The 1096213-nt window shown below is 45.1% G+C and overlaps 2 protein-coding genes and 1 long non-coding RNA gene across 4 annotated transcripts; 2 read left to right on the top strand and 1 right to left on the bottom strand.

The window, feature by feature from the left end:
• The first annotated feature begins 14330 nt into the window (after positions 1–14330).
• LOC144271426 (uncharacterized) lies at positions 14331–35202 on the top strand. The gene is made up of 3 exons (XR_013347348.1): positions 14331–14379; positions 17163–17238; positions 35149–35202. It is a non-coding gene; the product is annotated as an uncharacterized LOC144271426 (long non-coding RNA).
• Positions 35203–257892: 222690 nt separating this feature from the next.
• NEO1 (neogenin 1) lies at positions 257893–761833 on the top strand. The gene is made up of 29 exons (XM_077827907.1): positions 257893–258204; positions 471289–471606; positions 517756–518031; positions 535481–535634; positions 553193–553329; positions 616143–616297; positions 617229–617349; positions 657071–657290; positions 671972–672126; positions 685582–685730; positions 688146–688284; positions 690217–690266; positions 691145–691289; positions 693572–693682; positions 697286–697480; positions 698271–698366; positions 699608–699831; positions 705053–705191; positions 712432–712539; positions 715993–716187; positions 716884–716916; positions 730803–730871; positions 733011–733158; positions 736453–736691; positions 737426–737518; positions 754890–755048; positions 757830–758087; positions 759481–759617; positions 761113–761833. The coding sequence occupies exons 1-29, from the start codon at positions 258096–258098 to the stop codon at positions 761194–761196; spliced, it is 4416 nt and encodes a 1471-aa protein (XP_077684033.1). The 5' UTR covers positions 257893–258095; the 3' UTR covers positions 761197–761833.
• A 49775-nt stretch (positions 761834–811608) lies between these two features.
• On the bottom strand, positions 811609–974038 carry HCN4 (hyperpolarization activated cyclic nucleotide gated potassium channel 4). Of its 2 annotated transcripts, XM_077828630.1 has the most exons (9): positions 973404–974038; positions 931874–932297; positions 885678–885839; positions 871984–872202; positions 846931–847077; positions 844762–845002; positions 842212–842376; positions 812579–813161; positions 811609–812503 (listed from the first exon to the last, which is right to left on the bottom strand). In XM_077828630.1, the coding sequence occupies exons 1-9, from the start codon at positions 974036–974038 to the stop codon at positions 811609–811611; spliced, it is 3471 nt and encodes a 1156-aa protein (XP_077684756.1). The 2 variants fall into 2 exon arrangements, with proteins under 2 accessions (XP_077684756.1, XP_077684755.1); XM_077828629.1 differs by having other exon boundaries at positions 811609–813161.
• Positions 974039–1096213: the final 122175 nt, after the last annotated feature.

Genomic DNA, 1096213 nt, shown 5'->3' with positions numbered 1-1096213 from the left:
GTTAGTACATTTCAGTTATTTGTAAAATTAAAAAGTTTCTATAAGCTTAGAGAAAACGAATTTTTTTTATTTGCTTATATGTGGCATGACTAAATACAGATTTACAGATGCTAGCATGCAAATTTATCATCTTATATGACAGGGATAAATCACACATGCAAATCATGCATCAAAGTCGTGAAATGGGATACAAATGCAATAAAAAATAACGTACTCAAAGGTTTAACAAATGGCGAGGGGGTGCCAAAGACACTCCTCACCTGGTGCCATTTGGTCTAGGGCTAGTCTTGTGTGCTCTTTTGTAATGTCTCATGGGCATCAGGGCAGGCCACAATGCCTCAAACCACAGTGAACCCTTGCCCACCCCAAACCACTCATTCACATGATAACCAACTGCACACCTGCAAAGATCATGAGTCCAACCCCCCAAAGTCATGAGACTGGCTTAAAAATAGATTTAAGAATAATTTGTGTGTTTTTACCAAGAAGTGGCTGTTGTAACAAAGGGCAAAATTCACAAGTCATGTCAGAAATGATGGGAAATGTAAAAAACATGGACTAACTTGATACTTGTGATGACAAATTGCAAGTGGGTGACTGTCAGTGGCTGGCTAATGTGTGGAAGAGAGGAAGTTATACCTAGGCTTGGAAAGACTAGTTTTTTACTGGTAAATATAGGTGTAACCCTTCTGCCAGTCAGAGCTGGCAGCAACAAGGGCCAGGTTCAGTATCTAGCAGTTCCTCTTCAACAATACAACACAAAACCAGGTTGAGCCCCCACCCCTCTGGGACAATTACACACCACCCTCTGGGAGCCTCTAAGGCCTGGTCTACACGGAGGGGAGGGGAGGGGCGAGCTAAGTTGGTCCAAGTTACACAAATTCAGCTACAAAAATAGCATAGCTGAAGTCGACATACTTAGAGCTATTTACTGCAATGTCTTAACTGCAGTAGGTCAACTGCTGATGCTCCCCCGTCGACTCCCCCTACGCTTCTTGCTCCAGTGGAGTACTGGAGTCAACAGGAGAGCGCTCGGCTGTCGATTTATCGCATCTAATGAAGACGTGATAAATCGACCCGTGCTGGATCGATCGCTCCGGAGGTAAGTATAGACATGTCTTAAGAGGCAATACTTCCGCTCTTGCAAGCACAGAGTCTGAGTGTATTATTTAATAAAAGGAGGGAAGTAACCCAGCATTAATTTGGGGAAACACCGCAACCAGGGCTCATAAACATAAACCATGAGCAAAAGACCCACCCTTCAGGTTCTTAAGTCCTGCAACCCAAAAGTCACTTTAACATATCTGTCCCTTCTCTGCACCCCACTCACAGTTGTTGTCCTTGGACAGTGCAGACCCAGAGTTCAGAGGTGCATCTGCAAAGTTCACCTCCCACCTGGGTGGAGAGAGGAGTAAGGAGGCACCTTACATGCTCCGCTGCTTGGGCACTCGCTTGCTGCCACCCGTCTCTGCAGGACTCTGCTCTGTAGGGTGACCAGGTGTCCGGTTTTCGACCGGAACATCTGGTTGAAAATGGATCCTGGCAGCTGTGGTCAGCACCCCTGACCGGGCCATTGACTGTCCGGTTGGCGGCGCCACACAGCAAGGTTGGCAGCCTCCCTGCTAGCCTCTGCGCCCCATGGCTCCCAGGAAGCAACTGGCATGTCCCCCATCCGGGTCCTACGCATAGGGGTAGCCAGGGGGCTCCGCATGCAGCCCCTGCCCGAAGTGCCGCCCCCGCAACTCCCATAGGCCAGGAACCGTGGCCAATGGGAGATGCGGGAGTGGCGTTTGCAGATGGGGCAGCATGCAGAGCCGCCTGGCAGCCCTTCCATGTAGGTGCTGGAGGAGGGATATGCCAGCTGCCTCCAGGAGCTGCTTGAGGTAAGCGCCGCCCAGAGCCTGCACCCCTTATCCCCTCCCAGGCCCCATCCCCTGCCCCAGCCCTGATCCCTCTCCTGCCCTCTGAACCCCTCAATCCCAGCCTAGATTACCCTCCTGCACCCCAAACCCCTCATCCCCAGCCCTACCCCAGAGCCTGCACCGCCAGCCAGAGCCCTCACTCCCCCCACACCCCAACCCCATGCCCCAGCCCTGATCCCCCTTCCACCCACTGAACCCCTCAATCCCAGCCCAGAGCACCCACTTGAACCCCAAATCCTTCATTCCCAGACCCATCCCGGAGCCCGCACCCCCAGCCAGAGCCCTCACACACACCCCAACCCCCTGCCCTAGCCCAGAGCCCCCTCCTGCACCTGAAACCCCTCATCCCTGGCCCCACCCCAGAACCCGCACCTCCAGCCAGAGCCCTCACTCTCCTGCATCATGCCCCAGCCCCGTCACTCTGCCCCAGCCCTGATACCCCTTCCACACTCCAAACCTCTCAGTCCCAGCCTGGAGCACCCTCCTACACCCTCAAACCCCTCATCTCCAGCCCCACCCCATAGTCTGCACCCCCAGCCAGAGCCCTCACACACACACACCAACCCCCTGCCCTAGCCCAGAGCCCCCTCCTACACCTGAAACCCCTCATCCCTTGACCCACCCCAGAACCTGCACCCCCAGCCAGAGCCCTCACCCCCTCTTGCATCCCAACACACTCTCTCAGACTGGAGACCCCTCCTACACTCTGAACTCATTTCTGGCTCCAGCTGGAGCCCTCACCTCCTCACACACTCCAGCCCCCTGAGCCAGCCCAGTGAAAATGAGCGAGTGAGCGAGGGTGGGGAGGTAAGTGACAGAGGGAAGGGAGATGGAGGGAGCAGGGCCTCAGAGAAGGGGCGGGGCGGGGCAGGGCAGGGGGTGGCACCAGGGTGTTTAGTTTTGTGCAAGTAGAAAGTTGGCAACCCTACTGCTCTGGCCCTCTCCATCAGCTGCCCTGCTGTCCAATTGCCACACCCTCCACCAGTCACACTGCTGGCCACTCATTACACCTCTCTGCCAACCACCCTGCTGGCTGCTTACCAAATTGTCTTCAGGGCCCACCACTTAACACAGCTCTCAGTGATTTCAGCTGTTAGTGCAGGAGCCTCACTGCTGGTACACCCTGGGTAATCTCTTAAATAAGAGACACTACCCCAAAGCAGCATTAATACTTAGACCTAGGTATCATTGATTTCAGCTCTGTAGTATGTAACAAAACTCTCAATTAACTCTGTTATTATACAGCAGATAAAGAAAGGATTAAGTACTACCTACAGCCTTTAGAAAGCCTCCACATCACCAAACACATTAAAATACCTGTTTCTACTCACTGGGCTGTGGAACGCCTGTCCCCTGCCAAGTGAGTGCCATTTAGTTGAGGGTGAGTCCCTCAACTGGGAAATGCCAAGTACCGTTCTGCTGCCCTCAGTTCATTCAACAAGGATAACAACCCTACTCCTGCCCCAATAAGCAGGAGACTGGGGATCCCACACCAGCCAAAAGTGACCATTTGGGCAAGCAAGCCAATCATGCTGAGTGCCTAGGCAAGGTGGGTGTGCCTGTGCAAACGAGATCAGCTTCTTGAAGTCCTCCTCCAAAGCTCATCACTTGATGTCAGGGGAGAGCTCATTCAGACTCTGCTTACATAGGTAAATGCCAATTTCACTGTATACACACAAACCAATGAAAATATATTTCCATTGATGATCAAAATTTATAGATAGGCAAAGTAAGAAAAATGCTGCTTGAGATCTTAGAGTTTGATTTACGGATATTTCCTTTGTATGATTTGACATGATGCTAACAATTTGTATTTTAACAGTTATGAAGCTTTAATTTTTTGAATCTCAACGTCTATTGTCATTAAGTAATTATATGAACCCCCCATAATTTCCCACAATTGTGAAAATTTAAATGGATAAAAATCAAATAAAAATCCTTAAACCCCTTAATCTTACATGCTTCTTGTATAGCAGTAGCACATCTCCCCTCCCTCTCTCCTTCTTCTGCCCACATGTGACAATGTCAGCGAGGTTGGGGATGGAAGACATGAAGAGACATGAAATTTGAGAGTACAAGTTATTATAATTTACTGTTCACTGAAAGCCTGTGTAATTCGTAATGGGTGTAATTTGTAGAGTCATCTGTGTACAAAAGATGAAAATGGGGGCTCTTCTTTTCCATGTGCTGTGTTGTCATAAGCAGTGTTGCTGTTTTTACACATTCCCCATAGTTTGTGCATGAAGCTGGCCCCTGGCTGGCGGCACAACCATTGCATGACTGTTACTCCCACCTTCTCTGATCAGTGGTCACATTCCAAGTGCCACAAACACTTTGGACTCCAGCATTCCCACTGATGATTGAACCCTAGTCCTGTTCTAAACAAAAAAAGCCCGCAGCCATGCTTGTAGCTGTTTCCTTTGCTTCACACGGACTCAAGTTTGTCTCATTGCAGCATCTGGTCTTCAGAGCCAATCAGTTGCTGGTATCCATGTTCCCTCAGTGATAAGTGTACATTGTGAGGAGGCATCAGCATTACAGGAGTTCATATAAGGTGGGGAGGGTCCTTCAATTCAACCCGTTGTTCCCTGCTATGTGAGTATCACAGAAATACCTGCTAAAACCATTCAGTGCAATCACGTTTCAACCTGGGGAAGCATGTTTATTTATAGCCCTGCCATAGAACATCATAAGGAGACATGCCCATAAGACAGTTGCAACTCATTATATTGGTACAGTTCTGGGATTTCATTGTTAGCACTGTTTCACCTGAGACAGATTTCCTACATTATGACATTAGATGGGTGGTTAGCCAGAGTCCCAATTTGGGAAGATTATTTTTTAAATCTGGTGCTGCTGAAATGTGCTGGATTGTCAGCCGTGGAAACTAAAGTCTTCTCTTTCCCCACAGAACAAGTACCACACAGGCAGCTTTCAAACCATGTTCTTCGGGAATTACCTCTAGGGACAACTGGAGTTCAGTCTCTATGGCCCATTCCATCACTAATGATACTACCAGTTAGAGACAACTGAACAGTTAGTTTTATGATATTGACTCCTGCCTGCAAAAATACAAAACAAAAACAAAACTACAACACACTTGCCCCTGTAAAGTCATTTCACTTAAGGAGCCAAACTTCAAGCCAGTACAGGGCTGAGATTGATTCAAGCTACCAAATGAGAGGTGAAACAGTCAGTTTAGAAGTGAAAGTCTGTCCCTTATTCCCAACCCCCTGAGCCATCTGGCTTTCCATGTATTTTTGTATTGGGGTGGGGATGTATAAATGTGGGTTGGATTGATGAAGAGGTGTGGCTCAGGCCCAAGAAGAGATAAAATGTTAATAAAAACCTTGTTTACTTTACAAACATTACAAAGTTGGGATTCAACATTGTGTGACATGTTAGCAATAGCTTACCCCATTGTAAGAACCACCATTAGTAACCTTTTCTTAAACATGCAGAAAGAGGGCGGGGGTGGGAAAAGAGTTAATGCATGTGAAACTTAAAAAGTTAAATAAAAACTCCATTTTAACAATTTCCCCTAGTCCCTTCTGTGTAGTTATTCTTTTATATGAAACCCCTCTCATTGGCAGTTTTGATGGTATTAACTGTTCTCGTTGGGGGAGGAAATAAAAAAGAGAAAGCCAGTTTAGATGGTCTTGAGTTATTGAAGGCGGCTGAGCCTGTTCCGACAAGCTCACACAAAATGGGAGAAAAGAGTGTAGTAGGGAACAGACAAAAGATACATTTTCCTCTTTGCTTGCAAACTAGCTGTGGGAAATTACAGGCACAGCACATAGTTTTTAGCCACTCAGAGCTGGCACACTTTTACTGGTGTTGAGCGTTTAAAGGCCTTTCTCTGAGCTTGCCTTTCTGATCACAGGCTCACAGAAGGTTTGCAAAAGGTGGATTTGTCTTAGCCAGCTAAGCTAGATACATATTAGACAGCTGAGCAAGCCAGAGGAAAGAGAAAGAATAAGAGGAGGGGATGCAGCAAGGATGGGAAGATGGCAGAAATTTCAAACTTTCAGTGGAACCATAAAGACCCTAATCATGTTTTTTAGCTTGAATACATCCAGTTTGTACCAGTCTGTCTCAATTTTTGTTCATTTGCACAATTTTATGTAAGAGGCAAAACATGACCGGTTACCTTTTACACACTTTGGACAACTTAAAATACAGCCTTTTGCCCCACATGGGGAGGAAAGGAGATGTATGAAACCATTGAGTTGATTATTTTTGTTGTTAACCTCCATCACCTCAATCCTAAATCTCTGGGATTGAATCCTCCACTATACCCAGTAAGTACAGGCACAGCACACGGTTCTTAGCCACTCTGAGCTGGCATGCTTTTACCAGTGTTGAACATTTAAAGGCCTTACTTTGAGCTTGCCTTTCTGATCACAGGCTCACAGAAGGTGGCCAAGCAAGTACTGGGTGCAGCTAAGGGAACGAGGTGCTTTGGAAACGTTTGCAATTCCCTGATCCCAAAACTGTCCATGGTATAGAAGACCTCAGCTCTTCAGTCCTAGTACTGAAGTGGTATAAAGAGTGCAAAGGGGAGAGGTGAGCCCTGATCTCATTTCCACCTATTCCTCATTTTTCACCCTACATTCCTCTCACTTTACTGCTTCTTTTGTTTTATGGACACTTGGCTTCATGCCTTTTATCATGCTGGCCCCATCCACCTGAAGCTACATCTCACTTGTCTGCCTAACACCCTCTCTGCTCTAACAAACCAATCCCTTCACACCTACTTCCTACCTTCTCCTCTTCTCCAATAACATTTCTACAACCTTCACTTTGAGTCCATGCTTTGTTTAATTTGGGTTGTAAATGCTTTGGGGCAGGGATCATGTCTTGGTTCCTTTTTATGAAATGCTGTGTGAATTTCTGGCACTTTTTATGTGATGTTTCATAATAGCCAGTGGTTATGGAGTGGGATTTGTCTGTTAGCCAGTGGTATCTGTTCTAGATAATAGAACATGTCACAGGAGTAGGAGCTTTTGGGTAGGATGCTAACAAACATTCTGAAAGAAACAGTTTGTGTGGAACTGTGCAGAAGAACAGGTAAACACTGATTAAAACAGGAGCTTTGTGTTGTTCTCAGAAACTGGGCAAGGTTCCCCACCTTCGCTTTGCCAACGTACTTCAATCCTGAAGTGCAGCACCCCCTGCTAGTCTGCTCCATAAGACACACAGTGCTGCTAATGCATCTCACTTTTGATCTGCAGTACCTCCTGCTATTCCAATCCTACCAACAGTACTAAATTGTGCCAAGTTGTTTGGTTTTGGCCACAAAACTCATTTTCACTTGTCTCCTAACAAGACACCGAGTGACTTTCATCCAAGCACTGTCAGCAACAGAGAAAAGGAAGAACATGTGAACACCCAACCTCCTGCTAAATTCCCTAATTATATAGTGATGTGTTAATAACAAACACTTTCAAGTCTTGGCAATCACCAAATGCATGTCAGCACTGTAAGCTATCAAAAGCAGGATCACACAGGAAAGGTGTATGTCTGGTTTTAAATCACTTCATTAAGTATCTTAACAGTCTGGACCCAGAATTTAAATTCCGAATAGACATCTAATGTAAAGCCCTGAAATGTCAGTTGTTTAAATGTTCTACAGAATCTGGGATCATCATGTTAAATGCATGTGGTTTTGCAGAAGTGAACAACTCTGGGCAGATAGTTTCTCTCCCACACTCCCTTTAACTTTAAATGCTGTTGGTTTTAGAAGATGAATCATTTAAAATAGGGGCGTCATTTCAGAAAAATTCTTGGGCAAAGGGGTAATGTTGTGACAGCATATAGAATATCATATGGGATTATATTATGTCCTGCAAAGTCTGGGGTGGGGTCGGGAAGGGAGGCAAGAAGTAGAAAGAAAAGGAGTACTTGTGGCACCTTAGAGACTAACCAATTTATTTGAGCATAACCTTTCGTGAGCTACAGCTCACTTCATCGGATGCATACTGTGGAACGTGTAGAAGATCTTTTTATATACACACAAAGCACGAAAAAATACCTCCTCCCACCCCACTCTCCTGCTGGTAATAGCTTATCTAAAGTGATCACTCTCCTTACAATGTGTATGATAATCAAGTTGGGCCATTTCCAGCACAAATCCAGGTTTTCTCACCACCCCCCCCCCACAAACCCACTCTCCTGGGTTTGTGGTGGGGGGGAAGGTGGGGGGGGGTGAGAAAACCTGGATTTGTGCTGGAAATGGCCCAACTTGATTATCATACACATTGTAAGGAGAGTGATCACTTTAGATAAGCTATTACCAGCAGGAGAGTGGGGTGGGAGGAGGTATTTTTTCGTGCTTTGTGTGTATATAAAAAGATCTTCTACACGTTCCACAGTATGCATCCGATGAAGTGAGCTGTAGCTCACGAAAGCTTATGCTCAAATAAATTGGTTAGTCTCTAAGGTGCCACAAGTACTCCTTTTCTTTTTGCGAATACAGACTAACATGGCTGTTACTCTGAAAGAAGTAGAAAATATCACAGAGCACATGGACCTATGAAAAGTCTGAGGGGAGGTAACTGTCCCATAGCAAATTATGCTGCTAATTTAAGTCCTGTTCTTTTAAGAACTCTGCAGTGCTGGTGTGATGGCTGCCAGCATGGCTAAAATGCAGGACTGAACTGAGGACCTTTAGAGCTGAAAGCATGAGCAGCTACAGGTTAGCTAAAGAGCTGCACTCTGTAGGTGAGGCTGTAACAGACTCACACTCTCTGTGGATCAGGCAGCAAAGGGAACACAACACACACTGCAACTGAAGCGAGAATGAATTTGAGATGATGGCAAAAAACCCTTAGCAATCAGAATTAAAGCCAGTGACAGGACCTCACTTTACAGAGCAAAGGGTTAAGATCAACAAAGCTAAAAGAATTTAAAGTCTTATCAGAAGAGGGAGGTAAGAAAATTGCGTCAGTAATCTCGAGAAAGGTGTGGAGAAGCTTGGGAATAAAGGTCACTTGGCTCTGTTTCCAGTCCTGTCATATTTGGCTCCAAACTAGTGCAGACCCCATCAGATGGACTAGATGAAGGCGGCTGCTTCCCTTTCAAGCCATCTGAAAAAAACTCAGTGAAAAAGATTAGCAAGGCCCAGAGCCTCAAAGGCAATCAGACACCTAACTCCCTGTGACTCAAATGGGAGTTCTTCCTCCAAGGACCTGCGCCTGCCACTCGCTCCTCGCCCTCTCCCGCCCCCATCGCTCTCTGGATCGTCTCCACCTCCCTCTCCTATCCCCTCCTAGCTGGGCTCCCTCTGCTCCAGGGCTGGGATGGGAGCTGCTGCAGCCTGACAAGGAGCCTGTCTGCAGGTAGGAGGTGGCCCCGACTGAGCAGCGTCTGGCACAGGTTAATGACCCAGCGCCTACTCCTGCCCTGTGGTAACTGGACTTTTGGTGTCCAGTCAGTACATCTGACAGGACACTGCCTGGTCCCCTTTTCAAGCAGACTATCCAGTTGAAAACCAGGTACCTGCAATCCTAAATGGCACCTGGACATAGAAGCTAAAAAATGGACTGTCCAAATAATACCCTGACAGGTGGCAACCTTAAGTTAGATGCCTAAATATCTTTGAAGATCTTGGCCCAGAGCCCACAACCAACATGCTCCGGGGAAAATAAGTAGAAGGGAAAGAACAGAACAGGACAAGAGACAAGGAAAAGGAGGCAGAGACAAATGTGAGTAGTTAGGTAAAGACTCATTAGAAAGAGGGGAGGGGAAGGAAATGCCATTTGTGACAGAACATCAGCCGCAATTAAGGCGAAGAGGGTGGAATAAGCATGGGGGGGAGGGGGGATTTGGGAGCCCAACCAGAATATTGCTAAGAAGAGGACCCAGGTTACCTGCCCAGCTGACCCATATTTGAATGGTGTTGTGACTCCATGCACCAGGCCCCAAGGCCACTTGTTCAAATTTGTCATCCCAGCAGGGAAGGGGCTCTGCTGTTATTCCACCCAGCTCCAGTCAGGAGCCAAGGGGGGGGCCCTGCCCTCCCCCCCCATTGTGCCCCTACGAGTATGGAAAAGCTGGAGTGGGGGATGGACAGAGGATCTGAAGTACTTAGAGGAGAGGAAAGTGATCAGAAACAGTTAGCATGGATTCACCAAGGGCAAGTCATGCCTGATTAATCTAATTGCCTTCTATGACGAGATAACTGGCTCTGTGGATGCGGGGAAAGCAGTGGACGTGTTGTTCCTTGACTTTAGCAAAGCTTTTGACACGGTCTCCCACAGTATTCTAGCCAGTAAGTTAAAGAAGTATGGGCTGGATGAATGGACGATAAGGTGGATAGAAAGCTGGTTAGATTGTTGGGCTCAACGGGTAGTGATCAATGGCTCCATGTCTAGTTGGCAGCCGGTATCAAGTGGAGTGCCCCAAGGGTTGGTCCTCAGGCCGATTTTGTTCAATATCTTCATTAATGATCTGGAAGATGGTGAGGATTGCACCCTCAGCAAGTTTGCAGATGACACTAAACTGGGAGGAGAGGTAGATATGTTGGAGGGTAGGGATAGGATACAGAGGGCCCTAGACAAATTAGAGGATTGGGCCAAAAGAAATCTGATGAGGTCCAACAAGGACAAGTGCAGAGTCCTGCACTTAGGGCAGAAGAATCCCATGCACCGCTCCAGACTAGGGACCGAATGGCTCGGCAGCAGTTTTGCAGAAAAGGACCTAGGGGTTACAGTGGATGAGCAGCTGGATGTGACTCAACAGAGTGCCGTTGTTGCCAAGAAGGCCAATGGCATTTTGGGATGTATAAGTAGGGGCATTGCCAGCAGATCGAGGGACGTGATCGTTCCCCTCTATTGGACATTGGTGGGGCCTCATCTGGAGTACTGTGTCCAGTTTTGGTCCCCACACTACAAGAAGGATGTGGAAAAATTGGAAAGCGACCAGCGGAGGGCAACAAAAATGATTAGGGGACTGGAACACATGACTTATGAGGAGAGGCTGAGGGAACTGGGATTGTTTAGTCTGCGGAAGAGAAGAATGAGGGGGGATTTGATAGCTGCTTTCAACTACCTGAAAGGGGGCTCCAAGGGGGATGGATCTAGACTGTTCTCAGTGGTAGCAGATGACAGAAGAAGGACTAGTGGTCTCAAGTTGCAGTGGGGGAGGTTTAGGTTGGATATTAGGAAAAACTTTTTCACTAAGAGGGTGGTGAAGCACTGGAATGCGTTACCTAGGGAGGTGGTGCAATCTGCTTCCTTAGAAGTTTTTAAGGTCAGGCTTGACAAAGCCCTGGCTGGGATGATTTAGTTGGGGATTGGTCCTGCTTTGAGCAGGGGGTTGGACTAGATGACCTCCTGAGGTCCCTTCCAACCCTGATATTCTATGATTCTAATGATGTCCTGCTTTTCAGGTCTTTCCCCTTGCAGAGGGGAGGCTGCATAAGGGCCTGTTCAGGTTACTCATCCATTGTGCTTGTGTAGCCTTAATGGCCTTCTCACTGCACAACTGTTCAGTATATGGCTTGAACAATCAAGCTGGACACTAGCCCTAGGATTGGGGTGGGCAGTTCTGGCCTCCTGTCCTAGGCCAATTCCAGCGGCATATGGGAGCTGTCATGGGCAGGGAGAGAATTGCCCTGGTGGAGGAGCAACACAGGGCTACTGACATGAGCCCCATGCTGCTCTGCTCCTCTCAGATCCTGCAACAGAGGGCATTCCTGGGGTGTGCCCTTGCCCTGTGAGGAGTCCCACTGCCACCTTTGCCCCCTTCACTGCGCCTCTGAGGCAACTGAGCACAGAAACTGTGCCAGGGACTGAAACAACAGCAACGGGAAACAGTAACAATCAGGTTCCAGGGCCAGCTTCTAGCACACAGACAGGATCTTGTGACTGACATAATTTGACTTTTGCAATATTTTTCGTCAGGCACATTTCAACACCCTCCCTGAAAAACAAAATAGGATTTTGCCATGAGCCTATGCAGTGTTCAGCTGACAGACGGCTGGTTCAGAAACTTCGCTGGGGAGATCCCCAAAACTAGTGGTATGTTGCATAGTCCATATTACAAACTACTCACATCACGGTTAATATATATTAACTGACACTATTAAGAGAAACTGGTGCATAACAAAGATTTCTTCCTAATTTCTATTTACTGCAGATTGAATAGATTCATCTTTCTTTAGTACAGCATTCTCTGGCATTTGTCACCTAGATGAGCAACAGCACGTAGTGGCAGAGAATTTGGTAAAAGTATAAGGGGAACCAATGGCAGTAATTGTGGCTGCATGTGAAAACAGATCTTAATCTGTCAGTGAAAGGTGTCTCCAGACAGATGACTGCTTTCTCACACAAGTAACCTGCAAAGAACTAGATAGCTGCATTTCTCCTTGAGAAGAATAGAGAGTGATTCTGAAGAAAAAATATCAGAGAACTCCAAAACAGAGAGGAAGAAACCAAACGTAATCAGGCAATGGAGGAACTGAAAAATAAAGCAAAGGGAAAATACCTTCCTTATTCTCAGAGAGCAAAATTGACCCCAGTGTAAAGGACTAGCACAAAACTGATACATCAATGAAGTCCTTCTTAAGCACTATTTTGGATACTTCAGTGATGCATAGGCTTTATGCAGGTTCTCTGAACAGGGATGAATTTGAGTCTGCTTTTATTATTTCAAAATACCAGTAAAGTTTTCCACACACTTAATATTTTCCATTGTCTTTCCTTTGCTGAGGGCATGAGAAGGTGGTGTCCTGTATGCAATTCAAGTATCATGCATATTCCACACTACCTGAAGCAGCTGCACAGAATGAAAAAGCCGGAGCCCAGTAGCTGTCATCCAGACTAAAGTGGGTGAACCCATTCAGAGCTAAACGCTGCCAAAAAAGGTATCAACCTGTGGAAGGCAGCCACACAATTAAATCCTCTGACCAAAAATGAGACACACCAGAAGACGAACACTATGAGCAGCAGGAAGAGAGAACAGGAGGAATAGCTGCAAAAATACAAAGACTGACTCCAGACTGTATGAGGAGTAAGATGGGCAACACTGCTAGGCAGCATGTAGTCCAGGTTTGAAAAACATGGATGATAATTCACCCTAAATCAGCCCTCCCATTAACAGTGCAGCCTGTAGTTTGGAGGGCTTTGTTCCAGAAATGACAAGAGATAAAAGAAGCCTATTATTATTCTTGGCATCCCTGGGGTTCTGAGGGAATTTCGTTGCTTTCCTCTCCATTAAGAGATAATGCCCCAGTAAAGAGCTTGAGCTAAGAGACTACATGGAAGCAAACCTCCACTTCAAGTGGGAAGCCAGACCATGGGAAATACTATAGAAGGTTAATAACCATGAAACACTTACGTGTCTGTGGAACACTGGAAAACAGGCAAAGACAACCTGAGAGCTCTGGATAAGAGTGAAACATGAGCTGAAAAGCTCCACCAGAACACCAGCGACTTCCTAATGATGGAATTGGCTAGCAGGTGTCAAAGAATATGAAAGAATATACAAAGGGTGCCAAAAGAAGAGCCACATCTAATGCACCACCCTGTACACTCAGAGCAGAGAGACATAAAGCTGCCATGTGTGATCTGGCTGTGGTAACTGTGTCAATGAGGCTCTGCAAGTGCACTAAAGAATTCCAACCAGCCTGCCTATTGATGCACCCATACCAACTCTATATATTAGACAATTACTATGGCAACAGAGATACCTCCAGTAACCAGCCCCAGATTAGCTGTATCCAAAATTATCGATTCACTTTTCTCACGGTAAGTGTTGTGACAATAGTCAGTTTCCCCTTAACCATTAGAAACAGTCAGGCAGTGGCTGATGGCCCACTGCGGACAATCTAACCTCTCCTTTTACAGCCACATGGACAAACATCCCAAGAAGGGGGGCACATGACTTCCCCAGGAGGTCTATGTCACATGCATCTTACAAGCTCAGAGAGAGCGAAGGTGACGCTGCAGAGGTCTATGTCCTTATGCAAAATCTTCAGGCTAAGGCATTACGCACTCTGTTGAGTTACATTATTTAACATTATTAGTTTACATTATTTGATTTAGAGTGGTAGCTAAAGGTCCTGACAAGTTCAGGGCCACATTGTGCTAGGTGCTGTACAAACACAGAGTTAAAAACAGTCCCTGTTCTGAAGAGCTTACAATCAAAATAGAAAAGATGGATAATGAGTGGGAGGGGAAACAGAAGCCTGGAAAGATGACGAGATTTGCCCAAGGTCACATGGCAAGCCAGTGACAGGGTGGGAATAGACCCCAAGTTTCCTCATTCCCAGCCCAATGTCCTAATAACCAATGGAGCACATCCTTTTCATAATGGCGCTCTACACAGGTGCAGGGGTCCACTTGACAGATCCAACTGCAAAATCAGCACCTTTCAGTTTCCAGGACCTCTGTTTTTTCTTGAAGAGCCTGGGGAGGATGTGAATTCCAGTGTATCATTCAGTGCAATCTCGCACGTGAGTAAAACCTTTATTTTTAAATGTATTTTTATTGGATTTTAGGTATAGAGAAGAAATAATAGAAATAAAACCAATAATACAATAATATTAATACTAATACCAAGCTCTTATATAACTTTGTTTTAATCCAAAGATCTCAGAGCACTTTACAAAGGAGTTCAGTATCATTATCCCTATTTTTATAGAATAATAGTAACGTAGGACTGGAAAGGACCTCGAGAGGGCATCAAGTCTAGCCCCCTGGGCTTAGGCAGGACCAAGTAAACCTAGACCATCCCTGACAGGTGTTTGTCTAACCTGTTCTTTAATACCTCCAGTGATGGGGATTCCACAAACCCCTGTGGAAGATGGAGAAACTGAGGCACAGGAAGAAGAAGTGGCTTGCCAAAGGTCACCCAACAGGCCAGTGACAGAGCTAGGAATAGAACCCAGGTCTCCTGAGTTTCAGTCTAGTGCTCTACCCACTAGGCATGTGCTATAAAAAGAAAGCACTGTACAGCAAGGGAAAAAAAGAATACAGAAATCATGATACTCTATGTACCCTCCAAGCAATGACAGTACTTGTTAATCAAATTTAGACCCACAAGATTAAACAGAAATGTCAACATCATGGGCCTATTTTATAATGGAACCCTAGGAACACAACACAACAGGGCCTGAAAGTTGGATTGCAATAGCTTGGTAGTCATTTTCACTGCTGCGGAATAGACTATTTAAAAGTTATGGATGATTTAAAACTTACAAAGCCTGGATTAACAATAAAGAAAAAGAGCACACAACAATTGGCAACAATTCAGAATGGGTAGTGTGATGGGGTGTATACCCCACACTAGCAGAGAAACGGTTAACTGGAGCCAGGAGCAATTAGTGCACCCAGTTGCATTTGAAGGGTGAGCCAGGCCCAATTTAGAATAAGGCCCATGTGGGGTGGAGCTGGGTGACTGAGTCCCAGGTGAGAGGAGTGGGGGTGACTAATAAAGGACCTCAGGGCAGAAGAAAAGAGGCAGGAGTTCAAGGGGCAGAATAGGTCTTGGGATCTTCTCCTGAGAAGGGAGCTCTGGTAAAGGGGCCAGGAGAGAGAGAGAGAGAGAGAGAGAGAAAGAAAGAAAGAAAGAAAGAAAGAAAGAAAGAAAGAAAGAAAGAAAGAAAGACACGCAGAGAGCCTGGGGACAGGCAGACAAGAAGCTGAACCCCTGGAGATAAAGCTCTGGGAAGTGTTGCTCTATGCAAGATCAGGAAAGAATGCTACAGAGCCAGGGAAGAGGCAAGGGCCCGGATCCACAAATGTGAGTAGGCATTACAATACTGAGCACCACAACACCTGACTCTGAGGCCCCTCGAAAATCACTAATCAAACCCTAAGTCCTATACAATGCTTGGGGAGCAACAGGTGCCTGAGAGCAGGATCCAGAAAAGCCAGTATGCTAGATGGGGAGTCCCCTTAAACGTCCACTGGGTGATGCTGCTGAGAGCAGTGTGCGCCAAGCCCTACCTCTCTGACGGAGAGAGGTGCTGAAATCCAAGCTGCACCTATCTCTGCTTGCGATCCACAGCCAGGAGCCTTTCTCCAGGAATCACAGGGCCTAGACACCTGGCAAGAACGGCTTAGTTGTCTGCCTAACCCCACATAAAACAAGTTGCGAGGGAGGCAGAGGCCTCCCTTGTGACCTTTAGCCCAGTAATTAGGGGAGGGCCCTGTTCAAATCCCTTCTCATCAGGTGGAGGAGGAACTGAACTGGGGGGGAACTGAACCCACGTTCTGGGTAAGCACCCTACTGACTAAGCTAAAGGTTATAAGGGAGGCCTTGGCACCAGCTGTTTTATGTGATGTTAGGTGGACTGAGGATCATGCTGGGGATCAGCCCAGGATAGGTGTCCTGAGGCAGCCAGGCATGTGACCCTCACAGAGTCGGGATCTGAGGTACACCGGCAACTGTTACGCAGGTTGGCGTATGTTTTCACAATGCATGAATGAGTTTGGGTGCCTCAGTTCTTGGGTCCAACCTGAGGCACTTTAAAGGGAGCTGTATCTCAGAGCACACATATTCAGCCCTTTTTGAACAACAAGCCCCTTTGAGGCACCTCAAGTTGGGCTCTCCAAAACAGAGGCACAGAGAATCACTCCTCACAAATGAAACTTTAGGCGGGAGAGTCCTAACTATTTGCTACTTAAACTGACCTCTTCTGTGGTAACAATTTTCAGAAGATAAAGGAGAAGCATTTCCATAATCCAGGGCACAGGAACCAAATGCTCTGGAAAGCCCAGAATCTGGACACTTTGAGCCTCTTCCTTAGCTTTCCATCATTGCTGGTGAAGAACTATTTTTTACTGGAAATATTGCCAGTTTAGAGTCCCAGAGTTTTTTATGGTCTTAATCTCAGTCTTAACCTGGCTCAGTCTCTGCTCAGGACGGTAAGGCAAGCCCTAAAAGAGTAATAGATTTATATATTTTAAGGCTAGAAGAGACCATAGTGACTACCTAGTCTGACCTGGAGCCCGTTCCCCAGTGATTCCTGCATCCATCCTTAACTTCTGTTTGAGCTAGAGTGTGTCTTTTAGAAAGACAGCCAATCTCGATTTAAAAACTTCATGTGATAAAGAATCCACCACATCCCTCGTTAAGGTGTCCCAATAGTTAACTGCCCTCTCACTGTTAAAAGTTTACCCTATATTTCTGGTCTGAATTTGTCTAGTTTGAGCTTCCAAACATTGGATTTTTTATACCTTTTTCTGCTAGATTGAAGAGCTGTTGACTATCAGAAATCTCTTTCCCATGCAGATTGTGATCAAATCACCTCTCAGCCTCCTCTTGGATAAACTAAATAGACTAAATTTCTTTTGTCTCTCACTATAAGGTAGGTTTTTCCAGACCTTGAATTACATGTGTAGTTATTTTCTGAACCTATCCAATTTGTCAACAATTGGATAAGTCCCACATGGATTCCATCCTTCCTTCTGTAAAAGACACTGATTATTATAAAATATCCAATTTAACCTCTAGGGCAGCGATCAGTTCTTTGAGGGACTGGCCTTCCTCCTCTCCTGCACCTCCTAAGGCATACAATGGTGCCAATGCCCTCCACCCCAGGAGTTAGTGGACTGGAGAAGTTAGCCCAACCTCTCAGGGTTGGCCTTACTTTCCCCATTTCCTTTGTGATCTCTTACTGGTAGGACAGAGAGGAGATCTGACACCCTCAGAAGAAACAAGTTGAATTGTTTTTCCCACAGGGAACTGGGGAAAACATTGTTCCCCATTGCTGGAATCGCTCTGCTGTACAGCTGTGGCTGTTGGTGCCAGGCTCTGGCCTTCAGTGAAGCCTTGGGTAACACCATTTATGCTTCTCTGAATTGCTGCAACTATTGGTAGAAAGAGAGGGGACAGGACATGTTGCGGGAAATGAGGCCTGAGATTAGGAGGAGGGATTCAGCTGCCTGCAGGAGTTGAAAGGCCACTGGATTTGGCCCAGAGTTTTGGGATGTAGTGCTTGGGAGTCACCTGCTACCTTTTCCCTTCAATGGGAGCTGCAGGAGCTCAGCACCTCTGAAAGCAACTAAGCCAGGCTCTGTGGAGTAATGGGGGGAAATAGGGATGGATGGAATCTGACTTGTGATGTGGGGAAATAGGGATGGATGGAAATTGCAGATCTGGCAGATGAGGGAATTCTCATAGTCACAAACAAGCAGAACAGGCAGCACTGTGTGTGCGTGTGTGTGTGTGCATGCGTGTGCGTGCACATTAGTTGTGGATCTTGTATGTAGTAGTTGTGCCCTGTGGGCTGCTGAAGCTGGAGTGTGGCCAGAATGCACTAGAGGGCGCTGTGTGCTTTCCATTCTGTTCCCTCCCTGCATCACAGCATGGCAAATCCTATTTTTTCTACTAGTTTTATTGCAATAGTACATATTCCATGGCTTAGGGACAATATGCTGGATAAAACAGACAATAACAGGAAGAAAATAGGAGTTGAAGATTCACCTTGAAGCCCAGTGATTCCAGAATTTAGTGGGGAAAAAAAAAATACTAGAAACCTTAAATTTGTCCAGCCCAAAGGCAGAAAAACAATTTGGTTTCAAACCACGATTGTTAGTGAATTTCGTTACAATTCCATCTGCTAGTTATCTAGACACTGCCAGTCACAGTCACAGGCTGAACGGGAGAGGGGTCTAATGCCTCTGCAGTTTGTTCTCCGCCCATTTCCATGGAAACATCTTTTGGATCTTTAGGAAACGGGCTTTGGATACGTTATAAACCACCCTGGAGAAAGTGGCCCTGCAGCTCTTCTGGGGCCCTGCCTAGCTTCCCCATCCAGGAAGGGGTCCTGGGGACAACACATGTCACCAGAGTGCATTTTGGCATCACCAGAGTTGCGAGGTGCCTGGCTAGCCCCTAAGCAGTGCCTAATTTGTTAGTTATAAAAATAATAAAGAGATGAGATTTGTGATACCTCTTCCTACCCTGGTTTAACCCTCCCATCCCCACATCTTTCCCAGGGCCTGGGCCCATCCCACTGTGAACAAACTGTACACCACAGGGTAACATTTTTAATTTCCTGGGGGGAGCACATCTCATGCTAACTGACAGGCTTTTTTGTTCTGCATCAGGCCTTTTATTAACCCCCTGCTAGATTGTGCGCTCTCTCTCTGCCTATCTACACCCGCTGCGTTAGTGATGAGAGTCTTTGTAACAGCAGGCCTGCCTTGGGAGATTATGGAGTCCTGCGGGCAGGGAGCAGTGGGTTGGCCGGCCTGTGTGCACACAGATTGCTAGCTGGAGCTTTCGCTCCATCTGCCCTCTCTGCTGTGTGTGTGTGGAAGGGGGGGGGGGGCACCTTTCATTCTTTCTGCAGCTCCAGCAGTTTCATGTCAAATTCCCACCAGAGCTGCCCCAAATCTCCTCACTTGCAGATTTGGTGTCACACCTGTGAGGTTGGCTGGATCCTGGCAGAGGGATGGATGCTGAGAGGCATATGGGAGGTGATGTGTTGCTGAGGGATGACGAGAGGGTTAGCTAATGCAAGGACATCTGCCATTTTCCTAAGCACTCTGCTATCCTTCGCCTTCTAGTAACCGACATCATTTATCTTGCATCTCAAGCAAAACCTGAGCGTTTCCGATCAATAACCTCATCCATTTCCCCTCACATATTTAGGGCCACAGTTCCATAAAAACGTTTGTCTTACACAGAAACAAAGAATTTATGGGGAAGACCTAGGACTTCTGGGTAGTTGTTGAGGCTGGATTATTCAGACAAATGGATTTAGGACACACATGTGCACACACACACCTCCATGTTCCCCTCCCACAACATTGCAATTTCCAAATATCATCCTACCAAAACATTTAAGATACCTGCCCTGCAATAATTATCCTCCAGGCCAATACAGCACCTCTCAGTCTGAGATCAATACCATCATTTGACAGTCACGATTAATTAAACTAAATACCACATTCAGCACTTTGATTCATATCATCCTAGAACAGCCTTCTATGTAGTATAATCCATACATGGGTCTAATAATGCCTCAAGTGAAAGGGAGGGAAAGATTGACACATCAAAAACAACTTAATTAAAAATCTGAATGATATAGGAAATCTCAGTCTAAGACAAGTGGTAAACAGATGAGCCAGATCCTTCCCTACTGCTTATATGGTTCACACCATGAGCAAAATCCTACATCCAGTGAGTAAGAGTAGCAGAATTAGGCCTATGCTGATTATTCTGATCCCCAGCCAGTTGCTGAGGCTGTATTTTATCTCATATTTTGTTCTCATTTTTGCCAGTGAAGTTTTAAAATTGGAGATGGGCCTGAACCAGAATTTTGAATCCAAACCCTCTTCCCCTGAGCTATGGGGGAATTCACATGCAAATCTGAGTTTCCCAGCTCAGGGCTGTCTCTGTGACAGACTGAGACAAAACATCAAATAATAACAGCAAAGCTGTTTACTTTTAGAGGACTTTTAGCTGGGCACTTCAAAGTTCTTTGTAATAAGCTCTGATTTTACAGGTGGGGAAACTGAGGCCGCTAGTGCTGTTGTGCCGGCTGACACAGTGAGTCAGTGGCAAAGGCAGGAGTTGGATCCCCCCTCCATTCTGCTGCCTTCCTCAAACTGGGCAAAGTCTCAGATGTAGATCTGGGTCTGGATCCAAAAGCTGTGATCTGAGCCCAGCCCTAGTTTAACCTCAAAGCGGCCAGCCAGGTCTCCTCCTCACACACGCTGCTCATGTGTATGGTTAGAAAGAGCCTCTCTGAGAAACCCTGATTTCAAATTCTTTTTAGATTGTGCCCTCCACTCAGCCTCTCACAGCTGCTCCTCCTCAGATGTGACCCAGAGTCCTTTGCACTTGCTCCCATGGAATTTTAAATGACATGCCTGGGAACTGGGGTGCAGTGGTTTGTGGGAAGCTCCTGGTGTCCGTGTGGAGCCTGTGACTCAGCAAATCTACTTCAACAGAAGTGCTGGGAACCTCACTGTCTGTAACATGGCTACACTACAGAGACTATACCGGCATAGCAGGCATAAACCCATAGTATAGATCCCTTCCACGGGTGGTGTTGGTGTTTTTCTATCAGACTAGGAACACCACCTCCTGGTAGGCTTGCCTACACTACAGACCCTACAGTGGTCCAGCTACAGCATTGGCTGCTTTAGCACCGTAGTGTAGACACTTGCTACGGTGATGATGAGTTTTTCCATCGCTCCCACAGCTGCTGACTTTCTAATGTACCGGGGGTGCTTGACCCCAGCTCCGCCACAGGCCCTTCCCGCACTCCACCCCTTCCCCCAAGGCCCCGCCCCCACCCTGCCTCTTTCCACCCCTGCCTCTTCCCGCCCCGTTCCGCCCCCTTCCCCAGCGTGCCACGCCCTCGCCCTTCCCTCCCAAAGCCTCCTGCATGCCATGAAACGGCTGATCGCAGCAGGCGCGGGGAGGGAGTGGGAGGCGATGATCAGCAGGGCCGGTGGCTAGAGTGATTTTATAGGGACCTGATTTTATAGTCGGGGCTTTTTTTTATATACGTGCTTATTACTACCCCCCCCCTTACCCCCGGCCCAATTTTTCACACTTTCTATCTGGTCACCCTACCACTGGCGGGTGGGAGGCACGGGGAGGGAGCGGGAGGCACTGATCAGTGGGGCCTGCCGGCGGGCGGCAAACACTGATGGGGGTGGGGGGCAGCAGACAGAGGGGCTGCCAGTGGGTGCTCAGCACCCATTTTTTCCCCATGGGTGCTGCGCCTATGGTCACTCCAGTAGCTAGGTAAACAGAAGAATTCTTCCGTCAACTTAGGGGTGTTTACACTGGGGTTTAGGTTTGCTTATGTCTCCAGGTGTGTGAATTTCTCACATCCCTGAACAATATAGCCAGGTCAGCCTCAGTTTTGGGGTAGGCCAGGCTTCAGTGACAGTAGCTACATTAACGGACACATTTGTCTGTCAACATAGCTGCATCTATACTGCATCAGATGTCAGTCGAGGTGTGGGTTTTTGCATACCCCTCACAGATGTAGATAGATCGACCTAACTTTTAAGGGTAGACCTGGCATGAGAGTCCTGATCCACAAGACTGAGAATGGCATGCCTAAGCACTCTGATAGGTCTGACGTCTGATTTCTCCAGTGCAGCCATCTGGGAGATCCACAAAGCATGCAGCATCTTCCAAATGATACATGTGTTTCCTTTCTGCCCTTGTAGGACAAATCACCATGTATAGTCATTGAAGGGAAAAGCTCAAGCTTCTAGGTCGACTCCAGATCCATGTTTCCTCATTAGAAAGAGGCTATGCTATTCTAAAGAGCACACAAACAGGAACGTGCCCCTGACGCTGCCAAGGAATGACATGCTAGACTAGGGCTGGCTGATAATATTTACGCTACAGTGTCCATAATGGTTGGAGAAAACAACAGAGATGTGCCAGGGCTCAGAGCCTTATTCACAGTTATAACAGTTTCAGGGAGCTTCAAAACCTGAACTTAACAAAAAGAGGAAAAATGTGTGCATGTCCATTTGAATTTGAAAGTGCATTCCAATTCAACCCCATTAGTAGTGCTTTCAGGTTTGCTTTCTGCAGACATTCTAGCAATCAACCTCTACCAGTATGAATACTTGCAACAAGCAAAGGTGAAAGCTTGAATGTTTGTCAAAAGCGAATTTCATGTCACATATCTGATGACACATCTAATGAGGGAAGAGAAATGATAGCATGTGATGTATGTAAGTGACCTGGCGAGCATGAACATTCCCTGCTAGTAGAGAATTGTTCCTTGTAAAAATTTGCAAATTATTTTGTGCTCAGCTGAGAATTTTGCAAATCAACTGACAGAGAAGAAAAATGGTGAATTCTGCAAAATAAATTATTTATTGGGAATTCTCTTCTCTGCTCTATTTAAACCCCTACTTGCACCCTCATGTTGGAACACAGGATGGATCCCTTGCTGTTACTTGCACTTGTTATTAAGCATCAGTTCATAAATAACAAATCCCGTGTTTGCCATCAGGCTGATTCTCGGTACGAATGAGCCAAAAAAATACAGATCTCTATCCCTCCTTCCTGAGGAAACTGGGGTTGTGGATGGAGCAATACAACACAATGCGTTTCTAGATTAAAACTGCTAGCCTTAGGTTCATTGCACAACTGAGTAACAAAGGCCACGGTGCTTTTATCAGCCGCACAGTGCAATTCCCCCTCCCCCGACCACAGTGAAAGGCACTGCCAGTGAGGTTTTACTGCCAGTATAAAATGAAAATTATATACAAAATAAAGAGGAGAAAATTCTTATCTCTGCATTGTATGATTGTTCAGGGTATGACATCACTGGGAGCCAATCAGCAAGCACCTTTTGTGCCTGGACTTCTAATAAAACCCACTTCGTCAGAATAATTTACAGTAATAATTTATTCACCTTCCATGGAGTGATACTGCCTAGTCCTCACCCTGCCACAGAGAAAGCTGAGCACCTCACATTGGATGACTGTATTGCCAGGCTTGCATCCAACTAGAGATTTTATTATCAATAATAACTGTTTGTATTGCTGTAGCACTTAGAACCCCCAGTCAGGAACCATGACCTTGTTGTGTTAGGTGCTGTACAAACACAAAATAATGCTGATCCCTGTAGCAGCAGGAACTGGTATAGAGTGGTGGTATTGGAAAGGCAGCATAATAGAGCCAGCTGCTGAACTATGGGGTTCACTGCCACCCCAAAACTCAGTCAAGTATCATTGGGGTTTCAGAACCACTTGGTGAACCTGGGCTGTGGCAGGTGAACACCTCACTCTCCTTGGGCTTGGGAGAGGGGCAATTTTTTTTTTTTTTTTTGGTGGGAACCAGGAAAAATTCAACACTTTTGGCTGAGATTCATTTTGAATTTGGGGGGTTGTCTGAATGCAGAAAAAGCGTGCAAACTGCAGAGAGGCTCGGCAGCGCCTGCGACCCAGGTGTGTGCAGCTCGGCTTGCTGGGCTGCAGCTGCACAGAGAGCATACTAATGCACAAGGTAGTCCTGAGTATAGCCATGACTAGTCAGGTAGCTGGATTAGTCTCAGATCGTCCCCTTGGAGTCTCCTTCCAACCTGTAATGTTCTCCTGAACAATCCTGAGGCTGCTGGATGTGGCAACCAGTCTGCTCTTCCCAGCTAGGTGCAATAGCCCTGCAAGCAAACTTGCAGCCTTCTGTATCCACATGCTCAGGAAAAACGTGTAGGGGAAATTCAGGAGTAGGTAAAAGCGAGATGCAGAGTCCCGGGGTTTCCTCAATCTGCTACACCAAGAGCTTTTGCTTTGAGCTGCAGACATGGTTCCATGGTAATTTGGAGAGGAAAACTCACTGGAAGTGCAGTGGCAGCCCACACATTGCATTGCTCTAAAGACATTTGGGACTCCCATTCGATGTCTCTGCGAAGGAGCTTTGCCATCTCCAAATTCCTTGTCCTGGTGTGTGTGATTGGAAATTTTTGAGGCAATATTCAGTGGGCTTGAGTGTGCTTCAAGGCTCATTGCACCTGACAGACTGGCACCAAATACCTGAGTAACCAGATAGCATGTGTGAAAAGTTGGGCTGGGGTGGGGGTAATAGATGCCTATATAAGATAAAGCCCCAAATATCAGAACTGTGCCTATAAAATGGGGACATCTGGTCACCCTAGCTCCAAGCAGTGGCCAGGCTTTCCCTGCCCTTTTGGAGAGCAGCACTTAAGTAGGTCTTAAAAATCCAAATAATTCTTTATTGCAGCCAGCTCCCTCCAGCAGCAGGATTTGTCTCCCCTACAGCTCCCAGCAGTGCAACCCCCTGAAAAGAACACATGGTTGTTCTGTCCATTCCCCCTGCCTCTCTCCAGTCTGTAACCCAGCCAGTGTAGGAGTGGACGCCAGCTGCAATACTATACGCTCATACCACCTTCCAATACACTTGCCAGATGTTAATGACTTGACCCGCACAACCCCCTCCAGCAGGTATTACACCCATTCCACAGAGGGAAGAAGAAAACTGAGAAGTATAGGCTCAAATTTTCAGTGGCCTCTTATTTTGGGTGCCTTTAATTTTTGGGGCTAAGCTGAGATGGTTTGAGCCTGTTTTTTAGAGGTGCTGGTCTCCCATGGGCTTCATTTGGACTTGTGCTCTGCACCTCTGAAAGGCAACGGCAGACCCAGGAACAGAATCCCAAGGTCCTGAATTCCCACGCTGACTGCTAGAAAATAATTCCAGGTATTGTCACTGATCTGTTGAAAGTGCTCATGAATACATCTTTCTGGAACACAGTTGGGTTAAAAATGTTTGTTTTTAAGTGGAAGGAGTTTGGCACAGCGCAGACGGATGAGTCAGTTACGAGGGTAGCAAGCAATGAGAATGCAGGACTTGTATGTGTTCCAGTGACTGACACCAGTGTTAGTAGCAAGTCAGAATGCAGGGATTTGTATAATAGGGTACAGTTAGTGAAAACTGCAAAATTGTCATGTGTCTATAATTGGATAACATCCCTCCTCTCTGATTGGCCGAGACAATGCCATTTTAGCATAATGGGCCACCATAGGGACTAAATCACTTTTGTTCTTTTGAAATTCAAAACAAACAAACAAATTCAATCAGCTAAGTTAATTTGGTTTCAAAATCCTTTTTTAAACACAACCAGCCAGGCTTTCTACTGGATGTTTCTTAAGTAATTTTAGCCCCTCAACTTAATGTGCTGCATTGATCCCAGTGAGCAGAACAACCCCACAGGATAAATAATCTGTCTCTCAACAATTCCTTAATGAAGTGTTTAGCCAACAGTCCACAAAACTCCGAAGGAGTCTAGCGTAGCAGTCTGGTAGGAGCCCACCTGGGTTATAATCTTACTGCACTGAAAAATTATTCTTTTAGGACTGGATTCTGGCCTTCATACAAGTGCACAGAGGGGCAAGAGGAACGTGCACAAAGCTACCGTGAGACAGAATAGCAGCAAGAGCTTCCCTTAGGGTTACGTTGTTCATCCCACCCCTAACTATGGGCTGTGCCTGACCCCCTCCATGGGTTCTGCTCTGCATTATTACCTTCCATATGACAGGAACTGAAGGCCTGATTCTGACAGGTACTGAACACCCTAATTGCAAACAACTTCAGCAGGAGTGCCTGGTGCTCAGCACCTTTCAGGATCAGATTGTTGGGCTGAGCCCTGAGATCTCTGTTCAGTGTCTAGTCAATCCTTATCACTCAGGCAAACACCCTTGGGGCCATGTCAAATTTCAGGGTAACTAACTGTGCCTTGTCTCCCCTCCATGGTCCCTTGAGGGAACCCACAAAAGGTTTCAGGCTCCCAGCCATCACTTCTCTTGTGTGGAGGCCTGCATCTCTCCCTCCTGACCAGCTCCTTGCCTTACTCTGTCCCCAGCAAGCCAGCCTGCCTACAGGCGAGCACCTGTGGGTTACTTTCTCACCAATAGCTACAATCAGCATATGTCCAGAAGTTACTAGGTACCACCAGCTCTTTCTAAGCAAGCACCTTTCTTCTTAGGGTAAAAGCATTGTGGAGAAAACATAAAAAACAATACAAGTTATTATGTGCAGGCTAGAAGCTCACCAGAGCTCACCCCTCAGTCTTATGGGGCCCTTCTAGGCCAAAATCTTTCCAACCCTTCTGCAAGGGTTGGGGCCCCTGCTTAGGGAGAAGGTGCTGTCTGTTTGATTCAGGGCCTTCACTCTGATCCAGCAGTTTAAGGCCAGCCTTTTTATATCAAAAGCCCTTTCTTTGTCTGTTGGTCTCTGGAAAAAAACAGTCTGAACCATTCTATGGTAGGGGCATTGCCAGCAGATCGAGGGATGTGATTGTTCCCCTCTATTCGACATTGGTGAGGCCTCATCTGGAGTACTGTGTCCAGTTTTGGTCCCCACACTACAAGAAGGATGTGGAAAAATTGGAAAGAGTCCAGCAGAGGGCAACAAAAATGATTAGGGGACTGGAACACATGACTTATGAGGAGAGGCTGAGGGAACTGGGATTGTTTAGTCTGCGGAAGAGAAGAAAGAGGGGGGATTTGATAGCTGCTTTCAACTACTTGAAAGGGGGTTCCAAAGAGGATGGATCTAGACTGTTCTCAATGGTAGCAGATGACAGAACAAGGAGTAGTGGTCTCAAGTTGCAGTGGGGGAGGTTTAGGTTGGATATTAGGAAAAACTTTTTCACTAGGAGGGTGGTGAAACACTGGAATGCGTTACCTAGGGAGGTGGTGGAATCTCCTTCCTTAGATATTTTTAAGGTCAGGCTTGACAAAGCCCTGGCTGGTATGATTTAGTTGGGGATTGGTCCTGCTTTGAGCAGGGGGTTGGACAAGATGACCTCCTGAGGTCCCTTCCAACCCTGATATTCTATGATTCTATGCAAAGCCCCACCCCCCACACCCGGGGCGGGGGGGGAAGTGTACCTCTTTGGAGGTGTTTATAACCTAAGCAGTTCACCTTAATATCACACACACACACCTTTTGGTTCCTGGAGGAATGTGGTGACCCTCCCTGCCTTGGAGGTACATACACTCCCTGGCCCACAGTCAGACATGCATTTAATGCAATAAGGGCCCCAATGATATCACCTGGGATTGAAATATCTGTCACATCGCAAAGTCCTTGAGCTGCTTTTATTTAGTTCTTGCTCAGGCAAAAAAAAAAAAAACGTCTGTGAGAGTGTCATTGGGTGGCCACCTCCTGGTGGCATTAGGTCAGCTGTGTGAGCAGCTCCTGCCTCAGTTTCCCACTACAAGGCGCTTTTTCAATAACTCCCAAACTCTTTTGTCCATTCACAGCCTATTCAGGTTCTGGTTTATTAAATTAACAAAACAGTAAAAATAAAGTCCTCCAGTCCCCCCTCAAGCCCATCCATTTCTCTTCTCAGCAGGTCCCCCCCATGGCCTTTCCTGCCTGAATCTGCAAGTCCAAGGTTTCTCTGCTGGAGCCTACTCACTCCCTGAAGCCTCTCTCCTCCTCAAGAACTCTCTTCCTCTGCAGCTACCAGCTACCCTTTCTGGGGGAATCAGATGATCCCTGCTCAGGTGTGCCTCCTTCGTAATCAGGGTTGGGTGGCCCCAGGCCTCTAGTCCTTAAAGGACAAGCCACCCTGTTACAGGGAGTTTTGCCTGAGTGAGGACTGACCATGGCTGTCAGGCATCCAAGAGAGAGGTCTGCTTCCTCCTCAACACCCTCCATGTCTAGTTATGTTACTCTGACAGGTGCTAGGCTGGACTTTAAGTCATTAGTCACCCAGGGTAAAATCCTAGCTCTGTTGAAGTCAATGTGAATTTTGCCATTGAAACAGTTAAATGGAGTCAGGATTTCATGCCAGGCATTTCAGCCCAGACTCCTTAGCTTGTTGGACTATAGCTATGCCTGTAAGCAATATTCTGACGAAAGCAGTGCCCTGGGGTGCAAGAGGAAGACGCAAGAAATGAATGGGGCAGGAACTTGGGAGGGAGGATGACTGAGGCATTCCATCTCCCTTGTTACCTGCAGGACCCCTTTAAGAGTTGTGTATTGATTTACTTGAAACTATGTCCCTGGCTTCACATGAGCACAATCAGAGGAAATGGCAGGCCAGCTTTGAGGAGTTTATTGCACATTTTCCAAGAATTGCTTGCCATATTTGAAGATAAAATGAGAGGATAATCTACCCGCACACAGAGACTGAGGCTGAAGGCTGTTAGAGTACACAGAAATCAGTTTCAGAGCATGGGGGTGATCTGATGAAATCCTATAATAGGAATGAGGATAAAGCTGTGCTTGATAGACTTAATGCTCTTGTAAATGGAGCCGTGTTGAAAGTTTCAAAATTACTGGAGCAGTTAAGCAGGCAGAATCTGGAGACACTAGGCCAAATTATCCCTTTTGTCACTCCATTATTTACTGGCCAGTAGCTGTCAGGCGAACTTTGGAGCACTCAGCCCCGTGGAACCAATTCACTTTAGCTCTGTCTAGGGATGATGTGTCAGAATTAACTCCTTATACCCCAGGACAATATTGTGATGTGTGTGTCAGTTGATTAAGGAACAAAATCTTTATGTTGATGAGCTCTAGTGGCTGTACTGGAATTTTTCCAGATTGGTGGAGAGAAGGCAGCACTTAGGTATGGTTCAAAATTGACTCTAATCTCTCATCCTCCACTAGGGGCTGACACCTGAAGAGTAAGAGAAGATTACAGTTGTCACATTTGCATTTTTGAGGAATGAAAACAGGGTGGGGATCAAGGAAGTCTTGAGTTCTAATCTTGGCGCTAGCTCAGTAAACTCGTAAGCAGAGATAGAAAACACATGTATTTTTCAGTCACCCTGATGGCAAACTGAAGGTAGTTTTTCCTAGTTGAGTTTTTTGCATCAAGTACCTATCTGTGATGCTTAGGTTTCTGGATCATTCTCCCTCTGGAGTTCTGATGACAGGAAGAATCGGTCACTGGGCACTCTCTGCTGATTAGGGTAATTAGGCACATCTGTCTGAATTGCCGTTTCCGTTTGTGGTTCAACTGTAACAGCACTAGACACGTCCACATCCCTGGTAACTCAAGGGCCACATCCTCAGGACCAGGCATTTGGGGCCTCATTGAGCTCAAGCAGAGAGCCACTTTGTGGTCTCCTGTTCCTCGTATCTGTTCAGTCCTGAGGATCAACTCTGAGCTGCCTCAGGGCTGCTTTAAGCTGCTCCACCTGCAACAGCTCCCAAAACAGGTTCCAACAGCCAAGGATCTCTGGAGGTCACCAGGAATTGTTGGCATACACCAGTGCCCCAGACACACTCCTTCCTCCAGCCAGAGCCAGCAATGCTGACTCTATGCTGCAGCCTATAGGTGCAGGTATTTACTAGGTAAAGCGTGGGTATAAGCTAAGGCAGTAATTCTTATAAGACAATAGCTTAGCTAAACTAATCAAGGCATAAGGCCCCAAAAGCCTTAGCATAAGCAGCTAACCAGGAGTCACCCTAGACCCTAAGAGCTCACAAGACAGATTGCTCTAATGAATAAACTGCTGACAGTGACCACAAGATGCTAATTGATATCAGCTTTGGATATTTATAAGTTAGAAACATCCACAGATGTCTGACCACAGAGTACCATGGTAGCTAATTGACATCTGTGCTAATAAGTTTGAGGTAAACAGCCTTATAACCTATGGGAGAAAGACACCCCCATGTAGTAGGGTGAGGAAATTCAAATAAGGACAAGGGATGAAACCCCTACTGAATACGCATAGTGGCATCAGTGTAACACATTATAAAAGTTGTATCCCAGCCTGTGTGCCTTGGGAGATGTAACATTTGGGAGATGCCAGGAAGGTGATTCCTGGTGATGGTGATGAGGAAAATGATGATGACAAGGAAGACAATGACTGACACTTCAGATTGTTCTGTGAGGGTTAGTGTGAGTATATGGATGCTCAGACCTCATCCTGTATTATCTACCTTGCTAGCTTGGAGTGTTAGTAACTTTGCTGACTGTGTTCATAAAACTGTTCCAGACACAGAAGGTTTTTTCCTAAGTGTGAGTGTTGGCATCTCACATTGGCACTGTTGGCATTCCCACTGGACAGTCATTCTAACAGTACTGGGCCTGATCTTGGGACAAGAACCTACCAAATCTCAGAGTGTTAATGAGGATTTTTTAAATAATCAATCAATAGATCAGGCAACAATGCCATTAGGGATTCACCTACACTCGAGAAATTCCCCAAGAAGTCAGCTAAGCCAAATGTAAGGCTGGAGTGGCACAGAGCAGCCTTAGCAGGGGCTGAGTGCTAAGTGTGGAATGGTAAACAGTGAACTCATAGAATATCAGGATTGGAAGGGACCTCAGGAGGTCAATTAGTCCAATTCCCTGCTCAAAGCAGGACCAATCCCAAACTAAATCTACCCACTTCTTGGCTGTGTGAGGAATTGCAAACATCTCATTTGTCTTGAATGCACCTGTCTTGTAGGGCCAAGGAGTCAGTCATTGATCTTGCTCAATGGCAGAGGTCCAACCTTTCCCACTGTGATGCAGTGTATAAACTCTTGAATGTGCTGTGGCAGGAAGGGATTAAAATAGAACCAGAGGGAACCTGGGTACTCCAGCTGAACCCAAGTGCAGCTGAGGATATGAAAAGACCTGTCTCTCAGTAGTGGGGTGGTCTGGGTAGAGCAGGACACTTACACTGAGAAGCTGAGCAGCAGGGCTTGCTCCTGCATGGAGTGAAAGAACTTGTGTAACTTGTGTCTGAGCCAGAAAATGCTCCTGTACCCAGTGGAGAGAAGAAGCCTCCCGCGGGAATGGACTGAATGTATTAGGGGGTAGCTGGAGCAAGCAGTCACCTGAATGTGGCTGTGGGGCTGGGCTGTTAAAGTGGATGGTCTAACTCTTGCAATAATTAGAGAGCAAATGCAGGGAGTTACTGGGGTGTTATGAATCCAATTCAAGGATCATGTAGGGTTTAAAATAATCTCTAAACAGTTAGGCCTCTTAAAAGGTCAGTTCCATCTAAAGGGAGAGTTGGTGGTGTGACAGAACCACTCTCACTTCCCATCTAAGCTCTCTCTCTCTCTCTCTCTCTCCTCAACACCTGATTGCAACTCAGTAACACCCTTACAGCATTTTTTGGTCACATTGAAATGTTACGCACCCTTTGTCAGGTTGTTTGACCTGCTATAGATTTGACCATTAAGGACAAAGTTGGTCCTTTATCCTGGGAATGTATGCCCTCAGCTGTCTCCCCAACTCCAGCTGAACTGGGCTACTCTGTGAGCCATTTAGTGGAGTTGCTCAGAGCCTGACTAAGGCTAGAAAGAAACAGATCCTCTTTTTCAAAATTTGTTTGTACCCCTGAGCCTCGCCATTACTGCAGGGATAATACGGGCTAACTGTAACCTGGCAAAAAGTCATACATGACGGTAAATGACATGAATTCTTTCCTGACATATTGTGGGCCGGGGTCTGTGACAAGTTGATCTGGACTTATCTCCGCATGCAGACTCAGTCTCCAGGTGGTTTATGACACACCAGCTTGTAAGATCATGTAAATGGGGGATTTGAATATACACCTTCTGGACAGGCTGCTATCTAATCCACTGCCAACTGCTCCTTTTAGCACCACATTACTCCTGTCCCTGTAAATCACAAATGTTACCCCTCCTCTTTTCCACAGTCTGGCTGGCTGCTGAGTAACTGTTATGTTCAGTAGTCTTAGTTTCCTACCAAAACGCTCCTTTGGGTACAATCATTTGAACATCTTTGCTAATCCCCTAGCTATCACATAGGTATTTTATCTAACTCACTATTGCCAATGTTTTAAACTTCCCAACAAACTACTTCATGTATCTCAGGGTAAGTGTCCTGCTCTACCCAGACCACCCCACTACTGAGAGACAGGTCTTTTCATATCCTCATCTGCACTTGGGTTCAGCTGCAGTACCCAGCTTCCTTCTGGTTCTTATTCTCCCCACAAGGCAAAATCACCCCCTTTATTGCCTTTCCTTCATTACAGCCTTCTAGACTCGTGAGTTAGTGTCACGTACATGTCCTGTGCTGTTGAACTCTCAGTTGTTTCATGCTGTAATTTGTCTCTATTGCCTTCATGGGAAGAACTCAAGTTTCCATGCTGCAACATCTTGTCCTTTCATGGCTCTCTGATCCAGAAGCGGATTAGGGGTTTTGAGGCTGTGGGCCAGAGCAAGTGGGGGCCCCTCCCCACCCCTTCTGCCTGCAGTCCCCCCATCTCCCCATTGCACCTGCCAGAGAGTGGAGCAGGGCGCAGGGCAGGGCACGGGGACTTGCCCTGGTCCCCGGCAGGAGTGCCAGACAGGCAGGTCTGGGGAGCGGGGCAAGCCCCCATGCCCTGACCCCACTCTCAGGCAGGAGAACCAGGTGGGCAGAGCACATTGGGGCATGGGGGCGCCCATTTTTCCAGGGCTCCCCAATTGGCCGGGGCCACTGGGCACGGGGCCCAGTGGCTAATCTGTCACTGCTCTGATCACTGCTTGGCTTCTCTTACATTCAGAATTAAGGTTCACCTGTAAGATTTTCTCCAAAGTCAGATCTGACCCTAAGTGCTGTTTCTGGGAAAGTACTTTATCTAAGATTCTGATGACATGTTTGTTTCCTACAGCTCCCACTCAGCCTCCTCCCAGACTGACAATTAAGATGAACTCATAAATATTTCTTGTTTCTCTGGTAGTAATGTGCTCTCTCTCATGAATTAGGTATATCTAGAAATAAAAAATGTAGGCCATACTTTCAGGATGGGGGACTCTGTCCTTGGAAGCAGAGACTTTGAAAAAGAATTGGGGGTCAGAAAGGATAATAAGTTGATGAGCTCCCAGTATGATGCTGTGGCCAAAAACTCTAATGCGATTCATGGATACATAAACAGGGGATCTGAAGTAGGAGTAGAGAAATTATATTACCTCTGTGTTTGGCACTGGTGGAACTGCTGCTGGAAAACTGTGTCCAGTTCTGGTGTCCTCGATTCAAGTAGATTTGATAAATTGGAGAGGGTTCAAGAGAAGAGCCACAAGAATAATTAAAGGATTAGAAGACATGGTAGACTCAAGGAGCTTAACAAAGAGAAGGTTAAGGGGTGACTTGATTGCAGTCTATAAGCACCCACATGGGGAACAAATACTGGATAATGGGCTCTTCAGTTTAGCAGGCAAAGATATAACAGACTCCAATGGCTGGAAATTGAAGCTAGACAAAGTCAGACTGGAAATTTTTAACAGTGAGTGTAATTAAACGCTGGAACAACTGGCCAAGGGGTGTGGTGGATTCTCCATCACTGGCAAGTTTTTTGGTTGTTTTTCTAAAAGATCTGCTCTAGTTCAAACAGAAATTAATTCAGGGCAGTTCTATGGCCTGGGCTACACAAGAGGTCAGATAAGATGATCCCTCCAGCCTTAGAATGTGTGAAAACAGGTAGAATCCAACAACAGAGCTCCCGGCCCAGCCAGACGCTGAAGTGCCTTCAAGGAGCCTGCTGCAACCACAGCCTGCTTTTAGCAGTGTTCAAGCCTTAAAGAGACAGAGCATAGGAAATATAGCTCCGGCACGCCAGCAAGCTCTGAGGAAAACAAAAATATTATTCTGCTTCATCCCTCAACCCTCCCACCCCACAACGAGGCACCACTGCAATGTACAGTTACTGTCAAGTGCTGCACAATCAGACAAGCTTCAAAATTGTGTCCAGTCAGACCTTTGCAGTTTAATATTCCTCTCTTTTCTTAGTGCTAATGATGCAGTGTGTACTTCCTCTGCAATAGAAAACAAAAACAGGATATCTAAATTAGCTGCCAGCAACCAACCTATACTCATTCCCAACTCCTCCAGATCTGAGATGACATTACAGGCAATGCCCATATTGTGCTGGATGTTGAGCTGCTATGTACTAATCTAGACATACTGCTCTGTATGGGATGAATACTGAGGGTGACCTGGTGAAGGAGACAGTCACTGTATAGCTATACTGTGGTGTTGTGCTTTCCTCTATGAATGTATTGGTTTAGTTTATTAGGGGGCTCTTGGAAAAACAAACAGGAAGGCAACATAACAGCTCTAGATAAGCGGCCTCCCAAGTAACACTTGGGAACAATTCCAAGATCTTAGCAATGAAAATGTTACTTCCAGGCTCCAGTCCAGAGTTACACAGCTGCTTGCCAAGGCTGGGAGCCCAGAGATCAAAGGCACACTAAGCAGTTAAAAAGTCTCTGAGGAGAGACAGAAGAGGAATGGTCAGTGAGTATGGGGAGATGGACATTGACACAGACTGCCTTAGACTAGTCCTGTGTCTGAAGCAGTTGGAACCTTCTCTGGCTCCCTGCGGGATGGTGAAACTTAGGGGGAGACAGGCAGGCATGCAGGGAGATGGTTTGTTGTTTTAAGATCTCAGTAAATAATACTTTGCTTTAAGGAGGCTGCTTGATATCTGGATACCATGGTCATTTCTCCTGGAGGGAACAGAACAGCAGAGTCTGAGCCTAAGTTAGACCTTCTGTGGTGACCACGGTTAGCACCAGGGGAAGGGACTTCAGGCCAAGGCCCAGTCTGAGGTGAGAGAATCACATGATTCCATCCCGAGAGAGGTGATGGCCTGAGACCTGAGGTGCAGGTAGCGTGGGAACTCTGACAAACCCATCCTCACTAAAGGCCCCTCCTGTTTACAGATGACTGCTACTTAGTGGCACACAAGGCTGACATTTCAGGTTTATTCCCCTCACCACCACACACACTATAGTCAGAGCACTATCTGATGCCAGGGACTGAATGTTACATCTGCATTTTGTTACATGTCCATTCCAGTGTCTCTCTGGAAGAGAGGAAAAGCCCATGGGAATGAACATACAAAGATTACCCAGAAACCACTGGCCAACACAAGATCACTGTCTGAAACTGTCAAACTTGAATGAGGACAACCAAATCCAGCTCTTAGCCAATCATGTGAGCATGTATGTGATTTGAGCCTGCACCTATTAAAGTGCCCTTGTTGGAGAGCTGGGCGCACGATCCCAGGAGCTGTTCAGTTTTCAACTTTCCAGCACTTGAGATGGAGCTATGCTAAATCCTGCAATCAAGCGTGGCCTATACTTTGAAGGAATTAGGATCCAGTTGATCCGGATCTGTACTCCACATGCACAAACGAAACAACTTCCATTTTTCTGTTTTAATATCTACCCGTGTTGTAATAGCAATAATGACCTCCCAGTCAGACATTTCCGGACATTTAATGACAATCTACGATAAGGTTTCTTTGCTTCACCTCAGATCCTCCAACCGGTCATAAACTGCCAGGAAATGTCTGACCCCAAAATTATTACTGGTGAGCACAGAAGCACTGATGTTACCTGGGGTTTAGCAAGGTAAAGGCTTTCAGCATCATTCCTTTTACTGCCTGAATTCTGGGCTAACTGGGTTCACAAATATGTATTTATACAAGAAGAAAATGTCATTCTGTCCAATTATAATCACAAACTTAAAAAATTAATTGAAGCATGGTTTGAATAAGCAAGATATTGAATTGAGCAGGTTTTGCTTAAGTAAATATTTTCCATTTTGAAACCTAATCTATTCACTTGATAAACTAAAGCTCAGTTTTACTAATTTATCCTCCCCCCTCTTTTTTTTTTTTTTGGTTTGCAGAAAAAAGTTTATTCCATTAGGAACTGTCACTGGCTTAAGAGGATTTTACTCCACATTTTATAGTTTGACTCAAAGAAAATTTATTCTTGCAATAGGTTTTACAATTCTTAGCTAAAGTCATCTTTCCTGCTGCAATAAAAAAAAAAAAGCTTTGGCTTTTGTTAGACTTGCACATTCTTGGCTGCCAACAATGATTAATCTTTCCCCTCTTCAAGTTCAGCTCATTACTTTGGTTTGACTTAGGAGTGCCTATCCCCTCTAGAGCTTGAGTCAGGCTTTCTCGCAAGGCTCCACCAATATGCTGCAGGTGTGACCATGTGTCCCCGATTGTCCTCCCTTCTTTCCAGGCTGCCTTTGCACAATAACACCAATCTTCAACACCCTCCATTAGAAATGTCCAAAGCTAATTTGGATTAAGCTAATTTAAAAGAAAAGGCACTTTCTTTCCAGAATAAGAGTGTCCAGACATGGAATTACTCAGAAATGTATTCTGGTACAGCTGTCCTTGAATAGCTATTCTGGAATATTTTCATGTGTAGACAAACCCTAAAAGGCCTACGGCTCTTCTGGAGAGAGAAGCCTGGCCAGCAGGAAGGATAGTCCAGTCGTTATGGAAAGAGGAAGACTGTTGCAGAGAACACAGGTAGCCCAGTGGTTAGGATGCTAAGCTGCAATCAGGAAGATCTGGATTTAAGTCTTTGCTCTCCTACAGCCTGCCTGTGTGACTGTGAGCTAGGTACCCCAGCGCTGGTTTTGGCACCACTGTAATGCACAAAACTCTCCTGCGCTCTGTAAACACATAAAGCACTGAGGCTTTCAGGGTAAAAGCTCCCTCAAAGCCTACGTTCCTGCCTCTGAGCACATGCACAGCTGCCTCCCTGTAGGTGTTCAGGTGCCCATTTCCTGCTGAATCCCCAAAACAATTCTCAAAGCAGGGGAAGGTAAGTGTTCAGCCACCTAAGTCATATCTGGGGCCTGATCCAACAGGTGCGCTCAGAGGCCACCAGCAGAATGGGTCCTGTTCAAAGCAGGGGTGCCACTTACAACTTTTAGCCTAGTGCTTAGAAAACTCACCTGCGGGGGATCTGAACCAGGGTCTCCTACCTCTCCTATGAGTGCTTTGAAGGCTGAGCTAGGGGATACGTTGGTGGAGAGCAGGGACTTAGTCCCTTCTATTGGAGCTGTTCCACTGTGGATAACTAAGGAAAGCATGAACTGGAGTAGGGGGAGTGGACTTGGAGCTGCCCATCTCCCAGGTGGGTGCTCTAACTAGCAGATTACAGCAGTTCCCATTTATGGATAGCTAAAGAGAGACAGGCACCTCCTTGCACCTGAACTAAGGTGTCTACCTGTCATCGGTATCTCCCATTGGCTGCCTTTAATGAATCACATTAGAAGGCACTGATCTCTCCCCATTCATGGTATAGGGAGCCTGGGCACCTCACTCCAGCTTTGTGGATCATGGAGTTGTTCCTGTTATTTTCTAGCTGCCTAAAAGTTGGGCACTGTGATGCTCAGTGCTGCAAAGCAGAAGTCCCTTCATGGATGCCACCCTTAGTCTCTCTGTGCCTCAGTCCCCCATCTATAAAATGGGGATAACAGAGCTACCCTATCTCACAAGGGTGTTGTGCAGCACTCAGATGCTAAGGCAACAAGAGCTGGTCACAGGGAGGGAGGGAGGGTGAGTGAGTGAGTGAGTGGCTGGCCGGCTGGCCGGCCGGCCCCCCCATTTTAGGGGAGTCAAGGCCCAGTCCACCCAGGAAAGACTTATTTAAGGGGAACAAGCCCATCTGCAAGTAATTCAGTGCCTAGGTGGCTGGTTGGCAGCTAATTGACTAATGAGCACCTGGACCAGAAAAGGCTACCAGAGCTCAGCTGAAGGAGGAGATGCTAAGGAGAGGAGCTTCAAGGGAAACAGAGCAGGAGAAGTCCCAGGGAAATGAATGTAGGGTGGGGCCTCCCCAGGTAGTTGCAGGAGGCCCAGACTGCAAGGATCTGTGGACTGCCAGGATGCCTGAAGGGGACTCTACATCAGCCAGCATAAGGAGCTAGCACCTCCAAAGAGAAAGCACTATAAGGAGCTGCTCTGCGAAAGGGGCCTGTAAGTAGGAAATGGCCTAGGGAAACAGCAGCAAGTCTGAGGGCATAGGCCTTAGCTGCTTAGTGTGGGGCCCCTTGGCCGACACCCAGAGTAGAGGTGAGGGCTGGGTTTTCCTACTGACCTCAAAGGAAGGAGATGTAAAAGCCCCCTGAGGCAAAGTTGGACAAGGACTATCAAATGCAGGGTGGGGCTGAGATCATTAGACTTCTGCTTTGTTAGACTCTTTGTGTCCCTGGATAGGGTGAAGACAAGGAGTGGCTGGGCTGTAAAGCTGAGTCTGAGAAGGGGAAAATCACTGCAGGCTCAGAGGGGCTGTCAACAGGAGGCACCAGAGTTGAAAAGGTTGCTGCACCATGCCCAGCAAAGAGGGGGTGTGCTGACTGGTGTGTGACCTCCTCAACTTTAGCTAGACAGCATGTCAGTGCTTTACAGTGTGTGGATTTGTAGTGTGGCCAAATAGCTGTGACATGAAATCCTGTGTTAACAAAACTCGTATTTTAATTCATGGCCAATTCTGGTAAACAATTGCAGCCCTTTAATGACTTTTATAGATTAAAGAAAAAACATGGGAAGGAAACTGAGGTACTCCACCTGCTTCCCAAGAGAGATCTTTGGCATTATAAGGACACACTTTTTATGAGCACTTTGATTCACATTAGAAGTGAATTAGTTAGCTATGAATCTGCTACTCTCCCTCTCTCTCTCAACACCTGTATCCTTTCAGCTTGGAGGATTGTAAAACACTCTGCATAAAGAGATCATTTCACCCATGTCTGAAAAGTAGCCACCTCTGGGGTGGAACATGGCAGCTGTTTAGCAGTACCGCACAACACTTTGTAAGAAGGGAAGCGAAAGTGGAATAGAAAATGTACAAGACACCTGAGCTAGCAGCTATATGCTTTCAGAAAGGGTTTGTTAATGAGCATAAGGGGTCAGGACCATTGTTTTACATCTCCTCAGAGGCCTGCTCCATGCTAGAAAATATCCCTGTGCTGACAATGGCTGCCAGCAATAGGAGCTGCTAAGCCAATGCTAACACGGTTTAGCTCCAAGCACAGGGAAAGACAAGCTGCGTTCAGGGCCAGCTGAGAAAACAAAATTAAGTGCCAGGCTGGTCTGAGCAGGTTTTATAAGCAGCCCTAAAACAACAAGCCCGTGTGAGCACAAGGAGAAGGCACCAGGGCTTTTTGGAAGGGAAACGTGACGTTTCTAAGTGTTTATGATAAATCATAAATTCATTCTCACAAGAAACACTTTGGATGCCTAAGCCACCTCCAAGCGGCAGGTTCCTGTTCACAGATTGTAAAGCTTAGATAGGCACCTCCCTGCAGTCCAGACTTACCTACCTGGTTCTGGGAAAGGGGTGGGGCTTAGCACATACCCCTCTGCTCGGCACCTCGCACTGGCTAGTTTAGGTAGCTCCCTGCATTACCTGCTGGCTTTTGTAGCTTGTAGTCTAAGGTAGCATTCTCTTCCCATACCTTCTATGGGGAACCTAGGTGCCTAACTCGGCTTTGTGGATCACAGTGTTTGTTCCTGTGACTTTTCTAGATGCCTAAAAGCTGGGCGCCATGACGCTCAGTGTTGCAACACCTAGATCCCTTTCTGGATCTGCCTGGGTGTCCATGAGATAATGCACTTTGATAAGAGACATGCAGTGTGCGCTGGTGTCATAGGGTGGCTGGCACCTAGAAATGAAGCAGCTCCAATGTGCCTGAATAGATACTTCCAGACTGGCCAATTAAGATAGCAGGGCAGCTCCTGGGACCATGAAAAGTTAGGCTGTCAGTAAGGAAGGGGGAGATAGAGCAGCCAGGAATTCCCTTGGAGATGCTGCCAAGGGAGGCCATGGGAACCTACTGGTGAAAGCCCCCAGGCAGAAAGCCCTGGGTGGCAGTGCTCAGTTAAAAGAGCACGGAAGAATCATGAAGCTGGCTATGAAGCAGGCGGGAGTGAGAGAGGCTGTCATAAATATAAAGGGAAGGGTAACAACCTTTATGTATGTAGTAACATCAAATCCCTCCTGGCCAGAGGTACAGTATCACTTATCTCTAAGGGGTTAATCAGTTCAATTAACCTAGTTGGCAGCCAGACCAGAAGGACCAATGGGGAAAGAAGATATTTTCAAATCTGGGGAGGTTTTGTTTGTGCTCTTTTGTGTGTGTTCCCTCTTGAGACAAAGAGAAAGACCAAGCAGGTAATCCAGCTCCTACTGAAATGATACATCTAAAATTACAGAAATTGTAAGTAATAGCAAGGAAATGAGTTAATTATCTTTTGTTTTAGCTTGTTAATTTTCTCTAAGCTGTTTTGTAACTTTGAAGTTGAGCCGAGAGGGGAAATCCTCTGTGTTTTAAATCTTATTACCCTGTAAAATTACCTTCCATCCTGATTTTACAGAGGTGCTTCCTTTACTTTTTTTTTTATAATAAAGTTTTTCTTTTAAGAACCTGATTGGTTTTTAGTGTCCTAAAAACCCAAGGGTCTGGTCTGTGCTCACCTTGTTAACCTATTTGGTTGGTATATTATTCTCAAGCCTCCCCAGGAAAGGGGGTGAAGGGGCTTGGGGGGATATTTTGGGAGGGGAATAGGGCTCCAAGTGGCCCCTCCCTGAATGTTTGTTTAAATCACTTGGTGGTGGCAGCAATACTGTCCAAGGACAAGGAAAGGAATTTGTGTCTTGGGGAAGTTTTTAACCTAAGCTGTTGGAATATAAGCTTAGGGGGTCTTTTATGTGGGTCCCCACATTGGTACCCCAGAGTTCAGAGTGGGGAGGGAACCCTAACAGAGGCAAAGGGGCAAATCCCCTGGGAGCTGTAGCCCAGGGTGAGCTGAGTACCTGTCTGGAGTTTTTACTTATGTTTGGAAAATAAAACTGCCCAGAAAGAGAGACTGGATGTGGCAGCAGGTCCTTCATGGGCTGGGGACAAGCAAGTGCCTTACAACTGCTTTGTGCAATGGGTCATGGAAGGGCAAAATACAATGATGTAGCATGGATTCCACACACCGTACACGACTACTGTCAAACGAGGTTGGTTAGGGCTTAGCAGCCCTGACAGTGTCCCTTAAATCTCAGGAAAGTCTTGAATGTGAGCAGTGCCTTATTACCCATTGATGTCAGCAGGAGTTGGGAGTCAGGACAAATGTGGAGGGGAAGCATATAGTGTTCATGCCCATGCTGTCTATCTGTCTGATCCAATACACATCCCTCTTTTCATCCATCTAGCCCTCCTTTCTATAACTACTTAGCCCTCCCCACCGTAATCGCCTGGTGCCTCCCATTTCTTAAAGGGTGACTGTGTTTTCTCTCTCTTCCTTCTCCTTTTGTTTTTCTCATGAATGAATTAATGAGAATACTCTCCGGGAGAGGGTGCTCACAGGTGTATTTTATATATGGCTCTGAGAGTGGCAAGTTCAATGGCCAGTTTCATTTCCTCCAGCAACGAGTTCCATATTCTTGGTCTGGCTCCCATGGAAGTTCTGTCACCTGCAGTCATAAGCCTACTGGCCAATAGCATCATTGTGCCAGTGGAAGGCAGCTGTCAGGGGTGGTCCTGGTAGCCAAGACCAATTCCATTTGCCTGCTCTGGGGAAGTTTCCATGGCTGTCAATCTCTCACTGTTCTCTAGCACGGAATTGACTGACTGGTCCTGAAGACTCCTCTATGTACTTTCCTCATTCGTGCCCATTCCGAGTGCGTGTCAGCTTTACTCCCAGATGAGACCTGGGAAGAACATGGCCCCATCTATTGCTCCTCCATCGTTCCTCATCAGGCAAGTAAACAATTTACAAGGGGTTTATACACAGCCTGGTTTGTTTAGGATATCGTCTGCGTGTCAGCCTCAACAGATCCTCATCCTGCAGGGCAGCGGGAACTCTATACTGACATCTGCATGTCTGTGGCTGATCTAGTCGGAGGAGGCAAAGGGTGCAGCGAGGAACAGCTGGGACCTAGCAGCTTGTCACAGGAGTTGGGATCGCTTTGGTTGAGCCTTGGGCAGCACAATCGAGGTGTGTGTGGGGGGGGGGGGGGGCAGTGCATGTGGATAGCATGTGCCGAGCGGAAGTTTCTAGGAGAGGAAGGAGTTGTGTACACCCATGAATTAGCTGGGAGCCTGAGGGATTTAGAGGATCACGCTAGGGTCACACGCACACACCATGGATGGAGTGGAGCTTCTCTGTGTTGAGATGAAGAGGAAAGTTGGCTTGTTACGCTGCGCCCTTTGCTGGACATGGTTACATGGGAGAATGGAACAAATCCGAGTGGAAAGTCATGAGTTGTACACCACGTGGGTGCTACTAGAAGTAGTACAGGAACCTCCAACGTCTGGAGCTGCATTTGAGAGAAGCAATGACTACTTGGGCATTATCGGAACTTGTTCTGAATCTCTCTGCCCATATCCCATTCAGGAAAATAAGGCAGTTAAATCAAAAACTCCTGCATCCCAGGAGGTTACGGTTCTAAAATGCCCATTCTACATGCAGTCCATTCACAGCTACTAATTCAGTAACCAAGGGGCAATTTTCCACTGTGCCATGTCATCTCTTATTACACCTACTTGGCACAGGTATATGCCACCAAATCAGAATAACTTTACACCACTTTGCACCCCCCTGCACCGGTGTAAATGAGGCCCTGGTCACATGGCAATGGAGAATGACGTGGATAGGGTAGTTCTTCTCGATGAAGGATAGTTGCCGGGGCATGCCAGGTAGCAAAGCACATCCCAGGTAGCAAGGCGCCATGCTGAAGTGGGCAATCTCTAAAGCAGCAGCAGGACATCAGGAGGGGCTCTCAACAGAAAAACCCACAAAGGCACTTTGGGGTGCCCCTTACTGAGTGCATATGTGGCTAAGGAGGATTACAGTGCCCTGTCCTGATGTCAGTTGTGGGGCGAGGGGGATTCCTACCATGCCTGAAAAAAGAGCAAAGCGTGTTTGCCAGCTCCCCCAAGCTGTGTCTCCTCCATCTGAATAGGGACTTATGCCATGCACATCAGCAGGATCTTTGATCACTTTATAAACAAGCATCAAGGTGCAAGAGCAGGCTGGGTAAGAAGATGCATGCGCCTACCCCTCTTCCTAGCAGAACTGTACCCAGTACTGCCACAAGGAGCTTTTCACACTGGAGCAGCATTTATCTCTGGCCAGAGACTAAACTTCAAATGTAGAGACAACATTTTTAAAAAAAAAAAAACCCAGTGAAATCAACAGGGGCAGATTTCAGAGTCAGAGCATGGCCAGCAAACATGCAGTATGGAGCCCAATGATCATGTCACCTTAGGCTTTTTTAAGTATAAAAAGTTTAAAACAAAGCGCCACCCTAAATAAAAGTTGTGTCTCCCTGCCAAGATTGTGTATTTCCAATTATTGCAACCTTGCACCATGGGGACACTCTTCCTTGGCACATTGTTCTGTGGTGCTGTCCAGCTCCCACCTTGCAGTCTCATCTTTCTCAACTGCAAGGGGAGCAGGGTCGCTCCACCATGTCTGTGAGAGTGTCAAACACATGTAGCTTTTGACACATCTTCATGGGCTCATTGTGTGTTCAGCACTAACCATTCCATGGCTAGTGGTGAGAAACAGTCGAGACACAACATTTCCATTTTTGGTAAAACGTTATCAAGAGGACCTGACACTGTGAAATTCAAAAAAAGAACAGGAGTACTTGTGGCACCTTAGAGACTAACAAATTTATTAGAGCATAAGCTTTTGTGGGCTACAGCTCACTTCATTGGATGCATAGAATGGAACATGTAGTAAGAATATATATATGTGTGTGTGTGTATATATATATAAAAATATACACACATACAGAGAGGGTGGAAGTTGCCATACAAACTGTAAGAGGCTAATTCATTAAGATGAGCTATTATCAGCAGGAGAAAAAAAACTTTTGTAGTGATAATCAAGATGGCCCATTTATACAGTTGACAAGAAGGTGTGAGGATACTTAACATGGGGAAATAGATTCAATATGTGTAATGACCCAGCCACTCCCAGTCTCTAGTCAAACCCAAGTTAATGGTATCTAGTTTGCATATTAATTCATGCTCAGCAGTTTCTCGTTGGAGTCTGTTTTTGAAGCTTCTCTGCTGTAGAATTGCCACCCTTAAGTCTTGTACTGAGTGGCCAGAGAGGTTGAAGTGTTCTCCTACCAGTTTTTGAATGTTATGATTCCTGATGTCAGATTTGTGTCCATTTATTCTTTTGCATAGACACTGTCCGGTTTGACCAATGTACATGGCACAGGGGCATTTCTGGCACATAATGGCATATATCACATTGGTAGATGTGCAGGTGAACGAGCCCCTTATGGCGTGGCTAATGTGATTAGGACCTATGATGGTGTCACTTGAATAAATATGTGGACAGAGTTGGCATTGGGCTTTGTTGCAAGGATAGGTTCCTGGGTTAGTGTTTTTATTGTGTGGTGTGTGGTTGCTGGAGGGTATTTGCTTCAGGTTGGAGGGGCTGTCTGTAAGCGAGGACTGGTCTGTCTCCCAAGATCTGTGAGAGTGAGGGATCATTTTTCAGGATAGGTTGTAGATCTCTGATGATGCACTGGAGAGGTTTTAGTTGGGGGCTGAAGGTGACAGCTAGTGGCGTTCTTTCTTTTTGGGCCTGTCCTGTAGTAAGTGACTTCTGCGTACTCTTCTGGCTCTGTCAATCTGTTTCTTCACTTCAGCAGGTGGGTATTGTAGTTGTAAGAATGCTTGATAGAGATCTTGTAGGTGTTTGTCTCTTTCTGAGGGATTGGAGCAAATGTGGTTGTATCTTAGAGCTTGGCTGTAGGCAATGGATTGTGTAGTGTGTCCTGGATGGAAGCTGGAAGCATGTAGGTAAGTATAGCGGTCAGTAGGTTTCCGGTATAGGGTGGTGTTTATGTGACCATCGCTTATTAGCACAGTAGTGTCCAGGAAATGGACCGTTTGTGTGGATTGGTCTAGGCTGAGGTTGATGGTGGGATGGAAATTGTTGAAATCATGGTGGAGTTCCTCAAGGGCTTCTTTTCCATGGGTCCAGATGATTAAGATGTCATCAGTGTAGCGCAAGTAGAGTAGGGGTGTTAGGGGATGAGAGCTAAGGAAGCGTTGTTCTAAGTCAGCCATAAAAATGTTGGCATACTGTGGGGCCATGCGGGTACCCATAGCAGTGCTGCTGACTTGAAGGTATACATTGTCCCCAAATGTGAAATAGTTGTGGGTGAGGACAAAGTCGCAAAGGTCAGCCACCAGGTTTGCTGTGACATTATCGGGGATACTGTTCCTGATAGCTTGTAGTCTATCTTTGTGTGGAATGTTGGTGTAGCGGGTTTCTACATCCATAGTGGCCAGGATGGTGTGTTCTGGAAGATCACCGATGGATTGTAGTTTCCTCAGGAAGTCAGTGGTGTCTCGAAGGTAGCTGGGAGTGCTGGTAGCGTAGGGCCTGAGGAGAGAGTCCACATAGCCAGACAATCCTGCTGTTAGGGTGCCAACGCCTGAGATGATGGGGCGTCCAGGATTTCCAGGTTTATGGATCTTGGGTAGCAAACAGAATATCCCTGGTCGGGGTTCTAGGCACAGATGTGTTCCTGTGCTTTTTCAGGGAGTTTCTTGAGCAGATGGTGTAGTTTCTTTTTGTAATCCTCAGTGGGATCAGAGGATAATGGCCTGTAGAATGTGGAGTTAGAGAGCTGCCTAGCAGCCTCTTGTTCATATTGCAACATATTCATGATGACGACAGCTCCTCCTTTGTCAGTCTTTTTGATTATGATGTCAGAGTTGTTCCTGAGGTTGTTGTTGGCATTGTGTTCAGCAAGGCTGAGGTTATGGGGCAAGTGATGCTGCTTTTCCACAATTTCAGCCCTTGCATGTTGATGGAAGCAATCTATGTAGAAGTCCAGTCTGTTGTTTCAACCTTCAGGTAGCTCTGGACTCCAGGGGACAAATTGATCACCCTTATGTCTTTTGTAAAATAATACATCTTGAAAGACATAATCTCATGAACTGAGTCTAAAGGAAAAATATTCATATTTTCCCATACTAACAAAGCAAAATGGCTATTTGATCAACATGGCTAATATCCATGGTTGCATCTGCAATGGCAGTAAAAGCTTAGCTTTATGTGCAGCTATTAACTATGTGCCTCCTGGTTTCAGATGCTAAAAGACCCATAGTTCATCAGTAATTATCTTGCTCAAGTATTTGATTCTCTTGGTGTCACTGATCTGTTGGGCAAAAATTGGATTATGTCTGGCAAGTAGCTTAATGATGCTCAAGTAAATACCACAATTGTTTGTTGCTCTCTAACATTTCACGCTGATCATGAAAAAGGAGACCTAAATTAGCGAAAGCTTTTTGACTGTGTCAAGCAATATTTTTATTACTTCTTGCCTCTTCCTAATATTTTCAGATTCTTGTGTATCAAAACATGGACTGATACTATGGTCCTTTGTGAACTGTGACTGTATACGTTTTTTGCTCTTCCCATGAACAGACATTGACTTTAGCATATTCTTCCAATCTTTGAAACCCGTAACAAAATCTCAAAGATCAATGGGGGTATCTCCAAACAACCAACAAATGTGACAGCATGCATAATCTGAAAGATAGGAGTATGCTAGCCACTTGACATGCAAATTTTCATGCAGTGCATTTTTCATTCTGTAAAATGAAGATGGAAAAAGGAAACTGTTCATCTGGCATATCACTTTCAGTGGACTGGCAAGGCCCAATCTGTACAAGCATACACAATTGCTCTGGTGATAAAACAGAATCTTGAAAGCAGATGTTACCAGATGGGAACGTCAAACCTATTTCAGCAGGAAGACTGCTTTGACCGGCTTCTTTGTTGACCTACAGGGCCTTTGGCTTTGCTCGTTTCAAGTTCATCTCTAGGGTCTTTGAGTCTTTTGGTTTTAAGATAGTCTATTGGATTGTTGGTTTGTAGCTCATCTCAGGGTCTTCAGTTGTGCTGGTTTCAAGCAAATTTTTTTCAAGAAATATCATCAGTTACTATTATAGGTGCAACTTCAGTGCTACTGCATGAATTATTTTCCTGACTTAAACCTTGGCACGACCGATCCATGAATGCTGAATTGAGAGAGAGCCCTGGACTTTCTATTTTGTACTACGGGGTTGACCAGGAAGTTTACAAAACAATAGTTGCCGCTTGTTAGGGTTTTTGGAGGCGGTTCAGAAGAGCAAAATCTTTCTTCCCATTTTCTGAACTGGTATTTTATTGACGGTTTTCACTTTTAGAGAGTTATTCTCCGACTGGAACATAAGCTGGAACTATAGGCCTGAATAAAGTGTATTTTTGTGCTGCTTAATTTATCCTTCAGTTACGGGGATAAATCACAGGATTTATTTTCGACGCAGAGGCTCGCAGATTCTATCAGCAGACCTAGAGCGGAGCAGGGGTTGGGAGAGGCCGGAGAAGGCACACATACCTCCATGTCCCATGGCAAGAGGAGGATATGGAAAGAAATTGCATTCTCCAACTGCAGCCCCTTCAGCACTGCAGCATGGCCAGTGGCTGCAACCCCTGCAGGATGGGTAAGAAACTCCTCCTACTACTGGGCATGCTCAAGTGCTGTGGGATTTTGCAAAGGCATTGCAGGACAGGTGGGTGGGGTCCCCTGTGGCCCCTAGAAAAATGGGGCTGATGGCCAGGGATGGTAAGACACATACGACTCATACAATTGCATTAGCCCTGAAGCTGGGAGGGGGCCCCTTGGAAAGGTTACTGACTCAGCTACTTGTGAAGGTGGGGCCTCCGAATCAAGGGAGGCAGATGGCAGTGACAGATGAATAGCAGGTGCAGCTAGGGTTCCCAACTTTCTAATTGCGCAGAACCAAACACCCTTGCCCCACCCCTTCCCCAAGGCCCCTCCCCACACTCACTCCATCCCCCCTCCCTCTGTTGCTTGCTCTCCTCTATCCTTACTCTCATTCACTGGGCTGGAGCAGGGGGATGGGGTGTGAGAGAGGGCTCTGGCTGGGGATGAGGGGTTTGGGGTGCAGGAGGGGGCTCAGGGCTGGGGTAGGAGGTTGGGGTGCACAAGGGAGTGAGGGATGTGTGCTCTGGCAGGACAGCGCTTAACTCAGGTGGCTCCCAAAAGTGGCTGGCATCTATGGCTCCTAAGCAGATGGGCGGCCAGGGGGCTATGTGTACTGGCAGGCGCCATCCCCACTGCTCCCATTGGCCTCAGTTCCTGGCCAATGGGAGCTGTGGCGGAGCCCCCCTGGCTGCCCCTGTGCCTAGGAGCTGGACAGGTCAGATGCTTCCAGGAGCTGTGCAGAACCAGGGCAGGCAGGGAGCCTGCTTTAGCCCTGCTGCATTGCCGACCAGGGCTGACCAGAGCTGCCAGGGTCCCTTTTTGACCACCTGTTCCGGTCAAACACCAGGTGCCTGCAACCTTAAGTGCAGCTGCTGAGGGCCCCTGCACTTGGAGGAGCCCTGCAGGCTCAGGGCCGCTCAGCCGCACATACATGCCTGGTCCAAGCTGCTGCCAGTGTTTGCTGCCTGCTGGAACATCTTGGGAGTGCAATGCGCCAGTCCCCACTGCCATGTTTGAATTTGTGCCTTCAAAATGGTGGCTCTGCCATGAATTGTGATGAGTGGGGCTGCCAATGGCAGAGCTTTCAGCTTGGTCGGAGGCCCCTCCTCTCCTCCTACTGCCCAGGAAATTCAAATGGAGAGCAGGACCCAGCACACTGCTCTTCCCAGGGACTCTGACTCTAGCTCTGGTGGGAACAGCTGCTTTGGCTCCTGCAGCAGCAGTTCTGGCGGGAACAATGGTGATGGCTCTAGTGGTGCAGGGCCCGGGCCGGAGGGAGTGCATGGCATGGGGCTGGGCAGGGATGAGGATGGGGATGCAGAGGCAGGGATGAGTGTGGGAGGTGGGGGCAGTGAGAAGTTATTTAAATGTGGGACATGTGGTGGCGGGTGGGACCCCCAATAAAAACCTCTTGTTCCTCTGCCACTGGCAGATGGGGGGCTGGATCATGTGGGGCTTGTCAGCATTTGCTTACACTGTTAAATCTGCCATTGGAATTCAGCCTTCCCTCTGTAGGTAAAATAAGTTACTTTCCCATAGTGCTGCAGCCACAGGTAGGGTGCACTGTAGTATGCTTAGGTATAAAGTGATAGCTAGGAATTTATGTCTACACTGCAAGGTGTGATTGCAGCTCAGATAGCCATACCTGCACTAACTTTGATCTGCCGACCTAGCATAAGTAAAAATAGCAGCGGGCATGTGGTGGTGTGGGCTGCAGCCCAGGTAACAACCCAAATATGTACCCAGGGTCACTGGTGAGCTTCTACAGCCCACACTGAAGTTTGCGCCACTGCGTCTTCGCCGTTGGTTTTACCGTGCTAGCTAGATTAAAGCTAGCGCAGGTATACCAGCCCATGCTGCAATCATAACTCTGATTGCAGGGTAGACATCCCCTTAGAGAACACCGCTGTCAGAAAGTGCTTGATGGGAAAGGCCAGCATACGCTGAGGAAGAAATAAAGCCTGAATGTTGCACTGTCTTGGCTGCCTGGTTTTATGCTTGTACAATAGCCATTAAGCTCTCTGTTTCTCATCATTCTTAACACTCAGCTCTTCTGAGCATCGATATATCACAGGCCCCTCCACACCACAAAATGTGGATCTAAACTTCTCCCAAAACTCTGGGGCTGTGGGATTGCTTTGAGGCCCCACCCTATACGATGATGGCGATCTGTCTGAAACCAATCATGTATTATTATGCAATTCCTTTTCTCAGTGCCCCCGCAGCCAACAAATGGTTTGAAGTTTGAATCTAAAAATCCTGATTTAAAAAGGAAGAGATTCCAGAATTGCACTTCTAATCCATAGCTGAGTGATCTAGCTTCCAGAAGAAGCAAATAGATGGACAAAGCCAAACACCATTAGAAGCCAGATCCGACCACGTTTTCTATCTACAGTATCATGTTTTCCAAATATTTCATTCAGTGTGGTCACCAGCAGCGATTCCAGAGGTAATCCGGTGTCTCCTGTTACAATTTCCTCCATGACTGGGGCTCAGCACTACTGTGCCCTTATTCATTTGTTTCAACATCATCCTTAAAGAAAGGTCAGCTAATTCTTCCTCCCGCTTGTGTCTGCACTTCTCTCTTAATACATGGGATGGCCCAGGAGTGACCTGAGAAGAATTTTGGAGGGCTGCGGTCTGGACATTTCTGTGGATTTTTAAAATATTCAATTAAAAACATATTTTCCATTGAGGGAGAGTGGCTATTTGACTGCTGTCCAGCAGGAGTCCAGCTTTACACCAGGCTCTCACTGTAAATATTTAAACAAAAAATAACCTTGGCTAGCTAAATTAAATCTGGTTTAAGTCACATGCGGAAATGAATCTGTTAGTTTCAGCCTAGTCCCTTGTGGTTGTTTGGTTGCTACATCGCAGAAACCACCAAATAGTTTGTCACAGTTGGTAGTCTGTGCTCCAGCAAGAGCAGTAGGGGCTGCAAGTCAGGACTGAGGTGCATTGACTGAGCTGTAGGAGGCCCAGGAGTGCAATAGCAGGGTGGCTCCAGGCAACCATGGATGTGCATTGGCAGACTTGCATGGTGCTGAGGGCTGGCATATTGGGGGGAGCTGCATGTCAGGTACGGGGGCGCTGCCGGTTAGGAATGAAGTGCATCACCTGAGCAACATGGGCACCAGAGCTGAAATAGCAGGGGGACTGCAGGTCAGGAATGGGACTCTGGTGGAAAGTCACTCCGATATGGTGAGAAAAATGTATTTCAAACAATGACGTTTTTGCACCATCAATAATAATCTGTGATAGGCAGCTGCACTCACAGCGCTCCAGGTGTCTTGAAAAAGCCACTGTCATTTACGCACCCAAGTGAGTTGCCTGATTGGATTCCTTGAGTGGAATCTGGAAAGCCCAAATGTACCCTACAAAAGGAAACCACTTGAGAGGGTTAAACATAGCCACTGCCTCTGCCCTTCTGCAAATGGATTCAGTGATATAGCTGCTTTCCCAGAGCGGAATTAGGGTGACCAGGTGTCCCAATTTTATAGGGACAGTCCTGATATTTGGGGCTTTGTCTTATACAGGCGTCTATTACCTCCCACCCTGTCCCGATTTTTCACAAGGGCGATCTGGTCACCCTGGGTGGAGTAACCACTGCAAAGGAGCTGTTGTAGTCTAATGATGCAGCCAGTGGGGCAAAGTTTCAGTAACATTATGGGCAGTAAGGCCTGATTCTCTGCTTCCTTGCCCCTTGTGTTATCTGTCTCTGTGCAAAGTGAGAGTGAGATGCTACCACAGCAGAGTTGCACATTCCATGCCTACTTGGCACAGATAAATGACAATACAGGGGAGCAAGGAAATCGAGAATCAAGCCCAGTGTGAGGCCTTGTGTGGATTTTATCCAGAAGATGGCAGGGAATGAGTTAAACCTCTCTCCCTGCCTCCCTTCCTCTGTGGGGCTTGGCTAAAGTTAGCCACACATTTGACCTTTGCTGTAGACCTTGGCAGCATCCAGTGTGCCTCACCCTCTTACTCTGCACTTGGGCTGAGGGAAGCCCTGTTGTATGCGCATTTGGCCCTTAAAGAGGCAGGATATTCTTTCCAGCTATGTCTGTGTTGTACAGTAAAGCTCGTCACGCAGCTGTCCAAGCCCCTCCTAGGCCCACAGTGTCCTTTACTGCTGTAGCTGACCTTATGGCCTTATCTTGTATGTCACCACAGCAGGCAACTGGTGACTGCACCAGCCTGAGAAATCTAATAGTTCACTGAAGTTATCAGACTGCTGGTTAAGACATTGCCGGCAGCCTGAGATTTTTGAACGAACTCATCACACCGTCTGCTGTGAGAGGGAGGGGCAAAGGGGCAGTGATGGGAAGCTCAGTATGAGCTGGTGCAAGAAGCGAAGGAAAGTCAGAAGACACCCTCCACAATCAGTCTGCCTTCAGTGCCCTACGTGGAGACAGGTGGAAAGAGGATGAGCCAACATCTCAGTGACTGAGTCCCTTCCACCACAAAGAGGGACTTGGAGTTCAGCTCTCAGTCTGCCAGCACTTCCTTGACAGAGACGGTGCCCCTCGTGCCTGGAAAGCCCATAATCAGCATGCAGCCAGTGGGGAGGGCAGGCACAGGCCAAGGGGCAAAGCCCAGAAGGTGCATTAATAAAAACAACTGGGTTTGAAAAGTGATAGTAATAAAATGATGCTGTTGGGTCAAAGCACTGCCCTGGATTACAACAGGACCATCCCTGGCCTATGGTGTCAGGCAAGAGAGCCCCAGGGCAGAAGCAGTTCGGCCCTCTGACCATGTTTTACTGTTCTTGCCTTTCAGAGCTCAGCCAGTGTGTGTGTTATGGGGTCATAACTGAGATGGTAACCTATTGGTGGGGAGCAGTGTGGTGAGTGGTTGGAGCACACAACTGGGAGTCAAGCCCTTTCTTTTCCAGGCTCTGCAACCGCTTCCCAGCTAGGAATGATGAGTTAGCACTGGTAAAATGCCTGGAAGATGGAAAGCACAATGTAATTGATAGGGATGATGATTAATAACAATGTGGGTAGCAAAGGCTGATTAATGTTTTGCAAATCCACTTTAGGAGCCCGTAAGTTCCCTGAATCTTATGAATATACACTTACTGTATTGGGACTATTGTGTGCAAATTCTGTTCTCTCACAGACTGAGCCGTGTGTGTATATGTTTCAGCCCTGGCATGCTGGGCCTGGCTCCAGAGGTGTGTACTCTACATGCATACAAACTGCTTTGTGTTTGGATGCGTAAGAAGCTGTAATGATTCCCATTTGGGTTTGACCTTTTGCTCGATATTAAGCCTCACTGAGATGAACACTGCAGTGAGTGCAATTCCTCACGATGAAATATCTCTCCAGTGGGTAATTCCAGCCTCATCTGAGCTATGTTTTCTCCCACTGAATCATTTATTCCTGGTGTCAGGAAAGTGCAGAACGACTCTCCCCATCGGCTCTCTGTGCTCAGAGCCTCATTGATTCCTCAACTCCTACGCCTACAAATCTGCTACCTCAGCAGCCTCCTCCCACCTAGATTTTTTCCCAGGGGATACTGGGGCAAGGGGAGGATCCCAGAAAGAGGAAAGCTTCTCTAACAAGCCCATTCACAATCAAGGGGAGATGTGGTTTATTTAAGCTTCCTGATCCCCAGTCCATGTCTTTCTGTTTGGAAGCTTTTCACACTAGTCCTGATGCTGTGAAATACCTTCTCAGTACATTAGAGAGGCAACATGGGTGAGGCAATTTATTGGCCTAACTTCGGCTGGTGAAAGAGACAAGCTTTTGAGATTACACAAAGTTGTTCTCCAGGTCTTGGAAAGATACTCTGAGTGTCACAGCTAAATAAAAGGTGGAATAGACTGTTTAGCATAAGGAGTTAATGTTGTAAGAGACCATTCAAGCTGAAGTGGGCAGCTAACACCTCTGCAGTCATAGGACAATGGAGGGTTAGTGGGTTATAGATTGCTGTAATCGGCCATAAATCCAGCATCTTTTATGATTTTTGGTGTCTAAAAATTACGAATTTAAGCTTCTAGGCTTGTTTTATGAAGGTGTGGTGTAGATTTCCTTTGAGCATAAGGATTGAGAGATCAGATGTGGAGTGAGCATTTTGTGAAAAATGTTCACCCCCGGGTGATACGGTGTTTTTTCTGTGAGAGTTCATTTGAGAGTGTAGTGATTGTCTGTCTGGTTTCACCCACAAACATAGGTGCCAACTTCTGTTGGCGCCAATGGGTGCTTGACACCCATCTGCCCCTGGCCCCACCCTGACTCCACCCCCATTCCAGCCTCTTCCCCGCCTCCTCCCTGAGCGCGCTGCATTCCCGCTCCTCCCCCTCCCTTCCAGAGCTTGTTACACTGCGAAACAGCTGTTTTGTGGTGGCACGTGCTGGGAGGAGAAGCAGGGATGCAGCACACTCAGGGGAGGAGATGGAGGCAAGGTGGGGCAGGGGGGCAGAGCAGAGTGGGGAGAGAAGCTTGGCTGCTGGTGAGTGGAGACCACCCACCAATTTTTCAGCCGTGTGTTGATGCCTATGCCCATAAAGATGCTATTGGGACATTTAGGGCACTGGATGAGACACCTTTCACAGCATGTGTAGGACCCATGGTTCTTGAAAGGTGTGTTGAGGGGGGATATTGATCATTGTAGCAGTGGAGATATGTCTGCAGGTTTTGCATCTGTTGTTCTGGGGGGTCTGGTGTCGCTTTGAGTTGTGGGTCCTGGTCTGTGGGGAGCTTGCTTCTGAGGATGAGCTTGGTGAGGTTGGGGAGGTGGGGTTGAAGGCCAGAAGAGGGTCTTTCAGAATGTGGTCCTTATTGATTGTGGGTTGTCATTATTTAATGATACCCCCTACGGGTTCCAATGTGGGGTGGTAGGTGACAACAAAGAAAGTGACGTCAGAGGGTTTTTTCCATATTGAAGCAGGGTCTGTCGGGTATTTGGGTGGCCCATTCCATGATGCGATCTGCTTCTCTCATTGAATGATCTTGTTTGGTGAAGGCGGTTTTAAGTGTGTTAATGTGCATATCCCAGACTTTCTCCTCAGAGCATATTCTGTGGTATCTGAGTACCTGGCTGTAGATAACAGATTTCTTGGTGTGTTTGGGGTGGCCACTGGAGCTGTGAAGAGAAGTTTGGTGATCTGTGGGTTTCTTTGTATATAGCTGACTGTAGGGTTTCATTGGAGAAGTTGATTGTGGTGTCCAGGAAGCTGATGTTGGTGCAGGAGTGTTCCAGAGAGAGTTTGATGGATGGATGGTGGTTGTTGAAGTTGTGATGGAAGTCTGAGGGAGTTTAGGTTGCCCGTCCAGAGGATGAAAATGTCATAGATGTATCTGAGGTATACAGTTGGTTTTGTGCTGTATTTGTCCAGAAATTCTTCCTCAAGGTGGTCCATGAAGAGGTTGGTATTTTGAGGAACTATTTTGGTACCAGGCCTGTTCCCATGGTTTGCCCAAAGTGTTTTTTTTTTTAAATATAAAGTTGTTGCATATGAGGATGAAATAGATGAGTTTGGCAATGTGTTTTGGGTGGATCTCTGAGGGTTGGCCATTGTCTTGTAGATATTTGAGGCAGGCAGTGATGCTGTCTTCATGAGGAATGTTGGTATACAGGGAGATTACATGTATGGTGGCAAGGATGGTGTTCTGATGGAGGTTGTTAATCTTGTGGAGTTTCTGGAGGAAGTTGGTTGTGTCCTGGAGGAAACTGGCCCTCTGTATGGTGAGTGGTTTGAGGATGGCTTCTGTGAGTCCTGCTACCCCTTCATTAAAGAGTGCTGTGGCCAGATATGATGAGTCTGCCTTGGTTCCCTTATTTATGTATCTTGAGACACATGTGGAAGGTTCCTGGGATGGATTTGTGGGGGATGAGATTGTAGAGTTTCTCCGGCAGTTGTTTGGGGAAAGTTTTAATGATATCCTTAAATCTCTTTCAACATATAAACTCTTCTGCTAAACAATCTGTTCCACCTTGTGACACACACAGTTCCTTTCCCAGACCTGAAGAAGAGCTCTGTGTAAGCTTGAAAGCTTGTCTCTCTCACCAACAGAAGTTGGTCTGATAAGAGATTTCTTCACCCACCCTCCCTCTCTAATATTTTGGGACCAACACTGCAAACAGTGGAAGATACTGAATTTTCTCAGTACATGGCTCCCATTGTGGGCTTGAGACAGGGCTTGTCAGAGCTTCTGTGTAAAGCACGTTATGCTGGAAGGTCACATTTTCAGGAATATGAACCGTATTCCTCAGTCCCAGGCTAATAGGCCCAGTATTAGGTATCACGCAGAAACTGATACAGTTCAAGGAAGGCAGGGGCAATTACTCAGACATAAGTGGGTATAAATAGGCTGAGATGTATTAGCACAGTTAATCTGGTTCCCAGGCACAGGGTTACACAGAAGGCCAGATGTGTGTGTGTGTGTGTGGGGGGGGGGGGCACATTGCACTCCTCCCTCTGGAGCACTAAGCACTGAGGATCAGGCTGTGTGTGTGTGTATCACACACAATGGAATTCCTAGGATTGCAAAGAGCCCTGCAGGACCTTGGCCTTTCCTGGCTTGTAGTCTCATGCTTAACAGGCTAACTCCATTGCTCACAGCAGGGGTGAATCTGAGCTACTCTGCTCAGGGGCAGAGAGAGCAGCTCCTTTCTATGGTAGTGAGCAAATGCAATCATTCACACACCCTCCATGCAGGAATGAGAGCATGGGGACCTCTGGACCTGCCATGGTCAATCTGTTTTAGGCACTTTGTCTGGCCCCAATCACCATAGTACCTGAGCACCTCCCCCTCTTTAATGCATTTACCCTCCCAGTACCCCAGGTGGTAGGGGAGTGCTACTATCCCCATTGTACAAGTGCGGGAACTGAGACACAGAGACTAGATGACTTGTCAAAGGTCACACAGGGAGTCTCTGGTAGAGCAAGGAACTGAATTCAGGTCTCCTGAATCCCAGCCTAGTACCATATTCTCGGGACCATCCTTCCAACCTGTCAAGAGCCTGCATGGTGCTCTCAAGTAGGAGTGACATGACCCTGATACATTCTTTTGCTCCTCTGGAACCATAAGTTGTTCTTTTCTAATTCTCCACTGGACACTGGGACTCCACCGTCCTTCCCCCTCATGCTTTCATTTCACAGAATAATACACTTAAGTTAGTGAAATCCTCCTTGGCGTTGGTCAGTGGAGTGAAGTTCTAGAACAATTGCACAATGAGTCCTGTCTCCTAAACCCCAGTGCAACTTCCATGATACTTACCTCTCTGCACCCCGTGGGTGTCATTATCCAGTAAACTGCAGGAACTTGTCATTAGTTACGGGGTGTTTATTAGGGACGGGCAAAATTGTTTGGATAAAGTAAGAGCTGAACTGCCATCCAAACAGGAATCTGAACCCCAGAAGTTTCTGAAGTTCAGTGCAGCAGGGTTAAGTTTGCTTCTTATCACTCTGCCTTCCCTGGATGTCACTGTCCCCAGAGATGGGGCTGGGGAGGAGAAGGTGCTGGTGTGCTCTGGGGCCCAACTGGCAGCAGGAATCATCTCTTCTGCTGAGATTCCCAGCTGTGGTTTACAGGTACAGAGCCACTTGATTTACTCAGCACTAGATTTACTTTGTATTTAAAGAAGGCTTTCGTAATTTCCTGGGGATACCCCCTTTGGATTCCTGACTGGGATTTTGGAATAACCAGAGAAGATCTTGCCTCTGGAGAATCCAGCTATTCTCCTCTGTCTTGCACCTTGTCACTTACACATGCGTGATGTGAGAGTCCACCAGTCTTTGGGAGGTTAGTCAGGACTGTCTGGGTGCCCATGCAGTGCCGATATGATCACAGAAGGTCACAGTCAGGCACTTCACTACTGAGTCTCAGTGCTTTAATTAAAAAAGTTCCAAGCAGCCTGGCCCTGGACATAAAGACTGACTTGATTTCCGTGCCCAGGAACATTGTGTTCCCATTATTTCTGTTCTTAACCATACTTTTCCAGTTTATTATCTACAGCATGCCCATGATGTGACCCTGCTTTTTCCCAGCACCTCTTCTAACGTGGCTCAGCCCCTTCCACCCTTTTCCTGAGTGTCTGAAGATAAAAACCAAAGGGTGTGTGAAAAGGGCAATCTCCTTAACCGTCTCAGCTGCCCCCATGTTGTGGGATGTCCAAATGCACCAGTGCCTCACCATGACACAGGACATGGGCTCCACCTGTTCAAAGGCGGTTGTGCAATGCTGTAGACACCATAGTGTCATGGTACTCATTGGGTTAATGCAAGAACAATAGCAAATGCAGAAATGTACTGTCTAGTGATTGTGTGGGAGATGGGGCTAAAATTAGAAAGCTGATGCATATCAGAAGCTATGGAGGCTGCTCAGCTTTGGCAGATACTTAAGTCACTGTTTATTGCAGTGCTGCATGGGAACAGAAAAGATCAATATTTATTAGTCACAGAAAGCAGAATTTTGCATGAAAAGCATTGATTGACCTGCCAGCTGAAACAATGGCCTTATATCATAGAATACCAGGGTTGGAAGGGACCTCAGGAGATCATCTAGTCCAACCCCCTGTTCAAAGCAGGACCAATCCTCAATTTTTGCCCTGGATCCCTAAATGGCCCCCTCAAGGATTGAACTCACAACACTGGTTTAGCAGGTCAATGCGCAAACCACTGAGCTATCCTTTCCCCCTTCTCTGAATATCTTCTTTGTTATTTGGTCTGGATTCCCTTTAAGTTAGAGTACTGCCCTCTTGACAGAGAAAGACCAGAAAGGAAAGCAGGACTGGGGGAAACATACAGTGGGGGCTTGCTCTAGGGGGGACCAACAACCTGCCTGAATTTAGGGTGGCTGTATTGCTGTTGGCAATGGAAATTGGAAAAGGAGTCCTGGCAAGGAGCTGAGGTGGCACATTTATGACTCGCTCCAAGGTCTCGTCTTTGGAAATAGGGGGCAAAGTTCTGGGATCAGGTCAGGCATCCCAGCCTATAACAAGGAAGTGCACACTAGTGGTTAGTGCTGGAAACCTTGTCTCTCAGATTCCACTCCTGTCTCTGCTTCTAACTCACCTCTGCAGGTCACTTTCATAGCATATGCACGATGCTGGATTTGAACATAAATGAATCACCATTTTGGTCACCAGTACTCTTCGTATATTAAGTTTTCATTGTTGTAGGTCCAACAACAAAACAGAAAACCCACACTCCTCCTTGTGCCTGTGCAGAAGCAGTGAAACTGCCATTTCCAGAACCATGCTGGCATCACTAGAGACGCTGGTGCGCAAATAAAGGTGGTTTTACAGGAGGTTGAATCAGGACTTCTGGGTTCTATTCCCAGGCCTGCCACTGGCTCACTGTGACACTTGGAGCAAGCCATAAGGTAACCTTTGTGGGCTACACTTTCAAGAGGGCTCAGTACTGACAGTCAGGGCCAGATTCCAAAAGAGCCCCATTCCCATTTAGGCAACAAGCTGTGTCCTGCTTATCAAAAGAGCTGAGCGTGTTGTGTACCGAGATTTCTTGAAACCCCAGCCCTGACTGTGGGTGCTGAGCCCTTGGAAATCTGGCCCTAAATTTCTGATTTTTCTATCTGTGAAATGAGGATGATAATCCCCTCCTATCCAGCAGTGAGATTGAATAGATGTGTCTGGGAAGATCCCTAGATACAAGGTGCTATCACACAAAGTTGAGTGGTTCTGCCTGGTTATCCGAACGATGAATGTGGTGTCCTTTCATTCAAACAGGAGTGAAACACTCTGCACCGGTTATGAAACAAAATTTTTGAAATACACTCTTTCCTCGCCTTCATGGAACCGCCTGTTGTCACCTGAAACACTAAACGCACTCGAGGGAAGTCTGGCACACTTAGATTAGGAAAAATACCTGAGAGCCTCAGTATATTACAGCTTCCATCGTTGCTACCACCACAGCAGACCTAAAACAAACCTGAGACCCTAAAGCCAAAAACAAAGGGCGTAAAGAGGAGGAAAGTCACTCCCAGGCCAGATGAAACCCCAGCCCAGCCCAGCTCTGTGGCTCCCAGGAATCAGTCAGGCAAAGGAAATGTTCTGGTAACACTTCTCACTCCAGTGCAGTCTGAAGCAGACCATTTAGCAATAATCTGGTTTATGTATGGCTAATTCTTCCATGAGTCCTACATCAGCTGAGGGTGGCAGCACAGTTTAGGAGACTGAGACCAGCACAGGGATTTCAGGAGTTACTACTAACTTGCTCAGGGGAGGCAAGTTATATACACTCGTGGTGCCCAGGCTCCAGCAATATTCAGGGCCCGGGGGCCCGGCTCCACCAATCTTTGGGGCCGGGTCTCTCCCTGGCCCTGGAGCCTGCAGCTCACACTGACTTTGCTCTGCCAGCTCCCTGCATCAACTGCTGCCGCAGGGTCCAAGTGCCCCTTCACTAATGGCAGGGCAGGCTGGCCTCACCCTGCCCTTCCACCCTAGCCCTGAGCCTCTCCAATGCCCCAAACCCCTGAACTCCAGCCCCAGACAAAGCCCTCATCCCCCTGCACCCTAATCCTCTGTCCCAGCCCTGAGCCCCTCCCACACCCCAAACCTCTCATCCTCAGCCCCACAGCCCTCACCCCTGCATCCCCTCCTATCCCCAACCTCCCTCCCAGAGCCTGCACCCCCTCCCTCTTCCCACACACACCCCCCACCCCCAAACTCCGTCCCAGAGCCTGCACCCCTCACCCCCTCCTACACCCCCATCCCAGAGCCTGCACCCAAACACTGTCTCAGAGCCTGCACCCCTCATCCCCTCCTGCACTCCCACCCCCTGCCCCAGCCCGGAGTCTGCACCCAAACTCCATCCCAGAGCCTGCACCCCAGACCCCCTCCCCCACCCAAATTCCCTCCCAGAGCCTGCACCCTAATCCCCAGCCCAGGGCCTACATGCCAGACCTCCTCCCCCCACCCAAACTCCCTCCTAAAGCCTTAGGCAGGTGGGGGGCAGAGTTTGAGGGGGCAGGTTCTGGCTACCACCAAAATTTCTACAAACTTGCCACCCCTGAACTTGCTGGGTAACTTTTGGGCAAATCTCTTCTCCACTCTGCCTCAGTTTCCCCCTCTAGAAAAGGGGAAGAGTAACTGACCCACTCCATGGGCTGTTGTGAGGATTTTTTCATGTCTGTAAAGCATTTTGACACAATGTCATCCTGGCATTGCTGCTTCTGGCTGCTGTAGCCAACTCTTCTGCGTCATTCTCCAAACTCTTCCTAAGGAATGCAAGCGTTCAAGTCACTCCTTGTACGTTTTCCCTCAGAGACTGAAGCCAAAGGATATTTCAGGGTGGGCTGTCTAATTACACCACTGCCTGGCAAAGAGGTACAGCGAGATGTGAGGCGAACACACAACTTCGCTGCATGGAGTCTTGTTGAGAGAGCTATAAATTTTGAATTAGGATATAAAAACTGCCTGAGCTGAACAGACCAATATTCCATCTAGCTGGTATCCTGTCTCCAACAGCGGCCCATGCCGGATGCCTCAGAGGAAGGCATAAAACCCCCATAATGCACCTAATTGTGCAATACTAGCCTTTGGGGGGAGATTTTGAGCTGACCCCAGCTGATGAGCAGCTCTTGCCCTGAAGCAGAAGAATCAATAGCCGTTATGATATTCATCTTAGCTAGTGTCACTGTGGATGCTGTTCTTACTCACATAAATGTCCGATCCTGTTGAGAAACTTACTAATGCTATTTGTTCTATAGCTCTTTCAATAGCTTGCTGTGGAGCTGGTATTCTCATACTCAGGGACGCACTCAGGCTAAATCCTAGGTAAACTGCTTCTGTTTGCTGTTGGACCCAGAAAGGGGTTTAATCCCCACTCTCCTTTCTCTTGTTGATTAGCTATTAACCTCCCACATGTTCCCTCTATAGAGCACTCCTTAAAGAGATAGAAACAGGCGATCTGATTCCTTGTTGGCAGGCTGTAACCCCCTCACTCCCCAGACCTGCTTGGGGTCATGGCTTACATTTAGAAAGCATTTCCACTCTCTGGCAGCAGCCTTGTCTTGTTACCCCTTTGTTGACAGGTGTTCCAGCCAAACCCTGCTGTCTGCTGGGCTGCAGGGGAGAGACTCCTCAGCCCTTCAGCCAGCATCAGCAATCTGAAAGCAAAGGCCTCTTGTGACACATCTTGCCCCTGAGCGGGGCTGCCCATGCCAGGGCTGGACTCAGTAGCTGGTGATTTGATGGGTGGACTCATTGCACTGTCATGCAGGAGGCACGGGTGTGGTGGAAACCCCAAGGGACTTCTGCAAAGGGAACAGGTTTGATTCTGCAGTCAGGTGAAGGAAAGCGTCCTGTTCAAGGAGCCCTGTCAGCATCCCTTACAGAGGAGGCTGCTCTCGCTTATCCTCCCCCCCACACCGCCCTTCTGTTCCTGGGCACACACAGGCCTGAAAGGATTCAGTGAGGGCAGTGGATGGAAATTAGAGCTAAAAGTGGCTCGTCAGGGGTCCAGTCAGTGAAGGACTGCCAAGTGGGCAACCTGCTCTCTGCAGGGGTCTCTTGCTCTCCCTCGGGGAGTGCTGGGAGAGGGAACTCAGCCCCTGGATGAAGATGGGGGGTGCCTCAGAGTCCACCACCAGCAGGGAGCACTCAGGCCAATGTCGTGGTAAGGTGACGAACTTCAACAACAGCCTCATCTGCTCCTCAGGAGTCCTGAGTTGGGAGCAGCCTGGAGCATGGGACAGAGTAGAGAAAAGGGGAAGGACAGGAAACCGAAACCCAGGAGCGGTGGAGTTGTGCTTGCCTGCTAGCAAAAACAGCAGAGCAGAACTGAGGGAGGAGAGCATGTCTCAGCATGGGTACCAGGTAGGGAGCTGACTGAGTCCACACTAATTAGACCATTAAATCTGGAAAAGGCACAGACACTCACACAGCATGGCTCAGAGAAATGAGGGTCCGTTGGTAACAATAACTCCCCAATAATAAATGTCTCCAGGAATTGTTCTGTTCAGCCAGTACTGGGTATTGTTGGTTACGTTCCTGGCCAGATCCTCCTCTCACCTCCAGGCAAACCCCACTGATGCTTGCGGAGATGCACAGGTGTAACTGGCTCTGTAACTCAATTCACATGCCTCACATTCCTCCCACATGTTCCCACTGTTTTTTTCTCCTATTAAGGGCTTCATGCCTTCTGTTGTACAGCACTTCCATACACTCTTATGTACCATGGAATAGCTGACCCCTTCCCAGGAACCAGGTAACCTTCTCTCCTCCTTAAATCCCGTGCTTCCCATGAAGAATTCCAATATTGCATGTGACAGGCCTCAGAAAATCATGAGATTTGCTTAAAAATTATGAGAGTTTTAAAGATAATATTTTTAGGTTCCTTTTATTTGCCTTCTAGTTTGAGATTTAGAGGGTGTTACCTTCTCAGACCTTTCCCTGCAACCATGAGAACTAGCAACAAACTTTTTTATTAATGCAGGCTGAGAGTCTCAACTGACCACATGACTCCAGGAGCTAGGGCTTTAATAAGAATGCCAAGTATCACAAGACACAATAAAATGATAAGAGCTGGCAATATTCCAGGGGAGATCTGCCTGGGGGTGGCATCATTATAGATTCTCAGCATGAACTGTTACATTTGTCTGTCAGGGTTTGGTTGTTGCTTGAGTTGCAAACTTTGCATCCAGGTTTTGAACACCCCAAACTGCAGGGGTGTTCAGAGCTCAGGTTAGTTTCAGGCTGCTATAAAACTAGGGGCTTGGTCAGATGACAGATTCAGATCCAGATCTCTGGGTTCAGAGTGCAAACACCCACAAAGTCCAGTGGTGTTTCGATGCAGGCAGGTACTCTGGAGCTATCACTAGCTGGCAAGTCCCCAGGGCAGAGACTGTATCTGTCTGCATGTCTGTACAAGCACTAAATAGGCTACTCCTGGGGGGCATTCTGCACCAAAAAAATAAAAATTCTGCACACAATATTTTAAAATTCCCCAATATTCTGCAAATTGTATTTGTCAAAATAACACTACATAATCACATCAGTTTCAAATATTTTGGTAATTTATTTGAAAATACCTGTCAGCAAGCATGTCTGTAACAGTACAGACACACACAAAAATTCTCCCAGGAGTAGAGAGTTAAAGATACCTCTATGACAACCCAGTTCCTGTTTCTCTGCCCCCTTCCCACTCAGAGCCCAGCCGGGGGGCCAGATACCCACAACACCCCACCTCCCCCCAAGCCCAGCTGCGGTATCCCCCCCAAACCCTCTCCCCTTCCAGAGCCCAGTCATGGGGCCCCCATGGCCCAGATACCTGCACCCCCTTCCCCAAAAGCCCAGACACCCACTCCTCTCCCCCCCAGAGTCCAGCCATGGCCCCTCCCCAGCCCAAACAGCCACTCCCCTCCCCTCCCCAGCCCAGGGATCCAGGGGGAGAAATAACTTGATGCTTGGTCCCAGGCTTAAGTGGAGTTTCCTGCACGGCCACTGTCTCCTTCCCTCAGGGCATGCAGGGAACTGCAACTACTGGGAATCCTCTAGCTCCCTCCCTCCTTCACCCCCCTCCCCCCCCAGTGTCTTCTGTTTGTGAGCTCAGTCCAGCGGCCCCTAGTGGTGGCCAGCAGCACTGCAGCCCATTTCTGTGCGGGAAAGGAAATTCTGTGCACACAACATTAATTTCTACAAAATTCTGCATTGTGCAGTGGCACAGAATTCCCCTAGGAGTAATAGGCTTAGGGCATGTCTACACTGCATTTTAAAACCTGCGGTAGCAAGTCTCAGAGCCCAGATCTACAGACCTGAGCTTGCAGGACTTGCACTGCAGCACTAAAAAAGCTGTGTAGATGTTCAGGCTTGGGCTTTGAACCCAGGGGATGAGAGGTGGGCTTCAGAACCCAAGCTCCAGCCCAAGCTATAACCTCTACACAGCTGTTCTTAGTGCTGTAGTGTGAGCCCAAGTCTATAGATCTGGATTCTTGGACTTATTGCTGTGGCTTTTAAAATGCATTAGAGACATATCTTCAATGGGTGAGATTGTCACCCCTGCTCTGGGCCCTTTATGTTGGGCAAAGGGCCTGTAGTGCCATAAAGGGGCTTTAAAAGCCCTGGATCTGGCTCAGGGAGAACTCATGTAGCCCCCAGAGATTCTGACCTACCCTGCTGTAACATAGACAGCCTCCTAGTTGACTGGATTACATCAGAGTCACTTTGGACTTGGGAGCAGCCTAGAAGTGGGAGGGTGCAAGTGTGGCTTAACATAACCTTAGTCTCTGCTTCCCAGTGGGTGCAGCGTAGACTCTCACCCAGTAACTCCATAACCAAAGCATCGGAACACCACTGGTACTGAATTGCAGCAGCCAAGGAGAGTGACTTTTTTCCTAAGAACAAATATTCTTGTCTTTAGTGTTGCTAATTTCAAAGCATGCATTGCAATCCATGGCTGAAGCCGTCATACCTGGGAATACTCCAGTCTTCCTGAATTCTAATGAATGAGCCTGGTTTCTGAGAAAAGCTACCGTGTTTGCATGACCAGCTAGTCCTTTGTGAATGGCATTTACAATCATTTTTCAATGAAGAGCAATTTCTTTTTGTGTTTCTTTTCGAGCTGACATTTTGCCAGTCAGGTACTGCTTTAATTAGTGTGGCTTTCTCATTGAGGTACGTGCTCCCACTGGCAGCAACCAGCACGTCCTACAAATTGGAAAAATTAATGAATCAAAGAGCCACCACCAACTTGAAAAATCATATTTCTGCCTGAAAAACATGGTACCATTGCATCAAACTCCTAATGTGACTAATACTGAAAGAATTTGTAGATATTTTCTGTTTGTTTCCTCTTGTTCGTTGGACAGCATTTTGGATATAGTCTGTTTCACTGTTTCCCCTGTATAATTGGCTCGGCCGCAATCCTACAACCATTAACACAAGTGAGTAGTCATGTTGTGTAGATACCCAAGAGTGCATAGGCATTTGCGGGATCCAAGCCTTTGAGAGTCAGTTTTTTTCCCTTGCTAAAAGAAACCTTGTGAAAAATCAACAGGGGATTAGAAAAACCCTTACATTTTTGTAAAGCATTTTTATTTAAAATTTGGCTCCCAGGTGTAGAATCTTAAAAAAAATTAGTCGATTTAAAAAACATCAAGTTCAGTGTCCCTTTTTTTAGCCATATTAGCAAATATTGATCCTGCACTTTTTACTTGGGCAAAATTCTCCCTGGGATCCGGAATGCGAGGCTGGTAGAATGGCAAGGGGGTTGGGAGGCACTACAAGGTTTCAAAGTTTTGGGGACCAACTATCTAGGAACATCATGGTTTGGGGTATGTCTGGATGCAAGCCATGACCTAAGGGTGGCATGATGTCTTTATGGGGGGTGGGGAGGGGGAGGAGGGGGAAGGTTGAGGGTTGTAGGAGGGATTGTTTATTTGCCCACATGAATGACATCTCTTTCCAGAGTGAGTCGCTTCCTTCACATTCAGCTTCAGGTGTGATTTAAATCTAAATAAACTGGGCCTATTTAATTTGCTCTCTGAAAATATCAGAAACTCACAACCACCACCTACACCACCTATGATGTGGTGTAATTAGGGATTCCACTTTGAACAAATTGGCCATGTTGCATCATTGTCATGGTTACAAAGCTGGATGCACCTCCAACCCCCCTCTGAGTGCACCCGCATAGGAGACAGGCCTGGTGTTGTTAGCTCTCCTGGGGTGGAATTAGGTGACTCTCCATCACATACAGTGCTGGCTGTAAGACCATGGTCGCTTAGGTAATTTTGTAATAGAGAAGATTACAGGCTCAGCTGGAATCAATTCACCTGTTAGGTGAGGATTGTTGACACTTGTGGGCAATGACTGGGCTAATGAGGTAATTAGTTCAATAATGGAGCTATATGATTGGCAGGAACAGGAAGTAAGGGAGAGTGAGCTGGGTGTGGTAGAGAAAGCTTGGTAGAAGGTTCTTCCTGATGGGTCTGTGCTCTGCTCTGCAGTGTTTGGAATCTGATTAAAGGTGCACCAGGGGAAGGGAAATGTATTCTGTAGGTCATGAAGAAGAGACTATCTAAATGGGCTAGGTAGTACCTTGTGGCACTCCCACTCCTAGACTGGGATTGCAGTGTCCTGTGGGTTAACCATGCTTACCTCGCTGGTGTGACTGGGTTCAGTGTTTGCTGGCCTTCCTTTTGGGAGTCTGTGACCAGTGGAGAATAGAGTTGAGATGCTGGCAGACCAGGTATCAGCTTATGCCGAGATCCACATGTCTCACCTGAGCACTGACAAATATCCAGCTGGAATCGGTCTGGCTCAGCTGTGTGCTAGTGTTGTTAAAATAGGGATTGGAATGATAAGAATGTGTTTAGACTTTATTGAATGCTTGTGAGTTGCTGCAGCATTAATCTCATTACATCTGTATCCATATTGTAAGGTAACACTTGAGCGCTTGTATTGTCAGCCTCTATAAAACTGTGACTGTGTAAATCACAAGCCAGGAAGGAGAAGGGTTCTTGTAACACTGTCTGAAGTAACTTGAGCATGAATATCAACCTCAGGGAACATAATACAGTATTCATAATACAGTTAGGAGCCAGAGCACAAACTCCAAATTGGTTGTGCGTTCTCTACTTAGATGTCACCAACCAATTATCCATATGCTTGGTTAAAAGGTTAATCTGTACATTAGCAACAGAATGCTTAACCCTTCTTTAACTATGCCATGGCGGTTGGCTGTAACTAGAGCCATGAGCCAATGTAAATTGCTTCTGTCAATGTTTTATTGGACTGTGTCAAAGTAAAATCGATGAAGCGTTAACTAAAATAAACCAACTGATTTGCTAGACCAGACTAAGTCATAAACGGACTAGTGTGCTGTGGAGGGCTGGCTCCAGTATGCATATGTGAGCAAGTCTGGCTTCTAGGGTGACTTCCCTTCCATCAGGCTGATGGAGGTGAAGGAATTCATAAAAAGGTAATCAGTGAGTAGCTATAAGGGGATGTGGGTTCATAATGTCTCTAAATTTGCTATTGCCCTTGATGTCATAAGGTATCAATGATCTATCTACAGTTAACATAGAGGCAAACTAGCATACAATTATTGCATTGTAGGTTTGCTGGAACTTTAATTTGTCTGAATTTATTGTCAATTAATTTCTAAACTGTAGCTTATTTGCAATGGCTTTTTTGGGCATGCTTTACAGGTGCATGTGTGAAAGCGATTTTCTTCACCATCTTATAACAAAAAAGCTGAACTGGCTTTGTGCACTTTGCAAGAAAAACAGCTGCTCCCTGGCAGAGAAATTACACAGTGAGGTTTAGCCCCAAAATGAATTCAAATATCTGCAATATAAATCTCAGGGAAAAAATGGATTTATAATGGAAATCTTCTCTCATTTTAAATTACAGTGACACATGTGTGAACATGAAATTCATCCTGCAGTATCCAAGTAGCTCCCTACACTGGCCACATGTCCCCACAAATAAAGAGAATAGCACAGACTACCTGCAAAATGACCTTTCTTCTAACAGCTCCAATGCTTTTGTGCTGTAAGAACAGGATAAGATTGCTACTGACGGTGTAAGGCTACTTCAGCTGTATTTCTCTACAGCCACAAGGATATATCCAGGGGTTTGTTAGGAGAACAACAGTACCTACCAATAATCAGGTGGTCTAAGCCCTAGAGATAAGCTAATTATAATATATTTGCTATTTTTGTGAATTACTGTCTCTAAAATCAATAGATATACATGTGTATAAATGTGTAGGTAATGTATTTATGTGTATATACATCATAGGCAGGGTTGAAAGCACTGCCTTTATTAAGATTGTCCAACAATCCCCATTTTAAGACCTTTGCTCAGTTGCTTAACTTTGCCAAATCTTAACTGTTTGGGCTGAATTTTCCCATGCTAGGTGTCTGCCTCAGGCTGAAATTTTCCAGAAAGTTTCTGTGGAAATGGCTCAGATGTTTCTGAGGATAAGGATGGGGCAAACACATAGTTTTGCCATTTAAAAAAAAAAAATTTGTTAACTTGTTTTTTCTTTGCAAAGCTGTAGAATAGGGATTTGAAATTTGGCACAGCGGTGGCCTTTAAGTGAGGGTCGTGCATTTGGCTATTCCTGTGCAAATTTTGCTAACTTATAAGTCTAGAAAAATTTCAGTTCATACATGCTCAGTGGAGATGTCTTAGAGTAGCTAAGATCGCAAATGATTCAGCCCTCGCTGAACATGTGCCATCCCTTCACAGTTCCTATATGTGATTGGACAACACGTGTGCAATTGAGCACACTCATCTCCGTGCTGCTGCTCTGGGCTGGGGTGCAATCAGGCACTGGAGCGGAGAGCAGGTGGCCTCTCCTTCCTGTGCTCTCATAGACCCACCCTGCTGCACCCAGGCAGTGTGGTGGAAGAAGGCACCTGACTCAAATGCAAAGGGGGCAAGAGCTGGACAGAGGAAGGAATAAATCAGGTCAAGGAGCCTGATGAGACAGGGACGAAGAAAAGAGAAAATGGGACTAGGAGCTAGGGAGTTGGGGTGAGAGACTGATGCTTGTTGGGCAAGGAGACTGGGACTGGGAAACAGTAGGTAGGGAAAATGGGGTGGAGTTGATAGATCTGACAAGGAGCTGGGGTATGTGGGGAAGACTGGGACTGGAGTAAGGAACTGGAGTGGATGGGAAGAATGAGATTAGATGAGAACCCTGGAGAGGGAGCCTGTGGGGTGGGAAAGCACACCTGGAGACCAGAGGAATGGAAGAAACAGATTAGACAAAGAGTTGAAAGGGATGAGAAGTCTGAGGAATGGAGACTGGCATTGGGTAGGCAAAGAGAATGTGAGCAGGACAAGGAGCCAGGAATGGGGAAGAGACAGGACTGGGAAGGGAACAGTTGGCAGAGATGGGCAAGAAGGGAACAGTTGGCAGTCCTGTTTGTGGGCCATAGGCAGAAGAGTCTATACCCATTATAGCTCGCTCTGGACCAGAGCATGGAGTGGAACTCAAGGATCCTTAGTCTCCTCATTCCTCTGCCATGACCAAATATCCATGTATGTCTCATTCCAGCCTACAATTGTTATCAGCACCAGTGGCAGAGGTCTGTGCGGTGGATTTAAAGGTTCCAGCCCTGCTAATGAACCATGTGGGTGTCAATATAATGCCACATGATGGAATTTCAGATTATTTTTTGGTTTGCTTTTTAAAAAAGCCTAGGCAATTGCGTGCGTGTGCACACACCTGTGTTAAAAGAACATTCAGGTTGCAAAGTCTCGCTGCTAGAAGTGAGACCCACCAAACTCCTCTCACATAGGGGCCTCCAAAAATCCATTAGATGGGAAATATTTTCAATCTCTGCTGAGCTGAGCTATATTCAAACTGGCAACCTACTGATGAAAGGCTCCGTAATCTATTAGCAATGCCCTGAGACATCAAGTCCCCCAGTAGGTGCTAACTTAACAGGAAGGCCTGTATGAATGGGGATGAAGAGATAGGCATGATCTATCATACATTCAGTGTCTATGCATTTTATATGTAATATTAAAGGAGAATTAAAATTGCAAAAGTTAGAAAATCCAAATTAAGCTGAATGAGGCAACGTTAACTCTGCCCTCTTGCATAGGTGCAACTACAAAAAAGTGGGGGGATGGGGAAGCGATGAGTGGAGTAATTTCTTTAACCCAAAAGTTGCAGGGACAAGGTGCATACTTCACAGATGTGCTTGTCCGTCACCTCTCACCCCCAATGCCATAAGTGTGAATGTTCCAATGTCTGTGCACATGTGCAGGGCTCTGTGTCCCTCTGTCTTCTCTCTCTCTCTCTCTCCTGCCTCCCATGAGGAGGAAGTCCTGCTGTATCTGGGTTTCCTCCTCCCCTTGCATGCAGCGCTGCCTATAGTCACTTGGGATCCAACTGACATCACAGGAACGAGCCTAGGGTAGACTACAAACATTTATAGACTGGTACAAAAGCAGCGTGGAGTGTCCAGACCAGCTTGAACAAACGCGTTCACTTCCTTGAGTTAACTGGCAATCAATTAACTGGAGGTAAAAGTCTCTAGTGTAGACACAGCCTTAGTTAGCATTAGTAAAAGTTTATGTTTGGAGTAAAATTTTCAAGAAATGCCACTTTGAAGCCTCCATAATTGAAACGGTTTGGGCAATTGCCATCAAACTTCCAAAATCAAAACATTTCTAATGTGCACTGAACATAAATCACAGTCACACTTTCCCTGTGTAACATTGTAAGGGGGAATGATTACGGGGGTTATAATAGAGCCTGGGTTACATCCTAACAGTGGAGCTGTTGCTGAGCAGTTTATAGCCACTAATGGGTTTTTTTTAATGGGCTGTAACTCACAAACTGCTCAGCAATTTTCTCTAAACTTGAAAAAATAAATGTAAAAAATCCTTTGCCTTTAGAAAAGCCTGGGTATATTCAGACCAAATCAATTTTGCCAACCAAAATTTGGGGGCTGCTGGGTGCTAAATATTTGGCTTATAATGGAATCTGGCAGCAACCTTTACTACGGAGAGACTATTGTTTCTCCATAATAATTCAGCTTCCTATAAGGAAACCAACACACACAAACCTCCCTCTGTTGACATTTGCCACTGGAGAGATTTATTTCTGTAATAAGTTCTTTGCAGCAAGACTTAAACTTTCCCCTTTGTTTTTTATTATTAATTATATCTTTTACAGCTAATGAAACATAATATTCAACTGAAATAATTTCAGGCATCTACTGTGATAGCATGATCCATTTTCAAAAATAAATGGTTTGTGGTTTCCTCTGTTGGCCTGCTGGATCGATCTGTTATAATGACAAATCTGCCCCTTTCCCCATATTTTGGCTCAAAAAGAGATGAAACCTTCTCCTACTCTGGCCACAAAAAAGAGGCTGGAGCCAAACTGCTAACTTTTGAATACTCAAGAAGTCCCAAAGAAATCAGTGCTCTTTGTTTAATGTTCTGGTGAAATTGGTGCTCATGAAATACTGCACCAGTATCAGGGTGAGAGAGGGGAGGTAGGTGTGCTATTCACACACTGCTCTGCCTATGCACCACAGGCCTGGCCTAGGCCACCCCATACTGCCCCATCCCTGGCAACCCCAGCACCACTCTTCCAATGTACCCCTACAGCACCTCCTGCTATTGCAGCCCTGGAGCCTCTTCTAAGCAAGGAATGTTGGCTTGTACTGAAATACCATGCAGGAATGAAGCTCATCAAACTCACTTCAGCTTGCTTGCAAACCCCCTTCACCGGAGGTGACAGGTCAGTGCATTAGATGCCCCTGGAGTAACTAGCTAGTAACTGAAGTAGCTCATGTTCAGTATCTGATGTAAATGATGGATGTAAGCCATCTCTTACACTCTGACATTTGTTGCCCATGAGGGCCAGGAAGTTCCTCCTTTAATATTGCTCTGATACTTTGCTACATTGCTGCCTCCTTCCTGCCAGGATGGGGGCCTGTACATCGTATACTGGCCCTGCTGCTTGAGCCAAAAACAGAATCTGTTTGCAGTATAGGGCCTATGTCACACACTTGAGTAATTCTGTAAGTAAGTCAGCCTCACCTCAGTCCCTGGAAAAATCATGGAGCAGGTCCTCAAAGAATCAATCTTGAAGTACTTGCATGAAAGGAAAGTGATCAGGAACAGCCAGCATGGATTCACCAAGGGAAGGTCATGCCTGACTAATCTAATCGCCTTTTATCATGAGATTACTGGTTCTGTGGATGAAGGGAAAGCAGTGGATGTATTGTTTCTTGACTTTAGCAAAGCTTTTGACACGGTCTCCCACAGTATTCTTGTCAGCAAGTTAAGGAAGTATGGGCTGGATGAATGCACTATAGGGTGGGTAGAAAGCTGGCTAGATTGTCGGGCTCAACGGGTAGTGATCAATGGCTCCATGTCTAGTTGGCAGCCGGTGTCAAGTGGAGTGCCCCAGGGGTCGGTCCTGGGGCCGGTTTTGTTCAATATCTTCATAAATGATCTGGAGGATGGTGTGGATTGCACTCTCAGCAAATTTGCGGACGATACTAAACTGGGAGGAGTGGTAGATACGCTGGAGGGGAGGGATAGGATACAGAAGGACCTAGACAAATTGGAGGATTGGGCCAAAAGAAATCTGATGAGGTTCAATAAGGATAAGTGCAGGGTCCTGCACTTAGGACGGAAGAATCCAATGCACCGCTACAGACTAGGGACCGAATGGCTAGGCAGCAGTTCTGCGGAAAAGGACCTAGGGGTGACAGTGGACGAGAAGCTGGATATGAGTCAGCAGTGTGCCCTTGTTGCCAAGAAGGCCAATGGCATTTTGGGATGTATACGTAGGGGCATAGCGAGCAGATCGAGGGACGTGATCGTCCCCCTCTCTTCGACATTGGTGAGGCCTCATCTGGAGTACTGTGTCCAGTTTTGGGCCCCACACTACAAGAAGGATGTGGATAAATTGGAGAGAGTCCAGCGAAGGGCAACAAAAATGATTAGGGGTCTAGAACACATGACTTATGAGGAGAGGCTGAGGGAGCTGGGATTGTTTAGCCTGCAGAAGAGAAGAATGAGGGGGGATTTGATAGCTGCTTTCAACTACCTGAAAGGGGGTTCCAAAGAGGATGGCTCTAGACTGTTCTCGATGGTAGCAGATGACAGAACGAGGAGTAATGGCCTCAAGTTGCAGTGGGGGAGGTTTAGATTGGATATTAGGAAAAACTTTTTCACTAAGGGGGTGGTGAAACACTGGAATGCGTTGCCTAGGGAGGTGGTGGAATCTCCTTCCTTGGAAGTTTTTAAGGTCAGGCTTGACAAAGCCCTGGCTGGGATGATTTAACTGGGAATTGGTCCTGCTTCGAGCAGGGGGTTGGACTAGATGACCTTCAGGGGTCCCTTCCAACCCTGATATTCTATGATTCTATCCGCTTTGGGGCAGTTGCTTACAACGTACTGCACTGCCATAGTCCATTACACTTCACTTATCACTGAAGTGCAGCCACTTCTAGGGTAGAACATATTTTTAACATCATGCAACAAAGCTACAGAACACTTCAGGACAGGAAGTGAGGAAGAAATCTATATCAGACTTGTAACCACACAGATATTTTAATCACACAGAATTAACATATATCCCCGCTAAATGCAAATACACATCCTATGTGACATTCACTCTCATTTTTACTTTATAAACTATCAGTACAGTTGGTGGTTTTTCCCCAGGGGTTTCACTGCAGATAAACTGTGACAGGTGAAGTCATTAGCTCTAATGGCTATTCACATCTCAAGACAACAGTCCTTCATGCATAAGAGGTTGTTTGAAGCTTCTAAAAGAGGTGTTTATACAATGGCATGCCAAAGGGATTGGTGTTCAGTCTGATTTTATGTAATATCTTCATTAATGAGCTGGGCGAGGGAGTAAACAGCATATTAATGGCATTTTGCAGATGACACTATATTAGGAGGTGAAGACACAAATAATGCAAAGGTAGGTTAGAAACAGAAGCAGGCCTGGAAATAAGGAGATCTGGGTCCTATCTGCTGCTGGCTTTCTGATTGGGTCAACACCAGTCTTTATTCTGACAAAAAAGGGTGGAGCCTAATGCCGAACATGACCATTGGGCATATTAAAACATGGTGTATTTTTTTCAAGCTAGACGTACTCTTTGTGACCCTGACCATGAAAATGTGTAAGCGCACAAGTAAGTTTGCTCAGGTGAGTAATCCCAATAGAGTGTCCTTGTTCTGCCCCGTTGATGTGTCTGTAGCCATCTGCTGTCTCTTGTTTTACATGTAGATTGTAGTTCTTTGGGGCAGGGATGTCTTTTTGGGGGGGGTGTGTGTGTACAGCATCTAGCACACTGTGGTCCTGGTCCATGTCTGAGACTCCTAGGCTCTATGGTAATATTGCTGCTACTACAATAACAATGAGTTGTGATAGTCGTGGGAGCCAATGCTGGGGTGGCACAGAGGAGGAGATGACAGGGTGTTTGTCTTGCTCACCCCCCTCCCCAACTAGAATGCTTTCTAGAACCTCTTTTGTCAAAAGATCTCAAATCCAGCATTACTCAGATGAGCCTCCCAATCCCCCTGAGAGGCTGGGAACTGTTCTCAGCCTATCAGCTGTCGGGAGAGGGAGGGCTGAGCTATGTCCTGTTTTTGGATAGGATTTAGCTCATTGTACCTAGCACATATTTATTGCTATATGTATTTTTGGATCATCCCCATCTTAGAGGGGCAAGCAGAGGGCTAGTTAATCCTGTAAGTATGCGCTCACTCGTGTGAGTGAGGGCTCCATGTGCGAGCTTATCCTTCAAGGCTTGCTCAGCAGTAGGGGCCAGGGGCCCTCACCTCCTGCTTCAATCACTAGCAAACGCTTCTTCCCCCCTCCCCACCCCGGAAACCCCTCCGCAGAACCACCCGCGCAAGGATGGCTTTGCCCTTTGGCAGTGGAATGGGCACCGCTGGAGTGAATGGCCAGGTCCATTTTTGGGGCTGTGTGTTGACTGAAAACTTGGCTGTGCTAGGCCGAGGAAAACAAAGGGTTATTGTTCGGCCGCCAGGAACTGGCGTCTCACTGCCTGTCTGCGTACATAAATCTGTAGATTTAGGCTAGGCTGTGTGGAACAGCCGTGGGGCAGCAGCCTGTTTGTATTAGCAGCCGTGACTCCCCCCCATGATAAACGCATCCCTTGTTACCTGTCCATGCTGACTCTACCCTGGCTTCTCAGGCCCTGTGCAGTGACCTACTTGTCCAGGGTGCCGCTGGGCTCTTGCTATTGCTGAGGCATGTTTTTTAATAGCAACTCCTAAAGAACTGGCTCCTTCACAAGTGACTCACTCCTGGGACTGGTTGTCTCCTAGGAGACAGGTAGGGGTGAAAGTCTGGAGATCACAGTGGGGTAACTGGGGTGGGGCAGGGCTGTCTGGAGTAAGCCCCACCTCCAGCCCATCAGGAACGTTAATTGATTTCCAGCCTGCACCTTCTGTGTACCCCCCCCCTTTACCCCCCCGGGCAAAGTGCGTTCCTGCTCCCAGTCCTTCACCTGGCCCCAGGACCCAGCAAAGGGAGCCAAATGGGGCAAGAGTGCATATCCTAGGGGGAAGAATGGACCCGAGCTGGGAGGGGAGTTACCAGCGGGGGGAGCAGGAAAGGAATCTTCTTAGGGAGGGGGCTGCAGGTGGGGCGCTCAGCAGGAGGTTGCTGGAGAGACAAGTGGTGGCTGAGGCCTGGCTCTGTTGGGAGGAGAGAGAGAGGCCAGGAGATGGGGATGGGGGGGCGGGGCGGGGAAGATTAAGCATGTTTTATTCTTCAGAAATTTCAGCTCCTCGGTGTGGTGTGGGAAGAGCAGATTAGCTCCTCAGCATTGCAAGGTTTAACGAGACTGTTAGTTAATAAAAGCAGATGGGAGGCATTTCCAGTGTGTAACTGGCTGGCTGTCAACTGAGGGATCGGCTAATGGGATATTTTTTTTTAAGTCATACAGCCCAATCCGGAGTCCCAACCTGGGGCCGGGCACCACGGGCACCTGGCTGGCTCAGAGGGACGTGCTCCCCTAGCACTCTAGCCCAGCCAGAACAGGCATTTTGCTTCTTTAAAGTATCTGATTTTATTTGACCTCTGAAAATATCTCTGGGTTCTGCTGTGTCTGTGGACACGGGGCACTCAATGATCTGAGCAGAAGTCCATCAAATCGTTCTGTATCTCGGATCTGGAGAGTGAGAACTAGCCACTTGTCCTCCCACTGTTTTCATCTCTTTTTTTGGAGGGTTTAAACACATCAGAGGGATCTGATGGCTGAAGATGGAGGCCTGTCTCTTCCCCACCCGAGGAGGAGCGTGGAGCTGTGCTCTTCAGAGGGTTGCGTTTGAGATGTGCATTCCAGGGTAATTTCCCTTTAGGACATTGCCCCTTTTGCTAGGGAGGACTGTTGTCCAATGGAGTGTGCATCTGCACGGTGCCTTTGCCAGCAGTTTTCAGCACCATCAGTAGGGTTGCCAACTTTCTAATCACACAAAACTGACTCCATTGCCCCGCCCCTTCTCTGAGGCCCCACCCCCGCTCACTCCATCCTCCCCCTCCATCGCTTGCCCTCCCCCAGCCTCACTCACTTTCACTGGACAGGGGGTTGGGGTGTAGGAGGGGGTGAGGGCTCTGGCTGGGGTGTAGGCTCTGGGGTGGGCCATAAATGAGGGGCTCAGGGTGCAGGAGGGGGCTCAGGGCTGGGGCAGAGGTGTTCGAAGTGTGGGAGAGGGCTCAGGGCTGGGGTTGGGGTGTGGGAGGGGGTGCGGGCTCTGGCTGGGGGTATGGGCTCTGGGGTGGGGCTGGGGATGAGGTGTTTGGGGTGCAGGAAGGGTTTCAGGGGTGGGGGGTGGGGGGGTGCGGGCTCTAGGAGGGAGTTTAGGTGCAGGGCTCAGGGCTGGGTCAGGGGACTGGGAGATGGGAGGGAGTTTGGGTGCAGGAGGAGATTCCAACCTGCAGGAGGGGGTTTGGGGTGCAGAGTCCGGCTTGGCGGTGCTGACCTCAGGTGGCTCCCGGAAGTGGCCGGTGTGTCTGGCTCCTAGGCGGAGGGGTCAAGGTGCCCGCAAGCACCGCCCCCACAAGCTCCCATTGGCTGTGGTTTCTGGCCAATGGGAGCTGCGGAGCCGGCACTCCGCATGGGGGCAGTGCGTGGAGACCCCGTGGTTGCCCCTGTGCCTAGGCCGGACATGCTGGCCACTTCTGGGAGCCGCACAGAGCCAGGGCAGGCAGGAAGCCTGCCTTAGCCCCGCTGCACTGCCAACCGGACTTCTAGCAGCCCGGTCAGCTGTGCTGATCGGAGACCTCAGGGTCCCTTTTCGGCTGGGTGTTTTGGTCGAAAACCAGATGCCTGGCAACCCTAACCATCAGTGTTGTTCCTTTGGCCCTTTCCACAACCATAATTGTATGAAAAAATCCCTGGGGCAAGGTGGGGTCAAAATAAGTGTTTATAAATTTACCCAGCATGCAAGGCCTAGTTACACATACACACTACTGCTCTGGCTGGCTTCTAAAACTGAATACAGTGATCACCACTAATGGGCTCACTGATTTTCTAAAGGGGTATTACCCTGGTCCTGTACACTACATTCAGGGAATCAGGGCTGACAGGATACTTTGAATTGTTGTGTGTTGTGCATGGGAAAACAAGGGTGTGTCAGGAGCTGAACCCTTCTGTGCGTGCATCCACTTTGGAGAGGGAGGGTTTGTGCAGGTGTTGGGGAGAGAGAGGTCCCAGAGGGAGCCCTGCTACCCCTGAGGGGGAAAGTATTCCTGCAGAGGGGCCAGATCATGCCTGGGATGCCACTTCCCTTCCCTAATGACTACCAGGATTTGGAAGTTGTGCACCCTGCCTGCTCTGCAACACCCCAAACCCCTCCCCACTCAACGGATTATTTGGAGGAAACTTGGAGATGTTCCCTGGCCCTCTGTGTGTCCCTCCTCCTGTTTCACAGCAGGAGAGAAGGCTGTGGCTGGAGTGAGGACTTCAGGAGTGGAGCTCTGCAGAATCCAGGGGAGAGGAAACTCTTGTCCCAATTTAGTTAAGGGTCTTTGTTAGAGAGCTTATTCCTTCACTCTCCCACTTCCCTGGTCCTTCTCACATGAACGGAGAGCAACAATACCCGAAGTTCGAAGGTGCAAACAATTCGATGTTTATTGGGGTGAACTTCCAGCAAGCTTAAATACAAGTTCCTTTTTCCTTATTTTCGAATCCCAACTTACTTCCTGTTTGCCCCTAATTTATATAGTAATATTCTTAGCTATACCTTAACCAATCATTCTACTGAAATTTAACTAACCAATCCTAATATATTGTAACATGATTAGCTAACCAATTATATCCCACCACCTTAATTAGATTACACCCAGCGAAATTAACCACAGAACCAATCACAGAACCAGACAGAGATTATACAGACAAACAATAGCAAAGTGGGAACTATAATGACAAAACAATACAGAAGTGAGGATTTCACATCCCAGCTATTGATAAGTGAGTTCTTGCCAGAGAGGATGCTATCAAACTAAGTTTCCCTTTACATTTTCTAGGCACTTCCCTTTCTCTGGAGGTGATAGGAATACAATCCTGTCCTGATAGTGCCTGACAGCCCAACAGCACCTTATTTCAATGTGACTAGTTTGGAATGTGAGGATGTGACTGTTGGCTTCCCAGCTTATGGCTGCCTCTGCTGCTTAGCCAAAGGCCTTAGCCTAAGAACAGGGCCTCAAACGGTCACAGTAAGAGAAGGCCCTTACACCAGCAGACAGTGATTTTGATTCTTTCTTTTATACCTCTAGAACTAGCCAAGTGATAAGAATACCCCTAAATTCTTAAAGTACAGGCCTTTGCAGACAGGCCTGAATATCTATAGCCTAACAGTCTTTTCCTTTTAACCCTTTGGTGGAAGGTCCCTGTAAGAATTTGGAAGAGAGAATAGTGTGCAGTAAACGTTAAAAACAGATTGTTTATGTGTGCGTGCATTGGAAAAAATAATCCCAACTAGACATACAAAATGATGGGGTCTGAATTAGCTGCTACCACTCAAAAAGGAGACCTTAGAGTCATTGTTGCTAGTTCTATGAAAACCTGAGCTTTTTTGACTGCTGTTGTATATTCAGCAAACTGTCGGAGCCATTAGGAAAGGGATAGATATTAAGACAGAAAATATCATAATGCCACTCTATGAATCCATGAGATGCCCACACCTTGAATACTGTGTGCAGTTCTGGTCACCCCATCTCAATAAAGAAATATTAGAATTGGAAAAGGTACAAAGAAGGGCAATGAAAGTGAATGGGGTATGGAACAGCTGCCATATGAGGAGATCTTTAAACTACTTGACTGTTTAGTTTGGAAAGGAGATGATAGAGGTCTATAGATTTATAAAGGGTGTGGAGAAAGCAAATAGGGAAGTGTTATTTATCACCAAGAACCAAGGGGTCACCCGATGAAATTAATATGCAGCACATTTAGGAAGTATTTCTTCATACAACACACAGTCAACCTGTGAAATTTGTTGCCATGGGATGTTGTGAAGGCCAAAAGTATAATGGGGTTCAAAAAAAGAATTAGACAAGTTCATGGAGGAAAGATCCATCAATGGCCATTAGCCAAGACGATCAGGGACACAACCTCAAGCTCTGGGTGTCCCTAAACTTCTGACTGCCAGAAGCTAGAACTGGATGACAGGGGATGGATCACTCAAAATTGCCCAGTTCTGTTCATTCCCTCTGAGGTCTCTCTCACCGGCCACTGTCAGAAGACAGGATACTGGGCTAGAGGGAACATTGGTCTGAACCAGTATGGCCGTTCTTATATTCTTTTGTGGGTGGATGTGGTAGCTGACTGGAGAATTTGCTTGGACTCTTTCAAAAATCTGTGGTGCTTCCTTGAGTGAACCATTGGAGACTTCAACTTTGCATGTTTCCTTTTTTTGATACTGAGGATTACACAGTGTCTTTATAAAGACACCGTTTTCCCTAACGATTTTCAGACAAGGCTGTAAAAATTCTTCTTGTCATGTTAGAGGAGGCTAACCCGGAGGGGCATGCTTGTATGTAAAAGATTTTTCTCCTACTTGGAATATCTTTTTGTGGAAGACTACATGTTTCTTCTGCAGATACCACACCTTCGGCAAGACCCCCCCCCCCCCCATTGAGAATGTTACCATGATGCTCTCAAATCTGTGAGGTTCCTTTATAGCCAAATGTTGTTCTGACTGGATTTTTTATTTTAAAAGAAAAAAAATACAGTGAATGGTTGTTTTGTTTGATGACACTTCAGTTTACATGCATATTATATTTTCAGGAGTTTCCTCTCCCGATGGCTTGAAGACAGGCCGGCAGGAGTGATGTCAAATCATGTACACAAGGGGCAACATGTTGGCTGCATGGGTGAAATCCCGCTGGCCTCAGTAGGTAGCACTAGGATCCCTGGGATGGGCTCAGTGGTGTGATTAGCCACTGGCTGGAACATTTCAGTTTCTAACAGAGGGACGGATTCTCAGTTAAACTGATGTAAATCTGGAGTCAATTCAGTGGGGTTATTCTGGAATTAAACCAGTGTAACTGCAAACAGAGTCTCATCCAGAATTTTTGCCCCCTTTGTTGTGTCCTCCAATACTGCAGCTCAGAAAAACAGGGCCAACCAGAATTCCCTAAAACCAGCTGTGCATTCTTGTTTCTCTCATTTAATAACCTTATTTGATCAGCCTAGATGGGCAGAAGCAGGATTTTCTTAAAGATCCAGGTCCCATTTCCTGGTTTATCCCAACCTTCTCCATCAGTTGTAGTTCCTGTCCTAAAGAGGAAATGCCCCAGCTGCTCTCTACAGGTCTGCACCCTTATTGGGTGGGTGGGTGTGCTGTGGAGGGATATCTGAGCTGAAGAGCTTGGGACACCACAGATTTTCTGCATCCTACTCTAGCATCCTTGCTGTCTTTGTGTAGCGTAGCTTCAGCTATTTCTTGCTGCAATGAAATGTGGCGTGCAAAGCAGCTTTCTCACTGAGATAAAAGCTGCCAGGTTCCTGGTAGGAGACCAGCACTTCTGAAACTCTTCTGGCTTCCTTCTCTGGCAATGTCAAGTGTAAGAATTGCAGTGGTGCTCAGGCTCTCTTCCCACTATGCCTCCCACACTGTATCTTGGCCTGATGTTCTGGCTCCCCAGTTTCCCTGAGCACTGTCACAGATGGACCAACGCTACCTTTCCATAGCACATTCCCCCTGCTCCCCCTAATCCATTGATCCAGCTCCTCTCTCAGGGTGTACAAGATGTCTCACTCCTCTGTCCCCTTCAGTTTCACACACCTCGCTGCATGTCATGGAGGGCCCGCTGACTTCCAGGCCCGCATCTCTCCTGGTCCAAAAGTGCCTCATTTTCTGCAAGATGCCATCCCTGTCTATAATTTTGCTCCATCGATGCCCATCACCAGCCGCCTTCTCATCTCTCCTTTCATGCTTCCCTTGGGAATATCCCAGAATTCCTTGACGTTGTTTCTTGATGTCCTCCCTGATTTCCCTCCTGGGCTCTGGCAGATCATTGTGTTGAGCTCTCTCTCTCCTAGTGCCGCTGCCTCCCCTGGATCTTCTCTGCTTGCCCATCCTGACAGCTGATTTTCTTGCTCTCTCACTGGAGGCTTTGCTTACTGCCTCTGCTCCCTATTTTGATACCTTTCACCTTGCACTTCATATCTATGGGGAGGACATACTTTGGGTGTTTACCAGAAAAGCAACCCGTTTGGTAGCCAAAAAGCATGCACTGCGTCTACCCGAAGATCCAGACCTAATTCTCATTAACAATTAAAACTCCACAAAGCCGATCAGCACTGGGCTGAAGCTTGTTAGACAGAAGAATAAGATGAGGCACAGAGGCAAAGTGACTTGGCTAATATCATACAGTGAGACACTGGCAAAGCTAGGAGTAGAATCCAGTGTAAACCACACTCCCTCCACAGGGCCTGCGATAGACTGATAGTCCCACTTGCAAGACTTCATGAACATAAAATTCCTCACTGGAAACTGATATCCCTTCTGTTATGCAGTATGCAGGCTATTCCTGAGCATGGGCTTTCATTCAGGGAGCTGTCTGTAGCTCACCTCACATCTCCTTCACCAAATCTCAGCCCCCTCTTTATTTTGCCATCCCAGCATTACTCAGTACACTTGACAAGCCTTCCGTGAGCCAGGCCTTGCTGAATGGCTGGCCTTGCTGAGTTTCAGGGCATCTTAGGCCACAATCACCCAGGGATGGTAGGAATCTACTTTGGGTTTGGTTCTTGCTCTTACATTTTTAAGGCTAGAGTGCATTTCTCTTTGTCTGTCCTGGCTGCATTGTCTGGGTTGTGAGTTGTTCTAGCTGTGGAGACTTTTGCTCTCTACACAACACTAATAATGGGAAGAAAGTACCCAGGCACGGCTGGTTCCCAATAACTGTACACAAACATGGAAGGCTTAGCTACACACATCCAGCTACTCTTGTGTTTTAGAAACCCAAAAAAGATTGTGAGGGTCTCTGGTGGGGTCACAATGTATTTAAAGGGATACTGCTCTATTCCTATACACAGGGTACACTTCCTTTGTCAGAATAATCAAACACCTCTGCCTGCAAGGGCTGGGACCAATCATTCAGTGGTTCAGAAATGCATCACTTAGCCTTCTGGGGGAACCTAAAGCAAGGTTCCCTCAAAGTAAAAGCCAGTCACATTCCACCGAGGGCCAGAAAGGGAAACTGCTTTATTTCCATCAGATGCTTTGACAAAGAAAATTCTAGCATTCGGCTCCATGAGGAAGGGGCAGAGACCTGAGAGCTGTATGCAGCCCCCAGCTATGTCCCATGAGTTAATTATACAAGCCACCATTCCTTAATACACTCTGTCTGGTACGAGTGTATGTTCTGGCTCCCCTAGTGGTAGCTCTTTAGAGCAGCAGCCAAAGACCAGCTCCATTTCAATTATGATTTGTTAATGTTCCCTCTGGCTTTATTCCTAGCAGACATGTCTTGGCATTGTGAAGGGAAGCTGATATTGAACATATGGCTTACTGTAGAGCACTAATCTTCCCAGAACTTTTGCACTTTGAGGCAAAGCAGATTGTAGGATAGAAGTTGGCATGTCCGTCAAGTGTCTCTTTAAAGCATACTTGATAGTGTGGAAAGCCATTGCACCCATTTAGGAAAATTAAACCTTTGCATGTGAAGTGCACTTGAGGTTGTCAAGTTAGTCCTAGCTATAAAGCTGTGTAGCCCTTTAAGGGTTTCACACACCCCTTTTATAATCAGTAATGCTATGTTTTTGGGCCTCTCTTGTAGGGTTCAGTGACTGACAGATAAGCAGCCCCCCTTCCCTCTGGAGAATGGCTTCTAAGGATTAGAGGTATAGGGACACTGGTTGGGTCTTCTATATAAAGCTTCAGTTACGGATGCAGTGGGAAATGTGAGGGATTTGCTTGATGGTTAGGGTTAGTATGGTCTAGTTGATAGAGTGCTGGCCTGGAACTCGGGGGACATGGGTTCTAGTCCTGACTCTGCTGCTGGGTGAACTTGGGCAAGTCACGTCACCAGTCTGTGCCTCTTTTTCCCCAGCTGTAAAAGGGGGACAGTGATGGTGCTCTGTCTTGTAAAACATTCTGCATTGTGTGGATCAAAAATGCTATATAAGGTCCTCAAACTGAATTACATTGTCCCTATGATGGGTTGGACAACAGAAACTCCCTTAGGGCTGCCAACTGATGCGCCAAGACTACTTCTGCCCCTGCTTTCCCTGCCAGCTTGGGACTCCAGCACCCTGTCTTCCTGAGCCAGACATGCCAGGCTGCTCCAGCACAGACCCAGGGTCTCAACCACGTGCCCCAAAGCTGCAGACTTAACTGAAAGCAGTTTAAGAAATGTTCCTGTCTTTATCACTCAGATGCCCAACTCCCAATGGGGTCCAAACCCCAAATAAATCCATTTTACCCTGTATAAAGCTTATACAGGGTAAACTCATAAATTGTTCACCCTCTCTAACACTGATAGAGAGAAATGCACAGCTGTTTGCCCCCCCCCAGGTAGTCATACATACTCTGGGTTAATTAATAAGTAAAAAGTGATTTTATTCAATACAGAAAGTAGGATTTAAGTGGTTCCAGGTAATAACAGACAGAACAAAGTGAATTACCAAGTAAAATAAAACAAAACATGCCAGTCTAAGCCTAATACAGTAATAAAACTGAATACAGATAAAATCTCACCCTCAGATGTTTCAATAAGTTTTTCACAGACCGGATGCCTTCCTAGTCTGGGCACAATCCTTTCCCCTGGTACAGCCCTTGTTCCAGCTCAGGTGGTAGCTAGGGAATTTCTCATGATGGCTGCCTCCTTTGTTCTGTTCCACCCCCATATATATCTTTTGCATAAAGCAGGAATCCTTTGTCCCTCTGGGTTCCCACCCCTCCTTCTCAATGGAAAAACACCAGGTTAAAGATGGATTCCAGTTTAGGTGACATGATCACATGTCACTGTAAGACCCCATTACCCGCTTGCCAACACACACGTATATAAGAGGACTTACAAGTAAAACAGAGCCATCTACAGTCAGTTGTCCTGGTTAATGGGAGCCATTAAGATTCCAAACCACCATTAATGGCCCACACTTTGCATAACTACAATAGGACCTCAGAGTTATACTTCATATTTCTAGTTTCAGATGCAAGAGCGATACATTTACAAATAGGATGACCACACAGTAGATTATAAACTTTGTAATGATACCTTACAAGAGACCTTTTGCATGAAGCATATTCTAGTTACATTATATTCACACTCATCATATGATTTTATAAAAATATGTTAGAGTGCAACGTCATAGTCCCTAAATAAATGGTCAATATCTGACTTTATTACATGATTGAGCCCGCAGGGACACTGGAATTGTTTAGGAAGCCACAATACTTTTATTATACTCCTTCATACCTGCAGGCCCCACGCTGTTATGGGAATTTGAGATGCTCAGTGTATCTATTCTGATGGAAGAGACCATGTTTCTTACTGTTGTCTGTTTGCCATAGATCTATTCTATTTGTATCCAGGCCCTGCTGGTTTCTCCATAATGTTCTGTTAATGATTATGATCCCGTATATTGCACCTTTCCTCCAAGTAGACCGAAAAGCACTTCATAAACCATATATGCAGTGTGCTGGAATCACCTTGCCTGTCACTAAAGTGCAGCCATCTCTGGGGTGCGGCACAGCAGCTGTTTAACACCACAGAGGAAAACTACACAGCAGGTGAGGATAGGAAATGAAGATTACTGTGCCTGGTTGAAACTACAGGGGAATTCAGAAAAGCTGCATATGACTGACACTTCCTGGAGGTACCCAGGGCTGAGAGGCACCTTGCTACCACCTGCCCTTAGTTTGAGGAAGCAGTGTCTGTGCCAGCCAGGAGTCAGCTCCATGTATCCACTGGCCATGGGCAACATAAGCCCTCCCCTCTAGGCCTCACAGGTCCCGCTCTCTGTACAGGTTAGTGATAGGCCTACCCCAACCTCCGAGCACCTCCTTGGCATTTCCAGCCCCATGTTCACTGGGCATTCCCAGTATTCACGGAGTCGCTGCTTCCAAAGAAGCAGCATGTTCCAGCTAACCAGTTTGTCATGAGCAGGACACAGGTAGTTTGACTTAGTGATCAAAGCAGGAGTTGGGCATCAGGCCAGGTCACATATCAGGAAGTCAGAGTCCAAGAGGGCAAAGTCAGAGTTGAGCATCAGGAGGAAGGCAGGGTTAGGTTAGCAGGAGATCAGAGGCAGGAGACAAACTTGGGAGCAGAACCACAGATTGATAACTAGAGTTGGGGTGGGTCAGGATACCAGGAAGTCAAGCCAAAGGAACAGGAACCACAAGGCACATGGTCCAGTGCAGGGTGGATCTCAGTTGCATGGATATGTTCCTGTGCTGGGTTTGTATAGGAGCTGTGGACCCCCCAGCTTCCTGCCAATCAGGTTTCAGGACCGGAGTCCTCTGAGGTTTCAGCTTCTGCTTTAGCTACTGTTAGCAGTTTGCAGGTTGGAGTTTTCTAGCTCCTCAGTCCTGTGGACGCAGGTTCACCACCGTGCCATGTGACACACAGCACTTCGGTATGTTTGTGACATTGCACTCCATATGTTTATGGAAATATGCTTGAGTATAAATATAATGTAACTGGAATATGGTTTATGCGAAAGGTCCCTTGTAAGGTATCATTACAAAGCTTATAATCTACTGAGTGTGTTCATCCTATTTGTATAAATGTATCAGTCTTTTATCTGAAGCTAGAAATATGAAGTATTACTCTGAAGTCCTTTTGTAACTATGCAACTATGGTGGCTTGGAATCTTGATGGATCCCATTAACTAGGACAATTGGTTGTAAATGGCTCTGTTTACTTGTAAGCCTTCCTGTATATATGTGTGTGCCAGCCAGTAGGTAATGAAGTCTCACAGGACATGTGAACATGTCACATGATACTGGAATCCATCTTAAACCTGGTGCTTTTCCATTTAGAAGGAAGGGTGGGAACCCAGCGAGAGACAAAGGATTTCCGCATGTGCCAAAGCTCTAAAAGGGGGTGGAACAGAATAAAGGGGGCTGCAGTCATGAGAAAACCCCTAGTTACTGCCTGAGCTGGAACTAACAAGAGCTGTACCAGGGGAAAGGATTAGGCCCAGACTAAGAAGGAGTCTAGTGTCTGAAAGAAGCTTATTGGAACACCTCTGAGGGTGAGATTTACCTGTATTCAGTTTCTTAAATGTATTAGGCCTAGACTTGCATGTTTTTGTTTTATTTTGCTTGGTAACTTACTTTGTTCTGTCTGTCACTACTTGAAACTACTTAAATCCTACCTTTTATACTTAATAAAATCACTTTTGTTTATTAATTAACCTAGAGTAAGTGATTAATATCTGGGGGAGCAAACAGCTGTGCATATTTCTCTATCAGACAATTTGAGTTTGCCCTGTATAAGCTTTATTAAAATGGATTTATTTGGGGTTTGGATCCCATTAGGAGCTGGGTGTCTGGGTGCTGGAGATAAGTGACTTGCTGAGCAATTTTTGGTTAAAGTCTGCAGCTTTGGGAGCATGGACCAGACCTGGGTCTGTGGTGCAGCAGAATAGCATGTCTGGCTCAACAAGGCAGCTGGAGTCCCAAGCTGGCAGTGGAAAACGGGCTCAGAGGTGATTCCAGCACATCAGGTGACAGTCCCAAGGGGGTCTCTGTAACCGAACCCATCACAATATTTAGAGTGAAAACAAGAAAAAGTTTACTGAACAAAGCCCAGAGATTCATGTAATAACCAGTAGAAGTATTGTGACAAAATAGCTACATATAAAATCATGACCCACATTTCATGTCTTATAGAGCAATGCACACCCAAGGTCCTTCCAGTGTTTTACAGCCAGGCTGGGCTGTGACCTTCCATTCCTGGGACAAGTCACACTGTCAGCTTGCAAAGATGATGATGACCAGTGAGCTACTGGCTTTCAGTGGAGACCTCACATGCTGCCCTTTGGTGAACTATTCTGCATATGTCTAACTCAGGGGATTCCTCTTAGACTCTATGTACCCCCTCTGCCAGCTGGCACCTAGCCCCTTTATCTTAACAACTCTCAATGACTTGCCCAGGTCTTGGTGGGAAAAGTCTTTGAAGAGGATTCCCTACTGTCTCCCAAGAGCCTCTCCAGATGCTGAGGCTTCCATGCCAGGGCTGCTTGTTCCTGGGATTTACTTTCCTCCAGATCTTGAAGCCCACTCTCCTCTCTGGGCCTAGGTCTCTGGGCTAGTACATCTCTCCCTCTCTGTGGCATCTGCTTGAAACAAAGTAATTTCTGCTGTATTTTCTTTTATTTTGCAATGACCTAATTTAGTTAATTTTGCATAACAGCCTCTTTCAAAGTCAAAAAGAAAAGGAGTACTTGTGGCACCTTTGTCATCAAAGCTTCCCGACCCTTACACTGGGTGGAGGTGGATCATTAGCCTTTCTAAGGTCAAGGCTAGGGGAGATGTTTCCTTCACTTGAGGACTAGCAATTTAATCTTTGTGTCCAGCACCAATACAGTTAATTAATCTTTTGGACTCCCCATTCAAGATTAAAACCACAGGCAGCTGGGAGAGCATTAATGTAATGCTCATTCAAAGGGAAGAGTTTGTTCATTTTAAACAAGTACCATCCGTGCTCCTAATGCAACAAAGTGACTGGCATCGTCCTCCCCAGCAATCAGCCCCCTCCACTCTCGGCATGGACTGCAGCCAGTCCCATGCCAACTTGCAAGCTGGTGGGGTGGGACATGAAGTAAAGAGCCTTCTGGGCCCCTGTATTGGTGCTGGACACAATCAGGCTCCTGCACTCAGGAGAAAATGGAAAACGAAGTCCAGACTGTGCTCAGCCTCTATGCTGACACCCCTTGGACGGTCAGGACAGCGATGCCTGCCTCCTTCACGTGACCCATGCCCCAGCCCCTGTACTGGCCAGTGGAACCTAAAGGGCAAGGACCATATCCTGGTAAAGGGTGGAGCAGCAGCCATGTGTCTCCTGCACTCCCTGGCAACCCTGGGTCCAAGTCAGGCATATTGCCTCTGGGAGCTGCTGTTTGGAGCAGTGCACCTCTGCACCACCCACAAGACCAGGATCTACTTTGAAGGCTCTACATTCATCCCTAAAGGGTGACCTGTGTGAACAGGAGAGCACCAGGGAGGGTGGGGGATGACTATGACTGTTACTTCAGTAGCACCAAAGTGCTCACAGTTTAGGGACAAATCCTGCTTTCCTCTCACCCACCTTGAAAACAGAACCAGCTCTGAGGTGCAGCATGGCAGCTGTTTAACATACACATGGTAGAAGGAGGCTATAAAGGGAGGGTATTATATCACCCCTCCACCCCACCATTTCTCTCTGATGTCCAAAAAGAAAGGGCTGAGAAGAAAGTTGGGCCATCACTTTGGGGCGGTGGGCAAAATGCCATCACTGTGCCCTGTTGCTGCCAGGAGTGAGCACACAGCAAACATACAGCAAAGCAGAGCTTGTCCATTTGAAGCTGCAGAGGGAATTGAAGGATCAGAAGTAATTAACCAAGATGGAACTCAGCCAGAATACCGGGGCTAACCCTCTATCCTTGCTAAAGTGCCATGGGAGCTTTCAGGAGTGCAAGTGGCCAGGCCCTCAATTTTAGATCTCCTCTGAAGTCTGGCTAAAATAAGTCCATGTTTCAGTGTTGGTAGCACTATACACCCCCTTGAGCCTGTGTGCTTGTTTTCCTTAAGCTGACAGGATATGCCATTTTCCCCACTATATTATTCTTGTTTGGTGTTGACCAAGGCTCTGTCATGTGCCCAGAACAATCCTCTTCCAGCCAAGCTCCTAACGCATAGAAAGGAAAGAACATAAGAATGGCCAAGCTGGGTCAGACCAATGGTCCATCTAGCCCAGTGTCTTGTCTTCCTACAGTGGCCGGTGCCAGATGCCCCAGAGGGAATGAACAGAACAGGGCAATTTATTGAGTGATCCATCCCCTGTCATCCAGTCCCAGCTTCTGGCAGTCCGAGTTTTAGGGACACCCAGAGCATGGCATTGCAGACCTGGCCATCTTGGCTAATAGCTATTGATGAACCTATTCTCCAGGAACTCCAGGTATATTTTTGGCCTTCACAATGTCCCTTAGCATCCACAGGCTGACTTTGTGTTGTGTGTACTTCCTTATGTTTTTTAAAAACCTGCTACATATTAATTTCATCAGGTGACCCCTGGTTCTTGTTTATGTGAAATAACACTTTTTCTCCACACCGTTCATGGTTTTATAGACCTCTGTCATATTCCCCCCTGTGATGCTGGCAGACCAGGTGCCAGCTCATGCCAAAGGTCTAGGGCTTCACTGAACACTGACGAATGCATAGCTGGAAACCAGTCTGGCTCACCTGTGGGTTAGTATTGTTAAAATAGATATTAGTGTCATACGACTTTATGGAATACTTGTGGAATGCTGCATGTATTCATCCTACTTTATAATATCTGCATCCCATCCTATAAAGTTATATTGAGTGTTTGCATTGTAAACTTCTGCAACTAACTCACCAAACAGGAAAAGAAGCATTAATTAAGATGAAGTTCTTGGCCTGCACACATGATGGCCCATTCAAGGCAGATGAGGCATTGTGTAGCATCAAAGGGCAGAGACCTGGTTAATTGCATTCCTAATTCTCTCCAGGAAGGGGAAATCTGCACATGAACTCATCCCATCAGCTTGGATTCTGGGCTAAAGGGAATGATAATCCTCTACAAGAAGAAACAGGGATTGTTTGTGCTGTCTGGACTAAGAGGAGTAAAGATTCCTAAACATAAGCCAGAGATCCCCATGCTGCTTGGTGTGGGTCAGCTCTAAAGGATGTATAGATTTGTCCATTAGAGAAGCTTATATTACTTTTTTAAATCTAAGACTGTAGCTCATTTGTGTGTGTATGTTTCTTATTTTTAACCTTGTAAATAACTAAAAAGAAAGAGATAATACATCTTTAGTTAGTTTGTTACAGGATTGGCTACAGGTATTGTCTTTGCTTTGAGATCTGAGTACAATTGACCGGGGGTAAGTGACTGAACCTTTGGGACTGGGAGTACCCTGAATATTGTTGTGATTTTGTGTGTGTGAGACCATCTATCACATAGTCCAGCTTTCTTGGGTAGCAAGATAGACTGGAATGCCCAAGTGGACTGTCTGTGACTCCATGGTAAGACTGTTATAGGGGGGAGGGATAGCTCAGTGGTTTGAGCATTGGCCTGCTAAACCCAGGGTTGTGAGTTCAATCCTTGAGGAATTTAGGGATCTGGGGCAAAAATTGGGGACTGGTCCTGCTTTGACAGGGGGTTAGACTAGATGACCTCCTGAGGTCCCTTCCAACCCTGATATTCTATGATTCTATAGTGCTCTAGGAGTTTGCACTTGTTACTGGGTTGGTGAAATATAAATACAGCACATACAACCAGTTTGGAGTGTCTGCCCTGCTTTTTGACAATCTGGCCTGAGGTTGACTCTTTTCTAAGATGAACAGTCCAAGGCTTTTTAATCTGTCCTCATATGGAAGCAGTTCTATACCCCTAATCATTTTTGTTGCCCTTCTCTGAACTTTTCCCAGTTCTAATATATCTTTGAGATGGGGTGACCAGAACTACATACAGTATTCAAGGTGTGAGTGTACCATGGATTCATATAGTGGCATTATGATATTTTCAGTCTTCTTATCTATCCCTTTCTTAATGGCTCCTAACATTGTTAGCTTTTTTGACTGTTGCAGCACACTGAATACATGTTTTCAGAGAACTATCCACAGTTTCTCCAAGATCTTTCTTCATTGTTAACAACTAATTTAGACCCCCTCATTTTGTATGTATAGTTGAGATTGTTTTCCAATGTACATTACTTTGCATTTATCAACATGGAATTTCATCTGTCATTTTATTGACCAGTCACCCAGTTTTGTGAGATCCCTTTGTCACTCTTCACAGTCTGCTTTGGACTTAACTATCTTGAGTAACTTTATATTGTCTGGTTTCAGAGTAACAGCCGTGTTAGTCTGTATTCGCAAAAAGAAAAGGAGTACTTGTAGCACCTTAGAGACTAACCAATTTATTTGAGCATAAGCTTTCGTGAGCTACAGCTTATGCTCAAATAAATTGGTTAGTCTCTAAGGTGCCACAAGTACTCCTTTTCTTTTTATATTGTCTGCAAACTTTGCAACCTCACTGTTTACCCCCTTTTCCAGATCTTCTGTGAGTATGTTGAACAGCACTGGTCCCAGTACAGATCCTTGGGGGACCCTGCTATTTACCTCTCTTCAGTGTGAAAACTGACCATTCATTTCTATTCTTTGCTTCCTATCTTTTTAACCAACTACCAGTCCATGAGAGGATCTTCGCTCTTATCCCATGGCTGCCTACTTTGCTTAAGAGCCTTTGGTGTGGGACCTTGTCAAAGGGTTTCTGGAAGTCCACTGGGTTCCCCTTTGTCTCCATGCTTGTTGACACCTTCAAAAAATTCTAATAGACGGATGAGGCATGATTTCTCTCTTCAAAAGCTATGTTGACTCTTCCCCAAGAAATCATGTTCATCTATGTGTCTGATAATTCTGTTCTTCACTATAGTTTCAACCAATTTGCCTGAAGTTAGGCTTACAGGCCTGTAATTGCCAGGATCGCCTCAGGAGCCCTTTCTAAAAATCAGTGTTACATTACATATCTGCCAGTCATCTGGTACAGAGCTGATTTAAGCTATAGTTAGTAGCTCTGCAATTTCATATTTGAGTTCCCTTAGAACTCTTGGGTGAATACCATCTGGTCCTAGTGACTTATTACTGTTTAACTTAACAATTCGTTCAACTCTGCTACTTCAGACTTTCTCCCTCCTTGATGAAAGCACAGGTCAGATGACTCTAATGATGCTAGATGGCAAAGATCATTGATTTTAAAGAGGAATAAGTCTAAAAATCTGAGAATCATTCCAAAGCTTTGGACTATGTTCAGCTACTGACATCTGTGGGGTGTCGTCGTCCTCTTATGCAAGAGTTTTGCTGCCTCCCATGCTAACAAAATAGGTGTGTCTTTAAAATAACACCTCAGCGTGTCTCACTCCTTATGCAACATGCAAATGAAGAACAAGGCGGACAAATGCACTGAGACTAGGGCACCCCACAAATGCATGTATGTGCTATGGTTCCCTCTCCATTCCAGGGGTGCTGGGCTGTGCTCACTGGCATGTCAAAAGGGGACATGCCATGCTTTCTTGCTCTCACCTAATTACCAATGCTGGGTGCAGATTACACACAGCAAGACACAAGGCATGGTTAAATGCCAACAATGTCCAGACTGCACATCGGTAGCACCGGAACAGGGGTGTTCAGGGGGCCATACCCCTCCCACTTTTTGAAAGTGGAAAGGCCTGGCCCATCCATTTTTCACCACGGCAGACCCTGTCCTCTTCCCCACCCCACAGCCAGGCCAGCAGCTGGTGGAACCTAGCCAGTAGTGGAAGCTGCATGGACCCTCCACTTGCCCGCAGTGAAAGGGGGCTGAAAGGAGGTGGAGGGTCCACAACTCCACGCTGGCTCACCACAGCTGCCCATGTGGCTCTCCCCGACCTGGCTCTGGCTGGGGGTGGGGTCTCAGAGCTGTAGCCTGGCCATGATAAGAGCCGAACAGGCAGCTGTGGGGAGCTACAGACCCTCCACCTGTCCTGGGCATGGGGCCCAGGGTGTGGGGACGCGGGCCAGGGCTGCTCTTCTTGGCACCCTGCACCACAGCCAGGTGGAGGGTCCACTGCAGCTCCTGACAGCTTCCCATGTGGCTCTTATCATGGCCAGGCTGAGACTCCAAGGCCCCGTCCCCAGGCCAGAGAGAGTTGTGTGGGCAACTGTGGGGAGCCTGGGTCTCTCCATCTGCTCTGGGCAGCAACACAGGCAGGGGGCTGCTTTTGGCCCCTACCCTGAGCGGGTGCGGGGGGGGAAGGAGGAGGAGGGCTCCACGGCCTCTCTCCAGCTTCTGGCTTTACCGGAGGCGGGGTCTCTGGGGGAAGAGGAGGGGCAAAGCAGGGCCTTGGGGAGAGAAGGAGGGGCCTCAGGGGGTGGGGGTCCCCCACTTTTGGGAAGGCTCTGATGCCCTTGCTGCACATTCACACACACACACAGGTGCATACATCACGCCCCCTCCCCCACCCCACAGGCTGTATATAAAGTAAAGCAGCCTTGCATACCGGCACACAGATCAGCACGTGGCACTGTGACTGTGGGGAATGCAGGAGCGCAGGGTCCGAGAACAAGCAATAAGCAGTGTGTAGGATCACGCTCAATAAGGAGGACAAAAGGCAGGAATCTACAGTGATGGTGAAGGAGGTAAGACGAGTCCCAGGATTGCAGCAGGGGAAGCAAGAAAAGTGTGTGTTCTCACTGGACCGAATCCCCTTGGGCATCGGCAGGGACTTGGCCCACTCTGAGGAAGGAATGTGCTGCACCCTGGGCAGTATCACTGAGATATTAGCATAGGGCCTGTTAGCACAGCCACACTTGCTGGGGTAAAGGAGGGACTGAGATGCCATCTGCCCTATGGAGTCATCACCCCAACTCCTTGCAGTACGTGCACTCACTTGGACTGGCCCAGGCAGAAAATACAGGTTTCCTTAGGCAGTGTTATCTTGACTCTCACTGAGGGGTTGGCAACTGAACCACTGGAACAACTGTACTAACCATTAGATCATGGCCAAGGGCTGTCGGGAGTTCTCCATCACTGACCATCAAGCCTGGATGTTTTTCTAAGAGAGCTGCTCTAGGCATTATTTTGGAGAAGTGGTCTGTGTTACACAGGAGGTCAGACTAGATGGTCACAGTGGTCCCTTCGGGCCTTGGAAGCTATGAATGTAAAACCTCCATCACATGATATACGTGGTTGGTCCCCTCCCCATGTGCAGTTTTGCTGTTCTAGCTTTGTGGCAAACAGCCATATGCCTCCTTCAGCAACAGAGCCCCCCTCTTGCTTCCCCCCCCAACAGCTTTTTGTGCACTCCTCAGTGGGGCACCTCTGGGTGCCCAGTGTTTGTGGTTGGGCCTGGGCACCAGCTGGTACATTCATTCACTTAGCAGGTCTGTTTCTGCACTGCTTGAAAGAGAGTGGGCCCTCTGGAAGGGAAGAGGAATGATGGAAGAAGGAGAGAGGGCAAAAGAAAAGCAGAGAGAGAGAAGCAGTGATGGGGAATGGAGCAAAAGTGGGGAGGAATGGTGAATGGATGGGAGAAATAGAGATGGAGGGCGGAAAGGGCTGCCTTGTCTTGTGTATTTGCCATACTCAGGGGTGTCTCTGATTTACCACTGAGTTCTCCCTTCTGTCTGCTTGTTTCCTAATTGCTGGTCTTGTAAACTGTTTGATTTATGGCTCCGTTCATCGGTTCTGGCCCTTGGGTATTACATTTCTGTCTAGGTTGGGAAGTGAATAATGAATTAACAGCCTTGCCTTAGGTTCAATAAGGCGCTGAGCGTTTAGGGATCTTTATTGTTTTGCATGTGCCAAGTCTAACTGCTTAATTTTTACTTCCAATTCATTGAGTTTATGCAGCGGATCCTTCTGAGCAGCAGCCGCATCATGGATGCTGGATCATCAAGGCAGCCGTTGAAGTGTCCTGCTAGAGGAGCCTCCAAGGAACAGTGTCATTATTAGTTTGCACAGAGAACTCAATCTATTTCCTTGCAGAGGGTTGGAATCTAATGTTCTGTGTAATGCACATTTGTCTGGGGACAGTTGGGTCCCTTACCTCCTCCAACTGCAGAACAGGGGTGAATATCAATCTGCTGAGGAAAAATCGTCCTGACAAAAGCTGGAGGCAGAATTAGTAAAGTGTGAAGGTGCCACTGTGAGGAGCACGGTATCCATAACTAAGTCAGCACTTAACCCCTGGAACAGATTACCAAGGGCTGGGGTAGATTCTCCATGACTTGGGAGACCTTCAAACAAGAATATATCGGTTATTCTAAACGACACTCAAGTGCCACGGAAAGTCCAGTTGCAGGAATCGCTGAGTGAAATTCTCTGACCTATGCAGGAGGTCAGGTGAGATGGTCAGAAAGGTTCCTGTGACCTAAACCAATTACCTCAATGGGTCAGGAGCCAAATTAGTGACAACATTACCCAAAAGAGCTACAGTAGTGTGAATTCATGGTTTTAATTACTATATTTATATTATTCTCACAGAAAAATGACACAGTAAAAGCATCCTGATTGATTAATAACTTAGATTTGATTGTCAAGTATCTGGGGGTAGCCGTGTTAGTCTGTATCCATAAAAACAAGGAGTCCAGTGGCACCTTAAGGACTAACAGATTTATTTGGGCATAAGCTTTTGTGGATAAAAAATCACTTCTTCAGATGCATGGAGGGAAAATTACGGATGTAGGCATTATATACTGATACATGAAGAGAAGGGAGTTACCTCACAAGTAGAGAACCAGTGACCTACTGGTGAACTGCTGACTGCTATACTGACCGCTATCCTTACCTACGTGCCTCCAGCTTCCATCCAGGACACATCACACGATCCATTGTCTATAGCCAAGCCCTAAAATACAACAAAATTTGCTCTAATCCCTTGGACAGAGACAAACACCTACAAAATCTTTTTATCAAGCATTCTTGAAACTATACTACCCACCTGAGGAAGTGAGGAAATAGATTGACAGAATGAGATGGGTACCCAGAAGTCACCTACTACAGGACAGGCCCAACAAGGAAAATAACAGAATGCTACTGGCCATCACATACAGCCCCCAACTAAAACCTCTCCAGCACATTATCAATGATCTACAACTTATCCTGGAAAACTATCCCTCACTCTCCCAGACCTTGGGGGGCAGGCCAGTCTTTGCTTACAGACATCCCCCCCAACCTGAAGCAAATACTCACCAGCAACTACACACCACACCACAGAAACACTAACCCAGGAACCAATCCCTGTAACAAACCTCGTTGCCTACTCTGTCCCCAGATCTACTCTAGCGACACCATCAGAGGACCCAACCACATCAGCCACACCATCAGGGGCTCATTCACCTGCACGTCTACTAATGTTATGTATGCCATCGTGTGCCAGCAATGCCCCTCTGCCATGTACATTGGCCAAACTGGACAGTCCCTACATAAAAGAATAAATGGACACAAATCGGACATCAGGAATGGTAACCTACAAAAGCCAGTAGGAGAACACTTCAATCTTCCTGGACATTCTATAACAGATTTAAAAGTAGCTATACTTGAACAAAAAAACTTCATAAACAGACTTCAAAAAGAAACAGCAGAACAAAAATTCATTTGCAAATTTAACATCATTAATTTGGGCTTGAATAGGGACTGGGAGTTCCTGGCTCACTACAAAAACAGCTTTACCTCTCCTGGAATTGACACCTCCTCATCTATTATTGGGAGTGGACTATATCCACCCTGATCGAATTGGGCCCATCAACACTGGTTCTCCACTTGTGAGGTAACTCCCTTCTCTTCATGTATCAGTATATAATGCCTGCATCTGTAATTTTCACTCCATGCATCTGAAGAAGTGTTTTTTTACCCACGAAAGCTCACACCCAAATAAATCTGTTTGTTTTTAAGGTGACACCGGACTCCTTGTTGTTTTAGATTTTGATTATTAACCAATTACACAGTGTTTTAATATCGTGTGCTGCAAAGAGCCTCAGGAGACACATGAAAGAGCCACTTGGGGCTCATGAGCCTCAGTCTGAGTATTACTGACCTAAACACATCAAATTATTGGTTTGCAGGGGGAACTGATGGGCTGGAATTTCCAAAGGAGCTTTAGGGAATTAGGTGCAGGCTGAAATTCACTGGGCTCTAGGTGCCTAACTGCAGTTAGACTCTTCCAAAAATCCCTGCCTTGGATCTCACAAAGTTACATAGTGAGGGGGAGACTTCTGCTATACAGGTGAGCCCCTAATTTACTGTGGGACTGTATGCTGTGTGAATCCTTAAAAACAGAAGTGCTGGAACACAGTTCCGATACTCCCAGAACTATCCCTCATCATTCTGGAAGTAGCAGAATGTCCCCAAAAGTGCTGGAATGGCCTTCTGGAATCTCCTGGCATAACTTCAACCCTGGGAGGACAGGGTCTGAGCACATCACTGCGGGTTCTGTTAGCTGCAAACAAAGCTCTTCAAGGGCTTGGCCAGCTTCTTCTCTGCACCCCCAGCTCGGATGAAAAAATGTGTCTACCTCAGCCACCCAAGGGGGGAGGGAAGAAGGCCATGGTGGGGGGATGGTAGAAGAGTAAATAAAAGAGATATTGTGGGAATGAGGAGCATATCCTGCACAGTAGTGTAAGAGTAGCAATGGGGGAAAATCATGCCCTTGGGCCATTGACCTTTGGCACCCTAAATGACAGCGTGTGTGTGGGGTGGAATCCCTAAATCCTGGCCTGAGTGGATGATAAACGTCCAGTTGAGAAACAAGGTCCAGATCCCATAACACGTACCAACCATGAGAGGAAAGAGCATATTTATTCTTCTGAAGATGTACAAAGTACATTAGCTCTAAGGGAGCTGTTCAGCAGAAATGTTATTTTCAGAGGTCCTAGGTCCAGGCGTCCAGGGCTCTGGCAGCTGCTAGAGGATGGTGTCTCTAGGATGGTTTCAGCTTTCTTGACCACAGGACGCTGTTCCGGGAAGAAGGACTGCTACGCAGAGATGGGGTTCACCTATCAAGGAAGGGGATGAGCATATTTAGATACAGACTGGCTAACCTAGCGAGGAGGGCTTCAAATTAGGTTCAATGGGGGCAGGTGACAAAAGCCCACAGGTTAGTCCAAAACATGGAGACCTGGGAGAAGGGTCGAATCTGGAGGGAGCATGGGCCATTATAACAAAGATAAGGGAGAGGTAAGAGAGAACAAAGTGGGGAAATCAAATTAGTATCTTAGATGTCTGAATACTAATGTGAGAAGTATGGGGAATACGCAGGAAGAACTTGAAATGGTAGTTAATAAAAACAACTCTGACATAGCTGGCATCACAGAGACTTGGTGAGATAATACACATGACTGAAATATTGGTATAGAAGAATACAGCTTACTCAGGCAGGAAACAAAGGGAAGAGGTGTTGCTTTATCTATATTAAGAATGCATACACTTGGACCAAGGTTGAGATGGAAATAGGAGACAGACTTGTTGAAAGTCTCTGGGTAAGGATAAAAGGGGTAAAAAATAAGGATGATCACAGGTGCTGACTCCGGGGGTGCTCTGGAGCACCCATGGAAAAAAAAATAGTGGGTACTCAGCACCCACCAGGCATCTGCTGATCAGCTGTTCAGCCATGGGCAAGGGGCACTCAGGGAAGGATGCAGAACAGGGGCCGGGCCTCAAGGGAAGGGGTGGAGTGGGGTGGTAAGAGGAAGAATGAGGGTGGAGTTTTGAGGGGAGGGGTGGAGTGGGGGCCGGGCCTCAGTGCAGAGCAAAGGTGGAGTACCCACCCGGAAAAATTAAAGTCTGTGCCTGTGAGGGTGATGTCATGGTAGGGGTCTACTACAGAGCACCTAACCAGGAAGAAGAAGTAGATGAGGCCCTTTTAAAACTAACAAAATCATCCAAAGTACAGGACTTGGTGGTGATGGGGGACTTCAACTACTCAGACATCTGTTGAGAAAATAACACAGCAGGGCACAGATTATCCAGATTCTTGGAATGTATTGGAAACAATTTTTTATTTCAGAAGGCGGAGAAAGCTACTAGGGGAGAGACTGTTCTAGATTTCATGTTGATAAATAGGGAGGAACTCGTTGAGAATTTGAAGTGGAAGGCAGCTTAGGTGAAAGTGATCCTGAAGTGGTAGCGTTCCTGATTCTAAGGAATGGTAAGAGGGAAAACAGCACAATAAAGATAATGGATTTCAAGAAGGCAGACTTTAGCAAACTCAGGGAGTTGGTAGGTAAGAGCCCATGGGAAGCAAGCAGGACCAGATTTCCAATTAGGCACAGTAGACACATGCCCAGGGGCGCCGGCGTTCTAGGGGCACCTTACTTCTCTAAAACTGTGTGCAACACTGAGCTCAGCTATAGGCAGGGTGGGGCACTGAAGATGCTGTGCCTAGGGGTGCGTAAGGTGTAAATACAGCCCTGGATGCAAATCTAAGGGGAAAAACAGTTCAAGAGATTTGGCAGTTTTTCAAAGAGACATTAGTAAGGGCACAAGACCATATGATCCCACTGCATAGGAAGTATGGCAAGAGACCACCCTGGCTTAACTAGGATATCTTCAATGACCCGAAACTCAAAAAAAGAGTCCTGCAAAAAGTGGAAGCTAGGTTAAATTACAAAGGATGAATTGTTATCAGATGTGCCCGTTACTTTGGGGTATGCTCATTTATTAGAGTTATTCTTCTGAGATGGGGGTTTGTGTCCTGTAATTCTATTAATGTACTGCATATGTCACTTTTGTGTTCATATGGAGCTCTACTCCTTCCTTCTGCAAGTCCCCTCCCAATGGAGCTATCCTGCTGGACCTCGGTTCCCCAGGACTGGGTTCCTCCAGCCCTAGAACTAGATGAACGAACGAACGAACGAACGAACGCACGCACACACACACCCTCTCGCTCTCGCTCAACAGAGCAAGTCTGAGCAGACTGGGTCAATCAGCACCCTCAAGCTCATCCCCTTATATGTCCCTGTACTCAATGGTCTGGGTTAAGCAGCACTTTCAAGCTGTCACCCTCATGTGCCCCTGGTCTCAATAGGCTGGGCAGAACAGCACTTTCAGCTGCCTCCCCCTTACATACCACAGGTTTAACACATCCCTATCCCACTTTCATATCACAATTGTACTGGTAGTAACTCACTTGGTGAGCAAACCCCACAGTATTTTTGGGTGCTACAGGGATCTTTAACTTAGGTAAAAGAAGCATTGCTGCAGAGTAAATGGGGGAGGCTAAAAACACAAAAGAGTAAAGTTCAGAGAGAGAGAGAGAGAGAGCATGAGAGAGAGAGAAGCAACCAGCTTAACCATAAAAGTTATTTATTGAATAATAGTGATGATTACACAAAGAGAGCCTAAATCACTGTAACATACATTATTAAAGGTTAATACCTGAGGCAGAAAGGAAAACAGAGAGAGAGAGAAAAGGATCTCACCACTCCTTGAAGCATGAACTGGTCGGGGTTCCCAGGTGTTGGTGGTAGCTCAGGGTCCTAAGGGCAGAAGACAGGCAGAGCCCCCAGCACGATCAGTCAGGAGATGGAGTCCCAGTGGAACTGATGCAGAGTTTGGGTCTATGCATCAGAACACTAACTGGAGGGTGAGTAGGGATTTTTGTAGAGAAAATACAATGGTTCAAGGGAGAACACTAGATTTGTTTATGAGTAAATGAATAACTTAAGGGTTTTCTTTAGGCTAGACAATAGGAGCTGATCACTCTTGCTATGGGTGGTGTTTTCTTCCAGGGAGGTCACAATGCAACTAGGCTGCTTCAGTATTTTGGATATCAATCAAGGATTTATTACTAGAATTGGTCTGATAACTGCTGAACTGGGTGTGGGCAGACATAGGCTCATTAACATCTGGAGCAGAGATTCCCATGATACAGTGCTTCCCTGCTTTTCTGGTCCCAGAGTTCAGTGCAGTTCTGTTCTTCATTCTTTATGCTAATCCCTCTCCCATCTTTCATGCAGATGAGGCTAGGGGTGTTGTCTCTGTTCTTCATTCTGTATGCTAATGGAGATGTCTTAATCTTGTCATCCTTGTCAGGAGAGGTTTAGGTGTGTCTCCCAACGTCCTTCACTGCTCTCTGCAAGCCTTTTCTCTGATTGGTTTTGGATCAAGCAGAGATGGCAGGTGGGTCTTTCATGAGTCAGACAGTTAGATACTGCACCCTGGTTCCCCAAAAACACAGAGCTCACTGGTATCAGAATATAAACAAATAACACAAGTATGTAGGAACAAAATTAGAAAGGCCGATGCTTCAAACGAGATCAAACTAGCGAGAGACATAAAGGGTAATGAGAAAACATTCTATAGATACATTAGAAGCAAGAGGAAGACCAAGGACAGGGTAGGCCCATTACTCAATGGGGGGAGGAGGGAACAATAACAGAAAATGTGGAAATGGCAGAAGTGCTAAATGACTTTTTTGTTTCAGTTTTCACCAAAAAGGTGAGTAGCGATTGGGCATCTAACATAGTGAATGCCAATGCCAATGAGGTAGTATCAGAGACTAAATAGGTGTAACCCTTCTGCCAGGTGGAGCCATCAGCAACCAGGGCTGGGTTCAATATCAAGGGGTTCCTTTCCATTGATACAGCACAGAACCAGCTCGAGCGCCTACCCACTAACCTGGGAAATTTACACACCGCTCCTGGGCACCTCTGAGAGGCAATACTTCCCCACTCACAAGCACAGAGTCTGAGTGTAGAAAAGAAACTTTTAATAAAAGGAGGAAAGTAACTTGGTGTTAATTTGAGAAAACCCTCCAAACAGAGTTCATAAACATAAACCATGAGTAAGAGACCCACCCCCAAGTAAGTTTGGCAATGACCTTTTCCCCTCCGGTTCTTAAGTCCAGCAACCCCAAAGTCTGTTTTACGTGCCCGACCCTTCTCTGCACTCCACTCTCAGTTGCTGTCCTTGGTCAGTGCAGCCCCAGAGGTGCACCTACAGAATTTGCCCCCTGGGTGGGGTAAAGAGGTACCTTACTTGCTTGCTGCCCCTCTCTGCCAGCCCCCCTGCTGGCCGCTCTTGCTCACTGCTTCCACTGGCCACCCTGCTAGCTGCTCATTGCACCTCTCTGCCGCACCAGATGCTCATTCACCAGCTGCTTGTCAGTCACCTTCTGCTGCCATCTGCCTCCCTGCTGTGACCTTTGTACATCAATCTCTCAGTAATTTTCAGCTCTTTGCAGGCTGGGCAGAAAGGCTACCCCACCTCAAGTGACTTCAGCTCTCAGTAATTTTTAGTTCTTAGCTAGTAGGGCAGAAACACAGTCCTACCACAACTGAGTTCAGCTCTGATTAGGTATTTAACATAACAAAAAGGTTTCTAAGGAAGCCTATTTAGTTCTATTGTTTGAACAGTGGGGAGGAACAGGTTGAATCAGTCAAGGGAGGACCCTTAATGAAGATGTGCAACCTCCTGGTTTGGGATTCCTATCCCTCTTACTTTCATAAGGCTCTGGCATTTGAGTCCCTGGCTTAATGATGTCCTTTCAGCTGAAGGTGACCCCCCTCATTTGAGACAGGCTAAGCACAGTCCCACTACCCTGTATTCCCACAATAATTACAACATTTTGGTAATAACATTTCACTACACCTGTATTCAGTACTAAAGTGATTTGTATCCAACACCCCAGCCAAAATTGATTACTTTGACACTTCTCTATGTGCTGAATATCTAAGCAGAGCAGGAGCAAATGGTATTTACATAAACACACCCAAGTCTCTCTCCCTCCCAGCTGCACAAAGCTCCCCTGCCCTTAGCTAGAGGACTTCTCCATTGGGCTGCCACTGAGTGTGATGGCATGTCCCCATCTCACCCCCCAGCCATGAAAGGCTTTTCCTGTGGCTGCTGTGGGAAGGTCTGAGCTGAGCATGCTCTGAGCACCACGTGAAAGGGAACAAAGAGAATGAGTGAGTTTCTGCCTTGGGCCAGGATTTCTTCAAGGCAAACACATGCCTTGCTGATCAACACCAGTGGCATGACACACGTCTTACTGATGGTTTTAATAATGAAACTTTCCCTCTTAATATGTTTGAATGTGTTTGTTTATTCCCTATTTTTGCACTGTGAATAGAGTTGCCAGGCATCCGGTTTTTGACCAGAACACCCAGTCAAAAAGGGACCCTGGTGGCTCCATCCGACACCACCTACCAGGCTGTTAAAAGTCTGGTTGGTGGCGCAGCGGGGGCCCGGGGCTAAGGTGTGCTGCACGTTTCCCAGAAATGGCCGCCAGGTCCCAGCAGCCCCTAGACACATGGGTGGCCAAGGAGGCTCTGTGCACTGCCTCTGCCCTGAGGACCAGCTCTGCAGCTCCCGTTGGCCGGTAACCATGACCAATGGGAGCTGTGGAAGTGTCACCTGTGGGTGCGAGGGCAGCCCATGGAGCCTCCCTGGCTGCCCATTCGTCTAGGGGCTGCAGGGACCTGCTGGCCGTTTCCCAGGAGCCACCGTAAGTGCCGCTGGGACGCCACACTCCGAACCCGCTTCTGCACCCCAACTCCCTGCCCCAGCCCGGAGTCCCCTCCCATACCCAAACTCCCTCCTGGAGTCTGCACCCCCCAACACCCCAACCGCCTGCCCCAGGCCCCTCCTGAACCCCAAACCCCTCATTCCCAGCCCCACCTGAGAGCCCACACCCCCAGCCAGAGCCCTCTTGCACCCCAATCCCCTGTCCCAGCCTGGAGCCCCCTTCTGCACCCCAAACCCCTCAGCCCTGGACCCACCCCAAAGCCCATACCCACAGCCAGAGCCCGCACCTCCTCCCACACTCTGAACTCCTCATCTCCAGCCCAGACCCGCCTCCTGCGCTCCAAACCCCTCATCCCGGTCCCTCCTCAGAGCCCACACCCCAGCTGGAGCCCTCACCCCCAGAGGTAAAGTAAGCCGGTACACCCCAGTACGGCATACTGGCAAGAGCTGGTGCGCTGTACTGGGGTGGATCGGCTTCCCCAGGTGCAATTTAAAGGGCCTGCGGCTGGAGTCCTGCTGCCGGAGCCCTGGGGTAGCAGCGGTGGGGCTGGGGTGGCGATTTAAAGGGCTCGGGGTGGTAGTGGCGGCCGAGCCCTGGGCTCTTTAAATCATCCCCGGAGCCCCGCCACCACTTCCCCAGGGCTCCAGCACGCTTTGGGGATGATTTAAAGGGCCCGGGGTGGTAGTGGTGGCTGGAGCCCCGTCCCCAGAGCCCTGCTGCTAGAGCCCTGGGGAAGAGGTGGCGGGGCTCCGGGGATGATTTAAGGGCCCAGGGCTCCAGCCGCCACTACCGCCCAGGGCCCTTTACCACTGCCAGAGCCCCCAGCTGCCGCTGTTACCCTGGGGAGGGGGAAGGAGGCACTTGCTGGTACAGGGTGGGCTGGGGCTGGCTCTGACCTCCCCCAGCTCTGCCCCTTCCGCCAGAGGCCCCACCCCTTCCGGGGGCCAGAGCCAGCCCCAGCCCCAGTCCAGCCCCGTACTGGTAAGTCCCTAGACTTACTTTCACCTCTGCTCACCCCCCTCCCGCACCCCAACCCCCTGCCCCACCCTGGTGGCAGTGAGTGAGGGTGGGGAGAGTGAGCGCTGAAGGGAGGGGGGGAAATGGAGCGAGCAGGGGCAGGGCCTTGGAGAAGGGGCATGGCCTCAGGGAAGGGGGGCAGAGGCAGGGTAGAGGTGTTTGGTTTTGTGATATTAGAAAGTTAGCAACCATAACTGTACAGTGCCTATGTTATTTTTCCAGGAGATTGGTATTATATAAATGTTGCCATTGATAATGTCCAGGTTCTGAGAAGAGGCATTTCTGGGTTATGTACCATGCTTATCCTCAACCAGGCAGAGTTGAAACACCTAGGTACCATAGGCACCAACTTTCCCCAGTGCTGATGGGTGCTCCCACCCCTCCACCCCTGGCCCGCCCTGACTCCACCCTTTCCTGCCTCTGCCCCACCCCCATTCCAGCCCCTTCCCGAAAGTCCCCACCCAACTCCACCCCCTCCCTGCCCCTATTGGACCCCTTCCCTAAATCCCCACCCTGGTCCTCCCCCTCTTCCCTGAGTGCACTACGTTCCCCCTCCTCCTCCCCGCTCCCTCCCAGTGCTTGCTGCACGAAACAGCTGTTTCATGGCACAAGCGCTGGGAGCTAGAGGGGAAAAGCGGGAACATAGCATGCTCAGGGGAGGAGGCAGAGGTGAGCTGGGGTGGGGCAGGGAGATGCCGGTGGCTGCAGAGCACCCACCAATTTTTCCCTGTGGGTGCTCCAGAGTCTGTGGGAGCACCCACAGAGTTGGCACCTATGCTAGGTACGTGTTTGAGGAGTGTGCTTAACATATCCTAGGGCTGTCCATATAGGCCCTGCCTCTTGTCATGGTGGACCTGTCCTGAGCAGTGACTCTGTTAAATGCTCATGGATCAGGTGTCACCTTTCCTGAACCTCTCCCAGTGGCATGACATGGCCTGAGGCACAGTGTCTATGAGCCTTTGAGTGGGGTGAAGTCCAATGGAGTGAGGTAGCCAGGTAACATATCCAGCTGGGGTCACAATCTAGCCCTTAATGTCAGCACAGTGCTTTGAAATCTTGGAGGGAAGATGCAAAGTATTATGATTAAATAATAATGCAAAGAATTGCAAAATAATGCAAAGTATTATGATTAAATGAGCTGTCGGCATTCTCTCCTTCCAAATACCTTGATGAGCCTGCAACAGGATAACACCTCTCGAAATGCCAGGCACGTGCATTTGACTTCTGAGACCCTTGCAGCACGAGCAACAGTACTACATTAACATGCATTGGGCAACTTTTGTTGCATGCCAGCAGGGGCCGCACAGGCCAGTTAATGCGTAACACACTGGTGCTCATCAGAACTTACATCCTTCTGGAGTATATTTGCGCTTAGATATTTGGATCTAAATGCCTCATAGTCTGGGATGCAAAAGCGCAATGAAAGGCAATCAGAAGAGCACTCTGCACACATTCTGCCTTCCAGTTCATTAATTAGGAATTACTAAATGATTCTAAACACCCATACAAAGTTCAGGCATTATCACTTTTTAAGGGCAAAATGCTGTGGGGGGAGGGGGGATTGGAGCAGTAGCATCCATGCAGGGGTCTGTAATATTTCCTGAGGTGCATGGCATGCAGGATGGCTCAGAGAGAATGCACGCAGGGGGCTCAAGGGTTAAGACATACCTTGAAGCCGGCTGACCATGCCACCATTGGGCTGCTAGCAGGGCCCCATCAAAAGCTCAAGAGAGCAGTAGCTTGGAATCCTGACTGTGTATTTGGGGAGGGGGCAGAAGAAACTCCCTGCACCCTCTTCTCTCTCATCCCCATGCATCCACACTTGAGAGGGTGCCCAGTGATCACCGTCTCTAGTTCGTGCTGTGCTTTCCCCATCACAATGTTTGTACCACTTTGCTCAGCAATGGAGGTGTTTGTGGGAGCTGGCTGTTATAATTCCATCACCGAACTGAAGGGAGGGTTGGGGTAATTTATCTTCCTAGCACAGTCCCCCACCTCTCTGGCTACTGCTAAACCCTTACTGCCATGGACAGCTCCTCCCCGGGGATTACAACAAGGAGGAGAATTTAAATTGGAGCCAATGGTGAATATTAAAAAAAAATTAAATTTCACCCGGACTGATCCCCTTTGCACATGGCTCCCACCAAACTCTGCTCTCTCACTGCGAACATGGACCTAATCACCAGGTAATTGTACAGTCACAATTGTAAAAGTAAGCTCTGTCTCCCTCTGTCTGGAGGGAATCTTGAAGAGGCGGTGGTAGCACACTTAGCGATGAATCTATTTAACTGGATATGGTTGTCTGTGTATAGATATGTGAAGAGCTGTTGAGGGGAAGCGAAGAGTCACAGCAAGTGTTGCATGTAGTTCTGAGCACAGCACAGTCCCTCATTTCTTGCAGGAGTCAGCTTCACAGTGTAGATCCAGCTCTCATGAAGTTCTGTCTCCTGCCCTCAGTAGCTTCCATCTATTAACAGTTTCATTTTTCCAGTGGTCTGAAGTTGTCACAGGAGGTTGTGATCGCAGGAGGAGAGGTGATCTCGCTGGTAGCTGGGCTGTCCTCACAATAGAAATCTTGAGCTGGACTCTCTCTTGGTGGCAACCAGTGCAGAGGGCAGGGGGATGTGTTGCTCAGTAGAGAGGCTGCTGCATTTTTTTACCAGTTGGAGCTTTGGATGGATGAGTGGCTCTATTCCTAGGCGGCCCGGAGGATTTGACAAAAATCCCCCCCCCCATCACTTGAGAGCGAGCTGCACCTTATTACGGGAGCCATGGATGTCTTCTAGAAACTCCCACAGCTCTTCTCGCAGCCGATGGAGGGATGGGGTCACTGGCCCCCGGTCATCCTCCGGTGGGGCCCCTGGCCCAGCCCCATGGCCCACCGAGACAGGCAGGCAAGGGGCGGACCCTCGACGTGGCACCCGATGGACCGGCGCCACGTGGCCCACCTCAGACCCCGGCTCAATGGGAGGCGGCAGAGGGAAGATAGCAGCCCCTAGTGGGTTGGAACAGGGAAACACAAAGGCCAATCCCTGAGGGTCACCCTCCGGGAAAGAGAAGAAGATGGCCCCAGGGGCAGCAATGGCATCGTGGGAGGTGGAGGGGATAGGGGCGGGGTCAGGAGTAGGGTTGGGGAGAGGGACAGAGGCAGGATCCTGGGCCCCAGTAACTTGGCCACCAGGAAGTGGCTCCCCTTGGTCTGGCTCAGGGGTCTGAGGGACAGGGAGGGGGTCCCCAGTGGTGCCAGGCTCAGGCTCAAAGGCAGGTGTGATAGCCACGGCACCAGGAGGTGGACAAGTTTCAGTGGGGCTCTTGCCCGGGAAGGAAGTTGGTTGCCCCATGCCAACAGGGGATACCCCTGGTAACTTGGGTCCCAGCCGCGAGGCACTGGCCGTCGCCTCAGCAGGCTCAGCGGCCGTCAGCAGAGTGCCACCTGCGACTGGGCAGGTTGAAGAGTCCAGGGGACCCTCGGAGGCAGGAGCAGGAGCAGTGGTTATGGGGAGGGGGTACACAGAATATCAGGGTTGGAAGGGACCTCAGGAGGGCATCTAGTCCAACCCCCTGCTCAAAGCAGGGCCAATCCCCAATTAAATCATCCCAGCCAGGGCTTTGTCAAGCCTGACCTTAAAAACCTCTAAGGAAGGAGATTCTACCACCTCCCTAGGTAACGCATTCCAGTGTTTCACCACCCTCCTAGAGAACAAGTTTTTCCTAATATCCAACCTAAACCTCCCCCACTGCAACTTGAGACCATTACTCCTTGTCCTGTCCTCTTCTACCACTGAGAATAGTCTAGAACCATCCTCTCTGGAACCACCTCTCAGGTAGTTGAAAGCAGCTATCAAATCCCCCCTCATTCTTCTCTGCTGCAGACTAAACAATCCCAGTTCCCTCAGCGTCTCCTCATAAGTCATGTGTTCCAGACCCCTAATCATTTTTGTTGCCCTTCGCTGGACTCTCTTCAATTTATCCACATCCTTCTTGTAGAGTGGGGCCCAAAACTGGACACAGTACTCCAGATGAGGCCTCACCAATGTTGAATAGAGGGGGATGATCACGTCCCTCGATCTGCTCGCTATGCCCCTACTTATACATCCCAAAATGCCATTGGCCTTCTTGGCAACAAGGGCACACTGCTGACTCATATCCTGCTTCTCGTCCACTGTCACCCCTAGGTCCTTTTCCGCAGAACTGCTGCCTAGCCATTCGGTCCCTAGTTTGTAGCTGTGCATTGGGTTCTTCCGTCCTAAGTGCGGGACCCTGCACTTATCCTTATTGAACCTCATCAGATTTCTTTTGGCCCAATCCTCCAATTTGTCTAGGTCCCTCTGTATCCTATCCCTGCCCTCCAGTGTATCTACCACTCCTCCCAGTTTAGTATCATCCGCAAATTTGCGGAGAGTGCAATCCACACCATCCTCCAGATCATTTATGAAGATATTGAACAAAACCAGCCCCAGGACCGACCCTGGGGCACTCCACTTGGCTCCATGTCTAGCTGGCAGACGGTGTCATTGATCACTACCCGTTGAGCCCAACAATCTAGCCAACTTTCTACCCACCTTATAGTGCATTCATCCAGCCCATACTACTTTAACTTGCTGACAAGAATACCATGGGAGACCGTGTCAAAAGCTTTGCTAAAGTCAAGAAACAATACATCCACTGCTTTCCCTTCATCCACAGAACCAGTAAACTCATCATAGAAGGCGATTAGATTAGTCAGGCATGACCTTCCCTTGGTGAATCCATGCTGACTGTTCCTGATCACTTTCCTCTCATGTAAGTGCTTCAGGATTGATTCTTTGAGGACCTGCTCCATGATTTTTCCGGGGACTGAGGTGAGGCTGACTGGCCTGTAGTTCCCAGGATCCTCCTTCCCTTTTTTAAAGATTGGCACTACATTAGCCTTTTTCCAGTCATCCGGGACTTCCCCCGTTCGCCACAAGTTTTCAAAGATAATGGCCAACGGCTCTGCAATCACAGCCGCCAATTCCTTTAGCACTCTCGGATGCAACTCGTCCGGCCCCATGGACTTGTGCACGTCCAGCTTTTCTAAATAGTCCCTAACCACCTCTATCTCCACAGAGGGCTGGCCATCTATTCCCCATGTTGTGATGCCCAGCAGAGCAGTCTGGGAGCTGACCTTGTTAGTGAAGACAGAGGCAAAAAAAGCATTGAGTACATTAGCTTTTTCCACATCCTCCGTCACTAGGTTGCCTCCCTCATTCATTAAGGGGCCCACACTTTCCTTGGCTTTCTTCTTGTTGCCAACATACCTGAAAAAACCCTTCTTGTTACTCTTGACATCTCTCGCTAGCTGCAGCTCCAGGTGCGATTTGGCCCTCCTGATTTCATTCCTACATGCCCGAGCAATATTTTTAATACTCTTCCCTGGTCATATGTCCAACCTTCCACTTCTTGTAAGCTTCTTTTTTATGTTTAAGATCCGCTAGGATTTCACCGTTAAGCCAAGCTGGTCGCCTGCCATATTTACTATTCTTTTGACACATCGGGATGGTTTGTCCCTGTAACCTCAACAGGGATTCCTTGAAATACAGCCAGCTCTCCTGGACTCCTTTCCCCTTCATGTTAGTCCCCCAGCGGATCCTACCCATCCGTTCCCTGAGGGAGTCGAAGTCTGCTTTCCTGAAGTCCAGAGTCCGTATCCTGCTGCTTACCTTTCTTCCCTGTATCAGGATCCTGAACTCAACCAACTCATGGTCACTGCCTCCCAGATTCCCATCCACTTTAGCTTCCCCCACTAATTCTTCCCGGTTTGTGAGCAGCAGGTCAAGAAAAGCTCCCCCCCCCCAGTTGGCTCCTCTAGCACTTGCACCAGGAAATTGTCCCCTATGCTTTCCAAAAACTTCCTGGATTGTCTATGCACTGCTGTATTGCTCTCCCAGCAGATATCAGGAAAATTAAAGTCACCCATGAGAACCAGGGCATGTGATCTAGTAGCTTCTGCGAGCTGCCGGAAGAAAGCCTCATCCACCTCATCCCCCTGGTCCGGTGGTCTATAGCAGACTCCCACCACTACATCACTCTTGTTGCTCACACTTTTAAACTTAATCCAGAGACACTCAGGTTTTTCTGCAGTATCGTACCGGAGCTCTGAGCAGTCATACTGCTCCCTTACATACAGTGCTACTCCCCCACCTTTTCTGCCCTGCCTGTCCTTCCTGAACAGTTTATAACCATCCATGACAGTACTCCAGTCCTGTGAGTTATCCCACCAAGTCTCTGTTATTCCAATCACGTCATAATTCCTTGACATCACCAGGACCTCCAGTTCTCCCTGCCTGTTTCCAAGGCTTTGTGCATTCGTATATAAGCACTTGAGATAACCTGCTGATCGCCCCTCATTCTCAGTATGAGGCAGGAGCCCTCCCCTCACAGACATTCCTGCCTGTGCTTCCTCCCGGTATCCCGCTTTCCCACTTACCTCAGGGCTTTTTCAAGGAAGGGGGGGCCGGGGTGAGGTTGCTCAGGTTGAGGCCCGCTGGCAGAGGGTCATCCTCCCCCTGGGTGACTGGGGTCAGACCCAGGGCCTCGATCTCCTCATAGATGGAGGGGAGATCGCCTCCCATCACCGCAGGACCCTCCCCGCCATGCCCGGGGCGACGCTCGCTTCGGGGCTCACAGGGGTTTCAGATGTTAAGGGGGCAGGAGGGGCTCTATCGGAGGCCTCCATGGGAAGGAACCCCGACAGAGAGGTGGCACTCCTCTCTGGTGCTGTCATGTCTTCCGCAGCCGGCACTGGTGGATGGAATGCAGCCGTGGGCAGGGTAGAAGGCTCGGCAGCGGTGCCCCCCTTCCTGGTTTTCCAGGGGGCCTCCACATCAGGTGGTAGGAGCAGAGCTCGAGCCTTCCACTTGCCCAGCTTTCCCTGTACTAGGGTCCAGGCCCCAATGGCATCGTCTGCGGGCGGAGTAACAGGGGTTGGGTCTGGGGGCAGGGAGGATGACTCGGGGACCTGGGAAGGCAATGGTGGGGCAGCACAAGGGGAGACAGATTCCCCCTGGGGCGGGCCCTCTCTCATGCCCGGCGATACCCCCACCATACCCTCCTCTATGGGCCCCGCCAGAGTACATGGTACCCCTAGGGCCAGAGCAGGAGCAGTGGTGGGCTGGGAAAGAGGAGGGGCAGCGCTGGCGATGACGGGGACTGTGCCCTGCCAGGGCTCGGAGATCCCAGGTGCTCCTCCATGCCGGGCGAAGGGGCAGTCCCTCCGGACGTGCCCCATTGCCCAGTAGAGGTAGCACCAGGCCTCCCCCATGGAATAATGCACCCGGTAGTAGGCCCCCTGGTAGGGACCAGGAAAGACCCCTCGAGCGCCTCTCCGCCACTGGTGGGAGTTGAAACTGTACCTGCCGGCGGAACGAGAGGATGTGACTGAGGGCGGGGTCTTTGCAGCCCAGTGGGAGAGGGTTGATAATGGAGATTGGTTTCCCCAGGGTAGAGAGGGTGGGTAGCAGGACAGCATTGGGGAGGAAAGGAGGAACAGAGGTCAGGACTACACGGCTCCAAGTCTTCCAGCAGCTCCAGGGGGACTAACGCGCCCCCCATTGCCAGGCCGTTCTCCACCGCCTCCTGGATGGTGGCCTCCAAGGCAAGGAAGAAGACGACCTTGCCATACATTTTGGAGGCCGTCACGATGGCCATGGGCCCCACCACCCTTGCCAATGCCTACACATAGGTCTCCACATGGGGCGAGGCAGGCACCAGGAGGCAACAGATGCCATGCTTCCTGGTCAAGGTGGGGAAGGGGCCCCGGCTGCTAGGGATGGTAACAGCAGCGATGGCTGGGAGAGAGGACATAGTAGTTGGCAGGCGGGCCGCCACCACCTGGGCATACACTCTGGGGGCCGGGGGGGGGGGCGCCCGCGGTGCTGGTGGAGGGAACAGCAGGGAGGGACGCGGCAGTGGGGGCAGCCCCTGCTATGGAGAACCTACTCTTTTTGGTAAACTGGGCTTGCAAGGGGCTTAGTCAAAGAAGTTGGGGGGGGGGGGCAAGGGCTGTAATTGGAGGGGGGAAGCAGTCCAAAAAAAGGGGGGGGGGCACGTGTACCCAGGCGCGCTTGCAGAAAAGTCACTGTGTGGTTGGCTATTGCTGCAGGCCCAAATGGTGGAAACAGGCGTGGCAGGCCAGGCAAGCAGCTGAGTCCTAGAGGCAGGAGCTTGAGGCAGATGGTATGTGGCTGGTGGGGGTGGTGGAGGGGACAATGGTGGGGGTGGGGATTGGGGGGACACACAGATGGACCAGGGGCAGGCTCCATGCCACACCCCCTACATCCCCACAAACACAGTCAGGACTCCCACCACAAAAGTGCAGTTTGATAATCACTCAGTCCTTAATGGCCTCCTCCACAGTCTCCGTATGCTCCCCCAGCAGCTGATGGTCCTCTCAGTCCTCTTCTGCTCCAGGCTCCAGTAGCTCCCCAGGACAAATCCAGCAGCAGCAGCAGCTCTAGCAACCCTGGTGGCCAGGCAGGAAGGACCCTCACAGGTGGCAGTAGTGGGGTCCCAGCTTCTCCCTCCAGAGGTGGGGGGAAGGGGGGGGTCAGGCAGGCCTGTACACTCCCCTCCCCCACCAACAGCAGTGGCAGCAGCAATCCAGGGAAGGAGCCCTCCAACCAGCAACAGCCCAAGGGAGGGAGAAGGAGCTCCATCCAGCAGGACAGCCAGAGAGGAGGGAGGGCACCAGCCAGAAGCAACAGCCCAGGGCATCCAGAGAAGGGAGAGAGCTCCAACCAGCAGGGCAGCCCAAGCAGACTGACTTCTCCTTCCTGGAGTAGGGTAGCCACCTGCTACTACCCTGAAGGGCTTGAAATCAGCCCTGGGAGAAAGCTGTGGCTAGGACAAGCAGCTCCCAGGCTGATTGGGGAAAAAGGCACAGCTGGTGCCACGCCCCAATCAGGCCCCAGCTGACCCTTATAAGAGGGCAGTGGGCCAGAAGTACAGATACTCTTTCTCTACCTTTAGAGGGAGACAGGCCTGGCTGCTGGGGAGTATACCCAGGCACCTAAGGTGGTGCAGGGCTGGGGGAAGGCTAGAGGAGCTCTGGCCTGAAAACCCCCCAGGCTGCAAGCCTAGTGTAAGGCCAAAAAGGGTACTGGGGTTGCCAGGGGCAGCCTATGGGTAGGCAGAGGCAGCAGGTCCAACCCCCCCTTGCCTGTGATGAGTGGCTTATATACTGTAGTCTGCCAAAACGAATGGAGGCTAGATGGTGACTGGGCAGTAGCCATATACTGAAGCAAGATGGGAATAGGGGGTTGGGGGTTCCCCTGCGAGGGGCAGATCCAGAGACTGTGGGGGCACTGCCAGGGGCAGCATCCCAGGGAAAGGGGCACTGGGGTCCAGGGGGGACACGGGGGCCAGCAGCAAGTGGGACACTGGCCTGCAGAGGGCACTCTGGAGGCTGGAATGCTAATTCCCTGGACGACCAGCAGGAGGCGCCACAGGAGTGAGTCCCGCACTATGACAGGGAGGGAATCAACATAAGCAGTTAATATAGAGCGGTTCCTTACCGTGGTAACGGCAGTTCATTGAGAGCATCACCTCTGCAGATTCACTCTTGTGCAGAGCAGTCCAAATATCTGGTTTTTCTGGTTTGCTGATTTGTTCCAAAAAATTGGGGGGGGGGTTGTTTTGGGGTGTCCCAAAAGAAGTTTTTCCCAAATTTTTGGTAAATAAACAAAAAATCCTTTTGGGGCAAACAAAAACTTTTGTTTCATTTTAAGTCATTTAAAAACTTCTAGAAATGTGCATTAATTTTCTTTTTAAAAATTGTAAACAAAAAATTATTTCAAATTGAAAGATCTAAATTTCACTTTGAAAACACCAAAACAAAATGTTATAATTATTTGTTTTAGGCTTTTTTCCCAACTGAAATAATTCTGTGAAATCTACCTGAATTTGCAAAATGTTTTGATTGAGCTGAATCTGCATTTTTCAGCTGAAACATTTCTCTCAGCTCTCCTCCTGTGGTCTGCAGCCATTCAATCCCCACAGATGACCAAACAAGGAATATAGTTATGTATGTAGAAATTAATGCAAAAATATTTGTCTGTCTAAGGAGACCAGGAATGAACAAAGAACACAACCTTGCCAAGAGAGTAAATCAAGAACACACGGCCTCTTATTCCATGCACCCCAGCTCCAAGGGGTGAGTAAATGAGAATCCTACAAGGTCCTGACATGAGGTTAGCGATTATCCCCTCTCTATGGACACCCCACACCAGAATTCCAGCTCCTTGGAGCATGAGTAGCTTGAGAGACGTCCAATGGAAAATACAGCCATAACTGGAAAAGAGAGGGCCGAATGCCAACAAAGAACAAATCTGTGTGCATGGGAAGAACTGTTTCCCCTTCTCTAACTACAGCCATGTCACTTAGGCACTCTAGTGCAGAGATCTGAAGTCCTGTTAATAGCGGGTGGAGGGGGGTTGTTTTTTTCCCTCTGTTTCTTTGTTCAGTGTTTCGGTAGCTGGTGGCTGGAAGGATTGCCCGGCTGGCTACATTAAGGAAGCCCTCAGCTAAACAAAAGCTTAAGTGTTCTTTCAGGGAAGGAGGGATTTGTTTGCTTATGGGTTTTTTATGAATTGTGCAATTTATTTTAGTTAGCTCCTCTCTCTTTACGTAGGTCTCATTTAGCCAGAGAACAAAATTTTGAAAGGAGGATTTAAAGAGCGAGAGAGAAAAGAACACTCATTCGGGTTGGGGTTATAAATTTATTCACATTTTATCACCCAAGGGAAGGAAAAGAGAAGGATATGCCCAATACCAAGTTTAAGCTAAATGTGAGGGGTGCTTTTTACTGTTCTCTCCCTCTCTCTGGAATCTGAGTTCACCCTGGAGAATGAAATAAAATGAGGCAAGCTTTGGTTACTATAGCTCTGTCACTAATTCTACCACATCATGGGGTGAACAGAGTTTATAAAATCATCTAGTCAGGCGTTCATTGAGGATGCTCTTCAACTGGGTGTGGCTGGATCTATGAGCCTTTGAGGGCAAACAATGATGGAACTGATTTCTGGGGTTCAGATGTCTGCTAGGAGGAGGCAGGGACAGAATGACTGAGGTCTGACCAGGATAGGGGAATGCTTCTCAAGAGCCCCATATCCATCTCCAAACAAGAGGTCCAGTCTAGAGATAACCAACTCTGTTGGCCTGGTGATCAGCTGTGGGAGGCACATGATGGTGTCATTGACCAGCACATAGGTGGTCATGCTTAGACAGGAGTTGGTAACTAGGAATTGGAGACCAGGGTCAGAGGAGGAGTCAGGAGCCAGAAATTGGAGCCGAGGGTCAGAATTCGGTTACCTGGACTGAGGAAAGGCTGGGAGCTATTGCAGCTATGGGTGAATGCTTTGAGCAGTCACTGAACAGTCTGCTGACTCTTCCAAGCAATTGGGCACTGGGGCCAACCAGGCAACCTGTGTTCATTAGGCTGCCTACAGACCAGCTCTATTGCAGGCCCTGATTCATGACTGGAGGTTTCTTTGGGCCCTTGTGTGAGGTGTTCTCTGCAGGGATGTTGAAGTCTCTTAGTGCTGTGAGATCTGGGGACCACATCACTATGTCAATGAGCATCTCTATCTGCTCTCCTGAGAAGCCTTACTAACTTCCAGATAGTGGAGATTTCTAGGTTGGCTTGTCAGCTGCTTTGTAAATGAGAATTCTCTTCCTTCCACTCTTCTGCATTTGAGGCTGGACTGAGGTCGGATGGTTACTCTGCCCCCATCATTCTGGGGGTTTGGTGGATGGCATAGGTGACTGGGATGGGGTAGCTTGCAATCTGTCTTCTCACCAGATGCTGATAACGCAGACCAAAATGACGGAGCCCATCATCTCAGGTCATGATGGAGGAAGCCCTTGTGGACCATAGCTCTTGCTTTGAGACGCATGACTTTGAGTCCTGGGTTACAGCTGAGTGGTGCTCATCTGAGGGGCAGCTACAGGCCCAGCTTCCTGGGGTGGAGATAGGTTGTGGTGCCTTTCTGTTCAGATGTGGGCTGATTTCAGTCATTCATCTGTCCCATTAGCACTGGGGCGGGGCAGGGTAGTGAGCAGCCACCTTTGAACCAGATGCATTGGAGAACCAAAAACCAAAGAAGTGGCAAAACTGCCCCACACTATGGGCCCTTTGTACTAAGCTCTGGGAGGGGGTGGAGCCGGGGTAGTTGTGGCTCTGCTCCTGAGAGCCAAAGAGTGGGCTGAGGGGCAGGTGGCCTTTTCTTCCTCTTCCTTCTCCCTTTTCTCACTTCTGCCTTTTCCCACCAGCCTTCTTTCTCTCCACTCTCCCCTTCTCTCCTCAGCCTTTGGAGGAGAAAGTGCCTCTCTGCCTGTGCACAGACTCTGGTGGGGGATGCTCAGCTCCTGCAGCCTGGGAGCTGAGAGGAACAAGGAAGGTGGTGGGCTGGGGAATTGGGCCCTATAACATCCATCTCCCTGCTGGTATCAGGACCTTCTGCCCTCCAAGCTGGAAGGCGATTGGTGGCAGCAGCTGGGGAGCAGGGACAGGCAGCTGGGGAATAACCAGCTACAGATCAGGGTAGGGTTTGTCTATTGTATACGGGTGTGAGGAAAGAGCCTTCCTGGACAAAGAATTAAAAACCTCTCCATCAAAGCAGTGTAAAGCACACCTGGCTGCTCCAAGACCTCCAGTCCATATCTTAAGGCCAGCAGTGTTGCCTGCAGACTGTTGCCTCCTAGCTGAGCTCTGTGACTTCTGTTTCATCTATTCTTCCTCAGGGCACCTCCCTGCTGTCTGAGCGAGCTCCGGGTCACCCTCCCCATCCCCCACTTGAATTCTTTCTTCCTTCCAGCTCCTGAAACAACAAAGGTACTGAGGGAATTTATACCTGTGGACAAAGGAGTGTGAAACTGTCTGGGTTTTGTGAGGGCTTCATCAGCGTTTATTACTCTTCAGTCCTCAGGTTCCCAACCTTCCTTCGGCTTGTAAAAAGCACCCAAAAAAAGTTAGAATTTAAAAATTGATTAAAATCTTTCACCTGCCTTTGACTGGTATAAAAGTTTTATATGTTTGCAGTGTTGTAGCCGTGTTGCTCCCAGGATATGAGAGAGACAAGGTGGGTGAAGTAATACCTTTTATTGGCCCAACCTCTGTTAGTGAAAGAGATGAGCTTTTGAGTGACACAGAGCTCTTCTTCAGATCTGGGAAATATGCTCAAAGTGTCACAGCTAAATACAAGGTGGAACAATTTGTTTATCATAGTAGTTAACACATTTCAAGGAACCATTTAAGGCGAAGTGGCCTGTTCATACCCCTCCAATCACAGGGAGAAAGGAAGGGGTGGGGGGAAAGGTGGCGGTGGGGGAGGGACTTGTTAGTAGGTTATAGATAGTTGCAATAAACCATAAATCCATGTTCAGTCCACGATTTTTAGTGTTGCACGAAATTATGAATTTAAGCTCCAAGGCTCATGTTTTGAAGGTGGTGTGCAAGTTTCCTTTGAGAAAGAGGACAGAGGTCAGATGTGGAGTGATCATTTTGTGAAGTGTTCACCCGCAGGTGATATGGTGTTTTTGTTTTTTATTTATTTATTTATTTTTTTGTCAGAGTTCATTTGAGAGCATAGTGATTGTCTGGTTTCACTCACATAGTTGTAGCTGGGGTATTTAATGCGTTGGATGAGGTACATACGTTGTGGTAGGCCCATAGATCCATGTGTAGGACCCATGGATCTTGAAAGGTGTGTTGTGGAAACCAGTATTACTCATTATAACAGTGGAGATATGTCTGCAGTTTCTGGATCTGTTTGTTTTCTCTCCTCTGTTCCTCCTCCCCCCACCCCTGAGTATTAATGGGCCTCTTCACCTTGAATGGTCCCTTGAAATATGTAGTTTCAGAGTAGCAGCTGTGTTAGTCTGTATTCGCAAAAAGAAAAGGAGTACTTGTGGCACCTTAGAGACTAACAAATTTATTTGAGCATAAGCTTTCGTGAGCTACAGCTCACTTCGTCGGATGCCTCTGATGAAGTGAGCTATAGCTCACGAAAGCTTATGCTCAAATAAATTTGTTAGTCTCTAAGGTGCCACAAGTACTCCTTTTCTTTTTGAAATATGTGCTAACTAGTTATGCTAAACTATTTGTTCTACCTGGTATTTAGTTGTAACATGCTGAGTACATTTCCCAGACCTGAAGAAGTTTAAGCTTGAAAGGTTGTCTCTCACCAACAGAAGTTGGTCCATTAAAATATATTACCTCACCTACCTTCTCTCTAATATCCTGGGACAAATATGAGCTACAGCAACACTGCATGTCTCATTATTGTTATAGCTAATGCTAATTGATAACAGCCAGTTAGTAAATGCAGTGCATCCTTCAGAACAGAAGAGGGAGGCAGTAGGGGAGAAGAGCAAAGAACTACTACATGGTGGAGAGCTGGTAGAATCTGTGAATTACCTTAAAAATCCAGTGTGACCCACTCACTACTTAGCTGCTGTGAGAATGTGTGTACTGTTTCTTTAAATCCCTGGTGGGCCAAATCACATGCTGCCACACAGCAGCTCAGCTCAGCGGTATCTCGATCAGGCCTTTTAAAAATCCTTGCTTCAAGTGCTACCTTTTGGCCTCTCAGCTGCTTAAATCACAGAATTTAAATTACAAAACAGCTTCCTCAGCCTCAGTGGAACCAAGCATTAGAGAGAGGAAAAGCAAAGCTCAGCTGGCCAATAGAGTGGGAGCAGAGCAGAAAGGACAGTCAAGCTAGTAGAACCAAGCCCAGGCACCTGGCTGCCAGCATCACACCAAGAATGACCCTACACCTGACTACAGTGGAATCTGGTAAGTTTTCAGAAGTCAAAATGCTGCCAAGGAATGAAAAAAGGTGGAGATTTCAGCCTTGGAACAAAGGGTGACTACCTCTTCTGAATCACCTCAAACAACAATCTTGACTTGCCATTGCAGATAAAAACAGTGGTCCCACTTCCCATCCTCCTGTCTCCAACATGTCCCATACCAGATGCTTCAGATGAAGGTGTAAGATACCATAATTGTTCACTGAGGTTCTACCCATAGGGGAAGTTTCTTCCTAGCCCCTTTGTTCTGAGGTTGGCTTAAGCCTCATGTTTCTCAGCAATGTATCTCTTCTAAATGTTTGGTTGTGGTAGTGGGTTTTTTTTAATCCTAACTAATGTAACTGTTTTGTTCCTTGGGAAATAGTCACTTGCTTTTTATTTATTCATTTGTATTGCTGTAGCACCTAGGAGCCCTACTCGGAGGATAAAGCTGACAATATTGAGAACAGAGGAAGCTACCAACTCAGTGTATGACTCCTGGCTCTTCCAGTGGCAAATAGGGTTGCCAGCTTTCTAATGGCACAAAACTGAACAGCCCAGCCCTGCCCTTCCCTGAGGCCCTGCCCTGAGGCCCAGCCTCTGCCCTGACCCTTTTCCGAGGGCCCACCCCCACTTCCATCCCCGTTCTCTCCATCGCTTGTTGTGTCCTACCCTCACTCATTTCCCCCAGGCTGGGGTGGGGGTTGTGGTAAGGGAAGTGGGTGAGGGCTCTGGCTGGGGGTGCAGGCTCTGGGGTGGGGCCAGGGATGAGGGGTTTGGGGTGCAGGAGAGGGCTCCAGGCTGGGGCCAGAAATGAGGGGTTCAGGGTGCAGGAGGAGCTCTGGGCTGGGGCAGGGGGTTGCAGTGGCTGAGGGCTCCAGATGGGGGTGTGGGCTCTGGGGCCAGGGATGAGGGGTTTGGGGTGCAGGACGGGGCTGGGGTAGGGGGTTGTGGGGTGCAGGCTCTGGGAGGGAATTTGGGTGCAGGAAGGGACTTTGGGCTGGGACAAGAGGTTGGCGTGCGGGAGAGGATTTGGAGTGCAGGGTCCCAGCGGCACTTACCACAGCTCCCGGAAAGCAGCTTCCAGGTCCCTGCAGACCCTAGAAGCATGGGTGGCCAGGGAGGCTTCACATGGTGCATGCTGCCCTCACACACCTGCAGATCCCATTGGTCATGGTTCCTGGCCAATGGGAGCTGCAGAGCCGGCTGTCAGGGCAGGGGCAGCATGCGGAACCTTTCAGGCTGCCAATGGGTCTAGGGGCTTCAGGGACCTGGTGGCCACTTCTGGGAGCTGCATGGATCTAGAGCAGGTAGGGAGCCTGCCTTAGCCCCAGGGCCCCACTGTGCTGCCAACTGGACTTTTAATGGAGCCACCAGGGTCCCTTTTCAACTGAGCATTCTGGTTGAAAACTGGATGCCTGGCACCTGGAAAATCCTGATCTAATGAGGTTCTTCCACCCCCCCCCCCCATGGAATCCCAAAACTACTGGAATTAAAGGTAAAAGGGACAAAGTTGCAAATAGATACACTTAGTGCCTGATAAGCTCTGTCTGCAAGGGACAGCCACTGACATAAGTGTGAAGACGTGCAGGCTGCCATGGGAAAGTAAGATCTTACTCAAATGTGGAAAATGTCATTTTCCCAGGATTTTTCTTTCCATTCATAGCTGTAGAAAATTGCATTTAATCTAGCAAGAACCCTGATCTCTGAGCAGTTTATCTTGTATGTTACCTTATCCCTAGGGACTCTGCACATTTCAGAGCTTCCTCCAGCTTTTTAAACAAGAAGGCTTGTTCAAAGACTCAAGTGCAGAAAAACCTAATTTCAGAGAGAGTCTTAAGGCCCTTTTTATGCTAAACAAATACAGGTATGCAATCAAAAGGGGAATACTATTTGTTATATGAAAGATATATAAATCCATTTTTCTTATTAATTAGATGATAGGAGGTTAGCTTCAGTGGTGATCACATGTAACTAATAGGGAACAGTTTCTGTGATACTTTGATGGTGCTGATTGAGAGCAGGCTATGCTTTCCTTATAGTCTACAGATTAGGTACTAATTAAAGGGTCTGCCGTGAAACATTATGAATATTCTTTGCATGCAGATAGATGCTGAACATGCTCAATATCCTTTTACTTTCTATGGTTCTCAGACCTAACTAAGGCCCCCAATTCATTAAAGCACTTAAGTATGTGCTTAAACCCCTTTGAAGTCAATAGGACTTAAACATATGTTTCAAGTTACATTTTACAGGGCCATAGACCACTAGTCAGGAATAAGCTTAAACTCCTACTTTCAGTGAAGGATTCAAAGACATGATTAATGACTAACAAACCCCACTTACAGTGTTTCAATGACGCCACTCTGATTTTGCCACAGTTAAGTTTATTTAAATGTTAAACACAACAAGCAAACTTTGTAGTGCTTGAAAAGCTCTTTCTCCAAGAACTACAAAGAGAGGATAAACCCAGAAGAGAGAGAGCATTATCTGTTGCTACATTATGTTATCGATGCCAATCAGTGAGGAATCATTACAGGAGTATTTCTGTACAGTTGTAATAATACTGGTTCTGTGATAGCTTTAATGACTGGACCTTTGTTCTGTCTTCCAGCTGTGACTGTTGAATAACCAGTCTGCTCATTTTGCCCTCAGCAGGGTGTTTTATGGAGTTTAAGTGCATTTAAGAACATTGTTTAAAATTAGGTCATTTAAGTATTCATTTGGCAACAGATAACTTTCCAGTGGCACACCTATGGAGTGCACCCTAGGAAGCATCATTATACACAGAAGAGCCTATTTAGACAACAGTTCCTTTTATACAGACATTAAGCAAGCAGCAACCTCCCACTTCATCTCTTTTGCATTCTATAAAATTCTGTATGTGAAATATTAAGGTCATTAACCACCAGTAAAACTCTTCCAAAGATGGATATTGCCCTAAATCAGGAAACATCTCTGCATATCTCTGAACATAGTTCATTGAAAAAAGACCGGGTATGACAAGTATTTGTTGCATCCTACATTGCTCAGAGGAGTAGCTATACTAATATACCCTTTAGAATGATATTGATTAAGGCCTATATCAGGGTGGCTTGCTCCATGGACTGGAGAGCCTGGGGCTAAGGGCTTGTCTTACTACTACAGTGCCAGGAGAACTTCTCCTGTTGGTATAGTCAGTACCAGATTTATAATGGTGACAACTGCGCCAACACTCAGAAGGGGCCCCAGCACCCAGACCTTGGCCCCAGCTCCTGCGCTCCACCGTAAGGCCCCACCTCTTCTTGGCCTCTTCCCCTGCCCCTCCCCGCAGGCTCTGCTCCCCCACTCACTCCTCTCTGCCTCCTTGCCTGACCTGCCACTCACCTGCTCCTCTCCGCCCCCTCATCCCCTCACTCCTCTCCACACCCTCCCTGCACCCATCCACTCACATCTTGCTCCTCTCTGCCCCCTCCCCCCTACAAGAGCGGCGAGCTCAGCCTTGGGAGGAAGAGACCAAGCATGATGGAGTGGGGGGCAGGGCCTCAGGGGTTGGGCCACAGTCTGGGTGCCAGGGCCACAGGCAGATTAGGGGGTTGTGGGGCCCTAGGCCAACCGTCCACCCTTTCCACCTGTAGTTCCCCCCCACACCCTAGCAGAAGTGGTAGGTGGGTGGAGTGGGTCAGGGCGTGGGGGGTGCTCATTTTTACAGGGCTCCCCAGGCACAGGCCCCATTGCCCAGTGGCTAATGTGCCACTGGCCAGGGCCCACAAAAGGTTAATCCAGCCCTGGGCATAGTTAATCCTGCTCCCTGAGAAGCAGTCGCTACACTGGCAGGAGAAGCTCTCCTGTTGCCATAGCACTGTCTACACAGGGGGTTAGGTCAGTATAACTGCGTTGCTCAGTGGTGTGGATTTTTTACTCCCTTGACCCATGTAGTTATACCAATATAGGTCTGTAGTGTAGACCTTGCCTAAGCCAGCCCTGATTACATGATGACCCATGCATGGGTGAATCAGCTGATCCCAGTGTAAAAAGAGCAGGAAGTTTCAATATAGTGAGTGTGGCAAGGCACCTCTTCTCTCTTGCCAGACTTAACATTTCTCCCCCTCCGCCAGTGGTGGGCCTGGGGTAATCAGTCCCACTGAGGCAGGGTTTGCCTTCCCCCTTCAGTGCTCCCTTGATTGTGTCTTCAGGGTAGGCCTGAGGGTAAGCCTAAGGGGTGCTCCTTCTCCACTCAAAAAAGGAAATAGTCCCACAGACCCAAACAAAGGGTGATACCTTTCCCTGCCTCCTCACTGGGCCAGGGTGTCAGTCCTTCCCCTAGCCAGCACTTGGGCTTGTCTGCTTCCCCTATGGGAAGGGGTACAGCCTCTCCTCCTGGTGAAGCTACTTCCCTGATACTACTAGCCTAGTAACAGCTGATGTGTCTGTGTCCCTCTCACTAGAGGAAGGGTTTTAAAAGGTCTCAGGCAGCCCTTAATTGGATTCAGGTGTCTCTAATTAACCTGAAGTAACCCCTTTTCAATTTGTAGGAAAAAGGGCCTTTAACATTCTAGGGCTAATATCTGTGTTCTACAACACTCTCTTGTGGGTGTGGAGCTACTGCTAGGCCCAGAGCTCTTGCTGCTTCAGCTTCTCATCTTGGCCAGACCCCAGCCCTGGCTGGTGGGCTCCTAGGTTGCTGCTGCTTCTCCTTCAGGGCTGCTGGCCTGCTCCCTCAAGGGGGAGTGAGGGACCCCAACCCTGCTTCTGCTGCCACCACCTGAGGAGTCCCTCCTGCCTGGTGCTGCCTCTGCTGCTTGGAAGCCTGCTGGTGCCTTGAGGAGGAAGAAGGAGACCTCTGTTGCTGAGGGAGTGGGCAGGAACCCTGCAGGACACCATGGAGGGGGGCCACCTAAAGGACTGAGTAACTTTTTTTCAACTTTGCTCTTGTGGTGGGGATATCGACTGTTTCTGTGGGAAGATAGGGTGGGGTGTGGTGTGGAGCCTGGTCCATCTGTCCACCCTATCCCCACCACCATTGCCCCCTCCATCACCCCCACTTACCATCTGCCTCCACTCCTTACTCTGGGACTCGGCTGCCTGCGTCACCCCTTTTCCACCACCTGGGCCTGAAGCAGCACTTTGTTTGAACTGATTTACAAGTGCATGTGAGCGCACATGGGCCCCCCACTCCCCTTGGACTGCTTCCTCTCCCCTGCAGCCTTTGGCTGGTGGACTCTCCTACTCTCTGCCTTGCCCACCAGCCTTCCTGCTGCAGCCTGCTCCTTTTCCCATTACTACCTGCCCCTTGCTACCCTTCTCCCCTGCCCTTTTTGCCCTGGACCTTAATAGCTTCAGTTTGTTTGCTTGCCCCACCTTTCACCCTTGGGAGGTGTCATAAATGTAAAGGGAAGGGTAAACCCCTTTAAAATCCCTCCTGGCCAGAGGAAAAATCCTCTCACCTGTAAAGGGTTAAGAAGCTAAAGGTAACCTCGCTGGCACCTGACCAAAATGACCAATGAGGAGACAAAATGCTTTCAAAAGCTGGAAGGAGGGAGAGAAACAAAGGGTCTGTGTCTGTCTGTATGCTGCTTTTGCCGGGGATAGAACAGGAATGGAGTCTTAGAACTTTTAGTAAGTAATCTAGCTAGGTATGTGTTAGATTATGATTCCTTTAAATGGCTGAGAAAGGAACTGTGCTGAATAGAATGACTATTCCTGCCTGTGTGTCTTTTTTGTAACTTAAGGTTTTGCCTAGAGGGATTCTCTGTGTTTTGAATCTAATTACCCTGTAAGGTATCTACCATCCTGATTTTACAGAGGGGATTTCTTTACTTCTATTAAAAGTCTTCTTGTAAGAAAACTGAATGCTTTTTCACTGTTCTCAGATCCAAGGTTTGGGTCTGTGGTCACCTATGCAAATTGGTGAGGATTTTTACCAAACCTTTCCCAGGAAGTGGAGTGCAAGAGTTGGGAGGATTTTGGGGGGAAAGACTGGCCAAACTACGTTTCCCAGTAAACCCAGTTAGAGTTTGGTGGTGGCAGTGGAGATCCAGGGACAAAGGATAAAATCAGTTTGTACCTTGGGGAAGTTTTAACCTAAGCTGGTGAAAGTAAGCTTAGGAGGTTTTCATGCAGGTCCCCACATCTGTACCCTAGAGTTCAGAGTGGGGGAGGAACCTTGACAGGAGGTCTGTTTGTTTGCCTGCCCGACCCAGCCCCTGAAGCTAGTCCTTTTGGTTTGCTTGCCCTGTTCCCACTCTGCTTCCAGCCCATTTGTTTCTCCCCTCTCCCTCCACAGTGCCCCTGCCTTGCCCAGCCCCTCCTTCTGTGCTCCCACATCTCCTCCAAATGCGCTGAGCCCTGTTATTCACTACACCCCCCTATGATATAGTGCAGATGGAGAAGCCGTAAATCCCATCTTGGGTTGGTGCCTGCACCACTCCTTCCCTGCCTTGGTAGGTGCCACCGTACTCTTTTCCCCCTCCCCCTTCGGTGCCCTCTTCCTCTGCCCACAGCCTATCGGGAAGGAGTGGTTGACCTTCCCCTTCCTTTTTCTCTGGTGTTTGTTCCCTGTCCACACTGACTATGGCAGGGGAAAAGGTGGGTGGGTCCCCTTGGGTGGAACCCACTGCCCCTCCTCCACCTCTTTCCCTGTCCCTGTCCCCCCACCCCACCCCCGTGGCTACTGCCTTGACCGCCACTGCCAAACTGCCTGTCATTGCCCCCCGGGGCACTGGCATCCATAGTCGCCAGCCAACCACCTCTCCCACTCCTCCTCCTCCTTCCCAGCCTGCCACCGCTCCCTCTCAGGCTCCGAGGACAGCCCTCCAACATGCCCAGATGAGAGGTGGGCCACTCCTCCACTGCGTGCAGTCTGGCAGGATCCATGGGGGAGGGTGTGGTGGAGTTAGCCCCAGGCATAGAGGGCCTGTCCCAGGGGGAGCTTTCTCTTCCCCATGCTGCCTCCCCCCACTCCCAACACTCCATACCATCGCCCTCCATCCTCACCCCCTTGCCATCCATGCCTCCTGTCAGCACCGAGGTGAGTGTTGCCTCGGATACTGGCAGGGAGGCCCCTGGGGTAGTGGGTGGAGACTTCTCCATTTGAGGGGATCAAGGCCCTAGGTCTGACTCCAGTCACTCAGAGAGGACGACCCACCATCAGCGGGCCTCGATCTGGGCAGCTTCACACTGCCCTCCCTTTACCCCTCCCTCCCCTACCCCCCTGCCGACCAGTCACTGTTCCCACTCTCAGGGAGCTCCTGGACTCATCTCCTTGCTCAGTCGTGGCCAGCACCCCACTAGTGTCTGCCAAGCCCACTGCAGTGATGGGCAGTGCCATGCAGACAGGCCCTGAGCGGTCTGGTTGCCCCACTCCAACAGGGGGTGATCCTGATTTTCTTCCCAGGTGAGGGGCCCTTCTGTTGAACTTCCATGCCCTGATGCTGTGGCTGCGGGCACACAGCCTGCTATGGTGCCTGAGCCTGGCATCACTGAGGGCCCCCTCCTGCTCCTTTTCCCCTCACGCTTGAGCCCGGCTGGGAGGTGCCATATCCTGGTAGCTCAGCTGCCAGGGCCACTGATCCTGGGTCTGCTCCCCTCCCTGATCCCAGTCCCATCCCTGTTCCCATATTCCCCCCTAGCCCTACGTCCTATGCTGACACTGCCCCTGGAGTCATCTCATTCTCCTTCCTGTTGGACAACCCTCAGGGGGTGGCCTTTGTGTTCTGCTGTCCTGACCCCTTAGGGGCTGCTGTTTTGCCTCCGCCACCCTCTCCAGAGATGGGGTCTGAGACGGGCTGTGTGGCATCAGTACAACAGATTGCTGCGAGGCCCAAGGGTGGCCACAGGCGTCCCTGCCAGCAAGGATCCCCTCCAGCCCTCACTATAGAACCAAACTCCTTTGCCACATGACAGGTTTCAGAGTAGCAGCCGTGTTAGTCTATATCCACAGAAAGAAAAGGAGTACTTGTGGCACCTTAGAGACTAACAAATTTATTTGAGCATAAGCTTTCGTGAGCTACAGCTCACTTTGTCGGATGCATTCAGTGGAAAAATACTATTAATTTAGGCTTAAATAGAGACTGGGAGTGGCTAAGTCATTATGTAAGGTAGCCTATTTCCTCTTGTTTTTTCCAACCCCCCCCCCCCCCCCGATGTTCTGGTTTAACTTGGATTTAAACTTGGAGAGTGGTCAGTTTGGATGAGCTATTACCAGCAGGAGAGTGAGTTTGTGTGTGTATGGGGGTGGGTTTTTGGAGGGGGGTGAGGGAGTGAGAGAACCTGGATTTGTGCAGGAAATGGCCCAATTTGATTATCATGCACATTGTGTAAAGAGTTGTCACTTTGGATGGGCTATCACCAGCAGGAGAGTGAATTTGTGTGTGGGGGGGGTGGAGGGTGAGAGAACCTGGATTTGTGCTGGTAATGGCCTAACCTGATGATCACTTTAGATAAGCTATTACCAGCAGGACAGTGGGGTGGGAGGAGGTATTGTTTCATATTCTCTGTGTATATATAAAGTCTGCTGCAGTTTCCACGGTATGCATCCGATGAAGTGAGCTGTAGCTCACGAAAGCTCATGCTCAAATAAATTGGTTAGTCTCTAAGGTGCCACAAGTACTCCTTTTCTTTTTGCCACATTAAACACCCAGGGATGTAAGATGGGTCTCCACGGGTGCCAGGTGCTCTCCTTCCTTCAGGAGGGGCGGTACTCTGTTTTCTTCCAGTAGGAGACCCATACGGATCCAGCCACCGAAGCTAGCTGGTGGCTGGAGTGCAGGGACAGGGTCTATTTTAGCCATCTCACAGCTCGTACAGCTGGAGTGGCTACCCTGTTCTCCCTCGACCTACGGCCTGAGGTGCTGGGGGTCACCAAGGCTGTGTCAGGCTGTCTGCTGCACCTCCAGGTCTACGTGGAGGGGCTAGTGGTCAACCTCGTCAAAGTTTATGCCCTGACGTCGGGCCCAGAGCAGCTGTGCTTTTATCAGCAGGTGTCCACCTTCCTCGGATCCTCGCGAGTGCCTGGTCCTGGGCGGGAACTTTTACACCACCCTCAACGAGTGGGACCGCTCTCGGATCGAGCAATGCCCAGCTGCCATGGACGTCCTCCAGGAGATTTTCAACCATCACTCCCTGGTGGATGTCTGGTGTGCCCACCACCCGGACGACATCTCGACGTTCACCTTCGTCCAGGTGGAGGCCTAGCAGTCGCACCACTCCCGGTTGGACCGCATCTACCTGTCACGCTTCCATCTTTCACTGGCCCACTCCTCCAGCGCCCGGCTGGCCCCATTCTCGGATCACCATCTGGTGACCATGACTGCCTCTCTCAGTGCGGAGAGGCCAGGGCCGGCCTACTGGCATTTTTATAAGAGCTTGTTGGAGGATGTGGGCTTTGTGGCGTCCTTCTGGGAGTTCTGGCTAGCCTGGTGAGGGCAGAGGCATGCCTTTCCCTCAGTGTGGCAGTGGTGGGATGTGGGGAAGGTGCGCGCCCGGCTCTTCTGCCGCGACTACATCCGGGGCGCAAGCCGGCGGAGGGATGCGACTATAGAGCAGTTGGAATGGGAGGTCTTAGAGCTGGACAGGTTTCTGGCTGCCAGCCCCAAGGACCCATCCCTCTGTGGAGCGTGCTGGGAGAAGTGGGAGGAGCTCCGGGCCCTTGAGGACCATCGGGCCTGGGGTGCCTTTGTCGATCCCGCATCCGCCTCCTGCGGGAGATGGATTGCGGCTCCCACTTCTTCTACACCCTGGAGAAAGAGGGGGGCCAAGAAGCACATCACCTGCCTTCTGGCAGAGGACGGCACCCCCCTCACAGATACAGCAGAGATGTGTGGGAGGGCCAGAGCGGGGTCCTCCCCCTGTCATGCAGGTGAGCCATGCTCGCCTTCCTCCCAAAGAAGGGGATCCCCCCGTGACCTTCGGAATTGGCATCCCATCTCACTCCTCAGCATGGATTACAAAGTCGTATCAAAGGCCATCTCACTGCGGCTGCGGTCTGTGCTGGCGGACGTGGTCCACCCAGACCAGACCTACACCATTCCAGGCTGTACCATCTTTGATAACCTGTATCTGGTCCGGGATCTCCTGGAGCTTGGGTGTACGGATGGTCTGTCATTCGCCCTCCTGTCCCTGGATCAGGAGAAGGCGTTCGACAGGGTGGACCACAGGTATCTCCTGAGCACTCTGCAAGCATTTGGCTTCGGACCCCAGTTTGTGGGTTTTCTCCAGGTGCTGTATGCCTCTGCAGAGTGTCTGGTCAGGCTCAACTGGACCCTGACTAAACCGGTCAGCTTCGGGTGGGGAGTAGGGCAGGGAGTAGGGCATCTCGGGCCAGCTGTACGCTCTGGCAATCGAGCCCTTCCTCTGTCTCCTCCGTCGGAGGTTGACAGGGTTGTTGCTATGAGAGCTGGAGCTGCGGCTGGTCCCCTCAGCGTATGCTGACGACATGCGCTTCGTGGTTCAGGACCTGGGCGACTTGGCGTGGGTGGAGGCTTGCCAGGCCATCTACTCAGCAGCCTCCTCTGCCTGAGTCAACTGGGTCAAGAGCTCTGGCCTGGTGGTCGGGGATGGGTGGCAGCCTCCCACCCGCGCCTCAGGCTATCTGGTGGAGCAGTCTGCTGCTCTAACTCGGCGTTTACCTTTCTGCCATGCATCCATCTCCTCCAGAGAACTGGCACGGTTTAGAGGGCAGGGTGACAGAGAGGCTCCAGAAATGGACAGGACTACTCTGGTGCATCTCCCTTCGAGTGAGGGCACTGGTGCTCAGTCAACTAGTCCTGTCCATGCTCTGGTACTGGCTCAACACCCTGGTCCCGGCCCTGGGCTTCCTGGCCAACCTCCGGATGGCAATGCTGGAGTTCTTTCGGCCAGGAGTACGCTAGGTCTCTGCAGGGGTCTTCCACCTGCCACTGGAGGACGGAGGGCAGGGTCTGAAGAGCCTGCGCACTCAGGTCCATGTCTTCTGCCTCCAGGCCCTGCAGAGGCTCCCTTATGGTGCAGATAGTCCGGCGTGGAGAGCACTGGCGCATGCCTTCTTGTGCCACTTCCGAGGGCTCCAATATGACCAGCAGCTCCTTTATCTCCATCCGAGAGGTCTTCCGCGAGACCTCTCCAGGCTACTGGTCTTCTACCATGACCACCTCCGGTCCTGGAAACTGTTGTCAGCAACCAGGTCCGTGGTGGCCACTGAGGGGACACATCTCCTCGCGGAGCCCCTGCTACACAACTCCCAGCTCCGTGTGCAGGTGGCAGAGTCCCCCTCGGTGCGCCAGAGGTTGGTCCTGGCAGAAGTTACCAATGTCGGAGACCTTCTGGACTACGACCGGGGACACTGGCTGGATCCCTGACGCTCACTCAGCACATGGGACTTTCCAGGCCTCGTACTCCCTGGCGTGTATTTCAGGAGGTAAGGGCTGCTTTACCGCCTGCTGCTCAGGCCTACCTTGACCGGGTCCTACGAGAGGGCACGCCCCACCCACCCTCCACCTCAGGCCCTCTGGACCTTTTCTTTGGGCCCCTGCCCCAGGGATCCGACCAGCCTACCCCTTCACCGTGAGCCGGCTGCACATCCTCACCCTCACATCCTGCCCTGACACAAAGTGGCGGGCCAGCCTATATTCCACCCGAAGTCCGCCAGGGATATCAGTTGGCGGCTCCTTCATGGGGCCATGAGCATAGGCGTGTACTTGGCCCGGTTCATCCCCATCCCAGACACCTGATCCTTCTGCGGCATGAGGGAGACCCGGGTGCACATTTACCTGGAGTGCGCCAAGTTGCAGCCCCTATTCCGGCTCCTCTTAGACATCCTATTACATTTTTGGTTGCACTTTTCCCCTCACCTTCTTGTCTATGCGCTCCCTATCCGCGGCCCCACAAAGTCACAGGACCTCTTGGTCAACCTCCTCCTAACCCTGGCTAAAATGGCCAACTATAAAACCAGGGAGAGGGGGTTTGCCGATGGGGTCTCCTATGGCTGTGGGGCCTATTTCCGATCCTCCATCTGCTCACACAACCGGGCAGAATTCCTCTGGGCGGCGTCCGCTGGTTCCCTTGATGCCTTCAAGGAGAAGATGGCGCTGTCCAGGGTTCTCTGCTCAGTGTCCCCGTCAGGTTCCCTTCATTTGACCCTTTGACCTCACTCCTGTCCTTGTTACCTCATTAGTTGTCCCCCGGAATCATTTGGCTTCCAGGGCATGTGGATCCTCCCCTTAAGCTTGGGGGGAGGTCCCTTAGCAGTGGGCTGGCTTCTGCCCACCCACTTCCTGGATTCCAATAGGATCACTCACCTGTCGCCATCTGGCCTGGGCCTGACCCTGTCACAGTAACTTACTTTGTTTTGTCTGTTATTACTTGAAACCACTTAAATCCTACTTTTTATACTTTTGTTTATTAATTAACCCAGACCCAGGGGGAGCAAACAGCTGTGCATATCTCTCTGTCAACGTTATAGAGGGAAGACACTTTATGAGGTTTTATAAGCTTTTATACAGAGTAACACAGATTTATTGGGGGTTTGGATCCCATTGGGAGCTGGGTGTCTGGGTACTGGAGACAGGAGCACTTGCTAAGCCATTTTCAGTTAAGTTTGCATCTTTGGGTTGTGGTTCAGGCCTGGGTCTGTATTGCAGCAGTCTGGCTTAACAAGGCAGGGTTCTGGAGTCCCAAGCTAGCAGGGAAAATGGGCTCAGAGATAATTCCAGCACGTCAGGTGACAGTCCCAAGGAGGTCTCTGTGACCGAACCTGTCACAGGGAGTTCTAGGACTCAACTCTGAATTGTCTCCTCTGTCTGTAGTGAGGGGGCATAGCCTCCCTCCAAGACACCCGCACCCACCCCACCAAAAGCTGAGGGGTGGGACAGGAAGTATAAAAAGTGGGCCCACCAGTTCATTTATATTGGAGCCGCCGGAGGAGACAGACTCCAGCCTTTTGCTGGGGCTGGAGCCTGAAGAGGATCCCTGAAGTGCTGAGGACTTGCCAGAGCCATTGCCCAACCAGGTGCTGTCTACATCTCAATTAAATAGCCCCATGAGACTGAATCAGCTGGCATGGGCCAGCCCCGAGTGTCTAATTGCAGTGTAGATATACAGAATGTCCTTTGTAACTCCTATTCACTCTTGGCTCTGTCTCTACCCCCCTTTCCTTAAATTGAGGGGCTCTACCCTTCCTCATGGAGTCTAACTTTACCTCTGCAAGGCATCATAAACTTGAGGGCTCCTAGACACAGTATAGGCTTCTGGGTAGGATTTATATCCACATTTATCATAACCCACCCAAGACTCTGCTTTGTTCCATCACTCATGAGTATTGAAAAGTTTTAATGTACTGACACTGCCTGCTGGAGACTGGCTTACACAGAGGATAAGGGGACTATTACTACTGCCAGTTAAGGGAGATCTCCTTTAGCTCTGGTGATAGAAGTGTGTGCTTTCAGAGCAGAAGGACTAAGGTGTGACAGGGAACTGGTATGTAAGAGTGTTATGTATGCTGAGATATAAAGATTTTGTGGACACAGCAGCTGACTGGATCAGAGAAGAGAAGTTATTGTAGTGATCTAACTTATAGTGAGGGTAGTGGAATGTTTGTTATATGCCTATACTGCTTGAATTCAATGGGCTGTGTGCATGAAGGCTTCCCAGATAGGAACACCAAGTGCACACTTGAAAGACAATGGGGCAGACTGTTAGCTTCAAGAAGCCTGTGTCCTGCCTCCAACCAATTGCAAACCTTGTTTAGCCAATGCTGGGAGTTACCAGATCAAAGGGCTATAAACAGATAATAGTGGCTTGATCCCTGCAAAGGGGGTGAACTGCCAGGGGCTGTCTGTGAGCTCTGACAGGGAGACAAGTTGACAGAGAGAGAAGCTCTGTGGAATTGTCTCTAGGGAGCTAGTCCTGCCAGATCCCTGCATGAAAAATGGTTAAACTCCTGATGAACTAGATGTGCATGTAGGCTGGTTTGTGGTTTTGAAGAGCTGTTTTCTCTTAAATGCCTTTGTTCTAAATAAATGATACTTTGTTTTAAAGGGGGCTGTTCGGTCATTGATTCCCCTTGTCATTGCCTGGAGTCGGGCTCAGTTCTGCAGACTCAGACCTACTGGAGTAATCATAGTTAGCACCAGGGGACTGCAGCCTGGGGCCCAGTCTGAGAGTGGGAGATCTCTGTAATTCCACCTGGAGCCAGGTAACTGCCAGAGATATGAGACCTGGGAGGAGGATGCACTGGAAGAGAGCAGGACGGGTAAAAGGTGCAGATCATGTGGTCACTGTGATGCTGCATTCCAGTCCTGGCTGTGCAGGGGCATGGTGGGTGAGATTAATTTTCTGTAATTATCTCTTCTTTGCAACACACACACTTTTTCACAAGGTCATTACCACCTACTGACTTTATTTCTTGTGTCACGCTGCCCACTCCAGTATAGTCAGAGGGTGAGAGGATAAATTTCCGTTGCTGGTAGTTCAGCCTACAAGCCAGAAAGAGAAATGGGAACAGAGGTTGTAAGACGTGTCACAAAGCTACAGCAGGGCTCTTTCTGCCTCCCACGCTGTGACTGATCTCTGCTTATTTTGACTTGAATGCCAAGCCTGGAGTTGAAATAGGAATGTACTATTCTTTCATAAAGTTATTTCAGGAGGCAGCCCTGAAGGAGGAACCCAGAAAGCTGGAAGACAGGGTGGGAGAGATCAGAAGGAAATGCGGAGAACACAGGCTGCCACTGTTAGGATCCTGGGGGTGGGGTTTGATGAAGAGGGGACCCTGGGGTGGAGCTGGCATTGCTGTGTCGGGGAAAACACAGGCAAGGAGCTAATCTATCCAAACAGAAGGCCTTCCCTTGAAGAAAGTAAACATGCTGGGCCACTCTCTGTGCTGTTCTACTCCTTTAGCTCCAATGGGGCTTCACGGCTATAACTGGAGCAGAAAGCGTTCTGGCGTGGGCTCTCTCTATAGCTGGACTAGTGCAGATTGGCAAGGGGATAGGAGCAGCTGATAGCGGGATTATCAGCCCTGCAGGAGGGAATCTTTCCATGTTTCATTTGAGGAGGGAACGCCACAGTACTTACCGCAGTAAGGCTTAAGTGGTGACAGCATCATACAATGAATGCTTAACCTCCCACTCCAGATCAGGCACCAAAGAAAAGTTCTCCGTGTGCTTGTGTCCTTGATACGGCTTTTGAAATTCCTTCGGGCATTCAGAGAGTGATGGCGAAATCAAACACATCCAACTGGTCTTACCCAACACAAAAACAAAGACAAGCTCCACTCCAAACCATTACTTACACACCGTGTGCCCTGGATTTTTACATAAAATCTCTCCGTGTAGACAAAGCCCTGGGAGACAGCAGAAGCAGATGCCTGTAGTTTGCCAACATAGGCATCCTCTCCTGCTGTCTCCCAGGGCTTTGTCTACAAGGGGAGATTTTAGGCACAAATTCCCCCTTGTGTTCGGGTCTAAATTATAGGGTATTCAAAATTCCAGAAGTGGCCCCAGCTTTGTGTGCTCTAGGACTCTGACTGCTGCTACCAGCAGTGCAGTTAAAATAATGGTAGCACCGAGGAAACGTTTTTCTAAAATTCCCTAGTCCAAGCCTGACCCTAGAGTTTCCTGTCTCCCTTGCAGTGTAATGTTGTGGCATCATGGTGTGTGTGTGTGTGTGTGTTTGCTTTGAATGTCTGTACACATAAGTGGCAGCACTACATCTCCAAAATGATTCGGTCAGAGAGATGAAGGAATGAACATATAACACACTCAACTTCTAGAAAGGACTGCAACACAACTTACTGTTGTTAGCAAGTGTTTCTCCAAGATCTAACAGCTTTTACAGCCATTTAACCAGAAGAAATAAGACTGTAACATGACAGAACCATGTTACCCTGTGGAAGCTGATTGTCCTGCATTCTTCATCCCTCCTTCAATATCTTCCCCAGCACCTGTGGAAGCCAATCAGGAGTTATCCCTGGTTTGCTGGTGACTCAGTAGCACTCCTGAATTCTGTCACAGGATGTTGCTACATGTTTCAAACATTTCTATTGCTGTAGGGAGGCAGCTGGTGCCAGTTAATACACACACATATCCCCTGTTCCCCTTCCCCAAAATGGGAAACTTGCTAAATGACTTGAGGTTTTTAGTGTGGTGAGCTAGACCTGTTAGAGAGTAGCGTGTGGGGCTTTTACAATTTGCAGTGATGGTTTACAATTGTTTACACTTTTCCTTGCTTTTTGCATAATTTGAGGGCCCTTTATAGAGCTAAAATACAGTGAGGAGACAGCTCTTGTTTTTAGGTCCTGAACAGTAGAAGTACTATGAGCAGAGCAGATGTCTTATTTCAACCCTATAAATGGCTCCCTTAGGATGATAAAGACAGTAGAAATGTCAACACAAAGAATGAGATTTGAACCCCCATTACAGACCTTGTCCATTGCTGTGGTCCTTACGTTTTCCCACCATGGCTAGATAAGAATTCCTCTGGTGCAGGCAATGCATAAGACCGCTATCAGCTGCTCTGTAAGACTCTCCCACAAGCTCTGCTGTACGGGGAATGCCAAGAGCATAAGGGATCAGGTGCTACAATATTCTCAGCAGTGGTGCTGCCCTGGGCTTAGCTAAGTTAGGCCAGGCAATGTTTCAGCTTCCAGAGCAGTGGAGACTCAGGAGGGTGCAAAGATGGCATACAGCCACCTTTACCCTCCCTCCCTCCTCCAGTCCTGTGCAGTCTGTGCTGGCACAGACTCACCCAAATACCTACATACTGGGGTCATGAAAGCAGAGATTGACCATTAAATGGCTCACCTGGGCCTCTAAAATTAGACTTCAAACAGTCCACCAGCTTTGGGGGCTGCTGAGTGACTAGGAATGACTGCATTTCACGGAACAAACTGAAGAGCCAAGTGTGGCTGTCATGGGGGGGAGGGGGGACAAGCCTTCAGTAACGTGGAAGTTTTGGTTAAAGTAGAACAAAATAAGAGGATGGCTCAAAATCAGAGGGGATGTTTCTTGGTGGGTCTTGTGATAAGGAGGCTGTGAGGGGTTATCCAAACCCCATTCTGGCCAGGAAAGGGTTATTGAGCTGCTGAGGGCTCCATGAGCCTGCCCTGCTACACCTGCAAGAGGTGTCAGGCTGGGCAGGAGGAGCTAAAAGGGGAGAGCTCTGGATGGGAGGGAATATAGAGCTCCAGCTCTGACAGAGAGGCCTGGCAGGGGCCAGGAATGGGCTAGAGCCTGCTGGAGCCATTCAGGTGAAGGGATGCTGGACGTAGGGCTAGTGTTTGGATTTGCTACATGGGACTAGTTAGTGAACAATTGCTGCTGCTGAGTGAGACTGTTGTGGGTGGGACCCTGATGGGAGGGGCCAACAGCCCCATAAAACCCTTTGTCTTCTGCACCTGGCTGGGGCCCCAGCAGTGGCTTCTTATGAGCCCAGGAGCAGCCCTACCATGGAAGGGTAACACCAGCTTGCGGCAATGGGATGGGACAAGAGGAGAAATCTGAAAGGAGTTCTTGTCCCTAAGAAGGCCCTAACCAGCCCAACAAAAGTACATGTGTAAGAGCAAGGGCACAATAATAGGTGTTAGGTGCCTGAAGACCTTTGTGGATCTGGGCCAAGGCATGTGTGGAGGGGCTACGGTTGGGTGCTGTCATCCCCCGCCCCCCGCTTCTATAAATGGCGTTGTGCAGACTTGACTAGGATTCACAATCTAACATAAAACCGGAAGGGCCTCCCCAACTGACTTTCCTGCCATTTAGATAGCGTGGGAGAGAGATGCTGTGGAGGTGGGGAAGGAAGGAGATACTGTGTTAGATATGGGACCATTAATATCTAGTCAACTGGAACAGGACAGAGGCAAATTCTATTTCAATACTAGCAAATGTGCAGCAGAACCAGCAGGCACCAGAGCAGGTTCTCCGTACGATCTCTGAGCTCTCATGTCCATCTCCCACCTACTGCTGGATCTCTCAAGCCCCCGTCTCCTGCATGGTCACATCCCAGACATTGCTCTGGCCTGAATGTGGCACTTGTGGCTGAATTGTGGCACCTGACTTCCACAGACTTGTTATCTCTGTACTTCCTCTTGTCACCTGAGCTCTGCTTTCCTCTCCTAGGATCACAGCACTTCCTGCCTCCCCCTCTCTGACACACCCTTGTCCCTGTCATTTTTCACATTTCCCTGACTAACTTCCCCTCTCCATCTAAGTACCTGTGTCCCTGTCCTGCTCCTCTGCCATTCTCTCAATTTTCCACTTTCGTCCCCTCCTGTTCTTCCCATCTGGCACCACACAGTGACCGTTACCTCTCCTAAAGTTGCCCCCCACACATACGCTCTGCCAGCAGGGGGCAGGCAGCTGACAGGGCCATTTTGTTGCCTTGGGGAATTTTGTCCTTTGGAGTGGAGGAGGCATAGTGGGTGCTGATTCCTCTGATCTCCCTTGGAGCAGGCAGAGCAGTCTCCCTTCACCCCTTACCTCCTAGCTGGAAGGGGAGCTGGTAGGCAACAGAGTTTTATGTGGAAGAGGCAGATGGGGGGCCACTTCCTCTCCTCTTGTTGGGTGCCGCTGCTCCAGGGAGGCTGAGAATCCAGGACCCCTCACCCAGCCCCAGTTCCTCACACTGCTCCCATGTTGGAGAACCCTGCCTGGGGAGGGCCCTCACTTCACCAGCCCATGAGGAGAGAGAGCTCTGGAGGAACTGAGCTCCCGAAAGCCAGGGAGAAGGGTGAGAGCTCACCCTCTGCTTTCAGTTGGTTTCCCCCTGAAGGAGTAGCCAAGAGAGCCCTGCAGGGGCATTCACCTTTGTAAACTTGACCAATGTCAAGTTCCTGTGGCCTGGAAATAAAGAGCAGTTTCTTAGAAGCACTTCTTAGGGTCACACCTTTACCAAACTCCCCACCAGATTGAACTCTATGTCTGGCTCCAGGGCTGGGCATCAGTCACACTTCACCAGCCCTAAATCCACAAGAAAAAATAAAATACACAGTGAAGGGGTGGGCTGTGCCACTCTTACTCACTGATGCATGTGAGCAACTGCTCGCCAGCGTGAGCAGTGATGGCACAATCCACCCTTAATGTTGCTTCACAGACATTTCAGTGGCTTAATTAACTTTCCACTTGTGTTTTCTCCCTTCGCGTTCATGGCCATTTAAAACAAAGTAATGGAACATGGCAGCGTGATAACGGGCATTTAATTCTTTCTTAAACGGGCCTTCAGATTATCCGTCGCATCGAATGCAGCAGGGGGACAGTTTGCAGAAAGGCAGGCGGGAGCTTCCCACAGAGACAGAAGCTCACAAACCAGGGCCCCTGAGCATCTCTGGGGAGTTGTGCACATATGAGTTAACTTTAAATAACAACATATGTGTTAAAGACAGAAAAAGTCTAGTTCTTGGAATGTGTGTGTATACACACACACACACACACACACACACACACACACACATACCCCTTTGTGGATTTCCTATTCTAATTCTATATCTCACTGCTCTTGTTGCTCTTGCAATGTGAAATGGGGATGTAGATCAAGGTTAGGGATACATTTCATGCTCCTGCACAATCACAATGTGAGATAAAGAATTCATCCCCTTAGACATGGAGATGAGAGGGTATTTTCTCATCAGAAAGGAAACGCAGCCAGATACAAGCCTAACAATTTCTTATACTCTCCTGACTTCCCTAGGAAGTTCAAACAGGCCAATTCTTTTAAACAGGGAGAGGGAAATTTAAAAAAAAAAACCTCCGGGAGTTTATTTACATTCTCAGAATTGTTCTCTGAATCACTATCTTGGTGGGTGACCTTTTCTGCTCTCCTGTTTGATCAGATCTGTGCTGTGATGGTGGCAAAGAAGAATACTGTTTGTTTTATGTGTTGGTGAACAATTAATAATTGTACCACATTTCACTGGAGCTGCATGTAAAATGCACCCTGGGAGGGGTGAAAATAACAGCTAACCAGGCTGTTAAGCAGGTTGAAGCTTGTACTGTACTTTAGGAAAACAAAATGTGGGGGGTTCCCTCAGTCATCAACAGCAGTAAATAATTGACACTCACCTTGATCTCTCCTTCAGCTACTTCTTTATCTCCCCAGCCTCTGTGCTAGAAACAGAGAGGAAATATTTACTGTACTTTGGATGACAATGCATCCGATGAAGTGAGCTGGACCTCTAGAAAGCTTATGCTGAAATAAATTTGTTAGGCTCTAAGGTGCCACAAGTACTCCTTTTCTTTTTGTGGATACAGACTAACATGGCTGCTACTCCGAAACCAGTGTTTTTATAGCCATCTAATTCTTGCTTTTGTTTTCTAAGAAAGCCTTGATATAGCAGGCTTTGCCTTTCTGCCCCGAGCACATACACCCTCAAAAGACTCCAGTTTAGTTTTTTCCTGCCCGGGTGTTGAAAATTAAACCCAACTGTATCTGATGAAGTGGGTTTTAGCCCACGAAAGCTCATCCCCAAATAAATTTGTTAGTCTCTAAGGTGCCACAAGGACTCCTTGTTGTTTTTGCTGATACAGACTAACAAGGCTACCACTCTGAAACCTGTACAAAACCCATTTGTCTAAACCTATAATATCACACAATACAAGTGCATTGTGTATGCAGGTGGATATGTATGGGAAGAACATGTTCAATGGGTTAGTCATTTTATATGTTTATAATCTAATCTCTGCAGGTTACACGAGACACTGTTCTGTCCCTAGATTGCTTCTTGCACGTGCTGGTGAAAGATGCTGGATTGACAGCTCCAGAGACTGACATTCTCTACTTCATCACAATACAGATACTGCTTGGGTAGTGGCAGAGCAAGCATCCCCATGCTGTCTTCTGCCTTAGAATTACCCTTCAGGGTGGGGCCTCTAGCTGCAGGAGAAATTCAGTCTTCATGCCCAGTCAGCCATCATCAGTCTCTTACCAAGATAACCAACCCAGGTACCTACCTAATAGTTCCCAGGGACATGTGACCATCTCCAGTAGGTGCTATGGACTGGACTGAGAACTCCAGCTCACTTCACTCAGGCTATCAACAGCTGAAAGATTGTGATAAATGAAGGGGGGAGGGGAGTAGCTCCCTTTTATGGATACCCAGCCACCCAGTAGCTATAAAATCTCTCTTAGTAGCTGTTCTCTAATTGCTCTACCTGTAAAGGGTTAAAAAGTCTCACTGCTATGCATAGGTAAAAGGAAGTAAGTGGACACCTTGCCAAAAGAGCCAATGGTAAAGCTAGAATTTTTTTAAATGGAGAAAAGACTCTCCTTTTGTCAGTCTGTTGTTATTCTCCCAGGGAGAGGTGAACAGGGCAGAGTTATGCTGTAAGAAACTTGGGCCAGGTATGCAAAATCATCAGTATCATACCTAGAAACTACTCATTTAAAACCCCAGATATGTAATGTGACAGGGTCGGGTCAGATGGCTACAGGAGAGTAATAGAAGGCAGATATATTAGCCCCAGGTTAAGTAGGTCCCTTTTCCCTGGGTAAGGTAACAGGGAAGGTTCCAGAACAATCAGGAACCTTCTGGAGACAATTAAGACAGACAGGCTGATTAGAATACCTGCAGCCAATCAAGAAGCTGTTAGAATCAATTAAGGCAGGCTAATCAGGGCACCTGGGTTTAAAAAGGAGCTCACTTCAATTTGTGGTGCGCATGTGAGGAGCTGGGAGCAAGAGGCACTAGGAGCTGAGAGTGAGAACGTGGACTGTTGGAGGACTGAGGAGCACAAGCATTATCAGACACCAGGAGGAAGGTCCTATGGTGAGAATGAAGAAGGTGTTGGGAGGAGGCCATGGGGAAGTAGCCCAGGGAGTTGTAGCTGTCGCACAGCTGTTCCAGGAGGCACTCTAGACAGCTGCATTCCATAGGGCCCTGGGCTGGAACCTGCGGTAGAGGGCAGGCCTGGGTTCCCCCCAAACCTCCCAATTCCTGGTCAGACACAGGAGGAGTCGACCTGGACTGTGGGTTCAGAAAAATGGCCAAGCTGAGGGCTGCTGTGAAGCTCCAAGGTGAACAAATCCGCCAATAAGCACAAGACCCACCAAGGTAGAGGAGGAACTTTGTCACAACTGGTGTCAGAAGTGGGATTTGATGTTCACAGTACGGCGGAAGAAGGAGGGTGTTTGGGAAAAAAAAAAGGGGGAGAGGGTCTATTTTTATTTTTTTTCACCACAATGGAGGATGTAATGCGGGCACTGGTACAAGCCACGGCTGCCCAGAAAGAGTCTACCCGTGTCCAGGCAGCTGCCCAACAGGAGGCAGTGCAGCTGCAGCAAGAGACTAATCGCCTGCTGATGGACCAGGCTGCTCAAGACTGGGCTATGTTGTGGGAACTGGTAAACCAGGTAAAGGCCCTTACAGAGCTGAACCGCGGCCATGATGGGACGCAGATCATGCGGGCCAACAATTGGCTGCAGAAAATGACGCGGGAGGATGATGTAGAGGCATACCTCCTGGCCTTTGAGAGGACAGCCCTGTGGGAGGCTTGGCCCTGAGAACAGTGGTCTGGCATCCTCGCTCCATTCCTGTGTGGGGAGGCCCAGAAGGCCTACTATGATTTCCCTGAAGAGGCTGTGGCAGACTACCCCCAGCTGAAAGCAGAAACCCTGACTAGATCTGGGGTAATGACCGCAGTGTGGGCCCAGTGATATCATGAGTGGAGGTACCAGGAAAACAAAACCCCATGGTCCCAATTGTATGACCTCATCCATCTCACAAGAAAGTGGTTACGAACTGAGTCCCAGAGTCCGGAGGAAATATTAAAGGTTCTGGTCATCGACTGGTACGTGAGAGGACTACCGCCAGACCTTCCTGCCTGGGTAAGCCAGAATGAACCCTCCACCTACAACGAGGTTGTCGCACTGGTAGAAAGGCGAAGGACGGCGAGAGAGCTGACCTGACCAGTTAAGGAAGAAGCACCCCAGGCTAAACTAGCAGCACCAAGGCCTAGAGCTCGGGTGACTGGGCTGCAAGGAGAGCCCAGGTGGAAAAAGAGAGGGGCTGAAGGCCCACCAGAAGCCACAAAGAGTCGGAGCACTGAGGGGGAAGAGGATCGTGATGTTAGACTGCCCAAACCAAGAGACCGGGGAATGCCTAGGGCTCCACACAGATGTTATGCCTGCGGGGAGTGGGGACACATAGCTGCACAGTGTCCCAATGCCAAGGAGCCTATGCAGTGTAACCTGGGGAACTGGGCAGACCCATGCTCCCTAATCCACCTTGTGGGGGTCTCACTAACCCCATATATGTACACCAGACCAGTGAAGCTAAATGGGATAGAGACCACGGCACTGGTTGATCGGGGAGTGCTATCACGCTTGTCTTGGGGAAGTTCGTGAAGTGTAGTCAGCTGCTGTGGGCTAAGTGTACGGAGATAACATGCGTCCATGGGACAGTTGGTTATTACCCCACCATCCCAGTAAAAATCAAGATTCAGGGGAACACTACTGAAGTATCAGCAGGGGTAGTCCCTAAACTCCCATACCCGGTGCTCATAGGGAGGGACTTCCCAGGGTTTGGAGACTTACTCCGGGTAGGGGAATTGGAGAAAGGGGGAAGCCCTGAAGTTAGTGAGGCATCCACAGTAGACTGTCAACCCCCAATCTTCTCTGAAATATCCCCAGATTTGTTCTCCACTGCCAGACAGGGTAGAAAGACGAAAAGGGAAAGAAGGGCAGTTAAGGCCTTGGGAACCCGAATACTGGCCCAAAGCCAGAGGGTCGCTCTCATAGGTAGGCAGACCCAAGCAGCTGAAAAGGAGGGCACCCAGGAGGGAGAAGCACCCAAGTCTGACCCACACCCTAACGCCTCTGAACCAGTAGAAGCAACGGAGACTGGCCCCCTAGATCTCGGGCAGATCAGCCCCGGGAGAGGAAATTTTGGACGGGACCAGGCTGAAGACACAAGGTATGACAACATTAGGAAAGAGGTGATCGAAATAGATGGGGTCCCCGTGGAAGGGAAAACCCAGGGACCAGGACCCTACTTCATTATGAAGAAGAATCTCTTATACTCGGTTGCACCAGTACGGGGCAGAAGGTACAGCAGATCCTAGTACCTCAAAAACACCAGAATGCTGTATTAAGTCTGGCCCATAGTCATCTTTTTGGGGGGCATTTGGGGGTAGAGAAGACCCTGGCACGGATCTTGTGATGATTCTTCTGGCCCGGAGTACATGAAGAAGTGCGGAGGTACTGTGCGTCCTGCCCAGAGTGTCAGCCACACAGTCCCCGTCCCCACTTGAGGGCACCTTTAGTACCCCTTCCCATCATAGAGGTCCCCTTTTAGCGAATAGTCATGGACTTAGTGGGAGCCCTGAAGAAGACAACCTGGGGCCACCAATATATACTTGTCATTCTGGATTATGCTACTCGCTACCCAGAAGCCGTCACCCTGCGGAACACGGCCTTTAAAACAATAGCTAAAGAGTTGTTGGGGATCTTTGCCTGAGTGGGGCTACCAAAGGAGATATTAACAGACCAAGGTACCTCATTTATGTCAAAGCTAATGAAGGACCTGTATACACTGCTCCATATACGTACCCTGAGAACTTCAGTCTATCATCTGTAGACCGATGGGCCGGTAGAAAGGTTTAACCAAACCCTCAAGGCAATGATAAGGAAAGTGGTAAGTTGGGACGGGAAGGATTGGGACACCCTGCTACCCTACCTTATGTTTGCAATCTGGGAGGTACCTCAGGCCTCAACTGGGTTTTCCCCCTTTGAATTATTATACGAACGTCACCCCTGTGGCATACTAGATATCACAAAAGAAATCTGGGAAGAGGAACCCAATGAGGGGAGAAATATAATTGACAATGTGTTGCAGATGCGAGAACTGATAGCCCAGGTCACCCCTATTGTATGGGAACATTTGGAAAAGGTGCAGGAGGTCCATTACAATCGCCAGGCAAAAGTCCGACAGTTCCAACCAGGGATCGGGTGATGGTGTTGGTACCCACGGCAGAAAGCAAGCTTTTGGCCCAACGGCAGGGGCCCTATGAGGTGGTTGAACCCGTGGGGGAAGTAACCTACAAGGTGTGGCAGCCAGGATGCCGGAAACAAGAACAAATTTATCACATTAACCTCTTAAAGCCTTGGCACCAACGAGAGGCGTGTGTAGTGGCCCAAGAGACCCCGATCCAGGGAAATAACATGCAGGAGCAGATCAGGATATCCACTGATCTGAAACCAAACCAGAAGAAGGAGGTAACTGAGATGATCAATCGATACTAGGTCATGTTTTCAATCAACCAGGTCGGACCACAGAAGCATATCGCCACATTATCACAGACCCTGGGGCAAAGGTAACTTTAAGGCCCTATCGGGTCCCAGCAGCAAAAAGGGAGGAGATCAAGGCAGAGGTAAAAAGGATGTTGGAGCTGGGAGTCATCGAAGAGTCCCACAGTGTGGTTAAGCCCGATTGTGTTGGTGCCCAAACCCAATGGCACTACTAGGTTTTGTAATGACTTTCGCCGGCTGAATGAGATATCCAAATTCGATGCATACCCCATACCCTGAATGGATGAGTTAGTTGACCGCCTGGGAAATGCCCGATTTTTGACCACCCTTGATTTAACAAAAGGATACTGGCAGATTGCCCTTGCCAATGATGCGAAAGAAAAGACAGCATTCTCTACACCAGAGGGTCTGTTTCAATATACTGGTCTTCCTTTGAACTGCATGGGGCACCTGCCACCTTCCAGCATCTTATGGACAAGATCCAATGGCCCCATACCATAGGATGATGTGCAGCGGCATACCTGGATGATATGATTATTCACATCCTCGACTGGGAAACCCACTTAGAAAAGGTGAAAGCAGTTCTAGACACGCTAAGACTGGCAGGCCTCACAGCCAACCCAGCCAAGTGTGCTGTAGGGCTAACCGAGGCTAAATACCTTGGCTACATTGTAGGAAGGGGCATGGTCAAGCCCCAACTAGACAAACTAGAGGCTATCCAAAATTGGCCCCGGCCAAATTGGAAAAAGCAAGTCCGGGCATTCCTGGGTGTGGTGGGGTACTACTGAAGATTTATTCCCCATTTTGCTACCAGAGCGAGTCACCTGACAGACCTGACAAAAGCCTGGGGTCCAGACATGGTGAAGTGGACAGATGCTGTAGAGAAAGCATTCATGGATCTACGGACAGCCCTCTGCAGTAACCCCTTGCTTATAGCCCCAGACTTCAACAAAGAATTCATTTTACAAACAGATGCATCTGAAGTAGGATTGGGAGCTGTCCTATCACAGATGGTCAGAGATGAAGAACACCCAATCCTCTACCTCAGCAGGAAACTCCTCCCGAGGGAGCAGAAGTATTCTGTGGTTGAAAGAGAGTGCCTCGCTGTGAAATGGGCCATGGAAACACTACGTTATTACCTTCTGGGATGACGGTTTACCCTTGTGACTGACCATGCACCCCTCCCGTGGATGCAGCGAAATAAAGAGAAGAATGCAAGGGTGACCAGATGGTTCCTGTCCCTACAACCTTTCCAATTCACCATACAATACCGGGCTGGAAGCCACCATAGCAATGCAGATGGCTTGTCACGAGTACGCTGCCTGATGTCCCAAGTTGCCCAACCCCGTAGTGTTGAGCTGGGGGGGGGGGGGAATATGCGACAGGGTTGGGCCAGATGGCTACAGGAGAGTAATAGAAGGCAGATATATTAGCCCCAGGTTAAGTAGGTCCCTTTTCCCTGGGTAAGGTAACAAGGAAGGTTCCAGAACAATCAGGAATCTTCTGGAGACAATTAAGACAGACAGGCTGATTAGAATACCTGCAGCCAATCAAGAAGCTGTTAGAATCAATTAAGGCAGGCTAATCAGGGCACCTGGGTTTAAAAAGGAGCTCACTTCAATTTGTGGTGCACGTGTGAGGAGCTGGGAGCAAGAGGCACTAGGAGCTGAGAGTGAGAACGCGGACTGTTGGAGGACTGAGGAGCACAAGCATTATCAGACACCAGGAGGAAGGTCCTATGGTGAGAATAAAGAAGGTGTTGGGAGGAGGCCATGGGGAAGTAGCCCAGGGAGTTGTAGCTGTCGCACAGCTGTTCCAGGAGGCATTCTAGACAGCTGCATTCCATAGGGCCCTGGGCTGGAACCCGGAGTAGAGGGCGGGCCTGAGTTCCCCCCAAACCTCCCAACTCCTGGTCAGACACAGGAGGAGTCGACCTGGACTGTGGGTTCAGAAAAATGGCCAAGCTGAGGGCTGCTGTGAATCTCCGAGGCGAGCAAATCCGCCAATAAGCGCAAGACCCACCAAGGTAGAGAAGGAACTTTGTCACAGTAAGTAGATCAGGAAATGTCTAGGAAGACGTGATTAGGTTTATCCCTTTTATATCTTTATGGCTTGTGGATTCCTCTGTGCTAACCCCAGGTGCTTTTGTTTTGCTAGTAACCTTTAAGATGGACCTCAAGCCATTCTTGGTGCTTCATCCTTGTAGTTGATCTTTTTAAATCTAACGATAGCCTGAGTTCCCACATGTATTTTCTTTCTTTTTTTTTTATTAATAAAATTTACCTTTTTTAAGAACAGAATTGGATTTTTGTGTCTTAAGAGGTTTGTGCACGTTGTTTAATTAGCTGGTGGCAACAGCTAATTTCCCTTTTTTTTTTTCTTTCTCAGCTCTTCCCTGGGGGCGGGGGTGAAAGGGCTTGAGGGTACCCCACAAGAAGGAATTCTCAAATGTGCGTTCCTGGGCTCTCAAAGGGGTTCTGCACTTGGGTGATGAAAGCATCTACTAATCCAAGGTCAGAGGAATCTGTAACCTTGGGAGTTTAATACAAGCCTGGAGTGGCCAGTATTAATTTTTAGAATCCTTGTGGGCCACCACTTTCTGCACTCAAAGTGTCCAGAGTGGGGAATTAGCCTTAACAGAGATGGTAACAACTTTCAGTCCCTCTCTCCCTGGCTGAGTCCAGACCAGAGACTCAAGTTATGCCTATACCGCTATTGGATATGAGATTACAGCATGTGTAGATATGACTGGGCTAAATGTAGTGAAGCTGTGGCAGCATGAGCCCTGGTGGTGTGAGCAAGAACTGTAAGTACGTACCCAGGGCTCCAGCTGAGTTTGTACAGCCCCTTGTGAAGCCAGCACCACTGCATCTTCACGGCTATATTTAGCTGCTCTAGCTAGATTAATGCAACTTGGGTATGTCTACCTATATACACCCAAATGCAATGTATACATATCCTTAGAGGGAAAGAGTTCTATATTTCATTACTCCTCTCCAGAGCCAAGGTTTCTGTGGGGAACTGTACCTTTAAGAGGCTCTGGCAAGAGCCAGATGGTTATGTCATGCAGAGTCTCATGTTAAGCAGACCTCTGTCAGACTCTTTGGCTCTGAGTGGTTGCTGACCATTACGTATCCGTTGGTTTTTGCAGGGGGATTTGTTTCTTGTTTGGTGGCTATATGGTGGTGGCAGGATTCCTGGCCATCTGCTATCAATCATAGAATCATTGACTTTAAGGTGAGAAGGGACCATTATGATCGTCTAGTCTGACCTCCTGCACAACGCAGGCCACGGAATCTCACCCACCAACTCCTGTAACAAACCCCTAACTTATGTCTGAGCTGCTGAAATCCTCAAATCGTGGTTTAAAGACTCTTGGCATAGGTAGGAAGCTTTGCTTTGTGATTCTATGCAGAATGGGCATGGAGAGTCATGGAGGTATGGGCAAGACATGCCAATGCATGTTGATCAGTATGTAGTAAGTACAGCTATATACATGTAACTCCTAAAAGCTTGTGTCTAACCCACCTTTATGCAGTCTCCTGAATTAAACTGATCCAGGAAACTCCTTTTCAGACTGTCAGCGAAATGTGTTCATCTCTCCCCTGAATGTGTGCCAGATTATAAATGCTTCAGGCCAGGGACCATGTCTTTTTGCAATGTCTGCAAAGTTCTGTGTATGGTACTGGCACGGTACTTATAACAATTGTAGGAGTCATGTGAGTTGCTGTGTTCCTATAGACTAGAAATGACTGGATATTGGCAAAATTAATACATTGTTGCAATTAATATTCTAGCCGGCATTAGTGATTGATTAGCTTGGCAATATAGCTGTTCAGATCAGGTTGGCAATATAGCTGTTCAGCTCAGGTTGAGGGTCAATAGTGTGATATGCAAACTTTTTAACATGGTTAGACCGCTGTTCAGAGCTCCTTGGCATCTCTGTTCCCTGTTTAATTAGAGGTAACTGGTGTGGTATTGTTATGCACCCATAGGCCCACAAATAGTTGGTGTAGGATTTATATATATAGGTAAGTATTAAGATATTTGGTGCATGATTGTCAAATAAAACACAAATGAAGTCTTCATGTATTTTTGAAAGGACTAAGATGCTGAAAGAATGGGATGGGATGGAATTCCACATAAAACTCTTACCGTGAATAGGAGATATTGGGCCAGAGCCCAGTCTGACCCCCATGTAAATCTGGAGCAACTACACTAATGCAACCTCAGAATAGCTTTGTTGATTTCAGTGTAACTGTTTCTGGTAGGCCAGATTCTGATCTCATTGTACACCATGCACTAATGTTTTTGGGTGCACGGCGATACTGCACTAAGGTTTGTGAATAACAATGTTCTTACCTGTACCTAATACCATACTTAAATCTTACACAAACAGATATGCAAATATGCTTAGGAAACACACTGATCTTTGTTTGGCTTCTTTAAGAATTTATTTGAAGCAATTCCATAAAGTGAAAAGGATTCTGTTGAGGGTAACAGACACTCTCATTCTGGGCTATGAGCCAAGCAGATCTCTCACTAGCTAAGCACAGTCCTGCTTGCTCAGTAACAACCCTCCAATAAATACCTAGATGGTGCAGGAAATAGTGTAGAAAGAGGAAGGGATGATTTGGTGCTGAGGTCACTAGCTGAAGACTTGGGTTCAATTCCCTGTTCCGCCACAGACTTTCTGTATGACCTTAAGCAAGTCACTTAGCCTCTCTCTGCCCTCAATTCTCCATGTATAAAAATGGGGACCATAGCACTGCCCTACTTTACAGGGGTGCTGTGAGGATAAACATTAAAGGTTGCAAAGTGCTTTCAGCGGTACTGCTGAAAAATGCTTTGTAAAAGAACTAGGTATTGCTATTGGTAGTTTAGTAGGTCATTAATTCTCTTCCTTCTGCAGGGCATTGGCATAGTGCTGTGGGCCTGTGCAGGTGAAGGTGCAGTTTCTCACATGGGACATAAAGGGGAGGTCCTTTCACCCAGTTGTGCTGGTATTGGACTAACAAAGGTGCTGAAGGTCAGGATTAAGGTACATTGGCCAAAATGAAGTAAAGAATCTAGGACTGGAATAGACCGGATCACTGCAGGTTGGGATTGTAACTCAGTGACAGAATTGCCCATGCTGTGCCTAGCTCTCACCCGCCCCTCACTTGAGAACTCAAATCCACTGCAAACACATCAGTCCAAAATATATACATATATCTCCAAGGACACCTGTGCATGTGAGATGTCTGAATTCAGTGCACACAGAGGAGGCCCATCGGAAGCAGCAGGACTTTTCCAGGGACAGCGTTTCCCTGAATACAGCTCTGTGGTGCTGCATGAGAAGCTAACTGAGATCAATGCATAAATGCCATCAGTGTCTCAGTTAATTCTCCCTTTAAAAATAATGAGTGAGAGAGGAGGGAATGGGGTGGGGGGAGAGAAACAACCAATGCACGGTGGTAAGGATGCTAACTGGAGCAAGGAGAGTTTTCCACTGAAGTTCTGCCTAGTGGAAAAGTCATCTATAAAAAGGGCTCTAATGCCTTGCCTTGTAACATGAAGCTAGCAGAGCTGAAATCTCTATCATGTAGATCAGTCTCTTCCAGACTCTCTTCCCACGGTTGTTCCCCCCTCCCCCTTTCTCCTGAGCCCATCTCCCTGCTAGGAGCAAATGTGCTGCTTTTTGTTAGGGGTGACTTTGGCAGGTGAAGTGGAGGGCCGGTGCAATACAGGCTCCACCACCAGGCCCTGCTCCTTCTGCTAAGTTACCCCATAAAGGTTTGTTCTGACGGTTTTTCCATCACCCCCCAAGGGGGTTTCTCTCTCTCCTCCCTCTGCACACCGACCCCTCAGTTCCTTCTTTCCACTTGCAGCAGCTATTGACCAACTTGGATATCTGGGGCTCGGGCAGCCCCCCCCATCCCACCCCACCCCTGAATCTCTGACAAGACTGATTTGTCTGCTCAGCACATCACTGTGAGAGTGCATGCAAAGATGTACCTTGGCTGACTTAATTGTTCATATCTGTGACCCCAATGTCTTTGTAAATAAAATAGTTTAACCTCAAGGGGCTTGCCTGACGAAGAGAGTCGAATAAATAAATCAATATGTAAATAAATCCGTGAGAGGAAAGATGAACTAGGACTTTGCAAAGCTGTGATAAAGCATCTTAGGAGACTCACTGTTGCTGTATTTCTTGCCTAGTCTGACTAAGGGGACTGTAATGCCCTGGGCTGTGGGCAGGGGAAGGAGAGAGAGCGCGAGCTGTGACTGACATTCCCTTCTGGATTGATTTGATTTAAATATATTCCATGGCTGATCTAATTGCTAGTTCAGTCTCAGGCTTTGACTTATTTATTTATTTTTTCCCCCGTTGCCTTCTTGTTTCTGCTAGCTGCTTCCTTCCTGCATTTCAAACAGCCACATGGTAGGCAGCAGGCACAGCTCATCAGATCTTTTATCAGCTCCAAATAATAACAGCCCCTTTTCAAGTGCCTGAGCGAAACAGAGTGAGGACCTTAGGCTCTGGGACATGGGGAGTTTCACTTGCATAAGGGCATCAGTGTTTCTCAAAGTGCAAAAGTTTTCAGGACAAGTCCAGTCACTTGTTCAAAGTCAGGAGTTCAGCCAGCTCTGCCCAAATGAGGGGCCATGTTGGTGAATTGTGGGCTAGCAACCAAAGTAAGTACCGAGGGCCCTCACTGGGCTTGTATTCAGGTGGCTGCTGTACGGGCTTCAGCACCTTAATGCCTAAACTACTATTCGCAAAAAGAAAAGGAGTACTTGTTGCACCTTAGAGACTAACAAATTTATTTGAGCATAAGCTTTCATGAGCTACAGCTCACTTCATCGGATGCATGAACTGAAGGTACAAAATCCATTACAATCTACATACCACACAGACTATGCTGACAGCTTGTGCCACACGCTCTCAAAGAAATTGCAGTATGCTACTCTGTAAACTACTGTTGCTACCCATGGTAGCTAGACTAAAGCCACCCTTGCTACAATCATCCCTTTGCTTTGCAATGTAGACATATTCTACATAGCACAAAATGGAACAGAGTGGCATCCTTTTGTCTTTAATGCTCGGCCCCCAAGCTGGAGACCTGGCCACTTGGATCAAGATAGGGTACTGCACCTGAGACCCTGTCATGCCCCTGAGCGGTGCTTGTATGTCTCCAGATTAGACCCTCACAACCTGTTTCTAGGGACAATGGCTCTGATTTTCCACTGCTTTACCCCTTGTGTCATTACTCACACCTTGGCAATGCAAGGGTAAACACTGCTATTCTGATCTGGTAGCATTTTACTCCTGCTTTAGGCTGTAACTGACAACACAAGATGCAAAGCAGGGGAGGATCAGGCCTAATGTTCAACCCACAAGTCACACTTCGGCCCGCCGTGTTCCAGGCCATCCAGCCCTGGTCTGATGAAAGGGATCTTAGGCCTGGTCTACACTGGGGGGGCGGGATCAATCTAAGATATGTCGACTTCAGCTACGCTATTCTCGTAGGTGAAGTTGCGTATCTTAGATCGACTTAGAATCACTTACTTCGCGTCCCCGCAGCGCAGGATCGATGACCACCGCTCCCTCGTCGACTCCACTTCCGCCTCTCGCTGTGGCGGAGTTCCAGAGTCGACAGCAGACAGCAGATTTATCACGTCTATACTAGATGCGATAAATTGATACCCGATAGATCGATCACGACCCGCCGTTCCAATGTGGCCTTCATAGCCTGTCAGAAACCTCGTGAATTTCAGTGTTTTCTGTCCTGGCCACATGAAAAGGAGAGGAAGGTAAACCATCCCTTGCATTGTCTCATGTGATTCCTCCAGCTCTGAATTCCGACCCTTGTTTTGCAACATGCCATGTGGAATTTTATCACCTTCAACAATGAAATCTGTCACCTTCAAGCTGCTTTATTGTAGTCTGGGGACTTTAGCCCTGTCGGCTGTAACCCTGCTCTGGGCTGCTTCTGTACAGCGCTGCATTCCACACCGTGCCATCACCAGCATCTATTGATTAGCTCTTTACTGACACCAACAGTGGTAGCTTGAGGGGCCACATTTTGACTCTCCTCACAGGAATCAGATGGTTAATTGATCTTGCTCCCTTCTCTTTTTGCTTTTCTTCTGTTGCACCTGCATCCAAATTCTGTTGGTTTGTTGTTTTCCTGCTCTGGGGAATTTTAAAAAAAAAACACCAAAAAGCCAGACACTGCAACATATGCAGAGTTTAGAATATTTTCAAGCCTGATTTTGTTTAATTAAATGTAGGTTTTAAACTACCCAACCCTTGTTAGATATGTTATGAAAATACCTGCATGTTTCTTTGAATCAGCTTAAGTGTTAGATCTTATCTGTGGTAACCAAGCTAATAAACCTGTGAGTGATTCTTCTTCAGCAGATGTAGCAACTGTCCTCACAGCTCTTGAAGTGTCATGTTTTGTGATTTCCCTTGTTTATCTGCCGATGTGATACGCGGGGATCAGAGTGCTTTTCTTTGCTGTTTTTACTGCCGATGCTGCTTTTATTGCTGCACCATTAACTAGTGAGAGCAGTTAGGGCTAATATGGGGGGAGGGGGAGTTTCCAATTGAAATAATAGTTTGTAAAAAATAAATATGGGCTGGTTGAAAATTTTCTGTGGAAGCTTGCTTTCAACTGAATTTGATTTTTCAACTAAATGGGGTTTGTTTGTTTGTTTGTTTTATGGAAAGAGTTTGCTTACTGAAGAAAATTTTCACTTTTCATCTAGCCTCCTCTCACCCCCAAACTAAAAATATTGTGGCTGAACTTTTTGGCTTTTGTTTTTTGACAAAAAGTTCAATCTCCACATAAGATTACAACAATATTTTTTCATGTTCATTGAAATATTCCACATGGGAAATAAATTCCAACCAGTTCTTTAGATACATGCATACACATGAGCCTGGCATCTCAGGTTTTAATTTGCAACAGTTCCTAACAATCCTTCAGAACCCTGAAACAGAAATGTTTCCTTAACAAAACTGCAGCTTTTCTCCTTGCATTCACTGCGGGTTGCTTATGACAGCTGAACTATGCACATTGGCTTGGTATTACCGGGTTACTCACCTCATCTTAGCTTGATGGTACTGATTTTTTTTTTTCATAGAGTTGAAATATTTATTTGAAAAATATGTGTAAAGAATGACAGCAACATTACAGAAATGAAGGAAACCCAGCAGGAAGTCATATTTTCTGTTGTTTGCAGTGTTGTTGTAGCCATGTTGGTCCCAGACCTGAAGAAGAGCTCTGTGAAGCTTGTCTCTTCTTCCCCCCAGCAGAAGTTGGTCCAGTAAAAGATATTATCTCACTCACCTTGTCTCTCTCATGTTTTCTGCTTGGCATTTCTAGGCATCTATCTCTATAGCTTCTAGGCACCAACCCAGATATTAAGCTTGAATGTGTCCCTTTAATATTAAGATTGCAGTTAGTACTGGAGTTTACTTAATGTGTGCAGCTCTGATATCCTTCCCACCGTACATTGTCTCACCAGTAACCTTAGCTCTAGGCTGGAGGATAAAGTTTCCTTTCCCTGCTGGCTCCAACCCAAAGCCTCCTTTAATGCCATTAGTTAAGCCCATTGAGATTTTGAGGAAGTGGTGCTGGACTCTTGGGCCTACATTCTGAGCTGCTGCTTTCAGCACAGCTCAGAAAGGAGGCAGGAGCAAAGGTGTATCACCATTTCCCGCTGAATTCTGGGACTATCTGGAAACTGATCCTGCTTCCTATGGCTCCAAGAGGTTGTCTAGGGAGCTGGGAATAGTCAGAAGACAGAAACCCTCCAGCTATGCTTTCAGGCCCCCACCATGCCACCCAAAAATACCTCTTACACATAGGAAATTGGCAGAAAGCCACTTAAGCTGGTTTCCCCAGTGCTAACTTTCAGCATCTGCTATTTTATCCTTGGGTTCCCACAGAGCTCTGTGGATGCACCTCAATTCTGACTTGCTGCAGTCGCAGATATTCCAGCTCTGGGCCTCTCCTGGGGAGAGACCCCCTGCTAACATATCTCATTGGCTCATCCCAAAATCTCCACAGTGAAAAACCTCTCCTCAGGCACATGCAAATGAGGTTTGCAAAAGCAAAAAATAATCCATCAGCTAATGAAAACTCCACATACTTTTTGCTGCAGGTAGGACAGGAAAAATACTTTGTTCCACCAGTGGCCTCTTCCAAGACACCTGCTGGAAATATACTCTGTATGTTACTTGGTAGGTGGCTCACTCTTTTGATTCCTTTTGCCTTGCAAGTCTGTCTTTGGTGCGTGGAATAGGATTTTCTGACTGCCCCTCAGATCCATCCTTCCCAGAGCTTTTTTTTTCCAGCTTGTTTAACCTTTAATACACTTTTTTTAAAAATAACACTGATGAGCTGTGCTTTTGGAGTCTGCCTTTATGAGGGATTTGTGATTGGTGTCCGCCAGGTATGAGACCATTAACCTCATTTCGTTTCTGACTTCCCATCAGGATAAGGGCTTTACATCCCGCTTCCTTCTTGTTCACATCCATGTGAAAAAGGAAGGAAAGCAGATGGAATCAATCCAAGAGCTGTCATTCTGCTCTCCTATATTCCCCTCGCCAGAGTGCTAAAATTGTGACACCATTCCTATCTCAAGTCACGGATGGGCCTGTGTTGAGAGGACAGGGCAGAAAAGGTGGGGGAGTAGCACTGTACGTAAGGGAGCAGTATGACTGCTCAGAGCTCCGGTACGAAACTGTAGAAAAACCTGAGTGTCTCTGGATTAAGTTTAGAAGTGTGAGCAACAAGAGTGATGTAGTGGTGGGAGTCTGCTATAGACCACCGGACCAGGGGGATGAGGTAGATGAGGCTTTCTTCCGGCAGCTCACGGAAGCTACTAGATCGCATGCCCTGATTCTCATGGGTGACTTTAATTTTCCTGATATCTGCTGGGAGAGCAATACAGCGGTGCATAGACAATCCAGGAAGTTTTTGGAAAGTGTAGGGGACAATTTCCTGGCGCAAGTGCTAGAGGAGCCAACTAGGGGGGGCGCTTTTCTTGACCTGCTGCTCACAAACCGGGTAGAATTAGTGGGGGAAGCAAAAGTGGATGGGAATCTGGGAGGCAGTGACCATGAGTTGGTTGAGTTCAGGATCCTGACGCAGGGAAGAAAGGTAAGCAGCAGGATACGGACCCTGGACTTCAGGAAAGCAGACTTCGACTCCCTCAGGGAACGGATGGCCAGGATCCCCTGGGGGACTAACTTGAAGGGGAAAGGAGTCCAGGACAGCTGGCTGTATTTCAAGGAATCCCTGTTGAGGTTACAGGGACAAACCATCCCAATGAATCAAAAGAATAGTAAATATGGCAGGCGACCAGCTTGGCTTAATGGTGAAATCCTAGCAGATCTTAAACATAAAAAAGCAGCTTACAAGAAGTGGAAGGTTGGACATATGACCAGGGAAGAGTATAAAAATATTGCTCGGGCATGTAGGAATGAAATCAGGAGGGCCAAATCGCACCTGGAGCTGCAGCTAGCGAGAGATGTCAAGAGTAACAAGAAGGGTTTTTTCAGGTATGTTGGCAACAAGAAGAAAGCCAAGGAAAGTGTGGGCCCCTTAATGAATGAGGGAGGCAACCTAGTGACAGAGGATGTGGAAAAAGCTAATGTACTCAATGCTTTTTTTGCCTCTGTTTTCACTAACAAGGTCAGCTCCCAGACTGCTGCGCTGGGCATCACAAAATGGGGAAGAGATGGCCAGCCCTCTGTGGAGATAGAGGTGGTTAGGGACTATTTAGAAAAGCTGGACGTGCACAAGTTCATGGGGCCGGACGAGTTGCATCCGAGAGTGCTGAAGGAATTGGCGGCTGTGATTGCAGAGCCATTGGCCATTATCTTTGAAAACTCGTGGCGAACCGGGGAAGTCCCGGATGACTGGAAAAAGGCTAATGTAGTGCCAATCTTTAAAAAAGGGAAGAAGGAGGATCCTGGGAACTACAGGCCAGTCAGCCTCACCTCAGTCCCTGGAAAAATCATGGAGCAGGTCCTCAAAGAATCAATCCTGATGCACTTGCATGAGAGGAAAGTGATCAGGAACAGCCAGCATGGATTCACCAAGGGAAGGTCATGCCTGACTAATCTAATCGCCTTTTATGATGAGATTACTGGTTCTGTGGATGAAGGGAAAGCAGTGGATGTATTGTTTCTTGACTTTAGCAAAGCTTTTTACACGGTCTCCCACAGTATTCTTGTCAGTAAGTTAAGGAAGTATGGGCTGGATGAATGCACTATAAGGTGCGTAGAAAGCTGGCTAGATTGTCGGGCTCAACGGGTAGTGATCAATGGCTCCATGTCTAGTTGGCAGCCGGTATCAAGTGGAGTGCCCCAAGGGTCGGTCCTGGGGCCGGTTTTGTTCAATATCTTTATAAATGCTCTGGAGGATGGTGTGGATTGCACTCTCAGCAAATTTGCGGATGATACTAAACTGGGAGGAGTGGTAGATACGCTGGAGGGGAGGGATAGGATACAGAAGGACCTAGACAAATTGGAGGATTGGGCCAAAAGAAATCTGATGAGGTTCAATAAGGATAAGTGCAGGGTCCTGCACTTAGGATGGAAGAATCCAATGCACCGCTACAGACTAGGGACCGAATGGCTAGGCAGCAGTTCTGCGGAAAAGGACCTAGGGGTGACAGTGGACGAGAAGCTGGATATGAGTCAGCAGTGTGCCCTTGTTGCCAAGAAGGCCAATGGCATTTTGGGATGTATAAGTAGGGGCATAGCGAGCAGATCGAGGGACGTGATCGTTCCCCTCTCTTCGACATTGGTGAGGCCTCATCTGGAGTACTGTGTCCAGTTTTGGGCCCCACACTACAAGAAGGATGTGGATAAATTGGAGAGAGTCCAGCGAAGGGCAACAAAAATGATTAGGGGTCTAGAACACATGACTTATGAGGAGAGGCTGAGGGAGCTGGGATTGTTTAGCCTGCAGAAGAGAAGAATGAGGGGGGATTTGATAGCTGCTTTCAACTACCTGAAAGGGGGTTCCAAAGAGGATGGCTCTAGACGGTTCTCAATGGTAGCAGATGACAGAACGAGGAGTAATGGTCTCAAGTTGCAGTGGGGGAGGTTTAGATTGGATATTAGGAAAAACTTTTTCACTAAGAGGGTGGTGAAACACTGGAACGCGTTACCTAGGGAGGTGGTAGAATCTACTTCCTTAGAGGTTTTTAAGGTCAGGCTTGACAAAGCCCTGGCTGGGATGATTTAACTGGGAATTGGTCCTGCTTCGAGCAGGGGGTTGGACTAGATGACCTTCAGGGGTCCCTTCCAACCCTGATATTCTATGATTCTATGATTCTATGACACTGTCAATATACTCTTTTATAGTTTGTTTGGTTGGGTTTTTTTGTTTGTTTGTTTTTATTTCCGGTTACCTGCAATAGCCCCATGGATCTCTGAAAACACAGGGCCGGATCCTCAGCTGATATAAATCTCATGGCTCTGTTGACTTCATGTGAATTTACAACAGATGAGAGTGGGCCCAACATGTCTTTCCTAACCCATTTTTCCCCCCCTTTCCACTTAGCAAACATCAATTCCCCTTAGTCTCACCTATTGATTTATTTCCAACAATGCTGAAATTGACACAGCCCTTTTGGTTTACTTTCTTCAGATGCCAGTACAGCTACTAAACAGCCAGAGGGGGGAGCAGGTGTGCATGACCACATGCTTTATTTTGGTAGGACCCACAAAATTGAGACGTCTTACAAGACAATGTCTTGACAACAGAATTATTTATTGAGAATTCATCAAGAAAGTATCATTATCCCGGTAAATTAGAATCCAGATAATGCGACCCACCAAACTATGACACTATTCAGTTAGTCAAGTGTCATTTCCCCTTTAATACGGTCAATTATTTTTCCTTAGGGAAAAGATTTTGAAAGGCCATGTGTTCATGTGGGGTGGGATGGGTTTGTAACACTGCTTCACTTTTTTTTATGTTGTTAAAGAAGTTCTGAAAATTAGGTTTTGTTATTTCTTATCTAAATTCCCCTTCTTTTCACCTTTGAATGATCAGGAATAGAAAGTGTAGCCTCCCCTAGTTTGGCTGGAGAACTCCTTGAAGGACCGGACCTTTGAAATAGGAGCTCAGGTGTCTGTATTCTTCCTGGGAGTCCTCTTCTCCTTCTCCAGGGTCTGAAAAACAAAACAGTTGCCTGTGTAGTGGGAGAGTCCAACAAAACAAATTAACTGGGCCTACCGCTCATTCCCACTGCTGTTCTAATGCAGAGCAGGCAGGTGGTGGAGGGGGAGCACACCCACCCACCCATGTAGAGCCTCCTGCTCATTCCTTCTGCTGCTGTCACAAAAAGGCAGGCACATGGCAAAGGGAGGGTCCCATCATGCATGCACTCCTGCTTATTCCCTCTGTTGCAGGGCCAAGCAGGAGTGCAGGTGGTGATGGGGTGTTTCATCTTACAGGCCTCCTGCTCATTCCTTTGCCTCCGATTCACAGCTAGGCAGAGAGAATTGTGCCAACTGCCAGGCCCTATTTTTCCTGCTGCTCAGACACCCAGGCAGGTGGGTGGGCTGTGGGTCTCATCACAAACACACTGGAGGCCAGAAAGGGCCCTTTGAGGTTAACGCTGAACACCTGGGTGTCCGGTGTTGTGAATGGGGCTAACAGGCCACTATTAGATGTGGACGCCCTTGGCTTCCAGGTTGCAGTGCCCCTTCTTCTGGCAGGAGCTATCCGCCCCCAGGGTATGCAAGAGAGACACTTGGAGCGTTTGTAAAGAGATTTTTGTTCAGAAATTCCTATGTGTTTTTGCTGACCTAAGCACGCTGTAACTTTTCCAAATGCTTCTGACATTTCTCACAGAGTGATCCATTAATGTCACAGACAAGGATTCTGCTGACTTCAGTTTGGCTCCCATGTTTCCTCAGACAGACTCTTTCTTTATGGGGGAATGCCTCAAGCCAAATAGAAGAAAAAACAGCCCCTGAGCTAACTGAAAGCAGGCCCAAATGGAAGAGCTTTGCAGTCGCGCTGCCTCTTGCTGGCTGGCTTCTGTTCTGGGCTTGGGGATGTGCCAAACTTCAGTGCCTCTGTGCTTTTGATTCCTGTTTATCCCCAGCAACATGATTGTCTATAATTATATATAATCTCTCCCTTGTTTACTATTCTCTATTCAGGTCTGAACACGGCTTGTCGGCAGCTCCCTGCTAATGCTGTCAAGACTCCAGATCCAAAATGTTTCCTGGAGACCTCAATCTTCTCTTTCAAAAGTAACAGCAAAGTTTGATTCCCCTCCCCCCGCCCACCTCCACCAACCACATACTCTCACTCCCCTACGCCCCTCCACTCCACAACAAATGAACTATTCATACATAATGTGGAAACACATTGTTCACCTTGCCTGCAAATTAACCTAAAGTGTGATTGTAAGGAAACAAATTTGTTGTATTTAGTTACAGGACCAAAAGTGTGAGGCTTTTGCTGGTGTTTCCTCTGGCTTTTTTCCTTTTGCTGAACCACCATCCATTTAACCAGTATCAGGCCGGACCTGGCACAACCAGATATCTGTGTGGATTGGATTTGTTTACACTGATAACAGGTCATAAATCACTTGTAACCATCATCAAAGTCTATTGCTAAAGTTAATGCAATTTACCCCAATTGCTAAATATGCTCCCAGGAAAAATCTGGTAGTGGCCAGCACTGTGTCATGGAGCCCAGAATCACACTCAACTACCCCTGAACTTGAAGATGATGTAAAGTGGATGCTGTGGACGCATACAGACCAGTATCAGAAAAGAGACCACTCCAGCTACAAAAAGCAACCTCAACAGACACACAACTTCAGGACGTTCTAAGTTACATTAGGCCCAAGTATCTAAAGGAGACTAAGGAAGTGACAAGAAGCTATTTTAAGGCCTGTGGACAATTAAACAAGTCGAATGGACTCATGGTTAAAGGCTATTGCATTGTAATTCCAAACAAAATGAGAGGAGAAATCCTAAACCTCATCCATGAAGGACATCAAGGATTAACTAAATGCCATGAATGGGCCAAACAGTCAGTGTAGTGGCCAGGCATCAGCAAGGACATACTTTTTTTTTTTTTTATCTGCATGTGAACATTGGAGCACTAACAGACCAACACAACGCAAAGAACCTTTAATAACACCACCTTTACCAGACAGATTTTGGTAGAGACTAGCTGCAGATTTATGCAAATTCAAAGGACATCATCACCTGATTGTCGTGAACTATTTTTTTCCAGGAATATAGAAATAATGTACTTGAAAGATATGTTGGATTGTTACTGAGAAATTGAAGTGCACTTTTGCTCACTGTTGGTATTCCAGAACAACTAGTGAAAGACAACAGACCACAATTCCCAATGAAATATGACTTTGATCATGTTACTAGCAGCCCACATTACCCACAAGTAAATGAAGAGGATGAGAGAGCTCTACAGACAGTCAAGAAAATCCTACAGCAGGAAGATCCACATTCCTTGCTCTTCTGAATTACAGATCAACACCAATAGCAGCTACTGGATAGAGTCCAGCACAACTCATGATGGGAAGATGACTCGAATTTTTTTCCAAAGGTGGAACAATAGTTATCCCCAAAGTAGTCAGGCATGAAGAGAGTAGCCAAATCGGATACAATGGCTAAAAGAGCTTATGAACACTTTTACAACAGATGTCGCTCAATAAAAGAACTGCTGGAACTAGAACCTGGTGAGTCTATTCTTGTCAAATTAGATGGAGAAAAGGGATGGACAACTCCAGCTGTTGTAAAGAGAAAATAATTCAATGCCCAGATTATATGTGATTAAGACCAATGTTGGAGAGTGCAACAGAAACCATCGACATCTACAGTTTGATCCTCAGAGAGAACAATCAACGGAGCAGCTGGCAGATGCAGAACAAGAAGAAGACTCAAGGATTCTGGATCAACCACAGCCAGTCATTGCAACTAATGGACAGCCAGATGACCAAGCCGTTATGCATTTGGGTTGTTAGAAAACCAGAATGATTCAGAGACACTTAACAGACTGATCTGCACTGAACTGCAAAGACAGTGATAGTTTAAATATTGCAAATGGTAGGAATGTAGAACTTAAATGGGGAGATGTAATGGAATTCTGAACTGTCCAGCCACTAGGTGGAGTTGTGTAAAATACCTTATTTAAACTAACCTCAGCCACTTCTGGCAAAGCATTAAAGGATCTTATAATGATGAACACATATGGTGTGTATAAGCAAACTTTGTGAGCAGTCCATATCTGGTACAGAAGAACATGACAATGGGTCCATGAGCTATCTGATGCAGAGGATCCTGAACTAAATTAATTTCAACACACAGATGTGGGCAAAGAAGATAGAGTCTCATCTATCCAATTTAGCTGTCTGGAGCCTTAAAATGCAGAGATCAGGGGAAAGTGCTGTAGTTTAAGGAGAAACAGAATCTTTGTGTTTCTTCCAGTTCATTTTGATTCTAAATGCTCTGAAGCTCATAAAAATGTGGAAAAAAACACTGTACTTGGAAACTATTGTGACACTAAAATCCATCATCTGCTTTCTTAGAGTCCCCCCCTTTTTTTTATTTTAGAGATATTTGAATGAAAACAGAGTTTGTGTCTTTCTCTCCTAACTGCTCACTCCCTACCTGAAATTCTCATCTTTTATTTGCAGTTACCAAAGTAACTACAAGCAGTGTCCTGAACAGAGGATTCTAATAAACAGCAGGAGCAGATGAATTCCTAAGAAGCAAAGGTCTGGCTCTCGCACAAGCACAGAGCGACTTTCATTGTTTTCTGGGAGATGGCAGTGGCTCTTGAAAAGTAAATGATTGGGACAGAAAAAAATCAACTAGCTTTTGGCACAGTCAGCTATTTCCAGCAAATACTGTTCATGTTAAAACTTGTAGAAAACTGAAGTAGTGTAGAAAGTGGGTAATATGTTTCTACCAACCTTCTCTACACTAGTGTTTTTCTTTCAGTTTCCCCCGGTGCACTTCTACTAGCACTCTTACTGTCATTATCACTAACGCGAAAAGGCTGTTAGTGCTCGCTAGCATTTTAAACCACCATCTAGGCCTTCCTGAGCAGCATTAGACGGTGGTTAAAAATACTGGCAGCACATCCATGCTAGCCCTGCCACCATTGCTATCACTGGTGGAGTTGCCCCAACAACCATCATGATGGAAAATATAAGAAAAATTCTAGTGCAGACACAGCCTTTGAGAAACCTCTCTTGGTATAGAGCATTTTTCTGTATTATTTACACAGTGCCCCAAAATATGCTAGGTGCATAAGATCTGCAAATGGGACCTAGTTTCTGGGGGCTCTCCAAGTGTTTGTTTGCATGAGCAGCATCCATATTGTGTGGAGGTATTGCTATGGAGAGCTAGTCAAACTGTTCGATGAAAGTTTTTCTGTTGTAAAATGCCATTACATGGTGTGGCAGGGTGCACTCACCTCACACTGGATAGGGAATGGTTAATTCCTCACTGTGGGCTGAAGAAGTGACGCCCCCACATCTCTACTGGGATGCTCGATGCTACTGGGTAGCACCAGTATAAAAGGGAGCAGCCCAACTCAGTCTGGGCTAGCTGCCAGAGAGAAAGGATGCATGCTGCAGATTCTAGCCCAGGAGCTTCAGAAGCCCCAGACTGTGGGAGCCGCAGACACCAAGACTCAGGCAGATGCCCAGGTACCCGAGGACGCCACTCGGAGTTTGGTGCCTCTGGGATCAGCACAACCCAAGGCAGGGGTGGCTCTACCAATTTTGAGGCCCGAAGCAGTCGCCGCCAAATTGCCGCCGCCCCTGGAACAGCGGCAGAGCTGCCACCGAATTGCCACCGTGGGACACGGACTGCCGCCCCATTCTGAATGCCGCCCCAAGTACCTGCTTGGAAAGCTGGTGCCTGGAGCTGGCCCTGACCTGAGGAGAATAGAGATCCCAAATATGACTAGACCAGGACTGCAGGAGTCATGATAGGAAGTAGCCCAGGGAGGGATGAGCCATTGTCCCTACAGCAGTCAGCGTGTTTTGGGCGGACCCCCTCTGACTAAGTGGCGAGCCCATTTACCACTACTAGAGCCCTGAGCTGAGACCTGGTGCAGCAGGAAGGACGCCGGTCCCCCTACCCCAGCTGCTGCCCCCCTGTGAGGCGGCCCAACCCTATTGACTCTGGCCACTAAACCTAACCGCCCTGCAGACCAGGGCGAACCTATTGACTCTGGCCTCTAGGCCTCACTGCTCTGTGGGTCAGGTGTTGCTACTGACTCTGGCTGCTAGGCCTCGCTGCTCTTGGATCCAGAGTATTGTTATTATTGACTCTGGCCACTAGGCCTCATTGTCCTGGGAGTCAGGGTATTACCAGGTACTCTGGCCGCTAGGCCTTACAGCCCAGGGATTCAGGGGACTGCTATAGACTCTGATTCCTAGGCCGCACAGCCTACAGCAAAGAGCAAATTGCTGGACTTAAAACCTTAGACCTCACTGCCTAGATGCAGAGGTGTCTTGAGGGACGGAGTGCACTCACGCTGCACTGGGTGGGGACCCCCCACCCCAGCACACATGGAAACACTGGTTTCAACAACAACTTTGTCAGGACGGTTTCTCTGGAGAGAGGGATTCAGAGCCAACTTTTTTTTTTTTCCATCCTAGCTCAATCAGTGACTTGAACCAAGGTCTCCCACATCCCACAGCAGTGCCCTAAACACTAGGCCAGCGTTTCTCAAATGTGACCACCAAGGGATTTTTCAGTGGCCACAACAGCCTCTTGGATGGAGATGGGGCGGGGGGGGGGGGGGTCAGCAGCCCCTCCTTGCAGCATCCAGCTGTTGCTCCTGGCTGCCTTGGTGTTCCCTGGTACCACCGTCAGGGGATCAGCAGCCTGCACCACACAGCCTCCTGCGGGCTCCAGGCAGCACCTCTACAGACACATGAGGCCAGTGTGTGTGCTCCGTGGGCTTCGGGCTTTAGGCCCTGGGCTCCGGCTCTGGGCTTCAGCCTGGAGCAGCAGGGTCAGGTCTGGAAAAATTTTCAGAGCAGCCACCAGCAAGGATTGGTGACCACACTCTGAGGCTACCAAAAAAATTGTTCTGAGAACCCCTGCAGTAGGCTATAGAGGGTCAGTCTAGATGTCTCTCTCATATTTTGTGGTCTCCGTTTTGTTCCAAATGTTAATGAAACCAAATTTTGAAACCTCAAAAATGTTTCATGGAATGGAATTGTTGTTTGCAGCTGTAGTTCTATGCTTATGAAATCCAGTTTCACCCTGACTCCAAAATTAAATCTCTAGCTGTGTACATGTATGATCCTAATGATGTGAGCATGCGGGTAGCTACATAGCACAGTTACTTATGCATTTCAAACACTCTTTACTACCTCCTGTATTCCGTACAGCATCCAACATCCAAACACTACTGAAAAGAAGTGAAACATGGTAAGTCTCCAGATCTCTTGTGAACTACCAAAGGACATCCAGAGATGTGACTCCACTGAGTGGCAAGACTGTGTGATAGAGCCTAAATGTTAGAGCATGTTGCCACTGTGTACATACCCATAAAGACAATACCGTGAGTATTTCACTTTTCATTGGATTTATGAATGAATTTCATGAAATAAAGCTAAGTTAAAAGAACTGAGTCCCAACTCTAATGTATGTAAGTTCCCTTCTGAATCAGGGCCTCAGGGATCTACTTTGACCCCTGAATTATAGAATTGTAAGACTGGAAGGGACCTCGAAAAGTCATCTAGTCCAGTCCCCTGTACTCAAGGCAGGACTACATAATAACTAGACCATTCCTGACAGGTGTTTGTCTAACCTGCTCTCAAAAACCTCCAGTGACAGAGATTCCACAACCTCCCTAGGCAATTTGTTCCAGGCAATCATTAACTACTCTGATAGGAAGTTTTTCCTGATGTCCAACCTAAACCTCCTTTGCTGCAATTTAAGCCCATTGCTTCTGGTCCTATCCTCAGAGGTTAATGAGAACAATTTTTCTCCCTCCTCCTTATAACAACGTTTTATGTACTTAAAAACTGTTATCATGTTCCCCCTTGATCCTCTCTTCTCCAGGCTAAACAAACCCAATTTTTTCCATTTCCCCTCATAGGTTATGTTTTCTAGACCTTTAATCATTTTTGCTGCTCCTCTCTGGACTTTCTTCAATTTGTCCACATCTTTTCTGAAATGTAGTGCCCAGAACTGGACATAATACTCCAGTTGAGGCCTAAGCAGTGCGGAGTAGAGCAGAAGGATTATTTCTTGTGTCTTGATTACAACACTCCTGCAAAAACATCCCAGAATGATGTTTGCTCTTTTTTTTTGGAACAGTGTTACACTGTTGATTTAGCTTGTGATCCACTACAACCCCCAGTTCCCTTTCACAATACTCCTTCCTAGTCATTTCCCATTTTGTATGTGTGCAACTGATTGTTCCTTCCTAAGTGGAGTACTTTGCATTTGTCTTTATTCAATTTCATCCTATTAACTTCATACCATTTCTCCAGTTTGACCAGATCATTTTGAATTTTAATCCTATCCTCCAAAGCTCTTGCAACCCCTCCCAGTTTGGTAGCATCCACAAACTTTATAAATGTACTCTCTCTATGCAGGACCCATTCAATATGCCCTTCCAGCTTGACACTGAACCACTGATAACTACTCTCCGGGAACAGTTTTCCAACCAGTTGTGCACCTACCTTATAGCAGCTCCATCTAGGCTATATTTCTCTAGTTTGTTAATGAAAAGGTCATGCAAGACTGTATCAAAAGCCTTACTGAAGTCAAGATATACCACATCTACCACTTTGCCCCATCCACAAGGCTTGTCATTCCATGTTAAAAGGTAAGAGCCCTTCAAAGCCCTGCTTCGTTCATAAGTGCATTCAGGTATCTTATGGAAGTAGAGCCCTGCCTTCATTCTACACTCCCATTCACATTCTGTATGGAGAGATGCAGGATCCCTGACAACTCCTGCCTTGCTCCATCAAGAGTCTAGATCAGTGTTTCTCAAGGAAAGGTCCGTGGACTGGCGCCAGTCTCTGAGATCTCCCTGACACAGTTTAGGAAGGCAGTAGAATTTGGGGGGCTGGGGACAAAAGCAGGCAGAATCTCCCAGGATCCAGTTGTCAGCCAGAGTCTGGTACCCAGATTCAGTGTCATGGAAATGAAGTTCCCCGGGGGAAGACAAACTCCCTCCTTTCACCCACAAACACACCCATAGTAAATTGAAATGCTACTTAGCAGCTTGACTGTACAAGCCATGTTCTCATAGTTATTTGGGCCTGTACACTCTGTCCCTTGAGCTGGGAGCTCTGCAGGGCTGATTGCTTACAGGTACGTTTCCATATATCTTTTTCAGGCCTGATCATTGCATGGGTGTATGGTGATGTTGACACATCCCTTCACCTGTGAACCTTCACCTGTCTGCACACACAGATCAGGTCTTCACTCATCACAGACACCTTTCCTTGCTACCCCACTGTAGTATAGGCAGTATTTGCAGTTGTGATGTCCTACTGCAAGGCAGACTGCTCACTCTGGAACGATGCAGGTCCCTCGGTTGCTCAATCCCTGGCCTTCACTTGACTTCCACTGCAGAAGAAGCCTGTCAGGCCACCCACGGTAGTGGAGTGTGGGGTGGTCCCTTTGTGCAGACTCAGAGAGGCCAGCTCTTCTTTCTGCCTGCTGGGTTCAGCTGTTGTTTGCTGATGGGTAGTCCCAACCAGAGGTAATGTAAAGAGATTGGATTTTCAGAGAGCATTTTCTGAAAATCAGGCCTGTTTAAGGTGTTTCAAGTTGGGTACCTAAAACCCAGGTGCACACAATCACTACTCAAGGCTAGAAATCTTGGCCTTATTTATTTTCTTCTGTCCCAGTAAGTCAAGCTGTCCCTGCATCATTCCTGAGCTGGGAGTTACTCTTCCACTTGTTCTCCCCCACTTGTCTGGGTTGCACTCCCTTCCCTTCCCCCGAATCAATTCCTTTATTCACTGTTATTATTTGTGTTGTAGCACTAGCAGCTCCTGGAGTCTGAGAAATCTCACCTTAAAACTTTCCTTGTTGTGTTCACTTATGATCGACTCTCCCACTGAAGCATTTTGTACAAGTGTGTGTATGAATTACACCATATGACAGCTCTGACTCCCATTCGGCCCCCATTGCCAATGTATTTCTTTTATAAGAAACATTTTAAAATTCATTATGTGACTCTGTAATGGTGAAAGGGTGCTAGATTGGCAACCTAAGAGACTGATATTCTCTCTTAATCCATAAAAGACAAAGTGTGTAGTCTAGTGGCTAGTGTGGTCTAGTGGCTAGAACCCTGGCCTAGCACTCAGACATGGGTTCTGTTCCGAGCTCTGCTCTGACCTTGGGTAAATCTCTTTCCTCTCTTAACCCTTATCTGTTTGGTCTATTTCAATTGTGAGCTCTACAGGAGAGAGACCATCTCAGCACAGTACAGCCCCAGTCTCGGCTGGGGTCTTTGGTGTTGCCATAATAGAAGTCATAAAACGTACACAGAGACAGCAGGGCAAGCTTCCCACATGCATGGCCCTGAAACCTGGCTTAGAAGGAGCCTCTCAGTGAATGAGGTGGGAGCTGTCTGTACTCTCATTCAGTCCTCCGTGTCTCTGCAACTGCCAACAAAGGTGCTAACTAGTTCCAATTATAATGTGTTTTTTGTGAGTTGAACTTCTGGTCCTGGGACCTGGAGTGAAACCACCACACTCATTTCATGTAGGCCCTCAAGCAGACATATGATGGAAACAACCTTCAGCTACAACTACCACCTGACAGGAGTTGAACCAGCTGCCTAAAGAGGAAAGGCTCAACACCACTGTGCTAATCCCCAGAGCCATGTAATTCCTCTCAGAAAGTGTATTCCACTCCACCTAAATCACAGTCTTAGCCAGGTGCAGTTTGTCAGCAATGAAAAGAAATAAACGTTGTTTCCATTTCACCTGTTCATTGGCAGTTTCCTTACTCGAGTTTATATAATCCATTCCTCAGATTCCCTGTTCATTTCCTGTGCTCCATCCCAGCTTTTCTGTTCTTCCCTGGTTTGATACAGCATCTTGCTGGTCCTGCTTCACACTAAGAGAAGGGGTATTAGATGGATTCCCCATAGAGTATACATTGAATGGAGAGAAGTGGCTGGTTTCCCTGCAATACTTTATCTGATTAAAAAATAACCTCCTACTCCTTCCCCCCATCCTACACTCCCTCCAAAAACAACAACAACAACAACCAAAAAGCCTTGGCATCCAGGGTAGTATTTTGAACTGTTATTCAAATGCTTGGAAAGGGGATTTAGATGGAAAAATACTGTCAAAAGATAGGTCTCTGGAGAAATATCATTAGCTCTGAAATTTGGAACATGAGTTGTTATATGAAGAAGTGCAGAAAGAATAAATAATTCTGAGTCTAGTACTTGTGTGAGTTCTAACTCTGCCATAGCTTTGATTTTTTTTAATATAAAATATATAACAAGTGATTACGCAGTGACTCAGTAGTAAAGCAAGACTTTCCTGCTAACAGTCAACATTGCTCTGTCTCTGCTAAACTCACCTAACACAGCCCAACTGAAACCAAAATTCCACTTCATAAAATACACAGCTGCCACCTGTGCAGGTTCTGTTCATTCCTGATCAGTATTAGCCTCAATTAGCTATTTCTTTCCCTTTTAAAAACTTGCATTATTCACATAGGTAGCTGTAAGTCACCTCCCTCCACATAATAATAGCAACATAGCCTAGGTGATCTGGACTATACATTTCATGCCCCTCTGCAGTCAGCTGTCCCTCTTTGTTTTGAGGGCTGGATGTATATAGTCTATGTTTCATACTGCCACCACAGCAGGCAGTGATTTATAACAGCAGCTACCATAGTAATGTCAAGGGCAGAATTACTACAGACATTCAAGCTGCAAGAGAATATGAAAATTGGTTAGTTGGCTGTGGCATGGTCCACATATTGCGGGCTGTTAGCTTCCCTCCATTCCTCTGTGCCAAATTGGACCAGCTCTGTGTGATGGCTTCTGAGCCAGTGGGTGAAATGGTAACAGGCCAGCTCTAAGCTTGAGGTTTTGAACCTGAGAGTAATCTCAGCCTCTTCACCAGAGCTCAGGTTTCGGACAGGATCCCTGTTCAGCTGGAACCTCTCTCCTCTCCCTTGTGGGGATTTACATTGCCACAAGGCTTCATTTTTTCCAGATGTTTTACCTAATAAATCAGAGGGGCTGTTACTCCACAAGCTGTTACTATGACTCCTTAAGCACAGACTGGAATGGAAAGAAGCGGTGCAGACATTTTCTACAGCTCTGTTCACATAATGATGGTGAAAATGGTCATTCTAGACTTGAGTTCCAATGCCCAGTCTGTGGCTACCAAATCTCACACCAATTAAATCACCTGCATAACCTTGTTGTACTGATGCTGTGTTCCTTTAACCAGTTTTTGTTTAAAATGGTCCTGCTAATTCAATCTAAGGTTGTGTGGGCACAGAAAATGTATTTGGTTAACCCATGGAGGGCCTAATCCTTAGAGGTGATGAGCTCAAGCAACTACCAACTGAAGTCAAGGGAACTTATTCAGTGTCAGGTCCCCACCGCTTTTATCAGGTCACTTCCCCACTAGGTTTTCCCTCTCAATGCCAATGGAAGATTTTTCTCACTGAAAGATTCCATAGATTAGCTCATAGTTAAATGTTGGAAGCTGGATAAGGTTGTATAGTTGCAAAAGTGTGGTGGTGGTTATTATTAATTATTATTTTTATTGTTACTGATTTATTCTTTTATCATTAACTCATTTAGAAGGAATTCTCCAAAATAATAAACCTGTACTTTATGCAGTAAATATTTATCACATAATTTTCTCTTTCCACTGTATTCTTAGTGCTAACTTGGTTGTCCGGTACTGTGAGAGCAGGAGAACTCTGTTACACGTGTGTTTTTAATTGCTTGTAGCTGAGCGTACTTGCTTTTAGGTAAGTGTCAGCTGAATGTTGTGGAGAATGTTTGTGTGCAGCTAATGTGTATACCAGGGTCCTTAAAAGTAACCTGAAGGAAGGATGGCCCACTGGTTAGGGCACTAGCGTAGGAGTTGGAAGACCTGGGTTTAATTCCTTGTTCTGCTATAGACTTCCTTTGTGACCTTAGGCAAGTCACACAGACCTGAACGTACAAAAATAGTTAGGCACCTAAGTCCTAGTTTCAGGTCCACTGCGATGCACAAAACTCCTGCTGGAGATACCTAAACTCATTTATCACCTACATTTTTTGCCATAATGGGGCCCTCAGCACCTATATTTCTGCCTTTGAGTATGTGCACTGCTGCCTCCCCCTAGGTGCCCAGTTGTCTGTCTCCTGCCTCAGACCAAGAGCAAGTCACAAACCAGAGGAAGGTAGATGTTCAGCGGCCTAAATCACATGTGGGGCGCAATCTGGTAGGTGCTCTCTGAGTATGCCTACTGGATCAAGCACCTAAGGTGTGTTCACCCAAAGCAGCTGGGGGCAGAAAGGAGGCTTACCTCCCTCATCACTTTTAGCCCAGTGGTTAGGGTACTTGCCTAGGATATGGGAGACCCCTGGTTCAAGTCCCCCTCCTCCTGAGGGGAGGAAGGAATTTGAACAGGGATCTGCAACCTCTCAGGTGCATACTCTAACCATTGGGCTATTCTGACATAGAGGGACTGCCTCAATCTCTCCCACTGCTGATCCACTGTGAATAACCAGAGTCACTGGATGAGAAGGAGTGGATCCCGGGTAAGTGTTCTCACCACCAGGCTACAGAGTCATTCTCCTGTTTGTTTTCTTTCTCTGGTCCAATGTCTCCAAGTAGTTATCCATAATGGAATAGGTTCAACAGCGGAGTCTGAGGAGCCCAACATCAGAATACCCCCAGCCCAGTCATTAGGCACGCACCTGAGAGGTGCTAGATCCTTGTTCCACTCCCTTTGCACCCTCAGGTGGAAGAGGGACTTGAACTGTGGTCTGCACATCCCAGTCTAAAAGTTACAAGGGAGGTCCTCTTCCTCCCCTAGCTTCTCACTATAACACTGTAGGTGCCTAACTCCAGAAAACGGCTCATAGCTGGGCTTTGCTCGCCAAGAGAGGCACCTAGAGGGGTGAGGATTAGCACACAACCCAGTGGTTGGAGTCTCCCATTGGATAGTTTAGGTGCCTCCCTGCCTAAAGTGCTGGCTTTTGTGAATCACAGTCTGAGAGCCTGTTTCTCCCCCGTCATTGTATAGGAGCTTTGGCACCTAACTCAGCTTTGTGCATCACAGTGATTCTCCAGGCTCCTAAAAGTTAGGGACTGTGATGTGCAGTGTCACAATGTCTGACTCCTGTTAGCGCAGGCCCTAGTCTCTCTCTGCCTCAGTATAATGCGGCTAATCGTATGCCTATACCTCTCAGGTGTGTTGTGAAGGGATTGTGAGGCACCCATTAAGCCATATAAGTATTTATTTATTCTATAATTAGGCCATACTTTGAGAGCCCCAAGCAGCAGGAAATAAGGGTACTCAGCACAGAAATTACACTCTCCTCCTCGCTGTCATATATAACTGCCACTCTCTAGCTCCCCTGGCACTGGGATACCTCAGCATGCACCATTTTGGGATGTCAGAGAGAGGGAAGTGTTGGCACATTATGAGGATGGCCTCCGGGAGTAGAGGAAGCTTCAAGTAAGTAGCTTGTATATTATAATACTGTGCTCTGGAAAAAGATTTTTTTCCTAGGACATACATTCTTTACTAATAATAAAGTCTTATAAGTGTTGTTCAAATAATGTATTCACACCACATAATACAAATAACTGCTGTTTACCTTCCCTAACCCCACCCTCTAGGCCAGCTCCACGATCCATTATGACTGCCTCGGCTCTGTCACGTCCTAGAATGCTACACGCTGGGTCATCATGACAGAGTGGAAGCAGCACAGCATGACTTCAGGAGCCTAAAAATAGGTCCAATAATTTCTGAGCTGAAGGCTCCCCTCTGCCCCACCCAACCCTTGCTATTTGGCACATGCAGCACATCATTGTAGGGTTAACCATTTTAAAAAGATCATCTCCCTGAAGCGATCAGATTGTTTGTTTATTAGTGGGCATTGCCAGTTTGGCGGCAGGACATGTTCTGATATCGTATGCTGAAATAACTCCACATGACTCTCACGACACAATGGCTTACAAGTTTTCTATGGGCAATGGGTGTGGAAAAGAGTGTTGCTCATCTGCTGCCTTGCTATGTGGATAAGTATCAGATATGGTCAGAGGTGAGCTATAAAATGGGTAACTGAATTCTTGTGTGCATGGCTGCTCAAATACTTGAAGTCGCTATAAATTGAATGATGGAGTGGTGAATGTAGGATATTTTATTTTTCCTCTAGATCTTTTCTTTCCTTCATTCTGTGATTCTGGAAATCTCATTCATACTCCCACACCTCTTTTTTTTAAGTTTACTCATTGGAGTAAATGCTAGACTCAGTCTCTGCCAAATCCAAATAAGCTATATTTATAAAGGAGCCTGGCTTATTCTGTACTGGGTGAGGTTTGATTCATAAAGATAGTATTTTTTCGACAGGTTTGCTCCTTTGGTAGTGACCTGTTTAAATGAGTTCCACTTTACACTGCTCTCAAGGCCGTGCAAAGGAGGAGGGATTATATAAGGCCATATAAATCAAAGTTTGTTATAGGGATGTCAAAACCAGCAGCACAATGGTGTTAATAGTGAACAGACAACAAGTGTGGTAGCAAGTCAGAGCCAGTCAGCAGAAGCTATGAAACTGGACTGTCTGGTCCTCAGTGCTATTCACCTCACTTAGGGTTAGGGTTAGGGCAGCAAGAGGGGGATAGCATAGAAAACTTAAACTGAAGAGTCTGAAAAATATAGTGAATCATTTAGTCAGCACTTTAAATGTGAGGCCCTGAACTGCATTTCCTGTACACTGAATAGCATAGTTATCATATTCCTTGGAACCTTTTTATAGTAATATTTTTGCTAGACACAGCTGTTCGCTGTAGGCCCAAAACTGCACCCCTTCCTCAGTCAAGTCCTTGCTCCTGTTGAAGTTGATGCTTAGCTTGAAGAGGAACTGCAGAACTGGGTTCTAACTGGAATTGCGTGTAGGAGGCAATATTGGAATTCTATCGAACTCCTCTCTGGGCCAAATTTTTGTTGAGAATGCTCCCATGCATTTCAACATGAACCTTATGTGCATATCTAAGGGCATAACATGGCCCTGCAAGTGGAGCTTCATTATATCCAGGGTCATGATGGGCTAAATCCTGAGGCTGTTACTCAGGCATATTTCCACTGAAACCTTTGGAAATTTGTGAAATAAGAGCTGAGTAAGGATCTCTGGACACAATCTTAGAAGTGGGTGCAAATGTATGTGTTCCTCCTTGATCTGACACACAAAGGACCCATTGAGCTCTAGGAATCCCAAAAGTTCCCCTCATGTTCTCTTTACTTACCTCCTGCCCTCCAGCTTCATGGCTCTGGGTCTTATGACAGACCTCCAGCTGTGAAACACTACAGCTGGGTTTGTCTGGAGGCCCTCAAAGTGGTTCCTATAAAGCAACATGAGGCACTTTATCCTCCTGAGGACTAAGCGTGCTGTCTCTGCTGCTTTCCAAGTATCTGGCAGGCCAGGGAGAGAGGGGAGAGACTGAGTTCAAACCTCCTGCAAACTAAGTTGAGTTTAAACTTCAAAATAGAGACTTTAATGCTTCACAGTTGGTCATGGGCCTTCCTTCTTATGAAGGGAATTGAAGAGGATGGAATGCTTGTGGGATGGGATCCTGGATAACACCATGAATCCATTTTATTTACACACCACACACCCCTCCTCATCCCCTTCTGTGACTGTATGCATATTTTCAGTATCTCTCAGTATTTTTTTAATATTTGGCCTAAGGATTTTGACTGCTGATAATTCATAGATTCTAAGACCAGAAGGGACCATTGTGATCAAGTAGTCTGGCCTCCTGCATAACACAGGCCATAGAACTTACCCAAAGTAATTCCTAGAGTATATCTTTTAGAAAAACATCATCTTGTTTTAACAATGGTCAGTGATGGAGAATCTACCATAACCCTGTGTAAACTGTCCCAATGGTTAATTGCTCACAGTTAAAAATATATGCCTTATTTCCAGTCTGAATGTGTTTAGCTTTAACTTCCAGACAATTGGATCATGTTTCACATTTAGCCGCTAGATTGAAGAGCCCATTATTAAATATCTGTTCCCCATGTAGGTATTTATAGTCTGTAATCAAGTCACCCATTAACCTCCTCTTTTTTAAGCTAAATGGATAGACTCAAGGAGCTCAGTCAGTATAAAGCATGTTTTTTAATCCTTCAATCATTCGTTTCTCATGCTCTTCTCTGACCTCTCTCCAATTTATCAACATTCTTCTTGAATTGTGAGCACTGAAATGGACACAGTATTCCAGCAGAAGTTGCACCGGTACCAAATTATATAACCTCTATACTCCTACTCAAGATTTCCCAGTTTATGCATCCCAGGATTGCATTAGCTCTTTTGGCCACAGCATCATACTGCAAGCTCATGTTCAGCTCATTATCCACCACAAGCCCCAGATCTTTTGAGTCACTGCTTCCCAGGATAGAGTCCTGATTTTGTAAATATGGCCTACATTCTTTGTTCCCAGATGTATACATTTACATTTAGCTCTATTAAAATGCATATTTTTGCTTGTGCCCAGTTTACGAATCTAGATTGCTCTGAATCAGTGACCTGCCCTCTTCATTATTTATCACTCCCGCAATTTTTGTGTCATCTGTAAACGTTATCAGTGATGATTTTATGTTTTTATGTTTTCTTCCATGTCATTGATAAGGTTAAATAGCATAGGGCCAAGAACCAATCTTTGCAGGACCACACTAGAAACAGACACGCTCAATGACAATTCCCTATTTACAATTACATTTTGAGACCTATCAGTTAGCCACTTTTTAATCCATTTAATGTATGCCATATTAATTTTATATTATTCTAGTTTTTTAATCAAAATGTTGTGTGGTACCAACTGAAAGATCTTAGAGAAGGCTAAGTATATTACGTAAACCCTATTACCTTATCAAACTTGTAATTTCATCAAAAAAAAATCAAGTTAGTTTGACAGGATCTGTTTTCCATAAACTGATATTGATTTGTATTAATTACATTACCCACCTTTAGGCTTTTTTTATTACTGGTCTGGAATTTATTCTGCTTGCACATTATAAATGTGATCAAGTTATGATCACTTGAACCTAAGCTACCATTAACTTTTAGTTCTGTAATCAGTTCCTTTTTACCAGGTAGGGCAAGGTCTAATATAGAATTCCCCTGTGTTGGCTGCAACATTTTCTGAGTTAGAAAATTATCATTTATAATGTTTAGAAATTACAGGGATGTTTTAGTACTGGCAACATGAGACCTCTGGCATATATCACTCAAATTGAAATCTCCTGTGATCATACAGGTTGATTTTTTTCCCCCTACACATTCTAGATAGGTGCATAAGGAGGCGGTCATCCGGTTCCATAGTGTGATTTGGTGGTCTGTAGAAGACACCAACTAATGCCCGATCTTGTGCTTTATCTGTGAGGTCAATGATCCATAAGCATTCAAGATCATTTTCTTCTGAGTTATCAGTGATTCTAACATAGGTACTGCCATTTTTGATGTAGTGTGCTACTCCCTCTCCCCTTTTTTGCCCATTCAATCTTTCCTAAATGGGTTATAACCATGGATTTTTAACATTTCAATTGTTCAAATCATCCCACCAGGTTTCAGCAATGTCAGCTTTAGATTGAACTTGTGCTTATAAATGAGCAATTCCAGTTCCTCTTGTTTGTTACCCAGGCTCCTAGCATTAGGGTATAGGAAATTCAAGAATTTCTTCTCCATGTCCTTTGGGTTTTTTTTATTGATTTTGTTCTCAATTGTGTGCTGAGTGCTCATATCATCCGTCTGTCTACTCTCCCCTTTTGCTACTAGTTTAATCCCCTCCTGACTACTGTAGCCAGCCACGGAGAGTAGTCCCCCTTCTATTGAGATGGAGACCACCCAAACTGTACTCTTTATGCCACCTCCTGTTAGGATGATCAAAGCCAAGTTAGTATTTTTGGGCGGGTCTGCAAACCAATTCCCTTTTCCCTCACAACTCTTGTCTCTTGTGATCGCTTTAGTATGCACAGGCCAGCATAAAGGCTTTCAGGGTATGTTAGTGACATGGCACCTCCAGACATAACTGACTAATTTTTGCGGGGCTTCTGGTCACAACAAACCATTCAAGGTCTGCTGGTCACCCATGAAAATGAGTTTACCAGTCTCAGTTGAGTCCCTACTGTACATTTGTCTGTTTCACAATAAACCCTTTAAAACTTTCCAGTTTGGCAGGCAGTTCATGAGAGTCCAGAATTGGAACAGTAGGGTGCATGAAAGGTCAGGATTGTGGGGCGCTGACAGCTTGGCAGAAGTCAGTAACTGAAATAGCATGTGGGTGTTGCAGTTCAGAAGTGAGGTGCAGGGGCAAAACTGGATGAAACTCCAAGAATAGTACTACAGAGAGTACTGCAGGTCAGAAATGAGGTGCGTTTATCACTGTAAAAAGGTGCAGACTGAGGAGAGCCGATTAGAAATAAGGTGCATGGGTAGAGCTCAGGTACTATAGGGATGGTGGCCAGATGGTTAGAGTGAGCTGTCTAACGACCGGGATGGAAATAAGGGGGAATTGCAGAACAGGAAAGGCTAGGGTGCTCCTGCATGAGTGCTCCGGGCTCAGTGATGTTAGCTCCTCACTTTAACATTCATTCAAATAACTGAAAGAAACCTGTGATTGGATTCCTAATTCTTCCTCTAAAAGTCAGAAAGGTTAAGTATTTTAGATCCCTCCTGCTACCATCTGGCTCATGTTGGGGAACACAGACCATTCAAAGTATAGGGGAGAGGATGCACTTTGGGAAGAATAGTGTACAAATAGGTACCCTGTGGCTTTGATGCACAAAGCTGGATTTTGCTTTTATGAACATGTGCCAATTATAACATTTTGTGTGCCAACAGCAACTCTAACTTTCCATAATACCTTTCTGTGAGAATAAAACTTGTTCTTAGATGGTGCTTTTCATGCTTGAGGCAGTTCAAAGTGCTTCACTAAGCATGGTAATGAGTTAAAGCCTGATAGTGCAATGATTGTGTAGGCAAATACAATGATTATATGCTCTGCAATAATCCACAGTCTCCTATACTAGAAATTGTTTCATTCATCGAGGGAGGGAATGTTGGCCAGGGCTCTTGGTGTCCTCTGGAGGTTTTTAATGAACTTTAGCTTCCATCTAGACAGCCACCTAAGAAAGGATTGAGCCAAGAGCCCTCATTTAAGGCATGACACGTCTAACAATGGAACACTGCACCTCTCAAAACTGCACTGTTGTGGCAGGTGCCCAAGACACATTGCTGCACTTGAGCTCACAGTTGTCATGCCCAGAAGCATGTTGCATCCATCTGAGTCCTATTCAATCAGACTCAGTTATTCAGAGCTCTCGATTATTCAAAGCTTATTCAAAGCTGGTTTATTTTCCTTCCAGCTGAGGAACTCAGAGCTTTGCAGATGTTAATCCTCACAACACGTGAAGGGAAGGGTCTCGCTATTGGAGTGCTTCTTCATGGCCAGGTGTAGCATCGCAGCTCTCTCCCCTATCAATGGCTGCTCTGGTGATCTGCTTCTTCCTGTCAGTCACTCAGCAATGTGGCCAGGTGACAATTGATGTCCACCCCTTCTGGGGTAACACATTCCCAAAATAAAAGTCCAGAGTCCTTAGATCAGGTCTTTGGTCATGACTCTGAGCCCTATGATCCTTATGTCCCTGTCCTTAGGGCTCGGGGCCATCCTTTGGCATACGCAAAATACACAGCTGTGTAGGGCACCTGAAAATTTGGGGCACCACTAGGTCTTATTGTCCACCTGCCCGGCTTTCCTATCCCTGTTCTGACCCTTCCTGCAGGCTCCCACAGCTGGCGGGAGGGGATCTAGTAGTTAGAAGGCCTCCAGCCTGCCAGACCTATTAGCACAACGTTGAAACTGGTAAAGAGCCATTCAAGTGGTAATGACAGGTTTCAGAGTAACAGCCGTGTTAGTCTGTATTCACAAAAAGAAAAGGAGTACTTGTGGCACCTTAGAGACTAACCAATTTATTTGAGCATAAGCTTTCGTGAGCTACAGATCACTTCATCGGATGCATTCAGTGGAAAATACAGTGAGGAGATTTATATACACACAGAACATGAAAAAATGGGTGTTATCATACACACTGTAAGGAGAGTGATCACTTAAGATGAGCTATTACCAGCAGGAGAGCAGGGGCGGGGCGGGGGAGAAAACCTTTTGTAGTGATAATCAAGGTGGGCCATTTCCAGCAGTTAACAGGAATGTCCGAGGAGCAGTGTGTGTGTGGGGGGGGGGGGGGATAGTTTTACTTTGTGTAATGACACATCCACTCTCAGTCTCTATTCAAGCCTAAGTTAATTGTATCCAGTTTGCAAATTAATTCCAATTCAGCAGTCTCTTGTTGAAGTCTGTTTTTGAAGTCTTTTTGTTCTAATATTGCGACCTTTAGGTCTGAAATGGAGTGACCAGAGAGATTGAAGTGTTCTCCGTCTGGTTTATGAATGTTATAATTCTTGACATCTGATTTGTGTCCATTTATTCTTATACGTAGAGACTGTCCAGTTTGACCAATGTACATGGCAGAGGGGCATTGCTGGCACATGATGGCATATATCCCATTGGTAGATGTGCCAGTGAACGAGCCTCTGATAGTGTGGCTGATGTGATTAGGCCCTATGATGGTGTCCCCTGAATAGATATGTGGGCACAGTTGGCAACAGGCTTTGTTGCAAGGATAGGTTCCTGGGTTAGTGGTTCTGTTGTGTGGTCTGTGGTTGCTGGTGAGTATTTGCTTCAGGTTGGGGGGCTGTCTGTAGGCAAGGACTGGCCTGTCTCCCAAGATCTGTGAGAGCGATGGATCGTCCTTCAGGTTAGGTTGTAGATCCTTGATGATGCGTTGGAGAGGTTTTAGTTGGGGGCTAAAGGTGGTGGCTAGTGGCATTCTGTTATTACCTTTGTTGGGCCTGTCCTGTAGTAGGTGACTTCTGGGTAGTCTTCTGGCTCTGTAAATTTGTTTCTTCACTTCAGCAGGAGGGTATTGTAGTTGTAAGAATGCTTGATAGAGATCTTGTAGGTGTTTGTCTCTGTCTGAGGGGTTGGAGCAAATGCGGTTGTATCATAGAGCTTGGCTGTAAACTATGAATCGTGTGGTGTGGTCTGGGTGAAAGCTGGAGGCATGTAGGTAGGAATAGCGGTCAGTAGGTTTCTGGTATAGGGTGGTGTTTATATGACCATCGCTTATTAGCACCGTAGTGTCCAGGAAGTGGATCTCTTGTAGAAAATGTAAAACAGAGAAGAGCTGCATCATGTATTCCATAATATTTAATGTTGTATTCAGCAAGACAGCTGACTCACCCTTACTTCAAAGTTTTTTCCAAATAAATGTCTGACAAACTTCAGGACATATCAAAAAACCTGACTGACATTTTTTTATTCCCAAGTTTAGTACTTTTTAATTAGGTACCTTCTGCATGTCCATTCTGCATGAGGAAGAGGGTACAGGGTTCTCTGCAGGGAACTGTGACTCTCCACCACTGTGAGGCAGGCCGGGCGTCTCACTATCCTTTGCTGTCTCTTCCCCTCGCCGCTGGGCTGCGAGCCCGGGCTGCTGTTGGACATAGGGGCATCAGTTTAATAATACTGCGTAGGGCCCCATAAATCCTGTTAGGGCTCTTCATTATCCTTGTCCCCATCTCAGGCTTCATACCACTATACCAGTGGCTGAGAAGGGAACCTGGGCCTGCCCCTACACTGGGACCCTCTAATCAGCAGGGACCCTCTAATCAGCAGCCAAGGTCTGCTCAGTCCAGCTCCTTACTACTGCCTCCATGGGCTTCTTCCTACCACAACCTTTCTCAGGCCTTCTCCCTCACAACCTTTCTAGGTTCTCTGTTCTCTCAGGGTATGTCTACACAGCCTGTGGGAGTGAGCCCCACCCCTGATGAACAGATTTGGGCTAGCGGGACTTGCGCGAGGGCTCTACGAATAGCTAGTTGCAGCTCAGGATCTGAAGCCCAGACCCCTCCTTAGGCTCTTACTACTGCTTTTACAGCACAGTCCCTCTCTCAGCTCTGCTGACTGGCACCGGGAGGGGAAGCCATGACTTAACACCTCCTTTGCAGCTTGCTCATGAAGGGGGGAATTGGGTGCATAGCACAAGCTCTCTCCCATGCGATTCTGGAGCTGCAATGTGAAAAGATCTTCCACAGGAATACAGGTGAGTGCGTGAAGACCTTCCTCCTCCAGCTCTCCTTCACTGCCGCAGAGGACGACCAGGGGTAAAATCTAGCCCTCAAATGTAAATTACTGTTTTCCATTTCTAGAAAATGTTATATGAGCTCCGCCTGGTGCCTTCACATGAACTCTCGTGGTCAATGCACAAGGGCCTGCCAGCCCTCCCTAGTACTAGATAGCGATGGGTGTTGACAAACATACACCATCCACTTCTACGCTGGGATAACACTTCTCAAGAGGGAGCTAGCCTTTCTCTGCAGCTGTATGATTCCAGCAGCATATGTATAAGAGCAAATGTTATTTTAACAAGCGGTTGGCTCCCCATCAGGTACGTTGAGGAGACATCTCAGCAGACACCTCTTCAGTGCAGTGTTGGATAAACTGAGGGTTTGGCATCAGCATTGCTCTTAGCATACATTGGCTGCCAGTAGAAGCTCATCTGCACATCAAAGGATCTTCTGTTAACCCTTTTTTTTCCCACACTGCAACTCCACAGCCCACATATAGCAATGCCGGTAAATTAAATAAGAAGAGTTTCTCTGGTGTTTGCAATGCTTGGAAGGCAACCTCCGTTCAAGGGCCACTGTAAAACTCCTCCCTAAAAGCTGGTGTGTATGTTCCAGACTTGCTATACTTATTCCCTCCCCAGACCCCAAGCAACCCCAGGGAAAAGCCTCTCATCCCAAAGAGGCCTCATGTTCGTCAGCACATCCCCACTGCCCACTGATGTGTTTTAACTGTGAGTAATAATAGTTTAGCTCTCTGGAGTAGCTTTCATCTGAGGATTTCAAAGTGTTTTACAAACAGGGTAACCCCACAGAGCTGCACCAATGGGAATGAGTGCAGAATTCAGCCCGGTAACTAATTAAGCAGCTCATCACTCCAAAGGATATATACTATAATTCTTATATAGGCGTCCCTAGTGCACCACTAGAGTGAGACATCAGAGCAAAACTACACAGCAGTTTAGGATTGTAAATGAAGACAACTGGTGTCCCTAATATAAACTGTAAGGGTATGCCTACACTGCACACTAAGCGCAGGCCTGTGGGACCTAGGTTTGTGGACTTGGGGTTTCTAAACCCACGATGGATGTCTACACTGCATGGTAAACCTAGATTTCTAAGTGCTCCACCGGGTCTCGTGCATGGGCGACAGGTGGAGCCCCCTTCAGGGAGGCTAACCTCCAGCTCTGTTCATGCCCCCACCCCCTGTGGCCAGAGCCCCAAGCGCCCACCCCCCTTGGCTGAAGGAGCCTCCAGCCAGCCAAAGCCTCGAGGCCCTCCCCCACCTCCCCAGAGAAATCCTGGGCCAGCCACAGCTGTGCTATGCCTCCCCTCCCCAGACCCCAAGCCACCCCAGGGAAAAGTCTCTCATTCCAAAGAGACTTATGATATGCCCTGTGACACTATGCCCCCATCTTCTTCTTAGAAATATTGTTATAATATTTTTTTGGCATAACTAAGATGTGGTTTATGCAAAATGCGTCATGTGAGGTATCATTGGAAAGGTTATGATTTACTGAATATGATTATTCTATTTGTATGGATAACAGGGTCCACGACCCGGCCCTCTTCCTGGGGCCTGCTTACCCTCCCCAATAAGGCTCGGAGAGGCTTCAGGGTTGTGCAACACCCATGTCTTTATTTACTTATCGTTGTCCCACTATCAGTGTCCATCTACATAAAAGCTTTACAGGTTTGGTTACCTCCCTTACAGGCAGAGTCAGCCTTCAGCTAGATGACCTCTAGCTCCCTCCCTGACTTCTCCCTTGCCACGCCCTTCTTTCTGGCTCTCTCCCAGCCTTTATAGCCCTTGGCTTGTCAGGCCAGCAGGTGTTGCCAATCCTCAGGCTGGCATCAGGCCTTTTCCATCAGCCCCAATCTGCTTCTCTTGGAGCTGACTGGGGAGCGGCTAATTAGGTGCTTCTGCACCAGCACCCTCCTACATATCTCCCCACTTAAGCTGATGCCAGGCCTGATCTTGCTCAGCCCCGCTTTTCTCAGCCTGGGGTTTTACTTCAGGAATGGCCTCCCTGCCCATCTGGGTGGTCTCCGGGCTCAACCCTGTGGGGGTTTGGCATGCCCAACCCACAAAAGGTGCATTGGGTAGGGGGTAGGTCACCCCACAAGTCCACCTTCACCCAGAGGTTGTCGCACCAGTTGCAATGTTGGGCCGGTCTCCCCGGATGTTCTCTTTCCTTCCCCAGTGGGGAAAGACGGATCAGTGCCAACTGCCCCGAGGCTGACCTGTGTCTCCGGTTTAGGGCCTCTGCCTATTGGAGTTTGGGCCTCCCCCTTTTAGGGTTCTACTCTCTGAGCTTGCTTTAGCTTCTCTTCCTCTATCACGGGGATTCCCTCCCCTGGGTGGTCCCATCCTGGGATCTCCATTCCCTCATGAGTCACTTCCGTAGAGTCTCTATGCCGGCTGTGTTATCTAGGGTTCCTGTCTTTTTCCCCTTGAGGTTGTGGGGACTCCTCTTTCTCAGGGTCCACCCCCATAGGGGCCATGCCTCCTCCCTCCAGGTTCCTCCCTCTCGCTTTCTCTGTTGGTCTCCTCCCTGTGCCATCTTTCCCTTTTGGGGCAGGGTTCCAATCCAACCCCAGGATCACGGGGTAGGCCAACCCCTCCATTACCCTCACCCACTTCCAGGCAAACCTTCCCTGCACCTCCAGGGGTATCTGGGCCACAGGACAATACTCCCCATCTCCATGGATGTATTCCACCAGCATCCTTTCTCCAGGGATAAGCCAATGAGGCTTTACCAAGCACTGCTGTATGAGGGAACGGGCTGAGGCCATATCCTTTAGACCCCTCTGGGGCTTTCTCCCCCCCCCCACAAGGGGATGGTGGCTATTCCACGTCTCTTCTTCCACCCCCCAACCTTGGTCCAACCACAGAATTCGGCGGCCCCACAGTCCATCACCAGGCAGTCATGGCTCTTATGCCCCAGCTGTCCACAGTGCCAGAATACAAGCTGTCTCAGGCGGCTAGGGGTTCCCTTGAGCTCCTCCCATCGCTTGTCTACTGGCTTCCTGTGGGTTCACGGGGTTTCTTGCCTCCCTCTGTGTCTTGTAGGGTCCGACGCTCCCTCGGGGAGAAGTCTGCCTTGGCATATTCCTTCGTCCTTTTGACTGTGGCTTCTATGGTGCCAGAATGATTTTGCCGCACCCAGACCCACATGCTATTGGGGAGGCACTGCACAAACTGTCTGAGGATCACCTGATCCATAATCTGCCCCACTGTTTGGGCGTCAGGCCTCAACCACTGCGTCGCCCACTCTGTCAATTCCTGGGCCACTGGGCCCAGGTTGTCCTGTCACGTCCCGCGCCCAGGGCCACCCACTCAAAGGTGCCCAAAAAGGCATCAGGGTCATCCGCCGGGGCCATCTTACAGAGGCCGAGGCTTAGGGGGCGGGGCCATCTCCCCCTGCAGGACTCACCAGTTTCTGCAGGAGCTGCTGCTGCATGGGTGCCTGTTCTTTGATAAAGTCCTTCAAAGTCCCTTGTTGCTCAGCCTGCCAAGCCAGTAGAGCTGCCTCTCAGAGTTGGTGGGACTGCTGAAAGGCCTGCAGTGTCTTCTACATCTCCCTGTGTCGCTCCATGAGCCAGTGCAGAGAGTCCTCCATCTCTCGGTCACCAAACTGTGTCTTTGGCAAAGGATCCTGGACAAGCCCCCACGTGTAACAGGGTCCACGACCCGCCCCTCTTCCTGGGGCCCGCTTACCCTCCCCAATAAGGCTCGGAGAGGCTTCAGGGTTGTGCAACACCCATGTCTTTATTTACTTATCGTTGTCCCACCACCAGTGTCCATCTATATATAAGCTTTACAGGTTTGGTTACCTCCCTTACAGGCAGAGTCCACCTTCATCTAGGAGGCCTCTAGCTCCCTCCCTGACTGACTTCTCCCTTGCCGCACCCTTCTTTCTGGCTCCCTCCCAGCCTTTATAGCCTTTGTTTTATAATCCTCAGGCTGACATCAGGCCTTTTCCATCTGCCCCAATCTGTTTCCCTTGATTGGAGCTGATGGGGCAGGGGCTAATTAGGTGCATCTGCACCAGCACCCTGCTACAGTATGCATGTATCATTCTGTATCTGAAGTTAGGAATACTGACCATGTATCAGTTACAAAAGTGTTTGCATTTGGGGAATGCCCACCAGAGAAAACGCAGTCAGCCTGGCTGGTTAGTCAGTCAATGAACCATTAGGGAGAACAATAGGACTTTGAAGATGCTAATCTCCCAGCTTCCTGGGATGCTGGTGTGACACTGCAGGGTCATGTCATCATGTCACCTGGTACTTGACCCCATATTGGCCTACTAGTATTTTTCCACTAATAGGAGGTGAGGACCAAACTGGGAAACAAAGGATTCCCACCTTATGTAAATCCTATTTAAGGCAGGGAAGTGAGTTAATCTAGGTTAGTTCTTCACTGTATCCCCACCCAAGATGACGGCTGAAAACACCTAAGACTGATCTGGGGAAGAAAGATCTGGACCCAGGCGAGAAGGTGTCTGGGCTGTGAAAGGAATATCTGGAGTTCTAAGCTGCAAGCAAGAGTGGTTTGTCTACAAGAAACTCTGCAATCTGCTTAAAACAACATTTAGGATGAGAAATTACTACTTGTAGCCAGTTTTTTTAGTGTATTAAGTTTAGTTTGCTTATTTGCTCAGTAATCTGCTTTGTTCTGTTTGCTGTCCCTCATAATCACTTAACATCTATCCTTTGTAGTTAATAAACTTGTTTTTGTTTTCTATAAACCAGTTTGTAGAATTCATAAACAGGGGGCAAAAAGATGTGCATATCTTCCTCCACATTGAGGGAGGGGGTGATTTTCATGAGCTTACACTATACAGATTTCTGTGCTCTGCAAGACAATACAATTTTGGGTTTACACTCCTGAGGGGCTGTGCACTTGAGTGCTGGGCAATTCCCGAGCTGAGTCTTCCCATGCAGAGCAGATCTCAAAGTCTGTATCTTTCTGCAGCTAGGCATTTCTCTACCTGTGTGTGTTGTGGCAGAGCACCAGCTTTCCCTCGGGGGGTGGGGGAGGGTGGGTCCTGCACTTCTAGGCGGTTAGGGTTTGCCTCAGAGGTTTGCTGTAACCCTCAGTGTAGCATCTCTCCCCTCCTAGAAGCAAGGGTTACAGCTTACTGAGTCACTGTCATCATCCGTCAAACAATGGGTTTGGTGTAAGAACACTCTTTAGTCCCCGTCTTCCTTCTCAGGGAGAATTTGTGCAGAGTGGTGGAATCCGGGCCCACCCTCTTCTTCAGGTTCCAGCCCAGGGACCCTAATTGGCAGCAGAAACAGGTAGTTTTCCAATAAGACCAGAGCTATAGCCCTTCCCTGGAATACTTCCCCAAATGTACTTCCTACCACCCTCCTTGGTACCTGACCATGCTTGTTCTCCCAGGTCTTTTACTACATACCTTCTTTCTCCCAGTGTTCCCATAACACACCTTCCTCCTACCAGCTGGCCTCTTTGAAGGGGCTTCCTTTTAAACTAGTCCCAGTTGGTTCTAAATGAGCTTCAGGTGATCTGATTAGCCTGTTTCCTTTGATTGCTTCTAATCAGTTCTTAATTGGTTCCAGGTGTCTTATGGAGTCTGCCTGACTTGAATGCTTCTAGCACCTTCCTGACTGCTTTAGGGTAGCCCCTGCCATGATCACTCAGGGATCAGAAACCTCCACCTCTAGTAGCCAGTGTGGTTTCCTTTGACTGCACTCCTACCTCCCACACCACCCTCCTGTAGCCCTCTGGCCTGGAGGAGGCTGCTACTGCTAGGCCCTGGGCTTTCACTGCTACTGCTCCAGCTACTCTCTTGTCTGCACCAAGCCCCTCCCCCTTCTTCTATGGTACCTGGTTGCTTGTGCACCCCCCCCCAGTTCCTGCTGCTCCTACTGCAGCCCCTTATGTGGGGAGGGGGGGCTGCTGGTCTTTTCCCCAGAGGAGGGGAGTGAGGGATTTAGTTGGGGATTGGTCCTGCTTTGATTGGTCCACTCCACCACCTGTCTGGCCATCAGACTGCCTGCTAGAGCTGCTACTGCTGTGTTTGCTGCCTGGGAGCTACTGGAGCCTCAAGGAGGAAGAAGAGGATCGCTTGCTATCGGGGAGCGTGCAGCGACTCTGCAGACCACTGTGGAGGGGGCCTTCTAAGACTGAGTAACTTTAAAACTGTGCTCTTGTGGTGGGGGTCTTGACTGTGTCTGTAGGGACATAGAGGGTGTGGTGTGGAGCCTGGTCCATCTGTGTGTCCCCCACCACCACTGCTGCCCCCTCCACCATCCCCACTGGCCACTCACCATTTGCCTCAGCTCGTGCCTCAAGGACTCAGCTGCTTGCCTTGTTTGCCCACCCTGTTTCCACCACTTGGGCCTGAAGCAGCAGCCAATGCTGACTTTTGCAAGCACACGTGCCCTCCCCCTTGGACTGACAACCCCTTCCCCCTCACTGCAGCAGACCCACACCTTTTCCCTTACTACCTTCCCTGCCTGCCCGTTGCAGCCTTTTGCTCCCCCACTTTGCCCCAGCCCCTCAGCAGCTTCAGTTTGTTTGCCTGCCCCGCCCTTCTCCTTGCAGTTGTGTTTGTTCATCTGCCCCGCCCCAGCCCCTGAAGCTAGCCCCTTGGTTGCCCTGTCCTACCTCCAGCCTGTTTGTCCATCCCCCCATCATGGTACCCCTGCCCTGACTAGCTCCATGCACCTAGCCCCCCCTCCCATGCACTTGTGCCCCTCCCCTATGTCAATTGAACCCCTGTATCATTGCACCCCCCCAATACTGTTATAGCCATCCACCCCAGTGCAGCTAGAGGAGCCAGAATCCTATCTTCTGTTGGTGACTGAAACCCCTCCTCTCCTGTCCTTGCCTCTATAGACCCCCCCCATCCACCCCTCCCATTTTGGTGCCCTCCTCCTCTGCCTGCAGCCTAGCAGGGAGGAGTGGTCACCCCGTTCCCCCTTTCCCTACCCCCTCTGGTGTTTGTCCTCCATCCCTCAATGTTTATGCCCTGACATCGGGCCCAGAGTGGCTATGCTTTTTTCAATAGGTGTCTGCCTTCCTTGGCTCTTTGGATCCTCACGAGCAGTGTCCAGCTGCCACAGACGTCCTCTGGGACAGATGTCCAGGCCATTACTCCCTGGTGGATGTCTGGAGCGACCACCACCCGGACGATATGTCAGTGTTCACCTATGCCCTGGTGGAGGCCCATCGGTTGTGCCACTCCTGGTTAGACTGCATTTATTTATCATGCTGTCACCTTTCACAGGCCCACTCCTCCAGCATCCGGCCGGCCCTGTTCTCAGATCACCCTCTGGCAACCGTGACGGCCTCTCTCAGCGCGGAGAGGCCAGGGTCGGCCTATTGGCACTTTAATAACAGCTTGTTGGAGGATGTGGGCTTTGTGGCATCCTTCCGGGAGTTCTGAATGGCCTGGCTAGGGCAGAGGCATGCCTTTCCCTTGGCGTGGAGGTGGGGAAAGTGCGCGCCCGGCTCTTCTGCCGCGACTACACCCGGGGTGCCAGCCGGCAGAGGGGTGCGGCGATAGAGCAGTTGGAATGGGAGGTCTTAGAACTGGAGAGGCATCTGGTCGCCAGCCCTCAGGATTCATCCCTCTGTGGAGTACGCTGGGAGAAGCGGGAGGAGCTCCAGGCCCTCGAGGACCATCAGGCTCAGGGTACCTTTGTTCAATCCCGCATCCATCTCCTTCAGAAGATGGACCGTGGCTCCCTCTTCTTCTACACCCTGGAGAAAAGGAGTGGGGGGCAAAGAAGCACATCGCCTGCCTTCTGGTGGAGGACAGCACCCCCCTCAAGGATCAGGCGGAGATGCGCGGGAGGGCGAGAGCCTTCTATGTGAGTCTTTTCTCCCCAGATTTGACTGATCCCAACACTTGCAGAGTGCTCTGGGATGGACTCCTGATGGACAGCATGGATGACTGGGATTGGCTAGAGCTGCCAGAGCAGAGAGCAGAGATCTCTGGCTGAGATCTCGGAAGCCCTCCGCCGCATACCCACAAATAAATCCTCGGGCATGGACAGGGTGACTGTGGAGTTCTACCAGGTGTTCTGGGCCCGGACCTTGTCACCGTCTGGGCTGAGTTCTTGGAGAGTGGGGCCCTCTCCCTGTCATGCAGGCAGGCTGTGCTTGCATTGCTTCCAAAGAAGGGGGACCCCTGCAACCTTCGGAATTGGCATCCCGTCTTGCTTCTCAGCACGGACCATAAGGTCATAGCGAAGGCCATCTCGTGGCAGCTGGGGTCTGTGCTAGTGGACGTGGTCCACCTCGACCAGACCTACGCTGTTCTGGGCCACACCATCTTTGACAACCTGTATTTGGTCCGGGATCTCTTGGAGCTCAGGTGTAGGGATGGTCTGTCATTCGCCCTTCAGTCCCTGGATCAGGAGAAGGCATTCGACAGGGTAGACGATGGTATCTCCTGGGAATGCTGAGGGTATTCAGCTTTGGACCCCAGTTTGTGGGGTTTCTCCAGGTGCTATACACCTCCGTGGAGTGTCTGGTCAGGCTCAACTGGACCCTGACCGAGCCGGTCAGTTTCAGGCACGGGGTGCATAGGGGTGTCCGCTGTCAGGCCAACTGTACACTCTGGCAATCGAGCTCTTCCTCTGTCTCCTCCGTCAGAGGTTGAAAGGGTTGGTGCTCTGTGAGCCGGACCTGTGGCTGATCCTGTCGGCATATGCCAATGATGTGCTCCTTGTGGTCCAGGACCTGGGCAACCTGGTGCGAGTGGAGGCTTGCCAGGCCATCTGCTCCTCTGTCCAGATCAACTGGGTCAAGAGCTCTGGTCTGGTGGTCGGGGATGGGTGGCAGGTGAGCTCCCTCTCACAGGCGCTTCAGGCCATCCGGTAGAGCAGCTGACCCGCGCTCCATCTCAGCATTTACCTTTCTGCCACGCGTCCATCTCTGCCAGAGAAGTGGCAAGGTTTAGAGGGCAGGGTGTCAGAGCAGCTGCGGAGGTGGACGTGACTACTCCAGTGCCTCTCCTTCCGAGGGAGGGCACTTGTGCTCAATCAACTAGTCCTGTCCATGCTCTGGCACCAGCTCAACACCCTGGTCCCGGCCCCGGGTTTCCTGGCCCACCTCCAGACACTAGTTCTGGAGTTCTTTTGGCCGGGACTCCACTGGGTCTCTGCAGGGGTCCTCCACCTGCCCCTGGAGGAGGGAGGACAGGGCCTGAAGTGCCTGAGCACTCAAGTCCATGTCTTCTGCCTCCAGATCCTGCAGAGGCCCCCTTATGGTGCAGGAAGTCTGGCATGGAGCACACTGTGCACGCCTTCCTGTGCCGCTTCCAAGGGCTCTGATACAACAGGCAGTTCCTTTTTCTCCATCCGAGAGGTCTTCCGCGACACCTCTCTGGGCTGCCAGTCTTCTACCAGGACCTCCTCCAGACCTGGAAACTGGATTCGGTGACCAGGTCTGTGGCAGCCATCGAGGAGGTGGATCTCCTCGCGGAGCCCCTGCTACACAACGCCCAGCTCTGTGTGCAGGTGGCAGAGTCCCCCTCGGTGTGACAGAGGCTGTTCCTGGCAGAAGTTACCAGAATTGGAAACCTCCTGGACTATGACTGGAGAGACTGGCTGGATCCCCTGACGCTTGCTCAGTGCATGGGCCTCTCCAGCCCTCGTGCTCCCCGGCGTGTACTTCAGGAGATGAGGGCCGCTTTGCTGCTCTGGTCTACCTCGACCAGGTTCTGCAGGAGGGTGCCCCCGTCCACCCTACAGCCCTGGCCCTCCGGACCTTCTCATCGGAGCCCCTGCGCCGTGGCCCCACCTGTCCATCCCACCCCTTCACCATGAGCCAGCTGCACAAACTGCAGCCAGCTTGTTTCTGGACCATGCCTAGGAGACATCTGTACACGTTCATGCTCCACTCCCTTCACATCCTCACCCTCGCATTCCGCCATGGCACAAATTGGTGGGACCTCCTACCACCTCTGGAGGTTCAGGAACCCTGGTGGGCCAGCCTATATTCCACCCTGGTCCCGAAGCCTGCTGGGGATATTAGTTGGTGGCTCCTTCATGGAGCCATGACCACGGGTGTGTTCTTGCCACGGTTCACACCTGTTCCGGACACCTGCCCCTTCTGCGATGTGATGGAGACCCTGGTGTATGTGTATCTAGAGTGCACCAGTTTGCAGCCCCTATTCCAGCTCCTCTTAAATATCCTATTAAGTTTTTGGCTGCACTTTTCCCCTCACCTTCTTATCTATGCACTCCTTATCCATGGCCCACCAAGTCGCAGGACCTCCTTGTCAACCTCCTCCTAGCACTGGCCAAAATGGCCATCCATAAGACCAGAGAGAGGAGGTTGGCTGACAGGTTTTCCTTTGACTGTGGGGCCTATTTCTGATCCTCCCTCCGCTCACTCATCCGGGCGGAATTCCTCCAGGCGGCATCCGCTTGCTCCCTTGACACCTTCGAGGAACAGTGGGCACTGTCCGGGGTTCTTTGCTTGGTGTCCCCATCAGGTTCCCTTCGTCTAGCCCTGTGTTATAAAAATAAAATGAAGGGTAACCACTTTTCTGTATACAGTACTATAAAATACCTCCTGGCCAGAGGCAAAACCCTTTCACCTGTAAAGGGTTAAGAAGCTCAGATAACCTGTCTGGCACCTGACCCAAAATGACAAATGAGGGGACAAGATACTTTTCAAATCTGGAGGTGGGAGAAAAGGCTTTTGTCTGTCTGTTTGATACCTTTGCTGGGAACAGATCAAGGATGCAAGCCCTCCAACTCCTGTAAAATTAGTAAGTAATCTAGCTAGAAAATGCATTAGGTTTTCTTTGTTTTGGCTTGTGAAATTCGCTGTGCTGGAGGAAATGTGTATTCCTATTTTTGTGTCTTTTTGTAACTTAACTGTTTTACCTAGAGGGGTTCTCTATTTTTTGAATCTGACTGCCTGTAATTCTTCCATTCTGATCTTACAGAGTTGTGCTCATCTTTTTTTGTTCTTCTAATAAAGTTCTGTTTTTTTAAGAATCTGATTGGGTTTTTTGGGTCTTAAAAATCCAAGGCTGGTTTGTGCTCATCTTGTTTATTCTCAGGCCTCCCCAGGAAAGGGGGTGTAAGGGCTTAGGGGGATATTTTGGGGAAATAGGAACTTCAAGTGGTGCTTTCCCTATTCTTTGTCTAAATCACTTGGTGGTGGCAGCATACTGTTCAAAGACAAGGCAAAGTTTGTGCCTTGGGAAAGTTTTTAACCTAATCTGGTAAAAATAAGCTTAGGGGGTCTTTCATGTGGGTCCCCACATCTGTACTCTAGAGTTCAGAGTGGGGAAGGAACCCTGACACCCTGTGACCTCACTCCTGTCCCTGTTCTATCTTTAGTTGTCCCCCGAACTTAAATGAGATTCCAGACCTTGTGGATCCTCCCCTTAGGCTGGGGGAGGTCCTTTAGCAGTGGGCAGACTACCAGCCGCCCATTTCCAGGATTCCAACAGGACCAGACTCCTGCCTTCCATGCCACCCTCCTGTAGCCCTTTGGCCTGGAGGGCAGGAGGTAGGATGCTGGTACTGCTAGGCCCTGGGCTTTCGCTACTGCTGCTCCAGTTACTCCCTTGTCTGGACCAGCTTCCCTCCCCCCACCCCCCCCCACTTCTCTGCTACCTGGTTGCTGGCTAGCTGGTGGATCCCCCGGTTGCTACTGCTCCTACTGCAGCCCCTTGAGGGTTTGGGGGGACTGCTGGCCCACTCCCCAGAGAAGGGGAGGGAGGCACCCAGGGGTGAAAGTAACTCAGGACACTTACCGGTATGGGGCCGGGGCCCCAGACAGAAGGGGCAGGGCTGGGGGTCAGCATCCCACAGCCAGCCCTTCCAGGCTGCCTGGCCCACGCCTCCCAGGGCTCCCATGGTGATTTAAAGGGCCCGGGATGCTGCTGCTGTGGCAGTGGCATCCGGAGCCCCAGGCCCTTTTAAATTACCAGACCCGGGGCAGCTGCTCCCTTTTGCCCCTCCCCCCCACTTGTCAGTGGCCAAGTGGGGGGCAAGCGGCAGCGCTTTAACGTTGCTGCCCATTCCCCCCAAACCCCGTCAGTGACCCTGCCGGTACAGATCCTACCACCAGGGCTGCCAACGGAGGAGGCAAAAGGGGCAGGGACATTAAAGGGTTGAGTATGGGCCGGTGTGGGTTCTTACTGATACACTGTACCGGCCCATACCAGCTCACTTTCTCCCCTGGAGGGACCCCTGCCCCAGCCCTTCCACCACCGCCACTACCTACCTGGCCACCGGAGTGTCTGCTGGAGCTGCTGCTGCTGCGTTTGCTGCCTGGGGTGGGAGCCTTGAGAAGGAGGAAGAAGAGGATCGTCTGCCCCTGGGGAAGTGTGCACGAACTCTGCAGACCACTGTGGTGGGGGCTTTCTAAGAACGAGTAACTTTCCAACTGTGCTCTTGTGGTGGGGGTCTTGCCTGAGTCTGTGGGGACATAGGAGGTGTGGGCTGGAGCCTTCCCCCGGTCCACTGCTGCCCCCCCCCTCCACCACCGCTGCCCCTTCCACAATCCCCACTGGCTACTTACCATCTGCCTCAGCTCCTGCCTCCAGGACTCAGCTGCTTGCCATGCCCTCTTTGCGCCGCTTGGGCCTGAAGCAGCAGCCAGCACTAACACTGACTTCCTGCAAGCGCTTGTCATCATCCCCCCCACTCCTTGGACTGACTGCCCGGCAGCAGACACCCACCTTTTCCCCTTACTATCTGCCCTGCCTGCCCCTTACAGCCTTTTGCTCCCCCACTTTGCCCCAGTCCCTCAGCAGCTTCAGTTTGTTTGCTTGCCCCGCCCCATCCTTGCAGTCGTGTTTGTTCATCTGCCCCGTGCCAGCCCCTGAAGCTAGCCCCTTGGTTGCCCTGTCCTACCTGCAGCCTGTTTGTCCCCTACTCCCACCGCAGTACCCCTGCCCTGACTAGCCCGTGCGCCCCTTCCATGCACTTGTGCCCCTTCCCTGTTTCAGTTGAACCCCTGTATCACTGCACCCCTCCCCCCCAATGCTATTGTAGCCACTCTCCCCTACAGTGCAGCTAGAGGAGCCGGAATCCTATCTTGTGTTGATGACTGAAACCCCCCTGCCCCCAGTCCTTGCCTCTATAGACCTTCCCCCTCGCCCCCATCTGCCCCTCCCATTTTGGCGCCCTCCTCCTCTGCCTGCAGCCTAGTGTGGAGGAGTGGTCAACCTGTCCCCCCTTTCCCTACCCCCGCCCGTGTTTGTCCTCCATCCCCGCTCATTGTGGTGCGGGTCAAGGCAGGTGGGACCCCTCTGGAAGACCCCGCTGCCCTTCCTCTATCTGCCCCCCCATCATCCCCTGCAGCTCCCTCCTCAACGGCCACTGCCAAATCACCCGCTACCCCTCCCCACTGGGGCACCGGCAGCGGCAGACAAAGGGGTGGCCTCCACTGCTGCCACCACCCTTGCCCCCTCTGATTCTGCCCCGCTCCCTCCCCCCAAGCGGGTGGGAAAGGCCAGGGGAAAAAGAAGGGCAAGGACCGCGCCAAAAAGGCAAAGCCCTCCATGGTTGGGGCTGCCCCCTCTGCCGCAGCCCCGCCACTGGCTGTGGCGTCCCTCCCCGTTGCTCCCTCCACCAGCTCTGTGGGTGCCCTTCTACCAGCCCCCAGGGAAGTCCACAAAGTTCAGGATCTCAATTAATGATGGGTCACGGGGGTCCTCTGCATCCTCTTCTTGGGGTGGGCCCTCTCGCAAGCCCAGTGGCACCCCCACCGCAGCCTCCTTCACAGACCCTGCCAGACTGCATGCAATGGAGGTGGGGCTCTCCTGCTCATCTGGGCGCACTGCAGGGGGTGCCCCTAGCGCCTGAGCAGGACCAGTGGTGGACCAGGGAGGAGGAGGGGTGGCTCCGGCAGGACAGGGGATCAAGAGAACCTTTTTTCTTTTACTGGGGCAATGGTTTTCATAACCATGCATCCCCATAATGACTAGCATGGGTGGTGATACTGGGAAACTGGAGTGTCTAAGGAAATTACTTTTATGACTTATGGTTAGCCGGTGGGATAAAAACCAAAGTCCTCTCCGCCTGGCTGGTTTGGTGTGCCTTAAAAGTGGAGAAACCCCAGCCTTGGGCTGTAACTGCCCTGCTCTAAGCAATTTGTCCTGAATTGATATTCTCAGAAGAGTCCCATCAAAGCCAGCATCGTTATAGTGGCGTAGTCGTGCTAGGATCCACAGAACCAGGTCAATTAAGCTTTGGATCAGAACCCCACATTATCCAAATTTGAATTTTGGTATTGAGAGTTTTGTTGGTTAAAGATCAGCGACCATGAACCAGAAAGCATCAGCAGAAGTAATGAACCTGCGAGCCCTGAGAAAGAGCCTGCAGTTTGAACATAAACAAAAACTGGCAGAAATTCGAAGGCGAGAGAAGCAAGCCTTGGCCCAGCTGGAGAGAGAAGCTAAGGAAAGCAGTGCCGGATTTACCAAGGCACCACTGGCACCATGGCGCTTAGCCCAAGATCCAAAGGGGCCCCAGCCCGGCCTGCTCTTCTCCGCCCCCCCAGACCCTGTGGGGGCAGAAACTTGGTGCTGCCGGCTCCTGGGGCTCCTGCTGCAGCAGGACAGGCTCTGCCGGCAGCCAAGCTCCTCCCCTGCCTCTTCCCCCAGCTTGCTGTGTTCCCTCCCCTCCCCCTCTCCCTGCTGCCCATCAGCTGTTTGCCGGCAGGAGGGAATGGGAAGAGTGGACCCTCAGCGTGCTTGCTGCTCAGGGAAGGAGGAGGAGGAGGAGAAGGAGAGGGGATGGGGCCTTTGGGAAGGGGCTGGAATCGGGGCATACCCCCTCCAGCCCCCTTCCGTGAGCACCCCAGCGACCCCAGCCCACATCCCCAGCCCTCTGCCCACCCTGACCCCTGCACCCCCCTCGCACACCCCCAGACCCCTGCCCTGACCCCTGCACCCCCCCACATCCCCTCCAATCCTGAGCACCAAACAGGAGCTCTTGCACCCCCCCCATTCCCACCTGCACCCCTCGCACCAAACAGGAGCTGCCCTACGCAAGCGCTCTATACCCCAACCTCCTGCCCCAACCCTGAGCCCCCTCCCTCACCCTAGCTCCTGGCCAGACCCCACACCCCAAAGTTTTTTTACGATATTTGGAAAGATCATTAAGTGGTCCATCGAGACCCTCTGTGATTTTCAAGTGGTCTGTGGAAAAATAAGTTAGACTACAAGAACAATCAAGGTACCTCACTTTATTTTCATTTACTTGCTATTACTTATAGGAGGAGGATGAAGAAAAAAAGAATGAAAAACGGGGGGGGGGGAGGGGAGATAAGAGAGACTGTTCTTTTTCTTGGCTGGGTCCCAAGGAGGGGCCCCAAAAATGAAGCTGAGCACAGGGCCGGGGGGCCCCACTAACTCTAAATCCACCACTGGCTGTCATGTCACCTGGGCTGGGGATACTGTGTCAGCTGATCCCCACAGTTTCCAACCTACCCAGTGTCAGCTGGCACCTTGCAGGGGAGGGGTCCAAGCCATTAGTTGCCAGGAGACAGGATGTCAGCTATTCTCTGTGCAGGCAGCATCACACCTGCCGAGGGCTCTGCAACAATCACACACCATTATCCCACCACCTAGATATTTAAGAAATGCATAAAGGAAACTGAGGCACCCACACAGTATTCAGAGAAAACATTAAGAACATTCCCACTTTGTCACACTGGAGGAAGGGCAGCTCAGTGCAGAGAGAGATGAAGAGAATGGGCTAGAACCAGGGAGAAGGTAGGTACCCGCTCTATGTGGGCGGGGGGGGGATCCTGTTTACCCCCTCCCCAGCCCTGCTGTGCTTGCAGTTTACCCTGGCCCCTCCCTTGCTCCAGGGACCAACCCTAGCTCCTGTCCCACTGTGCTTTTGCCCCCGGCCCCTTTTACAATTATTCCCCGAGGGGGGCCAACAAATATGTTTGGTGCCGGGCAAACGAAAAGTTAATCCGGCCCTGAAGGAAAGAATAGCTGAAAGAGAGGAAAGGGCTCGTAGAAGTCAAATGGAATGACTGGCTGTTGAGGAGAGGGTTGCCAGACTTAGGTTCCAAGTTAAAAAAAGCAATGGAAGAACAGCAAAAAACCATATCCTCTTGAAAGTTCAGTTTGTAACAATGTTGGTATGTTGTATTACTCTGAGAAGTTTTCTGTGTTTAACCCATTATGCTATGACCAGGGGGAGGGGGACTCTAACCTGGTGGGAAATAGCTGTTTGTCTGAGGAAAAGAGCAGTTTGTCTGTAAATGAAGTTTCTGAATGTCTGTCTAATGTCTCAGAAGTGAATCTGGAATAAGATCAAGCACAGAAAGAACTCATTGGTCAGGAAAATGTTTCTCTGGAGCAGATTAAAGTGGCTGGTCAGGTTGAAGCCCTAGCTGAGGAAGGCAAGGAAAGTTTGGATGGGCCTAGGCAGCCTATATATTTTAGGTCTGAATATGGATAAAGGATACTAATTTCAGGCACCCAAATTTGCAAATGTTGGCTTAAGTATGTGGATTTATTCTCATTATATACGTGACAAAATAGGAAGTAGAATCAGTGTGTTCCTAGTCCCTGATCTAATCACTCAATGACAATGCCACACATCAGGCACACTGATACATGGGAAGACTAATGTGGCTAAAATGTTTGGACTTTCACTTTCATACCGATATATTCATATATGTGCACAAACTGGAATAAGCTCCGCCCACTGGGGCAGAGGGCGGGGAGGGAGAATTGGCAAAAGCAGAAGAAGAATTGCCATTCTATCACCACATTGTGAGGGAGTCTCCGGTAATGAGTCATTGATTTCAGATTGAACATATTACCAGGGCTGGCTGAAGAGGCGGCTGAGCAGGGCGATCATCCTGGGTTCCAACTTCCAGGAGCTGCCGAACTGGTGTGCCACTTAGCTTCCGCCTCCCCCCACCCCCAGTTCTTCTCCTGTCTCGCTTGGCCACTCAAGGGGAGAACTGCAAATGTTTTCCACCCTGGACAGCAAAATAGCTAGGGCCACTCCTGCCCATTACAGGCTTTTCTATTTAACTGTGCAAATAATGGATTTTTTTTGTTCATTGGCAATTCAAACAAAAACTCACTGGGAAAAAGATTGTTTCAGATTAACCAGAACATGAAATTTTTCAACATTTTCAGTGAATCAAAATGTAAAAACAAGCAGTTTTGGGTCAAATGAGCATTTTTTATGTTTAGTGCTTTTTAAAATAAAATTAAAGGAAATTTCTAAATGAAAAGTCCTTTCAAATTGAAACATTTTGTTTCAAAAACATCAGAAAAGTTTAAATTTTTTTCTGAAATTTTTTAGCTCTTTTTCTTTTAATCAAACAGTTCAGCAAAATCAACACAAATTCATGAAATGTTTGAGTCTCTGAATCTGCATTTTTTAACAAAGAATATTTCAGCTGAAAAATTTTGCTCAGTTCTATTTGTACCTTGCAGACCGACTGCACAACAAGCATAAAATGTTTGAAAATTCAACTATTTCTACCCCAGATCTGCAGATCTTTGTTTATATCAGAAGCTTTAATTTATTTTCAAACTGCATAGATCTAGCCATAATGCTGTATTTGCCTTGTACCTACACAACCAATGTGTCAAAGGATTGGCATCCTCATGCAACAAAGCAGCAGATCCAAGATCAAATCTAGATTAGGACTTCCACTCCCCAGGTCTGTAAGAGGTTTCTATTTAAAATGTGGCTGGAGTCTTTTGGGAAGGTGCAGGCTTTGTTGTTCCACAGGAACCTCCGCCAGGTAATTTGTGCCACAGCTGGGTAGCAGCACTTAGACAAAAGCAGCCCTGTGCCCACCAGGCAGGATGGAAGTGAGGTGCTACATTATAATTTCTCGAAGAGATGGGAGATTAGGAAATTAGAAGGAAAGATGCCAAATGCAGAGCTTCAAGGCTCTCTCCAGCATAAGCAGTGTGCCAGGGGAGTGCTGCTTAAGTAGAACAGATGGACAAAGAGCCTATCTAAGAAAAATGGGGATGGAGCATAAAATCAAAGTTCTAAAATAGCATCTTGATTCCAGTGGAGTGTTTGTTTCTCAGATTTTTGGGGGGAGTAACAATGGCAGCATTAAACGGATTCAGTGGGAATGTAAAGTTAGGGTTCAAACCTTTGCTTTTGTTATGTTTAGTTGGATGTATCAGTTTATATTCACAGGGAAAGGAGTAGAAACTGATGGTGAGCAAAGCTCAGAAGCTTCCAGAGGCTGAGTTGAGATAAGCATCCACATTTAAATGACTTTGTTGTTTTTACCCTCAGTTACTGAAGCTCTCTCCCTTTTCCTTCCTGCTTCACAATCCTCCAATAGGCTCCTTTCTATCACTCAATTAGGCTGTCACCACATTCCTTCCCCAGGGCACCACCTAGCCCCTGCTCTGTGAGATCTGGATACTCTACCACATCAGTCCAGCTGTCCCTGACAGTCCACTCCTTCTGGAGTTGTCAATTAACATGAAAAGAAATTAATGCAAATGAAGTGTCCCACAGATGTGGTAAGGCTCTTTCTTCAGAGAGCTTCTGTTAAACTCCAGCTAGGTTCACAGGCTACCATGGAAAAATAGTCCCATCAGAAGTGGATCAACATCAGGCCCACCTCCCTTCCTTCATCAGGCAGCTTTTGCTCCAGGAGCTGATGACTGGAGGTTTGCTCTCCTTGCTGGTTGGCCACAGCTGTGCTGTGTTCTCCCTTTGTAAACTCCTCCTTCCAAGTCTGACACCACTCATGGGTGTGGCAGAGCGGGGCAAACTGAGCCCACAATAGCTCACTAACCCTCTATTGTGCAGAATGGGGTATGTATACCCCATCACAAGCCTCAATGTGTCTTGGTCTCCTTCCTCATTATTTTACATCAGAGTAAAACAGGTGAAAGTGAGAACAGAATCCATCCCTGTGTCTCAGCAATAGCTCCATGTCCCTCTAAGACTTCCCAGGTCCCTTCTTCCTGACATTTGACCTCCAATATGTCTTGGTTCCCTACCTTCCCCCACCTACCCTTAACCTTCCTTTTGGCAACTATTGCCTCCTCCCCCATGAATCATAGAATATCAGGTTGGAAGGGACCTCAGGAGGTCATCTAGTCCAACCCCCTGCTCAAAGCAGGACCGATCCACAATTAAATCATCCCAGCTGGGGCTTTGTCAAGCCTGACCTTAAAAACTTCTAAGGAAGGAGATTCCACCACCTCCCTAGGTAACGCATTCCAGTGTTTCACCACCCTCCTTGTGAAAAAGTTTTTCCTAATATCCAACCTAAATCTCCCCCACTGCAACTTGAGACCATTACTCCCCCACTAGCACTGAGAATAGTCTAGATCCATCCTCTTTGGAACCACCTTTCAGGTAGTTGAAAGCAGCTATCAAATCCCCCCTCATTCTTCTCTTCTGTAGACTAAACAAACCCAGTCCCCTCAGTCTCTCCTCATAAGTCATGTGTTCCAGTCCCCTAATCATTTTTGTTGCCCTCCGCTGGACTGTCTCCAATTTTTCCACATCCTTCTTGTAGTGTGGGGCCCCAAACTGGACACAGTACTCCAGATGAGGCCTCACCAATGTCGAACAGAGGGGAACGATCACGTCCCTCGATCTGCTGGCAATGCCCCTTCTTATACACCCCAAAATGCCATTGGCCTTCTTGGCAACAAGGGCACACTGTTGACTCATATCCAGCTTCTCGTCCACTGTCACCCCTAGGTCCTTCTTTGCAGAACTGCTGCCTAGCCATTCGGTCCCTAGTCTGTAGCGGTGCATTGGATTCTTCCATCCTAAGTGCAGGACTCTGCACTTGTCCTTGTTGAACCTCATCAGATTTCTTTTGGCCCAATCCTCCAATTTGTCTAGGTCCCTCTGTATCCTATCCCTACCCTCCAGCGTATCTACCACTCCTCCCAGTTTAGTGTCGTCTGCAAACTTCCTGAGGGTGCAATCCACACCATCCTCCAGATCATTTATGAAGATATTAAACAAAACTGGCCCCAGGACCAACCCTTGGGGCACTCCGCTTGATACTGGCTGCCAACTAGACATGGAGCCATTGATCACTACCCATTGAGCCCGACAATCTAGCCAACTTTCTACCCACCTTATGGTACATTCATCCAGCCCATACTTCTTTAACTTGCTGACAAGAATACTGTGGGAGACAGTATCAAAAGCTTTGCTAAAGTCAAGGAACAACACGTCCACTGCTTTACCTTCATCCACAGAACCAGTTATCTCGTCATAGAAGGCAATTAAATTAGTCAGGCATGACTTGCCCTTGGTGAATCTATGCTGACTGTTCCTGATCACTTTCCTCTCATCTAAGTGCTTCAGAATTGATTCGTTGAGGACCTGCTCCATGACTTTTCTGGGGACTGAGGTGAGGCTGACTGGCCTGTAGTTCCCAGGATCCTCCTTCTTCCCTTTTTTAAAGATGGGCACTACATTAGCCTTTTTCCAGTCGTCCGGGACTTCCCCCGATCACCATGAGTTTTCAAAGATAATGGCCAATGGCTCTGCAATCACATCCGCCAACTCCTTTAGCACTCTCAGATGCAACGCATCTGGCTCCATGAACTTGTGCATGTCCAGCTTTTCTAAATAGTCCCGAACCTCTTCTTTCTCCACAGAGGGCTGGTCACCTCCTCCCCATGCTGTGCTGCCCAGTGCAGTAGTCAGGGAGGTGACCTTGTTCGTGAAGACAGAGGCAAAAAAAGTATTGAGTACATTAGCTTCTTCCACATCCTCTGTCCTAGGTTGCCTCCCTCATTCAGTAAGGGGCCCACACTTTCCTTCACTTTCTTCTTATTGCCAACATACCTGAAGAAACCCTTCTTGTTACTCTTAACATCTCTTGCTAGCTGCAACTCCAGATGTGATTTGGCCTTCCTGATTTCACTCCTGCATGCCTGAGCAATATTTTTATACTCCTCCCTGGTCATTTGTCTAATCTTCCACTTCTTGTAAGCTTCTTTTTTGTGTTTAAGATCAGCAAGGATTTCACTGTTAAGCCAAGCTGGTCACCTGCCATATTTACTATTCTTTCTACACATTGGGATGGTTTGTCCCTGTAACCTCAATAAGGATTCTTTAAAATAAAGCCAGCTCTCCTGGACTCCTTTCCCCCTCGTGTTATTCTCCCAGGGGATCTTGCCCATCAGTTCCCTGAGGGAGTCAAAGTCTGCTTTTCTGAAGTCCAGGGTCCATATTCTGCTGCTTTCCTTTCTTCCTTGTGTCAGGATCCTGAACTCGACCATCTCATGGTCACTGCCTCCCAGGTTCCCATCCACTTTAGCTTCCCCTACTAATTCTTCCCGGTTTGTGAGCGGCAGTCAAGCAGAGCTCTGCCCCTAGTTGGTTCCTCCAGCACTTGCACCAGGAAATTGTGCTGAGTGCTGAGAACGCAGCAGCTCTAGGAGAATGTTCTCAGCGGCCCACCTAGTGCTGAATTCTTCCTGCACACAGTTTACACCCTAGAGTAATCAATTTTCATCCATTGTCAGCCTAGCAGTCAGGCTATAGTAGCTGTGACCAATGACAAGATCTTCTAAGACATATGAAGCCACAGGGAATGATGTATGGATCTACAGTAGCATCATTATTCAGGGATTCCATTGCTAACTCTGGTCTAAATTCTGCAGTACTTACTTGAGCCAAACTTCCACTGACTTCGTTGGGAGTTTTGCTCATGTAGAGACTGCAGAATTTCTCTCTGTTTCCTCAAGGATGTATACCATGTCACTGTACCCACTAGAAATCCATGCCATGGAAAATCTATCTGCATTTCCCTGCAGAATCAGCTGTCTTTGAGAAATCTCAGAAGCTGGCTCAGGAAAAAAGTCAGCAATTTCTTTCTTTTCTCTCTGCAACACTGGAGAAGAGGCTGATTCTCCACACCCTTCCCACAAGAGGGGACCAATAGCTTCAGAAGGCACATCTCTGGGAGTGACTGCCAGTTATACGCATTGTAGGGTAGGCTATAAAAAGGGTCCCATGTGGTCCAACCTCTGTCCCAGAACAGTGTAGAATTTAAGCTTCTTTGATTTTTTTTTTAAATTTCTAGATCTTTGCTTGCAAAGAAATCGTGCCAAATGTGAATTGAGTCTAAACTCATGCAATGCTATCTTCCTGAGTCTGCAGATGACCTGAAAAAATATCTGAGATGAGTGCGAACTGTCCCATGTATAACCATGGGGTGTTCACCCTGAATCCTACTGATGACAATGTAAATATAAATATCAACTTTGTTGACTCTTTCTCACTGATAAGTTTAGTAGAAACATCCCCTCATCCCAAGTTTCCTTCTATGCCTTCCCAGATGCCAAAAGGTCTCAGCTGCTACCTTATCCAGCTGCTAAAACCTCTCCCTTGACAAACTGTATAATGCAATATTACACTCTCAATCTAAAAACTGAAAATTTAGGATAACAAAATATTGTGAATTCAATATCAAAATGAATGAAACCACAAATTCTGTATGTACTGTGCTAATCATGTTCATATTTTATTAAAACAACAATGTCCACTGTTGAAGTAACCTGAAGCTGCCAGGGAATATTCAGTCTGCTGTACTCTAGTGCCATAGAAACCAGGGGGCTATGTTGCAGAATTTATGTCCATACTTTAGTAGCACACACAGGGCCTTGGCTATGTATTTCTCAGAGGAATGCATAAAGCTATTTTTACTAGAAGATTACTGCTCCAATTCAGTCCTGTTTTCCTAAAAAGGGTTAACAAGCGCCTTCAGTTCCCCAATGTTTTCAGCTTGCAATCAGAAATAGGTTTTAGCCATATTTTGAGTTAATTTGATTTTTAAATCACCTGTGGACAGGTCTTGCAGATGTTTACTATCTATCCACAAAATTTTACGTAGAATTTACCAAAATTTCTCCCCAATTTTCAGTGACCCTACACATCATCCTCCATTTGAATCCACCTGAATCCTGTCACTCAGGTTATCAATCAGACAGGAATTTGGAGGAACAAGAGGGGATTTTAAAAAATTGGAGTGTATTTCATGCTGGGGAAATGTGCAAGCGTGACAGCTCTGGCAGATAATACTTGTATATCCATTGAACAGGTACAGTGCTCCCATCTCCAGGGCTGTCAGTCTGGCACTTTTCACACACATTAAATCCACTTTAAAACAAAACAAAACAAACAAACAAACAAAGCCCATCAGGGCAACTAGTTCTGGAAAAACCACCACAATGCCACCACTCCTTTGCATGCCTCTTCAGGGGCCAATGATCAAAAACAGGAAACCAAAGCATGCAACTCTGATAGGATGTGGAATGCAGGTGATCACGCCACAGATGTTTGCATCTTCCTGTCAGGTACACTGCATGTCAAGTGTGTCAAGATCTGTACAGATGCTGTCATAACGTGGTTTTACCCCCTTTTTATTTCCTTGGTACCTGATTGGCAGCTCTATAAATCAAATTACAGTCTGAGTGCTACAGGCACCAGCCCCCTGACTGAGTCTCTAAATCAGACTAATTGAAACAACAAATATGCCTGAATAATAGTTTCTTGAGAAAATGTAGCCCTTACAGCACACTGCTTTTACTTCTGACTTGACAGGATTTATTGACTTGTTGGTATTTCTGCACATTGATTCTGAGAAATACAGAATGAACTTCAAAAGGGTCAGAATATCACTCCATGTCCAAGTGAGAGACAAGGAGATTCAGAAACACCAACTGCAGTAAAGACAGTGGCAGAAAACCCAGAGTGGGTCATTAATTCACATCCAGTCCAGATCAGTAGTTTCTGAAAATGATCACTACCTGATGGCTGTTTGGTGTCTTACCTGAAAGTAGTTCAAATTTTAGTCTATTGTCTAATGGACAGACATCACTTTACAAGAAAATGCCCTTATGGCTGGACCCCCGCTAATTACCATCCCTTGGTGATATTCTTAATGGCGCCAAGGAATGAGACTACACAAGTCCTCCAGTTCAAGGTAGACTGGAAGGAAGCAGGGAAGATGTTTGCACTGACACTGCCCATAATGTGTCTGTTCCATGTAAAAAGAAAGAGGACTTCAGTCTGCAGAGCTATCAAGCTGTAGCTCAAGAAAGCTTATGCTCTAATAAATTTGTTAGTCTCTGAGGTGCCACAAGTACTCCTTTTCTTTTTATGGATACAGACTAACATGGCTGCTACTCTGAAACAAGCCAGTTATGTTCACTACTGAAAAAATAACTTAGAAACTTGGAATGACTTTGGACCTGGGAAAAATTGAAAAGAAAAAAAAAAGAATATTGCAGGATTTAGGATATCAGATCTGCAGGTCATATCTCATACACACACACACACACACACACAAAATAAAGAACCCATTTCTTTCCTCCCACACTCAAAAATACACAGTATGTTGAAGCGAGATTAAGATTTATTTCTACATCCTCCACAATGAACATTTACATTTTGTGAAGGAAGAAGATGGTATTTTTCAGAAGAAACCACAAGTATACGTGACAGAGACCCCCTTGGCAAAGCATCCCATATTCTTTCCAGACAACACTTACCTTAGCCCTGACAAACTCACTACACCAAACGTGTCTACAGGATGTTTATCTGTAAAGAGTAACATGTCAGGTATCTACAGGAATCTTGTAACTTGTCAAAATTCATAATAATTGTGGGATGTATGTATGGGTAATATTTAAGGAATAATGTATTTATATTAAACTTACGCCTTATGGACTTGGAGTAAAAATTAACCACCAGGGATAATGTGTCTCGGTGATGGCCTATTTGGGCAGTGGGAGTTGTCACCCTGCCCTGTTTTACTGGTGATGAAATGCAAGGCTCAATTGTTTAGCCTTGTGCTAAAGTCTTAATATGAAGAACATCAGAGGCAACCGCAACCAATTGAAACCACATGAAGGTTTAAAAAAAGGAACTTTACAAAAAGATAAGAGTTTGCTCTATCTGCAAATAGAAACCAAAGGCTGTGTTCAGCATAACACATAGAAGGGAGAAGCACTCTGTGTCCTTTCACTGAGGAAACCCCTTGTGGGGTGAGGGTATTTTCGTGAATGTTTAGATTCTGGTTCTTGTGAAATCAGGCAATTCTCCAACAGAATGAACTTGGGGGGATGGGGGAACCTACTTTAATAGATGTTAGCTATTAGCAAGTACAGAGCCAGGTTCATCTTTTGTGATTTTGTATTGTTACCATTTGTTTCTATCCCTTTCTCTCATTTCTAGTTAAATCTTCTAAAAGAGAGCAGTTTGTTTATGGTCCACACACCTGATGCAAATAGCACCCTTCCTCCTCTGAGGTATATTAAGTGGCTGCTACTCCTGTGGCTTCTTTCTTAATAAGCATTGAGCAGTGTCACAGCACATTCCCTCTCATTGTAAAGGGAGGGTGCCTGGCCTCCTTATCCTATAGCCAAACCACTTTGTGACATGACCCTCTCAAGAGGCACAAGGGATTGTGAGGGTCTGTATTTGCATGGGACACTACCAAGGAAAACCCAGGCTGTTTCAGGAACCTTCTTTCCTTTCAGTCCACACTGACCCAATGCCAGCTGTTAGGTGGTGCTGTGCTGCTGCTGGAGGGTGCCATTTTGGGAATGAAACAGAAAAGAAAGATCCTGAACATCTGTAATCATTAAGGGCCTGGATTTCCTTCTGAACTCCCTGAACACACAATGAAGTGAGTGGGCCAAATCCTGAGAGGTGGTGAGAACCTGAACCTGCTGCTGATTTAATTGTGGGCCAGGGGTTCACAGACCTCACAGGAGGCCTTCAGTAGGAGCAGGCTGTGACGATACCATGTCACCTTTGTACAAACAGAGGGATTAAACCTAATGCCCTTGCCAAATTACCTGAATGCCTCACAGGGTACGAAGGCTGACCTCTGATTCGGGTTTGAGCGCAAGCCCCCATTCCATCCACACACAGATGAATCTGACTCAAGTCCTAGGACCTTGCTGTGGGGTGAATCAGAGCCTGAGTCCTGCTGTGACTCAGGTCCAAGTCCTGTCATTTTGCAGTGTGGATACAGCTCAGAACCTGACTCAGGTGCTCTGCACTCTACAATTTGGACACATTAACATGACTTCATGAGCAGTGGGTATAATAGCCCAAAGGAGGCTCAGCCTCTCCTGGTGCTGCTGGACCCCCAGTTGTGAGGTTTGGCGGGGAAAGTTTTTGCTTTATTATGCTCCATGCAGGTTCCAGGGTGGTTGAGAAGGCAGTATGTGCTATTCAGCTTCCTGGGTTTCATCAGTAAGCTCCCTGGACTCCAGAGAGATTTCTGATGGACCTAGAAAGTTGAGTAGCAAATACCACCTCCTCAGCTGCCCCGGAACCTGCATGGGGCCTGTGACATGCAGGCCCCCTTCCCACGTGATGTACTGGGGTACCACTGAGCCTGCCTGCTCCATCAGCCTGGGCTCCCTCACCCTGTCCTGCTAAACAAGGCCCTCAAGCCTCCTCTAGCACACACATAGGTAGGGCTACGTCCAGCTGCAGAAAGGCACAGACACTGAAATCAGCTCTGTGTGGGAAGATTGAGCTCGAAATTGCCTAGCACTCAAGTGCACAACCCCTCTGGAGTGTAAATCCAAAACTGTATTGTCTTGCACTGCACAGAAATCTGTACACCGTAAACTCATGAAAATCGCCCCCTCCCTCAATGTGGAGGAAGATATGCACAGCTTTCCCCCCCTTCACTCCCCCCATTATGAATTGAACAAACTGGTTTATAGAAAACAAAAACAAGTTTATTAACAACAAAGAATAGATTTTAAGTGATTATAAGGGATAACAAACAGCTCAAAGCAGATTACTGAGCAAATAAAGCAAACATGCAAACTAAATTTAATACACGAAAGAAACTGGCTATAAGTAATAATTTCTCATCCTAAACGTTGTTTTAAGCAGATTGCAGAGTTTCTTGTAAACAAACCACTCTTGCTTGCAGCTTAGAACTCCAGATATGGCTTTCACAGGCTAGACACCTTCTAGCTCGGGTCCAATCCTTTCTTCCCCAGATCAGTCTTAGCTGTTGTCAGCTATCATCTTGGGTGGGGATTCAGTGAAGAACTGATCTAGATTAACTCACTTCCCTGCCTTAAATAGGATTTACATAAGGTAGGAATCCTTTGTTTCGCAGTTTGATCCCCACCCCCTATTAGTGGAAAAATACTAGTAGGCCGAGACGGGGTCCAGTACCAGGTGACATGATCACATGACCAGGAAGCTTCTCAGGAAGGTGGGAGATTAGCATCTTCAAAAGTCCTGTTGTTCTTCCTAATGGCCCATTGACTGATTGCATTTTGTCTGGTGGGAATTCCCCAGTGCAAACACTTTTGTAATTGATACATGGTCAGTATTCCTAACTTCAGATACAGAAATGATACAGGCATACAAGCAGGATAATCATATTCAGTAAATCATAACCTTTCCAATGATACCTCACATAACCCATTTTGCATAAACCACATCTTAGTTATGCCAAAATCATATTATAACAATATTTCTATGAAGAATATGGGGCTTAGTGTCACATATGCCACCTTCCACCCTGGTCTGCAGTGTAAGGGCCCAAGGAAAGAATGTGTAACCAGGGAAAAGGGGCCATGGCCAGAATGCCACTGGATTCTGGTGATCCTGGGCTGCCTGAACAACCTCTTGGGCCCATGGATGGCTAAGTGCAACTTAGAGTAGCACTGAGGCTGTTCTAAGTCACACCTGGAGCCAAACAGGCTCCATTATGGCCTCAGGTTGGAGAATCACAGAAGTCATTTAAAGCCATCTTTGCTCCCAACCCTGGGTCCTGCACCAAGCAGAGCTTGGGTGGATTGGAGGACCCAGTCCAATATGTTGGTAAAAAACCATTGTTAAATTGAAGTTAAGGTTTTAAATAACTATCAGTTACTTAAGGAAAAAACTCAAGAATATGATTTTCTCAAAAACTAGAAATATTATAAAACCTGTAAATTAAAGGTTAAGGCTACTGTGATACAGCATGGCCAGAGGGCAGCAGAAGCGTACTAGAAGGGAGCCTTATTCCCCACAGAGGGAAGAAAGTTTGCTATAGACTAATTAAAGCACCTGAAGCCAGTCACATGATAAAAAACCCCTACTTCAATCAGACTAGGAGGAGTTGGAGCAGAGAGCAGTTTGGAGAAGTGCCATGGCTGGCTAGAAGACCAAGACCCGAGGTGAAGAAACACCCGGCTTGTGCAGAGAGAGAGGGCAGGAAGCCCCACAAGCTGAAGAGCAGGAGAGGAAAGTAGCCCAGGGGAAGGAAGCACTAGTTCAAGTGGTTTACCACTATCCCTAGGGCCCTGGGCTGGGACCCGGAGTAGAGGACAGGCCTGGGTCCCTCCCTCTCCACTACCCTTCTCTGGGTTACGAGTGGGACAGTAGATACCCTGTAGATACCAGGGAAAATGTGCCCTGAACCTCCCCCAAAGAAGAGAAAGTGAGGGACCCATCATAATTGTACCGACAATTTGCCACACTATATTTAAACATATTAGAAAGTATGCAAATGCGTAATTAAGGTCACCCAACTTAACTCTGTCCCCTGTACACTGCCAAACTTCCATTGTGAACAATCATTGCATTTTGCTTGTAAATCACACACAATTTGAATGAGTAGCTTTTGATAAAGACTTTAAAAAGTTTGCAGTTTGTGGCTACCATCATCTAAAATCCACTTTTATTTTGACAAAAAGAAAAGGAGTACTAGTGGCACCTGAGAGACTAACCAATTTAGGCATCCGATGAAGTGAGCTGTAGCTCACGAAAGCTCATGCTCAAATAAATTAGTTAGTCTCTGAGGTGCCACTAGTACTCCTTTTCTTTTTGCGAATACAGACTAACACGGCTGCTACTCTGAAACCTTTTATTTTGACAGTTTGTCAGTGAAGTCAAGGAACGCTAGAGATTGTGGTTGTAGTGGAGTGGTCACCCCGCTCCAGCCCTGAAGGGGTTAAAACAGCCCAGGGAGAAGGCTGCCTGGGCCAGGCAATAGTAAAAGCAGCCCTGCAGAGGGCTGCGGCTGGGAACTGCTAGGCCGATTGGGGGAAGCAGCCACAGCTGGCCCTTATAAGAGGGCTGTGGGCTAGGAGCTGGAGAAGTCTCACTCTAGTCCTGGAATGGGAAGGGCTAGCTACCTGGGAGTGGAGCAGTGCTGGGAAAGGACAAGGGGAGCTCCAGCCTGGTAAATGATCACGCTGCAGGCCTTGGTAAAGGCCCAGAAAGGTACTGGGGCAGCCCGGGGATAGGCAAAGCAGCTGGTCCTAACCCCTTGCCAATGATGAGTGGCCATTACACTGCAGTCTGCCCCAGTGAGTGGGGGTTAGATGATGACTAGCAGTAGCCACTGATGCAAGGTGGGTTTAGAAGGTTGGGGTCTCCCCAGGAAGGGGAGACCCAGAGTGTGGGGGTATTGCTGGGGCAGAACCCCAGGGTAAAGGGCACCAGGGTCTGGGAGGGACACAGATGCCAGTGGCAGGTGAGACACCAGCCTGCAGAGGGCACTCTGAAGGCTGGAAAGAGCTAATTCCTGAGATGACCAGCAGGAGACGCCAAACCAGTGAGTCTCACCTCACTACAGTGGTTTTGGTTTTATACCGACACGCTCATTCAGGATGATGTTGAGCTGTGTACGGGTCTCATGGTTAAGGCAGCTGAATGGTGACATGGGGACCTGGATTCTATCCCTGCTTCTCCCTAGAGTTCCTGTGTGATGCTGGGGAACTCACTTAAACCAACCTTTTTACAGGTGGTCACTAACTGTGTTCCTCATTTCCTGGGTGCTTGGCTTGAGATGCTGGGGTCTGATTTGCTGAATACTCACACTGCACCTGGAGTCAATGGGAGCTGTGCTTTGGACATATTAAGTGCTATGTAAGATTATGTACTTTGAAAAATTGTGGCCCACGGGGTCTCATATTGGGCACCCAAAATTGTGTACTTTTCTCCTTAATCTCCCTGCGGCTCAGTTCTGCATGCATAAAATGGGGATAATACCACTACCTCATCTCTTGGGAAAATAAATTAATCAATGTTTGTTAAGCACTCATACTGTAGTTAAAAGTGCCACAGAAATGCCTACGAGGAAACTAATAGTTTGCAGTAAATAAGTCAGGGGTTACATATAGAGCAACGAGATGAAAACCAGATATTTAGTAGCTGCTCACTAAGGGATCACCAGCCATCCCATGGCTCTGAGGCAGGGGTCCCATGGAAAAAAATAAGCATTTCCTAACTTTTGAATACTAAGCTTGCAAAGTCAAGCAATGTTCTTTTAACGTACGTGTGTGTGATACTCTTCTCAGCTATTAGCGGCTGGAGATATTAGCACTACTACAACCAAAGTTTATGTGGCTGTCCGCCTTCTTGAGAGACATTAGTCCTACCTCCTAGTTAAGGTTTAAGCTATGCTCCTGTTATAATCCTGCATTTAACATTATACAGCTTTGCTAAAGCTATACCAAACATCCCAAAGTTTCACAGGCATGATCTTGTACCAGGGTAGAATTTTTCTGTAAAGTTTAAGGCAAATCGGCAAAGGTGTTGGGGAATAAGGAGGTGAAATCATTTCAGATACTTCCTTTTCTTTTTCTGGCCCACCATAACTCTTTACCACTTTGGCATAGGAAATCACATGGGGAAGCAGTCTAGGGCAGGGTGTCTGGATCTCACATAGATATTTAGTTACCGTAGCAAGGGCTCAGACCTTTTTAAGGGTCACACCAAAGCTTAGGCAGTTTACAGGCTGGACTGCAACTGTAACCCAGTGCGTTACACTGGGCAGCAATTAGCTGGTTCTACCTGGGAAGCTAATGCACAGACACTAAAACTCTGGGCTTGTCTCATGCTATTCTGTGACAGAGTATTGTTCCCTAGTGCAGCTCAAGTCTTCTTACACAGGACTGAAAGATACTCAGCTGAATTAAACCATGCATTTAATAACAGGTACTATGAGACCAACAAACCTGGCCTGGCTGCCAGTCCCTCCTAACATTAGGTGACAAGTTGCCTTGCAAAATCTGCTCCTTAAAACATGCCATGTCTATCCCTGTTTAAAGATATGTTTAATCCAGTGAGCCACTTGCTCAGCTCAAGTCACCCCGTTTGGACCATTCTCCAAAAGAACCTTCATATCATCTCCAAAGGGCATAGCCAGTAGCAATAACCAGCTTCAAACATAGCCAATTCTGGCCTTGCTACAAACCCAACATAGCACTGCTCCATCCCCATAGATAGTCCATCTTGTGCACTAAAGGAGACCAGGTTCTGTGGAAAAAAAAGTGTGCGCACTCATGCTGGTAACAACTGCATCCAGGGAGAGAACTGAAGTTGCACAGGAAGCTCGAATTCTGGTATTTCCTAAAGCTTGAGAGCTTCACTTTGCAACCTTAATAATGTTCTTTTCATATCGTCTTTTTGCATGTGTGTAGTTTGTTCAATTTTTTAAAAACATCATATTGACACCTACGTGGGTCATTGGCAGGTTTGGAACCTTTAGATCCATTGCATCTTCCACTGCCACTTGTGGTAGCTCACGAAAGCTTATGCTCAAATAAATTTGTTAGTCTCTAACGTGCCAGAAGTCCTGCTGTTCTTTTTGCGCTAACAGAGTAAATGATAGCATAAGAACATAGGAATGGCCATGCCAGCCAGACCAATGGTCCATCTAGCCCAGTATCCTGTCTCTAATAGTGACTGGAGCCAGATGCCTTAGAGGAAATAAACATAACAGAGCATTATCGAGTGATCCATCCCCTGTCATCCAGTGTCTAGCAGTTGGATGTTTAGGGACACCCAGAGCATGGGGTTGTGTCCCTGACCATCTTGGCTAATAGCCATTGATGGACCTATCCTCCATAAACATATCTAATTGTTTTTTGAACCCAGTTATAGTCTTGGCCTTCACAGCATTCTCAGCAATGAATTCCACAGGTTGGCTATGTATTGTGTGAAGAAATACTTCCCTTTGTTTGTTCGTTTGTTAAACCTTCTGCCTATTAATTTCACTGCGTAACCCCTGGTTCTTGTATTATGTGAAGGGGTAAATAACACTTCCCTGTGCACTTTCACCACACCATTCCTGATTTTATAGACCTCTATTGTATTCCCCCACTTAGTTGTCTTTTTTCTAAATTGAACAATCCCAGGCTTTTTAATCTGTCCTCATATGGAAGCTGTTCCATACCCCTAATCATTTTTGTTGCCCTTCTCTGCACCTTTTCCAGTGCTAACAGATTTTTGAGATTGAGTGACCAGAACTGCATGCAGTATTCAAGATGTAGGCATAGCATTGATTTATATAATGACATAATAAAACAGAATCTCATCATCTGTCCCTTTTCCTAATTGTTCCCAACATTCTGTTAGCTGTTTTGACTGCTGCTGCACATTGAGCCAATATTTTCAGAGAACTATCCACAATGACTCTGAGATCTTTCTTGCATTGTAACAGTTAATTTAGACCCAATCATTTTGTATGTATAGTTTTGATTATGTTTTCCATTACTTTTTGCATTTATCAACAGTGAATTTCACCTGCTATTTTGTTGCCCAGTCACCCAGTTTTGTAAAATCCTTTTGAAACTCTTTGCAGTCAGCTTTGGCCTTAACTATTTTGAGTAATTTTGTATCTTCTGCAAACTTTACCACCTAATTGTTCACCCTTCTTTTCCAGATCTTTTGTGAATATGTTGAACAGCCTGGTCCCAGTACAGATTCTTCAGGGGGAACCTTGTATTTTCCACAGTGTGAAAACTGACCATTTATTCCTGCCCTTTGTTTCCTATCTTTTAACCAATTACTGATCCATGAAAGGACCTTCCCTCTTATCCCATGACTGCTTACAAGCATTTGGTGAGGTACCTTGTCAAAGACTTTTTGAAAGTCCAAGTAAAATGTACCGACTGGGTCACCCTCTTCTTCATGCTTGTTGACAACCTCAAAGGATTCTAATAGATTGTTGAGACATGATTTCCTTTACAAAAGCTGTACTGACTCTTCCCCAAAAGATCGTGCTTATCTATGTATCTGATCATTCTGTTCTTTACTATAGTTTCACCTTGTTTGCCTGGTACTCAAGGTAGGCTTACCAGCCAGTAAATGCCAGGATCGGCTCTATTTCCTAGCAGTAGTAGGTTGTCCTCCTTTATGTGAGTCAGATTTACTGGAGGTTAAGGCACTTTTCCAAAGGGTTTCACAGATATTTGCTGACTGCAAAGGAATAATGAGACTTGGGAATAATCAGATTTTGGAAGGAAGCATGCTCTTGTGAGCACAGACTATTCTGCCAGTTTACCCCAAGCTTGATCCCCTTCTGCATCTTCTCCCCCAGTCCTGTCTCTTCTCCACTTCTGTCTTCCCACCCCACTCCCAATTTCCTTGCCTTGCCAGTCCTGGTCTCCCCCGCAGGACTCCCATCCCAGTCTCAGTGCCAAGCTGTTCTCCCCTCTATTCCCCCCGATTCATAGATTCCTAAGCCAGAAGGAACCACTGTGATCTTCCAGTCTGACCTGCTGTGTAACACAGGACATGGGTCTCTACTGAATTAATTCATATCTGGAAAAATATGCATCTTGATTTTAAAAATGGCCAGAGATGGAGAATCCACCATAACCCTTGGTAAATTATTTCATTGGTTAATCACCCTTACTGTTAAAAATGTGTGCCTTATATCAAGTCTGAATTTGTTTAAACTCAACTTCCAGATTTCTGCTGGGGCACCCATTTTTCTGGTGCCCCCCACCCCCAATTGGCCAGGGCCCCTGAGCACAGGCCCCTTTGGTCTATTGGCTAATCCACCACTGAGTAGTGGTAGCACCACTGCCATATACAGAGATCTTAAGAACATAAGAACGGCCATACTGAGTCAGACCAAAGATCCATCTAGCCCAGTATCCTGTCTTCTTAGAGCAGCCAATCCCAGGTGCCCCAGAGGGAATGAACAGAACAGGTAACCATCAAGTGATCCATCCCCTGTCCCTCATTCCCAGCTTCTGGCAGACAGAAGCTAGGGACACCATCCCTGTCCATCCTAACTAATAGCCATTGATGGACCTATCCTCCATGAACTTATCTAGTTCTTTTTTTGAACCCTGTTAGTCTTGGCCTTCACAACATCCTCTGGTAAAGAGTTCCACAGGTAGTCTGTGTACTGTGTGAAGAAATGCTTCCTTTTGTTTGTTTTAAACCTGCTGCCCATTAATGTCATTTAGTGACCTTGTAACGATGCTGGTTCTGGTGGGACCAACTGAGTGCCAATTCAGGACTAATTGCTTAAAGCAGGGCAGTTGCAGCCCATGGCTGGGGTTTCTATGCACACCAAGGCAAACCAAACCCGCCAGACAGAGAGGACTTTGGTCTCACCCCACTGGCTAACCACAAGTCACACAAGCAATACCCTTAGACACTCCAGTTTCCCAGTATCCCCACCAGTGCCACTCGTTATGGGGACAAATGGTTATGAAAACCAATACCCCAGGAAAAGAAAAAAGGTTCTCTCGATCCTAAAGGACCAAGCCCCAGACCCAGGTCAATATACAAATCAGATCTTACCCACAAATCACGCTGTTGCCAATCCTTTAGAATCTAAAATCTAAAGGTTTATTCATAAAAGGAAAAAGATACAGATGAGAGGTAGAATTGGTTAAATGGAATCAATTACACACAGTCATGGCAAAGTTCTTGGTTCAGGCTTGCAGCAGTGATAGAATAAACTGCAGGTTCAAATCAAATCTCTGGAGTACATCCACAGCTGGGATGGGTCATCAGTCCTTTGTTCAATGCTTCAGTTTAGCAAAGAGGTAAGAAGCAGGATTGAAGACCAGATGGAGGAGCTGCAGCAGCTTTTTATATTCTTTTGCCATGTGGTCTGTCTTTCTTTGTCCCAAAGGCAAGCTGTCCATCACATGGCCTGGAAACACCTCAGAGTTCTGGCCATAGGCATGTCCCTGCATACCTTGCTGAGTCGCAAGGCGTGTCTGCCTTCTCTCAATGGGTCAATTGTATAGCTGATGGTCTTTAGTGGGCCATCAAGCAGGCTAGGCAGAGCTGACACCAACTTGTCTAGGGTGTCACCCAGAAGCATAGCACAAGTTTGAACTACAGACAGTATAGAGCCAATATTCATAACTTCAACCACAAAAATGATACACAGACAGCATAATCATAATGAGCAAACCATAATCTTGTCTTAGACACCTCATTTGACCCCCTTTATATAAGATTTGGTGCCACTACAGGATCTTGGTTACAACAATGATCTATATGGTCCCAGATTATGTCAATAATGTCACAGCCCCTAGTTTTTATGTTATGAGGAGTAAATAGCACTTCCTTATTTACTTTCTCCACACCAGTCATGATTTTATAGACCTCAATCATATCCCCCTTAGTTGTCTTTTGCAAGCTGAAAAGTCCCAGTCTTATTATGCTCTCCTCATATGGCAGCTGTTCCAAACCCCTAATCATTTTTGTTGCTCTTTTCTGAACCTTTTTCAGTTCCAATATCTTTTTTGGGCTGGGGCATCCACATCTGCACGCGGTATTCAAGATGTGGGAGTACCATGGATTTCTATAGAAGCAATATGATATTATCTATCCCTTTCTTAATGATGCCCAACATTCTAGTCTCTCTTTTGACTGTTGCTGCACATTGAGTGAATGTTTTTTGGAGAACTATCCACAATAACTTCAAGATCTTTTTTTGAGTGATAACAGTTAATTTAGATCCCATCGTTTTATATGTAGGGTTGGGATTATGTTTTCCAATGTGCATTACTTTGCATTTATCAATATTGAATTTCATCTGCCATTTTGTTGCCCAGTCACCTAGTTTTGAAAGATCCTTTTTTAGCTCTTCACAGTGTCTGGGACATACCTATCTTGAGTAGTTGTGTATCATCTGCAAATTTTTTCCTCCTCACTGTTTACTCCTTTTTCCAGATCATTTATGAATATGTTGAATAGACCCCTGGGGGACACCACTGTTTACCTCTCTACATTCTGAAAACTGACCATTTACTCTTACCCTTTGTTTCCTGTCTTTTAACCAGTTACCAATCAATGAGAGGACCTTCCCTCTTAACCCATGGCTGCTTACTTTGCTTAAGCACCTTTGGTGAGGGACCTTGTCAAAGGTTTTATGAAAATCTAAGTATACTATATCCACTGGATCCCCTTGTCAACATGATTGTTGACTACCTCAAAGAATATTAGTAAATTGGTGAGATATAATTTCCCTTTACAGAAACCATGTTGACTCTTCACCAACAAAGTCTCTTCATCTATGTGTCTGACAGTTTTGTTCTTTACTATAGTTTCAACCAGTTTGCCTGGTGCTGAAGTCAGGCTTACCAGCCTGTAATTGCTGGGATCACCTCTGCAGCCCTTTTTTTAAAAATTGGCATCACATTAGCTGTCCTCCAGTCATTTGGTACCTTTAAATGATAGGTTACAGACTACAGTTAGTAGTTCTGCAATTTCACATTTGAGTTCCTTCAGAACTCTTGGGTGAATACCATCTGTGCTACATGAAGAGGAGGAGGGGGATTAAGAACAGGATTGGATTTTTGGTGTCCTAAAAGGTTTGTGCATGTTTGATTAGCTGGTAGCCACGGCTAATTTCCTTCGTTTTCTTTCTCAGATCTTCCCTGGATGGGGGGGGTGAAAGGGCTTGAGCGTACCCCACAGGGAGGAATTTCCAAGTGCTCCTTCCTGGATTCAAAGGTGTGGGTTGTGTGGTTTGTTTTTTTTTTTTTTTGGGGGGGGGGGGTTGCATTTGGGCAGCGGCAGCATTTACCAAGCCAAGGTCAGAGAAAAGCTGTAACCCGGGGAGTTTAATACAACCCTGGAGTGGCAAGTATTATTTTTTAAAATCTTTGTGGGGGCCCCCACTTCTACACTCAGAGTGACAGAGTGGGGATTCCACCTCGACATGGTGGTAGAGAGGTGAGATAGTTTTAAAATCCTGAGGTCTGTGCTTCTGGTTCAAAAGGACACTTTTCCTTTTGGCTGCTTGAAAGCCAGGGAGGCTCCCACCCATCCCTTTTCTTTACTTTGCTGCCTGGGGGGAGAGGGGGGAAGGCACACCAAAGAAGCCAGGGAGTCCAAGAAGCAGTTGGTTTTTTTTTTTCTTTTCTAGTTTCAGGGCAACAAAATAGTTACCCTAAGAGTAGGGCAGCCTGTGCATGAGGTTGAGGTCAGGCACGAAACCTTAGGAAAAACCAGTCTTCCCAAAGTGGCATGCCCTTGTCATAAATATAAAGGGAAGGGTAAACCCCTTTGAAATCCCTCCTGGCCAGGGGAAAGCTCCTCTCATTTGTAAAGGGTTAAGAAGCTAAAGGTAAATTCGCTGGCACCTGACCAAAATGACCAATGAGGAGACAAGATACTTTCAAAAGCTGGGAGGAGGGAGAGAAACAAAGGGTCTGTGTGTCTGTCTATATGCTGGTTTTTCTGCCAGGGATAGACCAGGAATGGAGTCTTAGAACTTTTAGTAAGTAATCTAGCTACGTATGTGTTAGATTATGATTTCTTTAAATGGCTGAGAAAAGAATTGTGCTGAATAGAATAACTATTTCTGTCTGTGTATCTTTTTTGTAACTTAAGGTTTTGCCTAGAGGGGTTCTCTATGTTTTTGAATCTAATTACCCTGTAAGATATCTACCATCCTGATTTTACAGGGGGGATTTCTTTATTTCTATTTACTTCTATTTTTATTAAAAGTCTTCTTGTAAGAAACTGAATGCTTTTTCATTGTTCTCAGATCCAAGGGTTTGGGTCTGTGGTCACCTATGCAAATTGGTGAGGCTTTTTATCCAACATTTCCCAGGAAAGGGGGGGGTGCAAGTGTTGGGAGGATTATTCATTGTTCTTAAGATCCAAGGGTCTGGGTCTGTAGTCACCTAGGCAAATTGGTGAGGCTTTTTACCTAACCTTGTCCAGGAAGTGGGGTGCAAGGTTTTGGTAAGTATTTTGGGGGGAAAGACGCATCCAAACAGCTCTTCCCCAGTAACCAGTATTAGTTTGGTGGTAACGGCCAATCCAAGGACAACGGGTGGAATATTTTGTACCTTGGGGAAGTTTTGACCTAAGCTGGTAAAGATAAGCTTAGGAGCTTTTTCATGCAGGTACCCACATCTGTACCCTAGAGTTCAGAGTGGGGGAGGAACCTTGACAGCCCTGGAGAAAACAGACCTAGATCAACCCCAGACATCCAGCTCCATGACTGAAATGAAAGGAGGGTATGAGGGACTGGGAATTTCCCAGGAGGGAAGGGTCAGCCCTCCCCTGACCAAGATCCAGGTGCCAAGCTGGAGAGCTGCCCTTAACCCAGACTGAGTTCTGACTGCGGAAGACAGGGATTTCTTCCTACAGATGATTCATTTGGAAATGGAGGACAAAAGATAGGTGAAGCACTTGGAGTTCAACATGGAGGAGAGGAGACAGGCAAAAGGCTTCAAGGCAGAAGCAGAGGAGAGAAGAAAGGTGAAGCACTTAGAGGCAGAGTTAGTGCTGAAGCACTTAGAGCTGGAAAGGGCTAAGCTGTGTCCAGCAGGCAATACCAACAGTCCTTCTCCAGGTACTGCTCCCCACATACAAGGTAGGCGATGATACGGAGGCCTTCTTACAAAATTTCAAAAGGGCCTGTCTGGGGTACAACACCCCTACAGACCAGTATATGGTGGAGCAGATGCCGCAGCTCAGTGGACCCTTAGTAGAGGTGTCAGCTGAAATGCCTAAAGAACACATGAATGAGTACAAGCTTTTTAAATAAAAGGCCAGAATTAGAATGGGGCTAACACCCAAACATGTCCGTTGGTGGTTCAGAGCCCTAAGGAGATATGGCATTTTCCCAACATGCCTACCACATTATAAAAAACTTGGGATGCCTGGATATCAGGAGCAAGTATTAAATCTCTGGAAGATCTGTCTCTGCTAATGCAAATGGAGCAGTTCTTAGAGGTTGTTCCTGATGAAATAGAAAGATACATCCTAGATGGGAAGCCCAAAACTGTAATTGAGGCGGGGGAGACTGGAACCAAATGAGTGGGGGTGGAGGAGAAGAAAGCTAGTAGCAGTGGAGTGGATATCAGCAGGGGTAACCCAAGACAACACCCCACCATCAGGGTCATCCTAAAGCCCCACCTGGCAAGGAGGAGCCCTCCACACAGCCAGGGAAGCCCAAGATGCCCTCTCATGTAGCTGTGCATATTCTGGGTCCTTTCCCTAAGAAGACACCAAGAGGAAAGCTGTACATCCTGACTTTCATGGATTTTGCCACCCCATGGCCGGAAGCAGTAGCTCTAAGCAACACCAAGGTTAAAAGAATGAGCCAGGCATTGATAGATATTTTTGCCAGGGTAGATTTGCCCTCCAATATCCTTACAGATTCAGGAACTAACTTCCTGGCAGGGACCATGAAACGTCTTCAGGAAGCTCATGGGATGAGCCACATGGTTGCCATCATCAAATGAATGGCCTCGTGGAGAATTTTAATGGGATCTTGGAGGCCATGACACGTAAATTCATGAATGAGCACTCCAATGATTGGGACCTAGTGTTGCAGCAGTTGCTGTTTGCCTGCAGGGCTGTACCACATCCCAGTTTGGGATTTTCACCCTTTGAACTCATTTATGGCCATGAAGTTAAGGGGCCATTACAGCTGGTAAAGCAGCAATGGGAGGGGGTTACATCTTCTCCAGGAATTAACATTTTGGACTTTTGTAACCAACCTGCAAAACACCCTCAAAGAGTCTCTAGCCCTTGCTTGAAAAAACCTACAGGATGCTCAACAGGAGCAAAAGGCCAGAGAGCATTCCTTCAAAGTAGGTGACCAAGTCATGGTCCTGAAAGCGGTCCAGGCCAATAAGATGGAAGCATTGTGGGAGGGCCGTTTATGGTCCAAGAGCGCCTGGGAGCTGTTAATTACCTCTTTGCATTCTCAGAACCTACTCTACAACATAAAGTATGCTATGTTAATTCTCTAAAGCTCTTTTATTCCAGAGAAATCAAGGTTCTCCAGTTTACAGCCCAGGAGAGAGACTATGCTGAGTGGCCAGAAGGAGTCTATGACGGAAAAAGCAACGCTGGCATGGAAGAGGTGAGCCTTGGGCGTAAGCAGTGACAGCAAATCCAGGAGCTGTGCACCAGCTTCATGCTAATGTTTTCAGCCACCCCAGGATGGACAGAATGGGCATTCCACTCCATTGACACAGGTGATGCTCACCCAATTAGAGCCCAGCCCTACCAGATGGCTCCTCAAGCCAAAACTGTGATAAAAAGGGAGATCAAGGACCTGTTACAGACTGATGTAATCTGCCCTCTGAGAGCACATGGGCCTTTCCAGTGGTTCTGGTTCCCAAACCAGATGGGGAAATTTGCTTTTGTGTGGACTACAGTAAGCTAAATGCTGTAACTCACCCAGAAAACTATCCAATGCCATGCACAGATGAGCTATTGGAGAAACTGGGACATGCCCAGTTCATCTCTACCTTAAACTTAATTAAGGTGTACTGGCAAGTGCCACTAGATGACCCAGCCAAGGAAAGGTCAGCCTTCATCACCCATGTATGAATTTAATGCGCTCCCTTTTGGACTGTGAAATGCATCCACCACCTTCCAGAGACTGGTAGATAACCCTCTGGTTGGAGTTGGGGAATTTGCAGTCGCCTACCTCACCAATGTGGCTTATTCTCAGATTCATGGGCAGAACACCTGGAACACCTCCAATCTGTCTTCCAGCACATAAGGGAGGCAGAATTAACCATTAAGACCAAAAGGTGTCAAATAGACCTAAGCAGGGTAACATACCTTGGACACCAGGTGGGTCAAGGTACTATCAACCCCTATAGGCTAAGGTAAATGCTATCCAAAATTGGCCTGTCACTAAATCAAAGAAGCAGGTCCAATCCTCCTTGGGCTTGGCCGGGTATTACTGACTATTTGTACCACACTACAGCCAAATTGTTACCCCACTGACAGACCTGACCAGAAAAAAAAAACCAAATGCAGTTCAGTGGACTGAAGTGTCAGAAAGCCTTTAACCAGCTTAAGGCAGCCCTTACGTCTGACCCTATACGGAGGGCCCCAGACTTCAACAAACTGTTCATCGTAACCACAGATGCGTCCAAGCGTGGTGTGGGAGCAGTTTTAATGCAGGAAGGACCAGATCAACAATTCCATCCTGTCACGTTCCTCAGCAAAAAACTTTCTGAGAGGGAAAGCCATTGGTCAGTCTCAGAAAAAGAATGTTACGCCCTTGTGTAAGCTCTGGAGAAGCTACACCCATACATTTGGGGACATCAGTCTGCAGGTGGAACCGCCCGTGCTGCACTGAAGTGACTTCACACAGTCAGAGAGACTAAGAAAAAACTTCTTTCGGTGGAGTTTAGCTCTTCAAAACTTTGATTTTAAGATACAATGCATTTCAGGAGCCTCTAACAAAGTAGCTGATGCACTCTCCTGGGAAGGTTTCCCAAAATCAGCCGGTTAAAAATGTCCCTACGTTCTAAGTCATTGTAATCCTTGAAATGTAAAAAGTACTGTTTAGTGCTTCATTTAATTATTAGTAAAATTAGAGGTGCATGTATTTTATTAACTCTGTTTCCTAAACCTCCAGGAAGAAATCCCAGCCAGTGTGGACCCGACCTGAACCAGGTTGGCCAGCACCGTCTCTGATTTGGGAGGTGTGTGATACATGGATGGGGGACAGGGAGGGGGGGTGAGTAGCTCCCTTTGATGGACACCCAGCCAGTCAGTTAGTTGTAAAATCCCTCTTGGTCTGTTCTCTGCTTGCTTTACCTGTAAAGGATTAACAAGCCCACAGGTAAAAGAAAAGGAGTGGGCACCTGACCAAAAGAGCCAATGGGAAGGTAGAACTTTTTAAAATTGGGGGAAAAAAATTTGCCCTTTGTCTGGTCTCTGGGCTTCAGGGACAGAGCAGCAATGCTGTGTAAAGCTTGAACCAGGTATGAAAATTCATCTTCCATAGCTAGAAGAAATTATTTGGATAGGGAATGTTTAGTTAGACACAATCAGGTTGTTTTTTTTATTTTGGCTCATGGATCTCATCTGTGCTGACCCCAGATGCTTTTGTTTGCTTGTAACCTTTAAGCTGAACCCCCCAAGAAAGCTATTTTGGGTGCTTGATTTTTGGAATTGCTCTTTTAAAATCTAGCAAGAGCCTAAGTTCCAGATGTAATTTTTTTCCTTTGTTTTTAACAAAATTTACCTTTTTTTAAGAACAGGATTGGATTTTTGGTGTCCTAAGAGGTTTGTACACGTTTGATTAGCTGGTAGCCACAGCTAATCATCATTTTCTTTCTCTACTCTTCCCCGGAGTGGGGGTGAAAGGGCTTGATGGTACCACACAGGGAAACTAGATTCCCCGGGGGAAGGAGACCAAAGCCCTGAGGTAAGTGGGGAAGTGGGATACCAGGAGGAAGCATGAGCGGGAGCGTGTGAGAGAGGGCGGCTCCTGCCTCATACTGAGAACAAGGGTTGATCAGCGGGTTCTCAAGTACCTATATACAAATGCACAAAGCCTGGGAAACAAGCAGGGAGAACTGGAAGTCCTGGCAAAGTCAGGGAATTATGATGTGATTGGAATAACAGAGACTTGGTGGGGTAACTCACATGACTGGAGTATTGTCATGGATGGGTATAAACTGTTCAGGAAGGACAGGCAGACCACAAATGGTGGGGGAGTTGCACTGTATGTAAGGGAGCAGCATGACTGCTCAGAGCTCAAGTATGAAACTGCAGAAAAACCTGAGAGTCTCTGGATTAAGTTTAGAAGCATGAGCAACAAGGGTGATGTCATGGTGGGAGTCTGCGATAGACCCCTGGACCAGGAGGATGTGGTGGATGAGGCTTTCTTCCAGCAACTCGCAGAAGCTACTAGATCGCACGCCCTGGTTCTCATGGGCGACTTCAATCACCCCGATATCTGCTGGGAGAGCAATGCAGCGGTGCACAGACAATCCAGGAAGTTTTTGGAGACTGTAGGGGACAACTTCCTGGTGCAAGTGCTGGAGGAACCAACTAGGGGCAGAGCTCTTCTTGACCTGCTGCTCACAAACCGGGAAGAATTAGTAGGGGAAGCTAAAGTGGATGGGAACCTGGGAGGCAGTGACCATGAGATGGTCTAGTTCAGGATCCTGACACAAAGAAGAAAGGAAAGCAGCAGAATATGGACCCTGGACTTCAGAAAAGCAAACTTTGACTCCCTCAGGGAACTGATGGGCAAGATCCCCTGGGAGAATAACATGAGGGGGAAAGGTGTCCAGGAAAGCTGGCTGTATTTTAAAAGAATCCTTATTGAGGTTACGGGGACAAACCATCCCGATGTGCAGAAAGAATAGTAAATATGGCAGGCGACCAGCTTGGCTTAACAGTGAAATCCTTGCTAATCTTAAACACAAAAAAGAGGCTTACAAGAAGTGGAAGATTGGACAAATGACAAGGGATGAGTATATAAATATTGGTCGGGCATGTAGGAATAAAATCAGGAAGGCTAAATCACACCTGGAGTTGCAGCTAGCGAGGGATGTTAAGAATAACAAGAAGGGTTTCTTCAGGTATGTTGGCAATAAGAAGAAAGCCAAGGGAAGTGTGGGTCCCTTACTGAATGAGGGAGGCAACCTAGTGACAGAGGATATGGAAAAGCTAATGTACTCGATGCTTTTTTTTTTTTTGCCTCTGTCTTCACAAACAAGGTCAGCTCCCAGACTACTGCACTGGGCAGCACAGCATGGGGAGGAGGTGGCCAGCCCTCTGAAGGAAGAAGTGGTTCTGGACTATTTAGAAAAATTGGACGTGCACAAGTTCATGGAGCCAGATGCGTTGCATCCAAGAGTGCTAAAGGAGTTGGCAGATGTGATTGCAGAGCCATTGGCCATTATCTTTGAAAACTCATGGCGATCAGGGGAAGTCCCAGAAGACTGGAAAAAGGCTAATGTAGTGCCTATCCTTAAAAAAGGGAAGAAGGAGGATCCTGGGAACTACAGGCCAGTCAGCCTCACCTCAGTCCCCAGAAAAGTCATGGAGCATGTCCTCAAGGAATCAATTCTGAAGCACTTAGAGGAGAGGAAAGTGATCAGGAACAGTCAGCATGGATTCACCAAGGGCAAGTCATGCCTGACTAATCTAATTGCCTTCTATGACGAGATAACTGGTTCTGTGGATGAAGGGAAAGCAGTGGACGTGTTGTTCCTCGACTTTAGCAAAGCTTTTGACACTGTCTCCCACAGTATTGTCAGCAAGATAAAGAAGAATGGGCTGGGTGCACTACAAGGTGGGTAGAAAGTTGGCTAGATTGTTGGGCTCAACCGGTAGTGATCAATGGCTCCATGTCTAGTTGGCAACTGATATCTAGCAGAGTGCCCCAAGGGTCAGTCCTGGGGCCAGTTTTGTTCAATATCTTTAACGATCTGGAGGATGGTGTGGATTGCACCCTCAGCAAGTTTGCGGACGACACTAAACTGGGAGGAGTGGTAGATACGCTGGAGGGCAGGGATAGGATACAGAGGGACCTAGACAAATTGGAGGATTGGGCCAAAAGAAATCTGATGAGGTTCAACAAGGACAAGTGCAGAGTCCTGCACTTAGGATGGAAGAATCCCATGCACTGCAACAGACTAGGGACCGAATGGCTAGGCAGCAGTTCAGCAGAAAAGGACCTAGGGGTGACAGCGGACGAGAAGCTGGATGAGAGTCAGTGTGCCCTTGTTGCCAAGAAGGCCAATGGCATTTTGGGATGTATACGTAGGGGCATTGCCAGCAGATCGAGGGACATGATTGTTCCCCTCTATTCGACATTGGTTTAGGCCTCATATGGAGTACTGTGTCCAGTTTTGGGCCCCACGCTACAAGAAGGGTGTGGATAAATTGGAGAGAGTCCAGCGAAGGGCAACAAAAATGATTAGGGGTCTAGAACACATGACTTCTGAGGAGAGGCTGAGGGAACTTGGATTGTTTAGTCTGCGGAGGAGAAGAATGAGGGGGGATTTGATAGCTGCTTTCAACTACCTGAAAGGTGGATCCAAAGAGGATGGATCTAGACTATTCTCAGTGATAGCAGATGACAGGACAAGGAGTAATGGTCTCAAGTTGCAGTGGGGGAGATTTAGGTTGGATATTAGGAAAAACTTTTTCACTAGGAGGGTGGTGAAACACTGGAATGCGTTACCTAGGGAGTTGGTGGAATCCCCTTCCTTAGAAGTTTTTAAGGTCAGGCTTGACAAAGCCCTGGCTGGGATGATTTAGTTGGGGTTGGACTAGATGGCCTCCAGAGGTCCCTTCCAACTCTGTTGTTCTAGGATTCTAGGGAGGAATTTCCAAGTGCTCCTTCCTGGATTCAAAGGTGTGGAGTTTTTTGCATTTGGGTGGTGGCAGCGTTTACCAAGCCAAGGTCAGAGACAAGCTGTAACGTTGGGAGTGTAATACAAGCCTGGAGTGGGCAGTATTAATTTTTAAAATCCTTGCAGGTGCCCAACTTCTGCACTCTAAGTGCCAGAGTGGGGATTCAGCCTGGACACCATCTGGTCCTGGTGACTTATTACTGTTTAGTTTATCAATTTGTTCCTAAACCTCCTCTAATGACACCTCAATCTGGGACAGTTCCTCAGATTTGTCACCTAAAAAAGAATGGCTGAGACTTGAGAATATTTCTCACATCTTCAGCTATGAAGAACGATGCAAAGAATTCATCTAGTTTCTCCTCTATGGCCTTATCGTCCTTGAGTGCTCCTTTAGCATCTCAATCGTCTGATGGCCACACTGGCTGTTTAGCAGGCTTTCTGCTTCTGATGTACTTAAGATTTCCTATTACTTTTTGAGTCTTTGGTTAGTTGTTGGCCAAATTATTTTTTGGCCTTCCTAAATATATTTTTACACTTCATTTGCCAGAGTTTATACTCCTTTATATTTTCCTCACTAGGATTTTAACTTCTACCTTTTAAAGGATACCATTTTTCCTCTCATTGCTTCTTTTACTTTGTTTAGCCACAGTGGCACTTTTTTGATTTTTTTTTTTTTTTTTTTTTTAATGTGGGGTATACATTTAAGTTGAGCCTCTATTATGGTGTCTTTAAAAAGTTTCCATGCAGCTAGCAGTTATTTCACTTTTGGCACGGTACCTTTTAAATTTGTTTAACTAACTTCCTCATTTTTGTGTAGTTCCTCTTTCTGAAATTAAATGCTACCATGTTGGGTTGCTGTGGTGTTTTTTCCCCATCACAAGGATGTTAAATCTAATTATATTATGGTCACTATTACCAAGCAGTTCAGCTATATTCACCTCTTGGACCAGATCCTAGGCTCCACTTAGGACTAAATCAAGAATTGCTTCTCCTTTTGTGGGTTCCAGGACTAGCTGCTCCAAGAAGCAGTAATTTAAGGTGTCAAGAAATTATCTCCGCATCCCATTCTGAAGTGACAGGTACCCAGTCAATATGGGGATAGTTGAAATTCCCATTATTATTGAGTGTTTAATTTTAATAGCTTCTCTAATCTCCCTGAGCATTTCACAGTCACTATCATCATCCTGGTGAAGTGGCTGGTAATATATCCCTACTACTATATTCTTATTATTCAAGCATGGAATTACTACCCATAGAGATCCTATGGTACAGTTTTTGGTTCATTTAAGATTTTTACTTCATTTGATCTGTCCTGTCCTTCTGATATATTTTTGTACCCTGGTATTACTGTGTCTCATTGATTATCCTCATTCCACCAAGTTTTCTGCGATGCTTGTTATATCAATATCTTCATTTAATACAAGGCACTCTAGTTCACCCATCTTATTATTTAGACTTCTAGCATTGATATATGAGCACTTTTAAAAACTTGTCACTTTTTAGCTGTCTGCCATCCCATAATGTAACTCAATGGGACTTCTTTTCATTTGACTGTTTCTCATCAGATTCTACCTGTATTTTATCATTTTCCATCCTCTCCTCCTTACTAGGACTTAGGGGAGGATCTATTAATGGAGATTCTCTAAGGGATGTCTCTGTCCAAACCACATGCTCCTCTGCACCTATCAGCTTTCCCCCAGCCCTTTTTTTAAAAACTGCTCAATGACCTTTTTAATTTTAAGTGCCAACAATCTCGTTCCATTTTGGTTTAGGTGGAGCCCGTCCTTCCTGTATAGGCTCCCCTTTTCCCAAAAGTTTCCCCAGTTCCTAATAAATTTAAACCTCTCCTCCCTACACCATCATCTCATCCATGCATTGAGACCCTGCAGTTCTGCCTGTCTAACTGGCCCTGCACATGGAACTGGAAGCGTTTCAGAGAATACTACCATGGAGGTCCTGGACTTCAATCTCTTACTTACCAGCCTAAATTTGGCCTCCAGGACCTCTCTCCTATCCTTCCCAATGTCGTTGGTACCTACATGTACTATGACCACCAGCTCCTCTCCAGCACTACACAAATCTATCTAGATGTCTTGAAAGATCTACAACCTTCATACCAGGCAGGTAAGTCACCATGCAGTTCTCCAAGTCATTGCAAACCCAGCTATCTATGTTTCTAGTGATTGAATTGCCTATTACTAATAACAGTCTCTTCTGAAAAACTGGAGTTTCCCTCCCCCAGACAGGTATCCTCAGTGCGAGAGGATACCACAACATTGTCTGGAAGGAGGGTTCCACCTATGGGATCATTTCCCTCTGCTCCAGTTGGATGTTCTCCTTCCCTGAGACTTTCATCCTACTCAGGAGCACAGAGACTGTCAGACCGGGGGTGGGACCATTCTACTGTATCCCAGAAAGTCTCAGCTGTGTTCCTCTGTCTCCCTTAATGCCTCCAGTTCAGCCACTCTGGTCTCTAAAGCCTGTACACTGTCTGAGGGCCAGGAGCTCCTTGCACCAAATGCACACACATGCCTCCATAGTGCAGGTAATTATACATGCAGCTTTGAACACAAACTGGATAGCCCCCTGTGATAAATGAAATGGGTTGGGTAGCTCCCTTTTAGTATCTGTTCCCTACTTGCTTTACCTATAAAGTGTTAGTCTGACTGCATGCATAGGTAAAAGGAAGTAAGTGGGCACCAGTTCAAAAGAGGCAATGAGAAGGCTAGAACATTTTAAAATTGAAACAGACTCCCCTTTTATCTGTCTGGTTGTCCTCCTGGAGAGGAGACAGAGAAGCAATGCTGTAAGAAGCTTTGAGCCAGATATGAAAAAATCAGAGCATACCTAGAAACTCCAGATATGTAAGTAGATCAGGAAATGTCTAGGAAGATGCAATTAGGTTTCTTTTAGGCTTGTGGACTCCTCCTGTACTAACCCCAGGTGCTTTTGTTTGGCTTGTAACCTTTAAACTGGACCTCAGTTATTTTGATGCTTAATCCTTAAGTGTTTTTTTAAATCTAGCAATAGTCTGAGGTTTTTAAGATGTATTTTCTTTAATACCTTTTTAAGAACAGGATTGGATGTGTCCTAAGGTTTATGCACATGTTTGTTTAGCTGGTGGCAACAGATGATTTTCTTCTTTCTCTGCTCTTCCCTGGAGAGGGGGGTGAAGGGGCTTCAGGGTACCTCACAGGAAGGAATTCCCAAGTGCTCCTTCCTGGGTTCTCAAATTAAGGGCCCTTGCATTTGGGTAATGGCAGCATCTACATCCTTGGAAGTTTTATACAAGCTTGGAGTGGCCAGTATTTTTTAGAATCCACAAGGGCCCCCACCTTCTGCACTCAAAGTACCAGAGTGGGGAATCAGCCTTAACACCCCCACTCTGTGGTTGGACTTCTGCCTGCATTCTCTTTTTACTCCTGAAGTTTGTTCCTTTACGGTTTTGTTTTTATCAGTGGGTGTTTTAGGCCTTACATTTTTAAGGAATGTAAAGTGTATCTAGCCTTCCCTCACACTGCCCCTGTAACCTCCCTCGCAAACCTCCTGTTAGCTGCTCCCGGTCACTTAGAGCAGGCTTTTTGAAGTCCTGGTCTTCCTGATTAGCCCTGCCCCCTGGTTAAGAGCTAATAAAACCTCCCTACTCCTACTCAAGAGTCCCCTGTCTATACATCCAAGGATCACATTAGCCCTTTTGGCCACAAAATTGCACTGAAATTTATTATCCACTATGACCCACCAGTCCATTTCAGGGTCACTGCTTCTAAATAGTCCCCCCTGCTGTAAATATGGCCAACATTATTTGTTCCTAGAGGTATAATATTACATTTGGATGTAGTAAAAAACATAGTGTGCTTATGCCCAGCTTTCCAAGTGATCCAGATCACTCTGTATCAATGACATGTCCTTTTCATTATTTGAATTACTTGATGATGATTACCTGTTCTGTTCATTCCCTCTGAGGCACCTGGCATTGACCATTGTTGGAAGACAAGATACTAGGCTAGATGGACCTCTGATCTGAACCAGTATGGCTGTTCTAATATACCACTCCCCCTGTCTGTGTCCACTGCAAAATTTATCAGTAATCACTTGGTTTTCTTCCAGGGCATTGATTAAAATTTCCAACAGAGGGCCATGAACTGATCCCTGGGGAAAACCACTAAACATACCCACTCAAGGATAATTCTCCATTTACAGTTACATTTTGAAATCTGGCCCCAGTCACCCCTGCTGGATCTTCATCTGATCTGTCTGCCTCCCCACCCACCTTCACCATCCCCTTGGCTCCCATTCCAAGTTTCCCCTCCCGGGGCTTCTTGTTCAGCCTCCCACCCAGATTCTTGTTGCATTCTCTTTGCCCAGCAAGTCCCAGTTCTGCCCCACACCTTAGCTCCTTGTCATGAGTCTCATTCCCCCTAAACCACTCTGTTCCATCTCCTCCCCAGCTTCTCACCTGACTCCCCATTCACTAGCTCCCAGTCCATCCCTGTTTCCTTCCTTACTCCCAGTCCCCTTGCCCAGCAAGGGGCAACCTCTCTTGCCTCTCCCCACTCACAATCTCCTTGCCTACCTAGCTACAGTCTCCCCCTCTCCAACTCCCAGTTTCCCTCTGTGACAGGTGGGTCATAAACCCCCTTGGGACTGCCACCTGATGTACTGAGACTACCTCTGAGTCAGTTTTCCCTGGCAGCTTGAGACTTCAGTACCCTGCCTTGTTGAGCCAGACACCCTAGCCTGCTGCAACCACAGACCCAGGTGTGAACCACATCCCCCAAAAGCTGCAGGCTTAACTGAAAACTGCTTAAGAAATGCTCCTGTCTCCAGCACCCAGTAGGGTCCAAACCCCAAATGAATCTGTTTTACTCTGTATAAAGCTTATACATGGTAAAATCATAACTTGTTTGCCCTCTAACATTGATAGAGATATGCACAGTTGTTTGCTTCCCCCAGGTATTAATACTTGCTCTGGGTTAATAAGTGACTTTATTAAATATAAAAAGTAGGATTTATGTGGTTCCAAGTAATAACAGATAGAACAAAATGAATGACCAAGCAAAATAAAACAAACACAGAAGTCTAGGCCTAATACAGTAGAAAACTAAATGCAGGTAAATCTCACCCTGGGAGATGTTCCAATAAGTTTCTTTCATAGACTAGACTCCTTCCTAGTCTGGGTCCAGCAATCAATCACACCCCTATAGTTACAGGGGGAGGAGGGATAGCTCAGTGGTTTGAGCATTGGCCTGCTAAACCCAGGGTTGTGAGTTCAATCATTTAGGGATTGGGGCAAAAATTGGGATTGGTCCTGCTTTGAGCAAGGGATTGGACTAGATGACCTCCTGAGGTCCCTTCCAACCCTGTTATTCCATTATTCTACTGTCCTTTGTTCCAGTTTTTCAGGCATCTCTTTGGGGATACCATCTTCTGAGCCAGCTGAAGACAAAATGGAGGGGCTTCCAGAACCTTCTATATTCTCTCTAGTGCCACATCAGCCACAAGATGGAGTCTCTAGGCACCTGGGCAAGTCACAGGTCTATGAATGATTCAGCTTTTTGCAGGCTGACACCATTGTTTACATGTTAGTTTGAACATTCCCAGGAAAGCTCAGATGCTGATTGGCATCTTAACAATGGACTCTGGGAGTACTCCCAATTACTTGAATAACCCCTTCACACTATGTTGACCAAACCTGCCTGATGTGCTTCCTACAGCAAACACTTTAAATACAAACAGAGCCAATGCTCATAACTTCAGATATAAAAATGATACATGCATACAAAATAGGATGAATATATTCAGTAGATCATAACCTTTGCAGAGATGTTACATGGCATATCTAGCATAAAATATTCTAGTTATGTCATATTTACACTCAATCATATTTCTATAAAGCATTATGGGGTGCAATGTCACACCATCCTCCTCTGCCAAGCTTTTTGTCCCAATTTATTGTCTCTCACCCAGTCCTGCATGTAATTCAGGCAGTTTATTGATCTATGCTGCCTAGGCATCAGTAAGTGGGACATTGAGGGCACAGAAGAGACTGGTTCCATGCTCTAAGATCCTGGGCCCAGATCCAGCACAGCTCAGAGCAGCCCAGAACTGTGATTGCAGGAAAAATCCTGCTCAGCCCCCTGCAGCTCTGCACTGGGGTGTGCTCAGAGGAGATGGAACTTTTGTGGAAAAGCTGCAAAGCTCTAGCAATTTACTGAGCATGTGAAAACTACAATCTTTCAAAGCTGTATAATTTGGCCAAATTTGGGTGGAGTTTCACAAGGATGATAAAAGGCAGATTCCTGACAAATGTTAAGTCCCTTCTCCAAAGTATGAGGACACTAGAGAGTCTTAATAAAATAGACACTGGATTTTTTAAACATGGGAACAATAACTTATTGTCCCCAGTTTCATTCTCAGAAACAGCTGAACCATTTTGGTTAAGTTTTCCAGAAAAAATTTGCCTGAAGGAGACAGCTGGCATGGAAAATTTCATCCCAAACAGTTAATTTGAAAAAGGTATGAGCAACTGAAAACAGGGTCTTAGTACAGGAAGTGTTGGTTAACCTTAATAGCAGGCAGTACTACAAATCCCACCTAGAATCTGTCTCCCCATGTTTAATATAATTCATTGTGGATGCCTCTAGAGGACCTAGGTGTCCACCTGGTCCTGACCTCTGTCCCTCCCTTTCTTCCCAGGGCCACCCTGTTACCCACCCTCTCTACCCTGGGGAAATCCATCTCCATTATCAGACCTCTCCCATTGGGCTGCAAAGACCCCACCCTCTGTCACGTCCTCTCGTTCCGACAGCAAGTGCAGCTTCAACTGCCGCTGGCGGCAAATGATGGAGAGGTGCTCAAGAGGTCATTCCTGGTCCCCTACCAGGAGGCCCATTAGCGGGTGCATTATTCCATGGGGGAGGCCTGGTGCTACCTCTGCTGGGCAATGGGCACATCTAGAGAGACTGCCCCCTGCCCAGCAAAGGGGGGCATCCAGGACACCCAAGCCCTGGCAGGGCACCAACCCTGTTATCGCTGGTGCCCCAGGCTTCCCAGTGCTGCCCCTCCTCCTCCTCAGTCCACCAGTGCTCCCACTAGGGCCCACAGGGTACTTCCCCCAGCACACCCAGGTGAGCAGAAGAGCCCTGCCTCTGCTGCCTGCAATCCAGCAGGGCCCCTAGAGGAGAGTTTGGCTGGGATACCACCAAGCATGGGAGAGGGCCTGCCCCAGGGGGGAATCGTCCCTCCCTCATGCCACCCCACCGCTGCCTCCCACAGTCCCTGAGACATCACCCTTGCCCCCCAACCCGGCCCTTGTTAGCCAGCTCCCAGAAGCCATGGAGGGCTGGGCCCTAGTCCAGGGGAAGCGAGGCAAGTGGAAGGCTTGAGCTCCGCTCCTCCCATCCAGTGCAGAAGCCCCCCAGAAGACCAGAAAGGGGGGCACCACTGCTGAGCCTTCTGCCTTGCCCGTGGGTGCGTTCCACCCACCAGTACCGGCTGGGGAAGGTGTGGCAGCATGGGAAAGCAGTACCACCCCTCCACTGGAGTCCCTCCCCTACATTGGAGCCCCTCCTGCCCCATTACCATCTGGAGCCCCTGTGAGCCCCGAGGCGAGTGTCGCTTCAGGCGCTGGCAGGGAGAACTCCAGGGCGGTGGAAGGAGAGCTCCCTCTCATCTACAAGGAGATTGAGGCCCTGGGTCTGACCCCAGTCACTCAGGGGAAGGACAACCCTCTGCCAGGGGACCTCGATCTGAGCAACTTCACCCCGGCCCCTCCCCCTTCTCCATGCGCCCTCCCCCTAACCGCTGCTTCTGCTCCCGCCTCTGAGGGTTCTCGGGCTCCTCCATCTGCCCAGCCACAGGTGGCACCCTGCTGATGGCCACGTGGCGCCAGCCCATTGGGCATTACATCAGGGGTCTGCCCCGTGCCTGCCCGTCTTGGTGGGCTATGGGGCTGTGTCAGGGGTCCCTCCAGAGGATAGCTGGGGGCTAGTGATCCCGGGCCACCATACGCTGCGAGAGGAGCGTCCCAGGTGCTCTCCTTCCTTCGGGAGGAGGGAGTACTCTGTGGTTTTCCTGCAGGAGACCCATACGGATCCAGCCGCTGAAGACAGCTGGCAGCTGGATTGAGGGGACAGGGTCTATTTTAGCTATCTCACAGTTTGTACGCCTGGAGTGGCGACCCTGTTCTCCCCCGGCCTATGGCCTGAGGTGCTGGGGGTCGCCGAGGCTGTGCCAGGCCACCTGCTGCGCCTCTGGGTCCATATGCAGGGGCTCGTGGTCAATCTTATTAATGTCTATGCAGGCCTGGAATGGCTGCGTTTCTTTCAGCAGGCGTCCGCCTTCCTCGGCGCCTTGGATCCTCACGAGTGCCTGGTTCTGGGCGGGGACTTTAATACTACCCTCAAGGAGCAGAACCGTTCGGGGACTTAGTGGTGCCCGGCCGAAGCGGATGTCCTCCAGGAGATAGACCATTGCTCCCTGGTGGACATCTGGCACGACCACCACCCGGACAACGTCTCAACGTTCACCTTTGTCCGCATGGAGGCCCATTGATTGTGCCACTCCCAGTTGGCCTGTATCTACTTATCACGTTTCCACCTTTCACTGGCCCACTCCTCCAGCATCCAGACAGCTCTGTTCTCCAATCATTCAGCCACCGTGACAGCCTCTCTCTGCGCAGAGAGGCTGGGGCCGGCCTATTGGCATTTTAACAACTTGTTGGAGGAGGTGGGCTTCGTGGCGTCCTTCCGGGAGTTCTGTCTGGCCTGGTGAGGGCAGCGGCCTGCCTTTCCCTTGGCGTGGCGGTGGTGGGACCTGGGGAAGGTGCGCACCTGGCTCTTCTGCCGTGACTAAACCTGGGGTGCCAGCCGACAGAGGGATGCGGCGATAGAGCAGTTGGAACGGGAGGTCTTAGAGCTGGAGAGGCATCTGGCTGCCAGCCCCAAGGATCTGCCCCTCTGCGGAGCGTGCCGGGAGAAGCGGCAGGAGCTTGGGGCCCTCAAGGACCATCAGGCCCAGGGTGCCTTTGTTCGATCCCGCATCCACCTCCTTCAGGAGATGGCTCCCGCTTCTTCTACGCCCTGAAGAAGAGGGGCCCCCCCCCCCCCAAGAAGGACATCACCTGCCACCTAGCAGAGGACAGCACCCCCCCAGACCCCCACAGATCCAGCAGAGATGTGCGAGAGGGCCAGGGCCTTCTACGCAGGCCTTTTCTCCCCAGATCCGACTGATCTTAATGCTCTGAGAGTGTTCTGGGATAAACTCCCAACAGTCAGCATGGGCGACCGGGACCAGCTAGAGCTGCCTCTCACTCTGGCCAAGTTCTCGGAAGCCCTCCGCTGCATGCCCACCAATAAATCTCCGGGCATGGACGGGCTGACTGAGGAGTTTTACCATGTGTTCTGGGACGTCCTCAGCCCAGGCCTAGTCACCGTCTGGGCTGAGTCTTTGTAGAGCGGGGTCCTCTTTCGTGCAGGCGAGCTGTGCTAGTTTTATTGCTGAAGAAGGGGGACCTCCACGATTTACAAAACTGGGGTCCCGTCTCACTCCTCAGCACGGATGACAAGGTCGTAGCGAGAGCCATCTCTCTGTGGCTAGGGTCTGTGCTGGCGGACGTGGTCCACCCAGACCAGAACTACACTGTCCCGGGCTGCACCATCTTCAACAGCCTGTGTCTGGTCTGGGACCTCTTGGAACTCGGGTGTAGGGACAGTCTGCCGTTCGCCCTCCTGTCCCTGGATCAGGAGAAAGCATTCGACAGGGTTGATCACGGTTATCTCCTGAGCACTCTGTGAGCATTTGGCTTTGGACCCCAGTTTGTGGGTTTTCTCTGGGTGCTGTATGCCTCCGCAGAGTGTCTGGTCAGGCTCAACTGGACCCTGACCGAACTGGTCAGCTTCGGGCGAGGAGTATGGTAAGGGTGCCCCCTCTTGGACCAGCTGTATGCTCTGGCGATAGAGCCCTTCTTCTGTCTCCTCTGCACGAGGTTGCCAGAGTTGGTGCTGCGGGAGCTGGAGCTGTGGCTGGTCCTGTTGGCGTACACTGACGATGTGCTCCTCGTGGTCTAGAGCCCGGGTGACTTGGCGCGGGTGGAGGCTTGCCAGGCCATCTACTTGGCAGCCTCCTCTGCCCAAGTCAACTGGGTCAAGAGCTCTGGCTTTGTGGTAAGGGACTGGTGGCAGGCAAGCTCCCTCCCACCCATGCTTCAGGCCATCTGGTAGAGCATGAGTCTGCTGCTCTATGTTGGTGTTTACCTTTCTGCCATGCATCCCTCTCCACTGGAGAACTGGCACGATTTACAGAGTGGGGTGATAGAGCGGCTCCAGAAATGGACAGGACTGCTCCAGTGCCTCTCCCTTTGAGGGAGAGCACTGGTGCTTAATTAACTAGTTCTGTCCATGCTCTGGTACTGGCTGAACACCCTGGTCCCAGCCCCAGGTTACCTGGCCAACCTCTGGACATCAATTGTGGAGTTCTTTTGGTCAGAACTGCACTGGGTCCCTGCAGGGGTTCTCCATGTACTCCTGGAGGAAGGAGGGCAGGTCTTTGGCCTCCAGGCCCTGCAGAGGCTCCTTTATGGTGCAGGTAGTCCTGCGTGGAGCATACTGGAGCACACCTTCCTGTGCCACTTCCGAGGGCTCCAATATGACCGGCAGCTCCTTTATCTCCATCCGAGAGGTCTTCCGTGAGACCTCTCTGGGTTGCTGGTCTTCTACCAGGACCTCCTCCGGACCTGGAAACTGCTTTCAACGACCAGGTCCGTGGTGGCCACCGAGGGGGCAGATCTCCTCGCGGAGCCCCTGCTACACAACCCCCAGCTTTGCCAGAGGTTGGTCCTGGCAGAAGTCAGAAGAGTCGGAGACCTCCTGGACTACGACCAGGGAGACTGGCTGGATCCCCTGACGCTCGCTCAGCGCATGGGGCTCTCCAAACCTTGTACTCCCTGGCGTGTACTTCAAGAGGTGAGGGGGCTTTGCCTCCCGCTGTTCAAGTTTACCTTGACAGGATCCTGCACAAGGGTGTACCCCGCCCAACTCCACCCCAGGCCCGCCGGACCTTTTCATTGGGCCCCTGACCCGTGGGCCCAACTGACCCCCTCACAGTGAGCCGGCTGCATGAGCTGCAGCCGGTCTGTTTCCAGACCGTGCCAAGGAAACATCTATACATGCTTGTGCTTCACACCCTCACCCTTGTGTCCCGCTCTGATACAAAATGACGAGACCTCCTGCCACCTTTGGAGAGTGAGGAGCCCTGGTGGGCCAGTCTATATTCCACCTTGGTCCTGAGGCCCACCGGGGATATCAGTTGGCGGCTTCTTCAGAGCCGTGAGCACGGGCATGTACTTGGTGCAGTTCACCCCTATCCTAGACACCTGCCCCTTTTGCGGCATGAGGGAAATCCTGGCACACATATTTGGAGTGTGCCAGGCTGCAGCCCCTATTCCGGCTCCTCAAATATTTTATTACACCTTTGGTTGCACTTTTCCCCTCACCTTATTTATACACTCCCTATCCACAGCCCCACAAAGTCACGGGATCTCCTGGTCAACCTCCTCCTGGCCCTAGCTAAAATGGCCATCTATAAAAGCAGAGTGAGGAGGTTGGCCGATGGAGTCTCCTGTGACTGTGGGGACTATTTCTGATCCTCCATCCGTTCACGTATCCGGGCAGAGTTCCTCTGGGCAGCATCCACTGACTCCCTTGATGCCTTTGAGGAGCAGTGGGCGCTGTCCGGTGTTCTCTGCTCAGTGTCCCCGTCCAGTTCCCTTTGTTTGACCCTTTGACCACACTCCTGTCCCTGTTATTTCATTAGTTGTCCCCCATATTTATTTGGTGTCCAGGTCCTGTGGATTTCCCTCTTAGGCTGGGGGGGGATCCTTTAGTAGTGGGCGGGCAAAGACCACAGATCCACTTCCCGGATCCCAATAGGATCACTCTCCTGTAACCCTCTGACCTGGAGGGAGAGGGCTGCTGCTCCCGCTGCTGGTACTGCTGCTGCTAGGCTCTGGGCTCTCCCTGTTGCTACTGCTGCTCCAGATGCTCCCCTGGCTGGGCCAGATACCATCCCCCTTCTCTGCTACCTGGTTGCTGGCCAGCTGCTGGACCCCCACCCTCGGCTGCTGCTATTGCTCCAACTGCAGCCACTTGGAGGGTTGGGGTGCAGGCCAGCAGGCTCCCTCCCCCCCCACCCCGACGGGGGAGTGACAGGCCCCAGCCATTGTTGCTGTGGACACCACCACCACCACCACCACCTGAGAGGGGTCCTTTCTGCCTGACTAGACCGCCATCTGGAGTTCCTGGAACTGCTGCTGCTGTGGAGCTTGCTGCCTGGAGCTGCTGCAGCCCCAAGGAGGAGAAGAAGAGGACCATCTCTTAGCGGGGGAGTACCTGAAGTCTTTGCAGACCACCATGGAGGGGGCCTTAAGACTGAGTAACTTTCAAACTGTGCTCTTGTGGTGGAGTCTTGACTATGTTTGTGGGGACATAAGGGTGTGGTGTGGAGCTGCCCCTCCATCCATCTGTGTCCACCCACCATTACAGTTGCCCCCTCCACCACCCCCACTGGCCATTTACCATCTGCCTCAGCTCCTGCCTCTGGACTCATCTGTTTGCTTGGCTTGCCACACCCTATTTCCACCATTTGCGCCAGAAGCAGCAGCCAGCCTAAACAGACTTTTTGTGCAAGTGGGAGCACATGCTTCCCCCGCTCTGGACTGCCCACCTCACAGCTTTACCCCTTGCTACCTGCCCCATTTGCCCCTTGCAGCCTTTTGCCCCCCCCTTTTGCCTCAGCCCCCCTTACTAGCTTCAGTTTGCCTGCCCCACCCATTTCCCTCTGCAGCCTTTGTTTGCCCTGCCCCGGCCTCTGAAGCTAGCCCCTTGGTTTACCTGTCCTACCTCCAGCCCGCTTAGCCCCTTGCTCTGTGAGCCCATGCCCCTTCCCATGCACTTGTGCCCCTCCCCATTTTAGTTTAAACCCTTTTAACTGAATCCTCAATGCTGTTGTATCCCACCCTCCTCTAGTGCAGCTAGAGACAGAATTTCACCCAGTGTTGGTTATTGCCTATGACAGGGTTAGGACTCACCACCGCTGGCGCCTCCTGCTGGTTGCTCCAGGAATTAGCTCTGTCCAGTCATGGAGCACCTTTTTCAGGTGGTGCCTTGCCCCTTATCTGCTCTGCTGCTTTGGGGTCCCTCATTGCTCCCCGCTCAGCAACATCCTCTTCAGGACACTGTCCTCCAGCAGTGCCCACTGCTCCAGTCTCACCCCCTTCTAGGGATTTGGTGTTATCAGCAGTCCACAATCTGCACCTGTTGTAGTAGCTAGTTGCAGCCTCTAAGTCTAGCCCCTTATCGCAGGGCCCAGCCACAGCCTGGATCAAGCCACGCTCCTCTTCAGCCTGGTGTAGCACAAGGGGAAGGGTGGGGGGACCCAGGCCCACCAGCTATTCTGGGTCCCAACCCAGGGACCCTCTAGCAACAGCCTCTCTGCCCTCCTTCTCTCCCCTTGCCCTGCTATTGGCCCTGTGCACCTGCCTGGGCTAGGCCAGCAGCCTGGGGTTTTCCTTGGTTAGAGCTCCCCAGCACTGTTCTGTCCAAGGTGCTACCTTCCAGCAGAGGAGCCAGTCCTCCTATCTTGACCACCAGGGAGAGACTGCCTACTCCCTTCCTGGGCAGCCTTTATGTATGGCTGAGTCTGGCTCTGATTGGCTGTCTCTAACTCAACCTCTGATTGGCTCCCTAGCAGGCCTTCTCTGATTGGCCACCCACCTGCACCGCCTCCCTGGCCTGCTGAAGCCACATCTAGGATAGGAGTGAGGCAGCCACCCCACTACATTGCCCCTAACCCCTGATTGCTGCCCCCCGTCCAGCCCACCCCCTTTGGTGTCTTCCTCCCCTGCCTGCAGCCTAGCGGGGAGGAGTGGTCGACCTGCCTTCCCTCTCTCCTCCTCCTCCTGGTGCCTCCCCTTCCCACCCTGGTCATGATGGTGGGGGATGAGACAGGTGGTGCTCCTCCAGAAAACCCCACCGCCCCTCCTCCACCTGCCACCCCATTGCCACCCCGTTGCCCCCCAGAGCCTCTACCTCCGCTGCCACAGCCGAAACACCTGCTACTGCCCCCACTGGGGCACTGGCAGCAGTGGACACCGGAACGATCTCCGCTGCTGCCACGTCCCATGCCCCCTCCGACTCTGGGAAAGCCCCCCCAGCCGGTGGGAAAGGCCAGGGTAAAAAGAAGGGTAAAGGCCCCACAAAAAAGACCAAGCCCTCCATGGCAGGGGCTGCCCCCACTGCCACGGCCCCGACATCAGTCGCGGCGTCCCTCCCTGCTGTTCCCTCCACCAGCTCTGTGGGTGTCCCTCCCCCGGCCCCCAGGGCATACGCCCAAGTGGCGGCAGCCCCCCCGCCTGCCGCTACCTCATCTCTCCCCCCCCACCACCTCTGCTATCATCTATAGCTGCCGGGGCCCCTTCCTGACCTTGACCAGGAAGTACAGCATTCGTTGCCTTCTGGTGCCTGCCTCGCCCCATATGGAGACCTACATGCGGGCATTGGCGAGGGTGGTGGGGCCCACGGCCATTGTGGCGGCCTCCAAAATGTACGGAAAGGTTGTCTTCTTTTTAGCATCGGAGGCTGCCACCCAGGAGGCGGTGGAGAAGGGCCTGGCGGTGGGGGGCGTGTTTGTCCCCCTTGAGCCGCTAGAGGACCTCGGCATCCGTCTGGTCCTGACCTCTGTCCTTCCTTTTCTTCCCAATGCTGCCCTGTTACCAGCTCTCTCCACCCTGGGGAAACCCATCTCTGTTGTCAGCCCTCTCCCAGTGGGCTGCAAAGACCCCACCCTCCGTCACATCTTCTCTTTCTGCCGGCAGGTGAAGCTTCAACTGCCACCGGCGGTGCATGGCGGAGAGGCACTCGAGGGGTCATTCTTGGTCCCCACCAGGGGGCCCATTACCAGGTGCACTACTCTATGGGGGAGGCCTGGTGCTACCTCTGCCGGGCGATGGGACACGTCCGGAGGCACTGCCCATTGGCCTGGCAAGTGGCATCCGGGACCCACGAGCCCCAGCAGGGCACCGGCCCCATCGGAGCGGCTAACAGAGGGAGTTTGCCTGGGATCTGCCTGAAAGGAGGTACACTAAGGGCTGCATTAAGGAGGCTGTGTTGTTGAGTATCTGAGTGTCTGCTCTGGGGACAGTTTGACTGTGTGCTTGATTGGTGGTTTGAAAAGTGTGAATTGGGAGTGCTTTGTTCCAGGTGAGCCTTGAGTGGGCCTGACTCTATAAAAAGCCAGTCAGCTGCGAACTAGCTGAGCGGCTAACAGAGGGAGTTTGCCTGGGAGTTCGCGTGGGGAATACCCACTGAGGCTTACAGCTTGCCGGCTTCTCTGAGTAGTTACTACAACTCCTGAGGAAGCTCTGGTCAGCTCTTGTGACCTGCACTGGATGTGCCATGTTTGTCTTTCTTCCACAGGACAGAAGCAACTTTGTCTGTACAAAGTGCAAGCTGGTCTCCGTATTGGAAGAGAAGGTTCAAGGTCTGGAGCAACAGGTATCGACCCTGCGTTGCATAAGAGAAACTGAAGATTTCCTGGACAGACGTCAGGATATGCTTCTATGGGCACAATGTTCTGATGATTCAGAGCAGGCTGCGCAGCGGGGACAGGAGGATGGGGAAGAAATTTGGCAGCATGTGACCTCCAGAAGAAGAAAGGGGAGCGTCCATGTACCAGCAACGCAGATATAGGTAAGTAACCGTTTTCATGTTCTCTCCACAGGTACTAATGTGGAGAGTGGACTAGATAATTCATCTTAGGGAAGGGAACAGAAGGAGACTCCGCCGATTGGAAGGCATGAGATGCACTGTCCTAGCGTTGGGGGTTCCGCAACGACCGCTCCCAAAAGAAGGAGGCGGGTGGTGGTGGTCGGGGACTCTCTCCTCCATGGGGGACTGAGTCATCTATCTGCCACCCCGACTGCGAAAACCGAGAATCTTGCCAGGAGCTAGATTCACGATGTGACAGAGAGACTGCTGAGACTAATCAAGCCCTTGGATCGCTACCCCTTCTTGCTTCTCCACGTGGGCACCAGTGATACTGCCAAGAATGACCTTGAGCAGATCACTGCGGACTACGTGGCTCTGGGAAGAAGGATAAAGGAGTTTGAGGCACAAGTGGTGTTCTCGTCCATCCTCCCAGTGGAAGGAAAAGGCCTGGGTAGAGACTGTCGAATCGTGGAAGTCAACGAATGGCTACGCAGGTGGTGTTGGAGAGAAAGCTTTGGATTCTTTGACCATGGGATGGTGTTCCAAGAAGGAGGAATGCTAGCCAGAGACGGGCTCCACCTAACGAAGAGAGGGAAGAGCATCTTCGCAAGCAGGCTGGCTAACCTAGTGAGGAGGGCTTTAAACTAGGTTCACCGGGGGAAAGAGACCAAAGCCCTGACGTAAGTAGGGAAGTGGGATACCGGGAGGAAGCATGAGCAGGAGCACGCGAGAGGGCACGGCTCCTGCCTCATACTGAGAAAGAGGGACAATCAGCAAGTTATCTCAAGTGTCTATACACAAATGCAAGAAGCCTGGGAAACAAGCAGGGAGAACTGGAAGTCCTGGCACAGTCAAGGAATTATGATGTGATTGGAATAACAGAGACTTGGTGGGATAACTCACATGACTGGAGTACTGTCATGGATGGATATAAACTGTTCAGGAAGGACAGGCAGGGCAGAAAAGGTGCGGGAATTGCACTGTATGTAAGGGAGCAGTATGACTGCTCAGAGCTCAAGTATGAAACTGCAGAAAAACCTGAGTGTCTCTGGATTAAGTTTAGAAGCATGAGCAACAAGGGTGATGTCGTGGTGGGAGTCTGCTATAGACCACCGGACCAGGGGGATGTGGTGGACGAGGCTTTCTTCCGGCAACTCACTGAAGTTATTAGATTGCAGGCCCTGGTTCTCATGGGAGACTTCAGTCACCCTGATATCTGCTGGGAGAGCAATACAGCGGTGCACAGACAATCCAGGAAGTTTTTGGAAAGTGTAGGGGACAATTTCCTGGTGAAAGTGCTGAAGGAACCAACTAGGGGCAGAGCTCTTCTTGACCTGCTGCTCACAAACCGGGAAGAATTAGTAGGGGAAGCTAAAGTGGATGGGAACCTGGGAGGCAGTGACCATGAGATGGTCAAGTTCAGGATCCTAACACAGGGAAGAAAGGAGAGCACCAGAATACGGACCCTGGACTTCAGAAAAGCAGACTTTGACTCCCTCAGGGAACTGATGGGCAGGATCCCCTGGGAGAATAACACGAGGGGGAAAGGAGTCCAGGAGAGCTGGCTTTATTTTAAAGAATCCTTATTGAGGTTACAGGGACAAACCATCCCAATGTGTAGAAAGAATAGTAAATATGGCAGGTGACCAGCTTGGCTTAACAGTGAAATCCTTGCTAATCTTAAACACAAAAAAGAAGCTTACAAGAAGTAGAAGAGTGGAGAAATGACCAGGGAAGAGTATAAAAATATTGCTCAGGCATGCAGGAGTGAAATCAGAAGGCCAAATCACACTTGGAGGTGCAGCTAGCAAGAGATGTTAAGAGTAACAAGAAGGGTTTTTTCAGGTATGTTAGCAACAAGAAGAAAGTCAAGGAAAGTGTGGGCCCCTTACTGAATGAGGGAGGCAACTTAGTGACAGAGGATTTGGAAAAAGCTAATGTACTCAGTGCTTTTTTTGCCTCTGTCTTCACGAACAAGGTCAGCTCCCAGACTACTGCACTGGGCAGCACAGCATGGGGAGGAGGTGACCAGCCCTCTGTGGAGAAAGAAGTGGTTCAGGACTATTTAGAAAAGCTGGACGAGCAGAAGTCCATGGGGCCGGATGCGCTGCATGTGAGAGTGCTAAAGGAGTTGGCAGATGTGATTGCAGAGCCATTGGCCATTATCTTTGAAAACTCATGGCGATCGGGGGAAGTCCTGGACAACTGGAAAAAGGCTCATGTAGTGCCCATCTTTAAAAAAGGGAAGAAGGAGGATCCTGGGAACTAAAGGCCAGTCAGCCTCATCTCAGTCCCTGGAAAAATCATGGAGCAGGTCATCAAGGAATCAATTCTGAAGCACTTAGAGGAGAGGAAAGTGATCAGGAACAGTCAGCATGGATTCACCAAGGGAAGTCATGCCTGACTAATCTAATTGCCTTCAATGACGAGATAGCTGGTTCTGTGGATGAAGGGAAAGCAGTGGACGTGTTGTTCATTGACTTTAGCAAAGCTTTTGACACAGTCTCCCACAGTATTCTTGCCAGCAAGTTAAAGGAGTATGGGCTGGATGAATGGACTATAAGGTGGATAGAAAGTTGGCTAGATTGTCGGGCTCAACGGGAAGTGATCAATGGCTCCATGTCTAGTTGGGAGCTGGTATCAAGTGCAGTACCCCAAGGGTCTGTCCTGGGGCCTGTTTTGTTCAATATCTTCATAAATGATCTGGAGGATGGTGTGGACTGCACCCTCAGCAAGTTTGCAGATGAGACTAAACTGGGAGGAGAGGTAGATACGCTGGAGAGTAGGGATAGGATTCAGAGGCCCCTAGACAAATTGGAGGTTTGGGCCAAAAGAAATCTGATGAGGTTCAACAAGGACAAGTGCAGAGTACTGTACTTAGGATGGAAGAATCCAATGCACCGCTACAGACTAGGGACCGAATGGCTAGGCAGCAGTTCGGCAGAAAAGGACCTAGGGGTTACAGTGGAAGAGAACCTGGATATGAATCAACAGTGTGCCCTTGTTGCCAAGAAGGCCAATGGCATTTTGGGATGTATACGTAGGGGCATTGCCAGCAGATCGAGGGACGTGATCATTCCCCTCTAGTCAACATTGGTGAAGCCTCATCTGGAGTACTTTTGTGTTCAGTTTTGGGCCCCACGCTACAAGAAGAATGTGGAAAAACTGGAAAGAGTCCAGCGGAGGGCAACAAAAATGATTAGGGGACTGGAACACATGACTTCTGAGGAGAGGCTGAGGGAACTGGGATTGTTTAGTCTGCAGACGAGAAGAATGAGGGGGGATTTGATAGCTGCTTTCAACTACCTGAAAGAGGGTTCCAAAGAGGATGGATCTAGACTGTTCTCAGTGATAGCTGATGACAGAACAAGGAGTAATTATCTCAAGTTGCAGTGGGGGAGGTTTAGGTTGGACATTAGGAAAAACTTTTTCACTAGGAGGGTGGTGAAACACTGGAATGCGTTACCTAGGGAGGTGGTGGAATCTCCTTCCTTAGATATTTTTAAGGTCAGGCTTGACAAAGCCCTGGCTGGGATGATTTAGTTAGGGATTGGTCCTGCTTTGAGCAGGGGGTTAGACTGGTTGACCTCCTGACGTCCCTTCCAACCCTGATATTCTATGATTCTATGACTCTATGATCGCCAGCGCCCCTGGCTGCCCGGCGCCCAAAGCCACACTTCCTCCTTCCTAGCTCAACACTGCTCTCACTCGGACCCAAGGGGCACCTCCCCCACTATGCCCAGATGAGCGGGAGAGCCCCGCCTCCACTGCTTGCAATCTGGCAGGGCCTGTGGAAGAGGGTGAGGCAGGGACACCGCCGGGCATGGGAGAGGGCCCGCCCCAGGGGGAATATTCCCTCCCTTGTGCTGCCCCACCGTTACCTCCCCGAGTCCCTGAGCCATTGCCCCTGCCCCCCGACCCGACCCCTGTTAGCTAGCCCTCAGATGATGCCACGGAGGGCTGGGTCCTAGTAAAGGGGAAGCAGGGCAAGGGGAAGGCTTGAGCTCCGCTCCTCCCATCTGATGCGGAGGCCCCCCGGAAAACCAGAAAGGGGGGCACAGATGCCAAGCCTTCCACTTTGCCCACAGGTGCGTTCCATCCACGAGAGCAGGCTGGGGAAGACGTGGCAGCACCAGAAGTTAATATCTCCCCTCCACAGGAGTCCCTCCCTTCCGATGCCCCTGAGGGAGCCCCTCCTGCCCTGGTACCATCTGAAGCCTCTGTGATCCCCAAGGCGACCATTGCGTCGGGTGCCGGTGGGGAGAACCCTGGGGTGGCGGAAAGCGATCTCCCCTCCATATACGAGGAGATCGAGGCCCTAGGTCTGACACGGTCACTGAGCGGGTGGACGACCCTTTGCCAACGGTCCTTGATCTGGACAACCTCACTCCAGCACCCCTTTCCCCATGCTCCCTCCCGCTAACTGTTGCTTCCGCTCCCACCTCTGAGGAGCCCCTGGACTCCTCCATCAACCCGGCGGCAGAAGGCACCCGCTGACGGCCGCTGAGCCTGTTCAGGCGACGGCCAGTGCCACGCGACCGGGACCCAAGCCACCAGGGGCACCCCTCTTTGGTGTGGATCAATCAACTTCCTTCCCGGGCGGGGGCCCTACAGAAGATAGTCCACCTCCTGATGCAGTGGCTGCCAAACCCACCATAGAGCCCAGTGGTTCTCAAACTTTTGTACTGGTAACTCCTTTCACATAGCAAGCCTCTGACTGCAATCCCCTTTATAAATTAAAAACACTTAAATATATTTACCACCATTATAAATGCTGGAGGCAAACCGGGATTTGGTGTGGAGGCTGACAGCTCACGACCCCCCATGTAATAACCTCGCAACCCCCTGAAGGGTCCCGACCCCCAGTTTGAGAACCCCTGCTCTAGCCACTATGGCTCCTGTTAACATTAAAGGGAGTTACATAGTGCAACAATGTAAAGAATAAACCTGTCAATTTTAATAGTTATAGTATGTATTAGGAATTAGGACCCTACAGTAACCATATGGTGGAATTCACTCTTGGGGCTCTGCTGCTGAGTCTGAACCAAATCTGGTTCTGCAGAGGCTAACCTCACAGAACCAATATGATAGGTTTTAATTGCTTGGATGGTTTCTGTGTTGAGGATAGCAGAACTAACATGCGCTATTGTTTGCCTGCTTCCTCCTAGCACAGAGCATTTATTTCTCAGGTGATCAGTGGAATTACACTGATAGCACCTTCTGGGCTCTTCTGCTTTTACAGAAGATTTGGGATAAGAGTTCCCAGTAGAGGAATCTTTTTGGAAAAGAGACTGTTTAGGCTCCCAGCCCCCTTCTCTCTTCCCACGGGCAAATGGGATCCTCCCTTCCCACCAGTTTTACACCCCTCTTTCTGTGGCCTGTCCTCAATAGACACCTGATTCTGTTCAAAGGCATCAGCTAAAAAAGTCATCTCATCCACAGACTTTACATCTTTGACCCATAGACACTGCTTTACATCAGACTTACACATGCTTAGGAAATGCTCTTGAGAAACAAGATCCAACATTCCCTCAAAACTTGCCACCTCTTTACCCCTCACCCATTTTCCCAACAAATCTTTCATTTTGTTTACATATTCCCCATTACTCATACCAATATCCCTCTTAAGATTCCTAAAGTTAATTCTATATGTTTCAGGGGTAATCTGAAAACTTCGCAAAATAGTATCTTTAAATTTACAATCATCTAAAGCATCTTCAATAGGCATTCCATTGAATATATTTCGAGCTTTACCAGTTAATTTTGCAATCAGGGTAGGAACTCTCTTATCAGGGATTTCATGTATTACACACAGCCTTTTGACGGTAGTCAGATATTCAGCAATATCATCATTCTCACTATATACAGGACATAAGTGTTCCCACTGGTGGATTTTTGGAGTGATGGGAGTTGTTGGGATTGGAGGGGAGGGTTCTGCTTCTGCTTCTCTAGCAAGTCCAGTTGGTGTTTCCACACTCTTTCTTTCTTTCTCTCTCCTTTTCTTCCATGGCCCTTCTGTTTGCAGCTTTCTCCCTGGCTGTCTCTTTTTCTTTTATCTCCAGTTCTTTCCGTTGTAGTAATCTCTGGTGCTCCCTCTCCTTTTCTGCAGACTGAAGCCTAAAAAGTTCCAACTTTGCAATCGCTTCACTGCTTTCACTCATTTTCCTGCTTTCCTGTTCTTATTTCCCTTTCTCAAAACTAAGCAACAGCAAATAACAAAATTGTGACCTCCTCCTGACTGTCCTTAGCCACTGAACTTAAGACTCACTTAAAATCACAAATATCAGTGCTTAAAGTGTGAACTTCACTTGGAGTAACAAGCTGTACATACACCCTGCTCACTCTGACGTTCCCCTCTGGTGTTGTCTGGACCAGTGATCTGCTAGGCCAGTGGTTCTCAAACTAGGGCCACCGCTTGTTCAGGGAAAGCCCCTGGTGGGCCGGGGTGGTTTGTTTATCTGCTGCGTCCGCAGGTTTGGCCGATTGTGTCTCCCACTGGCCATGGTTCGCCGTTCCAGGCCAATGGCGGCTGCGGGAAGGGCGGCCAGCACATCTCTCAGCCCATGTCACTTCCCGCAGCCCCCATTGGCCTGGAGCAGCAAACCGCAGCCAGTGGGAGCCGCAATTGGCCGAACTTGCGGACGAGGCAGGTAAACAAACCGGCCCGGCCCGCCAGGGGCTTTCCCTGAATAAGCGGCGGCCCTAGTTTGAGAACCACTGTGCTAGGCCACTCCAATCCTTGACTCTGGTAGCCAGCCTTACCCTGCTCTGCTGAGAGAACCCCCACTCCTGGGCTGTTCACACACATAACTATATACATGAAATAACCTTACTATAACATTACTGTAACAATTACTATAACATCACTATAACAATTATGCTCAGTGCATGATGAGCCTTCTGAAGACACCCAACATGACAAACTTTGCATTGGATACCACACAATCATTTTATAAAGATGAATGTGGGGGTGTAGGGTGTTCCTCCAAGATACGGAGCGTCACAGCCAGTTACAACAGTGCCATGTGAATGCCTGTTCTCATTTTCAGGTGACGCTGTAAACAAGAAGTGGGCAGCATTATCTCCTGCATATGTAACCAGACTTGTTTGTCTGAGCGATTGGCTGAAGTAGGACTGAGTGGACTTGTAGGCTCTAAAGTTTTACATTGTTTTATTTTTGAATGTAGTTTTTTGGTACATAATTCGACATTTGTAAATTCAACTTTCATGATAAAGAGATTGCACTACAGTACTTATATTAGGTGAATTGAAAATACTACTTCTTTTGCTTTTTACAGTGCAAATATTTGTAATAAAAATAAATATAAAGTGAGCACTGTACACTTTGTATTCTGTGTTGTAATTGAAATCAATATATTCCAAAATGTAGAAAACATCCAAAATATTTAAATAAATGGTATTCTATTATTGTTTAACAGTATGATTAATCACGCAATTAATCACAATTAATTCTTTTAATCACTTGACAGCCCTAGTAATTATTATTAGAAATACAAAACTACCCTTTTCTCACCATAACACTGAACAAAATATAAACACAGTGAACCAAGTTTCTTATATATCTTTACAGAACAGTATTTGTACCAATACATTTAGCTTTATTAATTGGTTACACCAGGGGTAGGCAACCTAGGGCATGCGTGCCAAAGGTGTTACGCGAGCTGATTTTCAGTGGCATTCACACTGCCCGGGTCCTGGCCACTGGTCTGGGTGGCTCTGCATTTTAATTTAATTTTAAATGAAGCTTCTTAAACATTTTAAAAACCTTATTTACTTTACATACAACAATAGTTTAGTTATATATTATAGACTTATAGAAAGGTTTCAGATTAGCAGCCGTGTTCGTCTGTATCCATAAAAAGAAAAGGAGTACTTGTGGCACCTTAGAGACTAACAAATTTATCTGAGCATAAGCTTTCATGAGCTATAGCTCACTTCATTGGATGCATGCAGTGGAAAATACAGTGGGGAGATTTTATATACCCAGAGAACATGAAACAATGGGTGTTACCATACACACTGTAACGAGAGTTATCAGGTAAGGTGAGCTATTACCAGCAAGGGAAAAAAAACCCAAAACAAAACAAAAAAACCTTTTGCAGTGATAATCAAGGTGGGCCATTTCCAGCAGTTGACAAGAACGTGTGAGGAACAGTAGGGGGCGGAAATAAACATGGGAAAATAGTTTTACTTTGTGTAATGCAGACTCCAACGAGAGACTGCTGAACTGGAATTAATTTGCAAACTGCACACCATTAACTTAGGCTTGAATAAAGACTGGGAATGGACGTGTCATTACACAAAGTAAAACTATTTCCCCATGTTTATTTCCACCCCCCCAACTGTTCCTCACATGTTCTTGTCAACTGCTGGAAATGGCCCACCTTGATTGTCACTACAAAAGGTGGGTTCCCCCCCTTGCTGGTAATAGCTCACCTTACCTGATCACTCTCATTACAGTGTGTATGGTAACACCCATTGTTTCATGTTCTCTATGTATATAAAATCTCCCCACTGTATTTTCCACTGCATGCATCCGATGAAGTGAACTGTAGCTCACGAAAGCTTATGCTCAAATAAATTTATTAGGCTTACAGAAAGAGATGTTCTAAAAACTTTAAAATCTATTATTGGCACACAAAACCTTAAATTAGAGTGAATAAATGAAGACTCGGCACACCACTTCTGAAAGGTTGACGCCCCTGGGTTATACCTTGTAACAATCCAACATTGTGATCACAGTGCTATATAGATACATTTTCTGGGTACTGTAAGATTTTCGTTCTTCAGTCTCTCAAAGTACAACTGAAAAAAAATCCAGGAATATTCTCATTTTAGTGTAACCCTTCTGCCCGTCAGAGTTGGCAGCAACAAGGGCCGGGTTCAATATCTAGGGGATCCATTCCAATAACACAATGCAAACCGGCTCGAGCCCCCACCCAGTGACCTGGGACAAATATATATCACCTCTGCTGGGCGCCTCCAAGAGGCAATACTTCCCCTCTCGCAAGCACATAGTCTGAGTGTAGCAAAAGCCTTTTAATAACAGAGAGAAACAATGTGGCATTATGTTGGGGAAACACCACCAACAGGATTCATAACACAACCCATGAGCAAAAAAAAAAAAAACCCCACCCCAGGCAAATTGGGGCATGCCCTTTTCCCTTTGGTTCTTGAGTCCAGCAACCGCAAATCACCCAAAGTCCCAAAAGTCCAATGCCCCAAAAGTCTCTGTCCCTGGTCAGGGCAGCCCCAGAGTTCGAAAGTTTATCTGCGGAGCTTTACCTCCCAACCTGGGTGGAAATGGGACAGGGGTAAGAGGCACCTTACATGATCTGAAGCTGACCGCCCCATAGCGGTGCTCCGCTCCGCCAGCCGCCCCACAAACTCCTTCGCTCAGCTGCACTCCACTCCGCCAGCCGCCCCACGAACTCCTTCGCTCTGCTCCGCTCCGCCAGCCGCCCCACGAACTCCTTCGCTCTGCTCCGCTCCGCTCCGCCAGCCACCCCACGAACTCCTTCGCTCAGCTCCACGGCCCACAAGCAGCTCCTGCCATCCACACGCTGCTCCGCGTCGAACTGCTTCACCAGCCGTCCGGCAAACTGCTCCACAATATATCTTCAGGCTCCCCCACTACTTAACACAACACTCAGTGATTTCAGCTCTTAGGTGAATTCAGCTTGTAGTAGGGGAGCCCCAGTGCTAGTGCACTGTCAGCCCAAAGTGAGCTCAGCAGCCTATAACTAGACTTCTAATGAAATCAAAATTAGCTCTGATATTCCACAGTGGAGAGAGGAGGAAGTGCAATTAGCATGTAAGGCCCTCACCAAGGGGCCCATGCCACTAAGTATTAATACTGTCCCCAGCCTCTCTCCATTCACACAGTTTTGGAACCCATGACCCTTGCCTAGCGAGTGCTACTTAGTTGATGGTGAATCCCTCCATCATAACAAAAGGCCACGTACAGTTCCAAGCACAGTTCCCATAATCAGGGTAATAACAATTTATTCTTCCTGTCCCAATAACAGAGACACTGGGGATCCCACAGCAGCCAAAGTGACCATTTGGGCAGCTATGGTCTCATTCTAGGCGTGGTGGGTGTGCCTATGCAAATGAGATCGGCCCCTGAAGTTCTTTTCCACAACTTGCCACACCTCACCACCAGATGTCAGGGTGGAGCTCATCCTGACACTGCTTACATCAGTATGAAGATGGCTAAATTGAGGAGAACATGCTGATTGACTGGCAAGTGTTATAAAGCAGATGATTCATCAAGGTGAACAATAAACTTTTCTAAACTATTGCTCAGTTCCACTAAATTGAGTGCTGCTATCTAGTTAAAAGTGCAAAAATACACATTTTGTCCCTAGCAAAATATTCTGAACTAGTTCTAAAGCAGGTTATAGTGCAATCACACAGCTGGGGGATGTACCCAGCCTAGCATGTTTCATGTCTTATAATGTCCTAGGGGCCTGGTTATCTCATGATTACCATGCCACCTTTTGAGTCTTAGTATAATATAATTTATGCACTGAAAGAGATGATTCAATTAGCCAATAATAAAATTAGAAACAAAGATAGCATATATATATATATATATATGAATAACATTCTGACCATATTATTTAAAGGAGACAAAGTGGAATGGAAAAATAAGAGCATATTTTGTGTGTTTAATGAAGGAGGAAAGCGTGTTCATAGCTCTTATTTTCCCCTTTGTAAAAATACAAGATTCAACAGTCAGAATTAAGCTGACTGATAATGATACAATATTAAAATTATTTTGATTTGAATGGCAAATATTGTATACAACTAAATACCATCAGAAGAACAAAAATACTTTTTCTTTTTTCAAAGTATATTTAGTATTTTCTTTAATTGTATTCTGCATTGCAGAATGTATTGTTTTATTATTATTTTATTTTGAAAGACAAGCGTCTCTTGTTTATCCTGTGGTTACTTGAGAAATGTTGCCCTGGTCGACACTGGGGCGGTGGGGGGGGGGGGGAATTGGTCTAAGTTACGCAACTTCAGCTACGTGAATAATGTAGCTGAAGTAGATGTACTTAGATCTACTCACCGCGATGTCTTCACTATGGTGAGTCGACTGCTGCCGCTCCCCCGTTGACTCTGCCTGTGCCTCTCGCGGTGGTGGAGTACAGGAGTTGACGGGAGAGCGCTCGGGGATCGATTTATCGCATCTAAACTAGACGCGAGAAATCGACCCCCGCTGGATCGATCGCTGCCCACTGATCTGGTGGGTAGTGTAGACATACCCTTAATTACCAGGAAAATCAACAGCCACTGTTTAGCAGCAAACCCTCACACCTCAAAGAAACAAGGTGCCACAAGCTAATATTTTTACAGCATTTGCTTAATTCCCTTTCAGTAGTTCTTAAAACAAAATTACATTCTCTCTTCAAGTTCACAGAGACATGTTGTCTAAATATTCCTTACTTTGCAGCTAGTCATCATAATAACCAAACTTTTAATGACTAATAGTTTTCCCTTTGTTAATCTTATTTTAAGAGTCTTTCTGTATTTACAAAAAGAAAAGGAGTACTTGTGGCACCTTAGAGACTAACCAATTTATTTGAGCATAAGCTTTCGTGAGCTATAGCTCACTTCATCGGATGCATACTGTGGAAAGTGTAGAAGATCTTTTTATATACACACAAAGCATGAAAAAATACCTCCTCCCACCCCACTGTCTTGCTGGTAATAGCTTATCTAAAGTGATCACTCTCCTTACAATGTGTATGATAATCAAGCTGGGCCATTTCCAGCACAAATCTAGGTTTTCTCACCCCGCCCCCCACCAACACACACACAAACCCACTCTCCTGCTGGTAATAGCTTATCTAAAGTGACCACTCTCCTTACAATGTGTATGATAATCAAGGTGGGCCATTTCCAGCACAAATCCAGGGTTTAACAAGAATGTCTGGGGGAGGGTAGGAAAAAACCAAGGGGAAATAGGTTACCTTGCATAATGACTTAGCCACTCCCAGTCTCTATTCAAGCCTAAGTTAATTGTATCCAATTTGCAAATGAATTCCAATTCAACAGTTTCTTGCTGGAGTCTGGATTTGAAGTTTTTTTGATATCACAACTTTCATGTCTGTAATCGCGTGCCCAGAGAGATTGAAGTGTTCTCTGACTGGTTTATGAATGTTATAATTCTTGACATCTGATTTGTGTCCATTTATTCTTTTACGTAGAGACTGTCCAGTTTGACCAATGTACATGGCAGAGGGGCATTGCTGGCACATGATGGCATATATCCCATTGGTGGATGTGCAGGTGAACGAGCCTCTGATAGTGTGGCTGATGTTATTAGGCCCTGTGTTGGTGTCCCCTGAATAGATATGTGGGCACAGTTGGCAACGGGCTTTGTTGCAAGGATAGGTTCCTGGGTTAGTGGTTCTGTTGTGTGGTCTGTGGTTGCTGGTGAGTATTTGCTTCAGGTTGGGGGGCTGTCTGTAGGCAAGGACTGGCCTGTCTCCCAAGATTTGTGAGAGTGTTGGGTCATCCTTCAGGATAGGTTGTAGATCCTTAATAATGCATTGGAGGGGTTTTAGTTGGGGGCTGAAGGTGACGGCTAGTGGTGTTCTGTTATTTTCTTTGTTAGGCCTGTCCTGTAGTAGGTGACTTCTGGGAACTCTTCTGGCTCTATCAATCTGTTTCTTCACTTCCGCAGGTGGGTATTGTAGTTGTAAGAATGCTTGATAGAGATCTTGTAGGTGTTTGTCTCTGTCTGAGGGGTTGGAGCAAATGCGGTTGTACACATAAACACCACCCTATACCGGAAACCTACTGACTGCTATTCCCACCCACATGCCTCCAGCTTTCACCCTGACCACACCACACGATCCATTGTCTACAGCCAAGCTCATGATACTTTCTGTATTTACTTTCTTTGGTAATATATATGGATTATGTGATGTTCTGCTTTTCCTAAGAAAGGTCCAGAAATCTTACTGCATAATTCCCAACAGGCTGAACCATCTGAAATGTTGGTTAGGGCGAGTGCTGCAAGCAAGCAACTGTATAAAAATCTGTGGCCATTCTTCATCTCAGCCTAGATCCTGACTTGGGCCATCTGTAATGCAGGTTACGGTGAGTCCCAGAGGTACCAAGCCAATGTAGTGCGCATTCCTGGAGATTTCTTCCCAGAACTTTTAAAAAATGTTTGATCAAACAAGAAATAGTTAAATATCAGGATAAAGGGACATGCACTATAGCTCAAAAATATGTAGGGAGCTATGGTTCATAATAACCCACCTTCTCTTTTCTGAAGAAATCCAGGCGTAGAAACTAGATTTAAAGGAGTCAATTTTTTTTAAGTGAAGTAAAACTTGTAATTTTTTTTCCTGCTTTGAAGCACATAGGGACAGAAGTTGAGCCGGCATCATGCCGCTTTTTTCCTGTAATGCCAACTTAACTGGATGGTATGTAAGATAATAACTTGTACTGTCAACATTTATTTTATCTTTCATAAAAATATCATAATTCTGCACTGTTTTAATGCTTGATCAAATGCAAACACTGGTCACACTAGAGCAGTGGTGACTTGAGACATTAATACTCTTACCGACAGTAAAGAAAGGGTAAATTAATAATTTAAACAGTTAACTTTGTAAAAGTATAAAAAACAATCAAAGGGCATTGGGCTTCTTGTCCCTCTAGCCCAGTGGTTCTCAAACTTTTGTACTGGTGACCCCTTTCACATAGCAAGCCTCTGAGTGCGACACCCCCTTAAAAATTAAAACCACTTTTTAATATATTTAAGACTATTATAAATGCTGGAGGCAAAGCAGGGTGTGGGGTGGAGGCTGACAGCTCGCGACCCCCCATGTAATAACCTCGCGACCCCCTGCAGGATCCTGACCCCCAGCTTGAGAACCCCTGCCCTAGAGGTACAGGGGCTGGGGGAGGGAGGGAGAAAAGATTAGTTGGGAAGCAAGCGTATTGGGATGTAGGGATAAGAATGGATAATGAGGGGTGTAGGAGGGAGAGCTTTGTTGGGATGGCACAGAAGAGAAGAGGGCAAGGGGTATAAGCAGGGGTGGGCAGGAATAAAAATGTGGCCACTTTTGGAGAGGCACTTTCTATGCCCCCCACAGTCAGAGGAGCTGCCTCTCCCCGCCCTCGGCCCCATCCTCCACAGCCCCTGGGCCGGTGTCCCTCTCCCTCAGCAGACAGAGAAGCTGGATTCTCTCCCCACCCCTGCCAACGGCTGAGCTTGCTCTCCCCACCCTGGCTCTGGAGGAGTTCTCTGCCCACACTGATTGGGGGGGCTGTGCTGATTATACTGATTGTAGGGGGTCAGAGGGGTGTAGGATGAGGGGGTGGGAGTTGGTGGGGTATGGAGGTCAGTGGGGTGTAGAATGAGGGGGAGTGGGGTCAATCGGGGTGCAGGGGGGTCAGAGGGGTGTAGGATGAAGGGATGTAGGGAGTCAGAGGGGTGTAGGATGAGGGGGAATGGGGTCAATGGGGGTGCAGGGGGTCAGAGGGGTGTAGGATGAGGGGGTGTGGGGTTGGTGGGGTGTATGGGGTCAGTGGGGTGTAGAATGAGAGGAAGTGGGGTTGATGCGGGTGCAGGGGGTCAGAGGGAGTTGGATGAGGGGATGTGGGGTTGGTGGGGTGTAGGGGGTCAGTGGGGTGTAGGATGAAGGGGTGTGGGGTTGGTGGGGTGTAGGGGTCAGTGGGGTGTAGGATGAAGGGGTGTGGGGTTGGTGGGGTGTAGGGGGTCAGTGGGGTGTAGGATGAGGGAGTGCGGGGTCAGTGGTGGGTAGGGAATCAGAGCGGTGTGGGGTCAGTGGGCATAGGCAGTCGGTGGGGTGTAGGATGAAGGGGTGGGAGGTAGGGGGACAGAGGGGTGTAGGATGAGGGGCTGGGGTCAGCAACATGTCTATACACGGACACAAGTGTCTGTGGTAAAAAATTTGAGATCTGTGGTAATTTTTCAAAAAATTGAATGACTGAATGACAGAATCCCCATCCCAAAGTCCGTCACTAAGTTCGATAATTTTGTTAAGTGTCCGTCACGCAACGTGGTGGTGCCCACCCCTGATGAGGGGGCGTGGGGGGTCAGAGGGAGTACAGAGGAGCAGGGGGGAGGGGTGTAGCGTGAGGGGAGGTAGGGGGTCAGTGTGGGTGTAGGCGCTGTTCCTGCACCAGCAGGGCCCCGTGACCCCCCACAGCCCTGCCCGGTGCCGGTGCCCAGCTAGGAGCGGCTCCCACAGGAGCCCACGACGCCATCCCCTCGAGAGTCCCGCTCCGGGTTTCCCTGCCGTCCCGCCCCGCGTTTTCTGTCTCTCCAGGAGCAGTATGGGATTCTCTGCGTGGGGGGGGAAGGTGCTGCTCCGCGCGCGCCCCCGACGGTTGGCCGTCAGAGGAGCGCGCTGCCTCCCGCTGGGAGGGGGACGGGAGAAGAGGCGTGCGTGTGGCGCATGCTCACGGGCGGCGGTGGTTGGGGGCGGAGCGCGGCGAGTGTCCCTCTCGCTGTGTGCTGGAGACGCGACGCCTGGCGCTGGGACCGGCCCGCGATGGAGTGACTCCCCACCCCGGCCTCTCTGCGCGGACGGCGCTCGCCGCCGGAGCCCGACCAGGGCAGCCCCTTCCTCAGGCCGCCGCAGCGGCAGCGCCCGGCCAAGGGCGAGCGGACCCAGTCCGGCCGGAGAAGCCCCCGGGGGAGGGGCAGCTGCTGCTGCTGGGTGCCCGGCTGCCGGGCTCGGGGCGCGGAGCGATGGCGGCGCGGGGAGCCAGGCGGCTCCTCGGCTCCCTCTGGATCGCCCTGTTCCTAGGGCAGCCGGACCCGGCCGCTGCCGCCAGGAGCAGCTCGCAGAGCCCTGCAGGTAAGGAGCCGGGCGAGCCCCCGTGGCAGCGCGCGAGGGCGGTGTGGCCAGGGAGCTGGCGGGCTGAGGGGCTCCGCGCCGCGCGGAGGTTGCGACCGCGGTCGCTGGAGGTGGCTGCAGTAGTGGCCTGGCGCGGCGCGCAGGGGCTGTCCGGGGTGACCGCTCCGCCGGCGCGCCGGGGGGAAGGGGCCGATGCCGCCCGCCGGGCTGGCGGGTCGCAGAGGGCGGGGAACAGTGGCCCCGCGGCTTGGGAAAGGTCAGGGCTGTTGCTTCGCGCTGGACATTTACAGGCGCCTTTCCCCAACGCTGGGCAGGTCCGTTCCACTTGTGAGAGCGGGGCAGCCTTGGGCACCTTTACATGCACCAGTAGAGGCCACTGCACACCTCCCTCAGTTGAGTTATCCCTGCCACTTCTCGGTGCAGGGAGAGGCACAGGAGGCACCTGGGTCCCATTTCCCTCGGCGTTCCCAGTACGCTTCACCAAGGACCTCCGTTTCCTGCTCTCATTGAAGTCTATGGGAAAACTACTATTGAAATCAGTGAGAGCAGAATCGGGCCCTGGCTGAGCTGCGAGACCAGACCTGCTTGCTGATTTCAGCAGGGACTGCTTTCCAGCCGAAAGATGACGACCTGCGGAGGGGGTGAGCCAGTTGGGTAAATGAGAGCCAATAAGTAATTTTTTATTTAAAAATTATAGAAAAAAAGTACCATATTTTTGTGTTGGGTGGGAAGAAATAGGGGTAGATTGTGTTGCTGCTTAAAGTGACCACTAATGATCTTCTGTGTTGCTCATGCCACTTTTGCCTTTTTAACACAGGGATTGGCAGGCATACAAGACTTTAAATTAATGGTTTTGCAGCATTTCAATTATTATAATAGTCACACTTGTCGAATTTTTACAGTTCATGATCTTAGTGTTTCCATTATGAATCCTGATTTTCAGGGGTTTAAAAAATTAAATCACATCCAGTTGAAATGTGATATATGAATTAGTGTTTTCTAAATCTTACAAAGAATGTCAAATCTGTTAAATATGTTATAGAATGATTATTAAGTCTTTAATAGTGTAAGCTGCTTAGTTTGCAAAGCTTTTGCTAAAAAAGAAAAAAAAAACTTTTGTCCCTTTTGTTGGCATTCGAATTCATGCTGAAAAAAATCTGGTTTCTAGTGCCAAGGAATAATTTTAAGTTTTGATTGGAAATATATTGTAGCTTTTGCATTTTTCACATTTTAAAGATAGTGGTTGTGTTTGAGGTTTTGTTTGAAAATTATTGATCAGGCAGTGGAGTTTCTTCATAGAATTGACTGAATAAGCTCTGTTATTACACGGTATAGTATGGCTGTTTCAAATCACATTGGGCAGGAACTTGGCATGGGGGTTGTCAGTGTGGGTCCTGCTATTGCTATAAAATATGTATGTCTGGTGGCTGATATTTACATGATAGGAGAGTGTTTGTCTTTACTAAATGCAAGTTTTGTAAGTTCTAAGTCCGAAGTATGGCCTGTACCTTATGAAAAGAATGTTAAAATGGGATATGGTAGCGAAAGATGTAGTGAAGTGGGAAGGGATCCACAAAGAGAGAGTACTAAAAATATGCTATATATGTTGGAACCAGAAGAAGATTCTCTGGAAGTTGGCTTGAGTCTGTGGCCTGGAGCCAATTAGGTGATTTTTTCCTTAAAAAATGATCTGGAAAAAGAAAGTACAATACTATCTTTTTGTCTTTGGATGGGAAGAAATAGGGCTAGAATTGTGTCACCACTCTGAAAATGACCGATTAGTGGTGATCTACAAAGATTGCTCATACCACTTTTACTTCTTAGCATGGCATATAAGATTGTTTTTGCAGTTATTACATGTCTTGGAATGATATTGGACAACTGCACTTGGAAAACAAATATTTTGTTCCTCTAGTATATAAAATATAATGTATGTGCTGGGTGCTGCAGGTGCCATTTGAAAAAAAAAAAGAACGAGAGAGAGCGAACACTGCAGCAGAGCCCCAAGAGTGAATTCCACCATATGGTTACTGTAGGGTCCTAATTCCTAATACATACTATAACTATTAAAATTGACAGGTTTATTCTTTACATTGTTGCACTATGTAACTCCCTTTAATGTTAACAGGAGCCATAGTGGCTAGAGCAGGGGTTCTCAAACTGGGGGTCGGGACCCTTCAGGGGGTTGCGAGGTTATTACATGGGGGGTCGTGAGCTGTCAGCCTCCACACCAAATCCCGGTTTGCCTCCAGCATTTATAATGGTGGTAAATATATTTAAGTGTTTTTAATTTATAAAGGGGATTGCAGTCAGAGGCTTGCTATGTGAAAGGAGTTACCAGTACAAAAGTTTGAGAACCCCTGGGCTAGAGGGACAAGAAGCCCCATGCCCTTTGATTGTTTTTTATACTTTTACAAAGTTAACTGTTTAAATTATTAATTTACCCTTTCTTTACTGTCGGTAAGAGTATTAATGTCTCGAGTCACCATTTTCAACATAATTCCTCTTGTCTTAACTATTTATGCAATCATTATTAAATTCCAAAAATATGTTGCTTGATTTAAGTCAAATATATCTAGGTCTCTGACCCAAAGAGGTTAGACATGAAATGGCAAGGGAAGACAAAAACAGAAACAGATAGGGGTGGGGAGGTCGACGTTTATTTATAGTTATAAGATCATGAGTTTGCTTGCGTGATTTTGTGCAAATCTCTTATTGTTTCATTAAGAATTTTTGTATATATTTAACTTGCAAAATAATTATAAACACAGGACACTACCAATGTCGTAGAGCAGGGATTGGCAACCTTTCAGAAGTGGTGTGCCAAATCTTCATTTATTCACTCTAATTTAAGGTTTTGCGTGCCCATAATATATTTTAACGTTTTTAGAAGGTCTCTTTCTATAAGTTTATAACTAAACTATTGTTGTAGGTAAAGTAAATAAGGTTTTTAAAATGTTTAAGGAACTTAATTTAAAATTAAATTAAAATGCAGAGGCCACCGGACCGGTGGCCAGGACCTGGGCAGTGTGAGTGCCACTGAAAATCAGCTTGCATGCTGCTTTCGTCATGTGTGCCATAGGTTGCCTACCTCTTTCATAGAGTTTAAGGCCAGAAGGGACCACCAGATCATCTAGTCAGACCTATGTATCACAATACATGCCAATGTATGCCAATACCACCTGCATAATAAATCTATTACTTGTCATGCATGTATATTGAATGTTCAGCGTATAATTTGACTTGATTGAAAATAACTCCTCCTAAGCTATATGCATGATGTTTTGTTTTGGCATTTGCATAAGTGCCCATAAATAGAATGCAGTGAAAGGCCACCTTGACGTTTTTTCTTTGTGAATAAAGAATGACCGCAATAGTCTCTCTATCTGGACTTTATGCAACAGGAATAAAACATAGTTACTAGCAGCTGGTTGGTTTAGTTTAGTCTTCTGTACTGTAAGTTTTTCTAACTCTTCAGCCATGGTTGAGCAAAGTGAATGGAGTCCGTTACAAGAGTATTATGTAGAATCTTTCTAGACAGTGCTTTATGTAAAGTTTGTAATTTTTTGTTATCTCGAGGGGAAGGCAGTACATTGCTACTTATCTAAGTTGTAAGTGGATGGTTTGTTTCTTTCAGTCTCACTTTTGCAGTGATATTATCTTGTTACTTCACATTTTAGCATTCTTAAATTTATTTTGTTGTTGTAAGTCCTGTTTCAATTAAATGGTTGTGGACTAATGACATTATTAAAGTAAACTAATGTATGAATTTACACAGATTTGATCAGTTTATACATATACCTACGTGTAGTATGCATTTTTCACAAACAGGAAGTATGCAGAAAATATTATCATTTTCATTTTAAAATAGCTTTCTTGGCTTCTTTGTGTCTGTCTCTCTCTCTCTCTCAGTAATATAGTACACACTTGGTTATTCTTGGCTATAAAGTATCCTGGTGGTTTTCAAGAGATCAAACCTTTGTCACTGTTCTATTTTAGGAGTGATTATTGCCAGGGCAGTGTAATATGGGGAAGTGGGGGAGAGATGCCACATTTTTGTTTGAACGTTTTATAAATGTTGGGTCTTTGAAAGTTGTTCAGAGGCTTGTATTGTTAGATCTGGTGGAGCTGAGTTCGTCTTGAGTGTAGGTGAGGAGGACAAAGGTGCATGATAAATATGACTTCTATGGCTATCATCACATATATCATTATGTATCTTAATGAGAAACCATTAATTTATCTACTTTGAAAGAGAAGATAAAATTATGCCAGTGTCCTCAGAGAAATCTAAACACAGCTCAGGCATCTCGTCCTTTTTTTAAAATAATATTCAGGTAGCTCAATTTTATATGGCTTTCTATCGGCATGAGATTTTCAAAAAATATTTAATGCATGCTTTCCTCTTAGTCAGCAATACAGCGAAAGGAAGCAATGAGGGTGCATGGAAATGGAACAAGATGGGTGTTTTCAAGAAAATTACATAAAGAACAGTATTAACATGTTCTTTTAGCAAATATATTTCTCATTTATGTAACAATACATAACTTCCAAATTGCAGCCTATAAGTCATTTTGGGACAGAAAACAGGAGTTGCAGTATAGACATCAATTTTAGCGTTTTAGAAATCCTCAACTTCGTGAAGGATATGCAGTTATGATCTTTTTTTCTAAAAATGTATAAGGATTTGTTTTCATTTTCACACTTTGTAATCCATGCGAGAGAGGGGAAAGAGTAATGAAATTATTGCCATTATCTAATAATTATATTAGTTTCTTGTGAGGAATCTGGGTTCTGGCTTAGAGAGGTTAATGAAATGAAAGTAGGCTTGATTGTGCTTCCACTGAAATTAATGGCCAACCTTCTCTTGATTTCAGTGGCTGCAAGATTAGAACTCAACTGGTTGCAGGATCAAGATCACTATTTCTTATGTGTCTAATTAAAAAATGTATCATTTTTGCAGCTAAATTGCTTTCTTTTCACAATCTCCCATCATTGCAATATCGGTGTTCTTTGATTTGTTATCTGTTTTCTCTAGACATTCATCTACTCTGCTAAATATTGGTTACCTTGCTCCTTAATGGCTTCACTTGTAAATAGTAACAAATATTTTCTTGCATATTTTCTTTCATAGTTGCCTCATGTTACCCTCACCCTCCTCCCTCCCCAGCAAGCCTAATGAGACTGATATATATATATATGGAGAAAAGGCACAAATCAATGATGTACTCTAGTAAAATGCAATAGTAGGCTTTTCTTTTGGTGGTGATGTACAGGAGAAATCCCAAAACTTATTTATTAGTGGTGTAATAACCAGATTGATTTGTTTGTCTATTTCTTAACTACAACAAACATTTAATGTGGTGCATGGTAATATGATAGTAATAAATCTAGTAGTTAAATGTGACATGTTAAAAGTAGGCTATGACATGCCCAAAGTATGATTAGAAAATACTGTCACTAAATATCAAACTGGTTGTTCTTACAATACAAATGTTAGAGATTAAATTTAAAATTAGTAGCCTGTGTTCACTAAATTTTTAATAACCTATGTGGGTTGTGAATGGGGAGATATACTGCCTGTCCATATCTTTTTATCATACTGAAATAGATCAATAAATATTATCTCACCTTCCTAGTGTCTCTCAAAAATGCCAAATAAAAGAGCCAAAAGAATTCTTAAAGCCATAGAATAAATATTACAGTGCTATGAGATAATTTGAGAAATCAACCATTCTACTGGTTATCTATTGATTGCTAGTGCTCCAATTAAGTCACTTAGTTGCCTATTGAAGATGGTAACCTGAATAATTCCATGTAGTTAAAAAAAATAAATTTGTGTGTATGTGCACATAGTTGCATTATAGGGTCCTTTGAACTTTTTACCAGTGTTATAAGTGCCCTTTAAGAAAGTGTGTTACTGCAATGCCATGATACCCTTAAATTCAAAGCGCCCTGCTGGAGAACAGATACTCAAATGCCTGTTAGCAATTCAGTGGGTAGAAATTAACATTAGCAATTTACACTAAATTCTTGCATGAAGGTACTTAAGCCCCTGGAGTACTGTATTTGGTAATTCCAACTACTATAAAATCCATGGATTATACATAGAATACTGTGACTATATTAAATATGTTTTGTAGTGTAAATTATTTGTAATGATTTCCTCATAAAAATCCAATTGGAAAATTAAATCACCATTGTTTCTAATACAAATTCACATGCTGCTGACAATTTTTTTTTATGATACAAAAGTGCTTTGTTGAATGGTTGCAAGTTGTGAAGCTGAGTGACACTTGGATTCATACAACGAATTACTCCTGAGGGCATTCTGTGTCAAAAAAATTAAAATTCTGCGCACAATATTTTAAAATTCTGTAAAATTCTGCTAATTTTATATGTCAAACAAATGTGGAGGTTCCAGTATGGAATTGGGGAGCACAGGCCACTGGCTGCATGGAGGTGGGAGATCACTGTGCAGCTCTCTCCCCATGGCACCTGAAACATCCTGCTGGGGTGGGTGGGTGGTTTGCATGACCGCTTTTGTGGCTTCCCTTTGATTCCCTATCAGAAAGTAATTTTTCTGTGGGGAAGCAAAGAAATCTGCAGTGGACATAAATTCTGGGCATGCTTCCCCCAGGAGTAAACAAATTCCTTTTTCATACATTCTCCAATGCTATTTTATTTATTTATTTTTTTTGTTTGGTGAGTATTCTTAGCATTGTTTAAGACCATTGCGGTGTTGTGATGTTCTGGCAGGAAGAAATCAGATTCATTAGAAATCCACACTATTTGGAGAACAGTATGAGACAAGACTTTTTAGGAAGATAACAGTGCCTCAAATTGGGGGAGAATCCTGGGTGTTATGGTTACGGTGGAGGTAACAACAGACTTTAGAAGTGGACATGTTACATTTTTATAGTTCTTGCTAATAGAAGTTGCATACTTATTCCTGAGGTTTTATTTGGAGATGCTTATTAATACCTGAAAAAATTAGCTTCTCAGATCAGTTGCTCTACACAATAGTCCCTTCAAGGGAAGGGAAAACATATGTAGCAGGTATCACCAAATAGGCATGGTGTCAATGTGAGAGCCTAAACATTATCATTTGTCGCAGTATAGTAAATCCATTCTGCGCAGTGAAATGTGACACGTTGTAATATTTGGAAAGTTATTCACGTGTTTTTTATTATCTGTGGTGGGGGGAAAAATCAGAGGCTGTCACTAACATCACAAATTTCCTCCATTTCTTTATAAACTGAAAAAAAAAAAAAGTGTGGCAGTTCTTGTTGTTGGATTTATTAAACCTTTTTTAAGGCCAACTTTGAGGCTTTCTCCTTGGCTTAAGATTGTTTCCACAGTTTGACTATGCTGCTGACTAGTTCATTGATTCCTCTTCCTGCAAATCTTTTCTAAGTGTGATCTACAAGCTATTATATAAATATTTTGTGCTTTTTGGGGTCTCTCTCTCTCTCTCACGTACACATCTATTTAAGACAAAGTACATTTCTTTTGTAAATACAATTTGTGAATGTAAGTCTTGGTGAAAAATTGTTGCACAATCAATTTACTGGTCATGATTCATGACCAATTGTATTAGTCTTTCTGCTGTAACTTGTTTTCCCATTTTACTTAAAGATAAATATAGATTTTTTTTTTTTTTTAAAACTCTGAGTGTTCTTAAAATGTCCAGCCACAAAACTGATATACTTCAGCAGTTTTGGTACACCAGTGTGGAACACAGAGGCTAGTCCAGTTACCAGAGTTACACTCAGCAGCACCAGGAATTGTGGCCAAAGTTTTAATGCTGAGGACTTTGTATTCCAGCCTCTCTCCTATTCTCTGATTCTTTTTTTTCTTTCTACAGTGAATTTCAGAATCCATACCTCTCCTTTGTGACCAAAATGGTTACGAAATATATTTACTCACTGTGTCAGAAGTGGTGCAAGGATGTGTCTTCTAGAATTTCTAAGCCTATGGCTACTGTGTCAAAGCTTTTAGATCCCTCAGACTCTGAACCATCAAAGAAGTGGTTTTCAGACACCTTTTATACTCGGATCTTCAACCGCTGTTAGTTGTGAAAAAACTATCTTTACAATGCAGAAGTGTGTGATGGAAGAAGTAGAAAAACCTTGTTTTTTCTGATTACTTAGAAGAAACCTTAACATTAGCAACCACCTTTCCTATCTGACGTTTTTTCTTTTGTAGGGCTTGTCTGCACTGAGTGGCAAGTCCATGTTTTTGCATTATGAGCAGATGAATAGAAGTGCCTGATCTGCCTTTTGTATACTATTTTTTGTATATGTCTCCTAACGTTGTTTACTTTTTTGACCACAACTGCACATTGAGTAGAGGTCTTCGTTGAGCTGTCCACAGAGATGCTCAGGTCTTTCTTCTGAGTTAGTAAGCTAATTTAGAACCCAGTAAGATATGGTTAGTGGTGTGGTTTTTTTTGTTTTTTTGTTTTTTCTCCTTCAGTGTGCGTTACTTTGTGTGTATCAACAGAGAATTTCCATCTGCTATCATATTGTCTGTGTTGCCCATTCAGGTAAGTTGGTTAGGTCCTTCTGTCTCTCAGTGTCCTCCAGTCTTGGCTAACCTAAATAATTTCGTAATCTGCAGATACTGCCATCTCAGTGCTCATTCCCTTTTTGAATTAATTAATAAATGGCACTAGGCCCAGTTTGTAACCTTGTGGCACTACACTTAACTTTGGCAAGACAAAAAATGACTACTTATTCCTACTGTTTTCTCTGTTTCTGATCCAGGACAGTACTTTGCCTTTCCCACCATGACTACTTAATTTCTTTAGTAGCCTCTTGTTCAGGAATTTTGTCAAAGGCTTCTTGTAAGTCCAGATAAATTTTCAGTGGGTTCTCCATTAACTACTACTTTACTGACCCATTGAAAAAACTAGAGTTATGAGTTAACTTTGTAAGTAGTGGAGTCAGATGCTATCATTGATGATATTTTTAATTATCATTTCATCCAGTTGACCCAGTACAGAAGTATGTATTGTTAATTTGTAATTCCCTGGATCATTCCTGTTGCCTTTTTTAGTATAGGTACAACATTTGCTACTCTTCCAGTCCTCTGATATAATAGCTGATTGCATATTTTTTGAGAGCAGCCCAGCCGTTTCTTTCTTAAATTCAATTGGAACTCTTGGGTATATCCTCTCTGGATCAAATGACTTATTTCTTTTTAATATACCAGTTTGTTTCTGCGTCCCTTCTTTTGAAACAGCAATTTCCAGTGGCACCTGTTTATTACCACAAAAGACTATCTGAGTAGGTATCCCCCTCACATCCTCTGTGGTGAAGACTGATATAAAGAAATCACTTAGCTTTTCAGCAATTTTCTTATCTATCTTAATTTCTAACTTTATACCATGGTGGTCCAGAAGCCTACTATTTCTTTTATCTTCCTGCTTCTGATATATTTCAAGAGTGTTTTTTTGTTCTTGATATCTTTTGATTTGGTCTTCAGATTCCTTCTTAGCCCTTCCCATTTCCTTTTTACATAATGCTGCTGTAATTTACTCTTTTTATTGGTTTCACTACGATTGGATTTCCATTTCCAGAAGGATATCTGCTTGGCTCGAATAACCTCTTTGAACCATGCTATTTAGTCGTACTAATTTACTTTTTGCTTTTTTTAATTCAAAAATATGCATGACTTTTAAAATTATTATAGTTTTTTCTTAAATAGCATCTATACCTAATTTTAAGATTTTAATTTCTTTGTTTTTACATTGGAGCTTTTTTGGCTTCTCTAAGCCATGTCACATTTTGATATTTGACTATTGAATTTTCCCATTATTATGATTTTATAAGACTTTGCATCTTTGATCTGTTTTGTGTACTCTGTCTTTTTTCCGTATATGGATGTTGGTTTTATAACTCTGCTTGCATATTTTTAATCTTATAATCTGAGATTTGTATCCGTATAGATTTAACTGCATGGTTCTCTCCATTCAGAGAATTTACTCTACCATATTTTGAGGAATCTTAGATATATACTACTCTTCCACATCTTCAACCTAATTTGCCCTTTTTATATAGTGTATAGTCAAGTATTACAGTATCCCACTTATTTTTTCCCACCGTGTTTCAGTGATATCTGTTATGTTAAGGACTGTCCATTTCCATACATTCAGGTTCATTTATTGTTGCTTTCAAACTTTACACTTGTATATACAGACATAACTTTTATTTTTGTATCTGGCTATTACTTTAATGTGACATCTTGTTGATTTAACAGCAGTTATCTGTGTGATCTTGACCTGTTCCTGCCCTGCCCCTGTTCAGCTGTAACGTCTGTTCTGTCCTTTACTTGATACAGAGATACCTTCGTGTTGCTGACATCTCTGACAGATGTCTTTGTTCAGCCTGAGTGATCCTTGGCAAATTTCAGTGTTTCCCCTAAATCCTGTGTTAAACAATTCCTAAAAACTTTATTAAAGTAATTTGGCAGGGTTTGGTTCCGCTTTCGTTAAGATGGAATCCGTCCCGTCTGCATAGGTTCTTCCTTCTTCAGAATGTACCCCAGAGTCCTCTTTATATCATCTTCTGATTCATTCTTTGAAACCCTGAATACCTGAAGAAGGTAGCTCCCAACTTCTGTAACACTACTACTACTACTACTAATGATTTGGTGAATTCTCTCAAGTAAGTGTAGCGGGTTACTAAAATGCATTTTAGATCAGTAGAACAGTTGCTGTAACTTCTTAAAAGAAAGCATATCGCTCAGGAGCACACCCTGGGGAAAAAGTACAGCATAATTTGCTTTCCAGGTTCTGATTTCAGATGTTGTTGTATTTTTAACCATGAATACTGTAGTCCTTATTTGAAAAGTGGGTGGGTCAAGAGTATCAAACATGGTGGGGAAGAAGGGCTAGATAGACATTAACAAGGAAATAAAATGTTTGACTGGTATTAACTTTTGGAAACATTATTTTGAAAATGAACCACAGAAAGAATTGCTTTATCCGTTGCTCCTTCACAAGATTGCTCATGTGAATTCAATGTGATGTAGTGAAGTTGAGATCAAAATGTTTTTACATTGGACAGTATTAGAGTGAACAGCATTTTACCTCAGCAAATTCCTTTATTTCTGTATCAATTTGAGATGATCTTGTATCCAGAAAAATGTAGTTTGGGCAAATGTAACATTACCAAATCAGTTTTGCAGAATACTCATGTGAGACGACAGAAAAGTCATTTTTTTTCCTTATGTAATCTTATTAAATTAGGCCTAAACATTCTAAGTAGGAATGATCCATTTTAAGCCACGCTAGTTTCATATGTGTAAACTAAAATTTGCTAAGTTAAATTGATGCAAATTCACATTTATTTCTAGCTGAATTTGCTGGTAATTACAATGTTTTTAAAAATTCAACTTTAAACTGATGATGAATTCTCAGTTTTAGCTTTAATTAGTTTTATAGGAAGGTTTCATTCATTTGACTGTTTCCTAATTGGGGACAAACTATAATCTTTCTGAAAGAGGTTTGGATCTAATTAGCACTAAGAGGAAATAAATGTAAAACCACTACATGGGTTACGCTTTTTTTTCCCTCCTCTGTGAGGCATGGCTGCTTAATATCCATGAAAATACTTTAGCCACTTACCTGTTTGAGAAATCCCAAGGAAACTTCATTTTAGGATCTTCACCTTGACTAGTATGAAATTTCATTTGTCGTCATTTGGAATTATTTAGCTGCATTACAGTGGAAGTGTGCAGTAATAGTATGGACTAGATGCTGTAACTTCAGCATGTTGAAACTGGGATTTAAAAACGTTTTTTCCTGTAGCATAACTGCCTAAATTAACTGGTGACTGCTTCTCGTATAAAGGACACATGAACTTGAAATCTAGTCAGTTCAAAAAAAGCATTAAAAATGGTTTTTAGATGCTAAATCTCTGCTGAGACTTTCTGTCAATTGTGATGGTTTTTCAATTAATTACATTTTTCTTGTTTTAAAAATGTTTCCCTTCCTTGTCCTGTTGCTGTATGAAAGAGTTAAACAAATATAAAATTGAGTTTACTGTGGCAGCGGTGATACTGATGATATGCAGTGTGATGGCAATTGCAATTTACCTTGTGCACAAGTAGAGAATTTTTAACTGAACCTTTCCTTTATAATGTATATTGGCGGTTTCTTATATCAATAATAGGATTAAAAATATTCAGACCAAAGTGTGGCTTAAGTTAATGATGTCCTTACTTACTAGAAACCAGAACAATAATGGTTTGCAGTGATACTGACAAGATTTGTGTAAATTTCACTCTGCCTGGGAAAGCAATGAGCAGTGCACTGGAGCTATTCATGAAAGAGGAGAATCCAAAAGTTGGAAGCTGGGTGCAGGGGTAAAGATGCAGTCAGGCTCTAAAATTTGTGGGGGAGAGAGTGCTGCAGTTCCCTTCCAGCAACATGGTCTTCACTAAGTTTTACTGGTATAACTTGGAAAAAACCCATACTTCTAACCTACTTTTAACCAAAATAATTATACTGATAAAAGCGCTAGTGTGGTTGCAGTTATACCAATATAACCAGACTAGATATTGATAGTCTTGAACATTCAAACAGTTTTCCAGAGATAATACTTGGTACAAATCCCAGCATTATTCTCTTTATTTTCAGTCATAACTGTCTTTGCAGAGCCATACCAAAAGAAATTGTGTGCTTTGCCTTGTGGGACACAGAATGTTTACTATCAGTAAGTACTTAGTATGTATACACGTAGAAACGTGGGGGCTGTAAGGGACCTCAAGAAGTCATTTAGTTCATGTCCCCCATGCTGAGGCCTATATACCTAGAACATCTCCAATAGATATCTATTTAACCTATTTTTAAAAACCTCCGATGTTGGGGATTCTACACATCCTTAGATAACCTGTTCCAGTGCTTAACTATCCTTATATTTAGAAAGTTTTTCCTAATATATAACATAATTTGCAGCAAAGGAGATTTAAGCTGATTATTTCTTGTCCTAACCTCAGTGGACAAGGAGAACAATTGACTGGTTTCCTTTCTATAATAACAGTTTATATATTTAAAGACTGTTATGTCCCCACTCAGCCTTCTCTTTTTTAGGCTAAATATGCCCATGTCTTTCAACTTTTCCTCAGAGGTTGTTTTTTAAACCTTTTAGCATTTGTGTTACTCTCCTTGGACTCTCTCCAATTTGTCCACATCTTTCTTAAAGTGTAGCAGCCAGAACTGGATATAGTGCTCAGCAATGCCGAATAGAATGGAACAATTATCTTCTGTGTTTTACATAAGATGCTAATACATTTATTCTTCTAGAAACTGAGTTTGAAAGGCCTCCCCCATAACTTTCCCACAGCTCCCTCTTTTCTGCAGACTGGACTGGCCATAGAAACTTCACATTCTATTTATGTTGCACAAAAACATTTGCTTGTTTTCTTTTTAGAGAATAAAGTATCTTATTAATTTAGGTTTTATTGTGTGGGTTGTTTGTGGCCAGTGTGTATATTTGATGGGTGACTTTTTGGGTCCTTTAGGTCCTTTTTTGCCTCTTTTTCTTTTGCAGTTTTGAGCTCTTTGTAGTCACTAACTTCTGGTTTTTGCCTGTAGTATTCTTTGACAAGTGGCCAAATTTCAAGAAATGAGACAAGTAATGGCAAATCCTCTGTGATTGATACCCATGGCCAGATATGTGAAGTGGCTGGTTGATGGGTATTTGTTTTAAGGTTGTGGTTTTTAGGCTGATGTTTTTTCAGATGCAGTTGGAAGGAAAGGCTCATATTGTTCTTAACTAAGAAGGCTTTGTGGCCACTTGTCCTGAGCTGTCTGTTTTGGTTCTACTGTTGAATGTAGATTCAGATTCTTCAGTCTGCCAGTGTGGTTCCTATGAGTCAACAAGAAGAGGGGGGTTTTTTTTTTTTTTTTCCCTTGTGGTGTGCCTGTGGGTGCTCCACTTTAGGTGCTCATCGTGATTGGAGATTTTTGGTAGCAGTCCCCATCCTATCTGCACAAGCACCCTACACAACCTAAAGCCCTGTACCAAGGCTATATGGGGCTACGCTGGAGAACCGCCCTCAGTTCCTTCTCGAGCACCTTTGGCCAGAGACTTGAGTCTAGCGTGTTCCGGTTTGCTGTGTACCTGTTTTCCTTTTTACTAGTGTTTTAGTTTTATAGTTGGTTCTTAGGTGTAGGTTTTTAGTACCTTATAGTTGGAAAGTTTGTTTTTCTTTTTCTTTTCACACACATGTGCTTTTTTCATTTTTTCTCTTGTTGAGGGGCTTGAACAACTATTTCTTCCCAGGAATGCTGGGCTCCCTGGGATTTAAAAGGTGCTGCTTTTGTCGAAAAGCAATCCCTGTTAATAACAGGCACTCCCACTGCATTCATTGCTTAGGAGACTCTCACTTTCCCAGCAAGTGTAAAATCTGTTCTTTGAAGGGAAGATCCTATAAAACCAGGGAAATGAAGTATTGTCTATTAACGATGGAGCAAGTCTTAAAACTGGCTTTGGCACTGGGTACAATGAACTCCCCATACTGGGTCCCTCCACGGCTGCTAATGCCCTGTCATCATCTAGACCAGTGCTTCTCAAGCTATCTGTTGTGGGGGACCGACTTTTTTTTTTTTTCCAATGTGCTTGCAGACCAGCAGCTGATGGCTCACGAATCGGCACTGGTCCACAGACCACCACTTTGAGTAGCACTGATCTAGACCACATTCACTGAGAGCTTCCAAGGGAAAAACAGCTCCAAAATCCTGGACTCCAGCACTTCTTGACTACGGTACCAATAACTGCACTGTCGGTTCCGAGAGCTTCCCACTGCAAGTATAAGGAAGGAGCAGCGCTTAATTTGTGCCAAGGCTTGCCATGGCTGAGCCCCAGCACCACTAGGCTTGGCAATTCATAACCCTGGCACCTCTGCGCTTGCTGCATACTGCCAGTTAATAAAGCCCTCATAGAGCCAACCAAGTCCATTTGGCAAACTCTGACAATTCCCCCATGACCCCCATGCAAGAGGGCTGATTTTTTTTTTAAAAAAAAAACATACTGCATCATGACCAGGGATTCTGAATTATTTTCTCATCCAACATCAAAATGTCTGGTCATGAATGTAGTCCATGAAAGAGGCTGCAGCATACCCCAAAGCCATCCCTTATAATAAAGGACCAAAAAAGTCTGGACCTGTTTGGTCATAAGAGCTCTTTGTCAACAACACTTTTTTAAGGTGAGGTTAGCTAGCCACAAGGCACTGATGTCAAAATATGGAAACCTGAATTACAAGACGTGTAATGCTTTTATTGACCATTTGCCACAGGAACATCGAGAACAGTTTAGTGCCATTATAAAGGAGGGTCACTTTTTGGCAAAAACTTCACCACAGTCTTTACTCTATGCAGTGGACGCTGCAGCCAGGTCTGTTTCCATTGTGGTAGTGATGAGATGGTCTTCCTGGCTTCAGTTGTCTGGGTTTCCACAGGAAGTACAGTTGACTCTGGAAGACTTGCCTTTTGATGGCCAGAAGCTTTTCACAGTTTCTATGGACAACTTGTTTCATATTCTACAGGATTCTAGGGCAACGTTGAGGTCATTAGAGATGTGCATACCTGCACATAAAATTAAGTTTAGTAAGTTTCAGTTGGTACAAAGATCCTGCCTTGCCCAATTTTCCACCTTCCTTAGGCCACCAGAGCCACTGGGTAAGAGGTTTTCAAAGAAAAAGCCTGCAGCTACCTCAGCTGCTTCATCCCAGCCTTCAACATTGTCCAAGTGCCAGTTTTGATGGTTTGGTCAAGAGTCCAGACCACCCAACGACCAGGTTTTATCAGTTACATGACACAACTGCCCTTTCCTCAATTTGCACACCACCTCTCATTCATCAAGCATGGGAGGCTATACCATCAGACAAATGGGTATTGCAGGCCATTATGTCAGGTTGTGCTATTCAACTTCCCTCCACCCTACCCTTCTAGCCTCCTTCCCCATCCCCTTTCAGACTTCTCCAACAAGCAATTGATGATACAGGAGATCTCATCATTCCTAAGTTTAGGAGCCATGGAGCCAGTCCTACTTAAACACAGGTAAAAAGGGGTCTATTCAAGATATCTTCCGATACCAAAGAAAAATAGGGGTTGTAGGCTGATACTAGATCTCAGACAATTGAACAAACATGTCAGACAACTGAAATTCAGAATGGTGTCCCTTGCTGCTCTAATTCCCTCCCTGGAATTAGGGGTGTGGTTTGCAACCCCTGACCTCAAGATGCTTACTTTCATATAGTGATTCATCCTTCTCATAGAAGATTTCTTTGTTTCACTTTGTTACCAGCACTGGGTCCTACATCCGCCCCTAGGATGTTCTCAAAAATCATGGCAGTCATAGCTGCTTACTTATATTGTCTAAGAATAACTATCCTTCCTTACCTTGATGACTGGCTCCTCAAGGGTTCATCATGTAAGGAGATATAGTTGGCAGTTCAAACAACAGCTTCACTAATCCTAAATCTAGGCTTACATATCTTTACTCGCTACACAATGAATTCTCTTTAAAAGAGCGCTTCTGGATTCAATAATGAGCAGATAAGTTTCTTGTGCTAAAGAACCTTATACAAAGAGTGCAGTGCAGTCCTCAACTTCCAGTAAGGACATGTCTGCAGCTGCTGGGAAACATGGGGAGCTACCAGGTTACATCTTTGATGTCTCCAGAGGAGTCTTGGGACTGCTTATGTACCCAACAAGCAGGTATCTGTACCCAGTCGGGTCCTATAGTCTCTCACCTGGTGAATGGATCTATCCAAAGTGTGTGCAGGAATCCTGTTCAACCAGAATCCTCCTACAGTCCTATTAACATTGGATGCTTCCCTCTTGGAATGGGGAGCACATCTGGGTCCTCTCACGGTCCAAGGCAAATGGTCATAACAGGAACAATGTTTGCACATCAATGTGTTGGAATTAAGGGTGGTCCAAAATGTTTGCCTCCACTTTCTTCCTCTACTCAAAAGCAAGTCTATCAAGATCATGGCAGATAACATAGCTTGCATGTATTATATTAATTGTCAGGTCAGCGCACATTCCCCTCACTCCGCACTGAAGTGATTGAAGCTTTGGAATTGATGCGTAATCAGTCAGATAGCCGTGCTGGTTTCTTGCCTCCTAGGTATAAAACACTGTGGCGGGCGACCTGAGCAGACAATGGTAGTTGAACTCTTGAGTCCTTGACAAAGTATTCCTACCTTGGGTATTTCCAGAGGCTGAACTTTTTCCAGGGCAGCCAACACAAAGTGCAGAAAATTCTGTTCTAGGGTGGGGCTCAATCCCCAATCTCTAGGAGATGCTTTCTTCATTACATGGACAAAGGGTCTTTTCTAGATATATCCTCCAACTCCATTGCTCTTAAAGGTCTTTATCAAGATCAGACAGGACCAAGCCATTCATTTTGATTGCACCATCTTGGCCAAGACAAGTTTGGTTCCCTTATCTCATCAGACTCACCTCTTGCCCTCTGTGATGGGTCCCGATCAAATGTCGACTGTTGTCTCAGGATGGGGGTTAGATGCTTTACCCTAATCTGAACATCCTGCAACTACAAGCTTTGTTCCTCAGTGGTTCTTGGGAATAGAGACCACATGTTCATCGGAAGTACAAAGATACTGTTAAATAGCAGAAAGGAATCTATTAGACATACTTACCTTCAAAAATGGAGAAGAGAGAGCCTTTTGAATTAGCGGTGCCATTTTTCTCCTGTCCGCTTGTCTTTCCTCAATCTTGGATTACTTGGTGGAATTAAAAATTTTCAGGCCTTTCTATGAGGTTTGTTCCTTCAAGGTTTGTTTAGTGGCAATAACAGCTTTCCTTGTGTTTTCCTTCCAATAGAAGGTTTCTCAGTACTTGTTCATCTGACCACAGTGAGATTTCTAGAAGGATTTATCAATCTTTTTCCTCAGAGTCCCTGCACTTTGGGATCTCAGTCTGTTTCTTGACCGTCTCATAAAATAACTCTGAGTCATTGATTATGTGTTCATTACATCTGTGAAGATAGCCTTGGTGCACATCACTTTGTTCGAAGGGTTGGGTAGATGGGGCTCTAATGACAAACCTTCCCTTCCCTTTTCTTTGGGAGAACAAAGAAATCTTTAAGATCTCATCAAAAATTCTTGTCCTCTGAATTTCATATCAACCAAACTGTTCACTTTCTTCTCTCTTCCCTCCCCCCCACCCCCACCCACGAAACCTCATCCATCTACACAAGAGTTGGCTTTTCATACACTAGATGTTAAGAGGGAATTAACCTTTTACTTGGACAGGATTTGGCCATTCAGGAAGACACCTAGATATTTTTTTTTTCTGTTACAGATAGACTCTCCCTTAGACTTGTCTCCACTCAGAGACTTTCTAAATGGATCTGTTCTTGCGTACTATGCTTTTGCTGAGGTTACACCTTTTCTAAGAGAGACTGCAATCTAATAGAGTATGCAGTCAGTCTGGAGCTCTACTCAGTGACATTCCAGTTGCTGAAAACTGCAGGGCTGCAACATGATCCTCCAGGGCACAAAGGTCAGAAAACATTTGCACAAATTCATGTTGCAAGATCAGATGTGGCATTAGGCAACACAGTTTTCTTCAGTGATGGACTCTCTTCTGGAACTCCCACCTCCTTTACGTGTTGTTGCTAGGGAATAACTTAAAAGTGGAGCACCCACAGGGACATATTACTTGAAGAGGTTATTTACCTTGTGCGATAACTGGAGTTCTTCAAGATGTGCCTCTCTGTAGATGTGCCTCTCTGTAGGTGCTCCACTACCTTCCTCCTCCCCTCTACTTCAGATTTGCCTTCGTGGTCTCTGTGGTAGAGAAGAAACTGAGGGCGGTTCACCCACAAAGCCTTAAGTAGCCTCGGTTCAGGGCACGAGGATGCACAGGTCGCATGTGTGGGCAGAACAGGCACTACAACCAAAAATCTCTGATCAAAGGTGCAGGGGCACACAGCCATCTAAAGTGGAGCACCCTGTGGGGGACACATCTCGAAGAACTCCAGTTGCTGCACAAGATGAGTAACCTCTACTCCTTCAAACAGAGCTCCTTGGATTTGAAATCTTGAGCTGTAGGTCCATCCTGGAGACACTGGATGTAAACAAGCTGGATCTGAAGTTGAAAAGGTTTTCACCCCAGGCTGTGAGTAGTTCATTTTTGGAAGCTTTGAAGATGCAAGCAAGAGCATTTTTTCATTCATCAAACACAGTGAAAGAATGATCTGATTGTATCCTGGCATCACTGGGATGCTTGAAAATCCTAGGTGGTTAGGGCTTGCTCTGATCCAAGTCAATGTGAATTATATAGTGCTGGTGGGAACTACAATATGAGTTCTAAAGATTGAAGTGCTGTTTTCCCAAAGTAGTGTGTTGCAGTTCTCCTTCTGAGACCAATCACTGCAGCCTAGGTTTAATTCAATGGAGATATTCATCTGTAAGAGAAGACCATTAATTAACTATAACTAAAGTTACCTGACCACGTTGCCTCCACATATGCAGTAATCTATCCTGTCTTTCCATTCTGTGAGACCCTTGTTATTCAGGCATTGGTCTCTTCTCCATAGTTAAGTCTGAGTTCAGATTTGCACTTTAAGCAGGGTATCAATGTCTTCAAAGATCAAAGAACACCATATATACTCTTCACTCTTAAATCACACTCTTTGAAAACAGAATTAACTTTCTGTCAATTTCCAAGTACTTCAGTTTCAGGTTTAAAAAGAAAACAAAAAAAATTAAAAGGGTGTTTAAGAAACAATACTTGCCAATCCTGTTTTGCCCCATCTTAATAATGGAATAACACATTATTCAAACTTTGTATATAGTTAACTAACTTAAATCCTGTGTGTAGGCTAGTTTTGAAGAAATTTTGTTGTAACTAAGGTATTCATGAATCCACAATTGGTACAATAAATATGAAAAAAAGTTTTAAAATGTAAAGGAGGGAGATCAAACAGATGTATAAGTAAAAAAGGGCTTAGATGAGTGGTGGGCAACCTGCGGCCTGTGGGCCGTACGTGACCCATCAGGATAATCTGCTGCCTGCAACTCCCAGTGGCCACGGTTCACCGTTCCCAGCCAATGGGTGCTGCGGGAAGTGGCGTGGGCCAGAGGGACGTGCTGGTTACTGCTTTCTGCAGCTCCCATTGGCCGGAAATGATGAGCTGCGGCCACTGAGAGCTGTGGGCGGCCGTGCAAATGTAAACTGTCTGGCTGCCCACCAGTGGGTTACCCTCACAGGCCGCAGGTTTCCTACCACTGGCTTAGATGGGCATCACACATTTTAGCTGTTCAGTAACCTCGGGGTCAGCAGTGTGGAGTCTGAAAAGTCCCCCTACTAGACTAGCATGAGAGGAGCAGCCATTCAGTAGGTGTGTAATGTCCTCAACCACATCATGGGTACATAGAGGTCTGCTCCTGAGTACCCAGGTGTGATCATTTGACACACTCCTCATCTCACACCTGAAATGGTTAAGTTTGCATGAGAGAGAGTGTGGCAGCTTGAAGCCAGGGAGTGTCTCATCAGGCTGAGTTATAAAGGAGGAGTTTCCAATGGGGAGCAGCTTCTTCCAGTTTGGCTTGGCACAATATGGCAGCATTTGCTGGAGAAATGGTGGAAAAATGTCCAGATTGGTTGTCAGCTGCTGAGTCAGTGGTGACACGCTTCACAAATCTTTTGAAAAGTTGCAGTTATTGCATCTCTTGCATTTCATCAAGGAGATTCTTTGTGTTAGAAGGTGGGATATTAGAGAGGACTGGTAGATACTTGGTGTTTGTTGGTCATATGATTCGATTCAGCTGTACATCCATGAACTTTGTATGGGAAGAATTTAACCACACAGGAGCACAGTATTCTCCAACTGAATAGCGGAGCACTAGCTCCAAGCTCTGCTGTGCTCTGTGTGTGTGCTTTAGCTTCTCAAGCTGAGTCTGGAAGCTTACTTAAGATTAAGAGCCGAAATGGCCTCCTATGAGTTGCTTTGGTGAGATGATAACCCACCAAGTTAGGTAAGCAGGGTGGATTTGATTTAAATCAAATTGATTTAAATCACTAGTCATTCATTTAAATCAAAAGTGCATTCTTGTTGGTTGTTATATTTCATACATATTCTTCACAACTCAGAGATAGATGTACGTTTCATTTTTAGAAAGTATACACTATACATTTTTAAGTGATTTATTTTTAAAACTTTTCAGACTGGTTTTACAGTTATATCAGAAAATGAAAGATTGTTTGGTTATTTCATTTACCAAAGGTGATTGAAGCAGATATTTATGAAGGCATTGGGAGGTAAACTATCTCCAATTCAACAGGTTGATCGTTAATATTTGGAGGATTTTCTTGCCATGCTGTATTAGGAGGAGATCACCACCAGACAGACATTTAAATGGTTTTATTTAACTAGAACAACGTTATGTATTCTGGATTTTTTTTCTTCAACATAATATTTGAACAAAACAAGCATCTGAATTTTTGAATTTAGTTAAACATTCAAGTTTTTTAAAATCAGGTTTGTTTTTGTTAAAATTGTTTGTTTTTAACTAAAATAGTTAAATGAAATATTAAAAAAAAAATTAAATCAACTGTTATCCAGATCAACATGAGAAACTTAAAATATTGGCTTCTGCAGCTAACTCAGTCATCTTCACCTTCATTTGTTCATAATCTAGAAAAGAAAAACAAGCTTTCCTGCTTTTTCAGGTCCCAAACGATTTCTCAATTTGGAATGAATTATTCCAAAGGAAGAAAATATTCTTTCTACACTGACAGAAGAAGCTACTGCTGGTAAAAGTGAGATTATCACTTCAACCGTCTCTAAATCCAAGTTCTTCCTCCAGTTCACTGGTGGGACTTTCTTTAAAACATCATCAGCAAACATATATTTTGTGAATGCTTCACCCTTAGCTCTGAAGTTTATTATAGTTGACATTATGGAGGGATGATTGCTGGATGTCCATGTCATAGCTAACTAACTCTTCTTCAGCAGTTAAAGTTTGACCCTGGTACCGAGTATTGATGATAGTGCTTGTCCATTCTTTTTTTTTATGCTTGTAATTTAACTCTGTCATTGCAAATTTCTCTTCTTAAGATCTCACTCAGTTCCTTCCAAATTTCAGCAGCATCAGCAATAAAACAGCTATTTCCCTGCATTTTGTTCAAGGCTACAGAAATAAGGCTTCAGGGTACTCAGCATGTGTTCAGCCTTTCTCTTTGTAGCTTTTACTGCTACTTCTTATAAGTATTCTGCTGTGTGTGCATTTCCTGATGTATCAATTGTTTCTGTAAGGAAGGCATTCCCTTCTGTTGTCACACGAGCACATACAACGGGATCACTGTTGACATTGCTCCACCTCTCCACATTGCTCGAGACTCAGGTTAATAATTTCACCCTCTTCACCTTTTGCACACTGCTCAATTTCTTTCATACACTTCCATAGCCAGCAATTTGCCTGCGACATCTGCTCTGTTGGGTGGACTGTATTCTGGTCTTAATCACTGAACCATGTGATTGAAGTGTGGGTTCTCAATCATACGGAAAGGAGAGTTTGTTGCATAAAAAAAACGGGGAATTTTTTCATCAATTACGTCTTTTTGTAATCTGCTGGTTCTTATCACAAACTTATCTATGGTTGTTTCTGGATGATGGAGTTTTATTCTTTTTGCTACAGGTGATACACTATGGCTATGTGACATACATGATGTGACTGAAACACTATCATTGGCAGATAATTCTGAAACCATAGAAATAACGGTGATCTTGAAGGTGGATAGTCTTCAGAATCCTTTATGTTGAGGATGGATTCTCCTAAACAAAATAAGTCAATGCAGTTATTTAATAATTCTTACCATACTGCTCATTTAGTATTACTCATTGCATTCACTGACACTCAGTACTACTTTAAAGGTGAAATTGTAAAAGGAAGATCTGCATATTTCAGCTATTTATTTTTTATCAAAACTGCATCTAAAATAAGTACCATAAACAACTATATTTTTTGCTCAAACATGAGAATTCAAGAATAGTCCAGAAGGAAGACAGGCAGTCCTTAAGAAAGAAGTATGAAATAAAAAAGTTTACTAACCTGAAGATCCTGCATGTTCAGATATATTCCTTTCATTATCTCATTCAGAAGGAATACTTCTCATGATGTTGTTTCGTTCTGGCAACCAGACCTTGCATTTCTTTGTTGCACTGTTTGCACTTTGCATGCATGCCTGTCTTACCCACAGGTAGAGGAACTTCATTAAAATATTCCCAAACTGGGTCTCTTTTACGGCCTGCTGCCATAATAGGTTTTCCCTTCTAGTGAGAGAATGGTATGGTAGATCTCAAATCAATGAAGGCTACCTCAAGGCTTCTGGAATATGCTGCTCAAAGTGTTTTACTTTTGTTTCTACTGCCTGTCCCTCCCTTCTCATATTGATCTCCAGACTTCTCCTTGTCCAAATCTATTTTGCCCCCAACAATCTTCTATTCATTGAACTTTTTGAAACTTTGCATGTTAGAGAGGGGTAAGGGATTGACTCTGTGTACACAAATTTGCAGAGGGACAATATGGTTGAGGTCTGTTGTTTCTCACCTCTATATATTTATTTTAAAACATTTTTGCTGTTAACAAGCAATGTTATCTCTGGAGAGACAAATCCACACTTTGAGAACTGGAAAACTAAGTATCTCTGGTATCTTCTAGACTGATCACTGAGTCCCATTGGGTAGATAGAAAGATTAACCTAAATCTATACAGAAGCCCCTGGAACCCCATAAGATTGGGTCCCCCCCTAATCCATGAACTCTTGGAACTCGCTTACAAAACTTTTCTTAAACATGACATGAATATATAGTCTCCTACTATAGAATTAGTTTTAATAGGGATTATAAATTCTATCTTTAGGCTGCTTTTTTTCCCTCAAAAAGCATTTTATCAAAAAAATCAGATTTAAATAAAAAACTGATTTTTATTCAACCTGTAGGTAAGTGTGCATGCTAGAGTTACTCTTAAATATCCTGGTTTTGTGTTATGTACCAGTTTTTCTCCATCCAAGATGTTGAGCTCTTGTAGAGCAGTGGGTGACTTAAGTAGGAGAATGATGACCCTGTCTTTGAGACACTACTTGGCTTAAGTCTCCACTTCTTGCAGTATCCACTACTGCCATATGTGTTCAGGTTGTCCTCAATCTTCTTGAAGTCTGTCATCTGCATACATGAATACCTTGAAATTGTTGCAGGCAGATAATTTGCAACTATGTTTAAAAAAAAATAAGTTGGAGTCAGAGCATACCCCTGAGGCAGTCTGTTCTTCTGGGTCAGCCATGTGCTCAGTTTATTCCCTAGCATTGCTTGCAATTCTCTATTTTGAATTTTTGTAACCATACGACCCATCAAGGTAACATCTTTGACATTGTGACCAGTAGGCCAGTATTCCAGATGCATCATATAAGGCTGTGAAGTCAAGAGAAACAGCTGCTGTCTGTTCCTGTTGAAAACCATTTTCTATATAGGTGGTAAGAGCAAAGATGTGATCGCAAGTGCTCCTAATAGGACTGAAGTCTGCCTGTCATTGCTCAGAGTGCTCTATTGTGGGTATGATTCTTTGCAGAATTAGTCTTCTCAAAAGTTTGTAAGCATAGCTCAGAAGTGAAGTCAGATGGTAGGTAGTTAGAAGAGAGTGGTCTTTTTCCTGTTTTTGATATAGCTGTCACCCTGGCTTTCCTCCATATTTCATGTGTCTTATTCTCTTGAATGACACAGGCTATGAAAATTTACAGTCCATTTTATGCTCTTCTTACCAAAATAAAGTATAGTAGTATTTCTGGTGACATCTCATGAAGGTCATCTGCTTTTTATGCTTTCATGCGATTCAGTGCTTCCTCCATTTTGTCGTTGAGGAAAGGCTGGAATATATCTTCCTCATTCAGAGGTGGAGCCAGTCTGTCTCTACACCATTCCCTATTTACTGATTCCTCAAAGGGCTAACTCTGGCTTTTGTCATGTTAATCAGGTGTGTGGCAATGCTGTTGGTGGATATTTTACACTGATGTATGGGTGGTAGATTCTCTTCTGCTCCAAGCTTCCTTATGAGTTAACACGTTTTCCTGCTAGACCTTCTCATGTCCATATTTGATGTAATTTAATCTCTGCATTCCCTGTGATGTGCAATCTGAGTCACTAGATTCTTCATACTGCTTCAAAAGTTATGCACATTCCTCATGTAGACAAGGTATGTAAGACTTTTGATAGCAATGTGGGATGGATTTGACTCTTTTGAAGATGAAAGTGAATATAAACATCTTCTACAGAGGCATTATGTGGTATTCATAGTATATACTCATTGGTCACCTCTGAGTATTTTTCCAGTCTGCTTTCCTATAGTTCCATTGAAATCCTAGGGATAGTGGTGGTTATGGGGATCATCACTCCTATTCAAGTGAGAATGGGACAGTGCTGGTTTTGAGGGAAGTTTCAAAAAACTCTGCAAGAGGCTGGTAATGGTTAGAACTGTGCTGAGGTGATCCAGCTGAGGTCAGAAGAATAGCCTTTCTTCCATCGTGTGAGGAGAAAAAAGGTGGCTGACTTCTTAAGGTTATGCAAGAGACGTAGATAATTTGTAGAAGCCTAGTCTGAGATGCAGTCAATTTTTTTTCTCAAATTCTTTGAAGCTCCATGAAGTGTGGGTGGCTACTAAAGTTCTCAGTGTGGATGGTTGTTGAAGTGTTGGTAAAAGTGGGGCCTTCTAGGTTTCATCAGGAAGTTTACTATCACTTGCAACTTTAAACTAACTGACTGTAACATCGTCACTGTGAGATGAAGTAGTTGGCAAGGCCTCTACATCTGTCACTGGGGTTCTCAACTTTTTTCTTTCTGAGGCCCTCCCAACATGCTATTAAAAACTCTAAGGCCCACCTGTGCCACAACAACTGTTTTTCTGCATATAAAAGCCAGGGCTGGCACTAGGGAGTAGCAAGCAGGGCAATTGCCCGGGGCCCCACGCCACAGGAGTCCTGCAAAGCTAAGTTGCTCAGGCTTTGGCTTCAGACCCGGATGCTTTCTGCCTTTGGCCCCAGTGAGTCTAGTGCTGGCCCTGCTTAGTGGACCCCCCCTGAAACCTGCTTGTGGCCCCCCCCAGGGGGACCCGGACTCCTTGTTGAGAACTGCTGATCTGTCAGATTTCACATAAACAGCTGTTATATTTTCCATGAAGATAGTAGCTAGCAATGTCATAATCTCTGATTGTTAGCCTACTTGTAAGAAAGGAATCTAGATGCATTTCTTGGAGACCAATAGTGTCAACCTCATGACAGGCCAGAAGATTCTCTATTACTAAGCACTTTGCAGCTGACAGCCCCTCAAGCTTGAGTTAAAGAATGGAAAACGAAGAACCAGTGAATACTGCTCCCATACACCTGTAACTGGTATCCAGAATATATAGATTCAGTTTGCTGCTTTTAGTTTCTCCAGAAGGGTACTCATGGGGTACACAATAACAATGTAGCAGCATTGCCCCCAGAGTTTAATGATTGTATATAATTGTTAAAGCGGCAAAGAGTACTGTGGCACCTTATAGACAACAGATGTACTGGAGCATAAGCTTTCGTGGGTGAATACCAACTTTGTCTGATGTATGTAGTTGTTGTTATAGATCAGGGTCTCTAAAACTTCATTGCATTGCAACCCCCTTCTGACAACAAAAATTACTACATGAGCCCAGGAGGGGGGATTGAAGCCTGACCTGCTCGAGCCCCACCACCCTGGGCAGGGTATGGGAAGCCCAAGCCCCATCGCGCAGCATCACCAAGGCTGCAGGGCTTGGGCTTCAAAGAATGAAATTAAGTAGATTTGTCTTGATTTATTCTTGGCAAATCCATGTTGGCTAGTCCCTATAATCCTATTATCCTTTAGATATTTACAGATTGATAACTTGTTCTAGTATCTTTCCAGGTATTCAAGTTAGGCTGACTCTAGTAATTTATGGGTTGAAAACATTACACTTTAAAAAAAAAAAATTTGCAACAATCATTATGAACCAAGGAAATTCAGAATTAAATTTTAACTCAATGTATTTTCAGATTGTAAAAGAAATCCAAACGCACACATAAGGCACCCAAGCAAACTTAACTCAATCCTCTAGGGACACTCAGCTCTCAAGTCATGCCAACATGGCCTGCTAAACCCGGGGTTGTGAGTTCAATTCTTGAGGGGACCATTTAGGGATCTGGGGCAAAAATTGGGGATTGGCCCTGGTTTGAGCAGGGGGTTGGACTAGATGACCTCCTGAGGTCCCTTCCAACCCTGCTATTCTATGAGAATGCTTGTGAATGCCATTACAGCAGTTTTTTTGGTGGGGGAGCCAGAATGGCATTCCGGTACTTCTGTCAATCCTGGGTCAGATGGCTCTTTCCTCTCCCCAGCTGCATAGCATCATCTGAGCCAGCAGGGGGTGCTTGGTGTTGGGTCAGCATGGAGGAAGCTGGTGTTGTGGTCAGGACAGCATGGGGGTGCGTAGTTGGGCTGTGTCTGGAGATGGGTAGCAGAGCTGCCTTGACAGTGGAGCCCTCCCTGCAGGGAGCAGGAGTCAGTCACGGGACAGTATGGGCTCTTCAGGGAGTCAACCCCTGCTCTTCTGGATCTCCCCTGGCTACCCTACTGCCCCTATCTTTCTCCCAGCTTCCCCTTTTATGCTGCTGCTCCCTCCTGATGCCTCTCACTCACTTGTGTTCCAGCACTTCTGTTTTGATGACTGGAGGCCTAGTGATGACCTAGTTGGGGAGTGTTAGAAAAACAAACAATCTCTTTAAAATTCAGTGCAGCTAATCTGAGACAGCATACACTAAAATACCTTAATCGTAATTGTATGGTTATTGCCTGGTGTCCTTATCCATTATCTCAGTTTTACAGTTGGGGAAATGAAGCAGAGGTCAAGTGACTTGCCCAAAATGTCACAGAGAAAGTGTGTCAGAGTTGGGTATAGAACCTGATTTCTAGTGGGTAGAGAACAAGATTGGACTGTGCTGCTACCTTTATGGCAAAGTATACAAGTGTGGTTCTGTGGAAATTGAAAGGAGCTGAGGAACGGTTAGGGTGGGTCTCTTACACCCTCTAGTTCCAGTGGCTTGAGGGAGATGACTTACCTCTCCTGATGTTTTTTTTAACCGCTACCAAAGGTACTGTGATGTGGTAGAGTGGCAATAACTGAAGAACCATTTCTATACTCTCACTGAATATATCAGAGAATGCCAATTAGCTTGCTTCTCTTGAAACAGATCAGACACTTGTTTTGGGAAGGGACCTTCTCCAGTCTTTCTTGTAGTGTTCTGCAGTTGTCATCCTGGGAATTGCTTTTGTTTGCTGGTTTCTTATACAGGTGATCTATACAGACAGTTTGCCTGACAGTCTGGAAGATTTCTTGCCTAGAACTAGGTTATCTGAATATTGTTGTCTCAGCAGATCCATGTTGAGGAATCCTTCCTTCAAAGCTTTTAAATATTCGGGTTGGTGCCTTTTATGACTATGTGGTGGTTGTGTTTGGATCAGAAACTGATATGCATAGAATGCAATCTTCTACACTGTTCTCGTAGGTGAACTTCCTGTATTGAAAAATACTTTGTCTACTAATTATATAAAAAGAATATTGAATATGCCTCTCTTGAATCTGTTTGAATTTACATATGGGCAGAATGAATTCCAGAAATTAGCAGTGTGGCTTTGACCTCAGGCACCTTACATTTGTGTTGTTTTTGCCTTGCCTATAGGGATCGTACAGAACATTACTTGAACAGAAACTACAGTGCAAGTGTATAAAACAGCAATGGATTTTTTTAAATTTCAATATATATACAGCATATAATGTACCAATCGGCATATGAACTTTTAATTAGCCAGAAAAATAAATTTCAATACTATGAATATATGGTAAGAGGACAAAACTTGTAATCAAGATGTTCTAAAAATATATTTTAACAAAAAATCCCAAATGTGGTGTGTGTTTAGGAGATAGCATTAACACCCATTGTGATGGGTTTGGTCACAGAGACCCTCTTGGGACTGTCACCTGACGTGCTGAAGTTACCACTGAGTCCATTTTCCCTGCCAGCTTGGGACTCCAGAGCCGTGTTTGTTGAGCCAGACATGCTAGCCTGCTGCAACACAGACCCAGGGTCTGGACCACACCCCCCAAGCGGCAGGCTTTAAGTGAAAACAGCTCAGCAGGTTATTTGCCTCCAGCACCCAGACGCCCAGCTCCCAATGGGATCCAAACCCCAAATAAATCAGTTTTACTCTGTATAAAGCTTGTACAGGGTAAACTGATAAATTGTCTGCCCTTTATAACATTGATAGGGAGAGAGGCACAGCTATTTGCTCCCCCAGGTATTAATCACTTACTCTGGGTTTACTAATAAACAGAAGTGATTTTATTAAGTATGAAAAGTAGGATTCAAGTGGTTTCAAGTAACAGACAGAACAAAGTAAGTTACCAAGCAAAAACACGCAAGTCTAAGCCTAAGACAGTAATAAACTGATTACAGATAATATCTCACCCTCAGAGATGTTCCAATAAACTTCTTTCACAGACTAGACTCCTTCCTAGTCTGGGCCCAATCCTTTCCCCTGGTACAGTCCTTGTTAGTTCCAGCAGACATCTTAGGTGGAAAGCGGGGGCTTTCTCATGACTGCAGCCTTCTTTGTTCTGTTCCACCCCGTTTTGTAGCTTTGGCGCAAGGGGGAAATCTTTTCTCTCTGGGTCCCCACCCCTCTTTCTAGATGGAAAAGTACCAGATTTAAGATGGATTCTAGTATCAAGTGACATGATCACATGTCCTGTGAGACCTCAGACTCCATTCTTCCTGAGCGGGCCCACACGTACACAGGAAGGCTTGCAGGTAAATAAACCATCTACAACCAGTTGCCCTAGTCAATGGGAGCCATCAAGATTCTAAAGCACCATTAATGGCCCACACTTTGCATAATTACCATAGGACCTCAGAGTTATATTTCATATTTCTAGCTTCAGATAGAAGAATGATACACACATACAAATAGGATGAACACACAGTAGATTATGAGCTTTGTAATGATACCTTATAAGAGACCTTTTGCATAAAGCATATTCATAAGCATATTTCCATAAAGCATATGCAATGCAACATCACACCCTTGTCAATGTATTTTGTGTAGTGTAGAACTCCAACCTATGAGACAGTAAAATAGCTACAAATAGGTCATAACTGAGTTATCAAAAGGTAGATTGGTAGATCCAATAAACTTGTATCATATATGCTGTATGATTATTTTTTTCCTGTGGCACTTGAATCTTGTTACCATCCTTTTTGGACTTCACAACCTTGTGATGCCATTTGAAGCACATTTTTGTAATAAAATAATAGAAAATGAAGACAAAAGAGTGTAATCATCTTGTCCATTCCTAGTCAATAGTGGGATGTTTGGTGATTCAAAATTCACATTGACTTCAAGGGACCAGGATTTTACTCAAAGAATCTGCTTACAAAGATTTACTGTATAGTAGCAGTTTTCAAGCAGTGGTATGTTAAGAGCTGCCTGGTCATATGTTAACGTTGTTTTAAGATGATCAATCAAATTAAGATACTTTCTCATGCTATTCATTTTAGCTGATAAGGGAAGTGAACAGTGATGGTAGCTGGCATGGATGCTCATGAAGAGGAGGCGGTGGTGATGTCTGTAAGACAGATTTAAGAGGTCAATGCTATGCACAGGTTTTAGGGGACTTGTGATCTAGAGTTTATATCTGATTATCAACTTGATATGTGTTATCAGATGTCACCGCTGTGGTGCTCTGCTCTGTTTTAATGATAACAGTCGGCTGTGTGTGTGTGTGCTCCCTCTGTGTGCTGCCCCCAGATAGCTGACAAAGCAGACCCCGAGAGAACCCCCAATGACCACAGACTCCGATAAGGTACGAAGGCACCCGGCCAGGTTTATTGTCAAACTAAGCACAGTACTAGTTTCCCGCAGACCCTACAGGACATACTCTGAATATGTGCCCCCTGACAATGGACCAGCTCAGTCAGTGGTGGGATTCTCCACTGCCCCAGAGGACAGACCAAGACAGCCCTCGGGTGCATTCTTATACATAGGTACAAACAAGCTACACATCACTTCTGATGTATTGAGGTACAACCCCTCTATGTGTTAGGGTGCTGCCTCTCACCTTGTACATGTTGGTTCGAACAAAACAATTCTAATCCATCATATTATCCTTTTGACCCTGTCTTTAGGATGGGTCAGCATGTTCCTTATTATCTATGTGGAATGTGTTAGTACCGGAATGTTCTGGTACTATCTTGGCACATATTTATCTTACTAGTGCTTAGTACCTTTTAGGTATGTGTATATGTGTAACATCAGCCGCCTTCTTGCCAGCTTCTGTGAGCAGGGCCTGCCTCTGGCTCACAGTTTAACTTTGGTTTATGTTAACAAAGTCTCGACCATTACTTTAGTTCAGGCCTTAGGTCTCATACCAGGCCTCTGATAACAAGGGCTTATGTTTCAGGGCCTCATCTTACTACAATATGCAAATATACTAATATTATGGAAGTCTCTTACTGGATGCGATGCATAAGGTATGAATGAAAAACAAACTCATTTCCCTTTTCTTTCTCTACTCTTCCCTAATATTAGATTAATTCTCTGTCCCAAGTGAAGACTAAACAATTGTTAGCATTTAGTTAAGCACTGGGGTTCAGGATATGCACAGTAATCTAGGGATTTTGAAAAGCTCCATAAAGATTTCTTACAAAGCATCTCAGTTACGTCACTTGACCAAGATTGTAAGATGTTGTGGCCAGGGAATCTGTCCTTTCCTTGGTCTGTGAAGTGCTATATACATCTGGAGTTGTGCAGATAATCATTTTCTCTATTACATTTAAAGACATTAGAATTGTGGGTTGTGGAGTGGAGGGAGGAATAGGTCACCTTTGGATAATTCCATTTATATCATGGCTGTAGTCAAATGTATGACCGGTTTTTTGTTGTTGTTTTTTTTTTTTCTGTAAACACAGAGCTGGATTTGCAGGGTTGGGTTAATTTTGTATTTCCATTTCCAAGTCCTTCTGGCCCTTTAAACGGTCTCTATTTTTTAAAAAAATAGTAGATAGGCCCTAATTTATGAGTAGAAACTAATCTAAAGCTTTCTCTTGGCATCACTATTTGACCCTGTTGGATTTAGTTTGTTAAAGAAAACAAGCAACCCTAGGTTGCATGGAGAACTTAAAGAACTGCTCTAGCCACTAGAACAATCATTTTAAATCAAGCTTTATGGTTCCTAAAGCAACAGGGTTGGAAACAAGGCTTATTCCGTAGATCATTCTAATATAATGAATAACCACACTTTCTGAAACTGTGTAATCAATCGTTTGTTAGAAATAAGTGTGTGTATTCATTAACCATACAAATTAAAATTGCTTCGTTTTTGAAATGTGAAAAATAATCCTTGTATTGAGTATCTTCAAGTTAAAATAAACAATTTTAAAATAAAAATGGGAAAACTGGTATTCTACTGGTGCATTTTAAATGCATGTCAGTATTTTTATCATAAACCTCTATTTTCAGACTGGTATCTCTAGTACCATTTATTACTTTTTGCATCTGTAGTAGTTACTAGTGATAAAAATTAATGTTTAACATTGAGAGATCTATCAATAAAATTTACCTTTTTTAAAGGTAGAAAGAAAAATAGTACACAAAATACATAATACTGACACAAAGCAAGGGAAGGCAGAAATGTATTTAAATAAGTACAATGTGCCATCATACCTGCATTTCTGGTCTTTGGCTTTTCATCATAGTTGTAATGTTTTTAAATATATTGGCACAGAAAAGTTCGTCTACACCTTGCCCTTATTAAGTGGTTAAATCACTTTCTAGCCATATGTAATATGTTTACTATGTATTGTGCACAAATATAAACATATTGATATATATTCTACAGAAGCAACATTTAGCCATATAAATCTACAGAAACATACATTTGATATCTTAAAGCCACAGTGCTGCAGCTGACTCTTCAGAGGCAGACTGCTGAGCTTGCTTGGACTTATTTGAAGGTGAGCTTCTGCACTGATCTTGATGTGGCCACCGTCAGGTTAGATGCAGGATCAGGACCTAAGTGCTAATATTCAGGTTTCCAAAGAGTTGATTTTTAAGAAAAATTAAAATATTTTTTAGGATAGAATTCTTACTATTTTCATTTTACAGTGATGGCAGTAACTAGCTTTTCAAGCATCCTTGAATTTTTTTTAAATCTAATAATTTTCATGTAATTATGAGAGAGCTGCAGCCACTGTCCTTGTCACCTACTTGTAGAAATGAACCCGCTTTAAATTGTGTTCTTATTTAAGATAATTGGCAAAAAAAAGAACTGATGCTCGGAGTGTCTGACTTGCCTGTTGTCTGAGAAAATATCCTAAAGTCTAGGCTGAAAGGTGTGATAGAATATGATTTGTAAAAGTATGCAGTGGTGGTTATTTGGCCATTCTAGTGGTTTTTACATTAGCCAAGTTGCCTAAGAAAAACGTCTGAATTTATTGTGTATTATAATACAAGGCCTGTTATCTGTTTTATTATTTTCCATCTTCTTCCCAAACATATTTTTTAATTTTAAGAGCTTACAGCTCCTCTCAAGTGTCTCTTGCCCCGCTATCCTGTTTTTTTTTTTAAATTAGATTTTTCATTTTCTGTGTGTGTAGGGGTGTGGTTTTTTTTTTTGTTTTTTTTTTTTGTAATGTTCCTGGATTTGAATGCTTCTGTTCAGCTCTTCTCCACTCCCTGGTATGAAGTTGAATAGGAGTAAGAGTGAATTGGTGGTTAGGGGTGTAATGAGATCAGAAATGGCAAGAAAAATCCTGGGTGTGGTTTTTTTTTTGTTTTGTTGTTTTTGTGCACTACTCTTTAGTCTCTTTCCCTAGTAAATATTAGCATAAAACCAGATACCCTTCATTTTGAGAGTACTCTTTTTCTATACCTTAGTTAATTTGGTCAGTGCCTTTTAATGTCCAATAAGGTATTTATAAACACATATTTTTCAGGTCTGCTTTTATTTTTGTTGGTTATTGAGTCTATTTATGGAAGTTAATTTTCAAACAGATTTGGATGACTGTAATTTGGAGTGACAGATAAATGTGGTGTACCTAAAAAAGCACCCAGGTTTTTTAACTTTTTTTTTTTTGGGGATGTTACTGAGCTAGTCTTTGCATAAGAGGGTTGCTCTAATCCTGTTGCTGATATTTTCATTGCCTGACAGAGCAGAGGAATGTTTGAGGCCCTCAGTAGGGGTCTGGTGAAAGCTGTTAGCCATCAATAGCAGTAAGGGTTGGATTGTGATTGGAGAAGAGCTGTAATAGTCCTGTGTATGTGAACAGAAGTGGTTGTAGCTGAGCAGATTTTTTTTTTTCCTTAGGATAAGAAGAAGTAATTTACACATGATACAGTGCACTGTTCTTGTGAAGTTCTAACAGACAGAAGCTAAATTTATGCAGTTTTATTTGCTCGAGAAATTGATTTTCTTTTGGTAGACCTGAACACTGAGGGTCTGAATTACAACAAATTACTGAATACCTGAAGTGATTTTCCTTCTCTTCTCCACCAGCCCCCCAATACCTTATAATATCAGTTTTTGGCTAATATTTGCATCTAAATTACTTGGTTATAACTATGTTCAGCTCTGAAAGGTTTAAATTTGGAAATGCATAAGAAATCAAACAATATTACTTCAAATGTGGCAGGATATCAAAGACAAAGCTACAAAAAATTCTGTCATAGCAGTGTTTCAAGGCTGCACATTTCTGCTTTTAATCAATATTTGAGCTACTGGAAATGTATTTCTAGGGGAGAAGCAGCTATGTAAATGTATACATTGATATAAACAGAGTTCTATTTCTTGAAAAACAGAACACATGCATTAGGAAGAGGAGAAATTCAGTTCCCCAGGGAGAGCAACAGAAGGGCGTTTGACAAATACGTCAGGCTGAGTGAAATTTAAACTAAAGCTACATGCATCAATCTGAAAATTCATTTTCTGTGATGTGTAATGCTAAATAGTTAAAATATTAGTCTGAAACATTTTAAAAATACTGCATGTTTCTGTGGAGCAGGCGGAGGAGCTATGCCTGCTTTTGTCTGTGTGTTGAGGCTATTGGCTTTTTCTCTGTGCCTTTCTCTTCAAAATGTTCTGGGTTCCATATGTTAAGTGCATTAGGTTAACATAGGCAATGTAAACATTAAATGCTTGTTGTGTGAATTGAGTATTTTAGGAAAATTAGACTATATCAACTGAGAATAAATTTGCTGAAATTGCAAATCATATTGTCTTCCATATTTTCCCCTGGATTACATAGGGTTGCCGGGTGTCCCTTTTTCGACCGGAATGCCTGGTTGAAAAGGGACAGCATCGCTGACAGGGCCATTAAAAGTCTGGTTGGTAGCACAGTGGGGCTAAGGCAAGCTCCCTGCGGCTCCAGGATGCAGCCGGCATGTCTGGCTCCTAGGTGCAGTGGCGTTCAAGGAAGCTCCACGTGCTGCCCCTACCCTGAGCATCAGCTCTGCAACTCCTATTGGCCAGGAGCTGTGTCTAATGAGAGCTTGTGGGTGTGGAGCTGGACATGCTGGCCGCTTCCAGGAGCTGTGCAGAGCCAGGGCAGGCAGGGAGCCTGCTTTATTCCCGCTGTGCCATCGAGCGGGAGCCACCTGAGGTAAGCGCTGCCCGGCTGGAGCCTGTACCCCCTCCCGCACCTCAACCCCTGGCCCCAGATCAGTATTCCCTCCTGGAGCCTGTACCCCCTCCTGCACCTCAACCCCCTGCTCTGAGCCCCCTCTTGCACCCCAAACCCCTCATCCTCTGCCCCACCCCCAGCAAGAGTCCACACCCCAACCCCCTGCCCTAGCCCTGAGCCCACTCCTGCATTCCAAACCCCGCCCCAGAGCCTGCACCCCCAGCTGGAGCTCTCACCCACTCCTGCCCCAGTCCGTAGGCCCCTTCTGCAACCCTCACTCCTTCCTGCACCCCAATCCTCTGCCACAGCCTAGTGAAAGTGAATGAGGGTGGGGGAGAGCAAGCGACAGAGGGAGGGGGAATGGAGTGGGTGGGCGGGACCTTGGGGTAGGGGATGGGGCAAGGATGTTCGGTTTTGGGCCAGTAGAAAGTGGGCAACCCTTGGATTTCACCAAGTGGGATGTTCCTCAACAAGGGAAGAATGGGTAGGAGAGTGCATTACCATGGCAACAAGGATCAATCTGGTGGAGTGTGAAGTGGAAGTGGGCACTTGACCAGGTGACTAGTCTTAAATTAATAAATATAATGCTTTAGAACGACTTGGTTATAGTAGAATAACTATAAGGATTATTTTGATATCATATACTGTACCTTTTAAATATATTAGTCAAACTATATAACTTTGAATATACAGAGTGACATCTGTATTATTCCTGTCAACGTCTGATACTCTTAGTGGCATTGTTTGAAGCTTGATTTTTCTAACCCTTTTATAATGTAAAATGTTTTAAATTCACTGCTGGCTTACTAACTCAGCATCACATGGATCTGAGAAGACTAATGCATTTCTTCTCTTTGCAAATTTGGAAGAAAATAAGAGGAATATGGTTTGACAAATTTTATAAGGAATAGTTGTCATGAAAACACTAATTAGAGCGAATAGCTTTATCACAAGTGTTTTGCAAGGTTAATAGTGCTTGCTGTAGTAGGAAGAAAGCCTAAAATATAAGCTCGTGTATTCCAGGGCTGGTATGAGTCCTGAGCTAAAGTAGTAGGCAAGCTTTGCTAGTATAAAGCAAAGTTAGCAAAAGTCAGGCTGTAAGCAAATGTCTGGCTCTGCCTGCTTGCAAGTTTACAGAATCTGGCAAAAACAGGGCTAATATTGCAAAAACACACATTCCTAAGAAGTACTAGCACAAAGTACTCACGCAAACACATTCCAGAACAGTGGTACCAAAACATCCCAATATCAAGGATGGTACAAAAACAGTCCCCAAGATAACAGGAATACACTGACCTCTCCTAAAAGATAGGGTCAGAATAACAATGTAATAAATGTTTTAATCAAACCAATATGTAGACGGAGATCGGTAATAACTAGCCACGTCAGGGGGACAGTACAGAACTTGTTTGTATCGGGGTATAAAGAGGTATCTATGACAAAGTGTCCTGGTCCATCCGAGCGGGGAATGGAAAGTCCTGCCATTCACTGAACTGCATCCATTGTCAAGAGCATACATGTCTTAGTATCCTTGTAAAGTCTGCCAAGTGCTATTATTGTGCTTTGTCAACAATAAACCTGGCCTGGTGTCTTCGTACCTTAACAGATCTTGTGGTCATTGTGTGGTTCGCTTGAGATCTGCTGTGCTGTCTGTCTGCACAGAGCTGGGGTGGCACACAGGGAGAACACACACCTACCCACCCCAGAACATCTAACCACACTTGCAATATCCATTAACTTTTAGGTTAGCTAAAATAGTGCAACACTGTTCATCTAAATTTCTAATATATAGAAACTCATGAATTAAAATAAGGAAATAACTCTGAATTACAATATGTAAAACCTTTGATTTAAAATGTCACACAAATTTCTGCAGATTTAGCTCAGAAAAAAATTTTTATATTGATTTTGAAGTTTAGCTGGGCTAATAGTATTGAAATGACTGAGCCTTGATTTGCTCCAGAACTAAGATCAGCAAAGATTAAGTGACTGAAATTTGAACTTGTTTGGTAGACTTTATGAATATATAATTGTGAAGATGACCGCAGCTAATCTTGATAGTTCGTAAAACATGGCAAGCAGCATTCTTAGGTTTGAAGCCATAAGATTTAAGTTACTGTATGGATTTAAGTTACTGTAAATACTAGACTTGTAATTAGAAAGCTAAGAGGTCAGAGGTAGAGAGGTGGTACAGTTGATATTTGTTCTTAATCCCTTTTCTTGGTGACTTATTGTATAGGTTTGTGGATGGAGTGCAAACATACTGGAAATAGCGATTGTACTGATTTTTCTCCTTTTAATTAGCATACATTTCTTTCTGTACTATGCAGCTAAAATATAAATGTAAATTAGGATGCTCTTATTACATGAGACAAACAAAAATGCAGTTTTTATTTTTCATCCTTTTATACAGATGCTTGTTCTTTTTATCTGGTGTTTTTCTCCGCCTAAGTGCTATTAAGGATTTCACTTCAGCGTTTCCTGTCTCATGGACATTATATAACCCACATGTACTGCTTCTCAGGAACCTAGCATGTGCAATCTTCCTCAGGTCCTACGAGAAAGTGTTTAATAATAGCACAGCAGCAAACCCAAAGCTGAACTGTTTTGGGGAAGAAAAGTTACAAAGCCCATTCCAGCTGTCCTTTCTCTTCCTCTTTCTGAATAACTTGTAAAATCACAACAAACTCTTGAATTATTGTTTTTGCATCCTTGAAAATTTCAGTTCTAGGTTTGTTTTACCACTGAGGAAGATCTATGTGCATATATAGTGTGCATAATATTTAATCCTTCCAACCTCTGGTTTTTAATTTAAATTAGAAAAAAATGCCAGATTCCAAAACTGAATGGTCTTGGTGACCCTAAAGTGTAATGTGACCTTTTTTGGCACTGATCCAATTTTAAGAATGTATTGCTTCTTTGAGCCAAACTTTCAAACAGGTATTACTTTACGATTTAATTGGCTACCTACATACATCTTGAAAAGGATATATACCAGTGTTTTTTTCCACTGTGGAGACATAAAGGTTTGTTTCACAGAAGAGAGCATAAACTAGCAGTTACAAGGAAGCTTGTGTGAACTGAGCTATACTGTATACTTTAGGAAAAAAGTTTGATCTTGGTTTGTAGCTTTTGGCAGCTTCAAACAAAACAGTCAGTGTTCTAGAGAAACTAAGGATTCTTTTTACGTTCTTGAAGATGCATTTAAAGACGCGCACGCTACTCCAAATGATTGTAAAACATCATCTGAAACAAACCTGCTTTCTTTAGTAGAAGGCTCCTTGCCTAGTTTCCTTTCGAAGAGTTCTACATGCACCACTAATAATGTCAGTGTGTGGTATATGTATTATACACAAGACAATTGCTTTAGAAACAAAGACCAGCTTGAAATGTAAAAATCAAGCTGGTTTGAAGTATAAAATCTTTTACTATTTTCGGCTCCCAGCAAACCAGTTCAAGTCATTCTGAAACCAACAGCGTTGTTTTCCCACTGACCCACATTTAGGCTCTTTTCATGAGATCCAATCCAGTTGGGAACTCAATATTGGTTACATAAGTAATAAGGAGCCTAAAAACTTATGCATCCGTCACAAAATATCTCCTCTTCTCTGACTGTATGGTTGATATGCCCTCTTGATAGGTAATCCAGACACTTGCCAGAAATTAAAGGCAGTCAACTTCATTTTCCGTTTGTAAACCTTGGTGCTCTGGTATCAGCATGTCTAGATTGTGACTAGATAGCTGCCTCTACAGAAGGAGCTGCAGTTGTTGTTTGCTCCTACTCTGCAAAGGACGTTTTATTGATTTCCCCTGACTATGGGGGCTACGTATTTCATCATTATCTCCTTGATTCTTCACTGTGGATCTCCTTTCCTTGGAGGGATTTTGTTCCCTAAGGACTTCTGCTGGATCTGAGGTAGCCTAAGGATTGTCATAAATGGGTTTCTAAATAGGACTAGGTGTCATCTAAGGGTACCATGAGGATTTGGTGTACCTTACGAGTAAAATTACTTCAAGAAGGACGTGTCCTCCTTAATTGCCATAAAAGTCCAAATGTCAGCATTGGAAGAGGAAAAAAATGAGATCTAAAAGAGGGGTTCTCGTCTCATATAAGTCTTATTGGTGCCCCCTGATGTCAAAAATGATTTGAGTATGAACAGATCTATTGTCCATGATTCACTTCAGGTCATGGACTTGGTATCTTCTCCTAGTTTAGCTGAGAATTTGGGCTGATATACCCATATGCTGAGTGGCAAAGCAAACCAATTTCTGGACAAGAGCGCTCCCCCCTAAAGGACCAGACCCATAGGTAAAAGAATAGAGACCCCACTCAGGATTCTGGATTCAGGCTTGAAATTTCTGTGCATGCAGTATACACCTCAAGGGTAGTTGTCAGGAACTCACACATTATTGAAAAGTTCATCTCTGGCTTCCAGAGACAATTCAGGTGAATGATGTAATCTTTTCTGGGTTCAGCACTGTTATTTTTGTGAAATGCCAGTTATGACATGACATTCACATCTAGAATTGAGGCAGCCTAGAGAGCAACTGAAAGGTCACTGAACAAGAGCAAGTCTGCATCTCATAAGAACAAGTTAAAGGCCCTGACCTCAAAAGCATAAACTTAAGTTTGACATGACCTAACCAATGGGGATCAAAAACAGGTAGAGAGAAGATGAGGATAAGAATATCTGATGATTATGTACGTTTTGATGATTATGTTGAATTTTTCTGTTTGCTTCTTGCGTTTCATCCCCTTCACTTCAATATCTTTGTCCAAACCTTCCAGATCTTTCTTTCTTAATTCACTCCACCCATCTCTCTGATCAACTTCCTCCTATTTCTCCCCTTACATTTTGTTTTTAATGCCCAAAGTGTGCGAATTGTACAGTCAATAAGGCATGGTCCCTGCCCTAAAGAGATTACTGTCTCAAAAGCAGACTAAAGGTGGGGGAAAGGAATACAATATACAAGTGAAATGAAGGGAGGGGAAAGGATACAACATATAAGTATATAATCATCAGGAAGATTGCCACTGATTTAAGGTTGTGTGTGGTTTTTTTTTTAAAATTTATGGCACTAATATCACCAACTGGCCCTCTGCTTAGTCATTATTAGTTTTATCATTCAACTTAGATAGGTTCCATTACTCTTTTTCACATTCTAGGCTTTGGACCTGGCATAGTCGTCTTTCTACAGAATGCTCCTTTTCTCATTAAAACCCACTTCTTCCAGGAATGCTTTCTCCCTTCTCATCCTTCTCAGTTTTCCAAGAACTTTCTCTTTTTGGAATATTGTTTGTCTGATTTCAGATTGTGAGCAATTTAGAGTAGTGTTAATGTCTTAATTTTTTTTCAAAAATTATTAATTTTGTGGCTCTTCCCCTGCCTGAAAATGTTCTGTAATTGTAAACAATGGAATATTCTATTGATGCATGCTACAGGTATAATATTTTAGGTAACTAATCCTTGATCTTCATATTCACTATGTTTTCCTTTGCATGAGTTCTCCTGGGAAATTGGTGGTGAAACTGCCATATTTGCATTACTTGAAAATTTAGGTTTGTATGATAGTTCTGTATCACTGTTAATAAGTTAATGTTGGTACAGTGCTTTGAAGATGTAAAGCTCTACAGAAATGCTAAGTGCTCTTCTTCCAGAGGCACTTATTAATTATCAGGCTGATGTATATAGAGAGAAGATAAGACTTTAGGTAAACTTTGTGGCAAAATCCTTGAAATTTGGACAAATGTTTGCAAGAAACTTAACTCTCCATTGTTTTGTCATGTTTAGTCTCTAAGGTCCACAAGTACTCCTTTTCTTTTTGCAGATACAGACTAACACGGCTGCTACTCTGAAACTAGTAGTAATAAGTTACCCAAATGATTAAAAGCCAGCTTTCCGCCCCCCCACTTCTTTAAACAGAGGGCAAAAGGTAAAGCTCTGGATATAAAACTGTCTTGATTTGTATTCCAATTAACAACTTTTGGTTCTTAATTTTTGCTTAATAATAAGTATGAATAATTTTCTTCTTCAAAATATTAAAAATGAATGAACGATTGATTTTATGTTTTCCTTTTTGTTTGACCAGCCATATAATGGCCACAAGCAATCCTAATTCTAGTCTAACTAGACATTTTTCTGACCCTGTAGATACCATGTCTTTTAATGTGCAATGGCAATACATATGTGGGTGACTAGTGTTAGCTGCCGTGGCCACACCTCTAATGTTAGGTGCTAGGTCAGGCAGAACCAATGCCAAATCTCCATAGAGAATAAGGCCAGCTGCTTTTGATAAGGAGCTTCCAGAATTTTAAACATTTAGATAAATTTACAAGTAAAAAGTATCAAAAGGAAATGCGATGGGCCAAAAGCATAACGCTCTGGTTCTGCTTGACCTAGCACCTAACATTAGTGGTGTGGCCACAGCAGTTCACTCTAGTCACCCACATATGCACTTGTCTGAGATCCTAGGTCAGGGGGGGTGGAATTTTTGGCCTGAGGGCCACATTGGGGTTGCAAAACTGTATGGAGGGCCCGGTAGGGAAGGCTCTGCCTCCCCAAACAGCCTGGCCCTGCCCCCTATCTCACCCCTCCCATTTCCCACCCACTGACTGCCCCCTTTAGAACTCCTGACCCATCCAACCCCCCTGTTCCTTGTTCCCTGACCGCCCCCTCCTGGGACCCACTGCCCCCTCCTGGGACCCCAACCCCCCCTGCTCCCTGTCCCCTAACTGCCCCAACCCCTATCCATACCCCTGCCCCGACAGGCCCCCCAGGACTCCCACACCTATCCAACTGCTCCCTGTCCCCTGACTGCCCCCCGGCCCCCTTACCATGCCGCTCAGAGTGGCATGTCTGGCTGCCATGATGCCCAGCTGGAGGCAGACACACTGCCATGCTGCCCTCCAGGAGCATGCAGTCCTGCTGCCCAGAGCGCTAGCAGTGTGGCGGTGGGGGAGGGAGTACAGCAGGGGAGAGGCTGGGGGCTCAAGGGCTGGGCAGGACGATCCCGCGGGCTGTAGTCTGCCTACCTCTGTCTTAGGTACTTATTCAGACTGCTGTCCCAAGCTGCTCCCCATGCTACTACAGCAACATGGTTAATTTTAGGTGATAGCCCACACAGAGTTGGCACATACATTCTATCTGAGCTGGGTATTATATCTCTGAGCTGCAGTGTAGATGTAACCTGACAGGCTTCTATGCAGAATGAGCCATTTATTAGGTAATTTTGTCTTAACTTGAGAAATTCCTTATATCACATACGTATTGTAGATTTGTTATAGAGGATAACAGATCTTTTTAAAATGGTATCCCAATTTTGTTTCTTCTCTTGATGGAGGCTGTATTGCAGTGTGACGAATTAGTAAAATTGAGTGAGACATTTGGCAGTACTAATAATGGGACATTTGACCAAATGAAAACCCTGTTGTTGCTGAGCCAGAAACAGGTCAATGTTTGAGTTTTAGGAATGTGCTTTTGATATTCTTGGACAGCTTATCTCTCAACAAGAATTGTTAGTATTGGAGCTGCACAGATTGAATAAACTTCCTGGGAGGAAACAATTGTAAAGTATTCAGGAAGTTATTAGGAAACAGGAGCAGAAGTTCACATTCATTGAGTGTTCAAAGGGCTCAGCCTTTTTTAAAAATAACTCAGTCTTCCCTAATATAGAGCTTGAAAAATGTTCTTGCTCTTGATTAGTAGGAGGGTCTTCCTGAGGGCTAGGGGTCCTAAATAAAATTTCTGTAGTATTTAAATTTGAGTTTTTAGAGAAGTTCCTAATGACCGTGAGGAAAATATATTGATACAGTACTGTTCTCTCCAAATATACAGCATTCCCAAGCAATTGCAGTGTGAACATGTTTTGACTTTCATTGTTTTCCCATTGCTGCGCATGGTATTCTGAATAGCAGCAGGATAACCAACAAGTCTCTTGTCAGTTTCTACTGCAGTTTGAGAACACTAAGCAGCAGCAGAAAAGAAAAGGATTCAGATTGGAGGCTGCAAAAAAGGAGATTTGGGGGAAAGTTAGAATAGTCAATATAAACTACAGTAAGGGGTAGGAGCATTGCATTTCTTCCCAAGGTGTTGTCCTGGACTTTGCTAGTGGATCCCATCTCTAGCCCCTAACTTTCATATTGTCTTTGAGCTAGTCAGTTAAGTTCTTGGTAATAGGTATTTGGTAGGTGTCCCAAAATTCCATACAATAGATGAGGAGATGGATGTTAAAGATGCCAAAATCTGCTGCTCTGAGAAACTTGTGTCTCCATTAGATTGACTTAAAAGGAACCAGTTTATCCTCTAATTAGGGAGAAAAAATAATTGTTTTTTCTTCTGGAGAACTTGGAAGAAAATATGAAAAGGAAAGTATAGTAAGGAAATATGGCAAGAAAAAGTAATTCTTTGCCTTAGGAGTTCACAGTTCTATTTCTGAACTAGAGGTAATGCAATTCCGTGTTCACTTTATCTATGTAAGTTAAATAATCATAACTATCATAATACAGGAATGTATTCCCACAAATGGAGTTATGATCTGCTAGTCACTTATGAAAGTATAATAAATAAACTGTACCCTGTAATGGTTCTTAAAATGCATAACTCCTCTCGAGTTCAGAATATGGTCAGTGGAGAGAATATTTTGAGACTTCAGGCTTAGTTAAGGAGTAAGCTTTAGAATTCAGATTTTATTTTTACTAAAACAAATGTTTATGTACATTAAAGTATTATTACTAGCAGTTTTTTCTACCGGCAAGAATTTATCTATGAGTTCTCCAAATCGTTAAAATTACACCCTGCCATCTTTTCTACACTTTTAATTGGCAAACTGTCAAAATAGACCTTATAATTTAGCATTTTTTCAGCTAAGTTTGTTGGTTTAAATACACATTTTGTCCCCTGCTTTTGCAATGTCCATTTTTATTACCAAAAGAAACTAGAAGAATGTTGTGAGAATAATTAAAAATTAATCTGCTTGGAGTTGCATGGTGATATGATAGGCTTGTTAAATTTGTAGTTTGTTTTATAGTTTTATACTGCTGCGCATCGTAGTATCTGAGCACTTTCCATATATATATATATATATTTTTTTAAATTTTTTAAAGGAAGAATGAAGTCTCTAGTGTACTTCATGGAGTCTCTGGTACTTCTCCCTTTTAGGGTCAAAATTCTGCTTGGGGCAGGGTTTATTTTTTGCATAGAGAGGAGTTGCCCGGGGTTTGGGAATAAAAGGGTATTCACATTGTGAGCATCACTCACGGTGGAAAGGCTTTCTCAAAGAGGAATGCCTTGCAACGTGCCCTAGAGATGGCTCTACTGTGTTTGCTAGATCTTTAGAAAATTGTTCCATAGCCAGATCTCTTTGACAGAATGCTCTGTCCCAGGTTCTCACATTCTTTGTCCTGGACTTCCCTGCACTGTTCCAGAGGAGTGCAGTTTTTCAGTGTTTTCCCTTTCTGACCAATCTCACTTTGTCTTGTCTTGGGTCAGTTTGAGACAGTGGCTCATTAACTGTGCTGTGTAAACTAAAAGGGGCTGGGGGGAGATAAACCAGATTAAAAAAAGCTAATTGGCTTTAAAAAGTAGCTTTTAATATTGTCAATTTATGGTTACTCTGTAGCAGAAATCATGGGGAGGAGAGAAGTCGCCTCATAATTCCATTTCAGTGATGTTGAGGTCAAGTGTAGAGGCCACTGTACTCGATGACCTGCTTTCTGTTTGCAGCTGTGCCACATGGCTTATCTTCACAGCAGAGTTAACTTCTGTTATAACAAAAAGAAAAGGAGTACTTGTGGCACTTTAGAGACTAACAAATTTATTTGAGCATAAGCTGTAGCTCACTACAGCTCACTTCATCAGATGCCTTCAGTGCATCCGATGAAGTGAGCTGTAGCTCACTACAGCTTATGCTCAAATAAATTTGTTAGTCTCTAAAGTTCCACAAGTACTCCTTTTCTTTTTGCGAATACAGACTAACACGGCTGATACTCTGAATTATGTTATAACTTGAGTTTAGAGGCAACGCTCAAGTCCCATCCATCCTCAAGAAAACTTAAGTATAGTGGATGCTTTAAATTAGAGTTGGCTGGTCTGTTGGGGGTATAGACTACAGCCTGTGTTAGTATGACTATTCAGCTGTGAACATAAGCACTCTGTGCAGCCTGGGTGTTTTGCTGTGGTACTATACTCACTTGAGTTACCTCTGCAGTGAAAACATACTCTTGCTCCTTGTGTTATTTTTGGCAAGTCATTTTACCTCTGGTTCCGTCCCTCCTTTTGTGTGCCTTGTCTATTTAGACTGTAAATTTTTCAAGATGTAAGAGATGTTTGTACAGCAAGAAGGACAATTGGGCTGCTGATCTCTGGCACCTTAAACCATTACTGGAATGAAAATAATAATAGAGAGTGACTCACATGTGAATGTGCCAGGTTAGTTAGCCTGAATATGTGCCATCTTTCTTACATGGGAATTGGAAAATAATTCAGTGAAGAAATAGAACCTTGAAGGACTGTTTTATTTTAGAAATGAATAACATGCAAAGCTGTGCTTGGAAATTGATCCAATATTTATAGATTTCCACTGTGAAAGATTTTCAGCAGTCTGCTCCCAGCACAGCTTATTAAATATCTGAATTTTAATCTTACTTTGGATGGTTTTAAAGAATTGCAGAGACCTCAAGGAAAGCTTTGAAAAACATATTTAGAGAGGAGTCTGCCTCTATTTTGTGTGCTTATACTGTATGGTTTTTTTTGTTATTACTAAGGATATTTGCATAAACACAAGATTTTTTTGTTTAGAATTTCCTCTGTTCCTGCTGTTTGTTTCTCACAGTAACTGATGTCACAAAACGGGCACGACTTCAGGTGGGAACTAACCTACTTGAAAGTTTCTCCAACTTCATCAATTCTCTGTTTTAAAGCACTGCTATGTTTCTTGAGTCTCCTGTCTGGCCTGGTCTCTGATCACAATTAAAATTTTTATTCATGTGTTACATGGAGTGGGCATCAGCCTCCTTTCAGTCAGAAGACTGTCAACATTGTATCTGACGTAAATACTGACTTGATACTTCAACAGGCTAATAGTAGGAAAATCTCAGCCTACCTTGTTGTCATTTTGCTTTTTGAAAAAAGGTTTTTATTTTTTGGAAGAACTGGTTCTGCTTTCTAACCCTCTTCGTTGTTGTTGTAGGTGCATATACCTCCGGTCTCATCGCATTTGGTGATTAGTTTGGTTTGTCTTGGAGTTCAGATACTGGACTGAACATGTTAGTTTGTATGGATTTCTGTTTCAGTCAAGGACTGACTAGTGTCTGAGGCCTGGTTTACACGTAAAACTTAGGTTGACCTAGCTTACAGTAGTCATGGCTGTGAAAAATTTCAGTCACTGTGTGATGGTCAGGTAGGTTGACCCCACCGCAGATGCAACTAGGTCAACTGAAGATTTCTTCCATCAACCTAGCTACCACCTCTAGAAGGGATGGATTTACTACATTGATGGAAAAAACCCTTCTGTTGCTATAGTACCTACACTTCAGTGGCACAGCTTCAGCGCAGACATACGAAGTCCACATTGACTGCTTGAAGACCTGCTTGTCAGGTGAACATAACATAAAAACGGCCATAGTGGGTCAGACCAAAGGTCCATCCAGCCCCGCATCCTGTCCTCCGACAATGGCCACTGCCGAGTGCCCCAGAAGGAATGAACAGAACAGGCAATCATCAAGTGATCCATCCACTGTCGTTCATTCCTAGCCTCTGTCAAACAGAAGCTAGGGACACCATCCCTGCACATCCTGGCTAATAGCCAACCTGGCTAATAGGTGGCAGGATCTTTCATAATTTATATGATAGTGAGGTAGAAATATTGTTGCCAGGCACTTTCCCTGTTCAGAGCTCCCTGAAATATGCTGCCGTGGAGACATTCCTGACATTTTACCTTCAAGAACAGGAATCTATTTTTCAAGAAATGTAAATGGCCTGTAATTCTTCTATGAAGAAATACCAGTAAGTTGTAATACATTGACATTTGCCCATTCACGTTCCCTGCATAATTGCAATTGCTTGTTGTATTAGTTAATGATCTCCTTTTTTTTTTTTTTTTGTATAAATGGAACTGACAGTTGAGGCCTATTGTTGGAAATAATTTTCCAAATACATTTATTATGGTTTACCATGACTCAGATTCCACACAAGCATTCCTTTATTAGTCCAAAGTCCACATGGTGTTGGTTACATCCAAAATACAAAAGCAAGCATCTACAAACTTGTATTTTATATCCAAATTAAAATGCAGTTACAAGCATTGGCCAAAATATTTATAACAGAATCAAGCCTGGGAAACACCTTCCCATCATGTCATCACTCCAGCTTATTTTGCTATATCTTTTCTTATCTACTGGTTTAGCATTTCTTTATAATAAACAAACCAATTATTCACTACACTTGGTACCCAATTAACAGTTTTCTCAACCTAAACCTTAAAAAAGGTAACTCTGGTATTTCATAGAATCATAGAATATCAGAGTTGGAAGGGACCTCTGCAGGTCATCTAGTCCAACCGCCTGCCCAGAGCAGGACCAATCCCCAACTAAATCATCCCAGCCAGGGCTTTGTCAAGCCTGACCTTAAAAACTTCTAAGGAAGGAGATTCCACCACCTCCCTAGGTAACACATTCCAGTGTTTCACCAGCCTCCTAGTGAAAAAGTTTTTTTCCTAATATCCAACCTAAATCTCCCCCACTGCAACTTGAGACCATTACTCCTTGTCCTGTCATCTGCAATCACTGAGAATAGTCTAGATCCATCCTCTTTGGATCCACCTTTCAGGTAGTTAAAAGCAGCTATCAAATCCCCCCTCATTCTTCTCTTCCGTAGACTAAACAATCCCAGTTCCCTAAGCCTCTTCTCATAGTCATGTGTTCCAGTCCACTAATCATTTTTGTTGCCCTTCGCTGGACTCTCTCTCCAATTCTTCCACATCCTTCTTGTAGTGTGGGGCCCAAAACTGGACACAGTACTACAGACGAGGCCTTGCCAATGTCGAATAGAGGGAAACGATCACGTCCCTCGATCTGCTGGCAGTGCCCCTACGTATACATCCCAAAATGCCATTGGCCTTCTTGGCAACAAGGGCACACTGTTGACTCATATCCAGCTTCTTGTCCACTGTAACCCCGAAGTTCTTTTCTGCAGAACTGCTGCTGACCCGTTCGGTCCCTAGTCTGTAGCGGTGCATGGGATTCTTCTGTCCTAAGTGCAGGACTCTGCACTTGTCCTTGTTGAACCTCATCAGATTTCTTTTGGCCCAATCCTCTAATTTGTCTAGGCCCCTCTGTATCCTATCCCTACCCTCCAGTGTATCTACCACTCTTCCCAGTTTAGTGTCATCCGCAAACTTGCTGAGGGTGCTATCCACACCATCCTCCAGATCATTAATGAAGATATTGAACAAAACCAGCCCCAGGACCGACCCTTGGGGCACTCCGCTAGATACCGGCTGCCAACTAGACATGGAGCCATTGATCACTACCCGTTGAGCCCGACAATCTAGCCAACTTTCAACCCACCTTGTAGTGCATCCATCCAGCTCATACTTCTTTAACTTGCTGACAAGAATACTGTGGGAAACCGTGTCAAAAGCTTTGCTAAAGTCAAGGAATAACACGTCCACTGCTTTCCCTTCATCCACAGAACCAGTTATCTCATCATAGAAGGCAATTAGATTAGTCAGGCATGATTTTCCCTTGGTGAATCCATGCTGACTGTTCCTGATCGCTTTCCTCTCGTCTAAGTGCTTCAGAATTGATTCCTTGAGGACCTGCTCCAATATTTTTCCAGGGACTGAGGTGAAGCTGACTGGCCTGTAGTTCTCAGGATCCTCCTTCTTCCCTTTTTTAAAGATTGGCACTACATTAGCCTTTTTCCAGTCTTCCGGGACTCCCCCTGATCGCCATGAGTTTTCAAAGATAATGGCCAATGGCTCTGCAATCACATCTGCCGATTCCTTTAGCACTCTGGGATGCAACGCATCCGGCCCCATGGACTTGTGCACATCCAGCTTTTCTAAATGGTCCCTAACCACTTCATTCTCCACAGAGGGCTGGTCACCTCCTCCCCATGCTGTGCTGCCCAGTGCAGTAGTCTGGGAGCTGACCTTGTTTGTGAAGACAGAGGCAAAAAAAGCATTTAATACATTAGCTTTTTCCACATCCTCTGTCATTAGGTTGCCTCCCTCATTCAGTAAGGGGCCCACACTATCCTTGGCTTTCTTCTTGTTGCCAACATACCTGAAAAACCCTTCTTGTTACTCTTAACATCTCTTGCTAGCTGCAACTCCAGGTGTGATTTGGCCTTCCTGATTTCACTCCTGCATGCCTGAGCAATATTTTTATACTCATCCCTGGTCATTTGTCCGATCTTCCACTTCTTGTAAGCCTCTTTTTTGTGTTTAAGATCAGCAAGGATTTCACTGTTAAGCCAAGCTGGTCGCCTGCCATATTTACTTTTCTTTCTACACATCGGGATGGTTTGTCCCTGTAACCACAATAAGGATTCTTTAAAATACAGCCAGCTCTCCTGGACTCCTTTCCCCCTCGTGTTATTCTCTCAGGGGATCCTGCCCATCAGTTCCCTGAGGGAGTCAAAGTCTGCTTTTCTGAAGTCCAGGGTCTGTATTCTGCTGCTTTCCTTTCTTCCCTGTGTCAGGATCCTGAACTTGACCATCTCATGGTCACTGCCTCCCAGGTTCCCATTCACTTTTGCTTCCCCTACTATTTCAAGAGTCACAACTAGTTTTCCCTCAAATTTGTCCCACGCATGCGCGGAATGAACTTTATGTGCACCAATATGGAGGTGATGTGTGACACATCACCTTCATATTGGTGCACATAACAAAATTCATGTGGTGGGGGTGGGGCAGACGGTTTGGAGTGTGATGCGGGGGGCTCAGGGCTGAGGCAGAGGATTGGTGTCTGGGGTGTGGGGGTGAGGGTTCTGGGGTGGGGCTGGGGATGAGGGGCTCAGGGCTGCGGTAGAGAGTTGTGGTGTGGGGGTGAGGGCTCCGGCTCGGGGTGCGGGCTCTGGGGTAGGGCTGGGGATGAAGGGTTTGGGGTGCAGGCTGCCCGGGGGCTATGGCAGGGAGAGAGGACTCCCTGCAGCAGCAGCACCTGGGCTGGGGTGGGAGAGGTGTCTCTTCTCTGGCTGCAGCAAGTCCGTGCCAGGACTGGGTTGGATCGGGGGGAGGGGTGCCTCTCCCCCCGTCGCGACAAGTCCAGGGCAGGTCCATGTGCGGGGAGAGGCATCTATCCCCACTGCAGCCCTGAGCCCCTGTGTGACGCTTAATAGGCAGCTGCGCGGCCATACAGCTTAGAGGGAATTTAGGTCACAACAAGTTTAACACAAACAATCCCTCTTTCTCATGATCTTACTCTTTTTGGTCACACACTTTGGGGCTATTGTCATGCCAATGTCCAATTTCAGTTTAAAACCATTGTTCACTTCGACCCAGTGCAGGTCTATATTCGTACTACTGTGGAACCCACTTAACAGGGATGCAATGTATCACTTGCTATAGTGGGGGTAGACCTCCAAAACAACTTAGTTCTGGATTTTCCCTCGGAGTGAGCCCAAACGCTGTGCAGCTGTTAATAATCTTTAGGGAGGAAGCTTTGCATCCGTCTTCACTGCAGAGGATGTGGGGGAGATACCCACATCAGAGCAATTCTTTTGGGAGACAGATGTGAAGTACTGTCCCACATTGATGTGTCAATAGAAGAGGTGGTTCTAGAACAAACTGATACATTAAATGTAATACGTCACCAGGACCAGATTGGATTCACCCAAGAGGAACTGAAATATGAAATCGCAGAGCTACTAGCTGTGGTATGTAACCTATTGCTAAAACAAGACACTCTCTGTCAGGTGACTGGAAGGTAACTAATGTAACATACTTTATTTTAAAAAAAAGAAGGGGAGGGTCAGAGGGTGGTGGTGGCGGCTCGAGAGGTGATTCTGGCAATTTACAAGCCAGCAAGCCTAACTTCAGTACTGGGCAAATTGGTAGAAACTATAGTAAAGAACAGAATTCACAGACCTAGCTGAACATGATATGTTGAGGAAGAGCCAACACAGCTTTTGTAAAGGGAAATCATGCCTCACCAATCTATCAGAATTCTTTGAGGGTATCAACAAGCATGTGGACAAAGGTAATCAAGTAGGTATAGTATACTTGAATTTTCAGAAAGCCTTTGACAAGGTCCCTCACCAAACTGTCTTAAGGAAACTAAGTAGCCATGGGATCATAGGGAAAGTTTTCTCATAGGATAGTAACTGCTTAAAAGATAGGAAACAAAGGGTAGGAATAAATGTTCAGTTTTCACAATGGAGAGAGGTAAACAGCAGGATCCCCTAAGGCTCTGTACTGGGATCTGTGCTATTCAATGTATTATTCATAAATGAACTGGAAACAAATGTGAACAGTCATGTGGCAGAGTTTGCAGATAATACACAATTATTCAAGATACTTAAGTTCAAAGTTGACTGTGAAGAGTTACAGGGAGATTTCACAAAACTTCGTGACTGGGCAACAAAATGGTAGATGGCATAGCAATGCACATTGGAAAAAATAACCCCAAATATACATATATAATGATGGGTTCAAAGTGAGCTGTTACCACTCAAGAAAAAAATCTGGAATCACTGTGGATAGTTCTCCAAAAACTTGAGTCAATGCGTAGCAACAGTCGAAAAGGCTATCAGGAAAGGGATAGATAATAAGATAGAAAATATCATAAGGCCACTATATAAATTCATGGTGCATCAGGCCTTGAATACTGTTCTATTCTGGTCACCCCATCTCAAAAAGCATATAGTGGAACTGGAAAAGGTTCAGAGACTGGCAACAAATATGATTAAGGGAATGGAATGGCTTCCATATGAGGAGAGACTAAAAAAAAATTAGCACTGTTCAGTTTAGCAGAGAGACAAGGAGATGACAGAGGTCTATAAAATCATGAATGGTTTGGAAAAAGTGAATAGAGAAGTGTTATTTACCCATCCCAAAATACAAAAATCAGGGGTCACCAAGGAAGCTAGTAGGCAGCTGGTTTAATACAAACAAGAGGAAGTATTTCTTCACACTATGCACAGTAAATCTGTGGAACTCATTACTATGGGATGTTTTGATGGCTAAAATTATAACTGGGTTAAAAAAAGAACTGGATAAGTTCATGGAGGATAGGTCCTACAATGACTATTAGCCACAGTGGTCAAGGATGCAATCCCATGCTCAGGGTGACCCAAAACCTCTGGCTGACAAAAGCCTGGAGTGGAAAACATGGGTAGATCACTCCATAATTGCCCTGTGTGTATTGGCCAGAGACAGGATACTATGCTAATTGACCATTGTTCTGGCCCAGTATGGAAGTTCTCATGTTCTTCAGAAGAATTGCACATAAGTAACTTCTGCTATCATCTGTGTTTCACTGATTTGAGCTAGCTCATGTTGGTAGTGACTGAAAGCTAAGAACTTGTATGGGATTGGTGTCCTTTATGAAATGAGTTGGACATCTTAGTTCAGTTTTAGTGAACAGATGTGCACATAATCACTACAGCAAAAATTGGCACTAATTGTGTCATGTGTTGGCATTCTTGGTAGAGGTCAAAGACCACGGAGAATAGCCCACACTGTCACTTCTAAGGGTAGTTCCTTTATATCAGGGTTATGCGTTGGCAGGAATGTTTCGCTTGCATTATTGCGGTCTGTGCTCTATTTGTTCTGTGGACAGGGCTTCATTCTCAATTGTTGTCAAATTAGTACTCTTTCATGAGTCCTAATTCACATTTGAAGAAATAGCTTAAAGTGGCATTTAAGCATAACGTATATAGGTACCATACAAAATATACAGTAAAAACAAAATGATTTGTTTCAAAGTTCTTCTAGCTCCCTTTTAAATACAAGTAAAACATTAACAATTGGGTAAACTAAACTAATCTCGATCTAGTATTTTAAGTGAAAAACAAAAACCATGATGGCTCTTAAAGTGGTGGTTTCCGTGAGCCCTTAATCTGGGGAAAATCTGATAGCATAGCATTTTCAGATTTCATAATTTAAATCATCCCTGGAGTTTTATTAACTTAAGTCTTCCTCCTGTGTGCATTAGGAAGATGACTTTGAAGTGAAAGTATGAATTTTGACATCCACCCTCTATTGCAGAGGTGGGCAAACTATGGCCCGCGAGCCACATCCGGCCCGTGGGACCGTCCTGCCTGGCCCCTGAGCTCCAGGCCGGGAAGGCTATCCCCCTGCCCCTCCCCTGCTATCCCGGGGGTGGGGGGTCCTGGGGGGCAGTCAGGGGACAGGGAGCAGGGGGCGATTGGATGGGGCGGCGGTCAGGGGGCGGGGAACGGGGGATTGGATTAGGCGTGGGAGTCCTGGAAGGCCTGTCAGGGGGTGGGGTGTGGATAGGGGTTGAGGCAGTCAGGGAGCGGGGGCGGGTGGATCGGGGGTGGGGTCCTGGGGGGGGCAGTCAAGGGACAGAGAGCAGTGAGGGTTGGATATGGGGTGAGGTCCTGGGAGGGGAGGTTAGGGGCGTGGGGGTCCCGGGAGGGGGCGGTCAGGGGACAAAGAGCAGGGGGGTTGGCTGTGTGGGAGGTTCTTAAGGGGACAGTCAGGGGGTGGGAAGTAGGAGGGGTGGATAGGGGGCAGGGCCAGGCTGTTTGGAGAGGCACAGCCTTCCCTACCTGGCCCTCCATACGGTTTTGCAACCCCGATGTGGCCCTCAGGCCAAAAAGTTTGTCCACCCCTGCTCTATTGCAAGTTTTCTGGGGTGTTTAAGCATTTTGTTATAATGGCATTCTGTTCACTGTGCTTTCCTTTTATCGCTGCATATGGAAATCACACTTTTTTATGTGCTAGAATGGAGAGTGTTATCAGCTTAAACATTATGGAATCTTGTAGACAAATAAGGGGTGATAAAATCCGGGGTTAGGATGAATTAGTGCATTAAACCCTGTGATGTGAACTGTTTTGCTTTAGTTTCCACAGATTAAATTATCTAGTTTATAACAAAAAGGGTTTAATATCTAATAAAATCCTTAAACTGAAGGCATGATGCATTGCCTTGCTGAATTTATTAACATATCTTGCATCAGGACTTTGACTTTTTGATGTGTTACAATAAAATTATTTTTAATAAGCAACCAAAGTTGTTTGCTTTAAGGCTGTGATTTTGACAAGAGCCGTGATAGTCAAACTAAGGCTCTGTTGTAGGGTATTAATGGAAACGGCCACCCTCCGCCCCCTGATCCTGTATTAATAGGATGTATTAGAGAGTAATAGAACACCCCAAGTGCTATCACTACAACTGAAATTTCACCATAAGGAGAAGGAAACTTTATCTCAAAAAATATTTTTTTGTTCTTTTAATGTTTCTTTAGTGACTGTCAGTGGCATTAGCCAGAATGTAACAAAAGCTTAATTCTTTGTGTTCCGTATGTAGGCTGAAAGGAGGGTGAAAAGTCCCCAAAAATGGGAATAATGTGCTACTGTCTTAATGGAAAAAGAAAATGGTCTAACACTTACTCTCCATTTAAACCCAAATGTAATTAAAGCTAAAATGTCTTGGTAATGACAGTTGAAAAATATGGAGGACTGTGCTAAATATTTACATTTAATATCCATATAAATCATTGTTTCAATAGCACAGCCTCAATTGTTGTGCAGGTTGGATGATGAATGAGTTAAGGTACCATTAGACTCCTGCCTCATTTACTGCAAAAGTTGAATGATGTGTAGTCAGGGCCGGATTAATTTTTTGTGGGCCCAGCTTCAGACGTATGTGGTGGCCCCCGTAGGGAACAATTGTGAAAGACAGGAGATTGACACAGGAGTTGTCTTTGGCACAGCACACTCGTGCACAGGTTTTATTTACGATATTTACAAGTTTAAGTTGCAGATGGAGGTGGCTGCCATTAGGGTACCAGCGATGGTAGCCCTAGGGCAAAAAGAATATACACAAGTGCACATAGAATACGTTCTAAAAGGAAAAAAACAAACAAAAACAAAAAAACACAATGGGTATGAGGTGATGGGGCTCTAGCTGTTCTGTGGCACCCAGGCCAAGGAGGCTTATCTAGAGCAAGGAGCACCCACTGGTCGGGGCGCCGACCCTCCAGGTGCCGGTGCTGCTGCCTGCCCAGCATGGTCTGGGACCCCCACACTCCCCGGCCTATGCATTAGAATAATGGTGGGGCCAGGGCAGGCGCACGGGGCAGGAGAGCTGCATGCGCCGCACCCTCTCGCTAGTACTGCCCCAGGCCCGGCGGGGGCCCGAGAGCCCAGGGAGGAGGCAGAGGCTGTGTGATCTGTGCGCAGGTGCCATGGGCTGGTCCAGCTGTCTGTGTGGCAGCCAGAAACCCCTGACCTGGGTCTGCGAACCGCTCCAGCTATGCCAAGTGGTATGAGCTGCTGCGGGGAGGCAGAGCCGGACACACCACCTTACCCTGCTTGCTGGCTGCCTCTGCCTGCTCTGCTCAGGGCAGACAGCTGTTGCCCTCATCTCCCCACCTAATCCAGGATTATGACCGCTTCCCATGTGTGGGCCTGGCATCATTATAAACACAGTACTGTGTGCAGCGAGTGAGACAAGTAGTCTGCACCCTCCCTTATTCATTGTGGGAATTGGATGGTGTGCAGTGAATGAAGGTGAGGACCAAACAGATAATGAATAAACATTGAACAGCTGCCTTGTTCACTGCACATCATCCAACCTCCACACTTCATGAGCCAGAAATTTTGTGAATAATTAGTATGTAAATGTGTGGTGAAAGAATCAGTGCATATGCACAAAGAAGAAGACTTACGTTTGTATGGACAACTTTAACTTTGGTATTTGTCTCCTTTTTAAATAGGGCTGGCTGAAAAACAAGAATTCTGTTTTGCCAGAAATATCAAGGCTTCAGTATTTGGTTTTGTTCCACATCTAGAGAAAAACTCGGGTGGATAAAAATCAAGATAGGTACCTCATCATGGAATAGGGATTATAAATTCTAATTCTATAGTATGAGACTATATATTCATGTAATGTTTAAGAAAAGTTTTGTAAATGAGTTCCAATAGTTCATGGATTAGGGACCCAATTTTATGGGGTTCCAGGGGCTTCTGTATAGATTATGTAGGTTAATCTTTCTATCTACCCAATGGGACTCAGTGCTCAGTCTAGAAGATACCATCAGAGATGCTTGGTTTTGCAGTTCTCAACTGTGGATTTGTCTCCAGAGATAACATGCTTGTAACAGCAAAAATGTTTTAAAATAAATAAATATATAGAGGTGAGAAATAACAGACCTCAATCCTATTGTCCCTCTGCAAATTTGTGTACACAGTCAATCCCTTACCCCTCTCTAAAAGTGCAAAGTTTCAAAAAGTTCAATGAATAGAAGATTGTTGGGGGCGGAATAGATCTGGACAAGGAGAAGAAGTCTGGAGATAAATGTGAGAAGGGAGGGACAGGCAGTAGAAACAAAAGTGAAACACTTTGAGCTGCATATTCCAGAAGTCTTGAGGTCTTTCTGAGTGTAGCCTTCATTGATTTGACATCTACCATACCAGTGTTTTCCCCAGGAATTGAAATGAGGGGGGGTGTTGGAATATTCAGGGGGGATGAGGGCTGACGAGGGTTGAGACTTTGAGGACGAAGGTGGGCTGTATGGGACCATAGTAAAAATGAAAAATATTTCCTGACCATTTTATTAGATTTAACTCACATTTTACAATCATCACAAAATTAAAGTTGGCTACTCAAGCCTACTATGAAGCAGTACCTCTACATCCTTCTTGGTTTCTTGCACTGTTTGGTGTCTTCTCATGTGTCCGTTACTTCCAGTCCTTCATGATAGGCTCATGCTTATGCTCAGGCAGAAGGCAACTTCTTTAAGATCACAAAATTCTATTCAGTGGGGAAGAAGAATGCTCAACTGTAGCTGTTGTGACTGGGAGTAGCAAGAGATGAATTCCTACTTCTTTCATCCCAGGAAACATAGCACAAAGATTGGGTTGAACCACTAGTAGTGATAAAGAAGTTGAAGTTAAATCTGCATTTGTTCCTCATCTGATATTCCACTTTGTGTTCAAAATTCTCTGTTCTGTCCTGATCACATGGCAGACCCATTGCTGGTAGTGTCTCACTCCACTCAACTGTTGGTGTGTTAGCTTTTACATGTGCCTGTTTCTATGTGGAGGTTGAGTAGAATCCAGAAATCGTTATTGTAGATTTGTAAGAATCAAGTCTGTGTACTTTTTCAGCTGGCTTAACAAACACTTCTTGTCCCCTTCACTTAAGGAGTCAATATAAGTACCTTAATTCGTCAACTTCTGGACTGAAGTCTTTGCTTCTTCCAGTACATTTTCAGTGGATAGCTCTCTGATTGCTCCAAGGGTAGCTTCTATTGCTGGACAAAGATCTACTACTGTTGTAGCTGATGTCTGGATGGTATTGTTTAATGACACAGTGGTTTCAACAGTAGACTTACAAGAGAGACAATGGTGCTAGTCTTCTCTGAACTTAGTAACAAAACTAGTCCACCAGCCTCACTACTCAGATTTGTCCTATCTTGTTGGATACTTTCCAAAGCCAGTAATAACGGTTGCAGTAGTTTTAAGACAGTAGCCAAGAATTGCTCATGAGAAAGCCAGCAGGCTTTCCCAGGTTGGACTAACTTGAACTTCAATCCCAGTGTATCTTCTATTTTTCCTAGATGTTCGGTCCTTTTGTATGTTGCTGAAAAAGAGTATAAAAAGCCATTAAATGTACAGCCTTTTGATGTCTTTTGAAGTTTCTGCAGCTTGTATGAGTGCTAGCTGGAGTAGATGGCCTCTGCAGTGGGTATAGGACAGATTAGGATTACATTTTTGCTATGAGCAAAGCTTGTACTCCAGTATGTTTTCCAGAGAAGTTTATAGCTCCATCAAATGCACAAGCAGCCATCTTTTTGGGGTTCAATTTATAAGCATTCAACTCTTCTAAGATGTCACAGATGCAGCTGATGTTTCTTCTGTAACCTAAACATCTTGAATGTATCTACTGGCTTACCACGGACATCAAGATAACGTATACATTGACTTAATACTCGATGCCTCTTTGCAGTGGTGCATTCATCAGCCATGTATGCACATATTTTGAATATGGTGAGAGAGTTCTTCACTTTTTCAACTGCTGAGTCTTTCACTGTTGCACCTCCTACTTCTAGAGAGTCAGCTGAGTTTTTTCAGAAAGACAGTGAGCATTTGCCAGTCCTGTTCGAAACCAGTGTCCAATTTCAGAATTAACAAGTGACAATGCACTTCACATTGGCCTCCAGTTTGTAGTGTGTGGTATCTCTTACTTAAATAGAAAGAGTGATGCAACAGCCATGTTGGTTCACATAAACTGAGTTGTGTCTCCAGCATTCTTAGCAGCCTCCTTAAGTTCCTCTAAAATTGGCTTTGACAGTGACGGGCTTATAAGGCTTTCTGCATGTTGATGCAGTCCAGAAGCATGGTGTTTTTCAGGCTTTTCATATACGTTGCCAGTATTGATTTAGCTGATAAGTCTGGCAAACCAAGCTCCTCTACTTTTACTATATACATCCATGATATGGCCCTTTTGTCCATCTTGAACACTGCATGCCGTTCTGGTCATCCCATCTCAAAAAAAGATATATTGGAAAAGGTACAGAGAAGAGGGGCAACAAAAATGATTAGGGGTATGGAACAAATTCCATATGAGGAGAGATTAAAAAGACTGGGAATTTTCAGCTTGGAAAAGAGGTGACTAAGAGGGGATATGGTAGAAGCTTATAAAAACTTGACTGGTGTGGAGAAAATGAACAAGGAAGTGTTCTTTACCCCTTCACTTAATACAAGAAACAGGGGTCACCCAATGAAATTGATAGGCAGCAAGTTTAAAAGAAACAAAAGGAAGTATTTTTTCACACAATGCACAGTCACCTGTGGAACTTTTTGCCAGGGATGTTGTGAAGGCCAAAATTATAACAGGGTTAAAAAAAGAACTAGATAAGTTCATGGAGGTTAGATCAATCAATGGCTATTAGCCAGGATGGGCAGGGATTGAACACCATGCTCTGAGCGTCCCTAGCCTCTGTTCGCCAGAAGCTGGGAGTGGATGACAGGGGATGGATCACTCCATGATTCCCTGTTCTGTTCATTCCCTCTGAAGCACTTGGAATAGTCACTGTCGGAAGACAGGATACTGGGATATTGGTCTGACCCAGTATGGCCATTCTTACATAAAAATTAATTATTATAATAAAGTTTAGTACAGAAAATCCCCAAGATAATGGTCTCTTGAGATAACCTTGGCAAATAATGCATTTAAAAAAGCTTAGCCTACTTGGAAACATATATTTATATAAGTTTCCCAGTCACAAATCGAGCATTCTGGAGTGAAGTCACTAAAACATAGTCCAGTGCTCTGGCCACTGTTGTCGGTCGTGCCACTGTTCACTCTACCGCTCTGTCCACAATGGCCGTGCACTGTCACCTTCTGCTGCCACTGTGACCTCTGCTAGTCTGTCTCCTTGAGGTTCCACCAGCTCTCAGTGCGGGAACCTCTCTGCTAGTGCAGGCTGGGCTGTCTCTTCCACAGAAACACTGTCCCACAGCAGGTCTAAGCATTTAGACCTGATTATCCGTGATTTCAGCTCTAGTGGTCACTTAACAAACCAAAAGACTCTCTATGAAGCCTAATCAGCTCTATCTCTAAACAGGAGAGAGGGGCAGGTCAACTCGTTCCTGTGACTGAGGCAGAGCCCACACCAACAAGCAAAACACCTGTGCCCCACCCTCTCTCTCTCTTTCTCCACTAGGATATGACATACAAACCTCCTGCTTAGGGAGTGAAGTTCAGTTGACGATGAACAGTGCTGAATTTGTAATGAAAGAGGTGCCAGAGCTCAAGCAAGTTTGCTTTCATAATTGATGTGACAAGCCCAGAGGTGCTGGAGCTCAGCCTGGCAAGCCCTAGCACAAATTGAGCACTGAGGGAGACCCCCTCATTCAGTCAGGCTAAGTACAGTTCTGCTGCCCTTTACTCATACAATAAGGATGATAACATTGCATGACCCCCACATTTAATGCTTAAGTGATTTGTAACCCAACACCAGCCAAACTTGATCACTTGGGCAGCACAGCTCTGTCTGCTTGATACCTAGGCAGAGTAGGTGTGTTCATGTAAATACAGTCTGGTCCTGAAGCCTTTCCACCCACCATTGGCTCATCACTAGCTGTCAGGGGAGAGCTCATTCAGAGCTTGCTTATAAATAATAATTTGAAATTAGTAGGTAGGTCAATATAGCTGAAACAAATACTCTGACATTGTCATAAATAACAGCTATATGAGGAAGCTGGTCTTTGTTCAGACTTTTCAAACCATTATGCTTTCTCTGGTACAAATATTTTCTCATATATTGTATATGCTTTTAAAGTGTGTATTAATGTTTCAGAAAGAAAAGGAGTACTTGTGGCACCTTAGAGACTAACCAATTTATTTGAGCATAAGCTTTCGTGAGCTACAGCTCACTTCATCGGATGCATACTGTGCAAAGTGTAGAAGATCTTTCTATATACACACAAAGCATGAAAAAATCATTAATGTTTCAGTTTCAATTCAAATGTCCAACCAAGACTAAATTGGCAACACTGCGTGTAACTGGGGAGAGGGAGGTGGAAGTTGGGGAAATTCGGGGGTGGGGTGGGCTCTAGGGAAACCCTGTACCATACCATTCTCTCACTAGAAGGGAAAACCTATTATGGCAGCAGGCCGTAAGAGACCCAGTTTGGGAATATTTTAATGAAGTTCCTCTACCTGTGGATAAGATAGGCATGCGTGCAAAGTGCAAACAGTGCAACAAAAGTGCAAGGTCTGGTCGCCCTAATGAAACAACATCATGAGAAGATTTGTTTCAGAGTAGCAGCCGTGTTAGTCTGTATTCACAAAAAGAAAAGTAGTAGTTATGACACCTTAGAGACTAACAAATTTATTTGAGCATAAGCTTTCGTGAGCTACAGCTCACTTCATCGGATGCCTACAGTATATTCATTCTTCATGTAAACAACTACTAAAAAAACTAATAGTTTGAGTGTATCCATGCTTGGGCTTGCCAATTCTGATTGGAGGTTTTCCTGGAGATTTCATTCTGTGACACAACCTTTTGTTCAAGATTCATCTTTAATTCCTGGAGACTCCAGGACAATCCTGGAGGGTTGGCAATCCTAATCCATGCCTTTACTCTCACTTAGGTATTCTGGGCACAACAAGACCAAAGATTATCTACTTTTCATTTTAAAGTAAAATTCCTCAAGGTGGCTTCCCTCTTTGAATGCTTACTCATGGGCCTCTTTTCCTCTGTGGATTTTAAATCATTAATTTGGCCTAACCAACGACTTCTTTTTTTGTGTGAACCTCTTCAGAAAATCACTTTCCTTTTTCTGGTCAAATAGCTTAGCTATCATCTCAGCAAGACAAATATCAGAATTTATATGCCTTTCCATAGAGACTCAAATTACAAATTCACATACATCAACTGGTTTTAAGGACTAATTTCACCTTCGTTGACTAAGTGCTTTTTATATTTTTTTTCCTCAAGACCACAGGAGTTGTTTCTTCAGAACTCACCCAAAAGAAACTCTGTAGCAAAACATAAATGACTGTAGGGTTGTAAAGATGTACACTAGCCAGACTGCAGAAATCTGAAGTTCTTTTCCTCTACAATCCAGTGGTCAGAGCTAAAAGATCTGTAAGTCTCCCATTGTCAGCTGACTCTGATAATTACAGAGGTTTACTCACAGAGTGTCCTTAAAAGCAAACTAGCTGAAATCAGCAGTAACTTTGTGGGCCCAAAACATTTAATGTCTCCTGCTCTGAGATGCCAGGTGGCTATCTTGCCTGGCCAGTGGTCTTCTTGTTTCCAAAATATGTAAGATTTTCAGATTTTTTTCAAATGCAGTATTCAGTGAGTGGCAGTGCACATCATGAGGCCTTGCTAATTCCTGGCTTCTTTCAATTTATACAGGAATCGGAGATGCCATAATAGTTTGTGAACACTGTATATGAATTGGTTCTTTAGTAGGGGGCTGTAAGCAAAAACAAGCAGGAAGGAAAGGAATGACTAAAATAATCCACTTCTCTGCAAGTACTTGAGGGTTGTTAAGAGACAATGCCAGTACAGGAAGAAGTATGCATGCACTGGTGATTAAAAGAACTGTGGCACATTTGAAAAGGAACACTTTTAAGAGAAGGGAGATTTGTTTCTGGGAATAAAGATTGAGAGAGACACTCTGCAGGTGTCTAAAGAATTTAGGCATTTCCAGGTTGCCATCAGGACATGTTTATGTAAGAGATATATGTAGACTGACTTTAAAATCCTCTTTCTATAAAGACTTTGTTCTATTATAAACCATGTTTTTATGTTTTTTTATGTATCTAAGTTTTAATTTGAGGAAGTGATCAGTTCAAAAACTCGTGAAGTTATAAGAATAACTTGCCCCGGAGAATTTAGAAACTAAAAGATGATAATTCTGAATCCAAAATTAACCATGTTTTAAATATTGCAAGTGTCACATAATTCTTTGACCACCTCTTTCTCAGCAAACAAAATATGGAAGAACTTCACATTGCACATGTGCACGTAGGTCTCTCAGCAGTTAGAGAGGACATTTTTCACAAATATGGCATCTTTTTAAAAATGGCTAGTGTTGAATCTTGTTGTGAACTGGGTCTCTGCAAATCTCTTCATAATTAAAGTTTGTAATTGCTTGATTAAGGTTTTAATTGCAAGCCTTAGCACTTAAACTGCATTTCAGCAGTGCTATGGATTGGGACAACAGTGGGGGGTAGGTCATAGATAAAAACTGAACAAGGTGGCTAGGACCGGGGAGGGAAAGGATCCAGGAAGACAGTGAGGCTGCAAGTTCTCATGCAAAGGCATTTTTGGCAGCTGGCAAACCTGTTGAGGCCTCAAGAACAGGGCTTTCTTCCTGATCACCTTAGCAGAAGGTACAGGTGGCACCAAGGAGAGGGGTTGTCTAGAAAATCTGGGGCTAGGGAGCCAGGACTTATACGGAGCTGGGGAGTGGAGCTACATCCAAGTAATGAGGATTGGCTGGGGACTGGAACTAGGCAGTGCAGACTAACTGAGGAACTAAGGCTGGAGGCTATCTGAAGAGCTAAATTGGTTGGGGAATGGGACTATGGAGTCCGTAAAATAACCTTAGCTGCTCTGGGAAAAAATTCATATACCAGAGAGAGCTTTAATCAACATTTAAGCTTTCCACAAATAGGGTACAGAACTTTTCACAAAAAACAATAGAGCCTGGAATTTTATTACATTAGAAACAAAAAACTAAGGCAATTTCAATTATTTTTTTAATTAAGGTTAATTGCCATTCAAGAATATGCAGTTACAAACTGTGCAAATTGCAAAATTTATTTACGTTGACACCAACCTTAATACCCAGTTTACTTAGACCATTAAACAAACATTTTCATTGTCCTCCAAACAACCTTAACCCTGTCCTGAATTAGAGCTCTCACAAGAATTACAGTTTTGCTCTTCACATAGATCTTTCTCAGATCCGTATGAAGATGGGAAAAACAAAAAACATCTTTAGTATAGTGTTTTTTCTTACAAAGGGTGGAAAATAAATAACTGCCTTTTAAATGTGACTTTATAGTCCACAAAATCAAAGATACTTAAATATTTCAAGACTACCTGGACTTCAGTCTAACCCTTTCAGTCTCTCAGGTTTCTACACAGTGCCTACATCCCTGGGTTTATAGAAGCATACCCAAATAACAATCTCTTCCTAATGAGAAAAATAATTTCTTGTACCATAGGAAAAACACTTGTGAAAACAAATACATGGACCAAACACAACTGCCTGGCACACTGAAAAAAATGTCCATTGTGTTAAAGCAAGAACTTCTTGTATTAATGAAGCACCAAATTTGATGCTGCAAATGAATACATACACATTGAATTATCTAAATTTCTTGGGCTTGAAGAGACATATGATGACCTGTTCCAAATTGTATTGAGGTCAAAAGAGAGACTACCATTTACATAAATAACACAAATGAAATGGCAAAGTTACTGTGATTTGGTCATTTAAGAATGTTTGCTTAATGATTCAGAAGAGTCTTAAGGTTGGTGTTAGGGATGTAAAATACTAAACAGATAATTAGGGCCCTACCAAATTCACGGTCCATTTTGGTCAATGTCATGGTCGTTGGATTTTAAAAATTGTAAATTTCATGATTTCAGTTATTTTACATCTGAAATTTCATGGTGGTGTAATTCTAGGGGTCCTGACCTAAGAAGGAGTCAGTGCAGAAGTAAGGGTGACATGGTATGGTATTGCCACCCTTACTTCTGCGCTGCTGCTGGCAGGGCGCTGCCTTCAGAGCTGGGCGCTTGCCCAACAGCCACTTCCTTCCAGCTGCCCAGCTCTGAAGGCAACGCAGAAATAACTGTTGCAATACTGTGACCCCCCCCGCCCCCCATAATCTTGTGCTCCCTCACCTCCCACTGCACCTCTCTTTTGGATCAGGGCCCCCAATTTGAGAAACACTTGTCTCCCCTGTGTAGTATAGAATAAAAGCGCACACAAGACCAGTTTTCACAGTGGGAGATCAGATTTCACAGACTGTGATGCGTTTTTCATGGCTGTGAATTTGGTAGGGCCCTACCGATAAGTATTCGTCTTACCATTAACCCTCCCTCGTTCATCCACTTCCTTCCACGTGATAATCAGCTGGTAGAAGTCCTTGCTGGGGTCTTGGGCCTGTGTGCAGGTCTCGAACAGGTTCTCCTGCAGCAGACACGCCATTTTGGGATGCTGACAAGCGGTGACTATGGCAACCAGGAAGGGGCAGGCATCACAAGAGGTCATGGGGGAGCCCAGCCCCCTCTTAAAGGGCTGGGTCGATATTTACACTTTAGCCCAGCGGGGTCTTCACCCCAGTGTCGAGGAGGGTCCTGTACACCCCCTTAGTTGCTAAAAACAGTCCCTCCAGCCCCACTATTCTGAGGGGAAATACTTACACGGACCCAGAGGAAAGAGAAGGCTACCGCTCGCTAGGCCAAGAAATGCCTGGCAGTGCAGGGAAGCAGGATGAGCAAACCGCCAGCCCGTGGGGTTTCGTGGGGGGCGGCCAGCTGCGGGGCAGGGGGGTAAGGGGCTGCAGGCCCCATTGGGGGGTAAAGTAGTCCCTGGCCTCCCCCTGCCCCACTGGAAGGGGTTTGGCTGCGGAGGTGGATGGCATGCTGGTCAGTGCTGTGGCTTCAGCTGATAATTGAAGGGAAGCTGCTGCTGGGTTGGCATGGACCACCGGTGGAGACTGCATTGGGACAAACTTGGTACCTGGGTCCCCTTTCCGTTTTCCTGGGCACTGAGAATGTGAGGGTGGTGCTGGCTTCCCTCAACCGCCCCAGGCTGTCCTGGCGTGGCCTGTTGTACCACCCCCGGTATGAGCTCAGCTGCCCCTCCCCATCTGTCTGGGGCAAGTGGGGAGAGACATGCCATTCTAGGCATTGTGAGGTCCGAATCAGTTACTTTAATAATTTAAGTGGGTACTTCTAAAAATAATATTTACTTTCCTAGTTGGTGTCAGAATTGTTTGACTGTCTTGATTTCTACAGTTTCTGATTTGCGTGGTGTTTTTTTTTTTTTAATGACTGGATGTGCTCCTTTGACTTGCTCTTAGCAAACTGGGCAGTTGTTTTATACTAAAAGAAAATGTATTAAGTATCTGCACTATGTGAATGAAATAATATAGTAACCTAAAGCAAACTAACATTAAGATGGAGGATAATCTAATGTTCTAACAATTTTTGGACCATCTGCTTTTAGTCTTACTTTAAAACAGACCACAATTTATCAGGTTTCTGTAATCTATGTTTGTGCCTCCTACAATTTGTGAACTGTGGCTTTCTGAATTTTCTTTTGGTACTGCCCTGCTCTGCTAATCAGCAAATTGATTTGTTGACCTCCAAGTCTCTTAATTTGTACCTTATTTAACACTTCTTGCATTTACGGTTGATTGTTTAGTAATTTTGTTTATTTTAAAAATGTTTTATGTACATCTTCAAAATTCAAAGGCTAATGTAAATACTGTAATTTGTGATTTTTATACAGTAATATAAAATCTGTGGCGATAGAGCAGAGATGGACAAACTATGGCTCGCGGGCCGAATGTGGGGGACTGTCCTGCCCGGCCCCTGAGTTCCCGGCCAGGGAGGCTAGCCCCAGCCCCTCCCCCTCTTTTCCCCCTCCCCTGCAGCCTCAGTCCAATGTGCTGCTAGTGCTCTGGCCCGTCGCTCCTGACAGGCAGCGCGGCTGGCTCTGCCCAGGCGGTGGGGCTTTGCTGCTCTGAGCAGCATGGTGGGGGGTGGAGGGGGTTGGATAAGGGGCAAGGGGTCCTGGGGGGCAGTTGGGACAGGGAACGGGGTTGGATAGGCGTGGGAGTCCCGGGAGCGCCTGTCTGGGGGCGGGGGTGTGGATAAGGGTCGGGGCAGTCAGGGGACAGGGAGAAGGGGGGGTCGGATAGGGGGTGGGGTCCTGGGCAGTGGTTAGGGGGTGGGGTCCTGGGAGGGGATGGTCGGGGACAAGGAGCTTTGGATGGGTCGGGGATTCTGAGGGGGGTGGGAAGTTGGAGGGGGTGGATAGGGGGCAGGGGCCGGGCTCTTTGGGGAGGCACAGCCTTCCCTACCCGGCCCTCCGTACAGTTTCGCAACTCCGATGTGGCCCTCGGGCCAAAAAGTTTGCCCACCCTGTGATAGAGCATTGACTGCTAGTTACACGTCAAGACACTAGCTATTATTGCTTCATCTGTTGTGCTTTAAGCTATCATGGTTCTTAAATTGATATATACAATATCACTGCTATTCTATTCATTCATTGCTTTTCTATTCATTATAGTAGGATCCTAAAACCCCTGTGATTTTAAACCTGATTCACTGACTAGGATTTCAAGATACTTCTTTGAGACCATGCCATAGACCAAAGAGACATGTTCCATCTGTTTAACAACACACTCCAATATACATGTATTGTTTTACTATTTATCCATGTATACAAACAATAAATTGAGCTAGAAACATTTATTTTTTAGAAAATGTTTTTGTAAATGGTGAGAGAAAATGACCTTCAAAAGTCATTACACATCAAGGGCTTCTGTAGAGTGCTTAATTTTATTTGTTGCCAGGTTTGTGTGTGTAACTATTGAGGGAGACCAGTAACTGGTGTTATGAGGGAAGATTTTTGGTTAATTCAGCTGGTTGCTGTGCTTTGCAGCATGGAGCTCTATTAATTATTGACAGGGCTAGCTCAATCCAAAGCTTCTGCACTGCTGTAGATCTATCTAATTTACCATCCAGCATAGTGCTGAGAGAACAGAAATTAATGATTTGATTCTTACTACCTGTGTGAATGATTTTATATGTGTGTGTACACGTGCGCGCGCACACACACACACACACACACACACACACACACACAAAACTGAAAACACTGCTTGGGAAAATGTAATTTAAGTAAGGTAAATGAGTCCAAAGAGGCTGACAGCATATGATGAAGTGTTGATTTCTTCTCCACTTTTAGTTACAAGTTGGATTTTAACCGGAGACTCTTATACGGGCAAGCAGGTAAAGCATTAAACCAGCTGGGGAGGGGGAGAGGGATAGCTCAGTGGATTGAGCATTGGCCTGCAAAACCGGGGCTTGTGAGTTCAATCCTTGATGGGGCCATTTAGGGATCTGGGGCAAAAATTGGGGATCGGTCCTGCTTTGAGCAGGGGGTTGGACTGGATGACCTCCTGAGGTCCCTTCCAACCCTGATATTCTATGATTCTATAGCCCCTTTTGGCTGTGTAAGTTCTCAGTTTCCTAACCTCTACTGCACAGAAGAGCTACTTCATAAATACTGAAAAGCAGCCAGCTCTGGAGTGGGATGTGACATCCATTTTGTATCAGATCAGGTTGAAAACTCTTGCAGGGTCTAAATCCAAAGCAGCCCATGGTGAAGAAGTAAAGATCCACTTCCTTAGCAAATTGAAATTATTAGGGGGGATTTTAGGCAAACTATAGTATGTAATTTATTCAGATATAACCAAGATACAAGAATTTGCATAGTCCAAGGACAGAAGAAACCATTGTGATCATCTGGTCTGACCTCCTGTATAACATAAGATAGAGAACTTCTCCCAAATAATACCTAAAATTATTTGAGTGTTTTTCTAAAAACACTCAATCTTTATTTAAAAATTGCCAGTGATGGAGAATCCACCACTACCCTTGGTAAATTGTCTCAGTGGTTAATTACTCTCATTGTTAAAAAGGTATGCCTTATTTCCAGTCTGAATTTGTCCACCTTAATCTTCCAGCCCTTGGGTCTTGTTATACCTGTCTTTGCTAGGTTCAGGAGCCTATTATTTGTTCCCCACGTAGGTACTTATAGACTATAATCAAGTCACCCCTTAACTTTCTCTTTTTTTGTTAAGCTAAATGGATTGAGCTCCTTTAGCCTTATCACTAAAGCATGTCTTCTAATCCTTTAATCATTCTTGTAGCTTTTCTCTGAATCCTCTCCAATTTGCAACATCATTCTTGAATTGTTCAGATGTTATATTTTCATGTGAGTAACCTGTGCCAACTTTCTATACTATACAAACTACGTATATTCCTTGTGCCTACATTTGTTACAGATTGGTCGTCAAGATTCAGTCTCTCAATCTCAGCTTGTTTTCGGCCTTAATTGAGATCTATCATAGTTGAGTTTTGAGCTCCATTTGTACCTACTATCCTCAAGTTTTGGTTTAACTGAACTTTTTTTTTAAATTGCAATAAAGTTTTACCAGAGTGGGTCACAAATCCTACTGTATAATCCTCCTCTTTTATCTGCGCTTGGGACTGGCATTGTTGCTAACAGTGGCAGAGTATGTCTTTGCAGTACAAATAGCCTGGGTGATGAAGCGGTCAACAAAAGACATTATGGACAGTGTAAAATGGGTTAGCAGAGATGAGTTACATGACCTTGACTTTGCCTATGACATCGCTTTCCTAAGTATGACATGGAATGAATGATTGACCTTACATTAGAGGTAGAACATTAGAGGTAGAGGAAGCAGCAAAAACTGGATTGAAAGTAAATGCAGAAAAAAACAAGATTATGAAGGTAGGTAACTGGACAACAAATGCAAAGATGTATGTGGATGGAAAAGAAATGGAACAGATAGAGTTTTGCTATTTAGGGGGTGTGATATTCGAAGGTAGCTGCAATAAAGATACATCTGGTCAAGTAGGGTATATCTATACAACCTGTGGCAGCAAGTTGCAGAACCTAGGTGGACAGACTTGGGCTCATGGGTCTTGTGCTACAGTACTAAAATTAGCTGTGTAGACATTGCTGCTCGGGCTCTGACTCCCACACCTCTCCCTAGGCTTCAGAGCATGAGCCGCAATATCTATATAGCTTTAACCTGGGCTCTGATACTCACTGACACTCACTCTGTAGATGTATCCACAGAGGACTCCACACCAAACAAAAGGTTGTTCATACCGTGTGGTTGTACTGAGCATGTTACTGCATAGAGCAGAGACTCGGCCAATCTCATACTGCCTAACAAAAACAGATTTGGAGGCTGTGCATCACAGATGGAAGTTGAGTGCTAAGCAAGTATTGAATTGGGTACCCGAGGGGCAAAAGTGAGGGAGATCAAGGAAGAACTGGCATAAGACAATGAGAGAAGATATTGAATGTGCTGACATCACCTAGGAAGAAGTACAACTAGCAAGCAATTGGAATCCGTGTAGGAGCTGAACTACCCAATGTGTCAGTTGCACAGGAGGAACTAAGGTGTAAGGTCCTTTTTGAATTGTGAATTCCAGAACTGGACACTGTATTCCAACAGTGGTTGTACCAGTGCCAAATACAGAGATAAAATAACCTCTCTACTCCTGCTCAACATTCCCTGCTTATGAATTTAAGGATCATGTTAGCCCTTTTGGCCACGTTGTCACATTGGGAGCCCATGTTTAGTTGATTATCTACCACAAAATCTTTGAGTCACTGCTTCCCAGGACAGAGTCCCCCATCCTGTAAGTATGGCCTACATTCTTTGTTCCTAAATGTATGGATTTATGTTTAGCCATATTAAAACACACATTTTCTGCTTGCGCCAAGCTTATGATTGTATCGGTGACCTGTGCTCTTTGTTGTTTTTCACTCCCCCAATTTTTGGGTCATCTGCAGACTCTGTCAGTGGTGATTTTGTTTTTTTTCTAGGTCATTGAGGAAAATTTTAAATAGCATAGGGTCAACAGATTCCTGTGGGACCCCCTAGAAGCACATCTGCTCAATGACAATTCCATGTTTACAGTTACGTTTTGAGACTTATTAGTTAGTCTGCTTTTAATCCATTTAGAGTGTGCCTGGTTAGCTTTATATAATTCTGGCTTTTTTAATAAAAATGTTGTGCGGTACCAAGTCAAATACTTTTCAGAAGTCTAAGTATATGACATCAATACTCTTACCTTTATCAACCAAACTTGATACCTTTTTTTGATGAGATTATAAGTTGGGTTGACAGGATCTATTTTCCATAAACCTGTGTTGATTGGCAATAATTATATTACTTTCCTTTAATTCTTCATTATTAGTCCTCTATCAGCTGCTCTGTTGTCGTACCTGGGATCAGTGTTAGGCCTATAATTATGCAAGTCATCTCATTTACATTTTTTAAACATTGGCATAACATTCATTTTCTTCCAGTCTTCTGGAACTTCCTCAGTGTTACAAAACTTATAGAAAATCAACATTAATGATCCAGCATGCTCATCAGCCAGCTCTTTTCAGACTCTTGGATGCAAGTTATCTGGACCTACCGATTTTTAAAAATGTCTCACTTTTGTAGCTGCTGTTTAACACCTTCCAGTGATACTAGTGGAATGGAAAAAGTGGTATACAATATAACTACATCATCTGTTTTTTCCCAAATACAGAACAGAAATATTTATTGTACACTTCTGCCTTTTCTGAAGTATTTTTTGAAAATTCTACTGTTCCCATCTAGTAATGGACCAATACTATTGTTAGGATTCTTTTTGTTCCTAATATACTTTAAAACTATTTATTGCCCTTAATTCAGCTGGCCATAGATTTCTCCTTGTGTTCCTTGGCATTCCTTATAAGTTTTCTTCAGCTCCTGACTTCTGATTTTTGTTGGTTACTGTCAGCTTCCCCTTTCTTCCATTTGTTATGTATTTGTCTTTAGTTTTTATAGCTACCTTCACTTCCCTTCTAAATCAGGCCAGTTTTTTAATCAATATAGCCTTCCTTGGTTGTGGCTTTTTGGGTATCCAGTAAGTGTACTCAAACAATTCCCAGATACCATTCACATTTTTCTGAGTAAATTTTTCTTTCCATCTGATTTGGCTCATAATTGTTTTCAGCTTTATGAAATTGGTACAGTTAAAGCACAAAGTATATTACTGGTGTGGACTTCATTCTGTTTGCACATTATAAATGGGACCAAGTCGTAGTCACTTGTGCCTAAGCTACCATTAACTTTAACTCTGATCAGTTCCTCTTTATTTGTCAAGATGAGGTGTAATATAGAATTCCCCTATGTTGGTTGGAACACTTTTTGAGTGAGGAAATTGTCATCTATAATATTTAGAAATTCCAAGGAAGTTTTAGTACTGGCAGTATGAGACTCCCAGTTTATGTCACTCAGGTTGGAATCCCCCATGATCACTCAGCTTTTTTTAGAGTAACAGCAGGAGAGTGAGTGTGTGTGTGTGTATGGGGGTGGGGGGGTGAGAAAACCTGGATTTGTGCTGGAAATGGCCCACCTTGATTATCATGCACATTGTAGGGAGAGTGGTCACTTTGGATGGGCTATTACCAGCAGGAGAGTGAGTTTGTGTGTGGGGGGGCGGAAGGTGAGAAAACCTGGATTTGTGCTGGAAATGGCCCAACTTGATGATCACTTTAGATAAGCTATTACCAGCAGGACAGTGGGGTGGGAGGAGGTATTGTTTCATGGTCTCTGTGTGTATATAATGTCTTCTGCAGTTTCCACGGTATGCATCCGATGAAGTGAGCTGTAGCTCGCAAAAGCTGTTGCTCAAATAAATTGGTTAGTCTCTAAGGTGCCACAAGTACTCCTTTTCTTTTTGCGAAGACAGACTAACACGGCTGTTACTCTGAAAAGAATAATGTTGCTTTCTCAAAAGACCCACAGGGCTGTTGATACTTGATTCTCTCTTCTCTCCCCCCAAGCCTCCCATGATATGCAGTCGTGCATTTTTAGGGAAGCTATTGACATGTCAAGATACAGGGTGGTGCATGATGCTCTTGGAATCTGTCCGTACATTTTCCTCCCTACACTTTTTTTCCCTACACCTCAGACTTAACATAAATTCTTCATCATAGTTGAGATATGTCTTTAAAAAAAATAGATGCCCTAGTGCGTAGCAATCACACTTCCTGGAACATCTGATGTTTTTTTGAAGTCACCCACCTAAATAAATAGCGAACAGACCACACCCTGCTTAGTTTGAGACTGAAATTCAAGGTGGTATGTCCTCATAGCAGGATATACTGGGAGTAGCTTGCTCTAAGCCACGTGACTCTCCATCTGAAATTATCTCTGGTTGCCTTTTGAGATAACTTAAAAATAACCAGATTCATCCATACAATTCAGCACAACCCACCACCAGTAAATCACTTAACTGAAAAACTCTAATTCTATATCTTTATAATTCCACCCCATTTTGAATGTCTGGAGGCAAAAAAATAGGAGAGTTGCAGACTGCCCTGTGGATTACCAGATTCAAGCTATTGTAGAACAAAAGGGGTGAGGGAGTGAATTTAAAAACCCTGGCAGGAGCTTCTTTATTCTATAAGATATATACTTAAAACTGATTTATTAAAATAGGTATTATCTGTAGTTAGTGAATTGATTGTTTCTACTCACCATGTCCTTCAAGATTTTAGAACTAGTAGATCTTATCCTCTCACACCTAGGTTTTGTTCATAGGTTGGAAGAGCTTTTTCAACTCCCAATCAGTTTCTTAACTTTGAATGAATTAGTCATTGAACAAAACTAGTTAAATAAACTGAAATGAAGAAAATATCCTCTTTGCACCTGAAGAAGAGGCTACTGCTGTTAAAAGCTGATTTAACTCTGCAACAAACTTTCTAGGTGCCTTAGCCAGTGACGTCTAGCAGTGACTTCATTGGTTCAACTTTCTTTAAAACTTTGTCAGAAAACATGTAACTGGTTAATATTTTATTTCATTTATATAAATGTAATAGATTATAGTAAACTTAAGCCTTAGGCTGTCATAATTTCATTTAATTTTAAACAGGCTTGTTTTATATAAAAGTATTTAAAATATGATTTAAATATATATTTTTTAAAAAATCCCCATTTTTAGCTACCATATAAGAAATTCAGTTCCATAATACATTCTGGAGCTTTATAAAATAGGCTCATAACTATACAGTTAAATCCATGCAAAATGACTTCTGTGAAAGCCAGAGGCATATAAAAAGAGACCTATAAATATGGAATGGTTTTACATAAGGTAATGCCTTCATGAATTATTTTTAAATGTACAAAGTAAAAATAAAAGTGGCAAAGAATGTAAATTTTTAATAAAGAAAAATATAACTGCATGCTTGCTTTTTTTTCCCTCTGCAAACATATATTGCCTTCCTGGCTTCCATGAACAATTTGAATCTGAAAAGAGAAGAATAATCTGAATCTTTGTTCCAACACCCAGAGTATTATTCTGGGACATGACGTTCTGGCTAAACTCAATTCATCTGAAATGTAGGTACTGACTTGATCTGTAATGCTGGCATACTGAGAAGCTAAGTGCCAGGTCTGTGCTTGCTCTTAAGGCAGCTGTCAAATATGCTTTTGTTAGATCCAGCGTAAGTAACTAGAGAGAGAGGATGGATGAACTAACAAGGTTTGTGATTTTTCATTGCCTACTACAAATGGGTGTTTTATGGATTTTGCTACTAGTCTCAAGATTTTCCCTATAAGGTATGAATTAGTCTGCCAGCTAATACTTCTTAATTTCTTTTACCCTCGCTAAGAATAACACCAGTAAAAGCCAGAATTTTGGGTCCTAATGAACTTCCTGCATTTGAGGTCCATGGAAATTACTTGTATTCTGCAGGGGAGAGTCAAATCCATGTTTTTTCCATTTAAAATATTCAGGTTGGAGAGAAACCCTATTGAATCTTAGACCTGCACTAGTGTAGAAACGAGACCTAAGATAGTAGAGTACTACTGGGTTTCTTTTTTTCTGCTGTCAGCTGGAGAGCTCTTCAGTTAGTCTCTGGATGGTTAAAATACTGGAATTCTTACTATCTGCCAGTTTTAAAATGTTCTACTTTGCAAACTGACTTAGTAAAAATAGAATTGTGGAGTTCCATATTCATGTCTCAGTGACTTCTATACTAAACATGCTGAGTTTACAAGTTAATGAATTCTTTTCTGCCACTAGCCCTATTTTAGGACATAAGAACAGCCATACTGGGTCAGACCAAAAGTCCATCTAGCCCAGTATCCTGTCTTCTGACAGTGGCCACTGTGAGGTGCTTCAGAGGGAATGGACAGAACAGGTAATCGTCAAGTGATCCATCCCGTCACCCATTCCCAACTTCTGGCAAACAGAGGCTAGCTGCTCGGGACACCATCCCTGTCCATCCTGGCTAATAGCCATTGATGGACCTATCTTCTGTGATTTTATCTAGTTCTTTTTTGAATCCTTATAGTTCCTGGCCAATGGGAGCTGCGGAGTTGGTGCTGGGGGTGGGGGCAGTGTGCGGAGGCCCGCGGACCCCCTCAGGGGCCTCAGAGACATGGTGGCCGCTTCCCGGAGCGGCGTGGGACCAGGGCAGGCTGGGAGCAGGTAGCCCCGCTGCGCCGCCGGACTTTTAGCAGCTTAAAATCTCCCAGTTTGGCTTCAGTAGCCTCTGGGAGATGGAGCCCAATTCCGGGAGACCCCTGCAAAATGGGGAGGGTTGGCAATAGGGATGTACATATCGTTTAAAAAGTTAACTGCTTAGGGTCGGTGGGGCTGGGGTTGGCAGGCTGGTGTTGCTGGGTCTGCTTCGGCCTGCCAAGGGCTGGGGGTTAACAGTTAGGTTGGGTTAACCGATAAGACTAATGCTTACCATTTAACTGTTTACGTTCCTTGTTGGCAACCCTAGCAGCAAGTGCGCCCGGCTCTTGAACTTCTGAAGATTATCGTATGCAGCTGGGAGGTTTATTAAGTTTGGCCTCCCCTGGTATATATAAAGGCCAAGGCACAAAACAAGATCAATCAACTAGAGACATAGAGGGTAACAAGAAAACATTCTACAAATACATTAGAAGCAAGAGGAAGACCAAGGACAGGGTAGGCCCATTACTCCTTGAGGAGGGAAAAATAATAACGGAGAATGCTTAATGACTTCTTTGTTTCAGTTTTCACCGAGAAGGTTTGGTGGTGATTGGACGTCTAACATAGTAAATGCCGGTGAAAATGAGGTAGGATCAGAGACGAAAATAGGAAAAGAACAAGTCAAAAATTACTTCGACAAATTAGATTTCTTGAAGTCAAGGAGCTGACTGAGGAGCTATCTAGCCATTAGCGATTATCTTTGAAAAGTCATGGAAGACGGGAGAGATTCCAGAAGACTGGAAAAGGGTAAATATAGTGCCCATCTATAAAAAGGGAAATAAAGACAACCCAGGGAATTACAGACCAATCAGCTTAACTTCTGTATCCGGAAAGATAATGGAGCAAATAATTAAGCAATCAATTTGCAAACATCTAGAAGATAATACGGTGATAAGTAATAGTCAGAATGGATCTGTCAAGAACAAATTGTGTCAAACCAATCTGAAAGCTTTCTTTGATAGGGTAACAAGCCTTGTGGATGGTGGGAAGCAGTAGATGTGGTATATCTTGACTTTAGTCAAGCTTTTGATTTTATCTCGCATGACCCTATCATGAACAAACCAGGGAAATGCAACCTAGATGGAGCTAGTATAAGGTGGGCGCAAAACTGGTGGAAAACTGTTCCCAGCATGTAGTTATCAGTGGTTCACAGTCATGCTGGAAGGGCATATTGAGTGGGTCCTGCATAGAGAGTACACTTATAAAGTTTGTGGATAATACCAAGCTGTGAGGGGTTGCAAGTGCTTTGACGGTTAGGATTAAAATTCAGAATGATCTGGACAAACTGGAGAAATGGTCGGAAGTAAATAGGATGAAATTCAGTAAGGACAAATGCAAAGTACTCCATTTAGGAAGAACAATCAGTTGCACACATACAAAATGGGAAATGACTGCTTAGGAAGGAGTACTGCGGAAAGGCATCTGCGGGTCATAGTGTACCAAAAGCTAAATATGAGTCAACAGCGTAACACTGTTGCACAGAAAATTAACGTCATCCTGGGATGTATTTGCAGGAACGTTGTAAGCAAGACACGAGAAGTAATTCTGCATCTGTATTCCATGCTGATTAGGCCTCAGCTGGAGTATTGGGTTAGTGCTGGAATAAATTGCCTAGGGAGGTTGTGGAATCTCCATCATTGGAGATTTTTAAGAGCAGGTTAGACAAATATCTGTTAGGAATGGTCTAGATAATACTTAGTCTTGCCATGAGTGCAGGGGACTGGACTCGTTGCACTCTGGTTTTTATGAAAATATGCTAATGAGTGTGAATATAATGTAACTGGAATATGCTTCATGCAAAAGGTCTCTTGTAAGGTATCATTACAAAGCTTATCTACTAAGTGTGGTCATCCTATTTGTATAAATGTATCACTCTTGTATCTGAAACTAGAAATATGAAATATACCTCTGAGGTCCTATTGTAGTTATGCAAAGTGTGGGCCATTAATGGTGATTTGAAATCTTGATGGCTCCCATCAACTAGGACAATTGACTGTAGATGGCTGTTTACTTGTAAGTCTTCCTGTATATGTGTGTGCTGGCAAGTGGGTAATGAAGTCTTACAGGTGATCAAGTCACCTGAATTGGAAACCATCTTTAACCTGGTGCTTTTCCATTTAGAAGGAGGGGTGGGAACCCAGAGAGGGACAAATGATTCCTGCCTAATGCAAAAGATATATAAGGAACAGAACAAAGGGGACTGCAGTCATGAGAAATCCCCTAGCTACCACCTGAGCTGGAACAAGGACTGTATGAGGGGAAAGGATTGTGCCCAGACTAGGAAAGCGTCCGGTCTGTGTCAGAAGCTTATTGAAACATCTCTGAGAGTGACATTTTATCTGTAGCTCACGAAAGCTCATGCTCAAATAAATTGGTTAGTCTCTAAGGTGCCACAAGTACTCCTTTTCTTTTTATTTTATCTGTATTCAGTTTTATTACTGTATTAGGCTTAGACTTGCGTGGTTTGTTTTTTTTTTAAATTTTTGCTTGGTAATTCACTTTGTTCTGTCTGTTAATACTTGGAAACACTTAAATCCTACTTTTTGTATTTAATAAAATGACTTTTTACTTATTAATTAACCGAGCGTATGTATTAATACGGGGGGGGGGGGGGGAGAACAGCTGTGCATATCTCTCTATCAATGTTATAGAGGGCGAACTATTTGAATTTACCCTGTATAAGCTGTATACAGGTAAAACTGATTTATTTGGGGTTTGGATCCCATTGGGAGCTGGGAATCTGAGTGCTGGAGACAGGAGCACTTCTTAAGCTGTTTTCAGTTAAGTGTGCAGCTTGTGGGGGACGTGGTTCAGACTTGGATTTCTGTTTGCAGCAGGCAAGCGTGTCTTCTAACAAGGCAAGATTCTGAAGTCCCAAGCTGCCAGGGAAAACAGGCTGAGAGGTAGTCTAGACACATCAGGTGGCAGTCCCAAAGGGGTTTCAGTGATCCAACCCATCACACCATCATTGGAGATTTTTAAGAGCAGGTTAGAAAAGATCTGTTAGGAATGGTCTAGATAATACTTCGTCCTGCCATGAGTGCAGGGACTCTTGAGGTCCCTTCCAGCCCCATGATTCTGTGTTATCCTTATAAAGTGCCCAGTTCCTACAATTAAGATTCTGTAAAAGCCCTTATGGGCATCTTAATAGAAGAGGTGTCAGCCACTGAAAAAATTCAAAAGAAGTGTTGGAGCTACTGAACTGATTTTTCCACCATATCATTCAGTTGAGAGCAGCCTGTTTTTTCTGCCTTAAGAAAGAATCTACAGCACTAGCTAGCCTTAATGGAGAATGCTTTCAAACGGTCATGTTTTGGTATGTAAAACATATTTTTGATGCTTGCTTGGCAAGAAAGATTGAGTTTTAGAGTATACTAGATTGTCTAATATACATGCTTTAAAGTGTAACTCGGAGCTTCTCTAGAAATTATGCCAAATCTGTCATATTTTGATTGCACAATAAAAGAATCACATCTTCCACGCCAAAAACAGACTTCATGGAAATTGGAATGTTAACACTTAATGTTTTTCCTTATTCTATCATATAGGTTGGAACAGAGTAAACTCAGAAATTGTCAGTCTTTCTGTACTTGGCTCTTGTCTCCCATGTTTCTCTCTGCTGTCAGGACGCTTTACTGTGACGTTGCACTGGGCTTCATGAAAATTTTACCCCCCTCAGCCATTGCATCTGTTGAGTTCGTATATATGATTACGGGTCAGGACTTGACAGAATGGCATGTGTGATGGGACTGGCTGTACTTAGGAGTATGAACTCACCACCTTCTCTCTCTCAAAACCCTTTATACGCCTCATCTAGCTTCAAGAAAATGGCCAATCTGGTGGTGGGAAACAGCCAGACTGACCAGTGTCCTAAGATTTAAAGTAGCATTCACAAATGGCTAATATGTACTTCTCTTCATGTTCCTATATAAGGCTAGTCATCCAAAAGAAGGAGGTATAATGTGAGGCTTTAAGTGTTGTTGTTCACATAAATAATTTGCCATTATAGAATTCTCAGTTGTCTTCATCAGATAGACCAGTACCACAGCCCTTAGCTGGTTCACAAGAACATGAGACAGAGAATATCTATTCTTAAGGAACCATTGAGTGAGTTTCTGTATGCAGCTGTGGATATAGCTGTAGTGTGCAGTATGTTGGCAGTCCAGGTGCAATGTTCCTGTACAGAATGCACTTTGGACTGCTTTTCATCGCTAAGAATGGAAGCCACTTACATTCATTCCTCTGCTGCTTTCCCATCACCAATTCCAGGTGGCTGGCAGATATTAGAGGGTTGCTCATGGCCCATAATAAGCTGGCATAAGCATAATTCGTCCCCTCAGTTCTCCAGCGAAGCACAACAGGAATAGGGCCTAGAAACTGGAGGAAGGATGATTGCTTCTCTTACTGAGTGTACTATAGAGGTAGTTGGCCAAGCACAAGGTGTTACTTTGTACCAAAGGCAGTGCGGTGTCCAGCTTTCTTTCCACAGGTAGGAAGAATGCAATGGAGTTTCTTCACTCTGCTTTTGAAACTCCTAAAACCCCTGTGTATGTAGAGCTGTGGTTCTCAACCAGGGCTACGTGTACCCCGGGAGTACTCAGAGGTCTTCCGGGGGTACATCAACTCATCTAGATATTTGCCTACCTAAAAAACAGGCTACATAAAAAGCACTAGAGAAGTCAGTACAAACTAAAATTTCATAGACTATTTGTTTTATACTGCTCTGTATACTATACACTGAAATGCAAGTACAATATTTATATTCCAATTTATTTATTCAATCATTATATGATAAAAATGAGAAAATAAGCATCTTTTCAGTAAATATGTGCTGTGACACTTTTGGATTTTTATGTCTGATTTTATAAGTTTTTAAGTGAGGTGAAACTTGGGGGTACACAGGACAAATCAGATTCTTCAAAGGGTTACAGTAGTCTGGAAAGGTTAAGAGCCACGGTGTAGGGGATGTCATCAGAGATCTTGTGTTCTGTCTCTCTCTGCTGGCAGGGAATAACTACATATCCCTCTAATATTTAGTCTTTTGTACATGAAAACCCAAACAAATGTTACAGACACTAAACTTCCCCTTTCCATACATCTGATAAGCTATTCTGTTTTGGGGTGGCAAAAAGAGGGAATATACATCCAGTTGGTTTTGAGGTTGATATATTAAAAGAATATTTTTAGACAGACAAACTGAAAACCAAAGCTTATCCAGGTGTGAGGTCTAGATAATTATCTTATTTTAGTGGGTTTTTGATCAAACATTAATTTGGAAACAGCGGGACAATATTACTTACATATTGTCTTTAACAAGTTAAAATGGAATTTTATTACAATTTTCTCACTTAAGTGGAATTACTCTGCTTCTAGCTTCTTAATTAACAGGTTCAGATATGATTATTAAATTTAATTGCTTCTTAATGGGACACTGACCAATCTTTCATTCTATTAGGATGACATTTCTGTGTCAACTTTTTGAATGAAAAAAGGAAATGTGATTATGCAAGTGTTTTGGTGGGTGGAGAATAGATATTATTACTGAACTGAGCAAATTATTTCTCTTTTAAAACTACCTTCCATCCAGTAGAACCAGAACTCTCTGCCTTTTAGTTTATTAAAACAAATATGAACTAGTTTCTGTTCAAGATCATTCATGTGGTTCTGATTATCTGACAATTAACCAAGCTGAAGTACCTTTTCAGCTCTGATAACTTCCACAGTATGACTTGCTAGTGGTCCAACAGGCAGATACAATTGAGTTTTGTTGTACTCTAAATCTACAGCTGCCCATGGCATTGGTGTGCCATGAATTACAGTAGAACATTGACTCTCTCTGCTGTTACATTATTGACTGGTGAGGAGATCTCTTTTTGCCATTATAAAATGTGCAATGTAGTAAACTTTGCATATTGAGACTTTTTTTTAACAAAATACACAGTACAGACTGTATCCTGCACTGCTACAGACTAGGGACCGAGTGGCTAGGCAGCAGTTCTGCAGAAAAGGACCTGGGGTTACAGTGGACGAGAAGCTGGATGAGAGTCAGCAGTGTGCCCTTGTTGCCAAGAAGGCTAACGGCATTTTAGGCTGTATAAATAGGAACATTGCCAGCAGATCGAGGGACGTGATCATTCCCCTCTATTTGGCATTGGTGAGGCCTCATCTGGAGTAGTGTGTCCAGTTTTGGGCCCCACAGTACGAGAAGGATGTGGAAAAATTGGAAAGCGTCCAGCACAGGGCAACAAAAATGATTAGGGGGCTGGAACACATGACTTATGAGGAGAGGCTGAGGGGACTGGGATTATTTAGTCTGCAGAAGAGAAGAATGAGGGGGGATTTGATAGCTGCTTTCAACTACCTGAAAGGGGGTTCCAAAGAGGATGGATCTAGACTGTTCTCAGTGGTAGCAGATGACAGATTAAGGAGTAATGGTCTCAAGTTGCAGTGGTGGTGGTTTAGGTTGGACATTAGGAAAACCTTTTTCACTAGGAGGGTGGTGAAGCACTAGAATGTGTTACCTAGGGAGGTGGTGGAATCTCTTTTAAGGTCAGGCTTGACAAAGCCCTGGCTGGGATGATTTAGTTGGGGCTTGGTCCTGCTTTGAGCAGGGGGTTGGACTAGATGACCTCCTGAGGTCCCTTCCAACCCTGATATTCTATGATTCTGTGAGGTATTATCAATAATAATTAGAGCTGAACTAGAACTGTTTAAAGTAATGCATTATCTTTGGTATTTTGTTTACTTGTTAATTTGTGGAGGGCCTCACTCTCATTGGGATGAATTATTAAGGTTCTTCTGTATTTCTTCAAGCAGTTCATTGTTTTTGTTCTACATATTGAATATTATATTTTTTTCCTGCAATTGATTGAATGAAGAAACAATAATGAGTTCAAGGATATGAATGAAAATCCACATGAGGGACAGGGCTCAGTTTGAATCTTCTGGACTTCTTGATCTTCTGTTGTCAGATGCAGGACTCTCCTAAACTCCTTGATGGAGTAGGTTTTATTGGCTTGATTTTTGCTGTTTGGTCATTCAACTCATCCCATCTCCTTCGGATTTGTAGATAGTCTGAGAACTCTTAGCATTGTGGAAGAGTGTTTCTCCTTTTGTCTATATTGTCAATGGAAATTCTCAGGGGTGATTATTTTTTAGATGAAGTCTTTCTTTAACTATGAACAAAACCCTTAATTCATCCTGAGACACTTGTTCAACACCAAAGAAATGGACAAAGCTTTTTGTGCATGACCATGTCATTGTCTCCATAAACTAAGTATTTTTTGACCCATTAGTAAAACTAAAACTGTTCATGTTGATCAGTTTCATATGTGTTGTCTGTGGTCTGTTTGCAGGGTTAAATGGTGAGATGAGATTCCCATCTAATTCCTTAATAGCTGTTGGATGTCTTGCATTCAAAGCATGCCCATTGATGCTCAGCTGCACTCGCTGAGCAGTTTGTTAATATGGCCAATTTGAGAGTACCCAAGGCCATATTCGATGGTCACGTAAAGCAAGGCAGTTGTTCTCATGATGGTCAATATAAACAATTTAAAGATTCACTGAAGTCAAACTAGAAAGCATGTCAGTGACCCTAGCAACTGAGAAGCAACAGCCTGCAACAGAACAAGTTGCCAGCAGATTTGCTATGTTGCCACTAACTGCTGTGAAGCAAGGCACATGAATGGCTTATGTGAAAAGCATGAACAGCACAAAGCAAGACTAAAACGGCCTGCAATGGTCATGGACAATCTTGCCTGTCACACATGTAACTGTGTTTGCTGTTCTCTCATTGGTCTGACCTCTCATGTTCAGGAGAGTCATGTGAGACTGTCAACGTAGAAAAGTTGGAGTACCTGCAGATATGATCATCTTTAATTACACACAATATTCTGAATCTGCTAAATTCACTCTGCTAAAGTATTTAAATGTTGGTGCTTTGAGCTTTTAGGTAACTGCTGCCCTATTCTCTAGAGTTCAACATATCTGTATGCAAACAGTTGAAAAATACAGTTTTGACTGCTTAGACTCTTTAGAAGTGGCAACAGTTGGGAGCAGACCAGGTTGAGGTTTAAAAAGTCATTTTAGTAACTTAGTAATTGTGAGCATAGAGACACTGACTATATATATCATGAATATCGGCCGTAAATGCACTCCATCCTTGAGTTCTTGCCTACTTTAGCATCCTGGGATTTTTCTCTTCTGATTGGATGCTTCCTATTTGAGTGAGCTGTCAGCTAAGAAGGATCACACGTAGTGTCTGCATTGCTCTTGTCCTTACCCGGACAATAATTGAAAGGAAGTTTTTACTTCTGAAAGATTCACTGAAAATGTGCTGTATTGTCAACTTCTGACTTGGGCTTTAAGTTTTTATTCCTGAAATATGTTGCTTGTTGAAAACACTTGTGGCCTGTATCCTAAACGTGCTATGTTTTTTGTCAGCTCCTGTTGACTTCAGCAGAATTCAGCACTCCTGAAAAATCAAGCCGCTAGTCTTTATTACAGAGTTAAGATAGAAATGTCATTTTTACTCAGATATTTTAGGCCCAACTCTAAAATTCAAGAAAATTCTTTATTTCACACTTTTCATCATAGTTGCTTGGGTGTTTTGACACTCTGGACTCAAGACATAAATGTTAGTCATGTTTTGAAAATTCTTATACTTTTTTTTGCCACCACTTACCAATAAACCAAAAAAGGTTGAATTCCTTATAGTGCAGTTTATTTGGAATACTTTCCTTAAATATTTTTGTATTGTGCCTTTAGGGTAAGTAAAATGTAATATTTTAGTTTTAAATATAAATTTGTTGTATGGCTCACTGAAGGTGTTTAGCTAGGAGAGGAATTAAATTGCAGTAAGTCCATGGTGATTAAAAATCTCATTTTCAACAGGAGAACTGTACATTTGACCTGTTAAGTCATCTTTTTTTTTTCTTGGAAGTTGAATTGCTTTTTTCTTTTAAACCAGTTTTAATTAAACATTCCAGATCTTCAGCATTTGTGCGTGCAACACAGTTCCTATCACCTGAATGGAAATCGGTTATCCTCTCCTTGTTGGCTTTTCCATTTAAATCCATTTCCTGAGAAATTGTAATTGGACTTTCTGTTTTCATCACTAGCCTCTCCCCTGTTCTTAACATCGTTTTCAGTTTTAAATGCAAATGTACCAAACAGTGCGTTGCCGACAATAAAATGATCATTGGTTCAAATTATCTTTATAGGAGAGGTGTTACAGTACTTATAGCTCTTTTCCATGTTGTCTTTGCCAGTAGCAGGCAGACTGTTTATTTGTAGTCCCTATCAGTATAATGTGGAGCAACGGAACTCACAGAAAGTTGTATATTTCTTCGCTTGTTAATGTTCAAGCCTAGTAAAAAGGAGTTTCTTTACAAAGACTGTTATGTGTAATGGAGTAAGCATATCTGTATATATTGCAATATAGTAGTTTTACTGAGGCCAGTATTTGAGTGTTGTTTTTTTTGTTCGTTTTTTTAGTTGGGAGAGCTTATGGAAGAGGACTTGTTGCTTTTATCAACTGATTTAAGACCATTAATTGATAAAATTACTCCTTTTATCTAAATCCTTGTAGAAGTACAGTACAGGGAGTCCTCGGACTTATGACACAATTTGTTCCTCAGAATTGCGTTGTAAGTCAAAACATTGCAAGTCGAAACCGCTATTCCCATAGGAATCAATGGTATGAAGTGGGGATTGGTTCCTGAACGAAGGCTTGATACGCTATTTGCACCACAATAACTCAGATTTTTGTACTAAATGAATTATAGATGACTAATGTTGCAACATCAATGTATTTACTGTATGCTGTATTTTATAAACAGCATTCAAATAAACATGAACTCGCATATTCTGCTCAGAATACTGGCAAAACAGGTTCAGAAAGCCAGGGAGAGTGGCACACATACTGAGTCTGACAATCACTGTTTAAGCTTTCTGATTGGCAGAGCCCGGGGCTGGGAGCCAATAAAAAACAAACGGCAACCCTACCTGGCAACAAGCTACTCTGCTACCTCAAAGCGAATTAGAAGTGACCCCTTCCAGCTCCGTACCAGTATAACACAACCAGGAAGTGATTTCAAACGAACTTTATGCAAATCAAGTGAAGGGTGAAATGGGCAGTCAATTAAAAAGCTTCGTAAGTGGTGTCTGAAGTAAGTCGGGCGTCTTAAGTCCGAGGACTCCCTGTATAGTGTAAATCTAGAAGAATGTGCATTGGACCTTGAAAATAGTGTTCTGGGTTGGCATTTGCAGCTGCACTATTTGATAGATAACTGCACCTGGATCTAGTTTTCTCCAGTTAGTTATACAAATAGAATAATGGCTTCACATTAAATATTTTTAATAATCCTCCCCACCAGTGATCTAATAAGTCGTTGAAGTTATAAATCTGTAATCCAGATTCTTGATATAATGTCACTGATGCTTCTGTTGGACTCCTAAAATCTGAATTTCTTCGTTGTTTGTATGTGTACCTCATCCATGGTAGGAAATAACCTAGATACAGTAAGTATCATTCTGTGAAAGTCTGATGTTAGTGTGCTATTCCTTTTTCCCATCTTTAACTTCTCAGTGTCCTAAGGGACTTCATAAATATCACTTCCTCGTGCAAAGCTGCTGACATGAAGCAAAAACCTTCAATAAATTATTCATTTGCTGTTCATTTTCTGTGTTTAGGAATTAATATGGCTTCAATTAGAAGTTCTTTTCCATGGCTGAAGTTGAGCAAAATTGGTAGAGCTAAACCTTCATACTGAGTAACACATTAATTTCCCTAGATTAGTTACATTTGTAACTAGTGGTCTAAGAAGCAATGAAAAAATAAGATTGCATTATTTTACTCTTTAATATTTTGAATAATGGTTTAAGGTGTGTGTCAGTGTGATTTTTTTCTCAATTAAAATGTAGCTTTTAAAAGAGCAACCAAAGTGTGGTGGTATTCTACCTAGAAGGTATAATTTGCAATATTTTGAGGTAAATGAATGGCACGATAGCTCAAAAAGTTAGTTTTTAATATAAAATGTGACTCTTTTATAAGGGGGGAGAGGGACAACCCAAAGCACTTGGTGTTGATTACTTTTATCACTTCAGTGTCATGTTGTTTTCAAGAATGCTTTCTTTTTGTAATTTGAACAGTGTGTGAAAATTACTACATTCTTTCTATCATTTAGCAATTATCTAGAAGTCAGAAACAAACTGTTAGTTTTGTTAAACCATTTAAAAACACAATACATACAACTGCAGAGGGTTTTTCTTACGTTGTCCTAGCATAAAAAGTGAACTAAGGCAAGTTTATGAATTATTCCTTTTTCACTGAGAATTGTGGCTTGTTCCCAAGATTGTGCAAATTTTGATTATACCCATGAAAGTGTCTGCCTTTATTTTCATGAACAGTTCGTTTCAGCCTTTGAAATAATAAGACTCACACAGTAAGTTTGAAAACATTGTGGCATTCACAGAAAGGAGCATTCATGTTCAAGTTACTGCCTTGGAAAGGTGAAAGGGATGTTCTGAGATATTGGTCCTTTTGTTAGTACAGCTGGAGAGAAGCATGTAGGATTCTCACTATATTTATGGAGGGATTAGTCGAAACTAAGTCTGTCAAGTGATTTAAAAAAATTAATCATGATTGCGAGATTAAACAATAATAGAATACCATTTATTTAATTTTTTTGGCTGTTTTCTACATTTTCAAATATATTGATTTCAATTACAACAAAAAATACAAAGTGTACAGTGCTCTCTTTATATATTTCATTACAAATATTTGCACTGTAAAAAACAAAAGAAATAGTATTTTCAATTCACCTAATATAAAGAAGTATGAAAGTTGAACTTACAAATGTCGAATTATGTACAAAAAAAAACTGCATTCAAAAATAAAACAATGTAAAACTTTAGAGCCTACAAGTCCACTCAGTCTTACTTCAGCCAGTCACTCAGACAAACAAGTTTGATTACATTTGCAGGAGATATGGCTGCCCGCTTCTTATTTACAATGTCACCTGAAAGTGAGAACAGGCGTTTGCATGGCACTGTTGTAACTGGCATCGCAAGATATTTACGTGCCAGATGTGCTTAAGATTCATATGTCTCTTCATGCTTCAATCGCCATTCCAGAGGATATGCATCCATGCTGATGACTGGTTCTGCTCAATAATGATCCAAAGCAGAGCGGATCGGTGCATTTTCATTTTCATCATCTGAGTCAGATGCCACCACCAAAAGGTTGATTTTCTTTTTTGGCGGTTTGAATTCTGTAATTTTCACATCTGAGTGTTGCTCTTTTAAGACTTCTGAAAGCATGGGCCCCATCTTGTCCCTCTCAGATTTTGGACAGCACTTGATATTCTTAAACCTTGGGTCGAGTGCTGTAGCTATTTATTTTTAGAAATCTCACATTGCCTTTTGTCAAATCTGCAGTGACAGTGTTTGTAAATCAAACAATGTGCTGGGTCATCATCTGAGACTGCTATAACACGAACTATATGGCAGAATGTGGGTAAAACAGAGCAGGGGACATACGATTCTCCCCCAGGGAGTTCAGTCACGTATTTAATTAACGCACTATTCTTTAACAAACATCATCATCATGGAAGCATGTCCTCCGGAATGGTGGCTGAAGCATGCCGGGGCATATGAATGTTTAGCATATCTGGCACATAAATACCTTGCAATCGTAGAATATCAGGGTTGGAAGGGACCTCAGGAGGTCATCTAGTCCAACCCCCTGCTCAAAGCAGGACCAATCCCCAACTAAATCATCCCAGCCAGGGCTTTGTCAAGCCTGACCTTAAAAATTCCTAAGGAAGGAGATTCCACCACCTCCCTAGGTAACGCATTCCAGTGTTTCACCATCAGGCTAGTGAAAAAGTTTTTCCTAATATCCAACCTAAACCTCCCCCACTGCAACTTGAGACCATTACTCTTTGTTCTGTCACCAGCTACCACGGAGAACAGTCTAGATCCATCCTCTTTGGAACCCCCTTTCAGGTAGTTGAAAGTAGCTATCAGATCCCCCCCTCATTCTTCTCTTCTGCAGACTAAACAATCCCAGTTCCCTCAGCCTCTCCTCATAAGTCATGTGTTCCAGACCCCTAATCATTTTTGTTGCCCTCCGTTGGACGCTTTCCAATGTTTCCACATCCTTCTTGTAGTGTGGGGCCCCAAACTGGACACAGTACTCCAGATGAGGCCTCACCAATGTCGACTAGAGGGGAATGATCACGTCCCTCGATTTGCTGGCAATGCCCCTACATATACATCCCAAAATGCCATTGGCCTTCTTGGCAACAAGGGGGCACTGTTGACTCATATCCAGCTTCTCGTCCACTATAACCCCAGGTCCTTTTCTGCAGAACTGCTGCCGAGCCATTTGGTCCCTAGTCTGTAGCGGTGCATTGGATTCTTCCATCCGAAGTGCAGGACTTTGCACTTGTCCTTGTTGAACCTCATCAGATTTCTTTTGGCCCAATCCTCTAATTTGTCTAGGTCCCTCTGTATCCTATCCCTGCCCTCCAGCATATCTACCTCTCCTCCCAGTTTAGTGTCATCTGCAAACTTGCTGAGGGTGCAATCCATACCATCCTCCAGATCATTTATGATGATATTGAACAAAACCGGCCCGAGGACTGACCCTTGGGGCACTCCACTTTATACCGGCTGCCAGCTAGACATGGAGCCATTGATCATAACCCGTTGAGCCCAACAATCTAGCCAACTTTCTATCCACCTTAGAGTCCATTCATCCAGCCCATACTTCTTTAACTTGCTGACAAGAATACTGTGGGAGACCATGTCAAAAGCTTTGCTAAAGTCAAGGAATCACCCGTCCACCACTTTCCCCTCATCCACAGAGCCAGTTATCTCGTCATAGAAGGCAACTAGTTTAGTCAGGCATGACTTTCCCTTGGTGAATCCATGCTACCTGTTCCTTATCACTTTCCTCTCCTCTGAGTGCTTTAGAATTGATTCCTTGAGGACCTGCTCCAATATTTTTCCAGGGACTGAGGTGAGGCTGACTGTCCTGTAGTTCCCAGGATCCTCCTCCTTCCCTTTTTTAAAGATGGCCTGCTACAAATGCCTACTACAAAAGTGCCATGTGAACACCAGTTCTCACTTTCAGATGACGTAAATAAGAAGCAGGCAGGAGTATCTCCCATAAATGTAAACAAACTTGTTTGTTTTTAGCGATTAGTTGAACAAGAAGTAGGACTGAGTGGACTTGTAGGCTCTAAAGTTTTACATTGTTTTGTTTTTGAGTGCATTTATGTAAACAAAAAAAATCTACATTTGTAAGTTGCACTTTCACGATAGAGATTGCACGACAGTACTTGTAGGAGGTGAATTGAAAAATGCTATTTCTTTTATCATTTTTACAGTGCAAATATTTGTAATAAAAAATAAATGTGAAGTGAGCACTGTACACTTTGTATTCTGTGTTCTAATAGAACTCAATATATTTGAAAATGTAGAAAAACATCAAATATTTAAGACATTTCAATTGGTATTGATAGTGCGATTAATCGCAGTGAATTTTTTTGAGTTAATCGCGTGAGTTAACTGTGATCAACAGCTGTAGTGGAAACATAGGTCAACGCTGGTTGCTTGTTAGTACTTCTGGATGGCTCAATCAGTATTCCTATATTTTTATTTTATTTTTCATTTGTTTTCATTGTCATTTTATGGTCTTTAAATTATATAAGAGAAAACAGCATCCATATTTCATGACTGGTAATAAAACATGGCTGTTATGATTTGACAGTATTATGTTAGTTTATCTCTTTTTGCCTTGGGAGCAATATGCAGTTTCCTCTAGAAAAAACATAGAAAAAAAGCTAAAGGATCAAAGGACAGGAAATATATACATATATATACACATAGTAGTGTTTGATCTACTGTATTCTTATATTAACCAAAGAGTAGGGAACTCTGGGAAAGAACCACATTTAAAAATTCATCTGGCAGCAGAATCTTGCATATTTACTCTAACACCCTCTTTTCTCTCCATGAAATTGCATCCATAGATCCCTGTTCTTGGAGTTGTATATCCTGCAAACTCTGGAACCGTTAAGATGTTACACTAACTATAGGATTCCTGCCTGGGTGCATATGCACCACCATATTGCTCCCAAATCATATCTATAAAGAAACACATTTGCCTTTTCTCCTCAGTTTCTGTTTTTTCTACCTGTTAATGAAAACTTGAGTCACTGATATTTTACCATGTTTGTAATCTCTTTGTAGCTAGTAGCTGTTAGTCATTAGTTAAAAATTTGAATTGATAATTGCTGGTAGAATTCTTTTTAATCAAAGTTGTACATTAATTTTTCTCGTTACTGTTCTAGAATCTACTTTTGGGACACACCTTGATTTGAGAGATTATGGGTTTAATTGGAAAAATGAGAGATACTTTAACAAAATGTCCTGTAGATTATTTGTAGATTCACAAATTAAGGTTAGAAGGAACTGTTATAATGGTCTAGTCTGACCTCCATAAACTAGGCCGTAGATTTCTGCATGACACAGGAAATTTCTTACATCTAGTCCAACAACTTGTGGCTGAACTAGATCATATATTTTAGGATAGGTCTTCCCTGCACAGTTAATCTGCGTGATTGGTACCAGTTAGTTGAGCTTGGGTCTGAGCCTTCCCACAGCAAAACCATGCCCATGTTACTGTACGCTCACTGTTTCTGTGCTAATCTGTAGGTGTTTGGGCCATATCCCTTGGTTCTGTGTGCTGACACACTTTAGGGTTTTTTCCCTGTCAGTTGCATCAATTGCGGGAGTACTTTCATAGAATCATAGAATATCAGAGTTGGAAGGGACCTCAGGAGGTCATCTAGTCCAACCCCCTGCTCAAAGCAGTACCAATCCCCAATTTTTGCCCCAGATCCCTAAATGGCCACCTCAAGCATTGAACTCCCAACCCTGGGTTTAGCAGGCCAATGCTCAAACCACTGAGCTATCCCTCCCCCTTTCCTGTCCTTTGGGGTGGGGATGGGGTGCAAAGCGAGTTGAGGGAGTGTGAGTAGCGGAGTTGGAGGCCCATCATCGCTGGAGTGATTTTTGCCTGTGACCTCACTGCCAAAGAGTGTGGGTACTAGCCTGAGTGAAAGCAGCACCAAAGCGCTAACCCATACCCCAGACTAATTTAAAGCACCTCCAAACCTAGGTCAGAGGGTTTGCTGTGTGGATAGTTGGGGACTTTAGGCTAAAACTTGGGTAAGAGCCTGTGTTAACACTATAGTGAAGAGAAAAGGAGTACTTGTGGCACCTTAGAGACTAACCAGTTTATTTAAGCATAAGCTTTCGTGAGCTACAGCTCACTTCATCGGATGCATACTTTGGCAGTTTCCACAGTATGCATCCGATGAAGTGAGCTGTAGCTCACGAAAGCTTATGCTTAAATAAATTGGTTAGTCTCTAAGGTGCCACAAGTACTCCTTTTCTTTTTGCAAATACAGACTAACACGGCTGTTACTCTGAAAACTGTAGTGAAGATGTACCCTTAGACATCCAAATGTCATTTAAAGATGCCAAATAATGGCTAATTTACCATATCTCCAATAATTCATTACTCTAGTTTAAATTTTTTTTTAAAAAGACATCTTATTTCCAGTTTGAACTTTGATGTTAAACTAGCAGGCAAGCATTGCAAGAGGCAGAAAAACCTTCTAGTATTCTTTCTTTTTTCTATGTAGGTAATTATAGACTGAGGTCTAGTTGCTTCATAACATTTTATTTGACAAAATAAACTGAGTAGGCTTCTTCTTAGGTATGTTGGCCAGACCACATATCATTTTTGTAGTTTCTTTTTGAACCTTCTCCAGTTTTTCAGACTTCCATTTGAAAGCATGGACACCAGAACTGGATGCACTATTCCAATATAGTCTCACCAATGTCTTATACAGAGATAATAACTGTACCACTTTCTTCTCCACTAACCTGTTGAGGGAGACATAGCACACATTTTCCAGTTGCTGGGGGCCTTAAAAACCTCTAAGGATGGAGATTCCACCACCTCCCTAGGTAACCCATTCCGGTGCTTCACCACCCTCCTAGTGAAATAGTGTTTCCTAATATCCAACCTAGACCTCCCCCACTGCAACTTGAGACCATTACTCCTTGTTCTGTCATCTGCCACTACTGGGAACAGCCGAGCTCCATCCTCTTTGGAACCCCCCTTCAGGTAGTGAAGGCTGCTATCAAATCCCCCCTCACTCTTCTGCAGACTAAACAAGCCCAGTTCCCTCAGTCTCTCCTTGTAAGTCATGTGCCCCAGCCCCCTAATCGTTTTAGTTGCCCTCCGCTGGACTCTCTCTCCAATTTGTCCACATCCTTTCTTTAGTGGGGGGGCCCAAAACTGGATGCAATACTCCAGATGTGGCCTCACCAGTGCCGAATAGAGGGGAATACTCACTTCCCTCGATCTGCTGGCAGTGCTCCTACTAATGCAGCCCAATATGCCATTAGCCTTCTTGGTAACAAGGGCACACTGACTCATATCCAGCTTCTCATCCACTGTAATCCCCAGGTCCTTTTCTGCAGAACTGCTGCTTAGCCAGTCGGTCCCCAGCCTCTAGTGGTGCATGGGATTCTTCTGTCCTAAGTGTAGGACTTTGCACTTGTCCTTGTTGAACCTCATCAGATTTCTTTTGGCAGCTGACGGAGACGGCACTCCAATGTTGGTCAGGATCGTGAGTTCCATTTTGTGCTATAGGAGCACGCTATAGTCTGGTGGTTAGAGACATCATAGCGAAGCACATAAACTTGACACGCTGCCTTTCATAAAAAAATATTCCAAGTGAATGAGACTTTGGTTTTCATGTTAAAGACTGGGTATTCCCAGTTTTTTTCGAAGTGTCTTTGTGCAATCTTAATTTGAAAAATGTGTGAAAAAGAGGTATTTCCCATAAAATAAGGCTTATGAGACTTTGGTTTGAAAGGTTGGAGTGCACCAAAATGTTAACAGTGATTGGAAGAGCTGGGATGAGAATTTGTGGTTTTCCGGCTTGCAGCCCAGTGCACATTCCCTTAGAGTACAGCTATTGTGTAGTGGGTTATGTTTTCACTCTCAATACTTTTCCCTGAGATATGGGTGGGCATGACAGACCTGTCAAATACATGTCGTCATCATAGGCGCTGACTTACTCAGGTCCTGGGGGGTGCTTGATCCCCCCACTCCTCCCCAGGCCCTGCCCCCATTCCACTCCTTTCTCCAAGCCCCTGCCTGTTTCTTCCTGCCCCTGCTCCATCCCAGGCCCTGCCCCACTCCACCCCTTCCCCCAACTTCCCACTCCCGCCCTGCCTCTTCCTGCCCCCACTCCTACCCCTCCCCACAGTGCCTCCTGCAGGTCTCTTAACAGCTGATCGTGGGGGGCGGAAGGTGCAGGAGCTGATCAGTATGGCTGCCGGTGGGTAGGAGGTGCTGGTCCGTGGGGATGCCAGTGGATGCTGGGTTTTTTTTCCATGGGTGCTCGGCACCTGTGTACATCATACAAAATGCATGACAATGGTCATGTCCATTTCAGGCTTGCCATTACTTCCTTTCTCCCACCCTTTGTCACTTATTTTTAAACTACCCTCTGTGAAGTAGGGATTATGTGTACCGTGTCTTCACAATGAGGCCTCAATCTCTGTTGGGGTCTCTCAATATTATAATAATGCTCTCTTGCAGTTATATAGGTCTTTTCATGAGTAGATCTTAAAGTGCTCTATAACAGAAATATTAAAGACAGTGGAGTTGGCGCAGAGCTCTTAAATATGGATTACCATTTAGAGTCTTGTTTTATAGAAGCACCTTTCATTTATTGTGTTAGCTATGCCAAATGCTTGAGAGAATAACCATATTAGGAGTAAAGTTACTGGGTGAAAATGTTTCAGCCTTACTAATTTGCAGCAGTTGACGCAAACTATTTCATTGAGAGGAGGAAAGCCCACCTAAACGTAAGGAATATCCATGATTTTATTTGTAAAGTATCATGAAATGTCTGCCATCAGAGAAGCAGAGGATAACTTCTTATCTTACTGGAATATCAATGCTTTATGGCTAACGTTTAAGTATAGTTAATTACGTGTCTGCCACTTTGAAGATAACCAAAGCCATAATCATTTATTATTTGTATTGCAGTAGCAGTTAGTCATGGAAAAGGGCCCCATTGGACTAGACGGCATACAAACGCATAAAAGAAAGTGGTCATCTGTCCCAAGGTGCTTACAGTCTAAGTAATACTGTAAAAGAGTGAGTGTAACAGCTAATGTGCAGGACTGTGTGTGGCAATCTAGGGTCTATTTACAATTTTTCCATAGACTTGCTTCTCTCTGTTTCTCAGATTTGTCATATGTAAAATAGGGTAAAGCTTTCCCTTGTCACTGCGTGTTGTGATGCCTTCATAGGAAGGCACAATGTGCTGCATTAATATTATTTGGAGGATATGAAATATGCCAGTCCCTTGCTTACCTAAAATAGAATTTTAAAAAATGACCCGGTACTGAACTTGAAGATGAACTGCAGTGTATATAGTCTCTTGCAAAAGAGGAGATACTAGATAGGATACCCTTTGCTGAAACTTTCTACTATTTTTACTTTACATATTAGAGAATAAATGGTAATGCTGTTTTTTTAATAAATGTGAAAAATTAGCTCTAGAAAGTGGGTAGGGAATTGTAAAGTAGCTAGGACACTAAGTTTTTGTTTAGAAAGATTTTTCTGTTGAAACAATATTGCAAGATCAAATTCCCTTTTTTTCTTAGAATACTCCTTGATAAATATTTCATTTCTATCTTCCAAGAGGTGCCCCTTACTATTGTGTAAAATGGTGCAGGTAATGTGTGTGTGGTTGTAAGCTGAAGAATGCCAGACGCAATATGAACCTTTCTTGGGATTTCTGCAATAGATGCCTGTTCAAAGAATAGATTTATTGAGAACAACTTGGATACACCAAAATATAAACATAGTGCAAAGTCCTTTTAAATTACATGAATGATAGTGAAATTAACGTCTAATGAACCAAGTATTCTAAAATGTCAAGAAATAGATTGATAGTAAATATTTTTCTTTGTACCAAATTAAAATATTTTAATGTAGTTGCAATCAATACCTATTTTGTTGCACCAAAATATAAATAATCTGCTTAACAGATTGCTACTGTACTTGTACTGTTTTGGGCATCAATCACTGTCGTATTCAGTAAGCTGTATGTGGTGTATTTGACTATATGATCACATTAACTTGAATATCTTGGATTTAGGCAAGACATTACCAAAATTTTGGGCTCATGGGAATCAAGATGATTTCCCAAAGGTATCATACCGAGTAAGAGGGAAAGGTGCTGACCTTTGTGCATGATGCATATATGTTAGACTATTCCTTTTACTCCTAGCCTGGATTACAATTTTAAATTGTTTAATGGTTTGATAAAAAAATTTTTTAGACATGTGAACTGAGAATTTTTAATACAGAAAAGCGAACTTCATTGGCCTGTCTATACTGCATATCACTATAGTAGGATTGCCTAAATAAAGAGCTTGCTACTAGGTGGGACCTCGCTAATTTTTTTTTTTAGGAGATATAAATAAAAACTGGGAAAACTTGATAACATTCTTGTGTTATCAAGTTAGTGAAATACACTTGCGCTAAAGAGGCAGTAAATAAAAGGGACTGAAACCAAATAGTATGTGATAAGGATACATGAACACAGAGTGGAATAATCAGAAATGTACCTGTTCGATCAATAATGCACGGACACATCTCAGTGCATACAAAGGTCCCACCGTTGTAGTTAAACAAGAACAGAAAAGTATATTTATGGTGATCTGGCTGGCTGGAGAGCAACCATTCTTGAAATGACTGTCGCATAATAGACTGTTAAAACAAGTTAAAAGAACATCAAAGGATGTGGAGAGATGATGTATAAACAATATTAACTCTAAATAGGACATTTTCAGCAGCCAGTACGTTGGAGAAACTGCATCTTGACCAAGCATAGCATGCAAACTTGGTAAGGGAATGTACCATAGAGGGGCCCACGCAAACCAGTTTAGGCCTGGTCTACACTATGGGGGTGGGGGGAATCGATCTAAGATACGCAACTTCAGCAATGAGAATAGCGTAGCTGAAGTCAACATATGTTAGATCGACTTAGAATCACTTACTTCGTGTCCTCACGGCGCAGGACCCACGGCCGCCGCCCCCCCCCCCGACTCCGCTTCTGCCTCTCGCCCTGGTGGAGTTCCAGAGTCGACAGCAGAGCGATCAGGGATCGATTTATCACATCTACACTAGACACGATAAATCGATCCCCAATAGATCGATCACTACCCACCGATCCGGCAGGTAGTGTAGACGTGGGCTTAAAGAAGTAAGTTGCTGACTGGAGTAAAGCAGCCAGTGTTCAGTATATGTCCCAGGATGCTTGTACCAACAGCTGTCGCCTAACTTGTCTTGCACAAGCTGGTATGACAAGATGATGTGCACAAAGGGGCTGGAATCGCAAGAACTCAAAGGGGATGACTCATTCTCTGATTTAATGGTAGACATTTTGGTTGGACATTTCAAATCTTCAGCTGAAGGTATGGGTAACCAACCATCTGACTGGTCTGTGCCAGCATCTCTAAGAAGAGGAACCAAGTTGGACCATTCTTCTTCGAGCAGTGTCCCTATGGGTTCTCCACTGTAGGTGTCCGTGTGCCCTTGCGCCTGTAATTGGAGATTTTTGGTAGCAGTGTCCTGTTGAGCCCATACATATGCCCTCCCTCCCTTCCTCCTGTTCTGCCTCGAGGCTATTTAGCACTGCATGGGCGAACCCCCCTCAAGACAGAATGAGCAGTCCTCCCTTCCTTATCTGTGTCATTAGCATAAGTAGTGTTTGTTTTGTTACCTTTGTTCTCCTTAATAGTAGTTAGCCTAGTGTTTTTTTATTTTATTTTATTCCTTGGGTTAAAAAAAAAAAGAGGAAAAGAACTTGTTTCCTTCCTTGTCTGGGGGCATTCCCCCCCCCCAATAATTTTTCCCAGCCCCAAAAGGCTCATAAAAAGAGCTCTTCCAAGCAACTGGCCAGCCAGAGGGGTTCGCCAGTGTGGCCATCTTGGCACCGATCCCAACACATGGGTTCAGGGTAGCTGGCCAGCCAGTGGGGCTCCCCAGAGTGGCCACCTTGGTAGGACGATGATACCAGCAGCTCTGAAACACGGCACTGAGAAGGGACCCCTACTGTGAGCTCTGTGACAGCACCATTGGCACCGCAGCTCTGAAGCAGGCACCTGAGAAGGGACCTCCTGCTGTGAGCTCTTCCCCAGGGCACCTTCCTGGGGCTTCTGCAGTCATGCTCTGAGGCAATGGTACTGCCCCTAAGGAGAGGGGACAATTACCGTACAATCTCTAAAAGAGCAGCACAGAGAAACCCTTTGGTACCAGGTGCAACAAAACTCCCATCGAGGAAGTGTTCTGCACCTTCCCAACCATTGATACTGACAACATATTACAGACACTCCTCTCTGGAGTAACATGGTACCACACGTGCTCTGATATTCTGGAGACTTGTGGCCTCAGTACCCAGGGAGAGACAATTACTGTACCATCTCTAAAATAGTGGCACCAACAAACTTTCTGTACTGGGCAACAAAACTTTCATTTAGGGTGTGCTCTGCCTAACTGTCGGTACTGATAACGTACCACGGACACTCCTCTGTATTACCAAATGAGCCCACGGTACTGCATGGTCTCCGGTACCCTGGAGACCTGATGGTTGGGGAACAACTGCAATCCCCATTACTTGGTACCAGAACCCCGATATCGAGCACATTCTGGCACCCAGAATTGCTCTTGGCACCGGGCTGTATGCTGCCAATACCACAGTCAGCACCACCTTTACCCACTGATGAATCTGACACTGGCCAGGAAGAGATCATTTCTGTGGCCCCTCATCGCGGTCCACTGTCACACTACAAGGATCCTCCCCAATTCTGTCAAGCCAACCTACAATTGCGGTATGGGCCTCCTGAGGTAAGCCCACCACCCATGCCGGCCTTTCTCCCTCTCCCCCCCAAGGCCATATTGTAACTCTTGGGCGATGTACACACACGTTACAACTATCCCCGGTGTGTCTCAGGAAGAGTCCACCAGATGGTTTGCTACAGCCTGGCTGTCCAGAGCACCTGAGCCAGGGCAGGAGAGAGCTTTTTCAGAACGTGAAGAAAGAACCTGAAGAGGAAGCTATCCCTCCAGCACACAACAAAAAACACAAAAAACCCGTACATCTCTACCCAAAGAGGCAGACTTTCTTTTCAACATCCGCAACCCAACTTCATCATAGTGGATGTGGTTAATGCATGAAGCAAGCAACATAATGCCAAGTCAACTCCATACGATTAGGCTTGGCAAGATGGTGTATTCATCGATAACATTACTGTTTAGAGTAATAAATTACCAAACTGTCATGGACAAATACAATTTTTTTAATTATGGGAAACCCAATGTGTTTCTGGAACATTTTACTGGAAACACAAACAACAGATTCAGATCATTCTTAGAGACAGTCAGTTAATAGCCAGACTGGTCCTAGAGACAGCATTGGATGTAGCTGTTAGAGCTGCCCGCTCAGTCTCCATGACAGTGGTACTGAGGCCGTTTGTGGATTATTTTTTTGTTGGCTACACCTCTCTAGATTTCCCAAAGAGCTATGGACATCCAATTTGAAGGGCCAAACTCTTTGCGGAGAAAACAGATTTTTCTCTCCCACATCCTGAAGGATCGGAGACCACGTTACACTCCTTAGGAATCTAAACTGTGGGACAGAAGAGAAGATATACCTCTTAACCGCACCGCAGGTTACAATTTTCTCAATACCCACCATCTCAGTGCTGTTATGCGCCACAGTGTAAGGGGACCAAGGCTCAAAAGTGGGAACAGTCTGCACCCCAGTCTGTGACCTCTCAAACTGCCTCTTATAAGCACTTTTGATGAGCTGGTTGAGGGCCTGAACAATGACACCTTGCAGCATCAGCTGCCATGTATACACCTGTCATGTCACTCAGAAGTCACCTTGCCCTACTTCACAGCAGTTGGGACCAGCTCTAGAGCAAGGAGATTGATTGATTTCCCTGAACCTACAGGGTGCCTACTTCCATAGCTCAATACAACCATCGTACAGGAGATTTCCTACTGCTTATCTTTGGGGCAGGATCATTATTAATACAGACTGCTCCACACAGGGTTCTCTTCATTGTAGCGGTATACTAATCCCAGTACAGTGACTGGACTTTGTCAGCACCAACCTTGATGCAGTACAAGCGAGAGCGTTCCTCTCGCTGCCCACATTCACCATGTTGGGACACGTCTCCCTAATACGCTGGGGAGCTCACCTACACAACCACAAGGTTCAGGACAAATGGCCTTCCACAGAAATGACCTTCCATGTCACTCTTTTGGGGCTAAGGGCTGTCAGGAGTGCCTGTGCACACTTTCTGCCTTTCATCAGAAACAATACACAAAGGTCGTGATGGACTTAATGTGACCTGTATGTTTTGTATAAACTGCCAAGGAGCTGCCAGATCTCCTTCCCTCTACAAGACAGCACTCAAACTTTGGAATTGATTCACCCATCACAATGTGCTCATCAAAGCTGTCTATCTACCAGGGATACAGAATGTGACAATGGACAGTCTCAGTTGGAATTTTCTCACAACAATGAGTGTGAACTGAATTCAGAGGTGCTTTAAGATATATCCGCCCTTTGAGGAACCCTGATTATGGATCTCTTCGCTACTTAACGGAACAAGAAAGGTCCTTGTTACTGCTCCAGGGCTGGCCTGCGGAAACATTCACTGGCAGTTGCCGTCATCTACCCATGGGACAGGGCTCACTTGTATATCTTTTCCCAGTTTTCTACTCTATCCAAGATTCTGTTGAAAATTTAACGAGACAAAGCGAGAGTTATTCTGATTGCCCCTCTTGACCATGACAAGTCTGGCTCCCTTACCTGACACAGATGACAGTATGCCCTCCTGTTTCTCTTCAGCCCATTCCTCTCCCACTTTCTCAAAACAATGGACTGATCCTTCACCCCAACCTGTGTGTCCTCTGACTCCAGGCTTGGCTCCTTCTTAGTTCCAAGGCTTAGAGGCAGAATGCTCTGACAAGCTGAAAGACATGTAGCAACACAACCAAAAGTTGAAAAAACAAGGAGTACTTGTGGCACGTTAGAGACTAACAAATTTATTTGAGCATAAGCTTTCACGGGCTAAAACCCACTTCATCAGATGCATGGAGTGAAAACTACAGTAAGCAGTGTGTGTATGTGTTCCTTCTCTACCACAGAGCCCTATAGAGAACTCCGAAGTGAGGGGGGTTCGCCCATGCAGTGCTAAATAGCCTCCAGGCAGACCACGAGGGAGGGAGGGCACATGCGTGGGCTCAACGGTACACTGCTACCAAAAATCTCTGATTAGAGGTGCAGGGCACAGACACCTACAGTGAAGTACCCATAGGGGGACACATCTCAAAGAACCATCCTTACTGCACAAGATGAGTAACTTCCTCTTCAGCAGAAATGGGAAAAAACTGCCGGTCTGCTTCAGCACATTGCTTCCTGAAAGCCAAAGATGGAGGTCTTGTGCTGGCCACCTGGGAGTCGTCCTGGTGATCTCAAGTACCGGCCTTGGATAGGGACCTTTAACTGTGTTTCTGTTTTCCAGCAATTCGGGTTGTCTGCTAGTGCACTGGGCAAAGACTATAGTTGTCTGTCCTCCATTCCACCTATGTTTGCAGTGTCATTTCTTTCTGTGAACAGTAACTGAGCTGATAGCTAAGCAAGGATTTGGTGACAACACAAATTTTCTCTTGGGTGATGACCCAAATCAGTCAATTGATTACTTCCTGAAACTGGGTACCTAATTAGGCAGAAAGTGAACATGCTGGTGCTTTAAAGATTGTCACAGAGTTAATGTATCCTTGTTTTTTAGCAGATTCCAATCAAGATTATTGTAAAGTAGCTTTGAAACTGAACAAGTTACTGTTGATAATTAAGTTTACAGAACACTGTATACATATCTGCCATAGCTAATGGTTTCATAATTCCTTTCAAGTTCTAGGTGTGCACAGACATAAAACAAGACCAAATGTGCAGACCTCATGAATGGCACTCAGTCTTATACAGTGTCCTAAAATGTAGGAATTCATGTTGGGTAGTTAGGAGTGTTACTCAGATCCTGAGGCTATTATTTGTGAGGAAATAGGTTAAAAAGGGTTGACTATTAGGGATCTATTTGGAGGGAGATCTTGATGAATTGGCAAGTAAGTAATTCACCAAGCTGTCTTATGCTTTACCTTTGGATTGTTTTATTTTATTTTCCTCTGTTATGTTAGCAACAACAAAGTTGATAACCAGTTGTTGCCCTATTTTGAGGGACTCTTAGTGTAAAGGTAAAAATGTAAAGGTCATCTTCCCAGGATAGTGGTTGAAAATAAGTAGTTTTTTTCTGTTGTGATTTTGTTATTTGATTCTGAACACCTAAATGATTAACATATTCACTGATTTTCTAGTTTGTTAGCAAAATCATAATCAATACTATTTTTACCTTGTATCTTATACTATTATTTGCTGTTCAGAATAGATAATAAAATTCTATAAAACCAAATATAACTGTCAAGCCCATTTATTTAATTAAGCAATTGAAATCCAAAGAACCCTAAGCAAGGTGGTTTGGGTAAGCAGTTTGCTTAATTAAGGATTGTTTTATACCCTGTCTTTCTTACAACAAGCTGTGTCCATTGTCACGGGCATACATGTTTTAGTAGCCTCATAGAATCTGCCAGGTAGTATTACTGTGCTTTGTCAACAATAAACCTGGCCTGGTGCCTTCGTACCTTAACGGATCTTGTCGTCATTGGGTGGTTTGCTCAAGGTCTGCTGTGGTGGCTGGCTGTGCAGAGCTGAGGCAGCACACAGAGAACACACACACGTGCAGCCGAACATCTAACAACACTTCTATTGCTGCCAGCAACTCAAAGCCGTTGCATTCAGTCAAGAAATGAGGGCAAAAGCTGGGGGAAAACAAATTTTGATCTAAAACATAATTAACACTTAATAATAATAATAATAAAAAAAAACAACCTGTGATTGTGGGTGTCATGATTACAGGACTTGCTGCACCTCTGATGCCTGTTCGTGATCTCCCTGAGTGCACCCACCTCAGGACTTTAACCTTCCTGTAGGTGGAACCACCTGATTTTCTCACTCTTAGACTAGGTCCTTGGCTTGTGTATTGACTGTGCTTAGCAGGCAAGTCTGACTGGGTTTGGGCTCTTGTGGTTCTTCCCTTTGGGACCCGGTGACCAATGGATTAGTGACCCAAAACAGCTTTCTTAAAGCAAAGTATTTTTTAATCTAGGACCAAAGCTTAATGTAAGAGAAAAAGATTTTTAAAACAACAAAAGATCTACATGCAGATTTCTTACCTACAGTCCTAGGCAGGCCTGTTTTACCCCAAACCCTTCATCTCTGGGGGGTAAGGCACTGTCCAAATACTCTTGAGTCTTTTGATCTCCCTCTTCACAAGGAAAGAGTCAGTCCTGGGAAAACCTGTCTGGCGGGTCCAGCGAGGGTGGAGCAGGGGCGAGAGGCAGGGGATGAAGGCAAGCTAGGGCTTCTAAGTGAATGGCTCTTGCATTCTCTCAAGGGTTTGTTGAGAAGTATATATCAGGATCTACTCTTTCTTCCTATGTGCATTTCCTTACAGCCCTGCTGTTGAATTAACTCAGTGCATTCAGACAGTAAACATCACAATGACTCAATCAAGATACAATATTCATAATTTACATGCCCCTCCAAATCCATCAGTGGGCTTATTTTAAAATTAAATGTAATCAACTGAAAAAAAAATCAGTGATACCAACTCCTGAATCATCCAGAAAACATAAGTAGCCCCACCCAAAGCTATGCCCTGTTGTATTATTGTAGGATCACCTGGTGCGGTGGAGGAGGGGAATATTCCAAAAGTTCTCATTTCAGTATCCTTGCACTCTTCCACAGATACTATGGATTTACCAGGATTTAAAATCTTTGTGAATTTAGTGAGAGCTCTTATAAAGAAGCACTTGCTAGATTTCATAACAGTATGTTACTGTTGGAACTGATGAGGTTCAACAAGGACAAGTGCAGAGTCCTGCACTTCGGACGGAAGAATCCCATGCACCGCTACAGACTAGGAACCGAATGGCTAGGCAGCAGTTCTGCAGAAAAGGACCTAGGGGTTATAGTGGGCGAGAAGCTGGATATGAGTCAACAGTGTGCCCTTGTTGCCAAGAAGGCTAACAGCATTTTGGGCTGTATAAGTGGGGGCATTGCCAGCAGATTGAGTGATGTGATCGTTCCCCTCTATTTGACATTGGTGAGGCCTCATCTGGGGTACTGTGTCCAGTCTTGTAATGTGGGGCCCAAAAATGATGTGGAAAAATTGGAAAGTGTCCAGCGGAAGGCAACAAAAATGATTTAGGAGGTTCCAAAGAGGATGAAAAGTGTCCAGGGGTCGGCAACCTTTCAGAAGTGGTGTGCCGAGTCTTCATTTATTTACTTTAAGGTTTCGCATGCCAGTAATGCATTTTAACATTTTTTAGAAGGTCTTGCTCTATAAGTCTATATATTATATAACTAAACTATTGTCATATGTAAAGTAAACAAGGTTTTCAAAATGTTTAAGAAGCTTCATTTAAAATTAAATTAAAATGCTGATCTTACGCTGCTGGCCCACTCAGCCTGCTGCCAGCCTGGGGTTCCGTTCACCTAGGCCAGCAGCAGGCTGAGCGGGGCTGATGGCTAGGACCCCAGACCGGCAGCGGGCTGAGCCGCTCAGCCCGCTGCCAGTCTGGGGTTCCGTCTGCCGGCTCCTGCCAGCCAGGGTCCCGGCTGCCTGGCCCCACTCAGCCTGCTGCCGGTCTGGGATCCTGGCCCTGCCCACATAGAGTGGGTACCTACCTTCTCCCTGGTTCTAGCCCATTCTTTTCCTCTCTCTCCCTCTCTCTCTCTTTCTCTCTCTCTGCACTGAGCTGAGGGTGGGAGTGCACTGAGCACAGGGCTGGGGGTGAAGGAGCAGGCTGGGGGTTGGGGTGTAGGGTCTGGCCAGGAGCTAGAATGAGGGAGGGGGATCAGGTTTGGGCATGGAGTGCTTAGCTGGGCAGCTCCCATTTGGTGCAAGGGGTGCAGGTGGGAATGTGTGGGGGTGCAGGAGCTCCCGTTTGATTCTCAGGGTGGGAATGTGGGGGGTGCAAGAGTCAGGGCATCGGGTGTGGGGGGGCTGAATATGTGTGGGGAGTGCTGGAGTCAGGGCTGAGATCGTGGGGGGGGGTGCAGGGGTCAGGGCAGAGGGCTGGGTGTGTGGGCTAGGGTCGTGGGGGGTGCTCCCAGCCCCCTGCCCAGAGCGGCTCATGGCAGGGGGCTGAAGGGTATATGCCCTGATTCCACCCCCTGTCCCCACTTCGTCTCCGCCTAGTCCCCGGAACAGCGGGTGTGCTGCGGCTTCGTTTCTCCCCCTCCCCCACAAGGGCCATCATCTGATCGGCGGCAGAGAGGGAGAGGAGGAGGGGCAGGAACCCAGCATGCTGGGGGAAGAGGTGGGGGAGGGGAGAAGCTTGCTTGCCCTGCAGCAGCAGCCGGCATGGCCAAGTTTCTTCACCCTGCCCCCGTGGGGGGTGGGGTGGGGTGGGGTGGAGAAGAATGGACTGGGGCTGGCAGGATTTTTAATGGCATGCTGCTGCCTGCCGGGGTCCTGGCCTGGGTTTGACAGCGGGCTGAGCGGGGCTGGCGGCTGGGACCTGGCAGGCAGCAGCGTGCCATTAAAAATCTGCTCACGTGCCGTCTTTGGCACGCATGCCGTAAGTTGCCGACCCCTGATCTAGACTGTTCTCAGTGGTGGCAGAACAAGGAGTAATGGGTCTCAAGTTGCAGTGGGGGAGGTTTAGAGTTGGATATTATGAAAAACTTTTTCACTAGGAGGGTGGTGGAGCACTGGAATGCGTTACCTAGGGAGGTGGTGGAATCTCCTTCCTTAGAGGTTTTTAAGGTCAGGCTTGACAAAGCCCTGGCTGGTATGATTTAGTTGGGGATTGGTCCTGCTTTGAGCAGCTGGTTGGACTAGATGACCTCCTGAGGTCCCTTCCAACCCTGATACTCTGATTCTTATTATCTAGAAACCACAGCCAATACAAGTTTGTCGTTTGGAAGCATTCCACTGTCAAGGTAGGATGGAACTTGTTTTAGTTTTTATATAATTCAGCTTGCCATGGCAGCTCCAGTTTAATGGAGTCTCAATACAGATACTAGTGTAGATAGACTTTTCTTAGACTCTTTAGGCTTGTCTATTAGTGCAAAAGTGCACTCTAGAGGAGTGTAGATTATAGAGTGCTCTAACTGCCCCATATAAACCCTGTTAGCTGAAACTAAAAGGTATGTAGTTCGCATTGACGCACACTGGGTGCTTTTTTAGTTTATGCTATCAAGGGTCTACACAGAGTGGTTAGAATGTTTCCTGTTTAAATTAACAGAAGCATAGATCTCCACTAATCATTTGGCTTCCTTTTCAATCTGTAGAGCCCAGTGTACCATTTTGATGGTGCTAATTTGCGACCAATATCTCTGTCCTGTGTATTAGATCTCAGCATAAGTTTGTTAGAACAAAATTTGTTTGAGGAAAGATGTTTCAAAATTGTATTAGAAGACATTTCAAAGCATGATTAAAGTTTATTTCTTGAGTAAATACCTTAAACATTTAATCACTTCATCTGTCATGGCCAGAGAAGCTATAACCTGGCTGATAATGGAAAGCAAATCTCAACCTTAACTATGAAGAGGTAACTGCCTCTCCATAATAGTGATGGCTTGATTTTTCAGAAGTGGTAAACAACCAGAAATTCCACTGAAATCAGTGGGAACTCTGGTTACTCAACTCTTCGGAAAATCAGGGAAGAAATCTCTTCCCTAAAAAGTCTACAATCTAGGGTTAAGACAGACAAGAAATAAGACACTGGTGGGGGTGAGGGAAGGGGGAGAATTAAGGGAGTTGACTTTAAATCTTATAACTAAAGTGTGTAATGTGCACATTTTGAGAACTTGATGCTTTTCTCAGTTTATTTGGAGAAATTGGGGTTCATTAAACCACTGTGACTGAAGCATGTTTGAATGCACTAAAATATTTAAAACCCACAGACTGAGGGTGAAGGAAGTTTTTTTTTTTTGATACTTCAAATTCATAGATTTCAAGGCCAGAGGGGACCATTGTGATCATCTAGTCTGATTTCCTGTATGACAGGCCATAGAACTTGCCCAAAATAATTCCTAGAGCATATCTTTCAGAAAAAAATTCCAATCTTGATATAAAAATTCAGTGATGGAGAATCCACCACAATCCTTGGTAAATTGTTCCTATGGTTAATTACTGTCCCTGTTAACAATGTATGCCTTTTTTGAGTCTGAGTTTGTCTAGCTTCAACTTTCAGCCATTGGATAGTATTATACCTTTTTTTCCTAGATTGAAGAACCAATTATTAAATATTTGTTCCCCTTGTAGATTACTTAGACTGTAATCAATTTACCCCTTTATCTTTTGTATTAGACTCAAGAAACTCAATCTATTTAGGTTATCACTATCAAGCGTGTTTTCTAATCCTTTAATCATTCCTGTGCCTCTTGTCTGAGCCCTCTCCAATTTACCAACATCCTTCTTGAATTGTGGACTCCAGAACTGGACACATCATGCAAGCAGAGGTCTCACCGGTGTCAAATGGAGGTAAAATAACCTCTCTACTTGCTACTCAAGTTTCCCTGACTTTTGCATCCAATGATCGCATTAGCTCTTTTGGTTGCAGCGTCACATTTTGAGTTTATGTTCAGCTTATTATTCACTATGACCCCAATATCTTTTTCAAGCTTCCAGATCTCTCTGAATCCGTAGCCTGTCGTCTTCATTATTTTCCACTCCACCAATTTTTGTGTCATCTGCAAACTTTTATCAATGATGATTTTGTGTTCTTCCAGGTCATTGATAAAAATGTTACATAGCCTTAGGGCAAAGAACCTATCTCTGCAGATCCCCACTAGAAACACATCCACTCTAAGATTCCCCATTTGCAATTACATTTTGAGACCTATCAGCCAGTTTTTAATTAACTTAAATGTGTGCCATATTAATTTTATATCATTCTAGTTTTTTAATCAAAATAAATCAGGCTATGTAATAGCAATAGAATTAAAGTAATTCTACAATATTTTTACTCTCCTGTTTTGAAGTACATGGGGAAGAAGGTTAAAATATATCAATATTCCTCTTTAAAACCCCCCTAATATTATACCGATAACAGAAACCCAGTGAAGCAGAATTTCCTATATTTTAATCAAAATTGAGTGTGCAAAACTCAGTTGTTTCAGAAGTTAAGTTTTGACTCTAATGAGATCAGTGATCACTTATAAATTGACCAAAAGTGTGCTGGGAGCTTTATAAACAACTTCTAATAGACTGTGCCCCAAAGATCTCACAGTTAAACACTGCACAACAAAAAAGGAAGAGAAATAGAAGTGATGGTGGTGGAAGTGAGAATGAAGGATACAGCCGAGAATAAAGCTTTTAGGTTTGTCTATCTAATTACGTAAACATTCCAAGTGATGTTTTTACATGTTAAGAACTACATCATTCCCCCTTCACTCTTCTGTGTCAGTTATTCCTTGTCAATTGATGACTGTACAGCAATACTTTCTGATGTCATCTGTTGCATCTGTTTCTTCATAGATCCCAGAGCTCAGCTGTTGTTCCTTAGCAGGTAGAGAACTGGCAGTCAGCTTTCAAAAACTGAAAACTCCAAACTACATTCAGCTTTGGCAGCAGGACAATGCCTTTGTGTGCGGGAGTACCTGCAGCATCTACATGATACATCAGTGACTGGCCCGGTACAGTGGGGGTCAAATATAGCTGACTCCCACAGGAACACCAAGGCACCTCCCAAGGAGTGGAAATAATACAGTTATAGCTGAGCACTAACACAAAATTCCAAAGTAGTTCCTCCCTTCTGTTTTAGTAGACAAGGTAAACTTGAAAACCTTTCCCTCTTGAAGTCTGTAAAATGCAAAGAACTATGGAAAAAACCACTCTATAAGAACTCTCAATTCCCAAGGAGTTTGGGGACCAGGCAGAACAGGACAGATGTTTTCCCCACAGAAGATCCATTCTCTCCTTCACCAGGGACTGCAGCACAGCCGCCTTCTAGGTTCTTTAGGCAGTATTCCCACTGAGATTCCAGCTATTACAGGGCCTCCATAGACTCTATAAGGGAACTCTATACCAGCTCTTCCTACAAATGGTTTCCTGTTATAGCCACGCTTCCTCTTATCCATGAAGCCATGACAGGTTGTTTTTGGTCCACTTACCTCAGTATATTTCCACACATGGAAGAAAAACATTTACCTCAGCCTAAATTACTTTTTAGGTGAAGCAAAACAGAGGTCATAAATGAAGACTCCATTTGAGAGTACACTCTGTCTTGCTCTGTTCTTAGCTGATGGTAAAAGAGAGCAAAATAGCTGATATGTGGAGAGGGGCAGCACACAAGCCTTAATATTAATTATAAGCCATGCCTGTGGTGGTCTTTTCCTTTTCAGCTACAGTAGAAGCCCCCAGACTGAAGCTCTGTTTTCCTCAAAATTGTAAAAACTGACGTTTAAACCAGGGACTATCATATGGCTTCCAGAGGAAATTTTGCCTTCCAATTTGTGGACCTGTGAAAGCATCCTTTTTACAACATTTAAGGAGGGGTTGGTCTGAGAGAGAATGAGTGCTTCCCCTCTTCCAGATCCCCTGAGATGAGGATAAGTCCTATTTGGAGACTGGCTACTGGGAATCCTATCAATAAATTCTGTTACAACAGTGAAACCCAAGGTGAAAAGGCTTCTCAGGGGAGGCAGAAACAAAAAGGTTTAGAGACTTCTTACTGCCACTGCCAGCAGGAGGCAGAGTGGACTGGGAAGTTTCCCAGAAGGGAGAGCCAAGTAGGGGGGAGGGATAGCTCAGTGGTTTGAGCATTGGCCTGCTAAACCCAGGGTTGTGAGTTCAGTCCTCGAGGGGGCCATTTAGGGATTTGGGGCAAAAATTGGGGCTTGGTCCTGCTTTGAGCAGGGGGTTGGACTAGATGACCTCCTGAGGTCCCTTCCAATCCTGATATTCTATGATTCTACTCCCCAGTCATTGATACTGAGTCCATAAGGTGCAGAGCAGAGAGAAATTCATTGTAAAAATTCTCTTTAGGAGAGAAATAGAAAATTCTTGTTCTGGGCGCAGTAGATCTCTTGTCTTATTCAATCATATTTCTGCAATGAGAGTGCACCAGCAAGATTTTAGTGGCTTTGTATGACCCAGCTCAATGCAGCTGGTTTGGCCCGGGGCAGGAATTGGAGCCTGGCTCACTTTGTCCTCAGCCCCTGCCAAGGCCACCTCTGCTGCTTCCTGTCCCATTGGTGGAGAGAATGGGGTGGCAATTAGGAGCCCCAACCAGGCTGGCACCACAGAGGCTCCTACAGGCCCAGGGGAGACATTACTGTGCTGGCTGGCGAGGATCCATTTCCATACCAGGATGGGGCCGCCTCCCTCATACCCCAGGTGGTTGTGATGCTGGCTATTGTGCTGACTATAGCAACCCGAACTGTCTGAACCTGACCGAGCCTGAGAATGTTGAGGAGTTTGCATACCCTAACCGAACCCAACACTTGTAGTTGGGTCCTGTTGGGTTGCAAGGCTCTAAATGGATCTTTTTATGCCCTTTTTGGGTCAAATTAAAGCTTTTGTTTATCAGAAATCTCTTCCCCATGATCAAGTCATCTCTTAACCGTCTTTAGGTTAAACTAAAAGAACTGAGCATTATAAGGTGTGTTTTGTAGACCTTAGTCATTCTTATAGCTCTCTTCTGAACCTTTTCCAAATTTTCAGTATCCTTTTTGAAGTGTGAATACCGGAACTGGACACAGTATTCCAGTAATGGACTCACAAATGCCATATATCCTTTCCCAATTCCTACTTGATATTCCACTGTTTATACATCCAAGGATTGTGTTCACCTTTAGCTACAGCATTGCACTGGGTACATATTCAACTATTATTTATCATCATGACTGCTAGTCCTTTTCAGTGTTGTTGGATTCCAGGATTCCTATCTTGTGCTGTGCCTTACGGAAGTCATCAAGTATATTTTGGCTTGGAAGGATTTTATCTGTAAAAGTCTGTTTCACTGTACACACACAGACTGATGAAGAAAATGTTTCAATCAATGATGATTGACATTTACAGATAGGCAAAGTAAGAAAAATATTGGTTGAGCACTTATTAGAGTTTCACTTAAGGATATTTATTTATTTTTGGCATGTGTTGCTGACAGTTTGCTTATTAATAGTTAAAGGTAAATGTGTCTACAAATTTGGTGGATATATTGGGTCATCTCATCATATAATATCAAGTTCACATGGCAAGACCTTTTCCATAAAATCATGTTGATTTGCACTAATTATTCTACTATCCTTCAATTCTTTGATTGTGTTCCATGTCAGCCTCTGTATGATTTCACCTGAGATGAATATTGATTACTTAGGTCATCCCATTTACCCTTCTAAAATATTGGGATTGCATTAGTTTTTCCCCAGTCCTCTGCAACGTCCCCAGTGTTCCAAGGTTTGTTAAAAATAACATTAATGGTTCAGAGAACTCCTTGGTCAATTCTTTTAATGCTCTTGGGTGCAAGTTATCTAGTCCTGCAGATTTAGAAATGTTTAACTTAAATATTTGCTGTATGGAATCTTCCATAGTTATTGATGAAATAGAAAGTAAGATATGAATGAATCCTCTTGATTCTTTCCAAATGCAGAACAGAAATATTTATTGAATACTTCTTTCTTTTCCATGTCATGATTGACAATTTTACTATCCTTACTTAGGATTTAATTCCCCCCCCCCCCCGATACATTAAGATAATTCCTTATTTTCCTTAACCCTTCTGTCTGTAGATTTTTCCTTGATACCTTTTTATCATCGTTTGTCTGCATTTCCTAACTGCTGATTTGTACTCACTGGTATTCGCTTCCCCACTTTTCCAGTGTTATAGCTCCCTTTATTAATCTGGGTGTTTTTTTAACCAAAGTTTTTTTTATTATTTAGTCTTTTAAGCAATAGCCATTTCCCATCCATATTTTTCTTAAAATTTTTCCTTTCAGTTTTGCTCATGATTGTTTTTAATGTTTGGAAATTGGCCTTTATAAAACACCATTTATAATAATATAATATAATAATATACAACACAACTGGTTTGCAGTATATTCTGTTTGCACATAACTTATGAAATTAGGTTGTGATCGCTTGCTGCACAATAGGGTTCACTTTTATCTTTCCTGACAGAAGACTAATAAGAGCACTCTTGAAACAGAAGGTAGAACAGGACAAAAGCTTATTTTACTCCCAGCCCCAGGATTCATGGTGAACTTTTAGAAAGTTGACATACCCCAAGCTCATAACCTCCAATACCTTGGAGTTGTGATAAATACTGAACTTCATGAGATATTTTAGATAAGAGATAGAGAGCTAAAACAAAGCAAAAAACAAAACAGTGCGACCTGTCTGCCCAGAACTGCTACCATCTTTCAAAACTTTTATTTTGCTATGTATAGATCTCCTGACCTAGGTGAGATTCTGCATTTGCATACATTATATTTCTGCTTTATCCCTCAACTGTTCATCTTCACCCGTTTTGCAAAGAGACCTCTCAGAGTAGTACAGTCTTGCCTAACCTTATGGCTTACTAGTAACTGTCCAGTTGGGACACCTGATTAAATATCCACACAAGAACATGACTAGGTTGGATGCCAGACTTTCTGGCTGGAGAAACGCTTTTCACATTATCTGGTGTGGGGTGATGGTTTTGGGAAGAGATGAAAAGGGATGTGAACTGAAAGAAGCCATTCATCTAGCACTACAAATACAAGTGACGCTCCAACATCTCCTAGCACTGATCAGTGTAAATAGGGGAACCATAATGTGTTCCTTGCACCAATAAAGTGCTTGTCATGCTTGGGCTGAGAACCGTACTTCATAAAGTTGGATCCTGGGTCAGGTGGTTGACTGAGTAGATGAGAATGGACATGGTAGGCATGGAAGACTGACAACTCTGACCTGTAGAGATGACCCCATCAGGTCAGGTTTATGTAGTGAGGCAATACAGGAAAGTTTTCACTGACTCTCTGCCTGTGCTGTTCCTCTTCTGTGAATAAGTGAAGTATTTCAATGTCTAGGCTGGATAGTTCCACATCTTTTACAGAACTAAACTAATTAAAAAAAAATCAGAACAAGCTTTGCTGCTTGAATTGTGATACATACTGTAACAGGGTCGGGCCAGATGGCTACAGGAGAGTAATAGAAGGCAGATATATTATCCCCAGGCTAAGTAGGTCCCTTTTCCCTGAGTAAGGTAATGGGGAAGGTTCCAGAACAATCAGGAACCTTCTGGAGACCATTAAAACAGGCTGATTAGAACACCTACAGCCAATCAAGAAGCTGCTAGAATCAATTAAGGCAGGCTAATCAGGGCACCTGGGTTTTAAAAAGGCGCTCACTTCAGTTTGGTGTGTGTGTGTGTGTGTGTGAGGAGCTGGGAGCAAGAGTCACTAGGAACTGAGAGTGAGAACGCGGACTGTTGGAGGACTGAGGTGTACAAGCATTACCAGGCACCAGGAGGAAGGTCCTATGGTGAGGATAAAGAAGGTGTTGGGAGGAGGCCATGGGGAAGTAGCCCAGGGAGTTGTAGCTGTCGCACAGCTGTTCCAGGAGGCATTCTAGACATCTGCATTCCACAGGGCCCTGGGCTGGAACCCGGAGTAGAGGGCAGGCCCAGGTTCCAAATGTTTGTGGATATAACTTAAATTGGTTTTCAGCTGGCTTATAGCTATTAAACTTTAAGCGAGGTGTAACCTAATTTAAGTGTGTCCACATAGAGGTTTGCAGTGCTCTAAATGATCAAGATAAGCTGGTGAATTTTGCATGTAGAGAAGACTAGCTAAACTGCTAGAGGCCTGTGGCTTTTGGGCCATCTATGCTGAAAAGTCTCTCCACAGGTAAGAAAATCTGACTGGTCTCAAAAAGATTAATACTTTAAAAAAAATGTTTCATGTAGTACAGCTATATTGCCTTTTATATCAAGAACCCTAGATTTCCATTTAAAATTCATATTCTGTTGTAGTGAATAACTCATTTCTATTTATAAGCATTTGGTTGATTACTTTGACCCCCCCCCCCCCCTCGGGCACCCCGGTAGTAGACACTTGACCAGATCTCTGTAAATCAATTTGTTCAGGATCTATAAGCATCTCATTAACATTTGTTTTCTCTAAACTGTGCTGCAGCTGTTCAACACCTCAAATCTCTGAAAGCTTTTAGAATTGTAAGCATACATTTTGACATTGTGCTTCAAGTGGAAGAACTGGGTGGGTTTTTTCTCTTCCTCATCTTTTTTCCCCATAGTAAAGAACTTCTTTTCAAATTGAATTTCAGGTCTGTGCATACCATTTTTGACTGAAAAAAGCTCAGTTGGAGAAATATTACTTGCTGTTTGAATGAATGACTGAAAGAATGTTCTTCTTTGTTTCATTTGAGCATAATTGTTCTTGATTTCTTCACTACTATCAGTTTTTAGCTGCAGTTTCTGAAACAATGGACACAAGGTATCTTAACTTCTTTCTGTGGTTAAAAAACCAAAACCCACATTGCAATATGTCATTGTGTGCTGCCTGTCCTAAACTGATGTGTTGCAGTCTGCAAGTCAAATGATATTTTATTTCAGCTTGACTAATACGCCTTGTAATGCACAGGGTGACCATGACTACTTGCAGCTTTAGATGATTGATTCTCAGTACAAATGTCATAACAGGTTATTTTAAAGAAGTGTAACAGAAAGGGATTGACGTCAATAATGCTCAGTATTCAAAAGGTAACTTGTAGCAAAAAAAATTAGTTTTTTTTTAAATATTTTTTTAAAAGCCTGTTAGGTTTGTCAATATGGAAATAAAAATGAATTTCATGGGGAGGGGGTGGTGGGAAAAAGAGAAATAGAGATTCCCCAGAAAGAGCAATTAAGTAATTTAAATATTTACATATTTTAAACGCACAGAATTTTGCTTGAATGACAAAGTAAATGCATGTCAGGTGCTCTTAATTTTTGTAGCATTTTTGCCCCCAAGAATTAGTGCTTAAAATGTATTTGTGTAAAGTAGTTAATATTACATTTGTTTTACAAAGTACAATTAAACATTTACACTGACTAACAAAATAATAGAGTTGATATTTGACACTTATTCTTAATATTTAAGAGGTGGGGGAAGTATGTTTTAATTATAAGTACCAGGTAACCCAAACTCAATTTTCCTTTTGGGGAGTGTAATTTAAAATCACAGTGAAGCTGATAAAGTTTTAATAATGCTCAAATTTAGGTTCAAAACTGATTTTACATTTACCTTATCTTAATATAGCATTATTTGCAAACCTTCCTATAGTCCGTCGGCACTGCCTTATAAGAATGACCATGGAGAATCGGTAGTCTGGTTATTGTAAAATGCTGCTTGCTCAACTAGTGTAACCATGGAAACGGGTGATTTGGGATTCCCACAGCGCCCCATCCCCCTCTTTGTATGATACAAATGTCGGAGTGGTGGGCTTTGTGATTAGTTGCATGTAGCTGTTACTACGTGAATGCCTGTGCAGGGCATTGTATATAGGGCTTGGGATTGTTCAAATGGAATTGTACCATTCGATTGAGTGGAATGTTTTGGACTAAGGCCATTGCGTTGGGCCTGGAAGTACAAGTGAAAAGTGAAAAGGCAATACACCATGTATTATACTAGACAAAACTATTCACAGTTCGTGCGGTGTGCTGTAAATGTCATGTTAGCCTTTCTTGCCTTTTCATGGTCTTTTAGGCAGTATTGCTTATCAAGTTGAAACTGTGCTGTCAGACTTAAGAAACATTCTCATAGGATAAAAAGTAATATTAAGAACAGGTTTTAAACCTTACTCTAATGAGAAAATGAGAGGAGTTGTTTTTAACACTGCAATAGTACCTGGAGGCCATGATCAGGGCCTCATTAATACAGGGCACTGTACACACAATAAAGACAGTCCCTGCTCCAAATAGGTGACAATCTAAACAGTTACTCAGATCCTATTCTAAAAGTTCTTCACAAAATGTAACTACCATACAACATATTTGAAGTTAAAATTTTGGAATCAGTTAACCTAGACTTGAAATCTACTCAAATGTCATCTTCCTGAAACCCTGATGCAACTAGATTGGTAGTACAGTCCAAAATTTATAAATGGATTCTCGTCCTCAGTCAATAATAGATCAATAGTCTAAGAGGGAAGGGGTGTTAAACCTTTGTTAAACTTTTGTTACAATTTTAAACTATTCCAGAATGTTCCCTACATAAAAGATACTCTTAACTACTCCTCCATAAAATTTTATATTCATGTTTTCATGGTGTCCTCTTGACTAATATAATTGACTTCTCCTTTGTTTTTATAGTGCTGTTGACATGCCAGACAAGTAACAGGTCTAAACAATAAGGGGATTACAATACAAAGATACAGAAATTAGTACTGTATAAAACACGGGAAGGTAATTGTTCATAGATGGTATACTTCTTGTGGGGGTCAGTCTGATGCCACATGATGGAATTTGTGTGTTTTCAGCTTGTTTTTTTTCAAAGTTATCAAGTTACATGCACAAAACTGTTCAAAGAATATTAACATTGCAAATTCAAGCGCTAAGAAGATAGGAAATGCCAGTATAAAGGTTGCCTGTGCAATATTAATTCGTCCCTCTTGTGCATATGTATTATAATAGTGTCTGTAATTACATGATCACATGCTGTTTTTTCCATAGGACCCTGCCCCATTCAGTGAGAGACTGAGGAGAGGAGAGATTGAGAAGGATGAGGACTGTTTAGGTTAGAAAGAAGAGGCACATAGGAGGTATACAAAATAATTACAGGGATAGGGAAGGTATGTTGGATATTCCTGTTCACTTTGTGTCATAGCACAAAAACAAGGGGATGTCGCATAAGGCTGATAGCCAACCAATGTGCAACTGATAAAAAGAAACATATTTTTACACCAGGCATGGTTAGCTGTGGAACTCACTGCCACAAGGTATCACTGAGGCCAAGGTTTAGGAGGATTCAAAAAAGGTTTAGACATTTTCCCCCCAGGGCAGATTGGCAGAGGCCCTGGGGGTTTTTGGCCTTCCTCTGCAGCATGGGGCACAGGTCACTTGCTGGAGGAGTCTCTGCACCTTGAAGTCTTTAAACCATGATTTGAGGACTTCAATAGCTCAGACATAAGTTAGGGGTTTGTTACAGGAGTTGATGGGTGAGATTCCGTGGTCTGTGTTGTGCAGGAGGTCAGACTAGATGATGGTCCCTTCTGACCTTAAAATCTATGATTCTATGACTAGGAGATTCTTGCAAAGTCACAGATTATCATCAGGGTTGGAAGGGACCTCAGCAGGTCATCTAGTCCAACCCCCTGCTCAAAGCAGGACCAATCCCTAATTTTTGCCCCCAGATCCCTAAATGGCCCCCTCCAGGATTGAACATTCAACCCTAGGTTTAGCAGGCAAATGCTCAAACCACTGAGCTACAGGTGGATGCATAGAATACATTAGACCCTCTTTAGAACAGTCTCCCATAGGACAGCATGCAGGAGAACACAAGTATCTAGAGTGGATGAAGGAATCAACAGAAGTGATTAGGAACATTGAGAGACCAAAGAGAATAGGAGTGAATATAAAGATGATGGCATTGATGTAAGCATAGGTGGAGTAATGGAAAGTTTCTGGTTCAGAATTAGTACTTTGAAATTATTTGGAAGACAAGAAAAGTGTAGATTTTACACATTTTTGTCATGAACCAGTGCCAATCTGTGAGAGATATGTACATGCCTTCAAATTGGCTATTTTGAACAATCTATATGTTGGACTAACTTTATAAAAACCTAGCAGAAGAGTCCTTGCTCTGCCTAGCCAGTCTTGCTCCACTTGCTGTGAAAGGGAGTGGTGGGGGCCTCTGAGTCTGATATGTTGCTTCCTTCCTTGTTTTGAACTTTGAGAGAGCTAGCAATCTGCACTCCCAAGAGGTTGTGTCTTACCCAGCCCACTTGCCTGTCTTCCTAGGAGCCATTCTGCTGTGCCTTCTCTTCATTCTTCACCGTTTGCTGTCTTGGTCATGTGGCAAAGAGCCTTGACCTTCTGTGCCTTACGAAGTTTTGGGTAGGGAGTGGTTTTCAGCCCTGCTTTTTAGTTGACAGCTCCCCTCATATGTGGTATATCTTCCAATGCTCCATATTTGTCTGAACAAAGTACGGAGGGTATTCTCAGTCCTCAGCCTGGAAATGAGAACATTTATTCTCAACTTCAGAAGTCTTAGTAATGCATTTTAGAGTCCACTCTGAAATCTCTATACTAATCTTTGAGGTCACACAGAATGGCTCCCTCAAGGATTGAACTCAAAACCCTGGGTTTAGCAGGCCAATGCTCAACCCACTAAGCTATCCCTCAAGTTGAAGCTAGCAAGAGATGTTAAGAGTAACAAGAAGGGTTTCCTTCAGGTATGTTAGCAACAAGAAGAAAGTCAAGGAAAGTGTGGGTCCCTTACTGAATGAGGGAGGCAACCTAGTGACAGAGGAAAAAGCCAGTGTACTCAATGCTTTTTTTTGCCTCTGTCTTCACGAGCAAGGTCAGCTCCCAGACTACTGCACTGGGCAGCACAGCATGGGGAGGAGGTGACCAGCCCTCTGTGAAGAAAGAAGTGGTTCGAGACTATTTAGAAAAGCTGGACAAGCACAAGTCCATGGGGCCAGATGCGCTGCATCCGAGAGTGCTAAAGCAGTTGGCGGATGTGATTGCAGAGCCATTGGCCATTTTCTTTGAAAACTCATGGCGCTTGGGGGAAGTCCCGGACAACTGGAAAAAGGCTAATGTAGTGCCCATCTTTAAAAAAAAAAAAAAAGGAAGGAAGAGGATCTGGGGAACGACAGGCCAGTCAGCCTCACCTCAGTCCCTGGAAAAATGTTGGAGCAGGTCCTCAAGGAATCAATTCTGAAGCACTTACAGGAGAGGAAAGCGATCAGGAACAGTCAGCATGGATTCACCAAGGGCAAGTCATGCCTGACTAATCTAATTGCCTTCTATGACGAGATAACTGGCTCTGTGGATGAGGGGAAAGTGGTGGACGTGTTGTTCCTTGAGTTTAGCAAAGCTTTTGACACGGTCTCCCACAGTATTCTTGCCAGCAAGTTATAGAAGAATGGGCTGGATGAATGGACTCTAAGGTGGATAGAAAGTTGGCTAGATTGTCGGTCTCAACAGGTAGTGATCAATGGCTCCATGTCTAGTTGGTAGCCAGTATCAAGTGGAGTGCCCCAAGGGTCGGTCCTGGGGCCGGTTTTGTTCAATATCTTCATTAATGATCTGGAGGATGGTGTGGATTGCACTCTCAGCAAGTTTGCAGATGAGACTAAACTGGGAGGAGAGGTAGATACGCTGGAAGGTAGGGATAAGATACAGAGGGCCCTAGATAAATTAGAGGATTGGGCCAAAAGAAGTCTGATGCGGTTCAACAAGGACAAGCGCAGAGTCCTGCACTTAGGATGGAAGAATCCCATGCACTGCTCCAGACTAGGGACCGAATGGCTCGGCAGCAGTTCTGCTAACTTAGGGATTACAGTGGATGAGAAGCTGGATATGAGTCAACAGTGTGCCCTTGTTGCCAAGAAGGCTAACGGCATTTTAGACTGTATAAGTAGGAACATTGCCAGCAGATCGAGGGACGTGATCATTCCCCTCTATTTGACATTGGTGAGGCCTCATCTGGAGTAGTGTGTCCAGTTTTGGGCCCCACAGTACGAGAAGGATGTGGAAAAATTGGAAAGAGTCCAGCGAAGGGCAACAAAAATGATTAGGAGACTGGAACACATGACTTCTGAGGAGAGGCTGAGGGGACTGGGATTGTTCATTCTACGGAAGAGAAGAATGAGGGGGGATTCTATGATGAGATTACTGGTTCTGTGGATGAAGGGAAAGCAGTGGATGTATTGTATCTTGACTTTAGCAAAGCTTTTGACACGGTCTCCCACAGTATTCTTGTCAGCAAGTTAAGGAAGTATGGGCTGGATGAATGCACTAAAGATGGGTAGAAAGTTGGCTAGATTGTCGGGCTCAACAGGTAGTGATCAATGGCTCCATGTCTAGTTGGCAGCCGGTGTCAAGTGGAGTGCCCCAGGGGTCGGTCCTGGGGCCGGTTTTGTTCAATATCTTCATAAATGATCTGGAGGATGGTGTGTATTGCACTCTCAGCAAATTTGCGGATGATACCAAACTGGGAGGAGTGGTAGATACGCTGTAGGGCAGGGATAGGTTACAGAGGGACCTAGACAGATTGGAGGATTGGGCCAAAAGAAATCTGATGAGGTTCAATAAGGATAAGTGCAGGGTCCTGCACTTAGGATGGAAGAACCCAATGCACAGCTACAGACTAGGGACCGAATGGCTAGGCAGCAGCTCTGCGGAAAAGGACCTAGGGGTGACAGTGGACGAGAATCTGGATATGAGCCAGCAGTGTGCCCTTGTTGCCAAGAAGGCCAATGGCATTTTGGGATGTATAAGTAGGGGCATAGCGAGCAGATCGAGGGACGTGATCGTCCCCCTCTATTCGACATTGGTGAGGCCTCATCTGGAGTACTGTGTCCAGTTTTGGGCCCCACAGTACGAGAAGGATGTGGATAAATTGGAGAGAGTCCAGCGAAGGGCAACAAAAATGATTAGGGGTCTGGAACACATGACTTCTGAGGAGAGGCTGAGGGAACTGGGATTGTTTAGTCTGCAGAAGAGAAGAATGAGGGGGGATTTGATAGCTGCTTTCAACTACCTGAGAGGTAGTTCCAGAGAGGACGGTTCTAGACTATTCTCAGTGGTGGAAGAGGACAGGACAAGGAGTAATGGTCTCAAGTTGCAGTGGGGGAGGTTTAGGTTGGATATTAGGAAAAGCTTTTTCACTAGACTGGTGGTGAAACACTGGAATGCGTTACCTAGGGAGGTGGTGGAATCTCCTTCCTTAGAAGTTTTTAAGGTCAGGCTTGACAAAGCCCTGGCTGGGATGATTTAATTGGGTATGGGTCCTGCTTTTGAGCAGGGGGTTGGACTAGATGACCTCCTGAGGTCCCTTCCAACCCTGATATTCTATGATTTGATAGCTGCTTTCAGCTACCTGAAAGAGGGTTCCAAAGAGGATGGATCTAAACTGTTCTCAGTGGTAGCTGATGACAGAACAAGGAGTAATTGTCTCAAGTTGCAGTGGGGGAGGTTTAGGTTGGATATTAGGAAAAACGTTTTCACTAGGAGGATGGTGAAACACTGGAATGCGTTACCTAGGGAGGTGGTGGAATCTCCTTCCTTAGATATTTTTAAGGTCAGGCTTGAGAAGGACCTGGCTGGGATGATTTAGTTGCTCCTTGTTTTGTCATCTGCCACCACTGAGAACAGCCTAGCTCCATCCTCTTTGGAATCCCCCTTCAGGTAGTTGAAGGCTGCTATCAAATCCCCCCTCACTCTGCTCTTCTGCAGACAAAAGAAGCCCATTTCCCTCAACCTCTCCTTGTAAGTCATGTGCCCCAGCCCCCTAATCATTTTCATTGCCCTCCGTTGGACTCTCCAATTTGTCCACATCCTTTCTGTAGTGAAGGGCCCAAAACTGGATGCAATACTCCAGATGTGGCCTCACCAGCGCCAAATAGAGGGGAATACTCACTTCCCTCGATCTGCTGGCCATGCTGCTACTAATGCTCCCCAATATGCAATAACTCAGAGCCATCTCCAGCATTTGGGGATTTGTGCTACTGGCCGTCAATGATGGGCCACATGCCATCTCCTCCATAAATGTATCCAGCTCAGTCTAGATTTTTTTTTGCCCCCACTGCTCCCCTTGGAAGGCTGTTCCAGAACTTCACTCCTATGATGGTTAGAAACCTTCATCTAATTTCAAGTCTAATTTGTTGATGGTCAATTTATAGCCTTTTGTTCTTGTGTCCACATTGGCGCTTAACTTAAATAACTCCTCTCCCTCTCCCTGGTATTTATCCCTCTGAGGTGTTTATAGAGAGCCTTCTTATTATATCTCCTCAGCCTTCTTTTCGTTAGGCTAGACAAGTCAAGCTCTTTGAGTCTCCTCTTATAAGTTGGGTTTTCTATTCATCAGATCATCCTAGTAGCTCTTCTCTGCACTACTTCCAGTTTGAATTAATCTTTCTTAAACATGGGAGACCAGAATTGCGCACACTATTCCAGATGAGGTCTCACCAGTGTCTTGTATAATGGTACTAACTCTTCCCTGTCTCTACTGGAAATAGCTCACCTGATGCATCCTAGGACTGCATTAGCCTTTTTCACAGCCGCATCACATGGACTGCTCATAGTCATCCTATGATCAACCAATACACCCAAGTCTTTCTCCTCCCTCTGTTGCTTCCAACAGATAAGTCCCTAGCTTATAGCAAAAATTCTTGTTGTTAGTCCCTAAATGCATGACCTTGCAATTTGCACTATTAAATTTTATCCCATTTCTATTACTTCAGTTTACAAGGTCATCCAGATCATCTTGTATGATATTCCGGTCCTCCTTCGAATTGTCAGTATCTTCCAACTTTGTGTCATCTGCAAATTTTATTAACACACTTTCACTTTTCGTGCCACGGTCAGTAATAAAAATGTTAAATAAGATTGGTCCCAAGTTCCCTTTCTTTATCTACCTACAGTAACCAACAGAGCCTTTTGTCAAAATATCACACCTAGTCTAAAACAACAAGGCCGTATTTGGTTTATTATACAGGAGGTCAGACTAGATGATCAAAATGGTCCCTTCTGAGCTTGGAATCTATAAATCTATTCTCTGCACCTCACCTTTCTATTTTCCTCTCTCCTTTTGTTCTCCTGTCCTCCATCTTGTCTCAATTCAGTAATTTGTCTGAAATTCGTATATTGTAGGATTTTTAATATTTTCAGATGACGCCTATGTTTATTAAATTACACATTTAATCTGTATTTGTATACACAGATGAGTTTTCTGTGAAATAAACATATTTTTATAAAAAAAGTAAATAAACAAACAATATTTAGTGTTTAGTGATTTACAACCAGAGCTTTATTTGGTATTAAAGCAGGGTTGGAATACACTTATTGTTTTTACAGTGATATCACAATGATGTAACTTTCCGCAAGGTGGTGATTACTTTGACTCAAAATAGCCAATTTTAACTTAATATAAGTGTTATTTTAAACGTGTAAAATGGCTTCTTTTGGAACCCTTCATAGTATAGGGTTCAGCAAAATAGGGTGCAGATTTTTGTTAAGGATAATATAGTTTGTGCTGTTTTTACATTGTTTGAAATGTAACTTGCAGTACGCTGACTTACCCTTTCCTGTTAAGCGTTTGAAAACTGCTGCACCAAAAATCTGGTTTCAGTTAGTACCTCTGCTCATTTTTACTACTCTTTTTAAATTGGGGATGGGGAGGAAGAACCTAGAATGAATACTATACAGAATTTTGTTTTAGTTTGTGGTTACTGAGGGTCTCTGACAGTTTTTAATATAAATTCTTAGTGAGCCACAGCACTGCGTTAACCTCAAATTACATAAAGGAGAAAGCTGTCATTTCCAATTCCAACAGAGGATGAAGATTCACTAAATCTGAATTAACTTTGTTCTGAGGTGACTGTTCTATAAATTGCACCAAAATATAATGTTTGTTCCATTTTATAGATGAAATACCACCTGTACTACACTTTAATGGTTTGTTTTGATCATGTGAATTTTTAAGTCCCCTGCATCCACCCCCTTCTCTCCCCCCCGCCCCCCAGTTTTAAACATTTCTTGACTGTTTTTCTAGCTGCTTCTTGGTCTTGTTGATTTTTATGTGACTCCTGGTAACATGTTGAAAACAAAGGAAACGGAACTACAGTATATGCTTTTAAGGAATAAAAATGCTAATTATATAAACATTTTTTTGAATGCAGAGGTAGTCTTTAGTTTAAAACTGGTAGTATTGTGCCATGGGAACAGTTAAGATGAGTGCTTATCGAATGTGTTAATCATATAACCCAAATATACAACTCAAATACACAACAGTGTAACTTCAGTGGTAAATTGACTATTAAAGCTAATTGTTGCAACTCTGATGAACTCCTCCTGCTGGACGCTCACCAGATCACTGTACTACCCAACCAGTGGATCCTGCATGCTCTTGGCATGCTGGGTCTCATCTTGGCAGAGTTTAGGGCCTCTAGGGACATGCTCCAGGTTCAGAGCCTGTGCTTAACAGTTCTCCTGCCAGTGGTGATCCTGTGGTCTAAGGGCAATCAGCACTAGCTTTCCCAAGCTTACCCAGTGCCTTCTGTATGTTTTTAGAGTCGCACCAAAACTCTGAACTTGCTGGGTGGCTGACTCCTAGAATTACCCTACCTAGAACCCCTTGACATATTACAGTGACCAATTTGATAGGGTACCTGCCTGGAAGAAACAGCAACAAGAACACTTGCAGCTACCTCAACAGTCACTGGCACTGCAAGATCGCTTGCTGGTACCATGTGTTCCCTCGATACCTGAGAAGACCCAAGAAGAGTGGGACCCACCAGAAAAAGAAGGGTTGCTCCCTTCTGTCAAGTCCTCCTCTTCTTTGTCCCCTGAGGAGGTGGTAATGCCTTCTCTTAGATTACTTTTAGGGCCTACCAGAGCTTAATGAAGTGTCTAGCAGAGTCTTTCCAGATTCCTTTAGAGAGGATCTGGGAGTCTCATCATTCCCTGGTGGGCATTTTGTATATCACTCCCCAGGGTAGGATCACCTTACCCATCAATGAAGCACTGTTATCAACTGTACATAGTCTATGGCAAACGCCTGCCACTGTTCCATTCACTTGCAAACAGGCAGATAAAAAATATGACATTCTGGCCAAGGGAATGGAGTACTACTTCAAGCCCACCGCCAACTCTCTTAACGTCTATATCTCCTGGGTGGGAAAAGCTATTTGTTGGCTGGTCTTCATTTTCTAGTTGCAAACTTCCAGGCCTTGAAATCAAAATACGATTTTAACAACTGCTCAAAGTATACTAATTTTATTGAACAGCTGCCACAAGATCATGGGGAATAATTTCAAGCCTTAATTTGGAGGGTCAGTGGATCATGAAAGCTTCCCTGCAGTCTGCCTTTGATGCTGACATGGCTTCATGGTCCTTAACCACCACAGTAGATGCGGAATGAGCGTTCTGACTCCAATCTTCTGGTCTCCTGAGGGAGGTCCACAGTATTTTGCAAGACCTCCTTTTTGAAGGGCCAGAGCTCTTTAGTGGTGAGCTGGACTTCTCCCTCCACTCCTTTAAAGACTCAAGGGCAACATTGTGATTGTTGGCAATATGTGTGCCTGAAACAGAGATGTTTCAGTAAGTCTCAAATGGCACAATGCTCCCGACTATTTCAGGTCTACGGAGTCCTAAGGAGATCCAGACCTCAGAAAAGAGGACCAGCATCCTGCAAAACTGCCCAATCACCATCTTCCTCCAAGCAACCATTTTGATAACTGGGTTGAGGGCCTCAAACAATCTCTTCCTCCAGATCTTCCAATACATGATTCCACCACCCTCCCTCCTTTCGGAGACCATCTGTCACTCTTACTACATGTTGGAAGCTCATCACCTCAGACAAGTGCATCCCAGATGTGGTAACCACGGGACATTCCACCCACCCTTAATCTCCTTTCCCGGGACACATCTCATGAGGATCTCCTAAAGCAGGAATGCCAGTTCCTTCTGCATCTGGGGCAATTGAGCCAGTTCCCCCTGAATTCATGGGAAGAGGCTTCTGTTCCAAATCTTTCCTGATTCCCAAAAGAGGCGGCAGCTGGAGGTAGATATTAGACCTCATGAACCTTAACACCTACATCCTATCCCAGCAGTTCAGAATGGTGATGTTAGCTACCATAGTCCCATCCCTAGATCTGGGGGACTGGTTTGTCACCCTTGACCTCCAAGTTTTCTACTTTCATCTTGCTATCCATTCCTCCCACAAGTGCTTCCTGCATTTCATCGTGGGCGCACAGTGTTACCAATACCATGTCCTCCCCTGTAGGTTCTCCATGGCCTTGAATATCTTTGCAAAGTGATAATGGCTCACCTATATCAATGGGGCATTGTGGTCTTTCCATATTTAGATGATTGGCTCCTCAAGACCAATCTGTGCAAAAGACCTAGTTAGCAACCACCAAGGCCCTAACCCTATTTCAGTCTCTGGGCCCCTATGTCAATCTATGTTAACAGCAGTTCAGTGAATAGACTTCATTGGAGCCATGCTATACTTTTTAATTGCTAGGGCTAACCTGCGCAAGGAGAGATTCTCCACTGATCTCTACATCACAGCCTTCAAACAATCACAAGGACCTGCCTACAACTCCTGGGCCACAGGTCTGTCTCCATGTTCATTATGCTGCATGTGAAATTGCACAGATGTCCTCAGGCATGATTAAAGACTACACCACAAACAGACACAATAATTCTGTACCGATCATTGTACCTGTGTGAGTACTGGACTCTCTCAGGTGGTGGAATGACCCACCAAAGGTCTGTTTGGGAACCCCATTCTCACAATCATCACCTTCTAAAATCCTCATGACCCACATGTCATGTTCTGGGATGCAATGCAGATCAGGGAAGGGATATGTCACTGCCTACCCTGTAATGCTGTGTGCCTCACCATGTGTTGCTGTTGTAGCTCCCAACCTGGGCTGCTCACAACCAGCCTACCATCATGCAGGTTACACCCTGAGTGTCTGTGTATAGCTGCAACCCTGGTCCAGCAGCTCTGATCTCAACAGCTTGCCAACAACACACCAGGCAGACTCTGCCTTCTACCAGCCTTGGTTCTTACGTGCAGGGTAACCCCAAAACGCTCCCAATCCTGGATTTTCCCAAAAATGTGTGTCTGCAATGTCTTTCCCTTTCTTGACAGTTCAGATATTAAGGTTCATTGCCCCTGTAAGGAGTCAACAGTTTGCTATGTTAACTGGAGTTTCCAAACAGTTCAGTTAAGTACAGCACTGGATTGATTTAGTTCAGTGGTTCTCAAACTTATTTGATTGGGACCCCCTTCTTTGTGTCTGTAGTCTTTTATGCGCCCCCCCCCCCCCCCAAATAAAATACATATACCGCCACTCAGCTCTGGAGGCAGAGTGGAGAGCAGTGGCTGCTGACTGGGCAACCGGCTCTGAAGGCAGCACTGTTCTAGTAGGAGCACAGAAGTAAAGGTGGTTAATGTGAAAAGTGATATTCCTCAATATCACTTTTCACATTAGACTTAGCACCCCATTGCTATCCTTACTTTTGTGTTGCTGCTGCTGCCCTGGGGTGACAGCCAGAGCCCCACAGCATTCAGATGAGGGATTGGGAGTGATGGAAGGGGAGCCCAAGTCCAGGTGGTGGGGCGTGCACGACCCTTCTGCATGAGCCCCAGCCACCTGAGGCTGACACCCAGAGCTCTTTAAAACAAAAAACCAAACAAACAAACAAAAAAAGGGGCACACAGCTCGCGCCTCCCTTGACACATTCCCCTGCCTGGTATAAGGTTAGAAATGGTTACCAGCAAATAAAAATGAAAACGCATCTAAAAATCTCAATCTTAATCTCGCAAGGTTTGGTTCAAGGCTTTGTTCAAGATGGTCTTTCTCACCCAGTCTTCCAGCAAGATGGCGATTGACCCCGTCCTCAGTCAGGATCTCTCCCAGAGGCCTAAAGGTGCTCGTGCCTTTGTCTTAGGTGCAAAAAAATCTCCTGGAGTTTTCTGCCTCTCTTTTATAGTCCAGTGTACCTTTAAAGAGGATTCTTGTGAAAGTTACCCTTCAAAGTAAAGTTTATCCAAGCAGTAAGGAAGGAAATATGGAGTCTGGTGGAGAAGGAGGCTCCATGCTCTTTCTTCCCATAGAGCATATTTCATACAAAGATAATTACAATGGTGTGTCTGGTGTGAATACAGGAGTGCTTTTGGTCACACCACCTCTCTGCTTGGGTTGTGGGGGAGAGAGGGTGTATCTGTGAGCTGCCACAGCACAGGGAAAATAGTTCTTACTGCGTTACATCAACAAACTGGAACCAAGGACAGTCTGCTATGCATGTGAGCACTTTCTCTATGACGTAGAGGGGTAATGTTAGACAACAGGGCAGCTACACTACAAAAACTGACAAGAAGGAGCAAGATCTGAATCCTTATGCGCAGAGTCATTGAAACTGAAGCTGATGCTGCTCTCATCACATAGCTATTTCTGCAATTTACCCTGAGCAGGATCTTCTATCTGAACTGCAAGTGACAACTCAACTACTCTGTTTTCCACAGCATCTGCCAAATGTGGGGCCTCCTGAAGGTGAGCCTCTTTGCAACTTCAACCAGTGCAAGGTGTTATCCCTTCTGCTCCCAAGAAGGATATGGCACTAATCCTTGGGCGATGCTCTAGTAGTACCCTGGCCCAAAGTCCTGCACTGCATTTACCTGCCTACACCTCTGATCCTCAGGACCTTGCTCAAACTGAGAGAGAAAGGGGTGAGGGCTATCCTGACTGTGCCCTCATTGCTGAGGCAGTTAAAGGTACTCGACTCTACTTCATCTTTCTGTGGCAGTGCTTCTCTGCCTTCCCATCACAAGACTCAGGCACCATAACCTAGCCCAACCTTTTGTCTCTGAACCTGAAGGCTTGGCTCCTGTTTGGTTCTCAGACATAGAGTTAAACTGCTTGGCCAGTGTTCAGTCAGTCCTTCTGTCTAGCAGGAAACTGACTTGTAAGACTTACCTGCAAATGTGGAAATGGTTCCATTCCTGGTGTTACCTCTGCTCTTTGCAAGCTTCAGAAGCTCCACTCAAGGATCCTAGATTACCTGTAGGACTTAAACACAAAGTCTGTCAGTGAACTTAGAGTACACCTGGCTGCCATTACACCCTTCTACATGCCTGAGTGGCCAAATTCCTTATGGAGTTGTACAACTTATTTCCCCTTCTCCAGAACCCTGCTCCTACATGGGACCTTAATCTGGTCCTCAATGCCTTGAGGGACCCCTCTCCCCATTTGAACTGATGGCCACCTGGTGCTCTTTCCCTGCTCTCCCGCAATAATTAATTTCTAATAGCTATCACCTAGGCCAGAAGGATGAGAGAACTTGGGGTGCTCATAACAGACCCCACCATACACTACCTTCTACTGGTTTCAGAGTAGCAGCCGTGTTAGTCTGTATCTGCAAAAAGAAAAGGAGTATTTGTGGCACCTTAGAGACTAACAAATTTATTTGAGCATAAGCTTTCGTGAGCTACAGCTCACTTCATTGGATGCATTCAGTGGAAAATACAGTGGGGAGATTTATATACACAGAGAACATGAAACAATGGGTGTTACCATACACACTGTAACGAGAGTGATCAGGTAAGGTGAGCTATTACCAGCAAAGGGATGGGGGGGAGACGACGACTTTTTGTAGTGATAATCAAGGGGGGCCTACTGTGACAGATCATGCTATGTCCCCATCTTTCTCCATAAAGTTCCATTGGAATTCCATTGGAATTTCATATCAACCAAGATATGAAATTTACCAGTATTTTATAGTTTACTTTATATAAAATATAAAGCCTGATCTTGAGAGAGGAAGCAACTCCCCACACACTAGATATGAGGTGGCCCCTCACCTATTACCTCAACAGGACTAATACCATTAGTTCCTCTTCCAGACTCTTCATCGGTTCAAGAAAGGATATAAAGGACCACTAGTTGCCACTCAGAGACTTTCTAAGTGGGTTTTGGGTTGTATCTTGACATGCTATGATGCAGCTGGGATAGGGTCATAGAGTGACAGCCCACTCCATGAGGACTCAGTCCACTTCTGTATCCTTAAGGATGTCCCCATAACAGAAATCTGCAGGGCTGCAACCTGGTCCTCAGTTCACACATTCTCCAAACTTTACAAAATCATACCAATGACCAGAGCTGACCCACTTTCGGCAATTCAGTCCTCTGAACTGTTCTGGATTTGTGCCTCAGCACCCACCTCTATGTTGAGATACTCATGGGAGTCTCATACAGTGGAGCACCCATTCAAGACATATACTTAAAGAAGGGGGAGAGGTTACTTTCCTTTTCAGTAATTTGAATTCTTCAAGATGTTTTGTCCCTATGGGTGCTTCACCTCCTGCTCTCCTTCTCTTCTGCTTCAAAGTCTTTCAGGTTTCATGGTTGAGAAGAACTGGGGGAGGCCTGGGACGGAAGTGATGAATGCGTCACTTCTGGGATGTTGTCACTTCAGAGACCCACTGTGCCGGCTCGCGGGGCCCCCCAAGGTGTGCCTAGGAGCCCTGTGGCCTGCTTGGGTGACTCTATTGCCCCCCCCCCCCCCCCGTCAGCAGGCCTGATTCTTGTTCCAAAGGTAAGTGCTGCAATTGCAGCTCTGAGAAAGAAAAGTTCTTGCTGCAGAGCTAGAAACATTTATTTTTTAGAAAATGTTTTTTTTTTTTTAAATGGCAAAAGAAGTGACCTTCAAAAGTCATTACACATCAAGGGCTTCTGTAGAGTGCTTAATTTTATTTGTTGCCAGGTTTGTGTGTGTAACTATTGAGGGAGACCAGTAACTGGTGTTATGAGGGAAGATTTTTGGTTAATTCAGCTGGTTGCTGTGCTTTGCAGCATGGAGCTCTATTAATTATTGACAGGGCTAGCTCAATCCAAAGCTTCTGCACTGCTGTAGATCTGTCTAATTTACCATCCAGCATAGTGCTGAGAGAACAGAAATTAATGATTTGATTCTTACTACCTGTGTGAATGATATATAAAGCTGGAAACACTGCTTGGGAAAATGTAATTTAAATAAGGTAAGCGAGTACAAAGAGGCTGACAGCATATGATGAAGTGTTGATTTCTTCTCCACTTTTAGTTACAAGTTTGGATTTTAACCAGAGACATTCATACTGGCAAGCTGGTAAAGCATTAAACCAGCTTCAGGGGGAGGGATAGCTCAGTGGTTTGAGCATTGGCCTGGGTTGTGAGGGGTTGGGGAGCGGGGTTTGGGGCTTGCCCGCTCCCCAGCTGGAATGCCGGGCGGACAGAGTAGGATAAGCCCCTGCACCCCAACCCTGCTCCCTAGGTGGAACGCCAGGTGGGTGGAACAGGGCAAGATCCCACTCCCCGGCTGGAATGTTGGGCGGGCGGAGCGGGGCAAGCCCCCGCGCCCCGACCCTGCTGCCTCGCAGGAGCGCTGGGCGGGCAGAATGGGGTAAGCCCCCGTACCCCAACCCTGCTCCCCGGCAGGAGCACTGGATGGGCAGGTGGAGCGGGGCGAGCCAAACAACTTTATCCTGGAACGTTGAGTGACTTCAAACGAGTATGTTCTCTAATAGATCAGCAACCTAATAGCGAAACAGTGTTAACCAGGATGACTTTAAGTGAGGAGTTTCAGAGTAGCAGCCGTGTTAGTCTGTATTCACAAAAAGAAAAGGAATATTTGTGGCACCTTGGAGACTAACAAATTTATTTGAGCATAAGCTTTCGTGAGCTTACGAAGTGAGCTGTAGCTCACGAAAGCTTATGCTCAAATAAATTTGTTAGTCTCTAAGGTGCCACAACTACTCCTTTTCTTTTTAAGTGAGGAATTACTGTATTGAAAAATTCTTACAGCCATTTAATTTAGAAGCTCTAGTACTTCCTGTCTTTGGAGCAGGGACTTTCAGCTTGGCAAGAGGGTGGCACTGGTATCGAAGTGTACATTTTGCTGTTTGTTTGTTTTTTGTTTTTTTTTAAAATACCTGCTCAAATTTGGCAAACTTATAAGCCTCTAAAGCATTTGTGGTAGTCACAAGATTGGCAGTGCTCGGGGACTGGGACAATGAGCCAGAAGGGTAGCTGTGAAACTGGGGTGGGGGATGAGATCAGGAAGAGATGGGTTGGGGTGGAAGGAGTCGGGCTTGGAGGAATGGGGCAGAAGGGTCTATTACCAGTGGAACACACTTCTCTTTAAAACCTGGAATAGAACACAGGATTTCTGTGACTCAGTATTCCTTGGCTATCAGTAAACGTATATGAAACAGACTGGCAAAATGTATTTTTCCTTTTAGTGGCTGGTCACATAGGCTGGCAACCCACTACTTTTACTTACCCTGTTAGCTGAAGGGGTAGAGGTCTGTGCTGTTAATATAAAGGTTCTAACCTTGCTGATGACCCATGTGGAGGTCAGTATGGTTCCATGTGATTTAATGTCTTTTTTTTTTCCAGTTTGCTTTTAAAAAAAACTTAAGGAATTACATACACAAAAATGTTAAAGGAACATTAAGGGTGCAAAGTCAAGAACTCAGAATTAGGAAATGCCACAGGTAAGGTTACCTGTGTAACCTAAACTTGACCCCCTTTGCTCGTATTCATAACGATACAGTCTTTAGTTTCGTGATCGCATAGTGTTTTTTCCACAGGGCCCTTGCCTCATTCAGTATAGAAGATGGATGGTGCTCAGGGAGTGAATCAGGATTGTGTAGTGAATGAGACTGTGTAATCTGCCTTCTTTGTTGCAGAAGTTGGAAGGTATGTAGTGCATGAGGCGGAGGATACTAGAAAGAGAAAGGATGATGGTCTGATGGTTACGGCAGTTAAATATCACCCTGGAGAACTCAATTGTATTCCTGCCTCTGCCACAGAGTTCTTTTGTGATGCTGGGCCAGTCACTGAAACCACACTTTTCAAAAAGGCCACTAATTGTGTGTCCCTCACTTTCTGGGTGCCTATCCAGAGCACTGGGGCCTAATTTGCTGAGCATTCAAAGCTGTAATTGAAGTCAGTGGGAGCTGTGCTCTGAACAAGTAAAGTGCTATAAAATATGAAGTACTCTGAAAAATCAGGCCCTAGGTGTCTCAAATTGTGCACCCAAGATTAGTGTATGCTTTTGACCATAACTTGTGTGCCTCAGTTCTCATTCTATAAAATACCTCCATCTTGCCTTAGAGGTATGTGATGAAGATGAATATTTTTAAACTATTCAGTTACTCTGGTGATTGGCACTGTAGAAAAACCCATGCGGAAATTAATAATTTTCTATTCAGAGCAAGGTTTGCATGCTGTGCAGTAAATAAGGCATGGGGACATATGCTATATGATGAGGATAACTTGAAATATTAAATAGGTATTCATTTAGTGAGCATCATCTGTCCCGAGTGGGGCAGGGTTCCTGTGGAAAAAGTATCATAATGCATATGTGCTAGTTGGCCAAATTACAGTTGCATGGGCAGCCTTAATTGTGGCATTTCTTAACTTTTGAGTACTTGAGTTTGAAACCTTAACATTTAAAAAATATTTTTATATTTAAGTATGTTGAAGAATCCATTAATTTCCTATTTACATAGTACAGAAGACTGTGGTCTCAATGTATTGACAATTGAATTTTAATACAAAACTTTTATTAAAATTGTAATGATATCCTTTCAGGTTCTAATGACCTATTGCAATATTACTGCAAGTCATATCTTCCTTAGTTTGTGATTTAAAATGGCATAATCTGTCTACGCACTAGCACCAACAGAGTTCAACTGCTGTCACTAAATGTAGTCATAGGTTTATGCAACAATATTGTCATGAATTTAAAAATCATTAGGTTTTATTTGGTGAAAATGTAGTATTGCTAATGTTTCTAGCAAACATACCTAGTACACAAGCTGATCTGTTTTGATTAATTCAGCCTTATATTTCTGTAAATGTTACTTGGGTGTTTTATTTTCACTGTTTTTGATAAAAAATAGCATCATCAAAATCATCATAAATACATCATCAAAACACATGCTAAGTACTGAAGAAAAAAGTGTTACAGCAGCTGAGTTAAGCTACAACATACAGCATATCTCACGTTTGTGCTCTGCATAACACCATAGGCATTGTGGAGTTTCAGCATTAGGTTGGGCATTCTTGGGCGACATTGAGATGTGCTCGGGGGGCCTTTGAATTTGTACCCCTACAACTTTGCTGCTTGTTCAACTGCAGCTTTATGCTTGTCTGAATTTTGTTTTTGTTTTAAAAAAACAAGACTTGAAAAGTTCGTGCCAGAGACTACATTTTGTGAATGCCACTCTTCAACTGTTTTGTAACTGTGGGTGGTTCCCTTTACATCCATTTGACAAGGTGCTTGAGTACCTCATTCATCAATTCTACCTTGGACTGCATGTCCATAATGAAATTTGCTAGTACATATGAATTTCTTGAACCAACAAAACACATTTTGTATTTCCTATATATCAAAGTGGAATTTCTAATAATTGTAAAAGTACATTTCATGTAGCTGGATGCGTCTTCAATGTAGTATAAATAATGGATGCAAACTACTTGAGCTTTTTAAGTCAATAGTGAAGATTTATTTATGGGATATAAAATATAATAGTACTATTGATCAAAGCTGAGGAATGGCTAGGACAAAATCTGGAAAAATTTGATCATCAGGAAAGCTTTAGAAAGGAAAATTTTATCAAGTTTTTTCCTTGTCTGTATTGCTCACCTTATTTGTATAAGACTTCAACATTTTTATTTGCAAGTTAGGTTAGAAATGCGCATAAGATGAATGTGTACTGGCGCCAAGAAGCATTAAAGCATCTTCTACCAGACATGGACATCGGGTTGCCAATGGACAACGATTTTGGCCTTTGATTCCTGCTGATTATTGTCAAATCAGTGATTAATAAAGTTACAACTGTTCATGATTTAATGAAAAATGAGACCTTACTTTGCACATATCAAAGACCTGGTGTGATGATACTGCAGGATCTCTTTTGTCATAGTTAATTCCATAGTTAATTATTTGGGACAGCATTAACTGAAGAGAGAACAACAAGGGAGTGGTGTGACTGTTTACACCCATCCTGAAACGTAGAAGGTATCCTGCCACAAAACTAAATAATCATATTAATACAGCCATCCAGTGGATGAAGATTGTGTATCCATGCTGCTGCTGCTCTGTCATCTGCCTTGTTACAGTTGATCACTAGTAAAGTTGCCTTGTCTGCAGACCACACCAGGAGTAGACAGAGCTGCTCAGGTGGCTCCTTTTTACCTTGCAGAGCATTCTCAAAGGATGTTGTCCCTGCTGAGAGTGCCCTCAGGAAGCACAAGTTCTGTAAAATCCATCTCGTCACATCTCCTGTTCAACTTGTATATTATATGGAACAGTTACAACAAGATAGAGGTTGAACTGCCTTCAGTGCGCTGATGACACCCAGCTCTATATTCAACTAGTCCAGTCAAAGTAGCTGCTTGTCTAGCCCAATGTGTGAATCAGATTGGGGCATGGATGAGAGCTAGCTGGTTATAACTCCATCCAGAGAAGGCAAAGGATGTGGTAGGTTTGGGGAAACGGCTGGAAGAAATGACTGAGATTGTCTCTGTAAATATTCGCCTACCATTTTTTGGGCAGTTCTGCAATCTAGGAGCCTGGTTGGACTTCAGCTGTTACTAGAACAGGTAGCAACCATAGTCAGATCAGCTTTTTCCATTTACATACTGCCAGGTTACTTTCCTTTCAGTTGCAGAACTTCAGCAACATCCGTGCCTTTTGTCCTAGTCAGATTAGACTTCTGCCGTGTGTTCTGCATTGGGCTACATCTTAAATCCATCTGGAAACTGAAGATAACATAGAATTCAGTGGCTTGCTTGTTACAGGGGGCATGTTTTCAGGAGTACATGACAGTAGAGCATCTGGATCTGCACTGACTATTTGATACCAAGTAGAATTTAAGGTATAAAGCCCTAAATGACTTAGGACCGTCTCTCCCTGTCTCATAAACCCACAATTACAGCAGTGGGGGAATGTCAAACTGAAGCCCGACTCATGTAAAGGGATGGCAGTGCATTCCCGCAGCTTTCCCATATCCTAGTTTGCTGATCTTCAGGGCCTGCTGCCAGACCCATTTATTTTTCCTTTGTTGGGAGGACTCTGGGAGATTTTAAAGATCTTACATATGTTTTCAGCTATGTGGTGATTGTCATTGGAAGAAGGGGATTACTTGGGATTACTTTAAAAATATACCAGAGAGCACTGAGGGTCAAGGATAGGTACTTCTCTTTATGAACAAATTTTATAAATCAAAATAAAAGGAATTATAGGCTCGAAAAAGCACGTGTAACTAACAGAGAAATGCAAACCCCCGGCATGTTGAACATACAGATCTTTGCAAAGACTTGTTAACAGGTGATGAAGTATTTGGTAGGAGCATTTGCTGTATTATAGTTTTTCAGTAAACTCAATTTAAAGGTTAAGGCAGAACTTGAGCTGTCACATATAACTGCTGGTAAGTCACCGTAGTGATAGATTAGTGGACTCTGAAACTTGTTTGTCTCAGTTTTTTCTCAGAAACAGCATGTTGACTAATCCGCTCTCACATTAATGTTTAGATCTTAGCAGTGATTGTCACTGCAAGATGATATATGTAAGTAAACTTATATAGGCAGTCTGTAGTGCGTGTTTTTATATTGAGGGAATACATGATGAGATAATGTGGTATAAAGTTTTTTTCATAGGCACTCACTTGGGATGGCTGCATTACTTGCAAATGGCAAAAGCCAAGGGCGAATTACCTTCTGGCACTTGAATTGAGGTACTAAAAGATACAGGTGTATTAATTGTGAGTTCTGTGGCATTTAGTATGTCACTTATTAAGTTCATTACATTATTCTACCTGGCAGCACTTTGTATTACTCCTGGGGGAATTCTGTGCCACTGCACAATGCAGAATTTGCACGGAATTAATGTTCCGTACAGAATTTCCTTTTCCCTCCACAGTATTGGCGCTGAAGAGCTGCTGGCCACCACTAGGGGCCACTGAATGCAGCAGAGCCCAGCTCATCAGCTTGCAAATAAAAGACACTGCTGGGGGGAGGAGCTGGAGGGTTCCTGGCAGCTGCAGTTCCTGGCACAGCTTGAAGGAAAGAGGTGATGCGCAGGAAATGCGGTACAAGCCTGGGACCCAGAATCAAGCTGTTTCTCCCTCTAGATCCCTGGGCTTGGGGGGGGGTGGAGGGAGATGCAAGTGTCTGAGCCAGGGGGGTGCCCCATGGCTGGGTTTTGGGCGGGGGAAGGGAGCAGAGAAACAGTAACTGGACTGTCATAGAGGTTTCTTTAACTCTCTTCTCCTGGGGGATTTTTTTTTGTCTGTATTGTTAGACATAGTTGCTGACAGGTATTTTATAATAAATTACCAAAATAATTGAAAGTGGTGTGTGTGTGTGTGTGTGTATATGTATGTATGTATATATACAGTGTTATTTTGACAAATACAATATGCAGTATTTTGCACAGAATTTTAAAATGTTAGTGTAGAATTCCCCCCGGGAGGGTTGTATATATTCAGTTAAGAACTCAAATAACCCTGCCACCTAATGAAACTCACATTCTACAGTCTTCTGCAGCCCATCCACACTTCTTCTCTCCCTCCTGAAAGCAGCGTAGAACTTGGCAGTCATCTGCAGCTCCTCTCACCATCCTAAGTGTCCTCCATTTGTCTTAAAATAATGCAGTTTTAGAAGTGGTGTGTGGTGGTGTTTCCAGTACTGAATAAAATTAACTTTCATAGGAAAAATAATTTACCAATTTGGTTAATTTAAAGATTTTTGTTAGGCTTTCCACAAGATGGTTTACATTTATCGTTTCCACAGAGCATAAAACAAGTGAGAAACAATCCTTTTAAAAATGTCCTCTAGCCGAAGTGGCTCTCTGTGATTTCTTGGGAGATGGGCGGGTATTGTGAGAATGTAAAATTTCTTTAGGTGGGAGGATGTATGACACACTAACCTGTCTGCTCCTCTTCTGCACTCCCCCACGTTGTGGCCATGTCTAACATGCATGTTAGAATTCTGGTGTAGACAACACTGTTGTACTTTAATACAGGTTGGTATGACTATGAGAATGATCTGCAGCAAGGAAGCAATCAGTACAATAATAGCAGAAATGGTAGGATGGCAACGCCTAGTCTTTCTAAATACTTGACTGATATTCAGTAACCCAGATTCCTCCTGGGGATCAAGCAGGGTATAGCATTGCATATTTAGAAGAAAAATAATTATAAGAGTGCTAAAAAAGCACCTATCTGTGTTTCAGGTGACCTTCACATAACTGAAAAAGACATCATTAGTCAACGTTTCTCAAATGCGGCTATTGGGCTTTTCTTGCAGCTACAGCCTTCTGCGCAGTGATATGTTGGGGGAAGGGGCAAGGCAAAGCAGTGGCCTCTCCCCAGGTGTTGGGCCCTGTCCCCCTATGGAGGCACAAATGGTAGAGCAGACTGAATGAGAGTTCACCTTCCTGGGGGAATTTTAGAATAAATTCTGGGGTGGTAGTTTAGTGAGCATGTGATCTAATCATAGGTATGTGATCAGTTGCACAGCTATGTAAAATGTATTTAACACCTGTGCAGTTTGTTACGTGGATATCACCTCCATGTATGTAATATTAAAAAAACCCTTTCTTTATTGTAGCTATCAAACTATGTAGATTTTTAATTATAATAATGGATATTAGAAGATTCATAGTGTATGCATGTGGAAGATTTTCTTTTAGAGTTTCAGAGCTTAAGAGATAGCTTTGACCGTCTCCAGAACTCTGCCATTAAAAGGACCCTTCCCTACACTCGTTACTGAACATGCTGTCTGAGTTTAATACATTTTTTGGTTTTATGTGCAGAAACACTCAACTGTGCTTGAGCTGGTGGCTTCCCCATCCAAGCATGAGTTCACATAGGTTGTAGTGTATCAAAATGTAACCTTTTCTTTCGTGAATAAAAGCAACCAAAAATTACACTCACAATCTAGCCCAATACTTGTTCCGTTTGGCTGTTCCAGGGTTCCTTCCTCAGCCCATGTCTTATGTCACCTCATTTCTCTAGAAAGCTATTCTCACTTCCCCTATCTCTGGATGGTGTAATCAACCACCTGTAAACAGAAGTCATCAAAATACATTTGCTAGGAGAATCATTACTTGATCCTAAATATGGTGGCCAGTTAAACCCTGACCATGTCGACGAGAAATACCAGCCAGACACCTGGCAAATAATTTACTGTAGTACCTCAGAGCCCTCCTCATCTAGTGTCCCATCACCAACTGTTGGGGATATTTGCTACTACCAGTCGCAGATTGTCTACATGCACTGTAGGGAGTCCCATCATACCGTCCCCCTCCATAAACTTATCAAGCTCAGTCTTGAAGCCAGTTAGGTTGGCCCCTCCCCACCCCCCCCACCAAAACAGAAATGCACTCTCCTGAAGGTACAGGTCTTTGTCCTCACAGTTGTCTCTGCTGAAACATTTACGCTTGATCAGATCCCATCTTTGCTGATCCGTAGTGACCGATATCTTAGGTTTGGCTCCAGTAAAGGAGGCACATACCTGCATCAGAACTTTTACAGGCTTTTTAACCCTTGTTAGGGTTGGAACTGAGACTGGTCAGCCAGTGCCCACGGATCCCTGTGTTTCAAAATAGTCAAGTTTAGCTGCTAATCCTTTCTGAAGTAGCACAGCTTGAAGGAGATTCTGACCCTACTTTCTGGCCCTGGAGATATTGTGCCATATGCAGCACCTTCAAGAAGGCAAATTACCTTCCCCGCAAGCAGGCCAAGCAGCTCACATTTGTACCCAAAACAGGATACACAGCAAGCAGGGCAAGAGAAACAACTCTAGAACCCTCGTTCTGTGTCTACAGTTCTGACATATTAGAACCAAAGACCCATGCCAGAGCATGACAATCCTTATGCACAAAAAAATAAAAATAAAGAACTGACTATATCCTAATTAAAACTGTGATGGTGGCAGCATGAGCGAAGAGCCTTTCCAATGAATCTGGGTCCAAAGACCTCACAAGATTCCTGGTCAACTGCTACTGTGGCTGGAAGGAACTGAGGCAGTTGATAGGTCACATACCCTTTTCATAACTACACCTCTGAATGCTGAAAACCTAGTGGGGAGGGAGGCATACAAGAGCACTTTAACAGATCCTTCTAATAGAAATGTCCACTGGTCCAAGCTGCACCATAGGTGCATTCTAAGAGTCGGAATTGCAAAGTCTACTCAAAAAGAACCTTAATTATGACCTTAGACTTCTTCCAAGAACATGCAACACCACCCATCTAACTTGTGCACATATGTCAACTATGACTATTTGGTGATGTCATAATTGCTGTTTTGCTTTACACTGTCATTGACAGTATGTGTGTGCTGATGCAGACATCAAGGTATGTTATTGGCATCTCCTTTGTCAAGTTTACTTTGTGGAGAAAGTCACATTTCAACAACTTTAATCCTTTCTAAATGAGGCTTTTGTTGACAGATTTATGTTAAATTATAAAACAAGGTGTATAAACTAAGCGCCATTTGGATGATAAGAGAACAAAACCAGCCTCTATAGAATTTTATGCTACAACAACCAATTTTGTCCCAGAGAGAGACGTCAAAAAAATTGTTTCTCTCTATTCACTACAACCCCCAAAAGAATCACGTTTCACCAAAGAGCAAAGCAAGAGAAATTTCAATCTAAAGGGTAATTTTTTTTAATATAAAGGTCTGAAAACTGGCTTTTATAATAGAACTGAAAAAAGAAAAGGAGTACTTGTGGCACCTTAGAGACTAACAAATTTATTTGAGCATAAGCTTTTGTGAGCTACAGCTCACTTTGCTGTAGCTCACAAAAGCTTATGCTCAAATAAATTTGTTAGTCTCTAAGGTGCCACAAGTACTCCTTTGCTGTAGCTCACAAAAGCTTATGCTCAAATAAATTTGTTAGTCTCTAAGGTGCCACAAGTACTCCTTTTCTTTTTGCGGATACAGACTAACACGGCTGCTACTCTGAAATCTGTCATAATAGAAGTGGTTCCTCAGCCACAATGCTGCAACATTATTTTTAAACCATTATCCAGTTTAATTATTTCAGCATTAATTTAAAAAAATGTAATGGTTAGAAAAACTGTAATTGCTCTTAGGTCAAACAACTTTCATGAGCTTCTCTCATTTGAGAATTTCTTTTAACTCAAGCATACCTTAGTCATAGTATAATCAAATAATTAGGTTCTAATCCCTGAGAAACCTACCATTAACAGCAGTTAATGCTGAAGGTAATGCTTAGGGAAACTAAAGTTCTTGTAAGCCTTTCTTTAAACTATGGTTACAATCAATTTGGAGTACATTATAAACTGTAACTTACTGCTTGTAACAAGCAATAATTTTCACTTCTTGAACAAAATGGCAAAGAAACTCAACCTTCTGGTTAATAGCTCTCATGAGTTTTTTTTTTTTTAAAAGCACAAGACAACACTACATTCGAAAAACAAAAGTAAAAACTACAATAATTGAGTTACATCTCTTTGGTCAAGTCTACATCAGAGAATTGGATCATTTCTAACTGATCTCATAAGAATGCACACTTCAAGCACAAACCATTGGCTTGTTTAGCCTAACCAATAGATGGTTATGGGCAGATATGATTGCTCTCTATAAATACATCACAGGGATAAACACCAGGGAGGGAGAGGAGTTATTTAAGTTAAGGGCCGAGGTTGGCACAAGAACAAATGGGTACAAACCAGCTATCAACAAGTTTTGCCTCTCAATTAGACAGAGGACTAACCCTCAGAGGAGTGAAGTTTAAATCAAATCCACCCTGCTGCAAGATCATTCTCCCTCACCAAGCTATTATGATAAGGAATTAGAGCTGGTAAGAACAGTTTTGCAAAAAGGAAATTTTGGTAAAATATGCTGTTTTTGTCAAAGCAGAAATATTTCACAGCGGTATTGCTTTCCATGGAGCTTTTTTTGGGCAGGTTTTCAGGTATAGGGAGGGGAATTGACTGTATACCGGAGTGATTAATATATTGTTCTGGGAGACTCAAATTCATGTCTCTGCTCTGCCTCATATGGAGTTTGTCTGTTCCCTGAATCAGGTAGAGCAGGGATCTGAACTCTGGTTTTCCACATCCCGGGTCAGTATCTTAACCACCAAGCAATAGAGTGTGATGCTTCTGTTCCAGTGCAGAAAGAAAACACCTTTTGAAATCTCAAAAGTTGATGCAAAATGGAATTGTCATTCTTTGGTCAGCTCTATATTGATTTCCCTATTGGATACTGGCAGGGTTAGGAGGAACCACCATGGGCACTATTTAAAAAGGCTGAAGAAAGGCAACTAAAAAGGGAACCTTCTCTCAGAAAATTCCAAGGGAATATCCCAAACCAGAACTATCTCATCTGGATCAGTTACTCTTTCTGGTACTGAGGGAACAGCTAAATCAGTGGGCAACATAAAGGTGGCTGGAACTCAGAATTAATACATGCAAGGAATACATTGTAAGGAATTACTGGAATTTCTTGTTCTGAGTTATAAATTATTTATGACCTCTTAGGAAAAAGACCTCTGCATTACTGGGGACAGCTCAGTGAAAATGTCTGTGTGCACAGACATTCAAAAAATCAAACAATATTAGGATGTATAGAAGATAATAGTGAATATATAATATATCAGTTGGTTTGCCCTCATCTTGAATATTGTATTAAGTTGTAATTACCCTGCCTGGAAAAAAGAGCAGAAATAGGAGGGAGTCTAGAAACAGGAGGAAAAAAATATTAGAGGCATGAAAAGGCTTCAGTATGAAGACCAAATTAAAAAAAAAAAGGTTAGTTTATAAAAATGACCAGTAAGAGTGTGATATGACACAAATATATATAATATAAGAACACTGGGACCATCCAACTTGCAAGCAACATATTCAAAACTGATAGAGGTCCCTTCTGGCCTTGGAGTCTACCTAATTTGTGAAATTCATTGCTACAAGGTAAAATGATTAGCTTACAAAGATGACCAATAAGAGTGGGACATAACACAAGGCTCTCTGCACCCTACCCCACCCCAGGCTTCCAAGCCTGATCTCTAGTCCAAGCTGCAACTTCAAAGAGCTGTCTACACAGCTATTTTTAGAGTGCTCGGGTGAGCTCTGGTAGCTTGATCTGTTGACCTGGGCTGGAAGGCTCACTGTCGTGGGCATGTCTGTACAGCCCATGAAGTCCAAGAGGTTAGTAGGATTTTAAAAAGAAAGTATAACACAGAAAACCCTTAGGTGCTTTTATGGATAATGGGAGCATCCACACTAGATTGGATAAAGAATCAAAGAGACAGAAGGAATATTAACACTTGTGCTTCAGGGCATAAGCCAGTCGCTAACTGACATGGGTTAGGAAATGTTACCTCTGAAGCATCTGGGACTGGTCACTGTTGGACAGGATACTAGACTTCTTGGCTCCTTGGAGCTAAGATCAAGTGTGATCTGGTATATCAAGTTCTATTTACAAATGTTTTTAGATGGTGAAATGCAATCTCTAGAATTTCTTTTGAAACAAATTTACCTACTCATTTTACATTAGAAAAATCGGGGTTATGAATGAATGCACAGATGAATCCATCATTTAGATTTTCCCCTACATCTCTATTTAACATATGTAAAGCTAATATTTTAAAAGATAAAATAAATGGAGGCATGACTGCATCCTGGCAAAAATAAATTGGGTGACTTAAAACCCCAGTGTTTCATTTTAGGAAGCTATGTGTATAAACATATTTGGTAAAAGATTTTACTTGTCTGCAGAACATGAAACAGTAAAGGTTTAAAATACTTGAAGAGGAGACAAGTATTTGTGTGAAGCTTTTAAAACTGGTTTTTCATTTAATTTTACCACACTTAGTCAATTGAGATGAAATAGGGAAAATTGATGGCAACTGGACAGAACCAATAAATCATAATAGGTAACTCAAGTTGATGTTTAAAAGGACACACACACACACACACACACACACACACCCCCACCCACCCCCCCCCAATCCCTCCTCCCCCGTCCCCTCCTTAGGCATATGCAGCCTGCTGCATAGGGCGCCTGAAAATTTGGGGCACCACTGGGTCTTAGTGTCTCCCAGCTCTTCCTGTTCTGACCCTTCCAGCAGGCTCCCACAGCTAGCTGCTGCAGCCTGGTGACTCTTACTCTGGAGGGGATCTAGTAACTTAAAAGTGAAAAAGCCTGCCATACCTATTAGCACAAAGTTGAAACTGTTAAAGAGCCATTCCAGCGGTAATGAAGCATTTAACAGGCAGGCATTTATCAACCTCTAGGTATATACTGTCAGTTTCTGAATTTACTGACAAAAACAGTTGTGCATTACTGTAATATTTACTCAGAACATGTTAGTCTACAGGACCTTAGTTTAAAATTTGCTTTAAAAATATTTCGTTGGTGAAGATTATAAAATCACGTCTCTTAAAAAATCATTGTGTAGATTTTTAGATGCACAATCATCTTTAGCCTTAAGTGCTTGGATCTTCAGACATATAGTTTTTTTAAATAAATCCTTCAAAAGACCACCCTTATCTAAAATACACATTTTAATTTTAATTACTATATTAAAAAAAACTTGTTTCTAAAGTCTTCCTGTCCTTTCTGTCCATCCCTTTCTCCACTCCCCCACCCCCAAGAGAGCACTTAAAGGGACAACAACCCCTTCCCTCCAGATAGCTGGACAAAGAGTTTCCCTTTCTTTACTTCTGACTATCAGATGAACTAGTTTTAAGAGAGCCCTCAGGCAAAACCAGTAGGGAGTAAGATGTAAAATCCTTTGTTATGCCTGATATCTTAGAAAACATTTTTAAAGTTGGTGACATTTCATAAACATGTCTATTGTTATGGAGATCACACAAAGTAAATTAGTGTTCCCTTTTTCTAAAAGCAATGAACATTGTTATGAGCACATTAAACCTCTGACTGATTAATTTAAAATAATGTCTTTGTTTCAGTGAGTTAAATATGTAATAATCTGGAATGATTACTTTATGAAGGCTTAAGAGTACATTTAAAATATAAAATCAACTTAGAAATACTGATTAATAAAATGTAAAACAGAAAAGAGCTGCATCATGTATTCCATAATATTTAATGTTGTATTCAGCAGGACAGCTGACTTGCTCTTACTACAAAGTTTTTGCAAATAAATCTCTGACAAACTTCAGGGCATATCAAAAAAAACCTGTGACTGACATTTTTTATTCCCAAATTTAGTGCTTTTAATTAGGTACCTTTTGCATGTCCAGTCTTCACCCATCTGGCATGCAGTGGAAAACAAGCTCCATTTTCTTTAGAAAGAAATTGCAGAAAAGAAATTTTAAACGATAACTACTCAGATGAGCACTTGACTCCTCCCTTTTCCTTAACAGACTGTAGAGATGTCAGTGCACCAACCACTTCTCTTTTGGGAGAATTCTCTACTGAATTAGTGTGAAAACTGTAGGTGTTCAGCCTCTGAGTGTATGTTCTTCAAGGGCATATTATGCTACTTTATACAAATTATTTCCTTCCTGCCCTGAAGAGATCACCAGCAGCTTAGTTTCTCTTCCTGAAAAAATACTGTCAACTGGATAAAGTAAAATCATTTTGGACCTGTAATAATGCATCGTACTGAATAGATTTTTGCGATAATTTGTTCTGAATGTAAATGTAGTTAATGCTATACAGTAGCCTTCCTAAAGTAGGTATATACTTAAAAAGTAAACTGTTTGTTAAATTTCCTTTTATATAACTAAACTTTATGCTTTGCTGCTTACACATGCACTATGCTTGAAGTTGTTAAATATTAAAAAGTAGTTGTAAGCATAGTTTGCATTGTGGAATTTCATGTTTCTTTCCATGATTCAAGTTCACAGCTAAATATTTTTTCTAACTGCCAACTTGGTAAACTCATTCTGAGATTTGAAAACTAAATTGAGGTCTTTCCCTCATTTCACACCATTATTAACCCTGATTTAGCTGAGCTGTGTAAGAGGTGTGGAGATTCCCAGGATCAGCTTGCAGGGCTGGCAGCTGAGAATAAACCATATTGTTTGTGAAATGGGTAAAATTTGATATGTTGTTGAGAGATGACACATGTGGAACACTGCAATGCCATATTCATTCATTGTTCAGCGGAGAAACGTGCATTTTAAGGACATGAACTCTGAAAGTGCCAGATGTTTAGGTATGAATGACTTGCATATTTTATTGCCAGAGTGGCAGCATTATGGTACTTGGTCTCTCCCCTGTCAGCTATCCTACCCATGGCTGAAATATTGAAGTACTTTTCCTTAATGTGGCAAAGAAGAAGCCAGATAATGCCGCCACATCTTCATGACTCAATAAGTTTTCTGTTTAGTACCTGAGTGGGTCTGGACGCTAGAATTTAAATGTTGCTTGGAAATGCTGGAAACTTTATTGGTGACCTTATCTTTCATTTCTATGTAGATGAAAGCCTATTAGATGTAGACTGGCCTGAAAATCAAGTAAAAGACATATAAAATGGTATTTATAATTATAATGCTGTTCAAAGTACTTATTTTATAAATAGTGTTATCAACTATACTAGTAAAACTTAGTTCAACAATATCTTCTTCGAATAGATTTGTAAAAATGTTGTTGATCTGTCACTGTTAGATTAAATGCACCTTTTGAAAAAAAAGTGGGCGTTTGAAAAGTGATATGCCCATGAAGGACATTGCTAAAGTATATGGTTGTTACAGAAGTAGCATAAGGAACACACATAGCCCTGGTCTACACTAGGAGTTGAGGTCGGATTTAGCAGCATTAAATCGATTTAACCCTGCACCCGTCCACACAACGAAGCCCTTTTTTCTGACTTAAAGGGCTCTTAAAATCGATTTCCTTACTCCACCCCTGACAAGGAGATTATCGCTGAAATCGGCCTTGCCGGGTCGAATTTGGGGTACTGTGGACGCAATTAACTGTATTGGCCTCCGGGAGCTATCCCAGAGTGCTCCATTGTGACTGCTCTGGATAGCAGTCTCAACTCAGGTGCACTGGCCAGGTGGACAGGAAAAGGCCCGCGAACTTTTGAATTTCAATTTCCTGTTTGGCCAGCGTGGCAAGTGCAGGTGACCATTTAGAGCTCATCAGCAGAGGTGACCATGATGGAGTCCCAGAATCGCAAAAGAGCTATAGCATGGACTGAACAGGAGGTACGGGATCTGATCACCGTATGGGGAGAGGAATCCGTGCTATCAGAACTCCGTTCCAGTTTTCGAAATGCCAGGGCATGAAGGACAGAGGCCATAACAGGGACCCAAAGCAGTGCCATGTGAAACTTAAGGAGCTGAGGCAAGCCTACCAGAAAACCAGAGAGGCAAACGGCCGCTGCGGGTCAGAGCCCCAAACATGCTGCTTCTGTGATGAGCTGTGTGCCATTTTAGGGGGTTCAGCCACCACTACCCCAGCCGTGTTGTTTGACTCCTTCAATGGAGATGGAGGCAACAAGGAAGCAGGTTTTGAGGACGAGGAAGATGATGATGATGATGAAGTTAGCTCACAGCAACCAAGCAGAGAAACCGGTTTTCCCATCAGCCAGGAACTGTTTCTCACCCTGGACCTGGAGCCAGTACCCCCCGAACCCACCCAAGGCTGCCTCCCGGACCCGTCAGGCGGAGAAGGGACCTTTGGTGAGTGTACCTTTTAAAATAGTTTACATGGTTTAAAAGCAAGCATGTTTAATGATTAATTTGCCCTGGCATTTGCGGCTCTCCTGGATGTACTCCCAAAGCCTTTGCAAAAGGTTTCTGGGGAGGACAGCCTTATTCCATCCACCATGGTAGGACACTTTACCACTCCAGGCCAGTAGAACGTACTCGGGAATCATTGCAGAACAAAGCATTGCAGTGTATGTTTGCTGGCATTCAAACAACATCCGTTCTTTATCTCTGTGTTATTCTCAGGAGAGTGATATCATTCATGGTCACTTGGTTGAAATAGGGTGCTTTTCTTAAGGGGACATTCAGAGGTGCCCGTTCCTGCTGGGCTGTTTGCTTGTGGCTGAACAGAAATGTTCCCCACGGTTAGCTACGGGGAGGGGGGAGGGTTGAGGAGCTAGTCATGGGGAGGCAAAATGCGACCTTGGAACGAAAGCACTTGTGCTATGTATGTAATGTTAACAGCAAGGTTTACCATGAAGGAGTGTACCCGTTCTATAAAATGTGTCTTTTTAAATACTACTGTCCCTTTTTTCTCCACCGGCTGCATGTGTTTCAAGGATCACAGGATCTTCTCCTTCCCAGAGGCTAGTGAAGATTAGAAGGCGAAAAAAATGCACTCGCGATGAAATGTTCTCTGAGCTCATGCGGTCCTCCCACATTGACAGAGCACAGACGAATGCGTGGAGGCAGACAATGTCAGAGTGCAGGAAAGCACAAAATGACTGAGAGGAGAGGTGGCTGGCTGAGGAGAGTAAGTGGTGGGCTGAAGAGCAGGCTGAAGCCGAAAGATGGTGCCAGCGTGATGATGCTGAGGCTGCTGGAGGATCAAACTAACATGCTGCAGCATATGGTTGAGCTGCAGGAAAGGCAGCTGGAGCACAGACTGCCGCTGCAGCCCCTGTGTAACCAACCACCCTCCTCCCCAAGTTCCACAGCCTCTTCACCCAGATGCCCAAGAACGTGGTGGGGGGGCCTCTGGCCACCCAGCCACTCCACCCCAGAGGATTGCCCAAAAAACAGAAGGCTGGCATTCAATAAGTTTTAAAGTTTTAAACTTTTAAAGTGCTGTGTGGCCTTGTCCTTCCCTCCTCCACCACCCCTCCCGGTGCTTCTCTCCTCCACCACCCCTCCTGGGCTACCTTGGCAGTTATCCCCCTATTTGTGTGATGAATTAATAAAGACTGCATGAATGTGAAGCAACAATAACTTTATTGCCTCTGCAAGCGGTGATCGAAGGGAGGAGGGGAGGGTGGTTAGCTTACAGGGAAGTAGAGTGAACCAAGGGGCGGGGGGTTTCATCAAGGAGAAACCAACAGAACTTTCATACCATAGCTTGGCCAGTCATGAAACTGTTTTTCAAAGCTTCTCTGATGCGCACTGCGCCTTCCTGTGCTCTTCTAACAGCCCTGGTGTCTGGCTGCGCATAACCAGCGGTCAGGCGATTTGCCTCAACCTCCCACCCCGCCATAAACGTCTCCCTCTTACTCTCACAGATATTGTGAAGCGCACAGCAAGCAGTAATAACAGTGGGAATATTGGTTTTGCTGAGGTCTAAGCGAGTCAGTAAACTGCGCCAGCGTGCTTTTAAACGTTCAAATGCACATTCTACCACCATTCTGTACTTGCTCAGCCTGTAGTTGAACAGCTCCTGACTACTGTCCAGGCTGCTTGTGTACGGCTTCATGAGCCATGGCATTAAGGGGTAGGCTGGGTCCCCAAGGATAACTATAGGCATTTCAACTTCCCCAACGGTTATTTTCTGGTCTGGGAATAAAGTCACTTCCTGCAGCTTTTGAAACAGACCAGAGTTCCTGAAGATGCGAGCGTCATGTACCTTTCCCGGCCATCCCACGTTGAAGTTGGTGAAACGTCCCTTGTGATCCACCAGTGCTTGCAGCACTATTGAAAAGTACCCCTTGCGGTTTATGTACTCGCCGGCTTGGTGCTCCGGTGCCAAGATGGGGATATGGGTTCCGTCTATGGCCCCACCACAGTTAGGGAATCCCATTGCAGCAAAGCTATCCACTATGACCTGTACATTTCCTAGGGTCACTACCCTTGATATCAGCAGATCTTTGATTGCGCTGGCTACTTGCATCACAGCAGCCCCCACAGTAGATTTGACCACTCCAAATTGATTCCCGACTAACCGGTAGCTGTCTGGTGTTGGAAGCTTCCACAGGGCTATTGCCACTCGCTTCTCAACTGTGAGGGCTGCTCTCATCTTGGTATTCATGCGCTTCAGGGCAGGGGAAAGCAAGTCATAAAGTTCCATGAAAGTGCCCTTACTCATGCAAAAGTTTCGCAGCCACTGGGAATCGTCCCAGACCCGCAACACTATGCGGTCCCACCAGTCTGTGCTTGTTTCCCGAGCCCAGAATCGGCGTTCCACCGCATGAACCTGCCCCATTAGCACCATGATGCCCGCATTGCCAGGGCCCGTGCTTTGAGAGAAGTTTATGTCCATGTTGTCATCACTCTCGTCACCATGCTGACGTCGCTTACTCGCCCGGTTTTGCTTTGCCAGGTTCTGGTGCTGCATATACTGCTGAATAATGTACATGGTATTTAATGTGCTCCTAATTGCCAAAGAAATCTGAGCGGGCTCCATGCTTGCCGTGGTATGACGTCTACACAGAAAAAAGGCGCGGAACGATTGTCTGCCATTGCTTTGACGGAGGGAGGGGTGACTGACAATATGGCTTACAGGGAATTAAAATCAACAAAGGGGGTGGCTTTATATCAAGGAGAAACAAAAACAACTGTCACACAGAATGGCCCCCTCAAGGATTGAATTCAGAACCCTGGGTTTAGCAGGCCAATGCTCAACCCACTAAGCTATCCTTCTCTCTGGTATTTCAGGGAGGACTGAATCTCCATTAAAGTTTTCAAGGTGCCCCTGACAGACCTCACCAAAACGATTGTCGGCTGTTGATTTCATGGAGGGAGGGAGGGGGAGCAAATGAATACAAAACAAATCTGGTCTATTTCTTGTTTTGATCCGCTCCATCTATCTTCTACATCTTTGGCTGGCAGCAGACGGTGCAGTAGGACTGTAAGCCATCCACATCTCCTGGCTGCTCGGCAGAAGATGGTACAATAGGACTGCCTGCAGGACTAAAGAGAATGACCTGGTGGAGTCACTCCTAATTTAGTCCCTGCACCCATATCTGCCCAGGCGCTCCTGACCGACCTTGCCGAGGTGGCCAGGAGCACCTTGGACACAATGAGGATGGTTTTCAGGCCTATTGCACCGTCTGCTGGCAAAAGGCAATGGGTTGCTGCTGCTGTGTAGGAATGCAGTACTGCGTCTGCCAGCACCCAGGAGACATACGGTGACAGTGAGCTGAGTGGGCTCCATGCTTGCCATGGTATGGTGTCTGCACAGTTAACTCAGGAAAAAAGGTGCAAAACGATTCTGCCATTGCTTTCATGGAGGGAGGGAGGGCCTGATGGCATGTACCCAGAACCACCCGCGACAATGTTTTTGCCCCATCAGGCATTGGGATCTCAACCTAGAATTCCAATGGGCAGCGGAGACTATGGGAACATAGCTACACACAGTGCAAATCTGTGGAAGTCGACGCTAGCCTCGGTACTGTGGAAGCACTCTGCCGAGTTAATGCACTTAATGCACTTAGAGCATTTTGTGCGGCGACACACACAATTGACTATATAAAACCGACTTCTATAAATTTGACCTAATTTCGTAGTGCAGACATACTGATAGAATAGGCTGCCATTAAAATGTCAACAAGATAGCTTAGCTAGCTTTGGGCATATGCTGACTTTTAAAAAGGAGAACACTAGTAATGTTATAGACTTTCAACTCTTTGAACCAAACTGATTATTTTGTTTTTCATTTGGCTAATTTTCATACCATTTGACATGTGTGCATGCATGCATGATAGTGCAGTTGTACCCCATGTTCATAAATGTTAAAAGCTGACATATCAACTCCCTAGTGAGAAGTGTTTTTAAAGTGCATGGATATTACATAAGAACATAAGATTGGCCATACTGGGTCAGACCAAAGGTCCATCTAGCCCAGTAACCTGTCTTCTGACAGTGGCCAATGCAAGGTGCCCCAGAGGGAATGAACAGAACATTTCCAGATTCTGGCAAACAGAGGCTAGTGACACCATCCCTGCCCATCTTTGCTAATAGGCATTGATGAACCTATCCTCCCTGGAAAGAGAACAGGAGTACTTGTGGCACCTTAGAGACTAACAAATTTATTAGAGCATAAGCTTTCTTGGACTACCCCCCACTTTGTTGGATGCATAGAACGGAACATACTGTGTGTGTGTGTATATACACACAGAGAGAGAAGGTGGAAGTTGCCATATAAACTGTAAGAAGCTAATTAAGATGAGCTATTATCAGCAGGAGAAAAAAACGTTTGTAGTGATAATCAAGATGGCCCATTTAGATAATTGACAAGAAGGTGTGAGGATACTTAATATGGGGAAATAGATTCAATATGTGTAATGAACCAGCCACTCCCAGTCTCTAGTCAAACCCAGGTTAATTTTATCTAGCTTGCGTATTAATTCAAGCTCAGCAGATTCTCGTTGGAGTCTGTTTTTGAAGCTTTTCTGTTGCAGAATTACCACCCTTAAGTCTTGTACTGAGTGGCCAGAGAGGTTGAAGTGTTCTCCTACCAGTTTTTGAATGTTATGATTCCTGATGTCAGATTTGTGTCCATTTATTCTTTTGCATAGAGACTGTTCTCCATGAATTTATCTAGTTCTTTTTTGAACCCTGCTATAGTCTTGGCCTTTACAACATCCTCTGGAAAAAGAGTTCCACAGGTTGACTGTGCGTTGAATGAAGAAATATTTCCTTTTGTTTGTTTTAAACCTGCTACCTAGTCATTTCATTTGGTGACCCCTAGTTCGTGTGTTATGAGAAGGAGTATATAACACTTCTTATTTACTTTCTCCATACCAGTCATGATTTTATAGACCTCAATCATCTTCCCGCTTAGTTGTCTCTTTTCCAAGCTGAAAAGTCCTAGTCTTATTAATCTCTCCTCATATGGCAGCTGATCCATACCCCTAATCATTTTTGTTTCCCTTTTTTGAACCTTTTCCAATTCCAATATATCTTTTTTTTGAGATGGGGCAACCACATCTGCACGCAGTGTTCAAGATGTACCATGGATTTATATACAGGGAATATGATATTTTCTGTTTTATCATCTGTCCCTTTCTTAAGGATTCCCAACATTCTGTTAGCTTTTTTGACTGCTGCTGCACATTGCGTGGATGGTTTCAGAGAACTATTCACAATTACTCCAAGATCTTTCTTGAGTGGTAACAGCTAATTTAGACCCCATCATTTTATATGCATAATTGGGATTATGTTTTCTAATGTGAATAACTTTGGATTTATCAAGATTGAATTTCATCTGCCATTTTGTTGCCCAATCACCAAGTTTTGTGAGATCCCTTTGTAACTCTTTGCAGTCTGCTTGGGACTTAACTCTCTTGAGTAGTTTTGTATCATCTGCAAATTTTTCCACCTCACTGTTTACCCCTTTTCCCAGATCTTTTATGAATATGTTGAATAGTGCTGGTCCCAGTACAGACCCATGGGGGACAACAATATTGACCTCTGTACATTCTGAAAACTGACTGTTTCTTCCTCTCCTTTGTTTCCTATCTTTTAACCAGTTACCAATCCATGAGAGGAACTTGTCTCTTATCCCATGACAGCTTACTTTGCTTAAGAGCCTTTGGTGAGGGACGTTGTCAAAGGCTTTCTGAGAATCTAAGTACACTATATCCACTGGATCCCCTTGTCCACATACTTAAAGAATTCTAATTGGTGAGGCATGATTTCCCTTTACAAAAACCATGTTCTCTCTTCTCCAACGAATTCTCTTTATATGTCTGACAGTAAATCACCAGAATCACCTCTGGAGCCTTTTTAAAAAAAATTGGCGTCACATTAGCTGTCCTCCAATCATCTGGTACAGAAGCTAATTTGAATGATAGGTTACATACTGCAGTTAGTAGTTTAGTAGTTTCACATTTGAATTCCTTCAGAACTCTTGGGTGAATACCATCTGGTCCTGGTGACTTATTACTGTTGAGTTTATCAATTTGTTCCAAAACCTCCTCTAATGAGACCTCACCTAAAAAGAATGGCTCGGGTTTGGGAGTCTCCCTCACATTTTGACCCTTGGAGACCGATGCAAAGAATTCATTTAGTTCGTCTGCAATGGCCCTATCATCCTTGAGTGCTCCTTTAGCATCTTGATCGTCCAGTGACCCCACTGGTTCTTTAGCAGGCTTCCTGCTTCTGATGTTCTTAAAAATTTTTTTGCTGTTACTTTTTGAGTATTTGTCTAGCTGTTCTTCAAATTCTTTTTTGGCCTTCCTAATTGTATTTTTATACTTTATTTGCCAGAGTTTATGCTCCTTTCTATTTTCCTCACTAGGATTTAACTTCCACTTTTTAAAGGATGCCTTTTTTGCATCTCACTGCATCTTTTACTTTGTTAAGCCACGGTGGCACTTTTTTGGTTCTCTTACTGTGTTTTTTAATGTGGGGTATACATTTAAGTTGAGCCTCTATTATGATGTCTTTAAAAAGTTTCCATGCAGCTAGCAGGTATTTCACTTTTGGCACTGTACCTTTTAATTTCTGTTTAACTAACTTCCTCATTTTTGTGTAGTTCCTCTTTCTGAAATTAATTGCTACCATGTTGGGCTGCTATGATGTTTTCTCCCTCCCAGGGATGTTAAATCTAATTATATTATGGTCACTATTACCAAGCAGTTCAGCTATATCACCTCTTGGACCAGATCCTTTGCTTCATTTAGGACTAAAACAAGAATTGTATCTCCCCTTGTTGTATTCAGGACTAGTTGCTCCAAGAAGCAGTCATTTACGGTGTCAAGAAACTGCCTCTGCATCCCGTCCTGAGGTGACATATACCCAGTCAATATGGGGATAGTCGAAATCCCCCATTATTATTGAGCTTTTTATTTTTATAGCCTCTCTAATCTCCCGAGCATTTCACAGTCACTATTACCATCCTGGTCAGGTGGTCAGTAGTATATCCCTACTGCTATATTATTATTATTCAAGCATGGAGTACTATCCATAGAAATTTTCTGGTACAGTTCAGTTGATTTAAGATTTTTACTTCATTTGACTCTGCAATTTCTTTCACATATAGTGCCACTCCCCACCAGCATGATCTGTTCTGTCCTTCCTATATGTTTTGTACCCTGATATTACTGTGTCCCATTGATTATTCTCATTCCACCAAGTTTCTGTTATGTGTATTATATCGTTCTCATTTAATACGAGGCACTCTAGTTCACCCATCTTATTATTTAGACTTTCAGTATTTATACATAAGCACTTAATTTTTTTTTCACTTTTCAGTTGTCTGCCATTTCGTGATGTAATTGAATGGGACTCTTTTTTTTTTTCATTTGACTGTTTCTCATCAGATCCTGCCCATATGTTATCATCTTCCATTCTCTCCTCTTCACTAGGACATAGAGAATCTCCATTAATAGATCCTCCCCTAAGGGATGTCTCTGTTGGAGCCACATGCTCCTCTGCACCTGTCAGCTTTCCCCTTAGTTTAAAAACTGCTCTATGACCATTTTTAACTTTAAGTGCCAGCAATCTGGTTCCATTTTGGTTTAGGTGGAGCCCATCCTTCCTGTATAGGCTCTACTTTCCTAAAAGGTTCCCCAGGTTCCTAATAAATCTGAATCCCTCCTCCATACAGCATTGTCTCATCCATGCATTGAGATCCTGCAGTTCTGCCTGTCTAACTGGCCATGCATGTGGAACTGGAAGCATTTCAGAGAATGCTACCATTGATCTCTTACCTAACAGCCTAAATTTGGCCACCAGGACCTCTTTTCTATCCTTCCCTATGTCATTGGTACTGACATGTACCACGGCCACTGGTTCCTCCCCAGGACTACACATAAGTTTATCTAGTTGACTTGAGAGATCCGCAATCTTCGCACCTGGCAGGCAAGTCACAATGCAGTTCTCCCAGTCATCGCAACCCAGCTGTCTATGTTTCTGATGATCAAATAGCCCATTACTATTCTCTTCCTAATAACTAGAGTTCCCTCCCCTGGTGAGGTTCCTCAGTGCGAGAGGATACCATGACATCATCTGTAAAGAGGGTCCCAACTATGGGATTGTTTCCCTCTGCTCCAGTTGGATGTTCTCCTTCCCTGAGACTTTCAGTCTCCTCAACAGCACAGAGGTGTCAGACCAGGGGTGGGACTGTTCTACTCTGTTCCGGAAAGTCTCATCTATGTACCTCTATCTCCCTTAGCTCCTACAGTTCAGCCACTCTGGTCTCCAAAGTCCGAACACAGTGTCTGAGGGTTAGGCACTCCTTGCATTGAATGCACTCATATGCTATCTGCCCATAGGGCAGGTAATCATACATGCTGCATTGGGTTCAATAAACTGGATAGCCGCCACTGTCTTGCTGGACTTCTACCTGCATTCTCTTTTTACTCCTGAAGCTTTTTCCCTTTTTGTTTTGTTTTTATCAGGGGGTGTTTATTGCCTTAAGTTTAAAGAACATTAAGTGTATCTTGTTTTAGCCTGTTCAGGAGCAGCTCAGCACTTCAGGTCTTAATTAATTTTTATTTCGAGCAAGGAAGGATAGTCATCTTGTAAAAGGATTGGTCTAGGGCTCAGGATATTGGCGTTCAATTCCTGGCTCTGCCCCAGTTTTTCTATTTCATGCCAGGCAAGTCGTTGAATTTGTGCCTTCTTTCCTCATTTATAAAATGGGGATACTGATTTTTTCTCATAATTTGTCCTGTCTGTTTAGATTGTAACATCTTTGGGGCAGGGGCTCTAGTACTAAATGCTGTGTGCTCACATAGTAAAACAGATTTTCTATCTCAGTTGGTGCCATTAGGCACTCTGGCAATACAAAAATAATAGAGCGGTAACATTGCTTAGAACGCCAGTCCTCCTTGCTTATTCAAAAAATGTTGCATGATCTTTTTATAATGTGGACAGCCAACCACAGGCATAAGGGGACTCCTGATTAACATTTCACTGAACAATAGCACTATAGAGGCATTCCCTCCTCCTCCCCCCTTTCTTTACTGCAATGTTGACGCTGGGTATGACCAGCTTTAGCTCTTCTTTGGTGTAGGATTCCTGGTCTGAAGTTGAGTGGTGTATTGGACATATTGACATGCCATTGTAATGTACTGTAGGATCGACATAATATATCTTGTTCACTAAATACTTCCTACCCCTAAGCATGCTTTTAATTCCTGATGAATTTAGGAGTTTATAATTTAAACATTTTTTCTAAACGGTCTAAAGCATGTAGCTATTTACGTATAATAAGTATTTGCTTTCCTTGCTGCCATTCTGTTAATGTTGGATGCATGAACATGCTCAGGTCCCTGCTAGATAAAGTAATTTTAATTCTAATTACTGCAGTTTTCCTCGATGACCGTCAAATGCTATGCCCCAAGGCATTTGTCTCCTTCAATTATTAAATATTGGCAGATTCTTCAGATTTGAACAGCATGACGTTCACTTTAATAGGAAGCATATAGAGGTGTGGATGGGGAGATGAGGTGTTGAGAACATAGATTATATAGAAAGGGTTTAATCTGGTGCATGGTTTTTCATAGCCTTTTTCAGTTGGTATTGAAACTCTGGTGCAGTAGTGAAAGTAATGAATGAATGGTCAGTGGAATATCAATATTAGACAACTCTATGCTTCAATAATTGGATTGAAAATGATTTTTTCCTTAGTTTCTATTTTTGTGTGTACAGTAGTCATTACTGCTTATGAAAAGAAATATTACTGGAAATGTAAGTTCTCTATGTGCCATTCAGGTACAAGAATTGGTGGTAACACTGCTAGTTTTCTCTTATCACCTCATTACATTGTAGCCCATTACATTGTACATGTTTTGGATGTGCTCTTTGAGGGCTTGGCTACACTACCGCTTAAGTCGATGTAACTTACGTTGCGATCTCGCTGACATAGTTTCCGTCAAGTTCAGTACTAACCTCTGTTAAGAGTTTTGAGTGTGAGGTTTTTTTTCTGTGATGTAGCCATCTGTTCATTAGGAACTGGATTGAGATCACCATTTCATAGACTTCGGAGCAGTACTAAATTGGTTTTAAATTTTGGGAATGACCCTGAGTTAAAGTAGGTAATTTTCATCAACAAGTAAAAAGCTTTTTATTCTAATATAAGTTCTTTTAGCTGCTTACTCCACTGGGGCTAAATCTTGGTGCTATTGAAGTCAATGGCTAAGCATCAGTGGGACCAAGATTTGGCTCTTGGGAATTTTATTAATAAACAATTCAATAATGAGATCATAATTTAGATTGTTTCTAGTATATTTTTAGGGGTGTGTGTGTGTGTGTGGTTTCTTTGCTCCCAATTTAATAAAATTACTTCAATGCCCTAAAACAAAGGGTGATAATGATTATATAAAACATAGACCTACAGGGTTCATTCATGGCTTTGCCACAATCCTAGGATAAGGAGCAGTTCATTGTTGCGCTGCTCAAGGAACTTCCCAGGAGGGAAATAGTGTCTGAGTCATAATCTCCAGCCTGTTTCCTCACTACTCTGAGGAGGGAGTAAACTCTGTGGGTCTATACCAGCACAACTATGCTGCTTTGTATGTTGCAGGGGGTAGGCAAGGTTCTGCCCATTCCCTACCTCTCCTGCCTGCTTGAGTTGGGGGTGGTGTAGTATAGTGGGTCTACAGAGTTTGTTTCCACTCCCATGTTGAGTGCTAAGAGGGACATATTGTGCTCCCTTACTCACGTGCATTGGTGCACAGAATGTGCCGTGATCAGACCAAGTAGCATGATAGCTGTTAGATTAGCAAACATAAAAGTAAAGCAATAATCAAAAAGTGTTTTAATGTATGCATTGAAATCTCTAATTTTACAAGTAGCATTATTAGATATTGTAATCAAATTTTAATGTTTTTGCTTTTTTGTTACTTTACTCAATATTTCAGTATATATTTAGTGCCCTAATATTCCACTGCATAAATTTTTCACCTTTCCTTTACATTTCAAACAGTGCATATGTAGAATTTATCACAATCATAATGTGTACATTTTCAAGTGCACTATGCTTTTGGTTTCCCAATTGTGCAGCTACTGTTTGTGTATTCAGTAGCAGCTTGTTGTTGGTGTTGTTTCTTAAAATATTAGCATGGTACTGATGCACTGTTCTCTCCCGTTCCAGCTACTTTTGTTGTTCAGCCACTGGGGTCACTTGCTCAGTAATATGCTTGTGTCTTGTGCATGCCTGATGTTTAGGCCCTGATCCTGCAGTGGTCTTCAGTGTAGATCCCCACTGGTATAGAGGTCCATTAGTGATTGTAGGATCAGGTGCTGACTGTGGAGGTGAAGAAGCATGTCAGGTTCCTCACCTTGTGCAGCTGCTGCCGCCACTGCCAGTCTTTTCCAGCCACTGCCCAGCTGGTTGTGCCTGGCTCTGGTCTAGCAGGAGAAGAAGGGCCTCACTGCCTGCATACATCAATCTCTAGCGGCTGAAAGGCTCAACTGCAGACAAATGCCAGCTGTCTTTTTACAGCTCAGCTGAATATATGAGCATCCATCTGAGATGTGGGACTGCGTGACAGGGCTGCAAAATGCATTTGTGTCACATGAGATTAATGACTTTTTGGTAGCCCTGTTTATCACTATTATGAACACACTTGTATTAAGTTAATGAGGAGGTAAATAAATTCTCTCTGTGTGGTGCCACTCTTATTTTGGAAATTAGCTAGTTTTTTTCTGACTTTGAATTCAAATTACACCTCTCCATTTAAATAGCAAATGTTCAAAATACAAAATCTATTGAAAAATACATTATTACTTTTTTGTACTTGACCTTTGAGCTGTCAGTTTTTTTACAAGTAAATTGGTTAGATACAGATTTAGTTCTGTGAAGGATTAAACTTCATCATAAATAATTTTTTTTCCATATGATGATGATTAACTTTCCAGATAGTAAGAATCAGTCTGAAGATTTAACATATACTTTGTCTTATGGGGATAAAAAGGCAAATGTAAATATGCCATTTTAAAAAAGTCCTTATCAATATTAAGGGGTTCAAGTACCTTTGTTTTTTCAAGACTTGGCTACTGTAATTGGCCAGACTTACTGAGTCACAGGTTAGGGTGTTATATTACAGACACAGGCCATGACAACATGCTGGTGCCCTGCCTTTGAATCCTGCTTTCTCTTAACGTCTCGGAAACCATCGCTCCCATGAATGCTAAATCAGTTTTCTCCCTCTGTGTCTGAAACACTCTTCCCACCATCTCCTCATCTGCATATGTTCAGTGAAGCCGACATATTCACCTTTGGTGCTTGTATATTGGTTACAGCAGTGGTGCCCAAACTTTACCTCTTGCACCTCCCCTTACCAGGAATAGAACGTGACTGTGCCTGTGTCCTGGATCCAGCACCCCTGCTTTTTTCCAACTGCATGTCTCCCTTCCTCCTTGCCTGGTCCTCAGCACAGTAGCTGGGGGGGATACCCTCCAGTTTATTTGTATCATCTCTTCCCCCTCCCTCCCCGTCCCTCTGCAGGGACCCTTCTCACGAGATTCTGCTCGTTCAGGCAGTGCAAAGTCTTCTGCGGATGGGAGCTGTGGAGGAAGTCCCTCTGCACTTGAGAGGGAAAGGGTTTTACACCTGCTATTTTTTTTATCCCAAAGGTCAACGAGGGTCTATACCCCATCCTCCACCTGCGGAGCCTCAACAAGTATCTCAGGAAGCTGAAGTTCTGCATGGTCTCCCTGGCCTCCATCATTCCTTCCCTGGATCTGGGGGACTGGTACGTCGCCCTCGACCCAAAAGATGCTTTCTTTCACATATTGATATTTCATGGACACAGATGGTTCCTAAATTTCGTGGTTGGAGCTGCCCACCAGCAATTCACAGTGCTCCCTTTTTGCCTAGCAATGACGCCAAGGGAGTTTACATGTGCATGTAAGTGGTGTACATGTGGTAACTGACAAGTGCATGTCAGTGGTGGTGGCCTACCTCAGATGTTGAGGTATCCAGACCTTGACAACTGGCTCATCAAGGACTGCTCCAGGGTCTGAGTCCAGGTCCAGCACAGCATCGAGATGATGTGAGCCACTTGTCAAGTTCTGGGCCTATTGATAAACTAACAAAAATCAGGCTTGATCTCTGTCCAAAGGATAGAATTTATCAGAGTGGTACTCGACTCTACCCGAGCCAGAGCATTCCTGCCAGAGGGTAGGGTCAGGGCAATATCAGATCTGATTACCAGCGTCACGGCCCATTCGCTTACCACTGCCCGGGTCTGTCTCAGACTATTGGGGCTCATGACAGCATGCACTTATGTTGTCTGACATGTGAAACACAGGCTGCGTCCCCTCCAGGTGTGGCTGGCATTGATCTACTCCTGGTCAGACATCACCTGGACAAGGTTATCGTGAACCTGCTGCGGATACTTACCTCCCTGAGGTGGTAGTCCAACCCAATTCGGCGTGCTGTCCACAAGCCTGCGACCCACGGTCTCTCTGATTTCAGATGCGTCCGACCTCGGTTGGGGAGCCCATCTTGGTACACTGCAGATTCAGGGGTTATGGTTTTGAGAGGAGCTTGCTTTACATATAAACATCAGGGAGCTCAGAGCCATCCATCTGGCTTGTGGTGTCTTCCTTCTTCAGCTGTCCAGTTGGGTAGTGCAGGTATTGATGGACAACACGGCCTCCATGTTCTTTGTCAACAGGCAGGGGGAGCTCATTCATCAGCTCTGCACCAGGAGGCCCTTCATCTGTGGGACTTCTGCATCCAGCATGCAATCCACCTGGAAACCTTGGACCTTCCTGGCATACGGAACATGCTGGCAGATTGCCTCAGCAGGTCCTTCCTTCACTCAGAGGTTTTCAGAATGCTCTTCCTGAAGTGGGGAGCTCCCTGAGTGCACCCGTTTGCCACCAGACAGAAAAAAGTGTCATCAGTTCTGCTCTCTGCAAGGCCTCAGTAGAGGCTCAATTTCCGATGCCTTTCTCCTGCCTTGGTCAGAAGACCTGATGTACGCCTTCCCGCCATTTCCGCTCATCAGCAAAGTACTCTCAAAAATCAGAGACACAAGGCACGGGTCATTATGATTGCCCCAGCATGGCCTCGCCAGCATTGGTTCAGCATGCTCATGGATCTGACTGTAGCAGCCTTGAGGCCACTTTCCACCCACTTGCAGGATCACAGAAGGCTCCTTCACCCAAATCTCGCCTCGCTTCACCTCACAGCTTGGATGCTGCATGGCTGAATACAAGAGGAACAATCCTTCTCTAGTCAGGTGCAGCAGGCTCTCTTGGAGAGCAGAAAGTCCTCATCCAGAGCAACTTACCTGGCAAAGTGGAAACGTTTCTCCTGCTGGGTGTCGGAGCAGAATATCTCCCTGACCCAGTCGTCTCTGCAGTCCATCCTGGATTACCTGCTTCACTTAAAGCACTAGGGCCTTGCCTTCTCTTTGATCAAGGTGCACCTGGCAGCCATATCGGCCTTCCATCCTTGCATCCATGGTAGATTGATATTCTCGCGTGAAATGTCGATCAATTTCCTGAAAGGCTTTGGAAGACTCCACCAATCTGGGACCTGGTTCCCCAATGGGACCTCAGCCTGGTCCTCTCCTGACTCACAGGTCCGCCCTTTGAGCCTGTGGCCCAAACCTGTCGTGGAAGGTTGCATTCCTTGTAGTTATTACCTTGGTGAGATGTGTCTCCGAGATTAAAGCCCTCACTTCAGAGCCCCCGTACACGGTATTCTACAAGGACAAGGTCCAGCTGCAATCCTATCCGGTCTTCCTGCTAAAGGTGGTGTTGCACTTTCATGTCAATCAGAATATCTTCCTCTGGGTGTTCTATCGAAAGCCTCACACGACCAGTGAGGAGAGGCGGTTGCACACTCTAGATATCAAGCATGCCGTGGTTTTCTACCTGGAGCGCACCAAGCCCTTCTGCAGATTGACCCAGCTCTTTATCACGATAGCTGACAGGATGAAGGGCCTTCCTGTGTCCTCTCAGAGGATTTCTAACTGGATCGCCACCTGCATCTGTACTTGTTACAAGTTGGTGCAGGCTGTGCCTCCATCGATAGTGAAGACTCACTCGCCTAGGGCTCAGGCATCTTCGGCTGCCTTCCTGGCGCATGTCCCTATCCAGGACACCTGCAGGGCTGCAACATGGTCTTCGGTACACATGTTCATGACGCATTACGCCATCACCCAGCAAGCCAGAGATGATGCTGGATTTGGTAGAGCTGTGTTGCAATCGACATGTCCATGAACTCCTACCCACCTCCAGTGATACTGCTTGGGAGTCACCTACAATGGAACGGACATGAGCAAGCACTCGAAGAATAAAAGACTGTTACCTTTCATAACTGTTGTTCTTTGAGATGTGTTACTCATGTCTATTCCATGACCCACCCTTCTTCCACTCTTTTGGAGTTCCAGCAAGAAGGAACTGAGGGAGGGGGGAGCTGGTGGCGCCCCTTATACCTTCACATATGTGGGACACTCTGGAGGGTGCCAGAGCCGGTCCACTATGGATACCATTGAGGGAAAAACTTCTGGCCCTGGTGCATGTGGTGAGCCTACACACCTACAATAGAATGGACATGAGTAACTAGCAGAGTGCGACAGGGCCCCCTGGCTCATGCCTCTGCTAGGTCCACAAAGTCAACTCTGAGACCCTGGGGTTAACAACAATTGGTGCAGTTGATTCACAGGCTTGTTTCCACCACCGTTTCACCATGTACAGTTGGCCTTTCACCATCTGCCCGCAGGAGGGAGGGAAGAGCTACCTTCCCGCTTCTGCTCCCTGCCTTTTCCCTTCTTTCAGCTCCCCCTTTTTGGCTTTCTTCCACTGAGGCTTTTATACAGGCCCAGGCTAATTAGGCAACAGCTGTTTCTGCTTCCCCAGTTAGAGCCAGGTTATCTCCAGCCAGCTCTAATTTATTCCCCTAAATGGGAGCTGGCATGACAGAGAGCTGAATCAGCAACCCTTTGTCCAGCACCTTGTCACAGCAACACATCTTGAAGACCAATAGTTACGAAACGTAACGGTCTTTTGCTAGGACTAGTAGGGTACAGGCTGGCCCAAATGCCTCAGTGCTGGGCTGTTGCATGATGTGGCCCACTTCAGAAACATTGATACAGGTACCCAGTTAACAGAATGTATCAACCCCACTTCGCAATCCTTTCATTGAAATTTGATACGGAATTTCCTAGGGAATCAGAATTTTATATCTGGAAGTTTTATTAGAGCTCTGAATTGTTGGGCCATTTGGTTTGTCCAAATTAACTGAAATCTTAGTGGGATGCCGTGGTAACTGTCATTTCTTGGCAGCCTCCATTCTGTTATGACAATTAAAGCTAAAGAAATATCTGTGATTTTTGTTGCATCATCTGCTGCTTTATCTAGTATTTTATTGTAAAATGATGTATGACATTCCTGTGAGCATAATGTAAAAATACATTTTGTTGTTCAAAATAGTTCAACCTACTGACGTTTAATACTTTTTGGAAATCTCTTCATTTTTGTTCTACTAAAAAGAGCTTAATTCTGACTGTCTGACATTTATCTTAACTTAATAAATGGAGTGGAAAGTTCATTAATTCCATTATTTGTTTTTTAATCTACTTCATATGCCTTATTGTCTGTCTCAACCACTTGTAGCATTATTCATGTATATGCCCAGAAAGTCTACCGCTTCTGCATAGCAATTTCAGAGAAGTGAAGGTCTGCATGAGAATACAGAGCTGAGGACTCTGTGAAATGCACTTTTGTGCAAAATTATCACAGTAGTTTTTAGCCAAATCTGTCTGACAGGTGGCTTTTAGTAGTAGGGGTGTGTTTGCCTCTTATGGAAAAGTGAAAATGCTAATTGAAAAGGAGGTGCCTTGTGGAAAGTTGCAAATAAAGAAAACTGTTTTGTTTTTGTGTTGGTGCTAGTGCTGTCATTTTCACCAACATGAAATCAAAGCTGTTTTATAGAATTTCTAAAGGAAAAAATAGTACGTAGCTCTTCAAAAGTATCTTTAAGACCTAGCGATGCAACAGAATCTGGAGACAAGGTAATTCCCATGATCACCACCAGTTTTATAGAATTCCTGCCCTTGAGTTGACCTGCTAACTTTTTGGACCAAATTTTTCATGTTATGTGTTTAGTCATTTCTGAAAACTAACAATAAACCCACTCAAACATGAGAAAAGCGAATACAAGCCTGACATGAGGGGTCAGTGGATGTACCTGGGAGCAATGAACTCCCTGCTGTTCATGCTTGTACAGCCTGATTTTAGAAGTGCAGGCCTATTCTGAAACTGTGTGCTGTGTCCATGGAGAGGTCTTTTGGGGGTTGGGTGCCTGTTTTCAGGGCTACTCCAGGCTTCAGGGGTTGGGTGCCTTCAGACTTCCATGGAATTTCTCCCACTTCCCCTGGCTCTGTGGAGATATCTTATGTGTGAACTTGCTTTCCCATTGTGACGTTCCCTCTGATGTTATCTGGACCAGTGATCTGCTCAGTCACTCCAATCCTTGACTCTGGGAGCCAGCCTTACCCTGCTCTGCTGTGAGAACCCCCACTCCTGGGCTGTTCTCACACAGCCTCTAGCATGTAAGCTACTCCTTGGATTTTGCAAGTGAATGACACTAGACAATATCTCCGGTCCCAGACACAACCCTAGGAACCTCCGTCTTGCAGTGTCCAGTTATGCCCGCTGGACACTGCAAGCTTATATGAGTTTGTCAATTTAATAAATAAATTGATACGCACTAGGCTTGTTATCCCAAGGGGAGTCTCTGACATGCTTCAAACCAAACACACTGCTTCAGGTAGAATAAACAAACAAATTTATTAACTATTTATTAATTAATTTATTAACTATTTATTAACAAATAAATTTATTATTTATTTATTATAGATTTTTTAAGTGATTATAAGTCAAAGCATAACAAGTCAGATCTGGTCAAGTGAAATAAAAGCAAAATGCATTCTAAGCTGATCTTAACACTTTCAATGCCCTTACAAACTTAGATGCTTCTCACCACAAGCTGGCTGGTGGCTCTCCCCTTTGATCAGTACTTCAGTCGCTTGGTGTGGTGCCTGTAGATGTAGATGGAAGAGAGAGGAAGAGCATGGCAAATGTCTCTCCCTTTTATCATGTGCCTTCTTCCGTCTTGGCTTGGCCCCCTCCCCCTTCACCTGGTCAGGTGAGCATTACCTCATCGCAGTCCCAAACTAGCCACAGGAAGGAGGGTGACTCACTGGAGAGTCCAAAAGATCCTTTTGTTGCTGCCTAGGCCAGCATCCTTTGTTCCTTTAAGGCTGGGCTAAGTGTGTCCTATGCCTGCCCTGATGAGGTGTGAACTGCCTCTCTGCTCTTGGAGAGTTTTTGCCTGGGTCTATTTTAAGCCATAAGGATACATTTTCAGCCTCATAACTACATACATGAAATTATAACCTATAACATTACTATAACAATGCTCAGTGCATCATGAGCCTTCTGAAGACACCGAACATGACAAACTTTGTGTGGTATCCAATGCAATCATTTTACAAGGATGAACATGGGGGTGCTGGGTGTTCCCCCGAAGTACAGAGCATCACACCCATGTGCTGTTTCCTGGGTCTTCCTCTCCCCTTCATAGTGAGGAGAGTTTGTGTGCACCTGTCCCCTCTCCCCTCTGTTGCTCTCTGTGTCCTACGATGGGTATGGTAGAGGGAATTACTCTCTTGATTCCCTATTTGCTCTCCCATATCAAGTGAGGGATTCTTAAGTGTGGAGAGATAGGGAACTCCACCTGCTTCTGATGCTTCCGGTCCACATGCAGGGATTCTGCGGAGTGAAGAACTCTGTTTTCTCTAGCTTGCTCCCATTACCTTTCATAGCTAGCTTTGTGGTTCCATGGAAAGAAGTCTAGGGAGTGACTATCTCTGCCTGACGACAACCCCCCCGCCCCCCCCACCTCCCCCCCGCATAGATGCACTTTCTTCCTGCATTCTGTCTCACTGGATAGGATTGGGGATAGAAGTCTCCTGCCTCTTTGGCCATATTGGCGGAAAGAACCTCCTATACCCTTTTCTACTTCCCTTGGCCTAGTAGTTAGAAAAAAGAGACCATCTACTGAAAATGATTTAGTTAGATGATTTAGTTAGGGATTGGTCCTGCTTTGAGCAGGGGGTTGGACTAGATGACCTCCTGAGGTCCCTTCCAACCCTGATATTCTGTGATTCTATGAAAAACAGAGGCCTCAGTATGTACTGCTTAAGCTTGGCTTGTGGAGATTTCTCTAGCCCCATGGTCATGTTCACAAGGAAGTCCTGCCCCACTGCACCCTGTTTCCCTATGCCTTGATTTCTTCCCTTGTTAAGGATTTGGAGCAAAAAAGAGCGTGCCTCATACCATTGTCCTTTGTGTCATTCTCCCAACAGAGCTTGGAGAAGTGCATTGAGGGAAAGAAACATTGCTACACAGCCAAGAGCATTTGGAATCTTCCTTAATGAGGGCTGTGGAAAAGGGATATTCACTTTGCCGGCGGCCTTCACTTACTGGTACCTACATGGGTCTTACAGGGATGCACATCCTTCCATCTGTTTCCTCCAGTATTTTACTAGGACCCAAACTCTTTTCATGATTCTCCTTGTATTTTAATATTTATATATTTTAAGTATTGCATTTGCTAAATGAGGTAACAGTCAAGCACATTCTGAATTAGGAACAGCGCTACTGTTGTGGTGCTAAGGGATGTTGGCCATACTAGTGCAGTAAAGTGGGAAGCTGAAGCTGACCATACTCATAGCCATGTCTAATGCACAAAGTCGAAGAAAGAATGTTATCCTTAATCTTTCATTATTAGAGAACTAAATCAGGGCTACTGAAAATGCAGTCTGCAAATACTTAACCCCCTCCCATACTGCTGAGGTTCACACAGGTGACAGTGGTAATTACCTTGCCTCTAGATTCTCTCTCTTTGCAGGACTGATTTATATCCCTATGTCTTTAAAGATGCTTCGAAAGAGCTACTTATTTTTTTTCCTTTAAAAATTCACTAAAATGCAGACCACCTTGAAAAAAGGCATATGGGGAAGATGATGCTGGACTCCCTAACAAGCTTCCAGTCCTCACCTTCATAGATTTCTAGCTTTTCTCTTGCTTAAATCTCTGCTTTCATTTCTTTCAACCTTGTCCTTTCCCACATCAAGCTTCCCACTGAACTAGGGCTCCTTTTTTGTTCCCTTCCTACTTTTTTCTCTCTACTTCCTTACTGCCTCTTATGCTTGGAACACTCTTGTTTGTGTAATGTGCTCCTTTGGCCCTTCAGATCTCTCATGCAAACACAATTCTGCAACCTTTTTTCATTGTTAATCGTCCAGAGGAGTAAAGCAAATAAATGGGGAGAGGGCAAAGTAAAGAAATCTGCACTGTTATTAATCTGAAACTAGTATTTAAATTGTATTTTATGTCTAACTTAGATGGCCAGTCCTTTGGTGCAGTTGCGCTGTCTTCCTCTACATACTGTGTGGGGCCACATAAACTGTTGTTTTTAATAAATTTAAAAATTTGCTGCAGAACTTTTAAGCACTACCAAAGAATGTTGAGTATTCCAAGTATTTATATGGATCTGTTTGAACAAACAAAAATTAACTTTTCTGTTTTATTGCATTCATGTTCGAAACTAGGGATTGGCAACCTTTGGCACGTGGCCCGCCTGGGTTAGCCCCCTTGTGGGCTGGGCTGGGCTGGTTTGTTTACCTGCAGTGTCCGCAGGTTTGGCCGATTGTGGCTCCCACTTGCTGTGGTTTGCCATCCCAGGCCAATGGGGGCTGCAGGAAGGGTGGCCAGCACATGCCTCAGCCCACGCCGCTTCCCATAGACCCCATTGGCCTGGAGTAGTGAACCGCGGCTAGTGGGAGCTGTAATCGGCTGAACCTGTGGACGTGGCAGGTAAACAAACCAGCCCAGCCCACCAGGGGGCTTACCCTGGCGGGCTGCATGCCAAAGATTGCCAATCCCTGTTCTAAACCTTGTTTACTGTGCCATTATGGCCAGAAAACTGAATGTCAGCTACTTACTCAACAGCTCTGCTCCCTGCTTCCTTTGGTGACTACAGTTGGTTTTTACTACCAGTTTACCTGTCAGCACTGTAGAGCCAACACTGCTATGAGAGTGGGAGAGACTGATTCTATTCTTGCTTCCACAGCAACAGAAGAATTATGGTTTTATAGTTAAGGATGCACTGAGTTTCTTATTTAAAGCAAAAAGAAAAGGAGTACTTGTGGCACCTTGGAGACTAACCAATTTATTTGAGCATAAGCTTTCATGAGCTACAGCTCACTTCATCGGATGCAACATGAGCTGTAGCTCATGAAAGCTTATGCTCAAATAAATTGGTTAGTCTCTAAGGTGCCACAAGTACTCCTTTTCTTTTTGCGAATACAGACTAACACGGCTGTTACTCTGAAACCTGTCATTATTTAAAGCAGTGATTCAACCACATGAAGAATGTATGAAGAATATGTGAATCTTCCCTAAAATTAAAGCTCCTAGTATGGAATTATTTTTCAGATAATTTATAAGCAAACTAGTTAGTTCAGATTAATTTGAAAAATGGGATAAGTTAGGGTTCAGCTTTAAATTAGCACCCAGTTTCTTTGTTCCACATGATTGTAATAGCAGAATAACACACTTCAATCTTTCCTGGGAGCGCTGTTCCCGCTTAGCTGTGCGTGTGTGTGTGTGTGTGCGCGCACACAGATCCTAAACCCTGCACACACGGCGAAACACCGCATGCACAAAAATTTGCACAGAAATTTTTTTTCCACATACGGCCTATCAAAAATTAGAGGGAACATTGCCTGGGAGTTAAAAAAAAAATAAAATAAAAAATTACTGATCTCTTGTGCATGGGCTACACTTAAAATCTTTTTTATGGGTTAATGGTTGTTATTTCTTATTTTTCTTAACTAGAAGGTTCTCCTTCTGCGAGTGCTGATGGTTGATGTTTTGCTATAGAGAATTCCACATAGACCTGCTCTCATTCAAAATGGTTGCCATCTCCCACTTGGATTGAGGCAACAGTGTGCCCTTCAATAATGATGGCTTCTGGCTTTTCTCTCACTAGAAACAGTAGAAAAAGTGGTGGTTGTTTCAAAATAGGGTGCCTTGACTGAGGGCATCTATGGCCTCATTTATACTGGGAACAATTAGAGATGACAGCTAGTTTGCAAGGAGGCAGTTCTTTGAGTCTCTCTGAGGAAAACTTTTATGCATCAACCTATGCTGACAGATAATCTGTCAGTTATTAAAGTTAATGACAGATGTGAGCCTCAATCCTAAATATTTACTTTGAAAAGTTATCTTTTGTACAAGATGTACTTAACGGAACAGGAAGAGGTGGAGATGGAGGGGTGTGCGGGGGGAGAGTGTGTGCATCATGTTTAGGAGTACATATGTAGGGGCTAATTTCCTCCTGGCAGAGCTATCAAGGAGGCCAGGGCTTTATAAAGCAGTGAGCAAGGGGGGCGGGGCTATGTACCCCTTTATAAAGCACCCAGGTCTCTTGCTCACTGCTTTATAAAGGGGTATATATCCTATGTACTCCTAAGATAGCCCTGGTCGTCCCGCCCCCTGACTAAGGCTCAGCCAATGAACAGAGGCTTCTAGATTTCAAACCTTGTTTTGAAGCTCAGAGCTTCCAACTGCCGGCCACAGCATGGTCCTTCAAATAAACAGACAGACAAACACAAGCTCAGCATACACTACAGACAGCCACTTACCCCAAGGGTCCCGTATTTGCTCCTCCTTCACCTGGAGAACTCCCTCTCGAAACTTCCTGTTAGCAGCCCCTATTCGCAAAGCTTTCAGTGTGCGAGAATGGATCCCCAACTGCTGAGGAATATGCTGATGGGTCTCATCAGAATGTCACGTTTGGCAGTCGAGTTACTCCTTAAGCCAGTGCTACTCAAAGTGGTGGCCCACGGACCGGTGCCGGTCCGTGAGCCATCGGCTGCTGGTATGCGCACACATTGGAAAAAAAATTTGCTGGTCCCCCACATCAGATAGCTTGAGAAGCACTGCCTTAAGCTACAACTGCACTAGATGTAATATGTTTTTTCTGTTACATATTTTATATTAATGACTGAATGGCTAAACTTTTTTGTTCTGTATACGTGCTGTTGAATGGTGAACCCTATAGTATTAGATCATTACTGATTAACATGAAGAAATATCTAGTCTTTTCACAAGTGCATGTTCCTTTATTACTACCTATAAAATAGTAGTAGGCTTAATATGAACAGTTTTCCTTATAAATGAAAGCTAAGCTCCTTGCCTAAAATGACAGCCTATATTTAAATTTCTTGGCATTAATTAAGGAAGGCACTTTTCAGTCACCCCTAGAGAATAATCTATTGAAAAACCATCATTTGTTAAGGAGAATGAGAGTATGTGCATGTTTATCATGGTATCCTAGGCAATTAGTACTCAATCAATGTCATCTGCTTGATCTGTATTATAAGAGGGTATCTACCCACAGAATCTATTATAATTTAAAAAGGAGAGTTTCCAGCTCTATGACTGTCAAAAAAAAAAAAAAAAAAAAAAAAACCAAAAAAAAAAACTTTCCCCATGCAAAACAAGACACTGGTGTTCATTCTGTAGCCAAACAGAATAAGCCAAAAGCATTAAGTATGAACTGTGGTCATCCATCTTAGTGGAATGTTCGTTTCAGAAGCTATTAATTAGCATTTAAATGAAGATACTATGCAGTAACTAGTGAAAACACACACACTGAGGTTTTCTAACTTAAATTCTGAAAGCAGTTGGGTCCCCCGTTTGTTTCTGATCTGGAGAATATACACACTGGAAAGGGCCTTAAACTAGGAATGGAGCTATATTCAAAAACTGTGTTGAAAGTTCTGCTGAACTGTTCTAACCCAATAGTACTGATGTGGATGGGGCTAACTAAGGGCATGGCTATATTTGCAGATGTAGAGCGCTTTGAGTTAAACCAGCCCTCGGAGACCACAGCAGCGAAAGCGCTGCAGTGTGTTCACACTGTCAGCTGCAAGTGCATTGGCGTGGCCACATTTGCAGCACTTGCATTGGGAGTGGTGCATTATGGGCAGCTATCCCACAGAGCACTCTTACCATTCTGGTGCTGTGGCTTTTGAGAAGGGGGCGTGGGGCATTCTGGTTCCTGTCCCCAATGCCCCGTGATACATCGCTTCGCATCCCAGCAATCCCTGTGCTTCCATCCACATTTGGTGCCGTCATTCAGCGTTTTTTGTACTGTGTGCTCTGTCTTTCCTTTTGGTCTGCGGGAATGGATCCTGAACTACTGAGGAATATGCTAATGAGTCTCGCCAGCATGTCATGTTTGGCAGTCGAGTTACTCCTTAAGCTACAAACTGACAGTAAGAAGTCCGTCAATGTTGACTCGCATAACGTATACAACATGAGATAGCTTGTAGCATTCATGGATATGCTCACCACAGTCGAACGCCGCTTTTGGGCTTGGGAAACAAGCCCTGAGTGGTGGGATCACATCGTCATGCAAGTCTGGGATGACACGCAGCGGCTGCAAAACTTTCGGATGAGAAAAGCCACTTTCACGGGACTGTGTGCTGAGCTTGCCCCCACCCCGCAGCACAAGGACATGAGATTGAAAGCTGTCCTGCTGGTGAAGAAGCTGGTGGCTATCATAGAACCATAGAATATCAAGGTTGGAAGGGACCTCAGGAGATCATCTAGTCCAACCCCCCGCTCAAAGCAGGACCAAGCCCCAATTTTTGCCCCAGATCCCTAAATGGCCCCTTCAAGGATTGAACTCACAACCATGGATTTAACAGGCCAATGCTCAAACCACTGAGCTATCCCTCCCCTCCCTATTATAGGCTATTGCAATCTGGAAGCTGGTAACTCCAGACAGCTACCAATCGGTCGCTAACTAGTTTGGAGTGGGAAAGTTGACGGTTGGAATTGTGTTGATGCAAGTTTGCAGGGCCATTAATCGCATCCTGCTCAGAAGAACCGTGACTCTGGGTAACGTGCATGACACTGTGGCTGGCTTTGCACAAATGGGTTTCCCTAACTGTGGAGGGGCGATAGATGGGACGCATTTTCCAATTCTGGCACCAGCCCACCGAGCCTCAGAGTACATAAATCTGAAGGGGTATTTCTCTATGGTTCTCCAGGCACTTGTGGATCACCGTGGGCTTTTCATTGACATAAACGCAGGCTGGTCCGGAAAGGTGCATGACGCACGCATCTTTTGGAACACTGGCCTGTTCAGGAAGCTGCAAGCTGGGACTTTCTTCCCAGACCAGAAAATCACCATAGGGGAAGTCTAAATGCCCGTTGTGATCCTTGGAGACCCCGCTTACCCTTTAATGCCATGGCTTATGAAACACTACATAGGGAGCCTTGACAGCAGCAAGGAGCGGTTCAACAAGAGGCTGAGTCAGTGCAGAATGACAATGGAGTGTGCTTTTGGCCGTTTAAAGGGCCCCTGGCGCTGTCTGTATGGGAAATTGGACCTTGCCGATGACAACATCCCCATGGTTATATCCATGTGCTGTACCCTCCATAACATTTGTGAAGGGAAGGGTGAAAGATTCACTCAGGCATGGAACTGAGTTCAACACCTGGAGACTAAATTTGAACAGCCAGAGAGCAGAGCTATTAGAGGGGCCCGGTGCGGGGCTGCAAGAATTAGGGATGCCTTGAAGGAGCAATTTGAGGCTGAAAGCCACCATAATGTTAGGTGCCCTGCATGGGAGTGAAGTGCAGTGGTTCCAACATTAGTTGAAATCTGTGTTTGCTACGTACGATGCACTAACATGCAGTGCCTGTTTCTTTCCTGGGCTATGGTGTGTTTTACTTAATGCAATATTTAAAGAATGTTTTCAAAGTCAAAATATTCATTTATTGAAAAGAAACACAACTGCTTGGGAAACAGAAAGGGCATGACACATCTGTGCTGTTTGGGATGAGAGAAGCAGGTGGGGTGGGGAACGGGACAATCAAAGATTTGCATATGTCCTGTTATCATACTCAGCCTTCCTGTCTGGAGTGCCGTGCAATGAGTGCTACACTTCAGGCTGGCAAAAATGCATGGTGATGGGGGGTTGAGTGCAGTGGGTAAGGGTCGTAGCTTGCAGGGCTGAGTGGTGAAGCTACAGGTGTTGGAGGCAGCTGGTGGTGAGAAGAACCCGGATGTTGTGGAAAGTGGCGGTGACATGGGGGCACAAGGGAAAGAGTTTTGGGACAAGGACTGCAGAGGGGGCCGGGCGCGGAAGTGCTCCGCCTTCATTGCTATGAGCGCCTGTGTCGAGTCCGCTTGGTGCTCCTTGATACTTAGCAGCTGCTCCGTGCTTTGGTGCCAGTGATCCACATTCTGCTGGTGGACCCTCCTTTTACTCTCCCGCCACTCCTGCACTTTTTGATTTTCATTAAGGGACTGCTGCATTACTTCATGCAGCATGTCCTCTTTGGTTCTACACAGCCACTTCCTGATTCTTTGGAGTCTTTCGCTGGTGATAACAAGGACAGCTGGGATCTCATGGTTGCATCTCTAAAGCCAAAATGCAACACTTAACAGAGGCAGCATTGTTCACACCAGACAGAGCAATGATTTGGCCATACTTAAAGACAAGCACAATGTACACAATAGCAGAAATTGCCCGTCCCAAAGTGAGTGCACATAACACAGAGGAGCCCCAAAATGGTGAGTAAGCACAGGGGCAAGGGGGACTGATTGTTTCATGGCCGTACTGTCTTCTGGGGTTCTGTGCCTTGGGGAGAGTCAACAGCTGCAAGGGGCCCCTAAACTGAACACTGTCTCCACATTTTCCACAGGATGAGTTTGTCCTGGAAGATATCTCGCTGCTGAGGATGACCTCAGAAGCAAGGGAGGGTCTTCTACTACAATGTGGCTTCTGCGCTTCCCTGTGTGCAGCAATGGTCCCCCCGTCTGTCACGGCACAGTGGCGCGGACGTGATAGCCTTATTGGGACAAGGAGCACAGTAGCTTCGGAGGAGGGATAGCTCAGTGGTTTAAGCATTGGCCTGCTAAACCCAAGGTTGTGAGTTCATAGAATCATAGAATATCAGGGTTGGAAGGGACCCCTGAAGATCATCTAGTCCAACCCCCTGCTTGAAGCAGGACCAATTCCCAGTTAAATCATCCCAGCCAGGGCTTTGTCAAGCCTGACCTTAAAAACTTCCAAGGAAGGAGATTCCACCACCTCCCTAGGCAACGCATTCCAGTGTTTCACCACCCTCTTAGTGAAAAAGTTTTTCCTAATATCCAATCTAAACCTCCCCCACTGCAACTTGAGACCATTACTCCTCATTCTGTCATCTGCTACCATTGAGAACAGTCTAGAGCCATCCTCTTTGGAACCCCCTTTCAGGTAGTTGAAAGCAGCTATCAAATCCCCCCTCATTCTTCTCTTCTGCAGACTAAACAATCCCAGCTCCCTCAGCCTCTCCTCATAAGTCATGTGTTCTAGACCCCTAATCATTTTTGTTGCCCTTCGCTGGACTCTCTCCAATTTATCCACATCCTTCTTGTAGTGTGGGGCCCAAAACTGGACACAGTACTCCAGATGAGGCCTCACCAATGTCGAATAGAGGGGGACGATCACGTCCCTCGATCTGCTCGCTATGCCCCTACTTATACATCCCAAAATGCCATTGGCCGCCTTGGCAACAAGGGCACACTGCTGGCTCATATCCAGCTTCTCGTCCACTGTCACCCCTAGGTCCTTTTCCGCAGAACTGCTGCCTAGCCTTTCGGTCCCTAGTCTGTAGCGGTGCATTGGATTCTTCCGTCCTAAGTGCAGGACCCTGCACTTATCCTTATTGAACCTCATCAGATTTCTTTTGGCCCAATCCTCTAATTTGTCTAGGGCCCTCTGTATCCTATCCCTCCCCTCCAGCGTATCTACCACTCCTCCCAGTTTAGTATCGTCCGCAAATTTGCTGAGAGTGCAATCCACACCATCCTCCAGATCATTTATGAAGATATTGAACAAAACCGGCCCCAGGACCGACCCCTGGGGCACTCCACTTGATACCGGCTGCCAACTAGACATGGAGCCATTGATCACTACCCGTTGAGCCCGACAATCTAGCCAGCTTTCTACCCACCTTATAGTGCATTCATCCAGCCCATACTTCCTTAACTTGCTGACAAGAATACTGTGGGAGACCGTGTCAAAAGCTTTTCTAAAGTCAAGAAACAATACATCCACTGCTTTCCCTTCATCCACAGAACCAGTAATCTCATCATAAAAGGCGATTAGATTAGTCAGGCATGACCTTCCCTTGGTGAATCCATGCTGGCTGTTCCTGATCACTTTCCTCTCATGCAAGTGCTTCAGGATTGATTCTTTGAGGACCTGCTCCAATATTTTTCCAGGGACTGAGGTGAGGCTGACTGGCCTGTAGTTCCCAGGATCCTCCTTCTTCCCTTTTTTAAAGATTGGCACTACATTAGCCTTTTTCCAGTCATCCGGGACTTCCCCCGTTCGCCACGAGTTTTGAAAGATAATGGCCAATGGCTCTGCAATCACAGCCGCCAATTCCTTCAGCACTCTCGGATGCAACTCGTCCGGCCCCATGGACTTGTGCACATCCAGCTTTTCTAAATAGTCCCTAACCACCTCTATCTCCACAGAGGGCTGGCCATCTCTTCCCCATTTTGTGATGCCCAGCGCAGCAGTCTGGGAGCTGACCTTGTTAGTGAAAACAGAGGCAAAAAAAGCATTGAGTACATTAGCTTTTTCCACATCCTCTGTCACTAGGTTGCCTGCCTCATTCAGTAAGGGGCCCACACTTACCTTGGCTTTCTTCTTGTTGCCAACATACCTGAAAAAACCCTTCTTGTTACTCTTGACATCTCTCGCTAGCTGCAGCTCCAGGTGCGATTTGGCCCTCCTGATTTCATTCCTGCATGCCCAGTTCAATCCTTGAGGGGGGCATTTAGGGATCTGGGGCAAAAACTGGGGACTGGTCCTGCTTTGAGCAGGGGGTTCGACTAGATGACCTCCTGAGGTCCCTTCCAACCCTAATATTCTATGAACCTGCACAAGCAGATTGCCCAGCTTCTGCATGAGACCTTTGAAGAGATTGCTGAGGCTGATTACCACGGTGTGAGAGAGCACATCAGTGCCCTATTCCACATCTAGGCATGCATGCAGCCCTAACCCTCCTCACCCCAAGAGCCCGCACCGAATAACTTCCTTCCCAAAATAAAAGCTGCTTACCGGGCACCTCCTCTCGTGTTTGTTCTTCCCCAAGCACCGTCAGCTGCGACTGGCTACCTGCCTCTTGGCTTGAAAACAGCACCTGGCTGCATGCATCTAGGGATGCCGGGCTGTCTCCCTTCTCATCAGCACCCTTGGTCTTCCTTTCCTCCTCCTCCTGCCTTGTTGAACTGGGCTCTGAAGAGTCCATGGTGGTCTTCGGAGTGGAGGTGGGGTCGCCCCCAAGTATTGTGTCCAGCTCTTTGTAGAAACGGCAGGTCACGGGGGTGGCACCTGAGCAACGGTTTGACTCGCGTGCTTTGCAGTAGGCATCCTGCAGCTCCTTCACCTTAACCCTGCACTGCAGTGCGTCCCGGTCATGGTCCCTCTCCATCATGTCCCTTGATATTTGCCCGAAGGTATCGTAATTCCTATGGCTGGAGGGCAGCTCAGAGTGGACGGCTTTCTCCCCCCAACAATGTCGAGGTCCAGCACCTCGCCATTGCTCCATACTGGGAATCGCCTGGTGTGTGGAGGCATGGTCCCCTGGAAAGATTCGCTGAGAGCACTCCATGCCTTGCTGAGCAAACAGGAAGGGGATTTTCAAAAATTCCCAGAGAATCTAAAGGGCAGGTCTGATGGTTGTTCACCAGAGGGCAGGGCAGTAGAGTTAGAAGTGATGACCAGAGTGGATAGAACAGGCATTGTGGGACACTTCTGGAGGCCAATCAGAGCACATTAATAGATCAGGGCATCCACACTGGCACCGCGGCGCTCCAGCCAGGTGCAGCAAGCGTTATGCTTCTTGTGGAGGTTGTTTACGAGGAGCACTCCAGCCGCGGAATCTGAGCACTCTACTTGCCTTGTCTTGCCAGTGTGGACACGTCATGAGTTAGGCCGCCTGCGGTTGCTTTAATGCGCTGTAACTCTCAAGTGTAGCCAAGCCCTTAGTTAAAGCTTAACTTAAAGCTTAAGTTTAAGCTTAGCTTAAAATAGTAGTAGGCTTAATATGAACAGTTTTCCTTATAAATGCAAGCTAAGCTCCTTGCCTAAAATGACAGCCTATATTTAAATTTCTTGGCATTAATTAAGGCAGGTGCTTTTCAGTCACCCATAGAGAATAATCTATTGAAAAAGCATCATTTGTTAAGAAGAATGAGAGTGTGTGCATGTTTATCATTAGCATGTCTTAACTCTGATACTGTTTGAGGTAGAGGAATGGCTAGCTTTGAACAGACAAGGCGGGCAAGGTAAAATGATTGGATTAGCTTGTGTTGGTGAGAGAGAGAGAAGCTTTTGAGTTTACACAGAGCTCTTTTTCTGGTCATTTTCAGCAGTGTTTAATATTGATGGCTCTCCCCACAGCTGTTCTAGTCTATCCTATAGTAAGTGGTTCATTAGGAGCTATAATAGAACAGTATTCAAAAACTGCAACCAAGCACAGCATTCTTTGTGTTTGTGTTTGAAGGAGTTAGTGAGAAAGCCTGCCCAACAGTTAGTCCTTCAAGTGTCCACTCATGGGGATATGCCAGCAGCTGCAGCTCAGATGGTGGAGCCTTCACTTAATAGTTTCTCTTAGAGTCCACGTGCCCTCCTGGCCGTCTCTTCTGTGCCTCTGAACATTCTATGGTGAACTCAAGCTGTAAAAGGGGGTGTAGCATCCTCTGCTGCCTCAGTTCCTTCCAGCCTCAGCAGAGACAGACATGAACCTCTCTGCTTCCATTGGACCTGGATCCTCTCAAGAAGAATTTTAATGCTCTAGTTTATTGTAGTTTTAGTGGTAAACTTAGTTTAAGGAAAAGTTTGTTTTTTGGATAGATAGTAAAGTCTTGTTCCTGCTACGGGTTCCATGGCAGATGGAAAAGTTGAGACCTGGCTTTTAAAGGTGTGGTCTTTCTGGTGTTTGATGCCCACATACAGTGTTTGGTGTGCCTTGGAGAGCATTACCCTCCTTCAGGGTATGTCTGCAGCATGTTTACCCCAAGGATGTGCAAGGAGTTCCAGAACTGGATGAAAGCCTTCTTTCTTCAGGAAGCTATGACTGTAAAGCCTCTCAGAACAGACGCATCTAAAGAATTGTGTTAAAAAGGCTAGTGTTGGTACCTGACGTCTCTAACTAAGAAGCAAAATCCTATGCACAAGGTTCCAATCTCTGTCACAGGATCAGGTTCTAGGACTGCAGTGCAGTCAGTTTCCAGTCTTGAAGCACTCAGAGATTCAGGGCATGTCTACACTTGCAAAGTTACAGCACTGCTCAGAGAGCGCTGAAGGGAAATGGCTGTTGTGTGTTCACACTGTCAGCTGCCTGCGCAATAGCATGTTCACAGCTGCAGCACTTACAGTGGTATTCGAAGCGGTGCACTCTGGGCAGCTATCCCACAAAGCATCTCTCTCTTCTTCTGCTAAGGCTTGTGGGAAGGCGGACGGGGTTGCGGGGCATCCTGGGTCCTGTCCCAGTGACCCGTGATGCATTGCTTCAGCTCCCAGCAATCCCTGTGCTTCTGTCTGCATTTGGTGCCATCTTTCAATGGTTTGTGTACTGCATGCCTTGCCTCTTTGGGCTGCAGGAATGGATTCCAAACTGTTGACCAGTATGCTGTTCGCTCTGACCAAAACGTCATGAGGGGCAGTGGAGTTATTCCTTAAACTACAAAGGCAACAGTAGGACCCTGGTTGCAACAATGATCTATACAGTCACAGTTTATATCGTCAACGTTACAAACATAATTATATGTAGCTTTGCAGGGCCCTTTTTGCTTTCAATTAATAGAATAAAGATTGCTTTCAAACCAACACAATTCTTTTATTAAAAGACAACAACCAGAGAAGAGTCAGACCAAAAAAAACCCCTATCAGCAGTGAGAGGGATGGGGGAAGGGAAGGTTCCAGGAGGAGGAGGGATCCCGGAACAGCTAAAGTTTTGTGTATGTCCAGGGATCATACCCAACCTTCTCCTTTTGAGTACAATACAGCGCATACTGTACTTCAGCAGTTCCAAACTGCATCCTCTGTAATAAGAGGTGTTGAGGGTAGTGGGAGTCTGCATTGCTGGACTTTGAGGGGGGAGGAGTGGAATGTCACGGGTATAGACTGGAGCCAGGTGGTTGATAAGAGTATGTTGGTGGTGTCTGGGGGGGAACATAGGAAAGAGTTTTGTCACTGCGGCTGCAGGGGAGGGCGGGTGCGGAGCTGCTTGGTTTGCAGAGCTAGTATCGCCTGGAGTATGTCTGCTTGCGCACTATAATCTTTAAGAGCCGCTCTGTGGCTTCATTCTGGTGTGCTGCGTTCTCCTTTCAGTCCCTCTTCTCGCTGTCCTGCCATTCCTTCAGTTCCGGTTTCTAGGCAGCAGAGTGCATTATAACATCACACAGAAAGTCCTCCTTAGTTCTTTTTGGCCGCTTTCTAATTCTGTGCAGCCATTCAGCCGCCAATAAGAGAGGGGGAGGCTGGGCTCCCAAGGCCATCTCTGTGAAGTTTAAATGCAACATTTTACTGAAGCAGTATTGTTTGCAACACAGACAACACTGATTCAGTGATTTAAAACAGAGCCATTACTCACACCTGTCACTAACTAGCTGACCCCAGGCAAGCACACATGAGCCCCAAGACTCCCAAAATGACAGGTAGCCTCAGGGGCAGGTAACTCACTCTTCCTGGACTCTGCTCTACACTGGGCACGTGGCTCTTGGGGATAGCCAGCACTGTAGAGGGGGTCTGATGATCATTCCTGTCCCCACACTTTCCACAGGATGTGATCATTATGGAAGATGTCTCGCTGCTGAGGGTGAGCAGGGAATCAAGGGAGGGTCTTCTCCAAGCCTGCGGATTCCGCTCTGGCGCCTATGCGGCTCACCTGTATGCAGCAATGGTTCACGCCCCCGCCCCCCGTGACAGCACAGTGGTGTGGGAAAGCTACCATTAATGGGGCAAGAAACAAAGCAGCTCTGCCTAAGAACCTGTGGCAGTGGATTGTTCAGTATCTCCACGAGAGTTTCTTGGAGATCTCTGAGGGAGATTCCCTTGAAGTGAGGGAGTCAAACAGCAGCCTGTTCCACCGCTCAGACTAGGCATGTGGTGGGAGACACGCCTGTTTTCTGAAACCCTCCTGCGCCCAACAGCTTGCTTCAGCGTTTCCCAAAATCAGATCCACTTACCAGGGGCCTCCTCCCCTCTTTGCGCTTCGCCAAGATCCGACTGCTGTGACTGGCTAGCCTTTTCTGGGGTAGAAAAGAGTTCCTGGCTGATGCATCTCTGACCTCCGAGTCATCCTGTGCCTCCTCGTCCAAGATTTCCTCCCCCTGGCTCGGTCCACTCTCGTCTGGTACATGAGCCACCGAAGTATCCACAGTGGTCTTTGCAGTTGAGGTGGGGTCGCCGCCGAGTATCGCGTCCAGCTCTTTGCAGAACCGGCAGCTCGTGGGCGCAGCACCGGAGCAGCGGTTTGCCTCCCACGCCTTGTGGTAGGTGTTCTGCAGCTCCTTCACTTGACCCTGCACTGCAGTGTGTCCCGGTCAGGGCCCCTTTCTGTCATGCATTGTGAAATCTGTCCGTATGTATCATAATTCCTGCTACTGGAGTGCAGCAGGGACTGGTCAGCCTTCTCTCTTCAAATGCTGATGAGGTCCAGCAACTCGGCATTGCACCAAGCAGGGGATCATGGAGCAGGCATGGCCACCTGGAAAGATGTGCTGAGACCACTGCACGCATCACCGAGGAAACAGGAAGTGGACTTCCAATATTCCAAAGGAATTTACAGGGTGGAGCTGACGGTTGGTCACCTGAGAGCAGGGCAGTAGAGGTCAATCTGATGACCAGAGAGGTGAGAACAGGCATAGTGGGACACCTCCCAGAGGCCAATCGCAGCGCTGTAATCACCACAGTGTCTACACTGGCACCGCAGCGCTTTAGCCCCAGGAGAGAAAGCTGTACGCCTCTCGTTGGGGTGTGTGGTTTTATTTATTTATTTATTTATTTTACAGCACTACAACTGCGCAGTTTCTGTGCACTAAGTGGCTTGGCAGTGTGTACACCTCGGGAGTTACTGCACAGAAACTTGCCAGTGTGGAGAAGGTCTCAGTTGGTGATAGCCTCTGTAATAAGAGCCAAACTGCAGGGGGAAATGCCTTTCGATCTTTCTTTGGTTCCAAGAACCTATGTGAAAAAAAATGTTTGGTGTTTTCCCCCATCCCCCTTCTTTTTTAGTGGTTGCTTATGTCCATTGCAGTGTGTGTGTGTGCATGTCCTGGACTCCAATTCTGGAGGGTTTTCATCAGAGCAGTCCTACCCACTTCCTAGCTCCTCCTGCTCTGAACAAGGGTGTAAAGAGCAGAGCTCACTCTGCCCCTCCTTCAGTTCTTTCTTGTCAGTGGTCAGAGAATCTGTTTCCCATGGACAAACTTAGTGCTGCTTGATTACTTACATGTTTCATCATTTGATGATTGATTTTTTCCTTTTATGTTTTCTTCTGTTTTTAAATTTCCTTGTAGTTCAAAATTTTCCAGCCAAATGAGCTTTTGGGCCTTGCCTAGTAGTGGGGGAGCTTATGTCAAGGTCCTTGTGTTAAAAACCTTGCTTGGGTTGTTGAAGCCTATGCCTGTCAATGACCTTCATTCATGTGGTCTCAAGTGCTGAGGCAAGGGCCACATTAGAGCCAGCTGCTCCATTTCTTGTGACTTCAAGTCCAGGATGAAAAAGCTGTGGGAAGTGGATCTTTGTCACAACCTGATGGGGGTGGTATTTAGACCAGTGTTGAAATGCCTTTCTCATCCAAGGGAAGCTCTTTCATGACTTCTTCCTGGAGTGCTCTCTCTGCTTTACTGGCAGATAAAAGATGCAGAAGATTCCTGTCACCCAGATTATCTTCGAGGTCAAAGACTTTGGAGCAATCCTGGCCTCAGAAACAAAAAAAGAAATTCTTTGGGTTCCTCAGAGATCAGGAACTGGGATTCCTCCACAGAGGGTGGGTCTGGTATCGATGGTAGGGTGCACCCTTTTGTCTTGCTGCTGCCTGGTACTGGCTCATAAAATAAATACCAGGTTCTGTCCAAGGGGTTTGCGCAGTTTGTACAAGGGTAGAACAATTATATGTGTTGTCCTCTTCCTTTGGGACATTCCAGTCCAGGCCTGTGAGCGTAACTCCCTTCCTGTTGCTGTGGTGAAGTACTTGTGTCCTGATCTTGACAGCTTCACTGTTTGCTCAAGCTAGCACTTACTTCAGTGAATGGTAGGGGCTATGGGATACTTACCAGTAGTGAGAAGGGTTATTTAAAATCATAGGCCAGTTTATGTTCTATAACTGCACTTAGGACGGAAGAATCCAATGCACCGCTACAGACTAGGGGCCAAATGGCTAGGTAGCAGTTCTGCGGAAAAGGACCTAGGGGTGACAGTGGATGAGAAGCTGGATATGAGTCAGCAGTGTGCCCTTGTTGCCAAGAAGGCCAATGGCATTTTGGGATGTATAAGTAGGGGCATAGCGAGCAGATCGAGCGACGTGATCGTCCCCCTCTATTCGACATTGGTGAGGCCTCATCTGGAGTACTGTGTCCAGTTTTGGGCCCCACACTACAAGAAGGATGTGGATAAATTGGAGAGAGTCCAGCGAAGGGCAACAAAAATGATTAGGGGTCTAGAACACATGACTTATGAGGAGAGGCTGAGGGAGCTGGGATTGTTTAGTCTGCAGAAGAGAAGAATGAGGGGGGATTTGATAGCTGCTTTCAACTACCTGAAAGGGGGTTCCAAAGAGGATGGCTCTAGACTGTTCTCAATGGTAGCAGATGACAGAACGAGGAGTAATGGTCTCAAGTTGCAGTGGGGGAGGTTTAGATTGGATATTAGGAAAAACTTTTTCACTATGAGGGTGGTGAAATACTGGAATGCATTACCTAGGGAGGTGGTAGAATCTCCTTCCTTAGAGGTTTTTAAGGTCAGACTTGACAAAGCCCTGGCTGGGATGATTTAACTGGGAATTGGTCCTGCTTCGAGCAGGGGTTGGACTAGATGACCTTCAGGGGTCCCTTCCAACCCTGATATTCTATGATTCTAACTATTATATTTGTGCTTAATACATACTAGTACATATGTGGTGTGGATAATACATATTGTGTGTATGTGTATGCTAGCCAGCATATATTAGTTAATAGTTGAGAAAAATCATTAACACTTCACTGTTCTGCCCTTTGGTCTTTCATCTGCCCCAAGGCTTTTAACCAAGTGGATTGCGGTGGTGGCGGCCCGCTTCTGCCAAAGAGGTATCCATATGTATTCTCTCCTGGATGACTGGTTCTGGGTCCTTCCAGACAGCAGGTACAGGCAGCTGTCCATTAAACTCTGTTTGTTCAGCTTCTTGGACCTGAAAATAAAGAAAAATCAATGTTATCTCTACAAAGAATGAAGTTCGTGGGGGCAATCCTGGACTTGACCTCTGCCAGTGTTTCTGCCTCTGTCTCCAGGTTCCAGTCCATATAGAACCTCTGTGCGTCCCTCAAGGGTCACCCATGAATCGTTTTGAGGAATTGCCTCAGGCTCCTGTGTCACATGGTTTCATGTATATATGTGACACCTCATGCCAGGCTGCCCTCAGAGCACTGCAGGCATGGCTCAAGTCAGCATATCACCCTCACATTAACTATCTGGACAAGCTTGTGTGCATCCTGGACAGTGTGGTGGTGTGTCTGACTTGGTGGTAGAATCAAGACAAGATTTGTAGGGGAGTTTCCTTTGCTCTTCCTCTCCCCAATACAACTATGGTAATGGATGCTTCAGCCATGGTTTGGAGAGCATAGCTTGGTGATCTTAAGGCTCAAGAATTGTGGACTGCCCACTAGGCCAGGTAACATAAATATTCTTGAGTTGCGAGCAATATTTCATGCATGTTCACAGTTTGTCTCACATTCAGGACAGAACGATCCAGGTGCTCACTGACAACATTGCAGCCATGTTTTACATGAACAAACAAGGAGCTGTCTGGTCAGACAGCCTCTGTCAGGAAGCAGTCAAAATTGTGGAATTTCTGCATTTGGAGCTTGATCACTTTTAAGGCATCTCACTTGCTGGGGGTTCAAAATGGCCTGGCAGATTGCCTAAGCAAATCCTTTAATTTAGACCCAAATGGTCTCTCAACACAGCCATTCTGGCTTCAATATCCCTCATAAGAGGTCTTCGGTTAGTCGATCTCTTTGCAACTTGGAAAAACAGAAAGTGTCCCTAGTTCTGTTTCAGGGTGGGCTACAGCTCCAGGTCAATCTGGGCTGCATTTGTGTTCCCATGGAAGAAGGATCAGCTATATGCATATTCGCCAGTTCTTCTTTGAGTGCTTGCTCGTGTCGATTCCATTCTAGGTGTGCACGCTCTGATGTGTGCTGCTGTCTGAGATTTTTGCTTAGCAATACCCATAGGGCCAGCTGTAGTGCCCACTACAGTGCCACACTCATGCTGCAGTATATCAGGCTCTACCAGCCCACACCCTCTCAGTTCCTTCTTACCGCCCGTGGTAGTCAGTCAGAGAGCCTCTCTTGCTTGTCAAGAGCTAGTGGTTTCTTCCATTGGACTTCAGGCCTTTGTTCGATTGTAGTTAGTGTTAGGTCTAGAGCACCTGTACCTGCACATCTGAGACCCGGTTCCCCCAGGGGACCTGAATCTGGTGCTCTCGAAGCTCCTGGGCCCTCCTTTTGAACCCCTAGCGTCCTGCTCCCTCCTGCTCCTTTGCAGGAAGGTGTTCTCCTTGGTCGCTATAATGTCGGCATGGCAGGTGTCCAAGATCAGGGCACTCACATCAGAGCCGCCCTATTTGGTCTTCTGCAAGGACGAGGTCCAGCTGCGCCCGCTTCCGGCTTTTCTGCCCAAGGTTGTTTCCCAGTTCCATGTGGGCCAGGGCACTTACTTACCCGTCCTCAGTTCGAAGCCTCACATATCTGATTAGGAGCGCAGGTTGCATGCCCTGGCCTTCTACATCGATAGAATACGGTAGTTCCCTAAGTCAACACAGTAGTTTGTTGCTTTCACAGACGGGATGAAGGGCTGTCTGGTGTCAGTCCAGAGAATTTCGTCTTGTATCACAGCATGCATCCACCACTGCTACGAGCTGGCGAAAGTACCCCTGCTAGCAATTGTGATGGCTGTGACGTTGCACTCCATATGTTTTAGGAAATATGCTTATAAGTGTGAATATGATGTAACTGGAATATGCTTTATGCAAAAGGTCTCTTGTAAGGTATCATTACAAAGCTTATAATCTACTGAATATATTCCTCCTATTTGTATATATCATTTTTGTATCTGAAGCTAGAAATATGAAGTATAATTCTGAGGTTCTATGGTAATTATGCAAAGTGTGGGCCATTAATAATGGTTTGGAAACTTCATGGCTCCCATTGACTAGGACAGTTGGCTGTAAATGGGCTGTTTACTTGCAAACCTTCCTGGGTGCATGTGGGCCAGCCCTGGAAGAATGGAGGCTGGGATCTCACAGGACATGTGACCATGTCACCTGGTAATGAAATCCATCTTAAATCTGGTACTTTTCCATTTAGAAAGAGGGGTGGGGACCCAGAGAGACAAAAGATTCCCGCCTTGTGCCAAAGCTATAAAAGGGGGTGGAACAGAAGAAAGGGGCAGCCAGTCATGAGCGAACACCTAGTTTCCACCTAAGATGTCTGCTGAAACTAACCAGGGGAAAGGATTGGGCCCAGACTAGGAAGGAGTCTAGTCTGTGAAAGAAGCTTATTGGAACATCTCTGAGGGTGAGATTTTATCTGTAATCAGTTTCTTAATGTATTAGGCTTAGACTTGCGTGTTTTTGCTTTATTTTGCTTGGTGACTTACTTTGTTCTGTCTGTTATTACTTGAAACCACTTAAATCCTACTTTTTATACTTAATAAAATCACTTGTTTATTAATTAACCCAGAGTAGGTGATTGATACCTGTGAGAGCAAACAGCTGTGCATATCTCTCTTAGTGTTATAGAGGACGGACAGTTTATGAGTTTACCCTGTATAAGCCTTATACACAGTAAAACGGATTTATTTGGGGGTTGGATTCCATTGGGAACTGGGTGTCTGGGTGCTGGAGATAGTTGACCTACCGAGCAGTTTTTGGTTAAAGTCTTCAGCTTTGGGGGCGTGGACCAGACCTGGGTCTGTGTTGCAGCAGGCTAGTGTGTCTGGGTCAACAAGACAGGGTTCTGGAGTCCCAAGCTGGCAGAGAAAACAGGATCAGAGGTAATTCAAGCACATCAGGGTACAGTCACAAGGGTGTCTCTGTGACCGAACCCGTTACAATGGCTCATTCCCCTAGAGCTCAGGTGTCTTCGGCTGCCTTCCTGGTGCAGGTGCTGATCCAAAATATCTGTTGGGCAGCCAGCTGGTTGTCTGTCCCTACTTTCGGGTCGCACTACGCACTGACCCAGCAGGTGCGAGACGATGCTGGCTTTGGCAGAGCTGTACTACAAGTTGTGTGATGATGATCTTCAAGCCTATCTGCATTGATACTGCTTGCGAGTCACCTAGAATGGAGTCGACACCGAAGCACTGAAAGAAAAAAAACAAACTGTTACCTGCCTTTCATATCTGTTGTTTTTCGAGATGTGTTGCTCATGTCCATTCCATTATCCGCCCTCCTGTCCCTCTGTCGGAGTTATCAGCAAGAAGGAACTGAGGGCGTGGGTCGGCAGCACCTGATATACCATGGCATGAGAGCGGCACCCTAGAGGGTGCTCCAGCCGGCCCTACGGGTACCGCTAAGGCAAAAATCTCCAATGGCCGCGCACGCACACCTAGAACAGAATGGACTTGAGCAACACATATTGAAGAATAACAGTTACAAAAGGTAGGTAACCGTTTTTTCTCCTGATTCGCAGGCAAGATCGAGGCAGAATACTTACTGCTCCAGCCTATCCAAGACAGCCATGTTGTTCCGACATTCGCTGGCTTTCCAGTTAAGAACCCCTGGCTACTGATAACTGGAGACCTCATTACTCAGAACCATGGTCAGATATTGCACTTGAATCCTCAGGTGCCACACTTCATGGCATGGTTCATCAGTGGTTAAATTACTGAAGGCTGTCTGCTCCACAACGGTTCAGAATGTCCTCCTTAATCTTAGGAAACAATCCACAAGAGATGCTTACCTGAGTAAGTGGAAACAGTTTTTCATCTGGGCAGCCTCACATGCGTCACCTACTCAGGCAAAAAATTCCCTCAATGCTAGGCTGCCTCTTTCGCCTTAAGAAGTCTGGTCTAGTCCCTAGCTCAATTAAAGTACATCTGGCTGCTGTCTAAGTGTGTCATCCTTGGATCAGTGATAAGATGGCTTTTCATCCTATCATGACCAGGCTCCTGAAAGGCCTAGATAGGCAGAAATTATCTATGACAGATCCAGCATCAATTTGGGATTTGAATTTAGTGTTGAAAAAAGTTGGCAACTTTTATATCACTTACCCTATGAGGGATTATCATTCTTACACATGTATCCTACCACCAACTTTTTGGCAGTGGCTTGGGGTGGTCCAGAGTTGCAGATATGGACAGTCATATTCCATAAGAGATAATGAAAAGATGGGTGCAGTCAGTAGAAAGGGGTTTTCATCTGCACTTTGCATATTTATACTCTCTGCCAAGGAGGTGGAGGGAACTGATGAGGCAGAGGGCATCACTCCCCCTTTCATAGTCTCCTGCTCTGAATGTTCAGGAGCACTGAGGGGAGGGGTAGCAGGATGTGTGAATCTTCTAATAGGAACTGCTTGGAGAAAGTTCCACCATCTGAGCTGCATCCACTGGTGCATCCCATGAACGAGAATGTATTATGTCTATCTTGAAGAACTCCAGTTATGGGTAAGTAATTTCTATTTACTGAAGACACATCTGAGAAAAAATTGGTAATATCCATAACTGAAAAATTCTTGTCAGTGTCATCTGTTTGAAGTTCCCAAGTTTAATTTTGTTTATTAGCTATTTCTAGATCATAAGCAGCAAAGCTGTCTTCCAGTTAAATGTTTTTCATTGTACTGTATTTTTTCCAATAGGATTTGAAGACAAATAAATGATGTACTAATGTTTTGTATAATTTTAGTGGTGACTGAAATACCATCAATAAAAATTCACCATTTAAACAGATATTTTTCATTGGAAAGGAAAAAAAACATCCTATTTAGAAGTACAGTTTCTCAAGAAATAATTATTTTCTTGCATTTTCTTAAATTGCATATTTTTGTGAAGTATTCTGCCTAGAGTATTCAACAGAACATGTTTGTATGTTTACAGCAGTCAAAGCCTCAGATGAATTTTAATACTACAGCCGTGATCTTGGGGAGAAAAAAGTCATCCTTTTTTACAAGTATTTTTGTGTATTTTGTGGTAGTCAGTCATAATATTAAACGCTCCAGAGAAAAAATTGCTCACGCTTACGGAGAGAGGAATCCTGAGAGTCTGGGAAAGCGTAGACTTGGAACACTATGAAACAAATTGTGTATTGTAATAAAGTAGTGTCAGAGTTATCATTTATTCTCTCCAGGGTCCTATTGTCAGCCTTGCATTGGAAATATTAAAATATCCACACATCCTTTCTGGATAACTTGCTGCAATATGGACTGTAAAACTATGTAGTGTCCCTATTTGTTGAGGTGAAGTGTAATTATGTCTGTGGAGGACAGTGTAAAATAGTAGCAATTTGGAGAATCTGGCCTTGGTTTTCAGAAGTGGTCAACATACATAGTGCTGACTGAAATGAATGGGTCTTGTGGGCACTTAGCATTCCAGAAAATCAGGCCCTTGATGTATTCATTCATCTCATGCCATTCAGTGTTATCTGTGACCCCACGTATTCTGCCATACAACTACAATATGATAATGAATATTGCCACTAAATCTGTTTCTTCACTGAAACATTTTCCCAACTGTTCTATATCAATTAAAATGTTAATAATTTGGCTGTGCAAAATGTTACCAGTGCTGTCCAGAAAAATGACACATGGATCTCGTAATATAACATTTTTATTCAGACTAATTCATGTACCAGTCTCTGTGTATAGATATGTCCCTTAATTATGTATTCTTCAACAAATCCACAAAATATAAGTTCAATGTAAACTCTTGTTGGCAGTTTGCAAGGATTATACTTGTGTAATGTCTTCAATGAAAACACAATTGTCTAATTCTTTAATGATCTAGGTTAGGAAGGGCACAACATGGTCTTTTTAGTACTACAAGGCCCAGTGGGAATGTTAATTAAATTCAGGCGAAAAGCCTTTTAAAAGTTAAGTCCTGTGGTGAGAGAGCTTGGATCTTTTGTCGCTGACCTGCAGAACACAAAAAAGGACATCTTAATAGGGACTGCCACTATAGTTAAAATTTCATCAGTGTTTCTGTGCTAAACCTAGGTTTCCAGGGGGTTCAATATCTATTTTTTTAAATTGTGTTGGACTCTTAATTTAACATGTACAATGTCACACCCAAGCTGATTGATATTTTTTTTCCTTGCAGCAATATGTAAATAACCTATTCTCCTGAGATCCTTGTATGACTAAGTGACACAATTGGAAAGTACTTATGTTCTGACATGTAAGGGTGCTTATGGCTGCCTTAATTTGTGGTTACAATTAGAAAAAGTGCCTGAACTAACAGCTCATGTTCCACATTAGTTTGGTGAAGCACGGGAATGTGTTACCTAGGGAAGTGGTGGAATCTCCTTCCTTTGAGGTTTTTAAAGTCAGGCTTGACAAAGCCCTGGCTGGGATGATTTAGTTGGGGATCGGTCCTACTTTGGGCAGAGGGTTGGACTAGATGACCTCCTGAGGTCCCTTCCAATCCTGATATTCTATGATTCCCCCTCTCTCAGGAACTTCCAATCAAATTTGCTCATTTTAAAAGTTAAAACACACTTTTATCTCAGTTACTTATATGAAAACCAGTATCAAACTATTCGACTTTGTACTTAGTTGCCAGCAATGAAGACTTTGGAATTGGTACTAAATTGGGAATTCTGTTGGAGACAGAGTAGATTATAACATGTTCTTCCACAGCTAACTTGGTTGAATCTACAGTGTTAATAGTAAAATCATGTTGTCAAACTAGTTGGGTAGAACCCAACAGCAGAACCATGCAGCCAGTGAGCCCTTTCTGTGGTCATTTTTTCTGACCATCCCCAGAATTTCTATGTCTGAAATATCTTAGTTTTAGGCACTTGAATCAGAACATAATATTTTAATATAGTTTTATTTTAATATCAGAGTTCAAGTCTTTCAGAAAACTATTTACAGATGTTGACAACTGGATAGTGAAGGAAAATCTTTTTTCAGTTTGGAAAGCCAGTTTTGGTTTACAAAGATAGCTTCTTGTGCAGCAGTTACTATGTTCAGACAGTTCTTGAAACATGCACACTTTTGTTTGCTCTAAAAATGCAAGAATTTTTAGTACAAAAATGCTTATATTTTGATTTTACAACATTAACATGATTTATTTGTAACTTAAAAACAAAATAACCCTCCCCAAATCTGTTGTGACAAAATAGCATTCTTACCAATAATTAACTAAACTTGTGCAATTCATGTAACCTAAGAAGGTAGAATATTTCCAGTCAGGGTACTTACACAACCAGCTGTAGTTAAGATAACTTTAAAAGTAGGTATTTTCAAAGATAATAAGTGTCTGTTCAAATTCAGTTACACTTAATATATTGAAGTTAGCCAAGGATGTTTGATTTCAGTGTTTAAGGTTCTTGGATACCACAGTAATACCTATATAGAAAGGAATTGATTTGGAAAACGAGAGTTTTTATTTTATGTAGCATCTTCATAAATTCTCAATATTTTCTGCATAATTACCATAATTGCATAGTTAAAAAGCTGTATAAAAAGTGTTATAGCAGAGCCAGGGCAGAGATGGAATAGATTTTCAAATTAAATTTGAAGAGCTCCAATTACAGACTGAGAAAAAGTAAGGCTGTTTCAGATAGGAGGCACTGCAGAAGGGAAGGCTTTTGCACTAATGCTGGGAAGATTGTTACTCAGAGGAAAGTGCTAGGGAACGAGTGGAAGAAGAGAATTTAAGTCTGGGAAGCAGACTAGATCATGATTATGATGTGATTGGAATAACAGACTTGGTGGGATAACTCACATAACTGGAGTACTGTCATGGATGGATATAAACTGTTCAGGAAGGACAGGCAGGGCAGAGAAGGCGGGGAAGTTGCATTGTATGTAAGAGAGCAGTATGACTGCTCAGAGCTCCGGTATGAAACTGCAGAAAAACCTGAGAGTCTCTGGATTAAGTTTAGAAGTGTGAGCAACAAAGGTGATGTCGTGGTGGGAGTCTGCTATAGACCACCAGAGCAGGGGGATGAGGTAGACGAGGCTTTCTTCCGGCAACTAACAGAAGTTTCTAGATTACAGGCCCTAGTTCTCACGGGGGACTTCAATCACCCCAATGTCTTCTGGGAGAGCAATACAGCAGTGCACAGATAATCCAGGAAGTTTTTGGAAAGTGTAGGGGACAATTTGCTGGTGCAAGTGCTGGAGGAACCAACTAGGGGCAGAGCTCTTCTTGAATTGCTGCTCACAAACCAGGAAGAATTAGTAGGGGAAGCAAAAGTGGATGGGAACCTGGGAGGCAGTGACCATGAGATGGTCGAGTTCAGGATCCTGACACAGGGAAGAAAGGAGAGCAGCAGAATACGGACCCTGGACTTCAGAAAAGCAGACTTTGACTCCCTCAGGGAACTGATGAGCAGGATCCCCTGGGAGAATAACATGAGGGGGAAAGGAGTCCAGGAGAGCTGGCTGTATTTTAAAGAATTCTTATTGAGGTTGCAGGAACAAACCATTCCGATGTGTAGAAAGAATAGTAAATATGGCAGGCGACCAGCTTGGCTTAACAGTGAAATCCTTGCTGATCTTAAACACAGAAAGGAGGCTTACAAGAAGTGGAAGATTGAACAAATGACCAGGGATGAGTATAAAATTATTGCTCATGCATGCAGGAGTGAAATCAGGAAGGCCAAATCACACTTGGAGTTGCAGCTAGCAAGAGATGTTAAGAGTAACAAGAAGGGTTTCTTCAGGTACGTTAGCAACAAGAAAAAGGTCAAGGAAAGTGGCCCCTTACTGAATGGGGGAGGCAACCTAATGACAGAGGATGTGGAAAAAGCTAATGTACTCAATGTTTTTTTTGCCTCTGTGTTCACGAACAAGGTCAGTTCCCGAACTGCTGCACTGGGCAGCACAGCATGGGGAGGAGGTGACCAGCCCCCTGTGGAGAAAGAAGTGGTTCCGGACTATTTAGAAAAGCAGGATGAGCACAAGTCCATGGGGCCGGATGCACTGCATCCGAGGGTGCTAAAGGAGTTGGCGGATGTGATTGCAGAGCCGTTGGCCATTATCTTTGAAAATTTATTGTGATCGAGGGAGGTCCCGGACCACTGGGAAAAGTCTAATGTAGTGCCCATCTTTAAAAAAGGGAAGAAGGATGATCCAGGGAACCACAGGCCAGTCAGCCTCACCTCAGTCCCTGGAAAAATCATGGAGCAGATGCTCAAGGAATCGATTCTGAAGCACTTGGAGGCGAGGAAATTGATCAGGAACAGTCAGCATGGGTTCACCAAGGACAAGTCATGTCTGACTAATCTAGTTGCCTTCTGTGACAAGATAACTGGCTCTGTGGATGAGGGGAAAGCAGTGGATGTTATTCCTTGACTTTAGCAAAGCTTTTGACACGGTCTCCCACAGTATTCTTGCCAGCAAGTTAAAGAAGAATGAGCTGGATGAATGGACTATAAGGTGGATAGAAAGCTGGCTAGATAGTCAGGCTTAACCGGTAGTGATCAATGGCTCCATGTCTAGGTGGCAGCAGGTATCAAGCGGAGTGCCCCAAGGGTCGGTCCTGGGCCCTGTTTTGTTCAATATCTTCATTAATGATCTGAAGGATGGCATGAACTGCACCCTCAGCAAGTTTTCAGACGACACTAAACTGGGAGGAGTGGTAGGTAGGCTGGAGGGTAGGGATAGGATACAGAGGGCCCTAGACAAATTGGAGGGTTGGGCCAAAAGAAATCTGATGAGGTTCAAGAAGGACAAGTGCAGAGTCCTGCACTTAGGAAGAAAGAATCCCATGCACTGCTACAGGCTAGGGACCGAGTGGCTAGGCAGCAGTTCTGCAGAAAAGGACCTAGGGGTGACAGTGGACGAGAATCTGGGTATGAGTCAACAATATGCCCTTGTTACCAAGAAGGCTAACAGCATTTTGGGCTCTATAAGTAGGGCACTGCCAGCAGATCAAGGGACGTGATCTTTCCCCTCTATTTGACATTGGTGAGGCCTCCTCTGGCGTACTGTGTCCAGTTTTGGGCCCCACACTACAAGAAAGATGTGGACAAACTGGAAAAAGTCCAGCAGAGGGCAACAAAAATGATTAGGGGCTGGAGCACATGATTTATGAGGAGAGGCTGAGGGAACTGGGATTGTTTAGTCTGCAGAAGAGAAGAATGAAGGGGGATTTGATAGCTGCTTTCAACTGTCTCAAGGGGGGTTCCAAAGAGGATGGATCTAGACTATTTTCAGTGGTACCAGATGACAGTACAAGGAGTAATGGTCTCAAGTTGCAGTGGTGGAGGTTTAGGTTGGATATTAGGAAAACCTTTTTCACTAGGAGGGTGGTGAAGCACTGGAATGCGTTACCTAGGGAAGTGGTAGAATCTCCTTCCTTCGAGGTTTTCAAGGTCAGGCTTGACAAAGTCCTGGCTGGGATGATTTAGTTGGGGATTGGTCCTGCTTTGAGCAGGGGGTTGGACTAGATGACCTACAGAGGTCCCCTGTAACCCTGATATTCTATGCTTCTGTGATCAAGGTTGTGGAGAATTAAGGGATGGGGTAATGCAGTTTTTAATCATATTTTAAAATGGATGGAGAATCCAGTGGATGTGTGTGAAGAAGTGATTTTATACTTAAAACAGGAATAAAGCGTCAATTTTTTTAAAAAAATTGTTTGCTTTCACTAAATTTTGCTCATTTGCTCTTCATAGGCTAAATGAATTTTCTAAGACCTATTTAGACAGTGTTGGGCAAATCAAAGTCCTATTTACTGGCATGAAATATGGGCAGGGAGGAGAACTTTGTGTGGGCACCAAAGTAAGTAGAAGAAATGTTTAAATGGTGGATAACAATTGAGAGGGAGATGGAGAAAACTGGCTCTGGCTTTTGTTGATGTTTTTGTCTTTGAGACATATTTGTAGGAAGTTGAGTCAAAAGCAGTCAGCATTATAGCTGCTATCCTTCTGGCTGAACATTGATTGGAGTAAGATTTTAAAACATTTAACTCTGCTTAGTCACCAAGAATGAGATGCTGTTGAGTGATGCAAGGTATTTGCATACCATTTCCCCCTACTATGACTGGATTTGCTAGCTCTGCAGTTTCTCTGGTGGCCAAAGTAGTAAGGGATTAGGTTCCATTTAAAAAAGGAAACATTGCTGTCCTTAAAATGCAGTTGCTTTTCTTTGAATACAAGTCCCATGTGTTTATGTTTTTAATTACTTATCAATTAACTTGAGATGATAATGCAGATTAACTCCAGGAGGTTTAAATTCCTCTAATGCCATAGTGCACACATTATTTTTCTAATTTAGTGCCATAAAGCAGAGGTGCTTACACTCTAGCTACATGTATTTTTGGGAAAAGTCGGTATTAACTCCTCGTATGTATAAATGCACTGGTCCCCTCTACTCCCAAGGTTTACCTCAACCATCTAACACACATTAGAACTACATGTGCCTTGTCCAAACTAAGATAGTTACCTACTAAACACACACTTTTTCCTAATGAAGTACAAGATCTCTGAGTCACAGAGGATTGTATTGGTAACTTACCATGGACCTTAGTTCTATGCCCAATTTCCACATATTTCTGCTCATTTTTGTCAATTAGTAGTCCACCTTTGCTGGAACTGAGGACCTAAGTGAAGCCTTTTACACCTATGAAAATAGAATGTTGAAAATATTTATTTTTAATTTCCTTTTTGCATTTCTTCACTGTCCTTTTTATTCCATACCACGTTTCCTTGTTTCAGTCTTTTGGCTTTTTAATATCACCTATTTTTGTTGATAAGAGGATATGGTTACTCTTCTTTCCTACTCTGTCTCCTGTTGTTCTCCTATTCTACTGTTGACCTTTTTATCATTGTTTTTCTCTCTTAGGATTTGTTTCTTGGCTTCTGTCCATGCCTACCCACCCCATCTAGCATAGGTTGCTTGTCATTTGTCTGGCTTGTCTATTCATAATGTTTGAAAAATGGTCAGAACAATGCCGAGCAGAAGATGGACTGTCCATATCTAAATTCTTGCAGGATATATGAGCTTTCTTGCAATTGGGTCACTGGTCGTAGAATTCATAATCTTGATGTAATATGTGGGGATCATGAACTGTGTTGCCAACAGTCGCTGATGTAAGGTTGCTTTTCTTATCTTGGTGAAACAGATTTCTTCAGATGCGTTTTCAATGAGGACAATGTGAGTGGAAGATATGACATTTGAAAGCAAGCCTGTCATATTTTATGCAAGCAATGGAAAATGTCTCAAACTGTATCCCTTTTGAAAAGTTATTTCCCCTTCCATATCTCAAATGCTAACTGATTTCGTTGAACGTTTCCAAAAATTTCACTTGGAGTTGAGTCAAATTTTGGGCCAAAAGGAAAACTTCTGAAAATCTTAGCGAGTGATCTATATTCTTATTTGTACTTTAGACCTCAGTTGAGTTGCAGAGATCTTGTGGATTTATGGAGTACACCCACCAGTGCCATTCTATAAAGACCACATAGAGGCCACAAAGAACTTCATTGCTACACACCGTTTGGCAGTGGATTGAGGTAGGGAGGAAGACTGTGTCTGAACAGAAGCTGTCCCCTCAGCACATTCCCAACTCATGGGATGTGCCAGCAGTGCGTCACCACTGGAGGAATATTTCATAGCAGCACCTGTTGGAAAACTCTCACACCCTTCCCTTACTGTTCCTGAGCATTCTGAGAGTGACACTATGAAAGGGGATGTGGAGCTCTATCCGCCTCACTTTCTTCTAGCCACAGCAGCAGATGGAGAGGAACCTCTCTTGATTAATCAGCCTGGATCCAACCTCTACAAAGACTCAGAACTTTGGTTAGATTTCTTAGTTAGGACTAGTGTTAGATGTTTTAGTTTTATTTTCTCTATAAAAGAATGTATTAGTTTTTATTAGTTCTTGCACCTTGGTGCAGGCTCACAGATCCAAAGGGAAATAGGATAGGATTTAAGAGGCATGCCTCTTGTACTACTAGTCTTCCCTGCTTTGGATGCCCATAAGAGGTATTTAGGTTGCTTGGGGGAAGGACACTGTCTGTCATGGTGCATAATCTGCTGTACCTTCACATCAAGAGCTTGCAGAGAACATCAAAACTGGCTCTCAACTTTACTACTTAAGGAATCAGTAGCAGCCAACTCCTCCAGTTCCATAACCGCCATTTTCATGTGCACTGAGAGGCCTGCATTGGTTCCTTACTCCCTTAGGCAATAAAAAAGCAGTCTAAGATCCTACTGAAGCTACCATCCTTCCTTCCATTCAACTGTTGATGGCTTGTTCAGTGCAAAGATGGATGAAGTCCTGAGAAGATGATCGACAGGTCGCTAGTGGTTCAGCTGTCCTCAAGGAGAAAATTTGGTCCTCTTGACTTCAAATATCAGACTAATAATCTTCATCCACATCTTTGTATTTCACACACAGACCCCCAACATCAGCACCAACAACTTTCTGCTCAACAGTAGCAGCAGGAGAGAGAGAGCGTTTCAAGACCCATATAAAGGCAGACAAACCTCCTTCTCATCTACTGTGCTAGGTCTTATACCACAGGTTTGGCATGAGGTTTGAGAACTGTTAATGAATCTGAAACTGCTCCCCTGCCCACCCCTTTGGGGATTGACTTTCTCATTCCTACAGCAATTGGAGTACCATCACCACAGACAAATGGATTCTAGAAATAGTAAAAAGGCATAATTCCATACAATTTGACACCTCCCCTCCCTATTCAGGGATACCTTCCAAGAACCTAGTGAGGACAAGGTCCGCTTGCACTTGGACGTAGGGGCCATCAAGGAAGTTCCGAAGTGATTCTATTCCAGCAGTGTTGCCAGAGGTGTTATCTTGGCAAGCTAAGTCAGAATCTTATTAAACAGAAGGCAAAAGAGCAGGGAGAGAGAGTGTGGAAACAGAAATAAGGTGGGGGAAAGAAGAGAACACATGAGGAGGGGTGAGAACAAGAACCTTTGTCTTACATTCCATGTGTTTGCTGCAAGATGCAGAGCTATAAGATACATATTGTTGATAGATATACCAGTCTATAGTGCCATATGACCCTGTCAGATCTAGAGAGGTCCTGTTCACTGGAAATGCAATGTCTCGATTAAATTAAAGGAACAATCCACTCTTAACTAAGACTAAGATTTAGTCATGGACATTTTCAGTAAAAGTTATGGACAGTTCAAGGGCAATATACACAAGTTTATGGCCCCGTGACCTGTCCATGACTTGTAGTATATACCCCTGACAAAATATTTGGTGTTCTGGTGGGCTTTAGGGGCACAGCTACTGCTCTGGAGGGGGGGCTCTGGGTCACCTGCTGCTGCTGGCGGGAGGGGAGGGGGGGTGAAGGAGGGGCATGGTCCGGTACCACCGGGTCATGACTTCCGCGACCTCCGTGACAGACTCACAGCCTTAGTCATAAGTGCTGTGAGCTCATGTGGAAAAGGTTTAGATTTTTGGCATCCAGTAACCACACAGAGTCATAGACTTTAAGGTCAGAAGGGACCATTATGATCATCTAGTCTGACTTACACAACACAGGCCACAGAATCTCACCCACCCTCTCCTGTAACAAACCTCTAACCTATAGTCTGAGCTACTGAAGTCCTCAAATCGTGGTTTAAAGACTTCAAGGTGCAGAGAATCCTCCAGCAAGTGACCTGTGCCCCACGCTGCAGAGGAAGGCACCCCCCCAGGGCCTCTGCCAATCTGCCCTGGAGGAAAATTCCTTCCCAACCCCAAATGTGGCGATCAGCTAAACCCTGAGCGTGTGGGCAAGACTCACCAGCCAGACACCCAGGAAAGAATTCTCTGTAGTAACTCAGATCCCACCCCATCTAACATCCCATCACAGGCCATTGGGCATATCTACCGCTAATAGGTGATCATTAATTGCCAAAATTAGGCTATTGTCCCTTCCATAAACTTATCAAGCTTAGTCTTGAAGCCAGATATGTCTTTTGCCCCCACTGCTTCCCTTGGAAAACTGTTCCAGAACTATACTCCTCTGATGATTAGAAACCTTCGTCTAATTTCAAGTCTAAACTTCCTGATAGCCAGTTTATATCCATTTGTTCTTGTGTCGACATTGGTACTGAGCCTAAATAATTCCTTTCCTTCCCTGATATTTATCTCTCTGATATATTTATAGAGAGCAATCATATCTCCCCTCAGCCTTCTTTTGGTTAGGCTAAACAAGCCAAGATCTTTGAATCTCCTTTCATAAGACAGGTTTTCCATTCCTTGGATCATCATAATAGCCCTTCTCTGTACCTGTTCCAGTTTGAATTCATCCTTCATAAACACGGGAAACCAGAACTGCACACAGTATTCCAGATGAGGTCTCACCAGTGCCTTGTATAACGGTACTAACATCTCCTTATCTCTACTGGAAATACCTCGCCTGATGCATCCCAAGACTGTTTTAGCTTTTTTCATGGCCATATCACATTGATGGCTCATAGTCATCCTGTGATCAACCAATATTCAGAGGTCCTTTTCCTCCTCTGTTACTTCTAAGTGATGCGTCCCCAGCTTTATAACAGAAATTCTTGTTGTTAATCCCTAAATGCATGACCTTGCTCTTTTTACTATTAAATTTCATCCTATTACTATTACTCCAGTTTACAAGGTCATCCAGATCTTCCTGTATGATATCCTGGTCCTTCTCTGGATTGGCAGTACCTCCCAGCATTGTGTCATATGCAGACTTCATTAGCACATTCCGACTTTTTGTGCCAAGGTCAGTAATAAAAAGATTAAATAAGGTTCTGACTTCAGCTTTGCTCTAGTCTGTACTTTCTCGCTTCTGGTTTCTCCCTGTAGTCTGTGATTGTGCATATTTCAGCTCACCTTATATTAAATGAGGTAGGACTGTATTTACTCATGACACAATGTGGCAACTGATTTCCAACTCAGCCAATCAATTAATATAACCTATGCTCATTCAGCAAAGCAAAACTCCACACCTTGGGTGCTAAACCAGCTTTAGTGTTTTACCTAAATAGAAGTAAAGAGTTTAGAAAGTTATCAGATCTTTTTATTTCTTATCCAAGCAGTTACTTCACACACACTCTTTCAGTGAGCTAGAGTGGGTAATATTGAAGAGAACTACAAATTAGCCCCGTTCCTCTCCCATTAGGGATTTGATCACATTCTACGAAGGCAAAGGTGGTCTCCTTGGCATGCCTTAAACATATTTTCATTGTAGAAATTTGAAGAACTGCTACATAGAACTCTAGTCACATATTTCTGGGGGAATTCTGTGCCACTGTGCGCTCAGAGAATTCATGTCTGGCACAGAATTTTTTTTCCTGCAGAAAATTACATTCCGCTGAAGAACTGATGCAGTTCTGCCTTTTGCCCATCAGAGACCGCTGTGGTGCTAGAACAGTCAGCAGCATGCCACAAGTCACTCTGGTGGGCAAGTGGTGGAACTGCAGCAGAACTCGGTGGAACTCGGGCAGAATGTATTTTCTGCACCGGGGAAAAATATTCTGAGCATGCACACTGGTGCAGAATTCTCCCAGGAGTAGAAGATCGTCAGAGCATCCTGCCCATGGAGTCAGGTTAGGACAGACCGAGTGGGGCACATGGGGATGCTGGGGGTCACAGACTGGGGTTCAGAATAACTAGTGGAGGAGACACTGGGGCACAGGCTCAGCAGCTAGTGGGGTGACAGCGTTGAGCCAGGGTCTGAATGGGAGTGGGGATGCAAGGCCACATGTGGACGGGAGCTGCAGGGACACATGGAGATGGACGAGGAGGCTGCAGAGGCCCATGGAAGGGCGTGGAGACAGCAGCAGATGTGCCTGACTGAATGGGAGAGGCTTGGGGTCAGTCAGTGTCTGCATGGGGGAGGCTCCCCTACTCCCTAACAATCCCTTCCTCCCTGCCACTGCCAAAAAAAGGCCTGTTCCATACTTCTCCCACCCATACCCATCAACCCTCCTGGTTCACTCCACGATTCTTCATTCTCCCTCAGATCCTCCATCACCTCTGACTCCCCCTAAGCCTTTGCACTGCTTTTTACGTGTGCAGGAAATACAGTTCTGTATTGTAATTTAAATAAATAACTCAAAGTTCTGTATTAATATGCCTAGTAAGGACTCTATTTATGAAAAAATATTACCAGAATATTTTTTTTTGTCTGTATTATTACAGACATACTAACTGACAGGTATTTTGAAATAAATTATCAATATAATTGAAACTGGCATGATTATATTGTTGTTTTCACAAATAAAATATGCAGAATTTTGCAGAATTTTAAAATATTGTGCATAGAATTTTTAATTTTTTGGTGCGGAATTCCCGCAGGAGTAGTCACATGTTTACACTACACCTAGTATATTGCACTAGACCTGGTTGGATGCTCAGTTTGGTAGAGCGGTACGTCTATCACTCTTTAATTTGGACTCTGTCCCACCTTCTTCAGATGACTGTACTGCTTATTAAACAGTCCCATGAGTGGGAGTGTGCAGAGCACTCAAAGGCAAATGTCTAGTTGGCAGCTGGTATAAAGCGGAGTGCCCCAGGGGTCGGTCCTGGGCCCGGTTTTGTTCAATATCTTCAATAATGAGCTAGAGGATGGCATGGACTGCACCCTCAGCAAGTTTGCAGATGACACTAAACTGGGAGGAGTGGTAGATACGCTGGAGGGTAGGGATAGGATACAGAGGGACCTAGACAAATTAGAGGATTGGGCCAAAAGAAATCTGATGAGGTTCAACAGGGACAAGTGCAGAGTCCTGCACTTAAGAATAAAGAATCCCATGCACTGCTACAGACTAGGGACCGAATGGCTAGGCAGCAGTTCTGCAGAAAAGGACCTAGGGGTTACAGTGGACGAGAAGCTGGATATGAGCCAACAGCGTGCTCTTGTTGCCAAGAAGGCTAACAGCATTTTGGGCTGTATAAGTGGGGCATTACCAGCAGATCGAGGGACGTGATCATTCCTCTCTATTCGACATTGGTGAGGCCTCATCTGGAGTACTATGTCCAGTTTTGGGCCCCACACTACAAGAAGGATGTGGAAAAATTGGAAAGAGTCCAGCAGAGGGCAACAAAAATGATTAGGGGGCTGGAACACATGATTTATGAGGAGAGGCTGAGGGAACTGAGATTATTTAGTCTGCAGAAGAGAAGAATGAATGGGAATTTGATAGCTGCTTTCAACTACCTGAAAGGGGGTTCCAAAGAGGATGGATCTAGACTGTTCTCAGTAGTACCAGATGACAGAACAAGGAGTAATGGTCTCAAGTTGCAGTGGTGGAGATTTAGGTTGGATATTAGGAAAACCTTTTTCACTAGGAGGGTGGTGAAGCACTGGAATGGGTTACCTAGGGAGGCGGCGGAATCTTTTTCCTTAGAAGTTTTCAAGGTCAGGCTTGACAAAGCCCAGGGTGGGATGATTTAATTGGGGATTGGTCCTGCTTTGAGCAGGGGGTTGGACTAGATGACCTCCTGAGGTCCCTTCCAACCCTGATATTCTATGAAATGAAGGTTACACACTTGTAACCGAAGTTCCTCAGGAGGGACACCTACCTTCCCCTCTTCCTCAGAGTTCTAGTTACAGTCTCAGACGAGATCAAGTGGTGGAAGGAGCTGCAGCCATCTCTGCATCTCCCCCTTACCCCTCCACTCCCCCAGTTTCATAGGCTTGCCTTCAGAATGTTTAGGAACAGTGAAAAAAGAGGTAAGAGGGGGAGCAGAGGATGGCTACAAAATGTTCCACTAACTAAGCTGCATCATTGGTGCATCACATGAGTGTGAAGGTGCAGGGTCCATGTCAGAGAACTCTGGTTACAGGTGAGTAACCGTTATTTTTCTGTCTTCTGCTCTGACCTGACTCCTGTGTTCACTGCCCCTTAAAGTACATAAAGCTTCACACGTTTAGTTCCTAATGTATGTGGCTCTTTGGTCTCTACTGCTCCCTAAGTCCCCAGTCAATCACAGTTGACTCATTCTCTGACCTGCAGACCTCCAAACATTTTTGGTTTGGGAGAGAAGATGTAGCTCTTGATTTCTTCTCTTTTCTGGAAAGTGGCAAGGAGACTTTTTTTCTTTTCTTTTTTTTCTTTTTGCAGGGGTTGGTGGGAAGTATTTGAGATTCTTATTTTCCCACAGGAGCAACCCTGGACATCAGCTAGCTCCCGAAGGCACCCTGCTGCAAAATTTGCTAATGCATGCAACCATAATGAGTAACCACATTAAGTTGCAAGGATTCTAAAAATAATAAAGCAAGAGAGCTAATAAAAGGGATATTTGAATTGTCAGGCTTCAAAGTTAACATCCCATTGATATGAATGGGGTTTTTCACACTTCTGTTGTTGCTAGATTCAGACAGACATTACTTTGTCAGTTTACATTTTGTTTCCTTTCTGAAAGTTATCTTTGCAACCATAATGATTACAGACTTAATTTTTAAGATGGAAGTTTTGAACAATTATGCAATGATTTCACTGTTAAAATAGGTAATTATGTGGCCATTTGCACAGCCACATAATTCCATTGTATAAAGGGCTGTGGTTTTGAAGGAATGAAATAGAGATTTACAAAAGAATTTGTATTACAACTTCATGGTGATTGTGATGCTGTAGCAAGGGAGGGAAACAGGAAGTCTTCAGCTCAGATTCCTTTGGATCTATGGAGAGCAATTATATTTTCAAAGAGCTTTGTTTTTCTTTTGGTATTTTTTAACAAAACCTTTGCCTGTAATCTTCAAAAAGATTTAACAGTATTTCAGTGTGTTCATTTACAATATTCAACTGTGAATTCTTCCTTTGTCAGCACAAACTTTTGATGCCCTTTCTCAGTACTACAGAATGTTCATTTTATTTTTTCATGAAGTCTCTATGGTACTTGTTTACAATGACTCATTAAAGAAATCATTAAAGTGGCGACAGATTTTGTAATGACATTCTTTTCATGTGATCTGATTTCTTTAAAATTTACTTAACTCATTTCATAGTTATGTAACTAAATTGTCTATTTTTAAAGCTTCTAACACACACAGCACTAACACACACAATGTTCAGTCAAGAGTGAGGGAAGATGAAGAAAGTTTGGAAGGCTCATCATTTGTATCCAAAATACAGTAAATTAGTTGCAGGCAATGTAATGTGGTGGTCGTCTTAATTGCACTGTTGTCAGGTTGGTGGGGTGGGAGAATCTCAGAGTTATGGTGGATTCTCCATCACTGACCATTTTTAAATCAAGAGTGAACATTTATTCTAAAAGATATGCTTTAGGAATTATCTTGGGGAAGTTCTATGACCTGTGTTTATACAGGAGGTCAGACTAGATAATCAAAATGATCCTTTCCGCTCTTGGACTCCGTGAATCTATGATAGACATAAAAGCCCTCATTGGGGTCTTGTCTTCCCAAGGCGAAGTGTTTATGCTAAAGTGTGGCTTAAACATGGATATGGATTTAAGCCCTAGTAGTTTAGGGTCAAACTTTGTTTTAAGTAGATTGAAATGTATTTTCAGCCAAGTAGACCATGTTTTTAATCAAGTTCCAGCCACGCTGGCAGGGAAACCCAGAATATGTTGAAACCATGCTTTAGTATGGCGGTTAAGGGTGGTTAGTTGTTCTGAGTAGACAAGAGCCTTTGTCTCTATTGAGCAACAACGATGGATGACCTATTAAAACCTGAGGTGGAATGCCTGATCTCTGCTGCACATGTAGCTGAACGTTTAACTTTGTAGCTCTCAACAAAAATCCTCGTGCCAAGTGACAGTTATCGTACTAAAATAATATTCACCTTATTTGTAAGCAAGGCGACTGTTTTCAATAGCAAAAGACTACTTATGGGGTGAAGGGGGGTGAGGTTTTAGTAGTAAACGTGTATGCTGAAATTGAAATACTTTTCTCACTGCTCATGCTTTACTTTCCACATCCCTTTGCTGCTAGTTGGAATTTTGGTGCTGCAACTCTCAGCAAACCAAGGACGGCAGTGCAACATCACATGCATGCAGAAAGACACAAAAACATGTTGAAAAATAGGGCTTTTCGGGTAAACAATTTTGCCAAGAATTTCTTCCAGGAGGGCCAGTTTATCATGAATTTGAGAGGATTTTCTTGCCATGCTGTATTAGGAGGAGAATATCACCAGACAGATATTTAAATTGTTTTATTTAACTAAAACAACAATGTTATGTATTCTGGATTTTTTTTCTTCAACAGCAAACATAATATTTTACCAAAATAAGCATATGAATTTTTGAATTTATGTAAACATTCAAATTTTTTTAAAATCATAGAATCATAGAATATCAGGGTTGGAAGGGACCTCAGGAGGTCATCTAGTCCAACCCCCTGCTCAAAGCAGAACCAATCCCCAAATTTTTGCTCCAATCCCTAAATGGCCCCCTCAAGGATTGAACTCACAACCCTGGGTTTAGCAGGCCAAGGCTCAAACCACTGAGCTATTCCCCCACCCCGATCGGGTTTGTTTGTTAAAATTGGTTTTAACTAAAATAGTTAAATGAAATATTAAAAAAAAAATTTAAATAGACTATGTCAGCCAGGTCAACATGAGAAACTTAAAATATTGGCTTCTGCTGCTAAGTTGTTTTCACCTTCATTTTCCTGTTCATAATCTGGAAAAGAAAAACAAGCTTTCCTGCTTTTTCAGGTCCCAAACAATTTCTCAATTTGGAACGAATTAGTCCAAAGGAAGAAAATATTCTTTCTACACTGGCCGAAGAAGCTACTGCTGTTAAAAGTGAGATTATCACTTCAACAGTCTCTGAAACCAAGTGCTTAAATGACTTCCACCCGTTCACTGGTGTGACTTTCTTTAAAACATCATCAGCAAACATATTTCTTGAATGAGTCACCCTTTAGCTCTGAAGTTTATTATAGTTGGCACTATTGGGGGATGATTGTTGGATTTCCATGTCATAGCCAACTCCTCTTCCTCAGCAGTTAAGGTTTGACCCTGGTATCAAGTATTGAGAATATTTGCAAGAAAATGAGCTGGAGATAGTTCTTGTCCCATCTGGTTTTTCTTAATGCTTGTAATTTAACTCTGTCATTGCATATTTCTCTTTTTAAGATCTCACTCAGTTCCTTCCAAATTTCAACAGCGTCAGCAATAAAACAGCTATTTCCCTGCGTTTTGTTCAAATTTGCAGAGGGACAATAGGGTTGCAGTCTGTTATATCTCAACTCTCGAAATTATTTATTTTAAAACATTTTTGCTGTTAATAAGCATGTTATCTCTGGAGACACAAATCACAGTTTGAGAACTGCAAAACTAAGCATCTCTGATGGTATCTTCTAGACCGGGGTGGGCAAACTTTTTGGCCCAAGGGCCACATCTGGGTGGGGAAATTGTATGCTGGGCCATGAATGTAGGGCTGGGGCAGGGGATTGGGTTGCGGGAGGGAGTGCGGTGTGTGAGAGGGGGTTTGGTGTGCAGGAAGGGGCTCAGGCCAAGGGTTTGGGGCGGAGGAGGGGTGCGGAGTGTACAAGGAGGCTCGTGGCAGGGGGTTGGGGTGCAGGAGGGGTGCGGCAGGTGGCTCAGGGGCTCAGCAGGGGGTTGAGGTGCAGGAGGGGTGTGGGGTATGGCAGGGGGCTCAGGGCAGGGAATTGGGGTGTGGGGTGGAGGAGAGGTGCGGGCTCTGGCCTGGTGCTACCACTTACCTGGAGTGGCTCTGGGGTGGCAGTGGTGTGCACTCGGGTCAGGACAGGCTCCCTGCCTGCTCTGGCCCTGCGCTGCTCCCGGAAGTGGCTGGCACCATGTCCCTGCGGCCCCTGTGGGAGGGAGGGAAGAGGGCTCCATGCACGGCCCTTGCCTCCAGGCACCATCTGCCACAACTCCCATTGGCCAGGAACGGGGAACTGTGGCCCCAGGAGCTTTGGGGGACATACCCACAGGCGAGGGCAACGCGCGGAGCCCTCTGCCCCCCCTCCCCCAGGGGCCACAGGGATGTAGTGCTGGCTGCTTCCGGGAGCGGCGCGGGGCCCATGGCGCCATGCCTGATGGGCCGGATCTGGCCTGTGGGCCATAGTTTGCCCACCCCTGTTCTAGACTAAGCACAGAGTCCCATTGGGCAGATAGACAGATTAAGCTAAATAATCTATAAAGTTGGGTCCCTAATCCATGAACTATTGGAACTAATTTACAAAACTTTTCTTAAACATTACATGAATATATTGTCTCATACTATAGAATTAGAATTTCTAATCCCTATTCCATGATAAGATATCTTTGAGCTATAATGTATCTTAATTAAAACTATCTTCAGACAGGTTTTTTCCTCAAAAACCATTTTATCGAAAAGTCTGATTTTTTCAATTAAAAAAAAATTGATTTTTATCCACCCTGCTATCCACAATATACATCCAGATAAGACTAAGGAAAGGCTGGTCTTATCAAAATGCCAGAAATCTGACCCAAAATACCACTTTTTAGTGGTGAAGCCAGTTTGGTTTCCATTCAGTCCTCGGTTTCTCTGGACTACCAATAAGGATCCTAGAGAGACAAGATCGGTGAAATAATCTCTCTTATTGGACCACTTCTGTTGGTGAGAGAGACAAGCTTTTGAGCCACACATAGCTCTTCTTCAGGTCTGGGAAATGAATTCCCAGCCTCACAGCTAATACAAGGTGGAACAGATTGTTCAGCATAAGTAGTTAACACATTCTAATGGACCATGCAAGCTGAAGTGGCCTGTTAGCACCCCTGCAGTCATAGGACAAAAAAGGATGGGGGAGTGGGTTACAGATTTTAATAATAAGCCATATATCCAGTGTCTTTATTATGACCATGATTTTTAGTGTCCATCAGAATTATGAATTTAAGCTCCCAGGCTTGTTTTTTGAAAGTGTTTTGCAGATTTCCTTTGAAGAGGACTAAGAAAAAAAAAGAGTACTTGTGGCACCTTAGAGACTAACAAATTTATTTGAGCATGAACTGCAGCTCACTTCATCGGATGCATGTAGTGGAAACCAATCATTTTTCTGTGAGAGTTCATTAGAGAGCGTAGTGATCGTCTGATTTTACCCACATAGTTATAATTGGGGGGCATTTAGTGCAGTAGATGAGGTATACCACATGTTGTGATAGGCTTGTGTGGGTCCCATAGATCTTTAAAGGTGTGTTGTAGGGCATTTTCATCATTGTAGAAATGGAGATACATCTGGAGGTTTTGCATCTGTTGTTATGGCAATCTGGTCATGGATCCTGGTTTGTATGGAAGTTGCTTCTGATGATGAGACTGGAGAATTGTTTGAAGGCTGGAAGAGGGGATTTAGGAAAAATTTCTTTCAGGATGTGGTCACTATCAAGTATGGGTTGTAATTATTTAATGATAACCTATATGGGTTCCTGTATGGATGGTAGGTGACAACTAGGGGCATGAAGTCAGAGGGTTTTTTTTCTTCCTGTTTTGAATCAAGTTCTCTTGAGGTATTTTGGTGGCCTTTCCAAGATGTGATCTGCTTTTTTGGTGGCGTGTCCTTGTTTGGTGAAGGTGGTTTTAAGTGTGTGAAGGTGTATATCCTGGACTTTCTTCTAGAGCATATTCTATGGTATCTGAGGGCCTGGCTATAGATAACAGATTTCTTGGTGTGTTTGGGGTGTTTACTGGATTTGTGAAGATAGGTGTGGTGATGCATAAAAACAACAAGGAGTCCTGTGGCACCTTAAAGATTAACAGATTTATTGGAGCATAAGCTTTCGTGGGTAAAAACCCCAGTTGTTCAGATGCATGGAGTGAAAATTACAGATGCAGACATAAATATACTGGCACATGAAGAGAAGGGAGTTACCTCACAAGTGGAGAACCAATGTTGACAGGGCCAATTCGATCAGGGTGGATGTAGTCCACTCCCAATAATAGATGAGGAGGTGTCAATAATTCCAGGAGAGGCAAAGCTGCTTTTGTAATGAGGCAACCAGTCCCATGGTGATGCATGTTTCTCTTGTATTTACTTGTCTGTAGGATTCGATTATTGAGCTGACTGTGGTGTCCAGGAAGTTGTGGAAATGTTCTAGAGAAAGTTTGATGGATGGATGGATGGTGGTTGTTGAAGTTTGGTGGAAATCTGTGAGGGAGTTTAGGTTATCTGTCCAGAGGATGAAAGTGTCATAGATGTAACTGAGGTATATTGTTGGTTTTGTGCTGTATTTGTCCAGAAATCCTTCCTCAAGGTGGCTCATGAAGAGGTTGGCATATTTGGGAGCTATCCTGGTAGTCATGGCTGTTCCCATGGTTTGGACAAAGTGATTGTTGTTGTATGTAAAGTTGTTATGGGTAAGGATGAAATAGGTGAGTTTAACAATGTTTGGGGTGGATCTCTGAGTGTTTTCCATCGTCTTGTAGATATTTGAGGTAGGAAGGCATGTGTCATTGTAAGGGATGTTGGTGTATAGGGAGGTGACATCGATGGTGGCAAGAACGGTGTTGTGAGGGAGGTAGTTAATGTTGCAGAGTTTCTGGAGGAAGTCAGTTGTGAAAAGACATTATGTGTGTGCCTTGTCTCAGTTTGGCATTGCTGTCTTGTCTTCAGCCGGCAGATGGATGCTCTTGGCTTCCTAGAAGCCTCTTGTCAGATTCCTCACTTTGTTCCCCAGCTAGGTATGGAAATAAACTTCAGTGTTCTGTGTTCGTGCTTCTGAACCAAGTTGCCACATTTTATATTATACCCTCTTATTTTGTGGTTAAAGGCTCTGGTGGTATTATTTTAAATTATATTAGCATGATACCAGCAGTGTGATTTATTATGTGTGACATATCCTGCTTCCAAATCCTAAGTGGAGGGGGAGAAGTGCTTTCATGGTCAAACAAATAGTTAGGCCACACTATTATTCTTTCCTATTAGCTGCTCTGAAAATCTTAAGACAACTCTTGCCACCAACCCAACATTATAATAACTGTTTTATTAAGAGATCTTGATTTGGTTGTCAGTTTCTGTCCCCCCAACCCCCCCACCCCACAAAATAATTTCTTGCTGTTTGATGAGTTTTCTCTGGTAGAAGCTATGATATGATGAAGTGGTGATGATGAAGCTATGATAAGAGAAAGTGATACTGAAACACAGTTCTCTCCATGTCGCTGACTACACTAGGAATATAGTAATTAAAACCCATACAATAGAATATGAATATTAATTATAGAAGTTTTTGAGAATAATTTAAAATGGAAAGGTAATCATGTTTACCCTTTAATTAATGTAGGAGTAAAAAACTGTACGATGGTACCACATTATATGTTAGACTCAGAATTGGATTACAAATAATTACCAAAAAAGCAGACTATCTTGTCCCTTGAAGTATAATTTCTTAATGTTTTTATTTCATACTATTGCAAATAAGACATCAGACTGCTCTCACTGGTATCCATATATCACAAAAGGCCAAGGAATAAAATAAATGTCCTGAAAGACAATACTATCCTGTTCCTATAAATATACTAAAGTAGCACTTAGCCATTAATGAAATATTTCATTCAGTTAGAGTGTGCATTTTTAAATGGTGTATGTCAGTTTGAATCTGGAAGATAATACTTTTGATAAATCTTGAAACTTATTATTTAGACCTTTTTATAGTAATGAAGTGATCAAAGTTGTAAAACACATTATTTATAATATTATAAATAAACTGGAATCTATATGACAAAAGTCATTTAATTCTGTTCTAAATTTTTTTTACATTCTACAGAATTAAAGTAAAATAAAATGTGTTAACTATTTAGAGTTGGCTGTGACACACATCTGGGCAAATTGTTACGCTGCCCACAACATTTAACTTAGAATTATTAGAGTAATTTATAACTCCAGTCCATCAGAGTTATAAAACCAAAACTTTCTAAAAGTTATTTTAGAGAGATATCAGCAATTAAATTCACATTGACTAAGATTTCTTTATCTTCAAAAGAGCAGATAAACTTTTATATTTGCAGCCAAATATAAACACTTTAAGTAGAAAGTGGTGCTACAAAATCTGAATTTAACTAGATTTCAGATTGACTGTCTCCCTTTAAGAAACAGTGTGAATTGTCAATAGAAAAGTGGGAAGTCAACCAAATAAGACTACTCAAATTGATTAAGAGTTTCAGCAAAAAGATAGGTTGGCAAAATGGTTAATTATAGCTAGAGAACTTAAAAGGAATAAGAGGTGTTTTAAGAGAAGAAAAAACTATGGACAAAAATAGCTTTATTAACGAAGGAGATAAAGTTAACAACTTCTTAAAAACAAGCCCCGGGCAAAAATTTTATCCTCACAACATCCCATGAGGTAAGAAGGAACTACTACCGCCTTTTATTTTCCTGCTTTGACTTATTGCCAATACAATACATTGAACTTTGTATAATGGCGCCAGTCATTGAACAACAATTAGTGTTCCAGTATATTATTGCAGTGAGAATGGGTTTGCCTTGGCATGCGGTACATCAAATCTTGTCACAAGTTTCTGATATAGTGTCCAAATTTTGTTGACTGTCCACAGGAAACTTGTGCCCTTGTTGCCAAGAAGGCAAATGGCATTTTGGGATGTATATGTAGGGGCATTGCCAGCAGATCGAGGGACGTGATCGTTCCCCTCTATTGGACATTGGTGAGGCCTCATCTGGAGTACTGTGTCCAGTTTTGGGCCCCACACTACAAGTTGGATGTGGAGAAATTGGAGAGAGTCCAGCGAAGGGCAACAAAAATGATTAGGGGACTGGAACACATGACTTCTGAGGAGAGGCTGAGGGAACTGGGATTGTTTAGTCTGCGGAAGAGAAGAATAAGGGGGGATTTGATAGCTGCTTTCAACTACCTGAAAGGGGGTTCCAAAGAGGATGGATCTAGACTGTTCTCAGTGGAAGCAGATGACAGAACAAGGAGTAATGGTCTCAAGTTACAGTGGGGGAGGGTTAGGTTGGATAGTAGGAAAACCCTTTTCACTAGGAGGGTGGTGAAACACTGGAATGGGTTACCTAGGGAGGTGGTGGAATCTTCTTCCTTAGAAGTTTTTAAGGTCAGACTTGACAAAGCTCAGGGTGGGATGATTTAGTTGGGGCTTGGTCCTGCTTTGAGCAGGGGGTTGGACTAGATGACCTCCTGAGGTCCCTTCCAACCCGATATTCTATGATTCTATGAAACGAAAGTAAACTTGGATTTAATAACAGCACTGCAGGGCATTAATAGGCCTTTGGTGCATATTTTGAGTGCTGAAAGGGTTAACCAATCAGTATGTATGTCGGGTGCCTGAACCGGGGTTGGGGCAGGGGATCCTTGGGGGGGAAGGGATGGCGCGGGGGGGGTGGGGCCATGGTTCGGTGCTGGTGGCTCCGCCACTGTTAGGAAGCTTCCACTGCCCCTGATGTATGTCTTGGCAGTTAAAAGGTTAACTTTTTAATCCTAAAGTTTCATAAAACTAAATTTGTCAAAAGTGGGATGATTGCTGGTCCAGTGGAATACTACCTCTTCCCCTATTAAAATAGTTATTGCGGGATTCTGGGAAGGATGAGGGCAAAAAAGCTTAATTTATAGGCCAAGCTTAGTTATTCTTATAGCATGTCAGTATGTTGAATTTTTTCCTGTTCTGTCATAGGGCTTAGTAGAAAGTAACTTGGACATATAGCTGTTCTTGATGGCCCTTCCTCTTTCTTTTTATCTTGATCCCAAGTTGGTCAGGCTAGCACTTTTGACTTTGTATCTTTTCTTTTGGGATTATCCTTGAACCTTTAATAAATATGGTTTTCCATAAAGTATTTCACTTGTCTCACAAAAATTTCAATGTTGCGTCTCAAATCCGTAACACAGTTGTCCACTCAGGATATCTCCTGTCAATAGAAAATACTGGAAACCTTGAATTTTCAACTTGCTAGAACGGAAGAATGACATTTCCAAACTATTAAGAAATATATTTACTACTGTAAGAGTTATGAGTAGTATGGCTCACTAGATATTCTAATATTTTTATGTTCCCCATAAGAAACGTTTCCTTATATTAATAACTATTGGAAGGGTAAACAAACATTTCCAGATTTTACTTATGTTTTGTAGGGTCCACCGTGAGAACCTTCACTCCATTTTATTTTCTGGTGGAGCCAGTGGACACGTTATCAGTTCGAGGGGCTTTTGTCATACTGAACTGTTCAGCTTACTGTGAGCCTTCTCCAAAAATTGAATGGAAGAAAGATGGGACTTTCCTAAATTTGGTGTCAGATGACCGGCGCCAGCTGCTGCCAGATGGATCTTTATTAATAAATGGTGTGGTACATTCCAAGCACAATAAACCTGACGAAGGATATTATCAATGTGTGGCAACTGTGGAAAGCCTTGGGACCATTGTAAGCAGAACAGCAAAGCTTACAGTAGCAGGTGAGTCCTGCAATTGACTGCATGATAATGTTGATGTGCATGTGATGGGATCCCCAGGGTGCAGCCTGGGACTGCGGTGCCTTCTTTACTCTCCAGCCTGAGCTGTCTCTCACAATCCTTTGCTAGTGACAAGCAGCAAAACCCTCCAGGCACTATTATCGCTCAGCACAACTGCATGTGGAGCCCCACACCCAGCTAGATTGTATGAGTGCTCCCAGAACCATTCATGAATCACAGAGAAAGGCACCAGCCGAATCCCCCCACCTCCCAGCCTTGTACCTCAGGAATATACCGTCTTGCACTGCTCAAGATGAGTAGTGCAAATTTATTAATAGGTTTACCACTTCATCAATAGAAAGTAGATATCTGCCAGCCTTTGTAAATGTGAGCAGATCTATCAAAAACTTTAGGCAAACTCACTGGTAAAGATAAACAGTAAAACAATTTATTGACTACAAAAGGTAGATTTTAAGTGATTATATAAGTCCCAGGTAGAAAGTCAGAGTGGTTACTAAAATAAAATAAAATATAAGCACGCAATCTAAATTCTCATCTCTGTTAGACTGGGCAACATCTAGATTAAGCAGTTTTTCTGACCCCACTAGATATTGAAGTTCATAGTACAAAGCTTTCATCCTTGAAACCTGGGCCAGTCTCCCCTGTTGGAGTCTTCCGTCTTTTGAGTGTCCTTGTTGCTTGCGGGATAGGTGGGGGGAGGAGAAATGGCCAAGCATAGGGACCCTTGTGTTCTGTTTTATACCCTCAGTCCCATGTGCTTGGAGAACACAAGTTCAGGCATGTCTGGTGGGCATTGCTGAGTCCCCAGGCAAGGTCGAGCAATTCCCTTGGTGTCACCTTGTGCATGTGAGTCACTGCATTGTAGCTCCCTTGCTGGACAATAGCTGTTCAATACCCGCCTGTGAGTTGGTTACTTTCCTTGCTGTTGTCTCCTAGAGAGCTAATATCTGGCCGATTCCCGAATTTATGTTTTAGTGGCAACCATACAACACAATCTCATAACTTCATGTGCACTAATTATATACATATTTAGATAGGTTATGATTTGCCAAAAGTCATTGTTCTTTCTCCTGAAACCTCACATGACCTTCTTTCTGGAATATCACAATTATATATAAATAAGGAATATGGGGGTTACAGGGCACTCCCCCAAGGTATAGAATGTCACAGTGCACTCTCTTCTATAGAAAAGGAGTACTTGTGGCACCTTAGAGACTAACCAGTTTATTTGAGCATAAGCTTTCGTGAGCTATAGCTCACTTCATCGGATGCATACTGTGGAAAGATGAAAGATGTGCATCCGATGAAGTGAGCTGTAGCTCACGAAAGCTTATGCTCAAATAAATTGGTTAGTCTCTAAGGTGCCACAAGTACCCCTTTTCTTTTTGCGAATACAGACTAACACGGCTGTTACTCTGAAACCTCTGTCCCTCTCTGGAGGGAGATGCTTTGGAAGAAAAGACCAAGTACTTTGTCACTTGCTAATTCAAGTACCTGGCTAACACAACTGAGAAGAAATATATATGTTAAAAGAATCAACATCCCTGTCCCTTCACTTAGGGGCTGAGAGAACTCTCACCCAAGTTTTTTAGTCTCTAAGGGGACCTCTAGCAAAACGAGGGAAATTGAAACTTGGTATTTCTGATATTTCAAAGATAATAAGCAGAAACAGAAGTGTTTGAAAGGAAATAATCTGCCAGATTTTTAGACCTTCTTTACAGATGCAAAGAAAACACAAAAAGCACAATCCCATTTATTTTCCTTTTGGTGGTCACCTTTAAGGTCATGTCTAATTGTCTTCAAAGTGTCTTTGGGACTAGAGAACAGAGATAAGGAACTTGTTGGGGAGGGTTTGTATTCTCTAAATATGTCATGTTCAGTTTATAGCTGGAGCCCTACCAAATTCATGGCTATGAAAAATGCATCATGGACCATGAAAACTGGTCTTTTGTGTGCTTTTACCCTAAACTATACAGATTTCACAGGGGAGACCAGATTTCTCAAATTGGTAGTCCTGTCCCAAAAGGAAGTTGTAGGGGATTGGCCGCAAGGTTATTTTAGGGGAGCCACGGTATTGCCACCCTTCTGCGCTGCCTTCAGAGCTGGGTGGCCAGAGAGTGGCGGCTGGTGGCCAGGCACCCAGCTCTGAAGGTGGCATCCCTCCAGCAGCAGCGCAGACATAAGGGTGGCAATACCATATCAGGCCACCCTTTCGTCTGTGCTGCTGCTTGCAGAGCTGGGCGGCCAGAGAGGGGCAGCTGCTGACTGAGGGCCAAGCTCTGCAGGCAGCAGCGCAGAAGGAAGGGTGGCAATACCACACCATGCCATCCTTCCTTCTGCGCTGCTGTTGGTGGCGGCTCTGCCTTCAGAGCTGGGCTCCTGGCCAGCAGCTGTCGCTCTCCAGCTGCCCAACTCTGAAGGCAGAGTCGCAGTAAGGGTAGTGGTACCGCAACAGCCCCCCCCCCCCCCCCCCGACCCCTATAATTACAACACACTGAAATTTTAGATTTTAATACCCAAAATCATGAAATTTATTATTTTTTAAATCCTATGACCGTGAAACTGACCACAATGGAACATGAATTTGGTCGGCTCCTATTTATAGCTGAGGCCTCAGGAATGTCTGATTCTATTATTTTTATGGACAATGTAGCTTTGTGCAAGCTATATACCCTACGTGAAAGAGGCTCATAATTACTTCACAACAGCAAATCAGACTTCAAAAACAAAAGCAAAAGAAGCTGAAGCAATTTAAGGAGAAAAAATTGGCCATGCAGCAATTTTCCTTCGTTTCTCTAATGATCTACTTGCCAGCTTTTCTGACAATTTTTTCTTCTCCGCACAAATGGCTCAGGGTAATGAATTCATCCTGACTGATGCTACAGCATCTCCCTTAGATGCTGTTTGTTGCCATTTACATTCAGACATTGTCTCTATTACATTATTATGTGGTATTGTGAAAGACCAGTAACAGTGGAAATAAACAACTGATTTTTCTCCATCTTACAGAGTATCCCTGAAATGGGAAGTATATTCCTATTTATTTATTTATTTATTTTATTTATTTGGAAATGACATTAAAAGCAATCCCAACAGTTTTATCTAAATAATTATAATCTAGCCTCTTCTCACCTAGTTGTGGTATTTGATTTTGCTGACTTCTACACCAGATCATTTACACTGTATGGCATGTCCGTTCATTTTCAGTGCAATGATTATGAATATGTAAAGTTAATAGAGTGAGAAACAGAGAATTCAAAACACCTTTTACAATGTCCAGGCCTTTTTTCATCCTTTGTACCGTTCTGAACATTCCCATGGTCTAGGGCTGGAGGTTCTGTGACACGATCACCTGTAATAAACTTAGAAATGCTGCTGCACAGGCAGATTTTTTTGTTTGTTTGCACTCCTAAAGCTACACTTGAAAAGAAGTTTGTAAGCACTGGCATGAACAAATCTGTCCACTCTGGATGAGGCCATTGTAATACAAACGTTTACCACACAAACCTTTTTGAACCCACACACCCACATTCATGTCTTAGAAGAATATTGATTGTGGGTGGAAACATTTGTTAGAAATGCATATGACAAAATATTACTTACACATTTTTTAGTGGTAAGTGAAATTGAGTCTGGAGCTGAGATCTTGCATAAGGCCCTAGCCTTTGAGAGAACAAGGATAGAAGTGGTGATGTTGAAGTATTGGCACTTGGACACAAAAGATTGGAGTTCAATTTCGACGCTGCCACAATTTCCTGTGACCTTGGGCAAGTTGCTTAATTTACCTGTACCTTAGTTCCCCATCTGTAAAATGGGAATAATACTTCCTTTCTCCCACATTTTGATTATATTGTTTATTTAGATTGTAAAGGCTCCCTACTCAAGTCTGTCCACTGTGGATGAGGCCATTGTAATACAAACGTTTACCACACAAACATGTAATACAAATAATTAAAGTTGGGTAGGTTGGTCTTATGTGATGTATAGGATCTTATGTTGCCATCTGTGCTGGGATGCATTTCATATGTTTAAAAAACAGTGAGGTGTAATATAAATTCTTTTATTGAAATGAGTTTGGAATAACTGTATTACTTACAGGTTTCAGAGTAGCAGACGTGTTAGTCTGTATTTGCAAAAAAGAAGAAGAGTACTTGTGACACCTTAGAGACTAACAAATTTGAGCAAATTTAAGCTTTCGTGTCAAGGTTCCTTCCCCACTCTGAACTCTAGGGTGCAGATGTGGGGACCTGCATGAAAAACAACCTAAGCTGGTAAGAATAAGCTTAGGGGAAAACTTCCCCAAGGTACAAACTATTTTACCTTTTGCCCCTGGACTTTATTGCTGCCACCACCAAGCGTCTAACAAATATGTAACAGGGAAAGAGCCCACTTGGAAACGTCTTTCCCCCCCTCGAATCCTCCCAAGCCCTACACCCCCTTTCCTGGGGAAAGCTTGATAAAAATCCTCACCAATTTGCATAGGTGAACACAGACCCAAACCCTTGGATCTTAAGAACAATGAAAAAGCAATCAGGTTCTTAAAAGAAGAATTTTAATTGAAGAAAAAATAAAAGAATCACCTCTGTAAAATCAGGATGGTAAACACCTTACAGGGCAATCAGATTCAAAACATAGAGAATCCCTCTAGGCAAAACCTTAAGTTACAAAAAGACACAAAAACAGGAATATACATTCCATTGAGCACAACTTATTTTATCAGCCATTTAAACAAAACAGAAACTAACGCATATCTAACTAGATATGCTTAAGCTTATGCTCAAATAAATTTGTTAGTCTCTAAGGTGCCACAAGTACTCCTTTTCTTTTTGTATTGCTTACAAATGGCAAAACTGCAAGTGAGTAATGCAGTGCAGTGATTGTCAATAAAACACTTATGCTACACTACATTGTGTGCCCCGTATATGACACATTCTACAGACACTATGCTTGAGTTTTTAACTTAAAAAGAAAATGGTATTTTTCAGAACCTTCTACATGTAAAGCCAGGCTGGCTATATGCTGTGAATATATAGGCTTTGAAAGGAATGGTAAAATGTAATTGATACTGTCAAGGCTGATTACCCACTCTGGCTCTTCAAGTGCAGAATCTGGGGGCCCGCAAGGATTCTAAAACTTAATTCTGGCCACTCCAGACTTGTATTAAACCTCCAAGGTTACAGATTCTCTCTGACCTTGGATGGGTAGATGCTGCCACCACCCAAATGCAAAAAACCCCTTTTGACAACTGAGAAAGGCACACTTGGGAATTCCTTCCTGTGGGGTACCCTCAAGCCAGGTCACCCTCCCTCTGGGGAAGAGCTGAGGAAAAAACAAAAACAAAGGAAATCAGCTGTTGCCACCGGCTAATTAAACAACATATGCACAAACCTCTGAGAATACAAAAACACAAAACAAAAACCCAATCCTGTTCTTAAAAAAGGTAAATTTTATTAAAAACAAAAGAAAGAAAATACATCTGGAACTTAGGCTTTTGCTAGATTTTAAAAAACCCACTTACAAAAATTAAACATCAAGAATAACCTTCTTGAGGTTCAGCTTAATGGTTACAAGCGAAACAAAAGCATTTGGGGGTTAGCACAGAGGAGTCCACAAGCCAATAAGAAATAAATAACCCTAATTGCATCTTCATAGACATTCCCTAATTTACTTATGTATCTGGGGTTTCAGATAAGCAATTCCTAGGTATGATTTGATGATTTTGCATACCTGGTTTAAAGCTTCCTACAGCATAGTTCAGCCCTGTTCCTGCTCAGTCTCTCCTCTCTCCGGAGAACAACAGACAGACAAAAGGGGAGTCTTGTTTCAATTTTAAAAAGTTCTAGCCTTCCCATTGCTTCTTTTGGTCAGGTGCCCACTCACTTCCTTTTACCTATGCATGCAGTCAGACTTTTTAACCCTTTACAGGTAAAGCAAATAGAGAACAGCCACCAAGAAGGATTTTATGGCTGGCTGGCTGGCTGGGTGTCCATAAAAGGAAGCTACCCTCCGACTTCATTTATCACAGATACATTTTATAAATATTATTAAATAATCTAAAAGTTTTCCCTACATCATAATGTCACACATTTAATGATATGCCAACATTAGAAACAGAGGCCTTATACCATCTATATAACATAGAAAATATCAATAACTAAAGTAAGGTGTTGCTGCTGATTCATGCTTTGCATGTATTAATATTATATGCAGTGCTGATAAGATCTATTTGCTTAGAAAAGCTTTGTAAAATATCATTTAATTCTCAGTTTCTGAGTTTTAAATTGCTTTGACTGTGACTGAATGTGTTATTTTAGGGAAATAGACTTTTGGTTGCTTGCTTCCTTTTTGGCACAGTGCGATAAACTTGTCATTGTGGCACTGAACAATTGATGATGTGGTGCCAGGAAAGGTTTGCAGTGGGTTTGACTGTGCGCTTTTAGAGAACCTGTTCCAGATATGAAAATAAATTTGGTGCTTAGTCTTTAATTCACTTTCAGGTGAACTTCAAGTATTTCTGTTTATTCTTTCTATGTAAGATTTAGGTAAGCCATCTGGTTACGCTGGGTCGCAAGTAGAGACAAAGCGAACAAGATGAGGTGCAGAAATGCAGTGTTGGGTTGCATAATTTAAAGATGCAAAAGCTAAGTTTCTTGCAATAACGTACTCAGCCACGCTGCACAGTCTGTATTTTTGTGGTGTCTTTCATGATATATATTTCTCTCAGTAGTACATTATTATACATTGAACATAGAAAATAGGAAAGTAAAATATACATGTGTGGAAAACAGCTAAGTTATTGTTGTACAAACTTTAAATTGTGCCTTTCCTGATTCTCTAACTTTAACTGTGCAACCTTCATTTTGCATGAATATAGTTTTTTAGGTTTTTGTAAAGGAGAGAGAAAACATGGGTACATTTTGAGGAGGTACTGGTATATTTCTTGCACAATAAGTGCATATTTCTTTAACTGAAATAAAAAAATCGTGTGCGCTTCAAAGTGTGTATACTTAAGAGGTACTGGTTTAATATATTGAAGAATCTCACTGACTTCTTTCAAATCATTCAGGAGCAGTTTAGCACTCCATCCCCTAATCTTGGATGTTTGGGCTGGAAGTCTGCACCAGGGCAAAAATAGAGGCCTATGCAGAACAGCTCTCTTGAAGTGTACTTTCAAGACTGAGAAAGTTTCATCGCTGCTAAAGCGCACACTTCCATTTTCATACTTTGATAACCTTGTTAAGTTGGAAAAAATCAGAAATTAACTAAGCATAAATAAAAAAAAAAGCTGAATTAATTTTGATTAGACCAAAAAAATTGAAAGTTTGCCATGGAGAGGGTCCTTCCAAAGGCCTGTGCTGTCAAACACCTCCTGGTGTGTATAGATTTGGTAATGAGTTAAAATCCAAAATGTGCAGTGTGATAGACCCAGGCCAGTTGGGTACAGCTGAGTAGTAGAAGGTAGATATACTGGCCACTGGATAAGCAGTTTTCTGTTCCCTGACTGACCAGAGCAGGGGCTGCTCCAGGCTAGGGTGAACACATGACTCCAGTTGGCCTGCAAAGAGTCAGTTGAAGCTGTTAGGCCAATGAGAACACCTGACTCCAATTAACCTGCAGAGTGTCAGGTGAGTCTGTTAAGCTAATGTGAACATCTGACTCTAATTAAGGCACCTCTGATACTATAAAAGGCTCACTCCAGTCAGGCCGAAGGGAGCCAAGGAGAGGAAGTGTGGCTGAAGGGCTGGGTAATGAAGACAGCCTCAAGTCACTGGAAAGGGAGCCCTAAGGTAAGGGTGAAGAAGGCATTGAGAGAGAGAAGCGGGAGAGCTGTGGGGAAGTGGCCCAGGGAAATGTAGCAATTCTGGTAGTGAAAGGTCGGCTGCCAACAGCTGCTGCATTTATGGTCCCTGGGCTGGAACCCGGAGTAGAGGGTGGGCCCGGGTTCCTGGCAACTCGCCACTACAGAAACACCTCCTGGGAGGGGAAGACAGGCCCTTGTCAGGACAGGAGGCTAAACTATTCTGGAATAAGCCTGTAGGGACAACAGAGATGGTGGGAGTTTGCTCACCAACCTCCTTGCTGAATTATGTTGAAAATGGCTCAGTAGGCTGTGACCCTTGCCTCTAGAGGGAGAAGGGCTATGGAGAGGGTCACAGTGAGCCTCTGAGGCTAGCGTAATCTGCCAGGAAGCACGGGACCCACTGAGACAAGGTCGGAGCTCTGCCACAGTGGGTAATGGCCCCTAGTTCTGAGACTTGATCCCCCCCACAGGGTAACAACGGTTCAGGCTTTTTTGGAAGACTGACGATAAACCTCCCCAAAGCTTCTTTACTGCCAGGTGAAGAAAAATGAGGCAGAGTCCCATGCACTAAACCAGTGGTCTCCAAACTGTGGGGCATGCCTCCCTAGGAGGGCGCAGAGGAATGTCGGGGGGGTGGGGAGGGAGTGCCACCCAGCTAAACTCTGCCCCCAGTTCTGCTCCGGCCTCTGTCCCAGCCGCCCGGACACTAAATATGGTAACACGCAATAACCAGTCTCGTCCATCACTGGGGGATGGGAAGTAGGGTTGCCAGGTGTCCAGTTTTTGACCGGAAAGTCCAGTAAGCAGTGCTGACCAGACACTAAAAGTCCGGTTACATGCAGTAACCGGCCTCTGCCACTGCAGGGTGGGAAGCACAGCAGCTGGAGCCTGGAGGAGCTGCTCTCTGCTCAGCTGCTTACAGAGAGAAGTGGCTGGCTGGTTCCTGGCCAGGTCAAGCCTCTTAGGCAGAGAGGTTGGTGTGTGTATCCTGTCCACCCCCCGTATGTCCCACTGTGACCCGATTTCCCCATCCTGACACCTTGCTCTGGGGACTGGCCCCTCCTGCCATGCCCCGATTGGGCGGGCAGGCAGGGGCTCCGCTTCCACTCTTCCCAGCCCAGCTCTGCAGGTGGCAAGTGAATCCTGGGACGTGAGGAGTGAGCAACAGGAGCAGGAGTGAGCAGTGGGTGGGGTCTGGGGAAGAGGCAGGACAAAGGGTTGGGCCTTGCGGAGCAGGGTGTCCAGTTTTCAACAGTTAGAAAGCTGGCGCCCCGAGTAGGAACAGCAGCAGCTGCTGCTCGCCTTGAGGAGCACTCAGGGACGGCTCTGGTGAGAGAGATACGAGTGGCTTCCCCGTCTTGCTCTGAGTGTGGCTCCCCCTCCCCCATCCTGCCCCATTCACACCTCCGCCCCCAGAACATGGCTTCGGGGGGGGGGAGTGAACCGGTTGTGGGGGCACAATTGAAAAAGATTGGGAACCACTGCACTAAGCAAACCATGTCCTGCAAATTATTCTGTACGTTCTGGTTTTGGAAACTTTTCCAAGTAGCAAGAAGAAAAGGAGTACTTGTGGCACCTTAGAGACTAACCAATTTATTTGAGCATGAGCTTTCGTGAGCTACAGCTCACTGCTTGGTGATACCATGCTGTTGAAGACCCAACCTCTCAAGTTGCATGCAGTCAGTTGGAGTGCTAAATGGGTACAGTTTTCTAGGTGGAAAAGATTCCAAATGATTTGTTACTTTAAATCTTCCATTCTAATGCTAAATATTTTTATTTACAAGATGTTGGACCAAGGTCTTCATGACCCGTATGAGTTGATTAGAAGTACTAAGATCTTTTCCTCCATGTTTTTTTTTTTTAAACTGGTTACTCATGCAATTTGCAAATATGGAGTGGAAGTTATCAGGTGGTATTATCATCAAGGGGAAGAAAAGGCACTTATGGGGTGGAGTGTTTACATAATTTAAATAACTTGACTTTTTTCCAATCATTGATTTATGTCAGGTTGAAGCTTTGTAAAACTAATGTGAAAATGTGTGCTGCTGCAGCTTCAGATAAAATTTAAAATGATCTAATCTAGAAATGCCATTCTTTATTTTTAAAATGCCACTATAACACTGTAATAGGCAGCAGACAAAATACTGACAATTAAGGCTCCTATCTCACTAGCGCTTAGCAGGTCACATGAAACGTCTCATTGACTTCAGTGGGGCTGTTTGTGCTTAAAGTTAAGCATGTCTGTAAGTTTTTGCAGCAGCAGGTGCTAAAAATTAACTTTTCTCTTAGTGGCATAAAATTTGTCACTTCAAAACTAAATTGCTTCCATATTCTAGGCACCTACAGTTACTTAGACTTTCAGTGTGTTAACAAATCTAGTGTGATCTAATTTATAAACAGCCAACATTTACAAAAATAGATATTTATATGGACGTGTGTCCATATTTAGGCACCTAATTGACTTAGGAGAACAAGCCCTGTTGACTTCAGAACTGCAAACCCTGAGAGATCAGTATAGTCTTGTTAAAACATTTTAGCTTCTTAACTTGTAGAAGTTCAGTATATTAATAGGTGGTGATGGTTGCAAATATAGCCTGGGCTATTTGCTTATTAATTTGTGTTGTTCAATTAAGGATGTTAATGAGACTCTAGAATTATTTTTTACTGTGCAGATGAACATTTTAAGTGTGCGACTTAGTAGAAAAAATCTCTATGTAAAACCTAAAAATTCTACCAACAATTAGGAAATGAAAACATCAAATACAAACTATCCACTTTAGCAATAAAATGGGAAGAAAACTAAGAGCCAGCAACATGTAAATATAAAATCAGTTTAAATAAAATAGATTTAAAAAAATTGATTTTTGTTACATTTTTAAAAAATCATTACATTTATGCCCTCCCTGTTTGGTCAAGCCCCGGGATGTTAAACAAGAGTTCAGAGAAAGTCCAGATGACAGTGCTCAGAACATAAGTGCATCCCTCATCTTCTTTACAGCTCCCATGGTTGTTATGGTGGATCTGAACTAGTGGCAGCAAGTGTGGGAAAGCCTAGGGAAAAGGCTAGTGTAGATAAAGGGCTTTCAATTCTTTATCACAATATCAGAAGATGTAGATGGAAAAAAGTTCTATTATAGTAGAGCTCTAGTTCTGCTATTGTTAAAGTTAAGAATGCCTTTGTGCTTAAAGGTTGATGTCTCCACGTGCTGTAAAATCCACATGTTTACACTGATTGCTTTGAAATTTGGTGTATCTCACGAAAGTAGGTTAGTGATCTAAATCTGGGGGTCATTTGATCCATGGGTTCCTGAGATACAGCCCCCACTGCATCCCAAAGAAACCCCCATCTTTTCTTAAGTTTGCTGGAGTCTATCAATATTTTTTGCACAGACCTAGGGATCGAACCATGGTTTTGATCATGCCCAAAATGGTCTCAATCTCTCAACATTTACCCCAGCTAATGCATGACATTCTCATTTGTCCTTTGGGGGAAAAACATTGAAAACATTATTTGAAAGAATTTAGCTCTAGATTGGCATGTGCCAAATGGATTTCACTGTGCATGTGCGGACAAAGTGCCCAAAAGGTTTGCTAGCCAGTCATGACTCATAGAAGCCGTGTGGCTCAAGGCGATGTATTATGGCTGTTGAACCTGAGCACACCTGGGCACTGTAAATTCAAATACAACCTTGTGTAGAAATTTGGGGGGGTATGGGAGTAGGCATATTGCCACCTCAGCGAGAGCAGGGGTTTAAAAAGACAGCTCCTAAGCTACCAGAGGAGCGAGCAACCAGGAGCAGCAAATGGGAGTTTTGTGAGGGAGTTTAGAGAGGGAACGTGAGAACCAGACACACACTTAACATTCTCTGAACTTACGGCAATAAATATCCCTCACCTCCCCCCAAAAGCAAGCAAACAAAAAAGGAACAAACATACATCCCTGAAAGAGTACAAATAATGCAGGCAGAAGTCCAGCAGTTTATTGCACTGGTTCTCAACTGGGGGTTTGCAGCCCGCCCTTGGATTAGATTTCAGGGGGTCTGCCAAGGATCGGCTTCAGCCCTGGGCGGGGGGGCTTGGGAAGGGAGTGCCTCCCGCCACACACCATCTCTGGTTGGAGGTCTGCAGGTTTGTGTATTTAAGTTTAGGGGTCCCTGGGTTAAAGAAAAGGTTGAGGACCAATGGTTTATAGCACTCAGTGCAGCATGCCTTGTGGATAGATGGCCTGTTTGTGCATTTGGTGCAAGCCTATCCCCATATTGACTGGGTTCTTGTCACCTCTGGACAGGATTCAGAGATAACATTTGTAGACACTATTAATGACTGCTTCTTGAAGCAGCTAGTCTTGGAACCCACAAGGTGAGAGGCAATTGCTAAATGGAACACAGGATCTGGTCCAAGAGGTGAGTGTAGCTGAGCCTTTTGGTAGTATTGATCATAATGTAATTCAATTTAACATCCTTTTGGGGGTGTGGGGGGGCAATACCAAAGAAGCCCACCACAGTAGCATTTAGCTTCAAAAAGGGGAACTGTACAAAAATGAGGAAGCTAGTTAAGTGGAAATTAAAAGGAACAGTCAGAAGTGTGATGTGTGCAAATTGCATGGAAAATTTAAAAACACCATAATAGAGGTTCAAATTAAATGTATACTCCTCCCTCCCTCAAAAAAAGTAAGAGGACCAAAAATATGCCACGTGCTTTCTGCTTGGAACTTGATTTCTCTCACTCCCTAGACCAGGACTAATCCCAGTGTCTATTGTATATTTGAGTATTTGTAAAACCAGTTTAAGAATAAATGCACGCTTTTAAAGACTGATAGGCTATTCTAATATAAAGGTATGTTTTGGTTTTGAAGTGAAATCAAATGGAAAATTTGCTGTGAATAATTCCTATACTACAGAGTACTGTACTAATGAAAATTGTCTGTATGAAATTTTAGTTTGAACTGACTTTTCTAGTGCTTTTATGTAGCCTGTTGTACAAATAGGCAAATATCTAGATGAGTTGATGTACCCACCGGAAGACCTCTGCGTACTTCCTACATGTACCCCTGGTTGACACTTCTTATCCTTCATAGCTTCAGTGGCATCTTAAATTTGGACACCAGGGACAATAACAGACCCTTTATATTTTTCAAAATGCATCAATGGATTGGTTCATCTAAGAAATCTGAATAATGCCATTGTAAAGGCCATCAGTTGCACTTGTTGTTGCTGATACTAAAATATCCTTTCATTTCATCCCACAACCTAACACACAGTTTAGTTAGGAATATGGGCAATATATTTGGACCATTTGTAATGCAGCCTATAAGAAATCATTTGCATCCGTTACAAAAAGATTTGTTCATGCTGACTTACAAATAGGAAAATCAGAAGACAGACACCCTTCTGGGTGAAAAGTCAACGCACTGAAAGCCAAAATAAATGTTTGTTTTATCCAATTGTTGTTATTTTTAACGGGTGTCAACATTCATGGAAGGAAGAGAGATTTTGAGAGTACCTCTCAACCACCATACCAAAATCCGAAACTACTTATTGACTACCTACAAACTCTACTATAACTCTGGAGGTTTTTTTTTTTAAATTTGGTATAAAATTACTTCTGTAAAATTTAAGGTGCCTCACAGAATACTGCTCTCACTTTTGCATTTCTGAACCAAATCATTCATTCCTGGAAAGGCCAAGGTATGAATTTATATTGCAAGGTGCTCTTTTATCAATATGCACTCAGAAGGCACATGCATTTCATAAAGTGCAGTTATGTAAATAAAGATAACTCTGCCCATTAGTCAATATCAACAAGGAGACTTTGCTAGCTAGTAAGCTGCTAATTACTGATAAAGGCCTACAATCTCTGCTAGATAGTAAATTTATATCCTTCTAAAGCAGAAACTAATCATTTTTCTAATGGAATGTAATTAGTTGCCTAATTTTAAAAATAAATAAATGGTCTCAATGGGTAACTATAATTTCTAAAGCTCTAGTGCTACTTAAGTGTATAGGATTAAAATGGCTAGAATGACCTTCATCTCATACAAAATATTCCACTCAAAAAGGGAGATTATTATTTACATGTAAATTAAGTATCTGCTACTGTCCATTTGAGAATCTATATCAAGCAGTTTTTTCCTACAGGTGTTACTCTCATAGGAAACAGAACCAAACGCTATATGTTCAAAGTTGTTTCCTCTTGAAAGGCTTTTCAGATTGGAATATTCCATAGCATTAAACACACACACAGAAGTGTATATTTTCTAGAGATTAAGATGACCTGTTATTGAAGTAAGTTTAATTATTGGTGAAATAGAAAATTGGCATGGGAGTGTAACAGATTCTCCTATGGAAGTAATTAACAGATGTAGGGAAAGAAGTCTTCCTATCTGTTCCTGTCCATTCTATAATTTACACCAACAAGCTTTAAATAGCAGTGCCCACAACCCTCACTCTGTCATGGGCAGGAATGTGCCTATAAGAGAATATGGTGGTATCAATCAAGTGATATTTAATATGGAGTAAGTTAGTATGTTAAAATTGAATTATGGAAGCTTATAAGCTACATTTTAAGATGTAGACAGAGGCTGACTATCTGAGGCTGACAGAGGTGAGAATCTGTCTGCGTGGTCAGTAAATTAACCATTTGAAATTAGGTTAATTAACAATCCTTACAGACCTTTTGCACAATAGATCTTGACCCTGGGCCTCGGAGGACTGATACAGTTGCAGACAAATTGTAGAGCTATCCACTAAGGACTGTGTGAGGAGTTGTCTGGTATGATAACAAACCAAAACAACTTTTGTAAGAGGTGCTAGGGATAATGATGAACTTTAGAAACACCCATGATAAATGGGCTGGAAATCTTGAAAAAACAGGTCCTGGAAGAATAAGAGAGAGAAATCTCAGACACAGAAAGGAGAGGGAAACTGAGGCTGCTCTTTCCAAAGAGGGTCAAAGGATAGACATTCATTTCAAGGAATGTAAGCGATTTCTTTTCTTTCTATTTTAACTTGTTATAGTGAGCCTATCCAGCTGAGCTTTGCTAAATTTTCAGATTAGGTATGTTATGCACAACTTATTTTAAACTCTCTCTCTATTTTTAACAGACTTTATTTCTAACAGTTTTTTTAATCATGGATTTTTACTCAGGTAATTTCCCATAAACCTTCCCAAAGAGGATAATACCTCACAAACTAAGGAAAGGTAGACCAGGGTAAAGAACAGATGGACCCTTAACATTCCAGTTATGTGTCATGGCCAAAAGGGCTCAGACAAAGATGTCCTTTCCTAAAAGGTGTGCCACAAGAGGCTGCAGTCAGGCAAATAAAAGAGAGAAGTATAACAACGAGGGAGGAAATAAATTGATGGCGTTACAGGTGATGATATATTTAAAAAGTAATGGCTTCCAGAATTCTGCTGCCTCTACTGAAGTTAGTACATCAAGGGTGAAATCCTGGCTCCATTAAAGTAAATGGCAAAACTCTCATTTTCAATAGGGTCAGGATTTTACCATATCTCTAATGTCCCATGAAAAAGATGCAGAGTGTCAGACAGCCACCCAAGAGGCACGGCACAAAAATCTTACCCATGGCATTGGCAGTGTGCATGAGGGCTCCACACTATCTCAAAATCAGGCCCCTTTAAGGTCTCTCAAGTTGGACACAACAAAATTGAGGCATCTAAAAATCACTATTCGCTTGAAAATCTTTGTCCTTGTCTCCAAACAAAGCTCCTGTGCAAGAGCGTGACAATATTTTAAAAAAGCATAAAAAGAAAATATGCCAAACTTCACAGAGAATTTTCATTTTGGCCCATGATTAAATATACAAGATTAGCTGTCCAAATTCGGGACTAAGTCAAAGTAGCAATGTGTTCTTGTTTGCCGTCTCACATGAAAAGAAGTAAATGCAGCTTGGGAGAATCTAGAATGATAGATGTGAACTAGAACATTTTTATTACCCTGAAATTGTCTAAATTGTTTCTCAGTTTCTACTGATGGCTTACAGAAATTGTATAAACTGCATTCCTAAAATCTACCCTGTTCAACCTTTCCAATCTTCCAATAGTAAAAAGTAATGTATCAAGAATGGGATGCATTTTTTACCTAAGATAATATTTGGTTAAGACATGAATGAAAAAACAGATACTTTATTTATCAGAATGTAATGTTGCAAAAAATATTTCACCAACATGCCATTTACTTTGAGGAGTTTAATACACATTAAGTACACCTCATCTAAGTGTCTAAAAGCCTAAGGGCTGGTCTACACTGGGAACTCACATAGGCACAGCTATGGATTGTTTAGTCTGCGGAAGAGAAGAATGAGGGGGGATTTGATAGCTACTTTCAACTACCTGAAAGGGGGTTCCAAAGAGGATGGATCTAGACTGTTCTCCGTGGTAGCTGATGACAGAACAAGGAGTAATGGTCTCAAGTTGCAGTGGGGGAGGTTTAGGTTGGATATTAGGAAAAACTTTTTCACTAAGAGGGTGGTGAAACACTGGAATGCGTTACCTAGGGAGGTGGTGGAATCTCCTTCCTTAGAAGTTTTTAAGGTCAGGCTTGACAAAGCCCTGGCTGGGATGATTTTGTTGGGGCTTGGTTCTGCTTTGAGCAGGGGGTTGGATTAGATGACGACCTGAGGTCCCTTCCAACCGTGATATTCTATGTCTCTCAGGGAGTGAAATATCCACACTCCTGAGAGATGTAACTATGCCAAACCAACTCCCAGTGTAGACAGTGCTAGGTTGAAGGAAGAATTCTTGGGAAGGTAGGTTACCTACGCCAACCGGAGAACCCCTCTATGCCCCTGTAGCACTTTAAGTGTAGACACATCCTCAGACTGTCATTTTAGAATTCAAAGGCAAAATCTAATCAGAAAGAGCAGGAAGTTCTTTGCAGCATTATAAAAAGCTCACTGAATAAAGAAAATAAGGAGAAGACTGTTAGACCCTTGGGGTAAAGTTTCCATGTAAAAGGCCTTATTGAAGTCTAGCTTAAACATACTTTAAATGAAATAAACTGGCTAGCTCTGATTTGCAGATATGAAGGTCAGGAGTCCTTTTTTATGCAACATATTTGCAAGTAAATATGAAAAACAAAATATTGCATTTCAGATTAAAGCTCCCTGTGCCTTTAAACTAGAGGGGGGAGAAGAGCTAATTTAATTACTTTAATTCTCTTGAGGTCATGAAAGTTTCAAGTTTCCTGATATCGTACTCGTGCTCTAGTATTCCATGGTGGGGTGGGGGGAGAAAAGGGAACAAAGTCATATTGCAGAGCTGGACCCTAGTCTCTGCCTGTCACTTCCAGTAAACTGAGATTACCCAGAAAGCTAACCCTTTTTGATTTCGGAAAAACAGGAATGCCAACATCTGGAGTGAGTGACCTGATACATTACAGACAAGCAGAAATGCCAGATTTATGAAATTCAACCTCCAGCTATACAACATCTGAGCTCACTCAACCAACATTGTATGTTTTCATTAGCACAGTACTCTGTAGTATAGGAATTATTCACAGCAAATTTTCCATTTGAGTTCACTTTAAAACCAAAACAACCTGTTTATTAGAACAGCCTATCGGTCTTTAAAAGTGTGCATTTATTCTTAAACTGGTTTCACAAATACTCAAAGATACAGTAAACACTGGGATTAGTCCTGGTCTAGGGAGTGAGAGAAATCCAGTTCCAAGCAGAAAGCATGTGGCATGTTTTTGGTCCTATTCCTTTTTTTTGAGGGTGTGGGGGAGGGAGGGATATACATTTAATTTGAGCCTGTATTTTGGTGTTTTTAAATTCATACAGAGAAACAGTTGTTTATACTGCTCTGTGTACTATACACTGAAATGTAAGTACAGTATTTATATTCCTGTTGATATATTTAATCATTATGTGGCAAAAATGAGAAAGTAATTTTTCAGTAATAGTATGCTGATTTTGTTAGCAAGTAGTTTTTAATTGGGGGTGAAACTTGGGGTACACAAGACAAATCAGACTCCTGAAAGGAGTGAAGTAGTCTGGAAAGGTTGAGAGCCACTGGTATAGCAAATGTAAATTGGGTACTCTGTTTACCCTTTCTCATAATAGGAACAAAACCAGACAATCAATGAAATTGAAAGGCAACAAATATGAAATGGGTAAAAAGAAATACATTTTAAGGCATGCATAATTAATATGTGGAATTTAGTGTTGCTAGATATCACTGAAGCCAAGAACCTAGTAAGAATCTTAAAAGGACATACCATTATGTTGTTCTCTTTACATAAAGAGAGCATAAAGAAGTACATTAGAATAAAAAATAAATATTTATGCTTCATCACAAAATCATCACCTAAATGCCAAGAATTAGGAAGAAACTTCCTAACAGGTTATTTGATAACTAGCCATTACTGGGCTTTTTTTGTACCTCCTTCTTAACAGCAGGTAAGTGACCACTGTTAGAAACAGTGTGCTGGACTAAATAGACCACTGATGGACCACTCATCTCAAGTGGCTATTCTTATGTTGAATGTGTTAAAAAGTATCCCAGTCTATTTATTAAATTTAGCTTTAATACATTAGGACTTGCAAAATAACTAATATACTTGAAAACATGTACGTTTGAAAAGTTGGTTTTAAGGGCTCTCTCTCAGTAGTTCTTCATTGTTATGCCTGTAGGTACAGCATGTTACATGATTAAATTCAGCTTTTGACTTGTCAGAACTCAGTCCACTAGAGTAATCTGTAGAATTGGCTCTGGTGCAGTACATTGAAAAAATCAAAGCTCAGAAGATCACTTAATTCAAACATGTAAGGGGGACTATGTTTAGGAAATGTGTTAACTTCTAACTTAAGTTTTTGGGAAGAGTACTGTATTATAGTGATCACTGGTAATAACTGCTCAATTAAGGCTGCAAAAGAGAGACCATTATAAGCCTACTTTCATATGCTGCTACTTTTATAGAACATTCACCTGGAACAAAAATTTCCCTGCCTGGTTTCTGCACAGTAACTCCTTGCTTAACATTATAGTTATGTTCCTGAAAAATGCTACTTTAAGGATTTTTATGTTAAGTGAATCCAATTTCCCCATAAGAATTAATGTAAATGGGGGGGAGGGAGGATTAGGGTCCAGGGAAATTTTTTCACCAGACAAAAGACATATATACATACACACATACACAGTATCAATTTTAAACACACAATTTAATACTGTACATAGTAATGATCATTGTGACGCTTGGTTGAAGTGGTGGAGTCATAAGGTGGGATGTTTCCCAGGGAATGTCTTGCTGCTAAATGATGAACTAGCACTCGGCTGAGCCCTCAAGGGTTAACACATTGTTGTTAATGTAGCCTCACGCTCTATAAGGCAGCACAAATGGAGGGAAGAGACACAGAGGCATAGCAGTGGTTGCAAACATTCCCTGTGGAAACTGAACGTGAGGAAGAACCCACGCTATCTCACTGATGCGCACCACTCCCTCCACTTTCCAAGGTACCAGGGGTGCGCGTGCGTGTGTGTATGTGAGAAAGAGACGTATTGCTCCTTTAAGTATGCTGGCCTCACTCTTAAGTACACTGCCTTTTTAAGTAGATCAGCAAGTTGAGACAGCAGCTGCTGCCAGCAAGCTCCCTCTGTCCTGAGCTCTGTAGTGGTCCGGTCCCACCCCACACTCTCTGGAGATGGGATACAGAAGCAGGAGGAGGGGGATATCCTGAAATCACCACCGCTCTTTCCCCTACACAGAAAGCAGGAGGCTCCTGGGAGCAGCTCCAAGGCAAAGGGCAGGAGCAGCACACGGCAGTGGGGGTAGGGACACCTGAACTGCCGCACACAGGGAACTTAGGGGAGCTCATGGAGGGGCTGCCGGCCCACCCTAGTTCCAAGCCCCCGCCAGCTAGTTCCAACAGGCTGCTCTTCCTGCAAACAGTGGACAAAGCAGGCGGCTGCCAAACAACGCTATAAAGGAGCATTGCATAACTTTAAACGAGCATGTCTTCTAATAGATCAGCAACGAAACAATGTTATCCAGGACGATGTTCACTGAAGAGTTACTGTATGTGAATGGGAATTGAGAAGAATCACTTCAGTTGTTTGAATAAGGGGAAAGTAGGGATGAATGACTGGGGGAAGCACAGCTTCTGGTGTAAAAATATTGAGCCTAATCTTCTATTGATTTCAATGGGAGTTAGGTGCCTAAATACCTTTAAAATCTGGCCCATTGTCCTTTAAATAGAAGAACTTGCTTAGCTTGGGAAGCGGAGGGCAGCGGTTAGACGGAATTAAAGAAATACTCCTGAGAATGTTGATTGAACATCTAGGATTTTTCTTTTTTTAAAAAAAATCTTGCCTCATTTTCTCATCCCATCACCTTCCCTCTGCTCTGCCCAACAGGCATAGGGACTGATTCTATTAGGCTATTGCTGAGACAATTTGGATGAAAAGGGTTGTAAAAATCACAGGACCAAATCCAGCAAAATATAGCTGGTCATCCAATATATGAAAGTATTAAGGGCATGAAAAAATGTGAATTATGCAAATTTATGGCATTTGCAGAAATTTTGAATGCTTTCTGCAAACCTTTTAATAAAAAACAAAAACCTGAAAACGCTTGTCTATTGTAAAACTACAGGCATCACCCCAAAAATTGGGTAACACACCCTGTGAACCCAAATCTAAAGGATCCTATGGGCAGCAAAACTCCAAAGTATTTTATAAAGATTTCAAATATATTTTAGTTCCTGTCATCTGATAACACCTTTAGATGGAGCTCTGGTAGGAAGTAATTGTTTAAAAAAATTGCTATCAGAAAATGTTTTTTGTCAACCTCTTCAGCAGAGAAAAAGTTGATTTTAATTTTATTTTCCAACTGGAAAATTTGGAATGAAAATCTTCATCAACATAATGAAACAAATATTTGTTTTGTTTTAGACTTAGTTGTGCATTGCTTGATTGCTTCTTCAGTGAAACAGAAATATTACTGGACCATATTTGCTTGAGTTTTCAGTATCAAAATATGGATTTTTTTAAAAAAAGATAAATTTTAAATCTAAAGTAGGTTGTATGCTGAGAGGTCAAATTTTGATTCTTAATTATCATGTCTATATAGTAGAAGGGAAGATTTGAAAAGTTTTCTTGCTGTGAAATTTTTTTTCAATAAAATTTGCTGTTGTGAGTTGGGGATAATTTAAGATTTACATTTCAATATCCTCTTGAAAATTAGTTGTTAGATAGTATTATGGGCTGATGACTGAAAGATAAAGTGATTGCTAGTTTGAAATAAGACTCCATATGCTGTGAGGTTAATTACACCTTAGGAACAAAGAAAGTAGTTCTGGTATTTCTGTTTCACGTGTCCTGTCAGTTTTGAATTACATGGTCTGTTTAAGGAATGCTGTCTTTTTTTTTTCTTCTTCCCTTAGAGGCATTGGCATTGAAATCAGTTTCTAGAGTTTTAACCATTTTGAATCAATTCCGCTTTTGTGTTTTGACTTAATGGTTCATAATTCTAATTAAATTTGGGAAACTGTGCATGTATATAATCTTTTTATACTGTTTCATATAATAAATATCTGGTCAATCCTATATCTTTCATTTTGTCACCTTTATTCTTATAATTTCCCCTCTTCCCCAAATCAATTAGTAAGTTGATCATTTTTTAATCAGCATTTGATAGTAGGAATAAACCAGCAATTATTGTAAATCTAATGACATCTGTAGACAAATGAGTTTATATTGCTTGGAAAAAGCATATATTAAATGCAATGTGTTAGGTACTGTGTGTGTGTGCAACCAGCATACCTGGTGAAAAGCAACATGATTATTCTGATCAGCAGAACATTAAATAAATTCGTATTTCTTTTGATTACATGACTGTAATGCATTTATATTACAGATAGCAAAAATGTGCCCAGTTCTGGCACTCAAACCCAAACGCTGTTGAGGTGCTGTTTTAGTTTACTACAAGGCAGCATTCTTAGTCATCTAAAACACACATTCAATTCCTGTCTGCTAGTGCTCCCAAATGTCTCAGGGCAGAGATCCCCAAACTGTGGCACACGCCCCCTAATTGGGCATAGAGGAATGTTTGGGGAATGAGGAGAGAGGGCCACCGAGCTCTGCCTGCAGCTCCACTCTGGCCCCATCCCCGGCTCCGTACCCGGTCATGGGCCTGGCTACCACCCCTATTGCAACCCAGCTGTGCCTCCACTCCCAGCCTGGCCCCTGGCCACAGCTCTGTTCCCAGCCCCGGCCCTGCTCCCAGCCCCAGCCCCACCCCCAGCTGTGGCCCCAGCCTTGGCCTTCTTACCCCTGTCTGTGTCCTGTCACCCTCTGCCCCAGGAGCCACGGCCCCGCTCCCCCCAGTCCCAGTTGGAAGGGTGGGGATGTGACCCTGACAAGTTTGGGGACCATTATCTTGGGGTATAAGTACACTGCAATAAAACAATCAAGTCAGTTGACTTGGGCTCATGGGGCTCAGGCGGCAGGGCTCTAAAATGGCAGTGTGGATGCTTGGGCTGGAGCCTGGGCTCTGGGACCCTCTCCCCCACATAAAGATGATGCTTCTTAATAACATACCTGTTCTTCAACTAGTGTCTTATCGCTTTACCAACAAAAACCAAGTTTTTGGTTCTCTTTTATACTGGCTTTGCAGCAGGCGCTACGGAAGAGACAACTGGCTTTTGTTGGGCCTCACATGCCATCAATAGTCAGCTAAGATACAGCAGTGCTTAGATATGGTGGTGGGGAGCACGATAGAAAGCACCAAGACAGGTGAGTTGCAGAGCTTTGTAATTAAATTAGAATGCAACTTGGTTTTTTTAGTGCCCTTGCTGAGTTTGCAGGAGTACAGCAATAGTACATTAGCAGTGGGACTGTTTCTTGTTTTTCCCACTGAGGAAGAAAATTGCTTAATGAGGTTGGTGGCCCTTTATACCCAGAAACTAGAAGATCTTGCTATTTATAGTCTGAACTCTAAGAACGATTAATATATAGCTATCCTGAGCTTTTGACACTGAAAATGAAAAATATTTACAAAATTTAGTTGGATTAACATCTATAGTCAAAACTCACCAGTCCATTCCCATTAACGTTCACCCCTTCCACAGACTTGATATTCTTCAAATGACACTATCCACCACGAATAAAATAACCCCCACCCATCCCTGAAGCAAACAAAAACTCCAAATCTTCAGGAAAGAACGGATTGCCTTGCTGTTGTCTTGCTTCGTATCCAGGCTCTGTCAGACCAGGTGGAAATGAGCTTGGGTCTAGGGCCCTTGTTAACGCCCCACTGCTTACATACTCTTGTTGAAACCTGGGACTGTTTGCTTAAGCACCTCAGCTGATCTCAGTTGCTGTGGTATTGCATGTGGGGAGAGGGGTGGTCTCCGATATAGGCAGGGTTCTACATCAGTTAGATCTTTACAGGTCAAACCAACACCTTAAATTTCACCTGGAAGCCAAACTTGAAGCCTATACAGATTACATAGCTACAAGTGTAATACGTTCTGAACATGAAATGCCATTTAAGCAGGCAACTACATTCTGCACTGGCTGAAGTGGGTGATATTAAGGTGTATCCCACAAAGAGCATCTTTTGGTAATGTAGTCTCTATGTGGAACACATTGATAATGATGGTGAGGTACACATGTGAAAGTAAAGGTTGCAACATTCTTGCTAACTGTTCCTTGCCAGTGGCTATCCAGAAGGAGCTATGATTTAACAGGACACTTGACTATGAACTTGAGTACGTAAGTGTGGTCAGTCCTCCTTCCAGTCATAGAATCATAGAATATCAGGGCTGGAAGGGACCTCAGGAGGTCATCTAGTCCAACTCCCTGCGCAAAGCAGGACCAGTCCCCAATTAAATCATGCCAGCCAGGGCTTTGTCAAGCCTGACTTTTAAAACCTCTAAGGAAGGAGATTCCACCAGCTCCCTAGGTAACTCATTCCAGTGCTTCACCACCCTCCTAGTGAAAAAGGTTTTCCTAATATCCAACCTAAACCTCCTGCACTGCAACTTGAGACCATTATTCCTTGTTCTGTCATCTGCTACCACTGAGAACACCTTCTTTGGAACCCCCTTTCAGGTAGTTGAAAGCAGCTATTAAATTCCCCCTCATTCTTCTCTTCTGCAGACTGACTAATCCCAGTCCCTCAGCCTCTCCTCATAAATCATGTGCTGCAGCCCCCTAATAATATTTATTGCCCTCCACTGGACACTTTCCAATTTTTCCAAATCCTTCTTGTAGTAGGGGTCCAAAACTGGACACAGTACTCCAGATGAGGCCTCACCAATGCCGAATAGAGAGGAATGATCATGTCCCTTGATCTGCTGGCAATGCTCCTACAGCCCAAAATGCCGTTAGCCTTCTTGGCAACGAGGGCACACTGTTGATTCATATCCAGCTTCTCTTCCACTGTAACCCCTAGGTCCTTTTCTGCTGAACTGCTGCCTAGCCACTCGGTCCCTAGTCTGTAGCAGTGCATAGGATTCTTACTTCCTAAGTACGGGACTCTGCACTTATACTTGTTGAACCTCATCAGATTTCTTTTGGTCCAATCCTCTAATTTGTCTAGGTCCCTCTGTATCCTATCCCTACCCTCCAGCGTATCTTCCACTCCTCGCAGTTTAGTGTCATCTGCAAACTCGCTGAGGGTGCAATCCATTAATGATCTGGAGGATGGCGTGAAGATATTGAACAAAACTGGCCCCCGGACCGACCCTTGTGGCACTCTGCTTGATACCGGCTGCCAACTAGACATCGAGCCATTGATTACTACCCATTGAGCCCGATGATCTAGCCAGCTTACTATGCACCTTATAGTCCATTCATCAAGCCCATACTTCTTTAACTTGCTGGCAAGAATACTGTGGGACACCGTGTCAAAAGCTTTGCTAAAGTCAAGGAATAACACGTCCACTGCTTTCCCTCATCCACAGAGCCAGCTATCTCATCATAGAAGGAAATGAGATTAGTCAGGCATGACTTGCCCTTGGTGAATCCATGCTGACTGTTCCTGATCATTTTCCTCTCCTTGAAGTGCTTCAGAATTGATTCCTTGATGACCTGCTCCATGATTTTTCCAGGGACTGAGGTGAAGCTGACTGGCCTGTAGTTCCCCGGATCCTCCTCCTTCCCTTTTTAAAAGATGGACACTACATTAGCCTTTTTCCAGTCCTCTGGGACCTCCCCTGATCGCTAGGAGTTTTCAAAGATAATGGCCAATGGCTCTGCAATCACATCCGCCAACCCTTTTAGCACCCTCAGATGCAGTGTATCCGGCCCCATGGACTTCTGCTCACCCAGCTTTTCTAAATAGTCCTGAACCACTTCTTTCTCCACGGAGGTCTGGTCACCCCCTCCCCATACTTTGCTGCCCAGTGCAGTAGTCTGGGAGCTGACCTTGTTTGTGAAGACAGAGGTAAAAAAAAAACATTGAGTACGTTAGCTTGTTCGACATCCTCTGTCACTAGGTTGCCTCCCCCATTCAGTAAGGGTCCCACACTTTCCTTGACTTTCTTCTTGTTGCTAACATATCTGAAGAAACCCTTCTTGTTACTCTTAACATCCCTTGCTAGCTGCAACTCTAAGTGAGATTTGGCCTTCTTGATTTCACTTCTGCATGCGTGAGCAATATTTTTATACTCCTCCCTGGTCTTTTGTCCAATCTTCCACTTCTTGTAAGCTTCTTTTTTTGTGTTTAAGATCAGCAAGGATTTCAGTGTTAAGTCAAGGTGGTCACCTGCCATATTTACTATTCTTTCTGCACATTGGGATGATTTGTTCCTGCAACCTCAATAAGGATTCTTTAAAATACAGCCAGCTCTCCTGGACTCCTTTCCCCCTCATGTTATTCTCCCAGGGGATCCTACCCATCCATTCCCTGCGGGAGTCATAGTCTGCTTTTCTGAAGTCCAGGGTCTGTATTCTGCTGCTCTCCTTTCTTCCCTGTGTCAGGATCCTGAACTCGACCATCTAATGATCACTGCCTCCCAGGTTCCCATCCACTTTTGCGTCCCCTACTAATTCTTCCCGGTTTGTGAGCAGCAGGTCAAGAAGAGCTCTGCCCCTAGTTGGTTCCTTCAGCACTTTCACCAGGAAATTGTCCCCTACACTTTCCAAAAACTTCCTGGATTATCTGTGCACTGCTGTATTGCTCTCCCAGAAGACATTGGGGTGATTGAAGTCCCCCGTGAGAACTAGGGCCTGTAATCTAGAAACTTCTGTTAGTTGCCGGAAGAAAGCCTCGTCCACCTCATCCCCCTGGTCTGGTGGTCTATTGTAGATTTCCACCACGACATCACCTTTGTTGCTCACACTTCTAAACTTAATCCAGAGACACTTAGATTTTTCTGCAATTTCATACTGGAGCTCTGAGCAGTCATACTGCTCTCTTATATACAATACAACTCCTCCACCTTTTCTGCCCTGCCTGACCTTCCTGAACAGTTTATATCCATCCATGACAGTACTCCAATCATGTGAGTTATCCCACCAAGTCTTTTATTCCAACCACATCAAAATTCCTTGACTGTGCCAGTACTTCCAGTTCTCCCTGCTTGTTTCCCAGGCTTCTTGCATTTGTGTATAGGCACTTAAGATAACTCGCTGATCGTCCTGCTTTTTCAGTATGAGGCAGGAGTCCTCCCGTCTTGCGCTCTCCTGCGCGTGCGTCTTCCTGGTATCCCACTTACCGCAGGGCTTTGGTTTCCTTCTCCCAGTGATCCTAGTTTAAAGCTCTCCTCACTAGGTAAGCCAGCCTGCTTCCGAAGATCATCTCTCTCTCTCTCTTCGTTAGGTGGAGCCTATCTCTGCCTAGCACTCCTCCTTCTTGGAACGCCATCCCATGGTCAAAGAATACAAAGCCTTCTCTCCGACATCACCTGTGTAGCCATTCGTTGACTTCCACGATTCGACGGTCTCTACCCGAGCCTTTTCCTTCCACAGGGAGGATGGACGAGAACACCACTTGCGCCTCAAACTCCTTTATTCTTCTTCCCAGAGCCAGGTCGTCTGCAGTGATCCACTCAAGGTCATTCTTGGCAATATCATTGGTGCCCATGTGGAGAGGCAGAAAGGGGTAGCAATCTGAGGGCTTGATGAGTCTTGGCAGCCTCTCCGTCATATTGTGAATCCTAGCTCCTGGCAAGCAGCACACTTTTCGGTTTTCCTGGTCAGGACAGCAGATAGATGACTCAGTCCCCTTTAGGAGGGAGTCCCTGACCACCACCACCCACCTCCTTTTCTTGGGAGTGGAGGCCTTGGATCCCCCATCCCTAGGACAGTGCATCTCATGCCTTCCAGTCGGCGGAGTTTCCTTCTGCTCCCTTCCGTCAATGCATCTGTTCCAGTGTGAATTCATCTTTCTTAAACTCCTATTTCAGTCTCTTGTGGTGTCAGATATCATATCTGACTAATCATCCAAGGACGTCTCCTCAAAAACGGGGGAAATAAAGATCTGAAATTTCTAAAGTGGAATAGAAACCGGGCTAAAACTCTTCATTAAGAAGGCCTGGAAAGTTTTCTCCAGAAATCATAAAGAAGAGAAAAGGCACAAACTCATGAAGATTTGAAGATAGAATCATAGAAGATTAGGGTTGGAAGAGACCTAAGGAAGTCATCTAGTCCAACCCCCTGCTCCAAGCAGGGCTAACACCAAGTAAATTGTCCCAGCTAGGGCTTTGTCAAGCTGAGCCTTAAAAACCTCTAAGGATGGAGATTCCACCACCTCCGTAGTGCTTCACCACCCTCCTAATGAAACAGTGTTTCCTAATACCAACCTAGACCTCCCACACTACAACTTGAGACCTTTGTTTCTTTTTCTGTTATCTGCCACCACTGAGAACAGCCGTGCTCCATCCTCTTTGGAACCCCCCCTTCAGGTAGTTGAAGGCTGCTATCAAATCCCCCCTTACTCTTCTATTCTGCAGACTAAAGAAGCCCAATTTCCTCAGCCTCTCCTTATAAGTCATGTGCCCCAGCCCATTGATCATTTTTGTTGCCCTCTGCTGGTCTCTCTCCAATTTGTCCACATCCTTTCTGTAGTAAGGGGCCCAAAACTGGATGCAGTACTCCAGGTGTGGCCTCACCAGTGCCAAATAGAGGGGAATATTCACTTCCCTCGATCTTCTGGCCATGCTCCTACTAATGCAGCCCAATATGCCGTTATCTTTCTTGGGAACAAGGGCACACTGCTGACTCATATCCAGCTTCTCGTCCACTGTAATCCCCAGGTCCTTTTCTGCAGAACTGCTGCTTAGCCAGTTGATCTGTAGCCTGTAGTGGTGCATGGGATTCTTCCGTCTAAGTGCAGGACTCTTCACTTGTCCTTGTCCATTGCGTCGCTGGCATCAACAGTTTTCTTCAACTGGTTCACCAAAAAAAAGTTTGAAAACCACTGACTTAGATAATAGAGTAGAGTGTGTGCTTGTAAAATCTGCAGATAACACCGAACTGGGAGGGGTTGCAAGAAATTTAGAGAACAGGATTAGAATTGAAAACAAAGTTGACAAATTGTAGAATTGATCTGAATTCAACATGATGAATTTCAATAACGATAAACTCAAAATATTGCACTTAGGAAGGAAAAATCAAATGTACAACTACAAAATGCGGAATAACTGGTTAGGTGGTAGTTGGCTGAAAAGCATTTAAGGGGGTATAGTTGATCACAACTTGCATATGAGCCAACAATGTGACGCAGTTGCAAAAAAAGGCTAATCTTCTGGGATGTGTTAACAGACGTGTTGTGTATAAAATGTGGGAGTTCACTGTTTCCCTGGGGAGGCCTCAGCTGGAACATTGTGTCAATTTTTGGGAGCCATACTCTAAGAAGGATATGGACAAATTGGAAAGTCCAAAGGAGAGCAACAAAAATGATAAAAGGTTAAAAGAAACTTGGGCCTGTTTAGCTGTGAGGGGAAAAAAAAAGACTAAGGAAGGGATAGGGATCAATTGTTCTCCATGTCCATTCAAATTAGGACAACAAATAATGAACTTAATCAGCAGCAAGGAAGATTTAGGTTAGCTATTAGGAAAAGCTTTCTAACCATATGGATAGCTAAATACTGGAATAGGCGTCCAAGGGAGATTGTGGAATCCCCATCACTGAAGGTTTTTAAGGAAAGATTGGACAAATCCCTGTCAGGGATTGTCTAGGTTTACTTGGTCCTCCCTTAATGCTTGGCTCTGGAATGGATGACCTCTCAAGGTGTCTTCCAGCCCTACATTTGTATGATTTACCCTGCAAATAAAATGACAGTGGTGAATCTACTGTTATCCAGAATACATTGATGCATGCACTGGCGCAAGAACAACTGAGAGATTTCCCTAAAATTTTCAGTATAAACAAAGAAGAGCTTAGACAGCAGACTGAGCACAATGCTACGTCTGGGCTGCTGGATTAATATGGGCAGAAGAAGCAAAATGGTAGAAATTTAATTATTTTTTGGGAAAAAAATTGTCCTCTAATAACTAAAAGGAAGTGAGGTTGTCAAGGTTCCTTCCCCACTCTGAAGTCTAGGGTACAGATATGGCAACCTGCATGAAAGACCCCCTAAGCTTATTCTTACCAGCTTAGGTTAAAAACTTCCCCAAGGTACAAACTTTGCCTTGTCCTTGAACAGTATGCTGCCACCACCAAGCGTTTTAAACAAAGATCAGGGAAAGAGTCCACTTGGAGACGTCTTCCCCCCAAATATTCCCCCAAGCCCTACACTCTCTTTCCTGAGGAAGGCTTGATAATAATCCTCACCAATTGGTACAGGTGAACACAGACCCAAACCCTTGGATCTTAAGAACAATGAAAAATCAATCAGGTTCTTAAAAGAAGAATTTTAATTAAAGAAAAGGTAAAAGAATCACCTCTGTAAAATGAGGATGGTAAGGATGAACCTTACAGGGTAATCAGATTCAAAACATAGAGAATCCCTCTAGGCAAAACCTTAAATTACAAAAAGACACAAAAACAGGAATATACATTCCCTCCAGCACAGCTTATTTTACCAGCCATTAAACAAAAGAAAATCTAACGCATTTGCTAGCTAGATTACTTACTACCTTAACAGAAGTTGGAAGGCTGCATTCCTGATCTGTTCCCGGCAAAAGCATCACACAGACAGACAAACCCTTTGTTTTCCCCCCCGCCCACCCTCCAGATTTGAAAATATCTTGTCCCCTCATTGGTCTTTTTGGGTCAGGTGCCAGTGAGGTTACCTTAGCTTCTTAACCCTTTACAGGTGAAAGGGTTTTACCTCTGACCAGGAGGGATTTTATAGCGCTCTATACAGAAAGGTGCTTTCCTTCCCTTTATATTTATGACAGAGGTGAGATCAGTGGGAGTCAGCAGAAGGTGTATAAGAAAGCAGAAAGGCTAAAAGGCTAGGGAAGGCAGAAGCCAAAGGTTATATCATGAGTCAGTCTCACTGCCTTCCAATAATACAAAAAAGATTGCTGGTCACAGTTGTACAAAATGTGAAGTTTTGCTTGGTTAACCCTATGAACACACAGGATTACTACCTCCTTAAGAAAAATGAAGGAAATTCACACCTCTGTGTTACTGCTTCAGTTACTGCAAACGTTAACAAGTCTAGACTTAACTGTATGTCATCAGTTCACAGTGTCAAGGCTGTTTGTGTTCAGCCGAGTGAGGAACTTTATAATTGATGTAGTGATACCAGTTCACTCCATAATTCTGTGAGTGTGGAGGATCATCATTGTCTGTGCTTATGCTCATCAGGGTTTAAGAACAGTTTCTAAACCAGATTACATGGATCTTGAGCCCTACATGCAACTGTTACATAAGGTGGCGTGGAACTTGTGAATAAATTCTCAGTAAATTCAGTAATTTGCCATTATTGATTTATTAACATAATTTCTTGGATTATTTCTGTTAATGATTTTCAACTGCTTTTAAGTTAACCTTGTTTGACATAGTCACTTTAAAAACTTATTTATGCTTATATCTCATTTTTATGATCAGTTATTGTGACTATCCAAGTCTCTCTTACTAATGAATCACTTGACTGTTGCTGAGTGTTCCCAGAGAATGCTGTTAGAGAGCACCTGCTATTCTGTTGAATTTAGGAGATGATTCTTGCTCTTTATGGACTACATTGGAATGTTAGTGGGCAGTTTAAATGGAGTAAGTGTCATGGTAAGTCTGAGCAGCACAAGGGTTAATGAGAAGCAGTCATCTTAAAAATAACTTCATTCTTAAGAATATTTACCTCCTGCTGTTACAAATAACATCTAAGCTCTTTATATGTAACTTAAAAGGATGAAAGAGAACAAATATTTCTTTTAAAATATACTTTGTGCATTTCATAGTACATTTTTGTACAGTCAGTTTCACTGATTCACCCTTAGGGGTTGTCTTTTCTAGGCTCTATAGCCCTTCTCTTTCCACATCAGCCTGTCCCTGGCTGCTGAATAGGGCCTTTGAAGAGGACTGCTGAGAGGAAGAAGCTATCAGCAGCTCACTGCTCCTCCTATGTGTATAATTAACAGTCATGCTTCTCATAGAGTTCTTCCTTTCCTCATTACTTATCAGCTACCACATCTTTCATAGAGTAAAAAAAAAAAAAAATTAAGTGTGATTTGGTGCTCTCTCTCTCGTCCTACAAGCGCCAGCAACAAGTGGATATTTCTGAATCTACTGGATTCTTCAGAAGAGCCAGAGTCCTTTCTAACAAGGGGAGTGCTCTCATGCTTGGTTCTTCTTTCCTCCATTCTGACCAGTCCAGGTAGTATTTTCTTGGAAGTCTAGTCCTGTTACTCCCTTACCTTAAATCTGCGTGGCACTAATGGGGAGACAAAACCTCCAAGACTTTTTAAAAGCCATAGCAAAGCATGAGTTTGGTTTCACAGTTCACAAGAATGTTAATGAAAATCATGAAAGAATCCTAAAATTGGTCAGATTTTAACCCCCCCCCCCCAAAAAAAAGACACCCCTACACAAACTCTTTAGATTGCCTCAAGACTGCTGTGACTCTTGGGGATCCTTTCTTTGAATAGATTCAGCAGTTAGATAGTAGTGGAAGGAAATCCACTTCAGATGTCCCTTAAGTGTTCCTGTGACAGGAAACTAGAATCACATGTTGAATTTTAGGTAGCTCAACTCCATCATCTGAGATATTGAAGAATAACTTTTCATCATGGCAGTAGATTGAGAGGAATTCTTGGTATCCTTTGATATGAAGGATGCCTCCCTCAATATCCGAAATGCTTTGGGGTGCCAGAAATTCCTCCAATTCATTTAGGATGGTGCACATCTGCTGTATACCACTCTCTCATTTGGTTTTACTTTGGCCTCTTGCAATTTCTGTAAGCATTTGGATATAGGGAAAACTGCCTTTCCCTAAAAGAAGATACCATGTTCGAAGGGTCAGTAAAGGTGTCACTTTGCAGATCACTCCAAGACTGGCTGAATCTCCTGTCCCAGCTAGTGTTTCCAATTAATTCTGAATGGAAAAGACTGAATGTGTTCCTTCACTCATCTACTAAAGCATCAGTGATCCCTCTTTGACCTACACTAGCAGGAATTTCCTATTGGATGAAGAGTCCTTCAGGTACTTTCCATACCTTGTTAAAACTAGTTGACCACATGATGGTCTTATTCAAAGAACCAGTTCCCTAGTAAGAAACGTTTCCGACCCTGGCTTCATTCTCTTCATCAGTGGGATTCTCCTTACAGCAGTTTCCTCTTTCACATTAACTCTGTTGGACTCTCTCACATTCTCTGACCTCATAAAAGACCCTGGAGAAATGTTTATAAGAATCTCAGTGATCACGGACACTGGGCACCAAGGCTGGAATGTCACTCTGCTCCATTGGTTAGCTCCAGTTTCCTGAACCGGCTAAGAAAGAGGTCCATATTTAAGCCATTTGAACTCAAAGCTATAAGAAATAATTGTTCTTCTAAGTAGAGCAATACAAAAAATTTCGGCTGAATTTTTTTTGGCCAAAATATTCTAAATTCATGTCAAAGTTGTTGAATTAATTTTATTATAAATATTCAGAGAAAACCGAAAAGTTTTGTTTTGACATTTTTGAAATTAGAATTTATTTTTTATTCTAAACGACTGTTTTGAAATTTACCTGAATTTCATTTCATTAAATTATTTAGTGTTTTAAAAAGCTCAAAAGCTAAATGTTTCATTTCAGGTTGAACAAAACATGTTATTCTTCAAGTGCTTGCTCATATTGATTCCAGTTATGTGTGCGCATGCTACGTGCATGGCCGTCGGAAAGTTTTTCCCCTAGCAGCATCTGCCGGGTCGGCTGTGGAACCCCCTGGAGAGTGGCTCCTGCATGGCACTCAATCTATGACTCTGCTGACCCGGCGTCCCCTCAGTTCCTTCTTACCATCCGTGATGGTCATTGGAACTGTGACATCTTTCTCTGCAAGTTCTCCACGTTTCCCTAGCTTTGGTAGAGTGGTGGTGTTTGTTTTTTGTTGGCAGTTCTTTGTTTTAGTTAGTGGCAGTCAGGTTGGGGTGTTAGCCTCCACCCAGACTATTTTTCTTCAGGGCTTCATTCCCAAATCCCCGGGATTCAAGCCCTGCAAGTCCTGCTCCAAGCCCATCTCAACGGGTGACCCCCATGACTCTTGTCTAAAGTCTGTGAGGGAGGCTCACCAAGCCGAAAAGTGCAGGATCTGCAAGGGATTTCATCCTCGGACGAAAAAAGAGCGGGACTTTCGCCTGAAGTAACTCCTTATGAACGTGGCACTTAGTCCCCAGCCTCCTTTGGCACAGCAGAACCTGGCACTGAGTTCTTTGGTGCACAGTGCCCCGGAGGCGGTAGTAGAGGCGACACCATGGTTGGACTCTGGCCGAGATCCGCGGCACCGCCACTCCCTGGCACTGAAACTGGCAACATCGACTCGGCACTGCTCCCACTCCCCGACACTGAAGCGGCACCGAAAGCCGGAGAAGGGTGGCTCTCCTTCTCAGAGACCCACTTCCCTGGAGCCAGCCACTGTGGCGTATCCCAGAAGGAAGTGCACGGCAGTGAAGGTCATGGACGCGGCACCGTCGACTTTGGCCCTGCTGGGGGAACCGTTGAGTCTGGTGCCATTAGACTCTCCAACCCACAGCATTGTGGAAATCCAGCTGCCTTCCACTCCGGACACCTTTGCCGCTGCGAGGGACCTCATCGCCATGATGGCATTGGGGTTTCCTCTGCTCCACACCAAGCCTCCTGTGCCCCAGTGGATGGCACTGTCTCGAGGCAAGCCGGCATTGATCTGACTGTTGGCTCTGGTGGTCAAGCCTTGGCACTGCTCCTGTTCCCAGCACTGCTTGGACTCCCGGCACTGCTCTCCATTGTGGCGCCGGTCATGCTCACGATGCCGGTGTACTCCTGGTATTGCTCCGGTTCACGTTGACGCTCCCGATCACGGTGTCGCTCCACCCGCCGGTCGCAGTCGCAGAGCAAGTCCCGGACCCGGCACCGATCCTGGTGCCATTCATCGTCTCAATGCAGCTTCAGGCCACGATACTGCTTTAGGTCCAGGTACCACTCCAGGTCCCACCACCACTCCCCAGCCTTGCAGCACTGCTCTCCTTCTTGACGCCGCTCACTGGCACAGATTCACTCGGCGCCACCCTGGCCCTCACTGTCCAGTTCCCATTCCTCGGGTTAGGAGATGGGATCGCGGTTTTTGGACCGGGACCGCCGCCAGTCAGGCTGTGGCCACTCTGATGCAGGGGCAGGACCATGGCAGGTACACGGGCAGGGACCCACCCAGTGGCCGTTCTGGACCCCGTGGGCGTACCACCAGGCCCAGGATGCACAGTCTAGTGCTTTCTGGTCGGCCACCTCTGAACCATGGGTTCCAGAAGCCTCCACCAGTCAGCCCACTCCTGGGGGTATGGAGAAGATGTTGTGCCCCCTTCCCATCTCAGGACCGCCTCTGACTTCAGTTCCCAAGCCTGGGTCTGCGGTCAGCGACCCTCTCCTCCCCCCCACCCCCATGGCCTCTTCGTCCTCCTCCCATGACAAGGCTGTGGCTCTATCTCTGGGCCTCCCCCATAGATATTCATGCTCATCAGGACCTCATGAGCCTGCAGGCCAAGGAGGTGGTGGAATCGGAGAACCCGGTGGTGGACATTTTGGCTCTGGAAGGTCCGTCGAGGGTGGTCGTGCCCCTCATCAAGACCATACAGACTAATGCCAAAACCATCTGACAGACCCTGGCCTCCATTTCCCCTATGGCCAAGGGGGTCAAATGTAAATACTTTGTCCACTTGAAGGGGTATGACTATTTGTTCACGTACCCGCAGCCCTGCTCGCTGGTGGTTGTGGCCGCGAATGAGAAGGAGAGGTACGGGCAGCCAGCCCCGGCACCCAAGTCAAAGGACACCAAGTGGCCGGACTTGTTTGGCCACAAGGTGTACTCCACGGGTGGGCTCCAGCTCTGGATTGCCAATCAGCAGGCACTCCTGAGCCACTACAACTTTAACTCTTGGAATTCCGTGCTGAAGTTCAAGGAGTTTGTGCCTCCTGAGTCGAGGGAGGAGTTTGTGGCCTTGTTGATGAGGGCAAGACGGTGGCACAGAGGTCTTTACAGGCCTCACTGGACGCTGCAGACTCGGCCGTATATACCTTGTCCTCTGGGATTGCCTTAACGTACACCTCCTGGCTGCAAGCCTCTGGCCTGCCCCCTGAGGTTCAGCAGACACTGCAGGACCTACCTTTTGTTGGGGAGGGCCTGTTCATGGAGCAGACTGACTCTTGGCTGCATAGCCTGACTGTTGTGTAGTGGTCTGAAAGTATTGTGTTTAAATATTACCTAATTTCCCTTTGTCTTCTCTCACACACTGATTTGGGTTTTGGGTGCTTCTAGGCCTAGTTAATTCACTGTAGATTTGGGTACACTGAGCAGAAAAGGAAATGTTAATAACCTGAAAATTGGAGTTCTTTAAAGAGCTGCCTCCGTCAAGAGACCTATCTTGTATGTTGTTCTGTTCTCATAGTTTGATACAGAATTATTGTTGGAGATAATGATTTTTAAACTAGTTATTCACTAGTTTTGCTAGGGAAGTTCTCATCTGGAGTGGCTTGATCGAAACCTAATGAGAGTTGGATGCCAGATCGTTTTCATGATCAGAAGAGCTACTTGAGGGCAAAAGACAATGGCCTAATCCAATAATTTGGGAACAATTTATAGAACTACAGTTTTCAAGTAATGAACCAAATTCTTATTTTTAGGAATCATATGGATACATTTTATATCATTTAATCATAAACTATATGAATGGTCTTTCTAAATTCCCAACATTTCGGCAATATAAGGTTTCCAAAGCCTCCTCGGAGCAAGTATCTTGCTTTACTGCTTTGTCAAGTACTTTGTTGTTCGACAAAAGTGAATGAAAATTCATAAAATGTCAAAATAACCTGTAACAAATGTTGGTGGGAAAAAGTACAGAAGGAAGTTAGTCTGAGATAGTCCAAACAAAAAGGTCGACTGATATTACTCAAGGACTGTGCTGAAATCAAGTCTGGTAAACAAAAGAAGTGTGGGACTGGAAATCAATGGACTAAAATTTGTGTGTCAGAAATTAAGCCTAACTGGCAATCAAAATAACGAGAAGATGGGCTATTCCAGGCATCACTCCCCGTTTGGGATTCTTAAAAAGAAAAAACTTTGGGAGACGTGAGCCCAAAAATTGCTGACGAAAAACATAAGTTGGCTGCCAACTAGGGTGACCAGGTGTCCAGTTTTTGACCGGAACACCTGGTCGAAAAGGGATCCTGGTGGCGCTGTGCTGTGGAGCTGGCAGACTCCCTGATAGCCTCCACATCATGTGGCTCCTGGAAGCAGCGGCATGTTCCCTTTCCAGCTCCTATGCACAGGGGTAGCCAGGGGGCTCTGCATGCTGCCCTTGCCCCAAGTGCTGCCCTCGCAGCTCCCAGTGGCCTGGAACGACAACCAGTGGGAGCTGCAGAGGCGAAGCCTGCAGATGGGGCAGTGCGCAGAGCTGCCTGTCCGTGCCTCATTATGGTGGGGGAGGGAGGGGGACACAACAGACATGCTGTTGCTTCTGGGAGTTGCTTGAGGTAAGTGTTGCCCAGAGCCTGCACACCTGATCCCCCCTCCTGCCCTCTGAACCCCTCGATCCCAGCCTGGAGCACTCTTCTGCACCCCAAACTCCTCATCCCCAGCCCCACCCCAGAGCCTGCACCCACAGCTGGAGCACTCACCCCCTCCACCCCCCGTGCCCCAACCCCCTGCCCAGCCCTGATTCTCCCCCCTCCCACCTTCTGAACCCCTCAGCCCCAGCCTGGAGCCCCCTCCTGCACCCCAAATCCCTCATCCCTGGCCCCACCCCGGAGCCCGAACCCCAGCCCCCTGAGCCAGCCCAGTGAAAATGAGCAAGTGAGTGAGGGTGGGGAGAGCAAGTAACAGAAGGCGGGGGTGTGTGTGTGGAGTGAGACGGGGTGGGGCCTCAGAAGGGGTGGGGTATGGGCAGAGCCTCGGAGGAGGGGTGGGGCAAGGGTGTTTGGTTTTGTGTGAGTAGAAAGTTGGCAACCCTGCCAGGAGAACAAGAAAAGTCAGAGTTTTACCATCATGGTTACCACCCCATAGTCTCCTGGGACATTCTGTAACACTGTTGGGCCTTTGTTGTTTTCATCCTGATAGATATCCTGACCAGACTGGGCCAGGGAGAAGAAACCCAGATGACATTGCCATCTTCACCATCTTTGACTAAATCCCAAACACCAACTGGGGTGTGAGGCTTTGTCTCCCCGCATGTGTCCTTTTCACTGCCCACATTATTTCTTACCTTTCCTGTCCCTCTCCTTTTCCCTTCTGTCTAATAAAAATCTGGCTTACCTGTCTAAGACTAACCAATTTATTTGAGCATAAGTGAGTTTGTGTGTGTGGTTTTTGGAAAAAAAAAGGGGGAGGGGTGAGAAAACCTGGATTTGTGCTGGAAATGGCCCACCTTGATTATCATACACATTGTAAAGAGAGTGGTCACTTTGGATGGGCTATTACCAGCAGGAGAGTGAGTTTGTGTGGGGGGGGGGGGGAGGGGGGGGCGGAGGGTGAGAGAACCTGGATTTGTGCTGGAAATGGCCCAACTTGATTATCATACACATTGTAAGGAGAGTGATCACTTTAGATAAGCTATTACCAGCAGGAGAGTGGGGTGGGAGGAGGTATTGTTTCATGGTCTCTGTGAGTATAATGTCTTCTGCAGTTTCCACAGTATGCATCCGATGAAGTGAGCTGTAGCTCACGAAAGCTGATGCTCAAATAAATTGGTTAGTCTCTAAGGTGCCACAAGTACTCCTTTTCTTTTTGCGAATACAGACTAACACGGCTGTTACTCTGAAACCTGTCTAAGACTGTGTTTTGTAACAGTGCTGTGAGTCTGTGAAGAGAGGCAGCAAAATGCAATATCCTAAACAGCCCAATGCTGCTACAAGCTTGCCAAGTCTTCAAGTGGCTTATAAGAGTGAGTCATAGAATATCAGGGTTGGAAGGGACCTCAGGAGGTCATCTAGTCTAACCCCCTGCTCAAAGCAGGACCAATCCCCAATTAAACCATGCCTGCATCTCTCCAGCAGCGAGGTTGCAAATGAGAGACAGCACCGGAAACAGAATTTGCCTTTTTTATCTTTGCCATTCTTTTCTCTCCTCTGTCGTGTCCATTGTCTTGTTTTGTCTTCTAGGAAATAGGATTGGACTTGAACAGCATCAGCAATAATAGCTTCAGCCCATCTCAACTAACTTCTCTTTTCTCTGCCAGTGGCCTTCATCTCCTCTTTCATTCAACCATGTGAATGAGCACGATCTGAGACTAAATCCACCTTATTCACAAAATGATTGGCAGAGAAGTAAGTTTGTCACAAGGTTCTCAGAAGCCAGATAGGATAAGTGGCACAGACATGGAAACAGCTATGATAGCCATAGTTACCATTACATAACCATTTCCATTCTAACCCAGTTTCTTGAGAAGCTCATAACTGTCTGAAGCTTTCACCTTTCAGGCTGAAATTATCCTTTTGGGTTAACGGGATTTTTTTCTTGAAGTTTGAGCAAAAATGGTTGAAGAGACTGAGTAAAATGGGAATGATAAAAAAATTTTCCGCACTATTTTATTACACAGCTCTGCAACCAAATAACTGAGTGTTGAAGGATGAAATTTTAGCATGGAAGTGACCCTCTTTGAGAAATGCCTTCACTTTTTCCGGGGAAAAAAGCTTTTATGTGACAGAGCTGAGAAACCTGAATAATTAATATGCACAGCCGTTTGCCAAGCTCATATAGTGAGTAGCTAAATAAGGATTTGTTTCACACACAGTATGTTTGTTGCTAACGCAGCTGGATAGCAAAAAGTCAAGAGGGCTCCTGCAGACTTTATAAGATCCTTATGAGATTGAGGGAAGGGCTCTGCAGGAACCCTGGCTCTCCTCCTGCAGCTCTAGTAAAATACTCAGAATCCCTTCCCTGTGAATTTTGAATGAAACTGTGAAGTGAGCAGGGAATGAGGGAAGGAGGCCTTGATACAGCATCCCTTTACATGTCTGTATTTTTCAATGTATTTTTGCTTTCAGGTAACAATTCTCACTTTGTTTTCCTTCTCTTTTAATTGAGGCAGCTTTTATTTGATGCTAGGGAAATATATAAAAACAGCTACTTTATTATGCCATTTTACTGAGCATGACTGTGATATGTGCACTTACCAGGGCTGTTGCTCCTATCATTTCAAACTATTTAGATTGACCTTGATAAGATCAGTTCTCTTAAGAATTCTTTGGCCAATCCACAGTTGAAAAGATCAGCTAAATACTTCACTTCTTGCTAAATTGTTAAAGTAATGTCTGACAGGATCAGTTGTATTAATTTAAATGGACTATATGGGCCCAAAGAGTCAAAGATGTTAACATGACCGTGAAAGGGACCAACATTAAATTATCTTAAATGAAGTTCATGGTTTGGTATACAGAGACCACAGCCTGCTTAGTGTCATGGAAAAACTCCATTACAAATCCATTTAAGCATTTTATTAATGATACAGAATAAGGAAAAACAGTTGAAGCATTTGAAATTTAAACTGTTAAGTAAGGGTTTCATTTTACAACATCCCTTTTCCTTTAGCTGCAGATTGTCCTGGGAAGGAAAAATCTCCTTGTTTGACAGTCCCTCAGGTGGTAATAACTGGTAAAAAGTGAAGGCATTTCTCAAAGAGGGTTATTTCTAAGCTAATATTTCATCCTTCAACACTCAGTTATTTTGATTGTAGAGCTGTGTAATAAAATATTGTGGAAACATATTTTTTATCATTCCCATTTTACTTGGGCCTGGTCCACACTATGGGGTTAGGTCGAATTTAGCCATGTTAGGTCGATTTAAAAATGACTGCGTCCACACAACCAACCCTGTTCTGTCGACCTAAAGGGCTCTTAAAATAGACTTCTGTACTCCTCCCTGAAGAGGGGAGTAGAGCTAAAATCGACCTTGCTGGGTCGAATTTGGGGTACTGTGGACACAAATCAACAGTATTGGCTGCAAGGAGCTATCCCAGAGTTCTCCATTGTGACTGCTCTGGACAACACTTTGAACTCCAATGCACTAGCCAGGTACACAGGAAAAGCCCCGTGAAATTTTGGATTTCATTTCCTGTTTGGTCAGCGTGGCAAACTCAGCAGCACAGGTGACCATGTAGTCCCCCCAGAATCGTAGAGCTTAGAATGTTTCTACGCTCCCCCTATCATCTCTATCCCTGTGGTTATCGCAGATTAGAAGGCGAAAAAAAGGTGCACATGCAGTCCTCCCGCAGTGATAGGGCACAGCTTAATGCATGGAGGCATTCAGTGGCAGAGGCCAGGAAAGAATTAAGTGAGCGCAAAGAGCGGAGGCAGGATGTGATGCTGAGGCTAATGGGGGAGCAAATGGACACGATGAAGCGTCTGGTGGGGGAGCAAATGGACACGATGAAGCGTCTGTTGGAGCTGCAGGAAAGCCAACAAGAGCACAGACTCCCACTGCATCCACTGTATAACCGCCTACCCTCCTCCCTATGTTCCATAGCCTCCTCACCCAGACGCCCAAGAACGCGGAGTGGGAGGCTCCGGGCACCCAGCCAGTCCACTCCAGAGGATGGCCCAAGTAACACAAGGCTGTCATTCAAACAGTTTGATTTTTATTGTGGCTACAATAAGCAATGTGGCCTTGACCTTCCCTACTTCCCCACCCCACCTGGGCTACCTTGTCCGTTATCTCATTTTTTTTTTTTTAATTAATAAAGAAAGAATGCATGGTTTCAAAACAATAGTTACTTTATTTTGAAGGGGGGAGGAGGGTTGGCTTACAGGGAATTAAAATCAACAAAGGGGGTGGGTTTGCATCAAGGAGAAACGCACACAACTGTCACACTGAAGCCTGGCCAGTCATGAAACTGGTTTTCAAAGCCTCTCTGATGTGCAGCATGCCTTGCTGTGCTCTTTTAATCGCCCTGGTATCTGGCTGCTCAAAATCGGACGTCAGGCGATTTGCCTCAACCTCCCACCCCGCCATAAATGTCTCCCCCTTACTCTCACAGATATTATGGAGCACACAGCAAGCAGCAATAAAAATGGGAATGTTGGTTGCGCTGAGGTCTGACCTAGTCAGCAGACAGCACCAGTGAGCTTTTAAACGTCCAAAGACACACTCTACCACCATTCTGCACTTGCTCAGCCTATAGTTGAACTGTTCCTTACTACTGTCCAGGCTTCATGAGCCATCAGAGCAAGGGGTAGACTGGGGCAGGTGCGACCGTGCAGTGCTGTCGGCTGGGAGAGCAGCCTGAGGCAGAAGCCTCCAGCTCGCATGATATTCCAGGCAGGACTGAATTTCCATGAGACGAAACTTAAAGAAGAGAATGACCTGGAGTCTCTGGCTCCCATTCGATGTTCTAAGAGGAGAATAGCCATGTCTGTCCTGGTGCCCCTGATCGACCTCACCGAGGTCTACCTCGGTGAGATGTAGAACGGCTATCAGTCCTACTGTCCCGTCTGCCGTGAAGGCAAGGAGCTGCTGCTGTGTAGCAATGCAGTACTGCGTCTGCCAGCAGCCCCCAGGAGATGTACGGTGAGCTGAGCGGGCTCCATGCTTGCTGTGATATGGCCTCTGCATGGGTAACCCAGGAAAAAAGGCATGAAACGATTGTCTGCGGTTGCTTTCAGGGAGGGAGGGAAGACTGATGACGTACCCAAAACCACCCGTGACAATGTTTTTGCCCCATCAGGCATTGGGAGCTTAACCCAGAATTAAAATGGACTGTGGGAACTGTGGGATAGCTACTCACAGTGCATCGCTCTGTAAGTCGATGCTAGCCATGGTAGTGAGGACGCACTCCGCTGACTTAATGTGCTTAGTGTGGACATACGCAATCGACTGTATAAAATCGGTTTCTAAAGATCGACTTCTATAAAATTGACCTAATTTCATAGTGTAGACATACCCTCAGTCTCTCTAATCATTTCCGCTCAAACTTCTAGAAAAAAATCCCGTTAACCCAAAAAGGGAGAATTTCAGCCTGAAAGGTGAAAGCTTCAGCCAGTTTTGAGCTTCTGAAGAGACTGGGTTAGAATGGAAATGGTTATGTAATGGTAACTATGGCTATCATAGCTGTTTCCATGTCTATACCACTCATCCTATCTGGCTTCTGAGAACCCCGTGATAAACTTACTTCTCTGCCAATCATTTCGTGACTAAAGTGGATTTAGTCTCAGATTGTGATAATTCATATGGTTGAATGAAAGAGGAGATGAAGGCCACTGATAGCAACATCATCAAAACCTAGCATAGTTAGCTGTTTTCCAGCTTCCTTTAAGCAAATGACCATGGTTGGTTTTCAGACATAATTAGTAAAGAGGGAAGGTGGCAGACTGATGGCAAGGTAGTTGAAAATAACACAAGAAATAATATATCTTAAGGTTGTAAATACCTTGAAATGTGAACATTTCACTTAGGTTTTTGGTTGGGAATACAGAAATTCAGTACACTATGCTGAACATTATTGTAGTTGAGACCGTCACAATTTAGACCCTTGCGTATCTTTTTGTTTTAGACTTTTCAACACTAATTCAAAAAGTTGGTTTAATATTTATGTCGAATTCTATTATACTGTGTTATAACAACTCTGCTGTAAGAACGTTTGCATACATTTTATTCTGGCTAGCAAATACTTGTACCCAATACTGTAGCTCACGAAAGCTTATGCTCTAATAAATTTGTTGGTCTCTGAGGTGCCACAAGTACTCCTTTTCTTTTTATGGATACAGGCTAACACGGCTGCTACTCTGAAACTTGTACCTAGTGATAATTGGCTTCACTGGGCCTACAGCTTTTATAGTCAAAATGCTTTGCTTGCTGCATATGTGAGGAAGTAAGCATGAGTGTGTCATTTGACTGATATTGTTGATCAGTTGACTTGTGGCTTGTTATAGAAGAGTCTTATGGTGATTTGTGAATTATGGTGCAAATCTGATCTAGCTGTGTAGTGAATTAAATTACTTTTCTGCCTTTAGATATGTACTAGTGTTCTCTTGATTTTATTTCCACTGAGATTTTTCAGATCATTCTGGAACTCATAGATATGCAGGGCTGATCGTGTACTTCATCTACTTTGGGAAAACTCAATTGTCTTTGCTTTTAGTAAGTTCATTAAAATACTTTGCAAAAAATGTTTTGGTAGTGTGACAGGGTCAGGCCAGATGGCTACAGGAGAGTAATAGAAGGCAGATATATTAGTCCCAGGTTAAGTAGGTCCCTTTTCCCTGGGTAAGGTAACCAGGAAGGTTCCAGACCAATCAGGAACCTTCTGGAGACAATTAAGACAGGCTGATTGGCTGCAGGTGTTCTAGTCAAAAAGCTGCTAGAATCAATTAAGGCAGGCTAATCAGGGCACCTGGGTTTAAAAAGGAGCTCACTTCAGTTTGTGGTGCACGTGTGAGGAGCTGGGAGCAAGAGGCACTAGGAGCTGAGAGTGAGAACGCGGACTGTTGGAGGACTGAGGAGTACAAGCATTATCAGACACCAGGGGGAAGGTCCTATGGTGAGGATAAAGAAGGTGTTGGGAGGGGGCCATGGGGAAGTAGCCCAGGGAATTGTAGCTGTCGCACAGCTGTTCCAGGAGGCATTCTAGACATCTGCATTCCACAGGGCCCTGGGCTGGAACCCGGAGTAGAGGGCAGGCTCGGGTTCCCCCCAAACCTCCCAACTCCTGGTCAGACACAGGAGGAGTCGATCTGGACTGTGGGTTCACGAAAACGGCCAAACTGAGGGCTGCCGTGAATCTCCGAGGCAAGCAACTCCGCCAATAAGCACAAGACCCACCAAGGTAGAGGAGGGACTTTGTCACGGTAGACAACTTTTCACTTGGCAGGGGTGAATGGAAAGTTGAAAATACTTTGTAACTTATTTGGAAAAAAAACCCCAAATGCTTGAAAGTCAGGAAATTATCAATTAAAATTCCCGACAGCAACCTTAGTTCTGCTCCTATACAGCCATTTGTTCTCTGCTTACTAGTTGGAAACACACGAGTTGCCACATGGAAGGAACAAATCTAGCTGTTGCATATATGAATTACAAGAATATGGTATTGAGTCATATGCTACAACCAATATTCACTCTTCTAGGTTATACTGTGTACAGAGTTTAGTCTTACCTTGTAAGGGTGGATGATTTATCATGTTGTCTAAACTGAATGAGTAGGATACATGGAGTACAATTTTATCACTAACCTCTATCTGGATTTCTGACCAATATTAGTAATATCAGCAAAGCCCCACCTGTTTTAGAAGATACAGTGTGAGCCCCAGCTCGTGTGGTGAACAGAGGGTAGGATTATTCTTTGTCACATTTGTAGAAAGTAAGATGATCTCATACTTGGAACATGGGTTTCTGGTCAGTATCCAGTGCGTGGGCTGGGTTTCCAAACTGGTATGTAATTTCCTCGGGGTTTGTGGTCTGTACTGGAAAATTTAGATTTGGGTGGGGGTTGGAGAAGAGACACAGAATAAATTGGTGTTGGAACTTGAAATAAATTTCCTGATTTATGAGAATTTAGAGTTTTTAAACTTTAACATTGTTAGTTTGTTAAAGGGAAATAATCTCATCCTTTTCCTGAACTAACTTTTGTCGAGGCATTTTGTTAGGCCTTTTAAACAAATTTTGAAGACTGCAGAGCAATCCATTTTTATTATAATGTTTCAGCTAGATTTGTTGGTTTATCTAGAAAGTGATATAGTTTAAAGCCAGTAGTGTGCAAAATACAACTGTTATGCCATAGTACTGCATCCAGGAATAATTTTTTTTGTAAGGCAAAGAAATTAAATACACAAAAATACATAAATGCAAAGTTAACGCTGAAAATATAAACACTTGCATATGAAGAAATTCCAAATGCTACATTAGTCATGTTGCTCATGTGCACCAGTACAGTGGTATTTTAAGTTTAGTGTGTACAAAGGGGCCTAAGGGAGTTATGCACTACATTCCTACTGTGTTTTATTTAGATTGAATGACTAAATGACTGTGAAGTTAATGTATATCTTTGTCGTTTGTGTAGTGAACACTGATAATGTTGCCATTGTGGGGTGGGGGGCACACTTCAAAATTTCCTGACTTTTGAATTTAAATTCTTAACTTAAACCTCTCATCAACAGATAATTGTATTTAATAGGCCCTCTCGGAGAATGTAGGATCTGGGAAGGGAGGAGCATTCCAGGAGCCTCCTCTCCTTCCCCAGGGCATGTGTTATGTTTTGTGATAATTTCAGACCTTATTTTCAGCCCTGGGGTGCATGGCACTCAAAAAAAATGCTGAGAGGAAGTGGGGCCATGTGCAGTCCCTCTCTGAGTTCCTGATATAATTCTACAGCACAACTTACTTGGACCAGTGGCTAAATGCCATAATTTGGCCCAAAGCATATATAGCCTGATGTCCAAGAGGGGACTGGTCTAGGCTTCACCATTTTTTCTGGAGTACCGTTTGCTTCCTAAGGACACAGAGAGGGAGCACACGGGGAAGTGGGTGAGTTTTCTTTGCAGGTGGTCTCCTTCTCCCATAAAGGTTTTCACAATTTGGCCCTCAGTGTTTCTTTCCCCTATTAAAACATATTTAATCTGATGTCCCACAAATATTTAATCTGTGTTGTATTCACTTGTTGTTCAAATAAGCAATTTTTTTTTCTTGTTCTCATCCATATCTGCTGATTTTAGAAAGTTGGAGTGCAACTTTTGTCAGGCTTACAGTCAGATTGCTGGTTTGACCTTCAGAATTGTGATAGTTTGGCATAATTTTGATTTTTCCATTCTCTCTTCACCTTCCTCTCCAGGACTTCCAAGGTTCGCTAGCCAGCCAGAATCAACATCTGTCTATAGAGGAAACAGCGTAATTCTGAACTGCGAGGTCAATGCTGATCTGGTACCATTTGTGAGGTGGGAGCAGGATCGTCAGCCATTCTTTTTGGATGACCGTGTATTCACATTACCAAGTGGAGCTCTAATCATTAGCAATGTTACAGATGGGGATGGAGGACTCTATCGCTGTGTCATTGAAAGTGGTGGGTCCCCCAAATACAGTGATGAAGCAGAGCTTAAAGTTCTTCCAGGTACTAATCTATTTTTTAAAAGATTTTTCCCCATCAGTCTATCCATTTGCATACTTGTGTGTCATCTCCTTTAATGATAAGATGAAAGGAAAACATAATAGGAACGCTTACCAGATAGAAGGAAAGGAGATCTGGCAAGCAGCAGTATGCTGCCAAATGGCAGCTGGGACTTTAAATGTGACAGAGGTAATGACAGCCCTAAAGCAATCAAGAAAAGTGTGCTGGGAAAGAGTTCCTATAAAAGGTTCCCTACACTAAAAGCCCTAAAGAAGAGCTTTGTTTGTGAGGAGGCAATTGTAAAGAAAGGGGCTGGTCACTCTTTTCAGGCAAGATGTATAGATAGGCATCTTCAGGTTTTCCAGAACGGAACCTGGTGTTTGAAATACCTATGCCGAAGATTTTCAAAAGTGATTGGTATTTGTGATTGCCTCAATTTTGCGGTACCCAACTTGAGGCATTTTTAGAGAGACCTAATTTTTAGAAAATACTGAGCATTCAGCTGCTGAAAATAAGGCCCATTTAAGATGTCTCCAGTTGAGCACCCAGAAACAAGGAGACACAAAATCACTAGTCACTTCTGAAAAATCTTGACCATGTTTATCTTTTTCACAGATTACCTTTCTATAACAAAACTAAGGAGTAACTATGACATCAACTATTTGCAGTTTAGTGTATTTAGTGTAATACAGGACAACTGAACAGCTGTATGACTAGATGTTCTAACAGGAACACAGCTATAAAAACGGATCAGAAATAAGACATTAAGTTGGGTACCAGGTCCAACCCCTAGCTCTTCTGACCAGTATGAGAGCTTGTTTTACATGGACTTTCCCATTGATTGTGCAGAAGTTTTGACTCTTTCTTTCTAACTTTTTTTGATGGTTTAGAGCTCTGATTCCACTTCCACTGTTTGAATACCTGCTCCAATTAGGTCACTTTCAATCTAGTTAAACTGCCATAGAAAACATAAAATCCCTGTGAATTACAGCTGCTTTTGACGCCTGTTAAAAACCAGGGTTTGTCAAAACCACACTCTGGTTTTAACAGGCATCAAAAGCTGCTGTAATTCACAGGGTTTCTATATTTTCCTTGGCAGGTTAACTAAACTGAAAGTACTTAGAAATCAGGTTTCTAAGCAGGTTTAGTTTTAGTAGTCATAAAAATCTTCAGGTTGCCTTGTTGCAGTGACTGGTAGTCTTTTTTTCTGTCCCGGGGATAGAGTTTGTCTCTCTCTCTTTTTTTTTTTTTTTTTTTTTAATAGTCTTCAAACCATGATTGAATTCTTGTTTTAAACTTGCTACACCTTGCTTTTAAAATATTTCTGAGTATTTGCAGGGCCTTTCAGATAAGCTCTAGAGATTTCCAGGTTTGTGGTAATTATAAGGATTCTTTGGAATTTCTATCATGCTATGTAGCCTCCTGGTTTAGATTATATTATTGCACAAGATACCCACATTAGGGACTACGCTTAATGACTTCTCTTTCCTTGTGAAAATGTTGAAAATGAAATTGCATGTCTATAGAGAAGGAATTTCAGTCTTCTCCTGATTTTAGTGTCTGTCTTTTTGAATGGAAATTAAATTGTCCCATAGAATGTTCTGTGTTTCTATATCTTGGCTGGACAGGTAATTGATTGCTCAGTTTGAGATTCACTTGAAAGAAAGACCTATCTCTAATGCTCTTTAGTCCATTCTGCCCTAAATTGTAAAATCAATGCCTATCACCTGGTCTACATTAGAAAAATTTAACTGGTTAAAGCTCCTAGAATATTTGTAAAACACCTAGAATATATTGCATTTACTGAGTCAGGAATTGTGGGATAGAGTGCAGAGTCCTGCACTTAGGGAGAATCCCATGCACCGCTACAGGCTGAGGACCGACTGTCTAAGCAGCAGTTCTGCAGAAAAGGACCTGGGGATTACAGTGGATGAGAAGCTGGATATGAGTCAGCAGTGTGCCCTTGTTGCCAAGAAGGCCAACAGCATATTGGGCTCTATTAGTAGGAGCATGGCCAGCAGATTAAAGGAAGTGATTATTCCCCTCTATTCGGCACTGGTGAGACCACACCTGGAGTATTGTGTCCAGTTTTGGTCCCCGCACTACAGGACGGATGTGGACAAATTGGAGAGAGTCCAGCGGAGGGCAACGAAAATGATTAGGGGGCTGGGCCACATGTCTTATGAGGAGAGGCTGAGGGAACTGGGGTTATTTAGTCTGCAGAAGAGAAGAGTGAGGGGGGATTTGATAGCAGCCTTCAGCTGCCTGAAGGGGGGTTCCAAAGAGGATGGAGCACGGCTGTTCTCAGTGGTGGCAGATAACAGAATAAGAAACAAAGGTCTCAAGTTGTAGTGTGGGAGGTCTAGGTTGGTATTAGGAAACACTATTTCACGAGGAGGGTGGTGAAGCATTGGAATGGGTTACCTAGGGAGGTGGTGGAATCTCCATCGTTAGAGGTTTTTAAGGCCCGGCTTGACAAAGCTTTGGCTGGGATGATTTAGTAGTTTTGGTCCTGCTTTCAGCAGGGGATTGGACTAGATGACCTCCTGAGGTCTCTTCCAACCCTAACATTCTGTGATTCTATGATTGGCACAATGACAGTTAGACTTAGTCAATGGAGTTTAAGAACACCCTTTATCGAGGTTCCTTTCTGAATAGGGATGTGTTGAAGCATGTGCTTACATACTTTTCTGAGTCTGGGCCTCAAATTCAAGTTAATTTTTTTAGGTTTAAACATTCTTTACTTCGGCTCCATCAGTATATGTAAACTTACTGAAAATTTAATTTGTTGTTTTTCCTTCTTAAATTAGTGGGATAAAAAACAACACAAATAGTGAGTTTGACTGATTAATCAGTCAGCTTAGTAAATAACTAAAATGTTTTTGTAAAACCCTAAACAAGAGATACCAGTGTTTAGTTAGAAATAATTATTTCATTTAATTTGAAGAGAGTAACTTTTATTGAGAGTAACTTTTAGGTCCATCAATAGCTATTAGCCAGGATGGACAGGGATGGTGTCCCTAGCCTTTGTCAGTCAGAAGCTGGGAATGGGTGACGGGATGAATCATTTGATGATTACCTGTTCTGTTCATTCCCTCTGGGGCATCTGGCATTGGCTATTATTGGAAGACAGGATACTGGGCTAGATGGACCTTTGGTCTCACCCAGTGTGTCCGTTCTTATGTTCTTATTGAAAGAGATATCAGTTGTCCATCATACTATTCTGAGCAAGAACTAGCCATCAGTCTCATAATTCTGAGTCAATATAGTTTAAAGGAGAATGTTAGTTTCTAATCAACCAACACAAATTTCATCAACATTTTTTATTTTAACATTTTAAACAGTTCATTTCAGTTTTGTGTCATATTAATAGCAGAAGCAGGTTTCTTCATAATTTTAATTTCATATAAATGACTAGACATTAGCAGCAAATGCATTTCAGCACCATTTACACACAGAAAATAGATCTCTGCAATTGTATGCGCTAGGAAAGGAGTAAAAAGCAAGAAAATACTTTTTCCTTGAATTAAAACTCCTTCACAAACCTCTTACGTACCTCGGATATATTACTTATGATCAATACCACTGACCACCTGTCCATCCATGGTAAACCCTCCGTAACTTTTATCTGGTTTATAAAACAGTTAACAATAAAACAAACCAAACTAACATGTAGTGTCTGCATAAATACATTTTGGTGTAAGCTGTGCATGTAGAAACTCCTATATTTCATGACTAGCTAGACATGTCCTCCTTATAGTGAATGGAAAAGCTAAAACATATTGACAATTAGTGCAAAATATAATTTATATCAGTATTTCAACCTACCATTTTGAGATCCAAAAGTTGCAAACTCATGTTTTTGTAGCAAAGAATTTTGTAACTGGCAAAAAACACCAGATGAGAGTAAACTATATAATTCAATATATCTGCTTTATTCTCAGCTGTAGTTATTTTTATTAATTTTGTGTGTGCGCCATGGGGGTGTGGGTTATGGGAGGGAGTTAGGATGCGGGAGGGGGTTCCGACCTTGGGCAAGGAGTTCTGGGGAGGCTCTGGGAAGGGCTTGGGATGCAGGAGGGGACTCAGGGCTCAGGCCGGGGGTTGGGGTGCAGGAGGAGGTGAGGGGTGCGGGTTCCGGTGAGCAAGCAGGGCTCACCAGGTGAAATGATAAATATGATGAGCAATGGTCTTAGTACACTAGCTGCCTAGCCATTGTTGAGTGTGTCTTTTGGCATCATGACATGACAAAGGTGAATTCTGAGGAGGGATTTGAAGGAAGACAACATAGTGGCTCTGCAGATTTTTACAGGGAATTCCTCTCATAATGGACGACATAAGAAAAATGCAAAGATGTTTGAGGGAAAATTGGAGTGATGGGTGATAAATGTTGGCATTGTTCGCAGAGTAGAGATGGGAGTTGATGGCTCAGAAGTATATAAGAGACGATGGGTAAGGTGAGGTGAAACCTTGAACGCCTTTAACGGTGAAGACAAGTAGTTTTTATATGATGCAGTGGAGCATTGGGTGTGAAAGGAGGAATTAGAAGGGTGGTTCTTGGTGTGATCAGAGTGATGAACGCAGGAATATGATCTTTGCATAGCATTTTGAATAGATTTGAGGGTTTGTCCAATTTTAGAGATTGTCTGTCAACTAACTTCCTCCTTTGTAGTGGATGAGAGACAAATGCACACGCAGACTACTAGGTATTGATCTTATGGTGGTGAGTGTAACATATATACTCTCAAAAGGCTCTGCCTGAAGTCCTGGCGCTTGAAAGGCTGGTATTCGCAGGAGAAGACTATTAATTAAAGTGGTAGAAATGGTGTGTTATTGTCTAGGAAATCAGTTACTTCCAAGGGATATTATAGGTTCTGTGTTAAAATTACGTACTGTGGTAGGGACAAGGGATACAAACCAAAGTCCTGTTCCATCCTGACCAGGATAGGGTCAAAAGGGGACCCTCAGTGGGTAAGCTTGAGCTTTGGGTAATAGCAGCATATATTTTCTAGGGTTGCATAGTAGGTCACTGAGGATACATCTACACAGTGAAAAAAGACCTGTGGCAGTGAGTCTTGGTGCCCGGATCAACTGACTCGAGCTCGCAGGGCTCATGTTGCGGAACTCAAAATAACAATGGAGACGTTTGGCTGGAGCACGGGCTCTGAAACCTGGAGAGGTGGAGGAGTCTCTGAGCTTGGGCACCCAGCCTGAGCGTCTGCACTACTATTTTTAGCCCCTCAGCGCAAGCCCTGCAAGCCTGACCTAGGTACCCGGACTCTGAGACTTGCTGCCATGTTTTTTTGTTTGTTTGTTTTGCTATGTACATGTACCCTGAGTTTTTCAATGTGGGAAGAAAAAATGTACATTTGTCTCAAGAGAGTTTTTCATTTCTGGGACTCTGATTTAGTGCAGATTAGACTGTTGCGCAGTATTCAAGCCAGTGGATGCCCTGTTTCTCAATTCTGTCTGTCAGTGTAGGGTGGCCTTTTCTGATAACCATCACCTATGCTAGAAAAATGTGCGTAAATTGGCAGTCTGCTTGTTTTACCTTTCTTTCTAGATTGGCTGGTCCTGGGAAACTGTCTCATTTTCAGACTCAAAATAAAGTCAGAGTGCCATATGGACAAGGACTTTCACCTCCTAACCTTTCCCCTAATTCTAAATATCCAAAAGCACAGCAGTATTTTAATGTCCTTACCACATTTATCCACTGAAATAAGTAGCCTTAGGCCCTTGGATGCTCTTAGTTTTTACAAGTGGCCTGAGTAAGGAAAAAGCTGTCTCCTTTTGTGTAGCATAAGGCTTGTATTACTAAAGCATACAAATCAGTCAGTTTGACTTCTTTCTCTCAGCTCAGGGTTGACTCTGCCACAGGGATTTCATTTTCCCAGACAGAAAGAGAGTTGGTATATAGACTTGGCAGCTTGGTTTGTAGGCTTGGCAGGATTCCGTTTTAATGGATAGATGTAGGTCAACGTCTATTTCAGCTGACACACTGAAAATGACGAAAAATGTGTCTGTCAGTAACAATCGGCATGAGTGTACCCTTCCCTGCTTGCACCTGTGGCCCTGCGGCAGTGCAGGGAGCCCTCTGCAGCCCTAATGTCATGGCCCCCCTCATGTTTCATCCAGAGGGCTTCCTGCACTGCCACAGGACCAGTGACATCCAATCTCTACAGGCGCAAGGTGTGGTGGGGATAGGGTGACCAGATGTCCTGATTTTATAGGGACAGTCCCGATTTTTGGGTCTTTTTCTTATGTAGGCTCCTATTACCCCCCACTCCATGTCCCGAGATTTCACACTCACTGTCTGGTCACCCTAGGTGGGGAGGCTGCATTCCTGGTGCAACAGAGCAGGCATCCCTAACTAGACCCGCAAAGAGGACTATGAATCCTCTGCCACAGAGGAGGCCACCCTTCTGCTGAATGGCTCTGTCTTGAACAGGAGTCATTCAACAGTGGGTGGCCTCCCCCATGGCAGGGGACATGTAATTCTTCTTGCAGTTCTGGCTGAGAGGTCTCTGCTTTGCTCTGCCTAGCCAGCCCCACAGCCTTCCACTCACCTTGCACCTGCAGGGACTGGGTGTCACTGGTCCTGTTGGCTCTTTAGGGAGTCATCTGCAGCAACTTTGTCACAACCCTGCTCTCTCACTCATCAACCACAAGTGTCAGAGCCATCCTTGGGCAGATACTGTTCAGCAGCAACCTGTGGCTGGGGACCTGTTCTCCTCCTAGCAATCCTGGCCTAGGGTCTCTGGTGTGCTAGGTCAGGACCTCAGCTTCCTCCACACTTTGTGCCTTGGGCCCCTTGGCCTCCTTTGTCAGCGCTGTGCCACCCCTAACCCCAACCCATTTTCATTCTCCGCAACTGTAAAAATAAAAACAGTTACAAATAGAAAAAATATTAAAAATAAAAATAGATAAAAATAAAATATATTCTTAAAAATAGAAAAAATATTAATCATCTAAATTAGCAAAAATAAAAATTGAATTCTGTCAATCCTAAGTGTTTGACAGGTAGCCACCTGAAAGCATTCTGTACACATCTTTCCAAAGTGCTACAAAATAATTGCTACTGAATCTTCAATGCTGCCAGTAAAGACTGTGTCTCAGGTTTAGTGGAGTGGGAAAGATGAATTAATTCAAGTGAGACATCGTGAACCCACCTTGCAGTTTTAAAATTGTTTCACAGAGCCTGTTAGTCCCATCCTCGGGGAACCTTGAGCAGAAAGAGTAATTTCTTTTTTGTTATTGGAGTTTCCACCAATACAGGTCCTGTAGTTTGTTGTGAAGTTTGGACCAGTCAGCTACTCCTATAGTGTTTAGTTCTTCTTCAAGTGATGGTCCCTATTGTATTCCACTGAGGGTTTACGTATATGCACCATGCATCCGGAGTCGGAGATTCTGAAAGTAGTTGTGTCCATTGGTCCACGCGTGCGCCCTTGGCTTGCCTCATTGTTTCGCCCGAGGTGATAAAGGGCAGGGCGGACCAACCATGTATCCAGTTCCTTCTCACCACCACATGGTCTGAGTCAGAACTATTAGTGTCCTCTCACATGTGACGCACTTTAAAAAAGTTAAAGAGTTGTATGTACTCTAAAGCTAACTATTTTACTGTTTTTACTGTTATATATAGTAGTTTTGGTAGTTTACTAGTTTTTGTTTCAGTGCGTGGATACTGGACTATGCCAAAGACTCCAGGCTTTAAAATTTGCACGTCCTGCCCGTGACAAACATCAGCGCTGCCTCTACTGCTTGGGAGAAGGCCATATTTCATCCAGGTGCCGTATCTGCCAGTCCTCCTCCAGCTGTACCCGAGAAGGCCAGGCTCTCTGCCTCCAGAAGCACCTCTTGGAAGTTGCCATGAAACCTTATTTGGACCCAGGTTTGGTGCCCCCCCCGCCCGTCATCCCCCTCTATACATTGGCGTGAGGCAGCCAGGAGTGCACCTCCAGCTACAGAGTGTGAGTCTGGCACCAGTGGTACAACCACTATGAACCCTGTGCCGGGGCCTATTTTGGAGGCAAGGAAGCATTCACATAAGCATGGCAGTAAGTCTTCCTCCATCCCTAAGAAAAGAGGCTCCTTCCATGAGTTCCAGTCACGGGGAGGTAGCGCACACTAAACCACACAAGAACAAAAAGAGACCACTGAAACTAACGGATCTGTCAGTACTGGGTACCAACCTGCACACACCACCAACACTGGCATTCCTCTGAGCTCAAGAACCATCCACTCCATGGAGGACCATTGTTCCTGTACTGGATTGGGACAGAGAGAGGTCCCTTGACTCCAGGAAGTTTGGGTAAAGCACCAGAGCCCCAGGAAGTGTTTGCTCTGGGAAAGCTGAGGTCTCCACACCATCTGGGACCCTCTACTTCTAGGGAGACTTTATCTCCCATGCAGGGCATGTCGCTGCTGAATCACTCCTCACTCCCTGCTCTGGTGGTGAACACATTTCCACTGGCTCCACCAATACCGCTGATGGAACTGGCCTTTGAATTTTCATCTTCAGAGAAATTGAATGAAGAATGAGCTCTGTCCATCCCTTCCTGCCACTATGAGTACCAGTGGAGGCCTTCTACATCCTGGCAGTAACCGCCACTTCAGCCACCAAGGAGTCACTGGTTTCCTGCACTGTGGAGCCCACCACAACACCCTCTGGATCTGTCATATTGGCCCTACTGGGGATCGTGGTCCTAATACACATCCTTGGAACCTGTCTATTCTGTGAGAGAAACATTGCCTATTTCGCTGTCTTGGGCACCTTTGAGTAGATGCTCGGAACTGATCGTGGAAGAAGAGCTACTCAGTCCGGTTCCACTGGTACTGCTGGAACAGGAGAGATTCCCATCATCCTCACCTGAAGCAGCAGTGGCTTTGGTATCTCCCCCATCTCCTGATGACTACTGCCAATTCCAGGATCTTCTGCGCAGGGTGGCAGGAGAGCTGCACATTCCTCTGGAGGAGATCCAAGACACTCCTCATAAGCTGCTGGACACACTTCACTCATTGGTGATGAGTAGAGTTGCTCTGCCAATTGATGCCATCCCCAAGCCAGCTAGAATGGTTTGGCATATGCAAGCCACATGTATGCCTACCACCAACAGGGCAGATAAATGCTACTTTGTGAGAGCCAAGGGGTATGAGTTTTTCTCACACCTTCCCCACCCGCAATTCACTTGTGGTCCGGGGAGTGATGGAACGAGCTCAACAACAGCATCCATGCTCCAGCACATCTAACAGGGAAGGCAAGCAGCTGGACCTTTTGGGCTGCAAGGTCTTCTCCCCTCAGTCAGCCTTCCATTCAGGATCTCGAATTATCAGGCATTACTTGGCAAATACGATTTCCTTCATTACAGCAAATTGGAGGATTTTGCTGAAAAACTGTCACAAGACTAGGCTGACTTCCAAGCAATAATGGAGGGGAAACTAGTAGCAAGAAAATCAACTACACCTTCCCTACTCTTCCACTGCTGCCACTAGCACTCCACAGGATCAGATGGGACAGAGTAACAGTCATCCTGAGAGAGAGAGAGTGAGTTCTAGTTTCCCACCCTCCTCTGCATGTCTGCCCATCCTCCAATTCCCATCCCCATTTTCTTCGAGCTACTGACACAGCACAACAGCAGGATCAGACATCCCAATCCACAGACACTTCACCTCAGAGTGTGGTATTTGGATGGCATCTTCTCTAGAACAGGTGTGTTCATCAGAAAGCAGCAGGAAAGAGCCAACTAGGTGTTCCTACCAGGTCAAGTGGAACCGTTTCACCTCCTGGGCCCAATAGAAGGGCTTTCCCCAGAAGCTGTGGAGATTCCCCTCCTTTTAGACTCCCTTCTGTCCTTGAAAGCATTGGGTCTCTCCCTCCACTCTCTCAAGGTAAACCTAGCAGCAGTTAGCACCTTCCCCCCACCCCTCACTGGAAGGACATTCTATCTTTATACACCCGCTGATTGCTAAGTTTTGGAAAGGTCTCATCAGAATCTTCTGACCCGTACAATCCATCTCTCTCCTGTGGGACTTCAAATTCGTTCTCTCGGCACTAAAGGAACTGCCATTTGAGCCACTGTCTTCGTGGCCTGTGTCACTCCTTTCCATGAATGTCATTTTCCTTGTTGGCTATCACTTCTTCGAGAAGGGTAGGTGAACTTTGGGGCCATGATTGCAGACCCTCCCTTCACCACTTTACATAAAGACAGTCTCTCTGCGCCTGCATCCGAAGTTGCTTCCAAAGATAGTTTCCCACTTTCATCTCAATCAACGTATTCAGGGACCTGCTTTCTTTCCAAAGCATCATGCTTTGGAGGAGGAACTATGACTCCACTTTCTTGATGTCCGTTGCGTCTTCGCTTTCTACCTGCAGAGGACAAGACCAATCAGGAAATCTCCTAGACTCTGTGTTGCAATAGCTGGAAGAGTTAAAGGTCAGACAATTTCCACACAGAGAATCTTCATATGGATTTTGGGGTGCATCATGCTTTGCTGTCAGTTATTGGAACTGCCTCTAGTTTCTGGGTTGAGGGCACATTCCACAAGAGCCCAGGCTTTAACCATAGCCTCATTCCATGATGTGCCACTCTGGGACATACGTTGAGCAGCCATGTGGCATTATATCTTGGTGCAGGAATTGGTGGCAGATGCCTCCTTTGGCGCAGCTGTCCTCTGCTCAACCATTCCATTTTTATCCTTGCACCCTCCTCCAACTTAGGTACTGCTCGTTAATTACCCTCAGTAGAATACAATGGGGACCATCACTCGAAGAAGAAGAAGAGGCTCTTCTTAGAGTGCTTGCTCATATCAATTCCAATTAGGTGTGTGCGTGCCGCATGTACGATCATTGGATAATTTTTTACCCTAGCAACACCCGGTGGGTCAGCCGTGGAGCCCCCTGGAGTGGCGTCTTCATGGCACTGGATATATACCCCAGCCAACCCAGCGCCCCCTCAGTTCCTTCTTACCGCCCATGACGGTCATTGGAACTGTGGAGCGCGGTTTTGCTGTTCTCCACTTTCCCTAGCGTTCTCTCTTTTCCACAGTTTGTATAGTTCTATAGTTAGTGTAGTGTAGTTGTGTATATGTAAAGTTAGGGTAGTGGGTTGGAAGGGGTCTTTCCCTCTCCTCCCCACTTGCCGCTTGGGCTCATGCCCAAGGCTCCGGGCTTTAAGCCTTGTTCAGCCTGTTCCAAGCCTATGCCAGCTGGCATCCCCCACGACTCCTGTCTGAAGTGTCTGGGGGAGTCCCACCAGGTGGACAAGTGCAAAATTTGCAAAGCATTCCGGCCCCAGACCAAGAAGGAGCGGAACTTTAGGTTGAAGCAGCTCCTAATGGAGGCGGCCCTTAGCCCAGATCCTCCAGCGGCGTGCCATGACCCAGCGCCAGGCGCTTCGGTGCGCAGCACCCCAGCGACAGCAGCAGGTACTGCACCACAGGTGGACTCTAGCAGAGACCGGCGGCACCATACTTCCCCGACACCGCAACCGGCGCAACTGGTCCGGCGCCAGTCTCATTCACCTGGCTGGAAGTGGCACCGCAGGCCAGAATCAACTGATCCACCTCAGCAGTCGCCGGCACCCCTGAGGTCGCCATCGGAGTCGTGTCGGGTTACAGAGCAACTGAGAGTGCAAGCGCCGACGTCGACACCATTGACTCCGGCACTGAGAGAAGAGCCGTTGAGTCCAGTACGCACAGGCTGCCCGACATGTAGCGTGGTTGAGCTCTGGCTCCCATCAACACTGGAAACCTTCGCGGTGGCGCGAGATCTCATCACCCTGATGGAGTCGGACTCACTGCAAACCACGGCTCCGGCTCGTGCAGTACTGTCCCGGGGCAAGCCAGCCCTGATCCGGCCGATAACTCCTCTGGTGGAACCATGGCCGGTCATGGTTGCGGATTCAATCTCGCTCCTGACACCGTGCGCAGTACCGACGATGCTCGCAGTCCCAACGACACTCCCCCTCGTTTCGCCGGTCGTACTCACGGCACCGATCCAGCTCACGGCATCGCTCCAGCTCATGGGACCGCTGGGACTCCCGGCACCACTCGGCGCACCGATCTCCATCCCTGAGGAGATCTCGGCGCCGCTCCCGCAGACAGTCATCGTCGAGGTCTGGATCCCGGTACCAACCCAGACCTCGGCACCAGTCTCGGTCCCGGCACCACACCCCAGTGTCTTGATGGCACCAGTCGCCCGTGGCCTGGTACTGATCTGCACTGCGTCCTGGAGACTCGACGCAATCACGTTCGGCACCGCCTTGGCTCTCACTATCTGCCTCCCATTTGTCTCAGTCCAATGGTGGCTCACGCCCGGAATACTCAGCTCCTGGCCACAGTGAGGGTCATGCCAGACACTGGCAGGAGGAAGGCCATGATCCTAGCCAGGGGCCTACACAATGGCCCTTTTGGACCCTGAGGGCTTACCACAAGTCCAGGGAGTCCTGTCAGGGGCCTCCCGCTCAGCCCACTCAGAACCTCGGGTGCCAGAGGCCACCGTAAGCTGTCCCACTGCGGAGGGCATGGAAACTGCAGCCCCGACCCCTGGGCAAGCCCCAGACCCCGGCGTCATGGACCACGGAGAACAGGAACCATCCCAGCAGGAGTCACCACTGGACCCTCTAGCCCCAATGGCAGCGTCTTTGTCTTCTCCAGATGAGGCAGTGGCTGGGACAACAATCTCGGGTCCCCCTCCAATAGACCTTCATGCCCACCAAGGCCTCCTGCATAGGGTGGCACGTAATATGAACCTCCAAGCGGAGGAGGTAATAGAATTGGAAGACCCGGTGGTGGACATCTTATCAGCGGAGGCCCCGTCCCGAGTAGCTCTGCCAATCATATGTACCATCCAACCACTGCTAAGACAATCTAGCAGATGCCTGCTTCCCTCCTTCCGATGGCTAAAGGAGTGGAGAGGAAATACTTTTTCCCTCCAAGGAGTATGAGTACCTGTACACTCACAGTCAGCCGTGTTCAGTTGTGGTAGCCTCGGTGAATGAGAGGGAGCGACATGGATAACAGGCTCTGGCACCCAAATCAAAGGACGCCAAGTGTCTCGATTTATTCGGGCGCAAGATTTACTCCTCCGGAGGGCTGCAGCTCAGGGTAGCGAACCAGCAGGCGCTCCTGAGCTGCTATGACTATAATTCATGGAACTCCATGTTAAAATTTAAGGAGCTAGTGCCTCAGGAGTCCAGAGACGAGTTTGGGGCCCTGGTAGAGGAAGGCAAAAAGGTGGTCAGGACATCCTTACAGGCTTCCTTGGATGCTGCAGACTCTGCTGCCAGGACCCTTGCATCGGGCATAGCCATGCGCCACATATCGTGACTTCAGGTGTCTGGCCTACCGCCAGAACTGCAGCAAATCCTACAGGACCTTCCATTTGAGGGGCAGGGCCTGTTCTCTGACAAAACTGACTCTAGGCTCCAAAGCCTCAAAGATTCCAGGGCCATAATGCGCTCGCTAGGAATGCACACACCGGTCACGCGGTGTAGACCCTTTAAGCTGCAGCCTCCACGATCCTATCCCTTTCCTCGGCCGAGGCTGGACTTTTATAGGAGGTGGGGGCAAGGTGGCAGGAGAAAACCCACCAGTCCGGATAGAGCCAAGGCCCGTCCAAGCCACTGGCAGGACCCAAACAAAACTTTTGAAGGTGCGCCCGAGGACAGTGTACCAGTCACCAACCAAGATCCTTCCCCTCCATTCTGGGATCGTCTTTCCTGTTTCCACCGTGCGTGGTCTCTCATAACTACAGATCGTTGGGTTCTTCGCACAATGGAAAGGGGATATTCTCTCCAATTTTCTTTCTCCCCTCCCTCCCATCCACCCTCCCTATCCCTCTTCAGGGACCCCTCTCACGAGCAACTCCTTGTACAGGAGGTCCAAATGCTTCTGACCATGGGGGCGATCGAGGAGGTTCCAAGAGAGCTCAGGGGCAGGGGATTTTACTCCCATTACTTCCTAATCCTCAAGGCAAAGGGTGGGCTTCAGCCTATCCTGGACCTATGCAGACTCAACAAATTCATGGTAAAGTTGAAGTTCTGTATGGTGTCACTGGAGACCATTATTCCTTCCCTGGATCCTGGAGACTGGTACGCCCCCTTCGACATGAAGGACACGTACTTCCACATAGCAATTCATCCAGTGCACAGACACTTCCTTGCTTTGTGGTCAACCGTGAACACTATCAGTTCACGGTTCTTCCTTTCAGCCTTTCTATGGCCCCCAAAGTATTCTCCAAATGTATAGCTGTCGTGGCAGCCTACCTCCGTCAGAAGCGGATCCAAGTGTTTCCGTATCTCGACGATTGGCTTATCCAAGGCAGTGCCAAGGAACAGGTGCAGTCCCACGTTCAAGTTACCATAGCCATGTGTCATCAGTTGGGCCTTCTACTCAATGTGGAAAAGTCAACTCTGGAACCAACCCAGAAAATAGACTTCATTAGGGCAATCTTAGATTCCAGACTTGCCTGAGCTCTCCTACCAGATAACTGATTTCAGTCTCTGACAAACCTTATCCACAACCTTCAAAGTTTTCCAACCTCAATGGTGAAAATGTGTCTGAGCCTTCTGGGGCACATGGCCTCCTGCACTTACGTGACCAGGCATGCCAGACTGTGGCTCCGCCCACTTCAGGCATGGCTGACAACAGTCTATCGTCCAGGTTGGGACAGCTTAAGCATGGTGGTCACCGTCCCAGAATCGGTCCTAAGCTCTCTGTTGGTGGCTAGATCCCAGAATGGTATGCAAAGGGGTCCCATTTCACACTCCTCAGCCCTCCTCGTTACAGATGCCTCATCCCTGGGTTGGGGTGCCCATGTTGGGGACGTCCAGACACAGGGTCTATGGTCTGTCGCCGAGCTATCTCTGCACATCAATGTACGAGAACTAATGGCAGTGCGCCTGGTGTGTCAGGCATTCCGGGAGCGACTACATGGCCATTGTGTGGCAGTCCTCACAGACAACGCCACGGCCATGTTTTACATCAACAAACAAGGGGGAGCCCGTTCATCCCCCCTCTGTCGGGAGGCCATTCACATGTGGGAGTTCTGTATAGCCCACTCTATCCATCTGGTGGTGTCTTTTCTCCCAGGGGTCCAGAACACACTGGCAGATCGCCTCAGCAGGTCCTTCCAGTCTCACAAGTGGTCGATTCGTCCCAATGTCATCCACTCCATCTTCCTGAGGTGGGGGTTTCCCCAGGTCAACCTGTTTGCCTCACACAGCAATCGGAAGTGCCAAACATTCTGCTCTCTCCAGGGGCTCTCCCCGGGCTCTCTATCAGATGCCTTCCTCCTCCCGTGGAAGGGACAACTGTTCTACGCCTTCCCTCCATTCCCATTAGTCCACAAGGTCCTGCTCAAGTTGCGCAGGGACAGAGCACGGCTGATTCTGGTCACCCCAGCGTGGCCCAGGCAACACTGGTACACCACGCTACTGGAGTTATCAGTAGACACGCCGATTCTACTCCCACTTTGGCCAGACCTGATCTCACAAGACCACGGCCGTCTCTGTCACCCTGACCTGCAATCCCTCCATCTCACGGCATGGATGCTGCGTGGCTAACTCGGTCAGAGCTCCTCTGCTCCCACTTGGTGCAGTAGGTACTGCTAGGTAGCAGAAAACCCTCGCTCGGTCTTCTCGGTAGATTTCATAAAGGTCTGGACCGTCTCTACCCTCATGAGATCTTAACCTGGTCCTTTCTAGACTTATGGGGGTCCCGTTCGAGCTGATGGCCCCATGCTCACTTCTCTACCTCTCTTGGAAGACAGCCTTCCTTGTGGCTATCACTTAGGCGAGGTGTGCGTCTGAGATCGGAGGTCTCACTTCAGAACCACCGTACATGGTCTTCCACAAAGACAAGGTGCAACTACGCCCTCACCCTGTCTTCCTTCCCAAGGTGGTTTCAACTTTCCACGTCAACCAGGACATTTTCCTCCCAGTCTCCTACCTGAAGCTACATGCTACTTGGCAAGAGCAATGGCTACACTCCCTCGACATTCGTAGGACCCTCGCCTTCTATACTGAGCGTACGAATCCGTTCAGAAAGACGACCCAGCTCTTTGTTGCAGTGGCAGACTGGATGAAAGGCCTCCCGGTCTCCTCACAGCGCGTCTCCTCTTGAATCACTTCCTATATCCGTGCTTGGTATGACTTGGCCAGTGTTCCGGCCAAGCCCCTCAATGCCCATTCTACAAGGGCTCAAGCCTCATCAGCCACTTTCCTGGCACAGGTTCTGATATAAGAGATCTGTAGAGCAGCTACTTGGTCTTCAGCGCATACTTTTGGTTCTCACTATGCAATAGTCCAGCAGTCCAGAGACGATGCTGCATTTGGTTCAGCAGTGCTACATTCAGCAACATCTCACACCGACCCCACCGTCTAGGTAAGGCTTGGGAGTCACCTAATTGGAATCGATATGAGCAAGCACTCGAAGAAGAAAAGCCGGTTACTCACTTTTGTAACTGTTGTTCTTCGAGATGTGTTGCTCATATACATTCCAAACCCGCCCTCCTTTCCCTGTGTCGGAGTAGCTGGCAAAAAGGAACTGAGGGGACGCTGGGTCAACTGGGGTATATATCCAGCACCATGAAGGCGCCAGTCCAGGGGGCTCCACAGCCGACCCACCAGGTGTTGCTAGGGTAAAAAATTCTCCGATGTTCGTACACGCGGCACGTGCACACCTAATTGGAATGGATATGAGCAACACATCTCGAAGAACAACAGTTACAAAGGTGAGTAACCGTCTTTTCCTTACATGAAACTAGAGGTTCTTTGAGATGTCGTCCCTATCTGTATTCCACTTCTCACCCTCTACTGTGGATCTGTTGGATTTGCAGTGAAGAAAGAACTAGACATGCGGATGGTCTGCCCTGCCTTTATCACCTCAGATGGAACCATGAGGTGAACCAAGGGTCGGTGCGTAGACCAACAGACACTACTACTTTCAAAATCTCCAGATCCAGATGCATGGTGCAGTGTAACTCAGATAGGCACCACACATCTCGAAGCTCCTCCAGTTACAGGTAAGTAACCTCCACTTAGTGAGTGGCTGTTTCCACGTTTTGTAGGTATAGCTAGTTGCTCAGGTTGTTTCCTGGGGAATTTGGAGCAGACTGCTCTTGAGAAACCAGAACTCCAACAGCAGAACGGTCAATTTGCATGTCTGGAGCAGGAAGTCAGATGCAGCCAGTTAATCCTAGATTAGCCCTTTGCAGAAACTCAATTTATAGGTAAAACAAATTAGTGTTCTGTAGAAATGCCTTCTTGGCTTTATAGTTTTGTGTTTATTGTAGCTTCACCAAAAAGAGGTAGAGAAGAAACTAGCTGCTTCATTGTTTTGAGCACTGTGTTTACTACTGAAGGGAAGCAATATACTGGGGTTAACTTGATAGTCTCATTGTCTTTATTCAGTGTTTGATAACTTCATTGTCATTTTATTTACAAAATATTTGCAGATCCAGAGGTTCCATTAAACCTGGTGTTTCTGAGGCAACCTTCTCCACTTACCAAAGTTACTGGACAAAGTGCAGTTTTCCCATGTGTCACTGCAGGATTTCCAACTCCAGTTATCAAGTGGATGAGAAATGAAGAAGAACTTACCATAGAAGAGTAAGTAATGGCTTGTAAATTGAAATTGACTTTCCCGTTACCTAAACTTAGTAATATAGGAATTATTATGCCAAGTCAGACTTAGGGTTTTAGACCCTAAGTCCACGCAGCTTCTGCTTAATTTTGAAGTGACACAGTAGGTTCTGCTGTTCTAATGTGGGGGTCTTCAGGTTGAGGGTTGTGACAAGCCTTGTGCCATGTAGGGTGGGCAGACCGACTCAGTCAATCCAGAACAACAGTGGATCTAAACCACAGGAGTGTCAGTATGATGCCACATGATTGCATGTGTTTATTTGTTTGTTATTTAAAAACAGGAAATTGCACACAAAACTGTTAAAAGAATGTTGAGGTTGCAAAGTCAAACATTCGAAAATACGGAAATTCCAGAATTAAGGTTACCTTTGCAACCTAATTGGGCTCCCTTCTTCATATGCATTATGATATTCTTTAATTACATGATCAAATGCTATGTTTTCCACAGAATCCTTGCCTCATTCAGTGCACAGAAAGGACAGTACTCAATCAATGAGCACCTATTGAGAATTTTTTTTTCCTCATTGTTCACTGTATGCTCCCATGCCTTATTTACTCCATACTATTCAAACCCTGCTTTGAAGACATTTATTAATTTCCTCATGGGCTTTTTTTGTGGTGCTTATCTCTAGAGTATCTGAGTGGTTCACAAATATTAATTTATTTTCACAATACATTTGTGAGATTAGGTGGTAATATGCCCATTTTACAGATGAGAAATTGAGGCACAGAAATCAAGGTTGAAAGTATCCAATAATTTTGGTGTCCAGTATGAGATGCCTCGGACTTGATTTTTCAGTGTACGTAGCATTATATAGCACTTTATATATTCAAAACCCAGCTCCCACTGACTTCAGTTGCAGCTCTAAGTGTTCAGCCCTTCATCAGTTCAGATCCGAGGGCCCCAATTTGAGCACCCAGAAACATAGGAGCATACAATTAGTGACCACACATGAGTTTGGTTTAAGCGCTTGCTAGGAGTCACACAGGGACTCTGTGACAGAGACAGGGATAGAATCCAGTTCTCCATGGTAGAATTCAACTGCCTTGCTCATGAGATCATCCTTTCTCTTCCTGTAATCTCCTGCGTGAATCACTATATATTTTACAACCTCTGCAACAGATGAGGCTGAGATCCTACAGACAAGTCTCCTTCATTGTACAACCTTGATTAATTGATTTAGGACTGAGTATTGCACGTCTTTTTCTAGATTTAAAGGTCAGTTGTCTAGAATGTAAGTGGGCGTGTGGGTCTTTTCAGGCCAGCCTCACAGGGTATGTCTACACTGCAATAAAACCTGCGGCTGGCCCATGTCAGCTGTCTCGAGCTCACAGAACTCAGGCTGTGGGACACTACAATTGCAGTGGAGACCTCCAGGCTTGGGCTGGAGCCTGGGCTCCGGGACCCCATGGAGGACATGCAGGTGTGTCGGTCTCATAACCCAGGCACCAGACATCTACACTGCAGTTTTATACCTCTGCAGCCCAAGTCAGCTTACATGGGAGAGCTGCGGGTGTTTCATTGCAGTGTAGGCATAGCCCCTGATGACTCCATACACTTGTATGAGCTAATGGTTACTACATCAGTGGACATCTAGTCTCTGAGAAAGATAGTTAAGAGGAATATTTCTTTTTCCTTTAAAGCTCAAAATAAATGTTCACCTCTACAAAAGAGGGAATAAATAAGGGGTTGGACCCTAAAAGCCTTTTTTTACATATTATGCTACAAAGTCTCTTTGGTCAGCTAGGGGACGAGAGAGGTATTTGGCTGTTGCTGGCTAAAGTTGATTCCATTTGTGTTATGGCACTTTCCTTAGAGAAGTGTATTTGTTGACATAAAGTTTATTTTGATGGTAATAAAGAAGAAAATTTGATTTGCCTCACTCTGCAGAAAATGAGTTCTTAATTCGTTTTTCATAGAACATAGTTCTCCTTTGAGTGACGGTCCCTATGTGTCTTCCAGTGAGTGCATGTACACTTCATGTGCATGAGACCAGAAGATTTTTTACTAGCAGTATCTGTTGGTTCGTGCCTGTGCCCACTGCCTCCTTGTGCTCTGAATCAAGGACATGAGGGGTGACATTTATAGCCTGCTTCTCCAGTTCCTTTTTGCTGCTTATGATTTGAGATGGAACCCCTGCAGTTTTGCTAGCTGTCCCTGTTCGAGTCTAGCTTTTTTCTGGAAATAGCTTACTGTTGGATCATTGTGTTTTACGAATTTAGGAGTTCATTAGTGTAGGTAGTGTTTCAGGGTGTAGGGGTTCCCTGTCCATCTCTCACCATGCACTATTTGGGATTCTTAATATGCCTAAGATCTCCAGTTTCAAATCCTGCATGGCCTGCACCCGGGTCTTCCTGGGGAGTGAGTCTCATGACTTGTGCTTATTTTGCATTAGAGAATCAGCAATCCTGTGAGTTCTGGTTCCAAACACACCTAATGAAGTAGACAATGAGGCCTCAGTCTGCCCCCACAAGACACCCCCTGGCTCTGGTCCGGCAGACACCATGCCTAAGGACCCTAGCAAGTGATGGGAGAAGGGTAAGGACAAATACCCCCATAAGAAACAGGAAAAATCCCCTCCCTGCACCTTCCCAAACAAATGAGATTCCACACCTCAGAATGGGTGGGTCAGGAGCTTGTGAGGTGTGTGGGTCTGAACTGCTGGTACCAAAGGCCAAGAGCAGCCTGAAACAGCCAGCCACAGGAGGGGCAGGAATGACCCCAGTGCTAGCAAGAGAGACAAGGGAACAATTGTTGGCTGCACCGACACAGCACAGCGGGAAGAAGGACTTGGCAATGCTGACATTGACTGAAATAAGCACGGTTGGCTCTACCAAAAGGTAGAAGCCCATTCTGTTCCCCACCTGTGCGACCCAGATACACTATCGTGGAAGACTTGGTCTTTATTTCAAACCAGAGTCGCTAATACTTGTGGAACCAGTTGTTTCGAAAGTGATACCCATACCATTGGTGCACCATTCGCTGGTACTGTCCACCAGCCAAGGTATCACAAAATACATGGTACCATTGTCTCTGCCAGTGGAATCTGAAAAGTCCTACTCAGGTGAGCTGGAGGCTGAGACAGTAGTTCCTCTGCCTGCTCTGAGGTATGACATTAACTGACAGGGCTTCAGAGTCTCTAGGCACCCTCGGAGAGCACACTACAAGGTTCAGGACCAGTGGTACCCTCACCCTTACGATTCCACTCACTGGCTCTTTTTGGGTTCTTGGGATTCTTATTTCAGCTGTCCCAATTTCAAAGGATCTGAGGTGGGAGTGCAAAGGTTGCTGCTTAGGGAGGAACTGCAGCCCACTCCTGAGAATTATGAGGAGGATGATCAACCCAAAAAGACAAACCCAGTTAATCTTCCTGCAGCGCTTTCATCCTCATCACCTGATGAGGTGATGTCATTGGGCTTGCCATTGTCACCCAACAACTATAAACAGTTTAAGAACCTCCTGAAGAGTATTGTGGAGTCACTCCAGATTCCCCTGGAGGAAGTCCAGGGCCCCACTCACAAGTTGTTGAACCTCCTTCAGACTGCTGGGCCTAGCAAGGTGGTGCTTCTGATCAAGAAAACTATATTGGAGCCAACCAAGGTAGTCTGGCATACTCTGGCCACCTGTGCCCTCTCCCCCAAAGGATCAATAAAAAGTACTTTGTACCATCTAAAGGGGAAAAATATTTGTTTTCTCACCCCACGTCTGATCAATCACCAGATGAAACAGACTGCACCAGCCTGGGTCTACTCCTTTAGACAAACATGCCAAAAGATTAGATCTCTTTGCAAAGAGGAGTTCCTCCTCCACTAGTGTACAATTTCGCATTACAAATTGTCAGGCGTTAATTTCTAAATGTGATTTTATTAATTATAACAAACTGAGTTGACAAATAAACTTCTACAACAACTCAGACTTACCTGAAGACAGAGTCCATGCGATGAGGGACCTCAGCTTCAGATGAGTTCTCAGATTACAATTTGATCTTGTCAGGTCCTTCTAGACCACATGGCCACCTTCACCTATGTGGCAGTCTTCACAAAGCTTCATCTCCAGTGCCTCCAGGCATCTTTATGGACAGTCTATTTTCTGGTTTCAGAGTAACAGCCGTGTTAGTCTGTATTCGCAAAAAGAAAAGGAGTCCTTGTGGCACCTTAGAGACTAACCAATTTATTTGAGCATGAGCTTTCGTGAGCTACAGCTCACTTCATCAGATGCATACCGTGGAAACTGCAGCAGACTTTATATATACACAGAGAATATGAAACAATATCTCCTCCCACCCCACTGTCCTGCTGGTAATAGCTTATCTAAAGTGAGCAACAGGTTAGGCCATTTCCAGCACAAATCCAGGTTTTCTCACCCTCCACCCCCCACACAAATTCACTCTCCTGCTGGTGATAGCCCATCCAAAGTGACAACTCTTTACACAATGTGCATGATAATGAAGTTAGGCCATTTCCTGCACAAATCCAGGTTCTCTCACTCCCTCACCCCCCTCCAAAAACCCACCCCCATACACACACAGACTCACTCTCTTGCTGGTAATAGCTCATCCAGACTGACCACTCTCCAAGTTTAAAACCAAGTTAAACCAGAACATCTGGGGGGGGGGGTAGGAAAAAACAAGAGGAAATAGGCTACCTTGCATAATGACTTAGCCACTCCCAGTCTCTATTTAAGCCTAAATTAATAGTATCCAATTTGCAAATGAATTCCAATTCAGCAGTTTCTCGCTGGAGTCTGGATTTGAAGTTTCTTTGTTTTAAGATAGCGACCTTCATGTCTGTGATTGCGTGACCAGAGAGATTGAAGTGTTCTCCGACTGGTTTATGAATGTTATAATTCTTGACATCTGATTTGTGTCCATTTATTCTTTTACGTAGAGACTGTCCAGTTTGACCAATGTACATGGCAGAGGGGCACTGCTGGCACATGATGGCATAAATCACATTGGTGGATGTGCAGGTGAACGAGCCTCTGATAGTGTGGCTGATGTTATTAGGCCCTGTGATGGTGTCCCCTGAATAGATATGTGGGCACAACTGGCAACGGGCTTTGTTGCAAGGATAAGTTCCTGGGTTAGTGGTTCTGTTGTGTGGTATGTGGTTGTTGGTGAGTATTTGCTTCAGGTTGCGGGGCTGTCTGTAGGCAAGGACTGGCCTGTCTCCCAAGATTTCTGAGAGTGTTGGGTCATCCTTTAGGATAGGTTGTAGGAGGGTTTAGGAGGAGGGTGAGAAAACCTGGATTTGTGCTGGAAATGGCCTAACCTGTTGCTCACTTTAGATAAGCTATTACCAGCAGGACAGTGGGGTGGGAGGAGGTATTGTTTCATATTCTCTGTGTATATATAAAGTCTGCTGCAGTTTCCACGGTATGCATCTGATGAAGTGAGCTGTAGCTCACGAAAGCTCATGCTCAAATAAATTGGTTAGTCTCTAAGGTGCCACAAGGACTCCTTTTCTTTTAGTCTATTTTCTGAGCAAAGACAACCTGAACAAACAACTCTCAATTCTCAACAGTGTTCTAACATCATTCTCCTGGTGGGAGAACAAAGACACAGGGATCACACGTCTCGCAGAACTCTAGTTATGGTTAGTGTAAGTAACATTTCTTTTCTGTAGAATTTGATGAGTTCTTTTAAGACTGCTGCACGTGTGATACAACATTTGAAAGGACAGATGATTTTCTGTAGAAACCAAACAGCTTTCCAGCTCCCTCAGCTCACGAAAGCTTATGCTCAAATAAATTTTTTAGTCTCTAAGGTGCCACAAGTACTCCTTCTCTTTTTGCGAATACAGACTAACACGACTGCTACTCTGAGCTCTGTCTCACTATTCACTATAGTATTGTTTGAGCAGATTTAGTGAAAATTGGTGTTCTTCTCTAACGTGCAGTAAATCCTGCTGTGTGATCAAATGGCTACCATTCTGAAACCGAAGCTTCCATGGATGATTTACTATGCTAGTTAGTATCTTGTTTTCCCTTGACGTAAATTTTGGTTATAAATTCCACTTTAAAAACGTTAATCTATTCTGCACAATTACACACCACTGCTTATCTTCTTATGCAAAGTCTAGTAGAGAATACCCTTTTCTCATTGCAGTATTTTTCATAGCCTTCTGTTTCCCAGCCAAGTTGTAAAAATACCTAGTATCCATATACAAGACACCTGAACACTCATTCTATTTTTCTTTCCTGTTTCATTCCAGCACACAATCAAACATGTTGAGGTCTCTCCCAACCCTAATCTTCTATGATTCTATGTTAGAGTAGCAATTCCGATTCAAAATTCAAAATTTTTTTGAAGTATTTTTGTCCTTTGTATAAAGCAGGGTGAATTGGTTTAAATCAAAGTGATCTAATTCTTTGATTTTTTTAAATGATGATTTTAATCAGCAAGCAGGAAATCTTGACTTAAATCATCTATTTTAATCTTGTTTTGCAATTGTACTTTTTAGTTATTTTCCTGAAGAAAGATTCTCATTAGTTGGTAACTATCAAAATTTGGTACTTCTTTTTGCTACCCAGGAGGATATGCTTAACTGAAGCAATTACATAGCTTAACATAATTTTTTTCAGATTCTTTATTTTTATTTTGTTAGAAAATGGTTAGTGATGCATTTCTATTTACTAGTTGATGCTTAATTTTATATTTGATTTGTGTTAAGCTGCATTTGGATGGAAATTTGAATTCAATTAAAAATGCACAAAACCAGCATTTTAAAATAGCTTTACATTAGTTAAATTTAAAAAAAAAAAAAAAACCTTAAATGTGCTGGATACATAAAAACAAAATAAGTTTATCAAAATATGTTTTGCATTTAAAACTCTTATTTATTAAACAAAGAAAGTATGATCTGTAGTTAATATATTCAACTGATTGTTTCTAGTCACCAGGTCCTTCAAGTTTTAGAAGCAGTAGATCTCATCCTCATACTTCATTTTTATTCATCAGTTGGTAAAGGAAAATAAGCTTTCCTTTTTCGACTCCTTATCGATTTCTCAACTCTGAATGAGCCAGTCAGTGAACTGAACTAACTCAATAAGCTAAAATGAAGTAAATATTCTCTATATCTGCAGACTGTCAAAAGGTGGTGTACCATCTCAGCAAATTCTGGTTCCAAGTGCTCAGATAGTGACTTCACCAGTTCAGTGGTTTGACTTTCCTTAAAACTTTGGCAGCGTACATGTACTGCTTGAATATTGTTTAATTTAAATTATTGTAATACATTATACTAAGTGTAGGCCTTAATATAGTGTGTCATAACTTCAAATTTAATCTTAAATAGATTTATTTTTGAAGAAAAATATATTTAAAATTAAAAAAATCGAGTTTAAATAAAATCTAATTTAAAAAAAATCTATTACTCTGAGCTATTGGTAAATTCTGAAATAGCTTCTTTTTGCTAACTATAATACTTCTCCCTTATGACCATTCTCACAAACATAAACTTGCTAATTAAGGTCTGGACAGATTTTTTTTATGTACACTGAGACTTCATTAAAAAAAGAAGTTAAAGTTCATGTTAAAAAAAAAAATGAGCAAAGGGTGGGATCTAGTCCCCAAAGAGTGGACATGAAGTATTTGGGAGAGGGGATCTCCTTTCTGTGAACCCTGTAAGGTGAATGGAATACTGGGGGTGTCTGATTGGTTTGATTTCCAGTAAAAGACCTGATAGTTTCAGGAATGAAAATCAGGAAAGTGGAGCTGAAGACAAGAGGAAATATTAAAGGCGGAAAATAAAGCTGTTTTTCTTTAATCATGCTGTAGCGTTAGCTTTAACAGTACCCTTTTCTTACCACTAGACTCATTACTTTATTTGATAACATAACCATTTTACATTCTGTTTTTTAACTGTGGCAAATCACCCTTTATAGAATTAAAGAAATTGTCCTCTCAAGCTATGTGTTCAATTAGAATCTATAATTCTAAGAAAGCTTATTCTTAGCAATTCAGCGGACTGCACCTTCTGGAAAGAATATTTATAATGTGAGCCAGATGCAGTGGATATATTTGGTTTGATGGAATGTTTGTCAAAGATTTCAACAGGATTTAAAGTAAAGAAATATTTCATATTCCAGCATGAGTGAATTTTAATGGTGTCAGTCTTTGCAAGATTAAACAATTTCATGGAATTATTATTTGAAGCAAAGCTATGGGAGGCACATAGTAAATTTTGAAATTAGCTCCCCATGATAAAATATTTGCCAAACTAATTCCTTTCAAAACCTCCACTGAAATATTATTTTAAAAATCCTGGCTAACTCATACAAGGGTAAGACTCTAAGCACGTTTGTTACCCCAACATGTAGTGACATTGCCATGAGATTTACCAGTCACTGACTGCAAGAAATGACGTGTAACACTGCCTCATAGGTTCAGCAATGAGTGATGCAAGTCATGCTTTTAGAAGACAAGCCCTCCTCCCCCAGTCTGTGGGGGCAGAGGATAAAAGGGGTGGAGGGGATTTGGAGTTCTGGGGGGAGAAGTTGAGGGACAGAAGAGGCTGGGTTCTTGTGGGGGAAGATCTGGGGGCTAGAGGCCTGCATGGGCTGTGTGACAGAACGGGAGTTGCCTGGCTGTGGGGGAGAGGTACATTACGGGGTCTAGGCTGGAAGGCAAGATAGGGTATGGAAGATGGGATGTTGGGCAGCTGTGAGGGTGGGGGAGTATATCGGGGAGCAGTACTTACAGGAGAACATGACACAGCCCACTCCCTCTTGGCTTCTGTCTTGGGGGGGCTGATTGGGCTCAGCTTCCCGCTTTGAGCATTTTGATTTCCGGGGTAATCGTTTTTGAGTGACATTGCAACCTGGTGCATGGGGTCACAGTGCTACTCACTCAGATTTGACCCACCCAGCCGCCTGTCGTCATGATGTAGGGATCGCTGTGCCAAATCTGAGCACCACTGTGACCCCATGCTCCAGGTTGCAGCTCCTGGGTTGAGGAGCTGAGCCCAGACAACCCTGACACATTCTGGTGAGCTAATTTTCGGTCATGAACCATAGGTTGAGAGACCCTATTTTAAAGCTTGTACTCTTATGTTTAGGTACGTGATCTGTCATAGCTAGAGAGAGGTAGGAGGAAGCATTGGTGCTTTGTGTGTGAAATAGATTAAAAGAAATGCAATACTGTAAATTATAGTTAACTGAAAGCTTCCCTTTCAAGAGTAAGTGGTTAATTAAACAGATCTTTTAAAGAAATGTAACTGATTAACCATCTCACATGCCAAAAAGGCAATGAATAATCCCTTGTAAATGATTATCTAGCAAAATATTAGCTTCTTAGAAAGATTATAGCCAAACTGTTCAGCACACTGAAGTTACAGAGGAGTCTTTCTCAGTTGTCAAAAGGATGGACTATTCGTTTTGTGCACCATGCCAAAATGCATTTTTTAAAAACAATAATGGCCTCTTAAATCCAGTTGCCCATAGAAAATTAATTCTGCCTCCTTGTATGTCCAGCCTGTTCATGAGGCAGAGGTCCTGAGGAAAAATAGAACATGGTCTTGTAATTAAAAACTGTTTTTTTCTGTGTATACACAATCTAGTTTTTCCTAACTTCCAGGTGTTTGACTTTGCAATCTAAACCTTAAATGACCTTTTAAACATTTGTATATGTAATTTTCTAGAGATTTTTAAAAGAAAAATGGTAAAGACAAATTATATTATACAACTGTAATGCCTTTTTTCAAATAAATAAGCAGCAGCATCAGGGTTTTGAGTCCTGGAACTTCAAGTACTTGCATCATAGGCCTTTACCTCTTGAACTACAGGACTAACTGTATTAGCTGGCAACAGGAGGAGCTTTTTATGCTAAGGTGTTTCTGGTGCTCTATGCTAGGTCCAGGGTTGAGTATTTCTTTCAGATCTCTCCCCCTTAACCGCTACTGCAGCTGCTCTAGCAGTGCCCACATGTTTCCAGCATAGTGTTTGGTGGTGGCTGCATGGGTCCCAGCAATCAAGAATATTCACATTCCGTTACGTTGGCATGCTGCCAAAATTCTCTTGAGGCACACAAGTGGCAATTTTTAACAATTTATAACTTAGCTAAACCCAAATGGAATTTCAGGGGACAAAGAAAAGATACTTTTCTACCCTGTGGGCTTTCTCTCTGCAGGATTTCAAAGTCCTGTTGCAAATCATATAGCTGTTTGAGCTTCTGCAGAAAAGATTACAAGCATACTTTATAGTGGAAAGTGTTGGGCTAACTAAATGTAAGGTTTGCTACCAGCTTTTCCTATGTTTGTTCATCTATGGAAATATGATATTTAAATTCAGCACCCAGAAAATGCATTCTTCTAGCAAGGTTCTATTCAATAAAAACATGATATTGTGTGTCATGAACTGGGGTAATTTTTTCTATTTTTTTTAAAAACATTTTTTGGTCCCTTTCCATCAGTGTGAGTTTGAGTTTCAGAATGGCAACAACATATATAACTGTGAGCAGTCTTGCTGCTTAATGTGGTAATGTACCTTTTGGCATATCTCCGAACCAAACCAGTATTTGCTTTGTATTTAATATTTTAATCTCTCAGAAAGCTAACTCGAGCAAAAGCAGTTTCAGTAAAGAAAATAAGAGAAATGAGACATTGAGGAAAAGAAGAGGGTACTTTTCACAGGAAGGGTATTTTTGTGTTGAGCACACACCACCTACCCAAAAAGATCTATTAATTGGGAATTTAAATGATTCATGATGAAATGCCTATTTCAAAAGTCAGAATAAAAAAAGGTGTGCTGCTGCAGCACAGAACTGCTGTTCAAATGTAGCTGGTTGAAAAGGCTTCCCTATATAATCTTTTTGTGGTGTTTTGATCTAAGTATATAACTTGTTTTTCAGACTTTAATTTATTCTTTCAGCCAAACACAGTATGCAGTAAGAGGTCCAGCTAGAAAAGTGAATCAATATTATTGGCAGGAATGGTAGTACCTACTACATTTAAGCAGTGATACTACTTGACAGCATTCTGAAAGTTCTGCTTGTAAGGCTGAAATTTTCATTTGTGGCCTCTGCCCAAAGATGTATTTTATTGGAAAGTATGAGCAAAACCAGTTAATCTGTTTTTGAATACAAGGAGAGTAGGAGCACAATACTTATTATGAAATATAATAATGCTCTCGACCATTTTTAACAGCTCTACAGTCAAAATGGGTGTAGATAGAAAGGTGAATAGGGCATCATATAGCTCTCACTGAGAAGTGCCTTTGATTGTTTTGATATAAAATGGTTTTGAGTTTACTGAATTCTGAGCTGTTGATAGCAGTGTTGCCAACTCTCATGATTTTATCACAAGTCTCGTTGAGTTTGGGTTTTTTGTATACCTGTGCACCCCCCCCCTCCAAAATTCGGTTAACAAGTGTGTTCTTTGAATGCTTGCATATGTCCGTTCCACTGTAGGTATGTGTACACCCTGTGCATAGCTGTTGGAGAACTTCTTCCCTCATCAGTAGCTGTCAGGGCAGCCCAAACACCCACAGCTATCATGCAGGTATAAGAAAGCAGAGCCACCCCGACCTCCCTCAGTCCCTTCTTACTACCAGTGGCAGTTCTTGGAGCAATTTCAGACTTGTTGTGACAAGTGCTTCCCTCACTTCTCACTCTCTTTTCCCTTTTACTGTTAGAAGTTAGTTAGTTAGTTTAGCTAGTTTTTAGCGGAAGGTTTTAGTTTTAGGTCTTTTTTGACTAACTTTTATCTTTCAGTGTGAGGAATGGTACAGGAATGGTGCCTCACTCACTGAGGTTTAAGGTCTGCCAGACTTGCAGGAAGCCTACGCCAGTCAGCAGCCCACACCCAGCATGTCTGAAATGTTTGGGAGAATCCCACATGGGTGACAAGTGTCAAATTTGTAAAGGACTTAAGCCCTGCTCAAAGAAAGATAGAGTAGTGAGGCTCAAGTGTTTACTTATGGAGGCAACACTTTGCTGTCCATTGGAGTTGTCACATATGGAAAATGCCCCAAACACATCAGCGTCAGTATGGAACACCCCACGGGAGATGTCTGTGGCTCTTGGTTCCTTTCACTGGTGCCAAAGAAAAGGCATAGTCCCTCCTTAGGTTTAGTAGCATGCTCAGGAGTGTGTGAGGTTCTGTGGCCTGCAATATGCTAGATGATCACGATGGTCCCTTCTGACCTTAAAGTCTATGAGTCTGAATCTAAATTTGTCATACTGAAGCTGGGTAGAGGCAGAGACTCTGCAAGACGTTTGAGGGACAGATGGTCCCTAGAGAAGTCATTCCCTAAGAAGTATATTAGGAAAAACTTTTTCACTGGGAGGGTGGTGAAGCACTGGAATGGGTTACCTAGGGAGGTGGTGGAATCTCCTTCCTTAGAGGTTTTTGTGGTTTTTAAGGTTTTTAGTTGGGGTTGGTCCTGCTTTGAGCAGGAGGTTGGACTGGATGACCTCCTGAGGTCCCTTCCAACCCTGATATTCTATGATTCCATGATTATAAGAAGGGATTGCCCTCTGGAACCTGTGCCAGGTCCCTTGAGGCTGTCCACTGAAAGATCCTTGTATCAGGGTCATCAGTCATTGCCACTCTCAACCATCCCAGAGGCATGTGCAGCTGCAAGGCACCTGCTTAGTCTCTCGGTGGCAATATCCCTGGTAGTAATGGAAGGCTTACAGTAGGTACCTATGCCTGTGGCTCCTACCTCACCATGTCAGGAACCTGGGGTACCTTTACCTCCCAAACTTCCACAAAAGCCAGTGCAGTTAAGAGGCAAGTCTCCAATGATATCTCCATTACCACTGTCCCCGGGCTCAGGCTTCCTATCCCCAGATCCAACTAGTTTTGCTCTTCCATTGTCAGAGGCTTCAGGCTCGGAGGTATATTTATCTGTGTCCCAGTCAAGAGGGAAAGTCTATGCTTCATCAGAGACTTGGGCACCATGGCTCATGCAGCAATCACAGCACTGGGTTCCTCCAAAAGGGCAATGGCCAGGACAAGGATGGGTCCCATGCCCATATCAGTGGACATTCTGGACTCTGTGGGACATCCCTTCTCCCTCAACTCTCATTCACTGTCCTCAAGGTCACTCCTGTGTGGCACTACAACTGTGACGTTACTCTCCAGTTCCTAATACCAAGATTGGTATTGAGCAGCCAGAAGTCACTCTGATGGCTTCTCCAATACACCACAACCTCAGAATCCTGTTGCGTCATCGTCTTCATCACCAGGTGAAGCTGTTGAGGTAGCAAACGATTCGCCACCACCAGAGGGCCACAGGGCTCATCAAGATCTATTAAGAAAGGTGTCCTCTGTTCTGGGATATTCAGTCAGAGGAGCTGCATTGAAAGGTCTCACAAGTTGGTGGATGTTCTGGTATCGGCAGCCCCTGCAAGAGTGATTCTGCTGATTAGCAAAGCCATTATGGAGGCAGTTAAGGCATCCTGGCAGACACACTCCTCCTTGCCTCCTGAAGCAAAATAAGCTGAGAGAGGAGGTATTATATCCCTCTAAGGGATATGAACAATTGTTTTCTCATCCTGCCCCAGGCTCCTTTGTAGTGGCAGCTACTAATGAGCAAGAGAGACAAAGACATGAAGCATCAACACCAAAAAGCAAAGATTCTCATCTTTGTGCAGATCATAGACTCGTAGAAGATTAGGGTTGGAAAAGACCTCAGGAGGTCATCTAGTCCAACCCCCTACTCTAAGCAAGACCAGCCCCAACTAAATCATCCCAGCCAGGGCTTTGTCAAACTGGGCCTGAAAAACCGCTAAGGATGGAGATTCCACCACCTCCCTAGGTAACCCATTCCAGTGCTTCACAACCTCCTAGTGAAATATAGTTTTTTCCTAATATCTAACCTAGACCTCCCCCACTGCATCTTGAGACCATTGCTCCAGATAACACAAAGCTGGCGGGGAGGGAGATGCAAACACTTTGGAGGCTAAAGCTAAAATTTAGAGCAGAGATGGGCAAACTACGGCCCATGGGTCACATCCGGACCGCAGGACTGTCCTGCCTGGCCCCTGAGCTCCCGCCTGGGGAGGCTAGCCCCAGCCCATCCCCTGCTCTTTCTCCTCCCTCCCAGCTATGCCACCACATGGCCAGCACGGCTTGTGCCCGACCACCTCCCAGGCTTTCCAATAAGCCAGTCCTGCCACTCTGAGTGGCATGGTAAGGGGGCGGGGAGCGGTGGGAGGAGGGGGTTGGATAAGGGGCAGGAGGTCCCGGGGGGGCAGTCAGGGAGTGGTTGGATGGGGTGCAGGTTCTGGGGGGGGGGCCGGCCGGCCAGGGGACGAGAAGCTGGGGGGGTTAAATAGGGGGTGAGGTCCCAGGGGGGCGGTTAGGGGCAGGGGGTCCCAGGCGGTCAGGGGACAAGGAGCGGGGGGGTTGGATAGCGGGTGGCGTCCTGGAGAGGGCGGTCAGGGGACAAGGAGCGGAGGGGGTTGGATAGCGGGTGGGGTCCTGGGAGAGGGCGGTCAGGGGGCAGGAAGTGGGAGGGGTGGATAGGGGGCGGGGGCAGGCTGTTTCAGGAGGCACAGCCTTCCCTACCTGGCCCTCCATACCATTTCACAACCCCAGTGTGGCCCTCGGGCCAAAACGTTTGCCCACTCCTGATTCAGAGGGATCTTCATAAGTTGGAGAACTGGGCTATAGACAACAAAATGAAATTCAACAAAGATAAAAGTAAGGTGCTACACTTAGGGAAGAAAAATCAAATGCACAAATACAGAATGGGGGATAACTGTTCATCTTCAGCCATGTCCCTTCACATTCAGGTGGACTTTTGGAGGACCATGTTTCATTGCTGCAGACTATGCAACAACATCGACCCACTCTTTGCCTCCAAATCTTCTGTCCTTGATTTATTTTATTTTATTTTTTGAGAGAGAGAGAGAGAAAGATTACAAGAAAGGACTTGCAGGTAACAGTTTCTGCTGTCTTCCTCTCAGCTAGTGTAGAACCAGCCAGCTGTGCTGTTCACCTGCACAAGCACCATTGCTTAAGGCAGTCATGATACTAGGACTCCCAGTATGGCCTTCCTGGAACATGGACTCTCAACCTAATTCCCTAAGCTCTTTTTAAAAAACAAACAAAACCTTTTTAACCTCTCTGAAGTGTTGTTTTCCCTTGTATATCATCTCCATAATTACTTTTACCTCATTTTTTTGGGTCATCCAACTGGAATTGTCCATAGAAGAGCCTTGTCTCTAAGTCTTCCTGGACATTTGTTCTCAGTCTGTTTCCTAATTTGTATCCACACGGAACTATTCCTTTTACATAATTTGAAGGAAATTCTTTATTTTTAATTTTTTTTAAACCAGCACGTCCAACAGAAAAGTTGGTTCACAAATTGGAGTACAGACCTGTAAATTATCTGGATAGAACAGTCTTGGGAAAAATTAAATGTCCTTCTGTTCTTTGTGGTGGACATAAAATAGAAGAACGCTCCAAATGCCTCTCTCTAATAACAAATAACCCTTGCAATTATGTTAGCATACCTCTTCCAATGATAGAATCCTAATTTAAAATGTTTTAACAGAGGAAGCACATAGGTTGAGTATTGTATTTTGTCCACTTGCCTTTTAATAAAATTATAAAGGAAAAAAGTAATTATACTGGCCAGAACTTACACAAAAGTATTTTTAGTTTTGGACCTTCCACTTGGTCAAACTCAGAAAGATTGGATTGCTCTAATTAATTACTAATTAATAACTATAGACCAGTGAACCCTAGATTTTACTATATTAATCTATGTCAAAGACTACTTTAGGAGAAAAATCTGGCTCTGCAGTTCCAGAAGAGGCAGCTGCTCTTCTTCTATTTCCCACTTTTATTGGAGGATTTGGATGATTTGGAATTTATCCAGTCAACCAGGCTTTTGTTGTTTGTTTCTCAGTTTTGCTTTTTGTTAGTGACATGTGTGTACTTGTATTGTGTACAGTTGTTTAAAATTAAATTTTACAAGAACTCATAGAATCATAGAATATCAGATTTGGAGGGGACCTCAGGAGGTCATCTAGTCCAACCCCTTGCTCAAAGCAGGACGAATCCCCAACTAAATCATCCCAGCCAGGGCTTTGTCAAGCCTGACCTTGAAAACCTCTAAGGAAGGAGATGCCATCACCTCCCTAGGTAACCCATTCCAGTGCTTCACCACCCTCCTAGTGAAATTTTTTTTTCCTAATATCCAACCTAAACCTCCCCCACTGCAACCTGAGACCATTACTCCTTGTTCTGTCATCTGCTACCACTGAGAACAGTCTAGATCCATCCTCTTTGGAACCCCCTTTCAGGTAGTTGAAAGCAGCTATCAAATCCCCCCTCATTCTTCTCTTCTGCAGACTAAACAATCCCAGTTCCCTCAACCTCTCCTCAGAAGTCATGTGCTCCAACCCCCTAATAATTTTTGTTGCCCTCTGCTGGACGCTTTCCAATTTTTCCACATTCTTCTTGTAGTGTGGGGCCCAAAACTGGACACAGTACTCCAGATGAGGCCTCACCATTGTTGACTAGAGGGGAACAATCACGTCCCTCGATCTGCTGGCAATGCCCCTACTTATATAGCCCAAAATGCCATTAGCCTTCTTGGCAACAAGGGCACACTGTTGACTCATATCCAGCTTCTCATCCATTGTAACCCCTAGGTCCTTTTCTGCAGAACTGCTGCCTACCCATTCGGACCCTAGTCTGTAGCAGTGCATGGGAGTGAGGAGTGTTGAAAGATTCTTCTAAATATAAGGAACAGCACATAAGAAAGCTGGATATAATGGGAGGATACCTAAGGAGGGAGGCTAGAAGTATTGTTGTTTGTTGGTTTGGTTCATGAAAAAGCACTCACATGGCTTACATAATAAAATCTGAAGATAGGTATTTTTTTCCAAAGAAGACAAAAGTCAGCCCTGAATGTTTATATGGGGGAGAGTTTGAAAGTTTAGTCTTCCCACAATGTTTTAGATCTGTAAGTTTAGTTTTCCCACTGTCTTCCCACTGTTTTAGTGTAGGAAGCCCTTGTAGAACAGGTTTTATTTTGGAGCTCTTGTATACAACTCAAATGGCTGCCTTCTTTACAAAAATGCAATTATGCAGAGTATTTACAGTCATTTATTTCTGAGGTTGCATAGATGCTAAGCTTGGCTTTTGATATACTTGACTTAACCACTTTCCAGCTATGGCTGGAGTGGTTTTAGTGCTGGGAAAATTATTCTTTGAAGGCAGTGATTGAATACTTACATCTTTCATGAATTTTAATTACAGTATTTTAAAATCACTTGAGTTGCATATAACTCATAAGATTTGAAGCTTGAAATTGCAAAAAATGCATTAATATTGTGTGGGATGTATACTGTTGAATTTAAACCTATATTTAAATAACCAGTCTAGTTAAAAACACACCATTCCTCTATGTTAATATACCATTAAAGAATCCAACCTCAGAAGTGATGTAATCAGCTATTTTTTCAGTGTATTTAGAAGTTTAATTTGGATACCTTCCATATTTCCTTCGATCAGTACTCCATACATATTAGTTTGTTTGCTACATTACCTATATGTCCTGTCTTGCACAGCTCTGAAAAATTTCTGTTGCTGGCGGGAGGGAGCCTGGAGATCAGTGATATCACAGAAGATGATGCTGGGACATATGCCTGCATTGTGTATAATGGGAATGAGACAATTGAAGCTCAAGCAGATCTTACAGTTCAAGGTATGTAGAATGTTTAGTTTTGAGAAAGAACTGATCTCCACGTATGTATATATTCAGGGGTTTGTTCTTACACGTTCATTGATTTCAAAAGGGATTCAGATTTTTGTTCTTTCTACAATAAAACCAAAACCAACAACCTGAGTTGGTTTCCTAGAAATGTCACATGATTATACTCATGCTGTTTTTGTACTCTTTGTATTGTTAATGATTTCATAAACACTCTAATGAGGAATTAAATTTTTATACATACATATTAACCACATTGAAGACAGTTGCACACATCAGATGAGTACGACAATATTACAAGTTTGGCACCATAAACTTTCCTAAAGGGAACAGTCTCTAGGTTATTAGGACTGCAAGATGACCTGCCTTTATAATTACCTTCTAGGTCTTACCTGAAAAGGACACTGTCACAGGTATTTTTCATAATCTGTAAAGATGTTACTGTCTTAGAGTAACCCACTGGAAAAATATAAAACTGAAATCAGTTTATTCACCTCATTTCCTCTTCTGTTGTGTGCATACCATTTACGTGTAAGGTTGCTCCTGAATGCTATTTTTTTTAATAGAAATAACATCGAGACATATATTTAAAGACACTGTTTCAGTTATGTAAACTTTGCAAAGAAGTATACAAATAAGGTAAGTTCTCTAGAGGGCACAGAAAGTTAGGTGAAATGTTGGCACCTCTTAATCCTTGCCATGCCCCGCGAGGGATCTCAGGTATGAATTTTTAATTGGAACTTTGTTCTACTACAAGATATAGAAATGCCCCCGAATGCCTGATTGGTGCATATATGATGCATCTTGTCATAGAGCATGACTGATTGGTTTACAGTGGGTTGCACAGTAATGACGGCTGCTTTTATAAAAATAATTTTTAAAAAAACCCACAACGTTGTTTTGCAGAGATTGCATTTCATTATGTTTTAATGGTAGAATTAGCCAATCTTATAATAGTAACTATGTCATAATTTTAGAGCTCTTCATGTTTCATAATAAATGGAGAACAGTAGTCCTGTTTTAAGGGCCAATTCCTTTCTATAGATAACATTTGTCTCTAATAGGATTACCTTTTATTAGTTTGTCCTCCTAAGAAAGGAAAGTGACTCTGCAACAGAGTGTTTTGCCTTACAAAATAAAACAAAGCTAATTCTGCATAGTTGGAATCTGGACTAATAACTTTTTTCCCTTTAGGAAATCAATAAATTTACAATTCATTTTACTGTTTGCAGGTGCTAAGATTTTTTATCCCATTCATTAGTGCTGACATAATTAAGACTGGAAATAGACACAAGTACACTTTAAATTGTCTAGAAGGAGGGAAATACTGAAGCTGAAACTAAATATACATATACACAAAACCAAGCACACAGATTCAGTATACTGTTTAGGAAATCCAGAGTAATAAACACAACTTCCTGTGACAGAAGTGTCCCTCAAAATGTATATTAATTGAACTCTGTCTTAAATTATCATAAAGTAGCAAGGTGAGTGAGGTAATATCTTTTATTGGACCAACTTCTGTTGGTGAAAGTTCCAAGCTTTTGAGCTACACAGTACGCTTCTTCTATTTCATGGAAGTCGCTCTCTTCAGATGAGGTCATTTACATGTGGAGAGGTGCCTTCCAGGCTACTTCGAACCTTCTATGCTGGTTCAGGTTCCCTCTATTCAGATTAGTGCAGTCATGTATTTATGGTAGTTAAAATCTAGTTCAGGGTTCAAGGCATACTTATCTATGGTTGTTAGGAATCTTTAGGAGTCTCAGCTGAACCACCAGCAAGTCCCAGAGTCTGATATTACCAAAAAATCTTTGTATGCTGTCTCCATTTGCTGGCAGGGTGGAACTATACCCAAGTGTGTTGTCCTGGCATAGCAGATCTGGAGAAGGAAAATGAACAGATGGGAAAAATTTCCTATTGGCTAGTGGTCTATTTTTAACCACTGAGTTTATATAGATATATTTTTAAAAAACAACAACAAACGCAACCAAGCAAGCCATGATATACTGTTAAATGGTTCAGAAAGTCACCTTTCAAGAGTGACTACTGTGCTTACCTCTGGGATATTGGGTTATAAAATACAGCTTAAAAGCCTCCTCACAAAATTTACATAATTTGTGAAATACTAGGTCACGGGATATCAGATTTCATATTGTCTATTTCCCCCCTGTAATCTTAATGTTAAATTAACAAAGGAAAATTGCTCACCTGAAGATTGTTACCGGAGAATATTCTTTATGGGATTGCATATTAAGAAGGTGCAAGAATTTGGCTGCCTACTGGTTGGAGGGAGTATTCTACTGGGAGCAAATTACCTGTGCTCAATCTGCACTAGTTGCTTGTTAGTTTCTAGATGGAATAAAAGATATTGGTAATGACCTGTGAAGTCCTAACTGGTCTGGGAACTTCCTGTCTGAGAGCATGCCTCTTGCCTCATAAAATGCTGTTATGGTAGTTATCAGGCACTTTCGGTGGAGCCTGCTTGGTTTAAAAGTAAAGGGGTTTGTTGAGAAATTATTCTTTTTGAGAGCTGCTTCACTTTGGAATTACTTCCACTTGGATCCAAAATAATGAGAATCTGTTGACCTTCAGAGTATGCTGCAAGTGCCATCTATTGATCTTGGCTCCAGGGCAGGGAGAAGAAACTTGGGGAGACTGGTGTGCCTTTTTTCTGTGTATTTATATGCAGGTTGATACATATCTGTGCAAGGTGGGGTTATGTAAGACCCTGTGTGTTTTGTGTGTTTAGATGGTTAAGAAGCTGATTATGTATTTTACAGAATCAAAAAGGGGACTCAAACTTTTTTATGTAGAAGTGGAAATAAAATCAAAGCTGTGAGACAAACTAAAGAAAGCAAAGAAATTAAAAGTTAAGATTGACGCTGCATCCTTAACTTGTCCCATTGTGTCTGGCCATTTGGGTATTAAAAGGATCTGAGATCAGTGTTAATTTGTGACACTGAAACAATCAAGCATAATCAGACAGATCTACAATGATGTTGGCTTTACTTCTGGCTTTCATTTGTTTGGTTGTGACAAAACTTTAATATTTTTTTGAAAGTTAGTCCTTTTATGTCAATCAGTTGTTATAGAATTAGCAACAAGAACATCTGACTTCTAGTATCAAGGCATTAGAGAAAAATTATTTTTCTTCAAGTGATGGTCCCTATATGGATTCCAAACATGGGTGCACTTGCGTGCCATGTGCTGGAGCCAAAAGGTTTTCATAGCAGTGCCCGTTGACCCTCAGATGCGCCATGCGTCTCCCTTGTGCTTGCAGCTGAGGCTATAATAGGCTGTGTGGGTTGATGCTGCTCCAGTTCCCTCTTACCACCACATGGCTGGAGTCGGAACCCCTTTGTCCCTCCATGCTCTTGTTTCTGCTAAAGGAGTGATTTTTCTAGTGCCTTTCTGTATATAATTATCTGAATAGATGTTCCTAGTGTTCATTCAGTAAGTTCAGTTAGAATAGGTTTCCCTCCAGTTTGGAGGTTGACATTCTTTGTCCAACAGCAGTGCAAACAACAGTTTTGATGTGTTGGTCAGGAACTGTTCCTACTCCTTCCTGCAGTACCCCATTCATCTTTAGGGGGCATCTTTCTCCATTCGCCCACAATTGGGGCAAGATCGCCATGGACAATTGAGTACTGGAGATCATCCATCATGGGTACTCCATAGAGTTCCCCCCTTATTGCCCACTCTGGTCCCTCCATGGGGACTCCTCTCATCAATCCCTCCTGCAATAGGAAGCTGGTGCTCTTCTCCTCAATGGTGTCATAGAGCCTGTCCTGCTTCACTACTGGGATGGGGGCTTTTACTCCCCATACTTCCTCATCCCAAAGAAGGTCAGGGCACTGCAACCCATTCTGGACCTTTGAGTACTCAACAGATTTATCCAGAAATCCAAGTTCCACACGGTGACGTTAGCATTGATTATTCCCTCCTTCTCCCATGGAGCCTGGTTTGCCGCTCTTGACATGAAGGATGCCTATTTCCAAGTTCCTCCAGTTCACTACTAATTCCAAGTCCTCCTCTTCAGTATCGTGACAGCTCCCCATGTCTTCACCAAAGTCTTTGTCATTGTCACCACCCACATACAACTCGTCTGCTTCTCCATGTTTCCTTACCTGGATGACTGGCTCTTCATGGTGCTCTCCCAACGAGTCTTAATCACTGCCATGATAGATCCTTGCTCACCTTTTTGGGCATTTGTATCAGTGAGGAGAAGTTGGTCCTCATACCTAACCAGCAAAAAGAAAACGAGTACTTGTGGCACCTTAGAGACTAACCAATTTATTTGAGCATAAGCTTTCGTGAGCTACAGCTCACTTCATCAGACTAACATGGCTGTTACTCTGATACCTAACCAGGTCATCCACTTTATCGGCACCTGATTGGATTCCGTCACTGCACGAGCCTTCCTCCCGGCAGATTGCTTCGCCATGCTCACTTCTACAATTGCGCACTTATGCCGCAACCCCCGCACCACCATCTGCCACTGTCTCTTCCTCCATGGACGTATGGTGGCCTGCACCTCTCTCATGCCCCACGCTTGCCTCCACATGTGTTGCCGTCAGCTGTGACTCCTCTCCATCTACAGACCACACAGAGATCATATAGGCCAGAATCCTCCTTTCCTGGATGGTCCTGGCCTCCTTCATGTGGTGGGCCAACCTTTCCAAGGGTGTACGCCCTTTACACCTCCTTACCCCACAAGCCACCATCACTTGGACCACCACACAGCCCAAGGGGTCTGGACACCATGGGAAGCCAGGCTGCATATGAACGTCCTGGAGTTGAGAGCAGTCCATTTCATGTGCCGAACCTTCCTTCCCCTCATTTGGTCCCACCACATTCAGCTGCTCTCCAACAACATTGCAGCAATGGTTTATATCAACAAGCAAGTTGGCTCCTACTCTCCTTCCCTCTTTACAAAATCCATCTGATTGTGGAACTGGTGCCTCAAACACCACGTTACACTCCAGGCCCATGTATTTCCCAGGCACCCAGAACTCACTGGCAGACACACTCAGCAGGTCTTTCCACATGAACCACAAGTGGAAACTGCACAACACCATTCTCCTTTACCTCTTCCGCAGGTGGGGCACCCCTCCCCCCCTTTTGGGAACCCTTTGCAACCAGTGAGAACCACAAACTGCCCCTTTATTGCTCCAGAGGGACCATGGGACACAACTCTCAGGGGGATGCCTTACTCCCCCCACCCCCGAAGGGGCGATCTGCTCTATGCCTTTTCCCCCCTTCCCCTCCTCCCACAAGTCCTCCATAAGATTTGCAGAGACTGAACTATGGTGATACTGACAGCCCCATTCTACCCCTGTCAGTATTGGTTCACAGACTTCCACCTCTCTGCTCACACTCTGATCTTCCTCTGTGCCAGCCCGGATCTCCTCACACAAGACCAGGTCCAGCTTTGACATCCCAATCCTGGTTCTGTCCACCTCACAGCTTGGTTTTTGGCTGTCACTCAGGAATAGCCATGAAAGTACTCTTCTTGGTGGCCGTTACCTTGGTGCAACAAGTCAGCGAACTGGTGGCCGTGATGGCTGACCCCCCCGTTACATGATCTTCCACAGAGATAAAATTTCCTTGCGCCTGCATCTGAAATTCCTACCAAAGGTGGTGTCAGAATTCCACCTGAATCAGTGCATTCGCCTCTTGGCCTTGTATCCCAAACTCCACACCTCTCACCCTGACAGGGCTTTCCATTCCCTCAACCTCCACTGTGCAGTTGCCTTCTACCTCCAACGCACGCGTGCCTTTCGGATTTCTCTGAGATGCTTTATCACCATTGTCAACCGATGCAAGAGGCTTGCCCTCTCCTCGCAGAGGATCTCCAGCTGGATTTCTGGATTCACCTATGACATTCTGTACCTCAAAGAAACACCTTGGAACCCACATATTCACCACTACTATATTATTTTTTCTATGTTTTGTACAAAGTATGCCTTGTGAGATATCATTTAAGAAGTCTTAATCTATTGAACATTAATATCCTGTTGAATTGTACATAATATCATTGTTTCCAAAGTTATGAAGTTTTCCTAAGAGTGTGTAACTGAAATATGTTGAGTTTTGGAAACACCCACAGCCAGGCTTTCAGTGGCAACAAAGGAGCAACTAACACTAACTAGGCAGGCATCGCTGGCCCATCAAGAAGAATCCACTCTCCCAGAGACGACTTAGAGAGGGTATGTACGCAGTGGGGTTCTGCCTGATCCCCATGTCACAGCAAGGACCTTTCTAGCAGCTGGAACAAAGTATAAAAAAGGGACAGTGACATCATCACTTGACCTCTCTCCTCCCCCATCTCTACACCTAGAAGATTGTCTGGAAGACAAAGATGTTGAACTGTGGAGACTGGTCCCCAGTTTGGGAAAGGGAATTCAGCCTGTGTATTGAGAACTGTGAGCTGCCTGTAACATGTATTAGGATGAGAGACTGCTTGATTCAAATCCTGCTTAGTTTGTAGATTTTAGCTGTGAATTTATTTTTTTTTCTTTTGTAACCAACTTTGATCTCTATGCCTGCTACTTATAATCACTTAAAATCTGCCTTTCTCTAGTTAATAAATCTGTTTTATATTTTACCTAAAACAGTGTGTTTTTTGTTGAAGTGCTTTGGGAATCTCAGCTCAGATTACAAACCCTGGTTCATGTCCACTTTCCTTTGACAAAGTGGTGAACTAATTAAGCACTTGCACTGTAAGACAGTGTATATTTCTGGGGTGCAAGGCTGGAGGCTGTGGTGATTGGCTGGTGCCTCTCTCTGTATGATTCATGAGTGACTTAGAGAGCATTCATACAATTTCGCTGTCTATGAGTCTCCACATACTGATGGCTGAGTGATCACAGCACCTGGAGGGGTTTTGTTGTTTGTCATTGTCATAGCACTGAGACAGCCATCCCAGGTTGGAGACTTAAGGGGGCACAGCAGTCCCACAGTTCCAGGTTGTACCCTGGAGATCCCATCATAGCATCCATGAATGTTACACCTCTGTTGCTGTCACAGCATGCACTATACGAGCACTTACGGTCACATCCGCATGCCTCAAACACATACCATGGCAGAATATCTCTCATGCCGCCACATGGCGTTCCATTCCGACCTTCACAGTTCATTACACCATTGCACTGGTGACAGCAATGGTCGCAGCCGTGAACCACGCTGTACTCCAGACAGTGCTCCCTCACAAGTCCTCGCACTCACCTGCTCACTACTCACACCCATGTTTGGAATCCATATAGGGTCTATCACTCGAAGAAGAAGAGTTGTTTACTTACCTGTAACTGGAGGTTCTTCAAGATGTATGGACCCTATTTGGATTCCAACATTCACCTTCCATCACCTCTGCTGTGGACTGGACTTCTCAGTGGTAAGAGGGATACTGAAGTGGTGTCAGCCCGCATGGCTTATTATAGCCTTGGCTGCAAGCATGAGGGGTATATACAGTGTTCATGCAGGTCAGCGAGCACTGCTACAAAAACCTTCCGGCTCTATCATATGGCACACATGCACACCCACTTTTGGAATCCAAATAGGGACCACGCATCTCAAAGGAGCTCGTTACAAGTAAGTAACCTCCTCTTATGCACAAGAAATCCTATGCTGTTGGCATGTTTGTCCTCTCCACTGTACCTGGCCTTATTCTGTTAATACCTGTCCAAAGTTCTTCCATATGACCTCAGAGATTCCTAGGAGGTGCCAGGTGTATTGTTCCATTTTGTACTTGAGTTGTTTCAACCTCCCTATTTGTCTCAATGTCCTTACATTCCATGTGGTTATGGTGATGTTATTTCTTCCACAGATCCTCTTTGTTGAGGTCGCACCAGTAGTATACTTTTCGCATCTGCCTTGGTGGGAGACGTATGGCACAGTCATTATTAACCCAGGCTGCGATCAATCCAGTATGGACATCGTTGCCTTGCTCCTCATATGGTGTGTCTTGGACAAATTTCTAACCTGGCGGAGCCCATCCCTCTCCAGGCAGCCCCCTTTTAGTTGTCTCTTATGACATTCAGGAGGCGCAATGGGCCTATTCTGTCCCTGGACCCACAGGGGAAAGGCGTAGGTTTTTTGGTGCATAAAGATATCAAGAATTCAGTATTAGGATGGCGCCCAATGTCCAGCAGGCTTATTTCCATCTGTCTAAAGGCAGTACTATTTAATATCACAGTGGTACAAGTCTACGTCTCTACAACAGACTATGATGATGAGCAAATTGAAAATTTGTACAATGAGCTCCAAGACAACATCGATAAGGTACACAAGAAACATATCCTGATTGTACAAGGAGATTGGAATGCTAAAATGGGTGCTGGCTCACAGGCATATTGGTGAGATTATTGTGGAACTTTCTGTAATGAGGTAACCAATGAGAGAGGATTGAGATTTTTGGAGTTAGCCAGCTATAACAATCTGGTTCTTGCAAACACATTAGGAGCACATAAAGCATCCAGACGATCAATATGGCACACATCTAATGCTCTACATCACAGCCAGATGGACTACATCATGGTGCAAAACCAATTTCATTCTGGGATTAACAGAGGTAAAACAAGAAGCTTCTCCGGTGCTGATGTTGGAAGTGATCACGACCTTGTGATGCTGAATTTTTGACTGCGGCTAAGGAAAATCATCAGGCCAAAGTTAACCAGAACCAAGTTTGACTTAATATGACTCTGACATGAAACATTGCAGTGTCATTCCAAGCAATGATCAGTGGAAAATTTGCCCCCTTGCTTGCTCTAGAGGAAGACGTAGAAACAATGACCAACAATTTCAACGCTGTAATGAACGAGGCAGCAATGGACATCCTTGGCAAACATTGTAAGAAGACAAAACCATGGGTCACAAACGAAATATTATAAATATGTGATATTAGAATAGAACTTGAGAGACAAGAACAGCACTGAAGGAGCTGATAAATACAGAGCGATTGGCAGAAAGATTAAGAAAGGAATGAAGGTGGCCAAGGAGATATGGATTGAAAAACAATGCTCTAAAATTGAAGAGTGTATCAATAATAAAAATAGCAAATGAGCCTTCCAGGTTGTAAAAGATTTGATGGAGGAAAGATGAACCAAAGCTAATGCAATTCAAGACAAAGAAGGGAACAGTCTTACAGAAGAAAGGGACATCATCAATAGGTGGATAAACTACTGCTCTAATCTATGCAACCACCAGACAAATGAAGATCATCATGTCGTAGACAGCTCAGATTGAACAGAGGAGGATGACTTTCCAATACTATTTGAAGAAGTGGAGACAGCTGTGAAATCACTCAAGAATGGAAAGGCTACAAGTATTGACAACATCCCAGCTGAACTGATGAAATTCAGAGGAGAAATAGTAATAGATGTACTCACCAAGAACTGCAACAAGTGAGTGGCCCTCCATGTGGACACAGTCATTAATCATCACTTTGCCAAAGAAAGGCAACCTGCAATTGTGTCAAAATTACCGGACCATAAGCTTAATTAGCCATCCCAGCAAAGTGATGTTGAAAGTCATATTGAACAAGATTGAAGCCACAAGGAGAGAATATCATTGCTGAAGAACAGACTGGCTTTTGTGCTGGAAGAAGTACCACAGAATAGATTTTCAACCTTCATGTTCTATGTGAGAAGTACTTAAAACACCAGCAGGACAGCTATCACGTCTTTGTTGACTTCAAGAAGGCATTTGACAGAGTATGGCATGAAGCTCTCTGGGCAACCATGAAGAAGTACAATGTTGGTCATAAGCTTTATTCTTACCATTAAACAACTGTATGCCAAGGCCAGCAGTGCAGTTCTCGTCAATGGCACAATAGGAGAGTGGTTTCGCACCACTGTTGGAATCCAGCAAGGCTGTCGTCTTTTGCCCACACTGTTCAACATCTACTTGGAGTGTATAATGACTGATGCCCTAGAAGATCACATATGCACAGTCAGTACTGGGGGGTGAACAATCTCAAATCTTCACTTTGCTGATGACATTGATGGCCTGGCAGGCAGAGAAGATGAACTTGCAAATCTTGTGAAACAATTGGATGAAACCTTTAAAATATGGCATGGAAATCAGTGCAGAGAAAACCAAGCTGATGACAAACAAACGTGATGGGATCAGCTCACATATCACTGTCAGTGGACAAGAGCTGGAGACAGTGAAACAGTTCAAGTATTTGGGGTTAATCATCACTGATGAAGGATCCAAGGCAGAAATCTGGGCAAGATTTCTTTCACAAACAGCAGCAGTGTGGCAAAGCTAAAGCCAATTTGGAGGAATAAGAACATCTCCCTGAAATCGAAACTGAAACTGCTGCATGCATTGGTCATCTCCATTTTTCTCTATGCGTGCGAGACGTGGAACCTTACTGCAGAACTTGAATGGAAAATACAGGTAGTAGAGAAGAGATACTTCCGTAAAATTCTGGGCATCTCCTACTTCGACCACATCACTAATAAAGAGGTCCTCAACATCATCACCCAATGCACTGGGTCATATGAAGACCTCCTGACGACCATGAAGAAGCGCAAGCTGAAGTGGTATGGCCAGGTAACAAGATCATCTGGCCTATCCAAGATCATCCTCCAAGGGACAGTACTGGGGAAGAGAAGAAGAGGTAGACAGAAGAAGAGATGGACTGACAACATTAAAGAGTGGACAGGAATGGACTTCACAGAGACTCAAGCACTGACACACAATCATCAGGGGTGGAGACAATTGGTTGATCATCAGTGATGGTGCCCCAATGACAATGTGGTCATGGGAGTGATGATGATGAATCTCCTCTTATGGGAGATACTGAATAATTTAGGAAAGTTTTGTGGTTTTTTGTTGGCTCTAAACCTCTGTCCCTTACATGTACTTCCCTCCATCTTAAAAAGTCACTGTATGGAGAGTAATTGCATTTCTCTATTATTGTAATTTGGCAAAGAACTGTTGATTGGTTGGAGTGACTGTAATTTGATTATTGTATCATTATCCTCTAGAAAAATTCTCAGCTTTTCCCACTTAATGATCCTCTGATCCCATGTAATCAACCCTCTTATGTCATTATTCTTCTTAGAGAATTAAATCAATAGAGATTTATATAGGAAATAGAGTTTTGGGTACTTAATTCCCCTGTGCTTCATCTGAACTTCCTTTCCTGGACAAACCAGTTTCTTTCTATTGTTATTTTACTGTTTCTATTATTATTGAAATCTTTAACTACAGACTGTACAAATTAAAACATGCTTTCAGTTTTTTCCATTAACATGTCATGCTGATATTTCACTGACTTATTGTAGACCTGCACTTACTAGGTTTGGGTAAAAAGGCATTGTTTCACAATGTTAGGGCAATTGAAGGGGATGGCTCTTCTCAGAGATTCTTAACTGAGAGCTCCCCCAAAGTACAGTGGCAGTAGGTGCAGCCTCATAGGAATTTTGAGGCAGTTGCTGGTAAGTTACCAAAGCCAGTAGGTTGAACCTGTTAAATTGTGGGTGTAAAATCAAGAGATTTATTAAAGCTATAAAATAATATTGCTTAATCAAGTTCTACTCATGACCATTTATTTGTTAAGCACTGTCAATATCTTACACTGTACAGGACACAAAATGAAGGCAGGCCTACCCTGAAAATCCTGCACTCTTTTAGAAATACAAAAGTCTTGAGGGAAGAACGCTGAGGAGAGTTTTTCTTTAATGTTTGGTTTGGTTAACATGGATATTGCAGAAGAAGTTAATCTTTTTTTGAAGGGAATTGAAAAGCTGGGAAAGTGGTGGTTTGGGAAGTAGGGATCAGGAGAACATTCCACAAGTAGCAGGTGGTGTGGTTAAGGCATGAGGACAGGAATGAGAGGAGCCAAAACTGTGCATTGATAATTGAGTGGAGGGGATGGAGGGTGTGAAAACAGACTAGATCATAGATATAGCCAGGAGTTAGGGCCATAAAGGCAAAATAAAGAATTTTAAGCTTCATGCAGTGGACAGTAGGGAACCAATAGAAAGATTAAAAAAGGAGCATGATTTGATATGATAAGCAAGGAAGATAATTCCAGCATCTTCATTTTGCATATGCTCAAGGTAGGCAGTGTAGGCAGTGGGATGCCAGAAAAGAGAGTTGCAGTAATGGATTATGGTACTGACAAGTGTTTGCCAGAGAATGTTCAGATTTTAGATGTGTGTTTGTGGAACAAACAGCGAGCTGTTTATATATTCTGGATGTATGAGAAGAAAACCAGGAGAGGTAATAGGGTTTTCAGTTAGGCCACATTTACAGTTTTGTCGGCATAGCTATGTAGGTCCCGGATGGCAAGAAACCACACCCCTTAGCCAACATAAGCATGCTGGCAAAAAAAAAAAATCCATTGTGACACAGATATTTTAATAAAAGAGTGCTTTTGTTGGCATAGCTAATGTCATTGAGGGAAGTGGTGGTGATATACCATCAAAAAAAACTTCTATTGGTATCAGCAGCATCCATACTAAGGGACTCTGCTTGTATAGCTATGCCAGCAAAGCATTTGTAGTGTAGACAAGACCTTAGTAACATTATTTGTAACTGTTGCATTGGATTAAGTCTACCTCAACGTACATACTGCATTCTTTTAAATATTTATATGTTTCAAGATGGTAATACCTGGTCATTAAACAGGAAGGACCATATGTAATATTAACCAAAACAATGAATTTAACATCAATGGCATGTTTTAGGTGGAAATCTTTAAGCAAGAGGAAATACCAATGCCAGAAGGAAGAAAATAAAACCTTAAGAGAAACTAGAAAATCATTCAGCAGCAAATGCACACAGATTCAGCTACACATTTTAGGTTTCACACACCCCCAAAGCCATGTTTATGCACAAATTCTTGATTCACGCATGTCTTTGGTATTTTCTATGTGGTAGCGAGCATAAGAAGATCCCAGGAAAAGTATAAATCTGAACTCTTCTTCAGCTACACAGCTGAGTCTTACAGTGGACTCCATTGAACTTTCTCTGTGTTCTTAAAATAAAGTACCGTGGAAATGTGTGTCCCTGCTCATGTTGCACTGGGACAATGTTTGATACAAATGATTGTACAAGAGAACAATGCAAGCAAGCAGATTCTGAAGTTGAGGAGCTTGAAGAGTGCATTTATCAAGGTGGATTAGCTCCCGGTGAAGGAGAATATATAGTTCAGTGTTTGAAAGGATTTGGTACAAAGTCAGATTTCTGTTAGCTACATGGATGTTGTTTTTTCCCTTTCCTGTCAGCAGGAGGAGTGGTGCTATGTATTAGATTTATTTTAGCAACATTATAGTAGGTTGTGGGTACTGGGAAAACTGTTTTGATCTCAACCAGCAAAGGAAAGTATCTGTCCAATTTCCACTCGGTAAAAGGTGGTGGTGGTGAAAGAAATGCTGGGGAAACAAGTTCTAAATGTATTTCAAATTCAGTCTGCTGACTTCTGTTCAATTTATAAACTTACATCAGAAAGAGCCATGGTGGCAATTAGACGCTGAAAAGGTTACAAGTTCATTCTTCATCTGGGAATCATTTTAAATTTATTGCTGTATCTGGATCCCCTAGGATTTCTGCAAATACTGTGACGCGAGTTAGACTGCTGCTAGAGCTTCCTGTGTCTGCCTTGGTACTTATGGTGTAGATAATGAGTTTAAAGGGAGTTTCTCCTTTCTATTGAAATATTTACTGCAGCTTATACTGAGCCACAAATAATAAAACAATTTTTTCCATTTTCATTTCCCTAGAGTAAATTATAGAATTGTATAGCTTGCATTAGAAGTCCTTTCACTTAAACAATGAAATACTGTAGATTTCATATTTATGTGGCAAGTGTTAAGATTGCTACTTTCACAGTATTGTCTTATTTTTCATATCTTTTCCCATAGATTTCTTGTGTTACAGGAAATGAATTTCTAGGAAAGCATTCAGTATTGATATTCTATATTAAAACCGGAAAAACAGTTTAAAGGGAACATTTTATTTAAGGTGTCTCTTAAGGGTGATAGAGTTGAGATACTACGTGGCAGTAATTAGATCACCTGGCATATTCTATCAGAATAAATAGTATAGAAAAATCAAGCAGTCTCAGGAAAGATATATTTGGGGGGAATTGGTGTGCTCTGAAGGGAGAAATCTAGAATATTTTTAGTGTACCTTCCCCATACTTACAATAATCAGTACCTCTAAGAAGAAGGTATTCCTGTAGATTTTTCCTGGTGTGTAAAGCAGAGGAAAATCATATTTTTGCACTTTCTGTGCATTTTATGATCTGAATTACTAATCGATAAGAGATCTAGATAAAGGCAATATATTATCTAGCCAATATATGTATATATTACATTGGATATCACAACACTCAAATCAAGTTTGAAAAAGATCTCTACCATATTATTGCTATATTGCAGAAATGTGCCTGATTAGTAATCGGTTGTCTTGATGACTGGAACTTTATTTTTTGTAAAAACAACGAGGAGTCCTTGTGTCTTCTTAGACACTAACAAATTTATTTGGGCATAAGCTTTCGTGGGCTAGAACCCATTTCATCAGATGCCCAGACCTGATCACTCTACTGTCACACTCAAAACAGTCTAAGATGGAGAAACTAATAGTGGTCCCAGTGTTCCTGGGAGCTAGTGGAGCTGAATGACAAAATGAAAGGAAATTTGTAATGTTGACATATTTGTTAAAGCAGGTATTAGAGAGCTTATTTTCTAAGAAATGCTCCATAAACTTCAGAGCCAGTCGACTTTATTTTTAATTTAGCTAGTTTTTACTGGTGGAATAATAAGTGTGATCTCCACTGGGCAAAAATTTTAGGTGGTTAAGCTATAGATATAAATTTATTAACCAAACTATTATACAAGAACAAAACTGTTCCTTTGCCCCATCAAAGACGGGGGCTCTAGTAGATTGGGCACTGGACTGGGACCTGACTTGTGTTCTTGGCTCTCAAATCACTGAACTCTGTGTGACTGTGGTCACTTCACTTCTGAGTCACTTCACTTCTCTGTGACCCCTGGCATCCAAAGTCATTGATTACACTGTTAAGATTCTACTTGTATTAATATTTATAGTATTTTTCCGTTTGAAATTATAGATTTAATTTCTACTATTTTTCTAAAGAAAAGAAAAATATGATCCAAGTACTTCACAAGATTTGACAAAATAGTCTGAAAAACAGTTTAGTCATATAATATTGTTAGCTAGAAGCAGGGCTTGGAACAAACAGCTCTCCTAATAAGTAGAAACTTGACCTGGGAAGCAAGATGAATGGGAGGCTGTGACTCCTTCCCATAGCTCTGTTCTTGATGCTGATGAGACAGACCAGTGCTTGAAAAAATCCCTTTAGCATATCTCTTGACTCTGTATTGTATTGTATTGTATTGTTTGTTTTTTTAAGTCCTCTTAATGCTAATGTTGGGGAAAGTGGAAGTTTTAAAATTTTCAGCTAATTTTTGAGCTGCCTGTTTAATTTTTTGCTGTTTGTACTTAATGCCGTGTTGTAGAGGCTTCAAAATAATCTACTTGCTAGGAGTTGTATAAATGAACTATAATCACACCAGTCTCAGGTTTGTAGTAACTTATTTAACTTTACAAGTGTGATGCTTTTGAGAGTCATAAGGAAACATCAGAGTCCAGTTTGAGCAGCCATATTTTGCCTCATTTGAGTATTCTTATAATACATTGGGCTGAATGCTAATACTAGCATACTTTATATTTCTGATTTTCCTTCAGTAATTCAAAATACTATTTTTGAGGTGTTTGAAGATACATAGCATATTGAGAAATACATAGTTTCTAATCTTATTGTACCTAACACCGATGGATTCCCTTGTAGCCTCATCATTACTGGTCTCCTTTTGCCTTACATGCTGACCATGTGGCAGATGGTGTCTCCCATCTATTCCATTTCTTTGTCTTCCACAACCAATTTTGTCATGTGCCTATGACTTACAAGCTCATTTTGATTCATTTCTCTTCTAAGCTGGGCTTCATAGTATTCTTGTAACAGTTAAGCGTTAGATGATAAAACCAATCACTTAGAAAGTGCATTTGACCACTCTAAATCTCTGGTAGGTATATCGATAAGAGATAATGTCTACTTCACAGGAAACTAGAGATATTTGAAAACCAAATTAAATCCTGTAACATCAGAATAATAGGTCTGCCTGTAGATTTAGATGGCATGGATTTTTGTATTAAGCTTTCACTATTGTTGGAAACTATGCTAGGGAAGAAATTTGAGCCACCATTGCAAATTGCTAAAGCCTTTCTCATACTGTCTAGGTCTTCTATATTGATTGCTGTTTCTAACTGAGCTGTATGTAGAGCCCTGGTGATAATCTTTACTTCAATAACAGATACAGAAAATAATGCAGTAGGTATGAAATAGTAACGGTAATCTCTCATATTTAGGAGAAAGTATTCTGCTTTCCTAGATATCACCAGGGTTTCATAGGATCTCAGGAAAAAAAGGTACTGTTAAAATAAAACTTATCTAGCAACCTGGATAGATGAATCCTTTCTTCTGAAAAATTTAAGGAAATCACAGAAGGAAGTTACTGTTTTTGATTACAGTGATGTAAAAATGTTTCTACTTCGAGTGCTTGTTCACGTCGATTCCAATCAGGTGTGCACGCACCACGTGCATGGTCCTCAGAAACTTTTTCCCTTAGCAGCTCCCGTTGGATGGGCATGGTGCTCAATATACGACCCTGCTGTCCCAACACCCCTTCAATTCTTTCTTACCATCTGTGACGGCCATTGGAACTGTGACTCACTTGCTTTGCAAGTGCTCCCTTAGTGTAGTTACCTACTCTAGTTCTTCTTGTTGTTTTCTTGTTTTGTAGTTAGTTATTAGTACGGTTATAGTTATAATTAATATAGGTGTTTGTGAGCGGGATCTTTCCCTATTCCCTCACCCCTCCTTGGGCTCTGGGGCATGCTGCGAACCCAAGGCTTTAAGTCTTGCAGCGCATGCCACAAGCCCATGTCAAATAGTGACCCCCACCACTCTTGCTTGAGGTGTCTGGGGAAGGCGCATCAGACCAAGCGCTGCAAAATGTGCAGGGCTTTTAAACCTAGGAGTGGGATTTCTGTTTGAAGCAGCTGCTCATGGACTCCGCACTTTGTCCAATGGCTTCAGGACACCAAGGCTCGGGCCCAAGCCCATCGGTGCAGAGCACTCTGGAATCAGTTCGCGACTCAGGGCCAAGGAAGAACTCTAGTACGAGAGACCCTCGGCACCGGCAATCCCCGGCACCACAACAGGGAGCAGCGGACCGGCACCACTCTACTTCCCTGATGCCCCACAAGTGACATAAAAGCACTGAGAGAGGCTGCTCTCTTCAGAGAGCTGCAGGACTGCCAGAGGATGCTTTGCTGCAGCCAAGGAAGGACCCAGCTCTCAGACAGCAAGAATCAGTGCCATCGACTCTGGCGCCCCATAAGGCACGGTGCCAGGTGGAGGTGTTGGAGCCACCCTCCACCCCGGACACTTTTGAAGCCTCAAGAAATTTCATAGAGATGACTGCGGCTCAGCACCCGGTTATTGGGGACAAGCCTCTGGTACCGTCAAGACTGGTACTGTTCAGAGGCAAACTCACCAGGATGTGGTGCTCCCAGTCCCCGGACTCGCACCGTGCCCGGCAATGTTCCCGATCCCTGTCGCTGCGACATCATTCCCCGGCACCGAATCCAGCAGGAACACTCCTGGCACCGGGGGCATGGTGATGTATCTCTACGACACCAAGGATGGATCGGCACCGGTCCACAGCACCCTTGCAGGACCGGCAGTGACAAGCAGCACCGGAGCCCAGCAGCCAATCACCAACACCGACCCATGGCACCGTTCCCTGTCACCAGACCGCCGACACTGATCCTTGGTGAGATTGTAAACCTCAGCACCGGTCCCCTGCCTCTTCCACACGACAGTTGTGGCCTGGACATGGGGCTTCAGCTCCGCCATGGTCATAGCTTTCAGGCTCTTCAGACTTGGTGTTCCGAAGCTCTTCTTGACTTGCTGCTCGCAAACAGGGAAGAATTAGTAGGGGAAGCAAAAGTGGATGGGAACCTGGGAGGCAGTGATGGTCGAGTTCAGGATCCTGACACAAGGGAAAAAGGAGAGCAGCAGAATACGGACCCTGGACTTCAGAAAAGCAGACTTTGACTCCTTCAGGGAACGGATGGGCAGGATCCCCTGGGAGAATAGCATGAGGGGGAAAGGAGTCCAGGAGAGCTGGCTGTATTTTAAAGAATTCTTATTGAGGTTGCAGGAACAAATCATTCCGATGTGTAGAAAGAAAAGTAAATAAGGCAGGCGACCAGCTTGGCTTAATAGTGAAATCCTTGCTGATCTTAAACACAAAAAAGAGGCTTACAAGAAGTAGAAGATTGGACAAATGACCAGGGATGAGTATAAAAATATTGCTCAGGCATGCAGGAGTGAAATCAGGAAGGCCAAATCACACCTGGAGTTGCAGCTAGCAAGAGATGTTAAGAGTAACAAGAAGGGTTTCTTCAGGTATGTTAGCAACAAGAAGAAAGCCAAGGAAAGTGTTGGCCCCTTACTGAATGAGGGAGGCAACCTAATGACAGAGGATGTGGAAAAAGCTAATGTACTCAATGCTTTTTTTGCCTCTGTCCTCACAAACAAGGTCAGCTCCCAGACTACTGCACTGGGCAGCACAGCATGGGAAGGAGGTGGCCAGCCCTCTGTGGAGAAAGAAGTGGTTCGGGACTATTTAGAAAAGCTGGACGAGCACAAGTCCATGGGGCCGGATGCGCTGCATCCGAGAGTGCTAAAGGAGTTGGCAGATGTGATTGCAGAGCCATTGGCCATTACCTTTGAAAACTCATGGTGATCGGGGAAGGTCCCCGATGACTGGAAAAAGGCTAATGTAGTGCCCATCTTTGAAAAAGGAAAGAAGGAGGATGATCGGGGAACTACAGGCCAGTCAGCTTCACCTCAGTCCCTGGAAAAATCATGGAGCAGGTCCTCAAGGAATCAATTCTGAAGCACTTAGAGGAGAGGAAAGTGATCAGGAACAGTCAGCATGGATTCACCAAGGACAAATCATGCCTGCCTAATCTAGTTGCCTTCTATGACAAGATAACTGGCTCTGTGGATGAGGGGAAAGCAGTGGATGTGTTATTCCTTGACTTTAGCAAAGCTTTTGACATGGTCTCCCACAGTATTCTTGCCAGCAAGTTAAAGAAGTATGGGCTGGATGAATGGACTATAAGGTGGATAGAAAGCTGGCTAGATTATCGGGCTCAACGGGTAGTGATCAATGGCTCCATGTCTAGTTGACAGCCGGTATCAAGCGGAGTTCCCCAAGGGTCGGTCCTGGGGCCGGTTTTGTTCAATATCTTTGTTAATGATCTGGAGGATGGTGTGGATTGCACTCTCAGCAGGTTTGCAGATGACACTAAACTGGGAGAAGAGGTAGATACGCTGGAAGGTAGGGATAGGATACAGAGGGACCTAGATAAATTAGAGGATTGGGCCAAAAGAAATCTGATGAGGTTCAACAAGGAGAAACTTTTTCACTATGAGGGTGGTGAAACACTGGAATGCGTTACCTAGGGAGGTGGTAGAATCTCCTTCCTTAGAGGTTTTTAAGGTCAGGCTTGACAAAGCCCTGGCTGGGATGATTTAACTGGGAATTGGTCCTGCTTCGAGCAGGGGGTTGGACTAGATCACCTTCTGGGGTCCCTTCCAACCCTGATATTCTATGATTCTAAGTGCAGAGTCCTGCACTTAGGACGGAAGAATCCCATGTACTGCTACAGACTAGGGACCGAATGACTCGGCAGCAGTTCTGCACAGAAGGACCTAAGGGTGACAGTGGATGAGAAGCTGGATATGAGTCAGCAGTGTGCCATTGTTGCCAAGAAGGCTAATGGCATTTTGGGATGTATAAGTAGGGGCATTGCCAGCAGGTCGAGGGACGTGATCGTTCCCCTCTATTCGACATTGATGAGGCCTCATCTGGAGTACTGTGTCCAGTTTGGGCCCCACGCTACAAGAAGAATGTGGAAAAATTGGAGAGAGTCCAGCGAAGGGCAACAAAAATGATTAGGGGTCTGGAACACATGACTTATGAGGAGAGGCTGAGGGAACTGGGATTTAGTCTGCAGCAGAGAAGAATGAGGGGGGATTTGATAGCTGCTTTCAACTACCTCAAAGGGGGTTCCAAAGAGGATGGTTCTAGACTGTTCTCAGTGGTAGCAGATGACAGAACGAGGACTAAGGGTCTCAAGTTGCAGTGGGGGAGGTTTAGATTGGATATTAGGAAAAACTTTTTCACTAGGAGGGTGGTGAAGCACTAGAATGCGTTACCTAGGGAGGTGGTGAAATCTCCTTCCTTTGAGGTTTTTAAGATCAGACTTGACAAAGCGCTGGCTGGGATGATTTAGATGGGGATTGGTCCTGCTTTGAGCAGGGGGTTGGACTAGATGACCTCCTGAGGTCCCTTCTAACCCTGATATTCTATGATTCTTCAGAGTCTGATGCCAATTCGTACAATTCGAAGTGCAGTCAGCACAGGTCGGGCAGGCGCCGAAAGGATGCGCGTGCGGCTTGGCAGCCACAGTGACAATCCCCCACGCAATGGCCCTTTTGGAATCCCTGGGCTTACCATCAGGCCCAGGGTACCCCTTCCGGAGGCTCTAGGTTTGTGACCTTGGGCCTCCGCCCTTCCCAGTCACATAGAGATAGACCTGCCCCTCAGGGAGCTGGCCATAACCAGCTCAGGACTTGCCGCTAGTTCATGAGACACCCACCCCGCTGAGCCAGTGGCGGAGCCTGGTACAGTCCAGGAGCGACCCAAGGGCCAGGGGGACCCTGTACCACCACTAGCCACCTCATCTTCCTCACCCAATGAGGCGGTATCAGGGGCGTCAGCTTCAGGGCCCCTGCCCACTGATCACAGGGTACAGCAAGACCTGCTCCATCACATTGCCCAGAACATGGGCCTGCAGGCGGAGGAAGTAGTCGAGGCAGAGGACCCTATGGTAGACATTCTTTCCACAGAAGGTCCTTCTGGGTGGCACTACTGCTAATAAAGACCATTCAAAACACTATTAAGACCCTGTTGCAGACTCTAGCCTCCATTCCGCCCACTGCCAGGGGCATAGAGAGGAAGTACTTTGTCCTTTCCAAGGGCTACAAGTACTTCTTCTTGCACCCATATCTTTGCTCCATGGTGGTCTCGGCGATAAATGAAAAGGAGTGTCAGGGGCAACAGGCACCGGCCCCAAGTCTAAGGAAGCTAAACGAATGGACCTCTTGGACAGGAAGAACCATGCCACAGGAGGCCTCCAGTTGAGGATACCCAACCACCAGGCTATCCTCAGCAGGCACAACTTTAATTCTTGGACTTCTGTATCTGAGAGTCAAGGGCAGAATTCTCCGGCATAGTTGAGGAGGGGAAGGCAGTAGCGAAGACCGCCTTACAGGCCTCTTTTGACTCGGCTGATTCAGTTGCCCATACCCTCTCCTTGGGGGTGGTGATGAGAAGAACTTTCTAGCTCCAAGTGTCCGGGTTACCTCTTGCAGGACCTTCCCTTCGAGAGCGCAGGGCTGTTCTCGGACCAGACCAACTCAAAGCTACACAGCCTGAAGTTGCTGGAGATGCACATGCCGGCTACCCAGCGCAAGCATTTCAAGCCCCAGCCGCAGCACCAGTGGCAATACCAACACCGCCAAAGCAGGACTTCTACGGCTGTAGGGGCAGAAATAACAGGCGCAAGCCTTAAAACCCACCTTCAGGGCAAGGATAGGGCCTGACCAAGCCATCATCGGGCTCCAAACAAGGCTTTTGAAGGGATGCCTGAGGACGGCGTACCCGCTGCTATTCATGAATCCTTCCCTGTGCTTCATGTATCATCTGTTCCACTTCCGCCATGCTTGGTCGCTCGGGTGCTCTGCATGACAGATGTGGGATATTCTCTCCAGTTCTGCTCCTCCCCACCCTCCCACTCCACTTCCCCGTCCCTCTTCAGGGACACTTCTCACGAGCAACTCCTTATCCAGGAGATGCAATTACTCCTTGCCATAGGGGCAGTGGAGGAGGTTCCGCAGGAGCTAAGGGGCAAGGGTTTCTACTCCCAATACTTCCTTATCCCCAAGGCAAAGGGGGGTCTCAGACCCATTCTAGACCTGCGAGGACTCAACAAGTTTGTGGTGAAGTTGAAGTTCCGCATGGTCTCCCTGAGCACGATCATACCTTCCCTGGATCCAGGGGACTGGTATGCCGCCCTCGACATGAAAGATGCGTACTTTCACATAGCCATTCGTCTAGCTCACAGATGTTTCCTGAGGTTTGTGGTCGACCACAAACACTATCAGTTCACGGTGCTCCCATTCGGTCTATCGACAGTCCCCCAAGCATTCACCAAGTGCATGTCGGTGGTTGCAGCCTTTCTCCGCAAGAGGCAGGTACAGGTGTATCCCTACCTCGATGACTGGCTGCTGCAGGGGCGCTTCAGAGAGCAGGTGGAGTCTCAAGTCTAGTCTGTCAGAGCTACCTTTGAGAGACTAGGACTCCTCCTCAATGTGAACTAATCAACGCTGTCACCGACCCAAAGAATAAAACTCATCGGGACGGTGCTGGACTCGGTACAAGTGAGAGTAGTCCTGCTGGAGTCCCAATTCCAAGCAATGACAGACATCATCCAGACTCTCAGGCGATACCCGACCACAACTGCAAGGGGATGCCTGAGTCTCCTCAGCCACATGGCAGCCTGCACCTACATGGTCAGACATGCCAGGTTGAGGTTCAGACCACTCCAGGTGTGATTCACGTCAACCTATCACCCAGGATGAGACAGCTTGTATCATAGAATCATAGAATATCAGAGTTGGAAGGGACCTCTGGAAGTAATCTAGTCCAACCCCATCCCCAGAGCAGGACCAATCCCCAACTAAATCATCCCAGCCAGGGCTTTGTCAAGCCTGACCTTAAAAGGGGATTCCACCACCTCGCTAGGTAACACATTCCAGTGTTTCACCACCCTCCTAGTGAAAAAGTTTTTCCTAATATCCAACCTAAATCTCCCCCACTGCAACTTGAGACCATTACTCCTTGTCCTGTCATCTGCTATCACTGAGAATAGTCTAGATCCATCCTCTTTGGATCCACCTTTCAGGTAGTTAAAAGCAGCTGTCAAATCCCCTCTCATTCTTCTCTTCCGTAGACTAAACAATCCCAGTTCCCTCAGCCTCTCCTCATAAGTCATGTGTTCCAGATCCCTAATCATTTTTGTTGCCCTTCGCTGGACTCTCCCCAATTTCTCCACATCCTTCTTGTAGTGTGGGGCCCAAAACTGGACACGGTACTCTAGATGAGGCCTCACCAATGTCGAATAGAGGGGAATGATCACGTCCCTCGACCTGCTGGCAATGCCCCTACTTATACACCCCAAAATGCCATTGGCCTTCTTGGCAACAATGGGCACACTGTTGACTCATATCCAGCTTCTCGTCCACTGTCACCCCTAGGTCCTTCTGTGCAGAACTGCTGCCTAGCCATTCGGTCCCTAGTCTGTAGCGGTGCATTGGATTCTTCCATCTTAAGTGCAGGACTCTGCACTTGTCCTTGTTGAACCTCATCAGATTTCTTTTGGCCCAATCCTCCAATTTGTCTAGGTCCCTCTGTATTCCTATCCCTACCTTCCAGCGTATCTACCACTCCTCCCAGTTTAGTGTCATCTGCAAACTTGCTGAGGGTGCAATCCACACCATCCTCCAGATCATTAATGAAGATATTGAACAAAACCAGCCCCAGGACCGACCCTTGGGGCACTCCGCTAGATACCGGCTGCCAACTAGACATGGAGCCATTGATCACTACCCGTTGAGCCCGACAATCTAGCCAACTTTCTACCCACCTTGTAGTGCATCCATCCAGCCCATACTTCTTTAACTTGCTGACAAGAATATTGTGGGAGACCGTGTCAAAAGCTTTGCTAAAGTCAAGGAATAACACGTTCACTGCTTTCCCTTCGTCCACAGAACCAGTTATCTCATCATAGAAGGCAGTTAGATTAGGCAGGCATGACTTGTCCTTGGTGAATCCATGCTGACTGTTCCTGATCACTTTCCTCTCCTCTAAGTGCTTCAGAATTGATTCCTTGAGGACCTGCTCCATGATTTTTCTGGGGACTGAGGTGAGGCTGACTGGCCTGTAGTTCCCAGGATCCTCCTTCTTTCCTTTTTTAAAGATTGGCACTACATTAGCCTTTTTCCAGTCTTCCGGGACTTCCCCCAATCGCCATGAGTTTTCAAAGATAATGGTCAATGGCTTTGCAATCACATCCACCAATTCCTTTAGCACTCTTGGATGCCACATCAGGAGTACAGAATGAGCTTGCAGACCACCTCAGCAGGTTGTTTTGCAGCCATGAGTGGTCCATCTGTCCAGATGTCATACATTCCATCTTCCAAGAATGGGGGTTTCCCCAGATAGATCTGTTTCCCACCAGGAGCAACAGGAAGTGACCAACATTCTGCTGGCTCCATCTCTGACACGTTCATGCTACTCTGGGGAGACCACCTCATGTATGTCTTCCCGCCAGTCCCATTCGTCTATAAGGTGCTGCTCAAGATCCACAGAGACAAAGCGGAGGCAATTCTGCTGGCCCCAGTGTGACCACGCCAACATTGGTACACCACACTTCTGGAGTTTCAGTGGACACCCTGATCGCACTGCCGCTCTACCCCGATCAGATCACACAGGTCCACAGTTGCCTCCTTCACCCAGGCCTCCAGTCCCTCTATCTCATGGCTCGGAAGCTTCATGATTAAACTCAACGGAGCTCCAATGCTCAGAATCAGTGAGGGAGGTGCTGCTTGGTAGCAAGAAACCTTTCACCAGGGCCACTTATCTAGAGAAGTGGAAAAGGTTCTCGTGCTGGTGTGAGCAGCATCACACAACTCCACTTCAGGCATCTATACCGCTCATCCTGGAGTATCTATTGCATCTAAAGCAGCAGGGATTGGCAGGATCATCCATCAGGGTACACCTTGGTGCCATCTCGACGTTCCACCCAGGAGAGTTGGGGCACTCTGTATTTTCCAACCCCATGGTAGGGTGTTTCTTGAAGGGCATGGAAAGGCTATATCCACATTTGCGACCACCTCTACCTGCTTGGGATCTCAATCTGGCCCTCTCCAGACTAATGGGGCCCCCATTCGAACCACTGGCGACATGCTACCTTCTGTATCTCTCGTGGAAGGTGGCATTCCTGGTTGCCATCACATCAGCCAGAAGGGTGTCCAAGTTAAAAGTGCTAACCTCCAACCTCCCCTACACGGTCTTCCATCAGGACAAAGTACAACTCAGGCCTCACCCAGCCTTCCTGCCCAAGGTGGTGTCTCAATTCCACATTGGCCAAGACATCTTTCTGCTAGTCTTCTATCCCAAGCCTCATGCTAGTGTGCAGGAGCAGAGCCTTCACTCCCTGGATGTCTGGTGTGCACTAACATTCTATATCAAGCCCACAAAACCTTTCAGGAAATCGAACCAACTGTTTGTGGCGGTGGCAGATCAGATGAAAGTGCTTCCGGTCTCTTCACGATGCATTTCTTCCTGTATCACGGACTGCATCCGTGCCTGCTACGAGCTGGCCAAGGTCCCAGCCACAGCTATTATGGCCCACTCAACAAGAGCACAAGCCTCGTCAGCCGCCTTCCAGGTGCCTCTCCAGGAGATCTTGAGAGCGGCAACCTGGTCTTCCATGCACACATTTACCACTCACTATGACATCACCCGACATGCCAGAGAGGATGCAGCTTTCGGCAGAGCAGTTCTCTGATCAGCGATTCCTTAACTTTGACCCCACGTCCGGGGAAGCACTTGGGAGTCACCTGATTGGAATGGATGTGAACAAGCATTCGAAGAAGAAAAAATGGTTACTCACCTTCTCGTAACTCTTGTTCTTCAAGATGTGTGGTTCATGTCCATTCCAATACCTACCCTCCTTCTCCTCCGTCGGAGTATCTGGCAAGTAGGAACTGAAGGGGGGACGGGTCGGCAGGGTCATATATTGAGCGCCATTCCAGAGGGCTCCCCAGCCGCCCTGACAGGAGCTGCTAAGGGGAAAAGTTTCCAACGATCGTGCACACGGCTCAAGCTCACCTGATTGAAATGGATGTGAGCAACACATCCTGAAGAACAACAGTTACGAGAAGGAGAGTAACTGTTTTTTCTTGTCTTACATTCATAGAGAACAAGTTTGTCATGTAAATAGGAAAGGTATATGAAAGAGTCCTACTGTAGTATCTAGCTAAGCCATAGTGTTCATTTTTATATTAACCAAAGAGGTTTTTTTAAACTGCGATTTGCTGTGCTGTGTTTTTCTTTTTTCTAATATCTTAATCTATGTTGTCCTACAAATTGCCCAAAATGGACCTGACTAAACACAATATATCTTAGCAATGTAAACTGATTTTTTCTTTATGAATACAAACATTTTTATTTACGTTTGTCAATTTCATCAATAGTGACATCACTGATCTGTGAATTTGAAAAGTATAAACTTGTAAAAATATATACACAAAAACATCATTGTTGCATATTTCAAAACCAGATTTAACTTTGTTTATAATCACCTAGGCTCAATGTATAGACTAGAAACCCTTTAATTTCCACCCACATCTGATATCTATTTCTAATATTGGCTACAGACTGTCACACATGGCTCACAGATCCAAGTACAGAGCATCTTCTAATTCTCCTACCTGTTGTGAAAAATATAAAAATATCTTTCCTTTTACCCTTTGTTCGGGTTCCTTCCACATTCTGAACTCTGGGATACAGATGTGGGGACCCGCATGAAAGACCGCCTACGCTTATTCTTACCAGCTTAGGTTAAAACTTCCCCAAGGCACAGATTCTTTTCTTGCCTTGGGTTTGCTGCCACCACCAAGTGATTTAACAAACAATCAGGGAAAGGACCACTTGGAGTCCTATTCCCCCCAAATATTCCCCCAAGCCTACAGCCCCTTTCCTGGGAAAGGCTTGAGTATATATCCTCACCAATTGGTTACAAAGGGACTACAGACCCAAACCCCCTGGGTCTTAGAACAATGGAAAAATCAGTCAGGTTCTTAAAAAGAAGGATTTTATTTAAAGAGAAAAAGGTAAAACATTCATCTCTGTAAACTTAGGCTGGTAGTTAACCTTACAGAGTAGCAGAAAATTCAAAGAGCACAGAGGAACCCCCTCTAGCCTTAGTTTCAAAGTTACAACAAAACAGGGACAAACCTCCCTCTAGCAAAGGGAAAATTCACAAGTTGAGAAAACAAAGATAAACTAATACACCTTGCCTGGCTGTTAGTTACAAGTTTGAAATAAGAGAGACTTGTTTAGAAAGATTTGGAGAACATGGATTGATGTCTGGTCCCTATTAGTCCCAAGAGCGAACGGCCACAGAAAACAAGGAACCCAAAACAAAACCTCTCCCCCCTCACCAGATTTGAAAGCATATTTTGTCCCCATTGGTCAGGTGCCAACCAGGTTACTTGAGCTTCTTAACCCCTTACAGGTAAGGAGGAATTTAGGCTACCCCTATGGTTATGACACCCTCCTTTTACAACCCTTCCCCCTCTTAACTACTCTGTGGTCAGGGGATCATAGCATATAACGTCTTATTCTTCATCTGTTGTTTCACCATGAGGGAGATCACCCAATCTACTTTATGTATGTCCTCAACTACTTTCTCCTTCAAAATTTTTTCCAAGACCTTGCATACTACAGATGTCAAACTAACAGGCCTGTAGTTACCTGGATCACTTTTTTTCCCTTTCTTAAGCAATTCTCCAGTCATGCAGTACAACCCCTGAGTTTACAGATTCATTAAAAATTCTTGCTAATGGGCTTTTCATTTCGTATGCCAGTTCCTTTAATATTCTTGGATGAGGATTATCTGGGGCCCCCGATTTAGTTGCATTAAGCTGTTAGAGTTTGGCTTCTACCTCGGATGTGGTAATATCTACCTCCATATCCTCATCCTCATTCCCATTTGTGATCCTACCATTATCCCTAATCTCCTCATTAGCCTCATTAAAGACTGAGGCAAAGTATTTGTTTAGATATTGGGCCATGCCTAAATTATCCTTAACCTCCACTCCATCCTCAGTGTTTAGCGGTCCCACTTCTTCTTTCTTTGTTTTCTTATTATTTATATGGCTATTGAACCTTTTACTGTTGGTTTTAATTCCCTTCGCAAGGTCCAACTCTACATGGCTTTTGGCCTTTCTCACTTTATCCGTACATGTTCTGCCTTCAATAACTTCCTAAATGTTAGCATGGTTAAACACTGGAATAAATAAATTGCCCAAGGAGGTTGTGGAATCTCCGTCACTGGAGATTTTTAAGAGCAGGTTACACAAACACCTGTCAGGGGTGGTCTAGATAATACTTAGTCCTGCCTTGTATGCAGGGGACGGGACTAGATGACCTCTCAAGGTCCCTTCCAGTCCTACGATTCTATGAATGTCTTTGATCAGGCAATCATTGTATGTCTATGCATGCCTCATTAAACTGAGAGTAACAAGTCACTTTATATCAGCACAAATAGCTCTGCAGAGTAGGAGGATCTATTCAATTCTGATGATTGGCTTGATGCCTTTTGTCCATGATCACATCAATGTCAGCAAGTGGATGACAAATTTGTATATGAATGAGTAGAGGCAACTGAGCACTGGAACTTTAGATCAAGGGGATCCATTGTAAAACCATCCATGACCCTCAGGGAAGGCTGTCGTTGATTCATGACTGAATATTTGTCTGCCTAGAAGCCCATTAGAGCATATTGTGCCTCATAGCTCTTATTTAAAGAGAAGCCTATTAGCTCCATCCGTAATTCTTTCTTACAAGGTGTCATAACCATAGGGGTAGCCTAAATTCCTCCTTACCTGTAAGGGGTTAAGAAGCTCAAGTAACCTGGTTGGCACCTGACCAATGGGGACAAAAGATGCTTTCAAATCTGGTGAGGGGGGAGAGGTTTTGTTTTGGGTTCCTTGTTTTCTGTGGCCGTTCGCTCTTGGGACTAATAGGGACCAGACATCAATCCATGTTCTCCAAATCTTTCTAAACAAGTCTCTCTTATTTCAAACTTGTAACTAACAGCCAGGCAAGGTGTATTAGTTTATCTTTGTTTTCTCAACTTGTGAATTTTCCCTTTGCTAGAGGGAGGTTTATCCCTGTTTTGTTGTAACTTTGAAACTAAGGCTAGAGGGGGTTCCTCTGTGCTCTTTGAATTTTCTGCTACTCTGTAAGGTTAACTACCAGCCTAAGTTTACCTTTTTCTCTTTAAATAAAATCCTTCTTTTTAAGAACCTGACTGATTTTTCCATTGTTCTAAGACCCAGGGGGTTTGGGTCTGTAGTCCCTTTGTAACCAATTGGTGAGGATATATACTCAAGCCTTTCCCAGGAAAGGGGCTGTAGGCTTGGGGGAATATTTGGGGGGAATAGGACTCCAAGTGGTCCTTTCCCTGATTGTTTGTTAAATCACTTGGTGGTGGCAGCAAACCCAAGGCAAGAAAGGAATCTGTGCCTTGGGGAAGTTTTAACCTAAGCTGGTAAGAATAAGCGTAGGCGGTCTTTCATGCTGGTCCCCACATCTGTACCCCAGAGTTCAAAGTGGGGAAGGAACCCTGACACAAGGTTATAAAAAATGAGCCAAGCTGTGATAAGGGAGGGGTGTATGTATTGGAGGTGGGAAGAGGATAGATGTAGTGCTGCAAGAATGCAGAATGGGAAGCACACAGTTGCTTTTGTCAGAAGACATGCTGAAAATAATCATCTAAATCCATCTCCAGATTTTTTTTGTTTTTACATTTTAATTTATTTGATTATTTAGGTTTTTATTATGCATGAGCGGAAGTGAAGGAATTGCCTGTGGGGAGGTTATCACCTCTATTTAACATAAGCAGGTCTTGTAGACATTTTGTAATTAAATTACACTAGGAATACCCTGACCCTGCACCATTGATTTTTTCCTGCAGAAGAAAACTGACCCGCAACAAGGCTCTGAAATCTACTACTTCTCAGCAAAGGGGACAACCACGTCAATTCATATAGATATAGAAAGTAGTCCATATTAAAGAAATTATCTAATACTAAGTCAGAGATCCAGTAACCTGCCCAAGGCCCAGTCCCAGGCTTTATCTGTTAGTGCACTGTAGCTGTGCTGAAGTGCTGAGCGCAGGCACCTCATATGCCAGACACAGGCATTGAAGTCCAGGCCCTCAGATGCACCAGACTAACACAGTGAAGCCCAGGGCCCTAGCACAAACGCCACTAGGAACCGTGAGAGACCCTGACACAAGTGATGGAAAGAGTTTGCACTTGAATGGTGGATGTCTTGCAAATGTCACTGGGTTACAGCCATAGCAGCGTGGCAGGGAAGGGGGAAAGCGTGGAAGCTCACCAACCAGCTTGTGAAGCAGGCTGAACACCACCGCTTCTGCCTTGTGGGCTTTGGGAAATGCAGCTGCTCGGAGGAGCCACAGCTGCACGGGAAGAGACCAGCTCAAAGAGTGCTCAGTATGTGGGGGCTACCAAGCCCAGAGGGGATGGGAGAAGGAAGGAGCTTGGTCACACAGAGGAGCCATAGCTAAGTTCTTCTTGTCAGCAGCAGCCACCAATGGGGGAGGAGGGAAAATAAGATTATTTTCCTCCCCAGATTAAGTGGGGGTACCAGAGGTTTGCACCAAGGCCTGAAATTCAGAACAGCAGTGGCATACAACAGGAGCAGCAGTGGAGGACAGATCAAGAAGAGGCCTGTTTCTGTCAGCGCTTGAAAAAAGTGCTGGGAAAGAACTGATATCAGCCTGCTTCACAAAGATTTATTGACCTGCTGCCACTGTGGCCTGCCCACCAGTGTGGACTCCATTCTTCTAGTCCTCACACCATAACTCATATATTTCACTTCTTAAGTTATCGCAGTCTTGTCTAAGAATGGGAGCGATTTGGATACCTTTATTTTTATTGTGTAGAAGTTACAAAATACCATTAAGAAACCTGAAACCAAATTATCAATAACACATGCAGTTATCACAAAATGGTTCTGCTTGTAATTGTTCTTGAAAAATGCTGAGACACACAGAAAATGTTGCTAAATTAGGCATTAAATCTTAAATATCTGCAATGCAGAAATTGATACTGAACTAAGGGAATTTGAAGGAACTGGTTTCTCCTTTACTTCAGCTAAAATTTCTTACAAATTAAGGTCATTAATGGAGTTTTAAAACAGCTACTGTTTCATGAGAGAGGCAACTAAACACTCTTGTAGAATGGATTATTTTTAAGCAAACCACAAGATTATTAGCAAGAATTTTGTTGGTCTACATAATCAAGTCTTAGCTACACTATAAATCTCAGCAGTGTTGTACCTGGGTCTCAAGACAACTGTGTTTTAACATGGTTATATGAATGGGGTCTCTGGCTAGATGCATGAGTAGCATGGCAATTCTGCTGTTTAATTTCTTTCAAAACTTAGTTCCATGATTTAAAAATGAAAACTGGAAAACGTTGCAAATTGAAAGTTCTGTCTCAACAGCAGCATCCCATTTGTCTTTCAGCATCCCAGAATAATGCAATCTATTCCTGGTTCCTTTTCTTCCTCTTACTCTCCCCTAGCTTCATTAAACCCTCTTAATTACTACTTCCTTTTGAAATGTTACTAAAAAGTCTGTTCAGATGAATGGTTTGTTGCTGGAGTGGCATTTTTGTTTTAGAGAAAACATTTAGTAAAGCAAATTTCTGATGTCTCTTTGAACCCAGTTTGCTGTAACACTGACATTTCTTTTACGTTGTTTTGCACGCTTCATATTTCCTCTTGGTTTATTATTTACCAAAATACTAATTTGTATTTTAGAAAAAGTTTGACTATGTCGGCTTAATCAATTTGATTATCAACTTGAGTTTGTGCATAAAAACTCAGTAGTATATTTTCCTTTTAGATTTCTTGGAATAAATTGTCTCTTACAATATAACATATGGAACACAATATGAGACTTTCCAAGACTTACATAGCAAGAACAATTAATATTGAGCATTGTTCTATATTACAACAGGGCACTGGCTGTCACAGTTGGACATGCTATTGCAAATTATATACCTTTTTCATAAAGAAATAGATGTTAGACCAGTCAGGTGATGGCACTAATAGAAACTTCCAGGGTGCTTTTTAATGTGTGTTAAGTGCTGAAGGAGACAGTAGATGTGATCACAAGATGGAGATACACTGTAGACTTTATTACTTGCCTGTCAAGAAGAGATATGACAATTGAATTTCAATTAAAAGTAAAAGCCCAAATCAAAGATTCAGTATTAATTTTTAAAATGCATATGCTGAAGACTCACAAGAAATAATGTGTGAATTGTGAAGCTCATTAAAATGCCTTCCTTTTAGGTGAGAAGTCCCTTTATAGGAATGGCATCTTAATTGGCAAGTATTGCTGTCTGTGATACCAGGGTGATCCTTGTCATCTTTTATTGGTTAAATCAAGTTTTTGTGTTTAATTCACAACTTTATACCGTCTTACTCTCAGTTGCTGTTGTACATCTTGTCAGTTCCAGCAGTGATATGGTTCTGCAATACTCTTAAATTTCCAGTTATTGCTGATAAAGTTTATGTGGATGAAGTTTAAAATAAATGGAAATGGTAAGTAACAAAATGGACACTAATCAAATGAGTCTCAGGAGAGTGGGGTAAGGTGTGTGTATATTGTGAATATCAGGATACGTTTTTGATGATAGTTAAGATGAGAATGGTTGATGTGTTATATAGGAAGGGAATATTTTATTTCTCTGGTGGGAAGGGGAGAGTATTGCAATTAGTGGAAGTCCAATTATGAAGCAGTACTCCTTGGGAGAAAGGAAGCTTATCCAGTTATGGAAAATGAAACAATTCAGTAATTTTATTTCAAGGGGCCAGGCCTATTATCTATGGTGACTTACCCCCTAAGCATTTTTGTGGTAGATCAGCTAATTAATTTCTCTTTATAAGGAGAATAGTTTAAAGGAAAAACACCCATAGAGTTTGATTCCTTAAATAAAACTGAGTTTACTTAGTTAGAACATCAATTTAAATTAAATTTATTATTTTGTAGTAGTCACAAAGGACTTGAAGGCATGCATGTATAATGTAATTACTTGCATTTTTTTGCATGTTTTTCAGAGCCATTTTTGAGGATGTGCTTCCTCTTCAGAAATGAGTGAAAGGGAAAGCCTGGAGAAAACATAATGGGAACCAAAATACTGGGTGGAAGGGAAATGTAAATCTTCAGCAGTCACCTGCTAAATGGCTATTTTAGGGCAGCAGCTTTTAGCATATTCATGATGTTGCCAAACTGTTCAGATTTCTCACACTTCTACCAATCTCTCATACATTTAATTTGGGCACAGGAGAGGTTGAGATTGTGGTATTGAACATTAAACCATTGATGGTTTCTTGTGGCTTTTCCTTTTTGTCACCATTCCTAAGGAGGGAGCCACATTTTTAAGATACTGTTATGCAAAATATTTTTAGAGAGGGAAAGATTTCCAGAGGAATGGAGGTCTACATGTTCAACATCTCTTCCTACACTTATTGAAAGCATTGCACTACTCTGAAAAACAACTATAGAAATGGCATCACAGGGTTTAATATTTGTGTCTTGGTGATTTTCACATCAAATGTACGCAGTTTACAAGTAAAAATATATTTTTATCTGCAAACGCAACTTAGGATATAAGAATGAGGTTTTTTCCTCCTTGTTCATCAACTGTAATAAAGTTTCTGAATGCCAAATTTATACCCTCAGTGATAGCTGGGCAACCTTGTCTTCTGTGAGTTCGTACAAGTATAATTGATTGGAACTTAGTAAATGTTTTCTATCGATGCACAAGAAGGAACAGAACTGAGTTCATGCTTTCTTCGTTGTGTTCACTCTGTGGTACTAACAGGTTTCTAAGTAGTAAGGAACTAGCTTTCTAAATACGTAGTGGGAGTAGATCAGCGGAGTAAGATCTCATTTTTGCGTAGTCACTTTTGGCATAGAACTGTACTGGAAGGGATATGAAAGTTTTTCAGGCTGGGAAAATCATCATTCTACATGCTCTCTAATTTCTACAGCACAATTATATCTTAGGATTTTAATATCAAATTAATTCTAATTATTCTAAAAGAATATCTTGATGAATTGGATATTATTTAGTGAGTCAGTATACCATCATGCGAGAGCCTTCAGGCTGCCTGTATATATAAAAAAGCAAAAAGGGTAGACAGAAGCCTAATTTTAAAAAAATCATTTGTCAGCCCTCTAATGAAAATATTCCTAGTAAGATAGTTTGTAGTATGAGTTCAGTCAAGTTCCATTTTTTGTACTATTAAATGTTTTGTTTTCTCCAGAGTGTGTAAGAGGCAGTCTGAGAAGTTTAAAAAAGGAAAAAATATCAGTTTTGTCCTTTTCTTTTTGACAAATTATTTTTTCCATGACTTGTCAATGCAGCTGTAATTAATATGACTACATTCCTGTTGTGGATAGCTTTGCTTGTTTACAGGCTGTCATGGAGTGTGGAAGAGTCAGGGCCCTGCATCCCCCACTTCCTACAATTCACCATGACTCTCAGCCAGCCAGTAAAAGAGAAGGTTTATTAGGAACACAGTCCAAAACAGAGCTTGTAGGTACAGAAAACAGGACCCCTCAGTGAGGTCCATCTTAGGGGATAGAGAGCCCAGACCCTGATTCTGGGCCTCCCTCCATTTCCCCAGCCAGCTCCAAACTGAAAAGCCCTCCAGCCCCTCCTCTGGCCTTTGTCTCTTTTCTGGGCAAGGAGACCACCTGATCTCTTTGTTCTCCAACACCTTCAGATGGCACCTTGCAGGGAAGGGGCCCAGGCCATCAGTTGCCAGGAGACAGGGTGTCAGCCATTCTCTGTGCAGACACCATCACTAGGGCTCTGCATCATGTAGGGCTCTGCAACAATTACACACCTTTATCCCACCACCTAGATACTTAAGAAATGCATAGGGGAAACTGAGGCACCCAAACAGTATTCAGAGAAAACATTAAGAACATTCCCACTTCGTCACACAGGCATTCTGAACAATAACAAAGCTATGAATACAAGGTTTATGTTTTGCTTCCCCTTTTGGCTAGCTCTGTTATAGTACAGCATGAACTATCACATGTACTTCATAGACTGAAGCTTACTAAAAAAATAAAAACTCAGCAATCCTAGAGAAAAAGACATTGAGAATGTGTGAGGACTTGTGCACCAGATTCTAACAGTTTTGGTGTCAGGGAAAATTAGGGCCTAAATTATGGTACTTGAAATTGTTCCTTTAATTTGTGCCTTTGGGCAGTGATTCCTAAATTTAATCAAAAATTCAAGAACATGTATGGCTCTTAATTATTAAGATCTCCATAATCAGAGGTGATGAAAATGACACTTCAATAGTAAAGGTGTTTTAACAGAAGAGGAGTGACCCAATGAACACTTGTAGAGGTTAACGTTTGCAATAAAAAAAAGTAACTGCTGTATTTGCTAAATTAAAACTTGAATCATCCAGACTTTGTAAATGTTGTTGTTCTCTCTTGGTGACTTCTGTTTTTGCTAGTTATTAGCAGTTGCTGATTTTTTGGTGTGGGAGGGAGGGTATCAGTATTATAGATTCTTTACACTCTGCTATCCATATGCATTGAGAAACATATTTTTCCAAAATATTGCAAACACTTGGCATTTCTATCTTTTTTTAAATTTGAAATTGATTCTTTATTCAGAATATATCCTCCATTGATTTCTTCTGGGGAAAAACACTTTAAATACTGGACACTTTACGGTCCTCATCTCCAATATGTTCATGCCTGAATTCCAATTGCTTTCATTGTACTAAAGTAACTGAGAGAATAGAATAGAATTTGTTCTAGAGAATTTTTCAAGAGACCAACCAAAATCTAAAGTTATTAACTCCTTATTTGGGAAGTATGGAACTAGGCTTTGAGGAGATAAAATTTGTTAGCTTAACTGCTTCATTTTTAGATGCTGCTTAAACTAATCCATGAATTTAAGTATTTAATAGTAAATTTCAACAGATTTAAAGATGTTGTTAATAGTAGATTAACTGATATCCTTTGGGTTGAACTCTCCAGACTGCAAACTTAATAATGCTGGAAATCTAAAACAATTAGTACATGAGCTCTTGTGCTGTTGAACATTCAGTTTGGATTAGAGACTCTTCAGATTGCCTTGTTTTTTTTACCAGTTTTGTTTGTTTACTTGCTTGAATTTGTAAAATATAGAACTTGTTGTAGGAAAGTATAGAAGCCTGAAAAGGCAAATGTTGTGGTACAGCACCATTGTCATATGACAGCGTGCTGCTACTCAGAGCCATGCAAAAGGTTAGACTTGAATTACAGAACTACTCCAAATCTTGAGCTGTATTTGCATGTATGAAAGTGCAGTGGGGTGAGATTGAAAACATCTTTTAAAAAGTGGTTACATAAAGATGGGTGCATAACTATACAAAGTTGCCATGTAATATTGTAACTCTTGTCCTTTGTATACGTACATACCCACACATCCTCGTTGCTTGTCATCATTCGTTATATTCTGCCTAAATCTAATGCACGATCCTGTAAGATTCTGGGTGCAGTCCTGCAATTCCTATTGACTTTGAGAGAAGAAGTCTTGTTGGATTAAAGATATCTAAATGAAAGAAGTAGGTGGGTTTCCCAGCTGTTTGTGGGGTGCAGAGTAACTTTGAACAGACTCACTCAGGGCCAGGTTCCCTGGGAGGCCTCAATTTTCAATGAGCTAAAAGCAAAATTACAGGGATTGGTTTACTTCCAGATGGAAGGCAGACCTCTGCACAGTTCATTTTCTGAGCATCTTTGTGAGCCAAATCCTGCATGATATATACAGTTCTAGTTTGCACAACTATAACAGGAAGAAAAATAATCCTCCCAGTGCATGACTACTATAGAGATGTCTCTTGTTCCCAGGGCAGCATGTAAGAGGTTACAAAACAGTATTTCAGTAAAGATGACAAAAGGGCTTCTGAAGCACAGGACATCGAGTCAGTTATTTTAGTGCATGCAGTTTCTTTTTTTTTTTTTTAAGGCAAAACAATACTGAGTTTAGGAAATCTGTATCCAGAGAACAATTTTAATAAAAGTATCTTTAAAATATTGCAGACCTTTTGACTTTTGCCGAGTTTTTATACCAACATACACAGACTGTGTTACAAGAACATTAAGGTTGCAAAGTGAAGCTCTCGAAATTTAGGAAATATCAGAATTAAGGTTGCCCGTGCAACCTTAATTTGGCCCACTTGTGCATATGCCTTGATATAGTTTTTAATTAAATGACAACATACTATTTTTTTTCCAGAGAGCCCCTGCCTCATTCAGTGCACAGAATGGATGAGGCTCATTTAATGAGTAGCAATTTAGTATTTTGTTTTCCCCTCATGTTCAATGTGTGGCCCCAGACCTCATTTACTGCACATTATTGAAATCCTTCTCTGAAGACAGAATTATTTATTTTTTCATGGGCTTTCTTATGGAGCTCATCATTATAGTATCTGAGTGCTTCACAAACATTAATTTATTTTCACAACACACCTGTGAGATTAGGTGGTATTATTATCATTTTATAGATGGGGGACCGAGGCATAGAGAGATTATGTTCAAAAGTATCCACTAATTTTTGAGACACCAGGCACCTAATTTTTCAAAGTACACAACTTCTTCTGACATCAGTGGCAGCTGTGAACGCTCAGCACTTCTGCAGCTCAGTGTCCATGGCACACAGAAAGTGGGGAACACAATTAGAAACCTCCTCTGAAAAGTTTGGTTTAAGCAACTGATCTCGCATTACATAGGAACTCTGTGGCAGAGGCAAGGATAGAATCCAGTTCCATAGGGCATTTTTAAATTTCCTTAACCCGAAGACCATCCGTATTATTCACTACTCACCTTCCAACTTCTACAACAAATGAAGCAGGAGTCCTATAGATAAGACACCTTCACTACACAATCTTGATTCAATCTCAGAGCATGTCCCCCCATGCATTGAATGAGGCAGCGGTCCAATGCAAGGAAAAGTATATGACACATAATTGACGACTACCATAATACAGATGCATAGGGGGCTGAATTAAGGTTTCATAGGCAATCTTAATTCTGGCATTTCCTAAAGTTTGAAGTCTTGATTGTGCAATGTTAATAGTGTTCTTTTAACATAGTCTTTTGTGTGTAATTTCTTCGTTTTTAAACAAAAAATAAACCGAATAAACAGAAATTGAATCATGTGCATATTGACACCAACATGGGTCATCAGCCGAATAGGAAGCTTTACATCCCCTGCACTGTCTGCTGCCTCTTTAGCTAACAGAGTAAATGATAGCAGTTGTAGGTTGTGCTCATTTACATGGACTGCTACTAGATGGGGATGGGACCCTTTTCCAGTAGGTATCACAGCTACTTGTGAACAGCCTAATGGTGAGACTTGGGAATTGTGGATTCTGTGCCAGGCTCTGGAAGTGGGGTATGCTATAGTGGACACAGATTCATCTGTGCATTCCCTCTAAGTGTCCAGTCCTAGTCTCACCCCTCCAGACTTGCAGTCCCAGTACACCATTCCCTACTCATCATCGAGTCTGTGTGTCTCCCGCACCCTGACTTCCAGTTGCCTCACCGTGCCCATTTTTCCTATCCATACTCTGTCCCATTCTTCCTTCGTGGGCTCCCTCAAATCTCAGTCCCCCCCTGTTATTGTGCTAGTCTTTTTTCCTATCCTGTCCCAATTCTCTCACCACATTCCATAAGATCTCTCCCCCCCGCCCTTCTTCTCCCTGCCCCACTGATTCTCTGTCCCTGTATCCTTGCCCAGCCAGTTGCAACCCTCTACCCTCTCTACCCTTCTGGTCCCAGTCTCTTACCTGCACCCTAAGTGCCAGTCCCAGTTTCCCTCTCCCTTTTCCTGTCAGCTTCCAGCCTCTTTCTGCTTCCCAACCCTCAGACTTCCTGTCCCAATTTACTATTTCTTTCCCCTGCTCCTCCTTGTGTCCAGCTCTTGTCCCCTCTACATTTGAATCAGGTAGCTTCCTTCTCACACTGCCTACTCCTGGCCTGGAGGTCAAGAGCACAGGAAAGACAGGCTTTTTGCTCTCAGTTCAGATTCCTTGACCCTGTACAGCCCACAGCAGCCCAGAGCTGCATTGCAGGGAAAGTTCTGCTCGGCCCCTGCTGAAGCGGGTCCAGTGCAGTAGGAATTTTCAGGGGATTCAGCTCTTAAAGTCTAAGAAGTCTCTACTGAACATGTATGAACTACAGTTTTTCAAAGTCTTTATAACTTGACCAAGCATGGGTGAATTTTACAAAGGTCAACTCCTTGCCAAATTTCAAGTCCCTTCTTGAAAGCATTGAGGTGTTAGAGGTTTTGAAGAAAAGGTTACCAGATTTTTTTAACATAGGCAAGATCAGGTATTTTCCCCTAGTCTTATTCTCAGGAATGGCTGATCTGTATTGGCTGAAATTTTCCAAACACATTCAGTCTGAGGCAACACCCAGTGTGTAAAACTTCAGCTGAAATAGTTAAAGTGTGGCAAAGTTCTAAGCAACTGAAGAAGAGGTTCTTATAATGGGAAGTTTCTGGCAACCACAATAGTAATAGATGGCACTACCTGCGCCTACTATTTCTGAAAGTCTGGTTTATAGTCTGGTGGAACGATTGGTCTTTAATGGCAATAGATTGATAGGTTGTCATAGCAGTTGCTCCACCAGTGATGCAGGGACCTCTCTGCAATTATAAATGTTTTAATATGCATAATAATCATCTGTGGGAAAAGAGCTGTTATTTTATTAAATGAATAATCTGTGAGAGCATTAACATTTTACTTTGGACTGTAAGTTATTGTTAAATATCAAATGAAGTGTATATTAGCACACACCAGCCAGCCTGACTGTCCCTTCAAACCCTTTATTTTTTACTCTTCAAGAAAACAATCACCATATCCAAAATAATATCCATAAATGCCAAGAGTAAAGTTCGCTATTTTCAATGTTGTTGAAGGAGTGCTGCAAATCCTTTCACTAAATAATCTGAATACAAATAGATGCGGCATTCTAGATTTTTAAACTGTGGTGTTTAGCAGGGAGGAAAAAATCTAAGCAAAATAATCTCCCAAGAGCAGAATCTACCTAGAGCCACCAGTCTGGCTTCCCTTGCAGCTCTGTGTTTATTAGAGGTGGCAAGTCAGTAAATTAAAACAGAAACTCTGGAGATTTATGATATAAAGTAGTTTTGTGCTACGAATTTGGAACAAGGGCCCAAAGGCAACAGGCCTCCATCTTGTACAGGGTGCTGTGTCTGATGCCTCCTCACCATTTGTTCTTCATTTAGAAAATTAGGGATCTGGAATCCAATAAAAATTTCATTGGTTTTGGCACTGCTGTAAGAGAGTTAAATTTTGATGAGAGTTCTTGTTGTTCAGATGTTTCCCTGGTACGTAGGGTGGATTCAGGGTCAAATAAGCTTTTATTTGTCCTGGAAGAGCTGGAGTAGGAGGACTTGTTAAAACTTAAATATTAAAACAAGAGGGAACACAGTGAACATAAGAATTTCACCTTATCAATACCTTAATTATTTATAAGCTATCTGTTTCTAAAACAAATATAGAAGCATCCAAGAAGTACTTTAGGAGATTAACTTTGTACTTTGATTGTCGTATAATTAATGAATATTTAGTTAAGTAGTACCCATTTATGTTCACATTATATATATATTTTAATGTTTAATATTATGATTACGTTGGTAATCATTAATGTATAAAATAAACTCCAGAAGTCAAAAGTGACTTGTAGAGGGGAAATATAAAAGCTTGGCTTGTGCAGTTTTTGGTTCTTTATGATCTATAAAGTAATCCTGTTTTTTCTAATATTCACACCCTCCACCCCCCACTCCCTACACACTCTCTCTTTCTCCCCTCCCCCCCTTTTCCTTTGGTGACTGGAGAGCTAGTGAAATTATGACATCACAAGAGACTCAAACCTAAACATCCAAGAGGGGAAAAGGACTTTTAGGCCTGCTCTAAACACAGATTTTATACCAATTTTATCTGTTTCAGTTAGTGGTGTGATTTTATACCAAAACAGTACAACCCATGAATTTACAGAATAAGATACCGATATAAGCAGCTTTACACTAGTATAAATGTGCTCACAGTTGGAGGGTTATACTCCTTTAACTATATTGGTTTCTGAACTGTGTGTAGATAAGCTCTTAGTTGGTTTAAAACTGTTTAGCTTTTGTTTGTTATGCTTAATACAGTACCTGCCTAACACCACTGACTAATCTACATTTTTAATTAGTGAAATCTCGGTTAAAGATTCAGCAGCACTGTCCCGTTAATTAAGGTTTGAAATCTCACAATGCACATCCTCCAAAACATGCCAAGAGGGCCTCTAGTGAAATCAGGGAAGATCAGAATTGACATTCCTGATACTTAAAATCTCTAATAATAGACAACCTGAAAGGTATTAATAACCCATTATCAAGCAAAGAAGGACAAATTAGTATTTTGAATATTTTTCACAAGTCACCTTTAAAAGTTGGACTAAAATGCCAAGTTGTCCACATAGCATGTAAATGATAATACTTAGCAATTACATAGCGCTTTCCATCAGTAGAGCACAAAATGATTTACAAATAGAGGTGGTGGCCTCATTTTATGGATATGGAAACTGAGGCGCAAAGAGGTTAAGTGACGTGATTAAAGTCACAGAGCTGGGAATTTGACAACAGGAAAGGTTTCATCCTAACATGCAACTTGGCTTAGAGAAGTCTTAACTTTTGGACTTTCTGATTTGATTATGCTTCCTTAACGCTGAATTAATGCTAGCTTTTGTTTTAAAGAAAAGAGGAAAAATCCAGACTTGCTCAGTTTACAAATTCTGTACACTTTGGCAGTAGAGCTAATAAACTCCTTGCTCTAAGGACCATTCTCAAGCTACAATTACGGTATTGTAAGGTCCTCAGGCCAGAGCCAAACAGATTGCAGGTCTTACAAGCTCTTCCACTCTACTATAAAAGGGAATAGATCCCATCTAATTAGAGACTGGTCTTGGCGTTTCAGACATTATCCAATCTATTTTACTTTTACATGGTATTTCTCTGATGGACAAGGATGTTTCCAATATCCACCATTATTTGATCTATGGATAGTTTTATTAATAATCACTTTTTTCTGTGCTGCTTCAGAGACATTTCTCTTGTGAATGGCCCATGGATAGTGTTTTGTACTTTGCAGTTTCTGGGAAAGTTTTTTCACTTGGAGCATGAGCAAGATGCCTTTGTTTTTCTAACTAATTTCATTCCAACCAGGGTTCTTCCCTCTCACTTTGAAAGTATTTCTCTTTATACTAAATGCTTTGGCATTTGTGTGGAGGAAGCTATCAGCCTCTAGACAACCTGTGTCAGTGCTCAAAATTCTGCTATCTCATTGGTCATTTGTGCCTTTACAACTGCAATAGGTGCAAAATCCCATCTGAGAGATACTGTTTTGCAGGTAATAAAAATTGTCAGTCCCTATATGCTTTACATGGAAGGAGGGCTATAGAAGAATCCCAGTGACCTGTTGACATAGTAAACCATTCCCAGAGTTCAGAATTACACATCTAAATGTGTATGTATATTTAATTTTCCCAGTATCTAAAACTGTTGATCATTTGCTTGTTAAAAACAGACATGAAATTTTTATTCTCTGAGATAAGAATAAAGGTACATTATGTTGCTACCGCAAGAGCTTTCATCCTATTAGGACAGTTGCAGTTCATATATTGGAAATTGGGGCTTTTGTATATTAAAAAATGTTGTGCATATACTAGTTTACAATTTTATAATCTTTCTTGGTACACTGCCTTTTTTATGCATTTGACAGTTTTCAATTCTGTGGATATTTCTCTAAGTAGATTCCATTTTGTCAGCTTTTGTTTGCTATGCAAATTTTCCAGTTACATATTAAATGTGTTTTTCAAAAGATGACAGCCCTACTCAGAGGCTTGGAAGACTTTTGACTTTCTTTAGCAATAGCTTTTTGGGGGAGTTTCTTTTAATCTATTTCATAAACAAGCCTCTCCCTCCCTCCACCATTGCCATTAGGGAAGAGAGCATTTTCACTACACAAGCCCCTATAATGAAGTAATTTCCTGTTGCTGCTGTTCACTTTAAGAAAACCAGTTACTCTATGTGGATATACCTTATATTTAAATACCAAACATCAATTTGTATACATTATCTGTCTTTTTTGGAGGGAAGATGTTGTCAGGTATGCCATTTTAGAGCAGAGATTAATTTTGTGTCTTATTCTGTTACGGACTTTCTGCTTTGAAAAGTATTCATTAAAAAAAGTCCACAAACCAATCAAGCTAAAATAAGTGGCTTTTGCTTACATTTTAAGTTACCTTGAGACAGATATTACATTGTTTGACTTGTACTTGAGCTAAATGATAACTGAGACTTCCTGGGGATTAGCACGCTCCTTTTAATTTTTTAAAATTATAATTTAATCAAAATTGTCATTAATTTCATTTTTAGTCCTTTGACCCAGTACCTGATTGATGTAGAGGGGTTTGTAAAATTTTTGTTACTGTCCGTACTGTATATGCCATTGCCAAATAGCTAACAGGAATCAGTTACGGTCATCTTACTGACCAAAGAAATTGCTTTTAAATTTAAATGAAATACACACCATTTAGAATACAGTACTCTCTACTGTGAGAGTAAAGTCAACTTGGCATAGCCAAGCTATCGCAAGCAATAAAATGGTGACCTATGCTGTAAATCAGATTGGAACAATCCATCAACACATTTTCTAGTTTGGTAAATGTATGGAAAGACCCAAGTGTTTTTAATCTTGGCAAGTACAGAAAGATATAGTTAGAATGATATTTGCAGAATCATGAGCCATGTTTGCTACAAAGTGAACAGATTAAAAGAAAAGCAAACACATTGCAGCAATAGTAGCGAGGGTGTGAAAATAGATGAAAGATGTGACTGAGTGGATTAGCTGGCGTGATCGCCATACTTTAGAACTGTTTCCTTACTTTCTTTATAAACAACATTTTGGGGTGGAATAAAGTTTCATTTTTAAGGGTGGTTCTGATTAGGGCTATCAATCGCAGTTAACTCATGTGATTACCTCAAAAATATTAATCATATTTAAAAAAATTAATTGTGATTAAACAGTTTTAATGACACTTTGAATAATAGAATCAAATTGCAATTTATTAAATATTTTGGATGCTTTTCTACATTTTCAAATATAGTGATTTCAATTACAGCACAATATAAAATGTACAGTGCTCACTTTATATTTTTATTACAAATATTTGCACTGTGAAAATGATAAAAGAAACAGTATTTTTCAATTCATCTCATACAAGTACTGCAGTGCAGTTGCTTTATCAGGAAAGTGCAACTTACAAACGTAGATTTTTTTTTTTGTTACGTAACTGCACTCAAAAACAAAACAATGTAAAACTTTAGCGCCTACAAGTCCATTCAGTCCTACTTCTTGTTCAGCCAATTGCTAAGACAAACAAGTCTGTTTACATTTACAGGAGTTAATGCTGCCCGCTTCTTATTTACAATGTCACAGGAAAGTGAAAACAGGCATCTCATGGCACTTTTGTAGCTGACGTTACGAAGTATTTACGTGCCAAATATGCTAAACATTCATATGCCCTTTCATGCTTCGGCCTCCATTCCAGAGGAATGATTCTGTGCTGATGACACTCATTAAATTTGTCACTGAACTCCTTGGGGGAGAATTGTTATGTCTCCTGCTCTGTCTTTTACCTGCATTCTGCCATATATTTCATGTTATAGCGGTCTCTGATGATGACCTAGCATATGTTGTTCGTTTTAAGAACACTTTCACTGCAGATTTGACAAAATGCAAAGAATGTACCATTATGAGATTTCTAAAGATGGCTACAGTACTTGACCCAAGGTTGAAGAATTTGAAGTGCTGTTCTAAATCTGAGAGGGATGAGGTGTGGAACATTCTTTCAGTAGTCTTAAAAGAGCAACACTCCAATGCGGAAACTACAGAACCCAAATCATCAAAAAAGAAAATCAGCTTTCTGCTTGTGGTATCTGACTCAGATGATGAAAATGAACATCCGTCGGTCCACACTGCTTTGCATCGTTATCGAGCAGAACCCAGCATGGACCCATGTCCTCTGGAATGGTCAAAGCATGAAGGGATATATGAATCTTTAGTGCATCTGGCACGTAATTACTTTGCAACGCTGGCTACAACAGTGCCATGCTATCATCTGTTCTCACTTTCAGTGGCATTGTAAACAAGAACTGGGCAGCATTATCTCCCACAAATGTAAACAAACTTGCTTGTTTAAGCAACTGTCTGAACAAAAAGAAAAGGAGTACTTGTGGCACCTTAGAGACTAACCAATTTATTTGAGCATAAGCTTTCGTGAGCTACAGCTCACTTCATCAGATGCATGTGTAAATAAATTGGTTAGTCTCTAAGGTGCCACAAGTACTCCTTTTCTTTTTGTGAATACAGACTAACACGGCTGTTACTCTGAAACCTGTCTGAACAAAAGTAGGACTGAGTGGACTTTTGTAGGCTCTAAAGTTTTACATAATTCTACATTTGAAAGTTCAACTTTCATGATAGAGATTGCACTACAGTACTTGTATTAGGTGAACTGAAATACTATTTTGTTTCCTTTTTACAATGAAAATATTTGTAATAAAAATAAATATAAAGTAAGCACTGTACACTTCGTATTCTGTGTTGTAATTAAAATCAATATATTTGAAAATGTAGAAAACATCCAAAAATATTTAAATGGTATTCTGTTGTTTAATGGCAACATTAAGCGCAATCAATTTTTTTAATTGCGCTATTAATCATGATACTTTTTTTAATCGCTTGACAGCCCTAGTTCTAATATGATACAACACACTTGGAAGCCATGTCACACCCTGTTGGAACGTATCTAGTTCCACCACGAGGAAAATGAAATTCTTCACCTGCCATTCAGGAATCCCATACCTTCCACAATGGTATGAGATAGTCTCATATCAAAATAAGAGGGCTTTAGAACAACTGGGAATTGTGAATACTGATTGGTAGGCAAGATGAGCTGATAATGACTACAGGTAGCTGCTTCATTCTACACTTGAAGACCCTTGTTTGTGTGCTCAGATGTCTCCCTTTGATTACCTTGGCCTATTGAAAAGGGTAGAACAATGCTGGGGGAGTCGGGCTACAGGATGGTGATGAGTTATGAGGGCTCAAGTGTGACACTGAGATGGCAAAGTGTGAAAACACAGTAAGGATGAGGTGTAATATTGGGTCGAGATGTTTAGTCTCAAAAACATTGGTATTGCCTCTTTCAGAAGAGGCTACACTATGAGTGAGAAGGATCCTGGCCTTTTGTTCATGTTGGTTGTTGCAAGGTCAGCAGTTAGTAGAACTTCTTTTATCTATGACCAAATTAAAGATGAAGTCCCCGCTTTGCATTTATCTAGGGGTGCAAGAAGGCAGGACAGGAAGCCGCAAGGGTTGGGGAAGCATGTGTAGCGTGTTTATTGAAGTGTGGAGTAACAGCTTGTTGTGTCTCATTCGTAGCCGTATGCACTGGTGGTGGCGAGGTGGCATTGCTCCTATTTTTGGCATCTTGGCGATCATAGTGGAATCGCATATATAATACTCATAAACCCCGTATTGCCACTGACCGGGGAAAGGCATAGGTGGTGCCATCCATGGGTTTGTATACCAGGGAGGGAGGTCTTTGATGAACGAAGACCTAGATTTTCTGTGACCAATGCTGATTTGGGAGAACTGGTACGGTGAAAAGTCTCCCTGCACTATGGCTTCCTTATCACTAGAAAAGTGAGATACAGCCAGAGACAGATGTCTGGACCTCATGTGAATGTCCAGAGAAAAATAGGTGTCAGGTAGAGATAACTGTAGGTAAGGTGACACCTGTAGGTCCGGTAAATGTATGAACTGCGGTGCCAGAGAGCCTGTGTGAGAGAAACCCTCTGTTAGGAGTGCCTGCGGCATTCGAGGGTCGTTCGGCACCAACGTTCTCTGCACCATAGCACTCAATGCATGTGCTGAGGTCAGTGGTGCTGGGAAGGTAAGCGCAGCCCGGGTCTCTTCCAACAAGGTCCTCTGTGCTGGCACCGTTTCCATTGCAGTGCCAGACGGTGCCATGAGAGAGGCAGGCAACCTGAAGCCTCGGCACCGGGAACTTGCGCTGTCACCGCAGCCAGAGGAGGTCTTGAAATTTTAAGAAATCATCCGACAGTATTGGTGGGGAGGCAGTATAGCCTCATCCTGTTACTAAGTGATTCCTTAAAGGACCCCAAATCCTATACCCATACATCAAACCGCCTAATCCATCTTGGGACCTCCCCTTAGTCTTAACATGCCTAACCCAAAACCATTTGAACCATTAGCCACATGTTCCCTCCTACATCTCTCTATGAAAACTGAGTTTCTGGTAACGATTGCCTGTGTGAGACGCACAGGAGTAATTGCAGCACTCATGGCAGATCCGCCATGCACCATATTTTTAAGGACAAAGTCACCCTATGCTTACTCCCCGAAATTCCCCAAAGGTGCACTCTTCTTTCCATGTCAATGAGCCTATCCATCTCCCTACCTTTTCCAAAACCACGTGCAAATTCCTTTGAATCTACGATGCCCACTTTGGACGTGTGCAGAGCTTTGTCCTTCTACTTCGACAGGACTAAAACCTTTAGGCGTTCCAACAAGCTATTCGTCCCCATTGCAGAATGCTCTAAGGGCTCATTTATCTCTAACCACTGACTTTCCAACTGGATCTTGAGTTGCATTTGTCTCTGTTATCAACTACAGAACGTGACTCCTCCTACCTTTATCAGGACTCACTCCACCAGATCCATGGCGGCCTCAGTGCCCTTTCTACATAACGTCCCCTTTTAAGGACATTTCCAGAGTTGCCATTTGGGCTTTTGAAAATACGTTTGTAAAACATTATGCTCTTACACAGGGACCCATCACCAATACCCTTGTGGGCAGAGCTGTTCTATCTACTGCATTCCTTCCAGATCCAAAGACCCTACCTCCTTGAGAGATACTGCTTTTCAGTCACCTACAGTGGAGCACCCACAGGGACACCTCTCGAAGAAGAAGAGGAGGAGGAGGTTACTCATCTGTGCAGTAACTGACATTCTTCGAGATGAGTGTCCCTGTGGGTGCTCCGCTCCCCACCCTGCTCCCCTCTACTTCGGAGCTGAGCAGCCTCCATTGTAGAGAAGGAACTAAGGAGTTCAGCTGCGCATGCGCACTATTAAGACAAGACTGGTATTTGAGGCAGTTTCCACACGTGTGGCCAATATGGGTACTGCTGTAAAAATCTCCGAACAATGGCATGGGGCACACCGACACCTACAGTGGAGCACCCACAGGGACACTTATATCGACGAACGTCAGTTACTGCACAGGTGAGTAACCTCCTCATTTTGACTATAAAGAGCTAGAATATGCCTACTTGAGACATCTCTCCACCTATACAAACAGTTGTGGTCATTACTTTTTCTGAAGTAGGGTGGATAAAAATTAATGACTTTTTTTTAAAAAATTTAAATCTGATTTTTTTGATAAAATGCTTTTTGAGGAAAAAACTCATCTAAAGATAGTTTTAATTAAGATACATTATAGCTTAAAGATCTCATCATGGAATTGGAATTATAAATTCTAATTCTATAGTATGAGACAATATATTCATGTCATGTTTAAGAAAAGTTTTGTAAATAAGTTCCAATAGTTCATGGATTAGGAACCCAATATTATGGGGTTCCAGGGGCTTCTGTATAGATTATTTAGGTTAATCTTTCTATCTACCCAATGGGACTCAGTGATCAGTCTAGAAGATACCATCAGAGATGTTTGGTTTTGCAGTTCTCAAACTGTGGATTTGTGTCTCCAGAGATAACATGCTTATTAACAACAAAAATGTTTTTAAATAAATATATAGAGGTGAGAAATAACAGACCTCAGCCCTATTGTCCCTCTGCAAATTTGTGTACACAGAGTCAATCCCTTACCTCTCTCTAAAAGTGCAAAGTTTCAAAAAGTTCAATGAATAGAAGATTGTTGGGGGCGGAATAGAGCTGGACAAAGAGAAGAAGTCTGGAGATAAATGTGAGAAGGGAGGGACAGGCAGTAGAAACAAAAGTGAAACTGTTTGAGCAGCATATTCCAGATGCCTTGAGGTCTTTCTGAGTATAGCCTTCATTGATTTGAGATCTAACATACCATTCTCTCACTAGAAGGGAAAACCTATAATGGCAGCAGGCCGTAAAAGAGACCCAGTTTCGTAATATTTTAATGAAGTTCTTCTACCTGTGGGTAAGACAGGTGTACGTGCAAAATGCAAACTGTGCAACAAAGAAATGCAAGGCCTGGTTGCTCGAATGAAACAACAATATGAGGAATTTGCCTGCGACATCTGCTCTGTTGGGTGGACTGTATTCTGGTCTTAATCACTGAACCATGTAACTGAAGTGTGGGTTCTCAATCATTTAAGGCAAAGTTCCTTCTCAGGAGGAAGCTGCATTGAAGATGATGAAAGGAACATGTGTGAATATGCAGGATCTTCAGGTTGGTAAACTTTTTTATTTCATACTTCTTTCTTAAGGACTGACTGTCTTCCTTCTGGACTATTCTTGAATTCTCATGTTTGAGCAAAAAATATAGTTGTTACTCTATGGTACTATCATTTTAGATGCAGTTGTGATAAAAAATAAATAGCTGAAATAGGCAGATCTTCCTTTTACAATTTCACCTTTGAAGTAGTACTGAGTGTCAGTGAATGCAATGAGTAATACTAAATGAGCAGTATGGTAATAATACTTAAATAACTGCATTGACTTCTTTTGTTTAGGAGAATCGATCCTCAATGTACAGGATTCTGAAGACTCTCCACCTTCAAGATCACCATCATTTTCTATAGTTTCAGAGTTATCTGCCAATTATAGTGTTTCAGTCACATCATGTATGTCACATAGCCACAGTATATCACCTGTAGCAAAAAGAAAAAAAAATCTCTGTCATCCAGAAACAAACATAGATAAGTTTGTGATAAGAACTAGCAGATTCAGAAAGAGGTAATTGATGAAAAAATTGCCTGGTTTTTTTTATGCAACAAACTCTCCTTTCCGTATGATTGAGAACCCACACTTCAGTTACATGGTTCAGTGATTAAGACCAGAATACAGTCCACCCAACAGAGCAGATGTCGCAGGCAAATTGCTGGATAAAGTGTCTGAAAGAGAAATTGAGCAGTGTGCAAAAGGTCTAGAGAGTCAAATTGTTAACCTGAGTCTTGATGAGTGGCGCAATGTCCACAATGATCCTGTTGTATGTGCTTGTGTGACAACAGAAGAAGGGAATGTCTTCCTTACAGAAACAATTGATACATCAGGAAATGCTCACACAGCAGAATACTTACAAGAAGTAGCAGTAAAAGCTATAACAAACTGTGAAAAAAAATTCAAATGTCTAGTACGCAGCTTGGTCACAGACTATGCTGTAAATGTGTCCAAGATGAAAAGAAATTTAGAAGAGAGTCCCAAGGTATAACATACAGTTGCAGTGCTCATTTGTGCACCCCTTTGCCAGAAATAAAGGCTAATGTTGAAATTGCAAAATACTTCCGTAACAACCATTTTGCAGCAGCTGCTCTGAAAAAAGTGGGAGGAACCAAGCTAACTGTCCCACAAGGTGTGCAATGGAACTCAGTAGTGGACTGTTTTGAGCACTATATCAAGAACTGGCCTATTCTGATGACAGTTTGTGAACAAAATCATAAAAAAATAGCTGGCCCAGACACAGCCAAAGATCTCAACATTGGGCTTAAGAGAAATGTTGAACACATGCTGAGTACCCTGAAGCCTATTCCTGTAGCCTTGAACAAAATGCAGGGAAACAGCTGTTTTATTGCTGACGTTGTTGAAATTTGGAAGGAACTAAGTGATATCTTAAAAAGAGAAATATGCAATGACAGAGTTAAATTACAAGCATTAAAAAATGAATGGGACAAGCGCTATCTCCAGCTCATTTTCTTGCAAATATTCTCAATACTCAGTACTGGGGTCAAACTTTAACTGCTGAAGAAGAAGAGTTGGCTATGACATGGACATCCAGCAGTCATCACTCAATAATGCCATTTGATGGGCACAGTATAGTTAGTAAACAAATATGTGTTTTCTGATGCTGTTTTAAAGAAAGTCCCACCAGTGAACTGGAGGAAGTCACTTAAGCACTTGGATTCAGAGACTGTTGAAGTGATAATCTCACTTTTAACAGCAGTAGCTTCTTCTGCCAGTGTAGAAAGAATATTTTCTTCCTTTGGACTAATTCATTCCAAATTGAGAAATCATTTGGGACCTTGAAAAAGCAGGAAAACTTGTTTTTCTTTTCCAGATTATGAACAAACAGGAAAATGAAGGTGAAGACGACTGAGTTAGCTGCAGAAGCCAATATTTTAAGTTTCTCATATTGATCTGGCTGACACAGTCAATTTAATTTTTTTTTTAAATATTTCATTTAACTATTTTAGTTAAATACAATTTTAACAAAAACAAACCTGATTTTAAAAAACTTGAATGTTTAAATTCAAAACTGCATATGCTTGTTTTGTTAAAATATTATGTGTTTGCTGCTGAAGAAAAAAATCCAGAATACATAACATTGTTGTTCTAGTTAAATAAAAGAATTTAAATGTCTGTCTGGTGATTTTCTCCTCCTAATACAACACGGCAAGAAAATCCTCCAAATATTGACTGTATTTTCCACTGAATGCATCCGATGAAGTGAGCTGTAGCTCACGAAAGCTTATGCTCAAATAAATTTGTTAGTCTCTAAGGTGCCACAAGTACTCTTTTTCCTTTTGTGGATACAGACTAACATGGCTGCTACTCTGAAACCTCCAAATATTAATGATTAACCTGTTGAACTGGAGATAGTTCATCTCCCAATGATTTCATAAATATCTGCTTTAATTACCTTTGGTAAATGAAATAACCAATCATTCATTTTCTGATATAGCTGTAAAACTAATCTGAAAAGTTTTCAAAATAAATCACTTTAAAATGTATAGTGTGTACCTTCTATAAATGAAACCTACATCCATCTCTGAGTTGTGAAAAATATGTATTAAGGTTATAACAACCAACAAGAATGCACTTTTATGTAGAAATCCATGATTAAATGGAGTCTTCCTGACTAGTGATTTAAATCAAATCACCCTGATCTGAAGCCCCTGGAATCGTAGAGAGAGAGCTTCTGGCAGAGTGTTATCCACGAGGCACTCAACTTTTGAAAGCACTCTCCCACCCTTGATCAAAAATATCCAAATCTGTTAAGGAAACCCTACAACACCCATGTTGTTTTGGACTTTTGAGGAAGGTTAGGACATAGAAGGAATGTGATAGTGACTGAGGTGTAATGGAATATTGGTTTGCTTATTATTAGATAATGGCTGGTTTTTGTAAATAGGCATGAGGCAATTCTCCAAAAAGGGTCATAATTTCAGAGTTTTACACCCAGCCTGTCCACACCCACATCCTAGATCATTTCAAGCTTATTTACATTTAGACAAGGTGTGATGTGGAGCTATCAAATGGTGCCGTAAGTGAGGTGTGCATACAGTTTGTGACACACTCTTGACATCTGCTGTAAATGTGTTAGCAAGATGTGACTCTGTGTCATCCCTATTTGGAACTGGGAAAAATCTGCAATTTAATATTGCTAAAACAATTAAGCTTACAGTTGCAGAGAGCTTGCCAAATTGGAGGGAGAGTGACAGATAAGCGATTATTTCTGCAGCAGGAAAGTTGGTAGCAGTGTTGTATGACCAGAGTGAGAGAGAAAAGAAGACTCAGAGAGACCTGTATTGCTTGCACCTGAATCTAGCCATCAAAAAGGGCAATTTACTGGCCAAACTCTCACCATATGAGGACAGTTTTGAAGAACATGTCAAAAGAGCATCTTGGCAAACAAAAATTTGGATGTCTTTGAACATAAATAGATTTGTTAGTCTCTAAGGTGCCCCAAGAACTCCTCGTTTTTGCTGATAAGACTAACATGGCTACAACTCTGAAACCTTTGAACATAGGTAAACCAAATACTGGATCACCATTACAACACGGATGGAAAAATGTGAATGATGAACTAGTTCATGTATTGTATCTGAGCTTCTTCAAAACTTCATTTGTGCCTGTACCTACAGGGGTTGCTTCACAATCAACTGTTTCTGTTGTCAGAACAATCTTGCCTTAGCATGTAGACAGTTCTGTTCAGGGACTAAGGACTGTGATGACCCATGCATTCTCAACAGAGGTATTAAGGATGAACAAGTTGATGATAATGACTAGAAATGTCACCAGCACTATTACATTTCAATGATACCTTTAGAAATTTATTATTAGATTTGTTTTACCCTAGAGATTGCTGTTGTGATGGTTTGAGATCCCAAAGAAATCCAATTTTATATCGTGAAATAATATGTAGAATAATTAAACTAACAAACATGCAACTGGTTCAAAGTGGTCATTTTAATGTGTTGATGATGTCATTGCTTATCCCTGAATCTATAGTAACAGCATCACTTGACAGCTCCACGTCCTATCTTATCTTAAAGTAGACCTAATAAGCTTTCAAGTGATATATGATGTATACGTGTGTAGAGAGATACATTGTCAGTCAAATTGGTGGGGTCTTGCTGCTTGCCTGGAAGGGGAGAGGCTGACCAGACTGCTCTGCTATGTAAGTTTGTACTCAGATCTTTCAGATGATTGCCCTTTGTGGAAATAAATATTCACATAAATTAATAAAATCTCGTAGAGATTAATATGTTTTACTTTTAGTGAAGACATCAAATTTTCAAATAAACGCTATTAAACTGAGCTGTAAATAAGGCCTAAAACATTTTTTAATGTATTTTCAAGTCCTACCTCACTCATATTTTATATGCCACTAATTTGATTAATATATGGATAATTAATTGTATTCACAACTAAAAAACACAACTTTTGATTAGTTATTATGCCAAATGGTGCTTAAAGGTTTGATGTACTACATTTATTCTTCTCTCTCAGCCTGAGCTGCAAATTTGAAATGAGATTGGAAAAAAAACCCTTGGATTTTGTTGTTGTTGGGGAAAAGGAGTGATTTGGTATGACAATGAAAGGAAAGCTCATCTGGGGATTTTTGGGAGGGACTAAATATAATTGGTTCTCTCACCCATTGGAGGCAGTGATGTGGCTAACTTGATAGCAGACCTTAGTCAAGCTGCTACCTGTTGAGGCTGTTCAGTCTTCCTGCTCCAAACATAGGTAAAAGAGTTGCAAAGGTATGAAAAGGTACTTAAAGAAATCATAATGCAAAGCTTGCAATAGACAACACTTCTTTATTCCCGTCATAATTATTGCGGGACATCCATTCCTAATCTTTGAAAATCTAAAAATGGATCCACAGATTATGCAAATACTAGTACTATCAAGTCAGAAAGAGAATTCTATCTAGCATAGCACAGTAAGGAAACAGTGAAGTGCTGCAGTTGCACTGTTGCTAAACACTGGCTTCCATTGGAGATCACTAGATATCAGTGTTTAAACATTTAAAAATTTAAAATAGCTCCAAAATAGTGAAGGAATTAAATGGAGCCTGTGAAATAGGGATGTTGCAAGTATAATAGTCTGCATGTGAAATTCTGCATAAGCGTTTAGCAATTAAAATTGTTCTTTGCGTGGATAATGACATTAGGAGGGATAGGGAGGGAAAGCAGAGCTGCCAGGGCTGCTTTGAAGTTTAATTGTCTATTTGGTACCGAAACACATAATCTTCCATTACAAATCTTATTTTATATGGTAATTGGCTCATTTGCTCTCTGGTTATCAATTTGTCTCTACCACAAACATCTGCATTTATGTTGTGTTTAATTGGTGTGAACGCTAAACAATGAAGTAGTTAAACTGTAAAAGACCACATTTTAAAGGCATTATTTTTTAATTATTAAAAAGAAAATAACTGAAAATGAAATGTACATTTTCCATATTAAACATTTGTAAACAACTTGGCTTTTGCCCCATAGCCTGGAAGAACACTCACTCCTTATTTGAAAGAGACAAACATTCCAACTCTACTCTCTTAAACAAAGATTACATGGGAATAGGTAACAGCACACACAGTTTGACATCCATTTTTGCGGTAGCCTCCCCCAAGATTTAATTTACATTTCCCCCTATTTGTGTATATTGCCCTGACTTAAAGGGACCACACTGCTCCTAGAGACGTTGAATCATTTGATGAAATTACACATTACCATTTCAAACTGTAGGAGTTGTGTTCTGTCTTGTAGGTGAAACTGGAAGAATAGTGCTAGCTCTGTTTGTTTCACATATTTTCTATCTTTAAAATATTGGGGCAACCATTCAGTTTTCCATTCCTCCACTCCTACACGCACCTTTCGACTATTGACTTTCATTCCCAAGCCTGTCTTTTGCTCCCTTTCCTGCCTTTGTAAGTAACCTTGGATATATTTCCTGCCTGTTTAGTCCTGATAGATAGATATAAATTTCCCCAAAGCTTTGTAGTAATGTTCTGCCAATAATATGCTGTCTTCACTTGCAAGACTGTGACATCTGTAACTTGCTATTGGGGAATAGATGACAGTGGCCATTGCTCACACTTCTCTTGAAATAGGAAGACCAACTATGTGTCTTCGATGATGCTTCCAGCCCCTAGTTGCCTAAATAGCAAGATGTCTGAATGTACTTGTTTGTTAATGGGGATCATATAGATGGGCAAAAGTGCTATTGAGATTTAGGTCTTATATTCACTACTGGAATTTTGTCCCTATTAGAAAGCCACTACACAATTCATCACAATTGGCAATCTTTGCTCAAATAACATATGGAGTTAAATTATAATATCACCAACTGCTAGGAAGTCAAAAAGTGGTGTATTAAAATCTTGTATGGTGTTTAGATGTAAATGTAAATCGCACTTAATCGCACTTGCAACAGATTGGCTTTCCCCTTAAGGGCTGGGCCTAGCCAGCCTCGGTTACAGAATGAGCCATACCTGGGAGAGATCAGAGTGATTACCCTATAAGGAGCAGCAGGAGACTACAATGAAGGGGGAATGCTTAGGGATTAGAGACTGCTAGGTGTGAGCAGGCTCTATCAGAGAGTCCTGGGAGTGAGGGTTGAGACCCTAGCCAGGTAGGGCCCGGGAGTGGCCTCCCAAACCAGGAAAGTCCCTGGAAGAAGGCCAGGGAGAAGGAAGAGAGACCTTTGTGTGGACTTCTGGATGGATTTGACAACTTTATTTTGAACGTTTAATTTAATAAAGCATAACCCAAGAAGAGATGTGAATAGACAAAAGTACAAATTTGGGTTTCTTCTGACTCATAGACTTTGAGGTTAGAAGGGACCATCGTAATCATGTAGTCTGACCTCCTGCACATTACAGGCCACAGAACCTCACCCACCCACTCCTGTAATAGACCCCTACCCTCTGGCTGAGCTACTGAAGTCCTCAAATCATGGTTTAAAGACTTAAAGTTACACCAGTTTAAACCTGCAAGTGACCCGTGACCCATGCCCCATGCTGCAGAGGAAGGGGAAAAAACACCCCCAGGTCTCTGCCAAATCCAGGGGAAAATTCCTTCCTGACCCCAAATATGGCAATCAGTTAGACCCTGAGCATATGAGCAAGACCCACCAGCCAGACACTTGGGGAGGAATTCTCTGTAGTAAGTCATCTATAGTAACCCCATCTAGTGTCCCATCGCACAGAACAATCCAAGAGGGGAAACTGAGGCAGGCTGCCTGTAGTGTAACCCTAGACCATGAGGGGGCACTCAAGAAGCAGTTGACTCTGTTACAGTCCTTGTTGCAGATTTCTAAACGTATTAGCAAGAGCTCTGATTTTACTCCTAAATGTGGGATTTTTGAGAACAGAGAGTGTAGGGGGAATTAGTAAACTTTTGCAATTATTTTTTTAAAATACTGCAATCTTTCTTTTGACCAGTTGCCATTGTCTAAGGAGGAGATAGTAGGAACTTGAAATTTGGCAGGGACATAATTCCAGGGTGATAGATATGTCTTATGGGGGTCTGGTGAGAACCATCTTTGATCTGGCCCAGTTATAATGACTTATTAAAATGTCCTTTTCACATACACGCTTTTTTTGTTATATGGCTGTGATCTGCAGAAGTTCCGTTGGCACTTCATATGTGTGTATACAAGCAGAATGGAAGTTTCCTCCGGTTAGATATATCAGCATTCTACTGGAGATGTGCAATAACATGCATAAGAAAGTTGAGTGGATTTTCATTTTTAATGTGTAAGTTCATGTGTACTGTACTCTGTGACAGTGCATGCAAGGATACAGTGCTCCAAAGGAGTCCTGTCTCATTCCTTTCTATGAATAGTGATGTGTATGTAGGAGGGAGAGCATGGAAGAAATAATGCCTGCTTCTAGAATATATAAAGGTGCCTATGGAAGATTAGCAGGGGTTCTTCATGGAATCTTCCTTCATTGAATGCACATATTGTTCAGGACAGAGTATTCTGCTTCCGTCTAACAAATGGTTTGCATACAATGAAATATTTTATTTTACCTTAGGAAATTCCATAAAATAGACAGCATAAAAGGAAAGATGATGTTACGAAATGGAGTTTACAAGTCAGGACATTGTTAAGTTACAGTTGTCCTTGCAACCTTGTGTGTGTGCAATGTAGCCTCTATTTATGTGATTGGATACTATTTTCGTTATGCAAGATGCATGCTTCACACAGTGCCCAGGTTGGACAGTGAATGTATCAAATGAGGCAGGAGTCATGTTGTAAAAATAATGTATGATTTTAAAATTAAAGGCTGTACTGTAATGAACATGCATGAAGTTAAGTCTGTGTGTTTCCAAGGAGAAACTTTCTTCTATCTTTATGATAGTTTTTATGAAAACGCAGGCACTGGAGAAGACCTTGTATTAAAATGGTTAGTGAACATGGGGGAGAAGTGCTTAAACTGGTTACTTTTTATAGCAACATGTTTCCATGTTCTTATGTCCTTGTTAAGTTGCTTCGTTTATAAGCCAGAGCTGCAGTTAGTGTTTGGAGAGTTGCTTGTCTCCAGGTAACCATAAAAAAACCCTTCACATACAGACAGCCTTCAATAAAAATGGAACTATGTTCTTAGGAAGAAATGTAACATGTTCTAGCATTCCTTCACTTTCCTTAGCAGGAAATAAATCCCACTGACTAGTCAAGTATGTGAGATGTTTGCCTAAACTCTGTTGCCCTTACATATTGACTTTATTTGACAAATGGTGAAGGGGAAAAGAGTGCTTTTGACTCTCCCTGGAATCATGGCTGCCAAATAAGTATGCAAATTGTTCTTATGTCTATGAGTGTACCAGGAACAATCAAACGTGAACATTCTTCAGAACAGGTGATATTCATAGAGTTTTGCTGCAAGCAATTCCTTATTCTGCCACTCAGCTAAAGAGTCTTAGAGGTATGTCTATGCAGCATTTTGTAGTGAGACTCCCAGGTCAGGTGAACAGATTCAGTCTGGTGGGCTCATACTAATGCTCTAAAACTAGCTGTATAGACAGTGCTTTGAAGTTGCAGCTTGGGCTTTGAAGCCTATGGAGGGTGGTGGGCTTTGGAGGCCAAGCTGCAATGTCAAAGCACTGTCTATACAGCTAGTTTTAGAGCAGTAGCGTGAGCCCCTCCACCCTAATTTTGTCGACCTGAGCTGGGAAGCGTGCTCCAGAATGCCATGTAGGCATGCACTTAAGGTATGTCAACACAGCGAACAAACATTCCCAGCTGGCCCGGCTCAGCTGGGTTGGGTAGTAGGGCTGTAAAATTGCTGTGTAGATGTTGGGACTCAGGCTGGACCCTGGGCTCTGGGATCGTCCCCCTTGTATGGCCTCAGAGCTCAGGCTCCAGCCTGATCCTAAACATCTACCCCACAATTTTAAAGCCCTGCAGCCTGAGTCCCATGAGCCCCAGTTGGCTGACCTGGGCCAGCAATGGGTGTTTAATTGCAGTGTGGACATACGTTGTCTGCTGGTCCTTGTTTCTTAGCAGTAAATTTGTTCCATAGCAGGGTTGTGGTACATACAAAACAATTCTATAACTTTTATTACTTGAAAGTCCAAAATATGACCAATTCTGGAATTGTTATATGAATTTCAAGCATCTACATTTGAGTATTTTAATCCACCATTGATAAACGTAATCAGGTGGGGAATTCCTTCTCTGCTGTAAAGGAGAGTATATACAACACATATTGGAAACAGACTTAAATTACTTTCTGCCTAGGGTCTGCCTTTATAGTTCACTTAAATAACAAAACAAGCCTATGTTTTCTTGTCAAGCTTAGCTGTTCCTAGGGTTACCTCTGCATTGCCTCTTCTGACCCATCCTCTGGTTCTTACTCTAGTCAGACATACGCACTGATTTATAGACCTGGAGTGGTCCTAACACTACCCACTTATTCTGTCTACTAGCATATGTCAGCAAAATAGCCCTGCATCTCTGTGCAGGTGCCTAGAGTTTCACATTATTTCCAAGTATACAGCAGCCATTAACTAATGCTATTCTGGAATCCATGTTGGTATGATCAGATCTATTGGCTAAAAGGTACACAAAAATAATTTAACTTATCTCCTTTCTATGACTTGGTTCTATGAGCCATCATATTTTACTTTACCATCAAATAAACATGTTTTACAGTACACCAGACCCTCGCTAGAATGCGTGTCTGTATAGCACGAATTCGCACATAACGCGGTCACAGCCATGGATCCCAAATTTAATTACTTTAATTGCAATTCATTTTAACACGGTCCCCGCGTTAACATGGTACCGGGCATGGATCCTAAATCCCGCATTCTAGCGAGGGTCCGCTGTACTTTCATCTTTAACATTTTGTTTATATGGCATCAAGTGAGGTTGCTCAATGTTATACATGATGTCGACTGGTCTGGCTTTGTTTTTTTATTTTTGTTTATTTTGAGCGCCATAAAGGTTCATGGTATTGAACAGGGACATAAGACATAATTCTTGCCTTACAATCTAAGTGAGACAGCATGCAGATGAAAAAAGGGTAGAAAATGTTTGGCTGTGACACAAAATTGTGTAAATTGAGTTGTCATGCTATTCATAAAGATATCAAGGTGATTCGTACTTTAAGAATGTGAGAGAGAGACAAAATTTCAGTCCTACATATGTGTTGCTTTTTTTGGTTTTATCAGCTTATCTGTCTTCTTGTTCTGTAGGATATGTAAATTTAATTTAATTTTTCATTCAGTTTATTTGGTGGTGATGTTCTGCCTTGAGTTTCAAGCATTAGGATTCTGAGCATACCTACACCTTGTGTTTACAGGAAATCTGTATTATACTAGTTGTGGGATTTTATCTGCCTTTTCAATGTGATCTAATTGGTGCAGCTGACAAATTCTCTTGTTTAATATAGACTAGTTACAATTCTTTGTTTTCTGGAGCCCCAACTTGACTTACAGTATTTCTGAAATGCAACTTATTAAATATTTATGTAGCACTTTTCATCGACAGATCTTGAAGCCCATTACAAAGATAAGTAGGTGCTATTCCCATTTTACAGATGGAAGAACTTCGGCATAGTGAACTTAAAGGCTCTTTTGTACAAACTTACTTGTGTTTCTGAGGACTTTCCTCATTGGGTTAGTTCCATTAAAAGTGGTATAAAGGTTGTACAGTGGAGCTCTAAGTGGTCTGCCCAAAGTCATATGGTGAGTCAATGACAGAACCATGAATGGTCTTTTAGCTCCTGGTCTGAGGCCACGTCTACATTATGGGCGCTGCAGAAGCATAGCTACGATGCCCTAGCTATGATGCTATAACCTCATAGTGTAGACGCAGACTTCAGCGACAAAAAGGGTTTTTACATTGCTGTAGGAACTCCACCTCTCCAAGCAAAGGTAGCAGTGCTTAATTTGTGTCAGAGCTTGCCAGGCTGAGCTTGGCAGTTCATAGTTCCGGTACCTCTGAGCTTGCTCTGTTAGTTATGAAAGTAAAAAATAAACCAGCTTGAGCCGCAGTACCTCTTTCATTACAAATTAAGCACTGAACGGTAGCTAGGTTGAAAGAAGCATTCTTCCATCGACTTAGCTGCTTCTACATCAGGAGTGAGGTCGACATAGCTTTGGTACCGAGGGGTGTAGATTTTTCTCACATCTGGGTTCCGTAGCTATGGTGACATATGGTTTAAGCATTTAAGGTTTAAGACCAAGCTTAATACCCTATGCCACTGCACACTCTGTCTCCATTTAGAATGCAGCAGCAAGCTGTTTCACAGGCAAGAGGGTGCAACATATTACTCAACAACGGAAGTCTTATTGTTGGACCCCAGTTAAATTCTGCATTGATTTTTAAATACTTTTGATTTTTAGGCTCTTAATGAGTAGTTCCATCATATATGACTCATTTTCTTCTCCCGTATATTCCCATCAGATCACTTCAGTTCAAAATAGCTGGCTGTTTAATTGGCCGTGAATATAATTTTGAAACAGCAGTAGCTAGAACATTTCGTATCTATATCTCTTGGCGATGGAAGGCACTTCTTGCTATTATTCAAAATTCTCATTCTGTTAGAATTTAAAAGTAGTTTAAAGAATTATTTTCTGCTTACTTTAATTGTTCTTGATCACTGACAATTACAGCTATAATTTTCAAAGGAGCCTAAGGGAGGGAGGTGCCCAATTCCCATTGAATTGTAATGGGAGTTGGGTGCCTTTGCTACGGTTTGTTTTACAGTGCTTGGTGTACTCTTTATTCACCCAGCTCTAATAATAAGCACTTTTAAAGAGTTGTTAACTGTCAAGTCAAAAAAAAAAATGTTTGGTTTGGGCGAAACCAAAACTGACTTTTAAACTTTTTGGTGAATGGAAAAGTAGGGCGGGGCGGGGGGGGGAGTGGAGAAATGTAAACTGAATGATTTCCTAATGTCAAAATGAATCATTTGTTTCTATCCAAAAATTTTTGTTTTGATTTTTCAGGAATTTTGACAAAAGGAAAGGAGGACTAGATTTACAAAACTGAGGAGGTGGTGGTCATGGTGCCTTCCTCACCAATGGTTAGGACACTGACCTGTGAGTTGCGGGGGAGGGGGATCCTAGGTTCAGTCCTCTCTCTGTGATGTGGAGAAAGGGATTCGAACTTGGGTCTGCCAGTTTACAGAGAGTGACCCTGCAATTGGGCTATGGCATATTCTGGTTATGGGGCTTTCTCCATCTCTTCTCTAAAGCTGTTCCACTTTGTATAAATAACTAGTTACTAGAGCAGGGCTTGAATTTGGGTGTCCCACATCCTCAGTAGGTGCCCTACCTAGCAGGCTATACAGTCATACTCTCTCTCTCTCTCTCTCTCTCTCTTCGTGGCCCAGTGACAGTGGATAGTAATTGGGTTAATTTCGACATTACTGAAACATTTTAGACTTTTTCAGTTTGATCAAAACTACTTGGTGAACTTGACACAAATATATAAATAGTTCCGGTCAACCCCAAACTGCGTCTTTCAGCAAGTAAACTTTCTGTCCCAAAAATTTCACCCAGCTCGGCTTATAATTTATTTATCGTTTTTATTATATAGAGTGTAAACTCCAATGATATTACCAAAGTCTAGATAAACAGTAACTTTTCTCCTTCTACCTTTATATGTAAAGCTCCACCTGAATTTCTGAAGCAACCTGCTAATATTTATGCTCATGAATCTATGGATATTGTCTTTGAGTGTGAAGTGACTGGGAAACCAACTCCAACAGTGAAATGGATCAAGAATGGAGACATGGTGATCCCTAGTGACTACTTCAAAATTGTAGTAAGTACATTTTCATTTTCAGTCATTTCAACCTGTTGACCTATACCTTAATCCTCCTATGTATGTACATATAAGCTATGCTCTTTTACAGGGTCAGCTGCCTGTTTTTACAGTGTGTGGTTAAGGTCCAGAAACATTAAATGGCTCCGTGAATCCTTTATTGCTGCATAATCCAGTGTGAAGCATTTTATTGAAGAGCATAGACACTGTGTTCCTTACACTATAAGAGTCTGTTTCTTTATAGCATACATATTTTATGTGCAACATACGCAGTTATGAATTAATTGGTGGAAGACAATATATCAGCTTGAATTTGAACAGCCTCAGTCCTTCCCATACAGCAGAAAACTGGCAAGCCATGAGGTATATTCTGACCATAGATAGCTTGAGTTTTGTGTAGTCGTTTTGACTGCACAAGAATTAAAATCTCAAACAAAGACGTACCATAGAAATTTACTTGTGATATAATTCTGAGTTTTGGCTGAGCAAACTTTAAAGTGTAATATGTATCTTAAAGGTTTAATCTGAGGCTACAAGACTGTGTAGGTAAGAACTTGATTTCCTAGTGTGCAGTCTGTCTTTTACAATCATTTTTGGTTTTACTAACATAATTATTTGATACATGATTGTATACTTGCCTATGCTTAACTTCTGAATGTTTGGATCAGGTTGTATGGACTTCCATAGCCTATTAATAATAGTTTTGTGCTGATTTTTGGTGTAGCCATTTGAAAATACGTGGGACAGGCTCATGGTTGTTATAATAGCCATGAGATCTGAAGATAACTCCAAAGCCCTTTTTCCATGATATTATAATATGTGGGCGTTTTCTCAAAAAGTCATAGTAAACCATTTAAAAACTAATGTGCTTGCATTTATAGTTCATTTTTAATGAATGCATCATGAAATGTTTTGCCTTTTTCCCCCTCAGAAGGAGCATAACCTGCAGGTTTTGGGTCTTGTGAAATCAGATGAAGGATTCTATCAGTGCATTGCAGAAAATGATGTTGGAAATGCACAGGCTGGAGCCCAGCTGATAATACTTGAACATGGTAAGATAAACTGGGGAAACATGGTGCCAGAAGGGGGGGGGAAGAGCAGTTTCAAGGGACTTTTTCTTCATGAGGCATTATGTCCACAACTCAGCTAAACCAGAAAGACTTTTTAAAGCATGAGTCATTGAGTTAAGTGTTTTTACTGTACATTAATATTTTTTAATAGGAAAAAAATGAGTGAACCCCAAACTATTCCCCTTTAATATGGAGAATGTACTATGTTATCCTGGATTGTTTACTAAAAAAAAAAAAAAAAACACAATAGAGCCAGGCTAAGATAGTACCATGGCACAGATAGATAAAAATATAGTGGCTTTAGCTAAACTGAACCTGATCAAAGGGACTACAGAAGTGAAAAATGAGCAGTCATGGAACTTTACACAAGTGAATTAGTTCAGACAAAATTCATTTCAATTTCAGAAGCTATTCTCCTCTGTCAGAATTTATTTGTTTAAAGTAATCTCCATCACGTCTGTAAACTGATAAAAGAATTATTTCAAAGAACATTTATGGAGTAAGATAAATATTTGTTATCGTGCGCTAGTCAGAGAAATCATTAATAACATTCACATCCTTGCCATTTAAACATATGATGTCCTATATTACATCTTTTTGGTGTTAAGGGAGCATAACTACTGTCATGATAGTAGAAATACTCACTAAGAGAAACACAGAATCGTACAAATAACATCCTAGGGCATCATCTTGGATCACTCTCCCACCCTCAGGTCACAAAACTTTTGGTAATCAGTCTTAGGAGGGTAGGGGAGACAACTGATATGAAGGAGAAGGAAGACATCAGGCAAGAGAGTATTCATTTCATACTATTATTTGACTTTCGTATTGCCTGTCTGATCCTGGTCTTGTTTTAGAATTAAGAATTCTTGGTGGTTCTTCGAGTGATTGTTCATGTCCATTCCAACCAGGTGTGTGCCGGCCGCATGCACGCCAGCTGGAAGATTTTTCCCTTAGCAGCGTCCGTAGGGTGGGCCTGGGCGCCCCCTGGAGTGGCGCCTTCATGGCGCCCAATATAGGGCCCCGCCAACCATCCACGCCCCCAGTTCCTTCTTACCGCCGGTGACGACTAGCTAGAACTTCGCTCGCTCCGGTAGCAAGCACTTTAGCAGTGTCTGATAGTATATCATGTATATAGTTTCTCAGTTAGTTAATAGTTCCTTATAGTTATAGTTAGTTGGTTTGGGAGGTTCCCCCCCCCCCCCCCGGCAACCTTTCCCCTCCTGGGGTATGCCCGGGTCTCCAGGGTTTAAGCTCTGCGAGGACTGTGGCAAGTTTATGCCCAAGAGTGATGCTCACTCTTCCTGCTTGCGGTGCCTTGGTGAGAGTCACCAGAAAGAGAAGTGCCGTATCTGCAGGGGTTTCCGTCCCAGTACCCTCAAAGACCAGGAACAGAGACTAAAACTTCTGTTGATGGAGGAGGCATTGAGGCCACACTCCGACCCGGGACCCACTGAACCAGCACCGAGCACATCCTTACCAGTGCGCAGCATTCCGGCACCAACAGTGCACGAAACGGCTCTGACTAAGGACTCTAAGGCCTCCTGGCACCGCCACAGCTCGGGCCATAAGAAGTCGGCCTCAGCGCAGCACCGCTCTCCATCCCTGGTGCCGGTAAAGAGGCCAGTGAGGGGTCAATCACCCCTCTCAGAACCTAAGGGGTCTGCGATGTCCACAAGTGCATTGGGACAGACCACCCCCTCCTTGCTTCCACCCAGGGTCTCGTCGACTCCTGCCCCGGCCAGGGTCCAGTTGACTCCGAACCCTCCTCAGTCCCTGCACCACCAAGGGGACATACAGCTACCATTGACGCCGCAGGCGTTTGGGCTGCCACAGACCTGATGCGCCTCCCGGTGCCATCCTCCCCACGGAGGTGGGACAAGTTGCCAGTGACCGCAAGCCCCCCGTTCCACTCCAGGGGCAAGCCAGCCATGATGGCCCGCCATTCTCCATCACCAGCACCCGCGGCACTGCCCACATAGACAGAAGGGCCACACTGTCCCTTGGCTTCACAGCACTGCTCGCCGGTGACCCAGGGTACTTCTCCTCCGTGGTTCTCCTACTCTGAGACCTCGGAGTCAGAGGTGGACTCTTATCACTCCAGCAGATGGCGGAGCAGGAGGTCCAGGTCTTGACGGAGTCACCAGCCATACCCATGGCAGCAACAGTGGCAGCCGTCTGCTCAATGGCGCTTCTGGACACCCTGGGCTTACCACCAGAGCCAAGGTCAAGTCCACGATCCAGGACTGCGTCGGTGTCTTCGGCATCTTTCGTGCCACAGACAGCGCTGGCACTGCCTCCAGCGGCACTGTTGTCCGAGGGAGGGGCACCGCTGGCACAACCAGCTCCAGCACCGTCTCTCCCGGCAGCCACAGTGCCGAGGACTCCAGCTTCGACCCCAACAGCACCGTCAGGCTCAGCACCGCTGGACTTGTCGGCCCTGGCACCAGCCGCAGGGCCGAACTCACCATCAGTACCGGCACTGCAGCTCGAGTACCATGTGCCGAGGGACCCCAGAGGGGCCAAGAGTAGTGAGCAGGGCCCACTACCCATCCTGTCATCTTTGTCCTCGCCTGATGAAGCGGTCGCAGGGACATCGATGGCCCTGGCTCTCGAGGACAACCGTGTTCTCCAGCAGCTATTGAGACAGGCCGCTCAAAGCCTGGGGATACAGACCAAGGAGGTGGAGGAGGATTTGGACTCTGTTGTGGACATCCTCGCTCCCTCCGGCTCATCCAGGGTTCCTCTGCCACTGATAAAAACAGTAGTTAACATGTCCAAAAATCTGCGGCAGACCCCGCTTCTCTGGTCCCTAGGGCCAAAAAAACCGAGCAGCTCTACTTTGTGCTGTCTAAGGGGTACAAACACCTTTATACCCACCCTCCCTCAGACTCTTTGGTGGTCAATGTAGCCAATCAGAGAGAGCACCAGGGGTTCCAAGGCTCCATCCCTAAAAACAGGGACGCTAAGAAGCTGGACCTATTTGGCCGAAAGGTCTGTTCGACCGGAAGCCTGCAGCTCCGAATAACCAACCAGCAGGTCATTGTAAGCCGCTGCGGACATTAACACCTGCTCAGCAATGGCTGAGCTCACGGAGCTCCTGCCTCAGGACTCTCGGGTGAAGTTCTCTGCACTGGTGGAGGAGAGGAAGTTGGTCTCCCGGGCCTCTCTGCAAGCAGCTCTGGACACAGCGATGCAGCCTCGCGCACAATGGCAACGGGGGTGATGATGAGGCGAGGCTCCTGGCTACAAGTCTCTGGACTGCCCCACGAGGTCCAGCAGACCATACAGGACCTCCCCTTCTAGGGATTCTCCCTTTTTTCTGAAAAAACAGATAAGAGACTTCACAGTTTGAAGGACTCTAGGGGATATTCCATGCAATTCTGTGCCCCGTCCCTCTTCAGGGACCCCTCTCACGAGCAACTTCTAATTCAAGAAGTGCAGTCCCTTCTGTCAGTGGGGGCAGTGGAGGAGGTTCCTCAGGAGCTAAGGGACAATGGCTTTTACTGCTGGTATTTCCTAATGCCAAAGGCTAAAGGGGGCCTCAGACCCATCCTGGACCTGTGGCAGCTCAACAAGTTTGTAAAGAAACTCAAGTTCCGCATGGTCTCACTAACCTCCATTATCCCCTCACTGGATCCAGGAGACTGGTACGTCTCCCTCGATTTGAAGGACTCGTATTTTCACATCGCAATAGTCCCACATCACAGGCCTTACCTCAGATTCGTGGTGAGCAGCGGCCACTATCAGTTTGCCGTCCTCCCGTTTGGACTGTCGACAGCTCCCCGAGTATTCAAAAAATGCATGGCAGTCATCGCGTTGTTCCTGCGCGAGTGCCAGATTCAGGTTTTTCCTTACCTCGATGACTGATCAAGGGCCGCTTCAGAGCCCAAGTGGAGGGTCAGGTTGACTTCATAAGAAGGACCTTCCTCGAATTAGGTCTCCTCCTAAACAAGGCCAAATCTATTCTGTCCCCAGTACAAAAGATAGAGTTTATAGGCGCAGTCCTGCACTCGACTCAAGCCACGGCATACCTCCCGGAAGCCAGTTTTCGCTCGCTAGGGGATATCATACGGGGCCTCAGACAGTTCCCCACGACCACAGCAAGGAACTGCCTAAAGCTGCTGGGGCACATGGCTGCATGCACCTACATGGTACAGCATGCCAGACTCAGACTGCGCCCACTCCAGTCTTGACTGGAGTCGGTCTATCAGCCAGCCTGAGACGCTCTGGACAGCATCATAACCCTGTCCCACCCAGTGTTGGACTCCCTCCTATGGTGGCTTGACCTGCGAGTGGTTTGTACGGGAGTGCCCTTTGCCAGCCCTCAGCCCTCTCTCTCATTGGTGACAGACGCCTCGGATATGGGCTGGGGAGCTCATCTAGGGGACCTCAGGACTCAAGGCCTCTGGTCTAAGGCGGACCTTGCTCTGCACATCAATGTCAGAGAGCTGAGAGCGGTGCGCCTAGCATGCCAGGTTTTCAAAACCCATATAGCAGGCAGGTGCGTCTCAATCCTCATGGACAACGCCTCAGCGATGTTCTATATCAACAAATGGGGGTGCACACTCCTCTCCCCTGTGCCGGGAAGCCATCATGCTGTGGGACTTCTGCATAGAGCACTCGATCCACCTTCTGGTGTCATACCTCCCAGGAGTTCAGAACGAGCTGGTAGACAGTCTCAAATGGACCTTTCACAGCCACAAGTGGTCCTTCTTGCCGGACGTGGGTGAGCTCAATCTTTCATGTTTGGGGTTCTCCCCAGATAGACCTGTTCACCACCCGTGGCAACAGGAAATGTCAGCTATTCTGCTCCTTCATGAGTCACAGTCCGGGGTCCATTGCAGATGCCTTCCTTCTCCTGTGGGGGGGCTGCCTGCTCTATGCTTTTCACCAATTCCGCTGGTCCACAAGGTGCTCCTCAAGATCCACGCGGGCTGGGCCCGAATCATACTGATAGCACCAGCGTGGCTGCACTAGCACCGGTTCACGTCACTCCTGGGAATGTCTGTAGCGGCACCACTCACTTTACCGCTGGTCCCGGATCTGATCACGCAGGACCATGGCAGACTCCGGCACCTGAACCTAGAGTCACTCCACCTTATGGCCTGGGTGGTCCATGGCTAAACACCGCGGAGCTGACCTGCTCGGATCAAGTCAGACAAGTCCTCCTTGGTAGTAGAAAGCCCTCCACCAGGGCAACGTACCTTGCCAAGTGGAAAAGGTTCTCCATCTGGGCTGAGCAATGCAGTCAGTTGCCATTGCTCACCCCCATACCATTCATACTGGACTACCTCCTTCACCTAAAACAGCAAGGCCTGTCCCTGTCATCAAAAAGGGTCCACTTAGCCACCATCTCCGCCTTCCATCCAGGCACAGATGGTTTCTTGGTCTTCACAAACCGTCTAGTCAGTTCGTTTCCTCAAGGCCTGGACAGGCTCTTCCTGCAGACTCATCAGCCTGTCCGGCCTGGGACCGTAATCTAGTCCTCTCCAGACTTATGGGCCCTCCATTTGAACCACTGGTAACATGCTCCCTGCTTTCTCTCTTGTACAAGGTTGCTTTTCTCATGGTAATTATCTCAGCTAGACGGTTATCGGAGCTCAGGGCCCTCACATCCGAGCTCCCTTGCGCAGTTTTTCATAAGGACAAGGTCCAACTCAGATCTCACCAGGCTTTCTCCCTAAGATTGTCTCCCAGTTTCACATGAGCCAGGACATCTTCCTCCCAGTGTTTTATCCCAATCCGCACTCCTCCGATAGGGAACACAGGCTGCACTCACTGGATGTACGTAGGGTCCTAGCTTTCTACATAGAGAGGACTAAGTCATTCCGGAAGTCCGTCCAACTCTTTGTGGTCATGGAGGACAGAATGAAGGGTCTCCCTGTCTCGTCTCAGCGCATCTCGTCATGGATCACATCCTGCATTTGGGAGTGTTACGGCCTGGCGAGGGTGCCCACCCTGCCGATTACCGCCCACTCTACCAGGGCCCAGGCCTCCTCGGCGGCATTCCTGGCACAAGTCCCCACCCAGGAAAACTGCAGGACGGCTACGTGGTCCTCGATACTTACGTTCACGATGCACTATACAATTACAAAACAGGGCATAGATGATGCAGCCTTTGGACGCGCTGTGCTGCAATCAGTGGATGACTCCAACTCCACCTGGCTTGAGTCAGCTGTTTGGAATGGACATGAACAATCACTCGAAGAAGAAAAAATGGTTACTCTCTTTCTCGTAACTGTTGTTCTTCGAGATGTGTTGTTCATGTCCATTCCAATACCCACCCTCCTACCCCTCTGTCGGAGAAGCTGGCAAGAAGAAACTGGGAGGGTAGAGCGTCAATGGGGCCTATATTGGGCATCATGAAGGCGCCACTCCAGGCCAATCTTACGGATGCTGCTAAGGGAAAAATCTTCCGGCTGGTGTGCACACGGCGCTCACGCACCTGGTTGGAATGGACATGAACAACATACCTTGAAGAACAAGAGTTACAAGAAAGTGAGTAACCATTTTTTATGGCAAGGAAGGTACCTGCTATGCATTCTGTTGTCCACAGAAAAGGATTCCTTTGGGTTCAGAAAAATTAAAGAAGAGATATTGTTCAGATAGGACCATAGACATTGTATGGCTGCACTTACAATACTAGCAGAAATAGAACAGCTAGACATAATTTTGGGTGTTCAGTATACAGAGAATATACTGTACATTGTGGGTATGTTTCAGTGCTAGTTGAAGTCATTTCTTTATTTTACAAAATTTGCTACATATTTTGGAGTGAAAGATGCCACCTGCTGGATTCAACTGCTTTAGTGCTATAAACTATGGTATTTCCCCATCTGTCCAGTATTAGGAATCTGGATGCAACCATGATTTACTACTATTTGTGTGTTCAGGGAACAAAATTAAAAGTAATCTTATCTCTTCTTGAGGGATTCTGATGACTACACAAATCAGATTGAGAAGTTCTCAGAAGTTGGGAAATGGAAGGATAACTCCATGTTTTCATTTTGTTTTTAAATGTTAAATAATTCATGTATCTGAGTTCTGGATTCAGGCCCTGTCCAGGCTTGTAAAACTCCCAAGAGTTTTGCTTTCCTCCTTCTCTTTCAACTTTAATTCCCTGGTGTCACTCCTCTACTACTTGTTTCCTCCTCCTACTGTCTCACCTTCTATCCTGCTCCAGCAATCTTACCTGTTACAGTAAAGGACTTTGCCTTACAACTCTGTCCTATCTTTTGCATGCTGCCAGAGGATTATGGAAGCAGTGTTGGTGGATTCTCATAACAGGTGTAACACTACACCTATGAAATTGTTTCTGTTACGTGGCCTGCAATGTTTTTAACATTGCACTCCATGTGTAACACCTATATGTTCTAAATACTGCTCTTTGTTGACATATAATCACAAGGTTGATAGCATAATGCACATTTAATTTTTCTTCATTGAGAATGATAGCTTAACAAGTGGTGGAGCAAAGTCACGACTGAGCTGTGCATATTAAATTCTAACTCGTGAAAAATGGTGTACTGTGCTGCCTGCCATCACATTTATACACAGAGAGATAATATCAAAATAAGCTATTAAAGCTTTATACTATCTCAGAATAAATGAAAGGCAAGGAGGAAGTAAAGTTTCAGGAAAGGGAGTGTATGGATGTCTTAAAGTACATGAAGATAGTGACCTGGTACTAATCTTTGTTTGGTGTGCAAATTAAAATATGTTACACTTGAAGGTTATTGGCATGCTAACTCAAACAGCTGTTTTATAAATCTTCAGACTTGGCTCCTGGTGATGAGAAATATCAGCTTTGTGAAGTTTGAAAAATCAAATCAAAATGTACAAATGGCAAAAAATTCCTTACTGTCTGTGCATGGTTTTCTTACCTATTGAAGGTGCTTACTAAGTCAATTTCCTTCCCTTCCCAATCTCTGTTTTTTCCATCTTCTAAAGATGGACAAACCGATACTACTGTGATGAGAGTCATAGGAACCTAAATATAATAAGGCATCAATAGTGTCAATATTGGCAAGAAAGAGGTGGGATGTGGAAAACATAAGAAATTAGCTTGGTTAAGTGGAAAAGGCAGAATTATGCAGGACCTTGAAGGTGAGGATGAAGATCTTTGGTATTGAGAGAGGTTAAATAGCAGTACAGCTGACAACTTCCTTACCATGTATTATTTTGTGCTTCATGTCAGCTCTCAGTCACTGCCTCTTTAAACTAAATAGTCTCAGGGCTTGTCTACGCTTACCGGGGGATCAGCGCGTGGTGATTGAAGCATTGGTGGTCGATACTAGACCCACTAAATCGACCGCAGATCGCTCTCCCATCAACTTCTGTACTCCACCTTAACGAGAAGCACAAAAGGAGTCAACAGGAGAGCATCTTCCGTCGACATAGCATAGTGTGGACCCCGTAGTAAGTAGATCCACTTAGATCGATCTCCCCCTGTAGTGTAGACAAGGCCTCAATCTTTCTGAATGCTTTGTATGAAAGTCTTTCTTGGTGTTTGTTTTTTGTTGTCTTGCTCTAGATCTTTCCAATTTTGGTCATGTCCTTGCTGAAGTGGGCTGGCCCAGCTGGGGAATAGTTTCAAACTGAAATATATTGTGCTCTTGTGTTTTCTGCTGTAGATGTCATAAACATCTGTATTATATATGATAATCAGCCATAGAATAAGTCTTCATTTTCTGTGCAAGTACAGTAATTTCAAACTCCACAGATGCAATTCAGTGATTTGCTGCAGTCCACTGCACGCTAACAATTATAGTACACTAGAAACCTGTATATAAAACAGATTTAAAATTATAGAAATTAGATATTTTGCTTTGATAACATCACCCTTTGTGGATGAGATTTTGTTTCTTTGCATTAATGAGAAATTCTGAAAAACTTGTGGCTGAGGACAAGCTATGTGTGGCAGAGACCTTGAAACAAATAATGGGCGATTTAAAGGGGAAACAAGTTGTTAATATTTTTGGAGGGGAGGGGTCACTGGTGCCATACTAACTGTTTGAAAAGCGGGCTGATAGGAAACGGGTGGCCTGGCTTAGACACATCTCAAAGTGCTGTTCCTCTCCGGCAGTAAAGGACTGCTCTTCTGCAGGGAGCAGAAAATTGAGGGCAGTTCTGCCTGTAGGGGGCAGGATGTGGAAAGGTCAGAGGCCTGGCAGGATGGTCTGGGTACTATTCTTCCTGCCCTAACAATATCTCCCCTTCACTTCCCTAGACTGCAGCATTCAGCATGTGGGTTGTGTACAATGCTCTCTCTCCCCCCAGTGCAAATATCTTGAGTCCATCCACCCTCTCCTGTATTTATGGGGATGCCTGCTTCCTAAGTTATCACACATGATTCTGAAGTATGTCTCTGGTGCCCTTCTGGCCACACTCTGACCCGCAATTTATGCAAGCTTTTAGGGATTAGCTGTTATAAATATTACCCTCCTCTTCACCCGAGCCCTGATGCTACTCTCATTGCCTCCTGGTTCAACAGCTGAAGTACTTCTTCCTGCTTCTCTTTTAATGCTGCCATGAAGGGACTCCTGGGAGGGCTCTCTCAGACATCATATCAGGAAGGGAGAGTCTCATTCTAGTCTCAGGGAGAGGGCTCCCAGGAGTCTCTAGATCCCTCCTAAAAAGCTTTTTTTAAATGTTCATTTTTAATTTAATTATGCCCTGGTTGAGCTAGGGATGTAAAAGTTTAACTGGTAAGACTGATGCTTATCGGTTAATCAGTTTCAGTTAACATTAAATTTCGCTGCTGGCCCTGCGCACCCGGGGTCCTGGCTGCTGGCCCTACGGGTTCCATTATATGTTATAATATATATATTGTCAATTCAAATATATTACTTAGTGGTGAAGTTTATGGGATCCTATCTTTCAGGGTTTTTAGAGAAACTAAGAAGCAAAAATGACCAGAGTCTTCATCTTGTAATGGCAGGATATTGATCTTGTGACCTCTGGTTAATCATCTTTTGGAAGGTGAAAATACTCCAAAGGTCCTAGCAATATGTCCTTTTTTTCCTGCACAAAATACAGCAAGAAGTCCTTGCACTTCAACAAGGACAAGTGCAGAGTCCTGCACTTAGGAAGGAAGAATCCCATGCACTGCTACAGGCTGGGGACCGACTGGCTAAGCAGTAGTTCTGCAGAAAAGGACCGGGGGATTACAGTGGACGAGAAGCTATGAGAAGGATATGAGTCAGCAGTGTGCCCTTGTTGCCAAGAAGGCCAACGGCATATTGGGCTCTATTAGTAGAAGCATGGCCAGCAGATTGGGGGAAGTGATTATTCCCCTCTGTTCGGCACTGGTGAGGCCACACCTGGAGTATTGTGTCCAGTTTTGGTTCCCCCACTACAGAACGGATGTGGACAAATTAGAGAGAGACCAGCGGAGGGCAACGAAAATGATTAGGGGGCTGGGCCACATGACTTATGAGGAGAGGCTGAGGGAACTGGGGTTATTTAGTCTGCAGAATAGAAGAGTGAGGGTGGATTTGATAGCAGCCTTCAACTACCTGAAGGGGGGTTCCAAAGAGGATGGAGCTGGGCTGTTCTCAGTGGTGGCAGATAACAGAATAAGAAACAATGGTCTCAAGTTGCAGTGGGGGAGGTCTAGGTTGGATATTAGGAAACACTATTTCACGAGGAGGGTGATGAAGCACTGGAATGGGTTACCTAGGGAGGTGGTGGAATCTCTATCCTTAGAGGTTTTTAAGGCCCGGCTTGACAAAGCCCTGGCTGGGATAATTTAGATGGTGTTGGTCATGCTTTGAGCAGGGGATTGGACTAGATTACCTCCTCCAACCCTAATATTCTATGATTCTATGATTCTAATGCTATGGATGTGAATAAGGATCACTGCAATTAAACATCTAACCCTGCAGTCCTGGCCCCAGGCCCTCCCCCATCTATGGCCCCAGCCTCCACCCCCTAATCTGTGTCCGTGTCTCCTCCCCGCCCCGGCGAGTTAGGGCTCTGCTCCCAGGCCCAGCTCTGGGGGGGTGGGGTGGAAGGGGTAAGGAGGGGGTTGGCTTTCAGCACTGCCACTATTAAGAATATTCCAGGGCCACTGGTTCACAATGAATCGACTGCGCTTATATTTATCTTTGTCAAGTGCCTTTATTAACAACTAAAACAGCCAGTCTTATGTGTAAAACTAAAACTCATTTTTTGGTTTAGCTTTTTACCTAATATCCCTGAGTCGTCCAAAAACACACACAATCTGATTAGCATTTCAACTCTACTGCTGATTTTTGTTAAGAAAAATTAACATGTTTACATGCTCTGGTGTCAGTCTTGTGTGCAGCCGATTAACAGTAAGGCCAGCGTTGGAAAACATATGTTCTGCAGGCACAAATGATCCTGGAATTGCACAGATAACTCTTTGCCCATTTTCCAAGCCTTGGAAAACACTGTGCATTGACCTTCCACCACTCCAATGGACTGCATTCCAGTGAAGGACAAGGCTCCCTGAAGTAATTTTCCAGTTCATTTTCTACTACATTCTTCTCATTCTCCTTTCTGGTGTAATCTTCACGTAAAAGCATCACCATAGCACTCTTCTGAGTTTCATGCATTTTTTCGGCACTGGCTCTATCGGCTCATCCGGTTCAGCACTTCTCGGTTCAGCGTTAGCACTCAGAGGTTCTTCTGTTTCTAACATCAATGCCAGTTGCAGAAGCTTTGATTTAGCAGTGATCTGGACAGCAGGTGAAAGAAACCGCATGTGCTTATGGCATGGATCTAACAAGGAGGCAATAAGAGCAGGTTTGGCAGTTATGGCAGGATCGTTGGGTTTCATGCGATGCTCCAGAGAGTGATGAACAGCAGCTTTGAAATCAGTGACTTTTCCATTTTCGACAGGAGCTTTGCTTCCAAGGTGAGCTTGAAGAAGACTGTTGCAAATTGGATAAATGTTTGAAATCGACACTGACTGTTCAGCTGACATGGCAGTTGTAGTGCATTTTGAAGTGGAAAGTACTGTTAAGATATCCTCTATTAATTGCCAGTGCTCATCTTGCAGCTGAAGCGTTCAGGCATCAGATTGTTTTGTTACAGAGCAATCTGAAAGTGCAGCTGTTATCGCCCACCTTTGCTCATTGAATCTTTCGAACATGTCATATACTGAATTCCAGCGAGTTGTACATGGCTGGATGAGATGGTGTTGCATAACCTGAAGCTGTGTTTGTTTTCTTTCAAGTGCATTTGCAGCCACGGTGCTGTGGTGGAAGTGTGCAACTAGTCTACTTGCAGCTGCAACAGCATGATCCACAGTACTTGAAGAAAACTCATCATTTATGGCTAGCTGAAAAGTATGGGCAAACCAATTGATAGATTCCCATGTAACATATCTTGGTGTGTTAGCAAGAACAATGTTGCTTGCATTATCATGTACGTATGCCAAGACATGGCCTGTCAGACCCCATCTTTCCACTGTAGCGTTTAGTTTTTCAGCAAGGTTTTCTGCTATATGTCATTCTGCCATACATTCAGTTTGTAAAACTGTGGATCAAAGCTCCCAATTCTCAATATAATGGCATGTTACAGTCATGTAGCTTTCTGTAGTTAATTCCGTCCAGCAGTCAGTGGTGAAAGCTACTTTACCGTTTTCAAATTTTTCCCAGACAGACTTCACACAGTCTTCATAGCACTTCTCTAGTTGCGAAGTTATAGTCTGTCTCATAGGCATACGGTATTCAGATTCTACAAAACTCATCAATGCATGAAAACCTGTACCCTCAACGACACTTACAGGCAGCATATGTATAGTGATCGTGGTACACAAGTCCGTTAGTTTTTCCTCACGTTGTGTGTTGCGTTTTCTTGAACTGCCAGAAACAAACGCTTTGAGCGTTGTTTGATTTTTGCCTTCTGTTTCACATGAAACAGAGGGATGTTTCAGCTTCAAATGGTTCAGTGTTGCTCTGGTGCTGTTTGCATCCCTCAGCTCTGTATTACACAGTTTACATTTAACGGTGTCTTCTGTTGTTTTTGTGAAATGATTCCAGGCAGTACTCCTTTTCGATCTTTACTATGGAACAGTAGTTACCAAAAATCACGATAACTTGCATGATGATGTTTGAAGGACGCTACCAAAGTGTGACGGGAGGAGGGGACACGGACAGTATTAACTGCTTGCTGTATTTTGCATGGGAAAACAAGGACATATTGGTAGGACCTTTGGAGTATTTTCACCTTCCAAAAGAAGATTAACCAGTGATCATAAGATCAGTTTCCTTCCATTACAAGATGAAGACTGTGGTCATTTTTGCTTCTTAGTTTCTCTAAAAACCCTGCAAGATAGGATCCCATAAACTTCACCAGAAAGTAATATATCTGAATTGACAATATATATATATTATAATATATAATGGATCCAGTAGGGCTGGCAGCCGGGACCACAGGCATGCGGGGCCGGCAGCCAGGACCCCGGGTGCTCAGGGATGCAGCCAGGAGGGACCCCGGGTGCGGGGCTGGCAGTGGAGGCCCACATAAAATGTGGGGGTGTTGCAGCACCCTCTGCACTCCTAGTTTCCCACCTATATGAACTCCTTAACTGTTAACCGTTTAACTAATATAATTTACTAGGTTACACAGTTACTATTTTAAACCCTATTTACATCCCAAGGTTGAGCAAATACTGATCTTTATCGTCATTCTTTTGCAACATAGGGATCAGGGATACACAACTCATCCAGTGTAACAAAGTTCTTTCCTACCAGCATTTTTAGAGTATTATTTTGTGCATACTCTGTGTTAAAATCTTTGATGGCTACTATACAAAACTGTTTTTGTTTTTTTTTATAGTGGTTAAATGTTGGTGAAAGGTCTGAGAGCTGCTACTAGGACCTGCAGTCCAGCCACTTGCAGTGTAGCAGTCAGCTGGGGGCTGGAAAAGAACAGGTGGTAGCAACTAGAAGGAGGTGCCTTGAGGGGAGGAAGGCAGATGGTTTGCTGTCACCCCTACATGACAGGCACTTGACAGGTATTCAGGCAGCCAAAAAGTGAATCATTATTGATTGCCGCCTACAAAAAATTCATAGACTGTAAATAAATATGCTGATTTATGTAGACAACTGTTTCAAAACATCATTTAAAATACACTATATACTATCTTCAAAATTATAAAGTAAACATAGTAGAGTAAGTGTGTTTTGAACCTTTCTACTGCAGAAGCTAGTGTTTCCCTGCCTGTTTTTTTTTTTTTTCCTTAGTTTGTAGATGTTAGAAGAGTGAAATCCTGAGAGCAGGGGGTTGGATTGAGCTGGTACCCAGAAATATGGCATGTCATCTCTTTTCTGGTCGTACCATCAGTTTCTGTAGCCTTTAAACTTTAATGAAAAATAGTTTATAGCCTTATGAGTGCAGAGAGAACCGTATGAATGGGAACCAGTGCAGTATTGTCAGTAGCAAAGGGCTTCAGAAAGACACAAACATAGGTCCAAAAAGTGTGAATTTCCCCCTTTTACTGACTGGGGCATTAACTTTAAATTTGAATTATGAACCTTTTTGTATTTCCTATTTTCCTACTCATCACTTTGTGAGAAATGTAAGTTTGGAATTGCATTCACAGTCTGACTTTTTAGACCAAACTTGGTTAGAATATTGCACCTTTCCTGGTTGCACTGAATGGATATTGGCTCTTCCATTGAGGTCTCTTTCTATGTAAATCCTAATTCTGAGGATGTTTTTAAAATGCACTTTGGCCTAGCTCTTTCTGACTGTGGTTATTAAAGAAACTCTCTTGGGGTATCATTGCTGCATGGATCATCTCAGCTTGTATTGGTCCACCTTAGTCTCTATGGAAGTTTAATGATCAGCTATCTAACATCCCATCTTACTTTAATTGTCTCATGGGTGTATGTAGGAGCCCTGGGATATGCAGCTCATGTGAAAGCCTTGCAAAGTATAAGGCGTCTCAGAATTTGTTGAAAGATGTTGCCAGGACCAAGAGATTTCAGCAAGGGCCATGCTACAGATATTGGGTTGCATACCTTCAACAGTGTTCACGGCATCCCTTACGTGAGAGGAAGGATGGGATTGTGGGTAAAGCACTGGAGTGGGAAGCAGGAGATCTGGGTTCAATTCACAGCTTTCCCACAGACCAGTGCAGTCTTGGACAATTTGCTTAACTCTGTGCCTGAACTAACGCCTAACTTGTAAAGTGGGGATGGTGGTACCTACCTCTTATCTCACACCCTCTGTCTGAATTTGGGGACTCTAGGCAATACATGCCATTTTTATTTATTTATTTTTGTATCAGTAGGAAACCACCTCAGTGGACTCTGAGAATACAATGCAATGCAAGCAAGCCACCAACAGACTCTCACATTACATCTGGATGACAAACAATTTCAGCTTCTCTAGTTTGGTGCCAGTTAAGGGCTATCTCCAGTTAGAGCTGGATTTCCAGATTTCTTCTTCTCAACCACAGATGCAACCTACCTGGAGATGAGGTGCTCTCACAGAGGGGCTTCATACTTAGAGCACTTGATCTCTTCCAGCAGGATCTTTAGAGATTGCGTATGCCAAAATGGTGGTTCTGATCTGGATTGGCAAATCAGGCCACAATGTTTTACAAAAAAAAAAAAGCAGAGAAGGTCAGGATTATGCTTCCTCTGTTAGGAAACCCAGTAGATGTGGATCTGAGTAGTGTCCAGCAAGACATTTCTGGTAACCACTTCTCCGGCAGTAAAGGAAAATATCACAGACAGGCTAAATATATGGCTGTTCCCCACCAGTGTTCCCAGGGATATGGAGTTTTAAATCTGTTCAGAACTGACAACAAAAAGCTATTAATGCTCTGGTCAAGGCACAATGCACCCAATTGAAGGGCATCATTTCTTTTCACCAGGTAGTGAAGAGGAAGCTTTCATGTTCTTCTCCACCAGTACTTCTAATGGCAAAGGTTCTAACCAACCACAGGGGAGAGAGAGGTTCAACTATCTTAATTACACCATATTAGCCCTGGAAATATTGTTCTCAAACTAGCTGAAAATAGTAGTGATAAATTGGATGTGGTGGAAAGTCTAGCCACATGTGACCACATCCTGTCAACATGGCGTCTGAGAGGGTAATTAAAGAGATGCTTGATGTTTCAGAGCAGGCATCCCAAGTCCTCCTGGCTCCTCTTGAATGTATGTACAAGACATCTAAACTTTATATGGAAAAGGCTAGTGGTCTGATTTGAAAAAGTCCATATGGATCATTTCAAATACCCTCCCCCATAAAATACATGATTACCTTCATTTGTGTGGGTCAGAGACAAATAATCTACATGTTATTTTTGCCATTATTTTGGACTATCGTGCACATGTAAAAGGTAGATCAGTTTCTAGGCCACTTGCCATTAGTTTAATGTGAAAACTTTTTTTTAAATTAATTTTTCTGGTGTTGAACAGATTGTGAGTTGAGATATAATATTGTAGTGTTAGAGGTATAATAGAGAAAATGCTGACTTAATATACCATAGAATTTTGTAAAGCTACAAAAATATTAGGAAATTATGCAAAATATGAACAGTTGGAAGAGAATAAAAATTCTACACTGAATCAAAGGATGACTCTTTTGGGTTTCCCCCCTTAAGGCTATTTTTCTTCTTCCCACAAGCAGAAATTGCTGAAAACACTTTTGTGTGTGTGTTTTTTCAGGTGACGTATTGCTAAGCAATGGAAATCAGAAAAGGTCCCTATGGTACACAAATGGATTTCAGAAATCTAAGTGTGCTACCAGTGAAACACTGGTTTATAGACTAGGACTAAATAAGATTTTTCCAGAAAATTTGAATCCTTGCCTAGGTATAAAGGTTTATTTTAAAAATCTGCTTAAAAATGGATCATGGAACACAAGGGAGAAGAAAGTAGTAGTAATCATTAACAAGTTGCTCTATGTGAACAGCAACTATTTCTGCCCCAGGAATCAAATACCTAAAGAGATTTGATCATTCCCATCTGGTCTTGTGTGGGAAGTAAACTGTAGGGGTATGTGTACACTGCAGTGTACGCTCAAGGTTCAAACTCAAGCTCCAGCCTTACCTCCTTCTTCTGTCTATACACAAATTGTGCTAATCCAGGGTTTGGACCAAGGATCCCAGGACCCCACATGGGTGGAGGGTCTGAGCTGAGTCAAGCTGAGACACAGGATTCAAGTCTTATTGCTTTGCAATGTAGATGCAGCCCCATTGGACTCGTGCTGTGGGAGTCTACCAAAAGTATTCCACAATCCCATGGACTGTCCTCTGGACAGTAAAGTTTGGTGGACAGTCAAAGTTTTCCACACTGCACCGTGATCAAAGGGTTAGAGTGGCCATATTTTGGGAGGGTGTGACATACCCAGGGTACAGTCTAGATTGAATAGCCATGTCACCACTGTTGTCTTACCTGGGGTGCCCTTTACACTGCTTTGTTGTTGTAGCCTCCAGTCTAGATGGTTCACAAACAGTAACCAGCATGTAAATCACTCCCAGCTATGTCTGCCTGTGCTGCAGCGAGCCAGCCACATCTGGGCTCTTACCAGCCTTGGGTATAGTACAAGATGACTCCAACTCACTCACTGTACTGTCCAGCCCTGTCCTGGACAATACAAGAATGTTAAGTCTGTTATTTCATTAAGCTAATAATATACCAATTATTTCAAATAGTTCTTTAGATACTTCGGTTTAAATACACTGGATTAGATAAAACAGTAAAACAAGTTTATTAACTACAGAGAGAGAGAGATTTTAAGTGAACACAAGTAATGAGCATAAAAGTCAGAAATGGTTACAAGAAAAATAAAGATAAAATGCAATTAGTGGCTAACTTAACAAACTATGTTAAATTCAAAGCAAAGTTTTCTTCACCATATGCTCTCAACAGTTACTGGCCCAACTTCTTAGGTCAGGACCCCTTCTTCAGGTTAATGGCTGCTCCTTTTCCAGCTGAAATGCTTACCATTTCCAGCTGAGATTGAGGAGACAAAGAGTCTATAGGAAAGGATCTCACGTGTTGGAGCTTCCTGCTTGATGACTCTGTTTACTGCTTAAATGCAAATTAAGCATAACACACATTCCTTTGTTTGAGACAGACCTGTTTTCCAACCTCAGTTTGGAACATATATTAATAATACAATACAATGGACTCTTATAACTTCACATGTTGCCACATGTATTTTATCAGGACGATATTGACCAGCAAACTGAGTTTTCAGATGATACCTTACAAGGCATACTTAGTTCAAAGATTATTATAACAGTGTGTAAGTTGTGGACACAAGGGTACATTTGATCACAGAGGGCGCTAGGAAGTCTGCGATATGGGTGGGTGGACTTGAACCCACATAATACAGTGTAGACACTGGAGCCCCAGGTTGGGACCAAGGGTTCAACAATGCATAACCTGGGGTTACAAATGAATGTAGACACTCAAGCCCTAAGTTAACAAACCCAGAGTCTTGAGTTCTACTAACCCTGGGTTTTTATAACAGTGTAGACATACCTTCAACCTGGACTCTGACTCAAGTTTGAGCCCAGGCTCCCTTTCTGTTCTCACACAAATCAGTCTGACTCATGTCAGTAAGCAGTCAGGACACAGGTCCTAGGATCCTGCTATGGTCATGGCTCAGACCCCAAGTCCAAGCCCTGTCATATTGCAGTGTGGACACAGCTCAAGGCTTAGACCAAAGTCAGAAGGTCTATGTAGTGCAGTGTGGACGTGGTAGCACAGCTGTGAGACCTGGGTCCAGCAATTATAAATCCAAATTTTCAGTGGAGTGTGGATGCTCAAGTGCAGGCTTGGAAACGCAAGGTCCATGAAACTGAGTCCAACTGACTGAGGTTTACAGTGTGGTGTAGACGTACCCAAAAAGTGTACTGGTCATTTGCTAAGATACATATCTTCAGAGAACAAAAATTATAGGTGAATTTCTTTCATCAGCCTGATACCCTCCACTTTGATCTATTAATTATCAACATATAGTTACAGTGTGCTGGAACAATTTTTATAGTAGGGATGCTGACAGACATTGAACAAAACTGTAACCCCTGTATATGATGGAAACCATTTCAACTCAGAGGGTGCTGCCACATCCCCAGCACCACTAGTTCCAGAACCTATGTATAGTTATGTGAATTAGTTACTCAGCAGACTAAGGATGGTGTTTAGTTAAGTCTTAACATGACAGAAGTTTTTTTTTTATTTGTCTGTAGTGGCTTTTAAGGCTTAAAATACTTAAGGGTGGTGGTTTGTCATGGACAAAATGGGAATATAAGGTCTTTAGCGAAAAAGCTAAGTCTCACATTTACAAAGAACAATGAGAAAAGTCATGAGGTGGTGTTAGTTTGACCAAAATATCCTGTTTTTGACAATAAGTTATTTAAAAGTGTTTAATGATAGGTAATACTTTTAAATTATTTTAAAATCTGTCTCTCTCATATGTATTCCACTGCACTTGTGCTCTCTGTCCTTACATACACACATGCACGTACGTACGTACATTAAAAAATGGAAGTCTTATTACAGTGTTATAAAGACCACGACTTTTTATGAAAAATTCTAAAAGCAATGGCTGTGGTAAAGATATAGCCTTAAGATTGATTGAAGAATAAAGTTTTAACAAGTAGTGACTATGCATGTGTTGGAAGTAAGGTGGAAGCTTTTCAGACCTCACTGTCTGGAACACTTACATTATTTTTGGTTAAAATATCAAAAGTGCAGAGTCTGAATTATGGATGAAGAGCTGGAAAAATCACATTTTGAAAATTGAGTTTTAGGAACATAAAATAATGTCAGAAACCTCAAAACGTCTTCAAATAACATTTTGTAAAATCATATCCAAAACCTGACCAAGTTTTTGTAACTAGTTATATCAATTTTGTGGATTAGTTTGTTTAAACACAACAGTATGTTTATTCTTTTTATATTGAAGGACCTTTTCATTTTAATGTACATTGTCCAGCTAAATTCTTCCTCTTGGGAAATCAGTAATATATTTCTTATGCTGTAGATATATTAAGTACTGCAAGAATGCTGCAAACTCAGTGCTTTTTCCATTAAATCTATTTGATTTCTTGATTTAGTCAAATGACCTTTGCCTTTTTCCTGTTTGAGGTTCCAATGCAGCAAGATACTTCAAGACATGCCTAGGCATGAATAGTTCCACTGATTTTAAGAAATTAAATTTCAAGAAATTTGACTACTACTTAAGTAGAACTCATTAAATCTGGAAGTTAGAGATGTCATAATTTCAATTCAGTGGTACTACTTATGCTTAAAGTATTGAAGCTAAGATAAGTGCTGAATGGGGATCTAACTTGGTAATTTTTTTTAATAGCTGTCAGTATGAAATGCTATTCCACACTAATCCCCTGTGTGGACTCTCTGATTCTACACTGAGTGTGCCTTTGTGAGGTTTAGCTTAATCTGCTTTGGAAATGGATTAAACTAATCCATAAAAAGACACTTTTAGTGCAGAATAGGTGTGTCTAAAGGGGGAGCTGGTGCAGAACAGCTATTACACTCTAAATTCATACCCCCGTTTATTTTGCAACATCTTTACCCTTCTAGACAAGCCGTTAATTAGACTTGAAAAGGCATTTGAACAGATATAGCAAAGGAGTTACCCTGATGTTTCAGAAGGCAAAGATATCCAGAAGATGAGATATATCGTGTGTGAAATGTATAGGTTCATAGAGGGATGGTTACAGGGAGGGGACAGACTGAGAGAGAGGATCAAAGGCATCATGAGTACCAGATCTCAATATTCAATCAGAAGAATCGAGGTAGAAAGTTAGGACCAGTTTTTCTGGCAAACAACTGACCGCTTTACTCCCATCATGAAAAATTAACAGCAGGGGATACACCCACCAGCATAACATTGTCTTGCATCATAGAATCATAGAATATCAGGGTTGGAAGGGACCTCAGGAGGTCATCTAGTCCAACCCCCTGCTCAAAAGCAGGACCAATCCCCAATTAAATCATCCCAGCCAGGGCTTTGTCAAGCCTGACCTTAAAAACTTCTAAGGAAGGAGATTCCACCACCTCCCTAGGCAACGCATTCCAGTGTTTCACCACCCTCCTAGTGAAAAAGTTTTTGCTAATATCCAACCTAAACCTCCCCCACTGCAACTTGAGACCATTACACCTTGTCCTGTCCTCTTCTACCACTGAGAGTAGTCTAGAACCATCCTCTCTGGAACCACCTCTCAGGTAGTTGAAAGCAGCTATCAAATCCCCCCTCATTCTTCTCTTCCGCAGACTAAACAATCCCAGTTCCCTCAGCCTCTCCTCATAAGTCATGTGTTCCAGACCCCTAATCATTTTTGTTGCCCTTCGCTGGACTCTTTCCAATTTATCCACATCCTTCTTGTAGTGTGGGGTCCAAAACTGCACACACTACTCCAGATGAGGCCTCACCAATGTCGAATAGAGGGGGACGATCACGTCCCTCGATCTGCTCGCTATGCCCCTACTTATACATCCCAAAATGCCATTGGCCTTCTTGGCAACAAGGGCACACTGCTGACTCATATCCAGCTTCTCGTCCACTGTCACCGCTAGGTCCTTTTCCGCAGAACTGCTGCCTAGCCATTCGGTCCCTAATCTGTAGCTGTGCATTGGGTTCTTCCATCCTAAGTGCAGGACCCTGCACTTATCCTTATTGAACCTCATCAGATTTCTTTTGGCCCAATCCTCCAATTTGTCTAGGTCCCTCTGTATCCTATCCCTGCCCTCCAGCGTATCTACCACTCCTCCCAGTTTAGTATCATCTGCAAATTTGCTGAGAGTGCAATCCACACCATTCTCCAGATCATTTATGAAGATATTGAACAAAACCGGCCCCAGGACCAACCCCTGGGGCACTCCACTTGACACCGGCTGCCAACTAGACATGGAGCCATTGATCACTACCCGTTGAGCCCGACAATCTAGCCAACTTTCTACCCACCTTATAGTGCATTCATCCAGCCCATACTTCTTTAACTTGCTGACAAGAATACCGTGGGAGACCGTGTCAAAAGCTTTGCTAAAGTCAAGATACAATACATCCACTGCTTTCCCTTCATCCACAGAACCAGTAATCTCATCATAGAAGGCGATTAGATTAGTCAGGCATGACCTTCCCTTGGTGAATCCATGCTGACTGTTCCTGATCACTTTCCTCTCATGTAAGTGCTTCAGGATTGATTCTTTGAGGACCTGCTCCATGATTTTTCCGGGGACTGAAGTGAGGCTGACTGGCCTGTAGTTCCCAGGATCCTCCTTCTTCCCTTTTTTAAAGAATGGCACTACATTAGCCTTTTTCCAGTCATCCGGGACTTCCCCGGTTCGCCACGAGTTTTCAAAGATAATGGCCAATGGCTCTGCAATCACAGCCGCCAGTTCCTTTAGCACTCGTCCGGCCCCATGGACTTGTGCACGTCCAGCTTTTCTAAATAGTCCTGAACCACTTCTTTCTCCGCAGAGGACTGGTCACCTCCTCCCCATGCTGTGCTGCCCAGTGCAGTAGTCTGGAAGCTGACCTTGTTCGTGAAGACAGAGGCAAAAAAAGCATTGAGTACATTAGCTTTTTCCACATCCTCTGTCACTAGGTTGCCTCCCACATTCATTAAGGGGTCCACACTTTCCTTGGCTTTCTTCTTGTTGCCAACATACCTGAAGAAACCCTTCTTGTTACTCTTAACATCTCTTGCTAGCTGCAGCTCCAGGTGCGATTTGGCCCTCCTAATTTCATTCCTACATGCCCGAGCAATATTTTTATACTCTTCCCTGGTCATATGTCCAACCTTCCACTTCTTGTAAGCTTCTTTTTTATGCTTAAGATCCGCTAGGATTTCACCGTTAAGCCAAGCTGGTCACCTGCCATATTTACTATTCTTTCGACACATCGGGATGGTTTGTCCCTGTAACCTCAACAGGGATTCCTTGAAATACAGCCAGCTCTCCTGGACTCCTTTCCCCTTCATGTTAGTCCCCCAGGGGATCCTACCCATCCATTCCCTGAGGGAGTCGACGTCTGCTTTCCTGAAGTCCAGGGTCCATATCCTGCTGCTTACCTTTCTTCCCTGTGTCAGGATCCTGAACTCAACCAACTCATGGTCACTGCCTCCCAGATTCCCATCCATTTTTGCTTCCCCTACTAATTCTTCCCTGTTTGTGAGCAGCAGGTCAAGAAAAGCTCCCCCCCTAGTTGGCTCCTCTAGCACTTGTACCAGGAAATTGTCCCCTACACTTTCCAAAAACTTCCTGGATTGTCTATGCACCGCTGTATTGCTCTCCCAGCAGATATCAGGAAAATTAAAGTCACCCATGAGAACCAGGGCATGCGATCTAGTAGCTTCCGCGAGCTGCCGGAAGAAAGCCTCATCCACCTCATCCCCCTGGTCCGGTGGTCTATAGCAGACTCCTGGAAGGTCCAAAATACCATCAAGGACCTGTCCTTTGATGAGAACAAACTCTTCCATGAGAAGATGGACGAATCCCTCCACTCACTGAAGGACTCCAGGGCCACGCTATGGTCCCTGGGTATATATACCCTGGCCCTGAGATGCGGACAGCAGAGACAACTGTTCCGCCCACGCCCACACACTCCATACCTAGCCTACTACCAACGTTACCAGGAGCCTCCATGTTGGTGACACCAATCTCAATGGTCATGCTTACCAGCCTCCGCCATGAGCATCTCCTTAACCCTCTCCCAGCAACAGGCAAAACTTCAGTTTTGATGTGAAGCTTGAGAGCCACAAACCTGCCCTGATGCCACCCATGATGCCCCATATCATATTTGGAGTCCGTCTTGCCCTATTCACCCACAATTGGGGCAAGATCACCATGAACAGTTACTTACTGGAGACCGTCCACCACAGATACTCCATAGAATTCCTCTCATTTCCACCACATCGACACCCCCCCCCCCCCCTCAACTCCTCCCTCAGGACCCATCCCATCCCATCATTCTCCAACAAGAAGTGGATGCTCTGCTCCTCAAGGGTGTGATAGAGCAGGGGGCAAGGCTTTTACTCACTGTACTTCCTCATCCTGAAAAAGTTCGCCTCATTCTAGATCTTCAGATGCTGAACACTTACCAGAAAGTCCAAATTCCATACGGTTATGCCAGCATCGATTGTCCTCTCCTTCCCTAAGGAACCTGGTTTGCGGCTCTCGATATGAAGGACGCTTACTTCTACATGGACGCTCTCGATATGAAGGACGCTTACTTCTACTTCTACTACTACTTCTACCCACTGCAAGTTTCTCTGTTTTCAGGTAGGATGCCCACACTACCAATTTCAGGTCCTCCCATTCAGCATAGCGACAGTGCCATGGATATTCACAAAAGTATTTGCCGTGATAGCAGCCCAGATGCGCCGTCTCGGCTACTCAGTGTACCCCTACCTCGATGACTGGCCCCTGGAGACGCTATCCACCAAGAAGCAATCACTGCAATCTTCGCTCCTTACAGTCTCCTGGCATCTCTGGGTATCTGCGTCAATGAGGAGAAGTCAGTGTTGATGCCTACACAGAAGATAAACTTTATTGGAGCGCAGCTCGACTTTCCCCCAGCAGACCACTTAGCAGCACTGATAGCTCTCATCAAGGATGAGTGTCACAGGCCATGCATCATGGTCCGCTGCTGCTTCTCCTTTTTTTAGACATATGGCACCCTGCACCTACCTAACACTGCATGCATATGCATTGTCTTCAGGCCTGGCTCCTTTCCATATACAGACCCAACAGAGACCCTGTGGACGCCAGGGTCATTGTTCCCCAGACCATGCTGGCCTCCCTCACATGGTGGTCCGATCATTCCAAGATCATGATTGCTACTCCCTTAATCCCTCCCATACCACAAATCTTTATACACCCCAACACAATCTGCTTCATGAAGAGTTTACTCAACACTTTTCCACCAGTACTCAAGCCCACACTCCTGTGGGACCTTAATCGTGTTCTCTGTGCCCTCACAAACTGTTTGCAACATGTGAAAGTGACATTCAATTAAAGTAGCCATCGCCTCAGCCAGACGGGTCAGTGAACTAATGGCCATGATGGTGGGCCCGCCTTACACAATATTTCACAGGGACAAATTGTCCTTGTGTCTCCACTCCAAATTCCTCCCAAAGTGGGTGTCAGAATTCCACCTAAATCAGAGCATCCACCTGCTAGTTTTCCACCCTAAACAACATGCTTCCCCTGCTGACAGAGCCTTGCACTCCCTCAACATCTACTGTGCACTGGCATTTTACCTACACAGGACTCAACCCTTTCAAACATCGCCAAAACTATTTGTGGCCATTGCTGACTGATCCCTTTTGTCCCAAAGCATCTCAAATTGGGTATTGGGGTGCATCTGCAAATGCTACAACCCATCCCAACACCCCCCCAACACACACATAGACAGCAGCTACAGACACCACCAAGGCCAGGCCATACTGCAGACCACACTTCCATTGGCATTCTTGCACCCACCTCCACGCTAATCATTGCTTGCGAGTCACCATGTGTGGATACATGTAGGGACCATCACTCAAAGAAGAGGTGGTTATTTACCTGTCACGGAAGGTTCTTCGAAATGTGTGGTCCTTATCCACTCCGCACCCTCCATCCCTCTCCTTCAGACTGGATTCCATGACAGTAAGAAGGAGATTAGAGAGGCATCAACCTGCACTACCTATTATACCCTCAGCTGGGAGCACAAGGGGACACACTGCGCACGTGTGGGTCAATGGACATTGCTAAGAAACGCTTCCAGACTCAGGCACATGCACACCCAAGTGCGGAATACAGATAGGGACCACACATCTCGAAGAACCTCCAGTTACAGGTAAGTAACCTCCTCTTTTGTGATGTTCCTTAAGGCCAGAACTATAACACCATATAACGAATGAGTGCCATTACTAGATTTTCAGGTTTGTAGCTACATGACAATTCTACCAAAGGATTTTTTCCCTCTCTCTATTACTCACAAGTAATAATTTGGCAGAGCAAGCCTTGACTTATGCTTGATCCTAACCTCTTATTGTATGTGTAGAAAGGAAAAATCAGCTTTTGCACCAGAAGGGAAGTAATGTGTGAAATTTTTTAATTGGTTGCTTATATTTCAAAGTTGTTAAATTATACAGTAATGTCATAGACAGCAGAACGCCATTTGGAAAAAAAAAGGGGGTTATTTTACATTTTGGCTGTATATGTAATAGAATTCATACGGTTAAAATATTAAGTGTGGGAGAAGATTAATTTTCTACAGATGTTATCTTAATTTTTGTGTAGTGGTGTCAAGAAGGAATTCTAAATAAATATAAGCTTTTGTAGCAGGCTCAAAGCATTGTTAAAAATAAGGCATAAAACTAGGAATTTCAGTTTTTAATAATGTACATTGTCTAATCTCAGTATAGAAACTGAAGTGAAAATTGTCACTGCCTTAAAAATATGGTGTGATACTTTTTTTAAAATGATGTTTGTGATCTGGGGGCTGGGGTGGTAAACGCAGTGCCAAAGTCTTTAAAAAGACAGATTAATTCTGCCTGGTTTTGCTGCTGACACACTAATACTAAAGGTACTGTGGGAGGAATAAGGAAAAAATGAAGCCATGCTTAGATCTGCTTTCCTACTTGTGTCCGTCTAGGTCATGAAGAAGCCAGGTTTTGCTATTTCTCAGTGGTAAACGTTTCACCTTTGGGTTAGAGAGAAGAGCCTATCTCATTCTTTTCTTCTACAACATGTTTATTGCAATTGCTTTTTAAATTGGGTTCTTGTGTTAGTAGTCAACGAACAGAATAAAATAGTTCATGTGTAAGACGAGTGTTGCATCCCATTGCTGCAAGCTTGAGCCATGACCTTAAGTGGTTGGAATGTAACTTCAAATTTCAGTGTGCTCTGACCTACACACAGACCTTTTAGAACTCTTTCTGCTGGTGACAGAAGTTTATTTTTTAGTACTATTGATGTTTAATGGAAACACTGAAAGTTATACGTACTGAAGGACCAGTACTGTTTATAATGTTTCTGTATCTGTTCTTGTTCTTTATTACTAGGAACTCAAGATCTTTATTAAGAGTTCATCTGCTCTTTCTTTTTATCCTATATGTGATTTCCCGACATTTTGGATGGTTTCTATAAAGAGCATACTGTCAGATATAACACTCTAGTGAATAAATAAATGATAAATAAGCAGCAGGGGCGTATGAACTTTGACTTAGAAATCTATTTGTAATACAGATATAAAAAAATCATAATTATATGAAATAGTAGAATTGTATCAAAAATATTTTTCAAACTTCAGGGTGTCACAGCTATTCTTTAAGTGGCATAAAATACCGACAATACTGAATTAGACAAAGGGTTCTAGCCCTCAAAGGTATGACATTCTGGAACAGCCTTCCAAGGGGAGCAGTGAGGGCAAAAAGCCTAACTGGTTTCAAGACTGAGCCTGATAAGTTATGGAGGAGATGGTATGATGGGACTACCTACAATGGCATGTGGCCAATCTGCGACTGTTAGCAGCAGATATCTCCAATAGCCGGTGATGGGACACTTAATTGGAGAGGGCTCTGAGTTACTACAATGAAGTCTTTCCCAGGGGTCTGGCTGGTGGGTCTTGACGACATGGTCAGGGTCCAAGTGATCGCCATATTTGGAGTCAGGAAGGCATTTTCCTTCAAGTCAGATTCACAGAGACGCTGGAGTTTTTCCGCCTTTTTCTGCAGCATGGAGCAAGGGTCACTTGCTGATTTAAACTAGTGTAAATGGTGGATTCTCAGTAACTTTAAGTCCTTAAACCATGATTTGAGGACTTCAGTAACTCAGCCAGAGGTTAGGGGTCTATTACAGGAGTGGATGTGCGATGTTCTGTGGCCTGCAATGTGCAGAGATCAGACTAGAGGATCATAATGGTCCCTTCTGACCTTGAAGTCTATGAAGACAGAGGCATGTCAATAATAATTTAATTACCAATATCCAGGGCCTTTTATATGAAAGGATTATCATAGAATCATAGAAGATTACTGTTGGAAGAGACCTCAGGAAATCATCTAGTCCAACCCCCTGCTCAAAGCAGGACCAACACCAACTAAATCATCCCAGCCAGGGCTTTGTCAAGCCAGGCCTTAAAAACCTCTAAGGATGGAGATTCCACCACCTCCTGAGGTAACCCATTCCAGTGCTTCACCACCCTCCTCGTGAAATAGTGTTTCCTAATATCCAACCTAGACCTCCCCCACTGCAACTTGAGACCACTGCTCCTTGTTCTGTCCTCTGCCACCACTGAGAACAGCCGTGCTCCATCCTCTTTCGAACCCCCCCCTTCAGGTAGTTGAAGGCTGCTATCAAATCCCCCCTCACTCTTCTCTTCTGCAGACTAAACAAGCCCAGTTCCCTCAGCCTCTCCTCATAAGTCATGTTTCCCAGCCCCCGATCATTTTCGTTGCCCTCCGCTGGACTCTCTCTTGAATTTGTCCACATCCTTTTTGTAGTGGGGGGCCCAAAACTGGATGCAGTACTCCAGATGTGGCCTCAGTAGTGCTAAATAGAGGGGAATAATCGCTTCTCTCGATCTGCTGGCAATGCTCCTACTAATGCAGCCCAATATGCCATTAGCCTTCTTGGCAACAAGGGCACACTGCTGACTCATATCCAGCATCTCGTCCACTGTAATCCCCAGGTCCTTTTCTGCAGAACTGCTGCTTAGGCAGTCGGTCCCCAGCCTGTAGCGGTGCATGGGATTCTTCCATCCTAAGTGCAGGACTCTGCACTTGTCCTTGTTGAACCTCATCAGATTTCTTTTGGCCCAATCCTCTAATTTGTCTAGGTCACTCTGGACCCTATCCCTACCCTCCAGTGTACCCTCTCCCCCCAGTTTAGTGTCATCTGCGAACTTGCTGAGGATGCAATCTATCCCATCATCCAGATCATTAATAAAGATGTTGAAAAAATCTGGCCCCAGGACCAACCCCAGGGGCACTCCTCTTGATGCCGGCTGCGAACTAGACATCAAGCCTTTCATCATTATCCATTGAGCCCAACAATCTAGGCAGCTTTCTGTCCACGTTATAGTCCATTCATCCAAGCCATACTTTTTTAACTTGCTGGCAAGAATACTGTGGGAGACTGTATCAGAAGCTTTGCTAAAGTCAAGATATATCTCGTCCACCACTTTCCCCATATCCACAGAGCCAGTTATCTCATCATAGAAGGCAATCAAGTTGGTCAGGCATGACTTGCCCTTGGTGAATCCATGCTGACTGTTCCTGATCACTTTCCTCTTCTCTAAGTGCTTCAGAATTGATTCCTTGAGGACCTGCTCCATGATTTTTCCAGGGACTGAGGTGAGGCTGACCAGTCTGTAGTTCCCCGGGTTTTCCTTCTTCCTTTTTTTAAAGATGGGCACAATATTTGCCTTTTTCCAATGGTCCCGGACCTGTGCCGATCACCACAAGTTTTCAAAGATAATGGCCAATGGCTTTGCAATCACATCAGCCAATTCCATCAGCACCCTCAGATGCATTAGATCTGGACCCATGGATTGCAGAGCACTTTGCAGACATACTGTATGCAGGAAATGTTTCAGCCATCTCTGCAGTGAAATGTAACAGTATCTATCAGTACCACACAAAAGTTCAAGACATGGAAGCAAGAAGAATGCGGTATCCACTTGAAACTGCAAGGAGAATTTTGGTAGTTTTGAGTATAATACCTCAAACAGAAATTTGTCCAGGGCTATCTGAAAGTTGGCACTTCCAGCTATGTAGTGTTCTGTGCTAGGGCTAGAATACCACCCAGCAGATCACCGGCCACAGTTCCAAAACAGATACACGTATTTATTTCAATTTATACTGCAATTTTAAAAAAGTGTCCAGCCCCGATTGTGGGAATCTTTGATGGTCTCTTCAAAAAGTATTACACTTGAATAAACTAGTATTTATTCAGGTCAGTAACAATGCATAATATCACTACAGACGTTGCTTGGATGTCTGCCATTTAGTCGTATGCCCAAGTCTGCTTGTTTTGTGATATTATTGTTGTGGTTTGTATTATATTAGTGCTTACAACCACCAACAGAAATTGGGGTCTGATTCTGCTAGGCACTGGACAAACGGTGAAATGAAAAGTGAAAGACAGCATCTGCCCAGAAGAGCTTACAGTCTAAATAGACAAGAAACACAAAGTGTTAGATCAGAAGCAGACACAGAGAGGTGAAGTGACTTGCCCAAGATCACTCAGCAAGTCAGTAGCAGAAGCCCAATGAAATCACAGCTGGAAGTAGTGTTGCTGCAGTCTGACTCCTCAACTCTGTAAATTGCCTGTATATGGCTCCACATGCAGTAAAAATAAATATTTTTTCCAGTGTGTACTATATTTTTATTTGTAACTTTTCTATAAAGAACTATTTACGTTTGAATATAGTGTAGTAGGTGTCAGAATCAAATTGTTGCTTTCTACTGGTATGAAAAATTGAAGTCAAACTACCACACATTGCTAGAGACTCCACTTTTCTTCAGAGATTTCAATTCTGCATAAGAATACAATTTTTAAGAATATTTACATTCCCAGAGCAGTCTATACAGGATGTATTTTGTGTTGCCTTACTATATGATGGCATTGTCTTAGGGTTGTTTTTTTTAATTATTATTTACGTGTTCTTGGGGACAGGATATTACAAAACTAATCTTCAAATGTTGTAGTATGTTGTTTACTTCATTTTTGAATATGTAGTTATGGTTTTACTTGAGCCGCAAAGCCCGTTTCTGAGAATTAGGTTTGCAGGTCTCTGGGGGAAGAGCATATGACTGTGTGTTTCGTTTTTTTTATTTCTTTTTAGTAGTCTGTGTCTGTTATGATGAGAAACATGTTCAGTGTCTTTTTCTTTTTACCTCCCTTCTGTTGGATGCTGGTATCTTATCTGAAATGCAGCATTTCTGATTAGGATTATAGGAGAGGCTGCTTCCTCTCTGGACTCACTGCTGTGTGATGCATCAGTAAGGTCTGTCACACCTTTTTTAATGACTGTTTTATATGACAGGAAAAAATCAAATTCCTTCCTTTAAAGCAAAACATTTCACAATGCCGTGACTTTGGGAGGAGTGTTCTTTATTATCCTGGATTTTATGACTTCCTTTAAAAGTTTACAATGACATATTTTTAAAAATGTACTCATTGCCAAAACTGTACACATCTGAATGTATGTATGTTCACAGAATACACACAGTGACCATATATTGTCTTCATTGTCTTAAGAGTTTATTATAGTGGTTTGATTTAGTTCTCTTTGAAACAGGTCTAAGTCAGAGCGCATTAGTGGACTGTTAATGCACATCAGCAGGGTGCACATTGTTAGACCGTGGCAGGCTATCATGGGCTAGATTCACACCCTAGTTTGCTGTGTACTGAATGTCCATATAGACAAGCCCTAAGAAAGGTGTAATTCAGGTGTGTTTGTACTGAATATCTGTTACAAAGTGAAGAAGTAATTCAGTCACCATACTGATCTGCTGAGACTGTCAGCAAAAGTGTCAATTTTATTGATGTGGACACTTGTCCAGTGAGAACTGGACTTGTATCACCAACTAATATATTATTTAGTTTTATGGTGGTAGTGCCTAGTGCACTGTTAGGAATAACAAAAGGGCAAGCCCTTCACTGAAAAACTTAGTCTAAGCATAAGAAAAAGAGATTAGGTCGATACAAGAAACAGATGGGGGGCTGCCCTTTAAAAGATAAGATACGGTAAATACGTAATGGTGCAATTATTTCATGACGATAACACTGCCACCAGGTGATGCTGTATTGCTTAATTCTGCAAAGGCAAATATCAAAGAATCTGATTAGTTGGTGAATGTAGCTTGTGACTATTGCTCTTTAAAGTTTCACAGCCTCCTAACCAAGACCAAAGATAAATATTCTGTCACTAAATGTAGGAGAGGGAGAGGGTATTCTCTGTGATTCTCAAAGCTGGGCAAACGGTGCTTTTGATGGAATTGAGATATGTTTCAAATTCATATTCTGGCCTAGCATTTAGTAATTCTTTGACTGTCAATCTACACGGAAAAGACTGCTATTTTAACAAGTAAATAACCTTGCCAGAATAACTAAATTCAAAGCTGGTAATTTGGTTCTTATGAGACATTTATTTTTACTTTTACAATTAAAGAGGATAAAGCATTCAAACATTTTGAATAACTTAGTTCATGATTTTTGGTGAAATGGTCATTTGCTGTTTTTTTAAAAAAAGGTTTTGTATGTTGTTCTCAAGCAGCTATAACATTGATCACTGTGTTTGTAATCTTAAAATGGGTTTCCTTTACGCTTGCAGCATTATATATAATGTTTTTATATCCAAGGCTCTGAGCGTTCGCAAATGTTCGGTAATTCTCAACAATGGCTTTACTAGGTAGATTGTAGCAGTAATATCCTCATTTTGCAGATCTGTAAAACTGAAGCACAGAGAATTGAACTTGTTCACAGTCATTCAGCCACTAAGTGGCAATGCTGTCAGCAGAACGCAAGATTCCTGACTAGTTAGGTGTACTAGTCACTAGACAAACATTTTTACTATATACATCTCTCTCTTTATTATGTCTGATGCATAGTAAAACCTGCAGTTTTACATAAACTACTACTTCGGTGTAGTTTAAAATGACCTTGGTCATCAACCATTTTACCTTTTTAATTTTCATTTTCTATAGTCAGTGTTAGGCTGTTGGCATTGGAATGCTATTGCTTAAAGCAGGAAGAAAACCTGTGACTATGCGATTGTGTGCAGTTGGAGAGAAAGAGAGAGGAAAAGGGAAATCTAAACCGGAGGGGCTAGACAGCATGGAAAATATTCATCATAATTAGCTAACCAATAAAACATTTCATTTTAGTAGCCCTTTGGGAGTGATGTTTTTGATAGAACTTTTTTTAAATGATCACATTAGCATCCTGAAATGCTTATCATAGAATAACATCACTTAAATATATTTGAATTAGTTCTATCTCCCCCAGCAAATTATTTTAATAATGATGAGTTTCTCTTTGCTGTGTCATTGAAGAATTGTACCATCTTAAGCCATCAAAATCTAGTAGTCATCCTCACTTTTTTACTGGATGGAAAACCACTAAGGGAATGTTTTATACTGTGCTTTCACCACTGGAGATCTGGGTTCTGATGTGTATTAAGTTGCCAATAACAATGATTTTGGTTTCAGTCTAGACCCCTGTGGCTATTTGTGAACATTACAAAGCATTTTGATGCAATTGTCACAATAGGTAGTCACTGTTCAAGAAAAGCCCTTGGACTAGAATGTTTGCCAAGGAATGGTATGACAGAACAGATTTGAGCAATTAGCAAGCCAGATCGTGCTCCAAAGTGTTCATTCTGCACATTGCCACAGCTGGTCTAACTGGGAACCTTATGGTCTTCAGATCTGTCAGGTGCATTATAAGGAATCTTCTCTTTAGCTGAGTCAGTAGGATTTGTGTTAAGCTTGTCTTAGCTGGAATTCACTCTTTGCATATCAAGAGATATTTCAACCCATGGCCTAGGCAAATTGGCAGAGCTATGTGTGGGAAATCTATAGCACATACATTATAATGTCTGACAGAACATTTATATATCTTTGGATGATGAACTTATTTTTTATTTTTTAATTGTAGGTTAGTCATTTCCCACATTATAACATTTGATATCAATCCCAGGCGTCATAGCTGGAGACTTACTGAATGCCCAGTGCCTGCAATGACCATTCATCTTGATTGTTAAAGATCATCTGCATCAGTTTAGGTCTCATAATACAAGCATCTCATGTTTCATTGCTGAGTTTAATATAAAACGCATTGGAGAACTTCATTCTTGGAGCAGAAAGAGCAACATATTGGAAGTTTTGTTTCATACTATTTAAAAATGTTTATCCAGTCTTCATGGTTCAGACAGATAAATCGGCCTCTTTTCAGTGTCCATTGGTCAAGCAGTTAAGTCCCATGTTTCAGCATTTCCCAAAAGGTACTTTTAGCAACCATATCATTATTTAATGACAACCTTCTGAGCACAGTGGAGCTGCTATTTAAAATATAAGGGGGACTGATTTATTTAAGATCAGCTGTGGTTCTGCTGAACCATGTCTTTCAAATGATGGAGGAATCATACTGTCTGTGGATTGTGCAGCATCGGTGACCATTAGACTGTGTGGAAAACGTTTGGGGTTTTTTCCTTGAGAGCCCATTCAAAAATATGTTTTAAAAGAATCTCAATATCAGCAGTAATTGAGAAGATTGATCTGTTGTTTATCTTTCTGGCACTGTGGAACATGATTCTTTATCCATGTTCTTAACATATCACTTGCATCTTTGACATGCTGCTAAAAAATTTGAGATTAATACAAAACTACCCAGAAATAGCAATTTAAGGAATGTTCCAGAGAAATGGATATAAAGGCTTATTTCGCAAATACCTTGTTAAACTGTGCTTAAAAGTTTGAGATAATAAAGTGGTTCCTTTACGGGTATTAAACTAATTTTAGTGTAATTATTCATTGACATAGCTGTGCACTGCTGAGCATTGTACTTGCAAATCTGTTTGTAATGGCATTCGAGGCATTTTGAAAGAGAGTGGGGGGCTGAAGGGAAGAAGGAAATAACTTAGTCTTCTAAATGCATACCATAGCTATCAAAAATACCAGTTTGTTACCAATTTGATATTTAATTGCTGCTTCCCATGGGTGAGTTTGCTTGCCTATTCCTTGCTTACCTTACATGTACAATGTACAAGTCCTTTGTGCATTTATTTGGTTCATGGTTTATTTTTCATACCCCGCTGGTTTTTGTTGTGTTTGAGTGATCTACCTACAATGCTGTCAGGAGAAGTATTTCCAGTCTCTAGTCTTACACAAGGACACAACTGAGTTTTTGTTAATCTGGGAAATTTGGCAGCTCTCCCAGATGCTTCAGCTTGTTGCCCTCAGGTTCCTCAAATACAGTGTACAGATTACTTGAAGCAAATGATGGGTGTGTTTCATTATATGTAGTGATTAATATATTAATAAGTGGAATGTGTTTTAAATTAAACGTGAATTTAAAAAAAATTCATTAGAGTTATTTTTTATGGGCAGATTTCATCAGGTACTTTGGTTTCAGTTTGGTTATTTAAAAGCCTTTATATAACTTTTTTAATTAACATGGTTAACCTGATTTGCAAAGATAGGTAAGACATGTTCCCTGCACCAAAGAGCTTATAATTTAAATAAATCACCTGACAATATTACCAAGACATCATACACTAGCCAAAACATTAATCTAAAGCAGGGATCGGCAACCTTTGGCACACAGCCCGTCAGGGAAATCCGCTGGTGGGCGGGGATGGTTTGTTTACCTACAGCGTCCGCAGGTGCGGCTGATTGCAGCTGCCACCGGCCGTGGTTCGCTGTTCCAGGCCAATGGGGGCTGCGAGAAGCGGCGTGGACCGACAGATGTGCTGGCCATCGCTTCCCGCAGCCCCCATTGGCCTGGAACGGCGAACCGCGGCCGGTGGCAGCTGCGATCAGCCGCACCTGCGGACGCTGTAGGTAAACAAACCGTCCCAGCCTGCGAGCAGATTTCCCTGATGGGCTGCGTGCAAAAAGTTGCCGATCCCTGTTCTAAAGTACTCTGAAGATGCAGATTTTGAAATTAGAATGTCAAGAAGTGTTGGATTTTAGGAGGGAGAACTGCTATTGTGGAAAAGGATTTGCTACTGAGTTTAATTTTTTTCTTTTTAAATTCATAACAGATATTTGTTTCCCTTATTCTTCCTGGAATTAGGCTGAGCAACTAAAAGGGTGGCTATTTAACTTTCTTTGAGTGTTAAGCCAATGAAATTGATGCTATGTGGAATTATGTGGGTAAAATTTTCAAAAGTGCCTAACTGAGTTAGGCGCCTAAGTCCCCCTGGAATGGAATTTAGGCTCCAGACACAGTTAAGTGCTTATGAAAATGCTACCCCGTAGCAGTGAAGCAGTCATCTGTCAGGGATGGACCAATAGTTACCACTTCAGAAGACGTATGGTTGCCTGATGTGGCTTCTGTGCAGTACAGTACAACTTGATATTTGTATAGCACTCTTCACACAAACTGAATCCCAAAGTACTTCATGGAATTGAATCATGAAGTAACATGATAAAAGTAGAAGGAAAAGAAATAAAATCTGTAGGGGAAAAATAGGTTTTCAACTGGAATTTAAAACGAGAGTCTTCAGCTATGCAGGGAGTAGGGTGACCAGACGTCCCAATAAAATTGGGACTGTCCCAATTTTTAGTTCTTTGTCCCACGTCCCGACCAATGCACGGTCGGGACGCCATTTGTCCCATATTGCGGTTTTGGCCGCTCCGGCCGCTTTTTTTTTTTTTTTTTTGCTTCCCCCAATATTTTGTCCATTTCATCTGGTCACCCTAGCAGGGAGATTATTCATGAATACAGGAGCTATACAGAACACTACCACATTTTTATCCACAATGGCAAGATTGTGTTGAGGGAACATAAAGGGTGTCAGTGATTAGGGACACAGTCCAGTGAAACAGTGAGGCAGGTACTTAAATATGAGCTTCAGAGGAGTTCCACTGACTTTAATGCGACTATGAATGTGATTAAGATTAAGCATACATCTAAGCACTTTGATGAATGCTATTCTCCTGCTTTGCCCCCTTTATGCCTTGGTACCTCCCATATACCTAGGAGTACAAGGTGAAGCAGTGTAAGGCCACATACAGCCACATCTCTCCTGGGTTGCTGCAGCTCTTATTTGGCCCAAGAACGAGGACCGGAATCTGGCCCAAGGTCTGTAAGAAATCCATAAAGATATGCGGGGGGGCTTGGGTTGGATTCTGAAATGGATGAGAACCTAGTGGAGTTGTTTGAAGATGGGAATGCTGACTGCGCTACATAGTTTGTCTGAGAAGAACCAATGGCATTCTGTACATGCTGGTATTTGGAGCAGTTATTAATCTGTTGTATTTCAGTTTCTACTACTCTACAGCAAAAACACACCTATCCCAGGTTCTGGGTGCCTTAGACAATCTCTGAAAATTACTCTTCTTAAAGTAAATAGACTCTGATCACAGTATCCCAGCAACAATGTCAGTGTCACTGGAATTTAGTGGTCATGATGGCTTCACCTGTGCTTTTCCCAAACATTACCAATGTAAACAAGGTCAGAGAGGAGATTTTTTTTAAAAAAGGGGTGCGGAGATTTCAGCAGATGTGGACTATGTGGCAGTTATAGTGGAGATAGGTAGAATGGCATATGTGATATGTGGGGCGGAGTTAAGGCCCAGTCAGTGAAGGGAATGCAAGGTCACAGTCAAAGGAGAAGATAGAAGAGAGATGGAGACTTATTTGCTGTGGTCCTTTAACCAACAAAAGCACAGGTCTTTTGAGGCATTGTGTGCGTGATTGTTTCATATTAAGTAGTTTTCATTATAGACTTTAACATTCTGTAGGTCTGATGAAAGCAAATATTCTAGGCTATCAGCCGATGAATATCACTTCTAGCACCATAAAAACATGGCGAGTTGTTGGGGTGGTTTTTTTTGGTTTGTTTTTCTTTAAGGACTGAACCTGCAATATGAAAGTGATACGAAGCATAAACTAAATTCTAAGCAGGGTTGTAAGTGTGTTGTATATAGTGCTTTAGCCATTGTCAGTTGTTGGAGAAATGGAAATTATGAGAACAGAAAGTTGTGCTTGGTCAAGGCTGAGAGGATATTTTGTTGACAGTTTTCATATTTGGAATTTAAAATGAAGGTTCTTTTAGTAACACTATCAATAGCCCTGTCTTTCAGTGTCTGCGCTGATTTGCTGTCTTGTGTGTCGTTCATGCAACTGTAACGTTATTTTATTCTGTGGATGTGTCTGTAGCTTTGTCCTTTCCACTCATGACAGAGGTGCTCATCATCCGCCAATACTGCAGTTGTCCCTCTATGCCTCTAGTGCACAACAATCAGTCACTTCCTCCTTTTTCCTATGGATGATATAACTGCGTAAAAAAATTTAATAGCATATTGTGTACCATGAACAAAAGAGTGAGGCAAACTCCAAATTTTAATAATTCACACCAGAGCCTCTACTAAAGTTTCAGAAGTTAAATGTAAAGCCTGCAAACTACATAGCATGCATCAAAGATGTTTTTAGCTTATTGTAAATACCAATTTAATCCTGATTTCCAAGAAGGTCAAAAACAGCTCCATTATCCAAGCAATCACAATATTGTCAGACTGTTCAACTAGTGCTGATTCAGATTTTACATCAGTAATATTTCGGACATGATGATTAGGCTCACACATGGTTAATGTAAAACAAAGTACAAAATAATTTTCAGAAAAACTATAAAGGAACAATAATACTTTGCTATTATTTTAGTAGTATAACACAGCTTGGAAAGTGGACAGTTAATGAATTGGACTTTTTGCCTCTAGACACCTGAGTTTAGGGTCCACATGACTTCTCAACAAAATGTTTGTAAGAGTGTTAGAAACATGTATTGTTCCCTAACCACATTTTTGGAAATGGTTGAACCATTTTAGATGACGTTTCCAAAAACAAGTCAACCTGAATGGTTTAAGTTTTTAATAAAGTTGTAAGCAACTGAAAAAAAATGTCAGGTGACCTTAGCAATCAGAGTTGCTGCATGCACAGCCTATAGTACTGCATGTAACTGGGCTTCTCCTACACAGAATATTTCCACTAGATTTAGTGGAGGCTTGCATGGATTGCCTTAATGGGATTCAGCATAAAACTATTTACATACAGTAGCGACTGCTATTAACATGCATCAGATTACACTTTACCACTTTTTAATATATTAATCCAAGGGATTTGTCTCAGCATTAGTATAGAAGCATCATATATGATAACATACAAGACATTCTACAACAAAGTTTACATCGTATTCTTCATGTCATGAAGCAACATTAGGTGTGGTTCTGTTAATACCCTTTAAAATTGTCATTGAAAAAATTAATAAACAATGAGAAGTAACTAGTTGTTGGAGAGAAATACCTGATTTGGGTGGAAGATAGGAGCACCTTGGAGAAAAAACACAACCTTCCTGTCTAAATTTCATGGGAAGAATATCACTGCATCACATGTATTGACTGTATTACGCCCCAAACTCCTTCAGATACCAGTTATATGGTACTATGCAGCAGGTAGATGACACTATAGTTTGATACGTGACTGGAACTCTGTTAAACTACTTCATAATTTACACATCAGAACTGGATAACTTTGCAATGCCTCTTCAATGAGCTTTGTATAATCCAAAGATTACCTTTTATAACTGAGTCTAGTACAAATTAATACCACATTTTAACAAAGTAAAATAGAAAATCAGGTTTGAATGTACTATTGAATAGCAAATGAACGTTAATTTTTTTTCTCTCAAAAAATGAAAAATATTGTTGGGCACGGATGTGTCCTCTTATGAGGTGATATTTTTCCTCAATTCTCACCCTTCCCCTTCCCTTGCCACTTCCATTACAATGGAGATTTGGTCTGCTTGCTCTACAGTGATGTGTCCTTTAATATTTCCCATTAGTTTTCAGTAGTTACCTTTTGCCTGCATGTCAGCCTTCAGTTTAATGGCCTTTTTTGTGTGTGTTCATTTTGTTTTGTTTCCCATCGTGGTTTTGTTTATTTCTTTTGTTTTTTTCTGTTTTCTTTTTTTAAACCGTCGTGATGTTTGCCCTTCATATTCCCCAATGTTTGCACATGACAAGATGTTGCCATCCCAACATTACCTCCCACTTCACTGACCAGTGCCACTACTGACCATCTAGCACCAGCCACAACTGGACCGTTGCCTTCGGCCCCTCGGGATGTCGTGGCCTCCCTCGTCTCTACTCGCTTCATCAAACTAACGTGGCGGACACCAGCATCAGATCCTCATGGAGACAACCTCACCTATACAGTATTCTACACCAAGGAAGGTATAAACAGGTAAAGATCTATGCTTGTGAATTGGATTGAATTCAGTTTTCTGCATCCTTTCACAACTCAAATACTGTCCCTTCACACTAGTTTCTACAGGCAAACAATATATGTATAGGTTTCAGAGTGATAACCATGTTAGTCTGTATCAGCAAAAAAAACGAGGAGTCCTTGTGGCACCTTAGAGACTAACACATTTATTTGGGCATAAATTTTTGTGGGCTAAAACCCACTTCATCAGATGGATGGAGTGCAAAATACAGTAGGCAGGTATAAATACAAAGCACATGAAAAGATGGGAGTTGCCTTACCAAGTGGGGGGTCAGTGCTAACGAGCCAATTCAATTAGGGTGGAAGTGGCTATTCTCAACAGTTGACAAGAAGGGGTGAATACCAAGGGAGGGGAAATCATTTTTGCAGTGCTAATGAGGCCAATGCAATCAAGGTGGCCCATTTCAAACAGTTGACAAGAAGGTCAGTACAGGGAAATTATTTCTTGTAGTGGCCCATTCTCTCCCAGTCTTTATTCAGTTCTAATTTGTTGGTGTCCACTATATATATATATATATATATAGTGGCTCCATACAGTGACCAAAAGCTGAAGGGCTAGAGAGGTTGCCAAAGTTTTACTAGAAACCATTACAATTGGCAGTCTTTGATATTTGTTTCAGGGCTAATTTTCAAGGGACAAGTAAAATATACTTGGAAAACAAACACTGGTAGTTTTCAAACTGAAGCATGTTCGTGAAGCGGGCATCAGCCTGGTTTTGAATCATTGCAAAGGGTCAGTTGCATACTTTGAGCAGACTGCTTAATAACTAAAAGTGCTTGTGGACTTTATCACCACCTATGGGATGCTGATAGTGTGGTAAACTCTTGCACCATGTTAGCCCTTAAACAGTCAATAGATACCACACCACAATATCTGAAATGCGGAAATTATTTCATGTTCTAAAACCAGGAACATACTGTCAGATTCCAGATACTACAGTGTGGTAACTGTTGGTGACTGTTGACTTCTTTATGTACAAGAATTGCCATTAAAATCATCGTAGTGCTGATTATTCATGAATCTTGTGTTGGCACAGTGCTTCACCAGTTTAATTCAATCCATCGAGCTTTCTTAGTAAAAGGATCTGCTGCTCAGAATGGCAGAATGTCACCATGAGGTAGAAGCTCCCCTACTTGGTAAACAGGAGTTAATACTCAGTTTAAGCAGTGCAAGTCTTCAGGGGATGCAGGTGCCTCTACCGTCTGGGAACCCAGGGGGCAACTTTCTGGGAATGCCTGGCTGCCTCCCCCAATTCAGGGTCTTCAGTTGTGTAAATAAGACAGCAGGAACCAGGAAGACACTTCCTGCTGAAGTGTTTCTCTCCTGAGCAAAGGGGCAGAAGCATCCCTTAATCTTTAGAGAATTATCTAAGAAACTCCAGGGCATTACCATGTAGGCAGGGATTGATTTGCTGCTAATACCCCCCGTGGTTCTCTTAGTTTGGCCCACACAAATTCTGTTGTGGCCCTAATTCAGCAAGGTTTTTTAGCATTTGTTTAACTTTAGGCATGTGAGTCATGTCACTGACTTCAGTAGGACTTCTTGTGTTTAAAGTTAGGCACTTGCTTAAGAATCTTGCTGGATCAGTGCCTAAGGGTATGTCTACACTACAATACAACACCTGCGGCTGGCCCACATCAGCTAACTCAGGCAGCGGGGTTATAACATTGGAGTGTAGATGTTCGTGCTTGTGCTGGAGCCTGGGCTTTGAGGCCCCGCAAATGGGGAAGGTCTCAGATCCCAGGCTCCAGCCCGAGCCTGAATGTCTACATTGCGATGTTATAGCCCCACAACCTGAGTCCCATGAGCCTCAGTCAACTGATGCAGGCCAGCCGAGGGTGTTTTATTGCAGTGTAGACATACCTCATGTGAGGTGGACGCAGCCCCAGTCAGCATTCCTGCAGGCTCTGTTGCTAATCTCTTTGCATAAGTGTATTTTTCTGCCAAATAAAAATAATGATGTTTACCTACTTTAGAAGGGTGTTATGTAATTTAACATTTGTAAAGTGTTGAGATCCTGAGATGAAAGCTGGACCTGGAGATCCGCGTACCTATGGCTAGAAAATGTGTGTAACTTAAATAAGAAGCTAAAAGAAAGTATAATGAACTAGATTAAAAGTAAGATACGACCATCATCCTCTCTAAATGCTATGCCTTCTCGTTAAAAATGAGTGTGGTTGCTAACTACTTTACCATATTCAAATTATGCATGACCTGACAAGTTGCCAGTGTTTATCCAGTTTAGGCTGAATTTTGATTCTACTGAACTTAATTAAGCAAACAATTGTTCAAATGCATTGTTTATTAGGAGATTATATTAGTTAACAATGCAACTAATCTTCCATTCAGAGCCTGAAGCTAGTCCTCCATTCAAAGCTTGACTCTTGTCATGCATACAGTCACTAACTTCACTCTACCTAAACCAATCTGCTTGAAATTTCACAAACAAATCCTGTGGTAGGATTCTAGAAGGTATTTGGAAGATATCGGGCAACAAATGGGATGCGCTCACATCTTGAATCAAATTAAAATTAGAAAAAGGTTTGGCATAGAAATACCAACTTTGTTTTAGAAAGGATACTGTCAACTTGAAATCTAATCAATTTTTTTAAAAACAATGAATAAGAACAGAAGTTCTCAAGCTGAGATGCATGGGCTGCTGATGGTCTTCAGAGAGCAGATTTGTCACATAGTACTAGCTCCTCCATATCTCCACCTCCAATGTTTGCTATCTTTCATTGCAACATATGCTAAGGCTGGGATGTTCAGAGATACCAAGGAAGTCACACACCCAACTTCCATTGAATTCCCCTTAATACCCTTTGAATTTCACAGCCTTAAGGTACTTTACTTTTGTTTGTAAGGTGGATTATGGGACAATCTCTATATTAAAATACAATACACACTAAAAAAATTTGAAAATTCTTAGCTAAGGCTAATTTCAGGTATTAGTTTAACAAGTCCCTTGGTCACTTTTTTGTGACTTGCAATCATATTTTCGTGTTTAAATGTTTTTTCTGTCCATTGTTGCAGGGAACAATCAAACGAACAAGGGAAACTGATTATGCACAAAATAAACTGAAAAATGGGGAGAATTATTTCTTGGAATTCTGTTACACTAAACTTAGATATCCTAACAGTAGTCTAAAAAAAAATTCAGACAGAAGAGTGGTGAAGTTGACAATGGGTATCCCATTACACTTTTTGATGCCGACTGGCTTCTTTGACTAGTTGTATGGCTTTGTGGCAGAATTGTTTGTTAATCCAATTTTTAAAATGTTAAGAGAATGTTACAATTACATAGTTAATTACTCAGAAATTATGAAATCCCAGTGTTAAGGTTGCATGTACAAGGGTAACTCTGTCCCCTCTTGCGTATCTGTTATGAAACAGCCTTTAATCACATGATCACTTTCTATTTGTTGAATAAAACATTATATTTTTTCTTATGTGTTAAGTCCACATATATTTTAATATTTAATATTTTTATATTCCTGTATACTTGTACTATTTTCAAAGTCATAATGAGCCAACATATCTTTGCTTTATGATTTGACTTTTAACGGTGTTGGAATGACTTCAGTGGAACTACAGTGTAGTTGTAGCCATGTCAGTCCCAGGATATGAGGGGGACAAGATGGGTGAGGTAATACTTTTTATTGGACCAGCTTCTGATGGTGTGAGACGAGCTTTCGAGCCATACAGAGCTCTTTTGACATAAATGAAGAGCTCTGTGTGACTCAAAAGCTTGTCTCTCTCACCAGAGAAGTTGGTCTAATAAAATATATTATCTCACCCACCTTGTCTTCAGTGGAAGTAGCGCTGCGTCACTTTTGAAAATCAGGTCATGAGAGATGTCTTTTCTGCCAAGTACGTATATTAACAATTTAGAGCCAGATTCTCATACCCTTGATCATGTTGAGTAGTACCTTACTCTGCTACTAGTCCCATTCATTGTTACAGTATGTGATCATGTAATTAAGGACTATGTCTTAGTGTGTATATACAACGGGACAATTGTACTTGCATTGTCATTTCCTGACTTCTGTGTGACTAACAGTGAAAACTTAACATTCTTCTATAGCTATTTAAACAGAATTTCTACAGGAAAAAGAGGAAAAACTAGTAGGAAAAAAATTCTGTAATGTGAAACTGTTTGTCTGGACACCACTGGAATACCCTGTCCTACATAACTGACAGACTGTAATGATGTGTGCAGCTTTTACTTTATACAAGATGAGCAGCAAATTAGGTGGTTCCTGCAGAATGCCCATCCACCGACATTTCACTTTCACTGAATTTCTCTGCACAGTGAAGTGAGCCACACATAGATATGGCATGGCCTACCTTAGCTGCTCACTTTATGAGCTTAATGATAAGACTGCAAAATATAGTTTTCATGATCAGAGTATGATTTTTCACGGCAATGCTCAGGCACTGCTCATGAGCAGAAATACCATACCAAATGTCAGCTTTCACTTATCAGCTGCTTCATCTGTAGAGCTGTTCAAAAAGAGGTTGCAAAAAAAAGAGGAAAGCTTATATTTTCCATTTTCCTCATATTCCAAAAAAGCTGAATCAATTTTCCTTGCTTAAAAAAACGTCCTCAGGGAGAGAATAAGTTTAAAAAGGAGAGCTGAAAGTTATAGAAAATAAACAACTGAAAACAAGCAGTAGCAATGCAGCTACGTATGCAGACAACTATTCTGTCTGCTTTCACTACTCCTGATTATTACAAAGCAGTTTTTAATTGTATAAATTCCACATGGTCCAAATGCTGACAGATGCAATGTGAGGGGGTAATAGATATGGGAAGCTGTCTTGAGGGGGCAGGCAGTAGAGTACCTTGTGTCACATTTTGTACTAATTTGTGAGTGATCAGAGAGAGCCAGATGGAGGCAGTGAGCAGTTGGGGCCTATCTAATGGTCTAGGAACTATTCCCCAGATAAATCCAGTAAATCTTTAAGTGCCTCCATCCCAGGGTACAATATTTCTCTTCTAACAGTAGGATCTGGATACAGAAAGAAGAAACTACATGGGCAAGAGGGGCTGTGTGGATTATCATAGTTGGACTTGAAACCACACACCCACAATTGTAGAAATCTATAGAAGCCATCTTTTCTGCTTCTGATTTCAGAGTAACAGCCGTGTTAGTCTGTCTTCGCAAAAAGAAAAGGAGTACTTGTGGCACCTTAGAGACCAACCAATTTTTTGAGCATGAGCTTTCGTGAGCTACAGCTCACTTCATCGGATGCATTCCGGGGAAACTGCAGAAGACATTATATACACACAGAGACCATGAAACAATACCTCCTCCCACCCCACTGTCCTGCTGGTAATAGCTTATCTAAAGTGATCATCAAGTTGGGCCATTTCCAGCACAAATCCAGGTTTTCTCACCCTCCCCCCCCCCCCCCAAACTCACTCTCCTGCTGGTAATAGCCCATCCAAAGTGACCACTCTCTTCACAATGTGTGTGATAATCAAGGTGGGCCATTTCCTGCACAAATCCAGGTTCTCTCACTCCCTCACCCCCCTCCAAAAACCACACACACAAACTCACTCTTCTGCTGGGAATAGCTTATCCAAAGTGACCACTCTCCCTACAATGTGCATGATAACCAAGGTGGGCCATTTCCAGCACTGAAGGATGACCCAACACTCTCACAAATCCTGGGAGACAGGCCAGTCCTTGCCTACAGACAGCCCCGCAACCTGAAGCAAATACTCACCAACAACCACATACCACACAACAGAACCACTAACCCAGGAACCTATCCTTGCAACAAAGCCCGTTGCCAACTGTGCCCACATATCTATTCAGGGGACACCATCATAGGGCCTAATCACATCAGCCACACTATCAGAGGCTCGTTCACCTGCACATCCACCAATGTGATATATGCCATCATGTGCTAGCAGTGCCCCTCTGCCATTTACATTGGTCAAACTGGACAGTCTCTATGTAAAAGAATAAATGGACACAAATCAGATGTCAAGAATTATAACATTCATAAACCAGTCGGAGAACACTTCAGTCTTTCTGGTCATGCAATTACAGACGTGAAGGTCGCTATCTTACAACAAAAAAACTTCAAATCCAGACTCCAGCGAGAAACTGCTGAATTGGAATTAATTTGCAAATTGGATACTATTAATTTAGGTTTAAATAGAGACTGGGAGTGGCTAAGTCATTATGCAAGGTAGCTTATTTCCCCCTGTCTTTTCCTACCCCCCCCCCCCCCCCGACGTTCTGGTTAAACTTGGATTTCAACTTAGAGAGTGGTCAGTTTGGATGAGCTATTGCCAGCAGGAGAGTGAGTGTGTGTGTGTGTGTGTTTCTGGGGGGGAGGGTGAGAAAGCCTGGATTTGTGCTGGAAATGGCCCACCTTGATTATCATGCACATTGTAGGGAGAGTGGTCACTTTGGATAAGCTATTACCAGCAGGAGAGTGAGTTTGTGTGTGTGTATATGGGGGTTGGGGGGGTGAGAAAACCTGGATTTGTGCTGGAAATGGCCCACCTTGATTATCATGCACATTGTAGGGAGAGTGGTCACTTTGGATAAGCTATTACCAGCAGGAGAGTGAGTTTGTGTGTGTGGTTTTTGGAGGGGGGTGAGGGAGTGAGAGAACCTGGATTTGTGCAGGAAATGGCCCACCTTGATTATCACACACATTGTGAAGAGAGTGGTCACTTTGGATGGGCTATTACCAGCAGGAGAGTGAGTGTGGGGGGGGAGGGGGCGGCGCAGAGAGTGAGAAAACCTGGATTTGTGCTGGAAATGGCCCAACTTGATGATCACTTTAGATAAGCTATTACCAGCAGGACAGTGGGGTGGGAGGAGGTATTGTTTCATGGTCTCTGTGTGTATATAATGTCTTCTGCAGTTTCCACGGTATGCATCCGATGAAGTGAGCTGTAGCTCACGAAAGCTCATGTTCAAATAAATTGGTTAGTCTCTAAGGTGCCACAAGTACTCCTTTTCTTTTTCTGCTTCTGTATCACTGCTCACAGAACTGAAAACCAGAAATAACTCTGTCCTCAAACCATTACCATCATCTTCATCTCACATCAGTGACTTCAGTGTCGAGAAGTGACCTGCTTTCATTGATGGAATCACATTTAAATTGTGGCACGTGACTTCATGTCACTACAGTCAGGGCATTAAGCGTACCCACGGAAGATAAAGTACTGCCTTCCCTAAAAATCACTAAGTCATACCTGCCTTTTTGTCTCTTCACTAAAAATGACCAAAATCAAGCTGGTTTCCCAAAGTGTGTACGAGGTTTCAAGTGCAGAAGTGTTTTTTCGTACTGTGAAACTTTGCATAAACACCTAGCTACTGTGTCAGGGCTACAGACTGCTTAGGAGGTGGACCATTAATTAGATAGCTAATGGTACAAGATAGTGGTGTAAATTGCATATACCAAATACATGGACAATACTAACTCCACCAATTCCAAACTCTGCAAATAGTCTGTTCCCCCTAATATCTCCAGCAAAATGTCTCCATGTGGGTACAATGGATAGATCTTCAGGGAATGGGGATGAGGCAGAGCTAGGGTGGCTTTGGTGTTTCAGTAATACTTTCCTAATCATAGAATATCAGGGTTGGAAGGGACCTCAGGAGGTCATCTAGTCCAACCCCCTGCTCAAAGCAGGACCAATCCCCAACTAAATCATCCCAGCCAGGGCTTTGTCAAGCCTGACCTTAAAAACTTCTAAGGAAGGAGATTCCACCACCTCCCTAGGTAACACATTCCAGTGTTTCACCACCCTCCTGGTGAAAAAGTTTTTCCTAATATCCAACCTAAACCTCCCCCACTGCAACTTGAAATAATTACTCCTGGTTCTGTCATCAGCTATCACTGAGAACAGTCTAGATCCATCCTCTTTGGAACCCCCTTTCAGGTAGTTGAAAGCAGCTATCAGATCCCCCCTCATTCTTCTCTTCCGTAGGCTAAACAATCCTAGTTCCCTAAGCCTCTTCTCATAGTCATGTGTTCCAGACCCCTAATCATTTTTGTTGCCCTTCGCTGGGCTCTCTCCAATTTTTCCACATCCTTCTTGTAGTGTGGGGCCCAAAACTGGACACAGTACTCCAGACGAGGCCCCACCAATGTCGAATAGAGGGAAACGATCACGTCCCTCGATCTGCTGGCAATGCCCCTACTTATACACCCCAAAGTGCCATTGGCCTTCTTGGCAACAACGGCACACTGTTGACTCATATCCAGCTTCTCGTCCACTGTAACCCCTAAGTTCTTTTCTGCAGAACTGCTGCTGACCCATGCGGTCCCTAGTCTGGAGCGGTGCATGGGATTCTTCCGTCCTAAGTGCAGGACTCTGCACTTGTCCTTGTTGAACCTCATCAGATTTCTTTTGGCCCAATCCTCTAATTTGTCAAGGGCCCTCTGTATCCTATCCCTACCGCCCTCCAGCATATCTACCACTCCTCCCAGAATTTTTGGATTCTTTCAAGTGTAACATTAAATTTGAATTTCCAGGCTAGCATTTGTAGCTTTTTTTGAGAAAATGACAATATTCGCTTGAGGGCTTCTTACCCTGAAGTAATTGATAACTATTTGCAACCTTAATTCCGTCTTACAAAGCTGTTTGTCTGTAAATTTAGGTGGAGTGAGATGGGACAGCCTTAATGTTCTGTTGGGTAATATAGTTATTCATATCAGACATCTGTTATGTTACCTATTATGCGTACCTAAACACATTGGAGCTCATAAAGGTATTCAGGACTCCCTAAGAGAGTATAAATGAAAGATTTATGTACCACTTAATTAGACTTATTTCAACATATTTTAACATGCTGTTGTATACTGTTATTACTGAAAATTATAATACTTTGACATATCCACATAACTAATTTCTGGTAAATAAGTGTTCCCTTTCCATTACAAGAATTTTATTTTCATAATTTTGCAAAATAACTTGTGTTATGTTTTTAGGTAAAACTGGTGAGTACATTTACATTTGGGTGATAAAATGTGATATATTTTGCATGTCAATGAGATAGTCACAGCTGTTGAACATCGTCGGATTACACTTGTTTTGTGTATTTTAAATGTAGGCTATAAAGGGACCCCATCAATTTGCAAAATTGCATTGCCAACTGAAAATTTTGTACCTACTGTAACTGAAAAAGTTAGTTGGGAAAAACTATTTCTCTGTTTTTCCAGTTTGATAGCACTTTGGGGACAGTCAGTTTCACTGAATAGTCAGTCAGCTCCTCTCTTGCTGAAAAGACCTCTATAAACATCAAAAAAGCAGAAAAGTATTTTTTGAAATTCAGAACATATTAATAGGATACTCTGTCAAACTGAAATTTAAAAAAATAGTCAATTAAAAATTAAGTTGCGTGTGTTCTTTTAAGGCTCCTTCTACACTACCAAAGCAACAGTGCTGGGAAACTTTTTATAAAGTGATTTTAAAAACTGTTTTTAGGGAGCACAGGTTTTCTTCAGTGGGGACAGATTATAATATTGTGGTAGTGATCTAGGCAAAAATGGTTTTGAAAACCAGTCTCCACTCGGGCAGAAAACTAGCTGAAACTTTTTTTAAAACTGGTTTCATTGCACTGTTTTTGCATAATATAAACCAGAGCTGAAGGCAGTGTGGAGAAAGAGGGGAAAATTGTATGAGAGAAACTTTTAGTTTCTCCCTCTTCAGCACAAACGAGTTAATAGCAGGTAATCATTAGTGTGAGAATGGTCTGCCCTCTGCTGCAGAGTTAAACAAAGTGCACTAATCAAAGGAGTGCACTAAGAGAAAGGATGGTATTAACAGGTTAACATTTTCCTTTTATTAACTCATTGGGGCAGTTGCTGATGTCTACTTCTGTAATACTGCTCTTATTTTAATTTGAAGAAAGCGGAAGAGTTTGCCTTTTTCAAACAAAACAGAGTATTTAAATGATATTTTTAAAACACCCAGCTGGCCAAAAATTCACATGGAAAAAAAAATGGATTTAATTGGGGATTGGTCCTGCTTTGACCAGGGGGTTGGACTAGATGACCTCCTGAGGTCCCTTCCAACCCTGATATTCTATGATTCTATGATTTGAAAATAAAGGTAATAACTACTGGTGATTTGTAGGTTTTAGTGATTCCTTTCAATTTTGAGCTGGATAAGACAGTCCTCAATACCATACTCCCACACTGAATGTATCTGTAGAGGCATTTTCTGCTGTTTTGTAGCTCTATTTGATGTTTGCTGAGTTTGGGGGCACTAGCCCCTCTGGTTGCCATAATATTCAGACATGCATAATCTGTTCTCTCAGCTAAAATATAACTCACTAAAGGTCAGCATTGTGGTTAAACTTCAATATCTTGTCAGAGGTGGCTGAGATTACTTGCCCTTTTATATCACTTAGATCCTCTGGACAGGGTAATGTGGCACCTTAGCCTGGTCTCCTACAAAACATCTCTTTTAAAAATTACTTCATTGTCTATTATTTGTTGCTTTAACGGTAATAAACATAAGTTTAGTTCTCCTTTGATAACACAGGTGACACTTCGTAGAGTTTATGTTCAGCTAGTCTTACCTCCTGTGTATCAACAGACCGTTACATTTCACCCACTTACCCATGTATTGAGCTCAATAACAATGTGTGACTAAAGCATTACTTGTGCTTAGCTAAAGCATATCTTCCAGAAAGGCATCCAGTCTTGATTTGAGGATAACAAGATGGAGATTTACCATTCCCCTTGGTAATTTGTTCCAGTGGTTAATCAACCTCGCTGTTTAAAAATGTGCCTAATTTCTAATTTGAATTTTTCTGGCTTCAGTTTCCAGCCATTGGTTCTTGTTCAGCCTTTCTCCACTATATTAAAGAGCTCTGTAGAACCCATTAGAACCCCATGAAGGTACTTAAATCAAGTCACCTCTTAATCTTGTTTTTGATAAAATAAGCAGATTGAGCTAAATCTCACACTCTAAGGCATTTTCTCCTCCCTGTAATCAGTTTTGTGGCTTTTTTCTGCTCCCTCTACAATTTTTCAGCATTCTTTTAAAAATGTGGATACCAGACCTGCTCACCAATGCTGTATAGAGAGAGAGAGAGTCATCTCCCTACTCCTACTCCCCTGTTTGTACATCTAAGGATTACATTAGTCCTTTTTGCCATAGTACCACACTGGCAGCTCATGTTCACTTGTTTGTCTACTCTGCCTGCTAAATCCTTTGGAATCACTACTTTCCAGAATAGAGTCCTCCCTTCTGTACGTGTGACCTGCATTCTGTGTTCAACTCTTTTACAGCTCTTGGGTGAAAGTTATCTGGGCTGGCTGATGTCTAACTTCCTCACTCACTACTGGACTGGAAAGTATTTCATCATCCTACTTCTTTCCAAATATAAAAGAGAAATATTTATTGAACATTTCTGCCTTTTTGCAACATTATTAACAATTTCACTATCTCTGTAATGGAGTTGCTGTACTCACTGCTAGATGGTGGTTCTGGGGATTAGCTAAATCAGGCTGATGCCCCTCCCAGCAGTTACACCCCGTCAGTTCTCCTCTGAAGCCCCTCTGTTGCTCTCAGGAGACACAGCAGTCCTCTTTGTGACTCAGCCCTCCGGCCAGGTCACGATTGTGGTTTCCCTTTCTTGCGGGGAGGTGAGGAGGAGTGTATCGAAGTTCTTGCCCTCCAGTAATCTCAGGCAGTCGTTGTCTTCACTACCTCGCAGTGCCACTCCTGCAGTGGCTGGCAGGGGAGCCCAGGCCCACTCTACTTAGGGTTCCAGCTCAGGGACCCTCTACACAGCAGCCAAGATCCATTCCTACACCTTGCTGCCTTTCACTGAGCTGCTTCCATACCTCCTGGCTCTTCCCACTCCTTTGGGTTTGCAAGTCTTTTCACTCACTCCTCCCAGGGAGTAACTTTAGACAACTCATCTCTTCAGTCCCACCCCTTTTTTTCAGGGAGTGACTACAGACTCCTTCCCTACAGTCCCCTCTGCTTCCAGTTTCCTGTCTTTTGTGGAAGCCCCGCCTGTCCCTCACAGGTGAGCTTCTCTCTAATTAGCTGCCTCCAGCTGATTGGGCCCACCTGGTCTAATTCAGCTCTTGCAGGGCCAGTGTGGGGAGCACTCCTCATCGCAGTCTCCGTCTAGTAATAGTCCTGTATCATTGATATAATTTCTTTTGTTCCTAATATACTTTAAAAAATAAAATAAAATAAAAAAACCTCTTTGTTGTCCGTAGCCCTGCCAGTCATGGATTTTTCATGGTGTCTGTAGCTTTCCTTATCAATTTTCTGCACTTCATAACTTTTAATTGATATCAACTTCTATCTCTACTTCTCCCATTTTCCATTTCTTATATATTGCTTTTTTTTTTTTTTTTTACTTCTGATTGTTTCATAGATTCATAGATATTAAGGTCAGAAGGGACAATTATCATCATCTAGTCTGACCTCCTGCACAATGCAGGCCACAGAATCTCACCCACCCACTCCTGTGATAAACCTCTCACCTATGTCTGAGCTATTGAAGTCCTCAAATCATGGTTTAAAGACTTCAAGGTGCAGAGAATCCTCCAGCGAGTGACCCGTGCCCATTTCCTTCACTTCTCCACTAAACGAGGATGGGCTTTTAACCAAATTTGTTCTCTTTCTTGACTATGGAATTGAGGCTTTTTGGCCATCTAATAAAATCTTCTTTAAAACCTCCCAATTTGCACACTCCCTTTTCTGTCTAAATTTTTCCTCCCAATCATTTTTGCTCATTTCCTCAACTTTGAGAAACTTGAAGCATCAAGTATATATATTACTGATTGAGGGTATCCTCTGTTTGCCCATATTGAATGTCATCAGGTCATGATCATTGCTTCCCAGGCAATTACCAGCTTCCAACCCAGTGATTAATTCATCTTTATCAGTCATAAAGATGTCCAAAATAGTTATTTCATGTTTGGTGCAACATTTTTTTTGTTAGAAAATTATCATATATAATTTTTAGAAAGTCTAAAGATGTTTTACTGCTGGCTACATGAGGCCTTCAACATTCGTCTCCAAACTGAAGTCTCCTCTAACTGGAGTTTTTTTCCCACTAGTTGCTGATAGTTGTTGTTTTAGGGAGTAACTCCTCCTATTCTTTAGTTCCATCTGCTGGTCTGTAACAAATCCCAACACCCCATACTGGATTTAAACTGTATTGCATCTTTAGCCAGTCACCAAAAAAAAATTAAAAAGGAATTCCAGCAAAATATTAAAAACTCTCTTGAAGTCTATCTAACCTACATCACATCCACAGCAGTCCAAATAAATGAAATTTTAAAAGATCAGGAGCAAGTGATTTTCAAATGTGTGATCATAAACTATAGTTTGTGTGGATGGTGCCTAAAGAATCCTTTCGACACATCCCTCACATTAACTATAATATAGACCTACCTCCTCTGAGCCAGTTTGGATAAGATTTAAAGGCTGCCACTAACATCTTTATGCATTTCAGGTTCCCATGTGGACTGAATAAAATTGTTGTTTTAGAGCAGATAGAAAACTAGTTTTAGTCTGATTATGGGCTTTTCCCATTGTCAGTAATGTCCCCAGTAATGTCACTTTTCAGCAATATAGCTATAGCTAAACTCAGAAAAGCCAAATGTCATTAAAAACTAAAGGAGTACTTGTGGCACCTTAAAGACTAACCAATTTATTTGAGCATCAGCTTTCGTGAGCTGTAGCTGTAGCTCACGAAAGCTGATGCTCAAATAAATTGGTTAGTCTCTAAGGTGCCACAAATACTCCTTTTCTTTTTGCAAATACAGACTAACACGGCTGTTACTCTGAAACCCATTAAAAACTACGTTTCAGTCTAGTTTGAAAAAGTACTTTTCATCACATGAACTTTCAAGCTGCTGGGCTGATCAAAATGGATGAAGTTTTACTTTGCGGTTGTGACATGAACTGAAAAAATCTGTTAAATTTTAAAAGTTAAGGATTGAGTCTCCATCCTAAATTAAACATACACTAGTGGTCACAACTAGACTTTTAGGGGCAGATATTGTAAGGGTCATCTAAGATCACTGCTTGATATTATGTGCTGTACTGTTTCTTAGAGACAAGATGGGTGAGGTAATATCTTTCATTGGACCAACTTCTGTTGGTGAAAGTGACAACATTGCAAACATAGACTTAGACATTTTACAAAAAATGTCCAAATACCAGAATGAACTAAATCAAATTTGAGCTCAAAAAAGAATCTTAAACTGATGCTTTAAAAACAATCCTCTGAATTAATAACCAAAGCAATTTAAACAGTTCTTAATTTTTCTCCCAGGGCTTTGGACTTCTATGACCAATTTTAAAGTTGAATTATTATCTAGTTATGAAGAATAAGACAATCTAGCAAAACAGTGCTTTCCCCCTCTCCTCACTGTGGTGGTGTGTAACTTTTTTCTTTGCTATGTTTGTTCAAAATGAAGCTGCAGAACTAGAAGCTGTTTGTCTTCAGTGCTTTTGGCATATTAACATTAATGTGTAATCAGTACAATATAATTAATCATATCAATTACTTATTAGATATGTACAAACAGAATGTCTGTTAGATTTGTACTGTCATTTTACTAATCAGTGATAAATCTTCACTTTTGTTTTCCTGCCCAAATCTTTTCTTTCCTAAAGGGAACGTGTTGAAAATACAAGTCGTCCTGGAGAGATGCAAGTGACAATCCAAAACCTGATGCCAGAGACCGTGTATGTTTTCAGAGTTGTGGCTCAAAACAGACATGGCCCTGGAGAGAGCTCCATACCACTAAAGGTGGCGACTCAGCCTGAAGGTAAGCCTTGAACATTTCTACCCCTTACTGACTTTCATTGACCTAGATCCTGGCCTTTTCCCATAATAAGTTGCTATTCATGCTCTGGTTGCACTTGCTGATCTTACTAGTATAGCTTTAGACTGAATTTTCAAGTCTGCCTCATATTATGATATTAAGATAGTATGGATTATTTATATTTGGAAATATAAATTTAATATTGTAATATATAGATCCTTAAAAATTAAAATTATATATTAAAATTTCTTAATATATTTTAATTAATATTCTATTTTGTCACAATATAAACTTCTTCAATTAACATGTCCAGATAAAAACTGAACTGAAAAAGGAGCTCTGTGGAGCTCGAAAGCTTGCCTCTTTCACCAACAGAAGCTGATCCAATAAAATATATTACTTCATTCACCTTGTCCCCCTCATATCCTGGGACTAACATGGCTATAGTAACACTGCATACAGCTTAAAAAGTGTTAACCTGGCGTTGAGGTTGAGTAACTTAACCTTGTAATTGTTGGGATGTTGGAATTGTCCCAAAAATCTGTGTTATAAACACAGGAAATTCAGACTTAAGGATAAACTCAAGAGAGTCAAAATGCTATGTTACCTGCACCAAATTCTCTTACCCTCTTACCTTTCTCTAGGGCAGGGGTTCTCAACCTTTTTCTCTCTGAGGCCCCCCTCGACATCTATAAAAACTCCAGGGCCTGGTGGGGGGGCCTTGGGGCAGGGGCTTTGGGCATAGCTGTAGTTTGATTTCTATTTGTGTGGGGGACAGGGGCCAGCAGGGCTCAAACCATCTCTGCATGGCAGAGTCCTAGGGAGGGCTCGCCACCTCCACCCCCAACTCACCTCAGCAGGCCACCCAGCCTGCCTGGGTTGAGAGGGGCCACGCAACCAAAAATTATAACTCAAAGGTGGGGGGCTTAGCTCAAAAATTTTAAAAACAGTTTAGGGTGCAGGGAGGAGGTCACTGTGTGTATGCAGGGGGTAGCTCAACTAACAGGGAGGAGGTAGCTGGAGCTCTGTGCCGTTGCCGGCACCCAGTGCCAGAGGCAAGCAACAGCAGGGGTTCATTGCCCGGTGTGAATCACCCAATAAGCACAATGGGGTGGAGAAGCAGAAAAATTTATTTGGAGCTCCAAAGAAGGTACAGGGAGAAAAGAATCTCAAATCCTGCACACTAAGCAGGCAGAGTCACATACCTTTATACTCCTTATCTCTATTGCATTACACATCAGCCAAGTAAAACTGCTTTGCCTTATATGGGTTACAACAATACTTTTTCCGGCAACCTTTAACGAGCATTTTAGCAATTCAAAACAACAGCACAGCCTGCTTAGCCTTGTGATTAATGAGGCAAATAAGCGGTTATGGCCTTGTAGCTGATTCCTGCTGTTATCCTAACTTGGCGCCAGCAAAACCTACACAAAACAGCTCTATTTGCAGCTGCAGCATTATTCTGGGAGTGCAAGGGCTTTCTCAGGCCAACCAGGACTGAATTCTGTGAAGGGGAGGTTGAGCAAACAGACTTCCTCGACACTCATGGCCTTCCATCCCCTCGACTTACCTAGTGGCCATGCCCTGGGACCCCAACAATTCCCTCCTTTGAGAATACTCATTCCCATACCTGAGTTTTCTCACCTTTATCTGCTCACTAACGGGCTACGTGTAAAATTAAGATCCCCAAGGCTGCGCAAAACAAGTGCCTTTACACAGGACCACATACAGCACAGCAGGAATAATGCTATTAATACAGGAAAAAGAAGTTTAAAGAACAGACTGAACAACCCACTTAGCCATGGGGAAAGGCCCCAGCCAGAAAATAAAGAGCCTAGCCAATCCTCCCCAGTTTGCTGATGAATGTCTCTTGCCAGTTGCTGCAGGTGTTGTAAATCAGCCTCTGTGGAGGGTCCTTCATCTGTTATGTTAAAGCAACACATGCCTGCAAACTCCCGGCATACGTGACCATGGCATAGAAGCAAATAATCCACTGCCAGTCTGGTTTGTAGCATCCCCTGACGTACCTCCCCTAACTCATGTGAGAGGTGGGCTAGGACAGTGGAGGTTAGGGGGCAGCTCAGGGTGCAGGGAGAGGGGTACTAGGGGTTGTGTGCAGGCAGGGGGGTAGCTCAGGGTGCAGGGAGGACGTAGCTCAGTGTATAGGGAGAGTGGTATTAGCGGCTGTGTGCTGGGAGGGCTCCCCTGGGGTCCCTGTTCCCGGAGGGGTCTGCCAGCCACGGAGCTGGGTCTCCTCACCTCGGGGCTCTTACTGGCTGCCTCTGCAGGAGCAAAGAGGGGAAGCTGAGGAGCAGCTTCAACCTGGGGCACCAGCAGTAAAGGAAGGAATGCTGTGGCTGCCTGCTCCATGGCACCAGCCAGAACAGCAGCTGTCCCTCACTGCCCGGCTTTGGCTTCCCGTCTCTGACCTGGCCAGGGGACAGGGAGAGAAGATGCGGGGGGACTCGGGGGAGGTGTGGAACTGCCCCCGGGACTGCCTTGATCTTGAGCTGTAGTTTGGGGGGGGGCAATGCCCTCCATGTCCCCAACTCTGTCCATGCGCTCAGGGCTTCAGCCCCACAGGGAGCACACGGGCTAGGGGCTCCAGGATTCAGCCCCGTGGGGGTGCCTGGGATTAAAGCTTCAGTCCCGCGCCTCCCCCCGGTTTCAGCCCCGCAGGGTTGGGCAGGGGGGAGGCACCAGAGACCAGGGCTTTTGCCCCATGCCTCTCTTGGCTTTAGCCCTGTGTGGGAGGGTGCACCAGGGATTGGGCCTTCAGCTACGGGGCCCCGTGGCCCCCTTGAAAGGGCTCACGGATCCCCTGGGGGCCGTGGACCCCCAGATGAGAACCACTGCTCTAGGGCACCCACCTTTACTCGGTTCCTAGGGCTCAAGACATAATCCTCTTAATTTAGGCACCCACCCTTTCCTAGTTCCTAGGGGTCCAGGCTCTTCTGCTGCTTCAGGCAAACACCCTTTCCCTGTGGAGTCAGGGCTTAATCTTTTGTGGGTTTATGGGGTCTTTTACTGGTGAAAGAGCCTTACACAGTAATATCCTATGTAACCTCTATTTATTAACAATCAGCAAAAACTAGAATGCACACACTACACATACAATGCTCACCACTCCCAATAAAACAGATGAACTTTTCTTGATGGCCAATCAGGATCAGGTCCATTTGGGGGACTTCAGTTTCTGCATGGTGTCATTGGCAGAGTGTTGAGATCTGGCAGCTCTGTTCTTGGGGCTGTATCCCGGAGCTGGTTCCCAAAGAACTTCCTTTTGGATCCCAGTTTATATAGTGAAAATTGAGACCTGCTTAGCTATACCTTAACCAATCATTATACTAAAATTTAACTAACCAATGCTAATATATTGTAACAAAATTTTCTAACCAATCCTACCCCACCACCTTCATTGATTTACACTTAGCAAAATTAACTGTATAACGGACAGAAACAATAAAAGAACCAGACAGAGATTGTACATACAAACAATAGAGAAGTGGGAACCATAATGACAAAACAATAAAGAAATTAGGATCTCACAACTATTGATAAGTGATTTCTTGACAGACAGAATGCTATCAAACTAAGTTTTCTTTAACCATCTTAAAGATCTGTTCCTTATCTGGTGGTAGTGGGTGCCTTTAGGACAGGGTATCCTTCTTAACAGCCTTATATTACATTGTTTTAATGTAATTTAGATGGAATGTGAGGATGTGACTTCCTGCTTCTCAGCTAATGGCTGCTGCTTTTTTAATTTGGCTGCAGACGAAGGTCTTGGGCTTTAGGCCTTGCCATATGTCTACAGACAAAGGCCTTATCCTTTCAGCTGAGGTATGAAAATAGATAGTTAAGGCACCCAAATCTTCACTTCATCCTATAGCGTTGCAGTGAATTAACCATACAGTTATGATTAGTTTATAATTTTTGTAGTCCCAGATTAAAAAGAAGTTTCATTTTCCCCCTCATGTTAGAGCAGTTAAGGTTGTTTTGTTATAAAGAATAATGGGGAAAATAATTACTAATTCTTTATATACATGCACAAAATATGGAAAGTTTGAAGAATCTGTTGTTCTGTAACACCATTCAGGACAAAAATAATCTGACCCAGGGAACTAAACTTCTTAAAGGAGCCATTTCAAATTATTTTTAACTCATAAATTAATTTCTAAATTGGAGTAAGTGCTGTAATTTTGGGGAGGGATAAACAGTATTCACCATATGAAACAAAGTGGGTGAATCCCTACTTCAGGCGCAAAATTCAATTCAGCCTTAACTATAGAACCAACCAACCATTGCTTCCATAATAAGATGCTGCAAATGAATTATATACAATACTGGCCTGTATATACATGTACATGTTCACTTTTAAGGTATTGTATACTTAATCTGGTATACTGTGGAAGTGTAGTTTACTTTTCATATTACTTACTTTCATGGATTCTTTCATATACAGAGTAGTATACAGTAGTACAAGATACCCATATATGTGTGACGCTTTGAGTAGTCACTCAGACCAGTAAGGGGTTGTGTCATTGCTTGCCCTGTAGTCCTGGGTGCTTCTGAGCTGTGCAGCTGTGGCTCAGCGTCCTGACACCAGCAGCCTCCTTACAGGACTATGGCCTCACCCTGGCTTCCACCATCCTGGTTACTCCTTGCAGGGTGATGACAACAGCCCCTCAAGTCTTCCCCAGACCATCTCCTCTTCAGTGCTCAGTCTATCTCACTGCAGCACTCACAAACCTTTATCAATTTCACTGGTCCATTTAAAGAGACTACATAGCACTAGCCTGGTAGTTTGGCTGACGATTTTACTCTTCAGTTTGAAACACTGCACTGAGATGATTGTGTAATAAGCCAAAATTAAATTTATTAACAAAGAGCAGATATTTAAGTAATACCAAGTAGAGGGAATTGGGAAAGAAATGGTTAAACAAAAAAAAAATACGCTTTGAAGAGTAAACCCTAACTTAAGAAACTAGAACCTTTTGTTCAGAGTAGTTTTCTCACCACAGTTCTTCCAGCATGGCTGGCCAGTTCTTAGCCAGGATCCACCACAGAGCTCAAAGCACCTAGTTTCTTTGTCTCTTCAGGTGAAAGAAGTCAGAATGGCTCTTTGCTTATATCCTCAAAGTTTATCTGTGTTTTCAGTCAGGAAACCCTTCTGGGGGCTCAGCTTGCTGACGCCATGTTAATTTTTGCAGTCTTCTTCCCCTGTCACGATAGTTATATGGCTATCTCCCAGCTTGCTAGTTCGATGGCTTTGTTAACCTTTTATTTAAATGTACTTCCATTGTCTCTCTGCTTAATTTACATTAGAGACACATTCCTTTGTACAGAGTGGGTAACTTAAGCCCTACCTGCCAACACATTTCTAGAATGCATTTCCATCACATATTTATAATTTTTCATACATCACCCATGCATACACAACTCAATACTATTAATGATTAGTGCATTACCAGTTTGCATATCATACCTTACATGACACCTTTTAAATACAGATTATGACAAGAATGATTTGGGGCACACTGAGACATTGCTAGATACAAGGAACCCCCTGCCCTCTGGCATTGGAATGCTCTTAGAGTCACAATGTGCATCTAAGGTTGTGGAAAAAATAAAGTATTTGAAAAATAGTCTGTGATGGTGTAACTGTATCGTAATGTGTATGCACAAGCAGGCAGAGTTGTGTAATAATGTTAGTCCTTGATTTATTTATTTTTTTTACTGATTTTTGAGTATTTAACCATGCAATCATAATGTTCTAGTAACAGATGTAAAGAAGACAAATGGATTGGAATCAAAGGAACTGAGAAGCATTAATATACATTTTTAATTGTTTGTTTGAAATATTTAGTTGTCTGCTGAAAATCTCCCTTAGAATAAGAGAAGTCCTTTTAGGGACAGACATGGGATGGACTTAGCTGTTTGTGCTAACTCAATGAAATGATTCATAACCAAATAATTCAAACAGTCAGAGTGAACCAAATTTAGTTCTCTCCACTTTTGTAAGCAGATCTAATTAAAATTTTGGCTGGGTCACTTTTATCCATGAGAGGAAGGCGATAGTTTTCCTTCAGGGAATTAATCCCCCAGTTTCTAAATAGGTAAATTTGTCGGTAGATCTCTGACATGTTCTTTTCTTGTCCCAATCTATATCCCTTCCCTTTATTGTCAATGGTAACTTCGCTAGTCATCTGGTCACATTATATTTTTGTGAGAAAACTGGGGCAAAGTAGGCTTTAGCAGCTCTGCCTTCCTGTCATCTTCTGTTCTCAGCTCACCTTCTCCATTGAGCAATGAACCAACAGTGTGCTTGATCTTCCTTTTTTGTCTGACATATTTGAAGAACCTCTTCCTGCTGTCTCTAACATTTCTTGCCAGCTGTAGCTCATTCTTTGCCTTGGCTTTCCTGATTTTGTCCCTTCATGCTCTTAATATTCCCATGTATTCTTCGGTGACATGACCTTCCGTCTATTTCCTGTATGTATCCCTTTTGGTTTTTAGATAGCTTAAAAAAGCTCCTTGTGCAGCCACATTGGCCTCCCATGGTTCTTCTTATCTTTCCTCTGTGTCAGAATAGCTTGATATTGAGCCTATAGTATTACATCTTTAAAGAACTATCAGCCCCTTTTGACTTCTTTTCTTCCTAATTGATCTTTTCATGGCACCTTGCTTACAATTTTTCTGAGTCAGTTGAAGTCTGCCTTTCTGAAATTCAGTGTCCTTGTTCTGCTGTTCTCATGTCCTCCTTTCCATAGGATCTTGAATTCTATCAGATCATGATCACATCCTCCCAAGTTCCCAACCACCTTCATGTTTGCAACTAATTCATCACCGTTGGTCAAAACCAGATCCAAAATAGGTGACCCCTTGGTTGTTTCCTCAAATTTCTGAATTGGAAAGTTGTTCCTTACACATGCTAATAATTTGCAGGATTTGCATTATTATGTTTTGCTCTAATAGTCTTCCAACAGATATCAGGGAAGGTTAAAATCCCCCATTAATACTAGCTCATGTGTGTTAGCTAATCTTGTTACCTGCTTGTAGAATGACTCATCTACTTCCTCTTCCTGATTTGGGGGTCTATAATAGACCCCCCCCCCCCACCATAACATCGTTACTGTTCTTTTCCCTTGTTATCCTCACCCAGAGACTCTCAGTAAGTCTTTTGCTCACTTCCCATTGGACCTCAGAGCAAGTGTATTCATTCTTGATGGTACAGCGCAACACCTCCTCAAGGAAAACTGGCGTAGCAGCAGCACTGCTGAGAAGGATCTGGGAGTTGTGGTGGATCACAACCTCAACATGAGTCAGCAATGCAATGCTCTTGCGAAAAAAGCAAATGTAATTTTAGTTTGCATTAACAGAGGCATAGCATGCAAGTCACGGGTGATAGTACTGCTCTGCTCAGTGCTTGTTAAGCCTCAGTTGGAGTGGGGTATTCAGTTTTGGTCACCAATGTATAGAAAGGATGTAGAGAAACTGGAAAGGATCTAGAGGTGAGTGACAAAGATGGTCAAAGGGATGGAATGCAAGTCATATGAGCAAAGGTTGACGGAACCGGATATGTTTAATTTGGAAAAGAGGAGATTAAGGGGGGATATGGTAATGGTCTTCAAATATGTGAAAGGCTGCAACAAAAAAGATGAAGAAAAGTTATTCTGTTTTTCCATGGAGAGCAGGACAAGAGGCAGTGGGTTCAAACTATAGCAGGCACAGGTGTCGACAGCCCCGCCATGGTCACCGGAGGATGATTCCTCCAGCACGGAAGAGCAGTTCAGCCCCTTGCCAAAACTCCACCAGTGCGATTGGGCACCTGAGTCTGCATCTATGTCTACGTCACCGCCTTGGCAACATAGCCAGTGGCCAGCACAGTGGCCCTATTTGAGCGCATGGGGCATTCCAGTGATGACGATGCCCCCTTCGCACCACACATCTGCTGCCACCTTGGAGCAACAGTTGGCGGCACCGGGCTCAGGCATGAGACCCACTCAGAGGTCCGTGTAGAGGAGACAGTGCCCACCACAAAACCTCCATCCCCCACTGAGGATGATGCCTCATCGTCATCCTTATCCCCAGACGAGGCGGTTGCAGGACCCTTGAGGGCCAGCCTGTCAAACAATTTTAAGGAACATCAGGCCCTGCTTCAACAAGTGGCCGAGAACTTGGGCCTAGAGATGGAGAAGACGGCCGATCAGGGGGACACTTTCTTCTTTGTCCTCTCAGCCTCTACCCTGGCATGTATTGCACTACTAGTGCATGACGGGTTCCTGAAAATTGCCAAGGCCCTCTGGTAGACCTTTTCGTCCATCCCTCCCACCTCCAAAAGGGCTGAAAAGAAGTACTTCATCCCAGCCAAAGGGTTTTCAGTACCTTTATACCTACCCACCTCTGGGCTCACTGGTTGTCTCTGCGGCTAAGGAAAAGGACAAGCAGGGGCACACTAGTTCAACTCCCAAAAATAAAGAGGCCAAAAGACTGAACCTCTTTGGGAGAAAAATGTATTCAACAGCCAGCTTGCAGTTCCGGGTAGTGAACCATCAGGACCTCTTGGGCAGTACAAGTTTAACTTAGGGAACTCCCTCCATAAGTTCAAGGAGTCCTTCCCACAGGGTGTGGCCCAGGAATTTGGCGACCTGGTGGAGGAGGGCACCACGGTGGCTAGGCACTCCCTCCAAATAGTGTGGGACGTGGCGGACAAGAAAGGTAGGGGTCGCAGCCACGGTGGTTATGAGGTGCAGCTCTTGGCTTCAGACTGCCGTCCTGTCCCAAAAGATGCAGGCCTCTATCTGGAACCTCCCATTCGATGGGAACGGTTTCTTTTCAGTGCAGACTGATGTGAGGCTGCATGGATTAAAGGACACTTGGGCCACCCTTCACTCACTGACCATGCATATGCTGCAGTCTGCATGGAAGCAGTTCTGGCTGACCCCTCTGCCAAGGCCTTGGCAGCCTCGTAGGGCATCTGCAAGGAGAAGGGATAGACACTTGAGCTTTAGTCGCTACTGCCCTTCCTCCTCCCACTCACCTGCGCTGCCTGCCCCAGTGCAGCATCCCAAGGGCCAAAAGCACTCATTTTGAAGGTGCGCTTGAGAGCGATGCCTCAATCAATTCCCTGGATCCACCTTGTTCTTTCCTCAACCATCTTCATCCCTATCATTCGACCTGGTCACAGGTCATCTCAGACTGCTGGGTGCTGGACATAGAATCTCTGTTTTATACCCTGCAGTTTTCAGCTGCTCCTCCCTACCACCCCCCTCTTTCCCTTCAGGGACCCTTCTCACGAGCAACTCCTTCTCCCTGGCATCATTCCCACCTGGGATCCAGGAGACCGGTATGCTGCCCTCCACTTAAAGGACGCTTATTTCCATATTCCAAGGTCACAGACGTTTCCTCTGTTTCATAGTGGGTGGACGCCATTTTCATTTCAGAGCACTGCCCTTGGGCCTCTCATCAGCCCTGAGGGTGTTCACAAAATATATGGCGCCCGTGGCTGCTTACCTGAGATGTTGAGGTGTCCAGGTCTTCCAGTATCTCAATGACTGGCTCGTCAAGGGCAGGTGTCAGGAGCAAGTGCAAAGGAGCCTCGATCTGGTGCGTTCCACCTGCCACTATAGGGGCCTGTTAATAAATGAGAAAAAATCCACCTTAACGCCCGTCCAGTGAATAGAGTTCATTGGGGCGGTTCTCGACTCAACGTGAGCTAGAGCCTTCCTTCTGGAAGTCATGTTGGACCTGATCTTTTTCAGGCCATGTTGGACCTGATCTCCCATGTAAAGAACTACTAGCTCACCGTGGCTCACACCTGTTTGCAGTTGTTGGACCACATGGCCACGTGTACATACTTGGCCAGCCATGCTTGGCTCCATCTCTGGCTTCTGCTAGCGTGGCTGCCGTCTGTCCACATTCCCAACAGGCATGACCTAGACTGTCCTGGTAGCAGGGCCAGAGGCCAGCGCAATGGCCTTACTGGAATGCCTGGGGTATGCCAGTTATGCCAATGCCCCCGTCGCACCAATGGTCAGTCATAGAATAATAGAATATCAGGGTTGGAAGGGACCTCAGGAGGTCATCTAGTCCAACCCTCTGCTCAAAGCAGGACCAATCCCCAACTAAATCATACCAGGGCTTTGTCAAGTCTGACCTTGAAAACCTCGAAGGAAGGAGATTCCACCACCTCCCTAGGTAACCGATTCCAGTGCTTCACCACCCTCCTAGTGAAAAAGTTTTTCCTAACATCCAACCTAAACCTCCCCCACTGCAACTTGAGACCATTACTCCTTGTTCTGTCATCTGGTACCACTGAGAACAGTCTAGATCCATCCTCTTTGGAACCCACCGTTCAGTCGCTGCGTCGGACAAGTATCAGACAGCACCGACAGCACCAGACTCGGTGGGTGAAGTGCAAGTGGATGCTGGGGTGGAAAGGCAGGTGCCCACCCCAAGACCCTCTTTCCCCACAGGAGCTGATGTCCTGGGCTTGCCCGCAGTGGAAGAGTCATCCTCATTCTCTCCAGATCAGGCTGTGGGTACTAGCCCACCAGATGACTTTAAGGAGCACCAAGCCCTGCTCTGAAGGGTGGCCACTAGCTTAGGCCTAATGGTGGAAGAGATGGCGGAGCAATCAGACGCTTTGTTTAATGTGCTCTCCGCATCCACCGCTGCACATGTCACTCTCCCAGTGCACGAAGGGGTCCTAAAGATTTCAAAAGCCCTCTGGCATACCCCGAACTCAATGCCACCCACTTCCCAGAGGGCTGAGAAGAAGTATTTCATTCCAGCCAAGGGGTTCAAATACTTGTACACTCACCCGCCCCTGGGGTTGTTGGTTGTTTCTGCAGCCAATGAAAGAGACAAGTAAGGGCAATCTAGTTTCACCCAAAAAAACAAGGAGGCTGAGAAACTGGGGCTCTCCCCAGGTGGACTTGTTCACGATTCATCAGAACAGGAAACAGTACACTAGGTCGACTGCTCCCTCCACATGAATGTCATGGAGCTCAGAGTGGTTCGCTTGGCCTGTCAGGCTTTTCGGTCCCACTTAAAAGGCAAGGTCGTTCAAGTTCTGATGGACAACACCACGACAGACAACACCACCGTGTTGCTTATGTCAGAAAGCAAGGTAGTGCAAGGTCGTCAGCACTTTGCCAGGAAGCCCTCTGGCTCTGGGACTTCTGTGTGCAGCATGCCATTCATTTTGTGGCAGCACACCTTCCCAGGACCAAGAATGTATTATCGGATCGCCTCAGCAGAGCCTTCTCGTCTCGCCACGAGCAGTCACTCCACCCCGAGGTGGGCATCTGCCACTGCTATGCGCTGGCGAAGGTGCCTCTGCCAGCGATCGTGATGGCACACTCGACTTGGGCACAAGCATCATCAGTGGCCTTCGTTGCACAAGTACCAATCCAAGAGATCTGTAGGGCCACTACCTGGTCATCTGTCCATACGTGTGCATCTCATTATGCACTTACCCAGCAAGTTTGAGCCGACGCTAGCTTTGGCAGAGCAGTGCTGCAAGACTGTGGACTCCGAGCCCACCTCCGTGGACACTGCTTGTGAGTCAAGTAGAATGGAATCAACATGAGCAAGCACTCAAAGAAGAAAAAACAGTTACCGACCTTTCCGTAACTGTTGTTCTTCGAGATGTGTTGCTCATGTCCATTCCATTACCCGCCCTCTTGGAGTTGTCAGCAAGAAGGAACTGAGAGGGCATAGGGTCAGCGGCTCCTGGTATACCGACGCATGAGCGCAGCACTCAGGGGGGTATCACAGCCAGCCCTCCGGATACCACTAAGTCAAAAATCTCCGACGACTGCACATGTGGGCTTACACAAACCAAGAATGGAATGGATGTAAGCAACACATCTCAAAGAACAACGGTTACAAAAAGATAGGTGACTGTCTTGTCTGTTTCACTACCTAAATCTGTATTTTTTTAAGAATGGGATATGATTGCCAATCATAAAGATAATAAAGAGCATTTTTCAGTTCTGAAAGCCAAGAGTTTCTCCCTGAAGAGTAACCTTTATTCTGGAAGGTGATAAGAGTGACAACTTGCTTCTGTCCAAACCAGAATTTTCTGGGGTACTTCTGATATTTCCAATTGTGTTAAGCTTTTGAGGATCTGGAAGTTAGTGAGCTGTGTCTACCAATAATGGCTAGGTGGATTAAAACATCAGTAACTATACACAGTCCATGAGAGAACAGGCAGTACTCTGAATGTTGCCTATTTTTGTCATGCTGTTTGAAATGTAGTTTTATTGCCTCTTTTTCAAAAGTGTTGAGCACTTGCAGCTCCCATTGTCCCCAGTGGGAGATGGGTTTATTCCAACAGCTCTGCAAATCAGGCCATTAATTTTTATCTCTTATGACTCTGTGATCCTTTTGATCCCATCAACCCTTAGTTTCTATAACTATGATTTACTTCTAGTTCTGTTAATGTTTTATCTCTGTTCTGTACCGCTTGTTCCTGTATTCCACACATAATTGCCTCAGCTGAGCATAGAAAGTGCAAATACTTTGAATGTGCACTACACAAAGACAGCTAGATCAACATATTATAATTACTTAAGCATGTATTTTTCATTCCTTTTAAAGTGTATGGAAGTGGTTTACAAATGTTAAAGCATTTGTTGTAAATGTAGATTTCTACCTCAGATATGAAATTTTCACACAGTGACACAAAGAATGGGATAATTTTTGTGTTTGTTTTGGCGGAAGAGAAGGAAGAAAGTATTAGTGTCAGAGGTTCTTTGATTTTGCTCCATCTGTTACACCAGCTGGCTGATATTTCTGTGTTCTTCAAAACAAGTTCTGTTTTGGCATGAATGGAGAGCAGATACATTCAGAATATATCTCTGAAGTGCAATATAAAAAGCTCCAACATATAATGTACCTTTGCAGTAGAACTCCTTTTGAAATCAGAAGTTGCTCTGTGGTCTGCAGGGTTTGCAAATAATGAGATTAAAAAATGAAGTTTTCTACCATTTGAGACAATATCATATCTCTCAGTCTGCCAATTAGTGAAATGGAGTTCAGGTATTCTGAAACTGTGGTAGTGTGGAAGAGGGTGGAAAATTACTGGAACATATTATCTCTCCTTTACAACAGTTTTATGCTTATGTGGCTCCTTTGATGTCAGGGAAGTGACATCCATATAAAACTGGTGTAATAGAGTGGAGTTTGATTCACTGTTAGTAGAATGTGCCTAAAAGGCTATGCACAATATGTAGGGATAAGTTTTCAGAAGGGTGGACTCCCATTGCGGACACAACTTGTGCCTGCAAAATGTACAGTAATATTAATGGGTTTGTTCAGTTACCCAGAATACCTGTTTTAAGGAGTATTTCAGGGTTGATTGCTCTTTGGGTTTGCCTCAGTATATTTAGCAATGTCAAAGTTAATAGTTATGTTTGATGAATTTACACTAGTTTCATGTTTATGTTCCAGTTCAACTTCCTGGTCCAGCACCGAACATTCGAGCATATGCTAATTCACCCACTTCAATCACTGTCACATGGGACACACCGTTGTCAGGCAATGGTGAAATCCAGAACTACAAGCTGTATTACATGGAAAAGGGGACAGATAATGAACAGGTATGATACCTATATCTCTCTTGACAGAATATAATGCCAGTTTAACTCTGGTCATACAGCCATATACCCAATAACAATACTTTCTAGTTATAACGCTTTTCCTCTGAGTTTCTCAAAACATCCTGCCAATCATTTGACTGGCAGTTTGGATAATGCCAGCGTATTAAGGGTGAAACTATGGAGCTATAGAAACTGAATGTCCCTCTGAAAAGAGGAACTGAGAGTTTTATAGTATTGTGGGATTCATGAAGTACGAACATAACAAAATTAAGACAGTATTCTATGTTCTAGCTCATCTAATTTAACAGCAAATTGATACATGACTTGTTCAGGTCTGATCTACACAAAAAAGTTGCACGAGTTAAACTAAAATTAGTTTAAAAGCAAATTAGTTAAGAAAATCCATAGGAGTTTACAACAGTTTATCAGTTTAAAACTGACTTGTGCTGGTTTAGCTTTTCACAAGGCAAGATGAATCAACATAATCCAATTACATAGCAATATGTCTTTTCATACTGGAGTTTGCATTGTTTTAACCAAATTGCTCATTTTAAAACTGATTTTAGGTAAGCTGCACCAGCCTTTACATAGACAAGGCCCCAAGTTAGCGAATGCATATGAAGAAATATTTATGAAAGGGCAAGTTTGGCTCTGAGTGGGTACTCAGAAATTTTAAAGGAGACTTAAATACAAAAAGCCTATCTGGGTTTTGGATTTATTTCAGCAGTTCTGGTTTAACCACAATAACAATAACTTATCAGAAGTCTCTGGCTCCATTCCCTCCACAAAGCTTTGCATGTATCTCATATATCTAATTCACTCCCACGTGGGAGTGTCTTCCTGAACTGACTGAGTTCTTGTTGGGAATTAATACGAAAATGTATCTCCAGGCTGTTTGTCCCACAGAGCCCTTCTCTAAGGGCCACCACTTCAGTGGGAAACATCAGGGATGCAGTCATCTCCAGAGGGCAACAAAAGGCTCATGCACCATCACAAGAGAATGTGTCCTGGGAATACTTAAGAGCCAAGTCAATGAGCTTGCTAAGAAGTATTGGAAACACAGTGAGGATCTTAAGTTTAGCAATATTAACTCAGACTATGTCAAGTGGACTTGCTAAGTTTGTAGACAGATTCATTCCTCTTTTACGAGAGATGGAAACAGCTAATTTAATTGGTGGCTTTAATGTGATCCCTAATCTTTCTATTGCTTGAGTTCGGCTGCTAGTATTTTGGAGGAAGAGAGTGGGATCCTCTTATGTGACTAAGCTTTGTTGACTCAATAGATTGTGACTTTAAAGGAAAAAGCAACAATGCTGCCCCTGTAGCTGATTATGGGTTGGGCTGCAGGCTTGTCAGGGTGGATAAGAAAGCCATAGATTTCCAATATTTCCTATTTGTCTGCTAACTTTTGTGTGTGTCTGTGACTCACCCTGCAATGGTGGTTCCTGTCCCACCCACTGGGCTGAGCACAGCTCGCCACTCCAGGTGTTTCAGCCCAGTGAGCAGGGTCACAGCACTGGTTAGGTTTCATAGAATCATAGAATATCAGGGTTGGAAGGGACCTCAGGAGGTCATCTAGTCCAACCCCCTGCTCAAAAGCAGGACCAATCCCCAATTAAATCATCCCAGCCAGGGCTTTGTCAAGCCTGACCTTAAAAACTTCTAAGGAAGGAGATTCTACCACCTCCCTAGGTAACGCATTCCAGTGTTTCACCACCCTCCTAGTGAAAAAGTCCTAATATCCAACCTAAACCTCCCCCACTGCAACTTGAGACCATTACTCCTTGTCCTGTCCTCTTCTACCACTGAGAATAGTGTAGAACCATCCTCTCTGGAACCACCTCTCAGGCAGTTGAAAGCAGCTATCAAATCCCCCCTCATTCTTCTCTTCTGCAGACTAAACAATCCCAGTTCCCTCAGCCTCTCCTCATAAGTCATGTGTTCCAGACCCCTAATCATTTTTGTTGCCCTTCGCTGGACTCTTTCCAATTTATCCACATCCTTCTTGTAGTGTGGGGCCCAAAACTGGACACACTACTCCAGATGAGGCCTCACCAATGTCGAATAGAGGGGGACGATCACGTCCCTCGATCTGCTCGCTATGCCCCTACTTATACATCCCAAAATGCCATTGGCCTTCTTGGCAACAAGGGCACACTGCTGACTCATATCCAGCTTCTCGTCCACTGTCACCCCTAGGGCCTTTTCCGCAGAACTGCTGCCTAGCCATTGGTGGCTTTAATGTGATCCCTAATCTTTGTATTGCCCAGCTGCCCCTCCATCATGATGAGGCAGGGGCCAAACCTGAGCAGCACTGTGACCCAGCACACCAGGTTGCAGTGCTTGCCGGGAGCCAGGCCTGTTAGCATGTCAGCATTGCTTTAGGGATTGAGTCGCATGTATCTTTGTGAACAGGATGTTGATGTTGGAGGTCACTCCTACACCGTTAATGGATTAAAGAAATATACTGAGTACAGCTTCCGAGTGGTAGCCTACAATAAACACGGTCCTGGAGTCTCTACCCAAGATGTTGTTGTGCAAACTCTGTCAGATGGTGAGTTGCTTTATTCCAGTTTTCTTGTGGAAATCATTTGGTGATCTCTTCCGATTAAATGGATTTTTAACCAAATAGAACTGCAGAAGTTTCTTGCAAGACATTGCCCTGTATCATGATGTGGTTGCGGAATATGCTCGTGCATGCTGAATGGACCTCTTTGAGATTGTTGGAAGTGGGTGGAAGGAGATTACTTTACCTGCAAAAACATCTGCTTTTCTAATAATCAAGCAATTATTTCTCTAATATTCACATCATGGACTAACGCTTGTACAACATATCTAGATCAAAAACACAGAATAATACTGAAGCCAGTAACCCCAGATTTTTTTTTTTTTTTGAGTTTCTGTAATTTACTGTATGTAGGCAGATTTTTCACATTAAATGAGTTTTCATTTTAAGTGTTCATAGGTGGAGATCTTGTATAATAATCATCAACCCCAGAATAAATACTTGCATTGGAATGATTAAGTCCTAGTCTTAAATTTAAAAGATGCTTTTTTGTAGTGGCACATACAGTACCGCTATGATAAATTGATGATTTCTTTGATGTTTCATATTTGTTCTTACATTATCTTTACACTTTTTCTTCTCCTTTTTTCCCTTTAATAATTCACCTGCTAAGTTTGCTAGCTGATGGGGGGAAAAACCCTGTATTTCTGATCTGCTTCCCATGTGGATATTGTTAAATCAGTAGTATTTATTGCTAAAAGCAGGCGATTGTTACATTATTTCAGGCAAGCCAATCAGAAAGGGAAGTACGTAAATTTGCCTATATTTAAAAAAAATTGTAGTGGCCACTATTAACACTGGCTTTTACGTGTAATGCTTAGCTCTGAAATATGCTTGTATTTATTCTTGATTGCCCTTCAGATACTTCTTCCCTTTTTCAGGTTTCACGCACCCCTATTTGCAAGCAGGCTCCACTTGCAGAAAGTGTTCAGTTTTTGTTTTCTTCTTCTTAATCTGTTTTTGTCTTTGTGAAAGAGAGCAGGGCTTAATCTTCACTTGTGCTGAGCTCACATTCAGGGAGAAGCCTGCCCTTCTGCCACACCCATGCTGAGCCTAGCTAGTCCCCAGCGTAAATTACGGTAGCCATAGGAGGGCTCTCAATTGATGCTATCTGGAATGGTTCCCTAGGAACTATTCTGCCAGCTAAGTATCACCAGAGTTCAGAATGCTCTGATCCCAACCTATATAGCCTTGTTATGCTGCAGCCTCACCCTAGCCCCTTACATTATGCTGGCTCTTCGTTTCTATGCCAGGAGAAGACTCCACTATCCCTTTGGGATAACTTTATGTGAGCTTTGCACCACTAAATCAGTGCAGACGGGACATAACAGGGTCTAAGGCTCTCTAATATATCCATTGGTTCATTTTTTCACAGCCCAATTGTAAATGTCATGATACCAAGTTGCTACTGTTTAGTTAAACAGTTTAACAAAGAATTTCTCATTTTACACCACTAAACAGACCTGAGCTACTTTGTATCCAATTTTCCTTTGGGAGGATGTCATGATATAAACAATACGGACAAAATTTCAAATTTTGGGTGCCCAAAATTAGGAACCTAAGTAAATGTTCTGATTTTAAAAGATGCTGAGCAACCATCTCTTCTGGTGTTGTCAATGTGAGATGTAGATGCTCAGAAACTTTGACTATCAGGCCCCTTTTATTCAGGTGCTTACTAGTAGGCACTCAGGTTAAAAATATAGAACCTGTGTCCACTAGATCTATATACCGTAAGACCTACTTGGCTGAACAATTACTGTCTACCGTAAAGTATTCATGGTAGAGCTATTTAATAAGTATATAAAATATGGTCTAAGACCAGAGATCTTGGGATTTGACTCTTATGCAATGGACTGATATCAGGGAGGAATTCTATTACTTACAGAGTTTTGGAGGAGTAATTTTTTAAAACATTTCTAGTCCCCAGTGCTGCACCACAGAATCTGTCGCTGGAAGTGCGGAATTCCAAGGTAAGATGCTGTTAATTTGCCATTTTTGACGGGTGGATGACTAGTAGATGGAGCCCAGGTTGACCAAAATTTCAAGCCCCCTTAGACTGTTCCTTCAAATCCTCCCATCCCTCAAGCAGACTTTGACACATGTCCCCCTCTCCCAGAAAGACTACCCCTCTCCAGATCACAGACCCTGATCGGCTTAATTCCAGATCAGTTCTGTACTATCTCCCCAAGTATTCAGGTTCAGGGCAGGCTTTTTCTTTCCATGTACATCACCTGATTCCTCCAACCTACATGTCCTTAGTTTCCAACCACTTGGATAACTTTATCAGTTTTGGTACAACTCAGGTCTTACTCTGGGAGATGGTGCCTGTTGTCTTCTATTCAGTTGTGTGTGTACTAAGAAACTAGAGGAATTATGACCCTGTGTTTGGAGCAGCACAAGCTCCATTGTGGGTTAGGAGTACACGTAACTAAATGGCAATGCACCAGGGCTAAGAACAGAGGCTCTGTACTACAGAACAGAAGAGTTTAGATCAAATGTAAAACCCTGAAGTAGCTAGAATGTGTTCCCAGTGATTAACTACTGCCCTGTGTGTCTGATTTATAATAATTTCATATATCTGTGTGTACACATATGTGTATATAAACATTATTACAGGATAGCCTCCTGGGTACTTTAAAATAGAGAACCATGTGCACATTCGGTTTTATTTAGGCACAAAGATTTTACAATTTGAGTATTTTTGCAGATTAATTAAAAATTCTTTCCTGAATATCCTCTGTTTTACTATTTGTATTTTTTGGGGGGTAATACATGGAGCATTACGAATAAAACAGTTTGATCGGCTTGATGGGAGGCAGTGATTTATAATGCATTTTACCTTTCACAGAGCATCATGATACATTGGCAGCCCCCTCCTGCAGGAACACACAATGGTCAAATCACAGGCTACAAAATTCGCTACCGTAAAGCATCTCGTAAGAGTGAGGTAACAGAGAGCATTGGTGGGACACAACTTTTTCAGCTAATTGAAGGTAAGCTATTTTACATCATTTAGTTAAAACTGAAAAAAGTCACAATTATCCCCAAGCTCCTGTTATCAGGAGCTGAGTAGGTCCTGCTTGTTCCTGGGAATGGCAGGTTTGGGAACAAGATTCCATACACTCCTAGCATTTATAGGTGACCTGAAAATGTGCTTTACATGAGCTAATTGTGGTAAGTTTGGAGGCAGCATGGGACAGCAGGTAGGGCAGGACTGAAGTCATGACCTGAGTTCTGTTTCTAATTCTGCCATTGGATTGCTGTGTGTACTGGACAACTCCCTTAAATCATCTGTTTAAATCTCAGTTTCCTTATCTGCAAAGTGGAACCTTGGTAAAGGATTTTGAGATCCTTGGTTGAAAAGTGCTAATGTACTCTTTTTATTGTTGATAGAATTGTATATGTACATCATATAACAAAAGTAATCAGGACACTCAACACATAAGTGATTCTAAATGTTTTGTTCATTTTTTAAACTCTGAAGTCACAACTAGCCAGCCACTGTTTTTGCTATAAGATAAAATAATTAGAGCCCTGCAAATCTGTGGATATCCACTTTATATCTGCAGACCATGTTTGCAGATCAGATGTGTATAAAAATTTTGTATCCACACAGGGCTCTAAAAATAATAGCCTAACTAGATGAACACACACTTAAAATGGGCAGTTGCATGATTTGTTCCCAGATCTGCCAGCTCCGTGCACAGTGAGTTTCAGTGGTGCTGTGGGGCTCGAGAATGGAGCAGGACCTCTTCTATTTAGGGCATGTAAAGCCAAACCAAACTACACTTGGAAACACTTGTTTTGTTTTAGTCCCATCATACCCTTGTCATTAAGGAAATTCAGCATGCAACCCATATCATTAGTACATGTAAATGGGCTCTGTCAGAACAATCTGAATTCTGTAAACTTAACATCAGTTGACAGGTCAATGGAAAATTTTCAGAGGAATGGTATTCCTTTAAAAATAGCATTCACAATCCAGACTTTACTATTTTCATATAACAGAATTCTGTAAAGTGGAGCTGATTAGAAATTGTTTATAAACAAAACTGAAATTGAGTGCTCTGAATAGTGCAAATACAAAAATACAAGAAATAAATTCTAAACATTTATTCTAATAAACTAAAATGTGAATAATGAAGGTGATGTTGAACTGGTTTTTAACTCTAGTGTTCATTTAAAAATTAGCTGATCTGTGAAACTAATACAACTTTAGTTGTACCACAAAGATTTTATGCTCGGGGGATTTTAAATCTTGTTTTTTGTTTTTTCCGTGGATTGTTTCCTCCAAGATGTAACATGATCCTTTGAATCCTGGGTTTTTTAAGGCTCTTTGGATACCATCTTGAATTCTTAGCTCCCACTACATAGGAATTGCCACACTGGATTAGACCAGTGGTCCATCTAATTCAGTATCTTGTCTGTGACACTGATCTGTACCAGATGTTTCAGAGGCGGGTGCAAGAAATCTCATAATGGACAAGTATGGAATAATTGCTCACAGAGGAAGTGTTTTTCAAACCATGCCATAAAGGTTTATGTTCCTTATTTAAAATACCTTAAATGGCACAGTGGTGGGTTTGGGGGGTAACTGTGGATGCTCTTATTCATATGTATGTTTGATAAAGGTATATATTAACTATTACAGTGTATCTTACCATTGCTTTGGTTATAGCTTATAGATGTTTATCTAAGAAGAATAATTCACTTCCTACATACTTTGATCACTCAATAGTTGGCACTGAATGCAGAAGGTTAGTTATAGAAATGTGGAGGTTTCTGTTGTGCAGACAAAGGGCTACTAGCATGAAAAGCAAAGTCTTTCATTTATCAGCTGGCTATATATGTTACACACGACGTTCATGCTGTTCTGCCAGTGACCTACAGGGAAGGTCTCCAGAGCGCCATAGTCCTGGGTGTCTGCTGTCACAGTCTGGCTGCTACACAATAATTTGTGTCAATTTCACTTACTGGAGTCTCACTGCAAGTAGTGCTGATTTCCATTCCTGACCTCAGGTTTTGCTCAACAGCAGTCTCGGGGTGAAAGGTCAAAAAATAATGCACTTAACTCACTGGCTACGTTTCAGGCTTGACCCAGACGATGTCACAACAGCAGCTACAGTGTGTTCATCCACTCATTTAGTTTTGCATTAACAAGCTTTTACTGTCAAAGTCTGATGGTGAGATTCTTGATGTTTTAATTAGAAATTGTGATTCTTTGATCACCGTTAGAGCTCCTATTTTAGTAACTTGTATATTATTTTTATATTAGGTCTTGAGCGAGGTACAGAATATAGTTTCCGTGTGGCTGCCTTAACAAGCAATGGTACAGGACCAGCTACTGATTGGATATCAGCAGAAACTTTTGAGAGTGATCTAGATGGTAAGGACCATAAGCATGTTTCTGACTTTAAAGACCTCAAAATTCATGGACCAGGGTAACTACAAAATTTGGCAGACCTTTTTCCAAAGCAAACATAATTTTGCTCCATTGTGTTTACTATATTCTAATTGCACAACAGGACACATTTTATTTATTTTATTTATATATAATTTTAGTAGTAGTCACTAATGTAATAAAATTCCTGTCAAGAAATTGGCCTGAAAACTGAAGATGTAAATACTGCTCCTTTACTTTCAGTTCTATGTATTGTGCTGCCTTCCCCACTAAATAATACCTAATTACAGGGTGCCAATGTCAATTATGAATTATTCAATGTCTATTGAAAAGAAATAATGTAATTGGGTACATGACTTTAATCCTCCACATGTTTTCACCCTGAAAAAGTGGGAAAAAAGTTGTTCCGTGAGGCAAGCAAAAGTGTGATCATATACTCATTATTTATACAGCAGGCTAGTGTTTTATGAAGCAAATAAGACACAGTGCATGCCCCAAAGAATTCCAATCTAGTGCCCCAATCTTCAAAGGTCCAGCGCTTTGGCAGACTGCTCTGCTTAGGGCAGGGGTGGCCAACTACACGCAGCTCTTCAGAAGTCAATATGCGGCTCCTTGTATTGGCACCAACTCCGGGGCTGGAGCTACAGGCGCTAACTTTCCAGTGTGCCGGGGGGTGCTCACTGCTCAACCCCTGGCTCTGCCCCAGGCCCTGCCCCCACTCCACCCCTTCTCACCCCCTCCCCTGTGCCTCCCCCCCAGAGCCTCTTGCATGCCACGAAACAACTGATCGGGAGGGAGGGGGATCTGACGGGGGGCTGCTGACATGTTACTGTGGCTCTTTGGCAATGTATATTGGTAAATTTTGGCTCCTTCTCAGGCTCAGGTTGGCCACTCCTGGCTTAGGGGGTGTCTTGTTGACTGCAGTGGGGCTGTGTGTGTTCAGCAGTCTGCCCACAAGTTGTACATTGCAGGTTGAGGCCTAACTATAATTGTGGTGAAATGAATGGGAAGCACAAAGACTTAGTAGACAAGGGAAAAATGTGGACGAAGGTAACAATAATAAGATTATGTTACGTACTTAGGTACTTATGTACTTAGATTCACACCCTGGTGACAGGCTGTTTCTTCTTCTAAACTTCTTTCTCTCTCACCCCTTTCTTCTTTATAGTAGAGAGAGGGTAAGAGGGCATTTGACTGAAAATGATAACTATTTGGGGTCTTACGGAAGAACCGAGGTTGATTTTCAAAGTAGTCTAGGGAATTTAGACCCATATCATCTTCTATTTGAAATTAAATCCTCTAGATGGTTTTAAAAATCCTATCCTGCATCTTTAGGAGGGATTTGAATGAGGAAAGATGGTTTAGCTGGGGCTATCCAGAATCTGACCAACTGCAGTTGAGTTTGGTAAGAAGCAAACTGTGTTTTTTTTTTAAAAGTGTCACTTCATCATTTCATACAAGAACTCTTAGACACTGCATTCAGTGACAGTGTAAGAGAATATCTTGAAAAACAGAGGTGAGTAAGGATAACCAGTGTGACCTCATCAATGAATGTGAGGCTTTACTTAACTAATCTGCTGACGTTATTTGACGATATATAGCTGCCATGATAGGTAAGGGGAATTCAGTAGATGCACTATATTTTAGATTTTCAAAAAGTATGTAGCAGGTTCCACATTGGAGACTAATGGCTAAGGTAAAGAGTCACAAACTAGCAGGCAACCTTAGGGAGCTGGAGAAAACACTGCCTTTCCTAGCTCATACAAGAGGTAGCCACAGACAGAAATTTCAGTTTAGAAAGTGGTTATGAATAGAGTCCTTGGATCAGTTTTAATAATCGGTTAATCTTTTTTTGCATTTCTCTTTTTTCTCTTTATCACCTTCCTTTTTATTCCTCCTTTTTTGTTTAAAGCAGCCGTATACTCTGCTCACCTTGGCTTGTGAAAGATTCTCTTGTATAAGACAATATTATGACAGTGTAGTGCCACCATAATGGAGTGGGGTGGCTGTGGCACCTCGGCACCCGTCTGATCTCCAGTTGATGTAATGGCCCCTGTACACTGTTGTGAGAAGTTTAGAATGGACTGAGTTTGTACAATTTAATCTCTCATTTTTAGCATTGTATTAATGTAGCTTTTTGCATTTAATAATTGTGAATTTTAATTGACCAGTAATATTAGATGGAGACCATAAGCCCTCTAGGTTAGGCAGGCCAATAGGCATGTTATGAGCTGACATCCTGATCAGTGAAGTTGGTTGAATATTTTCAATAAATAAAGCACAGTTCATTAAGCGAGAAACCCTGCAGGCAGGAGCCAGCAGAACTAGCAGAATTGATTTTTTGTTTGTGTGAACCTAATATTAATCCATCTTATCTTTTATTTGGAATATTTAACATCTGCCACTGCAGGTTCCACTGGATGGAGAAAGTAATGCAAATAAAAAGCAGCTATTTTTCCTTTACTTTCAAGCAATTTAGTTAAAGGTGCAGACATATATATTAAGTTTGTTTAGTTGCTTATATTTCAATTAACAATGGTGGTAAAAGCCCTTCATTAAAATTACTTTGATGCTATTCTTCTGATAGTGCTGTGGAAATCCATCTGAACTCAGCTACACAGTTTTGATCGATTTGATTGGATCCTGATTGGGTGTTTGCTCTGTTCAGACCCTTAATGTGGATTCCACAGGTGCTCATTTCTGATGATGTCTCAGCAGTAAGACTGCATGCAGTGGGCTCATAACTAAACCAGTGAGGTGCTGCAGATTTATAAGAGTATTAAACATCAGCCACATAGTCACAATATGTCTGTGTACTTGCTTTGGTAAATAAAGGGGGCTTATAGATTTAAAGAGGGACTACTAACCTAGAGTCCACTGGACAAATCACAAGTGATTTATGTAGCAAATTTAATAACTTCTTACAGGCAGTTGTTAAAGCTATAAAATTGTCTCCTTAATTCTACAGTAAAGTTATAATCTTTTTGCTGTGTCGTCAGTCTGTTGTCATGGAAATACTTTGATGCCAAAAAGTCAGCAATGTGACTGTGCTGCAGTTACATACATAAGAAGAAAATGGTTAGTGAGGATGGAGTGGGGTAAATCCTTTATTTTAAGCAAATTTTGGAAAACTGCAAAGTGGCAAGGAAAATAAACAAAAGCCAGAAAGTTAAATGGATTTGTCTCTGTCGGTAATATTTTGCTCCAGTGTAAAAGTTCTCCTTTAAGAAAAGTACTAGAAGTATGAATTTCTGTATATATTGGAATATAAAAGTCTGTTAATTTTAGTTTACTATATAGAGGGGTTGTTTTTTCTTTCTTTTTTTCTGTTATAACAAGACCTGCCTTTTTGGTAGTTAAAATTACCATATTTGGATTTTCAGTTTTCATTTATCTTTTTACTTTCTGCTGCAAGGCACAGATGAATAACTGGAATTTTGTCACTCTTTGCAGCCCTTGTTTTTGAGCACTAACAGAGAAAAAATGTAAGTGGGGTTTCCTAAAAATATTAGCGTTGCTCTGTGGCAGCACAAGGGGTTAAGAATACTTGTAAGAATACTTGGTTTGCATTTTTCTTTTTTGTAACAGAAACTCGTGTTCCTGAAGTTCCAAGCTCCCTACATGTTCGTCCACTTGTTACAAGTATTGTAGTGAGCTGGACTCCTCCTGAAAACCAGAACATTGTGGTAAGAGGATATGCTATAGGGTATGGCATTGGCAGTCCTCATGCACAGACTATCAAAGTGGACTACAAACAACGCTATTACACCATTGAGAACTTGGGTGAGGAAAATTCACTAACATTGTTTTCTAAATTTTAATTCTGATTTGTATCGGTATTTTCCAAGTCACAGCTTAAAATAAAAATAAGGAACTGTGTTTTTCAAAGATTCTTCCATTATGAAGTGTAGCATGGCCAGCAGTCACCACCACGGTGCCTCCTGCTGGTCATCTGAGAATTAGCTCAGTTCCAGCCTCGGAGTGCCTCCTGCTGGTGCCTGCTTCCTTCTGATCTCCACCACTTATAGCACTTCAGACCCCGCATCCCTCCTGGACCCCGGTGCCCCTTACCTTGGGGTTCTGCCCCACAGCAATGCCCCCACACTCTGGGTCTCCCCTCCCTGGGGAACCCCAATCCCCTAAGCCCACCTCGCCTCAGTTACCCACTGCCAGTCCTCATCTGGCCCCTTCCCTCAGGGACAAACTGCAGTCTAAAGTGGCCATTCATCATCAGCAAAGGGGTTTGGACATGCTGCCTTTCTAGCCCCAGCTGCCTCCCCACAGCCCTAGTACCTCAGTGTTATCTCAGTTTTGCTCCAGTTAAAGATTTGGTATGAATACAGACATCCTGTAGTATGCAAAGAATTCTTGTACGGTCCGATACACAAAGCATGCTGGAAGACAAAGTCTTAGAGAAAACTCACAGTTCTAGTTTTGCTGCTTATTGGATGCATTTCTCTGTTAACAAGTAAAGCAGTGAGTGAAGTATAGAGAAACTAGAGGCAGGAAATAGAAGTAACAATTTGCAATGAGAAATTGCACTAAAACTACATGTGAATTTTTCTTCCATCAGATCCAAGTTCCCACTATGTCATAACTCTGAAAGCATTTAACAATGTTGGTGAAGGAATCCCACTCTATGAGAGTGCAGTGACCAGGCCTCATACAGGTAAAGGGCAATGTTTGCCTTCTTTTAATTTATTGTTTACACATAGCTGAAAATTATAGCCTTGAGTCCCAGAAAGCAATCAAAGACATGAGAAAATGCATAATGCAATAGAGTTTTATTCTCTTATGATATCAGATATTCTCTGTGTCCTAAACTGGTTCACATTATTGCCTTTGTGGTTAACTTCAATTGTTAAGCCAACTATTAAACTACCCAAAACTGTATGTTTGGTTTTGGTTTTAAATTCTAGAGTTTACCCTGCAAAAACTTACAAATGTTCTGATTTCAGTATGTGGCTATAACTGTATAGCGCAGATGATACATGTACAATTTGAAAAATCTGGCCCTAATTTTTTCCTTTTATGGATGTCTCAGAAAAAGTATAGCATTTATCTGTGAAGCTGAGACACTGATTATAATGCATGCATTCTCTGTATGATGTGTTTAGGTCTTGTTTTGCAGTAACTAAATTAAATGAGGCATTAGGATAATGTTTTTCATCTTGTAATAAACTGATAATAAACCTGATATTATCTTGGGCTTTAAGCAGAGTAATCCATTAGCCTCTGAGTTGCTGTTGCCCTGTGTCTCGTTCTGCTTCTTGGCATTGCTAACATTGTGTAGCATTTTGGCCTTGTTTTAAGAGATGATCCATCAGATGTGAACATTGTTGTGAGTTTAATCTTTCTTTTGAAGACCAAGAATTCTGCTAGGTTTTCTAGAGTACCTTGGAGTTTGAATTCCCTGAATCACTATTTCATATAACATATAGATTTTTTTCCCAAAATGCTCTGAAAGATGATAGTTCTCCAGTAATCTTGAATGAAACACTAATTACTTATCCCTAAGAAGTCCATCTTGTTCTTCTCATATCATTGCTTTCTGGAGAAGAAATAAGTGGATGTTTTTGAGGCAAATAAAGCCAAAGGTTTGAACTAGTATCTTATCCTGAAAGTACTTTATACGGTGATTGAGGTTCATAGATGTTAGTATGCTTACGTGATGAAGTGTATAGGATATTTTTATTCATAACCTTTGCATTAAAAGCAATCGGGATGGAATAATTACTTTGCTAGTCTTATGTTCCCTATTAACTCTGGCTTTTCTCTCTTTTTCTCCATTCCTCATCTTTCATTCCATTGTATAACCCTGCATTTCCTTTTTTGTTTTTGTTTACATTAAAATGCCACATTCTCCCTTTTTAATTATAATACACTACTTTTTACCCATCAATCCTCTAGACACTTCCGAAGTTGATTTATTTGTTATTAATGCTCCATACACTCCAGTGCCAGATCCCTCCCCCATGATGCCACCGGTGGGAGTTCAGGCTTCCATTCTGAGCCATGACACCATAAGGATCACTTGGGCAGACAATTCTCTGCCAAAGAATCAGAAGATCACGGATGCTCGCTACTACACGGTCCGCTGGAAAACCAACATTCCTGCAAACACGAAGTACAAGGTACTGGAAGCTGAACAACATCAACACAGTTGGTACAATTTAATGAACACAGATTCAGTGCTCCGTTTAGTGTTAATTGCAATTTGAGGGCTGAGGTATTTGCTGAGCAAGCAGTTTAGATTTGGGTCCAATTGAATTTGACATGAATGGACTCCCATTTACAATAATATCCCTCAGTTTAGTAATCAGTTTAAAGGTTTTTATAAACTTGATCTAACTGGACATTTTGGGGTCTATTTTTCTGACAATAGTTCTGTATAATATGGAGTGTTATATGTGAGTAGATAGAAGAATAATCTCCTTTTTGGGGTGAAGGTAGAGGGAGGAAGACACTTGCAGGATTAATTTCCTCTGCTGGAGTTTGGATGCTAAAGAATATAGACTTTGTATTCTTCATTTGGCCTTGGCATAAACTGCTTGCGTGAAGGACGTGGGCTCACCTTTGTGGGGCCAGTAGCACAGTAACACTGTGTATGCTACTACTGGGTTCTCTTCAAACAGTAGTGATGGGAATCTAAATTAATGGGGTGAGTCAAACTGAAAGATATTTACCCTACTTCATGTAAAAGGAAAAAGACAAGCCTTTCGGGTCATACTAAGTTGATGATAAAAACTATTTTTATGGCGGTGATTGTGTAAAAATGTATAACTATTCCATTATGGCATTCCCTGCTTCTCAGATTTTTCTGCATATACCATACCAAAGGCAGTTGATTTCAAGACTTCTTTGGACTAACAGTTTCTTGAAGGCCTGAAAATGCTGACTGTACATTGCAAGATAGAAATGAGCCTCAAAGGAAATGGTTATTACATTTGCCAGTTAATGGAGCTTCTTTTATGCTCCTTTACAGAGCAATCTTATTACAAACCACAAATATGATATTGATATGAAAAGATACATGGTTTCTGTGTTACGCCTCTAAAGGCAAGTATTATTTATGAATCCACATTCCTGAGTCATGTGCACTGGGCATCTCGGGAGCCATTTATACAGTGCTTGTAGGTTCATGAGTTAAGACCCTATTGAAGATAGCTCACGAAAGCTTATGCTCAAATAAATTTGTTAGTCTCTAAGGTGCCACAAGTCCTCCTTTTCTTTTTGCAGTACTATATTAATTGCTCCCATAATGCTCTGTGCTGGTGACCAGATGACTCAGGAGCATGGATTCATAAGTAATTGACCAAACATAATACATAATAATGAAATAAAATTGTTCAAAATTCCTCAGTGCAAAGTGTTTGCCTCAGAACACATAAGCATTAGACCCATTTGGGTTGCCATCGTCATCTATCCCAGAGCATTAACAGTCTGTGCACTGTTTGTTTTTTCTCTGCTTCAGCCACGTATTCTTTACTGTTTTATGGAGAAGTAACAACTACTAATTTTCAGCCCAAAGGGACTCTTGAGCAGTCCTGTCAGCCAGATCCTTGGTAGTCTTAATGAATATGAACTGATGAATGTGCATTGTTGCCAAGCCCATTTCCAGTGACCTTATTATTAAGTGAACATATTAGGGGCTATCAGTCTCAGTGGAGTTCTCATAGGTTCTCTGTCAGACTAATTGCCACTGACCAACCAAGTATTAAAGATATCTGACTTGGAAGTCTGACCCGCTGGATGCAGTGTTTGCATGGCACTTCCATTTCACAATTTCTGGCTGAGGAGGTTCAGAATTCTGACAAGCTTCTAAGGAAAAACATACCTTGTCCCTTATCAAAGTAACCCTGTGCAGTTCATCCCATTAGGAATCAGAAGCTGTCTTCCGAATCTGCAGTTTCAGAAGAATTTTCTTATTATGCCAAGTTCCACAATAGTGTCTGCCCACGGAAGGTCATTAAGTGTAATTTTGTTGTCTCAGCACATCTCATGTGTTCAGCTCTAAGTCAATGATAGATTCTTCCCTTATACATCTCAAGATGGGATTCCAAGAAGTTGTGTAGATCCCATACTGCTGATCCCTTTTCAGGAAGGAGCTAGGACATCCATCAGTTAGGTGGCAGTGCCTATGTCTTAGGTGACCCCAGCATGCAAATCAAGATGATATATAAAGCTTTTTCCTACTGTTATGGAGAATAGCTTTTAGGCCTCCAGTAGATCCATCACCAGATCTGTTCCTATTTCTGAGTACCTTTAATGACTCACGTTACGGATTTGCAATTACCTCAATCCTGATGCCTCCAGTGCTGCAGATGTTCAAGCCAGTGTGTCACCCATCAGTGTTTCACCCATTGCAGCTAACTGCATGTTGATACAGTCCATTCATAACTTGCTGCTTTTGATTCCCCCTCATATGTTGAAATTGTAGAAAATATTTAGAACAAGATGAGTTTGTAAACCTCGAATAGGAGTTCTGTGATTACAAATCCAGGAACCCTCTCTTTCCAAGTTTTTATGTAAGGTAACTATGAAGAGCTTTGTGGCACTAGAACAGATAGGAAGTGTCTCCTGACGCTGAAGTATTCTACCTGCTGCCAACCAAGAGGATGCATTGGTTTGACATGTCAGAGAGCATTTTTCAAATTTTCTTTGCTGCTTGAATGCAGTTGTCCTACACACAAAGTGCATTCATCAGATGGTGGGTTCCAAATAAGTAAATCACTTATTTCTGGAGTTTAGATCTTTTAGAAACCAAGAGAAGGAAAATAAATTTTATCCTGCAAAAATCTATCATATATAATTATAGTACTAGTTAAGCAATATTTAGTATCATGGGATATCACTGCCACCTTCTTAAAACAGTAAATGAAACAAAACAGTGAATGAAATTGAAAGTATATCAGGCCACTCCAGTTTGTCTCCTTGGCCTTGTATTGTGTGAAAGGGCATTCAATGAAACTGAAAGGCAGGCATCAAATTTAAAATAGACAGAAGAAAATTCTTCTTTACACAGTGCACAATTAACCTGTAAAACTCATACCTGCCAGGTGTGACTGAGGCCAAGAGCTTAATAGGATTCAAAAAAGAATTGAACATATATATGAATAAAGAAGAATATCCATGTTTACTCTGGCGAGGGGGGAAAAGTATAAAGTTTATTAACCCTGCTGTTTCAGGGTATGACTTGCCTTATGGGGGAAGATTATTACCTAATTGTCCAGATCAGTTCCTCTGAAGCATCTTGCACTTGCTACTGTCAGAGGTTAGATACTGGGGTAGATGGATCATGGATATGATCCTCTATGGCACTTACTGTGTAAAGCTGATGAAAACCACTTTTGAATATGTGGTTTCATATTAGCTCAAGTACTACCAATGGAGGATTGCTTATTTTTTTAAGTGGCAGTCAGTAAACAATTACAAGGGACTATTAACCTCTAGGTTGCAATAACTGCTCCACCCAAGATTAAATTTTCTTAAAAGTAGGTTGCTTTGCCTATGCATCTAATATTTCTTGGTAAGACTGATTAAAATTGAAATTTCTGACAGTCATTTCCCCTGTCTTTATTCTTTCTCTCCTTCATACTTAGGGCCCTATCAAATTCATGGTCCATTTTGGTCAATTTCATGGACATAGGATTTTAAAAATCATAAATGTCATGATTTCAGCTATTTAAATCTGAAATTTCAGAATGTAGGGGTCCTGACCCAAAAAGAAGTTGTTGTGGGGTAGCAAGGTTATTGTGGGGGGCTTGGGGTACTGCCACCCTTACTTCTGCACTGCTGCTACGGGCGGCCCTGCCTTCAGAGCTGGGCAGCTGAAAAGCGGCAGCTGCTGGCTGGGAGCCCAGCTCTGATGGCAGAGCCACCGCAAGCATCAGTGCAGAAATAAGGATGGCATGGTATGGTATTGCCACCCTTACTTCTGCGCTGCTGCCTGCAGAACTGGGCCCTCAGTCAGCAGCTGCCACTCTCCAGGCGCCCAGCTCTGAAAGCAGTGCAGAAGTAAAGGTGGCTATGCCACGACCACCTTAAAATAACCTTGTGACCCCCATGCAACTCCCTTCTGGGTCAGGACCCCCAATTTGAGAAACGCTGGTCTCCCCTGTGAAATCTGTATCGTATAGGATAAAAACACACAAAAGACCAGATTTCGTGGTCCGTGGCGCGTTTTTCATGGCCGTGAATTTGGTAGGGCCCTATTCATACTGATCCTGATGAAACCGAACTAGTCAAATCCAAAAATAGCTTTTCATTTCTTTGAACATTCAAAGCACTCTATGTGACTCCAAGTTTCATTTAGAAATAGAAATTTTCTTGATCTTTTACTGGGATAATTTTAAAAGGTTTCATTGTACACTTTACATCAGAAATGCGAGTGTTATTGCCTTTACACTTCTATGTCCTTTTCATTAGAATGGTATTCTCTCATTATTTTCAAGGAATGTGACTTAATAGATAATCTTTAGCTTTAGTAAAAGAAACATTATCTCTAAGTAAAATTTTCTGAAGGTAGCAATTATTTATGGATATATATTCACATTGTCCAGTTTTGAAGTTGCCAGTCATTTCATTCTGCTTTTAGATTAGCAGTAGATCCAAATAAGGAACCAGGTATATTTATGTATGCATCAGGTATACTATTTATACTCAAGCCACGTACAGTACATACTGGACAGTTTAGCCCAAAGGCAGAAATGGTAACTAAATGAGTCATATTTCTGATTACCTGTGCCGGAGGCTATGTGTGATTTAGGAAAGTCTGTCCACAGATGGTCCTCCTTTCTGCAAACCAACATATAGGTATAGAAAATTTTTGTCCCCCCAGACAAAAAAAAATTTTTTTTGTCCCCCAGACTCTCAGAGAATCAACATTTTCAGCTAGTTTTTGAACTCTTTAGATTTTATCTTAGCATCCTAACATAACTTTTGAAAAATACTCAAATTGCAAGATGGATTTTTAATTTTAGCTTCCCTTTATCATTCTTTCCCATGGTTAGTTCATTTAATGGAACACTGTAAATTAAACACCACCAGTAGACAGCTAAAAGTCTTGCTGCATAACAAGTGTGTCCTAGACCTTATGCATTTACATTTATGGTTGACTAGTATTGAATGCTCTTGCTGATTACGAAAGGAACTTCTCGTTTCAGATAGAGTAAATGATTAATGAATTTGCATGGTAGAGGAAAAAAGAATATTGAGAGAATTAATGGCTATGGTTTTCAAGTGTTGGTGATGTTATAATAATGCTTTAGGCACTTACCTTAGACAATAGTATTTGAGACTTTGTAAATGATGTTTTTCACTTCAGAAGTTCCTTATACTTTGTGTTTCTTTCAGACTGCAAACACAACCACCTTGAGCTATTTAGTGACCAGTTTAAAACCAAACACCTTGTATGAGTTCTCTGTGATGGTGACTAAAGGTCGAAGATCAAGTACTTGGAGTATGACAGCTCATGGGACTACCTTTGAATTAGGTATTCACTTGTGTCTTTCTGGAACTGTTCACCATTTCAACGAGATGAATAAAGTCAGTTCTACCCCAATGCTGACTTAAAATGGCAGTCCTCTGTTGTTGCTGATGTGGGATTTGGGGGTGGGGGAGAGGGCAGAGTGGGGGCAATCCTGATATTAATATTCTTTGAAAGTCAATGAAGTGGAGATTACATAAAAGAGAGAACTGTGATCAAATTACAGAAAATAAATGGATAAAATGATCCGCAGTTAATGAATGAGAGAGAAGAGGGAGACATATGTTTCAAATATCTGAGAAATCATATCTAAATAGCAGCTACTGAGAAAAATCTTGTAATTAATAATGAAAATTTGCTAAAATTCATTAATTATAGGACAAAAATGAGATGAGACAAACTATTCTGAGAACTTTGGTGAATAGAAATGTAGTCATCAAAATCAGCCCTAAATTCGTCATCTCCTCGTGAATTGCCTAGGCAGCTACCAGAACTATAGGAGCTGTAAACTGTGCTTACAAACTACAGAACTGTTGATAGTGTTACAGCTGCTGGTAGAAGCTCATGCCTAATGAGTATCTGTAGGTTGCAGAACCCCTCTGCCCCAGACCTGTCCCCCAGTATCTTATTTTTCACCTGCAAGATTGGTCAAAGAGCGGGGAGCATTCACTTTCTTTGTTAGCATCCAGCTATCTTCACTTTAGCTTAAATTTAGCTTTCTTAAATCATAGAACCATAGGGTCAGAAGGGACCACCAGGCTCATCCAAGACAGAAGGTTCCAGCCTCTTTTTGAAAACCTCCAGTGAAGGAGATTCCACAATTTTCCTTGCCAGTCTGTTCTATTGTCCTACTGTTCGTACAGTTAGGAAGTTTTTCCTGAGATTTAATCTAAATCTGCTATTCTTATTATATTTACTTTTTGGTTTATTTTAATTGTAAATACAAATAAGCCCCTGTCCAAATAGCCTTAAGGCCTTGATATCTATTAAAAAATGACATTAAAAATATGTAAAAACAAAGCGCACAAAGAGCCAGTCCAGTCTGCACAATACCATAAAGAAAGAGTGAAACCATTCACTTTGTTTAGATTTAAAGTAAAATTTTCAAAAACATCCATGTTGCTTTTGAAAATGTTATTCTTTTTTGTGGGTGTGGTTGAAATGTATCTTTGTCGTGTTAGACATCTTTGTTAGTATCAGCTTCACAGAAACTATAGTTGACCTAGTACTGAAGGTCTAAATTCTTAAGGGACTTACCTAGCTGACAGAAGCGGCAAGCAGGGCTAGGTCTAGTTATCAGGGTGATGTGTGGTGAGGCCCAAAGCAAGAGCATCTGATAACTTGGTTTTAGTGTAACAATATTAATCTGTCATGAACCATTACAGTTGGAACCTAGAAGTTGCAGAAAAGTGTAAACACCTTTTAAGTAGAATTTGTATTAAAAATACAGGCAACTGAGATATGAATCAGGGCGAAATGAAGAAAATCACTTCTCTGTCCCTGACTAGTCATCTTTTCATTAGAGATATTCATAGACTTATATAGGAGGAGTCGCCAACTTTCTACTCCTTGTGTTTGTGGAGAAAACCTTGAAAGCATGACCTTAGTGCACCCAAAAGTCTCAAAAAACAGAAGACAAATAAAAAGAACTCCTAATGTATCTTTTCTTTTTTAATGTTCATGATTTAATCCAGTCTCCTGATTTTAGGTGCCTAACTGATGATTTTTGAACAGTTGGCAATGCTGCGTAGGACTTACTCCTCAACTACTACTGAAGAAGGGTTTGGTCTTTTTCAAGTAGTGTCCCTATGGGCGCTGCACTGTAGGAGAGCTTGGATCACTACACTGGTGATCAGAGAACTTTGCTAGTAGTGTCCGTTAGGCCTGCACATGTGCTGTCTCTCTTTGTGTGCTGTCTCTCCAGCTCACGTTGGTTAACCCCCCTCAGTTCCTTCTCAACCACCCCAACAAGAGATGAAGTCATTAGCAGTCCATTAAGACTATCACTTAATTTTCATACCTATAGTTAGTTGGTCTACTACTAAGAGTTCTAGCTGTAGTCAACTTCTCCTTTCTTATTTTACCCTTGAAAACAAAATAAAAAATACATTAATTTCTTTAAAAAGAAAAGGAGTACTTGTGGCACCTTAGAGACGAACAAACTAAGGTGCCACAAGTACTCCTTTTCTTTTTGCAGATACAGACTAACACGGCTGCTACTCTGAAACCTGTCATTAATTTCTTTCCTGTTCTTTCTCCCCTGTTGTGGATCCTTCCCCCCAACGGGGTATGCCTGGTTTGTCGACCTCAGAAAGTGCCTCATTTGTAAAGAGACCATCCTGATTACAGACAAGCACTCTCAGTACGTTCACAGGCTCGGGGAAGGCCATACACAACAGAAGTGTGGTCTTTGCCAACAACTCCAGCCAAGATCCTGCAAAGACAGAGAGCTGTGCCAGAACATCATCTTCATGGAGGCAGCTCTCCGACCCCAGTTGCCTGGTAGACATGAGCCTTCCCTACAGCATTCTACATCTAAGGGCTGGGTCAAGGAAACAGGCTGAAGATCCCTCTCATAAATCATCTAAGAAGAGAGTGGGAAGTCCCCACAGTGAGCCCCAAAATAGCTGCAATCAGTCACCATCTCACTCAATATCTTTGGCATCACCGGCATCAAGACTATCTCAGTCCAGCACCTATGGATCACAGAGACCGACAGCAACCAGAACTCCTTGACAGGCCTACAGACCCGATGGACATGGGCACTGAGTCATCAGCCCTGAAGGACAGGGGTAACCAATCTTCTAAAAAGATGCTCCTGGTACTCAAATCAACATCAACACCACCAACAACAGCTTGCCTGACACTGGAGCAACTGGTGTGGACAAGATCCCCGTCCTCCCCGACACTACCACCTATGCCAGGACAATCAGTACCAGAAGAATCCCACCATTTCAGAGACCTCCACATGCCAGATGCACCGGAGTCCCCATCTCTCAGTACCGAGACCTTTGCACCAAGCCTCCACCAAGCACAGGAAGTATCCCCGTTGCCATGCCCCTCTGCCCTGTAGTGAGGGGTCAGACAATGAGCCAGAGGCGGTAGTGTTGCAGTACTCCTCCCAAGCTCCATATGGTGCCTACTACCAACAGAGACCCAGGATATACCCACAGATGGCCCCATAAGCACCATCCTGGTATGGACACCCATGGGTGCCACCGCCAAGCTCTATGCCACCACCATCCCAATGGCCATATTGGGACCCTTGGGTGGTGCACCGCCAGCATGCCTCTCAGTCTTCAAGCCTCGTCATAGAGGAACAGGAAGCTGGTATAGGGGAGGAAGTGACACAGAGGATCATATCCTCTTAATTTTCCTTTTCCACCATCTTTAGCAGACAACTTTTGTCTCTCCCAGGAGCTGGCAAAGAGAGTGGCAGTCATTCTTCAGATACCATTGGAGGAAGTCATAGATACCCACCATCAACTCCTTAACATCCTCTACTCTTCCTCCTCCTCAAGGATTGCCCTCCTAATTAATTAAGCCATTTTAGACCCAGAAAAGACTGTGTGGCAGACCACAGCATCTTTTTGGCACCAACCTGCAAGTAAGTGGACAAAAAATACTATGTCCCCTCTAAGGAATCTGAATTCCTATTCTCCCACCTAACACCCAACTCCATCATGGTGGACGCCGTCAACTTCCACAACCGATCACACTGTCAAGAGCTACTCTCTACGACGGGGATTGGAAGCGCCTTGACCTTTTTGGTAAAAAAGTGTATTCCTCAGCCACTGTACAATTCCGTATCGCCAACTACCAGGCCCTCATGGTGAATTATGATTACATAAATTACTCAAAAGTGAATGAATTTATTGAAAAGATGCCAGAAGCACATTGTGACCAAATTTAAGGCTATTATCCAGGAGCGCCAATTAATGGCAAAGACATCGCTGCAATCTGCTCTCAATGTAGCTGACACAGTGGCTGGGTCCATTTTCACAACTGTGGTGATGCAAAGAGTGTCATGACTCCATTTGTCAGGCTTCCTGAAAGAGGCACAGTCCACTGTTGAGGACCTTCCTTTTGAGGGCACGAAGCTTTTTGCCAAGAACAATGATGCCTCCCTTCACACCCTGAAGGACTCCAGAGCTACCCTCCGGTCACTGGGTATCTATATACGGAACAAAAGAGATGATTTAGTCGCTCATCCCAGTGTAGAACACACGTCTCAGTACCAACCGCAACACCACTATGAGCTGCAAAGGAAGAAAGGAAAATTCCCTAACCACAAACCACCTGGTCCACAATCTTCGTCCCAGCTCTTTACGTCTAAGCACCACTTTTGACGAGCAGGTTAAGGTGCCATTAGACCAATCCCCCTGACTGACACAGCCGACCATGCCCATTTGGCCACTGATTGGCAGCGTTCAACAGCACCTGGGAGTGCATAACATCAGACCAATGGGTCCTAGTGATTGTTCAAACTGGGTACTTCATGCATTTTACCTCCCTACCCCTTCAACAACACCCTTCTCTGTCCCTCTTCAGGGACCCTTTTCACAAGAGTTTACTACAAGAGGTAGATTGTCTGCTATGTTATGAGCCGTAGAACCAGTACCTCAACATCTATAAGGCAAGGTGTTCTATTCTTGTTATTTTCTAATACCCAAAAGGAAGGGAGTTTGGAGACCCATACTAGACCTCAGAGCTCTCAATAAGTTTATCATGGCTCAAAAATTCAAAATCACCTTATCAAGGATCATTCCAACACTGGAAAAGGGAGACTGGTTTTCGGCCAATGAAAATGGCCTTTCTCACAGCGATTACCTCGGCCAGGAGGATAGGGGAGATAGCAGCTCTGGTGACACATCCCCACTACATGGTATTTTTTCCAGACAAGGTTACACTCAGGTCCCATCCAAAATTCATCCCTAAGGTAACCTCCCCGTTTCACATGCATCGATTGATTCACCTTCCAATCCTCTACCACAAGCCTCACCAAGACAACAGGGAAGCTATATTACATGTTCTAGATGTCAGGAGAACCCTGGCCTTCTACCTGGCCAGGACAAAGGCCTTCAGGAAGTTCCGTAGACTTTTTCTCTCCTTTGTGGAAACATCCTAGTGCTCAGTTACAGATGACAGCACTGTGGAGCTGAAGATGGCATCGGAGGTGGAGTCCCCAGTGATCGCATAATGTTCTGTGGAGGTGTGCCCAAAGGCTATCCAAGTGGGTCTCAAATTTCATCAGATAGTGTTATCAAGTTTGCAGCATGATCCCTCCAGACTCTATTCGTACACACTCCACAAGGTCGATCTCTTCATCCATCTCCTGTTTCAAGAATGTCCCTAGCTCAGAGCTCTGTAGAGCAGCGACATGGGAGTCAGTTCACACTTTCGCAGAACACTATGCGATCACTGGGATTCCATCTCTGATGCCATCTTCGGTTTCACAGTGCTGTCATTTGTAACTGACCCGACTCCGAAGTCCTGGCCCTCCAGAAGGGGTACTGCTTGGGAGTGACCTACAGTCGAGCATCCATAGGGACACTATTCAAAGAAAAAGAACTTAATCACCTTGTATGGTAACTGTGGTTCTTTGAGATGTGTCCCCCTGCAGGTGCTCCACAATCCACCCTCCTTCCCTCTACTTCAGAGTTCTTGTCTATGACTCTGTTGTAGAGAAGGAACTGAGGGGCATTAGCTCATGCACACCAGCTAGACTTGTGGTGCAGCACAAGGAGAGACGGTGCATGTGCAGGCCCAGTGAACACTGCTACTGAAGTTCTCTGATCAGCCGCGCAGGAACACAAGCACACCTACAGAGGAGCAACCGCAAGGACCCACATCTCGAAGAACCATCGTTACTGCACAAGATGAGTAACTTCTTGTTGTAGTTCAAACACAGGCCTGGAAAATGGAAACCTCCTGAGTTCTAGTCTTGACGGTGTTCCTGGTTTGCTCATCCTAGCCTTATCTAAGGTTGATTCGTGCTTAGCTTAAGTCCATCCGTATTCCGTAGAGCACTTGAACACCTTTGGTGGTTTGTTGAATTAGGGCAGTAGTCACTAATCTTTGAGCCTCACTTCCCCCATCTCTACAGTGGGGATAATAATACTTAGTAACCTAACACAGGGGATGACAGGAGGATTAATCACCAGTAGGTAACATACATAAAGCACTTTGAACAGGAAAAGCACTGTGACAACACTAATTAGGACTGTTACTGAATTCAGTTTCCATGGCAGATATAGTTGGCTAAAAATTACATAATTAGAAGTCTGTTTTTTATAGTTATATAGTTCCAAGGCATAGCTGGTTATTCAATTGCACCTTTGGAGACATCGGCTCTATGCATTTCATTGTCATTAATCTGAGCCCCATCTGGGTATTTCAGTTCACAGTAAGATTCTGATGCACACATTTAAGCCTTTTACGGAGGTAAAAGGCCTGTATCATATCCTCATTTCTGTGCAGGAGGAACGGTGGGGAGAAGACTTCTGCCTCAAGCTACTGAAAAGAAAAAAAGGGCCATGTGTTCATCATATCTGTTTCCAGAGTTCAAATAAACCTCGGTTAGCAGAGAGCAAGAGAGAAAACACCTCAGTAGATGCAGACTTCCTTGCAAGCCATCCAGAAACCTGTAGTCAAAGTGAAGGGTCTCTCAGAGGTTACAATTAAAACCCTCTAGGAGTTTACCATGGTGCTTCAAATGTGTTCATGGTGGAAAATTGCCGTTGCAAGATCTCAGCCCCAGAGCAAACATTTTTCTGTAGAGATAAATTTTATGTATGTAAAAAACAAAATATGGAATGGTGTCTTCTCAGGTTGATGGGATTTCAGGAATGTTAAACTATTGTGATTACGAGTCAGTACTCTCAACTAGTAGCTTTGCTTCTACAAATATATTGTCTGTTTAAAAAAAAAAAAAAAAAAGACAAACATTGAAGAGACGGTGTTTATCTAGTCATGATTCACAGCATCTGTTGGACTGTAGAAATAGCTCCTTAAGGAAAGGAAATATTATGCACCATATGGCATTTGCCATTTTAATGGAGTAAATCATTAAAACGGCTGCCCTAGAATGCTAGATTACCTTGCGATTAAACATACTGGGTTTCTGTTGCTGGGCACCCATACTTCTGCGGCAAAGCAAGTTTAAAAGGATACTTATGAGATCATTTACATGCGTTCAGTGAGATCACTTACATGCTTCTAATGAATGTTTGGGGTTTTTTTGCAGTTCCTACGTCTCCACCAAAAGATGTGACTGTGGTGAGCAAAGAGGGAAAACCTAGGACCATAATTGTAAACTGGCAGCCTCCATCTGAAGCCAATGGCAAAATTACAGGTGCCGTTTGTGTGCACTCTCTGAAGTGATTCTGTGTCCTTATTTTTGGTATACTGAGCTTGGGAGGGCAGATGGAAAATATCTAATCAACAGCAAATTAGACATCATAGATAATGCCCTACTCTCCTCTTTGTTAATCACAAACCCATCCAGGATGTTTATCTTGTTATTTATGAATCTTCTCATGTAGCTCAAATTAACTGTTTACTTTTACATCTGCTGGAAATGAGTTAAGTATAAAAAATAAATGCAACTCTGAAGTTTTCAGCCCACTGCTGCTCTGCTCTTTAGAGGCATTGGTATTGCTGATCTCCATATGAAGTATAGATCATTGTAAAATAGGAGTTTGGATCATGTAAAATTTTCATGAAAGGTTAGATTATCATTTTAAATACTGTAGAAATCACCATCTTCACCGGCTTATGCAATCCTAGTAGCAAACTTTCAGAGAAACACATCTGCAGTTAGACGGTCCCTTAAGTGTTTTGTGCAAGAGACTCTTTGGCCCAATTCTCTAGCATGTTCCTCTGGTACAAAGTGGACTTAGACCCAATTTGTGTAGGTGCTGGAGGATTTCCCTGTGTTCAAGGCAATTCATAAGTGGCCTAGGAGCACAACTGGGTATATCTGTACCCTGGTAGTTCATTGTACCCTGTAGACCATTGGAGCCAGCTGCTCTGGATTGCACGTTGGATCTGCGTGGTTGTTTCTATACCTTTGAACTTCATGCAGACAAAAGAAGGGAAGGGAGAAAATAAAATATCCCCCCAATATTCATAAAATAATGTAGAATTCAATTTTGTAAATGTGGATGAAAATATAGAGGCATGTAAAGATGAACAGCTATATATCCAGAGACAAGGTGGTGAGGTAATAGCTCTTCTTCAGCTCTGTGTAGCTCAAAAGCCTTGTCTCTGTCAGCAACTGAAGTTGGTCCAATAAAAGATATTACCTCACCCACCTTGTCTCTCTACTGTACTGGGGCCAGCGTGGCTACAATAGTGCACACAGCAGAGAATACACACAGATAGAGAGTACATGATGGTGTGGTGTATATAAAGGTTTGTCTTTGAGAAGTGCAACAGCATATCCCCACTTACGGGATCTGCATGTGCTGCTGCTTGGCTCAGGCCCATCTAGAAGAGCCATGCCCTTCTGGGTTTTCTGGGTTGTGCGAGTGCCCCCCCGTCATGGATTGGATTGTTCAGCACTGAAGCTGGTTAGCTGCAGGCTTCAGGACTATGTGTGGAGTGCCCTTTGCTTTTTAGCAGCCATTCCAGTTGTCTGGTTCAAAGTTGCTTTTGTAGTTGTTTTAGGTAGATTTGCCATATGTTTGCCTACTTTCGGCTCCCCATCCACCCCACGTCTTCTGTATTGCATAGGCAGGTTATTTAGTTGGTGGTTGGGGTCGAGGGATTGATTCTGTGCTCTGACTGACTCTGACAACAAGGCAGGATTCAAAGTGTATGATGTATGCCAGTAAAATGTACTTCCTGCCTAGAGCCATAAAAATGGGGAAGCCTAAGGGTGTTGTTTTAGAAACCTTTAGAATGGAGAGTCCAACTGAACAGAACTCTGAGGGAAAGGAAAATTGTAACATCCACTTCAGTAACTTCTTTTAAAAATATGTTATGTATAATTTGGTCTGATAACGAGTCCTTGGACAGCAAGAAACAAGGGTTGTGTATCTTTTTTGGAAAGATGAGACTCTCCTCTTTGCAATAGTGCAAGTCTTCTGTTTCTAGCTTTCATATTGTACTAGTGGACTTTAAACCTGAACTGGTCTGAGTCTGAAAATCAGCTACTCCATGTTCAATCACTTGCAAATTATGCAGCCATCTCAAATCCATGCCAATAAAATCTTTATACCACCCCACCAAGTGTTCATATATGTGTATGTGAAAAAGAAGGAGACAAACTTAGATTTTTAATCCAAAATTGTCATGAAAATACAGGCACAAAAGTCTAAAAATGATGTGTTTGCTCACCTGGATTAAGTAGAATTTTACAAGACTAAGCTTTATTATTGTTTGAATGTGCAGCGATCACAGCAGAATGATTTTAAAATGTTTCGTAATCACACTGTAAAAGGGAATCTGATAAAATTATTGCATTCTGTGAAGCATTACAATTCCCTTTATATGTCAGTCCTATGCCAGTTCCACATTTTACAGGAACATGTGAACAGACTGCCCTCTGGTGGATTGAATAGAAAACAAGATACTAAACAGCTCACAAAGTGAGTACTGGCCTTTCTGTGCACTGAGGGAGACAGGGTCCTGTGGAAAAACTGTATGTGATCATGTCATTAAAGACTGTATCATAATGCATACACACAAGAGGGGTGAATTAAGGTTACACAGGCAACTTTATTTGTAACATTCCCTAATTTCTACTGGCTTATTTGCAACCAAAATAATGTTTTTTAACATAACTTGAAGTAAATAAACATTAAGAAGTGCAATTTCTGGGTTCTACAGGCCTTTGTTGTACAATATATTGAAAATACCAACCAATTAATTGAGACAAAAAGTAAAGAGAATTGTCTTGAATTGCATTAATCTCTGGGTTTGACTGCCACTTTACATGCTGCTTAGGGCAGATCATAGCTCCATTGCATGGGATCAGCCCAGGGAATAGAGGTGGGTGCCACCCACCTGCATGGGAGAGGAAGTTACAGCTCTGCAGAGTGTGCAGCCCCTTCCACTCTTCTATCCATGGTACAGGTAGCCCATGCAAGGGACAAAGGAGACATCAGATGTCCCCTTGTGCAGGTGCATAGGGCTACTGATGTTTAGCCCTGTATTTGTCAGTGAGTGCTTATTTGATGATATTGTTTCTCCCATTCACTGTCATTAAATATATATTATAATCATTTTGCCAGTTCATCATGGTGCCATACATACAGTATATTCAATAAAATATTATGTTGATTTAACATATCTTTACAGGCAATATGCAATTGTCTTGAGGTTGACATTTTTCATTGTTAATATAAACTGAGAGATAGCAAAAAGTTTTAACTACTTATATTTTTTTTTAATTTTAAAGCTATCATTTTTCTCTAAACTGCTAATATTTGAGGAGGGAACATTCTTATAATAGTCCTCAAATTATAATTTTACATTGTTTTCATATGATTGGAAAAGAAGGTAGAAATAATGGAATTCTCTATAACTAAATGTAAGATCATTTTGATATTTTAAGTGGCATTGTTATACTTTATGATATAATACAATGGTTTAAAATTTCCCATGGGATGTGTATCTAATATTTAAATTAATGTTTATATATTGAAACAAAGGAGATTGTGGTTCTCGAAAGCCCCTCGGTGGTTTAAGAGCACCAATTCCATCTAAAGTCAATAGGACTTGTGCTCTGGAGTCATTTAAGGAGCAACAAAAATCCCACCTTTTAGTGCATAAATTTTATCTTATTGGTACCTTTGAACAGGATACATCATTTACTACAGCACAGATGTGAATGCTGAAATACATGATTGGGTCATCGAACCTGTGGTGGGAAACAGATTGACACACCAGATCCAAGAGTTAACCCTTGATACGCCATATTATTTCAAAATCCAGGCCCGCAACTCCAAGGGCATGGGGCCTATGTCAGAGGCAGTACAGTTCAGAACACCCAAAGGTAAAGTCTCATGTATGTTCTCCAGCATTTCCTAAAATACCTGTAGGAAAAGCAACTGGCAGCATCAGTTCTCTATTGGATATGGGCTGCGGAGGAGAAGATGAAGTTTGATTAGGGAAGATGTTTTCTCTTCATTCTTCCAGCAGCTCTTGGCTGGAAACAAATGCATAAACTAGTTTAAACCCATATGTTTGTGGAGATTTATTTTTAAATTAATTATTGGCCCATATATCACCAAGCTGTTATTACATGGTCAGTGCCATAAGTGAACTTCAGAAAAACTGACTTCTAGTTACCTAAAGACTTCAGGTGCAGTGTGTTGCGTCTGCCCAACAGTGCAGGCAGCAGGATTTGCAAATAAGTTCTTATTGGTCTGTGAACAATTACATGTTAATGTCATGGATGATATAACGTGAACAAGTACGACATAACTGCCTCTTTAATCAAGAGATGCTTGTTCATGGGTAACTGGTGAAAAGATAGGAATGAACAAGACATTTGAAAATATGTAAAAAAGATGTCGTTTTAATATCTAGCAGTATTGTTTCTATGTGAGTTTTTGTCTTTAAAAATGGAAGTTTAAATCTCTAACTAGTTTTTTTCTGCTGTGTGAAGTTCTTTGAATACTGTCTGTCACTCCTTCAGGCCTGGTGATCTTTCTCTTGTTTTTTTACTCCCCTGTGCTTGTCCTGGTAGCTGAATCCTCAGATAAAATGCCTAATGATCAAGGTAAATAAGTGGACATTCTTTCTCCTTTATTCCATCTCTTTCACACACTACTGTGTTTCTTTTCCACCTGCAATTGCACTTGTTAAACGAAACACACATCAGCTGCTCTAAATGTAACTGAGCGAGCTCTTGTGGAGTTTTTATTAGCAGAGGAACTAGAGATTTTATTTGTGGTTTGGGTGTCAGGAATGTAAAGTGATCTACATAGTCAGATGTCACATGAGGGGAGAAGTGGGTTATGCCAGCCCTGAATCATTCTGTTAAAATGGATTTGGATTAGGTGATATTCAAGTAGAGCTCTGACTGGTGAACCCTGGATCTCAGCACAGAGGGGTAGAAGACCAAAGAACACTTGCTGGATTAGCACAAGTGCTGTTTTGTCAGCTCTACATCTATTATTATTGTTTGCAGTAAATAAAAGTAGCCTTAGTCTTGTTCAGCTTTCTGCGTGAAAGAGTCTGCCGATCGGCCCATGTAGAGATCAGTCTCTGCTAGGAATGCAACAACTTTAGCCACCAAAAACTTTAAGCTTACTAACTTGACAAATGGTAGCTTTGAGCTTGCTGTGTGGAGTTGGGGTCTGTGGTGAATTTTTAGGGCTAATTTTGCTTTCTTTCAAATAAGGTAAACATCCCACTAATAGGGAGAGAAATGTATTTTAGTGTTTGGGGAGAAAAGAGTTTAAAGGGATACAAGCAAAGAATTTAGGCATACGATTAAAGCAAAAATGTATTCCACGTTATAAATATCTTTTTAAATCCATTACTGAGAAATATTTTGTAAACACTGTTTATTTTACCTGTTCCAAACCAAACAGTAATGACTGAGGGCAGCTTAGGAACAAATTCTTATCCAGCCTTTGGTTGCAAAAACCCTGGCTGCTATCCCAATCTCTATCCCAAAGGGATGGGAAAGACTAAAACTTTGTGTTTTATTTAAAAGTTGCTGCACTGTCCCTTTTGCACTGCTTTTCTAACCTCAGTTCTGCACATAACTGTCTTCATGTCCTTAATACAGCATGAGCATCCTAAGGGAGGAAAGTTTTATCACAGTAACATTTTGTTAGTGTTCATAATTGCATAGAACTTTTAATTCAAAAATGCATATATGAAGAGCAGGAGACATTTATTTTATAATTCCTGTAAATATAATAGGGCTTTGAAGAGCTGACAAGCTAGGAGCAATGGGTGAAATGAAGAAAAGGAAAGCATAGGCTGAATAGCAGAAAAAACTTCGACAACAAGATCTGTTAGACTGTGGAATAGTGTCTCTTGAGAAGTGATGGAAAAAGCACTGGAGAGTATAGGGAACAAACCAGCCCACAGTGAGTGGACTGAATCACTAACCTCTGTGGTTCTTATTTCTGCCATAGCCACATATTGATGGGTATGTTATCTCAGAATATATTTTCAAATCTTTTTCCCATAGTGTTCCTCCTTACGTACATAGTACAATACTTTGCCCCTCCACTCTCCTTCCTCATAGCACAGGTGTTGGCACACAGCAGAACAGGTTCCCTGTTGAAGCTATCTGTGTGTTGCACATTGGTCAGGTACCAGGACAAAAGGAAATGTGTGTAGTACTCAGTAGAGCTAACCTACAGTAACAAAAGGTAAGTTTTCAGAGTAGCAGCCGTGTTCGTCTGTATTTGCAAAAAGAAAAGGAGTACTTGTGGCACCTGAGAGACTAACAAATTTATTTGAGCATAAAAGAAAAGGAGTACTCTAAGTCTCTAAGGTGCCATAAGTACTCCTTTTCTTTTTGCATATACTTATGGGGCACTCCCAAGACAGCTAGCCTAAAAAAACTGACCTATTAACACTGGAAAGTCTTTAAGGATTACATGCAAATTTTATTTCTACCAATCCTTACTGAAGAGGTCAACAGAGAACCTCAATACTTAACTTCCAGTACAGCTCTCTGCAGACAGGCTGGTACACATCCTCTAGGACCAAAGATGGGACATGTACACTAGCTAGTTCATAGTGTTATGTTGAAAATAGAGACATTTATTCTAATTCTTGCTGCAGTGATGATCAGTTTTGGAGAAGGACAATTGCTTGCAATCCTTAGGCTAGTGGGCCCATTTCTCCTCTGAATTACAATGGTGTAAAACTGCTGCGAGAGGATGATCAGATTCAGCATCTTGCAGATAGAACTGTTGTCAAGGTAGCATGAGATGTGAAAACTGGGAAGAGTTGAAAGAATAATCTATCAATCCCTCATTCTAGGAATTAGATATTTGCCAGACTGACTGAGAGTCACTATGCAAAAGGGATCTAGATTAATAGATTTTAAGGCCATTAAGGACCATTATGATCATCCAGTCTGATCTCTCGATGCGTAACACAAGTCATAGAATTTCACTCGGTTGTCACTGCAGCAAGCCCATAAATTGTGGTTGAGCTATAGACACGCCAACATGTGATTGAACTTCAGAAGAACATTTAGTTCTTTGAGTGCTTGCTTGTGTCCATTCCATGTTAGGTGTGCACTCATCACATGCACAGTTGCTGGAGATTTTACCCTCAGTGGTATCCATCAGGTCAGCTCTAGTGCCCTCTGGTGCTTCATGCTTACGCACTGGTATAAGGGGACCAGCCTGCCCTTCACCCTCTCACTTCCTTCTTAACACCCGTGACAGTCGCTAGAACAGCTCCTCTTGCTTTGGCAAGGCATTCATTCAGTTGTTTTTTTTTTCCTGTTATTCTCTAGATTAGTTATATTAGTCTTAATTTCATGTAGTAGTGTACTTAATTAGATAGAATTAGTGTATATAGTTAGACACACCCCCCCGCCCTTAGCTTAGAGCATGCCCCTGTCTCCAGGCTTCAAACCCTGCGTCTCCTGCAGCAGGTGTATGCCAGTGAGCAACCCACACTCCAGCTATATAAAGTGTCTGGGAAAGGCGCATATATGACAGCGTTGCCAAATCTTTCAGGATTTCAAGCCTCATAGAAAGAAGGACAGGGAGGCTAGACTAAAGGCTATCCTAATGGAAGCTGCACCTAAACCGGCATCAAAGCCAAGCCGATTGCACTCAGCTACGAGCACCTCGGCTTTGATGTGAAGAGTAACTCTGGCACCGCATGCTTCTCGTCACCATTCTCCATCTCCGGTACCAAGAAAGAAGAATAAGGAGCAACGGTCCGAGAGGGGATGCTTCCCGGTACTAAGGAAGGACAAACAAGGGGAGTGCAGCAGAGTACAACTCACATCAGGCTACTCCTCCACTGCATGCTAGCGGCACCATCGACTCATTTCTGATCGCAGATGCCATTGAGTCCAGTGCGGGACCATTTGTTGATGCCAGGCCATTATCGCAGTGCTAGCGTGATCACGGTAGTGTCCGAGAGGAGGGCTCCTCCAACTCACAATCTGACACCAGACCCGGACTTTGATACAGAGCCGGTACTGACACACAGGACTTAGGCCTGGGGGGACATAGTTAGGGCTGAAGAAGAAGAGGAGGGCCCCTTGCTGGTACAGGCTTCCTCCTCCTCCTCCCCAGACGAAGCTATCTCAGGACCTAGCAGCTTGATGCCACAGGCTGACTTTAGAGCCCACCATGAGCTTTTAAAAAGAATGGCTTTTAACCTAGAGCTGGAGGGTGGGGGTTCTTAAAGAGTCCTCACATAGCCTCATTGAGACTTTGGCCATGATAGCCCCGTCAAAGGAGGACCTACCTGTCAATGAAGCCATAATGGGTCTGGTCAGATCCCTGTGGCATACCCCATCTTCTCTTCCTCCCACCTGAAAGAGGGCAGAGAAGTACTATGTGCCTGCCAAGCGACATGAATTTTTGTACTTTCACCCTCCTCTCAGGTCCCTTGTGTCACAGCAGCCAATGAGAGGGACACTGCTGGACATGTTACTGGTGCCCCTGCTGCCACTTCCACCCTGCCTGGCCCTGATCTCGCAAGACCATGGCCATATACTCCACCCAAACATCTGGGTCCTTCACCCAACTGCATGAAAGCTCCATGGTTGAACCTGAAGAAACAGGCCTGTTCAGAACAAGTCAGTCAGGTCTTGCTAGGTAGTAGGAAACTGTCGACTAGAGCAACTTACCTAGCCAAGTGGAAGTGTTCTTGATGTGGTCCTCCCAGTGAGATCTCTCACCAACTCTGTCATCCCTCCAGTCTGTTGTTTCAGATGGAGCAGGTATTCCAGCACAAAGTCTGGCCTTTTCATTGATCAAGGTGCATTTAGCGGCAATCTCAGTCTTCCACCCTCCAGTGAACGGTAAATTGGTCTTCTCATGAAATGGCCATCCACCTCCTCAAAGGATTAAGGGCCTTTACATCAGAACTCCCATATACAGTGTTCTTTAAGGACAAAGTTCAACTGTGCCCCCACCCAGCATTCCTTCCAAAGGTGGTCTCACAGTTTCACAGTAACCAGGCTATTTTCCTGCCAGTTTTCTTCCCAAAAGGGCATAGGAGTGCAGAGGAGCGGCATCTCCATTTTTTGGATGTTAGATGTGCCCTGGCCTTCTACTCTGAGAGGACCAAATCCGGGCAGCTCTTTGTGGCAATAGCAGACAGGATGAAAGGCCTACCGGTTTCATCCCAAAGAATTTCGTCCTGGATCACGTCCTGTATTCGTATGTGTGATGAGCAGGCAGGCATTCCCCCTGCTGCTATCTTGACCGTTCAAAGCAGCAGCTTTTCTGGCCCAAGTCCCAATCCAAGACATCTTCTCTTGGCTAAACTAAATAGATGAAATGTCTTTAGCCATCCCTGTAAGGCAGGTACCAAGACCTCTCATTCTTGTGGTGCTTTTGTTAACCCTTTCCAATTAATAATTTCAAAGTGTGTCCACCGGAACTGGACACAGTATTCCAGGAATGGGGTGAATTTTTCAAAAGTGCCTAAATGACATAACATGCGAGGTCAAGTTTTCAAAAGTGACTTAGGAAACCAAGCTTCACTGGCTGTTTGTGACATGTAGCCTGCGAAGTGCCTAAGTCATTTTTGAAAATTTGACTTTACCTCTTAAGTTACACATAGGCACTTTTGAAAATTTTGTTCCTAAATGTATACTCTTGCACTTGGCTGTATTAAATAAAATACATATTGATCAGGTGAGCCCAGCTTACCGATTGATCCACTTTGCTCTGTAGAACTAACCTTTCCTTATTATTTACCACTCTGCCAGTTTTTATGTCATCTACAAACTTTATCAGCAATGAATTTATATATTCTTTCAGACCATTGATAATGATGTTTGATGATATTGCAATAAGAACAGTTTATTGCAGGACCTCACTAAAAACACCCACTTTGGATAATGATCTTTGACTTCAGTAAACTTTTGATACTGTCTCCCGTGACCTTCTCATAAACAAACTAGGGAAATGCAACCTAGATGGAGCTACTATAAGGTGGGTGCAAAACTGGAGGGAAAACCATTTCCAGAGAGTAGTGATTAGTGGTTCAGTCATGCGGCAAGAGCATAACAAGTGGGGTACTATAGGGATTAGTTCTGGGTCCAGTTCTGTTCAATATCTTCATCAATGATTTAGATAATGGCACAGAGAGTACACTTATAAAGTTTGCGGATGGTACCAAGTTGGGAGGGGTTGCAAGTGCTTTGGAGTATAGGATTAAAATTCAAAATGATCTGGACAAACTGGAGAAATGGTCTGAAGTAAATAGGACGAAATTCAATAAGAACAAATGCAAAGTATTCCATTTAGGAAGGAACAATCAGTTGCACACGAACAAAATGGGAAATGACTGCCTAGGAAGGAATACTGCTGAAAGGGATCTGGAGATCATAGTGGACCACAAGCTAAATATGAGAAAACAGTATAACAGTGTTACAAAAAAAGCGAACATCATTCTGGGATGTATTAGTAGGAATGTTGTAATCAAGACACAAGAAGTAGTTCTTCCACTCTATTCCACACTGATTAGGCCTCACCTGGAGTATTGTGTCCCATTCTGGGTGCTACATTTCAGGAAAGATGTGGACAAATTGGAGAAAGTCCAGAGAAGAGCAACAAAAATGATTAAAGGTCTAGAAAACATGACCTATGAGGGAAGATTGAAAAAATTTTGTTTGTTTAGTCTGTAAAAGAGAAGACTGAGAGGGGACATAACAGTTTTCAAGTATATAAAAGGTTGTTAAAACGAGGAGGGGGAAAATTTGTTCTTCTTAACCTCTGAGGATAGAACAAGAAGCAATAGGCTTAAAATGTGGCACGGGAGATTTAGGTTGAACATTAAGAAAAACTTCCCAACTGTCAGGGTACTTAAGCACTGGAATAAATTGCCCAGTGAGGATGTGGAATCTCCATCTTTGGAGATTTTTAAGAGCAGGTTAGACAAACATCTGTCAGGAATGGTCTAGAAAATACCTAGTCCTGCCATGAGTGCAGGGGACTGGACTAGATGACCTCTTGAGGTCCCTTCCAGTCCTATGATTCTATGATTTACATTACAAGTTTTTAATATCTATCTGTTAATCAGTTTTTAATCCATTTAGCGTGTGCCACATTGGTTTTGTGTATTGCTCGTTTTAATCAGAATGTTGTTCAGTACTAAGCCCTGGTCTACACTACAGAGTTAGGTCGAATTTAGCTGAATTAGGTCGATTTTATAATGAATGCGTCTACGCAAGCAACCCCGTTCCGTCGACCTAAAATCAACTTCTGTACTCCTCCCCAGCAAGGGGAGTAGCACTAAAATCAACCTTGCTGGGTAGAATTTGGGGTAGTGTGGACACAAATTGACGTTATTGGCCTCCGGGAGCTATCCCAGAGTGCTCCAATGTGGCCGCTCTGGACAGCACTTTGAACTCCGATGCACTAGCCAGATACACAGGAAAAGCCCCGGGAACTTTTGAATTTCATTTCCTGTTTGGGCAGCATGGCGAACTCAGCAGCACAGGTGACCATGCAGTCCCTCCAGAATCACAAATGAGCTCCAGCATGGAGCTAGCGGGAGACACTGGATCTGATCGCTGTATGGGGAGAAGAATCTGTGCAGGCAGAACTCCAATCAAAAAGAAGAAATGCTAATATATATGCCAAAATCTCACAGGGCATGGTGGACAGAGGCTACAACAGGGACACACAGAAGTGCCGTGTGAAAGTCAAGGAGCTCAGGCAAGCCTACCAAAAGACAAAGGAGGCAAACGGTCGCTCTGGGTCAGAGCCCCATATATACTGCTTCTATGATCAGCTGCATGGCATTCTAGGGGGAGACCCTACCACTACTGTCTGTGGACACCTGCAAGGGGGGAGTCTCACGCAACATGGAGGAGCATTTTGTTGAGGAGGAGGAGAATGCACAACAGGCAAGGGTGAATCCATTCTCCCCAGCAGCCAGGACCTTTTCATCACCCTGGAGCCAATACCCTCCCAAGGCACGATCCCTGACCCTGAAGGCAGAGAAGGCACCTCTGGTGAGTGCACATTTGTAACTACAGTACAGGGTTTAAAAGCAATAGTGTTTAATGTTTGATTTGCCCTGAAGACTTGGGATGCATTCGCTGCCAGTACAGCTACTGGAAAAGTCTGTTAACGTGTCTGGGGATGGAGCGGGAATCCTCCAGGGACATCTCCTTGAAGCTCTCCTGGAGGTACTCTGAAAACCTTTGCAGAAGGTTTTTGAGGAGGGCTGCCTTATTTCGTCCTCCACAGTAGGACACTTTACCAAGCCAAGCTAGTAGCAAGTAGTCTGGAATCACTGCAGCACAAAGTATGGCAGCGAATGGTCCTGGGTTTTGGTCTCATTCGAGCAACATTTGGTCTTTATCTTTCTGTGTTCACCTCAGGAGAGTGATATCATTCATGGTCACCTGGTTGAAATATGGGAATTTTTGGAAGGAAACAGTAAAAGGACCCTGTTCATGCTGGGCTTCTTGCGCTTGGCTAAAAGGGATCATCCCATAGCCATGCGGCAGGGGGAGGGGTGAAGGGAACATCCCAAATAGCCACGCCGAGGGGTGGAGGGAGGGGTGTGCCGCACATCCAGCCGAAAACCTCAGCCCCTCCTTTTAAATGGCAAACCCAACCGGCATTGCTTGCTATGGGAAAGGAGGACGCTGCAGTTTGAAAACATTCCCACATGTTATGAAGGCGTTAAAAGCCAAACCCATTTACCATGGCTGCCTGGAAACTGAATTCTGTTGCCCAGCCATGTGTGATGTGTGACCATACCGGCAGGCGCTCAATATAAAAGGCAAAATGCAACCTTGTACCTAAAGTACATGTGCTGTCTGCCGTGAATTGCTTGATTCACTGTGAAAGAGTCTCCCTTTTGTTCTCAGAAATGTATCATCTTAAATTTTACTCTCCCTTTTTATCCCCCTGCAGGTGAAAATGTTTCTATGCTCCCCCTATCATCTCCGTTCCTGAGGTTATTGCAGATTAGAAGGCGAAAAAAACGTACTCGTGATGACATGTTTTCCGAGCTCATGCAGTCCTCCTGCACTCATAGTGCACAGCTGAATGCATGGAGGCATTCAGTGGCAGAGTCCAGAAAAGCATTAAGTGAGCGCGATGAGAAGAGGCAGGATGGAATGCTGAAGCTAATGGGGGAGCAGATGCTCAGGCATCTGGTGTAGCTGCAGGAAAGCCAACAAAAGCACAGACCGCCGCTACATCCACTGTACAACCACCTGCCCTCCTCCCCAGGTTCCATATCCTCCTCACCCAGACACCCAAGAACGCGGTGGGAGAGGCTCCGGGCACCCAGCCACTCCACTCCAGAGGATGGCCCAAGCAACAGAAAGCTGTTATTCAAATGGTTTTGATTTGTAGTGTGGCTACAATAAGCAATGTGTCCTTGTCATTCCCTCCTCCCCCACCCCACCCCACCCAGGTTACCTTATCAGTTATCTCCCTTTTTTTTTAATTAATAAAGAAAGAATGCATAGTTTCAAAACAATAGTGACTTTATTTCCTTTGCCAGCTGTGATCGAAGGGGGGAGGGTGGTTGGCTCACAGGGAATTAAAATTAACAAAAGGGGCGGGTTTGCATCAAGGAGAAACACACACAACTGTCACACCATAACCTGGCCAGTCATGAAACTCGTTTTCAAAACCTCTCTGAAGTTCAGCACCCCTACCTGTGCTCTTCTAATCGCCCTGGTGTCTGGCTGTTCAAAATTGGCACTGAGGCAATTTGCCTCAACCTCCCACCCCACCATAAACATCTCCCCCTTAGTCTCACAGATATTATGGAGCACATAGCAAACAGTAATAACAATGGGAATATGGGTTGCGCTGTGGTCTAACCTAGTCAGCAAACAGTGCCAGCGAGCTTTTAAACGTCCAAAGGCAGCTCAGCCTATAGTTGAACTGCTCCTTACTACTGTCCAGACTGCCTGTGTATTGCTTCATGAGCCATGGGAGCAAGGGGTAGGCTGGGTCTCCAAGGATAACTCTTGGCATTTTAACATCCCCAACAGTAATTTTCTGGTCTGGGAAGTAAGTCCCTTCTTGCAGCTGCTCAAACAGCCCGGAGTTCCTAAAGATGCGAGCGTCATGCACCTTTCCCGGCCATCCCATGTTGATGTCGGTGAAACGTCCCTTGTGATCCACCAGTGCTTGCAGCACCATTGAGAAGAACCCCTTGCAGTTTATGTACTGGTTGGCAAGGTGGTCCGGTGCCAAGTTAGGGATATGCGTTCTGTCTATTGCCCCACCACAGTTAGGGAAACCCATTGCAGCAAAGTCATCCACTATGACCTGCACATTTCTCAGAGTCACTACCCTTGATAGCAGAACATCAGTGATTGCATTGGCTACTTGAATCACAGCTGTCCCCACAGTAGATTTGCCCACTCCAAATTGATTCCCGACTGACCGGTAGCAGTCAGGCATTGCAAGCTTCCACAGGGCTATCGCCACTCGCTTCTCAACTGTCAGGGCAGCTCTCATCTTGGTATTCCTGCACTTCAGGGCAGGGGAAAGCAACTCACAGAGTTCCAGGAAAGTGGCCTTACGCATGCAAAAGTTTTGCAGCCACTGGGAATCATCCCATACCCACAAGAATATGCAGTCCCACCAGTCTGTGCTTGTTTGCCAGGCCCAGAATCAGCGTTCCACTGTATCAACTAGCCCCACTGCCGCGATGATGTTCCTGAAAGCACAGGATGTGACAATTGGAACGTCTGTGTCCATATCCTCCTCACAATCGTCCTCGTTCTGCACATACTGCAGTATAATGCTTGAGGTGTTTACAATGCTCGCAACAGCAGCAGTGAGCTGAGCGGGCTCCATGCTTGCCATGCTATGGTGTCTGTATGGGTAACCCAGGAAAAAAGGCACAAAATGATTGTGTGTAGTTGCTTTCACGGAGGGACGGAGGAAGGGGAGATTGACGACATGTACCCAAAACCACTTGCAACAATGTTTTTTCCCCATCAGGCATTGGGAGCTTAACCCAGAATTCCAGTGGGCAGCAGAGACTGCGGGGACTCTGGGATAGCTTCCCCCAGTGCAACACTCTGTGAGTTGATGCTAGCCACAGTACTGAGGACGCACTCCGCCGACTTAATGCGCGTAGTGGAGACATACACTTTCGACTGTATAAAATGGATTTCTAAAAATCGACTTCTATAAAATCGACCTAATTTCGTAGTGTAGACATACCCTAAGTAAAATACCTTACAGAAGTCTATGTATATTATGTCTGCACAATTACCCTTTGTCATCCAAATTCATAATCTGATCCAAAAAACTGTATCAAGTTTGACAAGACCCATTTTCCATAAAAGTAGGCATGAATTATGCTACCATCTTTTAATTCTTTAGTGATTCCATTCCATATCAGCCTTTCCATGATTTTGCCTGGTTTCAATATCTGGTTCAATATCCAGATATTACCAGACTAAAGTAACCCAGGCCATCCCATTTACCCTTTTAAAATACTGGCATATTAGCTTTTTTTCTAGTCCTCTGATGCTTCCCCTGTGTTCCAATATCTGTTAAATACCAACATCGATGGGTAAGAGAACTCCTTGGCCAATTCTTTCAAAACTCTTAATTGCAAGTTATCTGGTCCTGCAGATTTAAAACTGTTTACCTTCAGTACTTGCTGCTTAACATTTTGTCTATTACTGTATTTCATTATCATTGTAAAATGTGAATATTTCATCCAGCTTCTTTCCAAATACAGAACAGAAATATTTACTAAACATATCTACCCTTTCTTCATTGACAATTTTACCATTCTTATCTAGCAATGTACCTACACAAGTGTTAGGATTTCTTTTATTCCTCATGTATTTAACAAATTCCTTCTTACTGTCTTTAATCTAGTGTATTTTCTGTATTTTTCATTAATGTCTTTAGCTTCCCTTATCAATTGTCTGTATTGCGTAACTGCTAATTTATAGAGATTGCTGTCAACTTCTCCATTTCCATTATATCTCTCTGATAATTTTTATTGCTTTTTCAACTTCCCATCTTAATCAGGATGATCTCTTAACTTTATAAGCCTTCTTTCATGACTGCAGAATTGTAGGGTTTGGGGTGTCAAAGTTTCAAGGTAACTGCATCTGTATTCCCCCTCTGTGGTTCCTGGAGGGCACATACACCCCTTGATGGAGGGTTCTGGCTCCTAGTGTCACATGTCTCTCCCTCCTGACTCTAGGGCATTGTGATATCCCCAGCTAGCCATTCTGCCTAAAGTCCAGTGCCTGTGCTTTGCCTTCTCTCCAAGAGCTATGCACCAGTTACAAGTTACCACACAGCTCTTTCTAAGCAGCACCTTTATTCTTAAGGTTACAGAGAAAACATAAAAGTAATAAAACTTCCTAGATGCATATTAGAAGCTTACCAAAGGTCACCCCATCAGTCTTAGGGACCTTAGTAGGCCAAAATCTTTCCAAACTTTTGACAAGGACTGGGGGCTGCCTTAGGACAAAAAGTCCTGTCTGTTTGCTGGATCAGAAAGGAGGCCTGAGTCAGCTTAAACACAGTGTTGTTATGCCAAGAGCCCTTTGTCTGTTAGTCTCTGGAAAATCCAGTTTGAACCTGTATGTGCAGTCCTCCCCCAGGTGGGGTACCTCTCTAGATGTATTTTCCACCTAGGGGATTCAACTTAATCACCCCCTACTGTTTTTGGTTTCTAGAAAAGCTGTAATAACTCTCCCACTTGGAGTTGCATACGGTCCCTGGCCCACAGTGAAACATAAACTTAATACAGTATGCTCCCCAAAGATATTGCATGGGATTGCAATATCTGTCATATTGCATGGGATTGCAATATCTGTCATATTTCTAACTATAATTATATATATATAGGTGTATAAATACAAAAGTAAGTGTGTGTTGCTACCCATTTCTATTCTAACTTTGGCATAACAGCAATTTTGTATTGTCATAATTTTGTATCGTCATAATTGCCTAAATCTCCCTTGCTGCAGATTGACCCCATTACTACTTATCCTACCTTCTGGGGTCAAGGAGAACAATTGATCACTGTCGTCTTTATAACAGCCCTTAACATATTTGAAGACTCTTTTCCCTCCATAGTTGTCTTTTTTTCTGGATTAAACATACCCAGTTTTTTAAGTCTTTCCTTACAGACCAGGTGTTCTAAACCTTTTATCACTTCTTTTTTTCTCTCTCCTGTGGACTCTCTCCAATTTGTCCACATCTTTTTTTAAAGTGTGGTACCCAAAATTGTACACAGAAATCCAGCCAAGGCTTCATCAGTCCCAAGTAGAGTGGATCAGTTACCTCCCATTTCTTATATATGACACCACTGTAAATACTCCCCGGAATATTAGAATTTTTTGCAGCTGCATCACTTTGTTGACTCTCATTCAGTCATATCCACTGTAACCCCCAGATCCTTTCCAGCACTACTACCACCTAGCCAGATATTACCCATTTTCTAGCTGTGCATTTGATTTTTTTTTCTTGCACTTGTCTTTGTTGTATCTTCTCTGCTAGAAAGGTTCTGCTAACTCAGTATGGGCACTGACACTAGATTTGAACTTGTGACTCCACGTGTCGTGCTGCTGCTGCAGATTGCCTAAATTAGTTCTGAGTTATAATAATAGTGAACATATGGTAAAATAAAAAGAGAGCTGCACTCTAATTATTAGGTCAGTTGTATTCAGTATCTATGAACTAGGTAACAGTAGTTCAGATTCTTGAAGTGGATATGTTATTTGGTTTAATGAACCAGCTGACAAATAGATGTACCTCCATTGTCATCCTCTAATCACACTGCTCTGTCCAGAACTTTAAGTAATTTTTAGGTGTGTTGTCTCTGAAAGACAGACCAGAAACTGCTAGACTTGTTCTCTTAACGTCCACTAAAAAGATTTTTCTGACTGCAGTGTCACTTTCTGGGGGGCGCGAGAGAGACCCCCAAAAAATTGCCTTGCAAGCTTGTATGGATAAGCAAAGACTGACTATGTCTAAGATACATCCCCATTGTTTATGTGTTTCTGTCTCCTAAGCTGGCTTGTAATTCTGGGGCTAGGAAAAGGAACTTAGCATGTTGTTGTATATGCTATTGTTCAGTGATGCCCAAGTAGATATTACCCCAAATGTAAGCATCTAGGAAGTTACTTGTATCAATCTGGTGGTTATCATGGTTACAAACAATCATTTCTTGTTATTGATATTTTAAAAATGTAATAAAAAGGAAAAAGCCCAACTTACTAAGAAAAGCGATATCCACCGATTAGGTGGTAGCCCTTCTGAACTGTTTCTGTGTTTGGAGGTATTCAGAGTTTGCTGAACTTGTTGGGAACATCTCTGGTGGAGTGTATTTGCTATTCATGTCCATATAAAAACAAAACTTGTACAAAATAGATCCAAGATGATACAGGTTTTGGAAATGAATAGCTAGGAGATGAAGAAAGTTTATCACATAATTGATATTTATTAATGTGGGTTTTTTTCCCAGCATTAGGGTCCGCAGGAAAAGGAAGTCGGCCATTGGATATAGGACCTGACTACAAACCACCCATGAGTGGTAAGGCCCTTTATAAAGCATTTCAGCAGAGACCTATTAGGTTGAAATTCAGTATGTCTTGGTATAATGGTGTATGATGTGATATGTCTCCTAAAATATGAAGCTATTATTTACAGCCCTGAAGACATCTTTTCCAATAATTGCAGTTTTCCCCTTTTATGAACCATTTGATATTAGCAGTTCACAAGTAAGACTGGGAAAATAATTTAGCATGCTACTATAATATAATCTTTGTCCGCCATGAAAAAACAAATGGGAACAAAAATGTTTATGTGCACCAGATTTCAATTATGTCACCAAACATTTTCCCAGCCTAGTTTAAAACCACTGCCACTAGGTACCAGTGTACAATTAATTGTATAGAACATAATAGGGTCAAGGAGAAAAAAGTCTTGCTCTTAAACCTTCCTCTCATTTGCATTTAGTATCATGAAAGTCTTGCACTCAGGTACCACTGGTTAAAGCTGCATAAAATGTATCTTATTTTAAAGAAACATTTTCATTATAGAATATCAGTAGTGTATTAAGTGTGGTTACTGTGTCCAAAGGAATGCCTGATACCCTTTAGTTCCAGCAGGGTCCTTTTCACTGCATACTTGTCAGCTTTCCTGGATGTGTTTTCAGGCCCTTCTTCCCTTTCACCGTCCACCACACACCTTTCTAGAGACAGCAAAGTACAATTCCCCAAAGTCCTAGAGGCTTGGACTGTGAAAGAAGATAGCTGCTAGTAGCACAGTGCTGTTCTCTGGAAGCAGCATGCTGAGATGGATTTTTTTTTTAAATTATGGAAGGTATTTGAAATTAAAGGTTTATATTTTACTTTGAAACCTACATTTCTGAGCCATGCCCAGGAAACTACCATTTCTTTGAACAAATATGTAATTTGTGTGCTTGATTGTTATTTTTATTTTGTTTTAATTAGCGATGCCACAAAATTCACATCCAGAAGTAAACTTTTGCCCAAGTTTAAGGATCCAGGTCAGACCCACTACAGAAACAGGGGTAACCTGGGCCACAAACTCCAGATTCCAATACTTCCAAAGTTCCAGGGGAAGGAAGGGAGAATGAGTTTATTCATATGACAGAAGACTATCTGGACATTGGAGACACATGGTGCAAGAAGGGGGTAACTGAATAGGGAGTTAAGTAATAATAATAATCTGTAGCTCTTTATAGCACTTGTCACCAGTGCATCTCAAAGCTCTTTACAAAGGAAGGTCAGTATCATTATCCCCATTTTACAGATGAGGAAACTGAGGCTTGAATAGGTAATGGGAAGGCCCCTGCAGGTGGCACTTTTACAGCCCCAGACTATTAGGGTATTGGAGTGTGTGTTCCAGTGGGCTTCTGTCCTCTTGCCCTAATATCTGAAGGGACCCACCCATGCATCCTCAACAACAGTAGCAGAGTGGGTGAACTTGTGTGGCCTCAGAGGGAGATACCGTCAGGTGATAAGAATTCTTACATTAGTTGGTCCAGTGACATGTAATGAGCATGTTGTTCCCTTGGAGACTCTTTAGAGATTGCTATGGGGAGCAGTTGATCAGGTGTCATTATATATAAGCACACCCTGTGCCTCTCTTTTGGCATAGTATCCTGTTTCAATGTTTTCAGTACAAATAGGACTTAACCAATTGATTTTTATATCAGTATTCTTTTTTTTTTAATCAGAAGTGCTCATGCAGATACACTTCAGTGTGAAGACTCATTGTTGCTTTGCAGGTTAACTATGCCAGCCTCTGACATATTGAACCTCTTTGTTGTGATATAGTTGATTGTCTCACCACACCTTAATGGTTTTCACAGCAACTGTAGGTATCATTACGTAATTTTTAATGGGCTATCATTTGGAAATAGATCATCAAAATGTTATATAGGAGAAAAGGATAATTGTACAGGGCCATAATCAGGTGGTGATGTGCAAATGTTTAAATAACAAAAGATAAGAGAGAGAGTACTTAATGTGAAATGCACCAGCTGAGCCAAGATTAGTTTCTGTCTGACACTGTGTACTTTCTTCAGGCTCCCCATCACTGTTGATTCCTTTTTTCATCCTGTAGTGGAGAGCTTTTTCTCAAGTAAAGGTTTTGTATAACAAGTGCTTTCCTCTTCCCCCCTCTTCCCCCGCCTCCCCTACAGGCAGTAACAGTCCTCATGGAAGCCCCACATCCCCCCTGGATAGCAACATGCTTCTAGTCATAATAGTATCTGTTGGAGTGATCACCATTGTGATAGTGGTGATTGTTGCTGTCTTCTGCACTCGTCGCACCACCTCTCACCAGAAAAAGTAAGATGTGCTTTACTCCGTTCTGGTTTTCTCCATTTATTCAGTTACTTAATAGCTGCATCTATGACTGCAAGAGTAGTGATGTCTCCATTATGACCTCACAATTGCAGTTAGTACTGGCAAAGGCTTAAAAAATATTCCATCTGAAAGTGTTGGCACAACCCTCAGCCATTCATGCATTTTCTTTGTCCTTACCTATCAATATCAATCGTGTCTTATGTGGGTTGAATTTAAGTCAGTTAATTATTATATAGGTCTGCGCCACTAACACTAGCTGTTTAAGGATGGCTGTTTCCTTGGCTTCACTGATGAAAGAGTTAAATATCTTACTCCAACAAAAGGTGATGCCATTTTAGATTTAGTACTGGTAAGTAACAAGGCCCTTAGAGAAGAACTCATTGTAGAGGACAATCTTGGCTCAAGTGATCTTGAATTAATTCACTTTAAACTAAATAGATTGGTCTTGGGACTGATCTTATTTAACGTGTTCATTAATGACGTGACAAAAAGTGGAAGTGTGCTAATAAAATTTGCAGATGACAGAGCTGGGAGATATTTCCAGTATGGAGGAAGACCAGAATATCATAAAAGAAGATTTGGACAACCTTGAAAACTGGACTAATAAAAATGGGATGAAATTTAATAGGGCAAAGTGCAAGGTCATGCACTTAGGGACTAATATCAAGAATTTTTGCTATAAATTGGGGATGTATCAGTTGGAAGTGACAGAGAAGGAGAAAGACCTAGGTATGTTGGTCTATCACAGTATGACTATGAGCCACTAATGTGGAATGGCCGTGAAAATGGCTAATTCAATCTTAGGATGCATCAGGTGAGGTATTTCCAGTAGAGATAGGGAAGTGTTATTACTATTATACAAGGCACTAGTGAGACCACATCTGAAGTATTGTGGGCAGTTCTGTCCCATGTTTAAGAAAGATTAATTCAGACTGTAATAGATGCAGAGAAGGGCTACTAGGATGATCAGAGGAATTGAAAACCTATGTTACGAGAGGAGACTTACAGAACTTGGCTTGTTTAGCCTAAGAAAACAAAGGATGAGGGGAGATATGATTGCTGTCTATAAATACATCAGAGGGATAAACATCAGGGAGGAAGAGGTGTTAAACTGGCCATCAATAAGTTTAGGCTTGAAATTAGATGAAGGGTGTAACCATCAGAGGAGTGAAGTTCTGGAACAGCCTCCTGAGGAGAGTAGGGAGGGGCAAAGACTGAGCTTGATAAGTTTATGGAGGGTATGGGATGATGAGACTGCCAATGATGGCATAGAACCCATCCACAACTGCTATTAGCAAATATCCCCAGTTGTTAGAGATGGGACACCAGAGAGGGGGGGCTCTGAGTTACTATAGAGAATTCTTTCCCAGGTGTCTGGCTGGGGACACAGCTGCTACTCTGAAACCTGTCATTTAGTGTAATGCATCTCTGAGTCTTTGTATGAAAGATTTAGATGCAAAAGTTGCTTGGTTCTATTATTAGTCTTGTCCTTTCTGCAGAAAAGGACCTGAGGATTACAGTGGACAAGAAGCTGGATATGAGTCAGCAGTGTGCCCTTGTTGCCAAGAAGGCTAATGGCATATTGGGCTGTATTAGTAGGAGCATTGCCAAGGTCAAGGGAAGTGATTATTTCCCTCTATTTGGCACTGGTGAGGCCACACCTGGAGTACTGTGTCCAGTTTTGGGCCCCCCACTACAGAAAGGATGTGGACAAGTTGGAGAGAGTCCAGCAGAGGGCAGCAAAAATGATTAGGGGGCTGGGGCACATGACTTATGAGGAGAGGCTGAGGGAACTGGGGTTAGTTACGCTGCAGAAGAGAAGAGTGAGGGGGGATTTGATAGCAGCCTTCAGCTACCTGAAGAGGGATTCCAAAGAGGATGGAGCTAGGTTGTTCTCAGTGGTGGCAGATGACAGAACAAGAAGCAATGGTCTCAAGTTGCAGTGGGGGAGGTCTAGGTTGGATATTAGAAAAAACTAGGAGAGTAGTGAAGCACTGGAATGGGTTACCTAGGGAGGTGGTGGAATCTCTATCCTTAGAGGTTTTTAAGGCCCGGCTTGACAAAGCCCTGGCTGGGATGATTTAGTTGGAGTTGGTCCTGCTTTGAGCAGGGGGTTGGACTAGATGACCTCCTGAGGTCTCTTCCAACCCTAATCTTCTATTATTCTAGGATTGTCATACCAAAAGAACTTAGGTTTGAAATATCCTGATAGATACCATTCAGGAATCCTTTGTGTGATCCGTGGCACTCTAGTGCAGCAGACTGAAAATTCTGTATATTTGGTGAATCTCAAGATGGATACTTTTATTAAATTAAAGGGACATTATCAATTTGATTTTTCTGGTAGAGCAATCCCTTAAATAGCATGTCACACATTATGTTTCTAAAAATTATAAAGGTTTAACTTCTTCCCAGCTTATAAGGTCCTTTCAGCAAGAGAAGCAGCAGGCCCCAAGAACAACACCTCAAACTTGCTCACGTCCTTCCTCCTCTCACCCTCTTCCACTCTATTGTGTGCCCACTCCTGCCAGCTTACTTCTTCAGCAGTTTAGGACTGATATAAGGCCTCCTAACTTTTACATTCCACTCACCCAGAACCTGCAGAGGAGTTTCAGGGAGTGAAATACCCTCCCTCCTGCTGCACTCTTCAGGCTACCTTGGCCCCCTGACAAATGGAGCTTTTCCATTTCCTCTTTTGCTCCCAGGGTCCAAGGTGGAAAGGGGTGTTTGAACGCCTCATTTTCCACCTATTAAAATCCTTGACATCACACAAAAATTGCCTCACACTCCAGAACCTGGCACTGTTACTCCAACAAGAGCGAGTAAGCACATTAGCTGAATGTATCTGCTAACCTGATCAGTAGTAAAATCATTAACATTTAGATTATCAACATTAAGCTTCAGAGTTATCACCATTTTGAGGTAATTGTGTCATTTCACACCCCACTTGTGGCTGTTATTTAAGGTTGTTTGCACACTTAGGACAACAACAGAGCATTGGTTTCCATACACTTCACATTTGTCTTCACCACCACGAGGACTGGGAACTTAATATTTGTTTATGAAAGCTTAGGTTCTGCAGCACATGGCAGTTTTTGAGGAAAAAATCTGTGGCTGCATAGTACACCAGCCTATCCCTTTAGGTGTGGAACATGTAGATAGCTGCCACACAGCTGAATAGTAGATCTGAAAAAAATTCAGATGAAAACTCACCTGTCTCTGAGAGTAACAAAATATTTGTCTAAGAATGTTTTATTTATTTTCTTGTTTTGCAAGGAAACGAGCTGCCTGCAAATCAGTCAATGGGTCCCATAAATACAAAGGAAATTCCAGGGATGTCAAACCCCCTGACCTTTGGATCCATCATGAGAGACTGGAGCTGAAACCCATTGATAAATCTCCAGACCCTAACCCAATCATGACAGACACCCCAATCCCTCGCAACTCCCAGGACATCACACCAGTTGACAATTCCATGGATAGCAATATCCATCAAAGGCGCAACTCATACAGGGGTAAGCTTGGCTAACAACAAGCTGTAGTTGGATCATGGTATTTAATTGTGTAAAATTAGATTCAGTATAACCACTGTATCTGGCAAAAGCATTTTTTAAAATGTTATTTAGATTATAATAAAGTTTTTATTAAATTGTTATTTTTCTTATTTTTCTATTTATTAGTTTCGGTTTAGTGACTAGGTTACAGGGCTCTGTTCCATTCCAGTGTAGGGGATTCATCTTCATCGTTTACATATGTATCAGTGGGACAATAGAGTGCAGAAGAATACATTTTTGAGTTATTCTTTGGTATATCATAATAATGGTACCTAGTTATAACAAGTTAGTAATCTTGTGTGCAAGGTAGTATAACAAGTATCTCATACTAGTCTGTTGAGGGAAATGATGATTAGTGCCATCTCTACATGACTGAGCTTAATTCATACTACCATTTCTCTCCAGAAATTGCTTTTCTTATAGGATATTAGTTTCATGGAAGTCTGGACTGTTTCTCCCATGCACAATAGTGCTTGTAACCCAACTGCCCTGCTGGTTTTCCAGCGGAGGGGGTGGAAGAACTAAATCTAGTCTGTTCTTGGATGCTTGCCAGTCATCAGCTGCAGAACTATTATGAAGAGGACAGCCAAACTATGCACACAGAATTAAAATATGTTTGTAGCCAAATCACCTGGTTGTGTATTGTCATGAAGGAATCAATGCTGTAGTAAGTAACCTTCAGTATTCTTTCTCAGGGCATGAGTCAGAGGACAGCATGTCCACATTGGCAGGAAGAAGAGGGATGAGGCCAAAAATGATGATGCCATTTGATTCTCAGCCCCCTCAGCGTAAGTTAACAGCCTTTCTTAACAATTGTCTCTTCCAGAAGGAATGTTTTGTTATAATTGGGAACAACAAAACAAGACATTGTGAATATATTCTCAACACCCCCCACCCCCAAATAATTCCATCCCAGGTTGCAATGGGGATAATATCAGGAAGGGGCACTAAAGTCCTCTTACACCTTTATTTTATTGACAGAGAGATCTGGATGGCCCTTTCTGAACAAGGAGTATTTACTGTGTGGAAGAAATAGCTCAAAAAAGCATTTGCACATATTTTAGAAAGAATAACTATATAGAATAATCCTGTAGGCTTCCCAGTACTCATTCTGATAGTATAGTATTTTTCTTCCAAAAAAATTATATTATTCTAATCTCAAGGTGCAGGGAATGCTGCCTAGAATGCTCACTGATAGAAGCTGAGGTTCAGTGGGCCTGGTCAAGCAGACTCTCATTTTGGATGCGTCCTACTTCTTTCTGTCTTTCAGTGTGTAGACTTAATGTGCATCAGCTGCCAGACATCCCATTTGGGGGAAAAAATCAAATTTCAAATAAGAGGGTAATTTGTGGGTGCCTGGTTGGGTACCTTTGCTATCTGTGTATTTTCTTCACTACCAGTTACTGATGATTGAGGAAAGCTCACTAACTGGAAGTTTGGCTACTGCTGTAGCACCATGCAGTGGGGCCATGCTATTTTTCCCATTACTCCAGAATATTGTAAGAACAGTTCTTTTCTCAAACAATACTTGCAGTTTCAAACAATCTCTCTGAGAGCAGAGGAAACTTTGCCACAATGCATTAATTCTACTGGTCTTCAGTCTCCGGAGAATTACTGAGATCTTGGCTCAGGTCATAAGTGCATATAAGTTTGGTTTATGCTGGATTCCACAAGCATTTGTCTTTATCGCAAAACCACTATATGCCGTTATCAGGCACAAGTCAGCACAATGTGCATTTTTCTTCAAGTAGCGTGCCTGTGGGTGCTCCACTTCAGGTCCTCATGCACATCATGCACCTTTAATCAGAGATTTTCAGTGGCAGTGACCATTTGGCGCGCACATGTGCTCCAGACATCCTCATGCCCTGACAGAGGATATATAGAGCTGTATGGGCTAACCACCATATCAGCTGCTCTTCACTCTGAAACAGAGCATCTTGCATGCCCACTCTAGCACAGCCTGTAGCTGAGCCCTTTTAGTTTAGTTTGTATGATAGTTCAGTTTAGTTTAATAGTTTATCTAGTTTGCTTGTTTTGAATTCTATTTTTATTGGAGGATTTTTCTATCAACCCCCACCCACCACCACCACCTCTGTTGCTGAGAGGCTATCTTCAGGGGGGTCATTGTTGCTAGCGTATGCCAGGATCTCCAGGCATCAAGCACCATCTTTCCTGCCAGGGATCCATCCCAGTTAGTGATGGCCATTCTTGATACCTCCATTGTGTGGGAGACTCCCACATACCAGCCAAGTGTAATATCTGCATGTCTTTTACAAGCAGATTTAGGAAAAACAGGCAAATTAACTTCAGGTTGCTCATGATGGAGCAAGCCCTGGCCTGCCTCTGATCCAGGCTTTAAGAATCCTTCTGTACACTGGCCTTCAAGCACGTTTAGTGCCCTGTCAACCTCCATATCCCTTAGCAGTATGCGTAGGGGACCAGCTCTGGCGCCCTCTGGAGTGGTGCCTGCATGGCGCAGTATAAGGGGCTCTGCCGGCTCCCCCCACCCTCAGTTCCTTCTTGCCGCCAGTTACAGTGCTGGAACTTCTGCTGCTTCGACTAGTTTTCACTTAGTTCAGTATGTCTCATGACAGTTTCTTTGTAAAATAGTTGTATATAGTTTAGTATTTACCCTTAGTATTAGTTCTAGTTAGTTGGTCCTCGACGGGACTCAGTCTATGGACGGGCATGCCCCAGTCCCCAGGCTTTAAACCATGCAATCGTTGTAAGTGGCCTGTGCCCATCAGTGACCCGCACATTAGTTGTTTAAGGTGTGTGGGAGAAGGACACATAAGCGACAAGTGTCACATCTGTAAGTCGTTCAAACCCAAAACGAAAAAGGAGAGAGAGATCCATCTCAGGGCACTCCTGATGGAGTCAGTGCTGACCCCGGCAACGGAGCAGAAGTCCGACTCAGCCCCAAGCACTGCAGCATCGGTATGGAGCGCCCCGCTGGTGCCATCCATGAGCCAGCATCAATCCCCCTCCCCAGCCATGGCCAAGAAGCCCAAGAGATCCACAAAGGGAAGATCTCCCCCTTCCCATAAGGGAAAGGAGAGAGCCGGAGGAGAGCCAAGACCCATGGTGGGCAGCTCAACACCTCCGTCAGGGAGTGGGGCCCCAGCTCATGTCGAGCAGTCGAGCCCTTCCCGTACTATGCCTGCCACACTGGACAGTGATGAGGGCCTCCGTCAACTCGAAGTCTCATCAATGCCCAAGGCCCTGCAGGCAGTGCAGGAAATCCTGACTCTACCAGTGCCGCCTACACCGGTGGTACCCAAGGCCAGGGGTAAACCCACCTCAGCAACACTGCTCCCCATCGCGGGGGACATCCTGCCAGCACTCGCCTGCACGGAGCCATCATGCCTCTCCAGTCTCCGGACCCTGGGCACTGACAGCGAGATTCGAGGCACGGCTCACCAGTAACCTGGTGCAGACCTGCAGAGGCACACGCCCCCTGGCATGAGCCTCGAGACCGACCTATCGGGTCTCCAATGCCTCAGCACCATTCCTGCGATCGATCGCTGGCACCTGTCGCCGAGACGCGATCAGGGAGATTCTACCGACAGCTGACCCGCTCTGACTCCTGGTTCCGCTCTAGATATCAGTACAGGTCAAGCAGCATGAGGTGTAGATCACCATTCTACTGATGCAGATCCGCCGAACACCAAAGATCCACGGGGTTCCACGGGAGGAACTGGTCCCAATCAGATAGGTTGGTGTGTCAAGATACAGCGGCTGGCACCACAGGGAGGAGGGCCACCGGGCAAGGCGGTCATGGTCACTCGGCAGTGTCCATTCTGCTTTACATTTTCGGTGCTGGTCAGGACAGGCTCCGGCACCAGTGGTACCGTCAACCCCATTGGCACTGTAACCGTCCCCGTGCCTCCAGGCCAATGGCCAGCAGCATGGTACCCATGGAATCCATGGGGGTTCACCCAGCCTTCCCAGGCCGCCTGGTCAGCGGTGGGAGCCTCAGGCCATCGGCCGCAGCATCCCGCCCTCCTCCGGTGGTGGAGACCCCACAGGGAAAGACTAAAGGCCATGAGTATCTCTATACTCACCCTGCACCAAACTCATAGAATCATAGAACTGGAAGGGACCTCGAGAGGTCATCTAGTCCAGTCCCCTGCACTCAAGGGCAGGACTAAGTATTATCTAGACCATCCCTGACAGGTATTTGTCCAACCTGCTCTTAAAAATCACCAATGATGGAGATTCCACAACCTCCCTGGGCAATTTATTCCAGTGCTTAACCAATCTGACAGGAAGTTTTTCCTAATGTCCAACCTAAACCGCCCTTGCTGCAATTTAAGCCCATTGCTTCTTGTCCTATCCTCAGAAGTTAAGAAGAACAACTTTTCTTCCTCCTCCTTGTAACAACCTTTTATTACTTGAAAACTGTTATCATGTCCCCTCCGTCTTCTCTTCTCCAGATTAAACAAACCCAATTTTTTCAGTTCTCCCTCATAGGTCATGTTTTCCAGACCTTTAATCATTTTTGTTGCTCTTCTCTGGACTTTCTCCAATTTGTCCACATCTTTCCTGAAATGTGGAACCCAGAACTGGACACAATACTCCAGTTGAGGCCTAATCAGCGTGGAGTAGAGACCCAGAATTACTTCTCTTGTCTTGCTTACAACACTCTTGCTAATACATCCCAGAATGACGTTCGCTTTTTTTGCAACAGTGTTACACTGGTGACTCATATTTAGCTTTTGGTACACTATGACCCCCTGATCCCTTTCAGCAGTATTCCTTCCTAGGCAGTCATTTCCAATTTTGTATGTGTGCAATTGATTGTCCTTCCTAAATGGAGTACTTTGCATTTGTACTTATTGAATTTCATCCTGTATACTTCAGACCATTTCTCCAGTTTGTCCAGATTATTTTGAATTTTAATCCTATCCTCCAAAGCACTTGCAACCCCTCCCAGCCTGGTATCGTCCGCAAACTTTATAAGTGTGCTTTCTGTGCCATTATCTAAATCATTGATGAAGATATTGAACAGTACCAGACCCAGAACCAATCCCTGCGGGACCTCACTCATTATGCCCTTCCAGCATGACTATGAACCACTGATAACTACATTCTGGGAACGATTTTCCAACCAGTTATGCACCCACCTTATAGTAGCTCCATCTAGGTTGTATTTCCCTATTTTGTTTATGAGAAGGTCATGCGAGACAGTATCAAAAGCCTTACTAAAGTCAAGATATACCATATCTATCACTTCCCCCCATCTACAAGGCTTGTTGCCCTGTCAAAGAAAGCTATCAGGTTGGTTTGACACTATTTGTTCTTGACAAATCCATGCTGACTGTTATTTATCTCCTTATTATCTTCTAGGTGTTTGCAAATTGATTTCTTAATTAGTTGCTCCATTACCTTTCTGGGTACAGAAGTTAAGCTGACTGGTCTGTAATTCCACAGGTTGTCCTTATTTCCCTTTTTATAGATGGGCACTATATTTGCCCTTTTCCAGTCTTCTGCAATGTCTCCTGTCTTCCATAACTTTTCAAAGATAATTGCTAATCGCTCAGATATCTCCTCAGTCAGCTCCTTGAGTATTCTAGGATGCATTTCTGCAGGCCCTGGTGATCTGAAGACCTCTAACTTGTCTAAGTAATTTTTGACTTGTTCTTTCCCTATTTTAGACTCTGATCCTACCTCACTTTCGCTGGCATTCACTAGGTTAGACGTCCAATTGCCACCAACCTTATTGGTGAAAACTGAAACAAATAAATCATTAAGCACCTCTGCCATTTCCACATTTTCTGTTATTGGCTTCCCCTTCTCCCTCCCTTCTCCCCCCCCCCCCCCCAACGGGCCTACTCTGTCCTTAGTCTTCCTCTTGCTTCTAATGTATTTGTAGAATGTTTTCTTGTGTCCTTTAATGTCCCTAGCTAGTTTGATCTCGTTTTGTGCCTTGGCTTTCCTAATTTTGTCCCTACATACTTGTGTTATTTGTTTATATTCATCCTTTGTAATTTGACCGAGTTTCCAGTTTTTGTAGGACTCTTTTTTCAGTTTTAGATCATTGAAGATCTCCTGGTTAAGCCAGGGTGGTATCTTGCCATACTGCCTATCTTTCCTCCCTCATAGTTGAGGTCATTAACCAGAGGGAGACCCGGGGCTATGCCCAAGAATAAAGACTCAAAAAGACTGGATCTGTTTGGTTGAAAAATTTATCCGTCTTCCAACCTTCAGTTGAGAATGGCCAACTACCAAGCCACCCTTGGCTGCTATGACTACAATATGTGGCAGTCTATGGCCAATTTTGAGGTCTCACTGCCCGAAGGATCCAGGAAGGAATTGTGGGTGATCCTCAAAGAGGACATGGCTGCAGTGAGAATGGCCCTCCAAGCAGCCTCAGATGCAGCAGACTCTGTGGCTCGCGCCATGGCCTCCGCCATCTCCATGTGAAGGTCTTCCTGGCTGCTCCTCTTGGGTCTGTCAACGGAGGCTCAGCAATCGATGCAGAACCTCCCCTTCGATGGCCAGGGCCTGTTTGCAGAGCAGATAGACAGTAAACTGCGTGGCCTTAAGGACTCCCGCACTATCCTGAAAACTCTGGGGCAGTACGTTCCCGATCCAGCCTGTAAGTAGTTCAAACTGCAGCAATCTCAGAGCCAACTCCGACAGGAGCCCCCACATAAGAAAAGTATACCCCGGATCCGTCTGTCCCACTGTTCTCCAACTATCAGTTTGCGGTCCTCCTATTCGGCGACAGCACCCAGAGTGTTTACCAAGTGCTGTCGGTGGATGTCTGCTTACCTCAAGCATCAGGGTATCCAGATCTACCCATACCTTGACACCTGGCTAGTCAAGGGCAACTCCAGCTCTCAGGTCCAGGAGAATGTTGCGGTGCTGCAAGCCACATGTGTCATTCCCTGGGCCTACTGGTGAATGACAAAAAGTCTATGTTAGTTCCAGTGCAAAGGATAGAGTTAATTGGAGTGGTGCTCGACTCAACCTGCGCCAGAGTGTTCCTGCCGCCAGACGTTGACAGATCTCATCGCGGAAGTCTCCGCATTCCCCCTGACTATAGCCAGGTCACATGGCAGCGTGCACATACATTGTCTGCCATTCCAGACTCCAGATGTGGTCCCTACAGCAATGGCTCGCGATGGTCTATTCCCAGTCCAGAGATCACCTGGACAATGTTGTTACCATTCCCCTGGCAGTACTCGCGTCACTGCGATGGTGGACCTATCATACACGGTCCCAGAGGAGGTTCCATTCGACAACCCCCATCACTCTATCAAGTTGGTATCGGACACCTCGGACTTCGGCTGGGGCATACACCTCGGCGACCTCCACACCCAGGGTATGTGGTCCATGAAGGAGATGACGTTACACATAACAATCAAAGAACTCAGGGCGGTCCGCTTGGCATACGGAGTCTTCCTACATCACCTGTCAGGAAAGGTGGTGAGAGTCCTGATGGACAACACGGCCTTGATGTTCTACATCAACAGGCAAAGCGGGGGAGAGCACATTCTTCGACTCTCTGCCAAGAGGCACTCCATCTCTGGGACTTCTGCATCAGCCACAAAGTCCATCTGGAAGCTTGTCATCTCCCTGGCGTCAAGAACACACTAACGGATCACCTCAGCAAGTACTTCTCCTCTCACCACGAGTGGTCACTCCACCTGGAGGTAGCCTGTATGATATTCCAGAGGTGGGGAACTCCCCAAGTAGACATGTTTGCCACCAGGCTAAACAAGAAATGCCACCAGTCTTGTTCACGATAAGGCCTGGGCAAGGACTCCCTCTCCAATCCCTTCCTTCTGTTGTGGTCAGGGAACCTGATGTATGTATTCCCTCTGATTCCTCTCATCAACAGGGTCCTAGCAAAGATCAAGAGAGACAAGGCACAGATTATCATGATCACCCTGGTGTGGCCTCGCCAGCACTGGTTCAGCATGCTCATGAACGTGGCAGCGGCCCCGCCCTGGACCCTGCCCAACTATCCAGACCTGCTGTCAGAGGACCATGGTCGGCTCCTGCACCCCAGCATCATGTCCCTCTTCCTCTCAGCATGGGTGCTGCGTGGCTGAACCCGGAGGAGCGGATTTGCTCGGATGAGGTCCAACAGGTCCTCCTGGGAAGCAGGAAGCCCTCAACCAGACTGACTTACCTGGCCAAATGGATGAGGTTTTCCCACTGGGCGTCTGAGCGTGGCATCTCTCCCTCGCACACTTCCATACAGTCTATCTTAGACTACCTGCTTCGTCTGAGGAACCAGGGCCTGTCACTCTCTTCTATTAGAGTGCATCTTGTGGCCATTTCCACTTTTCACCACTGATCCAAGGCTAGACGGTGTTTTCTCATGACATGATTGTCAGATGCTTGAGAATCCTCGAGAGACTCTTCCTGCAGGTACAGACCCCTGTCCCACAACTTGGTCATTAGCCAAGAATGGTGACTCTCACAGCTATAATTCCATCATTAGATTCCAGAGATTGGTTTGTGGCCCTTGATCTTCAGCATACGTTTTTTCACATTGCATTTCACCCCCTCACAAGAGGTTTCTTTGTTTTATAGTCAAAAAGACTCAAAAAGATTGGATCTGTTTGGGCGAAAAATTTATCCGTCTTCCTGCCTTCAGTTGAGAGTGGCCAACTACCAAGCCCCCCTTGGTTGCTATGACTACAATATGTGGCAGTCTATGGCCAATTTTGAGGTCTCGCTGCCCGAAGGGTCCAGGAATGAATTGTGGGCGATCCTCGAAGAGGACATGGCTGCAGTGAGAGTGGCCCTCCAAGCAGCCTCAGACACAGAAGACTCTGTGGTTCACACCATGGCCTCCGCCATCTCCATGTGAAGGTCTGCTTCCTGGCTGCTGCTCTTGGGTCTGTCAACGGCGGCTCAGGAATCGATGTAGATCCTCCCCTTCAATGGCCAGGATTGCTTCCATTCAGCCTCTTCTCTGCACCAAGCGTGTTCTCAGAAGTTATATCAGTGGTAGCCGCTCACCTATGACAGCTAGGTGTGTTCATTTTCCCTTACCTCGATAATTGGCTTCTTAAGTACTGATTGTACAACAAAATTCTTTCTGCAGTACGGATAACCATGTCTCTATTCTACAGGTTAGGTCTTCAACTCAACATTGGAAAAATCCATTCTGACCTCAGTATAGCAGATACAATTCATAGGGGTGTCTCTGGATGCTGTAACAGCCAGGGCTTACCTACCTGTTGACAGGTTTATGACCCTAACAATCGCCATCTCCAGGTTTCAAATAAGCCTGCAGGCATCGAAAAGAAGTTGTCTTCAACTGCTATGACTTGTACTTTTGTAAAGCAATGTGCCCGATATATAGCCGGTATATCTGCCCAGAATATAGCTGGTATGTAGCCAATCACACCCTCATCTCAACCTGTTACCTTCCAGGCATACAAAACACAATGTCTGACAATCTGAACAGGCACTCACTAGATTCCGAGTGGGACTCAGAGTCTCAAATTCTCAAACATATTCTTCTCACTTGGGGGCTTCCAGATGTGGACTTTGCCATCACTACCAACAGGAAGTGCAAGAAATTCTGCTTGAGATAGGGACTGGGTCCCAATCCCTAGGAGACACCTTCCTAATTTTTTGGACAAGGGGTCTTCTTACAGTATACTCCCCAAAACCATTGATCCTCAGTGTGTTGAACAAGATTAAACACGACTAAGTCAGAATCATTCTAGTTGTACCAACTTGGCAAAGACACGTGTGGTATCCTTACCTGATTCGCCTCATTTCTTGTCCACCATTGAGACTTCCAACTGTTTTGATTCCAGTCAGACTTTTCATCTCAACTTGAGAATGCTTCAGCTCAGAGCTTGGCTCCCTGATGGTTCTTGGGGCTGGAGATTTCAGCAGAAGTACAACAGGTATTGTTAAAGAGCAGGAAGATATCTACCTGAAACACTTAACATTGAAAATGGAAGAGATTCCACCACTGGTGTGCCCAGGGGCAGTTTTGCGCTCTGCTGTTCTCAATTACCTGTCGGAATTAAAAAAGATAAGTGTTTCTCTGAGTTCCATCAAGTTTCACTTGGTGGCTATCACAGCCTTTCATTCACTGGTAGAGGGATTCTTACTGTTTGCCTACCCCACAACGGCAAGATTCATCAAGGGATTGATTAATCTCTTCCTGCAAATTAAAGGGCCCACCCTTAAACTTGGTTCTTAATTCCCTTATGATACCTCCCTTTGAGACACTGTGTGTCCTCTATTTTAGCTATCAATGAAAGAGGCTTTTTGGTGGCCATCACTTCTGCCAGGAGAGTTGGAAAAATGGGAACTTCAATGGCAGATGCTCCTTTTACATTTTTCTTCAAGGATAAAATTTGAATTGCAGCCACATCCTAAGTTTCTTCCTAAAGTATCTCCTGAATTTCATATTAACCAGGTTATTTATCTTCCAGTTTTTATCCCAGAGCCACGCCAGACCAGAGAGGAAACTATCCTCCATACCTTGGATGTTAAAAGGGTGTTTGACTTTTATCTGGACAGACCTCAACTGTTTAGAAAGTCACCCAGACTGTTTATTTTGTGGACAGATCCAAAGGATCCACAGTTTTCACCCAAAAACTGTCGAGATGAATCTCAGGGTATATTATCTCTTGTTATGAGGCTGCCAGCATTCAGTATCCTTCTTGAGTTCTACCCCATTCAATAAAGTCCTAGTCTACCTCTATGGGAATATTGAAAGATGTTACAGTTGTTGAAATCTGTAGAGCTGCAAGCTGTATCTCAGTACATACTTTCTCTAAACATTATGCCTTGGTTCATGCCTCCAGTTCAGAGGTTTTGGTTGGCATTGCAATTATATCTTCAGTGTTAGATCCAGCTCTGAAGCTCCTTCCTCCTTCTGATGATATTGCTTGGGAATCACCTGAAGTGGAGCACCCATAGGGGCACTACTAGAAGAAGAAGAGGTTACTCACTTTGTGCAGTAACTGGAGTTCTTTGAGATGCATGTCCCTATGTGTGCTCCACTGACCGCCCTCTGCTTCAGAGTCTTGTCTTGCAGGACTTCACCATAGAGAAGGAACCAAGGGTCATTCACCCATACAGTTCTGTATATCCTCAACACAGGGCATGAGGCTATCTGGAGTATGTGTGCAGGCCAGATGAGCACTGCTACCGAAAAACCCTGATCAAAGGCACATGGGCCGTGTGTACACCTTAAGTGGAGCTCCAGAAGGGGGACACATCTCAAAGAACTCCATCACTGCTCAAGAGAAGGTCAAGGCTAGGCATAGGAGGGGAATTCCAGATGAAGGCTGGCATTCATTGACAGAACTGTGTGATAAAGGAACACAGCACTTGCCTGACCTAAGCTCAGACTTCCTTGAGCAATCAGTTTACATACACCTCAGCTGGAGTACTGTGTCCAGTATTGGTTGCCAATATATAGAAGGAATGTAGAGAATCTGGAAAGGATCCAGAGGAGAGTGACAAAGATGATCAAAGGGATGGAACGCAAGCCATATGAGCAAAGGCCAAAGAAACTGAGTATGTTTAGTTTGGAAACAAGGAGGTTAATGGGGGGACAATATAGTGGTCTTCAAATACTTGAAAGGCTGCCATTAAAAAGGTGGAGAAAAGTTGGTTTCTCTTGCCACAGAGGGCAGGACAGGAGGCAATGGGTTCAAACTACAGCATAGCAGATTTAGATTTAATCTTAGGAAAAAATTCCTAACTGTAAGCACAGTAGGACAATGGAACAGATGCCTCGGGAGATCGTGGAAGCGCCTTCACTGGAGGGTTTCAAAAGGAGGCTGGGTTGCCATCTGTCCTGGATGGTTCAGGCACAACAAATCCTGCATCTTGGCAGAGGGTTAGACTAGATGTTCCTTGCGGTCCCTTCTAGCCCTGTGCTTCTTTAATTCTATGGTCTACATATCCAAGTAATCGCACGCATACTTGAGTATTTTTGAGAGAGGTTGTTGTGGCCAGTTCTTTACATCTCAACTTTCAACCTTCTGGTGCTTTGTTTAATTACATAAAAATACATAATTTTGAACTCTCACATTCCCTGGCCCCCACTTTCTTTTTCCAACTAGTCTGATGACATCAATAGCTCTGTTTCGGAATTTCTTAGCTTGCTCTTTCTTTCTATGCTCAAAGGTTTTTACAAGATTATAATTCTTAGAATGACAAATTGGGTTGTTGGTTTCTTTTTAACTACTCAGTGCAATGTTCCTTGATTTCTTCCTGTTTTACATACATTGGGGAAAGAGTGAAGAAAGACCGTCAAGATTTTACACTAATCATCTGTGCTCTGAGTAGTTACTTAAAAATTGTGTAAGCTGTTAAATATAGATGCCTTATGAGGAACCTGTAGTCATTTGAGTCTGATTCTGAAAGCTCTCCTCCATCCCGTGTGGGAAGGGTGTCAGGTGCAGTAAGGATGACGAAGGATTTAGATTTATATGATTTTTTGATGAATTCAGATGCCAAAAACCTATTCCCCCATTCCCTTGCACTCTTTTGATATTGAAAGCAGTCTTTTCCAAAACAAAATGCATTCCTTTAGTATGGAACAAGAGTAGCCTATAGATAAAGGCATATAGGATCCAATTCTACAGTATGCTGAGCATCTCCTGCCTGGTGCTAAGTGCCCTCCACTCTCATTGAATTCAGTGCATGTAGAGGGTGCTCAGCAGTGTGCATGATCAGGCCCGTAACATGGTATAGGTAATTAACTGTTACCTAAATTAGCTGTTACCACTCAAGAAAGAGATCTTGGAGTCATTGAGGCTAGTTCTCTGAAAACATCCACTCAGTGTGCAGCGGCAGTCAGAAAAGCGAACAGAATGTTGAGAATCATTAAGAAAGGGATAGATAATAGTACAGAAAATATCATATTTCCTCTATATAAATCCATGGTATGCCCCCATCTTGAATATTGCGTGCAGGTATGGTTGCCCCATCTCAAAAAAGCTATATTGGAATTGGAAAAGATTCAGAAAAGGGCAACAAAAATTATTAGGGTTATGGAATGGCTTCCATATGAGGAGAGATTAATAAGACTGGGACTTTTCAGCTTGGAAAAGAGTCGACTAAGGGGGGATATGATAGAGATCTATAAAATCATGACTGGTGTGGAGAAAGTAAATAAGGAAGTGTTATTTACTGCTTCTCATAACGTAAGAACTAGGGGTCACCAAATGAAATTAATAGGCAGCAGGTTTAAAACAAACAAAAGGAAGTATTTCTTCACACAACGCACAGTCAACCTGTGGAACTCTTTACCAGAGGATGTTGTAAAGGCCAAGACTATAACAGTGTTCAAAAAAGAACTAAATAAATTAATGGAGGATAGGTCCATCAATGGCTATTAGCCAGGATGGTCAGGGATGGTGTTCTTAGCCTCTGTTTGCCAGAGGTTGGGAATGGGCAACAGGGCATGGATCACTTGTTCGTTCCCTCTGGGGCACCTGACAGTTGGCCACTGTCAGAAGACAGGATACTGGGCTAGATGGACCTTCGGTCTCACCCAGTATGGCCGTTCTTATGTTCTTAATGGAAGGATTTGGTCTCCTACTGTAGCAGTAAGTATTCTAGGGAGTTGGCAGTATCCAGTTCACGATGCTGACAGAAATAAATGTGTGTGGCATTATTTTTGCAAGGAACATTGAATCTTTTGCGAGATCAAACTTACTGTTCACTTGACTGGCATACATTGTGTTCGTTTTTAATGAGAGACCTCATTGCCCAGAAATGTGAGCTATGAGCAGCATGTGTCTGTGATGAAGTAAGAATCTACCACTAATACAGCTGTCTGGGTGGCAGGTTAACATGATGTACTGAATGTCAAGGAGATATGTGATCTCATCTGGTTCCTCAAGAGCATCTTGAAGATTTTCCTTATGACTTTTATTTTGGCTTAGATGTCTGTTTTATTAAACAACAGTTACAAGAGCCTCCAGCAACCAGGATCTGAGTTTGTAGACAATTAAAAATTTAATTAGGGTAAGACTCAAACATGTTTGTGTTCAGATACTCTCTCTGGTGAGACTGACACTGGTACGATATCAGCTGCATTGGCTGCAGATAGCATTCTGACCCGGAGCTTCAAGCTTCCCCCAGAGAGTGCAGAAGAAACGGTTTATCTTTTGGTATTTCATTGAAAGAATCCATCCTTGTATTTTCAAAAAGGACACCCTGTCCACACTGAGAAGAAACCGCAACTAAAATGTATCCTCACAGTGCAGGCAGCTTCTCTCAGGAAAGCATCTCAAAGCCTGTATGGCAAGAGCCTTGCTCTTCTTAGAGCAGAGGTCTTCCATTTGTGGGGGGCGTGCCCCGGGGGCACAGAGTAACATTTTGGGGGGGTGGGGCACGGCTGGGGCCTATACCAGCCCCCACAGGGGGCAGGGAGGGAGCCACTGCCCAACTCTGCTCCTGTCCCTGGCACCGGCTGATGGCCCCACACCCAAGGATCTGCTCCTGGCTGCGGCTACCAGCTCCGCACCCAGGGTCCCAGCTGTCCACCCCACACCCAGGGCTCTGTGCCTGGCCGCATCTGCAGGCCTTCACCCCTGGCCAAGAGGCTGCTCCCACCCCCAGCTGTGGCCCCAGCCTCAGCCCCCTTACCCCTATCTGTGTCCCATCCTCCCAGAGCCACGGCCCTGCTCCCAGGTCTGTGGGGAGGGGGGAACGGACAGGGATAAGGGTGGGGTGCGAGGTAAGACGTTTGGGGACCACTGTCTTAGACGGCCTCTGTACATTCCCATTTCTGGGATGGTGCCTGTAAGAGGGTGGCTCCACCTGGAGCACACACTTTTGGTAGGCCCCAGCATGATAGGCGCATCTGCCTCAGTTTCCCCTTTCAGAATTACCAGTAACTCCACTTCAGGCCCTCTCACTTAAATAACAACACTCCTGGGGGCCGGTTTGCTATAAATACATTGTGCAAAGGTCCAACCACATAGTTCAGTGTATCACCCCAGTGCAAGTAGTCATTAAAACCCCAAGATGCTCTCCTCCATCCCATGCACTGGGACCTTCAGTCACATCCAGACTCTTTGTGAGTCCTCTTCTGTCCCGCTAACAGGACAGCCACCCCAACCCTTCCAGCTGGAGTGCAACCCTGCTCTTCTCAGAGAATCCCTCACTGTTCCCCTGTGTCCACCTCTCAGGCATGCAGGTAGCAGCAGGAAAGCTTCTCTGCTGCTCACCCCTTCTGCTCTCTGTGGCCCTCTGCTTCAGCTCTCCAGCATAGAGCCAGCAGGTACCTCCCTCTGCTGCTCCCTGGCCTTCAGCCTCTTTGGCCCTAGCTCTCTGGCTTGGGGTGCCAACCAGCAAACCTCTCTCGCTGCTCTCATATCTTCAGTCTTCTGCCAGGAACCTCCTACAGTTACCTGGCTCTGGCAGCTCTCGCCGCCCTCTTTTCTAACTGACTCAGTCTGTGTTCTAAGGCAACCTTCACTTGCTGGGTCTCTCTTCCCTCTCGGTCCCAGATGCCCTCTTTTAAGCCCAGTATAAGTGGGCTCAGGAGACACAGGTGCACTGGTCCTGTGTCCTCTTAAAGGGTTATTGTCACCCTGTGACCACGACCGGTGCTTTGGCTCCTGGAACCCTCTTGAAAGCCCAAAGACACTGGATAAGCACCCCATTGATTCATCAAACATCAGATGCCAGAGATGATATAACTGTCTGAGTTCCTTCTACCACCACACTGAGTGCTGAGCATCATTTGGAGTGTCTTGGTCTGTGCCTGCAGGTCTCTTCCTTGGCTCTTTTTTGGTTAATTTTTAAATACAGTTAAATAGAGATCAGTCAGTAATTAGGGTAGTTGGATGGCATTACTTGAGCTGGGGGAAATCTAGAGTAAAAAGTCTGGTTCTAGAAGCTGCTGTCTGTTTGGTTTAGTGAAAGGTGGGGAAGGGGGGATTGCCTAAGCTGATGGAACCTGGCACCATCTCAAGGGGCTTTGAAGGTGTTTTTTCACAGGAACCACTTTCATCAACTCGGATAATATAGAACAGCTGAGGGGCTACTGCCCAGGCTCTAGCCTTCTCCCAGCATTGTCGCTCACAAAACCAGTCTCATCAAAGTTGTTGGCAGCTGCAGTTGTATTAGCAGCCTCAGGCATGTCCGAAGGCAGCTGTTCTTAGCTCCTCTGGTGCTGGCTACTGCAAAACAAAAATTTTAAAGGGTCCTACAGAACCATTGTTATCAGTTTGTGCCCCTTTTTCCTGTCCTTCTGGAGACTGTTTATCTAATTTCTAAGACTGTAGTTTTGAGTCTTCAAAATTAGCCCCTGCACCATGATCTTTGTTAGCTGCTTGTTCATTTAAGGTGTTGGTTTTAACTCACAAACCTGCAGATGGTTTAGGGTCTGGGAATCTGACAAATCTGCATTCAAACTGGAGTCCAATTCATTTAAACATGTGATGGGCATTAGCAGGGTGTTCTCTGGGATTGTCCCTCAACATGGAACTCATTCTTGGTTACCAGTTCCAATTGGTTAACTCTCCAGAAACACTGCAAATCCATTTTTCCCCTCAGACATTTGGGAAGGGAGTGCAATGGAAAGTGTAAGACTTTTGATGTTAATTGACAGCTGTTTATTTATGTGCCCCATCTGTTATCTTATAATGCATCATTTTTGAGATGTGTATTTGTAATCATTGTGAAAGCGCCCAGAGTTGTCGATGGGAGGTTTTTTTCTACAAGTTGAAATAGCTACAATTTATAGTGATAGTTTGTTTTTCCCAATTTGATGACATGATAGATGCCCCATGGTTTTTGTGACTGCTATAATCTCAGCCAGGTAAGATCTCCCTTTTACTGCAGATCTCTGAATACACTGCCTCCACAAATTCACACCCTCCCCACCTCAGAGACTGTTATCCAAACAGGTGAATAGGAATGGAGGGAGCAGGGGTTTCATTCTTTTTAACCAAACTTTGTGTACAAACTTGCATGCAGTGAGGCAGGAGGCCCTAGCTGTACCAACTACTTTAAAACTACTACTTTACCCCCAACTACTTTGGGGGTGGGGATAGCTCAGTGGTTTGAGCATTGGCCTGCTAAACCCAGGGTTGTGAGTTCAATCCTTGAGGGGGCCATTTGGGATCCTGGGGCAAAAATTGGGGCTTGGTCCTGCTTTGAGCAGGGGGTTGGACTAGATGACCTCCTGAGGTCCCTTCCAACCCTGATATTCTGTGATTCTATGAAAAGATTCTGGATTCACATGGTGTGTGACTTCTAACAGGGGAGTTTTAGAGGCAATAGGTCTGGGCAACTTCATGTTTGGGTAAGTAACCGACTGCAGTTTTCTTATTCTTTAACTATGGTGCTAGCAATGAGACCTAACCTTCAGCATATCCCTCCAACTTTCTTTTGGGCCATTTCTTGAGTAATCTAGTGTTTGAGTTTAGCATAAGAACCAAATCCTGTGTAAGACAGCCCTCCAAATTCTGGAATGTAGTGTGAACTTGCAGTTGTAGAAACCCTTGCTTTGCTGTTAATGTCACTGCCACAAGTTGAGGAGAATGTAAGATATACAAATGCTGCCCTCTTGAGAAATTCAAGTATTCATACCTCTCAGGCAGAAAGAAAAGTGTGGAGAGAAAAAAAGGCCTCCAATTTGAATGTATTGGATGAGAATTCTGCTGATTCTGAGCAGAAGGCATGAATAAATCTTTTGCATCTCATCCTGTGCGTCTCACCATCTGTCTAGCATTATTTAATTAACCAAAGGTACTGTAATACTTGTTCATGCTTGTTGGAAAATTAAATTCTCTCAGACTGAAATGGTTTTCACAGTTTGAGTTCACATTTCCATTCCCCTTATTAGGTGTGAAGTTTACATCCTAGAGTCATACAGGAAAGCTCTAAAAGGAGCTGATCCTAATGTTCTCAAGAGGCCTCTCAGTGAAAGCAGGTGACCAGGTGGTGTGTTCTTTCAGCATAAGAAAAATGATGAGAAGACTGATGTCGGGAGGGTGTTTTTTTTTTATAGTAGGGGGTAGAGCAGGAATTTGATGTTAAAATAAGTCCACTTGATTCCTTTCTGAATCTGATGAATGGCTGGCTACCTTGTACTGTGCTGTTGAGGGAGAAGGGAGGGGTGCAGTGCATTTCTGTATGTGTGCGTGCTTGTCAGTATGTTAAGCGTTTTTTCTGTCTTGTGTCCATTCACAGCTGTGATTAGCGCTCATCCCATCCATTCACTCGATAACCCTCACCATCATTTCCACTCCGGCAGCCTCGCTTCTCCAACTCGCAGCTATCACCATCATCAGGTCAACCCTTGGCCGATTGGCACGTCCATGTCCAATTCAGACAGGGCCAATTCCACAGGTGAGAGATGAATGACCAGGTAGCATTCATTTGAAAGGGAACTATTCACAAACTGTGGAAAGCAAAGTTCCAAGGAAAACCCTCAAGTCATCTTTAGTAGTTTGCTCTGATCAGTCCCCATTGCTCTTATGGTCTCCTTAGAAGTGAGAAAATAGCATACCCTGTGCCTACTGGTATTTTTTCCTTTTTATATGTCAGACAATGAGTCTCCTTGTTTTGACTGAAACTAAAATGAGCATGTTTGGGTTTTTTGCGTGGCAGCTGCAGCTTAACTTGCACCACACCTCATCACAGTGAGCAGTGTGCTTTGTATAACCAATTCAGCACTGAGAGCCCATCTCTGGGAATAGTGTTTGCTAGTTCATTCCTACTGAAGACCCAGAAATGGAACAGAAGAGTTATCAGCTTTATTTTTATTTCCCAGTAATGCAGTGATGAGTTAAGAATGAACAAAATCCCCTTTGTACTTATGAAGATTTTGCCCCAATTATCTGAATTTTGCTTGGGTCAAATGTTGAGCCTGAGATATCGGATAGTGTCCTTTTTTAGCACCTATAGAATCTAAAACCCTGTTTACATTTAATTTGTGCACACTTAGAACATTAATAACTTCCCTGATTGGTTGTGTTAAAACAACAACAAAAAATCTTGATCTTTCCTACATAATGTTTTTAAGCTTCAGGCACAGTGGTGTGTAAGTACAAGTCTTTCAGTATTCCTATTAAAGCAGCCAGTGCTATGAGAAATATCTAGGCAACATTGCTGTGTATGCTGTAGGAATCACAAATAGTTAAACTTCTTAGGATACAATGAATGCAATGCCTCCAGTCCAGGGGTGGGCAAACATTTTGGCCCGAGGGCCACATTGGGGTTGAAAAACTGTATGGAAGGCTGGGTAGGGAAGGCTGTGTCTCCACAAACAGCCTGGCCCCTGCCCCCTATCTGCCCCCCTCAGATCCCCCAACCCATCCAACCCCCCCTGCTCCTTGTCTCCTGACCGCCCCCTCCCGGGACCCCCTGCCCCTAACTGTGCCCCCCCCAGGACCCCGCCCCCCCCAGGACCCCACCCCCTATCCAACCCCCCCGTCCCCTGACTTCTCCGATCCCTATCCACATCCCTGCCCCCTGACAGCCCCCCCAACCCATCTAACCCCCCTACTCCTTGTCCCCTAACTGCCCCCCCAGGACTCCAGCCCCCCCTCCTCCCTGTCTCCTGATAGCCCCCCCCCCCACTCCCCCGAGCCTCTGCCCCATCCAACCACCCCCTGCCTATCCTCCACCCTGGGACCTCCTGCCCCTTATCCAACCCCTCCCGCCCCCTTACCATGCCACTCTGAGCGGCAAGACAGGCTTACTGGAAAACCTGGCAGGTAGGCGGGCACAAGCTGCACTGCGCCCATGGCTGAGGGGAAGAGGGGACAGCGTGGGAGGGGCCGAGGCTAATCTCCCTGGCGGGGAGCTCAGGGACTGTGCAGGACGGTCCCGCAGGCTGGATGTAGCCCACAAGCTGTAGTTTGCCCACCTCTACTTTAGTCTGTTGTTAGATTCTGAATCCTAATAAGGTATCATAGGCAACAATGATGCTTGTACGGTTGTTTTCTGAGACTTGGAATGTTTCAGTTCATAGACAAAGCTTCAAATACCTCATGAAGTTGCTAATATGCAGATGAAGGATTGTGTTGTAGTAGAAGGTATTGCTTGTTTGTTTTTTGTACTATTCGGATGATTATGGGAATAGCAGCTCTTGCAGCCAAGATATTTTCTTGTGCACAGAGTAGGTCAGATAGAGATACCATAAAAATACAAGATTCCCTTTCATTGCCCTGCCTTCATGATCCTGCAGAAGATTTTGGTTTCATCTATGTATCGCAATGATTGGTGATACATAAACAGGTAGATATTTGTAGTAGTTATAAAGTTGTGGAGTGTTCTAGTCTCAAATTAGAATTAAGATGTGCATCACATGCTGTTTATTTCTTAAACAAAAGCTGATGATGATACAGAATTTCATGGTGACTTTATGATGCACCGTATTGATTGCTTAGGTATTGGGCTGATAATGCTTTCCCTTTGGAGCTGTGTACTAAAATGAACTCTTCTTTAATAGTCGACTGACCACCACTTGGCATATTATATCTTGATTGCTACATCCTATTTATGCACAGTAACCTAGAAAAAAAGACAGAGAAGAATTGAAGTGCACATAGGTAACATTAGGGTGAGTGTGGAGAAGAAGTCATTTGTGATTATGCAATGTGGAAATGTGAATGGGATACACATTTTTAGATATTAAGGTTTGAGACACACTGTTGTTAGACCAGTATCATAGACCAAATCTATATATGAATTAGCTGTGATTTTGTTTTTCCCCTTGTGTTTCTTATTTGCCTGAAAATAAGCTGCAGAAACTTTGTAGGACAGCAAAACATCTGGTCAGCTGTGACCTCCTTTTGTGCCGAAGCTTGCATTGTCATGGGATGGCTGGTTTTTTTGGTTTGGGGTTTTTTGGTTTTTTTTTGTCTTGTGAAATTTTTATGGACTTACTTCTTAAAACAGGGCAGTTACATAGTATTGGATGTTAAGTGCTCAGGGGATTGTTGATGCGTGAATCAGTTCCCTAGCTTTAACCAAGATCTTCAGGAAAAGCGCTTGGTAGAGACTCCTGCTTTGGTCCCATGTGGCTATTGGGACACTGCAAAAGGAAATATTTAATAGCCTAGCTGAAAAGAGGGAAAACTTCCATGGAAGAAAATAAGAGCCATTTTTACTTTCCCATTGTAGAATCTGTTCGAAATACACCAAGCACAGATACCATGCCGGCTTCCTCATCTCAGACATGTTGTGCTGACCATCAAGATCCAGAAAGTGCCACAGCATCTTATCTGGCCAATGCGCAGGAGGAGGATTCAGGTCAAAGTCTCCCTACTGCCCACGTTCGTCCCTCTCACCCTCTGAAGAGCTTTGCAGTGCCAGCAGTTCCACCCACAGGTTCCACATATGACCCTGCATTGCCAAGCACACCATTATTGACGCAGCAAGGTGAGCAGGGTGGGGTGGAAGGATAAATGACATGGTATAGCTCTGAGAATCACAGTGCATATCCTGCACATGGAGGAGGATAGAGTGACAAATAGTGGAGTTGTCAGCGGAGATAGATGAGGGAGGGAGAGGAAAATGAGGAGTTGCTTTTGTGTTAAGGAAAAGTTAGCACATGTGACTCCATTTTGGTTTGGGGCCCACCATTGTCTAAAAGCAAGCACATCATGCGCCAGGAGGAGTCATTTGGGAAAGATTACACCTGACAGCCAAAGAGAGATGTTAGAGAGGTAGTAAGAGTTCAGACTGGGCTGAATTTCATACATTTAGTTTTCAAGGACAGCAATAAACTTCATCTTCAAGTATTTGGATAATCCAAAGGGATGTTCAACTCCAGCGTTCGTTAATTTGAAGCATTAGTTCTAACCCACTGGAAAAGAAGTTTTATTCTGATAGAACCCTTTTAATCTGGCCAATTCAAGAGCATTCTCTGCACTGTGGCAATGCTTCTGACATTCCCATAACCAGCTTCTCCGTCTGGACAGGGAAATTATGGCTAAGAGTCTAAGTTCCCTGTAAATTGCGCGGCCGCGCAGTAGCCTATTTAGCGCCACACAGGCGCTCGGAGAATCCCCACCTAGCCCGGCCCCCAACCTGCCATCGGAGGGGTGTCCCTCCCTTGGCCCCAACTCAGCCTGCGGCCCGGACCTTCCAAGCTGGGGCGGCGTGGCCAGATTGGCTGGGGCAGCGCAGCCCGGGCCAGCCCCAGAGCAGCCTGGACCCAGGCGTGGCCAGGGCAGCCCTCCCCCGGCCTGGACTTGCTGTGATTGGGGGAGGGGCACCTATCCTGCAGCCCCAGCCCCAGAGGCAGATAGAGGCACCTCTCCACCCCAGCCCAGATGCTGCTGTGGGGAGAGAGCGCTGAGGGGAGTCTTTTCTCTCCCTGCCGTAGCCCCAGAGCACCCTCCTGCACCCCAAACCCCTCACCCCCAGCCCCACCCCGGACCTCGCACCCCCAGCCGGAGCTCTCACCCCCTGCACTCAACCCACTGCCCCAGTCCTGAGCCCCTCATCCCTGGGCCAACCCCAGAGCCCACACCCCCAGCCGCCCTCACACACTGAACCCTCTGCCCCAGCCCTGAGCCCCTCATCCTTGGCCCAACCCCAGAGCCCACACCCCTGTACCCCAACCCTCTGCACCAGCCCTGAGCCCCCTCCCACACTCCAAACCTCTTGGCCCCACCCCCACCACATGCATTTTGTTATGTGCACCAATATGAAGGTGATGTGTCACACATCACCTCCATATTGGTGCACATAACAAAATTCATTCCACAGATGGGTGGGAAAAATTAGAGGGAACACAGCTAAGAGTATGTAACATTTTTGTTTTAAGCTTCTAACCATCCAGTTCACTCGGTGAAGACTGCGTCGATCGGGACTTTAGGGAGAACTCGACCGCCTATGCCAGTGGTAGTGCCCAGCGCCCCTGATGTGCAGGAGACCACCAGGATGCTTGAGGACTCAGAAAGTGTAAGTGTATTTACAGCTTTCTTGGCAGCACTTACCACAGCATGACGAACTTCCCTGGATGCCCGCAGAGAGCATTATAGTAATGCTAACCATAAGGGAGACGATTTCAAAGGCATAAAGGACAGTTAGGCACCCAGGTCAGGCACTCAGGTGTAAGAACTTATATAGACTAGACTAGAACACCCATCGACAGTCAGTGGGAGTTGGGCTCTGAACTGTCTTTTATGCCTTTGAAAGTCTCACCCAGGGCTAACTCCTTTTATATTTTGTGGTGAAGTTAAGGACTTAGTACTTAAGTTTAAGGCCTAATAGTTAGAGCCAAGCTTATGGTAATGCTCTGTCAGTATACTTCTGCCTCGATGTGCACTACTCCCTTTGTTCCACTCCAGGAGCCTTCCTGAGCAGGGATTGACAATTTTACCAAGTTCAGCAGAACCTCAAGTTAACAAACCTCTCAGTTACGTGAACGTGCAATAACGTTGTTCCCTTCCAGCACAGTTAGCTGAGGACGAGGAGCTGTCCAAGCCTCTGGCTTTCCCCTAACCTGTCTTGATGAAAAGAGGAGCAGGGTAAAGAGGAGCTATGTTAGACTTCTGCACTGGACTGTATGTGCCAAAGAATTACTGACTAGAGTGGGAAGCCCCAGCAAGCATTGTTTGCTTTCCTGGAAAGCCACTGCTGCTTCACATGCTATGACCTTGCCCAAGTTGGCATTTGATTTCCCTACAGCTGTTGTGAAAGAAGGCTGTGCCTGGATTTAACTGTTACTAGAAATCCCATGCAGCACAATCGTGTTACATCCCAAGGATGAAGAGTGGGGGTGACAAAAGGGGATAGTTGAGGATTAAAGTCAAAACACTTAAACCTGTGACCCTAAATCCTTATTTAGGCTCCTGAATGAGTGGCTTGATTTTCAAAGATGTTGAGCAACCCTTGCTCCCATTGAAGGCTGTGGGAGCTACAAACCGCTCAGCATCTTTTTTTTTTTAGTAAGTAAGCAGTCTAACTAGGCAGCCAGCTTTGAAAATGACAGCTAAAAATCCTTTGTAACTGATGCTACCACAGCACTGCTTCAAATCATTGTCTTTGATGTACTTAGTGTTGTGGGTGCAGAAAATGTTTAATTTGAAATTTCTGTTTTTCTTCTCTTTTTCCACTTTCTCTGTGTTTTTTCTCTATCACACTCTATTTGTCAATAATTCACCCTTTTTGGTTTGATTTCTGTATGTTTTGTTGTGGTTTTGTTTGCATGCCCAATTCTGGTGCACCCTTTGCCCATCAGTTTCTTACTCCTTTCATCACTTTTGCAAAATTTCAGAATTTGAAAAATTGTTGGTGGTTTCAATTTTTGCAGTCACATAACCATCAAAACTTGGCTTTGCTAAACATGATTTATAGTCCTATTGTATACCAGAGTCATTGATCATGCTTCCTCCCACTCTTCCTTAAAGAGCACAGCTCATCTTGTCCAGTAACCCTCTTAAATCTCCTGCAGAACTATGAACCGGATGAGCTGACCAAAGAGATGGCCCACCTGGAAGGACTAATGAAGGACCTTAATGCCATCACTACAGCATGAACACCTTCACCAGGACATGACTCCAAATCCAGTTTTACAAGTCTTGGAACTCAGCCTTGGAACACAAGCAGAGAAAGAGAGGGACAGCACACGAGAGCAGATGTAGAAAGCAAACAAACCAACTGGTGCATTAATGCTAATGCTGGTTAAAAAGGATGACTTTTCTCCTCCTCGTCCTGAAACAAAGTCATTGCCAAGTTGAAGTCTTGTTTGCCTGCTGAAACCATGCAGGATGGGACACATCAGGTGAAATCTAGTGTCCAGGCAAGAAGGAAAAAAAAAAAAAATCAAATGGACTTTACATTCTTTTTCTGGTCAGGTTTTGTCTCAGTGGTGTGATTGCCCTGCCTTTTCAGTGTTGGACATTCGCATTTATGTACAATTTTATTTGTGTGTTTTTATTTTATTTTATCTTTTTTTATAAAAAGGAAAAAAATTGTGTAATCTGAAAAAAAAAAGAAAAGCATTGTTGTTTTCCACAGTCTAGGCTGACGTTTGACTGCTTGTTCTATTGTGTATGGAAATTCATTGCCAGTGTGGGGTATTCTGTTTTGTTTTTGTTTTTATTCTGCATATAATTACATCCCCTTCCAGCAGTTAATCCATGGCCATTTGGGATGCTGCATTGCTATTTGTAAGCTCTTTTATTATTTTTATATTATAATTATTAAAAGCCTGACTTTCTCCTCTCATCACTGTGAGATTACAAATCTGTTTGAATTGAAATGTAACATTGAAAGACCTGTTTGTCGCTTTTTGTGCAGTTTCAATACTTTGATGGGGGAAAAGTAAATGGGGAAGGGGGAGGGGAGCCAGGAGCTAATGGGAGGTTTCCTTATTGTTGTTTTCCAGTCTTCATATGTTCACTAAAAGACTGAAGAAAATGAAAGCATCTTCTGTTATGTCCTTTCTTATAACTTAATTATATCTCTGCTTATTAAATTGCAGTGGGAGTGTCATTTAGAACGATTTTTTAAAAGTTCCTCTTATACAGTAGGATTCATATGTACAGATGACATCACAGTTTATTTTGGCAACAGTGCTTGGATTTATTGTTAGCTATAATTTTAAAGATCCTACAGATCTTAAAACGTTTAAGCGCAAATTGAGCATTATTTCAGCTCTTAGAACATACAGCAGTCAGCAGTGCACAGTTTGCACAACGCTTCTCCGCTGCTATGGTACTTAAATCTAGGGTTTAAGTGCTGGCATATCCTGAAGCAGAGAAAGGTGGAGCTCTTATAATCCAGTAGGATAGCAGGCCTTTGGAAACAATCAAACCCCACCCATAGGGTTTTTTAACTAGATTAACCTCCACCCACCCACCCAACCCCGGCCCTTTCAGCTAGATCAACCCTAGCGTAGTTTTGCTGTCCCCGGCCATTTAAACAGGGCTTTGAAAAGAATCTTAAATGTTCAACTGCAGTCAAGGCAAAATGTATTTTTCTACATGTTTAAAACCCGTTGAAAAATCAGTGTTAATGACTCAGGTGCTGTTCACAGATCTCTCTGCGCAGAGGAGGGAAGTTAAAAGGGAATTCCTGCATGAGGAGAAGGGCTGGGGGCAAGGGAAGCATCTTCTTTTTCCTACTTGCACACTTGCTGCCATGTGGTACACCAGCATGCTTGGCCGTGCCACATGCGGCAATGGTGACTGGCCTGAGGAGTAGTGTTTGATGAAATCTCAGCTTCCCATGGAACTCATATACACCCTTTTTTGAAGAAAGGAAAACAAGAACTTACTGATGGCTTTATATGGAAAATCTATTCTGCCAACACAGGTTAATGATAGGAGAGGTGAGGCAAATAGCACTTCCAGTGGGCACAGACTGGCTCTCTGGGAGACACTTGCACCTCTCAGAGCAGGAAACATTAGGATTTATGTAATAAAGAAAGCAATAAGGCTGCATTTTCTTTTTCTTCTATCCATTGGATTAAAAGCTGACCGTCTAGGCCAATGGTTTGGTTCCTGACGCTGAGAAGGGAAGCAATGAATCATCCTGGAAAGTAGCTGGGACTTATTTGGGATTTGACTTCCTTTCTTTTCCTGGACTCCTTGTGTGTTGCCATTTCCAGCGGGTTTGCTGGTATTATTTATTATTGGGACGGGGGGGAAAGTTGGTGAAAAGTGCAACGTTTGAGCACCCCGGGGCACCTGAAAATAGATGTTCAGGCCTTTGTCAATACAATTCAGGACAAAATAAGCTACAGATCTTGTATTTAATGAACAAAACACACACACTTGGATTCACATGTTGCTTGTAAGGGTTGTGTATGTTTTCCTCTGACCTATACCCAAAGTGTACCATCATTTGTACTCAGTATTCTTAGCTGGTGGGTCTTTGTGAATATTACTTATGTAAAACACAGGGAATGTTAATATTGCCATTGAATTTGGGGTGGGGGCTAGTATTTTTACTGATAAAACAACTGTTCAAAGTTGTTGGTTTTTAAGGTTAAACTAAAAAAACATTCAAATCAGTGTACAATCTGTATTGCACTTTTTCACATTTTAACGCTACGTTTTCTTACATATCCTGTGATTTTGAATTTGGAACATTGTATATCTTGTAGTGTCATCGTTAGGCTGTTAAATGGCAGCTTCCTTCAGAAGGATTTGGGAAAAAACAAACCAACCCTGTATATGGTTTTATGATTCTGATGTAGGAGAATTTTGAGGACTGCTGTAGAATTCTACCTTTCTGTACAATTTTGATTGGTTGGTTTTTTTTTGCTTTTCTGTAGTATTTGCTGTATACTCTATGGCTTTTTTAATAACTTCATGTTTATTATTTAGTATTGGATATCCAATACACTTTTTTAATCCAATCAAATTCTGGTCTGCTTGGAGAGTTTGTTCCCTTTGTTCATTCCCATATGTCAAGGCTAATTCCCCACTCTGGCACGTCGAGTACAGAAGGTGGGGGCCTGCAAGGATTCTAAAAATTAATAGTGGCCACTCCAGGCTTGTATTAAACTCCCCAGCTTACAGCTTCTCTCTGACCTTGGATTGATAGATGCTGCCACCACCCAAGTGCAGAACCCCTTTGAGAGCCCAGGAAGGCACACTTGGGAATGCTTTCCTGGGGGGTACCCTCAACCCCTTTCACCCCACTCCAGGGAAGAGCTGAGAAAGGGGAGGGGGGAGGAAATCAGCTGTTGCCGCCAGCTAATTAAATAGCATGTGCCCAAACCTCTTAAGACACAAAAATCCAATTATGTTCTTAAAAAAAGGTAAATTTTATTTATTAAAAAAAGAAAGAAAATACATCTGGAAACTCAGACTATTGCTAGATTTTAAAAGAGCAATTACAAGGATTAAGCACCAAGAATAGCTTTCTTGAGGTCCAGCTTAAAGGTTACAAGCAAAACAAAAGCATCTGGGGTTAGCACAGAGGAATCCACAAGCCATAGTGAAATAAAAGGAATAAACCTAATTGCATCTTCCTAGACATTCCTGGTCTACTTACATATCTGGGGTTTTAAATGAGTAGTTTCTAGGTATGATACTAATGATTTTTCATACCTGGCCCAAGCTTTTACAGCATAGGTGCTGCCCTGTGCACCTCTCCCCGGGAGAACAACAGACAGACAAAAGGAGAGTCTTGTTTCAATTTTAAAAAGTTCTAGCCTTCCCATTGGTTCTTTTGGCCAGGTTCCCACTCACTTCCTTTTACCTATGCATAGCAGTGAGACTTTTTAACCCTTTACAGGTAGAGCAATTAGAGAACAGCTACTAAGAGGTAATTTTTGTAGCTACTGGTTGGCTGGATGTCCATAAAAGGGAGCTACCCCTCCTTCATTTATCACACCATACCTGCTATTTTGTAACCCTTTCGGTGACCCAGGATTGAATTTTACTCATACCTGTTTTTCCTTCTGGGTGGAGCAGTGCAGAGTTCAGGGGCTCCAAGGCAGAACCAGCATGTCACTGCTAGTGGGGTGTGTTTTTTCCAACATGCACAGTGTCTTTGCACCTAACTCCCCTACATTTCAGAAACTCACCAGCATAAATCTCCTTTTCCAACAAACTTGCCCCATAATGAGAGTATTTCAAAGCAATGAAGTATGCTATAGAAAGTGTCTTTAATACAATAAACCCATAAATCCATAGAAGAACAGAATTCTAATGCTTTGCACTTAGCCGTTTGTAGCTGTAGCTTTCTAAGTGCTTTACAATGTGGGTTAAGTATTATCTTTATTTTACTGATCAGAAATAGAGGTAAGTTACTTCTCAAGCCAGTCACCTAGCTACTTCCCTGGCAGAGTCTGGACTAGAGCCCAGGTCTCCTGGCTCCCTGCCCTGAAAGCAGTCTACAAGACCAAAGGGTGGGCAGCCTGTGACGAGCAACATCCCATGTGTTACATTACTGGGATGATCTCTCCAAGTGCTTCCCATTTTCACACTCACTTTAAGCCTGGTTCTCTTAGGGTACATCTACACAGCCCATGGCAGCTAGCCTCCAAACCAAGGCAACAGTCAGTCTGATTCTGATTGTTTCCACTTAAGCTTTGGCAATGTGTTGCGGAATTAGATGGGAATTGGTCTCCAACGTGTTTCTAGGTAGCTGCCTTCAGTACTGCAGCTGAGCAGGGATTTTGTGGGTATATAGGAGACAGGGAGTTTACAAAGAAATTTACCTCATTTTTGTACAATGGTGCATTTATCAAGCAGCCCGTGAATGTTGCATAATCTGAACCTAAACCAGACAGAGAAAAAGTTGAAAAGGCTAAACAAACACCTTGCCTAGGTTTAAAAATGGAAAGAGACCACTGTTAAATTGGTCACCAGGTAATTTGATGGTATTGGCTTTGCAATTTAAACAAAACTTGATACAAATTTTATACGGTGGAGGGAGGAGAAGTGACCTTTAGAGCGCAGAGGTGATCTTAAGTCTCTCACAAGAAGAATTTCTCAGGTTGGTTGGCTACTAACTCCCACAGAGTGGCAATGACAAAGCATAAATGTCAGAGGGCAGCCCATCCCACATATACCTCACAGTTAAATGTAACTTCTTTACTGGAAAAACTTATAGCATGTGATCATCCATCAAATGAGTTATTTGCATTACTAAAGCATCTAGGAGCTCTAGTCATGACCAGGACCCATTGTGCTAGATACTGAACAGACTGCTGATGCATTCAACACTACATCCCCCTGTCACTGCACTGTTAGGCAGTAGCATTGCATTGGTTTAATCTAGAGTGTTAATTTAAACCAGATTAGTTAAACTGTGCAAACTCCTGTATGGACACGCTTTTCAGCTTAGTGGCCGTTTTGGGTTAGCTTAAATCAGTTAGGTACAGGTTTAAGATAAACCACAAAAAGTCCCCTTAAACTGAAATGAGAGCATTCAAACAGGATGCTTTGGTTTAACAGACTAAATGGGTATACAATCAAATTTACGTTAAGCCAGTGCACCCCGCCCACTTAGACAAGGCCTCAGACTTTATCTGTGCAAAAGCAAACTGTCCTGCATGGCCCATGGAGTAAACTTTTTCTCCAGGTCATGGGCATGACTGAGTAAATATCTATACCCCACTATAAATGGATGCAGTGCTTTACAGAGCAGATACACCAATGTGCTTATACACTTAAGGGCCTGATTTTCATATGTGAGGAGCACCCCAAAATGCCACTGAAGTCAAGGAAAGCTGCATGTGGTTGGCACCTCTGAAACTCAGCCACCAAGACTGCAGGAACAGCGGATATGGAGGCAGCTGGTGAAGATTCTTGGCAGAAGTAGGTTTTGAAGAGGAGAGAGGGTGTTAGATAGAGAGGACATGGGAGGTTTTTCCAGCCGCGAAAGCACTGAAATAAGGAATGCAGACGGGGATGAGAACGCTGCAGGAGGAGTGAGGGGCAGCTGGAGGAGATGAGTGGAGATCTAGAATGTGACTGTGCCCTTGAAGGGAGATGCCTGATTGATGTGATACAAAACAAGTTGTCGGGGAACAAGTACTAGAAACTAAGGGGGGTTGGGAAGGAACAAAGCTCAATCTGGCACACTCTCAGACTTGACACCTTGCATGATCCACCAGCGCATGCTCTGCAGACTGTCCTGTGCTGCAACCCAGTCTGACACACCCGGCTGTGTGGAATGTGCTGCCTCTTGCAGTCCAGCTCCTAGAGCAGGGGTTCTTGCAACAACATTTTTGGCGGCCTTAGAGTGTGGCCACCAACTCTCACCCGTGGCCGCACTGACACTTTTTTCCTAAAATACTTAATTAACTTTAGGGAAACCAGTTAAATGTGCACAGAGTCACATCCAGGTCACTGTAATGTATATTTGTGGGGGGTTTTTTTGGCAGACTCAATAACAAAAATAATGCTGCCTCCCTCTTCGTCCCCCTCCCCCTGCCCATCCAGGGCCTAGTGGGTCCTGGGGCTTGCAGTGAAAAGTGATCTTTGTTACTAGCACAGCACACTTAGTAGCTACCTGGGAGGCTACGAAAAGTGCTATTAACAAACCTACACCTATCACTTTTCGTAGATAGCTAGTCAGTCTGCTGTGAAAAGTGATACTTGCATGTTTCTTAATATCACTTTTCTCAGCAAGCCCCAGAACCCATTAAGCCCTGGATGGGAGGGCCAAAGGGGGAGGCAACAGGGGCCAGAAGTGACAGTGAGATGGATGTGGGGCCAGAGGAAGCAGCAGAGGCCCAGAGCAATGGGATGGATATAGGGCCATGGGAGATAGCGGGGGCCAAGATGGATACAGAGGCAATGGGGGTGGGTCATGAGCCCCACTGTTGAGTGGCCAGAGCCAGGCCCTGGTGTCTGCTGCCATGCAGCCAGGGCCGGGCCTCAGTGCCTGTGGCCAGAACCCGGAGCTGGATTCCAGAGCCTGGGGCTGTGTGGCTGGAGTAAGCACCCACAGCTGTGTGGCGGCACCTGCTGCTGTGCAGCTGGAGCAGGGGATTGGCACCAAGGGCTAGGGCTGTGAGGCTGGAGCCAGGGGTTGGTGCCCAAAGCTCAGTGCTTGGAGCCCACTGCCCTGCGGCCGGGGCTGGGGGGTTGGCGTCTGTGGTCAGCACCTGCCACTGTGCAGCCGGAGCTCAGGACTGAGCCAGGAGCCAGCACCTGCTGCCACGCAGCTGGAACCAGGGGCAGGGAGGCTGAAGCCCCGCAGCTGGAGTCCGGGGGTGGGGGTGTCAGTACCCACTGCCCCATGGTCAGAGCCCAGGGCTGCATGACCAGGTTCCTGAATTCCCACCGCTGGAGCCTGCTGCCCAAACCTTCTCCCACCGAATGTGGGGCAAGAACTCACCTTGCTCCTGCAGCGTTATGCCCCACCTTTCTCCAGAGGCAGTGCAGGGCGGTGCATCCAGGAGCAACAAGGAGGGGGATTCAGGCCTGCATGTGCATTAGTTATTTAAAAACAGAGAAAATAGGGCCCTGCTCCTGGGTCTGTAATGCCACCCAAGCAATTGCTCAAGTGGCAGAGCCCAGGCCTTGAGGGCATTGCACAATTGTACAAAAAAACCATGAGGGACAGGATGGACCAGCTTTCTAAGGGTCTTTAGGAATGCAGCTAGGGATTTTCAAAAGCACCCAGGTGCCTATCGGCATCTTTAGACATCATACTAGCTTTAAAAATCTGGCCCAGAGCCCAGGCAGCTGCCTCCACCCTAGCCATCTGGGGCACCACTTGCCTGAAAGGGAGCAGGAGGCGCAATTCAAAGCAAATCAATCATTTCCCTTGGCAGCTGGTTAGAGCACAGCCCTCTGGGATTCCCGCCCCTCCTGCCGTAGGCAGCAAGTCTTGTTCTCAATATGCTGCTCACCAGTGTCTGCCACTGGCTGAATGTTGGAGAGGACTGTGTCCTAAGTTCCCTCTAAGCTGTACGGCTGTACAGTAGCTTATTAAGTGCCGTGCAGGTGCTCAAGGCTGCAGCGGGGAGAGATGCCTCTCCCTGCTGGCTGCAGCCCTGCCCTGGCCCTGCCGCAGCTGGGGGAGAGGCACCTATCCCCCCCATCCGAAGTGTTGCTAAGGGGAGAGAGAGCTTGGTGGGGGGGAGTCCTCTTTCCCCACTGTAACCCTGGGGCTGCCTTCACCCCAAACCCCTCAGCCCCAGCCCCACCCCAGAGCCCGCACCCCCAGCCAGAGTCCTCACTCCCTCCACATCCCAACCGTCTGCCCCGGCCCTGAGCCCCCTCCCACACTCCGAAGCCCTCGGTCCCACCCCTGCCACATTAATTTTGTTACATTCAAAATTCATTGGGGAAAAATTAGTGGGAACACTGGCTGTGTCCCAAAGGAGAGGGTCCCAGAGAAGTGCCATGTTTGCCCAGCAAGTCCTTGTGCACAGCTTGAAATTGTTAACTAAGCTCTGCCACATCTGTTAAATCTGCTCTCACAGCATCATGATCCTAATCCTGTCCTGGTCACATAGCAAAGTCCCCACGTTGTGACAGCAGCCCAGGAGAGCCTGGCTCTAGCCCATACACCCAGGGCTGACTCCCAGAGCACAGGGGTGTTGACTTCAGCAGCAGCATTTGAATGTGAATGTCATTGCAGCATATCTGGGCTGGTCCCTGCCAATCCACAGTGTTTGGATTGACTGTCACAATTTTATTACCATGCGTCTTGGGTAATATTCAGTGCCCCTCAGAGGACATTCTTGCAGGCGGAAGCAAGATGCAGAGGTGGCAGCATTAGACTGTCCGTTGATTATCATCATGATCTAAGGAAATGTAGGAAAAGTTGCCAATAACAGGCATGATACTTAATGTGCACCAGGAAAGCAAAGAGCACGAATTCAGGTGTCACAGACTGAGCTGTGGACTGGTGCGTCTGTTGCCTGTGTATTTTGGATTACAATTTTTGCTGTTAAGCTTAGAAACCTAGATATAGAAGTGTTCTCTCCCCATCTCCCCCATAGTTTTATTTTCAGTAAAGATGGGCGAGTTTCCTTGTTCACAGTGAGGTTTGAAACTCAGAACAAGACGGTGCATGACCTGCGCCCTTCAGCAAGATCAATAGCTGCTCCAGTGCTCGCAAGCTTAATGTGTAGTCCCTGTTACACTCATGGCCTTAAAGCCATTGGGTTTATGGCTCATTACACAAACCTATACCCCACTAACCCGCCTTTGTCCTAAAGTTGTTAACTACCTGTGTCTACCTTGAATGATTTCTTACATGTTAATTCCATATGCTAAACAATCTATTCCAGTTTGTTTTCAGCTGTGACGTTCTGAGCACCCCTTCAGACCTGAAGAAGAGCTCACATACTTGTCTCCTTCACCAGCAGAAGCTGGACCCATAAAAGCTATTACTTCACGCAGCTATGGATTAGGGTTGCCAATTTTCTGATTGCAAGAAAACCAAACACCCTGCCCCACATCTTCTCTGAGGTCCTGCCCCCCCCACCCCTGCTCATGCTATCCCCCTCACTCCTTCGCTTGCTCCCTGCCCCTCGCTCATGCTCTCATTTTCACTGGCCTGAAGGCAAAGGGCTGGGGTGTAGGGGGGGGGTGAGGGCTCCGGCTGGGGGTGTGGGCTCTGGGGTGAGACCAGAAATGAGGGGTTTGGAGTGTGGGAGGGGGCAGGGGTGTGGGGGGCGGGTGAGGGCTCCAGCTGGGGGCACGAGCGCTGTTCTCGGGCCAGGGATGAGGGGCTTGGGGTGCAGGAGGGGGTTCCGTAGAGTTGCCAGGCATCTGGTTTTCGACTGGAATGCCCGGCCAAAAAGGGACCCTGGCGGCTCCGGTTGGCAGTGCCGTTAAAAGTCCGGTCAGCGGCGCAGTGGGGACCTGGGGTTAAGGCAGGCTCCCTGCCTGCCCTAGCTCCTCACAGCTCCCAGAAGCAGCCGTCAGGTCCCTGCAGCCCCTAGATACATGGGCAGTCAGGGAGGCTCCGCGTGCTGCCCCCACCCCAAGGGCTGGCTCTATAACTCTCATTGGCTGGGAGCATCCCCCCAACACACCAACCCCCTGCCTCAGCGCCCTCCTGCACCCCAAACTCCTCATCCCCAGCCCCACCCCAGAGCCTGCACCCCCTAGCCACAGTCACAGTCTCACCCACCCCAACACCCTGCCGCAACCCAGAGCCCTCTCCCATACCCTGAACCCCTCATTTCTGGCCCCATCCAGGGCTTGCACACCCCCAGCCCATATCCTTCCTGCACCCCAACCTCCTGCCCCAGCCCAGAGTCCACACCCCCAGCCGGAGTCCTCACTCCCCCATACAACCCAACCCCCTGCCTCAGCCCAGTGAAAGTGATTGAGGATGGGGGAGAGCAAGTGATGGAGGGAGGGGGGATAGAGCGATTGGAGGCAGAGCCATGGAGAAAGGGCGGAGAAGGGGTGTTCGGTTTTGTGCAATTAGAAAGTTGGCAACCCTAGGGCTCTGGGCTGGGGCAGGAGGTTGAGGTGAGGGTAGGAGCACAGATTCTAGGCGGCGATTACCTCAGGCAGCTCCCGGAAGTGGTGGCATGCCTGTCTCCTAGGTGGAGGCATGGCAAAGGGGGCTTAGCACGCTGCCCCCACCCACAGGCACCGCCCCCGCAGCTCCCATTGGCCACGGTTCCTGGACAATGAAAGCTGCGGAGCCAGCGTTCAAGACAGGGGCAGCGTGCAGAGCCCCCTTTGCCATGCCTCAACCTAGGAGCCACAGGGAAATGCGGGCCGTTTCCGGAAGCTTGCGTTAGCCCCACTGCACCGCCGACAGGACTTTTAATGGTCCAGTCAGCAGTGCTGACCAGAGCCACTAGGATCCCTTTTTGACCAGACATTCCAGTGGAAAACTGGACCCCTGGAAACCCTATATCGGACTAATGGCTACAACAGCATTGAAACCAGAAACTTGCTGTAAGTTTGCACAAATGGGCCTGGGACTCTGAGCAACAATTTAGTCCAATCCTTACTGCAAGCTCCTTTGATCCATCTCCTTAGCAATGGTAAGGCCAAGCTGTGCCAGGGCACAGCGCAGCTACTGGCATGCATATGTAATGCAGCTCATTTCTCAAAACGCTTCTAAAACCATTAGTTCAGATGCCAGAGCCTCATCCTAGGACTTCCAGCAACCAGCTCCTTCCGTGGGATTTAGCTGTGGAATTGCCATACCATCTGCTGGCCAAGGGAGAAAGTGCACTGCAGGAGCAGGCAGGTGCCAACTGCTGGGAGTTTTTAAATCAAATGTCAGTGACAGAGGAAATAGACTTTGTGTAACGTTCTGGCACCACCAGAACTGGTTTATCCTTTCCTCTGTTTCAGCCCCCTGAGCAGGGAGAGGGGAGGTGGTGAACCATGAGCACTTCTTGGTGACGCAGCCTTGTATGGTGCAAGCTGGCTCAGGGTTAGTCTGCACCGCTCCTCCAAGATCCCTTTTCTCCCTCCAGCATCTAGAACTTGCTCACTCCAGCAGCCTGGGGCTGAGCAATGAGTCCCTCCCCGCCACCCCCCAGGAAATGTATCTGCTCTGGTAAACTACAGTGCTCAGAGGCAGCAGTGGTTCCTCACCACCCCCACCCCTACGCCCAAGGGAGTCCTTGCTAGATCTTCAACAGGTGACTAAAACAAACAATACGTTCAGCCCATTTCTCCTCCCCGTGTCTCCTCTGCAGCCTGCTCAGTGCAGTTGCCATGGGCACGGAGTCCCAGCTCCTTGAGCACCTTTGTATGTGCGGATAACACCAGGCCTGGCTGAAGCAACCCATCGCGGCCACACGCACCGTTACCACAGCAACAGCATTGGCCAGTTACACAGAACAAGGTCAGGGGATGGGTTTCCTGCTGCAGGAAGGGAATTCTCCCTGCTGCTGTCTTTCTCAGGAGAAATGCCCCCCTCCCTCCATGTTACGTCATTCTCCTGTGAAGGATCGAAGGCTAATGGAAATAAAGAAACTTTCTGTGAAGTGGCCATGACATGTTGGCATAGTGACTAGCTGTGTAGGCTCCCCCACCCCCACCGCCCATCACAGCCCCTCAATCCTGACCCATAGTCTCTTCCCCCTCCCTCCCTGCCCCTGCCCACTTGCAATTGCTGTCCTGATCACTCATGCTATTCCAGTCCCAGATGCTACATACACAACACAGCTCTGCTGATGCCCCTTCAGCCCAACCTGCGGCAGCACTGCAATGCCAGTCCTGGGCTTCCCATACAGAGGTCTCCCAGAGCCACACAGTCCTGACCCACAGCTCCCCACTAGGCCAGTCCTTGATGTACCACATTCCTGACCCACAGCCCCACTTCCAAGTCCAGTCAGGAGATCCCCAGACTCAGCTCTGCCAATGCACCTTGGGTCTGGATCATCTCTCAGAGCTGTAAGTTATTCCTCCCCTGGCCCAGCTTGGCCCCTACCCTGGAGAGGGGTTTAACAGACAGTGTCAGCAGCAGCAAAATGCCAAGCCCCAGCACACACAGGGGAAGGGAAACGTTCTGTGTTCGGTACAGCCTGCCTGCCTGCCTCTCATGCCCCGGACAGCCCCTTCCCCTGTAACAACCCCTAGGCTGCAGCACCTTCCTGATGCCTGGAAGCCTCTCCTGGAGGCCCACCAGCTCCCCCAGTTGTAACACACATTTCCTTTGGGATTTGTGCCAATTCATCACCATTGCGCTGGGGACGGCCCATGGTAGGACCAGTCATGCTATGACAATTTTGGATTTCCGCAGTGCTCAGAATATTTTGTGATCAGTGGTGGTGGTGGTGTCATTACCACAGCACTTCCCACCCACAGGGCTCAAAGCAGGGCCATAGCATCAGCCCCATTTGACAGATATTAAAACGGACACAGCATCAGTCAGCAGGCAGACAGGACTCAAACCCAGCTCTCCCGAGGCCTGGGCCAGGCCCCTGTTGTGACCTGTGTCCCCTGTAAGGCAAGCAAATATCGGGGCAACAGAAAGTTCAGTGACTGTACTGAGGGCACCCAACCAGTCAGCGCCAGGCCTGCCTGCCAGCCCCTTGCTCACCTCACAGCCCTGGGCTGCACTGCCTGATGCAGGCCCAGCCCCTGGGTTTAATCATTACAGGAGTCACAGCACAAAAAGCCTAGTTCCCTGCTGAGCGACTGCTGGGACATCTCCCCAGGGAGCAGGGCTGGAGCTGTGGCTAGCCATTTCTGGGCTTTGTTCCTGCTAGGGGCAGGGCTTCAACCCAGGAGCCCTCGCTCGTGTGCCCCCTCTCTTTGAATGGGCACAGACACTCCCCATGCAGTAAAGGGCCAGGGCCCAGGACTCTCTCTCTAGGAGCCGCACCAACAATGGCTATTCTTTGGGGCATTCCCAGGCACCAGTGCTACTTGACCGACATGCTGGATTTATACTACCAGGCTGTGGGGCTCTCCCCATATCCCAGGCTGTGACATACCCCAGGCTGTGCTCTCCCAGCCTCATTACCTAGGGCTTTGCCATCCCTCCTTGTCACATTCCTTGCTGCTGCTGCACTCCAGCTTTGCCTAGCACTGGAGTTGCCAACTCTGACTGAAGCTATTCCAGGAAAATTTTTGCCCCCAGCACGATGTAATGTCATTTTCTTAAAATAGCCTATTAAAATCACCAGGATTGCTTTCAATCGTCACTGGGAGATTGATGCCGATTCTGGGAGACTCCAGGCCAATCCTGGAGGGTTGGCAATCCTACCTAGCACGAGGCTCTGGTGAAAGGGTGCCAGTGAACAAACCATTTTCCACAAGCTGCCTCTCCTTCCTTAGCAGCGGGGCCAAGGATTCCCTAGCCTGATTGACTCCTGGCTGCTGAGTGAGGTTGCCAACACTGCCAGTCACCCAGGAAAGCAAAGAAGCCAGAGCCTGACAGAACAGCTTGACTTCTCTGCATTTGGCTGTGTCCTTAATTGGCACCAGGGTGCCTGCCAAGCAAAGCTACCTGGGCTGAGGTGGCAGCAACAGGGGTGTTGGGGTTGGCTGGAGCTTTCCTCTAGGCCTCACTCAGGCATGCCTGCCAGTGTCGGGAACTTTGGTGGGGGCAGGTGTAACGCTGGAAGAGCAGGAGCTCAGGATTATGTTGCCGGCACCAAGTGCCAGAGGCGAGCAACAGCAGGGGTTCGCTGCCCGGTATATGTCACCCAATAATCACAACGGGGTGGAGAAGCAGAAAAGTTTATTTGGAGCTTCAAAGAAGGTACAGGGAGACTAGAATCTCAAATCCTGCACACAGAGCAGGAAGTTACACAGGTTTTTATACATCCCTTTTTCAGCATATGTTTTCCTAAAAGGGGAGGAACCACTACACCCACACTGCTGGCCTCCCCTTTTGGTCTTTATCCAATACCTATCAGCCCACTGTATAATAATACAGGAGCTTTTTCCCACAGGACGCCCATAGTGATCAGATTGGTTTCGGGTAAAACATAACACTCCCTCAGTGAGTACTGCAACTGAATACTCCTGGTCCTGATAGGTGGCTTGCTGTAAAGAGGTCTTGTTCCAGAACGGCGAGTCCGTTCTTTCCTGCTCTTTGGTGGCGGCTAATTCTGCTAGGGTCAGGGGCAGCATGTCAAGGGGCATTCCTGTTTTGGGGGACAGTGGAGTAGAGCACATACCCAGCAATCAGTCTGGTTTGTTAACGTAGCAACATGGTGCGCAAGCGAAACAAAGGAGTTATGCTCCCGATATGCACAGTTTTGAAATACCAATACAGAGAATAACAATGTTACCCAATTAATTATTACCAGAGTTTTCCCAACCCAGGGTCTTCAGTACCTGGGTGGGTCCATTTTGGCATTAAGGTGCCCGCTATTTGTGTCTTTTAAACGGTAGCTTTAGCCTGAGATTGTCACTAGATGAGGAGTCAGCAGGTTGGACGGTCCACTGTTCTGCTGACGAGGGGGAGGGTACTGCCTTCAGACGAGAGTGATGGATCCAGTTCTTGTGTCCCTCGATCTTTGCCGCTGTATGGGAGATCAGCAGGACGGTATAGGGTCCTTTCCACTTTTCCTGGAGAGGCTCGTCTTTCCAGGTACGAACAAGCACGGAGTCACCGGGCTATAAGGAGTGGATGGGAGAGTGAAAGGGGAGAGGCTGGGAATCCTTGGTATACCTGTGAAGAGAGAAGAGAACAGCAGATAGGGAACACATATACTGTGACAAAAAAACATTACCCAACTCCCATTCCCCTGACAGAACCGGGGTGCCATTCACAGGCCATGCCCTTCCAAACATAATTTTAAAGGGACTAAGCCCTAATCTACCCTTTGGGAGAACGCGGATACAGAGTAGGGCAAGGGGCAAAGCATCAGGCCATCACAGTAAGGCTTCTAGGCACACTTTTGAGAGATGCCGTTTAAGGGTCTGATTGGTACGCTCCACTACACCACTGGCTTGCGGTCTCCAGGGTGTATGGAGCTTCCAGGGGATCTGTAAGGCATTTGAGATGCTTTGGATGATTTTTGACATGAAATGTGTCCCGTTGTCAGATTCCATCCACCGGGGGAGTCCAAAGCGAGGAATGATCTCCTTAACAAACTTGAGGGCCACTGTTCTGGCAGTGCAATTACGGCATGGGAAGGCTTCTGGCCATCCGCTGAACTGATCCACTATGACAAGGAGATATTTGAACCCTTGGATCCGGGGAAACTCAGTGAAGTCTATTTGCTACACTCGTCCGGGGCCCGGAGTGGGTTTTAGGGCAGCTGATGGCACAGGATGTCCTGGTTGGGGGTTATTCTTTTGGCAGACTAAGCAGTCCGCTTGTACCTGGGCAGCCAGGGGTCGGAGTCCGGAAGTGATAAAGTATTTTCCCATTAGTTGGATAAGTGCTTCCCTGCCAGCATGAGTGGTTTGATGTAGTTTCTGCAGCACTGGCTGGATCAGGCCCTTTGGTAGGAGGACCTTCCCTTCCGGGGAATGGACCATCCCTCCTTTTCCCGGAGACCGAGCTTGTCAGTTAGATGTCTCTCCTCCCCAGAGTACTGAGGGGTTGGAAGCTCCCCTACTGATGGGATAAGGGCATGCATATGGGCATTCTCAGTCTGAGGGGATGGCAGCATGCTTAGCCTCTCTATCTGCCCGGGCATACCTCTGGCCACATCTTGATCTTCCCTTTGATGGGCTTTACAGTGTACCACTGCCACTTCCGAGGGAAGTTGTACGGCTTCTAGGAGCCAGAGGATTTTGGGGCCCATACTTGACTGGGGAGCCTTGGGCTGTCAGCATTCCTCTTTGCTTCCATAGGCCAGCATGAGCATGTAGCACACCAAAAGCATACTTTGAATCATTAAAAATGTTGACCCACTTTCCTTTTGACAGTTCAAGTGCACGGGTCAGGGCTATTAGTTTGGCCAGCTGGGCAGAGGTCCCAGCAGGCAAACCTTCAGCTTCCACAGTGTCATGGAGGGTCACAACAGCATAACCCGACCTCCTTTGCCCATCTATTACAGTACTGCTACCATCAGTGTACCACTCATAATCTGCATTTGGGAGGGGTACATCCTTTAAATCCAGACAGCTGGAGTACTGGGCATCTATGAACTCTAAACAGTCATGTTTCTGTTCCTCTGTTTCTGGCAAGAGGGTGGCTGGGTTAAGGGAGGGGCAAGGTTGTAAGGTGACTTCAGAGTTCTTTAACAGCTTAGCCTGATACCGAGCAATCCGAGCCTGGGTGAGCCAGAGCTCACCTTTGCATCCAATAAAGCTCGGACCATATGGGGAGTATAGATTTGCATAGCCCCTCCCAATGTTAGCTTCTCAGCTTCCTCAAGCACTAGGGCAGTAACTGTGATCGCCCGTAAACATGCCGGCCAACCCTTTGCAACCTCATTCAGTTGCTTAGAAAAATAAGCCATGGGACGTCTCCATGTTCCTAACAGCTGTGTAAGCACTCCTAGGGCCACCCCCCTTCGTTCATGTACATACAACGGAAATGGCTTAGAGAGATCCGGCAAGCCCAGAGCCGGGGCTTCCATCAACTTTCTTTTCAAGATTTTAAATGCCCTGTCAGCCTCTGGGGTCCAATAGAAGGGGTCATGATCTGCTCCTTTTACACAGTCGTACAGGGGTTTAGCCCATAGTCCAAACTCTGGGATCCATATCCTGCAAAAGCCTGCCATACCCAGAAATGCCCTGAGCCGCTTACGATTACTTGGGGTAGGAACTTGGCATATAGCTTCCTTTCTTTTGCTTGAAAGCTGACGCTCCCCTTGCCTTAGCTGTAACCTGATCCTGCTCCACCTCAGACAACAGGGTTCTCAGGAGGATATTACAGTTGCACCAATCCGGCTTGTGACTACTGAGGCACCCCTCAAAGACTGAAATAAACTGGCTTGGGCTCGTGGAGAATTCCCCAGCCTGTGTTTTACAAGCTGCTAGGTCTATGGGATTGAATGGCACATGGGTGTAAACTTGCATAGTGGTAGCCTGACGTCAGTCTGCCCCTGGGCGAGCCACAACAGTCTCGGTAAGCAAAGGATAGAGTCCCACCGAGGGGGCAAGCTCTGTAACCCGAGGCATCCTACCCTTATAAGGTGGGGGTGTGGGGGCTGAAGGGGACACCGGCTCTGCCATTACAGTGGGGGTGAGGGTCTGGGGACTAACATTAGCTGCTACCGAACCAGTCGGAGTCAAATTACAGCTCTGCAGAATTACAGCTCTGTTCTATCTCTTAAAGCCATAAATGCTTGTGCATACAGATAGATGTTCATTCCATTTACCCATTCACTGACAAAACAAAACTAATTGGAGGATCGTATTATAATTGATTGACCTTCCCAGTGGCCACCATTCCTGGTCCTCTAGTTGATATTGAGGCCAGTCTACTGTACAGAATCGTTTTAATTGACTCTTAGTCATCAGATCTACACCAAATACCTTCCAGTTTGCTAGAATGCATTCTAGGGGAGTACACTGTGCCCTAACCCCCAAGATCTGTCCCTGTCCCATACCTACAGGGTAACTCTGGGCATCCCCAGGTTCCAACAGAGCATACAATCCGGAGTTCAAAAGGTTCCTACCTTATCCAAGGGACCGGTTCCTCACTGTCGTCCGCAGCTGCTCCTCCCCTATGTCCAAGGGACCAGTTCCTCACCGTCGCCCACAACTGCTTCTCCACTATATGAGTGCGTTGCACCGTTGTGCCCTCCGGGGTTGATCAAATCACGTCTCCTCCGAGGCCCCCGATGAACTCACTGGTGCGCGCTGGGCGTTGGTTCTCGCTGCAATCCTTGACCTCCAGGAGGGGTCTGGGCAAGGCTAAATAGTAGCCTCGTGGCCCACCCAGGGACGCCAAAAGCTGTTGCTGGCACCCAGTGCCAGAGGCGAGCAACAGCAGGGGTTCGCTGCCCGGTGTGTGTCACCCAATAATCACAACAGGGCGGAGAAGCAGAAAAGTTTATTTGAAGCTTCAAAGAAGATACAGGGAGACTAGAATCTCAAATCCTGCACACAGAGCAGGAAGTTACACAGGCTTTTATACATCCTTTTTTCAGCATACTTATCCAATAGCAAGCTGCCCTAAGTATCCATATAGCCAGCCAATCCAGTTACCAGCTAGTTCCCTTGTTCTCTGTACCATCTGTTAAACCATACATAAAGCTGCTTTATTCAGCATTGTTCTTCCATATCTGCCCTGTTTGGCCTTGTTTAGTTTCAGGCAGTCCGACTCTGCAACATATTGTTGCAGAGCCTCAGCATAACTGCTGCGAGTGCCTCCAGGTGGGGGGGGGGGGGGCAAGGACACCTGGGCCTAGTGCGAGGGGACTTCATCGACACTCGTGGTCTTCCATCCCCTCGAGTTACCTAGTGGCCATGCCCAGTGTCCCCAACAATTAGGCCCCTGGTTATGGGCATTTGTTCGGACATACAGAAGATGTGAGGGGTCTGGGCAGAGGGAACCCAAAATCTGCTGAAGGGACTTGAGGCAGCAGCGGACTTGCTGTCATGGCTATCACCAGAGACTGTGGCATCGGGGTGGTGGTAGTAATGGGGAAGTCCGCCTGGACTCCTAACACCAGGTTGTGCACAGCCTATCTACAAGAAGACCAGCAATAAGCCATGTGCTTGCTCCCTCCTATGCCCAGCTGGGAGTGGCCTGCCTGCCTTGCATTATAGGCCTGAGATGTGCTCCCAGAGCTTGGGAAATTATGTGCACTATGGGAGCACCTCAGAGCCCCTGTCATCTTAGGTGCCATAAGACAAATAACCAAGAACCCAAGCCCAGGCCTGCTCTAGGCAGTGCACAGGCTCCGTGACTGCCCTGTAAATGGGCAGCAGCTGTTCAGGTGAAGACCCACCACTCCGTGAGGTATCATAGAAAGTTCTGGAACATGCCTGCACCAAACAGTGACTCAGTTGCTTGGCGGGAAAGCAATTGCCTCAGCGAGCAAAACCAGGCCAGCCTGCACTGCGTCAGAAGAGCAGTGTGAGTTTGCATGGGTACATCCTGGGGGGAGGGGGTGGTCATCTGATGCACAGTGAGAGCAGGAGGCTTGGGGAAGAGTACTGGGGTGCAGCTTGGAGCATCTTGCTTTCCAGTATGACAAGTGGGCTCAGTCACTATTCTGATTGGGTGCCCCCTGCTGGCAACCCACCAGGCTAGTGTGAAGGGAATTCAAGTCTCTGTGGCCCTGGATCCTCAGGTGTTTTAAGCCTCTATGACCTGAATGGAGTCTGCCCACCGCTCACTCTTGGAGGTCCCTCAGCACGTGATCAGGGCACAGACCTTAGAACTGGAACCTGCCCTCCAAGGGCCTAGCTTCTTTGGATACAGCACTGACCCACTGACCCTTCAGTCTACTCATGCTTAAACACACCCTGGCCCAGCATACCATCCCCAAAGGGGCAAAGCTTCTGGGTCCAGTTTAATGCTCCCTGGAGGCACTCTGGTATCACAAAGCAGTTAACACATACCACATTATTGCTCTTTTACTTAATCATATCATATCAAAACACAAGCATTCAGATTATTTACAAAACAATACACAGCTTAACTGCAGAGTGACTCCCACTAGCTCACCCTTCCCGAGGGACTTCTGATGGCTCAGGAAAGCAGGCCTAACCCCCTGTCTGAAGCAGGCTTCTCCCCTATTATGCTGGGTTACTTCTCTCTCCTTTTGAACTACAGACAAAAATAACCAAAGACCCAGCTAAATCAGCTCCTCCCTAGTTATAACTTTTAGCTCCCCGTCCCACACCGGTCAGGTGATGTCTTGTTCCGCCTCCCTAAGTGACCAGAAAACCCTGCCAGGTGACTGCGTTGCCATTGTTCCCTCCTCGCTGCTAAACCAGACCTCCGGGTTGGCACTAGAATATTGTCCAGGGCAATTACATGTAAATGGCGAGCGTTTTAAGCTAATGACCCTATTTTGTTATTCTTTTGGCACCAGCTTTTGGGATTTCAAACCAACGTGGAGGCAAATAGACCGTAGAGAAGACAAAAGGCTGCACAATCAAAATAGAGTTAGTAGCCTGACACAAGTACCTAAGAGTCATAATTTGCATGAAAACAACGAGGAGTCTGCTGGCACCTTAAAGACTAGTAGATTTAGTTGGGAAGAAGTGGTTTTTTTACCCACAAAAGTTTATGCCCAAATAAATCTGTTAGTCTTTAAGGTGCCATCAGACTCCTCATTGTTTTTGTGGATACAGACTAACACAGCGACCCCTCTGATAAATTGCACAGCCACTTTCCCAAACCATCACAATAGCTGACCTTTCCCAGCTGGCTGTATAGGTGGGTGGCACTTCTGAGGGCAGGGGAGCTGTCTAGTGCAGTGGGTCTCAACCTTTCCAGACTACTGCACCCCTTTCAGGAGTCTGATTTGCATACCTCCAAGTTACACCTCACTTAAAAACTACTTGCTTACAAAATCAGACCTAAAAATACAAAATTGCACTCTGCAATCATGGGATTACACTGAAAAATTGCTAACTTCCCCATTTTTACCATATAATTATAAAAATCAATTGGCATATAAATATTATACTTGCATTTCAGCATATAGTATTCAGAGCAGTATACACAAGTTACTATCTATATGAAATTTTAGTTTGTACGGATGTTGCTAGTGCTTTTTATGTAGCCTGTTGTAAAACTAGGCAAATCTCTAGGTGAGTTGATATACCCCCTGGAAGACCTCTGTGTACCCCCAGGGTACGTGTACCCCTGGTGGAGAATCACTGATCTAGTGTTTAATGAAGGGAATGGTGGGGAGCATTGGTGAGGCTGGAGGGTGCACCGTAGGTTATTTAACCAAACTATATTGATAAGGGATTGAATTCGGCGCTGAGTGGAAGCTATTGGTGAAGCCAATGGACCTACAGCTGTTGCAAGTGGGGCTGCTTTTTGCATGTGTTGGGACAAGTAGGGTTTAAGGACAAGGGAGATAGTCAGAGAATGCAAGGGGGTGGAAGATGCAGCAGGACCAGGCTACACCAGGACATAAGGCTACCGAGACACCACTGGCCTCTACTGGATGGCTTCAGAACTGCGTTATTGTTCATCTTAGGCCAGCTACTGTTAACACCTGATGGAGATTCTTCTTTAGCTTCAGTAGCGGGGCCTGTGTGCTTGGAGCAGGAGGATTTGTGTTTTAGATCTGAACGTGCAACACCCTGACAAACAGGAAATTCCTTCTATGGCCATCAATTTGTCCCAAGTATATTAATTTTTTAGCTCCTTTCAGTCCTACCACATCCCAGAAGGTATACGCTCATGCACACACCCCACTGGCTGGCAACCATTTTTGGGGTGGAGGGAAGCTATCTACCACTGCAAAGCACAACGGTGGAGGAGGGGGAAAGTTTAGCTAGGAGTCTTGGGCAAACCCCTAATCATGATCCAGTGGGAGTTCCTGACTCTAATGCCAAGCCTCTAGCTGTCGGAGACTGACATTGCCAAGGGTCAGCGAGTGTGTGCATGGAGCATGGGAGAGAAAAGAGGCCATGTTCGCACATGTCCAAAGCCAGGACTCAGGGTGGGGGGAGGGAGGGCTTGCAGTTTCCATTCGACTTGCCTCCTCCAGCAGTGGTGTCACCCCAGTCCCCAAAGGACCCTGCCATGCCCTACTCAGATTACTTTAATTGCTTTAAAATACAGCCCAAACCTGAGTGCAGTGTCAGGCGAGCTGACAAGGTTCCAATGATCCCGATGAAGGTGATGTGACAGACTGGACAAGGTGCCTCTGTCACCTGCTAATTCTCCTGCCACTCAGCCGTGTGTTTAATCAGCCCTCATCAAGCAGCAATTAGTCCATAACCACCTTATCCTTATCACCCACCTTATCACCCACTGCTGCGTTGCCATGGCAACTAATATTGTACATCTTCACAGGAGCCCACTTTTCCCTTCTGCTTCTTGAGAGCAAAATTGCAGCTCATCATTATTAACAATAATAATGCTTGGTGACAGCGCTCAGCAGGCCCAGGCTCTAGGTCGGCTTGCTGGGGCTACAGAGCAAGTCAACCATGAGCCAGGCAGCCCCAGAGATGCTGCTTCGGGGCAGGCGGCTTTCCCCAGAGTAAAAAGAAAAGGAGTACTTGTGGCACCATAGAGACTAACAAATTTATTTGAGCATAAGCTTCCGTGAGCTACAGCTCACGTCATCAGCTGCAATAGCCCACGAAAGCTTAAGCTCAAATAAATTTGTTAGTCTCTAAGGTGCCACAAGTACTTCTTTTCTTTTTGCGGATACAGACTAACACGGCTGCTACTCTGAAACCTTTCCCCAGAGTGGGGCTTTCCCCAGAGCAGGGGCAGGAGCCCTCTTGCAACACCAGGCAAGAATTAATGGTATCTGTGGCCTGGTTTGCAAAGAGCCAGGGAGCCATCTTGTGGTCGTGGAGGAAACACTTAGCTCTCTCCTCCCTGCCCCCCACCAACCCATGTACACTGGCCATGGAGGGAAAGGCCATACCCTGCAGTACGGCTGTCCACCGAGCCAATATTCACGGAAACAGGTTTGAACAGAAGCCTCTTTCCAAACTCTGATGCCTCTCCTGGGGTGATTGGACCTGTCCAGGGTTATTAAATCTGAAAGATTTTAATATTCTCATATGATTGTCACCATTTAGGCCATTTACTTTTTCTCCTTTCACTCACTTGGTGCCATGACAGTGAGCTAGTTGGTTCCGTCTCAGTCTCAGCCTCATTGCTCCTGCACCTGAGCTGTCATCACTGCAGGGGAATGGTTAAACTTTTAGCCCTGCAACTGTTCCAAGAATACGCCCCAACTGCACCATTTACGTCTGCGCAGAAGCCATCTGGCCATGCTAGTATGTGCCGGAGGGCTATGCCAGAACCATCTCCCAATGCGTGGTGGAGCCACACTGGGGCAGCCTTTATGCAGAGTCTAGTCCGACATAAAAACACTTTTTCCACATCAGGGGGATGTAGCAAGTTCAGTGCTGCCAACCCTCATGCTTGCATCGCGATTCTCACACTAGTTAGTCTTTAGCTTAACGCTCCTGCAATCATAGGATTACCCAAGAATCTCAGCTTTCATTCTTTAAAAAAAACAAAAACAAATTTTATCTCTTGTGATTGTGAAGCCAAGCTGGGAAATGTGACCGGAGGCGCTTTCAAGGCTCAAAAATCAGAAGGCAAAGAAAATTACCCAAAATTATTTTTTTAAATCTCAAGATTTTTATGCCAATCTCCTGATTTCTGACAGCTGGCTGTGCGCTTAGCCATCACAGTGCTTCGTCAGTGCTTGAAGCAGGAGGGGAGCTCATGCTGCTGCTCTCCATGTAGCTGTCTGAAAGCAAGAGCTTGTGAAAACACATTAGCACCTGTGGCTAAATTGCAACCCCCATTAAAGGATGATGAGCGGCTGGTTCATTTTCCTGTACTTTTACCCAATGCCTCTGCAAGTCTCCTTATTTAAAGAGATACATGACAGCCACTCGTGGTGAAATGAAACGCCAGCCATATGGGGACACAGGGTTTGTGATGCACCAGTACCTTACTGCTTCATGTCACCTAGCATCCCGCCTGCAGCAGGGACCCAATGCCTCAGGGGAAGGGGAAAAAAACCCCATCATGCACCCAACCAACCCTACATGTTTGCCTAGAAGCCTGCGAGTCAAAACACAGTATTGGCTGGAGTTTGAGACACTGGTCCCCACCGTGGCCAACTGTGGGACCCACTGACCTGAGGAGAGAGGACAGTCCTGGGACTCAGGTGCAGTGGAGCATAGAAAAGGGGCCTCAGCTCCTCCCTCCATCCCCAAGACAAAGATACCTCAGGATGTCTGCTAGTGCTAGAGCCAGGGCTTTCCAGTTAGAACCCAGGCCAGGGCTGAGCAAACCTGGAGACCTTGTCGAGCAAAGACGTAGGTTTGTTCCCAGGGTGATGTGGCAGCTGGGCTAACTGGGGCAGCAGCCATGCTAGTTCAAACAAGCAAGACATCCCCAGTGATGCCTCCCCTAGCTCTCCCCCAAGACACCCCAGGGGCTGTACAGCATCACACAGAACTAACTACATATCGGCATGGGAAGGCGGGGGGGCGGGGTGATAATGACAGACAGGAGCAAGGCCAGAGCTGACAGCGCCTGTCAGCCTTGGCAGAAGGCTCAGTGGGGAGGTGGATTTGACTGCCTCTATCTCAGCCTGGCTGATGCCTGTGGGCCGAGCAGGGAGGGGCTGGACTGGCATGGGCAGACCATGCGCAGGAGCTTAGCGGCTCCTTCCCAGTCCTCCACTCTGCATTTGGCAGAGCCCAGCTGATATGGAGAAGCAGCTGGGAGCTGGTATGGGCAGGTCTCAGTTGTTTCCAAAGTGGCAGAAGAAAATGGGGTATTAAGAAAGTGACCAAGCAGAGCTGTTTAATTTGCAGCACAGGAGAAGAGATCAACTCCTTCAGGTTCAAAGAGGTGTTTTCAGCATCAGGGACTGGCAAATGAATATCCCACAAGGAAGCCACCATTAACACCCTCCTGTCCAGCACTGCAACGCCTAAAGGAAAGAAAGCCAAGCAATGGCTGTGCCCCTCCCTGGGTCAGTCCAAGGCACCTGCAATACAACTGAGGAAGCCATGAGGATTCCTGGGGGAGGAGTCTGCCCAGAAGCTGGTGGGGTGTCAGTCACTCCTCTGATCACATGGCCGTAGGGCACGCACCTGGCTGCTCTTACTGGGCCATGGACATGGTCATAGCTAAGGCTAACTGAATATAGCAGAGTATATGCAATTCACAGTTGGGAACTCTGGAGGGAGCTCAGGCAAGACTAAGGAGAGGGAAAGCATGTTGCATTTGGGCTGAAGACTCCATTTTAATCTGCCCAGCTGCTGTCTTTCGCTGGTGGAAATACAACAGAAGCTGCAGCATTTCAGAGATTTCAGTCACTTCTGCACACCTGTGACTTTTCGAATCAGGGGTCTGATAGCACCTGGACTTGAGCAGAACAGTGATTTACAAATGTGGCGGACGCGAGGTTTTGCCTGATGCAGGATTATGGCGGATCCTGTTCCGATGCTCCCAAAGTGGGAGCAGGGGTGAAAACGGTTGGCGAGGCCGGCAGCATCAGCTGCTGTTGCAGTAATGTTGTGTTGGGAGTGTGGGAGGGGAGGCATAGCAGAAGCATTGTAAATGTGGAAACAGAGGCACAATGAACTCAAGTGACTTGGCTGAAGTAACACCGCAGAGCCAGGAATAATTCTGAGTCTCAGGCCTCTCTCCTAACTGTAACTCACTGGTGGGAGCATGTATCAGTGCAGGAGAGCGTCTGGGTGGACAGCAGAGTGACGAAGCAGCCTGCCCCTCAGGGTGCAGCATGGAGGCCTTGCAGTGAGTGAGTGGGAAAACACTTGGCACTGCGTTGCCTCCATCTGCTTGTGACCCACAGCCCACTCCTGGGGTGCAGGGCTTGGGCTCCGAGTAGCAACAGCGTGTGGGCTTGTTAACAGAGCATTTCACCGAAGGGACAAGGATGTTGGCACCCCTTTATAGTGTTCGTGAGCATGGGAAACCCAGTTCAAATGAAGCCTGGGGCAAGGGAGGCTCCATCCATGCAAGCTACTCCCAGGGCCACCACTACTGTCTGTGCCCTGCAGCAAAAGGCTCTCCAAGCTGACAGGCAGTGATTTTGCAGCCAACAGTCCATCTGCCCTTCACACAATCCAGAGCCAAATCCTGCCCATCATTATCACTTGCCTATATGCGCCAGCATGGCACCCAGACCCACCTCGCCTCCCTTTGCACAGGGAGCAGGCTTCCACCTCAGGAAGATTAGTTACTGCCAAGCCTGGGGCTTGCCACTTACTTTTCTCAATCACCATATGAAATGCAATCAAGGAAACATGTAGATGATTAAGAGAAACAACAGCAATCACAGCATGTGGGATACAGCACCTTCACACACAGCGCCTTCGCTTGAGAGGGGGCAACATGAAAGGAGAGATGCTGTTATAGGAAGGTGGCAGTCATGAGACCTTGCTCCACCTCCTATGTCCGTGTAAATAACTGGGACAAAGCCATCGCACACTGGGGCCTGGGGCTGCGACCATGCTGCCTTCCCAGGAAAGGCTGGGGAACCCAGGAGTGCTCAGCTCGAGGGTGGGAGAGGGGCAGGCGGGAGTGATGGAGAACGGAGTGATCAGGAGGGGGAGGGGGCAAAAGAGTGACTGGGTGGAGTGGACAGAACGAATCTGGGGGGTGACAGGGCTGTGGTTACATGCAAACAGCCTGTCATTGACACATCACAAAGCAATCAGCCCTTCTGCGAAGGGACGCTCGGTGCCACAAAAAGAGCTTACCCACAGGACGGTAGGCTGGGTCCTTGCTGCTTTCTTTAACTGCATCTCAAGGTGGAGAGAGGTGGGAGGGGGAGTCCCACTGCCTAAACAGGAAGAAAGGGTGGAACATGGCTCCATCCCATAATACTCTGGGTAACCCAGTTAACTTTATCACCACATGTTAGTCTAGACGCCCTTCACACCTAGCTACTGTACATGTATGGCACTCACCATTCTGGTACCTGAGCACTTCACAATCCCTAATGCATTTATCATAGAATCTTAGAATATCAGGATTGGAAGGGATCTCAGGAGGTCATCTAGTCCAACCCCATGCTCAAAGCAGGAGCCAATCCCCAACTAAATCATCCCAGCCAGGGCTTTGTCAAGCCTGACCTTAAAAACTTCTAAGGAAGGAGATTCCACCACCTCCCAAGGTAACGCGTTCCAATGTTTCACCACGCTCCTAGTGAAAAAGTTTTTCCTCATATCCAACCTAAACCTCCCCCACTGCAACTTGAGACCATTACTCCTCATTCTGTCACCTGTTACCACTGAGAACAGTCTCGATCCATCCTCTTTGGAACCCTCTTTCAGGCAGTTGAAAGCAGCTATCAAATCCCCCCTCATTCTTCTCTTCCACAGACTAAACAATCCCAGTTCCCTCAGCCTCTCCTCAGAAGTCATGTGTTCCAGGCCCCTAATAATTTTTGTTGCCCTCTGCTGGACGTTTTCCAATTTTTCCACATCGTTCTTGTAGTGTGGGGCCCAAAACTGGACACAGTACTCCAGATGAAGCCTCATCAATGTTGAATAGAGGGGAACGATCACATCCCTCGATCAGGTGGCAATGCCCCTACTTATACATCCCAAAATGCCATTGGCCTTCTTGGCAACAAGACTCATATCCAGCTTCTTGTCCACTGTAACCCCTAGGTCCTTTTCTGCAGAACTGCTGCCGAGCCATTCAGTCCCTTGTCTGTAGTGGTGCATGGGATTCTTCCGTCCTAAGTGCAGGACTCTGCACTTGTCCATGTTGAACCTCATCAGATTTCTTTTGGCCCAATCCTCTAATTTGTCTAGGTCTCTCTGTATCCTATCCCTACCCTCCAGTATCTACCTCTCCTCCAGTTTAGTGTCATCTGCAAACTTGCTGAGGGTGCAATCTACACCATCCTCCAGATCATCGATAAAGATATTGAACAAAACCGGCCCGAGGACTGACTCTTGGGGCACTCCACTGGATACCGGCTGCCAACTAGACATGGAGCCATTGATCACTACCCGTTGAGCCCGACAACCTAGCCAGCTTTCTACCCAGCTTTCTAGTCCATTCATCCAGCCCATACTTCTTTAACTTGCTGGCAAGAATACTGTGGGAGACCGTGTCAAAAGCTTTGCTAAAGTCAAGGAACAACACGTCCACTGCTTTCCCCTCATCCACAGAGCCAGTTATCTCGTCACAGAAGGCAATTAGATTAGTCAGGCATGACTTGCCCTTGGTGAATCCATGCTGACTGTTCCTGATCTCTTTCCTCTCCTCTAAGTGCTTCAGAATTGATTCCTTGAGGACCAGCTCCATGATTTTTCCAGGGACTGAGGTGAGGCTGACTGGCCTGTAGTTCCCAGGATCCTTCTTCTTCCCTTTTTTAAAGATGGGTACTACATTAGCCTTTTTCCAGTCATCCAGGACTTCCCCCGATCACCATGAGTTTTCAAAGATAATGGCCAATGGCTCTGCAATCACATCCGCTAACTCCCACCCCTGCTGGGTAAGGCCGTGCTGTTAGGGGACTGCGGCCCAGAGAAACCCAAGCTCACCCAGGGAGTCTGTGGAGGCACAGGGAACTGAACCCATGTCTCCAGCTAGCTCCCTAACCACTGGACCATCGCCTTCCCTCCCCTGCCTGCTGCAGACCCACGTGCTGAGTTCTGAGTGTAACGCAGGAGCCCATCAAACACATTCAGCCCCCCCGCCCCCGCCCTTTGCTATTGGCACTTCCCTTCAAGGGGAAAGCAGCCTCATTGCCACTCTGCTCTACCTCTCCTGAAGTGAGAGAGGCTGGCACATGGATGACACTAGTAGCTGCTGCCCTCAGTTACACAGGCAGAGAGGTCAGGCTGAGTGCCTCTCCCCCCGGCAGCACACCGACAGGAGCGGGCCTGCATGCTGCTCACTTCTGACAGCTCCAGCAAGCGGACAACCAAGGTCAGCCCAGTCAGCCGAGCCCAGCTTCCGCTGGGACAATCACACTTCACGTGGTAGCAGATTCACCTCAAGCGACTGGGCAGGGGCCAAGAGAGGCTGATATATACAAGTATACAGCTGAGAAAGCATTTCTGTCCTCCACTGAGACTCAGTTGTGGTCCTACCCTGCCTCATGGCTTTAGCAAATTCCCTGCCTCACATCCCCCACCCCAAGTTCCTGTTCTAGAGAACTTTTATCCATCCAGGGTGAGGGGCTTTTGGTCTGATAGTTACCAGGCTTCAGAAATTCCACCCACCCCAAGGTCTTTGTCTGGGTGAGTGTCACGGACGCCCCTCATTTTGTCACAGTGAGCAATACCTGTGTTACCCCCTCACCCCCACCCTGCCCCCACAAGCTACTGCTGTTTAATTCCCATTGCAATTCTTCATGTCCTGGCTGTGACACAGAGCCCCTAGCAAAGGGTCCCCTGTTCTTTGCAAACTTGGACTTCAGACCTGACAAACTCACTACACCAAATGCACATCTTGCAGGATATTTAGCCATAAACAGTAGCATGTGAGGTATCTATAGAAAGCTTGTAACTTGTCAAAATTCATAGTCATTGCAAGATGTGTGTATGGGAAATAGTTAAGGAATAATGAAACTATATTGAAAGTGTGTTTTATGGACTTGGAGTAAAAGCTAGTGACCTGGGGCTATGTCTCAGAGATGGCCCACTCCAGCAGGAAGAAGTTGTCACCCCCACCCTGGTTAACCACTGGTGTAATGCAAGACTCCATTCTTTAACCTTGCTCCATCCCACGACTATCAAAAGGCTGTATCAGTACAGCAGAGGAGGAGCAAAGGCAGGGCTGTGTCTTCCATTGAGGAGATCTCTTGGGGAGCGGGAATGTTCTCAGGAAAAATTGGATCTGGTTCCCGTGAAGCCAGCCAGAGCTGCAACAGGAGTGCCGGACGGGGCATGGCAAGCCTCTGAGCCCTGACCCCTTTTCCCCGGCAGGAGCGCCGGGTGGGGACTGCAGGCAGAAGGGGTGGGGAGGGGCCCCCCACTTGCTCTTGCTCCGAGCCACAAATAGGGCCCTGCCTCTTTGATAGGATCCTCCACTGCTGCCCTCCACCACAAGCGCTTCACTTCCCCCAGCACCCACACTCTGAACAAAGAAGTAACTCAGAGGCTGCTCTGCTTCTCACTCCCTGTTTCTAGATTGAATCTGGCAGCAGCTCATGGGCTGCCTGGCTCCCTTCCTTCCCCCTCCCATCCTGCTAAAGAGGCAACAGAACCTGAGCAACTCTGCCTGCCCTGTTACTCTCAGGGTTCCTTGCCTCCCTCCTGCCTGAGCCCTGGCTACTAGTGAGCCCTGGCTTGTTCATTCACACGTCTTAGCGTATAGCGTGACATGGTTTCCAGGGGTAAGTCTACACTTCAAAAAAACCCAGACCCCAAACCAAAGCATATCAGAGCCTGGGTCAACTGACTTGGCCTAGCGGGGCTCATGCTACGGAGCAGACAGCGGTGCAGACATCCTGCTCATGTTTGAGCCAGGCTCTGAAACCCCGCAAACAGTGAAACCCCACAAACAGTGAAATCTTCGATGAGCTTAAACTCAACAAGGAAGCTTACAAGAAGTGGAAACTTGGAGAGATGACTCGGGAGGAGTATAAAAATATTGCTCGAGCACACAGGGGTATAATCAGGAAGGCCAAAACACAACTGGAGTTGCAGTTAGCAAGGGATGTGAAGGGTAACAAGAAGGGTTTCTACAGGTATGTTAGCAACAAGAAAAAGGTCAGGGAAAATGTGGGACCCTTAATGAATGGGGGAGGCAACCTAGTGACAGAGGATGTGGAAAAAGCTGATGTACTCAATGCTTTTTTTGCCTCGGTCTTCACAGACAAGGTCAGCTCCCAGACTGGTGCACTGGGCAACACATGTTGTATGGGGGAGGAGGTGAGCAGCCCTCAGTGGTGAAAGAACAGATTAAGGACTATTTAGAAAAGCTGGACATTCACAAGGCCCTGGGTCCAGATTGAATGCATCCGAGGGTGCTGAGGAAATTGGCTGATGTGATTTTAGAGCCATTGGCCATTAGCTTTGAAAACTCGTGGTGATTGGGTGAGGTTCTGGACAATTGGAAAAAGGCAAAAATAGTGCCCATCTTTAAAAAAGGGAAGAAGAAGAATCGGGGAACTACAGACCGGTCAGCCTCACCTCAGTCCCTGGAAAAATCATGGAGCAGGTCCTCAAGAAAACCATTTTGAAGCACTTGGAGGAGAGGAAGGTGATCAGGAACAGTCAACATGGATTCACCAAGGGCAAGTCATAGAATAGTAGGGTTGGAAGAGACCTCAGGAAGTCATCTAGTCCAATCCCCTTTTCAAAGCAGGACCAACACTGACTAAATCATCCCAGCCAAGGTTTTGTCAAACCAGGCCTTAAAAACTTCTAAGGATGGAGATTCCACCGCCTCCCTAGGTAACCCATTCCAGTGCTTCACCACCCTCCTCATGAAATAATGTTTCCTAATATCTAACCTAGACCTCCCCCACTGCAACTTGAGACCATTACTTCTTGTTCTGTCATCTGCCACCACTGAGAACAGCCAAGCTCCATCCTCTTTGGAACCCCCCCTTCAGGTAATTGAAGGCTGCTATCAAATCCCACATCACTGTTGTCTTCTGAAGATTAAATAACCCCAGATTCCTCAGCCTCTCCTCTCAAGTCATGCCTGACCAACCTGATTGCCTTCTATGATGAGATAACTGGCTCTGTGGATGAGGGGAAAGCAGTGGACATGTTATTCCTTGACTTTAGCAAAGCTTTTGACACGGTCTCCCACAGTATTCTTGCCAGCAAGTTAAAAAAGTATGGATTGGATGAATGGACTATAAGGTGGATAGAAAGCTGGCTAGATTGTCGGGCTCAACGGGTAGTGATCAATGGGTCGATGTCTAGTTGGCAGCCAGTATCGAGCGGAGTACCCCAGGGGTCGGTCCTGGGGCCAGTTTTGTTCAACATCTTTATTAATGATCTGGATGGTGGGATGGATTGCACCCTCAGCAAGTTCGCAGATGACACTAAGCTGGGGGGAGAGGTAGATACGATGGAGGGTAGGGATCGGGTCCAGAGTGACCTAGACAAATTGAAGGATTGGGCCAAAAGAAATCTGATGAGGTTCAACAAGGACAAATGCAGAGTCCTGCACTTAGGATGAAAGAATCCCATGCACCGCTACAGGCTGGGGACCAACTGGCTAAGCAGCAGTTCTGCAGAAAAGGACCTAGGGGTTACAGTGGACGAGAAGCTGGATATGAGTCAGCAGTGTGCCCTTGTTGCCAAGAAGACTAATGGCATATTGGGCTGCACTATTAGGAGTACTGCCAGCAGATCGAGGGAAGTGATTATTCCCCTCTATTCAGCACTGGTGAGGCCACATCTGAAGTATTGCGTCCAGTTTTGAGCCCCCCACTACAGAAAAGATGTGGACAAATTGGAAAAAGTCCAGCCAAGGATAATAAAAATAATCAGAGGGCTGGGGCACATGACTTACAAGGAGAGGCTGAGGGAACTGGGCTTATTTAGTCTGCAGAACAGAAGAGTGAGGGGGTATTTGATAGCAGCCTTCAACTACCTGAAGGAGGGTTCCAAAGAGGATGGAGCTCAGCTGTTCGCAGTGGTGGCAGATGACTGAACAAGGAGCAATGGTCTCAAGTTGCAGTCGGGGAGGTCTAGGCTGGATATTAGGAAACACTATTTCACTAGGAGGGTGGTGAAGCACTGGAATGGGTTACCCAGGGAGGTGGTGGAATCTCTATCCTTCGTTTTAAGGCCTGGCTTGACAAAGCCCTGGCTGGGATGACTTAGTTGGTGTTAGTCCTGCTTTGAGCAGGGGGTTGGACTAAATGACGTCCTGAGGTCTCTTCCAACCCTTATCTTCTATGATTCTATGATCTCAGAGCCTGGGCTTTTTTTAGTAGAGCAGTGGGTGAAAACCAATGGCTGGGGCATAGGGCAGATGTTTTAGGGCATGAAACAAGCAAGACTGTGGATAATTTCCCCATAAAGGAGGAGTTGACACTAGTTCATTAATTTACCAGGAGTTCTCCAAATTCTACATATCATGGGCCACATCTTAATAGAGAGATTTTCCTGTGGCCACCTCTCCATTCATTGCCCCTCCCCCACATCTCCTCCCATTCCCATTCCTTGTCCCCCACTTTTCCTGCCATTCCCCTTCGCCTGCCCCAGCCATCTCTCCCACTCCTCATCCCCATCTCCCAGCCCATTCCCCACTGACCATCACCCTGGCATCTGGGCACATATTGCTTCCTACAGTTGGTACTGCACCACCCCCATACTAGTTTTAGGATCTCCATGAACTAACAAGGTAAAAATGTCCCTGATCATAAAACCTTTGGACTCAATCCTGCAGTCTTTCCTCAAGTGTGTAATTTCTCTAGCTTCAGTCAGTAAGCATTGGTTGCAGACCAGGGCTCTTAACTAAGGGGAAACATAGAATCATAGAATATCAGGGTTGGAAGGGACCTCAGGAGGTCATCTAGTCCAACCCCCTGCTCAAAGCAGGACCAATCCCCAATTAAATCATCCCAGCCAGGGCTTTGTCAAGCCTGACCTTAAAAATATCTAAGGAAGGAGATTCCACCACCTCCCTAGGTAACGCATTCCAGTGTTTCACCACCCTCCTAGTGAAAAAGTTTTCCCCAATATCCAACCTAACCTCCCCCACTGCAACTTGAGACCATTACTCCTTGTTCTGTCATCAGCTACCACTGAGAACAGTCTAGATCCATCCTCTTTGGAACCCCCTTTCAGGTAGTTGAAAACAGCTATCAAATCCCCCCTCATTCTTCTCTTCCACAGACTAAACAATCCCAGTTCCCTCAGCCTCTCCTCAGAAGTCATGTGTTCCAGTCCCCTAATCATTTTTGTTGCCCTCCACTGGACTCTTTCCAATTTTTCCACATCCTTCTTGTAGTGTGGGGCCCAAAACTGGACACAGTACTCCAGATGAAGCCTCACCAATGTCGAATAGAGGGGAATGATCATGTCCCTCGATCAGGTGGCAATGCCCCTACTTATACATCCCAAAATGCCATCGGCCTTCTTGGCAACAAGGGCACACTGTTGACTCATATCCAGCTTCTCGTCCACTGTAACCCCTAGGTCCTTTTCTGCAGAACTGCTGCCGAGCCATTTGGTCCCTAGTCTGTAGCGGTGCATGGGATTCTTCTGTCCTAAGTGCAGGACTCTGCACTTGTCCTTGTTGAACCTCATCAGATTTCTTTTGGCCCAGTCCTCTAATTTGGCCCAGTCCTCTAATTTGAATGTAGGATCAAAAGATCACATGAATCTTTGGGTTTGTTTTCTTCATTTAGACTAGTAGTAGATTCCTCAGTCTCTAACATCCTGTATGTTGTGGAGGTGAATGAAACAGAGAATGAGCCTGATGGGCATTCGTGGTATTGTTTCTCAGCCTGTCTGGCCCATCCCGTGAGCTCTCAAGTTCATGGGCTGCTCAGTTCATTGGGTTTGCAATGAAGGCAAAAAGTGTGTGGTTGCACCTGGCTGGAGTGAAAGTAGCAGCTGTCAGACCTGCCCATGAGAAGGAGGAACTCTGAACAATGCTCATACACCACTCCAGATATTTCACTGGCTCTTGGAGCCACAGCACTAACTGAATTATAAGGTCTCCTTTGGCCATTGTGTTTTGCAGACAGAAGAGTGTGAAGGGAAACGTAGGATTCTTTCCAGACTGGAACATTCACAAATCACTTTGTAGTTCAGTGATAAGGAGCCTTGTAATCTTCTCTACACTAGCAATTAACAGCGCTGCAACTTTCTCACTCAGGGGTGTGAGCATTGCCAGAGTAGACTAGCCCTTTGGGAAGTTGCCAGGTCAAATAATTCACTAGGTTTGCAAAATGAAAGAAGAGGCCCATGTCAGAGCTTAGGTTTGGAGTCACACATGAACCAAAGAGCCCCCAGTTTTGGTGAGGAAGCATCACAGTTTAAAGCTGGATCTGTATCTGCATGCGGTAGCTAGACCCCGTCTCTATAATAGGCCAAACCCCTGGATCCAAGCACCCCCATAGCACTGGGTGAAAAGAGGTGGGGCAGGGCGTATTAAATCCAAGATTAGCATCCTGGGCTCATCTCTTTTGCACTCCCTCTTCCTCAGAGATAGAGTACAGGGGCCTGCTTCTCCTCTTTCTCATAATTCCATTGGCATCAGTGGAGCTACACTCCTCCTGACTTACTCCAGTGTGAGTTGGGAATCAGGGCCCAAGCATCACTGTATAAGGCACCTGACTATGCAAATGTACAAGGTGTGAGCTGTTGAGAAAGTCTAGCACTCCGACTGGCTGAATAGCTCATACTATTGTTTAGAAAAAAGCAGGTCACTATTAATTAAATATGGATGGATGATGCTTAAGTCGTTTGGGATGTATCCATTCCATGTGACAGTTGCCATGACAAAATTAAACATGCTCTTGGCTACCATTTGCGAAAGCCAATTACACCCTTTGAGATCTGTAATTGCTATGGTGACACACAACAGTTTGCATCACAAGTGGCTCTCTATACCTGAGCACAGCCGGGAGATAAAGGGAAAAAGATTTTCTAAGCATTAGTGGAATTTTTTAATTGATTTGCTGTGGCTACCTTCACAACCACTGTGTGTTAACTTAGAGTGAAATTCACTTCTGTGCAGAGGTCAAGCATAATGCCCAGGCACTACATAAGTTTTCAGAAGGACATAAGCAAAGGAAGCACAGTCTGGTATCCAACTAGTACACTAACCTAAGGCCTGTGAGACCCAGGTTCAAGTCTCTGCTCTGCAAGAAACTTTCTATGAGAGCCAGGACAAGACTTTTGGTGCCCCAGTTCCCTGGGGGATAATAGCACTGTCGTACATTGCAGGGAGCATGTGAGGATAGCTATATTAAAGATGATGAGGTGCTCAGATAGCACACTGATCCGGGCAACAAGCAGATAGTGAGTGATGTCTAGGCTTTATGCTGGTTCTTTGCACAGGGGTGAATTTCAGCTGGTGTGAATATTCTACTGAGTTTACTAGCAGAAATGGTCAGGGAATTTTGAACGAGTCTTGACAAATCTACTTGGCCAGCCAATTTTTTAATTAAATAATTGTATTTGCAGCAGGAATCTCATTCTAAAAGTGATGCCAGACCTGCCAAGAGCTTCAGCCAAAACACCCGGCACATTTCTATTTAAATCACACAGTCTAGACTGGGGATTTGCTCTGATTACAGCCATGATCATAGGTGAGCCAGGGTAGCCCCTTACATGGTGCTCACCCTGGGGGTTTGAGAATGGTGGAGAGAGTGGCTTTGCCTGTCTGTATGAAGGGTCGCACCTGTACAACTGCAATGCTAGCAGCAATGAGGGAAAGACCCCCAGAGCAGGCATGGCCTAAGGGTGGGGTAGGGACTCTGTGCAAATGGGAGAGGAATTGCCATTAGTTCCCACCAGCATCAGGGAGAGGAACTGGCAGTGGCAGCCATCACTTCATCACATATATGCTAATTCCAAACCCTCCCTTCATTGCTCTGCTCTTCCTCAACCACCCAGGGTGGAATTACTCTACTCCACCCCCCGACCCACCCAATGAATTAATCTGCTGCCCCCAACACAGACAGACCCCGCCCCTCACACCAATTAATCAATCTGCTGCCTTATTACCAAACCCACAGCTTCAAAACTCACAAGACTGGGTTTAAAACTGAAGGTTAGACTGTGCTGAATTTGGATTTCAAACATCCCTGCTTCCCCCCGGCACCATGCAGGTGTCACAAGCAGTGTCAACAACTCTCTCAAATCTATGGGGTGAGGGGATTCGGGCCCCACATCAAGAGCTTTTGTGGCCCTCCGATGGTGGGGACCCTCCAACTTCTCCCCAAGCCCCAGCACACCATTAATCCTGTGCTCCCCCAACCCCACATCTTCCTCTCCCCCAGCCCTGCAATTCATTATGCAGCCCCACATCAGTCCCCACCCCATCTTTCTGTCCCCTGGAGCCTCAGCCCTGCTCCTCCTGGGACTCGTCACCCTCTGCTTCCCCTTCCCAGGGCTTCAAAGGGGAGATGCAGACTGACCCACCACTCGCAGGAGGGTGGGAAGCAGAGCCACCCTGAGCTGAGGGGCAATTTTTGCTCCCTCCTCCCCTACCCCAAAACAACTCTGAGCTCCTGAGGAATGGATGGGGCAGGGAAGCACTTCTGTCACTCTGATTGGCTGCATACAAGTAGATTCACTTACTGCTGTAGCGTCCCCCTCCCCCAGAACAGGTTATGGCCTTGCAGGGTCTTCACCTTTAGCACCCCTACTGTTCACCCCATTGGCCCTGTGAGGGCCTGGCTCTGTGCACAGCTGAGCTCCTTGGGGTCTGGCTCAGCCATGGTTGGTCCAGACCCCTGCCACGGTAACAAAGGCCAAGCATCCCAAGAGATCCTTCCTCCCCTTTGGGGCTGTTCCTCAACCCACCCAGTCCTCAGCCCCATCCTGGGCTCAAGAGTCTTTGTGCTTGGGTTTGTATGCCCCTGCCTTGGGGCTTGGAGGGGAACCCAGACCCACCCTCTGCCAGTTGATCGAGATCTCCGGGCTGCTAAAAGTCCAGCAAAGCAGGGCTAAGGCAGGCTGCCTGCATGCCGTGGCCCAATGCTGCTCCCAGAAGCAGCCAGCTGCTGGCACGTCTCTGTGGCCCCTGGCCGGGTGGGAGGGGAGGAGGAGGCTCCATCTGCTTCCCCCACCCCCAGCACTGTCCCCGCAGCTCCCATTGGCCGGGAACCGGGCAATGGGAGCTGCAGGGATGGCATTTGGGGGTGGGAGCAGTGCACGGAGACAGGGGTGGGAGCAGTGCACGGAGACACGCTGTCCCCCTCCCCCTGCTGGTGTGCAGAGACATGCCAGCAGCCAGCTGCTTCCAGGAGCAGCGTGGGGCTATGGCAGGCAGCCTTGCCTGAGCCCTGCTACACCGCCGACTGGGAGCCACCTGTGGTAAGCGCCTCCCAGCCAGAGCCTGCACCTTACACCCCTTCCTGCACCCCAACCCTCTGCCCCAGCTCAGAATCCCCTCCTGCACCAAAATCCCTCCCAGAGCCCACACCCTTCACCCTCTCCTGCACCCCAACACTCTGTTCCAGCCTAGAGTCCCCTCCTGCACCCAAACTCCCTCCCAGAAAGAAACTAATATAACAAGTGTTCTCAGCTAAGAAGTAGGCTATTTTGAATTAACTTAGCTATATTCTACATATTTTGAGACTGAAATGTAACCACAGAATGGCTTTAGGTAATTAAAAGGCAAGTTTAGTATAGCATTAATAGCCTCGATGCCATAATTGTGATCATTTTGTTTTAAATTAGGAAAAAAGACTTGAATACAGGGGTCCCACAAAATCTAATAGCCCTGGGCCCACAGGAGAGTTAATCTAGCCCTGTCTCCACCCCTCCAGGTGCAGGGTGCGCCCCAGAAGGGATGGGGCAGCAAGGAGTTTCTCACTCCTCTCCTTCCTAGCTGGGAGTTTCACGTGCCTCCCCTTATCCTCACCCCTGCCCTGGAGGAAGGGAGCCATGCCAGGAATGCGAGAGACAAAGCTGCTCCTGAGCAGGAGAACTCAGGAGAGCTCGGGGTGCACCTGGCCCTTTAAGAGATGGCCGGGTTGGGGGGCAGCTGTGAGAGCTCCACTTGCTGGGGAGTGGGGAGAGATGCCTTATAGCACATGGAGTAGCTCTGTCCGGCTGCCTTTCTCCAGGAGGTGAGGGAATAGGAATGACAGCCAATCAGAGAGTGTTTGCTGAAGACTGACAGGTTTTCTCCATAGAAGGGGCTGAACACCTACCATCAAGAGGGGGTGGGAACCCCTAGAGGTGGCAGTCAGGGTTATGCCCAGCCAGCTAGGGAACAGGAACGTGTCACAGGCCCCATAGATCCGGTCTAATCTTTCAGGTGTGAAATTCTCACCATGACCTGCTCACTCCCCAGGAATCATTTGCAGAGGCGATCCGGCCAGTTGCCCCGAAGGACAAATACTCCAGAGAAACTGGCCTCCTGTTCACAGCTAATCATGAAAAGGAGGTGACAGTCATGGCATAAATGGTTTGCTATGAATTATTCATCCAGCCCTGGCTCTGAGGCTGTTTCCATGTTATAATATCCCTCCCCTGAAGACAAGAGACAGATCGGAGGGAACAACAACAAAAATGTCTGGCCCTGAACTCTTAGCCCTTCCAGGAAAAAGCAACTTCAGAATTCAAGCTTGGAGACAGATCTGATCCAAATACCTGGATCCAAACAGCAGAGAGTCTCATGACTCCAGGAGCTGGAACTTTAAAAAAAGACCATATCATGAGATGCATGATTAAATTGTGAAAGTTGGCAACACTGTCCTTGTGGCACTGTCCCTCACCCTTGTGAAGGGTAATCTGCAGATCCAGGATCCACATTGGGCTGGGAGTGAATTCCCAGTTCTACCCTGATCTGCTGTGTGCACCAGTGGGGAAGTCTCTTCACCCCTCTGTGTGTCAGTTCCTTAACTGTAAAATGGGCAAGGCTTGAACTGGAAACAAGTGTGGTGGTGCTCTCCCAAGATCCACCCACAAGCCAAGCTCCACTTGAGATTCCTAATTTCCAACGTGAGGTGCCCGCAGCAGATTGTGCAAATATTCAGGATATGACCAAGCAGGCTCCATGTCCTCTACAAACTTGGCTGCCCTTCACTGGGTCTCAGACAATCCCTTGGAGAGGTCAGATTAAGACAAAAGTGCAATAAACTCATGCCAGAGACCTGTGAGAACCCTGGAGTCTGAGCTTTCATTTAAAAATCATTATTTTTCTAGCTCTCTTTGTTACAAAGAAAACCCTGTAAACATGAGTCAAGTGTAATCAACACAGTGCTGTCTGCCTGAGTTTGCAGACAGTATCTGGCAGAGAGATCAACAGCATTCACTAGAGCTGGAGAGGAAGCCGGCTGGCCTCACACCCAGTATTGGAGCAGACCTGGCCCCTGCTGCTCAGGTGAGCTGCCTAGCTGGAGCATTGGCTGCCCCATATAGTTTGAGTGGGATTGTCTCCCATTTGGTGAGGCTCAGCTCCACCCCAGGGCATGGACCCACCCCTCTGAGCTTTTTGAATCCACAGGGTTTATGGGGGCCAGTGTGGTGGTCCTCCCCTAGATGCCATCCACTTGTAGCACCAAAATGAGACGCCTCTCACGGGAGATTATGCAAGTCTGCAATCCTCCCCCCTTTACTTATTTGTTTGGATCAGCAGTGAAGCGGTTAACTATACCACCATGTAAAGTCCACACTCCATTGAGAGGAATGGGGCAGTTCACTCCTTGCAGAACTATTGCTCCAAGCTCTCTGCAGCTGCAGACCACAGTAAAATGTCATCACAGTTTACCGTCATTTTATGTTTTCAGGGTATTCTCAGCAGCCAGAAGGGACACCCACTTACTCACCTTATGGTAACTGCGTCTTCCAAGTGTCCTGACCATGAGAATCCCAGTTGTGGTCTGCATGCACCTCATATGTGCAAGATGGGAATCTGTTGACTAGCAGTGTGAGTGGGGGCATTCCCTGGGCCCTGCATGTCTTCCCCCTACTCTCACCTAAGAGCATGTAGGGCATAGTGGTTCGAGTTCCCTTGCTAATGCAGAATAGCAGTAAAGATGGACTCTGAAGGAGTGGGAATGGAGGACAGGTTGTGAGATCTGCACAGACAAAACATAGAGCTTGTCTCTATGAACACTTAATTTGTGACAAGCTGGAGTGTAAATCTACCCTGCACTAGCCTGCTGCACATTGGCTGTGCGGACCCTATTGCTGCCCACTACAAGTTCCTCCAAGCACTTTGATCTATCCTACTTTGAAATGGAAGTAGATTAAAGTGCACTAGGGAACTGCAACAGCAGTATCCACATGGACAGGCCATGCATGGCAGTCTAGATCAGGGTAGATTTACACCCCAGCTTGCCGTGAATTCAGTGTTCACATAGACAAGCCCACAGTTACTGTAAGGTCAGTGTCCATTTTATCTTCTTCAGGTCTTTGTCTGTTTGGATCGCACTTATGGTGACTAGCTAGCAGCTTCCAGATTAATGTGAGGAAAGTCTGAGAAGTTCTACCTACTGCTCTCCCCAATGAGGTAGCTGATCGAATTGCCAGATCTAGGGTGTAACGTTTGGTAAAGGCATCTGCTGAGCTCTAAGTGGCTGCCCTGCAGATCGCTGATATAGGAATATTGCCTGGGCCCTAGCTGAGTGGTCCTTGATTCGTGAGAAAAAGGGAATATCTGCTAGGACATGTCTACAAACACAACAAATTTCTACAACCACAGCTGCATCAGTCATGAGTCTGAGAAGGTGCAATCCCTGACCAGCAGAGCTGTGCTGGCCAAAGTCCCTAGTGTAGGTGAGTTACATTGTCAAAACTGCGTTTTCATAGCTTGTTTGACGTGTTGTGGCTAGAATAAGCTATACCAGCAAAAGGGCAGTTTTGCTGGGATAAACTGCATCCACACTAGGAGCTGGTATAGTAGACTGGTATAGCTATCCCAGCAAAGGATTTCTAGGGTATATATGGCCCTAGTTTGTAATAAATCGGAATGCACTGAGTGATCCACTTGGGTAATCTCTGGGAAGAGATGTTCTGACCTTTCACAGCTTTCCCTAATGCCGCAAATAAATGGGGTGATTTCCTGAATGGCTTTGTCTTGTCTAAGCAATATAGGGCAGCACTGGAGACATCTGAAATTGGGAGTTGTTTTCTCTTGGGCTTGAGTGGTTTGGAAAAGAAAACAGTTTGGCTGATGGTTTGGTTTAAGTGAAAATTAGACGCTACCATGGTGAGGAACCTAGGGCAGGGGTTTCAGCACCACCTTACCCTTGTGCAGGCAGTAAGGGAGGGGTCTGCGATTTGTATCTGAATCACGTTAACACTACTGGCTGAGTAGGCAGTCACCAGAAGGTGGTTTTCTGAGTGTTAAATGGTGAAGAGAGAACGTCCATCAATGTTCAAAGATGGGTACCAAAAGACCCATCAGAACTACATGAATGTCCCAGGGCGGGAGGCTCTGGAATGGGAGAAAGGCATGAACAGGTTTTTTTAGAAATTCTGAAACAGTGGCATGAGGGACCACTGCATGAGTTTGAATGGGAGGGCAGCAAGCTGAAATGGCAGCTAGGTGCACTCTGATGGCAAGGCTTGAGTTTGAGCATGCCATCCAGAACTTTGGGGGTAGAAGCTCACAAAGGGTTCAGATATTGTTGTGAAGCTCAGATGGAAAATCGCTTCCACTTCGCTCTGTAGACTGATCATGTAGAGGGCTTTCTGCTCTGTACCAGGAGCTCTTGGATTTCTGTGGCACAATGCCTGTCTGTTGTGCTCAGCCAGCCAACTTCCAGACCATCAGGGCAGAGATATTTGGAGAATTTGCCCTTGATTCTGGGACAGCAAGTCTGGCAGCGTGGGGAGAGAGCGTGGCAGCTGCTTGGACAGATGCAGTAGGTCTGGGAGCCAATGCCTTCTGGCCCAACAAGGGGCCACTGAGGCTGCATCCTGATCTTGTTTATGACCTTGAGTACGAGGGGGGTGGTATGACAAGCATAGGGAAGACATTGAGACCAGGGGATGAAGAAAGCATATTAGAGGGAGCCTGGGCCAGTCCCTGCTATGGAGCAGATGAAAGGGCATTTGTTGTTCTTATTGGTGGCAAAAAGACCTATGATGGGGGAGGCCCAGCTGTGGAATACAGGTTCAAGAATGGAGTGCTTCAGTGAGCACTCCTGGTTGGCTGGGTACCGTCTTTTGAGGTAACCTACTAGACTAGATCATTGTTTGTCCCTGATAGGTGAAGGGCTGTGGGAGTTATCGTGTGAAGATGGCACCATTTCCACAGCTGACTCACTTCCTAACTGAGAGAGGATGAGCAGGCACTCCTGGTGCATTGATACAATACATTGCTGAGGCGTTGGCTGTCAGGATCTGTACAGTGGCCCCCCCGCCAGGAGCAGTAGACTGGCTCTACTGCTGAATCGCCCCACAGCACATGGATAAGGGGTGAGAACTCTTCCCTGGACCGTATACCTTGGATGTATCAGTTGTTTAGGGGAGCTCCCCCATCTGTCCTAATGGAAACACCTGCAATTAGTGTGATGGTGGGAGGAGAGGTGCAAAATGGTACCCCCTGTTGCAGACTGGGGGCTCCCCACCAATGCAGGGAAGCTACTAAAGGAGTTGGGCCCATGGGGTGAGTGCCCAAATGGTGGTTGGTTGGTTGGTTAGTAAGCAGGCCTCAGCCAGCTTTGGAGAGGGGGAGGTGAAGTCTGGTAAGAGATGTCACAGAAGTGCACAGCGTATGTGGCCTAATAGTTTGAAACAGGTCTTGCTATTGTTGCAGGGTTTCCCTGAGGGTGGAGACCAGGGATGTGATGTCCTGAAATCTGTCCAGAGAGAGGTATGCCTTTGCTGATTTGGAATGAAGAAGGGCCTCTATGTATTCTATGGACTATGCTGGAGTGAGGGATGACTTGTAATTCATTATCAGTCCTAAGGAGTGGTTCAGATTAAGGACTATGGAGAGGGCACTGGAAGCTTCCTGATGCGGAATAACCTCTTAGAAGCCATTTGTCCATGCCCAGGTAGAGCTGTATTCCTTCTCCCAGGTGGGCCCCTACTACTGCCTAGCTTTTCTGAATACTCTCAGGGCAGTAGAGAGGCTGAGCAATAGTACCTTGTACAGGGAGTGGTCATGTCCCAAAGTGACTGGAGATACTGTTTAGTCAGAAGAATTGCTATGTGAAAATAAACATCTTGGAAGCTGAGAGCAGCAAACCAATCCTAAGGGTCTAACGAGGGGATGATGGAGGCTAGAGTCACTATTCTGAACTGGAGTCAGTATATCAATCTGTTCGGTAGCCTCAGGCCCATGTTAAGAAGTATTTGTGACATTCTATACCTTGGGGGAGCAACCTGTAACCCCCATATTCCTCATTCATATATAATTGTGATCTTGCATATAAAGCAGGCCATGTGAGGTATCAGGGGAAAGGTTATGATCTGTTGAAAGCCACTATTCTATCAAAATATGTATATCATTAACGCATATGAAGTTATGAGAATTGTGTTGTATGCTTCTCACTAAAATATGCTGTAGGTTTGGGAAGTGCCCAGATACTAGCTCTCCAGAGACAATGCCAAGGAAGGACAGGGAGTACCAATGCCCGGGCAGGTGTCAAACAATCATTAACAGCCATTGTCCAGCAAGGGAGCTACAATTCAATGATTCACCTGCCACACCAGGGGAATTGCTCAGCTGTGCCTGGGGACTCAGCAATGCTCATCAGACATGCCTGGACTTCTATTCTCCAAGCACATGGGACCGAGGGTATAAAACAGAACACAGGGTCACATGCTTGGCCTTTCTCCTGTCCTCACCTATGCTGCAAGCAACAAAGACACTCAGAAGACTGAAGACTCCAACAAAGGAGACTGGCCCAGGTTTAAGGGACAAACCTGTATATTAAGGACTGCAATATCCAGTGGGGTGAGAAAACTACTTAATCTAGATGTTGTCCTGTCTAATAGGGTTGAGAATTTAGACTGCGTGCTTATATTTTCTTTTCTTTTGGTAACTAACTCTGACTTTTTGCATATCATTTATAATCACTTGACATCTATCTTTTGTAATTAATAAATTTATTTAACTGTTTATCTTTACCAGTGAATTTGCCTGAAGTGTTTGGTAAGGGTGCTTGCTCCGGTTTATAAAGGCTGGTGTATATCCACTTTCCATTGATGAAGTGGTGAACAAATTAATAAATTTGCACTGCTCATCTTGAGCAGTGCAAGACAGTATATTCCTGAGGTACAAGGCTCGGGGGTGGGGGGATTTGGCTGGTGCCTTTTTTCTGTGTGATTCATGTGGCTCTGAGAGCATTCATGCAATCTATCTGGGTGTGGGGCTCCACATGCTGTTTTTCTGAGTGATAATAGCACCAAGAGGGGTTTGCTGCTTGTCACTAGCAAAGCATTGTGAGACACAGCCCAGGCTGGAGAGTTAAGGCGGCACAGTGGTCCCACAGTCCCAGGCTGCACCCCAGGGATCCCATCACAGTATTTACCCTTTTTTTCGGGGGATAAAGAAGCAGCGAGAATAAAAACCCTTCCCTTTCATTTTGGATTGTTCAAAATGGTTTGTTTCGATTTTGACTTTTTAAAACTGTATGTTATAACAAAGACTGTAATTCAAAACATTAAACAATTTGAACAAAATGAACAAAATAAACAAAATGAAGTCATTCTCAAAAGAAAACTGGAACTTTTTGTTCCAAAATATGTCAAAATGGGATGTTCTACATTGTCAGAAATCCCGCCCCCCCCAAACAAAATTTTGGCAAAATTGACACAAATTCATTAATCATTTAAACTTTGATGGACCTGCATTTTCTGATGGAACACCAGTCTAAAGTTTTCTCACCAGCTCATCTCCTAGCCAGTTTGGAGGCCTAAGGACAGCTGACTGAGTGGGTTTCAGACTGGAACCAGGAGCCTGCAGGGTAGAGTTCCTGCTTATAAGGGCAGTTAATGAGAGGGATTGCTGGGAGAAGAGTCCCTTTTGATGTCAGAGGAATGTCTTTCCAAAACCTTTCTTTCCCCTCATTGTCTGCTCTAGTAGGAGGAGCTTTAGCCAAGTATCTCTGGAGTAGCAAGTGGAGTGAAGACGGACCAGAACAATGAGCAACAGTCCCGGATGTCTAGTTGGCAGCCGGTGTCAAGTGGAGTGCCCCAGGGATCGGTCCTGGGGCCGGTTTTGTTCAATATCTTCATAAATGATCTGGAGGATGGTGTAGATTGCACTCTCAGCAAATTTGCGGATGATACTAAACTGGGAGGAGTGGTAGATACGCTGGAGGGGAGGGATAGGATACAGAAGGACCAAGACAAATTGGAGGATTGGGCCAAAAGAAATCTGATGAGGTTCAATAAGGATAAGTTCAGTGTCCTGCACTTAGGATGGAAGAATCCAATGCACCGCTACAGACTAGGGGCCGAATGGCTAGGCAGCAGTTCTGCGGAAAAGGACCTAGGGGTGACAGTGGATGAGAAGCTGGATATGAGTCAGCAGTGTGCCCTTGTTGCCAAGAAGGCCAATGGCATTTTGGGATGTATAAGTAGGGGCATAGTGAGCAGATCGAGGGACGTGATCGTTCCCCTCTATTCGACATTGGTGAGGCTTCATCTGGAGTACTGTGTCCAGTTTTGGGCCCCACACTACAAGAAGGATGTGGATAAATTGGAGAGAGTCCAGCGAAGGGCAACAAAAATGATTAGGGGTCTAGAACACATGACTTATGAGGAGAGGCTGAGGGAGCTGGGATTTTTTAGTCTGCAGAAGAGAAGAATGAGGGGGGATTTGATAGCTGCTTTCAACTATCTGAAAGGGGGTTCCAAAGAGGATGGCTCTAGACTGTTCTCAATGGTAGCAGATGACAGAATGAGGAGTAATGGTCTCAAGTTGCAGTGGGGGAGGTTTAGATTGGATATTAGGAAAAACTTTTTCACTATGAGGGTGGTGAAACACTGGAATGCGTTACCTAGGGAGGTGGTAGAATCTCCTTCCTTAGAGGTTTTTAAGGTCAGGCTTGACAAAGCCCTGGCTGGGATGATTTAACTGGGAATTGGTCCTGCTTCGAGCAGGGGGTTGGACTAGATGACCTTCTGGGGTCCCTTCCAACCCTGATATTCTATGATTCTATGATTCTATGTGGCACTTGCCCAAACAGAACAGACACTGACTGTGCCCATGGATTAGAGAGATGCGTCCTTCGCACAATGGGCATGGTTTAAAGCTAGAGGATTGAGGCTCAGTCTTTAAGCAGGAAGGCATTGACTAATAGCCAGAAGAAATGACAGATTTTAGAGAATGAAAACAAAGAAGGGGCTGCCAATAAGGCAGAAATATCTCACTGAACTGAGCTTTACAAAAGGATTGGGTAAAAGGTGCTGTGAGGTAGCAGGTGGACACAGCTGAGCTCCACCTCGCTGCCACAGGCAGTAAGAGGGAACTAAGAGGTAGGTGGGCTTCTCTGTACCCTTGGTTGGGGGGCATGAGGACATGCAGGTGTGGCTCCAGTAGAAACTGCTGGCTCAAGAACCCAATCTCACCTGCATGAGATTCATGAACACCTAGAGTGGGATCCACACACACAAAGACTCAAGGGAGAACTTCCTTTTTTTAAAGAAATGAAATTTAGATTCTGGAGGACAAATTCATCCTCAAAACGTGTGCCATGTGTACATTTCAGCATTGCCCAGTCGTGAAAATGGGGATTCTATATTTCCTTTCTCCCGACTTTTCTCTGGTTTTTATGCAGAGCATAAACTCTTGGCAGCAAGGACTGCTTCTCACTGTGTGCTTGTATGGGCTCCAAACTCAGCTGGGGTGTCCCAGCTCTCCAGTAACACAAATACAAATCCCTATAAGCAGCTATCATGTTTCCTCTTGTCGGTTTAAAAGCACAGAGCCCTTCCTTTTCTGTGCTTGTTGGCGTTTTCCAGTAATTTATTTTTATTTTCCTAGAAAAAAGGAAGCCCCTTCAAAATCAAATGGACGGTTAGGAAAATACAGACAGATAGGGGTACAGACAGGCAGGGAAATGCCAAGTCTCCCAGTGTCCCCAAGCAGGACTAGTAGGAAATAGATTACCTGAAATGAGAGACCATACAATCTGTTGTTTACCTTCTCCTGTGGGTTAAAGTAAACAGATACCAAGACAGAGGGTCTTTTTTATTTACTAAGGTTTTTTTTTATTGTGTCTGTTTTGTATTCCAAACCCTTCCCCTACAACTCTTCCCTCCCTCACAAAAAACTATTGTGAAAAGCCTAGTATTGACTGAAGTCCAGTCGGAGTAACTCAGTATTAGCTATTGCACCGCTAAGAATCAGAAATCAAATAATGTCCCCTAGAAAATCAAAACCAAGGCACCCACCCGAATGAAGCCTGTCCACCAAATGGGGGGAGGAACACAAATCCACCAGTGACAGCCCAGCAGGTGTGTCTGTGCAGCTCTGTGTGTCTGAGCATCCATGGGTCTCATTCGAAATTCAAGTGCTTACACAGCAGTCGCAGCGTGTTTATCCACAAAGGCTTGTGTTGTTGGTCTCAAGGAGATCTTTCCCACCCACTCCTTACCTTCTCTGACCCCAGCCATCTCCTCAGGTCCCACTCTCTCAAGATGCTCAGTGTGGTCTGTCCAGCATGTGGCAACAGGGGGAAATTTTTAAAAAAGATCTCCCAAAGCTTCCTTCTAGGAATCATCTTGTATCCTTGAGCGGGTAGGGGGGAAGGGGCTGTTGGTCAGTTTCCCCCTCTGTCAGTGGTTTCTGTTTTCAAATGGGCCTTTAGCTGAAGCTGGGCGGATAATCCTATACACATTTTGGAAAGCAAGGTATATACTCTATAGGCATCACCTGCAAATTGCTACTACAGGAGGGTCAAAACTGACATGTATTTTAAAACTAGAAGATATATATATATATGTGTGTGCGCGTGTATAGCTGTGTATATTGTATCTGTATACATATACACCTATGTACACACACATATATAGCTGTATTTAGTTAGTAGAAAATATTTCTAGCATACCCTTGACCCTTTAAGGAAGACCAAAGCTGATTACATCTTAATTGTGAGCCACCAAAGCACCTTGAACCAAGAGTGCCCAGTTACACTTGCAGCAACTTTTGGAGACACAGGCCCATGTCAGAGTTTTGCAAAGGATTTGGTATAAAACCAGCAGCCAGCCAGTTTTTTAGGGGCTGGGGAGAGACAGGAGGATTGCTATTACTCTGATTGTTTCTGTTGTTCTGGCACTGTGGCAGGAGGGCCTGCTTTCGTGGGAGCACTGGAAGGAATCTATGATATCAGAGGGCATAGGAAGAAGGGGCACATGGGACCATGTGATAGAAAAAAGGCGAGTGCTCGGCTCTTTACAGTGAGGTGACCAGAGACACCTGTTGGTCTAAGAAAAAAACAAGCAAAGCAAGAGGAGATATTTGCTCTAGAGGTAAAGGCTGCAGCAGCTCAGCGCTCTGCACATCCAATGGCTGAAACCTCTCTAGGATTCTCGTTATTGTCCTGTCCCCACTTGGATTGTCTTATGCCAGGAACCCAAGATGTAGCCCAAGAAGCCCGCTGGATCTGGCTATGTCTGATGGTGCTGTCACTGCAGAGTGGAGCCACAGCCAATCAACTGCAGGTTATTATTGCTGGTGAAGGCAAGCAAATGATTTCTGTTCCTCTGGCAGAGGAGAAGCATAGGCCATGGCTGGCAGCATTTAATACACACATTTTACATTATATTAATTTAGGTGCAAATCAGGTGGCTCCCTCAGGCTCCAGCAGAGCACCAGGATGACACTCTGTGCCACACCATTGGGCTTCTCTGAACATAGGAGTGGCAGGATGGGAACTAGCTGGCCTCTTCCTTTCAACATCATCTTAACCTGTTCTCTTGTGGTTCAAAGCAGAGGCCCCCAGAAGCTGAGAGGCTAACACTGAGGGAGGTGAGGTGAATGAACCATCCTCTTCCTACCACTTACTTTGACTTCCTTCAGCTGGAATGCAAAATCAGCAACAGGCCTCTGAGCATGGTGCTAGTTGTGAGGCAGCAGCCATGCTGCTGATCAGCTGGCAAAGCACAACAGTGACCAGTGAGATGAGACTCACACCTCCCCTGTCCCCGATCCCTTTAGGAATACAGAGGGGACGTAGCCCCTCCCTACCATAATGGACCTGCGACTGGCTTTTGCTCCCACTAACACATCAGTGGGGTGGGAAGAATGCTGAGGGAAGTGAGGGTCCTTCCATAGCCAGATCACCAGATGCTTCACCTTGTCCAGAAGGAGTCCAAGAAAGGGAAAAGCAACCCTCCTGCCCTTGTGATTCTAATCCCTACAGGGAACTGCATTAGCAATACTGACCCTCCACCACTTCCTCTGCAATCCACTCAGGACAGGAGAAAACCATGGGGGAATCAGAACCTTCCACTGCACACAGCAAACTGCTCAGGACCTCAAAATCTAGACACTATAGGCCAGATCTCCAGCTGGTGCAAATCAACACAGCTCTTCAAATGGAGCTGTTCCAAAATACACCAGCTATGGACCTGGCCCAGTGTTCCTTCTTCTGCCCATGTCAACCTGGGATCTGTGTCTCAACAGGAAAACCTTTTGGTGGCTCTATGGTTGATCATTCACAAGTTCCAGCTCAGGCACACATTGTATCTGTGTATACCTCAGTAGATTAAATCTCCTCATTTTCTTTTGCTCCACGTATTAAAATATTCTATAAAATCAAGTGACCAAAAATCTATAGCTCTAAGAATACCTGGTTATCTTCTTTTTGTTTATCGCTAATCACAGTCAAACCTAAAGAAAGAAAGGCAAAGAAAGAAAGAAAAAGGAAAGCAATGACTTGTGAAAGTCTGATCAGGAACTGAATTGCAGGAGTGGCAGAAACGGCTTTGAGAAGAGATCCTCATAAATTGGAGGGCAGTTTGGATCTGACAGGTTCTAGCTCCCCGGGGAGCACAACAGATTCTTTCCTCCCACCAGCAGTCAGAGAGGGAGCAACGACAGCACTGGCTCCAAACACTAGTGGGTGTGGCAGAGAACCTGAGGACATCTGACGTGGCAAAGTCATGCGTCCGGGAATAGAGCTACACGGCTTCCTGAGAAGTCCAGACCCTCCCCCAGAGAAAGGAAAGAAGCTCAGAACAGACTCTCTAGAGGAAAGAGGAGAACTTTGGCTCAGAGTCTGAGACAATTCTTGGGGCAAAGATGGCTGGGAAGCAGAAATCAACCTGATGTCCTGGCTCAGGCGTCTTGGTGGCAAATGTGGAGAGCTCTTGGGTTGAAGGACCAGTGGAGGTGGGCTGGAGGTCTGAGGCATGAGCAGAGATCCATGAGAGCCAGAGGCCCTGGAAGGGCCACATTGGAAAGTTCTTGTGGCCTCTGGGCTCTGACTAGGAGGACTAAGGCCAGAAGGGGTGTAACAAGGGGTGGCTACACCAGGCTGCTGCAATGGAGACATGGAGGCAAAAGGTGACCTTTCCTGGTGCAGCTGGCCTATCGTCCCAGTTGCAGAACCTAATGCACTTGGTTGTATTTGGCACAGCCCTGAGAGGGAGCCTCCAGAGGCTTGTGCCAGCTGGCTTAAGCTAGAGGATGGAGAACTGGAAGAAGGAGGGGGTTGAAAGTGGTTCATTCCTCCCAAAGTTCCACTTCCCGTGAGGGGCTGTAACTGTCCCACCTGCGGTTGTCTGGGGGTGGGCTGGAATTGGTTGAGAAGATTGCTAGGTGAGTTTGATGAGAGCTGGGTGAAGGAAGTAGGTGGAGAGCTAGTGGTGGCCTGCTGGAAGTGGCCAAAGCCACTAGGCAGAGTGTTGCTGGAAAGTGGCTGCTGCTGAACTGCCCCTAAAGGAGACCCTGAAGGCGCCTGTTGAAACTGGTTCAATCCTGCTGATGATGTGCCACCCAAGCACTGTTGGCTTGAGCCAGGGGAAGGAGATCCAACTGAGGCCTGATGGAACTGGCCTAAGCCAGCAGAGGCTGTGAATCCTGCCAGCTGCTGGATTTGGAAGGAAGATGATGAAGGGGTTTCAGCTCCTGGAGTGTGCAGCTGGGATGGCGTGCTGGATGGAGAACCTACTGCAGAAGGACCAGCTGATGGTATAATAGACTGAAGCCTTTTCAGTTGTCTCGGCGTCTGGCTGGACGGCTGCCCCAAAGACCCCAAAACAGATACTGGAGGACGGAATATAGCAGTCGGGAGGCGCGGGTGGTGGGTCAGAGCTATTGCTACTGAAGTGGTGGCTGCTGCAGCTTGCAAGGGCGCCTGGATCAGTGGAGTCCAAATGACGGGGGTTGGTGTGGAAGCTGCTGCTGCGGCAGCCTGGACATTGTGAGCGCAGTGCGCCATCTCTCTGTCGTGCTGCACAATCTGCTGGATGATCTCGTTCTCCTGATAGTTGAAGACACCAGAGTTGAGGTCGTGCTGGACTTTATGTAGCAGGATGGAATTTTTCTTACCTGTAGAAAAAAAGGAGAGAGGAAGAATCAGTCTGATTGGTAAAAGCAAGGGGGAAACCTTTCAGCGGGTATCAATTGAAGGCCACTGCCTGCCCCTCCCAGTTCATTTTCAGGCCACATTGTCCCATTCTCATTAGTTCTCTCAAATGGAGGTGCCATGGCAGCTTTGTGCCAGCCAGTAAGCTGACATACACTACATCCTCTAGTCAAGTAGTGTCCCATAAGATCTTGCCTCATGGGGCATGAGGAGTCTTGCTCACCAGCGGTTGTAAGGGGCCAGGGTCAGGGCAGATTGGCAAACTGCTTTTTTTTGTCTGGAGGCTATTACCTTGTGCTTTAGAATCTCAACTTCCATTTAAAACAATTACTCTGTAGTGCTTGTGGTTGGAAAGAAAACTCCAAACAGAAGACCTGAGTGTAACTATGTCAGTGATGTCTGCCTGAGCCTGCAGAGAGCCTGAAACAATAGCTCTGCCTCATTCACCTCAATGGACTAGTTCACTCTGAAGTCTAATGGCAAAACATTAAATACAAACATTATTAACTATTTCACCCCTGAGCCAGTGCTGAGAGATGATTTTGTAAAGATCTGCTTTCAGTGGCATTTCATTTTGGTATCTCAAGTGGGTTGAGCTTGGTTTGTGGGTGGACCTTGCATGAGTACTCCGACTTTCCCCCAAATTATATTCCTGCTGCATGCTCCTCATGCTGCCACCATGCTGGATTCCTTTGAATTGTAGAATCGTAAGACTGGGAGGGACCTTGAGAGGTCATCTATTCCAGTCCCCTGCCCTCATGGCAGCACTAAATGTTATCTAGACCATCCCTGACAGGCTTTCAACAAACAGCTCCTGAAGTGGCAGCTGGGACTTTCTTCTCACCTGGAGGGAATCCAAAACAGAGGCCAAGGTTTAGTGGGGTTTCCTGGCTATTGCACATTCCTGCAGTTTTCTGGAGAAGCTCAACATGTTCTCAGGATGGAACTGTACCTGATAAAACCCAGCTGCAGAAAGGCAGAAGCCATGTATGCCACACATACAACTTTGGATTTTCTAGGGCAAATTTCCTCTGGTGAATGGTAAGTTGTTTTCTGCAGAAGACCTTTTATTAACACTTTGCTAGCTAATGCTCAGTGCTTCTGTAGCACCTTTGAACCTAGGGTCTTGACAGCGCTTGACTAATTTCAAGTGATTTTGCCTCTCAACAACTCAGTACGGTCACTATTATTGTCCCAATATTTTTTACAGCTGGGTAAACCAAGGCACGGAGAGGTGAAGTGGTTTGCCCTAGATCACACAGCAAGGCAGTGACAGCACCCAGAGTGCTGAATCCCAGTCTCCTCCGCTAATCATTGGACATCCCTCCTTCGTATCCAGTCCACATCTCATTGCACCTACTCGGCTAGTGAGTCATGGTGAGTCAGATCCTCAGCCCTCCTCCAGTGCAAAGCAGCCATCAAGCCTGACGATCTGTCCCCCTGAGGCATTGGGGAACCCTCCAATGGAGCAGAACTGTCAGAGAATACTCTAAATCATCCTCATCTCCTGTATCTTGTTGCAGGGGGCATTTCTAGCAGAAAGGAGGCATGGGTGAGCATTCCTACACCTCAGCAAGCCTTGGCTGCTGCAAAGGAGCTGGGAGTGGCCTGGCATAAGTTAGAGCATACCAGAGGCTGCTGTATTCTGTGCTGGGACCTGGACTAGCCTCCACCCAGCCCATATATTGGGGGAGTGCATAAGGTGACCTAAAGCCACCTCCACCTGGCTCAAGCACAGTGGATGATCTGAATAGAGTGAATAGAGACACTGCGCAGCACACTGTGCTGGGTGCATACAACTTCTAATCATTAGTCACTGTGCATTACCCTGCAGGACTGAGGGAGAGACAGTGGAACTTCCTCCTCACCCTGGAGGTTTTGCAAAGCTCTCCAACCATTGTTTGAGTTCACAAGAACATCCTTCCCCCATGTTCTCCATCATATAAGTCCATGTCCATTTCCCCTTTAAGGGTGACTGTGACATTTAAGTCATCTCTCGACCCTTTTGCCCCAAGCTCTCAAAGCACTTTACAAATGGTAAGGAATTAAGGATGAAATCCTGATTCCATTGAAGTCAATGTGAACTCTGTCAATGGAGCCAGGACTTCACCCTAAGTCTCGCAGTTTCCCTAGCAGGGAGGTAAGTAAAGCAAGTACTTCTAGCTGAGCGGCAGTCTCTGTGCACTAGGAACAGAAGAACTCTCCCTCCCCAAAGGCTCTGCTTGCCCAGGTGAGAGCTCTCTGGGCAGCAGATTGCCTGCCATTATAGTTTCATTTGTGCCTTGGAAGCGGAATTTCAAGCCAATCAAATTTAAGTTCCAGCTCATCTTTCAGCCTTGCAGTGTAATATTACCCAGCACTTTGCCTTTTCCAAGTGTTGCAAAATTCAGTGACACGAGTTTGCCTGGCCCCAGAATCCACCTGGCACTGAGGGGAAACTTCACGTGATTAAAGAACAGCTCTGAGCCATGAGTGAGGGTGTTGTGTGGAGCCCTTTCACCAGATCACGGCACCTTCTCAATGGGAGAGAACGTCTGATGCATCAGAATTTAGTTGTATCCTCAAAGCCTAATGAAAACAAACTACTCTGTTCCAGCATTGCTTCATCAGGAGTTGCTGCTCATAGGGGTTTGTATCCTTAACAAACTGGCTTCAATTAAATCCACCACTTGACTTTTCAAGGGTACTCCACCAGGGGCAGCCCTAGACTAGCTGACAGCAACTGGCACCCTCGGCGAACCATGCAATCCACGCCCCCCACCCCCAAGCCCCAAGAGCAGATCTAGGCTGAGATTTTTGGTAAACTGGGAAACATTTTGCCCCTTTTTTTTCTTTTAATGTTTTTAAGTGTTTTTTTAAAACAGAGGCTTAATTATTCAGTTTGTCTGTCCGTCCATCTGTTCAACCAATGTTTCTGAAATCAGATAAAATAGAGACATGAAATTTTCAGAATAGATTTGTACATGACAGCTCGATGATATTTCAGTCCAATTTCAAATAAAAATGCATTAAAAATGTTAATTATAATTTTATTATTACAAATCCAAAATCATCCATTATGCTATCCTGCTTTAACTGCCATTACCACCACATCCAATATAGAAAGAAATAAGAAAACTCTTCAATGAACTTTAACTTGTATTTACAAAACACTCCGAATAAAAAACACTCTGTGCTCTTAAAACGTGACTTTTCTTGCTTTAACTTTTGAAAATTCAGTCACTAGTTCTTTTAGATCCAGTTTTCAGGCTATTTCATGCTGTATTGACATCGTGGCAAGTCCAACAAGTCTCTCTTGCACCATTGTTGAACGCAGATATGTTTTTATCAATTTTAACTTTGAGAAGCTACGTTCCCCACTAGCTACGGAAACCGGCAAAGTTAAAAGAATGCGTAGAGCTATAAAAATGTTTGGAAAATTGTCTTATTTTCACAAACAAACTTCAGTACTTCTTCAGGAGAGGAATGTTTCTTAAGTCGTCTGGAAAAAGCCTGAAGCTCACTACATAAATCTGTAGCATCAATGTCTTTTGAATTTTCATGAGTCAATGGCAACTCCAGCTTTATACAAAATTCTCTTATCTGTTTTGCTGTTCTCTTTTGCAAGCTGTGGATATCATATAGAAAGCCAAATACTGACTCTAGCTGCTGCATCTGTTGAAATCTTTCGTCAACCAAATGAATAGCAGTATCAAGGACTGCAAAGTAGAAATTCACTTTGAACCTTTGTTTTGGGTTCTGAATGGGTGTGTCTCGTCCTTCATATGAAAACTGCTGTTTCTTTTGCCGAATGCGAACTGGCTCTGGTGCAAATTCTGTCAGAAAGTCTATTTCTTCAGAAAGCTCAAGAGAATCTACCGTGTTCTTTCAAACCCTTCATCACTTCTGAATTCCTCCAGAATATTTTTAGTTTGCTGCAGTTTTTGAATAGCAGAATGCATGTTCAGGTTCTTTTCCTGAAGCTGCTTACTAGTGAGGTTAATCTCGAAAAGGATATTATACCACAAAATGAGTGAAGTCACAAATTTGAACTTGGAAAGGCCATTTGCAAGAGCTTCTGCATCTGAACATACCATATTGCCAGATAATCTAGTAAAGGTGGTATCATCAGAAATTTCAATTAGGGCATCATAAATGTTTCCAAGTTCATAGCGAAGAGGCTTCAAAGCATCAATGCGACTCTCCCCATCTTGTCTGACTAAGTGGTTTCACAGTTAGAGAATTCACACGGCGAGTTAGAATCTCCCAACAGCGTGTTGAGCCTGAGAAAAACACATAAACATGTTGCACCAGGTCAAAGAAACTGCCTGACTCCAAACAGCATCTATCAGCATCATTGACAATCAAATTCAGAGAATGCACACTGCAAGGAACGAAAAAGGCCCTAAGATTGATTTCCATCATTCTCCTTTGCACACCATTGTCTTTACCCTTCATATTACTCCCATTATCATAGCATTGGCCACATAAGTTTTCAACAGATAATGACATTTTTCAAGCTCTTGTAGAATAGTTTCAGTCATAAATGCTCCAGTCATCTCCTTCAGTGGTACGAAACCCAAAAAATGTTCCTTTATAAGCACTTCAACATTATCTTCATCTGCAGACTTTTTCATATCCACAAAATGAATGACCATCGTCATTTGTTCAACATGACTCACATTTGGTGTACAGTCCGGTATTATTGAAAAGTATTTTGCAGAATGGGCAGCTTCTGCAATTTTCTTTTTAATGGCATTTGCTAGGATTTGAATCAGTTCATTCTGCATATTTTTTCCTCAGTAATGAACCTGTGTTTCATCATCAGTTATTTTACGTAGATGCTCCTTCATGACTGGATCAAAAAGCTAGGTATTCAACATATTTTAAAAAGTTTCCATTACTTGGAGTGTATAAATTTTCATTTCTACCATGGCCGCGGAATGCTAAATTTTGCCCACAAGAACTCTCACTGAAGCAATCAGACGCTGTAATATTTGTTGCCAATATATTCTTCTTTTTCCTTGATCACATGTAAATTTTCTTCATCGATAGTTTTTCCTTTTTTCAATCATAATTCAAGTTCTTTCCAATTTTGAAAACATCCCAAATGTTCTGTACTTCTTTCATGAGAAGAGAGAATTGAAGATATGTTTTTTCCAGTCATTCGAACCATTTTCAGTAAGTGATGTACCAATTGCTTGATTTCTAAACAACTTGCAGCAAAAGCAAAACACAGAGTCCTTCGAAACTGAATATTATAACCAATTTCGATGAATTTCTTCCCCATTAATTAGTTTCCTCTTGTAATGCTGAGCAGAGAGTTTTCTGTTATTTCCATCCTTAGGGAAGGGAAATTCATGAACTTGTTCGGGTCCATGTTCCACGAGAATTTGCCGCACACTTGTCATCACATCTGGGCCATGAAGCTGGGTCCCCATATTGTAACTTGTTTGTAACTTCCTCATCCTTTCTTCCTTCTACTTCATTTACTTCAATTTCTGCATGTGTCTCTGAAGGTGAATAAATTTTCTCCACTTCCATATCAGTCTGATGCTGTGAGCTGCCTTCATCTAGAAGTAAGTTTCCATCATCTTGAGTTTCCAAACTGCTTTTTTGTGGATGTGAGCTACCCTCATCTTGAAGTAATATACCTTCATCTTGATGTTCCAAACTGCTTCCAAGCGGATGTGAGCTAACCACCTCTCCAAGTAAAATTCCTTCATCTGGATGCTGTGAACTGCTTCCATCTTTATTTGGATTAATGAGAAGATATTTCAGGAAGGATCCCTGCTGTTTTGCTTGGTCCTTTTCCTTCTCAGCCTTTCATTTATGATACTCAGCTCCTGAAAAGAGGTTTTCTTTTTCCTCTTTCTGCCATGGGGCATTTGAATATTGTTATGTACTAACTGTGCTCCCGACTGCAAGCATTATAGCGTTAAGGATGGCTGTCACACCACATGGTTGGAGATTTAAACCACAATGCAGCCATCCCAACATGCCTTTTCACTGCTTAAAGGTTCAATGATTAGTAACATACACTCACTTACCTATTATAACAGTTAGTTACAGTGTTTACACGGAAACAAAATGACCTTTTTCGACGTTATAACTCGACACCGGTTGTTTGGAACTCGACACGGTTACCCGCTTGGAGTGTGACTTCATCACTTTCGTAGTCTATTAAGCATTAACGCTGTTACTTTTCTTTTATGAATCTTATTTATTCATGTGAACCATTTATAACAAAGAAAAGTTCATAATTATACAGCCCGATAATAATGCTAAGATTTAATAACTCTTGAAGATATTCACATTTTGGATATATAATGCTGAAAGACGATATTCTTTACTCTTTGGCACCAAGAAACACAATTTTCCACAGTATTCGCTTGATTCTTAACCGTCTACCTGCGACGTGTCTTAAAAGGACATGTATCAATTCGCGATATCTCCACTCTACATGAATTTCCGGCTATGTGACCTTGATGTATATTCGAGTTAGGTGTCACTAGCATTGCAGCTCTTGCCACTGGTGGATGTGTTTCATTATGGCTGAATTATTGCTTATCAAAATTGCGGAGTGGGTCATCTTGACCCTATGTCGCAAATTGAAAATTTTTTTGCTAAAATATTATTTATTTTTGCAGTAAATAAAAGATTTCACATATTAATAAATTCTCAGAAATGTAGAGAAATGAATTATAATTCCTATTCCCTCCATACATGCATGGGAATTGAAATAATGACATCTTCGTATTTTATTTGTATTTTTTTCATTTTTCATTTTTTTTCGTTTTATTATTTTTTTAATTTGATTTTTTTTCCAAGAATTTGGGGCCCCATTTAACTTGGCACCCTAGGCGACCACATAGTTCACCTATATGGACGGGCCGCCCCTGCACTCCACACTCCCAGCTGATCCCATCCTGAAGATATTAGAGCAGCTGCCTGTGGGTTTCCCTTTCGCTTTTGTTTCTTGGTGCTGGCAAGATTTGGAGGGCTCCGGTTAGTCAGTAGTAACCTGCGTGCATGTTGGGTATACAGCACTGAGGAGTGCACGTATGCATAGCAGCTTGTCTTGAGACTGGGGTTCAAGGTGAGTCTACAGTGGCATCCTAAGGCGCCAGCCAGTTTGGATTAAATCAAAAGCGATATTAACCCTCCTCCCAAACAAAACTTTCCTCAAGCTCCACACCAATCAGTTAACTTCCTTTCTCATTCTGTTTCAGTGCCCCAGGCTCCTGCCTGCACTTTCAGCTCCCATCCAAAACCAGGACTGACAAACACCCTTCCTCCCAGTGGGTTTACAGAATTTGAATTAGATACAGGCATAGCATGGCAGATTGGATCTGTAAACACAGTCCACCCTGAACTCTGGCACCACAGCCACATCACATCTTCAGAATTAAAGAATGTAGGCAAAATGAATGCCAGTCAACAAAGTTTATGAAAGATAGGGCTTGTCAAATAAACTTGTCATCATTCTTTGTTGAGATCATTATTCCAGATTAACTTTCACATGTAGACAAATTCTAAGGATTTGACTTAGACCCACATGATATTCTGATACAAATATTTAGCACTATACAAAATCAATGCAACTGGTTAACCAACAGACTGCAAAAAGTAATTGTAAGTGGGGAATCGTCATCCAGTGGGGATGCTTCTAGTGCGATCCTGTAGGGAATCTGTTCTCAGTCCTATGCTATTCAATAGCTTTATCAATGATTGGGCAGAAAATATAAAATCACTGCAGCTAAAATTTGCAGAGGACACAAAAATTGGTGGAGTGCTACATAATGATGAGGACATGTCATTAATACAAGCCAACCTGGATCGCTTGGTAAGGTGAGCCAATGTGCAGTTTAACACAGCCAAATGCAAGGTCATACATCGAGGAACAAAGAATATAGGTCACCCTTATAACTGGGGGACTGTACCCTGGAAAGCAGTGACTGAAAAAGAGTTAGGGGTCATGGTAAGTAACCATCTAACATGAACGCTCAGCGCAATGCTGTAGCTAAGAGGAAGAATGGGATCCTAGGATGCAAAAGCAGGGGAATATCAACCAGAAGCAGGGAGCTGGTATTATGTCTGGACATGGCACTAGTGAGACCATTACTGGAGACTGTGCCCCATTTTGGTGTCCACACTTCAAAAAGGATGTTGAAAAACTAAAAGGGGTACAGAAAAGAACTACAAGAATGATTCAATATCTGGAAAACCTGCCATAGAATGAGAGTGACTGCTACACATATAACCAGGATAGACAAGCTCTGATTCTCCCTGCAGCTCATATAGCTATTTACACCAGTGCAAAATAGCTGTGAAAAGCTACAATTTGAATTTGGCAGTGTTTTGCACTGGTGTAAATAGCTATATGAGCTGCAGGCAATGGAGCATCAGACCCTGTATGATTCCGTCATCATTCAAACCATATATCTGAGGACTGTTTTATGCAGGACAAGAGTGTGGCCACTTCTGGGATGCAATGGGACAGCTCTTCAGCAGTGCACAGCAACACTATACAACAGTTCTGGCGAGGAAGTAAACAAGAACCTACCCAATTGAAATTGCAGGGTAGGAAACAAAATGGAATTACCCAAGCTAGACTTTGGCTAACACGTTAAGAATCAAAAGGGTAGGTCTGAGAGGGCAACACCTCAGGTTTGCAATAATGAGTTTTCTGGAGTCACAGGTGCAAATTCCAGCCAGGGGTACAAAGAGCTCTCCCACACAACTGCAAGGCCAGGGTGCGGAGAGAGAGATATGGGGGCCTTCAAGGCGACAGTCAAACGCCAACCCTGTGGCTGAAAGTTAGTAGCTCTGTGGATATCGTACAGTGGATTTCTTTAGCAAGAAACTGGACTGAGGAAGCCTGCAAGTGAGAAGAGATGGAAGGAGGAGGGGAGGAAGCAGGAGTGGTTACTGCAGCCTCCCTAAGAGTACTAGACCAGCATCTGCTCTGTGATCCATCATCACAGCAAACCCCTCACCTCACTCCTTCATCCTGTGTCATCTGCACTTGGCTTCCAATTTGCCCTTCTATGCTTGAGCCGCCTCTGATCTCAGAGACACTGCCCTCACTCCACAGCAGAATGTTGGGATGTTAATGATTGTTGCCCAGGTAGATTGAGAGGCGGGAGACGGCCCTAACTGTTCAATGTCTGCACTCCGTGACAGCAGTATAGCGAGAGTGCCTTCTTTGCAGTGCATTCAATACATCCTTACCCTCTGTGAGCTGAGGGCCCCCTGTATTCATACCCTACATGCTACTGCAATAATACAGGTATACAATATGCCTTGTGAGGTATCACATGAAAGCTAATAACATGCTGGTTATTATTATCATTGTAAAATGCATGTGTTAACCTTCTATGTGATGTTATGAATTCCCTCTGTATAATGTTACTAGAACATTGTTTAAGACAAAGACAGCCTAACCTAGGTAAAGGTGATAGACCGGTCTGCCCCAGACAAAGGAAGGGAGGTTTACCTCAATTTACGTATTAGCTGTAAACAAAGCTGCTATCATGCTAAACCAGTGGGCCTTATCATGAGGTAAAACAAAAGAGACAGAGAATTAACATGGCCCTGCACCCCAGAAAGACACAGGAGACTGAGTCCCCAGGAGGCCTTCCTGACATGTAACACAAAGACATCCCTTTGGGGAGACAAGGAACACAGATAGACTCCATCTCGATCTTTCACCTTAAGGCAACAAAGAAACTGAACTCTTTGATGTCTGTGATGGGTCCTGGCCAGGCTGGAAAGGAGACTGAGAATGAGAGAAACCATCTTGCACAAAGATGGTATCGTGCTAGATTAAGTTTTAGATTTTAAGTACGTATTTTCACTTTTATTTGCTTGTAGACAGCACTACCATTATCTTTTACTTGGTGTCTCTTAACCCATGCTCTTTTGTTAATAAACTTGTTTTACTTTTACCATAAACCAGTTCAGGGGGGTGTTTGAAGGGAAGGGTGTATTTACCCCAGTTCAATTAATAAGCTGTGATGTACTGAGTCTTTAACAGAGCAGTGAACTTAATATCTTCTGTGAATGCACCATGATAGGGACTGTGCACTGCAGAGAAACATCCCTGGGGCACTCAGGTGCTGGAGTTTACTGATTGTACCTGCTAGGTGAGGTCTGGGCCAGGAGAGCCTTGAGGAGTTGGCTGGGGAGGCAGACAGACTGGTGTGGCAGGGAGCTGACACACAATCTAGTTGCCAGCAAAACTCACTCCTGTTGAGGCAGAGAGGTAACACGTTGGCGCACAGCTCTGGGCACCCCAGCAGCATGTTATACCCTCGCACACCCTTCCACTGACCCATGTCTCTTCTGCCCATGTGTGCAGCTCATTGGCTACTTCCAGTGGGGCAGCCCCATGCAGTGTCAGACCATAATAGGTACAGGGTGATGCCCTAGTTGAGGAAAGATGGTTTCCTGACAGTTTAACTAAAGCCATGAGTGAAACACAAGCCAAAGCTGGAGCCAGGCAGGAGAGAGGAGTTTCCGAGGGAGAGTGTTTCTGCAATGACTCTTTTCTTCCTTCTTTCTTTATTAAACTGCTCTGTCTACAGATCAGTTTCTTCGCGCTGGATTTATTGTCATTTCACCTGCCTTGAAATGAGATCTGCTGATTAGTTTGGCTTCTCTAAGTAGCTCTGCGTAATCTGAACCGTAAAGCTATTCTGTACCATAGTTTTGTTCAGTGAACCACAGTAGGATGCTTGGAGAGGATAATCTATTTTCCTCTCATTTCAGTGCTGGAAGCACAGAGACTGCGTGATGTTAAGACTTTATCCTTCTAGACCTTCTATCCTTCCGACACTATGGCGATGAGCATGGTATAAGAATTAATATAATATATAGAATACACACTAGTCTGTTCCAGTTTGACTCCTAAACCCAAATATGCGAAACTTTATAATAGCAGTAGCAATCAAACTCAGATCTTCCTTCTCCAAAAAGCAGAGACCCCGGCCACTTGAGTAAAGGAGACTCTTCACTAGGTGTGAGTAATACAGGATCTCTGACACATAGTTGAGCAGTTCTGATACCATCCAGTAGAGGACAGTGGTGCATAAAGATAGATGAGCCAATTTATTAAAGTAGCATTAGCAAAGATCTGGAAACACCAGTGGTGCATCATAATTAGATTACACAAGCTCTTTGGAGCATACACTGAGTCAATGTTCTATTTGCACAGCACCTAGCACAAGGGGGTCCTGGTCCAGGACTGGGGCTCCTAAGGCAGCATTTCTCAAATGCAGCCCACCAGGGGCTTTTCTTGTGGCCCCGGCCTCCTGGGAAGAGATTGGAGGAGGGAGAGCAAAGCAGCAGCCCCTTCCCAGAGACCACCAGCAGTGGTTGGGCCCTGCCTCCCTCTGGAGAGGCACAAACTGGAGGAGCAGGCAGTCAGTGAGTTCCCCACCTTCCCGGTGGCAGTGGGGTCAGGCATCAGCCCTTGGGTGGCAGGCTCCAGCCACAGGATTTCGGGCTCTGTCCCTAGGCCCGATCCCCTGTACGTGGAGCTTCGGGCTCCATTCCCTGGCTGCATGGTGATGGGCTCTGGCCCAAGCCCCCCTCCCATCACTTCTTCCCCCCTGCTGCCTCCTCCAGTGCCCCATCACCCCTGGTCCCTGCTGTCTCTGTATCACTTTTCACTGCACACTTAGTAGCTAGCAAGTCTTAAAAAAAAAAAAAAAAGAAAGAAACCAAAAAAAGCAAAAGAAACAATAAGAAAAAAGACAAGAACGTTCAAGGCACCTTATTTGTGTTTCTATTCTATTTAGGTCCAATAAAGAATAGAGAGAACTGTACACTATTTTTATTACTGAGTCTGTAAAAATAAAACGCATACATAGATAGATTACAATGGTTTGGACATGTAGATGCGCATATTAATTTGTTTTTCCTAAAGTTAATTAAGAATTTTAAGAAAAATTGTCAGAGCAGCCACCAGCAAGAGTTGGTGGCTGCATTCTGTTGTGAGAACCCCGCAATACAAATAATAAATAATTGTAGTAAATACTGTGGGTCCTACAAAAAACAATTTCTCATCAACACAGTGATGGCCTGAAAACAAAAGTGGTATTTAGAACCTGGAGGATGTGCCCTCCAGTCATAAGAGCTCTGAAGTACAGTGATGCGTCTGAAATTTTGGAGCTTAACTAATAGATGGTTCTCTCTCAATAAAGAATTGAAAAGACACATGTCACCTGACTGGAGATAACACACAAAGAATCCCAGGGAAAAGGGCCATGTGGTTTAATGAAAAGAATCAGCTCTCAACAACAGTTCTAGCAAATCATCAAGATGAGCTTTCTGTTGTTAAAATTCTGCACAGATCCTGGGGAGATTAGCTGGAACACTCTGTTTATCCTGGCTCTCTCCCTCCAGTTCCATCTAAGGCCAGTGGCTGTAGTTTAAGAATACAGGTCAGGGAATTGCTTTTTGAATCTGCATGCGTTTTCAACATTCTCACTTTATTCTGCTGGCTTCTGCATAGCTAGTTAGCTCCTGGGAGACTCAGATTCATTCTAAAAAGAAAAGGAGTCCTTGTGGCACCTTAGAGACTAACCAATTTATTTGAGCATGAGCTTTCGTGAGCTACAGCTAGCTCACGAAAGCTCATGCTCAAATAAATTGGTTAGTCTCTAAGGTGCCACAAGGACTCCTTTTCTTTTTGCGAATACAGACTAACACGGCTGTTACTCTGAAACCTGTCAGATTCATTCTGTGTCTTTATTTTGAAGACTGAATAGTAAGCACACCAGGTCAGATCCTTGGCTAGAGCACAGCCAAGTTTGCAGCACAGCTCAGGACGGGGCAGGTGTGAATGTGGCCTTTGCAATCCTCTGATCCTGGACTATTGTGCACTGGGCTGGTCTCCTGTCCTAACTTAGCTGGCTGCCAGTGGCTCTAATGGGCCAATATTGCAGCTGCTGATGGCTGGGGGAGCAAAGAAGCCTTGGATATGGCCCCTACACTGTCAGCATGTTACCTGCACTAGCCCTTTGCACTGCTCACACTACTGGGGCTACACTGCTTATTGTTAGCATGCTAGTTTGATCAGAGCCACATGGGTCTGTCTGCTCATGCTGGAAATGACACCTTCAGCTCTGGTGTAACATACCTATAATTACATCAGCACAAACCCAGTGTCTAGAGCAGGCCCCCAAATCAATCTTTTTTCCTGCCCAAAATGTTGTTAGTTGTCTCTTGACGTGAGTCTGTCGTTTACTTTGCGTAGGAAAAGAAGACTTTAACACTTTGGCTAAAATCAGAATTGGTCAAATTGTACTTGTTGAATAATTTATTTGAGGAAGTTCATTAATAATATTTAAATAAATCACATGATGAATATTTCTCCCCCACAGCCTTCCCCATTATTCCTGCACTCTATTTAGCTGGACAAATCATTTGCAAATAGGCACGAGTGGAAGTTTTTTTTGTGGAAGTTTTTCTAGTAACCTTTAATAGCTGGAGCCCAGAGCCCAGTGGCGCTCGATCAATTGCAGGGTTGGGGCAAGGAGCCCTCTTTAGCTCAGGTGGCAGAAGCTTTTGGATTTGGAGCCATGGGTCCTGATTCTAGGGGTTCTCAAACTTTTTCTCTCTGAGGCCTCCCTCGACAAACTATAAAAACTCCAGAGCCCTTGGGCATAGGCAAAGTAGTTTGACTTCTATTTGGCCGGGGGCAGGGGTCAGCGAGGTTTGAGCCCCCGCCATGTGGTGGGGTCCAGGAAGGGAATTTATATATTTAAATTATAACTCAAAGGTGTGGGGGGCGGGCTTAGCTCACAAAGTTTGAAAATAGCTTGGGTGCAGGGATGGGGTAGATAGGTGCTGTGTGTAGACAGAGGGTAGCTGTGGCTGTGTGCACACAGAGGGTGGCTATGGGCTGTGTGTGGGTAGGGGGTAGCTCAGGGTGCAGAGCTCAGGGTGTAGAGAGAGTGGTATTAGGAGCTGTGTGCTGGAAGGTCTCCCCTGTGGTCCCTGTTCCTGGAGGGGTCTGCCAGCCATGGAGCTGGGGCTCCCCACCTGGGGGCTCTTACCGGCTTCCTCTGTGGGAGCAAAGAGGGCTGGGAACTGAGGAGCAGCTTTAACTGGGCCACCAGCAGTAGAGGAAGGAATGCTGCAGATGCCTGCTCCATGGCACCAGCCAGAACAGCAGCTGCCCTGCACTGCCCGGCTCTGGCTTCCTGTCTCTGACCTGGCCAAGGGGCGGGGAGAGGAGATGTGGGGAGGACTCGGGGAGGTGTGGAGCTGCCCAGGGACTGCCTTGATCTTGCCCTGCAGTTTGGGGCGGGGTGGGGCAATGCCCTCCATGTCCCCAGCTCTGCCCACCATGGGCTCAGGGCTTCTGCCCCACAGGGAGCACCAGGGATCGGGGCTCCAGGATTCAGCCCCGCGCCTCCCAACTTCAGCCCCGGGGGGCAGCAGGGAATCGGGGCTTCAGCCCCGTGCCCCCCCCCGAGCTTCAGCCCCCTGGAGGGTGCCAGCTGGGGACCGGGGCTTCAGCCATGGGGCCCCCTTGAAAGGGCTTGCTGACCCCCTGGGTGCCACGGACGCCCGGTTGAGAACCGCTGCTCTATACCACATAGAGTAGCTGACAGCTGCGATGCCTGTGCAGACATGTGCTGTCCATCCATATGCAGATTCTGGCTTGATTACAGACTGGTTTCCTTCCCCATACATTGGCTGATTCCTTTGTTGAAAAGCTCATTTGCATTTTAGCTGCTGCAGAGCATTGAGTAGTTTTGTTATTATTATGGTAGCACCTCGAGGCCCCAAGCAAGGCTGGAATGCCATTGAACAAGACCCTGTACAAGCATAGCGAGAGAAAGGCTGTCCCCCTGAGCTTACAGCCTACAGAGACAAGATAGGCAAAAGGTGGGGGGGAGAGGGGGGGAAGGAGGCACAAAAAGATTACGTGACTCCCCCAAGGTCATCCAGCAAGTCAGTGATAGAGCCAGGAATAGATCCCAGGTCTTCTGACTTCCAGTCCAGGGTGCTGTTATTTATAATTATCTGTATTCTCATACCACCCAGTCATGGACCACTGTGCTAGGTGCTGTACAAACACCAAACAAAATAACAATCTGGGCCCCAAACAGCTCACAGTCTAGACCATGTTGCCACCTTTTGTGCTGTCTATGGGGGTTTCAGTGCTGGGGTTTTATAGGCACCTGCTTACTCTAATTTTTCTCAGTTGAAGCAAACACAAGCCATCAGGGAAGATTCTGACAGCTTTACTCATACTGGGTAGCACCTTCCTCCACGAGCGGGTCTACTGAGTTCAATGGGACTATGAGTGGAGTCAGGATCTACTCTCCATAACTACGCATGTCAGAATCTGACCCATTGGTGGTAAAGGGGACTGTTACTGGCTAGTAAGTATTTCAGTTCCTACTCCTCATCGAAAGCTCATCATAAGTTCTCGATGCGCATTGGTTGCTCAGAAGAGCAGAGAGAGAAGATAAAATAATACCTGTTACACTAGTCAGTTAGTGATGTCAGTCACTGGCTACAACTGGTAACAGGGATGTCACAGAAGTTTGGCAGTCTCCAAGGCTGTTTTAAAATACAAAGAAAACCCCCACAAACTGCAGCTATTCTAAGGCTGTATTCTAATGCCAGGACCATCGTAACTCCTGTGCCCGAGTGACGTATACATGCAACAGAATCCTTATATAAAATTATAGCCTCCTGGGTCAAATTGGCTGCCTTACTCATGCAAGTAATTCACTGGAGGTTACTCATGTGAGTAAGACAAGCAGGATCTGGTGCTGCAACTCCACATTTGGGTGTAGTTTATTCTATATGCTGCCCATATGTTGTGATACCACCAGGTATGTAATTCTTTTCATTTATGTGCATGTCCATGGCACCTATCACTAGTATGTAGGCACCTCATAAACATTAATAGACTGCGTGTCACTTTTCCCAACACCCCTGAGAGGCAGCGTAGGGCTATTGCTCCCATTTTACAGGCGGCCTGGGGCTGGAGCAGCAGCGGGTGGGTGGGGGCAGCGCTGTGAGTGGGAGGCCTGGAGCAGAAACAGCAGGAGGAAGGTGGGGGCAGCGCTGTGCATGGGAGGCCCAGGGCTGGAGCAGCACGGGGATGATGGGGCTGCGGGACAGGACCGGGGATGTTGGCAGCACTGTGTGGGGAGGCCCGGGGCTGGAGCAGCAGGGGGCAAGTTGGACTGAAGGACCAGATCGGGGCACTGGCAGTGCAGTGCGTGGGAGGCCCGGCGCTGGAGCATCAGGGGGCAGGAAGGGCTGCGGGCGAGGACCGGGGGACGTGGGCGGCAGAGGGTCGAGTCTGAGGTAGAGCAGTGAGGAGGGAGCTTGCCCAGCTCATGTCTTACTTGCAGGAGGCTTTTGACCCAGTCACTCAATGGAAACCTTCCACCTTTGTTATTAAGCCCCTTCCCTGCCCCCAGCAACACTCATGCTGGTGCATCTCTGCACAAATCCTGCCTCGACTTTACACTTTGCTCCCCCCACAACCGTATCCTGGGCAGAAGCTTGTCCCACTCTGTGCCCTTCCTTAGGGCTGCCCATGGCCTGCCTTTTATAGCACATGTGCTGTGTCAGGGGACATGACACCAGGCAGGCCTCAGAGGCTCAGCGCTTTAGGAACTCCCAGGACGCACAGCCTGTATCCCTGCCCCCAGCTGTCCCAACCCAGCTGCAACTCTGCACTTGTGGAAGGTGCATTAATTATTATTGCAATTTATTTTTTGAATGAAACTAATGAAAGAACCTGGAGTTCTTAGGCTCTGAATTGAACCAGAAACCACAGCAAACCTGCCCCCGCTCACTTCCTCTACGACTGGGAGGCAGGAGCAGGTAGGTGGGGACCCAAAACCAGGGGCACCTCTAATTCCCTCTGCTGCTATGGGGCATGGTAGAGCACCCTGCTCCCCCTGCCTCTTGCTCATCCATGCGGCTGAACAAATGAGCCGGCCGGCTTTACATCCTATTTTCCAGGGCTTCCTGCTCTTTGTCTTTCTGTTCACTGTACCTGTATGAGTGTATGGGAGGGTGGGCACCGTGCCACCCGGCGGCACCTCTTGCTCATTGTATCTGATGGAGGGACAGTTGGGCGGATGGAAGATGGAATGGACAGGGGTATTGGGGTAAGACTGCACTGAACACCTACCCAAGGAAACACATTCCTCCTGGCTAACTGTGGAGTGCAGATGGCAGGCAGGGAAGGGCTTCCTACCGCCGTTTTCTAGATGAGGTGCAAAATTGGAGTTCTGACTACGGCAGGGAGGGCTGCTTCCACTCTGACTGACTTGCTTCAATCAGTAGGAGCTCCACTAACATCCATGGCATTAAATCCACGTACACGAGAGCAGAAATAGTCACTGCAAGTCCCACACCGTGTTCCACACCTGCCACTCCAGTCACATTACAGCTTGGGGAATGACCTTCTGCCTCCCTCATTTCCCTGGCAGCTTCAGCTAGTGCTGTGTTCTTGACTCTCCCAAACTGTTGGGTGCTGTTACACAGCTGCCATGTCACTCCCCCGATATGGCTGCAGTTCAGTGGTTAGTGACGTGGCCCTGTTTACAAAGGCTGGGATTTTCAAGGGAGCCTAGGAAGTTAGGCACCTGCAGTGTGTTGATGTGCAAAGGGGGTGGGATTTTAATTCTTTCCGGCTCCTTTGGAAATCCTAGCCAAAACGCTTGGTGAGCCTTCAGGAGGCAAGGCACTATGGCCAGAGTGTGTAAGGTACTAGTCTTCACGCACCCACGTTGTGCTATTAGGGATGCACAGGAGAATAGTTAAACACCAGTTCTGATGGGCAGGAGAAGCAGCATCCCAGAGAGAGATGGGAGCAGCAGTGCCAGGATTTTTCACTTTGTTACTACGGGTGGCACAGCTGTACCTTTTACGGCAGAGGCTGCCCTGGCTCAGCAGAGGAGCAAGAAGAGCAGGAGAAAGCACTGGTGGGCCAGTTACTCTATCTCCTCCATGTCACCTTCTGACCTGACCAAGACCTCTGCAGGAGCACTGGAGGGAGGCTGATCCAAGGGAAAGAGGCATGCATGGAATTTGGGCTAGTTCACAGAGCACTGCTACAGGGAGTGGCCCCTCTCCTCCTTGGCCATCACTACAAGGAAAGTCTTAACACCATGCACCTGTACATACGAGCTTTCATGCTCATATGAGGGAAAGTCCAGGCACCCAAAGGAGGGATTTGAAAGATTATGGCTCCAGTAATTCCTGCAAAGCCAGTGAGACCCAAGATCTAAGTATCTCCTCTTGGAGACTCACAGAATAGCACAGACATCCAAGGGCCAGACATCTACTTGCCTTCAGCACTGGGATGCTACTGAGAGGCAGCATTGTTTAGTTCTTAGAGCAGAGGATTAGAAGTCAGATCACCTGAGGTCTTTGTCCTGCACTGTCACTGACTTGCTGTATGATCCTGACCAAGTCAAGTCACCTCCCTCTACCTCAGTTTCCCCATCTGTAAAATGGAGACATGATACTTACCTGACAACTGTAAAATACTCTGAAATTCTCAGATGAAAGATGCTGTATACAATAACGTATACAATATTATTAATGGGGCAGCAGGCGCTGTGGGTGGGTTTTCTGTTTTGGTTTTGATGGGGAGTGGATTACAAAAGAGAAAGATGTTCCAGTGGTTTAAGTGCTAGCCAGAAACCTGGGTTCTAGTCCCTGCTCCACCACAAGTTCCCTGGGTGACCTTGGGCAAGGCACTTAGTGTCTCTGTGGCCAGCTCCCCTTCGGTACTATGGGTATAATAGCACTGCCCTGCCCCCCAGGGGTGTTTTGTAGGTATGTACTGCATCCTTATATTTCTAGGAATCTTCTGTTTATAGCTGCCACTTTGTGCAAGCAGAGTTTTGCAGACTGTAACCAAGGAGATGACACACACTGAGCTCTCCATTGGGGACCTGACTTTTGTTCTTTGTTGCTCTCAATCTAAACTCAGGGTTATTCTCACTGAATGTAGGTAGCTGCTCTTTGAATATGGAGAGACATATCCTCAGCTGGTGTAAATGGTCTTAAGTCCCTTTAAGTCAATGGATCTGACAGTTTACAGCAGCTGAGGATCTGTCCTGGAAAGCACAGTATCTGCTCTGCTGGGGGCAGAGAGCTGTAGCAGGCATAATCAACGCTTTTTAAAAATTTCGATTGCAGTGCACATGGTTGTTCTGACCCAAAGCAATGTAGTTGTACAGAGAGGCAATATGTCCTAGTAGACAGAGCATTGGACCGGTACCCAGGACTCCTGGGTTCTATTTCCAGCTCTATCATTGGTTGCTGGGTGATGTTGGGCAAATTACTTCCCCTATCTGTTGCTCAGTTTCCCCATATGTAAAAGGGGGATAATGGTACTGACCTCATTTGTAAAGGACTTTGAAATCGATGGATGAAAAACACACTCTATAAGAGCTAGGTGGTGTTACAGCTGGAGCAACTGAGCAGCTCTCTAGAAGGCCCATGTACATTCAGCAGTGGAAATCGTACTATCGCTAGACTTAACAATCTGGGGGCAGAGGGTGTGAATCATCTTGAGAACTGCTTACTTTACACCTACCTGCCACAGAAGAGCTTCAGAGTGTGTGTGACTGCTACTGCATTGCCAGCCTTAGGTGTTTGAAAATCACGAGTCAGGCCCCGCAAATCATGAGATTTTAAAAAGTTATTTTGGGGGTTATTCTTATTTGGCGTTTGCTGTTTGCACCATTAAGGGTCACATTTTCCAGCTTTTCTCTGGAATGATGAGAACTAGAAATTTCTTTTTAAAAAATGAAACAGTCTCATGTAATCACATGACTCCAGTGGCTGGGGCTTTAAGGAAAAAAACACAGAGTCGCACTACAATTGTGAGAATTGGCAGCATTGTGACACAGAGTTTGCCTTTGTCTGTCTCTGCTTCTCCCCAGCTCTACGCTGGATTCCCTCCCAGTCCCCAGGGTATAAGATGCATTAAGGGAGGGAGGAAGCGAGAAGTGGTCTGACCAGAGTGCACTGCACTCCAGCCATTCTCTGCTGATGAAATGACCCATAGAGGGCTCTTACAACTGGCACAACTTACAGCAGTCTGGGGGCTGCTCTGAGTTGTTCTGGGGGTGAGGTAGGCCCTTGACATGACGCAGAATTCAAGAGGATAGCTTTAACATTTGCATGCTCCCCTTTCCCCCTGCCATAGATGCACTGACAGCAGAAACAGAGCAAAGCGAAATCAGGGCCAGAATACAATTTTAAGAGGGCCTTTCATTCAAAGATTTTCTAGAGGATTTCTCTGCTCCTGGGGAGCAGTGGGAGCATAGTAGCACACCTCTTCTAGCTTCACAAGGTCAGCTCCCAGACTGCTGCACTGGGCAGCACAGTATAGGGAGGAGGTAAGCAGCCCCCAGTGGTGAAAGAACAGGATAAGGACTATTTAGAAAAGCTGGACATGCACAAGTCCATGGGGCCCGATGCAATGCATCCAAGGGTGCTGAGGGAGTTGGCTGATGTGATTGCAGAGCCATTGGCCATTATTTTTGAAAACTCGTGGCGATCGGGAGAGGTTCGGGACCAGGGTTGGCCTTACCATGAGGAGAACTGAGGCGGCCGCCTCAGGTGCCAGACTGTGGTGGGGAGGGGCGCCACTAGGACCCAGAGTGTAGAAAATTGTGTCTGCTGCTGGTGCATACGTATTCTTTCTGCTCTAGATGCGCAGAGATGGTGGAGTGCTGTGCTGGAGGAAGGAGGGCACAAGAGACATAACAAGCAGGCAGGAGAAAAGGTGAGAGGGAATAACAGAAAGCAGCAGGAGCTGCAGGGAGAGAGAGGAGGAGGAGCCTCTTATGTACCTCTCTATGATAATGGTGCCAACATGAGAGGAAAGAACAGAGGATTGCAGACACGGATTCGAGAGTTAAACCCTCGAGCTTCTCTAGCACCCCCAGGAGTCTGGACTGATTAACACCAGCTTCTCAGGGAGTTCCTTGTTTCCTGCTGCTTCCCTGAACCCACTTGAGGAGAACAGGCAGTCAACTGAAGTAGTAAGAGCCAGTTAGGCCCTTAAGAAGCTGATATCATCCCTCACACAGGCCCTGCTACCAGCCTGCTTATTTGTCCCCTTCAATTGAGTGTTGGGAGCCACTATAGCTGTCATGAGTGAAAGAAGAAAATGCCCCTCTGGGGCAGCATTCAGAAAAAGAAAGCAAGCAAAGGAAGCTTTTCTATCTAAGCAGGAAGGAGCTCTCCTGAGATACATAGACACAAATGTTCATGGTGAGCCATCCGGCCACAGCGAGGATGTGAGTGGTGAGGAGATGCCTGATCTTCCAGTTAGTCAGAGAGCAGGTGCCTGGCAGCTACTGCAGCATCCATAGCTCCATCTCAAATGGATGTAACCATGCACATTCCTGAAGAAAAGTGCAGATCAGAGAAGAGTGTGGTGGAGGCGCAAGAAACAGCTGCTGCTGAGTTTAGTTCCTTAAGTCTAGATGATCCAGGACTGTGGACCCACTTGAGCAGTAGCCTGAGGGACATTCTTGTACTGCATGGGCCACAGCAAGTGAAAACCTTCATGTTCCCCAAAGACAATGAAAATAGAAGTTTCCATCCAACACATTACTAGCGTGAAATCCCCAATGGTGACAAATTGGAGAAGCCATGGCTTATGTACTCAAAAGCCCAGAATGCTGCTTATTGTTTTTGTTGCAAACTCTTCCAGTCTAATGTTCCAGCCACACTGGATTCTACAGGAACAAAGGACTGGAAAAATCTGGCTAGAAATCTGGCATGCCATGAGAAGGCAGCAAATCACCAGAGAACATTCCATACGTGGAAAGAGCTTGAGATGAGACTAAGGTTAAAGGCCACCATAGATGATCAGCATCAAGAGAAGATTGCATCAGAGTCTCTTTCTTGGCAAAATGTTCTGAAAAGGCTCATTGCCATTGTGAGAATGCTTGCTACCCAAAATCTAGCACTGTGTGGCACTTCAGATCAGCTGTATGTGCCAAACAGTGAAAACTTCCTTAAAATTGTGGAGCTGATGGCTGAGTCTGATGCTGTACTCCAGGAGTATCTAAGAAGAGTCACCACCCAAGAAATGTACACACACCACTACATTGGAAAAACAATTCAAAGTGGGATCATACAGTTATTGGCAACAAAAGTCAAACAGAAGATTGTGGCAGATCTGAAGTCAGCAAGATATTACTCTGTTATTCTGGACTGCACACCTGACATCAGCCATAGGGAACAAATGAATTTAATGGTACGTTTTGTAACAAAAATAGAACCTAGTGAAAATGTCCCTGCAATGGTGACTGTCAGAGAGCATCTTCTAGAATTTATTGAAATTGATGATACTACAGGAACTGGTATGACAAATGTGCTTCTTAAAAAGCTGGAAGATACGGGAATTGCGATAGCTGACGAGAGGTCAGGGCTATGATAATGGTGCCAACATGAGAGGAAAGAACAGAGGATTGCAGACACGGATTTGAGAGTTAAACCCTCGAGCTTCTTTTGTCCCATGCAGTTCTCATTCATTGAACTTGGTGGTCCGTGATGCAGCATCAACTTCTACTGAAGCTGCTGAATTTTTTAATGTAATTCAAAGCATCTATGTATTTTTCTCTGCATCAACTCATTGATGGCAAATTTTGAAGCAATGTCTGGGAACATCCTCTCTGACACTGAAATCACGGAGTGCCACACGATGGGAAAGTCGAGTGGAGGCGATAAAGCCTATTAAACACCAAACTGGGAAGATAGATGATGTCATAGTTGCCATTATGGAGGATAATACTATGACAGGAACTGTTCATGGGAGAACAGTGGCAGAGAGAAATGGAATCACCAGAAACATATATAACTTCAAATTTCTGTGTGGCTTAGTGTTGTGGCATGACATACTGTTGAAATAAATGTTGTAAGCAAGAGACTCCAAAGTCTTGAGCTTGATATATCTGGAACAATGGAACAACTGGACAAAACAAAGTCATACCTACAGTCTTACCTGTCAGATGAGGGATTTCAAAACATTCTGAAGAATGCACAGAAGTTGGCAGAGGAACTTCACACTGAAGCTATTTTCCCACCCCTTCAAGAATACAAGAATCACTGAAGAAGAAAACATTTTGATTACGAGGCACGGGATAATCCCAGAAGAGACCCCAAACAACAATTCAAAGTTGAATTCTTTAACCAGGTGCGAGATTGTGCAATACAGTCAGTTGAAGAACATTTCATGCAGCTCAAGGAACACAGCAGTATATTTGGGATGTTGTATAATATTCCAAAACTCCTCACTATACCTGAAGAAGACCTACACCAGCAATGCAGGGCACTAAAGACAGTGTTGACACATGATGATATTGCGCAATATTGATGCTAGTGATTTAGGTGATGAACTGAAAGCCCTTTCAAGATACATTTCAGCAGGAAGAACTCCAAAGGCTGTTCTGGAATATATGTGCACAAATAAGATGACCACCCTTTTTCCAAATGCTTTTGTTGCTCTGCGCATACTTCTAGCACTTCCTGTAATAGTTGCCAGTGGAGAACGCAACTTCTCCACACTGAAGTTAATAAAAACACATCTACGCTCCACAATGACACAGGAGAGGCTGGTCGGCCTTGCAACCATCTCAATAGAGCATGAGCTGGCCCACACTGTGGACCTTCAGCAGGAAGCAGTTCAAATCTTTTCAACCAAGAAAGCACCGAAAGCACCAGTTTGATTATTTAAACAGATAAAAACACCAGTGTTTACTATGCAGACAAGAAAAGTTACATTTGCTGTTCAGGCGTTTGAAAGTGTTACTTAAAATTTTTGAACAAGGCATTTTAAGTTGTTAGTTCTCCTTTATTGGGGTAGGTAGCAGGGCAGTACCATGAGAGGAGTAGAACAGGAAGAAGGCAGAATCGAGACCTTTCAAAGTTTTGGCCCAAGCAGGTGGACACGGAGGCATCATTTGAGCTCCCCGCCTCAGATGCCAAAATGTTGTGGGCCGGCCCTGTCCCGGACGATTGGAAAAAGGCAAATATAGTGCCCATCCTTAAAAAAGGGAAGGAGAATCTGGGGAACTACAGACTGGTCAGCCTCACTTCAGTCCCCAGCAAAATCATGGAGCAGGTCCTCTAGGAATCCATTTTGAAGCACTTGGAGGAGAGGAAGGTGATCAGGAACAGTCAACATGGATTCACCAAAGGCAAGTAATTTCTGATCAACCTGATTGCCTTCTATGATGAGATAACTGGCTCTGTGGATATGGGGAAAGTGGTGGATTTATATATCTTGACTTTAGCAAAGCTTTTGATACGGTCTCCCACAGTATTCTTGCCAGCAAGTAAAAAAAATATGGATTGGATGAATGGACCATAAGGTGGATAGAAAGCTGTCTAGATTATCGGGCTCAACAGGTAGTGCTCAATGGCTCAATGTCTAGTTGGCAGCTGGTATCAAATGGTGTGCCCCAGGGGTCAGCCCTGGGGCTGGTTTTGTTCAACATCTTCATTAATGATCTGGATGATGGGATGGATTGCACCCTCAGCAAGTTTGCGGATGATACTAAGCTGGGGGGAGAGGTAGATACGATGGAGGGTAGGGATAGGGTCCAGAGTGATCTAGACAAATTGGAGGATTGGGCCAAAAGAAATCTGATGCGGTTCAACAAAGACAAGTACAGAGTCCTGCACTTAGGACGGAAGAACCCCATGCACTGCTACAGGCTGGGGACTGACTGGCTAAGGACCTGGGGATTACAGTGGACGAGAAGCTGGATATGAGTCAACAGTGTTCCCTTGTTGTCAAGAAGGCTAATAGCATATTGGGTGCATTAGTAGGAGCACTGCCAGCAGATCGAGGTAAGTGATTATTCCCCTCTATTTAGCACTGGTGAGGCCAAATCTGGAGTATTACATCCAGTTTTGGTCCCCACCCACAGAAAGGATGTGGACAAATTGGAGAGAGTCCAGCGGAGGGCAAAGAAAATGATCACGGGGCTGGGACACATGACTTACGAGGAGAAGCTGAGGGAACTGGGCTTGTTTAGTCTGCAGAAGAGAAGAGTGAGGGGGGATTTGATAGCAGCTTTCAACTACCTGAATGGAGGTTCCAAAGAGGATGGAGCTCAGCTGTTCTCAGTGGAGCAAGATGACAGAACAAGAAGCAATGGTCTCAAGTTGCAGTGGGGGAGGTCTAGGTTGGATATTAGGAAAAACTTTTTCACTAGGAGGGTGGTGAAGTATTGGAATGGGTTACTTCAGGAGGTGGTGGAATCTCCATCCTTAGAGGTTTTTAAGGCTCAACTTGACAGAGCGCTGGCTGGGATGATTTAGTTGGGGTTGGTCCTGCTTTGAGCAGCGGGTTGGACTAGATGACCTCCTGAGGTCTCTTCCAACGCTAATCTTCTATGATTCTATGATGGCTGGACAGGGCTGATGTGTAGATCATGACTGAGTCCCTGAATCCTGTCACTGTTTGGGTGGGATGCTCCCACATGACTTGGGAACATCCACATCCACCTACACTGGGATTCACCCCTGAGTATCTGGCATGACTGATACTTGCAAACACCATTACTATTTCTTCTATTCAGTAGTTTATCATTTGATCCACCCTCCCTAGCAGCCATCTGGGTGACGCTTGCAGGGTGTGGAAACAATGGCTCTATGTGGTGTTTTATTGAAGCATTGTCATTGGAAATAGGTCTGACTGGCGCCATCAGCGCTGCCCCTGCCTCTGGTCTTACTGGGTCTGCACCCGGCTCCATGATTCCACAAGTCCTGTGCCGCCTCCCAGGCTTCACACTGCAAAGAACAGGCTGTCAGTGGTGGGGCCTAAAACAGAAAAGTGGTGGCAAACCCACGTTCCATGAGGTCAGCTGGAACCTGGACCAGAGCATCATGTCAGGGCTACAGCAAGCTCCTTCCGCTGCTACTCTATTTCTCCCTCATTATGTATGGTCCTCATCAAAAGTATGTAACAACCCCCTCCACCATGGTTCATCAACAGGGATGGAACCCGGGACCTTCAGCCCAGGCCTCTCCCACTTCAGTTAATAAAGCAGCTCTGCTAGCTAGTAGCAGTAGTGGGTTCTTATTCTCTGTGTGGGTCTAGTTACAGTTAGTATGGGGACATCACAGTTAGTATGGTACAGCTCCTTATTAGAGGAGGCACTGCTGTCTACACAGCTAGGAACCATGTGCTCTGGGCTCACATGTGCTTTCTCCTCTGCTTTGCTGAGAAAGAGATTTCAGCAGTTGTATTGCCTACTCAGAGAGATGCAGCAGATGGGTATGGAGCTTGGCACCACAGCACAGCCTGCTCACACATGCATGCATGCACCTGTGTCATAAATATAAAGGGAAGGGTAAACCCCTTTGAAATCCCTCCTTGCCAGGGGAAAGCTCCTCTCACCTGTAAAGGGTTAAGAAGCTAAAGGTAACCTCGCTGGCACCTGACCAAAATGACCAATGAGGAGACAAGATACTTTCAAAAGCTGGGAGGAGGGAGAGAAACAAAGGGTCTGTGGGTCTGTCTATATTCTGTCTTGGCCAGGGATAGACCAGGAATGGAGTCTTAGAACTTTTAGTAAGTAATCTAGCTAGGTACGTGTTAGATTATGATTTCTTTAAATGGCTGAGAAAAGAACTGTGCTGAATAGAATAACTATTTCTGTCTGTGTATCTTTTTTGTAACTTAAGGTTTTGCCTAGAGGGGTTCTCTATGTTTTTGAATCTAAATACCCTGTAAGGTATCTACCATCCTGATTTTACAGGGGGGATTTCTTTATTTCTATTTACTTCTATTTTTATTAAAAGTCTTCTTATAAGAAAACTGAATGCTTTTTCATTGTTCTCAGATCCAAGGGTTTGGGTCTGTGGTCACCTATGCAAATTGGTGAGGCTTTTTATCCAACATTTCCCAGGAAAGGGGGGGTGCAAGTGTTGGGAGGATTGTTCATTGTTCTTAAGATCCAAGGGTCTGGGTCTGTAGTCACCTAGGCAAATTGGTGAGGCTTTTTACCAAACCTTGTCTAGGAAGTGGGGTGCAAGGTTTTGGGAAGTATTTTGGGGGGAAAGACAAGTCCAAACAGCTCTTCCCCAGTAACCAGTATTAGTTTGGTGGTGGTAGCGGCCAATCCAAGGACAAAGGGTGGAATATTTTGTACCTTGGGGAAGTTTTGACCTAAGCTGGTAAAGATAAGCTTAGGAGGTTTTTCATGCAGGTCCCCACATCTGTACCCTAGAGTTCAGAGTGGGGGAGGAACCTTAACAACCTGGGAGCTTTGCATTTGCAAGGCTGAATGGCAGCGTAAGTGTCCATCACAGGGAGTCTCTTTTCAGAGACTCTGCAGAACTAGAAATGGGAAAGCCCTGTTAGCTCCCATCTGGTCCATCCCCTGGGGACAAGACAGGACAGCTCCTTACAGCACATTTTCTTGCGCTTTGTTCAGTCTAGATTCAAGTGTCCCAAGTGACAAACCTGCCACCACTTACATTAGGGCCTAATGAGCCAGTGCTCAGCCAAGCTGCACATATTTAGCTCTTACTCTTTCCTCCAGAGTCAGTCCCTCCAATTTGCAATATCATTCTGGGAGCTCGATGCCCGGAACTGAATGAATGCTTCTTGGTGTGGCCAGGCCCAGAACCCCCTGCCAGCTCTTCCGTGCCCACCCAGAGCATTGCCCAGAACTGCACTAGCCATTTTGATTCTAGGAATTGGTGAAAACAAGCACACGTTTTTAAGAGAGGTCTAATTAACAAAGGGCAATTTAGGGGTTACGGCACTGGACTGGGGCTCCAGAAGATTCAGTTCCAGCTTTGTCACAGCCAACCTGTTTGACCTTGGGGGAATCACTTAATCTCCCCTGTGCCCAGCTCCCCAGCAATAAACAGGGAATAACCCTTCCTTTCTCCCTTCCTTTGTCTTGTCTATTTAGATGGTCCACTTTTCAGAGCAGACACTCCCGCCTCCTAGGTGTCTGTCCAGCACCCAGCACAATGGAACTGCCAACTCTGTTGGGGGAATCTATACAATAACTTGGGGTGTATCAGCCTTAGTTATGACTCCTTTCACCTGTTGGGGTTCAGTATTTTGCCATACTCCCAGCTTAGTACACCTACAGAAACCAACGCTGGACCTTGGCTTTGTTCTGTAAATGTTCCCATATCTTTGTTTAATCAGGCATCTAATCATAGCAAATACATTCATAATTGGGCTAATTAGCATATAAGGCTTAACTTTTATGTTCTGCAGATCACTTTGCAATAGCGGGATCTTTCTTTGGATCAGCAAACATCCTGGCCCCCTGCCCTCCTCAAAACATATCCTGTCTGCTCTGCTAGACTTGTTTTCTGTGGCTATAGTCCAAGGCCTAGCACCGGCACATCCACACCCTGCTGTGCCATAGTATATCACAGGGGTGTGGCTCTTCCTAATCCCATCTGGTGATCAGTTTTTGCTGTAAAAACGAATAATGCTAGTCCATGTAATTATACCCTAGCTAGTGTCCCTGCAAACTCTGGGCCAGATTTATGCTGAGTACTATCTTATTCCGCACAAAGACTTATTGAAATCCATGGGATTGCTAGCAGAGTAAGGGTGTCAGATTCTGGCCCATTTCTCTTAGTAGTGGGAAGCCCCTGGCGTTTGCACAATGTCAACTACCAACCAAAATCTGTCTTAAGCCCCATTTCTTGGGTCCCAATCCCAGCCCATGGTGGCTATTACACTATATCATATGGAGTTCCTGCACAATATTGCACAGTTGGCAGGATGTGCTTCACAGAGGCCATTTGGAAATGGAGATAATGGAAATGGAGGTATTTGGGGGGTGAAGTTATCTGGTTGGAAATGGAGCTAAAGGTGATGGGGTGGAGAGGTTTTACCCATTTGAAAAAGAGACTGTGGAAGAAGGTAGGGCAGGGTGTGGTTTCCCTCACTTGGAAACAGCCACTGAAAGGAGCCCATGGACATGGGTGATGAAGCATTGCCTCATACTTTCTACTCACCAATTCTATCCAGCCGGTCCAGCGCCACTGTTTCAAAAGCCCTTCTCATCATGGGATATTCTTCCAACACCTCGTTGAAATTGTCCACCGAGAGGGAGTAGAGGCGGCAGTAGGTGTCAGCTCGCACGCTTGCCGTGCGCCGGCCACGGGTCAACAGGCAGATTTCTGGAATGAAGACACAGCCTGAGAACCCCGGGAGTGGGAGAGCGAGGAAGGGACCATCGCTGCCTCCAAACAAAAGCAGCTCATGTCACTAAGCAACATCCCTGCCTCCACATTAACGGTATAAATGTTCCACTATGCAATAACATTTACCGAACAAAATACCAGAGGGCTCAATTGCAGTAACTGCTGTACAATATGGCACCTCAGGGATTCAGCTGATCTACGTAGCCAGCAAGTTCTGTAATTGTGGCTTATCATAGGTATCACTTGTGCATTCAGAATGGAGGAACTGTCTCTCTCACACTTTTCCTGGCCCACTGGGAGTGGAAGGTCACACCACGTCTCACTGAAGCTAACTCTCCCTAGATTTGCAGTCAGGTCTCTGAATTGACCTGTAACTCAGCATCAGGAGGTTCAGCGATCCCCCATGTTGATGCTGTGCAAGCAAAGAAACTTACAAGTTATTGGTGGATCTGCTACGATCTTATTAACTGAGAGGATAAGGACACCAAGTGGAACCCCTTTATTACCAAGGTTAAAGCAATTAAACTTCGCATAACCATTCTTAGGCTGGCAGAGAACACACAAAGCTCTTTGCTGGTTTCAACTTTGTGGCTGCACCACACATTGTGCGTGTATGTGTGTGCGTGTAAGTAATTGGACGATGCCTTTCCCCAGTGCCCCGTTTGCATCTGCCCCTACGTAGGAGGTACTACTGCAGTGTAATAACTCTGACTGATGCTATAATTTTTAAAATCTGTTTTTAAAAAGAGCTGGCACCTCTGGGAGATGGTTCTAATGGATCCTGCCACCAGGAGGAAAGCCATTCTCCTCTAGCAAATTAGATGGGTCCAGACAATGTGACCCTGCCCCTCTGAGAGCAAGGGTACCACTAGATTCAGTGTAGTGCTCTCCTGTTCCCACTGGCCTCTGGGTATAGCTAGCGCAGGAAGATCGCCAGGCTTTGTTGATGCCACAGCTGATATCCTTCTTTCCCCCCCACCCCCAATCAGGGAATCCAGCCAAAGGCATTTCTGGGGGTGAGTGCAGATTACTCGGAACCCATTGCCCATTCCAAACAGGGCTCAAGGTCAGCAGGTGTCTCCTCCATTTTAGCCCTTCACAAGTCAGCCAGCCACCCTCTGAAGGTCTGGAACGTGGGGAGAGAGCCAATTACCCATGGCAAGAGAAGGCTGGGCTGCATGTGGGTCCTGGGGACTGTGTGCGGTGCTCATGTGAGAAGAGTGAGGGGACCCCATGGCCTGCTAGGGGGAGAAAGGGGGCCTCATAGCTGGAAAGGGAGGAGCTACAAGAGCTCAGCTGTTTCATGATGAAACCAACAAGTTTCACTTTGCTATTTCAGATCTATGTGAACCAGAAACTCCACATGGGATTGGAGCCCAGCTAATGGATCCTACTGGCCTGGGTTTGCACAGTCATGCAAATATCCTGGAGCCTGGTAGGACAAAGGGGATTCTTTAGTGAATTTCGGGCCTGCGGGGGTGGGGGTCCCAAGGTCTGTTACAGATGGAGGGGGATCCTTTGGTTGTGGAGAGCAGGCCACGGGACTTAAGAGGTGGGGAAGAGGGGCCCACTCCGCCCATCCTCTCCGGGTCCACTCAGCTTCGGCAGGTTTAATTTTTGCGCTGGAAGTTGCCTCCATGTGAAGTCTGCTTGGTTTGGCGTTTCTGGGTGAAAGCTTTGCAGAGCCCTAGGAGTGAGAGCATTGCAGTCACCAGCCCCACAGCCTGCAGGCAGGCAATGAAATCCCATCCCACTGTTTATCATACTGCTCCCACTCATCTCACTGCTGTCGCGTGCCCCGCTCCCCTGGTAACCTGTGTCAGATTTAAATAGCGAGTTCTCTGTCAAGGGACTGTCGTTTTGCCCCGTGTTTGTACAGCACCTAACACCATGCAGCTTGATCCCTGTCCATCACCGCAATACAGTGCCTGACAGCAGGCGGGACCAGGCAAAAGTAACTGTATAAGGAAGGGCCTGTGTTTGGCAGATCTGCTAACCGCACAAGGAGCAAGGAGGAAATGACCATTAACAAAGGGCACTAACAAAGCTTTCCCCCTCCTTGATGCTGATCTCATTATTGTTCTTCTATGCCGTGGCGCTCCAGTCATGGGTCAGGACCCCGCTGTGCTACGCGCTGCCCTAACACTGAACAAAAAGACAGGCCCTGACCCACAGAGCTCACGATTTAAGTGTAAGACAAGAGTCCTCAGGTGGAGACAGACAGACAAGGTGACTGAGGCTCCAGTTCTGTCTGGTGCTGGCTATGACAAGCACTAACATGAACCAGACGAGGACTGCCTGGGGAACAGCCATGGGTCTTGTTGCCCAAGCAGCACAGTTGGGTGGGTCACTGACTCTCACCTCCAAAGTAGGAGCCATCTGCCAGTTTAGTCTCCTTGTTGCCTTTCGTAAGCACGCTCACCACCCCGTGCTGGATGAAGTACATTTTCTTGCCGATGGTGCCCTCCCGGATGATGTAATCCCCCGGCTGGAACACCTCAAACCGCAGTTTGGTCAGCATGGATGTCACAAAGTTGGGATCTGCATTGGCAAACAGCGGCATGGATGCCACCAGCTTCCGGCAGTTGAAGTTTATGATTTCCTGGAGGGGTGGGGGGAAGAGACAGAGACACGCACTGAGAGAAATGCTTCAGTTAAGGTGAAATAACCTACAGAGATCCCCTCCCAAAGCCCCAACCAAGATACTATTCTCCCAAAAGATCCACCGTAGGATGGACACAAATCCAGTGCCTGCTGGAACAGCACTCTAGGAGGGCCTGGATGGTCATTCAATGCAGCTATATTTACTAAAGCTGGAAGCTCAGTCTTATTGCTCGAATTCACGACATGCTCTCTCTCTCTTTCTAACCTGGGACCCGATAGCCATCTGCCCCACAGGCCAATCTTTGGCAGCCATGCACATTGTGGGTGGCACCAGTGAAATGCCACATGAAGCAGCTAGAGGGCTCATTCGTGGGAAAATGCTGTAACTCGCCTTGGCAGCCTTATGTCCTGCATTGTCCTGGCCTGCTTCCAAAATGCTAAAAACTGGGCAGATGTACCCAGCCAGTCGGAAAAGGAAATATCATGGGCAAGTGGGGGCTTTATGTGGGGAGAAGGTGGGCAGGATAGGTGCCTACCAGTTAGTGTGTCCCAGGTAGGCTGTGACCTCTTTGGTTTGAGTGCCTCAGATGAAGAAAATACAATGTGATTTTACCTTTGTCATAAAATATACGTCCTGTGTGTATTCCAGTGCATCACACCCTCTTAGGATATGACAGTGCTTTTCACTGCACTGTGCTGCTCCGGGTCACTTAGATTCAGACTCAGAAAACAATGTGAAGCGAAATTGAGGCAGGTCATCTACCAAACCCACTCCCAGAAGGAATCTGATTCTTCTTTCTTGTTGCAATTTCCTTTTTGAGGCTCCCTTGTGTTAGTGAGAAAGGCTCTTCTCTCCCCTCCAGCCCACTCCCACCTGGGCATTGGCAGTACAAGGTTTAAATTGTGGTGGGGGGATGGGGGGGGGAGGCTGTCCATGTGCTGGGCAATAAACCATGTGTGGCTGGCAGGCTGTCCGGGGAAATGCTGTTGCTTTGGCATATGAACTTGTGAATGACTCTGGGTGCCAGATCATTGGCTTTAGCATTGGCTCCTTCATCTGCAAAGAGCTAGTCTGGTAATGCAACACCCATGCATAGGGCATAATAGAGGTACATTTGGGGATCTCTCCAGCAGCAGAACCACTCAAAGTCACAGGGGCATTCCATCACATGGGCTCTTTTCCCTTTGTGACTTGTTTCCTCCTCTTTTTTAGATGTCTAGTGCAGGAGGAAGATAGGGACTGGGAAAGGAGCGACTTCCAGTTCTGTAGCCTGGGTCAGGCAAAGGAGTGAGGATGGGGCAATGAGCATCAGACCCAGGTCCCTGCTCTAACTGATTCAGAACAGAGTGTTTCACCCTAGATCACTCTGAATCAGGTAGAGCAGGGACTAGAACCTGAGCCTCCCATATCCCAGACTGGGGCTCTAACCACTGACCCATGAAACATGAGAATCTCTCTCAGCCGAAAAACCTTCCCAATGCCAACTTCTCTGGAACCAGCATGTCCCTGCAAAAGGTTTTCCACAAAACAGCATCATTTGACAATTTCATTGAGTCAGAAATGTTCTCACCAGCTCTAATCCCCTGCACTGCACTGGTTAATAGACTCAAGACATGCTGTCCTGGCTGCTGGGCTGACACTGGGGAATCCAGGACTGCACTGTTCTGCTCAATGGCAATGGATTATGGGCAGACAGAGGCCAGGGAATGACAGACTTCCCTCTAGGTCAGCTGCTGCTACAGTCAGGCCCTATTGCTCTGCTCCTTCTCCCCCACCGCCACCCCACATATCCCGTGACGTCCCCATGCCAGCTGGTGCAGCATCAGCCTCTGCCATTGCACACCATGAGCTCCACTGCTGTGGAGCTGAGAGGCGCCCTGGCCCCACTCAGCCCCCCAATGAACACTCAGAGCACCCCTCATTACCTCGCGCAGGGGCTCACTCAATTCTCCCAGGATGCTCTCCTCGTCAAACATCTTGCCCTGGTAGCGGTGCTCGTAGTAGTCATGGATCCGCTGGCGCATGTCGGCGGGGAGCTTGTGGAAGGACATGTACTGCTCCACTTGTTTGTACTGCGCAGGAAGAAAGAGACAAGCAAAGGCAAGACATTACCGGGACCACAACGCCAAAGGGCACCTCCGCTGCCTCCAGTCATCTTACTGCAGATGCCTGTGCACGTCAGAGCAAATCTCAGATGGTGGCTACACCTGCCTCCTTCACACTGACCTGCGTCTGCTGTGTCAGGCAGAGCCAGGTGATGCAGAGGCCAATGAGCTAGAGGAGCTCAGAGCCCATTCCCACACTTCCCATAAATGGCTACCACACGTTTTAACCCTTAGCATAGTAAGCATGACTTCTCCTCAGTATGCATCTGATGAAGTGAGCTGTAGCTCACGAAAGCTCATGCTCAAATAAATTGGTTAGTCTCTAAGGTGCCACAAGGACTCCTTTTCTTTCTCCTCAGTCAGTTGCACAGAGGAACCCGAGACACATATTCTTGGTGACCCAGGATCCTCTCCCTACCACCTCACCCACCTAGCTCTCTCTCAGCTGCCTGGTGCTCCCCAGCCACCATACTGCCCTTCTGCTGGTTTCCACCTCTCCTCCCTACATGTGCTCTGTGTGCAGCCAGCCCTATCCTGAGCTCTCAGCAGACACCTGCCCCCCTTCCATCGTGCCTCCCAGCAGCTGGGTGGGGTACTGGCAGCCAGGATCTCATGTCCAGAGGGCTCGGGGTGGATTCCCAGCTGAAAGTTCAGAGACAGAAGCTCTCACCAATATTCTTGCCACTAGAATCTGTCTCCTGTTCCCACATTAGACTCCCCTGCCCAACCAGACCAGACCCAACCTCTTCCATTCTGTGTTCTCAGGCTTAAACTGTTCATTTTCATTTTCAGTTTAGGGGCAACAACACAGGGTTACTCAGCTCTTGCCAAATGAATGCTAACAGCTCAGTGCCAAAAGTTCACCTGACTGAAGAACAAACGTGCCCATTCCTGCCAGGTTAACACCCAGAACCCCAGGCAGTGTCAGGGACCACCCAGGAGACCAAAGTCCCCTTTACTTGTCCTCAGAACAGGTACATGGCTGAGCTTCACTTGCCCTCACACACCCCACGGCCTGCCTGTCTGCCGTTACCTTCACTTGGATGGGCCCCCAATAGGAATGAGCACGGAAGGCTCATGCTGGTCACTTGGGAATGACCTTTTGCTCCATTTGGTTAGATCAGCAATGACCTCAGACTGAGCAGTTGATGAAAATAATGGGCCAGGGGAGGCATTTGGGGAGGTTTGCTTGGAGTACTGTTAGGCTGACGTGCACATCACATCTAAGGGCAGCCCATCACCTCGTCTATTAATGGTGGAGGAGGTCAGAGCTGACTTGAGACTTTCCATTCTCAGTTCATGGGCTCTTCTAGGCTTTGGAATAATGATGTTGAGTTCTGGCAGCCACTAGCACTCAGGAAAGCAAGGGGCTTATAGCCGTGCGTCCCACACAGTTCTGTCAAGGCATCTCAGTTTGCATTCCCTGCTGCTCCAGTAATGGGCAACCACACAGCTTGGCCAATACTCTTAAGTCCTGATGTGCAGCACCCACAAATCCCATCTTTACCCCTGCATTGCAGTCCTGCATGCACCCTGTCCTGGTTCTGTCAATACAGCTCAGCTCTGACCTGGAGCACCCCTGCTATCTCAGTCGTAATCCAATTCTGAGAAGAAACTAACAGTTCTGTCTAGCTGTGGCAGAGCACAATTACCAATAGGCATCATGCCAGCTTCCTACAGAAAACTCAGTGCACCTGAGTCATCCCATGGAAACAGCCCCTGCATTGCCAGTTCTGAGTCCCTCACACAGCTCCACCAGTGCACCTCCAGGGTGCCAACTGCTGTGAATTTCGTGCTGGCTTTTGAATCAGATTGAGACCAAACACTGTTTCACTTCTGAATGGCCCATACAGAACTAGAACCCAGATCTCCAGAGGCAGAAGGCTAGTGTACTAACTTGCTCCTCTTCACATCTCCGTGGACATTTATATCCTAGTGACAGAGGATGTGGAAAAAGCTAATGTACTCAATGCTTTTTTTGCCTCTGTTTTCACTAACAAGGTCAGCTCCCAGACTGCTGCGCTGGGCATCACAAAATGGGGAAGAGATGGCCAGCCCTCTGTGGACATAGAGGTGGTTAGGGACTATTTAGAAAAGCTGGACGTGCACAAGTCCATGGGGCCGGACGAGTTGCGTCCGAGAGTGCTGAAGGAATTGGCGGCTGTGATTGCAGAGCCATTGGCCATTATCTTTGAAAACTCGTGGCGAACCGGGGAAGTCCCGGATGACTGGAAAAAGGCTAATGTAGTGCCAATCTTTAAAAAAGGGAAGAAGGAGGATCCTGGGAACTACAGGCCAGTCAGCCTCACCTCAGTCCCTGGAAAAATCATGGAGCAGGTCCTCAAAGAATCAATCCTGATGCACTTGCATGAGAGGAAAGTGATCAGGAACAGCCAGCATGGATTCACCAAGGGAAGGTCATGCCTGACTAATCTAATCGCCTTTTATCATGAGATTACTGGTTCTGTGGATGAAGGGAAAGCAGTGGATGTATTGTTTCTTGACTTTAGCAAAGCTTTTGACACGGTCTCCCACAGTATTCTTGTCAGCAAGTTAAGGAAGTATGGGCTGGATGAATGCACTATAAGGTGGGTAGAAAGCTGGCTAGATTGTCGGGCTCAACGGGTAGTGATCAATGGCTCCATGTCTAGTTGGCAGCCGGTGTGGAGTGGAGTGCCCCAGGGGTCGGTCCTGGGGCCGGTTTTGTTCAATATCTTCATAAATGATCTGGAGGATGGTGTGGATTGCACTCTCAGCAAATTTGCGGATGATACTAAACTGGGAGGAGTGGTAGATACGCTGGAGGGGAGGGATAGGATACAGAAGGACCTAGACAAATTGGAGGATTGGGCCAAAAGAAATCTGATGAGGTTCAATAAGGATAAGTGCAGGGTCCTGCACTTAGGATGGAAGAATCCAATGCACCGCTACAGACTAGGGACCGAATGGCTAGGCAGCAGTTCTGCGGAAAAGGACCTAGGGGTGACAGTGGACGAGAAGCTGGATATGAGTCAGCAGTGTGCCCTTGTTGCGAAGAAGGCCAATGGCATTTTGGGATGTATAAGTAGGGGCATAGCGAGCAGATCGAGGGACGTGATCGTTCCCCTCTATTCGACATTGGTGAGGCCTCATCTGGAGTACTGTGTCCAGTTTTGGGCCCCACACTACAAGAAGGATGTGGATAAATTGGAGAGAGTCCAGCGAAGGGCAACAAAAATGATTAGGGGTCTAGAACACATGACTTATGAAGAGAGGCTGAGGGAGCTGGGATTGTTTAGCCTGCAGAAGAGAAGAATGAGGGGGGATTTGATAGCTGCTTTCAACTACCTGAAAGGGGGTTCCAAAGAGGATGGCTCTAGACTGTTCTCAATGGTAGCAGATGACAGAACGAGGAGTAATGGTCTCAAGTTGCAGTGGGGGAGGTTTAGATTGGATATTAGGAAAAACTTTTTCACTAAGAGGGTGGTGAAACACTGGAATGCGTTACCTAGGGAGGTGGTAGAATCTCCTTCCTTAGAGGTTTTTAAGGTCAGGCTTGACAAAGCCCTGGCTGGGATGATTTAACTGGGAATTGGTCCTGCTTCGAGCAGGGGGTTGGACTAGATGACCTTCAGGGGTCCCTTCCAACCCTGATATTCTATGATTCTATGATTCTATGATCTGCCCCAAGCTCACCCTCCATCTCCCTGGTACTCGATATCACAGAATCACTACATTTCTCCACAGGCAAGGTCAGCTAGCCCTTCTCCCTCCCAGGGCAGGCCTGTGTCCTATTACACATGTAACAGAGTTTTGCATGGTTTAAACATTACAGGCTTGGGAGACTATTCCACAATTACACTGACCAGTATCGTCTCACTATTCCCTTGTACTCCCTAGCTGTTCTCTCTTGTCTTATACTTGGATTGTCAGGAATTTGGAGCAGGGACTGTTTGTTCTGCATTTGCACAATGGGGTCTCGGCCATGACCGGGCCTCCTAGGTGCTATGGTAATACAAATCAATAATCATAGAATATCAGGGCTGGAAGGGACCTCAGGATGTTATCTAGTCCAACCCCCTGCTCAAAGCAGGACCAATCCCCAGTTTTTTCCCCAGATCCCTAAATGGCCCCCTCAAGGATTGAACTCACAACCCTGGGTTTAGCAGGCCAATGCTCAAACCACTGAGCTATCCCTTCACCTTGCTTAGCAAATGCAATAATAAATAACAACAATAATGTGTATTACAGTGGCATCTACAGACTCCAACCAAGATCAGGGTGCCATTGTGCTAGGTGCTGTACAAAAACTCAGTAAAATACAGTCCTGCCCCCAAAAGCTCACAATCTAAACAGTCAAGACAGACAAAGGGTTGGAAGGGAAACTAAGCCACAGAGAGGTAAAGTGACATGCTCAAGGTCACCCAGCCAGCCAGCGGCAGAGTCAGGAACAGAAGCCAGGCCTCCTGAGATCTAGTCGTGTGTTAGATCCATTAGATCACAACTGAACCAAGCACAGAGCCTGTCTTAAATATAAAGGGAAGGTAACCACCTTTCTGTATACAGAACTATAAAATTCCTCCTGGCCAGAGGCAAAACCTTTTCACCTGTAAAGGGTTAAGAAGCTAAGATAACCTAACTGGCACATGACCAATGAGGAAACAAGATACTTTCAAAGCTGGGGGGCGGGGGAAGGGTCTGTCTGTCTGTGTGATGCTTTTGCTGGGAACAGATCAGGAATGCTCTTCATAACTCAAGTTAGTAAGTAATCTAGCTAGAAATGCAGTAGATTTCCTTTTGTTTAATGGCTGATAAAATAGGCTGTGCTGAATGGAATGTATATTCCTGTTTTTGTGTCTTTTTGTAACTTAAGGTTTTGCCTAGAGGGATTCTCTATGCTTTGAATCTGATTACCCTGTAAGGTATTTACCATCCTGATTTTACAGAGGTGATTCTTTTACTTTTTCTTCAATTAAAATTCTTCTTTTAAGAACCTGATTGCTTTTTCATTGTTCTTAAGATCCAAGGGTTTGGGTCTGTGTTCACCTATGCAAATTGGTGAGGATTTTTCTCAAGCCTTCCCCAGGAAAGGGAGTGTAGGGCTTGGGGAGATATTTTCGGGGGAAGACGTCTCCAAGTGGGCTCTTTTCCTGTTCTTTGTTTAACACACTTGGTGGTGGCAGCATAGGGTTCAAGGACAAGGCAAAGTTTGTACCTTGAGGAAGTTTTTAACCTAAGCTGGTAAGAATAAGCTTAGGGGGTCTTTCATGCAGGTCCCCACATCTGTACCCTAGAGTTCAGAGTGGGGAAGGAACCCTGACAGAGCCTGATACTCAGCCTCTTATTCAGCCTGGTTTTCTCTTCCTTTCCATTCCTCCTAGTTACATCACCTTGAACCACTCTGCGTTATCCCATTCCATTTCCTAGGCAGCTCTTCACCAAGCTGTGAATAGTTAGAGGTTTGAATCTTCCCATAGAAGTCAATTACTCCAGCCCCCTGATCAGTTCTGTTTTTTGCTGAACTCCCTCTAGTTTGCCAAAGTCCTTCTAGTTATGAGGTGCCCAGATGGGAATGCGATATTCTAGCCCCTGTGCTGGTGTAAATCAGCATAGCTCCACTGGAATCAAATGGCCCAGGAGAGTCCATTACCCTCATTATTACTTATGTGCATTCCTTTAGCATCTAACAGCCCCAACCAGGATTAGGGCCCCACTGTACAAACAGAATAGAACACAGGCCCTGTCCTGAAGGGGGTACAGCCTAACTAGACAAGACAGACAGATACAGCCAGACATTAGCTAAGCTATTTAGCAAAAGCTGCAATATAGTTTGTCCCCACTTTCCACTCACATAACAACCCCTTCCCCACCCTCTTCTATTCAACAGTTAAGCACTCTCCCCTCGGTTTCCCTACTTCGTGATGCATGGCCACCAGAGACCAAATTTGTGCTGGCCTTTTCCACAGCTCTACTGCACTGCAGACATCCGCCAGTCTAATTTGGCTATAGTTTTGCTTGTGGATTTGCATTTCCACAGCATCACTTAACGGGGACGCAAGGGCTCATTTGATGGGACATGGGCAGCACTGGGGGAGAAAAAGGCCTTCAGTGGAACTGGAACCATGAATAAACAACACTCGCTCAAGGGTGCAGGAGTGGAGCCAAGATCAGACATGGGGAATTGTGCAAGATGGCATACAAAAATGTAGTGAGAGACAGGCCTCACCCTGAGGAGTTTACATTCTAAAAAGATAACACAAAAAGTGGGAGAAAGGGACAGTATTATTCTCCCCATTTCACAGATGCAAATAGATTAAGTGACATGCCCAAGGTCACACAGGAAATACATGGCAGAGCCCAGAAATGAATTCAGTTCTCTTCAGTCCCAATCTAGTACGTTAAACAAGACCATCTTTCCTCTCACATCATGGGTACCATGAATACTGTTGCATCAAAGAAACCCAGTATTCATAACATTGTCTTTGCTGAAACCCAATGGGTCTGGCAAAACCTTTCCACCAGATCTACTAGGCCCTGGACCCCATGCTAAGCCAGGAAAGCTTTGAGTTGCACAGTGTCTTGCGGGGCTCCTACATACTCCAGTTGTCTCATGGGTATGAGAGAGAACTTTGTCAGTTTAACGTGGACAGACACCACTGCAAGCTTATGGGGCAGCTGTGCAGTCTTTTCCATGACATATCAGATGGGGAGTAGTGGGGAAGGGATATCTGGGATGGCAGCTGTGTGGCCATCTGTGTGGCACTCAAAGCAATGGGCAGCTGCATGTCTATACTCAGGGCTCTCCTACATGCATCATTCATCCCTACACCACTCTAGACCCAGAGAAAGTCCAGTGGTTCACCCTGGCAGGTGACAGATCCAGACCTGACCCTCTGCTCAGCAAGGATATGGGAACGCTGCAAACACAGAGGCAGGGGGATGGCAGAATGCTGTAGTCAGCGCTGCTCTACAGCACCTTCTCTTAGCTGACTAGAGGAGCAGTCTAGTGGCTTCTTTGGTGGCTACCTATTCCCAACTGGCTGTGGGAGAGCATTTCTGTGCAGCACAGGTGGGAGTAAATCAGAAGCAAATACATGGGGACGTCCCAGCGTCCCTCTGCCACAGCAGGCTGCTGATCATACTTGCAGAGGAGCTAGGGTTGCTAACTTGGTAGTATTTAAAAATCAGACAATCCAACAGGAGTGTCAGAACCACCCCTGCCTTACCTATTCCCCCCGAAGCACTACCCCTGCCCCGCCTCTTCCCCCGAGGCCCCTCCCCCATTCACTCCTCTTCTCCCTCCCCCATGTCGCTTGCTGTTTTTCCCTTCCCAATCCCCGCCCAGGTGAGGAGAGACTCACCTGTGAAGCCAGGGCTGGGAGCTGCAGCCACCCAACACAGGTAGGAGGTAGCCCCACCTGAATAGGGGCTGGGGCAGGTGATAATCCAGCGCCTCTCCTGCCCGCAGTAACCAAACATGAGTGTCCAGTCAGTAGATCTGACTGGACACTGTCAGGTCCCCTTTTTGATCGGACTTTCTGGCCAAAAACCAGGCACTTGGCCACCCTAATGAGGAGCACTGTTCTAGCTTTGTGGCTGTTTATAGAGCTGCCCACCCCCAGACCAGCTCAGACCAAGCCCTCGTCTAGTTGGAGAACTGCCCGCATTGAACAATAATTGCCAGCCAAGTGCTGGATGAAGGTACCAGAGCCATAAAATTTAAAACAGTTGCTCAGCCCCAGGAAAACAAAGCAAATCTTTGGAGGTGGCCGTGCGCCGCACCCATGAACTGACCATCTACCCAGTTACTTATGGTATAAAATGGCAGAAGAAAATACGAACCAGAGAGCACACATATTGGGGAGCAGGGAGTTATCCATTAACATTCAAAGAAAGCCAGGCTGGATCCTCCCAATGTGAGGAGCTGCAGGGAGAAGAGTGACTGATTGTTATCTCCCGTTTATGAGATTGCAGTACAGAGGGCACTCTGCATACCTATCACATCCTGCTGCATCCCTCACTGAAGACTAGTGGAAATAAAATGCATGCACAGGAGTCAAGCTCCTTTCTTTCTGATTGCTGGCCCAAGCCCAGGGTTGGCGAGCATTTACTGGTCTTACCAAAGAGTTTCTAACTAAAGCAGGTTAAGAGGCAACATACCATAAAATCATATAGTTCCAATGACCTTCTTGCTTTCCCCACCCTCTTCAGGTCTGACATTAGTAGTAGGAGGTTGTTGCTTTATAGCAAGTTTTTAAGGTCAGGCTTGACAAAGCCCTGGCTGGGATGATTTAATTGGGGATTGGTCCTGCTTTGAGCAGGGGGTTGGACTAGATGACCTCCTGAGGTCCCTTCCAACCCTGATATTCTATGATTCTATGATTCTATGATTTCTGAGACAGTCCTAGGAATGGCAGGGTTCCAGATCTTTCTCCTCTGGCTACGTCTTTCCTTGGAGCCCCCACAGCAACTGATCCTCTAGGAGATTTGGGTTAGCAATGCTGAGGTTATCTATTGCAGCCACAGACACAAACTGCAGCCAGGCTGTTCAGGAAGGTGAGTGTTCTTGTTGTGCCATTGGCTAGTACTCAGTCCCCGCTGCTGTTCAGTGCTGAGTCAGAGAGGAACTATATCCTGTCTGCTCAGCTTGATGCTAAAAATTAAAGAGGGCCTGATCTTGCTCCTTTGAACTCACTGGAAAAGCTAAATGCCAGTCTCAGCCTCACTGAGAAGGTGAGAGGGCAGCTGGGGGAGCGGGTGCGTAGCAGAGTGCTATGTTAGAGTATTTTCTCATTGCCAACTCTGAATGTTAATAGCATTTGTAATTTTAGCCTTAGACAGTCTCCCCCTTCGCTTGCTGAGCTCCTTGCCCTGTGCAGGACAGCCAGCACCCAGGCCTGATCGCTGTGCCAGTGCAAGGCCTGTGCCCTGGTTCTGTCATTCGAGGGAATTGTGGAGCCTGAAGTGGGATCATGACCAGCAGCTCAGAGGGCTCTTCTCTTTCACGCCGCCTCTTGCTGGGACCCAACTGCTAGTTCAGATACACCCGGGCTGTTTGCTCACAGGGTGAACTCTGCTAATTAGACTGAACTCCATTTTCCTACAGTTGCCTCATCTCAGTGTCATCTAAGTTGTGGTTCAATTGCCTTTGCTCTCTACAGACCAGGCACTCCCTGACCTGTGTCTCCAGAGCCATCCTACTAGCCAGGCCCCTATGTGACTCAAACCACAGATCTCCCATCCCTGCTCCTGCCCTACCAGCATCTCTCAACAGATTCAACAGAGCATTAAAGACTCCCTGCTCCACCTTGCCTACAGTTTTACTAGTGATGGGGGAGCCAAAAGGTTCAGTGGGTCCATTCTGCACCCCAAAATGTCTATCCTTATACGAACTTTACCTGAAAACTTTACTGGACATCTCAAGCTTCCTGGTATTTCCTGCCATCAGCAGGGCTGTGACTAACACATGCACAGTGTTTCAAGTAGCATTTAAATACCTACAGTTCTGGTCCCAGACAGAACAGACAAATGCAGAGGCTGCTCCAAAAAATGAAAATGCACTGCAGGAAGAGTGGGCGGAGAGCTCCTCAGAGAGGATCTGTTAGAGAGACACTGTTTCTTTTGACTGTGTTGTGAGTTGTGGGTGAAGGCTGCGTCCAGGTCCTATTTCGGCAGGCCCATTTTGCCCAGCCTTTCTCCTGCAGTCATCTGCTCAGTCCCTCGCTTGTGCTCTTGAATTTGCCCAGAGCTCAGTGACATGTGCAGAGATGAGTGACACCCCCACGTTCAACCCTAAAAGACTCATTTAGGGATTATCTGAATCTCTCTGAAGAAAATTGGTTGCATTTAAATGTCAATTCATCTTCTTCAAGTCTGCTTTTCCCAGTAAGCCCTGGAAGGCAACACTAGTGTATTAGAAGGGAAGGATCTAATTGGGAATCTTTTTCTCACAGGGTGGGTCACCTTAGTTTCCTATTTCCTTCCCTGCACAGCTCACTCAAAGCCCTTGGGTGCCGAACACTTTTAAACCCAATTTACCCCATTGCTCCTTGTTGTGTCTCTATGTGACAGCTATAATATCATAGACCTGGACACACTTCTCAGGGAATCAGCAAGGAAGGTTTCTGCACATAGGAAGAACTGCTCCCCTCCCACTCCTGGCTTTCCCCACTCTCCACCAAGCTCTCCCTTGACCCACAGAGATCAGTCTTCAAATCTTCAAAGAAACTTTGATTTCCATTTTCTCGGTTCAATTAACTCACTGTATATACATGGATACACACACACACACATACACATACACACACACAGACAGTTGTCATGAAGGCCACTTAGAATAAGCCAAAATGCTTTCCTACAAACTCTCATCAAGATAAATATTTATTTCCTACCCAGAGCATTATTGCTGTGATAAATGAAAGTGGGGGAAGGGACGGGGGGGGGGAGAAATTCCTTTTATGGACACCCAGCCAGCCAGTTAGCTATAAAATCCCTCTTGGTACCTGTTCTCTACTTGCCTTACCTGTAAAGGGTTAAAGAAAGCCCATAGGTAAAATGAAGGGAATGGGCACCTGACCAAAAGTGCCAATGAGAGGACTAGAACTTTTTTAAATTGAGAAAAAACTTTCCCTCTGCCTGTTTTTTGTTGTTCTCCAGAGAGAGAAGACCAAAGCAGGAATTGGGCTGAACTATGATGTAGGAAGCTTTAAGCTAGGTATGAAAAATCATCAGATCATACCTAGAGATTGCTTATCTGAAACCCCAAAGATGTATGTAAGTAAGTCAGGGAAAGTCTAGGAAGATGTGATTAGGGTTATTTCTTTTATTTCTTTATGGCTTGTGGACTCCTCTGTGCTAACCCCAAATACTTTTGTTTTGCTTGTAACCTTTAAGCTGAACCTCAAGAGAGTTATCTTGATCCTTAATTTTTGATCCAGCAAAAAGCCTAAGTTCCAGATGTCTTTTCTTTCTTTTTGTGTTTAATAAAAGTTACCTTTTTAAAGAACAGGATTGGATTTTTGTGTTCTAAGAGGTTTGTGCATATGTTGTTTAATTAGCTGGTGGCAACAGCTGATTTCCTTTGTTTTTCTTTCTCATCTCTTCCTGGGGGGCGGTGAAAGGGCTTGAGGGCACCCCACAGGAAGGAATTCCCAAGTGTGCCTTTCTGGGTTCTCAAAAGCATTTTTTTTTGCATTTGGGTGATGGCAGCATCTATCCATCCAAGGTCAGAGAGAAGCTGTAAGGTTGGAGGTTTAATGCAAGCCTGGAGTGGCCAGTATGAATTTTTAGAATCCTTGCGTGCCCCCACCTTCTACACTCAAAGTGCCAGAGTGGGGAATCAGCCTTGACAATTGCTTATGTGCTTCCAGCAACTGTTGGCCTGATTCTGCTGTCAGTCACACTCATGTAAACCCAGGACGAACTCTGCGGAGCTGCATTGGTTTAAGAGGGAGGAGATTCAGGCTCAGTACATTTAGTGAGTGAAATATTGCAGTGCTTTGAGGGCAGTATATATTCTATGAGAATGAATTAAAAGCAAAGTTCAGCAGTCATGACATACAAAGCCGTGGCCCTGACAAGGGGGCTCTGGTGAATTTACATTCTACAAGGGCATAGCTCAGGTCACTGAATCCACCAAATGGAATATCTTGATTGCATCTTTGTTGCATTTCCTTTGATCCAAGATTAGAATTAAATTTGATACCGTATTGCCAATCCCTAGGCATTCAAAAATCATGACCTGGGCCCCACAAAAAATCATGAGGAAGGCTTAAAAAAAAATCACAGGATTTTAAAAAAATTAATAATTTTTGCGTTCTTTTTAATTGGTTTCTGGATTTTGAGCTTTTAGAGTTCACACCATTAACATTTCTCTGCAATCATGAGGGCTAGATCTTACTTTAAACCCTCCTGCAAAAACAACAGATTCTCATATAATCACAGAACTCCAGGAGCTGGGGCTTTAAGAAAATAAACAAATATTGGAACACTTGCAATAAAATCAGGGGAGATAGCAACACAGAAGTTGTGTAGCTCGTCTGTTTCACTTTGCAGGGGTCTATGCCAAGTGTCTTTGGGGTCGGTGTCAAAGTTTGCAGTCCTCTCTTCTCCAGTCCCCACCTTTCACTTGAACCAAGATAAGTGCAATCTGTTACATTAGACACTGATCCTGCCAGTACTTCTACACATGCTTAACTTCACACACAGACAAGGACTCTCACTGACTTTCCCAGGACTATTCGGGTGCGTAAAGCGAAGCAGGTGTGGCATTGTTTGCAGAGGCAGGGCCTTAGTCTGCGCTGTATGTCCTTTCCATAGCAATGCCCAGGTGATTCTGGGATGCTGTAGTAACACAACTTTGATTTCTTATTAAAGATAGGACTAAACCTAATCCCCAGATCTATCCACTCCTCAACTTTTGGAGCATTCGATGGCTGCATTTGGATCCAAAGCCACATTTTGCAAATACTCTTCACCGAATATCCTGGTTCTCAGCTCCTCTAAACACCGGGGTTCAGATAGGGATCAGATTTGTATGGCTCAGCCTTGGCTCTATTTTTATACTGCAGCAGGAGGGTTTTCAGGAGCCATATATCACACTGAAATATTGAGAACAATCTGAGACTGATCCTGCACTCAACGCCAGTGACTCCGGTGGAGTTACTCCTGATTAACAGTGGTGTAAGCAGAATTAGGGTCCTTATCTCCTGTTCTATTACAACCCCCCCCGAAATGGGCTGAAAACTCGGTGTATGTTTTTCCACTCTCCATGCAGGGTCCAGGCACAGTCCAGCCGTGACCATCAGCCACCCCTGCTGCCGCTATAGGCTGTTAATCAGTCCCCATTCAGGTGAGGATGTATTTCAGACAATCCCATTGCTGGACTGTGACAGGGAGGGGTCAGTTCCCAGATTGATGAAATGGAAATGGCTGCTCTCTGCTGCCAGACTGCAAACCAGAGGGACATCCTCTGTGGTGGGGGAATTGTTATGTTTAACCCCCACAAGGCAGTCTGCATGCTCAGCTGGTGAAATCCTGGCCCCACTGAAGTCAATGGGAGTTCTGCCAGGTTTCACCCGGTGTCTATACAGCAAACAAAACCCCGGGGCACTGAGTCTCAGAGTCTGGGTCTACAGACTTGGGCTTGTGCTACGGCACGAACCATAACCATGTACACAGGCTTCAGCTCCAAGCTCCAGCTCCAACAAAGGTGTCTGCGTGGCTATTTTAAGTGTGTGTGTGGGGGGGGGGGAGGGGTTTGCTATGTAGACGCATCCTAAAGGTACAGTCACCCTGCACCTGGCAGTGAGCCTCCCAACCTGGGTTGACACATTTGAGTTAGTGGGGCTCAGGCTAGTGTACTGAAAACAGCCATGTAGATGTTGGCATTGCAGCTTTGGCTGGAGCTTGGGCCCTCAAGCCCACCCTCACCCCTTGGCATGTGAGCCTGAGCTGCAGAGTTCATACAGCTATTTATAATGCACTAGCGCAAGCCTTGCTGTCAACCTGGGCTGGGAGGCTCCCTTCCCAATGCAGTGTGGACATACCCTTAGGGGTTGATCTGGGTGCATAACACAGTGGAGATGCAGTGCAGGGCTCGCCTGCTCTTACAGGTGCTCCCCCAAGAGGTATGCCCCAGCAAGGATGGTGCATTGCGGCACCAGACTAAACATCCCTATGCATCAACATGTGTGAGGGGAAGGAAAGCCATTCAAAGAGCTCATTTGCATGATTTTCTCTCCAGGCTAGGAGAGACTCCTGATCCAAGCACCATGGCAGATGGGTCCAACGGGCCTGATCCTAGCCTGAATCAGGAGCACAGCAAAGAAGAACTCCGGGTTTGGTCAATAGATTTTCACAGAGCAGAGTCTGTGAGGTGTAAAGCTAAGGCCCAATCCTGACAGGTGTTATGGCCCTTTTGAACACAAAGGGATCAGGAAGCTGGGAAGGAGGGGACACCCATCCAGAGCCAAATATGACTGAGCCCTTATTGAGCTGACATCGCTATTGCAGGAGAGACTGAGGGAGTGGGGAGAGTGAGGGCAAGTGCAGCTGGAAAGACAGGGAGATTGTGGGTGCAGGTCCTGAGACCTACCTCCACTGATGAGGGTGTCCAGTGCTTAATTTGTAATGAAAAAGGTGCCAGGGACCAAGCAATGTTTTTTACATTCGTAACTGGTGCAGCAAGTCCGGAGGGGCCAGGGCCATGAGCTGCCACGGCCGGAGGGGCTAGCGCTCTAACCTGGAACGAGTTAAGCATGGAGTGTGTCTGTGTGGAGGCAGCCCTAGGACAGATGTGAGATCAGATCTGAGAGGGGAGGCATCCACAAGAGGGGCTGGATTTGAACAAAGATTCCACAGGATAGAAAGAAACGTCTGGAGCCGCTGGATCATGGCACCTGCAGATATCTCCGGGCAAGCCCTTGAGCGGCCCTCCAACACGGCCTGTGATCAGAACAGCACATTCAAGCAGGCTGGTTGGGGCAAGGTTACAGTTGGGCAGCACACAGCACAGCTGTATAGGACCCTTTTAGCCCCTGGTTGCCAGGTCATGTCCTTAAGCCCTGGGGCCGGGACTTCCCAGGGACACAGCTCTTCAAAGATCCCAGCCTGCACACTCAGCTCACCCTGGGTGGGACATTCATCGCCAGTGGGTCTGGAAAGGCTGGGGTAATGGAGAAAACAACGCTTCTTTTGCGGCAGTGAGCAGGAGGAAAGCGTGATGGAGGGGTGGGGGTGGGGAAAGAAGAGGCTGTGCAATTCCAATCAGCGCCAACGAAGCAGACACCTCCACTTCCCACCGGGGTCACTGCTCAGCAGGGAGCCTCGGCTCTCAGCGTTACTCATTTATTTTCCCATGCATGTGCAGAAATGAATTTGAAAACTGATAATGAAGTTTGAACCTTCCCTTCCCCCTCCCCCACACGCAGGATGTACTGAACTGCTAATGACAAGAGCTCTCTCCTCACTGTGAACACATGCAGACACACACACAAATGCTCTGCTCAGGTCAGATTGTTGCTGCACAGGGCTATGGGACCAAAACATGCACCCTCGATAGAGATTCACTTACGGGAATAACAGAAGTCAAAATCTTAGCCTTCTCCCGCAATGGGCCAGTTCATCCCTGGTGTAAGTCCACTTACAACACTGGAGTTCTGCCATGGATTAGTTTGGCCCACAGAGGTTTGTACATGTTGGCTGGACGTGTAGTTAACTCCCACCATCCCACCCCGCACGCACATACATGCACAGTGTTTCACATGTACGCTCACCCTCCCACAGGCTCAGGTGAACCCACATATACGCTGAAGTCAATAAGATCAGTGGCTCTCAACCTTTCCAGTCTACTGTACCCCTTTCAGGAGTTTGATTTGTCCTGTGTACCCTCAACCCAAGTTTCATCTCATTTAAAAACTACCTGCTTACAAAATCAGACCTAAAAATACAAAAGTGTCACAACACACTGTTACTGAAAAACTTCTTACTTTCTCATTTTTACCATATAATTATAAAATAAATCAATTGGAATATAAATATTGTACTTACATTTCAGTGTACAGTAGATAGAGCAGTATAAACAAGTCACTGGCTGTATGAAATTTTAGTTTGTACTGACTTTGCTAGTGCTTTTTATGTAGTGCTTTTGTTGTAAATCTAGGCAAATATCTAGATGAGTTGATGTACCCCCTAAAAGACCACTGCGTACCCCCAGGGGTATACGTACCCCTGGTTGAAAACTACGGAATAAGATTGACACACATAGACCTCAGCACTTGTTGCATGCTGGGGATCTCCCTGAGCTGCCTGATATAAGAGGTTATTGCCCCAGGCTGGGCATCTGGGAGCCCCTTTCTAAAGCACTATTCAGGAAGACTCATCACCTGTTTCTTACAAACTATTTGAAACCAGATGGTGGTGGAGGTGGGGTGACTGGAGTTCAGAGCACAGGCTGTGTGACTCAAAGCCAACAGTCATTACCAATGTCAGCTGTTCAGTGACCTGTATGAAACAGGTTGGGGACTTTGCACTGTCCTGGTGACTTTTCTACTACGTTCTGAGTGAGGACTTGAAGAAAACCAAAAAAATCCAGCCCAGCTCTCAGAGAATCTACCCAGTCGCCAGTCCCCATGGAGTCTCAGCCCAGCACAGGCCACCCATGTGATGTGGACATGATCAGTACAGCTCATAGATTACATACCTCACTCTCAACTTTGAGTTCTTTCACTCACCCTAGGATAAGGAGACATACAGACATGGAGACATAGCAGTTCTCAGGCCAGTTCTTAGTAAACAGAGGTCCATCATCCTCACAGTACACACTTAGAAAGGAAATTGCCAGGGGATGGCTGATGGCAGAGAGACGTTTTAACCTCCAGACTGGCAGTGAATGCCACCTGTTCCCAGCTGAGGGCTGTTTGGATGCCTAACTGAAGTTAGTGGCGGTTTCATTCCAATTCCCACTGGGACAAATAGCCAGTGGCACTAAATAGCTCAGGTGCTGGCAGTCTCAGAAGAGAGGCCAAGGCCTGAATGGGGTCTGAGGCCTGGATTGCCCTCACACCCAGGAAGTGCTCCCTCTGGTGCAGTGGGTGGTGCCGGAAAGTTTCTCCTAGTGCTGCTTCTACTCTGCTAGTTTTCTGGGTGCAGAACCTCAGTCTCCAGGGCCATCAACCGAGCCCCAAATCCACTTACATGTTTTAGAGACACCTTCTCTCTTCTCACGCTTTTGTTTGGCCTAGAGCTTTTAAGAGGGCTGCAGTCATGTTAATTTGACTCAGGGCACCTTTTCCTGGTGGGACTAAATCATGAGTTGAGGTTTGTGTTTTCTCATACTGACCCATCCTGATGCCATGGAGAGGCAGAGAATGAGTTCAGGTCTATCTTCTAAACAGCAGGCCTGAGATCATGGGAACTGGCATTCACATCCCATGCAGCTTGGAAAAGCCCAGGCTAGATTCACAGGATACAGGACACATTTGTGCAAATCAGGAAGGTCCTACTCATTTCCAAGTGGCTGGTGACCCAACTCATTTCCAAGTGGCTGTGAGATCCAACACCCAGACACAAGAAGGCAGGTTAAGCAGGGACTCTCTGCTGGAATTTGAGAGTGGTAAGCAGACCCTGAATACTGCAGTGTAAGCATGTCTCTATTTAATGCAGGGGTGAGCAAACTACGGCCTACGGGATTGCCATTGGCCGGGAACAGGGATCCGCAGCCAATGGGAGCTTCGGGGGAGGTACCCACAGGTGAGGGCAGCATGTGGAGCCCTCTGGCCCCCCTACCCCAGGGACATGGTACTGGATGCTTCCGGGAGCAGAGCGGAGCAGTCCGGGGCCAGGGCAGGCAGGAAGCCTGCCTTAGCCCTGCTGTGTGCTGCTGCCACTCCAGGTAAGTGGTTCTGGGCCAGAGCCCGCACCCCGAACCTCTCCTGTACCCCAACCCCCTGCCCTAAGCCCTCTGCCACACCCCTCCTGCACCCCAATCCCCTGCCGCACCCCTCCTGCACCCCAACCCCCTGCCCTGAGCCCCCTGCCACACCTTGCACCCCTCCTGCACCCCAACCCCCTGCCCTTAGTCCCAACCCCTTGCCCTGAGCCCCTTTCTGCACACCGCACCCCCTCCCACAACCCAACCCTCTGTCCCAGCCCTACATTCATGGCCCTGCATGCAATTTCCCCACCCAGATGTGGCCCTCAGGCCAAAAAGTTTGCCATTCCCTGTTTTAATGCCTCTTTCAAAAAAAACCCAGACAAGCTAACAGTCCCCAGTGACTGTGCATGAGAACTGATGCCACCCCTTTGGCGCAGTGACAAGTCAGTCTGGGGCTACACGCAAATATTTACCTAACGGTCCAGCCTGTAACTATATATTTACAGCTGTCTTAGAATGGGCAGCATGGAGAGCAGTGAAGGTGCAGAGAACAGAGCTTGATAGAGCATGTGAGATCTGGAACGGGAGAGGGGACTCTGGAAAGAAATTTCAGCTAGATTGGATTCTGCATGGCTGACAGCAGCAAGACTAGTTCTCGTCAGTGGCTGCATCTCAGGAGACAATAGAGGAGAGCCCCACCTCGCTGCAGGACACACCTAGTTCCCAGTGCCTACCAGTCTCCTGGTGGGATGAGAGAGGGAGAAGTGGGGTCCAGGGAGCCCTCACACAATGCACAGTCAACCTGTGGAACTCCTTGACAGAGGATGTTGTGAAGGCCAAGAAGACTATAACAGGGTTCAAAAAAGAACTAGATAAGTTCATGGAGGATAAGTCCATCAATGGCTGTTAGCCAGGATGGGCAGGAATGGTGTCCCTAGCCTCTGTTTGCCAGAAGCTGGGAATGAGGGACAGGGGATGGATCACTTGATGATTACCTGTTCTGTTCATTCCCTCTGGGGCACCTGGCACTGGCCACTGTCGGAAAACAGGATATTGGGCTAGATGGACCTTTGGTCTGACTCACTATGGCTGTTCGTATGAGCTCAGCCCTCTCTGTCCTGTTCAAAGTAGTATGGAGGCAGCACGTTCAGCTCTCCCAGCTGGCTCAAGGTTACAGAGTCTATCAAGGGGGATGAATAATGACTTCCCATTAATATTAATCCTGCTGAGCTCTAGGACAATGAGAAATCAATAGGACTTCTCAGTGCAGCAAGAAGGAGTGGGAGCAGCTGGAGATGAACAGTGGCAAATTTGCCATTGAGCCTGGCCTCTTCTGACAGCCCATGTCACCCTCCCCCACCTGTGCACATGGCCCTGCTGGGAGCCCAACACCTGAGCTCCTTTTACACAACACCTTTAATCACCAGTGCAGACAGAAGAAGCAGTGCTGGAGGGAGCCTGGAGAAGAGGACGGGCTGGCAGATAGGCAGGGAGGGGGGTTCACGGGTCTGTGGCATGGCTAAGGGGGAATAAACAATGTAAAAGGTCAGATTCAGCAAGGGGAAAAAGCCTTGCCAAATCTGCTCTAGTACAGCAAGATGCCAGTGGGATTCTTGGCTGAATCGCACCATTTACACGGCAAAGTGCCTTTGGGTGTAAAAAGTTCACAGCTTTGGGAGCAGCCATTTTCTACCCTCCCTGGGATGTCACTGAGTAACAAGCCCTTTCAAGGCAAGGCAGAAAACAACGCACAGTGCTCGATCAGGGCCCATCACAGAACCACAGCATTCCAGGTCAGAAGGGACCAGACGAGTGGCTCTCAACCTTTCCAGACTATTGTACCACTTCCAGGAGTCTGATTTGTCTTGCATACCCCCAAGTTTCACCTCACTTAAAAACTACCTGCTTACAAAATCAGACCTAAAAATACAAAAGTGTCACAGCACACTGTTACTGAACAATAGCTTACGTTCTCGTTTTTACCACCTAATTATAAAATAAATCAATTGGAATACAAATATTGTACTTACATTTCAGTGCATAGTATCTAGAGCAGTATACACAAGTCATTGTCTGTATGAAATTGTAGTTTGTACTGACTTCGCTAGTGCTTTTTTATTAGGGCTGTCAATTAATTGCAGCTAACTCACATGATTAACTCAAAAAAATTAACTGCAATTAAAAAATGAATCACGATTAATCACACTGTTAAACAATAGAATACCAATTGAAATTTATTAAATATTTTTGGATGTTTTTCTACATTTTCAACTATATTGATTTCTATTTCAACACAGAATACAAAGTGTACAGTGCTCACTTTATATTATTTTTTATTACAAATATTTGCACTGTAAAAATGATAAACAAAAGAAATAGTAGTTTTCAATTTACCTCATACAAGTACTGTAGTGAAATCTCTATTGTGAAAGTGTAACTTACAAATGTAGATTTTTTTTGTTACATAACTGCACTCAAAAAGAAAACAATGTAAAACTTTAGAGCCTACAAGTCCACTCAGTCCCACTTCTTGTTCAGCCAATTGCTAAGACAAACAAGTTTGTTTACATTTATGGGAGATACTTCTGTCTGCTTCTTATTTTCAATATCACCTGAAAGTGAGAACAGGCGTTCACATGGCACTTCTGTAGCCAGCATTGCAAGGTATTTATGTGCCAGGTATGCTAAACATTCATATGCCCCTTCATGCTTCAGCCACCATTCTGGAGGACATGCTTTCATGCTTATGATGTTTGTTAAGCAAATAGTGCTTTAATTAAATTTGTGACTGAACTCCTTGGGGGAGAACTGTATGTCCCCTGCTCTGTTTTACCTGCATTCTACCATACGTTTCATGTTATAGCAGTCTCGAATGATGACCCAGCACATGTTGTTTGATATATGAACACTGTCACTGCAGATTTGACAAAATGAAAAGAAGGTATCAATGTGAGATTTCTAAAAATAGCTACAGCAGTTGACCCAAGGTTTAAGAATCTGAAGTGCCTTCCAAAATTTGAGAGGGATGAGGTGTGGAGCATGCTTTCAGAAGTCTTAAAAGAGCTACACTCCGATGCGGAAAATACAGAACCCCAACTACCAAAAAAGAAAATCAACCTTCTGCTGGTGGCATCAGACTCAGATGATGAAAATGAACATACATTGGTCTGCTCTGCTTTGGATCATTATCAAGCAGAACCCGTCATCAGCATGGATGCATAGCCTCTGGAATGGTGGTTGAAGCATGAAGGGACATATGAATCTTTAACGCATCTGACATGTAAATATCTTGCGACGCTGGTTACAACAGTGCAATGTGAACTCCTAGTCTCACTTTCAGGTGACATTGTAAACAAGAAGCAGACAGCATTATTTCCTGAAAATGTAACCAAACTTGTTTGTCTGAGCAATTGGATGAAGTAGGACTGAGTGGACTTGTAGGCTCTAAAGTTTTACATTGGTTTATTTTTGAATGCAGGGTTTTTTTGTACATAATTCAACATTTGTAAGTTCAACTTTCATGATAAAGAGATTGCACTACAGTACTTATATTAGGTGAACTGAAAATACTATTTCTTTTGTTTTTTACAGTGTAAATATTTGTAATAAAAAATAAATATAAAGAGAGCACTGTACACTTTGTATTCTGTGTTGTAGTTGAAATCAATATATTTGAAAACATAGCAAACATCCAAAAATATTTAAATAAATGGTATTCTATTATTGTTTAACAGTGCGATTAATCACGCAATTAATCATGATTAATTTTTTTAATTGCGCGATTAATCACAATTAATTTTTTTAATCGCTTGACAGCCCTACTTTTTATGTAGCATCTTGTAAAACTAGGCAAATATATATATGAGCTGATGTACGCCCTGGAAGACCTCTAAGTACCCCCAGGGGTACACACACCCCATCCAGCACCTGCACACTAACCCAACAACTGGGCTGAGACTAAAGCATAACAGCCTTCAGGAGATTGGATTAGTATGAACCACAGGCAGCAAACAGGAAGGACCAAGGCACCTAAGGGCCAAAGGCTTCTGCAATGGCAAGGAAAGGATCCCTGAGGTGCTGAATGCCCTCAATTCCCACTGAAGAGCATGGCAGTCGAGGGCATGGAGCACCCCTCGGGACTGAGCCCAGCTCACATGTTACACGAGCCAGCATCTCTCTGGTGTGGGACCTTTCCCTATGCAAAGCAGTTACCTGGAGGTATCTGGGCAGATCACCAGCAGGCCAGGGATACCTTTGGGGAACTGCTGTAACAATGCCTTGCCAGGCTCGATACAAGGGAAGAAGGAAAGATGCTCAAGAGCAAGGATGCACTTGCGATTAGACAGGGGCTTGGTCGCCCATGATCTAGGTTCAATTCTGGGCACAAGTCACTGAATCTCGCTGTGTCTCAGATCCCCACCCCATGGAGCCCCGTGAGGATCTGTTTGTTCTTGTAGATGCGGCGCTCAGATAGCTGCTTTCAACTACCTGAAAGGGGGTTCCAAAGAGGATGGCTCTAGACTGTTCTCAGTGGTACCAGATGACAGAACAAGGAGTAATGGTCTCAAGTTGCAGTGGGAGAAGTTTAGGTTGGATATTAGGAAAAATTTTTTCACTAGGAGGTTGGTGAAGCACTGGAATGCATTACCTGGGGAGGTGATAGAATCTCCTTCCTTTGAAGTTTTAAAGGTCTGGCTTGACAAAGCCCTGGCTGAGATGATTTAGTTGGGGTTGGTCCTGCTTTGAGCAGGGGGTTGGACTAGATGACCTCCTGAGGTCCCTTCCAACTCTGATATTCTATGATTCTATGATACAGCAAGGGGTGGGCACAGCGGGCGATCAATAGCTAGAACTGGAACAGGCTGTCCAACCATTCAATGGCTCGGATTACAAACTGAAGAATGTTGGGCCACCTCATGCAGTCCTTCTTCAGACAAGTCTCCCACTGATGACTGCAGAGTTTGGCCCCGAGTTCTGGCCCTCCGAAGCCCTGTTTGTGCAACTGGCCTTTCTAATGCAAGAGCAAACTGGCTTGACTAAAACATAAGCCAGCCTAAAACTTTACTGCAAGCTTAAATTTGAACCTTTTCCTGAGGGGAAGTTTTGTTTAAAGCCAAGAATACAATAAAAGATTCCCCAGACCAACACTTTATGTCTGCTCCTCAGCACCGGGCCACCATCATCATACCCATGAAATAGCCCATCCAGCCAAACAGTATGGACCACTGTACAAGAACGTCCATTCCAATGAGGAGCAGCCCAAAGCACTTGAGGGCCTGGTCCACAACTTGGGCTGCTAGGTACTGTGGGAATACAAACAACTACAACAACAACTCAGGATAAGTCCCCAGCCTGATGGCTGCTTCTCCAAATCAATCCTCTGAACCTCACAGCTTCTAATATGCTCCAGCAGAAACACTGTCCCAGGAGGACTGAGCTAAATTGAGCTGGGGAGCTGAAAATCATGAAGCAGATTCATTTTTAATTATGGCTATTCAAGTTCCAGGAATGCAGAAAGTAAATATATATTTGTTTTTAGGCCATCTTTTGCCCCATTTGCAACAGGAAATTGAATGTACTCGATTCCCTCTGGCTATGCTCCTGAGAGAAACCCAGGGGAAATGAATCCGCTGTAACCAGCACACATAAAATATAGTTTTTGTTATGCCCTCACTGCTCATTGACTCTGCCATAAAGATTTCCCTGGGGATGTTCAGATACATGCAGGATTAACCCCTCGTTCACAACATCCTGAAATTCTAGTCCTGCTTTAAATGTTACACCCCTCCAACCACCCCCCACTGCAATCCCCATGGGTAAACTGTGTCCTTATTTCCTGTTTGGTGCTTGAGAGCTCTGGACTATGCACATTGATCAGAATCAAACACAAATGGGCCACATTCCACCCTGGACTTCGAATCTGGCTGGACCAAACCCTACTGCCTAGACCTGCAGATGCAAACTGATCTGTTGCTACCAAGTCCAGGCAGTTGAATTTGCAAATCAGTCCTTAGCTTACATGCTGCCATTTCAAACACATTTGCATACACACTCTGCACACACTTGATCAATTTGTACTGTGACTGCTGCAGGCTCCTTCTCTTTTGCGTTCCTCACTCTCTTTTCCCCCTTCCAAACCATCCACAGTATCGTGGCAAAATTATCTACATTGCCTGCTGCTCCGATCATACCCAGCTTCCCTTCAAGTTCCTTCCCTGGCTCCCTCTCAACTTCTCAATCAAATGCAGGTTTGAGCTTTCCCCACAAATGAGGTCCTGCCTACTTCTGTTCTTGTTTCCTTTGCTTCCTGCTTTGCCCCTGCTCTCTGTGCAAGCTATACAACCAACCACTCCTGCTTCTTCCTCCTCACACTTCCAGTTTTGATCTCCTATGGCTGGAACCTTCGTCTGGACCAGATCCACAATTCTAGCCCTCCGTCTCCTTCAAGTGTCTCCTTAAAACTCACTTCTATGAAGCCTAAAAACATGTTGCTTTACCTGTTTAAATAATAATCACCCCCCAAATTTGTAGATGGGGAAACTGAGGCATGGAGATGGAAAATCTCTTCCCTAACGTCACCCTGCAAATCAGTACCAGAATCTGGATTAAAACTCAGATCTCCTGACTCCTAGTAGCACCCTGACCACTAGACCTCCTTGTCCAGAGGTCTAGTGGACAGGGTGCCCACTCTCCCACTCTGGAGATACCCTGGCTCCCCTGACTACCTACCTTTTTGTCCAGAGGTGATTGAACTCTATTGACCAGTGGTAGGCACCTGTCTCCATGAATGGAGGTAACCAAACTCCTTTGTTGTTAAGTAGACTCCTCACCTCTGGGGCACCTAGACTCTAGGCCCACAGCTACACATAGTTCTACAAGCACTTTTTCTTCTTCATAACTATGCAGGGCCTGGCTGCTTCAAATTAAGTTAGAACTCCTGCCCTTTTGTATCAGCTGGGACAAAATAACTCCATCAAAGAACTGTGCCACGAGACTTATTGTCTTGACATTGCATCAGCTAACGCACAAGGATGCAATGTAATAGCATGACACTGTAACATCATCACATTTGGCCACTGCATCGCCCTGTGGTTAATCTGGCAGCTACGCAGCCTACTCATTGTCTGTTTGGCTCTCTCGTGCTTTGAGCTACACTCAGCAATGTGGTAGCACAGGGTTGCTCAGAAGCGCTGGAGCGGTTGGGATAGATACTTTTAAAGAAAGGCCTGGCTAAAAAACAGCAGCGCTCTCTGGAAGATTGACGTGGGCTTTGAAACCAAACCTGAAAGAGACAAAGTGGGTGAAAATTTTAGCTGCCACTGAAGTTGATAACGTCCCTTTAGAAAGAGAGTGGGCACATTGGTTGGCCAGCCTTCCCACAGCCAGCCCCCTGCGGCTGTTATACTGATTTCTTCCCAGGGGCTAGTGGGGTTTTCTTTGAGTGAATGAAAAGACACCAACCATCCATAAACTGGTGTCACCTCAGCTGTAATCTAATTGTGGCAAAGCAGGGTCCTTACCTTCTCCTGGTATTGCCGCCTTGAGGAGTCCAGAGACTGGATGAGGGCTGTGGCGTGGCCGATGAACATGGCATAGCAAGTGGCACCAACGATCATGCTCAGCATAGTGAGCCACACATCTGACATGCCAACGGGAGCCTGCTGCCCATAGCCAATGCAGAGCATGTGACTCATCGCCTTGAACAGCGCATAGGAATACTGCTTCCCCCAGGAGTCATTCTAAAGAGACAGACACAGACAGACAGACAGACAGACAAGGCTTTAGCAGTGTTACAGGACACAAGAAGGAAGCCAGGGAGACATTCCCTGGGACAGACACTTTTAACACAGATGCCTAAGGTTAGGCTGCTAAGTCCATATTTAAGGTGCCTAAACCGGTGACTTAATTCCCCAAAGGCCACATACGACTCCCCTGAAAACAGCTGGGCACTCAGTATATTTGAAGAAATTAGATATTTTATTTAGGTGCCTAACTCTGGGCACAGAAGTCTAAATTTAGGCACCAACATTTAAAAATCATGGCTAGGATTTACACAAATTGCATATACTGGCTCCAGCCAAACCTTCTGCAAAGGGAACCCAGAGAGACTAACATGCTGCTAGCCCAGGATGATCTTAGGCAGCGCCATCGATCACAGCACACAAAGGCTACAGGGTGATTCCCAGGGTGATTTGTGTGCTGTAGGAGGAACTGCAGCAAATCACTGCTCTGCCTAAAAACTGGCTTAAGCTGGGGAACAGCTGGGGTACCACAACTGACCTGCTCCAAGCTGATGCTTAGAACTTGTACATCTCTGATTTACTCTCCAGCTTAGGCGTGCCAGACCCCAACTGAACAGGCATGAAGGGGTGAAGGCAAGTTAGTATTTATAATGTCCAAGCAGCCCTTTCCCCAACAGCAGGGCAGGGACTTGTTTTCAGTGTAAAATAGTACTACTCCCTAGGAGCAGCACAAGCCATGGGTGACCATATTGCAGGGATGCCCTAAGCTGTCACAGTGAAAGGCAAATCGATTCATTGCCTTCTTGGGACAGTCCTGGCTCTGCACTGAAATGAACAGCAGGAGCACACCAACTGCTACAGAAGTAGATAGGGCTAAATGCAGGCAAGTTTGAGGTTTTGTGAGCTACTCAGACTAGACTGAGTTCACACACCAAATACAGGTTTATTAACTACACTAGGGGTGCAGTAATAGCTCTACAGTCTTTCCCACAAAATCCTACCTGGTCATTACACTGTCATCGCACACTGCTGCAACAACATATATGAACAATATCTTCACTGTGGTTACATGAGTGACAGTGAAGAACCCACAAATTCACCACTCATCTGTTCCTAGGAAGATGCTAACGATACGGATTGATCTGTGCCAATAACGTGGGCCAGACCAGCTTGGGGAAGGTCTTTGTGGGGAGGGGTTGTTTGGTGGGTGAGTGTAGTATAACCAAGGAATAGTTCTATTAACCACCTAGAGAGACCCTGTCTACACTAGGGACACTCCCTAGGAGTTTCCCACCATTGGCTCAGCTCCACCATGTAGCAACATTAGGAAGCCTCATGCTAATGGGCTCCCAGAGGTTTTTGGACACTGCCCACCATGGAGAGATCTAACCACAATGGCGGTGAACAGGCTGGTAATCATCTACAACAGGACTCCCAACATTACCAACTTCAATGGGAAGCTTGTCAGAAGCTCCACTAGCACAGATGGAGACAGAGCAGATAATTGCTGTTTCTGGGCAGCCAAGAACAGCTGGAACCTTTGGAGAGTGCTCATGGGCACTAAGCAAGTGGACAGAGACTCAGGATAGTCTGACCCAGGCTATATTCAGTGGCCATACGTATAATGTCCTGATTAAAAATGGACAACACAACAAAAGCAGCGGCAAAAGGAACCCAGAAGTAGCTCATTCAGAGCCGCATAAATATAGAGCTCTTCACCGTGTCAAACTCTCTGGGCTGGTCTTGCTAACAAAGAAGGATCCAGTTCAACCCAGTGCATTGGAAAACATCTCTTGCCATTGAGACAACATGGTAATTGCAGATTCAGAGCCCTACTATGAAATGGGCCCCTCACTGTGCCAAGGGGAGCAGCGTTTGCACCTTGGAATGGGAGCACAGATTTCACTTGCAGACAGTGCTCCATGAGGTTCCTCCATGTGCACCTCAAACTAGGTTTTGTTTTAATGAACGTGTTGTTCCCTTACCACTAGTTTCCAGTTATGGTATTTACCCACCTTCCCTTTCCCTGGGCCCACTTCATTCTAGCAATCATAGTCATCACTGTAAAATGCTCCTTCACTTACACAATGACACACACACACGCTCCAATCATTAGCTCTCTCTCCCCACCTGGCCTATTGTCTATGTACTGAAGGGCTAGAGGGAGCTCTGAGATTGTGGGCTGGACCAGCTGCCCTGGCCAGATCTTTGCCCATGATGGCAGGTCACCTGTGAGGTGGGCAGTGGATTGACAGCCCCAGTTATGCCAGCTGCCACCATTGTGAGGGGACAGAGGCAGCACAGCGGTCTCTCTCCCTCTCTGTGTAATGAACCTTCCCTGTTAAATGGATGTGGTTTGTGTTAATCAAATTGCATTAGAGACAGTAGGTCACTGCTCAGTGGGAGTGAGCAGAAGGCTGATGCTGGGCAGGAGAGCTGCAGCGTCACAGCCCGTGGGAGAATTTGGATCCCTAGCAGTGGCTTGCAGGATCTTATCTTGGGAAGGCAGAGAAGGCCTGTGGAGAAGTTACAGAGGCCAGGTATGTCCGTTCACTCGTGTGTGTGACTGGGACACACAGGTCCAGTGCAGAGTGGCCCAAGAAAGATGATCTGGGTCACATCACTGGAGAGCAGAAGCATAAGATGAGCATGGAGCAGCCAGCCTCAGAGCTCAGTGCACACCAGGAGAAGTGAAAAGGGCAGTTTAGCCACGGTTTGCACATAATCCTTTGTTGTGCCCAATTTAGGTTGGTGAGGCGGCATGATGGAAACCCAGCCACCCCACAGTGCAGTGGTTGCATTGATACCCTTCTGCCTTCATGCTTATCTGTGGCTGTCACTGCAATGACAGAGGCAAGAGGAGGGCACTACACACTGGGGAGACAATGTCGTGTTTCACCCCAGTTGGGCAGCGCTCAGGAAATGTCTCCATTGACCTTGTCATTCTGTCTTCTCTACAGCGTCTCTCAGCCTGAAGGATCCCACATGCTCTATCAGCGGTACATCTATGAGAATCACTTATCATTTCCATCATGGAAAGGCAGCTGCTTTTGGGGTTGAACGCAACAGCTGTTGAACACTGCAGTGCAACTTGTTTAAACTTGCAGTGCTACAGTTTAAAACAGGAAGTGAAGGAGGCTAACAGAGGGAGTTTGCCTGGGATCTGTCCAAGAGGAGGTACGCCAAGTGCTGCATTAGGGGGGCTGTGTTGGTGAGTATATGAGTGTCTGTTGCAGGGACAGTTTGTCAGTTTGATCGTGCGCTTGATTGTTTGTTTGAAAAGTGTGAATTGGGAGTGCTTTGTTCCAGGTGAGCCTTGAGTGGGTCTAACTTTTATAAAAAGCCAGTCAGATGCAAACCAGCTGAGCAGTGAACAGCAGAGAGGCTAACAGAGGGAGTTTGCCTGCGGAGAGCCTTTCATCTTGCAGGCTTCTCTGAGTAGTTACTACAACAGCTGAGGAAGCTTTTAGAAGGAAGGTAATATGGATGGTGAGCGTTCAGCGGTTGTGACCTGCACAGGATGTGCCAGGTTTGTCTTTCTTCCACAGGACAGGAACGACTTTGTCTGTACAAAGTGCAAGCTGGTCTCCATATTGGAAGAGAACGTTCAAGGTCTGGAGCAACAGGTATCGACCCTGTGTTGCATAAGAGAAACTGAAGATTTCCTGGACAAATGTCAGGATATGCTTCTACGGGCACAACGTTCTGAAGAATCAGAGCAGGCTGCGCAGCGGGGACAGAAGGACGGTGAAGAAATTTGGCAGCATGTGACCTCCAGAAGAAGAAAGGGGAGCGCCCATGTACGAGCAATGCAGATACAGGTAAGCAACCGTTTTCATGTTCTCTCCACAGGTACTAATGCGGAGAGTGGACTAGATGATACATATGAGGGAAGGGAGCAGAAGGAGACTCCGCCGATTGGAAGGCATGAAATGCACTGTCCTAGGGATGGGGGTTCCACGACCACCGCTCCCAAGACAAGGAGGTGGGTGGTGGTGCTCAGGGACTCCCTCCTCAGGGGGACTGAGTCATCTATCTGCTGCCCTGACCAGGAAAACCGAGAAATCTGCTGCTTACCAGGAGCTAGGATTCATGACATGACGGAGAGACTACTGAGACTCATCAAGCCCTCAGATCACTACCCCTTCCTACTTCTCCATGTGTGCACCAATGATACTGCCAAGAATGACCTTGAGTGGATCACTGCAGACTACATGGCTCTGGGAAGAAGGACAAAGGAGTTTGAGGCACACGTGGTGTTCTCGTCCATCCTCCCTGTGGAAGAAAAAGGCCCGGATAGAGACCGTCGAATCGTGGAAATCAACAAATGGCTACGCAGGTGGTGTTGGAGAGAAGGCTTTGGATTCTTTGACCATGGGATGGTGTTCCAAGAAGGAGAAGTGCTAGGCAGAGAAGGCCTCCACCTAATGAAGAGAGAAAAGAGCATCTTCTCAAGCAGGCTTGCTAACCTAGTGAGGAGGGCTTTAAAGTAGGTTCACCGGGGGAAGGAGACCAAAGCCCTGAGGTAAGTGGGGAAGTGGGATACCAGGAGGAAGCATGAGCAGGAGAGCATAAGAGGGGAGGGCTTCTGCCTCATACTGAGAAAGCGGGATGTTCAGTGGGTTATCTTACATTCCTACACACAAACGCAAGAAGCCTGGGAAACAAGCAGGGAGAATTGGAAGTCCTGGCATAGTCAAGGAATTATGGTGTGATTGGAATAACAGACACTTCGTGGGATAACTCACATCACTGGAGTACTGTCATGGATGGATATAAGCTGTTCAGGATGGATATAAGCTCAGGAAGGACAGGCAGGGCAGAAAAGGTGGGGGAGTTGCGCTGTATGTAAGAGAGCAAAATGACTGCTCAGAGCTCCAGTGTGAAACGGCAGAAACCTGAGAGTCTCTGGATTAAGTTTAGAATTGTGAGCAACAAGGGTGATGTTGTGGTGGGAGTCTGCTATAGACCACCAGAGCAGGGGGATGAGGTGGACGAGGCTTTCTTCTGGCAACTAACAGAAATTACTATATCGCAGGCCCTGGTTCTCATGGGAGACTTCAATCACCCTGATATCTGCTGGGAGAGCAATACAGCGGTGCACAGACAATCCAAGAAGTTTTTGGAAAGTGTAGGGGACAATTTCCTGGTGCAAGTGCTGGAGGAACCAACTACGGGCAGAGCTCTTCTTGACCTGCTGCTCATAAACCGGGAAGAATTAGTAGGGGAAGCAAAAGTGGATGGGAACCTGGGAGGCAGTGACCATGAGATGGTCGAGTTCAGGATCCTGACACAATGTAGAAAGGAGAGCAGCAGAATATGGACCCTGGACTTCAGAAAAGCAGGCTTTGACTCCCTCAGGGAATGGATGGGCAGGATTCCCTGGGAGAATAACATGAAGGGGAAAGGAGTCCAGGAGAGCTGGCTGTATTTTAAAGAATCCTTATTGAGGTACAGGGACAAACCATCCCGAAGTGTAGAAAGAATAATAAATATGGCAGGCGACAAGCTTGGCTTAACAGTGAAATCCTTGCTGATCTTAAACACAAAAAAGAAGCTTACAAGAAGTGGAACATTGGACAAATGACCAGGGAAGAGTATAAAAATATTGCTCGGGCATGCAGGAGTGAAATCAGGAAGACCAAATCACACCTGGAGTTGCAGCTAGCAAAGGATGTTAAGAGTAACAAGAAGGGTTTCTTCAGGTACGTTGGCAACAAGAAGAAAGTCAAGGAAAGTGTGGGCCCCTTACTGAATGAGGGAGGCAACCTAGTGACAGAGGATGTGGAAAAAGCTAATGTACTCAATGTTTTTTTTGCCTCTGTCTTCATGAACAAGGTCAGCTTCCAGACTACTGCACTGGGCAGCACAGCATGGGGAGGAGGTGACCAGTCCTCTGCGGAGAAAGAAGTGGTTCAGGACTATTTAGAAAAGCTGGACGAGCACAAGTCCATGGGGCCGGATTCACTGCATCCGAGAGTGCTAAAGAAATTGGCGGCTGTGATTGCAGAGCCATTGGCCATTATCTTTGAAAACTCGTGGCGAACGGGGGAAGTCCCGGATGACTGGAAAAAGGCTAATGTAGTGCCAATCTTTAAAAAAGGGAAGGAGGAGGATCCTGGGAACTACAAGCCAGTCAGCCTCACTTCAGTCCCCGGAAAAATCATGGAGCAGGTCCTCAAAGAATCAATCCTGAAGCACTTACATGAGAGGAAAGTGATCAGGAACAGTCAGCATGGATTCACCAAGGGAAGGTCATGCCTGACTAATCTAATCGCCTTCTATGATGAGATTACTGGTTCTGTGGATGAAGGGAAAGCGGTGGATGTATTGTTTCTTGACTTTAGCAAAGCTTTTGACACGGTCTCCCACAGTATTCTTGTCAGCAAGTTAAAGAAGTATGGGCTGGATGAATGCACTATAAGGTGGGTAGAAAGTTGGCTAGATTGTCGGACTCAACGGGTAGTGATCAATGGCTCCATGTCTAGTTGGCAGCCGGTGTCGGTCCTGGGGCCGGTTTTGTTCAATATCTTCATAAATGATCTGGAGGATGGTGTGGATTGCACTCTCAGCAAATTTGCGGATGATACTAAATTGGGAGGAGTGGTAGATATGCTGGAGGGTAGGGATAGGATACAGAGGGACCTAGACAAATTAGAGGATTGGGCCAAAAGAAATCTGATGAGGTTCAACAAGGACAAGTGCAGAGTCCTGCACTTAGGACGGAAGAATCCCATGCACCGCTCCAGACTAGGGACCAAATGGCTAGGCAGCATATCTGCAGGAAAGGACCTAGGGGTTACAGTGGACGAGAAGCTGGATATGAGTCAACAGTGTGCCTTTGTTGCCAAAAAGGCTAAGAGCATTTTGGTCTGTATAAGTAGGAGCATTGCCAGCAGATCAAGGGACATGATCATTCCCCTCTATTCGACATTGGTGAGGCCTCATCTGGAGTACTTTTGTGTCCAGTTTTGGGCCCACACTACAAGAAGGATATGGAAAAATTGGAAAACGTCCAGCGCAGGGCAACAAAAATTATTAGGGGGTTGGAGCACATGACTTATGAGGAGAGGCTGAGGGAACTGGGATTGTTTAGTCTGCAGAAGAGAAGAATGAGGGGGGATTTGATAGCTGCTTTCAACTACCTGAAAGGCGGTTCCAAAGAATCATAGAATCATAGAATATCAGGGTTGGAAGGGACCCCTGAAGGTCATCTAGTCCAACCCCCTGCTCAAAGCAGGACCAATTCCCAGTTAAATCATCCCAGCCAGGGCTTTGTCAAGCCTGACCTTAAAAACCTCTAAGGAAGGAGATTCTACCACCTCCCTAGGTAACGCATTCCAGTGTTTCACCACCCTCTTAGTGAAAAAGTTTTTCCTAATATCCAATCTAAACCTCCCTCACTGCAACTTGAGACCATTACTCCTCGTTCTGTCATCTGCTACCATTGAGAACAGTCTAGAGCCATCCTCTTTGGAACCCCCTTTCAGGTAGTTGAAAGCAGCTATCAAATCCCCCCTCATTCTTCTCTTCTGCAGGCTAAACAATCCCAGCTCCCTCAGCCTCTCCTCATAAGTCATCCTCAAAGAGGATGGTTCTAGACTGTTCTCAATGGTAGCAGATTACAGAACAAGGAGTAATGGTCTCAAGTTGCAGCGGGGGAGGTTTAGGTTGGATATTAGGAAAACCTTTTTCACTAGGAGGGTGGTGAAGCACTGGAATGCGTTACCTAGGGAGATGGTAGAATCTCCTTCCTTAGAGGTATTTAAGGTCAGGCTTGACAAAGCCCTGTCTCGGGTGATTTAGTTGGTGTTGGTCCTGCTTTGAGCAGGGGGTTGGACTAGATGACCTCCTGAGGTCCCTTCCAACCCTGATATTCTATGACGCTCTATCAAGCTGAAACTGAAGTGAGAATTTTGGAGGACAGATTTCTATCAGCCCCGTTGTAATTTCCTGAAGGGCTAAAATACCCAGGCTAACACCCTCTCTCACCAGAAGATCTGCTGGTGGTGTTGGGCCCTTCTGGTGAGGTGCTGAGCAAACTCAGTTCTCATCCAGCTCTGCAGGAGTTGACAGTGAAAGGAGGAACTCAATGCTACATAAAAACTGGGTCTCTAATGGCCACAGGTGGTCAGGATCTGAGATCTAGAGGAATGAGATACAGGATTGGGAGCTGAGAACTGGGAGCAGCTCTGCCAATGACTTGCTGTTGGGCCTTGGACAAACAACTTCACCTCTCCGACTGCCCCTCAGGAAGCAGGGGATAATCTTTACCCATCTACCCTGGGACTTTAGAGGGCTAGGCAGTACTTTGTACCGTGGTAACCCAATGCAGACCAGATCCCCCTAGCATCCTACTGACGCACAGGGTCAGAACTGACTCAGAGGGAAGAGCGCTACCTACTGCACTGCCAACACCATTCCCTCCAGCATCTGGCTCCCCCTGGGAAGCAGCCTGTTTCACACCAGACCCTGAGTAACTTTTCAGATCTTATGGTGGTTACAGCTCAAACTGCCAGGGCTGTAGGCAAGCAAGGAGCAGCTGGCACTGGGCAGGGCTGTGTGCCAGTGACAGCGAGTGAGAGCAGCAGAAACTGGAGCTTCAGCTCAGCGCCTCAGGGCGTCAATCTATCCACTGAGCACTTCAGGCACCTACAAAACCTTTCCAGACACTTGTGGTTGCAATCTCTGGGATGCCCATTGATTTATGGCCTCTCCACACTGTTAATTTAGGCCTGGTCTAGGCCCAGGGTTTTTTACCGGCACAAATATGTCTATTGGCCTGTGCCAGGCAGGGGGTCAGACTAGATGATCACAGTAGTCTCTTTTGCCTTAACATCTACGAATCTGTTACACTCGTGATATTTTTGTAACTGAACTAGTAATGCTGCTACAAACCCCAGTGTGGACACAACTATAAGGGGATAAAAGTGCCTTATTCTGATGTAGCTTATTCTCCTTCCTGAAGGGTAATAGCTATACCAGAATAACTGCGGCCACACGAGAGGGAATGTTCCAGGGTAGTTAACGTGGCAGAACTTGTGTGTGTGAAGCCCTTATACTGTGTTAAAGAAACAGTCCTGTTCTCATTAAACAAATTTTCAACCAAGCAGAACCAAGTTACACAACAGTGTGTGAACCCAGCTGAGCAGGGGTCCATTTGAACATACGTCTGGCACTGACTTAGTTTAGTGCATTCCCTGATTCAGGGAGCTGTTGAGTGGGTGAACTCACAGGTTTTCAAAATGATTTGCCAAACTGGTTTGACTTTATCCCTAACGTAGATAGGGCTGCACAGGTCTGGGAACCCTCAATGTCCCATACTCAGCCGCTCCTGCTCAGACATAGGCCAAAATGTTTTGTGGCAATTCTTGTAATTCCACAAAGGAAGCATTGCGTACATGGGTGTTATGTGAATGCCTCCTCCTAGACTCCCCACCCCTTCCACCCGAGGTCCTACCCCACCTTGCTCCCTCCTCTCCACCCACCAAAGCCCCGAGGCCCACCGCAGCCAGAGGAGCCCTAGCCAAACTGCCCCAACCCCCGGGCCGCTGGCCAGCCCCCAAGCACCGTCCTGACCAGCCACCCTCTGGCTCAAGTCACCCTGGGTCCCCCCTGGCCATAGCCAGCCGGCTGACCCCCAACTCCAGGCTACCAGCCCAAGCTAAGCCCCCACTAGCTTTGGGGGATACAGGGAGTCAGGGCGGGGCCTCGAGCACTTTGGAGAAGGCACCATGGGAACTGATGCAGTGGCTTATGGGACATTTCTTGCAGAGCAGCCAGTTGTGAGAGACTGAGCCAATCTACTATAGCAGAAGTTAGGAATGAGACACCTGGACAGCAGCCCATAGCTAGCAAACCCTTGGGGCTCACACAGGGATAGAGCTGAGTCATATGGTCATCCCAAACTTGTCCCACTTCAACTTCACAGCACCAGGGGGCTGATTTTCCTCACCCAGGGCACATTTCCCATATGTTAGGCCTAGAGCTGAAGAAAGGCAACGCGACAGGAGCATCAGCAATCGTTGCCAGAATCAAGGAGTTTTCACAAGGCTGTTTGTATCAAAGGTGATGTGTGTTTCATTTTTCACCTAACCCTCAAACCGCTTAGCTTTTCCTTCACCCTCCACAGCTCCTGCCATCTTCTGAGCCTGCAAATAGTCCTTTCCTTCTGTCACACTGATCTCTTGAAAATATTAATAGGCTGTGATCATACCCTGCCCTCGCCTAATCTCCTTTTAAGATGATAATTTTAGCTCCATTCCTCCCTCCTCACGGGTCTCGTGCTCCAATCCTTTGCTCATCTTTGTAGAGGGTGAGACAAGTGAGAGGCAGTGTGTCCTAGTGGATAGAGTACTGGACAGGGACTCGGGAGACTGGGGTTACTTTCTTGGCTCCACCACTGGCCTAGTGGGTCACTCTGGGTAAGTCACGTCACCTCCCTGTGCCACAATTTCCCCACTAAAAAAAAAAAAGGTGGGGTAAGAATATCCTTTGCAAAGTCCTTTGAGAGCGACTGTGGTGACCAAACTGCTGCATGCCCCCGGGGTACAAACTGGCATTGTTTGTACATCCTTAGCTGTACTGAACCCCAGGATAGCACTGGGAGCCCAGATTTATCACATGGGGGTCTCAGACTCACTGGTTTACCCCACAAGTCTGTCTATCTAAGGTACTTATCTGGCCCCCATTGCCATAGTCTCTGAGAACCTCAGAATTTTTAATGGCTTTCTCATCTCAACATGCCAGGCTGGCAGGGCTATCACCTCCATTGCACAGATGGGGAACGGAGGCACAGAGAGACTAAGTGACTTGCCAAGGCCACACAGAGTCTGTGGCAAAGCGGGGACTTGAACCCCGGTCTCCCAAATTGCAAGCTAGTGCCCTAACCCCTGGGCTATCCAGCCTCTCCATCCCTCCCTAACCATACTGTTTATTGCCTTTTCCTAGGTGTAGGGCTTGGCATGTGTCAGTCTGGACTGTCCCCTCCTTGCCTGCAGTGCCACTTGCTCCAGCTCCTCCAGATGACATTTGGTTTTGGCTGAATTTGGACTGTAACTTGGGCACGCCAGGCTGTGCATGGGAGTCTGGCTGTTCAAGAGTGCAGCGATGGGGTGCAAAGCTCTGGGAGTCTGGCTCAGGAGAGAAGCTGTCTGAAAGTCCTTCCAGGTTGCTCAGCATGTTTGCAGCTTCCACCCAGCTCCTAGTGGACAGGTATCCACGTCACAAAACCCACCACAGAACTGGCACTAATTGACTGGGGTCAGCACTGACCAGGCAGAGAGACTCTGCTCCCCTTTCAGCTGCTGCTGCTCAGGCTAGTACCTCCCTGGGAGGGTTGAGGCACATCAGCAGAAAATCAGAGGCAGCATGATCTAGTGGCCAGGGCACTGGACTGGGAGCCAGGATGCCTGGGTTCTATTTTTGGCTCTACCACTGTCCTGCTGGGTGACCGTAGGCATGTCACTTCCCCTTGCTGTGCATTCTGGTCTGTCTAGACCGTAGGCTCTTCCGTCCAGGGCTGTCTCTCACTCTGTCTCTGTCCAATACCCAGCACAACAGGGCCTCCATCTCTAGTCCACAATAGAAATAGAAAGGGGGCAACCTGGGGGAAGATCGTGCTGTACCTGTCCTGCAGATCAATAGTCAGTCTGGCATCATTCACCAGCGGGGAGAAATAAACAAACCAACCTCCCCACAGGTGGCTTTCTGTGGCTTCTAACTCAGCCTGAGATGCGCCACCCACCCTGGCCCCTCACAGCTCTGAAAGGAGCAGGCATGAGATGTTGGTTGCACTTTTTTAATTTCAAGTTTCTTTCTGCTTCAGTGACTGATTTTGAAGAAAAAAGTGGCTGGGGGATCCGGAGCTGCAATAAGAGGAAACTTTTTAAGGTTTGTCAGTTTTGCTGCCTAATCATCTGGATGTTGTCCCTTTGAATAAGGGATTCTGAATTTTTTGGGAAATATTGAAAGGCACCATAAGCTCATCAGGCACTTACCATATGTTCCATGTCTCATCATAAACACTGCAGCCACCAGCAGAGCCCTGCCTATTGCTCCTGCTATGGGAGTTGCAATACTGACTGGCACAGTTTATTTTCAGGGTGCTTTATAGTCTGTACAACACCCCCACAAGACAGGGAGGTGAGCAGTGCGATCGCACCATCTTATACACAGAGAAACTGAGGCAAGGGAGGCTGAGTTACTTGCTCAAGGCCACAGCAGGGATTGGTGTCAGGAATTAGGAGCCTGTGGTTCAAACCCAGGCCTGCCCTTATGGGGAGGCACTGGGCACGCTGCTGCCCCAGCTCAGCCCCACAGATGGCACAAGAGCCTGCTCCCAGCATGGAGCAGGGTTTGTGTAATTTTTTTGAACCCTCCTTCTTGCTGTCTCCTGCCAGCAGGAGTAGCTGGGCTCCTGCCTTCTCCTGTGTGCATCCAGAGCAGGCTCTACTTAGGTTCTGCCCCTGCTGCTTTCCAGGCCTGTCAGCCCTGCCTGTTTCATCACAGAGGGCTCTGCAAGGCACATTCCACCTCCCGCCAGCTCCCTCCACCTCCAGGTGATTGCTAGAGAGAGAAGGAAGATACTAGAGTGGGGGAGGCAATGGAGGGCTGCTGGATAGCTGTGGGGTGCTTAGGGTTGCCAACTGTCTAATCGCACAAACCCAAACACCCTTGCCCCACCCCTTCTCCACCCCTTCCCTGAGGCCCCACCCCACTCACTCTATCCCCCCTCCCTCTGTTGCTCGCTCTCCCCCACCCTCATTCACTTTCACTGGGCTGGGGCAGGGGGTTAGGATGCGAGAGGGGATGCGGGCTCTGGGTTGGGGCTGAGGAGTTTGGACCGTGGGAGGGGATTCCAGGTTGTGCTTGGGCAGGGGATTGAGGTGCAGGAGGGGGTGAGGGTTGCGGACTCCAGCCGGGCAGCACTTACCTCAGATAGCAGCATGTCCCTGAGGCTCCTAGACTCAGGGGCGGCCAGGTGGCTCTGCCCCTGCTTGCAGGCACCATCCCCACAGCTCCCATTGGCTATGATTCCCAGCCAATGGGAGCTGTGGAGTTGGTGCTCGGGACAAGGGTAGCACACAGAGACCCCCTGGCCATCCCTGCACCTAGAAGCTGCAGGGACATACTGGCCACTTCCGGGAGCTGTGCGGAGCCAGGGAAGGCAGGGAGCCTGCCTTAGCCCTGCTGTACCGCCGACTGGACTTCTGGCCTATTAAAATCTCCCTGACTACTTTCAATTGCGACCAGAAGATTGAGGCTGATTCTGGGAGAGTCCTGGCTAATCCGGGAGGGTTGGCAATCCTGGGGGATGCTGTATTGCTGAGGGGGGAAGCGTTGTGGAATAGGGAGCTGTGTGTTGTGGGGATGCTGGAGGGATGCTTGTGTGATGGGGGGCTGGAGGGAAATTGCTTCATTATTGCAGGCTTGTGGAGGGCTCTGGGGTGTCAGAAAGAGCAGGCACTTACCACCATGCGGTTGAGGGACACCCAGCAATCTTCAGGGAAGTCCTGCAGCATGGGCACCAGGAACTGAAGGCAGCCGTCCCAGTGACACAGCAGGAGCATCATTCCAATCAGGTTCACAATCCGCACCACCGCACTCGCCAGGTCATAGGTCATGTGGAATATCTGCAGGGGCCAGGAGGGAGATGATTCACACCCAGCACCTCAGCCAACGAACACAACCAACAGACAGAGAGCTCCAGGCCAGGGAAACACAACCAAACAAAGGCAGTCCAAGACAAGGTTGGGTCAATTCTCCACAGGCAGATCAGTGGTTAAATACAAAATATTAGAGCAAGTCAGAAAACAGGTTAAAAAAATCACCAAATATACCCACCCCCTCCCATTCTTCATCCAAATTTCACTTCGATTTAAAATTTTCAGTCTGCTTTATAAAATAAATCACATAGCTGCTCTTCAGCATTTCACTTGTGCCTTACTTCTCTCCAGGGAGCGATCCTCCTTTGATATCCCCAGTTTTGAAAATAGATTATAAGCCCCCCAGGGCAGGGTCTCTTTCTGTGTTTGTACATTGGATGCATGTGCCAGCATTCTTTCACACAGTGCACAGCAGCCTTAAACCAGCCAGAGATCTACAGTGAAAAATTCAGCAGAACTTGTCTCCTATCCAGCTGTCCCCTCTGCCCTTGGCCTTACATGGAGGAGGGCAGGCTGGTGGAGAGGAGGGGGCACAGAAGATTTGGGCTACACAGAGTTGGGCTACCATCTTCTGCTGGTATGCAGAGTCTTACTCTTCACAGGGCCATTTAGAACCAGAGGGCTCAGCAGCCCTGAATCAGGCAGTTGCATTTGGTTTTCTGCAGCCCCTAATTCTCCATTACAAGGAGGGGCAACGTATTTCCCCCCATCGTACTAATCATAAGCAGAATATATTCAGAAGCCCATGTATCATGTGATCAAGGCAGGGTGCAGACAGACATATGCCCCTGTCAGGGTTCCCTCTCCACTCTGAGGTACAGATGTGAGGACCCGCATGAACGACCCCCTAAGTTTATTTCTACCAGCTTAGGTTAAAAATTCCCCAAGGCACAAATCCCTTTTGTCCTTGGACGGTATGCTGCCACCACCAAGTGATTTAAACAAACATTCAGGGAGGGCCACTTGGAGCCCTATCCCCCCCCAAAATATCCCCCCAAGCCCTTACACCTCCTTTTCTGGGGAGGCTTCAGAATAATATCCTAACCAATTGGTTACAAAGTTAGCACAGATCAACCCCCCCTGGGTCTTAGGACAATGAAAATCAATAAGGTTCTTAAAAGAAGAATGTTATTTAAAGAAAAGGTAAAAGAATCACCTCTGTAAAATCAGGATGGAAGATAACTTTTCAGGGTAACAAAAGATTCACAAACACAGAGGAACTCCCTCTAGGCTTAGTTCAAAGTTACATAAAACAGGAATAAACCTCTCTCTAGCAAAGGGAAAATTCACAAGCTAAAACAAAAGATAATCTAACACACCTTGCCTGGCTTTACTTACTATTTTTGTAATATTAGAGACTGGTTCAGGATTGGTTGGAGGAGATGGATTTCGGCCTGGCCTCTCTCAGTCCCAGGAGACAGAACACCCAACAAAAAGCACAAACAAAGCGTCCCCCTCCCCAGAGTTGAAAGTATCTTCTTTCCCCATTGGTCCTTTTGGTCAGGTGCCAGCCAGGTTATTTGAGCTTCTTAACCCATTACAGATAAGGAGGAATTCTAGGCTACCCTTAGCTGTATGTTTATGACAGCCCCATAGAGTACAGCTCAGTGGGGACACTTTTCTTTATTTGCTAGGGAGAACTGGCATTCTGAAAACACTGGGATTTGTCTTGCTAAGGACATGCAACCTAGATGAAGCTACTATAAGGTAGGTGCAAAACTGGTTGGAAAACCAATCCCAGAGAGTAGTTATCAGTGGTTCACAGTCATGCTGGAAGGATGTAATGAGTGGGGTCCCACAGAGATCAGTTCTGGGTCCGGTTCTGCTCAATATCTTCATCAATGGTTTAGATAATGGAATAGAGAGTACACTTATAAAGTGTGCGGGTGATACCAAGATGGGTGGGGTTGCAAGTACTTTGGAGGATAGGATTAAAATTCAAAATGATCTGGACAAACTGCAGAAATGGTCTGAAGTAAATCGGATGAAATTCAATAAGGACAAATGCAAAGTACTCCATTTAGGAAGGAACAATCAATCAGTTGCCCACATACAAAATGGGAAATGACTGCCTGGAAGTCATTAGGAAGGAATACTGCTGAAAGGGATCTGGAGGTCATAGTGGCCCACAAGCTAAATATGAGTCAAGAGTGTAACGCTGTTACAAAAAAAGCAATCATTCTAGGATGTATTAGCAGGAGTGTTGTAAGCAAAACACAAGAAGTAATTCTTCTGCTCTACTCTGCACTGATTAGGCCTCAATTGGAGTATTGTGCCCAGTTCTGGATGCCACATTTCAGGAAGGATGTGGACAAGTTGGATAAAGTTCAGAGAAGACTGACAACAATAATTAAAGGTCTAGAAAACATGACCTATGAGGGAAGATAGAAAAAATTGGGTTTGTTTAGTCTGGAAAAGAGAAGACCGAGGGGTGACATGATAACAGTTTTCAAGTATGTCAAAGGTTGTTACAAGGAGGAGGAAGAAAAATTGTTTTTCTTAACCTCTGAGGACAGGACAAGAAGCAATGGGCTTAAATTGCAGCAAGGGAGCTTTAGCTTGGACATTGGGAAAAACTCCCTGTCAGGGCACTCCCTCAGGGAACGGATGGGCAGGATCCCCAGGCAGAATAACATGAGGGGGAAAGGAGTCCAGAAGAGCTGGCTGTATTTTAAAGAATCCTTATTGAGGTCACAGGAACAAACCATCCTGATGTGTAGAAAGAATAGTAAATATGGCAGGCAACCAGCTTGGCTTAACAGTGAAATCCTTGCTGATCTTAAACACAAAAAAGAAGCTTACAGGAAGTGGAAACTTGGATAAATGACCAGGGAGGAGTAGAAAATATTGCTTAGGCATGCAGGAGTGAAATCAGGAAGGCCAAATTACACCTGGAGTTGCAGCTAGCAAAGGATGTTAAGAGTAACAAGAAGGGTTTCTTCAGGTACGTTGGCAACAAGAAGAAAGTCAAGGAAAGTGTGGGCCCCTTACTGAATGAGGGAGGCAACCTAGTGATAGAGGATGTGGAAAAAGCTAATGTACTCAATGCTTTTTTTGCCTTTGTCTTCACGAACAAGGTCAGCTTCCAGACTACTGCACTGGGCAGCACAGTATGGGGAGGAGGTGACCAGCCCTCTGTGGAGAAGGAAGTGGTTCAGGACTATTTAGAAAAGCTAGACGAGCACAAGTCCATGGGACCAGATGCACTGCATCCGAGGGTGCTAAAGGAGTTGGCTGATGTGATTGCAGAGCCATTGGCCATTATCTTTTCATGGCGATCGGGGGAGGTCCCGGACTACTGGAAAAAGGCTAATGTAGTGCCCATATTTTAAAAAGGTAAGGGGGAGGATCCAGGGAACTACAGGCCAGTCAGCCTCACCTCAGTCCCTGGAAAAATCATGGAGCAGGTCCTCAAGGAATCAATTCTGAAGCACTTCGAGGAGAGGAAAGTGATCAGGAACAGTCAGCGTGGATTCACCAAGGACACAAGTCATGCCTGACGAACCTAATTGCCTTCTATGACAAGATAACTGGCTCTGTGGATGAGGGGAAAGCAGTGGATGGGTTATTCCTTGACTTTAGCAAAGCTTTTGATACGGTCTCCCACAGGATTCTTGCCAGCAAGTTAAAGAAGTATGGGCTTGATGAATGGACTATAAGGTGGATAGAAAGCTGGCTAGATTGTCAGGCTCAACGGGTAGTGATCAATGGCTTGATGTCTAGCTGGCAGCCGGTATCAAGCGGTGTGCCCCAAGGGTTGGTCCTGGGGCTGGTTTTGTTCAAGATCTTCATTAATGATCTGGAAGATGGCGTGGACTGCACTCTCAGCAAGTCTGGAGATGACACTCAACTGGGAGGAGAGGTAGATATGCTGGAGGGTAGGGATAGGATACAGAGGGACCTAGACAAATTAGATGATTGGGCCAAAAGGAATCTGATGAGGTTCAACAAGGACAAGTGCAGAGTCCTGCACTTAGGATGGAAGAATCCCATGCACCACTACAGACTAGGGATCAAATGGCTAGGTAGCAGTTCTACAGAAAAGGACCTGGGGATTACAGTGGATGAGAAGCTGGATATGAGTCAACAGTGTGCCCTTGTTGCCAAAAAGGCTAACAGCATTTTGGGCTGCATAAGTAGGGGCATTGCCAGCAGATCAAGGGACATGATCATTCCCCTCTATTCGACATTGGTGAGGCCTCATCTGGAGTACTGTGTCCAGTTTTGGGCCCCACACTACAAGAAGGATATGGAAAAATTGGAAAACATCCAGCAGAGGGCAACAAAAATGATTAGGGAGCTGGGACACATGACTTCTGAGGAGAGGCTGAGGGAACTGGGATTGTTTAGTCTGCAGAAGAGAAGAATGAGGGGGGATTTGATAGCTGCTTTCAACTACCTGAAAGGGGGTTCCAAAGAGGATGGCTCTAGACTGTTCTCAGTGGTACCAGATGACAGAACAAGGAGTAATGGTCTCAAGTTGCAGTGGGGGAGGTTAGATGTTAGGAAAACTTTTTCACTAGGAGAGTGGTGAAGCACTGGAATGGGCTACCTAGGGAGGTGGTGGAATCTCCTCCTTTTAAGGTCAGGCTTGACAAAGCCCTGTCTCGGATGATTTAGTTGGGGATTGGTCCTGCTTTGAGCAGGGGGTTGGACTAGGTGACCTCCTGAGGTCCCATCCAACCCTAATATTCTATGATTCTATGAATAGCTCCGCCCTACCTTACAGGAGTATTGTGAGAATAAATTAAAGACTGTAAAGCGCTCAATGACTGCGGCGATGTGGCCAGGTAATTAGGGAAGAAGAAAGGCGGACAGTTTGGTTAACTGTTTCTCAACCCCATTGTTTACCCAGCTTCCTCTGCTTCTTGGGTGCAGCAGGAAACAGAGCCAAAAATAGCGTGAGAGGCCACCAAACAGCATTTCCACGCAAGATTGACCCAGAATCCCAAGTGAAAGGCTGCATTAGGAAATCCAGCTCTGTTTGTATGGCTCAGCAGGTTAGTATGACTGCTGAGCAAATCCTTCAGAAAGAATCATTTGACTGGTTTCATCCCTTCTTCTGTCACAGAAATGATCACCCCAAGTCCAGAGTATTCAAATGACAACCGAGAGCTATGCTGGTGCTTGGGGCAATGATCTGTGAAAGGGACCGCAAGTAGATATTTGTCAATGGAGGGCTTTAGTGAGCTAATGACATTTCCTCTCCTATGAATCTGCACTCTCACATTTCATCAGAGTTCTAGCAATAATTCCATCCCTAGGAGCCCTGCCCATGGGAACAGTGGCAGGAACTGCCTTTTTTCTTTAACATAGAAAGATAGAAAATCAAAAGCCTGCAGAAATGGACGTCTCAGGGGATTGTTAAAGGGATACGAAGCTTTTCACCCCCTAGCTAGGGATTTGGCCCTATTCCAGCTAGGGATGCAAAGCTTTCACCATCTGATGTGCGTCAGCAGCCTGTGTGAACGGAGTTGTGAGCTTCAGCCTATTTCTTAGTGGACAGGCATCCCCATGACAAGCAGCTGCCTTTGCTCTTGGCACGAACTGACCCCCTTGGCTGGCAGACCCAGGAATGGGAGCCAAGAGTTGAATGGGCCATACAGAGTGAATTGCCATCCCCAGGGCTGATTCCTTCCAGGCCAAGGGGAGGGCACATGGGTGAGCCAACATAACCACTCCCTGGGCTGTTGCCACTATCTGGACAGACAGCCCCTGTCTCCAGGGCAGTCCGTTCAGTAACTTTCCCCCCTTGAAATAGATTCACTTTCAGACATTAAGAAAAAATGAGAAACCCTCACTCTGAGAAGTAGCCACAGGGGATGTGGTGGATGCCCTTGGTCTGAGCAGATAACGCTGCTGTAATTTTGTCCCATGTCATGGTGAATACGGGTTCCAAACACTCATCAGAGAGCTCCTAAGCTGGCCTCTCACCGAGCGCTGTGCGTTGCTGAGCTGCAGCACACCCTGCCCTCCCCACTACTTGTGCATGAGAGATGGGGAAGGAGTGTCTGAAAGTCCATCGCACTGGGACATGAGCTGTGATTGGTACTGGCCTGGCTTTTGTCATTAAGGTAGGGAAGCCTGGAGTGCTAGTGACCAGTCCTGCACTAGGTTCTATCGGGACTCCTGGGCTCCCTTGGAATTGGTCACACACTCGGTCTTTCATCTGCTTGCCATTTGAGTGATTGGGGTTTGGCAGAGGGGATGGCAGCCTGTACTCAACCTCCGAACCTCTGTTTCGGGAGAGAGGCAAGCGGGAGGTGGTGACACTGGCTGACAGTGCTGAGGGCTTCACCTCAGAAACCAGGCCAATTGTCCACAAATGGCTGTGACTTGTGAATCCCTGTTATGAAGTCTGCTCTACACCCCCAACCAAGAGAATAGTGAAGCTTCCTGGCAGGCCAGCAGCAGGTGGGACTGTGAACACCGCAGCTGGACGGAACCCTTTCCCAGTAAAGCAACCTCTAGTTGTGGATGTGCCTTAGAACCCCTGATTATCCTTCAGGCTCCTAGTGGTACACATTTGAAATCCTGTCAGCACTGACCAACTCTGTAGAATACATCTCCACTAGCTCTACACCCCTGTAGGACTCCGCTGGGCTGAGCGAAGCCTCAGACGGCCACTAAAGTCAGAGGGCAAAGTAGACTTGAAGGTGACTTAACAGGGCCCAGCCCCGACTGTGGAATCTAGGCCTTGGCTCCATCACACTGTTTTAACTAAAGGTGTAGTTTTTTAAAGTTGGTGCATATCTGAGTGTGGATACTCCAACTGATTTATCAATTGTCAGTAGAATTTTTGGTAAAGTATCTATAATTTCATTTCCTTGAGAATGGTGTTGGCTAAGTAGTTTAAGTGTACAACATTAATTTATGGTACAAATCCAAAAATATCCCTTTAGAAGAAAACACTTAAGGGTACAAGAAATCAAGACAACAAAAATAATTTAAAAAACCCACCTTATGGGACAGTGTTACGGTTGTGCTGTGATTAAATGTGCATTTGATTATTTCTGAAAATAGCATGTTTGTTGATTACGTGGAGAATGTGAGATTTAGGACACTCTTAACTATTTGTTCCTTTATTTGGGTTTTGCAAATGAAGCGCTAGGAAAATTTTGTGATTTTTTTTTCACGTAGCAAACTTAGCTGGTTTTCTAAACAAAGCTTTTTGTTTCTGGGTATATGAGAGTTGAGTGAATGAGGAAAAAAGGTTTCCATAGAGTATTTGCTTGAATTTAAAATTCACTGGACCACTTGTCTGTTGCCCTGCACCTTGTGTAGTCATTTAGACTAATGCAGAGTGAACGTAAAATGCTACCATTTTGATTTGATAGCATTTCACTCTTTCTGTGCACTGGTGTAAATGACTATGCAAGATGCAGGACAAAAGAGAATCAGACCGAGTATGCTTTGCTCATGCTCCATCCACTTTTGGAGTAATAGAGTTTTACACACACAACACCTGAATACTCATTCATAGTGTATTTTAAACGTACATGTGCACAAATTTGCACTAAAATTTAAATTCAAAATGATCTGGACAAACTGGAGAAATGGTCTGAAGTAAATAGGATGAAATTCAATAAGGACAAATGCAAAGTACTCCATTTAGGAAGGAACAATCAATCAGTTGCCCACCCACATACAAAATGGGAAATGACTGCCGAGGAAGGAATACTGCGGAAAGGGACCTGGGGGTCATAGTGGACCATAAGCTAAATATAAGTCAACAGTGTAACACATGATTACAGTTTTCAAGTACATGTTACAAAGAGGAGGGAGAAAATTGTTCTTCTTAACCTCTGAGGATATGACAAGAAGCAATGGGCTCAAATTGAAGCAAGGGTGGTTTAGGTTGGACATTAGGACAAACTTCATAACTGTCAGGGTGGTTAAGCACTGGAATAAATTGCCTGGGGAGGTTGTAGAATTTCCATCATTGGAGATTTTTAAGAGCAGGTTAGACAAACACCTGTCAGGGGTGGTCTAGATAATACTTAGTCCTGCCATGAGTGCAGGGGACTGGATTAGATGACCTCTCGAGATCTCTTCCAGTCCTATGATTCTATGAAAATTGGTGCATTTTACATGGTATCAAACGTAGCAGGTGGACAAGGACCCTAAGACCCTCACCAGATCTCAAGTACTGATACAATTAAATAGACCACAGATGTCCAAGCTGTTATTTTGTATGATTAGTACAAGAGAAATTTCCTTTAAAAACTCCCCACCTCCCATCCCCCGAATAGCCCAGTTCTTTTAGGAAAGATGCCATAGGCAAGTCCTGTATTACATAGACAGGAAAAAAAATTAGTTTTTAAGAAACTGATGAAAAATGCTCCGTCTCTCCTTAAACTGATTCTTCTCTCCAAGAGATTCAAAGCATCAGTAGCTTTGCTGAGCCTTCTGCCTGATTACAAAAATAATGATCATCCATTCAGGAAACAATAATGATACCATCTGGCCAATCACAGCTAACTAATAGTTCATTTTTGTTCATATGTATTAAGTGTTGAATACTAGCAGTAAATTGGTTGTGAGCAAACTAAAGATAGAAATAAAACTAGAGGAAAAAGTTAATAAGAACATAAGAATGGCCATAGTGGGTCAGACCAAAGGTCATCTAGCCCAGTATCCTGTCTTCCGACAGTGGCCAGTGCCAGGTGCCCCAGAAGGAATGAACAGAACAGGCAATCATCAAATGATCCATCCCCTGTTGCCCATTCCCAGCTTCTGGCAAACAGAGGCTAGGGACACCATCCCTTACCATCCTGGCTAATAACCATTGATGGACCTGTCCTCCATAAATTTATCTAGTTCTTTTTTGAACCCTGTTATAGTCTTGGCCTTCACAACATCCTCTGGCAAGGAGTTCCACAGGTGGACTGTGCATTGTGTGAAAAAATACTTCCTTTTGTTTGTTTTAAACCAGCTGCCTACTAATTTCATTTGGTGAGCCTTAGTTCTTGTGTTAGGAGAAGGAGTAAATAACACTTCCTTATTTACTTTCTCCACACCCGTCATGATTTTATAGACCTCAATCATATCCCCCCTTAGGCATCTCTTTTCCAAGCTGAAAAATCCTAGTCTTACTAATCTCTCCTCATACGGAAGTAGTTCCATACCCCTAATCATTTTTATTGCCCTTTTCTGAACCTTTTCCAATTCCAATATATCTCTTTTTTGAGATGGGGCAACCACATCTGCACACAGTATTCAAGATGTGGGCATACCATGGATTTATATAGAGGAAATATGATATTTTCTTTCTTATTATCTATTCCTTTCTTAATGATTCCCAATATTCTGTTTGCTTTTTTGACTGCTGTTGCACATTGAGTGGATGTTTTCAGAGAACTATCCACAATGACTCCAAGATCTTTTTCTTGAGTGGTAACAGCTAATTTAGACCCCATCATTTTATATGTATAGTTGGGATTATGTTTTCAATATGCATTACTTTGCATTTATCAAGATTGAATTTCATCTGCCATTTTGTTGCCTAGTCACCCAGTTTTGTGAGATCCTTTTGTGGCTCTTCTCAGTCTGCCTGGGACTTAACTATCTTGAGAAATTTTGTATTATCTGCAAATTTGCCACCTCACTGTTTACCCTTTTTTCAAGATCATTTATGAATATGTTGAATAGGACTAGTCTTTGTACAGACCCTTGGGGGACACCATTATTTACCCCTCTCCATTCTGAAAACTGACCATTTATTCCTACCCTTTGTTTCCTATCTTTTAACCAGTTACCAATCCATGAGAGGATCTTTCCTCTTATTGCATGACAGCTTACTTTGCTTAAGAACCTTTAGTGAGGGACCTTGTCAAAGGCTTTCCTAAAATATTAATACACTATATCTACTGGATCCCCCTTGTCTACATGCTTGTTGACCCCCTCAAAAAATTCCAGTAGATTGGTGAGGCATGATTTCCCTTTACAAAAACCATGTTGTCTCTTCCCAAACAAATTATGTTCATCTATGTGTCTGACAATTTTGTTCTTTGCCGTTTCAGCGAGTTTTCCTAGTACTGAAGTCAAGCTTACCAGCCTGTAATTTCTGGGATCACCTCTGGAGCCCTTTTTAAAAATTGGCATCACATTAGCTGTCCTCCAGTCATTTGGTACAGTAGCTGATTTAAATGATACATTACAGACTACAGTTAGTAGTTCTGAAATTTCACACTTGAGTTCCTTCAGAACTCTTGGGTGAATACCATGTGGTCCTGGTGACTTATTCCTGTTTAGTTTATCAATTTATCAGGTAAGTTAATCTGCCCAAGAACATTCCAGAAGCAGAGAAAGAGGCTAAAATCTTTGAGTGAACCATTTACTGGGAAATATTTGCTTGGCTATAACGTATACACTTGGATCCCTCCCCCACTTCTGGGAAGGAACACAAGAGTAACACTGCACAGATTTCACATAGGCTCCCTACTGGTGGAGGAGCAGCAGAATATCCTGTCACCAACATTACATCTGACAGCAGCCTCAATTCCTCTTAGATGTCTTCCATCCAAACACTGACTAAGCTTGACCCTGCTTAGCTTGCAAGATCTGACTAGAAAAGACCACAAGATATGTCTACACTGCAGCTGGTGGTGCAACTGCAGCAAGTGTAGACATAGCTGAGCTACCTTGATCTAGCTCACAGGACTATCAATAGCAGTGAAGCCATGGCAGCACAGACTGCCGCACAGACCAGCCACCTGAGTAAGAACCCAGGGTCCCAGACAGCTTACACAGCCCATGCTGCTGCGGCTTCACTGTTGTTGGTATTTGCATTAGCTAGGTTAATGCTAGCTGGGGTGCACCTACTCATGCTGCAATCACACCTCTGAGTATAATGTCTAAGCTGTTATTGCCCCACACCAACATTCAAGGTAATGCAACTGCTTAGGGATCATTATTTTTCTCACTTAGGGCTTGTTGTTGTCGGAGGACAGAGCCTGCTGTTGCCTGCAAAGAAAACACCTTCCTTCCTTTTCTCCAAACTTAACAAACATCCCACACAACACTAACAATGACATGCCCTGGCTGCTATTTGACAACAGGATGTGCCAGTGGAAGAGGGAGAAGATCAAACAAGCACCTCCCCAGGCTTGGCGATTTTATGAGGTGGCTTTCCCTGCAGGAAGGTACATACTCTCCAGGAATATACAATACTTCATGGACACCAAAACACTGACAAGCAACAAGCACACCTAAGCCACCCGCAGCCAAACCCCTTGGCCAGCTAACACATACTATGTGATGGACAAGGCATAAAAACCAGGGTGACTAGGATAGATTGAAAAATAATTCACCCCTCAGTGCACTGAGGAACCAGCGCGCATACTCTCTGAAACTCTAATACATTTTATTTTAGCAGCACCGTACAAAAGCTCTCAGATGCTTTTTCTGCATTTCTTATCCCACTGTTGCTGACCACCAAATATCCATCAACCTCTCTCATTTACATCCCGCTAAGATTGCTCATTTCCCCACAGTGAGGTTTCAATTCAAGATGTGCAAAACCAGACACATTTTACCCCAAAACGTGTGTCATTTTGGCCAATTACCAATGCTCAAGATTGCACAAAATGGCTATTTTTGCCACTAACACACACAAGTTCTGAATTTCAAAGGCACCTATTACTCACAACGGACCCATTTTCATTGATCAGGGGCTAATCTGGAGTGGAAAAAATGTGCAAGAATGGGTGAAGGGGGTTATTTTCAAGGCTATAACAGTGTGAAGAATTATGTTGTACGTGGAGGGATTTTGCTTTGCACAGTGAATGTTCTCTAACACTCTGTTGGCCAGCATAATTTAACTGCATGGCAGCAAGAGAGATTTATACTAACCTCCAGAGGGAGTTTAATTCTTCATAGACAGCTGGCTTCCAGCAGGACTGATCATGCTAATGGAGCTTCTTCTCCAGTCGGGAGGTGGGAGTGGGTGGGCAGGAGACAGGACAAAATCCACCAGGAAACCCAACTAAAAATAAAAAACATTTTCTTCTCTTCTCACGCAGAGACTCGTGTCTGCTGCAAAATGTTTACAGCAGGAAAAGGTGAAGTAGCAGGACTAATTAGCACCAAAAAAGCTAGTGCAAATGGCAGATGTTTATAGACATATATATATAAAACCCCAAAGATCCTGCTTGCGCCATGTGTTTGTGCCTCTTAGAGTTCAGGTTGTCAAGGAAACTGCCTCCCTTCCCATGCAACCATTCAGACTAGATTTTAATCATCATCATTTTAAGAACTTTTCTTACCACGACAAACATGACACAGACAACTCCAGTGACTGGCTTGCCCTTCAATTGCTTTGTCCAAATACCTCTAGGAAGAAGATTCCGGAGTGGATCCTGCTCCCACCAAACTCAAATGTGAGACTCCTGGGACCATTAAGAGGAGTAAGGAGCAGGTCCTAGGTTCCTTGTGATGGAGGGGAAGAGGCAATGGTTGAAATCTCAGAGAAGGTGTCTGATGAAAGCAACAATAAGGTTGGTGCTAAATTTTTTAGAAGTGCCTAAGAGACTTAGGAGCCTATGTGATTTAGACACTTAGATGCCTAAGTCTTTTGTTGACTTTCAGTGAAGATTTGGCTCTGAAGTGCCTATGGGTCACACTTTCAAAGGGATTTAGGCACCTAAAGATGGAGATGAGACCTAGTAGGACTCTCAAATGTGCCTAAGCAGGTTAGGTGTCTAACTCTCATTAGCTGCATCTTTAGGTGCCTAAATCCCTTTAAAAACCTGGCCCTAAGACATTTTTGAAAATGGGAATTAGCTACTTTGGGAAATTTTACTCTGAGTCTAGAAAACTAACACAAAAAGAATCAAAAGTGAGTAATGTCAATCACTTGCAATTAAAAATGAGCACATCCACTCAGCACTGTGTCAAAAGCCTTACTAAAGTCTAGATTTATCACATCTACTGCCTCCCCCCACCCACTATATCAGTACAACTGCCAAACAAGGAAATTAGATTGGTTTGGCATGATTTGTGATTGACAAATTTGGGCACCCAACTCCCACTGAAATGAAAATTGGCCCCTAACCTCCCTAAGACACTCTGAAAATCTAGCCTTAGGTTTTGCTAAAACACTAGTTACAAAACTCAGCATATAAATTGGAATGTTTTGGTGGCATTTTAAATTCCAGGAGGCTGGTTTTTTGGGTTTTGTTTGTTTGTTTGTTTAAACTGGACATGGGCCCAAGTCTGAACAAAACAAAATTCTGGAATGTTTGCACCTCAGATGTCGATCTGAATTTTGCACCATGACTCTATCTTTCACTTAAACCATTCCCTGCAGCGCTGGAAGCCGGAGCACAAGGGCTGCTGCTCCTGAAGGAGAATCAGGAAGTGAAACTGACCAGTTTAGCTTCTTTGTGGCCAAACTAACTGCAAGAATTAAACTAAGGGCAGAAAGGTGAAAATGAAGGAAAATGGACTTTAATTTTTTTTTCAGTTTTAATATTCTACGAGGAGAACAATTTGTACAGAAGGACATTTTGAGTATAATTCAATCAATGTCCTCTATTAAAACAGTTCAAGACCTAGCAAGGAATAGATGACTGAACGATGCACATTTCTCATCATTTATTAATATATGGGGCCTCAGGCAAGTCATAATGCCTCTGCACCTCATTTACCACATCTGTAAAATGGGAGTAATAATACTTTCCTCTCAGTAGTGTTTCAAGGGTTAATGAATATTTATACACTATATGGACTAGGCAAAGTGCTATGTAAGTGCCAAGTTCTGTTATTCTATATCATTCCTCTTACATCAACATAAGACACAATTGGTTGAAATGATCATTAAAAACAGAATTATAAAACACTTTCAATAGGTGACTGATCATGGTCTGAAAAGGACTCACTAGCATAACTTTGGCAAAGAAAACACTGCCTCTCTAACCTATTAGAATGCTTTGAGTAGGTCACGGATGCAGGAGAACCAGATGACATCATTAACTTGGAGTTTCAGAAAGCCTTTGACAAAGTCTATCCTAAGGCTTGGGAAGCTTGGTCACCCTGGGATGAGAGGTTAAGTTCTGTCATGGATTAGCAGGTGGCCAACAGACAGCAAAGAGGAGAGATGAGTGGTCAGTTTTCACCAACAGCAAAGATTAACAGCTCCAAGGTTCTGTACCAGGACCAGAGCTTAATATAGTTATCTGTGAAATGGAAAAAGGGTTGAGCAGCAAAATGATAACGTTTGTAGATGACATAAAATTATTTAGATTAGTCAAGACTGGAGAAAACTTAAAGAAACTTCAGAGGGGCTTCACAGGGGGTCTGAACAAAGCCTATTGAAATAAATGGAATGATCCTCATTGATTTCAATGGGCTTTTCATCAGACACAAAGCTAGTTAACTTGGCAACACAATGGTAGATAAAACTCAAGGGTGGTAAATGCAAAGTAATGCACATAGGAAGGAATCATTTGAGCTATCCATACACATTACTGGCTTCTAAGTTAACAACACAGGTAAAAGGAACTGGGCATTGCTGTGGAGAGTGCATTGAAAACCTCTGCTCATTGTGGTCAAAAAAGCAAACAAAATGTTAAGGTGGGGAAGTGTTGTGCCATGACATAAGTCAGTGATCAGTCCCCTCATCCTGGAACACCACATTCACTCCTAGCCACCCTGCTTCCAAATTGATATAATAGACATAGGTTTCGAGGTAGGAGATGAAAATGATTAGTTCAGGAAAGACTTTCACAGGGGGAGTGTGAAAATTATGGGAATGTTTTGTCCAGAGAGGAGGTGACCGAGGGGACATGACAGAGGTATATAAAACAACAACTAGCACTGAAGGTAAATCAGAACACTTCACCTGCCTTCTATCTTATAATACAAGAGCAAAGGAACATTGAATGACATTCAAGGATGCCAAATTTAAAAACTGATCAGAGGGGACACAGTTTTTTCCACCTAATGCACATTTAACCTGTGGTATTCAATGCCACCAGGTATCACTGATGTTAAGAGCTTGTCAAGATTCAAAACAAGGACTGGGTGACAAGGACATCCATTAGAAAGTGGGTTTTTTTAATGCCCTTCCCTTCTCAGGGTATAAGTCAACCTCTGACTGATGGGATTTAGGAAGAAACTTTCCCTGTGGCCACTTTGGGGTTTGTTACACCTTCCTTCTGAAGCACAGCTACTGACCTTGACTGGAAACTGAATACTGGACAAGATGAACCACTGGCCTGATCAGTAATGGCCATTCCTATGCTCCTAATTACACTAGTGAAAGAACCTGATCCTGATATCGAATTGCTGACAGCTCAGTATCTAAACAGAAACCTAAAATCAGATCACCAAAGCAACAAAATCAGATCCATGGAAGACACTCTTCAAATAAAAACTAAAACCAACAGCTCAAAGTCCAGATCAGGTTCCAAAAAGCCACAACTCTTTACCTCTCTTTCAGTCACACTTTAATTTGCCAGCCTCAGGTAAGGATTCAGTATAGACTTAAAACAATCTGTGAATGTCACATACCAGGGGATTAATACAGCTAGTGGGGTCCAATATAACTCAGTGCTAGACTCAGAGGTCCTGTGCAAGAGCTGTGAACTTAGAGAATTAAATAACTCATGTAGTACATTCTTGATCAATGAGTGTATTTATCACATCTTCCATTTAAATAAGCAAGTGAAGAATCACAGAATCATAGACTTTAAGGTCAGAAGGAACCATTATGATCATCTAGTCTGACCTCCTGCACAACGCAGGCCACAGAATCTCACCCACCAACTCCTGTAACAAACCCCTAACTTATGTCTGAGCTACTGAAGTCCTTAAATCATGGTTTAAAGACTTCAAGGTGCAGAGAATCCTCCAGCCAGTGACCCATGCCCCACACTGCAGAGGAAGGCGAAAAACCCCTAGGGCCTCTGCCAATCTGCCCTGGAGGAAAATTCCTTCCTGACCCCAAATATGGCAATCAGCTAAACCCTGAGCACGTGGGCAAGACTAACCAGCCAGACACCCAGGAAAGAATTCTCTGTAATAACTCAGATCCCATCCCATCTAATATCCCATCACAGGCCATTGGGCATATCTACCTCTAATAGTCAAAGATCAATTAATTGCCAAAATTAGGCTATCCCATCATATCATCTCCTTCATAAACTTATCAAGCTTAGTCCTGAAGCCAGATATGTCTTTTGCCCCCACTGCTTCCCTTGGAAGGCTATTCCAGAACTTCACTCCTCTGATGGTTAGAAACCTTCGTCTAATTTCAAGAACATGCACATTACTCCTGCATTAAGCACTATGCAAATATCTAGAGAGAGCGTATGGAAGGGATGTGACCTAAAATAAGACAATCCCAAAGGTGAAAAGCCCATGCACCTGTTCATCCCCAAACACCCATATTTGGTTTTGCAAATCTGTATTTCCCTATGGAAGTCAGAGCACTGCATTCCTCCCTGCGTGGATTTAACCAGGTTTAGGAGGGTTTAAGTGCATCCTTTGCTCCTACTTCTCCCACTATTAGAATTTGCTCCAAAGTCCTCATTATTACAGCCCTTTTTAGGAAATTCCTTAACAAATGACATCTCCCCTGAAGCTTATGTTTACCCTGTGTCTGAAGGGACAGACTCTGTATTGTACTTCCTAGAGGCACAACACAAATGGCATATGTCACCCTAAGCCACCTTTGCACTGCCTGGATTCTAGGCCGCTGCATGGGTTGTACTGGTGTCAGTTAGAGTAGCCCAGGGGCTGCTCTAACATATGACAGCCTCCTCATGGCTGCCTATGGATGGCACGACAACCTAGAATCCTCATAGTGCACAACAGGCCCGCCCCTAGAGCAGTGCACAGGGACCAGGGCAGGAGCCACAATCAGCCCTGCTGGCTTTATTATTGTTTTAATTAGATTTGTTTTCACACTGACCCTTTGTCAATCTCAGCTATTAATTTTGAAAAGCTGTCAGATTTCCTGTCAATGGAAATGCCTGCAGTTAGTTTGTTTTTTTTTAAACACAACAGATGCCATAAATTCCAATTTGCAACATCCGTCCGCAGATGCTGTTATTGTGTTACAGTCAATTACATTATGTATTAGTTTAATATATTGCGGCTTATAGCACAAAATCACCCTGCCTGGACAAGTCACATTCTACAGAGAGATGGAGCGCTTCCCCTTAACTCAATCCTCCAGTTAATTAGATTAAAACCTCAGGAACCAAATGCGACTTCCACCCTTCATTTTTTACGCCATTACTGATTGAAATGCTCTCAAAAGGGTATTGAACTGACAGCCCTGGAGACTTAAATCCTCTGATTAACCATGAAACAGGTGCAGAGCAGACCAGGTAACAAAAGCTGCTCTGGATCCAAACTGTGACTTGGGCCTCACTGTGTAATGGGCCAGACCAGAACAATGACATCTCCCCGCCCCTCCAATGCATGGCATGGGGCACTAGGATGCATGGAAGGTCCCTAAGAGCACTTTATGCTGAGAGCTAGGGGCAGTTATAGGCACTGAGTAGGAGCAAGGCTCCAGCCCCCTGCACTCCTGCTCTGCTGTTCCCAACAATGCAGGGGCAGGCAAAAAGTGAGGGAAAATTACTTGAAGTGTCAAAAGTAAAATGGGCCCTTTCTCTCTATCCAAGCCATCATCACCGCAGTCTGTGAGTACCCTGCAATATCTTAACCCTCACAGCATCCCTGGGGGGGCGGCCCAGGGCTCTTACCCCATTAGACAGATGGTGCACAGAGAGATTGCCCAGAAAGATTGTGGAGGAGCAGAGAACTGAACCCATGTCTGCCAAGTCCCAAGGTAGTGGTCTAATTACTAGACTGTCCTTCCTTTCTGCATGTTCAGAGTCAGAGCTGCTCTGGCTAGTGACTAATGACCTGATCTGCAGCAAGCTCAGCAGCTGCAACTCTTATTGCAGCCCCTTGCCCATATTAGAGCTCAGCATTTCTGAAAGTCAGGCCATGAAATAAACTTTATTGCAGTGCTGGCTCTGCGGGACTGAGTGAGCTGGATTCTCTTTCTCCTTCTTCAACAGGAATGTTACTGAATTTCAGTCTCTGCTGAGCAAGCAAGTCTACTAAAGACAATGGGGTGTGGCTGAAGGCCTGATTTGCCCTGAAGAACCTTGATTAACAGCTGACAATATGCAGGGAGAAAAAGACCCAGCTTGACTCTCAGATCCCCTGCTGTCTTCAAGGTTGGTACTTTATATAAATGTCAGCCCCACCGAGCCATTTTTACAGAGCCAATATGTAACCACACAAAGCAAGATCCTCAGCAGGCAAATGAAATGTTAATTACATGATCCCCTCTTAGGCTTTACTCCTGCCACCAGACAGCACTAGCTGGTGGCCACACAGCAATGTCCCCATTAATGTAGGCTGGTTCCCCTATGCTCCATGCCTTTTTCACTTTTAACATCCTGATCCTTGGGCATGTTCAAAGATTCAGTTCTGGATCCAAAAGAGCACCACTTAGACCAAATTCTAATCTGCTCTAATATACTGGTCTCAAGTGGAGTTCCACTGGGATCTGTTCTGGGCCCGGTGTTGTTTAACATCTTTGTCAATGACCTGGATGTAGGAATAGAGCATACTGATCAAATTTGCAGACTACACAAAACTCTGCAGGGGGTTGGGGGGGATTGCCAATACTTTGGAGGATAGAGGTAAAATTCATCTTGATAAATTGGAGAACTGGGCTATAGACAACAAAATGAAATTCAGCAAAGACACATGTAAGGTGCTACACTTAGGGAAGAAAAACCAAATGCATAAATACAGAATGGGAGGTAACTGGCTTGTCAGCCACACTGCTGAGAAGGATCTGGGAATTGTGGTGGATCACAACTTCAACATGAATCAGCAATGCGATGCTGTTGCAAAAAAATACCCAAAAAAACCAAATGCAATTTCAGGTTGCATTAACAGAGGCCTAGCATGCAAATCACGGGAGGTGATAGTACCACTGTACTCAGCGCTAGGTAGGTCTCAGCTAGAGTACTGTGTCCAATTTTGGTCATCAATGTATAGAGAGGATGTAGAGAAACTGGAAAGGATCCAGAGGCAAGCAACAAAAATGATCAAAGGGATGGAATGCAAACCAGAGAAAAGGCTGAAGGAACTGGGTACAAGCAGTTAGGAAAAGAAATTAAGTGGGACACGATGGAACAGACTGTGTAGGGAAGTCATGGAAGCTCCTTCACTGGAGGTTTTCGAAAGGAGACTGGGATGATTCAGATACAACAAATCCTGCATCTTGGCAGGGGTTAGGCTAGATGACCCTTGCAGTCCCTTCTAACCCAATGGTTCAATGATACTGGCTCGACCAAGACCAGCCTTTACAAACCAGGTGTGTGTATCTAGATACCCAACTAAATGGCCTGATCCTCAGAAATGCTGAGAGCACCCACATGTGCATTGTATCAGGGGGTAGCCGTGTAGGTCTGTATCCACAAAAACAACAAGGAGTCTGGTGGCACCTTAAAGACTAACAGATTTATTTGGGCAGAAGCTTTCGTGGGTAAAGCACCACTTCTTCAGATGCAAAACATGTGCATTGGTTTTTACAGCTGCCTTAGACATTCACAGAAAAACTCACTCAACCAAAACCTCTAGATCAGAGGTTCCCAAACTTGGTCCACGGCTTGTTCAGGATAAGCCCCTCGTGGGCTGTGAGATGCTTTATTTACCTGAGCATCAGCAAGTACGGCCGCTCACAGCTCCCATTGGCCAGGAACAGCGAACCACAGGCACTGGAAGCTGAGAGTGGCTGTACCTGAGGACGCTAAGGTAAACAAAGCATCTTGCGGCCCTCCAGGGTCTTACTCTGAACAAGCCGCGAACCAAGTTTGGGAACCCCTGATATAAACTAATACTTTGGCCTTATTTGGACTACTGTGGGCAGTACTTGTCATCCCATCCCAAGAAGAATATTGCAGACTTAGAGAAGATTCAGGGAAAGGCAGTGAGGATCATCAAGGGCCTGGAAAAACTCGCCTGTGAGGGGAGATTGGATTGTTTACCTTAGAGAGGGGACAGATAAGGGAGGACATGATAAAAGTACATAAAATTATTAATGATATAGAGCAAGTAAATCAGGAGCTTCTGTTCTCCCAGTCTCGAGAACAAGGGAATGTTCAATTCACTTCATAAAGCAGCAAATTCAAAACTGATAAAAGGAAACATTTTTCACTGAATGCTTAGTTAGAACTCTCTGCCACAGGATGCTGTTGAGGCCAAGAACTTAACACAATTCAAAGAGGGTTTGGCAGTTTATATGGATAATTCAACTATCCAGAGTTATAACAATGCAAAAAAGTGTTTTGGAAGGCATAAAAAATTTCATGTTTCATTCCTCTGAAGCAGCTTGGCTATGGTCAGAGACAGGATACTGGAGTAGATGAACCACAGGTCCAATCCAATTGTTAGGTTCCTGCGGTTTTACCCTGAAGTTAATGGAGTTGCTCCTGATGTACATTGGTATAACTGAGATCAAAATCAGGCCCCAGGAAAAGAGTGAGTGGGCAGGGGAAGAGCAGGATGTCAATCCCATCAGGACAAGGAGGGCAATTTTCAGTTGGAGTCAGAACTGGCTAGGAAGTCAGGTCAAAAGGGAAAGGGGAGGGTCCCTCTTTCTAGGGCAAGAGAAAAAAACTGGTCAGAACAAGTGATGTCAATTTCAACCAGTCTACTAACAAGCCTGTTAGTGGGATCCAAAATAACATCTAGCCACATGATCCAGTGTGAAACATGATTAACAATGATTAACAATTAACATCCCTAACAATTACCTCATTAGCATCTATGTGTCTATTTTAGGATTTTGTACTGCCACCCATCACCATAGTATCTGGGTGATTTCCACTTAAAATAAATAGCAATACAAAGTCCCTGGTGTACTTCATGGAGTGCCTGGCATTGCAACCTTTCAAGGGTAAAAACTGCTGGGTGAGGGTTTTAGATTTTATTAATTTCCTTTTTGGGGGGTTGGTAGGTCGGGGTTTACTGAGTGGAAAGGATGTCAGAGCTGCGAGTGTCATTCTTAGCCAGGAAAGCCTCACAGAGCAATGGGAATATTCAGTAACAAAGCCGGACCCTGCCGTATTACCAGCCTGATGACATGCATCAGAACAGGAAGATGAGAGGTGCGGCTGGAGAGATAGGGAACTGCACGAGTTTTCCATAACACTCTTGTATAGGTTTTCCTTTCTGATTTAATGTTCTATATCCATGTCAGACTTTTTCCTGCTTTCCCAAAGAGCTGTGCAAATCTCCTGCTGCGCCCTGTCTCTCCAGCTGCAGCTCTGGTTATTTCTGTCTTGATGTCTGTTGTCAAGCAGCATTTCCTATTGGAATTATAATGAAAATGGCAGCCTTTTTTATATAATGGAATTATTGTATTTTCCAGCCTATTCCTCATGCATCCTATCCAGTGTAAGTGAAATCAGAATCAGGTTCCTTTCCTCCAATCTCCAGCCTACTGTTTCTTTAAATTTCTAGTAGAGAGCCAGACCTGGATGAGAAACATGGGGAAATTCTATGAAGAGGTTCTCCTGTGATGCAGAGGTAGGATAATACCGCTTTCGTATTTGGATAAAGTTCCTTGTTCAGTTTTAGCTGAAACTGACTCTTCTGGGGAGTCACATGACATCCTGCTCATTCCCCTCCTCCCATCTTGGCTGCCATGGTTGAGGACCATTCTTCAACTTCTGCTGCCATGTCTGATTTAATGACAGTCATTGCTGCTAACCTCCACCCGCCCCCCCCATCCCCCCCACAGCACTTTGAAAATTCGCCTCTGTAGATTAACGCAGCAGCAATGGCAGTGCTGAAAAGTTACCAGGAAAAACAAACTGCATTAGAATGACAGCGCTGATTGTTCTTTATGATCCTGCTTCAACGCAAACCCCACCAACCCCTGCAGTGGCTTATTAGAGAAATCTAAGTGTGTGGCACAAACCACTCTTGCCTGTGTGACTTAATTATATACCTCCTCAAGTGCCGAAAGGCTTCCAGAGCAAACACAAAATGTGGAAAAATTGGAAAGAGTCCAGTGGAGGGCAACAAAAATGATTAGGGGACTGGAACATATGACTTCTGAGGAGAGGCTGAGGGAACTAGGGATGTTTAGTCTACGGAAGAGAAGAATGAGGGGGGATTTGATAGGTGCTTTCAACTACCTGAAAGGGGGTTCCAAAGAGGATGGATCTAGACTGTTCTCAGTGGTATCAGATGACAGAACAAGGAGTGTGGTCTCAAGTTGCAGCGGGGGAGATTTAGGTTGGATATTAGGAAAAACTTTTTCACTAGGAGGGTGGTGAAACACTGGAATGTGTTACCTAGGGAGGTGGAATCTCCTTCCTTAGAAGTTTTTTAAGGTCAGGCTTGACAAAGCCCTGGCTGGGATGATTTAATTGGGGATCGGTCCTGCTTTGAGCAGGGGGTTGGACTGGATGACCTCCTGAAGTCCCTTCCAACCCTGATATTCTATGATTCTATGAACTTCATACTTTGTCCTGTGGGACAAGATGTGAACAGAGTGGTGAGGCTGCACCACACTATTCAGAGCACATAGGCTGGAGGGCTGGGTGGGGGGAGGGAGGGGGAGAAGGAGCCAGCAGCGCAGTGGTTTAGTGGGCTGTGGTTCTTTTAGCCAATGGCTGCTCCACAAACAATATTGACCTCATGCAGAATAAGGACTCGACTGTATGGGGGACGAATGGAGCCAGTTGCTTGACCCCGTAGCTGTGACAGAGCTGAAATGTGACTCAGGACAGAAGCACGTTATCAGGTGGAGGACACAGATACCAGAGGCTGTACCCTGACAGCAGGGACATGTGAGAGTGACCCTCAGCAGCAGAAGGGAAGTATGCACATTTCCCCGTGCCAGCTCCAAGGTGCCACTTTTGGAAGATTTAGCACTAGGATTAAATGATTCTACCTTTTGAATAACAAGAATAATTCTCTCTTTTCTCTGGCCTCTTCTGTCTAAAGATCTCAAAACACTTTACACAATGGTAAGTGCTTAAGCTTCACAACGTCCATAGGATTCTCTGGGCACATTATTCCCCCGCACTCCCTGCATCTGACAGGCAGGGAAACGGCAGCACAGAGAAGTTAAGTGACTAGCCTAAGATGATACTGATTCCCACTATCTCCCATGTAGGGAAATCTTTTGTCCGGATTAAAGATGGACAGTCCTAGTTTTGTGGCGCACTGTCCCTGTCTGGTAGGAACTTAGCATCAGATGTGGGTTTGTCCAGTGAAAATGAGGGGAGGAGAGCATAAAAGCAGGAGGATGCCAGCAGGGGCGGGGGTAGTGCCTTTATACAGAATAAAACTGGTGGCAATAGGCCCACAGAGACTGGCCGTCACAGGCAGGGGTGGGGATTTGCCAGGGGCCACCTCACCCGCAAGTCCATTAATTTAACCACTAGGTGACACTCCCTTCTACTAAAGGCCCTTCCTAATGGTTACTGGACAAAACAGTCCCTGAAGTTCAGGAAGCTCAAGAGTAAGAGTATATTTAGTATAATGAGGCTGGCCAAAAAATAATTTGAAGAGCAACTAGCAAAAGATTCAAAAACTAACAGCAAAATGTTTAAGTTCATCAGAAGCAGGAAGTCTGCCAAACAATCAGTGGGGCCACTGGAAATTGAGGTGCTAAAGGACCACTCAAGGAAGACAAGGCCGTTGTGGAGAGGCTAAATAAATTCTTTGCATTGATTTTCACTGAAGAAGACGTGAGGGAGATTCCCAAACCTGAGCCATTCTTTTTAGGTGACAAATCTGAGGAACTATCCCATTTAATTGATAAATTAAATAGTAATAAGTCACCAGGACCAGCTGGTATTCATCCAATAGTTCTGAAGGAACTCAAATATGGAATTGCAGAACTATTGAGTGTGCTATGTAATCTATCATTTAAATCAGCTTCTGTCCCAGATGACTGGAGGATAGCTAACATGATGCCAATTTTTAAAAAAGGCTTCAGAGATGATCCTAGAAATTACAGGCTGGTAAGCCTGACTTCAGTACCAGGCAAACTCGTTGAAACGATCGTAAAGAAAAGAATGATCAGACACATAGATGAACAAAATTTGTTGGGGAAGAGTAAACACAGCTGTTGAAAAGGGAAATCATGCCTCATCAGCCTACTAAAATACTTTGAGGAGGTCAACAAACATGTAGACAAAGGTGATCCAGTGGATACAGTGTACTTGTACTTTCAGAGAGCCTTTGACAAGTTCTCTCACCAAAGGCTCTTAAACAAGGTAAGCAGTTACGGGATAAGAGGGAAATGGTTAAAAGACAGGAAACAAAGGGTAGGAATAAATGGAGAATGAGGTAACAGAGAGGTAAATAGCAGTGTCCCCCACGGAACTGTACTGGGACCAGTGTTGTTCAACAAATTCATAAATGATCTGGAAAAAGGGATAAACAATGAGCTAGCAAAGTTTGTAGATGATACAAGACTACTCAAGATAGTTAAGTCCAAAGCAGACTGCGAAGAGTTACAAAGGGATCTCACAAAACTAGGTGACTGGGTAACAAAATGGCAGATGAAATTCAGTGTTCATAATGGCAAAGTAAAGCACATTGGAAAACATAATCCCAACCATACATACACAATGATGGGGTCTAAATTAGCTGTTAACCATTCAAGAAAAATATCTTGGCGTCATTGTGGATAGTTCTGTGAAAACACCTACTCAATGTGCAGCAGCAGTCAAAAAAGCAAACAGAAAGTTATGAACCATTAGGAAAGGGATAGAGGATAAAACAGAAAATAGCACAATGCCACTATATTAATATGATATGCCCATGCCTTGAATACTGATTGCAGTTCTAGTCACCCCATCTCCAAAAAGATATGTTAGAAATGGAAAAGGTACCGAGAAGGGCAACAAAAATTATTAAGCATATAGAACAGTGTTCATATGAGGAGAGATTAAAAAGACTAACTATTCAGCCTGGAAAAGAGGCAGCTAAGCTGGGAGATGATAGAGGTCTACAAGAACGAGGGGTCACCAAATGAAATTAAATAGGCAGCAGGTTTAAAACAAACAAAAGGAAGTATTTCTTCATATAACAGACAGTTAACAAGTTCCAGAGGATGTTGTGAAGGTCAAAGATACAACTGGATTCAAGAAAGAATTAGATAAGCTCCTGGAAGACAGGTCCATCAATGGCTATTAGCCAAGATGGTCATGGATGCAACCCCAAACTCTGGGTGTCCCAAAGCCTCTGATTACCAGTTGCTCCTCTCCACCCCTTCCCCCATTTTTATGGGCCAATAAAAAGTGTGGCGAGGTCATGGCCCCTTGGCCCCCCCATTCTGGTGCCCTGGAGAGGGGCTCCAGGAAGGGAATTATCCATCTCCCCTGAAGCCAGTCGCTGTGCTCTCCCAGCCCCAGCTGCACTCACAAGGAGCGTTATGTGAGGCTGGCAAAGCAGAAGTGCTGCGACCCACTCTGCGATCTGCACATGCTCGCTGCTTTCTGGATCAGGAGGACTTGTCCTTCTGTTTGGGAATGATTTTTCCTTGATGGCAAAATGGGCTTCCTCTCCTAGAGCATTTCCTGACACCCAATTTCCAACAGAATCAATACACCCCTCACACTGGGCCTGGACAGGCTGAGGCACAGGCAGGAAATAACAGGAGATCCCCCAACTGAGCAACAGAAGTCAACATATCAGGAAGAAAGACTTCCCAGCACAGCACTCAATGGGAAGCTGTGGGAGAGTCTCCCAGAGAAAGTGGGGATGTCCCAACATTTGGACCATCTAAAACTCATCTGGAAACAGCCCTGAAATACAGTGCAGGGAACAATCCTGTACTAGGAGGCACTAGCTGAAGCACTAGGCCACTCTCATTTCTAATTTCTATGGCTCCTGGTTTACGGGAGTCTGTTACCTTCCCTTTTCTTCTTTGGTCCAGCCTTCCACACAGCTCTCATTTCCCCTGTGCTCTCCAGAATCAGAAGCTGTGTCTGGTGTGTCCTGGGCATGGGATGGAGACCCATCTGCCAGAGCTGGAGGGCTGGAACTGAAGAGAAAGTCGCAAGCACTTGGTCCGGTCACGTGCCCTGACAATTTCCTTCAGACATTGGCATTCATTCCCACATGTCCCCCTCTGCAGTGAGCACAGAGTGATGCACTGACTGCAGGAAGGTCAGCTCAGGCAGCGATGTCACAAAGAGGTTTATATGTCCCAGCAGGGATGCGGTAGAGCAAAGATATTCCATAGAGCACGTGTTCGCTGTGCAGAGGAAGGAGCCATGAGCTGCTGTATCTTGCAACATGAGACTAGGCCAACAAACCCTTCCAGGAAGAGGAGAGACCACCAGGGAAGGCATAATAAGCTCTAACGCTACATTGCTGCACTCCTTCCACCTGGCCCATCCTTTTCTCAGCCGCCATACACAAGCAGCCACCTCACTAGTCAACCCAGGGCATGTGGTGGCCACAGAGGGCCCCAGTCACTGTGGGAACAACCTGGCTGGCGGAGCACCCCACGCTCCTGTAGTGTTTCTGCCAGAAGCAATGAGTCAGAAAAAGAAGAATCCCTTGTGCATCTCCAGCGGCTGGGCTATTTTGAGCTGGGACTCAGGGTGCAGGAGAGAAGGGATGACAGGGCAAACACATGGCGCCAAATTCATCTGTGTGCTGGGTCCCTAAACAGGCAGCAGAGCCACTGTTACAGCCCTCTGGGAGATCGCCCAGAATAAGTGGAGTCCCTAACAGCATAGAGTCAGCCTAACTACTGCTACATCATCTTCTGCAGGAGTCCCCTTGGTACAAGAGAGTGAGCAGGAAGCATGGCTAGTGAGTCAGGGCACAAGTCAGGGTAGCCCTTGGGTTGCTCTAATCCTGTTGTGGGACAAATGAGCCCCAGCATCAAAGAGGCACAAAATCACCTACCTTTACCTCAATCCTTGTGCCAAGCTCAGCCGTTAGGATGAACTGGCCCTACCGTAACTAACTAGAGCTGGGCACAGGAGACAGTCTCCTTGTGCAAATCCCAACCTGGGGTGGTTGGGGTCAGAGGAGCCAAGATCTAGGACTCTGCTTCTGGCCCTGCTCTGGGGAACACCCGCTGGCCCTGCTGAAGCCCTAGGGACCTCTCTAGTCCTAAGTTTATCTAATTAACTGTTGACAGTTGCAGCTTTATTTCTTATAGCACAATAAGAGCCTGGCACATTGTTAGTGTAAAATGGAATTAGCTGATGTTTGGGCAAAATAGACAGGAGAGGCATCTAATCAACCCTATTCAGGGGACAGCAACTCCAGAATAGGCTGTGCTGAGACACATCAAATCAAGGGGAATTAATAGTTGGCAGTTTGCTGTGCAAAGCCAAAAAATCAAACACAGCTGCTGCATCTTAAATGCTCTTTACCCCTCCAGGGACCCTGGGAGGAACAGGCCATCAGCTTCTTCAGGATCCATTATCTTCACTGTTTCCTCACAATGTTTACAAGGAGGCACCCTTGCTGCCTGTTTGATTGCTTGTCACCGCCAATGCTGAGAGAGGTTCTCTCCGAGCCACCTGCTGCAGGACTCCCTGTCTCTCCACCACGGAGACAGAAATGATTCTACCAGACCCTGAGCCGGGGAAGGCTCCCGACCTCTCAGAGACTGAGCAGGACCCTGACCCATGTTCATGGAGAAGAGTCTCCTGGCCTCTCCCTGCTGGGGATGGAGAAGACTGTGGCTTATCGCCTCAGTGTTGGGCAGAGTTCAGAAGGGGGGCGTTTCTTACCGCCCCCCTGAGCTCGGTGTCAGCACTGGCTCCTCCCTCACCTTCAGGCTCTTGCCACGTCAGCTGTTCTCCAACAGCTCTAAAACCTGCCCTTCCCTCTCCATCCCCTGCCTCATGCCCTGGTCCTCACTCGCCTTGAGAGCTGCCACCTCTGCCTCCCTGCATGCTAGCCCTACTCTCACCAGCTATTAGGAGGACTTACACTCCTGCTGCTCCAACTGGGCCTGCCCCCATATTAGGACTCCTTTGCTGGCTTCCTCCATCTCTGAACTCCTGGGACTCAGTTCATCACTGGTGCAAAACCAGGGATTTCAGCAGAGCCACCACAGGAGTGAATCTGACTTCTCAGTCTCCCTTTGATGGCTCTGTGCAAACCCCCATTACCTACCCCTTCTGCACTTGTTCCATCCTTCACTCCCTGTGCATTTGCACAGCCTCTCCCACAACCAATCCCTTTATTGCCTGCCCCCTTGCTGACTTCACGCCTTCTCTCATGATGCCTCACTGCTCAGAATAACCTCCCACTTCCCTCTCTCACACCAATCCCTCTGCTTTCACAACATAACTGCCCAGTTTAGGCCTATTTGTAAAGCGTAGACTCTGTGAGGTAGGGGAATGATACGGGCAGCTCATCACACTGAACACATCCAGAAAGAGCTTGATCTTCACAGTGAAGGTAACTATCTGTTGGAACAACTGACCAAGGATCAGGGTGGATTCTCCATCCCTAGCACTGTTTAAATCCAGATGGGATGTTTTTCTAAACAGTCGGCTCTGGCTCCAACGGGGATTGTTTGTGGACAGGTCTCTGGCTGGTGCTGTACAGAAAGTCAGACTAGATCAGGGGTTCCCAAACTTGGTTTGCGGCTTGTTCAGGGTAAGCCCCTCGCGGGACATGAGACGCTTTGTTTACCTGAGCATATGCAGGTACAGCCGCTTGCAGCTCCCAGTGGCTGCAGTTCGCCGTTCACGGCCAATGGGAGCTGTGAGCGGCCAAATCTGCAGATGCTCGGATAAACAAAGAGTCCCACGGCCCGCCAGGGGCTTACCCTGAACAAGCTGTGAACCACGTTTGGGAATCCCTGGACTAGATGATCACAGTGGACCCTTCTAGCCCTGGACTTGTTGACTCTACCATTGTTACCAGCCCATCACTCCTTTCCAAAACCACTCTGCCCACCTCCTTGCTGTGTCATTGTCACTGTTGTAACTACTTCTCCTTAGGGGACAGTAGCCATGAGGTTTGGTGACGCGATCCTGTTCTAGGATCTTGTGCTAATGAGACTTTTCATGGTCAGCAAAGTAAATAAGACAAGGAAGAGGAGGTAAAAGACCCCACTGGACGGTGTTTCTGCAGGTTTGCAGTATAATGTGGGGCCAAAGGAGACAATTAGTGTGGAACAGAGGAATATATAGGTCTTGGCTTCGCCTAGGACTGTCTTTCTAGAGCGGTGAGAGAAGAGGTGCATGGCTTGCCAAAGAGCGACACAGGGATAATTGTATTTTGAAATAGTGTCTGAGCTGGATTGCTCAGAATGCAGATCAGGACAGATCCTGATCCTCTAGCTCCAAGGTGCTTTGCAAACATTAGAATCATAGAATCATAGAATCATAGAATATCAGGGTTGGAAGGGACCCCTGAAGGTCATCTAGTCCAACCCCCTGCTCGAAGCAGGACCAATTCCCAGTTTAGCTATCTTAAACCTCTCGAGCAGCATGTGAAGTAGCTCAGCTATTGTTAGCCCTGTTCTACTAATAGGGGAACGAGGTCTTGACATTCATGGACCAATGCAAGAACTCAGAAGTACCTGTGTTCGGCCCAGGCCTCCCTCTATTGTCATTCCTTTCATCAACAGGCAGATTTCCTCTGGTCAGTTCTGATTTCTGGCTTTTCCCAAAAACATGGGAGGAGACCTTCCTGGGGAAAATGGTGATGATCCATTTACCTGCAGTTCAGCAGGTGGCCATTTGTTATTGTGCTCTGCCAGGGTAACTCTTTGCCATTTTCCACTGTCCAAACAAACAACAAAACCTCATTTTTTCCTTTTGGAAAATGAAGCATTTTGCCCTTGACCAGCCTAACAATTTCATGGAAATCTGCAAGTCGTGTCAGCTGTGGAGACCAGCAAGGTGAAAGCCGATAGCTCTGAAGAGTGACCCAGCTTGGGATCTGCATTAAGCAGACAACCTGCTGCCATTGTCCATCCTGCAGATGCTGCAGAGCATTCAGCAGCACAAATGCTGAGTCATGCATTGTGACTCTCACTGCCTCAACAGGAGTTCGGGCTGCCCTGCTGTCTGGGATTTTTGTGCACTAACCAGCAGTGTGCTGCCAATGCATGAAACAAGGGGCTCCCACAAAATTTTGCCAGGAGCGTGGGATAAACCCTCACATCCCTAGGGCACTGTAGCGAGGAGGGAGAGGATCTGGGCAATCCAGTCACTTGTTTTTGTATTTAAACAAAAATTGCTTTCTTGGCTGGAAGAGAATCAAAGAAAGAGGTGGGTGGCAGCATGGACCCAACCAGCTCTTCGGAAGGCTTATCCTTTGTTCCCAACACCGTGCAGAGCATATGGAGAATACAGCCCAGTGTTCAGCATGTATCATCTGATAAAGAGGAGGATGGGGGTGGGTGGGAGGTAATTTTTGAGTTTCTTCTCCCAGGAAGTGTTTTGAAAATCCCCAACCCTTAGTGCACCCTGATCCATTCCACACACTTCACGGGAATTGCAACGATCCCCAGGAGAAGCTGTCCATGGCAGGGATGGCTTAGCAATATCCAGAGAGGAGGTGACTCCTCCAAAGGCAAGGAAATTCCCCCAAACCCCCTTTCCAGTTTGATGGCAGAATTTTAGCCCGGGGATCCTGGAGAGCCCCCTCCAGCAGCAGCATGCAGTTTGCTTTGGCTGTGTTTCTTACTGTTAGGATACTAATGCCCCTCTTCGTGGTGGGAGATGCTGCTGTAGCGCAGAGAAGGTCCAAGGTTCTGTCTGGAAGCTCTGCTGCTGGAGCTCCAGGTAATGGAGCCTCCTCGAGGTCTCAGAATCCCCAGCGGGCTGATGATTAACTCCATTAACAACGGAATGGGCCTCTCTCTTAGTTAAGTGGTGGTGGGTTGAAACGAGAAAGGGTCTTGGATTTCTGTTGTAAATGCACTGTCAGGCCTCACCCCCCACGCTGGACATTCAAAGCCCTGGTTGCCCAAAGGATCATGGAGAATGGCCCCAGCCTTTCCTTGTGCCCACAGGCTATTCCTGTTTGCTCAGAGCCAGGAGAGCAGGGCGGGGGAAGGGTTTGACATGGAAGAGGGAGCTGAGAAAATTCATCTTTCTGAGAGAAGCAGGAGTAAAACGTCATCTTGCAGCCTGGAAAAAGTTACACATTGATTTCTACTTCATATAAATGAGGTTAAGTTGAATGCATTAAGCTGGCAAACTGGATAATTGCATGTCCTGAAACTGTCTTCACCACAGCTCTTTCCACAGCTGTGCTTAGAATATAACTTCATCAGTACGGCTCTCGTCCATCAACCCTTCACACTGCTCTGCGTCAGGTCAGATGCAAACCCTGTGCCCCCTGGGGAGCTTTTTCCCCTTTAACTAACAGAAAGGGCCCATCTGGCTCTCCCTGTCATGTCTGCATAGAAGTGGGTAAAAAAAAAATGTGCTCAGGGCTGGAGCTTTCCACCCTCTCCCCCCCACTGCCACCCCCCAGGGTGTGCTGTGGAGAGAGTGCCCCACCATGGCTGTTCAGAACTTCCAGGAGTAACGTGGGAATTGCTAAGGGCAAAAGATGGCTTGGGTGCACTCTGGAGGATGAGCACGCATGAAGTTTCTTCCTCCTCTAAGCCACCTGCACAAGGTCAAGGGAGGAGGGGCAGCTGGTGCTTTCCTGAGTGGGGAAGCCAGCTAATGCACTCAGCAGTGCTCCACAGCCCCATGGGGGACTGACCAGGTCTCGGCCCTTATGTGTGCAGAGAAATGGTTAGCAATGCTGCTGGGCATGCTGCCCAACCAATTGCCCCCTAAGCCATCCCTGCAGGTAGGAGGATTCCTGGTTCCTCAGCTCAGCTGACATTTGCCCCCACCCTGCCCCCAGTGCATCACGTACTTGGAAAGCCAGCTCTTGCCCTTAAAGGAGCTCCCTTGCAAGGCAGTACCCATGTTACCTGGGGTTCTTTCAACCCAAAGCTCTTGGTAACTTTTACTCTGTGCGAGGTGGTGTCAGGAAATAAATAAGGGGAGACACGGCTGTCCGACCGATAGATGGCTGGCACAAACAGGACAACACAAGAGTGCTTTCACTTAAAGCTAAACTTTACTTAGTCTCAAGCACTAACACATATCTGCAAAAGGTTAGTAAAACACCCCTAACTCTTGATAATTACCAAAGCTGAGTGTGGCTCTCAAGTGGCACAGCGGCAGGCTTCCGGTGGCCAAATCTTCCGTCTGCCGGTGGGGACTGCAAGATGTATCCAGAGGGAGAGTCCAAAAACAAGTCCAACTACCTCAAACTTTTCCCCCTTCTTTATACATTAGTAATAGAATGACATGTCCCTTAAAGAAAACTTGTTAAGTAAGCAGTTTCAATAATCAAGCAAGAGGTTCCTTCTGATTATCTATTAACCAGGTGCGGGTTTTTCCAGAGTTTGCAGCCTTGAGGCCCTAATAGACATTCCTGGGGCACATCCTGCTCTTTGAAAATGCATGTATCAGCCACTTCAACACAATTCTTATCAGGAAGGAAGCTGGGGTCAAGCTGCCCTTTCTGTGGCACCCAAAACACTCCCTCCCCTCCTGCCTTGGTTAAGCTAAGCCTGCTGACTTGGCTAATTTACAGCCTGCTGACTTGGCTGCTTAGGCAATAAGCTATAGTGGTTTCAGGCACTTTACTGGTTTGCCAAAGTCTCCCCGTATACCCACAGTGCCCTTCCAGCTCACAACTACTCAATGGCCATGCTAGTATCTCAGGTCTGGGGACAAGCGAAAAATGTCAGCAAGGCTTGGGTGTACTCAGCCTTCTTCACTACAGTGGGCGTGAGCTGAAAGAGGTATGCAGCTGCTGTCTAAGTCTAGAGCTCCTGCCGCGATTCAGTGCATTCCATGGGCTACATTACACTCCTTCAAACCAGGAGACCTGGGTTTTTGCTCATTAACTTGTCTCTCCACTGCCCAACCCATCCTCTGTACTGGAATGCAGGAAGGGGCCATGCACATGTGCATTACTGTGGAGTCAATTTGGACAGCAGCTAGTGGTGGCTTGTGGGCTGAAGAATGCACCTGATCTCGTGCCTAGGTAGAACAGTTTGAAGGGTTGAGGCACAGCATGCATGGCCAAATGGCTCGAGGGCAGATGCCCCTTTGTCAAACATATGGCCTAAATCACCACAGTAGGTAGTTTTTATTTTTCCCGCCTTGTTGAGTGACTCTTCTCTGTCCCATTCCCATTCATTCCTCCGTGTCCTCTATGTGGAAAGTAGGTACCAGTTTTATATACTCTCTTAACCAACGTGGTTCCCTACTGCTACACCTTACTATTATGGCCCCAATCCCCCTAGGCTCATGCCTGCAACCAGCTGTGGGTGAGGTTCAGTTTCAGAAACAGCTCCTTTCCTGCGGTTGTTCTTTAACCATTTGGCCCTGTGAAATTGTCAGGCAGGTTCCCTGCCTCACTTGTGGGTCCAGTGTCCATCTCTCCCACCTGTCTCATTTGATGATAAAGCAGCAGAGAGGAAACTCTGCTCTCACCTGCTGTCTCGTTAAGTTCTTTACCTGACATGTATACAATCTGTAGAGCCTTCTTAGAAGTGGGTTCACTGTCATTTTATGAGGGCAGCAATTACCCTGCTGCCCTTTGCTATGGCTAAGGAAAAATGGATTTATCTGCTATGTGGTGCCAGGCACATCTGGCAGAAACACCTGGTAAGTTTGGCTGAGCACGTCTCTCACGCTGCCCAAACACTATACCATGGATTGCAAGCAGAAGGACCAGGGCGGTGGGGTCAACATCCCAGTTTGTAATGAAACCCTCAATCGAAAGCAGCCCTTCAGCAGCTGCTAACGTATATGCTGTACACATCATTTTAGGCAGCTCGGCCACAGAAGACATAGCCTTGGCTAAGCAGAGGTCTGCACTGATCTTCTTTGGCAGGTTTGCTGTGGCACATGGACTGCTTGAGCTGGTTTGTATCTTACAACAGCTTCCCAGTGCCACTGAGAATGGAGACCTTCTCAACTGGCCTAGCATATCTGCTAGCACTGGCCTAGCACAGGCCCATGTAGGTCTGAATCTCAGCTGCTTCCATAGATCTCAGCAAATACCCATCAGGCCTTGCCCTCTTGGTCCCTGTGCTCATTGGACTCTCTCCATATTAGTTACAGGGTTACCAGCGGCTCCTTAGCTGCTCTTCCTGCTACACATGGGCTTAATCTGGAATTCGGAACACAAGACACAGCATTGGGGTGCTCCAGCAATGCCTCATGTGGCAACGTGATGGGAGATCTCAGTGTGACAAGTGCACCATGGCCCTACATCGTACAGTAGGTGACTGGCCCATTACCAGCATATGTAGCAACTATGGGAAGAGTTTATAGCTAGCTCACCTGGCTCCCCCTTATTTACAGGCCTCTTATGAAACCACCGTGGTTGGAATCTGAATCTCCCTGTGCCGGAATCCAGCACTCCTTCACCTGAGACCCTGTGTTACCATGACACAGCAGCCTGGGGCTAGAATACAACTGAGCAGAAAACTCTACCCAAAAACAACCGTCTGGAAAAAATAGCCAGGACTGGGGAGGCATGGACTTCAAATGAGGAGCTGCTACAGATGGCTGGGAAATAGATCCGAACTCTCCATGAGGAGAGCAGCCTTATCACATTGCCCAGGACGCACTGGGAAAGGAACATCATATGGAGTAGTCTAGAAGAGAGTCCTATGGACAGTAAGTGACAGGCTACAGCAGCATCTCAATAGCACACGGAGCTGATTCTAGATAGATTTGATCATCCTGTCCTTAAATCACAGTGTGTTTGGTGCTGGTGAAAGGTGCCAGTGTGATAGCCTTGATGACTTGTTTACACCCCAGGGCAGGCAGAGGCAGGACAAACTTCCCTGTACCCGCTTACCAATGCCCTTTTACCCTGCTGTAGAGAGACCACCCTCCAGGACCTAGAGGCTGCCCCTGAATGGGACCTGGGGACCAATGGGGCTGGCTGTGGTGATGGCTTTGTAACAAACATGAGTCTGCCGAAAACTAATCAGGATAAATAGTCGAACAGCCATAAGATGGCATATAATGTTCACTCGCTACCAAGCTGGATCTGAACTAGTGACCTAGAGACAAATGGCTCTGCAGCCCCTGGAGTCATCCATTCTCTTTATCATCCCATCTCATTGACAATAGAAACATTAAATGTTGCCAGAAAGCAACTGTACAACTGCTTTTCTCCTCTCTATCCCAACCGCGCAGCTATTCAAATATTTGCCTTGCTCTTTATAATTCATTACAACACATTTTTTTATGCTATTCACTTTGAAATTGTGTAATTTCATTGCCCAGGTGGAAAGCTTAATTTGCACTACAGCTACATAACTTCCTACTGAGGGCAAAATCCAAGACCAGACCTCGTTAGCTTTATTCCTCTAACAAAGACTCTGCTTAGGTTCAGATGTCAATTGCTAGCGGCTACAACCCAATAAGGGAGGTTGTGATGATGTGTAGGAGCAGAGGGGCACCCATTCCCCCCAAATGACAGTTTGCTGCAAAAGGGGTCATTTTCACAAGTCAAACAGCAGCTCACCATGTACAGGGGTGAAATCCTGCCTCACTAAAATCAATGGAAGTTGGAATTAGTGGAGCTTGGATTTCCTCCGGAAGTAACAGATGCCAGAGCTCTTGGTCATTCTATGCAGTGGGAATGCAAGTTACTAGGGCTTCAGCAGGAGTGCTAGAGGCTGCCCCAGTGGCGTTAAACCAAAAGCTTGATCATGCCATTTAAAGAAATGTGGGGATGTACAGTTGGGAAGTCCACTGTCTAGACTCCCCGCAGTGGTGTGCCCAGTGGGTCGGCTTTCATTCAGAAATCTCAGAGACGGTCCTGGGTCATGCTACAGACTTTCCAGTGGGGGTTTGCCTTGGCTGTGAACATTAGAGATTAATAATGCCCTTGAGGTCATTTTCAAAACCTAGCACACTGGGGCCCCCAAACAATGTTGGGACCTCGCAGATCCACTGTAATACTATAATTTGACCCATCTGCTCCATCCCCAGTGCAGGACTGCGCCCTGCACTGCATTCTCTAGCGCAGCACTTCTCAGACTATGGGGCGGGCCTCCCACGGGGGGGATGGGAATCATAGAATCATGAATCATAGAAGATTAGGGTTGGAAGAGACCTCAGGAGGTCATCTAGTCCAGGGTCCTCTGTGTCAAGGGAGGTGCAAGCTGTGCGTTTTTTCATTTTTTAAGAGCTCTGGCTGTCAGCCCTGGGTGGCTGGGGCCTGTGAAGAAGGGCCATGCACACGCAGGAGGTGGGGATAAAGGGAACAGCCAGAGCCCTGCCACCCAGACTCGGGCTCACCCTCCCAACAAGCCCTCACCGGAGGCAGCCCGAGCTCAGGTTCTCCTTTCCACCCCCACCATTTCCACATCAGGAGGCAGCCTGGGCTCGGGCTCTCCTTACCCCCCTCCCCCCCCCGGCAATCTCTCACCTGGATGCCGTGGGGCTCTGGCTATCAGCCCAGAGCAGCAGCAGCAGTGAAGAAGTAAGGGTGGTAATCTGCTGTGAAAAGTTATATTGACAAATATCACTTTTCACATTAACCACCCTTATTTCTGTGCTGCTGCTGGCCACTGCTCTCCACTCTTATTCTTTCTTCACAAGCTGATCCCTCCTTTTTATCATGTTTTTTGGGTTTCTCTGAAGTCCCTCAAATGTGCCAATGTCTTTCTGGAACTGAGATACCCATTAAATTAAGTTACAGACCCTGAGAGCTGTATATTCTCCAGGCTAAACCTACACCCCTTACCAGTACTCAGCAGAAACAGAGGACAAGATCACCAACCTGTTTGGTAGCGCTGAAGGGGAAAGGTTTTTTGTTCCTAGGGAAAATAATTTTTTTTAAAGTTGTCATTTAAATTTTTCTTCAGAAGTTTTCATGTTTTCAATTGAAAAAAAAAAAGAAAAATCCAAAACCTGAAATTTTTCTAGTTTTTGGTTTCCAAAAGCAAAAATAATTTTTGGTTTTTTGACCAAAAAAAAAAAAAAGTCCCACAGAAAAGTCCATTGTATTGAAAGCACCATTTTTTTTGTCCAAAACAAAAATTTAACCAGCGCTGTCATTTTGCTGTTTAAAAACAGATTTCTCAAGAAGGATATTCCACTGTTCTCCAGATACACATTTAATTTCACTAAGGAAACATTGGCTTTCACCTCAAATGACCGACAAGTCTATACATGGTACTACATACTAGTACTGAGTGTTAGGGTAGGTGCTACTGGCAAAGCTCAGCAAATTAGATTTATTATTCAGTCAGTTTTGCCTCTTTCTCAGTTTGAACTTTGTATGAGCAAAGATTTTTATTGTATTTAACATTCAAAATCTGAACCACTCGGCCTTGTTTTGATTGGATGCACAGATCAGAGGTTGACCACAATGGTCCCATCTGGTGGAATCAGAGGCACATGGTCTTGTTTCTGTTCCCTGACCGGAGGATTTTAACACAAGGTTTCAAGCTCGAATCTGCTTTCCAAGAATATTCTCTCCTAGTTATTTAAAACTGGCTCTTTCCATAGTCATCCCTGCCAGGACACTTGTTTGCAGGAATACTTTTAGAAAGCAAATACAAATGACTATCATGAATTGAATGAATTTACATTTTAGTTCAAGTGAACATTAGCGGAATTTTTGTTAAAGCCTTTGCCATAAGCCCATGGAGGAAGTCGGGGTTGTCTGTTCACAGAAAGGGAAGGTGCATGTACATAAATCAAGGAAACAAGCAGGGAGAACTGGAAGTCCTGGCACAGTCAAGGAATTATGATGTGATTGGAATAACAGAGACTTGATGGGATAAGTCAGATGACTGGAGCACGGTCATGGATGGATATAAACTGTTCAGGAAGGTCAGGCAGGGCAGAAAAGGTGGGGGAGTTGCACTGTATGTAAGAGAGCAGTATGACTGCTCAGAGCTCCAGTATGAAACTGCAGAAAAACCTGAGAGTCTCAGGATTAAGTTTAGAAGCATGAGCAACAAGGGTGATGTAATGGTGGGAGTCTGCTATAGACCACCGGACCAGGGGGATGAGGTGGACTAGGCTTTCTTCAGACATTATTAAATTGCAGGCCCTGGTTCTCACGGGGGACTTCAATCACCCTGATATCTGCTGGGAGAGCAATACAGCGGTGCACAGACAATCCAGGAAGTTTTTGGAAACTATAGGGAACAATTTCCTGGTGCAAGTGCTGGAGGAACCAACTACGGGCAGAGCTCTTCTTGACCTGCTGCTCACAAACAGGGAAGAATTCATAGGGGAAGCAAAAGTGGATGGAAACCTGGGAGGCAGTGACCATGAGTTGGTTGAGTTCTGGATCCTGACACAGGGAAGAAAGCAAAGCAGCAGAATATGGACCCTGGACTTCAGAAAAGCAGACTTTGACTCCCTCAGGGAACTGATGGGCAGGATCCCTTGGGAGAATAACATGAGGGGGAAAGGAGTCCAGGATAGCTGGCTGTATTTCAAAGAATCCTTATAGAGGCTGCAGAAACAAAACATCGCAATGTGTAGAAAGAATAGTAAATATGGCAGGCGATCAGCTTGGCTTAACAGTGAAATCCTTGCTGATCTTAAACACAAAAAAGAAGCTTACAACCAGTGGAAACTTGGACAAATGACCAAGGAGGAGTATAAAAATATTGCTCAGGCATGCAGGAGTAAAATCAGGAAGGCCAAATCACAATTGGAGGTGCAGCTAGCAAGGGATGTTAAGAATAACATGAAGGGTTTCTTCAGGTATGTTAGCAACAAGAAGAAAGTCAAGGAAAGTGTGGGCCCCTTACTAAATGGGGGAGACAACCTAAAGACAGAGGATGTGGAAAAAGCTAACGTACTCAATGCTTTTTTTGCCTCTGTCTTCACGAACAAGGTCAGCTTCCAGACTACTGCACTGGGCAGCACAGTATGGGGAGGAGGTGGCCAGCCCTCTGTGGAGAAAGAAGCGGTTCAGAACTATTTAGAAAAGCTGGACAAGCACAAGTCCATGGGGCTGGACACACTGCATCCGAGAGTGCTAAAGGAGTTGGTGGATGTGATTGCAGAGCCATTGGCCATTATCTTTGAAAACTCATGGCAATCAGGGGAGGTCCCAGATGACTGGAAAAAGGCTAATATAGTGCCCATCTTTTTAAAAAGGGAAGGAGGATTATCTGGGGAACTACAGGCCAGTCAGCCACACCTCAGTCCCTGGAAAAATCATGGAGTAGATCCTCAAGGAATCATTTCGGAAGCACTTAGAGGAGAGCAAAGTGATCAGGAAAAGTCAGCATGGATTCACCAAGGGCAAGTCATGCCTGATGAACCTAATTGCCTTCTATGACGAGATAAAGGCTCTGTGGATGAAGGGAAAGCAGTGGAAATGTTATTCCTTGACTTAAGCAAAGCTTCTCATACAGTCTCCCACAGGATTCTTGCCAGCAAATTAAAGAAGTTTGGGCTGGATGAATGGACTATAAGGTGGATAGAAAGCTAGCTAGATTGTCGGGCTCAATGGGTAGTGATCAACGGCTTGCTGTCTAGTTGGCAGCCGGTATCAAGCGGAGTGCCCCAAGGGTTGGTCCTGGGGCTGGTTTTGTTCAAGATCTTCATTAATGATCTGGAGGATGGCGTGGACTGCACCCTCAACAAGTTAGCAGATGACCCTAAACTGGGAGGAGTGGTAGATATGCTGGAGGGTAGGGATAGGATACAGAGTGACCTAGACAAATTGGAGGATTGGGCCAAAAGAAATCTGATGAGGTTCAACAAGGACAAGTGCAGAGTCCTGCACTTAGGACGGAAGAATCCCATGCACCACTACAGGCTGGGAACCAACTAGCTAAGCAGCAATTCTGCAGAAAAAGACCTGGGGATTACAGTGGACGAGAAGCTGGATATGAGTCAGCAGCGTGCCCTCATTGCCAAGAAGGCCAATGGCATCTTGGGCTGTATTAGTAGGAGCATTGTCAGCAGATTGAGGAAGTGATTATTCCCCTCTATTCGGCACTGGTGAGGCCACAGCTGGAGTACTGCATCCAATATTGGTCCCCCCCAAAGAAAGGATGTGGACAAATTGGAGAGAGTCCAGTGGAGGGCAACAAAAATGATCAGAGGGCTGGGGCACATGACTTACGAGGCGAGGCTGAGGGAATTGGGTTTATTTAGTCTGCAGAAGAGAAGAGTGAGAGGGGATTTGATAGCAGTCTTCAACTACCTGAAGGGGAGTTCGAAAGAGGATGGAGCTCGGCTGTTCTCAGTGGTGGCAGATGACAGAACAAGGAGCAATGGTCTCAAGTTGCAGTGGGGGAGGTCTAGGTTGGATATTAGGAAACACTATTTCACTAGGAGGGTGGTGAAGCATTGGAATGGGTTACCTAGGGAGGTGGTAGAATCTCCATCCTTAGAGGTTTTTAAGGCCCAGCTTGACAAAGCCTTGGCTGGGATGATTTAGTTGGTGTTGGTCATGCTTTAAGCAGGGGGTTGGACTAGATGACCTCCTGAGGTCTCTTCCAACCCTAATCCTCTATGATTCTATGTTCCCCACCCTCTCCTCCCCCTCTCCCTAGCTACCCTCCACACCCCCGCTGTGTGTGTACGGGGCTGGCTAGTTAGAGACACAGAATGATGACAATGGGGGTCACTAGTTAACAAGGAAGAGTGACTTCATGTTAGCCTCTCCTCAGCTTGCCCACACACATGCAGCCATTTCCCCATATCAGCTAGCCCTTCAGCGCAGACAGACCCTCACTTCCCCTCCACCCCCCACATTGTTCTGTCTCTCTCTGGTTGGCTGGCCCTCCACCTCACGCCCTGCCCCCACAGTCAATCCAGTCTCACATGGCTCCCTGCTATAGCTGTACATTTCTGGCCCGTGACAGTGAGCCTGTGCAGTGAGGAGAGCTGCATGGGAACTTGTCATCTGAGACAGATCAGCTGTAGGCACTTCAGGGTAAGAGACACGAGAACTGTCTGTGTGATTCCAGTGAGCAGGACAGACTAACCCTGCCCAAGGAGGAGGAGTAACTCTCCTCCCTGACACCTCACTGCTTTGTAGCATGTGACACCCCACAAGGACATCTCTTGCTGCTCCACCCAAAACCAAGAAACCTTCCTACCATTGGGTCATCCCTGAGAACCAGCTGTTTTGGCTCAGTCCTGTGCCAAAGAAAGGGCTGGGCTTGCACTGCTGGGATCTGCATTGCAGTCCCCAGTGGCAATACATCGCCATCTGTCCCTTCCACTTGCAGCATAACACCTCGCTGGAGAGCACGATCTTCAGAGTGTTCCAGAGCATCTGGAGATGTAATGCGAATGGTAGCCACCCCTGGGCTTAGTGTCGCCGGCAGCAAAGGTGCAATAAACCACACATTAGTCATGTTATCAGACTCAAAATTAGGGGCCGCTGCCCACTGTGAGATAGGAGAGTAGCAGGGGAAGAGGGTTCCTGATTAGCTCTTAATTGCTGATGTTTTAAACAAGTTCAGTACAAGAAGCACCCAAATTATTTAATTCTCTTGGACCAGCAGAACAATAGCACAGAAAGGAACAGATTCATGCTCCTTCAACACTACAAACTCCTGGGTTAGAGAGAGTCAGAATACTCATGTCAAACAAATCGGATAGCTTTCTTTGACAGGTAATAAGCCTTGTGGATGGGGGAAGCAGTTAACATAGTATATCTTGACATTAATAAAGCTTTTGATACTGTCTCGCATGACCTTCTCATAAACAAACTAGGGAAATACAATCTAGATGGAGCAACTGTAAAGTGGGTGCATAACTGGTTGGAAAACCATTCCCAGAGAGTAGTGATCAGTGGTTCACAGTCATGCTGGAAGGACATAGCGAGTGGGGTCCTGCAGGGATCAGTTCTGGGTCTGGTTCTGTTCAATATTTTCATCAGTGATTTAGATAATGGCATAGAGAGTTTACACTTATAAAGTTTGCAGATGATACCAAGCTGGGAGGGGTTGCAAGTGCTTTAGAGGATAGAATTATAATTCAAAATGATCTGGACAAACTGGAGAAATGGTCTGAAGTAAATAGGATTTAATTCAATAAGGACAAATGCAAAGTTCTCCACTTAGGAAGGAACAATCAATTGCACACATACAAGGTGGGAAATGACTGCCTAGGAAGGAGTACTGCAGAAAGGGATCTGGGAGTCATAGTGGACCACAAGCTAAATATGAGTCAATAGTGTAACACTGTTGCAAAAAAAGCAAACATCATTCTGGGATGTATTAGCAGGAGCGTTGTAAGCAAAACACGAGAAGTAATTCTTTCACTCTACTCTGCACTAATCAGGGCTCCACTGGAGTGTTGTGTCCAGTTCTGGGCACCACATTTCAGGAAAGATGTGGACAAATTGGAGAAAGTCCAGAGAAGAGCAACAAAAATGATTAAAAGTCTCAAAAACATGACTTATGAGGGAAGACTGAAAAAATTGGGCTTGTTTAGTGTGGAAAAGAGAAGACTGAGAGGGGACATGATAACAGTTTTCAGGTACATAAAAGGTTGTTACAAGGAGGAGGGAGAAGAATTGTTCTGCTTAAGCTCTGAGGTTAAGACAAGAAGAAATGGGCTTAAATTGCAGCAAGGAAGGTTTAGGTTGGACATCAAGAAAAACTTCCTAACTGTCAGAGTGGTTAAGCACTGGAATAAATTTCCTAGGGAGGTTGTGGAATCTCCATCATTGGTTGATCACAGGATGACTATGAGCCGCTTTTTTCATGATATGGCCGTGAAAAAAGCTAATGCAGTCTTGGGATGCATTAGGCGAGGTATTTCCAGTAGTGATAAGGAGCTGTTAGTACCATTATACAAGGCACTGGTAAGACCTCATCTGAAATATTGTGTGCAGTTCTGGTGTCCCATGTTTAAGAAAGATGAATTCAAACTGGAACAGGTACATAGAAGGGCTACTAGGATGATCTGATGAATGGAAAACCTGTCTTATGAAAGGAGACTCAAAGAGCTTGGCTTGTTTAGCCTAACCAAAAGAAGTCTTAGAGGAGGTATGATTGCTCTCTATAAATATAACAGAGGGATAAATACCATGGACGGGGGAGAATTATTTTAGCTCAGTACAAATGGATATAAACTGGCTGTTAGGAAGTTTAGACTTGAAATTAAATGAAGGTTTCTAACCATCAGAGTGAAGTTGTGGAATAGCCTTCCAAGGGAAGCAGTGGGGGCAAAAGACACATCTGGCTTCAGGACTAAGCTTGATAAGTTTATGGAAGGGACAATATGTTGGGATAGCCTAATTTTGGCAATTAATTGATCAACTATTAGTGGTAGATATGCCCAATGGCCTGTGATGGGATGTTAGATGGGGTGGGATCTGAGTTACTACAGAGAATTCTTTCCTGGGTGTCTGGCTGGTGAGTCTTGCCCACATGCTCAGGGTTTAGCTGATTGCCATATTTGGGGTTGGGAAGGAATTTTCCTCCAGGGCAGATTGGCAGAGGCCCTGGGTGGTTTTCGCCTTCCTCTGCAGTGTGGGGCATGGGTCACTTGCTGGAGGATTCTCTGCACCTTGAAGTCTTTAAACCATGATTTGAGGACTTCGATAGCTCAGACATAGGTTAGAAGTTTGTTACAGGAGTGGGTGGGTGAGATTCTGTGGTCTGCATTGTGCAGGAGGTCAGACTAGATGATCATAATGGTCCCTTCTGACTTTAAAGTCTTTGATTTTATGATTTTTAAGAACAGGTTAGACAAACACCTGTCAGGGATGGTCTAGAGAATACTTAGTCCTGCCATGAGTGCAGGGGATTGGACTAGATGACCTCTTAAGGTCCCTTCCAGTCCTATGATTCTACTCATCACAAATATTTGTGCCTGAATTAATCCTATTCTGAGTCATTTGTGAATGGATACTGATCTTATCAGTCATATTTATTCATCAGTATTAATGGACGGTTTTGGACGGACAATTTTCAGGCTATGGATTTGTTTGCTTCATCTACTCACAATTCATATTGTGTGTTTGGACACTTAATTCATATGGTATTGTTTCTGCTCTCTGATTGGAACGAGGAGGCCTGGATTCTGTTCCCAGCTCTGCTTCTGACCTGCGGTGTGACCTGGGGAAAGCCACTCCCTCCGCCCATGCCTCTACTTTTCTTCCCCACTTTCATCTGTCTTCTCTATTTACAAGCTATTTGGGGCGACTGCCCCTCACTGTCTCCCCACACAGTGCCAAGCATAATGGGGCTCCGATCTTGATTGGGGACCCTTAGCACTACTCTAATACAAATTTTTATTAATAAGGACACACAGATGAACCCCAGGGATTTCACAGTGACTGCGGACACTCCCTCCTTAGCCATGCCGCTGTGGGAAGCATGACAGGAAATGGCACAATTGCATAAAATCAGTGCTCCCAAAACTGGGGAACCCAGGACTAGCTGGGGTACAGAGAAGAGAAAAATGCATGACACTTGTCCAGCCTTTCCTCCACTGCAGAAATGCTCCTGAGACCTGGGTATAAGTACCAGGTGCTCCTTCCCTGCTCCTGTGGAGGGAGCAAGGGACTGTGAGGTGATCATTTCTTAGGCCATAGCCAAGGCAGGGGGCTCCAATCAAACCAACCTGGGAACCAGAGTACCAGCACCCATAAGTTGGAATTTCCTTGCAGGGCCAGGGAGGTGCGGGGGGCCGGATTGTTAGGTTTCTCCTTATCACCAAGCAATGCCTGTTTGCCGACAGATTGTCTGGCTTCTTTTTCCCCTGAACATGGCGCTTGAGAATTTAGAAAAACTGGCAGGTTATAAATACATCACCAAGCTCTTTACTCAAGAGATAAGCATGTAATGAACTAAGTCACTTGGATAAACAAGTGCTGCAGGTTCATGAAAACATGTATCTGTGGCCAAGTCCATGTCTGTGCAGGCACCTGCAGAGAGGCTGATACCCTAAGTCAGCGTTTCTCAAACGCAGACACCTGCAGATTTTTTGTGGCCACGACAGCCTCTAAAGTATGGATGGAAATTGGGGGGCATTGCCCCTCCCCAATGTATACGTTTATAGTGTGTGTGTGTGGGGGGGGGAGACAATGTAAAGGTTCCACCACCTCCCGAACAGCTTAAGTCACAGCCCACCCCTTACCCTCCATCTCCCCGCCCAGAAAGCAGTGGTCCCTCCCTGCAGCACCCAGCTGTTGCTCCTGAATAGCTGTTACCAACAGCATGTTCCACCAGCAGGGATCAGTGCCCTGCATTCTGGGCAGCGCCTCTGGAGACACGAGGGGCCAGTGTGCGTGGGGCCTGTGGCAACTGTTGTCTGTGAAAGCAGCTACAATGTTCGGTTGTTGGGGTGCTCCTCTGATCAGCTCCCCCACTCCCACCCAGCCAGGGCATGGAGAGCCTGGGACTCTGCAGGCAGCCGATGAGTTCCCAACCCACCTTCCCCAGGGCGGGCTCTTGCTGAAAGGCCACTGGAGATAGGGACAGAGGTGGGTCGGAACTTGGATATGTATCTGTGCATATTTATTTGTTTTTCCTAGAGTTAATTAAATATTTTAGGAAAGATTGTCAGAGCGGCCCCCTGCACGATTTCGTGGCCACACTCAGAGTTGTGAGTTTGTTGTGAGAACCCCTGCCCTAGGTGATTTACCTGGTAGTGCTTTCTGGCTCTGGAAAAGCAACAGCAGGCAGACTGGCTATCCATTTCTCCTTGCAGGTACTCTACAATCTCATATGACATGCAGTGGGATGACCTGAATTTACTCTCATTTTAAACAGTGCAACATCATCCAACGTTACATCATGACCCTTAAAGAGACAGTACAGTCTAAAGCAACAGTGCCTAAATTTTGCCAGGTTGAGGGTCCTCCTGACAACTTGCCAAGAGCCACATCTAGAACCCAAGTCTTCTCCCACTTACAGTGGTGTGAAGTGGGAGGAACCGCGCTCCTGGTGTGAGGGGAAAGGGGCCTCAGGACCCAAGTGAACATGAAACACAGCCTCTGCTCACCTCCTCCCATTGGTGGATGTAGCGGATGAGCCTGGAGAGCCTTAGCAGGCGCAAAAGGCTGAGGATTTTGGTGAAGCGTACGATACGCAGAGCCCGGGCAGTCTTGTAAACCTCCGAGTCGATACGGGTCTCCACAATCAGGAAGATATAGTCCACAGGGATGGAGGAGATAAAATCCACCACGAACCAGCTCTTCAGGTACTTCATCTTAATTCGTTGGGGGTCAAGGATGATCTCGGTGTTATCCTCTACCACGATGCCGGTCCGGAAGTTGAGGACCAGGTCGATGAGGAAGAAGGTGTCTGAGACCACATTGAAAACGATCCATGGGGTGGTGTTCTCGTCCTTGAAGAAAGTGATGCCCACAGGGATAATGATCAGGTTTCCCACCATCAGGAGCAGCATGGTCAGATCCCAGTAGAACCTAGAAAGCGAGACAGAGACAGGAGATCAGCCAAAGGAGGTGCCCCAGGGCGAGAGAGACCAAGTCATCTGCTTTATAGAACTGTACTCTTATTAGCTTCCCCAAGCCCTGCCTGCCTGCCAGAGGTACATCTAGGGCACACCAGATGACTACTGTATTTAGGCATTTAACGTAAAGAGGGATATTAGGTTGCTGGCATGGTGGGTCCTGATGGGGGTGTAGGGTGCAATGGGGGTGTCCACTCCAAAATCCTGATCAGGGCTTTGCAATAACCCAAGAGACCAAGACATTTATATGGCTGACAAAAACAACCACCATTCTAACAATAAACAAACACTACAAAAAAAAAGCTAATGGAAGGGATACAAACCCTCCCACTTCCGGCATAAGCCAACCTTTGATCTTTGGGAGTCAGAAGGAATGTAGTGCTTTGAGCAGGCTCTCTCAGAACTGCCCACTTCGGGTTTCTTGAACCTGCCTCTGAAGCAGATGGTGCTGATCACGATCAGAAAGAGGACTCTGCACTACATGGAGCCTGAGAATTCAGCTTAGATTTCTCACTGTGCCTAGCGTGTGCGGAAACTGGATTTGGGGAGTTTAGACAGTGCTCCCTGGATGCCCATGCAGTGCAGAAATGATCAATACAGCTCATAGTCGCGTGCCTGAAGATATGTATTTCATTGTCAAAGTAACCAAGGGAAACATTTCACTTCTGTGCCCTCAAACCAGTCTCTGATACTCTGGTCTTTTCTTTATTGGTCAATCAATATTATCTGAAGGGCTCTCAGAACAGCATTCATTTTATTTTTGGAAAGCACTGTGTGTCTGAGCATAATCCCTGATGTTATAAACCACTTGCTGGTTTTACCAAGTATTAGTAGAATAGATAAGTGATCACATGATGCTGCTGCAGAAGCTAATCCAGAGTAAGACAGACAGAAAACCTCACTAGTTCTCAGACTTTGCTGAGGAGTCTCACAGTAACCTAGTGGCCTCACTCCAATCCTCAGAGACTTAACTCGTGGAGACATCAATGTAACGTGGCCTCATTATCACCAAGATTGCATTACTTCTTAAAATAGCAGTAAATGCCCTGTAGTATATCATGTAGAAGTAGCATAAACAATTAAAATTAAAATGTGCTTGTCAAAGTAAATGAATGAAGTGCACAGGACAAACTCATCTATTGGCTTTGTTTGCTTACTCACACAGTCACAAGATATTTTATTTATTCTTCATTTCCTGAGCAACCAAGATATTCTTTGCCATGGAGAGTACAAAGAGGAAGACAAGGTCACTGTCCCAAAAGGCTTACAATACAAGAGATAAATTCCACTCCTATTTACACCAGGGGCACTCTTCAGTGGAGCTGCTCTGGATTTTCATTGATATAACCAAGCACAGAATTTGATCTGTGAAACAGACATAGCACATGTTTCTTGGCAAATTGGCTACATAGCCAAGATGGGTTTGCATCAACCACACCCAACTTTGGGATGTTCAGAATTAAGATCTAGGTAAGAATTTTACTCCTTCCGCCTGTATCTTTGGCTAGATTCTCAGCTGGTATAAAACAGCATAGCTCTAGCAAGTTCAATGGAGCTGTATCAATTTGTGCAAGCTGGGGATCTGACCCCTCATCTTTATTTTGTTAACAAAAGACTTCTCTGTATAGATCAATGAAAATTGCACTCCCCAAACGTAAGATATATATACACACAGACAAACAGACAGACAGACAGAGACACACACAACACACAGAGTGGGGATTTTCAGAAGTATTCAGCATTGACCTAAATATGGTCCCATTGAAGCCCATCGTAATGAACTTAAGTGGACGCAAAGTTAGGCCAACAGTGAGTGCCTCTGAAAATCCCATCAGATAATTTTATCTTGCTCTTCGATGCATGGTCATTGCCCTGCCACATACCCAGTGCAACTGCCTATCTAGCATGCGAGCACAGTAGCTGATGTTAGAAGCAACGAGATGAGTCTGTATGCCTCAGAGCACCGTCATTCCATATCGCAATACGTGCTAGTACTGAACAAATTCAAGCTGCAAACTTGTTTATTAAGGGCCTGATATGATGACGCAGCTTTCCTTTTCAAGTAATTTAGATAATCACACAACAGCATGCAAGTCTGGAAGAAATTGGTATATGTGTTCCCAAGAGAAAAATCCTTTCAGCCATCTTTAATCTAACTGTTGGAATACAGAGGGAGATGCACACACAGAAGAAGAGCATTATTCCTCCCCAAGTTTCAAAGGAAGCAGATGAAAGCTAAAGCAGCAGCCAGCCCTGCATACACATAAAGGTGACAGTCGCTTTCTGCAGAGATCTTTTGATTTCTCTGCCTGCCTTTCTCAACATCAGCAGGTGATTTTAGGGTTCAGCAGAGAGTGAGAAACTGATGGCATTGGCTAACTAGTCAGTGTGAGTAGCAGGAAATTTCCCACACACAGGTTGAGCAATATACTTCAATCCTGATTTGTAGCACTCCCTCGTATTCCAGTCCACTGTAGATTAATCCAGATACACAGCTCTGCCAGCTCCCTGTGGTCCTGAATACTGCAGTCTCTGCTGCTCCAGTCCTAGGACCCCCTCCTAGCTCTGTCAACACATGTCAGCCTTGACCTGATCAACGGCAGTGCCACTGACATTATAATGCTGAGTTTCGAGTTTTGCGGGCGCGTGCACATACACACACACAGTTGTTTTGTGAGGCAGACAAGCAGAGATTAAGTCATAACCTTCATTTCCATGTGGTACTTAAAGCAGCGTTTTAGCCCAGGTTTGGAGAAGTGAGTCAAGACAAATGCCATCGATTCCTTTTGTTCCTGGCATTTAGAAGGCATCACATATGGAATAGAGACAATGAGCATCTATATCCAGTGTACTGACTACTCACTAATGAGTGCCCCAAATGGCGAGCAAATACAACTTTTGGCCTCTACGAAGAAGATAACTGAGGTTGAAAAGTACCAGGATTTTGGCCTAGACACCATTCCCACACTGCAAAAAGAGGTGCCTAGTGGAACTTGCTAACCAGAATTCCTAGAAGTTATAAATGCAACAATGAGGAAGCCACAGCTCACCCATATCTAGGTCAAATGCAACACACTTAGTGAAGGATCATTAATTTAGTGTCAATGGTTGCTCAGTGATCCCAACATCCTAGGGGTCAAACATCATAATGTCATTTTATACTTGCAGTAAGAAGCCTTTTTTTGCCCTTTCTAAGTTATTGACGGAAATTAATAAAAATGCATGTGATGTTTGGAAGGGCTCGTAGCAATTGTTAATAATTGTTAATAAATTGTTAATAAAATAAAATAAAATTGTTAAGCAATTGTTAATAATTGTTAATAAAAATGCACTGCATTTCTCCAGCACCTCCCAAGGATCCCAAAGCACTTCCCAAATAGTAACAAATTTAGCCTCATAACTCCCCTGAAAGGTAGGTAAGGATTATCACCTCCGTTTTACAGATGAGGAACCAGAGACATGGGGAAGTTAAGGGATAGTCTAATGGTCACACAGTAAGTCTGTGGCACTGCAGAGAGCAGAACTCGACTCGCAGTTCTGTGCTGTGACTACTAGATCTCAAACTTTTTCCATAGTGGGGACCACAACTTACAGAGAGATTGGCTTAAGGATGTTTCCCTTCCCATTTCCTGTCTTGCTGACCACAGCTCCCCTCCCATTTCCAAAAGCTTACATAGAAAATTAACAGTAGGAATGCATGTGATTTATTTTAGCTGACTTAGTGCTGGTCTTCCTCTTGTTTTGAGCTGCTCAGTCACACTGTCTGACCAGCCAGTTCTAACATACTTGCTTTTAATACAATACTATCACACACCTTACAACTGAAAAAAATCACACTGCAGCCCACACTCTTAACTCTGACCTGCTAATCTGTAATTTAGTTACAATGTTCTATGGATATGCCTATGAAAGAGGTTGAGCATGTGCATTTCAATCATATTTGTGTGAATTTCTGAATGGCAGTGGGTATTGCATAGCTGATCTGATTTTTTAAAAGTCACAGTGTAAATACCTAGCAGATGTTCGTTTGTGATTTTTGACCAGCGAGTCAAATCAGCTTTCTGTTCAATACCAAGTACATGCTGTGTGGACGTGCTAGGATTGTTTTTTTACAATAACTGACATTAAATTAAATATTGTAGTGTTGGAAGGACAAAGTTCAGAGTGCACGCTGCAGTGGGATTTTCAGTTTTTGGCTGTGTGCATTAAGAGGGGATATTATTATGGAACAGAAAATGATTGTGTGTCAGAGGGGTATCAGTGTGTTGGTCTGGATCAATATCATGGACGGTATCAGTCTAATGTTTGGAGACTGGTATTGTGTTGGGCACAAATGCTACCTTAACTTATGTTCTCCTGGATTTTTTAAGTGTCCACAGTTTCATAAGAAAAATATACTTAAGCAACAACAAAGAGGAAGAAATGCAAGCCAGAATAGGGAAAGAACAAGTTAAAGAATATTATGATAAGTTAGATGTATTCAAGTTGGCAGGGCCTGATGAAATTCACCTGAGGGTAAGTAAGGAACCACTGAAGCAATCTCAGATTATCTTTGAGAACTCAGAGCACAGGTGAGGTCCAGGAGGATTGCAGAAGGGCAAACATAGTGCTGTTTTTTAAAGAAGGGAGAAAAGGAGGACTTGAGGAATTACAGACTAGTCAGCCTAACTTCAGTTCCTGGAAAGGTCCTGGAACAAATGATCAAACAATCAGTTTGTAAGCACCCAGAGGATAATAGGGTGCTGAGTAATAACCAGCATGGTTTTGTCGAGAACAAATCATGCCAAACCAACCTAATTTCCTTCTTTGACAGGGTTATTGGCCTCGTGGACGCCGGGGAGGGTGGGGGGGTGGGAGGCGGGGGGTAGTAGACATGCTATATCTTGATTTTAGTCAGGCTTTTGACACAGTCCCACATAACATAAGCAAACTAGGAAAATGTGGTCTAGATAAAATTACTATGAGGTAGGTGCACAACTGGTTGAAAAACCACACTCAGACAGTAATCATCAATGGTTCACTGTCAGACTGGGAGGATGCATCTTGTGGGGTCTCTCAGGGTATGTCTATGCTGCAATTAAAAACCCGCAGCTGGCCTGTGCCAGCTGACTCCGGCACATGGGGCTTGGGCTAACGAGCTATTTAACTACTGTATAGACATTTGGGCTTGGTTGGAGCCTGGGTGCTAGGACCCTGCGAGGTGGGAGAGTCCCAGAGCACAGGCTGCAGCCTGAGCTCAAATGTCTACACAACAATTAAACAGCACTTTAGTCTGAGCCCGAATCTGCTGGCACAGGAACTGAGGGTGTCTGGTTGCAGTGTAGACATACCCTCAGGGGTCTGTCCTGGGTTTCGCACTATTCAACGTTCTCATTAATGAGCCATGGTGGAATCCATGAAGTTACTATTCCACCTAAACTCCAGACGCAGGCATCTAAGTCAGGTGTTATGTGCCTACGTCCCAGTTTTGGCTCCACTGTGATTTAGAAAACTCCTGTAAACTCTGTAGCTGCCTAAACTCTCTCCGCAACTGAGCTTTTCAGAGTAAAAGTTCCCTGGGTCCCCACGCTCCTGTTTCTGGGCATGTGAACAGCTGCCTCTCTCCTGTGTCTGGACTCCTCTCTTCTGCCTGAGCCCCAGAGCGATTCACAAGCCAGGGGAAGAAAGGCGTTCAGCCACCTAAGTTGTGTGCAGGGCCCACTCCAGCAGACATGCTCAGAGACTACCTAGCAGACTGGGTCCAATTCAGAGTCTGGCCAGAGAAGGAGGTGGTGCCCACCTAACATCTCTTAGCTCAGTGGTTAGAGTACTTACCTGGGATGTGGGAGACCCAGGTACAGCCCCCGCCTCACCTGGCAGAGGGGGAGAAAGACGCCTCCCTGCAGCCTGGACTTAGGTGCCTATCTCCATGAAAGGTGTGTGGCTTACACACCCTTTGTTCTTGTCATCATCTCCCATTGGCTAGCTTAGGTGGGGGCTAATGTGTTGGCTTTTGTGGATTGCATTCCAAGGCGCTGATCTCTCCCTATGCAATGGATACCTAACCCAGTGTTGCAGATCTCAGTGTTGAACCTGTGATTTTCTAGGCCTCTAAAAGTTAGGCACCACAAAGCTTGGTGTTGCAATGTCTAAATCCCTTTGGGGACCTTTCCTTAGATAATGCAGCAGAGAGTATTCTTATAAAATATGCAGGTGGCACCAAGCTGGGAGGGTTGCAAGCACTTAGGAGAACAGGATTAGAATTCAAAACGACCATGACAAATTGGAGAATTGGTCTAAAATCAACAAGATGAAATTCAATAAAGACAAGTGCAAAGTAGTTTGCACTTAGAAATGAAAAATCAAAGGCACAAATACAAAATGGGGAATAACTGGCTAGGTAGTAGTGCTGCTGAAAAGGATCTGAGGCTTTTTCTGGATCACAAATTGAATATTAGCCAATCTGAAGCTGTTGCAAACAAGGCAAATATCATTCTGGGATATATTAACAGGACTGTCGTATGTAAGACATGGGAGGTAATTGTCCTGCTCTGCTCTGCTCTGCTCAGTACTGATGAGACTGCTGCTGGAGTACTGGGTACAATTCTGGATGCCAGACTTTAAAAAAAGATGTGGAGAGAGTCAGAGGACAGCAACAAAAACTAAAAGGTTTAGAAAACCTGACCTATGAGGGAAGATTAAAAACACTGGGCATGTTTAGTGTTGAGAAAAGAAGATGGAGTGTGGACCTGATAACAGTCTTCTAATATGTTAAAGAAAACAGGGATCAATTGTTCTCCATGTGCGCTGATGGTAGGACAAAAACGTAATGAGCTTAATCTGCAGCGAGGGAGATTTAGGTTAGATATTAGGAAAAACTTTCTAACTATAAGGGTAGTTTAGCTCTGGAATAGGCTTCCAAGGGCAGTTGTGGAATCCCCATCACTGGAGGTTTTTAAGAAGGGTTTGGACAAACACCTGTCAGGGATGACCCCGCTTCATCATGCAGGGGATGGACTGGATGACCTCTCGAGGACCCTTCCAGTCCTACATTTCTATGATTCTAACATTAACTCTAAATTAACAAAGCATTTGGTCCATTTTCAGCCTTCATTGCAATGCAGCCAGCTCTGGTTTGAACCAAGTAGCTTTCTGCCAATGCACAGAAATGAAGCAAAAGCAAAGCCGGAATATCACCAGGAGTGGAATTTAAATGAGATACCATGGCTAACCTTCCTACTTTTACAAAGAGTGCAATGGTATATTTAATGACTACATCCCACCATCTCCAACAAGACCAATCTTGGGTGCTGGTTAAGAGCTGATTCAGAAAAAAGAATTCCCCTCTTTATATGGTCACTCTTTACATGGGAATGTTTCCTAAATTTCTGCCTTTAAGCATTCTCCCCCCCTCCCCACCCCGACAAAGGAGCAGCTCCCCTCTCCTGGAGGATGCAAGTTGAATGATATATTACTACACTCACCAGCAACTTTCTTGACAGGAAACAGGTCACAGTTTAATTCCCTGGACTGCTAGTCAGGCTAGAAATAAAAATCATTGTTTGTAAAGTGCATTAGCAGATGTCAGCATGACTGGAGTGGGGATGGTAGGGTTTGGGGGGGTTGGAGGAAAGGTTCGTTTCAGAAAGCAGCTACTCACTGGGTAGAATGAGGAGTGAGAGACACAAGGAAGGAGCGATAGACAGACACTTTCCTCTATTTTGAGTATTATTTTTTCCAACCAGGAGTTGGTGTATTTCTGTTGGATGGTCATAACTTTGCATTATTCATAGAGATAATAGAAGAGATGTGGTGAGTCACTGCTACTAAATGTATTAAAGGACAGTTAGGCAAATACCCAATGTAGGAATTCACCTGCTAAATAAGTTCATTTACTCATAGTGATCTATTCAAATGTGCTATGCATGCTCTCTGAAATAAACACCCTCAAAGAGAATGCTTGTGTTAAATGACTAAAAAACCCAGAAAAGCTGAATGCTACATAATGGAAAATGATTAGGGGACCTGTTAAAAGAATGAGATAAATTACTTTAATTAACTCCGTACTAAGCTATGCAAATAAGATGTATACTCTGCCATCCATAAATAACCACTGAAGAGTACCGATAATAAGGTGTGCATCACGTGACAGCATACTGCAAAGTCTGCTTCCTATAACAGTTTACCAGACTAACACCCTGGCCATACTCATCAGTGCTGGCTGCTTCCCATCAGTTGTGCATGTTCCAATTCTCCATAGAACCTGGACTACACCAAACTCCATCTCCACTGCAGGTTAAAATGTATGCAAGTGGATGGAATGTGAGCAATGGTGCTGTGCCAGACCTGCAATAGAGGCTAAGGTCCAGATCCTTACAAGACATTTAGGCTCCTAACATCCACTGAAATCAAGAAGAATAGCCATATTGGGTCAGACCAATGGTCCATCTAAGCCCAGTGTTCTGTCTCTGACAACAGCCAGTGCCAGATGCTTCAGAGGGAATGAACAGAATAGCGCAATTTCAAGTGATCCAGCACGCTCTCATTTGTCCTAGATTCTGGCAGTCAGATATTTAGGGATACCGAGAACATAGGATTGTGTCCCTGACTAATAGCCACTGATGGACACTGATGAACCTAGCTTCCATGAATTTAGTTAATTCTTTTTAGAACCCTGTTATACTTTTGGCCTTCACAACATCCCCTGGCAACGAGTTCCATAGGTTGACTGTGCACTGTGTAAAGAAGTACTTCCTTTTGTTTGTTTTAAACCTGCTGCCTTTTAATTTTATTGAGTGACATCTAGCTCTTGTGTTATGTGAAGGGGTAAATAACACTTGCCTATTCACTTTCTCCACATCATTCATGATTTTATTGACCAAAGGAACTTAGGAGCCTAAATATCTTTGAGGATCTAGGTCTAAGTTACTAAGACAGGCCCTGATCCTGCACGTGTTTAACTTTACTATCACTGACATCAACAGGTCTACTCCAAGTAGGAAACTTGCATATATGTTTAAGTGTTAATAGGGTCAGAGACACAGGTAGGGAGGGGAACCAGACAAGGCATTCACTACTGGCATTGGCCTATGTCTCAGTGGATTAGAGCTACTCTGTCACATCTGATTCACTACAAACAGTGCTCCAGCCTTGATAAAATTCCTATGGAATTCACTCATCAAGTTTGGGGAGGAGGAAGGGTTAGCAAGATATTTTAGATGTATTTAGCCTTTCAGTTGAATTATCTTCATTATATATTAAATTATCCCTCACCCAAATTTGTCTGAACAATCCAGGACTCTGTATGATTTTCAGAGCAGATCAAATATGCCTACATTATTATTTCCCCTGTAACATGTAAGATGTATTATGCCATATGGGTGGGGGGGGAGGAAGGAGAGTGAGAAAAAAAAAGGTAATGCAGTAATTTGAACTGGTATTTGTAGCCCAGATTTTGGTAGTGCAGTAGCTTGCTAGTGTTTCTCCTTCAGCAGTTTTTTACCTAACTCTATATAATTAACAAATAACAACCAACACTTGCATTTTTCAAAGTGCTTTTAAACATTCATTAATCCCCAGTAGTGCTAGGCAAGCAGACCTTTTTATCCCACTTTACAAATGGACAAGACAATACAGAAAAGTTAAATGACTTGTCCAAACCAATATGTCAAGACAGTGCCAGCGCTGAGATTAGAACACAGGAGATTTTGGCTTAGTTCTATGCTTAATTCCCTATTATACACTAAAATTGGAGCATTTTATTGTCACAGTAAAAAATATAATCACACATATAAATATGCACTCAGTGATATTTTTTATTCCAGTTATAGAGTTTAATAGTTTTCAAATGTTCAGTGCATTGATGCATTTACCCTATTATAACACAGTAAAATATGATTTATGCCCTTTAACTTACAAAAGATAAGGCATTAAATCAATAAGAATTAGTTTAAATTATTAGTGTTTTGATGTCATCTACTCTATTTCATGCTGTTTAAAGACATGAAGAGCTTTGCATAGCACAGTTCACAAAGAGATGTTTATAGAGAAATTCAAGAGAATCAAGAACTACCAAAACTGGCCTTATAGCAAGGTAATCTCTGACAGAGAATGTGTTAATCTACGGTATGCAATAGCACAATGCTCTAAATAAATCAGGGCCTTGTTAGTTCTTAGTACAGCCTTTGATTTCAGCATGAACTTTTCTGGTCAAACTGCATGCTCTGGGACGGACACAAGGAAGCATTATGTCCCTTGCGAGTGGTCCATTTCAGCACCCTGGACAGCTCTTTCCAGTGGACTATTAAGCAGTTGCTGAAATGGCCCTCTTGGGATAAACAAATGATATGCCTATTAAAACAAACAGCCTTTTAATTGCTATGATTAAGAAAGTCTTGGACCTTGCACTTTCCATTAGTTCAAATGAAGGAGTGCAGGATGCAATAAAAGGAACCCATTACCAAGAGCCCCCCTTCCATCAAATATGAAATTAAAAAGCAGTCAACCTTGAATGTGCTCTGGCTTCTGCAGGAAGGGAGAGCACTTCATAAACTTGGGGCCTTGAGAGAAAAAGCTCCAGCTCCTGGATGCTAGGATAGCCAGCAGCTCCAGCCTCAACCATTGCAGCTACTGGGATGAGCTGTAAGACAATAGACTATCCCCCCAGCAAGACTGGATCTACAGGACTCAAGGCATTTCTATAATCTTCACCAAAGATCTACTGTTTTATTTGATTTAACATTGCCTTCTAAATTATTCATTCAAAGGCTATGGTCCCTTCATGTCAGCGTGCTGCTCCTCAAGTATATGGAGCTTGTGATAACACCACTTCATTTTGCTTTTCACCCTTTCACATGAGGATCTCAAAGCTCTTTGTAGGCCTTTGGGAATTAACTTTCCCAACACATTCCTATGAGCATAATTAGTCCAATTATTCAGATGGGAACTCAATCACAGAGAGGGTAAGAAACTTGACTGAAGTGAGTCAGTGACAGAACTGGGATCAGACTCTAAGTCCACACTAACCACCAAACCACACTTCTTTTTACCTGTGACCCTTCAAGTCTGACAGGATGGTATTTTTTTAGTTCACATAAGGAGAGTGGAAAGTTGTATCCTTGTGCACAATTTCAACCACAAACAGACCATGGACACTGACTGCCCCTTCCATCCTGACGAGTGGTCCTTTCAATCATGGTAGAGGCTGGTTCAAAGGGTAGAGAGGGTGTATGTATGTAGCTTGCACTGCCACTGGCTGTCCTCTGTATGTCTCATGGTCTCCAGATCTGTCAGGCCAACAGCTTTCTCCAGCTGCAAATATTCCCCCAGATTCCCTTTCCCATTGGTTATTGTATGCCAGTCCATGCTCTGCAAGACAAGTAGTATTGCTTTATACTTATATTGTACCTGTAATAATAGGATTCAATGACACTTGACAGCCATCAATCAAGCTACATAACCCTCCAATCCTGCTCTAAACGTAACCCCCATTTTACAGATGGGGAAACAGGCACAGAGCCGGTGAGTGACTTGCCCAAGGTCGCTACATGAGTCAGTGGTAGAGTCAGGACTCAGGAGTCCCATCTTCCCATCCCATGCTCTACCCACTGGATACTGCTCCCTCCATAACCCAAGGCACACATCTCATTCTTGGGAGCAACCCTGGGGAGAGCTTCATGCACACTTGTTCCACCACAATTCAAATACAAATACAAACAAGCAACATCCACCATCTGAAAAAAATACTGCGTTAAAGATTGCAGAAAGGTCTGAGGAATCCAGTGTGCAACATGCCATGGTAGAAAATGGAAGGGAAAGCCAGTTCACAAATGTATTTGGCTACTTGAATCTCCTCCTTGGCCTGCACGCATGGCATCACAAGGAAACAACATATTCCTTTACTGTGTTACAAGGATGTTCCTCGCAGTGACAAGACACAAACATGTCACAAGGATAGCTGCCATAGTAGGTTCTTTGCAAGCTACTCTAGTGGCTACTGCCCTGGACCTGCTCCATGCTCTCTTTCCTGCAGCTGCTTGCTCAGCAAACTAAGTAGTTTCTTAAATCTATATTTAGAATCTGGCTTTCCTAAAAAAAGAAAGAGGAATTATGTGATTTCATCCCTCCCCTCCCCCCACTCCACCCCACCCACCCTATTCCACTCCACTCCACTCCACCCCACCCCCATCCCCTGTCACACACACAGAGCCTCAAGAGATCTCATTTGTTCAGAGGTCAGGTTCAGGGAATTCTCTGCCCTAAATCTGAAGAGTGGAGGCAGTTAGAGCAGAATTACCTTTTCAGCTTCTAGACAGCATTAGTCATATTCCCGCTCTCCCTGGATCCAGCCATTTTCAGCTCAGAGCGAGTCATGCTCTGCGACAGAACAGTAGAGCAAAGAGGTTTTAGGACCATTACTTTCTGTGCAAAAATTTCATTCCCTCCCCTCCATAGGGCTTGAAAGGGAAAAGGTTCATATCTCGGAGCTAGACATGTTTATACAGTTCTGGTGAGACCTCAGGCTCAGACAAAGTTGAGTGGATTTGAAGATGACATGCAAAGGGACATGAGTTGTAATTCACTGCCTGAGGAAGCTGGTGATGGCACCACTACCCCCTCCCATATGTGTTCTGCTTTAAAATCCATTACAGCCTTCACCAGAGACTTGTAGGCACAAGCTGACCTGGAGAGGTGCCCAATCAGTGTGTCTCTTGGCCAGCATGGCCCCACCCTATCGTGGCTTGGCTCCACACACTGTTGGTGTTGCACTGGCTAAGTCACAGAGAGGACTCTTCATACCTTCTGCTGTGGTCTGGGGCCTAGGTTCTGCTGGCTTGTTCCAGGGAAAACCCAGTGGGATCACTTCTTAGGCAGTCATGTCACTGCAAAGGATGTCATCTCTCTCTATGCTTATCCTAGCCAAGCTTCACCAGGAGGGGATAAGCAGCATGACCACATCCCTACAAAGCTACATAACTATGTATAATTCCTCGTTCTCACCCTTCATCCAGGCCTGCTGGAATCCCAGCAAGTCATCGAGGAAAAAGCAATGCAAAGGGTCTAACCCTTTCTTCATGTCCAGCCCATTGTACTGGATAAACACATCATTAGCCCTCTTCCCCATGACTCTTTGTTAAGACGTTCAATGTGTTTGATATGTCTTGATTTAACAGAGCTCCCAACATAAATTATGTACAAGCCCAACATGCTTTGTTTGATCTCCCAAAAATCTCGCACTTGTATGAATATGGAAAAGTCCCTTTTTGTTTGCTGTCCATTGATCCAGGCTTTGACCCTTCTCGACATGTATTTATCTCTGATGAGCAAATAATAAAAAGAACCAACATGCTGGGGGACAGAAGGAAGCCCCTTCAAGGGTGTGCATTGCCTTGGAAACTTGCAGTAGAGAATATACAGCTCAATAGGGGCAGTAGTTTGCAAAGACCCAGTGCATCTACTGTTGAGTGTATAGGAATACAAGTAAAGATGGGCCCGAGCTACAAAACTCAGACCCTGGTCACAGTCCAACCCTGAGCACTGCTCAGATCCAATGTTTGGTTTTGCCCATTATAGAGATGGGCCTGAATCATAAATTAGGATTTGTATCAAAAAACTTTCCCAAAAATGTTTGGGAGCAGGGTTTTGTTTTGGACCCATCTCTGAATACAAATGGGGTTGTCTCCTGTTTCAGAGTTGCCAGATCCCAGTTCCATGGAAAGACACACAGGCATACTTCTTATGGGCCTGATCCTGTTGCTCTTACATGACAAACTGGGCTACTCGTGAGTAACAGCTACAGGATCAGGCTCAACATACTCTATGGTTTAGAATCAAGAATGCTGCAACCACAACACAGTATGACAAAGAGAACATGCAAACTAAAGTTGTACAAAATGTATTTCTCACCTATGTTTCTCTCCACAAGCTACAGAGACCATGGGCCAAATTCTTAGCTAGTGTAAAATGACACAGCTCCATGGAAATCACATCACTTTAGACCTGCTGAGGATCTGGGCCTTTGTCACTCATTAATTGAAGAAAAAAAAAGGCTAGAATATAAAAATAAAAGAGAGACGACTGGTGTCACCATATCTATCCCAGCTGAGAATCACACATAGCAAATTACATGTAAGGCAATCCCACCACCATTACCACATTTACTGGAGTAATGAACTGGGTCAGATAACAAGAAATGGCCAGAACAGTCATCAAGAGTCTAATGGAAGCTGGATGAGGTTAATTTTGCAGTTTTATTATTGCTCTTATTTACAGTAGCACCCACAATGTGCCAGGTGCTTTCCAAATATTCCATGCCCCAAGGAACTTGTAATCTAAGGAGGGATAGATGCATAGACAGAGTTTATGGGAACGGGAATAACAACAGTCCATTTGTGAACAAGCCAACTCAATTCATTGTAAACAGCACAGCAGAAGTGGAGCCTCTAGGAGGACCTACATGTGGACAGGGGAGGAGCTGTGTGGATGGGTTCAGGGAGGTGCAGAGGGGGCTCCATGAAAGAAGCTAGCAAAGAGGTTGACAAACTTGGGAGCATTGGTAGAGCAGTGGGGACAACATGGAGCTTGACATGGATCTCCTTGGTTCTGGCTGGGTCGGGAGGTGAAAATGCTGAAGAACCATGGAAAAGAGCTGGCCTTGCTACATTTTTGTCTGTTCTATCCTGTGCAGATTCTTACCTCCCCTCATCACTGCAGGGTCCGAGCACCTTCCCCATGCGGTTCACTCTCTCCCCACAGTGAGATCAGTGTGTGCCGTGGAATGTTTGGTTTGGAGGTTAGGGGGGTTTTTTGAGAATGCCCAGGCTGCTCTGTGTTGATGTTGGAGAGAGAAGGCAGGTCAAAGAAACACACCTTCTTCTGGAACAGAGGGTAAAGAGGTTTGTGATGGTCCTTAGTTCCTAGGGGAGTCATTCCACACTCTCAGACCAACTACTGAGAAAGTTGTCTCCTGCATAGACTAACTTCACCCTTATTATGCCAGCGTAGCAGAGATGTTGACCAGGGTCTTCATCTTGGAGCTTTAGATGATGTTTTAGATACCTTGGGCCCAAGCCATTGAGTACCTGGAAGATCAGGATCAAGACCTAGAGTCTGACTTGGAATTCAATGAAAAGCTCTGCAGAGAGGGGAGGACAGATCTGATGTGCTCGCAGTAGCCTTGTTGCTGAAGATACATGCTGCAGCATTCTGTATTCATTGGAGTTTCCCAAGGGTGCCCAGACATACCACATTGCCATAGTCCACAGTAGAAGTGATGCAGGTACATATAAACGAGGGCAGGCCATCATATATAAGGATAACACAGAATCTCTTAGCCAACTGCCGAAGATAGATGGTTCTGTGGCTGGTGGTGGATGCTGCTGTGCAAGAGCTTAGCATTAGCAAGAAATCCAGGAACCTCCCACCCCAGAAAGCAGTGTGCTCTGGAAATCTGTCTAGAAAGTCCATTGCCAGGATGCTCACGGTGCAGTTTGCTCAAGAAGTCTGTATAAAGCATCCAGTATTTGGGGCAGGTATCAAAAACTTTTGAGCTTCACATACTCACATGAACATCTCTGAACCAGTTCCTCAGCTGGTGTGAACTTGCTTCACTAGAGCTACACTGATTTGCGGCAGCTAAGGATCTAGGCCTTTACAACCAAAATAATATAGCAAAAGAGTGGGGAAAGGGTTGGGTGAAAAGTCAAATGTGAGGCTGATCCAACAGCTCTTAAGTCATGCAAGTCACCCTCAGTAAGCTATCCCATTGACATCCCTGGTTCTGCTCCCAAGAGGGAGGGACGCAGGATCAGGCTCTATTATTTTTCAAAATGAAAATGTTTGGGGCAAAATCCATGAAAAATAAAGTGACTTTGATTTTGCAAATACCTAGATTTACAACTGGGTTGAACAGCAGCAATGTGTAGTCTGCAGTGCCAATGCACGCGCACTCTTGCTGCTTGGCTCAGGCCCTGGGTATGTCTGCTTGTCACAGTAATGAAAAGGCATCAAGCTTTCAGAGACAAGCAGGGAGCTTGCTGAGGTCATGACATTCAGAGTTAGAACATAAAGAGCATAAGAACGGCCATAATGGGTCAGACCAAAGGTCCATCTAGCCCAGTATCCTGTCTTCCAACAGTGGCCAATGCCAGGTGCCCCAGAGGGAATGAACAGAACAGGTAATCATCAAGTGATTCTCTGTTGCCCATTCCCAGCTTCTGGCAAACAGAGGCCAGGGACACCATCCCTGTTCATCCTGGCTAATAGCCATTGATGGACCTGTCCTCCATAAATTTATCCCACTGCAGGAGGAGGGAGCAAATGAATCACAAAAGAAGGGAGCAGAGTCTCAGCTATAAACTAGTTCTTCTCCACTGCACCCCACCTTCCAAGCCTACAGTGGACCCTTGACCCCTGCTCTAGTGGATCAGGGTTCTGCAGGTTGGGAATGAGAGAAGCCAAGGGGAAAGAGACACTCCCTGCAACATGCTCCCCTATGGCTTACTGCCTTTCGCAGTAGAAATTGCTTCTGGCATTAATGCAGCTTGGAGCAGCTTTGACTCCCATAGTACATTTTCTATCTACTCCAGGTGGGCTGGGGAATAGAATTCAGGCAGTCAACAACAGCCCAGCTACAAGAGCCAGAGGTGAAGGGGAGGCCAGTATAGCACTGTCAAGGGGCCTAGGATCTGAGTGCATGGAGCTTAGGAATTCAGGGGATTTCCAAGCCACGTCTCCCATTCCTCCCTACAAAGACTAAAACCACCAAACCTGTGATGGGAGGAGTCAGAGGAGGCAACAAGCAGTCTGTCTCCCCTCCTTTTCCAGCAGGAAGGAATAATTTGACCCTAAATGGCAGGTCTTTTTCCCCTAAGAACACCAGGCCTAATGCTCAGCTACAACCAATCAGCATAGCTCCCTGAAGCCAACGCAGCAATGCCAATTCACACCAGCTGAGGAAACGGTCCACCATCCCTACAGGACAACTCAGCTTATATCGTGAGAGCTAAAGCTGCCTCTGGAGTGTGGGGCACAGGTCATTTACTTGTCTGAACTAGAGTAAATCTGCATATCTGCAAATTAAAGTTTTTAAACCATGATTTGAAGACTTCAGTACCTCAGCCAGAGGCTATCAGGCCACTACAGGAGTGGGTGGACGACATGCAGGAGGTCAGACAAGATGATCACAATGGTCCCTTCTTTCCTTAAAGTCTATGACTCTTTCAGACAGGCTTCATCACATAGCGCCAGCCTGGAGACACCTCGGTGTTGGGGCGGGGGGGGGGGGGGGGCCGGAGAAAGGGGCACGGCAAAGGGAAAAGAATTAGTAGGGGAAGCAAAAGTGGATGGGAACCTGGGAGGCAGTGACCATGAGATGGTCGAGTTCAGGATCCTGACACAATGTAGAAAGGAGAGCAGCAGAATACGGACCCTGGACTTCAGAAAAGCAGACTTTGACTCCCTCAGGGAACTGATGGGCAGGATCCCCTGGGAGAATAACATGAGGGGGAAAGGAGTCCAGGAGAGCTGGCTGTATTTTAAAGAATCCTTATTGCGGTTACAGGGACAAACCATCCTGATGTGTAGAAAGAATAGTAAATATGGCAGGCGACCAGCTTGGCTTAACAGTGAAATCCTTACCGATCTTAAACACAAAAAAGAAGCTTACAAGAAGTAGAAGATTGGACAAATGACCAGGGAAGAGTATAAAAATATTGATCAGGCATGCAGGAGTGAAATCAGGAAGGCCAAATCACACCTGGAGTTGCAGCTAGCAAGAGATGTTAAAAGTAACAAGAAGGGTTTCTTCAGGTATGTTAGCAACAAGAAGAAAGTCAAGGAAAGTGTGGGCCCCTTACTAAATGGGGGAGACAACCTAAAGACAGAGGATGTGGAAAAAGCTAATATACTCAATGCTTTTTTTGCCTCTGTCTTCACGAACAAGGTCAGCTTCCAGACTACTGAACTGGGCAGCAAAGTATGTGGAGGAAGTGACCAACCCTCTGTGGAGAAAGAAGTGGTTCAGAACTATTTAGAAAAGCTGGACGAGCACAAGTCCATGGGGCTGGATGCACTGCATCCGAGAGTGCTAAAGGAGTTGGTGGATGTGGTTGCAGAGCCATTGGCCATTATCTTTGAAAACTCATGGAGGTCGGGGGAAGTCCCGGACGACTGGAAAAAGGCTAATGTAGTGCCCATCTTTTAAAAAGAGAAGAAGGAGGATCCTGGGAACTACAGGCCAGTCAGCCTGACCTCAGTCCCTGGAAAAATCATGGAGCAGGTCCTCAAGGAATCAATTCTGAAGCACTTCGAGGAGAGGAAAGTGATCAGGAACAGTCAGCATGGATTCACCAAGGGCAAGTCATGCCTGACTAATCTAATTGCCTTCTATGACAAGATAACTGGCTCTGTGGATGAGGGAAAAGCGGTGGACGTGTTGTTCCTTGACTTTAGCAAAGCTTTTGACACAGTCTCCCACAGGATTCTTGCCAGAAAGTTAAAGAAGTATGGGCTGGATGAATGGACTATAAGGTGGATAGAAAGTTGGCTAGATTGTCGGGCTCAACGGGTACTGATCAATGGCTCCATGTCTAGTTGGCAGCCGGTATCAAGTGGAGTGCCCCAAGGGTCGGTCCTCGGGCCGGTTTTGTTCAATATCTTCATAAATGATCTGGAGGATGGTGTGGATTGCACCCTCAGCAAGTTTGCAGATGACACTCAACTGGGAGGAGTGGTAGATACACTGGAGGGTAGGGATAGGATACAGAGGGCCCTAGACAAATTAGAGAATTGGGCCAAAATAAATCTGATGAGGTTCAACAAGGACAAGTGCAGAGTCCTGCACTTAGGACGGAAGAATCCCATGCACCGCTACAGACTAGGGACCGAATGGCTAGGCAGCAGTTCGGCAGAAAAGGACGTAGGGGTTACAGTGCACGAGAAACTGGATATGAGTCAACAGTGTGCCCTTGTTGCCAAGAAAACCAATGGCATTTTGGGATGTATAAGTAGTGGCATTGCCAGCAGGTCGAGAGACGTGATCGTTCCCCTCTATTCGACATTGGTGAGGCCTCATCTGGAGTACTGTGTCCCACACTACAAGAAGGATGTGGAAAAATTGGAAAGAGTCCAGCGAAGGGCAACAAAAATGATTAGGGGCCTGGAACACATGACTTCTGAGGAGAGGCTGAGGGAACTGGGATTGTTTAGTCTGTGGAAGAGAAGAATGAGGGGGAATTTGATAGCTGCTTTCAACTACCTGAAAGGGGGTTCCAAAGAGGATGGATCTAGACTGTTCTCAGTGGTACCAGATGACAGAACAAGGAGTAATGGTCTCAAGTTGCAGTGGGGGAGGTTTAGGTTGGATATTAGGAAAAACTTTTTCACGAAGAGGGTGGTGAAAGACTGGAATGCGTTACCTAGGGAGGTGATGGAATCTCCTTCCTTAGAAGTTTTTAAGGTCAGGCTTGACAAAGCCCTGGCTGGCATGATTTAGTTGGGGATTGATCTTGCTTTGAGCAGGGGGTTGGATTAGATGGCCTCCTGAGGTCCCTTCCAACCCTGATATTCTATGATTCTATGAAAAGTGATCCAGTGACTATGTGAGGTTTCAGTTCTAAGTCTCGAAGATTCCCCAGCTCTTTATGCCAGTGTCTTGCTTGCACTGAGTAACAGACTGGGCAGGAGCTCCAGGCACGCTGGAGAAGATAAAGGCTGCTGAGATCTCTGGACTAGTCAGGTATCCACTAGCTCAGAGTCAAGAGAGTGAGTCATATTTTTAAATGCAGCAATTAAGAAAAAAGCTGCAATTGTTTTCGGTCTCAGCAGAGAAAGATTGTGCTAGGTTAGGGCTATACTTATTTACATGCATCTTCTTTCCCCTCTTCACACTGGACACATTTAATTCCATTATAATACCTGGATCAGAGAGAGCTTGCATCCAGTGATATCAAAGCCGTTTGCCAAAGGGGGCTACCCACATTTTGCAGATGAAGGAACTGAGGCACACAGAATAAGTCATTTGCTCAAAGTCCCACCCAGCAAGGCAGCAGCAGAACTGAGCACAGAACAAGGTCTCCTGCCTCCTAGCCCAGTGTCCCGGCACTCACTGGGAGACAGAGTGATGTTCACATAACCGCCTCACTTCCTTTGCTTAGGCTCTGTTGTCTCCCACTTGCACTTCACCCATGCAGGGAACTGGAAACTCCAAGAGGTCGCTTTTACAGACTCTTCCATCTCATGGAGGCAGCTTACCCCAGCCCTCCCACCCTCATGGAATGACCAGGCCCCACATGGGGCAGTTCCATCTGCAAGGAGCCTCTGGGTCTCCCAACCCTCTGCAGGTCTCTGTGAGCCCCTCTGTTTCCCTGACTCCTCCATAGCAAGTGTTTCTGCTTTAGATAGAAAGTAGAGGGAGGCTCAAGGGCAGCAGGAGTTTTGGATGGGAGGAGCAGGATTAAGAAACCAGCAGCTCCCCATGGCAATTCATGGTGTCTTGTAATGCCATAAAAAGAGCTCTGCAGAAGCAGCAGGAAGAGTCTATTCTTTGAACTGCTAGCAAGCCTCCTGTTGCCTAACTGGCCTACTGTGTATTAATATCACGGACATTGTACCCTGGGACATCACAGGCTAAAACCTGGAAAGTGTTTTTATTAAATAAAACATGTTAGAGAGGAGCCAGGCAGCAAAGCTTTGATCCACACCTCAGCAGTGCTGTGGTCCCACCACTCACTTTAGGCCCATCTCGAGGGGTATGCCAGGGAGTGGGCTTAAATACAACATCAGCAATACAGAGCGTCAAACATCTCATGTGAGTAGCCACCCTCTCCGAGATAGAATAATCATTGCCCAACACTGATCTTTCCTTTCCTGCCCAGTCAGGTCAATGGGAGTTTGCACAACCCAACAAATAATGCAGGGTCCCCTTGATTTTGAGAAGTGTTACAGTAATATTGCAAAACATTGTACCTTGCTGTCATACTACTGCTACTGTAGAATACTGGAGTACTTCTAGCATAGGTACCCATCAATGTAGCCTCTGGCTACTATTATAAGAACTCACATAGATACTGCCTCTAAATAAGGGTTGGTCTTTGAGGGCCTGATTTCACACTATTTAAGACAATGAGAGCATTGCCATTGGCTTCTGTGGGAGTAATACTCGGTCACAAACCATTCCTTTGATTAACTGTTCTTGGAAATGTAGAATTAATTAAGAATTCAGCTCAGCAATGAGAAGTAAATATATTTTTAAAATGATCAACCTGCCAGAAACAAGTTCTGAAATATATTCAGATGGAGGCATCCCAGTTTCTTCATTACAGATTTTTGCCTGTTTTCCATCTAAAACATAAAGGACATCCCAGGAGACTGGTAGGACAAACTGGTGATCAAGGCACTAAACAGTCTGGGAACTCAGGAGACCTGGGTTCATTTCCTGATTATGCCACAGAGTCTCTGTGTGACCGCTAGCAAGTCATGTAATCTTCCTTGTATCAGTTCCCCATCTGTAAAATGGGAATACTACCTCTCTACCTAATATGAGCATAACAAATGTAAACCCATAAACATTTGGGAGGTGCTCAAGTAGAATCGTGATAGAGGCTATGTAAGTGACTAGACTCACGGATAGAGGAATTCTTACATCAGAGTTACAATGGAAGATTCTACCAGCTGTTTAAAACAAATCTACCAGTCTCCCTTAGAATCATAGAATATCAGGGTTGGAAGGGACCTCAGGAGGTCATCTAGTCCAACCCCCTGCTCAAAGCAGGACCAATCCCCAATTAAATCATCCCAGCCAGGGCTTTGTCAAGCCTGTCCTTAAAAACTTCTAAGGAAGGAGATTCTACCACCTCCCTAGGTAACGCATTCCAGTGTTTCACCACCCTCCTAGTGAAAAGGTTTTTCCTAATATCCAACCTAAACCTCCCCCACTGCAATTTGAGACCATTACTCCTTGTCCTGTCCTCTTCTACCACTGAGAATAGTCTAGAACCATCCTCCCTGGAACCACCTCTCAGGTAGTTGAAAGCAGCTATCAAATCCCCCCTCATTCTTCTCTTCTGCAGACTAAACAATCCCAGTTCTCTCAGCCTCTCCTCAGAAGTCATGTGTTCCAGACCCCTAATCATTTTTGTTACCCTTCGCTGGACTCTCTTCAATTTATCCACATCCTTCTTCTAGTGTGGGGCCCAAAACTGGACACAGTACTCCAGATGAGGCCTCACCAATGCCGAATAGAGGGGGACAATCACGTCCCTCGATCTGCTCGCTATGCCCCTACTTATACACCCCAAAATGCCATTGGCCTTCTTGGCAACAAGGGCACACTGCTGACTCATATCCAGCTTCTCGTCCACTGTCACCCCTAGGTCCTTTTCCGCAGAACTGCTGCCTAGCCATTTGGTCCCAAGTCTGTAGCGGTGCATTGGGTTCTTCCGTCCTAAGTGCAGGACTCTGCACTTATCCTTATTGAACCTCATCAGATTTCTTTTGGCCCAATCCTCCAATTTGTCTAGGTCCCTCTGTATCCTATCCCTGTCCTCCAGCGTATCTACCACTCCTCCCTTCTTAACACTCTCCAAGGTATTCATTGCCAAGGCCAAGGTTTTGAAAAATGACTAGTAATTTTGGGTTCCCACCTTGAGAAACTTTAAAGTGGCCTGATGATTGCAAAGTGCTGAAAGCACCCACCCTATGAGAGTCAGGCCCTTTAAGGCTCCCCAAAACTGAGGATCCAAAACAGGATCCAAAACAGCTGAAGTGCATTCCGAACTATGAAGAACTAAAGCCCTTTGGTCTCCTTATCACCAGATTTTAACTGGCTTTTTATTAAAAGCAAACAATCTCTTTAAAGCTTTTTGATGTACATCGACCATGATTATTCCACCATCCGTCATGAGTAATTCAAACACAGGTATCTATATTAATGAACTACAATTACTAATAGAACAGAATTGACGTCTATCTTTGGTTATTGAGATCTGAACTGTTTGTCTTGCTCTCCCCCTTTAACACTCAGATCCTACCGCAAACACCACATACATGTTAATTAAAGGTGTGTTTTAAATTTACCCGATGCCTGTTCGGAATTAGTCCCTGGGAACTGTGCACCCCTCACAAATAACCCAATTGTACTTGATGACATGCAAAGTATCTGAAAACAAAAGAAAAGAGCAAGATAGTGACTATAAGCCACTGCCTAGGTTGGGACATGTGTAGGTGGGAATGTAGGTGGGCGCTGCAGCCTGGCAGCTGCTCTCAGGGGCACTGTTTATGAGGCAGGCCCAATGGCTCCAGGATCATGGGCTGGAAATGCCCATCTCACCCTGCAACAGGCAGTAGCATCCTGTCTAATGTGTTAGTCCTGCTCTGGGCCAGGCACTGGCACAATTAATCCTCTTTTCTGTTATCCAGTCCTTGGGCAAGGACCGGGACTATGCCTGACCAATGCACAGGTGGGCCAAAAGGGAGCAGGAGGAGAACAAAGATATTTTGCTCAAGGCTAAACACAACCTATCCAGTCATGTTTATGGCCTCAGATCAGTAACAAAAAAACCCATGTGCAGTCTTGAAAATTACAACCACGAGAGATTTCCCCAGACTTTAAAGTTACAACCACATTTATATTTTAAAAGAAAATATCAGAAAACAGGTTTTTCCTTTTTCTGTCAATGCCCAGGGGTAAGTCCATTCCCTGCCCTGTTTTAAGTAGCTGTGATGGCAGCTAAAAAAGCACAGATCCCTGAACTCAGGGAAGCAAAGGAGGAGCTGGATCCTTAAATACTTCACTGTCTAAAACGTTTGGTAGTTTTTAATTCTACACACGTGGGGACCAATCCCCACTCCCAGTGATTTCAATGGGAGAAGGAAAAAAACTTAACTGCTTCCCTTGACTTGACGAGGTGATTTCCAGGATATTGCTTTTAATTTTTTATTGCTCTATTCACTGCACTTAAGAAAGCTCCGGTAGGAGGCAGGATCTAGGACCTGATCCCTTTCTACCTAATTGTGTCCACCTGGGCTAACATTGGCACAACACAGTCCAAATGACTTGCACTCACTGGTATGCTGAAGTGCTCAGAGAGGATTTTTAGAGGAAGGATGGTCCAGTGGTTTGGCCACTAACCTGGGAGACCCAGGTTCAATTCTCTGCTCTTCTAGGCTTCTGTAACCCTGGGAAGTCACACCATCTTCTGTGCTTCAGTTTCCCCATCTGTAAAATAAGGATAACTGCCCTGCTTCTCAGGAGAGTTGTGAGGATATAGGCAGATAGATCCTCTGATAGTTATTCGGGCTAAGTTGAGGAGACAGCCCATTTTTGCAAACCTTCTCCTCTCATGCTGGTGTAAATCAGAAGACCCTCCTCTGAAGCTCATGAAGTCAGCGAGAGAAGCATCAGGACAAAAAGGTTCTGACAGTTCAGCATCCAAACCAAATCCCAACTCTTCGCAGCTGAGCCATCGGTAGATGGAACCTTTACTCTGTGCTCAGAAACAAGGGGACAGTCCTTCCTGGGAAGCTTAGAAGAGCAGGGAGTGAATTAGCTCCCTTCCTCACAGACTTGTGCAGGAGAACTTCCTCAGAACCCTCTCAACCTGCTTAGACAATTAACTCCTGGGTTCAGGAGCCAACCCACCACAGACAGCACTGATTCATACCACAGCCTCTTCATGGGCTAAGGGGAGAAAACGCCATGCCCCCTAAAGGTCCCCATCCTAGTGGGGTGAAGAAGGAATTTTGGCAGGGACCCTGTGGGGTTTTCACCTTCCTCCGCAGCATAAAGTGCAGTTCACTTGCTGGGATCATCTGGGCATGTCTTACCTAATTGATTCCCTGTCTCTGCAGGGGCCATGGATGTTGATGGCACCCCAGTCTCTCCTCTTCTCTACCCGTAGCACACAGTAAATTAGTCACCTGAGGACTTTCATCCAACTAGAGTCGTTGGGCTCAGCGTAGGAGTAAGTGGGTGAAAATGTATAGCCTGTGTTATGCAGGTGGTCAGGCTGGATGATCTAATGCTCCTTTCTGGACTTAGCCTCTATGAAATTGCAGTGGAACCCTGCAGTCGGATTCCACATGTAACAAACATTAACAAGCACATGTATATACCACTATGGCATGGCAAAAGCAGGACTCGGGCATTGCTCTAGATCAGTGATTCTCAAACTTTTGTACTGGTGACCCCTTTCACACAGCAAGCCTCTGAGTGTGACCCCCCCCCCTTATAAATTAAGAACACTTTTTTATATATTTAACACCATTATAATTCCTGGATGCAAAGCAGGGTTTGGGGTGGAGGCTGGCAGCTTGAGACCCCCCATGTAATAACCTTGTGACCCCGTGTGGGGTCCTGACCCCCAGTTTGAGAACCCCTGCTCTAGATACAGCAGTGATAAGTATCTAAACTAGAAAGATCAGCCCCAGACAAACACAGTGGGTGAAATACATTTCTGGTGTAATGTCCCTGACTTTAGTGGCATTACACCAAGGAATCTGGCACCATATATCCATTCAAATAAAAATAGTTTGAAAGAAAAGACACCTTCCCTTTGTATATCCATGAGGATCCCAGAGTACAGTACAAACTACATGTACTGGAGTAATTTCACCCAGCACTGGCATGAAGCTAACTCTGGGATGAAATGCAACAGCTGTTAAGCAATGCACAGCAACCCCCACAGAATGTTTCAGGGCAGGATATGAACAGAAATACTGTATGCTATTGAAGCTGTAGTGGAATTACTCCAGATGGAATTTGGCTAAGAGACCAACTCTTTCAAAAACTGCTGTGGATCTTAAATAATCAGGGGTGGCCTGTATGTCTGTGCTACAAAGTTGGATGAATAATGCAAACCAAAATAGTTTATTTGATTAATGGCGCCTCTCACCTTTTCCACAAACTGTTCAGGAGCAAATAACTTTCTCAGCTTGCTGCGACTAGGTTTGTGAAGAATTCTCACTCATACACACTCTGTCACTCAGCTGTGAGAATTCAAGATTTGAAATTCAAGATTCAAGCCATTTTGATTGGCTTATAAGTCACATGGTATGATAGTGTTCCATGATTGGATCACGACCCCTCAAATCAAATTTCAGGTGTGAAGAATAACAAATTTCCACAAACATTCATTTAACATTCACTCTTTTAGTGAACAGTCCCACCAGTGAACTAATTCACTAGGACACTCATGAATGAATGCAGAAAAACCACCCCTAACGCTAGTCAAGGAGAATTTGAATGAACGATTAGGGAACATTTCCCGCCACTCTTATCCAGCATGCCTTGGTATATCTCATTCAGGAGACGAAGAAGAACTGCTGACCTGATATTGCTTGGGAAAGTAGATTTCTGCCAATTACACTGGAGAAATTGTTTAAGAACACTCATCCTTAGGAAAACAATACCCCTGTAAAGGCTGCCAAGGTCAGAGCCTGTGCGGGTCACCTTCCAGAGGTCTGGAAGCACAGATGACTTTTCTCAAGCTCTCTGAAAGTTTTGTATTCATGGATAGAGGTTATATGTCTCCTTCACTCCTTAGTGATGAATCAGCTACCTGTACCTCTACTGCCCATTTCCCGTTCACCTACATGCACTCTAACCTTCAGTACAGCTTGAGCTATTCTTGGGGTTGAGAGACTGGGTTTTGGAGAAGCTCCACTGCAATCTCTAGTGTGCCCACTGACTGTGGGAGGAGACAGGCACTGGTTGGACATCCGAGCTCTTACCATGTGGAGCTGGGGTTGAGAATCACCATGCTCTGATAGCAGGAGAAGTGTTGTTCCCAGTACAGAAGCTTGACAAAGCCTCTGCTTTGTGCTTCTCACATCCCCATCACTCACGAGGCAGTGTCTTATTATTAGCTTCACCCCCGATTTTATGTATTAATTTCCAAAGAAGAGTCATTCACACACATAACACATCCGCCCCCATGCCAGAATGCTTAGACAGACATAAAGCCATACAGCAGCCAGCTGTGTGGGGTGGGCACAGCTTGCATTAGCTTATGTTGAAGCTAAGCCTTAATTCTACAAAGCTGAAGATACTGGATGTGCGCACAGGTCTGCTGACTGTCTGCGGATCTCAGCGCAGGCCAGATGATGTCAAGGCAAATCCTCCGCTGCCTGCAGTGCAAATTTCACTGCACGGCTCCACTTGTGGCAGAGTTTCCAGAACCCTGTTCAAATACTCAGTGGCCCACACCATACACAAACCTGCCAGTGCCATTGCTGCGGTACCAGTGGATCACAGAGCCAGCTTAACCTCCCCTGCTTGGAAGGCTGCCCCTCCTGTTCAGTGCAGTGGGATGGGTGGTCACAGAAGCCTCATGGATAGTAACAAGGAGGAATTCACCTCATTCAAGTGGTGGGTCACAGACAGGCAGGAGAGGAGGGATATCATGGGTACAGAGAGATTTGGCAGGGGGCGTTCATAGTGAAAGAACTAGATGGAGCCCCCGCACATTACTTTGCATAGGGCCTTGTGAATCCTAAAGACCAGACCTTTTCAAACACAGAGTCAGTGTTCAGCCTACAGACACCCCCATACTTGGATTTTCTTTTAAGCATGTGTCATTGGTTCAGGCTGCCTTGTTCCAGCTCTCAAGCATGGAACAAGCACCTCAGCTACTCTCTGACCTGAGCTTAATCAGGACTGACTTTGTCCGAAGCACATTCACGTTTGAGCTGAAAGCCCAGCATCACAACAGATCATTCAAAAGGTTATTCCATAGGAGATTATACCAGGTGATGTTTTCCAAGCCTGCCACATCCCAAAAAGGCCAGATCGCATAACCCTGGGGCTGGGCCTTCCATTGGGTCACATTTACTGTAACCAAGAGGCTGCGATTCCACAAGCAGAGGGTGTTCCATGTTGTGGCATACATTGCGCACAAGGGAAAGGCACGGCATTATTTTATTTTGGAAGCATCCCCAATCCTTCCCAAGGTGCTGCACCTGACCACTGAAAAGAGAGAATTCCTCTAGCCGCTTTCCCTGCCAATGCAGGATTAGTCCCTATGGCACATTTACTGATTGTCTGTCTAATCTAGCTTTAAAAACGTGCCAAGCAATGTAGAATCATAGAAGTTATTCTTGGATTCTGTTTTTCAGATTCGGTGCTGGTCAAATTTGTCTCATTAAGGTAAGGACAAAGGAACCAATTCTCTAGAAATCAGCCAGCAGCATGGAGATCCATTCAGGCCTGTGCCATTAACAGGCTAAGGGGTATATCCCACATCTTCAAAGACAAAAGACATAAATTCTTCCAAGATTTCTCTGTAAACCCTTGGACTGCTGTAGATCACACATACCGTATGTACCAATGGATCCCAGAGCAGGTAAGTCTATTTTTCCCTTCTTTAGCACCTTCCATCTGAGGGTAGTAAAGAGCTTTACAAAAGGTTAAGCCTCGCAACCACTCTCCTGGTCACTGAGTATTATTAGCCACGATATACAGCTGGAGAAAGAGTGACTTTCTCCAGTCACAAAGAATGCCCTGCTCCAGGTGACAATGAATTTATGACAGAGTCAAGTACAGAACCCAGATCTCCCACTGACAGGTAGATAATGCTTCCTCTCCAGAGACTACTGATCCTTCAGTTACACTGGGAGACACACAATGACTTTGAAGGGGTTACTCCAGGTTTGCACTAGTGCAAGTGAGAAAAGAATATGGCCACAGATTATACTGAGCCCTTCCTCTCTCTACAACTCATTAAAGACTGTGGATGGAGGGTACCCGACTCCCTCCTCATTGACACCAGTGTAAATCACTACAGTCAGTGCAGTTACAACACTGGAAAAAGCGATATAAGCAAGCAGGTGGTGGAAATCAAATCTTGGGAATCAGTGCTTAGTGAAGGGTTTTCTCTATGTGAAGAGACAGCATGGAGCCAGCTGTCAGTATCCAGCCTGTTATCATTCCGTCTGTTGGGAGAGCCAGTCCAAACCTTGACAGTGTCTGCAAAGTGTCCCCCCGTGCTGCTTCTGTGTCTAATGCAACATCTGGTTCTTTGCAGAGCTCTAATACCTCCATTATCGGCTCCTGCATTCTCTCATCCTGCACCCCTAGGGTTTGGCACCTTCCTTGCAATCTCTTCACTAACATAACAGCGGAGATTGAATTCTCAGAATGAGCCAGTGGATAAATAGGGGCCTCAACACCCTGCCCACCCACCCACCCCTTGCCATCACTGCACTCTGTTTCTTTGCAGACAAGACATTGCGCTGGGCAACAGTGATACTAGTGCTGTGGGGAGTGAGTGCCTGGCTATGAAATCACGTGTGATGTGATGGGTGGAAGTAAGAGACTTATTAATATGGAGTCCCCAAGTCTTCAGAATGCAGCTCTTATCTCCTTCACAAGCTCTGGAGTGCTGATAACTTTGCAAGAGATTTTTTTCTCCCTCAACAAATCTATAAATACTTCACCAGGTTTCCCATCCCCCAAATGTGCAGGGGGCATAAATGTCTGTCAAATTACAGCAACGTTAGAGCAGCTCTGAGTAGAAAGGAGAGCTACAAGGTACCAAGTGCAAGGAAGGGGAGGTACTCATTGCCAGTAAAGCCAGCACTTGTGCAATCACAGAAACCAGACCCACAGCTGTGAAAGAGGAGAGGGGAAGCTCTTGCACCTTTCACTGCCCAGAGGCAGTTGGCAACCTGCAGAACCTCTCCTGCTTCTAAGCTCCTTAACAATAGATGCATAAACACAGGCAACCTGTCCCTCCAAAGTGGCAAAGATTTAAATCAACAGTTAGCATGTTTGGAAGAAGCACCACAAATGAGATTAACTCATGTGCCTCACTGGGGCTTGGTTGGGACCCTATCATATCAGATTGATGGTCCCTTGAGCTGACCTTGGAATTCCCCACTGGATCATCATCTGCCTCTCTCTTATTGACACATCCTTCCATTGCTGTATGCGGTATCCTAATAGGAGCAACTGTCTGGTTTTATTACATTCTGGTGCTAATGCCAAGCACAGGATGGCCACAATTGACATGAATATACTGCAGGGGGCAAATATACTGCATTTGTAAAGGGACTTCAAAGAAATGAAGCATTAAGCATTAGCTAGGGTCAAGCTCAGAAAAGGGCCACCAGAATGGCACCTTGTTAGTGCCTGGCAAGCACTTGCTCCCTCCTCTATGTTCTCAACATCCTAACCACTTGGTCTGCTGACCAAAAAAACAACAATACATTTTAGTGCTGTCAGCACTGCAGAGCCCATACATCTGTGCAGAGCAAAGCTGCATTCTATTCTGCCTCATGCATCACCAGCAAAATTGGCCACCTAAATGAGGATTCCAGAATATTTCCTACTGCCTGTCATAGACGAGGCAGAGAAAAGGCAGCTTTGATTTGGAGGCACTAGGATGAGCTTTCAATGTTGCTAGTTAGGAAAATCTTGTTCTGACTTACAAGCTAAGCCATTTAATAGAGAAAGGGTATGAGACGTGCTTAGACACTATGGTGATGGACATGAATGCCTAGAGAGAGGAACTGAGATGTCATTACATAAAACATCTCTTAAAATGGCTTAAAGCAGAGTCGACTCTTCTGACAGATGCTCAGTAGCCTTGCTATATCCCAGTATCACGAGGGGCGTGGCACCAAAAAGGTGATAATATTACAGATCAGGAAAGAGATTTTCACAGGCACAAAGGACAGTTCAGCACTGAAAAGCAATGGGAGTTGGGCATCTGATTCCCCTTTCCATCTTTGAAAATCTTCTCCATAGCCTCATGTTGTATAAAAGCTGCACCCTTCCTACTGTACAATCACACAAGGGACCAGACTGGAACACGGTTATACAGGCCCTCTGTGCAGCCATCATTCATTTAGCTCTGTGGGTTGAATCTCAAGTTCCAACAAGCCAGTTCCCGGAGTTACCTTTCACTTACGCTCATCTGTGGGAAGAGATATACAAGGAAATGGGTACTTTAATGTTCTCAAAGGAGGAAAAGGATTTGGCACCTTTATTTCTGAGTGACATTCATCTGCAAGTAAAATAATTTAACAGCTTGTTAGAGTGCCAATTAGAACCAACAATGATTTGATTGACCTGTAACTGCCTTGGCATTAACATGTCTTTAAAAATGAGAGAGAGAGAGAGAAATGCATGATGTGGGAAAGAGGAGAGCTCTGATATGATGGTCCCAAGAGCAGTCTGAGTAATTCTGTGGCTTAGCTAATAAGTTACTGATAAGAAACAAACACAAATGTCAGTAGTTTCAAACTAAAATGATGCTGATCTCCAGAAAGACAGCATTCTGGTTTCTGTATTCTGAAAGCATTCTGATGCGATATTATTTACTTTATTGCACCACATACTATTGTATAATGCAAAACAATGTATACTATTATACAGTGTATACTATTGTATAATGCAAAACACCTGCACAGCAGAGCCCTGCCTGTTTATAACACTGAAAATACTTACATGTATTCGCAAAAAGAAAAGGAGTACTTGTGGCACCTTAGAGACTAACCAATTTGTGAGCATGAGCCATGCTCAAATAAATTGGTTAGTCTCTAAGGTGCCACAAGTACTCCTTTTCTTTTTGCGAATACAGACTAACACGGCTGGTACTCTGAAACTTACATGTATATTTTTCTATGTGCTCACCAGTAATACTTTTATAAAACACACTTTCCCACCCCCAAAAACAAACTTGTTTCATCCTAGCAAAATGAAGATTTCACTTCTATAGACATGTGTAATCTGGAGGGTTTACGTTTTGAGATTATTTGGATCCAGCAATCAAGAAGTAGAAGGGTTTATCTAAAAATTGGTCTTTATAAAAAGAATTCCACTTTTAGGTCGGTGTAGGGGGGAGAAAAGGGGACTGCCATTCCTTGGGCAAAGGGATTGGGAGTGGGAGAGGGAAATGGGAGGTGGGGAAACCGAGAACCAGTAGATGAAGGGGGGAGACTGAGATGAGATGAGGAGCTGTGGGAAAGGGGGAGACTGGGACCAGCTGGGCAAGGAGGTTGGGATTGAGAAAAGTGGGAAGGAGGGGGCGGGGAGTGGAGACGGCTCTGACAAGGAGCTAAAAAGTGGGGCGGGGGACTGGGACTTGCTGGGCAAAGAGACTGAGGCCTTGTCTACACTGGCACTTTACAACACTGCAACTTTCTCACTCAGGAGTGTGAAAAAACATCCCCTTGAGCGCTGCAAGTTTCAGTGCTGTAAAGTGCCAGTGTAGACAGTGCACCAGCGCTGGGAGCCTTGCTCCCAGTGCAGGTAGCTACTCCCCTCATGGAGGTGGGTTTTTTACAGCACTGGGAGAGCTCTTTCCCAGTGCTGGTGCTGGGACTACACAGCCACATTAAAGCGCTGCCGCAGCAGCATTTTAACGTTGCTAGTGAAGACATGCCCTGAGTCAAGGAGCCGGGATGGAACAATGACGACACAGATTGGATGAAGAACCTGCAGAGGGAGATTGGGACTGGGAGCCAGTGGGCCTGGGGACCGTGAGCAGAGGGGACATTGGTGGAGACTAGGGTAAAAGAGATAGATTAGATAAGGAGTTAGAGGGAGGGGAACTGGGTAAGGAAAATTGGAACAAAGATATGGTGGGGAGAACTAAGGATAGAGAGGCGGGGACTGGGAGTGCAGGGGAGACTCAAACTGGGTGCCCAGAGGCATAAGACTAGGCCTTGTTGGGCAAAGAGATTGAGACAAGAAGTCTGAGGAGGGGAGACTGGAACTGTCTAGGATGGGGTGGGAAAGAGATAGGACTGACACAGGGACCAGTTAGAGGGGGAAACTTAGGGAAAATGAGCATAAGAGTGCATGCCCATCAGAGCACACACACACACCAGCCTAGAATGGAACTCAAGATTCCTGAGTCTCATCATTCCCCTGTTGTCACCAAATAGCAGTGAAAACCATAGTGTGTGTCTCATGCCCTTTTAGTGCTGGTCTACATAGATACCCTGGCTACTGCTGCTCTCTTTCACTCTGTTAGCTCAAGTGGCAGAGGTCTGTGTGGCAGATCTAAAGGTGCCAACCCTACTAATGATCTGCATGTGTGCTATTATGATGCTAAGTGATGGAATTTCTGTGTTTTTAAAAAAACAAACTTAAAAACTAGGAAATGACACACACAAAACTATTTTAAAAGAATGTTATTAAGGTTGCAAAATCAAGCACTCAAATGACAGGAAATGCCCAAATTAAGATTGCCTGTACAACCTTAACTCAACCTCCTTGTATATACGCATTGTGATATAGTAATTACAAGAGCATATGCTATTTTTCCCACATGACTCCTGCCTCACTCAGTGCACAGGATCAATCCACTATAGGAATGAATGATGACTGTGTAATGAAACAAGAGTACTTGTGGCACCTTAGAGACTAACAAATTTATTTGAGTATAAGCTTTCGTGAGCTACAGCTCACTTTATTTGAGCATAAGCTTTTGTGAGCTACAGCTTACAGCTCACTTCATTGGAGAAGTGAGCTGTAGCTCACGAAAGCTTATGCTCAAATAAATTTGTTAGTCTCTAAGTGCCACAAGTCCTCCTGTTCTTTTTGTGGATACAGACTAACACGGCTGCTACTCTGAAACCTGTGTAATGAAGGAGACTGTTGTCAGTAAGACCCCTGCCCCATTTGCTGCAGAAGTTGGAAGGTGTGTGACGAATTAGACAGGAGACTGCAGGAAGAGAAAGGATGGTCTCACCATTAAGCAGCAGAATGCTGCTCTGAAATGCTAGCATTTCCTATTTAAGGCTTGAATTTTCAGCCTCCGTAACATTCTTTCAACATACACTGGTGTTTTGTTGTTGTATAATACATAATCACGGCAGTATTCTATGGCTCCACCTGAGGTACTCAGACCCCTGGGGGTACACAGAGGTCTTCCAGGGGGTACATCAACTCATCTAGATATTTGTCTAGTTTTACAACCAGCGAAGTCAGTACAAACTAAAATTTCGTACAATGACTTGTTTATACTGCCCTATATACTATACACTGAAAGGTAAGTACAATATATATATTACATTCCAGTTGATTTATTTTATAATTATATGGTACAAATGAGAAAGTAAGCAATTTTTCAGTAATAGTGTGTGTAGTAATAGCGTAGTATAATAATAGTGAAGCCTTTCAAATTACTTAAATACTTTTGTATTTTTAGGTCTGGTTTTGTAAGCAAGTAGTTTTTATGTGAGGTGAAACTTAGAGGTATGCAAGACAAATCAGACTCTTAAAGAGGGTAAAGTACTCTGGAAGGGTTGAGAGCCACTGTTCTATGGTAATAGTCCAAATCTTGCTCTGTCATTATGGTAATAAGCTGCAGGGTTTGATTCATAGAGGCACTACTTTCTTTAAATGGTGCTTGTTCTAGTACCTGAACACTCCTCATAAACAAATGCACTTATCACCACAACACCCTTTTAAGGCAGGGAGCTACTATCCCATTTTATAGATGGAGAACTAAGGCACAGACAAATTAAGTGATTTGTACAAGGGCACACACAGAGTCAGAGGCAGGAATAGAACCCCTGAATCTAGACTAGCCAACTATAAGACTGGGCTTCCTCTCTTGGAACCTGAGCCAAAACTCCCTGAAGTCAGGAAGAGCCTTTCCAATTACTTCAACAGGATTTGGATTAGGCCCTTGTGTGACAGATGTTGCAACCCCATGCAATATCTCTGGGACCATGCTGCTTTAAGCGTATAATGTACCACTGGGGGACAGGGATTGTTATCACAGCTCCTCCACGAACAACAAAAAGTGCGGGATGATACAGGTGAATCAGTTAGGTTATAAACACCTCCAGAGGGGTATCGTTTCCTTGGGTGGGGGTGTGGCATAGATTGGTTCAACTGGGTTTTCCAGAGACCAACAGACAAAGAAAGGGCTTTTGATATAAAAAGGCCAGGTTTAAACGGATGCAGGGCCTGCTTTCTGATCCAGCAAACAGGGCCTTCTGTCCAAGGGGGCGGAGCAGAACCATTGCAGAAGTGTTGGAAAGATTTTGGATTACTAGGGCCCCATAAGACTCCTGGGTGACTCCTGGTATGTGTTTAAATCCATTTATTGTTTTTATATGTTTTCTCTGTAATGCTTTTACCTGAAGAATGTGCTTGCTTAGAAAGAGCTGGGTGGTAACTTGTGCCTGTCAGTAAAAACAGTGTCATACTCAAAGAGAAAGCAACACACAGGGCTGGCCTTTAAGCAGATTGGCTTGCTGGGGATATTTCAATGGATGGCAGGGAGCTGTGTGGCCTTAAAAATCCCCCATCAGAAGGGAGTGGGTCAAGAGTCCCTGTCCAGAGATCAGTGACAGCAGAAATCTGAGATATGACTGGGCACTCCTGGGCTAGATAGGGGGAGGAGGTGGAATACAGATGCAGTTTCCCTGAACCATTCCTACTAAATGCCCTAGAGCAGTGCTTCTCAAGCTATCTGATGTGGGGGACTGGCAATTTTTTTTTCCAATGTGTGCACAGACCGGCATCCGATGGCTCAAGGACCGGCACCAGTCCGCGGATCACCACTTTGAGTAGCACTGCCCTAGAGTACTACTCTCATGGAATTCAATGGGAAGTTTTGCCTCAGTAAGGATGGCAGGACGGGGGTCAGTGAAACCATTTCACAATTAGCAATGTAGCACCAGTTTTAACCCAAGCATAATCAGTTTGAAAATAAGAAAAGAGACTCCAGTGTTTGAACCACCTGTGTTTAACCTGTGTCTTTGACTGTCCATTTTTACTGACAGACAAAACTTTTTCTACCTCTCACTTTAAACAGAAGTCTCACCCAATTTGCATTCTGAGAGACATTGAAACAATGTGCAGCTTCCATTCCACTTCACTAACAGTAGCAAGCAATTCACAGGATCAGAGTTCACTATGGTGGGTGGTCTCAGAACATGGGCAGAAATAAAATGATGCAGAGAGGTAGCACTCAGAGCCATTTTACAGCAGTAGGTAATGAGCATACCATTGCTGATTCAGAACAGGAATGACAATAACTGCCTGATGAACTGACATAGGCAGTGGGTATCGCTGTACATGTTGCAAATGGTTTTTCATCTTAGCAAAACAATTAGTAAAAAGATAAGCAGGGAAAGATCCACTAGTGGATAAGCACAGATCCACTAGTGCCCCATAGAGTCCTTCACAAATCAATAAGTCTATTCAAACCCAGTCATGAGCCTTGTGTTTCTCATCCCCTAGTTGGGCCCAGACAACCAGGTTTAGTGTGTACTACTGTGGGCAGTTCTATTGATTCCACAGTAGAAAGAACTACGCCTGATAGTGTCTGGGGGATTAGGGCCACATTCAGGAATGAAAACAACTGTGTTCCTTAAGAGTTCCTGATGCTCGTACATTTCACCTGACATTTTTTGCGGCTCAGTTCACTCTAAAAAGCAGCATGCTACACCCACTTTGCAAGCAGTTCCTGATCACAGAGAGAGCAGATATCCCCAATATCCTCTACTCGAACACAAATAAAAACCTATCGTTTGCCTATTATTTTATCTTAAACAAATTGTACTGGATCAATGCTTCCTCCAAGTTAGAAATTATGAATCTATTTATCTAGCCACTGAAAAAGCTTTCAAAGTTTCACATAAATCTTGATTTAGGAAACATACATTGAATCTGCACTGATGTGCAATCAACCATGAATGCAAATAAACTCTGGTAACTAATACATAGGTATGCTTCACAGTGTAACAGCAATTTCTAATAGAAAGTATATTGGTTAAATCACTTTTTAAGTGCTTCTAGAATTAGCCCATTCACTAGTCACCATACTTAGGGCATTGGAGTTGATTTTGGTAGAGGTCATTCAGTTTCTTTCCCTCTTGCAAAGGACTAGAAGCTGGGATCAATGGAACATTAATCCGTATTAACTCATTTTACTGTTGGAGGAGTCATAGATTTGCCATTGAATTAACCATATTAGGTGTAAAACGGATTCTTTAATGACAATCTATGATGAAAGCATCTGTTGTGCCACTGTGACAGGAACTGCCCTCATGCCATTGTAAATCAGGAGTACCTCCAGTGAAGCAAGTGGAATTACACCAACGTAAGTCAGGTCAGAATCAGGCCCAATAGTAGTGACTCGACATACTGAGGCATCCAGCCCACAGGTTTACATCCCCAGCTGTCTAATGCAACAGCAATGAGTTTCCAGATCTCTGTCTTGCAGGTGCAAGAGCTACTCTCAACAGTGAAACTGATTACTCCACAGAGGCAGGAAACAAGATCTGGGGCCTGATTCTCCATTGCCCTAGAACTTGTGTAGTCATTACAAAATATCAGAGGGGTCGCTGTGTTAGTCTGTATCCACAAAAACAACGAGGAATCCAGTGGCACCTTAAAGGCTAACAGATTTATTTGGGCATAAGCTTTCGTGGGTAAAAAAACCCCATGGGTTGAACCCAAATAAATCTGTTAGTCTTTAACTCCTCCTTGTCATTACAAAGTGTTCCCCTAGCACTTTGGAGACAATGCAGTTACAAGGCAACAGAGAATACTGTCCTAACAGCATGGAATCTGTACCTGCCTTTGATTAGGAGCAGTCAGTATTGCACTGAGTAATTTGCAATGGAGGAAGTAAAGTCCTTTGGCTGAAGGATATCTAGCGCTTGGAAGTACTTTGATAATACCTGCTATTTGTTGCAATCTGCTGCATTTCAGAGGCCAAAAAATTGTCATCCATAAAAGGGAGAACTAAGTTGCCCCCAAGAAGGATGCTTCAGCACCAAAATCAGGGAAAATTTGCCCCCTTCAGTTCAAACACTGAATCATAGAATCACAGAATATCAGGGTTGGAAGGGACCTCAGGAGGTCATCTAGTCCAAGCCCCTGCTCAAAGCAGGACCGATCCCCAATTAAATCAACCCAGGGCTTTGTCAAGCCTGACCTTAAAAACTTCTAAGGAAGGAGATTCCACCACCTCCCTAGGTAACGCATTCCAGTCTTTCACCACCCTCTTAGTGAAAAAGTTTTTCCTAATATCCAACCTAAATCTCCCCCACTGCAACTTGAGACCATTACTCCTTGTTCTGTCATCTGCTACCACTGAGAACAGTCTAGAGCCATCCTCTTTGGAACCCCCTTTCAGGTAGTTGAAAGCAGCTATCAAATCCCCCCTCATTCTTCTCTTCCACAGACTAAACAATCCCAGTTCCCTCAGCCTCTCCTCATAAGTCATGTGCTCCAACCCCCTAATCATTTTTGTTGCCCTCCACTGGACTCTTTCCAATTTTTCCACATCCTTCTTGTAGTGTGGGACACAGTACTCCAGATGAGGCCTCACCAGTGTCAAATAGAGGGGAACGATCACGTCCCTCGATCTGCTGGCAATGCCCCTACTTATACATCCCAAAATGCCATTGGCCTTCCTGGCAACAAGGGCACACTGTTGACTCATATCCAGCTTCTCGTCCACTGTGAGCCCTAGGTCCTTTTCTGCCAAACTGCTGCCTAGCCATTCGGTCCCTAGTCTGTAGCGGTGCACTGGATTCTTCCGTCCTAAGTGCAGGACTCTGCACTTGTTCTTGATGAACCTCATCAGATTTCTTTTAGCCCAATCTTCCAATTTGTCTAGGTCCCTCTGTATCCTACCCCTACACTCCAGCGTATCTACCCCTCTTCCCAGTTTAGTGTCATCTGCAAACTTGCTGAGCCACGGTCAGTATTATCAGGGAAGTCTACACAGTTCCTTTCAGTGGCAGTCATCTTCATAGGGATATTCTCAAGGGACCTAGAAGCAGGGAAAGGGAGAAAACAGTGGGGGGAAGACAGGCAATGGCCATAGACTACAGTATCGTCTCCCCTTCTCTTCATCCCCTTCACTAACATCCATTGTACAACCAATGCTGCTGTCCCATCTGTGGCAGGCCCAGTACGGACTGTGGGGAGAAAGCTTATATTGTGTGCCAGGCTACTAGCATAAGGTTAGAAGGGAACACAAAGCAGCAGCTGATCATCTTAACTGGAATTTAAAACCAAGAGTGCCTTGCACCTGAGGACAATATCCAGCCAGAGCTATCATCTCTGCACAAACACAAGGCTACATCAGGCAAGGACTTAATTATTAATACTAACAAATCACACACATGCATGTGACTAAGAGACCTACTGCATGTTACAGACTTGGCCTGATCATTTGGTCTGGGTGTGTCTAACTTGCCTGCATGTTTTATTCCTGTGTGTGATACGGTGAATGGCCATATATTGCAGCACCTCAGAAATAAAAACTTACCTCATAATGTGTTGCTCTATTTTAATCAGTCAGTGTTGGCTAATTTAGCAATTCTAGCCAAATAGGAACATCTCACCTTGTATGAGAGGCGCATTGGCTACTATTACAAACATCTCTGTACTGGAGTTTGACAGTCTGGTTCTATGCTGAAAAATTAGCCCTAAAGAAAGAAGGGGAGAATGAATTCACAGTATGAGTGAAACGTGCAAACTCTAGGCTACTTTTGGATGGAGTCCGCTCAGATAGCCAATGCACTAAGAACCAAACAAACCCTTTAAGATGCTATATGCAAGAGAACAGTTCTCTAGAATAACCTAAGAGGACACAGAGGTTTGGTTCGGTTTTACATCCAGGCAGAGGCAGATAAGACAAAGATCTGTAGACAAGGCCACATAATTATTGTTTTTCAAGCCAACCCCTCACATTCTACTGTGTTTGTGAGACATCTTTTTAAACCCTTTTCAATCAGTGCATGAAGGAGATTATACATGCAAGGACTAAATATGATGATGTGACTATTGGAAACCCTTACGTGCTGGGTCAGCAGTGCATTTGGGGCTTCAATGCATGGATTTAATTGACAGTGCAGTCTTTCAGATTAAAAAAAAACCCTATTATTGTGTGTTAATTCAAGAAATATAAATTAATCTGATCACTGGCAGGTGTGGACCCTTTAAATGTGTGAACTGATTTTTAAATCTCTAAAACATAGTTTCAGGAGCTTTTTATTGGTAAGAAATCAACACTTCGCCTCCCCTGTAACTATCTCCCTGACCCCATCCTAGGAGATAATGCTGTGCTGGACAATTTGCAGTGTGCATTTTGTGATATGTATTTGTATGGAGAGCTTCCACTGAATTTTTATGTAGTGTATAAGCCTGTTGTAATTAAAGTCGAAGCAATAAACCTTGGACATTGCTTGCACTATGTACTTCCTTACTGACTGCAGTACTTTACATATTGCACCGAGGAACACTTGCCTGTACAGTAGCCATCCGTTCACCCCAAAATACCCAAACACTGTGACAGAGAGCATTAAAGAAATTGGATCTACTGCTTACAAGTTAATTCTCTCATTAACCCACAATGAAAGATTGCCACTTAAGTGAAAGTGAGAACAGTTTTGTAGCAAAACCAGGCTGGCTAACCCCATTCAAATTAGTTCTACAAACAGGATCTATATATGCAACAAAAAAAAGTCTTAACCATTCTTTGAAGGACTAGGATTCTGCTTAATGAATGGCGCTATCCCTTGTACATACAAATGCCTGGCAAGTAGTGCTGCAGTAAGTAGCCCTATGGAGCAGCAGCAACATCCTTACTCCACTCTTGGAGGGTGGGAGAATAACGATCTAGGGATCAACAGCAAACAGCGAAGCTAGCACATGAACAAAAGAGACCCGAGGGGTGGAAGTGGAGAGGCAGGAGCAGTTTAACATGCTACAGGCAGCAACTAACCACAGTTGTGTATCGGATGGAGGGCAGGTTCCCAGTTACGCTGGACTGTGGAGTGGCCCTTAACGCAGGTGGAAGCTGATGATACATTTGACAATATAGTCAAAAATAAGATGGAGGGAGGTGAAAGTTTTGCTTAAACTCAGCGGAGTAGGAGAGCGGGTTTGCATTGGGGCTGCTCAGCAACAACTGTGTCCTCTAGCTCCAGCGACAGGGAAACTAACCAGAAAAGTTCCCTCCGCGCGGGGGCTCTGGGCTGGGAGGGGCACAGCAGGCGGTGCGGGAGCGGGGGGATTCTGGACTGGCAGGAGGCAACACGCGGGGGGTGGGGGGTGCACGGCTGGTGGAGGGGCTCTGGGCTGGCGGGGTCTCAGTACCTGAAGTCGCTGTAGGGGTGGATGATCCAGAACCCGGCGGACTTGACCCGCTGCTGCTCCCGCTCCACCGCCTTCTGGCTGCCGAACATCCTCAGCGAGAACTTGTTGACCCCCGGCTGGAGCATGGCCCCGAACTGGCGCTGCATGAAGCCTGCCTGGCCCAGCCGCAGCTCCTCGTCCGGGGTGATCTGGTCGCCCCCCGCCCCGCCTTCCACTTTGATGGAGGCGGAGGCGGGCAGGGCCTGCGGCTCCGGCGGGGGGGACCGGGCGGGGGCCGGCGGGAGCTCGGGCTCCCCCCCGCCCTGGGGGCTCCGCTCCTCGCCGGGGGAGGCCGCCTCCCCCTCGCCCCCGATGAGCCGCCTGCCCTCGGCCGCGTCGTGCAGGTGCCGGCTGGCCAGCGAGGACAGGCTGCCGCGGAAGCGCCGGCAGTCCCCGTTGGTGCTGCTCTTGGCGCCCGGCTCCGGGCCGGCGTCTCCCCGGGTGCCCCCAGCCGCGGGCAGCGGCTTGAGGCGGATGCTCCGCCTGCGGGTGTCCTTGTCGCCGTCTCCCTCCTCATCCATGATCGACGCCTTGGCCCCGCCGGGCTGGGGCAGGCTGTAGAACCGCTTGCGCATGGCGGGGGGCAGCTTATCCATGGCGGCTGCTCCGCCCCGGGGCCCCGGCCTCCCGCACCCCAGCTCACCGGGCAGGGGGGGCCGGTGGCAGGCGTGTCATCTCCTCGCCGGAGCGTGCCAGCCACTGGCTCTGCATCAGGCTCAGCTCCGCGTCCGCAACAGGGGACAGCAGCCCCGTCCCGCTTCAGCTCCTTGCTGCCTACTCCCCGCGGGGCGGGGTCACTGCAATCGCGGGCCGCCCGGAGCCCCGCCGCCGGGCAAGTCTAGGTCCGAGCCGCACTCCGGGCCTGCCCCGCTGCGGCAGCAGCCGTGGCCATGCCGCCTGCGAACGGGCTGCGGCTCCGGCACAGCGCACAACTCGCAGGGGTAGCCGCCACCCACCCCGGGGAGCCTCCGCTCCTCACCTCCCAGCCACTAAGACACAATTAACCGCAACTTGCAGCATCCCCGGCTTGCTGACATCACTGCCCTCCTCATCCCTCCTGCAGCTGCTGGGGCTGGGAATATTCATGAGGCTATCTAATTCAATTGGGTTGCCATAGGAGCAACTACTGCAAACAGGCTCTGCCTACCTGAGCCATCACCCCGGTTTCTTAAAAGGGCAACGTCTGGCTGGGCAGCGGGCGTGTAGCTAGATGGACACTGGAATATTTCTGAGCGCAGCCTGCGATGTCCATTCGGGTTGGGCACTACAGCGCTGCTCCTGGTCCGGGATCCCAGGGTCCTCTTAGCTCATTGAGAAGGCTTATTGTACAGTTTAGTTTCAGAGGAAACTACTGGGGGGTAGTGAATTACAAATATTAAAAAGAGCAACCCAGGATCATTTCCCCTCGTTCTGGGAGTTGAGGCTGTGTCATGCAGTGTTGCTGCCGAAAACACTGTGGCTTTGGTGAAAGGGGAAAAATGTAAAGCTAAAGCGAGACCAGTTCACCTTGAAAAGCCAGCGTGCTGGACACATGCTTGCTGCATGCAAAGCAGAGGGTCTGAGGGATGCCCGGCGTTTCGATCGTAGGCTGGGCTCGAAGGAAGCCTATGTTTCTCTCTACACGCCGGCAAGCCATGGACTGGTTTCAGGCTTCCCTTTGTCTTGCGTTCCCCTCAGTCCTGTAAACATTACTGTCTCCCCCGCGGTGTTGGCTCTGTAACGGTCATGAATCCAAGCTATATTTCGAAGAGCACCCCCGAACCAGGCAGGCTGGGTTTGATGTCGGGAGGGGGTGGAAAGCCTGGGCTTTCCCTGGGGCATGGGGAAACCACTTGGCAGGGGGCAGCTGACTCTGCGACTCACCCCAGACTCACCGCGTCTCCCAGGAGACAGCTGCTGAAACTGACAGTTGGACCTGGAGAGCCTCTCTCCCTGCCCAGCCCTGCACTGAACCTCCCTGAAGGGATGCCGAAGCCGTGGGGCCAGGACACAGCCAGGCGTATTCCTAGGGAGGGGGATTTGGTCATGTGCGCTCATGGATGGAGGATATTCGGGGTGGCTGTTTATCACACCAGCTTTTCTAAACTGGTAGGTTTGCGAACTGCCCTGGCGCCCCGTCTTTGCAGCCCGACGATTTACCGCAAGGATGAATTTGGCCCTATGCGCTAATGGATGGAGGATAGTATTCTCTATTGTACATGGGGGTCTAAGTCCTCCGCCCTCTTTATTTCCTTTCCTTTTGTATTTATTTAAAATAAAACTAAATCGGGAAAAGGCCACGCCCGTGCAATCTGTGCTGGACTAGCCGGCAGCCTGCACCCTGGTGATAACTGGCAGAGAAGGTGGGAATCCCCCCGCCTCCCCTGAGAAGAGCTGTACAGCTGCTCGCAACCAGATTTCCCAGCAGGCTGCTGCCAGTCACTGGCGGCGTATTCCGCTCTCCAGCGACCTAGGGCGGCGGGATGTGTCAGTCACCGGAGTTCTGACTTCGAGGAAATGCAGCCAGCGGCGGAGTGACTTCACCGTGCACACTCACAGCATATGCCGCCTCAGCCTGAGCAGCCCCCTCGCTCGGCAGTGCTTTCGCCTAGCATCTCCCCCCACCCCCGCAGCCTGGGGCAGGACCTACACCGACTGACTCCTGTGAAATACTCCAACAACTAGCTGGGGAGATTGTGAGCTTTCCTTGAGCAAGGCGGGCGCGGGAGGGGATCTCAATTTTGAAATGTTTCTGTGGATTAGAAAACTCAAACCTCTGGCAGGATTACAGACCTGTCTTCCCCGCACCCTGTATTCTTGACATGCCACACCTATTACAGAAAAATATGTAGGAATATTTTAAGAGAGTTTTTAAAACATCCCTGCCCCTGTAAAGCATGCGGCTGGGATTCAGCACAGCGCTTACCTTTAGGCACATGCTTCCAGCAACTCCTTGTTGGGCCCAGTCCTTCAGCTCATGCTTAAGTACCATTAACTTCAGTGGGTTTGATGCATGTGCTTAACATTAAGCAGGTGCATAAGTACTTTGCTGAATCTGGCCTCTGTTACAATGAACCAGTTTTTCAAAAACGTGTAAATCAGTCTGTCACTGTGGGTGCTAAGGTCTTTGGGAAATTTTTCTCCATAAGTCCTAAGTCCCAGGCTCAGAGGGAGCATTAAAACCTCTAAAATGTCTTTAAATGGCTCTTTTATACCTTGAGAATTTCGAAGTCATGATCATTTTATTTGAGGACATTACAGGACTGGAAATAAGTGTGAAGGCCTGGGAATCAACTCTGAGAGCACCAAGCTATTATTATGGCCATTATTGGTATTATGTATTATGGTAGCATCTACCCTATGAGTAAATGGACTTCATAATAATATTTTTATGTGCAGAAAAGCTGCTACTGCTGTAGTACTGAACCTAACTCATCCTGGGCTCCAAGTACATGTCATTGTGGTGAGGAGGGGAGTGAGGAAACTTTTGTTTTGCAAGTTGATTGCTTTTTTAAATGGTGTCTGCTTGGAGCTCCCCAGGGCATTGGAATAAGTCCCAGGGAGATGGCTTTAGTGGACAGAGTGCAGGGGAGGCAGTAAAAGTGGCAGATTATTTAACATGTGGTTCTGCAAATGATCACAGAGATACTGCATGAACATATGTGGTGTGTGTATACATGCATACATATGACATAATTTAAAGATTGCAGTACAGGCAGGGGTCCTGGAACAATTTTTACAGTGGGGGTGCTGAGAGCCATTGAACCAAACTGTAAAAGCTGTATATGATTGAAACCACTTTAACCCTTAGTTCCAGCACCTATGAATACAGCAACAGATAAATTCAAGCATCATGTGGATAGTGAGCTCAGGACTCATGAAAGGTAGCAGACAGAGTCCTGGAAACTGAAGTCCTCTATAAACTGTGGGAGAGGTACAATTGGCAGCTGCAGGGGAAGCTTCCTCCAAACTGCACTGGTGGGACCATCTCTACGGTGATAGGTTAGTTCATAATCCATCACCCATTCGGTCCTTGTCCTCACTGCTGAGACTGCCAGGAAAAGAGCTAATAAGCTTATCATGTAGACACCTGTCCATGAGAAACTGGAGTGACAGTTTTCCTACCCCCATATTGCTAACCTACTATTACATTTTAAAGCTCATAAAACAAACATTTAACACACTGAGACAAGGAGATTCCATCTCAGGGTTTTGGTGACAAACCATTGGCTCTCCACTATTGCGGTTTATGGTGTCACTAGAAGCTAATAAAGAAATAGTCCTCTGAAACACACTGAGATCCTTTAAGAGCACCCCAATTAAATACATGGATATGATGTCACAAGATTGATTAAATTCAGCCAATGGCTTGTAACTCTCACTCCACACCTCCTGCCCACAGCTAGTGAGGTGGCAGTTGAGGGTGCTGGGGCAGGAGGAGAGGACATGAAGAGGACGGTACTGGAGCATATGGCAAGGTCCTCTCCAGAGGTGAAGGAGAGAGTGTTCTGCAGTGGATTCGAGAGCTACACTAGAGGTTAAAAAGAGGTTTGTGGAACCATTGAGTCATTCCAGAGGGGAGGGCAAGGATCTTTGCCATCCTGAAAGTGAAGGTGAAAGAAGCAAGAAGGCCTTTCTATTACTCAGGAATGGGGGTGGGTGAGACAGCATCCAGAATCCACCAAGGGGATCTTGGGGAGATGAGGTAGGCCAGAGCAACAATGGTTTCAGGAGGAGAGAGGATGGCAGCAGAAAATATGACTTGGGGGAAGAGCAGGGAAGGAGAGGTTAGCAGAGGTGTCAAAGGGGAAGAAGCTGTAGAGCCAAATTCAGCTCTCACTTACACCAGTGCTAATCTAGACTAATCCCATTAACTTCACCTGTGTAACCAAGTAAAAAACTATGTGCCTCTATCCAAGATACGCATGTCCATGAGGTACGATGGAGATGTCCTCATTACTCATAAACAGTTTCATTACTGGAGGGTAACGAGGGCACCTCTGTTGCATGATCAGTCATGCCTATATCTATGGAAATAGGACACAATGTGCAGAAAACAACCCCCTGACGTTCTGAGGGTGTTTGGATTTGCTGTGTACGTTAGTATTCTCACCACAGCAATTTGCTAAAATTCACCGCTTGAGACATAATGACCAGCAACAGCATTCACTCCCCCATTACTTTTCGACTAGGGGAGGAGGGACTGGTAACAAAATATACAGGTATGACCTAAGATGGACAAAGCAGCCAGGAAATCTCTCTTTCTTTGTATACAAGAGCTGCTCCTCTTATCTTGCCACCTATCTTAAAGATATATAGAGAATCAATTTAGTTAATAAGTAACAAAAGACCCTGGCTGAGATACAGCCTGCTAGAGGTTTTAAATATGTCATTAATTTTAATTGGAGTTTGCATCTAAATCCCCTAGACAGTTTTGAAAATCGTTACCTAAGCTTTACTGATGAGTTTCCTAATATTTATAGTGAAGCACTGCCATTAAATTTGTACCTAGAACTTAAATTCAATACAACTTACATTTTAAACACATATTCCATCCAACTCACATTGCAAGTGAGGTCTGAGGACCAGGTTCCTCAAGGTCCACCTCTACCTGGGCCCATCCAGAATATTGGTGAGGCAGCTAGGGGAACTTTGCTCAAGATGGGTCTGTGCTGTGGTTATCTAAGGACTTCTGTCTCAAAGTAGACCCTTTCACCCACACTCAGAGAGTTGTAATTTAACAGAGAATAGGGATCCTGTTTCATGAATCTGTCCCCATCTGTGTATCTTCCTACATGACTTGCACTGTATCGGCTCTTACCAGGCAGGGATGGTGTGATGGATTGCCCCCCGTCTGGGGTGCCACCTGATATACTGGGGTACCACTTAGCCTGCCAGTTCCACCAGTCTGGGTTCCCTTACACTGGCCTGCTGAGCCAGACCCTCAAGCCTCCTCCAGCACACACACAGGTAGGGCCACACCCAGCTGCAGAAAGACACAGACACTGAGATCAGCTCTGTATCAGAAGACTCAGCTAAGGAATTGCCCACCACTCAAGTACTCACCCCCTCCGGAAAACCCAAAATTGTATTGTCTTGCACTGCACAGAAAACTGTACAGCACAAGCTCATGAAATTCGCCCCTCCCTCAATGTGGAGGAAGATATGCACAGCTTTTTGCCGCTCAGTTATGAATTGCACAAACTGGTCTAGAGAAAAGAAACACAAGTTTACTAACTACAAAGGATAGATTTTAAATTATTATAAGGGATAGCAAACAGATCAAAGCAGATTACTGAGCAAATAAAGCAAACGTGCAAGCTAAGTTTAATACACTAAAGAAACTGACTACAAGTATCAGAGTAGCAGCCGTGTTAGTCTGTATCCGCAAAAAGAAAAGGAGGACTTGTGGCACCCCAGAGACTAACAAATTTATTTGAGCATAAGCTTTCGTGAGCTACAGCTTACTTCATCGGAATGCATCCGATGAAGTAAGCTGTAGCTCACGAAAGCTTATGCTCAAATAAATTTGTTAGTCTCTGAGGTGCCACAAGTCCTCCTTTTCTTTTTGTGACTACAAGTAGTAATTTCTCACTCTAAATGTTGTTTTAAGTAGGTTGCAGAGATTCTTGAAGACAAACTGTTCTTGCTTGCAGCTTAGAACTCCAGATATTCCTTTCATAGGCCAGACACCTTCTAGCCTGGGTCCAGTTCTTTCTTCCCCAGATCAGTTTTAGGTGTTTTCAGCAGTCATCTTGGGCAGGGATTCAGTGAAGAACCAACAAAGATTAACTCACTTCCCTGCCTTAAATAGGATTTATGTATGGCGGGAATACTTTGTTTTCCAGTTTGGTCCCCACCCCCTATTAGTGGAAAAATACTAGTAGGCCGAGATGGGGTCCAGTACCAGGTGACATGATCACATGACCCTGCAGTGTCAAAGCAGCATCCCAGGAAGCTTCTCAGAAAGGTGGGAGATTAACACCTTCAGAGTCCTATTGTTCTTCCAAATGGCCCATTGACTAACCAGCCAGCCTGACTGCATTTTGTCTGGTTGGCATTCCCCAGGCACAAACATTTTTGTAATTTATACATAATCCATATTCCTAACTTCAGATACAGAAATGATACTTGCATACAAATAGGATAATCATAATCGTAACCTTTCCAATGATACCTCACATGATCCATCTTGCATAAAACATATCATAGTTATACCAAAATCATATTCTAACAATATCTCTATTAAGAATATGGGCGTAGTATCACAGATGGGTCTGTGGGAGTTGTGCCATTGGCTCCCATGGGAGCTGAAGCAGGCTCCAGATTTGGACTGCTTAAACACTCTATTCCCACAGGGCTCACTTAACCCTTTATCCTGCTGAGAAAATGAGTTCAATGGTGGCCTTCTCAACCCTGGTGTTTTAACCACCACCATAGCTGCACAGCTGCAGACCCCAGCACAGACACGAATCACGCCAGTGCAGTTTACTGTCTGTCTAAGGTACTTCCACAGGGTCCCCATTGTTGTCATATCTGAGCACTTCACAATCTTTAATGTATTTATCCTCACAGCAGCCCTGTGGGGTAGGGCAGTTCTATTATCCCCATGGCACAGGTGGGGAACTGAGGCAACGGGAAGCAAAAGGACTTGACTGAGGTCACACACTGAGTAAGTGGCAGAGTGGGGATTGGCATCCAAGTCACGGGCTAATGCCTGAACCACTGGGTCATCTTTCCTCGTTTACCCTTTATGTGGCTGTATCATTCTGCTAGACCCCACTCATGTATTGTTCTCAATTCTCATTGCCACGCACAAGCCTTCCCTTGCTCCTGAAATCACAGAATCAGAGAATATCAGGGTTGGAAGGGACCTCAGGTGATCATCTAGTCCAACCCCCTGTTCAAAGCAGGACCAATCCCCAACTAAATCATCCCAGCCAGGGATTTGTCAAGCCTGGCCTTAAAAACCTCTAAGGAAGAAGATTCCACCACCTCCCTAGGTAACACATTCCAGTGCTTCACCACCATCCCAGTGAAAAAGGTTTTCCTAATATCCAACCTAAACCTCCCACACTGCAACTTGAGACTCCTTGTTCTGTCATCTGGTACCACTGAGAACAGTCTAGATCCATCCTCTTCGGAACCCCCTTTCAGGTAGTTGAAAGCAGCTATCAAATCCCCCCTCATTCTTCTCTTCTGCAGACTAAATAAGCCCAGTTCCCTCAGCCTCTCCTCGTAAGTCATGTGCTCCAACCCCCTAATCATTTTTGTTGCCCTCCGCTGGACTCTTTCCAGTTTTTCCACATCCTTCTTGTAGTGTGGGGCCCAAAACTGGACACAGTATTCCAGATGAGGCCTCACCAGTGTCGAATAGAGGGGAATGATCACGTACCTTGATCTGCTGGCAATATTCCTACTTATACAGTCCAAAATGCCATTAGCCTTCTTGGCAACAAGGGCACACTGTTGACTCATATCCAGCTTCTTGTCCACTGTAACCCCTAGATCCTTTTCTGTAGAACTGCTGCTTATCCACACAGTCCGTAGTCTGCAGCAGTGATTGGGATTCTTCTGTCCTAAGTGCAGGACTGTGCACTTGTCCTTGTTTAATCTCATCAGATTTCTTTTGGCCCAATCCTCTAATTTGTCTATGTCCCTCTGTATCCTATCCCTATCCTCCAGCATATCTATCACTCCTTCCAGTTTAGTGTCATCTGCAAACTTGCTGAGGGTGCAATCCACACCATCCTCCTGATCATTAATAAAGATATTGAACAAAACCGGCCCCAGGACTGACCCTTGGGGCACTCTACTTGATATCGGCTGCCAACTAGACATGGAGCCATTGATCATTACCTGTTGATCCCGATGATCTTGCCAGCTTTCTATCCACCTTATAGTCCATTCATCCAGCCCACACTTCTTTAACTTGCTGGCAAGAATACTGTGGGAGACCATATCAAAGGCTTTGCTAAAGTCAAGGAATAACACTTCCACTGCTTCCCCCTCATCCACAGAGCCAGTTATCTCATCATAGAAGGCAAATAGGTTAGTTAGGCATGACCTGCTCTTGGTGAATCCATGCTGACTGTTCCTGATCACTTTCTTCTCCTCTAAATGCTTCAGAATTGATTCCTTGAGGACTTGCTTCATGATTTTTCCAGGGACTGAGGTCAGGCTAACTGGCCCGTAGTTCCCCGGATCCTCCTCCTTCCCTTTTTTAAAGATGGACACTACATTAGCCTTTTTCCAGTCATCGGGACTCCCCCGATTGTCATGAGTTTTCAAAGACAATGGCCAATGGCTCTGCAATCACATCCACCAACTCTTTTAGCACTCTCGGATGCAGTGTATCCGGCCTGTCAAGGTTCCTTCCCCACTCTGAACTCTAGGGTACAGATGTGGGGACCTGCATGAAAACCTCCTAAGCTTACTTTTACCAGCTTAGGTTAAAACTTCCCCAAGGTACAAACTATTTTACCTTTTGCCCTTGGACTTATCGCTGGCACCACCAAACGGTCTAACAGGGATATAATTTGGAAAGAGTCCGTTTGGAAACGTCTCCCCCTCCCCGAAAAATCATCCCAAACGTTACACCCCCTGGAGGTTTGATAAAAATCCTCACCAATTTGCATAGGTGACCACAGACCCAAACCCTTGGATCTTAAGAACAATGAAAAAGCATTCAGTTTCTTAAAAGAAGAATTTTAATAGAAGTAAAAGTAAAAAGAATCACCTCTGTAAAATCAGGATGGTAAATACCTTACAGGGTAATTAGATTCAAAACATACAGAATCCCTCTAGGCAAAACCTTAAGTTACAAAAAGACAAAAAAACAGGAATATCCATTCCATTCAGCACAGCTTATTTTCTCAGCCATTTAAAGAAATCAGAATCTAACGCATATCTAGCTAGATTACTTACTAAGTTCTAAGACTCCATTCCTGTTCTGTCCCCGGCAAAAGCATCACACACACAGAGATAGAGACTTAGTTTCTCCCTCCCCACAGATTTTGAAAGTATCTTGTCTCCTCATTGGTCATTTTGGTCAGGTGCCAGCGAGGTTATCCTAGCTTCTTAACCCTTAACAGGTGAAAGAGTTTTTCCTCTGGCCAGGAGGGATTTTAAAGGTGTTTACCCTTCCCTTTATATTTATGACACGCCCCCCAAATCACAGATAGGGTGAAATGCTGGCTGGGATTTCTTCCTGGAGCTCTAGGAAAAAACAGAGTTAATAAGACACATGCACCTCTAAATATACTACCAAGTATATAAAGACTAACAATATTTTCCACATCTCTTTAACGGGAGAGTGCATCAGCCACTTTTTTAGAAGCTCCTGAGATGTGTTGGATGTCGAAATCAAAATCTTGGAGAGTAAACTCCACCGAATAAGCTTTTTCTTATTTCTCGTGGCGGCATGAAGCCACTGTAGTGCAGCATGGTCGGTTTGCAGGTGGAAACGCTGTCCCCAACCATATGGGCGTAGCTTTTCCAGAGCATAGACAATGACGTAACATTCTTTTTCACTGACTGACCAGTTGCTTTCCCTCTCAGACAGCTTCTTGCTGAGAAACACTACAAGGTGGAATTCTTGATCCGGTCCTTCCTGCATTAAAACTGCTCCCACACCACGCTCGGACGCATCTGTGGTTACTAGGAATGGTTTGTCAAAGTCTGGGGCCCTTAGTACAGGGTCAGACATGAGTGTTGCTTTAAGCTGGTTAAAGGCCTTATGACACTCTTCGGTCCACTGAACAGCATTTGGCTGTTTCTTTTCGGTTAGGTCTGTCAGTGGGGTGGCGATTTGGCTGTATTGCGGTACAAATCATCTGTAATAACCGCCCAAGCCTAAGAAGGATTGAACCTGTTTCTTTGACTTGGGGACAGGCCACTTTTGGATAGCATCCACTTTGGCCTGTAGGGGGTTGATAGTTCCTTGACCCACCTGGTGTCCAAGGTAAGTCACTCTGTTTAGGCTGATTTGACACTTCTTAGCCTGCACAGTTAGTCCTGCCTCCCTTATGTGCTCGAAAACTTTTTGTAGATGATCCAGGTGTTCTGCCCAGGAATCCGAAAATATGGCCACATCGTCAAGGTAGGCGACTGCATATTCTCCTAATCCCACTAGGAGACCGTCTACAAGTCTTGGGAAGGTGGCAGGTGCATTCCGCAGCCCGAAAGGGAGTACATTAAATTCATACAGCCTGACATGGGTGGTGAAGGCTAACCTTTCCTTGGCGGATTCATCTAGCGGTATCCGCCAGTACCCCTTGGTTAAGTCCAAGGTAGAGATGAACCGGGCCCATCCCAGTTTCTCTAATAGTTCATCTGTGTGTGGCATTGGATAGTTGTTGGGGTGAGTTATAGCATTTAGCTTACGGTAGTCCACGCAGAAACGTATCTCCCCATCTGGTTTGGGAACTAGAACCACTGGAGATGCCCATACACTACCAGAGGGGCGGATTACACCCATCTGTAACATATCCAGGATCTCCCATCCTATAGCAGTTTTAGCTTGAGGAGACACCCGGTAAGGTTAGACTTTAATTGGGTGAGCATTACCTGTGTCAATGGAGTGGTATGCCCGTTCAGTCAGTCCTGGGGTGGCTGAGAATGTTGGCGCGTAACTAGTGCACAGCTCCTGGATCTGCTGTCGCTGCATATGCCCAAGGGTCATGGAGAGGTTCACCTCTTCCACACCACCAGCACTTTTCCCTTCTTAATAGACACCTTCAGGCCACTCAGCGTCATCTCCTCCCTGGGCTGTAAACTGACAAACCTTTAATTCTCTGGAATAAATGGGCTTTAGAGAATTAATATGGTACACCTTAGGCTTTCGGTTGGAGGTGGAGAATTAACAGTTCCCAGGCGCTCCTGGACCGTGAATGGCCCTTCCCACGACGCTTCCATTTTATGGGCCTGGAGTGCCTTTAAGACCATGACCTGGTCCCCTACTTTGAAGGAACGCTCTCTGGCATGTTTATCATACCAGGCTTTTTGCTCTTTTTGAGCATCCTGTAGGTTTTCTTTAGCAAGGGCTAAAGAGGTTCGGAGGCTGTTTTGTAGGTTGGTTACAAAGTCCAGAATATTAGTTCCTGGAGAAGGTGTAAATCCCTCCCATTGCTGCTTCACCAACTGTAATGGCCCCTTAACCTCACGGCCATATACAAGTTCAAATGGTGAAAACCCTAAACTGGGATGTGGTACAGCTCTGTAGGCAAAGAGCAACTGCTGCAACACTAGGTCCCAATCATTGGAGTGCTCATTTACGAATTTACGTATCATGGCCCCCAAAGTTCCATTAAACTTCTCCACCATGCCATTTGTTTGATGGTGGTAAGGAATGGCAACCAAGTGATTTACCCCATGAGCTTCCCAAAGACTTTCCATAGTTCCTGCCAGGAAATTAGCTCCTGCATCTGTGAGGATGTCGGAGGGCCAACCTACCCTGGCAAAAATGTCTGCTAGTGCCTGGCACAAACTTTTAGCCCTGGTGTTGCTTAGAGCTACTGCTTTCGGCCATTGGGTGGCAAAATCCATGAAAGTCAGTATGTACTGCTTTCCTCTGGGTGTCTTTTTCGGAAAAGGACCCAGAATATCTACAGCTACTCGCTGAAATGGAACTTCAATGATGGGAAGTGGCTGGAGAGGGGCTTTGACCTGGTCTTGGGGTTTTCCCACTCTTTGGCATACCTCACAAGACCGGACATAGGTAGAAACACCCTTGCCCATTCCCTCCCAGTGGGATGACCTACCCAAATGGTCTTTGGTCCTGTTCACCCCAGCATGGCCACTAGGATGATCGTGGGCTAAGCTCAAGAGCTTGGCCCGGTACTTAGTTGGAACTACCAACTGTCTCTGAGGATGCCAGTCTTCTTGGTGTCCACCAGAAAGAGTTTCCTTGTATAAAAGTCCTCTTTCTACAACAAACCTGGATCGATTAGAAGAGCTGAGAGGCGGTGGGTTGCTCCGTGCAGCTGTTCAAGCTCTCTGGAGGCTTTCCTCTGCTTCCTGTTCAGTCTGGAACTGTTCCCTTGATGCTGGAGACATCAGTTCCTCATTGGATTGTGGACCTATACTTGGTCCCTCTGGAAGCGATGTAGGGATGGGGCTGTTTCCATTGTCTGTGAACCGCTCTCCACTGGTGCATTATGTTGGGGTTCAGGCTCTGGCTGAGCCTCTTGTGTAGCGTTATGGACTGCTGTTGGTTCAGGTTCGGTGGGGCCCTCTGGTGTTGGGGTTGCAAGTACTGGATTCAGTGCTGGCAATGGGTCTGGTGCTGGTTGTTCCGCCAGTTCTGGTTCTGGGACTGGCTCTGTCTGGGTCTCTGGGACTGGATCCACTACTGCTGTTGCAGACATTAGCCTGGGGTCCGGGTCCATCACCTCTGACCAGGTCCTGGTAGAAGTTTCAGGAACAGAGCTAGGCATGACGGCAGGTTTAGCCTGGCTGCGGGTGACCTTCCCACCTTCTTGGCTCACTTCACATGATTGGCCAAGTCTTCCCCCAACAGCATGGGGATGGGATAATCATCATAGACTGCAAAAGTCCACGTTCCTGACCAGCCCTTGTACTGGACAGGCAACTTGGCTGTAGGCAAACTGAAAGAGTTGGACTTGAAGGGTTTAATCATAACTTGGATCTCTGGGTTGATTAAATTGGGGTCCACTAAGGAAGCATGGATAGCCGACACTTGTGCTCCAGTGTCCCTACGCGCGGTGACCTTCTTCCTGCCCACACTCACAGTTTCCCTCTGCTCCAAGGGTATCTGGGAGGTATCTGGGCCAGAGGACCTCTGGTGTGATTCTGGTGCAATGAACTGGAATCTGTTGGGGTTCTTGGGGAAGTTGGCCTTTACATGCTCCGGCTTGTTACATTTAAAACACCGTCCAGCTGATGGATCACTGGGGCAAGGTGGGTTGCTGGAGAACGGTGTGGCAGGATAATAAGGTGTCTGGGGGGTTCCTTGGGGGGTAGTTGGGGCCTTGGGCTGCCCCTGGTAGTAGGGGGTGGTCTGAGGTTGTCCCTTCTGGTATCCGCTACAACTGCGACCAGTTTTTTTCTTTTCTGCCACCTCCACCCATTTGGCTCCAATGTCCTCCACCTCGATTACAGTTTTGGGCTTCCCATCTAGGATGTATCTTTCTATTTCCTCAGGAACATCCTCTAAGAACTGCTCCATTTGCATTAGGAAGGGCAAATCTTTTGGAGATTTAACACTTGCTCCTGATATCCAGGCACCCCAATGTTTCCCAGTGTGGTAGGCATGTCGGGTAAATGGCATGTCTGGTTTCCACCTTAGGGCTCTGAACCGCCAATGGGAATGCTTGGGTGTTAGCCCCATTCTGACTCTCGCCTTGGTTTTAAACAGTTCATACTGGTTCATGTGTTCTTTAGGCATTTCAGCCGCCACCTCAGCTAAGGGTCCACTGAGCTGCGGCCTCAGCTCTACCATGTATTGGTCTGTAGAGATGCTTTACCCAAGGCAGGCCCTTTTGAAGTTTTCTAAGAAGGCCTCGGTATCATCGCCTGCCTTGTAGGTGGGGAACTTTCTGGGATGGAAAATGGTACCTGGAGAAGAATTGCTAGGGTTTGTTGGTATATTCTGCTAAGCCTTTGCCTTCTCCATCTCCAGTACATACTTCCTCTCTTTTTCCTTCTCCTCCTCCACATGCTTCCTCTCTTTTTCCTTCTCCTCCATTTTCATCCGCATGAGTTCTATCTGTTTTTCATGTTCCTTTTGTTTTCCTCAGCCTCAAATCTGGCTAATTCCAGCTTTTGTTGAACCGTGGAGTCTGTCATCCTAACCTCTCTGTTTTTAACTAACTTTACACCCGAGAGTAAGAAAGAAAACAAAACAAAACAAACAAAAAAACTTGGCTTGTAAAATTTTGCTGTGCTGTCCGGATATCTATGTTCTCTGATAGTGATCGTCAGCCTACAGAGAAATCCTTAAAAAAAAAAAAACCCTAACGTCCTTGTGTCCAGGCAAATAGGCAGAAAACCCCTCTAGGTCTTCTTCAGGTCTGTGAAGACTGGTGAATTTCCCTTCAGGAGGTTAACTACCCTGGCTTTAGGTAGAGGAAACTCCAGCTCACAAAAGACTTTTGTCTCTGCTTTGGCCCCAAAGCAGAGAAGAAGAAGAAACTCTAACTGCTTTCAGTTTAAAACCTGCTTTCCAGCAGCCCAAAGGAAAAAAAAAATATTTCCTTTTCAAATCTGTGCTTCTTGTTCAAAAAATCTCAAACTGATCTCAAAATGATTTCAAGTTGAGCCCACCACTGCCACCATGTCAAGGTTCCTTCCCCACTCTGAACTCTAGGGTACAGACATGGGGACCTGCATGAAAACCTCCTAAGCTTACTTTTACCTTATGACACGGCCCCATGGACTTGTGCTCATCCAGCTTTTCTAAATAGTCCTGAACCACTTCTTTCTCCACAGAAGGCTGGTCACCTCCTCCCCATACTTTGCTGCCCAGTGCAGTAGTCTGGGAGCTGACCTTGTTCGTGAAGACAGAGGCAAAAAAAAGCATTGAGTACATTAGCTTTTTCCACATCCTCTGTCACTAGGTTGCCTCCCCCATTTAGTAAGGGGCCCACACTTTCCTTGACTTTCTTCTTGTTGCTAACATACCTGAAGAAACCCTTCATGTTATTCTTAACATCCCTTGCTAGCTGCAACTCCAATTGTGATTTGGCCTTCCTGATTTTACTCCTGCATGCCTGAGCGATATCTTTATACCTTGGTCATTTGTCTAAGTTTCCACTTCTTGTAAGCTTCTTTTTTGTGTTTAAGATCAGCAAGGATTTCACTGTTAAGCCAACCTGGTCTCCTGCCATATTTACTATTCTTTCTACACTTTGGGATGTTTTGTTTCTGCAACCTCTATAAGGGTTCTTTAAAATACAACCAGCTCTCCTGGACTCCTTTTCCCCTCATGTTATTCTCCCAGGGGATCCTGCCCTTCCGTTCCCTGAGGGAGTCAAAATCTTTGATTAAAAAGAGAAACAGCCAACTTGTTTTAACAACTTGGGCAGATTTCTCACTTGCACTCTCCCAGCTGAAAACGGATCTGAATGTACATTGGTGAGGATCTCTGGGTCACCTGCCTAGTTTTTTGGGGGGCTATACTGTGCTTTTTCTGAGTAATTTCCCATCGTTGCAGCTTTATGAGTGGATGCAACAGTAGGATTATTTGTGTAGACAAGGCCACAGGTAGTCACTGGCATTCTAAACTCCGTATCATCCACCATGCAGTGGACTCAAGTCATCATTGCTCTGCAACTTGTGTAGTCAGTGATGTCAGTGTAAAGTGAGTGCAAAACACTGCCCTTCTGATTTATCATCATCATCGCACCTGAAGGCTCCAGCCAAGATCATTGCCCCATTTTGCTAAGTGCTGCACATATTCCTGCTCCCACATGCTTATAATTTAAATAGAGAAAACAAAGGCAAGAAATGCTATGGAAGAACTGAGAGGTGAAATGACTTGCCCGGGGCCACACAGAAGGTCAGCAGTTGGGTCAGGAAGAGAAACCAGTCTCCTGACTCAGAGTGCAGTGCCCGAGCCACTCGACTATATCACCTCTCTTTGGTATTGGTGTAAATGACTGCATAGGTTGTGAGACAATGGTGATTTAGGCCCAGCAGGTCTAAACAACATGATGGTAAAAGCACTAGAAGCTGGTGTCCCCTCATGTGCCTGCTACTCTGCACCAGTTGTAGCTATTGGGGGAAATTTTTCAGAAAAAAGAATCTCAGGGCGAAATCCTGGCTCCATTGAAGTCAATGGCAAAACTCCCATTGACTTCAATGAGGCCAGGATTTCACCCCTAGTGTAGCTGAGGCCCCAAGAAATTTCAGGCATGATCTCGCTGCACGTGTTTCTTTTTCTCCAGGCCTGACCAATCCCCTGCACAAATCAGTGACCGGGCCAGGCCAGCCCAAGAATCCTCAAATAGCCCATTATCTTCAATAAGAAGAGAGCATTTTGTGCCACCAACATGCCTGTTCCTTGGAAGCAGGTACTGCAGCCTTAAGCAACACAGCCTCAGTGAGCCAGGAGATAAGTGGAGAAAAGGGAAGAGGCTTCAACTGATAAGACCAAAAACAACTTTATGAGATTAAAAATAATGGTCTGCTCTGGCAGGGTTTTGCTCTTATTACAATAGCATCTAGGACCCTGGTTTAGATCAGGGCCCCACTGTATCAACGAAGTAAGCCAGAGCTGATCATCTAAATAGACAAGACAAAAAAGGCACCTAACACCCATTAATTTCCTCAGTACATTTGAGGATCTAGCCCATGGTCTTCAAGTGTCATGTTGGTGCTATGGCTTTTTAGTTTGGTGGGGGTTGTGTTTTGGGTGGGGTTTTGTTGAAAGGGAGGAGCCTATTTTCCAGGCTGACATTTTCCTTACCTGGTTGTAACCAAGGGTGAATTTCCTCCTTTGAAAGATTGAGCAAAAATGGTTCACTATTTTCTGAGAATGTGGAGTGTTTGGTTGAAGGTGTCGGGAAGAATACACTTCCTTCATATAAAAGAACCCATAATGCTTTTGAAACAGCTCTAACATTGAAACAGTTCAGTAGAAAGGGGAGATTTGGCCTTTCTTCCCCTTTCCCCAGAACTGCGGGAGGGACTTTCTGGGGCAGGGTGGTGCACCCAGTGTCCCCAGGGACAGAGAAGAGATAGGTCTTGAGTGTAAACACACAGGGGAAGCGTTATGCAGGAAATGGAGTTGTTTAAGAACAGGTTAGAAAAACACCTGTCAGGCCTGGTCTAGATAATACTTAGTCCTGCCATGAGTGTAGGGGACTGGACTAGATGACCTCTGAGGTCCCTTCCAGCCCTATGATTCTATGATGCTTTCTGGGTGAGCTTTGGTAAGTTACTTCATAAGAACATAACAATGGCCATACTGGGTCAGGCCAAAAGTCCATCTAGCCCAGTATCCTGTCTTCTGACAGTGGCCAATGTCAGATGCCCCAGAGGGAATGAACAGAACAGGTAATCATCAAGTGATTCATCCCCTGTCACCCATTCCCAGCTTCTGGCAAACAGAGGCTGGGGACACCATCCCTGCCCATCCTGGCAATTAGCCACTGATGGACCTATCCTCCATGAATTTATCTAGTTCTTTTTTGTACCCTGTTATAGTCTTGGCCTTCACAACATCCTTTGGCAAAGAGTTCCACAGGTTGTCTGTCCTTTGCGTGAAGAAATACTTCCTTTTGTTTGTTTTAAACCAGCTGCCTATTAATTTCATTTGGTGACCCCTAGTTCTTGTGTTATGAGGAGTAAATAACACTTCCTTATTTACTTTCTCCACACCAGTCATGATTTTATAGACCTCTATCATATCCCCCCTGAGTCGTTTCTTTTTCATGCTGAAAAGTCCCAGTCTTATTAATCTCTCCTCATACAGAAGCCATTCCATAACCCTAATAATTTTTGTTGCCCTTTTCTGAACCTTTTCCAATTCCAATATATCTTTTTTGAGATCAGGTGACCACATCTGCACGCAGTATTCAAGATGTGGATTTGTATAGAGGCAATATGATATTTTCTGTCTTATTATCTATCCCTTTCTTAATGATTCCCAACATTCTGTTTGCTTTTTTGACTGTCGCTGCACACCGAGTAGATGTTTTCAGAGAAGTATCCACAATGACTCCAAGATCTCTTTCTTGAGTAGTAACAGCCAATTTAGACCCCATCATTTTATATGTATAGTGGGGATTATGTTTTCCAATGTGCATTACTTTACATTTATCAACATTGAATTTCATCTGCCAGTTTGTTGCCTAGTCACCCGGTTTTGTGAGATCCTTTTGTAGCTCTTCGCAGTCTGCCTGGGACTTAACTATCTTGAGTAGTTTTGTCTCACTGTTTACCCCTTTTTCCAGATCATTTATGAATATGTTGAATAGGACAGGTCCCAGTACAGACCCCTAGTCTGTTTACCTATTACCTATTTACCTCTCTCCATTCTGAAAACTGACCATTTATTCCTACCCTTTGTTTCCTATCTCTTAAACAGTTACCAATCCATGAGAGGACCTTCGCTCATATCACATGATAGCTTACTTTGCTTAACAGCCTTTGGTGAGGGAACTTGTCAAAGGTTTTCTGAAAATCTAAGTACACTATATCTCCCTTGTCCATATGATTGTTGACCCCCCTCAAAGAACTCTAGTGGATAGGTGAGGCATGATTTCCTTTTACAAAAACCATGTTGACTCTTCCCCTACAAATTATGTACATCTACGTATCTGACAATTTTGTTCTTTACTATAGTTTCAACCAGTTTGCTCGGTCCTGAAGTCAGGCTTACTGGGCTGTAATTGCCAGGGTCACCTCGGGAGCCCTTTTAAAAAATTGGCATCACATTAGCTATCTTCCAGTCATTTGGTACAGAAGCTGATTTAAATGATAAATTAAAGACTACAGTTAGTAGTTCTGCAATTTCACATTTGAGCTCCTTCAGAACTCTTGGGTGAATACCCTCTGGTCCTGGTGACTTATTGTTCAGTTCATCAGTTTGTTCCAAAACCTCCTCTAATGACACCTCAATCTGGGACAGTTCCTCAGATTTGTCACCTAAAAAGAATGGCTCTGGTTTGGGAATCTCCCTCACATTCTCAGCCATGAAGACCAATGCAAAGAATTCATTTAGTTTCTTCGCAATGGCCTTATCATCCTAGAGTGCTCCTTTAGCATCTTGATCGTCCAGTGGCCCTACTGGCTGTTTAGCAGGCTTCCTGCTTCTGAGATACTTAAAAAAAATGCTGTTAGTTTTTGTGTCTTTAGCTAGCTGCTCTTCAAATTCTTTTCTGGCCTTCCAAATTACATTTTTACACTTCATTTGCCAGAGTTTATTCTCCTTTCTATTTACCTCACTAAAATTTAACTTCCACTTTTTAAAGGATAACTTTTTGCCTCTGTCAAGACTGAATCCTCACTCTGGCACTTTGAGTGCAGAAGGTGGAGGCCAGGAAGGATTTTAAAAATTAATACTTGCCACTCCAGGCTTGTATTACACTCCCAAGGTTACAGCTTTTCTCTGACCTTAGCTTGATAAATGCTGCTACCACCCAAATGCAAAAAACCCCCTTTGAACCCAGGAAGGAGCTTGGGAATTCCTCCCTGTGAGGTACCCTCAAGCCCTTTCAACCTCCTCCGGGGAAAGAGCTGAGAAAGAAAAAAACAAAGAAAATTAGCTATTGCCACCAGCTAATCAAAGAGCATAGGCACAGACCTCTTAGGACACAAAAATTCAAATCCTGTTCTTAAAAAGGTAAATTTTATTAAAAACAAAAGGAAGAAAATACATCTGGAACTTAGGCTTTTGCTAGATTTTAAAAGAGCAATTCCAAAAATTAAGCATTAAGATAGCTCTCTTGATGTTCAGTTTAAAGATTACAAGCAAAATAGAAACATCTGGGGTTAGCACAGAGGAGATCCACAAGCAAAAAAAAAAAAAAGAAAAGAAAGAAACCTGATTGCGACTATTTAAACATTTCCTGTCCAATGATTTCTTCTAGGTATGGAAAATGAATTTTTATCCCTGGTTCAAGCCTTACCCAGCATTCCTGCTTATAGCATTGCTGCTCCATGTCTCCTTCTCTGGAGAACAACAGACAAAGGGAAAGTTTTTTCCCCATTTTAAAAAGTTCTAGCCTCCCATTGGCTCTTTTGGTCAGGTTGTGGCAGATTTATGTTACCATCTGCCTGGGGTATCAGGTGATCAGGCTGAGGCCGCAGAATCTTTAGGGGAGGAGATGAAGGAGCACACCAAGTGACTCAGTTTTAAGCTTTATTTATAAAATAACAGCGGTGAGTGCTGGGGGCACCCCACGTCACTTAGGGGAAGAAAGAAAGCATTAGTGCCCGTGCCCTAACCCACTTTCATACTCACATACGCACGACCCAAGGCTGGTCAAGCCTGGGTGTAACGTCAGAAGAAGAGGGGAAAGAGTGGACGAGAGTTCTGTCCTGTGCACAGGCCATCCAGGGTCCGCTGTTGATCTCCAATTTGCTTCAGCTCTCAGGAGGGTTTTAAGTCCTGGGGTCTTTTGGAGGTTTTTCGTTCAGGGACCTCTGTCCCCTGTGCTCTTTGTACCAGTCCAAACTGGCCTTCCATGGCTTCCTCAGCTTTCCCAAAACACACTGGCTTCAGGGACGTGAAACTGTTTTCCCCCTCGCTGGCCTTCACTGTCTTACTAGTTTTTGCCATCCCCTGCAGTCTTGTTCGGTTTACTGCTCTGTTCTCATGGCTGGTCAGGGTTGGAATCCAGGCCCCCATCTTTCTTGGCAGGCAGCCAAGAGTCGGTTGTGTGCCGTGGCCTTGGGCTGGAGTCAGCGTCTTATCTTCGGACCTAGCTGGAGAGTCGAGTTAACCCATTCCCTTCTCCACCTTCGGCCTCTCACAACCTACAAAGGAACCTTTCGCTCCACACTCACCTTCAACCCTTCCCAAAATACTTCCCCATGCATATACATATATAGGCGTTAGCGATATACAATGCTGGTGCTTACCCAGGGGACCCCATGGGGGGAAATTTTACTGTGACTGGGACATTCCCATGGGGCTATTTTACTATGATTGTGACATTCCCCCCCCCTTGACTCCAAATCAACATCCTGTTGTGAGGGGTCACCACTTAGGTTTTTACCCTCCCTCCGACATGGTGGCTAGTGTCACTTTTGGCCTCCTACACAAACAGCAATATAGCACAAACAAAATTGTCAGGGTGGCAACAATTGCCTACACCAGCCAGTAGTGGCTTCTGGCTTCATTAGTAACATAGCATAACACATCCCCTTGTTGGTATAGACACCCCATCCGGATGGCTGTGGCAAAGGCAGCTTTCTCCAGATTAAATGGGTGCTGCAACACTGTAAAGGAGGAGGCATCTGTCTGGAACATGGTCAGTTGTTTCTGGGTGTGTGTCAATGGAAGAAAAACATTGGGCATGATCCATGAAAATTTAAACACAATATAATTAGAAACATTAACACTGCTTTGGATAACAGCGGGCCAATGCACCAAAAAATTTTGCACTTGAGATTGCAACCGCAAATCAAGGGGCACCCTGGGGTAGGTGGTCCTTGAAACGCACGCGGAGGTACTGGTAAACACCATGCCTTAGTGAGGGCATGTCCCAATGCCTCCCTGTCACAGTTCCTTCCCCACTCTGAACTCTAGGGTACAGATGTGGGGACCTGCATGAAAACCTCTTAAGCTTACTTTTACCAGCTTACATTAAAACTTCCCCAAGGTACAAACTATTTTACCTTTTGCCCTTGGACTTTATTGCTGCCACCACCAAATGTCTAACAGGTATATAACTGGGAAAGAGCCCATTTGGAAACGTCTTTCCCCCCCAAAACCCTCCCAAACCTTATACCCCCTTTCCTGGGGAAGGTTTGATAAAAATCCTCACCAATTTGCATAGGTGACCACAGACCCAAACCCTTGGATCTTAAGAACAATGAAAAAGCAATCAGATTCTTAAAGAAAAAGTAAAAAGAATCACCTGTGTAAAATCAGGATGGTAAATACCTTACAGGGTAATCAGCTTCAAAACATAGAGAATCCCTCTAGCCAAAACCTTAAGTTACAAAAAGACACAAAAACAGGAATCTACATCCCATTCAGTATAGCTTATTTTCTCAGCCATTTAAAGAAATCAGGATGTAACGCATATCTAGCTAGATTACTTACTAAGTTCTAAGGCTCCATTCCTGTTCTGTCCCCAGCAAAAGCATCAGACAGAGAGAGAGAGAGGCTTTTTTTCTCCCGCCCCCCAGCTTTTGAAAGTATCTTGTCTCCTCATTGGTCATTTTGGTCAGGTGCCAACAAGGTTATCCTAGCTTCTTAATCCTTAACAGGTGAAAGGGTTTTTCCTCTGGCCAGGAGGGATTTTAAAGGTGTTTACCCTTCCCTTTATAATTATGACACTCCTCTTCCCAGCAGATGTGTTGACCCACCTCATAAAAGAGGCCTGGAATTGCCTTTTCTTTACACATCATTTGAGGGGGCTCCTTAGGCCATAGTTGCCAGGTGTTGCTCTCTGCAGTCCATACATGCTGATAGGGACTGCAGTCAGCACATACTGCTTAGCCATGACTGTTAGGGTGCTTATTCCTTCACCCACTTACTTCCCTGGTCCTTCTCGCATGAACAGAGAGCAACAATACCCAAAGTCCAAAGGTGCAAACAATTCGATGTTTATTGTGGTGAACTTCCCAGCAAGCATGATTCCAGTTTCCTTCCTTAGTATCCTCCTTCCCAGCTCTGACACCACAGAGCCTTACACCTGTGTCCCTGTTCCCATTCCTACCCTTAGCCAAACATGATTCCAATTTTCTTACCCCCATTCCCTGTTCCCATCTCCCCCTTTAGCAAAACATGATTCCAATTTTCTTACCCCCATTCCCATCTCTCTCTCTCTCTCACACACACACACACACACACACACACACACACACACACACACACACACACACACACAGTCACTTCCTCATTGACTACAGATTATATAGTAAAACTTGAGTTCTGCTTAGCTATACCTTAACCAATCATTTTCCTGAAATTTAACTAACCAATCCTAACATATTGTAACATGATTATGTAACCAATTATATCCCACCACCTCAATTAGTTTACACCCAGCAAAATTAATTATACAGCAGACAGGAACAATCACAGAACCAGACAGAGATTATACAGACAAACAATAGCAAAGTGGGAACTATAATGACAAAACAATACAGAAGTGAGGATTTCACATCCCAGCTATTGATAAGTGAGTTCTTGCCAGACAGGATGCTATCAAACTAAGTTTCCTTTTACATTTTCTAGGCACTTTCCTTTCTCTGGAGGTGATAGGAATACAATCCTGTCCTGATAGTGCCTAACAGCCCAATAGCACCTTATTTCAATGTGACTAGTTTGGAATGTGACGATGTGACCGTTCGCTTCCCAGCTTATGGCTGCCTCTGCTGCTTAGCCAAAGGCCTGAGCCTAAGCACAGGGCCACAAACTGTCACAGTAAGAGAAGGCCCTTACACTGGCAGACAGTGGTTTTGATTCTTTCTTTTATACCTCTATCACTAGCCAAGTGATAAGAATACACCTAAATTCTTAGAGTATAGGCCTTTACAGACAGGCCTGAATATCTATATCCTAACAATGACATTGGGGGAAGCCACCTCCCACATATCGCAATGGACCACCCAGTCCCAAGGGCAGCCTTCCCAAAGGCTTGGTTGGATTTTTATAGTGGGGGCCCACACTCCTTTCATGGGGCCAAAAGCCGTGAAGGAGCAGGTTATGCCTGTGCACTTCCAGTTAGTGAGTTTCCAGGAGTATCAAAAAGACCATTGTTCCCGGGGAATCTCTGAGGAGGAATGGATTTCCCTGGGCCAGGCTTCATGGAGCATATCCTCCTGGATGCTACGGACTTGCTGGGTCAGATATTGTTGGATCTGGAAGCACACAGAATCCCAGGCTAGTCAGTCTCTGGCCTCAATTATGGTCTCAATCAATTCCCCGCAAGGTATCCCGCATGTGGAGGGCCAATTCGGCAGTATGTTTGAGGGTGGAGGGGGCCACCATAAGGTGGGTGAGATCTGCACTTGTGACAAGTCCCGTGGCCTTTTCCAATTGTCCCAATTGTTCGTCTCTCATGGCCCCTTGCTGAATGTTTTAAATACTAGCTGCCGTATTGGCCCCATCCCACAAGGAGCTTTCTAAGGTTCGCCTTCTCCGGGGAGGGGCAAGGACAACGTCTCAGGAGGGCAAGTTGGACAGTGGCCCCCCCTTGTACACTTGGGAAGGAAGGCAGGGACCTGAACGCGTGTCAGGGGCAGGTAAACATCTAAAGCTCCCAAGGTGGCATTAAGGAGGATTCAGCTTTGAGTGGCTGCTTCCCATTTGGTGGCCGGTAACATCTGCCACCACCGCTGGTGGGGGGAGATGTGGAGGTGCTTTCCTAGAATTGTTTCCTGAAGTCTAGGGAGGAGGCTACAATTTAAAAGGGATGCTGGAAATCATGTGGGGCATGTGATATTTACCTCCCCATACTGGTGGGGCGTGTGTATGAATGAGGGGGTGATATATGTGATATACCAACGTTTGGAACTGTGGGGGTAAGGTTGGACCCAACACCATCCAGGGACCAATACTGCAACCACATCCCGATGCCAGCTGTCAATGTGGAGCATTGACTCGGATGGCATATTAAACTCTTCTGTGACACTGGAAACCTCCCCATGTACCCTCCCATTGGTAGTCCACTGGAGCCATTGTTCCCAGATTTCTCCTTCCCAGTGGGACCATAAGTGCTGGCAGTATGGATGGAGATCTTCCTCCTCCAAAGGTAGGGACCACTGTTCCCAGGAGGAAACAAACTTTTTGGGAGGGGGGTTCAGACGGCGATGGGACGTAGTGTTGTCCCATGTGGTGTTGCCTGGTGAGGTAAGGAACCCTTCTGGGTTAATCCCATCTGGGATCCAATTGGGGAGGGATATGCAGGGCCAGGGGACCTGGGGCTCTCAGCAGGGGGCCACCCCTGAAAGAAATACCCAGGTAATACATGGTGCCACATTCTCATGATGATGTGCCACAATTGCCCCTCTGCCAGTGGATAATTGACCTTTTCTTCCACCATGGCCAATTCTGAACAGTGGTAAAATTAATAAAGGAGGCCAAAAACTTCGGAAACCCGAGGATTCCCATAGAGATGTGCCACCATACATATATTGTATCACCCTGACGAATTCTGCAGGCCTGAAACAGTAAGAGCAGTCCTACCGCTCCTGTTCAGGGTGTCCCTGCGCTCTCGCTATTACTGCCTGTCCTGTTAACAAAGTAAAAGGGAAAGAAAAAGAACAACACAAATGCACTTATTGGGGAAACTGAGGCACATATGAAAACTCCCTAAATCATTAGTTGTTCCATTACAGCCCCTCCTGGCCTCCGTCAAGGATGTCATTTGCCTGGTTTAGGAGGTCGCAACAACAATATTGCATCCCAGGGATCAGGGACTGCTATTGCTCGCCAAAGTGCTTCCCATTCTGCTCCAGGCCACCATAGGAGGAACAGGATTTGCCCCCATGGAGTCCAGGGGAGATTTGGGGCCACACACCAGGTATTTTGTTGTGGCCCTGCTGTGTCTATCCGGACTATGCACTGTCTCCAAGGCACCTCCCCTCCAGCCTTGTGCCACATTGTGGCTTGGGCCCCATCAGCAGCTTGAGCTAGGGAGAGCCTTTGGAGGTATTTTTCCTCCTTATAATTATGATTATCCAGATAATCCCATGGACAGCTGGAACCCTGGATGGTCCAGGCAGGTGACTGGTCCACAACTGAGGTCCACAACGCCATGACCAGAAACCTAAGGAGAAGCATATGTTTTGAGCTGATTGGCATGTGCCCATTTTAGTTTGCCTGGTAGCTGAAGCTGGTACACTACCAGGGAGATGCAATTCACAATGGAGTATGGACCCACACACTTGACGTCCAGAGTGTGGGCCACCTTCCCTAGCTTTTGCAACATTACCTTGTCTTCAGTTTGCCATCCCCGGATGTCTTTAACAATGATTTCCTTACACTTGGCCTTTTCCTTATCTAAAGCAGCCTCTGTGGCTTCGCGGGTTTCACATAGCTCCTTCCTCAACTGGGCACAGCTGAGACTTTTTTGGTTGTGGTAAATAGTAAATGTGATTATTGGTAAACACAGTACTTACATTACATTTACATTTGTCTACTAGTGGGTTGCTAACACTTCCCTTCTCCCAAAACACTTCTTTTCAGGAATTAACACATACACATTGCCCATTATACAGTACTTTGGTCTCATTATTCAATTCATTCCACATACAGGATCCTAGTGAAATGTCTTTATTACAGGAGCAACAGGCAAGGACAAGTACACCCACTTTTGCGGAGTCCACTCAGTACAACCTCTGGTGTCCAATAGCTTCCCTACCTCCCCAGCCCACTGGCTCAAGGTCTGGGGTAGCCAGAAGGATTCCATGTGCCATATGAGGAGTAGGCTAACTTTCCATATCTTTGCTTTCAGAGTTTATAGGTGTGCAATTTTAACAACAATTTCCTCAATTAAAAGGTCTGGCCTTACTATGCTAGAAACATACTGCATCCATTCGTATTGATAAGTATTAAACAGTGATCTTTTTCTTTGCTTTAGCAAGTGTATTCAAACCTTAGTGTTTCCTGATATTACCCAAAACATTTTGTGTTCCAAGGTGGACAAAAAAAGTATCTGCATTTCAATACATCCCATAGCTATAGCAGTATGGTTTTTCATTTCCATTTGTTTCTGTATTAGGCTGTCCTGTAGCTGGGACAGAGAGCTTAATTTATTTTTTTTAATTACCTTCAGGTTTACAGTATTTATAATCCCTGCTCCAAAAGCAATTCCTCCTAATATGGTGTCTACTACATGAAGATGTTTCCCTGCAGTATTTTTTTTAAATACACAAGACAAACTACACAAGACAAAACATTGAACACAAAACACAATTTCTATTGTGACAGTAGATGCATGGTATTTTGGGTTGCTCTTCAGCTGGTATCATAGAATCATAGAATATCACGGTTGGAAGGGACCCCTGAAGGTCATCTAGTCCAACCCCCTGCTCGAAGCAGGACCAATTCCCAGTTAAATCATCCCAGCCAGGGCTTTGTCAAGCCTGACCTTAAAAACCTCTAAGGAAGGAGATTCAACCACCTCCCTAGGTAACGCATTCCAGTGTTTCACCACCCTCTTAGTGAAAAAGTTTTTCCTAATATCCAATCTAAACCTCCCCCACTGCAACTTGAGACCATTACTCCTCGTTCTGTCATCTGCTACCATTGAGAACAGTCTAGAGCCATCCTCTTTGGAACCCCCTTTCAGGTAGTTGAAAGCAGCTATCAAATCTCCCCTCATTCTTCTCTTCTGCAGGCTAAACAATCCCAGCTCCCTCAGCCTCTCCTCATAAGTCATGTGTTCTAGACCCCTAATCATTTTTGTTGCCCTTCGCTGGACTCTCTCCAATTTATCCACATCCTTCTTGTAGTGTGGGGCTCAAAACTGGACACAGTACTCCAGATGAGGCCTCACCAATGTCGAATCAGCTTTTCCTGATTTTCTAAAAGAAAAAAAGAACATTTTTCTACCCCTTTGGGGGTGGCAGATTATTGCTTAAAATATTCTTTTCTTTTATAAATACCCTTGCTGATTGCAGGCAAAACAGAGAAATTACCCCCATATTTTCCTGTGTTTGTTCTCTAGGCAGGCCAGGTTTCAATGGCTTCTACCTTTATCCATTAGGTAATTTGCATTAACACAGACGCTTTTGGGCTTGCTTTTAGATCCAAAGCCATTAGCAGCTCAGAGACTCTGTCTTAAAAGGGACACAATTAACTTTTACCAGAGTTTTGATTACTTTTCACTTTTAACTCCTGCTTTTAAACAAAAATCTGACAAAGAAAACACAACCTATTGTGCCCTCATAGGATTTTAATTAAGTAGCATGGTATGTTTGCATTTCTTTTACCCCTTCTACAATATACACTACACATGTCCTGGGGAAAATGCACATTCCTTCTACACTGCTCTGTTTTTACATAGCTGTATATAGATTACATTCCCTTTATACATTTGGAACAGTTAAGTTCCAATAGAACCCCCTTATATTTTTTTTAGCAAATTTGACTAAATTGTCCATAGTCAAATGATTTCAATTAGATAGCCTCTTTGCCTGGATTATTTACAGACATTCCTTTGGAAAACGTCCCATTTTTCATTCAGAATGGATGCAAAGAAACCAAGAATTCTCTTTTTATAATATTTTTCCTCTTCAATACTTCCATAAAGTTTAACTGCTTAATTCCCTCCAGCCTCTGCAGAGTTAACTTTTCACTCTTTCCTTAAATCACTTGCTTATCTCCCAAAAGGACACCTTAATCAACTCAGATTTTACCATTCCAAGTACTATTTCAGGGATCTAAATTCCCCATGTTTGCACTTACTCCTTTCCTTACTGCTGCCACTATGCCCTCAGGGCTTCCAACCTATTTTCCGTACAGATAGAAGAAGGGTTAAAGCAGCTTTGGGGAGGCTGTGCAGAACACAGCCAATTAGCAGAGGGCTTATTGAGCCAGCCAATAGGGAGAAGGCTTAGTGGAGCAGCCAATCAGGGCCTGGCTGGCCCATATAAGAAGGGCTGATGAGCAGAACAGAGGAAGTCTCTTCCTGGAGGCTAAGGGAGGAGGACTGGTTGTCCTGTGGGAGGGTTGAGTGAGAGCACTCTGGACAGAGCAGTGCTAGGCAGGGTCAGGGGAGCAAGAGGGAGCTCTAGCCTGATGGCTGCCAGACTGAGGTCCTGATACAAGGGTGGAGAAGGTTCTAGGGCTGTGGGGAAGTGGCCCAGGGAAAAAGACAGTGGAGTAAAAGGAGGGGCAGTACGTGGCTGCCAGCTATAGAGTTCCTGGACTGAGGCCTGGAGTAGTGGGGAGGACCCAGGCCCATCCACCCTTTGCCCTCCCACTAGCCACTGAGGGGAGTAGCCAGTGCATGGACTGAGTTTGCCACTGAGGTGAGTGGCTAGACTAGAGACTGCAGTTTGCCAATGAGGTGAGTCACTGGACTGAGGACTGTTGGGTCCCCTAGAAGCTTGGAGAGAACAGAGTGGTGCACAGCTAGAAGGCTGCCTCCAGAAGAGGATGCCAGGGAGCGGCGTGGGTCTGAGAGGTGGAGGCAAGAATGACAATGGGCAAGATACCACTAGATAAGAGCGCTCTGGTGAAATGAGAGCTAATTCCCAGGATGGCTAGTAGGAGATGCTGCAGTGGTGAGTCCCTCCCTGTTACAGCATGTCATTCATCTTTTTTGGATTGTAATTATCTAGGTATGACTTTGGCTCCCACCAGCATAGCATAAGTGTGTTTCCCAGTTGGTAATATACTTCTCCTCAGGCACCTCTCTGCTGGGGATGTTGTAAGTACCTCTATTGATGTGGGCCTCTTTGCCTCACTTCCCCCACCTGTAAAAGGGGGACAATAACATTTTGCCCAAAGCACCGCTGAGATCCACAGAACTTCTGCTCTGCTGTCACCTAAACTCACTCTTCTCCCTCCATCTAAGCATCCTGCTGCACAACTCCCACCTAAGCCCCAGAGTGTTCCACAAACTGGGGAAGATAAGCGTTCAGGTCCCTAAGGCGCTGAATCTAGCGGATGGCCTCTGAGCAAGCCATCCCATCCAGAATCCAGCTGGAGGAGGAGCCCACCTTTCAGCCCAGTGGTTCAAACACTTGCCTGTCATGTGGGAGACCCAGGTTCAATTCCTATCCCTCTGCCAGAGAGAGGAAGGATTTGAACAGAGGCCTCCCACCTCACTGCAGAGTGCTCTACTTATGGGATATTCTGATGTGTGGTTCCTACACTGTCTCGTGGAAGCTGTTCAACTCTGGATAAAGAGTAGCTGGAGCAGATGGACTGGGCCCAGGGTCTCCCACCTCCCTGGTGGGTGCCTGGACCATGGAGTGAGTCATTTTCTCTCTCTGGACCAGTGATTAAATCTTTATCCGCAGTGGACCAGTTGCTGGGTCAGAGAAAGAATGGAAATGACTCCATTGTCTAGTGCTTCAAGTACCCATGTTCAAGCTCCAGCTACCTCTTTCCATTAGTTAGCCACAGTGGGCCAGCTTCAAGAGGAGAGACTGAGGAAGCACCAGCTCCTTGGCAGAGTGAGGCAGGCACCTAGCTCATTTCCCCCAGGGAGCAGCTTGGGGCCCTGTGTCGCCTGACTCGTGGTCGTGCGTTTCCATTTGTGGACTGCTAAATGGACATAGGGGCCTAGGCCTGTGAGAAGGGCAGGGCTTAGCACATAACCCTCTCAGCACATCTCCCATTGGCTAGTTTTGGCAGTTTCCTGCCTAGAATGCTGGCTTTTGTGGATCACATTTGATGGTGCTGGTCTCTCCTCATTCATTGTATAGGGTGCCACAGCACTTAACTCAGGCTTTGTGGATCATAGGGTTTCAGTGATTTTTTTTCTAGGTGCCTAAAAGTTAGGCATTGTTAAGCTTAAACCCAGGCCTAAGAGACTTGCCTGAATGAGCAGGACATTGAAGCTGGGTCTCTTGAGTCTCAGGTTAGTGCTCTAATCAAAGCTGCTGGGGGCAGGGACTGTCTTCATATGCATTTGTACAGCACCTAGCACAAAGGAACTAACCTATATTCTGTCTTGATTGTGGCATCTGAGCACTAGTTCAGTAAAAATAGTTACATATAACAAGCAGACTTAAAACCCGGTGATCTAAACCATGGAATCCTTTCCCCTGCCTTTTGATGTGGTGGTGTGAATTGGGGACATCAGCCGGAACAGCATTCTGAGGCTGGAGACATCAGCTTTACCAGTGAAGAAGCACTTTAAACATGAGAACAAGTCGCCCTCTTCCCCAGTCTAAGCAGCTCTGTCATGACAGATGGATGACAGCCTGCTGCTAGTGAGAAAATTATATATGTTATCAGTCATTTTTGTGCCTGTAGATTCTGCCTTTGTTTCTCACTGCTCTGCAAAACCCTTGCACAAATCTGTTTCAGAGGAGCAACAGACTTCCACTCCCTTGGATCTGCAGGCTTCACTTAACAGGATTGATGACCAGATCTATTTAGAAATGTGTGGGTATAAAAAGACACATTTTTTTCACCTGTCCCTGAGTAATGGAGGAAACACTTGGAGTTTTGCTGATGCTTTTTAGACTCCAACTTCTCAGTAGGAGAAGTTCAGATCAGGTGTTTGCCACCAACACTCTTCAGTACTAGCCAGGGTTTAACTTTTTCTAGCAGGGAGAAGAGTGGGATGAAATGAATCAAAGACCTGATTTTCTGTGTTTTCTGAGCTGTTTGTTGCAAGTGCAGAAGGGTTGGGAGCAAAAAGTAGTTCTGAGCTACTTCTCTGATTATCCCTCAGATCCCATGGCTGATCTGGACCCATCCCCTGCTGCAACCTCAGACTGCTCTAACTTAGGATATGTCTGCACTATGCTGAAGGAGTAAATTCCAGCTCAGGCAGCTCCAGTGGCAAGGGATTTCTACCTCTGGCACTGGGGTCTAAGAGGGTGATGCTGGAGCTGCTCCAGTGATTGTGAAACCATATACACCAGGGAATCCTCAGAAGAATCTCAATGGATGGTTAAGCTTGTTTTTAGGGCTGCTTTGTGCTGTCAAAGTGGCACAAAGCAGACAGAACAGGGCCGAAGGATCAGTGTCAGTGCATTTTAGTGATCAGGAAAAGGATTGGAAAACACCTTCTATTGAGAATCCAGGAGCTTAATATATTTAGCTTTTCACAGAGAAGGTGAAGGGGTGACTTGATCACCTCCTGTAAGTACCTAGAGGAGGAACAGAATACTAGCGATAGTGTCACAGTTCAGCACAAATGCAGCTGTATTTCCCTCTCGTGGTCCACCATAAGCACCTATTCTAGGCGCATGGCTTCTGCATTTCTCTCCTAACCAGGGTTTTTCCAGGCTGCACATTTCCCTATATACATTGTGTTATTCCCAGCAAACCAGACTGCTTAAACAGGCCAGCATCTGCACTTTGTGCTCATGCCAGAGATTATAAACAGCAAACCCCTTTATTCTTGAGGTTAATGCTTTCTCTGCAATGTTTTCAAAACAGAACCTACACATGCTAAAGCTTACCAGTGATTGTGGAAACCATATGCACCAGCTTACCAACTCCAATCTCGGGCTCTGGCAGGTGTCAGTCCTTCCATAATGATTGCTTCCCTCCCATTCATGGACAGAAGGTCCTGTCAGTTTGCTGGAGCAAAGAGAAGGCCCTGACTCAGTTTAAATTTAGCTATTTATCCAAAAGTCCTTTGTCTGTTGGTCTCTGGAGAACTGAACCAACATGTATGAATGTCTCCAGGTGGTGGGATCTCTAGAGGTGTTAGAACCTGAATAAATTTGCCTAATCACCCCCCTGCACTGTTCTTAGTTCCTGGAGAGCTGGGGAACACTCTCATGGAATTACATTCAATCCCTACCCCACAATAATACATAAACTTAATACAGTGAGATCTTGCAGGGAATTGCCAGATCTGTCTCAGAGGGCTCTTCAATCTAGCAGACAAAAGTTTAACAAGATCCAATGGCTGGAAGTTGAAGCTAGACAAATTTAGAGTAGAAATAAGGCACAAACATTTTAACAGTGGGTATCCTTAACCACTGGAACAACTTACCAAGGGTTGTAATGGATTCTCCATCACTGCAAAGTTTAAAATCAAGATTGGATCACTTTTTTTAAAAAAAATACTCTCATTCCAAGCAGAATTAATTCAGGGAAGTTCTGAAATCAGACTAGATTGTCACAGTGGCCCCTGCTAGTTTTATAATCTGTGAAGTTGAACAACAGTAGAGGCTAAAGCCAGGTATGATGCAGGCAGGTGCTATGCCTCTTGCTCCATGCGCATGGAGCAAATACGTCTACATCCCACTCTGCCATAACTCCTGTGTTTCAGGCCTCTGATTCCACACTCAGAAATCTGCCAAGGGTGGTGAAACACTGGAATGCGTTGCCTAGGGAGGTGGTGGAATCTCCTTCCTTAAGTTTTTAAGGTCAGGCTTGACAAAGCCCTGGCTGGGATGATTTAATTGGGGATTGGTCCTGCTTTTGAGCAGGGGGTTGGACTAGATGACCTCCTGAGGTCCCTTCCAACCCTGATATTCTATGAACCTAGAACTCCCCCACTGCAACTTGAGACCATTTCTCCTTGTTCTGTCATCTGCCACCACTGAGAACAGCCTAGCTCCAACCTCTTTGGAACATCCCTTCAGGTAGTTGAAGGCTGCAATCAAATCTCCCCTCACTCTTTTCTGCAGACTAAATAAGCCTAGTTCCCTCAGCTTCTCTTCATAAATCATGTGCCCCAGCGCCCTGATCATTTTCGTTGCCCTCCGCTGGACTCTCCCCAATTTGTCCACATCCCTTCGGGGGGGGGGGGGACACACAATACTCCAGATGTGTCCTCACCAGTGCCAAATAGAGGGGAATAATCACTTCCCTTGATCTGCTGGCAATGCTCCTAGTAATGCAGCCATATATGCTTTTAGCCACCTTGGCAACAAGAAAAGGAGTACTTGTGGCACCTTAGAGACTAACCAATTTATTTGAGCATGAGCTTTCGTGAGCTACAGCTCACTTCATCCCTTGGCAACAAGGGAGCTCTACCTTTCCAAGAGCTGCCACTACCATAGGACACAACAGCTGACAATGCACCTCAATCCTGATCTGCAGCACCCCCTGCAATTCCAGCTCTGCAAATGTCTGCATCCTGCTCTCCAGCCCCCAGCTGCTGATCCAATCCTGGGTTCTCTCTCACAGCTCTGTCAGGGCACCTCAGTCCTGACCTGCAGGCTGTGGCCCCCAAACATTTCCATTCCTTCTAGAGAAATGAAGGAAAGTGTGGGTTTCAAGGAGCTGATTCAAGGTTCCAGGCAGAACAGGGTGGCCTTTGTCAGTGAACTACAGTTTGGCAAGACACACGGCCTCAAACAGAGATCTGTCTTGCATAGCTATCCAACTCTGCCCACTGCAGAGATTGTCAGAATGTTTGCTTGATAGCACAGACTCTCCTTACATAGTTCTAGCACTAAATATTTTCCCTCCCGTCATATCAAAATCCTGCTAGTACCCACTGCTCTGTTTTATTTAAATTTCCTGATACTTTTGAATGCCAGTTCTGGTGTTCTGATTAAATTCAGCCCTAAGGGGAATTACTATTGTGTCTTGAGTTGAGAATACTTTTTTCTCTCTAATCCCAAGCCTTTCTCCTACCACTGAAAAGAAGGGAACAAAGATACCTAGATTCATAAAGGCCGTGTTAGATACACTGATATCCCCTGTGCTATTATCCTCTGGTAACTCAAACAGTCACTTGCGACACACTTGTGCCCCTATATGATGAAAGAAATAGGAACTGGATCACTGATCCTCAAAAGACAAGATACCCATGCACAAGTGAATATTGGCATATCTCATGCAAATCAGAATGGTCTGTTCTCTACTCAGCCCATGCCCCTAATCAGAACTGTAATTAGGCCTTTTAGTGCCTGGGGCAAGCAAGCATATTTGCGCCCCCTAGAGGTAATGGGGGGGTCATGCCCTGCCCCCCCCCCCCCAGATTTCTGCCTTCCACTTAGCACAGAGATTTCAAACTGTGGGGCATACCCATCTCAGTTTGAAAACCATCACCTCCTGCCAGGACCTGGCAGATCAGAAGCTGGTAGGAGCTGCCTGGCCTGCTCATGCCCTGACTTTCCATGCTGCGGGAAACAGGACACTGTCTGGCTGCCCAGCAGCTCTCCCTGCTCTGCTCTCCAAGCCAGGCCACCTCTGCACAACTGGGCAGTTCCCAGGCGGGGGGGTCAGCACAGCTCTGAGCTGCATCCCGACACTCTCTTGCCTCTTCCCCAAAGGAGCCAGGTGACACCCCATGGAACCAGCCCCGGTCTGTGGAGCCTGGCTGCCAGGCGATCATAGAATATCAGGTTTGGAAGGAATCTCAGGAGGTCATCTAGTCCAACCCCATGCTCAAAGCAGGACCAATCCCCAACTAAATCATCCCAGCCAAAGCTTTGTCAAGCCTGACCTTAAAAACCCCAAGGGGTGCTCACTCACTGCTGACCTGGCACTCCTGGCTCTGTTGCTGCTTCTCAGCTCAGAGGCAACATGTGGGGTAGTCATGTGTCCCCACACTTGCCCCAGCCTGGTTTTGGCCTGCCCTTAATGATTGTTAAAGAGTTACAGGGGCCATCACAAAGGGGAATAAATCCCATAGGTAGGATTGAGAAGGAATGCATTGAAACAGTGCAAACCAAATTATATGAGCCACAATTCTGAGTGGAATGGACATGAGGAAGCAAAATAACTTGGATGGAGTTGTCACATCCCAAGTTGCTAAATCTAAGCATCAAGACTCAGTGGTAAGCCACATAACTGAGCATTATTGATCATGTTTGCACTGCATGGGGATCTGTATCACACTGACTACGCTCCCATGGATCGGCTTTGAGAGGGCTGATCACCCACAGGTCCCACTGAATCAGAGCATCAGAGTCCAGTCTGAGCATGTGCTAGGTTCAGTGTAAAATCTGGAAAGGACTCTGGGGAGCAGCAACTTCTTTGGGTGTTAAAGTCCTGATAAGGAATATGGAGAGGATGTCCAATTGTGAAGCCCCATTAAAAACCATTAATGGTTAATTTAGCACTGTATGTAATATTCCATTTCTCATGGAAAATTAAAATAAGGCATCCAGATTTCCAGGACACTTTGAGCAACAATAATGCATGGATTTCCCTGTACAATGGGGTGAACTTTAGTCTTTTATGTTTTATTAATGCCTCACAGCTAAGGAAAATTACTAATAAACTGGCACTTTCGAGCCATATGAACCATAGGCTGAATAAAACTAAATTCATTTGCTAATTTCCAACTAGCTGTCTCTCAGTATACATAAAGGAAAATTATAAAGCCACTGAAATAAGATCAATCTACTTTGTACCAAAGATTCTATCCTACCTTATATAGACAGGAAAAATGAGGCCCAAGTGTCTTGCCCAAGGATACCACAGCAAATCAGTGCCAGAGTCAGGAGTGGAAACCAGATATCTTTACCATCATTCTCTAACCACTTGATGATGATCTGTCCTCTTGTATATTACAGGGCAGAATAGTAAAGAAGCTAACAATTAAAAATAGTCAAACAAATCCATGAGCTGGCTTGAGGACCTCTTCATTTAGAAATCTGCCCTTATTTCCTAGGTCCCTCTTTGGAAAGGGACTGGATATCCAGAAGATTCCTTGAGGTTGGGCAAAATTAAACGGTCTCCCCTGTGTCTTCTATTTTCCTCAACCAGAACTCCATGGAAATTCTGCCAGTATTCCCATCCCTTTTGTATTATTGCAATAATGTAGAATTGCCCATCTGTTGCTGAAGGACCTGTACCAATCTAATAGATCTTTATAGCCTGGAAAAACCACATGTATTTTTGCATCTTCAAACACTGTACGAACTCACCAGCTAGTTAGTCTTCCATGAGCTTGAAAGGCAAGTTTTAGTGCTACCTACAAATCAGGAAACTGAGATACCATCTACAGAGAGGCTAAGGGATATGACCAAGGCGACTTAGCAATGCAATGGCAGAACAGGAATTAGACTGCAAGACTTCCTGATTCCTAGTCCAAGGTCAGTCCACTAGAACACGTGACCTCTCTGCATCTGTGATCATTAAGTATGGCATGCCGAAAACAGAGATCAGGTCATTATTGGCCAACTGTGGGCAGGATTATGTTAAGCACTCCTCCCTATTGTTTCTGCAGTTTCCTAAATGTTAGCACTCCAACACAGAACTATTCCAGCTGCTGTATCCTGTCTACCCTGAGATCTACCTGCTATCACGACCAGAAGAATCTGAAGGATCCTCCTCTACCTGCAGCTCACATGAATGCTCCAGCCGGGCAGCAGAGTGAGAAATCCTGGACCAGAATCTAGAGAGAGGGGAGTCAGAAGTTTCACTGCTAGATGTTTCAAAAACCCCTCTTAACTTGGGTGCTGCCCTTATTCAGGGAGGCCGCCTCTACCCCCTACACTCCAAATGGCAGATACTGTCTGATGGGTAGGAAGGGGAGATCTCCACAAGAGACAGGATAGATGCAGCTGGAGAACAGACAAGCAACTCTGTGTCAGAAAGAGGACACAGTGCTACCTCCAGTTTGCCTGTGTCAGAATCTTCTGCCTGTTAGAGCAATGGGTACCAAGCATTTTGAGCAATCACACTGGTTTACCAGGCGAAGACCTTGGTTGTACCCCCCAGCTCCTATTCAAATGTATGCACCCTTTGGCTGCACTGAGCCAGAGTTGCACAATCCCAGGCCATGTTCCATTGTGGGCGAGCAGAAGCACTGCTGAATGAGAGAAGAGAGCAGTAGCTCATTGTTAAAGTAAGTAGCACTGGTACATGTGGCAGTGATCGGGAACCACTATGTAAGGAGAAGATGGCAACAGCTGTTACCTTTTGGTTTCACTAGGTGTGACACTGGAAATGCTGGAGACTAGTGTATTTTAAAATGGCAGCATGTGCAGAACACTGAACTGTGGTTGTAATTTCCAAGGGCTTTCTCGGTTTCTATTCATCCCTAATTTCAGAGTGCCTCACGTGATTTGCAGCTTCTGATTTTACTGATCTTTGTTTCTCTTCATATGTTTCACTTCCCTGCTCAGATCTTGCCAGCAGGGTTTCATTACAAAATAGCTGGGTTTTTTAAATAGCATAATTGAAAATCATAAGTTATAAAGATTGATATTTATTATCTGAGCACTCCATATTTGAATGTCACATGCCAGTCTTTCACTGCTGAGCTAAACCCCCTGCTTTGCATTAGCCAGCTGTGCATCCCTTTTTGATTCTTCCCTATTTGCTGTAATTGAATTTTTATGCATTGCTCATTCTCCAATGTATAACTGCTTAGTGAATGCAGGAAAACAGAGACCAGAGGCTTGTACTTCTCACCATCTCTCAGCAGAAGAAGGTGGTGCTGTGTATCACCTGATTGAAGTGTGTTTTTAATCCTTTAAAACACCTAAACTCAGGGTTGCTCAGCCATATATGAGACTGTCACCTTGATGAATGTCAGTCGAGGAAAATGTTATCACTAACATTGAGTTGGGATGGGTAGGGATGAGTGTGCAGGGAGAATAGCAAATTAGACTGGATTAGTGTTAACATTATCACCAGGAATAGCCCCATGGAGTCAGTTGTTTGTTCTGTCATCTCTGCTGTGGCCATGTGGGTTTCCAGAAGAGCAGCTGGGAACCAAAACCTCACATCCAAGCCCTTCCTCTAAGATGAGTGAGTGTTTTAAATCAAGATGCACAGTATTTTAGCCTGGGCCCATTTATATTGTATGTAGACAGAGTGGCCTACAGGACTGAGTATTGAGATTGGATGGGAACTCAGGAGATCTGTCTTCTATTTCCAGTTCTGCCAATAGTTTGCTGGATGACCTTGGGCAAGTCAGTGCCCCTTGCTGTGCCTCAGTTTCTTCATCTGTAACATGGAAATATTAACCTCCTTTGTACAGTGCTTTTGAGAATTATAGAAGTTAGGTTTTGTTATGTAAGGGACTCTTTGCCCTGACTAGAAAGGGGTTAAAACACCTACCTAAAAAGCCCTCTTTGGGACTCCACTAATCAGCACTTGGTGGATTAGAAGATGCCCTTGGCAAAGAATGCTGATGAGCATCTTTAGCAGCAGGCAGCTGGTCCCCTTAAAGGATCAATACAGTCTTCAGAATCACTTTTGGTTTATAATATACCAGGTTACAGGTGTCTAAGCTACACACAAGCTATGCAGAATCCTATGTTTGACCAAGCACTGTTCTGACAGGCCCTCAAAAAGATAACAAACTGGCTAGTTTGTCCATATACCGCTGCCCTCTGTTGGCCAGAACTGTTCAACTGTTTATCCTAGACCCTATAGTGCTAATAGTAGTGGGGATTTCCCATTGGCCTAAAGTAATGCAGGGCCAGTGCAGAAAAAGGAGAAATGAGTTATATCCCCACTGTGTCCATGAAGTTCCAAGGGGTCCAGCTCAGTGGCAGCTCTGAAATTCTTAGGTGCCATAGATACGTGACCATTTATGTGACTGAATTACACACCTTTTTTGGGTTCTTTCCTGGGTAGTTTAGGCCCCTCCATGTTCCAAGCTATTAAATTATGATTTTGTCAGCCATTTTCAGGCCTGTTCTTGAAGGATTAGGCCTGTGTAGGAGCACAACACTTCTTGACTGTGTGTATCTGCCACTAGAGGGCAGGAGAATGGTTCCCAGCTGATTCTTGCTTAATTAATGTCTAATTAATTAATTAATTAAAGGGACAGCGGCTGAGCTCCACAGAGAAGTATTTCTATAGCTTGTTATGTAAGAGAATTTCAGAGGATGACATGTACAGTGAAACTAGACAACCTTTCACTCCATTTATCCAAGCTCTCACAGCTGCCATTTCCAGACAGATGAAGCTGTGCTAAATACCGAGCAAAGGAAAGCATCCTCTACCCAGAGCAAAGCTAGAACAGCAGTCCTGCTGTTCTCATGCTCACCACTCGGTGTTAGCTTTTGAAAGTCAATGCCCTCAGTTTCAGGCTGACACTCTCTCAGACCTTCCCCATCCTACATGCCCAGGCCTCAGGCACACCTGATCTCATTAGCTGCAATCTAGGCATACAGGAAGGCTGACATCTGCCTACCAGAAGCAGGAGAAACTAGGGGACAGACAGGTGGATTGGTCCTAGAGGAAAACCCTAGGGACAGCCAAGTTTAAGGAGAATGCTTAGTCTGAGGTTTATATTTTTCTATTTAAGTGATGAGTAAAACCAAATTCCAAGAATAGGATAAGCTTGAACTTTAGACCATGGTAAGGACTCTACCTTCTTTCAGCCAGATACTCCAGTCCAGAAATTATTGTAAGTGGAAGAGTGTTCTCTAAGGAAGGCTGAAGGAACAGTAACTGCAATGCTTATCAGTAGGATGGAGGTTACAAGGGAGATCAATCTACATGCTTCAGGCATGTGCTGATCACTGTGGGGTCCGGAAGGTGTTCCTGCCAAAGAATATTATTGCACTTAGGTGAATTATGGATGGAGACCTCCTTCAGCCAGAAAGTTTGACTTTTCCTAAAGTTCAGGGGTATAGTGTGATGGAACAAACTATGTAAATAAAACCTCCACAAACACCAGGAAGAGCTCCCTCCCAGGCAGATCTAGTAGCCTCCAGAGTATTTTCCAGAGAGGAGTGGAATCCCTACCCTTAAATGTGAAGCCCTAGAGATCCCACTGTATTGGTCCCTAACGGGCAATGCACAAGATGGGACCAGAGAGGACTTTCTTATCTTTGTCAGTTGCCCACTATCACCCTTTACTTCCTAGCCACAAGATTTCAGGTTTTTAAGAACTCTGCTTCTTTTGGAAAAAAACAAATCTTTTAACACAAGCTCATCACTCTCTACATCCTTTTCCCCCGACCCGGCTCTCCTGCAAGAGCCTGCCTACACCCCACAGAATTATAGTCTTAAACATCACATGCATGCAAGCCAGATTCTTGACTCTTTCTTCTGACCCAAGAACTCCCACACATCCCTAACTCAAGGAAATTACCCTCTGGCTTTTATGAGAATTAGGTGATCTTCCAACTATCACCTGATCCCCATCAGTCCTCAGAGCATCAGTTGAGAGGCACCTGAGTGCTCACAAATGGGACTAGGCTCATCTTTCCTTAAAGGGCCAGCCACCCATGACAGAGCACAAAATAGTGCCCCTCCAAGAGGGGTGCTGCACTCACACAATGGGAATAAGCACTCCAGGACATACTTCCCACTCTCCTCCAATGATGGGGACACTCCGAGATCAGGATCTGTGGGTTGGGAAGCCAATAGCCCAGCAGTGTAATTGTGTTGTTCTCTTGACACTGTCTCCCAACAAAACCTGGTAGGATAACTTGATGCAAGTGAATGCAGCCGGGGTTCTGGGTGGGTCCTTTACAGGGATAGCAGCTAGTTGCAAAGTGAGATCTGGGCTCCTTGAGTGCTTCCAGCACCCCCCCAGTGCTGGAGACTTGCTACTAGCCCAGAAGGGACATGAGGTCTGTTTGGATACATTAATTCCTGTGATTTTTATACCCAAAGGAGGACTGGGCTCATTCTTCTGTTATAATTAATTAGCCCAAATGCTTTGTACGCCGGGGCAAAGCCAGGGAGATGCCAAGTAGAGTTTCTCACCCTCTCGAAATAAATTCAAGTTTCTCCCCCCTTGTTTCTTCACAAAAGTGGCTTTTTACATTGAAGTAATTGTCCCACCAGGTTGTGTCAGCAGCTTGTGCTGAAACATAAGACATTAATTTTGTCACCTATGACAACTAGCTGAGGTTCCACTCTACATATTGACTGACCTGTTTACAAAAAAGCCCAGGCCTGGTGAGTGTGCTGCACAAATCAATTGTGGCAAGCAGGGGAGCAGTGACCAGGTTCACACACATAGCTGAGAACATTTAATTTGCAAACCTCCTTAAGTAGATGCAATGAAAGGACAACTAATCTTTGTTAAAGCCATGTGCTCTGGGCCACTAGAGTGAGGGTACTGTCACAGTCTCCATTGGGAAACTTGTTTCTAAGGTTTAGAATGAGCTGGGGGCTTCAACCTGGGGCAAAAAGACCCAGACCATCAAAGGCATTTGGGCACCTAATTGCCAATTAAATTCATGGGGGTTAGGAGGAGCAAAATACCTTTGAGGATCTGGGCCTGACAGTCTAAACTGATCCACCCTTTGCCTGACGTGAGGGGAAACAGAGTCACAAGAAGGTGAACTGACTTTCCCAAGTTCACCTAGCTGGTACCAGGAACAGAATCCAGGTTTCCGAGTCCTAGCACAGTGCTGTAGCCACTGGACCACACTGCCCCTTAGTTAGTCACACTGCAGTTTCATCCCATTGCTCCTAGTGAAACCTCTTCAGACCCACCTAAACAACCCACGGCAAACAGTTTTAGATATGTTTGTGCAGTCGCAGGGCTTGGTCTGTGAGGTGCTCAAACATCTCAGGAGCAGATCCCAGGGAGCAGAGGATTGGCAGTCAGGGCTCCTGGATTCTACTCCTAGCTCTGCCAGTAATTCACTGCATGTAGTCTGATTTAAACACATAAGCATAAAAGCTTAGGCTCTCTCCACCCTGACAAATAATTGAAACCACAAGCTGTAACAGAGACAAGACATCCAACAAAAATTGGATGGCTCCTACAAACATCCCAGACCAACATACTTATGTCTGACCTTGGGCAGGGCCTGGAAACTTAAGGAGGACGTGGGACAGAACACTGGATACAAGTCTTTCATGCAATATGGCAGGAAAGAAAAGTCAATGCAGTTTGCAGAAGCATCAAACCATGACACAGGGCAGGTAATAGACTCAGCTATGCCACTGTGGTGAAATTGCATCTGTAATACTGTGTTCCATTCTGGGCTCCTTGTTACCAAAAAGACGTTGACAAATTTTGGAGGGAGTTCAGAGGAAAGTAACACAAATGATTCAGAAGCCTGAGGGACTGACTTAGGAAGAAAGATTAAAATAATGAAATTAAATATGTATAGGTTGGCTCAGAGATGACCAGGGCACAGGATAACAATCTCCAAGTAGTTAAAGGGTTTAAACACCAAGAAGGGAGAGGAGTTATTTAGTGTGATATTAAGGAGTTTAACTAGGAGTAACAGAATGGAAAGTGAGTTAAGGAAAATGTAGACTAAATCTCAGGTAGAACTTCCTGACGGTGAGGTGTAGCTGGCTAAGGAACTGTCTCCCAAGAGAGGGGATGGAAGCCTTATCCCTGGAGACATTTAAAACTGGAGTACCTGAAGCTCTGGGGAATGGACTGTAGGGAACAACACCTGAAAAACAAAGGAAGCATTATAGGACTGGGGAAGGATCCTGGCTGAAAGATTCAGCCAGTAAGGCTGGTAGAGCATATAGAATCATAGAATCATAGAATATCAGGGTTGGAAGGGACCCCTGAAGGTCATCTAGTCCAACCCCCTGCTCGAAGCAGGACCAATTCCCAGTTAAATCATCCCAGCCAGGGCTTTGTCAAGCCTGACCTTAAAAACTTCCAAGGAAGGAGATTCCACCACCTCCCTAAGCAACGCATTCCAGTGTTTCACCACCCTCTTAGTGAAAAAGTTTTTCCTAATATCCAATCTAAACCTCCCCCACTGCAACTTGAGACCATTACTCCTCGTTCTGTCATCTGCTACCATTGAGAACAGTCTAGAGCCATCCTCTTTGGAACCCCCTTTCAGGTAGTTGAAAGCAGCTATCAAATTCCCCCTCATTCTTCTCTTCTGCAGGCTAAACAATCCCAGCTCCCTCAGCCTCTCCTCATAAGTCATGTGTTCTAGACCCCTAATCATTTTTGTTGCCCTTCGCTGGACTCTCTCCAATTTATTCACATCCTTCTTGTAGTGTGGGGCCCAAAACTGGACACAGTACTCCAGATGAGGCCTCACCAATGTCGAATAGAGGGGGACGATCACGTCCCTCGATCTGCTCGCTATGCCCCTACTTATACATCCCAAAATGCCATTGGCCTTCTTGGCAACAAGGGCACACTGCTGACTCATATCCAGCTTCTCGTCCACTGTCACCCCTAGGTCCTTTTCTGCAGAACTGCTGCCTAGCCATTCGGTCCCTAGTCTGTAGCGGTGCATTGGATTCTTCCATCCTAAGTGCAGGACCCTGCACTTATCCTTATTGAACCTCATCAGATTTCTTTTGGCCCAATCCTCCAATTTGTCTAGGTCCTTCTGTATCCTATCCCTCCCCTCCAGCGTATCTACCACTCCTCCCAGTTTAGTATCGTCCGCAAATTTGCTGAGAGTGCAATCCACACCATCCTCCAGATCATTTATGAAGATATTGAACAAAACCGGCCCCAGGACCGACCCCTGGGGCACTCCACTTGACACCGGCTGCCAACTAGACATGGAGCCATTGATCACTACCTGTTGAGCCCGACAATCTAGCCAGCTTTCTACCCACCCTATAGTGCATTCATCCAGCCCATACTTCCTTAACTTGCTGACAAGAATACTGTGGGAGACCGTGTCAAAAGCTTTGCTAAAGTCAAGAAACAATACATCCACTGCTTTCCCTTCATCCACAGAACCAGTAATCTCATGATAAAAGGCGATTAGATTAGTCAGGCATGACCTTCCCTTGGTGAATCCATGCTGGCTGTTCCTGATCACTTTCCTCTCATGCAAGTACTTCAAGATTGATTCTTTGAGGACCTGCTCCATGATTTTTCCAGGGACTGAGGTGAGGCTGACTGGCCTGTAGTTCCCAGGATCCTCCTTCTTCCCTTTTTTAAAGATTGGCACTACATTAGCCTTTTTCCAGTCATCCGGGACTTCCCCGGTTCGCCACGAGTTTTCAAAGATAATGGCCAATGGCTCTGCAATCACAGCCGCCAATTCCTTCAGCACTCTCGGATGCAACTCGTCCGGCCCCATGGACTTGTGCACGTCCAGCTTTTCTAAATAGTCCCTAACCACCTCTATCTCCACAGAGGGCTGGCCATCTCTTCCCCATTTTGTGATGCCCAGCGTAGCAGTCTGGGAGCTGACCTTGTTAGTGAAAACAGAGGCAAAAAAAGCATTGAGTACATTAGCTTTTTCCACATCCTCTGTCACTAGGTTGCCTCCCTCATTCAGTAAGGGGCGCACACTTTCCTTGGCTTTCTTCTTGTTGCCAACATACCTGAAGAAACCCTTCTTGTTACTCTTGACATCTCTCGCTAGCTGCAGCTCCAGGTGCGATTTGGCCCTCCTGATTTCATTCCTACATGCCCGAGCAATATTTTTATACTCTTTCCTGGTCATATGTCCAACCTTCCACTTCTTGTAAGCTTCTTTTTTATGTTTAAGATCCGCTAGGATTTCACCGGTGAGAGAGACCCTTTTGTTTTAAATTCACTCAGCTTGTTAAATTAGATATTTAGTTTGCATTTTACCCTTTATTTTTTTATAACCAATTCTGACTTTTATGTCTCATTACTTGTAGTAATTACAGAAAAGGATTAAGTGAATAAGCTTGTTTTATAGTTTTATCTAAACCAGTGTGTGTTTGGACTGAAGTGTTTGGGAATCTCCATTTGAGATAACTGGGTTGTGCGTATCGTTTTCTAATAATGAAATGACAGACTTTATATGAGCTTGTATTATCCAGGCTGGTGTTGGGCAGTACAAGATGCACATTTCTGGGGACAAATCTGGTACTGGGAATTTGCTGGTGTCACTCTGTAATACATTTCTTGAGTGACTGGCTACGGCACTCATACAACATATCTAGGAGTGAATTATATGCTGCAGGCTGTGTGTAAACAGACCAAGAGTGGTTGTTCTCACAGCAAAGCAGTGTAAGGGGCACCCCAGTTTGGAGAGTTATGGGGTCACAGCTGTCTATAGTTCAGATTGTACCCTGGGTAATGTCACTGGTACCTTTGGGCTCCCCCACTCCTGGCATTTCCTTGCACTGATTCATTCGTTAAAAAAGGGAAGGAGGAGGATCCGGGGAACTACAGGCCAGTCAGCCACACCTCAGTCCCTGGAAAAATCCTAGAGCAGGTCCTCAAGGAATCAATTCTGAAGCACTTAGAGGAGAGGAAAGTGATCAGGAACAGTCAGCATGGATTCACCAAAGGCAAGTCATGCCTGACTAACCTAATTGCCTTCTATGACGAGATATGACGCTCAACCTGCTGCCGGCCAAGGTAAACAGAACCCCAGGCTGGCAACGGGCTGAGTGGGCCGGCAGTGTAAGATCAGCATTTTAATTTAATTTTAAATGAAGCTTCTTAAACATTTTGAAAACCTTGTTTACTTTACATACGACAATAGTTTAGTTATATAATATATAGACTTAAAGAGCGAGACCTTCTAAAAACGTTAAAATGTATTAGTGGCACGCGAAACCTTAAATTAAACTGAATAAATGAAGACTCGGCACACCACTTCTGAAAGGTTGCCGACCCCTGGTCTAACATATGCCAGCTGCCACTGGCTCTAGGGAGCTGTCATAACAACAAGTGATCAACCAGGTGCAACAGAGCCCTGGCCATACCTTCTTTCCAGGCTGATGCATCCACCATAAGGTGCATGTGTGTATGAGTCTCTATGCCACCTGAGGATCCTCCAACATGGAGATCAGCCTCCTGTGGCCGCTTTAGTGAAGCTTTGTGCCAGGAGAGTGGCAAAAAGTTGGCCTAATATAGAGAAGAACCTGGCCCCATGGGTCTAAAATGGGGTTAATTGCTTTACTTCCTATGGCTGTTCTGAGGCTAGCTATTGGTACAGAACTCTGAGATCTTTGGATGAAAAAGCAAAGCGTTCCTACTGGTAGAACTCACTCAAAACAGGTTTATTTTCCACATTAACAGTTTTGCAGGCAGTTAGCCTTTGTCCTTGACACAGGCGAATAATTCTCACCTTTCTGTAGCAACCTCCTTTGGAGGATCTCAAAGCACTTCACAATCAATTGGCCTCTCCAAAACAACTACAATCAACCTAGTTATTCAAAAACCTGGCTATTTATCCCTGTGCTGAAACTTTATATCCTGGAGCCTGTGGACACGTCCAGATAAAACAGCAGAAGAGTCAGAGACACCTGCTTTTCTAAAATCTCATTACATAGTTCTTTCCAACAGACACTGATTTGTGAGGCTGCCACTCGGGTCCTGAAGGAGATTGTAATTTCTAAAGCTATTCCAAGCCAAAGTACTGAGTTCACACATCTCTGAGAAGACAAAAGAGATGGTATCAGGATATAAGTTTCAGCTGAAGTGTTAGGACTGTGCTTAAAAGTAATCAAATGCCTTAATAGTACCAAGCTTATCTCTCAGGCTTGTATTTTTCCCTCTCTCTTTAAGGTCCCTGCACTCAATGTTTTTCTGTTTCTCCTAACAATAGGGGTGCAAAGGAGGCTTTCAGTGCATCAGTTGAATAGTCCCGAGACTAAGACGGATTTACACTGAAGATTGTAACAGCATCAAAAACACCATTTCATCTTCAGCACCAGTAATCCCCATTTTAAAAACTCTATTATCTGACTGGGTCTTCATTTGCTAGTTACATAATCCCCATTGACGCAGCAATACAGAAATTCATACAGTGATCTTACGGAGACAGCCACAGAATTCCCAGCCCCCTGACTCATCCAGGAGTAGTGCAAAGACCAGAAAGAATGCGGAGAGCAGTAAGAAAGCGTTTAAAGTTAATGACTGAATGAAGGGAAGAAAGTCTGTGAGGATCCCACTGTGACTGCAAAATGCCTGTCAAAATTTCTGGGGATTGATTGCCTTCTCATTTTAATGAATCATTTGAGAGCAAGTTCCCGAATCCCTAGCTTTATGATAAAACTTTTCACTGCAGGTCATGAATACTGAACCAAGCTGTTCTCCAAACTGCTGGTTTCCTAGAGAAATCTGGTGTCTCTTGTTGAGGGTTAGAGGGGAGAATTAGGGTTTGGCTACACTTGCGAGTTACAGCGCATTAAAGGAGCCCCGGGCGCACTAGCTCACTACCCGTCCACACTGGCAAGGCACTGTGGAAGTAGATAAAGGGAATTTGGATGCAGGCCTCTGAAATGAGTAGGAGTCAGGCTAACTCTAGCTTTAATAACATGAGATTTGTAGAAGCGGGGATAATGCGAAGCGAGTAGGAAAAGAACTGTGAAAAGGCTGTTGTGACCTTGTATTAGATAAGAATAGAATGTAGACTATAAGAGAAATTGGTGAGAAAAATAAATTATCATGAAGGAATATGTATAAACAATATGCAGCTGTTGCTTATTATTGTCTGTAATAAAGGTATAAATGCTTGCTCTATTTGTTTATCTTTTGAGACACCTGCCTAGGTGGCGGAAACCCTGTGTCCTAGTGCACTCTCTCCCTCTGTGCAATTGCTTGAGATAATAAAGTGTATCTGACTTGCTGCACCCAACCTGAGAGTGAGAACTGTGGTTTTTCTCCGACAGCACATAGAGCGCACTGACTCCACTGCTGGTCCGCTCCTGGTACTCCACCTCGGCAAGTGGAATAACGTTTTGTGCGCCCCCGCTAGAGCACGTGGCACCAGTGTGGATGCCCTGGCCTGTTGTGCACTCTGGTCGGCCTCTAGAAGTGTCCCACAGTGCCTGTTCTAGCCACTCTGGTCATCACTTTGAACTCTATTGCCCCTGTTCTCAGGTGACCAACCATTAGACCCGCCCTTTAAATTCTCTGGAAATTTTGAAAATCCCCTTCCTGTTTGCTCAGCAAGGTATGGAGTGCTCTCAGTGAATCTTTCCAGGTGAACATGCACCAAGCAATCCTCAGTATGGAGCAATGGGGAGGTGCTGGACCTCATCAGTGTTTGGGAGGAGGAAGCTATCCCGTCCCAGCTGTGCTCAAGCCATAGGAATTACAATACCTTTGGGCAGATATCAAGGGACATGATGGAAAGGGGCCATGACCAGGATGCACTGCAGTACAGGATTTAAAGTCAAGGAGCTGTGGAATGCCTACCGCAAAGCCTGCGAAGCAAACAGCTGCTTTGGTGCTGCCCCTGCGACCTGCCATTTCTACAAAGAGCTGGACACGATACTTGGGGCTGACCCCACCTCCACTTCGAGTACCACCATGGACACTTCAGAGTCCAGTTCAACAAGGTGGGAGGAGGAGGAGCAGCAAAGCGGGAGCAAGGGTGCTGAGGTGGAGGAAGACACTCCGGAATCCCTAGATGCATGCAGCCAGGAGCTGTTCTCAAGCTAGGAGGAAGGTAGCAAGTCACGGGGGCCGGTGCTTGGGGAAGGACAAACACCAGAGGAGGTTCCCGGTAAACGGCTTTTATTTTGGGAAGGAAGTTATTTGGTGTGGGCTCTTGGGGTGAGGAGGGTTAGGGCTGCATGCATGCCTAGATGCAGAATAGGGTGTTGATGTGCTCTCTCACGTCACGGTAAACGGCCTCAGTGATCTCTTCAAAGGTCTCACGCAGAAGTTGTGCAATTTGCTTGTGCAGGTTTCTCAGGAGAGCGACTGTGTTCCTTGTCCCAGTAAGGTTAACATGTCCACCCCAAGTCACCAGTCCTAATACAGTTTAGATCAGGGGTGGGCAAACTATGGCCCAGGGCCTGCATCCGGCCCTCCAGACATTTTAATCCAGCCCTTGAGTTCCTGCCAGGGAGTGGGGTCCGGGGCTTGCCCCACTCCGCACGTCTTTCAGAAGCAGTGGCATGTTCCCCCTCTGGCTCCTATGCATAGGGACAGCCAAGGGGCTCCGCACAGTGCCCCCGCAGCTCCCATTGGCTGGGAACCATGGCCCATAGGAGCAGCAGGGGCAGTGCCTGTGGACAGGGCAGCGCACAGAGCCACCTGGCCATGCCGCTGTGTAGAAGCCAGAAGGCGGGACATGGCGCTGCTTTCGGGAGCCGCCTGAGGTAAGTGCCACCTGGAGCCTGCACCCCTGACACCCTCCTGCACCCCAACCCCCTGCCCCAGCCCTGATCTCCCCCGCCTCCCACCAAACCCCTTGGTCCCAGCCTGGAGCACCCTCCTACAGCCCCAGTAGGAGCCTTCCCCACCCCTGCACCCCAACCTCCAATTTTGTGAGCATTTATGCCCCGCCATACAATTTCCATACCCAGACGTGGCCCACAGGCCAAAAAGTTTGCCCACCCCGGGTTTAGATCCTGGTCTGTGTGGTGGCCTCTGTAGAAGGGGGTTTGTTGCCAGTAGACAAATATCCATATAAAAAGCCATTGGGTTCTCCTGGTGTCTTTTGTCTGTAAGCAGGAAGAGTAGAAGCATTACACTGCCAATTAACTTTATACTCAAGTTACCCAAACTCCATTTTACTTCAAAAGAAAGTGGAGAGGGTTAAAATTTGGTTTTGGATTTTATTTCATTCCCATTCCTACAATGGACTTCAGATTAGTGCAGGGCCGGATTAATGCAGGGGCTTTAGGGGCTGCAATCAAGGGTCTCGGGCTAAAGGGGGCCCTGCAACACGCCCGTCAACAGGGGAGGCAAAGTGGACAATTGCCCAGGGGTCTGGATGATTTAAAAGGGCTCAGGGGGCCCCGGCCGCCACCAGCAGCGTAGCAGGACTAAGACAGGCTTCCTGCCCACCCTCGCTCTGCACCGCTCTTGGAAGCAGTTGGCACATCCCTGTGGCTCTGGGAGATGGTGGGTGTCTCCACATGCTGTCCCTTGCCCCGAGCACTGACTCCACAGCTCCCATTGGCTGGGAACTGTGGCCATTGGGCACTGTGGGTGTGGTGCCTGCTGGCAGTGGCACACCGTAGAGACCCCCTGGTTCCCCCCCTCCCAGGGGATGCTGCCAGAGGGGTGTTCCAGTTGCTTTCAGGAGCCACCCGAGGTAAGGGCTGACCAATTGGCTCCCTCCTGCAGCCCCACCCCCTGCCCCAGCCCAGAGCCCGCACCCCCTCCCACACCCAAACTCCCTCCCAGAGCCCACATCCCCTCAGACAGGGGCCCCCCAAAATCTAATAGCGCCAGGCCCACAGGAGAATTAATCCAGCCCTGGATTAGTGCCAGGAAATCCCTGGAGACTGGGTGTTTTATAATATTTCCCATGTACCTTGGAGTCTGTCTGACATTTTTCACAAGAATTACATAGCTGTAAGAACTGTGTTTTCCTTCACAGAGGAAAACCATGGGAAATATTGTGAGCTTCAATGCACCAAGTTTCCTTCAAACTTATCAGTTAAATTGCAGAGGGGAGATTTGCCCTTCACCAAATGGAAGGTGAACAGGGTGGTGTGATGTTATTGACAGAATCTGTAACCGTATAGATCATTGTTGCAACCAAGGTCCTGTAGTGGCACCAAATCTTGTATTTGGTCAAAGAGGGTCAAATAAGGTGTCTATGACAAGGTTATGGTTTGCTGGTTATGATTATGCTATCTGTATGCATGTATCATTTTTGTATTTAAAGATATAAGTATTGGCTCTATACTGTCTGTATTTCAAACTTGTGCTGTGCTTCTAGGTGACACCCCAGACAAGTTGGTGTCAGCTCTGCCTAGCCTGCTTGATGGCCCATCAAGGACCATTAGCTATACAATTGACCCACTGAGAGAAGGCAGACACACCTTGTGACTCAGCTAGGCATGCAGGGACATGCCTATGGACAGAACTCTGAGGTTTTTCCAGGCCATGTGATGGACGGCTTGTCTTTGGGACAAAGAAAGAAAGACCACATGGCAAGAGAATATAAAAAGCTGCTGCAGTTCCTCCATCTTGTCTTCAATCCTGCTTCTTACCTCTGGAGGGACTTTGCTACAAACGGAAGCTCTACACAAAGGACTGATGACCCATCCCAGCTGTGGACGTACTCCAGAGACTTGATTTGAACATGCAGTTTATTGTATCACTGCTACATGCCTGAACCAAGAACTTTGCCATTACTGTATGTAATTGATTCCATTTAACCAGTTCTAGCTCTCATCTATATCTTTTTTTCCTTTTATGAATAAACCGTTAGATTCTAAAGGATTGGCAACAGCGTGATTTGTGGGTAAGATCTGATTTGTATATTGACCTGGCTCTGTGGCTTGGTCCTTTGGGATCAAGAGAACCTTTTTTCATTTACTGGAGTATTGGTCTTCATAACCATTCATCCCCATAATGAGTGGCACTGGTGGTGATACTGGGAAACTGGAGTGTCTAAGGGAATTGCTTGTATTACTTATGGTTAGTCAGTGGGGTGAGACCAAAGTCCTCTCTATTCGGCAGCTTTGGTGTGCCTTAAAGGTGGAGAACCACCACCCTGGGGCTGACTGCCCTGCTCTAAGCAATTTGTCTTGAATTGGTACTCTCAGTTGTGTCCCACCAAAGGCAGCATCGTTACACAGGCACAATTGGCTAACTCCAGGGCTCTGAGAAGACCAGGCCCTACCTTAGAAGTGCATTGTGGGAACGTTTAGTAGCCATTCTGGGAGCTTACCATGTTTGTTTGGGACAGAAATGGGACAGAGCGCCCCTTAATGAAATGTGTGAGACTCTTACAAAAGGGACAGCCCTAAGGTGGGGGGAGGTGCATTGGGGAGGGTTGTGGCTGAAGGGGTATTTTCCAAAGCAGTTTATCTCTCTCCAATCACAGCCCGGAGCAGCATGGCTGTAGACAGAGGTAGTGCACTGAACAGAAATGTATTGCTTTGAAAAGATGAGACACAGCACTGTCCAAATTCTGTATTGCTGCTGCTTAATGAGTGACAGCTGGTGCACATTACAGTCTGAGGGCATGATGGCTGAATTTTCATGAATGCAGTTAAGGGCGAGGGAAGGCTCCTCCTTCACTCACTGTGCTGGCACTATAACAATGAGGTGACATCTCCTTCTGTCCACATTGATTCGGACATCGAGTGGGCTTGGCAAGCACTCTTTATTTATCCCATCACGTGGGTTTGCAGGAACTGGCAATTAAAGAAATTGGGAGACAAACCTGAACTTGCAATTGTCTGATGAGGACACCTTGGAAAAGAATAGAGTTGCTTTGCCATCAATTGCTTGTGACAGCCAGCCAAGCTGAGAAGGGTTTAGTGAATTCATTTCACTCCAGCCCAGGGACCCAGGAGCCCAGCATTCACAAGGTCAGCATTCTGCTTCACAGGGAGACAAGGGAGCTTGTAGGCATGTTTCAGAGATCTAGAGCTTTTAACTCTTGGTAATTTGAGATATAACCATTTGGTGATGGCAGAGGATGAGAGGAGAACTAATGATTTAATCCTTTCTCTGCTGATCCCACCCCTCACACACCTGCTGTCATTTCTTAGCATTCCACAAATCAATGAGAAGATCCGATCACATGGGGGAGAGGATAGCGCAGAGGACAGGGGATGAGATTAGGAATCAGAGTAACAGCCGTGTTAGTCTGTATTCGCAAAAAGAAAAGGAGTACTTGTGGCACCTTAGAGACTAACCAATTTATTTGAGAATGAGCTTTCGTGAGCTACAGCTCACTTCATCGGATGCATATTGTGGAAACTGCAGAAGACATTATATACACAGAGACCATGAAAGAATACCTCCTCCCACCCCACTCTCCTGCTGGTAATAGCTCATCCAAAGTGACCACTCTCCCTACAATGTGCATGATAATCAAGGTGGGCCATTTCCAGCACAAATCCAGGTTTTCTTACCCCACCCCCCCCAACACACACACAAACTCACTCTCCTGCTGGCAATAGCTCATCCAAACTGACCACTCTCCTTACAATGTGCATGATAATCAAGGTGGGCCATTTCCAGCATAAATCCAAGTTTTATGCTGGAAATGGCCCATGGTAAGTTTGGATGAGCTATTGCCAGCAGGAGAGTGAGTTTGTGTGTGTGTGGGGGGGAATGAGAGAACCTGGATTTGTGCTGGAAATGGCCCACCTTGATTATCATGCACATTGTAGGAAGAGTAGTCACTTTGGATGAGCTATTACCAGCAGGAGAGTGAGTTTGTGGGGGGGGGGGGGGGGGGCGGAGGGTGAGAAAACTTGGATTTGTGCTGGAAATGGCCCAACTTGATGATCACTTTAGATAAGCTATTACCAGCAGGAGAGTGGGGTGGGAGGAGGTATTGTTTCATGGTCTCTGTGTATATAATGTCTTCTGCAGTTTCCACAGTATGCATCCGATGAAATGAGCTGTAGCTCACGAAAACTCATGCTCAAATAAATTGGTTAGTCTCTAAGGTGCCACAAGTACTCCTTTTCTTTTTGAGATTAGGAATGAGGATGGGACAGTGGGAGGACTGGGAATCACCAGCCCAGGGCTAAATCCAGCACAGGTAAATAGTGACTGAATGTAACTATCTTGTCCTGTTTCTTTGATACTGTCTATGAAGTGATCTCATTCTCATTCCTAGGAGTCTCCTTACCTCAACTGTCACTAATATTGGCTGAGGACATGGAGGGCAAAACCTCCTCACCCACTGAGGCAACTTTGGCACTTACTGGCAAGGGACAAATGTGTCCTGCTGGCTGGGTAGATAAGTAGAGGCCTTGGTTCTCCAGGGCTGTCAGCTATTCACCAGCCAAAAGTCACATGCATTTAAGAGTTAAAGTTAAAAGAAAGATACTTCCACCAGCAGCTTTATCCCCTGCTCCCTCACAGGAACTGCTGGGAGCAGGAAGTGGTGTCTCTGCTGGGCCACCTTGAAGTTTAGTTTATGACTGGAATTTTCAGAGGTACCTAACTCCCTTAGGCTTTTATTGCATGTCAGGCACTTAACTCCCTTAGGCGTCCTTGAAAATCCCACTCTTGATGCCTTCTTGCATTAGAGCTCCCACTGTTGTGCTAATCCCAGAAGGCATGGCACACCACTCTTTCAAGCCACCTGCACCACAGTGTGGGGAGGGGAGGAATGTCTCTGACCTGATCTCAGAATAAAGGTTCAGATTTGTGTGTGTGAGAGAGAAGGAGAGAGAGTCAGGCCACTTCTTATTGTGCATGATCGGCTTTGGCCAGCTAAGCAGCATAATGAGTAGTTACTACAACTCCTGAGGAAGCTCTTAGAAGGAAGGTAGTATGAATGGTGAGCATTCAGCTGTTGTGACATGCATTGGGTGTGCCATGGTTGTTTTTCTTCCACAGGACAGAAGCGACTTTGTCTGTACAAACTGCAAGCTGGTCTCCATATTGGAAGAGAAGGTTCTAGGTCTGGAGAAACAAGTATCGACCCTGGTTGCACAAGAGAAACTGAAGATTTCCTGGACAGACGTCAGGATATGCTTCTATGGGCACAATGTTCTGAAGAATCACAGCAGGCTGCGCAGCGGGGACAGAAGGATGGTGAAGAAATTTGGCAGCATGTGATCTCCAGAAGAAGAAAGGGGAGCGCCCATGTACCAGCAATGCAGATACAGGTAAGCAACTGTTTTCATGTTCTCTCCACAGGTACTAATGCGGAGAGTGGACGAGATGATACATCTGAGGGAAGGGAACAGAAGGAGACTCCGCCGATTGGAAGGCATGAGATGCGCTGTCCTAGGGATGGGGGTTCCACGACCACCGCTCCCAAGAGAAGGAGGTGGGTGGTGGTGGTTAGGGACTCTCTCCTCAGGGGGACTGAGTCATCTATCTGCTGCCCCGACCAGGAAAACTGAGAAGTCTGCTGCTTGCCAGGAGCTAGGATTCATGATGTGCCGGAGAGACTGCCGAGACTCATCAAGCCCACGCATCACTACCCCTTCCTGCTTCACCACGTGGGCACCAATGATACTGCCAAGAATGACCTTGAGTGGATCACTGCAGATTACGTGGCTCTGGGAAGAAGGATAAAGGAGTTTGAGGGGCAAGTGGTGTTCTCGTCCATCCTCCCCATGGAAGGAAAAGGCCTGGGTAAAGACTGTCGAATCTTGGAAGTCAACGAATGGCTATGCAGGTGGTGTCAGAGAGAAGGCTTCGTATTCTTTGACCATGGGATGGTGTTCCAAGAAGGAGTGCTAGGCAGAGACAGGCTCCACCTAATGAAGAGAGGCTAGCTAACCTAGTGAGGAGGGCTTTAAACTAGGTTAACCGGGGGAAGGAGACCAAAGCCCTGAGGTAAGCGGGGAGGTAGGATACCAGGAGGAAGCACGAGCAGGAGAGTGCACGAGGGGACGGCTCCTGCCTCATACTGAGAAAGAGAGACTATCAGTGAGTTATCTCAAGTGCTTATACACAAATGCAAGAAGCCTGGGAAACAAGCAGGGAGCACTGGAAGTCCTGGCACAGTCAAGGAATTATGATGTGATTGGAATAACAGAGATTTGTTGGGATAACTCACATGACTGGAGTACTGTCATGGATGGATATAAACTGTTCAGGAAGGTCAGGCAGGGCAGAAAAGGTGGGGGAGTGGCACTGTATGTAAGAGAGCAGTATGACTGCTCAGAGCTCAAGTATGAAACTGCAGAAAAACCTGAGAGTCTCTGGATTAAGTTTAGAAGTGTGAGCAACAAGGGTGATGTCATGGTGGGAGTCTGCTATAGACCACCGGACCAGGGGGATGAGGTGGACTAGGCTTTCTTCTGGCAACTAACGGAAGTTACTAGATCGCAGGCCCTGGTTCTCATGGGAGACTTCAATCACCCTGATATCTGCTGGGAGAGCAATACAGTGGTGCACAGACAATCCAGGAAGTTTTTGGAGAGTGTAGGGGACAATGTCCTGGTGCAAGTGCTGGAGGAACCAACTAGGGGCAGAGCTCTTCTTGACCTGCTGCTCACAAACAGGGAAGAATTCGTAGGGGAAGCAAAAGTGGATGGGAACCTGGGCGGAAGTGACCATGAGATGGTTGTGTTCAGAACCCTGACAAAAGGAAGAAAGGAAAGCAGCAGAATATGTACCCTGGACTTCAGAAAAGCAGACTTTGACTCCCTCAGGGAACTGATGGGCAGGATCCCATGGGAGAATAACATGAGGGGAAAGGAGTCCAGGAGAGCTGGCTGTATTTTAAAGAATCCTTATTGAGGTTACAGGGATAAACCATCCCAATGTGTAAAAAGAATAGTAAATATGGCAGGCGACCAGCTTGGCTTAACAGTGAAATCCTTGCTGATCTTAAACACAAAAAAAAAGCTTACAAGAAATGGAAGATTGGACAAATGACCAGGGAAGAGTATAAAAATATTGCTCAGGCATGCAGGAGTGAAATCAGGAAGGCCAAATCACACCTGGGGGTGCAGCTAGCAAGAGATGTTAAGAGTAACAAGAAGGGTTTCTTCATGTATGTTAGCAACAAGAAGAAACTCATGGAACATGTGGGCCCCTTACTGAATGAGGGAGGCAACCTAGTGACAGAGGATGTGGAAATAGCTAATGTATTCAATGCTTTTTTTGCCTCTGTCTTCACGAACAAGGTCAGCTCCCAGACTACTGCACTGGACAGCACAGCATGGGGAGGACGTGACCAGCCCTCTGTGGAGAAAGAAGTGGTTCGGGACTATTGAGAAAAGCTGGAGGAGCACAAGTCCATGGGGCCGGATACACTGCATCCAAGAGTGCTAAAGGAGTTGGCGGATGTGATTGCAGAGCCATTGGCCATTATCTTTGAAAGCTCATGGCGATCGGGGAAGGTCCCGGATGACTGGAAAAAGGCTAATGTAGGGTCCATCTTTAAAAAAGGGAAGAAGGAGGATCCTGGGAACTACAAGCCCATCAGCCTTACCTCAGTCCCTGGAAAAATCATGGAGCAGGTCCTCAAGGAATCAATTCTGAAGCACTTAGACGAGAGGAAAGTGATCAGGAACAGTCAGCATGGATTCACCAAGGGCAAGTCATGCCTGACTAACCTAATAGCCTCCTATGATGAGATAACTGGCTCTGTGGATGAGGGGAAAGCGGTGGACATGTTATTCCTTGACTTCAGCAAAGCTTTTGATATGTTCTCCCACAGTATTCTTGCCAGCAAGTTAAAGAAAGATGGGCTGGATGAATGGACTATAAGGTGGATAGAAAGCTGGCTAGATTGTTGGGCTCGACGGATAGTGATCAATGGCTCCATGTCTAGTTGGCAGCCAGTATCAAGTGGAGTGCCCCAAGGGTCAGTCCTGGGGCCAGTTTTGTTCAATATCTTCATTAATGATCTGGACGATGGCGTGGATTGCACCCTCAGCAAGTTTGCAGATGACACTAAACTGGGAGGAGAGGTAGATACGCTGGAGGGTAGGGATAGGATACAGAGGGGTCTAGACATATTACAGGATTGGGCCAAAAGAAATCTGATGAGGTTCAACAAGGACAAGTGCAAAGTCCTGCACTTAGGATGGAAGAATCCCATGCACCGCTACAGAGTAGGGATGAAATGGCTAGGCAGCAGTTCTGCAGAAAAAGACCTGGGGTGACAGTGGATGAGAAGGTGGATATGAGTCAAAAGTGTGCCCTTGTTGCCAAGAAGGCCAATGGAATTTTGGGCTGTATAATTATGGGCATTGCCAGCAGTTCGAGGGACGTGATCGTTCCCCTCTATTTGACATTGGTGAGGCCTCATCTGAAGTACTGTGTCCAGTTTTGGGCCCCACACTACAAGAAGGATGTGGAAAAATTGGAAAACGTCCAGCGGAGGGCAACAAAAATGATTAGGGGACTGGAACACAAGACTTCTGAGGAGAGGCTGAGGGAACTGGGATTGTTTAGTCTGCAGAAGAGATGAATGAGGGGGAATTTGATAGCTGCTTTCAACTACCTGAAAGGGGGTTCCAAAGAGGATGGATCTAGACTGTTCTCAGTGGTAGCAGATGACAGAATGAGGAGTAATGGTCTCAAGTTGCAGGGCGGGGAGTTTTAGGCTGGATATTAGGAAAACCTTTTTCACTAGGAGGGTGGTGAAGCACTGGAATGTGGTGCCTGGGGAGGTGGTGGAATCTCCTTCCTTAGAAGTTTTTAAGGTCAGGCATGACAAAGCCCTGACTGGGATGATTTAGTTGGGGCTTGGTCCTGCTTTGAGCAGGAGGTTGGACTAGATGATCTCCTGAGGTCCCTTCCAAACCTGATATTCTATAATGGCATTGGAGGACGAGTACATGCCCTGGAGAGTGCTTCCCTTCATTGACATGCTTTGGTTTTAGGTTCTATTGATTTTAAATTAATGGGATTATAAAACTGCATTAAAATAGAATGAAGAAAATATCCCCAATGTGAAGAAGCACACAGCAAATTGTAACAATTTCCCACCTGAGAGTGTGAATTGGAATGGGGCTCACTTCCAGAGCAACTTTCATCCAACGTCCTCATGGTGTTTTAGAAACAAACTAAGGGATGTTTTAAGGCATCTGTTACAGGACAAGGACACCCCATCCCCCCTTGGGCCAGGGCAAGGGCATTGCAGCCCTGCGATTAAGTCTGCCTGACTAATCTTTCCCTCAGGGCAGTAGGGCCCAGCAGCCAGTGTCAATATGGTCACCCGCCTCAGCAGGGCTGCATGGCCTAGTGGTCAGAGTCTTTATGGCTGCCCTCCTCAACGGGGCTATGTGGCCTAGTGGCCAGTGGGGTAGTAGGCCACCACCTAGGGGTGGGTGGCAGCCAGGGAAGGGGACCCAAGCCCTTCCTGCTGCACCAGATTCCAGCCCAGGCCCCTCTCAGGGGAAAGTGTTCTCACAACTGAGTCAGCGAGGATCCATCCAAAACATGCTGATGACACTTGGGAGACGGGCTAGTCCCCTCCCACTCCCCACCCTCTACTTCCTAGCATATCTCCTGTTGCTATGGTCTGTGCATCATCGGGTGCCTCAACCTGTGCTGCTCTCGGTGGTTCCAAGGTGGGGGGAGGGATAGCTCAGTGGTTTGAGCATTGGCCTGTTAAACCCATGGTTGTGAGTTCAATCCTTGAGGGGGCCATTTAGGGAGGTGGGGCAAATTGGGGATTGGTCCTGCTTTGAGCAGGGGGTTGGACTAGATGACCTCCTGAGGTCCCTTCCAACCCTGATGTTCTATGATTCTATGATAATCTCCCTTGGGCATCCTCAGCTGCCTGGGTCTCAGAGCTTCTGGCTTACAAGGTCTGAGGCTTCAGCTGCTCCCAGGCCAGAGCCTGCAACATGTATCCTTCCTCCTTGGCAGCCAGTCCTGACTGAACTGAGCTGCTCCATTTTATACTGCAGCTCTAGCAGGGGCAAGGGGGCATGGTTTCTGCTGCCAAGGGTGTGGACTTAACCCTTTTATCCCCGTTGCGTGACAAGTACACCCCATCACAGCATCATTAAAGGCCAACGGTTATTCTCTCCATTTTACAAATGGATAATGGAGGCACAGTTTGTTTCAGCAACTTGCTCAGAATTGCACTATAAAAAGCTAGTGTCAGAGCTCGGAAAGGATCCCAAGAAATTTGGTTCCCAGTCCCCTGCTCTAATCACTAGACAACACTCTCCTCAAGCCAAGCAAGTTGTGTATATAATTAAAATATCAGGGATCACATCCTGGCCTTTGCTCTGGCTGCTTTTTGCCACTCCAGTGGAATGAAGAAGCTTCAAAGCCAGTACAGATCCAGCCATTCAAACACCTTTGCCCTAGGTGCTCCTAAGCCAGTCACACTTCCTCTCACCACCACTCTGTCCCCCGCCCCAGCTCCTGCGCTGCGGAAAGTTCAGGGATGTGGCTGGGGTGTACTACGCCCCAGCAGTCTCCAGTTATCAGAATGGCCTTGGGCACTGTGAGCAGTCCATTACATTACAGCAATTCTCAGGCTAACTCGCTCCAAGAGCTGGGGTGGCATAGATTGGTCAGGGGCTGCAAAGTCAGCTTAAATCCATCTTTCTCCCCATGCTTGGACTGAGCATGGCTTGGGCAGACCAGAGGATCTGGCCCTTTATGTAGCTAGAATTAACAGAACCTTTGCTAGGGGGAGGGGGGAGAAAGCCAGTGTGTGGATCTAGTCAACTCCAAAGAATGTGCTTATCCTCCTTCCCGCTGCCAGTGACAGCAATACACAGCAGAGGGATTCAAGAGCCTGAGCTGGAGTTGTGTGTTACACACAGAAGGGACATAGTGAGAGCAGCCTTTCCCAGCAGTGCAGTAACTGGGTCAGATTCAGAAAGGGGGAAAACCAATGTTCCAATTAAATAGGAGTGAGAAACATATGTTTCTAAAGGCTTTTTCATACCATTGTTACATGCCATTGAAAGTTGGATGGATCAGATCAGTGGGTAATGCGACAGTAGTGGCATCTGGAATTGTTTTGAAATAGCATCTCACCTCACTGCATCTGGAGGGCAGTGCTTTTTATTTTACTGTATACTTTCTGGGAACAGAAAAGATGGTAAGGAATGATAAAAAAGCAAAGGGCGCTCAGGGATCACATTCTCAAGCTTTTATCTGCAACCACAGAATCATAGAATATAAGGGTTGGAAGGGACCTCAGGAGGTCATCTAGTCCAACCCCCTGCTCAAAGCAGGACCAATCCCCAACTAAATCATCCCAGCCAGGGCTTTGTCAAGCCTGACCTTAAAAACTTCTAAGGAAGCAGATTCCACCACCTCCCTAGGTATTCCAGTGTTTCATCACCCTCCTAGTGAAAAAGTTTTTCCTAACATCCAACCTAAACCTCCCCCACTGCAACCATGAGGTCTAGACATTTGCTTTTCTAAAATAAGAAAGTTGAGAGTCTCACCTAAATAACATGACTCCGGGAGCCAGAAATTTAAGAAAAACACCAAGTATTGAAACTTATGCTAAAATGGTGAGAGTTGGCAATGCTACTGAAGAAACTGTACGTAAGCTACTTCATCTGACAGGTTCTGCTTCAGATCCATCACTGTCCTCTCCCCTGCCCTCCTCACCCTGTAAAACTCCCAGAAGACTACAGGGAAAGCTGGAAACAAAGGGTTAAATTAAACCCAGCTGTACCTCCCTTAACTTCAATGGGTTTAAGCCAGTAAGAAATTGGGCCCAAACACCAGTGGTCCATAGCATGAAAGTAAAGCTACAGTGAAGAAAACAATCAATATATTCCAGGTTCTGTAAACAGTAGGTCAAATTCTGCTCCAGGGTACACTGGTGTCAAGCTTGATGTGCATCTTAAAGAACTAGGGTGACTGGGTGTGGGTGTTGCACCTTTAAGAAATGGATGCAGAGTCCAAAAGTAGCAGCATAGCTGCCAGTGGTCCTGGATTAGCCTGGACAGTCCTGGATCACATCAGGGAACTGTAATCATGGCCAGTGCTCTGGGTCTTGAGCAGCTGGCATGTTCCTCACTCTCTGCTTTAAAGAACTAGACTCAAACTGTTTTAGTCCCTGGTTCCCCATCCCCAGGCAAACAGCTAGCTGCCGCCCTGGTGAGCTAGTTGTTTTCCAGGAGGGAAAAGGAGATGAGGAGGGTGGCTTAGGGCTATTTTGCTGCTCCTAAATCACTTGCTTGTTCCCTGGAACCCCAAGAGGGGAAACATCAAGAGGCACAAAACCAGAAAGATGAGAATCCATCCCCTTCAGGGTGCTATTGAGCATACCCTTGAGTTACCAGGCCTGGAATAAGTCTAGAACTTCCTCAACACCCCAAGGGGGTGCTGTTGAAGGACCAGAATCCTGACACACCCCTATTCAGGACAGTACTTAAACACATGCTTAATTTTATGCACATGCTTAAGTGCTTTCTTGACTTCAGGCCTGCCTCCCTTTGTTGTTGACTGTATTAGTCTCCCCCTGGTCCTTGTGTGCCAAGAGCATGAGGCCTGGGATTGTGCCCCCGCCCCTTGGACACACACAGGGCAAGGCAAAAGGTGGGCCTAAATATTGTCAAGAAAAAGAGGAAAAACTTCACAAGCTCAGAGTCTCACATTACCAGTAAAGAGTAATAATAACCATGAATAATGTCAGGGGTTTGTTTGTTTGTTTGTTTTTGTTTTTTTTTAATTTTAGCATGGGCAAGGCTGTCTAGTTAAGCGATGGCATCTTCAGTGATGCAGAAGATGCAGTTCTTCTGGGCCACCACTGAACCTAGTCAGCAGGCATTCATCGACAATCTGTGTCATCATCTGTGTTGCGCTGCAGCTGCACAAAGGGCTGTCATGAAGGCCCCAGCGATAATGGATGGATGCACAGAGATCTTGTCTGGTCCGGAATCTATTCAACAGGGACCATTGGTGACAGAGCAGGTCAAAACCAGGTGGGCAAATTGTGAAGTCGGCGTCGAGGGACTGGTTGGGGATTATAACAGATATCCATTCCTCTCATCAGAGAGTTTCCGCCCTAATATCCTGGCATGGCAGATGAGACCATAATGGGTGGTGTGATGGCAAATGTGCAGCTGGTGGTTTAAAAAGGTCATTGTGCAGCGACAGGCTTGGGTTGGCGCATACTTTCTCCAGTAACTTGCCAGTGGCAACCTCTTGTCTGATAGCATCTTCACAGGCAGGGTTGCTAACCTAGTGAGGAAGGCTTTAAACTAGGTTCACCGGGGGATGGTGACCTAAGCCCAGAGGTAAGTGGGGGAGTGGGATACTGGGAGGAAACACAAGGAGGAGGGTACAAGATGGGAAACCTCCTGATTCATACTGAGAAAGCAGGGCAATTGGCTAGTTTTCTTAGATGCAACGCAAGAAGCCTGGGAAATAAGCAGGAAGAATTGGAAGTACTGGTACGATCAAGGAACTATGATGTGATTGGAATAACAGAAACTTAGTGGGGCAGTTCATATAACTGGAGCACTGCCATGGATGGGTATAAACTGTTTAGGAACGACAGGTATGGGAGGAGGAGCTGCCTTTTGTGGAGGAAAAATATAGTAGACCCAAGTAAGCCTAAAACTTTGGTCAAGCTAACTATGTATATGAAGCCTAAGAAGAGAGTAAGAAAAATTCCATTGTGGGGCAATTGCAGCAACACAGCTTAAGAAATATCACCCTAACAGCTAGAAATTAGGAAAGACCATTAACCGCAAAAGAACAACTTGTCAATAACGGGACAACCTTGTTTTGCTATATTCCAAATAAGGCAAAACTACTGTTAAGGCTCACATTATATGCCAAATAAGGGAAAGCTCCACTGGCGGAAGTTGACCAATTGTGGTTTTCAGCTATATAAACTCCTGTATTTTCTGTTTATGCCAGAGCAGCTCCGGCTGACTCTCCCTGTATGCGCATGCTTGAATAAAGCTGGCCTCAGGCTTGTGAGGCCAAATACAATGTGTGGTTAATTTTCCACCACAATCTTGGTGCCGTGACTCGGATAGATGATGACCCCCAAGTGCCGGAGGACCGCGAGCTGCTCCCCACCAGACCCCGGACCCATCCGAAAGGTAAGAGACCTTTTGAAATCTCTATAGTGGGTTTCTGGTGGAGGACTGCATGTAGGCTCTGGGCTTGGGTGAGTTGTACGCTCTATCCGGACTTTTGCTGCCAGACACGCCTGATGCCCTTGGGGTGGATTAGAGTCCCATCCAGGTTTGGTTTCCCCGGGAAGAGCCACTGAGTTTGGCTGGGCAGGTCATGGATAGACCTGGTTCTGTGTGTCAGTGTGAAAGTGAAGGTCAGTAGACCGGTGTGAGTGTGAGTCACAGGAAGACACCCAGAGCGCCCTGCAAAGCCATGGGCTCATGACCAGAGGTGCCTCTAATGCAAGCCCTGTGTCGCGATAAATGCCCTGACCTTGGCAGTTTCTCTCTGCATGGCATGACCGGCGAGGGGCCTGTCTGGGTCTAGGAGTGTGCGATCCCATCCCTTCTGTCCTCGGACAGTCTGTTTCCATACCCTCTTTCCTTCCCTATCTCTGGTTCCCGCCTGAAGGCAGTTTGACAAGCCACTGACTGGTCTGATCACCTCGCCTGAAGCGACAGAGTATGCAGTGCCACGGACGCGCTTTGCTGAAGGGGGCTGCAAGACAGTCGAGGAGGCCCTAAACAAAACCTTCCCTGTGTGACTGTGATGAGTGAATCGAGTTGGGTACTGGGGGCTGGAGGGTCCAAGAGGATCCCCGCCTCATCAGGTAAAAAAATGGGGGCTGATGAGTCAAAAAGGATCACTGTCCCGCCAAAAGGCACACTGGCATACTACATGTATGCAAATTATAGTCCTTTCGCTTGCAAGTTTTTAAAGAAATGGAATTGGTATACCAGGGATGATCCAAAATTACAGTTTCCCTTAGAGGGAAGCTTCGACCTTGACAAGATTGCACCTCAGAGGCACACTACAGGCCAAGGCAGTAGGGCAAGATCAGCTTGATGCATATTTCGATTGGAATGGGGAAACAGAAAAAAAGCACCGTGAATCTCAAATGGGGAGTCTCAAGGACTCCCAAGAGAAACTTAAAACACAATTAAAAGAGGGAAAGGAGAAATGAACTCTTCCCCAAACCCCAGCTGGCCAGAAGATACCCCTTTCCTCTTCAAGGCCCCTCCAAAAAAAACCCTCGGCCCCATCCGAAGATCTTATAGATTTATATTTAGAATGTAGACCACCGGCTGCTCCTACATAACCTGGACAATCGGGTGCAGGACCGTCCGCCCAGGGCAGAACAAATAGAGAGGCCGGTAGACCCTGCACGCCTCCATCAGACTACAACCTGGAGGCTGACTCCACTATCCAGGGACCCCTACTCGAAGCAGTAACACCAATATCAGCATCTACCTCACCCCCTTCCCCTGAGTCACCCTCGGATCCCACAGAAAGCCCAATAACTGCCCTAACAGACTTGGTCCGATTCCTATCTGGCCAACTAGACGGACTGACAGAGAATTCACCTGGACCACCGGCATGGAATACTAGGTTACAAAGAACTTTACAATCCCGGGAACCCCCCCATGCCCAGTCCTCAGCCCCTGTCTCCCCACCAGGAGGCAACCTTTCCCCTGAGCCAACTTCCAGTCCCAGGTTTAGATGAGTCAGGCCAGGTGACCCTGATAACTGTACATGCACCATGGTCTCCCACGGATTTGTATAACTTGGTTGAAAAATTCCCCAAAATAAGGGAAGACCATGTCAAATTCCAAGAAGAATTAAGAACAGACATAAGCTGTTACAACTCTAACTGAGCAGATTTAAATAAACTCCTGAGAGGAGTCCTGCCCAGGGAAACATTAAATTGCCTCCTACAAGAGGCCCAGTGGCCCAACAATGACTGAGGCCAGGATAGGGACTTAAACACAGACAGGAACAAGCTGTTGGATGCGGTTCTTAAAATCTGCCTGAGAAAGACAGATTGGACAAAAATCAGTGCTTGTAGACAAATTAGAGGAGAAAACCCTGCTGATTATATGCAGCGTCTTAAGCAGGTTTTCGAGAGATATTCTGGCATAGATAATGCAGAGCGAGATGCTAAACAAACCGTGGTGGCTGCTTTTGTCCAAGGACTCAATCCACAATTGGGAGACCAATTGGAAATTGGTATCGTGGATTGGGAAGGAAAAAAACCCAGATGAAATTTTAGCAGCTGCCCAACACTACTACTGCCAGTTAGAAAAGAAAAAGGATGACATCAAAACTAAATTAATGGCCCTCCAGATTCAGAACCTACAGAAACCCTGCAGCAACCACACATTAAGGGGGAAAGGAGGGAGACACAACAGAGATCCCCACCATCTCCCTACCCAGAGGCAAAATAATGATGCCTGTTACTTATGTGGAAGGTGGGCCATTGGAAAAGCAATTGCCCCAATCGCCTAAACTGATCAACTGATCCTGCCCTTTCATAGCAATAGTCTTCACCCGTTCCCTTATGCCCTCAAAGCCGTTAGGATAGCCAGGAGACGGGTGACATCATCACTTGCTTGTTCCTTTGAACCAGACGGGACCATACGTAAACTGTATAATTAATGGCACCCCTACCTCTTGCCTGATAGATTCCTGTGCCTCGCGGTCTACTCTCCGCGCGGGTGATTTCCCTTCCCTCCCAGTAACCTCAGAAATAGTAAATGCAATGGGAGTGAGCAACACTCCTATTCCCCATCCCATCTCCTTACCTCTGACTGTTTCTATCAGTCCTCTGTCTGAGCACCATGCTTTCCTCCTCAGCCCTTGCTACCTGTTAACCTTTTGAGAAGAGACTTGCTGTACAAATTAAACTGTACAATTTATTGCACCCCAGACAGTGTGTATTTGGATGTCCCGGATCCCAGTCAAAATGAGGTCCTGGCAGTCCTGCAATTGGGTGTTCCAGAGGAAGAGACAGACCCCAGCCCTTCCTTGTTGCAACAGAAATTGCTGGCCAAGGTTCCTCCATGTTTGTGGGCTGAGCATGCCAACCAAGTAGGGTGCATCAAGACTACCAGACTGGTTCAAATTCACCTAGCTCCAACAAAGCCCCTTCCTAGAGTTCAGCAATACCCTCTCTCAAGGGAGGCCGAGGAGGGAATCCGCCCAGTGATTATCTTCCTAATTCGACAAGGAGTTGTTATTTCTACAGGTTTCAGAGTAACAGCCGTGTTAGTCTGCATTTGCAAAAAGAAAAGGAGTACTTGTGGCACCTTAGAGACTAACCAATTTATTATTTCTACAGTCAGTAAATGTAACACCCCCATTTTACCTGTAAGGAAACCTGGCAAGCAGATTTGGCGCTTTGTCCAGGATCTCCGTGCTGTCAGTGCCACTGTTCTCCCTACCTACCCAGTTGTCCCGAACCCTGCTATTATTCTCTCCTATATTCCTCCCTCTGCAGTTTATTTCATGGTTGTTGACCTCTGCTCGGCTTTCTTCTCTATCTCTGTCCACAGAGATAGTCAATATCTGTTTGCTTTCACCTACCAAGGGTGTCAATACACTTGGACTAGATTACCCTAGAGTTACACTGAATTGCCCACCTTGTTCTTGCAGATCCTCAAAAGGGATTTGGATGACATTGAATTCAAAATGGGCTCCACTCTAGTCCAGTACATAGACGACCTGCTATTGGCATTGCCATCTTTAGAGGCCTCTAAAACTGATTCCCTTACGCTATTGCAAGCTCTAGCCAAGAAGGGTCATAAAGCCTCCAAGTCTAAGCTGCAGCTCTGTCTGCCCAAAGTCCATTATTTGGGACATGATATTTCAGCTGGAGAGAGATGCTTGTCCTCTGCGCGAATATGAGTCATCCTCCAGGTCCCTAAACCAACCACTAAGAAACAAATGCGCAGCTTCCTAGGTATGGCTGGGTATTGCTGACAGTGGATCCTTGGGTATACAGCTATTGTTAGGCCCCTGCAAGAATTAACCCTTGACATGGTCCATGAACCCCTTCCATGGACCCCAAAAGCTGAGGAAGCATTTATTAAGATTAAGGAAGCTCTTACCAGGTCCCCCGCCTTGGGCCTACCTGACTATCAGAAGCCCTTCACTCTCTAATGCCATGAGAGGGAGGGAATAGCCTTGGGGGTCCTTACTCAAACTCATGGTGACAAACAATGCCCCGTAGCATATTATAGCTCACCTTTGGACTCTGTAGCAGCTGGATTCCCTCCTTGTCTTCAGGCGGTAGCTGCAGCCGATCCCTTGTGGAAGCTTCTGATACTCTCGTTTTCAGTTCCTCCTTATGTGTTGCCATCCTGCATGCTGTGACCACCCTGCTTCTGAAAAGCAGAACCCAGCATGTCTCTAACTCTAGACTAAGTATGAAATGCTGCTTTTAAATGCTTCACATGTAACCCTTACTCGCTACCCTGTCCTTAACCCCGCTTCCCTACTTCCCGCGACAACTGAGGGAGAACCCCATGACTGTTTAGCTAAGACAACAGAACTCTCTACTCCTAGAATTGATCTAAACGATACCCCGCTTCATAATCATGATCTACTATTCTGTGTAGATGGGTTCTGCCTCAGAAATCCTGCGGGCCTGCTTGTGGCCAGCTATGCTGTTTGTTCCCATCACGAGCCTGTGGAGGCCCACTCCCTTCCACGAGCACACTCAGCCCAAGTCGCAGAACTTGTCGCCCTTACCCGTGCTTGTACTTTAGCCAAGGACAAGCCTGTTACCATCTACACAGACTCTTGATATGCCTTCGGGGTGGTTCATGATTATAGGCAACTATGGAAACACTGAGGATTTCTCACTTTGGGGGGGCAAAGATTAGTAATGGGCCCTTTGCTGATGCTCTTCTCTCTGCCCTTCAACTCCCTTCTGCCATTGCCATTGTAAAATGTACTAGTCATGTTATGATGATGTTACCAGAGGAAATGCACTGGGAGATGCTACTGCTAGACAGGCGGCCCTTTCTGGGTCTCCGGCTTCATTTGATTTTATTTTCTTCAGTTCACAGTTCCCCTCCATGCTTCCCTCTCTCCATGATTTAGTTCTTATGCAAGATTCGTCCCCAGAACCAGAGAAGGACACATGGAGGCGGGATGGATGTACTTTGCATCCGGATGCCTTGTGGCACTCCCCAGGAGGCCGCTTGGTGGTGCCCAAAGCTGTGCTCCCCTATCTCGCTCTTGTGTCCCATGGATTGGCACATGTGAGCAAAGGGCGGATGATCGCCTCAGTACTGCGTCATTGGTATGCCCCAAATTTCTCCATTATGGCACAGCAGTACTGCAATTCTTGTCCAATTTGCCTAGCCCACAATAGTGGCAGACCAGTTCGGACAAAACCAGCTGCGCACCCTACCTCGTGGGGACCTTTTGTAAATATCCAAATCGATTTTATCAATATGCCAAAGTGTTGTTCTTATGAGTATGTTCTTGTTTGTGTTGCACGTATTCCGGATGGGTAGAGGCCTATCCTTGTGCCAAGGCCGATTCCCTCACCATAGTAAAAAAAGTGTTAAGGGATTTTATTCCTCGGTTTGGTCTACCTCTCTCTATTAACAGTGACCAAGGCACCCATTTCACAGGCCAAATCATGCAACAAATCTGCAAGGCTCTTAACATCACCCAACACTTACATTGTGCTCATCACCCTCAAAGTGCAGGGGCGGTTGAGCACAAAAATGGGGAACTAAAGAACAAAATCTCTAAGATCTGTGCTGAAACCAGCCTTAAATGGCCTGATGCCCTACCCCTTGCTCTCACGTATATGAGGAGCACACCTGCACGCAAACATGGCCTATCCCCATAAGAAAACCTTATGGCCAGATCCATGCATATGCCAGCATCCCCTCCACCACTCCCCTGCCAATTGGACCTGCAACTAAACGATGATACTGTTATGACATACTGTCAGACTCTAATTCGTTGCATTAGGTCTATCCACTCACAGGTCCAAAGTGCCCTGGTGGAACCAGCTGACACATCGTGTCATCCTCTTCAGCCTGGAGACTGGGTTTATATTAAGGTATATCAGAGGAAGACTTCTTTGGAACCTCGCTGGAAAGGCCCCTACCAGGTCTTTCTGACCACCCATACAGCAGTCAAGTGCAAGGGACTCGTCAGCTGGATCCACTCCTTCCATTGCAAGAAAACAACGCCACCTCTGGACCCAGATGCTGGGGATTTTTCAACTGGCAGATCCAGTTCCCGAAAACAACCAGAGTAACTGTGACAACAACCCCGCTTCAGGCCCCGAAAGGGAACCTAGATATAACCTCAGGAACAGAAAGTAATACCTCTAGTGTTTTGCCTTTGTAGCCAGCTGAGGCGTTGGCTTTCTGGTAAAAGGGACACTGGAGATCAAAGGCCAGAATAAAGCCTTTAGAAGTCCAGTGGAGAGCCTACTGCCCGCTGGCACTCGGCTGCCATGACCAACCCTGCGGTCAGAATAAAAGAATCAGCCATGGTGCGAAAATGCCTTCTATTTGGTTCGCATGTGTAACTATGTTCTTGCTACTATTGCTGAATTTTCATGATACTGTTATGTTCTTTTGGATGGACAAAGCCACCAGTGATTCGTCAACAAAAAACCCCTTTGAAGGACTGGATACAGTGCCAGTAACCTCTCCCTTGAATGACGTTAAGCCATGCACGTTCCAGGAAAGGAAGAGGAACATCCGCTCTGCTGGAGCCAAGGTACAAGAATTCATGACCACAAAAGACATTGAAAACTGGCCCTGGTGGAAGAGACGGAGTATTGAATACTGGCAAGGAGGGAGTTGTGGACTCTTTGCTTGGGAATGTGGTACTACTTGGTATTTGGGGTTTCTCCCGAGGGCGGCAGAATGCGCCGTTGGGCAAGTACCCTGGGGATGTACTGCTCTCCCTAATTGACTCCCAATCAATGTATATCCAGAAAGCCTTGCTACCACAACCATCAACTCCATCATCCCTTCCTCCATTAATCTCACCACCACCCCCACAACCTACCCAAATATAGACGATACCCTATATTCAAATGAAACCGAATGGCCAAAACCTTCACATTTAAGTGATTTATGGACATTTTGTTCAGAGAAATTATTTTTTAAAGTTCAGGACCGTTCATATGAGCGAATGATTGAGTGGAGAACAGATGGGTTGGTGGAAATAGAAATATATGATATCACTGCAACTGAGCCCCAAAAGTCAGAAATTGAAATTGATGGGGCCCATAGCGGGACAGATATGATGGCTATTCCCGGAGTTTGTAGCATAATAGATAAAAAGGGGCCTTATTGTTATTTGGTCACCCAACTGGTAAATAATCAAACAAATTACCCAAAAGATTTGTTCTGCTGCTGAAAAAATTACCTGTACTGAAAATGTCCCAATAACAAATCATTTAAACTGTACCATATTGCAGTACACCCCGTCCTATGCTATTGATGCTGAGGTCCCTCAAGAGTATATAAGGGTGTTCAGCCATTAAATGTGGCATAATACTTCATCAAAAAAAAAAAGATGGGTTAAAGTTTCAATAAACTGTAATTAATGCTACACTAGGGACTGTAAAATTTACACTACCCTTATCTAGTTTTCAGATTACCTCTATATATCCTAATTGTTCAAAAGGAGCTGCCATTTGGTTGGCACAGCAACGGACCTGGGTTTCTGCTAGAAAGAAAAGGGACTTGGCTGGACACCTATGGGATGGTGCAAATAGCATAGCCGCAATCTAGAATATCCATAAAGGTTAGCAACATGAGGAAAAATGGGGAGAGTTGGAAAAAGCCACGGGCCTTATTACTGGAGCACAGCTAGCCCAGGTTCAGGCTGGTGTTGGTGAATTATACGTTATCTCGGCCCTTAGTTCAATGACCCAAAAGCTGTTAACAGATATGGTACTGGGTATCACCAATGCTGGAAAGGCATTGCAGTGGGATCAGGCTTGTTCAGCGGTTCAGGATTTTCTGAATGACCAGCTCACGGCCATCAGAGGGATCTTGAACATCAGGCATGGCCCTCTGCCCTTACAGTCACCTCGGGATTACCATCTGATCTGTGGCCGTGGAGACATACTTGGAGATTTTCTGATGGAAATGTAGACGTTCGCAGTGCTCCTTCCAAGCATATGGGCCGGTCAGAGGGGTGTGGGCTCCCACCTACCGAATCCTGCCGGGTCCATAGGGAGGATGCATGTGGGACTGGATAATTCACCGAGACATTTGGGAACTTGAACTACCTGGTATGCCCAACCGATTTGTAGTCAGTGCTCCTGGAATAGCACCCGACATTTGGGTAGGGATTGGAAGCCAATGGACACTCTGGCTGTTAGAACCCGCTCAACTTCAGTGTGTACGTAAACTAAAACCAGGAGAGGTTGTCACTGTTCATGACAACGTTTGTTGGGAGGGTATGGGACACGGGACTATCCAGACCGGACATCTACTTTTCCAAGCTAATAATAGCTGTGTGCATATTAAGACCACTACCTTGAATGATGTACATTTGAATCTCACCACAGCCGCAGGCAATCGTATCATTCATTGGCCTGCGGATAAAATTCTACAATTAGCTCTTAGGTTCCAAATACCCTCTAACTGGACTACTTTAGTACCTGATCGATTCCAAAATTTGCTTTCAATCCTACCAGAGATTCAGAAAATTTCCGAATTACAGGGACAAATTCACATGCTCCAAAATATATATCAAGCAGAAAATAATGCTTTTATACTACCTATAGAATGTCTACTTTGTGTACCCAGACTGATGTTTTGTGAATAAAGCTGTACACCAATCCCAACCACATCATATTCTCACCATGGGAATGTTGTTGCTTTTACTGCTGTTTAGCATAGGGTTATGTTATTATTGCTGTAATAGATGTATTCATAATCGTCTATCCAGCCTTAGACCTGCCAATCTCGGATCAGGTGGCACTGATAATTGTAAATGAGATGTATGATACAGTTTGGGCAAAAGAACAGGAGGAAGAAAAGGAGGAAATTGACAGGCTCATAGCTATGGAATTTTAGGCCCCAGGCACCAAAGGGGGGAATGTGGAGGAAAAGTAGACCCAAGTAGGCCTAAAACTTTGGTCAAGCTAACTGTGTATATGAAGCCTAAGAAGAGAGTAAGGAAAATTCCATTGTGGGGCAATTGGAGCAACTCAGCTTAAGAAACATCACCCTAACAGCTAGAAATTAGGAAAGACCATTAATCACAAAAGAACAACTTGTCAATAACAGGAAAAGCTTGTTTTGCTATATTCCAAATAAGGCAAAACTACTGTTAAGGCTCGCATTATATGCCAAATAAGGGAAAGCTCCATTGGTGGAAGTGTGCTTGACCAATTGTGGTTTTCAGCTATATAAACCCCTGTATTTTCTGTTTATGCCAGAGCAGCTCCAGCTGACTCTCCCTGTATGCACACGCTTGAATAAAGCTGGCCTCAGGCTTGTTCTAAACCAAACACAATGCATGATTAATTTTCCACCACAATTGTATGTAAGAGAGCAGTATGATTGCTCAGCGCTCCAGTTTGAAACTGGAGAAAAACCTGTTGAGAGACTTTGGGTTAAGTTTAGAGGCAAGAGCAACAAGGGTGATGTCACGGTGGGTGCTATAGACCACTAGATCAGAAGGATGAGGTAGGTGAGGCTTTCTTCGGACACCTAACTGAAGTCTAAAGATCACAGGCCCTGGTTCTAATGGAGGACTTCAATAACTCCTGACATCTGCTGGGAGAGCAATACAGCAGTGCACAGACAATCTAGGGAGCTTTTAGAGAGTGTTGGGGACAACTTCCTGGTACAAGTGATGGAGGAACCAACTAGGGGCCATGCTCCTCTTCACCTGCTGCTTACAAACAGGGAAGAATTGGTAGGGGAAGTAGAAGTGGGTGGCAACCTAGGTGGTAGTGACCATGAGATGGTTGAGTTCAGGAACCTGACAAAAGGAAGAAAGGAGAGTAGCAAAATAGGGACCCTGGACTTCAGAAAAGCAGACTTTTTTAGACTCCCTTGGGGACCTGATGGGCAGGATCCCCTGGGAGGCTAATATGAGGGGGCAAGGAGTCCAGGAGAGCTGGCTGTATTTTAAAGAAGCCTTATTGAGGGCACAGGAACAAACCATCCCAAAGTGCAGAAAGAATAGCAAATATGGCAGGCAACCAGCTTGGCTTAATAGTGAAATCTTCGGTGAGCTTAAACTCAAAAAGGAAGCTTACAAGAAGTGGAAATTTGGATGGATGACTAGGGAGGAGTATAAAAATATTGCTAGAGCATGCAGGGGTGTAATCAGGAAGGCCAAGACACAATTGGAGTTGCAGCTAGCAAGGGATGTGAAGGGTAACAAGAAGGGTTTCTACAGGTATGTAAGCAATAAGAAGGTGGTCAGGGAAAGTGTGGGACCCCTACTGAATGGGGGAGGCAACCTAGTGACACATGATGTGGAAAAAGCTGAAGTACTCAATGCTTTTTTTGCCTTGGTGTTCACAGACAAGGGCAGCTCCCAGATTGCAGCACTGGGCAACAGAGAATGGGGAGTAGGTGAGCAGCCCTCAGTGTTGAAAGAACAGGTTAAGGACTATTTTAAAAAGCTGGACATGCACAAGTCCATGGATCCAGATCTAATGCATCCAAGGGTACTGAGGGAGTTGGCTGATGGGATTGCAGAGCCATTGGCCATTATCTTTGAAAATTTGTGGCGATCATGGGTGGTCCCAGATGATTGGAAAAAGGCAAATATAGTGCCCATATTTAAAAAAGGGAAGAAAGAGAACCCGGGCAACTACAGACCGGGGACCGACTGGCTAAGCAGGAGTTCTGCAGAAAAGGACCTGGGGATTACAGTGGATGAGAAGCTGGATATGAGTCAGCAGTGTGCCCTTGTTGCCAAGAAGGCTAATGGCATATTGGGCTGTATTAGTAGGAGCATTGCAAAGGTCAAGGGAAGTGATTATTTCCCTCTATTCGGCGCTGGTGAGGCCACACCTGGAGTACTGCATCCAGTTTTGGGCCCCCCACTACAGAAAGGATGTGGACAAGTTGGAGAGCGTCCAGCAGAGGGCAACGAAAATTATTAGTGGGCTGGGGCACATGATTTACGAGGAGAGGCTGAGGGAACTGGGATTATTTAGTCTGCAGAAGAGAAGAGTGAGGGGGGATTTGATAGCAGCCTTCAACTACCTGAAGGGGGGTTCCAAAGAGGATGGAGCTAAACTGTTGTCAGTGGTGGCAGATGACAGAATGAGGAGTAATGGTCTCAAGTTGCAGTGCAGGCAGTTTAGGTTGGATATTAGGAAACTGTATTTCACTAGGAGGGTGTTGAAGCACTGGAATGGGTTACCTAGGGAGGTGGTGGAATCTCCTTCCTTAGAGGTTTTTAAGGCCCGGCTTGACAAAGCCTTGGCTGGGATGATTTAGTTGGTGCTGGTCCTGCTTTGAGCAGGGGATTGGAGTAGATGACCTCCTGAGATCTCTTTCAACCCTAATATTCTATGATTCTATGATAGGAGGAGGAGCAATATTGCTTATAACTGGAAACCATGGAAGTGGAGTCGGACGAAGGGTGCCGGAGGTGATACGCATGGCAGCATTTTACTGTGTATCCACCAGTTTGGTGTGTGACAATCGACTCCAAACTGGTGCATAGTACTCCGCCACCAAATACGAGGTGGCAAGAGCTGACATCCAGAAAGTTGGAGCACGAGCACCCCAGGATGAACCTGCCAGTTTGCTAAGAAGATTGTTGCGCATCTTAACTTGAGCTGCTTTCTTCTTCAGGTGGGCATGGTAACTCAGTGTGTGGTCTAAGGTCACACCTAGATAGATCGGTTCTACTTCATGCTTCACCTTCTGACCATTCAGATAAACATTCAGTTCTCGGATTGTGCTGGTGTGATGAAGATGGAACAAACTGGAGATTGTTTTTATGAAGCTTGGCTGGAGGCACCAAGTCTTACAGTAGTCAGCTAACTTTATCATGTCCCAGTTTAAGGTGGCATCAAGCTTTTGGAACATCCAGGCTTGGGTACCGCAACTGATGTCATCTGCGTAAATGAACTTTTGTGAGTCTGTTGTTGGCAGGTCATTGATGTAAAGGTTGAACAGGGTTGAACAGGGTTGGAGCACAGAGCCCTGGGGTAGCCCATTGCTCTGTCATCTCCAAGCACTCATCTTCAGTGTAACAAGCACAAGCTCTGTCCCTGTTCTAATGCCCCAGAAACCTCTGACCCTACAGTAAGTAGCAACTTCAGGTGGATTTACTAAGGGTATGTCTACACTACGGAATAAGGTCGAATTTATAGAAGTCGTTTTTTTAGAAATCGGTTTTATATATTCGAGTGTGTGTGTCCCCACAGAAAATGCTCTAAGTGCATTAAGTGCATTAACTCGGCAGAGTGCTTCCACAGTACCGAGGCTAGAGTCGACTTCTGGAGCATTGCACTGTGGGTAGCTATCCCACAGTTCCCGCAGTCTCCGCTGCCCATTGGAATTCTGGGTTGAGATCCCAATGCCTGATGGGGCTAAAACATTGTCGCGGGTGGTTCTGGGTACATATCGTCAGGCCCCCGTTCCCTCCCTCCCTTCGTGAAAGCAAGGGCAGACAATCGTTTCGCGCCTTTTTTCCTGAGTTACCTGTGCAGACGCCATACTACGGCAAGCATGGAGCCCGCTCAGGTAACCATCACCCTATGTCTCCTGGGTGCTGGCAGACGTGGTACGGCTTTGCTACACAGTAGCAGCAACCCCTTGCCTTGTGGCAGCAGACGGTACAGTACGACTGGTAGCCGTCATCGTCATGTCCGAGGTGCTCCTGGCCACGTCGGCTGGGAGCGCCTGGACAGACATGGGCGCAGGGACTTAATTTAGAGTGACTTGACCAGGTCATTCTCTTTAGTCCTGCAGTCAGTCCTATTGAACCGTCTTATGGTGAGCAGGCAGGTGATACGGATTGCTAGCAGTCGTACTGTACCATCTTCTGCCAGGCAGGCAAGAGATGAGGATGGCTAGCAGTCGTACTGTACCATCTTCTGCCGAGCAGCCATGAGATGTGGATGGCATGCAGTCCTTCTGCACCGTCTGCTGCCAGCCAAAGATGTAAAAGATAGATGGAGTGGATCAAAACAAGAAATAGACCAGATTTGTTTTGTATTCATTTGCCTCCTCCCCTGTCTAGGGGACTCATTCCTCTAGGTCACACTGCAGTCACTCACAGAGAAGGTGCAGCGAGGTAAATCTAGACATGTATCAATCAGAGGCCAGGCTAACCTCCTTGTTCCAATAAGAACGATAACTTAGGTGCACCATTTCTTATTGGAACCCTCTGTGAAGTCCTGCCTGAAATACTCCTTGATGTAAAGACACCCCCTTTGTTGATTTTAGCTCCCTGAAGCCAACCCTGTAAGCCATGTTGTCAGTCGCCCCTCCCTCCGTCAGAGCAACGGCAGACAATCGTTCCGCGCCTTTTTTCTGTGCGGACGCCATACCAAGGCAAGCATGGAGGCCGCTCAGCTCACTTTGGCAATTAGGAGCACATTAAACACCACACGCATTATCCAGCAGTATATGCAGCACCGGAACCTGGCAAAGCGATACCGGGCAAGGAGGCGACATCAGAGCGGTCATGTGAGTGATCAGGACATGGACACAGATTTCTCTGAAAGCATGGGCCCTGCCAATGCATGCATCATGGTGCTAATGGGGCAGGTTCATGCTGTGGAACGCCGATTCTGGGCTCGGGAAACAAGCACAGACTGGTGGGACCGCATAGTGTTGCAGGTCTGGGACGATTCCCAGTGGCTGCAAAACTTTTGCATGCGTAAGGGCACTTTCATGGAACTTTGTGACTTGCTTTCCCCTGCCCTGAGGCGCATGAATACCAAGATGAGAGCAGCCCTCACAGTTGAGAAGTGAGTGGCGATAGCCCTGTGGAAGCTTGCAATGCCAGACAGCTACCGGTCAGTTGGGAATCAATTTGGAGTGGGCAAATCTACTGTGGGGGCTGCTGTGATGCAAGTAGCCCACGCAATCAAAGATCTGCTGATATCAAGGGTAGTGACCCTGGGAAATGTGCAGGTCAGAGTGGATGGCTTTGCTGCAATGGGATTCCCTAACTGTGGTGGGGCCATAGACGGAACCCATATCCCCATCTTGGCACCGGAGCACCAAGCCGCCGAGTACATAAACCGCAAGGGGTACTTTTCGATAGTGCTGCAAGCTCTGGTGGATCACAAGGGACGTTTCACCAACACCAACGTGGGATGGCCGGGAAAGGTGCATGACGCTCGCATCTTCAGGAACTCTGGTCTGTTTCAAAAGCTGCAGGAAGGGACTTTACTCCCAGACCAGAAAATAACTGTTGGGGATGTTGAAATGCCTATATGTATCCTTGGGGACCCAGCCTACCCCTTAATGCCATGGCTCATGAAGCCGTACACAGGCAGCCTGGACAGTAGTCAGGAGCTGTTCAACTACAGGCTAAGCAAGTGCAGAATGGTGGTAGAATGTTCATTTGGACATTTAAAGGCACGCTGGCGCAGTTTACTGACTTGCTTAGACCTCAGCGAAACCCATATTCCCACTGTTATTACTGCTTGCTGTGTGCTCCACAATATCTGTGAGAGTAAGGGGGAGACGTTTATGGCGGGGTGTGAGGTTGAGGCAAATCGCCTGGCTGCTGGTTACGCGCAGCCAGACACCAGGGCGGTTAGAAGAGCACAGGAGGGTGCAGTACGCATCAGAGAAGCTTTGAAAACCAGTTTCATGACTGGCCAGGCTACGGTGTGAAAGTTCTGTTTGTTTCTCCTTGATGAAACCCCCCGCCCCTTGGTTCACTCTACTTTCCTGTAAGCTAACCACCTGCCCCTCCTCCCTTCAATCACCGCTTGCAGAGGCAATAAAGTCATTGTTGCTTCACATTCATGCATTCTTTATTCATTCATCACACAAATAGGGGGATGACTACCAAGGTAGCCCAGGAGGGGTGGTGGAGGAGGGAAGGAAAATGCCACACAGAACTTTAAGCACAACACTTTAAAAGTTTACAACTTTAAAATTTATTGAATGACAGCCTTCTTTTTTTTGGGCAATCCTCTGTGGTGAAGTGGCTGGTTGGCCGGAGGCCCCCCCACCGCGTTCTTGGGCGTCTGGGTGTGGAGGCTATGGAACTTGGGGAGGAGGGCGGTTGGTTACAGAGGGGCTGCAGTGGCAGTCTGTGCTCCAGCTGCCTTTGCTGCAGCTCAACCATACACTGGAGCATACTGGTTTGGTCCTCCAGCAGCCTCAGCATTGAATCCTGCCTCCTCTCATCACGCTGCCGCCACATTTGAGCTTCAGCCCTGTCTTCAGCCCGCCACTTACTCTCTTCAGCCCGCCACCTCTCCTCCCGGTCATTTTGTGCTTTCCTGCACTCTGACATTATTTGCCTCCACGCATTCGTCTGTGCTCTGTCAGTGTGGGAGGACAGCATGAGCTCGGAGAACATTTCATCGCGAGTGCGTTTTTTTTTCTTTCTAAGCTTCACTAGCCTCTGGGAAGGAGAAGATCCTGTGATCATTGAAACACATGCAGCTGGTGGAGAAAAAAAAAGGGACAGCGGTATTTAAAAAGACACATTTTATAAAACAGTGGCTACACTCTTTCAGGGTAATCCTTGCTGTTAACATTACATACATAGCACATGTGCTTTCATTACAAGGTCGCATTTTGCCTCCCCCCACCGCGTGGCTACCCCCTCAACCCTCCCCCCTCCCTGTGGCTAACAGCGGGGAACATTTCTGTTTAGCCACAGGCAAACAACCCAGCAGGAATGGGCTCCTCTGAGTGTCCCCTGAAGAAAAGCACTCTATTTCAACCAGGTGACCATGAATTATATCTCACTCTCCTGAGGATAACACAGAGAGATAAAGAACGGATGTTGTTTGAATGCCAGCAAACATACACTGCAATGCTTTGTTCTACAATGATTCCCGAGTACGTGTTACTGGCCTGGAGTGGTAAAGTGTCCTACCATGAAGGACACAATAAGGCTGCCCTCCCCAGAAACCTTTTGCAAAGGCTTTAGGAGTACATCTAGGAGAACCGCGAATGCCAGGGCAAAGTAATCCTTTCACATGCTTGCTTTTAAACCATGTATAGTATTTTAAAAGGTACACTCACCAGAGGTCCCTTCTCCGCCTGCTGGGTCCAGGAGGCAGCCTTGGGTGGGTTCGGGGGGTACTGGCTCCAGGTCCAGGGTGAGAAATAGTTCCTGGCTGTCGGGAAAACCTGTTTCTCCGCTTGCTTGCTGTGAGCTATCTACAACCTCATCATCATCATCATCTTCTTCGTCCCCAAAACCTGCTTCCGTATTGCCTCCATCTCCATTGAAGGAGTCAAACAACACGGCTGGGGTAGTGGTGGCTGAACCCCCTAAAATGGCATGCAGCTCATCATAGAAGCGGCATGTTTGGGGCTCTGACCCGGAGCGGCCGTTCGCCTCTCTGGTTTTCTGGTAGGCTTGCCTCAGCTCCTTCAGTTTCATGCGGCACTGCTTCGGGTCCCTGTTATGGCCTCTGTCCTTCATGCCCTGGGAGATTTTGACATAGGTTTTGGTAATTTCGAAAACTGGAACGGAGATCTGATAGCACGGATTCCTCTCCCCAAACAGCGATCAGATCCCGTACCTCCCGTTCGGTCCATGCTGGAGCTCTTTTGCGATTCTGGGACTCCATCATGGTCACCTGTGCTGATGAGCTCTGCATGGTCACCTGCAGCTTGCCACACTGGCCAAACAGGAAATGAGATTTAAAAGTTCGCGGTTCTTTTCCTGTCTACCTGGCCAGTGCATCTGAGTTGAGAGTGCTGTCCAGAGCGGTCACAATGGAGCTCTCTGGGATAGCTCCCGGAGGCCAATACCATCGAATTGTGTCCACAGTACCCCAAATTCGAGCCAGCAAGGTCGATTTAAGCGCTAATCCACTTGTCAGGGGTGGAGTAAGGAAATCGATTTTAAGAGCCCTTTAAGTCGAAATAAAGGGCTTCATTGTGTGGACGGGTGCAGGTTTACATCGATTTAACGCTGCTAAATTCGACCTAAAGTCCTAGTGTAGACCAGGGCTTATACTCCCATTAGGGTTGCCAATTTTGATTGGATGTATTCTTGGAGATTTAATTACATGACATAATCTTTAATTAAAGATTAATCTTTAATTCCTGGAGACTCCAGGCCAATCCTGGAGGGTTGGCAATCCTAATTCCCATCACCAGCACCAGTACAGCCTCATGCAGCAAAGTCCTTACAGTGTTTCTTACCCTTTCCCACAAGGCCAGAAAAAAGCAGAGCACTCCCTTCCTCAAGATCACAGCACATATTGAGCTCACCTAGCCCAGACCCTCCCCCTCACTTCCTGCTTGTGTCATCTCTGCTGGTGGCTAATTGGTTCATCAGCCTGATCAGCTAATTAGCTACATATCCCCAGTCAGGCTTCTCTGTAGGGGAACTGATTGGTGCCTAAGTGACCAAACTGCTGGCTGACCCTCTAGCTTTCGGCAGGCATCAGGGAGACGCTGGCACACGTCTACTTGGAGTGTGCCAGGTTGCAGCATCTATTCCAGCTTCTGAAGAACCTTCTCCTTAGGTTCTGGCTGTGCTTTGCCCCCCACCTCCTGCTCTATGCACACCCTATCCCTAGCTCCACAAAGCCACAAGACCTCCTTTTCAACCTCCTCCTGGCCAGATGGCCATCCACCATGCCAGGAGGAGGATGTTGGACGGGAAGGTGCTCTGCGACTGTGGGAACTATTTCCGCTCTTCTCTTGGTTCAGGTATCCAGGCAGAGTTCCTCTTGGCCTCATCCCTGGATGCCTTTGAGGAGCTGTGGGTGCTGTCCAGTGTTCTCTGCTCAGTGTCCCCTTCTGGCTCCCTGCTTATGACCCTGTGACCCTCACTCCTGTCTTTGTTTTACCATTAGTTGTCCCCCATAATCATTTGAGCCCTGGGTTTAGTTGCTCCTCCCTTTAGGCTGGGGGAGAGGCCTTTAGACGTGGGCCAGCTTGCATCCACCCATTCCTGGAACTCAACAGGTGCTAGCTTCTGACATTCTGTCATAGTTACTGAGTCACAGAGCCTGGGTCTACAGAGTCAGGGTCACGGGCCTTGCAGTATAGGGCTAAAAGTAGCAGTGTAGACATTCCTGCTTGGGCTGGAGCTTAGACTCTGCAACCTGATGAGGGAGCTGGGTCCAGAACTCAGGCTCCAGCCCAAATGGGAATGTTTACACTGCTGTTTTTAGCCCCATAGCATGAGCCTGAGTCTGTAGACCTGGGCTCTGAGACTTGCTGCTGTGGGTCCTTTTTTTGCAATGTACACATACCCTAAGAGATTCAGTGACCCAGGAAAAGTGTGGTAGACCTGGACGGGTAATTAACAAATTCCAAAAAGTGTTGTATGTCTTGCATATTTTGGGGACAGTGCATGTCCAAAATAGCTCAAACTTTCTCAGGGTCTAGTTTTAAGCCCTTTGCTGCTAGGTGTCCAATACATGGTACAGCTGACAGGCACGGTCTAGTTATTCAGCTTGAGATTCACTTGATATACACTATTGCTATCAGATTCTGATCATAATCAACATTAGCTTCTTCAAGGAAGTCTCCACAACCAAGCACTAAAATGTCACCTGCAATTACACCAGACCCTTCAATCCCTCTAGCACTTTATGTTGATAAGTCTGATATCCTTCTGGCACTGGAGAAATTTCCAGTAGCATTCACAGCCATTTATGTCTGCCAGGAGAACTCCAGAAGGTCCTCAAATACTGGCTGTCTTCATCAAATTTTACTTTCCAGAAACCATCTTTGACAGTACAGTAGAAAGGCCTTTGTGAGTCTTGGCAGCATCTCTTCAATCATTGGCAAAGGATAGTGGGAGGCTTTCAAAGCGTCATTGACATTTAACATATATGCGGAGTTTGCTTGAATTTTTAATCCCAGTGAGGGGGATAGATCTCAGAGCCCTGACTCCAGCCCAAGTGGGAATAACTACACTGCTATTTTTATCCCTGTCACCTGAGCCCTGCAAGCCCAAATCAGTTGACCCGGGCTCTCAGACTCACTGCTTGTGAGGGTGGGGGTTATATTGCAGTGTAAACTTCTAACTGTGCACACCCTCGGCTATTTTTCTGCAGCCCTGGCATGGATTTTTTTTTTAACATACAAGAGGAGGATGTTTGACGTCTCTATAATGGTTTCCTGTTGGGGACGGATTTGCCCACTCATGAGGAAATCCTAGTCAATAGCCTACTTGTGTCAACACAGTCAGAATTAATCAAGTCCTTCCTTACTCAGGGGAGAAGCTGCCATGTCCCACAGGAATATACTGCAGCCTCAGTAAATATTCTCTTTAAAGTTACAGATTGCTTTGACAAGCAGGGTCAGAGTGTGTGCCACAATTACCCTGGATTTCTGAACAGCTACAGTATTTGGTGAGCAAGGTACAGAAGCAAAAGTCCCGCACACGATTGATTGGAACCATCTGCTGTATTCCTGGAAGCAGACAAACTCCAGGGGAAATAAAACAATATTTTATTGATAGTAAAGAACTGTTGTGCCTCCCTATGACTGCAATGAGATATGCCATTGGTGCTGGAGTCCTCTGCAATTAACAGAGACCTAATAAAACAATTTTCCTGAAAGTTATCATTAATTTGGAAATTGCTTTTATCTGTTTAATCATATGGCCCGCATCATGGTAGTATTTGAATGCCTCACAATTGTTAATGCTTCCAACACCAATGTGAAGTTGGGAATTATTAATTTGCCCATTTTAGTGACTGGAGGACTGAGGCACAGGGCAGATCGAGTTATTTGCCCAAGGTCACAGTGAAGCGTGTGGCTGAGCCAATAACTGCCCCAAGTTTCCCAAGTCTCTGGCCTGTAGCCATACCTAATCCCTTACATCTGCAGAACATTTGTTCTGCTATATTAACAAAGGGAGGTTTCTGTGTCGCTGGGAACCTCGACTCTGCAAGAACAGTAGAGGTCTATGTGGAAGAGGCAAAGACTGACCTGCTGCTCTATATATGAACCAATTTCAGTGACAGAAGTGTTATTCTTATGGGCTATCATTGACAGAATTCCCACTTCAATAATGCCAAGCAAATTCTTATTTCTGACTGTTTTCCTTAATTTTAGGGACCAGTTTCTATTTCATAGCAATAAGAAAGCATGTCAGGCTGGTATTTCACAGAAATTATTGCACTTCTAGGATAGTTAGAGTTGTTTATCTTTAAGCTTGAGATCAGGCTATTGTTGGCATTATACAATTTGCCCTACACCCCCTGTGTTATTGCTAAATGAATGTCCACCTATTACTGAATGTTACAGAAGAAAATTCACTAGAAAAATCATTTCAAATTGCTCAAAAAATACCAGTTTGTGACCGTGTTTGTTTCAAAGTTAAGAAGGAATATTTGGATCTCAATTAATTGATTTTTTTTAAGAGTCAGGATGTGAGGTTTGTGTTTAATTTCAAACCAAGGAAGCATTGCTACAATGGACTGAGAGATGGGATCCCAAATACTTCTTGGTCATAATTTACAAACAATTGACATGGACAAAAACCAAATGCGTGTTCTCCAATGCGTCTGGTAGCACGCAGGGTTATGGGATGGGAAAGCCCCCCATTTTGGCTTCTAAGTTGGGGCAGAACTTGGAACTTTCTGCTCCCAAAACACAGGACCCTACCACTTGAGCTAAAAGGGAATCTTTTTTAGCAACATCAGTTATGCAGAGTTTATATTCTCTTTTTGGATGAGCCATTAGAGGGCAACAATCTCTCTGATGCACACATACACTCCGGTACATCAGTTTAAACCAGGAAATTGCATGTGTCAATGGAGATTCAGGCAAGCACCCACTATATGTGCACCATTATGTTTACAAGTGTGAAAACCTGTTTTGGACCTGGTCTACATGTAAACATTGCACTGCTTTAACTAGCATTGGTTTTGAAATCTAGCTAATTAAACCAATACAAAACTTGGGTGGATACATTTAATTGGTTTATATTTAAATCGGTCCATGCAGAGGGTTTGCACTGGTTTAGTTGAATTGATTTTAAAAAACCCCAAAACCAGTTTTAGTTAAAGCAAGCATATGCTCTGTGCAATCCTTGACAATGTAGCCCAAGTCATGGGTTCACTAGTAGTTGCCTCCAGTGACAACTGTTAGCTGACAAAGTCTGCACCATTGTCAGACAAGTAAAGGACTTGCCCGTGGTCTTCTCATTCTCTTTGAATAACTGATTTGTTACGATGGCTCGTCTTTGGCTATAAGCAAGTCCAAACTTTTGTGCCTGTTTCCTCTGCCCAGAAAAACAAACTGGCTCTCACTAGAACCCCTGTTTCTAACATTGTTAACAATCAGCTAACTGCACAGTTACAAAGGTACTATTGCCCAATGCACCATCCATTTAACTAACATACTTCTCTTCAGATTACAGATGCTTAGAGGAAAGAGCCTAAAAATAGCCTCCTTCAAGGTGGTAGAGCAGAGAGGTCCAATTGCCATTGATAATAGAACAAGTTAGACAGTCTCTTTGGAATATGTCTTCAGAGCAAGAACACTGGTGAAAAAATAATGTTACCACTACAGAAGTGAGCTTACTGCTTTGCCATATGGGGAGAAAACAGGTAACTAGTTTCAGGTTACCTGATTGGCCGGAAGTGAATGCAACCACTTTAGTCCTCTGAAGCCCCTGGGTCTGAATTCATGACCCACTTACTAACAAGACACAGGTAATAGAAAGAAAAGCAAGTGAATAACCTGAGTTAAATGTCGGATGTCGGAGGACTGAATTGGCCTGAACAGGTTAACAAGCCCTTTATCATCTGGTCAACAGTTCAAATCTGAAGAAGGAGGGTAGCACCTGGAGGTCTTAACCATTGAATGGGCATTCAGTGAAGTGAGTTGATGACCAGTGCATAATGGGCTATGTCAATATCATCCTGTAGCAAGTGGCATTCATTGAACCCACTGTTGACAGTCCCAGAAGAGAGGCAAGGCCTGAATACATAGCACCAACAGCACTGGGCATGTTCAAAATGCCAGCATATCAATCTCATCTCACATCTAGCTGTGCCCTCTCCAGAGATGGGTTGAGGCACATTATCAGCAAGGAGCAGCTTGCTCTGCAGCTGCCCGAGTTATTGCTGTTCTGAGGATACGCAGAGACTGTCCAGCCTGTGCTACATTCACTTATGTTATTTTTAAATACATCAGTTGAGAATGGGTTTGGCTTAACCAAAGGATGTGTGTCATGTACAGACATGCACATGCACACACTTCTCTTCACAAAAAGAGGGAAGAGAATTCATATCCTAGCCTGCAAGCAGCCTCTTGGTGGCTGGAATAGCAGCCACTGCCTTCCCAAACCTCTTCCAGGTGCATTTGGAGCCACTGGATCTGAATACAGAAAGAGCCCATGGCTCCTTCCTCGGCTTGCACCCCCCCACACACTGAAATTGCTCTTCTGAGTCCTTTAGGGGTAAAAGAACTGGAGCCCTCTGGCACCTAGTACTGATTTGAAGCCCACCAGGAAGATTTCTCACTGATCATAGCCATGCATGGGCAGGACAGATTGTTTAATCTATGGCACACTCCAATTTTGCAGCTGTTGAGTTAGCCATGGCTTCCCTAGGCTTTCAGGCTCCCTGTGAGAAGCACACTTGACATTCTTTCAGCCACTTCATCATCCTCCTCAACCTCATCATCAATTATTTCCACTCACAACCTTTTACAATATGTAGAATATCTCCACAGACCTCCTGAGACATGCAGCAGCATGTTCTTCTACAGAGCCTGGACATCTTAATATGACCTCAGAGCTCTTCTACTCTGGGTTGGTGGAGTTTAGAGCTCGGAAGGGCATGAGATTAACAAAGCCAGCCAAGGCCCATGTGCACAACTGCTTGGTGATAATGTTGGATCATATTAAAGAAGTTCCGTATTAAAATCACAAATGAGTTTGATTCCCCATAGTTTAAATTCCAGGGTATTACTAATTAAGAGGTCTCTTGGTTTTTGGTACTGTTTCTCTCCCTCTCTGTGTGAAACTTGCAAACTGCTAATTGTGTTAGTACATTCTAAGACAGAGTCTGTTCTCAAAGCAATTCTTTGTAACAACAACTACTCACACAGAGAGAGTGACTCAAAGCAATACTCTGTAAAAACAGAAACCACACACAGAGACTCCCCGCCCTTTTGTTGTATTTATCTCGCTTTGTTAACAATTGTGATTAAAATAGAGATAGAGGATGTATGTCGATAGATGCTTGGTGTGGATAATAACTGAATGATAAGGGAGGTGTCAGCCTAAGAATCCAGTCTCCATTGACTGAAGAAAGCGTCAAGTGGAAACAACCAGAGGACCCCCGGAGGGCAGACTGGAGTCCACCCAACAGCCTCAAGGATGGGAGAACCAAAAAACGAGATAACATCTGGCAGCACGGAGCCATCAGGAATGTGCCATCTGCTGATTGATTCAGCAACAGCATGATGAAGCAATTCCCATAGACTGGCATAGGAATAAATTCCTATAAAAATGGACTCTAGAAAGTGAGAACTTTGGGGTCTGATTCTGCAAACCAACTTCCAGGAGCATCAGATGTGCATCTGACAAGGCCCTGCTCCCTCCTCGTGTCCAAGCCACCTGGCCAGTGGGTTGGCATGAGCAACTCTAAGGCTGGTAACTATGATAACAACCTTGCAGAACCTGTGTGTGTATGAATGAATGTGTGAATAAATATGAGATTGAATGGAATGTTATAGCTACAACTAACTGCTTACTATGATTCTTTCTGCATTCACAATAACTGTGGCAATTTGCCTTTTCCCCTTTAATAAGATCCTCCTGGTTTTTATTTTATTGGTATAACAATAACAGCATGCTGCACATTAGCCTCCCCCAGTAATGGGGGTGCCAGTGCTAATACCCTGCACAGTAGCAACTGTCTGAAAATGAGGATGAGTTTGAGAATGAGGCCAGTGTGCTGCAGCCACTGAATGAGAACCAGGGGGCTGAGAGGGATAATAATGAGCCTACTGTGTACTCTACCCTTCCTGATGTTATTTGAGCCTGGGTTTCTGTCTTTCACCACTCTCCTGAGTTCCCGCTCCTGCAGACAGCAGGCAGGCTGACGAAGAAAATGCTCCTGCCCTCCAGTGCTGAGACCTGCGATGTTCCCAAACACTCATCCTGCAATGCCAAGACCAGGGATGCTCCAACCACTCTCCTCAGGTGGTTATATAGGAGATGCTCCCACTCTTCTGCCCCATGGCACCAGGATGGGAACACACTCCCACCCACTTGCCCTGTGGCATCCAGATCATTTCACTCAGCAGTGCCAATGGTGGGTACACTCCTGCCTGTGGTACCAAGACAGGGAACACTCCCTCCCACTCACCTCTAGAAGAGCGCAAGAGAGAAAAGTGTCTAATTCATTTTAATGCCTTTTATTTCTGCATTCCCCTTCTTGGAAAAGGCTATACACTGATTTCCCTGATTTTGAACCCTATAAAATGACCTTCAAACAGTCCCTCCTTTAAGACTATGTTTCCTCCAGCAGTGAAAGCTGGGTTCATCACTGACTGTGGCCCACATCCTCCCGCACCAAGAGACACTGATATTTGTACCAGTCAAGGAGTGCCAACAGCCAGCTGTTTACAGATTCACAGGAGGGGATGTCACAGAAGACTCCCTCTTGGTGATGCCTGACTTGTTAGGATTTGAGCCTTCCAACAGAAGCAGAAAGATCATGTAAAAAAATTCCAGGCTGTCTTTGCATCTACAGAGTGAATTTTCTTTTTTCCCCCATCCTAACTGAGTTGGTGGCAGATAAGTGATTCTGCCACTTGGAGGGTTTAAATCAAGATCAAATTGGTCTTTTCTAAAGATACTTGGTAGTTTAACTACAGGTTGCTTAGCTTGGCAAAGGAGTCACTGGGTGAAGACTTAACTTCTTGCACTGCTCTCATTACCATAGTATCAGAACATCTTCCAATCGTACCTTAAGCATGTGTCTAATAACATAAGCTTTGTTTTCTCATCCTCTCCCCTTAAGATCTATCAAAGGGTGCGCTAAGAGTAGCTGCTTGTCTCAGGAGAAGAACATTTGCCAATCCCAGCCAAAGGAATTACCTGACTGCATCCTCCAAATGTGATGCTACAACTATAAAATTAAATTGGGCCCTTTCACCATGCAGGAGGAGGAAAAAAAATGCATATCGAACAGCCGCAGACCCAACTAAACAAAGCTCCTTCCCCACTCTGAGCCAAGTTTATAATTACTTTTTCATCAAGTTTTGAACCATGCACTTTAATGGAAAAAGTTAGCAAGAGCAATTCTGAAACTGACATAAGTGTATTGGATTTTGTAAACATTTATATATAAAAAAAGTCATCAACTGGAACCTGAGCTTCCTGATTTGTTCTCGCTAATCAGCAACAATGTGCCAGACTGGCTTCTGGATCCACACACCATTTAAAACAGCACTTTCAGATGCTTGGACAGAGTCATCTTTTGCCTTTTCAATTCTGTTGACTTTAACACCCTTTTTGACATTTCTTTCTTGGTTGTTCCATACTCCTCTCTCCACCCCCACAATAACTCATCCCCACCACCATTCTTTGCTGGCCCTCCACACCCAGGCCAAATTAAGGCCTAAGCACTATAGGTCCATGCCTAGAGTCGAGTTCATGTAGTCATGTGATTAATTTGAGATCTCAGTTTTCATTTAAAAACAAAAATTAAATTTCTAGCCCTTGTGGCTTGAAAACGTGAATGGTGTGTGATGCAGTGGTGTCTGCCTGAGTCTGCAGCCAGCCTGAAACAATTGTTCAGAGGGGTGAACTACCCCATGTGTCTCAATGGGATGTTAACTCCAAGACCTCCTGCTGTAGGGCCTCCACTGACACCTCCAAGCAGAGGACTGTGTGTGACACAAGGTCATGATGTCCCTCATCTCCAGTGGGATCACTGACGTCGTCCCATTTCCTTGGGGAGCCTAAACACAACTCTCCCTCCATTCAGATAAGAATCCTTAGGATTCCCATGGGCCAGAACTGCATCATTTGGTCCAGCTGCTCTGATTGGTGACAGAAGCAGCTGCAGGATGGTGTCGCTCCAGGACCTCATCTCCTATTGCATGGCATGGACAATTCCAGAAGGTCAGCACTAAGCAGCAGGAATGGGACTAGGATTGGAATTCAGGGAAATGCCTTGAGGATCCCTGGGAGGGAGAGTTACTCCTTCGGGATAGTCACTGTGAGCAAATCTAATAAAAATCCAGGTGGGGATGGGGGCCATACATCCCAGAAAGATTGAGGCTGCAGGTGGGGGAGATTGCTTTCAGTTCCCATGTCATCCAAAGGAGTCTCCCATCTGCCCTCCAATGTCCCTGGATACTCCTTGTCTCATGTTCCTTGCAGAGACTCTGCAGAGACCCCGGGAGAGTGGCCAAGCCCCACAGCTCTCAGACTAATGTCAGAGTTAGGAACTGCTCCTCAGCTGTCACTCTGCTTTTCCATGGGGATTGGGGCTGCGGGGGGCAGGGGGGAGAGATTAGGGAGTTTTCTTAGCACAGGAGAGGTTGCACTGCCTGAATTCATGAATTTAGGGTCTGTCTCTTTCTCTCTATGCAGGTTGCCCGTCAGTCACTTTGTTACCCCAGCTAGCGGACTTGTTGTAGCACATTGGAGCTGGAGGAGGAACAAGATTGTCTCCCAGTTCCAAGGCCTCCATAACTCAGGTAGGAACCACTTCTGGCTTTAACTCCAATGTCTCTCTGTAGCTGGGTGGGTGATAGAGGGCAGTGTTTCCATCTGGGGGATGGTTCAAAGGGCTCAGGATTGGGTCTGGTCAGTTTAGACAACCTGGCACTAAGTGACTTTGCCCAAGAATCCCCAGTGATATAGCAGCAGAGCTAAGTTGAGAACCCAGATGTCCTGGCTTCTGTACCTGCATTTTAGCCAGAAGTCCATCCTTGCTCCCTACAATGGTCTGGTGTTCACTCTTCAGATGGGCCCGACCAGCTTCCTGACCTGCTTTCCCACTGACTCCTGTCTCATGCTCCTGCAGAAGAGCCTGAATTTGGGGAGAAGAGGAATATAAACCCTGTCATATGAACCCCACTGCTCTGAATCAGAGGTGGGACCTGCTTCTACTTATTGTGTTAGCTTTGCCCAGTTCTGTGAGCTGTATTGGTTGGAAAGATCTGGAGAATCTGCATAGTTTCTGCAGAAGTGGGTCACCCTGGCTGGTGGTCATCGTGGAGGGGTGTGTGCAGGTTGGGTAGATTCCCCACGGGGCACAGGCTTAGGGTGAGGCAGGTGTGGGACTGCAAGTGAGTTTGTTCTCACTCACTGGGCAATTGGCAACCCTGGGTAAGCCCTTGCTCAAGGGGTGGGTGAGTGGGAGCTTGGCACTAACATCTGTTATAAATCTCAGAGGGATCTTGTAACCATGCCTTTGTGGGTCACAACTGAGAACACCAAATTCAGGACAAACTGTTGAGAATTAGGGCAGCTACACCCCTGGTGGTTATTCTTCCATAAGATATACCAAACCAGCAACAAAAGTAAACTTCTGTCTCACCACACTAACAAGAAGTCATAAAAGCAGTTTTCTTAGGTATTCCAGTCCTAGTATCACCCCCAAAAACACTGGATTTAAAGATAAGTGGTTATTTACAACCAGTCTCATCAAATAAAAGGTACTTCTGATCCCAAAGGACCAGCCACACACCCAGGTCAATATATAACTCAGATCTTACCCAAAAATCATGCTGATGCCAATCCTTTAGTGTGTAAAACCTAAAGATTTTTTATAAAAAGAAAGAAAAGTGAGAGTTAAAACTGGTTAAAGGAATGAAATACATACATTAAATGCAAAGTTCTTGGTTCAGGCTTGTAGCAGTGATGGAATAAACTGCTGGCTTAAGTCAAGTCTCTGGCTGCTTCCAAATCACTGGAAGGACCTCAGTTCCTTGGTTAGAATGTTCCCATTAGTATAAATCCATAGTCCAGAGCAGGTGTGAGCAAACTACGGCCCGCGGGCCACATCCAGCCTGCCAGCCGATTTTATCTGGCCCTCGAGCTCCTGCTGGGGAGCAGGATCTGGGGCTTGCCCTGCTCCCACAATCTAGCAGGGAAGCGGGGTCGGGGGCCTGATTCTAATGGACAACTAATGGCACATTTCATGTGCTGTACTTCAGGTGGGATTTTTCCAGACTTCTCCACTTCCATCCTTCTGCTCATGCAATACATCTGAAATCCTCCCTTGAGGAAATATACTATCTGAAGAAGTAATAGAAGCAGATGAGCTGAGGTTAAGAATCCAGTTCAGAACTAAGTACCTGAAAATCAAGTACCACTTCATGGTATTTATTAAATACTGCAGAGCGGTGCTTGGGCTTAAATGATTTTTGGCAACCCTAGAAAAGGTCACTTAGCAATTATAAATCACTAAAATGGATGTTTCAGGACACATGATCCTGATTCTTGGAAGTTTATGATTAAACCAGGTAAATGATGGGATTTGAATGTGCATATGCATTTGGAATTAATCTTCTGCACATATGCACGTCACAACCTTACAAAATTTTACACTTGCACTTGCCTGGGGGGAGATTTTATGGATGAGTAAATTATCATTCCATTTCCCATCATCGTCATCATGACAAGGGTTGGTGAGTGCCTGGGCTGGTAACTTTCTCTGAAAATTTTGCAAGGCTGGTGTAGTGTATATTTCCCTATGGGTTGATATATCTCAGTGGAGCATTTAGTCTATTGGTTTAGTTTAGTTAGCTTAGTCTATTTGGTTTAGTTTTAGTTATTATATGAATTTCTAGCTTATTATTTTTGCTTAATAATAAAAACCTTAGAATTTGAGAAGATATTAACAGATTTAGTTTATAGCAAACCTTCAGATTGATACACCCTCCTCTCTCCCCTCCCCAAACAAAAAAAACTACCTTGAACAGCACTCTCTATAGCTGAGGGAGAAAAGCTGCAGATTACATGACCTCACTTTGCCACTTTTGAGAGTAAAGCAGCATGCAGTGGGCATTCGAGAGACACTCCCTCTCAATACGGTGAGTGCTTCGCCTTATTGGCACCTATATGCAGCCTACACTTGCACTGGAGAGCACAGCCTTGTGCCCCTTCCTGTGCATGGTGCAACAAAGCCTTGATATTTGTACAATGCTTTCAAGAAGCGATTATGTTACTCCGCTCAGACCTAAGTAGCTTTGGTATCCCTGCTCCCATCCCATATGGGAGGGTTCCATGAGTGGAAAGGAAGAGCAGTTTCTGTTTAGTACTTGGGGCCTTCTCGCAGACAGTATCTTTTGCACTATATTAAATTGTCCATAAAACCTACAGCTGGGCTAGACCTCCATGGCTGAGAGCACCAGTCCTTTTCTTCAGCCGGGTGCTGCCAGTAACAGCAGGCAAAGCTGTCCAGCCCAGGCAAGGCAACCTTTGTGTGTGATCTGGCTTGAGTATACCTTTGTCATGTCCATTTTGCCTGCTACCAGTATCCACTGAGTATGAATTGTAGCAGGGCTTCTTCTCCGCCTCGGTAGATCCCACACTTCCTTCTAGCGAAGAGTCAGGATAGTGTCTTGTCTCTCCGAATTTCCCCCGCTCTGTTTATAGTGGGTGGGGAAATTCTGTCTCCAAGCAGCCTTCCCGTTTCTGGGCCTGCTATGCCCTCAGTGCTTCACTGGGGCTTCTGGCCTCCTCGGTGGACATCCAGTGAGAGGAAAAAAGGGGTAGGGGAGGGGCCCAGTTCTGCCCTCTACTCTGGGCCCCAACCCAGAGATCACACAAGTAGCAGCCTCATGCTGACAGTTCCCAGGAAAGCTGCTAATTTCCCTGGGTTACTTCCCCATACCCCTTGGCTTACTGTCCCCACTTCGCTTGGGCGGGGTACCTCCCAACCCTCCTGCCAGGGGAGGGAGAGCCCCTAGTCTCGGGTAGCCCTTCCAGGCATGGCAGCACCACACCAAATGCATGGCTCAGTCTCTCCCCTCTGGTGGGGTCCTTTTCTTGAGGTCTTAGGACCTGGAAGGGTCCTTAGCTCCTGTTTAGGGAGGGTTTCTCCCCAATCTCTGTACCTGTGGGGTTCTCCCCTGGTCCTTGTCAGCTTCCGCACTGCTAAGCTCTCCAACAACTCACCTTCACTCTCACACCACCTATCATCTCCCCTGACTGGCTGGGGAGAAGGCTTTTAACCCTTTCTGGCAGGTTTTTAATTGGCTCCAGGTGTCCTAATTAAGCTGGAGTAACTCCTGCTCAGGTACCAGGGGAAGAGGGACCTGTTTATTCCCAGGCTAATACCTTCCTTCCTGCACTCTCCTGTAGCTGTCCAGCCTGACCCTGTCACAGAATGAACTACTGGTCAGGAATAGGTAGAAACCACACTACAGTCACTTTGTACTGAGGAAATACAAGACTGGAAATCAAACTTGACTGATCTCTGGCAAGGTATTGTACTCTCTACAGCAGGGGTCAGCAACCTTTTAGAAGTGGTGTGCCGAGTCTTCATTTATTCACTCTAATTTAAGGTTTTGAGTGCCAGTAATACATTTTAATGTTTTTAGAAGGTATCTTTCTATAAGTCTATAATATATAACTAAACTATTGTTGTACGTGAAGTAAATAAAGTTTTTAAAATGTTTAAGAAGTGTCATTTAAAATTAAATTAAAATGCAGATCTTATCAGTTTAGTGTGATCCTTGCCTTTGCTTTTCCTTGCTTAGTTTTCCAATGTCTGGCATGTATTTGGATACTTTAAGCTGCACACAGGCTTCTGAGTGATCAGTTGTTAACCACTAGTGTTAAACACTAACCCAGGAACCTATCCTTGCAACAAAGCCCATTGCCAACTGTGTCCACATATCTATTCAGGGGACACCATCATAGGGCCTAATCACATCAGCCACACTATCAGAGGCTCCTTCACCTGCACATCTACCAATGTGATATGTGCCAGCAATGCCCCTCTGCCATATACATTGGCCAAACCGGGCAGTCTCTATGTAAAAGAATAAATGGACACAAATCAGACGTCAAGAACTATAACATTGAAAAAAACAGTTGGAGAACACTTCAATCTCTCTGGTCACTCGATTACAGACCTAAAAGTCGCAATATTACAACAAAAAAACTTCAAAAACAGACTCCAACGAGAGACTGCTGAATTGGAATTAATTTGCAAACTGGACACCATTAAATTAGACATGAATAAAGACTGGGAGTGGATGAGTCATTACACAAAATAAAACGATTTCCCCATGTTTATTTTTCCCCCCTACTGTTCCTCACACGTTCTTGTCAACTGCTGGAAATGGCCCAACTTGATTATCACTACAAAAGGTTTTTTTTCTCTCCTGCTGGTAATAGCTCACCTTACCTGATCACTCTCATTACAGTGTGTATGGTAACACTCATTGTTTCATGTTCTCTGTGTATATAAAATCTCCCTACTGTATCACGTCTCAAAACATGAATTATATAGGGTGATTATTAATATGTATTTTACTCTTACTTTTATAGTAAATATAAGGGACACAAAAACGTTTGACTTTGAATAAGGGGTTGCCAACTTGAAAATCTGAGAAATACTGCTCTACGCAGGAAATATGGAAGCTGTTGAATGGTCTCCAACCTTTCATTTTGGCCTTAGGCCTCGTGTCTGCTCAGATAGCAGAAATGTCTCTTAAAAAGTAGAATTTGCTTGATTAACTTGAGAGCTTATGTAAAGAGACATCCTAAGCTTTCCATTGACATCGTGCCCCTGTTAAATGCGAAGCAAATGTGTTAGCAAGCCCTGTCCCTGGACTGCTAAGAAAGGAACGCACAATACCTTGTCTCCCAGATGGCATTCCATCTAACACACTTGTTATTTCACTGAGAATGTTAATGAAGGTTTTGTTTCTTGAAGGCCCTGACTGTTCAGTTCCAATATAACCTCTTAAAACAACAACAAGGAATAAGACTAAAGAGGCGAGCGGGAGGGGAGGAGGGTTAGACTTTTATCTCTTGGTGGTGGATTTCAGGAATCAATCAATGGAAGTCAATGGAGTTTTACTGGTGTAAAACCAGCTGTAAGTGAAATCAGGATCAGACCAAGGTTCTGCAAGGAGTAATTGGAGAGGTCTCTGCATTTTCAAACAGCATCGAAATTAACCTGAATTAAGCATTTGTTGATTGTATTAAAATTAACCCAAACATAATTTATAGTCACTGGGAATACATTCTATACTTAATGTTTGCTAAGGACTGACAGTGTGCTTAGCATTGTAAAATAGGTGAAAATTAAGACAGTCCCTACCGCAAAGAGGTTACAGTCTAAAATGCAGACATGGAGGAGAGAGAATCCACCATCACAGAAATATTCTCTTGAAGAAATATCCAGGGTGAAATCCTGTTCACCTTTCTCAGGCTATAGGTCCCACGGAAATCAAAGGGACTCTGGAGGAAAGCAACTTTTAGCCTTCAGTGTCTTATTGGATCCCGAGAGATTGATATTCATAGCGAAGCCTTGGAGACTCACACTTCAGATTGATGGGGACTAGATTTGTCACAGGGTAAATACATCCCATTCCTAATGATTGGGTGGAGGCTAGGTATTTTACACCATTCCTGAAGCACTTTCCACAGTGTGTGTGCATGTCAGGTGGAGTGGGAAGGGTTTATAACAGGGAAAACTAAAGCCAAATTCAAAAGGGAAAACACTTCATGGTCTTGGTGTTGTTCTTGGCTGTTATTTCTCTTTTGCTTTCTGATAAACTAGGAAGAGGATCAGGTTATATTCACTATTGGTGACTGTAAAGAGTTATCAGTGGAGGGTCCAAACCTGTGATCCTACACTGTCCAACCCTCTGCCAAAGCCTGAGTTTAGCAATATACAGGCCAGAGCGTAAGACCGATTGGTTTAGACAGACTTTTGATTAATATTTACTAATAACAGGGAGTAGGATGAGCAAATGTTGTTACGGGTAGATGATCATATTTAGTAATTCACTGTTGTATTAATGGCAGGCACCCAGGTGTCTTGGTGATGGGCTCCAACATAAGGGCTAGACTATGCCTTTAAGGAACAACCTTGTGCTGGGGGCAGTGCAGAGTCACCAGGAGCAATGGGACATGAAGGCACAATCTCTCCCTGGGCTCTCCAGTGCTTAATGCAAGGTAGTCCTCGTGGAGAGAGAGGGGAGACCACCAGGTGTCCACTACTTTTCAGTCCATTGATTCTCCCTAGTGCAGGAGCTGCAGTTATTTGAGCCTGCACTACAGCATCGCTTTTGAGGAAGCCATACCTTTATGGGAGAGGATGGCTTGGGAAATAGAGTGGAGGCACCAAGGGTGGAATCCACAAAGCTATGTAGGCGCCTAAACCCCAGAGTTAGCTACCTAAATCCCCAATGCATTCAACAAAATCCCTGCCAAATCCTGTAGGGGCCTAAGTCATTTGGCACCAAAGTTTTTCAGTGTAAAAGTTCCCTGCATGCCTATGTTTCTGCCTCTGGGCATGCACACTATTGCCTCACTGTTGGCTTCTCGATGCCTCCCTCCCTCCTAAGCCCCAGTTCATGAATTGGGGAAGACAGGCAGCTGGAACCTAACTCGCCCAAGGGGCCTGATCTGGAAGGTGGCCTCTTAGCACACCTACCGGATCGGGCCCCATTCAAAATCTAGAGGGGAGGAAGTGGTGCCTACCTTGTAACTGTCAGCTCATAGTTAAAACACTCACCTGGGAGACAGGATACTCAGGTTCAATTCTCCCCTCTCTAGCAAGGGCTGGAGGGAAGGTTCTTTAACAATGGCCTCTCCTAACTCTCAGGTGAGTTCTCTAACCACTCTCAGCTATTCTGATTTGGGGCTCCCTCAGTCTGTAACCGTTTTCATGTTCTCTCCACAGGTACTAATGCGGAGAGTGGACCAGATGATACATCTGAGGGAAGGGAACAGAAGGAGACTCTGCCGATTGGAAGGCATGAGATGCACGTTTGGGGGTTCCACGACCACCGCTCCCAAGAGAAGGAGGCGGGTGGTGGTGGTCAGGGACTCTCTCCTCAGGGGGACTGAGTCATCTATCTGCCGCCCCGACCGGGAAAACCGAGAAGTCTGCTGCTTGCTAGGAGCTAGGATTCACAATGTGACGGAGAGACTGTCGAGACTCATCAAGCCCTCTGATCGCGACCCCTTCCTGCTTCTCCACATGGGCACCAATGATACTGCCAAGAATGACCTTGAGTGGATCACTGCAGACTACGTGGCTCTGGGAAGAAGGATAAGGGAGTTTGAGGCGCAAGTGGTGTTCCCATCCATCCTCCCCGTGGAAGGAAAAGGCCTGGGTAGAGACCGTCGAATCGTGGAAGTCAACAAATGGCTACACAGGTGGTGTCGGAGAGAAGGCTTTGGATTCTTTGACCATGGGATGGTCTTCCAAGAAGGAGGAGTGTTAGGCAGAGACGGGCTCCACCTAACCAAGAGAGGGAACAGCATCTTCGCAAGCAGGCTGGCTAACCTAGTGAGGAGGGCTTTAAACTAGGTTCACTGGAGGAAGGAGACCAAAGCCCTGAGGTAAGTGGGGACGTGGGATACCGGGAGGAAGTGCGAGCAGGAGTGCGCGAGAGGGCAGGGCTCCTGCCTCGTACTGAGAAAGAGGGAAGATCAGCCAGTTACCTCAAGTTCCTATACACAAATGCAAGAAGCCTGGGAAACAAGCAGGGAGAGCTGGAAGTCCTGGCACAGTCAAGGAATTATGATGTGATTGGAATAACAGAGTCTTGGTGGGATAATTCACATGACTGGAGTACTGTCATGGATGGATATAAACTGTTCAGGAAGGACAGGCAGGACAGAAAAGGTGGGGGAGCTGCACTGTATGTAAGGGAGTAGTATGACTGCTCAGAGCTCAAGTATGAAACTGCAGAAAAACCTGAGTGTCTCTGGATTAAGTTTAGAAGTGTGAGCAACAAGGGTGATGTCATGGTGGGAGTCTGCTATAGACCACCAGACCAGGGGGATGAGGTGGATGAGGCTTTCTTCTGGCAACTAACGGAAGTTACTAGATCGCAGGCCCTGGTTCTCATGGGAGACTTCAATCACCCTGATATCTGCTGGGAGAGCAATACAACGGTGCACAGACAATCCAGGAAGTTCTTGGAAAGCGTAAGGGACAATTTCCTGGTGCAAGTGCTGGAGGAACCAACAAGGGGCAGAGCTCTTCTTGACCTGCTGCTCACAAACTGGGAAGAATTCGTAGGGGACGCTAAAGTGGATGGGAACCTGGGAGGCAGTGACCATGAGATGCTCGAGTTCAAGATCCTGACACAGGGAGGAAAGGAGAGCAGCAGAATACAGACCCTGGACTTCAGAAAAGCAGACTTTGACTCCCTCAGGGAACTGATGGGCAGGATCCCCTGGGAGAATAACATGAGGGGGAAAGGAGTCCAGGAGAGCTGGCTGTATTTTAAAGAATCCTTATTGAGGTTACAGGGACAAACCATCCCAAAGTGTAAAAAGAATAGTAAATATGGCAGGCAACCAGCTTGGCTTAACAGTGAAATCCTTGCTGATCTTAAACACAAAAAAAGAAGCTTATAAGAAATGGAAGATTGGACAAATGACCAGGGAAGAGTATAAAAATATTGCTCAGGCATGCAGGAGTGAAATCAGGAAGGCCAAATCACAACTGGAGGTGCAGCTAGCTAGAGATGTTAAGAGTAACAAGAAGGGTTTCTTCAGGTATGTTAGCAACAAGAAGAAAGTCAAGGAAAGTGTGGGCCCCTTACTGAATGAGGGAGGCAACCTAGTGACAGAGGATGTGGAAAAAGCTAATGTACTCTATGTTTTTTTGCCTCTGTCTTCACGAACAAGGTCAGTTCCCAGACTACTGCACTGGACAGCATAGCATGGGGAGGAGGTGATCAGCCCTCTGTGGAGAAAGAAGTGGTTTGGGACTATTTAGAAAAGCTGGAGGAGCACAAGTCCATGGGGCTGGATGCACTGCATCCGAGAGTGCTAAAGGAGTTGGCAGATGTGACTGCAGAGCCATTGGCCATTATCTTTGAAAACTCATGGCGATCGGGGGAAGTCCCGGACGACGGGAAAAGGGCTAATGTAGTGCCCATCTTTAAAAAAGGGAAGGAGGATGATCCTGGGAACTACAGGCCATTCAGCATCACCTCAGTCCCTGGAAAAATCATGGAGCAGGTCCTCAAGGAATCAATTCTGAAGCACTTAGACGAGAGGAAAGTGATCAGGAACAGTCAGCATGGATTCACCAAGGGCAAGTCATGCCTGACTAATCTAATTGCCTTCTACGACAAGATAACTGGCTCTGTGGATGAGGGGAAAGTGGTGGACGGGTTGTTCCTTGACTTTAGCAAAGCTTTTGACACGGACTCCTGCAGTATTCTTGCCAGCAAGTTAAAGAAGTATGGGCTGGATGAATGGACTATAAGGTGGATAGAAAGTTGGCTAGATTGTCGGGCTCAACGGGTAGTGATCAATGGCTCCATGTTAGTTGGCAGCCGGTATCAAGTGGAGTGCCCCAAGAGTCAGTCCTGGGGCCGGTTTTGTTCAATATCTTCATAAATGATCTGGAGGATGGTGTGGATTGCAGCCTCAGCAAGTTTGCAGATGACACTAAACTGGGAAGGGAGGAAGATACGCTGGAGGGTAGGGATAGGATACAGAGGGACCTAGACAAATTAGAGGATTGGGCCAAAAGAAATCTGATGAGGTTCAACAAGGACAAGTGCAGAGTCCTGCATTTAGGACGGAAGAATCCCATGCACCGCTACAGACTAGGGACCGAATGGCTCGGCAGCAGTTCTGCAGAAAAGGACCTAGGGGTTATAGTGGACGAGAAGCTGGATATGAGTCAACAGGGTGCCCTTGTTGCCAAGAAGGCCAATGGCTTTTTGGGGTGTATATGTAAGGGCATTGCCAGAAGATCGAGGGACGTGATCCTTCCCCCCCTCTGATGAGGCGAGGCCTCATCAGGAGTAGTGTGTCCAGTTTTGGGCCGCACACTACAAGAAGGATGTGGAAAATTGGAAAGAGTCCGGCGGAGGGCAACAAAAATGGTTAGGGGACTGGAACACATGACTTATGAGGAGAGGCTGAGGGAACTGGGATTATTTAATCTGTGGAAGAGAAGAATGAGGGGGGATTTGATAGCTGCTTTCAACCACGTGAAAGGGGGTTCCAAAGAGGATCGATCTAGACTGTTCTCAGTGGTAGCTGATGACAGAACAAGGAATAATGGTCTCAAATTGCAGTGTGGGAGGTTTACGTTGGATATTAGGAAAAACTTTTTCACTAGGAGGGTGGTGAAACACTGGAAATACCTAGGGAGGTGGTGGAATCTCCTTCCCTAGTAGTTTTTAAGGTAAGGCTTGACAAAGCCCTGGCTCGCATGATTTAGTTGGGGATTGGTCCTGCTTTGAGCAGGGGGTTGGACTAGATGACCTCCTGAGGTCCCTTCCAACCCTGATATTCTATGATTTAATGTTATGTGATTTGGAGACATGTACAAATACCTGATCCTCCATTCCCAGGTCCCTACTCTCCTGCTACAGGATATAACTAGCTCTCATTGAAGTTACTTGTGTCCTGCAGCAGGAGATTAAGGCCTCCAGGGTGTGAGTGAGGTAAATGTAGGTAAGCCCATTTACCTTAAAATTAAAGAAAAATATTTGTTACATAAGCACACCACTGCTCTTATGCTACCCAGATTAATACAAGATTCCTGGGGAGATTAAGCCAGGTCATGATGATGATTTATGAGTGAACTGGTGCTCACAATCCAAAACTGAGACCCTATCCTCCCTCTCGGCTCTACCCTATTGCTGCCTGGGAGTCATTAACCACTGAGACTTCAAACAGCACAACAGGGCTGAGTAAGGGTCAAAGCCACATGGCCCTTACCAAGACACCAACCAATCTCGAGTATAAACTGTGTTTCTACTTCACTGTGCCAGTGCAGCTCTTCCATCATCTCCCAGTCTCCAGGCTTTCTACATTGACCCTGTGTCTCCTCCTTTCCTTTGTTCTGACAAGAACTGTGCACATTTACCAGGCTTTATGTATGTTCTTCATTATCATCATTACTGTCACTTACCTGTGGAATTCTCTGTCTAATCTTTGGGCTATTTTATTATCTTTCTATCTTAGGTACTCATATGGGCCTCATTACTGTAGTGTCTGAGCACCTCACAATCCTTAATGTATGTCTCCTCACAGCACCCCTAGGAGATGGAGAAGTGCTATTATCTCCATTTACAGAGTGGGAACTGAGCCACAGAGAGATTAAGTGACTTGCCCATGGTCACACAAGAAGCCTGTGACAGAGCAGGATCTCCCAAGTCCCAGACTATTGCCTACCCACCAGATCATCTTCCCTCTTTTGTATTAGTCATGCATCTGTCTGACCCTGTAATATTTAGCCACTCCCCTAGCTGTCCTATCACTCTGCACATATACCTTGGTCTTGAGGCTGAAAATTCCATTTTTGCTGATCAGCCATTAACCTGCTCAGTCCTACTCCCACTGAAGTTAATGGAAGCTCTTCTATTAAGTTCATAAGAGCAGGAGCAGGTCCTCGATACCTATGTCTCAACAAGTTTACAGGTAGAATTTTTGTGCAACTGGTGTACTTCCACTGCAAAGAGAGACCAAAAGTAGACATTTTGACACTCCCAATAATACTTTTCTGTAGGAGGCAGAGACAGCTTGTAATAAATTCAGGACAATTGTTGTAGGAAGTTACCCAACAGCATTTCAGCCAAAGACAAAGGAGTTTACGATATAAGACAACATTTCAATCCAATTAACTAAGTGCATGCAGTTCCCATTAAGAATGGCAAAACACCAATAAATGTTGAACAGAGAAAGCAAATCCGTATCCAGGGCATTTCACTAAATTAACATTATTTTTAAAAAATCAGTGCAGACACACTGGCTCCTGCCCACTTTCATTTTGTTTTTCAAATTATTTACCTGATTTAGGATGGAGAGGCTGCCTTTTACTACAGGTGAACCAATGCTGAATCCAGAAACAAGCTAAATAGTGATTCCTTAAAGAATTGCTGCTTTGTTCTCAATATTTTTATTGATTAACCATTGGTTACTTCTGTCAGGGTGGCCTCCTCACTCTGAATTCTAGGGTACAGATGTGGAGACCCGCATGAAAGACCCCCCTAAGCTCATTTCTATCAGCTTAGGTTAAAAACTTCCCCAAGGCACAAATTCTTTGCCCTTGCAGGGTACGCTGCCACCACCAAGTAATTTAACAAAGAATCAGGGAAAGGACTACTTGGAGTCTTATTCCCCCAAAATATCCCCCCAAGCTCTTACACCCCCTTTCCTGGGGAGGCTTGAGAATAATATCCTAATCAATTGGTTACAAAGTGATCACAGACCCAAACCCCTGGGTCTTAGGACAATAGAGAAATCAGTCAGGTTCTTAAAAGAAGGATTTTATTTAAAAAAAAAAAAAGGTAAAAATCACCTCTGTAAAATCAGGATGGAAAATAACTTTACAGGGTAACAAAAGATTCAAAAACACAGCAGAACTTCCTCTAGGCTTAGTTTCAAAGTTACAAAAATTGGGAATAAACCTCCCTCCAGTAAAGGAAAAATTCACAAGCAGAACAAAAGTCTGGCTTTTACTTACAATTTTTGTAATATGTGAGATTTTTAGGATGGTTTATAGGAGAAGGAGTTTTCTGACCTGATGCTTCTCTGCTTCCCAAGAGAACACAAAATAAAGCCTCCCCCAAGATTTTAAAGTATCTTCTTTCCCCATTGGTCCTTTTGATCAGGTGCCAACCAGGTTATTTGAGCTTCTTAACCCCTTACAGGTAAGGAGGAATTCTAGGCTACCCTTAGTTGCATGGTTATGACAACTTCTAAATGTACAGGTCTAATTGCAAGCACTTGTGTCATTTTCAGAAAGGTGTGTTGTGAGGAATGTCAGGTAATATGGACTAAGAAGAAACCCAGTATGTAAAGAGGGACTTTTACACAGTAGGTGAATGTTATACATAAAAAAATGTTCAGTCTTATTTTAGTATTTCATTTGCTATTGTTATTAATTGTGGGAGTTAATGTATGTTTTACTACTGCCCTGTACTGGAGAGAATACTAACTACTCAATTATGTGTCATAGGCTCTATACTACAGTAGAACCTCAGAATTATGAACACCTCAGGAATGGAGGTTGTTTGTAACTCTGAAATGTCTGTAACTCTGAACAAATAGTTATGGTTGTTCTTTCAAAAATTTACAACTGAACATTGGCTTAATACAGCTTTGAAACTTTAATATGCAGAAGAAAAATGCTGGTTTTAACCATCTTTATTTAAAGAAACGAGCGCAGAAACACTTTCCTTACCTTGTCAAATCTTTTTTTTAAACTTTCCCTTTATTTTTTTAGTTGTTTGGTTTAACACAGTACTGTACTGTATTTGCTATTTTTTTTTTTTTTTTGGTCTCTGCTGCTGTCTGATTGCTTACTTCTGGTTCCAAATTAGATGTGTGGTTGATCGGTCACTTTGTAACTCTGGTGTTCATAACTCTGAGATTCTACTGTACTTGCAATTAGCAGAGGTTGTCCTTTAGTTCAAGTAGCTGGGGCCTGTGTTTTTGGAGCAGGAGGATCTAAGAGTCGAGCCCTGCTACCATCATGAAATTCTGAGTGGCCATTGTGTGCAGCGTGGTGGCACACATGAAGTCCTGGGGGGCCACAGATTTATTGTACTACTATGGCAGAGAATTGTACATGTCTAAGAGTTGTACATGTTTCTCCTTCTGTCTGTTCCTGTAGTGAATCCTAGGTTGATGACATTACTATCCAGAAATGATGACCATAGCACAGATTTAGAATTATTGAAAAAAAGAAGAGATTCCCTCTGAGCTACATGCAAGAGTTTGATCGATATTCTCCTGTCCCTACACGCATATAACTCTCATTGGCATTGGTACTGGGGGCAAGACCTGCTATGAGGATCTGAGGGGAGAAATGTGCCCCATAACTTCACTCCAGGATCACGGGAAAGGGGCAGATGGAGTCTGAGAGTACAGTCCCTTTATCTTATATAATAAGCAATGAGAATGGTTAAGTTAGTGGAAGAGGTACAATGTGTGTCTAGAATTTTTTTCCCCAACCACCTCCTCAATTATGCAAGGCCCTAAATACAATCATTTTGATTCTGCAACAAAGTAGAGCAGGCTGTGGAGATGCCCTGCATAAGGACCCTTTGCCTCTCTACATCTTTCTCTATGGCAATGGTGTGAGGGATTTGGAGTGTTGTAGGCCAGTGGAGCTGCCACAGAGTAGATCCATAGGACTAAAATCCTTGCAGAGGGAGCTCACAGAGGCTCCAATGGCTAATTCAGCACATGAGCTGCAGTAGTAGCAGTAAAGTGGCCGTGCAGATGCTGAGAAACCAGCCACCAGGCTGGGGTAAGGATTCCCCCATCCCATTCAACTCCTGAGACCATTTATTTCAGCTTTAAGGGGAATAGGTTGGACAGCATTTGATTTCAGGTTTGCAAAGATAACTTCTTAAGATCCATTTCCCCAGTGTGGAACCTTGTAAAGTTGAGTTCAAACACCAAAGGTTTGCTTTATTACCAAGGAATCATAGAATATCAGGGTTGGAAGGGACCTCAGGAGGTCATCTAGTCCAACCCCCTGCTCAAAGCAGGACCAATCCCCAATTAAATCATCCCAGCCAGGGCTTTGTCAAGCCTGACCTTAAAGACTTCTAAGGAAGGAGATTCCACCACCTCCCTAGGTAACGCATTCCAGTGTTTCACAACCCTCCTAGTGAAAAAGTTTTTCCTAATATCCAACGTAAACCTCCCCCACTGCAACTTGAGACCATTACTCCTTGTCCTGTCATCTTCTACCACTGAGAGTAGTCTAGAACCATCCTCTTTGGAACCACCTCTCAGGTAGTTGAAAGCAGCTATCAAATCCCCCCTCATTCTTCTCTTCTGCAGACTAAACAATCCCTCAGCCTCTCCTCATAAGTCATGTGTTCCAGACCCCTACTCATTTTTGTTGCCCTTCGCTGGACTCTCTCCAATTTATCCACATTCAGAAATTCATTTCTGCCTGATAGTACAGCACAGGAAACTCATGTTACTAACCTCTCTCTCAGCCCCACACCTCAACCCTCAACTGAAAGCCAGAAACAAGTCTACTTTGAAATATAGCTACCAGAGGATTGGGCCAAAAGAAATCTGATGAGGTTCAACAAGGACAAGTGCAGAGTCCTGCACTTAGGACAGAAGAATCCCACGCACCGCTACAGACTAGGGACCGAATGGCTAGGCAGCAGTTCTGCAGAAAAGGACCTAGGGGTGACAATAGATGAGAAGCTGGATATGAGTCAACAGTGTGCCCTTGTTGCCAAGAAGACTAATGGTATTTTGGGATGTATAAGTAGGGGCATTGCCAGCAGATCGAAGGATGTGATTGTTCCCCTCTATTCGACATTGGTGAGGCCCCATCTGGAGTACTGTGTCCAGTTTTGGGCCCCACACTACAAGAAGGATGTGGAAAAATTGGAAAACGTCCAGCGGACTTCTGAGGAGAGGCTGAGGGAACTGGGATTGTTTAGTCTGCAGAAGAGAAGAATGAGGGGGGATTTGATAGCTGCTTTCAACTACCTGAAAGGGGGTTCCAAAGAGGATGGATCTAGACTGTTCTCAGTGGTACCAGATGACAGAACAAGGAGTAATGGTCTCAAGTTGCAGTGGGGGAGGTTTAGGTTGGATATTAGGAAAAACTTTTTCACTAGGAGGGTGGTGAAGCACTGGAATGGGTTACCTAGGGAGGTGGTGGAATCTCCTTCCTTAGAAGTTTTTAAGGTCAGGCTTGACAAAACCCTGGCTGGGATGATTTAGTTGGGGATTGGTCCTGCTTTGAGCAAGGGGTTGAACTAGATGACCTCCTGAAGTCCCTTCCAACCCTGATATTCTATGATTCTAAGGCACTTTGCTCACTCCTCCGGCTGCCCTGCTTGATCTGCCAACCACTTGCTGCTCCATCACACCCTCTGGCATGTCTTGCGGTCCCACCACTTAGCACAGCTCTCAGTGATTTCAGCTATTAGTGGGGGAAGCTTCACTGCTAGTGTAGGCTGGGAAGTCTCTTTCACCAGAGATGTTATCTCACCACAGGTCTAATACTTAGACCTAGTTATTAATGACTTCAGCTCAATTGATCCACAACAAAAGACTCACAATTGAGTTTAATTGCTCTATCATTACACTGTGGAGAAGGAAAAGGTTAAATAGCATCTAGACCCTCAGGCAGCATCCACATCACCAGGTACAAACACCTATCCCCAACCTCTCTTCTCTCCACTGGCTGTTGGCTCCTGTCCCCTGCCTAGCGAGTGCAGTTCAGTTGAGGGTGAGTCCCTCAATCAGGGTATGCCAAGCACAGTTCTGTTGTCCTTGATTCACACAACAAAGATAACAACACTTTATTACCTTGACACTCAATAACAAAGTGACATGATACAAGCCCAGCCAAAAATGATCTTTTAGGCAAAGCAGCTCCATAATGCTGCACACATAGGCACAGTGGGTGTGTCTATGCAAACAAGGTCAATTTCTGAAGTCTTCTTCCCCAGCTCATCACTAGATGTCAGGGGAGAGCTCATTCAGATCCTGCTTGCATATTAACCACTATGAAGTCCCGCCTAGTCTCTACCACAAGGGCTAATGCAGAAAGAGAAAATACCTGATAGCTGAGTGGGGTGGGGAAGGCTTGGCTTTCCATAAAAAATACTTCTCCTTCAACCTACTTCAAATGAGGGGTAGACAGCAAAACACACTTCTCTGATCTGCAGTTCCCCCCTCCATCCAAGTGTAAATTTGAATTAGTTAATAATGCCCTTAAGTTTTTAAGGTCACAGAAAATAAAAGGCATTCAGCAAAACAAATGCAGTGACAGTGGGGATTTTTTTTTATGTCAGTGGAAAAGTTGTGAGGCAGAAGCTCCTTCATCTGTGCCTTGCAAGTGCTGAAGTTGGAAATCTTTAAAAAAACAACAATAATAATAAAACACGGGGGGAAAATGATGCAGATAAATTTGGTTCACCAGAAATGTAGGGTACTTTATAAAAACATAAAGAGACAAAGGCCTCAATGACCAATTCTTTCATTCTAGTGCTTGGGGCAGGAATGGAAGGAGAGAAAAAATGGCTTTAAACCAGGACTGTCCTCCCTGTATTTTGGGGCATTCAGGAGCTTGCCCAGCCCCCAGTGTAAATTAGAACTCTTTTGGTTTGCTCTTACCGATACCCTGCTTCCCAGGGTCATTTATGGGTACTAGGAAGCAGAGAATAGCCATAGCACAGTATATTCAAGCCATGCCTTCACCTCACATCCCACTTTGTCCTTCCTCCCCTTGCCTCACATGCTAGGGGCTAGAAGCAAGGCTGGCATAGAGCTCTTATGCCAGCTCTACACCAGCCAGAAAGGCTTCCTGTACAGGGAGTATTTTCTGGGGGCTGTTTCCACTTCCTTTATGGCTCCTAACTCATATGATCAGACACTGTCTAGTAGATCCCTCGGTTGTCCTAGAAGACACCCTTTCTGATTGATCTAATTTAAGGAAGTGGCATAAAATGAGAGAGAAATTGAGAGTCTGCTCCTTTTCTGGAGAGAAATGCTATACTTAATTATGAACATGGTGCTAAGTCACTGTAGAACAGAGGTTCCCAAACTGTGGGGCATACCCACCTAGGGTGGTGCAGAGGAATATTTGGGGGGGGGATGTCTGGGACCTGGGCCAGCCCCCATGCAGGGCGGGGAAGGAGCACCACCCAACTCGGCTCATGTCCCTGTCCCTGGCTGCTGGCTCCACTCCCAACCCCACATCCGGGGCTCCGCTCATCCCAGGGTCCTGGCTGCCAGCCCCACGTCCTGGGCTTTACTGCTGGCCCTGGCTGCCATACCCATGCCCGTGGCCTCGGCTGCCAGCCTTGCACCCCGGCTGCTGGCCTCCCCCCCTCGCCGAGGCTCCCCTCCTGGCCCTGTCCCCAACTCCACCTGTGTACCTGTGTCCCCAGCCTTGGGCCCCTTACCCTTGCCCATGTCCCCTCCTCCTGGAGCCACAGCCCCACTCCTGGGCCTGGCCGGTTGGAGATGGGGTGTGGACACGGTAAGGGGGCTGCGAGGTAAAAAGTTTGGGGACCATTGCTATATAAATAGGTTAGAAATGCCTAGATTAGATAAAATGAACAGGTGCAGCGTAAGAACATATGGAGATACTATTTGTGAAGAACTAATTTTGGATGGCTTCAGGAAAAAAAGTGAGTTTGAGGATTGCATTCGAGGAGATAGCTAGTACTTGGAGAACAGAAAGTGGGAGGCTGAGGGGAAATGTTGCAAAATGTAGATTCAATCACTTAAAATTAGAGATGGGCCTGAGTCACAAAGTCTAGATGCTGACTGGAACTTTACTGAATTTCTGGGCTGTTTGGATCCAGGGTTTTGGTTTGGCCCATCATAGACAAAGGGACATCTGTGACGTTCAGATCCAGGGCATTATTTGTAGCCATAGCTGTACAAAAAGAATCTAATATGAACTATCAGCCTTCAGACTCATGCTTTTTAACACTACTTGAACTGTGCTACAAACACCCAGAAATGCATTGCCCGTTTTATTCATTACTTAAACATTCTAAAGCTCACTGCAACAGATTTTCTGTCAGGGGAAAATGTGAAGCCAGGGCTAAATATCATGAGTAAAATTTCATACTGAAGCCTAAGTTGCTGTGATGATTCTCAGAGAAACAATTTCTGTTGGCAGGTGATTGGTTGGAGGACAGAACTTCTGGCAGTCTCTAAAACTGGGGTCCTCCAGGTGGGCCCACAAGGATTTCCAAGGGTCCCCTTTCCATGCTTCTGAGCTTTAAATCTGAGTGTGTTTACGATATCTTTTATAATCCATCCCCATCCAGCTAAACCATCCTGACCATGGTTAACATTTATCACCAGATCTTAAAGACATTATTTTGTGACTGATGTGGAATTGCAATGTCTAAGAATACTGTGCTATAACAATTTTATGAACATTGTGTGTGGCCTGGTCAGTGAGGTGAAGTTATTGTATTCTGTAAGATTTTCCTCATCAAATGTTGTAACCTAATAAGGGGCTGTGGGAAAAGCAAGCAGGAAAGCAACACAAGAGCTATAGATAAGCAACCCTTCCAACAAACATGGGTGGCAATTACAAGACAACGGCATATTTCCAGGCTCCAAGCTAAAGTGACACAGCTGTTCTGCCAATGCTGGGAATAAAGAGATCCAAACAACACTAAACAGTTAAAAAGCCATTTGCAGCAGAGGAGAGAGTGAATTGTCAGGGGCTGTCAGGAGGACAAGTTGACACAGAGATAGAACTCTGTGGAGAAGTCTGAAAGAGTTGGCTCTCTCCCCAGTTACAGGGAATGGTAAGCCTTATGGAAAGACAGGCTAGCATGCAGGCTGTTTATTGTTTTAAGATTTGTTTTCTCTTAAATGCTTTTGTTCTAAATAAATAATAGCTTGCTTTAAGAAAGCTGTCTGGTGACTGGTTACCACTGTTGTTTCTTCTGGAGGGGAAAAAAAAACAAACTATGGGTGCTAAAGATGTCAGGCCTGCTGAGGTAATAACAGTTAGCACCTACAGACTGCAACCCAAAGCCTGATCTGAGAGAGGGAGAATCACCTGATTCCACGGTGCCACCATAGCGATATGGCTGGAGGCCTGAGCCCTGCAGCAGGTGAATTCTGAGGACCCGGAGGGGTCAGATGTGCAGTTAGCCCAGGAACTGTGACATAATATGTAAGAGATATTTGTAATCTATCCCCATCTACCTAAATCATTCTTACCAAAGTTGACATTTATTCCTACATCTTAAAGAGCCTGTTTGGCTTTTGAAATGCACCAGATTATAGCTGGTTTCAGAGTAGCAGCCGTGTTAGTCTGTATTCGCAAAAAGAAAAGGAGTACTTGTGGCACCTTAGAGACTAACAAATTTATTTGAGCATAAGCTTTCACGAAAGCTTATGCTCAAATAAATTTGTTAGTCTCTAAGGTGCCAAAAGTACTCCTTTTCTTTTTGCAGATTATAGCTGCTTTTGTTTTGTTTTTTAAATGCACAAGGGAAGAGGTACACCCAGGCCACATTGCAGCTGCCAAAGCAACTCCCCAGACAAAGGTGAGCCACAGTCACTTGCAAGACTGGAGGGGGCTGGTATAGAATGATACACACAATTTTGACTGGGGAGGGAAATAATTTTGGGCCCCTACACTCAAGAAATTTGAAAACTGCAGATATGGGATATAAAATAATGTAAAACTCTGCAAAATCACAGCATAGTAAAAAAATGCTTTTAGTTTCACCCTCATCTCCCCTAGGCTACATCCCCTAATATATTTATGCTCTTCTAGCTCACAGGGATTCTCACTGCTAGGTTCCTGTGCTTTTGTAGCAGGAGGATTTGACTTCTACCACTGCTGTCTCTGTGAAGTTCCAAGCAGCCACAGTGTGCAGCACAGTGACAATGGTGGAGTCCTACGTGGCTACGGATTTGCCACCATATCTCTGATGAAATGTGAATTTGTCAATTTCACCTACCAGACACTTTTTTCTCTCTCCTTTTTTTGTAGTTTAAAATTGGCAGCCTCAGTAGCCTTTTGCAAGAATTGCATTTTAACCAATTTCACACACGTTTATCCTCTAGCTATAGAAATAATGGTGCAATGTTCCAGGTAAGTCAGCGTTGTCAGGAGCTGGGAGATCAGGGGCTTAATGAACTAGCCTTTTCCTCTGGGTTCAAATCCTACTTAGTATAGAAGAAAGACTGGAGTTCGATAATCTTCATGTAACCACATGTCAGACCACAGAGCCAGTGACACACTGGTAGTCTCTGTTCAGGGGACACTCAGGGCTGGAACAGCAGGGAGTGATGAAATCTTCCCTGAGGTCCACTAGCAGAGATATATGTGGAAGTGGTGCCTCACAACCAGAATAGTAAGCAATACTCAGGGCCACCTGGGGATGGAGGTGTGACAAAAAGGGCAGTTTCACCCACATCCCCTGTTTGAGAAGGTCCCCAAACCATGTGGCATCACAACCAGGACTGTGGGATCAGAGAGCCACACAGTTTTGGCCTTGCTGGCCCGCTGTCATGATGGAAGGGTGGCCAGGCCAAACCAGATTGGTGCTGCAACCCTGTGCGCCAGGTCGCAATGTCTGGAGTGGGGATCTAGGCCCAGCCCCATGGGACAGGAGCCATTGCTTCAGAGTGAGTGTGAAGTGGGCTTGCTCTCCAACATCCTCCCGTCAGGCCTCCCCTCAGTGATAATTTGTTTAGAAGTTTGAGTGGGAGGGTCCTCAGTTTTGCATTTTGCCCCAAGCCCTCAGAAACCTCTGTGAGGCCTGGGGATACTGTAGGTTCAAGGCTGATGTAGAGCAGCAGAGCTGTGTGAGGGTTTCATGTCTGGAACAGTCATGGGCACTTCAGCTTAGGAGTGAAGTGCACTGGCAAAGCTGTGAGGGTGGGGAAGTTTGCATATCCTCTACCCATACTACAGCTCTAGCTCTAGCTGCTGCAATTTAGGTCTTCCATTTCATGGGCATCAAATTCAAAACAGAATTTTTTTAAAATAAAATTTGATAGAAGCATCTGATTTCACAGCTGCTCTTGCTTCAGCTCTGTTTCTTCCAAAGTAACATTTGGTCTTTTTTGGTTTTGTTAAAAAATTGAGATGCAGACTGAGATTTTTATCTTCCTTCCTTCTTTTATGGGAACATTGAGCATGTCTGTCAGAATTCTTTCTTGCAAAACAATCAGACACTAGAAAATGTTGCAGACAAACCACTTTCCACAACAGTTTTTGTTGCACTGAAGAAAAATGCATTTGATATATGCTCACTCTCACACTCTTTATTTCTCTGACATTCTTGGAAACCACAGAGGAAAATAATGTGAAAGTCCTAAGTTTACAGGTCAACTCTGGTCATTTGACAGGAGCAGGATGAAATCTGCTGGCAAAAATCTTTTTGAAATTTCCCTTTCACTCATGAAAAGCAATGTGTCTGTTGGTTAGAGAAGGTAACTGACAATCAGGAGACATGTATTCCTGTTCTGTCACTGACCTTCTGTGTGACCGTGTCAAGTCATTTAACTTCTTTGCGCCCGAGTTTCCCCATCTGTGAAATGGGCAAAAAACCCAAACACTTAACTTTGTAAAATGTTTTAAGGCTGTTTATTCAGGATTGTTCTGAGCGGGTTAGTTGAGGAGGTGGTTTAAGAGTGGCACCCCAGCTCACTTTATTAGCACAGATTCCCAAAAATGTCTCTGGACAGAGACTGCAGCCCCTATCACAGCCCTGTCAATGACCTTGGATGGCTGATGCGTAGTGAGCCTAGAGGTTGATGATAGGTAAATCCTATAAGTGAAATGGATAAAAGTGCAAAGCGTTACTATGAGTCACTGTACTATCACTTTTTAAAAAAAAAAAAAAGAGAAAATTTAGGCTGCTCAGAGGATTATATAAACCAAGAGCACAGAGAGAGAGAGAAAGCGCGCATGCATGCAATTTTCTATTTTATTACCAAGATATACAATCCAATGTTAGCTAAGCACAGGCACCATAAAACTAAAATAGAATTGGTTTTTAAATGTAGTGCATTTCCTACTTACAGTGATATCCCAAAGTGCTTTACAATCCTTGGTCAGAAGAGACTGTTAGAGCAGTGGCTGTGCCAGGAAGTACAGAAGTCAGCTGCACTAATAACTCACACAGAGCCCTGGAGCTTAGAATGAGAACTGGGTGAACCGTTCATAATGAAACCCAAAACCATTTCACTTGGTTTCAGATTTCATTGCAAAATGGGAAGTTGAGGATGATCTACTTAGTTTTGCTGATGTTTACAGACCTTTAATTGAACCAAGGACAAATGTAAGGCCTTCGGTGAAAACTAGGCAAAAATAGGAAGTTTTGAATGAACTTAGAATCATAGAATATCAGGGTTGGAAGGGACCTCAGGAGGTCATCTAGTCCAACCCCCTGCTCAAAGCAGGACCAATCCCCAATTAAATCATCCCAGCCAGTGCTTTGTCAAGCCTGACCTTAAAAACTTCTAAGGAAGGAGATTCTACCACCTCCCTAGGTAACGCATTCCAGTGTCTCACCACCCTCCTAGTGAAAAAGTTTTGCCTAATATCCAACATAAACCTCCCCAACTTCTCTTGAGCTTTTTGGATTTGTTAGAAAATGAAATTGGAAATGAAATTCGGAGACCGTAAACCTCATGAGAACTGTAACTGAAAAAAGCTTCCAGCAAATCCTTAAGATCTGTAGCTTCCACATTTCACACAGATTAATAGTAAAACAATAAGGGCTGGATTGTGATTTATAGCCACAGCCTCACATAAGTTCCAAAAGACATACTTCCTGAAGCGGGTACAAAATGCTTCTCACTGGTCCCAGGGGCACAGTGTGGGTGCTGTGATATCCTTGGAGACAATGCTCCTCTGTACCTGGCCAGCTCTGCCCTACTGGGTCAGACTAAAGGTCCATCTAGCCCAATATCCTGTCTTCCGACACTGGCCAGTGCCAGGTGCCCCAGAGGGAATGAACAGAACAGGTAATCATCAAGTGATCCATCCCCTGTCGCTCATTCCCAGCTTCAGGCAAACAGAGGCTAGGGACACCATTCCTGCCCATCCTGGCTAATAGTCATTGATAGACCTATCCTCCATGAATTAATCTAGTTCTTTTTTGAACCCTGTTATGGTCTTGGCCTTCACAACATCCTCTGGCAAGGAGTTCCACAGGTTGACCGCGCATTGTGTGAAGAAATACTTCCTTTAATTTGTTTTAAACCTGCTGCCCATTAATTTCATTTGGTGACCCCTAGTTCTTGTGTTAGGAGAAGTAGTAAACACCACCTCCTTATCTACTTTCTCTACACCAGTCATGATTTTATTGACCTCAATAATATATCCCCTTAGCTGTCTCTTTTCCAAGCTGAAAAGTCCCAGTCTTATTAATATCTCCTCATACGGAAGCCATTCCATACTCCTAATCATTTTTATTGCCCTTTTCTGAACTTTTTCCAATATATCTTTTTTGAGATGGGGCAACCACATCTGCACACAGTATTCAGGATGTGGGCATACCAGGGATTTATATAGAGGCAACATGATATTTTATGTCCTATTATCTATCCCTTTCTTAATTATTCCCAGCATTCTGTTCGCTTTTTGACTGCCTCTGCACATTGAGTGGATGTTTTCAGAGAACTATCCACAATGACTCCAAGATCTCTTTCTTGAGTGGTAACAGCTAATTTAGACCCCCATCATTTTATATGTATAGTTGGGATTATGCTTTCTAATATACATTATTTTGCATTTATCAATATTAAATTTCATCTGCCGTTTTGTTGCCCAGTCACCCGGTTTTGAGAGATGCTTTTGTAGCTCTTCGCAGTCTGCCTGGGTCTTTGCTATCTTTAGTAGCTTTGTATCATCTGCAAATTTTGCCACCTCACTTTTTACCCCTTTTTCCAGATCATTTATGAATATGTTGAATGGGACTGGTCCCAGAACAGACCCCTAGGGGACACGACTATACACCTCTCTCTATTCTGAGAACAGACCATTTATACCTACCCTTTGTTTCCTATCTTTTAATCAGTTACCAGTCCATGAGATCACCTTCCCTCTTATCCCATGGCAGCTTACTTTGTGTAAGAGCTGTAGCGGGGCGCAGACTCACCCAGCGGCGCCTCCTGCTGGTCCTCCAGGAATTAGCTCTTTCACCAGCTCTGGAGCACCTTCTGCTGGTGTCCCTCCCGGACCCCGGTGGCCCTTTTACCTGGGGTGTTGCCCCCTTGCAGTACCCCTAACGCTTCCTGGGTCCCCAACTTGCCTCAGCCTATGGGCTACTGCCAATCACCATCTAGCCCCCTTTCACTGTGGCCGACTGCAGTCTGTACAAGCCAGTCATCATAGGCAAGGGAGGTTTTGACCTACTGCCTTCCCCTGCAACCGAGTACCTCCAGGGGCCTTGTACAAGGCCCTGCAGCCTGGGGAATTGCCGGCCCGGCGCTCCGGAGCTCCTCTGGCCTTTCCCCAGCCCTGCTTCACTCCAGTACCCTTTAGCACTCAGAGAGCTAGGTCCATCTCCCTCCTCAGCTAGAGGGAGACTCTCTGCTCCTGGCCCACTGCTCTCTTATAAGGGCCAGCTGGGCCCTGATTGGGGCATGGCCACAGCTAAGGCTGCTTTCCCCACTCATCCTTTCCCCAGCAGTAGCCCTCTCCCGGGCTGCTTTTATCCCTTTTCCCCAGGAGTGGGGCAATCACTTTTGTGAGGGACCTTGTCAAAGGCTTTCTGATAATCTAAGTACACTATATCCACTGAATCCCCTTGGCCACATGCTTGTTGACCCCCTCAAAGAATTCTAGTAGACTGGTGAGGCATGATTTCCCTTCACTAAAACCATGTTGACTTTTCCTCAACAAATTATGTTCATCTATATGTCTGACAATATTGTTTTTTATTATAATTTCAACCAGTTTGCCCAGTACTGAAATCAGGTTTACAGGCCTATAATTGCCATGATCACCTCTGGAGCCCTTTTAAAAAATTGGCATCACATTAACTATCCTCCAGTCATCTGGTACAGAAGCTGATTTAAATGCTAGGTTACAGGCTACAGTTAGTAGTTCTGCAATTTCACATTTAAGTTCCTTCAGAACTCTTGAATGAATACCATCTAGGTCCTGGTGACTAATTGAGGTTTAATTTATCAATTTGTTCCAAAACCTCTTCCAATGATAACTCAATCTGGGACTGTTCCTCAGATCTGTCACCTGAAAAGAATGGCTCAGGTTTGGGAATCTCCCTCACATTCTCTACAATGGCCTTATCATCCTTGAGTGCTCCTTTAGCACCTCGATCGTCCAGTGGCCCCACTGGTTGTTTAGCAGGCTTCCTGCTTCTGATGTACTTAAAATTTTTTTTGCTATTACTTTTTGAATCTTTGACTAACTGTTCCTCAAGTTCTTTTTTGACCCTCCTAATTGTATTTTTACACTTCATTTGCTAGTGTTTATGCTCCTTTCTATTTTCCTCACTAGGATTTAATTTCCACTTTTTAAAGGATGCCCTTTTGCCTCTCACTGCTTCTTTTACTTTGTTGTTTAGCCACAGTGGCTCTTTTTTGGTTCTCTTACTAATGTTTTTTAATTTGGGGTATACATTTAAGTTGAGCCTCTATTATGGTGTCTTTAAAAAGTTTCCACACAGCTTGGAGAGATTTCACTTTTGGCACTGTACCCTTTAATTTCTGTTTAACTAACCTCCTCATTTTTGTGTAGTTGATACTGGAAACATAACCTTGGCATAGTCCTTATGCTTACCGGGCCTGATTTTTCATTGCTCTGAACCTTGCGTAGTCAATTAGACCTTTGCAAAGTGAATACAAAATGAGTGTAAAATTCTATCATTTTAATTTTGGGAGTGCAAAGACTGTCATTATGACTGGTTTCTGTCCCAGAGAGGTAAAGAGGGAAAAGAGGACCCTTGTGCCCATTCTCTCCTTTGAACACTCAGGCAAGAGCACAATCTGGACCTAAAATAATAACTACAACATTTTACTTTATAAAGCTCCTGTCACACTGTCTGGAATGGGTCACAACCATGAGTGCCAACCTCATGGCAGTGGCAGACTGTCAAAAAGCAGGGCCAAGTCAATACTTTAGTGTTTTTTCACAATGTTTCATGCTTCACACTTTGCTAGCAGCCACACAAATCATTAGCCAAAAGGGTAGCATCTGATAGTTTTTGCTCAAAATGACAGCAATGATGAGTCCCATTACTTTTCCTAACAATTCCCAAACATTTTGGGCCACCTGTGAATATAAAGATATTATGAAACCTTGCAACGGACTTACAAAAATCAGTTGCTTAATGGAGACCATCTTGTCATAAAGAGGAAGCAGAACTGTATTCAGTACATTGGGGAATGCTTTGGGGTGGTTCCTTAAAACAGGAGTTTACTTAATAAAGATGGTACCTTGTACAAATTTCATCACAGTAAATCAGAACAAAGAACAACGACTAATAATTAATTTATTTATGAATTTTTTGTCTATCCAGATTTCAATAGCCACAAATCCCTGTCTGACTCACGATCAGTTTTCTGTTGGTGTTTTTTGGAGCTTCCAGCTGAAATGACACCAGTGGGAAATGGTGGAGAGTAAGGCTCAGAAGAAAAAAAATTTAGACTAAAAGTTTGATCTAGATTACGTTTTTCTTTGATTTCCATCTGTCAGTGCAACAATGATGATGAAGACAAATGAAATCTTTTCCATTCTTCATTTGATCTGCGGTCTAATATTTGCCAAGTGTATGAGCATAAGCCCTTGGCATGTGTGTGGCATGTGACCTTGGCTTGTGCGTGCCATGTGCCCTTCACTTGCACTTGTCAATGCTAGCTACCCTCATTAGCTTTAGCATGCCAACGAAGGCAAGGTCCCAGGGCATAGCAGAAGCAGGACATACTAAGAAACATTCTGTGTCCAATGCAAACCATCTGTTTTTCTGTCATATGATATTTGGAATTGGAAGAGCATTCGTCACCAATTTATTACCTTGTTAACATAATCTAGGATTTGTATGGGGTGAGTTCCACAGATAGTATCTCTGCATAGTAAACAACCACTCCTGTAAGGGGTGGTTTTGCTTGCAGTTGATCCCAGCAACTCACTCAGTTCTCACTAGGGGCTCTAGCAGGAGGTGCTACGCCGGTGAGTCTCAACCTCACTACAGGGGGACTTCAATCACCCTGACATCTGCTGGGAGAGTAATACAGCAATGCACAGACAATCCAGGAAGTTTTTGGAGAGTGTTGGGGACAACTTTCTGGTACAAGTGATGGAGGAATCGACTAGGGGCTGTGCTCCTCTTGACCTGCTACTTACAAACAGGGAAGAATTGGTAGGGGAAGTAGAAGTGGGTGGCAACCTTGGCAGTAGTGACCATGAGATGGTTGAGTTCAGGAACCCGACAAAAGGAAGAAAGGAGAGTAGCAAAATAGGGACCCTGGACTTCAGAAAAGCAGACTTGGACTCCCTTAGGAAACTGATGGGCAGGATCCCCTGGAAAGCTAATATGAGTGGGAAAGGAGTCCAGGAGAGCTGGCTGTATTTTTAAAGAAGCCTTATTAAGGGTGCAGGAACAAACCATCCCAAAGTGCAGAAAGAATAGCAAATATGGCAGGCAACCAGTTTGGCTTAACAGTGAAATCTTCAGTGAGCTTTAACTCAAAAAGGAAGCTTAAAAGAAGTGGAAATTTGGAAATTTGACTAGGGAGCAGTTTAAAAATATTGCTAGAGCATGCAGGGGTGTAATCAGGAAGGCCAAAGCACAGTTGGAGTTGCAGCTAGCAAGGGGATGAGAAGAGTAATAAGAAGGGTTTCTACAGGTATGTTAGCAACAAGAAGGTGGTCAGGGGAAGTGTGGGGCCCTTACTGAATGGGGGAGGCAACATAGTGACAGATGACATGAAAAAAGCTGAAGTACTCGATACTTTTTTTGCCTCGGTCTTCACAGACAAGGTCAGCTCCTAGACTGCTGCACTGGGAAACACAGTATGGGTAGGAGGTGAGCAGCCATCAGTGATGAAAGAACAGGTTAAGGATTATTTAGAAAAGCTGGACATACACAAGTCCAGGGGTCCAGATCTAATGCATCCAAGGGTGCTGAGGGAGTTGGCTGATGGGATTGCAGAGCCATTGGCCATTATCTTTGAAAATTCGTGGTGACTGGGGGAAGTTCTGGATGATTGGAAAAAGGCAAATGTAGTTCCCATCTTTTAAAAAAGGTCTCACTTCAGTCTCCTGCAAAATCATGGAACAGGTCCTCAAGGAATCCATTTTGAAGCACTTGGAGGAGAGGAAGATGATCAGGAACAGTCAACAGGGATTCACCAAGGGCAAGTCATGTCTGACCAACCTGATTGCCTTCTACGACGAGATAAGTGACTCTGTGGATATGGGAAAAGCGGTGGACGTGTTGTTCCTTGACTTTAGCAAAACTTTTGATACAATCTCCCACAGTATTTTTGCCAGCAAGTTAAAAAAATATGGATTGGACGAATGGACTATAAGGTGAATAGAAAGCTGGTTAGATAGTTGGACTCAACGGGTAGTGATCAACAGCTTGATGTCTAGTTGGCAGCTGGTATCAAGTGGAGTGCCCCAGGGGTCGGTCCTGGGGCCAGTTTTCTTCAACATCCTTATCGATGGTCTGGATGATGGGATTCATTGCACCCTCAGCAAATTTGCAGATGACACTAAACTGTGGGGAGAGGTAGATAAGCTGGAGGATAGGGATAGGGTCCTGCATGACCTAGACAAATTGGAGGATTGGGCCAAAAGAAATCTGAGGTTCAACAAGGGCAAGTGTAAAGTCCTGCACTTAGGAAGGAACAATGCCACACACCGCTGCAGGCTGGGGACCGACTGGCTGAGCAGCAGTTCTGCAGAAAAGAACCTAGGGGTTACAGTGGATGAGAAACTGGATATGAGTCAGCAGTGTGCCCTCGTTGCCAAGAAGGCCAATGGCATATTGGGCTGTATTGGTAGAAGCATTGCCAGCAGATTGAGGGAAGTGATTATTCCCCTCTGTTCGGCACTGGTGAGGCCACACCTGGAGTACTGCGTCCATTTTTGGTCCCCTCACTACAGAAGGGATGTGGACAAATTGGAGAGAATTCAGCGTAGGGCAATGAAAATGATTAGGGGGCTAGGGCACATGATTTATGAGGAGAGGCTGAAGGAACTGGGGTTATTTAGTCTGCAGAAGAGAAGAGTGAGGGGGGATTTGATAGCTGCTTTCAACTACCTGAATGGAGGTTCCAAAGAGGATGGAGCTGGGCTGTTCTCAGTGGTGGCAGAACAAAAAGCACTGGTATCAAATTGCAGTGTGGGGGGAGGTCTAGGTTGGATATTGGGAAACACTATTTCACTGGGAGGGTGGTGAAGCACTGGAATGGGTTACCAAAGAAGGTGGTGGAATCTCCATCCTTAGAGGTTTTTAAGGCCCAGCTTGACAAAGCATTGGCTGGGAGGGATGATTTACTTGGGGCTGGTCCTGCTTTGAGCAGGGGGTTGGACTAGATGCCCTCCTGAGGTCTCTTCCAACCCTAATCTTCTATGATTCTATAAGACGTGAATGGGGAATGACAGGGTCTGTCAAGGTTCCTTCCCCACTCTGAACTCTAGGGTACAGTTGTGGGGACCTGCATGAAAACCTCCTAAGCTTACTTTTATCAGCTTAGGTTAAAACTTCCCTAAGGTACAAACTATTTTACCCTTTGCCCTTAAACGTTTGGTGGTGGTAGTGGAAGTCCATCTGGGTTTATTTATTAGGAAAGCGTTATTTGGAAACGTCTTTCCCCCCAAAATCCTCCCAACCCTTGCACCCCACTTCCTGGGGAAGGTTTAGTAAAAATCTTCACCAATTTGCATAGGTGACCACAGACCCAAACCTTTGGATCTTAAGAAGAAAGAAAAAGCATTCAGTTTCTGAAAAGAAGGATTTTAATAGAAGTAAAAAGAATCACCTCTGTAAAATCAGGATGATAAATACCTTACTTAATTAGGTAAGGTAATTACCTTACCTTAATTAGATTCAAAACAGAGAATCCCTCTCGGCAAAACCTTAAGTTACAAAAAGAGACACAGACAGGAATAAGAAAAGGAGTACTTGTGGCACCTTAGCGACTAACCAATTTATTTGAGCATAAGCTTTCGTGAGCTACAGTTCACTTCATCGGATCTGAAGTGAGCTGTAGCTCACGAAAGCTTATGCTCAAATAAATTGGTTAGTCTCTAAGGTGCCACAAGTACTCCTTTTCTTTTTGTGAATACAGACTAACAGGGCTGTTACTCTGAAACAGACAGGAATATCCATTCTATTCAGCACAGCTTAATTTCTCAACCATTTAAAGAAATCATAATCTAACGCATATCTAGCTAGATTACTTACTAAATTCTAAGACTCCATTCCTGTTCTGTCCCCGGCAAAAGCATCACACAGACAGACACAGACCCTCTGTTTTTCTCCCTCCTCCCAGCTTTTGATAGTATCTTGTCTCCTCATTGGTCATTTTGGTCAGGTGCCAGCGAGGTTATCCTAGCTTCTTAACCCTTTACAGGTGAGAGGATTTTTCCTCTGGCCAGGAGGGATTTTAAAGGTGTTTACCCTTCCCTTTATATTTATGACAGGGTCCGAGGAGGGGGAGGTGCTGAGGCGATGTAGGCAACAGATGAAGCCAGAGAATGGGGCTAGCTGGGATGAGGGGAGTGAGGGGATCTAAGAGAGGGAAGGGACCGGGGACTCT

This window comes from Eretmochelys imbricata, chromosome 10 (genome assembly GCF_965152235.1).
Source record: "Eretmochelys imbricata isolate rEreImb1 chromosome 10, rEreImb1.hap1, whole genome shotgun sequence".
Classification (NCBI taxonomy): domain Eukaryota; kingdom Metazoa; phylum Chordata; order Testudines; family Cheloniidae; genus Eretmochelys; species Eretmochelys imbricata.
This window is presented reverse-complemented; position numbering and strand designations above follow the sequence as displayed.

Excerpts from the sequence above, each read along its gene's own strand:
- NEO1 (XM_077827907.1), top strand. The coding sequence starts at position 258,096 with ATGGCGGCGCGGGGAGCCAGGCGGCTCCTCGGCTCCCTCTGGATCGCC. Across the intron at positions 471,607-517,755 it reads AGCAAAGCTTACAGTAGCAG|GACTTCCAAGGTTCGCTAGC; the intron begins GTGAGTCCTGCA and ends CTTCCTCTCCAG. Across the intron at positions 518,032-535,480 it reads AGAGCTTAAAGTTCTTCCAG|ATCCAGAGGTTCCATTAAAC; the intron begins GTACTAATCTAT and ends AAATATTTGCAG.
- HCN4 (XM_077828629.1), bottom strand. The coding sequence starts at position 974,038 with ATGGATAAGCTGCCCCCCGCCATGCGCAAGCGGTTCTACAGCCTGCCC. Across the intron at positions 932,298-973,403 it reads CACCCCTACAGCGACTTCAG|GTTCTACTGGGATCTGACCA; the intron begins GTACTGAGACCC and ends CTCGCTTTCTAG. Across the intron at positions 845,003-846,930 it reads TGAGTGAGCCCCTGCGCGAG|GAAATCATAAACTTCAACTG; the intron begins GTAATGAGGGGT and ends CCACCCCTCCAG.